We start from the raw sequence: 1,044,936 nt of genomic DNA on the forward strand, positions 1-1,044,936 counted from the left end.
GCCAACGTTTCTTTTGAATGAGGCGATATTTTATCGTGAATTGAAAACATGATATCATCCATCTTGAAAAAAAAACTCTAAATACATATAAATAATAATAATAAAATCGATCGCGCGGACGCGATCTCTCGTCACGATGATAGCCGTATATAACCTCAACAAGCCACGAGTTTCTATCAAATAGCGAATGCAAATAGACTATTTACCAAGGCCATGAAAACAAACGTCCAACTCGTGATCGATCTCTCTCCTTTCACACACGTGCACACAACAGATTCCCAATATTCATTTGTGGTAGAAATTAACCGTATATACGAATCTATCGCACGCATACATAACGGAGCACAACGGACGGCCGAGTGGTGAAAAGAACGAGTCAAACGCAAGTTAGATAGCAATTCTGTTTGCTCAATTCACAGGTCAAAGTTCACCGATTCATGCTGCCAATGCTACTGCCATTGTTGTATATTACGTGTTACGCGATTTCTTTATATATCTCTTGAAGAACACACAAAGAAATTGGATTCTGCGTGGCGTCATGCACGAGGTTTTGGCAAATCGCGTTTGAAATTGTCACGATTTCCGGGGAAGGAAGCATCTCCTCCCACTTTACGCTCGAGTCACATTTTTGTGTGAGGATAGGCCTCTTAATCTTCGCTCTCGTGATAACGTCGACATCGTTTTCTGCCGCGATTTCGACTAGCAGCGAGTAGTAGTGCGTCGTTGACCATCGTGGCGACCGCTCCACCTCGCTACCGAGGTCTATGCTCGAATCCAATCCTCTTCTCCACTTCCTTCTCCAGCCTTCTTTCTTCTTCTCTCATCATCATCATCTCGAGATCCCTCCATAGCGAGAGGAGGTTAAAAGAATTTCATCCAGGATCTTCTCGCTTCGCCTCCTCTCTTGGGATAGAATTTCCATCCCAAGATACCAATCTCTCGATCGATAATTAAATCCACGCTTCTCCTTCATTCTTCCCTATCTCGCTCCCTTCCCGTCCCTCTCCCCAACTTTCTCCCCCTTCGTCGAGAAAAGGACGCACGAGTAGTGATCGCGTGACGTTCGTTCGATTAGGAAATCGTAATAGTGTCGTACTTGTGCAAAACGTAAGCAAGGAGGAAGGAAGTTCAAGAGGCAGCCATGTACGCGAGGTTGTTACTATTGAGATCCAGTAAACTTGGATGTTTTCCAAGGAGATTGGCTTCGTCCTCCTCGGGGCCGAGGGTGCCCGAACAAGCAGTACGTGCAATTTTTCTTATTTTTCGCCTTTCATTTCTTCCCAGAGCCGATCGATCGATTTGACCTGGACCAGACGATCCAGACGATTGGTTAACGGACTTCTGCATCGCCGATTCAATTTTTAACACCCTCGGCCGTGCGTGTTTTTCAATCGAACATCGTTCATCCTCGATTTTTCTAACGTCGAATGGTTTAATTATAACGAAACGATCAAATCTCGAAGAAGTTGTTTGACGTGAATGAAACTTAGACAGGAGATGTTTCTTGAAATTTTTTGTTTTTCCTCCTCTTGAAACTCTTGAGAGGAAAAAATATATAACAATGTTTGTGCAATTAAAACGATATGAAACAGACCTTGGACGAAATTTTAAAGAATAATTTAAAAACAATTTTTTCGAAGAACTTATTTATAGATACAGTTAATCATTATTTGATAAGTATTTCAATTGATGTTGACTTTATTTATTTGATCAAACAAAGAGAGAGAAAGAGAAAGAGAGAGAGAAAAAGATAATATTTGGGAAAATAATAAATTGAAGACTTTATTATTTGAGAAAATAACGTTTATTTCTTAAACGAAAATTTGTTGTTGAAATAAATATTAAACAATATTGTAATAACAATCGTATTAAAATATGTAACAAACAAATTATTTTTATCAAAATCAAATAAGAAATAAGACCGAATGACAAATCATTTAACTATTAATTCATCAATGCTAATGCTTCTCGTGCGCGTGTATAATAAATTTCATAAGATATTTTAGAAATAGATCACTTCTCGATTAAAAACTTTAAAATAATATGATTTTAAAATAATACGACTCGAAACGTTTAAGTGTGATATAAATATAATAAGCAGTTTTCTAAACTGCTTCGTTATTTATATAATTTTCTCGTTAAATAACGTCAAGTAACAAAACTTTCCACTGCGTTATGTCACTCGACAATGATTTTCAGAACGAGATAATAACGAAAATTATTTATCGCATATAGATTTGAAACATGAACATAAATAATGCCGCGTAGACGTCGCGTAACATGCATATATGTTGCTTCCGGCCGCATTTCGATAATTTTCTAACAACAAACAGCAACGAACGCGTTAAACGGGCTTTTAAATGCAAAATGCATCGTTCGATTTCAAAGATCGCCAGTTTAATTGGCTGTACCGTCATAAATGTAACAACAGCGTTATCACGAATACATAATACAAGTGATATCTCGCTTATACACATGCACAACACGCAATCACCGAATTATAAATATCGTTCATATTTGCACTCGTTGTATACGTTCGATCATCCCGTTCTTCCGTGCAACGTTTAGTCATGGCTGAAGAAAATAGATTTTTTTTATTATTCATTCAAATAGAAAATAGATATTTCAATTTTTTTTTCTTCGAACAATTTTGCTAATAAATTTTTCTTTGAAGTAGATATTATGTATTAAAGAAATAAATTTCAAATATACGTATTTTCAATTATAGAAATATCATTTCGAACTTTGATATTGTTACAATAAATTGAAAATTAGTATTAGTGCATATAAAATACTGAACTGAACTCTTGGATACAAGTAGTATTTGCTCATGATTTAAACATCAAGACGTCACAAGAATAATATCTTCAAATAATATCTATTTATGATATTATGAAAATATTTTGATTTTCTACATTTTAATATTTGTTTCAAAATTTGCTCATTATCTGTTTATACAGTGGTATAATTACACAAATCGACCATAGAATAAATATTTTCTTGTCTCCGTGTTAAAATTTCTATTGATCGATTTATCGAAAAAAATATTAAGCAATTAAACAATTATCTCATATCTCGAGAATTGAAACAAAGAAAAGATAAAGAAGAAACAATGCCAAGATCGGTTTATAATAATATGATATATTAAAACATTGTTTTGAATTCTGTAAAAAATCATGCCACTTCGTTCTCTCACGACGAGCATTCAACAGACGACGATAAGAATCAGTTTTATCAATCGTCATTTAATCACGATCCAGTCACGATACGAGCACCACGGTGAAGAGAAATGATCGTCGGCAATTCGCGTGATGTACGAATATTTCTGCATTATGGATAATATCGATTCTCGTGCCACATCGCTCTACGAGAATCGATATATTTCTAAGTAGGTTCTAAGGTAGATCAACAGGTCAGATTACAAAATGATTCAAGAAAATTCGTTGTTATGTAGTTCAATATCGAGAGAAAAAAAAAAAAGAAAAGAAAAGCAATAATTTCATTAGATCATCAAGACATCGTAAAATCCAATTTTTAATCCATTCTATTCAACGATAGAATTAAAAATTGATTGTAGCTGCGAAACTTGGAAAGTAAAGATAAGAGAGACGGTACGGTATGATTTATAATACTTAATCAGCGATCCACAGCTTACGAAACTTACGATGGAATCTACGACGGAACGAAATCGATAATGTGTCATTGAAAAATGATTCCCCGCAAGATCTTAAAGGGAGAGGAATTGCATAGCCTTAGGAGACGAGCGGAAATTGGGTCTAGGAACGAGGAAGACAGGAGAATGCACAGAGGACTAAAAATATAATGAAACGTGGCAAATTGCTGTCGCTGACAGATCAATTGTTTTTTCGGATGAATAATTCATTCGTTGCAATTCCGTCAACGGAGATTAATGAAAAACAGGCGTTAAACAGGAAAATTACACGCTCGTCTAAAATCGATTTTAATTTTTCTTTTTTATTTTTTTCCCCTCTCTCCTCTCTTTCTTTTCGTTTCTTTCGTGTGCCATTGTGCTTCCAATAATTTTTTTGAATTTTTACAAAAATTTCCTTAACATTGAACTCGTAATAAACACTCGTAAACATATGTTTTCTTTTTTTCTTTTTTTTTTTTTTCTATAATTGATAGATCTGGAAGTGGAAGTGGTTACACGTGTACGCATAAAAGTATGTCGAGTGGCAATCGAATAGAAATTGGCGGCCGGGAATTTTTCGATTCTCGATTAAAGTGTTATACATAAAGATAACATTCGAGAATTCGAACGATCGTAAAACACACACGATCATAGATATTACACTGATAATTCAATAAAAGAGATCAAAGGATCATCGAATGATCTTTATGAGTTTCGTTCGATTGCATGTGGTGAAAAGCTAAGAATAAAATTCGTTTGACGCAACGATGAATTACATAAAGTGCAGGCAAATTAACTCACCTTGAAAGTCTTAAAAGCGAAACATTCCGACCGGTCGTCGCCACGAATGTGGGAAAAAGTATAGAAATCGTTTCGAGACTTTTCATTTGCAAATGGAAAGATCCCTGCTTTACATTTTAATGACTGTCTTTGATGAATAACGTGTCTTGCGATACATAAATATAATCCACGTATGTTTCAAAAACGATACCCTTAAACAATTAATCCTTTCAAATTTTTCAGAAGCTGTGGAAAAAATTCTTTTTTATCAATTATTAACAATGAAGAAGTATTTTTTTGTTTTCGAAAAGAGGATATATTTATATTGAAATTTAATAATCTATTTTATTGAAAAAATATATTTATTTAACTTATAAAAGATCGTGAAATCTATTATAATGATTCTTGGCAAGAGACTTAAGAATTATTATATACAAGTATATATATATTTATTATATAATATATGTACAAAGTTCCATTTAAATCAATCTATCTAAGTATCTTGAATTGACTATATCGAAAATTAATCTCCATATCACTTAGAAAAAGTCTCTTACATCAAATTTCCCTATTATTGTTTATTTCTTATGTAAAATATTTTTCAATATTTAGATAAATCGATTTAAATGGAATATTTAACATGCATGTACGTAAGTATCAATTTTTCGAACGAATGATTATGATTTACTCATTATCTCAATTACCTCTAAAGATTAATTAAGTAATTACATCGTATACGCAATATGATGAAAAGCTAAATTTTAAAACCTCGCACCTGTTACGATACACAGAAAACAAGTAAAAAATATAACACCAAACGTTATTAATTTAGAAAGTCGAAGAAATCCTTTCAAAAATTTCCCTGCTCGCGCCTATCCCGTTTCGATCGAAACGATTTAATCGGTTAATTTTTAAAGAGTAGAGTGGACTCACGTAGAGAATTGCAGACGACAGAAGGGCCTCGAAAAGCAACGATGTTCAACGACCGCAGCCAGTTGAATTACACCAGACGTTTGGTGGTGAAATTGGGCAGCGCCGTTATCACGAGGGAGGACGAACACGGACTGGCACTGGGTCGGTTGGCGTCCATAGTCGAACAGGTAGCCGAGTGCCAAAACGGAGGTCGTGAATGTATTATGGTAACTAGCGGAGCGGTCGCATTCGGCAAACAGAAACTCGCCCAGGAACTGTTGATGTCCTTATCAATGAGGGAAACGCTGAGTCCTGGCGGCCACATGAGAAAACGCTCGGGTATAATTCCAAATATACACGTTAATTGTTTTTCCTTAGAGACGAACCACTCGAAACCTTTGAAACCAAAAATTTTCGGAAAATGCTCCATACTTTTTTATTTTCAAAACTTTTGAAATCTAAGCAAGTAGTAATTTAGAAGAACGTTGTAATATAGATTTACTTTTATTTAATATTAATAATAATCCTATTGGATTTGTTTTTATATTTTAAATTGATTTTAATTAATATAAATTTATTATAATAGTTAATATATGAAAAAGAAATTATTTATTATTGTTTAATTATTATGACTATAAACTTTTGAATTTCTTTTGAATTTTCGAAATGAAAATTTGTTAAGATTTTTTTTATTGACAAAATCTTTAGATATGTATCTATCAATGTTTATTATATACAGCTAAAAAGAAATAAATATTCTAAACGTTTCGAATTTCAAGAATTTCAAAAATTTCGAAATATCACAAAAATTCAGATTCAATTCTCGCGAATCATATCTAATTTCGATCTATCTTTATTTTTTCTCGTTCATATACATGTATACACCTATATTATGAATTAATTATTATTTTCCATTTCAAAAATAATAAATTTGATATGAATTTCACGCAAAATCAACTCGTTCGCAAAGTTTTCTCCAAATTTAATTAAAATAAATCTAGAAATTAATATAAATACATATAATAAAATAAGTCTGGAAATTGTTGAATTATAGAAAGAACCAAAGAACTTTACACATAATTCTCATTACAATAGCGAATAACAAATATTACGACGACAATGTTATCTACACTATGACCCGGATATCCGGCAGTAATTCGACCCAAGACTCAATCTACCGCGAATTTCATTGTTATCAGTGAAATATAAATTAGAATACACGATCCCCTCCGGTTATACTTTTTTTCACTCGTAATCCCGGTTCCTTTATACTTGGCGCACTAATGAGTCTCGAGTAGGTACATATAACGAAAACGTATTCGAATTTATACGAACTTCGGAAGTCGTTCCCTTTGTATTTACATTTCTATATAATATTCTTCCCCCCATTAATTAATTATAATTACTGGAGCCACCTGTAATGGTGATACGAAGCGGTGAGAAAAATAATATCTCATTTTTGTTTTAATAATTGACTGCGGTGAATCGATCGACTGAATAATGCCAGCAAGTTATGACGAATAAATTGCCCGAATATAAATCCTTTCCTCCGATGGAAAACGTACAATTTGCTTGATTGGTGAGAATCGCGATTTTTACGGATGAATACGATTGAATCATTTAATAAAGAAAAGAATCGTATAGTGAAATGAGTGAAATATCCTTACGCTATCATTCAAAAATATTTGGATATTTATCTTGGTGTATTTTAATTTTAATACGTAATATGTAATAGAATGATTTACGGTAATTTTTATCTTTCATGATTGAAAAATATATCATGTTTCTTCTTGGAATTGTAATTTTTTCCAAATTGTTTAATTTAGGTATTAAGGTATAAATTTATATAATAAATATTATTTATAATATTTACAATATCTAATTAATAAATAAAAGACGCTTTCTTAAAATTGCATTCAGTGATACAAATTTTTCGCTATTATTATATTATATTATTATGGTAATTGTTTACAAAAGATTGTTTACACTTCATCAATGACCTTGAAATGTATTGTTAACATAAATATGTTGTCAACATTCTAAATAACTTTTTTTTATTAAGTATGTACATATAATCGACGCTCGGATTTAGATATTTGGAAAAATATATTCGATATTGTATCTCTAATATTTAGAATGTTAATTGGATGGATTCTTTCGAATCGAAACATAGATCTAAGAAACTAAAAAAAAAAAAAAAACTAAGAAAAATTTTAAAAACCAATTAAACCGTACCACGCCAATTATTGTATGATAGAACTTTGCGAATAAAAGGATGGTAAATAATCTACATTAGCCTGGAGCAATCTTATTTTCTTTGTAGAGAACAAACGACTTGCAATATCTACGATAAGCAAGAAAATTCCTGTTACGTTAACCACATATTAGAGGTATTTCCTTTTTCACGGGCATTCATATAGCATCGTTTGAAAGAGAAATCGATACAGAGACTCGTAAATTTCGTAGTACGTACGAAATGTTAGACCTTCACGATAGAGGACGCGTCATAACGTTCCAGAAGTACTTCCGGTTATCCGGGGACTGCTCGGCAAGTTGACAATGTCCGGTTCTTCTATGTAGGTTAAACTAACAACCGCAACCAGCCCAATTCTTTTACTGGCAATTCCTTCGAGATTCTATTTGCTCAGGAAAACATTCGTGGTAATTCCTGCTTTCGAGGAAAGCAACAATCAAACGCGATAGACAGAAATTGCTGGGAAAATACAACCGATCTTATTTTTTATGATTCCTTCATGAATTTGAACATTTGCGTCGATGTTTTTCTAGCATTTTTTTTTCTAGCACTGTTGTCTAATACATGAAGAACATATATAGATTTTTGATAAAGAAAACACATTATGAAATCGCAAAAATATAATAAATAAATACTTGAATTGGTGTGATCAAATTACATTTTGTTTTAATCATCTAATTATTTTAATGATTTGATTTTAATCGTTTTAATTATTCACTTCGTTTTGATGATTTAATTATTCTAATAATTTAATTTTAATTATTTTAACTATTGTAAATTGTAATTTTATAATAATAGAGGATTGGAAAACGTTTATTTTTTGATGTAGAAATATTTATAATAATAAATAAAAGAATCAAACGAATGACTTTAGAAAATTTTCTATGAAATGAGCTGTTTAAATATAAATATTAATGAATCTTATGAAACCTGTGTTTTTCACTTTTTCTAAATTAGAAAATTAAATTGGTAAAAATTTGAAAAATAATATAAGAATTTTACATAGAATAGAATAAGTAGAACAATTAAAAATATTTTGTAAATCTTATAAATATCTAAAAAATAAATATTATAAACGTTAAATATAATACAATCATAATTTATTTTATATATGTATAAATATGATTATTATAAGTAAATAGTATTAAATTTTAATATTTTAATATTTTTTCCTTTTCTTTTTTTTCTTTTTTTTTTTATTCTTGCCAACAATTGATTGAAATCTATTTTATTATTTATTAATAAAATTCATGTCCTAATACTAGTATATATTACTATCAACTAGCCTTTTTATTTTTTATTTTTAAATTATAATAAAAAAGACAATATACTTTTATTATATAATTATCCACTAACATTTTAAAATTACAATTATGATAATAACTTACCTCCTTTGAAAATTACAAAATAAAGCAGAATAAATTTCATTTAAATATGCACGTGCAAAAATTCTCTCATAATTATAAAAAACACAAAATGATTGTTCAAATTAACAAAAAGACATTTAATTATCGACAATGATAATTAAAAACTCATTATAATCTCTGTTTTAGTCATTGAATGTCATTATTGTATAAATCATTATTTTCTCTATCTCATATTTCATAATATACTTTTCTATTATTCATAGTTGGCTCAAAATCAACTAACCGTTCTATCATAAAAAATTACTAAAAACTTTTATCACTCATCTTCTTCCTTTATATACATCAGTCCTTCAAAGAGAAAAATTGCTACTAACTTGAAACACGTTATCGATGAGCGCAGTCAATTGAGTTTGGACGAGCTCCAAAAGGCCATAAGCAAAAACCATTCACTTAAAAATGCTGTTTGTTGTACACGATTAACAATAATTTCAATCTAATGTTCACACAGGCACCCCTTTGGAACCTAGAGCTGCAGCCGCGGTGGGTCAATCGGGTCTGATGTCGCTATACGACGCTATGTTCGCCCAATATGGTGTGAAACTGGCCCAAGTGTTGGTCACCAAACCGGATTTCTACAATGAGGAGACCCGTAACAATTTGTTCAGCACTCTGAGCGAGTTGCTCAGCTTGAACATAGTCCCCATAATCAATACCAACGACGCGGTATCACCTCCGCCACACGTTGACGAGGAAGTCGCTGGAAGCGGCGGAAGAAGAGGAATTTCCATCAAAGACAACGATTCCTTGGCCGCCATGTTGGCCGCCGAGATTCAAGCGGACTTGTTAATCTTGATGAGCGATGTAGATGGCATTTACAATCTGCCTCCTTGGCAAGATGGCGCCAAAATGCTGCATACGTTTAGCATGGATCTTAGAGACACGATTAAATTTGGGCAAAAATCGAAGGTCGGTACCGGTGGCATGGATGCGAAAGTTAATGCTGCGCTTTGGGCCCTTGATCGAGGTGTCTCCGTTGTAATTTGCAATGGAACTCAAGAAAAGGCTATAAAGAATATTTTATCTGGGAGAAAGATAGGTACTTTCTTCACACAGACGACCGAAATTTCCACGCCTGTAGAGGTTGTCGCCGAAGAAGGTAAGAAGGATTTTTATATTATAGCAAAACTTTCTTAAGTGTCTTAAATGTTTTAAGTGGATGGGTCTTTTAAATAGTGGGTTTCGACTTGTACATTGCAAATTCACAAGAGGATTACGAACTTTTTCAGAGAATCGCTATTGTCATTTTTAATAAGTTTTGACACTCGTTTACTTTAATATTATTGCATTGCTGCATATTTTAAAGCGTTGAATTAATATATTGCTATTCCGCATTTTCTTTACCTTATATCGGTAAAGGAGGGAAATCGACTGACTCAAATTATTTGAATTAAAAAAGATTAAAAAAAATATCTATTTATGGAGTAAAAATAATAAGAAGTTATTTGAAAATATTCTATAACATCGAACATAAAATTGCTTAAATAGTTTTATTTTCAATCCATGAGGCAATCTATGAGATCGATCTTTTTTTGTTTTTATTTAAAAAAGAAAAGTCGATCGAGATTATTGCGTTTGCACGCGGTAGTTTTTTTCGTAAAGGGATCGGTCAGTAGCGTCATTTTGTTCTACCGACCATAGCAATATAGGTCATCGATTATCGAAGGCAGAAATGAAACGGCTTACCGGCTGCTGTATCGTGGCCATTGTACAATTATCCGCGACACATACCGCGCTCTTCTAAGATATAGAAAAATGTCACGTTATTCGTGTAAAGTATATATTCAGTTAGAACAACTTTTGGTCAACATGGTTGGCCATTAAAAAAGTAAGTGAAAAGAAAAGTAGTTAAATATTCTTTTAGGAATTCTTCTTTGAATGAAAATATATTTCCATTCTAGTTACTAGTTCGAGTAATTTTTATCAGAATCAGATTCCATTAAAACTTATTTGATATGTCCTTTACAGTTCGATTGAATAGCCGATGCCTTGTATTTCTTTCAAAAATAATTATATATATCCAATAATTGTAATTTTTATTGCTTTATTGCATTACATATTGCATTACAATAAAATGTATTTAAAAATAAATGTCAGAAGTAGCATACATGATTTATTTATTACTCATTTACGACTTATGATTTTAAATTCAAGTGTTCAGAATATAATGGTGTTTAAAATATATAAAATAATTAATATCCTAATAAATGACATCGTTTCCAGGTCGAAATCTTTTAAGTTACTTTTAAATAATAGATATGGTTATAATGGTATCCTTTTTATTACCCTTCTACCTCTTCTACAATGATTCTTTGCTCGGTTGAACATTGTTACAATATATATACCTATTTTATGAATATTTATACCTCTATTTACACAGTAACAGTATTTACTGTATCTAACGGTATTTAGTTTTTTTAGTAATATTACTTATTACTCAGCGAAAAATGTTTGAATAAGGGTACATATATCAAGAGATATATATATATTTATATTATTAATTCTTTCAAATCTCTTTACGAAAGAATAATACTTCTTTCGATACTTATTTAATGAAAATTTTTTATAAAACATTTTTCATTTTGCGAGCAATATTCAAAATCAAAAGACATCTAATTTGTAGTAATTTGTAAAAATGTCTGACCTTTTACAATTATCTATCAATGATATCATTGATATTTTTCACTGATTAATTATTATATGAGAAATGTATTGTAATGTTTAGAGAATCATTCTTTATAAAACACAAACTTAAATACATACATATTATATATTTCCAGCTCGAACTGGAAGCCGAGCACTGCAAGCTCTTCGACCAGAGGAACGAGCGAGCTGTATCAACGCGTTAGCTGATCTTCTCGAATCACGGCAAAAGGAAATATTGGAAGCTAACAGAAAAGATCTCGAGGCTGCGGAGAAAACTGGTCTGGCGAAAGCTTTACTTTCTCGTCTCTCGTTAACACCCGCCAAACTGAAATCTTTGAGTTCTGGTTTGCGACAAATTGCCAATGATTCCTTAACCAATGTGGGTCGTGTGCTCAGAAGGACAAAACTGGCGGAGGGTCTGGAATTGAGACAAATAACTGTCCCCATCGGTGTATTGTTGGTGATTTTTGAATCACGGCCCGACAGTTTACCTCAGGTAGCCGCATTAGCGATATCCAGTGCCAATGGCCTTCTTCTGAAAGGAGGCAAAGAAGCGACAAACAGCAATAAATATTTAATGGAGTTGGTGAAGGAAGCGTTGAGCCCGGTTGGTGCTGCCAACGCGATATCTTTAATTTCGACCAGGGAGGACGTCGGTGATTTATTGTCGATGGGAAAACACATAGATCTCGTAATTCCTCGAGGTAGCTCAGATCTTGTTCGAAGCATTCAGGAACAATCGAAACACATTCCCGTATTGGGACACGCGGAAGGTATTTGTCACGTGTTTGTAGATAGAGATGCGGATCTTGTTAAAGCTCTAAAGATCATCAGAGATTCGAAATGCGATTACCCTGCTGCTTGCAACGCTATGGAGACATTGCTTATTCACGAAAGTCATATGAAGAGTAACTTTTTCAACGATGTGTGCAGTATGCTGCAAAATGAAGGAGTGAGAAAATTAATAATGAGATATCGTTCCAGAGGCACGAATGTATAAATTCGATAATTAATATAGAAATGATCAAAGATCAAGATCAAGAGTTAATATTTAATATTCATTTTATCATTGCAGTCTTAAAAATAAAAAAATAATATTTATTTCGTTATTCGATGAGATAATTTGATATTCGTGTTTTTGGTATAAAGGAAATAATGATTGGTACGAATGAATTGTTATTATTTAATCGTGTAATCATATTTTAGGTGAAAGTTAATTCCGGACCGAAATTGAGAAAACAATTAACATTCGGACCACCACCTGCGAAAAGTATGAAGACCGAGTACGGCTCTCTTGAATGTGCAATCGAGGTCGTATCAGACATCGAGGATGCAATAAATCATATTCACAAATATGGCAGTGGACATACGGATTGCATTGTTACCGAGAATAAAGAAAGAGCCACCTATTTCCAGAGAGAAGTGGACAGTGCGTGCGTTTTTCACAATGCCAGTACTCGATTCTCCGATGGTTATAGATTCGGTCTTGGTGCCGAGGTGAGTCGATAAAATTAGAAATGAACTGAGCCACAAATTTTTCATTTCAGAAAACTCAAATACATAATTGTCGAAACTCGAAATTCTTGAAACGTTTACTCTTTTTTTAAGAAATATATATTTTGTCAAGAATTAAAATGCTAATAAATTTCTCGAATTTTTTTAAAAGATTTAGATTCGTACATAGCCAATAATAATAATAATTTTTTTGGCTTGCAAAAAATTAAATATTTATTTTTTAAATAAATTATAATATGAATAAATGCACTTAGGAATCTAAAATCTAAATATAAACTTAATTATATAAAATATATAAAATATTCTTTATTTGAATTTTAAAAATTTCAAATCATAAAAATAATAAGTTTCAAGATTTGAGAAATCGAAATCTTTTGAATTTTAAAAAGTTTTAATTTTACAAATTTTTTTGCTCACAAAGAAAGAAATCGAAGAAGAGAGTGAAATATTGCATACAAGATGGTTGACGCATTGATATAATTAAACCATAATAAAAGTAGATTGTATTTATAAACTAGAGCATCTCATTATTGGAAGAACAAGGTTTTTTTATTTGAAAACAATTTTTACTTTAACATTTCTTGATAAGCAAGATAAGAATATTATTCCCGATAAATTCAAGAAATGATAAATTATATTATAAAATGAAATGACTCTAAATGCACAATAAAAACATTTTTTCATTATGACAAAAAAATTTCCATGATCATTTTACGATATTTTTTGTGATTTTAATTGATCTATTGCATTTATACTCTTCTTGATATCTTATTAAATAAAAAAGAGCATAAATTATCGAACGAAAAATAAATTCAAAGATCAATCAAAATATTCTCGAATACACTTTTTCAATAAAAAAAATATAAATTTTTATATTATAATTTTTAATTATTATAACAGGTTGGAATTTCCACCGCACGAATTCATGCACGCGGTCCAGTGGGAGTAGATGGATTGTTGACTACAAAATGGGTATTGCAAGGTAATGGTCATGCAGCTGCAGATTTTGGAGAAGGTGGTGAAGTTTGGCTTCATCAATCTTTACCGCTCAATGAAATCTAAATAATCCATAGATATTGAAATCTTCGCTTTCAGAAGATTTTACATTGAGAAGAATCATAAAAAAAAAATCGTTCTATTTTCAATTGGAGCAAAAAGATTGAGATTATCATAAATATCTTTTTCTTAACTTTTAATCACTCATCGTTCAAATATTTAAAAATAATTAGAAATTTAACTAAATAGAAATGCAAATACGTAAGATTCCACAAAAAATAATGACATTTTTCGCGAAGATCCTTTAGTTCGATAAAAGAATCACACACGCGCACACAAATCATTATTAGTTTAATAATGTTGTTAAATTAATTGAAATGAATAAAAATACATCAATTATTTGTAGGATATAAATATTACATTTATTATGTGATTCTAGTTTTGTTTATAGAGTATTACTTAAAAAAGTACTGCCAGAAATGAAATTTTAGAAAAATATGTTCTACTATTCGTCAAAATATAATTCTTTCCTATTTTTTAATAAACCAAAGAATGTTAAAACTTCAAGATAAATAAAATAAAAACAAAGTAATATGTATGATTAATTTAAAATTATACAAATATATCATCAATAAATTTGTATTTGTATCCTAAATTTTATTATATTGTAGTTTTTCTTTTCGATTATAAAAATATGAATAAACTCGTTCTTAAAGATTTATTATAAATACAAGATGAGGTCTTATTGAAAGAAGAAATATTTAAATACTTGATTATTATGGAAATTTATCATCAAGTTTGTTAATAAAATAAAAGCGTAATTATGTTTATCAGCAATGACGCAAAACTGCAATCGGACAGCAAACCTCTGAGTACAGAGTCCGATCACAATATTTACAAGAATAATTTCATGAATAGTTAAAGAATTCTCTTTCTTTGTCATTGTAGTAAATATTTCTTATCGGAAACGATTAAATATATTATGGTAAAGCAATGTACAGTTTAAAAAGAAAGAAAGTGAAAAGAATAAAATGAGTCACCTAATTAAAAGGAATATATGTTTATTACTTATATGTTTACTTTTTCTATAGTAAAAAAATGTCTTCTTGAAATATTTCTTTAATTAAAAAAATTTTTCTTTAATTAAAATTATATTTTTTATTCAATGAAGTGTCTTTTTACATGTTTTCGGGTGCCCATAATTTAAATGTTCGATCATATGAACTGGTCCCGATGAATCTATGATCGGGAGAAATATCGACAGACATAACTTTACCATCGTGACCTGGTAATGTTTTAAGTGGTTGCCAAGTCTTATTCGACCATATTTTAGCAGTATTGTCATATGATGCTGTAACTAGATATTGTCCTTCTATCCTTTGATATTTTACATCTGATAAGAGATTTGTATGTGCCGGTATTGTGTACACACAAGATCTTTTTCGTAAATCCCATATTTTACAAGTATTGTCTTCACTTGCTGTTGCTATATGAAATCCGTTTGGAGAAAAATCAATGCCAAAAATAGATTTTAAATGGCCTTCCATAAACATAATACACCGTCCTGTACGAAGATCCCATACTCGACCAAAAGAATCATGACCACCTGTGGCACTTACACTGCCATCACCTTGAAAACTAGAAATTAACAAAGAATTGAACAATTGTCCTTCATAAATATTAAATATCATGATATATTATGATTTTAAATATTTTACCTAATACAATGTACAGCTCTAGCATGACCTTCCTGATGTAAGACTTCTGCTTGCTGTTCCAAATCCCAAAGTCTCCAAGATGCATCATAACAACATGTTCCAAGAAATCTACCAGATGGATGAAATGCTAATCTTGAAACTCTGTGTGGTTCATGTCCTTCAACTTCAGCTAGAGGTTCTTCTCCAAATCCACCACTCCATAATTTTACAGTTCCTATATATTAAAAAAGTATTCTATTTTATTTCTTATCATAATTTTTTATATAATAAGAAAATCTACATACCATCTGAAGCACAGGATGCCAATACGCAAGTCTGTCCAGCTCTTTCTCCTACCACTTCTTCAGTAATAGTAGCTTTTGGATGAAAAACAATGCAGCCAACATTACAAGTATGTCCTTTAAGAGTTCTTAACAAAGTACAGTCAGGTACAGACCATAGTTTACATAAGCCTGACCATGAAGCTGTAGCAAGCACTTTGGAATTTGGACTGAATTGACAAAAAGAAATTGGCCTAGTATCTCCAATTTGAGAACAATAAATTGTTAATGCTTGTAATTTTTTCAAAAGTTCTTGACGACGTGCTGTACGTGTGGCTGTTGGCAATTCCAAATCCTGCCTTGCTTTGTCCAATCTAGCTTTTGCTCTAGGCAATGAATATGCTATCAAATAAATAAAAATATTACACATACATAAAATAAGATACGAAAAAAAAATTTTAATATATTATAACAATATTTACTAGCTATCCAAGAACGTGCTATTTGAAGAGATTCTGGTCCTTCATGATACCATGTTGTTTCTGTATCCCTTTCAATTGGATGAGAAGGTTTTTCCTCTTCTTCATGTTTTTTCTTAATTGCATCTTCACCTAAATTAGCTAATAATTCTCTTAATCTTGTCCTCCTATCTGCAGGACCTTCACCAAATAAACAAATAGGCTCTCCTAATTGTCTTAAATTTCTTTTTACTTCTGAATCATCAGTAGATACATTAATTTGACGAGCTTTCTTTCTACGTTCAAATTCTTCTAAGAGAGCTTGTCTATCTTTGGACATTTCATCTTCCAATTCCATATATTCATTTGATATATGAATATTTGCCAATGTAGCAACAGTGTTGACATTGTCTCCCAATGTCGTGGTATCTTTTTCTTCTTCAGAGGATTCCGCCACAGCGGCCAATCTAGCACGCTCTGCTTCTTCAAGCGACCCATAATGAACAGTTTTTTGTTTCTTAACATAAACCAAATCTTCATCATCTGACATTGTTAGCAATTATTTATTGTAACGATATGCTATAAAAAAGAATATATATATTAAAATATAATTTTTTAATCTTTTTGAATCAATTTTGAACATAACCTACATCATAAAGAAAATATGTATAACTCTGATAGTACAGAATGATTTTATACAATATAAGTCAAAAAAAAATTATACATAACAATAAATGCAAGAATTGTTGGAACTTATTAAATTAATTTCATTCATAAAAACTAATTTCATTTATTCATTATAATAAAACTATCTAACGTTACTGCAAGTATTAGCTGTCAAATAAAGAACACTACTATTCAAATATTCAATAATCGATAATATTTTTCTTAATTTAAATCGATTTTTCTCCAGATATCGTTTAAATTATTAAAATTTTTTTGTTCCATATTTTCAAATAAAAATATAAAAAATGATACATAAAATTATACAAATTTATATAAAATTCTAATGAATAAATTTATATATATTTAAAAATGTTCAACCTAACCTAAAATTTAGTTATATATGTTCTGATTGGTTAAAATTACAATCTATGAAAATTTTAGAAATAGTTATTTTAGGATAGTTATTTTATTAATCTTCAGCTTTTAATACATCTACATCAATTCTAACTAATGTCTAATATGTAATAATAATATAAATTAATATATGTAATAAATAATGATTACTATAGCCACACCCAATACTACATAATAGAGATAAAAATATAACAAGATTGTATATCATAAAAAAATCATATATCATTGGTAATATTCTTAGAAAACAAGATTCAGTTATATTATTTATGTATATTAATTTTATATAATAAATAAAAATATTAATCGTAAGTAACAATAATTCATTCATAAATAAAAACTGGCTAAATTGTAAGGGTTTTTACAATAAATTAAAAAAATAAAATAAAATAAAATTAATTGATTATTAAAATTAAAAATTATTTCAAAAATATAAAAAATATTTTAAGATACGTATATTATACAAAATAAAGATAATTTCATAAAAATACTTTCATATAGTCTTGATCAATGTTTTAAATTCTCTTGTCTATTCATTTTTTATCATTTTATAAATCGTAATTCATACGATATCTTATATTTGGAATGCATTATGCGTCGTTATTCTAAGAAAAGTTTATAAATCGAGATAATGTTATTTAATATATATTATTCATTACTTATTGATGTTTAAAAAAAATATATAAAAAATATATAAAAAAAATATTTATTGGTATCTTTGAATATAAGAAGTAATATGAACATTGAAGATAGTAAAATAATAAAATTTATTCATCAAATAAATCGATTTCATCGATTATAATAAAAATATAATAAACAATTTGAAAGAGAGAATTCCATACATTTGAGAGATTTGATGGCCCTGAAAAGGGCCGTTTGTTTTGTAAATGCAGCGATAGAGCACCAATTAACCACCAAAACCGTAAAGGGTTCTTCCTTGACGCTTCAAAGCGTAAACTACATCCATGGCAGTTACAGTCTTCCTCTTGGCATGCTCAGTGTAAGTGACAGCATCTCGGATAACATTTTCCAAGAATACCTTCAATACACCTCGTGTTTCTTCGTAGATCAATCCAGAAATACGCTTCACACCACCACGACGAGCAAGACGACGAATGGCTGGTTTGGTAATACCTTGGATGTTATCACGCAAAACCTTTCTATGACGCTTTGCTCCTCCCTTTCCCAAACCCTTTCCACCCTTTCCACGGCCAGTCATAGTGAAACTTGATCAGTATAACTCGATGAACAACAACTCAATGTTTGTCGGATGCTTGCTTGCACCCGCTTTTATGCCGACAGCAGACCAGTTTCCCCACCACTCGACGTTCGACCAATCAGAAAGCACGAACTGAGAATCATATTCAATAAAAGGGGAAGCGTTCTCTTACTCGAGCGCATTTTGTGTTTTACCTTTGTATTGAACGTATCTATGCAAGTTTTTAATTTCGCTTAAAGAAAAATGGCTCGTACCAAACAAACTGCTCGTAAATCAACTGGTGGAAAGGCGCCACGTAAACAATTGGCCACTAAAGCTGCTCGTAAGAGTGCTCCTGCTACCGGTGGAGTGAAGAAACCTCATCGTTACAGGCCTGGAACTGTAGCGCTCCGTGAAATTCGACGATATCAAAAAAGCACCGAACTTCTAATTCGAAAATTACCATTCCAACGTTTGGTTCGTGAAATTGCTCAAGATTTCAAGACAGATTTAAGATTCCAAAGCTCTGCTGTCATGGCTCTTCAAGAAGCCAGCGAAGCTTATCTCGTTGGTTTATTTGAAGATACTAACCTGTGTGCAATTCACGCTAAACGTGTTACGATCATGCCAAAGGACATTCAGTTGGCTCGTCGTATTCGTGGAGAAAGAGCCTAATTGTAGCTTTTTAAAAACAACAAATCGGCCCTTTTTAGGGCCAAAATTTTGTCTAATGTGGCAACTCAATGTTCATTTTTTTATAGAAATGTATATATTTTATTTATTAAAAAATAATTTTCTATATTATATAATATATAGTATATTATATTATATTATATATAGTATATTATATAATATATATAATATAGTATATTAATTAATAATATATAAGCTTCAAATATACAGAAATCGACTTTAATCGAGAATTCATATAATCTTCGATTTTTATTTTTCATTGCAACAATGATATAGGAAAATTTAGAATTTATGATTGGAGTTATGTATTATTCAAATACTTAGTTGTAACTATAGACCTTCGTTCCTGACAGAGAATATTTACGTGAGTTTTTTTTAGATACGATATTCAAGTCTTTGTTCTTACTCAATGTTTAATGTTTATTTTCTTAAATTCTTATTTTTTTATTTTATTAAATTATAATTTAAATTTTTTTTATATTACAGTTTTGTTATCGTTATTCGCGATAGTTTTTTATAGTATTGAAAATTCGCAACTTTATTATTTATAATGAATTAGTATATTACTCGAATATTTTGCTCGAAAATTTTAGATACATAACGTTCCCCCTACAGAGAAAAGAACATCTGTGTCGAACATCTGCTCTATGTTCTTTTATGTACGAAACCAGACCTTCCATTGAATATTATACCTATCCCTTCTTTTATTTTTATTCCTAGTTATAAAGAATTAAAATTAAATTGAACACAATTTTTAAAGAATAATTGTTATAAATCTTTAATAATATTCATTAACACAATAAAAGATTTTCAAAAATAAAAAATAAAATTAGATTTTAGAAAATATTTTATTCAATTTTTCTATTTTTTATAATCATCTATATTATCACGTTTAATATATCTATACTATATATAATTGATTAATTTTATAAATTATAATACATATTTTTTATAATCTTAAATTCTTTTATTAAAATATTAATGGATCATAAATTAAAATTCTGCGAAATAACAAAATAAAAATTTATAATTCATTTGTATTTCATTAAAAGTAAAAAGAACATCAAATACATATAGAAAAAATAGAATAAAATGTAATTTTATACTGAAACAAAATAAATGAATTTATTTTTAAAAAAATAAACGAAATAAATTTTAAAAGCATATGGAACAATTAAATTTAATGAAAATTTATTTTTATTATTTTATATTGCAATTTATGAATAATTTATGAATAAGTCTTATTAAATATAAAAAAAATTACAAATATTATTTAATAAATTAGACAAAAAAGAAAGATAATATATTATATACATATATATTATAATTATAATGTAAATATATATATATTTAATATTAATATTACATTATTATATAACATATATTATATAATATAATTATACATTGTAATACTTCTATATAAATAATTATGGTATTTGGATTTTATTTTGATAATTTACGATTGTTATTATGATTCTTATTAACTCTTATATAATTTATAAAATAAATTATAATATAAAACATTATCAACTATATTTAATTTGATAATTTGTTTAACTAAACATATAAATCAAATCAACGTTTTATATTAGAAACTATTATATTTACAAAAAAATTTAATTTTTGAAAATCTATATATATGATTTAAATTGTAGTCAATAATATAAAAATATATTGCTTTTATTATATTAAAAATGATTTCATGAAACTTTCTGTCATATCCTCTTTATTTTCAATAAATGTTTAATTCTATCTTTGAATTGAACACATGTTTAAATTATTTATGCTTTTGTATAAAATGTATAAAAATATATTCTATTTAATTATGAATCAGATGAAAAATTCCTTCGTTTTAAAAAATTGTGGCCCTAAAAAGGACCATTTATATCGATGTTTATATGGTTAAGCTTTTTTTTCAGTTTTCTTTGGCAATAAAACTGCTTGAATATTTGGTAAAACACCACCCTGAGCAATAGTTACACCAGAAAGTAATTTATTTAATTCTTCATCATTACGGATAGCAAGTTGAAGATGACGAGGTATAATTCTGGTTTTTTTATTATCACGAGCAGCATTTCCCGCCAATTCCAACACTTCAGCAGCCAAATATTCCATAACGGCTGCTAAATACACTGGTGCTCCTGCACCGACACGTTCTGCGTAATTTCCTTTGCGAAGAAGTCTATGAATACGACCAACAGGGAATTGCAAACCAGCTCTGTTGGAACGAGACTTCGCCTTTCCCTTAGCTTTACCACCTTTACCTCGGCCAGACATGTTTTGCGTGAACTTAGAGTAAGAAGTACCACAAATGCACTCGAACAGACGTGAGAGAAATATGCCGCTTACAGGAAAAACGTATTCTTTATAAGCCAGCCGTTACGAACTCAAACCAACCAATGGCGCGCCAGCTCGCACGTGATTGGTGCGCTGCTGCTGCCACGTTTCAAGCTAAATAGCGCGCCTCCACTGCGTTCCGACATTCAGTCTTGAATTCTCACAACAGTCGAGTGCATTTCAAGTCTACGATCAAGTTGCGAAGATGCCACCTAAAGCAAGCGGAAAAGCTGTGAAGAAAGCTGGTAAAGCTCAGAAGAATATTAGCAAGTCTGATAAGAAAAAGAAGAGGAGGAGGAAGGAAAGTTATGCTATCTACATCTACAAGGTGTTGAAGCAAGTTCATCCTGATACTGGAATTTCCAGTAAAGCCATGAGCATCATGAACAGCTTTGTAAATGATGTTTTTGAGCGTATTGCGGCTGAAGCTTCACGTTTAGCACATTACAACAAGAGATCTACCATCACTTCTCGGGAAATCCAAACTGCTGTCAGGCTTCTGTTGCCTGGTGAATTGGCTAAACACGCTGTTTCTGAGGGTACTAAAGCCGTCACCAAGTACACCAGTTCAAAATAAACGCTGCAGCGTCTTATAAATCATCGGCCCTTCTCAGGGCCAACAATATTCTCATAACGTTAAACAACTTGGTTATAACTCATTGAATATTTTATAACCTGAATATTTTCCATTGAATCCTAAATAATAATGATAAGAACACGATGTGTTGAATAATAGAAAAATAAATACTCTTATACATTATTGAAAATATATTTGTAGAATATTTCAAAATTTAAATAGAATTATTCATTCTAAAGAAGTAGAATACTTTATTAGTCATAACGAATTTTGTAAATATAATAAAAATTAATAGAAAATATCTAAATCATTTTTCTAATTGTTTTCCGCGGTGTTTTGCAGTGCTTTGACTTGCGCAGTTCATATGAGGAACATTCGATGTCACGATCAATGATGTAAATTCGCTAAATACTTTAATTTCTAATATTTTATATATTTCTTATACAGAATTCATAGAAATTACAAAAATAGATAAATATCATCATTGAAGGACTTATAGAATAGTTGCCAAGGACATAAAAGCATTATATTTATTGCAATTAATATAAATTTGATAATAATTCTTAGTATAACCTCATTTCATCAAGTAGAATTTCAGGTTAGAATGCTAGATTTCGATTTAGAATTAAAAAAAGAAAATTAAAAATTACTAGAAATATTAACTTTCTGTAAGTAGAATTTTATTTACTTACGAAAAGAAAAGATTAGAATTGATTCTAAATTAATTGATTTAATTTAAAATCTATGAACTAATAACTATTATCTATAATATTACTCATAAGTCATTTAATTATCTTTATATTAGTAATTGATGAAATACATAACCCAATGATAAGTAGATAAAATAAAATTTTTTAAAATATATGTTACTTTTAAATTATACAATACTATCTAGAATTAATTTCACTATGGTTTTGTATAAAAAAATTGTGATACAATTTTAGTTCATAAAAAATATTGTTTATTAAAAAAATATATGTAATATAAATTTGTTAATCAATGTATGAAGTTTATTTAATATTGATATTTATTTTGAAATCCTATCATTGATGAACCATTATAATAATGGCTTCTGTATAGATGGTTCCACTATCGCTTCTCAACATGAAATTTGATTGGTAGACAAGATTAAAGTTTATTCGTACACAATAAATATAACAATAAAAAATTATTAAATGATACAAGTTGTCTAAAAAATTATAAAATAAATTTATAATAGCTTTTTAGTTATATATTATTTATATTTTAAATTTTTAGCATTAAAAGTAGAAATTTCTTACGCCAGATGTCAGAACCTACGACTTTAACGTGCCCTCCATGCTTAAATTTTTTGATAAACTAACAAATTGATATACAAAGAAAATTGTGTAGAAAAATAATTCATAAATAAAAAAAAATAGTAAAAATATAAATATTTACTCATTATACACGCTATTTAATGCTTAAATGAAATACTCAATTTAGAAACTGCATTATCTTTTTCTGAAGCACAGAATATAGAAGATTCTCTTCCTAACTCAACAAGCGAATCAATGATGACGTGTCCTGTAGTTTATACAACTCCCTCAAGTTCGGACTCTGATCGCAAACTTTTTTATCATGTTTTATAAATTGAATATTTATGAAAATCTGTCATTGTCTGAATTATTTATTATAATATAATATTATTTTTTTAATTATACATGTATATATTATCAAAATGCATTAATATTTTTAAAAATTTTATATATATTATAATATAAATAAATTTAAAACAAAGATCATTACATTTCAATATAAAATAATTACATGAAAGAAATTATTATACTTTTTTATCTAAATTATTAACAATAAAAAATTATGTAGCTTCTTTATAGTTTTAAGACTTTTATATTCTATGTTATTAAATATAATATCTTATGATAGAAAGATGGAATTAAATGAAAGATATGCTTTAATATAATATTAATTATTATTATTAATTGTATAAGAATGAATATTTTTATAATAAAAGGGTTATAAAACATATACATATGATATAAAATTACCTACAAGTACTATTCTGAAAGAAAATAATATTATTTCCTATTTATATAAAACTGTTATATTTTTATATAAAATTAGGATTAAATTTTTCAATTCAAATTTAAATTATCATAAAACGAATTAAAGCATAAAATAAGCAATTTTATAAGAATATTTTTAAATTAGTACTTATAAGTGATATTCTGAATCAGATTCCTTGTACATACTATCACGATCTCCATCAGAAAAAGAATAGTAAATAAAAACAATTAAATAAAAGTAAATGTCATCAAATCTCATTTGAGAATACTAAAAATATGAAAGATATAATAAAAATTAATTCTAGATACATAAATGGAATATTTCACACATCCATGGGAATTGATATTAATCCAACGATAGAACATTCGTGGTTCATGTTATACATCACTAAGCGATCGAATATCAAGTAAGTTTTTTAAGTATCCGTTGTAAGTTGGATACAAATGATTGAATATAAATTAGCAGCAGTCCTTTTTTTACAATTTTCTATATAAGTATCATGTCAATTTTCGCGTAAATGTTTAGATTTTTAACTTTTTCTACACGATGTTCTATCGCTTCGAAAAGACGGACTTCGTTGAACGGCGCAATATTTTGCTTTAACGGGTGAATATACAAAAAAATCAATAAGTATATAAAAGTGCACACACGCAGCTATATTTTTGCATAACGATTACTTATTAACACGTATGTAATTTAGAAAAACAAAGCACAAAAGTAAAGGTATATTTACCGCTTCTTCGCTGTCATGGAATCGCGGCATCCGACATATTGGGTAGGACTCTCTCCATGGTCCGCGCTTAAGAAAGAACACCGCTCACAGCCAAAGCTAACTACCATTAAAGCAAGAGCATCATTGTTGGTCTAGCTACCTCCAGGCACTTTGTATAAACTTTTTATCCGTTATTGTTGAAGTAATTCCACAAAAATGGAAGACAAAGCAAATTCTGGCAGTACTGCAGTCGAAGCTGCTGAAAATCCAACGGCTCCGGCGAAGAAACCATCAAAGAGCAAATCGAAGGCACAACGTGAGAAGGCATCTCATCCTCCAACCTCCGAGATGGTTAACGCTGCTATCAAGGAATTAAAGGATCGCAAAGGATCGTCTTTGCAGGCGATAAAAAAATATATCGCCTCCACTTATAAAGTCGATGGGGAAAAATTTGCCCCGTTCATCAAAAGATATTTGAAATCCGCCGTGACATCTGGCACTGTGGTTCAAACAAAAGGCAAAGGAGCATCTGGATCTTTTAAGCTTTCTACTGGAAAGAATTCTGAGAGTTCGAAGACCAAGAAAGTTCCGCATCCAACAAAGAAATCTGTACCGAAAAAGACACAGTGGGTCGAAAAAAAGACTGTTTCTAAGAAAACTGCTCCCGCTAAGAAGCCAGCAACACCAAAGAAAGCTGCTGTCGAAAAGAAACCAGCACCAGCAAAAAAGAGCGCATCGAAGGTAGCTGCAGCGAAACCTAAAGCTGCTTCTGAAGCCAAAAGCATGTCGAAAGCTAAAAAGACTGCTAAGGCACCAGCAGCTAAAACCAGGACTCCTAAACCGAAGAAAGCTGCGGCACCAAAAACAGTCAAGTCACCAGCAAAAAAATAATTATTTTTAAATACTATCCACTACATCCAAATGGCCCTTTTCAGGGCCACTAAATCTTTCATACGAGGAACAATATCTCTATTTTTTATTTATTACGAACAAATTAATTATCACGAACTATTTTATACGAGAGTAACTTCAGTTGGATTTTTAATTCGATTGACTTATTTATTTGAATATGATAAAGACACATCTAATTGAATGTGTTGATTATGTAGTTTTGAAAAAATACATTGTGTATATACATAAGTTTTATTTTGCATTGCACATTTATAAGATATATTTCAAGTTACATTTAGAGTTTTATATAGAACTAGAAAAAAGATAGTGAATTTTAAACTATAATGTTTCTAGCCGTGCTGTATGTTGGAGATAGTGCTAGGGAATCTAACGGAGGTGTGCTGCACAACTGCTCCCCTACCTTAGCTATCGACCGATTCCCGCCAAAATAGCAGACATTGCATGGTTCACAGTGCACATATGAAAAAAGAATATAAAGATAATTATTTTTTATATTAAAAATATTTCAATATTAATGTTATTTTCAAAATTTAATTAAAATTAAATATATAATTATATTAAAAATATGTTAAATTTTATTATGTTAAAAAATATTAAATTTTTTGTATATAAATGAAAAATTAAATTTTTAATAATTAATAATTGAATATTCTTAGAATTTTAATAATGATTAAATTTTATTGAATAATTTTTTTAAATAATTCTCACATTTAATAGATAATGATTATTTTTATAAAATATAAAAAGGCTTTTACATTTTATTACATTTGTCAAATTATACGATGGATGAAAAAATCAAAACGAAAGAAATCTAATACATTCTTTGAAATGTATTGTCTTTTCTAGTGCATATCATATCTAGGATTAAAAAGATTTATTACAGATACATATTTGAATTTATCTATTATGATATATCATTTAAAAAAATACATACATGTATATATTATTGATAGAATATATTTTCCATATTTATATAAACTTCTTGTTTAAATAATTTTATTCTTCGCTATATTTTAATGAAGTATAAAAATTCCATAAATTTCTTACGTTTTAGATAGGTAAATATTAAAAATATAAATTTTTAAATAGTTGATGTTTATATACAAAATAATAGACAATTTTATTATTTTCATATTTTTGATAAAAATGCAATATATTATATAAATTTAATAAAAATATATAATAAAAAATCAAACAATAATTATGTATATAACATTATCAATATATTTATTCTTTTTCATTTTCAGTGGTTGGTTGTTATAATACAAGTAAAAAACACCACAAAATGGATCGAGAACTTTTAAACAATTAACGGTAAGCGAAGGAAAATCTTTCCTTCTATTATAGATATAATGATATTATCTATATATTACAAAACATTTATTGCACTTATTATTCAATAATTTATATCATTCAGAACTGTATTATGTTATATATGAAATTATTTAGTTCGATTTTTCGTTAATTATTATAAATTTCTTTTGGTAATGAAATAAGAATCATAATTTTAAATCATTTACGTCCTCTAATATAGAATTGACTTTGAATGGAATGTGTATTGCTTTTATTACTATTACTAGCATGTATGTGTAGATTGATTCAATAAGGCCAGTATTAGGTTATAGTATGTTTTGAAGTTTGTAGTTTTGATGTACCAAGAATACTATTTCTCTTTATACTTTGTCTTATTTTGTTTGTTTAGGTTAATTCAGTGGTTTCCTTTTAATGTTTCCAAATATGAAACCTTGTTGTGAATGATTTTTTTTTTCTTATTTTACATTACAATGCTTGAAAATTCTGAATGACTTAAAATAAAACTTAAAATAAAATATATACTATATGATTAATATTATTAATTAATAATTGAATGTTTTATCGAATGTTGAATATTAAATGTGTAATCAAATTTTTTTCTTTGCTCTCTTTTTTTTTAATATTTTTATATAATATATTAAGAAATTTTTTTTTAATATGAATTAAATGTTACATAATATTTTAGAAATTAAATGTTAATAAGGCTTCATGAATTTTAAATTTAATGAATTCTTTGAGATTAGAAGAAAAAATTCTCATAAATCTATGAAAATTATTAAATACTATAGAAATTATGTATATGAGTTTTATATATTATATTTATTATTATATTTATAGATCGTTTTTATTTTTTTATTATAATATATATAATATATATAATTTAATATATATACTAGATATTATATAATTTAAAATATATATTAAGTTTATAATTTATTTTGAACGTATCATTATGAATTTTTATGAATTTTTCTTTTCCAATTCTTTGAATATAAAATTTTTTTGTACGGCTGAAATTTTCAAATATCCTAAATTGTTTAACATCGGTTATATTATGGTTGTAATTATCTATCATATAAATGAAGATTGTTTTATTTTCTTATATATTCAAACTTCTCTCTTAATATTATATTGTTTAGTAAATTGAAATGTAGTGATTCATTTAACCTCAAATTGTATAAAGAAAATATGTGACTATCCTTACTTCAAATATTTAATAACTTTGTAATTTAATATGATTATTCAAAATAATTTTAATATTGAACCAAGAAAGATCAACAAAATATTTATATCATACAACATTAATAAAGTTTTAAAATTTTTCAAAACGAAGAAATGTTCATAATTCAGTAACTACAATAAACAAAATATCCTAAATTTTAAAATATAATTTATAAAATAATATTTTATAATATTAGGAAGAAAAATTAGCTTCTTTTTTGTATTATCTTTTCTTAAGAAAACTCGATTCTTAAAAATTTTAATATATCAATAATATAGAAATGCTTAGGACATAGCAATAGGAAAAGATTTCGTACCTAAAAATATACACGAATATATTCTCTATCAAAAACCTATAAATATTATTATATATAGAACGTTTAAGTATATAATTTTAATCATGAATTCTAAATCTTTCAATATTTTAAAGCAGAAAAGTAGAAAATTGCTGCTATGAACAAGAATTGAAAATCGAATCGTAAAGATCGAATTATTCAAGTTGATCGTCTAATATTTAAAAAATATATTTGTTCCTATTATTTCTATTTTATATATATTATATATTTTGTTACATTATTTAAAATAAACTTTAGATGGATTATAAAAATAGAAAAATTTTAATACATTACAATTTTTAAGCATAAATAAGAACATAGAGTTGTCACATTAAACAAAATTTTGGCCCTAAAAAGGGCCGATTGTTTATTTGCAAAAAGTTGCAATTTAAGCTCTTTCTCCACGAATACGGCGAGCCAACTGAATGTCTTTTGGCATGATCGTAACACGTTTAGCATGAATTGCACACAGGTTGGTATCTTCAAATAAACCAACGAGATAAGCTTCGCTGGCTTCTTGAAGAGCCATGACAGCAGAGCTTTGGAATCTTAAATCTGTCTTGAAATCTTGAGCAATTTCACGAACCAAACGTTGGAATGGTAATTTTCGAATTAGAAGTTCGGTGCTTTTTTGATATCGTCGAATTTCACGGAGCGCTACAGTTCCAGGTCTGTAACGATGAGGTTTCTTCACTCCACCGGTAGCAGGAGCACTCTTACGAGCAGCTTTAGTGGCCAATTGTTTACGTGGCGCCTTTCCACCAGTTGATTTACGAGCAGTTTGTTTGGTACGAGCCATTGTTTCTAATCGAAACTAAGAACTTCCAACGACGCGTTCAACGTAATTGTAAAACGTAAAATGCGCTCCAGCGCTCCTGTCTTCCACTTTTTATGCTATGCGATTCTCGGTTGGAAACTCCTGATTGGTTGAGTATATACTGGAGGGGGAAGAGTATTACTGTTGATATGTAGAAACATAATATTGAAATCATGGCTTTTTCATACAATTCAATGAATATTATTAGATAAATTTTACAATATACAAATTATAATTGATCAATTAAAATTATTATTTATATTTAGTTTGCATTAACAATAATTTTATTACCAAGAGATATTTTATAATTAATTTTCAGAAGTTTTAAATTATTCGATTATTTTTTTTAATATAAAATTATAATTATCTAATATTATTAATTATTGTATATAATATTATATAAGAGAATTCTGAAAAAATATTTAGTTGTTGCCAACAGAGGGGGAAGGGTATATATCCGACTTGAATGTTTTGTGTCGTACTTTGCGACATCTACCGAGGAATCTTAGAAAGTTTCAAGTACGTTAAATTTATTGGATTGAAAAATTAAAATTTGATTTTCATATATATATAAAGAAGAACTTTAATACCAAAAGAATTGTTTGAATTTTTTGAAAAGAGATGAAGATTTTGTGTAAGTTTTGTGGTCAATAATACTACAATGACTCAAAATTTTTAAATTAAAATTTTTTTTTTATTTTTCTTATTAAATATATTAATTAAAATTAAATAAAGTTAAATATTTCATTTATTTAAAATTAATTTTTTTTATCTTGAATACAAATTGGATTAATCTAAAAAAACTTGTTTTTTAAAATAAAAAAAAAATTTTGAACTTTGATCAGAAACGGTTATAGTGCCGAATCTTATTTAGTTTCAAAATCTAGAATGCCATTATTTATTATATGATATTTAGTTTTCATTAAAATTTGAATTGTTATTGTGATTAATAAAGTTAAATTTGTAATTCAATGAAAAAAACAGTGAACTGAAGTAATCTTAATATTCAAATTTTTTTATTTGACATTTCGGTTTTGTTATTTGATATTTAAAATAGCGAATATTGCAAAAAAAATTTTAGAAATGATAATTATGAGATTTATTTTAAAAATAGATTTCTGTAAAAAAGCATATACATAAAAAAATTGTACATGTGACCAAAAAGATAGTCGAAAAGATTGAACATAATTTTTTGTATCATGTTCATTTTTAATATAATTATATTCACATTTTCAACATCATTTTTTTATATTATTTTTTTATATTTTATTTATTTTCAATATAATTTAAATAATTTAAATAATATATAATTTAATGATTTTTATTTATATTAAATAATGTGGATAATGTGGATAATTTGAATCAATTATTATGAATTTCAATTATTCAAATTATTGATTACTACTTTTATTCATGTTTAGAAATTGTTTATATTTCTAATTATTGTAATATTTATTTGATTCTTTCAGCTCAATTATCGAAAAAAACACTTATTTCAATATTTTTTTTCTTTTTTTAATTTCACATTAAGTTTCTTTATTTTTATGTCTATTCTAAGTTTGTTTTTTGATAATAGGAATAAATATAAGAGCGAATAATTTTCGTAAGAAGAGATATTTTATATATGTGTGTATGCGTGTGTGTGTGTGTGTGTGTGTCATATATTATGTTTTTGATTCTAAAGGCGAAGATGAATTTTATATCCAAAATATTTAATTTTTTTTTTTTCATGATAAAAATTATTGTTTTCATTTCGTAGATTGATTCAAATTTTCCAGAAAGAAATTTAAATAAATTTTATAGACAGATAGAAAGCTTACTGATGTTTCCAAGACATGTTATTATTAACTACCGAAATACGATTTATGTCGTGTCACAGCAGCAACAGTGAATGTGTAGCAGCAGTGCACCAATCAGAAGCTGCTAACTGCAATGCGGCTCGTGATAGGTCGAGCGCTGCCCGCGTATAATACGTAAAAGGGAACGCATTGTGGCCTCTGCCATCACTTTTGGTTTGCAATTGAAAGGAGTATTTTCGTTGATTTTATAATATCGTTCAAATAATTTTGAAAAGCAAATATGTCTGGACGTGGAAAAGGTGGAAAAATTAAAGGAAAAGCAAAATCTCGATCAAATAGAGCGGGCTTGCAATTTCCTGTTGGCCGAATACATAGATTACTTCGTAAAGGCAACTACGCAGAACGTGTTGGTGCTGGTGCACCTGTTTATTTGGCAGCTGTTATGGAATATTTGGCTGCTGAAGTTTTAGAATTGGCTGGAAATGCAGCCAGAGATAATAAAAAGACTAGGATTATTCCACGGCATTTACAACTTGCTATCAGGAATGACGAGGAGCTGAACAAACTTTTATCTGGAGTTACAATTGCACAAGGTGGTGTTTTGCCTAATATTCAAGCAGTTTTATTGCCCAAAAAAACTGAGAAGAAAGCATAATTTTGCTTTTCATTTAAAAATAACAATCGGTCCTTCTCAGGACCATCAATTTTTATAACAAAGAACAATCTCGATAAAAATTATTATATGCTGTATTTAAAAAATTGGTTAACTTAGATAACATAATCAGAACATCAGAAAGGTTAGGTATAAGGTAAGTATAAGGTTAAGTGTATACATCCATGGCAATAATTGCAGATCAATTTCAAATTGAGAAATAATTTTTATGATATATAAATATTAATATGTCTTATTTTATTTATTCTATTTTTTTATAAGAAGTAAAATAATTAAAAAAAATTCCATATCATAAATAATATGACAAATTAATATTTTGATGCGATAATAGTATAAACCAGAATATATTACGTTTTGTGTAATTATTATAAAGACAAAAATATAATTTTTTACATTTTGTTATATTAAAATTTAAGATATGTTGTAATTTCGGAGTACAAATCAAATATCATTGATATCTTATATGATCATATATCAAGAACAAGAATAGATAAGAAGAGTCAATAGCATGATAGAGATAGAATAATTGACTGTCAACACCATCTCTTGAATATTAAAAATATTTCTTTAAAGAAGTAGATTCAATATTTGCGTAATTTTGCGTAAAATAAAATTATCAACAAAATAAAAAGAAAATAAAGATTTTCGAAAATACAATTGGAATATATATAAGTTAAGACATTATTGTGAAAATTATTATTCAGATAAAATCGGTATAGCAAATTCACTACTAGATATATAGATAAGATAAGAATAGACCAATTAGATTTTATATTTAATAATGACATACAAAACAGATTTTTCATTGCATGGAATATATTCATATTGTGAAGTACTATTCGTATAAAAAAATCAGACGTTTTTATATATCCTCTAAGATTTAAAGTGATGAATTCGAGAATTTATCGGTAGAATCAGCTATATTTTAGAAAATCTAAAATTTTGTGAAAACTTCATTTTATATAAAAAAATTATTTAAAGCGATTTGAAAATTAAGATCAAAATTTTGCGAAAAACGTTTTATTGATAAAGTACAGAATTTATTATCTAATACATTTTTGTGCTTCATAGTTTAGAATTATAAAGAGCCTCATTATAAATTATACATTTATTTTTAACATTTTAAAGAATAAATTCGAGGAGAATAAATTCAACTTATAAATATATATATTTGATATTTATCATTATCAATGATTATTATTACGATTGTCTATAAATAATATACTAATATATTATCAGAATTTCGTTGGATAAAGCAAAATAAATTAAAAATTGATAATTAACGCCATCTCTTGAATTTCAAAAGTAAGACAAGTTAAGAATTTATAACCAGCGCCATCTCTCGAGTTTTAGAAACAAGATAAATCAGGAATTTATAATTAGCGCCATCTCTCGAGTTTTAAAAAATATGATAAATTAAGAATATATAACTAGCGCCATCTCTTGAGTTTCAGAAATATTATAGATTAAGAATATATAACTAGCGCCATCTCTTGAGTTTTAGAAAAAAGATAAATTAAGAATCGATAATCAGCGCTATCTCTCGACTGCTTTAGTTTATTTTTAAAAAAACTTTAAAAAGATGTTATTGGCACTCACAAGATGTCATTGAAAATCAATTCTTATTATCTCTATCTTTTTCAATCATTTATTATCTTTGTTTACTGTGATTTATTTGCGGCATTCTGAAGATGATGCTAATTTCAATATTTTTATCATATATTTCCTTCTCCCATTCTTTGCTTTCTCTATACTTTACAATTTATGCTCAAGAGATTTGATTAACTGTATAAATTTATAATTAATCAACACATTATACTAGCAATTATATCGATAATATAAATATTCGCGGATAGACAGATTACAACTAAAATACACTATATTCAATGAAGATTTTTAAAAAATATATAATCTTTTCAGCTTCAATTAAAAATTAAAATGTATATTTAAAAGGAAAATACAAAGCTATAAAAACATATAAGATTCTATCTTCTCTCATTCGTATTTAATTTCAATATTTCGTGCACGCGCATGTTTGTTTAATGAAAATGAAAAACACTCGATGCTATTTTCCACAGCGCAAACGTGAAATTTCTCCTCCCCCCTTCCTCACCCTTTCTCCCTGTTTTCCACCGTCTCTGTGTATTTCTCATAGTCCGTCCAACATACTCTTGCCGCAATGTAAGCACGAGGCAACGACTGCTGACCCGTCATATTGATCGACCTGGATCCGCACTTCGCCTCTATCCGATTGCGCGATTCGGGTGGCGCTTCACAGACTGCGCCGCGACGCCTCGCGACGCTTAAACACGCTAGCGTAGTCGTAACCACTGCACTTGTTTTTACACCGCATCGTCCTTCTTTACATGGAATCGTCCTCCGCCATGCTGGTGTTGCAGTGATCACATAAATCAACAAGAGTACGCATATTTATCGACGACAGTGACGGGTGGATCTGCTCGAAGGGAACCAGACCTTGGAAATTAGTGTTCCTCTAATCTTCGCCGAGTTTCCGGTTTCATTGAACGATTGTATATTCCAGATCTTCTTCCCACGAATTGTGTACGTATCGATGAAAATATAAAAACGAATGATTTTATTGTTTATTCCATATATTTCATCAATGAATCGTTTCTCGATTCGTTTTATCCGTGATTGTTCATTAAAGGTTCATTGATTCTGCTGTGTGGATATGTTTCAAGGGTAGCTAATAATTTTAATGTGCCTATTGGAATTTTTATAATATCTGGAAAATTTGTGTAAGAATCTGTAATATTAGAATCGTGAGCATGCTAATTTATTGATTATTTCTAATTTTTATCTGATCTTAAATTAATACACTTTTTTTTAAATAGTATTTCTGTTCTTTGTCGTTCGTTAATTGGTTCGTTACTTTGTGCTCTGGCTTTTACCTTTTTTTTTTTCGTTGCTCGAGAAGGGCTGTAGAACTAATTGTTGCATCTCGAAATGATATATTACAATCTTGCTTTATCATTCAAATTTTGTTAATTTTTATTCAAGAATAACATTGTTGAGGAAATCATTCATGTAATATTTCGATATAATCAGAAATATCATTTGATCATTAAAGCCTATTGAAATAAATAATAATTCGTTACTTTTACATTGCATAAACGTAATAATGAATAAAATTGCTCGTGAAATAGGAAAATTTTATGTTATATGTTTATGTTATGTTATGATTTGTCTTGTCTATCTTATCTCTCTTACCAAGAACTTTAAGTTAGATTTGTGAACTAAGATAATTGATATCACGAGTTTCATTTATCACTGTGCAGCAAATAATTTAATTAGTTGATTAATTGGATTAGCCTAGGAAAATATTTATGTAGAAAAAATGTTTATTTTATTATAAATAATAATTTTACTTTACTTTACAGTGATATTTTCACTATATTGTAGACATTCAAAGAGAATAAAAACCTATAAAAATACAAGTTAAAGTCAGATTCAATATTGTAGTATTAAAATTTATCAGGAAACATTATCATGATCTTTTTACCGCCAATATAAACATCTTTCTGAATTATTATCTCAATCAAAATTAATTTTTGTTACAAAATTTTTTGTTACAAAAATTCTAAATTTTTTTTAATCGATTAAAAAGTAAATTTCAAATAAATTTACATTTATTAAAAAAAAAAATACTTAACTTTTTACTTGAATGCAACATTTCTTTTATAAAATATCAATGTCAAAAATTAATAGGATTCGCACGTTATCTTGAGCAACAGGTGTCTAAATCTTGATCATTATTAATATCTTAACTCTTGTAAAACTAAAGTAATATTTATTCACATATAAAGTTATTTGATTTTTAAAAACTAATACAATTTCGTAAAATTGAATTTAACGTATATAAAACACGTTTAATTCGTTTCATCTTTTTATGAAATATTTATTGCGCGGTATGACGTATGTATGTATTTATTTCTCACGAGAATTTTCCATTATGCATCTCGTATATCAAGTAGCTATTTCATCTGTTATTACGCAAACATTTGTATTGCTTGATAGCAAAACAACGTTTAACCAATCGTTATACATATATTTGTATTGCCTTCTGATTAATTGTTTTGTCACATATTCTCAGATTCGAAGTTTTATATAAAATTATGTGTCATCGAATGAAGTGTAAATTTATTTAGATTTATTGATCACACGTTTACAGGTATGAATCATTTGTCCTATTTTGCGATTGAAATCAAATGAATTTTTTTTCGAAACGAAATAAGAAGATATCAAGAAGAAACAAAACTATGATATGATATTTTTTTTTTTCAAAAAATTTTTTTAATAGAATATTAAGATAATATAAGATTTTTTTATTAGAATATTATATAAATATATTATTAATATAATATTATAATTATTATATGTTATATTTATATATTTTTATACTTTTCGTTCAATTGAAAAAAGAATTAGAATTATTTTTCGATATTCTCCGAGAAATAATATTTTATATATTTGATCGTTAAATTTTTTTATAACAAAATTTCATGTCAAAATTCATTTCAGGAACGAATAAGAAAAAAATATTAAATTTTTAAAATTTAAACTTCATCGAGGTAAATTAATTATTTAAAAATATTGAAACAATTCTTGAAAAAAAGATCTATCAAACATAAATCAAAAAAGATCTATCCAACAAACGCGTATTTTAAACGTTTCATTAAATTCGACGTTTACATTACGTTTTATTCATATCGTGTTCAATTAAAACAAATTGAATACTTCCGACTTGCAAAGTCGTTTTCCTCCATGTTAAATAATTACTATGTTTCCTGAAAACGAAAAACGTAGTCAGTTACGCGGCAAGACGCATGCCTCAATTTTCATTCATGTCGAATCTTTTCGTTTCAAATTATTTCAGAATTTTTGCCCTCCTCGGATTCATCGCGGTGACATAAAGCGTTGCTCGAATGTGGCTGACAGGAAGATGAAACCGCGACATTGTGACGGAAGACACGATCCAAGCTGGGACGATCGTCCGTGCTCATAGCAGTCCGTCAATTCCACAAATTCGAAATTCATATAATTCAGAATTTCTGAGAATTCCTCTTAACCCCTTCGAAAACTTATCTTTTACACGGTTACAAAGGACCAAAAAAATCTTCGATCGACGTATTATAACGAAGGTAAATCATCTTGCTCTCATCTTTAATGAAAAAACCTTTCGTAGATTGCACACGAATTATTCGCATTTTACTTTTTATTGGAAAGATTTAACAAATTGTTATAATTGAAGAATTTCTTGAGATTGTATGGTAGAATATTTCTAATTGTTGAACAGCATGCATGATAAATTAGAGGATGAGAATTTTTGACAGTAGCTTTTATCTTTTATCCTGAAGAATTTTTCACATTTTTTTTTTCCTTTTTTATAGAAAGATTATTGTGAACTTTTATGCATTGAGAATTGAAAGAGTTAATAAATGACGGAACACGTTAAATTTACTGTACAATGATCTTTGCAAGTTTAGAATAAACGATTCTCGAAATAAATAAGGCGAGAAACCCTAACGTAGGATGAAAATAATTTTTTAATAGATTAGTCGCTTAATATAGCTTTTATCGCATGATCAAATAACGTAGTTGGCTTGCCAAATCGATATTAAAGAAAAGATGATGCACAAAGTATTTATTTTTGTTTTGGAGCTGTTGACATTTAATAGATTTAATAGAAAATTATATTATTATCTAGTTATTTCGAGATGTTAATGAAAAATCTATTTTTCAACAAACCATGTATATATTACAATCGGATACTTTAGATCATTTAAATTTGATAATGAAATTCAAATTATAATTCAAGGATATTACTCATCTCGTAGAGAAATTAGTAATTAGAGTTAATTATTTCATTAAGCTAAATGCTTATGTATTACGTATGCTATTCTCTTATTAATTTTTAAATTTGACAGATTTTAAATAATATCAAAAATAGGTAAAAAAATAGGTAAGTTTATACATTCGTAAAAGAATATGTGATATTTTGTTGGCTCGACTATGTACTGCAGTGTTATTTGCCGCAAGATTGCATGAAAGCCAGAATGTATTGACCTGAATACTACTTGTAATTAACAGTATGTGCCAAAAAATATTTACATCCCCAATTTTTTGAACCGTTTGTTAAATTTGTTAAAATAATACAATTTTGATAAATTGATATCATATTAAATCTAAACTTATCAAAAATTATTTCTTCCTTACAAAAAAAAACAGTATAAATAATAAATAATTACCATAATATTACTATTCCATAGCGTGTATAATCTTTTTTAGAAAATTTGATTCAATTTCTCATGCTTTTCCCTATCTAGTCATTATTTATTTCTTCCTAATATTCAAAAATTGTAGAGAAAATTCATCATCATAAGTTTTTTGGCGTCGTTGCAACGACATTTATCAATAAAAGATGATTATTAAATTTATATCGTCTTGGTTTGAAGCTTAATTTTTGATAAACTTCAATATTTTTGATATCGTTCGATATAAATTTTTTGTAAATATATAATTTCAATCTAAATATATAATTTGCTATATTATTATCGATAATTCACGATATTTACAAAATTGTATCCTCAGCTAAAACCAGCTGTTAAAATAAAATTATTTTAACTTCACTTTTTGTAACCAATAAACGTCAAATTGATGAAATATTACCCTTAACTTAATTCGTTTCCTCATCCAGTTCTCGTTATAAATTCAAATCACTTAAATCGTTCATAATTTTACAGGGAAAATCTTAAACACATATCGATTTTCTAAAATTGGCGATTCTATTTTCAGTTCTATTACGCTTTCTCCCTTCTAATTCCGCCACGTAATTACAAGCAGTCAATCGATGCCGACGATGAATAAAATGACGCCAATAAAAACTTTTTTGACTATTTTATCCTTTTTTTTTTCATTTTCAGTCGATCGCCTGACAGGCGAATGCAACTCCTTGAATTGTATCGAAAACGAATTCTATCGTGGGGGTAAGATCGTGACACGGCATGAAGTTGTACAGGAAATAAGTGGGAAACTGTCGTACTGGAAACATGTTGCCGAATTACTTGATAGGGGGTGAGTTTTCCTCAGGATTTTTTTTTTCTTCTCTATTTCTATACCGATATTTGTTTATCAATTGAAAAGAAACATCTTTTTTTTTTTTTGAATCGTATTCATTATTTATTGTTTCGCCGTGAAAAGAATCTCTCAGGCACATGTAATGGATATACATAAGCACGAATACAGAAAACACACGCACGGATTTAAGTGAAGATTTTGCATTACACAAGTTTTTCACACTGTTTTTGTAATTAATGATTGTTAAATGTGTTTTTTGAAAATTTATACATTTATTGTGATAGATTAATACTTTGTTGTAGTTCATTGATCTCGTAAAAAGAAATCTTTTTTTCTCCCGTTGAATACACACATATTTTTGATCGATATTCGAAACTATGGAAAATATTAAATAGTGTATAATCTTATAATTGTATATCTATTAAATTGTAATAGAGCTATGTATATTTATTGTATTTATTATATTTATGCTAGTAAATTTATCTTCGTTTAATTCATTAACGCAGCATTTAATCGTAATCGCTTACTCCATTGATATATTTCTTTTATCGAATATTTCGAATACCTGGTAATTAATGTATATATGCGAAATATTTTTATCTCTTTATCAGCTTACGGTTCAACTTAGAAATCTTTCCAATTTTCTTTTTATTCATAATTTTCCAACATAAGTAAATTAATAAAAAAAATATTTTAATAATATTTTGATGAGTTGGAATGAAATAAAAAAAAAAAAGAAAGAGAAAGAAAAGAGGAAACGAAAAACGAAAGAAAGGAGAGTTATACGAAAATTATTCGTCGCTTTATCCGGGAAATTTTGATCTGCTAGAATTTTCTTCCGAAAAAAATAACAATGCCTGAATAGTTAGATACGAATGGAACGTGCTTTATCGATTGTTTTGGAGGCGATCAAGCGCACTGCTCGGGGTGAGTGTGCAAACGATGAAAACAGAAGGAAACGTAGCGACGAAAAATGAAGCATAAATAAGGATGAACAGATACATTGTTGCGTATAAAAGTTTTAATTTATCCTCAAATTAAATTAAATTAAAATGTTACGAAATGCTTGAAAAACCTTAAAGTCGAAATGCAAATTAGAATTAGAAATAAATTAATTGAAATGAGATTTAATATAAAATGTTGAATTTAAAATTATTTTCTTTAAAGAGATTACGAAGATTACTTTTATCCCCAACAATGTTAAAATAACTTCATGTTGTTCTAATAGATTATGTATATATATATATATTATATTATATTATATTATATATATATATATATATATACAGATTTATTTTTTTCTTTTTTCTTTAAAAAAACGATATTTTAGAATTAATTATATTAGTATTCACGCGTACAATCGCTGCCCCTGTGCACGAGGTACGTACCAGTTAGTTTCTAAAATTGATAAAAAAAATGGTATAAGTTTCGATGAATGGTCATAGTTATTAATTACGAATGCAATTTGATTAAACAAATTCTTACTAATAATTAAAATCAGAATACTGTTAATAACAGTTTCTGTTAATAACAAAATGTGCATAAGAAAAACATTGTTCATTAATAATTTATAATATAGAGAATACCGAGGAAATACGACACGTAAGTCGTAAGTTATTGACTTATTCCACTTTCACAAGCGCCGGTCGAATGTATTATATGTTTTAAAATTAATGACCATTCTTTCGACATCGAAGCCTATCTTATAGTCCTTATATTTGACAGAAAATCGGATTTACTCGAAGAGCAGCATCGACTGATAATATGTACTACGTATTATAATACTAGTCAACTATTAGTATTCTTATTACTATTTCAATTAAATTTCAAGTATCGAGATATCTAGATATTTTAGCCAGATATATTTAAAATATCACACGATTAAAATCGATCAAAACTTGAAAAGTGACTTTATAATTTCGAATAGAAATTTTTTTTTTGTCATTTTCACATCAAATGATTAATTAATTGTGAATATCAATAGAGATTCAACTATTTCAATTATCGCATCGATGAATAAAATATTTAGATATCAAGATATTTAAATGTCTGTAGTTATTACATAAAATTTTTTTTTAGATGCAACCATAACGATGAATAGTCGTTGCAAATAGCGAAGATAGTAGCAACAATAGGAAAAATAGCGGGTAGTTCTAGCAGTGTGCACTCTTCTTTTTTTTCTTGTTCATGATTATCATTTCGTAGACATTTGCAGCCAAATACCATCGTTGTCATCGTCTAAAGCAGTGGCCAATGTTTCGTTTCAGCGGCAATTGTACTTGCGGTTGCCACCGTCTGTCGCGCGGAGTGCCAGAGTGAGTGATCAAACTCAATCAACTTCACTTCAGTGTTCTCGTTATTTGTCAATGTTGTTTCACCCAAGCTTGTTGTTGCTCTCGTTCACGTCATTAATTTTTTCTTCTTTATTTTTATCCATTTTTTTTAACAATTTAATTACGTATAAATTAATTTTCTGCTAATATTCGTCATACGTAAATATATAATTTCTAGACAATTTTTTTCTGTCCTCTTTTTCTACGATTAAGAGAACGTAGTATTTTGAGAAAATTAATTTTATCGGATAATTAATCGATGCTCGAATTATTTTTCTATCTTTATCCACATTCATAAATTTAAAAACTCGGAAGATGAACATAGTGTTTCATTGTGATTCTGTTTTACAGCTCGTTCTATTTATTGCTACGAATGCGACTCGTGGACGGATCTGAGATGCAAGGATCCCTTCAATTACACCGCACTTCCGAGGGATCAACCGCCTCTTATGACTTGCAATGGATGTTGCGTGAAAATGGTTCGCAACGCAAAGTCACGTAAGTTTTTCTCATTTTTCATATCATTATTTCTTGTAAGAAATAATTATTTTTCCACTTGAACAAACACTACTAATATCAACTACTAATATAATTATACCCACGAGCTGACATCTCGAATTAAACGCATAGGTATAGAGGGAATGCAAAAATTAAAAAAAAAGTTGATTTACTTTTCGCATAGTATTCTCTTCATTATTTTTTTTTAATTTCTAATACATCCCATTGTTATTATTTAATCGCTTAACAAATTTAGAAACTTAGTTTAAAATTTAATCATTACTTTATTAATTCTCTCACCACCGCTTTTCTTAACTTTCAATTTCATTATTCATGTACATATCGCAGTTGTTAAATTTGCGTTTTAAAAATTTTTAACTAGAATAATTACTGACAATGCCTCGTCTCTGTTCGCAGCGTATGAGAGCGTGAGGCGGACCTGCACTTCGCAGCTACAGATAAACTTATTCATGGTGGATCACGTGTGCATGATGGAAAGTACCGGCACTGGTCACATGTGCTTCTGTGAGGAGGATATGTGCAATCGTGTCTCCTCGACCTCGTGTTCGAATCCCGCACTCCTGCTGATCCTGTCGACCATCCTTGTACTACGCTCGGTCATCTTAGGGGCCCCAGCTTGCTTTGTAGAACGTTGCAATGGTCACGTCGTATAACACCAATTTAACTCGATTCACCCGCCAGTGATTCCGATCATATCCTCCGTAGAATTTTAGTTTTAGCCGGCGACTAAAAATTCTGCTCGGGACGAGCGATAGATGTCCCTTTTCACATTCCTCGTCGTACAAACGAACGTTCGTCTACACGTGTTTCTTTTTTTTTGTAGAAAGGAAGAAGATCCTGTCGATTCGTGCAATTTGATTGAACAATGATTCGTTGACTTCGTTGATTTAAGGATTCTCTTCTTTTTTTTCTTCTTTTTCCTTTTCTCTTCGAAGATTATTCGCATCGCTCGCCCCGAACTTCGATGTAAACAGTAGCGAAAAATCTTGACCGTGTTTTTGTATAGATCAATCATTCGTCGTTGTTCTCTCTGTCATTGTCACGATTTTACGCCTCCACTCTTTTTTTTTTTCCATTCACTTGCCTCCTTCCAATTTTTAACGAGTAGAGAAAAAGTATTCGGTGAACGAGTATACGAAATTATAGTGTTTTTTAGTATCGTCGAAAGATTGAAATTATCGAGATAACGATATATAAATTATCACGAATGATTTTTTTAAATTCATTCACGGTAGAATGAAACAAAGATAGAGTGAAATTCTAACTGCCAAGAAGAAAATCGTGCATTATAGAGCCGCGTAAAAAAAGAAAAAAAAGAAAAAAATTCTCACGCGTTCTTTAAATCGTGATGCATTTTCCCCGCGATGATTTATTGATTATGAATTATTTCTCGACGAAGGTTTGCTGCATGCCCATTTAAGTATAATTATTTACCTTCTACTATTCGTTGATTGTTCTTATCCCTCAAGCGAATCTATGCATCTTAGATTAGAATTAAAAACTTTTCCCCCCTTTCTTCACTCCCTCAATTCATTTGTTCTTAAAAGTTTCGAACATCTCGTTTCCTATGTTAGATCACAACAAACATCTTGACGATCGAATCGAGCTGCTCCTGATATGCGATAAAAATAGTTATAGTTCGTCGTAATGTCGTGATATTTTTGGAATGTTTTTCATTTCAAAGTTCTCACTGGCTTGCCGCTCAATGTATCTGTTTCCATGTATCGTCACTTTCGACCGAGAGAATGTGAAGAAAAAAAAAAAGAGAAAGAAAAGATACAGTAGGTACAGTGTTTGCAGCGTTGTTCGATCATTGCAAGATCATAGGATTTTAATGTGTATATCAAATAGCTATATTTATCTCACACGTTTTACCGCTTCCCCATTGTGCGCACACCTTGCACTGGGAATGATGGACTTTCTCCAGGCAGAGTTGTTCAAGTGGCGAAGAATGAAACGAATTGTGACGCGGAGGAAAAGAAACAGATGAACGTCCGTATTTGCGAATAGATGTCGACGATGTTGGAGAATATTAACTTACTTAATCGAGTCGATATTGTCTCGAGAATATTAATAGCTCTGGAAGAGAGGATTTCACATCGCGTTTGATATCGAAGGGATAGCGTTATTGTCTGTTTCAAAAATTTAAAAGGAAGAAAAGAAATGTTTATTCAAATTTTGATAAGAGGACGAACAGAAAAATTGGAAATTCTTTTTATACAAGATTTCAATTCTAGATGATGCTAGTTTCTCTTTTAAACAGCTTCAATCATTCATTCAAAATTTCTGTCACGATAGTACAATTACGATCAACATTTTCGACGACTCTCTGTTTCTTATCGTCACGTGTCATAATAATTCTTGCATTAAGGTTCTTCGTCGCTGATTGCCCCCTTTATATGTTTATCCATTTGCCATTTTTTTTACGAGACATTGATGTTTTGAGCGCCGTGCATAAAAAATTAGCGAAACCGGAATGGAGCTTATAAGTAGATCACCACGACCTGGCCGCATGCCCATCTGAGAACAACATCGTGTGAAAAACAACGATTGGAGCAGGCGAGGATCGACACCAGCAGATTTTGTTCTACGTTTTCCCAGTTGTTGGAATCGAGCGCGTGCACCTTTCTCGATCAATATCATATTATTATTTGTTACGTTATCAAGTTTCGATTCTGTTATTGCAAACTGTTTCAACTATTCGAATATTTTTCATCTTCAATAAGTATTGCAATCGTTACATTTAATTCTTATTTCGATATCTTAAAATTTCAACAAAGGATCGATATATTTTAATTTCATAAAGAGATCGAGATTGATTAATAATTGACTCCAGATCAAGTGTTTTAATTCAGTACCAAAGAATCGATCGTGGAAGGGTTCAAGCGCACGGTTCGACACGGTAGTATTAGTGAGTTGTTCAACTACATATCTAACAGAAGCGTGTATCCAACACACGTGGAAGGAAGAGAAGTTCGAGCATGGAACTGTAGCACTTTTCAGTAACAGTGTGGTTTGAAAGTCACGGCAGAGGAAACGTAAACGACAACCCCTCTCCCCATGGACGGGAAACCTTTGCTCAATTGAAATTGCCCAGACCTATATCGTCACGCCCCTTATTTTCCTCTGTCCCGCGACTTTCGCGTCGCAACGCAGTAAACACCTTGCATGACACTTGCATGAATCTGTTATTAGTGATTCTGCGAAAAATCTGGGTATCCCGTAGTCGTTGCTTCCAAACAGGAAACAGACATTTCCAAATTCTCTTCGAGCTCTCTTTCATTTTCGAGAAAACGATCTTCGTTGGAAAATTAACGAACCGATATATATATTATATATATATGTCGAACATCAGATATATCAAATTTCTGTCAGATTTGATTTGTCTGTATCCCCGACGAGGCCCGGCTCCGAAACAGAACAACCCTCTGTAACACAAAAACCTTCCACCCCGACGAATGCAACGCGAGGCAGATCGAACCAACAGAAAAAAGCACAACGTGGGCCTTCAGCTTCGATCGTGCCACGCCATCATTTTAATAAATAAGCGGAAATCAGGGGCGGTGCGCTTTCAAGGCTTTCCGGAAGTCGGGTTGTAGCGGGACTCGTGTCGCGCGATTCCATTATTACGCATCACACGCAGCGAAGAGCTCGATGGGCGAAAAGAAAGGCGACCAAGGACTCGTTCGATATTTTCGAATCGAGATCACGCTTCAAGGCCACGCTAATTGCCCGAGTAGACGATTACGATTACATATCTTGTTCCAGGATATGGCTGGCACGGCCAAGTTGAACGCGCATGTCCTCACAGAGAGGCTTCCCGTGTGCGAAGCCTCTTGCCAAACAAGCTTCGGTGCTTGCTTGAGTTAAAAGCGAGCTAACCGGTGTTTCTCTGGCAAGCCATGCGGCTCGTGTCGCGTCATTTGTTCATTGTCGCACGCGCGGCTGCGAGGCTATCTTCTCTATTCTCTACAATTTTTTAATTTCACTTATGCGTTTCTCTTCTATCTGTCTGCCCCTTTTTATTTCCAGTTTGTCATTGCGCGACCGATCCACTAGCATCTTCTATGGATTGGAGCGAATGTGGAAGATCGAAGATGATTGAATTGAGAATGTGTAAGAATCTGGTAAGGGAGGTATTGGTCGTAGAGAACCGTATATTTTTTTCTTTCCTTTCTTCCCCTTCCTTTTCCCAATCCGATTTCTTAATTTGATTTTCGTCGTTCGATAATCATCAAGATTAAAAAAAAAAGAAATGCGAAAGCATGATGGGTGGAAAAGAACACGCGACAGGCAGGAGAGGGGAGCAGCAATGACAACACTGACGTCAGCATGTAACACGAGTGAATCTCCATTTTTAAGTTTGGCCTCGCAGCTGGAAAGTATCCACGTAACGCTACCGATACAACTATATACTACCATGCGAAGTAATGGCGGATGCGCTGAGCCGAATCTTAAACAGCTCGATCGAACTTGAACTGGATTCTAACTAACCAGAATTCTATTTAGACGAATGAGAAACGTAAATTTCTCTTCTTTTTTTTTTCGTACAGTTGTTTGTACTTCTAACAATGAAAATTTTTTAACAATGTTTCAGAACGTCAGGCAACAGAGTTCCGTTCACCTCGATCGAGACTGTTTCAGTTTCAGCAATGAGAACAAAAATGACACAATGGGATCGATACATTTTTTTTACCCGCCTGTTTACACGAAAAGCTAATAATCCAAGTGCTTGCATAAGAATCGAGGTGATATCATTTTATTCGGTGTACACACACAAAATTTGTCTCTGTTCAAAGATCGATGTGTTACGATTGCGCCAGGATAAGATGCCAATCTTATGTATCACATACGCTCTGAAACACTTTTTATCTCGATGTTTTTGATGATGAACATTGGCCATAAATTGAATGACGTATGATCAATATATATATATTTTACGATGCAAGTGTCAACAATCCTCCCTTATGTCTCCACGTGTATCGATGTGTATCGATTTTGTGTGATCGTTGCCCCGAAATGTTTATTTTTTTCAATCACTTGTTGGCTCTTCGTTCATGTGTCAGTTCAGTTGATTTTATTAAAAAAGATTTGATATTATCTATTATTATTATTACTAATATTATTATTATTATTATTATTATTATTATTATACGATGGCATGAAATGATGTTTCGATGGTAAAGTAGCGTTTTTCGATTGTACTTTTTGGCACGTGATTTCGTTGTTCCCTAGTTAGCTCTATACGGACACGATTTTGTTTCAAGCTCGTCGATTGTTGCCTTAACGCATATGAGTTTTGTTATATTATTGTTGTTTCGAATGATAATAATAATGTTTATAAAGAGTGAAGAGATGAATATCTAGTTCATAAGTGAAATGGAATATTTTATCGATTATTTTTGTTGCTTGTATAGCCTTTATATATATATATATATATTTTAATCGTGACGAGGATTGATTAATTAAATTAGACATTAATATTGTTTTCAAACAAGCGTAGATAATTAAGCGGATGATAAGCTAAGTTTCGTTACATTTTTAACAATGTGACAAAAGATTAACATTCTTCTTTCTTTTTACAGAATAAAATGTACGTTTAGAATTATTGTGTTATAATCGCGGCATCTTTCTTAACGGGAAGATAGGAATCAGAAATCGCAGGTGATAGGGTGATACAATAAATTTTCTCGATGCACATATCGTTGCCTCTCACGGAATAATAATAATAATATAATTTCTCGATGAACGAATATAATTAAGAGAATTTAATCGAGAGTTGATTTTGATATAGCGAAATAAAATTTTAAACAATATCAGTATTAGTAAAAAATTTTAACGATACGAAATATATCGAGCTTAGAAAAGAAGCTCATCATCTCATTTTCTCTCATTTTAAACGAGTTTAAGCGAGAGCGAACAAATTACTTGCCCTAAAGCGTTTGTTAATTTTTTTATCAAATTTAACCGATAGCGGTTATCATGGGATAGCGTTAACCAGCGCTTAGTTATAAAACATGTGAACCGTCTCGAGTCATATTTTCGAGCACCTAGTATTAAGAGATTCGTGTAATGAAAAGAAATGATTCTCGTAAAATTAAGAGGGAAATTGAAAATTGGAAAAAAAAAGAAAAAAAAATTGGACTCATCATCATCGATCCTTTTTTAAACAAATATATATATATATATATTCCAATACGGGATATATTATAAATTTTCGCATGATTCAAAATGTGAAAAAAATTATATAGAGACGCGACTAATAACATAGATATTTTTTTGAATATTTTAGAACAAAATGTTATTTATCCATGCGAGCTTTTGAAACGCTGAACGAGTTAATCGAGGTATGGTGCGATATAGTAGATTGTTCCAGTTGTAGTTAAAGATTAATGGACAGTATATGGATCGTTACAAACGCCATAGAAGAAACGTGTTCAGAAATTAGAGGTGATAGAAAGTTGTAAGGGCATATTGTAATTTAACGATTGTTGATACGATTAAAAAATGATATATATGTATATATACCATTATGTATATAATGGTATATATATAGATATATATATATATATATGAGTCGCAATTTAATTGTTAAATGCGAGATATAATGCGAATATCAGATATCAAAACAAGCGATACTTTGTTGACGTATCTCAATGAAGGAAAATATATATCTATGTGTATATATAAGCTTTCCTTTTCTCTTTATATTGTTTTATAGATAAGAAGAAAATTATTGATGTATTATATCAAAGTGATATATTTTCCTCACGCGAATTAATTATTAAACGAAAGAATTTTTGCGAAGGGAAGGAATTGTTAAAAAAAAAAAAAAAAAAAAAGAAAGAAAAGAATTAGACCGAGTTGCGCTCATGATACGTTTTTCCAAAGATTGGAAATGAAAGTAACCTATGTGGCCTACTATTGGTCAGATTTGTTGTCATATCGTATCAGATTCGCAATAAAATTTATATATATATCACTGAATTTGTTCTTCCTGCATTTTTGTCCCTTTCGATTATAAAATCTCTATCAAATTTTTCCTTTTATATATATACACCTCGATATGTCCTCCAATATCCTTGAACTTGATTTATTTGAAAACGAAATTTTAAAGAAACAAAAAAAAAATATAATTCCTTTCTTCGATTTAATTTTATGTATAAAATCTTGCGAATAATTATTCACATTGATGAAAGAGTAAAAGGATAGAAGAGAGAAATGAAAGGAAGATAGAAAAACAGGATTCAGACGGTAAATTCAGATTTATTATCGCGGTTGATTACTTTCTCTCCAACAATTGGTAGTGTTTAAATCTGAAGAACATAGAATTCCATCGAATGAAGGAATGTACACACAGTCGCGATAACAGTTACGTTTTATTCGGCTAATTTCTTTATTCTTTATTTTTCATACAATGGCCGCATTTCCTGCAGACAGTCACGTCCTCTACGTTATCCCCTTTACAAAGATTCTCGCCTTGCATGATCGATAAATCGTCGGTGTACGAACGATGACCGATCGCGGCTATCGTTTCGCTCCTTGGCAGATTACCTTCAGTCGACAACATGGACGTAAGAGTATTCGAGCAGTCTTGAGAACCGATTTTCACGGAACCATTTACGGCGTAGTTCGAGCGAGACTTGGATGTTTGCCTTTTTAACGTTTTCTCGGTAATATCCTCCGACTCTTGTTGGCCGGTTGAACGTTCATCGAGATCATCTGGAGCAATGGAAGAGAGATTGTTAGAGACAACTGTTTTCTTTTTATACATTTTAATTAATTTTTATACATTATAATTAATAATATTAATTATTATGTATTAATAATTAATACATTTTAATTAATATTGTACTTGCCATTGCTAGATTGATTAGCATCGGAGCTTGTTTCGGCGATTCCAACATCTTCGTCCTCTTGTAGTGGCAATTCAGTGGCCATTTCTATAGCTGGACGGCAACAAGCGTAGCCCTAAAGCAATTGAATCGATAATTTGATATAATTGTAAAAAAAAATTTTTTTCTTTTAAAAGTATACTAATTTTTATTAGCGTAAGGTGTTAAAGAAAAAAATATTTTATCTTATTTTATCACCTGCACGAGATCCATACGGGAATCCAGGGAGAATTGTTTTCCTGACATGAGTATTCCTCGAATTCGACGACGCATGGCTTCAGATCAGAATTAGAAGTTATTATTTGAATTAGGAAGACAGATTGGATTTTATTTATACCTGGACTGTCTCTAGCTTCGAGTCGTAATTGGCCAAAAGCCTTCGTGCATTCCTCGAATACGTCCGCAGTATCGTATATTGCAGCAAAGCTACCATTTACGATTTTCGGTGACATTGGGGAATTAGCCAATAACAAACTTGTACCAAAATTTTCATTCTTTTCTCGTGTGTCTGAAAATTAAAACTTTTAACTCAATAACATCGTATCGCAAATTTAACATTTGTACTCCTTTGTACTGCAATGCAATAATTGGAAAAAGAAAGAAACTTAAGGTATAAAATTAAAAACATGAAAATCAAATATAAATAAGTATCTGGAAACTCGTCTTACCTGAGCTTTCTGCGTTCCAAAATTCATAGACATGCATTTTTATGAAAAAAGGAAGAGAGAGAGAGAGAAAGAGAGAAAAAAACAAAACAAAGTGATTAGAAATAAAATTGCTTATTATTATTATTCTTATCAATTATTCAGCGTTTTGAATAAAATGATATAAATACAAAAAAATAAATTTGTTTATACGCTTCAAAATCTAAAACACTAGTTTCAATTCTAGAACAACATTGTATCTTTAATAAAAAAAAAAATTTCTACTTTATACAATATATTAGAATGGCGTACAATATGCATGCACAATATTTACCTCTACATTTTAAAAATCGAAGAAATTAATAAATCAATCTATTTGTTTCTCTGTTACCTGCGAGTGGAACTTTTGCCCGTACAGGTGAAATTGTGTCGTCATCCAAAATTTCATTCGCTGTATTTCGTATCTCGGCCCAGTCTCTTAAGATATCCTCATTGGTCGTGCTAGGATCGAAGTTCAAGAATAAAGGAAAATTTTTCCTTCATCATTCGATTTTCTATTAAAATCGTAGATACTCACTTAGTCGAAGTGACGGTGAAACGAATTACATATTTTCCATGCAAAGCAGCTGGAACACAGTGCACTCGACCCCTTGAATTCATCTTCTTTAACAAACGTTCCGTCAAACTGTTCTCTCCTCGAAGGCGAAACACAACCAGCCCCAAATGCCTTGTTGCTGGAATCTCGAAGCGTGCGTCTGCCAAAACTAGCGCCTCGAATTTTTGTGCCAATCTTACCCCCTGAAATTTATTATTGAATATTTGAAATTATAGAAAAACGAATTTAAAATATTGAAAATATTAGTTATGCGACACGGTGTACTTTTAAAAATGGGATTAAAACGAACGAAAATCGAAGCAAGGGGCAATAGCAAAATATAATCACAATTTTTTTTAAAACGCAGAAAGTTATGATGTAATAGAAACCTCACGAATATGCTTCTGAAGGCCAGTGATTCCGTAATTTCTAATGACGAACCACAATTTCAATGCTCTGAATCTCTTTGACAATGGGATTTGCCAGTGCTAAAATTATAAATAAAAAATAATTTACATGTACATCGTATACATAATAAAATGATTTTAATAGTAAGGCTGATAATATCTATCGAATTTATATGATTGTATACCATGTAATCAATAGCAAGACCTGTAAGTAGATAAAATATGTCTTATTTAATAGAATATCCCATTTGATTTAATACGTAATATCAAATGCGATTCTATTACCTGAGTTTTCATGCTTCAAATACAATGGATCCACGTTAAACGTTCTGTGCAATGCTTGACTACTTTTCACCCTGTAAGGTTTGTTAGAAATTATATTTTATATTTTATTTCGTTTATAAAAATTATAAAGATATTTTATTTCTTGGAATCTCATTATTTCAATCGAAAAATTTATTATTTTATTATAATGCATATTTTATGATTTTTGATAAAGAATTAGAATCATTTATGATTTTCAATATTTTTCGTTTTTAATTTAATAATCATTTTCATTAATTATTATTTTTATTAATTAAATAAAAAAAATATATATACGTAAATATTAATAACTTATAATTTCTCTCATTGTTTTAATGATTTGTTTTATCATATTCCTCATTTTTTAAATAATTTTTTCAAGATATCTAGAATTTTTTTTCTTTAAATCAGTTAATGTGGTGATTAATGATGCGTGTTTAATTTACTTATAAATTATTAATATATGTGAAATACATAAATAATTGCAATTAAATTTCGTTCAAGTATTTAAATTTTATTAAAAAATATTGAAAATTATGACTGGTTTTACTTTTTGGTCAAGGATTATATTATAATTATTTAGTATTTTATATTATATAACAATTTATTTGAATGCTTTTTGCACCGTTAAGCAATTATTTAGATATTAATTAGATTACAAAAATTTTTCAAAAAAATATTTATTATAAAACGATAAATTTTTTTCATTAATTGACCTTTGCACTATCAACTCAAACATCAATTCTAAAGATTATAAATTATGGTAGGTCAGCCGAACGAATCGACGGAAATTGCAGGAAGAATGAAAAAACCCATTCTGCATCCGCAGTTCAATCTATAAAACGTGCTAACGACGACGAAAAACGATAATCTTTCGTGCTTATGAATTTATCTTTTAATCTATAATCATTTACGAATTCATCAATTTCCACTCTTTTATCTTCTTTTTAATAATTCTTCTTCTTTTTTTTTAATAACAAATCGTCATAAGTTAAAAATTTTCGACTCACCACATAGCGGTGCAGTCGAAATGCACCATCAGCCATTTGCTAGGATTGAACGCAATTGAATCGGCGTATTCTATTCCTTTAAGCCAACCACGGAATTCAGGGCACACGAATGCACTGCCTGCGTAAGCCGCATCCACGTGTAACCAGAGTCCGTTTTGTTCACCTGTTTTCAATTAAGCGAAACTAATATATCTATATCTCAAGAAAATTTCATTGATTCATTTTTTAAAGATTTTAAAATATCCGAGCCAACTTGTACAATTTTTCATTTTACTTACACACTTGACCGACTTCTTTTAGATTATCGAAAGCGCACGCACCAGTTGTACCCAAAGTAGCGCAAACCTTGGTAAACGAACGAAAGGGGGATTAAAATTCAATAATAAAGTTTTTCTAATTTTTAGCACAAATTTCGAATTTCCAATTTGTCCATCGAGTTTATCACAACTTTCGTCGATATCTAAAAATATTGCGGATTGATCTTTGGCATCGTAATAAAATCTACTTTTCTTTGTATATTGGATTTATTGTCCATTGAAAAATAAAGGATTGGTCGTCGACGTCCTTAGGGGCCAACTAGGAAGAATACAATCCGCCTTGCTACGTCATGTCTACTTTATTTTTTACTGTAACTACTGTAGCCATTCAACCAAGGTTAATTGACAGGCTGATTATTTTGTATTGCAATATCACTCTAATGATGTTAATTCGTACGTAAAAGAAAGGTATAAGTATTTCTCCATGAATTATTTTATACGATGTCGTATGTATGTATTTAGTATTGATATGATAAATTTTCAAATATATGTACATGCTATTAATACCAATTAATAATAGATAGATTCTGTTTAAAAAATAAAGTATTAAATTTGCACGATATTTATAATAAAATTTCTAAGATACTCACAAAAAAGGGAAGTAAACCATCAGCTCTGTCTTGAGTTATTGCTTCCAGTAATGTTTCCCCTCTCATACTTAGCTCGTCATCAGATTCGATGTATTTCATTCGAACCAGACCTATTAATCCAGCTTTCTCCACGCTGGAATGAGCCTATAAAATTCAAATCAATTATCATATAATATTCGTTGAATCGTGGAATAAGAAAATTTCAATCCTTTTAATTAAAAAAAAAAAAGAAAGAGAAAAAGAATAATACAATCATAAATCTGTTCCAGAAATTAAAACGATGCTTAAATAACGAAAGAGACAAATAACGATCATGAGATGGAAGGATGAGTTACTTTGATATCTCAGAAATGTATTCTTGGAATACTCTTAGGGAAATAAGTTCGTTCCATTTAAGAGAAAACATGTACCTGGTCAGAGCAATACGCGACAAGACGCGAATTAATCTCAGCTGGTAAACGATCTGGCTCGTTTTGTTGCACGTCTCTAATGGCTCGAGTCCTTGCTGCCAGTAAGCAAACGAGAGTGGCTTCTGATGCGGTTGTTTGTATCACGCCACCGCCTCCCGATCCTCCTGGACGATGCAAGAATTCTTCTGGCAGCCCAATCATTTTACCGAGCCAGTTCATTACGATTGTCTCTAGCTCCGTGCACGCAGGGCTCGAAGCCTTTTAAAATACACGAATGCGAAAGATTCATGATTTCATGAAATGGAAAATTCATAGAATGTGAAGCGTAGGTTTAAATCCCACGTTATTAAAAAAAAAATACGAAAAAATTGTTTAATTTCCCTTAAATTGATTGAAAAATTATAATCAGCATTTTTATTGTGGTTGCTTTTTCTTTTTTAAACGAAATTAATAATAATATTCATAATAATATCATCCAAATTTAGAGACATGTAATTAAAACTTCCTTCATCAAAACAACAATGGAATAGCTCGTATTAACGATACTAGACAAAATTTGAATAGCACGAACTTACGTAGAGTAAGGAAGTTTCTACACCTTAAAACGGTAGATCTATTATTTTCATCTGTCGTGAGAAGATCGTGACAATCCATTTTAACTTTCATCTTTCGCAACTACATTAGTTATTTAATCCACCCTCATTGAAAAGTATATTTCTAATTTAATGCCAATCAAGATAGATATAACATATACGACACAATTTAAAATCGACAGGAGAGAAAGCGCGACAAAACTGAACCATTTCCCTCCACGTGTGCGTGATATTTGCATTGTTGTTCTTACCCAAGTAAATCCAAGACAATTGATCGCGTCGGCCAGCATGTCGGCCAGCAGGCTTGCAGGTGAATTCAGGGCCGGGAAATAGGCGTGCATGTGTGGGCTCTGCCAATGCGTCACCCCTGGCATGATGCACCTTTCGATGTCCGCGAATATGTCCTCCCAGGACTCGCCGTTCACAGGTGCCGAAGATGGCAGAATGTTTCTCAGATAACCCGGCGAAACCGCCGGATAAACGCGGCGAGATCGAATGTTCTCTAGATAATCGGCGATGTAGTCCACCATTTCTTTTCCTGACGATTCGAAATCGCAGGAGAAAATTACGGATTTCTTAATTTTATATTTTACTTCAAGTAAAATGATCATTTCACATTCATTTCATGAATATAATGCACGAGAAATAATTTTATTTCGTTTATATTACTTCATCATTTAAATGAATTATTTTGAAATAATCTTTTATAATTGTAATTAGAAATTTGTATGAATAAAAAATATTATTTCAAATAAATTTTAAAATAATAAAAAAAGAATAATCTGAATTATTTTTTAAATAATTTATTTTAATAAATAAAATAAATAAATAAAATTGTTTTAATATTGGAATCGATTGGGATTAATTTTTAGATTTAATAAAGTTTCTTTCGTGTATGGCTTCTATCATTTTTGCCTCCTCTTATTGAATGTTAAGGTAATATTTTTATAATTTATGTTTCTTTATTATCAAACGTTAAGATAATGTTTCTACGGAGATGCGTAATATTTGATGAGATAAATATTTGAATTATTATACATTATCTTAGATTTTATTTAGTTTAAATAAAATAATATTTTAAATATGGATGAAGAATTTTAAAAATAATATATTTTCATTTTAATAATTCGAATCACAAAATAAAATATTTTATTTTAAATATTTAATATAAAAGACATGACTGCTTTAATTTTATTTAAAGTTTTAAATCATCTTATACGTAATATACATTTTTCGATTTTTGAAAATTTAAAAGTTTTTATCGTTGAGATGTTGAAAAAAAATTAAGAAATAAATTTTTAATGATTTTGAAAGATATTTATGATTCATGATTAAATTGAATGTGTGTCTTTTGCATCGTTTTAATATTTTGTGAAATCGCATTATATAATGTAATTGAATGATGTAATTTTTTATCTTAGCAATAATTCAAAAAAGTACTTAAAATTATATATATAAATATATAATTCTATTTTATTTAATAAAACTATGTCATTTGACACATTTTCGTTTTATTTTCTCTTTATCTGCGGTTATTCATATATAAAAAATTATATAAAAAAAATATAAAAAAACTATAAAATTTTGACGACATAAAATAAGACTATTAAAGATAAAGAATCTCTAAACTGAGATAATTAAATAAAAAGTCAATAATAATAAGAACATTTAAAATAAGGAAAATAAATTATAATAAATAAAATACTTTAAGACAAAATTCAAATATTTTTAATATTCTTCAAATAAAATATTTCATTTTCAAAATTATATTTTTTTATTATATTTTAAAATATTATGTTTTGTTAATGATTTTCTATTAATTGTATGTTTATCATGAAAAACTGAAAAACAGCATTTTAGCAAAATTAAAGAAACTATTTTTAAAAATTATTTTTAAAATCATTAAGTGTTTTTTCCCTTTCAAAGTATGCCAAATTTTTTATAAACTCAAAGTTTTATTACATTTCAAAGCGATTAAAGAGATTGAAGACTATCTTCAAGAAAAATCAATTATTAAACCCGATGGAAAAACCGATTATCTTTGGTTTTCTCTATTTAGAGGAGTCTATCTTAAGTATATTGGGGAAAATATTTGTGCAGACGAATTCTTTCTCCTGAATAACATCTTTGTTTCGTTCCAAATTGACGTACCCATCACAATAAGATTCGATTCGTGTTATTTAACAATTTCTAAATCACATTTCAGTATACAACAAATTCGTAACATTTATTTAATCTTAAACGTGCAACCATTCGTCCAAAAAAAATCCACTTGTTACCTTGTTTTAAATTAAATTTCCTTTCAAATTTAAAATCGAATTGCAATAAAGATTCCCGTAAGCGTCAATTTTATTGACCTTTGAAAGACGAAATAAACGAACATAGAGATCGATTTTTCTCACGAAATTGGATTTAAGAAAAAAAAGATGCCTTTGCCTAGGATTCAGAGATTTAGATTGTGAAGACTGGCCCGTATTGGAAACAGTATCGTATCCATAAACTTCCCATAGATTCACTCTCCCTTATGGTGATCCCTTTTTATTGGTATCGTTTTAATGCTTAGGAATCTATTCCATAGCTTTGTAAGTCGTTTCACGCACGTGTATTTACATACATGATGAGATTACAAAATGTACAAATGTTTCTAAGAATCGAAAAATAGTTACACGCAAAGATGCACAGCAATATGCAATAAGCAAGAATTCATCAATGAATTCTTTGATGAGTGTAATTCGATAAATCTATAAATTTACGTGCTATTTGGCATGCGTTATAATGAAAATAAAGTTTATTACTTACCATGTTTGCGATATTCTTCTAGATTCATATTATCTGCAACGAAATCGAATTGCAACAATTGTAATATACGTTTTCGTGAAATTAACACATTTTTGACTGGATCAATCGAGATCCGAGCATTTTTAACGTTTTATTCTCAAAATTTGTGCTTAAACCATAAAATTATAATTATAAATTTGAACAAAAAAGAACAATTTATTTTTCATGATTAAAAAGACTTCATACTTTTTATTGCAAGATTTTTTTATCTTTTATATTAAACCAATAATCCAATCGCGATCATTCATTTGAGTTAAAAACATTAATTTAAAAACAAACCAACAATGAACGAGATGAAAGGGAAGATTATTAAAAATCCTTCTTCCCTTTCCAAATAAAATCAACACGAGAAATTCGCACACACGAATTTGGACGATTGATTCTCGCTCACCAGTTGATTTTCACAGAAGCCAAATTTCAAAATTTCGATGGCACCGTATCAGGCGCATGTGTCGATGTGTTTAATTAATTAATGATCGTGTCGAATGTCGGAAACGGGTAACTCGCGACTTGTTTCGCGGAAGCTTAGCCGTAACGATGCAGCGGATTTGAGTTGGGGTGCCGAGCAGATACGCTTATGCGTGTTGACCTAGCGTCGAACTTTAACGCTACGACAGGTACTTGGAGATAATTTGTACGGATTCATCATCGATCGCTTGTCACATGGGCCCAGAGCTTATTAGGCTAGTGTCACAAGGCTCCACGCGGCCTAGAACTACATAGATCGTACGTTTTCCTGGATTCGATCATCCCACAAAAAAAACTGAGAAATAGTGGCTAAAAGTCAAAATTTGCGAGGCAATTTTATGAGAATTTACGAGGTTTTTGAGATCGCTGATAATACAATCGAATTTGATACTTTGAGATAAGGGTAAATTCAATAGTGGAGAATTTATTGTGATCTGGAAATGGCACTTGTATTTCTTTTTTCTTTAAAAAATTTTCTTCACAATTTTTATGATAGAGTTAGTATTATTATTTATAAGAGTAAATAATAATAATAATAAATAAGGTTCGTAAAATGAAAATAAATAAATAAATAAAAGTCAAATTTGATAAAAATTTTTTTAGAAATTGGAAAGCGTAGGTTTTTGAGGGTATTTGATTATAAATTTGAACACGATAGATTCAATATTGAACACAGTATCGTGAAAAAATGACTCTTGTATTTTTTTTTAATTATAATAAAATTCACAAGCAATAAAAATATATGATTTTACATCTTTAAAATTCCTCGTAACTTATTAAAATCGGAACAGGAAACTATTTGAAACTTATACGATTTTTTTAGCAACAGTATAAATTTTCATATGGAACAAATCTAATATCTACCTTTAATTATTTTTTTTTTAAACCATAATAAATTTTTCGTTAATTGCTGTACAAATCTTGCATTATTTGTATATTAACAAATATATATTTAAAAATATAAAAAAAATACAAAATATATCTAATATAATGTAAAACTATAATTCAAATCTATATTTTAATAATTTATGAATATTTACAATAATTGAATTTCTAAATTTTATTTATATTTGATCATGCAATTATTGATGTAAATATTTTGGATTTTGAAATTTTGAAATATTGTTATCTAGTAAAATGAATTTTTAAAAAAAAAAAATATGAAATACTAAATTTAATATATAATAATGGTATAATTTTAAAATATTAAATTTTTTTAAAAAATTGACTTTTGACAATTTTGACAACAACTTTTTAACTCATTACTAATTTTATGCATTACATATAATATTCTTCTATTACCTTTCTTACTATTCTCGGAAATTTTTATTATTTTTTTTTTTTCAATCCTATTGCGTGAGATGACTTATTAGTGCTTAGTGTTGGATATTAAATTGAATAAATTTAATATTTCTCAGAATCGTAAATGCTGGAATTACCTGTAGTATTTGAAAAATATAGAAATTCATTTTCTTTCTGTCATGGATATTTTGATAATTAATTAATCATTATCGTTATCATTATAATTCTCCTGTATCGCAAAATATTATACATTATAATATGTTTGTTTTTTTTTTCCTCTCTCATTTTTATAATCCATAAAGAATCAATTACGAATTATTCTATTGAATTCTATTGAATCAAAAGAAATAACAAAAATGAAAAAAAAAAAAAAAAAAAAGAATCATATGCACGACAAATCTATAACAACACGTGTATTCTAAGTCAGTGTTCTAGTATTAAGTCAAATGGACAGTCACTACTTAATCTTGTTTCGAGAAACAGAAGATCTCGCTCACGAGGAAATCCACTATTATTTCTATCTTCCAAGAAGTAGACCGAAAATTTAAGATGGCTGACTTGGTCGACTGATTTAACTTCAAATTACTATTTATCAACTAAATAATACATGAATTAAATAGTACTTTTTGAAAAATATTATTTTCATCTTTCTCATACGGCATATATATCTATGGGACATGTTACTCATTCAAATATCGTCGACAATAGATTCTTTCGAAAGAGAGATGATGACTAAAAAGTGGTAAGATCACGTTATCGCTCGGTGATTACACAGACGATGAAAATAAAAGATCGGCGAGTCCGGTAAAGGTGTAAAATGGAAAATCGAACATCGACATCGTCGCGAGGATCTCGAGCTTAAGCCAGAATGACGCTCGACGATATTAAAAGCTCGTCCTTCCACCGTTTCCGTTTCCGACTTTTGTAATTTCCCGTAGCTTTCAGTATTCGTGCGCGATTCCGAAGGATTTATCAGCGATGCGGACTGCTTATGCACGAAACGAGCCATCACCGTTTGATGCCGATTCGCGATAATAGGCAGATAAAAATCGTACCATGATTATCTCGTCCTAGCGAAAATCATTGGCGATAAATACACGGTAAACCGATGTATCCTTCGAACGGTTTTTTTATGATTTTTAGAGAAATTTTATTTGATCCATCAAATTTTTAATCGATGAGATTAGTACGACACGAATAATAAAGGATAAAGAAAAAAGATTTTTGAATCATTGTTCATTCTTTCGAACTATCTTTTACTGTTTCTGTAAGTAATATGCAATTAATTTTATATAATTATTATACTTATTATATACAACTTGTGTGTAATTATTTGCAAAATTTCCTTTTAAAATTTTAAAGAAAAGAAAATTAACCTTTACTTGGAAGATACTTTTATAATCTTTGATTAATTATTTTTAAAAATTATTCTTAAATTGAAAAAGAGAAATTGCCAAATAGAATTTTATCGTTGTAATTTGCACGAGATTTCTTACCTGTTGGGAAATTTCAGAGTCGCACAGGATGAACAGAAGCAAGAATCGGCGTGATCGAAAGAGGGTCGAAAAGACGAATTTTCCAGATAAATGTCTTCGAGAACAGTTTTTAAACGACACGAAAGAGGGTATATAGGGTCCCGAAAAATAGATATACCCACGGTTGAGGAGAATCGGTGGAATGCAAGTCGTTCAACAAGTGGCCGCTTTTATATAGAGACGCGCTAAGTAACTAGCTGCTTTAGCGCAAGCGTAGCCGAAGACAAGGAACAATTTTGATGACTGCGATTTCTTAAAATCACAATTTTCTCGAGTTTTCTTGTTTTTTTCTTCCATGTTTATTTTTCGAGAAACGCATTACTTCTAGAAGATAATTATCTGGTTATAATGTAAAATTTTAATATACATATAAATAGACATGTATATTGATATGAAGTCTTATCTAAAAATAAGATTATATATACAGAATCATGTATCAATTTTCGAAAGTGTATATAAAAATATTAAATATAATACTTAATTTTTTAATAAGCACCTTTTTTTTCTTTTTTTACTCTTGTTCTAATTTTCAGAGATTCTTATTTCTTTCTTATTTATTTCTTTTAATTATTTTAGTTCGTAATGCGATGATTAAAATCATGGATCTATCGTTCTTTTTGATTCCATAAATTCAATAGAAAAATTGTTATTTTAATTAATTGGCAGAGTTGAGCGATTTCTTTCAAATTTTCATAAATGGTACATAAAAATTAATGAATATGGAATCAGAAGTAAAATTTTCATTCCTAAATAATATTTGTTTCTTTTAATTTAATTTAAAAAAAAAAAATGAAAAATTATTTAAAAATCACTGTTGAATGTATGCAACATTGGTTCTTCGAACAAGATTTTACCTATCGTGTTTTATTTTATTTATTTTATATATTTTATATTTTTGTAACAGATATTTGTTTAAAATTTATATTCAGTTTTTAATACAGTTCAATTGGTAAGGAATATAATTTTAATTTCAAACGCTGCACCGCTCGCATTTCTGCGTTATCAGCGGCTGATCAAGTAGATCCTACATCTACTTAAAAAACTTTCCTCGCACTGCATTACCGCTCTTTCCTTACTCGTGTTTAAATTCCATTCACCGCCCACTGACGGCACCAAGCTCTTCAAAATCTTTCAAATATTTACAACATATCTTTCTAATTATAAAAATTTAATTGTCAATAAACTTTTCCCATTTAAATATTTCAAACGAACGAAATAAAAATTTTTTGTTTGTTCACACAATGAGTATGAGTAACAAAAAAATTGTTTGCTAATTATCTAAAAATATTCTTTCAAATAAATAAATGCAAATATTTGTATCAAACAATATTCCGCGTTACTTAATATTTAACTATTTATTTACTCGATATAAATATCAATATTTTACATATCAATATTTTTATCCTAATTTTACTCGATTCTTGGAATAGATGTTCAAAACGTTATAACTCTAATATCTCAGCAATTTTCCATAACCACGGATAATAATCGTGTACACGCAACCAGCAGAGCATCGAAACTCACGATAATTACAAGGCTGAAAACACCAATTAATTGTACATAGGATCACGATGTTATACATCTTGGTTACACTAATTTGCACCGATTCATTGAAACGTTCGTTAAAAATTTCCCGTAATCATTTATTTGCGCATAGGACCTCTAATTAATCCGAGTCTTAAAAAAAAAAAAACAGCTGAATCCGACCGCGATATTTGTTTAATGATTATTTATTTATTTGATTAAATCGTCAATCGAAATGCAGGTAATTTTTCCTTTATTATTATACATCGGTATTTTAATATATCGAGTATTAAAAAAGTTAAAAGTATATTCATATATTACAATTCATTTCGATAAATTATATAATTTTAAACGTCAATCAAGATTCATGTATATATTTTAAATATCGTATCTTTAATGTATTTACTGAACATTTAAAATTTCAAAAGTATGAATCGATTCGAAATGCATTTAGTTTATTTAATTATATTTATTTAATAAATCGTTTTAATTGAACGTCAATCACTATTTACTCAGACAGGTATTAAACGATCATAATTTTTTTTTTTTATATTGACTTTGACTTATTGAAAAATAAAATAAATTAATAATAATAAAATTCAAACGTACGAATTAATCTCGAAAATTAATATCGATATCTGTGATTTATTATTTTTACAGTCGACTTTAATAAATTTCATTTCAACAAGATGTACATAAATATATATATATATATATATATATCTCGATGCATTTATTTTTTATCACCAACACGATTTAATCATGTTTCATTCAACGTTTACGTAAAATGTAAATTTGCTAACGTGTTCAACGAGTTCGCGGCATGAAAATAACGCGAATAACTGGACAGGCAATCAAATATTTCTTAGGCCGTTCGATCGGTTACACGAGTGAATTTTCGACGCGCTGCCGCGTACACGCTTTGATTGCCGAACTCTGCTTGTTTATACGTAAACCTGTTATTTAACGTATATTGTTATACGTACTTACGCAGCGGAGGGCATTACCAGCGGAGTGCAATGTACCGTTGATTGCCGTGGGCGTCGTAATTTCCCTCTCACCCCTCTCGTATCCCGCACCGTTCGGATATTATTCCTGATCGATTCGAAGAATCGAACTCATCAATAATATCGGCCCATGCCCGAAATTACACGTTGCAACATCACCCAGACGCGATTTCTCCTCTATCGTTGCAAATAGTTCGCTTTATATCCGATATATCCATCCCATTTCGATCGTTCGAAACTTCTCCCACCAATTTCTCCAATTTTCATTCACCTTTGACACGAAAACGATACCTCTACCGTGTGTCTACATATTATTTCAAATCATTTTTCCCAGCAATTTTTATCTACTATTTTTGGGAGAAAAATCGGGAAGAAAAAAAAGCAAAGAAAAAGAAAAATTCTTCGATCCGCGAATTTGAATGTCTTCAACGTACGTTAAAAGGGAAATCCATAACCTACATTTCGCCAATATATAAGTTATCCGGATTATCGCGTAGCCAAAGTTTCTCGAACAGGGAAGCGGAACCGATCCATCCATACGAAGCAGACAATCGTTCCACAGGACAGGATCTTCCTACGCTGGAGTCCGAGTGTCTCCAGGGAAAAATGCGTGATTCATCGCGATCAAAGAGCAGGACGACGACGACGACGACGACGGCTACGTCCCTCGCTAATAGAACAAAACGATCCCTCCACGTATTGACTGCTTTAATAGATAAGATTACCGGCACCGAGTACCGGTTCTAGGGGCTATTGCTCGATAATACCGGTCCCCGGTGTTTCATAGAAATTCAAAAGGAACGAGACGAGACGCGAAAGAAGAGGTGGAAAGAAAGGAAAAGAAAACGATCGGCCGGGTACCAACCTCGATGGGGATAGCCATCGAATTACGAGTGTCCGTGAACCTCGGAGAAGGATGATTTTACGGGACGGTGGGGATGCTGTACCGCTATGTGGCAGTGTTACATCGTCGATTTCCCCTCCACCATGGCCACACACCATCATCCACGCTCTCCTCCCTCCCTCTCTTACATCATCGAGATCCCTCCCCAACCCGCTCTCTCACGACGACACGGCCTCTCTCGCAGTCGGGGGCACAACGGTTACGTTTTACCGTTGCAAGCCGTTCGTTTGCTCGCTCGCGCGGTATTCGTATAACCCGCGTCCGCTACCTCTATCCTATCGTACGCCCACATGCGTGATCGACCGCGCGCACACACTCACGCGCGCACACGCGCGGCTAGAAAATGGAAAACATCGATGCACGAGGATGGGGTGGACGCACGAGTCCGTGGAATAAGCAACCCCTTAGCAAGCCGTGTTTCTTTTTTTTTTTTTGTTCTCCTCGAGTTTATTTTGATCGTTCGATTTTGGGGAGGCTTATCGAGCTATTTTTCTTTTTTTGAAGATGTTGGTTGGTTAATTGGTAGCTAATTGGAATTGAGACTTTTAAGAAATGTTATATCTTTTCGATACGTTTATACGTTTATATTATATTTGATGGAATATCTTGATAGAGTGAAATTGTCAATGATTCATAATTGAATAACAGTTTGTATAACTTGGGATTCTTTTTACTTTAAAAATTTGTATCGCAGAGTTAATAAGCTGATTATTATATTGTATTGTATATTTTGGCTTTCTTATTTCAATTTAATTCTTCTGATTTGTTGTTCCCATTGAATAATTTATAAAGCCTCGTTCTATGTACGTTCATCATATTTCAGTCTGATATTAAAACAATTAGTTACGAAATTCTTTACACGTTATCTCACGAGGAAATTCATTTATTTTGAGTCTGATTTTAATGAAAATTTGTGAATACAGCAATTTATTTATTTTTCGATAGAAAATCTCCTCGAATACAATTGAAGTCAAATTTTTATGTATCTTAAATCAATTCTTGAATTTTCTTCTCCTCGCTCGCAATAAATAATTTCCATACATTCGAGATATTTTTCGTTCTCAACTCCATGGAAATTTTGGATAATTTCCATCCCCTATCTATTGAATTTCCAAAGTTTTCGCTTAATTGAAATTTCGAATTTCGCGTGCGAGAGACCGTTCGTTTCAATGCCATTGGCTTTCACAACTTCGTTCGAAGTTCGGTTTATCGAATCGCATCACGGCTTGCAAACTGCAACCGGTACTTTCATTCTGTTGCACGCCCACGTGCGCCATGCAGTTCGTAAACATGCAGCCGGATTTTATGGAGAGGATTCAAAGCGTGGTAGGTAAGCCTTGCAACGTATTAAAATCGGATTATAAACAATCGCAAAAATAGGCGACCACCAGATCCGGAAATTTCTCCGGTTGTTTTGATCTATCTGACGGATTTACGGTAAAATCCATCCTAATTCCTGACGATACTTCCTCAACCGGTATCATAAGCAACCGGCCGATAAGCCGCCATTTCATTAACTTTTTCCCTGGTTTATTTATCGACTCGCGCGGATGAAGCGAAGCACGAACAGATACGATCTCGATTATTCAAACGAGACAACTAATTGGAATAACGGGCGAGAGCCGCGAGAGTTATCATAACAAATAATACAATCGATCCTCGGGAATTGGTAATTAAGTGGCATCCTCGATCCAACGAATTCACCCTAATGAATTCAATTATCACGCACTTATCGCGTCACCCGATTTCTATTCGCGACTTTGACGTCCCCCGAGATGTCATTGAGATACTCCCGATCGATTAATTTATTAATGAACGTGTAATAAATATGATATAACCGGCCGTTTCGCGGTGACAACTGATAGGAGCGGAGTAAACAGCCAGGATTGGCGTTTAAATCGGAGGAATGGAGGTCAAGTTTAAGTTAATGGAGGTCCCTTACGATTTAAGATACGAGAGATACCGAACGAATATTTAATCTCGATGCGATAAATTTTCGTCAAAAATAATATTCCTTTCAGAATTGCAGGATCTCTCCCGATTTTATACATTAGAAATCGATGGAGATCGTAGTGAGGTATTACCGAGAAGAGGTTGAGCAGAGAGAGAAAGATTAATCTCGAGTGTCGGTGAAATAGAAAAAGAAAGGAGGATATTTCATATTTCCACGCAAGGATCTAAGTTATTGATCATCGATCAGCGAAATCAAGCATTGTGAGAAATATAAAAGAGATAATGGATAATAATACAACAATCGTGTAAGAAACTCGAGATCGGTGTTCCGATATCAAAAATGTTATACGCGTACGAGGTTGGCAAACAATAGGGCTTCTATTTGAGCTACTCCTACGCCTATGTACGACGACGTGTATACACGAACGTTGACGCACCTGGACGCCATGGAGGTTAGCTCCCATTCGAAGAAAGATGAAGTGGCAATGGATGTGGACCCACTTGTTGAAGTCCTAGCCTCAGGGTTCTTGACTCTGGACCTGAAACTTCGAGGACGCGGAGGCAATTACGAATGCATACATAATGGCACTTACAGAGTTGGTGACGCAACCGTTAAGCCATCAGTGTCGGGGCATTTTTTTCAACGTGATGGATACTTAATGTAATTTTTGTGAAGTGCTTGTGGCCGTGTAACACGTATGCTCATACGTGTTAAGGTGTTTTGAGAAAAATGTAAATTGGAGAAAATATAGACAGGTTAATTACTATTTTCCTGATAGCTGGTAATTGGAAAAAATGATCAAACATTGATTTTGAACTTTTTATTCAGGGACAACAACAACAACCGTTTCAATATTCATAAATTAGTGTGTATATAAATTAGTGTATGTATTACTTGGTGTCGACATACAATTTAATGGAACGGTTACAATATCTTTGTATATGAAACTTTGATCGTGTTATATTTACAACGAAATTGCTAAATAAATAGTAAACGTCTCGAATAATAAGAGTAGGATAAACGCGACAAACTATCATTTATCTCGTTTCCATCGCCTCACGCGTTAAATCGCTTTTATTCCCGTCCTACAATGGAACAATTACACTGCATCTAAAACACTACGAGTCACTTTTTTTTGGTCACGCTTGACTTGGGCCGACACGCTTCAACGATTGAAGAACGTTTCGACTAGTACGGTATTCCGATGTTTGGAATGTAGTATCATACGTTGTATTTCATCCTTTGCTCGACTAATAAGATCGACTAATTTCACGAAAAAAAGATATTACGACGCACAATTTTTACGTGAAAAAAATATTAGAAAAATACAAAGAGGAAGAAATGTTAAGTTTATAATAAATCTTATGAAACGAATAAAAAAATAAACGATATATTTAAAACGTGATCGAGGAAGCGAAGAAGAAAAGGAAAAAAAAGTTGTCGTTATTCTTAGCGATTCATGAGCAAGAAAAGTAGTCAAGAAGGTTAATTCGAAATCGCGCCTTTCGAATTGCAACGATGAATAATTCTTCTTCGTTTAAGTAGGCGAGCAAGGGAATCAGAGGCGACGAGAAGTCGGGCTGGAACCGGAAGGATGGACGCAGGAAGGAGCCACGTTTTCTCGCGGTGACCAAAATTCCATTTTCCAAGAAAATGATTCAATGGAAAGTTTCTTCCTTTATCTTTTCCGTGACAAATGGTAAAAACTGAGAAAATTGGAAAATCGACGTTACCACGGGCGAGACAATGGATTTCGAGGGATCCCATCGGTATTTACGCAATTCTTTAAACCCAGGAACGCGCCGAGAATAGGAAAGTACCAATTATGGTGTGCTAGAACTTGGCTGGAACGTCTTTAACCGACAGGAAGTGAAACACGTCCCGCAACGTCGTTGAATAGAACTAAAATTTTACTCGCTTACGTTAACGAGAAGAAAAAGACGCTGTATAGGATGTTCCGCGAACGATTTCGAATTGAAAGAAATTTCAAAAGAAGAATTATGCAAAAAGAGAACGGCGATCCGACGATTCGGTTTAACACCGATATTTCGAAGGAGGGAAAGAAGCGCTCGAGAAAAGATAGATCGTGCGATCGAAATTATTTTTTGGACTGGAGGAATGGGACAGTAGCGTGTCGCCAGGCCGTTCTAACGAGGTTGCGCAGAGTTACGATCGATCGTAGCTTCCGGCTTGTTTCCTGTAATATCGTCGATGGTAGCGAGTTTATCGTAACCAAGATCGAAGATCGTCGATGCATGTGTATATATGTGTGCATCTTGCGAGGTGACAAACGGCGACAACTATTGGAGCAAAAAGTTTGCAGCCTCGATAAATAAATTCTATGAGAATCTTTATAGCCTAACCTTTATCCAGATATCGAAATCGAGGTGTCATCACGATATTCGATCATAATATGAATTTTTACAAATTTACACGCACGAATGAGAAAGATATTTCAGAGACGAGATTTCACGTTTCGCGTGTTAAAATCCATAAAGCCAGAGAGACGATGATGACTGGTCGATACGTTCGGTTTCTAATTATACGTTTCCGTCGCGAGCGATAAATTTCCAAAAGAAAGAAAAACGACTTTCAACGAATACCTAACGGTCACCGCCGTTATAGAATCGTATCTCCAATGGAACCAGGGTATGTCGTGCAACGTGATCAATCGTGTCCAATTGATTTTCTGACGCCTCACATCTTTTTTCATTTCCCGCGAGGAGAGGGCGCGAGAATCGGCCGCAGCAAGCCTCCCCCTTCCCCTGGTAATCGGTCGCGATTCCGTTCGAGTCTATCCGGTCGCGATTTTGCCGAAAATTGCTGAGCACCACGCTTCTATAACTAAATACCTGTAGCTCTCCCACTTTACGAGAGCCAGGCTAGCCTTGGGTTCGGCGCCAAAGACCGGCCCGAGGTCAATGACCATTGGAATATTCACGTTCGGCCGGCAGGCAGTCAGGCTTGGCCTCAGCGATTCCTCGACTCTTTGGATTATTGCAAATCTGCGGATTTGTTAAATATCTTTCCACATGGTTGTCGATTCGATCGAATTCGAAGTTTTAACAATGCGGTGAACCTTCGATTCGCCTTCGATGTGTGTGTGTGTGTGTGTATCGTATATATTGCACCGATATTAATGCTAACTTCCGGGATATAGTGACTCGCTTCCGGGATATCGGGATATATCCCTTTCAACGATTGAGAGATGTCTTGATAACTTGATTGGTGATCGAATCGATAATGGGTTAGAGGGATATTATCTCGAATGAAGTCTGCGTGGAATGCAATTTTTATCTCTTATTTATTCTTGCTGATTTTATTTGTAAAAAAAAATAAAAACTTGGATTTAAATATTCGTTTATTGGTGAATTATTATTATTAAAAAACATATCTACACGATTGAAATATTTATCCAATCGAATTAAGATCTTAATGAATCGATAAGTGGATTAAAAGAAATTTGAATGAACTTTTGATAATTTTGATAAATTTCTTGGCATATCGTGATACTATTGATAATTCGATAGAATAAAAGTCATTTTAAATTGACAGATAGAAGGAAAGACATTATTTGAAACACAGCTTACGTGGAATCAATACATATTATTTCTTTTATTTTCATTTGATATCTCATAACAAAATATTTTATTAACAAAATGGATGCGAATAACGTTGAAAAGAAAAAGAAGCGTGGAGCACGCACGAGGCGAGGAAAGAAGAAAAAACCGACGAGTGTACTTACGTTCTATAATACGACGTGCACGGTAGCAAGCAGCCGAGTCTTATTTAGATTAAAATCTGCGTGTCTCGTTCCATCTTTTTCGCAGTGCATGATTTTGATACCGCTAAGATTCCTCACGCGGCTAATTGGCATTACGCGAACAATTCATTAGAGGGGGCGATGTACGCTAGGAATTGGTGGATTAATCAACTTGTGGCCTTCTTTAAGAATCGTATATATATATATATATATATATATATATATATATATATATATATACTCGTTTTGCAATAACTGTACCAACGAGGCGTTCACTCGAAAAATCCATCGTGGCTAGGTCTTTGAATTTTAATTCACCCGCGGAATCATTAAACTTCGCTCGACGCTTAATTAACCGGGCAACGGAGTTAACAGTCCACCGGTGCGACTATACGGCCACCTCTGAACTGAAAACGGACTAGCAGTGAAACGAGCGGCACCTGCATCATAAATTAATAATAATTGTGGAATCGAATATTCGATCAACCGGTGCGAAACCTTGCATCTTGATACCGACGGGGAGAGCAATATTCCCTAAAATGACCAAGAAAGAAAGAAAGAAGGAAAGAGCGCGGTATCTGAACCGCGAATCGCGAAGACGCGTTTCCTTTTCATTCTGCGCGGCCGGGGACGAGGGATTGGCGTGCAGGGATAACGCGAGGAAACGAAACAAGGAGAAGAAGGGGAGGAATGCGAAGAGGGTGCCGTACGAATAACGGTGAACGGTGCAGCCGAGTGACGAGGCCGTCTCGCGGAAGAAGAAAGCTGTGCTCACAGCGAAGAAACAGAGACGAGTGATCGGTGCTCTCGGGGATAAGTAAAAACCGGACGAAAGAGGCGAGAAGGAAGGCGAGCGTTGGTTGTCGGGCAGAGGAAGAAGAGGAGAAGGAAGAAAAAGTGATGGCCGAAGAAAAGGAAGAAGAACACACGTACACACACTCTCCTCCCGTGGCGAGGGGGGGATGAAGAGAGACGACGATACCACTACGCGAAGAAGAGGTTCCGTCGCGGTGAAGTACAGGCACTTGGTAGGGGTACGAGAGAGAAGGTGGTGGAGGCGGAAGAGTCGCCACGATAGAGGGGAGGGGGTTGGTGGTAGTGGTAAGGGTACGAGGCACCGTGCGAGCACCTGTGGATCTCCGCGCCACGGTAGAGTCACTCACCGGCTACCACCACCGGACCACCGCCGAACCTTGGTTCACAGGTAGAGGACAAAGCGGGACACGGCCATTCGCGAGCTCGAAGGAACCAAAAATTTTCGTAACCGTAATTCCGTTTCTCATCTTGGATTAATAAGTATCATCCGCTTGTCAACTTGAAGAGAAGGAGCCATCAAGGAAGAATATTAGAGGAAGTTACGTTCGATGATCTCGAGGAAGAAGATTTGAGGGAAACTATTATTGTATCTTCAAGTGGTACCTGGTTTATTGATTAATTAGAATAGGATCTGATGAGAGAATTTCTGCTTCGTTTCTGCGTGATCCTGTCTGGGTAAACGTGATTCGACACGCGTCGTTGACAGGCACCGTTCGTTCGTGATACTGTGATCAACACGTAACAGCAAGTTTTTGGTACCATTGTCGAAGCCGCCGCCGCCGCCATTGTTGTGGATGATCAGCTTGGTGACCGGTCCAACATCTGCTAGGGGCGACGACGACCGCGACAACGGATCGTGATACCATTTTGATCGATAACAAAAGGTGATTCATTTCTTTTGGAAAATACGGTCAGTGCAAGGATATCGAAACAAAGTGCTCGACAGGTAGGATTAATATCGATCTCTGTCAGACTTTTGGCTTTTTTTTCTCCCGAGTGAACGCATTTCTCGCGAGTCGGGATTGGGAGAGATCTCGTTCAAAATATCGTTGTCAAAAAAGAAGAAAAAAAGGAAGAAAAGAGAAAAGGGAAAATTGTACGCATGAATATAAGAGGAAACGTTGAGATCGGTGATCGATGGACAGGGATTTATAGTGAACGTGCTTGACACTTGCGATTATCGCGGATGTGCGAAAACGACGACGCCTGGCGTCGTGATGCGTTGGAAGCGCGTCGTTTGACAGTAGCCGACTACCGTGGACGACGTGTCGCGGTAAAAAAGGTGTAGGGGTGCGATTCAGTGTCGAAAACAGAGAAACACGAGGTCTCGTTGATCGAGATTGTGATTGATCGGATCAGTGCAAAATAGTGGGAGAGAAACGAAACGAAACGTGTGAAATCAGAGGTATATCGTTTTGGATATCAGGATATGTGATCTCGGACCAAGATGCCTAGCACCATAAGAGGTGAGTCGTACGAGCTTCGCATTTTGACGCATCGCAAATGCCAATTTTATTTTCCCTTCGAATCGATTCTCTATCTCGACGAAACTCCATTTATCCGAAATTTTATCAGGTTCGTTCATCTTTGCTTATATGAAGTTTCATCGGAGAAATTACATTTGAATCTTTGTTACATAAATTGTTCGGATAAATGGAGTTTTGTTGCATCCTGTGTTTCTTCTCTTCGATTTCTTACCGCATCATATCGAAATGGAATGTGATATATCGCGATACCTTGGACGGAATTTTGATCTTTCGAATTCGGCGAATGATACGTCTAAAAAAAGAACGATCGATCTTTATTCCGCACAGTTTAGATCGAAATGTTCGTCACGCGGCTCGAGTAGCAAATACATTTGCACGGGGTAACAGTACGCGGTGTTGTGGCCACGATGGCAGGGTCACTCGAGGTCAGTAACACACTGACGATTAAACGGGAATTCAATTCTCTTACCTGTTTTTTAAACGGATCTGCATACTTATAATCAATTATACGCGCAATTAAATCACAATTCGGTTAATTGTCGAATATTTTTAAATAAATTACAGTCTGTCAAAGAAGAAAAAAAATTAGAAGAAAAAGAAAAAGAAAGAGAAACGTTTAATCTTTTTATCAAAACATTCGACACTCTGACATTACAACGAGACGGAATAAAATAAGTAATTAATATTCGTAACGTTTGAATAATTTCTCGAAAAATATGGTTCGACCCGTTCGATTAAAATTGTAAATAAAAATGGCATTTTTAAGCGGACAAAGTTAAAAAACCTGCGCCAAGTATTGACCTACCAGAGAAATAAATAAATATATTTGTGGAAGCTAACAGTACGCGGAGTTACGGTCGCGATAGCAGGGTCACTCGAGGTCAGTAACACACTGACAAGGAACGCGAGTCAGTCAGCGAGGCACGCTTCTGGTTCCTAGACTCGAGACCAGATCCTTTTCTGGATCTTCTTTTCCAATTCGCTCGTGTAATTCTAATTTAAAAATCCGATCGATCATTTTATCGTTTGTCGATTTCCCTCGCGTCAATTTCGTTCTCCTCGCTCTTTAATAAAGTTTTTAATCACGGATTAAACGGTTTCCAAGATCACACGACGGAACTCTCTCGCCTCAGAATCGCGAAAAAGGAAGAAGGAAGAAAGGAAGGAGCCAAGGGAAATCGAAAGTTGCAATTTTCCAGAGATCACGCGTCTCACCTCGGGACTTTGCATCCCGCTTTTAATCTTTTTCCCGCGAAGGATAAGGAAGAATAACTGGGAAGTCGAAGTCGAGTTCGTTCGAAAAATTAAATCGATCTCCGTTCGACGAATTATTCAACGACCTTCGTGAACGCGTAACCGCGAGATCATCGACCCTACCGATCGATCCTACGCTCGAAGGAAGTGCACGAGGAAGCAAGTATGACCGAGGACTTTTTAAAATCCTTCCTCTCCTTTCGTCGTTCGAGATTCTGCCTTTCGATCCAAACGAGGGAGAGAGAAAAAGTTGCCGTCTCTCCCGGGAAATGGAGGAAAAGAGACGACGTGGGTGTAATGGTAGGGGATTAAGAGCGAGAAGGAAAGAGGCGAGGGAGAAAGGGGAAAGAGAAAGAGGAACGAGGGAAGGGAGGAAAGCAGGTAAGAAAGCGAGATACTCTTCCTGTGACAGGTGGCAAAGACCTTGGTAAACGTAAGGGCGTTGCGATCGATTACCTAACCGGGCACGGCCGGGAGTGGATTTTAGTTTGTGACGAGGGCCGGCGCCCACTGTCGTTTTTTCGAGCTAAGCGTCGACGAGGCTCGCCACTTGGGACACGAACAAAAGCTAAGGTCGTCGAACCCACGGCGGTGTACACGTACGGGGGCTTAACACGCGAGCCCGGTTCACGCACACCGGCCACCACGGTGTATATGCCTCCTCTACGTGTGTACGCGCTCTCTCTCACGGGCCACCAGGTACTCTTTTCGTGGTACCCGCGATGCCACGACCGGCCAAGTCCGGATTCCGATGACTAAAGCGCCTCCTCGCCCGCCCGCCCCGTCATTTACATAAACGCGGACCTGACGAACTGCTGGTACCTCGATGATATTGCTCGTCTTACCGCCGATTCCCGCGTTCACGTATATCTCAGATAAGGAGGATAAATTGAGCTGCGCTTCGGCTCGGCTGATCGGAACGAAATTGATGATATCGACGAAGTGGAAAAAATTTCCTTGCGTTAGAAAATTAAATTACAATATTTCTTGAACGCTTCCCCAGAATTTAATCGTAAAGACAACGTGCAAGAGGCATAGGAAATCATTCATTTCGCTTATATAAGATATCCTCGTGGTCAATGTATTCAACGGTACGGTTAACGATAGAAATTTTCCTCGAGATACGAAGGTATGCTTGCACGTGATGGGTCTATACATCACGTGGAAGCTCTGTTACGTGGAATACGGGTTTATGAATTCTCGTAAGATATTACGCAAGATACGTGAGCGAGCCTCCCGTGGCTCTTGACTTTGGGACCATCAATGGTATTCACGTACGCTGGATACACACGTCGATGGCTAGGCGGTTCGCCTCGAACGTGAACGAACTCATTTACGTAGACGTGAGTTACATCGTCGTGCAGGTAGGTCGGCTGGAATTCCGTAATCTGAGTTCTGAATCCCAGAAGAAGAGAGAAGAATTCTGTCGTTACGTCGTTCGTCCTTTTCCCCCTCGCAATTCCAATCGTTATTAACTTACTTTCCCCTCTCTTCACGATCACATATCTTACAACGTATCGGTTATATTTATCGAATCTTCAACAATTTCTCGTGTTAACAGCTTAGAAACAGTTACAGGAATTTAGGTAGATGTTGTTCTTATGCAAATAAGTTTGGCGAGTTGGCCATGGACAAAAAGAAGGAAAAAAAAAGAAATCGATTGTGAAGAAACAGGAAGGCAGATAGGCAATGAACCGAAGTTGTATAAGTCGTTGGGTGACTCTGTCCAAAATTACGTTCCAAGGTACCGTTATGGAAGGCCTCATGCGCGATCGTTCGTAAATGTCTCACATCGAATTTTAACTGTCCCCACCCTCCTCTGCGTAATCACGCATACAATAGTGTCATCGACGTGGGTGACGAAATTGTCACGGTACTTCGACTCAGCATTTTTTCCTCAACTCCCACTCGAGCAAGAGTCTCTTCTTCGATCCCTCGCGTTAATAACTATATACTTTTCGTGAACGATTTTAAAATTCATCCGAAACGTTCGATACGTTCACTTATTTATATTCAATTTCCAAATTTTATTTTAACCGATAACAAGGAAATGATATTCTTTAATCGTTCGAATCCATCTCTCTAATGCTAATTCTTTCTCCCAATTTTCATCTCAGAGATATCATGTTCGAATGTTAGAACATTCGTGCCCGAGAGAAGTTTAATATCTCGTAATCTCGTGTATCTGTAAAATCTCGCCGTGAAAACAAAGACGTCTCAAAGAGTTCTCGCGAGGGGACATTCCACGGCGAGGAGACAAAGATCTGAGGGTTGCTGACGCGAGCTCGTTCCACGGCTCGATGCAAAACGCGAACTCAACGGTAATTTCGGTTTCGTGTCAGCGTAAAACGATCCACGCGATGAGCCCAATCATGGAAATCATGAGTCACAGCGGATTCCGTTGTTCCGAAAGAATCAATGCTTGGACGTGACTTTGATCTATGTGTTGTACAAAGATATACATACACACGCGTTATATGTGTGAATTTGATAATTAATTAGTAATGCAATTATTACAGCGACAACAAAGTTGCTAATATTAATAAAAATATCGTTGAGAATCGCGATAAGCATAAATTTCTAGAAAATTGATTTTAATTTAAAAATTGAATATTCGAGAGAAATTAATAACAATTTCCAGAAGAATCTTCCAAAGAGATCTTCCTTACTCAAAAAAATCGCTCGATTCTAGCGAAAAATTGATACCTATGCACATATATGTATAACAACACACGTGACTCATGGGAACGATCATTTTTTTTAACACGCATACCCCCGCATCCGCGGCGAACGTGTGCGTCTACGCAGGTAAACGTGTCTCTCCGCTTGCCTACCTATCTACCTACCTACCTACCTACCTACCTAACTCGAAACCCGGCTTGCTCCTTCGTTCTCCAGTCATTGAACTCGAGGCTCGTTCAACCCACCAGCTGTTTCTTACTACTCCCCCTCTGTTCTCTTCCTACTCCCCCTACAATCTACTCCCCACTGTTCTTCCTGGCCGTGGACCATGCCTCTTCCGACACTTCTAGGTCTTAGGAGTCTCTCTCTCGATGCAGAGCCGACCGAGTGAAGGTAGTGGTAGGGTCTTTTCAAGGTTCTCTCTTGAATATCGATTCGGTTAGGCAAGAGAAGGAGGAGGGGAGGGGAGGGGGGAGGAAGGTCGGGTTTTAGGTTCAACGATCTAACCTAGCTCGATCGATGCTAAACGTTCGTTTTCTCGATCCTTTTTTTTTTCAGGTCGATTTCAGATCGTTTAATCCGTTTGGAAAATATTTAGATGATTGTTGGATGAAATTATTCTTTCGTTGGGGAAAAGTGATCAGTGAGGCTGCTTAATTCAAGCATGATTTGGAAAGACACAAACATATTTGTAGATTGTAGTAAGACTGAAGTATACTGGAAAACAACGATTACGCACATTTAAGGTTTTTATGAATTTCGATGGCAAAATTATTTAAATTTTTGTCCTCCATAAGCAGGAGAATTAGATACATTCGAAGTTATAAACAATGGGAAAGAATGGGAGCGAATATTACGCGTTCCATCTTTCTCTCTTTTTCTTCTTTTTCCCCCAAGTATTGCGTTTTGTCGTGCAATCGTCGTGATTCACCTGACAAAAATAATCCGCTTACTCCGAGATTAAAACGCGGGTTTTTGAACCTGAGCAAGGGAAAGGTCTAACGCACAAGTTCAACGATCTAAACATGCGACGGTCGTTGAGTGGTTGAAGTTGAGATCGCTACACGTAGATCGCTACACAGAATGTTAAAAGATTATTCTTTCCAATTCCACGACGTATCCACGCTTGGATTCGATTATTGTCTCGACAATTATCCGCGGCTTATTCACCTCTTTCCACCGTCGAAATAATTCATCTCTTTCTCTCTCTCTCTCTCTCTCTCGTAGTTCGAACAACTCGAACGCCTATTCAATGGTCTTAAATCATCTCCGTTTTAACTATGCGGGAGGCTCTGTTACGTGTGTGCAATTTAATCTTGATAATCGTGGCTCACTTACGAAGGGTAGAAACCGCGTTTTCAAGGTTTTCGCTCGGTATTAATTCAACTTCTCGAATCTCTTGGGGAGAAGATCGAGTGGGAGTTCATTGAACCGGGTCGTGTGTATGTATGCGCGTATGTACGCGTTTGTGTTGGCAACACACGTACGTTCGATGTTCTCCAGGATTTATTTGCCGTTCCTAGAGTAAACACCTCGCTTAATAAAATTATTGGCGAAGCGGCGAGGCAAATTTTCCTTCGATGCAAATATGATTCGCAATCACAGGGACGGATGGATATAAGCAAATTCCCTGGACGGCGCGAAAATCTTGGCTCGTGGCTTGCTCGTAAATTTGAATCCAGTCGTGTCAGCTTGCCAAACGCGCAGAACTTGTACCACCGCCTCGAGAAGTTTTTACCAGGTGCATTCTTAAATCTCTCGGTCTGTAATGACATTTCGGGTTATTGAATTTCACACCTCGTCGATCGTGAGCGTGCGAAAAGAAAAATTTGTGGAGGTGTTTTTCTTTTTCTTTTTCTTCTTCTTCTCCCTTTTTTCCCCGTATGCGCTTTGGAAACGATCGAGCCCGTGAATAGGAATTGCCGGATGCTGCAACGTTTTCTAATTCAAAATTGATGCAACTTAATTGCGCATCAACGAGGTAACGCGCGTAATCGAGAACAAATCCGATTTCACCGGATCTGCTTACGCGTTTACGCATGAGATTTCGAAGAATATTCCAAACTGTAAATCTTTATCTTTAATCTCGTCTTAGAGATCGCGGTGATCGAGCTGGATCGAAATGTATTATTTGAAAAATAATTATATTGAATTGGTAATAATCTAATCTAAAAAAAACTTGATTAGTAACAAGAGAATTTTTATCAATTTTATTAATTTACAATGAATCGTTTTATGAAAGAATATACTTATGAAAGGACAGGTTTTGTTTATCTTTTTTAAAAAAATCTTTATACAGATATCCATTGAATCTCACTATAACATGGTTTGGTTAAATGAAATATATATATATTGTCTTATTATTCGTTATAATTCGAAGACATAGTGAGATTAAGAATCTTCGAATTCAATAGATTGTCTGAAAACTATTTTTTAAACTATTTCTATTCAATCTCTATATATAGACAGATTATTTAAATTTACATAAAAGAATATACTTCGCAAAAATACCGATTATCATTCCCCCTCTCCCTTCCCAATTATTCCCCAATTATTTTCTTCTTCCACCTTTACCTTCATTATTCATCCATTACCTACTTCGAGAAACTGAACATGTTCGAATCCACAGATCGGTTCTCCCCCTCCTCGACACTTGCACGGATGCGATGGACCAGGAACCCGACAAAAATCGTCCTTATCGGACACTTCTCGCCCGTTCTTCAATCCATCTTCACGATTTACTCGCGGTCCTCTTATTTCTTTCTCCTTTGCTCTCCCCTCCCCTCCCCCGGTTTAATCAACTTCACGAAGCGAAGTATCGGACGGGCCACCAAAAGAGCGAGGCGATCGCGAGCGAGCAAACGAGCGGATCGTCGTGTCGGCAGGTATTCGATAGCACCGCAAGGGTCGTCGACCGCAGGTGCTACACGCTCGTTCGCTCGGCTTCGGCTTCGGCTTCGGCTTGTCCGTCCTCGCCACGGCCGAAACTCCAACGGCCCTCTCTATCTCTCGTGGAGCTCGTAAAAAAATTTACAGTCACGTCGGCTTTTTTCTACGCCCGTTGTTCCACTATCCGCACGGACAACGCCCCCCCTAATTGGCTAGGAATTCGCTGGCCAACCCTTGGGATTCTCTCTACGAAAGCAAGAGTAGAGAGAGCTTAGAGACGCTTCTTTTTAATTCTAGGGGCATGTTTTGAAGTTATTTGATAATTTCTAATTTTCCTGAGGTAGTTGCGAACGATAACAATTTATATAAGAAGAAATTTTTCTAGCAGCTGTTCTTTAACGTTGCAAGGTGTTCGAAACGAAGGAAGGATTTTTAAGGATTGTAATTTGAATTTTCTTTACAAAAATTATCAAAGTACAGGAATATTTTATAATTAAGATGAAACTAAATCTCTTATTGAGCGATCTCAAATAAATTTTTTAAAAAAAGAATCAACTTACATGATAAAATTTATAATAATTAAATTATGTCACGTTCAAGAAAAAGTGATCATAACGTCATTATATAAATTATATTGAATATTATATTCAAAAAAAAAGTGACTTACTTTCAACATACAACCAACGCTTGCACAACGAGATTCAGCGAAATATAACGGAATTTCTCCGTTTAATTTGCCCGCAAATTGTCAAAACTTGTCACGTTCCCGGGAACAAAATCTGGGGCCCGTTCCACGAAGTCGGAAATCAAATGTTAGCCAATGACAAATCGACACGTTAGACACACGGCATACGGATATCATTAAGCCAACATCCTCCTCGAAGCGAGGGACAGGAAGGCCGGGTGAGATCCGTAATCCGCTGTGCGCCGGCCACGAAATTCACGAAATACATTGGTTTATAAAAGCCAATGCGAGCGAACAAAGGCGAATGTCCACGGGCAACGTCTAGCTATTGAAAGAGAGGCGAAAGCAGCGGGAACTTTTTCGAACAAGCACCTTGGTCCCCTTGGCTCGATTCACCTCGACAAAGCTCGACCGCAGGACAATGACCCTCGGAGCCACCACGTGGCGAGTGATGTCTCTTCCCCGTCAAACCACCTTACCTGCCTGATTTAAACCAACCACCCGGCCGTGAACCTTTGAGTCTTCCTAGGGCCTCCACGCCTTTTTACCTCCCCACGTCTTATTCCTCGTTCCTTATGCTAGCCCTCTGGTATTCTGTGTGAGGGGAAGGGTGATCGACACGCTCGACCGGTAGTCAACACGCGAGAATGGAATTGTTGCATTTGAGGCAGGTGGGGGTAGGTGTGAAGAGAAGTGATTGGGTTAAGAGAGCTATCGAGTGTCGCCTGGATTTTAAATAGGATAATAGTTAAATGATAACGAGAATAGAATTAGGATACGAATAAGTGGTTACTTTCCTTTTATTTAATTTTACTCAATAATTAATGTTTGTTGTTCGTTGTACAATTTAGGAGTATTTTTTTAAAAGGGATATTTTATTTTTACATTTAATTTTTATTCAAGTTAGGAAGGATGGATGGAGGAAAGGTCACGTCAAAATCGATACGAGAAATGTTTGTTTCCTTTTATCCAATTTTTATTCCATTTGCATTCAGATTGAGAATCAGGAATCACCGTGTGTATCGTTTGGGATTTTGGAAGAGTGTCACGTCGATGTAATATGGATATTTTCTTTTTGTTTAATTTTTTATTCAATTTGCATTCAGATTGAATGTATCGTTGTTTTACGAAATAAAAACTGCTGGAATTCGAAACGATTTTTTTTTTCTAACGGGGCAATATAAACACGATACGTAGAATATGAGGTAATATGTCTAAAGAGAAAGGTCAGCGTTTTTTTTTAAAGAAAAGGCTATGAGAAGGAGGTGCAAATTAAGCTTTTTCATCCGCACATTGCACTTCCGTATCATGAATCAACAATAAGCTAAACGTTCCATTAACACGTGTCATCGACACGAAGCTCCGACTGTGTATTTGCATCGGCATGGTATTTAATTAGAGGATGAATGATCTATGAACGCTCACGTGCATCTTTTTGTCTCCAATTTCATTCTTATTGACGTTCATTATTCGTATTGCTTGTTTCATGTATAAGCGTTTTCAATCTTGACACTTATTATCTTTATACTTTTATCTTTTATCATATGATGAGCATGGGATAAAATTATTCGATTATTCAATATATCAACGATTAAATTACAAAATAAAAATGTGTAATCTATATTTATAAGATTGATTAATAAAAAAATACTCAAATCTTTTCCACAACGAGTAATAAATTATTATGAAATTATATCATTCATTATATTTGTTTTATCGAGAATGGAAATTGTACGTATAATAAACAGATTCCAAAGAAAAGTGCACGTATACGATTAAAGCAGAATACATTTTTACAGTCGCCATTATTGTAGCTGTATAATTTTTAAAATTAAAAAAATATATCGTCATCTTGAATTATATCATTGCAATTCAACAATTTATTTCAGAAAATATTACTAATATTACTTTTCCATTCCATTCTTCCAAGCATTCATAATTACAATTTGATCATCCATTATAATTATACCGAACTCCATCAACTAATTGATAACATCCTTACTTATCCCCTCCAAGGTGATCCAACGCTCCATTTTCTAAACAAGATAGAATATAATTATCGAATAAATGAGAAACCACGTTGTGACGTGACATAACCCGAGCTTAAACCCCGTTTCGAGAACGCTTATTTTGATTAATCACCCTGTCAGAAGCTTAGACACCCCAGAGGAAGGAATCCACCGATCTCTGACCACCTATCTCCCGGGTTGCCGCCTGTTCCCTATCGTTTTCTCCATCTACGTCAACAAGGTTGACGATCCTTGAGAGAAAAGATTATTAAGCGTGGCCGTGTTACGTGGACCTTCGGTAAATGGCCGCGGTACGTGCAGCAAGGTGCAGTGACCGCAGATAGAAACACACGTGTGGCGAGGAAGGAAAAAAGGGGTAGGGAGAGGAGTTTGGAAGGGCTGATGATTTCACGTGAACGCAGTCATCGTATACGTGATGAAATAAACGTTGCCACTTATGAAATTATGCGCGTGTGACGCATTTCGTTTGATAGTTTCGTCGAAAGGAACGGTATTCCGTTTCGGGGGAAGTTTCGCTGGCTGGTCGTTTTTGCCGCGAGGAAGAGATACGTTGTAGAAATTGTACGTTCGTTTGCGTCACGTTTGTGTACGAGAATGATATATAATAAAATTTTTCGAAGTTGGCACCATAGGGACCAGACACCTTATCGATAACACCTTGGTTTTGATAATAAACCGATGTCTTATCTCTAATATATAATTTGATTGAAATGCTTATTTTTTGACGTGTAGTCGATTCTAATCTGGAGAAAGGAAGAGTATATGTTTATGTAATCTAATGAACTTTTTTTAATTCTAATTCAAAATAATTAACGTTTTCATAATGAATAAAATGAAAATAAACAAAGGATTTACTGTATTTGGAAAAAGTATATGGAATGTATCAAGAAGACAGTAACAGAATACTTTATTCAAATGAAATGTCTAAAATTGATATATGAATATTGTTATAATTTATACAGATAGATTTATTTAAACGTAGAGCTCAACTTGAGATCGTTTAGCCCACTTTGCACATCTAAATTTACTGGTAACCTCTACAGATACGTAATTATAACTTCACACATGCGTCTCTTATTTTAGAAACGTTTCAGCATGGAACAGCTGGATAATCATTTTCGATCCTTGTGTTCTGATTCTGAAAATGGCTGGAACCACTGTTTCGTTAATTGCAATTATTTTATAGCTTTATATTAAAAAAGCTCCGACTCCACTTAAATTGGCGCTAAAGAAATTTTCAGCTAAAAGAGAATTTTAAAATTATAATTTTCGAAACTGTTTCAACTGTTTTGAAATTTAGAAAAAGGGAGGATTAATCGAACTTAAAAGAGAAAAAAAATTAATGAAAGGGATGAAGAGATTAAAGGAGCATTGCATTTATAAATTTTTGGAATTCAATCAAATTTCGAAAACACAATAGTATTCAAAAATAAAAAGAGAAAAAGAAGCTAAAGAAACATCGCAACTTCAAATATTGTATCTTTCAATTTGAAAAACATAAAGACAATTCAACAATGCGAAAAGAGGAAAAATCTAACATTTCATTTTCGAATTTTTAAACTCCAATTAAACCTCAAAAATTAAAATTCGTTCGAAAATAAAGGGAAAAAGAAAAGAGAATATCAAGATGCATCTTTGAATTTCCAAACTTAGAAAAAGGAATCTCCAGGAAATTTCAAATTTCGAATACGTAACAAACGCAAGAAAAATAAAACTGGAGAAAAGAAAAAAGCTTAATCAAAGGATTAAGAGAAAAATTATACATTTACGAATTTCGAAGAACGAAGCGTGTTCAGCCCGAGGGCAGAGTTTCCGTTTTCTCGTCTCCCTTCTCGCCGGTATCCTTTTTCTCCTAATCACGTGGCTTCTAGTGACGTAACAGCAAGGTCTTACGGTATCTCCTGGAACGGGCCTACATTACGTGAGTATCCCTACACGCGACCCGCACGTACGTACTTACTTGTATACCTGCGTAGAAGATCCGCTACACGTTGTTCGACTCGAACCAGCCAAGAATTCCTCTTCCCCCTCCCTTCTCTCTCTTTCTTTCTCCCGCCTTGTTCCGCTCCTTCCCTCCCCCTCGATCCGTGTTTCGCTTCGTGCGGCTCATTGAAGCGGTATACTAAAAACGATTAACGGTTCAAATCCCGATTCTCTCCCTCAATCTTCGATCGTTATTTCAATGCATGCCTGTGATTGTTCTTTAATTGTATGCAACGTTCGATGCTCTTGCCTCGATGCTGACTCGTCGCGTCTCATTCAACCCAAAGGAAGGGGGGGAGGAGGATCGTTGAACGATGACTAACCGTTTCCTCCCGTGATTGCTCCTCGTGTACGAATAAATTAGTAGCCGGGCTCGGCGTAATGAGAAAATCTTGGGCGAACAAAGGATTCGCAAAAGGATGCCTCGAACCGCACCTCGCACGTACGGTGTGTATTTATCGGCTGGATACAGTTTAAATTCCTTCCTTGGAACCAGGCGTTGGAAAATTCAATTCGCTTTAACTGGAACGTATAACGTAGCTTGTAACGTAACGTGGAAAAGTTTGCTTTCGATTCGAGATCGATACCTCTCTCTCTTTGACAAATTCTACAAATTTCCCAAATTTTTGTTCACCCGAAAGATACCAAAACGTTATTTTCACTCAAGAGGGTGTAAAGCATCGATTCACGTATCCTACTTTCCAAAAATAATATCTATTCGAGCACGAAAAATTTTCGAAGGAAAACATGAGATGAAAATTTTCTCATTGCTCGATTGATAATTAAATCGCGACCAATATCGACACGCTCACGACACGGGATACCCGATTCGATCGTCTCATCCGACCAACGGTTTCACGTTTCGATGCTACACAATCCAACGATTGTGTGTGAATTAAAGTTTCCCTCGGTTCCCTCGACCTCGAGTGGAGCACACCTCCACCTCCTTACGACTCGTCATAGCTCGATCATCGACGGGGTCAACGAGGCGGTCGTTTTCCCTTGTTTCCCCGATCGGTATGCGCGGGTGCCCGATACCGACAGGTGAGCATCAACAGACGTACACACGTATATACGTTGTATACGTATGTAAGATACAGTTAGGAGTACCGTTCTGAAAATGCAGCGGCTCGTGTCGGGCCCCGAGGAGAGCGAGGAGAGTGTTCGGGGACGGTTAGGGCCCCTCGCCTGCCTTGTGTATTGCCGAGCGGCGCTTTAACTCAAACGGACACGGGCGGCGAGAGGCGGGGATCCAGTCGAAAGGTGTATAACGGTAGCGATAAATTCAATGGCACGGAGAGACGATGAAACACGGAACACGAGTGTCGTTGCACGCGCGTTTACGTGCAAATAATTATATATATAACCGGTGATGTATAAAGATACCTTGGCTTGTTTCGAAAGGAGGGGAGGGGGAGGGGAAGAGAGGAGGGGAGGCCCGTTCGATTCGAGATTGTTTCGGTTGAATTTCATCGAGAATGAAGATACTATTTGGGAATGAAATGACATAAACAGAATTATTTTGTCTCGTCGCGTAATACAACGAGCTGTTTACGCTATGTAAATTCAGCCAACCACGTCCGGAACGTTAACACGTTAAAATATAACTAAGCAATCTATATGCTAATTAATCTTTCATTTTTAAATTATTAATTGAGTTCCCTTTAAATCAATAACATTTTGTGAAAATATTAAATTGAATGCATCGCAACGATACTTATATGTTATAGTTTGACGAAGAAAGATAAGAAAGATGCACGGTTTATTTTATTTTCCTTAATTTTTTAATAGTGTAACTTCAGTTTCTACGAAAACTGCGAAATAAATTAAGTTAACCTGTTATTCCTTGATAATTATTAATGCTTGATAATTTCATTGGAAGCTGAATTGTTTATGCACGAATTCTCACCCTCACATTCGTTAAAAATTTTCGTCTAGGATTCGAGAATAGGATTTCTGTCAAAAGTATCGAGCTGAGTCCAAATCGAACGAAAAAGAGAGAGAGAGGAAAAAATCACCGAGCCAGAACAAATATATATTATCGTATAATCAGCCTCACCTTAAAGGGACACGATTCTTCGTCTATCCTTTCCTTCTCATCTTTTCCTCTCGATCTTCGTCTCATCCCCATACAATTACGAGAATATTATTTTCCCACTCAAAAAACATAGAAGATCCGGCGAATTAGCATGAATGATTAAAAATCAAGTATATAAGATTAAGAATATAACCCTATCCGTTCGTTGGAACGGTCTATCCGACCGAGGAGGAATACAGGCTGGTAACGGATCGAACGAATATACTAGCCAGAGCGCGCAGTAGTGGCGCGTGCGCGTATCATCCCTGAATCGCGTTGAACCAATGAAACTCAACCTCTTCCACTGGCCTCGGGGGATAGAACATTTGGATATATATTTCGGGTAATTTCCATCCACGATGTGATCCCATAAAATCGATGCTCGGAGCACGGGTGAAAAAACGAGAGGGAATGGTGTCCAGCCAGTGACCGATTGTCTCCGTTGTCCAGGGTATGTTGACAAGAGGGCACGATCATCAGCTACGAGGGAAAACTGTGGATCAGTGTTACCCGGGCGGGGTGGTGGTAGTAGTAAACGGTGGCTCAACACTGGCTGCCATCTGCTGACGGTCGCTTTAAGCTCGAGCCACTGGTTCCCCGTGAAGTGCATAGCCGAAACGAGACGTTCGGCTCCGAAACGGCACAAGCACGAGCTTATTTCCGAGGGAATCGAGGGTGATTCCGTCCGTGACACTATCGACGCGCGAACTGGCCGCGACGCGGGTTCTCGTACGTGTGTTGTTTCCGTGGTATCGTGGTGTGTTTCTGCCAGAATCGAAGGGGCGAACGATCAACGTATCAACGAGCGTTTCAGGATGACGGAGACGACAATGACGTAAAGCCCACGAGGCCAAGTTGAGTGGAGAGATCCTGGTGGCGGCTCGTTTCCTCGTTCCAAGATCATCGTCGCGATCCCCGGCCAAAATCTGCGAGATCTTTCGACTCTCGTGTCTTGAAGATCATGGGAATCGGACTTGATCGCCAATCTTGATACTTGGATCCGGACGAGGAATGATTGGACGACGATGGATCGAGGGAATATTATTCGAACGTGCGATTGTGATTTTAATCAGTGATTCAAGGGGAAAGCTAAGCTTGCTCGACGATTGAACTCTCATTTGACAACGGAGATCTTATTTCGTTTCTTCTTTCTTTCTCTTTCTCTTCCCTAAAGACACCGTCGAAACTGAAAACGTGATATCGTGGAGACGCGATTCAAAGCGTTTGGACGTGACGATAATTCGTTTCGTGGGGCGCGAGTGTGTCCGATGAGGGAAACCGATAGAAGGGTGGACAATCGGGACGAGGCGAAATGTGAAGGAACGGGAAACGCGGGTATCGAATTGTTTCGCTGCGTTGCACGACGTCGTGTTGAACGACGAGGCTGGTTGTTAACGGAATATCGACCGAAGACCGTAGCTACCGAATTAGTCGTGGCGAAGGTCGCGCATAAACGCGTGCAACCTCGTTCCTTGAGATTTGGATCACCCACCTCAAACAGTTCGATCTGTCTCTCCAATCTGTCCAACGATCTGTCATCAAATGTTGTATACATACAAACAATTACCAACAAGCGGAACTCTCGCCAAATCGATCGACCAGCTATCGATAACACGGAATAACCAGCTCTGATCAGTCGTTCGTGCAAAGTGTTCTCTTCCTCTGTTTTTGTTTTTTTTATTTCTAAAAACTTGTGATTCGATTGTGTCTTATATATACATGTATATATACATGTATATATAAATATATATATATATATCCCTTTCTCCAGTGACGCATATAATACGTTTTAAACGAGACTAAAAAAGGAAAGAAAGAAACTGACCTACAGACTCGTTCGTATGGGTCGATAATTAGTGTATCCAGATTAACGGGGCAGAGACATTGAAACTGAAAGTGCGAACTGGATGAAACTCCCTCGAAGAACAGTTCTCTGAACGAGACCTACTGACCTATCGACTGAGTGCCCCACCTCTCCCACCACCTCGCCGCGCATTTTTCTTTTCCATTTTCCTCTTCTGTTTCCTTTTTTTCCCTTTTAATTTCTTTCGTCCCTTTCTCCTGCTCTTTTACTTCCTCCAACCATTTTTACCAATTTCGAATCGAAACCGTCGTTGATCGGAGGACACCGACCGAGGTAGAGGAAGTGGTATTAGAAGGCAGGAGGGCGACGTGGCTGCGCGTACGAACGAGCGCGGGTGAATCGAAGAGAGTCGTTCTTTGAACGAGACCCACTGACCTATCGACTCGTCGCTCCACTCCTACCCCACCCTCCTCCCTGTCCGTTTTTCTTTCCACGCCACCCTTGCTTCAGCTTTTCTACCGCCCTGCGTTTGTTGGCGTGCCGCGTCGGCCAATTCGTAATTCCATTTCGTGTCTTACTCCTGACAAGGGTAACGTTCGAGAGGGTCGATATTATATATACGTAAATACATATATAATATAAACACGCGCGTATATAAAGCGACAAACGAGTGCCTAAAAATATAATATTTTCAATTCGGTTCACTTCTGACTGATCGTTCTAATCGTAACTATTTAATCGAGAGACTCTCCACACCCTTTTCGTCATATTCTGTTTCCCTCCGTTTCGAAATTTTTTTACTTTCATTCGTTTTCCTTGTTATATAATAATAGCAAGTGTTTTATATATATATATATTAATCGTCGATCTTTTTTCTTATTTTCTTCTAGTTTCGATTAAGCAAAATCGATCGAGGGTATCGATGATGATACAAGGTGAAGAGTGCCTAAAAATTTTATGCCTTTCTCGACTGATTATCTAATTGATTATATCGACACGCGATTATTTCGTACGTGAAATCGTTACTGCAATCCCGTTCTTCGCAAATTTTTATCTCATAACCCAATTATTTCCACTTTCTTTCCCCTCCCCTCTTATCGCGAAAGAGATCGTGAAACGGTCGAACTCTTCCTCATCGGAAAGTAACGAAGGTCGACAACGCTACCGCGATCGATACGATAAACAGTGCCTCGAGATTATTTCTCCACTCTCGACTGATCGACGAAGAAACATATACATCGTTACCTCGTAAGCTTCCCTGATTTTTCGCGGTTTTTCGCTTGGGCGTGTCCTATATTTTCATCCCGTTCCCTTTCGTTTTCAAAAGGGGACAAAACAAGACTCGAAAAAAGTGATCGAAAATATATATATATATACATATATACATTCGACGATATTTGGAAGAAGAAGAAGAAGAAGAAAGGAACTCTTCATCGTATTTGTTCCGTTCGAAATTTTATTAACGGTCGAAATTTTTATCCAAAGATCGTATCTCGACGTATGACTCGAAGAGATACTGAAAATCGATCGACGATGGCTTCTCCACGCCTTGCATCCTCGATGCATAGGCAACGGTCTCGCCACTGATTCGATCTCACGAGTCAACCGTTCACCAGGTTGCCAACCTGATCGTCGAACTTTTACCGGGTCGACATCACGATCGATCGGATCACATCGGTGCACACACGGAGCTGGCGGCCCTTGACAGTGCATCTTTAATCTCGTTCGCGGAAGAGATGGCATCCGGATCGCGATTCGAAGCCGTGCCAACGTCCACCGACGTGAAACGGAATTACGTGGCAAGCTTCGGGGAATTTTCTCTTTGTAAGAGCGCGACGTGCTGGTTCAGGCCGTTGACAATAGCCTGATCGTAAAACGCGTGGGGGTGGCGCGATAAGAGGGAGAGGAGAAAAGTGATCGGCAATAAAGAATCGTAGGAAGGAATCAGAAAAGCGCAGGAATAAGATTGCCAACCAGGGCCGAGGATAAACACGAAAATAACAATAACGAAAGACATTTCGCGTGTGAAACGAGAAATATTACATCTCGAGATATATGAGAAATAGGAGAAAAAGAAAGAAGAAGAAGAAGAAGAAAAAAAAGAAAGAAGAGAGAAGCGAGAGCATTCTGTGATCGAACGGTGTGAAAAAATTCGTTAATCGAGCAGAAAGAGGCGGTGTGCGCAGGGACAACAAATTTTTCTACCTGCGGCCCGATATCGAAAACGCGTCTGATCCGATTCGTCCGACATCTACTCGCCTCGTCGCGTCGAATCGTCGAGCCTCGGAGCGGAAACGGGGCAAAGTGTGACGACCGATCGCGTTCGAATCGCGTTTTTCATTTCCCCGAGCGGTGGAAAAAATGTCGCGGTTGTCGTTCATGCAGATTTGAAAAAAGGAAAAGAAAAAAAAAAGGAAGAAAAGAGACACGGTGCCGTGAAATTGAAAAGGGAGAGAAAGAGATAGAGAGAGAAAAAATGGCGGAAAGCGCGGCGAGCCCGGGTACCGTGCAGGTGGCCGCGAATAGCCCGCAGCAACAGCAGCAACAGTCGCAACAACAGCAACAAACGCAACAGAATCAACAACCGCCGGATATAAGCAGCTCGCAGCTGGCGTCTCCACCGATCACGGGCACAGGTACGAATAGGAAACGATCGAGATCATCCGGTAGGGATTATATTTAAGATATATGGGCATCTCTAATTAGATTCGCTTTTCTTCGATTGAAACTTTTACTAAAGCTTTTGTTGAAGCTTTTACCGTTCAGTTTTTTCGATTATCGATCGGTATAATCCTCGTTTTTCGCATCCTTCTTTTATTATTCTCTCTCTCTTTTGTTTTACTATGCATTTTTCAATTGCGTCGTGCAATCGGAGTATCATACCGATCGACGTTCATTTTTTTAATCGGATAAATAATGCGAAAAATCTCTAGTGTAATATGCCGATTTAAATGCTTATTCTTGTCGTATGGAAATATGATCGAGAAAGAAGGAGAGGCGATTTTTGGCAAATTTAACGAACGCAGCGAGTCAAAGATTGTAACCTCATCTCAACTTGACCTTGGTCGATTTTTTTTTTCATATAGATGCAAACTTTATTGCTCGTTGAATTCGTCCTGATATGTGCGCGATAAAAATGGATCGATAAAAAAAAAATCTATATACTCTCTCTGTGAAACTACTTTGATATGGAAAAAACTGTTTATCATCTCGATGGTTGTTGGATCGTAAAAAAAGAAATGGAAAGAAAAAGAAGTTCAAAAGAAGTTTCTCTTCCTCGCTATCGCAAGTGTCAAGATCGTATTTTAATGGTATTAAACACTTATTATGATGTATAAGCGAAAGTTTGGGATACTCTCGACATAACGATATCTGTATCGAGGGACCATTACGTGGCGCATAGCCAGCTGAAACGGATCAATGTCGGATGCGTAATGTTTCCCAGGGAATTCCTGCGATATCGCGTCACGTTTTAATTAACGAAATTAATTCCGATCTGGTCGAATGATCGCGGAGTAATTGATTCCACTGGAGTGGGGGTGGGCAGGGGAGGGTTGAGGCAGTTTCTCGATTCGGTTACATAAAATTTCAAATGGAAGAAATTCAATTTCGCAAATTCGCAATTAATTATGCTCGGAAATTGCACGATCATAAGGTGTTGTTTAACCGACGGATATATAGATTTTTGTTGCCATCATTTGTCGCAATCATTTTTGAAAAATTGAAAAAATGATACAAATGTTGCTCAAATGTGCTGCGCGGAATTCTCATTGTTAAACAAATAAGAAGAAAAGGAAAAGATACTTTGGAAAGATATATGAGAGATATATACTCTTAACTGGTAGCGTAGTAAGTAATCAAATTTAAATTAATTGGGTAAAAATACATTAAATTATATAAATTAAAATAATATTCATTATCATATACATATGTATATGTTCATAAATATTAATTATTAATTTAGAAGATAATTATGTATATTAAACGATTAACTTATTATATTTTTATATTTCTTATTTTTATATCGTGTAAAATTAACATAATCAAAATGTTTCTCTTTAAACGATAGCGAATCCATTAATTAAATAAATAATATAACTTACTCAATTCTTTATATTTTAATGCAAATCACGAGTAGAGCAGTTTTCGCAGAATCCACTACAGCAACTACTTATCACAAATCAAAGCTTCAAATTTCGAAAACGAAAAAAAATTTCTCTCTAATTAGTCAGCCTCTAATTCTTCCTAACAATTTCACGACAGAGACCTCTCATTCGACGAATAAGAAAAAAAAGGAAAAAACGGCACGAATCTGCTCTTATTCTCAATTCCTGTCCGAAATCGACCACAAGGGTCCATGTGTAAATACTTACGTATAAATCAAAGCGACGAGAAGGGTGGAAACGGTTGTTCGCGTCGTTCGCGTAATGAAGGGCCATTACTCGTCGCGAGTTTGTACACACGAGAGGGCCGATATGCCGCCGCTTTTCGTGCACGCTTCTCATCCCACGGCGGGTATACAGAGAAAGGGGAAGAAGGAGCGGTGCACGGAGGAGGGAAGGAGAGAGCGCGAGAGTCGCGTTAGCGGATCTGTCGGTCGAGTAACGGAACGCTTTCGAGTACCGCTAGCACCGGCTCTGACGCGGTTACCGGACACCGTTACCTCGGTTGATCCGCGAGTATACCCACCACGTGCTGTCTCACCGTTCTCTTTGAAGCACGCGGCGCGCTCGACTGGAAGGGAAACGGTTTGCGCCGCGAATTCGTCGAACCGTGGAAAAATTGCGATCCCCAAGGCGCGTACACCGAGGAGGATGCGAGATGGATTTATGCGAGGGTTACCGTGTTGACTGTTTCTTCTTGCAATACGTGTATACGTGCACGCGTAGCGACTTCTTATCCCGCGAACCGGCCAGTTCCGTTTACATTAGCGCTTGATTCATTGTTACGGGTTGTGGGTAACCGTCGTTGTATCGCGTAGTATCGCGGCCGATGCGTGGCTCGGTTTTTACGCTTTGCGTTTACATCGGGCAACGGTGAATCGAGGAAGAATTATGGGGAGAATATTCAGGGGAAATTTCCGTTTTCGGAAATTTAAATTCGAATTTATATCGTTGCTTTTTTCTTTTTTTAATCCAAATCAGAATTACGAATTTCATCTTCGAAGAAGGATGCACTGTTATTTATTTCATAGAAAAGGATAAGTTAGGAAGTAGTGTACCAGATTAGAATTCGAGATTAATATCTTATTCTATCGACAGAGGCCAAGAATATAATTCTATTTCGTAAAACGAAATATATGATTAAAGAAAATATTATTTTTCGAAAAAGTGTGCTACTAAAAGTGGACGAATGTTGCACATATTGTCAATTTAATTTTTTGTTTAACCTGGCAGCATTCATCAGCATAGAAAAGCGTCGTATTAATTCTCTCTAACCAATCTTAAATCCACGGGATTATAAATAATCAAGCATTGTTTATCCGCCAGTCGACCCAATCGCTGACACGAAATATTACTTAACAGTACTCTCTGGTAGCGCTTTGACGGTCCTATGTTATCGTAATACACCGCTCTTTCCACGGCTCACACATCGAAACCCGGGTTTGGGAAGATAATGGAACCGGTTGGGTGCTAGAACCACAGTTAACCGATTCTTCAGCCGCTTGTTATTACGATATTATCCGAGCCGTGCATTCAAGCTTTCGCGCGTTAAAAGCGCCGTTTTAATCGCCTTCCACCGACTAACAGCTTGTCGTCATGCACGCGTATTACGCGTAACGGAAAAAAGGAAGCCTTGGAGTGCGCAGTTGTTGGCGCGAGGGCGCTCATCTCTCGGCTACTTGCACGTTTCTCGCGTCGGGTCTAGAGGTTAGGAGGCCAGACGGTTCGCGGACTCCATGTCCGGTATCATGAGAAACTTTACGAGCCAATATTTGTCGTAATATTCGCCGTTCGTTAACCATTCATGGGCGTACAGGGGCGTATCGCTCGTAATATTTGCTCAACGCCGAATCCACGCGAGCAAGCCTTGTTAGTGGTTTGTACCGTTGTATTAACGACCTACCGCTCGTTGATTTTTACAAGCGCGCATTCCATCCTTGTGCGCCATTCGTTACGGCTTTCGAGGATTCGAGTCATACACGTAATATCAATTTTTTTGTAGTTTTAATTATTTTCCTTTTATCATTCCTCGTGATATATGTATTATTTTTTTATTCGTTTCTGAAGGAAAACAACGAGGAGGGAAAAATTTTTCCGGAGGCGTTTCCCTGAAAAATATTATTTTTTTCTTTCTTTTCAAATTCGAACGCGGAATTATTTTCATCCGTTGTTTCGCAAGTTGGATATTTACTATTTCTTTCTTTCTTTCTTTCTGGGATCGGGAATGTTTTATTTTTCGTTGCCGGTCATCGAGTCACGGGATCAGCGATTTCGTTGCTTGTTGGTCAATGCTCGAATATCGGAATAATAATCAATTCTCGTGAAATTAATCCGAAATGTCTCGCGTTTAATTATCACAGATTGGTTGTCGGTTATGTAAGAAAGGCGATTTCGTTTCAGGTAATGAATCATTTCACCTGGATTGACGTAGGTTAAGGTTTCTCCTGTGTTTTCCACAGCTTTATCTTTATTATGCGCTGCTTTCTACATCGCTGGCCTACCTGTAAATGCATCAAATCGCCAAACACATCTCTCTGATCTACGGGTTACGAGGTCAGGCATTTTGCTATTTATCGCATGTGTTCCGTATATACTATTGATATACGATAATCGGGCAGTTGGCGTTTGTACGTTTCTTTTTTTGTAAGGGATTCTGTTTTTAGGAATCGTGTCTAGGGAGAAAGATATTTTAAATAATTTATATCAATTCGACGTTTAATTATAAAGCTATATTAATGGCCCATTGCATGTGAAATGATTGATTGTATAATCGTTTGAATTTATTTGGAGTAAGTGGAAAGAAAATAACGTAGTAATAAATATTATTAACTCTGAAATGATGCTTAGGAAACTCGATTTTTAATTTGAATGTTTTTCGATAAAACTATAAGTTAGTACTGAAAAATGAATCATATTGTCTGCGATAAATTGGTGAATAAATTTCACATTAACATAATTATTTATACATTTCACACTATGTTTTAAATATTCCCGATGCCAAAAGAAAGGGAAATATTTGATTCTGTTGTTTTCAAGCATTAAAATCCCTGCGGTTCCAAAGGTCGAATTAACATCAATTTGTATAATTTAGCGCGATTAACGCTCAGTCGATAAATAGTCCCGAGGATTGTTTCAAAATGCAGAGACGAAGATGGATTTTACAAAGATTCACTTATTTTTATCATGCAAAAAAGAATTTTTTGCGGGATGAAGATACTGTGTAAATAAAATACCAAAGGGAAAGAATTTCTTTTGAACAGAATGCGCAAAAATAATATAAATAATAGAAATAAATTTATATCATCAATTTATTCAATTTTACAATGATTAATTCTTTTTTATACACATAGTGTTTATATATATAATCAGTTTTCAAAAGGAAATTACACGTATTTTGAAAGATCTGATTTTAATGAAAATTTTCGTATATTCAGAATATAATGGATCATATTATTTTTTGTTCTTCAAATTTTTATCATTTTACACGTTTTGCACTACTTCAATTGGATTATAATGGATTAATAGAATGTTAAATTTTAATATTTTGCTTTATCTTGCATTATATTTAAAAAACAAATATGATACCAAAACTTTAGATTTTGCCTGGAAATGATTAATAAAATTGGTTTATATATAACCAATATATTATGATTTACATATTCAATGTTTCGTATAAAATATTTATTAATTATCGTCCATTTTAATAACACAATTTATTAGTTAAATTCGCTTATGGTGCACGAATTTTTGCGACTCGGTGTTAAAATTAAAATCAGAATCTAGATTAAATTTTTTCATTCAAGAATATTTACTTTATTGAATTTTATTGAATCGCGTCACGAGTTGTGATTCAACGTCACGAGGCGAGGAATTAAATATTCATGGAACAGAGTTTTATATTTTTAAAATAGAAAAAACCGAATTGCCATACTGATTGATGTCGTCGATTCGAGATTACATTACGATTACATCACGCACTCATTATTTCTGGTGCACATTCCCGGCTTAAGGAAGACTGGAAAACAACGTATCCATCGTATTAATCACACAAGTACATCTGCCGAGGGTCTGAGGGTTACGAGGTCAGGCACTTTGCCATTAACTGCTTGTATCCGCACACGTAACGAACGTACGTTATCCACACGTGTGAATGTGCATTCTTCATCGATGTTTCGTTTATCGTTTCCTGACATCTCTTATACACGGCGTTACAATATCACATGATAAAAGTTAATAACACCGCGCACATCCGACCGTGTGAATTTTTGTAGGAAGCCCCCCTCCCCGATCGAATCCCCTTTCTTTCGTCGATTCAATTAATTTCAGACAGATCCACCACAGATCCATCAACTACACTCGCTTCACGAAGGATAAATTATCTTTGTTGAAACGATGCAATTAGTATCTTCCAAGATATACTCCCTCCACGGAAATAAGTTGGGGGATAATCGATTAAAAAGTCCGGTGGATGATGAAACGGTATGCATTTTAATTTGTGGTGATATTATTCATAATCCCTGAAATTTCTCGTCGATCAATCAAAGAGTTTAAGTTACATTTTCGTAGTATATTCGTTTTTATTTATTCTTTTTAACCGATCGAAATTTAAGCTTCGATTCGTGTTGGACGAAAAGTAATAAAGCTTGAAACTTGGACGACGAGGAAACATTTATGCCACCACTTTATTTCAAGGGTTGCTGCGCATTTCCTTCGGGACACATCAAACGAGCTAGCAAGTAGCGCACGTCAAGCGATTCGAGCCTAGTTTGGTAAATAGACGTAAACGGATGGGAAGATACCGAGGGGGGGAGAGGAAATTCTGACGAGAGTGCACTTTCGTGTATCGTGTGTCTGTTTACAATTCGGTTTACAATTCAATCGAGATATGCATTCCCTTTTCTTCCTAACGCGTATCTCTCCCAAGAGCGGTTTAATCGCGTTTAATGCGAATTTTTTCGACATTCCCTGAGAATTTTTCTCCGCTTCAAAGAAAAATATGACTCATCACATTCCCCTTTTACGTATTAACAAATGTTTCCCGCGCGTTATTGACGTTATTGAAAAAGGATGCTTAAAAAAAATAATAATCGTCGAATTTTGCCGCGACACTTTCGCGTAAGAAATAACGCGTTCGAAATAACAACGATGGAACAAGAGTTTCTTCCGATGCGTGTGCAATTCACACTGCCGCCAATTTAACTCCCTGCTACTACGAGCGTCGGGCTTTGCGCACGAGATTCGTCTCGTTAACGAGCTTACACAGTGCTATGTAGGGTAAAAGTGCGTCCGACAGGGAAGCCCCGCTTCGAAGTACGACCGTGGCACGGTTTGGCCTCCCGTAGCGCGCTTAAAACCGACTGATACCTTGCATTCTAGCTATATGATGAAATTCCTCGTGACGACGTCACTACTTCCTTCCCTTTTTCCATCGAGCATTCTTATTCCCTTCCCCCCTCGTTTATAGAACGGCTGAAAGCTTTTTTATACATATATATATATGCGCCATACACAGAAATGCCGTGCCTCCTCCGTTGAATGACGGAGGAATATTGAGAATAAACGTACCGAATAACCGAGCAAAGGGCACTCGAGCGCCGCCATTATGGTACCGATATCCACTCGGTTTATACGGTTATCGATGCTTGCCGATTAATCGTTTCATTTGCTCTGATGTAATTTGGCAGTTCGTGTTCGCTTAATACAGAGATATAAAGCAGGAGGAGGTAAGATTTAGGATGAAGGATGCTGTAATTCGAAGCTATCTTCCTTGAAGGATTGATGGAGTAGATATTACTCGTTCGATTATTTCGAGCAAAAAATAATCGTGGTGCGTCTTTCTTCGAACGGGAGACTAATTTTATTTGAAATTTCTATATATATATTTATTTAAATGATATCGAATCGTTCACGTAATTTTGGAATTTTTCAATTCCGCTCGAAGCGTTATTCGTGCAGTTACTCGATTGAGGAAATCTCCATTGGAATATCTGCGATATATAGCTGTCGAGTGTGCGGTGTCTCGAGTGGTCGGACACCTCGATCGTACGGCACTGGCCTCGCTCACCCCTCTCCCCCAGGTTTTCAGAGTTGGAAGACCGCTCCCACCGGATCGTTCGTCCTTTTTCCCTCTCGCATGCCGGTTATCCTCGTTCTCGCGCATCGTATACACGTATTACGTGGCGCGGCAGTAGGCCAAGAGTTCGATGGCCTGCAGCCTTGCAAGGCCGGCCGCGCGCCATGCTACCGAATACCACGTCAGATGACGCTGCCAACGCTGCCATCATCGTGGGGCCAATCTTATGACGCCGACCGGCGTGCGGAGAGAACGGCACGTTGTATCGACCGGGCGCGTTGATAACTCGCGTGAAGTTATCGTCGATGCTCAACTTTACCGACTAAGCCGCGTCTCGTCGGAGTGGCGCCATAGTCAACAGCCCTGTTTCGACGTTCTATTGGTGGATACGGGAATTCCCGTAATTCGAATATGATTTTTGAATTTCGCGGGCCCACGTTTTACGAGATTCACGTATTATAATCTTTTCTCGATTCTTCTTTGCATTTCTTTGGTAAATTGGAGTAAGATAGAGAGTTTGAAAACGGAGTTTGCGGAAACGTTTTTAATTTGTAGGTATGAGTTTTCTTCGGATTGAGATACGATAATAAATAATTAATTTAAAATAATTAATGTTAGGTGAGGGATGTATCATGGAATGTAAATTTAAGAGAGGTTGAAAAAAGTGGTGACAATGTTCCATTGGAACAAGCGTAATGTGTACGGTTACGCGGTTAGAAGATAGTTACGCCTTTGGTATATCGTAAACTAACTATTGTGACTTTCCCTCGATCGTTTACTCGGAGTATAAAACGCCTTATACGCTCAAGGACTCCCGAGTGGTTAACGATCCGAGACCTATTTTCCATTGGCTTATAAATCAGGGCAAAGTCCGATTAAACTCGTATCGAGCACGCCTATTTTGAGTTTAACGATTTTTATTAGAAGCGTAACGGATTGTCCGCATTTAGCTTCTTTTCAATTCCATTTTCCTGAATGATAAATTTTTCCGGCTCAAAGCTGACGCAGGTTACCGTGCATTCAATCGATTAGATAGATGATTATTCAATAAAGCAAAGAACTCTGGGAGAACTCCGAGTCAAAAAAGTTCGTTTACTCGATATTCTCTTCCTTTATATCGTTAATACGAACGAAACTCATCTCCCTATCTCCATTCATGCAAATTTTCGAATTTTGAAATTTCATACGCGATGAAGTATAAACGATACACCACTTTTCTCATCCTAATCGCTCATCTCAAAATATTTCATTCCTTCTCAAAAACTTCGCAAAAATTAAACTAACGTTGAAACTTTGATTAAATTTAAAATTTCGGCCGCAAATTCTAAAATAAAAATAAAATATCTCTAAAATTAAATTACTATGATTCAAATCGTCATGGATCACTTAAAAGATATCCAACAAAAAAGAAGATAAAATTAGATGGAACTTACGCGATACACGATAATAGAACCGAAAAACTTTTTAAAAAAAGTAAAATATTTCGAGATCCGCTCTTAAAAATCGATCCGTTATTAAAAAAAAAGGAAGAAAAAAAACGTAAAATTCTCGGTGCTCCAGTTATCCCGACAAACCTTGCTCAAACAATCGACCTGCTACCATCCCACTCGGTAAAAAAAAAAAAAAGGAAGAAACGGTAGGAAATCCTGTACAACGGATCTCGAGAGAGAAAGAGATGTTCATCGAGAGATGGTCTCTCCGTGGCCGATTCCGGTGAATCGTTGGAGCGGGATTGTTGGCTCTCGCGGCGTACCGAAGCGAAACGGGCGAGCGACGGTTGCAAGACGAAACTTCCGATTGCGACAGCCTATTGCCGACAACAATCGCTCCTTACGTTAGGAGCCGTGCACGGCCTCTCGGCCAGAGGCGAACAAACGGCAAAGAAACGAGAAGGCCTCGGCGATGCACGTTGATAGTTGCATGACGGTGCCTTTTAAAAAACTTCGTTTCACATCAACCGAGACGGGAACGCCGGCTCCACGGCACCGTGGAGGCACTCTCGGAGGCCTCCACCACGAGTACCGCGCTGCCTCTTTCTTGTAAAAGACCGAGCTTCCGTTTTGTTCTTTGCCCGCGGTAACAAGGGGGCTGGGAGGGGGAAGGGTTGTAAATGAGCGCGTAATAATAGCTCGAAGCTGTGTTTGCGACGTGCGACCAAGTCTTTTCTTCGCACGAACGGGAACGGCAATGAAAGGAACATTTCGACGGGAAAACGTACGCGTTCGATGGGAACGATCGGTGCGGTATGCAAATAATATCTGTGGCGATTAGGCGTTTTTCTTTTTTCTTTTCTTCCCTCCCAGATTCGGGTTAACCCGGTTACCCCGAGACGATTTCTTTCTTCCTCTCTCCCTCCCAGGATCGGACGATTTTGAATCTGTTTTCTGTGGGATTTACGAAGCGCGTTTAAGAATTGTCGTGAATGAAAAGAAGAGTCAAGTATCCATTTCCTCGTTACAGAATTGTTTTTTTAATGATTAGAAATTGTGTCTGTCTGACGATTTTATTTTTCACTTGATGATCACCGCTTTCAAAGAATTGTAATCTTTGTATCTTTCGATGTCTTACGAGTTACATTTACGAAATTTTTTAAAACGTTTTAACTTTTTTAAAATCTTTTTGAGAAGTTAGAAAGTTTACTGCGTCTACAAAAGATTTTGAAGAACTTGTAGCCGGAATCGTGAAGATAATAAAGTTTGCTTTTTATTACTTTTTCGCTTGAATTTGTAATTAAGAAAATTAAAAAAATACATTTTGTAGATTTATATCGTAGATTATATACATGTTGAAAATTTCGTCGAAATCGAAAACATAGCTACGAGCTATAATTAATTAAAATCAGCAGTTTTTCTGAACTTTCGTAATAAATTTTCACATTTTTAATTTGGTATACGAACCGATTTGAAAACTGACATAAACTTATAAAATCTTATATATTTTTCGAATATAGACTCAAATAAAAAACTTATAAAAAATAATCTTCGCTATTTTTTGTTCGTGACTTTAATCAGTTGCAATTTTTTCGAAAATTTTTCAAACTAATCCTTCTAACTTCTCAAAAAAATTCAAATTGTTTGGTCCAATTTTTAAAGTTATTCCATTTTAATTGATAAACTTATATTTTTGTCTTTGCTTGATATGATATATATTCAAAAGTTAATTGTTTTTGGCTACGTTATAAAGCTCTATTATAAACTGTTATTATTTAAATAATAAAAATCACAACCTGCTTTTTTTTGATTTGATTTATAAATATAAATTAAATATCGATATAATATACAGAACATTTTCATCTTGACGATCTTTTGTATAAAATTGAAAATCGAATTGGAAGATGTAGCAGGATCAAAAACATGCCTGATGAATTCGCTCGATGGAATTTCTAAGCAGATGATGATAAAGAAAGTAAAAGATATTTTGAATTTGTAAATTTAAAAAATTTATTTTCTTGATCACGTCTCGTTGATATTCATTTTCCCCATTAGGTTCAAAAGTTGGAATTTTTCTTAGCGTCGAATAACAAGAAGCTGATAATCATAATAAACGACTGGGAAAGGTGCAATTGTCGGAATAAAAAATTACTGTTTACCATAATGTGTTAAATAAATCATAATAAGATTCGCTGGCTCGTTAACTTGCAAGCCCGAATAAACTCCTGAACGTATTTCTGAACGAAAATTAAAAACGCAAAAATTGCGATTAAGCTAATCAAAATTAAATTTTTGCCGCTGCTCAAAAGCTTGTATTCAATCTTTCTTTTTAATGTCATATACACTAATAATCTAATCTTTATCTTTCCTCTTTTCTTATTTTTCAGGTAAGTTTTCTTGCCCTCCCCTCGCCCCGATTTCCAAGAAGGTGTTCACACAACAACACTTTTCTCCGGTGAGTACTTTCACGGAATCAACGAAAATAACACCGATACATCTCGTTAAAGTTTCCCTCCCCTTGGCGGAGTCGTCGACGCTTTGCATCCTATCCGCACGGATAAAAATGTATAATTCAGGGGAGCGGATAAACAGCGGTGTTACAAGTGATCGAAGTCACCTGGCAGTCCGGTCACGAATTTATTTCACAACTATGTAACTTTCCTAACGCTTGGAACAGAGTAGCAAAACGCGAAGGATTGCGATCCCGGGATTTATTTGGAATCCAAACATGCGTACAATGATGGCTGTCGTCGCGTTGTTGTAACAATGTCTTCGTTAAGTTGGAACGGAGCACGGTGTGCATTTTCTTTCACTCCTAGGAGGCCTAGGAGAAATTTAACCCGAGGTTTATTTGGAATTTCCATTTTTCCATTTCGAAAATATAAACATAGCGAAATAAAAGGGAAACTTTGGATCGAATTTATGTAAGATAGAAAATAAATAATAAATTCACGTCCACGCATTATATATATCTATATATATATGTGTATATATATATATAATGATACAACATCGTAAAAAGCTTGAAAAGAAGTGTCGATTACCTGTAAAACGGCTTCGATAAAAGGAAAAAAAGAAAAAAAGAAAAAGAAATAAATAAAAAGATACGTGATGCAAACGTGTGTGCCGCGGGTTACGAAATCCGAGTGTAAAGTCCAGCTTTACACATGGCGAGAAAGGAAGAGGAAAATGGCCAGATAACAAGAAAACACATAATGACAAAATCTTTCTTGAAACGTGACTGAAAAGCCATTTTCATCATGGGAACGAGAAAGAGAGAGAGAGGGAAGGGAAAAAAATCAAAAATAGAAAGAACAATAATGGAGTCGAAGAAGGAGGAAAACTTGAAATTTCGCATCGAGTCGCGTTCGACGACGCGTATTGCATGCGAGCGCACGCACGGCGTGCAACCAATGCGAGCTATACTCTCACTGTCCTCGGGGACGTTGCTCGAGGACGAGGATAAATTTTCCTCTTCGCGCCGGTATCAATGATTTCCCTTCCACGGCTCGAGAAGCCGGTGGTCTTTGCGCTCGCGAGCGTTCACAGGTCCGTGTTCGCGAATCATTAAACCATTACATAATACATCTCTCGAATTATTATCCCGCTTATTTTCTGCGGGCACCGTTTAAGCCGCGGCCGGTCTGCGGTGGCCGATTCAAACGATCCAGTTGGGCAAATTCATTAAGGGATTAATTCAGAGACTTTTTTGCTACGCTTGGCTTCCTTTTTTCCCCCTCTCAAACGAAATATTTCATCGCGGTTTTTAAGCACGAAGTTGTTTCGTTAGTGCGACTTCTTCGAAGGGAAATTTTGAATTATGTTAAATTCATCAAGCGATTCGATGAAAGGAAAAATGTTCGATCGAGTTTAATTAATTTTTCTTGGATCAACCAATGGAACGTCGCGTGTAACGCGTTCGTGCCATTCTACCAGAGTAATTCCCTCTTGGATCTCTCTCTCTCTATATTCGAAGAGGTTGTTTGTATTCGGAAATTGGAACCGGGGAATGAAAAAGATTCCCCTGTTTCAATTACTTATTTGTTTATTCAGTTTTTTTCTATTCCTCTTCATTCGCGTCTTGCGAAAAGAAGAATTAAAAAAATCGAGAAATTAAAATTCAAAAATTATCACCACTTCTTCACTTCATCCTATCATCTTTTCAAACGATTTCCAAATTTTATAAACCGTACTTGAATACGTGTATAATATATACTCGAAATTAGGACGCGCTATTTAGATTAACGTCCAATTACTTGGAATAATAGAATATTAACGAGGTGTAAAATATCGAGATATCGGAACGAAATTAATCTGAGACGCGTATTGTCGAGCGTCTTGCGAAAATACACGTGTATCGTCCGCGTATATACATAAATAATCATAATTTCGATTTTATGGCGGGTAGTTGCGCGCAGCCGCGCTACGAAGCGAATGGAGCGCGCGCAAATCAAAAGGCATTACGTCGTCAATTGTAACTTATGCTAAATTGGCAGCATCGGTTTGATGGTTTACACGCTCGAGGCGCCGCCCGCGGGCATAAAAGCAACGCGCGGAGAAAGATCGGGGAACGATAAAATGCAAGCACGCCGTATTAAAAGGTTTGCGCAACGCAATCGGTGATCGTGCCATATAAGGCTTGCAAAAAAAAATCTCGTCTCTGTGTTAGATCGTGAAAAAAAAAAAACAAAAAAAGAAAAAAGAAGGAACGAGTGTTCACGAATCGAAGAGATGTACCGGTTTGTTTGCATCTATTTTTTCCTTCTTCTTCTTATTCGTCTCATAATCGCTTCGAGTGAAAACGAATTAAATAACACGGAATATTGAAAATAGATTTCTTTTTGTCGCCTTTGTTCGAAGAATGAGAATCACTCGTGAACCCGGGATCAACATTTCTCAAAAATTGGATTGGAGTAGTATTCATATACAAATTTTTTCTTTTTAAATGCACTTGTCTCGGCGCAAGTTTCTTTCAATACACATTTTTTTTTAATTCTTGTAAAATATCACGAAGAATGGATAATACGCTACAATGTTGCGTATTATGAATATGTATATTGATAGAAATAAATATTCCACTGATGAAACAGGAATATATTAAAGTGCAGAAAAATCCATCCGCCATTCAAATCTCGTAATAAAAAATTCTCACAATAATTCAAATCTATTCAACTTCAATTCCCACGATATTTTCCAAACGGCGAAACTAAGAGACAGCTGAATAATGTATCAGCTGATATAACGGAACTGGCGAAAAAAAAAAACACTTCATATCTATTTATGGAACAACACAGCTCTCCGGCGGTGACTAATACGTGGACGAGTTGCAAGTTTGCGAATAGCTCAATTAGATCGTTCTACATTGTGCGGCCGGTTGTCTATACGCATCGCGAACATTACACTTCGGTTGACGCGAACTCTTGATGCATAGCAGAGACCTCGCCGTTTGCAACAGGTTCTTTTCTTCGGCAAAAAATCGACGGAAAAAAAATATATATATATATATATATACACAAGATGCAATCGCGCATTATAAGCTAAATTTTACGCAACGAGGACAACTGTGATGTGATGTGATGTGTGATCCGCATAATTAGGTTTCACGTGTTGCACCGTTGCAACGTTGTAAAAAAAAAAAAAGAAAAAAGTTAATTCGAGAAAGGTGGCGTATTATCATAAATCGTTATCATTGCGAAATGTGCGCAGATAGGGGCAAGTTCGCGATGTCGTAAAAATCACGTAAAAAAAAAAAAAAAAAAAAGGAACGATTCCAAATTAATCGAGAAGATTGATTTCAACCGAAATCACGATGATGCGTATTTATATTTTATAAATTTGTACGCGTCCAAGCGAAGCTGCTATTAATAAGTTTATGAATAAATATCTAAAAGGCGAGCAAATATTACATCTAACTTGGAAAGTTAGCATACGTTACATAATCAGATGTACATATTCTGAAACAAAGGATGGAACAACAAGTTTGTCGATCGAAGTTCACCTGAACGCTTAAAATTTTTATTGCAAATAAGTCCCATATACATATATTTGAAAGATCTCTCCTATTTATGTATTGATACGTTATCGATTATTATCGATATCTTATCGACAAGTTGTATCGATAATCGTTAGTACCGCCTCTCGAGGACTCGAGCGGGGATGGGAGATGAAGGAAAAGGACTTCGTGTAAAATCGCGTATTCCATTCTCATTCCGCCCATCGGTGGACTTGGCCCGTCAAAAGAATATCGATTCGCTCGAGTTTAACGGCAAACAGAGTTCTAATGCTCGTATTCGGTGTATCAAGGAACGGCTGAGAGTTTCCAGCCCCCGGAATGTCGGCCGGGACAATCGATACACTCGAATTCGGTAACAAACCCGGTATGTTTGAATTCGATATCGAGCAGAATCGATTCATTCAAATTCAAAGTAAACAAATTCGTTCGCAGAGCTGATGCACTTAAAGCTTGACGAGTGAAGATCGATGAACGGATCGAGGAACAAACCGGACAATTGTTCGCTCGATTTGTTTCGAAAATCGGATCAAACTATATATATATGTATATGTATATATCCATTTTCAAATTTCTCGAAAAATATTTTTATTAATGATTATCGAGCTAATTATTAATTTGTTTTATTCTTCCTTATTCTTTAAATAGATATGACATGATCAGATGTTCGCGGAATATGATATAGAAAATGTAATTACTATTCGAAGGATAATCTAATCAAGATCTATCTGATAATATAATATAATGAAATTTGGAATCTTAAATTTGGAATAATAAATGAAACGATAATGAGATTTATCTGCATGTCATGTTATTCTAGATAAAAGTTGCAAACTGAAATAGACTTTATCTATACTTTACAATTACCACGTCAAATCGATAATATAAAAAGTTGTTTATGTCCAAAAATTTGTATATATTGTCACAAAAATCTCAATAATTTTTTTTTCAATATATATATAAAATCCTGTTGGATTATACGAAAATTTTTCTCAATTCTATTCTTCTCACCTCGAATACGAGTATGTAATAAACACGGATTACAAATCCGAAATCGACATTTCAAAAGCCTTGCTTCGAGAACATCAGCCGTCGAGAAGAAAAATTACAACGTTCGAAATAAGAATGGAGTAATCGATTCGCATAGTATATATTCACCCGCGGGTCCGCCAATGGCGGTCTTAACGCCGGTGAAGGTGCGAAGGGAGAAAACCATCTGTCAAGTTAGTCGTCGCTTTCCCCGCCTGCGGCACCCGAATCGTTTCCGGGCCCGGGCCCACAACCTCGTCGCCCCCTTTTCTTCTTCTTCTTCTTCTTTTTCTTTTTCTTCGTTTTCCCCCCTCCCTCCTTCTCCTTCGCTTTTTTTCGCTCCATGCTGCTCGCTTTGGCCGGTTGCCGAACAAGAGCCGATACGAGTCCACGTCGGTCGTTGCGCAACTCGCAAAAACTCGCAGCATCTTACCCTCGCGCGTTCGTGAGGGCAAGTTTATGGAAGAGCAAAGTTGATTCTTATTGAGAATCTGTTGAACTAATTTTATGAGAATGATTTAATGAGAAATTAATTTTTGTAAATGAAGTTGAAGAAGAATATTTAGGTAAATATGTTATACCTGCTCTTCTTTTTTTAAAGAATTGATATTGGATGGAAATTTATTAAGTTTATTGTCTTTATTGGATATTGTATCGAAGATTGTACTCTACTACTATTGATATTATAGTAAGATTTTTATCTACGATTAAGTACTCTCTGTAATGTATTTTCACCAAGTTTGCCTTTCTCGAAACGAACTGGTGAACCACGAAAAAGAGCCACGTTACGTGAGGATAGTTACGTAATAGTTAATACGTTTTATTCGGCAATACGAGCGCGTAACCGACCCGATTATATGATAATTGCACGTTGCCCGATTGCCCTTCGATAGATAGCCGAATTGCAATTACGCGAAAATAATGTCTTGACGAATTGCACGAATTATGCCACGATGTTTTGATCTCGTCTCTATCATCGACCGAACGAAATCGACCGTGTATTCGATTGATGAACGACAATTTTTTTGCTCATCTGGTCCATAAAAAAAAAAAGGAAAAAGAAACTCCGAAAAAACCAGCGAAAGAATCACGATTCAACGGCGGAGAGGAAATTCGAGAAAACCTTTCTAGCTCTAGATATCTTCAACCCCAGTCCATCCTCGTGTCCCGAAACCACCCTTAAATGGAACGAGCCGCGCGCTTTTCGCTTTATAAACCGCCTTCATCGCGGCGGAAATTTGCGTTTCAGCGGGGCTTGAAAGCGTATAAAACAGAGGAACGTGGACGAGGGAAGGGCAACAGTCGAATTCTCTGACTCTGGTGCAGGTCGCGTGCATATATCGAGTGGGCGACGTTTTAGAATCGGCGACGATCCTCCCCGGCGAGGAGACCAGAAGCGGCGACAGAGCAAGATAGGAACGGGTGAAAGAGGAGTGGACGAGAGAGGGATGGGCAGAGGGTGGGAGGAAAAGGGAGAGAAAGAGAGAGACCCAGATTTCATTTTCGTTGATGAGCTTGGCACCGGTCCAACTCGGACTAAATATATACTCCCTTTCTCTTCCTCTCTTTCCATCTCTTGCTTCACTCCTCCCCGTCCCGCCCCTGCTGTACTGCACCTTTTCTTTCTCATTTTTACCGGGCTATCGCCTATATGCAACCAGGAAACTGTGCATCCAAACGAATCGCGTGCTAAATTGTAATTTAATATTAATTTCACGTCAAATTTACGAGATTATTGTTATTATTCGTTCGGTGGCGCGTGCAGACAAATTCTGCCGAATCTCGGATTCATAAAAGGCCAGAAATCGTCGAAATTCTCTAGAAAGGAAGGAGGGTAAAGAGATGATACTGAGACGGAAGATCGGGGATACCATAAATCGAACGAGAAAGACGGAAAAGAAGGATAAGGTAAGCAGGAAAACTTTGCAAAAAACAAAGAAAGAAAAAGAAAAGAAAGAAATATGACAAGGGAAAGTCGAAAGATCGGAGGCTGGTGAGAAGCAAGAATTGACCAGGCCTCGAAGAGAGCGAGGAGCCAAGGCCTGGGATCGAACCCGCGTTCGTCGCAACTTAATTTACGACCGTGGTTACTGTAAATTTCACCTCGCGCCTCGTAACAGTGCCGAAACGGCGCAATGAACCCGCTTGTTCACGAGAAAGCTGCCTACGACAATGTCTCGATTCATTTCGCAGGAACAGGTACCGAAGCTTACGAATGGCAATGAATTTCAGAGCGATGAGAAGACTTTATGATTCCTTGTGAACAGATGAAAAATCTCGTGAATTTAATTAAACGAACGGACAAATCGAATTTCGATAAACAATAATTAATAATAATTGATGAATGAAAAAATGATAATAAAATTTTGCCTGATTATTATTTCAGTTTGAAATATTTCGTGAAATCACAAAACATATATATATATATATATACATTATGATAATAAGCGAAAAGTAATAATGCGTTGTCAAAAACTTTTGGTTCCAAAAAACTCGCGATGAAGTCACCGGATTAATACATAATACTTTCACGAGTAAGCCGATCACGAGATCCTGTTTCTACCCTGCAAACAATCCGAATCTCTTCGAGCGTACGTATCGATTATTGGTTCGTACGAAATACATTTTTATCTATCTCCTCTTCTCGTGCGTCTCTTCTCTTTAAAGAGAGCCAAGTAAAAATTTCTCTCAAAATCGATACGCGAAACCATTCCACGAACCACGTTATTCAAAGTTATTCGAATTCTTCTTCATTCGAGAAAATAGTTCGAAGACGCAGCTGTTTCAAAAAAATTGGATTTGTCGCGTACGCGTATCGATTGTCATCCTTCGAAGCTTCCTTCGTAATAAAATTTTCGACGAGAGGACGTCCTCGTCCCTCGCTACAAGAATCGTGGAACGACAGCGACCGATTGCACGATCTTTCGCCGAGCAATTCCAACGAGGAGAGCTGCTCGTTTTCGGGTGACGACAGGAATTTCAATGGGCATAGTCATATATCGGCGGGTGACGCGGCTAACGGTACATCCCTGCACGCTTTCAATGGTCTACCAACCTACCTACCTACCTACCTACGTACCTATATATCGCTCATTCTCATAGCGCCTAGGCCCGCATCGATCGCGTCCATATGCATAACGCGTACATACATATATACGCGTATATATACCTATCGATCGCTTCGTTTCGTTGCTCTGTCTCGCTCCGACACGTGTCCCTTCGCGTCTATCCGTCCTTTTCCGCGCTCCGCCGGTTGCACATCGCCAGGCATGCTCTCTCTCACGAACACGAGAAAAGACGGAAAGTGCACTCTCCTCTTCTCTCCTCCCCCAACGGTCCAAGCCTTTGGCAACGTGAGACTTCTTCGCTCCTCTCGATCATACTTTCGCCTCTCCTCTCTTTCCCTTTCTATTAATTTTTCGTCATTTTTTCCTTACCTATTCTCCTTCTCAAAAGTTTTCTTTTCCTTTCTTCCCTCCCAAAGCGATTCTGCTTTGACTACACTCTTGGCTGATTAACTTGTAACGAGCGAGGAATTACGAGACGTGAAACGAAGAGAGGAGAAAGAGAGAGAAAGAGCCTGTTCCGTCTTTGTCGAAGTTGGGAGATCCAACGTCGAAAAGCTTCGGAAGCTACTATAATTGTTCTCAGGGATTTTTCTTTCCTTTCTTCTTTTTTTTTTTTTTTCTTTCGAGTCGATCGTGTCGCGGCTTCGGCTATGTTTTAGTTGATTGAAAGGGGGGCGTTGCTCTTTGTGCGACCGAGCCGTTTCCTTCCAGCCATTTTTCGATGACAGTTTGCTGCTCCTTTTCGCCTATGCTCTTTTACATTCGGATCCATCATCTGTAAGTCTGTTGTACACAGATCGTGGGACCTATAAAGATTCAAAGCTATCTTCTCGAATAAATAATTTATTACGAAATTTCTCAAATCTTTCTGGTCTTTAATCATTTCTTTTTTTTTATTTTTTTCCGTAATTCTCATCTCCTCTCTTCTTTCCAGAGAGTGAAACGGACCTCCTCGAAGTGATAATTTCTGATCTTCCATTTGCTTAATTGATCCTACGACGGGTGCACGTATCCATTAGTCGACTGATTGGTTTTCTGTGGACAGTGAGGAACGTTGGAGCCGCGGGTCATTGACAGTGACCGCGTGTGAATAACTGTAATCCGTCGTTTCACCGCGCACCGGGTAGAACCGGTAAACAGGCACACGCGTCAGGGTCTCCGACCAAATTCGTTCGTTTCCACGATAGCTCTAGGCCGGCTATCTCTACATAGGAGCGATAGAGAGAAAGAATTAAGCAATCTCTTCACGCAAACACACACACAAACGCGCGCACGCGCATACACAGCCGGAAGTGTGGAACTTTCTAACCGATTTATATAAGTCGAATCAGACGTTATCATTACTGATAATCGGCACTTCACGACACAACCGATCAACCGTGGATTTTTTAGTTATTCAATCTATCTATTAGATAGCGCCCTGCTACGATTCTCTCTCGCGTATCGCCCTCATATCATCTCATAAATTTCGGATTATCTGCCGATGAATCGATAATAAACCGCTTCAATGAACCGCTTTCAATTTTTCTCGCAAGGGAATAACCTTTGCATTTCGATATCCGATAATTCGAACGGCGAATAATTATCCTGCTCGCGTAGTTTCTTAAGTATTTTTATATACAAAGTGAAAACGATTAAATTATCCACCGTTGAAAGAATATTATCGAAATATTAGCGAAATTTTACAAGTAATCGGTAAACCTGTAAGTAGGTTAAAGAAAATATTCCAACTTTCGGGAAACGTAAATTCGCGTTCTCGAAAAAAAACAATATCGGGGGAAAAGAACGAAATCCTGCTATTCCATTACATACACACGTGTTGCAGACACGTTTCCTCCTTTCGAACGATACACACATCAGAATAGTATGCGCGCAATAGATCGTGGAGAGGAGAGGTTCGAGGGCACAATAAACGCATCCCCTCCTCCGTTTTCCGCGTGGCGGAAAACCTTTCGTTGTTATTGAAAAAAATCATACGTCGAAAAACGATACGTCGTTTCCAGAGGCGCGATGACTCGATGATTCGAGGATATCTTCTTTTTTTTCTCCCCCTCCCCGCCCTCACTTCCTCGAATTTTTTTCTCACTCATTCATCTCGATCGTAACCTTACTCGGTAGTCTCTTTTGCCTTCGCAATAATAGGAATCCTCTTCACGATCCAGAATCGGATCGAGTCGTCTTCCCACGTACCTGTACCACCCGAAATTTTAGTATAATGCGCTAAACGACAATGAGATCGACAGAAGGATGGGAGAGGATCTAACGGTACGATATCGAGTGTCGATCCTGTTCAAGGTGATCGAACAAACTGTTATTCGATTCTAATTTTCATAGCACGGGATTGTACGTATAGAATTGGTAGAAAGGTAGCGGTATATTTGGAATATTGCATTTTAGATTAGGATGAATAAAAAAATTAGTGTACAGATTTGAGAACAAATGGAACGACGTGGAAGGGAAACTAATATTTTGATTATTATTATTAAAAAATATGAATAGTTGGAGAAAAATGACTGGAAGCAAAGAATTTTATCGGGATATTGATAATTTAATTTGTTAATTTGGATAATACTGTATTTTAAAGTTGAAATCTTCTTTCAAAAAATTGTAAAACTAAAAGGTAAATATTTATTAAAACTAGTTATTCCTTGAAATACGATGTAATGAAATACGAAAACACAATGAAATAAGAAATTATAATATTAGATAAATATTGTTTTTCACTTCTCGGTCAAAATTTATTCTCCATTACGACATAATCAACTAGTTCGTCAAAATCTTCATTAAATACAGCTTACAGTTAATTATTTTGTTTGTAAGTTGGTTAATCGATATCTCCTTATCATTTACTAATCTGAATAACATAAGTTTAGAAATGTTCTATATTCAAATTATTTTGAATTATCGTCATTTTCAGTGTTCTAAATTAGCATTGAAACAAAAAATTTCGTGTTACATTTATTCTCGGAATAATTTTGTAAAATTCATACGATACCGTGAAAATTAAGATGCAAATGAGTAGATTAAATGATTTACTTTAACGTTTGAACTACATATTTACTATGATTTTAACTGGTTGAATATTTGCTGAAAAATTTTTGACATTTCCTCTACAAATTAAAATATTAAAGTTTCAATTTTTACACAAATCCCATTAATTAAAAGGTCATTCACTCTTGCTCTTTACGATATTATAAATTAGATAACGTTAGTAGGTTTTTAGATATTCTAAATGTGCCTTGTTTTAATTCTCTCGATAGAGAATTATAAATCTACTCTAAAGTATTAACAATAATTAACAATAAAAGAATTTACAGTTATTTATCTGTTTATCGTCTATTGTCTATCATTTACAATTATAGTGCATTAACAGATACTCGTAAGAGAATAATTGTGAAATAATTGTAGAAAATTAACACTAAAGATATAACTCTACATATTTTAAATATATACATAGAACAAAACACATTTAAACGTTCGGCTCGAATAGATTTGAATGAAAGATTTTTATGAAACAAAAATCCATAATTTTTTTCAATCCTTTTATCAAATCTACACTCTGTAAATTGAATTGTTGCCAGAGATATTGTTAGTATTTTTTTCGTCGTTATCATTTCTTTTTTTTATTTTTTGATTTATCTATAATGTTTTATTCTTGCATACTTTTTATCTTAATTATTTTCAGTAATTATTTTTACACAACTTTTAACTTTTACATGTTATTTCACTATTTCACTATTTCTATAATTTACTTACATTTAAGAGTATTACAACGTAACACGATACCAAGTATTTATAGTTAAATATACCTCCCTTCCTTTATTTTCTTTAAGAAACTTTATTCAAAAAAAAAAATCACATTTACTTCCTAGTGTCACTCAATAAAATTATCACATGCAGGAAAACAGACGAACGTCAAACCGGGAATAAAGAAAATCAGAATATACGTAAATAAATTAATGGAAGCGCGTTTCTTAACCACGATAAGAAATAAAGAAGTAAAATATGCTTTTAAAACGTCGAGTCTAGGTGGGACAGAGAGTGCAGGGTCAAAGGAAGAGAGTCAAGGAGTAAAACGTAAAACGCGAAGTATAAGAGGCAGGGGTAAAAGAGACTTAAAAGAACTAAAAAAAGTTCGTAAGAAATAAAGTGCAAGTGGAGAATATATAGACATCAGAGTTTCGTTCGATGTTACGATTCATATATATATATATATATTTATATATATATATATAATTTATATATAATTTATATATTTATATATTTATATATATATATATATATATATATATATATATATATATATAAAAACTTACTTTTAAATTGGACGCTCTTTTACAAAATTTCATACATATAAAATACATGTTACAATTTTACAAGACATCCCAGATCCAATATTTATCTCTTATACTCTACGATTCTTTTAATTTACACAACTTAATCGACTGGAATAACTTTGGTTTCTCTTGAATCTTCCGGTATGATTCACAGCGTTTAAGCAACAGTCATTTTATCGCTTATGAAGTTACGGCGCTAGCGCGCACGCACCAGAAACGGGAAACGTAACGTACGAGCAATAGAATTTCGTCGCCATCTTCGAGGAAAAGTTAAAGTCGTTCGTTTTAAGTCGTTCGAGCGATCCATCGAGGCGATAATGACCGTGAAGGACAATGAAGAAACGTAATATCTATGAAACTGAACGTTGTCACGGCTACTTTCTATTATTGCAAACTTCCACGACGCGATCGTGCAACATCTCTACGCCTTTGCTTCTCTGCTACAGATGTCACATGATATGCCTCGGAACTCCTCCTCCCTCCCCCTCCCCCCTGGTCCGAAATAACGTTGAATTTATAGCGGTACTGTCCATCACGTGTACAGTGTGTTCGGAGAGATACAGTGTTGTTTATTGCAACTGGGTGTATTTATATTTTTGGATAAAAACATTTTTATAGGGATGAGGCTGCGGCCGGAAATTCGAGAACGGTTACGTTTATACGTTATATTGTTATCGATTTTGCTCTTTTTCGAACTGTGTTCGTTTCAAAAAACTCACGGTGAGTGGGATGAGTAGGGGTGAGTAGGGAGGGGGGATAAATAATTGATGATTCCCTTTGGGAAATTCGATGGAATATTTTTAAAATAAAATAAAATAAAACAAAAAAAAAATAAATAAAATAAAACGCAACAGTCTAGATTGGATTTTGTTTTTCAAAAAAGATGAAATATGAAATGGAATTTTATCGTATTTTATCCGTATAATTGTTACTGTTTAAAAAAAAAAACAGGTTTTATCGTTTAAATTAACACAAAATAGAACCACTTCCGATTATCTGTAAAGATACTAATTTATTCCGAGCAAATGAACGACTCTACGTGTCCATTGCGCAGTAAAATCGACGGAAAAGCTGAGGAAACCCGCAACTAACTCTTACACACAGTCCTTTCCCTACTCTGCTTCGCCCTTATCGATATTTAACGCACACCCCATTTATCAATACTCGACACGCGACAACAACGGAGAGGCGCAACAAATCCATCGAATCCATCGAAAAGAGCCTTCGAGAAGATTCGAGAAAAAAGGAGAGAAGGGGGAAGAAAGAAAAACCGCTAGAAAAAAAGAAAAAGGAAACGCACACATAGAATGAACCAACCAAGATCCTGTTTTTCCCCGCTTCCTTTTATCTCGCCCGTTTCAGTATTCACGAAGGCACCTTGCGAATCTTTCATCGCCTGAACGAGCTGCACGAAGGAACAGGTACCGTTCCGCGTTATGTTCGACGGGCGTAAAAGAAACGGCCGGTTCGCCACTTCTTTGCATTCTCGTCGGCCCGGTTCCGCGTTCGCGAGTTAATTCAGATCGTGGGGCCGAACAACGGCCGGCCCTCTTTGTATTCGACGCAGCCTCTGCACTCCTGATTAGCGTTAACGGTGCTGGCCACACGGGATGGGTATATACACCTTACCTCGCGTACGATTGCGAGGTACGCAACGCCTATCTCAGGCGTCATCCCTTGCCGATCGATCCTTGGCCGAAGATCGATCGACGGAGTGCGTGCGCCGCCCTCCGAGGAAAACAACGATTCGCCAAATTCCTGGAGAATTTAAATTGGAACAGTCTACTGGGTCGAGGGACGAAGGGAAGGGAAGGGAGGGAAGTTGTCGCTTGCTTCGTCGTACTTGGGATTCGCCTAGGGTGCTAAGTAAATGTCGATGGGATGAAAAGTGGAGTTCGAAGCCGTGTGGAAAAATTTAATTTTGCTAGGTTTGGTATCTTAGACGGACAATTTAAATTAGAATCGTTTGTAGTTGCTTGAAAGTTGTTGCTTTACGATCAGCTTGTTTTACCAGGGTAATAGGACGTGATGGGAGAAACAATGCTTTCGCATGGATGTGGATCATTTTTCCTTCGATTAAACTTGTTCGTACGATGGAATGGCATTAGAGGGACTTTGGTCGAGGAGTGTGAATGCATGGGCTTAGGCTAACGTGGGAGGAAACGTTATAATTGCGTCGGTGATGATGTAGAGAGGGAGAAAGAGAGAGAGAGAGAGAAAAGGGTGAAACGCTGTCTACCATTCTATGATTGCATTTACAGCGGGCCGTAGGACATTTGCATTTGCGGCTAGAAGCCTTGGGCTCTTCTACTTTCTACCGTCATTTTTCAGCTCTTTTTCTTCCGTATTAAAGAGTCAATGTCTTGACAAAAAAAGGAGAGAGAGAAGAAGAGAGGCGAGAGGGAGAGAGGAAGAAGAAAGAAAGAGAGAAGGAAAGAAAGAAGCGTTTATATCTCGTCCGAAGTTAACTTCGTGGTAAATTATAATTCTGGAAAAGTATGACCGAGGTATGTCCTCGTTGCACGCTACGCCAAGCAATTTTATTCGTTCCCTCTTTTTTCCCCGCACCTCCCTTCCCCCGTCCTCCTGTCTGCCATTTTCTAGAGGGGCGAACTTGTATAATATTCAAGCTGGAACTTTTCTATTTATCGTACATTCGTCCATCGTAATTGAGGCTGCCTTTTCGTCCCGATCGAACTTCTGAAGAGGAACTTCTTGCATCGTAGCCGAGTAATTTGCGAATCGAGAAGAAATTTCATTCTCTCATCGGCCCTCGATACCAATGGAAACTTTGTGAAAATTCAATTTTCCCGCGAAGATCGCGCGGAATTCTTATTTAAGGAAACACGATAAAGATCCCTTTAAATCTTTTTTATTGGACGAGAGTTTAACGCGTCCCCGCCCCCTTGGAGGAAAAGCGTGATACCAATCGATCTTATTTAAGTCTGAAAGTTTTATCGGTTTCAATGCGAAACAAATAATGGTAACGAAGAAGTGAGGGTGAGTGACCTATCCTAACGTGACCCTGTTTCGCTTTCCTTTTCTCTCAATGCATCGATCTCTGGCCGAGCCTCTTCATGGTTTCCTGTTTCTTTCCACCCTTTTTCAACGAGTTTCTCCTTTCACGCGCGAGCTTCCCTTCCTTTAACTTCGTTCGTTTCCCGCGAATGGGCGAATTTTGTTTCGTTTTCTTTCTTTCCTTTTTTCTTTTTTTGTTTTCCCTTTCCTTTCGTTTCGCTCGAAATTTCCCCAGTCCTCCACTCCACATTGAAAAATCCAGTCTTCCTCTTCTTTTATTAATATCAATGTTTCACCGGGTCTGCTACCATTTCGGGGGATGAGGGGATCCTTCCCCCCGTGATGGAAAATGGCGCGCTCCTTTGCGATGAATCGTTGATTTCGTCCGACGAGTTTAAGTTTAAGCGAATGAATTTTAATGTAAACCGGAGGGAAAGTTTTTATTTTGACGGATGACGGTGACGCTTTTAGGTGAGATTTAACGACATCGTGGTAAATCGAGGATACTTTTCAACCGCAAAAAAATCGAAAATCCCGTTAAATGGAAGATAGGATATTACGCGTAATAATAAAATTCGTTGTTAAATTTAAAAAGGATTTAAAAAAGAAATTTTAATCGTTGCCGCTCGTTTCCAATTTTTCATTGATAATGTAAAATATAAAATATCTCGTCATTCGTGAATAACGTCCCACGTTAAACTACTTACACGTCTCAGTTTCCTTTTTTTTTATTTTTCCGTTCTTCGACACGCGCATCCCCCTGTACAAGTTTCCATACTCGTATATTTCTTTTCGATTTGATCTGATATCGCTTCACTTGTTTCCCTTTAAACATGCATCCTATCTCTAAAGCTTTTTCCGTGCTCGAGGATATACATACATATATATAAGAAGAATTTTTTACAGGATAAGCTGCAAAATTCCTTAACCGATAATCCTTCCCTTTTCCTTTTATTAACGACAGTGAAGAAGATAAAAAAGTTGTTTTTATCTCTTCCTGGTGTCCTCGTACTTCTCCCGCTACATTCCTCGCACACAAGACTTCGCGATGTTCAAGGGTTATAAATTAAACGCTCGTCGCGAGAGCAAATTAATTTCCCTTCCGGAAATCCTCAGGAGCGAGACAAGTTCCGGATCTCGAGCGTCGACAGCTTCTTACCTCGTGTCATCATCGTGATGACGAAAACGTAATGAGAGGCAAACGTTGAAGAGAAGGGAAAAGAAAAAAGAAAGAGGAAAGGAGAAGGAGGAGGAGGAGAAGAAGAAGGAGAAGGAAAAAAAGAAAATAAGAGAAGAAGACCAACCAACCTCAACCTGCTTCTCTTCCCCCTTTGAGAATCCTCCCTTTCTTTTGTGACCGCACAGTACTTTATATTTACGGGCACAGCGAAAAGCATCTCGTTTCTTCGTACACTTTGTCGATGCTTCCCTCGTTCACCCCCTCCTTTTTTTTTTTTTAAGCTCTTTTGAACTCCTAAGTATCCACACTTCCATTGTACCTCCATCCCTCTTCCACTTCCTCCGTTTTCACTTTCTCTTCTTCCTTCCGTCGCCGAAAAAACAAAGAAAAAAAAAAAGAGGAAAAAAGAAGAGGAATTCTTAAAACCTCTCGCATTTGACGAAAATCCATTCGAAACGCGCAAACCTCATCTTCAACTCCTCCCCCACCCGAATTTTCACAGACGAATTTTCACAAAGAACGTCCACCGCACACCTCTCTCTCTCTCTCTCTCCTTTTCTCTCTCACTAGCGACTCGAAAACTCGAGCGATCACATGGAGGAAAAAGGAGGCCAGGGGGACGACCTACGCCAACCCTTTCCTGTTTACAACAATCACTCGCGTCGCGGGGTGCTGTGTTCGCGACCGGTCGAAAACCATCCCGCGCCTTCTCACTGTACATAATATATATATATATATATTTTTTTTTCCATCGTTTCGTTCATCCCTCTCGGCCTTTTCTTTAAGGACAGATAGACACACACACACACAGTGTGCTCCTCGTCCATTTGTCCCTCCGGCACTCTGCTTGATCTTTTCTCTCTCTCTCTCTTTCTCTCCTCCTCTTTCTCTTCTCTCTCACCCTCCCCGTCCCTTTCGATTCTCCCTCCTCCCTCCGCGGAGAGTCTCCCTATCACGTCCCATCACCCCACTCCGTACCCCTTCCCTCGCTCCATCTCTCTCTCTCTTTCTCTCGAGCCCTCCTCGCTGCTCTGCGCTCCACACGCTTTCCCTCTTTTTCTCTCTCGCTCCCTTCGGCCGTACGGAGGGAGAGACACGGTAGGACCGAGCGAGAGGGCGATAGCGACACGGTGGGGCTGGCTCTCTCCGGTCTTGCGCGGCGCGCACCAGTCAACCCGGAGCCACGGTAGCGCAAGTACTGTGTTCGTCACGTTCAAGGGACAGTTACATCAGAAACGGCACGGCTCTCTTTTTACCGGTCTTTAAATAACGTTCGTGTGCAAAGTGTGAGGTTTCCTCTCTCGCGACCGATGTAACGACACGCGGCCAGATCGTATCCAACGTTTGGAGAACGTGTTACGGAGGCTTATATATATACATATATATATATATACATACATAGATACATATATACATATATATATATATATATACGTATACGCGATCGAATCGAGTGCTTTAAATTATCGTGCCTATACGCGTGTATAATTATATATTAGAGTTATCTAAGGAAGGAAAGAAGGTTTTACGTACACACGAATGTATATGTATATATATATGTATATATATACATATATATATATGTATCTATGTACGTATAAGATATAATTAAAGGAGGTAAGGGGGAAGGAAAAAGTAAATCGCGAGTGGTGAGTGAGACACGTTGGACGAGACAGGGGAGTTGAAATCGGCCGTGGATCGTGGAGAACCGATGGCACGCGAGACAACGGAGTCATCCCCTTTGTCGGCTCGGCTCGATCGCGGACTCAGGGATCCTCGTGCGTGGAAAGTCGGAGGGATGGGGTCGTGACTGTCCCCGAGTGTCAGTCGACGCCCCGACACGACCGTCGACGCTCGGTCGCGGAAGAAGAAGGAAGGGATCCTATTTGGAGTCTGTAGGGAACGGTTTTAGCCGATAGTGCGGATCGGACAGACCGTGTGGATCTCGAGTCGTAGAGAGAGTCGCGCAAGAGGAGGAGGGGAAGGAGGAGAAGGAGAAAGAAAAAAAGAAGTATCGACGTTTCCACGGCGCTGGAGAGAGTGTTGTCTCACCCCCTCGCGTGGCGGATCCCCCGTGCTTTGGAAGCGTGCAACGGGCGAACGAGCGGTATCCCCGTGGCCCGGTCTCCACCAGTGAAAGTGAACGATGCGTCGACACACACGCCGCTATTGTGACAGGGTTGAATTTCTGTGATAAGGGAGAGAGGAAAAAAAGGATCGATTTCCTCAGGTGGTGGTGAATTTGGAGTCAAAGGGGATATATGTATATATGTATGTGTGTATATATATATATATCCGTGCACCGGTTGGCATCTCTGGAAGGAGGCTTGTGTGGAGTGGTGGGTTTTCGCCGTGTTACTTCTTCTTATTATTCTTCGTTCTCCCTCGCTCGTCGTTTCGCTCGATTCCGATAATAATTAAATCCACGCTAGCATCGCCTACGATTCTCCCAACCCAGTATATATAGGGTAAGAATATAGGAGGAGGTTCGCGTTTCGTTTGGAAATTTTTCGTGGTATGTGGGACACGACGATCGAGATGCAAGTGACGTTTTCGATCGATATTTTTAGCATCGATTACATTCAACGATGGGAGAGAGGGTCTCGATAGTCGTGATCTCGACCATCACATATACTTGCCACTTTGTTTACCGTGCCATTTGTCACTTTACTGGCAAGATTCTTGGTCCGGGAGGAGGCCTCTCCGATCGAAATTCGAAACCCTTCCCTTTCCAACTTCCATTTCCCCTCTCTCTCATTTTATCCCTCTATCCTCATCGTTCCTCCCTCTTTCAGCGCCTCTTTCAACGTTTATTTATTTCCTTTCCCCCGTTTCACGCGGTCGTGAATGTTCCCCCGTTTCTCTCGATCGCGATTCCAGTGTTTCGCTCTTTCTCGCGCCCAGTCGCTGTCTTTCCCTACCCCCGTCCCGCCCACACTCCCATTTACCTCCCAGTTATGGATATTATTAAGTAATACCTACGTTGCGCGCGCGGCGACACGCTTGGACGTGTGCGTGCGTGGCTGCGTGCGTGCAGTGTGCTCGCACGCGCGCGTGCGCTCGACGTGTGCATGCGCGTTGGCAACGCACGCAGGCGAACGGGAAAGCGCGGGTTCTCATCTCGATTTTTGACGCCTCGAGACAGGCAACGATACGACGACGCGGCCTTTCCTTTCCGCGGCCGCTCTCCGAGAAAGGGAACGCGGTCTCCGGAAGACGAGACAAGAAGTTTGAGAGGGTTTTCAAGGAGACAGTTGGATCGATCGATTTTTTTCAGAGATTGATTCGTGGCAATGTGAATTTGATACGGCAGAACGAAGTTGAAGATCAACGAGAGTTGGATCGTTGGTCGATGGACTCGTTCTTTGGATTATTTCTTGTATTTGGCGTTCGTATCGTATGGTAGGCTTTAAAGGATTTTGCAATATGAGAGGTTAGTGTGCAAGAAGTTATATTCATCGAGAGGAGATCGGAACCTTGTGATCCAAATTTAGGAGAATGTCGGGTAAATGTTTAAAGACGGGTAATTGGGTTCAGACGTAGTTTCCTTTTTCAAGTCGCTTCTTATACCGATGCTTTCTATAAAACTTTTTAACGCGAGATTCATTCATATATAAAAATGAATTCTATGATTTTCGTATGAAAAATGGAGCGCGGATTAAAGACGACTCTAACTTTTTGCTTTTCTTATTCATGATACGTTTGAAAATTGAAAATCAACCGAGAATCGTGTAAATAGCCCAATTTTGAAGAATTTATTTTCAGAGATACATAATTAAAATCAACTTCTTTCTAAAACGTTTTTTAATTATATTATTGGCCGGATCGATCGTTTTCTCATTTTCGATAAATATTTTTGCCCCACTTTTGTTGCGCAGGGCCGTCGTGTCGTTGACTTTTCAACGAAAGTCCTCGAATGGAACCGTCACGTGGATCGCAATTAAAAAGGCATAATTCTCATTAAAGCACATTAGGTCCATAGGAATAGACTCGTAATTTCTTATCTCGTAACGATGGACTCGTGATGCAAGCGGAAATACCCACGTGCCGCGATGTGAAACGGGAAAAAATTTATCTGCAAAGGTAGTACAATCGAAACTGTTGTTAACGTATTCCTTTCGCGATTGTCGACTAGAAATAGCTTTATGGCCGGGACGTTACTTCCGATCGAAACGATACATATATATCTGTCATTACTTTCTGTATATGAAATGCAATATATATACGTATGTGATTATATTATAAAAAAAAGGGAATTCGTCGTTGCAAAGTGTTGTTTGCGCGCAAAATAAGTTTTTAACAATATCTTTCCATGATCCTCTTGCGCCAATAATTTATAATACGGTAGACACCTCTTTCAAGATTTTTCTCGAAGCTTGTGATTTCTTTTTGTTTAAAAGTTTATTATAACAAACAAGAAGAATAGTTTATTCGAGATTCTTTCTACTCTTTGCAACAAAGTTAACGAAAACATTTCTAATCTTGTTCTACGATCTGCATTATTGAGGTCTGAAGGGAGTTAACGTGTTTACTATGGGATAAGGTACGTTTAGGCGCATTAAAATTCTACGACTGGAACGTGTAATCGAAATGTTTTAACCGTACAGAGGTAAAAGAAAGAATTTTAAAGAGATTGGAGGTACACGCCTATTTTCTGCCACTTCTTTTTTAAATTACCTTTCATAATTATCTTTCAATAAGACCGATTAAACTACTAAACTTTTACACGTGGCTACCCCTTCGTAAACAAACGTTTTGTTCCGCTTCTTGATTTACGATCTACGCAGATCTTCGTAAAACATTTCCTTCGATATTCAATCTCGACGAACTATCTCACTTTTCTTCTTGCGCGAAGAACGCGATATAACGCGTAATAAATCACGGAACGCAACGTTTCCATAGATATAGGATAGCAGAGCAAAATTCGAAACAAAATATTTCACACATACATTCACCATTCATTCATACGTTTCCTGCATCCACCCCGACGAAACGTCTACCCCTAACAATTTATAATACTCCCACTCCCCGCCCCATTAATCTCGTCACCTGTCCGCGATACCGATCGACGTGTCGCCTTGAAAAGTCGTCATCCATCTTGCCATCATCGTCGATCAAACGGGACGACGAAACTCGCGCGTTCGAGCTCGATGCGCGAGGGCATCACCTGCGTGTTCCTCTATGCAGCAGAACAACAGCAGAAGCAGCAGCGGCGATGCCGTAATAACGCCGTCACGCTCGTGCCAGAACCAAAGTATACGCTCGGTGTACACGACCTAAATAAGATGCGATGCCCCCCGGGGCGAAAGTAATTCACAGACACACACGCGTGCATCGGGGATACACACACACACACACACACACACACGTACGTGGTTACACCGGCTATAGTTTACGAACTGCCGCAGGAACGCTTTAGCGTAGATTCGACCCGCGTTCCTCGCTTTCGATCATCGAGAAATAGAATACGAAATAGAATCAATGGATAAATCGATTCATAGACGAACGATACAATTGGACGAGTCTTGATCTCGAGATCGAACATCCTTTTTTTCGCTTAACTTGAGTGAGAAAATAATTTCGATGATTACGTTTACGCGTTTGTACTTTCTGATTTGGACAGATCTATCGAGTCGCATGGCAATTAGTGGATTAGAAATGATTACATTGATTAGGTATCCTAATCGTTGATTTATCTTATCGGTGTAATTTTTTTTGAAAATGCGGATTGGAAATGGTTCGATAATAAGATCAGATAATAATGGGTGCATTGGATCACGTCGGAGATACGAAGTTGCAGATTCGTACAAAGTCGGGTACTGCGAAATTACAGGCCTAACGAAGAGACGGGCGTGCTAACCGCGCGGTAATGGAAGCGTAGAAATCGGAGGATCGTTGGAACTGAGGGTGTAGAGACTGCGTTATCGTTGATTGGCCTCGAGGATCGATGTTTCGATGCGGAAAATTTTCGCTCGAAGGTGGATAATTAGAGAGAATAAATTTTATTTCAGAGCGGTGAATCGTTGCTCCGCCACGGTGAAAAGAAACCGTAGAAAATATTCAAGAGGCGAAGCTGCAAAAAGAAAGTGAAAGCGTCGTATCGGCCGATATAAACCGATCGATATTTCGCGAAAAGGAATAAGCCACGAGGGCTCGACTAAAAAACATCTCGAAAGAATTGCACGCTGGACAATCAGGCGGATGAAAACTACGTATAGTACGTATCTATATCGGATCGTAGCACGGAGAGTTATTCGTAAAAACTCGCGCGCATTGAGTCGCGAAAGGGGTTAACGGTTCATTATCACCCCATTTCATCGATAGAGGCGTTGCACACCGTCACGGAACTCGAGCAACAACACTCGGCCGAGGGAACGTATAGCGGAGGGATAGAGCGGTGTACAAGATGTGTATCACCGTGTGCACACGCTATATAGATATATACGTATACACGCGATACAAACGCGCATGTGGACGGGACGCGTGGCGAACGAGGAGACCCGCTAGCCGCGTAGAATAGAGCGAGAAAAGGGGGAAGAAGAGCGTGTGCGGAGGAGAGGGAAAGAAGGAACGAGGAGTGCATCGAGTCAGTGGGCTAGTGGGGCCGGCAGAATGTAGCCCGTACTACGGTACACTGTCTCCCTCTTTATCTCTCCCTCATTCCTTCCGTTCTTCCTTCCTTCCTTCTTTCCCACCGTGCCCACTCTCTTTCTCTACCTATCCCCCTTTGTCCGACATACCGTGCCTATGCCTCGTCTTTCTCTCCTCTCTGCCCGTGCAAATCGTATATAATAGCGGGTTCGCTATTCGCTTATTGTGTAGGTCGCGTGCAACGGGCTTCTCTTTATTTCGAACACTATGTATAAACGTGTGTACGTCCAAAATCGTACGTGTCGAACTATATATATATATATACACGCGATCGTGCACAAGAATGTATATATGGTGTTTTTCCTTTTTTGCCCGATTATACAATGATACGACTGCGTGCCAGTGTCCACGGGATTAGCGTGTCGGCGTGTTTACCCGTGCACTAAATATAGTAGCGATACGGTTCATTAGTGAACTCCGGTGTGCACCGGTCGTCGTCGTATTTACGTACATACGCGGTACGCACATAAGGGAGTCGCGATTTTTTTTTTTGCGCGCGCTTTCGTCGCAGTTATTGCGTAACGTACGTGGCTGTATACGCCGAGTCACACACGTGCACATCCCTGTTCGCGCACGAATCACGGTGACACAGTTCATTACACGGGCTCACTGTGTCGCCTATGTACATGTATAGGTATATATACTCGGCTCCACCGTACCAGCACGACGTAAATGACGAACACCTTGCATGTACACAGGCCTCTCTTCTCTCTCTCTCTTTTTCTCTTTCTGACGTATATACACAGGTGCGCATAAAAAATCATAGGAAACTTCGTTTTATGATATAATTGTAGGAAAGAGAATAGGAAAAAATTTTATCCTGGATTATTAGTGTATGAATCTCGCCTGATCTATCTTCTAACGCAGCGATAATAGTGAAGGAGTTCGTTTATAGAAAAGTGGGTAGTTAAATACTTGTTTAGAATCGTAATTTCGCGTTCCTTTGATGACGAGTCCACCTTGTATATCGGATGGCACGACTCGTATACACCCTGGTGCACATTTATTCTCGTTACATGCACAGAGGTGTGTGCATAGCGAGTGGAATCGCGAGTGTGGGCACATCACCGCGACGCTTCCTTCCACGGTGGATCCCACCCTGCCCTAGAGAGGCAATGTAAAGCGGCATGAAAGCACGGAATAGGCTTTATGTCGGTGGATGTGCTCTCCCAACCTGCCTCTGTGTACGTATATATGTACATATGTATACATGTGTTCATATACACGTCTCTGTGTGCGTGAATGTGTGGACGAGTATATAGGTGGGTGGGTGGATAGGCAAGGCAAGGCAGGCTCGGCTGGTGGTCGCTCGGTTGCGAGGTTCGCTCGATAGCAAAGTGCGGTTCCCCTCGACACGAGCTCCTCTCGTACTTGCAACGCGGCAGGATTAAAGGGGAACAGCCCGTGTACGGAAATGCAACGATCGATGCGCACATGTCTGAATTTTCGTGTCAAATCGTGACCGATCGACCACGTTCTGCGGTTATGCGACTTGGGGCCGTTTCGTTCCCAGCAATTCCATTCTTTACTTTTCGCCATTTCTAGGAAAGTTTTTCTCATTCTTCTTCTTTTTTTTTCATCGACGGCAAACGATTCGAATTCTATTCACCTTGCTTCGAAATTTTCATGGCAGCTCTCTTCTTTCACGTTCTGATCCGTTTCTGAATTTTCTACTTTTTCTTCTCGAAATTCTCGCTGGGTCAGAGTGAAATTTTAAAGCGATTTCAAAAACATTTCTCTGTAATTGTGAATCGTCGGTGTTGACAGATCGTAATGTCGGTGTTGATTTATGTAATAGGAGGACAAGTGTAGTAGCTTTCCTTTTCTATTTCGTGGCCTGCTCTTAATGGGATGCAACGTGTTAATTAAATTCGCGATTTAACGGGTGTCGGGCGTTGGTGCACGACACAAGTGCACACAAGAAGCATATGCGAATAGACGAACACGTCAACGTGTCGAACACGATACCCTCGCCTCGAAACACGTGCGTGTCGCCTCTGGTTTATCCTATCCTCTTACACCTCTCACTTCTCTTCTCGCGTGACTCTCTTTTTACATCTTACGTACTACACGTGGCTCCAGTAATTGTTATCTCTCCCTGTAATCCCGCGATTACAATCCCTCTTCTTCCTCCTTCGTGCTTTCCTCCCGTATATTTCGAAACTGGGGAAAAGCGATCGAGAGAAATCGAAGAAAGTGTATAGTGCGTTATAAGATGGCCACGAATCTTGGTTATAACACGAGAAAAATTTAAATTCAACCTGAAATTTAAATTAGATTTCATAGAAAATTCTTTCATAATAAAACTTTCTCTCTCTCTCGCTTCGTAAAAAAAAATTTTACTCAAAATTCACGTTTACTTTACTTACATCCTCTCGACTCGCGATCCCCTTACATAAATCTAAGTCTTCTCTGCCGAAATCGAGCGCGAAATCCTGGCCCGATTGGACGGGAAGCAGTGTCGGGGGCGAAACGACGACGAAACGAGGGGTCGATTTGGCAAGATGCTGACGAGACTGTTTCCAGATCTTCGAACGCGAGACGCCTGTGGCGCCATGTCACGCGAGGTGCCGGCAACGAAAGCGACAAAGAAAGCAAGGGACACGAGCGTAACGTGGACGGCCACGAGTCGGCACGGTGTTCTTCGGCTTCGCGGCGATTAAGGCCTGGGCCGGCCTGTCGGTAGGACGTTCATTGGCCAAGGTGCTGACTATAACTCTAATAACAGTAGAGAGGTGATACGCGGTAAACCGTGTCACGCAGTGGCGTAGGTCGAGTCGGGGTGGCGTGGAGGAGGCGGAAGAGGAGGTGGAGACGGAAGTGGACGATGACGATGGACACGGTGTTAACGTAATACCGGTGAAAAGGGAGGAGAGAGGACGCGTTTTGTTGTTGCTGTTGTTGTTGCTCGTACGCTTGATGATCGGTTCGCGTTACCGAAAGTGATACATCTCGATATATTTATCTATAATAATAATAATAAAAATAATAATAATAATAATAGTAACAGTGTATATTAAAAAAGAAGAAGAAGAAGAAGAAGAAGAAGAAGGTAGAAACGGGGGTTTCAACAGTCAGTGCCGTTTGTAAAGTGCGTATAAAGAAATATCGAGCTTAGTAATTAAATCGGTAGGGAAGTAGCGAAAGAGTGTAATTAGGGGGAGAAAGAGAGAGAGAGTTAATTTTCTTAACGATCATTCGACATCGATTCGACAATATAATATTTAACGACGAAGCAACTTATTAGCTCGGCACCGGTCGACGAGAGTTGAAGAAAAGAAGAGAAATAACAGAAAATAATCGATATTAATCGATATTAAACGCGTCAAAACGTGTTCTGGGTATCCAAAAAGAGGAAAATATATCCTAGCCTAGTAATTATTAATGATAACAGTGGTGGTGTGTCACAGTACAACCCGCGCGATATAAAGTAATAATAAATCAAGATCGAGAATCGACGATCGACACGATTTCGAGTGATGCATGGACCGAGATAATATTCCGTGCGAACACGTGGAAACACCGGTCGAAACATCCGTGGAAATACCCGTCGAGCTCGACGAAGGCGTCCTCCGTTCGAGTGGCGTCGCGGAGCGCCGCAGCGGATGTTACGCCGAGCTTGCAAAGGGCGCCGGGTGATCTACGGTAGTAGCAGCCTGGAAGTGACTAAAGGCCATCACCACGGCGTTCAACATGTTCGAGATGTGGAGCGCGGTGAGTTCCAAGTTGGAACACTCCGCGACCTCCTCGGGCTCGCCGTTACCTTTGACCTCGCACGCACCGCAGACGCCCCATACCTCGTCCGGGAGCATAAAAGGTAACGAAAAAGCTCCGTTATGCTTTCTATCTGTGTGTCTATACATATATATATATATATATAATTCGTATGTGTTGCGTGTGTGAATGCGCGTAAGTATGTCGTGCGTAGAAACGTTACGTTCCCACGACGACGATTGTATACGCGATCTTCGAAGGAAAAAGAATCACGCGTGTACGGCTCGTGATGGCCTAACGTGAATTTTCTAATTCCGTTCGTGTCGGAGAACCGTTGCACGGGGCCGAACGGAATTGCCGTGAACCGAGTTTACATAACGTCCTTTTGAAGAATAATACGCTCCGTGCTCCTGCTTGTAGTACCTCAGCTTGTTCCCCGGCTACTGTGTGTACAGAAGAAGCGTGTACGTGGTTTCTTTTCCTCCTTTTCCCCTCCCCCTTCTTCTCGTTTCTAAATAGAGAGAATTCTAAATAGAGATTAACTCGCGGAATCGACGAAGTGAGGTTTATTGGCTCGTGGTTACTGTGCGGTTTTGTCTCGAGATAAGGGGATTGTGTTTTCTTTATCTCACTCCTTTTCCTTTTTGCGAAATTTTTAGAGAAATTTTGGACGAATTTTGCAACAATTTTTTAATCTTATAAATTCAATTGGTTGCTCGCCTCCTTCGGTTCCGTCGTCGTTCCACCTCGTAACGCACTTACGTAACGCACTTTTCGCGCGTTCAAAGTTCGCGAACCTGCAGAATTTGCAGCGAGCCGAGTGGAGGAGGGAATCGTTGATTCCGCGCGCGTCCGACCGTTCACTTTACACGTGGGTTTTACTGGCAGTAGATTAGACGATTCGTCGCCAGACACCGAAAATCCACGCTTAACTTTAACGACGCTCCTTAACGATCGCTAACTCGAAAGGTAAATTTTAGCTTGGATGACGTTCAAAGAAAAAGAAAAAAGAAGAAGAAGAAGAAAAAAAGAGAGAATCGTGGAAAGGAGAAGAGGTGAAATATCCTTATTAATTCGTATTCGCGCGAATCCCATTCGCCGCCGCTTTCATAATTTCAATACGAATCCAGCGCGAAAGTTTCGCGGTGAAATTTCGCAGAGCTGCTCTCCAACGGTGAAACATTGAAACGTCGTTTTACATTATTTACACGGTGCTTTCGTCCCGAGTTAATTTCATTACGCGGCTCGCGTCCGCCCGGCCAGGTTACGTCATCGGGCAATCGTTCGTTCGTAAAAACTGCCCATTTGAATTTCCCGCCTTTTTTCGAAACTTGACCGCGACTTTAATAATGGCCGATAAACGGGGCCGAATTGGCCCGTAAACAACGGAACAACGTTCGCCAATGATTATTCGATCCTGTTATCGCGCAAGATTGGCGGGATTGATCTCAAACATCGGCCCTGCGATTGATGCAGCACCAGCTCCCGGAATGATCGGGCAATCAGATAACGCCGATATACGTGCGCGCGTTAAATATGTATCGCAATTCACGCAAGCACGGCGAACGATCGTTAACCAAAGATTTGCGGCGAATTACGATTTCGGTGAATAACGATGGGTATCGTGAAACTTATCGTATCGTATCGAATGATCTTATAGAGTATTCCTAATATTTGGCTTCCCCGTTATTTTCTTATTATTATACTTTTTATATTTAATTGAGAGAAACAATTTGTGATAAACGAAGTGAGCAACGAAGAAGGGAAAGAAGAATCTAGTTTCGTTCGATGGAGATTGATAAGGTTTATTTAAAAAAAGAAAAGAAAAAATTGCGAGGATTAAAGATTCTAGATTAGATCATGGATCGTGGAACAAATAAAAGATTATATTGTCGAGGAATGCGTTTGTTGTATACTCTTCGATAGTTTCTATGGGAGGATCGTCGAAAAATGTTTGTATTAAAGTTCGTTGGTGAAAATATTCCGGACAAAGAGAGAGAGAGAAAGAGAGAGATACAGAAAAGGAAATCGTTTAGAAACCGGCAGCAAGGATACGCTGAAACGTTTCAAAATTGCTTTTACGACGTCGCGAATCGCGCACCGTGCCGAATACAAATACACACTGGAAAGCACAGATTCGTCAAGCGTGTCACACGAGTTTCTTTTTAAAAAATCGTCTCTGAACATCGAATCATCCTCTTCTTTTTTTTCCTTCTTTTTTTTTTTTCCACTTCCATAATGTTCTTGTAAACAAAAATCGAGCAAAAATCCTTCGGAAATAATTCAAAATAATCTGGATAATTTTTGTTTAAAAAAAAAGAAAGATGCAAAAATTCTTAATTTCAATTTTAAATTCAAATTTAAAATAAACGCATAAAAAATACGACGAAATTTCACTTCATTTGCAAACAATACTCGCACATTTCTAAATATAAAAATGTTTATAAGACTCGCTTCCTTGTCCCCATAATGAGGCAGAAAAATCGCGCACACTTCAGCCTGTTAATTAATTTGAAAGGTTATTAACCTTTTAATCGAACAACCCCAAACAATCCAGCACTCGAAAGTTGATCGTTGATCAAACTTCGGCTGGCAACGAAGCGATCGAAGCTCTCGCGCTTTTTGTCCTATTTAGCCAACTTGATCCAATTACTCTTACCAGCTGCACACTGGAGAGAAATACGAAAAGAAATACGCGCGAAGAAAGAGATTATTATCTTGAGGCTACGCAGAAATCGCGTCGCAGGAGGCTGACGTCGCGAATTTCCACGAATCCGGGGAGGGGGAGGGGAAACGGCCGGTTCGAAATAGCCAAAGGACGGTTTCAAAAGCAAGTGAACGAGTGTCGCGGAGAGTCATAGCCGTCCCGAATACGAATACACGGCGATCGAAACGCGGCGAGTAAATTATGCAAAGCGAAAGTACCCACGTAAGAGCGGGTTGCGCAAAAGGCCTCGTAAGAAGAACGCCCGTAACGTCGGCTGGTAATGTCGTCGGATTCGCGATGACGAGAAAACAAATTTCGCGCCGCTTCCAAATCGACCAAGATTCGGATTTCTCCGTCCATCTTGTACCGTTTCGTCTCCTCGAGCTGTTTCCTGTGTAATATGAAAAAAGACTGTCTGTCTAAAAAGTGTTCAACGGAAGAGAATTCTTAATTTTCCATTGGTGTTTTATTCCTCGTATTTTGATTATAAATTGGACTCGAAACTGATTAATCTGACGCAGTAGAGGTGCTATTATTTTTGTTATATATAATAGAGGAGAACTTTTGTTAATGGAATCAGAGATATAAGGAGAAAACCGATAACTTGTATTATTAGTTTGAAGTTCATGCTTTCCTTCTTGAATAGGTCAGTTTTGTTGTTATAATAATTTTTCTTATAGGTCGGAGGAAATGTATACGGATAATGAAAATGGAAGATAGAAAAATTATCGGGAAATATTTACTAAACCGCGAAAATTAACATTTAACGAGCTTGGGGTCAAAGTATTTGCGGATATTTAAAAATGAACTAAGTTAACTCAATAAATTTCACGATAACCAGAGCATAATAATAGCATATCAAAAATTACGTGTTTACGAAACAACGTGCTTAATTGTTTAAAATATAACGTTATAAATAATTGTTTATACTATATAAATATATAATTCTTGGGAAAATAACATAAGTTCTTGCGATAAGTGTAAAAAACTTAGAGAAGAAGTGTAAAACCTAATTAATATGATTACAATTTATTTATTAATTGTAACTAATGTCATTTGAGAAAATTAATTCCTTTTTTTTCTACTTTTTTCCAGAGACATAAATTGTTTTTACCACCATAATTATGATTATAACATTAGATAAAACGCTATAGCAATTACTACGAGTACAAACTTATATATATACACATTAATTACATCGTTACAAATTATTCTCAGGTGGCAATTATCGATGACACTTTGCACGAACCCTTTAATTTTCGAAATTTATGAGGATTGAACGCACACGCTAGAGACGCATTACATTAATATCGTCGATTCGATTTTCATATTTTTGGCACGCCACCACCTTAACTGTAATGGTTGATCGATTTCTTCGAATTTTTTACAAACAACATTTAAAGCGTTCAACAATGGTTAACAATTTATAGAGGAAGGGAACCACACGATTTGCGCAGAAAGGAAATTAGATAAAAGTATCAGATTCGTTGAAAACTATTCGATCGAACATTGTTGCATGGAAGATCGACAAACGCACAATTGTGCATCGATTTCGCAACTCTTGGCAACCTTTGAACCGAGTCAATAATTTTATGGCATTAGTCAGATGGTTGATGGTTAATAAAATCAAATAATCGCGCACTTTCTGCGTGTCGTTCGATTCGAGAGCTACAACCGATAACGCCGCACGATGACTTCACAGTCTCATCCGCGGAGAAGAAGATATCTAATAACGATGGCTTATTAACGAAACGTAGTGAACGTTTTGGGAACGATGGTTCAGGAAATTAAGTAATTTCGTTCGTCGAAGGAATAAATTGCGTTGTTTCGCAACCAGCTCTTCAAAGAGGTTCCATTATATCGTCGCTATTACTTGTCACAGTAATTGTCGATCTCGCATCGCGTATCGATTGTGCTCGTAGAACAAAGAAGCATGAAAATTCAAAATAATTCTTTTTTTCTTTCTTCCTTTCTTTAAAAAAGAAAGATAATTCGAAAAAAAAAATATCCTCAACTTTCTCAAGAATCTTGCATTAATAATTCCAGGATTGATGATTTAATTGCGACATATTTACAAGATACATGGAAAATATTATCGATAGAGGAAATGTTTGTAACATCGACAACAAAGCAGCGATAAAACTGGGAAAATCATCGATGCTCTCGATTCTCAATTCGCAATCCCACGAGTGAAAATAAATGGACGATTAAATCGGATTTAATTGGAGGCAGGATTATTTCCTTCGCGGCAAAAATATTTCGTCGACTTTGTCGTCGGCGGGGTATTTTTTTTCTTTTCTTTTTTTCACGAGTGAAAGCCAAAGCATTCTGCCGGTGAACGGTGTAGAATCAGGGCAATCCTTCGCCCTCTCCTGGCCTCCGTGTTTTCAGAGTCGTCGAACGGGTTCGAAGGTTGTCGTTACGAAATCGATCCACGTCCGTCGTTTTGTCGTGATCACTCCCCGATTCATACTTATCGTGCTATTATGATCGCGTGGTTACCGCCCGGCTGCTGTCCAACTTTCTACCAAACTAGTCGACCCAAGTCTTAAACGACGATGATTAAACGGATCCTCGATCACTGTACCGTGCTCACGACAAGAATGGCTCTGCTCTTTTCATGCCTACCATGTTTGCAATTTATTAAACTTGACGTATTAACATAAAATTGTCGAACAAACACATATATTTATATTGTAATTTATACAACAATGTATCCACGTAGCCGATACAACATCGATTTAAATTTAATTCTAATTTTCAAATGGATATGTAATTTCATTTTTAATTTAATAATTTAATAATCTGGTTTCGCACAGGGAAAAAGATCAAATCGTATTTACGATGTGTACAAGTATTTACAAGATATTTTATTTGTTCGATAATTTTCACGTGGGAATTTATAAAATTTATTAAAGCGATAACAATAATAGTTATGTAAGGATACGACTATTCCATTTTCGTTAAAAGATAAGTCAAATATGCGCCGGTTTTGCTTTGCCCATTGGTAGAAAACGTTGGAAAAACGTAAACCGTTTGTAAACCCCTCGAAGCTTTCGTAACGTTTAATATATTTTCCTGAAAGCAGCCGAGCGATAGTGGCTCTATGCCTCACGGCTCTGTATAGAGTCAAACGTTTACCTACTTACAGTAGTCGTACCTATTACTATAATCTTATCGTATCGCGACGTCTATAAGGTCGATGATCTTTGAATGACGGGTGGCTTACGTGCACCGCTAAGGGGACAGCATATCGTATTTCTTCGACTGCGTGAATAATTATTCGGGAATTGGTCGACAAATATGTGCTCGATTCGAAACGTGCTTTCTGTTGGAGAGACCGTCTTCGACTGATCTATAATAATATTCGTACATAAATCATATTTCGATCAAGGTGAAATATATTTGTATAGAAATCAAACGTACACTCGACTCGAAATAAGATTGACTTTCAGAAAGGAAAATATTATACTCGCGAATTTATACACGAGAACTTATATCTCCACGTTTTAAACAATGTAACAAAGTTGCAAGAGATTGGAATAATAAACTTGCAGTTGTTAATTTCGAAAATAATAGTCACGTTTAACGTTAAAATGGGGTGTATTGTTTGTAATAGGTGAAATTAAATTACAAAACCGAGCCGGAATTATTATATCGTTGTTACTTGTACACACGAAACACGTTTCATGCCCGATAATATACGTTTTGCGATAAAATTTTCGAAACAATTCCGCTTTTTCGATATTGCAATTAAAGCGGGAAACGGATAACGGATGCTGTATATCTTATAAACGATATAACATCACAAAACGAGAAAGAAGAATAATTCGAGGCGCGATTCTCTAAATTTCTGGCGACTTGTAAGAAATCGTGAGCAGGAAAAGGAAAGAAAAGAAAAGAAAAGAAAAAGAAATACACGCGAAACACGGTGAATTTCGTGGAGAACGTAGTCTGCCACGGTTAATCATCTCTTAATCATTTATAAGGGAGGACTGTCGTCGTCCGTGAAGACGGTCCATTAAAACAAACGCTCCACGGGCCGGAGATCCGTTCAACGACGCCGCTTAAAAAGATATTAATTATTCGACTTCTAAGCCCTTCATTATTCACATAACTGGAACTCGGGAAGGAAGAGGAGGAGGAGGAATACGGAAGCCTCGAAGGTGGAAAGGGAGCGAACGAAAGAATCGTTGGGGTAGCGATATAGTAGCGGGCGGAAGAAAAAGAGGGTGGCAGGGAGGAGATGGTGGAGGAAAGGAAAGAGGAACATCTACCCTTTAAAATCGTGGGCGCGGGGAACGGAGAGAAGAAGAAAGAAAGAACGGAGAAAAAGAGGAGAGAGGGGGAGAAAAGAAGAGGAGCGCGAAAGGAAAGGCTCGAAATCGGAGAACGGTGAACGAGGAGAGGAAGGGAGAGAGAAGGAAGGACGGATAAATGGAAGGAGGGAGCGAAAGAGGCGAGAAGAAGAGTAGTCGGAGTAGGAAGATACAGAGGGTAGGGGGTTGAAGTATCAGCGCTGCGAGGGTTGGGTCGCAGCGAAGCTGCTGGTGCTGCAGCTGCAGCTGCAGTTGCAGAAGGGTGAGGCGCGGTAGAGGACAGGAGGAGAAACGGAAGCGTGGGTTCCCAAATCGATAGCCGCGCGCCCGTGCAGCCGAAGCTCAACCTCGCGTCGCCAACCACGACGAAGTTGTCGTCGTCGTCGTCATCATCGTCGTCGTCGTCGTCGTGTCGTGGTCGTATTCGGCGTGGTCGTGGTCTCGGTCGGCATCGTTGACGTATGCTACGCCGTTCCGCGGCGCAGACGTCGATACGAGCCGCTGCTCGCACGTGCAACGTTTTCTCATCGTTCGAGAGCACGAGAGCTTTGTCGTGGAAACGGCGGACAATGGTCGAGCTCCTTTCTTCTCATCGTTTCTTCTCCTCCTTTCTTTTCTTCCTTTTTTTTCTTCCCTCCCCACCTCTCCTCTTCCTCCGTCTCCAGTTTTTTCCTCCTATTTTTGTTCTCTTTTCTCCTTTTTCCCCCCTCCCTCTCCCCGGTTCCTCTTGTTCTTGTTGCCTTTTAATGGACGCGCGTTGTTCGCCCGATGCGACTTTAACGACTCGGAGGATCTCATCGGAGTGGACGTTTCACGGAGAGGATGAGAAGAGAGGCAGATTGACGCGCAGACGGGTCGATACCTAGCTTTTTTCTTCTTCTTTTTTTTTTTTTTTTGATATGACGATGAATTTTTTTGTTTTTGTTTCTTTCGGATTTTTCTTTATCACGAAACCTCGACGAAAGTGAAATTATCGAACCGTATGGAATATTTTGGTTGGTAGAATTTTTCACAAATCGGATTATTCTATTCGGCCGCGATTCTCGAATTGGAATCGATTCATCGCGGATTTATTGTTCCTCGGGTGTAATGCAGCGACTTACATGCGCCGCGGACGTTGTTTGTTTCGTAACAGATAAAAACCGATTGAGCGACGAGGCGTGCATAAACGACGGAGATAATTGAACGATGAAACGAATGGGAATAGATGATTCGACAAATCGAGACACGAAGATGTAATAGGACGTTGATATCGTATTTATAAATATCCACGGGACGGATATCGAATATTTACCACTTTGTTGCTACTTGTGGGAAAAAAAAAAGTGTTAACACACTGTTGCGGCTATATATTATATCACGTTTAATGTATCGTAACGAATTATGCAATTCAATAATACAATTGGATCGAAATATTGTGATATCATAGTCCGAAATGTTTGGGGTAACCGATGCATATTATAATTTTATTCAAATAAGATAGGATATCGGCCGTCCAAACGATTTTCAAATTTCTGCATAATGCTTACTTTGATGACGTGTAATAATTAATTTTGTATTGTAGAAATGTTACGATATCGAGTAAAATGATGATAACCGAATAAATTACGTTATACGATATACCATCTTTTATTTAAATATTTTAAAATTTTTTTTCCACGATGTCATTATCTATGGTTATCTATCACTCGAAATTATAATCACGAATTTACGAATTATATTTAATCGCGTTTTAAACTTTTCAATCTCTCATCTTTTACATACATACATTCATTATTCTAACGAATTATGTATAACCGTATTATCTCGATTAATTTATTCGCAGTATAAATTCGTTAAATGTGTCTCTACTCGAGCTATCTAAAATGCACAGACATTAACGAACGTTCTATCCGTATTCACAAATGCACAAACACGATAATTCTATCTTCAACGTTTTAACATCGGTTTCTGAATCATTTTCCAGCTAAACGTATTTCTTTCTTCTCCCAAGTTAACGAGAGAAAAATATCTCAACTTTGAAAAATTCGAATGATAACCTAATATCTATCAATCAACAACTTTGCCACAATATTACTTGTACACAATACTTTCTATTCTCAAAAAAAAGAAAAAACGAATCCTCGCTCTTTCATCTTTTATCACCGTCGTTATTATAGAAATTTCCAGCAAAGCTGAAACGTCCACGAATACCATGTCGATGCATCGAAGGAACGAATTCCTCGTTGAATACCGAACGGAACCCACCAACGTACGCTCGATACGCCATTAGCCATAGGTCAAGCCGATATTGGATATGCGAATAGGTGAGAAACAAACGGCGTTCCTTTTCGTCGAACGAGGAAATCGCAAAGGATACGGTATACGCGGTTGTCCGACTGGAGGGGGGCTGAATCTCCTTAAAGCAGGATATCTCGATATCGCGGAACCCATTGTCGGGCCGGCACGGTGTGCCTCCACTCGCGATCACGTTTCTAACCTTTGCACCCTCAGAGATCGTCTTCGACCGTGAACGATATCGATATCTGCGCACCACGTGCATCTCGAGAGTATTTTTTGCTATAATCCAGGAGGGGAAAGGAGCGAAAGGAAGTTGAATTTCCGAGGTTTTTTTTTTAAATATATCGTTTAATTATCGATCGATGATCCGATTAATGGTTCGACGATGCGAAATCGTAGAATTAGAAATCAAAAAAAGTACTGTTTCTTGTTCGAAGATGGAATATGTTGGAAAAATTATGGGGATGGTTCTATGGGAGAAAAATAAGTTGAAAGCGCGGAATAAAATTTTTTCGAGGAATAAAAGAGGAAACATTTTCAGAATTAGAATTTATTAATTGTACGTATTCAAAATCGATTTTCTTTGGAAAAAACAAAGATTTTTTTCAAGAAAGCGGTAAAATTTTATATATATTTTTATTTATTTTCACGTGTAGTGTATAATAGAATATATAGAGAATATATACCTATCGTTTAGTGGTATCTAATCAATAAATAGTCAATTTTAGTTGTACTTGAAAATGTTTCAAACCTGTTTTACCGGAAAATAAAGCCTCGAAGTGAAAAATTTTATTTTCGAGAATTAGAATTTTTTCACATGGAATCATTCCCTTTTGCATCACCAATCGTTAAACAGGACATTTTTAATTGAATATATTTGAACAGATATCCGATCTTCTATGCTCGTAAAAAGATTACCAGTTAAACTTCACTTCTTTCGATTACCAAACTCCCAAAACTAACCTACAAATAGTAAAATATTCAAATCGAGATGATAGTAAAGCGAAATGAAAATAATATATAAAACTTTCCAACCAACTTTCCAAAAGAAAACCCCCCAAGAACCCGATCGACGATATAAAACGCGACTATCTCTCGTCATCATTATCTTATACCTTAAAAAGTACAACTAAAAAAAAAGAAAAAGAGAAAGAAAAACACTATCACCACCCAATACATACGCCAATATCCCTCCGCAATAGAGCCACTCGTCGTCACTCGTTTGAATTTTAACATCGCACTACATCATTTCTATCTTTACCCATAACCCGTACGCGGCTTAACAGGTGAGTCGCAAAAAAGTGGGATAGCACGTGGCCCGTGGCGAAACGGATTGAAATAACAGGCGAGGCGCGTTATCACGAGGTGGGGAAAGCTCGATATTTAAACGCGGTGGGAAGGCGGTGATAGGAAGAAAGATTATCGACCGGCGATTCCCGAGTCGGCCCATTGCCACGCCGCGATTCGATGTAGGGCACCATCGCAAAAACGGCACTCTTGGCTCGTCACCACCCGTTACCAATTTAGATGTGTCCATTCGAATGCGTCTCCGCACGGATGGCGAGACTCGTTAGACTCATTAGCGGGGCAACGTGTATCGTGCTTAACGTGTTTCCAATTCGATCCGCTAATCAGAAATTATTTTTTCAAATGGCCTATCCACTATAGGATATATATATATATATATATATATGTGTGTGTGTGTATATATCGGAAACGAGTTTTGTATTCGATCGTTTCGGAATAATATTCGTTCCCGGGATTGTTTGCTTCGAGATTGTGAATCGATCGTTTTTTTTTTAAACGGCTTAGATTCCCTTACACGATTCCAGATCGTATCGTATCCAGAAGAGTTTTATATAACCGCTACGCCTTTTAATTGGCCGAGAAATCTCTCATTCTCCGGAATATTTTTACGACGATTTCAATCCTCGCGTTTATCTTTAGTCCGCTCATAATTAGTAATTTGGAATCGTGGGATGGGACGAAATTTTTGATATTTTTTTCTTTTTTCCTTTTCTTCTTTTTTCCCACGCGACGACGATTCTCGCGAGGAAATGGCGCCGCCGTTCGAAAATTAAATGTATCGTCGTCGTTAATTGGAAGTTTCGCGGGAAACTTCGAAGCCGGCACGATTCTCATACTACGATACGCGAAAAACTCGGTTAACAGCGATCTCCGTATCACCTGCGAATCACGAATTCGCACTTGTTTCCACCAATTAATCGCGCTTTGTGAATCCTCGTACGCTCGGCTCTTCTGCCTCGTCTTCGTTTCCTTTGAAACATCATGTTTCACGAAAAGCTCTTCGGAGGGGAGAAAAAAAAAAGAGAGAATAATAAAAGACAGACGTATCTCGTCTAAACTGGAAAAATGGGTTGGTGGACCGCGCCAGTGGTGATGGGACGTAAATGTGAACCAGAAACGCGAATATAGAATCCTCGAAAAAAAAGTCGCATTGTGCCGATTTGCGGAAGGGAGAGAGAGAGAGAGAAGGAGGAAGAGAGGAAGGAATATACGAAGAGCAGGTGTCACGTCATGAGGTAAAACACAGGAATGGGACAAAGAAAGAGAATTGGGTGCAGTGTGTTATGCAACGTGCACGTTACACACGTGCACGACGATTTCGACTGTTTCGTTCCTCCCTTTTATTCGTTCCTTATTTTCTTCTGATCGTTTAAAAGGTAACAATGTCGGCCGCAAAAAACACGCGTAGCAGTTTTTGTCACTAAATATTTCGCAACTCGCCGAGACCGACTATGATTTGTTGGCTCGTTCATCGAGTTTGAACCACGGCTGTCGGTGAACGGTTTAACGGGCGGGGTGCGATTTTTTCAACGAGGGAAGGAAGCCTTTTCGAAAACAGACGATTAATTTTATAATTTTGTTGAAACGATTCTTTTACGATCTCGATCATAATGTGTAAGAAGAATCGTAGGATCGCTCAACACACCGAGATTAACCTCGTTGATCTACGATTAATAAGAATTCTTTCAATAATTTATTATTTAGAAACATGAATTTCTTTTTTTACAATTTATTACATTCGCATAATATTTTACAATTCGAACAAATCTTTAAATAAAGTCGTAAATCTAGCAGCAAAAATTTAATAACAGGATATATCTATGTAATATTTCATAAAGTTGTATAAATATCGTGAAAAATGGCCGAATGTGGAAAAAGACAAAGGAGTGAAGGCATCATGGTGAGCTCGAGACGGACGATAAGATTGCGTAAGGCGAGTCCGACGGGTATGACTACGACTTGACTCTTTGCTATGACGTGATCACCATACAACCGTGATCATTAAAGTTTGCGGCGTTCCGACACGAATTGTAAAGTTAGAATAATGCCTCGTGGCGTTGATCTAACGGTTTCCCGGTATTTTTAGAGTATTCGTCCTAAAAAGTGTGGGAAAAAAATGTTCAATGGCGGATGAAATTTCAAAAGAGGCACAGACACACGTCTATTTCGAGGAATATAATTTTATAAATACAAAAATCGGACGAATATATATAGTCGATATATCGAGACGGTAAAATATTTCCTTTTTTTTTTTTTACTTTTAATAAATATTGCGGAAATCCTCTTTATGGTATCTATGTTTGTTTATCGATGTTTAAAGAGTAAAATCGTGATAGCAGTGTCGCTTTCGATCGAATTACCTCCGCTTGCATCGAAAAATTCTCATCGAAGAATATAAGAAAAGTTCTATAAAATATCTGTCATCAAAAAGTTGTTGAAGATTACGTTTAAGATTAAATATACGGAAAATATTTAAACTTCTGAAACCGGTATTAATACTAGCTTGAAATTAAATGTTTGTATAATTGAAATAATAACGTGAAAAATGTAGCACATTGAATATTTAATTTAGAACGATTGTGAATAAAATTACAAATTCGATAAAATAATTACCACGTGGAAAAAGGTTAAAAAAAAAAATCCTCCGCATTTTCAAAACTTTGCTCGACTTATTTTCATAATTTCCTCGTATATTTCGACTCCTTATAACGCCGATAAAAAAGACATTCTTAGAAAATCCTCTTTAAACTCATACCGCAATATCTTCCCCAAACGTCGTCCCATCGAGCCCCGACCACTCATCCAACGTTACGTAACGAAACAATTATATCGCGCGTACGTCATCGTTGCGTATAATTAAAGTTCGATCAAGTTCTCGTTACCCTTTCCCACGAAATCTTCTCTCGAACAAACTCGGGAGAGGAGAAAAAAAGGAAAAAAAATGAAAGAACGAAAGGAGAAAGAGGAAGAGGGAGAAGAGAGGGGGTGGAAATAAGAAGAAAAGCGCGGCACTGAAAACTTTCTGCAACTCCTTGTAGAGGGTAGCGTGGTGAGAAGTTGGGCTGGGCAGAGCAGGGCAGGGCAGGGCAGGGTGGAGAGAAATCGATCGTCGTGTTTACCCGGAGGCCGCGTCGCGACGCTGCGGGTTTCGTCGCGGCGCGCGATTTCGCGCTCGAGTACGCGGACATCGCGCTTTCCTGGATCGTTTCATCGATTTTAAGAAAAAAAATAAAAAGCAGACGTCGAATGAGATTTCTTCAAATTTTCGTTAACGACGAATTAAGCGACGTTTTCGATTACGAAATAATTTCCCACCCTCGGAGAAGGATGTTGTGGCCCTTTAAAATATTTAAATATTAAATATGAACAATGACGAAGTTACAACATCAACGAATTCGTATTTTTTTTTTTATAATTAGAATATGCAAAATTATCATCCAGAATTCTCGTGCATCTAACAATTATTGCATAAAGGGCCATTTTATTTTTTTTTAGAAATAGAACCAACCAGATCAACGAGATATTTCCAGTTTGTATATAATATTACGAACGAGAATTTTAATGTCGTTCGATTTAGAAATAAAAGCGGTTCTCGCCGATAGTAAACAAACTCGCGCCATTCCCGTATCGTCGCTCGAGCGATATAGCGGCGCGGAACACTTCGTCCGCGATTAAAGATTCAGAATTCATTAGATTCAACCGTTTTGTAATTAACAGATAAAAACAATCGAATCTTTTAATAAAAAAAAAAATTATGGATTTCATATTTTTTGTTTTACGATTATTGAAAACGTTTTTGACAAAATTACTTATCGTTAATTTATCGAGATAGAAATATATGCAATTACATATCTATTTATTTTCATGACATCACCTTAATTACAATCGTTTATGCGCGATATATGTAAAACAGATACTTAGATGTTAATCTATCTTTCTTAATTTCTACCGTAACTGAAAATAAAATTGTCGAAACGGGGGAGGCTAAGCTCCCCCTCCCCCCGTTACGATTAAATCAATCGTATTTTAATTACACGAGATGAATCGCAGGAACAGGAAAAAGAAATTGATTTAAATGTTAGAAGTTCAGCGGGTATCTTTTCATTTATAAAAGTTAACAGTTTCCATTCGATCCCCGGTAGAAAAGAGAGAGGGTCTCGATGCGATGCTTTACGTAATCGCATCCTGCGTGTACGACGGCCGGATCCGACGCGTAAACAACGAGCGTTTGGTACGCGATCCGCGCGCGGACGAGGAGGAAAACTCGCGGCGAAAACGTTTGCGTAGCGAACGCAAAAACGCGGGATGACGCAATCGCGCCATGCAGATTTCGCCTCGCGCAACGCGAGTCGCGAGTAGGCTCGCGACGAACTATGAACCGTTATAAATCTTCTTGTAACCCATTGAGGGCCAAATGGTGAAATAACGCTTTGGAGTTACGTAAGTGAAAGATTATCGAGAGGGAAGGGGATAGATGTAGCTTGGATGTCGGGCTTTTTCCTCGAAGGTACAACGGATGCGTAGAGATAGAAAAATTGTTTGTTTGAAAACGCATACAAGAAAAGGGATAATATATAATTGGAAATGTAGAAGATATCATGGAGCGATTGGTTGAATTGAAGTTTGTTGATTGTACGAGTCGAGGAACAGAATTTTTTACACGAGGATGTATTTTAATTTATTCACGCGAATGTGTTTCGTGCAAAAACTAACAAAGCATTAAGCTCATTAGATGTGAACAATTACGGTGCATTATTACAGAACGTTCTTGAAGAATTAATTAATTACCACGCGTATCGACGATAATAAAACACCGTGATGATTATTATTACGCGTAATTAGTAGGTCGAAGTTGGGAAATCTTTGTCAATAATAATTTTCTTTTTTTTTTTTAATAACGTACGATAATATCGATGGAAGGTTTGTTGTAAATTTTATCGAGTTGTACAAGTATATTCAAGTGATACGAAAAATATGGTAAATTCTTTTTCTTTTCCACGTCATATCCGGATATTCCGCATATTTTAATTTCAATTCATATTGCGTTTATCGCGCAAACTTTATATCAAACGGATATATTGTATGTAGAATAGAATAGAATAAAAAACTTATTCCTCGAATATTTCACATTTAAAGCATGAAAGGTTGCTTAATATTAATATTCCCCCACCCCAAGGAAATTCCTTCTTCGATTCTTCGATTATGCGCGATATTCCAGTTACGCGATATAATAAAAAAAAAAAAAAAAAAGAAAATACGCGAGTCGTAGTTTTCGTAGGGACGTAGATGTTTCCTTCGTTCCTTTTACTTTCGCCTCTCTTTTCACTTTTCGTGCACAATCATCTCTACGTTAATTTCATTATTTGTCGAGCGGTGATCAACCGGCTTCCTTCTCTGTCCAAATATTTTAGTCTAAACGGGAGATTGAATATTTAGCAAAATTAAAAGACGTGAAAGGTTCGGATTGCAACGAGAACCTTCTTTGATCGTTCGAAGGTGGAAAAACGCGAAGGTCGGAACGCAATCTGTGATTTATCGGGAATTACACGTTCAAGGAAGGAGGCGTTGCATTCGCTCAATTTCAGCAATACTTTTTAACGTGGCAATAAAGTCGAGGAAACGATCAACTAACTACTATAGAAGCGTATATTCGGATTATTTTAGATAACATCTAAGATTCAACGAATTACGCCTGCGCTAATCAGACTTGCGCGATGAGCATAGTTTTTAATCGTTAATAAAAAGAGATAAAAAAAATTGTACGTTCTGCAAGATGTTTAATTATAAATATCTCGCATAGTAAAGTTTCATAATTCTACAAGTGAATCTACGATTTTAAAATCGGCTCGTATCATCATCTACTTGATGTCAAGTTGTAAAATTATCACAGAATGTGTATTTATAGATTAAAAATAGTATCAAAATTACGAGAAACGTCTCAAATATTTCGCAAATAATTCATTAGATCAATTATCAACAATAGCCAATCGCACGGAAAGAACTAGATTTACTTTTAACCTTCTTTTATGTTATTATTTTAATCCAGCCAATTGATTTAAAAATAATTTAAATTTATGCTTATGAATTTTACAATTTTCGCGTAATTTCTGATAATGAAATAATTTGCATACATGTGACTATTTACCATCGTGCCAATCCAACCTGAGCAAACTAAGAAAACGATGGACTCCGTTGAAACAATAACGAGTTAAATTTACGAGTCCGAGTACGATAAAATCATTTCGTATCGAGGGACAGGAACTTATTGCACGACCATACACGTACATAACATTTATTTCCATTGGTTTGCCGGTTAGATGAGCGACTACGCTTAACGTCGTTGAACAATACCGACAACCGTGTCGTCGATCTCCAATAGCGCGGCGGCGGCGGCGGACCAATAAAAAGAGCGTGCTTTCATGATAATGCGCGGCGTGACGCAAAGTTTCCCGCTGCATTCACGGTGTTCCGTCTCCTTAAAGCGGCTCTCGTTGTTTTGCGCCAAGCCTCGTTAAATCACGCTGCCAAGGTAACCCTAGACGTGGAAACTCACGGCTACTGACGTGCCTCATGCCTCGTCGAACCGCCACTTTCGATCTTCTCCATCCTCGCTTAAAATCGTTCCTCGCTAAATCTATCCACCGAAAAATTACCACCCTCTCACTCTCTTCCATCGCTGATATCCGATCCTGGGATATTCTACTTTTCCCGTCATTCATAATGCAATGATAATAACGAATGATAATAACGTTATGCGGTTTTAGAAGAGTCTCCAAGAGAAGTTGAGTCCAGTATTTTCATCGAGATATTCGAATGGTTTAGCTTTTCGAGTGTGTCGATCGTTGTAAAAAAAGAAAAAAGAAAAAAGAAAAAACGTAGCAGCGGAATCGCATCGAGAGAAGTAAACAATGTTAGGGCGCTTTTTGCTCGGTCGGTCGAGTTGCCTAGGATAGGACGAATGGAAGAACAGAACGTAAGGGGGGAGAGGAAAAAAAAAGAGAAAGAAAAAAGTGTAGGAGAACGTTCAGGCAGCAACGTTCGCGGCATCGTGTTTCCTCAATTAAGTCTGGGCAAGGGAAAAGGGAAGCTCGCGGTGGATCGTATCGATCGACGTATCCTCCGCGAAACGCGTGCTCGCGACCGGTTATTTTTACCGTAATTCGCGGCGGATGTGAAATATAAAACGCAGTTGGACGTCTCGGGCTTGGGTATCTCGGATCTCGCCACGCGTCTTTCGCGATTTCGGGGGGGCGGAGGAGAAGGGGGGAACTTCGAACTTCATTCCCATCCCGTGATTTTCAAATAAACAAAAATTAAAAATTACGCAAAAACTGAAATTACGCGCAATTGGACGAGATACATGAGCACCAAGGGTGTGCAAAAATTTTGTCGTAGGTCCGGAAAGAAGGAAAAAGAGGAAGGAAAAGAAAGAGAGAAGGGAAGAACGAAGAGATTCGAGAATCGGCGGCGAAATCGCTGGATATACAAACCGCCGGACTGAGAACCGCTGCTCGAGCAGCCTTGGCTGAAGTTGTCGAACCCGCGACCCAGTTACACGCTCGTGCCAACACAAGCGCGTATCTCACCCACACCTCTCGGAGGTGCATGCACTGTGCAGTGCACGCCGATGCGCGCACAACTCCCCTTCCCCTCCATCCTTCGTCCACCACCCGTTCCCCCTCTTCCTTCCCCCCTCTCTCTCGCGCCCTGGTCACCCATCTTTTTCTCGACCCTCTTTTTTCCTCCATCCCGCGCGTCTGCCTCCCCAACTCCCTCTTTCACCACGTTTTCCCCGCGTCTTCCTCCCTCTGTACTTTTCTCCCCGCAGCCGTTTTTCCTCCTCCTTCTGCTCCTCTCTCTCTCTCTCTCTCGGTCTGTCTATTCGTGTGTATGCACTCTTCACTCGCCGTTTTCTATCACGTTCCTTCCTCGACCGACGACAGCTTTTATCTCTTTCTCCGAGTCGATCGATCTCTGTCGTAACGCCAGACCTCTCTCTCTTTCTGTCTCTCTTTCTCTCTGTGTGTCACTCACGCTGTATTTCCACTCTCCCACCAATGCGAATTGGAAGCCCCTTCTTCGAGTTTCGCGGCACAACACACGCGTGGTATCGTCATCGTCGCGGCACTTTCCTCGACTTTCGTCTTCGCCTTCGATGGACGGGCAGGGAGCGCGGGATTAACGCGCGCCCCCGCTCGATTTTTCGACACCCTTCTCCCGGCCGCCCGAGGCGGTGCGTTGAATGATTCGTTTCGAGTGGATAATCGTTCTTTCCTCCCTCTTTTCTTCTCTCTCTCTCTCTCTTTTTTCTTTTTTATTTGGATAGGATGGTCGTGGATTCGAGATGCGGATCCATAAAACGTTTGAGGAGGTTGTAAAAGAGTTTATTTTAAAATGGAGGACTATTAAGAGAGAGAGAGAGTTTCGAGTATGGATAAACTGATAGTTCATGTATCGTATATACGATGATTTTTGGAAATTTATCGTAACTCGTCGATTATATTTAATCATTTATCGTTGGCCAGAGCCTCTGTAACAATATAACAATCTTCACGAGCCAAGCTCCATGAACAATAAACTACACACCGTCTCTGAACTAAAATAAGTACTGCAATCAGCTACAAAGCGATCCTGCCACCATTCAAATAATTACCTGCAGTAGAAAGTAAAGCAAACTTCTCTTACTCGTATTCAACGGTATTACAAAACTGCGCGTCTCTGTGCATGCAAACGAAGCATCCGGGAGATTCGCGGATGAAAGCGGCCGGCCAAGAAAGAAGGAAGGCTTTTTTTAACTCGCAGCCACCCTGTTCCGCGATTCTTCGACCAACACGCGTGTACACACACAAAACTTGGTCACCGGAGACCAGGCAAAAAGCTCTCCTCTCGTTATCCCGCAACGTTATCGCGCTACCTTTTACGTAACACGATCGCGTCAGGATCATCCACATTGTCATCCCCCGTTCCGATTCCATTGCAGACCGTCACCTCGCTCGATCCTCGCCAGAGATGCAAATTACACGCACGTATACGCGACCAGATAGCGTTACATATATGTATATATTCCTCTTGGAGGAGTGTATTCATCGATTTGTTGCATTGTCCAACTAACCTATCATGCGATCGGCGCGTGCACGTCTCGTCATTGTCCGCTTTCCACTCGACTTTCCTCGATGTCTTCGTCGTCGTCGTCGCCGTCAAACGGGTTAGATACGCTCGACAATGCACTCGCGACAACAAGCGTTGTTAAAACTGCGAACAATACGCTTCGACTTCCACTTCCGTGAAAATCGAAAATTTTCTTTGCACGCGATCCTTCCTGTGAAACGAGATTTCGAAATTTCGAGAAATTTGTGAGATACGCATCTTCGAATATACAAGCTGCTCTATCTGATAGCTTGATTTGAATTTCAAAGATATCGAAAGGTCTGCGGGTATCGAGTGGGGACGCGCACATGTCCGATGCAGGTCAGTCGGTCAGAGGTAAAATTTTCAAGGTAAACACTGGCCGTGATTGCGTTTTTCAAAATTCATATCTCAATCCATTTTCCGCCGAGGAAATGTTAAACATTCCAGCGCACTCTTTTAAAGCGCCGACTTTTATCCTTACCACCTTCGTTTCTCTGAAAAATCTCCATACGAACATAGTTCTGCCACGCGCTATATATTTTCAATTTTTCTCTTGAACTCTCTTCCACTCTCGCCCTTCCGTTTCTTCATTTCTATAGTCTTGTCGTTCGACTCGCCTGATCTATCACTCTAAATATTTCTGAGTCCACGAAACGGGAAATCTAGCCGGGGAATACACGTTGAAAACACGGGGTAAACATGCGAGAAGCGCGCTCATCCAGTGATCCTTTCATCAAATGTTCACAAGTAACGGCAGCTGGAATCAAGCTTTTTTACGATGCTACTCTCCGAATCCGGTGTTTCGTATCTTTTAATGAGTCTTAGAATTTCGCCTTCCCCTCCAACTTCGAAAAAGAATATGAAATTTAACACGTGGGGGTTATAATAAATTTATAGGGGGGAGGAAATTCAAATTCAATATTTTAATTTTGCGTTCAATCTCGAGGAAATTTTGGGGAGTTCGATCGATCGATTGGAAGTAAATTTGAGATTATTTTTGGAGGGGATGAAAATTAAGTATGCGAAAATACTAAGGATAAGAAGAGAATGTAAATTGGTAAATTGATAAAAATTAATAATCTATATACGATAGCGTAGCGAATACAATGGCAGATTGGCATATGGCTGACACGATTTTCCGTCGTTGGACAACGTCGCGAGACTTCCGGATATGAAAGCTATATAGCTGCTACAAGATTGACCCGTTGTCGTTCCTCCGGCGTGATTACTAAGTCCGTGCGAGTTATTTTGAGATAATCAATAGAAGCACCTTTGTTCTCACCCCGTACAAGTCGGACATTTACCCGACTCATTCGAGTTATTTCTCGTTTGTGAAATAACTCCGCGTACAACCCTCGCCTCCTGGCGAAATGAAAAATTGCGGATTCTTTTTTTTTTCCAACCGACGACCGTTATAATAATATGGAAATAATAATGGAATAGTTTATAAATATTCGGTATTTCAGCAGGGCGAAATATCAGTTTTCGCGCGAGAATCGAGAAATCTTTGTTCAATGATAATCTTTTACCGCGATTTAATTAATTATTACGATGATTAAATGATATTTCCATCCTCGATAAATTTAATTATCGAAGACGTTCCCGTGTCGTACAAGATACAACCGAGATACACCGAGGCGGATTAATTTTCGTCCATGTAATCGTATTAATGGACCCGTTACACATTACCAATGAAATATTAGATTTTTCCAGTGGATACAGACCTACGTGAACAGACACGCGTGGATCAATATCTAATATTAGACTGATAACTTTATGCTCGCCGACGTACGATACTTTTCTCGTCTCGGTTATATACATTTTCAGTCGAGATATTTATTTTAATAGTCTTTTTTTTCTTTTCTTTTTTTCCTTTTTTTTTTTTTTAATATTTTAATCACGCATAGAAGATATTACGGGACGAGAGATGTGGAGAACGTAAGGCAGTGATGTAACTAAGCTTTGAGCAGACCAATAAAATAATTGTTTAGTTTCTACTTTTATTATCGCATTCCGCGCTTAAAATATTATACGTGGTAGTTGGACGATCGCTAGGCGATATAATAAAACGGACAAAAGCAAACATCGCTTTATATATACCGTTTTCCTTTTTTCCCTTTCTTCCTTTCTTTCTTTTTTTTATCGTTGAAACATTATAATATAATTCCTTTACACAAATAAACTGAGGAGTTTTTTTCTTTTTTTTTTTTTTTTCTTTCCAATCCTCCTCATCGTATTTAAATCTATTTTTAGAAAGCATAATTTCGAGATAAAAATATCGCGAACAGAACTTCCTCGCCGTACTACACGGCGATAATTTTATAAATTCTCCAAGGTTCCGACGCAAACTCTTTCGCGAACTTCGAATTGATAATGAAAATTAATTATGCCTCCTCCCTCGAAACGAAATCGATCCGTCCACACGCGGATTAAATTCGAATCGAAAACGAGGAGAAAATAGCCGCATTATTATCGTAACGTGTATAATGAAAAAAAAAAAAGAAAAAGAAATTTCCGCGCGAAAAACGATAAACATGCGCGATACACCTTGCGAAAGTTCACAAGCGCGCCATTACGCAATTCAATATCGATACCAATTGCAAATATCGGTATTGGCGCGTTCGAAGCACGTTCCATGATTCCCAAGGAAAAGGAACGTGCAACGTTCGACGATAAAATCGAGGGAAATGTTGATACTCCTTTCTTTTTTTTTTTTCCTCTCTCGTCACTTTTCTCTCCCCTTTTTTCTTCCTTTTTTTTTTCTTCTTTTCGTTCTCGGCCTGCACAATGACTCGCATGAAATAAAGCGTGAGAGCACGGGGGGAGCAAAACTAGTAGGCGGATTAGGTATGTAGATATGTGAGAATCGACTAGTCGTAGGCGAACGATCGGCGCAACGTTGATTGCAATTTTACATAGGAGCTTCGTAATGCTCCTCCCTGCGTGCGCTCGCATCCAGATAATCTGGCAACTTTATGATATATGAATGACGTTGTCGTATTTCACGGGCACAACGCGACGCTTTGTATCGTGTTTTGTGAATGCTTTGCTACCGACAACCGAAATATTCGAAATGGTTTTACTTAGTGAATTTTCAATTCTGTTTCTTTTTATCTTAGAACGAGTGGGGTAATTTGGTTTAAAAAAATTAAAACGTTGGAGTCGAGGGGATCAAAAATGTCAAAAATGTTTGGATCGCGTTGTAAAAATTGAAATGAGTAAGCTCTTTAGAGAAGAAATTTAATGTAAGACGTTCACTTGGAAAGTTATTTGCGTTAAGGATTAAATCGTGGTGTTTGAAAAAGTGGCGAAGCTCGGAGATTGTAAATGTCGTTGTTGTTAGAATTGTAAATGGACGGACGAACGTTTTTAACTCGATTTGACGAATTAGGTGGAAGGCGCGTTAATAGTTGTTGCGATTAATTGGGACCAACTTGTATTTTCTTTTTTATCCGAATACGAACGAAACGTGTGATTTCTTAATCTGGTCGTTAAGAACGTTAGATAAGGGCATCTTAATTATTCTGCACGCTTTTTCAGCTTTATTCACGCGGGTAATATGTTGCATAATACGAAGCACGGTGATTCGTTTTCTTACGTTTAAATAATAGTTTACTGGATAAGTACTAATAAAGCGGTGCGTTTTAATAGACGCATTGCGTGTACTGGCTTTTCTCTCGGTAGCTATTGCACGAAACACTGAGTTAATGTTATGGTTATGAGATGTGATATTCGCAGCCCAATTTCGATGAACGACTTCAAGTTTTACTCATAATACGCTTGCTAACTCATTTTATGAATGCACCGGCTTATCTTCGGGTTTAAGTGGTATTTAAATTGTTAAAACGAACATCCATTTATTTCTTTCCCGTTTAATTTTGCTCGAAAAATAATTCACAAGTTTCACAAATGATAATTAAAAATTGATTAAAATAATAATTATCGTGAAATCGAAGTCTCTTTGCTAGGAATAAAGATTGAAAAATTCTATTATATAGAGACGTATCCGCAACGAAGAATGATTTACCATTCGCTTTATTATTTAAATAAAAATTATCGACGAGTAATTTAGCTTTCTTTTCACTTATAATTAATTAGCATTTAGAAGTATTGAGATTTCATTTGAATACGTTTGAGTTAAAATTCAAAACTTCACCCTTTGCCGTTGAATTTTATTCATCCGGTTACAAAACTGGAACTTTGATCGATGATATCGATCACGACCATTGGCTAATTTGTTTTACAAAGTTAATAAATATATATAATATGCAATTATAATTGATTACATTGATTCATCGAATTTATTTATTCTCTTATAACTCTGTTCCGCTTGTCGAAACTTTCTTCCGTTAAAAATACCGTGCATTTTCAAACGAAATAATACATTAATTTAAAATTCATTCCATCAATTACGATCATTTTAATCCTTAACGCCGATCAACAATCCATATAATCACATATATATTCATACACCAACACATTCACTCACTGCTATCACCTTTAACTCTTGCTCCATCCTTTCCACAAAGATGTCTAAAAATACTCCACCTTTTCCAACAATATCCACGCACAACATCCACAAATCTATTCTCGAGCATCCCCCGAGCAAAGAGATCAATCATCCCGATCAAGCATCCAAATGAATCACCACCCTACCATCCTCGTCATCGTCCTTATCATCGCCGTCGTCACGATAAAAAAAAAAAAGAACAACAATAATAATAACATCGTCTTCTCGACGACACGGTTCGCCGCTAAGAATCCCAAACAGCCGAGTAATTCGCTCGAGTTGGCTGGCTTTCGCTGTTAGGATCCATCGCCAGGAAAAGTCTTCGTGGAAACTCGGCCCGCTATAAATACATATGCGCGTTCGATGAATCGGCCGCGTGTGCCATACTGTTCCAAACAGTTTGCGCGCGGTTATTGCGCGCGCCAGGTCGCGCGACGAATGCGAAATCGCGAGGAGAAGGCGCGTCCACGCACGCCCGAGCAGCGTATATCTCGCGATTAACGAGAGCGAGCGCGATGAAAATGGACTCGCGCTCTCGTAGATGAGCCCTGGCGATGAGGAGAGAGAGGAGAGAGACGAGAGGGTTCTCTGTGCGGCGCATGACGAGGTTGCAGATGAGAATTTGGTTGGATTAGGTGGAAGGTGGTTGGTGACAACACGTGACGTGCAACTTCGAAATAGTTCGAGGGAAATTTGTATCGATCTTTGAATCAAGTTATTTGGTTTCTCGTTTTTTTTTTTAAGGAGAAACGGAATTCCGATCGAAAATAGAATTAAAGGGAAATTAAAATGGTTTTTTGGATGGATAAAATTGTTGTGCGCGTGTCTGGGATTTGCATCGCGAGTACATTTGTCGTCTCGTGTTATTTAGTAGGGGGGAAATCATTTCCAAAAATTCTTAAAGGAGGTATAAAGATAAGAGAAGTTTGAGGGAGTTTCCTCCAAAGTTTTGATATCTCTCTGAAAGAACGTTCGGCGTGGTAAAGTTTAAGCGGAGATTTAGAAAAATTTATAGTCGTAGTTTCGAATACTGACTCCCGCGATACATTTCGGGAACAAGAAAGTTATTTCTAAGACTACGAAGTGAAGTGAATTTCGCGAGGCGATCTTATACGAGTCATATTTCGTTGGAGTTTGCTGATGTATGCATGTCGAATCTATTACTTTTCTTAATACTTTTCCAGAATAAATTAGAGACCAAGAAATCATTTACATTTAGATACGAGTATATACAAAATTTGCAACGAAATGCAAATTCTACGATAGCTTTCATTCAAAGTCGCGCTATAAATCGCGTTTAATTATGTCGTTAATTATCCAAAATACCCGTTTCGCGTTATTCGCGTTGATTTAGCGCTAATAATATGTATCTTAATACCGCGTATAAACGATTGTAATTAATGCGATATAGCGATAATTAAACAATATCAGAACTAGTGACATTTGTTCTCGCGACCAGTATGTTTCACGATTTGACTTGTTTACCATTTAAATGAAAATCCTGGCTTGCAAATATGCAAGTTCATCGCGTGACACGTGTCAGGAACGGCGTCGAGCATCATCCGGAATCGCAGTGATCGAATCGTTGTGAAGAAAACGAGCGAACAGAGGTTCGTGTAAATGCAAAACGGAAATTGATTCCTCCTTCGTTGACTTGCATTTCGAATCGTGACATTTCGATGCACTAGCGTTCGAGGAACAGCGGCGCACGCGAATGCCTTCGTATGCGTCCTACACGAGGATCGTGTGCACCAATATTCGCACAGTTCCGAGCTTAACGATCAAGGGAGCAATTAAACGACCGGCGAAGACACGTGGTAGTATAATTCTCGAATCAGTTCCGCTGATCGAGAACCGTTTTAGCTTAACGGAGGCGCACCGTTCGACGGTTAATCGATTAATCGACCGATTCGTCCGGCCAATTAACCGTTTCGATCGCGTAGAACCGTGCAGAAGGGGGTATCGGTTAGCCGATTGATCAACTTTTCTTTTTTCTATTTTGCCCGATTATCACTGCCAGTCCTGTTTTCCGGTAATTAAACCGAGCAAGTAAGATTGGATATAGGAGGGAGTGATTTTTGATTTTTGCCGATTTGTCTATTCAATGGTGGAATTGCCGTTAAAACCGTCGATGAAAGTCAATAGGTGGTAAGTGGATTAACGCAAAAGTGTCGATTAACGCGTTAAATAATTTTTATGATCGGCCGATTGGATCGATCAGAGGTGTTAATGGATTGGCTCTGATCAATTTAAAACGTGCCAGACTCTCGTCTCGTCGGCATGGGACGTTGCTAGAACATCGCAAATTGAAAACGTGGAAAAGTTTGAAATAAATTTTCTATCTATAGATTTTCTCTTCTCTCTTTTGCCAATTTTCTTTACGAATTAGGAATAACGATCGTATAATTTGGGATCGTCGTTTACGAGACTCCTCGAAAAAAATACGACGATGTTTAAAAATTTATCGTAAATTTAGAGTGAAATCGTCGTTCGCAACAATCGAACGATATAAACTTCGTATCGGTGAGAACGTGATTCACGGCGAAAAAAAAAAAGAGGAGGCGCGATTAAAAACGAGGAGAATCCTCGAAGCATCCCTCATTGTTACGAGCGTATGCGGCCACGTATCGACTGTTGTACGATGCATATTCAGCGTGTGACAGCGATCATGCAGATGCGGGCGTGCTTTCTAAATTTCACTGGAAGCATTCCGGAAAACGTGTGACGCGTGCCGGTCTTTCGTCAAATCGAATAAAGGCTATTGTACGCGTCGCAGCCGCGTGCGGACTAAAAATAAACGGAACTAAATGACGAGCATGTTTCACTGGTTGGATGTAAATCGTCGCCGTTGCGCCACTTCGCGACAAAGACGTTTCAATTGCGCGACAAGTTTCCACGCAACTTCCTGCCGAACTATAACCGACTTTTATAAGGTTTCATCGTTACAAAAACTGTGAAAAAGAAAGAAAGAAAGAAAGAAAAAAAAGAGGAAAGAGCCATCAATTGCTCTCTGTTCGCATCGAATGCTTTTATTACGTTTGGCTCGTTAGTTTACCGCTGAACGGAGGGAGGGGAAAAAAAAAAAAAGGAAGAAAGAAAAATAAAGAGAGAAGGACCGAGTGAGGAAAGAAGGTTGAAGGATGGTCGGCTCTTCAGAGCCACTCGAAAGCTAAAGTCCCCTCCGTGCCGTTTCCTTGGGGACGAAATGAACTTCATTACGGATATTCTTCAAACGGGATCCCCGGAAAAAGGGACGACAAAGCTGAAAGGAATTAATTTCTTCGGTTGCAACTGACTACCTTTCTCTCTCTCTCTCTCTCTCACGAACATATTCTCTCTCTTTTCCTCGTTACGAACGGGATTCGTGTTTGGTGAACGCGAGAGAGTGCCGCATTAAAATCAATATGCCGTAACTTTAAATGACGGGCATCGACTGCGAGGTGAAAAGCGACCATACGCCGGACATCAAAAAAAAAAAAAAAAAAATAAAGAAAGAAAAAAAGAGAAGGGAAGCGAGAGATAATGTCGACAGATAAAGGTGTTGTTAGACGTGAAACGTAATCGAGAACTGGCGATTAATAACTGAACTCGCCGGTTTCTAACAATTATCGGACGCGGTCATTAATATTGTTAACCATATGCGATACCGCGATGGTGTTCAAGGTGTTACGACTCCTTTCGACATTCTTTCGTACGTAGGTGCGAATATTGTGCAAATTATGCTATTGGAAGAAATATCTCGCATGTGGGAGTTTTTTCTCATGTGCGATCGTTCAAATCAGATATAATAAAATAGATAAATGTCAGGCGATGAAATGTAAGGTTATATGAAACTTATTTTTCTTAAGATGGTGATCAATGATTACACAAATAATAATTTTTGTGATTTTATAAGTATAAAGTCGTTGTTGGTTCAATGGTAAGGTTAACGAATTGAAAGATAAGATTGAGAGAACTTGTAAAAATATCGTGCCTAAATCTTGATGGTAAAACAACATTGACACCCGACAGGAGCAAAAAGATAGTGGAATTCAGACGAGTGGTAGTCACGAGTGAGCAACGCTTCAGTGAGTCAGTTTCAAGTACAGACACACCGTACGTGCCTTTTCATATTTCAGAGATTCTCTCGGACCCTCCAATTTTCCTCGAATCACGAGTAGTACCGGCTTCCGAATTTTTTAAATTATCGTTGCACACGTCCTTCTAGTATTCTTTTTTCCAACGGGTATCTTCTAATTACGAAATTCATAACTCTTTTTTCTCCTTAACGAATTTTGCGTTGAATAATCCTGACATTTTTCCAACTTTTTTTTACACAGCGTGAAACTAAAGAATATTTGATGCTATTCCAAGTTTTAACGTATATATTTTCTACTTAACAGTACTTTTTTCCTTAACCGGTTACTAGAACCGATATCGGACGACCCTCGTTTTATTAGTATAACTTCTATTTCTTTAAATCCTCGGTTACTTTTCTCAAACTTTAAAGAACGTATATTCCAATTAACAATCGACATATCATTCAAATTAACACCTATCATTTATCGTTACCGTTGTTATCATCGAAAACTATCCAATTGTCGCGGGATATTCAAAAGGGAGTCGGTGCAAAGGAGAAGCGCATCGATAAATCCCAGACAGAAAGAAAGAAGGAGCGAGTAAGTCGAAAAGAGGGGAAAAAGGAAGAAAAAGAGAGAGAGGGAATGGCGCGAACAGCGCGCGAGTGGTGGCGAGTGCCGCGAGTAGCAGCGATGTGGGTCAACCGCGAGGCGACCGCGAGAGGCCCCGAGGGTCGCCGAGAATCGGCGAGAATGGCCGAGCGGCAATCACGTTGCGCGCATCTGGGTCACCGGCGTACTGGCGCATGCGCAGTTCCCTCCCTCGGTCGTTCACCGTTGACCAAGTTACTAACCTTCCGACACCCGGTCGCCAGTTAGCTTCTCGTATTGACCGCTGGAAAAACGTTGACTTTTCTCGCATGAGAAACCCGTCGGAGCTTTTCGTTGGCTCTCCAGAAGCACAAGGGAAGCCGCGAAACACGGTGAGCGTAGTCAGTAGGCTGCGAAATGTCCTTTTCGAAAAGGTGCTTACACATTTAACTGCGGCGGCACAGGCAACGCGGTAATAGACGTTAACTCGCGATCGAATCGACGCCGAGAGATATAGCGTGGCTATTAGTTGCCGTTTATAGGATAAACGCGCTCTCGATAGAATCACGCGCGTCCACGTTTGTAAAATCGAGACGCTAACACAAGTAGATAACACCGTCTATAACGAAATAAATGGCAACGGGAAGAGCACAATACGCTTCGTTTATACGAACTGAAGGCGACTTTTTCGAGATTCGAGAGATCGAAGAAGCTTTCGGATTTCGATTAGTAGATGTCGTTGGAAGATATACTGTCGCTAGGCATGCGTGACGTAGCACGAAATACACGTAACATTAGCGATCGATTCTCACGACCAAAACTAGAAACTGCGGGATTCTATTCAAATTTCGACGAGTATTGACAAAGAGTCGTTGGCCTCGACGTGCGGCACGAAGTTTGCTGACGAATGAAAAAATATCGAACGATTCACAAAGTGACATAGAGATGCGAATCGCGCCGTTGTTAGAATCGTACGACGAACAGATGCAAATCAGTACCGTATCCACGACCGATGCATTGACGCATAGGTGATGCGATAAATCCGTGTGCGTAACGGGCCACAATTTATCCGCGATGTACGTGTCCGCAGCAGACTGCGTGCGACGAAAATACATAATGAATGGTCGGGAGAAACGGAAGACAATGTTTAACCGATTGAATCGGTCGATGTATTTCCGAGCTATTCGCGTCCGGCCCGGCCCAAATTCAAAAATCTTTTCGAGCGATTTTGGCACCGGTCGGCAACGTCGATCGACCGCCGCGCTATACCGTGCCATGTCCATGCCGGCATCAAAGTGTCGCAAGCATTGCCACATCTGAATTCGCTTAAGGAAACTGTAACGGTCATTCTTGTTTGTGCGACCGTGCGAGACTCCTTCGCAGTTGCGCATTGCGTGGCCCCAAGGGCCGTTTGCATCTCGTATACTCGCGTCAAAGCATTACGTAATCCACGAGATCGGTCATTCTCGCAGATCGCACCGGTTGCCTTTTATCGCGTTACATTTTATCCTGTGCTAATCACGGAGACTGCATAGGCGTAGTAAACGAAACGGTAAGTCAAATATATTACATGTGTTGCTTTGATAAAATTCGTGGGATATTGCGTGGGATATTCCCGGCCGTGTAGTCAGTTCCTTATTTCCGAAAATCATCTTGCTATATTTTGTCTCGCGTATATTTAGGCGGCAATGCATGGGCGTGAGCGATGAAAACAGATCTTTGTGACTCTAGCACGCGTTCGATTATCTTACCAGTGGATGTCCGTACTACGACGTTCGATTCGAATTCCACGAAATTGCAAACTGTATGGGTTAAATTGGTAGCTGCAGTTAGTTTATTATCTTATCGGTTCCAAACTTTTCTCGCCTCGACTTAAACATATTGGATATCTTCCTCGTCCGATGGTAAACCTTTCTGCTATTCTATCAAAAGCATATTTCTCTCGGATATTTTTTTCTTTTTTCTTTTTTCTCTCTCTTTACTAATATTGCAGTAATGTACACATCAAACAACATGTTGTCTCCGCGCGAGATAACAAATAGATAGGAAACATTTTATCGATAACCTCGATAGAATCTGGACGATACAGCCGAACGGGACGCGATCGTTTGTCAATCCTAATCGCGACTCCCTGCCACGCGTTGCAGAATACTTTCGGTCTATTCGCGGCCGTTTCCGCGAATGTGTGGCGTGTCGACGACGCCGCCAGGCCGTAGAAAAAAGGGAAATATTAAAAGCGTGCGGAACGCTTGCACTCGTTCATAAGAACCTACCTCCATACTGATTATTCTATAGTCTGACCTACATTCATTCTGAGATTCACGCCACTCGCACAACTCCCGACGACAAGCGCGCGCGCGCTCGCTTCAGCGGCTGCACGCAACGACTGATGTCTGCTGCTCGGGATGAGAAGCGAGGAGAAAGCAATAAAAAGAAGAGAATATTTGGATAAACGGAGTGCAATCAAGCTGTCGTTTTTCGAATGAGCGCAGATATACGATAAGCGGCGATGAGTCGACGTGGTTCAAAAGGCCGCACGAAATTTTAACTCTTCCCAATGGCGCAGGTGCATCACGGTACCGGTAGATCTGCCAGATGAAACGTTCTAATTGTAGTGACGAAAGTTTACCACGACACTCTTTGAACAGTATTGTATTCAGTTACGTAACGTTGATGTCGTTTGGAACGGTTTATAGGAAATATATTCGTTTCGAGTAAATCTAATGAAGCGCCAATTTTTATTTTTTTTTTATTTTTAACGGAAAAAGATTTACGATATGACTTTTATGATGAGCGCGTACATTAAGATTAGGAATAGATTAGAAGAAAAAATATAAGATAAAAAGGTATAAATTGTGCAATTCTTACAAAACTTTCTACTTGTCCGAAACAAGCATCTGCATCTTGTTACTGAAGACGATTGGTCTTCCAACAGAGAGTATCGCGTAAGACAACGCAAATTAACGCTGTCACCCGGCCATTTCCTTGTTGTACGATGTCTGACATCATTTAGCAGGGCCGCGAGAGGACAACAAACTTCGCAGCGAGTTCCTAAGTGTCATGGAAATAAACATCAACTTCGGCCGAGTAATTTGCGCCAAGTCTCCGGGCTTAACGGAGTTACGGCCGATCAAAGCTGTTTCGACATCCCCCGTTGTGTACCTCTCGTCTCTCGTGGAAACACGCCTTGCGATGCACGTTCCTACGCCACGAACAGTTCTGATTCACCTGGTGTAAATTTACCCGACAGCTGATCGCCGGCGTGCCCGCGATTGGCTCTCGGCGTCTCATCGTTCGCAATTCTCGAGTTCATCCGTGGCAGGGCTGGATCAGGCCGATTTTTCGCCATTTACGGCTCAGCCTTTCGACCTCGAGATATACATAAACGGGCATTCGAGCGAAAACGTACGATCTTCTTCTTCTTCTGTTGCCGAGTGTAACGCCGAATTGGCGAATAGTGGCGCGAACGTGAAGGCAAAGGGAACGAAACTGAAACAGGTTTGCATTGTAAAGTGGCTTTGGAGGTTCTCGTTACGTAACTTAGCGTCTCTCAACCGGAACCTTTCAAAGTTTTTCAGAGATTTCCAATCTTATTCCGTGAACAACCGAATATTGGATAGTTACACCAATACTACATGTTTACATTGCATCATCCGGTTTATCAATCAAAGATAGTACGATTTTATTTCACCAATAAAAGAACCCAAGCCCTCGATGAAAAAGGGTATACTGGGAGTATCGATCAGTAGGTGTCAAGAGAGGCAAACAACGGACCAAATTCCCGAATTACATAACACGAGGAACGAGAATCGATTAGCATCGCCATCGTTCGTCACGGGATAGCCCGAAGGCAGAAAGGTCTCTGATATCGAGTGCGAATTGGTAACACATCGTCTCGTTCTCGTACATTCGTGCATACAGTTTGCTCAAGAAAGAGAAACGTTTGGGCGTCGCTTCGTGTATTACGCCGGATGCGTGCACGCATCTCGCCTTCTCTCGCGTGCAGTACATCGTATACGTGTATTCCGAGGCATGCATGGCATCGTTATCGGCGAGGGTACGCTTATCGGGTTCAGCTATCGGGCCATTTCATCGTGTAAATTCCAAGCGTGGCAATGGCGACGTCGCCGGTGTCCGATCGAACCGCTGGAACGGCGCAAAGAGACATATCGCCGGCGCGATTATTTATTTGCGAAACGTATTTATAGAGTATTACGCGGCGCAGGTTGGCAACCTCGTGCACGGTTATGCAATAAATGAGAGAAGGAGCGAAAGGGACACGGGTAGAGGGGGAGGACGACCGAGGGAACGGCTTGAAGTGAGAGGAGGTGATGCTCGGGGGAGGGGAGGGATCGCGGGGGCAGAGACAATAATACGTGGTGGAGTAAGAGGGGGTGGAACCAGGGGGAAAGAGCGAGAGACGCTCGATGAAGAAGAAGGACGGGAAACGAAGTGGCGGAGGGTGGGGAGGAGTTGGTCGGCGGTGGGGAGAGCCGTGCGCGTGTCCAAGAGAAAGAACGAACCGCTGAAGGAGTTATTCGGCGATAGGGGCCAGGGAGGGGAAGTTAGGGGTGAGAAAGAAACATACAAGGGTGGAAAAGGATGATGTATGGGTGCGGGAAAGATTTAGGTGGAGATGGTGCACAAGGAAAGAGGCAATAACTTGAAAATTCATGTTGGGACGGAGGGCCAAATGGAGTAGCGTAGTAGGGAAAAGAGGGGTGAGAGGTTTCTCTGGAAAGGGTATAGATGTATGGTTAGGTTAAGGCTTAGGAGAGGAGAGAGGACGTGGAAGGACGAAGACGGTTCGTGATGATAATTTCAATGCGGGAATCAAAGATGGATAAAGAAATTGCGTTTTTCTTTTTATTTGTGCATCGTTGTGAGCTATTGTTGTTGTTTGACACAAGTGATAGGTTGTAAGTAATACAGAATACATTGTGTCGATCGTGGACAATTGTTTATGCTTGAACTTCGAAATACCGATTGCATTGCAACTGACAGGATCGGGAATGGAAAATGCAATAGCGCGTGAAAAAGGACCGAGCGTTGAATCAAAATGCTTTCAATGGGCAGGCGGTGTACGTTGCATTAAGTGCATTATACTCGGCACAAAAATGAAAGTGACCTTGGCACAAATGCCTAAAGCGTACGTCGATCGTGGAATCGCATTAACACTGAATATAAATTAAAACCGATTGTTACGCACCGTGTAGCAATCCCGCGGTGGTCGGAGATGCAATAGTTCGATTGAAAAAGAAATTGTGAAATATGAGAACTTAGAGTCGAGTAAGTCTTGCATTCCGCCCATGCAAGCGTAGAAAAGTTGCTCGTGTGAATATCGAATCAAGGTTATGTAAAACTTATCGTAAAATTTATTATCTTTAATGAAAAATATCCCTGTAATGAACGAAGCAGGCAATTTCCAAATGCTTTCAACGGATACGATATTTCGTGATCACATCCATCAATTCAAGAGACCTAAAATTATACCCATAAAAATGACTATATATCCATAAAAATATCTATATTTTTATCGAATCTTAATGCCGATAAAATGCCGTTTCATTCTCGTTATTTTAAAAACTGCTCGTAAAACGCGGCCCGTATCAAAAGGAATCTCTAAATCCATTATCCCCGTTTCCAAATTCAACCATTCGCTCGCGGACGTGGCTGCGTCGCGCCACAACTACTCAATCAAAGTTAAAATCGTAAACGGCGGGAGCAAACGGAAAACCATCGTGGTTCTTTAATTAGTCGCGGCGGTTGTAGAAACGACGACGTCTCTCCTTCCCCAAGACAAACTTTCCGAGGCGGCGGTTTCCGAGCATCGTCGAGGGAAACACGATACGCACGTGTATTTAGGAGCCGGTGTGCCCTTAACAAGCCGCGCTAATAAAGTTAACGTGCCGCGCCACACGGGACGGAGATCGGAAAGCCCGCCTTACGCGCTCGTGATCTGCATCGTGCGTTTCCGTGACCGTTCGCAGTTGCGCAGTCGGCGATCGTAGCGTAGATTCGTTAGTCGGTACAGCTCGGTTGTTTTCGGCAATGATCGTGTTGCGCGGGTGGTGGGGGCGAAACAGTAAGGTGGGGAGAGCGAAGGGTGAGGCACTCGGCCATCATCGGCGGAGGCGCGCACAGTTCAGTGACCCGACGCAGCGTCATTCGTTGGTGGGGGAGCGCGGGGAGTTCTGACATATTGTGAGATGCCAACTCGCTAACGCCGGTCCCCGAAAAACACCTCTCTCTCTCCTCCTCTCTCTTGCTCGCTTCTAATGCTCCTTCTTTTTCTTCCTCCCGCATATATCCCCCCCTTTTTTCTGTTTCCGTCTTTTTTTATCACCATCTCCCTCTCTATCTATCTGCCTTTACTTCTTCGGTGCCTTTTTTTCCCCCGGTTATTCCCGCTCTTCTCCCTCTTTCTCATACTCTTTTTTTCTATCTTTGTCGTTATATCTCCTTCCCCTACTTTTCTTTGTTTCTTTCCCCTCCGCCCCAACGGCTCGCTCGTTTTTCCGTCTTTGTCCGTTCCATTATCTCCGTCCTTTGTTCGCCTCCTTTCTTCACCAGTGACTCGGGTTCTTCATACAGCCGCGAGGTTCATCAAACCCCCGAAATATTCTAATGCGCCAGTCGCACGGTGTTTCCGCGAGTTTTCCCCGCCGGGCCCGTAGCAGGAAGCGTGGCCGCGTGACATCGGATAACGAACGCGTACCGCGTGTCGCTTTTGCCGCTCGATTCGGACGGCCGATTGGATCGTGGCGGTGTACGCGTTGGTGCGCGAGACTCCCGAAATTACCGCGGAGGAAGGAAACGTGGAGGCATCGTGACTACGTGTGCGCTCTCGTACATGAGTACACGTGTGCGTGCGTGCTTGCGTGCGGGCGCGTGCATGCGTGCGTGCCAGTGGTCCCGCTTGGCCGAGGAGTACGTTCGCCTCCGTCGTTTCTCCGCTCGCGTTACACCAGCATTTTCCTCGTTCGGCTCTCTTCCTTTCTTTCTTCGCACTCTCCATTCTCCTTTCTCCCCTTTCTCTGTCTCCCGTGACCGTTGCTCCAGCACTCTACTCGTCACCTCTTCTCGGGTGCACCGTACACGCTTCGAGACGCTGTGCTTGCTCGCGTCTCGAAATTTCACCAGGCCAAAGAAACTCGGTGTGTTTTCGTGTACGGTTGTCGGTCGAACGTCACAACGGAACAAGGAAGAGGAGAACGATGATCGTGTCGAGGATGTGTTACCGGGACAACCTTGTCCCGCCGTTCAACGTCGCATTTCGTGCGTGTTAAGTGCAGCCAACAAAGTGATCATCATCGCGGCTGGAAAGGCTCCAGGTGGAAAACGCGCGACCTCCTCCTCGTCTGTGTATACGTTTCCCGGTGTGTCCAAGTGCGTATGCGAGTGTGTTGGTTGTGCGCGTTCAATCGTGTATACACACGCGTCTCTGTACGTGTACACATTACGTTTTACATGCGGCGCTTGCGCGGCTCCTAGCGACGATTCGCGCGCGCCTACCTCGTGCGGTGTGGGAGTTTCTGTCGCGATGAAAACGATCGGCTATTTGTGAACGGTTCATGCCAAGCTTCTTTGGAACACGATGCAATTCGAAAATGATCGCGAAACGTGATGCTTTTCTTGATTGTACGGTGGACGTTCGTCTCGCTATACGTCCATATCCGTAAATGGTAAATCGAATTGAAAGATTGACAGAATTGTGGTGGATTAGGTAGACGTACTTGGGATATTTTATCGCTGGTATTTATCGTTTGAACGATAGATGTCAGTGAGATAGCGGTCCTCTACGCGCTCCGTGACAATTGGATATTACAAGTCGGTTAGAGTTTGGCCCATCGGTGTCGGTACGTTGTTCAGTTGCGTGACCACGAATCTCGTTCCTTGTTTTTCACTTTGTCAACACAGCAAGTAAGTTTCTCTCGATTGGTATTCCATGCCGTGCCATCGATACCCAAAGCCACTTGCGTTCCCAATTTTCACGCTGTCGAGATGCGAGTTCACGTCTGATGGTAATAGTCGCTATCTTTGACCACTTTCTACCGTATTCTGTGCAAAGTAGAGAATTTCATTCGTCGGATGATCCGGACGGGGATAGCGTACGGGCAACAAAGTGAAATATAGGCTTCACGTCGTTGAATATTCTCCGTCGAATTTCTCTTCTCGTCCATTCGATTCACACTCTAAAGAAAGCACGCCTTACGTAAGGACAAAGAGATATACGACGTTCTTTCGTGTGTCGTCAGGAACAACTAATTGCTTCGAGCAATCGTAAATAAGAGATCGTTAACGTAGGTGAATGACGTGTTACGATATAACCGGGAAACGTGCTCGTGCTTCGTGTCGTTAATTTCGATCGATTCATCGAAACCATCCTCTGACGCCATTTCGATGCCCAATCGATATCTATTTTGTGTTGTACACAAAATTACGCAAAAGGATTTATTTAAGATTAATTCGGTATTCCGGTCCGCTCGACGGTGAATTAATATTCGTTGTTTCGAAACAACGAATATTAAATTGTTATCGATTTAATTTGGTTTGATGTCATCTTGTCTCAGATTTCACCGGAAGTTGTAACGGTAGTTTCGAACTACTACATGTCCTAAGTTAGTGACTTTTAATGTTTCTGCCGATGATAGACGTTCGTAATAGCCTCTTCAAACGAAAGACATTTTATTTATTTTGATCATTCCCTTTCTACTTCGTGTCGTAAAGCTCTGATGACTTGCCGGTTCATCCGTCCGGCACTTAAACTCTCCGTGCAATGCCATGTGACTTGCAAGTTGTATATACACGTGTCTTTTAATTCTTATTTTCTTTATTCATCACTAATGACAAATCGTAATTCATATTTCTGAATAAAATTCCCCCCTCTTTTTTTTTTACACTCATAATGTCTATTTTAAGAGGGTTAAGGTCATTCTCCCTCGCTCTGAATTATCTCGAAGACGACCAGTCCAAAACAGAACTAGGAATTGATTCAAATTTCGGTATACATTAACCATGCAATATTAAAATTTCGTTTTTAAAATCTTTAACTAAAACCGTTTAAGAACATATACGCGACGATTAAGCTTTCGAGCTTTCCGGGTGCAGCTTGCTCCTTCCGCTATTTGCCTCTTTCTATTTACTCTGCTTCTGCCAATCTATCGTTCTCGCGTTCATCTCTATCTCTGTCTGTGGAAATCTTAATATATCCTCTCAAAGGAGTCACAAAGTTACGTGATTTAATTTCGACTTTAGCCTCAAGTTCGATTCATTTATCCCGATGCGCAGTATCGATAGGGAGATTACTAGTTACTACTGGATTGATTTTGATTTCGACAACGAAGAAACCTTAACAGAAATTCCCTTTCGATTCGAGCCCTCGTTCCTACGTATTCCCCTCCCCTCCACATATTTTCCGTCCCTCTTTCGTAATTGGAATTTCATCGGAATTCATAGATATACAACCAGTTATATACCAGTTTCTTCCCAGTTACAGCTGCATGACGTTCGTAAAATAATTCTAAAGCTCACCCCAGCTCAGCAATTTCGATGACTCCATTAATAACACAGTTCGTAGATCGGACGATATCGATTCCGTAATTTTCGATACGAGCGTGGTGGTGAAAAGTCTCGAAGATATCGATCCCGTGTACACGTGCGATCGTTTCGCGAGAGGAAAAAAGGTTTGGATAAGTTCCAGCCGGCCTCGCGAAATCGAACGTCAATCGTGCGATCCCTGTTTCCGCGGTCTGGCAGAAATACAGAATCTCTCGTTTTCCTCCATTCCGCGAATATTTACCACGATTCGCGTACGCACACGCACGAATGCGATCGGTCTAACGAGGGAAAAGGAGGGGAGAGGCGAGCGCGCACGGATGGACAAAGGTACAACAAAGTGGCTTCGATTTCGGGAGTTCCGGGGTATGTATATAGTAGCCGGCGCTGTGCACTCTCCTCGAGGCAACGGCATGACGCACATCAAAGATGCGAGCGTGCCGGGTGACTGTACTCTGGGTTCATCGTTCTCGGTTATGTAATGTTCGACCGTATGGTGCAAGCGCCTCGACGCTACTCGTGGCGCTAGAGTTGTCGGACGAGAGAACCACGATATACAGACACGGCCAGCACCGAATCCTCCTCGCTCCAATACGGTAGTCGCCTCTACCAACACGTGCGCGCGAATATGCATATATATGTGTACGTATACGTGTCTACTACGTAACTACATATATACGTATATACATATATATATATATATATATATATATATATATATATATACGTATATACATATATATATATATATATACAGAACACAAAAGTTATTCGAGTATCTTTTATACATTTTGTTTAATTCCCAGATTATAAGTCTATCATTCTAGAATAGAGCACAGTTGGACGTTTAAAAATTAATTTCTAATTGTTTCGGTTTACAATTTTTCCTAGAATATATACGTAATGCAACCGACTATATTTGTGTGACCAACTGTAGGTACGCGAATGTATCAGATGTACAAATTCATACAGAGATACATTTATGCATAGTGTATATATATATACGTGTATCTACGTCATATGCATATACGTACACACGAGAACGTCGTACCTCTCCCTCCTCTCTCGCTTCGCCTTCCATGCCGGTTCTCTTCTTCGTGCACCAGCACACCCTCTTTCTTCTGTCTTGCTTTAGCGCCCTCGCGATATAGTCGCCGCATTACCGAGCTGAGAACGAAAATAGAGGGCAACGGAGCCACTGCAGCAGCCGCATTTCTACTCTTTTCCTCCGTTCCATCGCGCTCGTTCTACCGTGTTTCCAACGCGTTTCTCGATCTTTCTCAAAAATTTCGGCCTCACCTCAGACCTATAATAGGATGGATTATTTCGATTTGATATATATATATAACAAGCGTTAAGTTGAGCATTCGTGGACCAAGGAGAAGACGAGCGGTGAGGTGATCGATGCGGTCGAGACAGGAATTTGTCGCGCGCATTCCGTGTCTGATGGCGCGTTCTACGAGGCCTGTAAGCCGCGATTGATTTAAGGGTTGGGGTTCACGGTGTAGGGATCAGGGTGTATTCTTGGTCGAAATCCAGGTTAGAAGGCGTATAAATAGGATCCGGCTGGAAATCGTTGGAACGAAGATTTGCCCCTCTCTTCGCGATCGTAAGACAGCCGATCCACGTTACGAACGTTAATAATACGGTAATTTCAGCGGAGAAGAGTGTTGTAAAAGGAGCGTTCGAAGAATATCTTCGTTTTGCAACATTTCGAGGGAACCGTTAATAGCACGAATTATATATACTCGAGGAGGTGCGCTCTCTCGGCGATTATGCTCTCATGCAGCTCGATCGAGCGAGAGATCGATTACCGATGTCAGCCACTGATTCTCCTCGTCGAAACGATCCTCTTTAGAATCCGCCTGTGGAAAATTCTCTCTCCGGGACATCCTAAAACCCCCCCTCCTCTTCGCGGGATACGCGAACGTGCAACGTGTCCAGAATAGGAGGGTGCATTCATTTCGTTATACGATCTCACGATCGATGGAACGCTCTCTCGTCTATCGACCGAGTTGTGGAAACTGTTCACGATTGTTTTCGACGAAACACTGTGAAAAAGTTGAACCGCTACGCTGGTGGGACTGTAACGGCAGTGTGATGTGAACTGTTACGCGTGAACGATGAATGATCGTTGGAAGAAATAGGTGCCGATCGTGAAAATTCCGTGGAAAAGGGAGAGAAACCACTCCGATGATATTATGCGCGAGGAACGTTGGTGGGCAGATTTTTAAATGAAACACCACATAGCGTGGAACGTAAATGGAGGGAAGTCTCTCTACGTTCGGTGGGCCGAGTTGGGGGGCGGACAGTACGAGCCCTCAGCCACCGGAAGCGAGAAACAGGGTACCAGTGCAAACCCCCGCAAGTCCGGAAAATACACTCTTGGACGATCGTAGGCTACAAGTCAATTCTATACGAGGTACTCGTTGGCTGTGGCTAAACAATTTTTTTTCTCGTACAATCGATATTCCTAACAATAATATTCGACTTTATTTGTAATATCGGTGGAAGAACAAGAATAAAGAACAAGATATTAAATCAAGTTTGTTATACCAAATAATTTTATCTGAACCTGATATTATTTATAATATTCGGAATTGAATCTTAGTCCCGAAATAGAAAGAAATAAGGCAAATCGAAGTTAATATTGGAATCTGGATATAGCTTTTTATAATTCCTTCTTTTTTTTTTTCTTTAAATAGATATGAATACGATTATATCCGAGAAAAATTATCATACGTACGTATTATCCTCCTCTTATTTGCCTGTTATTGCTCGTACGATGGAGGAAATAGAATTTTAACGCGAATCTTCGGTCACGTTTTTCCCCATCGAGACAAGGATACCTTTTTAGAGAGACGATTTCTGAGATTCGATGGGAGAGAACATCCGGGATAAGCAATTGCAATTTACAGAAACACTTGTGGATGAATGGTGTCTTTCTGCCTGCTCATGTTTCGCGGCGCGAAGTGGCTACGTATTTCTTTCGAGTTTTCTTTCTGATTTTCCACGAGTGAAAAACTCCGGTCACGGTTTTATCGCTCGTGTTATCGTTGTCATATTATAAGCCGATACGAAATCTCCTCGGTCACAAGACACATACAACTTATTGGATGCGTTTGGACACGGTTTGCCCCGCGATGGAATCCGTCGTCTAGTATTGTCTCCCAATCGCAAAGGTTATCCATAAATATACTAGAGAACGACCGATGGTGTGATGAACTTCGACGAGCCAGGAATAAAGTGGCAGCATATAAAACAGAAGAGAATGGATTCGGTCTTCCTCTTTGATTACACGCTATCGAGAAACGAACGACGAAAGAGAAAATAAACGTCTCTGAAACTAGATAGAACTGTATTTTGGATTTTCGAACCAAGTCGAGGATGAATTGGACACGGAAATAGCAATCACGAGTCTGGAATGAAACTACGTAAATTGCAACGTTCGAAACAACAACCGACGACGCTTATATTCTAATAATTTCTTAAGAATTGCAATTTTATATTTTTAACGTTAACTCTTTGTCTTATAATAGACATCTTCGGAACGTCATTCTTAATATACAATTCATCTATTTTTCTTCTTAGAAAATATCGATGATTCTCAATATTTTCTTCTCTTCGTTCAATTTTACCTTTAACTGATTTGTATATATGAACTCTTGACATCAATATCTTTCGGTTGAATTGTAAGACAAGAGAATCAACTAGAAGAAGAAATTGAAATATCAAGAATCTTTTAATCTAAATAAAAAGAAACCCATATCTTAGAAAATTTAGAATCGATTCGTCAAGTAAGAGAAACGAAAGTGAACAAGCCACGTTCGTGCGCAAGATTCTCAATTACCAGAGTGATCACGAACTTAACGATTTTTTCCCTGTTTGCTTTCAGCCCAGATCGAAATAATCCCGTGCAAGGTGTGTGGCGACAAGAGCAGCGGTGTTCATTATGGCGTGATCACCTGCGAGGGCTGCAAAGGCTTCTTCAGGCGGTCCCAGTCGTCGGTCGTCAACTATCAATGTCCGCGGAACAAGAATTGCGTGGTCGACCGTGTAAACAGAAACCGGTGCCAGTACTGTCGGTTGCAAAAGTGCCTACGCCTCGGCATGTCTAGAGATGGTGAGTGCTGCATATCGTTGATCCGAGCCTCCGTTTTCTCGAAGAACTTCAAGGTTGTCAGAGAGAACTTGCAATGATCCTTTAACGAGAAAAACGTAACGATCGTCGCTCAGGAAACGATGACGAGCGATTTATATGGGTGGATATCGGTCGATTCACGCGAATGTTTACTCTGAAACGTGGAAATTGAGCATTGGCGAGCATTAGCGATTAAATACGATATTCTTTGCTATCAGAAAAATAATTGAAATTTTCTTTTCTTGTTTTCTCTAATATCACTGAATATATATATTGATTTTTATAATTCGAAACGCGAATATTTACAAACATATAGAAAGCAAAATAGATAGCGAAATAAATTTCTCTTTATTTTTCATTTTCTTTCAATTGATCGTAAAAATATGGACGATTCGCACGAATATATCACGGTCAATCAATCTTTATTGTTTCTTTGTTAAAAATTTATCGAAAATCGTGGACGCTCGATCATTCCTTTGTTGATTCAGAATTTTCGCGTTCTAATGCAATTTTAGATAGCCAGGAGGGATCGTTCGATTTTTATTATCTACAGTTTAAGGGGAGTGGGAGGGGAAGAAATTGACAAACAAAAGTGAGCTGTACACGATAATGCTTATGCACGAGTGTCGCGTTAGGAGAAACGATGCAACAAATCATCAGAAGCGTCGATATGAAAAAGAAATTTCTTTGTTTCAACCATTATCGCTCAGTTTAAATTACACGACAAACGTGAAACGTACAGCGTACCACACCGTACGTACATACATACGTATTACGAGCTTTCTGTTCCACCGAATGCGACAAGATTGATGAATTACGAAATAGAATTTATATCACGACTCGATTCGTATTCCTATACACCATTTTTCGTATCTATATCTCATTCGGTGTCACGATTCATATTCATGAAATATACAGTTAACGTGTGCTGCTTGTTTGCACAGCTTATATACCGTAATACATCGATTTATACTTTCAACACAGGCGCAAACGTTCCATAAAAATTATCAATGTTTGCGTACGAACTCGTATGCCAACATGTACAGGGTGTCTAAAATAAAAAAAAAAGATATTTCATCGAGGGGGAGGGAGGGGGAGAGCGAGTGAACGAAAAAACAACTTCAACGTTTCGATAACGCAAATTGGCCATGCATTGTATTATTCCCGAATCCATTGTTCCCTATGAAACGACGTTAAAGTGAAATTTCAACAAAAGCCAATTCACGTGAAACACAAGTGTCACAATGGCCGCATCGGATATATATATATACTATATTTTGGGAAACGTTTTCAGAGATGGAACGTTTTTCCAATTTCACTCGTTCCGATCGATACGAAATTTCGCAAATTTACGCGTTCCACGCATTACCATGACGACACCACTCGTAAACATTCAATTCGTCGCGTTGAAAGAGAAGGAGAGGGGAAAGGAGGGAGAAAGAGACTCGTCAAATCAGATACACAGGGATAGCAGCGGCCACGCGTGCCGCTCGGGGTGTACGACCCTTTATCGGAGGCTGTCCAGCCCTCCTCTCGACCCCCCTCCCCCTCTCTACGTCTCAACACCCCCGCACGCCTTCCTCTTTCTCGCTCTTTCGCTCTCCTCTCGATGCAGCTAGGCCTCTTGCCGAGTTGCTTGCACCTTATCGGACCTAGAGTGTACACGAGATGTCTTGGACACGTTTAACGACGACATTCATGGGGTTTAACGTTTGTACTTCGATAATGTGGGAGCAGGTTGCTTGTAAATCCGAAATCTCGTCTCGAAGATTTTATATCGATGACGATTTCAAGAATGAAAATAGGGAATGTCTCTTGGAGGAGGACGTATTATTTCCTTTTCCTTCGATATCGAATTATGAAAATTAATTAGATACGTGATTATCGTTTTAAAGAGAAATTTTCGAAAAAGGATTCGAATTTGTTAAAGTACGATTCTACGAGTATTGAAGTGTTCCATAGAGGTTGTTTCGACAGTTTCGTTTTTTGCGAGTGCTCGTAAAGTTTTTTAATGAACACTCGCTGAATTTTCAGGTTTCTGCCTGTCAGATAAAAAGCCACGTTCGATAAGTAGCAGCCGAAAAGCAGGACATTGCGGTTGTGTCTGAATGAAATCGCGCCAGTTGCTTTTGATACGAAAGAATGAACTTTGCCTTTCATTTTGTATTTTTTTTTTTTTTATTTAGTTTTCTACACATCATTTGCCATTTCTTAGAACAAAATTATAAAGATTCTTCACAGTTCGAAAAGTAGTTCGAAATTTTAGACAAGTGTATTTTTTTTTTTTCGACAGAAAATTAGATTAACCTCATCGACGGAAGGATGGAAAATATCCTACCTCGTACAGGTTGGTTTTTCGATTCCCCGCGAAGCTTGTTTGCAAATGCTCGATAAGGATTCAATCCGTCTTCCTCTCGTTTATGCCGCTTATCGGATAACATCCTTCTCTAATCGACAGATTAAAATAACATTTATCGATCGATCGATCTGAAATCTGCGCTTTGACCGTTAATCAGCCGTTCACCTTCGTCGAGTTGAATTCACGAGTTCATTTCCTCGAATATTCCCCCGTTTTTAAAAGAAACGAAATTCTAATAAATCATGTTTCGCAGCACGATCACTCTTCGGTTTCGAAGATATCTCAGAATTTCTTATTATATCTCTCCTTTTCTCGGAAGCATCATTTGCCTCGTAATAAGGAAATAAAGAAGGAAAGGCGAGAAAGAAAAAGTAATGGGAAAGAAGGATGCATTTATACGTAGATTCTTCCTAGATTCATCCCAACAGGCCCTCGCTTTACGCACTGGATCAAACGGAGGTCGGGTCACGAGTAATATTTCCTACCAGAACTGGACAAAACAACTTCCAAGAAATCCTCTTCCACGGAATTCTCCCGATACCAAATACGTAAGGACAGTCATCTATCCAACTCATTCGATCGGCTATAAATTAATTACGCATTACTCCTTCTCCTTCCAACATCACTCTCTCGCTTCCCCAAACCTCTCTCCACCCTCCTCCCCGCTCCTCGCTGTCAAAACCGAAACGTCGAACACCTCGCCAGCCGGAACGCTCCGCGGCGAGGTCATTGACGTCCCCATTCGTCGAATCTCCCAACACAGAGGTGTGCCGGTCGCGCACCTCGTGGCCCACGACCACTCTTCCACTCGTCTGAAAACGCGGCGTCGATGCGCGCCGGTCGAAAACTCGCCGGTACACGAGATCCACCCTGGCTTGGATTTGCGAACGAGAGCAAAATCCCCGCCTCGATAATCGCGTCGCTTCTCTTCTATACGAGAGAGTATTTTGCGCCGGTTGATAAGGAGCCGCCAGTCCTCTCTCCACACTCGCCTCGTACACACGCTCGTGTGCATCGTGTGCTACCGGTAGCGCGCGCGCATACTCTTCCTGTTGTCATCTCTCTCTCCCTCCCTCCATACCTCTCTCTCGAGCGCGCAGCCACGCTCTTTCGCCTGCCTCGTTTCGTCCTCGTCTCGTCGCCACGAGCCCCTGTCCGCCCTCTCTGTCCCTCCTTCGCCACGTTCGGTCGATCACCCTCCGCTTCTACCTCTTCGTCGTCCGGCCGGCCGCTTCTCTCTCTCTCTCTCTCCCTTTCTCGTTCGCGCGCGATCCCGATAGCGGTTTCAGCTGGCAGCTGACGGTCGCGAGAGACGCTCGCCTGTCTCTCTCTCTCTCTCTCTCTCCCCCTTTTCACCAGTTTCTCGTTCACAAACCGTTGTCGGATCTCTTCCTCGCGCTTGCTAACCCTCCTCTCTCCTCTCTTATACATCACGCTGGCACGAAGTCGTGTGCGTGAAGTCACGCGTGTGTCGCCGAGCAAACGGACCGAGATTCGTTGCGTTGAGAGACGCGAGTTTCAAGGAAGGGCGGAAACTGAGCTGCCCTCTGTGGCGCCAGGATTCGGTTTTTGGAGCGTGAATGCGGGAGAGCGAGGGGGAGGGATGTTGAGTTGGGATTTGATTAATTGCGATGCGGATTTTAGGGGGATTGGAGGAGGGGAGTTTGTTTGGATCCAGTCATATCGATGGCTTTCTTTTTTTTTTTTTTAATTCGTCGAGAGGCAACTGGCGGATAAACTGAAGTAGAAGATCATTTTAGAAATTCTTTTTTTTGATTTTGAAATAATGGTTGTCCATTGATTCGTTTCGACGATGAAGAGTTTAAAGAAAGTTTAAATTATATCGTGTTGATATGTTTTAAAAATGAAAATGTTATTTGTAAAAGATCGTTCATTCGTAGAAGTGTATCTGAATCGCTCATAGGGCTCTTTGGATCTATTTTTAACACTTTGAAATCCTGCACTAAAGGGCAACTCAAGGCACTCAACCGAGTAAATGAAGATCGTTAAAACGAATCACACTGTTCTTTTAATACGTGTCGTATCTCGTCGATTGCAGTCTTCTTAAACTTCTTAAACCTTATCCCCCAATCTCCAAGATCCGATCAAAATGAATCCAAAAGGAATCCAAAGAGAAACTCTCACGATTGATTAAACGAATAAGAATGAAAAAAAAAAAATAAAAATCAATTCTAATTCCTTTCGATTAATCAAATCAAATTTGATCCCAGAGAGCACAAACTGCAAACGTTCCCACTTTCATCGAGCTCGTCGTTTCGCGCGGATTCGAATTTCCCCCGGAAGCGGGGGATCGATTTTCGAATCGGCAATCGGAAGCCGCGGCAACAATGGCTCGTTTGAAAATAGGCGCGTCTCGTCTCGTCTGAACTCGCGAATGAACTTGAGAAACTGGAGAACACGGAAGAAAAAGGAATACGAAGACGATTCAGGTTCTAGCGGTTGTTGAACGCTTCGCGTGACGTAGTCGTATCGCGCGCGCGCGCGCTCACGACTGTTGGCCAGTGTTGGTGCCGCGCGGTGACGTCACTGGGATGGGTGGGTGCATCCGAGCCGGGCGATAACGACGAAGAAGTAACGACGACGAGATGCAAAGAACTTCCGCGTTCCACGAATCAGAAACGTTTCTTTGGCGCAGTTCGCTTTATAAAAGGGAGCATGCACGGCCACGATCGATCCTCGATCTTCATTAAAGTTACACTCTTCCGAAGTTTGATCGGATCGATCGCCATCCAATTAACCCGTACACAACGATCAATTCAACCCGTACGATGCTTGTATGTAAAATGATCCAAGTGGAATGGGTGGGAGAAAATCGTTCAAAATCGACGATCCCAGTTGATTTAGTGCGTGCTCAGCTTTTGTATGGCGTTGCTATGGAGAGAGATCGTTGATAATGAGATAAATTAATAATCGTGGAATCGCTGTTAAGTAGTGTCGGGGGAAAAAGAAATTCAGATCTTTGTTTCATCTCTCTTGAATTTTCCTTTTTTCCAGTATCGTTAAAGAGATGTATAGTGATCTTTTGCGAGTAATATGGACTCGAAATAAAGATTTTCTTCTCGCATTCAATTTCAATCAAGTTATTATCTGTAATATGTTATAAAAAGTAGATCCGACTAGACATTTTGGAGCGAAAGTCAAATTACACTGTGTATCATCCGATTCTTCTTTCCAGCCGTTAAATTCGGGCGCATGTCGAAGAAGCAGCGGGAGAAGGTCGAGGACGAAGTGAGGTTCCACAAGGCACAAATGAGAGCGGCCTCCGAGACTGCGCCCGACAGCAGTGTGTTTGAACATCAGACCCCAAGCAGTTCGGATCAGCATCATCCTTTCAATGGCGGGTGAGTGAGACTCTGAAGAGCATCATCGACAAAGGAAACAAATATAAATTTATCTTAATCAAATAGTCACTTTTTGCTTCAACATTTATTCCTTGCATATTATAATATATATACTTTAAATACTTTGTACCCTTTTTTTTTCATAAATATCCGCGTATTAATAATAAGATATTCCGAACGAGTCGTCCAAGTAAAATGTTATTCCATGGATAATTACCAATTAAACTCGGTAAATTGGACAGGAAGTTTTTATCCTCATCTCGATTTGTGGGCGCAGGTATACGTATGGCGGTAGTGAATACGCTTCCCCTGGCCCCGGCACGGGGGGGTCGGGTTATTACAATCATCAAGCGATGACGAACTACGAGCTTAGCGCCGACTACGTCGACAGCACGACGACCTACGATCCACGACCGACGCAGACGCAGGTCGCGGACACTGTCGCCCCTGATACGCCCTCCGCTGTCACAGCGGCTGGGGTACTTCCCAGCGTGGTCACCACCGGTGAGTATTTTAATTTACCTTCCCTCCCTCTCTCTCTCTCTCTCTCTCTTTTTCCGAGAAGAACGAGAAAGAAATATTTGGATCGGTTTAAAACTTTTTTCGAAAAAGTTATAGAGTGAAATTCTTGATTTCGTTTATATGCGAAAATATAAATAATCAATCGTGGGTTAAACGATAATTTGAAAACTGAAGAATGTAATGTTTTTTGAATTTCTGCTTACTTTCAATCTATCCGTTTTCCTTCCGCTTGAATCTTCCGATGAAAACAGATCTAACGTAATTTTATATTTTATTTTAACAACGCCTTTTTAGAAGATCGATTAATAATTTGTCGAATATGAGAAATTCGAGGCTCGATCTTTAAAATTCTCCAATCTTACTGATGAAATTCTTCTCGATATATCGAAAACGATTTCTATGTTCTTATATATAAAAGATAAGAGATCCATAATAGATTCAACGGTTTAATACGGTCTACAAAATTTCACGCGATGCACATTTTCAATTTTGATCGAACGTGAATCTGGCCGACTGGCAGACGTAGCTGAAGCCGAGCCAACCCGTTAGTTTATAGTTCCATTGAAGTTTATTGTTAACGAAAGAGTGGTAACAAGATGTCAATCGATGAACAAGCAGCGCCAAGTAGTACTGGTCCCTTTTAGTAGCACGCGGCTGATGCAATTACTGTGTTTATCACTACTGCCAGTTGACTGAACGAGACGCATTCGGTGAATAATATTGATATCGTGTCTTCAAGTAACGATCATAAAGATAGAACCGAGTTTGAAAAGCGCGATCACGAAAGAGAACTGGTACTTTAAAAAACATTTTAAAATGCCGCGACTCTCATAAATGCACGCGATCCTGATCATTCTGTTAATTAATTCATTTCCATGTAACAAGAGTCTCTTTAACAAACTCGTACATATATTCTATGCTATATATATTCAGAGCTGAGAAGAAGATTAGAAAATCGACGACATACGAGGAAGAGCGTATTCGCTCGTTTCGTCTTAAATAGTTAAACATATTCAAAATTTTCGATTCGACATTATAATATTAAAATATATATTTAATTCCTTAGACTCTTCTTTTTAGCCTCGAATAATACTTTCGCCTCTACACTGTTCTAATTATAATAATTGCCGTATTTAATTTATTAACGCGTAAAAAAAAAGAATTCTTAAATTCTAAATTTACCCGTGTTAAAAAAAACGGGATCGATCGATGTGCAACCACATTTCATTCTCGAGAAAAGGCCTTCCCGATCCATTACCCGTAAATATCCTGCAGCAAATCCCTACGTATCATCCTCTGCGAGCCGGTTCCATTCCACCAAAAAAATTCGAGGATCTCGCGGCGTGATTTGTCGCTTAAGGGGGGGAGGAAAAAACGGAAGATAACGAAAAGAAAAGAAAAGAAAAAATAGAAAGAAAGAAAGATGAAAAATAACACGTAGAGACGAAAAGAGAGAGAAAAGAAAAAAAGAAGGAACAAAAGAAAAGTGCGCGTATAGCAGGCAACGTGGGAAAGGGGGTACATAGACCGAGGTGAACCTTTGACTTTTCGCGTACCAGGGAAGTCGCTGTCTGCCTCGACGACCGGAAGCAGCACGGGGGGTGGTGGTGGAGGTGGTGGTGGTGGAGGCGGTGGTGGTGGTAGTAGCGGCGGCGGAGGCGGTGGTGGCGGTGGTGGCGGTGGTAATGGTGGTGGATCCGGTGGTGGTGGCTCGGGTGGTGGAGGGAGCGGTTCTGGCACCGGGGGCGGTGCGGCCGCCGGTGGCGGTGGCGGTGCCGGTTCCCTGAGCGGGGGTGGAATCGTTGCTGTTAAGCAAGAGACCACCGTCGAACTGGCCAGCTTGGGCCACGGCTCGTACACGATGGTCGACTCGACGACCTTTCTGAGCGGTCAGCAACAGAGGGTCAGCAATCCATCCGAGGACGACGAAGTGCCGAGTCTGCCCAGTATGTCCCATGCGAGATGTGAGGTTACGTTTGTGTCCCTTTGCATGGGCATGTGTCGTGCTTTTTTTCTTTCGTTTCTCTTTTCTTTTCCTTTTTTTTTCTTTTCTTTCTTTTTTGTTTTTTTTTTTCTCTTTTTGTTACGGTTTGAGATATTCTGATTTTTTTTCTCGGCTCGTGAATCGATCGGTGTTTTTATTTTGTATATTGTATTTTTTTCTTTTTCTTCTTCTTCTTCTTCTTCTTCTTTTTTTCGTCGTCGATGGGAGAGTACGTTTTTTCTGTGTTTCTGAACGGAAGAGAGGTGAATTTGAGAGAAATTTGTTGTCGAGATAAAGTTATCTGTGCTCCATACTCGTGAAGAAGTTTTCTGCATCGTTTTATTGGAAGTTTAAACATCCTATAATTAAACCTATAAATTATAACGAAACTCTGTCGAGGATAAATAGCAGGATGCATTTGATCGGTGTTTCCATAATTATGGACAAGGAAACGAGGATAAAGGGTGGCCGGTTGATTCGAGAGGAGATTGGATGAAAGGGTTTGAATTTCTCGGTGGCGATTCGCGTCAAAGCGCTGGAATTGTTTAAAGTTCTCGCTCTTGAGAGCCAAAGTGAAATGGGTCTGGTAAACTGTGGCGATAATGCAGTTTGAAAGTGCGGTAATTATAGAGATCTACAACCAGACCAGATCCTAAGTTTCGACCGCCCCTATTGGTTCTCGTGATCTTAACCTGGAAAACGTGCTCTCTCATTTCGAATCATTGCATTCTAACTTAAGTAAGAGTATAGTATACAATTGCATAAATCGCGTCATTAAAAAAAAAAATCGACTAATCAAAGTAGAATTTTTTTCTTCTTTTAATCGACTGTCGCTTAATATATTATAATATATTACATATGTATATTCGATTACTCATGTTATACGTGTTCACAAAAATTGATCAATTTTTCTATGTGTTTTATATATATATATAATATCTTGTTTAACGTAATAGTCGTTTTGATACGTAGAATATGATTGTTGGATATTCATTTCGATTATTGCTCGATGAAAACGTGAACTCTTTGAAGAGCGAGATTTCAACCTATCTCTCCGATGAATTTTCGTAGATCCGGCACAGATCAGCGAGCTGCTCTCAAAAACGATAGCGGATGCACACGCAAGAACGTGTCTGCTGTCGACGGAACAGATTCAGGAATCTTTCCGGAAGCCGCATGATCTCTCCAGATTGATCTACTACAAGAACATGGCGCACGAACAACTCTGGCTCGAGTGTGCCCAAAAACTAACCACCGTTATCCAGCAGATCATCGAGTTTGCCAAGATGGTTCCTGGATTCATGAAGCTCTCGCAGGACGACCAGATTGTTCTATTAAAGGCTGGTAAGTGTGATCTGAATTTAGTTATTATTCTTTGGAAGATTGAGATGTCTGATTCCAGTTTAAAATTATCTAGTTTTATAAATCAAATTATTAACAATCAGATTTTATGATATTAATTTAAGAAAAATCATTCTCAACAGAGAATAGGGAAATCGTTTTATATACAGGGAAAGGAAGAGAAATTTGGTAAATGGAAATTGTATAAATCGCCTGTGTGTTATTAAAAAATATTGTTAAAGCAAAATATTATTATTCGAGCTAAATAAATATTCGCGTAGTCGTGTGTCTTATCTTGGGAGGAAGAAAAATTGTAACAAGCGGGCAGATAAAAGTCTAATTCCACGCGCGTAATCATTGAGCACTGTTAACAAGAATTTCAATTTTTTTTACGACCATTTTTAGATTGCCATATAAATTTAATACGTACGATCTTTCGTTGCTTTGTCGAGGAAATTTTAGCAAATGATTTGCTAAACTATTATTTTATTTATTACAATAAAATACGGATCACTGTACGCTAATACGATATTTTCAGGTTCCTTCGAGTTGGCTGTGCTACGTATGAGCAGGTACCTCGATCTCCAGCAAAACTGTGTCCTCTATGGTGACACTATGTTGCCTCAGGACGCGTTTTACACGACAGATACAGCGGAAATGAAGCTTGTCTCTTGCGTGTTTGAGTTGGCCAGGAGTATTGCCGAATTGAAGCTTACGGAAACAGAGCTGGCTCTTTATAGTGCAGCGGTTCTCCTTAGTCCCGGTTAGTTAAGCTTTCAAAAGTCTCTTAATTATCTCTTAAAAAAGAAAAAACTGTTTTCTTTTCAATCGTACAACACTTTGAAAATATCACCACTCGTCGTTAATCAAAAGGTACCATGGTAGTATCTTTTTTTTTACAGTGATCGATCGGAATATATCACGGATTCTTTTCATAAAAAAAAAAAAAAATGGAGAACAAATAGTCAGCGTCTCGTTAAGCTGAATAAATGCAATTACGATCTTTGATGCTTTCGTGCTCTTTAAAGTCAAAAGAATTTATTCATTTCAAAGTCGAGTATCTTCAACGATAATCGATTCGATAACTGGAAAGAGGATGATATTAAAATCATTGCGATTAATTAATCTCGGTGTTCAACCAAAGAAAACTTAAAATTCAGTTAAAATAATCATCGAGCAAAGGAAATAAAAAAATAACGCTATTAATCGATTAAGAAAATGATTATTCCTTTATTTAAATTACTCGACTATATATATAAATATCACGATATCAAGTTCCCGGCATTCTTCTCTTTGTCCCTGATTCACTCTCTAAAATTATCCAGGAACACGGTCCCCTAATTATCCCCAGTCTGCTTAATTCGTCCCATTTCGTCACAACTCTCCTCCACAAAATTAATCGTCGCTTATAAATACTCGTTCGACGGAAGCATCTCGTTTCCCCCTTCTATCCCTCCTCTTCACGACCAACAACAACTCGGCAAAAGAAACGAAGACGAAATATAAGACGGAGACGAAGTAAACAATTTCTGTGATTTTAAGCTTTGCATAGCTCGAGAAACAATCATTCTAGATCACTGACGATCAAACATGGAATAGAGGATAAACTTATTTTAAATTTTAGAAAATCAAATTAATAAATTGTATTTAAAATTAATCAACATATTGTCAGCTGGTTAAGATTAATAAAATCATTGAGACTTTTTTTAAACGAGCTCGATTTCGATTCGACTAAATTTAAGATGATTAATTAATTTTATTATATTTATTTATTCAATTTCATTCATCTTCTTGGAAAAATGTTGACGAATTACTTTTAAATATTCGAATTTCTTCGCTTAAACTTCTATAATTACCGTGTTATCAATCGTATTCGATTCCTGACAAATTTTACAAAAATCGCTTAATAAAAGTACGCTCGTTCAAAAACGAAATTCACCTAATGATATTTTTCTTACAGTACAAAATTAGATTTGATCAGGATACACTGTTTTCTAATCCGTTAATCCGTATTATCCGGTAGAAGGAATAAACAGAATTTCCAAAAATAACGTTTCAGATCGGCCGGGGCTGAAAGGGCTTGCGGAAATCACGAGACTGTCCCAGGCGGTGATCAGGGCGCTCAGGTCGGAGCTGGATCGTAACCACGTGTCGCCCATAAAGGGCGATGTGACGGTGTGCGACGCGATCCTCGCAAAGATACCACAGCTCCGCGAGATCTCCCTGTTGCACATGGACGCCCTGGCCAAGTTCAAACGGTCCCAGCCGCACCTCGAGTTCCCGGCCCTTCACAAAGAGCTTTTCAGCGTCGATAGCTGAACGATCGACGCGGCGCAGGGCGTCCCGACGCTGACGAACAAAGCGGTACGCGAGTAGCGCCGGGCCTTGCTCTGTCAAGGTGAGTTCCACCGTCCGGAAAATAAGGAAAAACGAAAAATGAAAGAACGGGAGAGAGAGAGAGAGAGAGAGAGAGAGAGGGACAGAGAGAGAGAGAGAGAGAGAGAGAGAGAGAGAGAGAGAGGAAGAGAGAGAAATTAAAATTTGGAGGGAAGGAGATGGCGATGCGTTATTCGACGAACGATGGTCGCGCTACCTAGGAAGTCGCTACGATTAGTCGCTGGAAAACACGAGATTTTGGGGCCGAGATTGATGAGCGAGAGGCGTCGAAGGGTTCGGAGAACGTGGTGCGAGTAGTGAGAGGCTATTTTTTCTTTCACGTTTCGTGTCTCTCGAAGAGATCGTTGAGGGAACGACTTTTATTTTATTATTCTTGTTTCTTTTCTCTTTTCTCGTTTCTTCTTCCCTTCTTCCTTTCTGAGTTTAGTTTTATAGAAAAAAGTCGCACTGTTGAAAATTCACGTCCGCTTTCCGCAATTGTAATCCTTGTCATCTATCCGAAATTATATAATCCCTTCGAGGATCGAAGAAGATTATCCGAGAAAAGAAGGAACTAAATGAAAGCTTTCGTTACGAAGATAACGTTTAATTTATGAAATTCTTTTTTTTTTTTTAATCGAGACATTGTCGAGAAATCTATGCTGAAAGAATGCAAAGAGAATTATTCTTCTTCTAAAAGAAGTAAAGAGAAGTATTCGTTTCACTTGCACGCTCTTCCTTCAAACCCTTCGATTCCAGCCCATAATTAAGATCCTCGAATCGAGTCTTACGAACAACAAATCGATCGAATCGAAGACGAAGGTATGGTTGTTGTGGTTACTCTCACGCAGTTTATTGTATATAAATTCTCCTTTCGGTCTCGTCCGATTCGGCATCGACGAAAATTGTACATGAACGATAGAGCAGGGCCATTTCATAACCGAGATAGTATAATATCTTTAATCTTATCTGTAAAGAGACCTGCGCAACCCGATTTCACGATTGCCCAAACAACCGACTTCGTTTGGAGCTCGTTATGCTTCGGATCTTGAATTATACATACACGCAAGCGAACCGGCTTTGAAAAATCGATATTTCGAGCGGGGAAACAAGTAACTGATATTGTTGTTAACTTGCGATATTGTTGTAAATTTCTTCGTTTTGTTTTCTCCCCCCCCCCCTCCCTCCCTTTGATTCTTTGTTATATATATATATATAACAAAGAGAGAAGAAAAAGAAAGAACCCGTAACTTGTATTCCTTTTTTTCGGTCAGAAACTATTACTGCGTCCTAATGTCGTTACTATTACTATTATATAATAATTACAATTATTATTATTATTATTATTATCGTTACTGTTATTATTATTATTATTATTATTACTATTTTTATTGCGATTATTAATATCTTTTTTATTTTATTATTTTTCTCTCCTCCTCCCCTGTTTCTCTTTTTAAAAATCTTCGCTTTCTTTTCTTTCTTTCTTTCTCATAAATCGTGCACAAACCGTGGTAGGATAATTCATAATTAAGATTTTCTTTCTTTCGTTCTTTTTTTCACCTCATTTTCTTTGTTTCTTTTTTTTTATTTCTCCCGCAAAGATCTTGGGGTTTCTGAAAGAAAACTAGAAAGTTCACGAAAGGGAATGACGAATAGAAAGTACGAATAAAATAGAGTCTACTGGGTTTTTCTATTTTCAATCACGTGTTATGGGTTCTTCTCGAAATAACAACATCGATGCTATCTAACTTATTTTCAAAAATGTACGGAACGATACTTTTTTTCCTTTTTATGTTTTTCTTTTTTTTTTTTCCTCCCCTTAATTGTTATTATATGAATCGATATTATACATATTATTGTATAAAAAGAAAAAGAAATTTTGAATTATACACACGTTTAAACGTCCCAACGAAGGACAGAACTTTTGTAAGAAATAATAAAGTATTATAAGCGATTTATTCGTTACATGATGTGGTTTTTCTAACCTGTGAAAGTCTGTAATTAATAAATGTAAGGATGTTCTTGTTATTCGCTATTCGAGGATAATTTAATTATCCTTCATTTCACGAGAAAAGTTACCTGAGATGTTGAATTAAATTTTTAAGATAAAATAATAATTGAAAGTTACATCACTTTTTAAGGTATCACTTTTTAAAGTAGTTAAATTACATTTAAAAAGAAATCGAAAACTTATTGTTTCAATTATCGCGAGACAAAATGTGATAACTTCCAATTTACTCAAAAATTAATTCAACATTTTAATAACTTTTCTTGCCAGGCTCATTCCAAAATTAATCTTGAATTCTGATGCATGTATACGATTGTAAACCTAAATCTTTGCGCTTGTATATATTGTATAAATTAATTCGAAATGATCTATCGTGTGTTTAATTTGTTTTATCAAAATGTTATGAAAAGGGTTTCTGAAAACCTGGTAGGCTTTATCACTATTGATATGATACGCGTTAAGTAGATCACAAGAAGTTTCAGATATTTTTTTTTTTTTTAACATTTGTGCGAAAGTTACTTGTTTCTTCTGATCTACAGCGACCCTTCCTAGGGAGCGTTGAGACACTATGGCGTGCAAAAAACGAACTTAGGATCGTAGGAGGAACAGCGCGAAAGAAAAGCGTGGGACGCGTCGAGGCAATCAGAACGGTGATAGATGATAGGCAGACACGAATTTTGGCAATAATTTTTACAGATAAAAATAAATTATTCACCGAGAAAAATCGATTTTATATGTTTGATAGTTTTATGTTACAGTTCTAAATTTAATCGGTTATGTAAGCCTTGCGAATTTTGCAATGATTTAAAAAATTTAAAGAGAGAATTAAAACGCATCGATGATATCCTCGAGGAAAAAATTCGATTGTTAAACTATACCTTTGTCCAAAAGAACTATTTTTTTTTCTCAAATATATCTATTGTTAAAATAATTAGAATGAACAATGAAACGATATTCCATAGTTTTATTACAATTGATTCGATTTGGACGAAGACTATTAACCATTTAAAGTATTAAGAAAAGGTTCGTTTCGCTCGGTCTGATCATATCGGGACACATCTACTTGCGTTCTTTTAGCCTCGATTACGAATCGTCGCGTCTGGGACGACATCGAGAGAGAGAGAGGGAGAAAGAAAGAGAGAGAGAGAAAGAGGGGATGGGAAAAGAATAAACTCTGAATGACAAAATACGCAGAAAAAGAGAAAGAGAAAGAGAGTGAGAGAGAGAGAGAGAGAGAGAGAAAAGAAACACTCATGAAATAAAAAGAAAAGAAAAAGAAAAAAAACACTCGGACTCATCTCTATCGACTGAATAGTTCTATACTCGCGGTGCTTACGACAGGGAGCAAAAGAGGTACAAGCGTTTAACCGTATATTCGTCTCCTTTCTGTTGCAGATTATTTCCTTCGTAAAGAACGTATTGGGCCTTAAATAAACATAACATTGTTATATATAAAGTATACATAAAAAAGCAACATAAAGTATATATATGAAAGATATATAGAAGTATATATATATGTTTATATATATATATAAATATACATACAATATATATATATATATACATATATACATATATATATACAGATATAAAATATATTATATATATATATATATATAGAGAGAGAGAGAGAGCGAGAACATGTGAAGCTTGAGAGAGAAAACGCGTGATACGATTGCGTGCGTGTGAGAGAGACGAGAAGCGCGAATGGGAGTGAGAAAGAGAGTGATAAAACGGTATGACAGGGAAAAAAATGGAGAAATGCGAATAGAGGAGAAGAGAGGATCGAATGAGAGAGAGAGAGAGAGTTAGATAGCTGCGTGATAATAAAATTAACGAGAGAGAGAACTGAGAAATATCGGTTGTTATGATGATATACATATAAAGAAGTATATATATTGTATTAATTAAAATAAAGCAAAAAAAAAAGTGGTTAATTAAGGGCCCTGCCAGTACGGTCCACGGACGATCTACGATATATACATATATCTATATTACGGGGGGACTGGCGATGTACGGGGGAATGTTGGTCGGGCCGTCGCTCGCGTCATAGCAAACCGATTATACATTTAAATAAACGCAAATGGTGCAAAAAAAAAAGTGAAGAATTACCCGAACGAAATAGCGTCGTGTCGACGAAGTCGTGTCACGGTATCGAGCATGGCTGGGAATCGCATCGACGTCAAATCGAGTCAAGCCAATTCAGTTTTTGTTACAGACATCGAGAAAAATAAAAAAAATAAAAAATAACGAATCAGAAGATAGAACAAAGTGAACAATACAATTGGAATCGAAAAGAAAAAAAGAAGGAAACGAAATAAAAAGAAGAATAGGCATCGATGCGATGATCAGCCGGCCACGCTGTGCGCAACTTCGCGTTAGTGGTTCGCATAGTTCCCTCTCTGAGCTACTTTAGACTCTATAATATGTATAAACATACACGCATATATATAAATATCATAAATATATATACATATTAAAGAAAAAAATAATAATAATTAAAAGGGTGAAAAAAAAACGATCACAATTCCGACGGCGCGGCCAAGATTCAACGGTCCCTTGTGCTTAAAGAGAAGATTTAAGAAATAACAAAAAATGGTAAAAAAAGAGATGGAACAGAAATGGAAAGATATATAAGAAAAAAAGGAAGTGTTAGAGAGACATATTATATATATATATATATATAAAAATAAAGATAAAATAAATAAAAAAAAAAAAAGGAACTTTTGTCCCTGGATCGGCCTGGCCGGCTCACGGACGCAACACGTGGAAATATAATGAAAGGAAAAAAGAAAAAAAAAACAGAAAAAGAAAAAAAAAGTATGAGGAACACAGGCACACGGATACATACACACGATATACACACACCTGCAGCGAGACTAAAAAAAGAAATACGACTAAAAATGGAAACACTTTTACATACACGATGTCTGCGCGAGCGCGTAGATAGAGATTAAATCGAGGTAACATTATGTGCGCATTATAAACGTTTTGGTACTGTACGGCACTGTATGACGCGTCTCTTTATACGTAAAACACGTACTTCTTAACTAAATAATAATATCCATCGCCGCGGTGAAGCCTCTCGAAGCGTTTTTTACGCACCGTTACCGGCTTTCCTCGCTTTCGTCGGCCGGGCGAAATACATACCACTGGCTGATAAATCATCCATCGTGCCACGACGCCCGAGCGTACATATGCCAATCCGATTTCCGTGAGATTCCGGACGATCGTGTGCTTTCCTCATTCTTATATATAATAACAATATGCTACTTGTCGATATTTTTTTTTTTTAATTTTCCAACATTTTAAGAGTTGAAAGAAATATATAGATTTTTTTTTTTTTATCAAAATTGAAACCTCGCTATAAATTCGGCTATTATATAGTATTTTATAAACTTTGGAACGAGAGATGTGGTTTCGTGGATTGGAAATAATATCGAAAACGTATATGTGATAAAATTAGCGAATTTAGTGTAATTATATAATATATATTTGTACTCGTATATTAGAACTCGTACGTTCGTAATTTCATTCGATATGTTGATTCTTTGCGCTTTTATGTGTTCCTCATTTTCTTCTCCGTAAGAATAGTTTCTAGTTCTAGTAACGAAGACTATCTTAGATATCCAGATTGTCGATAACTTTAAGCTTCTTGTCTTTTGTACAAAATAATCTTGTAAGCTTGATATATATAACATATATTTCAGAAACGAAAACTGTATGAAACTGTATGAATTTTATGAACAACACGGAACAAAAGTGCAAAGAATTGAATTTCTGTCGTTTAATTTATCATGAAAATCACTTGTCTTCGACATTTCAAACGTACAAATACCCCCCAAATTTTTATATTAAATAAAAAGCAAGTTTTGAAAGCAAGAAACAAAATAACAAAAAAGCAAAATATTAATTAATAATCGACAAAAGGATCGTACATGAATGTCCATCCCTTTCATCGCTACGATCAAAAAAGGAAAAAGAAAAAAAAAAAAGAAAAAGAAAAAAACTAAAAAATAAAATACAAATTTAATCTCGATACAATGAACGAACGCAAATTCTCGACAACGAAAGGGATTATTACGGAAATCGTTTTTGGCCCTATGCTCGATGCACGGACTGTATAAATGATCGTGAAGAGACACTTCGTGGATTCAATATATATCAATGTGATGACGATCAACGACCAATAGGTTTTTCCTTTTTCGAGAGACGTCGTTTGTTGCGGCCGCACGTTTCACTTCGCTGTTAAGTCCGTTTTTTGTACGCGATCAACGATTCCGGTTGAGGACACACACGTTAACTCGTTAGTTAGGTATTATTAAACATAAGGCCGACCGTTTTTTAAATCGCAGAGGAGACGGTTTGGTCGTCAAAAACACGATATCGTTGGCGAATTATCGTTATAGACGCTTTAAGAGGAACGCGAGTAACGATCGGGTAACGCGTTCACGATCTTTCTCGAATAATTTCTCGGTCTCGCGTTTACAATTTTTCATTACACAGAGAAAAGTTCTAATTTCGATAAATTCTAAGAAGAAGAAAAAGATCGATCGATCATCGAGGAACCATACTCGAGAACCTCGTGTTCCCCGTGAGTTAATTGCGTTTGCGACGTTCTTTGCGACTCGATCGATCTGCGATCTCTCAGATTGTGACCGTGTCGTCGATTAGGCAGAGGATGTTGTATAGTTGAATAAATAGTGTTTTATACGTATATTCTCCTCTCGTGAAAACAAAAAAAGCGACACGAATTTTGATTATAAACTTGTTATTAAAATAAATTCGAGTCTAGCGAATAATAGGAAAATTTTGTTAGTTGAAAATTAATTCCATGAAATGGTTAATATTAATATAATAAATTCTACGTGATCCTGGCGCCCTTAAATATCTGACTGTTTTTTCAATCTTGATATAAACGAAAACAATTTTAAATCTCGTGTTCATTGTGGCGCCAGTTAAAAAGACAAAAATGGCGGCGAACAAGCGCCGATTATTCAACTATAGCGTTCTTTCTGCTTGTAATAACGAACGCCAATTATCGAGAACGTCGGGTTAGCCGAGTTTTTAAGCCGCTAAGTTTTCGAGTTTCGTAGCGTACCGGGAGCGTCGCCGATACTTTACAGTTATAAAAGTGTCCCACATTTTTAGCGCAGCTTAGCAGACCGCGTAGCGTGACTGTAGTTTAGACTTTTAACAAACTTTATAAGATAAGTTTTTTCTTCACGGTAAAGTATCGTCCTCGCCTCGTAACAAAAATCCTCTTCTCTTTATTGTAATTTAGCGTGACGTTTAATCCCTCAAGCGGCGGCCCAAACACTGTACGAATTCATCGTTCATCGAACGAGATAATCGAGCGCATTTTTTGTATTCGCGATGCTAAGAATTAAAGAAAAAGAAAAAAGAAAAAGAAAAAAAAAGAGACAAAAAGCGATTCACATCATGTTACATCAACGTTTATAATATCGTTCACCGCGTTCATTTAATTGTATTGCCCAAGGACACGCTGCTTAAGGGATTATTCGGATTTTAATCATCACTTCGAATCCTTCGAATGAGTCGAGCGACGTGTCGAGTGGAAATAAAAGAATATAAAGGAAAAGTAACGGAGAATAACAAATAAAGAGAAACGTGGCGATGATTGTTCGAAAGTGGAAGAGGGAAACGTGTTTTCTCATACAAGGTGTTGTTTATTGAAACGTCATAGATGCGAGAAATGAAATATAATCGAGTCGTAAAACGAAAAAGAGAAGGAAAGAAGGGGAAAAAATGAAAAAGGATGAAAAGAAGAGAGAGAGAGAGAGAGAGAGAGAGAGAGGATTGAATGTTGAATTATATTATAACGTTGAGGAGATAAAAGGGGCAAGTATGAGAGTATAAAAGAAATAGGAACAAATTGGAATGGAAGAAGGCTCGACGAGAGCGATGGTGAATCTGTCACGGTGCGCCGACTGACACGTTTTCGGACGGTTTAAATATACTTATAGCGAAATTAAGAAATGCATATTATTCTGCCGATTAACGAGTAAGTGCGTAGAATTCGTTTAACTGTAGATAAAGAAAAAAAAAACACGTACACAGTCACGTACGCGCGAGTGCAAGATACATTACCACCTGTAATCGTTCACCCACAACCACCGACCCACCCATATGTACACAGCGTACAAAACACAGGTACAACATATACATAAGTACATATATACATACATACATACATACATACATACAGTCGAATACATTGACACTGATACAGGAAACAATTACATTACTTAGACGTCGGAGATAACCCGATGTACGGTTTAAGAGAGAAAATAATATTAAAAAAAAAAAAAAAAAGAATAATAATAATCACAAAAACGAAACGAATGGAAGAGAGAAAGTGAGGAAGTGAGAGAGCGAGAGAAAGGGAGAATTAAAGAAAAAAATTAATGCAAAACACACACACACAAAGGCGCAACACGTACACGCGCACGCACGTTGCAATTAGACGTTATTATCGCAATTTGGAGTTAAATTTTATAATATATAATATATAAAAATATATATATAATAAATAAAAGTTGACGGATAATATAGAGTTATATTAAATATCGATTAAAAAAAAAAAAAAAGAAAAAACGAGTGAAAGAGTTATGTTCTTTAGGATGGCGCGATTCACGTGCTATCGACTTACCTTGTTCATATTAATCCCCTCTCTCAATTTTCTTAATCCTTTTCAGCATTTCCTCTTAAGATTCCTTTCAAGGCAGACTTGTCATTATAAGTTACGCTATCTTCCTACAAATTTTGTTTTCTCTTTCATTATTTTGTTACGTTGTTCATTATTTTTTCTTATATTGTTTCTTTTGTTTTTCAGCAAAAATAATAATGAATTAAATAAATGACAGGAAAAGAATCTAAAAATATGAACATTATTTGATAATAATTTTTTATACTTTATTATTTCTTTTTGTATTTATAATTTTATTATTTATTTATCAATTTTAATTGATGAATTTTTAATGCTATTCCTAATAGTTTTCAAATAGAAATTTTATTTAGAATATTTTATAGATTTAAACTACAATTTAATATAGTGAAAAAATTTAATGAAATGATATTGTTTATAAATTTTACAATAGATTTTATGATCTATATTATATGTTTTATGTTAATTATTATATATTTATACATTTAATATTAATACAAATTTGTGAGTTTAAGTTTCAAAAAATCCGCGCCAAGTAGTACATGAAAATCATCAAGGATGGCGCTACAAGTACATAGTGTTAACCGCTACAATGAGTTCATTTGTCAGTCGTCGTACAAAGTGAGAAAATTTATATAATTTATAATTATTTTATTTATATATTTATACTTTAGTAACATTTCTTTCTTTAGTTAATAAAAAGAATTTATAATATATCGTAATATATTTATTAAAATCAAAATATTCTTTACTTATTTAATATCCCCACCTTATTAGAGGTTAAGTCCGTTACTGTATTATAAAATAGAGATATATGAATCTTTCTGCAGTGTAAAAATAGCAGTAGGAGCTTTAGTATGCGAGGAAAGTATATTAAAAGGGGATATCACTATTGGACCAAAAACTATAATTCATCCAAGAGCAAGTATCATTGCAGAAGCTGGACCGATCATAATAGGTGAAGGAAACATTATAGAAGAAATGGCAACTATAGCAAACAGGTATTTCAGATATACTTATCAATTATATCTTTTTATTTTTTTTTCATATTAAAATAAACTATTTGATCATTTTGTTGCAGGTTACCACCAGATACTCCAGAACCAGCAACAATTCCCGTACAAATAATAGGCAGTTATAATGTATTCGAGACTGATTGTACTTGTGAAGCATTTAAAGTTGGAGATAATAATATTTTAGAAAGCAAAGGTTAATATACACTAATAAAAAATTATTTATTTATATATATGTGTTTTAAGTACAATTGTACTTTTATTTATAGCACATGTGAGTCGAGAAATTGAACTCACCAATGGTTGTATTATTGGAGCATCGTGTTCATTGACAGAACCAGATATAATACCTGAAAATACTATAATTTATGGTAATGATTGTCAACGTAGAGAAATGCACGATAAACCATATGTAAGTTTCTATTGAATTTCAGATTATACCATAAATGACATTTGAAGTATATATAACTTCATATTTTATTACAGCCTCCAATAAGTCAAATAGAATTTTTATTAAAAATCTTACCAAGTTATCATCATATTCGTAAAGCTAATGTAAAGGCAAATAAAAACGAAGGAGGAATATAATTTACTGCATTACTAGGTAAATTATTTATATATATATGATTTAACAATGCAAAAAATATTTATATTCAGTTTTAAACTTATTTTGCTAAACGTTTATTACATTAAAATTCGTAGATAAAATCTAATTTTTTTTATTTTATTTATATATTATGTTTATTATAGAAATATTATTATTATATAATAAATTATTAATATTTTGATATCGTATATATAATATATTATTAAATAACCCTCGTAATTTATTCAAAGTATTTGTAAATTACTTAAAGTAACAAAGAGAGAATATTTATAATTATCATTATTAGTAAATAATTTTTTATTAATATATTTTTATTTATGGTTACTTACAAATACATTTTTTATATGAAATTTTATGATTGAGATGTTATTATATAATAATATTCCAAGAAAAATTTATATTTATCTAATATATAACAAAGAAGAATTAAAATATAAGAATAATAATAAATGATTTGTGATATTGTATTATATTCACACATATCCTTCAATCTATATTAGTGATAGATATATGAGATACTTTAATTCCCTGCCCTGTTAACAGATGGCAGAACGATTACCTATTTTGAAATAAATTTTCGATTTTTGTTAGAAACGTTCAAATTATCGTTAAAAATTTACCAATTTTAGATTAAACATCGATTTACGTCAATTATATTTACTTATTCTATGAAATATATCTCGCATGCAAAACTACATCGGAATTCTTATAAATATTCAATGAGATTTTTAAAAACAATTCATATCGTTTTTACACAATTAATTAATTTCATAACATTCGCAAATAAAAAGTATATTTTTTTTTTTATAAGAAACAGAATTGAAAATAAGAAAAACGTACGAAATATCTTAATATCAGTGAATTTATGCGCAATGACAACGCGACAAGTTAATGTAACTTGATGTTTCTCCTTCCCGACGTTCTTCTTCGGGCAAACTCTCCGGAGAATCACAGCGGCATAATACTAAACGCTACACCTATGAATATGAATTAGCGTCTCGTTGAGGGGGTTGGATGCGAACCATTTACCGTTTCCGTCAGCTTAACCGCGTACCACACAGTGGTTTTCATTGCAACGCTCATTTAAGCCGTAAATATGCGAATCGAGTTACTATATTATTTATCCAAATTGACTTCATAATCATATCGTGGTGACGACTTTATTGGCACTTTATCGAACAGATTAAACAATTCAATTATTTTACCAAATAAACTCATTTTATTTATTCAACATATTCAAAATAAAAAAAATGTTATACATTTAGTTAATTAGATTTTACAACTTTTGTGATTTACATCTCGTGTCGACAAAGAAGTTTAATATTTTACGTGAAGTGGAAAAAGAAATAAAAATGAAGGTTTGATTTTGTGGAAAAAAATAATATTTAAACGGTTTTGATTTTCATGGAAGAATGTATGAACAGAAAACGCAGTTAAGAGCACGGTGGTTGCGAGCGCCACTTTATTTTAATGATCGCTCGTCGCAACCCCCTTGAACGCAACTCTTGTCGCGGAAAGTGGTGACCCGAGAGAGCTGTCATATTTTGACGTCCGCAGCGGGCGTTCTAGCCTAGAAGGGAGAGACGAGAAGAAAAGAGATTATTTTTCGTCGCACTGGGAGAAGCCAGAAATCAGTACGACGACGGGCGACCGGAGGGGGAAAGTCCCTAATGGAGCAACAACCACGAATTTGTGTGGGTTTCCTTCATCCCCGCTGGAATGAATTCGTCATTGATGACTTTTTTTTAGCAACGAATTTAAATCAAGAAAACAATAATAACAAAGAAAAATTTATAATTAAATAAAATTTTAATTATGCGATCCGATCCTTTCCAATTTATGAAAATAATCCTGCCCAAGAGAATTCTTCATATAACAATTTATAAAAATCATACTTCCCTTCTTAATAATTGATATACCATAAAGAAGTTTAGTTACTTTATGCAATTAAAATTGCACTATCCGGTATGAAAAAGTTTTATCACCGAAGAAACGAGAATCAGGAAAAGCGAAAAACGAAATCAAATAAAACGGAATTAAAACGATCCCCCAATAATCCATGGAATAGTTATCGTATAACGATTTGCGCCACCGATAGACAGTCCCTCGAGGACGCTTCTCGATCATCTTTCCATCAACGATGGCGGCGGTCGTCAACGTGTCAAGCAGCTCACGGCGCCCTTGCGCTTAAATTGACGTCCGCGGACACGGGAGAACCGCTTTGTCGAGAGACGAACAAGAGTGACGAGCGTTGCGAATCCACGATTCGCTTAACATTTCCATTGTGAACGCGAACGAAGACTGGAGGGCGAAAAATGTCATGTACGCCGGCGGGATCGCGCGTAGAATTAATTCGATTTCGCCTGGCGGGGATTTCACGTAATTACTGGGAGAAACGTTGATTCGTTTCGTATTATCTTCAGTTTATAGCGATTAACCTCGTTTAGTCGAAATTAAAATTTCATTGCCTATCGATTTATAACTGTTAACCCCATGATAATCGCCGTGTCACGTGAAAGATATAAATCATCTTGGAATTATACTTGGACAATTTTTCTAAAAATTCTATTTTGTGAATACGACTTATAATTTATTGCTCCGCACATTTCAAATCAAAAATCGTAACAAATCACCTTCTTTTACTTCAAAATACTACCTAGAAAGTTAAAATTCGAATTATCTATTACAAAATTAATCGACCACTTTCACAGGAGGAATCCAAAGACAGATGACTCGACATCGAAAGTAACACGATCGAAATCTTCGCGAGTCATCCGGGATGTTCGGTATTCATAACGTGGACGAGTCGTTTAACCCCATTTAGCGATCAAATCGTCGCCCATCGAGAGATCCGTGTCGATGCCGTGTATGCGATCAGTGTCGTGTCGTCGGGATCCCGTCGCGCGCGGCCATCCCGAGCGCCGACGAGATAAACGATTCAATCGCGACAATGAATAATACTCGAGCGACGGTTAAACGCGGCAGCGGATCGGATCGGGTCCGCCCACGAGGCCGTCCGGGGGGAAACCACCCGTAAAATCCAAAAGGGGTGCAGTGGAGCGGGAGAGGCAGGGGGCGCCAGGCGACTCTGTGACGCGATTATGCTAACGAAGTTATTCCATTGTAACGCTGTTTACAACGGCGCGCATTAAGGCTACACCGGAACAATAGAGGCCCCCTGCCCCTCTAACCCTCTCCTCCTTGTACACGAGTCAGGGAATCCTCGGGAATCGCGCGGCCATTGTACGCCCTGTTCGAGAAGGAAAGCATCGCCGATCCTCGATGGATGATGGAGCGGTGAAAAAGTTTGGAGAGCTCGAGTTTCGATAGTGGGTAGGTGGTTGAGGGTGAAAAATAGATTTTTCACCAGTCCCCTTTCTTTTTTCTTTCTCTTCTTTTGGGAAGGAAGGAAGGAAGTTCAGGTCTGAATTGAATATTTTCGGTGTTTCGAGCGTAGAAGATGTGTATGGACGGTTTAGGATGTTGTGGTTTGGAAAAATATTCTTGTACGCAAAGAGAAGTTGGCAAAAGCATCGGAACACGACGAATACAAGAGGAATGGAAGGGGCCCTGACTACGTCAGAGTTTGGTTACACCCTATCGGGGACGCCACTTGACTCGTATTTAACTTTCAAATATATTTTATGCCCTTTGCATTTTAATACTTTCATGAATTCGCTATTCCTACTCCCTTCTCCCTGCGTATACATTTTCGATAAAACGCGCGCGATCTCGTGTTACAAACCGCCCTTATACGCGCCAACACTCACGTATTCGATTCAAAATTACACAATCATTTTTAATCTTATATCATTTGAAATGTTGTGTATGCTTTCTTCACACGCTGCTCTTACTTATCTTACTTTTTCTTCTTCTATTTGTCGTGAAAAAATGTACGAATGAAATCGCGTTAACCTCACACAGACACTTCACCCACCGCGAAAATATCGTTAAAATTCGATTTCTACCCGTTAGCAGAGAGAGACAAAGAGATCAGCGTGGGCGATTCTCGAGAGAAGGAAGAAACTCATGCCCGAACGAGCCCGGCATTTATGTGTCCATCGAAGCGTGGCGACACTTCGACGGGATTATTTGTAGGATTCAGTCGTATACCCGACATTTCCGCCGAATCCTTTGTACCATTCGCCCGTTACGCCATAGAATATTTTCGAGACGTATTTAGGCTTGTTTCGGGCAGCCGGATATTCATCCCACTATTTTTACTCGATTCCATTACTCCCTCCCAGTCACTTTCACTTTTTTTCTTTCTTTACATCGCGTTTAATATTCTCATTTTGTTGTACTACTCGATTTTATAAATGAAAATGGAGACTCGAAGGCAATCGGATTTAAATTTATCTCTCGAAAATAAAGTGTAATGTTAACGATTATCGTTCATATTGGAAACAACTCATAAGTTGGAAAGATTAACAGGGAGTTGAATTTATCTAGGGATATTTAATAGCGTAGTAAGGACAAGTATAATTAACGTACAGAGCCATGTATCTTTACATCACAAATATCCATTCATACTCATACTGGTTGTTAGGTAAAACGAAAAAAAAGAGCAGCAAGAGGTAGAAGATTATCCCATAAAAAGTCCGTCTCTTTGAACGTCGAGCTGTTTGACTTGTCCCCTTCCATCCGAATGCGACTGCCGATCGCTTTGAAGTACACCGACGACATCATGTACATATTCTTCCCTGCCGGCCCGATAGCCTCCGATGAGAAAAAATTAATTAGTCGGCCAGCTGTGCTCCGTTTAAGCAAACGCGGAGATTAACAGCGAGAGTTTTGCTCCTCGCGCTTCCGTTTCTTCCGATCGATTTATCAAAGATCAACGCAACAGATTTTTAATCGTTTCGTCTTCTACTTGCTACAAGTACCTCCTCCATCTTTATATTTATATTCACATTCCGTTCGAGCATCCATCATTGTATGTGTAAAATGACAAATATCTACGTACTTGATAGACAACATCTTACGATAATCAATATTCATAAATCAAATTGATAATCGACTCTCTCGCTGTTTCAAATCGGTCGTCCTCTCCTTCGTATAGATGGGCGCGCATTCACGCTTTCCAACTATGATTACGCGTAGATAGAGACGGCACGAAAAAGCGAGAAGGAACCTCATCGCGGCGCATGGTAATCACGAACTCGATTGATTAGCCGACAAAGTCGTGCCGACAAATTAGAGGAATGCCATCTACGTTCCTGCTCGGCTCCCCCTCCGTCAAACCACATATGCATACACGCTTCTGTTCCACGGACGAAGCGGAAAGATTATCTGATTTGACGTGTGTGTACCGTGACGTCTTCGTTGCGTAGTAGTTGTTTTTATGTCCATCACGTGAAACGTGACACACGTTCTGCAATCGTTATTTAGCGAACAATTTTTCCCAATCCGTTTCTGTTGAACAATTTTTTTCAATTTTATATTATATAATAATAACAATTTAAATATCGACAAATCTTTAAGAAAGTAAAAAAATTTTTCAAAAATATTAGATTCCTCGATCGAGAAAAGAAAATAATGGAACCGATATAAAATATATCAGAGAAGATTGGAAAATTATACGTGTTAATAATTACGTGCAAAATTTTGTCAAAATTTCCCCTTATACCTGGAAATCTTGATTACACGCGATAAATCCCGGTTTACAAATGAGCGTAGTTTCCACGCGCAATTAGAAGCCGATTACATACATTTCGGCGATTATTCAGAACCGCGTGGACGTTTTAAGCTCTTTCTACGAGCGCATCTACATCCGCGACGTGGCATACGCGCGTCCGTGCCGCCTGTCGACGGCAAGCGTACGCACGCATCGCCGCCTTCATTTCACGCATAATTGAAACCACGTCCCATTTAGTGCCGAGGACGTTCGCCACTTCTCCGCGGTCTTCCTCTCAAGATAGCACCCGTTTAGTCATGTCCCGTACGGTTAACGTGATTTAGGCATCGGGCCCCGTTTAACGTCTCAACGAAAATGCTCGCTATTAATTTAAGCGGGAATCGTCTTTTTTTCACCGCATTCTCGCCTCGCGCTTCGTAAACGCGTGAATCAGAGAAATCTTTTGTTGTATTCCCGCGATTCGTGCGCGAATATTAATACGAATTTTTAACGATTAAGTGGCGCAACTTATATATATAGAATTTCAAATTTGCTTTTATTGAATAAATAAAGGGATTCTCTGAAAATTATTTGTACGGTTAAACAAAGACTTTATTGTTTATATTTTCAGTTGACGAATCAATTAGGTAATTACTTTAATAATTTAACAATTGATTTCGTTCATTTTGAAAATTTAAAATTTAAACAACGGAGAGATTTTTGAATCTTACAAATCATTTTCAAACAATATGAATTTATAATATGATTGATTTCTAAATATATATCTTCAAAAATTTTAATAAGCCCTATCAGTGATATATCATCAATATCCATGTAGTACTACTATACAGTACATCCATATTTACTCGTTCCATGTTTCGTAAAAGAAGCTTCCCTCTCTTTGTATTGATTATTTAAACTATCTGTCTAAATTTGTTACAAACACAAACCGCACCCATCTCCTTCTTCTCTTTCTGTATATTATACATTTTTTCATCTTTATCTTCTTTTCTTTACATACTATTCCTACATATATTCCTTTATCGTTAGAAATTATTAGAAAATTTATCTTTCAGAAATTACAATCATTTTCAAACGATGCACCTCCATCACTGAAATGCATCATTCGAGTGCTATAAACCGTCCAACGTCCCCGGTAATGTAGCATGTCCCTGATGCATGCCACGGAAACCCCAACGATTACGAGACCACCAACGATTTCGGCTCCATAATGGTTCCCTAACTCATCGGATAGCCAACGTTCTCGTTACGACACGAGGTTGGATTAGATTTCGCGATAGGTATCCCCCCATCGCGCACAATTTGTCGCCTCTACCATCGAGAAACTCTGGTCGATCCATTACCATGGCACACGCGGTTCCTCGACGCCCACCAATTTTCTAACCATCGATTTCTCAGGGTGCACCCTCTGTGTTTTGCAGCTTGTTTTCCTCGCGGCGGACGCGGATTTAGCGTCGAGCCGCCAATCGCGGATTCTAGACCCTTTCCATCCGCGTTTTTCCCCTCTTTGGTGGCTGCTATCTTTGGAAACGCAGACGCGCCATTCTCCCTTTTGACGAAAATCTTTCTCTTACGTCCCTTTTTTCCCCCGTTTGACGGATTCGCATGGCTCGCGGTTGTCGGAGACCAGTTGTGAGAGCAACTTCCTTCGTGGAATAGGAATTATGGATGTAAGAAATAGCGGGTTCCGTGTTTTTGATAGTAATTTGACAGTAGGTTTTAACAGTAGAGGGATGATTAATTAAGAATTATGTATTTTTCGGGATTTTTGGGGAGAAAGGAGAGTCGAGGATTCGTTTTGATTAAGGTTTGGTACAATGTTACTCTCGTTATAAGTCGTGGTGAACTATAAACGAGTCATTAAGTTGGAAATTAAAAGAAGAAACTGGAGAGTGATACCTCGTAAATAGGGGAAAATGGAGAAACGGAATGGGAGCGAGAAAGAAGGGGAATGGGGAAAGGAGAAATTGTGCGAGAAAGATAAAAAGAAGAAAGTAGTGGAAAGAAAATGAACCGTCAAATGTATATCTATTCGTGTAAGATTTGAATTCTTCTACCTAATTTATTCTCGAGAATCTATTCCAATCTTATTAAAATATATTAAAATATATTATTTCTTTTTATTATTTATTTTTAAAGATGAAAAAGGATTTGATAAAATTTTTATAAAAATCTTAATCATAATCTCTTTATATAATAATAATCCATCATTATCTTTCATCGTTACATATATTTAAATCTCTTTATTGTTCAAATTTTGACAAATCAAGAAACTAAAAATTTAAACAGATTTTTCAATCGCATAAACCATTTTTAGAAAATGCGATTCTCAATTTTCCATCATCTCTTTTCCAATTAAATCATTCTTATATCCGATTCCCAACAATATTGTACATTGTGTCCTTCCATATGGTCGGATACGAAACATCAGGCAATTAAAAGCCATACTTTTACCGCAGCGTGCTTAAGAACCGAGGCGTTTAAGAGTCGACGCTTCCGTTCACACGTGCGTAACGAAAGATCTGCAAGAACGACGCCTCCGCGAAGTAAAATAAAGAGGAGACCACCGAGACAAGATTTAGGACCGTCTGAGTATTCGTGTCTGAATCTCCTTGCGCGCGTCTTGCGCTAGCTCTGGGGAAAATCCGTGCCTCGTGATGTGAACACGCGTGAAATGGCGAGAAACGTTGACAGAAATGAATGTTGTGTAAATTTCAACCGAGAATTCTGGTTTAACAATTTTTTCGAGGGTGGATGTCTCTATGGGGATATTGCATTTATACGTTAGTAGATAATTTTAACGCGTTGGCAACAAATATCTCTGCTTGTTGATTTGATCGAAGTAACTTGCCCAATATTTTGTCTATCATTTTCTAAATAGAAACGCGAATGGAAATTATTATTGGTTGGATTTTTTTTGACTGATAAACATGGATAATTAATATTGAAATATATGTAGATAATAGTTTGAAATAGTTTATATAAAATAGAATAGAAATTTTCGACGCTCAAATTTCACGAGAAATCCGTCTTAATTACGTTTCGACAGTTTCTTGGATTTTATTTACAACACTTTCATCTTGTTTTACAACCCGTTAAGTGCTATTTTGTCAGCCCCATATTCTTCTGTAGATCCGGTCGATACTCACTTCCGCTTCGTTGTCACACGACAACTTTCGTCAAAATGGTTTTCCTCGCACGATAAACTTCTTCTGACAGCATCTCGTAGACCAACATATTCACCGTATTTAAAGACCATTGAAAACCTCTAAGAATAAAGAACCGTAATATTCACTTTGCTTAATTCAAATTTCATCGAATGAAACTATTTCCGTGCAAAATGAAGGAATGAAAATTCCAGAAATATTATATTATATCTCTATCTCTTAAACGTTAATAGACGAATTAAAGATATAAATGAGAAAATAATTTTTAAACTCTTTAAAAGGTCGTTGTCGCAACAAGCTCGAAGATACATGGGCCTCGTATAACGACCAGCCGTTTAACTTTAGATTCTGTTAGAAGCTCAATTAGACTGGTGTCGTGTTAACGAGTGCCAAAATAGCGTCACTATTAGCGTGAGATACCGATTAGCCAGCTTGGAAACGCCTACAAACAGAAGAAACGATGAATGGGTGTAACCTGCCACGACGTTCTTCTATGATGAACGAGAAATTATGGGTGAGTAATTGCATCCTTTGTTCATCATTTTTTTTTCTTAACCTGATCTTAATCCTTGGAAAATAATACGTTATGATTTTTTTTTAAAGTACAATATATCGCAGCAATAATTTAAAAACATGCTCTAGCATGTTCTAACTACATATTAGAACAAATAATTGTCGAATCTCAGAAATTTCTAGTGACAAGAAAAATTTTGTCACATTTAAAAAAAAAGAAGTAAGAAATTTGACCATTTTTCAAGTCAAATTTATCAATACATTCAATAATACGATTCCTTAACGATACTCTTATCACCAAAATTATTGGCCATTGTTCTTACTCATTAAATTAACATTCATCAAAACCCGTTGCAATAGGTCCGAGCTATTTCGGGTGGGCCGACTCGCGTGCATAATCGTCGCGTTATTAGACCGGTCACGTGGGTGTATTTACGTCATAACGAGTATGCATAGTGATCAGCGTTAACGAGCCAGCTCAGCTTTCAGCGCGGTGCACGTTTACCATAAGCCCACCAACCGCGTCCCTCTCGTATTTTTATCGTTCGACCGCGAAAGCCGCCGATGAACGTGTCTTCCATTAGGTTGCTCACCACGCCACCCCCGCACTACGTTTCCTTAACGAGCACGGCTATCCGTGCCGATCTTGACGCGAGCCAATCCACTAGCAGGATAATGATGTACCCTTCTCGATGTCAATCCTCTCGGCGTCATCGGGATCGTGTTTGCTCAACACAAGAATCAATCTTGTCTTGTAGAAGACTCTGTAGAACTTTCCTCGACTTCGAGCTTCATCCTTGAGAATTCTATCTAATAAGATCCGAGACGAAGAGGATTTAGAAACGACAATTGAAGAGAAAAGGCTTTGAAAGTTGTTCAAAGCTTCGTATTCGTTCGTCGATATCCAATAGTTATATTTTTTTCGAAAGAAAATACTTCAATACTTATCAAATAATACAATCTCGCCATCAAAAATTTCTTAGTGCATGATTATGATATGCGTTTCTCTGGAACATGATAGATGCCGACTTTCTTTTCGAATATCCTTCATTTTATGATTTTCCTAACATTACGGAATAGATAATAAAATGAGCAACGTTAGAAGGAAGAAATATCGGAAGAGAAGGAAAACCAAGCCATCCCTATATAACTCTAACACAGGAACGATTTTGTCCGTCACAGGCGGCAATTAACGTTGAATCGATGCCAGACTATCCAGGGCCACGGGTGAAATTCATCCTTGGTCCAAGCTCGATCACGCCGGCGGATCGCGAGCGCGTAAGGACAAAAGCGGCTACGGCAGCAAGATGGCGGCCCACGGATCGGTAGGCGCGTCCGCGAACGTAGTTGGCTCGTTCAGCGACCAATCAGGGACGCGGCTAAACCGCGTCCGTGCGGTTACGCGGCCACGCCAGCTGCCACGCCGCCGCGAGTCGGCGCGTCACGGACGTGGCCCAGCAATTGAAATGCGGCTCGCCGCCGGCCGCCAGTTGCCCGTCGACTTGTGCCCCGTGCGGTCTTCTCCACGTGCTTTTTTTTTTCTCTCTCTCTACCTCTTCTCACCCCCTCTGATTCCTTTTGGCTCGTGTTTGGAAACGCGTACACACGCGTTTCTTCGGCAGGGCAACGAAAAGGTGAACGGGGGAAGGGGTCGAAAACGGATCCGCGTTTTAAATAAATAAATTGTGGTTCTGAGTGCCGTTTCTGTTCTTTTGGTGATTCTGGAAACTTTTGGATACTGGGTATTATTGGAGAATTGGGCTCCAGGACGAATGGAAGGTCTTGGTTGGAACGGAACTGTGATTCGGAGTGAGGAAGTGGAGGTTTTTCGAGCGGAAGATCCAATCGGAAGATCTGGAGGGAAGGTGAACTTTTTTTGTGAAGGAAAGAAGTAAGATTGGAGAACTTGGATTTTGTGACTTAATGGAAAGCTTTCTTCGGGAATGATACTACAAGGTGATTGAAATTCTACAAGGTGATACTTGGAATCTCGCATATGAGGAACTGGAATTAATTATAGTGAGTTAAACTGCTGCCTTTGAAAGGAAGAATATGAGAATTTGGTCTATTGATATAGAACTGTTCAATTTCTATGTTATTTAAAGACTTTTGAACTAAGTAATCAAGAAAATTATATAAAAATTAAATGTATGAAGATCAATTTGAAATATTCTATGAATTTGAATGTCATGGTATTAAACCACACTAAATAAAAAGAATATTCGTAATCAGTATCAAAAAATATGCATTTACATGAATTTTAAAATCAGTATCTAGTAACGAAATTAAGATATACATATATTATAGTGCAAACGAGAAGATATATTTGTTAGGAATACGTAATTTCACAGTAATGAAAATATTTTAATGATGGACTTATTGATGCACGCATAAAGCTTTTAATGTACGCATGATTATAAAACTGGCTGTTAAATAACGGTATTATTTAAATAATTCAATTTTAATGAAACTTTTGCACCAAGAAGCCTCGTTAGAATTCATTAATTCACTTTTAATGGAGCAATAAATATTCATATCGAATTTTATAATCATAAAACCACTTCAAAGCGATTCGATATTACTATTAAAATATAATTGGATAATAACTATTAAGAAACAATTATATATCGAACAAATCCGAGAAAAAATATCACTTGTTATCATCGCGCATCTCATATTATGTAATTCAGAAGATTCAGAACATATCGGGGGAAGGAATCGTAGCAATCGTCGAATCATGAGACGATAGATCGTTTATTGCCACGAAATTTCGAGAGAGAGAGAGAGAGAGAGAAAGATGGATTCCAACGTAGAGGAAACGGAATTGGACGTCGGATCAGCGACCGACGAGCTCGAATCTTCGATCGGAGAATCGAAATTGCAACGGCGACCAACACCGAAACCGTTCACGATCGAGAGTTTGATCGGTAATTGCGGCACACAGAAGGGAAGTTGCGATTCAGGAAGTCAAGGAGAGAGAGTGAACGAAAACGAAGAGGATTCTGATCGAGATAGGGAATATCTTTATCAGAGACATTACTTGGCGACCGCGGCTGCCAGTGCACTTCCTCCTGGTTGGTTTGTGTTTCAAACTCGCATGCAAATTATTCCTTCTTCTTCTTCTTTTTGCAGAATTCGTGTAAAATTTATAGAATATGAAAAATATTGGAAAAATGTTAACATGTATTAACATGATGTTCGTAAAATTGTTAGAATTTTTTTAGATAGTGTTACGTTGCCTTAGTCATGGTAGCTATTATAATATAATATAGCTGTGCAAATTAAATTATGAATGCACAATCAACTATTGGGACATATCGTGATATAGCAGCGTGTATAATCGAGTATCGTAATGTATAATAGATTACTTCCTTATCTTGCATAATTATATCGCGTGGTAGAATCAATTATTCTGATTTTTCTATTCATTTATTTTTCTGTTAAACATTTAAATATATTAATTATATTATATTTCTTAATTATTCTGATTATATATAATGGAAAATTTATAAAATTTTATTCATTTTCGTATTTACACACGAGATGTATATTTTATTCAAAATAGATGCATTTTAAAATAAAATTATTAGAATAAAATTACTTATTTGATGTTATATTATTGTATTTGTATTGATTATTTAATTCCTTAAGAGAAATTATCGAGAAATGGAGAGAATATATTATTTGAAATGTACTTATATATAAATTTATAGAATATGAAATAAAATACAAATTTCATCAATTAATTATCCGTTACATATATTCTATATTCAACCTCGTTTTCATTCTGAATCTTGTAATTACCGGATGTAGCATGCATAATTTAATCCGTGAACGCCCTACTTTTTCCGGGGAATGAAGTTTACTTAAAATAAATTCCTCTGAACGTCATCTTAAGAATGTAATAAGCTGCAGATTTATACGACATTGCAATTTTCGTAGATCAGTTTTTTAAAAATAAATCGTCGCGGATAAAAATCAAAATAATGTTTCATCCTGACATTTGATTTCGATATTCATAGAAACTATTATCTATGCGTATCAAAATATCGATGCTCTAAATTATACGATAAATCATGTACGTTATTTATTTAAAAGCAGTTATGAAAAAATAACGAAATAAAATTAATATTAAGCTCTATTTACAAATCGTTACGATTTCGATTATTCGAGTATATAAATTTCTTTAGCGCAAATATTAATTGATTAATTTTTCGTGGTTCCAGGTTTCGGAGTGCCGCTCGGTTTGTACGGTGCATGGCTACCGATGCGGATGTACGGTAGCGGTGGGACTTCCGGTGTCCCAATGTTACCAGCGCACACCTCCGCCAGTTATCCGTCTCATCAGGATCTTTATCAGAATCGGTTGTCGCAACATCTCGGCCCAGGAACGAATCACCTTCAAGGCGCGGCTTATCCGACCCCTTGTCACCGTGCTTCAAATAATCGTGGCTCGACCAGTTTCACGGATAGCGAGGACGATGGAAGTATCGATTCACCGGCATCACCTGCTCACGATCTTTCTAAATCGAGACACGGTAAGTCGAGATTGTATAGGTAAATAAAGTAGAATTAGCATAAAATGAATTTTTTTTCAGAATAAGCAATTTTTACTTTCGAACGATTTTTAATAAGAAGACATTGGATTTAGATTGCAAATTTAATTTTATCAATTTTCACGCGTTACCCATTGTTTATGATTTTTGAATTAGATAAATATTGTGTGATGATGACGCAATGTCACGTTACACGAAGCATGCACAACGATAGATACTCAAGAGTGAACATCTTCGATTCTTCGATGGTTTATTAACCACTGCACCGGGACGTGCAAACGGGATCGTGAAATACCTATTTATTTATATTCTGCTATTAACTTACAGCCATCGGTAATTCTATATTCGAGGCACGGGCGAGCTCTATACCATAGCTCGATGTCTGACGGTTGTTAGTGTTAACAGGATGCGGGAGTGATCGTTTCAATTATTTCTAGGACTGACGAAACACGATAGCAATTAGCAATTGAACGATCGATGAGAATCTTATTAGAACGATGGTGAATCCGGTTTACAAGAATGTGTCTCCGACGTTTCCTTCAATGTATTCGATAACTTTGGTTTCTTGACGCTTCAGAAAATCATTAGATATTCTTTAGCACATTCAATGTATCTCTTCACTCACACTTTATAAAACTGTAAAAGATCAATCATCCTGGAACAGCTTTATTAGCTTAAAAAAATTCCTACGAATTTTTCTCGCACGCAGATTTTTCATCGAGCGTTGATTTCACGGAAAAATACATACGACAAATTATCGATCGGATCGAAGAAATTTCCGAACGTCGCCCTTCTGTTCGGGGAACAGGGGTTCTTCGTCGAATGTTCGCCCGCCGTTTGAAATTCGGCCAGGATTCACCGAGTACCGTATCACGTACTTAAGCGCGTGTGCGTACGGAATTTTACAGATGTGTGCGAGCTGTATGAGATTTGACTTTGGGACGCTATAATTTATGCACGCTTCTGTGGATCTCGGGCCCTTTGCCGGCTTCGATCGTGGCGACTGCGATCGTAGTCGAGGATACGCTCCTGGAATCCTTAAACGATTCATCGCGATTTTTTTCGATTCGCGTTTCTCGCTGTGACACAGATGGCGTTTTCCTTTTCGCTTGCCCTCCGTCGAGGGAAGGAAAGGACGATGGAAATTTTTCAATTTCATTCGTCACTTGTCATTTTTGTATTTCCTTCTTTTCCTTTTTTTTCTAGTTTGAGAAAGATTATTATTTAAAATTGTAAAAATAATTTATGAAAAGACATGTACCTTTTTCAGATATCTGTTGACTAAATTGAGGATTATAATTGCTCCAAAGAGCATTATTCGAGTTAATGAACTCTGATCACGAATCAACGAAGTCACGTAATACGTTGCTTGCTTACTAATCACTTTTCGTTCCCATTTCGTCCAATTTATTATCCCTTTCCTTCTCTGAAATACACTGTATGGAATGATCGAAGAACCACCGACGCAAATTAATTTAACCCTCGGTTAACTTGTTAATTAGAATAACCTCCATGATATGATATCACAATTATAATTATGCAAATTTTGCATCTATACAAATATCTTCCCTCTTCCCTGAACAATTTTCCATAACAACTAGAGTTCCTCTACATTCGAATTAAATTTGGGAAATCGATATATTCCTGATCTCTTACATTCTGCAAATTAAAACAATACTATTAATTTAGAACAAGTTTTACCACCATACAAGTTCTACCGTATCCAAATTAAAACTATAGCTTGAAGCAATAATATCCGAAGCAAATTGGAAATTTCTTACGTTCCTCTCCAAGGATCGAGAAACGCAAAGCGCCTAATTGTTTCGAACAGGTCCGTAATGGGTCGCGACGGTTGTTCGGCCGATGGAGGGGAGGCCGATGTGTTCGATGGAAAGTCGAAACTCGCCGATCACGTATTTCCGAAGGCGGCGCGGGGGCGAACGGACGATCGACGAAGTCGCGCGCATTTATTCGTGGCCGATCACTTTTTATTGATGTACCGCCGACCGAGGCGATTTCGTATGCGCAACGAAATGGCTTCGAGGAATCTGTCATCGGTCATTTATGACGCACCGTGCCGAACCGGTGTGCCGATCGTTACGACGAACACGCCGATCGAGAGACGTATCGCCCTCTCTATTCTTAGCCCCCCGTACATCGGAAACGATCCACCTGAATCGTTTTCTCCTGGTTCTGTGCTCCCGTCGGTTTTATCGTTTTATGCCTTTTTTTTTCTTTTTTCTTCTCTCTCGTCGTCATGTACCATTGTATATAAAGAGGTTTCAATGGAGGAAGTTCTTACTGTGATCGAACCGCCTCGAATGTATTACGTTCTTGACATATGTATGAGTCTCTCTCTGAGGTTAAACTGGTTATAATTCCTCTCCCTCTCTCTTTCTCTCTCTCGTAATTTTTTTGTTTATCATTTGGCTTGATTTAATATCGTTGGAGAAAATTTTGTAAGTTGATTAATAAATTGAGTAATAAATAACAGAGGAGTTTTTGTAAGTAAGTAAAAAAGATTTTTGCGAATACATGATTATTGTTTTTCTTAGAAGCGAATTTCTTTTTTTTTTTTTTTCCTTTTAGTGAATGAATTTTATTCAACATTTGTTTTAGATTTTTTAACACATTTTCTAACCGATATTTCCAGTTTCATTCAGCGAATTGTCACGTACATTTTATGTGGATTTCATTTAAGAGACGATCGATCATGTAATTCTATTTGCGTGGTGTCTGGAACGCTTTAAACGAACCGCGAGTCTTAAAACGGTTTCAATCTCGCTAATGAAATTTTTATCTAATTGTGTCATTTAGCTCGCAATAGATCGAATATATGAATGAATCCTGTTTCCGTTTGGGATTTTCCGAAGCAAAATTTTTATTTTTATTTTTATTTATCTGGGATTTTGTCAAATATATACCTAGATATATATTTTTTGAAATTAAAATAAATATCAGTAAATAAAGAAATATCCATTTATTAACATTTGCTTCTATTTTAATATTTTTAAATTTTTACAAAGAATTTTATCAAATCACAGGATACCAAATGATTAAATAACAGAAGAATTTGTAAATTTTAATAAATCTATTTTTAATTATTTATATATGAATGGTATATAGTTATTCGCGAAGATTAAATGATAACAATTTTCAAGAATCGTATATATCTGAAAATTCTTTATTAATTTCACTACTTTTTAATGGAATTTCCTTTCATTAAGGAAAATGACAGACATTGCATTGAAAAGTGACGCGGAAAATTAATTGTATTAAAGAAACGTTATGGATGAATAAAGTTATGAATATAAATAAAATAGCAAAATATATCGATCGTGAATTAAATGAAATTATCCAATGAATGACTATTTGATGGTAGTATGAATGAGATCTTCTAAATCATAGAGAATTTATAGAATCTTAAAGAATTCGTTTCATCTGATAAATGTTCGAAATGGATCGAAATGACGTGCATAATAATTTTTCAGAGATTGATATATGAATTAATTCTCATTCTAAATGGAAAAGTCGAGCAAAGATTTGACAAGTTTATTTTCTAATTTGGTTCACACTTTTCTCAATATTTTCTCATTTGCATTTCCCTTTAAATATTTATTTTGCTCTCGAGAAATAACATGCACTTATTGTATATGTGATAAGAATCGATTAAAAAGAAATTTATTCTTCTTTTTAAAACGTTAAAAATATTGATATTAAAAGTAAAAATCTTTTTTCCTCTTTTTATATTGAACAATTTAAATTTCTAAAATTTCTCGTATTATATCTAAATTTATTAATTGAGAAATTTTGAAAGAAATTTTCATTTTTTATCTTATTAGAAAAGGTTTCTCTTCAGATTAAAGATTAAAATGAAAATAAACCCGGTTTCTGTGTCACTTCAGTCACTTTTCGTTTCCATTAAGAATTTCTTACATTAACTTCATTGAATTTCAGCAATCAGCTTCACGACTTCACTAAACGATTTCGTCTGCTCGTTAAATAGCATGATTTATTTAATAGCTAAATAATATTTAGTCGCATCGATCGGAAATTTAATTGACTCTTCTTTAGTCAAGATATCGATTAGGAAGCAAGAATTATGATGTCTATAAAGAGTGAAATTTAATATAATCATCTCGACTCGTTAAATTATATTAAGATATTAATTGTAAAGAATCTTTCACAAACTTTTCGTGATCAATATTTTTTTATTGTAGAGCAAAGCGAAAACAGATTTTTTTTCTGCTTTTCCAGCAGAATCTCGATTTTTTTTTTTTCTTATTCATTACCCATCGTGATCCCTATGGCGAGCAACACGGCAAAGGAGGGGTCGTCTTGCATTGCTTCATTCCCAAGAAGAAATCAAATTCTGAGGAAAAAAAACTTGTCCAAGGGGAGCAGCACGATCTGAATTGAACCCTTCGATTGTCACATCAGTTAATGGTTTCGCAAAATAAAGAATTGGTTAAATACAGATCGTCCACATCGATTTATCGATAATTATTCTTGATTAAATTAAAATCCAATCGTCTAAGAATTTTTACAAATATAAAATTTATCGAAATATTAAAAAATACATGTAACTTCTGTTCTGTTTTGTCGATTTAATATTTATGTCGAGAACCAATTCACAGTAAAATTATCTTGTTAATAGGAAATCTAATGAATAATCCATATCAAATGCATGGATATAACCTAGATATGTCCTTGTGTGTGTGAATATTTAAAAGATTTATAGCTTGATGATATCGTAATATCGACAGTATGAAATTTCTTTTCGAGATATCGATTAAATGATATTGTTTCCAATTCTTATATCATCGATGCAATTTATTTACTTTCGGAAATGACAGAAATATTTCACATATAAAGAAAATATATATATATATATATAATGAAAATGACATCCAATACATTTTAGAAATTCAATGATTAAGAGAAAGAAAGAGAAAAAAAAGAAGAATAGTAAAATAGAAAAAATAGGATAATGAGTTAAAGGGAAATTTCCAAGTTTTAAAACGATAAAGCAATCGGTGGAACTGAATAAAAAGGCATCTTATTACATAACTAATTCTATTTCAAACCGTAAATACCGTGAACGTAGCATAAGATAATAGCTCGATGTCTTCTCTGTCATAAAACTCTCGAAATGATTACTTTACAATCGCAGAAGGGATATTACAGTTTATCGAACTACGTTATAGCATGAGTTTCACTCGCTTTTAGGAGTAAAAAAAAAAAAGAAGAATAAAAAATTTTTTATCTATTATGGGCAAAATATGACAATTTTCATGTGATGATAGTGAAAAAAAGAAACTTAGGGAGATACATCTGTTTCCTTTTTTCAAAACGTTCGCTCGACGAGAATATATCATAAAGATATAGTATAATTCCGTGAGTACAACGCCATTCCGACGGGTGCAGGAACCGGATCGAACCTCGAATTGGCGAATCGCCAATATCTTGGTGCACTCCAGCTAGTATAGACAACTGTACTTACCGTGTTCCACTGCATATCATAGTGATAATCGCAGGCAATGAATTCTATAATTTTCAAATTGAAACAGAATATAATTGTTAACAATTTTAACACATTAAATTTAAAATTGTTGCAATTGTTGCTTATCTTAAATGTAATTACTCAATTTCAATTCACTTTGAAAAAAAACAAACACATTTCAAATAAAAATTTCTAAATTTCTTCATTTACTTCATCTTCTACACTATTCGTACATATAATTTATAAAAGAGTTATAAAAGAGTTTTCTTTGCGACAATTTGAACAGTTAAATTTAATAATGCGTGTTTAAATATCACCATCCCGCGTCAATTGATGCGCCAGATCCGATAGGTTAAATGTCGATAATTCCCAATTTCCTAAACATAGAACACGAGAGACGTCTTCGACGGCATCGAGCAATTGCTCTATACAAAGTTAATGGCGCGGAATAGAGATGTAACGGTATCGTTTCAACGATCGATCAGGTCTTCACGTATCGTATAAAATGTAAAGACCAAGACTAGGGGACAACGCCCGAACGTTTGTCCACAGTGTGCATCGCGGTCTCGTCTCTCTCTCGTATACGCGGAAGCGTATGGCCCATTCAATCGAAGCTCTTTGAATTAATAAACGTACGGGTGCATCAAACTTACCCCCCTCCCCTCGGGTGAGGTAACTTCGTCGCAGAAACTTGATGTTGCACGTTGCATCGTATGCGCGGAACGGTCGTAAACAACGAAAATAAAAGAATAAAAGAAGGCGGAAGCTATAATCTCGACAACTTGTAAATGATTGTTGTAGGAATTGCGAGTTTTCCACGATGGTTATTCATTTCTGCTCGTGATATCGGAGTACATCGATAATGGTCGATGATGGTCTCTTTGATTCGATATTGCTTGAGCCATGATAATATAATAATTTTTGGCAGAAAATATTCGATCATGTTTCAAAATAGAATAATGTAAATTTATATAAATTATATACAGGCTGAAAATTTTACATATATTGAAATTGTTAAATGTACAGAAGAAGATAATGACAGATGTATTATGATTATAGGAATTGCTTATGGTGGATTTGGAATCATAATGAATGAAAATTTTCAAGTATTCAATGTTTAATTGAGCTTTTAAAAAAGAATTGATGATAACTTTAAACATAAAACTTTGATATATCTGTATTTTGGTTTATATTTCTCAAGTTTCGCGTTTTGTGGTATTATGAACCAGTGTGGTAAATAAGTTTTGTAAAGAGCTTTGATACCTAAATGACGATTCCGAATAACCTATAGTCATCGACTAAAAGTTTTATCAAGACTTAAACGCATTTCTTCCTAGAATTTCTCACTTCACCATTACCATTACGAAAGGAAACTTTTTCATTCGAGGCTCATTAATATTTTATTTGTACATCAACTAAAGTACATAAAACGCGGTGAAATAATAAAACAATACTTTGTTCGTCGCCGTTTACTATAAGTGGAGTGTTCAGCTGGCTCGTAAGAGACCGAGGGAAAAGAGAATAGAACACGTGGAAAATAACAAAGTCAGGAAGCGAAACTTCGATCGAGAGACATACGCTTTATGGTCGAAGCAGTTGCATGTCCCGCATATTAAATCTTTTTCTTCTTCTCAAACTGTATTGCTGTTAATTCCAATTAATTCCATACTGATACAATTGTTCACGAATAATGAATCGCTTTTTCAAGATTCTAATTACTACAACATTAAACAAGATTATACTTTCCATCAGCAACAAAGAAGAAAAAAATTTCAAAACTTCCTGACAGCCAAAAACCTTCGCATAAATTCGCATAATTTCTTCATCGTGCATTCGTTGATTCCAGGTTCAGAAAATGGTCGCGCCTCGGCGGACAGCGAGGACGAAGGCGGAGGACTAAGCGCGACCGGGGAGGGTCACGACGCGACCGACACGATGTCCAGCAACGCGTCCAGCAACGTGAGCCCCGGAGGATCCCTAGAGAACGGCCAAGGCACGTCGACAAGCGGCTCAAGCAACAACAACAACAACAAGGCAAGACGAAGGCGAACAGCGTTCACCTCTGAACAATTATTGGAACTGGAACGGGAGTTCCACGCGAAGAAGTACCTAAGCCTCACCGAGAGATCTCACATCGCCCACGCGTTGAAATTGTCGGAGGTCCAGGTGAAAATCTGGTTCCAGAATCGGAGAGCCAAGTGGAAAAGGGTGAAGGCGGGGTTGAGCGGCGGTGGTGTCGGATCCGGGGCGAACAGCTTGGCGACGCCTGGTGCCTCGAACAGGCATAACGGCGCTGCTGGACAACATTCTGGAAACGGTACCAGGATCGTCGTTCCGATTCCTGTTCACGTTAGCAGACTAGCGGTCAGATCTCACCACCATCACTTGGAGAAGTGTGCCAGGCCGCCGAGAGTCAGGCCAACCGTCGAGAATCCTACTTCCAGCGCCTCCTCGTCCGTTCTAGGAGATGCTCTTGGCTTGGTTAATTCATCCATTAATCTGGGCAGCCAGGTACAGAGTCCTCTGAGCAGCGGAGTCGGGATCGGAGTAGGTGTTGGACTGAGAGCCTTCACGGTTCCCTCTCATCGCGGTGGACTTAGTTCTTCCGGCAGGTAGTGAAAGCTAAGAAGTGAATTGTGTTGATATTAATTGGAGATACGCGATGAGAATCGCGTAGGATTTTTTGGTTATTTTTGAGGAGGGATGTTGGAAAGGAATTAACAGGAACGTTGATTTGAAACGAATGGGCGAAGATTATCGCTGCGTGTCCGGTTTGTGGAGTTGTATAGTGATCTGGATATTATTATGAGAGGATGAATTACGAGGAAGAATATCTTCGAACGATGGAAAAGTAAAAAGAAAGAATATATAAGTGATTTATTATGTTAATTTGAATAACGAAGTTCTTGGAAAGCTGTGATGCCTTCGATTTCAACGAAGTACTATCTCTTCCATCGTTCAATTCTATCTCGTGGTCCATCGAAATTATTCCAAAATCGTCCAATATTTTCTATCATGATCGAGATCAACTTGTAAATAAGTGTACCCACCCTTGATGATTCGAAAATGACTAATGTGTAAATAGCTTTCGCACAACGTACTGCCTGGACTGTATTCTCCCGAACAGGGGTCGTAAGTCGTACTTGTAGATAATTTCCTTACGTTTAAGCGAGTTCTGCTCCAGAACTAGTGGTGGCACGATGATATCGAATCGATCGAGCGTGCGATCATCGCAGTTGTGGAGCGAAAGAAAGTGTATATCGAGAAGGCAATAAAACGTGCGAGTATCATGTGAAATATCGTGTTCCTGTGAATATCATGCCACTGATTCCCAGCTTTACACGGCGTCAACGATATTATAAAGTGTCTTCAAAGACGCTTGTAATACGTGATGACTTTTCGAAATTTATACATTCAATTTATAAGTCACACGAATCTCAACATTTCCTTCTCTAAATTCCTTCTTAAAATTCCTTTAAAAAAATTATTAACGTTCTAGTAATAAAATAATATCTCATATTTCAATTAAAATGATGATTCAACAAAAAAAACTTAAGAACTTTTTTCATCCAATTCTTCTGATAGGATACGAAACTTCATTCACACGTTCTCCTCAAACATATTTGACGAATACCTTTTCTCGAAGAAGAAAGAAGAAAGAAAATCACTTTTATTCGCACGAGAATCGACGAAAAGAAGCTACATCTGCCAAACTCTTCAAGAAATTCTTTTCAAGAATCCGACCTTTCAAGATTCTCGTGCCCACGTCGAGTTCAACCTCGAGACAAATTAGCTGGCTGCACAATGCGCCAATGCATATCGACGAGCGGTTAGGTTGCACGGCTGAAAGTGGCATATGGGGTCACGCCTACGAGGCGTTCAAGGGAGGTGTGCATGGGGCCAGATTTTTTCCATGCTCTCTCTCTAGCGAAGCACGCGCCGTAGTCTGCGAAAATACCCCGCCTGTGGTGTGCAGCCTGCAATTTTCTACGTCAAGGTGATCCCATGGGAGACACCGATCTCGTTTGGGAGCCGACAAAAGCGAACCCTTCGAGAAATCTGACTCGACGTAATTGTCAAAACAACTCGAAAATCGATTACGGGAGCGATTGGGGTAAGAAAAAAAAAAAAAAGAAACGATGACCTGATTTGTAGATGATGAAGTGCTAAAAGGGGTAAGATGTGGATTAATTTTTATTGATATAGATTAATATTTATCAATATTAAGAGACATTCGATTAGTAATTAATTGTTACGATTTTTATCTCTTCTTTTCATCGTAGCAATTTTTTTATATTGTTAATTATCGAGTCCTCTGTCAAAATTCTGACACGTTCCTTTTCGTAGAAATATATAAATTGTACGTAACTCACGCGACGCCTAATCGATCAACATTTGCGACTACACGAATATCAATACGCTCGATGCATCTCACGCGCATTAACGTAGAAAGGATCGGGCGAAATCATGCAGTGACTTCAGCTTGGGGCGTTACGTCGGGGGAAAGAAATTATGGGACACAATGGGGTAGGGTTCAAAGTGCGTGGAGTATCGGTTTAATGTACGGAAGGTATCAATTATATTATAAATGTACGGTTCTAATTTTCTTCTCCGTACCTTGTTATTTGCACTGTGACAATTCCAATTCTATTATACGAATTTGTGCAGCACAAACTATTAAGCATCGACGAATCAACCACCATTCGAGAAGAAAATTAATAATAACAAGAAATTTTAAATATATCGTATTTTTCGAGAGATTTTTTTTAATTCAATTTTCGTAAAAAAAGAAAAGAAATCTTTAATATTAAATACGGGGACAAGCGCATTAAAAGGAGGAGTAAACGCGGTCTAGAAGGCAAAGGAGAATGATCCATGTAGCTAAATGAGAAAGAGCCTTGGACGAGGGGTTGTGCAAGATCCTGGCCAAGGGTAGGTATAGTTATATACAGTGCGCACAATGGCAACGGCAGAGTGCATTACGGTTAATACACGAAGGACCGTGGTCGTTTAGCCGAGGATCTCGGCAGTTACCGCTTCGCAAAGGATAAATCATCTCGTGATTTCAACCACGCCTACCGTAGGACAGAGAAGCGGCTCCCCCAGACCGTAACGTACGGCCTAGACGTTCTCTGTGCCATCCTCTCTCTTTCCCTCTCTTTCTCCCTCTTTCTGCGCTACACGTCCGCTCGATGAAAACACCGCTTCCAAGAGCGGAAAACTAATAATCCCTCGCCGCGGATATCCGTTCTGGAACAGTCACTGGCACGGAACCGAATATATTGATAGCACGAATATATTGATTGCGGATGTTTTCGACTATCCGGTGGAATGAGCATCGATTATCGAACGAATTTTATCTAGGATTGTGACATCATTTTCAAAATCTCAAAGGGATAGATACATGAAAATGGATGGAAAAGGTATTAAATGTTCGAGGAACATTTTCTTCTTTTATATTTTCCGAATAATATAAAGCGGATGAACATTTTTCTTCAATGGAAAAGTTAGAATGAATTAATCTGTTCCACTAATAACAGTTGGAAACAAGGGGCAAATAGAAGGTGACAGACGTTTGATACAGAGGGCAGAGACCGGTGAAATTCGTCGCGCTCTCTCGAGCTGCGATTTGTCTGCTCAATTTCACGGCCCTATTGGGGAAAATGGGAAAAATCTCCCGGCGCTCGAGTAGCAGTGCCGAGTGTGGGAAATAGACCGCGTTAGTTTCACCGTTTATTATTTGCCACTCTCGTTCCGTGTGGGTGTGAGAACTCAGTTTCACCCTTACACTTCTTTTAATCCTGAAGAAGAAATCTAATCTCATACGGTGTATTTTATTTTATCTACAATACTTTTAAATTATCTTTTAAATCTATGAAAAAAAATTCTTTAAAAATTCAATTCTCCCTTTCCCAAACTCGATTAACGCGTTAAATTTACACATCGATATTATTGACACCGGATAGAGCAATTTATCCTCAATTACCACTGTGTTATTTAAAATTCGAATCAATAATTCTAAATTTGATTCACTTTTCCTTAAATTTTCAATCTGTTCGTGGAGAAATATTTTTCCCTATTTTTAATAATCACGCAATATCGGTGAAACTTTCGATCAAAAATCTCAATTCTCCAAAATCTTTCATTCAAATCCTATAGAAGCATCCAAATGATTTCTTTCCAAATCATATAATCAATAGAAGATCAAATCCTAATTACAGAAACTAAATTTTCTACTAAATTATCTCTTCTTTTTTTTTAGAACTTACACTAAATATATACGCAATCAACAAAAATCTCAAACCAAAAATCTTCTACTCCATAAAATCCAATATCAACCATTACGGAAACATTCCCTACCAAATTATCCTCTTTCTTTTCAAACTCGCATCAATCATAGAAAAGAAAAAAGATCTTTCGTTCTCATTCGATCAACCCCTAACCACTCGATCCGATCATCCCACCCGTTCCCCCTTTTCAAAAACCGCGGCAATCAAGTCACGTCCGCGTACGCAACAAACAACGAACGTGAAATCACGCGAGAGAAGACACGCAAGAGTTCCTTTCCCGTTAATCGATCTCATTACCGCGCCTACTCGTAAACTCGTCCAAGCCACCTTGGTCGAATCCGCCGGTGGCAGCCGTTCGAGTTCGAGGTGCAAAAAAGAAAGAAAAAGAAAGAAAAGAGAAGGGAAGAAAAAGAGGGTGAAAAAGGCGAGCATCGTTTCGCGTCCGGATCGGTGTGCACGCCGCTCGTGCAGCCTGTCTGCCTCCAGGGGGCGAGAGGAGGAGTACGGTGGCCGTGGAGCGAGCGAATGAGACCCGAAGAGGCGAGGAGGTGGGTGAGGGAGGGCCGGGGCATGGAAACGGAGTTTAATGTTCCCCTCCAGTGGGTGACTCGAGGGTGTAATTGCCGTAGTGGGCGGAACGGAGCGGGTATAGCGGCTGATGGGCGTGGTTCGCTGATTACACCGCGTTGATACTGATATCTCGGCTACCGGCGACGAGGCCGCACCCCTCCACGACCCCCTGCTTTTCCGATCCACGCCGATATCCGACCCCCTCGTGCCGCCGCCAAAAGTGGGCATCCATCGACACGGGATCTCGCTCGATTCGAGTCGCCTCTCGATTCGATCGAGGCTCTCCTTCTCGATCGCTGTTACTCTGCGCCCGTGTTCTCGATTGGTCCGGTAACCTATCTCTATCTCCACCCGATTAGGTGGTGGTAATTCTCTTACGAGGGAGTCGCAAGTCGCCCGCTTATTTTCGGGCCGCTGCGAGCCTCGATCGAGTTTGACGGGGTTGATTAACTCGGGGGTGGAGAGGTTCGAGTGGAAGGAAGTCGCTTTTGAAGGTGATTGGAAGGGGTTGGTGGTCGGTTGGAAGGGCCACTCGAGAATGGAACGAATTTTGTGAATCGGGGTTGAGGGAGATTGGGGTGGAGAGGGTCGAAGAATGATTTTGGCAAGTGGAATGCATGGTTTTTTAAAATAAAAAAAAATTGTTTGAAGATTTATAAAAGTTTAGTGAGGGTAGTTTCGTTTATTGGAAATTATTGGAAGTGTGCGAAGAAGAAGAAATAGAAGAAGAAGAAGAAAAAGAGGATCGAGATTGGATAGAATATATTTGGAAATAGGTGTGTTATTTTGAATTATCACTGGAAGAGATTGATTTATTATTATAAGAAGAATTTTGAATGGGTATTCATCGTTAATGGATGGCGTTATAATATTAACTATGTTGTTCGCGACTAAAACGGCGTATCGTAATTGAAACAGAGTTTGATTTTTCAATTTCGTTGATGAATAAAATCAAATTAATTTTTCACGAATAGTTCAATTGATTAAATGGAACATTTTATTTTATTAAGCGATGTTTTAATTATTTTAAGCATTTCCGCTCTTAAATCGAGTCTAATCTCGCACGATTTTCAATATTTTTCGTTTCTTTTTCTTCGAACTTTTAACCCATATAGCCCCTCGTTGCTTCTTCGAGGTTTCGATACGAATTTACGATATCGAGAAAGTCGAAGAATCGAATCAAAGCTCGCAAAGGAACCTCCTCTTTCTGATATCGCGTGGACAATTGCCAGGAGTGCAGAAATTTAAAATTCATTGTCTTCCTTTCTTCCTCAATGCATTCTTATTAAAAATATATGTATTATGTATATCTTTTCGTGAATATTTTTGCAAACTTAATAAGCTTTGAAAATATTCGTTCCTAATTAATCTCGAATTAATGTCAGAATTATAATCATAAGTGAACAATAATATAATTCATAAGAATTGCAATTAATAACATCGTCTCAAAAATTCCAATTTATAATTAAATAATTAAAATTAAGATCGAATAAAATAATTCAAACCAATTTTAATTGCAAAGACCGATATATTATAATCTTCTAAAACAAAAATAAACCATTTAGTGAAAAATTAGCGAATAATTGTCAAAAGAGAATTAAACAATCGCTCCAATCATGAGAAATAACTCTCTCACAAATTAACCTATTAAAATATACAATATATACATTCCCACATTGAATTTTCAAACTTCTCATAGGACAATCTAATGATACTTTCCTTTAAAATTTCTCTTATATCCAAACTTCTCCAATTCCCACTGAATAACCCGAATGCAAATTCGTCCCTTTCGCGGATTTCTCGAAGAAGAAACGCAACAGCGTCCCGGATTGCATTTCTCGCCCTCGTCCCCTTTCGCGGGGGTCAAGCTGATTGCCCGCGAGCTGAACGAAATCTGTGCGGGGTGGCGGCGGCGGCGGTGGTGCCATCGGCGATCCACGCCCCGCTGACTGGACTGTTTTTTATTGCCACCGCGCCCGAAAGATCGACCCAGGCCGCAGAACGATTCTCTCCTCCGGGGAACGGGGACACGCGGAAGCAGGGGAGGAAAGGAAGCGTGCTGGGAAAAAGCGTGCGGGCAGCAGGGGGGTTCGCTGTGGAAAACCAGAGTCCGGTCCGCAGCTGTAAGCAGGGATAAAGTGGGTGGAGACACCGGCGGCGAGTAAACGCTCGAGTCAGCGCACCGCGTTTGTAAACGTATCCTTCGTGTTGTGTGCGAACGGGCCACCACGATTTTGTATTATTTTCTTTTTTTGGAAGGATTGAGAGGAGAATCGTTGGAGAAAATCGATTCGATTCGGGATGTTGGTGACAAGTGGAATTGGAAGCGTGAGATTTTAATCGGAATTGAGATGTCGAATCGTCTCAAGGGAGGAATTTGTTCTTTGCTTCCTTGATCGTGTATTCAAGTTTTATTTTGCATAAACACGTGGAATTATTGGGGGATCATGGCGAAAGAATGAAAAATAATTTTTCAGAGTAGATTTCTTAAGCACGTAGATTTTTATGATATCTTTCTTTGAGTGGTTAATAATGAATATACTCGATGACACAGATTACAGAAAACGTAAGATCTCCTATCAGAATCGTAATTAAATTTTATATGCTCTATTTCCTCTTATTAATTTTCATTCTTTATGAGATGGAACTTCAGTCCCTATTCCCATTTCTTCGATTTCTCGGTTCAATTCACTTCGACCGCGATATTCTTTATCACATTTTTCTTCTGAATCAATATTTCGCGGTATATTTAGCGATCATTTTTATAATTCCAGATGTAAAGAACGTTACCTATCGGTTATAACGCTATAAACCATATATTTTATTACGCTGCTTTGGCCACAATCTCAAATTACATCAAATAAAAATTCATATCGTTGTATCGTTAAAAATAATACGAACAAAAGATTTAGCTTTAGTGTTACACTTTCATAAGAATAAAATCCTTATCTTATCACGAGATCCATTTAAAACTCCCAGTATTCTAATTTCATATCTAATAAACTAATTTTATCACCAGATCCATTTAACGCTCATGGTGTTTTCTTTTTAAATTTTCTCATATCTCCTGAATAAAATAAAATCCAACATCTTTTGACAGCCAAATTTTCCCAATTTCTTATTATACATCTATTCTTCTCCTTGAAACAAATCTCTCGAAAAATCGAGTTAATTCTATCCCGATATTCGATACCACGAACGATAAAAAAGAGAGAGAGAGAGACAAGGAGAAAGAAAGAGAAGAGAATAGAAAACAACGAAGAAAAGCAAACTTTCCAAAAACTGTCGAACGTGCCGGAACTTTGGAGATCGTTCAAGGGGGGACGCGATAAAGTATTCAGGAATGGGAACAGGCGAGAAATCGCGTATTCATTTCACACGCGTACCGCTAGCAAGAAAACAGCGAATCAGATCGATTCGTCGTCGGGGATTTGTTCGTGGATCAGATCGCGGTATCGAGTGGGCGTATCGTTCGTGGGTCAGCCACTCGAGATCTCCTTGCTTCTTGCCGTTTAACGATGAACGGTCCTTTCTGTAAATGAGACTCGATGACCTGGCAGAAATCGGGCGACTCTTCTTGCGTGGAGAAATACGGATAGGATGGGAACGAGGAGTGCAGTTCGTGGCACTCCTCGATCAACTTCGATATCGTTCCCTCATCGGTGACTTTCTTTCTGCATAGGCGACACGCGTGACATGATTTCTACGTGGGTGGGAACTGGTGAAAATAAAATTAGGGAAAGGAGAGGTTCGTTGCTCAAGAATCAAAGTACAGTTTTTACGAAAGTTTGGTATAAATTAACTCAATTTCGCATCAGAAGCATTTAAATTTGAGTCTCTCAATTCTTCTTGTTCGATTTCTTTCTTGTTCAACAGTTTGCCTACCTGCTTTCACACGACAGTTACATTTAAGAGCAATTCAGATAATTTCATCCTGAAAAAGACACGTGCCTTTCCTCTCTATAAATATAATTCTTAAAAGTTGATTTTGACTTCTTAACACTTACAATTTACTTATTAATTTTAATCGCGCTTTGACTCAACGTTCCTCGTTCAAAAATTCTATTTTCCGATTACCGAAAATATCACGAAATCGCATTTCGTTACGAATCGTTGATTGTTGGAAACGAAACTCCTCTTTGTAAGAATACGTATTCGTATTCCCCCGTGGAAAGGGCACCGCTTCCTCTTCGACGACCTATCGTATGGCCAGTTGAAAATTTATCGAAGACAGTGGCTACTGGTATTCCGCTATCCGATCCCGTATTTCGAGAATCGTTTCGTAACCGAAGCCCGATGCTCTTTGCTCGGCAATGCCGCCGCAACGCACGCCGTCTGCATATCAACACGCCCCCGTAGCGCCGTGCCTTCTCTCCTCTCCTCTCGCGGGCACGTACGTCGCTCATTGTCAGTCTGTTACCTTTTTGTACTTATTTAATACCGTCCTCTGGCATTTTCCACGTAGGGTGAATGCGTGAAAGGGGGGAGGGGAAGGAGGGGAGTATCGGACGTGGATCGCGCGAGATCCAACGCGGAGAAATCCGCGTCGATTTTAATTGCGTTTCGCGTAGAAATCGTTTGCTTCCAGGAAACTCGTCTAATCTGATCCTCGATGATGGATCGTTCGAATCGCGGGCGATTATATACACAAACAAGGATTTTTATTCGATCAATACGTTAAGATAGATATTTGAAAGTGTATGTCCAATTTTTCTAAATTATTATCGTTATCGTTGCACAAATTCGTGATTAGATAGCGGATGAATTAAATTCGGTTAAAGAGAGAAACCCGTGAGAATCGACACGCAGCCGTAAATTCGTTAATATCTCCATTCGTGGATTATAAAGCTCGTCGTAGATGCTTAACGATGAATTGGCGCGCGAAATTTATGCATAAATTATCAGGCTGCGCGAAGATTTCGATTACACAGCTGCGGTCGTCAGGCACGCCGACTCGGTTAAGAGCCAAATAAGGGTGTCGAGCTCACGCATTACCGTCTCCTTTATTATTCATATGCGAAAGTGAGGAGCGTGTAATGCTCGCCGATATCCACGCACGAGACGTTTAATTTCGCCGCGTGCACGAAGGGAAATGGACGATCACTGCTGCTACCCTATTGTCAAACGGGTGAGCCGTGACCACGCGTGCGTCATTTCACGTGCAATTGTGCAGCGAGCCACTCATACGCCCGTGCGACTTGCCAAATGCGAAATTTTACTTTTTAAAGTTTTAAATTTATCCTTAAATTGTGTTATTTTTTATTATTTTGCGCGCAAATGTATGTATAATCTTAAGTTCAATGACAGAGGATATCTTGATCGCAGTTGATAAAATTACGCCACTTTAGATATTTATCCTCGTCGACAATGTTTAACCGAGTTATTGGTGAATTTCTCGTGTGGAAGAATTCCGTGGTCCCCGCCACGCTAAGATGGGTGTGACCGCAGACCTCGATCGTATCGCGCGGGTTTGTTTAAATAATCGGACGTTTCAACCTGTGGCAGGTATCTCCGAGTCGGCATCTGACCAACCAATATGTATGATAATTTCGACATGCCTACAGCTCATAATGGATCTTGAATATGTGCGAGTTGAGGGGTACGAATGTAAAAGAATCCAAGGGCATTTATATTGAGGTTCAAAAGTGAAAATTGGAGAGCGGGTTTTGTGTTCATTTACCTTCTTGGAAGATGTACCGTGTGTCAATAATATTGTAATTAAAACGTAAATTGTTTGTAATTGTCATCGTAAGTGTATAATAATTCATTATCTATTGTTTGAAATATGATTTATTTTTTGAACAAATTTTAATAATACTTCCTAGGGAAAATTTCGTAGGAAATTGTCACGTTTCGAAAAGTTAGTTGAACGAAAAATTTATCATTCGCCATTCATTGAATGATCAATAATGATTAAAAATAGTAAATTATTTTTAAATTGATTATTAATAGTAAGGGATTTCTTGCAATAAAATAAATTTAACGAATCGTTATATCAAATCAATAATTGAGAAAATTAATAAATTAAGGTATAATTGAGAATTATAACATTTAAATATTTTATATTAAAAAATATTAGAAACTGCAGGCAACTTTTTAAGCAATTATCGATATAATATAGTGGGAGGAAATGATTTTGTCTGTTGAGTTACGGTTATCGGATGAGTAAGAGTTAAAATTACGATTTATTTTATAGCAAAAATATAAATAAGTAAATATAATAATAATTGCACGTAAAATCTTTTTAAAATTTTCAAAATGTTGAATTTTTTTAAAATGGTAATTTTTGATTGAATTTAATGATTTTGTATTAGAAGAATATATTTTGAGAAGATTAAAATATATTAGTATTTCTTATATTTATCTATTTGGATTATATATTTTCATTAATAAAATATTCATTTTATTCAATTCTAATGGAATTTAACATACTTATCAATATTTTATTTATTATTTAAATATTCATTTTTTTAAGATATATTAACACATATTATACTTTTGAAAAAAATACGATGTTTAATTTTTTCGTATTCTTCCATGCGAGTATGATAGACAAGGAAAGCACGAATGAGTAAAGGATAGAGATAGGATAAAAATTTTGAAATCAGCGCCATCTTCAGAGTGCCGCAAATGAAACTAAAAAAATAAGGAGAGAAGATAGAAGGAAAAAGATAGAGATAGGTAAGAATTGACTTTTAGCGCCATCTCTTAGCTGAATTTAAAAGTTAAATTATTATTTTTATTAAATTAGTTATCTTAGCACTCGAGAGATGGCGCTGACACTTAATTCTTACTCTACTTTATCCTACTATGAGAATAATTTTTAAAGATACTTTTTCCAAGGATAAAGTAGTGAGAATTAATAACTGGCGCCATCTCTTAAGCGGATTTAAAACTAAATTATAATTAAATATTTTAATACTCAAGAGATGGCACTAGTAGTAAATTCTTAATTTACCTTATCCTTTAAGGAGATCCTTTAAAAAGTATCGTTGTTATCCGAGAGATGGCGCTAGAAGTTAATTCTTACCATATCTCTATCCTTTTCTTTGTATCTTCTCTCCTTATTTTCTTAGTTTCATTTGCGGCACTCTGAAGATGGCGCTGATTTCCGAATTTTTATCCTATCTCTGTCCTTCTCCCACTAATTGCTCTTGTCTATATTCTTTTCAATCCATTAATTAAATGCTAAAATAAACATAATTTATATTTTTATTTGTTTTTTAGTGAAAAATTGCAATTCTTTTTGATATTATTAATAATCTAGATAACTGACGCAACAAATAAAATATTTTTTTTTTTCAAATTATATTTTCGAATAAGGGAAGGATATATCAATCAACAGATAAATATCAAATGTTTGAGTGAAATATGTATGTATATATATCTCGTGAAAAAAGCTTTGACAACATTTTATTGTTAACCGCAGAAAAAGCCATATACACTTTCACACGAAATCGATCATAGTTTTTGTAATAATATCGAAAATTTATAATAATTGAATGTTGTACATAAATATAAAGACGACGATGTTGCACGTTCTCATGTGTGCCAAAACTGTACAAAAATTATCTCGAACATCTTTCGCAACGCTCGTTGAACAACTTATTACTCGGTGATTGTGGCATTTTTATATATCAATCTTTTTTATTCATTCTTTTAAATCTCCTATATCCCCTTTCTTCTTTTCTCCCTTCAACTTGCTTCCGTTCAATTGTACATCTCTCCGTATCTCTTCTCTCTCTCTCTCTCTCTTTCTTTTTTTTGTTAGTTAAAACGGCATACTAATTGCATTCTGAGGTGCGCTTACAAGTTCGCAGAGCTTTTCTTTGACTTTTTTTTATATGAGATGCGATATATTTTAAAATCGATAATCAAATACACGGCCGGAGCGGGTGGAAGGAACGATTTTTGGTGTTTTTTTTTCTTTTTGCGCTTCTATAAATCTATCTATCCTATGTACTTTTTTTTTCTTTTTTAGCCGCGACGGTCAAGTGCCATATATATATTTATTTATTTATTTTTTTTTTTTTATTATATTTATTTATATAATTTTTTGTGTTAGTATTTTTTAATCGGTACTTCGAACGCAGCACGCACAAATTGGTTTTCCCCTCCTCTTCTCTTTATATATCGCGAATTATTACTGATTAACAGCAGCGATTACATATTATTTAGACATGGCGTGCTCCATTTTTTTTTTAAATCTCTATTTTTCTTTCTTTATTTATTTAATGTTTATATATATATATATGTATTTATATAATATACCTCTTCTCTAGAATTTCTTTGTGATGACGTCGTTAATGCGATAATCGTTTTTCGTTATCGATTTCTCTCCCCATCCTCTTCCATTCGTATATTGCTCTATCCATTAACGCGAGAGATCAACCCCCAATATTATCCGATTTATTTCTTTTCTTTTCTTTTTTTTTTTTTTCCACTCTTTCTCTCCATCATCTCAATTTGTTTCTCTAATATTTATTTATTAATTCCCTAAAACCGATTCGTTCGACATTATCGACATGTCAATTATGCATTTACCATGTTAATACTTATTAAATATTCTTTTAATTATTGTAGATCACAGACAACTTGTTCTTAATCCATAAAAACAATTCAATTATTATTTCTTTCCATAGATTATTAATGTATATATTCGTGTCTATTCTGTGGGTATGTATGTATATATGTATGTGTATGTGTGCGTGTGTGTGTTTGTGTACACGTGTGTATAGATGTTAGTTGGGCGTGATAGGGTGTAACAAATTTTCGTACATATGTGTACACATGTGTATGTTCACGTGTTAAACAAATTTTGCAAAAATGACGTCGCGTCGAATGAGAATCACACGTGAGATCATCATCTCATTAGGTATTTCGATGGTTATGCGGAACACGTTGAAAATTATTTATTCCTAATTACAGATATTTTAAATATTTTTCGGATCAAGCACCATTAATAATCGTCTCTCGTCCTCCTTGGCGAGAAAGAATGTTCTTATATATATATTTTTCACTATGCTTCGCTATTTCTTTCTTCCTTTCTTTTTTCTTCTTCTTTTTTTCTTTTTTTTTCGTCCAATTATAAATCGATCGAAATCATCCGAATCAGCGATTGTATTTCGAGTTTTCAAGGCGTGGAAAATCAATTTCAATGTAGGGGAATACGATTGTTTGTTTCGATATTCTGCTTAACAATAATGCGACACGATTAAGACAATAAGTTGAAAATAACACGGAATCCAATAAGTTACATTTTCTCGTAAGAAAATTAATTTAACCGGATAAACAATTGAAACACTTTCAACGGGGGTATATTCTTACTTATAAGTCTAAGAAATATTCTAGCTACGTATAGACTAACAATAAAATAAATGTTACGATTACAAAATGATACTTGATACTTATTAACCCTCTAAATATTGAAAAATCCTTTAAAAAAATTATTCCACAATATCGTTACATTAAGAAATTCACGACGATTCACAAAGGAACGAATAGAACTAATCGAAAAACTTACTACAACAATTACTACTTCAAGATGCCGAGATTCAAGGGGCGTGTGAAAATATTATTTTAGCATCAATTTTTGCCATCGATTTCAGGGGTGAAGGTTCGCCTGTCCTGCGCCACTCGTATCGATTCACGCGCAGCAACGAGGCCGCGAAAAAACTACTGTTACTTGTTTCACCATCTGCGCAAGTAACACCCTGTGTTCCTTTGCGTAATCACAGGGATGAATTTCCGTTTGAGCTCGCCGCGAGCTAGCCAGCAAAATCTATATTTTAAAAAATGTTGCGTGCAGCGTCTGCCTGTGCTATTTGTTGCCGTTTTCATTTTAACAGAGGGTAATAACCAGCGGGAACAAAATCTCTTTTCGTTCCTTCCTATCGACAAACGTGACCCGATCCACCCCTAAAAAAAAAAAAAAAAGAATTGCATCTTTTTTTCATGACACAAAGATGTATTCGTGATAATACGCAATATCTCGGATAGGAGTGTTTCGTGTTCTGTGTCGAACAACTATTGATACCGGGTTTGATATTATTTCCTTACTGCGATTGTGCTATTCAATCGATCTGAACATCGATTTGGTTCATTGTGGTGGGAATTTATAAAGGAAAATATTTTGATTCAATCGCATACAGTTTTCTTAAGCGATTTTTTCGAGAAGTTAACAACAATCCCGTTGTAAAATTTCCAATCCAGATATAGACAAGAATCGTAAATTGTAGAAATAATCAAAGAATTTTTATACAGATTATTAATCGATAGAATTCTCATCCTTTCTTTAAATTTCTTCCTTTTAAATATACATTCAACATTTTATAATGTAAAAAATATATATGTATATATCCACGTTGTACAATCATCCAATCATCGATCAAAAAATCCGATCGCTCTAAGAAACAAGAGTAAAGTTCAGTAGTACAAACTGATAATAGTCCGACAAATCAATCGACACGAATCGACATGTTCAGCTCCTATCGGTCACTCAAATTTTTCTCTCTTTTCGCCATTAATCGTAATGCTTCTCAAAAGAAACGCAGATTATCTACTGATTATCGACGTAAGAAAAGTGGGGTGGCAACACACTTTCCCTCGAAGCAGATAATTTCGGATTCACGTCGGATATTCTCGAAAAAGAAGCGAAGTGTATTCCCACAGTGAGACGGACGTGTACACGTAACCTGTGTATGTATGTATTTAATAATGTCTGTGTGTACGTGACAGAGAGAGACAGGTGTGTATCGATAGAGTGTGTGTGGTTCTCGATTCGTCTACGATGCACGTGGAGTGGCGTATCTCGGATGCGCGTCATGATCACACACAGCAAGCAGATTAACTTAGTAATACTTGTTAACTTGATAACGGGTACTCTTTAATTTTCATTAATTTACTCGTTTTAAGCTTTAGTCCACTTGGGTTTAGTCCACCAATTTCTCGCGCAATTTCGGTTTCTCTCCTCTTCAGCGTCCTCGCCCTCCCCCATATCTTCTATCTTCACCCCCGTCAAATCTTGAGATATATATATATATTTTTTTATTTTTATTCTCTATAATAACCGAACCAGCCAACCAGAATTGTGCAAAAAGGATCGAGTGTGTTTGATTCCGGGCACGTGCTATCGGAAAAAATGGGCAGGAATTGCTTTCGCTCGATTTCTATCACGGGAGGAGCGGATCGCGTGTGTATGGCCATTACATACATATCGCTTCTCTTGGCGATCGAATCGACCGGGTTCAACGTTCAACCCTTGGGAAACGACTCTCGTTCCATCTTGTATTCCACTTCAGGCTTCTTCAACGAGGATAATTATACAAACCGCACGGAAGGAAAATTCGCCTGTTGTCGTGGGCATCGAGACACCGTAGAGGGTGCTTCCAAAAGGATCAAACATACTTCAAGATTAATAAGACAAAACTTAACTCGACGCAAAATCAAACACCTTTCGTTTCCTTCCTTCGTAGAGGGTTATCTTTCGAATGCACGATTTTACAACGTTTCTACAATTCAATCGGAGGGAGAGGAGGATATTGATGTTTCGAAAACGGTGGCTCTTCGGTCGCGGTTCAAGGAATTCATCTTTTTCTCTCTGATGGTTGCAGGAAGTGCCCTTTACGATACGACGAGACCCAAGAGAGTATCGGCAACGAATCCAAATGTAATGTTTCCTCGCTGGATCCTCGCCAAGCGGCCGATCGTTCGGCCTCGGTTTCCGGCCACGATCGGGAACCGTACTAAAAACACGAGCCACTGACGGATTAATCGATCAGCGGGGCCCGGGGTGGTTGCCGTTTCTTGCGACCACGGGCGGTTGTCGAGTAGAAAAAAGTCTGTCACAAAATATCGTTATATATCTCTATTGGATAATAATTAGCGCGTACACGGTGTGGGACAGTATTATGCGATAGCGTTGTGGCATATATTATAATATTAAAACATTCTTTCTCTCTCTCTCTCTCTCTCTTTCTCTCTCTCTCTCTCTCGCTCGTTCGCTCGCTCGCTCTCTCTTTATTATTTCGTGAACGAATCGTCCTGAATCATCTGAATCAAAATGGGTTAAATCCGTAAATTTTAACGCTTTTGAGGAGAGAACGCCGATGAATTTTTTTTATTCCTATTTTTCTTTCTTTTTTAAAATTCTTTTTTTATAATATATATATATATTTTTTTTGTTTTATTTGGACGCAAATCGACGCCCGTTCCTTTCGAAACTCTTACGTTTGAGCATCGTGCACCACTGGTTCACTCCGTGGTATCCGTGGAAATATCTGAAGCTACGTTTGCGATTTCTTCTTCTTCTTCTTTTTCTTCTTTTCTTTTTTTTTTTTTCCTATTATTCTTTTAATTCTCGTTCTCCATTTTTGGTGAGAGAATATTGGCTCTATTCGCGGTCGATGACTTGAATAAGCTATGTTAAAGAAAAATTATTTTTCTTTTCGTCTCTCTCTCTCTCTTTCTCTCTTCTTTTCTAGATCCCGTTCTTGGGGCACCGCTTAATGCGGTTTCCAGGAGATGTTGTTCAGACCTTGAAAGTGACGCTTCAGACTGCCGCCGTCGGCCCAGGGGGAGTCGAGATACTGGTCGTCATCGTCTTGCTCAAGTTTCTGAAACAGGTATATATTTGTATTGGTCAAACGTGTCGTCGATGATTTTATGTACGTGAATGTGTATGTGTGCAAGTTTATTGAGATTATTATTGAAAAAAAGCGAGACTATTTGAAGCGTTCGACTAAGTATTTCTTTGCGGATAGCAAATTATGATAATAAATAATAATAATTAATTACCTTTAGAAGAATAGAGAGCTATAACATGTAGAAGGTATAAATTTAAAGATTAATTTCCTCTAGTATTTACAAATTTTGTTTCATTTCTACTTTTCCATGAGCATGTATTTATCGTTTTTTCCAAATGGATAGAAAAAAAAATTTTCTTAAATCTTTTCGAAACGAACGTTTTATCATGTCCCTATAGTTTTATTATCTCGTTTGCATGAGAATAATTTCATCATCGATTTGAATAACGTGTCTCTCAGAAACTCTTGGAGATCTTTAATGCCCTAAAGAAGCTCATCGACGATGAGGATCGAGATATAATCCAAGTTTGCCGATGGTCTTAAACAGTTATGCAGCAAATGAATGCTCCTCTAATAATCTCATCTCGAATACCAGGGAAAAGGACCAAGGAAACTCCATATGATCCATAAAAAAAAATTCATTTTCCAAGTAATATCGTTACTCTCCCTATTTTACTCGTCCCATGTTGTTCCAAATTTAATATTTCTGTGTCCTAGTTTTTTTTTTTTAAATTAAGCAAGGAAACAAAATTCACTGGAAAGCGATTCATGAATATTAGAAGAGTAATTGTTCCGGGACAATAAGCCACGTTCACACAATGGAACATCTAATCTATTTTTTAACATGTAACATTTAAAAACACGATGTAACTTTGTTCATTTCACGTAAAATACCTGTACCACGATAAATTTCCATTTTGAATAACTATAGAAATAGATTGAAATAAAAATTCCATTAGAACTTACGCTTTTCTAAAATACTCTTTTCTCAAAATACGTAATATTCACATTTGCATATCACTAATCGAATCCTCAATTTACCGCTCCCTTCAAAATTTCACCACGACGAAATTCCATCGCTCATCTATGTGAAATAAAACGGATGTATCGAAAAAGAGAGAGAGAGAGAGAGAAAGGATAGAAAATAAAAAAAAAAGGGAAGAAAAACGGCGCGAAGTTAAAACGATTAACCGTTTCGAAAAGGTGACACACCAGATCCTTTATAATGTTTATCGGGCGCATGCTCTACTTGCTGTTCGCATCGAAACCAGACCAACGCAAAGTGATGCCGTATTATTGATCAAAATGTGTACACGGCGTTCGACGTTGAAAATCTTCAAAATTGTACGCGGTTATCGATTATCAATTCGTTCGACAACACGTTATTTCCTCTGGTAATGTTACACCCGTGCTCGATGCGATGCGATACGTCGATCGGACGGAAATTAGAAGGTAGTGGCGGAATCGTCGAATTGGAAGATAACGAGAGAGAGAGAGAGAGAAAAGAGAGAGAAAGGGAGGAAGGGGGAAAGAAGAAAATGTTTAAAATAAATGTTTGAAATGGGATAGAGGGTGTAAATGTAAGGAGGTGGTGTACAGGCAAGATGCCAGAGCCGAGGCCACTTTAACGTTCAACGAGGACAACGCTATCGATCGTGTTACGCTAACGAGCAATTTCATATATTAAAACACGTATTTTATTATATCATAAATATTGAAAATGTTCAGATGTTGGACCAGACAATGATTGGACGATTTTTTTTTATTATTCGACGAATTTTTACATGTCAGAGAAATCGTTTTTAGAAAGGATGATCGGTAAATCAATCGATGATTATGATTCGTTTTTGAAATTATTAAGGAATAATGATATATTCACTGTTTTGTAGAGGTTGATTAGAGAGATCTCATATACATTCTGTTCATGATTGCTCGATTCTTATTTTTAATATCAGATTGCTTTTATTCGATAAATATTTATAAATATATAAGCGAGATATAAAATATATTACACAGAATTTGACTTTATCTAATCTTTAAAATTTATATAAATGGATATAAATTTATTTTAATTAGAGAAAAATTATAAATGGCAATTTGAGAAATCTGAGAATTCTTCTGATTGAATATTAATTTATTGTAATTTTCAATTACAATATTAATGTAAGGATATTAATGATGCAATTTATCCTTTGATACCCAGTAGTCGATGACCTGTGATACGAGGAATATTTAGTAAGCCGAAGAAAGTAGCAGAGTTTGCAATCGGGTGGACAGAAAAGGGATAAGAGCAGAAAGAAGAGGAAATAGGGTGAGTTGTTGGAATTATAAGCTGGAGGGTAGAGGTGGTTAGGTCAGAATCGATGCCTGCGTCCTTGCTTAGCCTCACAAGTGACCTCACTCACGCATCTCATGTAGAGGTAGATTCATAGCTAATGATGGTACGTGTTGATTTCATCACGTAGATTAATTATTCTTGGTCAGTAGAGAATTTTTTATATGTAAAAATTATTCTTCTTAATCTTCTAAGACTGATATTGAGAAATTTAGAATTTCAATTAAATAACTTTTTAAACTGTGTTAATCACTGTTCTCTGTTTACACACATATAAATAGAATGACACGTTTATATTAGTGCATCATGCGATAATTGAATTTGATGGATAATCTTAAACAAACATATGAATGTATATCCAGAAACAGGAGAGAACCTGGTATTGTTGTTTATGCATCGTGTTTCTGGTTGTCACAAATAAACTGATGTATGGTTTCGTATAATTTCTGATAATATACTACCAAGTTTGATTTAGATTAGTTACTTTGACGAATTGTAAATAGAGTTGAAGATTAACTTAATGGAAAAATATAAATTACTATGAAAATTGATGATAACAATAAAAATTAAATTTAAACTTTATTTATAAGGGAATATTTCAATAATCGATCGATCTTAAACTTTGCGTCGTGATACATGCAAAGACGCAACAATTTTCGATATTAAATAAACGAAACTTGCAACTTTTCTTCTTCAAACTTTTGAATGATAAATATCTCAAAATTGGATATAAACTATAATATTTTCATTAAACTTTCACGCAATTAATTATTTGTAACAAATATGCCTCGATCTTCGAAAAAAATAATTCAATTGGGAATTAATTAATGATATCGTGGTCAAAATTAATTATGCGCTGCGCTTCGAATTCTGATACGTAGAGAAGAGAAATTGATTACATCGTGGTAGGTAAATTGATCGTCGTGGGACACCGAAAAGCCGATGGGAATTTCCAATTAGCAGCAATTCCAAAAAGCATTCGAATCTTTGATGAACAGATCCAAATCGAGCGTTGCCTCTTTAAGGATTTAAGCAAATTATTTAAGCAAAATTCAGACTTCGCATGATCGTCATATTGTTTTTGGTTTCGATTCGTGATTGGTTTTATTGGTATTGGTTCATTAATATCAATAAAAATATTGTCGAAATTCTAGCATGAATTTAAAGGATCGATTCAATTTAGAAATGAAACTTCAAAGGGCGATGAAAGTATCAATTTCACGAAATTTCTTCCTGTTTTAATTCATTTTGAAACTTTTGGGTCACTTTGATATCGTAGATTATCTTGAAATTTCTAATACTGACGATCTCCGATAAAAATAAAATTACTCAAATTATTCTTCAAATTAATTTGAGCGAAGCGAAAATTTTTAATAATATGTTCATTAAAATTTTGAATATTCTATTTGTATTAAAAGAGAGTTAATTTAACCCTTTATCGATTGATACGAAATTGTATAATTACGATCAGAGAATAATAATAAAAAATTGTTTAAATTTTTTACTTTGAAGTTCAACTACTTTTGAATTCGATTGTTCGCGTAGTTTGCACGACAAGTAACCGTGAGATATCCTTAAGGAAAAAAAACTCTTTGAAAGCTTCAGTAGCAGTTTTTGGCAAGCCGACAACGCTATTATCTTTCCCCGCTTTGTTCGATCATCTCCTTTCTGCACGATACCTTTTCTTTTCTTTTTTTTTTTCTCAATAAAACTGAAGAGGTAACAATGAACTTGAAAGAAAAGATTCTCTTCCCTCTGTTTTATCTCTAAAGGCGCAATGACGACTAAAAATTCGACGAAACATAATTTTCTTATATTTGTAAAATTTAATTTTTTAAAAATTTAATTTGTATGGATATTAAATTGGATATCAAATCTATTGGAAAAGAGAGACATCAATAACTAATTTAATTCTTTTTCTTCTATAATTTATCGGCCATTATTAATGATTACAATATTTAATGAAATATTCTTTTTGTAATAAATTATCGAATTTCTATACCTTGATTTCCCACGAAATCTCTGGTTTAATATCAGAAGACAAATATTCACGTTCATTCATACATTGTGCGCGCGTACGATACGACGAAGATGCATGGAAGGGAATTTCTAGATATGGCTTGGAAAATACAGGATCTCTCAAAAGGAAAGTTCGATTCGATCCATAATGCACGAGAATAAATGAAAACAGATAAAATACGAAAAATTTTATATGAAAAATAAAATTAATTCACGTGAAATGTATGATATTCTTTTCTCACTAGAGAGATATTGCGAACTGTATAAAATAACACAAGTTTTGAATAATTCTATAGTAATTCATCGATTTCACAGACTGCAAGACGCCACTTTGTTCGTTTCCCATTTAAACACACCCTCTATGGAAACATGAAACTCAGAGTGATGTTGAGACTTCATTCCATTAATATCTAGCATTGCAGTTACCAAGTTTTTGAGTATTTCATCAGCATGATGTTCCATTTTGTATCATTTCATCGTTATATTTTTCGAAAACAATTTCTATATTATTGAATTCTTTTTTTAAAAAATGATATATGAATTTGATTGAAGTGTGTAAATTGAACTATTAAAGAAAAATATTTAATATCTGTAAAAAGGATTTAATGACTAGAATTATATTATATTTATAGATAAAATGACAAATTTATTCTATTTATTTAATTTATTCTATTTATAATAAAATATAAAATATTCTAAAATATAAAATATTTTTTAGATACTCTAAATATTAAATAGATGCATATTATGTGATATTTTGTAGGATTTTTCTCAAGTAAATTATATTATGATAATTATATGACAAATTTATGTAATAAAATTACTGATGTTTTACATGATGTTTGATATATATCTGGAATTTTGAAAATTTTTCTTATTTTTCTTGTTCTGCATAAAAATCTATAGTCTAATAATGACAAAACAAGTATGAAACAATCATAATCCGATTAATATATTAATTGAAAGATTATAATTTATTAATTTTTAAAATAATTCATTTAATCCAAGCCTAGAAATTAAAATTCTCATTTAATTGAGAAAATTTCGTGATATATTTTACTATATATATTCCTTACAATTTCTCCCCGATAATTCTCCCCGAACAGTGAAAAATAAATCATAATTTCCGTTCATGTCGGTGCTCTCGTATAATTCTTTCGAGTCAAAGCACCCTTCCATTTATAGCTCAGCTCGGGAAAAACTCAGGCGACTCATAGTCTGGCAAATAAAGTTTCCTATTACTACGTCAACTGGAACTTCCACTATTTACGCGAACTGCGTAATTTTATACTCTCGTAATTTCACCACGAAGATCGAGCAAAGAATCGTCCAGTTTTCTCATCTCAGTTAGTGAGTTATAATCGACGAGGAAGAAAATCGATGAACATTAACGTTTTTTAAGAGGAAATTATCATGACCATCTATTATACAGAAGACTTTGCAAATTTATGGAGTGTATGTTTTTGAGATTTAAAAAATCAAAGAAAGAACAATTCAAGATCGTTGAAAGTAATCTTTTCGATTCTTTTTGAATGCAAAGTAAGTATTGAATTCATAAATAAGTATTTTATTATTTTAATGGAATAAATTTTTCTGTAATTAATTTTGTTTAAATTAAATATAATGGAAAGTAAATAAAAATTATTTAAATTTTTTTTTTACATCGAATTAATAAATAAAATTCAATACATTTATAACATCAAAAATACTTAGAAGAAATATTCATAAGAGAATGAATTAATTGGGATAAACATCCAAAAAGAAAAATAATTATTTAACTGCGTTTTCGCACGATCTTATTGCACAAAATTCTGTTTCAATTCGTTATAAACATTATACATAGAAAAAAATTCATATATCATTCGATTATCGAAGCTATAACAATCCATTGTTCACATACGATAATAACTACTGTCTCTCGATGATAACTACGTCTACGAATAAATTATAGAAACAAAATATTTATTTTATGCTGATTATAAAAGAGCAGAATTACCTTTTGCAAACGTTCAATGAAATTTTAGAAATGTACTTATAAAGTGTACGATTTGTACGTAACTTTTAATTAGCATCATTTGTGATAGAAATTAAAATGTGTATCAATATTTATTTTGTATAAAATAATATTCTTTTGTAAAGGCGACAAAAAAGTTATATATAGATAAAAAATAATTAATTTATTTTCTATATATTAAATTATGAATTTTAGTTTACTGGAGATATTAGTATTGCAATCGCTCGTTAAGTTTTCCAATTAACTTTACAGATTAATTTTGCAGGGACACGGTAAATAATAAGCGAGTTCAAACATTTAGGTTGAAACGTTGCAAATTTTCTGGTTAACATCGTTAACCATATTTTCGTATTTCAAAAGCATTTGAATACTCGTTTCACATAACAAAATTGGATCAAATTCTCATTGTCTGCATTTCATCGTCTTTTCCCTTAACAAAGATAATCGTATTCGTATTTCTTTTGTTTTATTATAACTATTTAGCTTTTATTTAATAAATTATTGCAATTATCTTAAATTGTTTATTTAACATAATACACTTTATCAATGATAATTTTATTCCTGATATAGTATTTTGCAAATAGAAGGAACAATACAGCGTAATTTACTAACAAAATGAAGCTAGAAGTTTATGCAAAAAAATTTTGACATTTTTTTCAGAAAAGATATAAAAATTATAGAGAATAACTATTTTATAAATAATACTATAAAACTTACGTATAATTTTTCAGAAATAAAACTCTCAATTTACGTTAAATCTAAAAACTTTCCAATATATAATTTTACTATAATTTCATTCTATCAATCTATCATTCTATCAATATATTCTTACATCTTTCTTTAAGTTTTTCTAAAATTAAAAATAAAAGGAAATAAAATTTCTTCAGAAACGGAATTCTTCCAATTTATACCAAGTCTTTCCAACATTGTTACTCTATTGCAATTTCTCTATTACTCCATCAATCTATCAAAAATTATCTCCATTCAAAATATCCCCTCAATATTTCTCTCGTTACAAATCACGATGATCAAACGTGCAACTATCTTAAATGTAAACCGTCAGACGTCAAATCAAACTCGAACCGTATGAAACTCGAGAGACATATTCGCGATAGAATTTACAGACTGGAGTAAAGAGAAAGAATTAAATCGTGTACAGGAAATAAGGATCGGTCGTGAAATTTCGAAGCTATATAGATCCGATTCGGTAGAAGGCTAATCGAATTCGATGCTGCAGCGTTCACGTTATCCTGGTGATAGGATATCTTCGGTTTGTCGCGGTCCAACGGTGAAATTGACCGCGTAATCATCCGATATCGACGCTTTATCGAGCTCGGTGACCGTGCACTGTGATATTTATACACGATACCGTGTTTTATGCCTGTTCTCGGGCACAAAGGCCGCTCGATAGCTGTTTTCCACCACGAGGATTCCTTCCCATTCGACGCTCTCCGCATCCGGTTTTTTGATCACCAGCCGAGGAATCTCGGATGATGGTTTCACGGTGATCGAATCGGAAAGCGTGCGAGTTAAATGCGAGGAACGTGAAGTTTCGAGGAGGGGAGGATAAAAAACGAGGATAACGTTTTTGCAGATTTCTTGATTGATGGTGGAAACGTGTTGGATGGATTTTGCTGGCGGTGTAATTTTTTTAAAGGTTACATCGGAAGGGTTGTATCGGAATTCGATAAAGAAATTTTCTTTATAGATGATGCGGATACAATGATGATGAATATTTTGTTCCTTTTGTAAAGGAAGGAGTATTTTCTTGTATCGCATATCGATATATGTAACGGTTGCAAGAATTTTTTTTCTAAATAAAAAGATATACAATTTTTCGTGACACGCGTCAATAAAAATAATATTGTCATACTTATTTCATCGATGCGGCAAAACGATAATATAAAATTCATCAAGGAATTCAATCTTTATAAAGCATCTAATCCACTTTAAAGTCCTCGTATAGAAGGTTGTTGCAAGCAACAATGGGCGTAATTGCGAACATTCTGCAGGATTATAATTTTCCAGGTTTCCTATTTTCGTTCGGTGAATAGAGAGAATTATATAGTTGGCGTCAGTGGTTCGAAGTTTCCGTCAAATGGAACGGCGAAAACTTCTAAAGAACATCAGCTTATGAATTTCTTCAAACCTTACGCGAAAAGGCAATTAACTATTGCATAATCATAATTTGAATAATTCTATTCTGAGTGTGGCACGTAAGTAGCAGGTTTTATTCGATTATAACGTGTACAAACCTTGGTGTTGACACATTTCTTTCTTTTTTTTTTTTTTACAGAGGAGGAGTAAATTGCCAGGAAAATTGCTCATGCATGATCTCGAAATCTCGTTGTTAAAACGATTATCTGCTTAGAATTAACGATTCTTTTAAAGCACCTATTTTCTGCTGCTAGATTGACCAGAAGCCCCGGCGATTCCAAATAACGCGATATTCAGAATACCAAGGTGAATCGCCTAAAGCCATCCAAGTGTTCCGTTAACAACGTTTATTTTCATTTGACTGAACCCTGATCATTAGCTGTGGCTAGTAACATTATTACTCGTAACGGCGGGAACAATGATATTCAATGTGAAACGCGCCTTTTCGATAAATTACAATTTCGATTATAAAATATTCTATCTGTATAAGAAATAGAGAAAAAGATATGGAATATCTATTTTTCACAAATATATCATTATTACTCTCTTCGTGGGAACTATACATATAATTTCTAATCAACGCTTAATGAAGTTAATTCGAATATCAAACTTCCAAACATTTCCTTCGAACAATTCTTATACTCTTCGAAACATACGCTTTTTTCTCCATGGAAAAAGAAAAGTTTTGCAAGTAGAACGAGGCTAAGAAAAGAGAGAGAAACACAACTAAAATAATTAGAACACATAGGAAAGGAAGAAGAAAGAAAGAAAGAAAGAAAAGAAAAAGTTTGAGATCTGTCGGGTTAAGGCTTACCCCTGAATGGAGTACGAGTTTGGTATCCCATCCAGGCTTTCCCTGCTGATGTCATCGGCCATGGCGACCTTCAGCTGATGCCCAAAGCTCGCTAGGTCTTCCCTGAAAGCCTCGCTGCCGGGCGTAAGGGCGCCGCTCGTCAGTGGCAGGGGTGTCGCGTTACTCCCTTCGCCCTCCCCGCCCTCCTCGCCCTCCTCCCCGCCCACGAGGACCACCTCGTCTTCGTTGTAGATCTTGAAGTAGGCGATGGTGAGATATATCACCGAGATTATGAAAGACGGTATCGGAATCGCCATCGCGTACACCAGATTCATGTACACCTGCGGGTAGACGTATCACGTCACGAATGGAACCACGTTGCCTGAACGAATATTTTTGCTCTTACTTTTTTGAGGAGAATTATTGCGCGTGGACAAGATTTTATGGAGGAGAGGATCGCGAAAAATTTATCGCAATGTTTTAAATCGTGGCAGGAAATTTTCCCCTCCCGTTTTACTAGATTTTTGCCGATTTTTCGATTGGAAAGTATCAATGTAGAGTAAGGAAATTAATAGTTGGAAGGATTATTGAGATATTTCGTAAAAATTAGTAGCATGCTGTATCACGTTAACTCGTTAATTTTATTTTATTTAAGCGACATTCGTTCACAAAGTAATCTAAAATTATTAAACAATTACTAATAGCGAATAAAAGGGATAACAAAGATAACAATTCTTCCAGAATCTCGATCTTGTCTCCACTAGAAGTATAATTAAAAAGGAGGAGAAAAATAAAAATCTATTCCATCGATGTATATATCTCATTTCTCTCTCGAGCCATGTTTTCACCTCAACTTTACAATTTGATGGAATCAAATATCGTATCTCGAGGGTCATTAATTTACGAATAATTGAAGCATGTAGCCGCGCGAAAAATGGCAAGCAAACAGGATCGACGATGTTATCGTCGCTTTATAAGAATCTTCCATTCTTTTTCCTCTTTCAACCCTTCTATGGATTCAATTGGAACCGCGGCTGAAGAGCTGGCGAGTGAGAAATTTTCTTTTCTTGCTGGCCATGCGGCACGAGTTTCATCGGTTCCCGTCTTTGTCGTCGAATAGGGCATTCAGCCTACTTGAAATGCATTGTTGCTCGCTGTGCAGGCGGCTATGTTTCCGTAAACGTAACGGAATTGCAGTGCCGGCGGAAAATCGTTTTCCACACCGAGATACCGATGGATCCAACGCCTGTTTCTTCTTTAAAAATCGCTTCAGGATTATTCGTCGAACCGCGAATGATTAATTTTTTTAAAAATTCTTTCATTGCCCTTTATTTTGATTTCTCTCTCTTTTTTTTTTCTTATTCGATGTCCAGTTCACGAACCGAAAAATTCGCTTCGTCACGCGAAATGTTGAGAGCAGCTCCCCCGATTTCAGCTTCAAAAAGAATTAAATTGCCGATTCCATTATTATGCAATTACATTCTCCGCGCTGCCTCTTTTCCGATTTTGCTTTTCAATTTCGTCTTTCCCGATAACAACAGTCGCGGCTCTTTCTTCTTTCTTCGTTCTTTCTCCCTATTGTAACGCGCTCCCTGATGCAATCAATTACACCGACTTTGAGGATCTTTGTGTCCCAATTAAAACAGATACCGATCTCGGTTAATAATGAGCACTGTTACGTACTTTATACCCATTTACAGAGGGGGGAGGGGGGGAGAGAACGTTGTTGTTCCCCTGCATAATGTGCTATGTCCTCAATAGGCACCTGCAGTATCGATTCACAAAGACGGTAAACTTGTACGAAAGTCACACAACACGTATAAAGACCACTTTCGCGTGACTTGTACGTGCAAGTACCGGCGTTTGAAATTCAGTAACCTGGTTACACTTCGAACCGAAAGACACGTCACCGCAACCCAAGATTCGATCCCCTCTCGATTTCCATAACGGCAATTGGATGGAATTATCTTCTTCTACTGTGCATAGATCAGAGATCAATATGATAAAAACGAAACTTTGGCGAAACCGAGGATTTATCGGGCAAAATTTATTCGCTTCAACTTCTGGCAATGCCGCTTCCAAATGCTTTCGTATCTGAGAAATGCATCCAATTTGATCGAGTAGTTGGCGTTTTTTTGACCGTGAAGGTAGAAAGATATTTGCGAAGATTCTTGTGCCAGGTTTTTGCATTCCGTAAGTGATGGTACGACAAAAAGTTGACAATTTATTGATTTTAATTTGCGTAGATGGAAAACTTGATTTCTATTTGCTTCAGCATTATGCCTTTGATTTTGTTCTATAATAAGATTTAATAAGTTCAATTTTTTAAAAGAGGTTCAAGGGAAGAAGTTGAGTTAGAATTAGATAAACTTTTTGTTAGTATCAGAGTGATTGTAGATAATTTTTATGGAAACAAAGAGGAAAAAAAGAGAATATACTGGGATTTGCGACTCTCAAATCCGAAAAGAGCTTGGAACTTTAACTTGCTTTTTCGTTATTTGTTCCTATTTGCATTTTGGGTATACAGATCCCGATACTGTATCTTACTTTTCAATTGTATTTCCACATAAGATCAAGATTCAGGAAAAATTGTTATCATCTACATTTTTCATATAGAATATAATACCATGAATAGAAATCTACTTTCAACTTTTTTCATCCCATTCCATTAAACTTTCAAAAACAGCAAAGAACTTAGGATGAAAACAAGAAAGAATTATTTTTTATGCAAACGTGAAACAAAAATTGAATCATATATGAAATTATTACAAAGTGTACGTATAAAATAGGATAATTGTTTAGAAAAAGATATCACTCTCTGATCATGATGATTTTTTAATAGATTGTCAAAAGCTTTTCTTCGAAACAATTAGATTAATTTTATCAGTCTTATTGTTTCAGACAATTAAAAAGACTAGCCCAAACTTAATCCAAAGTATTAAATCGAGTTTTTATTTATTTTTGATTGGAATTAATCGATGCCAGACAAAAATTTATTCAACTTTCTTATATTTTAATTTTAAACAACGAAATCTTCACAAAAAAAAAAGAAAATGAAAATCAAGAGTGGTATCTTTTCAAAAATATTTACTTTTAAAAGTAAGAAAGAAAAGATAGAAAATTGTAGAGAGACCTGCCACATGTCGAGGTCGCTGATGACTATCCCGGGGTCCACTTTCGAGTAGTAACAGCTAAAGTTCTGCCCTATGATGGCGTACTGCCGGTAGAAAATACTGCAATTCAGCATTGGAGGGTATCCACAGCCTTTTACGTTGGGGAACAGCTTGGCCCCGATGAAGTACCACTCGGAGTCGTTGCCCATGAGCCCTGCGAACTTCGCCTCGTTATCATCCAGTCCTCACCGTCTCGTCGACAAACATTTCCATCGAGGAGAGGGAATGAAAATGGTGGGCATTGTTAGTGTTGCTTCATCGAGCGACAATGTTCGATTAATTCGAGTGTTCGATTAATTCGAGTGTTCGATTAATTCGAGTGTTCGAACGACAACGAATTTTGCTGTTTCGTTAGTGGAACGCTTTCGGTTTCGAGATCTACGCTCTTTGGCATTTAGAAATTGAAATTTTAACTGTCGTGCGGGGTTGTCGATGGTTTATTGCCATCGTTCCGAATGCATTTGTCATCATTTTTGGAGCACGAGTATTTGGCTAGAATGGAATAATTAAACTATGTCGAAGTGAAACTCTCGTTAATCTCTTGGAGACGTGTCTATATTTTATTTCTTTGATTCGTTATGCAATAAATTCGTTTGCATTTATGTTTCTTTACGTTATATAATATTTTATAATTTTTTTACCATTTTTTGAATAAATGAAATGTATGTCCAATTTAAAAATGAAAATAGGATTAAAAATGTGTGATGATTATGATGTAAGGCTGAATTAATATTTTAAATAAAATTGTTTCTTTTCAAGATACATGTGTATGGCCATTTCTCTTGCAAAGTTACTTTCAATTAATTCACTTGAGTACAATAATATTTTTTCGAAATGAATTACATATAACCCCGCATGACTTATTCAACAGAATATTGTATCGAGTCATGGACATAAAAATTTTCTCAATCAACAGCAAAAGATTATCTATAAGAAAAAAAATAATAATAACAAAAAAGAAACTTCCCTTCATATTTATCCAATTAAAAAGAGAAAGAGAGAGAGAGAGAGAGAGGGATAGAGACAATAGAAACTTAAGAAACCTTCTTGTCATTCTTGTCTTAAACATTCAGCGCAGCCTCACGTTTCCACCAAACGACACATCGCCCTATTATCTTCGAAAAACAATGAAATTCAACCTAGATACTGAACTAATAGTCTCACAAATACTTCTACAATAATTAATTACATTGACAATGATCAAATAAGACTCGAGCAAATTTTATAAGATAATCTGGCTCGTATAATTGAAAACGTAACACCCGAGCACGTTGTTCTATACCTGTAGGAAAGGGTTTCGGCAGTCCTGCTTCGTCGTCCTCGGCGAAATCCTCGTCAAGGTCCTCGACGTAATCGTACTCCCTTAGGGAGCGGTCATAACGCGGTTTTCCCATCGTCGTGCTGTCTTCGTCATCCTCGACACCTCCTACCGCTCCGCCTCCCTCACCCTGTCCATCGCTATCCTCGGACGTATTAGTCGGTAGCTTGTAGTTGACGCGTATTTGCGTGCAATCGTACAGCTCCTTGGTGCAACCCTCTCTACAGGACGTCCATGAGCAGTTGCTCGTACCTGGACTCAACGGATCGTTCATGGGCTTTACGTTGATGAGGGATCACTCGTCAATGACGAGGATTTGACGGGGAGCAGACAACGAAGAGAGACTACATCACGACAGAGATCGGTGCACGCCGAAAAAAATGATGATTATGCATCCGTAAGGGGGTAAGGGGGTAAATAGAAGAGTTTAAACTCGAAATTTGCGAAGAAAGTGATTTCCTTTTGAGGTGAGAGAGATTGAAAAATGGATATTTGCTGAATTTTTTTCTAGTTTGCTGTTGTTTCTTGCCACGCAATGATATTTATAACGGGGATATAAAAAGTATTTGCATTACATCTTTTAAAACGGAATTTAATAATTTTTTTAATGTCGGACCAAATCGAATTTTTTTTTTTAGATGTTAGAATTAATTTACTAGACAACAAGAAAAACTCTTTTATCTGAGCTTATAATAAAAATTTAGAACACGTTTAGATCTAAGCTAAAAATCTTAATATATAATATAATATAAAACTTATTACACGATTTGAATTTCTAAGATAAAAAAGTACTATTAATTATTTCAAATTGTAAATTTATTAAATAAATTGAAACGACAGCAAACTTAAATTAAATTGAAGTACGTTTACAAACTACATATAAATGTGATAAAAGATACAATTTTTCGACGTGCATCGTGTTACACGAGACAATCAGAGACAAACGAAGATAGGGGAAGTTGAGAGACACATATGGGGTAAGTGTCACGACCTAAAAGAATCGAAGCGCATAAATCGTTGGAAAAAACAGGATCAGAAGACGAGAAGGTGAAGTTGACCAGGGAAGAGAAAAATGCACGGTGACTTTTTCGAGAATCTTGAAAATAAGAAAACTATAGCAAAAAGTTTTTAACACGGTCCCTGAAGCAAGTTACGAAATCCTTGCCCTGACCTCCTCTTCCTCCTCGAAACTTTCATGGAGGAAAACTCTAGCAATGATGTAGTCGTCACACCTTTTGGATAATGTCCAATTTCCGAAGTTTCATACGACTTTTTAAAATGCACGTTGGTTACTGATGGTTTATATGGGCAGTCACGGTTCGAGTCACGTGCGTGGAACAGTGTGAAAATTTTTAAATTAAATTAATAAATTTAGCGAGATTTGTTCAATGAAAAAATTTTTACCGAACGATGAATGGTAGTTGAGATTTCGAGTGAATTTTTAAATTGGGAAAAATTGAACGATCGACTTGTTTCTGAATATTGTGCGTTGTAATATTGCGAGTCTATTTTCGTAGAAATCTTAATTATTACTATACTCATGTTGATGTTGATGGTTAATCCGAATGGTTAACTAACCATGATTGCAAGGCTGCTCTCGTGTTGGGGGATGAATGTAATCTAACTTCGTGCATTTTCTTCCTTGAGCAAATTTGCCCTCGTGTTCTCGGTAAAATCCTATTACGAGATATCTAAGTGTAATAATCTTGGCTGGTAATTATCGTTATCACTTGTCCAATTGCAGTTGAGGTGCCGAACAACATTATCATCATGAATGACAAACGTTTTGAATCTTCAATTAACGAGATAGTGAAATAACGAAAACTGTGGAATATATTACGAAAATGTTATAAGACGTTACACAATGTTTCAATAACTTAAATTTTTAATCATCTTTCGTACAATTGTTAAATTTTTTATGGAACTCGTTTCAATAATTTTTTTATTATGCATTAACGAACGAAATAAATACGCATTCGAGGACTCGAATGTATATGCACAGACACGTTTAAAGATACGAAAAATTTATATCAGATTTAACGAAAAAAAGTTGCAATTTAATCATTTGAACGAGCATGAATAATAGAGAAGATCAAAAGTGCAGTATAGAGTGAGAGAATAGGAAACCATAACAGTTAATAGAATATGAAATACTAACGGAGATCAATATGATGATATATATAGTGTTCAGAGAAACGAAACTCATTCATACACATATATACATATATGTAACAATGTTGGGAGAGTTGGGAATTGCAATTTAATGTACGTGTACTCATTGCGAAATCATTTCATTATATATTTTAAAAAATGGGACGATATATTTTAAATAATTTAATTTTGTAAATTTTTATGAATTCAAAAGTATTAAGAAAATTTTAAAAATATTTGTTAAAATAGTTATTAATACAAATTTGTGATTTCAATTTTTTAATTCATATTTCACATTTCGCAATTATATTAAATTAACTAATTAATTCAGAATGAATTAACATTTTTTAATAATTAAGAGAATTGTTATTTCATTATTAGTAAAACCTCTTAATAACATAGAGCAATTTTTTTAGCGAAATATTACTCTGAAGGATTGAAATCAACCTTAAAAAGTTTCAGTATTTTTAAATACAACTTTGTAACGACGCATGATAGAGGAAAAATTTTAAAACGATCAGGTTTTAAAGTATTAAATCTATCTTTATTGTAAAGAAAGTAGAGCAAAATTGTATTTGAAGGATAAAAAAACAGTATAAAAACTTTAGGACTTGATTTTGGCCGATCTTTTATGAGATTTTCTGTCAAAAAATGAATACATCATACAATATAATTCATTATACTTTATACATACATAAATTTTCACCAATGAATTTTTTCTTAAAACTATGCATATGAAAAATTGTCTGATTGACTGTGTATATTCATATATATGACAAAGTTGTAAAGGAAAAACAACCTTCGCCTATTTTCTTCGATTATTCCAATCAATTCCAACTTTTTCCAAAATTTTTTTCATACGTCTAATAAAACTAATCCTCCCAACTTCTGAAACAATTCGAGTTGTTACATTCAATAAAAAAAGAAAAGAAAAAAAAGAAAAAAAAAAAAAATTTTAAAAGACGTGTCAATACTTTTGAGAGCCACTGTACATAACCCCGCACTGCATGTGCATCTCGAAGCAGACGTCGGAACACTCGATCGTAAGAGAATACCTGCAGCGTATACGGCCGCTGGCATTCGACAGAGGACCTGAAGTGTAAGCACGAGGGTGACGAAAGAGGGAACACAGAGAGTGTAGGCACAGGGGTGGCACACGTTCAGATTGCTCGAGACCGGCTCGAATACCGACTGTGAATACAAAGACACCAGTTGCGTCGATCTTAGCCCTCAGTCTCCGTCTAGTGCCTCTTTAACGGAGCTATTACGTCGATATATCGATAACGTCGTCGTTTACCGAAGTTTCCGGGGGACGAGCACAATTTGCAGACCCGTTTCTTGTCGCGATCGTTCGCATCGATACGTGTACGGATTCGAGACACGCATAATTTTCCGCCGACGTGTCTAGACATTAATTAGAGGGTTACCGGAACGGCCTCTGTTTGGTCGAGACGAAGGAACGATATATCAACCCTTAACGATCGTTTCCAATGCAATGCGGGTGATGATTCGAAGGTTTAATATGGAATAATTGAAAGACTGTAGAATTGGAATTTTGTTTTTTTTTTCTTATGGCAAAGAACGATGTTTGATGAAAGAAAGATGGAATATCAATTTCTAAGTTATTAATGAGATTGAGAATAACTTGAAGAATTATTGTAGTCTGTACAATTGGAATTTTCGTGTTTGGTCAAGAATATTAATCTTTAATATTCGTTTTCAATGCAGTTAAGGATTTCGAAGGTTTGGAGAATTGTTGTATTGGAATTTTGTTTTCTTAAGAATGATGTTTGGTCAAGAGGGAAGAATGGAATAATCCTAACAATTTTTATTTCAACATCTTCAATATCTATCATATTTGTAGCTCATAGTAACCAAATTTCAATGAAATTTTTAGTACAATGACACAATTGTACATAAAATGATGTACATAAAAATGTACATATAAATTTATAAAATATATTTTTTAAGTTTTCAATGATATCAAAATTTTGGAGGTTTGGGGAATTATTGAGATTATAATTGGAATTTTGTATTTTATATAGAAGAAAGATGGTTTGTTGAACTTTATTTAACTTTGATAAAATTTAATCCTCTATTCATTAGACTTTTAATGCGCAATTTATTCTCTGTATAACTTATATTAATATGCTATTATGAATATTTTTAGAAATTTGGTTGAAGTTTATAAATATTACCACCGATAATAAAACAGTATTTATAAAGGTATTTTAATTATAATAATTTTAATTTATGTACAATAATTTTAATTATTGTTATTATTGGTTACGATTCTTCTTTATTAAAATTTATAAATAACCTTGTATTTATAATTTAGCAAAGATTGATCGAATGTTTTATAACCATTAAATATTCAAAGAGGTCAGCAAAATGATGCGTTTTCAATGGCAATCGATATCGTCATCCGTAAATATCCAAACGAATTATTTACACAAACGTCAAAATAATTTTCATATCATTCAAGCATTGAATTATTTATAAAAAAAAAAAAAAAAAAAGAAAGATCAACGATGATTCGCTTATCACGACTCGAAAACAAGATTTTCTGGATAAAAGAGGCAAAAAAAGGATTCGTACGGTTATCGAAACATTGTTAGAGAGAATTATGACTGTCGCGTGGTTTTTCAACGTACTCGAAAAATTTGATTGACGGCATTGAACGTTGGCTGCTCCGTCACACGAAGTTTCAACGTTTCAACAACCCAGAAAGCTCTCCCGACCTATCGACCACTTTTCCCTCTCGTTTTAACCCTTCTATTTAAATCTTGTTTCCATGAAAATCAACACCGGTGTATCTGTTGAAAATACAGACGGAAATCCCGAAGTGGTCGAATTTAAATGGGGACATCGATATCTTGTTCTTCTTATCTCGATTAAAATATTTTTGTACATTTCATGCGAGAACAATTTGAAAAAAATTAAGATTAATTAAGATAATTAAAGAACCGTTCAGTTAAAAAGTTTCGTTTTGATTTGAATTTATTTGTTTATAATATTTTAATGTTATTTTTAGTTAATTTTTATTTGTTTCATGTTCCGTGTTAAATTTGGTCTTTCTTGGCCGATTATTTGCTTATTTTTCCCTTAATTAATTCGATATGATCGATGTTCTATATTATTTCTATTTTTAGAAATTTATTTCTATTTTAGAAATAAAGAGATATACAGAGTGGATAAAGTAACTTTATTTTTTCTTATTTTAAAATGAAAAAGGATCGTTTACTTTTTTTTTGCCATACTATTTGTTCTTCCTCGCTCTTTTTTTAAAATCAAGTGGGCGTTGTAACGATGTAAATCAATAAGGCAACACGGCAACAGTTATAAAAGCGTATAAAAATGACACGCCGTCGTTAACGGTTATGGGGAATAATATTTGCCTATTCGAGATATCAAACGCTTGTTGAAATGAATAATCATCGGTGGGAACACCCACAGACCGATTTGCATAAACAGCGTTACGATAACCATTTGTCTTGAAGAGATATAATATTTCTGCTTTCGATTTCTTCCATTCTCGTTGAACGAATCAAAGTATTAATTTTGTTCGTAAATATCGATAATTATTTTTTCAACGAATATGAGATCTATCGTTCCGAAATGAGACAAAAATAACTTCAACGCCGCCTTTTCATAAAACGTCACGTCCCCTTCGTGGATACATTTCTATCTCTTTCTTTGAATAATCAAGGAATAAAAAAAAAATCTCTCTCCACTGTGAATCCGGAATCGTACAATTTGAATATTAAATTAAATGTCATTGCCTTCGACACGGGATATTAAATTCGTCGTGCGAGGACCGTCTGTCTATCAAAACAGCCCTCGTTATACGACTCCGCTCGAAATAGTTTTCTCAATCATTCATGCAAATCGTATATTCCGAGGGTGACCCTATTTCGTGAATTGGAACGAATCGATTTATACACTCCTTCTACGCATATCCCGCCTTTACTGGGATTAAAACGAAACACATATTTTCAATTCTATCTCACAATTCTGTCGTGTTTCTGGCTTCTGGATAAATAAAAAAAAAAAAATGTAAATTCGATAGATTTTTTGAACTTTTGAGAAGATGAAGAAAAATTCGTATATTATTTTCCTGATTTTCTTAACGAGTTAAAAGATGTATACATATGTATATGTATAAAGGGATATTCAATTTCTTTCTATTTATGACATTCCATGTTGGATGGAAATGGAAATTAATTGCGAATTTTGCAGTCTTGTAAAACTGTGGTAGAAAGCTTTAATTGGAGACAATTTCATCGAAAGCTTTCTATCGTGTTCACTTAATTAATTCATAGATCGATTTTACTTCTAATTGGTCAGATTAGTTATCATTCATTGATTGATCGTTTCATAAAGGATAAACGAAATTATGGTTTGACATTAAGAAATAGAAATATTTCCTTCGAATATATCATTGAATAATATATAAAGAGTAAATAATTAATTATCTTTTAAATAAATTGTTTTATATAAAGCATTTTAACCATTATTATAATATTTATTTTGCGAATTATAAATATTTTGATATGCGAAATGTGAAATATAATAAAATTGCATAAAAGAGAAATATTTCTGATGTTTGATATCAAATAATATCGTGCATATTTGTTAAAGCAAGTACAGTATTATTCCTAATACTCTTTTACATTGCTTAATGCACATGAAACATACAATCAGTACACATACAGCTACATGATACTTAATCTCACACCATCGAACACATATAATATAAGGAATTATCGAGAAAGTACGAGAGAGTAGAAAAATAACGAGTATAAGAGAAAAATGTATTCAGTCATCAGAGCATGGCTTTGAAAGAATCTACAATTAATGTAACGAAATGTGTTGAAATGGGAAAAATTATATGTTATTAAAAGAAATTCCAGAAAATATATGAAATTAAATAATACATATCCATTATAATAACTGATACGAAATAAAGAAATTCATAAAAGAATTAACAGGACAACAAAAGCCTGAAATAATCTCTTAAAATCTATCATATCCAAACTATTCTCAACAAAACTAACAAGACAATAAACTTCCATCTTCGTTTCATCTCAACTACATCCAAAAGGAACAAAACATATTAAATCCAACCACATCATTATATTTAAATATATATCGAATAATTCACGTATAGAATCCAAACAAAACGAAACAACTTTCAAAGACTCGCACCTTTCCAAGACTCGATCGATTCAAACTTCGTAATCACGAAAGGTGGGAGGGAGAAAGAGTCTGGCCTCTAAGATAAGTAAAAAGTAGTCCTCTAACCGAGAAAGAAAAAATAGGGATGAGGGGAGAAGATTGGGTTCTCATGCAGCGACACAACGAAAGCAAAACACCGATCGGACGAAAGAGGTTTGACGATGTTTGAGATGCGACGATTGTTCACCTCTCCTTGACTCAACGTAGGTAGTGATACACTCGGCTGGCCGAGTGTCGAACTGCATGAAGATGGTGGTGAAGGCGGGGTCGATGACGAAGGGGACCAAGAAGAGGAAGGCAAAGAGGCTGAAGGTGCTGAGGAGGATGAAGAACGCGGTCGTGTAGAACAGCAGCTTCTGCAGGAACGTCTGCTTCTCCTTTTCCTCCGCCATCTCGGAGAACAAACGGCAGTGCTCGTTTCAGGGATGCACCTAGTTGACGTCGTCGTCTTCGTCGTCGTCGTCGTCCTCGGCGTGCTCGCTGACCGTCGTCACGTTGGACGTCGATGAGGCGAAACGATCTGCGAATTCGTCTCGTGTTTCACACACCCCCACCACCCCTTTCTACCACTTTGTATCGCGTTTCAAGTGATCGAGCTTTCTCTGTCCGCCACCGCTTGGATTTCGACCGGTTTCCAATAGATTTAGTTTCGATCGATTGAATATTTGATCACACCTCGAGTGCTTTTATCTTCTAGGGCAGAGTTTTGAAGAAAGTTTTGAAACAAAGGGAGTGGATAGAAAGATTATCCTTGAGATAATACCGTCACTTTGTTGTTAGACGTTAATTGATCGAAGTCAAGATGGTCCTTGAACTTTTTGTCAAGATAAATTCTTGACTGATTTCGTAAAATCTTAGAAAAAAGAATGTATAGCGAACCGAATTCTTTCTTTCTTGTTTCCAAGCAAGATTTATCGAGGCACAATAAAAATCCGAAAGTAATTCCTACCGTGACTTTTCACTTTGTACAAGTGATTCCTATATTTCGATCCCGGTACAGTTTGAAACGGAGCTTTCTATACTGGGATTCAATAAATAAATCTTCCCGGAAGCTATGCGATATCGATTACGTTTTCAAGATCTACTCTGCTCGAATATTTCTATAAGCAAAATATTATTGTTTCGATAAATGTCAAAGAAAACAAGAAAAGAATATAAGAATATAAGATAATGAATAAACAAATCTGTTGCAATGTTCTTAAATTTTAATCAAATAAATTTAGAAAGAAATTTGGAATAGCTCGGTAATCTTATTATCTTGCAAATGATGGGAAGCCTCCGTTATTCTCGAATTATCATTCGCGACTCCAATCCTCCATTTATCCAAAAGGCACGTGCCAATTTCATAGTATTAGCCGTAAGAAATTACCATAACAATGAACCAACGACGCGATACGCGAGCTTTCCATTCACGTCCTCCATAATAGAGTCCGTGGATTAATTCTATTTGGATCTCGTTGTGCTGGAAACTTTTACTGGTGTTCCATCTATCGAGACGTTGCTTTTTCGGGGAAGTTTGATTCGGCCCGACAAAGTTCAAACGAGTTCCAAGAGAACTCTTTCAACGGAATGGATTTCAACTCGGCCAAGCTATATGACAAGATAAAAAAATTTTCTCTGTAATCGAACGTTCTATGAACTCTTTTTAGTTTTCTGCAACGCGTTAAAGCATACGGATTGCTGTGTGATAAATAAAAAAATTCAATCGAGGAAAAGAGATTTATTAAAGTATTATTGTCACAAACGAGATTTTGATCCTACAAACGAATAGAAATCCAATTAAAATTTTATAAAAAGACGATCAACGCTTCGAAACATACAAAAATTATTTCAAATTATTTCATCCTGCAAAATAAATAGCAAAATTCTATAAAAATAGAGATAGTTCGTAATTTATGGTTATAAATGAGATCAGGAAGATTCTATGGTTCGAAATAAGACGAAAGACAAAAATAATTGTTTAAAGAATTTTCAAATACAAGTGAAATTAATATAACGTATGAAATTATAAACTACTTGAAGAAGGTTATTCTAATAAAATTTAAGCAAATTATTCTTGACTTTATATGTTTAATTTATATTTTTCGAAAGCAAGGATTTAACATGATACAATTTTATTCTACATTCTTTACTTTATTTTCACGTAGATAGAGTAATCAGTTATTGATTCATTCGTATAAAAAATTAGCTATTTATTCAAAACAATTTTTCCTCATACGAAAAAATTATATATCCTATATTCATTTTATTTCGAGTCATAATATCTTCCTGACATCATTTGTACCACAATCGCAAACCACTCTATTAAAGTTACTTCTTTAAATTTTCCAAACAGCTCAATAAAAAAAGAAAAGAACTCGATATACTCGACGGAAATCGAATCAATCGACAGAAATCGAGTCAAGAGGAAGAAAGAAAATGTCACGATTTACACTTTTATAAGTTTCCACTGGTGAATCCAATAAACTTTCCTCGATGATTTTTCCACATAGAAGAGGCGAGCGTTCCGTGAATGACAAAACGTGGACAGTGTTTCTCAAAATGACAAAACACTTATCGAAACGACTCGGGAATCTCCACGGGCGTAGCCTGTCCTTAAAATCCTTCGATAAACGCCCTGCGTCGCGCAAACTCCTTTTAACAAATCTCTCGAGAGAATCTACCAAACACGTCGTTCCATCCCCTCCCTCTCTTCCTCTCTTTCTCCCTCCCTCCTTCCCTCTTTCTCTATCTTATTTCCTCATCCTCCGCCCGTTCACTCTCGCTCACAGGCGAGTGTAACGGAAGTTTAACTACACTCGACGGTTCCGCGCACTTTGGGCCGCAAACTACGGATTTGTTTTATTGGATTGCCCTGATTTACGGAGCGCTAGCTTTATGGAGATAAAACTTAGAAGCTTTCGCGTGCCTCGGTCTCTTCCACCCGCGAGTTTCTGCTTCCATCTGCTTCTGCTCGCGCTTAAATGGGGTAAGCATTATCTGGACATTTATGATGATCGCTATTTATAAACTTGTGGGAAGAGCGATGATCGGCGGGCTTCGAAGGGATCATGGTATAGCAAGGGGATGTTGGAGGTGGTTTCCCTGCTCGTAATTGTGAGATAGTGGTGAAATTAATAGCGAAGATGATTAATAGGTTAATTAGGAGAGAATGGAAAGTCGGTTCATTTACTTCCTTTCTGAGGATTGTGCAATTTTTTTTTCTTTTTTCGTTCGTCCGGTTAATTAAGCGTTTGAAGAATGTACACGTTGGATTTGTTAAAATGTTCCAACTTTTCAATTTCAATATTTTTCTATCGATAAAACTTCAAATATGGACAAATATCAAATAGGATAAACAGATATTCATCTACTTATGTAACTTTTCTGGAGAAAAAGAAGGATACTTGACGAAAAGAAAGGGAGGAACGAAATTATTTACGAGATATCTTAATAAAGGTAACGAGAAAAGTTTTAAACTGTTCTTTTGTCACGTTCAAAAGAAAAGAAATGTACAGGATACGTTATAGAAAATATAGATATATTCGTATTATCGAAAACAACATTTTTCCTCGTGGATTTTCGGTTTGCAGTGCAAAGAAACTAGATTTCACGGCCACAAAGTGCTCTGTGTTCCTTTATTGACTCGACGTGCCTCGTACCGGCAAGTTACGTCAGAAAAAACTCAAGCTAGACGCAGAGAGAGGGAGAGGAGGGAGAGGGGGAGATAGAGAGAAAGAGAGAGATAGCTCAAAGGAGCGTTTTGTGTGAAATCATCCTCATCGGTATCCTTTGTCATTTTACATTTTTGCCCACTTTCATACGGCGACTGCCTCGCAGTGGAAAAAGAGAATTCCAAGTTTATATTTAGATCTTCTACAACTTTTTACCTTTTACCGCAACACTTATTACACGGACGAGTCATTATTTTAACGTTCCCTTGACACTGAAACTACCAAGTACCACAAATTTAGAAATCCCTTTTACGAACGATAAAGAAAGTTTTTCACGATGGAAAAATTCATCGAATTACGTTAACCCTCTTCTTTTTAATTTTAATTTTTTCGATCATAAAATTCGAAGTAACTCGAGACGAAACACTCTCGAAAAATCTGTTTAACGAGAAACCATATCAAACTCGATATTTTTCCTTTCGTAGTGAAACTCGCACTACTCGATTCAGAGATTTGGATTACGACAAGCCCATTCTCAGTCCGGAATGATCAAATTGTTCCGCGCCAACCCTTTCACGACAAAGGGGCGAGAGGTGGGAGGAGGACGGTTTGCATTTACAGAGGCACTTGACGTAAATCAACATGCCCCGCATTAACTGTCCACGTTGATTACGAAAGGATCCAATCTGCGAGGGGATGCGTCACCGTTCGCAAATGGAAGCAGTCAGGCCTGCCTCGTTAACCAGCAATTAGTACATGCACGGATGTTCTTTTTTAATTCGCGAGTTCGCGCATCGGTTTCCCCCTCTCCCGCCCCTCTCCCCTTCAGTTGGCCTTTCTCAATGGAGGAGGATCTCGAGTATCCTTTTCAACGACGGAAATTTAATTGAAGATTTTCGACTCTGTCTCTTGCTGGATTTCCGAGTATTATCGGTATTATATTTATATTTCCAGGGGACGAACCCACGTTTCTTCGACCAAAAGAGTCAAAAAAGTTTCACGAGAAGTTTTTAGTCAAGGTTTTTCGCACCCCCTTTTTTCACGTGCTATCGAAAAATTCGTCCCTCTTTGGAAATACGAGGGGCATTTAATAGAGACCACCTGGTTCGAAACTGGGCCAATGATTCTTAAATATCTCTTCGTTTCTACTCGTTCCACTCGTGCTCGACTATTATTTATCTATTATTAGATGGAAACATACATCGCGGGATTATAGATAGCGGCGGGGTGTACGCGACACGCTTTGAATCGCGAACCACCACCACCACCACCATCACCACCCCCTGACCCGTCCACTCTCTACGAAGAAGCTCCACAAGGCCTCGATACCGTGCCACGATATCTCCATCAGGAAGGAGATTTCAGAAGAGAAAGCTCGATTGCTTCCGCGAATAGAAAAGAAAAGAAAAGAAAAGAAAAGAAAAGAAAGGAAAGGAAAGGAACTGTACCCCCTATGAAGAAGAAGAAAAGTCGGGGCTCTGCGCCCTCTTCCTGTGCCCCCGCATCCTGTCCCACCTCCTCCTCTTCCCGCGTTCCTCGCTCACACAGGGCCTTTTCCTCCCTCCCCGTCGCTCTTCGTCTTCGCCTACTTCGCCGCACTATGTCACACTGTCCACCCCCGTGCACATTTGTCGCGCGATCTCGCGAACCACCGCGCCTCGATCGAACCCGCTCTTTCCCTGAACCACACAGCTCTGGCCTTGTGAGATAATCGGAGAGAAGAATAGGCGGGTTCGGCTTCTAACTTTCTCAGTCCACTGATCGTGGCTGCCGCCTCATGGTCGTCGTTCCTTTTTCCCCCTATTTTCCTCTCCACTCCCTCCTCCTGATTCTTCTCCCCGTTACGGGACGATCCCGGACGACGATGATCGATTGTCAAGTCTGGCTCCTCGATCAGACTCGAGCTGCCATTCGAGCTTCCATCGGCGAGGTTCACACGGCACGGTGACACGGAATACACGGTTGTACCGCGGGAAATTTTCGTCCTGGCCGCGGCGCCGACGGATGCCGGGCTACTGCAGTCGGTCGAGCTTTTGGGCGAGCTTATTTTCGAGCGACGACAGCGCCACAGTGGCATCTGGTGGCATCGACCGCCGCCGCCGCCGCCGCCGACGCCGCCAACCGACGCTCAAAGCCGACACCAGGCAGGGCGTCCCCTGCCTATGTGCCTCGTCTCACATCCTCTACGCCTTCCTGCTTCTTGTTTTCACGACCTTGCGCTTCCATTGTCATCCGCCGCTCTTTTCTTTTTTTCTTTCCCCGTTTTGTTTTCTTCCACTCCCTCGTATTCTCTCCCTTCATCTCTATCGCCTGTTACTGGTGTCAACGCGTAGTATCTTGGGATGAAATATCGTTTCGATAATGTCAGAGATATCTCGCGTTTTTTTACTTGCTTTTTATTTTTTTTATTTTGGCCGCGAGATTTTATTTCTTCCTTGGTAGAAATCAGTATGCAAGGAAATTAGAAATAAATTTTTCTTATTTGCCCGTTATCAGATTTATCTCTTTAATCTGTTTTTCCATTGTTTTCGGAAATGAATATTACTAATCATAGTGAAAATTCCATTGACACTTTTTTCTTTAATTTATTTTACGCATTTTAGAGTTTAAGAATTTAAGGATGCAAAAAATCATTTGTGAATTTGTTTATACTCCTTCTGGGATGACTTGTTTTTAAATCTTTGATTTGTAAAATTCAAACAGAACGATAAGAATTATAAATAGATCCAATCATCGAAATTTTAATTCGTTAAGCAAAATTTTCCATATGTAAAAATCGTTGAAGGATCGATCGAAAGACAACTTATTCGACGAGAGAGAGCTATAATAATATCGTGATTGAAATTAAAGAGACGTTATTTCTCGTAACTCACCGGAAATATACTTGGTAGAACTGGTTTACCAAGTTTCGTGAAAACATCCAGCATGATTTAACGTCAACCCATCGCGGTTTTGCTCGTGACCATTCCAAATGATTCATTCCTCAGACATTGCTATCTATCCTATTTAACAAACGCCCACGTTTTTTGTCTTTGAAAGGTCGACAAAATTTGTGGAATTTCGGTTGTTTTTTTTTTATCATCGGTTTGGTAAAATACCAGGTTAATTTGCATATAGACGATCAAGTTCATTGGAAATTAGCCAAGATATTTTAATAGATGTCGGATGTTTAAGGTCGTATTACAACGTGCTTATCGATAGCCGGCCATTGATGCTTGCTAATTTACATAACACCACTGCAGGGATTAGATTGAACCGTGGATAGGAAATTATGCGATTGGACAGAGTCGAGAATATGTTCTGGATTAAATTCGGGATAAAATTATAAAAAGGTAGATGTAAGTGAAAAATTCTTGAGAAGAATTTATTACTAAAAGAATCTCTTAAATGCGGGAAGAAAAATCCATTAGATTAAGCATGCATCTCATGCAGACATCACATTTCACGAGATCACTACACGATGAAATCTGCAATGAATATTTCACAATCATTTTTGAATGAATTGGAAATATTTTTGGATCTTCGTGATATATAACGATATAAGATTAATATCTAATATTAGAATTAAAAATAATAGGATTGAAAAATTTAATGAATGAAAAATGTAACCAAAGATGCTCCGTGAAAATCTGCAAGAGGCATAAGATCTCTTGAAAATATGATCCGATAATGAGACAAGTTTTGGATTAAAATGAGTTGGAAGAAATTGGAAGAAGGAAAATTGTCCAAGATCGCACATGCAACTCTCCAGGGTTTCCCTAATGACCTAATGCTGATGCAGCCCTGGAGCCGCGGGCAGAAACCAATAAAAAAGAAACCGGTCTAGAAGGAGTTTGGAACAGTTGTAAATCGTATAACGAGGTTAGCCTGTGCACCGATGTTCCAGACGAGCCTGAGAAATTAGTTTGTCCGGCACTGTAAATCGATCTTTCCTCCCAGGAATAGCGTTTCTCTTATGGACCATCTATATAGGAATCTTCATATTAATTCGATTGCCCGTCGATGAAACTACTGAAAACACAAATTGAAAAGTGAATCGAAATTAAATGTTAAATTATGGGAAAAAATATTCTTCGTTTATTCGCTATCGCTCGGCCAGTTCATTCTTCATTTCTTTTAACATCGTGTGAAATGTATTTATCAGTAACCAAATTTCATGTGGAATGTTTCGCATAAAAATAAATATTACAGGATTTTTTATTGAAATCACTTTCGAGAGAAATAAATTATAAAGATAGTGTTAAATATAATAAAACAATCACAACAATTGGACAAACAATTTATTGTTATTGTTTTATTTTGACTTTAGTAAACTGATTAAGGGCGGTAAATGATACCAGTAATATTTTGTTTCTCCTGAGAATTAATTGCGAACTCTCGGTTTTGGAATCAGTGAAATGTGTGGAGATTTATAATAACCGTTTTATAATTCTATAATTATTATATAATATAATAAATTATACATTTCGCGTCCGTACAATAATAACGGATATAATTAGCATGGTAGACAACAATATTCGTTATAATTTGTCTTTAAAATCTTCAGGAAATAAATTAATTATACAATTATCAATCAAATATATTTCTATCAATTCGTCATTTCAATTTCTTTTTATCATATCGTAAAAACGAATACTTGAAATCTTCATCAATATACTGAAACTATGATAATATAACTTATCTTTTCCGTTCCTTTAAAAATACCAATATTTAAAATCATTAAAATTATCGATATTGCACATAGATCAAAATCACTAATTGTTTTATAAATCAACTACTTTCGCATCGCGATATATAAGTAATATTTATTCTCAATCTAAAAATAACCACGATAAATCTCCAAACATTTCCCCGAACCTGGCAACGAGAAACAAAATGTTACTCGTATCATATCATTCACCGCTCTTAATCACTTTACAAAAGCCAAAGTAAACTTATCCTGAGCACCGAAACGCGGTTGTATCACGATATCACAAATTTCTGAGAAATTACCGATTTTCCCCTCCTTGTTTCAAACTCGAGAATTATTCCATGCGGTTAAAACGTGGCCTGATCACCGTAACACGCGAATCGTATCGAACCAGTTTGAATGTGACGATGAAACAATTCAGTTGATTATCCAGTTCTAGTCACTGTCATTCATCCTTGATTAAATAATGCCATGGATGACGTTATCTTAAAGTTCTTACCACAGATTTCGTAAAACTTTTGACTAATTATAATTTCATCCTCCCTCGTAATTATTGTCCCCTTTCTGTCAATCATCAATCTCATTTTCAGTATCTTGTTATTGCGGAACAGTTAAAAAATACATTTATATTATTGAAATCGATAATTTTCCAGATAATATCAGGATCATCATAATAAATCATAGAGTTAATCTCAATTATTGTTACGAATTCAATTTCATTATCAAGCTTGGAAAGGATCCTTGGATTAGAACACAAGTCTCTTTCTCGTGTTCTCGATAATTTTTCGTTCGAAGAGGAAGCTTTCTACTCGTCGTTCGTTAGCACTCGAATATCAAGTGACTAAGTGTTTAGCCTCTAACAACAGGTCGGCTAGATCGATGAAAACAAGCGGACAGGACGTTGCACTTTGGGAACAATGTCGTAACGAACCTTCTCCCGATGATCCGCCTCACCTCTTCGTATTGAAAGTGTAGTACATCCTCGAACTGCACTCGAACTAGTTACGTTTGTTTCTTTATTGATGCAGACCGCATGGATAGAATACTCTTAACCTCTTGATCATTCCGTTATATTCGTTTCCTCTTTTTCCTTCTTCTTCTTCTTCTTTTTCGCGACTTACGAAACCGCGAATCAATTTTTCTATATTACAGAAAGTGGGATGCAGATCGTGAACTGACATTAAAGATGATTGTAAATGTATATTGTAAAAAACGAAAATTTAAAACGACGATAAAACTTCATTTCAGTCGAATCACTTAATCAAATCTATCGATGTTTGTTCGTATCTCCGAATCAGTTAATTCAAACTTGATTTATTCGATGACGAAATCTCAAATGAAAATATCTTATTCTATATTTTTCGATCCATATAAAATCTCTTTATCGTTATATCACCGATATATGCTCGAAATAAATAAATTTTCCAATTATTGCTATAAGAAAATATATACGTACACTTTTTTCTTACTTTACCTTATTCATTTTCTCTTCAAAGAAAGAGGAAAAAATCCATTAAATCGATTAACAACGAAACAAAAAAAAAAAAAAACAAAATAAAAAGGAAACACAAAGATCTTACCATTTTATTCCTACCATCGAAATAAATAACTCCTTAGCGTTTCGAATAAACTGTACTAATGAGACGTGCTTTCGCTGTTTATCCTTCCTTTCAATATAATATTTAGAGGGAGAATGCACGATCGTCGTGTTCTCTTTTGCTCGTTAAAATGTCATCAAGTTTCGTTCACGTTATATATATTCGTTTATATCTGTTTACGTTAGATTGTTTTCAAAGAATCTAATGGATTAACTGTAGCGAGGAAATAAGTCATTCCCCATCTCTCCTATGACAATTATTTCGAGGGATCCACGTATAAAGAGAACATGTGCTCGTTCGATCGTTCCGCCAACTGCATAGAATATGTAAACAACGTGTTTGTTGCCCGTTAGTGTCAACTCCTTCGCTCGTTTCTCGCTCGAAATGTTTGCAAGTGGAAGAAATTGGAATCGTGAACCTTCCAATTCTGAATGTATATGCGTAGTTTTACAACCCACCCTGTTTTATCGTGCGTATTTCAAGAAAGTAATTGTTTGGTGTTTCGTGCTACGGCTGATCAATGTGACACTTGGACTACTGGAATTCCTTCTTACATATATATATATACACATAATAGTTAATTTTGTGATATAACGACGATCGTAAAATTGAACGAGAAGCTAGATTTGAAAAAAGAAATTTAACGTATTTTTACCATTTTCTATAAATTTTCTTATATGGCAAAAGGATATATACGAGTATATACTTGTATAAAATTGTATTACGTATAAATGAAATTGATTAAATTTACTTTTGCATTAGTCGGTGTTTAATAGTTTAGTAGGCAATGTGCTAGTTTTCGAATAAAACAGCCAGTCAACAATGCACATTAAGGGCACGAAATTTCATATCATTGTAGATATGTGTTACCGTCAATGTTATAACATTTGGTGTTTTATCGTAGAAAGTCGTCACGCTATGGCGAAAGCTGTACAAACTCTGACTTCAGTAGTACAAGAAAGATACGGTCAGCCAAGAGTTTCCATAAGTAGAACGTGTTTACGTAGGAAAGAACAGACAGACACAGAAGTTTCCTGATTCACTTATATCGAATAACATTTGTAAAATGGAATTTCAAGCAGATAATTTTATGATTAATTTATAAAATTAACATTTAAGTTTTTATTTACAACTATTTTCCAGCTTGAATTAAAAAGAACGAATCGTTTTTATTGGAAGTTAAAATCTTCGTTCCGTTATCACGAATCAGAGTATCTTTCACTTGCTCTTTTCATTCGTTTTATATCTCTTCTTTTACTCGGCAGAGGGAATATCTTTTACGGTGTTTGATACTTCGAATCGATGCAGTGAGAGAATTCATTAAAGAATAATTACACAAAGAGTCATCTCTTCCTCGTCGATTTTAGCCAAGGAAACTTGAACGGACGAGCTCCCCTTTAATTATTTCACGGTGTACGAAAAAGAAGATTGGTTTCGGTCTAGAGAAACCAACAACTTTTAACTAGCTTTTAAACTCTTTTGTTGGCTAATGAAATCTTGTAATTTGTACGTGTAATTTCCACTTCTTTCAAAGGAATATTCGATACAAATGAAAAGAAGATGCGCTATTATTCTTATATTAGGTAAAAATTATTCTACAAATCAAATTCTTCTTAAAACATTTATTGTTAATCGCAAATCGAGCATCATTCTTTTATTTAGGTAGATACTCGTTTCTTTTACAATAAAGATTCACGAAAGACCTTACAAAATCAATCCCGCCGATAAAATTTCGACGACACGGAAGTGGCAGACGACTGTTCAGAACGCAATAATATAATACTGGCCGAAATTCCGTGCGCGACTCGCGACGAATCACGTACGTGGAAGTCAACAAGGCTTGTAAGCAAGAATGTCAGGAATTTTGGTAATAATCCACAATGAATTTCGAGTATTCGCCCCGTAGCTGTTCGCCGGATGTGACGAATGGCTGCCAAACTGTCTGATCTCGGATCGATGTCGTTGGAACCGACGTGACTCGACTTCGTTCTCCACTCTCTCTCTCTCTCTCTCACCTTCCGTGAATTCGCGATTCTTCCTCGCGAATAAACGCCTCTTTGACCCGAGAAATGATTCCACGTTTCGAAGCCTGCGGCGGACGGCGAGCGCTAGGCGGATTCCACAAAGGGGATGAATCGCCATTGTGAAACGTACTTTGAGAGAAACGCGGCTCGGAAGTCGCGGTGACAGAGAAAAGATTGGCCTTAGCAATTTAACCTGGTGTCGTTCCAGAGAGGCTTGATTTGTTCTTAGGGTGATGAGCTCCTAGAGAAAATTGGCCGGGAGCCAATGAGCCGACGAAATGTGGGCCAAACCGTTTCGTCTTTCTCTTCGCATCCGTGCACGTTGTTGTCCACGGATTTGTCGATAATCCTTCAGGAATATCCGATGCAAACGACGCCTGTACACATCCTCCATGTTGTTAATTGTGACGCTACTTTCCCTGTCCACCGATGGTCTTTTTTCCCTCCTTTGCTCGGTGGAACAGAGCCTCTGTCGATGAATTTTCGATCGAGTTTGACGAGATTTCGTAAACGTGTGCGTGGAAGGAGGTATTCTCGAATTTCGTTGCGTTACGTGAAATTTAACAGGCAACAGCGAATATCACGATTAAATTCTGACGGAATGTTGAAATGTTGGATTGAGGGGGTGCTCTTTTTAATATTCCTTCATTAATATAAATATATTTGTAAAAAGTGAATAATGTAGAATACTGTAGCTATTATCGTTTTAAGTCACTGGCCTGTACCCTATACAAATACCCTATACAAATTCTCCATAATACCTGCAACGTCCATTGAATTTATTGATAATTCAAACAGTTAACTGACAGTGTGTCAGATGCAAATGACATTACCAGGTCTTCGACAGCAGCAAATGGTCTTCCCATTTGCTCGATAACTTTTCGCTGTCGACTCATCTAGCTTTCCGACATCTCGAAACTTTACGAACTCGACGTTTTCTCTTTACGTATCTTTTACGCTTTCTCCTCCCCTCCCCTTTCTCCTGATTAGATACAATTCGAAATGCGCACGAGATAAATCTATCGTTTGCATAGAGCGAAACTCGTTTATCATTCGGAGAGCAAGATGAATTTCCATCGCGAATTTCCATCCGGCGTGCGAGAGTTCCGTGTAACTGATTTCACGGAAAATCTGCATACATTACGCGATGCGTCAAATGCAAATGACGCCGATAAATCTACGACTGAGCTAAGCGCGGTTCAACTGCAATTAGAAGAGCGCGAGGTGGACGTGGAACTGACAAGAGCAACGATTAAAAAGGATACACGGTGGATCCTTTTAATAATAATACAACTCCTTTCAAATTTCTCTAAAGATTTCGAAATCGTCGAAGAGAATAATTCTAACAAGACGAGGCGACGTGTTTGAATTAATCTTTCGTTAAATTAATCTCTGCGTTATTTTATATAAAATAGAAGAGTAATGAAATAAAAATCTTTGGTCATAGATTTAAGAATGTAAAATATAAATATTTGATAATTTTGATTACATGTGTTTTTTTTCGACCCATTCTCTTTTATTCCATCCCTTTACTTCTAAATATATTCTTTCATCATTCAAAAATCCTTTGGGTGTGGCCACGTATTCTTATTCTATCCCAAAGCTCTTCTTTTTCTTCATCTCATAAACATTTCGTTTCTCGCTATTTTATTTTCAAAAAAAAATCGTCTCCATCCCAGCGAGCGAAATTCTACGGACAGTTTTCGCCAATCACTATCACAATAAATTCGGAATAAACGCGATTTTCCATAAGAACGCGATTGAGAATAGTTAACTGATTCGGCGCTCGACGATGCTCGAGGAGTTTTTGTTTCGCTATCGATTCACATTCACGAACCATTGGCAAAGAAATGGTTTGGATACGGTGTAATTCACGATGCGAAAACACAATTCTTGCGTCCCGGCGACGATGAATAGTTTCATTAAATCATAAATGAAAACGCGGCCGATATACCTCCGATCGTGTAATTCAACGATGATAATAATTGGATTCTCGTGAGCCGAGAGCAACAACACAGTTTTATATTCCTGCGAGTTTCAAAAACGGGCGATTACAGCCGGATCGGGAAGCGAACGTTTCATTGTGACAAATCACCGTGTTCTTGTGAAATCGTCCTCGCTGATTTTATTATCGCGCGATAGAAATGTGTATTCGTGGGATACAACATATGATATATTGCAGTTGAAATTTATCGCGCCATTAAACGCCGGTATATATTATTTCGTCCTGCAATCATTACGATTACAAATGTGGCGTAACGTGTGTACGTTTAAAATTTACAAGAAATTATGATTATGGGATGAAATAAGTATATTTTGATAAGTTGTAAAAAATTAAATATTTTCTTTGAAAAAGAAAAAGATAAAATAAAATTTTCTAACTAATTGCGAGTGTAATATCGATTAAAAGTACCGAAATTGATTATATAATGAATGCCGTGGATGTATTTTTAATAAATTCTTTGATGCTATTTTTAAAAGAATAATACTATGCTTATGATGGGAAATAAATTGATTATCATAGAGTGAAAAGTAAAATCTCGTTTAGCTATGAATTAGAAAACTTAGAAATGAAACTTAAATATGAAAAAAATAGACATTATTAATATCAAATATTAATATGTATGTATAAAAATACAGTATTAATTAATAAAATTTGCTATTTACGATCATTCATTCAGATTTTATTAAAAATGCTTGGAAAAAACTTGGAAGTCTCGAATGATTCTAATTTTTCGACCAAAAATTCTATTTAACAATAAAATTCGAAATAAAACAAATAAGAATACTTAAAAATTTTAATCGTTTTCTAATTTATCGAGTTTATCTTATTGTTTTCGCAACTGTTTTAATTACTTACGAACAAAATTACATATACATGTATATTCAAATATACATATTGAAATCCTTCTCTTTCTTTTCGTTCTTTTTCCGTTACATGTCAACTTGAAAAGGAAATACGGAAAATCGATGGAAAAACGAGGAGACAGGTGCTTATTTTCGTACTGATGTACAGCTTCCCTGAATTTTCTCAACACTGAGAAGTATTACCTCTCCTATACACGTATATCGTTTACCATATCGATTGTGTGTTGTGAGAACCTCCACGGAAATACCAATTCTCAGGAGGTTTCAACGCCAATTTCTTTGGCACGTGAACCAACTGTTCTAATTTATTTTCTTACTGCAGAAGCAACCGCCGGCCTTGCCAATTGGTTATTATTCACCGTGCAAAGAAACGAAACAGAGAAGGAAGAAATTAAATCATCAATATACTCTCGTTATAATTTCATCGTGATGACTGTCATCATGATTCTGCCCTTTTTCGAGTCCTATTATTTTTTCCAACTCCGCGTTTACTTGTAAAAATTTTTATTGGAATACATTGGAGTGGAGTGGAAAGTATGTAGACGGAATGGAGGTAAATAAATTTAAAAAGAATTTCCTGTCCGGCGGAGAAAAATGTCGAGAATCTTTCGAGAGATCGAAAGATTGAAATTATTGATTTATAACAAATATAATCTTTCCCGATGTTGTTCTTTTTTTTTATCTTTTGATCGATCTTTCTATATATTTTTATACAATTTCTCAATGATTATATATCATTTATATATATTTGAATAAAGAAAAGGATTGGAAAAGGATTATATATATATTTGGATAAAGATAAAGATTATTTCTTTTTCTAGATAAAATAAATCAAAAAAAAAAAAAAAAAAAGAATAAAAAATAGAGATATTACGGGATAATTAATTTTACATTTTTCTTGGATGAAATAGAAAAAAAAAACATTTCAATTTCAACGTGGCTAAAAAACACTGATCATCCCTTTGTTGATAGATCAAAATTGGGACGTAAAAATTGGAAAGTCGTAGGTAGGGTTAAAAAATAATCATTGCAACCACTCTGTCACCAATAATAAGAACTTCGAGAATATTTCCAACGACGAAAAAACCGTAGACAAAGTCGGTGTTGATTAATCGCCGGCGGCATCATCGTTTTTCGCCTCTTTTATTCGTCTGTTTTCCGCTCGAAAGAAAAAAAAAAATCTAGGTACATGAGGCAATCATAATAAAGCTTCTCTCGATACTTTTATTCATAAATAGTACTCCGAAAAGGAAAGAAAACTGTAGAAAATTATAAAACCAATTCTCTTTATTACATTTCACACAGAAGAATATTTTTCTAGATGGATCTTTGATGGATCTATTCCATTGCAATTACGATCGTTTGATCGATCGATACTTTTCAATCATTGTGTTTTGCATATTTCTCTCCAAATAAGTTTTGATCAAATATTTGCATCAGTTTCAGAATTAACGAAGTTATGATTAAGTTAAGCGAACATAATCTCAGCCCGGTACGCATTTAATCTTGGAATATTCCTTCCATTCATTATCTAACCTAACTTAACTTCTAATCCAACCTAAACTCAAACTTTACATAACAAAAACATACGTATAAATTGGATTCCCATTTTCATACGTAAAGACACACACTTTATTACGAGATTTATTACCTTGCACAAAATGAAACGAAGTCATGATAGTTTGTTTGGGCTTGGACGCAAACAAATTATTGGAAATAAATTATTTTCCTTCTTCGCAGAAAGAAACGAATGAAATGAGATATTGAAAATGTCTACAAAACAGTGTAAAAATTGAAAGGCGAATGTTCCACTCGCGGAAACAATTTTCTGAGAATATTGCTGTCTGGTTTCTTCCACTTCCATCGGTGGAATGGTAATGAAAGCACGAGGCGAACTCTCTCGATTGGCAAGTATATACATAAATATTTTGTATAATCCGATGGTTGAATACTACGAATATTGATTACACTATTGGATATATATTTCCACGAGGTTTCCAATTTATATTTTGTTTATATTTTAAATTTCTCGATACGAAGGAAAGTAAAATTTATGGAAGGAACATAATTGTTTCTTATTTATATTCTCTTGTCGTCAATTTATGAATGAATGAATGAAAAGGCGCGTGTCTTATTCACGCGAGAATGGACGAACACTAGTTTTTATTCGTAATATTATTTATAATTATTTCCAACCCGGGAAGCAGGATTTCAACTGCGATGAAACTTCATAAAATTACTTTTAAGGGGAAATAAACGAGTACTTACCAAAGTAAAATTGAATCGCATCTCATCATTCTCACCGTGATCTTTATAATAAAGGATTATTAGAGAATTTTTTAAAAATTAAAGGGAAAAAAGCAATTCTCTGTAGAACATGGACATTTAAACATTTCCATGTGAATTTCGATCACGACGAAACAGTCCTGTAATTAATTTTACCAAACAGGTTAATAAAAAAGAGCCGACTGCTTAAAAAAAATTCGAAACTCGCGACTAATTAAACCTACCTCGAAGATTAATTAATTAAAAGAAAAAGAAAAAAAACTGTACTCCAAGTAATTTTCATTATTCTCCGTCTGATTATCTCCACTCCCGGCCGCGCGAATTAAAAATGAGGGAGAAAAAAAAATGCCGCAAAATCGAATTCCGACATCGACTGTCGGATCGATATCACCCTCTCCCTCCCCTCTCCCCCTCAGACCGTTAAAACTATCCTGACAAGAGGAGAATGCAGGCTAACTTCCACCATTGTTGCAGAAACTTTAATCAGCCCTCTCGATTCCACGTTTCGTTTCGTCCATTCGAAATCAAAGGGAGCGAAAAACGAGAAGGATCGATCGATCGATCATCGCGCCCTCCGTCACTTCGATCCTTCGAAGTGCTGCCTCTCCCGACAGAAACATGAATCCAATGAAAGAAAAGCATTTTGCCCCTGGCTATCGATCACAAACAACGAGAGGTTGAAAACGGAGAAAGAGAGAAAAAGAAAAAGAAGCAAAAGGAGAAACAGTGGTAAACCGAGGCGACAATAGGAACGATAGCACTCGTCGAGCCCGGTTAACGGGATCAGGAAATCTGATTTTCCGATTCCCATTCAGGCCACTTTTTCCCACCGTTGAATGAAGGAATAGAGGCAACGACAGAGACGGAACAGTATAAACCCATCGAGTGTTACGAGGATGGGCGAACGATCGAGATAGAGAGGGAGGGAAACGATGGAGATAAAGCGAGAAAGAGAATTCCTCTATCCACTGTATTCCCTGTATAGTCCTATAGTTCCTCGGAAGATATCGTTGCGGAGTGGATGTGAGCGAGTTTCGAGGAAAAAGCCTCGGTATTGGTGGGCAACAGGAGTATTGATTTTCTGGTACGATACGGCAACAACGAGGTGGAGCCATCGCAGCTCCAGTGGTAGCGCACCGCCATATTTGTTTCCCTCAGGAAGACCAGGGAGAGACTGCGGAAAGCGGATTTTCCAGGGGCTTCTTCCACTTGCTGATTCATCGCCGTTTCACGTAAGTAACCGATCAGTTGACCAGTGCACGCCCGTGGAAACGCTTTTCATCCCGGTTTCCCGCGTCGAGGGTGTTCCGTGCGGCACTGCGGCGAGAATCGTGCGTGCTCGGCCGATCGTGGCTGCGACTCTTCGAAACAGGCTGTAAACAACGCGGAGAGCTGTTTGACAGGTGGTTGTCGATAACAGCCTGAGTGATATTATGCATCATCATGATTGGTCGGTGATTCGAGCTCGACTCGAGTTCGATTGAGATCTGAGGAAAGGAAAAGCGCGCGGTTCGTGTTTGATTGTTGCGAAGGATTGTTACGATATCTCTTTCGCGTTGATATTTCGATTCATTCCGGCCGGAGATCTAAGACGTTGTTTCGGTGGATTTAACGATTTGTTTAACATGGTGTACGTATGTAGTATTAAAGGTGTAATTTCGGTGTAACGACGTGCAGCTGATTTAGTGCAAAACTAGAGTAGATGATCGTTAACCGATCGATCGGCACGGGTTATTCTTGGACGCAGCACGTGGTGATAAACTGCCGTGCATTCACGTTTATAAAACTCGTTTCTAATTTCGGTGTATTACATCAGGCGTATTTTATGGGTTTTGAATGGTAGGTAAAATAAGGAGTGGATTTCAATAGCGGATAAAAATAATATTGAAATTGATAGAGAATAGTTCGTGATTGAAATTGCAATTTCTCGTTTTCGAGCTTGTGGTTCATGTTGTGTAACGTGTAGAAGACAGAAATTGATTGGATTAGATCGATGAGAATCACATGTGATTGAAGTAGTACAAGTGCTCTTCGTGTTCTTGATTATCTATTTTTTTTTCGTTTTGCTATAAAATGGTATTTAACCTTTTATTTTAATTCTTTTATAATTAAAATTTTATTTTAAAATCGTCCGAATGAAATACCTTCTCACTTTTATTTTCATTCGAGTCGCGTGAAAAGGATGTGGGAAAATAATGAATTCTAATTCTTTTAATAAATACGATAAATTAACTTTCGAACATAATTAAACCTTTTAAAAAAAAAAAGAAAAGTCGAGACAATATTTTAGTTTCAATTTTAAACACGCATTAAAATTTTTCCTAGTTTATTACCTCTATCGTACTAATCGAAAGAACTGTACTGTTATTATACTTTCATTCCACTTTCTCGTCCCACTTCCATACGCTTAAAACTCATTCAATCACCCCTTCTATTCCTCCCCCTTCCACGCGTTCCACAATCATAAAAATTACACACGCTCGTTCCCAACAAAAGTTCCTACTACCGCGACTACGTATCGATTCGTGATAATCGATACATGATCCCCCACGCAAGGGGGATCCTCTTAAGTCGTCAGCTGTTCAATAAATAACAATAATAACATCGAGGACTTTGGACGAGGAGCGATAATAATTTTCCCTTGGCAGGGAAAAGGCGGCGATAGAAATTTCTCGCCGGTTCTCCCCGAAGCGTTCCACGATTTCAAACGAAACCTCGCCGCCAAGTAAACGTGCTCGCCTTGCCCGAAGAAAATTGCCGCGCGGCAGAGGAGAGAAAAAAAGAAAAGAAAAAAGGAGAGAGGAAGAGAGAGAGGAGAGAAAAAAAGAAAAGCCGAGCAGCCGAGTGTACGTGCTTCTCGAGTCTGGGAAATCGGAGGGAACGGCGTAGAATTGGCCCGAAATATTTATGCCACGAGCGGCGGAGAGGGTACGAAAGTGTCGTGTTTCGTTTAACGAGCGCCGCGACGCGACAAAAAGGATGCAGGGAACGGAGAAAAGTAAAAGGGGGGAGAAGTGGCCTTCTCGTTTAACTGGAAACACGATTGGGAGGAAACAAAGGAAGTTTGGAATAATAAATTTAATGTTTCGAAGCGGGAGTTTTCGAACATTTGCACGCGACAAGGGATGATAGAGGACTTTGAAATATACGGGAATTATATATATGTATTATAGTGAATTGGTCAGTCAAAATTAGAATCGCTAGCGATTTTTAATATTTTTCGTGCTTTTGGTGAAATTTCAAAGGCTAAAATTTAATCACGAATTTTATTAATTGTTCATATATCTCACATATACACATTCATCGATTATCGATTAATATTTGGCAAAATCAATTGGAAATAAAAAGTATGATAATAAACAATGTACAAGTTAATAAAAATTATTACCAAATATTGAAAATCATGAGCGATTCTAATTTTTTGGCCAAGAATTGCCTGCAACGATCTGCAACGACATTATAAAATATTCCAACTCGACAAATTCAATGAAATGAATATAAATTACCACGAAGCGTTCAAAGAAATTTTAACGAGAATTTTAGAAATTCTTTGATAAGGGATCCAGAAAGAAATAGAGAGAGAAAATATTTCTTAAGTACTCCCCGATAATGGAATTGCAGGTAATAGAGGCGTGTGACTAAAATCTCGAGGAAGAAGGCGCAAAATAGCAGGTGCCACACCGTCTGCGGGTAACGCTCGATAAACTACATTACGTGCTAACGCGTCGTGCCTTCTACTTCATCCTCCCTCTTCCTTCTTCTTTTTTTTTCACCCCTTCCAAGCTCCTTTCTCTCTCTCTCTCTCCTTCTCTCCGTTACCTTCGCCCGGAACTGTGTCAGCCCGCCAACGAAGGTCCTAGCCACGGTGAGGAAACTGTGTCACAACCTCATCGGCGGCATCGACGACTTGGCGGGAATTAAAAAACTGGAGCGTACATGTTATGGAAAAACGTGGGCTGATAATTAAGCAGTTTCGCGGGAACGAATGTGTTATCGCGATCTCTGGCTGGCAATTTCCGCGTTGGAAGGAAAAAAAAAAAAAGAGAAGGGCCGCGTTTCAACTCCTCGCCCCTTTTCCTCTCGTTCCCATTATAGGGCCACGAAATAGGGTTTCTGAAAATTCTTTTTTTCGAGTCGAAGAGAGTGGAGCAATTGTCGAGTTTTTGCAACGGCTGATATGTCAAGCGAAAATTAAGCGAAGAAAAATTTATCGTGATAACAAGTCGGGTCTATGAACGAATAATAGAAGTGGTTTCTTGAATTTTTTCGAATCGAAAGTGGTCGGATTGGAAAATATTGTAAGAAGAATTGTAAAAGAGGATATAAAAAATTAAAGGGGCAAAAGGTTTCTATATTTAATTATATTCAAAGCGATTAATTATGCTTTGAACTTCGTGCTTTTTGTCTTCTATACTTCTGTTTCCCGCTCTTCAAACTGTGTCACCTGCCTTGAAAGCCCCTATGGCGAGGAAAAGTGTGTCACAGTTGCGGTGGTTAGTATCGCGCACCACCGATAATCTCGAAGGAAAAACTGACCTGATTGCGCGTCGTGAAGGGAAAAATTATTTTCCTTAATTAATTGCGCTTCACTCTCGTGATTCATATTTATTAATTATTTTTTTTTTTTAATTTAAAAGCGTAAAATAAAAATTCCGAATTCTTGTTCTTTCGCGTTAACGTTTTGTCGCATCGATATCACGAAAGATAGATTATTAAAATGAGTACGTTGCATGACAATTTTCATTCTAAGAAATGAAATACACGATAACAATATGATTTTTTCCATAAAACTAGATAGTGCAATAGACGCTTGATATAAAATTTTATGGCACAGAAATAATACGAGGGATCGAAGTTCTTTCTTGATTTCAATCTTCACGATGGAAACTTTGTTTCCTCAAAACCATAAAATTTAAAATGAATATTCAACAGATTGAAATTTCTGATTTGAAGAATAATTGTAATCAATAATGCGTCTATTCTCAACGAATCTTCGACCCAGTTTCATCAAATATATGTATAATATTCGAATAAAGTTTGAACGACAAGTTGTATTTGCGTGCACAACGTTTTTACATTGAAACGTGTCATACTTTGTTGCACGATTAAAATAATATTTGACTTAATGACGATAACTTACGAGTCACGAATTATCAGTAGAAAAAAAAACTTGCAAATTGACCGATTATTTTAATCCTCGAAGAAAAATCGAATGAAAGAGAAATCTATAATACGAATCTACAACGATCGTCTATAACCTATTATTACAAAAACATCGAGAGACGTCTAAAATTCAATTGCCTCGATTATTAAATGATTCTTCGTAAACGAGAGAAACGCTTCGACGCGAATAACGAGAAGATAAGAAAACTCGTCCATCAAAATTTTGCATCAATCGGAAGAAACGATTCAATTACGACGGCAGATCCACCGGATCCCGCCATCTCTGGACGATTATCCTTTACCAGAGATTCCCCCCTGATGGCACGAGGGTACATCGATGACGTCAAATGCGGCAGTACACGGCGTCGTTGCAGTTCGAGGTGGAGCATGCGCGAGGCATCGATCGATGCGCGTTGCTTCGAGCTTTCGAGCCGCGCACCTTACACGAGGCGCAAAGCGAACACGAAAGCAGAACACGCGCGCGGCCAGCCTCGTCTCCTGCCGAGCAAAAAAGAGCATCGTGCCACGGATTCGCGAGAAACATCTGACGCGAATATCCTCGAGATGCGGAGGTTAGCCTGACCTTAAGCCCCTTCTCAACATCCTTCTTGAGATCGGTGGAAGCTCGAAAAGTGATCCATCCGTTCTTTCGCCAAGCCAGGGACCACAAGCCAGTGTTGTAACGATAAAACAAACAAGGGAGTAGGCAGAGATCGATCGGCCGACAGCTGGAGCTGGGACAAACAAACGTATACAATGGAGGACTGTTGATTAACCGTTCGCTTGTTTCCATGGAAGGGATCGTCGGTGGTACGTACGATCGTCTACGAAAGCTATAAAAATCCCTTCTATGTATCGATAGAACCGTCGATGCACACCTCTTAGCTTCGATCTCTTGCAAGTCTAAGAGAGAAAGAAAGAGGGAGAAACGAAGCTTGGGAAGCGTACGAACGAACGAGTAACGATGTAAACCTTAACCAGGATACTACAAATCGATCGTTCCCTCGGGACAGAGCGTTGGTGATCGAATCGAAGCGAGAGAGAGATGCCTAAGCAAGTGCCAGTGGAGAACTTGGTGATCCCGCCGCAGGACGGCCGGATATGCGGGACGATTTGCATCTGCCAGATGACGGCGGTCCTCTCCTCCGTCGCCCTGGTCTACCTAACCGTGGCCATCTACATGCCGAGCACCAGGGCGTTCCAATCGGGTATAAGCGAGGTGCCAGTGATGTGCACGACCATACGCGCCGTGAACGCGGACAACTGTGAATGGGGCAGCTGCGGGGAGTGGTGCCTGTCGAAAACGTCCGGCCCGTGCGTCCAGATCCACGTGAACCTTCGTAGAAATGGCTCCACGATATTGTTGGCCAACTGCACCAACACAACAAACAAGACCTGTTACGGGATCGATCAGGAGAACGCGAAGAAATCGAAATGCATAGCGGACGAGTGTCGCAATCTGACAGGCACGTTCAACTGCTCCTCGGGGGTGTGCATCAACATAACGGACGCGTTCGAGTGCATATTCCACGACACCGACCCACCGATGAAGTGCTCGGGCAGACGCGGCAAGATAACCTGCATAGACATAGACGGCCTGTTCAATTGCAATCGTGGTACGTGCGAGCGTATCAGGACACCGTACAACTGCGATCGTAGATGCGTCGACATACCGACAAGGAACAAGAACATGATCCTGTTGACGGGTGACAAGGTTTATCTCAGCCAATGCGAGAGAGCTATAGACGTGCAGACGAATCGGGAAATATGGCACGAGGATCGTGGGGACGTGATGATGGCCTCGTGCTACGGGATATTCAACTCGACCCTCGGTGTCGAGGCTGTCGATTGCATCAACGGCTCCGTGTTGGAGAAGGACCTGCTCACCGATCTCACCAACTTCACCTATCTCTCCTATCTCAACATATTCGCCACGAAGCCGCTGGACGAGACAAGGATGGTCGCGCCGCCCGAGCAGGACCTCATCATCGCGAACGAGAGCCGTCTGTTGATCAATCTCGAGGGTTGCGTGAACACTTTGAGGGAGGAGTGCAAGGAGTTTCTTCACGAGTATGGGAAAGACGGGTCGGATCATAACGCGCGAGCTAGATTCCCTTGCTACTACGCCGAGAGTAACACGGGGATCGTTGTTTCCCGTTTCAATCTGGAGAACACGTACAAGGAGTTCCTGATCGCGTTGCTGTTGCCCAGCATCTTGTTCGTGGTCAGTTGCCTGACGTTGATCTTTTGCCAGAAGACGGTGGTCGTTGGGGACGACGCCAAGATGAGATTCAAGGGCACCGTTGGCGCGCTCTCGTCCATGGAGAAGAGCGCTTCGGGTAACCTGGGGGATGCTGGCGGAGGAAACTCCGCTATGGCGCTCTGAGATCCGTCACGTAAGAATACGTAACGAGTTAAACGGGGGAAATAGGGTTGATAGGGTATCCTCGTATATGCACACGTGCATAAGACCGCTTGTATTTGTATTGTGTCGTTTGAATAGACACATTGAAACTTTTTAAAACATCCTTTGGATGGAAAGAGAATAGACGAGGATCGATTATATACGGATGCACAAAATTCGCTGCACTATCGTTACACGATTATTAAAGTAGAGTTATCGTGATAAAAAAAAAATGTTGCAAAGGCTCGTGCATAAAAATGAACGTAGTCTTATTCGAAATCAATTCGAATTCTACGGAATTTTTGTTCACAATTTTTCTTGAAATTTTTCTCTCTGTTCACAGGCATTCCCCTCCTGGAGGAGAGTCCGGCTCGTCAGTCGATATTCTCCCTGCGCGGGCATTATTAAGGTGTGGGGAGGGGGGGAACGCGTGGTTAAAATTCTCATCTTGCAAAAAAATACAAAAACTACAAAACTACATTCCAATACTTCTGCAAAAAGCGCGAAACTATCTTTGAACAAAAAAATCAAGTAAAAAAGAAAAAAAAAAAGAAAGAAAAGGAGAAGAAGAAAGAGAGAGAGCAAGCGGTCAAGAACAAGTACTAGAAAAAAAAAGGAAAAAAAAAGAAAAAAAGAAAGCAACAAGATTTTTTCTACTCGCACTGCCTGCACAGAAAAAAAAAAGAAGAAGGTAAAAAACAAACTTTCGAGAGCGCACGTGCTTTTTTCTCAAAATATCCGCGTCGCCTGGACAACAAACAGAGCGTGCGCGGATGAATCGCTTCGAAAAGTTCGTACGACGCAGCTCTCGCCTGTCTCTCTTCTGCTGACAAGAAGGAAAAGGATCCTGAATTTGGACGATCGACCAATCATTTTTCGGAATAACGGGCGTAAAACGTAACTAGGAAAAAAGGAATTAAAAAAGAAGAAAAAAAACAAAACAAAAAAAAAGAAAAAGAAAAGAACAAGAGAAACAATTCGGCGTCTTTTACACGTGACACAACATTCGTCGGTAGCTTTTAAGTGTCCCCCTTCTGATTGATTCGCCGTGACAGTAGATAAGAACCACTTATTACATATAGCTCTTTGTATCGAGGCTAAGCAACTCTTATTGTAATCACACTACAAACACTACAAAAAGAAAAAAAACCACTTTGCGAATCGAAGGACGTGCCTTGCTGGTAAATGATCGATCCCAACCACCACCACCACCACCACTGCACCATTGGCATACTAGCCTAGACAGAATCTTTCATATATACTCGTCGCTTGAGAGTGCATGTTTTGAAAGTATTCGAGCCGCACACGCTTGCCGTATAATTAATTAAACAAATCAAACAATCGAATCTTATCGTCGACCACCTATTTACTTACAGCGGAGGGAAAAAGAAAGAAAGAAAGAAAGAAAGAAAAAAGAGCCTGATGATTCGTTGAATTCGAATTCCAAGCTACCAAACAAAAAAAAAGAGAGAAGCGATCCGTGGAAAAGACAAAATTTCCGCGGAAGCAACGATCGATTAACGATCCATAATAATCATCGTCTCCAGAGGCGAAAGGAGGAGAAAGTTTTCACAAGTTTGAAGGGAAAGGGGTCCAAGCGGCCCCGCACAATAGAGCAATCATTGATTCCGACGAGTCGACGGTGATCATGGGCGCCCAGGAAGAGGACACCAAGTCAAGCACCATAGGCGGGATGCTGCCTGTGGTGGAGGTGGTGACTTTGGTGGAGAAAGCTAAATTCTACACCTCCCTCTGCCTGGGTACCACGGCCATACTCGCCGTCTTCGCCTTCCTTTTTCTGATCCCGTTCGTCGTGGAACCGGCAGTGACCACGATCCTGGCCGACTTTTCTCCACACGCTGTTGCCTGCGTCGTCACCGACCACGTTTACGCCGAGGGATTGAAGAATTGCTCCTGGGCAAGCTGCAGAGAAGGTACTGGTTAAGCCATGTACACGTGGTTTGAACCTGGACGAGCGGGATGAGATCGTTTTGTAATAATTACAGGTTGCACGAGCGCCGCGCTTCGTTGCCATCAGATCAGGGTGAACTACACGAGGCTGTCGTTCGAGGAATTCATAGCGAAACCGTTGGGCTCCGTACAGTGGGACGTTTCAGACACGAAATTTTTCGTGAACACGGAGGGCTGCGGTTACCCGCCCAGGGTGAACTGTTCCGACTTCGCCAAGAAGTATGGATACTCGAATATGGGGAAAATATTCCCTTGTTATTACAGCAGAACGCATCCGGAGACTGTCGTTGCAAGGTATAGTTATTAAGGCTGTTCCATTCGTGACCAACTTAGCAAGCGGAAACACGAACGCGTGCCATTTCCGCGATTAGATCGAGGTTAATGCAGTATAGTAATTTTTCAATAGATTCGTATCTTCTCGTGTAGGAAAGTACACGTATTTTAATCGTCAATAACGATTCTGTTTGCTGGAAATTTTTTTATCTGTTCGACTATATAAAATTATAACTTGTACTACGGTTGAAAAATGTCGCTCAGAATTTGCTTTGTGTATATATATTTTTATTGATCCGTTTCTTTTTTTAATTCTTAGATACTCTTGGGATGAAAATCTGAGGCATCTAGTGCTAGCCTTGGTGGTGCCTACAGTTCTTTTCGGAGTGTCTCTCGGTGTATTATGCTACTGGTATTGTCCACCGATGGGCAAGACTTGCGGAGGACCAGGTCGCAACTTGATTGACAAGTACGCAAGGAAGGAAGAGTAAGTAACGTGTATGTATGCAGTGCCCAGTGTGGCTAGAAGAACCTATACCTCATCTACGTTTTAGAATTGCTTCGAGGAATTTGTTCAAAATTCGTCGAATTTAAAATGTCTCTGACTTCCATTGTTGCCAAGCAACTGAATCACAACGTTTGTAACATCCAATGTAAATATAAAACGTGCAATATTATTTTGTGAAAATAAAAATATCATTCAAATATGATTCAAATTAAAATTCCAGAAAAGATTAAGAATAATATCGTGAAAAAATTTGTTAATAACGAAAGATTTTAATTCCCCTCGAAGCAATGTTCCAGCAACCACAATTCGACAAAGAGACCCTGCTGTATTTTCTATTACAAGTTTTCTGTTACACTCGTACAGTATTCTGGGAGAGGACGAGTTCGAGGAGGATGAGGAGGAATACTGACTGCTGCCAAGGGCTCACCCCCCAGCGAGGGAGTGACGCCGAAGGAATTACTGAAAGATAATCCCCGTTATTTACGTTCTAATCGTTCAAAAGCAATAGCAGCGTTAGGGAAACTTCCAGCAACGAAGATAAATGCATTTACGTTTCCGATTTCTACTATTTATTGATTGATCTTAATCCACTGCGATACACTGCACTTTGAGCTTAATTGCATTCGTTAAAGGAGAATTGGTAAATAATTTTGCTCCTTTGGATATCGCCCATTTGGATATGGACCATTTTTTGACTATTATACTGGTCCGTATTAATAAATGAATTATTAAGTTGCTGCATATGATATGGCCGATTTAAAAAAGAGGAAGAAAAAGATCGTTTAAAAATTCCAACTAAATATTTTTAACGAATTATACATATTTACGCGAGATTTAATGCTAATGCAGAATACGATATGAATTATTAAAGAAACAAGTGTAAATCAATATTGAGTTCAATTTAAATTTTGATAAGCATCTAAAGAAACTTGATCTTTCACCAAGCAAAGAATTGAATTTTAATTGATATTAATATCGTTAAAAATTTTTTTCTTCGGCTATTTCATCTGTAACGATATCCCTATCACAATTTTGCAATAAATCAAAATTAATATTATACATAATATTATACGTTTATTACGAGATATTATATAAAAAAAATTCCTTTTTCTAAAGACTTGTCCCGCGATAAATCGCAATACGAATTTTCAAATTTCAATCGCGGGATCGTACATCGAAAATATTTTCCAAAGCGATCGAATTAAACCGAGAATGTCTGCGATATTTTTACACCGAGTTATTCCAAGAAAAAAAATGATTAATCACTACAATTGTATAGAAAAATGTGATGTTCTTTTTTTTTCGATGTCGAGACGCGTAATTATCGCTTTACGAAATTTTTATACCGCGAAACGCAATAATAAACGGGCTCTCGTGAATTTACAAGGCAAGGTAGGTTTGTTCGACATCGACACGGTGAGAACAAAGCTCAGTCTCGATCATCTACCAGTATTCCGAACGAGAAATTGTAACAAGGTGCGCCTTCCTACAACGTGATAACTTTAAACGTAAGGAACAAATATCCACGTGGCACGTTTGAGAAAAAGAAAAAAAGCAGCATTCGTTCGTAATAGGATAAATGATGTATTTTTAAGTCATGTTTATCCAGACTCGGGTAAGATGACGTTTGAAACTATGCAAAAAGAAAAAAAAAAAAGAAAAAAAAAAAAGAAAAATAGAATAAAATAAAACGAAAAAAGCGAAAAATGAAGAAGAACATTGGAAACGAAATGTCTTTAAAAAGCAGCACGTTGTCCGGATTAATTTGTATCCCGCGATACAATGTTGCTTTACGATAATTCGATGAAATTGCATCGTTTGAAAGTGTTAATTAAATTACATAAAATATCATTTTACCCAGATCTGCGCGTATCCGATGAAGTGATCGAGAAACGTTCCGTTTTGTTAACGTTTGTTGGAGAAGAACAATCGATTCGTCGAGCGTTTCGAACGAAAGTAAGAAAAGAAATCAAAATCCTGTGCAGGCTCGTGTCACGCGAATGTACGTGCCGGTACATACCATTTCAGCGTTTCTATTTCTACTTCGAATGTTCGGAAATCGATGATGTAACATTCGTGTCAGAGATTGAAGATAAGGAGAAGGAGAGAGGATATTTTTTCGACGGTGAAAATATATCGAAATAAAAAAAAAAAAATAAATAAAAGATAAAAAAATAAAATAAAAAAAATCGTGGATCATAGTGCTTTCACATGTTGCAAAATTATTTAAGGTTAAGAGGAGAATATACTGCTATTTTTCGCGATAAAGGCGAAGATTATTGTTTAGATCATTGCTATTTTTGCAACAGGAGGGGAGGGGAATCGTAGTTAAATTAATAATTTCGAAGTGATTGGTAACGAAACGCAAGGAATGATGAAGGCGATGACGCGATGGCCTCCAGGATATGTCTTCGCACCAAAGAAATAAAAAAATGAAATAAAACTCGTAGATTTAAGTTTAGCCCGTAAGGTGTTAAGTCTGTGAATATTAATGATCGATACGATTACGATTGTTACAAATTTTTTACGCGGACGTCGCAAGTCGCGTCGTGGTTCTAGTTAGGAACGAACGAAGGATATTTGCATAATAAATGCACGCATGCACATGCGTATACGTAGTTTATAGCTGTAGATATCGGTTTTTTCAGTTTCGGTTTTTCGAAAGGGACGAGCGATCTGCGTTTCCACAAGCTGCGAAACAACGTGTGACAAATTAGCGTTCGTGTCAAATTATCAGAGAATTGATTTAGCAATAATTCCTCCCATTTCGATTCGTAGAAATCCTTAAATTAATCGTTTCGTTTCGAAACATGAACGTAACCTTAGAAATCGAATATCTCTAACGCACATCGTTAATTTTAATAAGAAATAAAAAAGATAAACGCAATAATTTCACGATATCTATACCATAATTTTATAATTTTCAATATTTCTAAGGTAATGTCCATATTCTGTGCGAGCGAATGATTCATCGAAATTTGGTATTATTAGATTTAAAGATCAACAATTGATGTATTTAGAATTATTGATATTACAGTAGATCCTCGAATCCACACGTTCAAAATAAATAAAAAAAAAATCAATTAATAATTTTCTTGCAACATGATAGTCGAGAGTTATCATTCATTATCATTCATATCATCCTTTGTTTCTTTGAAGAAATTATTTATCTATTATTATTACACAATTACATTATTACAAATTTAACGTAAATTCGAAGTTTGATATTCTTGTTCGAATTCCGAGGATCCACTGTGTCAGATTTACTTATTAACGATGTATATAAATATTATGAATAGAATTTATAACAATAACTTACGAATAATTAAATTGCGAGGTCTCGAATCGAGTACTCGAATCGAAATTGGAATGGCGGCAGGAGAAACGTTGTTTCGAAGCGTATGGAATCTAAATCGCGAGCCTGTACATCTAGAATGGTTGTGAATCCTTTACTCGGCCTTACTCTAGGCAACGTGTTGGAGCGATTCGTCTCGAAGAGGCGAATCCCAACGGGAGCCTGCGTTTCGGCACTCATTCCCCACTCGAAGCTTGCTAATCGATTTCCGTTTTGCGCGTGGCCGGCGATCGATCGGCGGATCGTTGGCGCGCTTTTCAAATTTCAACGTCGTTCCACCGTTCTATATTTATGAGATCTTCTCTCTTGCGTCCTTTATCCGCGTCGCGTGAAATTTTTGCTCAAAGGCGCTCGATTTACGAAATGATGATAAAAAAGATTGACAAAAGGCGAAGCGAAGAGAAAGAAATTGGAAAAAAAGAAGTCTTTTCGAACGAGATTAGAAACAATGATATTAATCGAGCTGCTCAATGGAAAAATGATTCGAGCGTATTTTTTCCAATGTCAGGGTAAAAGTTTGAATAAAAATTTAAACATTTCCTGGTAAAATTATAAAATTTTTAAAGAGAATTTTATCAGGATTGAAATTAGTTTCAATGGAAATTGAATACACCGATTCTGATATATATATATATATATATATATATATATATATATATATATATATATATATATCTTTCTTTAGAACATGGTTCACGCTTAGAATCCCTTGATTTATATAATTCTACAATAATGTAAAAGCTTCAAGTCGCGAAAAACAATAATCCAATAATTCATCTCAATATACAAATTTTGTCACTCGTGCCAATTTTCCTTTGAGCCCTTCGATTTTCAATGTGATTCATGTTTATCAACGATCGATAATTTCGAAAAATTTTAAGTGGCATCATCTTCTATATTTATCATCTTCTCTTCAATCGATAAAATCGTCGAAGCTCGATCGTTCATTAACTATTTCGATTATATACGATTAAACAGTTCATCGTGCTTCGATCAATCGTTTCGGAAATTCAAGCACAAATTCGTAGAGCTGTTTCGATTGGAAAGTCCATCCAAGTAAGAAGAGCTTGTTCAAATTTCAAGCGTTTCCATATCTTTCATATCAAATCGGTTTAGTGCCAATTAGTCGATTAGAGGAACCTCGCGAATGATCATCGAGTTGAAAAGGAAATCGTAATTAGAAATCATCGGTCGCGGGAGAAGACGTCGATAAAATTAGATAGATTAAATACGAAATTCTAGGAAAAATGAGAAATATATTGCATTAAAAGTGATATAAAATTGAGAGAACGAGTTGATTCGTGGTTAAAAGTTATATACATATATAATAAAAAAGTAAAATAATAATATCGACCACTCGTAATTTAAATTAATAATCAAGAATAATCTGCGAGCAATAGCGAAACCATGTGGAAGATAAAAGGAAATTGCATAGACGGTTACAGATTAGAAAGCGGCGATTAATTGTAAAATCTCTATTTCTATCGATCTACTTATGTACGATATGCTCTATCGCATGTTATTTAATTAATTCTAATGTACCTGCACACACATTATAGTTAAGCCATTTTCCCTTTCTATTTTTCAACAACTGTTTTCCTTTCCTCCTCCTTTCACTTTAAACTTTAAACTTCGACATTTTAGGTGATAGCGATTCCTCCATCATTTTCTACTTCTCCTCTCTTTCCTCTCTCTTTCTATCTTACCTATCCTTAATATCTTTCTCAATTGACGATCTATACGGTACGAAAAATAAAAAATAAATAAATAAAAAAAATAAAAAATGAAGAACGCTCTTCGAGAAAAGCTTCCCGGTTCTTTACTCGAGAATATTAGATCTCATCTAAAAAAAGGAAAAAATTGTTCACAGCTTCGTGCGTACCATTGTAAGTCTTGAGTATGTATATATATATATATTTATATATATACACATTGTATATAATATATTATATAAAACGTACTCGTTCTGCGATACTAACGGACTATTGTAAATAAAAGATTGTACGATATTTCGTTTGAAATATACAGAAACATTGTTTTCTGTTAAATACAATCGATTTTTCTCTTTGGAACATTAAGTCACTTTTCTCTTTTTACTACCCTTTTTTTTTCTTCGTTTCCTCTTCTTTTCAGAATTGCATCGATCGGTTATAACAAATTTCCATCATCGATCGCGTTATTCGAGCGAAGCGAATCATGGAATTGCTAAAAATTTTTTACTTCGCGAAGTAATTCGATGAATTTTTGTATGTATCTATATGAAACAGTGCATTTTATATTCGAGCGTCGTGTATTTATTTCGCGAATGTACATAGGCCATGTAACGGTGGCAATCACTTTGAAAAAGCTTTTAAGCTTTAATATACATACATACGTGCTCAATCCTTCCTAGGCCTTCGAAAATATTGTGTCGAGAACGACGAAATGTCCAATAAACGAAGAGTTCATCTTTCGTGGGTGAATCATTAAATAGAAAATGCGTTATTGAAAGAAAAATTTATAATATAAATATATGTTTTCTATGTGATTCGCCAGGCGAATATTTGATTCGATAATTTAACGTTACCGATATAATCAAGCTTTACACGAGTAAAGTTTGCAAATCTGTTAAGACAACGATTGCTTGGAAAATTTACATTAATACGATGCCTCTTGCAACTCCTCGAAACTTCGACAAACTTTATTGCTGTATTAAACTATTCAAACTGTGGTGAAATTATAACTCTCGCTGATTACCGAATTTTCGAATTGTTTAGTGCATTATGCAATTACACCAGAGACCGAGAAACTTGCTAACTAGATGGAAATTACTGTACAAGTTACGTGCAATAATTAAATTACAATTACAATTGCGAGACGCAATGTGTAAATATTCAAATTGTTACGTTTTGTTATGAATACTGCGAAATTGTTATGAATAATGAGAATGTAATACAATTGGACGTAAAATAATAAAATTATAATTTGCATAATTTTTTTTATTATTAAAATTTATCGATAAGATATATCAGAATTTATTTTAACTGGAATTAAAATGATAATATATATATATATATATGTTTATATAAATAATTATTTATAGGTATAATTATATAATTGGTTATTAAGTTATATATAACTTTACAAGATTTACTTCTCACCTTCGTAAATTGATTCCTATACTTAAAGAAACACTAGAAAATATTCATTTGCGTAACATTTCTAAATATATATCGGTAATATTCAGTAATAAATCTTGTAATATGATTCATTAATTTCTAGTTAATTAAACAACAATTTACAACAACAGGTTAATACACAAAAGATTATAAAGTACAAAAAGATTAAGTTTACAAATATCATGTTTAGTTTATCGAACAAAGTAATATATAAATAAACAAAAAATTCAATTTATTATTATCTATGCTCGATCTAAGAAATTTACTAAAATTGCTTAACAATTATCTCCCTTAAAACATTCGAAATTTACCTAATTATCTCCAATACAATTTTTAAACACAAAGCATCAATATAATCTCTAATTAATTTACTTATCTAAATAATATTATTTGAAAAGGGAAAAACAGTTATAGATAATTTAATAAATAAAGTATCATTAAAGCTATTATCTCTCAGCATAGAAACTTTATTACTGTTATCTACTGTTATCTAACAAATTATTTAACAAACGTCACTGAACAAAATTACCTTAGAAAAATATCTCAAATATACTCAAAAGAGGTCAGCATCGATCTGATCCATTCCTAATTAAGTTTATCCACACGGTTTATTAACATCGTATATTCAATCGTATATTCAAAGAGGAGAAATAATTCAAAATAAAAAAATTCGCCTTCCCTCCTACAAAAACAGAATAATATCAAACAAACAGAACAAAACTTTTACTATTAAACGCCATCATCAAAATTAATTAACATTGAAAATTAACTTCCTGCCTACAAAGAGATTCGAAAATCATCCTCAACATTCTCAAATACTTAAAAACTCAGAATATGTCAGCGTCGACATATATATAATCCACTTTTAATTAATCAGCTTATCCACACACACGAAGTCTTACTTTTAGAAGGAGAAACAGTCGTGAGCGAGGGTGGCTCTTCTGCGTATCGTTCCTCCACATCTGAGAGCCACCATAAACGCGATGAGGTGCGCAAACTCGGTATGGGATAGCTCGCCAGCCATACACTCGACGGACAGACTTGTTTTCAAACAGTCATCCGGATTGCGTGGGTGCCTCGTGGTCGTTCGACGACTGCACGGAACCGCAGGAGAACCGTTTTGTGTCAACGGACCACGGGGAAGCAATGACATCGAGGAAGATGGATGGAAATGAGAATTCGGACGGTTCATATCGTTATTGACCGATATCTCGCCGGATCTGGTGCATTCGAAAGTGAGCAAAGAGTTAGATTTTTGCCCGCGGCTATCGTATCGATAGATAGACAGATAGATAGATATCGAGGGATCGCGCGATATTGCCGTGCGAGGGAACAATAGAGTGAATTTCGATGGATTTCAGTGTATCAGGAAAGGTTGGAAAGCTGATTGAAAATTTCTATCGGTGATTCGCTGCTACTTGCCAAGGTAAAGTATATGTACGCATTTATGCCGATTTTATTTTATTTTATTTTTTAATATGGATATAATAAGTGAAAATTGGAATTATTCGTTACTTAATTTTATCGCTATGTTTGACCGTGCTCGAAGGAAATTATAATTGGAACTGTCGTTGACTTTTCGTTTAATGTTATTATTATTATGTAGTTTGGATCTATATAGAGGAGAAGTCGATTTCTAAAAATAAAAAAAAGAAGTGATGTTCACTAGAACGTCCTCGACTGGATATGTGTACGTGACATTTAAGTCTCAAAAGTCTCGACTTAAAGATAAATGAAACATATATATATATATATATCGTGGATACGTTTTGATAGTAAATGTTGTTATAACACTGTTTAGAGAACGTGCTATTGTGCATAATAGTTTGTAGGATTCAAAGTTTACATTATCTTGAAATTTCATGTATCTCATATCAATATAATAGACAAAGTATAAAATACAATAAGATATGTAAAATAATTTAGTTGCTAAATTAACTTAATTTCATTTGTAAATGTTTTCTCCCGGATCGACGCGCGATGATATTTATTTTTTTTCTTATCTGTATTGGATTAAAATTTTATTGCTAATTATAATCAAAGTTCATACCGATAATTCTCACCCGAGCGAATGCCTTCGATAAAAAAAAGAAAAGTTCAACTTTCAAACGCGTAAGAATAGATTATTAGCTATTACAACCTTACATCGATCTTTTTTTATACTTATCTATTTTAGAAAATATACCGCAAAATTAGCTCTGTCGTGCTATCATTAGATTTTTGCGTCTATATCGCTTATAAAATGAAAATCTCAAAGATCAAACTATTATACTCTGGCCAAAGAATATTTAAAAAAATATTACCATCGAGACAGATCACCGATATACTCGTCGCAGCAGATGAATCGTAATATTCACGTACACTGACAACGATTGGCCTTTTCGAATTCCCTTTGAAATCAACCTTAAGCATCGCCAGAAACCTTAGGTAATTTATCAGAGTTTGAAAGTTTCCACGAATCGATATGTATTATTTTCGAATGGCCGTTAAGCGATCGTCCCTTACGCTGTAATAGGATTACGAGTATCTAATTGCGCGTCATCCGATGGAGTGCATCTGTTTACACTAACGCTGCACCTTAATGAAGTTAAAATCCGGTAATTGTCTTAACAGCGTTAAATTTGATACGCCAGTAGAAAAAAAAAGATCTCGATATATTTAAAAAATTCTCTAATTCGTGCGTCTATGGAAAAATTTTTGTAATTTTGAAATCACGAAATAGAATATCTTTTTTCGAAAAAGTAAAACTTCCTATCTTTTTCTTCTATTCGCAAAGAAGGAAAATTTCTGCAACTTCCCTCCAAGATCCATTTCTTTTTATCAACACAATATTTCCCTCCCTCCTCTCATTCCACGAAAAAATACGAGTATCTGTGTAAAAAACGAGGGTATCCCTCGTTGTATTCACAGAGTCGTTATTTCGAATCGAAAATTTCCGAGATATTCTTTAATATCACGAGGATTCGTAGGAACGATGAGTCGAAAATCGATTCCCGGCGAAAGGCTAACGAGACCATCGCGATACGATTCCTTAACGAGGGGATCACCGCGTGTAAAACGAGAGCCAAACCGAATCGATAGATAATTTCGCTCGTGCGTTGTTCCACTCCTCGAAACTTTTCCTTTCGGGATTATTCGGGAGAGCACAACTGGTCGAAAAAAGAATTTTCGAATACGAGTTCGGTTGTTCGATCGCATGCCGGACTTTATGTAAAATCAACCACCTTACATAACCGGAAAATCAATGTTCCACGCGACCTTTCATACTTGGAGTGATATCACTTAAATCGAGGACGAACTTCTTTTTTTATTTTATAGGAGCGCGCTTCGATCGGTTTATTCAAGGGGGATACGTGAAGAAGAGAGAAGGATTCGAGTCGGGTGGATTATAGTTAGAATTTTTGTACGAATCGATGAAACGTGTTTCCGAGAAGAATATTCCCGCTCGAGCGTCGAGACACCTGTTGTGGGAACGGAATCGAAAGCTTGGAAAATTCAAGAACCGAGGAAAACTTTAGCTCGAGAATAATTCATGGAATATCCGGAATCGTAAATTAAATTACGCTCTTAAAGGGATCTCCATGGCTTGTTTCTCCATCCTTTCACGCGAAAGTAATTAACCGATAGATGGAAATAATCACCACCCGCCCTTTTGCGATTTAAAACGAGAAAACTGGGGATAATAGGTCAATTTTCAATGGTTTAATTATAATAAATCTCTCCTCAATGTCGTAATTGATGGATTAAGTGAATTTGCGAATATTTGTTTTAGAAGATGAGATGATTAAATTTGGGGAGTAAGATCCGTGCGTTTTAATATCTGTGAAAATATATGTAGATTTGTTTCGTTATAATTAAATGTATAACGTGTACGTTGTTAAAAGCGAAATATTATATTTCTTAAAAAAATATAATGTAAAATAAAGCTTTAGAATTTTAATAAATTGCTTTCTTCAAATTCGAAAAAAAAAATATTGATCAAAAAGAGAACTGGTACAACTTCATTAGGAAATGTGCTCAAAAGTCGTCAAGCGTTTATATTTCAGAGAGGAATAAAAGAAATAAAAATTGAAACGAAACGTTATATTATTATTTATCATATTAAGCTCTTCATTACACTTGTACAAGAAACGTTCATCCAAATATTTTCAATTAACGCTAGAATAACCTAATGTAAATATCTATTTTATTAATATAAATAATTGCAACTAAATCGCAATATTAATAATTCATATTCTCGAGGGAAAAAATATTCTCGTTAAAGTATAAAATAGAAGAATTCCTATTTTTCAATTATTCCCTTAAACGATTTACTCTTCACCCAACAATCCGTATCGATCGACGTCACGGCTAATATAGATTGCGTTTTCTTTCCAGAAAGCGAATATAAACAACCATCGTCGCTTCCTCAAAGTTCCACGAACGAATCTGTATGAACTGTGGACGGGTCGATGACAAACAAAGAGTGCCCCTCTGTCGGGAGAACGATTCGTGACGAGCGAGCCGAGAAATCGTCGTGCTTGGAAGCGGATCCAAACTTGATGAGAAAGGAGACTTAGGTTAATCCGTTTCAGAAATTATCCGTTGGAAAGAGGGTGGTTGGCTCGCGATGGGTCGAAAGCATAAACGCCGCCTGATACCGGAACAGGATCGCAGGATATGCGGGAGTATCTGCTTCTGTCAGTTCACTATTGTGATCAGTTGTGTCGCGTTGGTTTATCTAAGCGTGGCGATCTATATGCCGTCCCACAGGTAAACGACAAGGCTTTGCATCGATTAATTGGCCAAGGCCGATAGTAATTAAGTTACGACTTGTCCGGCCTCAATTTCCACGGGAAATCTATATCTCGCGCTGTGATCTCGAGCTTTAACCCTTTAAGATTTCGATTTGAACTGTGAAGATTCTTGTATCGAAATTATTATGATTTTAGAAAATGTTGAATTTCGAATTTATTCGTGTTGCTCGCGCGAATGAAAAAAAATTCGATTCTTTGATTTTTCCTTTTTTTTTTTTATTTCCGTTTTTCAGTGACATAATCTGTATCCATTGTCGCGCAATATCTATCCAATTTAACCACGGTGTTGCGTCACGGGTTTGCAATCCTTATTCTAATTGTTCAATTACGACACCATTTATACTATTTAATTGATAATTTGAGTTTATTATTTTTCTGTTATTGCTTGATCAATGAGAATCGTTGAAATAAAAACGAAGATAAAAGTGATACGAATTATAGATATCCCAATGACAAAAGAAATATTCACACGTATTTATAATTGAACAAATCCATACCGTGTTGCAATTCTTCTTTTTTCCATTATTTTCCTCGAAATCCATCAAAGGATAATGTTAATAATTTAAAAGTAATCATGATAATTTGCTTATTCTATACCGGTGATGGACACACCATGGTCGATGTAATTTATCAGAGCGATTCGTTACAACTGATAACGCGATAATCTAACGATAGATCTAATTCGAGGAACGCTCGATCATTCGTATAACATCCTCGAGATTTCAAACGCATAGGTCAAAGTTGAGGTTTTACATTGCAAAATGCCTTCTCTTAATCCTCTCCACCTCTGTTATGAATCATAAATTACGTGATCGATCCACTATTTCCCTATATCTATTTTCGATGTTCGATCGCAAAAAGAAAAAAAAAAAAGAAAAAGAAAGAAAATATACATCCTTCGAAACTGTACGCCCGATATTAACGCGATATCAACAAATTCATCGGCGTTTATACGGGGGAGTATCGCGCCCCGTCATGCAAAATTCAAAACCACTCCCAGGCGAAATATTAACGACGGCGGCGCAATTAATTTCCAGAGCTTTTCACGCGGGGATCGATCCCGATCCAGTCATGTGCCAAACCGTTAACACCACCTTAACTAATAATTGCGGTTGGGCGAGTTGCGGGGAGTGGTGCTTGACAAGAACCACAGGATTCTGCCCTCAGATTCACGCGACCGTAAGAAGGAATGGAACGGACATCGTTTTCGAAAATTGCACGAAATTCAGCAGCATATCTTGCCCGCAGGTCAGTTTATCAGATTTTCGATTTTTCATTCCATTGATAATTTTAAATTTTTAAATGTTTTCATTGATGAATTATTTTATATATATATGTATAAAATTTTAATATACAATTTTATCGGAATATTTTTTTATATTAGCCGGAAAAAGGGAAAATTTATGATCGATTTCAACGAGAAACCGATGATAGATTTAAACTAATAGGATGGAGTAGCATGTAAGGGGAATAAGAGCGTATATGGTCAGACACGTTTTACGACCAGTTCACATGCTCCTTTAATTCACATGCGCTCCACGTTATAAACTGCTTCGATAAAAATGTTATTCAGATAAAACGCATATCAAACTTTACATTTATGCTATTAAATAGAGGTACAAATGGCCAATATCTTGCTACATCCACGATAATCTTATATTAATGTAATTTAATTACATAATGTAGAAAAGGTTCTCTGTATAAAAATGTTATACATATTTATAAGTTTAATTTTCTTATTATAATGGAATAGGACGAGCCAAAGAGTAAGAAACTCTTGTAAGGAATCGTAAGAAACTGGTTTTAACATTTATTATACAAAGTATAAATTTTTAATACTTTAATGATAGAAATTACTTCATCCTTTCTATACTATATTAATAATTACATCTGTATTCGTAAATTACTACAAATTTTTGATAAATGATTTTTAATTATTCCAACATTTTTTTGTAATTAAAATTGAAACAAAACAATTGAATTGCTTGTACACGTTTCTGTATTCTTCGAGACGCGGATAACGTGAATATTTTCGCGCAAATATCGTTAAACGTTCTCTGAATTTTTCAACATTCGATATCGATCTTCCCGTTTCGTCCGAGCATCTCTTCGCATAATAATTTTCCGAATTCCTCTCACTACGAGTGCAACACCTCGAACAAATAGTTTCCATCCTCTGAAAAGACGCGGCGCGGAATAAATCGATCTGAATTAACTTCCTAGAACTGTGCTTCCCGCAGCATCATGCGGGAGATAAATTTTATCGGCAGAAAATTGTTAAGCGATAAGATCTCAACAATGATTCGCGAACCAACAACTTTCCATTATTCCTGTCAGCTGGAATCTATGTGTCTGGACGTCTTTTTTTTTTTTTTTTTTTTCGTTCTAAAAATATTATTCCCCGAACAAATAAGGCCGCGAGACTTTACTCTCAACGCGCTCTTTCCCCTCTTTCAGTATTAGCTCTGCTCGCGAAGTAATTAGAGAAATTGCAATCTCGTTATTTCCCGCGTCGAACGCGTTGATTTAAACCTCCATTTTCTCCGTTTGTTCCGCGGCCAACAATACACCGGAAGTGATCAAATTGCACGCGACAAAAGAGCTTTGAACGAACTCCATTCGCGATAACCAAGATCATTATTATCGACTCGATTTTTTCAGAATTTTATTCCCATCGTTGTCAACTTCAAAAAGTCGATTTCTCTCGCCCACTTGTCTTTTTTTTTTTTTCTTTTTTTTTATCGTTCGAATCGGTGTATAGGCGTTTCGACGATCGTTGATCACCGTGAAAATTTCTCGGATCTTTCGCGCGTTTCTCTCATCGAGAAAATCGATGGAACAGCTCGCACAAAGGGCAGCCACGTCTTTAATTAATCCGAGTACAAGTAGTTCGATGAACGTTGCTCTAATGGAATTAACGGGGGGAAAAAATCTGATTACACCAGCGAGAGGATGAGAACGGAGATGGGGGACGTTTTAACGCAACTCTCGTGCCATTTTACGGTCGGAATTTCCGTTAACGCACGGTGGATGGTATCAAAGAGTGATTTTGTATGCAAAAGTGAATCGAAATAAGAGATTAATTCCATTGATTCGTTTAAAAAATAAAAATTTCGAGAAAATTGAATTTTAATATTCACAAAGTAATTCAATATTTTTAACACTGTTTTTTGATATTGCTTTTTTTTTTTGAATCTTGATCTTCTCAAGAAAGAAAGATTTTTACCGAAATTTTGTTCTTCTTTTTCCGATTGCACGTAATATAATTCTCTTCTGAAATATTTTGTATAGTTAAAAAAAAAATAGGTAAAAAGAGTATCAAGCGCGGATAGAGGCGCGTTCTAAAAAGATTATTCGCAGTGTAAAAAAAAGTGCAAAAAAGAGAGAATGGTATCGAGTGGTACAGATGACTGATTGTACTTGATCAAAATGTTCATTGTTTGGAATTTTTTGACGAAACTAAACACAAATACAACAAACGCGAACAATATATTTCCAAAAATTAAAATCATTGCCCATTAAATAGCTGGGCATCAACAGACAAAAGTATCGATTTATTCATATTATCAAAACTATATTTTGCGAATTCCAGAATTATTACAAATCGGAGAAACATCTATAACAACAGTGCATCTCATTATCATCTCTGATAATAATCTGAATGTTTTGCATTAATTATGCAACGCTTGCATGCTGTTTACATATTGCTTGATAATTAGAAATTGACGAAGGATCATTGAAAAATTAATAGAATTCAGGAATATCCACTTTTGCATTGTGTATGAATCTATACAGCGATGAGAAAATGGAAGAAAGAATTTCGATTGAAATTTTAAAATTTCGTTTGTAAAATGGTTTAGAAATATGATCTCGTTTGTTGCAAACGTGTTGTTATGCTGTTAAACGGATGATAAAGCTGTAAATATATCGACGCTGATCCAACGTGATAAATTAATATAATGAAATACTAATTTAATGAACCAATTGCTTCGATGCGCTAACTTCGTTATCCAATACGTAACGCTTTCACGATCGGGTTCATCTTGAATTACTTTCTAATGGCGTATCCTACTCGCCTGCCACACCTTTTATCGATCATCTCTCACGCATCATGATTCAAAATAAAACTTTTTTTCGCGGATTTGTTTGAATTCTTTTTTCTTTTTCATCGTGATCCGAAGATCGAGCATTTTTTCATGAATTTCTATGAATTTTTGTAAAATAAGTACGAACAAAAGAGGAAAAAAAAAAGAAATTGAATTTTTTATCATACTAATCAATGAAAAATAAGAATTAAGAATTATGAAGTTAAAAGAGAGCAGAAATTTGACTTGTACGTGTTACAAGCTTCGTCTTTTTTTTTTTTCTTCCATTTATCCAACAGCTTATATAAAACGTGACAATGACGATGAAGCTAGTATAAAATTATATATATACATCAATCATAAAATTTCTATCCAGGAGAAACACGCGTCAAAATGGAGGAATATAAATGATTCCCAAATGAGTTTCTGCGTGAGAATGAAGAGAAATGGACTTTTTTAAACTGAAAAGAAATTTTTAATACAATTCGAATCGAATTAAAAGCGGGGAACCTCTTTCTTTTTTTCATCTCGTCCAGGTGAACTTGGATTCTCTTAAAAAATACAATTGCAACAACGGCAGCGAGTGCAGTGTGCTTTCCGGCGTATTTAACTGCAGCCTTGGCCACTGCGTGAATATAAGCGAGCTGATGTTGTGCCATTATAAGGCAGATGGCATTGTCGTGGACAGCGAGAAGGACAACATGAAACTGAACGGCTTCTTCAGCTGTCACAACTCGAGATGCACGAAAATCAAGAGTCCGTTCAGCTGCGATCGTTATTGTCCTGATATCGTCACGTCGGACGTGAACGTGTTCCTTATGCAAGATGACAACATCGTCACAGCGAAATGCGAACGTGGCCTGGCATTGAACAAAGCGAATGGAAATCTGCCTGGCGTCAGGCTAACCACGCCTGACCAATTTTGGGAGGATCGAAACGGGAGCATTATTGTTAGCTGTTTGGCGGTGGACATAAAGATGAACGACGTAAGGTGAGTGTCAGATTATTAATAATTATGCGGATATAGTTTTAAAATTTTATTCGATATAAAATTGAATTTGATAAAATATTAAACTTGCGATGACTATTGATTCTTGTTAATAATCAAAGTTTTATTTAAATTCCGGTTTCGATAATTTTTTGATAATAAAATACTCACACTCTTGCAATGTAAATCAAATTTGAACATGTGTTTTAAAAAAACAAATTTGGAATTTTAATAATAATAATAATAAGTGAAAAGGATTAATATTCTTTAAATTAAATTATTCGAGAAATTGAAGTGTAATTATTATAAAAATAACAGTAAACTAAATTGTTATTGCAAAATAAATTTTAATTGATCTTCGATGTAATCTTATTACATCTGATGTAGAAAGTAAATATAAATAGATAGTTGTTCGTGAATAAAATTTAAAATATGATAAAGTTAATTCTGGGAAGCATCTCTTGTTGAATATTAATATTTTATGAATCTCTCCTTTCATTTACATGTTTTCATTTTCTCTCTCTTTCTCTCTTTTTCTTTGCATTTCCTTCGGTATATCTTACGAAAAAACGTTTTAATTTAATTAAATCCCAACCTATTAAAATTCATAATTAAAAATTTAACTCTTAACTAATTCTTATTTTATATAAAAGCAAATAGCAAATAGTCAAAATGAGCACGATGATATAACTTCGAATTCTAATAACAAGGAATTAAACTGTTGCATGCTGTCGTTGAGTCGATACTACTTAATGACTTCATTTTATCGCGACAATCGAGATTTCGAATGCAAATCCGGCAAAAGGATTGTATATAGCGCTTTCAAGCAAGCTTGAGAGCTGTCTGGCGACGTAATTAAGACGTGAGACTGCAAATAGTCGCGTGTATTAAATGTAATAGATTTAATTCAATATCCGTCCATTTAAAATATTTTAAATCCAAGTGTTAAAATGATATACTTTTGGAAAAAGTTGTACAACTCACAAAATATAATGAGAAATGACGTCAGCTTTCAAATTAAAAACGTTTAAGTAAATATCGAATGGCGATCATTATCGAGCAAAAATCAAATATAAACCTGATATTTTTAGTCAGAAAAAGAAAGAATTAGAGTAAAAAATTAAAAGTATAAGAAGAAAAAAAATAATGAAGATAATTTTAAATAAACTTTTCTGTTTAAAAAAACATCGAATTAATGTCTATTTCTAATATTTCATCCATCTGAATGAATCTGATAACGACTTAAAATTCTTCTCGTGTATTTTGCACATTCCTTTCATTTTTTTTTTTTTTTTCATATGATTTCCAAGTTTAAAAAAAAAATGAACGACGAGATAAAAGAAGAAACTTTACAATGGATAAATGAGAGGCTGGATATCACAAAATTCCACGTTTAATCGTATAAACCTGTACGATAATGCTCCAATGAATACCTGCTACCCTTTACGAAACCAATATTGGATTTCAACATTCTTAGAACGATCTCCAGTTGAAAATTATTTGAGCGTGAAATAACGCATGTGCAAAAAAAAAAAAAGAGAATTATTCTACAATTCATATTCCTTCGAGTTTGAATCGGTTCGCATTCACTTTCATACGCGATTCTATGCAAATTAATAAATCGAAATTCAACTTCATGTTTAATTTATGCCAATATCCGATTTCTTTTTACTTAACATAAAATTAGAGATTTTTTAAAAAATGTCCAAATCCGATTACATCATTCGATCTTGAATAGAATTTAATCGAAATGGAAAATTAAGATAAAAAATTTTGATTGGTAGAATACTATTTTTTCTCGAGCTTTGTCCTTCAACGTTATCGAACTTTATGAACTGTAAGATTAAAGGTTAATTTATTCGAACAGAAACGCCTATGCAATTCTTCTTTAATTGTACTGTACAATTGTATTCCTACATTTTATTTTACTTCTCACGGACACGTGGACATGCATTTTCCTTCATAGGGTTTAGAAAGACGCCAACGAGGGTATTTCCATGGCAACCATTGATCCTGCGGCTCTATACCCTGATTCACTTCTATCTTCACGTTTTCCTTCGCGTTTCTTTTATTTCGATATTTCCTCTCTTTTTTACACCGATGAACGCCCACGCGGGAGGACGAAACGATCGACAAGCAGGGAAAAATTTTACAAACATCCTATAAAAAATGGTGAAATGTGTGCTCGCGATCGCAGAAACGCGACACTTTTATCGAAACGTATTCACGAAAGTAATGTTTTATCGAAAAAGATAGGGAGAGACTTCTCTTTGTCAACAACTTGTTTTTAAAACGAAATGCGGCACGAGGGGAAAAATTCAAAAAATTGAAAAATATAAGATGTTTCTTTTCTCTCAGATTAAATAAAATAACGTTTTTAAATCGAAAACATAGGTAACATTGTTTTCTGATACGAAGAATGTATTATATTCTATGTTACAAGCATTTATATCCACGTTTACGATGTATCAATCGAGCTTACGTATCTAATATATAAATATCTAATATAATAAAAATATGCTATTTGGATTCGTCCTTTGTTACATAAACGATAAAAAAAAATAATAAAATCCTTCAAGAAATAAGTATTCAAAGATAATAACGTTTTTTTATATTCTTATTTACATTCTAATTTTCAAAAAATTCTCTCTATCGAAAAAACTAAAAAGCTTCTTATATAAAATATATGTAAAGCAAGTTTACGAGAACTTTTTTATTTCTATACAAAACATTACACTACAATGTTATTTCTCGCGTATACTCGCGTTGCTTTTAAGATCGGATCTTTCGTTTCGAAAGTATTCAAAAATTTATCACAAGAAACATTCTCGAAAGAATATGTATCCCGTTCTCGATATGCTCTTAAATCTCGTTTCGCAAATCGTATTTTTCTCTCTCTCTGTCTCTCTCTTTCGCAGGACACAGGACTGCGTGAACGGCACCTTGTTAAAGGAGATCCCATTACCTCAACCAACCATCAACTTCACGAGTTTTCTGAACATATACGAGAAGAGCTTGCAATATCCAGTGGATCCTACGAATATCTATGTACCTGCGCAACGATCCCTCACGATCTACAACAGTTCTCGCCTCTACATCAATTTCGAGGGTTGCGTCAATACCCTAAAAGGGGAATGTAAAGATTTCCTCGTCACTCACGGCCGAGATGGCGACAATCAGACGGCGCAGAGTAGATATCCCTGTTACTACAACAAGGTATCCCAATTTTTGTTTGAATTTCACGTTTTTCTTCTTCTAAGAGTTAAAAAATATTATTTAAATATATTCACTTACAAAAGTTATGAAACAAATGGTGATGGCTCGCAAATTTCTTTTTATCTTTCATCAGTTTTCAATTATTATTAATACAAATATATTTCAAAATAATCATGTTGTTTATCGATATATATGGGCTATTATTTTAATCTATTCGTATCAGGAGATAAATAAAGAAATTCGCAAAAGTTTCGATAAGTTTCTCGTTTAATTTTTATCAGTAACTTAATTATTCCATGAATAATTCTGCAATGTTAAATTAAGAACCTGTTGCTTCGACCTACTATTTTTGCACGAGTTTCAATTTAAAGAGCGTGTTTCATAATAATTTATGCACGTTCTGATTTATGAGAAAACTACTAAAGGAACAATTTCACAAAGAGATTTTTTATAATATTTTTGATATCTGTTTATTAAAACAAAAAAAGGCAAGAAAATTATTATTTCTTGCCATTACTTTAATTCCAAAAGTAAATATTATTCGGCTTTTAAGAAGCTTTAAAGCTCGAAACAAAATGTATCCAGGCTCGTGGCGTTACAATAGATTAATCCCATTAGAAAAACAACTCGATGCTTTCATTTCAGTCTAATCAAATTTCGAACTTGATAATACCATTCGCTGTTTCAAGTCGTTATATAACTTTCTTAGGATGGGCATAGAACGAAATGAAACTTTTAGCCGAGGGAAAAATTATGCAACTAGAATTGCAATAAATTTTCTCGTAATTAAATTACCACTTTAGCATGCAACAAAACTAAAATTATCACAATGAAAACGTCTTCTAATTTTTCTACGAATATATATATAGATACATATATATAAAAATGGTTATGCAATGATTATATTATTCGAAGCAAAGCAGCAGGAGATTTAATGAGCGATTCGAGTGGAATTCTGTCTTGCCCATCACTTTTGTATCTTTCATTTTTATTTTTTTCAATGAAAAATACATTCGTTTGCCGTATTCCTCGTTCAATTTTTCCTTAATTGAATCTTGAAATTATTCTCTAAAATGTCACGGCAACTCTTAACGATCGTCTCTTTTGTTTTTTTTTCGCGAATTAAATTATAGAATCTAACGAACTGCATTTAATTATTATTATTATTATTTTTGCACTAAATTTTCCCGTGATTCGTGGTTCAGAAAGCCTCGAATATTAATGAAGATTCGTGAATATCGGACCTACCAGTATATATATTTTCGTATCGTCTCGTGTGCGATTGCATCATTGAAAATGTTTCAAGTGAAATATTTCAAACGTGATCGTTGCTGTTAAACTATTCCTCGATATATTTCGGTGAATATATAACGTGCAATGAGTTATAGAAGATAATATTTGAAATATTTATACGCGAATATTGCATGTAACATATATAATAATTAATTAGCAATCGAAGATTGATGTATGAAATATAAATTCGAAGTTCATATTAATTATTATATTTCAAAAAATAATATTTCTTTCTTCAGATTTTTCAATCCTTTCTTTCTACGAAACTAATGGAATGAAAAAAAAATTGGATCAATTTTTATTATTTATTCAAACATCTTAAAAATTCCACAAATCTAATGAAAAAGATTGTCCGTTGAAATTAAACTATATTTCACATTTGGAATTCCTTTGAAAAAAGATAGGGCGAATATAAAGAAACCAAAGTGACTGACAGAGAAAAAATTCTATGAGGAAGCTATTTCATTTTTCATTAAGTATTCGTTCCATTACTAACCTAGATCTTGAATTTCTTAAGAAGCTTTTCTCTCGGTATCTATGCCTTCCCATTCTTAAAACGTCATTGCAATGTTTTTGATATTCTTTCCAATAAAGAGAAAATGCATAAGAAATCATAAATTATTATATCATTATATACTATTATACATATATATATATATATAACCAATAAGTGTAATTACAGAGGAAATATCATTTGAATCTAATTTACCATTGATACTATTATCAGATACAGTTTATTTATCATTATATATAATTGACAAGAATGATAAAAAAAAATAGCATATGATAAAAAGAATAGAAATTATAAAATCAATAGTATAATTACGACATTTCATAGAAAATGCAATTTAATGTATATTTCTGTCCAATGAAAGTTTATAAGTTATGAACAAAATAAGAATTTTCGACTGAAATTATCCATAATTCCAATTTTCACCCTCCACCTTTTCAAAAATTTGAAGTAAAATCGTAATAGATCCCATGTTTTCTATTTATTTATAATCATTGAAGAAATTGCAATTATACAACTTCCACGTTAACTCATATTATCTTAAATCATATATATTATGTATCATTACCTTCCATAATTCCAAAAGTTCCAAAATAATTAAACAAATATAAAAGATTTTTCTTACTTTGTCGTGTACTCATTTTCAAAAAATTCAAAAAAGAAAAGCATCATCAAGACTTTTCATCACACGTACAGATTATTAATAACTCGAAAAAAAAAATTCATAATCAAACAAAACCCGAGTCATTCCGAGATAATTCCTCCTCAAAGTATTTCCGACAAACGAATAAATACAATTAAAAAAATTTCCAATTTTCCCACAACGCGTTATCCTTCCGCATCTTCGAAAAGAAAATCATAATTGAGATCAGATGCGCGTCGTTTCAGACAATTCCTCGGGGTATTTCCGATATTTCCCGCGCGATATCTCTTGATGCCATTTGTTCCAGAACAACTCGCTGTTAGTCGTCGCACGTTTCGACCTGAACAAAACGCGGACGGAATTGCTGATCGCCATCATCGTGCCGTCCGGCCTGTTCGTCATCAGTCTTACCACCCTGGTCGTGATAACGCGATCGGTACAGGTGGGAGACGACGCGAAGATGCGTTGCCGCTACTGCGTCGACAAGCAAGAAGTCGAGGGCGAGGACGAAGGGCTCGTCGAGGCTACACCCTCCTCGTCTCAAGGCCAGATGAACGAGAACGAGATCAAAAGCATGGCGCTTTAGCAGTTTAAGGCGTCTGGGGCGAGCACCGTGCTCCGTTACGAGAGGGTGCCATTGATAGACACGGACGAAGCCGAGGATTCCTTTTGAGCGCCCTTTGATCAGGATGATGATTACAGTGCCGATGATCGACGAAAACGAACGATGAATGACGAATTGAGCTCCCTTCGTGGAGATAAGATTTTGAATTTGATGGAACTGTGGCAATTGTTGAATTCATTTTGTTGAATTGATCAAGATGGACATCGTTTACAGATCAAGATGGAGATTGATGGAAAGTGAGTAATAAAAATATGCGGGCATTAAGATACGGTTAACTATGGTAAAACGTGGAAAAATAATATGAAAAAGAAGTAGAATAATTTTTTTTTTTTTTTTTTGGTTGAAATCTATTTGTCGGGACAATTCTTGAAAATATAATATACAAAGAGAATAAATTTGATTCTACATTTTTTACTTATTTTTATACGTAGAATAAATTTGAAACTCATTGACAAAATGTACACGAGTTAATCTTACGATTCGAAATTTTTCCCTGATGTTCAATGTATATTGTTAAAAACTGATTATTCTTTGTTGTTGTTGTTTGTGGAACAATAAAAAGTGTATTCTTCTATGTGAAATTGACTGACATACGTGTATTTCTTTGTGTGAAATCGACTGATATTAAGGAAGATTAACGAACTAAAATCGTGCACTTCGATTGTGCAAACGCTTCAGCTGTATCGCACTACGTTTACGAAACCGGTTGAACGCTTTTCGCAAACGAACATCGACTCGATTAATCGCAATACTTTTATAAAAATGTAAAATGGTACAGTAGACGATCAAAGATATGGTGTTTTAAATGAAACGTGGCTATATAAGAACAAAGGCGTGCAACAAGTGATTTAATTGTAATTGATGAAATTTTTTTAAAAAGAAAAAAAGAAAGACTGATCTTCATTTATTTATTCATTTTTTTTTCTTTGCTGAGCATAATCGTTTTTAATCCATCTGATTTTATCACGTGTCGAGACAAATCGAGCAAATCGGTCGAGTTGTTGAGTTCGATTGGAATATTATCGATCAATTGGCGAATACGATTGCAATTTGTAACATGTGTTTCTCTTCGTGCAGTTTCCATACGAGCGCACAATATATATGTGTTCGAAGTGAATATTTTATTGTTTTCGATATTATTCGATTCCTGTATAGGAATTTTGTCATTCGTTCAAAGAAGAGAGGAAAATTAAAATCCTTGGTACAGCACAAATATTTTCGATGAGAAATAAATTTTTCTGTTGAGCGTATATCGAAAACAAAATTTCAGAATGAATTAAAAGGATTTTAGATCGTCTTCCCGATGAAAAGAAAAAAAAAAAAGAAATTGAGGTGCGAGAAAAAGGTTTCAGAAATCACCCATATTAGGGGCCAAAGTAATCGAACACTTTCACTGCGGATATGTTTTAATTTTTCATATTTTTTAAAAGAATAAAAAATATTTTAACTATAATATTCGAATTTCTCAATTTTATTCGATGAACAAATAAAATATCATTCTGATTAATTAAAATTATTATTGAAAATTATGTTTTTACAGAAAATTGATTTTCACGCAGTGAAAAAAAATAATAATTAAATAATTATTTAATCGAACATTTGTATACATCTTATGAATATTTATATCATCACCGATGTCTTGAATAATTCGCGAACTACTTTAAATATTTGAGCTACCGCGATATTCAATTCGCATAATTCTTAAAAAGCCAACTTTCTTAAATATCTTAAATTAAAGAAAGTACCTCCTTTTACTTCGCCTTCGATGAAGAAAGTTTTTTTTTAAAAAATTAACGATAAGACTTACTTCTAAGATAATTACCCAATTGAAAATTCAATATCACGATCAAAGAAAGAAGCTTCGCATTAAATTTCGTAAATTTGGTAAATAATTAAAGAATACACGCGATAAGTATTTTCTTGATGTACAAAATAAATCTCGTAGAAGTGGGAAGGGTGGTGGGAAAAAAGAGGAGACATTTACAAATGAAAATGAGACACGCAACTCGCGCAACAATAGTATTATTAATCTGTTAATTGTAAAAATAAAAAAAAAAAATTCGTGTTTCTGCGTGATTGTTGATAATTTAAGACACGATGAAAATATGCCACGATGATGCTTTCGGTGTGTAAGGTAGATTAGAATTTATTCTGTAGAAGTTATTCGTTAGGTTTCCAGTTTTCGAGCGTACACTGAAACCGATTTAACCTCGGTTGATCTCGAGTTTCGACTGTCAACGAACGTACACATTATATTTCACACTTTGATAGTGTTGTAAAACAAAATATAGAATATAAACGAATAGGGATTAAATAATTATTACCATTGTTTTAGCAATATTTCGAACGTTACGATTTTCTATAGGAAAATCAATGGTGTCCTTCATTTCAGATGATTGAAATTGAATATTTTTATTTAGCCCTTGAAATTGATATGGTATCGGTAATATTATGATAAATTTTATATAGAAATTATTCGTGATAAATTTTGCTTTATTCACAATTTAATAATAGCAGTATTATTTGAATGAACGACACCATATCTCTAGCATAAAAATTTCTATTTACGAAACAAATGTAAATATAACGTATATATTAATCAGGAACAAGTATGATAGCTGTTACGCGAATAAATGTGTCATTCAGCAGTTGTTGCTTCAAGCTGTTCATTGTTAATCACGTTATGTAATACAATTTGAAATATCTAGTACTTGTAATATGTCAATATTGATTTAAACGAATTTAGATCATTAAATTTACTTTGATATAAAATTATCGTATCATCGTTAGTAGTATCAAAATTTTAAACAAATTTGTTTGAAACACGATCTCTTTCTTTCTCGAATCAAAATCTTTATTTGAAGTGTAATTTATTTACTTTTTCTTGTGTTTACGAAATACTGTAGATCATAAGCTATGAAAGTTAAATGTAAAAAAGAAAAAAAAAGAAGAATATTGTATTCTCAACAAATGTAATATACGGACAAACAATAGAGTGACAAATTTTCAGATTCATAATAAATTTCTACGTGCCTTCTTCCGTTTATGCTAAAATCGATAAACTATAATCACTCGTGTCTTCGAATATAGCGTAACTCTTTCGTTATAAATTACCACGAATCAAAACTATTCTTATGGGAAGAATCTCTGTACAAAAGTATCAAAAAATATCAAATGGGAACAATAAAATAGAAGCTCGAATCAACTATAAATTTATACAATTGTTATATAAATTAAACTTGAAGAAAAGACGAGCCAAACGAATTTCTTGAATTGAACAGCGAAAGGGTTAAGTGAATTGCGTTTAAAATAATAATAATAATAATAATAAACAACAACAATTTGAATAAATCTGTACTTATACAAATAAATAATATATATATATATATATATTTATGTTATTCGTTTATCGTCTGAATATATTTGTAATGGTATATATGTATGAGATAATGACAACTTGTATGTGTCGTTTATAATAAAATAATTGTTTACTAAAAATTTCCTTCTTATTTCATCTTCTATTTCATACTTAATTTTTTTTAACCTCGAATAAAGAAGGAATCGAATGTATAAAAATACCGCAACACATTTAATAAGGAAAGAACGTATGAAAAGGTAAATAGCAGTTTCATTATATTACGCGCGAGAAATGGTTATTAAAGAAATGATTTGTTATTGCATTGCATTGAGGGTGCGCCGTGAATATGCACGCGATCGAAGATTAAAAAATACGATAATTAATTTGCACGTTGATCTAAAAAATAATTTTATGAAGATGAAATTGAAAAATGATACAGAATTGTGAAAAAGGAATAAACATGTATATACTACAAGTTGAATTGCAATTTTATAGACGTCTAAAAATAGAAATAAAAATATTGAGATGAAGAGTACTTCTTGAATAAATTCGAATACATAAATACGTTTAATGAAATCCATACGATAAAAATCGTAGCATGCATGGAAATAAATAATATATCTTTATTCGTATATTCATATCGCGTGTACGTTCTCCTATTGTTCGATTCTAGATAAAATTCTTTCTCTCTACATTATAAATAGCCTTTTCAATTACAATTCGAAAGTTCACCCAAATATTCATAGGGTTCAAGTATCAGGGATAAGTCGGTTTAATAAAATTCTTTAAAAGACTTTCTTCTTTGAAACAAATACGAGCATTAAATAAAAGCGCAATAACATTGCAACTGTTTGCGTGTTTAAATGTAATTCTTGTTGAAGACATGTTTCAAAGAATAGAGTGATTATATTTACGTGATATGTAATAATCAATTATACGGTAAATAAATTACTTTTTAACAATTACGATATATTTATAAATTTCTTTTAATAAATTTTAATAATATTCAAGGAAAAAATAATATTATATCTATGTTTATCTATATGTTTATTAATTATTTTGATAATATAGACGATTGCTCTACTTTTTCTATTTATAAAATTCACTGGGCAAATCTAATCTTAATTACTTTAATCAAAACAGAAACAAAATCAAGTCTCATTGACAATCATCAAGCTTGAAATTAGGTCGAGATCGAGTACGTTCAGATCGTGTCAGATCAACGTGTCAATCAATCGAATGATATTTATTCATTTTTCCTATCCTTTCATCTTTTTTAATCCTTTAATATAATAGTAATTTGAATGACCTCGAAAAAAAAAGCATCTTTACACCAGATAAAGTTCAGACTTTACGCGAAAGCACCAGATCGATACACTAATGTAATCAAAGACCTTGACGAAATCTACACATACGTAGATAACATAGTAACAAGTGCTTAAAAAAGAAATTATTTCTTTTTCTATCGATTGAAGAATTTTTAATTTTGTTTACAATTGCAAATTACATGAATGTTACGTGAAATTTTAAACGAACAAAATAATTCAAATAGGATTAATGACAATTATTACTTTGTGAAAAATAACAATGAAACATGAAAATGATGAGACAGAATTAATTATAGTTCCAGATAATTATCTGGTAATTAACAATACCATTGGCTTAAATGTTTTAAAAATAATAAAAAAAATTATTTTGTTAAGATATAAGAAAGTTATATCCCGAGGATATTTTTGATATCTTTCATTATATAGACCGTTTCTTGTAGTTATTGTATTCGTGAATTTATTAAAGGATCTCTCGTAATTTAATGAATATAATATGAATTTGTATTCATTAAAAGTTATTGTTTTAAATATAAAGCTTATTGTTTTAAATATTCAACTTTGAATTCGAAGCAATATTAAAAAGTTGCATTTTATTTTAACTAGCTATGCTACAATAAAGAAGAATAAAAAATTTATTTTAAAAAAATTATGAACACGAAAAATGTGAAATATCAAATAAGAATAATTTATTAAATGGAAATTATGATATGATAATGAAATGTATAAAGAAATAGTTACTACTATTGAATATTACGTAAAAATTATTTATAAGCTGAATTAGAATGAACTTGAAGTGAAATATATGTCATGATAAAAGAGGGTTACCGAAGACAAATTCTATTATTGATAGGTCATGGTTGAATGTACCTGGTAACATAAATGGAAATCACGCAATTATAGCTATTGATCGATAACAGAAATAGAAGAATCGTTTGACGAGTTCGTTCAACTAGCACGAATATTCTTTAAACATGGAACTCTTATATTTCTGATGAAATTTTCCTATTTATTGTATATGTTAAATTCAATGGTATATTGATTTATCTCATGCAATAAAACTTTTACGTTATTCGAATGAAATGTACATAATATAAAATTATAATTCTATGAATGCAATAAGATAAATTTTGAAAGAATTTTTAAATTATTTATTTTGGAATTAGTTTCACGTGAAATCCAATTAATCGAATGGTTTCTAATAGAATATAATTTATAATTGTTTTTATAAAAATATAGATAAAAATGTTCATGGTATGTTAAAATTATATAGTCTATAAATATATGATATAAAATAAAGACGATTAGATATTTAACAGCGCATATTTTATATTCATTATTTCATGAGGTGTATCTGAAATGAATTAACCTACTTTAAAAAGGACATTGATGATCGATAATAAAATACATCTATGCGCGTAAATCAATAATGATGATATATCGTTAAAATATAGGCAAAATAAATAAGAATAATGAATAAAATGTTCAATTATAAATTACTGAACATTTAAATTTTTTGATAAATTAATGTAATTCGTTGTAAGAAATGTATTTAGTACTTGTATTAAAATATATATTCCATGTAATAATTATTTATAATAAATCATTTGCTATGTGGCATATTGTATATCAATATAAAATAATATGCAATAATTATATTATATGATAGAAAAAAATATTTAAAAACTTACCTGCAAAATGAAAAGATATCTCATATTTACCATCAGTAAATATCTTAATTAACATGCAAAATATAATTACAAAGTAGTTTCCTTCTTTTATGTATAAATATTTTAATAATTATTCAATATGTATTTACTATGATTACAATATAAAATTAATTAATTAATGATTATTCAATAATTATTATCATCTGCTAATACATTAAAATGATAGATAAAATATAATTACAAATAAAATTTTATATATACATTGTCTATGATCTATGTTAAGTTTTTTCTTTTATTTTACATGTCTCATTAAAGTTCTCTTATATTATTAAAATTCTAAGATTTTAAAATGTCTATAAATTATCGATTCAAAAAAAATTAAAAAATTATTAAAATTTGAAATTAAAATTATAGATATAATTATAAAATTATAAGCAAGAAATATAGATTTAAAATTCGAAAGTTATCTCTCAATATATGTATATATAAAAAAAAAATATACAAAGAAGAAAACTACTTTATCAACAAAATGAAAGATTCACTTACCTTAAGCTGTTCTTGACGTCTGTAAGCATGCAGCATTAGTTGTTTTCGTTCTTCTTCTGACATCAATGGTTCACGAGCAGGTTTTCCAGCTCCCCTTTTCTGCAGTTTTACAATGATTTTTGTCTTTTCATTCATCCCCAAATAATCCTTTAATTTCTTTCCTATTATCATTTCTTTTCCTGAGAACCAAAGTTGTGCCAGTTGCACGTCGATAACCTATAATAATAAATCATCAACTGTGAGCATTAAAAAATATAGAAAACAATGATTTCCCAAATTTTTTTTAAAAATTATTTTACAAAATTTCAACTCAAAAATTATCAGTAATTATTACCTCAAGTGATGCTTGAGTTCCGCTCAAATCTTCCGTATTCTCGAATTCTTGTTGAATGACATCATGAGGCGGAAGTCCCATCGGATAAACGATCATCACAGCACCTCTGAGAATGTCCAATGCTTCTTGAACTGTTTTCTGCGTCACCAATTTCTCTTGCTGTATCAATTTCTATAAAAAACAAAATGGCAAAAAATGTACATTATAGAAACACATTAGTATAATGTATAAAACGAAAATAGGAAATCTGTTCTCGAGTATAAAAACGAGAAACAAAGAACACACACAGACACAAAGTGATTACCTTCGAAACCATAGCTCGTGCCTCCTCGATCGTTTTCTTTAAGACCTCCTGCATTTTCGTGTTAGGTTGTTTGCCATTTCTACGGCCTGAAACATGGAAATCGCTTGTGGTTACATTCCGTCCGAGACTGGCGAGCAATTAATGCTACCATTACAAGTCCATTCGAGACAACAAAAATTCTGGTTAAGCCAATTTCTCGTCTACAACGCATATAGCATTTCCGATAACCATACATTTGCATGAGCCTTAAGCACAGTTGTTTAGATCAACATAAAATAAACTGCATCGTTAACCCTTCTTACATACATTGAAAATACATGCTATATATTTCTTATGTATATATGAGATTAATCCTTTGGTTACTTACAAAAATAACTACATAATCTAAAAAATGATTATCTTTTTTATGATTTGAATTATCTACTTAGTAAATACCATAAAAATAAAACATATAGTATAAAAATATTCTTGCTTTACTTCAAATAGATACAAATATGTAACAATGAACTATTAAGGTTAAGTGTTCGTAAAAATTGTCACATACTTAAGAATATTATTTACAATATCATTCAGTGTATCGTTTCAATCAAGAAAAAACTAAATATATATACATAATTAAAATATATATCATAATATATGATATAATAAGCCTATCAAAACTGTATTTTATACGATTAATAGAAAATCATGAGTCAAACATTCAATTACTTTAGATTAATTATGAGAAATCAAAGTATTAAATAATTTATATGATTTTATACTTACATTTCAGAAATAGATGAACAAAAGGTAGATGAATTATATATTATTATATATCAAAACGAGCACAAATTAAAAATTAATCACGTACAAATAACGACAAATTCTTCCTTTTCACTTTGTTCGCAATACTGTCTTCCGCTTTTTCAAACCTATAACTTCCGATTTTTGCCGAGCCAAACCGAAGTTAGACGAACTTTTGGCGACGCGCGCAGCCCGATCCTACCCGAATCTTGCCGAATTTTTCGCGCTCGTTCCGACATTCCGAATTTTGATCAGTCGTTCGTTCGAGTGTCTTAGACAATAGTGATTTGTTTTTACGTACCAATAACATCCTTGTTGAAAGTCCAACCACCCATCGGCACACATTTTTCACCCCATTCATCCTTGAGCTTCAATTCTTCAACCTGCTCGTCGGTAAGTCCCATCATATTATGAGGCAGCATGGTGCCGTGCTTGATCAATTCCTCGATTTCTATTTTTCGAAAGAATACGTACAAGTACACGGTTAAGCGTAATTCTGCGTAATTACTATCCCGCCGCGACGTGTGACTAATATCACACTGTGGTCAGGATGGATGGATTCATAAACTCGATCTTCTTATTATACGGCATTATTACGAGCCGCAGGTGAGGTTTTCTCCGAGAGATAATTATTAATGGATTTCATGCGTTCCAATTGCATAGGAACCAAGGTCGACTTTAAGAACGCGAGAAATAGAAGAAAAATCTATAAGAATTTGTGCTAGTGTACACATGCGACCACATATATATTAATTTATGACGTAGATAAGAAACGTTGTATGTAAAGTTATATGATAGTTATATGATAAATTTTCGTAAATTTATCATAATCTTTAGTTGAGAGATTAATTAATCGTAATTTTTTTTTTCTTTTGAATCTCTTCATGATTTCATGGAAGAGCGATCGATTGTTCGATGAAAACTATTATTAAACTATTATTTTTTGTTACATCTATTTCTCTTCATGAAATCAAAACTTAATAATCACGTTTTAGAAAAATTAAACTATCAGTAATAGTTCTTATACTATAATCAAACAACATATATAAAAACAAATAAAGTAGAAATAACAAACAAGGTAGAAAATGAAGCTATTTCATATTATGCAGCAATTTTCTGTAGTAAACCCTCTTCATATTATTCAGTAGAATATTTATAAAATATAATTCTATATAAATAAAATCTCTTGAGTGTTTATCAAAATAAGAAACGTTTCCTTCGTATCCAATTCTCCTCAAAGATAGGAAAGATGAAGGATCAAAGCAGGATCAAGAAGGTAAATTCTTTTTACTTTAAAGAAAGTGAATAAACAAGCGGCGATATACAGGTAAGGTTAAAACGCATCATTGGATTAATGGCATAATCAAAGAATAAATGAAGGGATACGTAAACTCGTTATCGTTAATGAAATCATTGGCATTGAATGGGTCCGCGGTAATTCTCGATAAAATTGTTCGTTTCGCGAATGACCCTATTACACAGACGTGAAAATAAAAAACGGCCACGAAAACGATAATAATGCGTTGCACGCTGTTACCTCGAGACAGTTTATACCACTTAACTCGCCAGCCCGTGGCCGTCTGTGCCTAAATAAAGTGCAACTTTCACGGATAAGCGGACAGGTTTTCTTTTGCCACGTTATTAGATATGTCATCTTTCTCGATCTGATTCACTCCCGTTCGAGATATAAACGATCATTACCGTAACATATTCTTGAAACCTTCAGCCGGCCGTTGTAAATGATGGTAATATCGTATATAATGTCTTCAACCCGAGCCTCCACGTGAGTATCGTACAGAAAATGGCTCTCCTCGCCTTTTTTCACGTGCAATCGAACCATTTTCTCGGAAAGCTTGTGAACAAAGTATAGATTTACAAGTGAGATTGGCTTTGACTCCCTTTACCGACATATATTACCTTATTTTAGAGAAATAAAATTAACGTGAGACGAACTTCACTGTGTTCTTTGATGATAGTTCGAATAATTCGAATTGATATTGTCGTTACGATTATCAAATTCAGATTTAGTTATAGAATAGAATGAATGAAAAGATCCTATTTTAATCGTTAACTATTAAAATTGAATATTTTGGAGTCTAATAAATTAATGACAAGTAAACTTGTGATATGATTACGTAAAAAGGTTACCTTTTGATAAACTAATCCAATGATTATTGTTTTACGTCAATCAAACGATGATATTTAAAAAAACACCAAAATGGATTATTCAACTTGCAATTGAAAAGTTTATCTATGTGATATTATAAAAAGCGCGTGTTGTACAACGGTAGTAAGCGAAAATAACGGCTTATATCCGGCGAGGTGATCGAGAAACGGCAGGATCGTAGCACGAATGTGAACAGAAACACTGACGTATTGTTCTTGGTAACACGAAGTATCGATTAAACAGCTCGAAACGCGATAAACCGCTTTTAACTGCATCTGTTGTCTGTTGTACAACTAGAAACTAATAACTTACGTATCTGGCCATTTCTTGTTTTCGAAGAATACACTTTAGAGGTATAATTAAATGGCACGAGCAGAGGTATACAAAATAAAACGATCTTGTTTAATGAGTATATAATCGTGTTTCATTATTGTATAATATACATATTTACATTCTAGTGAAACACGGATTACAAGAATAAAGACGGTCATATATCGTTACAAATAACGGAGAAACATGCAGACGTGTGTTCTCTCTCTCTTCATTTTTCTCTTTTCCTCTCTTTCTCTCTCTCACACACACAACATACACTTTCATTCATTCGTGCTCCCTACTGGCGTTTTTTGGACACAAAAATATCATCGATATATTTCTTTCTTCTCCATATATAATTATTTTATATCAATAATATAATAATAATAATATTAATATAATAATAATAATAATAATAATAATAATTAAATATTCTCGACGTAACGTTCGTAGAATAAAAATCTATACACTTATATCCGTATTCGTAACTTCATCTAAATTGTAAGTTGACTAGTATTATGTTAAAATACACTTATAATTCGATGAGGTGTATCTTTTTCTCCAGGTCGTTTCTCTTCTCGATCCGGTATATCATATTTCCTTCCTTTTTATTAGTGTTTTATTCTACGGTGTTTAACGGGGGAGGATGAAGGGGGGGTCCGAACGAAGGTGGTCCCTATATATGCGTTAATCATGGTGCATGCACGAACATTACTTCGAACAACGACGATTCGTCTTAAATGATCGAGTGGCCGAGAAAACAATTCCCTGAAACCGCCGGGTCGCGATTCACATTTACAATTTCAAAGAGACAATTAACAATAGACTCTGTGACAAATTTTTTTTCAACGCTTCAACATCGATATAAGAATGTGACAATGACGATTGCTTAATTAACACGAGTTTAAATTGTACGCCCTTACGCGAAGGGTCCGAGAACTTACACGTTTACTCAAAATCCTTTCGCATTGCTCGATTAAATCGGATTAATCGTGAATAATAGGGTACATGTGGGGGAAGGACGTAATTTACGACCATCTGATAAAAAAACGCAATTTGGAAACATTTGGAACGCACAAGCAGAACGCATTGGACGACGTTGTTTCGCGTTTTGTCGATCTTTCTTTTTTTTTTTTTTTTCTTTTTTTTCTTTTTTCTTTGTTGTATATAAATATAGAATACACACGCATACGTTGTATAATGCGTATCCATATGATAACGTACGAATAATTTACACACGGTTTCTCCTGGTCGTCTAAATCGTCGTTACATTTACAAAAAGAATCGTTCTAAAAGAACCACGTTCTCGAGATACTCGATACAACAGCGTGATATGATACAATAGAAAAATTGGCATTTGGTCCGAAAGAAACATACAAAATAGGGATTTCTTATACGCTATAACGGTGAAATATAATATTGTGCGCGACTTCTTTCTCCTATCTAATATTCGCTTATATATCATTTGGTGAGATTAAAACATCGTGCGACGCGGAAAATACACAGACTGCATTTTTGTAGCATAACTACGATCGAAAAATATTTTTAACGTCCTTTTTTCTTTTTTCTTTTTTCTCCTTTTTTTTCTTTTTTTTTCTTTGTTTCTTTTTTTTTTTTTTTTTACATGCTTCGCGTATATATTTCAATCGATACGATTATTAAAATCATTTAGTTAAATCATCGAGAAGGCATCGGTTTACTCGTTAGGGTAGCAGCATTCTTGTTCTTACTTCGATGAAACATCGCGAATATTCTATTATATCTGTTATCGCCGAGGATAAAAGCTTCGTTCGCGGAACTTCGATTAGCGATATAACATCGGATTATGGATACTTGTAAAAATAATATATTATATCCTACATACACGGGGGAAAACACGTACTAGCCCATTTCAATTCGGTCTCCTGCCATTTCTTTTTTTTTTTTTTTTTTTTTATATCATTATTTTTCATTAACGATTTTCACGATCACTGGACGGCAAGATCCTTGGACAATAAAACGTCAAACAGAGAGAATTTTATAATTACGATAACAATAAATTCTTTTCTTTTTCATCCTCTAACAACATGGTTAATAATAATAATAATAATAATAATTCGACGTCTAACGCTATACATCTCAGGCTTCAACAAAAATTGCTTCACATCGATTAAAGCTTGTGCATGGTATCGTTAACGTTTCTTGTTTCTTCTTCTTTTTTTTTTTCGCTTCCTCTATTTTCTTTTATAAGTATTGTTTTAATCAACTCGAGAAACGCGCGATGGGGTTCATCTTCGATAACGAGTTGAATTTTTCTCGTAGATTCATTATTTTCTTCGATATCTTCTAAATTCTTGGTCATGTTATCGATGAAGTTACGACCATCGATGTTACTTTTACTCCTCGTCAATGGTAGGTTGAACCTGTCGCACATCCTTTAGGATCCTGTGTTCCTGATTTTGATCATCCTGTTCCTCTAGAGTCGTGTGAGGACCGTGCAACGGTGATCGTTGCACGGTTGCTTCCTCTCAGACTTTACTCTCGGGACCATCTGTCGTGTGCTTGAAAGAATTGCGAATTTTACTGAGGTGAAGGGCAGCAAGGTGACCGTAGCTTTTGTTATACCATTCTGGAGTGCGTCCTCTGCAAAAAGAAACGAAGATAAACGTCAGTAAGAAGAAATTAAGTAAAATTCTCAATACGGTTGAATGAAAGTGAAACAAAAATCACTACTATTACGTACTTTGTATCCACTCTGGAAAGGTGCATGATCCGTGATTTACCACTACCGCAAGGTTCGATGAGATAGCGAGATGCTAAAACAATACCACGTGTTCCACCAAGCATAACAGGAGCATCCGGATGTTCCACGGACGTTTCTACGATAACGCAGGCCCCTTTGGGGAGATCGTTACGCCAGGATCTACACGCAATGCAACGTTACATAATTTATAACAATCCATCATCCTCCCCCTCCTTCACAACAACTCTTTACAAATAAATTTCGCTATTCGTCACGTTCGCCTATTCGATTCCTACCGGTGTTGAGAATAAATTCAAAACACACCTTAGCACACAATAATCCCTGGCAGGAAGAGGACTCATGTTCCCGGTGGCGTATTGAAAGACCTCCACGTTGGTGTCCAGCTTGGCGACCAATCTATACTTCAAAAGCTGAGGATCCCAGATATGCCTCTCCCTCAGTACACGATGAAGAAGCTCGTTCGGTGGAGCTTCAACCTCGGTCGACACTCGCCACAGTCGAAGTGGATGTCCGTCACCTACCTTCTTGTACGCCATCTCTACCGTACTGTCGGCTGGATTGTTCACGGTGACCCATCCCCGACTTCTGCGAAAGGAAAAGAAAAAAATTAATATCTTTTTGCAGAAAATTCAGAGCCAAGATGTATTCGAGTATAATGCATACTTTTCGCGCGCTTCTTTCAACAAAGCGGTGGTACACGCGTAAAGGTATCCTCTCCAGTCTTGCTTCAATTCGGATCCCAATTCCTCCAAGGCGACCGGCACGCTTTCTTCCATATAATTAAAATGACACTGCATCAACATATCCGAAGAAACCTGGCGCAGCCAAGGGAAGAAAAAATTAACTCGTTTCCTTTTCGATTCGCGAGGATGTGTATACATATGTGTACAATAAATATATATCTCGAATTCGAATTTGATCGCAATCGCCGTTTCGAGACGGCGACGGATGAACGACTCCTCTCGAACGACCTGGACGTTCGGCATCGAGCCACTCACCATGAATAATTCACGATGCATCTTGACCAGATACAGAAGACAGTCGTGAGCGGCTTTGTTTTCCGACAGTTCCCTCTGATCGGGAATGCCCACGGTCTTTCTCCTACGTGGCGATACGCTGCTCGACCTGTTGGTCACGTTCGTGTTACTGTGGTTGAAGTGGAACAGGCTCGGTGCCAGGCACACGGCCAGGTTCGAGGCTGTCATTTGGTTGTAGGGAGCGTTGCTCGCTACGTGGTTCAAGAAATCGAGCAGAGTCTCCAACGCCTCCCGATGCTCGTCTGGCAGAAGAAGGAGCACGCATTGAACCGCGTCCGGTCGCAGCTTAACAGGTACGTCTGCAACAATTATCGACACCTGTAATTATCCCGTCCACTCGTTGATCGCCGATAAATCATCGATCGATGTATTCCAAGATGATAGCAAAATGAACACGAGGAATATTCTAACTCGCTCTACTCACGTTGGAAGATAGCGATGAAGGTCTCGGACAACTTGTTCGTTAACAGAGCTTCCGGTAATTCCCTGAAGTACTGTTTCACGAGATCGGCCACGTCGAACGCCTGCTGGCCATCGAAATTGATGTTATCCCCCAAAGTCTCGGTCATCATTTTCAATTTCTGTATCCTCGACTTGACCCCGCTCTTCCTGAAGATCCCAACCTGGTCGAGGGCGTTCGCTCTCAGCCATCTGAGCGCTATTTGAATACACTTTGGCAAGGCCTGGCCGGTCCTCTGCAGGGACAGCAGCAGCGGCACCCCGAACACCGTCTTGTCCTTGTAATCGGGGGTCTTTATCTTCCTGATGAACTTCGGCAGCTCCCAGTTCCAGCCAGTACGATGGGTCGGGCAATATCGTTCCATGCAAGCGGTCAGCTTCAACAGTGCCAACTTCCTCAGCACCAACAGTTGGCCGCACGACATCGAGGCCATGGCTCGCGGGCACAGGGGATCGAGCGGCTCGGGGTACAGGGATCCCCTCTGGAAACTGTGCCACCTGACAACGGTACCCTTGTGCCTCGGCGAATCCTCCTCCTGATCCGAATCACGACTGGCAACCGTCGAACTGCTCTCTTGACTTCCGGCCAGCTCCGAACTCCTCGATCTCGATTTCTCTCTGTAGACCGTCACCTCTTTGGACAAAGGTTTCCCCTCCCTGTAAGAGTCGTCACGATGCCTGAAACTCTTGTGCATCTTATCCTCCCTCTTCAAAGCGGCCACCTTGTCCTCCTTGTACCTCTCCTGGTTCTGGCCCTGGGACAACTTGTCCCTGTACCTCTGCGACTCCTTCCCAAGATTCAGGCTCCCTCCGCGGCTGTTTATGGGAGTTTTGGTCGGCGAATCCTTGGGGCTTTGGGGATGGGCGGCCACGTACTCCAACACTTTAGCGTGATTACTGTTCGCGTCTCTGAAATACCTGTGCCGCCAATTGGTAGGCTGACACTCGGAGTCGCTGAGCGCCCCTTGATCCTCTCGGCCCCGATGCAAGAACCTTCTAGCCCGGTTCATCTTCGTCCGCGTCGGCGTGGGTGTGGGGCCTCCTCCTTGCGACCCGTCCGAGCAATAACTCGACGAATCGTCGCCGAACGGGCTGGGCGCGTTGGCCAGGGGCGAAGGCGGGAGGTGATAGGGGGACGCGGGCAGCGTGACGGGCGATCCAGGCACGTGAAGAGGCGAGCCCGGCAGAAGATCGTTGAACGAGACAGGCGAGGGACCCGTCGGCGACACGTCCACGCAGTTGAGCTCCTTCATCTTCTGCTGCATCGATATCACGTCCAGTATTTGGGGGCCGCTGATCACGATCCCATCCCGATTTTGGTGCTTTCGTCGCCGGGACTTCAACGACTCGACCCGCCTCAGGAAAGCTTTCGCCCCGTCCCTCAGCCTCTCGGACCCGGTTCTGCGAAATCTCGGCCCGATCTCGTCGGGGAGCGTGCCAGGTGGCAGGCTGCTGTATCTGAGCGTGTCCAGCATCGTGTCCTCGGCCTCCTCTGCCTCCAACCGATCCTCCAGAGAATCCTCCTCGGATTGCACCGTCTGCCCGCTGCTGATCGCCTGCAACCTCTCCACGTTCGCTTGCGTCATGTCGCACACGCGGGACCAGCGCCTCGTTTTCTTCTCGAACGTCCAATTCTCGCTGAGGGCGCACTGTGTATCCTCGTCCGAATCATCGCCGCCACCCTGCGAGGAATCAACGCGAGGTGAGCGAGAATTACAAACTTGTGCCCTTAATTAAAGGGAAAGCTACGAAGCGCGACCTTAATCGCGCATCCCATTTGCATAAGTAACAACCGTGCAGGTCATAAGCAAGAAAAGGAATTCTCTCCTTCCCTTCTTTCTTTCGCCCGCAGCTGATGTTCGTTCTGGGGATGGATTCTGGATCGAGGAATCGAGTCTATATCTCGATAAATTTTCAATTAATAATTAATTCAAAATGGTTATTTTCTTTTTTCTCTTATTCTTATTTCATTTACGAGGGCAAGAGAGAGAGAGAGAGAGAGAGAGACTGGTGGAAGATTACAACGAACTAATGATTCAGAAGATTCAGAAGAGACGTGACTCATGATACGTACGGTGGTCGGACTCGGTTCGAGAATGAGGAGAAACGTTTCGTGCGAGATTAACGACTCGTGGCGAATGTTTAGCGGCCACCAGTGGCACCAGTTGATAATCAATTTGCGTTTGATGTAGCGACAAATTAAGGACCACCGTAGAGGACGCTATCGTGCGTTGTAATTAATTGTAGAAAGCGTTCCGAGCTCGGCTGCTTTTACCTACGATCTCTCGCAATCGACTGTGACACTGTACGTAAGCTGTGGAAGATGAATGATTCTTCCGGCATGCGTAAGAGGAAAAACTATAGGCTCGAGGTTGCATGAATTTCTTTGCATAAAAATTCATATTCTTTCTTCTTTTTCTTTTTCAAGCACGCGTTTTAATCAGATTTAAATTTTAATTCTCTCTAATTAATGTAAACCGATCCGATTTATATAATCGTTCAATAGAAATGTCGATCCCGTCGTTTTCCGTGTTTTTTTCTTTTTTTGTGCAAAGCTAATTCCGAGTGATTGTACTCGGTAAATTGTACGCAACAGATACGAAGAAGAAGAAAAGAGAAAGGAGAGTTGCGTAAACGTGCGTGTTTACAAATTTAGCAGAACTCTCTTTTGTAAATAAATAAATTAAAAGTGACTTCCGGTTATACAAATAGGAAAAGGTTGCTCAAAATCTTATAACATATTATTTATAACATATACAAAATTCTAACAAACGTTTCTACAATCTTTGTCTCCAAGATATAACCTCATACATCTTCGCAAATTTTATATACATTTACATTTCTAATCAAGACTAATAACGTGTCGATCGTATTCAATTCAATTGATAGTGAAAACTAAGGACTACTCGGAAAGATTGATATTTCAGGAAATCAGAAAATAATAGATAGAAATGCATATTAATGAGCCAATGCCTAAAACACATTCCTCAAGATTCTCACCCAAATTACGTTTCCTTATCAGCGTGGCAACGTGATCGTGGGATACGAAACGGAACGTCTTCGGATCGAGGCCACGGATGACTAAACCGAAACGGTGTGTTCCTCCGGACGAAGAGCCAGTCCGTTTTCTAACAATAAAACCGACTGTCGCTCGTTACGAAACTTGACGCCTTTGTTGTTTCCACGTAGGGCTCGGAGAGTGTGTGACCTTACGTGATCCTCGACCACATGACAATGGACCGGATTTCACCTCGCGCCTCTTCGCACGGTTTCCATCGGCGGTGGCATCGTGGCTCAACAGCCTCCTCCTCGCCTTCGTCCAGGAAGAGGAGTCGAGCATCACGACCCGACCACTCTCGCGCACACCGCCATTTTTCCATTCCATTTCGCGGCATTCGATTCATGAAGACATAATGGAAGCTGTCCCGCTACGCCACCGCACGCCGACGAATTCGATAGCGTGTCTAATCGCGTATGTACCGTTCTCTCTGCTTTCGAGGAATTCTGAGGACGAATCTCATCTGCTGAGAAGAGGAGAGAATTTTGTGGCCGATTCTTGTGGCTATTTTCCTTTTTCTTTTTTCGAGAAAAATCTCTAAAAAGGATTTTAGACAAAAGATTTTATAGAAAATCTTTGTTGCAAGTGATTGCTATTACCTTCTATTTTATTTCGAGAGATGTAAAATCGATTTTTAAGCAACGATCAAAGTAGCCTCGTCAATTTTGGATCGTCGAGGATTTATTTTGAGCATGAAGAGGATAGAATTTTGATAGAATTTCTGATCTACTGGTCCATAAAATTACACTTTTCCTTTCGTTTGACGTAACGTAGAAATTTACGTTGAATGGAGCGGTGCACTAATAGAAATATAAATAACAGATTCATTTACGGCCAACCAATCATTCCTCGCTAAGCTTATCACGTCTTAAAAGGCTGGGACCTTAATGCGCTGTGGTACTAGCAAATAGAGCGAGGGTATTTATGAATATTTACGCTAGCAACGTGCCTCTGTATTTTTTTCCCCTCTCACGGCGTAACGTTATTACGGTGATAAATTTTAATCGCGGCGTCGGTCAGTGAGATCGTTAAAAAGAATTACCGGGGCATTCGAGGGAGAGGGAAACGCGACGAAATGACATGCAAAGTGGCCGCATAGCTTTCGTGAACGAAGAGAAATGCCAGAGCCTCTGTTTCTTCTCTTCTCTCTTTTCTCCCTTTCTTTCCTTTCTTTCTTTTTTTTTCTTTCTCTTTCGTCCTCCTCTTTTTTTTATTTCTCGTCGATGAACGTCACGAAACGAGAAGAAGACGAGGTTATTCGATTACGCGAGGAAATAATCAACGAGGCTCGGATATGGGCCACGGTTAAAAATACGCGGCAATGCAGAAATGGGATATCTGTTAAGAATAAACCGACCGGAATAGACTTTTCGAATCGTCGATGCGTTTCCAGACGATCTAGTTGCTAGTAGTCGATCATCCAATTGTAATAATTTCGCTGTTATTGTGCTAGATGAAAAACTCGAATGATTACTCTTCGTTAAATCTTCGTTGCAAACGACGACATTGATGCTTACAAGTCCTCGAATTAATTTAAAGAAGAAATATATATATATATATATATATATATATATATATATATATATATATAGGTCGAAGTTGGGAGAAGAAAAATTTCTTCCTCGTACCAGTTTCTATTCCAATCGAGTCATCGAGTTATCTTTCAAACCGATTGACTCAATTTCATCGTAAAAATGTGACGCAAATACAGGTGAAAGCTTTACATTCTACTGTATTCATGCCTCTCTATTCATCGTCAAAAATTTTGATTTCTCAATATCAATTCTGCTTAAATTTATTTATTCGATCCGATTCGACGTTGAGAACAATTATTATTATTATTATTATTATTCTCTTTTTCGTTAATTTTTTATAGAAAAAGGTTTTTATGATACATCTCTTTTAGTATTTTACATTGGTATAAGTACGCTATATATAGAAGAGAAAAAGAGCAATTATAACAAAATACCGTATCTATTACTGGATTATTAATCATCTATTAAGTAAAATAATCTAACAGCGTTGACCTCGTATTACGATCTTTTCTTTCTTTTTCTTCTTCTTTACATAAGCGCAACAGATTTAAAAAAAGGGAGGGGGGAAAGGAGGGGGGAGAAAACAAAAAACAAAGCTTAAATTCCAACCAATTACAATAAATACCGCGTGAAAGGAATTCTCGGCTGAGAAAAATTTAAGACTCGCCATCTCAAAGACTACAATAAGCCCTTAAAATTTTAAACCCTCGCTCTTCAATGCCCCCTATATATTCCTCGAACGAAATTATCGAGAGGCACGTTGACGAGCAGTAATTCTCCCGGTACGGTGAGGAAACGTGTCTCGCGTACACCCTTGTTGTCCCATGACTGGTCTTCTCACTGAACCCAAGGCGGGAACCTTATATCCCCAAGGACAAACCGGAGGAGGCGGATCCTCCTTGTTTCGCGTACGATTATCGGCGATCCGCCACTTACAACCTTCCCGTATCTGCATTTCTGTGTTCCATCGTGTTACCACGCGACGTGACGATTCCCGTACGTGAGTTATTTCCGCGCGCGGGGTCCAACGAGCCGTGTCGCCCCACGTTGCCGCGACGTCACTTCCGTCTAGGCAGGTTGAACAAACCCTGGCTTGTTTTACGCGTGACAATGGTCTCGGGAATGGACTCGTAAAACGTACAGTGTTTCGTGCGAGTTTTATGGCCTTCTACTATTTATTCTGCGCGAATGTTAGTTTATCCTTCTTTTTTAACTGCCTGCTTACGTGCGTCTAGCATCCAGCGTGGATAAAATCCACCCCCTCGCCTCACGTTCCCAATTATATATTTAGACCCGACGATCGATGTTTCCGGAATCGATTCGCATTATCGGCCGCGCCCGTTGAATGGGAATTATTTTGCTTTCAGAGTACGGACGTGCGCCCGAGGATTAAGCTCGCGCGAAACGAATTGTCGCGATACCGCGAAATATTGACGCGGGGAAACGTGAATGAACGGTGATAAAAAGATGATTGTTGCGAGAGCTTGTGAATTTTAATTTTTCCTTTCTTTTCTTTTTCTTCGTATCGAGAATAGAGCATGCAGAGACTCTTCGTCTCTGTATTGTAAACAGAAATCGATCGAATTTTTAGTTTAACCTTGCAGTCCAAACAAGTATCAAGATCAACTTCCACTACCCAAACTGAACTCTCGAAACGTCAAAATTTCTAAGACAAACTCGCGATCCGACATCCTATTTCAAACTCGGTCTCTCGGTTTCTCACTTTCGGCAACCAGCGATCCCTTTTTGTTGAACAAAAGTCGCGCGCACGTTCGTTGCACTCCGAATTTAGAATGCGATGACGGTACAATGACCCAGATAATCGTTCAGGCTCGTTAAAAGGGAACCCTTGGCCCTCCCGCGCGTCAAGTATCAATTAAACGTTGCCTTCGTTCCCGATCTCCCTTGTAATTGGTCCATCGGACCAACGGATCGCTCCCTTTGAACTGGTAATATATTTCTGGCCGAAAGAAACGCGCGAAAGGCCCACTCCATTCGTCCTCTTCTCTCTCTCTCTTTTGTCTTCGTTTCTAGCTCGGGTATACTACGTCACTTTCTTTAGCGTCCTCGTTGTGGAAGAGGAGGAAAGAGGTATACGAGAGAGAGAGAGAAACGAGATGGAAAAGTCGAGTGGCGAGAAAGAAGAAAAAATACGATACGTTGGCTCATTAAAAATCCTTTTATCTGGCGTTTTTTTTTTGATACACCGCCTCTGTAAAAGGACACGCGCGGTCAAAGGAGATTTTTTGACGGGTGGAACGAGATAATGTGGGATATCTGATGTGGGGATAAATGATTCGAGAGGTGAATAAGTTAGTTTACGAAGAGGAAGTTGGATGGAAAGTTGGAAAGTATTTTTGAACGTGCCCTCGAATGGAGAATATTCCGCGTGGGAAGAAGGAATTGTGGAGAGGAGAGGAGAGAGGAGGAGGAGGATCTTTGACGAGATGTCGCGAAAATCTTCATCGCTTTTGTATAATTTGATAAAAAAAAAAATATGTTTATAATAAAAAAGAAAGGGGATAATATAATTCGAGCGATTTTCGATACACAAGAAAGCCGCCGCGATTCGGATCTACAAAGATCACTGGTATAAAGCAAGCTGCCAAATGAGGATTCGCATCGATCCTGCCCGTATATGTCACAGTCATGACATTAAGTGGTTCACGCGCTCGCTACCATGGGTCTTATATGGTCCAGCGTTGAACTTTCCATTCGAGCACCGCCCTAACAACTTCACGAAAATATCTCAGCCGTCAAACACATCGATCTATTTATATTCCATACACGAATGTATCCATTTACTTCCAAGATCCAACTTCAAATTCTTATCTACCATTTATTCGAAAATTCAAAAAATCACTCACACACGAGAGTTAACCGCTCCTAATAATATTATCATTCGATCTCGCATCAGAAACGTTCCCCTCTCTCTTCCTCTTTTTCCATGCACGCTGCCGCAAATCGATATCTTTTTCGAAATCGATCCAATCGAAGAAGAACGTCGAAGAAGGGTCGAACGCGATTGGTATTAGCATTTTAAATCACAACGACGACGACGACGATGACATCCAAGGCGGTGTATTATCCGGTAGCCGGGGAGGGGAGGGGAGTCGCAACCAGCTCCGAGGCCTGGTGAATTCGCGCAGTGTCTCGTCTCGTTGGAAACAAGAGCGAGCCGAACGAATTGTGAGAACAAAAACGGCGTACGCTTCTCACGAGAGCCTCATCGATTCTGCCCCCTGGTTGAAATTCCCCCTTGTTCGAAAGTATGGTATCGAAGGAGGAGAGGGAGAGACACTCGAGCAAAGAAATAGAGGAGAACGACATTCCATGAATTTCCATCGCGGTTTGCTCTCCCCCTCCCCTCCTCCCCTGGCTGGCTTGGCCGCGGATTTCTTCATTGACAATCGTGATTCAGTAACGAGCCTCCGGGAATCGTACGGTTCGAGGAGCTCTCCCTCCCCTTTTTCACCGCCTCCTCGATTCACGTTGGGGACGTCGAGGAGGACAAAGACGATCGTGGATCACGGTCCAGCCTCGTGAGTGGCAATTAACCGCGGACCAGATCTGGATTTCCAAGCTGGACGACGACCTGTTTTTGCGGCCTTCGATTCGTCTCTCGGCCGGGAGCATTTTCATTATTTCAGATCCGGCGGCAATTGTAACGATAAAACACTGTTTCCGCTCCATTTTCCAACAGGAATGGATGGATGGATAGATCTGTTCGCGAGATGACACGCGCTATTACATTACAATTTCGAATTGTCGAATTGAGCTCGAGTATATCATCGTTCTGATTTCAGGCGGTGACAACTTTTAGAATTCGTGGTTCACGTGTCTCGTGGCAGATTCCTGATTTTTGGATAGTTTCTAGAAGATGTTCGTGTTGAGCCTTGTAAACACCGTGCTGTTTCACACTGTTCGAGTGTAGAACACTGTTGGCCGATGAAATTTTGGAGATAAGCCAACGAGCGTTTATTAAATGAAGGACAATTTAAATGAAATATCGGTGGAGATAGGTGTTCTGAAGCTGGATGAGTTGAGGCACATGGAAACGTGGAAAATAAATTTCAATTAAATGCGGTAGAAAGAACGAAGAGAATACAAGCCTTCTCTACTCGTGTTAATTGTTGCCACGGAATAGTTGTCCTTGCCTACTTCTCGCACATCCGGTATTATTCTCGAACAACAAGCGATTGCGCCAAGAATACGAGACGTGAATTCCATTCTAACCGAAGGATATCCTTCGTTATACAAACTGTTTGAGCTGTTTCCAATGAAACAACTTGACAAATTAAAAGAGGAAATCAAAATGCAAATTTTCTTAGATTCGAATATACGAAACAATATTTTAAGAAAGGAATTAAGTATAGTTATTAATAATGCAATTGTAAAAATTGTAGTTGTAAAATATAGTCATTATATTTAATTAATCTCCTCAATTTAAGATGAGTTGAGTTTAATTAGAATTTTCTATATAATTTTAAAATCGTTGTGGATCTAAAATCTCGAAACGTTTTCTTCGATTATTTTCGTCGGATATGAAAATATATTCTCAAAAAGAAAAAAACATTAAAGATGCAAATAATAAGTGACACAATTTCTGTTTCTAACAGAGAACTTGTTAAATGTTAATCATAAAATTTTTATGAGAGTTAAATCCTGATAGAACCACGATTGGTCGATTAACGGCACGTAATCGAGGCATTTAACCAGTTATTAAGGATCTTCTTTGATCAGCCCTCGTTTTCATGATCGAATATTCAAATTCTCGAAGAATTATGGTAATCCATCGAAGATACAAATCGATCGTCGAATTATCACGTGATTCTCTGTAATAAATTCTCCGTAATAACTTGTTCAATTTTCGACTCTTCGGAATGAAATTATATCCTATAATACAAAATTATTATATTAAAGAGAATTAATATTATGGAAAATATTTTACAATTTAAAAGAGAACATTCTTTTACGTCTAAATTCATCTCAAAGTCAATATCCAAAAAATAAATAAATGAATAAATAAACATTCTTTACCAAAAACAAAAGATCAATTTAAGAGAATATTCCTTCGTATCCAGATTCATCGCAAGACCAATATTTCACAAATTTCATCACAAAAGATCGACGAAATAAACAAGAACAAATAAATAATCTAATCCACTAAAAAAAAAAAAGAAAAAGAACGAGGGAGAAATTCAACAAAGAGCTTGAAAGGGTTCAATCAATCCGAGAGGAGAAGAAACCAGCATCTCTGCTCTCCCGTTAATGAACTTACATACGTACGATCCGAGGCCACCTTCGCAAGAACTAAATCCTCATTTAACCAGATCTAGATCTCGAGACGTTGATCGACGGATCTCGGCTCGATCTCGTCCATCCTCTCGCTCCTCCGTTCGCTCCCCGAGCCCGTTTCACGATCCAATTTCCATCTGTTCCCGCGGCGGCTGGTTCGCTCCTCGTAAATAGAGGAGACGCTTTTATGTTAATATCGTCCCCGCTCGACCATAAGGAGCAACTTAGAGGCCTGCCTCTAACACGGCCCCGTGTTACGGTATCACGGGGATGCAAATTTCCCGATATCGGCGAATGAGCTTGCTAATTTCGACGGTTATCCGCTAATGCAAAATTCCATCCCGGTACGTGGCCCTGTTTCGAAAATAGAAACTGGGAACCTCTCTCTTTGGTATCGTCGACATGCAAACTGTGCTTCTTCGTGTCCGATTAGACCACGGATTAAGTTTACCCGCCTCCTACTCCTTTAAGACTTGAGATTAGAAGCGATGGGGCGGGTAATTTTCTAATTTGAATATCATCGGTGAATTGATAAAGGGTGTGGTGGAAGGAATATTTAATTTGTTCGCCGCGGGAATCGAACACAATTTATTCTCTTCGATCGGTTGTGGGAGATACATCGTAACGTGGGATAAAGTGTAATAGGTAGAAATAAATGTAACGATTTTTCTTCAATGCCGAGAAGATTTTAGCGCGATCGAGAATTTAAGAAGTCAAGAAATTCCGTAGACCTTCGTGCCAGAGAGCGGTTTCAGAAAAAAAAGAAAAACTCGTGCTTTAATGCGGCAGAATTAGTTACGAGTAAATCGTTGATTTCATTACTTCGCTCCTTTATTACTCTCGCTATCGCGTGTTTTATCGTACCCCCCGTATCCGCGTGGCTGCGAGTTTAACGAGAGAACTTGTTTGATTTGCTCTAGTTAAGATTCAGTTTAGATCAATGCAGGATTAATTACGCCGCGTATAACAGACGGATTTCCGGTCTGCACTTATCGAAATGACTGGGTAAAAAGAGAAAATGTTCGAGGTAAGTACTACGAAACGTTGACACGCGTTGAAGAAAACTGGATAAATTATAAAACGTTTCAAAATTTATGCAACGAGTATAGATATTCATATTTGACCGATGCATTTTTTACTCGTCTATTTTATTGGTTTTTCGTTAAGCATTCCATTAGCGACGAGCATGAAATAAACGACTAAATAAATAAATCTTTGTCTGCTTTCGATCGAATGGACATTTCGAATATTTACCGATGCGTAAATTTTCGAAAAAAAGTTTGTTTTTCAATGAACATGTGAATAATTCAAATATCCATCCTACGTGTTTATTTCTGACCGAAATTATTTCTTCTTGTTTACGAGCAAACAAAAAAAACACGATATTTCATCTCTTTTTAATTATTCTAAATTGAAATTCTGTAATAGAAAATAAAACGAGAACAAAATTAATTTGCTACGCGAATAAGTAGGATACAAAAAATGAAAATTTAATCTTTAACGCTAACAATAGAATAGAAATCATCCGAGTATTATATCAATATTCGCGCCAGCACTTTGATCATCCAAAGAATTCGAAAGAATTATCGGGAAAAATTAAACATTAATAATAATGATAATTAATAATCACCCAAATCAAATATCAAATTCTATCTCCTTTCAATTTCCTTGAACCAACAAACTCTGTTATCCTCTGTTATACCAGGAATTAAGAATACAAAAATTTTAACCGCCGGCTTCAATTCAATTCCGCTTGAAAACGCCAATCTCGAGCTTGACTCATTACAAAACTCAATATCGCGATCCCATCATCATTCAAACCACTTCGTCTCCTTGATTTCAATTTCAACTTCTTCTTCTTCTTCTTCTTCTTCTTCTGAGATCCCTCGAGCGTGCCGTGTCTTCATCCCCGAGTTCCGGTTCCACGGTTCTGCTTACGGCCGTGGGCGCGCGGCGTTACAGTGTTATACACACGAACGAGAAAACGTCTTTGCCGCGCCACGACAGGCGACGCCACGCTGTCTGCCGGCCACATTTCTCGAGAGCTCTCTCGCAACTCTCTCACGGTGAAATCATTTCGCGGTGCTCGTGCCGCCCGAGGCCGTGCGTGACACTTGTTCGTACCACGCAGCCAACCACGGAGCGGCTTGGGGAGGAGGGGGCCAGCCAAAACGGAAGAGAGACTGTTCGAATCCTCGCGCGAGGGAAAGCTGAATCGCGCCTTCTTTTCCCCGCGTTTTCACGATCCAACCCGGTTGAATGAACGAACAGGCCGTTGTTCAATTTTCGCTCCGTTTTGGAGAGAAATTGCCGACCACCTTGTTCCGATTGAAATTGATCGCCTCGTCGATCGATGGAACGGTTGAATGGAAAGGCTCTCGGAGATTTCTCAGAGATGGATATATTTTAGTGCGATGCCTTCTTCCCTCGGCGAGATTTCAGGGATGGATGAGTTATTCTTGACGGACGTTGGCGGGTTGTTATCGATCGATTATGGGACGACGGATGAAAAATCGAAGGATAACGTGTTTCTCTTTATCGAGCAATTATCGATTTCGATCGAGACGTAGATCTTGGACGTTCACTTTCGAGTGCAGCCATCCTTGTTCCCGAAGTACCGCTCGCGCGTACACGGCCTCTCTGAACATCTCACGTTGCGCAACGTACGGACAAACAGACTCGAGGCAAACTTTGGAATTTTTCTCATCGCGCAGAATGCAATCAACACCGGGTGTTTTCCCATTCTAACGAGCGCGGACCACCTCGTCGAGGTATGGCTACCGCAACACGCCATTAAAATAACACGAAAAATTCCTACCGTGAAATTTCTCAATCCTCCAGACGCGGAATTCCACCGAAATATTCCATCGAGATCGTTATCGAGCCGTGAAATCGTACCGAGTTCGTATTCGCGCTCTCGAATAATACCCCCATCCCTGCCTGCGTTGTGCAAATATCGATCGAAAAGAATCTCGATTGAAAAATCGTCGAAAACGTTCCAGAAAGATCGTTGGCAGTAAGAGGCGCAGAATCTTGAGAGAGTTTTCGCGGCCAATTACCACCGACGGCCGTCATATCTCGCTGCTTTATTTAACCACGATGCGATTATCACAAGCTCTCCCTGCACGCATCCTAGACACCCGGTCGATCCGAGGACGAAGCTTTAACGTTGCCAGAGTGCACGGAGACCGGTGGTGGGTATCGTTAGCGTGCTCGCGGGCGAGCCGGCGTATTACCATAAATTTCCATCGGACCGTTCAGAAGCCAATTAGCGTAAGTCACACCGAGATGAAGACCGCGATACGTGGTTTTACTTAAATCAACCGGGCCGCGCGCGGAAAGAGAGAGAGAGAGAAGGAAGGAGAGAACCGTTTTAATACCGTGCAATCGGCGCGGCGAGCGCCAACGTATCTGGAATGGCACACTCAGATAAGCCGACGCGATATTTTCACGAAATTAAGTTAAACCTGTTATATCGTCGTCGGCCGTTTGACACGTACACGCAACCGGTCACGGAATATTTCTCCATATTTCTGATCCCTGAGCAAAGCATCAGGCGACGTATTCTATGCGGTTCCTCTCTCTCTCTTTCACCACCCTCTTCTCGAAACTGGTTGGAAATGGAGGTTAAAACCTCTTGTGAGAGTTGGGTGTCGGTCGGCCGCGATAAACGACGTCGAATAAAGTTGTCAGATGTTTATTGCCGGTTGACCAGGACGCGATCGATCGGATCGCTTTATCGAGCGCAGGCGGTTAAGACCTGACCTCTAACTCTACGCTTCTCTATCGGTCCGCCGCGATTTCACGCAGGTGCTACCTCGATGTGCGCATATCGGGACTCACTATCGCGATCCCCGTGTTCCGCGCTGTGTCGCGATAAGAGGAGGGGCTCGTCTCGAGCGTGAGTTAAGCTAAGTAAGCACCCGCGGAATTTTCGTGGGCTGTCCAGGCTGGAACGTCAAGTATGCACGTTACGCCCTTCGTCTATTGGAACGCGATAAACGATCCTACGGATTATTACTTCGTACCTGTTGTCGAGAGGAATGTTTTTCGTAAACTTGGAGCGTTCTAAAAAGTAGAGGATCATCCTTGAAGACCTTTGACGGCCGATCAAACGAAACTTTCTCCAAAGAAAGAAGTCAAACAAACGTCCCTCCCAACGTGGCGTGCATGGCACGATATCGAAAACGATGATTGTCAGCAAGAAACAGCGACAAGGAGAAAACGATCCTTTCTTCTTGACACGAAAACATCGATCAACCAATTCCCGGTTACGACGCGGGTCGTAACAGGTCTAAGAAGAATTAAAAAAAGGGGAAACACGTCCCAATAATGAAATTCTCATCGCGAGGAGGAACGGGAGAAGAGGCCTGTGGAGTGGAAAATAGAAAAGTAGCGTTTCTCTAAGGTCAGCCGGGGGAAAATCATTAAGAGGGGAATTGGTATGAGCGAACACGATCCAATTATGCAGGCCACGAGATGCGCATCTCGAGTTTAAGTTTCCTCGAGCGTCCGACTGCTAGTCGTGGAGTCTACTAGCGTGATCGCGATACGTACAGGTGCGAAACTCGTGCAACGCACTACTAAAAACTAGATCCAACGGCCTACTATGTTTCTGCGGATCATTATAACGGTCTGGCATAGAAATAGTATGCACGCGTGGCCACGCGATCGAGGAACATTTATGAGAGAACGAGACAATGTAATGATACGTTTCGGCCTGAATCGAGAGAGATTGGAAATGGTGTGTGGGTAGAAGTGGCGAAATAAACGAAAATAAGACGCGTGGCAATGAGCGGTTAATCTATGTGGATCGCGAGTTAATCAGAATCAGAAGGGGACCGTTAACAGATTAGAATGCTGTGGGCGGACTGTATTCGTGAAAATCATTGCTGCGACCTGTGGAAAGGCGGATACATAATGATACGTTTCGCTTAATGGCGAATAGCCTCGATGTGTAATTATGCGATTTTATTAGTTGCCTCTTAAATTATATAACCGGTCACCGATTAAAGTGGCAGGGCTTTTAACCTTGGTACTGATAAAACTGGTAACAGTTTTATACGAGTTCGATGAAGAATAAAATCATTGGAGCGAGTCTGGGGTGAGGAAGGATTCGATCGACAGCGCCACCTGCGACCTACTGTTCGATTATACACATCTGCCATATAGCATCCAACGACACGTTCAATTTCGTACATCAAGGATTAAGACACGAAATTTTTATTCCTTCTTTTTTTCCATCCTACTTTATTATTATTAAATATTACTCTCTTCCATTCGGAATCGACCCACACTGTATATTTATATTTACGACCATTAATAACCGCTTCCAGTTAAATGATACATTACACACCGTGTGGCAAAAATGTGCCATAGCTCGAGAGTCCAGTCGAGCCTCGTTGCCTTTGCCGAAGTTCAGTTCGAAAAAAAATTTTTTCTTTTTTCGACCGAGAAGAGGAGCTTCGATCGAACACTTTCCAAGGGAGAAACGATCGAACAACGAAAAATGGCACGCTTTCGACGATTTCCGTCGAATTTAAGCCAATGTCCAATGATATAATCGAGCATAAAGAAAGTTTCGAGCGGGATAAATACGAGCCTCGTTCTTAATACGATCGCAATTAAAGGAAGAACGTGTAATTATTAGGAAAGCTATACGATCTGGGAAATCGAAAATTATTTCCTGCTACTTCTTTTTTTTCCTTTCGTTTCTTGCAAACGTGATGAGAGCGTGTTCCAAGAACGGAAGCGTATCCTGTGATCATGCGCCAAGATCGTTTTATTGGATACCTGTGGTGGCGTTAATTTTATAATCAACCGATCTGTCGATAATTTACACGATGAACTGTGCCACGAAACTTCCTTTGGAATACATCAAATGCTCGATTATTAAAATACTTTAATTATAGAAAATTACTCTGTCGTTTTCTTTCCCTTATCAATATTTCTATTCGTATTTATACTCGTAGACTTTGGATGCTCCATTTTTGTCTTGGAAAAATTCCACAAAAATTCGTGAATCACGAAATCTTCTTTGTTCTACGTTCGATATTTAACTAGTGGTCTAAAAGAATATATCGAAAAATCTATTTTAACACGCTCGCTATCGAATATCACAGACCATATTTCTACCATACGTATCCGTTTCGAATAATTTTATTTGACTCGCAAAATCTGGCCATGACGAAACAAAATTTTTACAAAACTCGCGCGTTATTAAACTTCAAGATTTCTCAAATTTCCAACAATTTGTTCTATTCTAATCTCCATAAATAATTTTAAATATATTACTCTCCTCAAATTCTACGATTACCATCGATAACCGCAGCGACTATATTCCGTAACGACTACATAACTGTCGCTATCAGGCTATCCTGCTATCGAGGATTAATCCGAAATACCGAGGGATCCGCGGCGAGGACGAAAAAAGAGGCGGAGAGAGGGCTCTCTCCGTGCCGTGGTCGGTCCTCGGGCAGGTTGACAGGCGCAACGGCAGCCGACATTCCTTCGTCAATCGGGTAAACCGGTTGCCATAAATTCGCGCGAACGAACGCGACTGTCCCGTGGCCCGTTTCAGCCCGTTTCTGCCGGCGATACCAGTATCCGCTTGCCGGAGTACTTTTTCTCCTAGTACGGCCACTCTGGTTCTCGATCCGCGCGACGCGACGCGACGCGTGAACGCGCCGATCGCCGGTATAAATCGCGCGACAACCGCAAAAACCGTATTATATTTTCCAACGAGTTGGAGCTCTCTCGTTGATTGCGCATTGAAGTAATTTTCCTTTTTTCTTTTCCTTTTTATTCTCTTTTTTTTATCTTCGTCCGGAATATTCACCCGAAAGATTTTTTTTTGGAGATTTATCGATCGCCACGGCGAAATATTGGGGAGATATTGCGTCAGGTGGATTTGAAGGATTTATCATCCGAGGAAGAAACTTTGTAAATTTTGTTCTTTTTTTTTTAATCGCGATTTAAAAGAATTTTTGAAGGAAAGAGTATAAGATGAAAAAGAAGTGAATCGAGTAAGAATGGAAGGTTTCAGTGGAATAAAAATAGAATAAAAAGAAAGGGAAAAAAATAGAATTGGACGAGGTCGATTTTGTTACAAAAAAGCTTTCAATTTCTTTTTTTTTGTTTTCTCCACGAAAAATAGGATTTTGGGACTACACGATTTAGAATATATATGTATATTTATTACGCGTAACAGCTTTGTTTTCGAGGGATCGTTCAGTTTTTCGATTCCAGCATACGAGAGGTTTACGAGTTTCCATTAATCCACGTCGCCTCGCTAAAGCGGCGAGACACTCGATCTTCGTGTTACTTCGCCACTGCTAACTGGATACCTTTTTCCCCGAACTGATGAATATTCATCGGCAATTTATCACGATGCAAAAATCGAGCCGTTTTCGATTAAAATCGGTTTCAAACTCGCGCATGACTATTTGTTCCTACGCTCGATACGCGTTTCATATTCCTTCCCATCCTTCACCGTTCCGACCGGAACGGAACTCGGTCGCCCATCTGTTGCCGTTTCCTTTCCGTTGGAAACGGAAATTTCGTTAAATTTCGTTAAATTTCGTTTCGATCGTTGTTTAAAAAAAAAAACTGCGAAATAATAATTTACGACCAACCTCGTTCGATTCTCTTTTCTCTGGGAATATTCACGCCAATTATTTGCCAATAAATTTGCAATATTCGATCGAAAAGAACAATGACACGCGAATATAAAAATTGCTCCAATGATAAAATAATTTAAAATCTCGTATTCCCTTGTTCATTTATCGATTCGTTTGTAAATTATATCTGGAAAATGTATAATTTAACATTACAGTTTAAACAGAATTATAAGATTAATCGAATTCATTATTCTACATGTTCTACAACAATAATATATCTAACCATATTCGTTCATTGCTGTAGAAATTTTTATATTCAGAGGCTAACAGGAAACGGGTGTCGCAAACGACAACCTTGAACAGAAAATAAAAATTCTTCGCGCTCCAATTCCCCTGTTCCGAAAACTAAAAAAAAAAAAAAGAAAAACGAATTACTTCGAAATTCATATTACCATTCCTTCCACCAACCTTCTCCCTCTCCACCTCGATTCCAATTCCTCCTTCACCACCACCTATTGCAAAACTCTGCGCCGTCCCCCTCCTCGCGCGATTCTATTTTCACGGCCGATTATTACACTTTCCCTCGGCTCGAGCCGAGTGTAAACATTCGAAAGAAGGGAAGAATGTGAAAAGAAAGGAAGAAAAAAAAAGGTTAGAAAACTTCGAAACCCGCGCTTCTCGAAACGTCACGGAGCGGATTTCATCACGCTCTAGTATGCAGCAGGCGTGCATTTGCGCAATCGAACGATGCAGGTGCAACTGGCAGCCGTGCCGCGCAGTCTGCCAGGCCTCGACTTTCAGCAGGGTCTCGCGTGTACCGAACCAGTTTCCAGCTTTTACGCGGCGACGAGCGACTGTCATCGTGCGCACACACTGCTCGTCATCCACGTACACCTCGAAACGTGCAATTCCGCGTCTGCAATTACTACCTCTCCCCTCTCTCTCTCTCTGTACAAAACCTTAGAGACGTGTTTCTCGAAAACACGAGATGGTAGGAAAAGGAGAGAGACAGAGAGAGAGGGAGAGTGTGGAACTCGCCTTGCAACGAGACTAATTAAGAACGTTTCCATGATTTTGTTTCGAAGGGAGAATGATGATCGAGGAACGATTATTGCTATTATTTTTTTCTAGAATATTTTAAATATTAATCTAAAGAAAACTTGGTACAGTTAGGTATTATAAATTGAGGAGAAAGGTCGATTGTAAAAGAATTCGTGATCGTTCTGGTTCTATACGATTGACTGGGTTGATTTAGAAAAAAAAGATACGTAATCAGGATTAGAACTGGTTCTGTTAATTGATTAACGGGAGGCCAACAGTCGTTTCATACTTAGATATGACGTCGAAAAGTGAAATTGAGCTTTCTTAGATTCGAACAGTTGAATTATTGTATTATTATCGTCTTGCATACGGTAGCTTGAAGAATACGGTAACGGTAGCTTTGTTACTTTTACGATTTAATTGTGCGAATCCCCGTACATCTCCGTATATATCCTGATCCACAAACACCTTCTGCACAATATATCTAAATATCGGTGGTCGAGCGTACTTTCACTTTCGGCTCATCTCATGGCCAAACGATCTTAATTAACTTTCCCATCTACGAATCTTCGATTCATCCGTCTGTGAACGCGTACAGGTGGTTACAAAAGTTCATTCGAGTTATAATCCAGATCACTAGATTCTATATATAATTTAATTTTCGAACACCTCGAATATTAGAATGTTTTTGAACACTAACAATAATATATCAGAATAATACTGAAATTAAAATAATGAAACGTTTGGACAGAAAGTATGATACAAAAAAAGTATTAGAATGTTCGAATATTTAATTATACGAATATTTGGTATAATCGAATGAAGGGACAACTAGAAAATCCGAATTCCACTGCTACTCGAATACCCCGATAAACATTTGAATATTAATTAGCGAGTACTCTGTATACTGTTAATCATGAGAACGATTCGAACTATTTAACGATTTAGAAAATTAAAATCCTTGGATACGTATAATTAACACGGTAACGGAGTTTCCATACGTACAAAGAAGCACACACACACATAACGTGGCAATAACAAGGCGACGTCATACACAGAGCCTCTCGCTATCTCGCACCTGACGCGCGTGAAAAGGTCAACGACGCGGTGTATTCAGAAACGAGCGAATACCCGGCATTGCCGGCTGAAATTCATCGAATTCCGTCTGGCTGTGAAACGAGGTGAAGGAAAGCGCGGGTTCAAAGGTTGCCGCAACACGTCTCCCCAGCCACTGATCCACTTCTCGCGTTTCCAGGAATCGGGCCGGGCTAACCGTCAAATTACTTTCGAACCCGCTCGAAGTGGGACGACGGTGGAATCGGCCGAATAAATCGAACCGTTTCCTGTCCGTTCCCATCGTTTCGATCCGTTCATTCGATTCGACGTCGGAATTTGCTCGAAGGTGTTGTTCTCATCAGGGATGAAGATCGTTGGAAGAACAGGCGAAAGGTGCACGTTCTGACAGCGAAAGTCCATCCCTCCCCCTGATCCCGACTTTTATCTACGAGTGTACGGACGAATGGGTCGGAAAGTAGACGATTGTCTGATAAAATTTGAAAGGAAGTTTCTTTTCCTGGTTTCAGCCAGCGAAGCTGGTTTCGCGGTGGAGAGATGAGTCGAGGAGATATCGTGGTTTTGGTATATATCGAATGATTCCTCGAGGGATAATGTAAAAATGAAGTGGAAAGTAATTACTTTGGAGAAAAATTTAGCAATAACCCCGAGAAGTAATGAAATAAGTTGAAATATTTTTCAATAATCGTTGTCACGATCATCAGGTTGAATAGCGTCTTGGAGATTTTCTTTTTATTAAAAAAGTTATTATTAATTTTTGCTTCAATGATTCTAATTCCTCCCGGACACTACTCGGAATAATAACTTTGACGATGTATTAAAAAATCGTCGAGACGAGGAGGAAGAATTACGATACACCGAAAAAAGAAATATCGCAATCATTGCTACTTAGAAAAATAAAATTCACCTGAATTCTTGATCGACAAATATTCCCAACACTACGGATATCCCGGATCCTTTCTCTTTTTTTCGCTGATGATCCAACAGATTCCGAGAAGGGTCTCGACGCGAAATACTCTTCTAACTTTCTCCCCGATTCGAATCTCTATTAATTTCGACAATCGAAAAACGGAGCCACGACCTTGCACCCGTGACCGAGGCAAAGCTCTATTATAGGTGAAAGCAGCGCGAACGAACACGTGGAAACGATCATCCACCGGAACGGTGTACGCCTTGCGAAAGCAAAAGTCGAAGCCCCTGGCGTTGACGTGTTTTCTCGTGAAACGTTCCGCGAAACGAGCATTCCTTACGAAATGGCTGATTAGTCGATACAGTGCCACGAGCGGCACGTGAGCTTGTGCGTTTCAATGGAACAGCGCATAAGCTGTGAACCAAGAAGCCTTCCGCGATGCCGTGCTCGAAAGTAAAACGTACCTTTTTAGCACGTGTCTTTTGTGAAGATTGCTACGGTCGCGTTACGAGAGATTTTGTGGATGGCTTTGATAAGATGAAATTTTAATTGTTTCACCTGTTTGAGCGATTTATATATTTATTTCAATGCGATCTGCATTTGTATCACCGATTCATAGAAATGAATTAACGATAGAGATTACTTTATAAAGCGTTAAATCTATTAATTATTCGAATTAATATACATCAAGTATTTATTTAATACTCGACATAAAATCAATTCGTCAATTCAATCGAAGCAAGTGAAATGAATTTGTTAATGAAATGAAATTCCATTAAGGACCATCAATATATATATATATAATTTATCGCGAGTAAATTTTGCTCTCGAGTAGTTTTCGATGTCACGCTCAATTAATTTTCGCGATTAATTCGAACCCATCTAAATATAAAGTCAAGGACTATTTTTATCCACGCTCAATAGCCGACGATTGTTTGCGGATACCTTGAACGCGGGCCCGTTCGGCCGTGAAAAATTTGCTTTCGAATGAGAATTACGATCGACGAATTTGCAGAGTCAGTAATCACAACGAATGATAATAGTGAATTCTCAAGGTCACGTCGTGGATCGATAGGCCGCGTTTGAGAATCGGGTCAATGCGACGATAAAACGGGAATAAAAAAAAAATATATATTCTCTGTTTAAAAAGAAACATCTCGTGAAACAATATTGATCCAATACACTAAAGAGTTAAATCTAAAAGTCATAAATATCGCGGACGATGCAGCTATTTTCTCGAGAAGTACAGATAATAATTTACCTACTTCATAAAATTTAATAGTTTTGTACATTATTTATGATTTAGGTCACTAGTTTGTCCACAAGAAAATTTCTAAGAATTTTACGTATACATATCCAACTTCACAATTAACACTTACTTCGTTATATCTCTTCCATAAATTATCTTCCACTTGTCCTCAAATTCCAATAATGCCAGAACTCGTAACAATTACGAACGTACATAAATTTAATAGTTAAGCAATTTTATCACCATATATCTCTTCCACCAACCAGTACCACCCGTACTCTCTCGTACACGTATTGCTACTCTCTCGCACACTCTTTCCCCGCTCAAAAATCACGTCAATTATGATCGATTCTCCCGTCCCGTGTTGCAATTGTACGCAAAAAAAAAAAAAAAAAAAACGATACATCGAATGATTTCGTATGCCACGCGTTTAATACCATAAACGCGCTCAACGTGCTTTCTCTCCATCTAGGGAGACCCCGCTCGAAAAATATTCCCGCGTGTACAAGCGCTTTTTTCTCTCTCTCTCTCTCTCTCTCCCTCTGCTTATTCTCTGCGAACCACAGAGAAGCCCGTACACACTTGTCGAGCATTTCACGCGAGAAAGAGAGAGGCTCCGCGACATTTTCTATTTATTAAATACACGAGCACGCATAAACGCGCGCGGTGTCCACTCGCTTCCGGTGAGAGCACCGACACTTGTTTGCAGCTGCGCGCGTGTCTACGCACGTGTGAGCGACTCGCTAATAGCGAGTAGAACGCGGGCCCGGTTGGACCGTTTATGGGCATGAAAGTCCCCGATCTCCGCGACGATCTATCGATCGTTGGACCCGCGTAACGCGCCGACAACCGGCGAAGAAAGCTTTATTACCGGTTCCGCCGATTTTTCGTCAATAACGGTGGAGAGTTTTTCTTTTTCCTTTCTTTCCTTACTTCAATGTTCTCGAGTTTGAAATTATTTATTATTTATTTTTTTTTATTATTATTATTGTTGTTGTTTTAGTTAGATGTTGAATCACATTCGCATGTGATATTCGGGATTGTTCTCTGAAATGAATACATCCACGTAGAGGAAAACGGAAATAAAGTAAGGGGAGTTAAAAGGAAGAGGAAGAAAGGGGGGAAAAGGAGAAAAAACTAGCGGCAATCGCGGATCGGTCGCAATGAATTCAATCGTTACTCTCCTTTGTGCGATTGTTACGAGAGGCGCGTGAATGGATCCGAGTAATTTTCTCTCTTGAGATAGCACGAATTGATCCTCGTGATCTTAATCGGATGGGCCCACGAGCAAAAGGAGGGAGTTGCGTATAATTGATTTAAGCTTGCAACAAAACGCTTTTAACTCTGATTTGCGAGGCGAATGAGCGTAGCGCATGTTCTCTCATTGTGTAATTTTGGAACACTTCCTGCTTGAGAAGGCTGAACAATAATCAACGGAGGACATTTCTTTCGGTTTGATCTTTACGAGTTCCATGACACCAATCGTATATTCACCACGTACAATTCTCGCTTTCACATAAATTTTCTTTAAATTTTTTTCCCCCGTGTGCCAAATAAGAAAAACTCGTCAACAATATGTAGTAATGGGATTTCGAATATAATTGGAAATGTTTGAGAGCCTTGATAGATTTTGTATATTATCGATTCGTCAGCGTATATAATTAAATTATTTTAGGCCAGAAAAAGTGAAAGTGGCAAATGAAATACATATATCGTTCCAATCTAGAATTCTTGAAACTATTGATCGCTTCGGCCATTATAGTTCGAGATATATTATCGATTAAATTATTTAAATTAACTTGGGCATTAGGGGAAAGCGAAATCCACACATTCTTTATCTTTTTTTTTCTCTCGTGTCCAGTATAACGGAATTTCAAGATATCTCAAATCTTGATAAAATTGCACGACTCGAAAGTCTTTTGATGATCCATCATCGTTGAAATTATTCAGATAATAACACGGACGATAAGGATCGAACGATCTCTGAAAAAAAAAATTCATCATCGAATCAATAAAAATCAATCGACTCCAGGATGAATTCAATTATTCAATCTCGAAGATGGGCTCGAGAGTTATTTTCCAACGGTCATCGTCGTTCCATCATGGCTGGCAACACTTTCCACGATAATTAACTCGAGTCTTATCCTGGTCACGTGACATTCGTTAGTTGTTATTCCATCCGTACGTACGTCCTCAAACAAATCGTAAGAATAGCGCAAGACGGCCGAGGGCCCCGCATAACAATGACCATACGCGTTGGAAACGTGTCATAACTCGTCGAATCCCGATAGCTATGGGTCTGCAATTAGTCGATGGTGAAAGAGATTCGAGATAACGAGGCGTGCTTCGCCGATCCCATCGCTGTTTGGCGGAACACGGACGACGGGATGACGAAACTATGGATCGTTGGAATTTCAGCCGCGGTGGGAAATATTGAGGATGGAATCGGTATCGACGCCATTATTGTTGCGCGACGACGGAAATTCGTGAAAAGCTATTTTTAACATTTTTTTAACCCGATGTATCGTTATTTTCGACGCGCAGCTATCAGTAATTTCTTATTATTGAAAAGTAAAATTTTGCCAACGTTGTTAAATATAACAGCTCATTCAATTTTACAAGTTTTAAAATAATTTCGATATTGATCTTACGCTGTTATTCTCGATGGCCATCGTAAAAGTCACGCGTTGTAAAATATCCGTAGCCAATGGTGATTATTATAGGCTGGTACGGAATTTTTAATCGTTAATTTAAACTAATGTATTAATTGTACAATAATGAAATTAACAAGGGATCACGCGATATCCATCGCGGCTCATTCTTAAATTCAACATTTTTAGTGTAGAATCTAATTGACGTAAATGGAAAGTTGGTTGAAATACGACCGACGGTGAATGTGTTAATTAACGCCCAGGCGATATTCGTATAAGCGATACCGCTAGGAAATTTAATTTTTTTTCCTCTTAATGATTTTTAAGAAAGAGCGGATTTTTAATTTTATTCGGATGTATATACCTGCTTTCTACTTTCGAATAAAGGAACGTACTTTAAATTCTCTTTCTTCTCGAGTAACGTTTAAAACAATAATGTTTAATCCCGTGATACCTTTCCATTATATTTCGCTATATTCGAAACGCCGTGTATAATATCAATTTTACGTACTGTCCTCGTCCTCCTCAGACTCGACGATACACGGAGGCCTTCGTGCATACTCGAGCATATATCACAAGATTCGTGCAATCAACAGAGCGATAAACTTTTCCCCAACAAGAAACGGATAATGAAATGTGAAATTATTTTTCGAAAACTTCACCGATCTGTTACAACAGCGCAGGAACAGCTATTCGAGGGGAATATAACACTTTGCGATACGAATTTACGCTCTACAAGATCCGAGATAAACGTCAAATATTTGACATTCCCGCGGCTCTTGAGGAATCATGAGATTGCTCAGGTGACGCGTAAGGAACGCCTCGGATGACGAATCCTTTCGGAAGCCGGAGCGACAAAGCGACTTTCCCAAAATTTCGAGACGACCTCGTTCAAACACATAATCCGCTCGCATCACGGAAGTTCAGAAGAAGGGACGTGGATCCTTGAAAGGATCCACCCCCTGGCCCCCTAAACCGTTAGGATTCTTGGAAGCGTTTTAGGTAGAGGAACCCTCGTGACGGCAAGACTTATCGTAATTTTCCTGATCTCGAGTAGTATTTCCGCTTTTCGAGATCCCTCTCTCTCTCTCTCTCTTCTTTGAAAAGTTTCTAACCGATAAAGGATCTCGAAAAGGATCTACTCGAGCAACGATAATCAAAAAATATTCTGGAAGGAAGATAACCAGTGATATTTCATAATATTCGTCGTAGAATATTTCCTTCTAATTTATTTTCAAGTTTGGAAAATTACTTGTTTCGATATATCCCTTTTTCCTCTCCTTTTTTTTAAATCGTTTTTAAATCGATTTCTTGTACAAGTTTATTTATTTATAAGTTTGTTTACTTATCCAGTGTATAAAAAGAAATATGGAGGAATAATTACTTACGCTTTTGCTGTGACTAGTACTGTGCGTATGGTGAGTGTCGATCTTCATATTGGCGCATCGGTTAAGAGCGTGCAATCGTCGAAATAGGCTCTGCAGGGAATCAGTCTCGAGGAAGGGGTGGTCCTTGGCTACGCCGGATACGTCAATCGGGAATTGGTAATCTGGAAGATCAGCAGAAAAGAAACATTAACCATTTTTCCAAAAATTCAAGCGACTCGAGTGAGATAATTTGCAAATTGGAAAAAGGAAAGCTCGTAAGAAACACGAATTAGAGAACATATTCTCAACGTGCTTCGATCTCATACTCTCGTATCGAGAGACCTGTTATTTATCGTTCTACGTGTGCCCCGATCCAATCGAAATAATGGCCAGTAGAATCAATTAAAAACCACGCGTACCCCCCCAGCCCCCTTCCTCGTTTCTAATTGAATTTAAACGAGTCGCCCCCTCGGAAAAATAGAAGAGCATCCACGGCCGGGACAATGGCTGGTGCGGCCAGCATTTTATGGGCCCATCGAGTTTACGAGGAGATTAATGCCCGCAAGCTAAGTGGACACTGACCAGGCCCATTCAAGATTCTTCTTCGTTGTGCTGTGTCGAATACACACAATCGTGCGTTTGAAAGTCGATCGGTTTTTTTTTCGCGTCGTGATTCGCGAGTTCCAATCGATTTGATTAATGATCCACGTGTAAATTACACCCCAGGGAGCTGGCTTCGTCGAAACTTTCCACACGCTGTTTGAAACCTAATTTGCCGTCTAATTACGTTACATCGATCGATAATCTCTCGAAAATGGATGAACAGGTGTATAGCTTCTTTCTTCTCTCGTTTAAAAAGAAAGAAACTTCGACTCGCAAAATGATGAAAATTCTGTCTTTTTAATGAGATAACTACGTTGATGCAATTATTGATTACGAATAATTGGATATCGATCTCTATTCTTCACTTTTATTCACAAAAATTAGAATATTCGATTCTATCAACAAATAGAAATAAAATTTCGAATTTCCCAATTAGAAAAGATCCAACAAACTTTCAACAAACAAACGAAACTTTTTCTCTAAAAATAGAAAAGTAACTCTCTAATGAAAAGGATTCTGTGCGAACAATATCCCAAACCTTCCACGAGTCGTCTCTCGAGACAATCGTGTCTCTCCACGATTGCAGGTAAATTCGAGGAAAGGCACGGATGCATGGATAAGTATCGCCGAAAACCGTAAAGAATCGTGAGAGGAGAGAAAGAGAAACAGGGAGAAAGAGGGGAAAAAGGAGGCTTTTGTGCGACTCCTTTTTTTTTTTTTGAGATCCAACTCGCGAAGCGTCGATACGTTTCGCCGTACCGTTATTTTATCCCTTATCGGCTTTCACCCGAAATTTCGTGCAGTCTCAAGGCGCAGGTGACATTATTCTTTCGTTCTCACGGCGGCCATCCGTCTCTGTCCCCTTTTGTCTCGAGAACACAGTCGCGGATGCCGTTGAAACTTCGGATGGCCTCCATAGTGGCTTGCGCAACGACGACCCAGATCTTTTGAACCAGATCTCGGATCTATGATCTCAACTACTCAGGGATCGATCGAGACGATTCATTAACCGGAACAGTACAGTTTCTTTCGATCGATAAAACGATTTTTCTCGTTTCTTTCTTTCTTTCTCTCTCCTGCAAATCGAGAAGAACAAGAAATCTCTAGCACTAAATTCTATTAATCGAGCAAGGATGTATAATATAAATGTTTCGAATATATTCGAGGCCTGGTCACGTCATCGGTAAAAAATAGTAGGATTTCTGTTTACAAAGGATTGTAATATCGTATAATTCGAGACGTAAAATATTACGAAAATTTTGAGTGGATTTAATTCGATGATCAAAGGGATTACAATTTGACGAAGGTGAAATCTTTTTCAAGAACGTATACGTAATTACGAAATCGAAATATCCATATCGAAAATATTTATCGCACAATCACCGAGAGACTTGGGATGAAGGATAGCTATCCCCAGGTGGAGAGGCTCGAATAAATTTGTTTCTTTCGATTGGTTACACAGTTCGAAAGATTCTAAGAAGCACGAAGAATGAAATCTTCCTTGTTAAAACCAGAGAAATTTCGAGAAATTAACCAGGAGAAATCTGAAAGAGACTTTTTCCATCGTTTATCACATTAGAGAGTATTTCGTACTTCCGCGTTTTAAACCTTGTGATTTCTCGGAAGTTAATTATCTGGTAACATCCATGGTAACATTTGTACACAATAAGAGAACGTTTGAAAGAATTACCGCAGAATTATACGTCGTTAATTTTAAACGATTGCCGTGTAAAGCGAGGATAAGTTGTTATTATATTAGACGAGCATCTGGATCCGAGGCGATCAAGTTAGAGAGATGGTGGCGATCAAAACATTAAACTTCATTATTCGAAAATTTAATAGAGTCCACTCTATCTCGTTTCACCGCTACTCATCCGTCCACCTTGATTTTATTACAATTATGACGTCGGCTGTAACGGTACTTTCTCCACAAAAGTCTCGCCGCCCAACTTTGCTGCTGGGTTTAATAGTAACGGCCCCCGCTCCTATTTCGTGTATATAACGAATCCCCTTTTCGTGATCCCTGTTCCCTGCGATAATCAGGAAATTTAAACCACGTGAACGTGACGTAAACGAATTTACATACGCCCTGAAACCACTTTCGATGAACTCATTAATATGAAAAACCCTTCCCCCGAGATCGGTATCCACTTTCTCTGTGATAAATGATTCAACAGTTGGGGATCACCCTCCCGAACGAGGCGAGCATGAAAGCGTTTTAATAAAGGAACGTGTCGTGCCCCTCGCTCCAACGAATTCTCTCTCTTTCTCTTCCTCTTGAGAACCATCGAAAAATATCTAGCAAATCTCTTGAGATAAAAGAGATAACCATTCCTCGAATCTTCTCAATTCTAAAAATTTCTAAAAGGTGCTACTACGTTCGAGAAGAAGAAACGAGGGAAAGAGAGAGGGAACACTTTTAACGTCCACTTTCTAACTGAATAAATCAATCGGTTAGATCGGTTAACGATTAACCGGTATCGACTTGTTAACCGGTAATCCGCTTTTTCAACTCTCTACGTGATCGTGGTGGTGTCGTGGTGGCCCACGATTAAAGTAAGGATAAACGAGGCGCATCGTGATCATAACGAAATCGTTGCCCGATAACTCTTGCTGCACGATCGATAGATTAACGTTAACGATTGCTCGATTACGCTCCCGCTTCCTGGATGTACTAATTGCCAGCCATTCCGCAAAGGAAACCTCTCGTTCACCCGTTCACCGCTTCGCCTGACGTATCAATTAGCATCCACCACGGCCCCTCGGTTTCACTCAACCGCGGCTCTTATTAGCGCAATCGATAAATATTAAAGCGATCGATTTCGACGATGAAAATCACGGCTTCTTTTCCATCTTCTATTCGCGAAAATACTTTTTCTCGAGGGGAGAGTGGAAAGGGATCTATCTTGCGATAAATCCACGATATCATTTGCGTATGTGTGAGTAATTTTGAGGCGCGACCATCGAAAATTTTTAATCAAATACAGAACCTTGGAGTAAGAGAGGAAGAGTTTTTCCTCGTAATTATTTTTTCGAAATTTATACACATTTTTACACATTCGATATACCGACAATTCCAATCCTTTATCACAATCCGTGCGAATCTCGTATTAAACGAGCAACCTTTTGTTAACACAGATTATTAAGAATGGAACAAGCATCCCGTTGGCCGTGAGTTTGAGATACCAGTGTGAGAGGAACGTAAGTGAACGTAACACTTACATCAACATCACGAGCATCATCGTAAAATATTCTTTTTCCTTTCGCGCGTAAAACACTCCTCGAATTAAAGATGTCTAGACGTAAAACACCGATTCGCCAGGTGTGACACCGGCCAACGTATCGCGTGTCTCGAAAACAGATACCAGAAGAGTGAACGAATCATCGATTCGTCCATGATTCCCTGTTACTTTGCGCAACGGCAAATATTCCTTCCCCAATAATGCTTATCTCATTTATTCATTTATTTTTTTCATCGAATATATTCACTATACTCCTCAACTACGAGAAAAAACTCTCCTCCCCAAAAGGCAAAGAAATATCGACTAAGCGATTGCGTAGATTCTTCTCTTTTTTTTTCTTTTCTTGTCGCGTGATCCGATCGAGTGAGATTCGAATGAGCACGATACACGAGCCATAAACGCGTATATGACGTCAATCCTGTCCGCGAGAATTTTTCTCATCGATCGTGAATCATCGGTAAATCGACACACGCTATTGAAATATCGTTAAGATGGTAACTTAATTAACTTCTGTAGATCCTCCTCGCGCGATCGAGAGAAGTGGGTCATCGCACAGCGGGGATGATCGATATATAAATCTTCGGTAACCCGAGTTGGGAGAACCCTGTTCAGCTTCTACAAGGTCTGCGCGTGCGTGTCCCTCGACCTCTTAGATCCCTCGATCTTTCTTAACAACCGTTTATCGAATTGGAAAATTTCCTCCTTTCTCAAATTTGTTCGCATATAAATGTTGAATTGTTTTTCTTTAAAATCTAGGCGAGTTTGATCGTTGATTTGATTACGTTGAAACGTTTTTTGTTATACCAAATCGATTAATTTTTTTTCTCAAAAGCACACAGGTTTTGGAACAGGTTTCCAAGGAATTCGAGATAACTTGGAAGGGGGGAGGATAAGAAATTCAATGTTTGCGCACGCGTTTCATAGTTTTTCGAATATATATTCGAGAGCACGCGCGATTATGCTAAATATAATGGTATGATAGTTTTATTTCAGATTCTGGGAAGGTTAAAAAGTGGTACGGCTAAAGATAGATATGTGGCCGATAAAAATTGTACACTCGCGATTCCCTATGCAAAGAGTTTTAAACGTGGAGAAAGAAATTCTGTTATGCTCGATTAGAGCAGAGACGAGAGCAAAATCTCTCGTTGGGGAAATAACATTTGGGGGGAAAAAGATACAAATGTAAACGTCGTGTGGAACATGTGATCAAACAAAAAAACCATCGAAATCGAAACACGTTTCTAAATAAGATCAAATGCATGCCCCCGTCTCCCCGAATCTTGTAACTCGATTCTTCGACAAACCATCGTTTGATGGTATCGTTTTGCTCGTCTGGCTTTTTTAAATTGAAACTAAAACATACGAAACAGATTGTAGCGAGTACGGTATATCTATATTATAAATTTCAGTGAAACCGAAACTGGTTTAAATGTGATCTCGTTCATCTATCCTTTCGTAACTCGATTCTCACTCAGAGGATACTGTCCATTCATGGATATCGTTCCTGACTTAATCAATGAAGATTTAAATAAAAGATTTAAATGACGGTGAGAAAATTCAAATGGAATTTATGTCATATCGCGTATTAAAATATATAATATTTTTTTTTAATATGTTAGAAAAATTTAAAAAAAAAAAGAGTGCAGTACAATAATATAATTTTCGAATAGAACCGATATCAATGTTTTAAACGATAATAATATCTTTCAAATCGTCTATGTTCTCACTATGTTCTTGTAAACATCTCGAATGAAATGATTGTGCTGTTCCAAGATAGAAGATCTTCTTACGCGTTCTGATCTCACTGCATCGCACACAACATCGAATTACACGAAAAAGAAACTTCAAAAAGAAATCAAGAAGGTCTTCCGATACGACTCTCTTGCTTTCATCTTCTTGATGTACAACCTTTTCTTACTCGTGCAGAAAATGATTGAATTTTTCCTTCGCAGAAGCTTAACGATATTGCACATTTTTCCTCGACAATCTATCTACGTATATACTTTTATTTAACTGTGAAGAATTCAAATAAGCCTTGCAATAATAACAACAACGATAACGAAAGAAACGTTCTCTCTTTAAAAGAATTCTCGATTCGAAAAACTCGAGATTCACGATTTCTATTTACGCGAAAAAATTCCATTTCGCCTGCGCGCGGCCAACCAAGCATCGACTCGATCGACAAGCGTCCTTTTCGAACGATATTCAATATTTCCACTGACGAAACAAAAATCCTAACATCTCGACCAATCGAATCGAATCTCCCTCGATATCGGTCCCCTTTGTATCGGTATTTATATCGCGGTTTTGCGCCGGCCGAGCGGAGTTCAACTGGGTCAATTAGTTACTATTCATAGTGCGCTCCGATCGTGAGAGGCCGTCTGAGAGGTTGTACGATCGGCAGACACAGCGTTAAATACGAAGGAACTGGCTCTTCTTCTCCTCCCCTCGGAGGAAACCGCGTTTGTTTTGCCAGCGTGGCTGGAACCGGTGCAACGAGGACGAGGAGAGGGCCGCGCGAAGAGGAGCGTGGATTTTCTCACGCGATCTCCGAACCGATCCACGAACGAGAGAGCGCGCGCGTCGATCGGTTTCGATTCCGCAACGTTCTCTCCTCGGTCGAATTATCACGTTTCGAGCGGGTATCGCGATGCCGTGGCCGCGGTTGCATCGAGCGAAACGGTTGCTCGGCTCGTTTCGACGCCTCCGGTTTGATGTTTTCAGCCGAACGCCGGTAGCTGCACGCTCTCTGTCGTTAACCTTAGAACCGTACGCCGGTTGAACCGTAACGCGAACTTGTACACCGCGGCTGATTTACGAGCGGCTCGCTCCGTTTTAGCGTGGGGGGTGGGTGGTCGAGCTTTGGATGCTTTTGTTTCCGTTTACGCTGTTGGAATTCCAGGATTATTTAGAACAAGTTGGAATTGGAATGGCGCGTGGTGGATAAATTTTGTTTCAATGTGTGTTGCTGGAATCGCAGTACGATTTGGTGAAGGTACTATTGAAATCGTTAATGGTGTTTCTGTGGCAATTTTTTTTTGGAAATGAAACAGTTGGAATTAGAAGTGTGTGATTATAAAAATTTGTTGAGTATTATTGGAACTGTGTGTGTTTGTAATGTGTGTGTGTGTTATGCATTGCTGGAATTGCAGTACGATTTGGTGAAGGTTGAAATAATGTACTTTATGGCAATTTTTTTTGGAAATGAAACGCTGAATCTCAATATAATTTGATGGAGTTGGAAGTGTGTTTATTATATGCGTTGCTAGAATCGTGGAATTATTGGAATTGTGTTATAATAATTTATGCATTGCTGGAATTGTAATCAGAAATGTTTATTATATGCGTTGTTAGAATCGTGGAATTATTGGAATTGTGTGTGATTATAAAAATTTGTTGAATATTTGGAATTGTTTATTGGAATTAGAATTCTATGTGTATTGCTGGAATTGTAATCAGAAGTGTTTATTATATGCGTTGCTAGAATCGTGGAATTATTGGAATTGTATGTGATTATAAAAATTTGTTGAATATTTGGAATTGTTTATTGGAATTAGAATTCTATGTGTATTGCTGGAATTGTAATCAGAAGTGTTTATTATATGCGTTGCTAGAATCGTGGAATTATTGGAATTGTGTGTGATTATAAAAATTTGTTGAATATTGGAACTGTATGTGTTTATAATAATTTATGCATTGTTGGAATTGTTTATTGAAATTCTACGTGTCAACGTATATTGCTGGAATAAATTAAATTTTTTTTGAAAATGAAGCGCTCGAATCGCGGTATAATTGGGATGGTGTACGACCATAAAAATTTGTTTGAATTAAAAAAATTACTATGGAAAAAAATCGCGGTATAATTGGGATGGTGTACGACCATAAAAATTTGTTTGAGTTAAAAAAATTACTATGGAAAAAATATTTTACCCAACGAATAATCTCGCGCAGCTACCAGCAAAGCGTCCTACTAGCTCGATTTTCGATAATAGAATGACATTTCGCCTCACGACTTTGTTTACGAAATTATAAACTTGGAGTGGGGATTTATTCGACGGAAAGTCGTGCGACGTATCGAATACGAATGTAAACTAAGAATTTCCTCGGAAACGGATTATAGGATTATAGGATTATTATCTATGCTTGAGCGTGAAATCAAAATAAAGAAATAATACACGAGTCGAATACACGGAATATATACACGAAAATAATAGAAAAAAAAATGTAAAATTCGTATAAAATTGATATAATAATCCAACTATAACAATAATTTTTATTTTCGAATTAACAAACGCGTTATTAGAACGTGTATAATATATAATGACGTGTATTTATGATAATTAATACGTTTTCTTCTTCTCTAAATTTTACGTTTCTCTAAATTTCAATTCCAAAGTTAATCTCGTTACACAATACGCTGTGTCACCAGGCTTTGATCTTTTTCTCGATGATCCTTCTGTTTTTTTTGCTACCTCGAAAAATATATTTTATTGCTCATATACACATAACAAACAAGAATCAAGTTACATCGCTATGATTCCCAGAAATCCCAGATGTATCATGGAAGAAAATTATAAAACAGAAATATAATTTTTCCCTGTAATAACAAGCTACGCTTGTACATAATTCACAGAACGACACGTTGATAAACGATAAAACTATTAAATGTCAGATCGACTCGTTCTCGAATGCAAATCGACCGCTACCTGTACCCCTCCCTATCATCCACAATATATTTGCACGAGGGAAATTTTTACACATTTTCTAATTGGCGGTTTCGTTTAATTCGTGTACAGCATAAATTCATCCCGGGAACATTTATCAAATGGGGAGCGAACGTAAGATATTCCAACAATGAATATTTCAAAAGAGTTGGGAGAAACCAAGAGTTGATAAGAGCCGGCGATAAGCGATCACGACGAAGGCGGACACGACCCGAGCATTGCTACAGGAAATCGTAACGTTGCAGAAATCGCCATCGCTATTCCACGCTTCTCTTGCTACTCTCTTATGCTCTCTGCCCTCGTCTGTCGATCGTCGCCTCTAAAAATAGTCACCGGTAGTTTCGTAACTACTTTTTACCACGGGATCTCGCCGTGCAAAACATTCCTGCGGTTGAGGGTACCGGCCTTTTATTTAGAAACTTGCACCATTCTTTCCTCTGCATTTGGCATCTGGGTTGTTGCAACAACCGACCTCGCCGCGTGTGTCTTTTGTCCAGCTGTGCTACACGACGGACGTGTTCCTCGGTAGCATCATTTATTTACATACTGATTGCTCTTGAAAATCGAACGCCTGGAGAATCTCGAATCACCGTGGAGAAGGAAGAGGAGGAAGAAAAAGAGGGAAACTTTCTTACGAGGTAGATGTTTCAAATAACACCTGTGCGAAATTTCGAGGGAACTACAATTTGCCAATTTGTTACTCGTTTGAAAAACTTGCATGCACGCACGTTCTCGAAAAGAAAAAACTCCCCAAAGAGAATATTTCCCGCGAACGAACGTTTGACGTACCAACTTTCACTATTTAAACAGTAACAGTTTACCGTTCGTTATTTAATATCCACTTGCCTCGAGAATTTTACTCACCGGAGTGTGTAAAATCGGTGTTCGAACACATGCGCGCACGCCTTTCAATCGAGGAAGAAGAAGAAGAAGAAGGAGAAGAAAAAAAGGAAGGGGCAATCCTCGCCAATCAGAAATACCACGGAAACGATTACGAACGTCCGCAGTGGCATTTATAAATATTAATACCGGTCGCGGTATCCCGCGTCAAGGGATAGGAGGGAACGACGGTCTGCGGTTAGGGTAGAACCTGTTATTTAGCAAGTTGCGCCATACCTTCTCTCCCGCTTTTGGCATCTGGGTCGCTGCAACGCACCGCGGTGTCGCCTGTCCGGCTGCATTGCACAGGACATGTTTATGGGTGCCTCGACCCGAGCAACGGTCAGCTCTACTGACTCACCGTGCGAAGCTAATGTCGTAAGGGCGTGTTTCTAACGACCCGAGCCACAGTCAAACGTCCTCCCGTGAGGATCGAGCATAATCGAGCGGCAGCTTATATCCGCTGCTGCTCTCACAGTGCGAAATGTAACGAAACTTGGTGGAATCGAGGAGTGGGAAGGGTTGATTTCACCCCCCACATTATTACCACAAAGGATATTAAGAATTCAAATTAACTACTCGCGAATGTATTATTGGGATAAATAAAGAAGATGAGCGGACGATTCTGAAGAGACACTCGGTATATTCTAGTGCATAGCGACGTACGAAACGAGGGGAATTTTTTCAGAGTTTAACCTTGGAAGATTGCATCACGCCGCGAGGACGTTTGTTACCTGCCGCGTGGAATGAATGGGCGGTGAGAGCAGGGGAGAGAGTTTAATGGGGCGTGAAACAGTTGAGAAAATTTAACTCCGCGAATTGGCCGAGGATTTCGACCGAGATCGAGGGCCCTCTCGCCTTTGTAAAAACGGGGAGAATCTCGTTACGATGCTATTTATAAATAGTAATTCGGCGACGGATACTGGAACTAATTCCGAATGACAGACGTCGAGTCAGGGCACGCGCACGATTTTCGACGGTTGTCGGTTTCACTGGGAAACTTCGTTACACCGTGACCTCTCTATTTTTCCCGCCTTAAATTGCTCAACGCGCGCCATTACACAGCGAGTGACTTCCTGTGCCTGTTAAAAAATGTTAAACGACTCTTACCAATAAAATATTTCAAATCTTCATCCTGTAATAATTAAAGGATAAGCGGCTCTAAGAGAAGAAAAGAGGGTTTTGATTTGGAAATCAAAACAGAACAGAGTGGAGATTTTTATTAAGATCGTAGCTCGAACGTAAGTGCAGAATCGATCGCGACAAATTACCCGTAAACGATGTCATCCGTGAGGATCGACCCCTGGCATTGGGCTCGACCTTTAAACCCACGCAGAGCGAACGAATACGGTGAAATTATCGGATAATTCTTGATCGTTACGAGGCGGATGATAAACACGAGCAGTCGCGCGTTTACCCCGCGGAGGAGACACGCTCGTAAAACGAGCGAGCCGATAAAGATTACGTCACGCTCGAGACGAGATTGGGATTCGTTCCTTTCATTACGCGAATTTTCGAACGAATGACTCAGATCAGAATTTTGCGGCCTTGCTCCACTGAATTTCCAGGTCACGCTCAGTGATTATACGACGTTGTTAAAATTCCTCCAGTTATATATTTTTTCATCTAGCACGCGAGTTTCGACGAAATATATAATATACATACTTTGGGCGGAAAAGGAACGATGTCGATTCAATTTCACGTCTATTACATCGGCGACACCGTCTCATTCACGCCAACATTTGAGAAGAGTAATTACATCAGCCACTGTCGTAATGTTTCCCAACGTCGTTTCACGCGCATCATCCGCGCTACCGTCCAAAGAGCTACCGCGTGTCGGGACAATTCATCCACCGTGCGATTCATTCTCGAAAAGCCGGCTTCAAATGGCCGACGTTTCCGAGCGTATCGCCGGCAAAGAGTTCGCTCGTTCCGTGGTGACAGCGTTCAAATTAACCGCGTTAATTCACGGACGAGTGTGCAACGGAAGGGTATAATAAGCAAACGAAGTCGTGTATTCTAGAGGAATTAAAATTTCTCGAATTTCATATCCTTAATTATTTGAAGCGTAAATTAAAAAAATATCTTTATGCGCACGAAATTTTAATCTAAAGTTAAGAATAAAGATAAGTTGTTCGAGTAATTTATTATTCGAAGCATCGAATAATCAAGTTCACTGATCAACGAAAAGTTAAAAGATAAAAGAAATTGGAAATAAAATTTCATTTTATTTCTTTCCTATTTTTAACGATTAATATCATCTTTATCACAACCTAGATCATCCAATGGTACTCATTTGAAACACCAGAAACACGGTGCAATTAATGCTAAAAACCATTCAACAAGGATATCAAAGCAAATTTCACGGAATTATCTTTAAGCATCAATGTACCAATTTTGCCAAACCTACATCAACGACAGATAACTTCATCTAAAAACCACATCCAATCGATTTTAATAATCCAATCTTGCCGATTCCAAGGATTCCCACTTTCGTGCAACTCTGTTTCTTTCCTTTACGTAATCGAATTACGAAATCGATCGTCATCTACATCCGACACCTGTGCACGTCCTAATACGCGGAAGACGCTCGAAAGATCGTAGGATGGCGAGAAACCGCGAGATCACCGCGACGAAGGCCGATCTTTTTATTATTTTTTTTCTCAAGCCTTCGATTCGCGCTAAGGTTACACCCACACACGCACACGCAAAGCGAGAGATCGTTCACGAGAGATCCGTGCCCCCCTCTCCCCGCCATGATTTCATTCGTTACACGGGCAATCTAATTAAACGGCGACTTCTCGACGAACCACGTCGATTGCGGCACTGGACAGTTTCACGCCCACATCTCTCCAACTGTCCGTTTAAGTCACTGGAACGTTTAGCGGATTTAGGGTAAGATGGAATTTGCGTCGCGAGATTTAACATTTCGTACGTGGAAGACGAGATATGTAAATCTTCGCGAGGGTGGCAAAAAGCGTGATTGGCGATGCGAAGAAGAAATGGCGGAATATTTTCTTTTTTTGGATAGGATGAGTTTACTTCGCTCGCCGTTGCAAGTTACTCATCTGAAATTTTATTTTCCAAAAATGTATCCATCAGAGATTGATCTACTTATAACGAAACAGTGGAACGAAATTCTGTATCGTTTCCACAGTGTTCCATTGAAATTCCTCTCGTTCGTCGAACGTAATGCTCGAAACGAAGAAATATCCGTTGACTTATGGCCTGACAGCACACATCTGCAGCCTGCGGAATCCCTGTGGAACGTGTAACACCCATACGCGCTGTCTGCGCGGCTTATCTCGCAAAAATTCCGATAACAAACGGAAGATAACGCACGCTTTGGAACGTCTTCTGCACCGTGGTCCATGTCACGTGTTCGTGCAACGTCGACCGTTATATTTCTGAGACGACTTTTATATCGGGCCACGGTATCGGGGCCTTTTCGGTGTCGTTCATCTCGCCGCGATAAAAATGCGAGACGCGGGGCGGAACGGTATCGATATAAATCGATTTGCATGTGGAACGACACGTGTACGGCCGAGGTGTCGAGTGTGAATTACAACAAGTAAACGGACACGAAATTGTGCGTGCGAAAACCGAATCGAGACGTCGATGAAAAGGGGCGACGAATTCTGGGGAATGGATATCTTTCGATTCGTTCCAACGGAAGAAATTTGTGTAAAAATGTTATTTTATAATTTCTAATGTATTGGAACATTTTCAAGAAAATGGAAGAATTATCTACCGATCTTTTTCCGTTTTCTTTTGTTATTTATAATTATTCGCGAAAGTCGAAACACTTTTAATTAACTGTTGCATTACGTGACTGTTTCGCATAAAGATAGCAATTAGCTTACGTAGATTACGTAGCTACTTCGCATAAAGATACCAGTATTGTGCATAGATAACGTGTATTTTAATTATCCCATTATCAATTAATTTTCGTTCTTTTATTTTTAATCACTATGATGGCCGTTTCAACGAGTAATTCCGTTTCATGGATAATATTTCCCATTACATTATCAAAATTGCAAGAATTTAAAAATACACACGGTTGGAACTATAATCGTAGAGAAATATCAAATCGCAAAAAGAAAAAAATAGAAAAAAATACCAGACAAATTACACGAGCAGATAATCATTCGTTCGTAAATAAATCGACAAAACCAATCGTCTACGATCGACACGGATGTTATAAAATTCCTACTCCAATTTTTCGCGTTGCAATGTAAACAAGTATATATATATACACGTATATACGCACACTTGGGCGACCGTTGTAAAATTAGTTTGAAACATATCGGCGACACCGGGCCCGGATATACTCGGCCAGCTTTCTCGCTGTGTTTGCGATGCAAATACAGACTTCAATTACGAAAAAAACGGGCGAAGATAAGGCCACGGTTCGAGCCACCGAACGAGCATCGAAACCGAACCGCCTGCCAACTTTATCAGGCCTGCCAAGCGCGCATCGTGTGTCGGCCAATCTTCTGATCCCGATTCACACTCCGGATCTAACCGATTCGACCAAGCTTCGACCAAGTTTATATCACCAGGAAAACATTATTCGGGAGTGGGGAAAAAAAACAGATAGTCGATTTCGTATGCAAATACGAAGCGTGGAAAATAACTTGATTATCGAGAAGTTTAGAAGTTTTAAACAGGACAATATGATTTTTTTCTCCCAAATATTCTTACGCTCTATTTTTAAATTTTTACTGAAATTTAACGAGAATTTTATGATAATATTTATAATTTCACCGTTTCAGACTAAGATTCCGTATATCTGTTAGATGAAATATGGATAGATTTATTGTAGAACGATATTAAAAACTCGAAGTCACATCGTACAATCGAAACAAAATTTTTAGATCCACAATATTTAATTTTCAAAGATTCAAAGAAATGTTGCAAAACTGTTACGAATGACGTTAAATAGATGTTTCATACGAAATGCATTACTATCAGCGCAGCAATCATGATTCACTATTCGTAGGAATCATTCATACGCGCGAATATTGAATGGTTAGACAAAATTTCCAATTGCAAGCCATTAGAAAATCGTTGTGTTTACCTTTCATGTTTCCTGAGTGACAGTGTCGACACATTCGTGGCTCGCTCCTCCCCCTCCTTCTCCTCGGCAAACAGCCTATTCTTCAGTCGAGCAGCACGAACGTGAAAAATTCCACTCTACTCATGGCTACCATTATCCTCCATTCATCGAGCGTCCAATCTATCGTGTCGCTTTTATCGATCACCCGACGAAACCTTGTTCAAACTTGCCGCGATTCGATCGCATTTCGCCTTCGAAAACTCGCACCATCAACCTGCGCCAACGATCGATCGCGCTCGACGCGATCGCGGGCAGATTCTGCAATAACCCACGATCATTCGTCGAAGCGAAAAAAGAAGGAAAAACTTTGTTACTCAAAAAATCTTCTCTCGATCGCACTTCGGATTTATCCAATTTGTCCCTTAAGCCTCACTCCATTTACTTCCACCTGTTTTTTGCTGACTAAACTAACTCGAACTACTTTCATTCAAGCGTGGGACAGATCGGGAAGAAACGAGCGACGATGTTTCGTTCGCGAAAGTTCCACCCTTGGACTACAAAACAACGAGTTTTCACTTATCAGGAAAGAACAGCTGAAGGAATAACGCGATAAGTATATTATACGAGAGCAGACTCTTCACGTGACGGGTCTCGAATAACACGTTCGTTCGAATAACAGCATTTCTGCTCCCTATTTTTCCTCGAGATAACGCGATACCGAACACTTAGAGGCGGTGAGAGGGAGAGCGAGGGAAAGAGAGAAACACCCGGGTACAGAGACCCGGGAGGAATTACTGTCAGACAAACTGGCGGCCGTGGTAATTGACGCGGCTCCTCTTCCGGTTGTCGGTCGGCCAGTCGACTGGTGTACGTGATCTAAAACCAACACGACCGGCGGGGCAACGTTTGCGGCATAGTTTTTCCCGCACTTCGGATCGATATACCCCGTTTTAACGCTGCTGTCACTCCAAACCGTATTACCCGTTCATCGTTCACCAAAATGTGGCACAATATCACGTGCTCTCGATCCTAGATCGGCGCGATACAGTTCACTGATCCAAACTTGCTGTTGTCGATAGCGTTATCGTTGTCAAAATGTGGATATTCCACGTGGAACACGGCTCTTTTCGAAATAACTCGGGATCAACAACAAGCCACTCCAATATATCCGAGCAACACTCGGATATAATCGTGTTGTATTGCGTTCAAGCGTTCATTCCTCGATCGATCCAAGGAAATATGTCACTGTTCCTCGTTCGAATCGCGCCGAATGTTATTTTGATCGGTAAGAAATGAGGAAATCGATCATCAGGAGCAACTGAACCGAGTACGAAGTATCGGAAGCAGCTCCTCCACCGGTTGCCTTTCGACTAGCGGTCGTCGGCGCGTAGCACTGGTATAGAAGAGAAGCTCGAAGCACGAAGAAACTCCACAGGCACGAAACGTAGCGTGAGGATGGAGGCCTGGTGGGGAGGACCCGTACCCGTGGGGCAGCTGTCTCGAAAGAGGGACGAGGCGGAGGACGGCTGACTGCCTATAAATGTGTACGAATGTGTGTTTGTCAAGTTGCCCGTTGTGGTGGGGCACCCTGTGTGTACCCTGCGGAGGGCACGGCAGTCGTGGTGGGGAGATGCAACCGAAGCATTTCACGGGTGCATGCCCTGTGCTCGAGTTCTGTGTTGCGGTTCCGCGCCGAGAATTTTCGCGCCAACTGGCTTTCCACGATTTTCTGGTGGGAAACGTTGCATGGAAGAGGATATGTAGGCTTGAGAACGCCTAAGAACGAATTTATTTTAACGTTTTAGGGATATTTTAGGCAGGTTGTGCTTTAGAATTGATTTCTTTTTTTGTGACTGTTGAAGTGCTTTGAAGAGGTGGGTGGGGTTAGGGTGGAGAAGAGAGAATATCTTCGATGACAGAGATTCGTAATGATCAATTTCACTTTTGTTTAATTTCTTTACTTAGAAAAAGAAAAGTCTTTTGAGCGAGTGGATTTCTTTCCTTGGTGGGATCGAATAGAAAGAGAACGTAAACATTTTTAATCGTCAATTTCACTTTTTTAAAATTTTTCTTTTCTTCGAAAGATTTCTTAATCTAATTTCTTTTTTATGGAATTGTGAACTTTTCTCTCTTTTACGCGAAACAGAATAGTATTTCGATAGGAAAGTAAGTTCATACCACACTTGTTAACAATATTATTTTAACATAATTTTGATATATATTTAATTTTGGTATCAATCTTTTAATTTTGATTATACTTTCAAGTGATTATTTATAATCTTTCATAAAATATTAATATATAATGTATCGATATATTTGTGACAATATATCTTTGAAGATTTTAGAGATTTAAAATTTAAAATAAAAGTCGTTATACAAAACTTTCTCTGTGACTTATTAATTAAGTTATAATAGTTTAAATTGATGTTAATTGAAGCGAGATGAAAACTCAAATTGCTTATAATTTAAACATTATTAAAATAAATATCAATCGACATTTTATACTAATCTTTGCATTTATTTTAAAATCCAAAATAAATATATTTATTTATTTTATTCTATATTGAACTGTGTATAGGTATTATATAAATTACAATTAACACACACACACAGATATATAAAACTATTCATACACTTTTGAAAATGTATCATTTTCGACTCGGGGAAAAGAGTGGAACAATTTCGTGTTTAGATTTAAAAGTAAATAAACGGATGTTCGATAAAAATATAGTATGAAGAAATACGGAGAGAAAACGAATGAAGATGGAACCCAGTATTTCTCGAAATCATGATGCAACGTCAGGTTCCCGTGATGCGTTTCAGGGTAAACGAACCAATTTTTGCGCTCAACGTTTCCTTAATTATAGCTACTGCCGTACTCCAAGGCTACTCCTAAAATAAACTTGATCTAACTTTAACACTCGAGTTTATTATTAAACACGCTAATATTACAACAATCTTTTAACCGGTAAAAATTTCGACACCGAGCATCCTCGTCCTCAAAAATTCCCAACACATCTGTTATACACACACACCATTCTACTCCCAGTAGAGAGCAAACTCTTTATCAACGGATTGATAATAAAAAAAAAATTAACAAGTGATATTTAAATAGCTATACCTTGTTGCTAATCTCTAATTTAACAATTTCTCTAATAATTAATAAAACTCCATCATCGATCATGTCGGGAACGAAACCGAGGAAACGCATTAATCGGCGAGTCGTCCGAGTTGGGTGCAGCTGCAGTTTCGAAGAAAATCGGCATTAGCATTCAAGGGAGGACGGCGTGGTTCGATTCGGAAGCAAATTTCACGTGTATACATATATATATATGTATATACGTGAGATGAGAGATCTGCGGTTATATGCATGCCACCGGTGTGCATGGTCGCGAGGAGAGTATATCCATCAGGTCATCCTCGGAAGATCGAACGATAGCGGGATCCATTGTTAGTCCTCGCAACGAGCCAGTGATCGATGGCCCTTAAAGATCCACCTTGTGTTCGTCCCGGGACACGCGAGGTGTCGATTAAACGATTTACAGCAAACGATCCGGGATTTCGCGGTAAATACAACACACGAGGAGGCAGGCCCCTTCTCGCCGATCGATACGATCGATAAGTGATCGACTCGCGACTCGTGCCTTGCAATTCCAACTACACGGTGAACGATGAGCCCTTCGAGGAATTCGACGGGACATTCTGATTCTCAGACGCGTCTTATATACTTGGAGTTTGTCGCGAAGAAGAGTGGAGAGGATATTTGAACGGGCTGCTTTTTCTTCAGTTGAGGATAATTATTTTTTTAATTTCAAGTTGAAAAATTATTAATTTTGTTGAAAATGAGGAAAAGGAAACGAAAAGGAAGATTTGTTATATCGTTGAAGAATATTTATTGCTATCGGATCGTGCTGGATAAGGTTTATTCCAACGATCAAATTAAAATTATCATTTCTCGTAAAATGACTCTGACAAAAAAGACTAGGAAATATTACAGAAAGATCAGCAATATACGATGAAGTTTGCCAAAGATTTAATACACACCCACCAACTCTGAGAGACTGATACCAAATCTTCTTGGCTGCTGATATACGTTTGACAGTTTGACAAACGCAACCTCTTTTCCACCGAATCCTATTACTCATCCCCCGCTATAGCCAATGAACGAAAATAACTAATTATCGGCCGAGTTAAAAGCGTCCATTTCACGAAAAAGAGAAAAAGAAAAGGAAGAACAAATCTTCCGAGAAATCTCTCAAATTCGCGGAGATAAGATAATCCAGAACTTGCTTACCTTTCCATCGACCGTTCGATCGATTATATACCACAAATCCAAATAACATTTCAATCATTTCAACGTGATGCAAATGAACCAAGGCCCGCTACTTTTAACCAAATATTGAATCCTCCTCGTAGAATCCTCCAGTAAAAATAGCGGTACCCAAACAGTAGCAAGACGCGAAAAGTAAACGGAAGCTGTTTCACGCGAAGATGGATATCCACTTTATTTCTATTCAAGATTATATCCCCCATTTTGATATATATATATATACATACACGCGTTATATAGATATAGGGATAAAATCATACACACGAGGAGGAAAGTATATATGAATATGAAATGAGGTAGAAATATGAGACACAAAGATTTTGATCTATGCGCGGTATTGATACTTGTGACGATGATTGTACCTCGTATTACGATAACTATGAAGCCTCGAACGTTAATAATTACCTTTCTTTTGTTCAATGGACGTTTCATATATCGTTTCGATCGTAATAGAAAGTTTCTATTACGGTTTACCAATTTATTTTAATTTGTTTCACGATCTTTAAAGAAAGAAAACCAGTCGCATTACGTATATAACCGTAACAATCTCGATGTATTAAGCTTTAAAATATTCTTTTATACGATAAGAGATAATGAAACGGCAACAAAATTTTTCCACGAGTAAAAATTCCTCAAATTTGTTTCCACTTATTACTAAAGCTTCCCAAAAAAAGAATAAAATATACGCGTTCTTCCCTTCACGCGGTTTAATCGTATCGATAAACGATATTGAACAACAAGGCATTAGCAACAAGTGGAGACGCGCCTTTAGACACGACTGAGAAAACACACATAGCACAAATCGAGTAACACGCGATGCATCAGGTCCACAACGATGATCGCGATATCGGGGCCGGTTCGAGTGGCGTTCGAGGGAGAATCGGGACAGATCTGATCGACCTCCAAGGAAGCGGTCGCCTCCTCGGCCGGGGGATAGACGCGGCAGCTGGTGAACACGTCCGCGCGAATTTCTCGCTCCATCGGCGAGCAGGGTACGAGAAGAGTCAGAAGCGACCGACGTGGCAGCGATGATATTCCGTGGCGGAAAGCGCGATATCCGTGCATCCGTTCTCATCTCGATGGAGAGACGCGACGCTGGCCCACCTACCACGAGCCAAAGGACACCGGCGTTCGTGGAATCGGGCCTTTGAGAAACTGTGTGTGTGTGTGTCCCGCCCCTCTCGGCTCCCCTCTTGGAAATTAATTGCGTCCCGCGGTACGAGGAATCGTATTTTCGAAATGTTGATTTTCCTTGTCGAGTTATCGATGGATAGATTATTATTATTTCTCGAAGCGAGAGGAAAGGAGGTTTTTCTCTCTTTTTTTTAGAATTGAAAAACTTGATCTTCGAGAGATTAAGCAATTCTGCTGCAACATTTTCTTTGGAATCTGTCTTCGCCCTAATTTTTTGAATACTTGAAAGATCGCTATTTGAGTGGTACGCGAAGGAAAGTTTGGATGGCATAGGTAAAATTGTGGAAAATATTATCCTGAAAAATAATACATTGTGATTTTTTAATTACACCTCTCAAACGTGTACACCTTTTCCCGTTGGTACGCAGTACTTTTGGGGTCTATCGAGATCGGTTCAACGACCCACGGCTCTTTCAACGTACCTCAAGGTCGGCAAAGGTCAAAATTTAAGGCTCGACTAATTGTACGAGGTAATAGGGAGAAAGAAGGATTTGTGTGAGGTCTCACGTTCCTCATCGCGTCTCTCACGTTCAATGGCCGGTTCTCTCGTTGTGGGGAATCTTCACAAAAGGTACGGATGGAAACTTCGAAGCACCTTTGGGTCACACGGGTCGTTGAACCGTCGTGTTGAGGCCGTCATTATCAGATGTCGATAAAAGATCGACCGTTTCATTCAGAGAGAAAAAAACAGATGCCCTTTTTTTACATAATAACAAGTATCTTAGATAAGGAGTTAACTATATCTTGATACACGAGCAATTGGACTTCTTCCACGCAAGATAACACGTTTATTTTTATTCTCCAAGATTATTTCATTCTATTATAACCTAAAACGAACGTTATTTTAGAATAACTACGCAATTAGAAGTCGATATCTCACCAGGTAATCGCAAACTTCTTTTCCTAACGCGCGGTGCAACGTTATCAATGTTGAAATAAACCTTGCGTTAATTTTAAGGGGAAGAGAGAATTCGAGGGCCACCGATGCGATGATTTCCGCGTTTCTGGCGAATTCTGCTCGCCCAGAATTTATGGCCGCGTTGGGCCGCGAGCCATCGATTACGAGCCGCGACACGCGGCTTTTCATCGCCGAGCCACAAGCCTCAAAGAAGGGGGGGGCGACTATTTTCGTAGACGGTCCCTTTTCGGTCGCCCAGACGTGATTAAGACCGCCTGTCCGTCGCTGTCGCTCGCTCCGCCTCGTTCGCGGATTTCATTCAAAGGCCAGTTTCCCAGACGGCCGCGTAATAATATCTTTTCCCCAACAATAATAATTTCCTGTCGCCTGACGATGGTTTCGACGAACTTTCGAAATTCGGGCGAATTTTCGCGCCGAGGGAAAACGTCGTTTCTCGTTGCAGCGAGTGTATACATCCCCGCGCCTATCGCCGCCGTTCATCGACATCGTCGCGCGATTGCCATTCCGATCCTATGCCAGACTCCCTTCTTCTTGATTTGATATTCCAGACAATGCCACGTGAATCCATAATGGTTAGATCGGCTCGAGAAGGTTTGTTGACTTCTCGGATACGTTTCGCCTTGATAATTGATTTCCTCTCTCCGCCGTCCTGATCGAACCTCCTACATCGATAATTAATCATACATCGAGTATATTTAAAAGTCCAATCAAGAGAATCCCGTAGAATCCCGCTCTCTAAATCTGAATGGGAATTGAACGTGAATTAACGCGGAGGAAATCGGCCACCTACGACGAGGAACACGACAAAAGCGCGTCGTTTCACGGAAACGGGAACCGTTTACCGTCGAAACGCATTAAGGAACGTCGACCACCGTTCATTCCATTTGGCAACGGTAATTTTCCAAAGCCACTCACGGGCGTGCTTTGTGCGCGTTGGCAACGGGACGGCAAGCGAGCGAGTTTATCCAGGTGCGGCCGCGGTACAACAGGCCACGTTTTCGTACTTGGCTCACCCCCAACAGATGTGTCAAAGCCACGTCGACAAAGACGCGCCCTTTCGCGAACGCGCGGAGGATCTTTTAAACGATCGTTTTCGTTCCGAAATCGATGCAATTTCACGCGCTCGTTGCTCGAGTTTTGCGGGAATTTTAATCTCGTCGGTTTGTAGGATCGAGAAAAGAAGAAAATGGAAAGGAAATTGCAATAGCAACCTGTTGAATGATGCTTTAACGACAATATTAAGATACGTTTAATCTAAAAACTTAATCTTCTTTCTAAAAAACGACACGATTTGGAAAAAAGAGAAATGGTTGGTGGACAATGGCACGGAAAACGTCCGTCTTGGGCCGTCAAAACAGTATTGCCTATAAAGTCTCAACAAACCGTCCATCAAGAAGACGACGAATCACTATGAAAATATTCCCTTAATATTCTTCCCACCCCGGCGAGTGCATGCGCGTCGGTGAAGCGTATTTCTCGGTAAGAACCTTGTCGAGGACCTTTTCGACGTTGGCAAAGCAGAGACCACGGGCCTCTCTTGGCAGCGGTCCAACCCCTTCTGCATCTAGGAAATCGCGACGATCCGGAATTCCGAAGGCGTGTCCAGTTTGCCTCGTCTAATCCGGCCTGGATCACGATTGCGCCGAAGAAACGCGCGAACAGACACCTGGATCGCGACGATCGCATCAGTCGAACCGAGCACGAGCCCCGCGCGTAACACGCGCGGCTTCCCTTCTCCCTCGATTCGGATCCATCCCACGTTCGATCCCTGATTTTTAACAGGGATAAAGATATAATTTACAGGGAGTATTATTTCGTGGCGTGCCGTTCGATCGCTATCTGAAGCCAGACGCAGGCGGAAACCTCTCCGCTTTTTGGACACTGGATACTTTTGGAAAAGGGATGGGAACGTTGCGCAAACAACTGTCTTATTTTTGGCGTAAGGTGGTGTTATTCTTCTTTCGAGGATGGAGAAATCTTTTTTCAAGAAGACAAGAATCAAGAGCGAAGTTTGCAATTTCAATTTTATTCGATTCCATTTCGATCCAAGATCCCATCTCGTCCATAGGACATCTTCCTTTTTAAAGCATGACAGGGAGGCATCATGATCATTTCTTTACGTTAATTTTACGCCTCGATATTATTTTTTAATTCTAAGGAGTAAAATATTATCATGACTCGATTATCACTTATTTACGATCATTTTTTTCGTCACGCCAAAGGGAAAGAAGTAATCAGCAGCTAATTTCCGGAGCCGACCAAATCCCACCTCTTTGTCCTTTCAACGTAGCCATCAGCTCGCGCGAGCGGGACGGTTTGCATTAATCCGGCGCGTAAAGTAATTCGTTACGACGAATATAGAAGTAGGGCTTCTCGTTGCGACGCAGTTCGGGTGTCGTAGAACCGTGTGCCGTAGCCTTTCGCTTTTTCATTTTTTCGCCAGGGCTCAATGTCACCGCCCGAAATAACCCCCTGTTGTTTCTAACGCGGAGGAAGAGACGAAAGTCGACGTTGCAGAAGAGACGTCCCCTCTCCCGGGTGACAATTCGTTAATTAATAATCCGTGAAACTGGGTTGCGATCCCAGGGGATCTTCTATTTTATTCTATCATCTTTTTAGTCGGAATGTAATTCTTTTCAAAGCATTCGTTTTTACCCAACAAATTTGAAGATAGGGGAATAACAAAGTTTTATCGAAAATAATTCTATATCGATGTTTTTCTCCACTTTTTTCAATTAAACTGGATGCTCCCAATGTGCAATAATATATTCAAAATGCATTGTTTTCAAAAAGCGAGCTGCGCCTACGCGGATACTCCCACACGCGTCCATACCTGTTCGATTTTTATGTCACTTGACAGAGCGAAAGATAACATTGCTATACCATCGTGTTAAAGAATCTTCAACTTTTAAAATAGAAATCTTTGTAATAATACCAATATCATAATTTTCTGCCAATCGAGAAAACGAAAAATTATCCAAACCCACGTTCAAATAGTACTTTAACAATGGACACCGATCTTCTGAAAATTTCATTTCTAAAACGAAAAAACGCAAAGGAATAAATATCCACGTTATTAAACTATTAAAATAATCTAAAAAGGGGAAGAAGGAAAACATGGATAATCCGAACACGTCGAACTGGAATTTTTCACCATTTTCAGATCGAAATTTTAAACGTAGAAATATCCACATACCAAAGTGGAATTCTCTCTCAAGGGGAGAAAAAAGGCGCGTATCTTATCCAAGCCGGATAAGGACAGGTCCGTCCACTCGAAGCTGAAGAGCATCATAGGTGGATTCTGGCGAGTCTCGTGTTCTATCGCGAGCCCTCGTGACGTCAGTGGCAAAAGCAGCGCGGCCGATTATATTTTCAAGACTCCGTTTCACCAAGCAACCAACTTTTCAAACGCGGCCACGGTGTGTCTACGGTGTCACGTGATTTTCCAGACTTTCAAGGGTGCGTTACTCACGCGTTTCCTCGCCGAGAAAAGAGAAGCGGCGACCACCTCGACAAAAGGCGGGGAGATTGTCACCGTAAGGTGATCGAGTCATCGAGCTTGCGTTCGACGTCATTTTGATCGAACGAGGCGAGGTGACGGGCCACTTTGTCCTTTTCGGCCTCAAAAATCATCGTATCACGGCCGAGCCACGTTTTTGCTCGCAGAAATTCCGGTAACTAATAAGGAAACGTGACATTTCATCGCTCTGATCCTCTCAAATATCACCAATTACATGAAATTTAAATATTTCTATTGTTTGTGATCTTTATTAGATTGTCATCTAACATCAATACCTTTTAATTTCATTTTATATCAGAATAATCATGAAGAAGTAAAGTATAAGAAACAATATCATCGATTGATACACATAACAATCGTAGTTTCAGTTTTTAAAGAAACTTTCTTAATAGTATAAACTATAATATCGATCTTGAAGATTCTGGGAATTACAAATGTCTGTCTCAATGGACACGAGTGCATATCTCGTGTTTCCACTTGAAACGATCTCTTGTTATAGGCTTCTCATTATAGGCAATATACGTTGTGAATTATTATTTCTAAATTCCCAGAGGTAGTTTGTATTTCGTAGTATTTAAAAGAATAATATTTTTAAGGTTGGATTAAGATTTAGGGCTCTAGAGAAAACGAAGTATGACACATTATAAAGTATCTTCGAATGAAAATGACCTTCACATTCCTAGGATATCGTAATACGTTCCTAGATTTTTATTGGAGAAATAAAGTAAGAAATCCGAGAACGAGAGCTTCAAATGAAACTACGTTGTACTATAAAGTTACCAATGCGAAAATAAATAATACACATGACTAATAACAAGAATTGAATTAATAAATCATTTATTAATTACATTTCTCATCTACAATTATTAATTCAATTATTCGAACATGTTAATATCAAAACTGTACATTATCTTTCAACAATATAATAAATAGATATCTTTTTTTACCAATAAATAAACATAAAACACAAATATGTATTGAGTTAATTATTAAAACAAAGGAAACAGTTAAGAAATTAGAAAGCAGAGAGGCTATAAAATTAGCAAAAATATACAATAATGAGAAATTTCTACAGTCTTGAAAAAAAAATATAAAGTCCTTAATTTTGTAATAAAAATCGTGTTATACGTCTCTTTGTTATTTTTCTCAAAGTATATAGTAATTCATCTAAGAAAAGTATATATTTTATTACATTATAAAAATTCTCTATTACAGTTTCGATAATGAAAGTTCTACTTCAATAGAAATATTTAGAAAAGCCAAATATATCAATGTCCGTGCATCTTAGCTTGTGAACCCCGGATCCCAACGAATAAACGGGGTGTTCACGGTTATTTCCATGGAAAGTTCATTAGATTTTCAACGTTATTTCGATATTCCTGTAATATCAACCTCGAAAATTAAAAATTAATTTGTTCCTACTGCTCGAACAAATTGCAAAGATATCGAGAAACACAAAAGAAACATCAATCGAAGAAAATCAGCGTCCAAGATTTTCCAAGATTGCGTTATATACGCAACGTCTCGGTGAGCGTCGGTGGCGCGAAACGCAGTCGTATAAATTAGCTAGAACGGTGATTCGCGCGTGTACGTGAAGGAGATTGGCCACTTAAGTGCCAGTGCAAAGTATCCGCGCGGCAGGCCGCGTATAAATTGCCTCCCTCGCCCACCGGCGAATTTGCATTTTCGCCGCGCGACGAATAATTTATCTCGGTCGAGATTACTTTGTCGCGATGCGAGAACCACGCGTGGGATCCGAAAAGAAAAGGAATTGGGTTGGAGGGCGATGGAAAATTATTCGCACGACAAGGGGATGCAAGTCCCCTCGAGGACGACTTAATCAGCTTAGGATAGGCCGGTTTAGAACAGGAACGATCGAGGATTTTTCCTCGTCTCTTTGTCGGATAATTTTGAAGAGTAACAACAGTGGTAAAATAGAGGCCAAGTGTCGCAATTTTTATTTCCAATTATCCAATCGAACGATCGTCAGATTCTGTTCTCTCGTATCTTGTAAAGTTGTAATACTAATAAACGAATATAATGTGGACAAAAGTAGGACATGTAGACGATAATGGATTGTAAACGAATACTCGAGTATAAAAATTCCAATACAGGAAGCAAACTTAATCCAATTCGTTTGATCTTCAACTTCTGTTTCAAATGAAAAAACAAAATCTTCCCGTCACATTCTGCGACATTCTATCCTATTATTTCGTGAAAAATCATCGCTTTTCGTTAAGAAACGAAATATGACAACAGCAAAAAAAAATAAATAAATAAAAAAGAAATCCTTTTCTCTTTCATCCACAATGTTTGTAGCCACTAAATTTCTCTGGAAAAAAGAAAATATTGCCGCGTAATCCCGAGACGCGAGCGGTCTAAATTAACAAAGATCAAAGTATCCGGTGAAAAAGAACAGTGTACGTCCCTCCTTCGTTGCGGAGAAGAAACAGGAACGTATACCTGTCTCGCGTTAAGCTTTTCGCAGAAACGATCCGCTTTCCCCGATGAAAGTGACTATTCGCTCCCATGAATCATTTGAGATTCGGTTTACCGATTCTACCATCACGCTTTATAACCTGTAATGCGCATTTTAACGTACAAATCATAGAAATGAATCTAAAATATGAAGAAAATGGGTGAATATAATTCCTTTCCAAGGAATGTCATGGATGTATGAAAGAAATAAATTAAACTTCTCATCCATATTTTTCAACAAAGTTCAAATTTTTCTATCTTTTTCCTTATATATATTCTCTGACGTATCGTACATTAAATAACGCTTAAAAAAATATAATATAATTATCTGCTCTTCGACGAGTCTCTTCTCTGCATTTTCAGATCCATAACTCGGTTGCAGGTCGTTTCATTTCTTAGGACCCGCGCGAAATCGAACAAAAATATATTGCACGCCTGTGGAGGCGTCTATTTCGGTGCTCGCGCGAGCATCTGTTCCTCGTTTCATAGATTTCGTCGCCGAGTGTATACATATATATTTCTTTTCTTGCGACCCGGAAGAAGAAGGCGAGGAGGGAAAGAGAATACGTGTCCACGAACGATGATTCGTGAATTTGATCCGGAGAACCGGGTTACATTGCTCGTTTCTCCGCTTCCACGAACCGTTGTTATTTAACGACCGCCACCAGCAGCAGTTTTTCTTCCGATCCTTCGTGAACGTAACGACTCGAATTTATGCCGCGCCCGCCATTACGCTAACTACTACTACTCGATCGATTGATCCAGAGTACGTTTTAATATTGGGTCGCAGGGCTCGAGTTGTTGGTTGGCGAATATGAAAGATTAGATAAGTGATATTGATAATATTAATATTAATTGTTGTCTTTGAAATCGTGATATGAAAAGAAAGAATGATATGTAAAGGACGAAGGGAAAGAATAATTTTTTAAAGCTTCGTTTTAAAAAAAAGTAAATCACGTATTATATATCGAAATTGAACATTGATGATCGAGAATATAATTTTCAAATTCAATTTTCTCGAGAATTATTAATTTTTTAGGATCAGGAAAAATTTTTGTTCTATATCTTTATACGAAATTTTTGCAAAACTTGATTTGCTTGAAAACAAAGTTTTGAAGGAAAGAATTGTTATTTGTTTCGAGGACACCCTGTATATTATTATAATATTCGCCGTTTGTATTATATACGGAATGTGAGACCCATTTCTGAAATGAATGTCAGATGGCGAAAGTAATGAAGAAAATTAGTGCAAGCGTGCATTTTACATTTACTGTTCTCACTTTTTAGACGTAACTTCGTCATAGTGCGTTTTAAAAATTTTAATAAGTGATTTTGTATTTTCGCTGAATAGAATATCTGGAAATTTTGAAAAATTGAGAAATGTTCCATAACTGCTTCGCAGAGATTTATTTCTGATCAAAGATGGCCGTTTTCTCGTACAAGGCGGCAGCTGCGTATTATTGCAGTACAAAAATGGCCACAACTCGAAAAGAAGGTCAAATACGACATGTACGATCTTTTTTCATCGCTTCTCTGTCCTCCGCCTCATCATTGAAACGAATTTACGTATTATAAAACACCCTATGTGTATTTACTTATTCCCCGGTTCGAGCATCAAAGAATTTATTTTCGTTCGAAAAGAAATATAAATAAATATAATCGCACTTACTTTTCTTTTCTTCACGATTTATCATATATCCATTAAAATCTTGACAAACATTACTTTTACGACGAGCATTAAAAAACTCTACGAATCATCATCGATTTTCGCCATTTATAAAACGCCATTACACAACGAATAGACGGAAATTCTTCAGATAAGATCACAATGATTTTTTTCAGAAACAGGTTTTGCAACTTTGCAAATGTAAAAAAAAACAACAACAAAAAGAAAAAAAGAAACGAAAGTTGTTGCGAACGCTTCTCTCCGATATCTTCGATCTGAAGCCCGATCGGAAAGGAACCGAAAAATTGTTCGTAATGTTCCCCTGGACATTGACAGGAACATCGAGAAGGAGAGGTTACAAGCGTTGAGAAATATCGCGCAGTCTTACAATGGTACTTGAGAACTCTACGCGTGTAATCACGATTGGTGTAACGGGAAAATTCGCAATTACGAGCGGAGTTGTAGCTCGAAATTGATCATATCCACGATGTACGAGACCGTATCGCCTTTTTGTTTATCCGACACGGACGCACAATCGTCGATGACGAGGCCATCTTTCTATCGCGCGACTTTTATCGCTTTACGATTTTCAAATATTTACGTCTGAAATCCTTGCTGCAAAACACATCGTTCCTCCTCCACGCTTTTTACAGACGGCAAAACCTGGCAAACAATCTCGCATAAATCGCATTTCAGTTACATTGCTTTTTTCCATTTCTTGATTGATCGGGTCGGCGTAAAAATAATCAATTCGCGGTTTAATATCGTTCTTTTATTTTTTTTCTCATCACCGTCTCATCCCTTAGGGAATTGGCTCATCCTCGAGTCTATTTCTCTTCTCCATTTCGTATTTTCAAAGTTTGAAAGTTTTACCGTCTTTATTTTTTCTTTAACGAATGTGGATCTTTTCATGTAAAGAAAAAAATGTGGAAAAGAAGATCGATGTATGATTGATCCAAAGCGAATAAATTTAAACAGTTCAAAGACTATTTAATAAACAAAGTTAATGAAATTATTCGAAATTATTTCTAAACTTGCAATTTCTTCTATTTTGATAACAGTATTCTATTCCAATTCTAAATATATTTGGAACAAATTCAAAAAAATCTTAACTCAAATAAATTTAATCGTATCAGAGATCTTTCGATGGATGTGTGCGTCTATGAGACGTGTAAGTAGAAGTGTAAGGCGAAATGACATGTTGAACAAATATTATAAAAGTACAATTAGCGACAAAAACGTCACAAACGTACACTATCGTTCAAGCAAAATATTTAATTTTCAAATTTGTCATTTCGGGAATTTTCTCGAGGCCGAAGGAAAAAATCTTAATAATTTTTCACGGAAATGAATAATTCTTAAAATAAAATAGAATAAATAATTCAACTCTCGATATCGATCGATAAATTAATCTTTCTTTCGAATCGTCGATACTTATCTAGACACTAATTTACGATATTGTTCACTAATTTAATTTGTCAATTGCTGTGTTTTTGCTGTATCGTCTTCGAAATTAATAATTTTAATCCCACGTTTTACAACAACTTTCTTTCCACTGTTTCAAACAGATCTCTTGACGATTGTATACAATAACGCTTACTAATAATGCTTACACGTCCTTACACGATAGAGCTCGAATTTATCAGTCACGAAAAACAAAACAGTGACGACAATTTGCATCGTTAAGAAGAAACGAAATACGTCAGAACAAGAATCAACATCGTACTGACTAATCGTGTACACATAGAACATTGTACGTGCAAGCAATGGTTGGTTGAGCATCGATCCTATCACTCATTATCATCCGTTCTGATGATGGAGGGTAACAAAAGGCCAGTGGCCCAATGATAAAACGTCTTCAACCGAAGATCAGTGATCGGTCACGTAGACGCCATTTATACATTATTCCCTCTCTAAACTTACTAAACTTGTAAATATTCACAATGAGATATATTTAATTCTACTTGATCGATTTTTCAGATTTATTACCGCACTGCTTTGTGCTCTTTCCTTAATTTATATTTTCGATTTAACTTATTTGATCGTTCAATTCAATTTGCTCGATTAATTCATATTGTTAAATTTTACCGTTTATGAATTATTATAATTAATAATGCGCATTATGCCCGTTCGAAATTTCCTCGTTCCAATATTATTCCAATAATATACCCGCCACAATTGTCCTACACCAATAATAATAATTACGACTCATTATACAGCGAACTTACGTACAGTTAAATCCAATTTCCAAATCCCAAGTAAATTTCCAAGTAGCTCTCTTCCAACCCTTAAATCCCATTCGCGATCGCAAACGATCTACGATCAACGTACGCGGTTTGAAAGGAAAAAAGGGAGAAAAATATTAAGTAACGATGCCGAAGTAACTCGAAGCGATTGGACACGCTTCTTCCCGCGCGAGGGTTCGCCTTCAAAATCTAAATTTAATGACGTCCTCCGTGCAGGGTCGGCTATTTGTAAAGGCGGACGTAACAATCCGGTGCGGTAACAAAAAAGTCATCAAGTTCAACGTAATTTATCAGTGTCAATATTGGAATGAATCGCGCATGCCAAACGCGAATTTTGAAACGCGGGGGAATCGCGCTCTCTGCGTTCCACTTTATGCGAAACCTTGGACGATTTGACACGGCCGACCCAATTGGAAATAGTGGAGAACGAATGGCTGTTGAATTATCGGGATCGAAAACTGGGGCGGAATTGTTATTGTTGCTTAGATTCGCAATTGGCGAAGGGGGCCGAAGGACGCGGGGCTTTGTCGGAAATAAAGCGGGTGGTAAACATCCCCGGTTGCAATAATAATCTCGTGCGAAATGTTCGAAAAGAATTTTCGCCCCGTGGGGAAACCTTCACCCACTTTCCTCCCTCCCACTCTACCCGATGTATTATTCGATGGAAAACCGCGGGAGGATCTCGTCTCGTAGGCCTCCTCTCTTTGCGAATGATTGACGAAGGACGTTCGTGAAATGGCAATTGTGAAAATGGTGAAGGATAATTACGTACAAGTGTGTACATTGATATTGGACGGATGAATATTGATAAAATGAACGGAGGATTTTGCAATACGCGTGAAATGACTCGACGAGAATTTGGAATTTTTGCTTGTTAAGGCGCAAAGGTTTAATAGAAATCTAAATGTCGAGGAATGGGTTGAACGAGGATGCGTTCGATTATCCGACGATCGTTTGTGAATTGTGATAAATGATAAATGGGACGTCGGAGGTTTGGTGGAAAATAAAAAAGGGGAAGTGTTTTACGCGCGATTGAATTAATTTTATTAAAATACATTTATTAACGTGTTGATAAATTTACCGGGAATAATAAATATTTTAATATAAACGATCAACGAGCGCTAAATGCGTTAATGCATTTTCGAAATTTTACGCTTTCACTTCAATTTATATTTATATTTATACAAAGGATACAAATTGGAAATATATTTAAGGGGATTCGAATTATTATTTTAATTAATCCTCGAGATACCGCTTAATTACTTAATTTCACCTTGAAAATGCTTTTCATTCCCTAATCGTTTCGATCAACAGAATTTTCACTCGAGAAAGTATGAAACGTACCGTTGATCTAATCAATTTTGCATTAACCGTGAATTTTGTCTCTACTATCTCTCCTGTTAATCGCTTACGCGGGACAATTTACATGAAATTTCACGAATAATTCTTCTTTTCTTTTTTTTCTTCTGTTAAAAATTCTAGGAAAAAATCCTGCTGATACAAAACGAACATGGGCTAGCTCTCCTCTGTGAACACGAGAGTATGCACTCCACTTTTCGCTCTGACGAATCTTGTAAGTCATAACCATGTATATATATGTGCGTATGTGTTTCATGAGGTCGTGGTTAACTAGAACGTCCTGTTTCGGCCAGCTAGAACGTAACAACTGGTTAGTTTAAATAATCATCGCCGTTCCGAATTTCCCTTTCATCCGTCCCTCTTTCAAATATCCTACGGTTATACGTATTTCTGTAAAAGTTTGTGGAATCAAGCTGAAATTTCGGGGAACGAGCCTTCTCTAGGAAACTTAGAATCTATTAAAATCTATTAGAACGAACCAAAATAAAGCGAAGTAATGGATTTGAAGAACTTGAAACTTGACTTAATATTTCTCTCCTACTTTTAACGAATATTTACAAGAGGATACCACATTTCAAACTCGAATTTTTAATATATCGTCAACAATTATATGGAGTAGTAATTTTAATTCGTAAGTTTAATTTCATCTCGAATCAAAATTAAATAAACATCCATTTAATTTTGCATCAGGTTTAAGCTAGTTTTCTGCAACAAATCTGAAAATTCGAAGGTTTCGTTAACAAGTTTTTATTAAATGGTGATTTCTTTTTCAAATAAAATAACTTTAAAATAATCTTCGCAATATTATTGACATATTATTTAAAATAGGAAATGATATCCTTTTGCAATTTAATCGGAATAATACGATATAACGTTCACAATTTCTGGATAGGTATTCACCTCGTTTATCACTTAATCACAAAATTCGCAATTCCAACGCGGAAACGACTAATCCGAGGGATTATTACGCGAGTTTGTTCGCCTATTCCACGAGCCCACAAATTTCCACGAGGTGTCCCAATTAACGGGGAAGATGGAGTTGAATTAAACGGTTCCAAAGACCCGGTTAATGGCGTTCCAGCCAGGGTAAACGCAAAGGCCACCGATCCATGTGCTAATTTGTATTTGCCATCGCGGTGGAAAGGCCCGCCTCTGTAACGAGCCGCGCAAGTCGCAGAATAATAATCGTCGAGCTCGCTCTTAATCATATTCTCCACGCGCAAATACCCCAGAAACACGGCGACGAACCACGGGAATACGATCCGCTTCCTTTAACATCCGTTTCCATGAACGCCTCTATTCACAATTCTTCGAAAACACAACTAATCTAATTAACCATTCGTCCCCGGAAATCGTCCTACCGACAGCTGTTTTGCGTGCCATCCGCGCGATTCCTGGTAACAGACCGGGTGTCTGCGCGCCAGAGACGATCATCCGCCGCCGATTTTCGTACGGCGACGAGAGGGACAAAGAGGTTGGGGGGAGCACGAAATGGAATAAAATAAAAGAAGTTCTGGCTGGCAGCGTTCCAACTCGCTCGAAACGAGCGAGAAAGGAGAAGCACGTGCTTCCGACATCGCTCTTGTTTCGTGAATCGTGACTACAACTACAACGCGCGTAATTTTAGACCGACCGAATCGGAATTATATTTGCACGGGTTGTAAAGGGTTGCCTTTTGGCAACGAATTCGATTTCGGGTGTCGAATCGTGAATTCGAGTGGAAAACGAAACTACACCGACCACCTGTCACGGGAGCACAGTCGTAAGTATTATTCTCGCCACGAAACACGGTGGTCTCCGAAAAGATGCAGCTCACGTGACGCGGGGCGAGCTTTGGATGGCGGCCGCCGAGAAAAACTGGGCCATCGGCGCCACGGTCGCTCGTACAGGTTATGGTGCACCGTGGAGAGCTACGTTGGAATATCGTGATTGATCGTTTTATTACGAGTATTTTATATATATATATATATATATATATATGTATTTTTTACGGGTGAGATTGATCGTTGTAATTTTGTTATATATACATTTTCTTTTTAACTCTACGGTGGTCCCGGGAAACGTTACGCTGGGCATGGGCGAGTCGCAGGCGAGCTCTGAGATTCATATATCAATTATCTTTGAGAGGAGGAATGAAGATTATTGGCGGAACCGGATCATTTATTATTGATGTGACTTCTAGATGCATTTTTCATGTCAATTTTTCGAGGCGCTGAAACGGCTGTCGGGTCGCAAGAGATGCTTGGTGACGATTACGTGGTGGGGAAGAGATATGTTGCGCTGTAGCGAATAATTGGATTTATAAATGGAATGTTTATGCGCTTATTACGATGTGTTTATTATGTAAACTGTGATTAATTATATAATAATATTTCCAATTGGGATAAAAACCATTAATTAAATTAATTTCGCTAAGAGTGTCTGCACATATTTTTCGCAATTACAAGATTCAAGAATCTGGAACTAATTGACTTCACTAGTTTTAAGATTTTATCGTTAAGGAACGTGATATTCTAAACGATAATGGATTCGAATCGAAGGATATATTGGAAATATTGTTCGCAGTAAAAAAAAAGATCTAAATGGACAATTCCACGTCGCGATGATTTTTATTTACCACCGCGCAACCAGATATACTTTCCACGAGTTTATGGATTTCATTCTCTCAGCGGGCCATTCAGGTGTCCGTGCAAATCAGCTAAGGAAGTGGTGTTCTCGGAATCGTGTCTCGTTCCAAGAAAATACGTAAACGCGTGAAAGTAAGGAAAATTATCATGGTGTGATTTGGATCTCGTGGGAGCCCGTGATTTGATAAATTTAGGATGCTCGTGTCTTTTTCTGAACCGTCTCTACACGTCACCGCCAATAAACTAGGGCATCATTTTTTTTTTTAATGCTAGATTTTAAATAGCCGAGACACCGAGCAACGAGATGTACCGTTTCCGTTTCTTGCGTTTATTTTTATCAAGTGGCTACGAACTAGCCCCGTAGACATTTTATCCGTGCCGTAATAATGATTTTCAGAATCGTAAACCTGTCCAATGATTTTTCAATTAATGTTCCATTCGAACTGATCGGGAGTGCGGACTCGAGGAAACGATTTTTCTTATTTTAATGCTGGCTACGTGACGTCCGTTGATAATATCACTCCACTGTAAAATGGACTCGTTTGAACGCGTGCCAACGAGAACGACATTATTAGGTTATTCATTAATCCAGGACAAAACCTCCGGATTCGAACTGTGGAACGATACGACAATTAATCAAAATTTCTTCCTACTTCCAATTAGAAAATTACCCTTATTATTCTTTTCTACTCTTCACCCGAATTCAGCCCGAGAATTCTTAACCTCGATCTTTCTTTAGCCTTAACTTTTTTCGAAAAGCGCACGTATTCGTCATTCGTGACAAAAGGGCCGAAGGAACCGGATTTACCTACGACCTCTCCTCCCGCGATTCACGAGCCTCCTCACGAGCCCTGCGTACAACATACATGAAGAGAGAAAAGGAGGGGTCAGAAATCGAGGCTTCCACCGATCGCAATCGCACTCACCTCATTAGCCCAATTCCAACGGCCGAGAAATCGGCGCCCTCCCCGCCGTCCTGTTGTCGGCCACGAATACGAAAAATCTAGGCGGCGCTATCCGCGATTTCTTCTCAGCCGAATTTCACGGGACGTCGGGCACACGACTTGTGGCGTCGGCGAGATACGTCACGTTCAGTCACCGTGTTGTTGTCAAACAACAACGGCGAGGCGCGTTGTAACCGTTGCACGGAGGAGAAGGGAAAAGGACTCTTTTTTTCCCCACCGCATCGGCTCGTTTGATTAATATAATGGAAACGAAGAAGGAGAGGCGTGACTCGATACTTTCCGCGGCCCGCAACACGCTGCAGTTACACGCGATCCACGGTTAATCCACGTGTGCATTAATTAGCGACGGATGGATACCGTCCGACAGACGGCTTTTCATCGCACGGATGAACGCTCGGCCGCGCCTTCGCTCGAACACGCGCTATTTCGAGGGAATGGAACAGTGTCGTCGGTTGTTCGCCAACCTTCTTAACGAGCTTCTTGCGCATTTTCTTTCTTTAAAGGGGATACGTGTATACGTGTATAGGGGACCCTCAAGGATGCCTCATTTAATTTAATTCGAGGGATAGAGAGACGTGGTGGATGAATTTTAGGGGTTGAGTTCCGTAGGAAGGCCGAGGTGAGATATATTATCGGGGTTCTTTTAGGTTTAAATTGATCTCTTAAAATAGATTTCTATGACGTACGGTTTAAATTTTTTTTTTTTTTTTTTTTACTTAAGCTAAATAAAGCTCTTTTGATAGAGAGTTATAAAGCTACGCATGAGAATCTATTTACATCTATTTATTATGCGGTTATGGAGCAGAAGTACAAATAATTGTGGAAAGGTAACTTTAAAGATGTAAAAAATCTGGGTAGAGAAAATACGATCGTAAGGTTCGAATAACAAAGATCTTATCGTGCACGTTGTCGAACTATGTAATTTTGATTTTCACAATTATATTTTAAATTAACTTTGGCTAAATTTTAGATTTTCAAGTATCTGATATATATATATATGAGACTAATCTTATCATGAATTTTTATACGATATTCGTAGATATCTCGATGAATTTTTTAAATCTAAAAATTTTAAAACATCTCTCGTCTTCGAGTTTAAAAGGAAAATGTAGAGAATTAAGTTTTTTCACATAAATGTTCGTTTTATAATGGAATTGCAAAGTGCTTTCCGATGTGATTCCATTATCTCTTAATAGTTCGTCTATTATGTGGTAAACATTGTAATAACACGTCAATGTAAAACAATTTTTAAAGTTTAAAATAATTACAAATTTATTCGATGTAATTGTTTCCAAAGAAATCAAAGAAAAATAATATATTTAATTTGAATTTTAAATATCGTGAAGAAGAATTTTAAAATAAAATTCGAAAAAAATTTACAATGATCAGGATTTAAAACACTAACACTATGGACTTTCTTATCTACCTATTATTCACTCACTATATTTATCATAAGAGGATCACACAATGGAATACTAGACGAATTCGAGGAAGGAGCTTGAACTTTTGCCAACTTGTCGAGCTTTTCGATAAATATTCCTCGTTTGCCAATACGAGACTTGTCTATTTCGAAGTTCGAGTAAATTAATAACATCGGAGAAGATTACATGTGATGACAACTTTTGATTTGTAATTTCGTTGCTTTATTATAACATAATTTAAACACGAATAGACGTGTAAATTGATTCATTGTGACACAATTTTGGCACAAGTAGTTTAACGGAAGTACTAAAATTCTGACATTTATAGCATTTTCGTGACACTTTATGCCAAACAATTAGATGGAACAAAATTCGAATATTCAAAGTTATTTAACATTTACTATATAATACGATCTTATTTCACGATACATTTACATTACTTGTAAATAAATAAAACTTCAATTTCCCTTAAAATATCACCAATTTTTGTTTATCAGATATCTGACATACTACTCAAAATCTTATTAACTCGTGACTATCTATCATCACTTACAATAATTAACCTTACCTTTTAACCTTCCATGGTTCATGGATACGTTTAAAAAAAATCAAAAATAAATAACGAAAATTTCTCAGACCTCCGCCTACACACACACGCTTTATAAATCCACGAGGCTTCAAAATACACAAATACGTTAGAACAATCTTTCGTATTTCACACTGATTTTAACCCAAACAGAACCTTATATTCCCACTACTGCAACGATAACTAAATAATACCCGAACCCTTGCAACGCAGGATCGATCGAAATTGAATTTAAATAAACTCGACAACGGGAAATTTATCGCGGCCCTACCAATTCGCGCTCGAGATCTTTCGTCACCGCATAAATCTCGCGGTGGGTGTATGGACGGTCGCGTTATTTAGCCAGAAGTCGTTCGACGGCCGAGAAACTCGAGACCGGATAAATTGGTTGAAAAATAACGGCGCGGCTCGTCGTTAATCATCCCTCGTGGCGGGCGGGCGGGTTTATCGTGGCCGATTGTTACTCGCGCATTAAGACTCTCGAAGATCGAAGAAAGAAGGAAGAAATTACCGGGACCAAGGACGTTAACACGAGTTATTAGTCCTCCTCTCGATTCTCGTCTCGTTACACCTGGCTCAATGTTGCTAAAACCATCGAGACACGCAGACTTTAGTTTTTTTCAACGACACCGTGTTGATGCGTACATAATAATGTGTCCTGATGGAGAAGGTGGGAGATGGATAGATATATATTTACGTATCTCGCTTGCTCCACTTTTAGGATGTTCGTATTTACGAGTTTCGGGGAATTTTCGGGGAAAGGAGGGCCTCGAGAGCTAGAAAGTGCGATGAGATTGGCGGTGAAGTGGTTTGACTTTGGACGCGTGTGTGGGTTCGTCGAGGATAGAAAGGTTGATAATTGGTCGAGGAGGAAAGTTAAACGGGAAGTTTGGTAAGATTCTTTATTTTTTTTTTTTTTTCTCTCCTTGTAGGTTATTTGGTCCGTCTGAAGATCCTTATCGAAGATGTGAAAAGTTGCTCCTTTCGTAAAGTTGTTTCGTGAATTTATGGTCTGCATCTCGTGATGTACTACTTATTTATAAGGTTTGCTTAAAAAAATTATCGGATTATTTATTTTCCTCTCTTTTTTTTCTTTTTTAATCGTCGAAGAACGAATACTTCGTTGAAAAGTCTCGTCAAATTATCGTAATTGCAAAATATTTAAATTCGAAATAAATAACTTCGGATTCTTCCACCTGGCCAAACGTACATTTCACTTCTTCGCAATCTTCAATATTTAATTATAATTTATAATTACTTCTAATTTACGCGTATGTGATAAGCAACACCTTATTATAAATTGTTTATTTAATTACATTTTCATAAAGGGAATAAAATAAAATAAAGAAGATACATAAACAAAATAAGCTCCAGTAAACTTAGAAAGAATAGCAGAGTTGCAAATACTTATAAAAAGTGGATGAATTGCGAAAATTTTTAATTCGCGGAAGAACAATAAGAAATATTCAAGGGATCTCATCCGGTGGCGAATCGCGGTAGCAGTGATGAGAGCGACACGTGGGCAGAGCGAGTCGAATCGCGACACGAGTAACTTATTAAGGGACAGCCCGATGCGTCCGGGACGTGTTAATACTTATCATAATGACCCCTTTGTCGCGGCGCCTGCCAACAATGCGTTCGTTATTGCACTCTCGCGCAATTCTTCCAGTCGCGTGCACCAGCAGTGTAGCCGGCGTTGTTCTTAACCGCGTCATTAGCGAGTCATTGTTTCATCCCCGTGTTTATTTGCCCGCCGAGCCGTGTCTATTTCCGACCGATCTATGCCGATTCGCGACCGGCTCTCGATCGTAAACGAAGTAACCCGTCTCGAATTAGGAGAATGAAGAATCACTCGTCGATTTCAGAAATTTAAAAAATTTAATGCATCGTGCGAGTAAAAAGTATGGTATATTGGAATCTAGCGCGATATTAGAAAAATTATTCCTCGTTGGAAAGTAATCGAAAGCGTGGAAAGGGGACTACGTGGGAATTTTACGCGTTACACTTCTTTTCATTTCAATCGAGCGATCTCGATGAATTGCAAATGGAACGGGTGGTTCATCCAAGGCCGTGGAACAACGAGATCTTGAAATTTATACTCTAATATTATTATGGAGGTACGTACGCCGGGGGGGAAAAAAAACAAAATCGAAACAGGGAGACCTTTGTTTCCGAGGCCGCGGATATTAGTAAAAATCTCACGTACACTCGGGGGGACCGGCATCGAAAACATTCACATACGACCGCTTTGGTGGTCCCTTGGACCACCCTCTCGCTCCAAACTCGACGATTCCTCGGGTTTAAAAGGATATTGTAAGACTACACACTCCCGCCCGATTCCCTTATTTTTCCAAACGTTTTTTTTCCTTCCCTCCCTCCCTTCGTGAGATCCACGTGATGCCGTCACCACACGGTGATTTTTCTTCGAAAACAAATTTGTCTACGTGATCGATTGGACAGGCGACGACAATCCGTTGTATAATTCAGCAATATTTCATTAGCGACCCGAGGTATTCATTTCTGTCCGTCCACGGTGATCCAGTTTTTGTATCCGTATGTAATAAATATTTTAATCGAGGCTTGGGAAAATATCGAAGTTAAATGTCGAGTTCACTTATGAATTATGAAATTTTTAAATTTACCCGCTTGTTATAGCTCTCTTCAATATTCTAGATTTTTTAAAAATTCCCCTCTCTCCCTCGAGAAAATCGATTTACTAATATCCTTACCTCGCATATCCGTTAAATATTTCAACAAAATTATAAAAGTGGAACAAGAATCGTAATAAGAGTGATGAAAAAAAGTGTCCAAATGACTCGAAGATTTCGAAGAGGATTAAGTTAACAAAAAAAAAAAAAAAACACTGATCCCTAATGAGACAGTTTACCTCGAATCTCAAAAGTCGACGATACCTCTTTGAAACAGCTTTCGAGTGGACAAACGTGGCGCATTTTTCGCTATACGTGACCCTCAGTAGACGAAAAATGGCGGCCTCCCTCCCCCGTTGAAAAGAACCACATGGCCGTGGCGCACGAGAGCAAGCGAGACGAGGGCGCTCGAATTTCGTGAAACATCTTTAAACGATAATCTGATCTGGAGAACGGTTGACAGCTCTCTATGCGTCGTTCCTCGAGGAGATCACCGAGAGCAAAGAGGATTTTCTAAAGGATCGTATTGATCATCGTCATAGTGAATTGAATGTAAATTGGAATCGTCGGAAATAACGAGCGTTCACCCTTGCGCGGGTCGTCTTTCATTTTAATTACACGGTTTCGATTCGAGAGGATCGGTTTAAACGTCGAAGATTTAGATTTTATCGGCATGACGGGTTTCTATTCTGTAGTTCCGAACAGTTTGTCATTATTCGAGTCAATATGCGCTTGTAAATTTTTCTATTTGTACAACGATGATCGAAGATCGAGATCGTTGTTCTATTTCCTTCGAATTATTTTTCGGTACTGTTTAAAGGGAAGCGAAGTAGCTCTACTTATACATTCCTTTTGTTCAGAATATAATACGAAAGCGACGTTACACGAGGGAAAATAGATGACAATATTCAGTTCGACTTACCCTCATACATCTGCGCATATTGTGGAAAACCAGCCGCCCTCAACCATTTGCAAGCCTCTTGCGCTTCGATTTCTGCAACGGAAAAAAATTCTCCATTAGCTAAAAGAAACTTCTAACAAAAATATTAAATCCCTCTTAAAATCATTCCGTGAATTTTTGAAACAAAGAAGAAAAAAAATAATAATCCAAAGTAGGATAATAATAACGCTACAGTTATCAGATACATCTAATCTCTTTATAATCATATCCTACAAAAAACGAACAAGCATCCTAGAAAATCATTAATTGCGTGAAACACGCAAACACCAATTTTTCTTCTTTCTTTTTTTCCACCCAATTCATGAATTGAAAGGGGCCACTGGAGTCATTATCCAGGCGGCGGTATCCAGAGCCCCCCAGGTGCGATAAACTCGTTTCGAGCGAAGCGTGCGAAAGAAAAAGGGGATCCTTATTTACATGAACAAACATTCTGATCATTAACGGCTTGGGATTCCACACTCGGTTTGGTGCGCGCGACTCTGCCCGTTTGGTGAATGAAGGCCTCGTCAGAAAAAGCGTCGACCACGACGAAAACGGGTGCTCCCTTCATTAATGCGAGACGAGATACCTTGGCTGACAAGGAGATGCGAAAAACTCGCGCTTAAAGGAATGCAGCGCTTAGCTGCAACGCTGGAAGACAAGGGAAGGGAGGGAGGGGGGAGAATGGACGTGGTTTTCCTTTACAGAGGGATGGAGAGTCGCTAAAAGGAGGCAGGAATTTATTTGCGACTAGGTCGAATGATCGATCGGCGTGCTGGAACTCTGAGTATTTGTGTCGTTTGTTCTTTTTTTTTTTTCTTGGCAGCAGAGAATTCGTATGGATCTACCTTTTTCGTTGCGAAGTATTGTATAAAGATTCAATATTTTGGAATCGATTCGATGATTTTTATCGAAGAGAAGATTAATTCTTTTATTGTTAAAGTTTGTAGGGAATTATAAATATATTAAGAAGATTTGTATTAATTGTGAGATGGATATATAGTTCATTCGGAAGGGAAATTGATTTTTTTGGCTGTAAAGTTTATGAAAGATTATGATATGATTGTTGAAATATTTATTACACGTGAAAGAGATCGATTGTTCTTTTATGAGGTGGATGAAGAATGAATGAAAAAGGATGAATTGAATTAATTATTTGTTATAAAGGTGCAGCTCGTCGAGAAGGAGATCAATCTTTTTGATGCGAAGTCTTGAATGCGATGTTTGTTAAAATATTTATCAAACATTTATTAAAAAGATTAATCTTTTTAGTGTGAAGTGGGTTAATTTAGAGACAAATAAAATAAGATACGATTTATAGATTAATTATAAATCTCTATGCATCGATTTTTAAAAGCAAATTTAAAAAAAAAAGAGAAAGAAAGGAAAGGAAAAAAGAAGAAGAGAATCAAACTCAAAAGTTTTCGAGATCTTTCTTGCATCGACTAAAAAACTCGAGGAACAATTTTTCCCGCGAATTTTATCGAAGAATGAAAATATGCCGCGTTTATCTCGTGTAAACAGTAACTCGTGAATGAAAAGAATGAATGATGAAAGAACAAGAGATGTTGACAATGGAATGTTTTTACGATAAGAAATAAAGTGCTACTGAACTATGCTCATTCATAACCTATTTGGCATCTCGTCGTTTAAACGTCGAAGATTAGATACGCGGCTCGTTTCAGATAACTTTTCCGATTGAAAGAATCGAAAGAGTGAAACATTGTTGTTTCTTATCGTTTTCCAAGATCGAGCGAGAAAAATAAATCAATGCTTTTTGCGATTCGTTCGTTCCACGATTCAAAAATTTTCCCTAAAATTTTATCCTTCAATTACAATTCCAGATGTAATCGTTTCTCCTCGTTCTTTCTCCTCAAATATTTCAAAATTTCTTTTAAAAATTCTTTTAGATTGATACTTTTCCATTTATTAAGAATATTTTCTTAATTTATTTGTAAAAAATCAAAAAAATTCCCAACAAAATTTTAGACATAATCAAATAAAGATTCCAAGCTTTCAATAATGTTTCTTGACTCGGTAAAATTGCGTCAAATTAAATATATCAAGATGAAAAATATCGTACGACATAAAAGAATGGAATAAGAATGTTTACAGCAGTTTCTACACAAATCAGATATCGCTTTCCAAGATAGATTCACTTCCTGGTATGATTAATTGGCCGGACGTGGCAATCGCGAAATTCCCACGAAACATTGATGAATTGAAAACGAGAACGGATTTGTTGCAATGATATATAACTATAAGATATAATGAAAAAAAAGTATGATAATACTTTTTTTTAATATTTTATTTTATTTCAGAATTTGAATTTATTCTTTTGCACATCAAATTATTCTTAAATTGTAAAAATTTCAGATAAGTAAATATCTTTTATAGTAAAAACTCGAATTGTTCCAATTTTTCTTTACATATTCCACAAAAAGAAGGATATACTGTTCCTCTCTTTGTATGTCGACATAACCGAGACCAATTCTAGAGATTGTCCATTTAATAAAAAATAGAATTGCTCCAATTTTATTTCTACTGGAGAAAGAAACTTGCATCTTTCTCTTTGAGCATACGGATTAAAATTGGAGAAATTCTATTTTTTACTTAAATGGGTTTGAATCTGATTCGACGAAAGAGTGAATTTGTTTCGCAAAAAGATTTCGAATTCGAATCGAACAGCAACACAATGTCTATTTGTGAGAAATATTATTGAAAACAATTCTCGAGAATTTTACTCTTACAAATGTATTCATTACCTGTCGGTTTATAATCACAGCATCAAAGGAATGACACAATATCCAATTATAAGCAACCTTGCACGTAGGAAGTGTGGCATTGCTTTACCGTTCGCTTATTTCCGTCACAAAAGAAACAAAATGTCTCTTTCATATATCACCACGATATATTCGGACACGCATGACGTACGATATATAATTATAAATCATTTCGCCCTAATATCGCCCAGTTAGTTAATAACATCCTTCCACTTTTTAAGATTCGTTACAAAAAAAAAAATATTAAAAATTCCAAAACTTCAATCCAAATTTATTAAACTCTAGATTCCATCATTTCGAAACGCCAAATATAATATTTTAATTACCTATATTAGCAACAGTGAATGCCACTCAACATACGACAGACCTATATATATATACAAGTATACGCAACAAGTGCAAACGTGCCTCTCAAGAATAAGAAACTCAAGAATAAGAAAAACCGCAGAGACAGAGAAATGGAAAATAAGGAGGAATTGGCACGGCGGTGTCGAGCCCTCGGCCACCCGCCGCGGCGAAAAAGAGGATTCATAGTGGCGGTATCGATCGTGATCGCGCATCGTCGCGCGATAAAACGTAGGTAGCTATCACTATCGATATCGCCTCGGTGAATTTATCGATTTCCCGAACAGCGGGAAGCCTGTGCCCGCGGCTTTTACACACGGCCGATGCACGGAGCGAGAGGCAAGGGGAGAGGAGAGCGAGCGAGAGAGGTTAACGTCTTTATTTCCCCCCTCGATCGTCGTCGAGATTCTTCGAACGTGGCGCACGACACCGCCACTGCTCTACGTGGATCGTGGATCGCGATCCCTTCTCCTCGCCTCGCGGATTAATTATCTCATTTTATCGTTTTCACCGTTTACGATATTGAAAGAATTTGAATTTGGCGCGCTTAGGCAATCGAGCTGTGCGATTCAGGGATCACAAATCTAAGCGTATGCAGCTTAAGGATTTCATATTTATTATAGTTATTATCATCGAAAATATTCAATATTCGTCACTACGAAGATTTGCTTCTTGATATTCTTGATATTCAATGTGTTGAATCGGATAGCGAGGGGGATTTGAATTTGAATTTGGCGGGCAATGAAACGAGCTATGTCAATTTTTGACGTTTCGAATGTAGCTTGAGAGAAGAATTTGAATTTGATTTGTCGTTTTTTGAAATTCGATGGATGAGGATGAAACTTTCATTATCTATTGATGAAGTGTCGATAGAAATTTATTAATTGGTGGAATTGAGCGTTCGTGTCGTTTTTCGTTAAAACGATCCGTGAAAGAGGAGAGAAATGTGTTGTTGTGCGAATAGGCTTAAATAAATATAGTTCTAAAGGTTTCGTTGGGCTTCTTCGAGAATGGTGCAAAAGGTGAGTGAGAGGTTAAGAGCCTTTTCTTGGCCTTTGGCCTGCGTTATGCGAGACTGTAAGAGTGAATGATAAATGTTTTTCTTTAGAGTAAAACTATCAAACAAATCAAATTAATTAATTCCAAATTTATCGTTTTTACATATTTTTGTCCATTGATCTCAATCCACGAATTTCTACAAATTCATGATATTTAATTAATTATATAACAGAATCATTGCAGATATTATTGAATTTTCAATGAATATTTAATTGATTGTAAATTCTATCTAAAAATTGCATAGATATATTCTTAATAAATTCACATACATGATTTTAAACAATGAACTTTGTTATGTTTTAACCAATGTATTAAATCACGAATTTTAACTAAAATAGAACGTCAATGTACGATTTATTATATTTCTATATCAAATTTATTATTCCTTTGAGGAAATATTTAATCTTAAGATAACAATTTAGTTTTTCTTTTCATTTAGTTTATTTTGTTAATTAATGGACGAGGAAGTTTGTAATGACATAGTTATCAGTAAGTGTAATATATACATATATATATTAAATAAAGGTTATGATAAAAGCTCTAGAAAATTTATTGCAAAGAAAGTAAAATTTTATCAAGAGTAATATATCATTTAACATATGTTTCAATAGAATTTTTTCAAAAATAAATACTAAAGAACATTCTATAACAAACTATAAACTATCTCTTACATAACAATCTCTCAATTGTCACACCAAAGTTCAATTTTAAATTTTAAACCGAACTTCTGAAATGTCGAAAAAGATATTCGAAAAAAATTTCAAAAGTTCACGATATTCAAACGTTTTTCGTGATTTTTAAAAACTTTTAAAAAATATCTCTCTTACACTCGTCGAAATATAAACCATTTTCGCGTCTCTTCAGCTATAAAAAAATAGTCGAAAAAATATTTCGATCCGACTCGGTCCAGTTCGCAAAGGGGATCGGTTCGGAAGGCAGAGGCTGGCTGGCTTCGCGCCGGTTTCTGGATTGTCGCGTCTGTCGCCGTTGTCGCCTGAATTGCGTAAAAAGCAAATCTCCTTACGAAAGGGCCGTATACACGGCCGCGGTGTACCGTACACTCCGCACGAGTCTTTTATTCCGCACGAAGTGACACACCTACGTGCCGCTTTATTCAGAACATAGCTGGAAGTCTCAGACGGCGACCTACCGCAAAGCCGTATTATTTTGACGTGTTGGATTTCCGTACCATCCGTCTCCCCGAGACGAGCCACGGCACGAGGATGAATCATTGAATTAAACCCTCGAAATGCCGAGAAATTTCAATTCATTTCTATTTCGTCTATCTTTCTTACGTTAGATTTATATACACTCGATCTTTGGACGATGAGAACAATTTAAGCAAGATGAAAAAAGAATTTATGATTTTATGGAATTCGATAAATTAAGGAGAAGAAAATTGCTCGGTTAAAAAAAGAGGAAAAAAATGTTCGTGGAAATAGGTAGGGAGATAGAAAAGTTTTTATTCCATATGAAACAATTTTTTTCACCAAAAATCGTTTCACCAAGTATATAATGCGTGTCATCATTCAAATTTCCCTTGATATCCTCTATATCATAAAATGAAAGGAAATTCGGGTCAGTCAGAAACGAAATTTCTGGCCACGTGACAAAAGTCCATGAACAATCGCGAATAGTAGGACACAGATACGAGAGAGAAAAAGTTCTTTTCGCCCTTCGATTCTCGATCTGTCGCATAAAACGCCGCGATATTCCCGCCCGTGACTTTTCCATCGAACGTGCATCAGCTTTTAATGCCGACCTACTTCGATCCTGACGTCAAAAGTCGCCCGTAAACACCATTGCTTAACCCCTGCACGTTGCATCAAGCGTGGACAGAAAGCTCGTTCCAAATGTTTCTTTACGCGTTCGCCGATATCCTCATTCACCACGGACCCTGTTTTCCGACCCTTTCAACGATCCTTCGATCTCACGCTGTTTTTCCACACAGATGTTCCCTGCATCGCAATTTTCAAACCGCCATTTGTGTTCAAATGTAACGGAATAGTTTGGGCTATTGGGAGAAATATATCGATGAAATGAAAATTTTAACTTTATAATTTGAAAATAATTTGAATGATTAAAAAGTTTATTTATTATTTTCTAGAAAGAACAATAGTTTTCAATCGTACAGATTCTCTAACGATATTGAAGTCATGGAAAATGATTCTTATCGAAATAATTGTTCGTGATTTCAAGTGTTATTTTTTTATTTATCATGCTTAAAATAACTTTTTAAAGAAGTTCGTGAAACTCGAAGTTCAAAAGTTCTGATAGATCAAAGTTTACAGGTTCGATAAGTATAAAAGTTTGATTAATTCCGCTAAAAGGATTCGAATAGTTTTAAAAGATAAAAGTTTAAAAGTTTTCTAAAAATTTTAGAATGCGAAAAAATACAAACAGAATATTTTCATGTTTGTATTTCTCGATTCTCTGTTATAACAAAATCCGATGGAAGCGTGTTTTTTTTTGTTTTCAATCTTCAGCTTTTAAAAAAAGCAAATATTTTTTATTATTTTATGGATCAATCAATATGAACACGAAACTCATAGGAATATAAATCGTACGAAACTGATCCTGTTCTTTAACCAATTATTATATCTGAAATTAAATTAAAATATTCTAGTTACAATAAAATATATAATACAAATCACTGTTTTAAATTTAATCGCGCTTTAAATAGCAAGAAAGAAAAAAGAAATCACATCTCTACACCTAAAAACTTAAAAAATGAAATATTCTACTTAAATAAATAAATTCTTCAAATATATTCACAAATCGATGCTTCTACCACAAATGTTTTTACACATCTTAATTAAATCTCTACCAAAACACGATAACCTTCAAACCTTGTGTTCCAAATACATCAAATTCGTATCCCTCTCAACTTGTCCACGCCATTCCAAAATCTCGCAAAAATCACAAACTCATCCTCGCAGAGTAATCCGCACGTGTCTCGCGTAGGAGGCGACACGAATTCTTCCGCATTTCGTTAACAAAGTAGACAGAGGAAACGAGTGTGGAATCAATGAACGATAATATCCCTCCCCCCGGAATCGAGCAACCGTCCAACACTTCCGCATTAATCAACGATACGACGTGGCAAGTGTCGCTTGCACAATGCAAAAAGCCCTTGGAAAGCGGCGTTCAATAACGAGGGACCGCTGTCGATCGAGTTTTGCCGGCGTCGTACCCGTCATTTAATTAACGTCTGCTCGCCGGGAAAAGGTGTGCGCTCGTACGATGGCTGGCTTACTGAAAAAAACGAGATCAATGTCGATTCCTCTCCTCCCGGTCAGGTATTTGCATACGGGACATTGGAATGGCCGCGCTCTCTTGTTACCACGGAAAACACGGGGAGCGGGGTGGGGTGCAACTGCAAAAGAGGCGATGTATTGTTGATGCGGCGCCAAGTGTCACACAAGTGTCCTCTCAACAACGATTTTAATAGCTCCAAGCTTGTCCCGTTGACACGGACACTTGTTTTTTCGTTAATTTAGACTCGTGCCGGGAAGAAATTTCATCGCGGAGAAACAGATTTTGGATTTTGGTGGGTCTCCAGCTCTTGGTTTCTTTGCCGACAAATTTGTCTCGTTTCATCGATTTTTATTCCATTTTGAAATTATCCGAATTTTTTTTTCTAAATAAAATTCAATTGAATTAAAATATTTTCAAATTATATTAATAATTGTATAATTCATTAATACTGATAAGTAATTGAATAGTGTTGACGATAGAAATTGCTCGAATAGTCGCAAATCACACGAATCGCAATTGGACTCTGAAACACGCGGATCAATAGTTACAATCTGCAAATTATTCGAGACAATGTCGATGGAAATTCGTGTAATTCGTGTCGTGGTTATCGATTCTCACGAGTTTGAGATTGTTCGAATGAAACCAACCAACGTGACTCTTCGCTGCCTCTATTTTCCACATTGTTTTCCTCGCTGAAGATATCTTCTTGAACGTGACATTAATAATAGAAACACTAAAATTAATAGTAAAATTTAATAGTAGAACAGATCCAACCAAAAAAACCACGTGGGTTCAATGTCTCTCGGACTCACGTGTGCATAGATGCATAGTGTCTGCGACTTATAGAGATGTAAATGGAGTGTCACGGTTCTAAGTACTCTCCAATTGCCTTCAAATCCTCGAGTAGCACAAAGAGGAACATACGTACCATCTTCTCTTCTCTTTCTTCCTCTCAAAGGATGAGAATGCGACACTTTCAATTGCAAATTGTAAATGGTCGTGAAAATGATCAATTTCAAACACGTATGTAAAACGATCTTGTGTGCTTCACACCCTTCAACAAATAAATCGTATTGTACAGATTTAATAGATATTTACTTTTTCAGAGTAATATTAATTTTCGAGGGAACCTTTTCGAAACCTTTTCTCTTATTTAATTTGATTTCAATTTAACGTTGGGATTATCGTAATTACGGAAAAGAGAGGAGGACCAGGAACCGACGAGTGAACTTTGCTCCGGTACAAATCTCTATGGCGATTAATATCGTCGTGGCGTGGGTGAATTACTATTGAGATTAAATAACCGTGCAAATGTTAAAAATCTTCTACGGCAATTTTCTTAATAATACACGGAATTAATGTGAAGCGGGTTGAAAAAGAGTGAGAGAGAGAGAGAGAGAGAGAAAAAAATCACTTTGCAGAAAATTACACTTAAGTATTCCACGGTGCCCTGTCATTTAGAAAGAACCCTAAATCCGAACGACCGATTATTTGCTTAAAATTTCGATCACGCTTCATTTCCATAATCGAGTCATTTCTCGTTCAAATATTTATATATATAAAAAAAGAAATTATAATTTCCATTCCTCTTTTTTCAATATTTCACAGAACGATTCGATCGGAGACTCGATCCATTTAAGACTTTCACAAATTTTTCACGTTCCACAAATTTTATATCGCGAAAAAAAAATTATAATTCAAGTTTTTGTGAATGGTTCATTTAATCCTTTCGAAAATTTTTCACATTCTAGAAATTTTGTATCTCAAACTTTATCACGCGCAAAAAACATATTATTAAAATTCATCGACCGTGAAAGATTGAACGTAAACCTAATACATTTTATCTGTATCCAAAATCGAGGAAATTCTAAAAAAATCTCCGATAATTATCCTGTTTATTTCTAGTTACTATTTAAAGTTAAATCCACTGTCGAAGGGTTAAATTTTATAGATACAAAGCGATATGCGAGCGTGAAAGATGTGAAAGAGGGTATATATCGGGAAAAGAGACGAAGAAAAATTGGTCTCGATCTCGGTCTGCGTATTTAGTTATCATTTTCATTGGTTTATTACCGCTTCTAGAATGCGAGATTATCTACCCGCGCCCATTACTGAATGTTCTTTTGCAATTCGTCCCCGTTCCTCGACAACTCAACCTTTGTTCAGTGATATATGGCAACGTTGTACGCTGTTTATGACCTTCCATTGCATAAACGTTACTCTAATGAGTTCCTTTAACCGCTAACATGATCGCACTGTGTTCTGGAAGTGATTCGCGTTTTCGTAACTATATATTCGTGGCGCCTCGTCGTTTCTATATATAATGCAACTTCAAACGCGTTGCTCTCCGATCCTTCTGTCGAAATAATTGTCCCCGTTTGATACACGTAATTACATTTAATCCTCTATACAGGATAGGTGTACGACGAAGGCAAAGGATTAATCAAGCGGCAAAAAAGATTTAATTACTTTGAAGAAGCGTCTTCTGAATCGCAAGGAGGATAGAAGTAAATATATTTTTCGATCCTAGGGATATAAAATGTTTTGAGATATTAAAGAGAGAGAAAAAAGAAAGATTATTATTCTTTTTTTTGCAAGTTATATATTCAATGAAAAGATATGGAATAAATTTGATATGCAAATCAAGAAAGAAAGGAAAAATTATGAATAATATATTCTTTGAATAAAATTACACTAACATTATTCGTTTCATTAAAATTCCTGGATTTTTAACTGTGTGATTTTTTTTTTTTTTATTTTTATTTTTCTTCGGGATAACGTGTTTTATATCAAGTTTTATGTAAAGTATCGTATATTAAACGCGAAGGAAAACCGGAGCCGGGTTCGACAGCGTGCAAATTTTTAAAGCGGCATAAAATGCGACGTGAAACAATACGGTTCCAAAGCAATTCAGAGACTTAAATGGACCGGAAATTCATGGGCTGTCGGTGAACGCGCGTTTCCTCTTCGCTCGTGGTTGCCACACCCTCTCGCGTGCGCCAAGGTTCTGACGTGCCCTCGATCCCGAGGAACGCTTCGTTTATTTTCAACTTCCAAGAATTATCCTAAAACGATCCTTTGCTCATCTTTTTTCTACTTCTGTTATCTTCCTCTTTCGGTCGAATTTTTAAAAAAAACATTGTAGAAATAATTTACAACTTGTAGTAATTTATATTTAATCTGTAATGTTAAATACAAAAAATTGTTAAAATATTGAATTTGTAGAATTCTTCTTCTTGGCACGTATAATCTTATTTCTTTCTCGTTATATTGCAATGCGTATTATAAATATATAAGTGTGCTCGAAAGAATATTATTAATTTATTTAACGAAATATCTCAAAAGTTTAAAAATATATTTAAGTATAGCAATATTGTTAATATTGTTTTGAAAATATCAAAATGTATAAATATATCAAAAATATCAATATATATAAATCGTATTTTTTCAAATTAATTTATATAGTATGAAAAATTGAAACATTCTTTTTTTTATCGACTCTTGAAAATTAAAAATATCGATTCGCATCTCACATCTCAAAAATAAAAAATAAAAAAGTTTTATATCCGCTGTCAGCAATATTCGAAAGATAAAAAATGTCAATTCACATCCCCTGACATTAAAAAAATATTTTAATTAAGAAAATAATATTTATAACTTACATCAAACATTTAAAATATAAGAATACTAAAACATCTAAAATTCTCAGAATAATTCTCAGAATTAAAGTTTTAACTCTTTTTTATATCGGATATGTAAAATTTCGAAAATTCTCAGATTTCAGAAAAACCAATCGAAAAAAAAAAGTATTCTTGATAGCAATTATAATTACATCCTTGTACTATTCTATTCTTACTAACTACTTGGCATGAGAATTGTCATTTGTGAAACCGGAATTATGCATTCGAGGCCGATGAAATCCATTACAAGCGTAGGTGTGCTTAGCAAATGATTTACGTCTTCTTAGAGATGAGTTAATACGCTTGTAAACTTTCATTCCAAGATTCTGAAAACTCATGGACTTGATTCCGATTTTTAACTGTGTTTAAATAATGGGGAAAAATCAGACGAACAATACCTTTTCCTCTTTTCTAAATAAAAAAATATACAATTCCAGATAAAGCGTTTATAATCTGTATTTATAAACTCATTTCATTATCAATCGATCATTCTGCAATACGATAAATGTTGAGTAAAATGATAATAAGAGAAAATACTCGATACGGAATATAATTAAAATTTGTTTTCAACGAGAACGTCAATCTTTGATGCAACGTTGAAAATTAATTACTCTTGTAACGCTTGAAAGAAGAAATAAATTTATTCAGAGGAACGATCGAAATCTCGATTAAATTATTAATTATGAAAATGTCGGTAAGGGCGGTTGGAGTATTATAAGGAGAAACTCGATTCGAACCATGATTTACAAATATTGGATGACTCGAAAGTGCACGTTACCGGCGATGGTTGTTGCGAAATATGAAAGGGAACAGGCGGTCCCGCACTTTTATAAGGCGATTATAAGGTTGAAAGAACTCGCGAAGCCAAGTTAGAACGTTGCACGTGGAAAGAAACTTCGCCTCCAGCTTCCGGGAAAATGAAGAAACTTGGAAGCAACTGATACTTGCTGAATGAAAAAAAAAATCAATCGTTACTTTCAATTCGTTCGAGTAATTAACTCTTTCTCTTAATTCGTCTATAGTTTCGTTCGACGAGGGAAGCATTTGTAAAAAAAAAAAAAAAATACCGATAGCTTGGATTTTACGCTAAGATATACGTTTAATTATATCGTTTCATAAGAAAATATTGAAAATTAAATTTCATAAGTTTGAATTGATTAATTTAATTTAATTTAATTATAGAGATATGTTAATATACTTTCTTCTTGTATTATGACATACATATGAGTTTTTTTTAAATCATTCAAGCACTTTTCTTACTTCACATTTCGTTTAATGATCTTTTCAAGTACTCTTGTTTTATTCATACCTACAAATCATCATAGAAGAACAAGACTCATATTAATTCTTTTCTTTCTTTCTTTCGTATATTCTTTTATGAATCATCAATGAACATGGATCTCTTGGAAGAATTTTTCTAAACTATTACAAAATTCCTTTCAACTAACATAATTCCAAACAAATATTGTGAAATTATCTTCATTCATAATTTATCACTTTATTTCAATACTTTCTCAAAAATCCCAAGTTATTTCCATCCTACTTAATTCAAATTAATAACTTTCAAAAAACAGAATTGAAAAACAAATTTCCCTTAACTCGAACTTAAAAACAATTACACAGCATAAACTTCTCTACAGTCATTCTTCAATCAACTCGAATTTAATCTCAAAAATTCCATAACAAGTAAAATTCAAACTCAAACCCGAATTCACATTTCTATATCACCTGTATCGTCTCAAACAGCACAAACTTCTCCAACTCAAGCTCAAACTTTCACATCAACTTAAACTCTTGAAACTTACAATAAAGAAGAAGAACAGAGAGCGTTTCTTATTCAACAAGAAGAGGCATATCGATGAAGTTGGCCCGTTTGTCCAAGCTTCAAAAACTAGGGGAGGCCTCAATCTTCTTTTTCTTACATCTTCTTGAAAGATCGGGACAAAGGCGTGGCCCTTCCTCTTGGCGTGCTCCTCTTCTTATTCCTTTTTCCGGCTCATCTTTGCTGCCAGCGCAGATTTATCTCCTCGGAATACGAATTCTCTTGGTATTTTACCAGGAGGCTAGCCCGATGAATCGACTTGACCACTCAAAACTGATCAGCGGGGCGCATGAGACGTTATGATGGCACATCTCGATGATGGACGCTCGAGGACACGATAAACGCTCGTTTTTTAAAAAAAAAGAGGCGTGTTCACCCCTTGAAAAGTGGCCAGCGTAATTTTCGACTCGAGAACACCCTTCGATAAGTTTCAAAAACTCGTTTGGAAATTTCGATGCGGAAGATGCGACCAGATATTGTATTCCAACTACAGCGTGTGTTGCATAATGCGTGTGTTGCGTAATCAGTTATGACGAGGAGAAGAGGTGGAAGAGCACATCGTAGGATGTTGAATCGATCAATGTGGAAGTGTAAACGATAATTTGAAAATATTGTTAAGTTTAATTTGAGGAAAAGAAGAAAATAATGCCGTTAAAATGTAAATCGAAAATGTTAATAAAAATCGAAATGCAAAAGAATTGTTATAAAACTATAATGTATTCTTTGATTATCGAGGTAAACGAAGGAAAATAAGAAACAATCCTGGACGTGAAACGAAGTAATGTACGTATAAGGATTGAAGACGCTCTAAGAGACGATCTTTTATTTTTTTCTTTTTTTTAACTTTACGATTCTTTCGAGAGATAATCTCGCATTATGCTTAGTTAAGCAAAAGATTGCCGACGGAGCCGAAATATGCTGATCAGCAGGGTGTAAAAGACACTACCACTCGTTGGAACTAGTATAAGGTGAAACGTAGCGTAGGATGTGTCGTCACGGTGATAAAGATGAGAGAAAGGAGGGGAAAAAAGAAGGGGAATGGCGAAAAAAAGGAAAATAAAGAGGAGAAACTCGGTCCTGCCCTATGGAGATTTGGAACCCACAGAACCGGTTTGCTTCTTTGCATAGTTCACCGGACTTTTTTTCTTTTTTTCTTTTTTTTTTATGATTTGCACTGCACTTCTACGCTGAACGCGTTCCGAGAAGATGAATATATTTAGTACTTCATTAGTTTAATGGGGCGGTACTTACTAAATTAGAGGACTTTCAAAGAAGCTATATTTCGACATCGAAATATTATACCTATATATTATACCTATATATATATGAAATTATCGAAGGGGATGAAAACTTTTTGAGAATATTTTTTTTAAAATTCCTCGAACCAGAGAAAATATTACTCTCTCATTAATAATAGTTACGATACAATTATTGTTTCTTTCCATTAAACTTTATGGAGAACCGTAATACTTATTTTCCATCTCTTTATATCTCAGAAATAAGAAAATATTTCAAAGAAACTTCGCTAAACAAAGAATAGATTGCGAAATAACCAAAACACGTTATTACATATTCATTCAGGGAAATATAACGAACATATAACAAGATGGAAAAAAAATAATTAATTACACGATATCATAATCATAACAATAATAATTAACATAATAAGAAAAGAAGATAAAAAAAGGAGAAATGCTCGAAACAAAAAAAAGGCCGAAGAATTTCTTTTTCCTTCCTTCCTTTTTTTTCCCTATATATATATATATATGCATATGCTACTATACGTGCGCATTCCGAAGGGCGAGCGTACACGTAACCGTCCCTGGAGTAAAGGCCGTTTCGCATTGGCGACTCGTATCGAGTGTACCGGCTTGCCTTCCTTTTCTTCCCGGACAACAATGAGACACAAAGGGGGACGCACACGGTAGCCCCACAATGCCCGCGCAAGTGTCCCCTTTTCACGGCGAGTCTTCGTCGTGCCCAGTGTCCCCCTTGGTCTATTCACCATCTTCTTCTCCCTCCGTCATCAGAGGCCAGCCGACACCCATTTTGCTGGACGTGAGGTAAAATTAGCACCCCTTCCAGGGTGCCGCGAGGGTTTCTTCTGCGTTCAACCCCTCCCCTCCCCTCCCCTCGTCGGTTTCACAGGCTAATGGAGCGGGAATCGGGCGAGAATTTTCACGAGTTGCTGGCCGATTTTTTTCTTTTTATTATTATCGTTATTATCGCTGCCAAATTCCGAGCTTCTGTGGGGTTTTAAACTTGATTCGGAGGTGGTAACTCGACTTTGGCGCGAAGTTGAGATAGTAGGGATATATATGTATGACGTGGAGAGGAGAATTTAATGGAAACGCGGCCTTTTTTTTGGAATTTTTATTAGGTACGAAGTTATTGAACAATTTTTATTACTGTTGGCAAAGCTGCACGCTTTTCAGGTTTCAAGTTTCAAGGGCTTTTTTGTGGACTTTTAACTTTTAGTTTGAAGCTCCGAGGATGCAACGACGAAATATAGAAAATATGGCACACGGTTTGAGAATTATAATGGAATCGAGAAGGGAAGAAATTAAACGTTGATATTAATTTTTTGTAACTTTATTTCACGGGATAATTTATAAAATTGAATTCAATCGAATCGAACAGAGGTCTGACAACTTTCCGAGTAATTTATTAAAGATCTCTAAAATATAAGGCTCTCGCTCGTTTCGACAGAGAAACTCTATAATTCTCGAAACGCCAACCATGAATCACACGAACCTCATCTCCAACCCCTGAAGCAACTTCATATACTTCGTGTACGAATACCACGTACTTCTCTTTCTCTTTCTGCCACGGATAATAGAACGAGATAACACACCTCGATTTTAAACACGAGGCAATCCTTTCGCGTACAACAGACGATCTCTTTTCTCTTCAAAATTTCGGACGATCAATTATCAATTCGTCGAGGTGTTTATCGGCCAATCAGTCTTGAAGAAAAAGTGAGCTGCAAAAAAAAACTTTCCAACAAAAACTCTCGTTCGAGCTTCTTTCGCGCTTTCTACTCGAGGATTCTTCAAAGGATACGAGAGTCGAAATTCGATTCGACAAAGTCCTGTTAACGAGTCGATGACGTATCAAGAAAGGTACAAGTAAGGAGAACGGGAATGAAGAGATACGATCGATTGCAGCAGAAGTCCGTTGGAATGAAATTTTAGTTAGGGCCTGATTAACCCTTTCATTGCGGCCCACTCGTTAATAAAGAATGTATACGGTTCAATTACTTTTCTTTCTTCTTTTTAAGGATACTTTGCGCTCGTAAAACGAATAATAATACAAGAGAAAAAAAGAACGTTAACCTTCGCGTTCAATAAAATCGGGCCACTTTTGATCCATATCTCTGACATAAATAACATTTACGTATCCATAATTCAGACATAGATTAAAAAAGTGGCTCACGCCGAAGTGATTCAAGAATTAAAAATATCTATTCGTAATTATTTTCACTTATGATGATGATACTTTGGAATAAATTACAATTATTTTTTAACGATGTCCAGATCAAATGGTTTTTATCACGTATTATTGAACGAAAAGAATAACCCATATTTTGATCGAATTTAGGTCATTTGAACGATTCGTATGTTGTCGTTGATATTATTTAATGAGGAAAAAAATTATCATTCCATTAAAATGCACCGATTACGACAGAATTATTTTTTATCAATGCTTATTTCCGTTAATTGGAAGTCACTTATGCAAGTTCAAGTTCATTAAGATATTCGCGTTTGAAAATATATATATATTTTTTATTTAATATTAAGAAAAAGACGGGGAGATATTTTGTAATCTATTTTTTAATCCTAGTATTTAGTATTTTTCTATATAATTCTTACATATTTTTAAGCGTCTTACGTCGTTCATATTTGACGTCCAATAAATTTATTTTTATATTTGTATTCTTATCTTATTTTTACGAGAGAATAATACCGTAAACAACTAAGTAAATAAATTATTTATAATCAGTGTACCTTGATAAACCTTGCAAAAAATTCAATCTATTTTAACGAGAGTTTATAAATAAAAAATACGGAACAAGTTTCTGACTATTTTAAGATTCTTGAAGATTCGCTTAAAAGGCAAATAACTCTGTCCATCGTTTTTATAAAAAAAAAATATATTATAACGTCGTAAAGAATTTAATTTTATTATACAGAAATATGGAATAAATTTAATAATAATATTTAATCCTAAATTCTTACCAGGTGTATATTAATAGTCTTATCAATTAATCTAATGTTTTAATAATGCTATTAATATTATACTATAAAAAAAAAAAGGGGGAAATGAAGGAGAGAAAAAAAAAATCAATATCTCGAATTAAAGGTTAAATGTGAAGCTTATGGAGAGATATCGGGTAAAAAAAGAAGAGGAACGGGTGGTGTACAAGTGTTTCCTTACTGCTAACCGAGAAATGATATGCTACCTGAGCAACCTTTGCGTAAACAATACCGTATCAGATACGTGACTCTGTCTTCTAAATTTCAACTACATTTACGAATATATTTTACTCATCAATCAGAAAAGAAATTTTGCCTTTTTAAACGAATTTTTGTTAATTGATTAAAGCTTTATACCTTGATAATTTAGAGAATTTTTTTTTTAACAATTAACATTTTTATTATTACTATCATTTCTTGAAATTTTAAAATTTCACACATTTGCATAAGTACAATGCTATTTTGCTTCGATATCGAATCGAAATAATTTCGTCCTGGCTAATCGACCTAAATTTCCCTTTGCCAATTGATATTTGCCACCTCCCCTCCCACTACAATTTCCTGAAAATCGTCTCACGATCCATTCAAGAGAAAATCGAGAACAATCGAACCACGACTGCTTTGAAAACGTTTTTTTTGTAATCGCCAATTTTTCGCGATCGGCATTCATACATGCATTCGAATAAGGCATTCGGCCGGCTTTCCAACGATGGAAAATTACACGACGACAAGGCTTTTCGACGAAGCGCAGCACGGCCGATTACGACGCCCACAACTACAATTTTCTCCAGAGCGCGATGAACTTTGAACGATCGAATTTGGACAATACCGGGGTTTTCAATCTGCGGCCGACAAGTGTGCACAAACGGGTTTTTGCCCGGTGGTAATTCGTTCGAATCAAAGAGCAACCGTTGATTGTTTCGCTTTTCGTATCGTATTGTTTTCACTTTTTTCAATAGATGTTATTATTTTGCACACGATTCGCTTCACACGCCATTTCATTTTTTTTTTTTTAGAATGAAAGAGGATACGATATATTTTTTAAATAGGTTATTTCGACACATTTATCATAGATTACGAGGAAAATTGGAAGAAAATTATGCGTTCTTTTCAATTAAAATTAAAACTCGACTTTTTTTCCAAATATATCAAGCGTTTCGGAAAAAGAATGAAGGGGGATATTTGATTTTTGATAAGTACAGGAAGAAAAAAAAGAAAATTGTAAAAAGGAAAAATCGGATAAGTGGAAATTTAAATTGAAATTTTCCTAAAATCTATTTCAAAATATTCCAAGTTATTTACTAAAAAATTCAGAGAAATGTTTTATTTCTCGGTATTCTTATCTGAATGATTTCATTTTGTAAAATTGCGAATATTATCGTATAGCAAATAATCATTAGTAATATATTGGCTCGCTAATCGAAGAAATTAATGGGCAACACGGGAAGCTACTTAATACCAACGATTAGAAGATACGTTGTGCTACCTATTACTCTCAGGCGATGTTTTAAGGTGAGAGGATATAATTAAGAAGGTATGCCACGAATATCCCCCCTCCTATCCACCAGAGATTAATAAATTACGTAATAATTATAACAGCAACGAAAGAAGTTAGTCACGACGCGAGAACCGAGGTAACAAGTTATTAACGGTAACTCATAGATATAAACGTACTAATTGGATTCAAGATAAATCATTCTGTTCTTACGACGTTGAAAAATTGCCTTCAACTTTCGTTTGGATGTGGTTTATCCGTGATTGATGATAATTAAGATCGGTCGATCAGGATCATTCTAATAATAAACAACTAATTAGTCATATCGCTTCAAACTATCATCTCTTTTCTCCATTTCTCCCCTCTGATATAACAGATCGTTCCATAAAATCACCCGGATCATTTTAACGATCGTTTAACGCCAATAATTGTCCAAATGTATCTGCAACAAGTCATGTACAAAGTCATAAACAACACTTCTATTAACTTCACAGCTTTACAAAGGTTAAAACAACAATGATTGATAATTTAAATCAAATTACGCTTCATTCTACGCGATATTTATATCAGCAGGATAATTGCGAATTTTCAAATTCGCCGTCAAATTCATCAGGTTCGTTCACGTGTTTCGATGATAAAGTGTCGAGCCTTTTACGGCACGCTACCACCTGCCATAAGCATGCGCAAAAATTCGCGTCGTGGTTCTAACAATAAGCGGGCAAAGTCTCTTAAAGCAGGCGTGGGTGGTGCTTGGTATTTCCACGCTTGAATTATCGGAATATCGTGTTCGATGAGACGTACGAGAATTTTTATCGCACTGTTCCCGATACTCTTGACAGCCAGCACGTCACGTGGCCGATAAACGAGCGGCTTGAAGAGCGTGGTTTCCGGGCCATCGGGCGGAACTTATGCAACTAAAAGATATTCGACGTTAATGATCCCTCCAATCCGACTCTTTGTTCCAATCCTTTCCCGCGATAATGCCCGTGATATTGTTCTATAATTAATGAATTTTTATTCGAAGAGCTTCGATACTTGATTGGAAGGAGAAATTTAAAATTGTTAAACGCGATACGAAAGATGGCAGCCTATCTCCTATCCTCCATAGTTCATGGAGGATTACTCGTTTCTACTACTCTATATTCTATTCAAATTAATTTTACCCTTCTTTACTTCAAATTACACATAAATTTACAATTAATCAAATTCATTAATAATTCAATTACGAGATATCACTGATGAATTTCTTCGACGCTTAGAAAGATTAGAAATATAATATATCTATCTGAAGATGTATTTAAGCTAAAATTATAGAAAAATTTTCCGGAATTCCTGCGAGGAGGAATAATTACCGCGAAAGTAACAACACGCATTTCCGCGTCGTCATAGATCGTTCGACGACAATATGTGGGTGTTTGTCACGGAGATATTGCGATTATAGGCAGCTGCCAAGGCTTTCTCCATTGTCCTGAATAATTATTCACGGTGACAGTCGCGCTACGTTCCGCTAACCGTATACAGTCTCATTTACTTAAAGCTATCGACGAACCCGATACCGAGCGCCTACTTGGAAAAAGGGAGGGGAAGGAGAGAGAGAAAGAGAGAGAGAGAAAAAATAGTTGATTCGAATGGAGGAGAGACTCGCGACAGAGGTCTAAAAATTCTATTCAAGCTTCAAGCTTAATGGATACCTCCATTCAGCGCCACGATCCAATCCGTCGAATTCACCCTTTTGAAACATCGAGATCAACTATCTATTCGACGTTTTGAAACGTGTCTGATATCTATTTTCTTTTAGTCAAAATCGAAAATATTTTCCTCTTATTCCCTTTTTAGGTATATACGAATCAAAATTCTTAAAATCTTTCTCACGATCATTTGTAATTAAATCTTTTACCATTTTTAGTCTTATAAAAAAAATCTTTTAAAATAATTCTTCAAGAAGAAATTTTTCTTCGTGATTTTTCGTTCCGATTCATAAATAAAATGATGAAAGTTACGGTTGGAACACAGTATGGAACAGTATCGATTAAACAATATTACATTGATTTCACTTAAAAAGATAAAATCTTAACGGGTTCGCATACATTCTTTCGCAGTTACCATTGTACGCTAAGTAGTTACGGTTTCTGGGTAAGTCATTGTAGCGGTCCATCGAGAGTCACGGCATTCCCACGTTGGCACATTGAAGTTAATAGTTTTGACAGGCACGGTTGCGGGCTCAAACTCTCGTGGCATATTTCTTTGACCTTTGTAGAAATATATCGTATGTATGTATCGTTACTTTGAAGGGGAAAAAAAAGAAAAAAAAAAAAAGAAGGAAAGAAAGAACGAAAGAAAAAACATTCTCGTGATGTGATTGACTAGATTGCTCGAGGGACCATCCACACTCGAGACATCCTGTTTTACAACGTATAAAAAGATGTACAAAGTCTGACTGTTTTATCAGGTTAATAAGATGATTGTAGCCTTTTCTGCGTCTGCAGACAATATGATACTTGCTTTTATTGTTATATTTTTGGCTGAATTGTCATTGGCGCCAGTATTATTTGCCATTTTTCTTTATTTTCTTTTTATTTTTCTACCAGTCACTCGATTGGAAGATATATTTTATCCATTTTATTACAAATTGAAAAATATAAATATGTCAATAATTATAAGATGTCAATCTTATAATATGTATTTAATTTTCTATGAAAAGAAAAATACCTTGGTTTTTCTCTTTCTAGTTAAGATAAGATTAAATTTAATGCCAAGTATTTATTTTTAATTATTCCTTCCCAAAAATCTAGATTAAAGTTCCAGGCAATCGTAGTATAAAACATAGTTTAATTACATCCTAAAATATACCATATATGAAATACGAAGCTCAAGTTTTTCAATTAAAGGGGAGTAAAAATGAGAAATATTTTTCATATAATACTAAACGTCAATAATAAATTTCCAATACAACTCCAGTTATTGGATTAAAATGAATAATAATTCCATCGTTGTGATTCTAAAAGATATCTCGAATATTCATCCAACGATTCTCTTTAAAATGGCAAAGAGTTCGCGGTATTACGGCCCTATAATATCGGAATCCATTCTTCGAGGAACGAAAGAAATGAGTGGTATTTCTCTCGTGTTCTAGTTCCAGAGTTCAAGAAAGACTTTCTGGCGGAAGCATAAGACGAAACGTTGAGGTTCGCTGGAACGACGAGCTCTGAATCGTAACTAACGATTCCGGGAATTACTTTCCCAACCGTATTTACCGATACGGGGATTTAGACTGTAAAATGCATCGAACGTTTCCACGACGGTTGCAATTTATCAAAAAGACGTCTTATCGTGTATTTCTGAAATTATCTGAAATTTTCATTGCAATGGAGATTCATTAGTTATTTATTGAACCTTGAGTATTCCATTTTATGCATATGGAACATTTAAATTAATAAACGACATCGTTTATTAAGAAAGATTGATACGGTGCTGCCATCTAATGTATACGAAATTTCTTTCTTGTTATACACGAGAATTAATGATAAATATACGTATATATTATATAATATAAATAATCCACATTTTTAAATCTTTACATGTACTGTATGGAAAATTCAGTGTAAACTACATTATCTGAAAACAAAAAATTTTTTTATCGTTTAAACTTTCAATTGATAAATCAATCAATATTAAGCTAATTATTTAATTGATTTGTTGATTGGAAATTTGAACAATAAAAAGTTGTTTTAATTATATGAATCATTTTCATTCAGAATATTAATCAACTTCTAGATATATCACACGTTATCTAAACAAATTTCCTTAATTTTATCCATAACGATATTTGCACAGAGGAACACCTGCAAAGAAATTCGTAAGAAACGACGAATCGAAAACTAACATTACGATTTTAATAAAAAAAAATATAAAATCCATAACCACAGGTTTAATCGCTCCTGTCATCTTGAATCTTCCCGAAACTCAGCTTCGATCGGTTTCTTTCGCCGTTTTTTCCCGGATTATTTTCGATCCGAGTCACGAACCAGCTCTCGAAAGGTGCGCAAACCCATCTGGCTCAACCTCGGAGAAAAAGAGAAAGGGAGGGAATAAAAAAGAGAATTCGAACGGTCGAAAAGGAAGGATCGAAAAAATGACGAATAAAAGAAACGCAACCCCGGCTTTTCGACTTATTACGCCTCCTCTTCCCACGATGGAACATCCCACGGTGGACCTGCACGCGCACGAGCCAACATTGACAATAAAGCGCGATAATGCCGCCTCTGGAGCCCGTTCACTCGATTCCAATGATCACACCGCTGGACGACCCCCTTGGTAACACCGTGGTCATTTTTCATCGGTGGATTCAATCGGGCAAGATAAACACGTAGCCGTTGTAGCTGTATCATTATTGCAACACCAGGATACACTCCATTATTCCGCTGAAATTCTGCCGATTCGTTGCTCGCTACCCTCTCGGATGTATCGTCCATCTTTCGCAGAGTGAGTCGCGAGAAGCTGATACGAGTGGGTGGCGATGTGTCGGTTCTCAGTTTGAGAGGGATCGTAGGGAAGAAAGAGAGAGAGAATAACGAGCGAATTTCCATGTTCGTTCGTTGGTGCGCGTTTCTTTGGTTCCGCGAATATTGCGCAGTTGGCTCCATTCAAGGTGCGTATTTTTTGGTGAAACGCGTCGTGACGACGGTTATGACTTTGTTTTCAACTTGCTGGAAATTGGGTAATTCAGGAGGAGAACGATCGCGAGTTATTTGCGAATCGTTTCTTCTTTTTTTTGGAAAAAGTGTTTTATTCCATAATCTTGGAGAAAAATTTTTAAAGAAAAATTCATCGTTCTCGAAGTTCACCGTTCAATGAAATGCGAAATAAATGCATTGTATACGTAACACACGTATATATTTCTATTTTCATTAAATTCATAATTATGTATTCTAAAGTGGTAAATTACCACTTTGTTATCGTCGAGTGAGAGGAAATAAAAAATTGCAGAGGGCCAACTATGATCATTTTCGTGATATAAATCACAAAGTCCTCCCCTCCCTGTCCCTCTAAGTTAGTCCGATTGTCGTTTCCTCCGCACCGTTTCCCGACAAAATGGGACTCGGCAATTTAGTGCGTGCCAGCATGATTTACGGCGGCGCTCAATGATATTTCGACTTGCGTTAACTTGGGGTTTAAAGCCGCGTTTAGACGACGCGGATCTAATGAGTAATGCCCGCGATTCGAGCCCGGGGAAATTTTAAAAGGACACTAAGTGGCCCGAGATTTATGCCTTTTGATGGCCGCCCCCTTTGAAAAGTTCAAAGATTGGAGAATTCATACGGTTTAATTGAATGCAAACGTCCACGGGCAACTCGATAAATCAGGACCCAACAACACGCGTAGGAAAGTTGAACTAGTCCCAGAGAACCCGTGGGGGACCCGTCGATTTTGAAGTTGTGTGTCGCTTGTCTTTCGAGTAGCAACATTTTACTGTTGTTTTATGCGTATCTGTTAATTCTCTTTCTTTTGGCTTATAATAGAATGGCTATTAAGAAATTTATCTCACTTTCTCTTCCCGTATGATGCGAGTTGAAATCTGAATCGTAGGACTAAGTTAGATCAAGTTTGAGGTAGGTGTGTTAATTGTTCTTTATATATTTTCCATTCGATCTTGAACGAAGTATTGTTATTGTTCATCGTGATAACATTTTTTAATAAACGAGATCCACGAAATTAACGAATTCTTGTATCTTTTTTAAAAGAAAAGAGAGAGAACTTTTTTCAATGCTGTGTAATAAGAATTGCTGTTTGTTCTACGTTTTTTAAATCATTTAAATTATTCAATTGAAATATAGTTTGACGCGATTAAAACATAATTACGATGAAATTATTTACTTCACTTATTTACTTCAGAGGGGAGAAAGTGAAAATTCGTTTCTTGCCCGGCAAGGCCCGAAATATTCACAATGTTGCGGTGGTGGGCCGGTCTAAACGCGCCTTAAGCCGCAAGACTTTCGTCCGAAATACGCGGCAATCGTATTTCATCGTCGAAACAGACAGGCTAAAATTACAAGGAGGACGGTGCGCGTCGATTCTACGCTATTTTTTTATATTCCTTCTCGTTGTGCGTTAAAAAATATTACGGCAATCGTAACGAGGCAACGACAAGACGATGATTTATGCGTCGATTAATGCGCGGTTACCGTGACAGCGGGAAAATAAAAATCTTGATAAATATCTTTAAAAGCACAAAACTTGAATTTACGTCCGCTTAAGGGAAGGGAAGGGTAGAGAAGAATCCCTATTACGACCAATTGCCGAGAGGAATGACGTTTTCATTTCGAGTAAAAAAAAATAAAAAAACACCATTTCTTGCCAATTCGTTATATACAATTTTTCAAAATCGTAAGTAGCGCGTAAAAAATTAAATCTCATATCGATAATAAAGTTTTACTCGAACATCCCAGTGATCATCTTAGATCTTTGATGACATCAAAATCCAAAAATCTTACATCTTTTTAATGCTAGTTAATCTTTTCGGAGATACTAAACTCACAGAGAAGAAGAGAAATGAAAATGCGAATCGAATCCATCCTCGCAAATATCCCCAATTCGATCGTCGCAACAAGCCAACAACTCGGCCAATGGAGGAGGAACAATGGAGGAACCAGGAGGCGAAATAAATAAATAAAACGACCTCCGGCCACGTCGTAGTCTGCGAAGCAAGCGAGGGCCATTATCGGCCGTTTCCAGCCGATCCTTGTGAAAAGGCGGCGCTAATGAGTCACAGTTACGACTTGTAAAGAAATTTTCTGCCGCTGTGGTACACGGGAACGGCGCTACGTTACGTGACAGCGGCGCGGTCAGTTGATTTATGAGAAACTAGACTGATAATTAGAGGCTTAACGGTACTTGTCGCCGTCCATTTTTTTTTCTTTTTTTTTTCGCTCCAGCGGCGAGTTCTATTCCGTGGCGACCGATTTCGAGTGCAACAGGATTCGTTTCACGATCGAAACCGAGTGTTCCTTGCGACGTTGATACCTTGTTTCGTACTTCCGGCAAACGACGCATGAAACCTCGCTACGAATTTGTCCGAACAATTCGACAAGCCAACGTCGCACCGTTGACAATGATTAATTTCCACGTAGATTAGACAGCCGATTACCCCACCGCGGTTGATCCAGAGAGATCACGGCTCGAATGATCACGGAACCGTGAAATCGAGCGTGGCTCCTTGCCTCCCTTGTCAAAATTAATCCATCAGAGAATCGTTTTATTATCACAACCTTCTCATCAGAGTGCCAACTTCAATTGCGCTTAAAATCGTTTAAATCCTAAAAAATTCTATTTTATATATTTTCACGTATAATCACTCCCTATGATTGGTTGTTATAGGACACCCTATGTACATACGCCCGCGAAGAGAAAGTTCCAAGGCGGGAAGAATTTTGACAATGTGGAGATCTGGAAGTGATAGGATGCTTAATGAAAAATCGTGTAATATCCGATTAGACGAAATTGGTCAATTGGATAATATTTTAACAAATAATTATATTATCCATTATATTCGCGAAATTTTGTCACTTTCCTCGAACCAAAAGAAAAAGAGAAAGAAAGAAATGCTCAAATAAATAATAAGTCAGGTAAAAATTGACGCTCGATCATTTTTCTCGGCGATAATTCGAGGAGGCGACGAATGGCGGGGCAAAGCCGAGCGGTGGTTGGTTATCGGGCCCGGGCAATTAGTCAGGATTAAAGGGAACTTGGTACTTGGGCGATCGACGAACCCGTGGCTCGTCGTCGGTGCCCGTGGCACCTCTAAGAGGCGATTTAATGAAATGCAATAAAAGCCGTGTTAATGTAAATCCGGCCGAGTGTATATCGCGAATAATACAGTTCATTAGTAAACGGAGCCCGGGCCGTCTCGCCGCGTACGGCCACTTGCGTGTACGCATATTCAAATGAGATGTACACGTGCATATGTATATATACGCGCGAGCGGCGTGTCTCGTACCGTTTAAAATAGCACACGAGCCAGCGGACGAAGGGGATCCCGATTTTTTCCCTCGATTCGAGTTATCTGGGATCAAGGGGGAGGGGAGGGAGAGTACGTGTATCGAGTATTGTCCCTCGTGGCAACTTTCGTGGAATCGAACGCGACGTTTGTAGAGATTCCTCTTTCCCTTTTTATTATTCCGTTTATTTATAAATTGGAGAATTTGAAGAAGTTTGGATAAGTTTGCTCAAGACTCGATTGGATCGAATAATCGTAATGAGAATTGGTGTGTTTTACAAGTGGAAAGTTTGAGGAAACTTGGAAAAGGATACACAACGTTGAAAAGATGTTTCTGAATAAGAGGATTAAGAACGGGATTAAAACTTGAATTGCTTTGGTATTATTGAAATAAAGTTTGTCTTTCTTATCGGAAACACGTTGAAACGATATTTAGCTATTAAACTTGTTTGAGAATTTATCGGCCATCTCGTCCAGTGAATGCGGTAATTTGCTAGATTCAGATAAGTCGATTTAAACGCCATTGATTGGGGAAAAAATTGTCCCAATTGAAAGTGAAGTTTCAGTCTCTCAATATTCTGAAAATCTATCATGAAACACAACCTATCGCTACATCTATAAACAGGATATTTAATTATAATACATTAGAATCACTACATCATTTTGTATCTAACACCTTACCATTGAAGCTCACTTTATTCTCTATCAGGATCAAACAATTTCAACAACATTCAAAACTTCATTTTATTCAGGATCGAACAAAACTCCCTATAACAATCATCCAGCAAATCGTCAAAAATTCCAACTATGCAAAGCGTTGAATAACTATCGACGAGCTCAAAGACGAACCGTGTTACTGCCACGCACGATCCAAGTCTTGGAGGGATTCGTTACCAGCGCGCTACTACGCTCCTGCACCGTTTCGCGCTAGATTAATGGCACGCTTTCGATTTAAATAAATCAAGGGGGTTGCAGGCCGTGCTGCTATCGTGTACCCGCGCGAATATACGCGCTGCGAGGAGCCCTATCCGGGGCCTTCGTCGAACTCGAGCGAGGCGCACGCAACCGTCGGCGTGTTGGTTCCGCCGCCGTTTTAAAAGAAGCTGCTGATCGCATAGCCGCACTACGGAGCGGAATTAGAGACAGTGCTATTACGGGGCATAAATTAAGCCCGATATTTTCGACGGGGAGGGGAGGGGGAGGGAGAACGAGTCCTGGAAGCGGTATCGAGCCTGCCATCTACCTCGATTTCTTTCTTTCTTTCTTCTATTTTTCTTCCTTTCTTTTCTCCTCTCGCCGTTTCTTTCTCAATTTCCAATGTAAACCGGATTTTCTCGCAGCTCATAATTATTCAACGTAATGAAGTTCCGTAGCGAGAGTACTGGTTTCCGTGCGAAAACTCGTGAAATTAATTCCGTGATCGAACTCGTTGCAAATTTTATCGGGGGAGGATATCGCGAAGTTACGAGCAATTTTAAGAATTTGCACTTTATCGATGACGATAAGACAGGATGATTTCCCTTCACGCGAATAAAATTTACAGGCAATTACAATTCTTGTTCACGTGTGAAATCTATATGGAAAAAAACTTCGTCTAAACAAAATTAATTCAATCTCCAACACCCAATCCTCCCATCTACCTCTTAATCACACACTTTCCGGCCTCGAGACACCAGCCAACCCAGTTCCCCAAACCCGAGGAGGAGTTCCCGTTGCCGAGTTCCGAAAAGCAACAAGACATGAAATCCAGCTCACGCTACCGCACGAGACAAGAAGCGAAACAACGGTCGAGCAACGGTAAAACGTCACTCGTGGATTCTTAATTACCGCTAAGAGGAGAGAGAAAGGGAAAGAGAGATAGCACGCGTGGCGCGCAACCTTCTCGCGAAAGGGTTGTATATATCATATCCGGACCCATTTTTCCGGCTTTCTTCGACCGGTCGAAAACGAGGGAAAACTCGCTCGTTAACTAATTGAGGATCAACGGTAAAGCGCCACCGCATTCGACGTATGCGCCCGTAATTGGCGGCCAATAAAGAGCCCCCGCTTATCTGATCCCTCACTCCACGGTATCTAATTCGAACGGTATCAGCGGTTTCGTGGCTCTCCTCGCCTCGTTAAGGCCTCGCAGCTTCGATAAAGAGGCGAAAGAACGTTCTTTAATCGGGACGCCGGCAAATTAAGCGCGACAAATGTTACGTTTCCGCGTACGGGCACGATTGTGCGACACGGCGCTTAATTTAGATACAAGAGCGCGCTACAATGAAATCGGCGGGTATGTTGGCTCGCTCGTAAGATGCAACGATACATGGGAAGAATACGTGGAGGATGCGAAACGGGGATTAGATTTTTCTGCTTCTTCTTTTCGTTGTTGTTATCGTCTTCTTTCTTTTTTCGCAGCGTTTGAAAGAGATTAAGATAGTGGAATGAATGTCTCGTTTTCTAGTTTGTACCTTTTTTGGTGAAAGAGTTTCATCCCTCCTTTATAATATTACGTATAAAGAAACAGATTTACAAAAAGATTAAAAATGTACGAGAAAATTCAATCGCGGACGAACAATGTGACACAATGATTCAAAACGGCAGCTGTAAATGGTAACTTCTTCTCGTCTCGTCGTGTACCCTCTCGCGATACCTCTTTGTCCGCGGTGGAACGTAATAAAAAATATTTATGGCGGCGTATTCGGAACAATTAGCATAACACGTATATCGGCCTGAGGCGAACGTTGCAGATGGCTCGACACGTAACGTGGCGCCGGTAAAATTCGGGACCACCCGGCCACACTTGAGGTCTCGAGCTCATAAAGACCAGATTCATGCGTGTACGCGGGTTTCGCAATGTATTAATCCTTTAAGGATCGGACGTGGGTGTAACTAAGTAACTCGGCGGAAGCGCCGCAGCTTTCGTCCTGTTTCCCTTCACGGATCGAAGATTTATGCAGGTGAGAATAATAAAAATGTTCCACGCCTATTTTTCAAAAACTCCTTCCTGGTTGCTTCTCGTGGATAGAGGATTGTATAAATAATGAAAACGTCCCGCGTTTGTTTTTTCTGATTCTTATGATTCTTGTACAAATAGATCATTTCATACAAATGAGTTTGAATTTGTAACAATTCACTAATTTTTTTCAATTAGCAAAATATATATCTTTCGTATATTCCTTTAAAAGTTAAAATCATTGTTCCTTCGATGTCGTCAAGGTTTTTACATTGAATAAAAGTTGTTTATTAACAGTTTAGGTTAGGTTGTTGTATATTAATCGTCGAAAGAGTTGCATCATCTTTTCGTGAATAACCATTTTCTCGAGGGTTAAATAAGTATCACCCTTTATTAATTGAATTCTGCACATTTTTTTAAATCGAATTTGCCGAAAGAAGCATGTTGTAGAAAAAACGAGGGAACCCAAGTGTCGACTCCGAAATGAAATTTCCTTTTCTTTTTCGTTTCCATTTTCCCCATTATAACGTTCGTTATGATAAAACTTCGAAAGAATATTAAACCGACGATCTCATTCGCCTGGACGACCTGAAACGTTGCAAGTGTCAAAGTTCAAGGGTTACCGGGGAAATATGTGGGGTATTTTTCATCTCCGTATTTACGCCGCATCCCTTTTGTCTCTGAATAGTGTATCTCGAGGGAGAAATGCGTGCAGAATTATAATAAAACGTACAAGTTGGAAATAAAGAGAAAATATATATATACTGATTGGAGACAACAATATAATAAAAAGTGTCAAAATATAGAACGAAAATTTACGAGAATATTAAATAGTAAATAATTATTTTCAACCACTTACGAAAATATTTCTCTCGAAGATAAAAAAATACCTATGCCACGCAGAGTGCTAGCCCATTTTCTATCAAACACGCGATTTCTACGTTGCACAATCCCTCTACTGGCGCCATTTTCTCCGTGTTTCCGCGTAACAAACCTCATCCCATCCATATCCGGTCGGTCGACCACCCCGTCGCTGCTCTCCGAGGAACACAATGCTCTCGTTTTCACTGGCGTCGAAGTGGGACGGCCGATGTATCGGCTTTCCCTAGAAATTCGTAGGTGGCGAATGACGGATGCGATCGCGCATAAATTTCGAAACGAGGGCCTCTTAAGCCTGTGGTATCGATTTCCACGTGGGCATTAATTCCGCGGCTTGCGCCAGGAACAAGGCCTAGTAACACAACTCCGTTTTGTCTCCCCGTCTTCGACGTCTTCCTCCCCCTTTTTCGACCCGGCCCCCTCCCTCCCCTCTCGCGTGATCGTAAATAGACGTGGAAGAGTTGAGGTTGCACGATGATTACAGGAGGAGGATGGATTTATGCACGCGAGAATCGATCTTTCCCGATGGTTTTTCCTCCGAGATTCAGAGAGAGGTCGGTCGATGGGAATTAGACGTTTCGCTTGGAGCGGCGGTGTATTATTTTGCAAGGTTTTGAGCGAGGTTTTGACAAGTCTCGAATACGTAAATGTGGATTTCTAAATAGAATTTATCGTGTAAATTGCTACGTTCTACGAGGCTGTATTTGGAATATCAATTTGTTCTAGTCGAGTATAATAATTATTGGAGGGTATAATAAGAAGTTGGCGAAATTGCAGGGAAATTAAGAAATTATTGATAATATTGAAGAACTTGAATAATATTTGATTATTAAAAAATGAGGCGAGTAAGGTGATCTTAATTTTATACTCTGATACTTTCAAAATTATATTTCGATTAACAAATCATCCATTAAATTAGATAACGTTGATAATTTTTTAGATATCCCAAATCTATCAGTTTCCTCTGATTCTTGATTAATCATTATTCAAGGAATTGCCACGTAAATGGAATTAATGACCTCACTAATAATTATCATAACGACGTTACTTTATAATTATTTTTGCAAGTAAATTGAATTGGCAATATGAGCAATCAGAGTGTGATTATTAGCTATTTTTTTTACCACTTCTTTTTTTTTTAAATGCTTCAGAAACAATTATCTTTCGGTACTCACGCGTATCGTCGTTTCGCAGCTACAAAAGTTGCGCATCATTCGGCATCATTACATACCTGGAACAGAGAGAAGGAAGGCCGGGTGTTAACAATGTTATAATTGTCGGCCGGTATATTCGGTAAATTCGCGATATTATGATCGTCCAACAGCCTAATTGGCCATCGGTCGGCTGTCAGTGTCTAATTAACCGACCTGCCGCTTCGTTATCGCGATCGTCGACTCGTGCATCGTGTAATTCACTCTGGAAATACAGATGCGATGCACAAAAGCGTTGATGCAACCGTTGAGCGCGTGTTCCAACATCGGGTAATTGCTCTAATATAATCGCCCCTCCACCCGTTTCGTTCGCTTTATTCCCTTTCGAAATGGGGGCTTTCGTATTGCGTGCACGATGATCAGTGTGCTTTGATGCTTTTTCGGGAAACGGGTGAACGGGTAAATTAAAACTGTAAATGAACAAAGATCGTGGATTTGAAAATGTATGTTATATCTCGATAGAATTCGATTTCTGCGTACCAAGCTTTTAACATCTAGCTTTGTTGCACGATTAGAAGTAAAATTTTATATTTTCTTCAGAATAGTTGGCACAAATAAGGTTCGAGTTCACGTGTCGATGAATTTTGAATTGAATTTTGTTAATTGGATCATTCTGGATTATTGTGAAAATTATCCAGAGAAATAAAAATTGCTTCAGAATATTCTTCCAGTCAGTTCCGAGGATTACGATTTTCGTTTACGTCCCATTTCAAAAATCAAAACACGTAAAAATGTATAATTTCCTTTCTTCCGTGCAGATTTATACGATTATTCGTCGTATCATAATAATTTTTCTTATTTGTAATCTTCTACGAGAAGCTGTATTTTGCACGCCGACGATAATCGGGATAGGATAGCCATTCTGTGTTCAAGATCATCGAGAGTCCCGTGATTCTTAGCCCACTTCGATGATTGCTGCCCGTCCGGATTGAAATAAAACACGAGAGTTATTGGCTACGTTTGAATTGCACCATTCAACCTCAACAGGAAGTACTCTTGCGCATCCGCAATACTAGCCTTCCTGTACCATTGTTTCGAACGATTTCGTTGTTAACGCCGATTGCTTTCGACAGCTTAGAATACCGATATACCTTAACACATTGAAAAAATAAAAATAAAATATTTATACATACGTATATATGTAATTTTCATGATACATTTTTCAGTTTCTAAAAATAAACATAACAATACAATCTTTCGATATTTCTTCAATATCTCTTTTCCGCACAAAAAAATGAGGAAAAGAAATTTTAAATACACATCAAGATTCATAAATTCTTTGAATTATACCGACAGTTTAAAGAAAAGTGACAAAGAGGAGTAGTTTCAGAGAAACTTTCTAGTGTGTCTAGGATCGAAACTGGTAACATGCAAGACGAGCTACAATCAAGTCATTGAAAACCGAGGCTAAGAGTCATGGCCCAATTGAAAGAACCCATACGGACTTATTACCCGTTTTCAACGGTACGCATGCATACAACGACTTTCCTACTTTTCGCGGTTTCTCGTGAAAGGAACGCGACTATCATTATCGTCACGTGTGGGCCGCACCCTTTGGGGTAGTGCAACACCATTAAAATATATTCCACAGCGTATATAAGAATTTTAACGGTTTCAAAACGCATGATTTTATCTTGGATCGAAAGTTGATTATTGGAAAAAATTTTTAAGTCACTAAAGGAATGAATAAAAAATCTATTATATTTCGAGTACGAATTAGAGTACGTAAATTCGTAAGCATCGTTATTGTTCAACGTGAAAACTGACTATATTTGTTAATAATCGTATTGTACACAACTCGATTGTACAAATATTGATCTCGACGTTAATTATTCCATTTGTGTTATTCGATATTATCTTATTTGCATTAAGCATCGATTATTCTTTCGTCTATAATTTCAAATCTAATTTCTTTTTCTATAAATATCCACAATCTCGAAATACTTTCTTAAGATACGGACGAGATTTCTGCATCATCTTATCAGAAATATCAAATACACTTGAAGAAGTAAAAATAATACAAAATTTAAGCTTCCTCCTTGAATTTCTAGAAAAGTCATCTTGCATCTCTCTAGAAGTACCTATTTCAACAATTCAAGGTGAATGTAAGAAAAGAGTTTCTCGTGATCTAACTTAGAGTAGAACACGATCCTTCAAATGTCACGACTTTCCAATTCCACAACCAAACAATCAATGTCTTCCCTGCTTACACCACTTCAAAAATAACGATGTTCTTCACATTTTTCACATTCGTTCTACAAAACTTTCACGTTCGATATTCCCGTCAACAATGCTAATATACCACTAACAGAATTTTCTCTTCCACGTTCACCCATACTTCTTCTTACTTCTCCGATCCAAGGCAATTACAAATCACAAATGATGATACGCCGCGACACATTGTTACACTCCGATACACGAAACCAAAATAAACCAGCGAACACGATTCCAATCCAAATTCAAAATAGTTCTCTTCCATTTACTTTTATACACTGTTTATGACAACAATACACAAACCAATGACACAAACCAAATTACGCGAGAAACGAAAACAAAATAATCGACACTTCCGACACGGATTCGAATAATATTATTTCTGCAAAGCTTGTAATCGTGCCACGATGAAAATTAATGTGATGACATTGGGTTCGATGGTGTACGTGGGTGGTGAGCGAACGTGCAATAGTTCCACGCCAATGAATGAATGTTAGAGCTGAGATACTGATCGATTCCCTCGAATGAGAGCCTCTCCACGGATCGAAAGATTCGAATTCTGATTGATCGTCGCTATTTGATATGATTGTTTGAAATCAAAAGGAATGATTTAGGTAATTATTAGATTATTATTATTATTCAAAAGTTGAATGACTTCAGGTTTTTGATACATAGAGTATTCAACAGAACTATTTCAAGGAGAAAAATTGAAGAAAATATGAAAATAAATTTGACGATATCGATTGCATAATTTTATCCATTCGTTCTCGAAGCAAAATACTTTTTTTATACGTTTTTTCGAGCATCGAATTGTGGGATTTGATGTTTGACCTCGATGTCCAATACGTGGCGACGACTTGTCTGTCGAAGAAGAAACCGTTCACTGATCGAATGAAAGACACCCGTTGATGGGAAGGCGGAAGTTGAAAGAGATGGTGGTGGTTCGATTTTAAAACGAAAACAGGATCGAGTGTATATATTGTTAACACAGTCTTCGAATTCTTTGATAAATAAATTACAGAAAGAGAATTTTGAAAAATTATTTGATCCCTTAAAATTATCTTAAAATTCGAGAGAAAATACAATCCTCTTCTCTTTTATTTCGATATCTAGAAATAAATATAATAGAAATATATCGAACTAACCTTTTCTTTTCTAAATATTTATCACGAAAGAAGAATTATATATTACATATAAAATCGATTTAATAGAAACAATATTAAAAAATATACAAACAATATATAAGAACAAAGAAGAAGAAGAATAACATTTCTAATTCACCATATTTCGTTCAAATTGCTTCTGCTCATAAAAATATTCGTCCCTCGAAATCCCTTCATACGTCGAATTAACAGTGAACGCGAGTCAACAGTTGTGATACAGCTGTTGAACGTATATTACGCGGTTGTATCACGGCCCTGAAGGTCGTTTCACTAGTTCTCGTTTTCATTAAAACCGACGCACGAACGAATTCCATCGAGACGACGCTCGATGCAGCGATGAATCGTTTGTCAGCGTTTGCTACAAGCTTGCGGTATCGCGCGCTTGTCAACCCATTTGCTCGTCCATAAGCTAAGCCTAACCGAGAAACGTCAAATCCCAGTACGAACACACATCGTGGCTGTCAACGTTCGCAACAAGGTTGCCAACGAGCTGTAAACCGGCTGTGGTTGGTTGCATTTAAACTCTTCCTTTTTAATCCTTTGAAAATGGAATCGCGCTGCGTAAATGCTTACACCTCTACGCGGTGATTTCAATCTCTTTTTTGTAATTTGGATTCATTCTGTAAATATTTGCTTATAAACGAGACCTGCTTATCTCGAAACTTGAAAACGAGATCGTATAATCTTCGTTGAAAGTTACAGTGACTTTTCACGAGATGGAAATTTTATATTTACCCTCGGTTTTAACGAGTACAAAGTAGATGCTGTTTTAATAACAGGGGCGATTAAAACAGGTTCTCCTTTCAGAAATTCATTTGAGAATATTTAAAAAGGAGAAAATATATATATATAAGATTTAAAAATTAATTGATACGCGCCCAAGTTCTTATTAGAAAATTCAATGATCCCCGCAAAGGACTTTGCCAAAGGTCAAGTAAATGTCGAGTACGTGATCCATCAACCCTGAAATCCCACAATTTACCGCGAAACATTTTTCCATTTATCCTATACATTAAGATATTTCTCCATAAAGTGAAATGAAAAGCAAAAAATGAAGCATCATCGACTGCGAATTAATTAAAGTTCTCTAGAAAATATCTATTTCCTTGTTATACTAGCACGATATAAACTATATTTTAAGAGGAACATAAAGCGTATAACGTATGGGACGACAGATACGAGCTTCGTTCAATCGAGGGAATAATTAATCGTTTCGAAGGGAGGTTAAGCTCGCAACTTTGGGGCGATTTCGGGTGGAACGTTGGCGTTTTTTTACACTGCGTTCGAAGGCAGCCCCCCTCCGGTCTAAATAAAGGGATAGGATCGAAACCGAATTAAAATAGAAGCCTCGCCCGGTGGTGGCGAGAGGTGTATTTGTAAAGCTTCGAGTACCTCTTCCCCGGCGCGCACTTGGCACAAAGAGACTGAACGACGCCTGAATCATTGATCAGCCGCTTGTTTATACGCGGCTAATTTTAGAAAAAGAACGGAAAAGGGTTGTTCGGCTTTCGATGTACGCTCACGATGACATTATATACCGTTCTACCAGAGCAACGTTTCCAGCATTCGTGCGCTGTTTCATCCCGCCTCTGGAATACCGATAAAAATGGACCGTTCGATGGACTCGTTCGCCTTTATCATTCGCCGTTAGACCAGTCGTTTCGTGAATTATCCTTGTCTCGATGAACTTTTTGAATCGGTTGACAATTCGAAATTTCATCCTTGTTTCTTCATTGTATCCGAATAATTTTTTTTTTAAATAAATGGTTGAATAATTTAGTAGATATCTATAATCTGTTTCGATTGATTCTTTAGTTAACAGAGATTTAATTATTAATCAGACGTACGCTGTCCAGATTAATTATATATCATTTGATCGAATGGAAATTTAATTATTAATCTATGCCTCTTCTTTTAACGTCACGCGCGATGTTCCACGATATTTTTCGTAACATTGTTCGTCTCATTTGTGTATATATTTCCAGCAGAGAGAATTGTAAACGAGTAAAAATAGCCGGCTGTTCGTTACGGATGCGCGTGACGAGAAATAACATGGTGGACGAGGTGTTTCACGGTGCAAATCCTTTAATTAGCGGAGGAAAAATTCATTGGCTCGTTTTAACAGACGTCGTCGGATCTTCGATCACCATTCTTCCCGCGAGCGCCTCGTGGATTGACGCAAGAATAATCTGCTTGCAATTTATTCGCATTTTATTCGCACTCGAGAATTTTGTATTCAAGGACGAAACCTTCGGGACGCGTGTCAAAAAATGTGGCGAATAAAATTATTAAGAATCGAAAATTTTCGATACTCGCAAAGGGATGGAATTAAGAAATTCTATTTTTCTTTTATTTATCATCAGATGTGCGAAGAAAATTTAAAAATTAAAATGATTTTTTATTAATTTTTATTAAGCATTTTTAAGCAAATGTTAAAAGTTTGAAATTATACTCTTTTGCAAGTAAATGATAATGAAAATCGAAAGTTTCGATACTCAAAATCACATGGAATATATTTACAAGATAGTATATGGAGATTGAATCTTATATTAAGAGAAGAGTAACATAAATCTAGTCTAATTTTGATCTAAAGTACTTATTAGAAAGTTTATTTCTAACATAAGATAACGAAGAAGAAATGTTTGAATTACCCTTAATAACTTAGAAAAAAAATTATTTTAGTGGAAATAAATAAATAAATAAATAAATGAATTCTTAAATAATTTTTAAAATCGACGAATTATTTTTCCAATGCGTTATTTACGCGAAAGAATAATTAGAATATCTTAAATATACTTCTCAAATATGAATTTTTCCAACGCATTGCTTCCACAAGAGAATCGTCGAAAATCTCCTCTTTTTTCGACAAAATTCCAATACCTTGAATAATTTTCAAAATTCATTTTACGAGGGGTGTTTTCAACACAAAGGGATTTCAGCGCCCATTCAAGGGAAGTTTGACACCCGTTTTGACCCGTGAAAATGCTCGAAAACATTTTCGCCCAATTATCAAGAAAGTTTATGAAATTTCGCGTTCACCAGCATTTTGATTTACACGGCACGTGTTAACCTTTCGTTCTCGCGCACACGAGCTCCGTTCACGCGACGAGTTTGCGTGGAATTATCGATACAAGTGACGAGGTTAACCAAAACTCCGTCGACAAAAGCACGTGTGGGCTGATCCAACGAGTACCTATCCCTGTATACGTTGTCAGCTGGTTCCACGATTGACCTATTGAAAATCAATGCCCCGGACCTTCGACAAAGCCCTCCCTCTCCCCTCTCTCTCTCTCTCTTTCTGTTTGTCTCTCTCTCGCTCTGCCTTTTCCTATCGTCACACGGATGATCGCACTTCATTCTGGTGTAAACATCCCTCTCGAGGATACGAGGACGGCAGGAACAGTTCCATCGATTTACATGTGTCACGAACGTTCGATACAATAAGGAAAGTGATGCCAATCTTTCCGATACGATTGAACTACTCGGTTATTCCGAGTTACATTACAGTTTTATTTTATATATATATGTATTTTCAAGATATTTTGCGAAAATTTTTCTCATCGTCTCGACATTTGTCATTTATTCATATATATATTGTACTGTTATTTATATTAATTTTTATTTAAACTTATGTTTCTTCTTCTTCTTCATTTCGTACTTTTCATTCAAACAAATTCGTAACAAAGATTACGCAATAACATTTCACGCTCTCTAAATGTCAAAGGCCTTGTTCAATCATCCGACAAACTGTCACGATTACATTACGTGCTAGGAATGCAGAAGGAAAAACGCGTGGCTGTGAGGTAATCCTTTCAGGAATTGGCAAGAAGAGGGAGAGAAAGGGGGAAAAATGATCGAATGCGGCACAAAAGAGACGTGGCACACTCCATTTGCCACGATCCGTCCCCCTAAAATATCGGGCTAATCGATTCACCGGAGCAACTTCATAAATTATCGTGCTCGTCGAGTCTGAAGGAACCTTGACCCAAATGCCTAAAAAACGATCGTTCAGGAAAGTTCCCGACAAAAGGCTCTGAGAAGCCATCGATGCGCTCACGCACGTGCGCGCAGAAAGCGTGCACAACAACCTTCGAAATCGCGTCCTCGATCTCGAACTTGAAGGGAAAAATTTCTCGCTTCTGCTGGAGAATATTTCTTTTTTTATTTTGTTAAATTAAAATTAATTTTATACGTAACGGACAATTCTTTTTCAGGGGATCACGAAAGGGCACTAAAACGAGAAAAATAAAAATCCTGCACGTGCGCACGGTGAGCCCAATTTATGTTTTAATACCGTGATCATTAGCGGTCCATGGTAATCGTTCAAAGACTACACGTGGGACCATCGTTCAATGGCGAACTTCTCTCGTTATAGATGCGTTATAGCCGCGTGGCTGTGAGGGTAATTCACAATTTTAAGGGAACACGTGTATATTTTTTGTTGATTGTTCTATTAAATCTATCAAAAATATACATATATTAATTTTACATTAATACGATCAAGAAGAATCTTTTCAGAGAAGAATTTTTTGAAAAGTTAAAACTCGTTCATTTAATTACAAATATAATAATTTGAATTAACAATTATCAAATCTTTAATTTACGAACGTTTGTTTATAAAAGTGAAATGTCAATTGTGCTTAGATCTTTGTCAAAAGCGTCATGAAAGCAGTCGAAGAGCAAAGAGATCTATGACACGATTCGCAAATATAGATCCCGTGCAAACAGCTCAATCGTCCGCTTTCCCCTCTTAAATAAATATAGGGAACACAGGAGGGAAAGATCCGAGGAAAAGGTCTCTGATCAAACGGAACGCAAGATTTTCTTCTCCCTTGCGAATTCTAAGAGATCGTTCGACAGTCTACGAGGGAAGCAAAACAACCTAAACAAACAGAGTCTAAGTGACTCCATTAACGGATATCTTTTGGCAAAATCGTGGAACCCTGAGATTCTTTAAAATTTGTGCCTCAAATTATTATCCTACAATTATTTGTAATATAACTCACATCGCATAAAAAAATACCATCAAACTTAAAATTTGTTTCTAATAATAAATTAGCATTAAAAATGTCTTTGTTAAAATCAACTTAAATCCCTATTAAACGTTCTCACCTCATCGCAGAAACACCGATAAAATCCGCAGCACGCGTACAAATCTCTAAACGCGCGAGGAAACATCACTTCACCCCCTAACCCTCCCCTCACTTTCGCCCCAAGCTTCCCCTTATTTTATGTACTAACAACGCTTCGAAATATTCTCTACTCGCCTGTTCTAATAATAGAGAGGCGAGCACAAAGGGGTATCTGTTGCCTTTCACGAAGCCGTTGACCACCAGTTCGAGCCACGGTCGGGTGTTTCTCGCGCCTGTCGGCCCTGGAGGATCGGGCAATAAAATAATCAAGGGGCTTAAGGGATGACGCCCTGCGAATGGACGCAGGATCCAAAGCTAAACAAATAAGAAGACGCCTCTGGCGTGACGATGATGGTGGTGGCGGTGGTGGTGGTGGCGGCGTGAGCCAGTGACGTCACCTCGCCTTCCTCGGCCTGTATTTTCTCAACAATGCATCAAGAGGAGGAGGCATTTATAAACGGCGTTTGTTTCTGTTAAACGGTCCGACGGTCCGGGCTATTTCGGGAACGCCGAAAGCTCTCCGACGTGTCGTAAATCAGTCCGGTCGGGATGATGATTCGCGCGCATCAGGAAGTTAGAGAGAGTTAGCGGGGAAGCACAGTGGCGCCAGATCCTCGATCGACCAACGAACACCGAAAGATCCTGAGGGATCATCGCGTGCACGTGGCCGCGTTTACATTGGACCGTGTCTCGATTGGCCAATTTTGCAGGAGGAGATCTCGAACGTCTGCTTTCTTTTTCTTCGATCCGCCGATCGAGTTCGACAGTTCAAAGAAGGGATCGAAAATAGTGATTCCGTTTTGAAAGTTGGTGGGATTATTTTGAGGTTAATGGTCGATTGGTTTGGCTCGATGAACTGAAGATAGATCAAACTTATTTCATTCGATCGTTCTTTTATGTGATAAAATTCGAAAATTCTGGACGAAAATTTTTGAAGAGGGGAACTGGAAGTGTACAATCGTACGCGATGAACGATTCCGACGAGGAAGAGGACACGGTCCAAGTATGACGATTACAGGGATTCCCCAGCCGTGAAACGAGAGCCGGTATTTCGCGTCGCTGAACTTCGGTACGATCTTTCACAATGCTCGCGAAAGAATACATCCTAGGTGTTTGACACGCTTTCCCGAATCTTGCCGAAGATTTTTCGCAAAGCTTATATTATTATTTCGACGATAAATAGTTATCGATAAATATAAATGTGTAGAAATTTCAAAACTTGTTGAGAATTAATAAGATTCGCTAGATGGGCTGTAATATGTTGAGATGAGAATAATTAATCGCTAAAAAGTGAGAATTTCTAATTAATAGATAATTTTTAATATTTTCAAATTACATCTCCTCTGCAAATCAACTTTCTAGACAGATTAAATTTTAAATATAAGAAAAGGAAAGTTATCGAATCGATACTGTGTGACGAATTCTTCAATTTATCACCAATTTTATATAAATATTCCTTTCCACAAGAAGCAATTTCGAAAGGAACGAATAAACATCTTTCCTTTATTTCTTTCATCCGGCAATAATTCAGAGATAAGATTTTTACGTTAAGCCGTGACTCACTTCTCAAATACATTACAAAATTTTAAAAACTGAACAAATCTCAATTGCTTGAGCGTAGAGAAACTTGTTCAATCATCCTCCAATCTCTGGACGAGATAACTTTTCAATAAAGAAAAAGAAAGAAAAAAAAAAGAATATCACTTAGAAAACTTTCTTGAAAACTTTCTGTCGCATATTCGACAAAAGTAAAAATCTTTTCGACCTTAGAAACGCCTCGAGCAAATATTGACTTTGCGGCTGCAAGAGGATTAGCACCGTTTACGCGTTTCTACGCGCAATAAATCATCGTCACGCGGACAAGCTGTACGCACGTAGCCAACAACTGATAGAAATTATCTGAATCTGCGTCACACACGTTGTACGTATTGCTATGTCATCGTGTGCCGGTGAAATGACGCGTGCGTCTCGTCGAGAGATATCCAAAAACGAGTCCAATCACGATCGATTTCCTTTTGCAGCTTGTCATGCGCCATAAAAGAAGCTGCCTCGTACTCAGGCTGTTCTCGTAACGTCGAAGGATAATGCGCTCGTGCAAAGGTTTCTCGTGGGGAAACCTTTTTCCAAGCTTCGTTGATACGTTCAATTTTACCTTCCCTCCTGGTAGAATTTATCGGAAAGGGGGAACGATAGAACGAAACGTGAAAAGCGATAAATAAAATCAAAAGCGTGAAATGGAATTATCGATGGAAATAAGAAAAATTGTTTTACGACGAGGATTTATATTTTAGAATAATCGTTTTATTGAATTTCCTTTGTTTCCTGAAATTATTTCCAACATTGGATTTTTTTTTCCAAGGCAAGAGATAACCAATTTCAAGGAAAGCAGAAATATTGTTTTTTTTTTTTTTTTTTTACGTGGAAAATTAAATTGGCCCCGTTCTAAAAGAGTGAAATTTTATGCAGGAACATCTTGGAAAATGTTTCAGAAATAATTATTTCAAAAATCGGGGAAAAATAAACGAGCGTCAAGAGTCTATATAAAACGGCTGATAAATCATGCTTTTAAAATAAATCCTTCATCCTCTCTAAATAAAGAACGATCCGTTAATTTGGACGGAACATTCGCAAGATATTCGATATTCGCGTTTCGTGAACGCACAACTGGCGGCCACCACTTGTTAACGCCAAACGGACCGTTTCAAGCGCGAAATATTTGTTTTTCGCGCCTTAACGCCGCCATTATTGGCCGGCACAAAGACCATTTTATCCACCGAGTTTCTTTTAGGATGCGCGCGCAACGCTCGTGTTTAATCCATGGTCTACTAGGACCCTAGACTCCTAGGGGAATTTGCGATTCTTTCGAGTGGCTAAGCTATAAATCGCAAGCGGCAAGCTAACAAGTGTACCGTTACATTCGTAAATTCTCGCTTAAATGTTTCTTCTTGCGGTACCGCTCGTTTACATGCATTTAGCAATCGGTTGGATGACTATATTCCAACGATAAACATCGGTGATTTCGATGGGAAACCACGATGACGCGATCAAGTTCCTTTTACAGCACGTATCTCGCGACAGGTTTCTATTATTCGATTGTATGGAGATGTTTAAGTGAACGTTTTAGTAGTGTTACGCTGATTAAGTGTGAAATAGTAACCAATGTTTGTTTCCTTTACACAAGGTGTTATTTTATGTAATTTTAACACTTTATAGTCGTATCCCAGGCTCTGTTTAGACATTGATATTTCAATTGTTATCGAAGAAATTGTTTTACAATTATTTTAGAAATTTGCCGGACGATAAAATAGAGATGTTATTAAGATGTCCCAACTTTATTTTTCCCCAAAATTCATTCGAACAAATTTGACAATATGGACTCGAGTTAATTTATTCCATCGATAAAGTTTATTCTTAACACTTCAAGATCAAAATTATTACATCGAATGAATCCACGTCTGTTCGAGATTATCGATGGCTGAAAAAAAAAATAATAAAAAAAAGGAAACAAAAATGAGAGGAGGGAAAAGAACACGAAATAATATATATTTACAAGAGCGTTCACTTTGACGGAAATACACGTGTGCGTACAGGCGACGACACGCTGTCGCGGTCGCTGAAACGAATCGGCGAGACCCAATTGCGTCATCGAATTATTATTGTTTCCACGCGGAGCATTCTATATAAGTTTCCGCTGTCGCATAAAAAGACGTTTCGCGCTCGAAACGTTTCCCGACGAAACTTTTATTTCAGCACTTTGGCCGCGCGCACGCACACGCCTCCGCGTTTCCACGAATCGAATTTGGCCCGGGCTAAATTTGAATCCTCGTCAATCGACACGCTATACTTTATCGCGAGGCAAGTGTACAATGGCATTTTATCCTCTCGTGCGGTGTCATAATTAACTTGATCGATTTGCTTAAAATAAGTGTTAATTATAAGAAACGTGTGATACAATAAATCTCTAAGACAAATACCTAAAGCTACGTCATCTTCTCTATCGAATCGCATCACGCAACCAAGAGGAGAAAGTTTAAAAAAAGTCTCCGTTGCGAGGCTTCATCGATTATTCTACAACGATTTCCACCGTGAAAAATCAATATTCCTCGCGACACGTTTAACAGGAAAATCCCGAGACTAGAAAGGAAAAAACATCAGCAATTCTCATCTCGATCGGAAGGTCTCGTTTCGCAGGAACCATTCTCGAGGATTCGAGTTAACAATCCCGCTTAATCCTGCGAAATTTGGCTTCCAGTCTAAACAATTTTCGCGCAGTTCCACGCGCATCGTCTCCATCGTCCAATTTCTAAATCCGTAAGGAACGCGAATCGATTTTTTTCCCTCCAATTCTCTCCGTCCTTTTCTTTTTTCTCTCTCTTTTCTTCTCAGATTCTTCTCGAGAGGAGGACCAACCGAGAGAGGGTTTTTCGCCGGTCGAGATTCCGCGTGAGAGCGAGATTCGCGTGTAAGCAGCGAGCTTTATAGTCGGCCGTTGAAAATAACGCCGTTGGATGCGCCTCTCCTCCTGGGTTCGTCGACCCAGGCTGAGAAGCATTGACGTCGCTCTGACGCAGGATGCGCCCCAGCTTCCATCCAATGGTCGCTCGGACCGATGATGGCCCGATTGACGGGCCTATTTTCGTGCTTTTTATGTAATCCATTATGGCCAGTGGCGGCTACCGAGTCGGTCGGCCACCGGTCGAAATGGATTCACGGTTTGATCAAAGGAGGCCCCCCTTCCTCTTCGGGGGGAGAAGTGGCTCTCGAGATTCTTCGAGCAGTTTTTGACGGTGCAGTTAGGTGAGACCAGACGAGAAAACGATCAACCGTTTTAATTCGTCGAATGGCCGCTGATAGATGCTCTGAATCTGATGATGATGATAATGAGGGGCCATAGGTGAAGGTCGAGTGGATAATAATCGGATAAATTGTTATTTGTGAGGCAAGATCGTTTCGATGGTGTGTTTAAAGAAAAATGCAATTGAATTATATTCCATATAATTTTATAATTATGTATTTATTCCAGAGTTTTTCTTTTTCTTTTTTTTTTTTTTTTGTTAATTCTTAATTCGAAAATCTTTAACTGTTTATCTAATATTTAATATTTATTCTTCAGGAGATTCCACCGTATTAATTTTCGATATCTTTTGTAATATTATTCTCCTCGTAATAAGCATTAATTTTTATTTAATATATTCGCCCAAGAAGAATACACGTTTCCTTAATCTTCAACTTTTTTCACGAAGTGAAAGAGGATAAATTTGCATGAAGCGAAGGCTAAAGTTGGATAAGCGGTAGCATTCCGCTAATTATCATAATATAATATATTCAGCAAAAATTTCGTAACAAATAATTTCAATAATTTATCGAAAAATTTCTACATTTCAATCAAAATAAATTTTCCCATCCGAACAAACGATAAAATATCTCCGTCACAATTGAAATCAACTACTTCGGTTTTCCCTCTCTGTTTTTGAAAAAAAAACGACGCCTCTAGCTACAAGCTTTCTCGAATAACTTGTCCGATGAAAATAATAATCCTCGTCCTCGGATTTTATTTTATTTTGAAACGTTTCTAAAACATACATCGTGCAAACATACGTATCAATGTTACCCGCGGACGAAAGAGCCGTAAAATTATCATTCCACGCAAACGACCAGGACTCGAAAGGTACAGCAAATTGCCAGTCAGTGAAAGTACACACCGGTGAGTTTTAAACGATCGGTTAAACTTGTTAATTACCGAAAGCGTGTAATTTGCCACGTGGGCGTGAAATCACGAACGAAATCTGCCAATCCAATTATCTCGTTGCGAATTTTTTTTTTTTTTTTCCTCTCCTCATATTCTTTTCACCGATTTCAATTTTGTCTCGCCAGCAGACGGGGAGAAAAAAAATATTAGTTATGAGACGGGATGACATTACACGCTTCTGATGCGCTCTGATTGACAACGATTATCATGTTCGTGAATCGAATATTAACAAAGAATTTAATTTAAGCTCGTTGCGCAACCTTTTATCGATTTTTAAATGATCAATTTTTGTACAACTTTAGGTTGGCTGTTGAAATAAGGGTGTTGAATAAATTCGATTGAATCTTGCGTAATGGATGAAACAAATTTTATATTCATATACCTGAGAGAAAGATTTATTCGTTGTAGAGATATGAAATCAATAAAAAGTATATAAAATTGAAACTAAAATTAAAGTCATTTGTATTTTTCTTGTTCCGTCTTTTGAGATAATATATATTCGTGAATCCACTTGTAATTCAACAGAAAATTACTCAATGCTCTAACAGTATACGAAGAACAGTTCAATATTATAATTATAAATATCTTTATTTAAACGATAATAGAATTAATTCATGATACAAAGACTCGAAGTTAACAAAGGAAAGAGTGTTACATAAACTCTTCTTCGTAAATGAATATAAAAATTCAACGAGAAAAAAAAATATTAAACGACGTATCGATAAAGCAATTTACGTAAACAATTTTTATATAAACATATCTCACTTCGATTCATTGAACTTTAAATTTTTCGTACGTTCAAAATAAAAATTTACACCGAATAAAATCCATTATTCGCATTTGCAACAGTGCAGTTATTCGCAACAATACTCGATTCTTTCCCTATCGACAGCTTCCACGAGTGGACGAAGACAAAAGTGCATCTCCATTCGAATACGGTCGTGCAATCGACTCGAACAAACGGCCCCATCCGGTGCAACGGTCCTCCATCCAAGAAATTCTTCTTCTTTCTTTCTCAAAGTACCGGAAGAAGGAAAATCCTTATCTACCTCGAAGATATCGGCGAGATATCCACGACGAAATATCGAGAAACCTGCTCGTAAGATAAAACCACGCATTATCTGTCAAGACCTTTCGGGGCGAACGAAGAAGATCCACGAAGCGAGCCGCGTTTCAGAGGAGGCCCACGCGATCATAGGGATCCCCGACCATCAATTCTTCCACCGTTCTTCTGCTCGAAAACTGTTTTCCCGGCATCGATAGGATATTTCGCGCTAATACGATAATGATTGGGCCAGTTAACACCAATTGACTCTATCTAGGTGCAAAGAATCCTAAACTAAACACGATCGATGCAGAAAAATACGAAATCCAAGGATCCTTCCAAAGTTCATAATCATCTTAAGTAAAGGTAAAGGATTTGATCGAATCGGGTAGACAGTTTCGTGTATACATTTTGTAGCGCGTGGGTGCTTTCAGTGTCAGTGACTATCATCTTCCGTGATTTCAATTATGAAGAAAACCTTCCTCCTTGGGATATAATTAAATCGAAATCACGATATTATAATTTATCTCTCTCGGTTCGTCCCGCATACTCGATGAGAAAATATTGCCCTGCAACGAGAAAACAAGTTGTTCACGGTGAAAGATTAAAAATAATGGCACGATCGTGTTCGAATTACCTTTCGCCAAATATCAGGAATATAATTTTCGATCGTTGGATACACTCGAGACTGTGCTCCATTGTGTCGTCCTTCGATTTCTCGAAGACCGAAAGAACGCATCGATATCTACCAATTAATTAATTTCACAATTAAGCGTGGATCTTTCGTTCGACTTTCCTCTCCGCTCGCAATTAGCGATAATGAATTAGAAAATGGGCCTGAGACAGCTGAGAAACCCGCGTCTCAAAGCTTCACTTTCGCCGTGCCTCCTCGATATCACCTCGATTCAATTAATTTTCCCTCAACCCTACTAATTATCGTCTCGCGTGTAAAATTATCGTTCCTGATTCTTTTCCCTCTTTTTTCCCTTTCTTTCCACCAGACGTTATTATTCCACTATAATTAATGCGGCTTGCTTAGTTCTTGTCCAATGGTAATGATACCATTATGACGCATATATGGTTGCGTTTCTCGTTCACGGCAAAAGCGCTCGCGAGAATTATTTTTCCCTCCTGAATTCCTTAATGCGTCGGGATATGATGGATCGAATTCTTTTTATAGATTCCGGCCAACGCGTTGCGACAACATATCGCAATTTTCGTCGTGCGACACAATGATACAAGTCGTTGTTTCGTAACGTTCTTCAATTGCAGAGAGATTGAACACGTAATCTGGCCGGAGATCCCATAATTATTCTTTACAATGTCTCTGCAATCGAGAAAAATAAATTTCCACGCATGTTGAAATAATTATATAAAATTCGTGGAGTAAGAGTATTGTATTCGGAGATATATTTAGAATCGGAATGGAAGAAGAAGAAAATTTCAAGCAGAGAAAATGTATAATTCTTCTGATAAAATTTCACTTACGTACAATAAACGTATCTATTTATTAAGATGAATTTTCTTAAATTCCAGAATCTTGAAAACGTTATTTTCCTCCACCGAGTTTTAACTTGCAATTTGGATCGTATTCGAATAAATCCGCCACATCGTTTCTCTTTGTTAAATCATTGGATATCCAGACGATACTTATGATATTTCCAAATCCAAATTAGTCATCGGGTAATTAATTTGAACTCTCTATAAAATATCCGTCATGGATTTTCGTCAGTGACAAATTTCTTTCTGTCCACGATCAATTGTATCAAAGACACACGATACTCGAGTGCATCTATTCGCCGAGGGATGATAAACGGCACGATCAACCACGTTGCAAAATGATGCATCTCGTCACGAAGCGAGCGAGTAAAGCATAATAACGTCAAGCAAATTGCTTCGAAAGAAGAAGGAAGATTCCGTTATAATTTATTGCATTTTAACAATGTTGTAACAATATTTCCCTTATCCGCTATAATAACAAATTTATAAATTAATAAATTAGAGTAGATATTTTTCTAACAAAGGGGAATAAATATTAACTATTTCAATTATATTAACGTGTATGAAAAATTGTTTTTAGCAGAACGAGATAACCGAGATTTAAATGATTCGACTTGTATTTATATTTTGATTGCTTGAACAAGAGGGGACGAGAAATGTAAATAAGACGTAACAAAATGTAAATAAGAAGATATTCGAGCGGGAGAAACTAAGCGGAGGATACGTTTCGTTTTAATTTGAAAAATTTGCAAATGTAAAAGTTTCGATAATTGTTTAAACGATTAAATTATTCGATATTTCGTTTACAAAGAGGATGGAGCTTTTTTCTCACTTTATACAAAATATGTTTTTAAATTTTACAATCTACGAAACTGAATAGTAATAGCAATAACTTACTTAAAAGGATGAATATAAAATCTATTAATTAATTTTTATAAATTAAAATTTTTAATAGATATAAGTAGGTGTTCATTTAATTTCTCTTCATAAATTTCCACGTGTAAAATTATTCTTCGATTCCAAAAAGTTCCAAATTCTCAAATCCTTTTATATTCGTATTAACTACGTGTATCTAGATCAAAGTCGACAAAAGCATCGTCAAAGAACTCTAACATTATCTCACATTAGGCAAATTGCAAGGCACTGGGGCGTGCATTTATAACCGGTTCACGAGATAAATCCGTCCTTAAACATTCTCCTCTCCTTTTTTTTTTTCTTCCTTCTATTCCGAAGGGACGAGGACCTCCCTCGACTATGATACCCAAACAGAATTTAGAAAGGGCATCGCGCATAAAATTCAATAGTATACGCGTGGTTCCATCTGGAGGGCTCTCGAGAGACTCTAAGAGTAGAAGATTTTAAGGCCAGTTTACACTGACAGCCATCGTCTTACAAACAATCACACAGACTACACGAATCACTTATTATCAAAGATCAAACTTCTTGAAATAAATAATCATTAATTTTCACGCTTAATATCAATATTGTAACATTCTTGAATGTTAAATAATTTATCTTAATCTGATAATTTGTCTAGCTCATTCAATTAGTTTTATTAGAAACTGAAATATAGAACAGTATTTAAATTTTATCAATAATTATTCATCTCGAACAAACTTTATAAAATATAAAATATACAATTATCTATATTTCAAAACTTTTGATAAATCAATCAACCTATAATACTTTAACAACGTAATAATTTATCCACGATCTCAAAAAGTTTGGCTCATGCATCCATCTTATTATAGATTAAAATATAGGGCAATAATTATTACTTCTTTTGATAAATAAATAAATAAATAAATAATTAACCATCTGAAAACTTTTGATAGATCAACATCTAATCGCAACATCTCAAAACTTTCGACCGTTACATCGGCTCATATTATTTTCATACCATTTTCAAAACTTGCATTTCATCCGCTATCTGCAAATTCCGTCGATAATCGTAAATCCGTCGTTGTGAACCGAGCTTTAGCCGAATCGTCGAATCGAAAGGCGGCCAGATAAAGGATCCTCCGGAATTCGGATGTTCGAAGGAGGTAAAGGGACTGTTATTCTACCTGCGTGCCGTGCAAGGTCGTTCAACAGGGACGAATAAGAATCCGGGGAGGAGTCTAGGTGCCTACGTGCCACGAGGAACGGACGACAAAGGATCTCTGAACCACCGTTTTCGGGCACGATTTGATAATCGACTCGGCTCCGACCGGTTACGACGCGTGCATCTTGATGCACTCACGTATACTTCATGCAAATGTGAGGATGGTTTCGGTCAAGGGGCGAGGGTGGAGCTGTTTTTAATATTCTAACGCGTCGGTATTTTCGGATGTCTAACTCCTTGTGATGTGATATCTTAAGTTTTTTCGATTCCGAATACTTGTATTTAACTCGGTTTATGTTTATCTGTAGGGAAATTAGAAGAAGATTTATTCTTGTGTATTTTCAAATATCGTTTTCTTTCGATCCAAAGAATGATTATATATTTTCTTTTGTTCAACGAAAAACAGGTATCGTTGAATATGAGCGTATCTTTCGCATAATATATATTTTAATACAAGATATCGCGGCTCGAAATCATAAAGATCGATGGTTAAGATAAGCAGACTGCCAAGGGACAGGTTATGCACGTATAATTGAGCATTCCAGACGCTAAATCGATCAATTTTACTTTTTATCAATTTCTCAATATTCATTACCCCGATAAAAAAAGAAAAAAAAAAGTTACAAATGATTTATATCCAAGGTTATTTATTATAACGATGAAATAAATAATCGAAACTTGTGAACGTGAATTTATGATTATAATATTTACAACATCATCGTTATTTCCCGTTTTCCTTTTTATTTATGATAATAAAGAACATGACGTCGTTTGAGTGACTCATATATGTCGCATAAACCAGTCAAAACAACTTGACTATTGAGCGATACTTTCATACTTTATTACCTAAATACTTTTACTCATTATACAAATATAATTTAATATCATGATTCCAAAATAAGACGCACAAAGTATTTTATTTCACCATTCGTATCATACTTCTCCACGAGAAGTGAAATGATAAGTAAAAATCCAACCAGAAAACTACTTCGTCCACGCAACAAATGAATTTTTCCAACTGTAAACAAGCATCCATCCACCGAACACCTGAAATCCACGGTTAAAATTCCAACGGTTGGCAAAGGATCCTCATTAAGATCTACGCCTCTTCGTTTAAAATAACTCGGCGTTATAATTAGCCGGGCGTTAAACACTAATTACAGCACATCGACTTTCAAAAGGCGGACACGCGCGAGAAAAAAGGAGGATAACGAGCGGGCATACATAGTGGGAACGCTTCCCATATTCTTCCTTCTTTCGCGCGAAGATGAAAGCCGCACAACACACGAGGAGGATCACGAAGGGGCACAACAATGCTTGACGAAACGATCTTCGAATGTAGGGCAGAAGGCGCGTGCTTCGCTGATGGATGTAACCTTAATCGATCGAAAGTCAGCAGTGTAAGGCTGTCCGCTCGGTAAACTAATATCCGAACCCAGGACGTGCACCTTCGGCTTTGTTACCGTGCCACCCGTATATAGGTCACGTTCTCATCGCCTCTAACCGCTGGGCCGAGAATCTAGATGCAAACTCGTCCTGATATCTCCCCTCCCCCTCTGTCTGTAACGCGATCCCGATTTCTAAATCGTACGCATGCTCACCACCCTTTCCTCGATCCCTTCCTTTCTTTTTATCTGTTATCCGTTTCCAGTTTATTTTTTCTTGGAGACAAAGCATTGTGTCTAAGCATTAATCCTATTAATGCTGTGCGATAAAATTCGAGATTTGTTTCGCCAGAGAAGAATTAAAAGTATATAGGGTATACATTTGGAGAATGGAGACAAAGGTAAACGAGGTTATTCGTCGTTAAAAACGAAACTGTGGGGATAGGTGACGAAGGGTGGGAAATAATTAATGGGACAAAGAGGGGACAAGCGGACGACACGAAGATACTCTTATCCTAAACAACGTTTTGATTAATGCGTCCACTCTTTTATAATTCAAAATTCGTGTCACAAAGTTGACCAGCACTCTCTCTTAAATCAAACGCGTGTTAGAACACGACAACGTTTCTTCTTATTTCGCCCCTTTTGTTTCATTCATCATCGATATACGACAAAGCGCAAGCAACAACGAATACACGCTTAAGCAGGCGAAGAAGAAGAAGAAGAAAACGAAGGAGAACCGCGTCTCGACTATGATTTCCGAGAATTCAGGTGATGTTAATGCCCGACGACGGGGACGCGCCGATGCGTGTCGCACGAAATTATTCACCAGCCACCTCTCATGTGCGATCCCCGTGAATAACGATTCGTGTCTCCCTGTTTATCGCTTAATGTTCCGTCATTTCGAGGGCGGCTCCTCTGGAACACGATTTTAGACCGTGGATAATTCACTCTCTCTCTCTCTGTTTCTTATTTTCGCGCAACATAGAGAGCTCACGGATGTTTAGGCTCCGCTCTAAATAGACGAGAATTTACGCGTTGGGAAGGGCCGGCCTAATGCGCGATAGGATTATGCGAACGGTTTCTACAATTTCTGGAGAATTTGGCGCGTGTAAGGATTCGTTTCTCGATGGGATGGCGTGGATCAGTTGTTCTTCGTCCACGTTTCGTTTCTCGTATTTGATTTCAATTTTGTATTTAAATATCGTCGAACGAGCCACAAGATAATCGATGCTTCTCTTGCAGAATTTCTAATTTCGCCCAATCTCGAAATCTTCCACGGGGATTAACAAGGCTCGTCTAGGTTTTTGCAAGGGAGGCGAGCGTACATAATCCCTCCCTGGGGCTGCCGTCCCATCAACTTTCTATATTATGTGATTTTTCTGAAATATTCGTGTAACTGTACACTTCCTTTTACATTTTGTACGTGCATAAGGTCCCGTTACGGCGAGGTGCAAGTATAGCGAATAGCGAGGCCGCGGCTCGTAAGTAACCCCGTGAGCCAAAAGAGACCAAAGAGAGGCCCGACTACTTGAGTTTCCGCTGAAAATCCATCAGCTGATAACGGCCATTTATCCTGGCGAGAAACAACCGCCGCCGCCGCCATCGCACTTCCAGAAGACATTAGATACCCTCGACGCCAACGAATCGCCTGTTCGAGGGATTTCCTCCAGGAAGTGCGTTCCTCCACAGCGCGCAACAAGCGGGCTGTTTTTCGCGAAAAGGCGACAGCGGCGTAAGTTTATGAGAACCGGTTGGCAAATAAATGTGACTGCAATTCCTTTTGGAAATGGGATCTTTATCTGCTGCGCGTTTGGATTCGTAAATTTTTATAGCGGTCACGAGTCTTTTGTATAAATATATATAAAAAGAATTATTCAAGATTTACCTAATTACAGTAAACATCAATCGAAGATTCGACCTTTTTCTTATTAAATTATCAAATTATTTCTGTCTTGTTTTTTATATTCTAAGATATATTTATTACTTTCTATATTTTATTTTCTTCACAAACGTTCTTTTCCGATATTCTTTTTCTTTTAAAAGGAAACCACTTGATGCAAAATTTATATCACACCACTAGGATTTTACTCGAGCTGCACCTAAAGAATATACGTTTCGATAAAAATATCTGTGTATTCTCAAACTGGTTGAAAGCAATAATTATATGCATATCGCGTCTGTTTTCCTCGGCACAGGTGTGACGTATTTTATGTCACCTTTAGATACGCAAATTATCGAGAAGAATATAAAGAGATGGTTCGAGCATCTACCGTCCAACTTCTGTTAGAGATCGAGAAGCGAGGAAATCGATGGACGGATCTCGAACGCTCGCCATTTCCTGTGAAAAACGTCGAGAAACGGCGAGTGGCCACGCTGGCTACCCCGTTAAGTCTTCCGTGTCTTCGAGTAAATATGCATAAACGTACGTGGCGAAAATACTTCTCGCGTAACAAGCGTCTTTTGCATTCCCCTGCGCTCGGGTTGCAACCGTTTCGACATTGTCTTTGGCCGTATTTATGAACGGTTCGTCATAAATATTCGGGCGCGTTTCTTTTCCTCCCCTTTTCATTCCTCGAACGAGAGTTTTGAATATTTATAATAAAAGTTCAACGAATTTTCTTCTCAACCCGGCATATTTTTCGCCATTTCAAGTATTCGAATCTATATTCATAGTTGCACACGATGCTTAAAAGTTCGAACGATTCCATGAATTTTTATCCCTCATCGATCCCCGTGCGATGAATTTTGATATTTCAGGTGCATAATAGTTCAACCTGTCGATAATAAAATTCTGTATGCGGAGAATAAATCTGTCCAGTTGGGTGTGCAGCGAGGTAACGATAATTCTCACTCATCATGATCACAAAATCAATCATTTCGATCATTTTTCGGAACGCAAATTCACCACGGCTTGTTAAAAAATAATCTTCACAAAAGAATAACACATTCCAGAAGTTAGATCGACATGCACACACAAACTAACGATTCTTCTCAACACCAAATTCGCAATCTCGTCCAAAAGTAATTTTTAAAAGAAAAGCGACACGCTCCAGAAATTTACACTCTTTCATCCCTATCGAAAGCACGAGATATGCCACAAACTATTTCTTCCGTTCCAGGGCACAAAAGATAATTTAATATTCGAGACATTCGCCGCAAAAAAGAAATTTTCGAAGCCGAGGGTTGCACGCTTCTGGCAAAAAAAAAAAAAAAAAAGAACATTTTACTACCGTGGCTCATCGTCCAAAACGTCTCTCCCATCGCGATCGTAAAAGCAGGCGCGACCCTGCAACAACTGTGGATGGAATCGGATGGCTATTAATTTCCACGGCCAACAGGAGGAGTCAACAACGCTTAAACCGTGTCGACTTCGCTTCGACGACGATAATTTCGCATTGGTGGAAGATACATCGCGATTAACGCGACTAGAGGAAGAATGAAATCATCGATCTTTAGACGATTAAGAGCGAGAAAAGAAATACGGGGAAATATATCAATTTGGAAATCGATTCAGACAGGCGGAAAACGACTCGTTCCAGTTTCACGGGATATATTATAAGATCATCGTTGAAGGGGATCTTTCGTGAAGGAAATTACGAGATGCTCTGTAAATTTTAATCGAACCGATTTGTTGTAATTGTGCCGCGAATTGCCGCAAGATGTAAAAGGGATTCAGCAGAGAAGTGAAAATGGAAGAAAAGGTGAATTAGATTTTCCGTTTCTGATTTGATTTGTTTTGGAGAGCTCGTTTCGATGGAGGAGAGCTTCGTATTCAAGTACGAGGAAAATGTGAAATTTTGTGTAAATTTAAATTAGACGTGTTTTTCTTTCATTGGTATATTATTATATGAGAAGGCTTCTTTTTATATAATTATCATATTATGCTGGATCATTATATTTGTATCAGAGTGTCACTTGATACGATGAGGAAACTGCAACGGTGACAAAATTTCGATATACATATACTTGATGCCCGTCAGATATTACAGATATTGTACCAATTATACGGTATAATATTATTTTAAAAATTTGTTGACGAATTGCACAGAAACGTTCAAAAAGTTCAAGAGAAAAAATTCTATATCTTCGTTTTCGAGAAATAAGTTCGATGATCGAAATAAATATTCTAATAAATTGGAAACGGAAGACAAATGATGAAATATCGAATCACAAGCAAGCATTACAACTTCTCAATTTCAATCATCGATACTCGAAGGAATGACGATAATTCAAAGTTTATTTGCCGATGTCGTTTCACAAGAAGTGCATTCAGAGCGGGACGATTGAAGTTCCCGCATTCCGCGCAAGTTTCTGCTCGCAGACTAATCCGGGCTTAACGAGTGCACCGAGGCTTCCTAATGCTGGTACACGAATCGGCTAACCAATGTGCATTTCTACGCTCGAGATAAAGAATGATTCACGAAAATATTCAACGGTGAGCGAGAACGTCGAATTGCGGGAATTCTATCGATTTAAAAGCAAACTTGTGTTGCCTTTTAGCGGGAAAATACTTTGTTCTCGTTGGATAAAATCGTCGAGTATTTCACGAATTTTTATTTTATGTTCAACGTTTATTTTATATAAACGAACGAGCACGATTGAACGAGAATTCTCTCGTTATTATATACGGGATACATAAATTCGATTATCGAAGAGTTTTGAGAATTTTTATAATCGAGAAAGATTTAGATTTGATGGAAATGATGGAAGAACGGTGGATGTATCTTTCTTTTTTTATTCCTTTCGTTGAAAATTTTTTAAGCAACGTAGTAGTAACAGAGAGAATTTCTAATTTGAAATGGAGAACTTTGTCATATGATACGGAATACGGAACGAAAAGTAAGATAATCGTGTCTAGTCAGCGGAGCGAATTAGACTTTGAAGCCTCGAATTGCAAGGTCGTACGAAAAACGTACAAAATTCGTGAACCAAATTTTTATCAAATAACTATTATAAATTATGATTTCATTTATTATCATTTCTTAATTTCATTCTAATTTTTCCCTAATTATTACATTAATTTATTATCATTCGTTCGTTCCAATTAATTTTTATTCCTTTATTTAATATCTATATACACTATATCTGATACACCTGTATAATAAAAAAAACCTGTGCAATTCCACGTCAGTATGATACTTCTAAAAACAAACATACTCAAAAATACTTATCTTGAAATCTCTCTATAAAGAATACTACGCTTTATGGACTATGACCAGAAATTAATCTCATGAAATCGCAGCAAAAAAGAAAGAAAAAAAAGGAAAAATTCTTTTCCAGATTCGAAACAATAGAATTACCGACGACACGACCTTTAAATTAATGTCTCGCCGCAATCTTATAAGATAGAGGAGGCCCAGAAATAGAGGAAATTCAATTATCCTCTGGTGTGTATCGTTGGCCGAGGATCGCGTTCCTCTAACGACCATCACGCGGTGTTCCTGATTCCCCATTGATTGGCCTGTGTATACGCGCCAATACCTGGAACAGACTCTCGACCAGTGTGTACACTCCGGCGTAAGCTCTTAAGGTTCACCCCGACGCGTGGAAGAAGCGAAACACGTGGCCGAAGCCACGTCGTTTCTGGTTTGGCCGCGTCCACCTTGGACGTACGGGTTGATATTTATGCATGAGAACGCATATGCGCCACGCGATGCATCGAGGTGCATAGAATATTACTATTTATTATAGTAGCCTGGGGACGAAATGCCGTTAACCGGCATGGACACCAGTGACACACATTTACCATTCGCCTCTCGTCCTATTAAGAGTCGCAGATCTGGTCGAGTGGATGACGAATATGGATGATGCGGCGAGGATGATTGCGCTAGAACGCGTAGTCTTTGGTTGTTAGGGGAATACGAGATAAATTATTGGAGGAATTATCGAATTTTGAGTTTTTCAGATAATTTGTGTTGTTTAAAATAAATTCACGAATATAAATATATTCCGCTTTGGTTATTAGATACGATAATATTGGAGAAATTATTTATTTTATCTGACTTTAGAGGAATGATGAAACTTGTCTGAATCCTTTTTTGTTCCACATTGAAGGTAACACGGCGAATCGAAACTTTCGTTTCATGCGAATGAAAATAATTTCTTTTTTTTTTCCCCAAGAGATTTTACGATATGAACATAAAGATTAATAAAAGAGCGGATAATTTTAATCAATTGTGCAAACAAATTTCGCCTCCGTTTAACATTTCCATCGAGCACTTACCACCTTGCGGGTATCAAACTTTCTACTTTTCCCAATAACGTCGAAACTCAACGCCATAAGTGAAAAAAAAAAATCCTTTTTACAACATCGGGAATTTACGTATACGAAAAAACTACTCTTTCCACGGGTTTGTCAGAACACTTTCCATAGAAGCATATCGGGAATACTGGCGCGTTTTCTACGAGACGACTTTCGAACTGGTTCGCGGACCAAATGATATACGATTTCCTTTGATTTATCGTTTCGAAAGGGTGTGCGTACGTGTGTAGGTATGTACACATATATATCGTACCCACGCACGATCGTCGGACAATTTTATCCTTGAGATCTCTCTCCTTCCACGGGTAGGCTAGGCCCCCAAGGACTCGCCGCTGGAAGCCGGCCAGAGGGAGGCAATAAGTAGAAATCAAGTATCACTTAGCGTTGTAAGAAGCCACGCCACCGTAGGAATTTGCGTTCGCATTCGAAACAGTATACCCATAATTACACGCGGTCGATGGACGAAAAACCGTGTAATTGGAATATTTGCAAAAAACCAGGGGGCAGGCTTAATTGGACGAACCGGATCGCTCCAAGAGATCTGTTGTTGGGACGGGTATTAAAGGAAGCGCGAATATTTTATTACCGCTGAGATTTCGTTACCCTCTTTCAGAAAATTTTCCTTCTTCGTTGTTGTAGAATTTGTTCCACATGTATCTCTATAAGTGGAGATATTTCGTTCGAATTCGAACTATGGTATTCCAACTATTCGAATCGATTTCACTTGATTATGATTTATAAGCGTATGTGATGAAGATATACGGGTGGTGCGAGACGTTACGTTAAAGGGGAGGATCTAATTATCGATATATATATATCGTGCATTGCTTGTGAAATGAAAGCAAAAATGGTGATTATTAATCTTTTTTGGGCGGAAAAGTTGTAGGTTTACGAGGTTGGTCTAAGTTTAGACCCGAATGCACGTAAGTGGCTGAATAATAAAGTGAAATATTTCACCGGAGTTAATTTTATCACGGCACGGCCTTTTTATTACTCCGTTCCAATTATTTCACAGCTATAAAGTAACCTATAGCGCGTAAGTTATAATAACACAACGATTAATTTTAGACCCGTGTAAATCTTTTTATTTATCACTAAACACAAGATAATAAATCAGAGGAAAAATTCACGAGTTTACGAGTTACTCGTTACGCATCTAATGTTCCAAATACCAGAAATAAATTTAAAACGAAACGCTCCAAAGTAAAAAAAAAAAAAAAAAGGAAAACTTTCCAAAAATAAACCCTCCGCTCTAAACGCATCTTCATCCACCATTCATCCCTCTCCCTCCCCTAAGATTTCTTCCCTCTCTCGTCGCGAATATAAATTCCTTCCCTGGCACACGGTACACGATGGTACGAGAACGAGAATCGGGCAATTTAATCAACGCGCAACACGATTTTCCCGAATTTATGCGAGCGCATTCGCTTATCAGCCGAGGCAACTCGGCAACACGCGATGCATAACCGCGGCCTGTTACGTCCCAGTTGCACGCGCACCGGTAATTGCACAATTTTATTTGAATAATTTCCACGAGTCAATGGCACATTGCCGGGGCTGGAATGCAGCCGGCCGATTGCGGCAACGTAATCCCGTGCCGTCTATCAGTCTACTCATCAAAGACACGTCTGTGCAACCGCGTACACGCGCGTTTATAAGCCCCGAGTGTTACACGGCCTCGGTACGAGGAACGATCGTGCACGCCACTTGCATCACTTCCTCTCTCGCACAACCTTCACATTGTTGGTGCTGGTTATTCACGTGGGTTAGAAGCTAACGCATTATCGCGACTTATTTGCACTTGGAGCGGAGAATTTGCAATTTCTACGTAGGGAGGGATCTCTCTTTTCGAGGTTGAGAAATCTTTGGGTCGTTTCGATGCCGCCACGGCTGGCGAATAATAAGGAAAAATCCGTAATTTTTGATAAAATTTAATTGAAAATGTAATGGGAGAATGGTTCGATTTGAAAAAAGGAATTGGAATATTTGGTAATAATCGATAAAAATTATTGTTAAATACTTAGTTTGGATCATTTTATTAAAAATTAATCGATTTTTTGTAATAAAATTAACAATACAGTTCTAAATCAAAAGACTTGAATAAGAATAAGGAAAAATATATATTGTTTTGTAAAAAATATCCATCTTATAATTTTTATCAATTCCTTATTGTACAAGACGTTAGATAAAGAAATATTGTTTAATTCTATCAAAATTCCACATACGAAAAATAAAATAAAATTGTAAAGAGATGGAAAATACCTTACAAAATATTTCAACTATGCACAAGAAATTTATAGTCAATTGTCTGTAATCTACATCCTCGAGGGTTAATATGCAAGAAATGATTTTATAAAGTTAGAAAAAAATTGATAAGATTATTATGAAATATTGTAAAGTTATAATTTTGCCCAGCATATAATCTAGTAATTAAAGAAGTAATTTCTACTTATATTCATGTTAATCTTAACAAGAATTCTTCTGTATCTCGTTATATTTGATATACATATAATGGAGAAAAAGTTGCAATATATGAACTTGTCCTGCGTCTACTCTGAATTCTCAATTTCCATTTTGTTGTATAATTGTACAAGGTTCTACCTTGTAGGTTCCACAAATAACCTATTAAAACTCGTGTGTGAAACCAACCATTAACGCTTGATTTACAATCTAATAAAAGATTATCTTCTCGATCACGAGTCTCTCTGTTTGCACAAGATATAAACGAACAAGAAGTTCAACCCTCTTCTGAATATTTCACTTCATGCTCCATAATTAGAATTTATTTCCAAATTTTCGTAACAAATAAATGGCATGTTTCTGTTCAATTAAGTGTTAGCAATTTAAAATATATATTATTGAAATATTATTGCTGTTATCAGTGCATTCTTATCTACATTAAATTCCATTTATGTGAATTTATCGGACAGACAAGCACGCATAACCAGTTTCTTACCATACATATTTCTATATGTAGAAATCTACCTAATTCCTGCAACTTTCAATTTTGCGAGTTCAATTAAAAACATTCCTTCTAAAACGCACAACAATATAAATAAAATTGCAAACACGATAATTGTTTAATACTTAATCAATTGATTTCTAAAAATTTCTATTCTTAGTGATGATTCACATAATAGGAGCTCACCTGAAATTCATACCTTCTTATACAGAATCGATAGAGTTACATCTCAACGCATATTCGACGAATTTCCAATTTCCATTAACAACACACCGAGCCACCCTCCACCCCCTAAATCCACAATCATCCATCCGCTCAGAAGAATGGAAATTCCCGAAACCTCGACCAACCCCTCGACTCAACACCCCGTAAAACACTCAAAATCATCGTTCCATTCGTCGATCCATCTCAGAATCTCCATAAACCGTAGATTCTTGGAATCTGGTGTACACTCTACCTGTCCAAGACAGCTTTATTTAATTATGCCATAAAGGCCTTATGCCACCCCTCCGGCTTGGCTCTGTATCGGCGGCATTCCGCCCGGTCGATGACTTTTTCCATCCGAGCGGCGTCGAATTAATGCGGGGAGGAGAGGGGAGAGCACAGGGGCGATCGAGCGTGCAATTAGCTTAAATATATAATCCGCGTGATTATGGTAATCGTGGAAGGGAAGGAGGAAGGTGAGATCGGTGGAGATTTCGCGGTCGATGTTCGGGCGCGAGCTAATGGGCGCCCACCTGTCGGCCACGGGATGCTTCGAAGAGGCTTCTGGACCGCTTGGTCCCATTTAACGACGAGCCACGAGCGGAGATGATCGGCCGGCGACCCAATTACGAAATTACATCGTCGTGCATCAAGAGCTGCGAGGGATGGATGGATCTCTGTGTGGATCTTTTAATTTGGATCGATGAGATGGAAGGTAAAACGTACGATTAGAGAAACTTAAGAATTTGTTTCGTCCCTCGAATCGTGTAATCGTGTTTATTTAGATTTTCTCTTATTATTTTCTATTATGTAACAACAACTATTACAACAACCTATAAAAGAAGAAGAATTAAAATAAAATCATCACTGAATGCAATAATTAACAAATCTGTTAATCCAATATCTGTCTATATATTTGAAATAATTAATTATATAGAGAAGATACTGGAAGATGGCGGAATATTGTAAAAAAAGTCGACGCGTGTAAACGTTTCTCGGGTCGGAAGGGAAGAAACCGAGACACGGAGAGATCAATCTGAGTCACTGACTTGCGCGCCACGGAGGGGTGAGAGAAAGGGAGCACCGGCGGGGAACGAGATTTAACGGACCCTTCCGTTCTATCGCGGTAATTGGACTTTGATGGAAAAGAAGCGGATCCGCCTTTTGTTCGCGACTACTCTTGGACCCTCTCGGCTGCTCTCTCGACTCGGAGTCACAAGAGCTTTTCGCTCCCTTTCGAGACTGTGCGCTGCCTGAAGGGTGCGCCACGTTTCTTCCCTACGCGAGTTTAATTGTCTCGATACCATATATCGAGATTAACGGTGCTCCTCGAGATATCGACGACGAGGGCTTCGAGGTTTGGAGGATGTCGAATGCGAAGAGTATCTGTTCTTTTTTTTCGTTTTTTTTTTATTTGTATTATAATTGTGATACGTTACAACGATATTATAGTATGTTTGATATTTTTTGATAGTTTTTATTTTTAATTTGTCGATTGAATATCGAAGAAGTTTAATTTATTCTTCTCCACTAAGGAAAGTTTTCAGTGAAGTAAAAAGAATTTTAAAATTTGTTATCGGATATGCTTCGTGTATATACAATTTTATTTCCACGAATAAAATTGCGAAATATAATTCTTCTCTTGTTACCGATTCTTTTGAACAATTTATCTTGCTCACTGACACAATGTAATATCTTATTATATTGGATTTGCAATGTTCTTCATCCCATTAATTCCGCTCATTTTCGGTTCTAAAAAAGCCAAGTACGATATTATTCCATAAATCTCATTTAAAAGCTTACCTGAATACCGTATCATCTTCAATCGTGACAATAGGATTTTTTTTAAAGGAATAATGTCAAGGAAACATGTAATATAAATCCTTCCTGTGATTCGTAAAGATTTCAAACATATTATGAGACGAATCTTTTTTCTGATGCATTCACCATTTTTTCTAAGTTAAAAATATTTTATTATCATTCACTCAGGTATTCAGAATTTTCTTGCCGAAAATATTACCGATTTATTATATACGTTATAATATGCTATTCTTTACTGATCATATAAATTATGAAAATTAACGATTAAAAAAGCTTTTCCATGAGATACAAAATCCATCAGAGGCAATCAATTAACGTTTATAATGTTTCTTTGTCACTTGTACACGCGATGTGAACGACCCCTGCGTTTCTATAACGGAAATATTATCTAATTTACGACTCTGAATTATTGCATCGTTCGCGTTCCGTTCTAATGAATCGGCTTGTTCGGTAACGCTTGTCAGCATTTTTGGCCCACCGCGGATAAAAACAAAAGCATCTTAATCAGCCATTATCGCATGCACCGCGTCTCGGTATTTTAACGATCGACCCATACCATATTTCCATTATGGACTCGATAATATACAGCAGTCGCAAAAGTATTCATACGGTAGCTTGCAAGAAAATTTCTGGAAAAAAATCAAATTTCAATGAAAATTCTTGCGTATGCAGAATACAATGAATTACGCACAATTTATCATTCGACAAAAAAATATCATTAAATCAGTGAGAAATCAAATTTTTACCATTTTTTTTTCATGCTTTATATACAATTTCAATTGGAAATATTTGTTATAACAGGAAGAAGGATAATACTGGAACTTTAAGAATTAATCTCGTCAAAATAATATTTTGATTAATATATCTGTATATATATGAGCAGATATCGATTAATATCGTTACGATACATCGATTTTTTAGCTCACACTCTTTGGGTCGAAAGGTGATCTAGAATCGGTAAATCAGAAACACTTGTAAATAACAGATTCCATAGATCCAGCGATAAATGCATAATTTATGAAGTGACAGGTTAATAAGAATCAGCAACATTAAGTCACGACACAAACGTTGGTCTCGAAGAACCAGTTCACTATATTTAGAATCGTTAACAATCACCGCGTTAAATGGAAATATTTGAAGAACGAATGGCCGGGTCTGCATGTTGAATGGCAATTTATATAATCTGCCTATATTTTCTAAACAATTTCTCCCAGATGTAAAAATGTAATTATCGTAAATAAGAAGAGAAAAGCTAAGGAATTACCGATATTATTTTCCTTTAATATTTCACAATTACCGAATATCAATCAATTCGAGGATATTCAAACATTTAATATAGAATTATCCCTTTTAACGGAGCAGTAGAATCGCTTTATCTCCATTGTATCCGAATCTGTACGTGTATGTACGTTATATATATCCACTTGCGAGAATGTAAATAGGCGTCTTTGCTTAATCCACGGCAATGGAAATCAAATTTAATTTGAAATTGACATTCACATTACTTACGTACAATGTGTTAACTGCTGAAACGAAATTTGAAATATGTACTTAAGAAATTAGAAAGCGGCGAGAGTGGTATAAGATTAGCAAAAGTATGTAATATCGAGAAATTCACTATCATTGGCATGAAAAAATAGAAATGGAAAATTATTTGTATATTTCTTTATGCGTTAAAAAAATATTTGTACAGATCCGTAAAAAAAGATGCTCACGTTTATGATAAAAATTCTTAATTTTGTTGTAAATAATTATTTCCCTCGAGATGTAAAGTAATTTATCTAAGAAAATTCTATATTTCGTTCTATTAATTTCTATTGTGCTACATTTATCTTCACATTCATAATTATTTGAATTATAAGATACTCTCTTTTATCACTCTAAAAAAAAAAGAAGAATAAAATTACTACAATTAATTCCAATGGAATAAATCCGTTCAATCTGTTCAATTATTCAATTTAACATCAAATCAGATAAATAAATCTTGCTCGGAAATTTCAACTAATTCCACTACTAATGTTTTTCTTCTACTTCACGCAACGAAGATGATATTTACGTTTCTCTGCAATTCAGAGCGGTGTTACAAAGTTCTGGAAAATATCGTAGGTTCACCACGTTCGCTCTGTGAAATCGGGTTTACGCACGAGAGGGTAATTGCATAAATAACTTTGCAGTATCGACCGCTACGCTACGAAATTTCCATTGAAATCTGCGGGGTTGTAAATGCATTTTAACGAACCACAATTTTATTTTTATTCGTCGTTTTGCATGATTGATTTATGCCCGGTATTCCTATTGATTTATATCCGAATTCTTCTCGAGTTTATCGGTGTTTCATACGAATCATGGGATTTCTATTACGCTGTTCGAATCTCTCGTCGAGACATCCAACCTATAAAAATCCAATATTCCAATGGTCGTCGACATTGATGGTTCTTCCTTCTCCGTTTTATTTTTTTTTTTTTAACCATTTCTCGAATGATAAATCATTTATGAAATACGATATTAATGGATTGTTTCTCGATTTTTAATCCATAAATTAAATTTCGTAATGAATTTTATGGAAAAGTAGATTGAGATAAAACGAGAAATTATATTTAATGGGAGAATTTGTGAAATGTGATATTTCAGGTAACGAATTGTTTCTTGATTTACAAGCAAATGTGAATATTTTTTTTTTTTTGTAATAAAATTTTATCGAATAAAACGAAAAATTCTGTTTAAAATTGAAAATTTTATTTTCACACATGAAACGAATATTAGATTGCAGAAAGAAAAATTATAGTATAAAAGTTGTTAATTTGTGCGAATAATAAGTAATAAGGAGATATTAGAGAAGATCTGCGTAAAACTTTCTATGTAAAAACTTGTTAATTCAAGCAATTAAAAAGAAAGAATTCAAGTAATTAAGAACTTTCCCTTAAGTATGATATAAAATATTCTTAACGACTAATTAAAAAAAATATACACACATACATATATATATCATCTCTTCTTCAAATTTCTACAATTTAAACAAAAAAGTTCAGAATATTTTCAAAAGAAGAAAAATTCAAAGAAAGCTAAATCGATCGTCAAGAAGCCGAAAAAAAGCATCCTCCCCCCCAAAGAAAAATATCTACCTACACATGGAAGATTTCTTTGGAGAGGAAAAGATATATATACACGTATCTATAAATCGGTTAACAAGGAGCCTGGAAGCGTGACAGCGCGAGCACGCGTTCGACTTATTCGCCGGCTCGTTTCGATTTAGCTTTATTACAGGCTATCCAGGCCCCATTTATTACACGTCGAAGGTTTTCAGAGGCCGTCTGGAAGGACGGCTGGTATTCGGCCGCGTAACAACACCGGAGGGGACCGCTAAAAATCGGCATTCCGAATCGCCACCCTTTTATTCGCTCGCCTTCAATCTCGCCGGAGTGGGCGCAAAGAAGTTCTCGAGACCAAGGGAACGGACAATGAACGCCGTTGTCCCGTCCACACGCACGACTAGGGATCGAGCGGCTAGAAGTGGTGCGTGTGAACGAACCGAGTACTGGTATCATGCGCGAAGAATTTGCCACCGTGGCTGCCTCTCCTCGAGTTATGTAAGTGGAAGGGCGTATACAAGGAGGGATCTTGACTGTAAAAATGCTCGTTAATTAAATGGAGGCCTCGATACGAGCGCCATTCCATGGGAATTTCCGCCGTATCTCCACGTGCCTTGCGGATCTTTCTGCATTTCTTTTCTTAAAATTCTACCACTCGTAGAATTCAGAATAATACGAATAATAATACTAGTTGTACAACAGAGATTTATACACTTTCTCTCCTGTCGCGTTTCCCGTAATTTTCGCCTCGACTCACCATTACCCATAATGATATCTAGCATCACTCAGAATCGGCTTAGATTCACTTTAATACAGCTCACTGTAAAGAAAAATTGCAAATCTACGGGTAAATCTAAATAAAACGATCGAATGATTTTCAATCCGATATCCGATACATACGTACACAGTTCTCTGGAGGAGAGGATATCGTGCAGGTCCGATATAATCACCGTTATTTCGAACCAGATCATCGACGCTCGAACACGCACCGTCGACGCGTGAACATCGAGAGAAAGGGGGAGGGGGGGAAAAAAGCTGGAGATAGACTTTATCCCGGGACACGGCTCGTCGACGATCGATATATAACGTGTCACCGTACGATAATCGGTTCCTGGCACGCCCCGTCCGTCAAACTCGATTAAGCCCGGCGATTCGCTATACACCACCAGTCGCGGGCGCAATCACGTATGAAATGTACGGAGGAATTATTCGCGCACACGCATGTCTCTAATTCACCGGCGAAATATTAACATACGGAACCCGCAAACGCGCGCGAACCGTGCCGCGAAGCCGAGTGAACCGCAATTCACGCAACGAATGCCAGGGATACGCACAAGCGCGTCACGCGATACCGAGGAGCGATCCTTGCTCCACGTGCACCTAGGCGCTTGTATCGTTTGGATCGACGAGTGGCCCATAGATCTTCTTTCTTTGTCAGTCTTGCTTAGTCTAGATTTCTTGGAATTATTTCCAGCACGAATTAAAAATTTCTAGGATTATCTTCAAAATCGATGTATCTAATAAATTCTTCTTTAAGAAAGATGAAAAGAAGAGAGGTATTCGTCAAGTAGCAAAAAAGAAAGGCGACTATCCTAATAACCGTTAATTAATTCTCTCCGCGATTCTAAAACCTTGTGTAGAAACGCGGGAATTCCAAACGACTCTTTAAATACGATCATTAAGATAATCCACGGCGGGAATTATAGAGGGAATTAACCGAACGCGATACACCGGTCGAAACACGAATACCTGGGTATACACGTGTCAAAATTACACGCCTAATAAATATCCGGGCAAAAGATTACAATAAGTAAGGCCGTGGCGTATACACGCGGCGGATCGTTTAAAGTAAATTCGAACGGGAATTATCATTGCCGCGATATTAATAAACGTAAGAGGATTATTTATAGATAACCGTGTGCGCGTGCACACGAGAGAGAGAAAGAGTGAAAAAAAAGGAAAGAAAAAGAAAAAGAAAAAAATCTCGGGGAACCTCGTAAATTATTGCGATTCGAACCGCTATCGAGCCTGATCACCCGTTCCACATTGCTTAACCCGTGCATTAATTAATGAACGTGCACGTGATACTAAACACGGGCGATAACTTTAACAACTTCTATATCGTTTATGACTTTGTAGAATCGCGCGCATAGGAACAGATCTCGATCGGCGAAACGGTACACAGCTGTTCCACGCTCCGTTTCTTCGATTTATCCGTATCCCCATACGCGTACATACGTTCGTAATTATGCCCGTTCCGCGACGAGTTTATTTCACGGATGTGCAATATAAATAACGTTATCGACGAGGCGTTATTTCGATCGGGATCACCAATCCACGCGTGTTGGTAAATGAATATATTACGATACTTTCGACGGTAAAATTAGGATCAATTATAAGTTTGATTGTTTAATTGGAGTTTAAAATTAGTTATACAATAATACGAGTTGTTGCTCGATTCGAAGAAAATCGTTCGAGAGGGGAAAAAAAAAAGGATATGATAAACACGTTGACATCGAAGCAAAGGAAGAAAACATGAATTATTAATGCGTATACATATACGTATATGACTTATTTATGTAAGTAGCAGAAACACGAAAAAATATTCAGATGAAAGTTGTACGATATCACGGGGAACATATAAAGATATAGAATAAAAATATAAAATTCTACTTAAAAATTTGAATGCGATCCTAACAGGATTGTTATCTCGAAGTCAAATAATTATCATCATGGTATGTATCCCATGATATCGTACAACTTTCATCTGTAGTAATCACACGAATACATACTTACATATATATGTGCATAAATAACTTATACATATATGAACAATAAAAATAATAGTTGATAGAATTCACTATCCAATAAAAATTATCATCTTGAATTTATTTATTTTTTTTAATTTACTCCAATAATATCGATCACTTATCTTCTCGTCAATTATTAATTTTCTACTATTTTAATGAATTGCACAATCGCGAAAGTAAAGAGAGAATTAAACGTGAGTTAATAAGATTGTTATGCCCGCCAGTTAGCAGTCGAAACTTGCGAATCCTTTCAATTTGCAAAGATCGTATCACGACGGGCATTAAATATACCCTCGTGTTAATTAGTACTTCGCTCTTGCATCGTAAAAAAAAAAAAAAATAAAAAAAGTAAAAGTAACACGATCTCGAGCGATCTATCTCGAACCAACGATGATATCTTATCGTGGATCTAAAAGAAAAGACGCGCGAGTAAAAACCTGTAAACGAGATGTTTCTCATCTCGCATGCGACTACTGAATTTGTGCAAACACGAATAGGATACCTGATAATTCCATCTATATTTTCAATCCATTGGATTTGTCATCTAATTCAACATATTTGAAGATAATTAAATTCTATTCCCTGCGTTAATTCCTCTGTTGGCAAATATTTATATCCAAATTTATATCTCTCCGCATTGAATATTCCCGACACTCTACTAGAGACCTTCAATTCTATTTTCTCGAATAAATTACAATCTCACCTCCTCGCTAGATTACTCTTTTCGATATAAAATTCTCTCGGATCCACGGGGCGAACAGCTGAAATTCCTGTCGTCGAAAAGCGAAAGCATTCTCTTCGTGACTGGCGAACGGTGAAGTGTAAAGCGTCGTTCCAGCCGGTTCGTTTATTTACGTTCGGTAATATACGATCGTCCATTATCCGTGCAACCGTCGGCCGCATCCGGAGATACCGTAATCCCATTTACACACGGCCTTTGCCAATCTATACCGACCACGATAATGGCGCGTTTAAACAGTGCAGTACGTCTTGTTCCGGCCTGTTATTTCGACCTTATTCGTACGAATTCTTCCAGGAACGTTTCAATCGGGAGATTCCGATTCCGGGAAGGGGGGATGATTCCCTCGTCTGAGGGGGAGGAGGAGATGGCGCACACGATTCTCTGATTTATAATTGGGTCCGAAAAATTGGCACACACTTTCGAAACCCGATCCCTACGAACAAGGGATGTTACTCAGAAGTGGGGATAAATTTATTTCTATTTAGCATTTCTCCAAATCTCGATCGTTCGACTTTTTATTTGTAATAGTTTTGGAATTAACAAAGTTTGTTTTTAAGATTCTTTAAAATAATAATTACTTATTATTTTAATGAAAATGTACATCAGGCATCTGTTTGATCTTTTTTTTTCCGTCTTTCTCGTTTTATAAATACGTATTTATACCGAATCAATCACAAATGCATCGTGTCCTCCTATAGAAAATTGCGAGAAACATCTGACATCGTAAAGCATTTTGATTGCTTAATCCTTAATTGGGAAGGAATTGCATCGCGACAATGTTCCTCCAGCTGCTTGAAAAATCTCCATCTGTCCAGGTGCATTTTGAATCGACTGCTGAGTCAACACATGTGCGTAACTAAAATTTTATTTTTTCCAATAATCTCTCCTTCAATTAGAAACTCGATCGTAATGGAATACATTATAAATAAGAATTATCGACGATCTCGAGTGACCAAGAATTCCAGATTATCATTTTTCTTACTTTCTCGTTATGTACGAAGAGATACAAGATTATTTAATTAATTGACGAATAATTGGAAATAAAAGTGTATGAATTTTTTTATTCCTTCAATTGATATTTACTTCGTAAAGAGGATAAATATTTTCCCATACAAATTTATCCGAGAGAGAAATAATTTCTAGAAATAAAGAAAAGAACGTTTTAAACTTTCTGTTTAAAATGAGTTTAGAAATTAAATGTTGACATTGGTTATAAAACGCTATTGCGGAAAGTAAGGAAGATTTTTTATTAAACTTGCTTGGAAGCTGAATCATCAATGTTATTTCCTACAATACCTGAAACGAAGGTGTGAAGTTTTAACGTTTACCGCCTCGCGAATGAAACTTTCAATTTTATGACTTTCCTCTTCCCTTTTAAGCAATAGTGTATTTCATTTTTACGGTAGAACCGAGTAAAACTTCATTATCAGTATTCAATTACTTGCACATGTTTCTAAATGCAATTAGCACTACGGGATTTTCTTCGTAGGAATATTCACGCAGAAAAATCTTAAGAAAATATATATACATATACATATATAAATATAAAATACAAAGTGAAAGATGTGAAAGAAAATCTATAATTTAGCCAATGGAAAAAAAAAATGAAATAAAAGAAAGACAGAAACAAGAAATTTAATATCGAATTAGGCCGAAGCAAAAGTTTTCCCTTTTTCAAAATTTATATATCTTCGATAAAAAAATTACTTTATCAATTACTTACATTAGAAACAATACTATTCCATAAATTATAATACTTCGATAATTAAGAAATTCTCTCGTCACAGTGTCCTTATTTATAAATTTCCACACAGTTGGTTAGGAAAAATTCGTTTTACCCATAAAAAGGTCTCGCCAATTCCTTCATTACTCCCGTCTCGAAATTGAAATATCGGAACAATTTCGATTCCCGCCATCTTCCCTCCATATTCCACATTCGCCTCCGACCTTTTCCAAAGACCGCGCCTCGATGATCCAGTAATCACGATAATAATTACCATTGAATCGAGATTTAATAGGATTCGTAGGAAGGTTAGAGATTTCTCCCGTTCCCGGTCATAAAAGAATGACATTTCCGCTCTCCCGGCTCGCACGAACAGCTCGCATTTACAATTCGCGGCGGCAAATCACGTACCGTGGATTCGCATAATATATCTCGATCGTAAAATAGGCACGCTAGTTCTGTTTAAACGCAAAGCAACCACGCTCCTCTCTAACGAAGCTTGGAAATTATGGGCCTATAATAATCCCATGGTGGCCGCGGGCTGTCGTGCGCGCATGCGTGCGCGCCATCTGTGTCATTGTTCAGGCCTTCAATTTGTCCGCTTCCGGATCGGTGGGCTCGCGGAAGAAATCCAGAATGGATTACGATCGTGTTCGAAAATGAATTGTTTCTATATTTCGCCTAGCTTTTACGATCCGAACACGCTGTCCCGTTACACAGTTTATTATCAGACCAGGAGGATAAGTTTATTATTCGGATCGTGAATTCGTGTCGTGAGTAAACAACGAATCTTCCTAGGAAGAAACGTTTCAATCTGTGGGGTCGATCACCTTTCGAAATGTTTCCCGTTACGATGCCCGCCCGTTACGATCGTTTGCTACTGTTTAGGGGTGCAAGAATCGATCTGGTGTATGGATATTGCGTTATTGAACATGATTTGTATATTCGAAGCTCGCGCGGCGATCGTTATTTTCTTTGCCAGAAATGTTTTGCAATTCTTTCGCGTATAACGATAATTATTCACAACCGGCTCTTTTTCTCATTTTCAATTATAATTAATCGTATCCTAGAAAGAGATATTTGAGATATAATACCATCGATGGTGTGTATATACGATTGTTACGTTATAAATATTGATTTACTCGCGGAGATCACAATTGTTATTCTTCTTGCGAATAAAGAAATAAATCATAAAGTTAATTATATTTTTCAAAAAAAGAAAAAGGAGAGAGAGAATAAATTCCCTCGTCTATATTAATCTCGATTCTATCCACGATTCAAATTAGGACTTACTTACGAGGGGGGAGGAGGGAAAAAAATATCGAAACGTTCTCTCCAAGCATTATACGCACGTACGCGAGAACACACACCAAGCTCATCGTTATAGCGGCAATAAACCGTAAAGGCGCAATATCTCGTGGCCCATTCACCTTCTAAACAGAGAGATTGCACCTTTTATTTCTTCCCGAGGCACTGTCGAAATGACGAAGTGTACCAGCAACGATCTTACCGCGAAGCTAAGAAGGCAAAGCACGAGGATCAGTCGCACGCGCGATCAGTCCTCCTCAGCCGGTTGATTGCGCCATTAGTGTCCGTCCACGGGGTTTATGGGGTTGCCTCGTGTGTCTTTGCACGAGGAGAAGCATGTGCAAGCAGCCTAGCCCCGAGTAATCTTGTTCATTACGCATATAGGTGTACCGTGTTATCCTTAATTTCTAAACCCGCCTCGTCCTCACTTTTATCATCCCCTTCGGCCCATTCCAAGATCCGCGCCCCTTAATTTTCAACCCTTCCTTTTGTTCCCCCTTTGCAAGACGCGCAAAAGTCGAAGAAAGATTTCAACATCGAGTCTTTGTCCAAAGGATTAACTCATTCAATTTGAAATGAGGATCCCTGAAAAATCGTAACAATAAATGTTAGATTTAATTAATTTAAAAAGAAAATCTCTAGTTATTCACAAACAATTTCCCTCCAAGCTGGGATTTCCATCCTACTCGCAAATCCTTCCACATTCCGCAACGATTCCACATTATTCCATTCCTAACAACGTTCCATCAGCGTGCTCTCTCTCCCATCCATTCAGCTCCCAACAAAATCCTCCGTCCGTCCATTAATTCCCCCGGTAATCCCGCAATATCGAGGCTCGTCGTCTTTCAATCTCCGAACGCTTTCGAATTTTTCTCTCTTAGCTATCTCCAGAAAGTTCTGGTATACATCCAGCGGTAGCCAGGTCGAGCAATTATCCTTTGCCAGGTAACCAACCCTCTACCAAGTAGAGAGCAGGTAAAACGAGTCGCTAATAACGTCGCTAATTATGATTACACAGCCTCTATATACTGTCTGTTAGTTCATCTTTCTTGTGTCACAAGGGAAAAAATGAAACGGAAAAAAAGAATTGGAGAGAGAGAGAGAGAGAGAGAGGGAGAAAGAATTGCAAATGGAAAAAGATCGAAAGGATGAATAATTTTCGAAGGTAATCGTGATCAATGGAGAAAGATATTCGAGTTTGGTTTGGAGGTAGGATCATCCTGCGAAATTGATGCACGGCTATCAACGACTTTATGCCTCGCAACGAGTAATGCCGTTTAATGTGCTCGCTTGGGTATTAGCATGTGCGAATGAAGGGGGACGAGTAGATTGGGATGTTTGCTTTTTCTCTGCCAGAGATGGATTCGTTCGTTTTTGTTCGTTGTTCGACGTGCTCGTTGATGGGTTATAGCTATCGATTGGCGCGAGTATGGTCGAGGGATATATATCGAGATGAGAACGTTGAGGAATGTTTGTACGATGATTATGGAATTTAAATCGTTTTGAAAATTAGCGTATAGTTGGGTAGGATTAATTATTCTTTTATGTAAATATGTTAAAATAAATTAAATTAGAGTTTCGTATTTTCATATCCTGGATACATTCGATATGATAAAAGTTTAAAGCGTATCCTTTCGTCAGTCCACGTGTAAAATTTGTTTAAATCTTCTACTGCGAGGATTTAAAGCGATACAGATACTAGAATAATGTAAGAAAATGCAAGAGAAGGAAATTTAAAGTTGAAAGTATTTAATTAAAATCTTCTCTCTTTGAAAACTTTTCAAAAGTAGAAAATTTTCTTGATGAAATTAATTTTTCCATAGCGTAAAGTTTCGAATATAAATATTTACAAAGTTCTATCTAGTGATTAAATTTTTAACAAGAGAAAAACTAATAAGAAGATTTTCACAAAAGCCATACATCTTACATGTAAAATAATAAACTTCGTTTCTACTAAACTCAATCTCAAAATATTCACTCAAAATATCAGAATTTTGACGCTTTGCGAATAATCTAAATTAAATTAATTGTTAAATTTTAATTGGAACAAATTTTCAAAAGTTTTTAAAGCTAAGATATATTTCATAAGTATGTTCATTTCATAGTAGTTCAAATATAATTCACTTACTATTATTAGTAAAATAAATATCTATTAATAATAACATTTTCAGATTCGCAAGGAACGTGAAGCTTTACGAGCGGTTAACGAGCGACTGCCAACTTCGCGGTTACGAAAACCGCGTTTAACTCGAACGACGTGCCCCTTCTTCGGTTTCTTCCAGTATTTCGTTTATTTCCCGCTTTACGACGTGTCGTTCCTCTTCCACGAGTAAACCCGCCTCGGTAGTCGTGGATCTCAATGATCCTTAATAGAATGAATAATTCCTCCCTTGTGTGTAAGATTATACTCGAAGATGAATATCAGTTTTCTCAGCATCGAATCGTGGGAGTCGTGGCATCATCGTAAAATGAATGAGCCGCTATCGTCGCGATTCCAAATCGAACGTGTGTGCGTTAAAATACACCGATACCTTCCAGCCAGCGTGCAAAATTTTGCTATAAATTCCTTTTGCTTTCTTCGAGGATTGTTCTCTTGTTGGCAAAAAACGATTACTTTTCCGTTTGATCAAGTGGATAGTTATTTTATACGAGAAGAGATAATGCGAAACAAAATCGTTGGAAATTGCAATGAAATTAATTAAATAGATCAGTTATGGAAATATTATTTTGAGAATTGATTATTTAAGAATAGAATAGATTTCTTCCTATATTTTTATATTCCACGTTTTCAGTTATTGGATTGGCTTTAAATCTGTAAGTAAGTATCACGTTCCTTCAATTACACCATCATTCTCAGCCTCCTTCAATTGTAGATGATAAAAATTTCCTTTTGTAGAAAAGACGTATCAGGGATGTGAAATGATTTGCAAATTACATTAGAATTTTATATAATTGCAATTTGTCATTAATTCGATCAAATTATGTGCCAATTATGCGAAAAGTGTGGTCATCAATCATCAGGAAGAAATTAATGTACAATCAAGGGGTATACGATCGAAAAGAAGCTATTAAAAGCTGCCTCATTATTCTCTTCATTTTAATCGATCAATCATCAACTTGATTCTTCAATTTCCTACACATAATTTATTATATAATAACTGTACATCAATGAAAATACTGTTATTATACAGTGGAAAAAAATTATTCTTCGTGTACGTAGACGTGTGTGACTCTATCAAGACTAATTATTTGATTCGTGAAAATTTAAAGATTAATTGTTAATTTTATTGCTTCCTCGTTCCCAGACAGATAACGAAAGAATATACTTTATATTACTTCTTTATTGCAAACTCGTTCGAAGGAGAGAAATCGAAATGGCTGTAAAACGTATCTGTTGTACCTTTAATCTCCTGTACAACTGTAGATTTTAACGAGTGCTTGAATTACGACATGCGTGGGAACGATAACGCAGGAAATGTTAAAAGATACGCTAAATTTAGTCTAAATAAATCTTATAGAATTTTTTTTATCAATGTTTGCAAAGTACTGTGCACTCTTAATTGTCAAGTTAAATTATTCAAAATTATGAGAAAAAAGATTCTATATATCTAGTTCTCTTTTGTACATTTTATATTAATAATATAAATATATATATACTTTAAATACTTTAAATATCAAACAAATAGATAAGTTTTTCTGAAAAGAAGAGATTACAGTTCAATGCAATTCAATATAAAATAATAATTCAGGAAATACATCATACAAACATAAATAATAATCTATAAATTAATTATTTCAAATGAACGAAATCAGGAAAAAATTATTGCAACGTTGATTGCAATATTTTACAAATATAATCTTACGTAAATTTTGCTCAGATGACAACATATTTTCCACATTATTATTATGAATACCTGTTTCAATTGCATAAAAATCCAAAATCTATTTTGCACTTCGTTGCATTTTTATTTCTCACAAAAAAAAAGTCAACCATCTCCTTGAACCACGGAAAATCAAGGAAGAATATTATCAAGGAGATTCGAATCCACGTATATTTGCACAGATTTCAACTTTGAGACGCGCTGTAAATCACGCGCGCACCATGAAGGTGGACACTCGGGAGCCCGCGGAAGCTGTAATACGACATTAATCACGCGGGATTAACTGAAATTATTAATTTCTTCCTCGTAACGGCGCGAGCGAGCAGCTTGGATCGTTGCACCGCAATCATCGCGTCTCGAAAATTGGCCATCTAATTCTGACACGGCCGCGAGATGGGGTGTACGTGATCATCGAACGTGACGCCATCAAACGATTTCTCCCCGATGATGCGGCCAACGTGGATAAAAAGTCGCGTTGAAAATGGAGACCTTCGACTAGCTTCGATAAAAAGCATTCGTTCTTCTTTTAAACTTCACAGATTACAGTTATCGCAATGTACGTTCGATAATTACAACAATTGGAGTGAAATAGATGATCGAAGAATAAGAAGGAGAAAGAAATTATGGAAGATGCGCGAGATTTTCGAATGTATTCGAATTATTGTTGCGTTCCAGGTGAAAGTAATTTTATGATCTATTTTAATGAGATATGTATATATATAGATAGATAACACCTACTCGTCGAGTTCTTGGATAAAAGTAATCGCAACAATGGGACATAAAGCCGCGATTCTTGAAACAGCTATGCAAATCCTTCGCCCATTCTATCTTCTTAACGTCAACCCTAATACGCGCCCGTCTTTCGTGCACTGATTCAATTATATTCTATATGGAAGCGTATTTCAGGATTGGCTGAATATATTTTATTTGGTTTTACTCGAGCAATTGTTTAATAATTTAAATTCTTGATAATATCGTTAAATTTTAATATCTCCCTAATATCGAAAGATCATTCTTTTCATACGAATTACATTAAACGATATAATCAAGCGATCAAAAATTTCATTCGAGTGAAAATATTGCTAGAAGAAGTCGTTTTCTCATCAGCAACAACGAGATCTCTTCGATATCATGGAAAAAAAATACGATACAAAAATATCGAATTGCAAAATTCATCCTAATTCAACGAATCATTTTCACGCGTTTTCAATTTCGTTTCTCATTGGAACGATTTTACGAATCGTAATAAAAACGGACACGTGTTAAAAATGTAGTTTCAAATATAGTATCCGAACGATGTATGTACGAATTTCTGATATTTCGTGCGAGGCACAAGATAAAAGCGCACCTGAGCTCGTTTGAGATCGCATTTTTCACGATCCCGATCGCCGAGTCGAAATGCAGTCCACCTTGAAGGTGGATAACCCGCGCGTACGTAGACCCATGAAAATGCAAATTGTACATCCCCTCCCTCCCCCGCCTGCAACGACGCGCCCTTGGATACTATTTTATGGTGATTGGATGAGTCTTAAAACGTAGAACGTACTTACGTACGGGATTTAGTGTTTCACTTGCTACCACGATACCATGTGCTTCGTGCTATGCTTACCTGGAACAAGAAAGAAAGAGAAACGAAGGATTTTAGTGACGTCGAACCTGATGGAGGCAAACGATCGATCGAATAAACGAACGATGGCAAAGTGCAAAATCTTATGCACGTGGAAGATTGAAAATGTAGACGTTCAGTTATTCAAACGTCATACGCACTCTATCTTGGATTCTTGGATTATACATTTTTCTTGTATCGCAATTTTTCAATTCTTTTCAATAACAGTTGAAAAGTCCGAGGGGAGATTTATCGAGATCACTTATACTTTTTTCTATTTATTAATTTAAAGAAACAAAATTCTGGATAAAAATCGTCCAAGAATAAAGGATAACGACACTGCACTCTGAAAAGAGTCATATATTAGAAAATTAATCTTACTTTAAAATTCTATTTTTTAAAAATTTTTTAAAAAATTTTTTAAAAAAACCTCCAATTATCGAGCAAACTTTCCTTCTTCCGCAACTTCTTCTAACTTTCCATTCTGACGCGTTTTTCTCCATTAAACCGGGATAAATAACCAACGAATTCCGATGGATCCACAGAAGAAGGCGAAAGAACGATGTTTGCACGTTAAAGAGGACAAACGTTTTTTATGAGACCCATAAATGCATCCATTTCTACACGTGACAATTCGATCGCATCCCCCTCTTCCCTCTCTCGAGTCGAGCTTGCCAGAACGGCGGAAGTAAGGAGGATCGGGAAAACGCGGAAACCGGCGGTATCCAGGAAACGAGAGTTCCCCTCCTTCCATCGCGATTCCTTCGCGCTTCCGTGAACGAGTTATGAATGAAAGTTGATCTGTAACGGCGGATTAAAAAGTAGAGGAAGAAAGAGAGGGGGAGAGGGAGAGAAAAATCGATAATATACGCGAGCAGGGCGTGTATAAATCGATCGGGGAAGCGATTAGGCGATCTGGTTCGGGTCTAATGATAGGATGGAGGAACGTTGCGTTTGCGAAAGCGGTGGAAAGTAACGCTTCATTGAATGGCTGGTTGTTGCTAAGTGAATGCCGTAAGAGGTTCGAACGTTTTAACGAGGCCTCGATTGATTACGTGATCGTTCAAGATATCGGGATGATATTTAGTCGGCGTATAATGTATATGATTCTGGAAGAGACATGCAACGGTGTTTCACGCTTCTAATGATTTCTAACGTGTTTCCAAATTGCTCGTTATAAACAGAGACGAGTAATTATTATGTAAAATTGTGTATTAATATTATAAAAATGATAGTTAAGATGATGTGACGAAAGGAAGTTATTTATTAATTAATATTGAAAATGTATGAAAATGTCTAACAACTACATCCATGGTATATCTATAATAAACTATATAACTGAGAAATAAATATTTAAAAAATTCATATTATTCCTGCGTTTTTAACTGTACAATAGTAATATTCTATTTTAAAAAACGAAAGGAAACTCTTTTGAAAACGATCGAATTTTAGTTTATATCGAATGCTTCGATCGAGGAAAATAATTTTTATCGTTCAGTGAAGCGAGCACGTATGTCGAGCATTAACTGAATCATGAATAATGCAAAGAAATTTTATTGCCTGTTACTTATTCTTGACCGAAGTTAGGTAACGATGGTGGTCTATTTAGATATGTCGCTTTTTTTCTGATAAATATAGGACGCGTGTAGCTATGTGGCAGAGGGAAAAACATGCGTGCTTGAATAACGTCGAAGAAAGTGATTATTCAATATAGTCAACAACGTGGAATGATTGAAGAAGGGAACGAAACAGAACGAGTTATAAAGGCGTTATTATTTTTTTTACACCTGTTGTGTCTCGTTGCAATCAAGAAACGTTTAAATAAATTCTGTAAATTCAATATCGATGTTTACGGTGAGATCTTATCAGGGAGATTTATTAATTGGACATTGAGAAATAGTACGGTCGTCGGCTCATAATTCCTTTTAGAGGAATAGAAAAGGATAAACTCTGCCAACTATTCTTTTTTTTTACTTTATTGATCGAGGAATTGAATAATGAGGCAATGAGAAAGAAGTGAAACGAGATAGCAAGAAAAATGTAAAGTAAATGTAAAAATAAAGCGAATTATCATACATAAATTAATTTACATTACTACTGGTAACAGACGAGATATTAATAAGATATCAAATTTTCCCTCAAGAACAAATCGAGGCGTACTTGTGCCAAGGAAGCGGTAATTCCTCGTCTGATTTCACTAGTGCACTCTTTACGCTCGCGTCGAAGCTTCGAGCAATAAGCTTCACCAAGTGATTTTACGTACGTACCGGCAGCGATAGGATTTGAGTGCAATTTGCTTCAGAACGAACGACCGATTCCTAGCAGAGGGACTCGATAAATTCGAATTCCGTGACGGGGAATCACGAGGCGTATTGTTCGATTTGATGTAAGTGGAGAGTATTTTCCTCGATTACTTGCATAAATGGAAAATTGAAATTGAATTGCGAGCATATTCTTATTGAATCTTCGAAGCAATCAGACTTTATAAATTAACTTGTTAATTTTATATTTAATTAGTCGGAAAAATATATAAAAATGTAAAAGGAAAATGATTAAGATATATAAATATACGTTGTAGGTAACGTTGGATTTATCTTTCTTTATCTTTTCTTTGCGCCAATGCAAGAGAAGCGTTTACTTAACGTCGAACCAAGTGCGCTAGAGAGAAAGGCGTGTTGCCTCCATCTAGGGATAAACGTTCTGAAATATATTACGAGTATTCGTAATATTTATTTAAAAATTAATATTTTCTTACCCAATGCGATGTAATTTTAAATTTACAATTGCAACAATCTTGCATAATTAAATATTTTTTTATTTATTTAATTGTTAATGTGATTTAAATATCGTTGTTTGAAACTTTTATTTTTTATTAAAAATACACATAGCCTACAAAGGAAATAACGGACGTTGTACAATAAACATCCATCTCTTTGTATATAATACTTCTAATTTCCGGTACGTTCTTTACTCGGATACTTATCTGAAGGACGCATCTTACTCTTATCTGAAATCACCATTAATCGGCCTCGATGTGCTTCCAGAGAAAAAATGCTTTTCTAGGCTGAACTTCGTCCTTCCTCCCACATTTTCGCAGAAAATGATAGTTCTTGGAAAGATAATGATAAAGCGCGTAGAAGGAAAATGACCGAGATAACATCACGTTGGTGAGGCGGGACGCGCGTAAATATAATAATAAATTCCACGATTCCATAGTTGTAATCGCCGATCATTTAACAAATTTCTTTATCTCTACATATATATATGAAATTCATTGTAAAAAAGAAAAGAAAAAAAGAAAAAAAAATGATTAAAAATATTATAAAATACTCACAAACGAAACTTGGATTTTTTACGCAAAAAAATGTGAGAAAAAAATTAAAAATCTTGTCATCAAAATCCATTTAGAATATAGAGAAAACAATGCCATTGAAATCATTTTTTAGTTCATCCCGATATCTCAATCGATTATCGAGATATAACGTTCAAAGTTTACGTTTGCGCTTAACACGAGTTATGAATGGCGATCACGTGACTTAAATTTCTTCTCGAGTACTACCATTTTTCCAGGAATCGCGTACTACGTTTTTCCAAGAATCGCATCTGACTCTGGAATTTGAGATAGGTCAATAACACGAAGTGCGAGCGAGAGATCCGAGTAAACAAGAATAAAGATAGTAATAATAAAAAAATTACTCTTTTCTTTACACGACGATATCACGGGAACCGGAAGTCGTATCGAGATAAACAAAAAATCATTTTAAAGGGGAAGATTCAGTGCTTCTAATGATCGTTCACTCGTTGACCGGAAGTCAGTATGTTCGGAGTTATAGCAGTTCAAAGTTTTTCTAGTTTTAATACGTTTGACAGGATTCAAATGAAATTATTAAAAATTACTTTTTCTTTGAACGATGATATCTCGAGAACCGGAAATCGTATCGAAATAAATAAAAAAGCACTTTAAAGAGGAAGTTCTAATTATCGTTCACTCGTTGACCGGAAGTTATTATCTTCGGAGTTACAACGATTCAAAGTTTCCTGATTTCAATATTAATCGAGTTTTAAGCGATAAATATATTTGTCTCTGGAAGATGATCTGCAAAATTATATACATTTACATATTATGATCTATCGATTGATAAATTTTATACTAATTAAATAAAAATAAGTTAATTATTCCGAACTTTAACGATTCTATAAAATAGTTAATAATCGAGAAATCAGTTATACATTTACATTTCAAAAAAGGTTCGAATAAATGTCTAATCTTCAGTCAACGATAAGAAAAGTTACAAATACGCTCGGTGAAAAATCGATTTCATAATCGTGGCCAACATTTTATGTTTTAACAAATCGACAGTATCGTATTTCCTTTGGATCGCGACACGGAACGGAGCCGGAGGCGGCATCCTTCCAGGACAACAATGGCGTGAAATTCAAAAGTCGAAGGAGAAAGGGCAGCCGGAGACGGAAGAAGCGTAATCAACGGGGTGTATCCGCCCGCGAAACGCGAGGTCCTCTCATATGCATACCCGTCCCGTCCCGTAATAAATGCGACAATTTGCATCCAGAGCCCGTATAATAGTCGCTCACCGACGTAGAAAGCGAACGTTATGATTTTCAAGATAATTACAACTTTTCCCCGAATAATTTATTCGCGGAGAAGAAGCTATCCTTTCCTTTTTATAAATAGAACCTCCTATTTAATAACGAAACAATCGAACCAATTTCCAAACAAATACATTTTATTACTTAAATAAATAACTATCACACCTTATCTCTTGCAACGAATTGCATAACTCCAGGGAGCAGATAAAGAAAATGGAGCAACTGGAATTATTAGCAAAAGGATAACAGCACGTTCATCGTATTTCGAGTTTCACGAAATAGCAAGATTAATTTTCCTATGTGCGAATATTACGCTTCGAGCGTGTCGATTTGATTGATCAATTTTTCCATTGGATTGATGATCCATCCAATCTCACATTCCCACGAGAGGTATGCCGGAGAAAAATTCACGCCTGCTTCTCCATTGTCGTTGGAAGGCCAGGGCATTCCCAGGTGTGAAACAAGGCTCGCTTCCAACACGCTCCAGTCGAATGTTGCGCGCTTTCTAAACCACGATTAGCCGTGGTAGCGTTGTCCTCGTTTATCGGGGGCGTGTTTCACCTCTGTGTCATCCCTGTCTAATTAACCGTCTCTCATTGTTTTCAATCTCGATGCGGATATTTAATTTCTCGCGATTTACGATTGTCTCCGAGTTACGCTTTGACTCGTTCGATGTCTTTTTATATTATTGAATTGCTCGAAAGATGTTTGCAATCGAGATTAGAACGAAAGAAGGATCGAATAGTGATGCATTGCTATTTGTTATTACACGCGTGAAATAACAATTGAGCAAATTCTCGTCATGACTATTTGAACTTAAAAGAGGTTAATCGATTTTAAACTCGGGGAAAGAGATTTGTGGCATGCAGTTGGCAAGTATAGATTTCTACAAATAAACACAGAATATGATATTCGTGGGCTTCGAGAAGATTACGCGGTTATTCTCGTTTCGTATCTATTTTATACTTCTAATTTTGTCGGATTCGATCTATATCATCACTCGCGATGATAAATTGGTAAAATAATTTTTTTTTTCCTTTCAAAAAATTTCCTCAATTAGAAACACAATGATACAAAAATTCCGAAACATTAAATCTCAATGACGATAAATAAATAAGTGAACAATAGTGAAAAAAAAATGGAGAAAAATTGTCGATATTTTTAAAGAATCACGCAACAATCAACCTCGTTTTAAATAATAGAAACTCCATTCGTGCATTCCTGAATTTTTTATTTTTCTATTTTGCCACATATGATATTAAAACATCTCCGAAGAAAATAAATCCAAAATCACGAAAATAGAAATATAGAATCCAGATTGTTCACAGTGACAAACAAACAGATCTGATTTAATCAAAATATTTTCTTGCCCGATCTCTCTCTCTCTCTCTATAAACTCAAAGCAATTAAAACAAGCCAGAATACTCAGAAAATACCCGCAGAAGAACGAGAGAAATATTCGTTTATGCAATCGAACAATAGCTTAGGATTGTGATTCGACTTTTGGAACGGAATCCACGTTCCTGGCATTGTTTGAATTATTGAACGAAACGGAGGCGCGTGGAAAGCGTTAACGATTTTCCAATAGAAAGTAAATCGGCTCTAACAGTTTTAATCCTCGACGAGGATCGATAGGTGAGCGCTGGTTGAGCCCGACAGGTGCAATTTCCGCGAGCGACTTGGCATGATAACGTAAGAGGCTAACATCGTGACTTAATCGCGACGCTGAATCTGCTAAACGCTTGCCAAGGTTTTTGATGGAGATATACAAGGGGGCCATTGTTTCGTAACGATTTGCCTCCGTTCGTCAACCTCCGTTTCCCCGTTTTTCTCGCCGTTCAATCCGCCTGGAGATATTTTATAATCACCTTGCATCTATCACGAGTTTCATTTTCCACGTTAACGATTTGTAAGACGATCAGCGACGATCAATCGATGCATGCGCTAATACGATTAATCTACGAACGTGATTTTTAAGATTCTTTCTTTTATGTTTTTCTAAACTTTCAAATCCACTTATGTTTCACAAATTTTTAAACTCAATTTCTTCGATCTTGTTCCTCTTTTTATGCTGCTCTTCTTAAATTATATAAAAAAATTTCCAAACGTTCACAATAAGTGTATTCATCGTTATATTTAAAGAACGATAATAATAAATCTCAATTCTTTTTATCGACTTTCTATTCGAAAAAAATTAATATTGAACGAATACCTTCACGTGCAAACACAAAAAATATATTATTAGGGGAACGTTTATCCGAGATTTTTATCATCGAAAATCGAGAAAAGGCCACGCTCTCGATATTATTGTTGCGAAATATTTGTGAAACAAGGGGAAACAATAATTGCAGAACGTTTACTATCGGCAAAAAGTTCGTAAACACGGATCGAATGACGATTATCCCGCGGTTGTAGAAAACCGCCGATGGAAATTACGTCGTGCACAGTGATTACGGGTACGATCTCGCGAATAGCCTTCGGCACGTGCTGGTTGCCAACAGTCTTAGCTAAATCAACGAATTCTTTCCTCTCGGCACTCTATTAAAGTATCGGTTTCGTGATTAATCATTTCCCCCATTTAGGCTTTATCGCCCATTTAATCCGGCTTACGCAATTTCTACTCGACGCCCGCCTGCTTCATTTTGATCGCGTTTCGCTATCGATAAAAGCTTGGAGAGGAAGTATTTAGAAGTGGATAATAACAAGGTTTTGTTCCCAGCTCGTGGTATAATATAAACAAGCTTATGGGTCGTGGAAAGATTATTTTGTCGCGTGTGTTGAAATAATCGAGTTAGGGCTATGGAAAAAGATTGTTCCGTCGTTTGAATCATTTGATGTTTTCATTTGATCCTTTCCTTGTTGTTGGATATCGGATTTTAGTTAGTTGCTCTCTTGGGACGGCTTAAGACATTGAATTATAGAAAAATTGGATCAAAAGTTTAGATTATTGATAAGACTAACTGATAGAAAAAAAGAAATATATTTTTGTAATTAAAAGAATTTCTCCTTGAATTTAAACGAAAATGTGAGATCATAGAAAAGATTAAAGAATGAGGTAATGAAATATCAGCAGTTTTCTCCTAATACAAAGGACAAAGTTATTGACGATGATACGTTAACAAGTTAGTATAAAGTAGGAAGGCTATCTAATTATGCTTGAAACAAAAGAATCATTCTCTTAAAGGAAACCTTTTATTTTCTATTACAAAATATATTCAGCGTTTAATATTATTCATATAATAATAGAATTTCTTACTTTCTTAAATCACAATATCTTGCTGACATTTCAAATTTAACAAACGAAACATTCAAACATCGAACGAACTTCGAGAATTTCGAAACGATTTCGAAAAAATTCCGACCGATATCCGACACCGTTTAAATAGATCTTCCCTTAAATCATTATACCCATTTCCCCTGAAATCCTCCTTTCGAAAGAGATCTCCTCTGCCGAAAGCGAGGATAAGCCAAGAATTAAAGAAGCACGAAAATAAACAATAAAATAAAAAACAAACGAAAAGAAAGAGTGGTTAACGACACGGTGCCCACGTGGAAAGCGATAAAAGGCTATCGAGATTCATCGAAGTAATTGTGCTGCGGTTTGTCTATCATTAGACCGTGTTATTATACGTTAGACCGCTTCCATAAAGGGCCAGCCATGGTAATTGCATATCCTTAATTGTTCCCTTGCATTTATCGAGGGGACGAATCGATGCGATGCATCGAAAAACGAAGCGTGGTTGCTACGAATTTTCCATTATTAGACGCAAGGCTGCTTTCGTTGGCGGTGAAAGGCCCCCGAGCGGGCCGATTATCGGGCCCCTCTCGACGACCGTAGGTAGGTAGGTAGGTAGATAGGCAGGCACCGCGGTGAAATCGAAACCGCGGATTTAAATCCGGGGGGCAATAATTGCGGGTTGTCGCGATGAAAAGTATTATAAAGCGGGTTGTGGTATATGCGCGCGGCAGGGACAATGGAACGACTGGTTTCGTAATGTGTGCGACCGACGGGGGGTCTCTGTGGTCGAAACACCGTGAAGGCCATCGCCGAATGCCACAGTCCAACGATTCTCGCCCCCTCGATTCATGCGAGCAGGGTATCGAATGGAGGCAGGCTCGCCGAGGCGATCAAAGTTCCTTCGAATTTTTTGATGGAAAGTTTCTGACCCAAGTTCGAGTCGAGGGCAAATTGAGCGATAAATAATTGGGAGGTGAGGGAGAGGACTGTCGATATAAGTATTGATGTGATAATGACACGTTGTGGGGGATCGATGGGGAAGAAGAAGTTTGCTCGAGCTCTTTTTGGAAGATATGGGGGAGAACCAAGTGTGGAGAGAGCTTTTTGGGATAAGCTGTGAAGTTGATTTGAATAAGTACGAGAAGTACGAGGAAAGAAAATAAGTTTCTTCGAGCTTTTTCAAGAGAGTATGGAGAGTATTCGGGCAAGTTCGAGTCCCAAGTTGGTTGATAACCAAGTGATTTGAATAAATATAAGCAAAATAGAGTGACTCAGTGATAGTATTGATATATCGATAACAGATAACGGAATTATAAATTTTTCTTTTGAAATTATTACATAAAGTGTTGGATTTATTTTACAAAACTTTATGATAAAAATTAATATAAATCCTTCAAATTTTTTATTCATTTCGATATATAAAATAAATAAAATCGCGTTAAAAAAGAGTAAGTAACAAGAGGTGTTCTTTTCCAACCGTCTAATTTGCTGGCAAAAAGCGACCAGATATGACGTCGATCGATAATTAAGAGTGGTTTCGAGTATATCTGTCTCGCACGCCTGCCTTTCCCCTCCTCCCTCTTCTGTTCCATTAAATCCGAACAGAAGATTCCGAGTCGTGCTCGATACTTTCCAATTAAATGAGTCAGATAAAGGATTTCTCGTCGGAGTACCATTCGAATGGGCAGCGAGGCGTCGAATATTGTCAAACAATAATTAAATCCAGCGTTGCGCGAGATGAGAGCGAACATTGGCAGAAACGGGGCTGACCCACATATAATACTGTACATGTATCGAATGGAAAGTGCAATTATCAGCGTTTTTGTGAGATTTTAGCTTTATGGAATTTCCACAAGCCGATTCTACAATTTAAATGAATTCGACGCAGAACTCGCTCGATATTGTCACAAACTCGATCGGTTTGTGAACGTGATTGTCTCCGATTTCTCTCATTGCTGAGAGAAGAAATAATTACGACAAAGAAAAATTGATTAGATACAGTTGTTTGTTATTTTTTTTTTGAAGGATAAATAAATAATCAACATTGTATGTAATTTGTTCAAAGGAAAGTATTCTTATTTATTTTATCATAAGTAGAAAGAAAGAAAACGAATTCTCAATTAGGATGAACTCGGACAGAACGAGTAATAAAACAAAGAAGAGAAATCAATGAAAATTCAATCAAAATCAGTGTGAAAAATGAAAAAAAAAAGATATTTCTCTTAAATCATTGTCGTAACAATCTTAGAAAGAAATTTAAAATATTCCATTAATTTTAATCGAACAAACAAAAATTTAGTCTCAAAGAAGAGTACGGTATATACAGATGCAAATGCAATCGCATCAAAATATTTTACAAAGTTCCCTCTTTTCCTGAGATAAATCATCTGGTAAATCGCGTTCGTGTTTACACCAGGATGCGCTCGCTCGAAAGTATTTTCACACATGGCGAGTGTCAAGATTCTACATGGCGGTCGTAAAAGAAACGCGTGTTTTTCTCGGACAGCTCGAGCGAGCAGACAGCCGGGAAACACGATTTCTCTGAAAATTCCATAGGCGATCGAAGGCGCAACAATATCCTCCGGATGGAATAACTGTCATTGGAAAAGCAAGAATCCTGCGAATATCGTTGGAAAGGAAATGTTTTTCACAATGTTTTTCTCTCTTCTCCCGAGATAAATCATCTGGTGTTATTCGGAAACAAACAATTTTCGTATCCGTAATCCATTTACGATGATAAAAACATTTTGCGATCCAAAAGATTCTACTTTTGAATAGAGGAAAACTTTAAAGACACGTTTCTCTCTCTATTGTATTATTTTTCTAATTCTTGTATTTTTTGAGGAGCATTCTGTGAGCAAAGAAATAGTGCACATTAAATAATTATTCTCAGACTCGAATAATTGGCGCGTCAAATAATAAAATAATTCCATCGTTCAACGAGAGAAAAGAAAATAAAATTAACAAAGTCACGTTGTCGTCTGAAGGCACAGTGGAAATTACGCTCTACAAAATCCTCAATGCCTTTCCTTTCCAGGGACTTCATTTTAATCCATATTCTTCTTTTCGTTTGTCCTACTCTCATCCAGTTCATTCTCAAAGCCTCATAGACGACATTTCATCTTTCTGCCGAGAGGCACATCGCAATTCCCCTTTGCTTTGCCACGCATTTCGACTTTTTCCTATTCTATAATTCAGTATAAAGCCCTCTTCTGGAATCAACTTGAAATTTTCTTTTCTTTTTCTTTTCTTTTGAAGTTCACACAGATATTCCATTAACAAGAGAAATTTTTATCCGAACGACTTATCATTTTATTTATTATTTTTAATTTATCGTTTCCAGCAAAAATTGCTCAAGCCTGGATTTATATCAATATGATCTCCAATGATTCGTGGGAAACAGAACCAAATGGCGCCCAAAACTCCGAGTTTATCGGCTAAAAATATCAGACAAATGGCATAAAAAATGGAAAAAAATATTCTAAAAGTCGTATGATTCTACCTCGATACAATCCTCGATAACATCCTCGTAATTGCTGTTATTTCGTTCCAACAATGGCGGAAGCTTGCGAGATGGGATCTTATCGGTGTCATCGGTGTCACAAAGAGTATCGTCTTTATCCCGATATGATGTAATCGTGAGAGTTTAAACCGAGATCTGTGATTTGATCGTTGAAAACCTGTTGATTTTAAACGATTCTCGAAATCGATTTGGACTCGAAGAAAAATCTGATCGTACTGTGTGATCTTTGAACATGTAAATTTACATAACATTTTATAACATTTTATAACATTACTCCTTCGCACCATAAGAAAGGACTGTACTTATTATAGTATCGTATTTTATGATTGCGATTGTTGCGAAAGGCGAATATTGTTCCTTTATTTCTAGGAATTTTTTCCTCTCTTCTTCTCGCGAAAAATGAAAGCGAAATAATTTAAAAATATTAAATTAAGAAATGAATAATTTAAGAATATTTTTAACACTCTGTTTACATCATCGTGAGAATTGACGTATCGATTGTTATAGATTATTGAATTTATTTTGCGATTCGAGAGAAAATTAATCGACTAAGGAATCGAATTCGAACTAGGACAGATACGTTGGCCTCGTAGCCTATAATGTTACCTACTATTAAGCCAAACTAATTTCGAACTAGGACAATCGCATTTGTCTCGGCAACAGACAAGCTTCATCCTGTATAATGGTAACACGATGCATATGTTTGAGCGATACACCCTTACGATCATTTCCTCATTTGATGAAAATTAATTTACGTATTGTTGCATTGTAATCGTACAAACCTTTTCGACAGGCAAATTTAGAATGAATCACTATTCAAATCTTTCCTTTCGAACACGTTCTAAAAATTAATTTGAATCAATTTTCCAAGAAAGTAATTGGCCACAAAGAAGAACACGTAATAATAATAAAGCATGAATAAAGTGATCTAATTTTGAAATTACAGTACAGGAAAAATTAATTCTCACAGTGAATCAACAATTTTCCAAGGAACCAACTGATCACAAAGAAAACATAACAACGAATTTCAAACGCAGCTTAGAAATTAATCTTCGCTTTGAATCAACAATTTCAAAGGAATCGATCCTTTATTTGTTACAAAAAGCGAAAACCAAATAAAAAAGAAAGCAAAGATTTATTCACGAAGGGGAAAAACGAAGCATCGCTATCGTAAAACTTCTAAAAAAAGATTTCCAAGAATCTTAGACCATCGTCATCGCATACGATGACCCCTTCTCGAGTAACGTCTCATTTCCCTTGATGGCTTTGAAAAATGGGTCATTCGGAAGCTAAATTTCGCCTTATAACAATTTTTTTAAGCCTCATTTAATTTTAAAATTGGTAATTAAATCGAATCAATATTTTTTATATCTAAATAAGGAAATTTCGTTTTTCAATCATTGATAAAAGAAATTGTTGCTTATAGCATAGCGTGTGTTACAGTAATTTGAATCATTCAAAGTTAATCATCATTAAGTTGTAAGAATAAAATTATAATGTAAATTTTATCATTTTTCGTTTACAACTTTATTCTGTTATTTTTGTAACATCCTATTATGATATTAAACGATAAATTATCATAAAACAATCTTGAGATACGATATTTCAAGAATGAAATTAATCAAATTAATGGAGATTTATATAAATTACCTAGCAAATAATTTTTCAAATTAATCACAGGACATTTAATTGAAAAGGAAGAAGTTTGTAATATTTTTCCCCCAAACTTATCCATTAACTTAACACCATTTGGAATTTCGTTTAATTTAATGTATGCAAGTGACATAAATTGACGTTGTCATTTATTTCACGTTTCATCCGTTAATATTTGTCCTACACGCTAATGGAAAGATATAATAAACGAAGATGAAGTTATTACAGTCATAATCTCTGTACAATAAATTGAATGTTAAATTAATTTGAAAAAAGTACGATATATTGCCTCTATAGAATACATATTCAACAATATACTATAATATATACTATAATAATTTCATTATCAAAATAAATTCGTAATTTTCATACACACAGGGACACGAAAATATATTCGAATATTAATATATTGGAAATTAACGCTTAATCCAAAAATCCTTATTGAAAAGATTGATTGAAATTCTACGATCCATTTTTAAATGAAAATATACAAAGTTTCAATATTTATTTCCTTCTCTTCAATACATATAACTCAAATAATGATCGAAACTGTATAAAAAATATTTCTAATATTTGATGCTCCATCCACTGTGAAAAAAAATTCCCATATAAAATTATATTTTCGAAACAAGAAAAATTTCTCTCTTTCCGATAAAAAGATTGCTTCACGTGCTAACCCATTTATACACAAACTTTGATTAAAAAAAATCAAGATTTTTAAATTATTATTATACACTGTATAAATAACAGGAATCAAGATAAATTTTCCTTTAATCAAATAATTCGAATAACAGTACTTTACACCACACGAACAATTTCCATCCAAGCATCCATATATCCATTCGCACAAATCTCGTTAAACCACCGATCGCATCGCATAATCCAATATCTACGTACGATAACACTTGACAACTTCATCAGTTTCCAAAGGTATCGCATTAATCAGAAGCCAGCTGAGCGCCTCCTCGAACCCCCTAATTGCTTCGCGCGATCCGCGTAATTCGAATTTCTAATCGTCTCAAAAGCAAGGAGACGGTGGGGTCTCGTCGAATTTGCATTCTATTGAAACTGTACACAGTTCTCGTGACGTTTCACGTTCGTGCATGATGATCGTGCACGGAATATCATCGACACTTCGCTCGATAGAACGAGATAATTAACTCGAACAATTATTCGGAATGGCAATTACGCGTGGCATGGAAGCGATGTGTCGTGAGAATTCGCTATTTCTCGCGACGCCGATCGCGGAGAATGGCCGACTTCCGCGATCGATTCGCACGTGCGTGTCCGACCAATTACCTGGCTCGACCACCAAGCCGATTAAAAAGTGATTAAGCGAGAAGAGGGGGAAGAAAAGTGGTGTTCAAAAAGTGTTCAATCGAAAGACGAGCGGATTTTGCTGTACAGAACGACTCGATAATTTTAATCAATGTGTACATATATTTTTGGAAATATTTTATTTGGATGGAATCGTGGCTATTTAATTTTTCTCATCATCGTGAAAGATTTTTTGAAGATATCATTTCACATTTTTTGGGGGGATAAAAGAAAGAGATCTGTTTGAGACGTGTCTAAAATTATTGGATCACTCTATATATATATAACTTTCGTTCGTTTGACGATATATAGAAGCGTACGATGATAAATGAATGTCTAATTTGTCGGGTAAACAGTTATTCGATGTTGTTGTAAGACTGCTGTTTTTAGAGATCGAAGTTTAAGTAGGTTGCAATACGATGATGATTAGTCTTGTATCGAGTTATTTGGATAATTTGATATGGCTGATATATTATTATACTCTATTAGTAATTTCGTAATAATAAAGGAAATATTCTCATTACCGACAAAATGAAAAAATTAATCCATTTCCTGCAACGAAACTCGACACCCATTATTACAATATTCTATCGAAACACTTTACTATTTTTTTGCTTCCCGTTTTAATTCGTAAATTATAATCTTGTTCGTTTGTTGCCAGAAAAAAATGGGGGGGAAATCTTGCTCGTAATTAATAAAAATAACGTATAAAAAGTCGAGTTTAAGAAGAGAAATTTGCTCAAGATAATCGAATATATCGCTCGAATCTCACCTGCGATTTTTCGTTCTCGCATCCGTCGCCACAGGGCTTCCGCTTTGCGCATCGGCCAATTCTCCACCTTGGCGCTGAAGCTCCGGAAGAACTTGTACTCCTTGAAATGAGACATTCTTCTGCTACCTCCGTGACCTGTTTCGTCGATGACACCGGAACTAGCGGGAGTGGAAGATCGACCTTCCTCGGTCGACATCTTCCGGTAAATCTTTCGGTGTAATTTCTCCGCCGCCCGCCTTCTCGCCTCCAGTTTTGCCGATTATTATTCTCAATCAATTTCGCTCAACAAGAAACAACAGTTGTAATCCAACCAACTTTTTATTCGAAGAAATTCAAATTCTTCTATTTTGATTGTGAATCACGTTAACGACATCATGCTTTCTTGGATCCTCGAAGAAAATAATCATCTTTTTTCTTCTTGAAGTAGATTTATTGGAAAAAGGATAGATTAAATTTTTAGTTCTTTAAAATCTCTCTGCATGACTAGATGAGAGTAACGAATGCGAGGGGAAATGTATTATCTTTCGAGGAGTGTTTGCCCCATTTTTCATCCCGTAAGAATCGCGTTCGAAAAACTTGCCATGAGGTTCGCGAAGAATGAACCACTTGTTGCAGTTTTCCATGTAATCCTACATCGTTTCCTCTCAGATCTCCGAAGATATCGATTCTCTCAAGCTGTCTTAAATAAAGATAACCGTTTTTCTTTCTTGCTTTTAGTTACTTTCGACGGCGAGATCAACGAGATATATTGAATCAAAAATCGAAATAAAGATTATTGTTAGATAAAATTAAGAAGTTGATCCTCTCTTGTTCCAATTAAAAATCTCGTATCTCTCTTAACGATTCTTCCTACTACTTCACAGCACTGCACGACGAAAAAACTTTCACTTTCTTTATCCAACACATGTGTTTCCGCAATTTCTCATTTCTCTCGTCTCGATCCGAAGGATATCGGTATCGATATGATTTCACTTTCGTGATTTTTAAACTTTCGATTTTGTTTTCGAATTTCGAAAGACTTTCGAACTTCGTCCATCAGTCCCTCGATAAATTTCTTTTTTCTGGAGAGCGCATGGATCATTCGTTTCAACTTTTACCGGTGTCACGCGATTGCAACAATTTCACGCGATCCTCGGCATTCGGTCGAAGAGAGGTTCGAAAGAATTCTCGAAGATGGGCCAGACTCTTTGGCCGAGAAAAATTGTCTGTGAACGGGATGAAAAATTGCGTATCACCTCGCATTGTTTTCATCGAAGATTTATACGAGTCGAATTAAACATTATTTTGCACTTTATTTCGTTTATTTCTTGAATCCCATTAAGTTATATTTTCGTTTGAATCGAATGTTGATGAAGTTTGCGAGTTATTTCGAAGCGCTGAAGTAAATGGCAAGCTGAACTGAAGTCAAAATTCATGAAAAAGTTTTCAACACAGGTATTTTGAAATATTTTTTCTTTTAGTTGATCGATCGTAGAGTACGGAAGAGTATGCAACGAGTATGTAACTTTTACAAAAATCTAATTTTAATAAAAATTCCTGTACACTTTATTTTTTTGGAAAATCTTTCAGTCCGTGAAATTAACTCTCAAACTTTTACCGTACAATTTCAATTTCAATTGGAAATATTTCTTATAATATTCAAAATATGAAAATGATATTAAAATTTTAACATATATACATATATTCTCTAACAAAAATGTTACTCCATTATGATATTCGCAATCTTTCTATTTGTAACGTGTTTTTAATTTCTTCGTTTTTCACAACAAATACGAGAAAAAAATCTAATTCTTTCTTTATGTTGATCGAATACATAGCTTCTGACTGTCGAGCAAATTTATCGAGTGGTCGACTAGACGTTTATTTGCGAACATAGGAATATGATGTCGAAGAGCAGTGGAATACCGAAAAACGGGCCAGCCACGAAATACGCTTTTCCAACTTTCGAGGATTTGAGGTTCGAGGAGACGAATATCACCCTGTATTGCTTGCCATCAAATATTGACTCGGTGCAAAGATTCGAGACGATGATTCGCGACAGACACTTTCCACCTTTCTACTAGTAATTCCAACTTTGACTACAAAAATTGCATAATAATTGTGTACCTGGTAAAATCTGTATAAATTTACCCGAAGTAAGAAAAATAATTTGATAATTTGATAAAATTCGAAAAAAAAATCATCTTCCTTTGATATGAAGCTAGATGTTTGTTAATCAAAATAAACTCCTCTTGCATCTTTTTATCATAATTATTAAGACAATACAAAAAATAATTTCTCCATCGATGCAATATTAAATTTAATATTGCCGTTTAATATTGTTGGCACAATTCAACAAAATTTCAATTTTGCCTTTATCGAATGCAAGATCTATATATTTCTATACCTTTACATAAAAATTGATCGATTGATTTAAATTACGAAACAATTGATTAATAAAATAGAGAAATCAAACATCATCCTTTCCAAAAATAAATTCTATCGGAGAACAGAATAACGAGAAGAGAAATCAGTTTGCGAACGATATAAGAGCAAGGAGATCGAGCGAATTCGACCGGATATAAGCGGACAAAGCGTACGCGACCTGTGCTCGACAATACTCGAGGCGAGGACAAACGCGAGGAAAGATTTATCGGCAAAGACGCGGTGTGTATATATTGTCGAAGGAAAGCGGTAATCACGGTGACTAACGAGCGATTTGTAGCACTTGGATCACCGACCCTTGACTTCAACAGGTCCTGTCGCCATATCTCTCGAGGACATTGGTTAATCATGCCATCGAACTTTCGACTCGACCACCAAGCCGCGACACGTTCGAGTTTTCGAATGGTATACACACACAATTGCATGCACAACCTTCGAGAGAAGGAGTCCTTTTTCCTTTCGATTTATTCGGTTAATACGGTATACTGAGATTTCTTGGATTAGTCACATATATTGAGATTTTCTTTAGAAGAGATCAGCGTTCAGTTTTGAGATTGAGATAGGCAATGTATCGAGAGTTGGAAAAATTATAAAATTTAAGACTGATGAACACGTGTGATCGATACGTGAAAATGTAATTAATTAATGAAAATAGAATGTGGTTAATGCGAGTTCTATTAAATGTTATTTATCATATAGGTTAATTTAAACATTTCGTGTTCTCGTTTAAAGTTCTCCACATTTTGCGTTTTTAATAAAACTTTAAGACCTGAATGAAATTTATTTGCAACCTATTTTATATATTTTATATATTTCATGTGTACTATGTATTAATTTATATGTAGTACTTTATTTCGTATAGACTTTCTCCATATGAACCTAATTGAGAAATTTACTTAAAACAGATCATCAATCGTTTCTTGAATTTAAAGTTCTGGATATTTGGCAAAATAAAAGCAAAAATACACAAAAATCATCCTAATTTTTTCATCACACTAATATTACTTTCAATAAAATTGCAATTTTATCATTCCATCTGCAACAACTTAATATTATATATTCTTTTTTAATCCTTACAATATTTTAAATCTTGAGATACTTTTTCCATAATTTTTTTTTGCTAGCAAAAAATGAGGAAATTTTAATATATTTCCCATATTAAGAATTTTTAAACGATCTTTACGAGGATCAATTATACCAATGCTCTCACATTACACGAGTTATTACCATCTTTGAACTTATTTCCGCCTCTCTACGAGTTTTTCTTATTAATCTAATTTTTCATCGTGAGTTGTAATTACGTAAACGGATCTGTTTATCTGGAAAATAAAAAATAAAAATAAAAATAAAAAAAAGAAACCGCGCCCTTTCGACGTTTCCTCGTTTTCAACTTTAATACCACTTTTAGTCGATTACCAGAGACGGCTTAATATGTAGAGTTAAACCTTCGTAGCCCGGAAATTGAGACGATACGCCTCGTGAATAATTAACTTTGCTGATAAACTTTCGTTCCATTCATAATTTGGATAATGAGTTTTATATATTGTTCGATTTATTATCCCTGTTAATTAAATATTAAGTAATTTTATTAATCGTCAACGGTTAAATTATAGAATAAAATGTGGAAATCTGCCTGTAAAATAGAGGGATAAGATATTTAAAACGCTACTCGAATATCTCGATTGTTAAAAGAAAAAAATATATTTACCTCAAAGTTGCATCAGTTCTTTTAGGTAATAGATAATAGAAGTTACACGAGAGTTAACCTTATTTCTTTTTCTAAATGGCATGATATTTCCTTTTTGCAATATTATATAGTAGAGTGTTTTAAGACACGCGTTTTAATAACCTACAGTTTAAAAGGTCTTGAATTCAAGGTCACTGAAAGTCAACTGCAAAGGAAAATAATTTATTTTATGTGAGCAATAAACACTCTTTCATAATTTCTCTGCTTATCAATTACGTTACACGCTTTATTATTTATCCTGCGCTCATGAATATTTATTGTTAACTTAAACGCGATACTTGATCGATCTATGCGGCGGTTGATCGCCAAAATGTGTTGCATTCAAAAAGATGGAAAGAGTTAAATACGATCGATGGAATTTTCACATATTGATCATACACGTAACGTAAATTCTCGGTACAAAATAAATTATTTTTTCCCTCGCACAGTTGACCTTCTCACTTTAACCATCTCGAACATCATCAAAGCTCTTCACGCTCGAAACAATCTTTAAAAAAAAAAAAATATCAAACAAGGATCAAGATTAAACGAAGATAAACGATTATCCATCGGAAGAAATCATCGAAATCATCGATAATTACGCTCGAAAGACGACGATTAAAAACCCGACGGTGAATACAATTCATGAGAGGAGCGAGGATTCGTGTTTTCGAATTTTCATCGCGCGATTGTGGCAACGATCATTGGCAACGAGATTAAAACGACCGGTTCAGTTTATGCAAATTACCGTCACTTTCTCGCGCGGCTTAGCTACCGGTGAGGCGAGTCTTTGTCGCATTATCACACCGTGCGCGCGACACAGCCACAGAGGAAGCTATTAGCGCTTGTTCACCGTCGTCTGACACTTCCGGGGATATTCCACTAGGCCGAAAAATCTGCCAAGCTTTAATTGCTTACGCTTGTCGTATCAGCGCCCGCTAATTGTCACCTTGCCAGCGAATTAGGGTGACATGGGTGCCGTGTTCGCTGCTCGTCGTCGTCGTCGATCTCGGGACGTGAAATTTTCTCCGCGCGTGAAACGGAAAAGAAGAATGAATTTTTCGCTGGATCGTCGAAGAAAAGGAAAAGAGGACACGTGTTTACACGGTTCGAGAGCGACTTATTCCCCGCGATGATTAAATGCTACTTGACAGGCGACAAGATTGTAGACTGGAAATTCTTGTCGCGTGGATGATTTTTTTATTGGAATCTCGAGTGAAATACGAGTTTATTGAGCTTGGATACGTAAAATTCACATGCAGAAACTTGGCGTTTCATCAATTTCGTTTCTCAAATCTAATCGCGGTAGAGTAGTGAAAATAAGCGACGATGAGTTTATCTATTCTCCGTTCCCGAATACTCCCCGATTTCTCCCAGGAAGTGGCGTGTGTATGCGTTCGATACACGCGAAAAATTCGTCACACGATACGGAAAGATTACAAGCTACACACTTGGAGATTAGCTTATCCAACCTCCCCTTCGTTCTCTTTTATCCAATATCCTAGAACTACGACACGATATGAACACGAGAAGAACATGTAAAACCGTATCGTGTTTTCCGATAACAAACCTCGCAAGGATAAAAATCGTTGCAGAAAGATCTCGTTCTATAGAGACTCGAAGAGTTAACAATCACACTCTCCAAACACTTTTCTTAAAATTAAACTTTCTTCCTTACCCCCCACCCTCCCCACGTTTAATACAAATTTTAAAAATACATTTTATGGACTTTTATGGAACGCCACATACACGAAAATCGCAATTTTATCTTTTATCTACTCATCGACTGCTCTCAATGAATCAACGCAAATTTTTTCCAAACGTTTAATCTTTCGAATTTTCAAAGATACGGACGATAAAATTATATACGCGTATCGGAAAGAAGATCATAATCCGGAAAGATGTGTACACATACGCGTATAATACGTATACGTACACATATAACATACTCTGTTTGAGAAAGGAGAGTTGGTAATCAGCGGAAAACAGTTAAGTTCTAACTCGATGACGAATGGTCATTAGCCAAAGCAGTAAACTTCTAAAATCCAATTTCCAGTGAAACTAATTGCAACGGGGTCTTATTAATATTCATGGTGTCGTCGTTGCATCGAGAGATACAGGTCGCGCGGACGGTGTGCCAAATAACTTTCTTTTCGTCGTTATTTACTGGCCGATCGAAACAGGTGTCACCGTACGCTCGATTAGCGCTATCGTTCGTTGCGGATTGTTTATAAGCCGGTAAAACTGGTTGTCTAATCGGTCACGCTTGTGAAATCGTCAGTCGGGCAGGAGGTTCAAGCGCGTTCGACCAGAACTCGGTGACAAATCGTGGCTCGATTGTCCCGCTGTAACGATCCGAGTTTTTATTTAGAAAAAAATCTGAGGGATAAAAATCATTGTTAGATCTCGACTAGAGATAGGGACGAGAGAGATGTTTCTTCTTAACCTAATAATTTTAATCTTGATGAGATTATTTTTGAAAGGGAGGAGGAACAATGCTGTAAATTAAAGCATGATATATCTAACAAATAATTATTAAAAGAATATCTATCATAGATAATTAATATATCGAATCCATTGCAGGAATTATTGGTTTTGAATCAACGTAAAATATAAAAAAAGTCCATGTATAAATTAATAAATTCTTGCAAGAAGAGGATGAGACGAGTAAATTTAACGAAGTTGGAATTTCATCGTTTGAATGAAATAATAGAAATTTCATTCTTATCGATAATTTATTATCGAGGCGAAGAAAATATTCAGAGAAGAAAGCATACTTGAGGTTTTGAAATGAGTAACCCTTTCGAGATTCTAACGAGTACGGAATGAAGAGCGTCGAAATGTCAGGAATGAAGTTTAAACTGGTGGAACGATCAAACGCGGGTAAAAATAACCCTCCATCGTGCCGAAAATATAAATTTCTCGAAAGTGTAATCGTTTCGAAGGGACTGTGCCCCTTCGACGTTGGCAGATGCTGATTCATACGTATTTAGAGGGGCATTCGAAACGTTAACCAGCTCGTTTTGTAAATCTAGGACGATATAAAACGCGTTAATAAATCTTGTTATAAATAAAAGCCGATCTCTGAACAAATAAATCGATTTATTCCAAACCATTTGGATATTTGCATAAAACTTGCAAAATCGAATAATCTTTCGCGTTGTTGATCTTTAAATTAAAATCCAAGGATCATTTATTAAAATTATGCAAAAAAAAAAAAAAAAAGAAGAAAGAACGTATTCGTTCGAAACAGATATATAAAATATTTTAAGGAAAAAAAAAGAGAGAGAATTTATCGAAAGCCTCTCCATCTAACCTCCATTTCACTTGAGCACATTTCCATGTTTGCGAAAGGAAACGTGTCATCTACGAAACAAACTGGAAACCCATTTCCACTCTCACAAAGAGTATCGGTGCGCACGATTACTAAATCATTCTCCCATGACAGTTCCTAAAAATCTCTAACTGAAAATAACGACTTCCCCCGGCAATTGGTTGTCGTAAAACATCATCATTCTCATCACGAGAACAACCGGCAACTGTATCCAACTTCCGATTAGCCTACTTTCGAGACGTCGGCAGTTACGTTTTCTCACCGAGGAATTTCCTTTTCAACAGAATCTATGGAGATCGAGGCGAAGACAATGCCGCGGAACACGACTTGAATACGACTCCTCGTACCTTTCTCCGCGATTGGTCGAGGCCAAGGTGGTCAAAAGCGTTAATGGCAAAGATTAAATACTCGCCAAGCCGAACAATAACGCCTTTATCTCCCGTTACGATCGAGAGAGATCGATCTTAATTCGGCATTGTCGCGAAATGTCATTTGATAATTGACACGGAACAGATTCGAGAGAGCTCGATCGACTTCGCTAATTAATGACAGATCGCTTCCTGTACGGTCTCGGTGACTAGTTACTGAAATTTAATCGACCGTGCTCCGCTCGATAATTAATCGATGATGGGAGGAAGAAAGAAGGGAAAGATCGTGGATAAATAGAGCGAAATGGAGAAATTTAAGTATTGGATCGTATCAATTGGATTTGATTCTGAAGTCTGATGAATGCATTGTGTCGAATATTTATGTGCAGCGAATTTTGATGGTAGAAGGAAATTAAGATTTGGAGAGAAGAGGATATTTCTCTGCAGTTTTTGTATCAAGAATTTAGAGACAGAAATAAAATAGTATTAAATGTACATCTAACTTGAAGAGAGTGTTTCGTTTTAAATCAATCTGAATATATTTTAATAATAGGATCGATAGTGTGCGATTCATTCTTTATATGTTAAACCGATCACTTGGAATGGGATACGAGAATCTAATTTGTATCTACAGATCGTTTACAAGTCGAGGAAGAAAATAGAACGCTTCTGATTTACCAAAGTCACGTATATAAGGATGCACTATCGGATTCGTAATTCGAATTGAAAATGCATCCCTCGTTCGAAATATCAAGCGCAGCCTGATGTCAAAGCATATAAGATCCAAACACATTCGTGTTCGATATTTATTCAAGTGTGTTCGACGAGGTTGAGCGTCTATAGGTGATCACTGTCACCGATGCATCTCGTGGAAAACCTTTGAACTTTACCAAAGACGTTTGTTCGAAGCGCATCTCTATCGCATGAAGTAACAAAATTGAATTTCCCGCCTACATGCAGCCTAACCAAATGCGGTTGGCCTATGCGGAGAAATTAGATTAGCAAGAATGAAATTTTCTGACTGAAACCCAGAATTCTAATCCCTCGAATCTGATATTCTCGCGTCTAATACTAAATGTCAGCTCTCAGTACTTTTTCCAAACTTGGGTAAAATTTATTTTAAACGATCATTTAAATATAATATTAAAATAAGGTTGATAAATGATGCTTTTCGATTGATCTTCTTGAACTTCGATTACTTGAAATAAATAATGGAAATTGAAGAACCGATTATTTGAAAAATGACACTCGTTTCTTAATCTTTTAAATAGCTACTATTAATAATATAATGAAAATCGTAATAATCATACTGATAATAAATCATGTAATAACAAATAATAAATAATTTATTGATCATAAAAAATAAATTATTTAATTGCAAATATATTGATTCATATTTACAGATTCTTTAAAATGCTTAGATCTGATCTTCCCAAAGGCAGATACAGAAAAAATGGAAATATTAAATAGTCGTACAGTTTTGCTGCGTTTCCTCCGAATGAAATGAGTCAAATTAAGATTAAGAAGTTATTAGAAACGACGTAAACTCGAAACTCCTAATTCCCTCGAAAAAATATTTCTCAAACTATCTTTTTAACAAGATTCGAAGCTCAAGACTAATAGAATATTCATAGATATTCCATTAGATGACAATCGAATTTCTAGAAAGCATTTAAATTTGTGAAACATGCGCATGAAACTCGATGGTGCATCAAGCCGAGAGAGCGACTTAATAAAAGTCGCGACCGGTTAACAGGAAGAGAGACGGTCGATGAATAATTGGGATGAAACGCAAATGGATGGAGAATTAATGGAGGATAAATTTTGTAAGCTTCGTCGTTTCGTCTGTCAATAAAGTCTGCCTCTTTGACTTCGTGTCACGCCACAGTAAATATTTTATGGTCCTGCGAGTAGACCTCATCGCGGATATATATTTAACTTCGTCCATTCCAATGGTCCCCTTTCGAACGACGTGAAAGTTGCATATGAGTTTTATCGAAAAATCGTGCAATTGTTTCCTATCTAAACGCAATTTCTTTTTTTCTTTCATTTTTTATGAACTTTTGTACATATTACATGATCTTTTCTTCCATTTCCAAGAATATTTTTATTCTTTCATGGTGACTCGAGATTCGATCTTTTATTATTGAAAAATATTTTTTTATTTTATACTTTTAAGATCTTTTCTTTCATTCAAAATTTCTTCCTCAAAAAGTTCTCGAGCACTTGTGAATTTATTATAACCTGTGCTTCTTATATATGTATTTGCCAACATCTTTCGAATTACTCCTTTTATATATATTTAATAGCCAAAAAAATCCGCAAGCTTTTCCTTTATATTTCAAAAAAAAGCGTTGCCAATAATGTAAAATATTGGGATGCAATCGGAATTTAAATTCTTCATTAAATAATCCCGTTCTTCATTAAAAATTTTTAAACACGATAACGATCTCATTATAACCAAGATTAACAATAAAATTGATTTTCATAGAATTTTGCTCAGATATTTACCGAGATTGATTGACTTGAAATTTAATTAAAATACAAATTTCACAGAATTTCATATTAGTTATTTTCCAATGAATTTTCCAATACTCGATAAAATTAATAATAAAATCAATATGCATGAAAAATATCGATGTAAAATTGTGTTTCCATGTACAATCGATCAACGAGCAAACGATTAATCATTTTCATCAATTAATATCAAGTATTTATATTTTTAATTCGACATCAATTTGTCATATTTATCAATATGCTTATGCTAGAATGAGTTTTGAATAATTTTTTGATAAAAACAAATATTTATTACCTATCATTATTATCTCTTATCGATCGATTTCTATGATTAATAGATATATTTATCCCGAACGATTCGAGTCGAATTTCGAAAATTTACACGTTTAACGCGTCTCGAAAGGAAAATTCCCTCAGGACTCGTTTCTCGCGAAAGCACTCTGCGCTGTAATTGTGAATTTCATGAATGCTTGAAGATAAAAGAAAAGCTTTCGTAAAAGTCCTTAGTCACGAAGGCTAGACATTTTTATTTGCACACACGAATGCCGGTAACACGAACACGCAAGGGAAAAACTGTGTTTTCCTTAATTATGATACCCTCTTAGACTAACGTGCACCCTTAACTTTGCATAATTAATGCTCACTTTGTTGAAAATTTTTTAACTCGTTGAAACGTGTCAAGGAGAGAAGAATGTAAAATTTGCATTCTTATTAATTTAAATACCAGGTGGAATAAATTTTCCTTCTTCCAAACGTTTCGTTTTAAAAATTTCGTTGAAATAAAAATAATTTGGAAAAAAGATTCCAAGAGAAACGATTGTAAGCATGTTACGAGTTATACCAGGAATAAAATTAGAAAAGGTTTCTTAATTAATAAATCGATTAATCGGCTTGTTACGTAATCTGTGCGACTATAGTGTATAGTTTGATCAATGAATAGAAATGCGTGTTAGGCTAATTTAATTAGCAATTTTCTTAACAATGCGAAAAGATAAAATTTATTCGTGAAAATATTATATAATTTTTCCAATAGAAACAAAGTTTCCCCCTTGAAAATAATTGAGTTTTATCTATTTTTGAAATCGAAATCCGAACAAATGAAAGTGATTCGAGATGTCTAGAAAAGAAAACAAAGGTGATATTATTAAGAGAGGAAATTATTTCCTTTTGCATAGGAACATAATTCAATGTTTCACATTCGTGTTTACATTTAAAATAAAATTTGCACGTTATTATCAACATTTTATAATAAGGTTTGACAAATGATTACAAAGATACGACAAACTTACAAGTTTCGCTAGAAAAAAATTTTTCTATCGAAAAATAAAGAATATCCCTTTTAAATTAAATCACTATTAAATCAACATCTAATAAATAAATTCAAATTTTATTATCAAAGAATAAGAAGATCACTTTAAAACCATCTAAATCGCAAAGAAATATCAGCCTAAATACCCCACCTATGAGAATCTTATAGTTCCCAAGAAATTGGCGCGCAAAAAATACAATTCACGAAACAATCCGTCGCAGAATCTGCCTGAAAGAAATTTTAAATTCCAACAAATCTACTGGTATCTACATCACATACAAAAAATAAATAAATAAATAAAGAAAAATAAAAAAACCAACACAAAGTATTACATACAACCTGAACGAAAGAATTGGCGCGCGAAATTTCCATTTCCACTAAAAATTCATCAGAATTTAAAAACCACCATACATATACCATTTATACATAAATAAACAAGGGATAAAAATCTGCAGATAAAATGCAGAGAAAATTCTATGGATAAATCCAGTTCGATGCATACTCTCCCAAGATCGATCACGGTCGTTTCACATGGGGCCGAAGCACTGATCGATACAAGATACAATACCTAAAATGAGTGCGAGACGACAATTGGACGACGAGCGTTGAGTAACGGGGAGAAACGCGCACAGAGTTTCGAGAACGACTCGATCGTTCGCCTCGAGGGAGCGTCGAAAAGCCCTCTCGAAAGCCGCATAACCAGCTCGAGGAGCGAGACGCGCGCGTCGCGAGTCGCGTGGACGCCGCTTGGTGAACTGCGGCCAGCGCCGCGGTGCTCGTGATAGCGACGACTGGCACCGTGTTCCATTGGCCGACGAAAGCCACCGTCGCCGCCGCCGTCACCGCCGCAGCGCAAGCGTCTCTTCCACTTTTTTTTTCCCCCCTTTTTTCTTTTTCCTTTTTTTTCTTCTTTTTCCTTTTCTTCTCCCCCTCCTCTCCCTCGATCAAATCACCTGCTCGATACACGTTACGGAGACGTGGGTTACGCGCCAACCACTCTGCGTGAGTGGGACGAGCTGCTTCCATGTCGATACGCTCGCTTTTTCGAAGGATCGATTCTCTCCGGTGTTCGAGAAAATTTCTTCGGGTAAAATTTTAGACCGAGCTTCGTTTATGTGTAATACCTTCGCTGTTTACTGTACGGGGAGAGGAGGGGGATATTGATTATTAATTACATTAATTCTCGCGAAATTTTGTTGTATTATCTTGACGAAGATGCTTGTATATGTTGTTATTAAAAAGAATGATTAATTATATTTGTACGTTATACTTGTAATAATATTATCTTCGTAATATGATAAAATTTCACAAAAATTAATATTTGTTATAAACGAATGTCGAGTTGGTTAATCTGGATAGAGATAAATAAATCACGTCTCTTGAAAGTTTTAGTTTTAAATGAATATTTCAACCTTTTGGATGTTTAAAGGATCGAATAATTCTTTTTAGAATAGGATATTTTTTTTGTAATTGATTATACATTATTCACATGTTATATATGGGAGGAAGCTTGAGATCGTATTAAAATTATTATATAATTTTGTTTAATAAAGAAAATGATTACGTCAGTGAATGAATTAATAATTATAAGAGAGGATAATTAATTGATAAAGTTTCTTTTGAACATGACGATAGATGTTAAAAGTAGATTCAAGTTGGGAAGAAATTTGAATTTTATTGATGATATTGAGAAAATTAGATCCTTGAAGGGAGGGCAAAGATCGAACGAAATTTCGAAGGGGAATTGAAAAGAGATCCGATTATGCAGAAATTTGTATGATCCGAAATATAAATGAAGGAAACTGAAAATAAATTTTGATTCGTATGCTAATAAAGAATGAATTTGCTTTAAATAAAAAGAAAATATTCATGGAAAAATGGATATCTATAAGATTAAAACTTTCCATTATAAATCAATCCATATCCAAATATAATGAGACGAAAAACTAAGAGAATTATTTTTATTTTCAAGATAATGTAAAATTACGTATTTTTTAATAGTAATGATCGAAAAGGATACAAAAGAATGTATCGAAAATTAAAAATCGATAAGATATATATTAAATCTTCCGTCATAAACCTGTTGAAACTCTCAAAGAACAATAAAGAGGGAAACGTATCGAGATGAAATAAGTTTACATTTTAAAAAATAATCAATCGTGATTCGAAGCATCTTCTAAAACCTTCTACAACTCGAACGTTCAATGAAAATAATATAACTCAGTGAAAAACTCGAACATTTCACCGACACGATTAAAACTTTCTTTAAAACCCATTGAAATTTTTCGACAACGAAAAAAGAAAAACCGAACAAAGAGGTTTTTTAAACCAATTTTTCAAACGTCGAAACAATATTGCCTTTTTTTCGTTAACCCTGATAAATGATTAAAAATAAATTGAACAAGTTTTCGCATTTTCGAACGGAAAAAAAACGATAAGAAAAATAAAAATATTTTGTTGATACTCAAGATAATTAATATATGCGTGATAAATGTATAAATCGCTAATTGATTAATAATCGCACAGCAATTGAATTCATCAGTGTACGAACGAGCTGGTCGCACGAGGATTTGAGATCGCACTAACAGAGGTTTATTGAAGTAGACTTGACCCACTTTTCGTTTAAACCTATGTATATACAATAATCCTTGAGGCTTATAAACGTATTCGTATAATTAATTTCAGGTAAAACGAGTATAAAATTTACCGACGACCGCTTTTTACACAGGATAAACGTGATTAATACATTTATCGGCTCTATGATTATGGTAATTCGTTTCAGAGAGTGCTTCAGAGAAAGATGTATCCTGTTTCTTACAGCGTCCTTTCCTCGGGATAGAAGGAAAAATAACGCGTATCTAGATTGGGATGCCTCGAAACAAGGAAACGTTCGTGTGAAATATTGCAGGGAAAGGGCACGGCGTTACACGTTGTGCAATCTAGAAAAATGACAAATGCGTCAAATTGGTGTAATTTCGCCATCATTGATCTTACTCTTCTTGAAGTCCTACGGAATTAAATGCAAATACTCGTGAAGGGCTTTTAACGATGACACTAATGATAACAAATTTTTCTTTTAAATAAAAATGTTTCTCGTAGAAGCAAATGGAATAATCGATTCAAATATTTTATTATTTCGAATATTATACCTTGCTATTTTAATATCATCCTATATTAATAATAATTTGAATTATCAAAACACTGCGAAATAATCTTCACGCTCTAAAATATTCATGGGATTAGAACGGGAGATAATTTGAGAAGCAAATAGAATATGACCAATTTATTTATATTTAATTTTACTTTTCTTGATTATTATTCCATTAATCCTCTCAGAAAAAGCGAACATATCTCTCTATTATTCCGAATAAAAATTTCACTGTAATGAGTTTGAACTCGTTAGAGGAAAAATTTTATCTCTTTTAATTAACTTGGAATAATTCCTCTATATCAAAAGGGAAATATCTTCAAGGGAAATGATCTAAAGATCAAAAATATGTTAAAAAAAAAAAAAATGTTCCATGCGACACTTGTCTCCAGTATTCGATTATCGATAGGCTATTGGTTGCACTTGATGCTCCATTTTTCCTAAGGGCTTCGTTTAAGATATGCTGAAAGAACATTTTCTTTTTTTCTCTTTTTATGGATGAAAAATTATTTGAAATACAAGGAAATGAAGTATCATTTGATTACGATTGTCTGAAAAATATATTCCATAGAATTCTCCAAGCATGAATTTCGCTTGTATTTACTCTATGCTTCGTCGTATCGATTTTTAATTATTGTGTTGAAGAGCAATGAGTGTCTTCGATAATTTGGTTTAAAACACGAACGATATACGTTTCACGATAAATTATACTGGCTGTTCAAAGTTTATATACGTACACAAAACCTAAAAATAGATGGACGAAACGGAAATCTGTATCGCGTATATTCAAATTATCCAATTCCTGCAACAAAATACTTAGATTTGTAATTTCATTTCAAACAGTTTTAAATTTATCATAGTTCCCGAGTATAATTAAGTCATAATTTTACATTTAGTTACAACAGTGAACTTTCGTGCAATAATACGTTAAATATTCGCTGGTTTTCACAATTTTCTTGAAATAGCAACTCCAGAGGAAATAAAAATCTAATGATATAGTGGGTAATCAAATTATTACAAATACTTGAAGATATTTGTCTTTTTAAAAATACATGCACTAATATTCGCCCAAAATCGAATATTAAATAAAAGTAATATCTTCCAATTTAAAGAAAGACAGATTGTAATTTTAATATTGATTTTATAATTCTAACTGCAATTATAATATAAAATATATTTACTTTATATTGATCGTTTTTTATACTATTATATATATTTTTTATCAAATTAGATTCGCATAATTAGATTCGATTCCATTCTCAACGAGATTCCGAACAAACGATAATTTCCAAGTAATAATTCCGTCATCCATCATTGTAAAACGGTCGATGAGGGTCAAATGAGGAAAATCAAGATTCGTAAACGCGCGTGTAAAACTGAAAATAAAAATCAAATGAAAAAAAAAGCACGATATACATCCATCATTTAACAGCAGGTAATAAAGGAAAAGATGGTAATAAAATTCCCATTAATGTGTAATCCAAACCATGATATACGCCTTCTCCGTGTTTTCTTCCTTCCCCCGTAAGAATCCCAATAAATCACGGGCAAAGTGAAATTTGCATAATTGTAGGCCCGATATTCAAATTCGAGCGCGACGTCCGCGTTTTCTAACACGTGCGCCTGAATCGATAATATCCGGTGACACACATTCTTGGCGCGGAAATGCGTGATATATATCATCTTTATGCTCCGTGGATGGAAACGAATAATCTTACAACGTTAATTCGCATCGGCACACCCCCTTTTGAATCGTATCGATAGGAAGATAGTTTCTCTCGTCGGTGGAAGATCGATACCGTGTGTTATGAAATAATGTTTTCGATAATGACATCGACGTGGACGTCAATTTCTCTAATATATCAGTACGAATGTATGTCAATATTTGCTCCGTAAGAATATGTTCTCGAAGATGTGATTTATGAGCGTTTTGGCAATCGAATATTTTGCGATACGAACATTTTGTTGTTGGAAAAAAAAAAGGATAATGGATAAAACACGTATTGACACTGTCGTCCTTTTTACACTGCACTCTCTGTATTATCTTTACGGAATTTTATGAGGGACAAGAGTGAGGAAAAAATGATTTTATGAATATTATATATATATGGTATTGATGTACGATTGAAATTATATATGCGTTAGATTTTTGAAAACGTATGCCTCCTGATTCCATTCAATTTTTATTTTCAACAAGTACTTTTGATAGAAATAATATACATTTAAAACAGATATATTATATGCATTTATGTAAATGTATAACTTCATTTCAACTCGTACAGACTCGAGAAAGATAACAGGATTAAACTCTTTTCTCTGTGTAAATTATCAATTTAAAATAAAATATAGGATTTGAATCTGATTTTTATTCAAATAATAACACCTAAATCGATATTTCAATTCGACATTCGTTTCTTTTATTATTAACTGTGAATTTCGATAGGAATTATATCTACATCGGTTTATTTTAGGGGCAAAATGACGAACGAGACATATTGTTGGATCGAAGATTAAAGTAGAACGAGTTTACAGGTGGCATGTATCTTTGATTCTTCTACTTTCCGCCCTTTCATCGATCTCTTTGTACCAAATTTCCACATCAGCTTGCCACGTTACTGATTCTCTCGTCAAAGAATCTACGCTTCGAAATATGTCAGAGAATATTTCAAAATATTTAAAAATACTGTATTGAAAGAGATTCTTTCACGAAAAGTTTTTGTCAAAATTATCACAAAGTGTTGAATTTATGGAACATGGACCTACAACATGGGATCCTATTATAATAAATGGGATAATATTTTAATAACTCAGCATCGACGTGGAAAAATTCTCTTTAATGAGAAATTCGTGGATTATGATTCACGTATGATAAACAGAACTGACTAATTGTTAATAACAGAAAGATAATTAATAATTAATAACTTTCGAGCTATTAAAAAAAACAGATCAACGCACAAAGGTTGCTTAAATCTACCTACCATCATAACTAAAATTAGTCTTCGTTACTTCCACTATTATTTACACAAAAAATAATTTTGTATAATAATTAACAATTACAAAAAAAACAAATCCTTTTTACAAAACTATCATTCAGAATAAGAAAATATCCCACTTTCGAGCGATAGTACATTGCCTTCCCCAATCCTTTTAATAATATTTCATTAAAAATCAAAAACTGAAAAATTAATCCACCAATCTTCTCTACCTGAAAATCACACACGCGTGAAAGATGGGTAAACAGAAGCCGAACGACTCGCGTGCAATCCGCGTATCGGACAGAGTCGGTCGTAGAAACATCGGGTGGATCGATCGCGAAAGTTTAATTAATTATCGACGAGCTCGCGGGACAGCGCTAATTGCTTTCTCGAGCAACGCGACTCCGAGCGTTGGTCGTGATTAAGGCTTCCGGTGGGAGGTGGTGTGCTGACCCCAAGGTTGAAATTAAGAATTAACCTGCGGGTCTCGCGGGACGTGTAGCACCGGCTACTTTCATTCCCGCGCCGGAGGCGACAAATTGGCCGGGCTTCGATCGAATAAATCACCGGCCGAGAAGAATGAAATAGCGTTCGACGGAAATAGAATCCAAAGGGAAAAGGGAAAAAGGAGAGAAAAGAGGGTTGCGACGAGTTTCTAGACGTCGAAGACGTTGATATTACAGTGATTATACTGTTGCACCTTGGCGAGAAATTATTTATACGGGTATATTTGTCTGTGCATACTTGAATTTGGAAGTTTATAACTTCGTTTTTTATTTGTTAGTATTTAAAGCGACAAGGAAATCTTTACTTTTTTTCGATTTTCACGCGAGTACATATGATATTGTTGTTCCTAATTGGTAGTAATAATATGGGAAATGATTAAGATATTTTGTTTCGATTCATATTCTTCCTTGACGATACTATATTATCAGTTCCAAATTCAAATATTACTACTAACCTCAATAGATATCCAAGAAATATTCCCTATAATTTTTCCTATTTTAACTTTTTATTTATGGCTAAATATGAAGATGAAAGTGATCGAAAAACTAATGGAATATCGAAACTATTCAAAACTAATGGAATATCAGATCTGAATACTTGAAAATACAATAAATTCGATGATTCTTTACAACGTACGTCATCTATAATAAAACATTACTGATAAACAATGTTTAATATGACGAAGAATAATTGTAAAATGCAATTGTTCGTGGGATTTTTTGAATTGGCTACGAAAATAAATATGGTGTATGGTTTTGTACAGGTTTTCTCTGTATATATGAAAAATTCGATATAACATGCTGCGTTATTTCATCTTTCGTTATTGGATTCATAATAATGATTCAGCGACAGAGAATATAAAATAGAATTCTAATTTCCTGAACGATGAATTTATGAGGATACATGTTGGAACATCATTGATTATTATTTTTCAACCGAATTTGTTTGAAACATAATATTGAAAATTTAACGGAAATAATATCGGAAATAATATCTTCGAATTCGTTCTTTTTCTCCGTGTGCTTCGAAATTATTCTTTAAAATATATTTGCAATTACGACACGCGAGCAAATAATTGAAAATATTTTGAAATATTAAAATTAAAACAGAATCGTATGCGAGATTAATTTAAAAAAAAAATGAACGATGAATATTAATAATATCGAATTACCATTAAAATTTCAACTCGGAGATATTATGAAATAATAATTCGAATTCTTCACTGCAAAAAATTATATGCTTACATATAAAACTCACCTGATAGCTGGCGTTCCGACTGCGAGCGTGGTTGCTGCAAACTCTGCAATCAAACGAAAGAATTCGATCAATTTGAAAGTAGATCATTATAGAATAACATCAAGTTTCTAAACTATGCTTCGAAAAATATATCGTAACTCGAATTTGATCTCCTTTTATTCCTCTATTTCGTAGTACTTACGTATCAAGATTGAATTTTTCGCGAACTGAAAAACAAACAACCCTAATTGTATATCAAGCTTGTACTTCTTTTCGAATAAAACCGTAGAAACGTAGAATTCTTTGTGCGACGATTCTCATTTCGCAGTTATCCTCTATTCTTTTCTCTCGTCCCGAGAAGGAAAATGCATAGTAAAGCAGGTTGAACGTGTAAATTTCCTCCTATTTGCATAACAATTTCCTGTTGCTTTACGCTGGCATTTCAGTCGAAGTTCCATTTCTACATCTCAGGCAAGTTTCAAATCTAGCTCAATAACTCCTTCAAAGGCTCGTTGATTGTTATTTTAATAATGCGTTTGTTGTCGTTGAATATCCTGTATCTTGTTCTCAATAACAATAAAAAAAAAAAAAAGCAAAGAAAATTCTATCCTCGTATTAAAATTAAAACGTTCGCGAACGTTTAACCAAGAATTCCGTCAACAAAACGTGCACAACCTCGACCGAGTTATTAATTAAATCAGGGGTAACGAGCAAATTTATATAAAATTAGCATCGGTTGATGGCCAACGTTTTGCGCATTTTCTCAAATCGTGTTGACGCTTAATTGGCTACGTCGAAATTTACGTGGGCGCGTATCATCATCATCATATTTTGCAACTAAAGCTCCGTGGTGCGTGGGGAGAGAGACGTGCTTCGTAGGGGAGAGGAAAAAATAAAGGGAGAGAAAATGGCCACGGGGTTGGCAATGGGGAACCGGGAGAGCGGAAGAGGTCGAACCATGACCTACATACGTCGAGATATCGAACACAGCGTCGAAACAAACGTACGACCGTGACCTTATCGTGGCGAAAAGCGATTCATCGATTAGTATTGTGTGTTATAATTTAATTGTGCGTGATTCATTAAAAAAAAAAAGGGCAACGCGTGGGTTGGCGATGATCTAACGCCCTCCCTCTCTTCCATGGAAAATAGACGGGGGACATATGATGCGTTGTTATTAAATTCGCGCTCTCTACGCTTTAATAAACTCGTTCTTTGCACGAAACGATATAATTTTCGATTATATATTCGTGTCGATTAATGGAAGACAGATAATAACTGGATAATATTTGGGGAAATAAATAATAATAATATTGGATCGTACGATATTTAAATAAAATGGTGTTTTAAGCAAGATTAAGTAAAATTTCAACGAATAAAATGTTTTCGTTTTAACGATACGAACCACAAAGTTGAATATTTTATTTTAATAATCTGGCATAAAGTAAAATTATTATATTGTAATGACGCAATTCTTTGATTTAAAATCTAAGAGTTTTTATCGTTGAGATATTGCAAGAAGTTAAGGCGAGGACAAGTTGTAAATAATGGTATAAATAACAGTTGTATTACCATTTTTAGTACACGATATATAAAGAGAGATTAGAAAATCAATATATACTCATAAATGTATTGAATGGGAATCATTACTTTTAGCAATAATATTTAAAATAAAGGAAACAAATTAAGATAAATTAAATATTTCGAGATAAAATCCGAATAAAATGGTATTTTCAATTACTATTTAAAAATTTTTCCGTATCAAATAAAATATCTCATTTTCAAAGAATTACAGAATAGAATTACTCGGTATTTATTATATTGAAATGATATTTTATTCAGCTGTGGTGCAGAATTAATTTTAAAAATAATAATGAATTTTCTTTCGATATTTTTTTTAGCGCTGAAAGATATTTTCTTGTTTAATTGAATAATAAGCTTTGAAATGTCAACGCCTTGGAATATTAAAATAATTCATATTTATAAAATAAACTTTTTATAACATATTCTCCATTTCCATATTCTCCATTATTTGTAGATCTCACGAATTCAATTTTATCCAAATTTGTGGGCGAATATATCTCTATTTTTTATTATTCATGTTTTTCAATCCATTCACAATTATTTCTTTCGATATTTAAATGGCTTATACAACTCGATATTATCCTCTGTAATTTTATATTTCTGGACACGAAAAATATAAAATATCGTGCCAGTATGTGAATTTCCAATCTATAGATTAACGATTGTTTCGTTTAAAATTATTTTTTACGTAGAATTTTATTGATTTCATTTAATGTCGCACGTATTCTATTATTATTTTTCGTACTTTCAAATCTTTATTGAAATGTTTAGAGAGCAGGAATTTCGTAAGAGATTATGTATTATGCATATCTGGAAAAGGTTAAAATGTTATTAAGGATAATTAGTTATTAAGGATAATTAGTTTTGATGTTGACAAAGAGATTTTGAAAAAATATCGATAACGATGTAATAAAAATTGATTAGATTGTAAATAGAAAATAAAATCATAAGTGTTAATATATCTTACTTCATTGATATTGATTTTGAAAATTTTTTCCATAATGAAAAAGAAAAGAATCTAATTTTGAATTTTAAAAATTTAATTTAAGCATTGTAAATTGTTATATTAATAAATATAATTTCAGACTTCTAGATTAATTTGGATTTCACTTTACAGAGATATTTCGTTCATCAAAATAACGTCATATAATTTAATTGCGCCAAATAGAATCAAGTTAGAAAGCAAATTCGAATTCACCTCGATATAATCGCATTGCATTTAATACATACATCCTATTAAATGGAACCGCATTTTATCAAAATCATCGATGTGAATGTAATATTATTAATCTCCAGTAGAAACAGTTGTTACACACATGCAGCATCAATTTAACATTTCATTTGCATTTCGGAGAAACGAAATTTAAGGCGAGTGCACGAGAATATTCGAAATTAATTGTCCTTCGCCGCAAAATACGAAACGATAAACTGTTTAATTACGTTTAAATTGTAAATTTTCAAAAAGAAAAACTGAAATATAATTGCAAATATTTCTCGAACAAATAACCAACAGCTAATATGATTCTTCTTTTTTTTATAAGCTGCATAACTTCAAAAAAGAATTTCGATAAAATTCCATGAATTTATTTTCTGTTTTTATCAACACAATTTCTTTTCTTTTCTTTTCTTTTCTTTTTTTTTTTAATGTATTGTAAATAATACGATTCAAGAAAAATTATCTGTAAAAGTTTGTCTTTGTTTCCCGATTTCAATTTTCAATTGAATCGTAAAATCCGTATCGACTTTTTTCCCCAATATTTCTCTCTGTGTTCCATCCCAACTGATGATGCGAAACTAAATTAAATTATTCATTCTTGCTTTTCATCGTATTGATATATGATCTTGAACAATCATTTCATTTAAAATATTCTCATCGACACCGTTTGATCGACGTTAATTCCAACATTTTTATTCATTTACGTATCACATTTACGAGTATGCCATTATGAAGAATAATTTTTCATCGATACATTAATTTCTTTGCGCAAGGAATAATAAGAATAACAATAAAATATAAATGGAAAGTCAACATCGATGACATGAGTATCAACAAAATAAATATCGGTAAATTCAATGTGTCAATAAACGATATTGTCACGATATTGTCATAATATCAATCGAATAAAAATATCATCGGTGAATCTGAAATGGGGACACGTCTATAATATTCACGTTATCGTATTACTTTTATAATTATTTACTATTAAATGATAAGAAAACAAACAAATTAATTTTCAATTAAAATCGTCAGGCAAATAATAGAATTCACTATACGTCGAATCTCTCTTTTCAAAACATTTCTTTGAAGGTTTGTCGGCCTTCATCACAGATGCAATGATTTTTTCTCTGTTCTCTAGAAATTCTCTTCTGTCCTTTCTTGCATACAACCCACACACGATAGTTATTAAAGCCACGAGAGACACCGACCGATTAATATGTCAACATGGCTCACTGCTCCATTAGCTTTGATCACTTATTATCATCGAGATGCCGATCCTTCGCGAAAATGTGTGTTTACCAAGGTGATGCTCACTCGTGTGCAAATTCTCGTGTATCGACATTTCATTGATAACACGGATTCAACAATGGAACTGTAACCGAAAACCAATTGATAAATCTATCCTCTGCTATCTCTTTATGGTATTTCTTTCCGCTCTACTTTCTTTTTCCTTTTTTCTTTGATGGAAACTTTAAAGATGAATTCAATTGACGGAAAGAATGTATATTTCATTTTTTGATTCTTATTAACTTGTTGTAATAACATAATTTCTATGTTAATATAAGGATGTTTGTTATCTCCTCCTTTTTTTTTCAAAAAAATTTCCTTCGATTTTTATTTTAGCCATAGAAAATTTGGAAATTGAATATTTATTGACGCGTCTGTTTCTTATTTTACAATGACTTCGAATTCTGTAATTTTTAATGTTTTATTAACTGAATTCGTTTATAGAACAAATTTACGAATTTCAATGTAGAGATTTACGACGTATTTCACCGTCGTATGTAACTAAAAATTTATTAAAAGCCATGACACGAACTAGAACTATAAATAACGTTGCTCTTCGAAAGAAATAAAAAATAGTACTTCAACTAAAATATCATTTTTAAGCCAATCCATACCGATTAACAGTTGGTATTCCATAACGTAACAATGGGACGCTCGTGATTTATGGACACTGAATATGGTGAGCCGCAAGCAGATCAATAAATTGCGAGTAAATAACACTCAGTTGGTTACACACTTTGTATCCAATTTTTTATCGTTTCATTCAAGGATAAAAAAAAAGTATGGACGAATAAATGGAATATTACAAGTTCGTGTAAAACTGTGTTCGCTATGAATTATTGCTATTATTTCAAGCAACCATTTGTCTTTTTTTATTTTTATTTCAGTAGCATTGTAGTCTGTAAAAAATTGAATAGAATTTTACAAAATTGATAGCAAAATTAGATCGCTTACTTTTTCAAATATATTCTATCATTCTATAACTACAAGAATTATAAACGACATTTGACTCGAATATTTAGTTTGCTTTTTAGTGAAAAAATTATTTTTCAAGTGTGCCGACTGAGATTATATTTATCTTTCACTGAAAATAATTAAATAATTAATCGTTTTATATTCTTTTTTCAAATTCAAATCTATACAAATGAATATACAAGAATAGTACAATAACGATAATATTGATAATAACATTTACTAATCAAACTAAAATACTCGATAATGGAATAATCGTATCGCCTAATTGTAGAAACCATCGAAATTCAACTCGATGCTGGAAAAATTCGAATATTATTTTCGCGTAATCGGCGGCAAAAATGGCCGAAGTAAGTAGAGAATATCGGCTCGTGCACGAGCGCGAAGGGTCGTTTTTAGCATCAAAGAACCGCTGCTGACCTTGAACAATTTACGTATACCGGGCATCCACCGACGACGAGGTTAAAATCGTTATCGAGTCGCTTTGAAATTGTCCTATAAATTGCGACTATTACTCAATACTTGGCGTGAAAATATTCAAAGAAGTTGGAGGTAAAGAAGTTTGTGACTCGTGTCAATGCGAGGCGATCGTCACGATATCAAAGAGAGTCCTTCTCCGGATAAATATAGAGCTGGCTCACGCTATTTGCCCATACAACGTCAACGAATGAGAATTTATGGCATCCCTCAGGACACAGAGAATCGTTCGCCTTCCGTTTTCTTTCGTGTGATGGAGAATACATAGTTCATAGGTGCGGGAATGATGAACTATTGTTGTTGCTCCATGAGATGGATTTTAAGTGTTTCCTAGCGTGAGATAATATTGTGACATTATGAAATATCTAGGTAGAGCAGTAGTTTCAGATATGATAAACATGGAACAGATTTAAAGACCTGGTGTAAATATAACGCTATAAAGTATCTGTGGAATTAAATTCTAAAAATGGAAAATGTATTTGTTAACTTGATTTTTTTTTATTTTAGAAATCGTTAGAATCCTTTTGAAATCGTTTTGTTTTCGAAGAATCAATAGCATTTAAAATCAATATATTTGAATATAATTGCGTAAATATGCAAATTCATATATCTATTCGTAATATTGATAATGATGGTATTCGAAGAATTTTGAAAATTAACCACGCGAGGTGAGATAGGAGAAGGTTATTTTTTTTCAGATAGGGGAAATAAAAAACGATCAATGAGGAACAAAGTACTAATCCCAGGTGTAAAAAGAGACTATAGAAACTGCAACCGACTAATTAACTGTGAAAATGGTCGACGAAGAGTCTAAAATTAGCGATCAGTTCCAACAACTATCGATCCTCCATTCGTTTTACGTTCTTCCTTTCATTTTCAAACGGAAATTGTATTCTCTTGTTTAAAGAGATACGTATTTTACAACACCTATTTTAAAATTTCTCGCATTTTAATCATTTCATTTGAAATCAAATGATAGATTAAGAATAAAAAATAAAACTAAATTCCAACTAAAAATTTTGATATGAATTTTAAAGATTTCAAGAATCAAAATAAAATAAAAATTTTCACAAATTGATGACAAGTAATAAAAGAAAGAAGAAGAATAAAAATTTTACGGATAAAAATTGATAAAACATACGTCGATAAAAAGCGAATTAAAAAAGAAAAGAAAGGCAAACTATCGTCGACTTATCTGTAATCATCGACTCATCCGCAAAATACATCGACGATCCGTAAAGTAAATGGAGATACCCGTCGTGAGGAGAATTAAGCTCATCATCCCCTCAAAGTATCCGCGGTTCGATCATTGTACGAAGCGCGCATGCACGTTACAATATTAAAGAAAATCCGATTGACTATCGAGATATCGAATACAAGGGGACCTGCTGCGAAAGGAAATTTAAAACCTCCTGGTTAACAAAGTTTCAATTTTACGACAAGAGTGGATAACATCGATCGTCCTCGATAAGCATCCGATCGCAAACACCAATCTTGTTCGATGCTTGTTCCAATGGCCGCGAGGAACTTCCAGTTCCGAACTTGTAATTGTAATTTCCCCAACTTCCGGCTCAACAACCATTTCCTCGAACCAGGTTTCTCGTCGATAGCCATCTTTCGTTGATTTTTTGAAATACATCCGTTTCCCATCATCTATACGATGATTTTGACGTTCTTCTTGAACTTATATCTCGTACAAAATTAAAGAAAATCGATATTTTATGTAACAGTCAAGTATCGTTAATCATTTTGCGTTAATAAAACTGAAGACACACGAATAGCAGTGAAAAATTTCTTACAAATACAAGTGAAGACGTATTTGTAAGAAGGAAAAATAGAAACAAATGTAAAACAAGTGTAATACACTCCAATTTCCATGGAAATTGTCGAGCAAGCAACGAAATCCCGTATTTCGCGTGTCGAAATTGGCCATAACGACATAAAACGACTGGGCGCGTGCATACCAAAACGAGCCATCAACGAGCTCGAACAAGAGTGCAAGGCTCGCTCAACCGATTGAATTCAACTGGGATCGGTTAATTTGCAAGATATGCGACTCGGCGTTGCCCCGTAGCAGGTGTAGATACCTGTCATGAAAGGGAAATTAAGGTTCATCGTGCCAACAAAGTGTCAATCTTACGATGGCCTGAGCCGGCCCACACACGCACGCGGTGTTACAAGCAGCGGTGAAATACAAATACCGTGTACGCCGATGGTCAATGCCACGCAACAACGTATATACACGGTTCACGTGGGCAGAGACTAATGGTGGCCCATAAGCGGGGATCACCGAACGGAGCAACAGCCCGAGTCAACGTATCTCGGCTCGGTAATCTCGATGCCAAATGCCGTACACGCTTCGCTGCCACGTGATTAATGCCCTCTATTGAAGCTAGGACGATGCTCTGCCTTTGAATCCCGAACTTGGATACCCACTTTTCCTCGTAGACTCGTCGCTTGTTATCGATATTTAAAGAAATATCTCGGCCGTACCTGATCTATCTACCACGAATTATGAATGATTGTCAATCGAGTACGAGGAGTATGTTGCGTACGTTGGTTATTTATGATCGATCGTGTTGATTGAATTGAAGAGAGATTTTGGAGGAAGGTTTTGGGATTTGTGTTACGGTTGGAAGATGAACAAGATTAGAGGGGACAAGATTTTTCATTCTTCAACACGAGCATGATTTATCCTCGGTGAAAAGTGTAAAAAATTATTCAAAGTGAACAAAATAATATCGATTTCTACTTTTGATTAATAGGATTCAGATGATTCGATCATGATAGAGCAAGATTTATGCTTGTTCGATAATAAATGAACAACAGGATGGAAATATTTCTGAAAATTATCATAAAACAATATCCATAAAAATGTTTATAAATAATCTATGCATAAAGAGTCGAAATGAAAAATAATATAAATTCATCTCCAAGTTTGTTTTTCGATGATCAACCAGGTAGAACCGAGATATTTTGATTTTTACAACTAAGAGACGAATGTTTACGGAGATATAAGCACTTACCGGCATTTTCCCATTCGTTTTCTCCGTGTCGTTGTTCTCCAGCAAGGGTGCACTGCTGCTCTTTCCACCCATTTCCACGCTTAGCGGCTCCGGTTTCAATTGGAGGCTGGCGGCCGATGGGGATGACGGCGCTCGTGGCGGTGTCTCCAATAATTCTCCAGAACTTAGGGAGCTACTCGCGGTGGTGGACAGACCTACGACAGAGGTGCATTAAACAAATTGTAATCGAATCGAATATTAACATTCCTCCCCGAGATAAATCCTCACGATTTAAGATCTAAGATCAAAAGATACAATATTTTCACAAACTTATTGAAGAACCTTCTCCCCCATCTCTCCTCCGTTTACACATTCCTACGTATCTCCATTTGCATCCGCTCGAGAGTGACGCCAATTATCATCTGGAAACCCTTCTCGAAATATTTTCCCACTTTCTCTTCTCTCCGTGGCTCATTTAATTGCTTCGCAAATGTGAGCAAGACAAAAGTGGTTGTTTGAATATTGTATCCCTCGAGAGAGAAAAAGGAAAAGGAAAGAACGAGCGGCATTTCGAGCCGTGCAATTTGCATGTCTCCCTCGCAACACGCACGACTGACCGTTGTCCACGCGTCCACGTTAATGAAACTCACACAGAGGCAGATTGGTCGGTCGAGGCGGCTTGATCCTCGGCAGGGTGTCGTCGAGGCCGCTGCTGCTGTCCACCGCGTCCTGGGAATATTGGTCCTCGTTCTCCTTCGTCTGAGTGTGCACGCTCTCGCGTTTGATCCACACGTCCTGCGAGTGTTTGTCGTTCCGCGAGTTCAACTTGGAAGGACGTCGCCGGATCCTCTCCCAGGTCTCTTTCCGGTGACACTTGGCTGAGGACGGGGCTGCGAGGAGAATACGTCTCTTTGATGATGGCAATGATGATGGCTCGAGTGGTGAGTGGAAGGATGTGACGAGTATTGGATTATTTTTTTTGTGTGTGCACGATTAAATAATTATCGGGAAATTGATTATTAAATTGTATTATTTTTTAACAAAGTCTGTTCCTTTGTTTTTCTTGTTTGATTGTTCGTTATGTAAATTTGTTCGTGCAATTGAATATAAAGGATTATTTGCGACAATATAAACTGATACTTTCTCGTTTTTCGATTGTTTATTGATTTAAGCGTTGTCGATCGAATTGCATTCTGTCATAAACGAAGAACAATTCGCATTGAGCATCCGATCTAAAGTTATGAAGCCAAACAGGTTCGAGTGCACAAGTATTTGAATATTAAAATTAATTTTGGTTAAGCCAAGTGATAGAGGTAAACGAAAAGTGGTCCGAAATACCTTAAAAACATAGGAAAAAGTCTATTGTTAATTTAATTATATTAAAAGATTTATAAATAGATAGGATTACTTTGGCGAATGTGAAATGAGAACGAAATTCGAATGATTTCGGACAATGAACGAACACACTGCTTACAAATTAATTAACTATTCATGCATCGTTTCCTGGAATTCACCTCCCCACCGCGAGAACATATCAAATTGCACGGTTATACGAGTTAATAAAAATATCTTCTGAGTGAGACTCAGGGCTCTAGGTAATTCGAGGAATGATAATCGACTTACGCTTAACTATCCGTCGATCGGTGCTTCTTGGAGGGCTGGCAGTGCCGATACCGCTCTCCAGAGGAGATGCTCTGTCGGTCGTATCCGGCGACATACTTCCGGAGGAAATCTCGTCCATGCTTTGAAGAAGATCTTGAGACGACGAGGACGACCTATTGTCATCGTCCACGGTGTCTTGCGGCGAGGCAGGATCCAACGTGCTCTCGTCCTGCAGCGACTGCGAATCCATCTGCGACTCCGCTGTGAACATTTATATTAAACGTTTGCAGACGAGAATAATATACTCAATCTCGCCTTGAAAATTCTTCGTAGATTTGTTTTTTTGGAATATGAATAGTGTTTTCTTATCACACCGATGAAAGCAAAACTTTATTAACGAAACATAAATATGTATTTAACTATTGAAATATAAAATTGGATATATAATATGCAATATTATAAAATTTGATAATTAAAAAAGAATATAGAATGCTTAATTATTTTCCTCAAAATACAAAATAGTTTATCTAAGAAAAGTTCTTCTCTCCACTCTCCCCGTTACTTTAAATAACGAAGCCTCTGCTATATTAAAAAACTTTAGTTCTTACCAATTAAATGAACTTTCATAAATTCCCCCATTAACTCTTATTTCATAAAATATAAATCATAACGAATGGGATGATTTAATTTTCGAAAAATTTTCCCCGTAATAACAGAGATAAAACTTACGATCATTGAGTTTCATTAAATTGACAATTAGTCGATATGAAGGCAGAGTTGGCTTCGAGTTCAAATAACGATAGGAGAAGAGGAAGAACGCTTGAACAGGCGTGAGAGTTACCTCGCGGGGAGTCGCAATCACTGACCCACGTGAAGCTGAAACTTCTGGAAATAGCTGGGGAAGTTTGCGTCGCTATGTCGGAACAAGTGAGCGAATCCATCGGCGGGCTGTTCGGGCAGCACGAGCCGGACCCGTTTCGGATCTTCGATAACAGGGATTGAAGAGAAATCGGTAGCTGAAAGTATATTTCACCTCGTTATTATCGTGGATTCGATCTTGTTGCCTGTAACGCACTACTAGTCCACTTTTTGTGATCGAATGTGCTCGTTCCAGAAATAAATCTAACTCGCGACCCCTTTGAAATGCAATATTTCTCTCATAATTTTCCTTTATCGTGAAATCTGTTTATTCGATTAAAATTACTGAAAACAAATTATGTTTAAATTAATGATGTGGAATTCTATTTTCGTGCATGCGAATTAACCTTTTGACAACGATTCGCGTAGAAATTTCGTTCCGTTTATTCTGTAAAGCTAGTAAAGGGAAGATGGTTATTATTTGAATAATCCTTGAATTTTCTTTTTCGTTTTACAATTTCATATTTTATCTTATTGCACGTATCATTTATCGACGCGTGTAATCGATAATACCCCAATATAAATATTTGCCTTGTTGAAATTAATCTTAATTTATCGATCATTATCGTCTTGATGGAATAAAATTTAAGAATATTTTACACGGAAAAATGAAAGAAATTAAGAGAGAAAAAAAAAGGGCTAAATACTCACCGAACCGGATCTGGAATTCTGCTCGTCCAATATCTTCTTCACGTCCACGTTCTCCACCCGTTCGAACTTGCCGCTGTCCACGCTCCCGATGGATCCAACGTTGTCGTCTTCCGGAAGATCGCAGCTCACTCCAACGTCGTTACCCCTCGATCTCGAGAGCGAGAACTTCTTCAAATCCACGGGACTCACCTGTCGCACGTCCTTGTCGGACTCGGACAACCGTTTCGCGGATATATCGGAGCGCAGGGTGAGAGGCGACACGGCCCTCTTCTTCGACAGACCCTCCTTCGCGCAACCGTTCTTCGCCCGCAACGCTTCGTTGTCGAGATGAAGGAAATCCTGATCCGGCAAAGAGGACACCCTTACGAGGACAACGTCGTCCGTGCTCTCGTGAAACACGGGCGCGTGCTTCTTCCAGAGGATCTTCGAAAACGGAGACTTCTTCTCCTCCGTTGGCGTGACAGGGGCCGATTTAGGCCCGTTCCCGTCCAACGACCTTCCGCCAACCACTTGCGCCACCTTCTCCTCCTCCACCTCGTATCCATCCGGATCCATCGCGCTCTGCTCCTCGTTCCGTCGAATTCTCGCCAACCTCGGCGTCCTTCTCCTCTTCTGACCCGTCAAATTCACAGGCAGGCTAGTCTTCCTGTGGGCATCGCGTTGCCTCGGCGGTAATTTCGCGCACGACTCGTCCGTCTCGATGCACGGCCGAACCGGGCCGATGGACCCGACCCGAGAACAGGTGGATCCATTCTTCTTCTCGTCCTCGTCGCCCCTCGAACTTATCCCTATTACATCGTGTTTCTTTGGTTGATCGTTTCCAAGGTACTTGGCGCGCGGACCGAGTTCCTCCGTTTCCCCGCCGCTCGCGTGTCCACGGTCCAGTTTCGAAGGTAGACTAGAGGTATTCAGATCGACCCCGCCGCGACGATGCTCCTCCACGAACGCCGTCCCCGAGAGATCGCGAGTGTCGTCGTCGAGATTCGAGTCAGGCGAGGGGTAATACCTCGCGCGCTCCCCTATCAAGCGTTGCAGGTCCTCGGGCAGGCTCCCGCTCTTCCTCCGGTCGTTTCTCGCGGAGATCAGGCGATCGCGCGGCGGCTCGTCGTAGCCCAGGCCCAACAGGAAGCCCGTCGTCGCCTCGTCGTTGAACAACTTGCCGTTTCGTCGATCGCGGATGTCGTCGTTGCCCGGCCGGGGCGACGATCGATAGAAATGGCCGGCCGCCTCGCACGAGCTCCCGATCGAGCTCTCGCTGTCCGATATCCCGAACTCGTTCAACAGCTCCTTGTAACGCACGATCCTCGCCTCCTCCTTGCTCCTCTTCCGCTCGAGCTCCCTGGTCAGCTCGTCGATCTCGTTCGCGATTATCGTGTTGAACTCGGCGAGGATGCTGTTCGACCAATCGCCAATGTCCTCGACGGCGTTGCAGCCCCTCGATCCGGAGGAGTTGTGGCGTCTCGAGCTTCTCGCGGCCGGTGATTTGACGGGGCAGGGCTCGAGCGCGTATCGAGCCGGCTGCACCGGCGGGGCCGGCTGCGCGGGATGATACTTTGGCTCGTCTGTAATGATCAGGGGAGTGGAGGGCGCCGACTCGATGATCTCGCCGATCTCTTCCTGTTGGAAGAAAAAGAGCGGATCGGTTAATGATAACCAGAGATTTAGAGAGATTTTATATTTCAATTAGTTTAAAAAGAAACATTTTCGTTATTAAATTTTACAATAATTATTTATTAAATTTATTACATAATAAGATAGAATATTGTAATTTTATAAATTATATCTTAATGAACAATATTAGAACAAAGAAAATATGAGAGGTGCTAGAAGAATAATAATTATTGCAATTATTTCCGATGTTTCTTTTTAAACTTTCTATCGCGGAGAGAAAATTAAATCGCGGGATCAATTGCGGGACAAGGATATTTAAACGAAAGGGAAACGTGTAATATTACGGAGCAAGAGTCGATGGGATCGACATTGGCATTACGATTCATTCTCAAAGCTCATCTCGCGCGAGTTATATTACCATCCCATCTGACGAATCGACGCGTCTCCCGAGTTAATAACAACCGCCTCGTAAACGATACCACCGCGTTAAAACTGAAATATCAGCTCGGAAATCACAATGGAATGCCAGATGCAAGCGAGCAAACATCGAGGAAATATTTATAATACGCATAATGTTCGTGGACAAGAATCTTACTTTTCACTGGCGATCGATCTTGACGCTTCGAGAAATGGAACTCGAGTGGATGGCACGTCGAAATCGTATAAAATGGTCCATAACGAACACTGGTTACGACTCTGACTGAGACACGTTGGTCGTTGTTTCCTAACACTCCATCTCGAAACGAAAAATCAAACACAGTCCCGACACGACTGGCTTACGACTGGCCGTGAAGAAAAAGTGATGCCTCTAATTTATGGGCCGATCTTCACCCGGTGGACAAGGGTCAATTAACCTCGATCACCTACAGGTTTAGAAACCTGTTCGCTTCGGTACGACACTTGTTCGAGTTTTCTACTGTTCCAGTTGGTCCGCTCCCCCCAAGTATTTGACTCTCGGCATAATAGAAGCGTATTGGAATCGTTAAAAGGTTGTATGAGAGATAATAAAGCGCCGCTCGGTGGAGAACTTGTCCGATCGATGATGATTTAGTGTCTGGGTAACGTTGTAAACGAGATCTTTACGTGTCGCGCCTCCAACGTGGAAACATGAAGTTCAACGTGAAATTGGTGTTATCGTGATTTTAATACCACCCCCTCCTGTAAAGGACATTTATCGCGGTGAAAAAGTTTCCATGTTCGAAATAATATTGCATCAAGAGTCGCGTCGTCGACAATTGCTTAAAATTCTGGCGCGAAAGTTATATCCTCCTAATAATTGAACATTTTAATAGAACTTTCTCCGCTGTTCTCCACACTTTGTCAAAACTCTTTAATTTTCTCCCAATGGGAATGAGGCTAAACTTCCATCCATCAAAAAAACTTTCGAACCGTTAAAGAGCAACGTTACGAGTATATCCGAACGAAGCGAGAGATAAAAATGAGGAGGAAGGGGAAAAAAAAAATAAATCTTCCTTTGTCTTTAAATTCATCAATCATTAAACGCAATCAATTTTATTCCTCATAACTTTTCTTTCCATCGCGTAAAATTTTTCCTCCCGATTATTCCATCCAATTCGAATTCGCATTTAATACGGATAACGCGATTCGACCGTATCGATTCATGGATCGCATCACCTTCGATGTGTTCGGACGCCATCTATCAAACGGACGCTCGCTATGGCGCGCGTAATGAAAAGCTTGATTAAACTTAGTCGCGGCTAGGTGATCTCGTTGATACGCGCGTCTATCATTAATCAAACGGGCGAATATAATATTCGCGCGCGCGTTCCTTTTAAAGAGAGATCCTTTTTTAACGCGCCGAGGATCTATCAAACCCCGGGATGAAACTGAAAAATTGCCCCGCGCGAGTTCTTTTTCCATCCGCACAAAGGATGCCCAACCATCCGTATTTATTTCGTTCGGAACACGCTTCTTTTTAATTCCATTTCCTCCCGCGGGACGAAATTGGTCTTCTTATCCTTAACCAGCTCGCGAATTCAATTTATACGAGATTACGATCGATACGCTATCGCGGGGACGATATCGATTGCGATTCGCGCCGAGGTGGGGATCGATCGATCTCGAGGAATGATATAGTAAATTTCGTTCGTTTGATGTTCAAATTGAGATCCATTCGATCGACGGAATTTAATTAACATCCTGAGCTAATTAAATTTACACTTTCTATTATCTTCAAATATCTTGTTCTATAGGAAAAGATATACGTTATAATTGCAAATAATGTTCGATCGAGCAAATAATTTTAAAATACTCGACAAAATTGATTCATCTCCATACTTCAATAGGTTATCGAGATATAACGATTCAAAGTTTCCAAAGGAAATTACTAATGGAATCTATATTTTTCCTGGAAATGTACTATGTACTAGATTTGAAATGCAGGCGAGAGCGAAGAAGGAGAATAGTATTGATAAATTAAATATTAGAGATAAACAAAAAATTCCTTTAAAGAGGAATGTTCAACGCTCCTAATGATCGTTCATTCGTTGAGCGAAAGTCATTATCCTCGAAGTTATGTTTCTCTAATATTAATATACTTTTCGACAATTTCTCCTGTTCAAAGATATTTTTAATCGCGAGCAATCGTAAAACACCGTCTTATTTCGATTTTTTGCAATAAAGTTCCGAATTTCAACCGTGTCCTCCTGCAATCTCGGAGGTTTGATCGCGGTGTCGCACACCGGGAATTAAACGGTTGCAGTTGCGTCAGCGATGCATCGAGGGTAGAATTAGCGCGCGATCGTTTAAACGGTAGAAAGATAGATACATTGGATACGTACAGATTAGTCACCGATAAGAATCCGATGGACAACGCCGTGATAGTTATATTCTCCGTTATATCCCACGTTAAGTCATTGGCTGGCTTCAGGCGCACAATGCAACACCCGTGTCAGGACAATGGGAAGCTCGTGCCCGATGATTAATCGCCAGGCTGGTTATAATAACGCGAAACCGCAGCCAGACAAGTAACTAGGGTTTTATTGCGATGGGATCGAATACCGAGACTTCATCGCGATGGAACGAGAGATGTTCATTGGCCGATGGTTAATTAAAATGCATTGTTAAATTTGATAGACCTTTTTAGAAACTTTTATCACATTTACCAATAATTCATAGGACATTAGTTAATAAATCAAATTGAGTTATGTTCCTGATTGACTCGCAAAACGCTATTTTGAAGCTTCAATATCCCGTCGCAATTATTTTTTGATCGCTGTACACGCGATTCGTAAATTCTCTTATTATGCATAAATTCCTCTTCGTATGTTATTCGTTGATTCTACGTGTTTTTCAAAAGAATCGACGAGGGGCGCCGTGTTAAAAAAAGAATTTCTATTTTCGATTTGATAATTTGATCGAACAAATTATTTCTTCGAACCCTGTTATCATAATATTGCACCACGTCGAGAAAGCAATCACGTTGCGCAAGAAAATTCCACGGATGTTTCTTTAAATCGGTTCGTTATCCGCCCAATCTCGGGCGCGGAAGAAAACAGTCGCTTTGAAGCACGCGAGTCGAGCTTTCATATAAATATCAGTTTGATAAATGCACCGGGCGGCGCGTTATGGATGGAGAATATTGGAACGGAATCGCGATGCCGATTGTAGGCGTTGCGCCTTGGTTGAGATTAAACGCAATCCCAATCAGGACGATTCACAAACACTTCCGTGTCAGCGGAATGGATTCATTTAAACGACCGACTTTCCTTCGATCGTTTCCTCTCTCTCTCTCTCCCGATCGAATTGGGTTGGGCGAAACTTTTATCTATCCCGATGTTTCAAATATTTATTTTGACTTAACTCGCGTAAAAATTCTATTCCATCGAACGTTTCTTCGCAACACATTACTCAATCCTCTGAGAGATAATTTTCCCTCGCATTTTCGATATTCCTTTTTAGATACATAATAATGGAAATCCGGTTACAAATTACGAGGATTAACTTTTTTCCCCCTCCCCCTCTAATAAATATCACTACGTTTTACGATTATGCAAGATATCAGGATTATACCTTGCTCGAATAACCAATAATTTTCAACTTGGAATGAAGCGAAGCCTATCCGAATGATTGAAAACGTTTTCGTTCGAAGGCTCAGCATTAAAGCGCATAAATTTTAGACGAAATGCCATAGAGCCCCCTTTCCATCCGTTCGAACAATGGAAAATAAATTCAACCCGTTCCCCGTTAACGACAAATGTGAGAAGCGAAAAGGAAAGTCTCTTCTCTATCAAGGGAGGGAAAGTGGTAACCGAGAGGCAATATACAAACGAAATTAAAACCAATTATACGTAAAGGCAACATTGTAAAACCGTTCCAACCGTTCGAAAGTGTTAAACCTTTCCTCTCTGTGAACGCGATTCTTCTATCTCATGCTTTCGATCATCAATCGAACGAAATCTTGTGTTCCCTCTTCATTCATTCTTTCACGAAGAAACTCGCGAATGATGGATACGCCTCTCGACTTTTGCCAGTACATATATATAAAAATTCACACGAGAAAGTCTATGAAAAAGATTTGCGTTAAGAAGGAATGAAATAATTGGCGAGTCTTATCCAGTTATTAAATCACGATTGCACGTGATTCATAACGGTGCACGTTGGTCGAACGATAAAATTTTAAACACCCCATTGTCCTGATCGCTATTCCCGACCTCGTAGATTCCGCTCGTACATCACCGCATGCAGTATTGACCTCTCCTCGAGATTTTTTCTCGTGTATTTCCGCGTTTAACAGGGCGCAAATAGAGATATCCACGGTGTCATTATAGGAGATACGCCTACAAAGTCGACCACGGCGATTACGAAACGACAATAACTTAACCTCTCTCGAAGGATATTGGCTCACCTATGCCCATTAACATAAATGTTATTTAACACGCTCGAGCTGGGAATGCGTGTCGGCCAATGATTCGACTCGTTGTGAACTACGATTGTGGATACCTGTGCGATTAAAAATACGCTGATCGTTCGCAATATTTCCTTCGCTTAGTTGAGGATAGATCAACGATTGAAAGAACGGTAGAACACGTTTATGGATTGAAGTTGAAACGTAGAGAGAGAGAGACGAATAACATACCAAGGGGAGAAAATGATCGATCCAAGTTCCATCTCGAGAAAGTGGAACTATTGAGTTGAAAAATTATTTAGTACATTATTTAGTAAAAATAATATTCCTTATATCAGAGATTACTTATTTTACCTAGAGAGAGATTCTCGAACCTCCCCAATTGTATATATTAAAGCACCGAGAGACACGGACAACGGACGTTACAAGAATTCCTGATCACCGTTTACAAGAAGCAAACAAGACGGAATTCGATGAAACTTCCCGCTGCAGAATGTAACGCATCAGTCAGCCGTTTCGAGCCGGGTAACAAACATAAACGAATTAATTAGAGATCCGACGACGAGAAGACAAGATCGAGGAGCGACCTTTCGATATATAGAGAGGGATTTCACCGTGTGTGTCGTGCCGAATCGGCCTCCTTTAACCGGCGACGGTCGTGGCATGCGGCGAAGAAAAATTAATAAAGAAATATCCGGGGACGCGCTCGTTAGAAGAAGAGGAATCCGGTCGTGAGGAGTCGTCCGTGCACGAGAGGCGCATCAAAGTCACCAATATACAACATCGACCAGTCCATTAGAGTTTTTATTAATGTCCACGAAGAGACAGCGTGGCCGCTAATGACACCGATCGTCCCCCCAGTCATTAGTTTTCCTTTACCGCGAAATTTTCCCAGGGGCCGTGTCATCGTACCCGAACCATGCCAGAAGGAGGAAAGGAAGAAAGGAAGAAAAAAAGAAAAAGGAAAGAACAAGAACATCGTTTCCAGATAGGAGAAAATAGGATTTTTAGGAACAGCGCGATTTATTTATTTTCGCGATTAATTTAGCGCCTTCATCGAGGTATTTATCGAATCGAGGAGGAAATCGTTTGTATTATGATTAATACAAAGCTGCGATTAGATGGTAGTCGATTAATCTTGCTCGAAAGCACACAGCAAAGAATTCGATAAACATGATTAAAACACGATAACTTGTTTAAAATTGGACTTAATTATATTGGTTTAAGAATCGCGGGAAGAATGATAAAGAGAATAATTTTTTTCAATTTAAAAAATTAAAAAAGTCCTTTAAAAGATAATCTCGATATATTTCCGAGTCATGGTAGTTTAAAAAAGGACGAGTCAACGTAACAATGTAAAGATAAAACTAACAAGATATAATCATCGATTTAGTGTAAGATTAATCCTCGGTAATAAAACGAATATTGGAGGATTCATAGCGGCGCATAAATTATCGATCAACTCCGCTTGTCCCGGTAACAGAATCATTGGACAACTCAATCTCGATCGCGCATTAGAAGAAAACGTCCATTAAATTTCCATCAGCTTCCAGAAAGGATTTGATTTGATTGATTTCATCGAGTTAAACATTTCCAACGAGGGGGAGGGCTTTGAATCGAGTTTTTCTCTCTTTCATTCTTTTCTTCTCTTTTTTTCTTCTGCTCGAGAAAATGATATTTTCATTACACTTTCCCCACTTTACGAATGACGACTGATCCTCGTCGATCGAAACGAGCCATACGTTTCAATCAAGAGGATCGTTTCCCCTTCGCATGGGCATACAGAACGAGACACGGCCGAGCGTTCGTTTCTGGAAAACTGGGACGTCATTCGGTCTCTAGGGATACAACAATCATCGTCGAGACTCGTCCTACCAGCCCGTGACCCGCAACGTTTTCAATTTTTTCTCTCTTTCTCCCACTCTCTGTCTCTCTCCCTTTCTCTCTTTCTCTTTTTTCCACGATGAAAGCCGCCTGCCTCGTACGCGGCAATGTTGTACAAGCCTTTGAATTTTGATGATCAATTCCATTTCGACGCTTGCCTTCGACGTGATCTGAATCATCGCGCGTCGCTTTGATAGATGGACGAATTAGGATTAGGAATATGTTATTGGATAAAAGTCTCGTTCGTAAAATTTTATTTTTAAATAAATTTAAAACTTCAGTAGATATAAAAAGAAGAATTACATAATATAATGTAATTAATATTAAGGAACATCACTAATCCTGACCAATAATCAAAAACCTGAAAATTATTTTAACTACCATTCACTCCATTAATTTATAAGATCAATGCATATACAATATCTCTTTGGAACCACCTTTTACCATTTTTTTCATTTATTCTTTTATACAATTTCAACTGAAAGTATATTTTTTATAGGAATACTTTTAGCATACTTGAAATACAGCAAAACAGAATTATTATTATTATTATTATCGATTTTACTTTTCGCTCATTCACGATAATAATAATCTCGGAGGAGACAGAACTTAACCAATATCGGATTAGCTCCAATAAAAGAGTCAATTATCTCCAAAGAAGATGTTAAACGACGTGGATGAGAATTAGTGAAAGATTTCCCAACGCGAAGGGTCGGCTGAAATTTGTCAAAACCGAGAGGCAGAAACTCTCGTTGAAGTTGCGACATTCCACGTTGGTACACGCGTGTTCGATGAGTCGGCCGCGTGGAAACATTAATCTTCCATGTTGGGCGAAACGATCACGGCGTCCAGTACAAGCGGATTATATCGTTAAATGCGGGGCGCCACGCAACAAGATCAAACGTGACGTAGACGTTCGCTGCACTTGTTCTAAATCTCGAAAACTGGAACGCGATTCACTCCGGGGACACGAGTCATCGAGTCCTCGAGTTCGACTTCGCGGCAACAGCCAGTTCGTCTCTGAGATGGGTTATGCAAAAGAATGATATAGATCGAGAGTAACCGGGAGGAATAATGATGATATGCATTGTTGTGTATTTTATTTTAAGAAAGTATATATAAATATAGAACGTTATATCGATATAAAGATGATATCCTCTGTATCGTTTCGATTTTGGTATGTATTGGTAGTAAGTATTTCCTCGTGTTATATGTTACGTATTGATGATATATTGATTGTAGATGCTGAATGAATAAATTGAAGATTTAAAATTTTAAATATACGATGAAAGATGACATTTAAAATTCATCCATATGAAACGATATATTGTACAAGGAATAAATATGTATATAATAAATTCTTTTTTTTACTGATTCAAAATTGTAACATGGAAACTTTTAGTTTTTAATCTGGAATTTTTAAATTAATTCCCGAATAAGACTAGTATTAATCAGATAACATTTTCGTATAAAAAGATTTATTGTTATTATTCCCGGGTAATCATATTCCAAAGTAGAAGTATTCTATCCTAAATCTCTGACCTTGATAAGAAGTTTTTTAACGATATAATAAAATTACAACGAAGGCAATTAAAAATTAATTATTTTTTGATTACAAAAATTCTTTAAATTTCAAATATCGAGAATGGATAATATATAATAGTTTAAATTTTTAATAGGCAATAAATTTTAACGTTTGAACGTAAAATCGTATAAAATTTATATAAATATCTTTTTATTATTCGAAAATGATAAATTGATTTTTTAATTTGTAGAGGAAAAATAAATCCTGGTTTCACGGTTGAAGAGATTGAAGTGTCAAAATATGGAAACGAAGATTCAAATGAACGTTCGATCATATTTTCAATATTTGACTTCTACAATCCTCTTTGTATCTTTACGCCCACGCATTTTGATACAATTCCACGAAATTCCAATAAGAGGTTGAAAAAGGGGACAAAAATCCAATACTATTATTGCATTCCGTATCGTTCTCGTTATCGAATCCGAAACAATGGACCATGGACTGTAAAACGAAAAACAGACAACATTCGTTCGACAATAGGAGGATACAGAAGCCAGATATCCGTCGAAATCCTCTGGAATCGTGTAATTCTCGTTAAAATCGATCGGATTTCGTTTTACTTTTTCGTTACTTGTCGTTTCGTTGTAAAACAGGACTGCTAACACGAGATAAAAAGATCAATAAAACTTTCTCCAATTTGAAAAAAAACGAGAAAATTAAAAATTTATAGTGTGAAAAAAAGAATGAATATTATATAATAATATAAATTGTGTATTATAGTATATATAAAAATTATTTATATAAATGTATATATATATATATATATATATATATATATATATATATATATATATCAATGATAAATTCTATATGATATAATAGTTTAATCCTTGTATTTTTATACCAAGAAGATTAAAGAAATTCAAGAGTAAGGGACAATATCTTCGTTATATATTCGCTCTATAATTTAGAAGAATAGTATTCTAAAAATCGAAAATATCTACAGATCCTAAAAAGAAAAGATTTTCGTAAAAGTTAACCAGGAGTAAAATTAATCCGATCGAGTGAAGAGAATACACGATTATCGCTATTTATAAGAGGAAACAATCTTATTTCCGCGCAATTCGAAGCAAATATCGAAGCAATTTCTCGAGTAACCTCTTTGAATGAACCGTGTTACCTTCCGACAATGATGCATGGAACCGCTTATTTCCCTTTCTTTCGATATTTTTCGCCCCGGGACCGAGTTCATACCCGCGATAAGGGAAAAAATTTTGCCGATAAATTTTCACCAGTTGTCATATCGCGATATTTTACTGCCATTCCGACCGTAAAACGGCCGACTGTTCGTGCCTATATCCAAACCGGATGCGATGAAAGTGCACAGACAGATTCACCAAGCCACCTTTGACCGATTTTATTGCAACGCCTCTCTTGATGATTTTTCTTTTTTATTGAAAATAGATACGATATTTGTTATTTATATAATAGATACGATATTTGTTCCGTGGATTACTTTATCAGATAATAAAGCAACGAGCAATTCGATTTTATCGACGTTAGCAAGTTGATATTGATTTAAGATATTGCGAGAGAAGTCTTGAAGTTTTCACATCGTGTTCATAGTTATTATTATTAATAGCAATATCAAATAATAATATTAAAAATTAATTGTTAATTTTTGCTAGAAAGTTATTTTATTTCTGTTCACACGTCACCTTAACGATATTAATTAATCGGATTGAAGAATTTTCAACTGAAAATTCGATAAAGTTATTGTTGAAATTGCAGGGAGATTAAGAATCGTGTTTTCTGCGTTGTTCCTAGATTTAAGAAATAATTGAATTTCTTCTTAAATCAAAGAAATAAATTGTTCAATTTTCGGTTCAAAATAGTACCTTATAATTGAAAATTTGATTGTTTCGCGATGATTTATAACAAAACTGATCTATGAATTCAAGATAACGGTAATATAACGATTATTCTTAATTAAACGCAAGTATATTGAAGAAATTGTGCGGTTAACGGATGGTTCGTGAATTTTATAATATCTGCATCACATCGTAAAACGTCATTGAACGCTTCTCGAATGGTACAAAAATCATCGTAATCAATCGTTTGATGCATCTTGATTCTACGTGGCGATAAAACAGGTTAAGCAAGTAGACGGAATAAGATAAAACGTAGAATTCGATGGTATCGTTACTATTTATTTTAACAGATTGACAGAAGTCTTTTCTTTTGAAGGAAGAAGATTTATCGATACGAAGAATCTGTGATTCGCGAAAAGATAGCTAATTGACAATGATTTTCATAATTTTTCCTATTTCTTTGATTCACGGAGGAAAAAAAACGAAAAATAACAAAAATTCTTATTACCTCTTATCAATGGCACTAAAATTTTGTCATTTCTTTTAATTATTTAAAAAATTTTGCAACATTAATTATTCATCTTAATTTACTATTGAAGATATTTCTTTTCATTTTGAAAAACTCGAACTGGAAGAAGAACTTGGATTACTCAGCTTCGTATTTTTAAAAAACTTGTGCCATTTGCCTACTGAAAATCACTTCAATTTATATCAATATTTTAATAAATTCATCAATTCATTTACAAAAACCTGCATCCCATTAAAAATTCATGTAAACTATCTCGTCTTCTTATTCTCATCTATATCTTTTAAAAGAACACTAATTACCAAAAGATTAAGCTTAAAACCTTCTTTTTCTTCATTTAACGATACCACTTATCATCATATCGAAACATATATATTCCATCTATTTATAAAATTATCAGAAAAATCAAGAAACGTCTATGAAAGTACATCAACTACATTCTTCCCGTCCATGGAAAACCAACTGGAATTCCTTGCACATACTTTCAATACCGATCCACTTGGAGCAACAACTGTAAAAATGCGGGATACGCTTTCTGCCCGATGAAGAGAATTACGTAAAAGCTTTTCGACGATCGAACCTTAAATCGTGTCCCGGCGTGTATCGGTTTCAGAAATGTGTTACAAACTCTGCAATCGAGTGCATTTGTTTGATTATACTATACAGTTCCTTTCCGATCTCCTTCGCGCACCCGGTTGCGCGTAATGGTCTTCCTGATGGCAGAGCAGAAGCGTAATGCGATTATAGCCGGCGTGCATCGTAACACAAGGGAATGCAACGTGTAATTTACGTCGATGGCCGATAGAAAGCTGAAAGAGTTGGAGAGGAGCACGGTCGACCCTTCGCCGCTCGTGTAATCACCATCCCGGCGTCGATCATCCTTCTTCTTCGTTCTTAGCCACGAGAAAGTGTTTCGGGCGTCCGCTCCTTTTCCTCCTTTTTTTTTTTATTATTTCTTTATTTCGTCAGATTTCTGTCACGTGGAAATTTATCCCATGGATGCGACGATATTCTCGTCAATTTGTGACGATTCGACAGTGCAGAAAATTGAAGAAGACTCCTTGAGATTGATTTTCGATAAGTGTGATACAAGAGGATCTTTTTTTTTATTTTTCCAATCGACGCGTCATCTGTAATATCGAACACGTGTAAAATGCGGAAAACTTTTCTTTTTTCTTTTACCTTTCACATTTTTTAGAAAATTTCACACACAATACACGTCAATCGCCATAGGACAGAAAATCTTTATGACGCGTAGCATCGCCCAAACGTTAGGTAATCGAAGAATAAATTCGTGAATAAATCACAATAACCATTTTCGAATAGAAACAAATACGTATAATCCTGAACATTTGTAATTTTATGATAGAGCGAGCGAATCAAACTTCATCATCATCATCATTATTATTATTATTCCTGATCACGTGCAAATAAAATTTCAGAAATTGTTAATCCTTTCCAACCGCCCTACGATAATCTACTTTCGACTCCACCGACTGCTACGCTTCGCCTCGCAACCATCATTTTCCCCTGCATTCCACATTACGTATGCATCATGCAAATCGTCAAGGTGCTCGACAAAGTCAAAGCCATCGATCGTAAACCGATCGCGATCGCCGGCTAATCCAACCAGGGCACGCCGAGCGATATATTCCACGAACGTACCGCGGAAAGGAATGATTTATTCGTGTCCAGGCCCCGTTCCATACGTGACATAAGGTTCCGTGTGAAAGTCATTTAACGAGGGGGAGGGAGACACATTGTTCCAAGAGAAGCGTCGGCGGGTAAAATGGCCGGAGCATGCAGCGGCCGGTGGCTTCGAAACGATAAGATATCGTTTACCATACGCGTACATACACGGTGGGCCTCATGCGCGGTGCAGTGACCCCCATTAACGAGCACCTAAAGTATCCGATGCTTGGTTAACCTTCGTAATACCGTAAGTACAACTATATCGATTGTATCGATTCTTTTCTTTTTATCAATTGTTTTTTATGTGGAGTAAATATATTGCTTATACAATGGAATCTTTTATGCTCGAATCTATTTTCATTCCCAAATTTAGATTTGTTAATATCAAGAATATGTAATAACAGATAATAAAGCGAGAATACTATGAAGGTTGAAGTAAGCGCAAAGCCGATCGATAAATGAAAAGGATTCGAGAAAGAATAAATATTTTTCTTGTAGAAAAATATCTAGTATAATCCATTTTGTAAATGAATTCTGTTGGAGGAAATTAATATTGCATCGGTGAAGAGATTCAGAGAGAAAAATAGAGAGATTATTGATTCGTCTGTTTGAACGTGTGATAACTGTTAATTAATATATATGACCGGGTAAATCAACAAAATATATCTCCATCGTGTTTATAGAAAAATATAATAACTCGAGTGTTTGAAAAAAGTATGGAAATAATAAATAACTAATAAAATGGAAATACATAAATATATTGAATATTAATGGTAAATAGTCGCGTGACGCTAATATCGCATAATCAATCGCCATAATGTTAAAGTAATAAGATTCGAAAATAATTAGTGCCGATAATCGGAGGAAATGATACATTGTATTTTGTATATATTTCATTAAATATATAATATAAACTAGTAAATTTTTTTCAATTTCAACCGCTCGATTATATATGCTTCTTAAATTATCAATAAATTTCAAATTGTTTTCATATATATTAAAACGAATTAATACGCTATTACTTTTTACTACGTAATTATATATTACCCTTGAATTATCCTTTCAAATTTAATATTTTATGAGCGCACGGTAATTAATTCATCATCATTACTCGCATGAAAAGATTTACGTAATAGCTCCTGGAAGGATTGCGCACCTTCCTTCACCTATTTCTCTTCGATTCCATTCGAAGTCGTTCTTTCCTTGAATTAAAGAGATAATTCGTCGGAATCTGAACTCTCCTCGTCAACTTTCCAATCTTTTTACGGACAAACCAAGGATCACGGCTCATCCTAAGATTTGGCTATCGGTGAATCAAGGCCGGCCATTTCATAGCCGGGTTGTAAAACCTCTTAAGGAATATTAAGCTGCTTCCGATGTCGAAGATAAAACGATCCACGCTTTGGCCCGAAACCAGTAATCGATTTTCGAAATCTTTCGTATTACGGAATAAAAAGAATGTTGCCTATAGCGATGCAAATATTCATTTTTACCAACGAGACTTGAAGAAGAAATAATTTAATTTGGATATGTTTATATACTTTTCGCATCTATCTCAAATAAACATCGCCATTGATCAACTTTTAATTGTGAGAAAATAATATTTGAAACTTTTCGCTCTATTTTTTTCACGTGGACAAATTTCATATCGCTCTTCTCAATATTCTAGCGATCGTTCGAAAAACAAAATCAAGAAAAAAAACGTTATTTCAACCCAATTCTTTTTCAACCTTCACCCATATCCCAATTTCATAATGATATAAACGAGAATATTTCTTTAACGGGACACCTCTAACTTCTCCCTCCTCCCCTTCCTCTTTTGCAAACTTATATATCACTGTCGTTTAATTCACGGTAATTCGCAACGCGCAAAAATTACTGGAAAATTCATCACGGGTGGAAATAATACCGTTCGATCCTCAAAGATTTATCACGGCGCAGATTTCAAGGAGAGTATACAGCGTCGAATATTCGGCGTGAAAAAAAAAAGAAAGAATAAATTGGTTCACGATTAAACTCGATTTTGAAATATGAAAGGAGGTTGAAAAGCGGCCGAAATCGTTTAAATAAAGCTGCTCTTTGTGAACGACCGCGGCCCCGACGTATCGAGGATCCTTTCGGATCGCTTAATTTTGATTTATCGCCCTTCGTTTAAAATTGTTGCCCGGCCCAACAGGGAAAAAACTGTTGGAGACGCGATTGAACGCCACGTTGATGACGTCAACCGCATAGAATTTAGTCCTTTTAATTGGTTCAACGAGTCGTCTCCGCGACTGATCTTGAACAATTCTAAATTATTTTAAAACGTGGATTATTTCGAAGGCTTTTGCCATTCGCGTCCAACTTCAAAGGCAAATTTCATTCTTGAACGAAATCTGCAGGTATTGAGTTAAATGGAATTTAAGGGCGAGTTTTGGTTAAAAGAAAATCTTATAAAATTTACAAATAATGTAATAATACAGGATAATTCGTAATTCGTGATAGAAATGAGGTCAGAGAGACTCTATGGGTCAAAATAAAACGAAAATATAAAACTTCTTTCAGACGAGATTTCGTTTTCGAAAATTAATTAATCCTTGATTGAATAAGAATGAATAGATAATTACTTTACGTATGAGAATGAGGAAAAAAATATAGTTTTTGAAAAAAACCAATATTAAGTTTCCTTATTTTCATATTTAAAATAATCGTTCTGAAAGAAAAATAACAGATTTGACGTAACAAAGCAAACTTTTATCTGCAAAATTTCTATCTTTATTCATCCTTGATATCTTTTCGAAATTAGATTTACAAAAAAAAAATAAATAAATAAATAAAAGAAGATTAAAATATGAACAAATTCTGAATAGAAATTTTGAATGGGAAGCCCTAATGAAATTCGATCTCACGTTTGTTTAATGTTAAAATGTTAATGAATACGATCGAACGACTCGAACAGTGGTTCGCCAAAAACCCACGCAAACTTCAAATGTCATGGCGGCACACGTGAGCCTTGCAATTTTTTCCAAGTGACCGTATACACGCAAGAAACGGAGTTTTCAAACGGGACTCGTTGTCAATTTCGTTGTTATTTCGCTCGACAACGAACCTCAACCCTTTTACGCTCCCACCACACGTCGACGACTGGACTCTCACATTATATTTAGGCTATCCCATAAATTAATCCCGTGACGCGTTTACATACCTCGTGTGCTTTTATATTTGCTTACACGCGATGCAACAGACCCCCCACCATTGAATTAATGAATCGTGACAATGATAACGAGTTATGAAAATTAAAGGAAGATTTTTCTTAACCCTTTAACTATAGTTAAACTCGCTTATTACCGATCATTATCATGGATTTTATTTACGTTACTTCTTTTTTTTTTTTTTTGTTTTGAATTATGAATATACTATATACTTAGTTGAGAGAATTCTCGAAGAGAATGATTTGAATTTATAATTTATAAGACGATATATGAAAGAAACGAAGAAAAATTTACCGGGCTAGAAAAATATAAAATAATTCGAATCTCGAGCAATTTATAAAAGTGTTTGAATTGCGAAAAGTGAAATATCAAATCCTGGTCGCGAGCAGCAATGCCTATTCTCGGCGATGATAAAATCGTAATTCGTTCGCGCGAATATCGAAACGTTTTACAAGATCTCGTAATAATGTTTACAACCATTTTCCGCGTTTTACAACAACGTTCCCCTGTAATTACAGTTCACGATCGGTTTTAAATCGTCAATAGGTGTACACGCGTACGGTTTTGAACGATTGCTAAACACCGGCTACGTTTCAATGAATTTTCACCTACTCACCGTGCACGAACAGACTGATGTAATTCTTATTCCCTTTAACTTTCTTACGGCCGGTTAATTGCAGGTTGCGAAGCTCCGTGAGGAAATAAAATCGCTCGTAATTTCGTCGCGGATAAACGAAATCACTGTTTAGACTCGAAGTTTGCCGCGACAGTCGAGGACAAATGAAGGATGGAGCCGCGACAATCGATTAATCGAATTAATTAAAATATGCAAGATCTCTCGTTAATGATACAAAAGTAACAACATTATATCAATTTTGAATCAGAATGTGAAACAGTTGTGCAACTTCATCATTAATGATAACTTATTTTATAAACTTTTGTAGACGAAAGGCAATTTTGAAGAATATTAATTAACAACAATCTCACAGACATGAAGATACTATCAGATAATAAACAACATAAAACACATCGTCCATGAACAATAATTTACTACACGTTTATTTCCAAAGCGAATTTAAAGAATTCGAAAAATCGGGAATCAACATTTTAATTCTCTAAATATGTATAAAAGATCGATCGATTGGCAAAAACCGATGGAAAAGCGTGCGTGTACAAGTGTACATACATCTCGGAAACGCGTAAAAGCGAGCGAAACGAGCGAATAGGTAAATCGGCCATCGGGGATGGCAGGCGAACGAGAGTAGAGAATCTCGATCCAGCCTCTCACTCCTTTCGAGAAACTGGAACCACGAAGGACGAGATTTATGTCGCTCGCCTCCGCGACAACCGCGGCTCGATCCTCAACCTGAACCGCGGTTAAACCGATGCTCACCTTTAATTGGCCGTGAAACCTTCCCCGCCGCGTTACCTACGATTAACGACGCATCTAGAATCCAGAGCGAAGGTGTCGTGCTTGAGGAATTGCCGATCGCCTCTAACCGAGGGAAAGAGATATTCTTGACGCGTCCAGGTTGACGCGGGGCATCCATCATCGACGCCGAATCACGATGCACTCCGGTATGGTATCCGGTATGGTGATTTACCCGAGATCGTAATGTGCACACTCGATTTCGGTTTCGAGGTCGAACGAGAGTAGGTATTGGAGAAACGGATTTTAACGTTGGATTGGTATATACGTATACGCGAGTATATATGTGTGTGTATGTGTATACTTTTGGAATACTCTTGTGTGGTTGGATTTTGATATTAATTGTGCAGGTGCACGAGGTACGTGTCAGCGGGAATTTGGGTCAAGTTTAATTAACCTTTTGACATTGTGGATCTGGTAATTCGATCGAACGTGTTCTTTTTTTATTGTAAATTGTAAGGCGGGTCGATATATGGAACGGTGAGTTAAAAGGATTTTGAGAAATTTTTGATACGTTTTTAATGTGTATTAGGAAATTGGAGATAGATCTTTGGGGAGAATATTAAGAATTGAGGCGAATTGAGGAGGAAGATCGAAGTGTTAATTTCCAAAAATTAGAAATTGTTTTTGCAGATGGAAAATAATAATTGCTATGCTTTGTTCGACTCTTTCTCTGGCTACGTGCATTCGCATACACGTAGTCGCTATTGTAATTGCCAGTTTTTTCCGCGTGTACTGGCGCGTCATTTTAATTATCACGGGTAACATCTGCAACGCCATTAGTCGGTTGGTTTTCTCCAATGAATTATTCCTGCTCGTTACGGGTATAATTCTTCGACTCGTATCGAATAATATCTTCATACATAGCCAATAGCATTTAAGTGGACGTAAATGCATATTGTGTCTCGATATTGTCAAATTGCATCGGTAAAAATTAGAGAAAATATCGTCTATTTTGTAAAAATTATGAGATCATAAAAATTTCCAAGCATCGTCTCGAAAGGAAATTTATCTCGAGAAATCTGATTTTCAATAAGAAATTTGTGCACGTACATCTCTTTCAGTATATCGAATCAACCCCTAAATTTTTTTTTAAATCATTTCCTCATATTTTATATACAATTTCGACAATTGTTTAACAGTTGAAACTTTAAGGATTAATTTCATCCATAAAAAAATGCCACATTACCTAATATCCACACGCTTACAACATTTCGCATAAAACGAAATAATTATTGCTCTCGATAAACGCGACAAGAAAATATTTCAATTTTCCACTCGACTTTATCCTTAACAATATTACTTCGCTCGTTTCCAAAACCAACGAATACATAATTTCGTATCGGTCCACCTACTCGAAATACCATCCCATTAAGAAAAAAATTCTCTCCTCTCTTTCGTAATAAACGGTATTACGCAACGTTTTCCACGGAAAATAGAAATTCTATCCGAGGGGAGCGATTCATCAACCGGTCGATTAAAGTAATTCGCGTTTCAGGAATTCCAATCGCGCGTGGCTGTGTATGTGCACACCGTGAATCGGCGATAAAACGGCGTGTCGAGTGCACGATTCTCACGATGGATCTCTTCGTTCGAGCGTTTTTCGAGGCCCCGGTGTTCGCGCAATTACGGAATCGATTATCCCATCGGGCCGGGGCCGAACCGATAGATTCATTAATAATAAATTCCCCGAGCGGGTCGATCGAGAAGTAGGCTCTTCTCGAGTGAGATTCTGCGATAATACGAGCCTTTGAACCCTCGACGGAAAAGGCAAGCGGAACTCGGTCGCGCGTGGAACGTTTCAAACGTTTCGGTTTCGAGCCGTGTGTTCCCGTTAAGCCGAGTTTGCATTGCAAGAATTTTTGATCGAATTGACGGAGCTGAGGCTTCCAAATTAACGATCAGAGATTCTCGTCGTATATGATTGTTAATACAGCGAAGGGTATGTTTAATTTTTGTTTGACCATCAATTGGAGATAAAATGATACGATTTTCGTTTGGTGGAAGATCTTATTTCCTTCGAGTAGGAAATAATTTTCAACGAGCTTTTATTCATAAAAAGAAAATCTTACATTGACAAATTAAATTTGATTTTATAGAAGAAGAATTAATACAGCGGAGAAATTGTGGCAATATTTATATATTCATTTATATTCGCCCACTATTCATATTTTTTCGATAAGAAAATGCTTCCATATTCGTCCAGAAATTCAATAAAATCATTGTCAAAATTTCGTTATCCCGTGATTCATTTTCTGCCGTCACAATTTTTCAAGAAACTTCCGTTTAAAATTTTAAATCTTGCTGTTTAAGCTTTGATTTAAGATTGAAGACCAATTTCCTTGATTCTTCATTAATTTAAAATATTTTTAAAAAAATTGATTCTACATTCGTAAATACTTCTTCCGTATAATCTTTCGTATTATCTATATTGTTCAAACATACGTATCGCTATATTTTTACTATTATCTATCTCTACTCTGAAAGATAATCAACATTTCATAATTTCAACGAATTAAAAAAAGAAAAAACTCTAAAAGACTAGTGGAATAATTCACGACACGTTTTCAATGAACATAACGAAACCTCGAAAAAAAGAGGACAGCAATATGATTCGATTGCTTCACTTCGAATGAATTAATTATCGCAAATTAGCATAGACACCAGCGACGATATTTCTCGAAACAAAAAAACAACATAAAAAACGTCAAATTACAAGGCCGATGATCCTGGCTAAATGTCAAGCCGATTAACACGTATTTATATAAACACGTAATTTCTCATATCCCAAATTCCCAAACACATCGATATAAACGAACAACGTTGATTAAACAATCAAAAGTTTCGATCACGAGAAATGAATCTCCACGAAAATATTTAATCGATCGTGAAAACGAGCGATAATTTCAATAATAATAATAATAATATTAAATCATTATCACCCCTTTCTTTTTTTAGAAGCTATGATAAACTCACCCTAATGTCTCACGACGGGCCAACACTGGAAAGTTTCCACTTCTCGCGAGCAACGACTCGTCCCATTGTTTCCCAGATGGGATTTTATAGCTCAATCATAATCGAGTAACACTTGGGAACCACGATTCGAACGGCGCAGGTAAACATACAGAGGTACACACCGAAGGAAGCGTGATCTTCGACGATCGAGACGCGAGTGCGTGCGACCCACGATCGAGCGTGCACGCACGATCACTGCTCAAGGATCACTGGGTGACACCGATCGAGCAGCGCGGGTTTCCATTGGCGATTCGAATTATTTCGATTCCGATCAAAGCGAAATTTATTTCAAATAAATTTCTTACGTATTCGAACGACGTTCTTAATTCGATCGAAACGATAAACTGATTGAGAATCGATTGTTTGAGAAATAAGGATAATTTGTTAATTGTAAATTTTTTCAAATAATAATTTATGAATGAATGATTATGTTTAATAGTAATGTGTGATCGTAATATAAATATAATAAGCGTTAATAACAAATAATATAAATATTAACAATTTTTTAACGAAATATTTTTATCATATCTCAAAAATATTATATTTTTCGAATTATAAAAAGTAATTTCAAAATAATTGTGATTCATTTTGTTTGACTAATTTGTGTTTGAAAAATATTTTTTACCAAAGTAAATTTTATTTTATGATGTAATTATTTTAATTGTTGGTTTTATAGATTTCCATAAAGATTATGTCTATAATAAAATATATTTTTAAACTTAATAATAATCATTCGTTTAACTTTATTTTATATAATACAGGTAATGTGTAATAAGAAATATATTATATGTTATATAACTTTATTATAATTTTATACAATTTTACGAAGAAAAGAGAATCTCTTTATCTCTTTTCACCATTTTAATCATCACTTATGTCAGAAAAACACAAGTTTTTAATTCAGTAATCCTGGGAATATAAGTAACCAACACTTTCACCAGAGGAAATCACGAATTGGTCACGCAATAGAAATACACCTACATCGATGAAGCTCTCACGAAGGGCTACGTAACCTTAACAAACAATCTCCTCCATTCACTGATAATAATAAAAATCAGTTATCGAGTCTGATCCTTAATGTCTCTATCGAAACAAATTTGATAGAATACCAGTATATTTACGATAAATATAATGAAGGAATAACATTTTCAAGATATTAAAATAAAAAATCAAAGAGAAATCTCCAGAAATATTTAAAATTTAAATGAATATTTCGATATTTGAGGAATATTGTAATAAATTTTTTAATCTTAAATAAGTATCAATGTGCGAATCGAATTTTCCCAGAACAAGAGGAGAAATCCGCAAACTGGATAGAATTGAAACCACGTAAGCAAGATTGAAACCAGTGCACCGATTACCGGAACACGCACAGAGCCACACTGTCTCGTATAGTTGCTGACAGTTTGCCTAGACAGCTGGTAGCCTTCCAAGGGAAGAGAAAATCGTTCGAGTCGTATACACCGTGATGCAGAACCATCATCACCCCGTAAATTCAACGCATAACTTGTCGTATATGGCATTAAAACGTCACGATAATACGCGCGAAGGTTAAAAAGTTACCTTTTAACCGACATCACTTGCTCTGTAAAAGTTGGACAAATGATAAAATTGTAAGAGAATCTCACAAAACGTTTATACGTTTATACGCCATGGAAAAGAATACAAATCGTCCGTGCATTAGTTTTTTGCTGGCAAATTTTTATTTTTTGTAAAAACAAGAAATCATATAAGGAAATAGAATTATTCGAACATAAACTTTATTTTAAACAGATGGATATAAGAAATCTAAATAAAATTTCTCGCAGCTCTATTAATTATAGTAGAAAATTAGATACAAGACTTGTTTTAGAATGATGGGATAGTAAATTCAGACCGACAAAAAACAGAAAAGACATCGTATAAAAAAATTTTATGTTAAAAGGAATAGATTTAAATTTAAAATTTCTAGTTCCAGTCGTTAAGTAGCTAGATACGAAATGCAACGAGTGAATCGCATGCATATCACCGAATCAATATGTCGGGTAAACGAGGAGAAGGGTAATTTGCGCCTGGATTACCGCTTCCAGTCTTGAATCGATCTACGCGCCTATGCCACGGCTACTCGGCTTACACGCGACCACATCGAGTGATTAACCAAGCCGTATTAAGGTAAGGCTAGATTGAAAGATTACACGTAAACGTACTTATGGTGGATCGTTGCAGAAGTTTAACCGTACGAAATGGCGAGTCAATTAGAGGCGAGACGAGTGACTCGACGCACACGGTCTTTTATTACTTATCGTCTTAGTGCCAATTGCAACTATCATACGGTTTTTATAAGATTTCGAGAAAATTTAATGATATAACTTTCCTATTAATTATATCTTTGATTAGATAGTCGCTATAAAATATAATATTTAATTTGAAGCTTGAAAGATTGAAAAATTTTATTGAGAAATTTCGCAGTTTCTAATAAATAATTTTCCTATTTTATTATTCCGTTTCAATTTTGTTGAAAATTCATGATATTTCAGTCATCTGATTATTTAGCCTCGCTACGGATAAATATTTCTAATTCAGAAGCTTGATAAAAATTTCACGAGTTATTGATTTCCAGTGATAATATAATTCTATAACTTTAGCAATTAAACAAAGTTAAATTCTAAAGTGAATTTTGCAATTTAAATCGTAATTTTACAGCTAAAAACTTTGACGATTAAACGAGTTACAATGTTCTCTGCAATATAAATTTTACAAATCACGCTCAACAACAATCGCTTCTATTGAGAAAAAGCACGATCCAGCAATTCCGTTCAATTTGACGAAACATTTATTCAACATTCGGCAACGATTCAACGATATTATAAAAATTATATATTTACTCGATTTAATCGAATCTATCAATCCGCCAATATTTACTAATCGCTAAAATCGTTACATAAGCAACATCCGCGAGCCCAACTCGAAAACATCCAAACAAGCAAGATCTCCATTCACTCCATACTTCTTTCTCCCTACCTCGATCTTGTCACCTGTCTCGAACTCGAGCTTCGCGCGCCACTTCGATCTTTATTTCTCGAGCGACACGTCCAAGAGGGAAGGGAGGGGAGGGGAGAGAAAAAACTCACTTTCTATTCCGTCCAGAGGTAGAAAGTTCGCGATACCATTTCCCCGTTTCAATCGTTTCGAGGGATGTCTCTCCGAGGGGGCGGTCGAGACCAGGTCCGGAACTGGTATCCATCCAGGCGACAAGGCTTCGTACTCGCGATTAGAACGGCCGGAAACGATCGAAAGCGGTGACCCAGAAGCAGAATGGTAAATTGATTCCGAGAAGAATGCACCGTAAAATAATCGGCCGATTAGCGGAGAGCACCGTCACGAATCCAATTATATCAGCCTCTGAAAATTCCCTCGAAGGGAGTGAAAGTGAGAGGAACGGACGCTCGAGGAGGAACGATCGACTGACTCGATGTCGCTCTCGGAAATGTTCACCTCTGTGAATCTGTCGACAGTTGTAATAATTAAGCCTCTCGATTAATTCCTTTCGCCCGATTTCCTCAGTTTCTATTCGATTATTGTTGTTGTGGAAATAAAGGAAAAGATGGTTAATTCGATTTGAAAGTTTCGAAAATCGTGCTCGCGGAGAGACGTATTCGTACATTCATAAATTGATAATTATGAAGAGGTTTACTTTTATATCTTTTAGTCTCAATGAGTTATAGCATAATTTAATTTTCCATCTTTTGGTTTTACGCCGTGATAGTGAGACTCTAAATCCTCCATATCGGTTAATAATCTTACTTGTTTTTAACAAATTTTATATGAAATGATTTTCTCCGCTGATAATTTTCAAATCTAACATCCTTCTTTAAGAATTCTTTCTTTATATTTTAAAGAATATATAAAACAATTGCAACTTCTGATTCCATGTCGAAGGAAAATGACCGAAATTGGAGGAAACTTTGAGACAAATATTTCACTTTCGTTCCTTGCGGTTTCGCTTCTTTGTTGTTTGCGAGATTCTGTATATCAAATATTTGGATTCTTACGTAATGCGTAAGGTTTCATTCGTTTTGAACGGGAGGCTAATCGTTTTATTCGAATAAGAAGAATTTCGAGATAAATAAGACACGTGGGCTGGATTTTCTTCGTGTATTTATAAGGGCATTCGATATGTCTGTAGAAAGAGCAGAAATATCATTAGAATATTAACTTTTTGTTAAAAAATTAATCGATCTTCGTAAATATAATAAGATCGACAATTTAAAGAGAATTCGAATTTCTTGGAATCTCGTTGTTTCTCAAACATTTCAAAGAATGTTTCCAAAATGGATCGTGACTTCATTCGATCACGTTCTCTCTTTTCTCTTTCCCTTATTCGCGAAAATGAATTTAGAAGAGCCACACACGTGGATCGTCCTGAACACGAGCAGATCGATCTCAATAATTTCCTTTCGCAACGCGAAATAGCCTGGTGTGGGCGCGGAAATATGGAACTGGTCCGCCCACTGGGTTTGAAAAGAAAAAAAAAAATAGAAAAATAAGAGAAGAACAGAGAAAACAACGGTATAAATTGTGTGAGAATTATTATATAAAGTGACTCGATACCCGATTTCATTCAGTTCAAAACGGTATACTGATCAGAGTTTCTGTCTATTCCTAACCTCGACTCCACTTTATAAACCATTCTAAGCGTAAGATATTCCAGCATCGCCTTTGATAGATAAATCGTTCAATGAATCTTGAATTATTAAATTCTTCTGATCGTCGATCAAATTTCCAATTTGATTTCAAATTTCAAATACCATCGGAAACTTATCTCGACACCTACGTACATATAGTTACGAGAATAAATATGTAACATTCAACTTTTCCGAAGAAGTATTACGTATAAGAAATTCTTGTAATACTTTCTATCTATACGATGATTCCTTTTTTCCGACTTTCATAACCAATCATTTAAAAAATCCAATATTTCCGTGAACACGATCGTTCGATAAATATTTTTTATTATCTCCTCTTTCATATTTACTATCTAAAAAAAAAAAAAAAATACAAGACAATAAATAAATATCATGTAACCATCGTGGAATCAATACTTATTTACTTTGTTTCGTTTTCTGCCAACATACACCACAACCATCCCACACAGATCAATAATCCAAATTTATCAAAAATACGATCGCAAGTTGAATCTATCTCGAAATTTCGACGGATATTTTTTTGCTCGACATCTTTCAACCGTCGAACTTTCTCAATAATCCGAGATGGAACTCGTTCGAAGTTCAACTCGAAACGTAACAAGGGTGATGCAACCGGTGCAAGCAGAAGTGTGACGCAACGAGGGGATTAAAATGCACAATATAAAAATCGACGAGGAATTACGTAAAAACGAGTCGAGGAGAAAAGTATAAGAATAAATATAAGGAAGAGAGAGAAAGAGAGAGAGGGGGTCCAACCCGATTGGCCCATCCGCAAACGAAAGTGGGATTCCAAAAGGCTGGCCAATCTGGAGCACGTTTATCATTCGCATAACCGTGAAGTTAAACTGGTTCCAACGTGTTCATCGTAAATAATGGGACGATTATTCTTGGTCGGCGATCTTACACGTGATTAATACTTTCGTGCAAACGCGATCCAACGTCCGGCAATGGTTCGTTAATCGTTCTAACGGTGCTCCAGAGCTGCGATAACGCGGCTGATCGTGGTAAAAATCGATATACGGGATCCGTGTGTTGTTGTTCGATCGGTTGCGTTAAATAGTTTCGTCGGGGACTTGATTCGATTCAAGATGCAAGAGAATGGAAGATGCGTGTAGCCATGCGTCGACGAGGACAGAGCTGACAGGTGATCGAATTTATTATTCACACGTGGAATACGCGGTGGATCGATCGTTCGTTTGTGCACACATGGAATCGAGGATGAATCGTGTTATTACGCGTGGATATATATATATATATATTATTTATATGCATGATCTCGTTTGTAATTTGTTATTGTTTGATAAACATCGACTCGAAGTTTGAATACATTGAGATACGAAGATTTTTGACATTTTGGGAAACGTATGACTCTTGAACTTTGGAATTCGAAAAAGTCAAAGGTGTTGCATCGGAATTATAGTGCATTATAAATTGTTCGGAGGTATTTCATGTATACACGAGCGATTCTATAAATAATGAAAACACGCGCCGATCGTCAACTTTTATTCAATTCTTCGTTTACGTTTCAATAGATGTCATCATCAATCGACTTGAAAAAAAAAAGTGGGACCAAAGCATTCGACACACTTATCCGACCATTGGGAATAAGTCACAATAAAAGTCACTTAAGAAATCGAAGAAAAAGGCGCAATCGATGGCCGATCGATCGATCATCAATGGATCTAAGCACGCGCGGCCTCGAGGTTCCCACCAACGTGGTGAAAGTACCGGTTTAAACATTGTAATTAACTCGTCGTCTGTAATAATAATCATGAAAGACGACGAATCGAGGCGATCTCCTCGAAATCCTCGAGCGTTTAGATAAACGATCCCTCTCCTTATCGGTCTTCGCTTTGTAAAATTTATGTTCCGACGAGGCCGAACTCTTACCGTTTGATAACTACGGTTGATGAAATGGAAGAAAACTAGATCATATATGGATTTTTTCGATCCTTACTTTTCGATTCGCATCATTTATTCCGTCCCAGTTTATGACCATCGACATTTATTGCCGGATAATTTAATTGAATCTCTTTGGATTATTAATACAATTTGTTTCGTGGATTGTTTTTTCTTCATAATCCGTTTCAGATTTATTAGATGAAAAATGAATAAAGAAATGAACGTTTTAAGATCTTGTCGGTGGAAAATTCTGGATTGACGCATTCAACGTTGGTGATCGCAAAAATTTCATGTTTAAAGATATTAAAGTACAGAAATAGAAAAGCTACAATGGATGCTGTAATATCCTCGTTGAATATAAACTTCAAAATTTTTGTATCAAATTTTTATTCATTTTCTTCCAAATAATACCAAAAGATCCTCTAACTAGAGATCGAATCAGAGATTCCTCTGTTCATTTTCTTCAGATACTAAGGGAATCCATCCAAGTATCTAAGGAAAAAGAAAAATCTAAGTAAATACCCTTGTATCGTTAATAGTGGCAAACTACCTCTACACGACAATTTGTTCCGCCTTTTAAATCCGCGAATACAAACGAGATTTCGCCCCGATACGATAAGTTCTGCCAACAATACCGAAAAAGGACACGGTACCCGCGTTGTTGGAACTTTTGATAGCTGAATTTCCTTATTAGAGCGCTCGTTTAACTGCCGACTCAGAATTCAAGCAACGAACGAGCCTCTAATTCAGCGGAAAGTAAATTTTCTTGTTTTGCAATTCCACTGGAACACCATCCACGCGTTTTCATCCCGATTCCAGTCGATAACGACCTAATGGCCTTCCACGAGAGTGTATTCGATCGATTCCTCTGGATATCCGAATAATTTTACAGAATAATTCAAAGTAAAATCGACAGCGTACGATACCTTTCGTGATATAGATTCGATTAAGAAGATTTGATATTTAAACGAAAAGACAGATCTCATTGATCTCGATCGTTTTTCGATATATCATCGTCGCAGCGGTGTAAAGATCGTAGCGGCAGTTGTTCTTTATTAAATTATTAATCTAACTTAATCCGATTCAAATTTAATACAAGCCACGAAGTCAGGAATCAATTGATAATAATTCTAATCAAAATTAAATAAAAATTCATTCAATCATTAGTCAATTCAAGGATCGAGCAATAGATTTGAATGAAATTAGGATCTGATTTAATTCAACTTGATTATCTCTCTCTCGATAAATAATTATTGAAAAGATTTTTGTAAAGAATTTTGTTTTGCGGATGATTTTAATAAGAAAGTCAGCAGATGGCCGTGTTTTTGGAAGAGCATAAATTTTAACCATGAATCGGAGAAGTATATTTTGATTCGTGGCACTGGTACCCAGTTGAAACATTGTAAGGATAACGATGTCGCGATATTTTGAGCCACTTCTGACTATGTTTCGTAAATATGAACATCTGTTCGGACCGTCTCAAGTTCATAAATATAACCGGTAAAGGAGTGAACGAAAATACACGGAGTTTTTTAATCTATCCGTTTTATCCCTCCGTGTTTTGATAGATTCATTTGATAGTTTCGCGAAGGCCTTATTGCCATAATATGTCAACTGGAAAATATATTCTTGCTAAACCTCTCTTTTCGATCGTTTTTAACTTCAATCGTGTCTTTACGAATTTTAATATACGAATGTTTATTTTTTTTATTAGAAATTAAAAAATATTTTGTTGCAATTTTAATAATCGTTGTATCTTTATAATTAAAAATAATTAAATTGTTAAATAATTATTCGGACAGATAAATAACAACAAGAAGGAAATTTTGTTAAATAGACAGCGATACGAGAAAAGATTTGTCCGCGACTCGTATTTCTAGCCACGATGCAATTCTTCAACTGGCAAGTGAATTTTCATCTGTTCACTAAATCTTAGCTCAACTCTCACGCTTCCCTGGCAATTTCGAAATCTAAAAATAAAGGATAACGCGTTAACCTCTGAGAGATCTATGCCCGTGGCGCGAGACAAATTTTCAATTAACTTTCCCTCGTAAATCCAGATGTTTTAGTGTTTGGACGCCTTGTCTGCGCGAAAATTTAAAAGGAAAAAAAAAGAAAGAAAGAAAAAACGAGCAAAGAAATCTGTCTATATTTCCTACTCTTTTATAAGATTAATAATTCAAAAATACAAGTGTTCGACAATCTCTTAATTCATAATTAAAATGAAAAGAAAAAGAAATATAGGAAAAATTCAAAAAAAGATGTTGAATTTAATTGTTTAAATCTATTGGATTAAAATTATAAAAATATATTATCTCACAAATTATTCAAAAAAAAAAAAAAAGAATTCGTATCTCATTAGAATCTATCTATTTACTTACAATCGCTATCTTCCAATCCCTTCACGATCCCATTCCACACCAACAAACGAGCAAACGAATGAAAACGTCAAGCAAGATATCGAGGCAGACAAAAGAGACGAACCAAAGGAAGGTTGATAATAATAGGATCCCGAAGGCGATCGATTCTGCGCCAGCCAATAAAACGGCGAAACGAAAACCGTTCGAGAGGAGGGGGGAGAAGAAAGAGGAGGAGGAGGAGGAGGAGGCGAAGTTCGGCGTTCGTTTGACAACGGTCATAAATCCGTCGATCGTTTCCTTCTTTTATTTCCTTCCACGCTGGCCAACTCTGGGCTGCTGCCGATAATGAGTTCCACGCGCGCACGCAACACGTTTCAAAGCGGAATGCTCTTGGAAATCTTACCCCCGGGGGCGAACGGGGCGAAGATTAAACCGCGGCAATAATTTTCCACCGAGTGTGCCTTTCGCGATTCGAGCATTCGTGAACATTCGTCTATTTCGTTTCGTGGACGGAGGGAAAGTTGTGTCGGGGGAAACGGGGAGAGAAGTTCGTTGCATTCGGTTATTAGTTTTCTTGCAACGATGGAACATGCTGTCGTAGCAGGTGGATGGATCTTATTTGGAAATAGACTTCTCGTTTCGTAATTAAGTGCCTTATACGATGTTGGAATTTGGGGTATTCAAGAAATCGAATAATGTAAAACGTGTAAGTGTGATAATCTTCTTTTCCACAATTACGATAATATTTATTATTTTCGTTAGAACGATATAACTAACATTTATGATCAACTCGAGCTTATTGCGAGAAGAATCCCTCGTCGTGATTCGAGCAAACACTTCTTTGAAAAATAAGGACGCGTGAAAATGAAACGAACGATTCCCAGCGACGATAGAATACCGATCTAATATTAGCAACATCGATATAAATAACTCGAACGGTAGTTCACAGTGAAAATTACCTTGGCGAGTTAAAACAACAATATCGTTATGAATGGCGGCGAAAAGCGTGGGAAAGATAGAAAGTGGTACGTTGGAAACGCGATTGAGAAATAGTATAGGATACTTTAACCCTCGTACGCTATTGTGATTCGCTCGTTACGTCATCACGGACTTGTCTCCTCCGTTTCTGTCCTGTTTCGATGTCGTTGTTGTTCTCGCTTTGAATTTTCATGTAGTTTCCTTGTATAGCTCGGCTCGGTTGGCGCCTTTCCTCCGCAGTGAGATCGGTATTAGAAATCACTGAGGTACACGTGATTCTACGACGAGCGATTTCTTTCGTCGCTAATGGTCGGACGGTTAACCGTGTCGTCGAGAAACATTAGAGCACCAAGTGTAATATTAACGAATTTGCGGCAAAATCTCCTTTTACTCGACCATTATTCAATTCTTTGACAGTTATAAATGTTGCACCAAATTGCGCAATTTTATTTTCTATTCTGTCTTAATAACAGTCCAGGATGATCGATGTCCTTTTTTATGCAAAATTTAACGTTCGAACTTTCCAAGCTATTCGAAATGAATAGAGAATAGGGTAGAAATTTGTGTCGTCTTATATAGAAATTTGACCACTCTTTCATTTCGAGTAATATTATTATTTTTGAAGGAGTTATTGTGATATAAGTTGCACGTGAAAATAGTATAAAATCGCGATCATTATAACTTTTTTCGAGAAATAATCGACAATTGTTACGTATAAAAATACAGAACCTCGGTGTCTCGTATTCAAAATCCTTTCCCCTGTTCGACTAAAAATCAAAAACAACACGTCAAGGGAAAATCTAAATTGCATTTATCAACGACCCCCTTAAAAATCAGACACTCTAAATTCCTGGCCGTTAATCAAACTTTCCCCGCTCGCCAACAGTCCCCAAAACTATCCCCTACTAAGCCAACGACAGAAAACAAGCACGAGCCACGTTAGACCTTAGTGCCTCCTTCTATGAAAGACGACGTTGTCGCGAGGTTTCCGGTCGAGCGGGCCGAAAAAGGGGACCACGAGGAGAGGAGGGCCCTCGTAAGGATCCCATGGAGGGCATAAAAATGGCAATAAAAACCGTGCATTCTCGGCCCGTCTCTCGATGCTATCTCTAGCCGGAGACCTCGAAATTTACCACCGGCGAGAGTTACACTGTAAAAATCGGCGGCCGAGAAGGAAAGCGGGATGAGGGCGAGGCGTGCGAGAGGAAGAGGCTGCATGGGGGGTATCGCCATTATTCGCCTTTCCTCTCGTTGTTCCAGCCATTGCCACGCATTATTTATCGCCCCTCCGCGCATTGTCTCGTCCTCTGTGTACATGCGCGTGCGCGTGTGTTTGTACGCGTGCATCTCGTTGCTCTCGAGACCGTTGATTCAACCGCGATAATTGCCCTGTTTCGATCGAGTTGGAGATCGTAATCGGTGAGAAAACACGAGATTTTCGTATCATTATCACCAGCCTCGAGTATACCATTGTTCGTTGGGTTTGATGCAATATTTGCCGCAACTAGGACGAAAGTTGTTGGATACGTGGGCGGAAGCATCGTGCCTTGGTTCCAGGATCGTCGAGTGGCGTGTGCACGGCTCGAGTATTTCTTTCGCATGGCGAGGATTCTTTGGTATGTGCACAAGCGTTTAACCGTTGCGTCGTTGGATTTATGGAGTGTTTAATAGTAGAAACATGGATGGATTCTTGGTCAATATTGTGATATCCGTTTAATTCAAGAGCGAATCCTACGTGTACATCGTATAATTTAAATTATTCAATAAACGCATGTTCTGATCTCACCTCTTAAGCGAATTTTTTTCCTATTTACAAGTCGAAATATTTGCAACGGGTCAATTGTGTATCCAATATTTTATTCATCTTCATCTTTCAGTAGGTTATGCTTTAAAATTCCCATGGCGAATTATACGTACGTGTATCACAGTTTTATTTACACGAGAAAATAGATCTTCAAAATTCCGTTTACTTCGGAATTTTGTTCCAACGAGTCGCGAAGTAGCGCCATTCAATTCGCCGGCTGGTTTAATTAAAACCGAACAGCTGAATTATACCACGATTATGGTAATCGTCGTCCTCCCTGGTTAATATCTAGGCAATTTGCGCCGGCTCTCCCCGTGCACGATATCGTTCAGACCGTGATTAAACGCAACATTGTCGTCGAGCATCCTCGAAAACGAGCGCGGTTCCATTCGGCCAAAATGGGGATACGCTCTTTTTCAATTTGCCATATTCTCGTTAACTCGATGAATATACGCGTCACGGTCCGGGCTTAACTCGGGGCCAGCGCGATTAATCTAAAAACATCCCGTGATTATACTCGCGACACGCTGTGCATCGAGGCAGGTGCGGACGAAACTTTGCTCACGGCTTTGTTGCAATTTCAGCTTTCGCCGAGCGTCTAGACGCGATTTTGCACACCCTCGGCCCCCGTGAAAGGCCGTCGTTGAGATTTCGTTGGCTTTGAACGCGTTATATCGCGGCACGACGACTTTGTAGGGGATTTCCAGCTGCATCTGCGTCACCTGACTATTGAAAATCTAAGCGAAAAAATATAAAAACGGTGAAGCGATCGTGCGTGGAATATATCTCTCTTTCGTGTACGGAATTATTCGTGTACAGTGGATGCCTCGGGAAACGAAATTCAATGGGAAGCAGATTTCTATGACGTATACACATCACTCGTTCACTGTTCAAAGAAGAGGAAGAAGGTGAACGGAAGAACCAAAGAGATTTTCGAAGCATAAACTACTGAATCTAGCGAAAATTGACACGTTAAAGAACGGTGACTAAGAATATCTCGCTTGCTGGCGCGTAACCGAAGAATTAACCGCGAAACAGAAGAATCGTAAGTCCGAAAATATATACGTTCGAGAGTATATCCTTGTATCAATCGAATGGCACGTGAAACCGCAACACGAGCAGATGTGAATCATCGTGCGATCACGCAAGTACGATTATGCAAGGATTTCGTAAGGACCTTCGATAATTATTTGACGAAAAAGGGGCCCATATCGTGAATCCGTGTCCCCGGCGTTGCATTCACGGGAAATGACGTAACGAGTCGGTCACGATTCCGACTCGAACGCCCCTGTAGGCCGCCTCATAAATAAACATTACTGGCCGAGGCACCCGCTGAAAACTGAATTTACGAGCCGGCGAATGCATCGCGATAAAGCACCGATATTTCGCGCTACGCGGCTGCTTATCGCGGCTGCTCGCCTCTGCTTTCGCTGCCGCGAAGAGGTCTTGACGATCGTTTGATCGAATGCGCGCTAAAGTGGAGTGGTTAAGTCACTTGTGAGCACGTGTTGTGTAAATTTTAAAAGCTTTTCAATGGGTTTACGATCCGTGTTCGGGCGAGATTTATGGCGCCTCAATGGCGGATTTTTAATTGATATTTCGAGGGAAGATTAATTTTTCGAATGGTAATTGATCAATCCAAATGTTTAGATGCGTAAATATCGCGATATTCATCGTTTGAAAAATTAGAAAATTGGAAAGGAATCGGAAGCTTCGATGGGACGATAATTTAAATCACTTGCGAGCGCGTAGAGAGCAATGATGGATTACCATTTTTAAAATCGACGATCAATTATTGAAACAATCATTTAATTGATTTGTTGATTAAATAAGTTTTGATTTAGCGATTGGCTTTTGGACTATTGTTAGACTTAATAATAATAATATAAATATTGGTTTATTGTGATACTTTTATCTGGATTCTTTGAGAAGATGGAATTAATCAGAAAATATAACAATTCGCTCGATTTAGATATCTAAACTTCATTCGATGGAACGATAATTTATCCCTCGAAGATATTGATAAAGCGCTCGAATTTAATCATTGACGATAGGCGCGATATAGTGAATTGAAAGCGTAGTTAAGCTATTGCTTTCAGCTGAGGCAGAAGCGCTTTAAATAACCGGAGCATTAATATTCCAGGAGGCCCGCTTCTTCGTTTGCGAAGGAATCCTCGATAAATTCGCTGAAGGAAGTAAGAAAGACGCCTGGACATCGGAAGCAGCTGCAGAAAAATACAGTCGAATTACGTGGATTGCATCATCAAGGCACCGTCATCTTTGTAATTTCGAATCCTTGTATCACGTATGCGGATGTACGTGACCGGTGGAACCCTTTCCTCCTTTCTTCTAGGACGATCCACGACAACGTGCTTGACTTCTAATATCCTCCACGGTTCCACGTCAAAGGGTGTGGTTTATTGAAAATGATTCCCTCCTCTTCCTCGTCTTCCATTTCTTCTTCTTCTTCTTCTTGTTCTAAGATGGAATTCTTATTCGTTTCGTTTGGTATAATCGAATCGATTCGTCATCCACTTAAAGGAATTTTATTTAATCCATTATTTGTAATATTATTTTTTTAATAATCCGTATTTTCTTTAAAAAATTTTCTTTCCCTTCTTCGCGAATAAAGATCAAAAAATTTCCAGCATCCGCATCGCGCATTTATTATTATTCGAAAGGAATAACCTCCTTCTAAAAATCTCCATATCGCTTTAAAGCTGAGTTCGCATGAAAGTATCAAACATATAACCGGTACGATATTATATCTAGACTACTGAGACTTTACCTTGCTTCGTTCACCGGGGCATCAAGAATTTAGGTCGCGATTCCAATTTATTGCGCATTGAAATAGAAGCTCTCGGATAACAAAATATTTCCCTCGTACGAGGAGCAGTATAGAAACAATACTTCGATCCAACCAGATCTCCGATAAAGCCAGATAAAATAAGATAACCATCTTAAATCAAATCCAGTTCAATAATCGAAAATCCTATCTAAAAATAATCAAGCATATATATCAGTATATAGAACTTTACATGAATGAAAAACGATTGAAACGATATGAAAATTAATCGATTAAACGCATCACGTACAATTCACTATCCACCTATATCACAATCACGACTCGTTTGCCAACCGTTTGCCCCAAGATTGGTGGATTCATCGAGCTTCGATGTCGTCCATTTTCCCTGTCGAACGATTCCAGACCGATGTTCCTCGATGAGCACCGCCATTCATCGAGTGAAACTCCCCACGGAGCTTCTCTCTCTCTCCCTCCTTCTTTCTCTCTTTTTTTGCAGATTGGAATTCATCGATCTCGACGCGTGCAAGTATAGGAACAGAAGCAGCAACAGCAAGACAGAACTCGACGGTTTCATAACCGAGCGATCGCAAAGAGAACTCTCGATAAACTCATTGGGAATTCTATCGACGACGGTAGCGCCGCTGCCTGTCCTAATACGGCAACTTGTCGTTTCTTGGCTCCTGGCAAGAGGGTCTGCGCTACCACGTACCAGAGAGATCATACGGTCTCCTGTTCGCAAACGGAGAAGCTTGTCCTCTCCCGCCAAGACGGGGGGAACCTTGGATTCGCGTGCCGATTTCAAACGAATTCGATGACTTACTTAACTATTTCGATGCCCTCGATACTGCTCCTCACTTGCCTCGTAGAATGCCTCCTAACGAATGGATTCGTGCAACCGAGTTTGCATCTGATAATTCGTCCAAGCAAGGACGAAGCTATGTGGATCGAAAATTGACAGCGAAGAATTACGATCATTCATCGAGGATCACTCAAATGCAATGTTAATAAATCGTGTCACGATAAAAAAAAGAAAGGAGAGCCAATGTCTAATTCAAAAAATTCAGAAAAGAAGTTGATGCAATCGACGTTTAAAATCTCGCTTCGTATTTTTTCCATCTATCCATAACATCTCGACGATACGTCGAGTTGTAAAAATCCAGTTGGAACAACGTGGAAATCACGAGGAGAGGAGCGCGGAGAGGAGAGATTATTACACGAAGATAGCTATATTCGATGGTTGTTGTTGAAACAGAACGACCCATAATACTTTCCACGAGTGGCAAAGTACAGTTAAACCCGTTTAACTCCGCCGGATTTCGGCCAATTTTCCAACGTCTTTCGTTAAGAATAAAAAGCGAAACGAGACGCAGATGTCTGGAATTTCGCGAAAGGATAGGAATAGAAAGAGGGGGGCAGTCGGCGAATCGTGATAAATCGGGATTAATGAGGGTTGCGAGGAGTCTTGACGATGATGTTCGGACAAAAAGCGATGCGTTTCGAGATCGTTACGCAGGGTTAGGAATGATAAACAGAGAGGATAAAAGGAACGAATCGAAGCAACTCTAAAAGCAACGATTTATCAGAGCTGTTTGTTTCGATGGGTCATTGGCGATACTATTAATCGAGAGTCGATTTTGTATCACGATTTAAGGTTGAATTATGAATATTATTGATGGAACTTCTCTCTATCAAGATTATTTGAAAACTATTTATATGTCTATTTGTATTTTCTTAAAGATTCTGAAGATACAAACCAGCGAATTGTTAGTATGGAATTACAACAATATTTTTATTACTTTTGGTGTATTGATGTGATGAAATATCGATGTAATTTAAAAGCATAAAAAAAGTTAAATTAATTAGAATAATCCAAGTACTCTCTTCTTGCATTAAAAAATAAATGCAAATTTTAACGTTGTGGGAAGAAAAACTATAACCGGAGATACGTCGTATAAAAATTTGAGATCGATTCGTAGATTCCAACCTGACCGACTGAAACTCGCACCATCATGATCATCCCGCCATCTGCTAACAAAATCATATACCTATTGGCTTTATTCTTTCGTTTGCTCGCTCGACAAGAAAAATTTCTGCAAAAATCGATACCGAGATACTCGGAATACCATTGAAAAAATAAAAAATAAAAAAAAATTCAACGTAGAAAAGAACATAGATTGATAAATTAACAAGCAACAAATAATTCCTAACTAATACTTTACACTCGGTAGGATATGCAAAACGTGATCCTCCGAAAGAGATACAAATGAACGTTTTAATAAAACTTGATCTTTCGCAAGTTCGTGGCGCCGCTGCGCGATGATGATCAATAATTATCAGCCTAGTAGAGTGATACACGGAACGAACACATGCTGATCGAAATTCGGCGAGAAATTATCTTATCACCACGGGGGGCGAGGACACTCGTGTATGTACGTGTACACTCGAAAAGAGGCACTTCTCCACGGCTTGTCAAGTCGTCTTAATGACGTCGAAAAACGCGTCGAACGAGCAAAAGGAAGCGGCGAAACGCGTCACGAGCATAGGTGCACCGTGGTCGAGGAGCAGAGGACGCGGAAAGATCGGTTAAGCCGTTGGAGAAAGAGAGGGGGAGAAAAAGAAAAAAGAGAAAAGGGGGAAAAAAAAACAAAGGAAAGAAGAAGGCGGTCTTAAGATCGCCGCACGAGGATCTTCCCACACAGGATCACGACAAGATTACATTGCAGAATCCTCCTTGCGAAAGGATCATATTGCCTTTGTGCACAGCACCCGTGCCATTTGACCCTCCACGCGTTCTCGGTTTCCTTTTCTATATAAAACGTGGCCCGCGTTTAAGTGGAACGAGATCACAGGCGGTCGCTACCTACGCCTTTCGGCCAGATTTCTGATCTAATTGGCGTGGTTGATCGTGTAGAAAACGACGTCGAGAATTTGGAGCACGCTTTGGAGAGAGCTTTAATCTTTTTTGCAACTGGCGTGTCATTTTGGATCAAACGCGGGTTTGAATTTGAGTTGATCATTTTTTTCTGCTGGATTATGGACGGATATAGTAATTATTTTCGTTTCGTTGAATCAAGGATATAACTTGTGACGATAACTCGTTGTGTAGATCCAATTTTTATATGACCTTAAAAGATAACATCTGCATTCGGTGCAGGTGTTTAGATATATATATATATATATACACGCACTGTATATAAAGTATTGTAAAGCGAGATTGCATCGAAATTAAAGTAGAATAGCACGTTAGAAACGTGCTCTTTGGATTGAATATTCAATGACACCGCTACTATATCAATCATACGATACTCTTTCAATTCTTCTTTATAACTATTCCTTTGTTACCGACCAATAAATAATACTTCTTCGAAAAAATTAATCAGCTTCATCAATTTCACAATCGTCCATACTTTTATTTTAACAAATACAAATCACCTCTCCTGCAACGGTATAAAAATAACACCGATATTTCTTCGATTCTCCATTATATATCCACCTATATATATATATCATAATCATTGCTCGAAAACTAAGATATCTTTCCAAAAAAATATCTCTTCCTCGATATCTCTTGATCCAAACGACACAGAGACATAAAGTGTCCCAACTTTCATTTCGTATAAGCATAAAATTCTCCAACGCCTCTTTCCAAGACGATTCCACAACTCTGCCCGTCGAATCCGAAAAATCAAACGTCAAGGTGAATACCTCGATTAAAAAAGCCGATCGCCTAAATAATGGATAAAGGATGATTCGTAAGCCGGCCGTGATTTAAATAAGAAATCGCCGGCTGTCCGCTCTGTTCTATACGCGTGACACGCTCGGTTAAGTCGGTCGATGACCCCTTCCAGCTGATTGCGAGGAATCGTCGTCGTCTTCGTCGTCGAGGAGGCATACGTAACGTATACGACTCGTAAGAGTGGCAATCGTATCGGGAGATTACCGCTTAACGTCCACCGACTCCGATATTCGTTGCTAGACTTTACGAGTGAAACCCGGCGGGTACGTGGAATCGAACGTCGATGAATTATGACGAATTGCCGTGAAAAGAAACAAAAAGAGAGAGAGAGAGAGAGAGAGAAGTATACACTCGACAAGCGGCGGTAATTAATGAGACAACCTGCCGCCGAGTAAACAACCGCACGCTCATCGAGTGTACCATACCTCGTTAAGGCTATTTGGAGCAACGTTTACTCGCTTGGAAACAATTAGGTTTGATAGTCGTACGTGTGACCGATGGCTAATGAGCCCGTTGCGAGTAATTGGTGCTTGGCTCGAGAGAGGCATTGAAGATGAATGCATGAAATGTGCGTACAAATGATACTTGAATGGAATTGTAAATACGTTTTGTGCGAGTTTGTTGTAATTGATTTTGGTTCGGCTTTGAATAGAGCAGGGATGCGTACGTGTAAATGCGCCATTCTGTAAATAGAATATAATAGAATATAAATAGAGAATAACTCTTCGCAATTGTTCACAATTGCGCGCAATTAGAATATTGAAAATGTATGTAAGGATCGAAAGTGGCGATCCGTGTTGATCCGTATTATTTTATTTCGAAGCAATGTGAATCGATGGAGATGTAAGAAAAAAAAAAATATCGTTTGCATCTGGAAAAGGACGTAGTTTTACTTTGGACGCGTCGCCAAATACTATTCAAATCTGTCACACTTAAAATACGCTTCCTCAAACAGACGTCCATACATTCCACATATTGTAAGGACCAACTGCCATAAATGTACCGGTACGTTTGTTAATCCACTCATGAGACAGCTTATGAACGCACTACCACATTCGTTAGACCACTCGTGACCTACCCACATGTTGGTAAAACGTTTCTAAATTCTTTTTTGCATCAAAGTAGTCACTCGACCGGCCGGCCATATCTACCTATTCAGTTTTATACTCTTGAAATGAGCTGTACATCGGTCTTGGGGCTTGATGTGCACAGAATAAACAGTATGCATGTTTGTGACAACGTCTAAGGTTTCTTTAACCGGATCCGGAGTCAATATTACCCGGTGTACTAAACTGAGAATCGTCGAATCGAGTGTTGGAACAGGTAAAAGTTAAAAATGTGAGAATTTTCGTTTCATAATTCAGTATATCTGTTCGTCGAGGGATATATTCGATGTAACGTCTCGAGATGGAATGACGCAGAGGAGGAAAAAATTTGTCGAAGAAGAAGTGTAAATTTAAATCGCATTAATAAGGGAGGGGGGAAAAAAAGCATCTATAATTACGCGAGTATATATCCGTTTATAAGTGATTGCTGCTTAATCTGCATATAAAACGAGAATTTAATGATCTTTTTACAACATCATTCGATTTCTTTGACACGTTTTACTCAATCAAAACGACGAAGTTAGGAAATCAGAAGAAGAAACGACGAGGCTTTATGCACGTATCCATTAAACGGAAGGTTAAACAACGAAAATATAATGATAAACACAATAAGAAAAGAATAACGTAAGCTAATTGCAAATTCTTACAAATTATCGACGATAATTCTCGGCGATATTTAATCCATTGTTGTGCAACGAATTGTTGAGTATGTCCAAGTAAGTCTTTGAAATTTCTCCGCGACACTGAGGGGAGGAGAGGGGAGGGGAAGTATTATCGATAAAATTTCAACTTCCTGCACAAATTCATTTCCACTATCTTAATACACCTATCATATTCAATTACACCTGTCAGGCTTCCCACCTGGACCAAGCACAAACTCTCGGTTCCCTTTCCCTTTTACTTCTCGTCACAAGAGAGCACGATAAATCATCCACGCTTAATAAACGCCGCCTTTGCACCAATTACATTCTTGCACAACGATTGTGAAACGGTCCAGCGAACACCGTGAGAGAAGAAAAACCTCCCCGGAGGAGAAAATAACTACATTATATCCCGCAAACCTCTCATAAACATTCCTTATACAATTTATACTTTATTGATTCCTAAAATACTCGTGAATTTACAATAGATAGGTGATCTATCTGCAATTTGTTTGACGATGTACAAATACGAAAATTCTATTTTTCTTCTTTCGACTATTTTCTTATTTTTCCGTCGTTGGCCAATCGCAAATTAGTTAAGCGTTGGCTGGATACAAAGAAGAAGAATCGTCGAGACGAGAAGGGAAGTAAGAAAAATTCTCGAAATTGCGAAACAATTTTCCGTGAAATTTACAACAACGTTATTAACCGATTGCCATCAACGTATGAGATTTGATATCTGTGTATACGATATTAAGACGCGTTATAATACAACAGTGGCAGTTTTTCTTAAACGTATTCACATAAACGGATGTGTTATAGGGTTACACGTGTGATCACCGGTTAATAAGTGTCGCGTTTATAATAATTAGTCACGGTCTCGCGCCTATTGGGCAACCGTGCGGTTAATCACGGTAATTGAGGAAATCTCGGTTGATCGGTTGCTGTTCCATTAACAACGCGAATCTTCCAAAGGCTTGAAAGAAAATGTGTATCGTGCTGGAGTGTATGTTCGTGGAGAACGCGGGGGGTCGGAAGGGATAGAACTTGAAGTAGGAATGAAAGGTCGTTAAGAAGTTCGTCATTTTGTAGAAATAATTTTTTTTGTTTAATCCTTTCGTAAGAACAAAATTGTGAAGAATTTAAAACGATAGACAGGTCGAAGATCTAAGTAGAATTGATTAATAATTGCGAAGAAAAGAATTTCTGCTTGAAGCAATAATTTAATTGGTAAATTGTTTCTTGATTTGAAATTTCAAAAAAATCCGATATGCATATAATTTTCAAACGCGTGTCGAAATTAAAAAATAATAATCCAAAAAAATTTAAATATTTTCTTCTCACTAAATTAAAATCGATACGGCTGTACAAATATTTAATTCTACGCAGAAATTGTAAATAACCAAATATCCAGTACATAAATTTTTCGAAAGCGAATGCCGAAAGTGTCAAAAATAAAAGAAGAAGGAAAGATTTTTAAATACATTTTCAATAATGAAATCAACATCAACCTTAATCTTTCTCCTCTCAAAGTTGCTCAGTTGTTCGACTTTAATAACTTCCCATTTGTCATCATTTACACCGGTCGGTCTCTCGTATTTTGGCAGTGTTTTCACGCTTACGAAACGATCCCGGCAACGCCCCGCGGCGCTGTTATAAATTACCAAAGAGTTGACCGATCGGCCGGATCGAATGGACGATCAATGAAAGCGCGAAATTAAACAAGCTGTCAACCGGTGTTGATCGAGCATCGACATCGTTTCAATCGCGCCACGGTTTTGGATTAGTCGTTCGTGAAACGAAGTGACAAGCGGATAAGCGAAATCAAGTTCCTCCTCCTCCTCCTCCTCTCTCTTCCATCCATTTTTCTACCGATTTTCTCATCGCGATGCATGATTTATTCCCCGTTGCCTCTCGTCCGTCATAATTAGTCATGGTTTTGCAACTCACGCAACGATATTTGGCAACCCGAGGGGTAATTCCTTCGATCGAGGAAACGTGCCAACTTTCGTTAATCTCCCGTTTGAACTCTGGGTGTCGTTGACTCCTGGGTGAGTGGTGATACGGTGAGGTGTTTATTTTCGTATTTACGCGGTGATTGTATACCTCTATTTTTATCCTTTTGTCATCTCTGCTCGTGGTATACCGTGCATATCGTAGTACTCGATCGAGCAATTTAATCTTGATTAAATTTTTATATCGAAATTGATGGATTAGAGAAATTCGAATGTTAATTATTATTATTATTCCATTTTATAATCCCAGAATCCCAATTACAGTTGGCGAATTCTAATTAAGCGAATAAGAATTGCGTACAAATGAATTTGGCACATCACTTTCTACTATAAGATATATCTCATCGAAATATCTTTCATTCGACCGTTGTATCCCAATTGTGTTTAAAAAAAAACACACAAGCACCGCAATTCTTCAATTAATCCACACACTTAGTCCGTTTCTCGACCTATTAGTACACCTTTTTACGCAAGCAACAAGTGTCCAATTATTCCTACACTCGTGTAAGCTTGCTTACGTAACTTTTATCCGCCTTTTCATCCGCGATTTTACACTCTTAATTATCTTCTCTCGGAGGAGAGCGTTATTCGAACGGGTCTGGGCTGGAGAATAATAATAATCGCGTTCGAAAATTGCGCAACAGACCTTTCCACCCGCTTCCCCAACGATTTTTCACGGCTCTTATTAACCGGGATGCGGATCGAAAACGGAATAGGGAACGCTTTATAATAACAGAACACGGGCTGCGGTTGAGCAATCGTTCGATCGTGTCGCGGAAGAAAACAAAGGAGTCGCGATCGTACGCTCGATGGATTAACGAGCAACGCCTTCGTAATAATAATTAGAGGGTATGCCCGCGATCTAGAATCGATTGAGCAATATCGTCATCGTTAACCTCGATAATTAAGAAAACGATGGATAATGCATTGACGCATTTAGCGGAAGAATCTTCCCCTGCTTCCCTTCCGTTTAAAAGACATTTAAAATTCGTGGAAAGTTGAGTTACAAAATTCTGATTTTAAGATGACAATTGAAATTCCGCGACACCGTGATAGTTATCGGCTGCTAATTCAAAGAAACTATGAATTATAAAATGATACGTTTCGTGAGACGCGTGTACGTGGCCATTATATTTCCTCGTACAATTCTATTGTAACAGAGAGCGGTGCATTAAAATATTCGATTATAGTGATAAACGATCACGGTACACTTTCCACTTGACACCGTCCATTACGCGTATATCGATATCCCCCCGTTTTCTTTCTTATTATTATTATTCGATGGATTGTTCCTCGCCGCGTCGCATTCCACGACAATTATCATCGAAACTCTTTATCATCAATAGTTAACGACCGGATAGGAAATGTCACTTCTCTATCTCGAGATTAATTTTATCGTTTTTACTCGCCACGATATTTCCCTCCTTCCCCTTCCTGTCTAAGAAAAGTTGTAAAATCTTCTTCTCTCGGGTATACTCGCTTCGATACGATAAAGTTATTTTTTCCAACGACTACGGTCATTTTTAAGATCGTCCATCTTTATCGTAGAAATACTTTAGATAATCCGTAATTAAATCCTTGTACATATGCGGAAGATTATCTGCTTCTACACCGTCGGAAGATTTCTTTTTCTCTTAAAAAATAATTCTCCAACGACATTTTTATAGGAACTCCAAGATACGTGGATATCTCGAGATAATTCCTAATTGATTTTCCTTCTATTTCTTGAAACGATTCTCCATCAATCTAAAAATGTTTTTTTAAAAATTGAAAAACTATCTCGAATACTTCTTTACTCTTGCTAAGTAAAATGTAGAAATTTTCTCAATCTTTTGTTCAATTTACTTGAATAAAAGACCGACCAATGTGCGTAAAAATATTTCAATATTCAAATTCCATCGATCCAAGTTCCATCATTCGTTCCTCATCGATCATTCCGTCCTAACTAGTTTCCTTCGTCTACATAATATCTCTATCCAAAATATCTCGCTTAATTACCTCTTATCACCGTTTCTCGTTAAATCAAACCAGCTCTCAAACCCCTTTTATCTGACCAAACAACCATTCCTTATTTCCAGACTCACACATCTTTCTCGTCGCCAGAAGGACGACGATTTTGCCCCAATTTCAACCCGATCGGAACTCCTTCTCTGCTCGAAGGACTGCTCGAAAACAGCCCCCATAAATCTCGAGCTATCTGCATCGGCTGCCTCTCCGCCCGCCACGAATCTCTTCTTCTTTTTCCACGATCTCGTTACTTCCCGGTCGAAACTCGTCGTGTTTCTCTCGTCTCTCGCCCAACCAACGACCCAATTTCGTATCGAAGCCTGGCCAACGTACACGCGAACATGTCGCTAAACGCGTGTATCGCGTATGTTAATCGGATGGATGGTCGAGCGTGTGGCAACGAGAATATATAGAATAATGGAGAAACAGGAGCACGGATCTCCCAGGATGAAACGTGTCCCGTTCGACTGTTTCGCGGATACGGATAACCGGGACGAGGCTGCCTGCAGGGCATGTCCATGGTCGGAATTGCAGACACCTTTATGAGCGGCTCGTTTGTTATGGGTCCTTCTTTTATGAGCCCAATCTACAGGGTGTTAATAATATATTCGTGGGATATCTTTGCAAGGTTTAATATTGTAGAAGCCAAAAAAGGCGATATACGAAAATGCAGAGCAAATAATTACCGATGTAATTACCGTTTCAATTGATATTTTTGTATATCAATTTTTGATCTCCAGAATCGACTCTACGAAGATGTTTTACGAATATATTAATAAAGTTGTAGAGTTTCAGAGACGAAAGATATTATCAAACTTAAATCGAGAATGCTTTTGTTACATATTTGATATTTTTGAATATTTTTATTACATTGATGAATTTGTCGCTTTTTGAAATGCAAATTAATTTTTATTAATTTTCAGAAAGACACGCGAGACTCTCATCCTATTACATTTAATGGTTTCCTCTTTAAAATAAATCTCTTTGACAATGCTAAAATAAATCCTATTTAGAAATATCCGATAATTTAGAATTTTATAACAGTCTATACGTGTACCAAGATATTTATATTAGGGTATAAGTATTTATCTCACCAAGTCCATAGAATTTTATCTTCTAAAAAGTCGTTTAACTTGTCCGTCCTTCTAATTAGAACTTTATTATTTTACACGTGGATAGTATTCGTTCGACTAATATACCGATTTAATCGCTTTCGTCGACTAGAAAGCATACACCTTTCCATCGAAAGAGTCATCGAAAGACCACCAGCCTGGAGAGATTCGATCGATACTTCGACGAATTCTACGCAACCGTTATTTACCTTTCACTGAAAATTCGCAATCGGGATAGACTTCTATCCGGCTCACAATGCACGGACGTCGTTAACCATTAACTAGTGTTCGACCTAGTAGAATCGAAAGGATACACGGAGAATGGTTACAAGGTCTGCCAAGAATCAATAGCTCATTCATGAAATTTAAAAATTCAGGTCACTGCTGGATGACTGATTGCAAATCTGCAAGGAAAATACTCGGGACAAAAGCAAAAAGGAGAACAATCTAATTTACTCGTCTATCTGTAAATGAGACTCATTTTAATTATTACACATGTTACAAGATCTATTGAGACGTAAACTGAATTCCTTCAAAATATATAATCTTTTCTGCATTACTTCATATAACAACGAATACAAAGACCTATCGACAATACTGTCGTATCAACAATATAAAAAAGAAAAATTACAGCCACCCGTCAACAGCCCTCTCCACCGTCATAGCACATAAGAAGATTCTATCCGTTCGATTATTACCACGATCTCTCGAATCATCCACAGAATTTAGACAACGTGATCACGAATACGCGACTAATTACCAACCAAGTATTACCGGTACAACAATGACGAGTCTGAGCCGTTACGCTCGGCCACGACGCCCGGTATAAATGAGTCCTGACAACGTATAAATTCAGGCTTAAATACTGCACGCAAAACGTAATAAAGTGCCGGTTTACGAGCATCCGACAACGTCTCTTGCATACGTGTATCACGCGTGCGTACACGCGCCCCGATATGTCCCGAGCTTTGCGCGTGTCTCTCTATGAACACGTTTACACGATCTAGCGGATGTTGGAGAAGGACACGACTGTGCCGCGCGCTTATGACACCGTCGTCCCTCGTACGTACGAGCCGAACGATTATTCCATGCGCGGCGAACACACGGAATAATCATTTCGAGATGCAAGCTGATTTATGCGAGTGATACCGTGTGGTGTAGTTTTGATAACGTTTGGATTAATTGTGCATCGTGTGACGCGCGGGAAGAAACGTGATGAATTATTTGCGCTCGCTCTAAATGGAACGGTCGAGGAAGTCGTTTCGAAATGAAATGAAAAGGGAGTAAACAAGTGATATAAACCCGGCCTAATGTTTATGACAGTATATACTCGGGGAATAATTCTTGTTTACGAGCCCTGAATGAGTTATTATCTGGATAGATGGTGATCTTTATTACGAACTAGATGAACGAGATGATTTATACACGCCTGGCGCGTATCCAAGCTTATGTAACTGCAAGAAGTTCGACTTGATAGATTGACAGGATCGCTCGATATTTGTCGATGCGTGGTTTAAGTAGACACGAACGATCGATCCTAAAAATATCCTTCGAGTGTACAAGGTGTATAAAATATTTTGCTGAAACAACTACTGTTAGTCACGTGTATTATTTAAAAAAAAACGTTCTATTTTGAATATTCTTACTTTAATAAAAATTCGTATGTATAGATCGTAATAGATCATGTATAATTTTTTTGAAAATTTCATGTATTATATATAATTTCCTTTGGAAAAATTTTCTGATAATAGACACTTCGATATTTTATAATTTAAAATCTCATCTTTACCTCATATCGTCGCAAAGTTATATTAAAAAATTGCTTCGTACATATTATCCATCATGGTCTCGGATAAATTCTTCCGCCTAAAGTATAAGTTCTCGTAACAAATCCAACAACGAAATCGTTCCCAGGAGAGCCAACAAGGGGCAATCACCAGAGCGTTAAACTCCACGGTTAACTGTGAACTTTCCACTCCTTCCGATTCGCGGCTCGCGTGAAAATTCGTACGAAACTCGCGTGCAACGATCTCGCCACCGCGCACACCGAATCGCACGCCGTGGGAAAAACGGTGGTGAGATCATCGAGGGTGTCGATCCTGTTTTAAATTCTCCTTCTCGTTCACGCCTCGAGGCAGAAAAACGGATCGACGTTTCAATGACGAAAGTTCTTATCGGGGCAGATTTATAGAGAAGGCTCGTTCGAGAGCGTTCTATTTAAAGGAGCGGGCGCTGGGTACACGATGCAAATGTATCGAGCCAGCTCTCTCGACGTTCCATAAAAATTCTAGCGTGCGAATTCGGGATCTGACTGCTCGATCGCTCGTACCGAGCTCCGCTCTTGCGATATATCCGCGCCTCGTAAAACTCGCGCCAAGGATTCCTAAGACGATAAATGCGCGGTTTCACTCTGGACAATGAGGCGAACGACACGCCGGTGGAATAAGGAACGGACGGTCGATAATAAACTGGACGGGTTTATTAGGGTTATTTGGCGATTTATTCGCGTCGACAGAAAAGAAATGGCGATCCTTCCGGTCATTGTCTGTCGAGGATATTTACAAGCTTGATAATAATGCTTTGTGTATTGATAATTGCGCGCTGATATCGCGAGGAGGGGTTTGAGAAAAATTTTAAACAAGTTAAGAAAATTTTACGCGATTTAAATAAGGAAATTTTATGGTATTGCTCGTGGACGAGTTGAATGAATGAATGTAAAGAATCAATTCAAGGAATTCATTGCAGAATTTCGTAAATTGCATTCGTAAAATGCAGGATGAGAGTAATTGCACTGAGAAAGATATTGAAGGAGGCCCCTATCGATTTGGAGGATCTGTTTCTTTTCACACTGGGGTGTCAAGAACCGTCGAATGGTACCGTAGCTTGCAAGTAACGCGATGATAAGAAAAAAGAAGTTGACGAGGTACAGATATCTTCCCGAAAGAATTATCGACAAACTTTTTTCTCGAAGTTAACTGTCTTCGTTTTATTGTACGATGGCCGAATATATTCCGTCCGTAATTATTAAACGATAATTAATTTTTTTCGTAGAAAGTAGTAAAGAAAATCGGTGGACGAGGAACAAAGTATAAAACGTGGATCGTGTCGCGTCGTGCGCTATCGATTACCAGCTACGTGTAATTACATTTCATGGCCATGGACTCATTATGCAGAAACTCATTTGTTTTAGTGCTGACCAATTATGCAATTATCTTCTCGTCCCCTTGTTAGAAATAGTTTTTGCTTCGTTGTAAACAGGTTCATGATAATGCTCTTAACGTAAACTTATCGATCGTTTTAAACGTTCGGGCTTTCCTATTTTTTTTCTTGGCCAAAAGTTCCCAGTAACTGTTTAGCACAGAGTGAACGAATACCGTATTTAATTTGATATTTACGATCTTTCCGTTGAAAGCATTCCATCTTTTCCATGAAATAAACGCAAGGTTTCGAAAAACGAATCTTCTCGCGAACGTTTCATCGTCTGCAACGAAAAAACATCGACACGATTGAAAATTTTAACAATTATCAACCTCGTACCTCTTATCGTAATTTTTCGCGAAAAGAAATCTTCTCCAGACAAAACCCAGCCTCGACACTCTTTTAAGAAACCATTCTACTGGCATTGGATCGCGGGTAGGATCCGCAAAAGGCATTCGTGCGGACCAAGCCACGAATAGATGGATAGTCGTTGGCAGGCTCGATCTGTACACCCAGGTAATTACGCCTATTAGCGCCGTGCTGATTGTTTTGGTCGTGCTCCCCCTTTTTTCCTCCCCGTTCCCTCCCCAATCCTTCTCCAATACGTCTTCAATAGCCGAGCGCCGAGCTCGAGCCCAAGGCGGCCTTCTTTCCTTCAGGGCGGCGCACAAGGAAGATAGGGACCGATTAGTGCCCACTTTGACCGGCAATTAAAGGATTTTAATGAGAGGGAAATTTACTCGTACAACCTCTCTCTCTCGCTCACTCTTGCTTCTTTCTCCCCGGCCGCCGAGGATCCCTCGATGGACGCGGACCGATAGCGAGCACGATGATCGAAGACCACGATATCTGATTCGGCTTCTAATGAGAACGATTTATGTACAATGTCCCTGCTTAATGATCCAGGAATTATTGTGGCCGCCAGTTTGATCGGAGATACTCGATCTGGATTATCTTGGACGGGGGTGGATTTGTTTTCGAGTTATGGATTATGATTCGGCCGATCACTTCGATTTGTCCGTTTATATCATCTGACACTCATCTCGAAGAGGATTGGAGAGATCGTCGAATTTGTTGTTACGATTGGTTGTGAATTATTTGTATTTGGGGTGTGAGATGATAATTCGAACGAGTTTTTATGCTTCTATTCATCGAGTTAATTTGTTCTTCTTGCTGACACTTTTGTAGATTCTTTATAGATAAATGATTGATTTCACAGCTGGCAGGAAAAGTGATTAATTGAGCCAGGAAAAATGTGGCGATAAATAGATCATTCGATAAATAAATTGATCGACAGTTATCTTGATATTTATTTGATCGATTAATGGATGTAATAGCAAAGAGGATCATGTAGGTTTAATTTCTAAACAACTTATCTTAAATATATAAATTCAATTTCATATCATCAACATTAGAACTGTCTAACGATAACGATACGATTTCAAATTTTTTCAACTTGGCGATTGTTAAAATTATATTGTTATTTTATCTTTACTCCAATCATCGTTCTAATTAAATAACGATTCCGCCCACAAAAGCCATCATAACCGTGAACAGAAGGGTCTGGACGAGCGGATTTGGTGATACCGCGATCGTGACCAATTATTTATAGCATAACGGTGCAGCGTTACCGTGCCAATCGAGATTGTCGATCGTTCTAGTTCGTCGCCAAGAGCGCCTCTATTTCCAATATATATATATCCCAACCATTTTCATCTTATATCCTTCGATAAACGCATTACGGTTAATCCAATCCGTGAAAATCCAATGTCCATGATCCACTTTTGCCTCTAATAAAATTGTTTTTATTCTTCTTCGATTTCACTTTTATTTAATTTTTGTCACGCTTAATTAGAATAACCATCCACCATAAAACTTATCTTCTATATTTGAAAAATCTGGTTTTAATGAAAATTGTTGTATGTGATCTCCTTGAAACCTTCAACCCTTAAATTTCTACTTTTTTCATATAAAGGGAGAGAGTTGTAAAGATTGATTTTGTCCTCCGAAAAACTAAAAAAAATAATCTATTATTCTTAAGTTTGATAACACATTAAAAGAAATTCGTGTAAAGTGAATATTTTTTTGACTTCACGAATAATTAATACAAATAAATTGGAGGATTCAAAAGCTAATACAATTCTCTCAAAACGATAATTTAAAAATCTCTTGTTTAAGAATTGAAACTTTGGTTGATTTTTATGAACAATCATGGACGATCACACTCGTTTATATCCCGAAAATTTAATTTTCAAATCCCAGTTAAAGAATTTTTATATTTTCCTCCATACAATTCTTCCCAAATATAATTTTTCCTCAAAACTTAAAACTCCTAAAAGAAAAAAAAAGAATCATAAATACGGATTCAAGTCGGATCACGAAAGGTGTGAAAAATAATGCTTACCCAAGATTTAAGCGTGCATTGCCCCGCTTCTATTCACTTTCCCGATCGAAACCGATCGTTAGGCTCGTTCGAGACTTACTCTTCGAAATTTCGAGTCGCCGATTCCCCATAAACACGGCGAGTACACGCGATAAGCCGAGCGTACATCGCTCCTAATCCCCAGGAACACGGAACGAGTTCCCGTTGTCGGATATTCCATGCATCCCCGTGGTTTGATCCGATTATAGGGTCCCAGAGAGAGAGAAAGAGAGAGAGAAAGAGAGAGCGATCTTTTACCACGAAACTCTAAACTGGCCACAGTCGTTCGAACGGTTCTAACGCGGCCTGTTACAAGGCAACACGTAGTAAATCGTGATGAAATTATGTCGTTGAGAAGCAAGGTGTTCTTGCGCAATGGCCCCTTACATGCTGATTTACTGCCCGGTCCTTTCGGCCTTCCAACTGTCGGGATTTTCTGCATGTTACGTGTAAGAAGCCGGGGATTATTATAGTTTGACGCGTTCGTGAACGTATTTGATAAAAGAAACTGAATAATTCAGTGAAAATTGAACGCGCCTATTCGATTATCTTACTTCGTAAATTCACGAAAGACTATGAAACGTGTATATACTTCAACGGAGAGAATTCATTTTTCCATTTCGATTCGAATAATAATTTAAATTTAAAATTTAATCTTTATTCGTCGTCAATCTCTACATCTTCGTTCATCGAAACGAAAATTTCGCCAATTAAACGAACTACTCTTGTTATCCGAGTTAAAGATACTAGGCCAACGAACTATATATTGGGTTTATATAAATGAAATTAATTTTTACGAATATAAATGAATAGTATAATTACCAAACTTGATTAAATCTGAAGAATATTATACAGCATTGTCCGAGCATTTTAATAACGACTGACATCACATACAACTCGCGAGGAATTCATAAATTTGAAAATTTCTTTTATTTGCGCAACAGGGGGACCAACCATCTTTTTTCCCATGGACAAGAAATCTTCAAAGGCGACTCGAATATCCGAGAGACGCGGAAACGTCACGGTCGCGTACGCAAAACGGGCCCTTATCCTCGCTCACGGGGCAGGTAATTCAGTTCTCGGGTGGAACACTCGTTCACGGACCATGTACGTAGCACGTGCAGAAAACGATTTCAGGCTCGATCGCACAACTCTGGTATGCGCCCCTGGTGTGTGCATACGTGTAGGAGGAGGACGCGATCCCGATCGATCGATCCACGCCGAGTAGCCGTTATACCTGCTAGCCGAGTTCCAATCGGTCAATTTGCGGCACGATTCGCGCGTTACCGTGTTACGAAAGACGTGGTGGAAGAAGTGTGCTGCTTGGACGATGCACGGCCCCCGGCCATAACTCATCGTCGACCCCCTCCGCGTAATCACGGGGTGGGCAGGCCCATTAGAATTATCGATAAGTATCGGTACTTCTCACTGCACGCCGCCCCCGGTCCCACGACGGATGGAAAAATCACTTATGAATAGAAAGCCGCAACGGTGGTTAAGGATTATCCCCTTATGTATTATCTTGCACTGGTTCGGTGAGTATACTGTCGGTTGAATGTATAGGATGTATAGGAAGAAGTTGGGAGGGGATGAAGTATTGCGAGCAGGAAGTTTCTCTCGGTATTGGATTGGGAATTTTTCTTCTCTCTCTTTCTCCTTCTTGCTCGATTAATGATTATCGACTTAGAAATAGGAAGTGTTGGGTATCGTACTCTCCCGTTTTGCAACTTTGTTTACGAAGTTAATTCATTGCGGTTGTTTAGAATATCACGATGATGGGTGTTTCTCCCGTCATTTTGATATCTTGATTTCAAAGTCTTGTTGCTCGAAGTCGAAACGAGTATTAAATCATACGCGTTGAATATAACTTGTAGCAAGAACAGACGAATTTTTGAGAATGATACGTAGGCAAAAATTAAAATTTTCTAAATTCCATCATTATTCGATAACATCAGTGACGCAACGTATGCGTCACGCTGACTTCTTGTTCTATGACGCTTACGTCATAAACTTTTCCAAGAAATAGAGGATAAAGAAGAATTCTTCCAATGTTTTCTTTTCCGTACTTATATTCGATGCAAGTATCAAAGTCATCGCTATGCACTTCTCCAATAATTTCCAACGCCTCTTCGATCAAATTTTATTAAATTTTCTAGAAACGCAAACCGTGTAATCGCCAACGATACTTCTCCATCAACGGCCCCAAAACACGCCCCATTTCAAACGCAAAAACACTATCATCCATTCTTCTAACGGGCGGCTGTCTCATCGGTGGACAGGTTTTAAAGGTAACAAAATATGATAGCTGGACGTGAGTCAAAGCGGATCCTAGAAAGCGGCTTAGGATGGCATTAAAACTGTCCATCCACGTTAAATATTGGTGCAATTAAGAGAGCTCGTAAACAAGATAAGCTCACGCGCGCGCGCACGAGGCGGCGTCTGCATTATTTATAAATATCCCTAGAATTTGTAATCGACGTTTCATTTTTTCTCTCTCTCTCTCTCTCCATCTCCAGCGAGATAAATATATATCCATTAGAGCAGTCGATAAATATCGTGGACAGAGTGGAGTGGGCAGCGTCTCGCACCTTGCTCGAGCGAGCGAGTAAGAAGAGAGCGGTGGTCTCCCGTGAAAAATCTTTTTCGATACAGATGGAAAACGCGAAGGCTCGCCGGATCGGGTTCTAGGAAGCGGCGCTAGGACGGAATCGAGTGATTTATAAGCGCGATAACGCGGAATCTGCAGGCATGTTCGCGATTGGGTAAAAAATCTCTGCGCTGAGCGCGCGAGCGCACTCGTAAACGGCATAAATCAATCGGTTGATATTATAATCAAGATTCCCCGGTGTTGTACATACGTGTACGATATTTGTCTCTCGGTAACCGGCTGTCAACCTTGATAATTGTTTTAAGCTCGTTTCGCGATTGAACAACTCGAGGATATATCGTACAGTTTCTGAGAAATTTGAACGGTTTTTCTTCAACTGAACTTCGTTCAATTTACATTGCCAAATTTGATTTCTGAATCGATTCTGATCGAAATCGTAGCTAGCTTGTTATTAATTTTATTGTTAATTTTGTATTTCCGGAGTTTTATAATTTAAACAAAGGCGTATTTGCAAAGATCGAAATGAGAACACGCGATATCCAAAAATGTATCGGAGCTTATCATAGGAATTATGTCGACGATGATCAGCGACAGATTCATAATTAACGATTACCGTTAACTCTATATCCCGATAAACTGGAGATTGGATCGAACACGGCCGATTCTTGATCGGTCGCGACATGGTAGATAGAGGAGGAAACAAGAACATAGTTAATCGAGCTGGTGGAAAGCTCTTTAGCCTATTGACAAGCGGTGTTCTATTTATGGAATGGGCTCTAAAGCTTCCTCGTAATCAGAGTGATCGCATGAATGGGATTCGTTGTTTCAAAAATAGGTTAGTGTCTCGAGAAGTGGAATAACGTACACATGGATGAAACAAATTGTGATAAATCTCTCTCTCTCTCTTTTTTTTTTACAGAGTATTGAATTTCATGAATGACTATCTTTTTTCAAAAGACGAGTACTTGTAACATTAATAACATCGGCGAACAATCATCTCGAGATTAGATTTAAACGCGAAAAGAATCGAGAATATTTTTTTTCATATATTTTTTACGTTTAATTAAAGGGGATTAAAGAAGAAAAGAAGGACAACAAGTTTGAAACAAAGTTTACGATGCGTCAGTGAAACATATAGATTATTCTATCCGTCATATTTCCTTGAGACGTCAAAATCCACTTGCGAACAAATTAACTTTCAATCTTTCCTCTAAAAAAAAGACGCTGAAAACACAACGATTAATTCTCGCATCTTGGAAATTCTCGAGGCGCAGTTATCCCCCGGTTGTCGCGGTTTTGATTAAACGAGAACGACAACAAACAAGATCGGTTAAGAGAGGAGACGAGGAAGAAAAAAAGAAAGGAAAAAATTAATAATAATCAAGCATCGTGTTTAATGGACTCCCAATTAGAAATCGCTCATGTATGTGGAACTAATTGCTATCCCAGCAATAACGATGCCCGGTTCAGGAGTAATTATCGTCGGCAGAAATACTGCCTGTTCGGCGATAACTTGTTGCAGGTTGATGTATTGCGACACTTTATCGCCGCATAACGTACTAGTGACTCAACAAACGTTGCCTCAAAACAAAACGAGCCGGAGGAGAGAGAGAGGTCCGTGAGTCCAGGGCTTATTTTCAAGATTTCTCCCCGCGAAAGTGTCAAAGATTTATAGGCGTATCCTTCGAACTATCCTTTTGACAACCGAGGAATTCGAAATACCCGCGTTCTTCTCGCCTCTTCGTCGCCGCGAGTAAAGATATCGAAAACGAGGCTCGTTTATCGGAAAAACCGTATCCAAGAACTTTCTAACGAGCATGGTGAAGGTAAGGGAAAAATTGTACGCCGATTTTTATTATGTTGATTTAACGAAAATAAATTTTTATGCTTTATCGTTTATCGTGTTCCTTCTTGATTCAGAAATGAAATAGAACTTAATCGTTTTTCGAATTTTTTTGACAAAGATGGTGTTTCCTTTTTGTAAAAAGAAATAAAGATAGAAAGTCACGAAACTTGCAGAGATGTTTTAAAAGTATTTTAAGTTTATGATTGTAATATGATGTGATATATTTATTCTTTCCATAAAATGTGTGTTAATTATAACACTATTCCACTCGATATTTAATAGATTTCCGGCATTATTAAGACGAAATAATAATTAAAATTCTCCTACAAATTAGTTTATAACTATCTAAGTAACTGATCTATATATCCTTGTTATAAATTTTCACCTATCCTTCCTCTTATTCATCCAAAACAATATCATTTTATATACTATATTTTTATATATTCCAACTATAATTAATCCTAATTTCAACTTCGTATCAATTTACATAAATTCAATTTTAAGCATACCTTCATTTACCTTCGATACATCAATATGATCAAATAAATATCGAAGAAACCAACAAATATGTACACTCCAACTACTCCTAACCGATCCTAATTCATCCAATCGAATCGATGAGAAAGAAATTCGCTTGTGAGATGAAATTTCGCTAGTTCGCCAAATTCGAAGATCGAAGAAAATATCTCGCGCCATTCGTATAATTGGAAATCTTGCGTTCTCGAGCAAAAGATTTTCTGCGGCGGGAGCAAAAAGGAAGCGGGCGATTCGTTGCACAGATCAGCGGAGCATGAACTCCTACGCGAAAAACCCAAATGGGTAGCCCAGCCTCGTTCATTGATATCCCTCCCTCTTGGAATCCGCCAAGCGCGACCACCAGACGTGCCTCGAAACGATAAACAATGCGATTAGAAAGATGGAGGAAGTGGTGGTGGCTACGCAGGGAGGAAACTCGAGGGTAGGAGAAAGAGAGAGCAGCCCTGGATATAAAACGAAACGAACGCCTCTCGACTTACATAATCCCCTCGAGAGTGACCCGCATAATTATTCGCGAGTGGAGCGCGCCGCATAAATTCTCGCCGGGCGTAAAGCGTGTCCGCGAGCCATAATCCGATCACATCGCCTTTACCCTGAAGAGGGAACGTTGATAGAGCGATACCACATTCTTACTACCCTTCCTCGATGGCTTTCTCCTCCTTTCGTCGCTTGGTAAAAACTATCTTTATCGCGTGGAGAAAATTCATCAAATTTGATTCTCTCGCTTCTTTCTCTTTAATTCCCTCTCTTTTCTTGTCCCACAGAAAGTTCATCTGATTTTAGAGCTTCTTTTTCGATCGAGAAAATGAAATCCATCCAAGATTTGGCGCAAGGTTTCCCTCTTTTCCGTTTTCCCTCCCTTTTCTATCGTTGATTCTGATGCACTCAAGATTTCATCCGATTCGACACAGGTTTTCCTCTCGTTTTATCGTTTTATAGTTAAAAGAATTCATTTAATTCGGCATGGATTTTCTTCTTCTTTTATTATCGTGAGACTTCGCCCGATTCGTCATGCATTTCTCTCTCTTTTTTTGTCGTTACTTCGTTGGTTCGGCATGGGCCGGCACACGGCGGAGGCGCGAGCTGTTATTTATCGCGGAACAAGGAAGGAAAGTTAGGAACGAGAAGTTACGAGGATGCCCGGAGACATTCCCCGCTCGAGCACAGTTGCTTTTAATGAGAAATGCCAGCCTGTAACCCTTCAACCAAGGTCTCCGCGCGTCTGGCCACGTGCCTTCCACACAGGACTTTGCTGTGCAGAACGAGGCGCTGTTTGTGCGCGCTGCCGAGTTCGAGACGTGTACGCGCGGAGGCTCATATTTTGCTCGGTCGTCGGATAAGTGGGTGGATTTATTTCGATGATGTAGCGCTTACTATGCGGAGAAGAAGTTCCATGAAACTTCGCTCGACCGGGAAAACTGGTCGTGAAAGCTCCAAGGATTCTAAATTGAGAAGAATAAAATTAAAAGGACTGATTCGCTCGTTTCGTGTTTCTTCGATTTTCACGATTAATCAATCGAACGTTTCTTCCATCGATACTTTTTTCACCCAATTGGAAGAATGCCTAGGTGAAAACGTACGGGATTGGATAGCGTACAATTATTTGAGATTCTTGCCTTCTTCGGCCAATTCTTCTATTTGCCAGACGAATCGATAAAATTTCGATAGGGCACACTTCTATGGATATTCTCAACATACAGCTTTCTAATTCCAGAACGAATTTATAGCGCGACGAGGTAAAGGCGAATATATCTGTGGCACAAGTGCGTAAAAGTGGATAAATATATAGGGAACACAATGCAAACATTATCGTTCTTCCATGCTTTTCGCATCTTTTAATCCCACTTGCAGCGTAGAAACTACATTATTTATTATTACAGCGAAGCAATAAAGTAACAAGAATGTGCAGAATTTAAATAGATGGACAAATATTGAAATAATAAAAATAAATTACAGGAAGAAATGGTTAATGTTTAGTTTTCAGCAATTCCAATTTGATGGTTCTCTCTCCCTATCTTCACTTCCTATCTTATACTTAATAATCCTTCACGAATGAATATTTCCTGTCTATCATTACCAACAGAAAGGCGCATAATCTTCGAGCCGAAACCGCCACTCGTCACGGGAATCGACCCAAGGATTTCTCTTATTAGGGTATGTTCGCGTGATTTCTTAACTTTCTAATCGTAAGTCTAATTTATGGCATTACAAAATTAAAAAAAGACGTATCGATGATACATTTACAATATACGTTTGTCGCGTGATCGAAATTTCGAAAGGAGTGAACGCGAGGTTAACAACGCTGCGCCATCTAGGATATCAGTACCTTTGAGAAAAGGCACGAGGCAAACGATAAACTTTCTTCGATCCTTGTGTCCTGATCACGAGAAGATTCGATAATTACCATTACCTCTATCTCAACGCGATTAAATTCAACTCGAGAACGAAGAAAGAAACTCCTTCTTTCACCTTATCTCCATTCGCAACTCGTTCAAACGATTAATATATCTTCGATTAAGCGAGCAAACGAACCATGCCAACAACCAGAAGCATCTTATATACCACTTTCTCCTTAAGTGTCCACCTGGTTGAGCATCTTCATTTCCAGTTTCGCGTGTTTACAACGCGATGACATTTCGAGTCGGAAAACGTTTGCAACTCGATGCTTTGCGAACAGGAAAAATTTTTCTTTCGTCTAAATGTTACGCGAAATTGAATGACAAAGGGAGAGGGTAATAAATTAATCTTGTAACACTTTGTTCCCCTCTAAACCGCCACGACCCAGATACCAGTTTACGTCAATTTATTAGTTAAATTACCACTGTCCACTAGATGATAATCAAGTATTGCTCGAGTTGCTATCAACGACAAAACGAATAAATCTCGTCGTATTTCAATCAATATTTTGACACGCTTGATTCGAAAAACACAGCTATATACTTTTTAACCGTAATTAAACGTTAAACGGTGAGAAAATTTTATCGAAGCCAATTATCTGAACGAAGAACGAAGCTCAATGTGTCATTCCGTTTCCATTTCAGTCACGTCTATTAACGATTATAATCGTGTATAATCGTTTATAATCGTTTATAATCGATTATAATCGGTGTTGAGAAAAAAGAAAGAAGAAACTTTTATTCCGGATCCGATCTTCCGATTAATTCTAAACGCGCTTCGTCACCGATTAAAATCACATCGCATTAAATGAACGTCGATCGATCGAGCTTCACAACGTTCCCGAGAATAAACGAAAACGATCAAACCGATCATTATCGAAGCCGAGATATGAAAACAGCTTTTAATTCCCCTCTTCAACCAGGAGATAGATACTTTCTTTCGTCCCAGGCGAAAAATCCGTCGCGCCGTTCGTCGCGTGCCTCGAATAATTTGTAGTTTCGAATCGTCGCTATCCAAGCCGCGATCGTTACATTAAAGTTTTCGAGAAACTCGTCGCTCGTCGACAAAGAGACTCGCCATACACTTTACAACAGGCAGGCTTCGATAAGGCGACGTCTCGCGCTCATGTTCGACACGTTTCTCTCTCGGCGTCACGGTAGATAGAGCACACGAGTCGGCCCCGCTCGCACGAAGTGGAAAATAATTAGATGGGAGGCACGATAAACGGTGGAAAGGTAGTGAATGCATCGAAAAATCGTCCGAGCCGAGAAATCCAGGCGGATCCAACTTCGCCGTACCCCTGTGTCCGCGATTATTTCGTGTCTGATCCTTGAACCGACCGACATTATCTGGGAGGAAAATCTATGCGTCGGCCAATAAATCTTCGGCCCCGATTAGAAAAAATAAAACGAATCGTGTGTAGACTCCGCTCCGTTCTTCGTAATCGCTAATTCTATGGACGTGTAAAACGAATTTTTGTGAACAGTCTTCCTCTCTTTCGATATAATATCGCTCTCGATTTTCTAAACTATTTCGCTACATGATTATGATTAAAAAGATCGATTTTAAATAAGTGAAGAATATGTGCGCATATTTTTTTTTAATCGGTTTAACTTTCGAGCAATTTCGAAGAATTTAGAGAAAAAGATTAAAAGTACCAGTAAAATGTTCCATTTCCAACCGAAATTATTGACAATCGTTTCTTATCGCGCGGGTGGAAATAAATTTTGCAGGCTTATCAGCGATTCGTAAAGCAGGAAATGCAAATAAACCGTTTCGTTATTTATTTTATTATCTGTAGCCTCGAAGGGAGTGAACAATAGAATCGAAGTTTGAATTGAAATCTGACAATCGATGCTTGGAAGATTTCTATCAAACAAACGCGAATTGTACCCGTGATACAGAGTTTACCTTGATCTGTCACGCTTTTATAATTCCTATTATTTCGCAACTAATCCAATTATCGTGAAAGCGAAACGGGCATTTTCTCCTCTCCGTGGTGATAGTTCCTTTGACGAGAATTAACGGACGCCAATGATGTATGTAATGCAACTTTGAAAGCGATATAATTTATCAGAAAAACAAATTTCATACTTCTCTCTCCTTGCAATTAATCATAATAGTCTTGGCACACTTCGTTTCTTAAATTAAAATAAATGATGTATAATTTGATAGAAAAGTATCAAGTTTTTCAAGAGATTAATAAAAATTGTTGAGAAATATCGAAGGATTTTCTTCATTGAAATAGATGAACGTGGAGATTCCATTGTACAAATATTGCAATGAAATTTTATTTTAAATACAAACATATAAAAAGATTCTCATAATTGACCGTAAACCGAATTTCACCTTCGATTCATAAAATCGGAACGAGATGTTATCGCGTTGAATAAAGACTCTATAAAATTTTTCCACCAACATTCAAGCTCATCGACAAATGGTATAAATTATCGTGCCGTGCGTATAAATTATATTTCCCCTCCAACGGGATTAAATATAATAATTATATTCTTCCAGCCGTAATAAATTTATCATTCGAGAAATTAAATTCTTTCCAAGTTTATCGATAACGGTTATAGTAATTGGATCGAAAATTATTCGGGCGATTATTCACCAGCGATGGAATAAACCGGTGCAACCTTGGCATTCGATATCACTCGCGGATAATCGTAATTTTCGAGATTCTTGTTCGAGCCGCTGATTTTCCCGCGCAACCCGGGAAGAACGCGTTGAATAACTCGCGTATAATATCGTTTCCGAGAATGTAATTCTCTCAGTGATAAGAGAGCAAGAAAAGTAATGGCGAGCGTATGCATAACTTTCTAATGCCGTAATAAAGGTTGGCACGCAGCTGAGTATGAAAAACGTGCGGTAAGGATTAGTGCACGCTATCTAATAGGCATTTCTTGGCGTATCTGAGAAACGAGGTGTTCATGTGAAACCGCCAATTGCTATTAAATAATCCTAACGAGGGAAATACGTAACGAACGTGGCGAAAAGTAGATTTGTAATTGCGTCCACAACTTCTTCCAATTATATATAACAGTGTCTGTAATTTTGACGAATATTCGGGAAAAATTATTGTCTAACGTTTCAAAAAGTAATTCATCTACTAATTTTCGATTCCTTTCTTGGGCAAAGATGATTCGTTCGAACGGGGAAAACTTTCCCTCAAAAGATATTTAACGATTCAACTTTTACAATTATTGATAAAATTGTAAATTCTTTTACACACGCGTCACGATTTTTCAAAAATCTTTAAATTGAAATCCAATTTCATCGTCTTAATTATTATTCTCATTCCTCCCGAAAAATAACCTCGAAACGCAGGAACGAACATTTCCCTCTCCAAGTGACGAAAATAAATGGAATTTTCTAACGCCAGTTCTCCAAACAACACGGTACACGACATTATCGTTCCCAGCATGACAAATCCACCGATAAAGCGTTCCACGTCGATAGATATTTCAACAGACACGGTTTCGCCGAACGTGGGGTGTATCTCGTTGCTAGTGCGTACATTGCACGGTTGAAATGGTTGAAATACGCGCTCGTGCCAGCCTGGTGGAGGACCGGTGGGCTCGCGATAGGAAACAGGTGGGCAGAGGAGGACCGTTATCGAGGAAAAATTGAAAAGGAGAGAAAAAAAAAGGGGGGAATCGATAACGTCAACCGTGTGTGACAACGAATAACGAGGACAACCATGGCGATAGCTATAAGTCGAGATTAGCTCGTTGCGGGGAAACTGTTTGGTTTCTTTCGTAGATGCTGCGGTAATTCACTGTTTCCAAGGTCGACATCGAGCGCATCGAAGTTTCTCGTGTAATTGCGCGCTTGCGATAAGGGTCGTATGCAATTGCACTTGAGCCAACTGATAAGCGAGTATTTCAAAGAGATAGACTAGATATATGGTAAGGTAGAGGAGATAAGTGAAAATATTTTTTAAGATTCCTCTAAGATCGAGGATTTTTATCCTTTCGAGAGGACGGACTCCCAGAGAGGTTTTATTCTACCCTTCGTAGTAGATGAGCAGCGATTATACGTCTTTTGTGTTGATTAATTTTACGAGTTAAGAGATCGAAATGATCGAAAAATAATCGACGTGGTTAAGTGGCTCTGTACAAGAATAAAGTACGAGAAATTCGATGAACGATCGGAACCAAAATAATCGTCGAAAACACTTGGACGAGCAGTTGGCAAGATTTGCAACACCGATAGTTGACAGAATCTTGGCAACTGGCGCCACTTAAGAGAGCGGCGATGTGTGCGCACACAGATCTAGCGCGATTATTATCAAGTTTATTAGAGTCAGCACGAAACAGTGAAAGCCGAGATAACGCATCTCTTCTTCCACATTTTCCACAAGTGTCATCTTCCACGTAATTATAAACGTAATCGGTTGCTTCGTCAACAAGCAATGCACTCACCGGCCTTTGAAAAATGCGCGTACATTAATTTCGCCGTAGAACGTGCTATGAGTATAAGATTTACGGCCGCCATTTGGCACAGAATGCGAAAAATGTCGGGGAACATCTGTTATTTCTTCGTACATAATATTATCCTATTTATAAAACCAACGAAAATAGATAGAAAAAAATATCGTCAAATTGATAATACGACGGTGGCCAATGAAAGTGATAAATTTTTTTCCTTTCCAAACTTGATAAAGACGATTCATTCTATCTTTCGTTAAATGTAACTCTTAAAGAGTTATTTACTGTTAAAATCGATCAAAAATTATACATTTCATAACTTCTTTAAACAATACTTGTGTTTTCTCGATCAGGATCGAACTCCATAGAGAAGAAAACGCGTTTCGACAAACGCAGTGGATCGATCGAGAGGCGAATTTGCATGCAGCCGCCCACTCGGAAAATGCGCTTGAAAAAATCGAGCCACGCATCTCTACAGATTTAAAACGATTTTCGTTCGACCGTGATGCGGAACACAGCATTTGGCACGCGACAAAGAGCGTGCTCGCAGGAAACAGGGTGGCTCGCTCGGTAGCACGGATTAGCTTCGTGCCGAGGAACGTAACGGTATAGAAATAACGAGGGACTGGCGTGTCTCTAGCTATGACATAACGCCATCATTGGCTCGTGATCGCCTACGACGTGCTTGCTCTACCTTCTCATACATTTGCAATGATCGAAACTTTGGCAATTGTTGCAAAATCGCTTCGCTTTGTGCATCGTTTCACGAGCAAACTTGTTAACAAACAAGTAGTTTCGAGATAGGATTTCTCTTTTCGATATGTCGTGGGTGTCGTCGCTTTTGACTCGTGAAAAATACTTCCCCTTTTTTCTCGAACGAGAATCACGCGATATGCATCATCGCCGATCCCTTTCGTGACGTACGACGATATTTTTCTTCGCGGAGATCGTCGCGTAAGAAGCTCGGGAGAAATTTATCGCGCTGGCCGGTCATTGACGTAATTTTTATCCTCGACGAAAACAGTGTTTACATTGCTCCTTTTGCGTCATAACCGCAGGGGATCGTCGCTCACGCTCTCGCGTGGCGCAAAACGATTCCGTGATAATTGACTGGACCGCATTAAAACGAATCGGCTTGTTAAACAAGTAAATTGCATTACCCTTTTTTGCATGAATTTCGTCCATTTTAGATATCTATCCAACACGTCGAGTTAATTAGAAATTCGTGTCTAAATATGGAGGGTTGAGAATCGAATTATTTCAATGCACAGTTGCACGCGATTGAATGTTGAAAGGATAATATAAAAACGACAACTTCGAAAAGATATCTCCGATCTTGATGATTTTCCTGCGATTAAATCGGTTAATCAGTTAAACAAATTTTTCATTAAACTTTTTAATAAACAAATAGTAAATAGCAAACAAAAATCATCGACTGTCTCTTGTTACATTTGTCCCACCATTCCGATTCTCAACCCTCTCCCTGCAATCGCGCGAAACGAATGCAAAAAGAAAGAAAAGAATGATGGAGAAAAGACAGGAGAGGCGGGGAAAGTGGAGCTGGATCGGTTCTCCACGTGCAGAGGCGCTCATGGAACGCGTAACAAGCGCTTATCAGTTGCCACCCACGTACCATAAACTTCTTCTTTATAGTTAGTTGACCCGTGCAAGATATACATCGGTCGCACACGAATTAACACCGGAACCGGCGTATTGGCGACGCGGTCTCGTTTCGAGGCACAAATTGCCGAGGCACAAAGCCGGCCACGAAACGCCGCTAAATGGATGTAATTCCGAGTTAACCACACGTCCGCGAGCATCTGCTCCGGGCCAGTTACATCCGCGTTGCAGCTGGTTAGGAAAAAGAGAATACTAAAGTAAAGAGCAGAGGGGGGATGGGGGACGAATTAATTTCGACGACGATCGTACACGAGGTCGTTCACATCGGGGAGGGGAAAACGGTGGGCCGTGTTCCAAACTCGTGAATGACTGGTCTTTAACCGTGAGTGGCGACGATACGTCCTTTTTTTTTTTTTTTTTCATTACGTGGATACCTTTGGAGGCGATTTAACGAGAATCGACAGATTCCTCGGATACAACAGGGGTAATCGAGCGTTCGTGGCGAGGTTTTTTCTTTTTTTTTTTGCAGGAGGAGGAAAGTTTTTGATGGGATTCGGTGAACATCAAAAGATGGTTCGTTCGATGATGATTCTTGGATCGTTTCGCTACTAGGGAAAGTGAATTGTGTTTTTTTCTGATTTTTGCAAGGCTGTACGTAATAAAGGGATAATAAGGTGTGGAATTTACGAGGGGTTGACGTGAAAAATATGTGATTATCGATAAGATAGACGGTGCTTGGATTTATTTGTTTAAAGAAAAAATCATGGTTCGTAATCGAAATTCATCCTGAATAAATATGCTGAATATTTTTGCAATGCTGATAATTTATCGTTTATAATACGTAAAATTATTTTTAATGGAAATAAGTAAGAAAGAAAAATTGAAACACAATGTGCGTCGTATATATACGTGTGTGCGTGTTTGATAACGAAGCGTTTAATGAAAAGTATTCTTTGAAGAAATGGAATAGAAGAATCGAAAGAACGAGTAATTTGATTTTCGAACAACTCGACGTCCGTTTATTATCCATGGTAGAATTTAACAAGAATCGAAAGAGGATGAAAGATTGTTCTTTGAAAAGTGACTCTTGCTAAATTGTGCCGATGAAAACAGGTTTTTTAAGAATGAAATTACAACTTTCCAAAGATTCCTCGGCCACATTTTATAACGTAAATATTCGTACACCGTGATACTTTTCGACGCAACTGAAATCCCACTATCTCGCGATTCACAGAACAACGAATCGAGAAACTTGTAATCCAAAGAGGCCAAAGCTCGTCAAACTTCTTCCCCTGTGGTCTTATTACGTTGCCAATAACATTTCAAATGGACCTTCAAGTTCGAACCGTTACGACAATAAACTATTTCTAGAACAACACAAAAGCTTTTTCGAGAACTAACCCTTACCTTCGAGGCTCCCTTTCCTTGATGCTTTATTAATGTAACGCCTCGGAACGACTTCCCGTAAAGGAACAATGGTCGATTATAAAAAGTCAACCCACGAAACGAAGCCTGGCTCTGTTGTATTAATCTCGACGCGGGGCCGAATAAACTTTCTTTCCTTTTTTTCTCCCTCCCCCCTTTTTCTTTCTTTTTCTTTCTTTCTTTCTTTCTCTTTTTTTTTTATTTCTTTCTTTTCCTCCAGTGGTCAGACTGGCCCGTCTCTCCTCACCGCATTTTCAATTTGCAATGCTGATAAGATGGAAATACCCGAGCGGATTTGTAAGTCGAGCGCCGACGTAATCGGCTTCGTCGCGGCCAACGATGAAAGCGATCCGTTCCCCTCTGACGACCGTGTAATTTTTCGCGTTTTTGTTTTCCACGTGTCGACATTTTTTTTCTGTCTTTCTTTCTCTCTTCCTCTCTCTCTTCGTTTCGCGAGCACAGAGAATGAGAGGATTCTTCTATTCTTTAAAAGGCGAAATATCGATCAGATTTTTACACGTTTTAATATGATTTATCAATGATACGAAAATTTACTTCGTCTTCTTTTCCACGTGTCGTATATCTTTTCATCGTCTTTGCTTCTTCTTCCCGTTCTCTCCCTTCATTCGAATACCGAGAATTCCGTGTGGATACGAATGATTGACGTCGATTACATTTTATACGTGATTTTACAAAAATATTTGTTTGCAAAAACTTTGTAAATATACGAAGATCGGCTGAAAAGTAATGCACATTTACAGATAAGTTTGAGATAGAAGAGGAGAATTTATATATATTCTTCCTCTATAAATATGCAAAACATCGTTTCGTTTAGTTTCATTTCGTTTATGAATAGTAATTATATTTTGTAATAAAATATTGGGAAACACAACGTGTTATTGATTCTCTCGATGCTATAAAGAAATTGAAGTTGGACATATTCCATTAAAAATTTTAAAGAATTGTGAATACTTCAATGACGAAACATCGAAGAAACTCGTTGGAGAAAATTTATATCTAAATAGAAAACTACGAAAGCACACACGAAATTAATTACCAACATTACAATTTCAATTTTGATTTTCTCAAATACCTCTTTTCGAGACGTGCGCAAATGTGCTTTTACTTTCCAATCGTAACCTTCGTAAATGCTATTAATTAAATCCGAAAACCAAAAAAAGAAATATAAAATTACATTCATATATATATATATATATTTACACGAATTTATCCGAATAAAACCTTCCTTCAAACGAAAACAACATGTCGAAAATCATAATAACGTTACGACACGAAACGAATCGGATATCCAAATTACGTTACGTAAGAAACGTCGAAAGTGAACGTCCACGCGCGCCTCTATCCTCCCCGACCTTCTTTCCACGCAGTCGAGTGCGTTTTTCGGTAACACGTGATAGCGGCAGAACTTGCGTGATCCGAATTCTCGGCCGTGTGTACACACGGGGACGTGGCGCGTTCCGGGAAACGAGTTGAATTCGAGTCAGGAGTTCATGACGCATCGGATTCCTCCATTCATAAAGAGCATCGAGATGTGTTCACGCACACGCGTGAACAACCGTGAGTCCTTATACTGTAACGTAACACGAGCGTCGTTGAGGAAACGCGTTATACTCCAGTAAGTTTGCACTTGAATTGAATCGGGTCGAGTGGTCGGTGCTCGTTCATCAATGAAACGTAGCCGCGGAACAATTTACAAGAATGGATTCTTGGCCTTCGTCGACGGCGAATCGGTGTCAATTGCTTGTTTTAATAACAATCGGTGGCTGCGACAGTTCGAAGTGGACTGTCGTTCGTGTTCGTGTTCGTCAACATGTGGAACGGCAATTAAGGGGACGATGGATACTTGCAGGTAGAAATACCGATACCGAATGTTTCTAGTTAATTGGATTGATGTTTAGTTGAAATAGTTGCGAGATGAGTACTTTCTGTTGTTGAGAATCATTGAAAAACTTGTGAGTCAAGGATGATTGGTAAGTAGAATATTATTCACAGAGACTATTGATATATATTAGTTGTTTGATTACGTTGGCTGCTGCCATGTTTAATTTAACATGCCTCGATACATCATGCTATTGTTTCAATATTATTATTGGATTGAATTTTTGCTTTCAACTTTTCTGATATTATTATCGTTTAATTGAATCGATATCAAAAAAAATTGTGCACCAGTTATTTAAACAACGTGCAAAGAATCATTGAAAAATTTTTTAAACGAATGTTACTCACAGAGATTAGAGAATCGGCGTTATTCTTTAAATGATGTATAGTAAGTATTCTTCGAAATACTTGTAAGATTTTTTCCTACATTGGAATTGCGCGAGCGAAGTGAATATTCGACGCATTAAGAATAATTAATAAATGAAACACTGTTAACTTAACAAATATTGGAACCACCGCCTGTATTCTTAATTAATCAATGAGATTTTTCTAATATTAAGAATCATCGAAACGCTTGAAATTGCTTTGCAAAGTATCCAACATATTTAACCGGTGATTTTAATCAATTAAACTCCTGTATTAAGAATCGTTGGAAAACTTGAAAACGTTAAATTAAACCGCAGGATGTTAAAAGGAAGATTGATAAACAGGAATAAAATTAACCGTTCACGATGTAATATTTTACGGTTGGGTAAAAACATCCAGCCAGCGCGCAGTGATTTTCCGCCAGCATAATCTGTCCCATTTCGAATCAAGATTAGATCCCGCGTCCGTTGTATTCAAATCGAGATATATCGAGGGAACCGAGCCGAGTTATCTCTAGCCGTCGTAAATCTCTAAATGTATCTGAGTAAGTAAAGACCATAATGAATATATAATAAACAATTTTATGCGTGCAAAGTGTCCAACAACTTTATCAAGTAACCGCTTTTTTCCATCTGAATTGTGTCGACTCGCGATCATCGGGATTCAACGGTACTCGTGTTTATAACCTACGCATAAAATAATGCGCTGGCGAACGGAATATCGACGTTTGCATTCCTGAAGAACCACACAATTTCAAGAAGCAACGAAAACACCCGTACCGAAATTTATTAAGCCTGTTTCTTACTACGTTTCAAGTTTATACAATTATTGCCAGAGTTCCTTCCCCTTAAGACCCGTCTTTAAATACAGAGTTTCGTTTTAAGACACCTTTAAATGGCGGCACGAAACACCTTTGCATTCCTTTCGCATTCTTCGAAAACAAGCTCCCCGACACGTTCCTCTCGGAAGAATCTTCTACCCGTGTGTTAGACAGCAAAATTGTACAAGTTTCTTTCGACGTAACATTTAAACGACAGCCGAGCTACCTACGACATTCAATGATTTCCCAATAAGAAACGTTCCAACTTGGCAGTCGCTTTATTTCACAAAATTATTTCACCCACGATTACAATCATAACATCGAGCATGAAAATTCCTTTAAAATATATCGTAAATTCCCTGCAAAAATTAATCGCGTCGAACGATTCACAAGTACCCAATACTCCTATCGCGAACATAACCTAAAAAAAAAAAATCAAACGCTTCTTTCCATCTTCAGACACGTTTCTAATCGTGTTTGGGGTTGAAAATTAACGAGGTACGAACGTAATCTCGAACGCATCCGACACACCCAACCGGATGTGCGGCAGTCCCACAGTTCCTCCCACACGTTCGAATGCTTGGCTTCCACGTGTGGACAGTCGGGTGCACACGAGGGAGAGACGTCGCTGTACACGCAGCTGCGTGCATACGCAGCGTGCGCGATTCGCGGTGAACCGACACGAAGAGACATAGTATGAGTATATATATGTGTGCGTGCATGTACGTACGTATAAATATATATATATATATTATACACATGTATACCTGGGTCCGGTCGAGCTTCGAGATGAAGAGTGAAAGTACCGAGAGGAGAGGCTGGGTACAAAGAAGTCATTGAGGAATTCGAAGGAACGACATTGCCGGTCATTGGCCGGAGAAGGATTCTGCATTTCTGGCAAGGTTGCGGTACTCGAGGCGCAGTCGTTGAAGTGCAAGGTTAATTGCGGCTCTCGTGTTAATCAACCTATCGAGCAAGCAAGGCTAACTGGCATTCGAAACGTTGTGTCGATACCCGATATATGGTTTAATATTAATTTTCGTTCGCGACTCCCCCCAGGTGGTCTTGTTATTAAATCATTATTAACCCTCGTGCACGCCGCTGATATGTAGATCACGCGTAATATAGATTGTACTTTTCATTCGTTTATTTATTTTTATCTTTGCTTCGTTTCTATTTTCTGATATCGATATCAATGGAACGGAGTTGCAGATCGGTGAAACTATACCCTCGCTTCCCCTATCTATCTATATGCTCGAGTTTGATTAACGATTGAACTGTTTAGACGTGCATTTAATAGCCGCGTATCTTTCCATCGAACGAATGTCGCGCTCGCATCGCGCGGCTTATTAATGTTCCTTTTTGTTATTGTATATACCGGTAATAGATGTATTATTATATCACTCGAGTATCTTCACGAGATAAAATCTCGTTTATTTTTCGATACTAATACTTTTAGAATATATATATATATCACAGGCGATATTTAAAATCGGCTAGATTTGAATTACGTTCGATTTAAATTTCTATCTGTCGTCGTGAATTCATCGTTATCGTAGGATTAAACGTTCGAGAGAGCGTAACGAACGAGACCCAAAACTCATCGAAGCTGGCCTCGAAATTCCTAATCCTTCTTTTCTGCTTCATTCCATCGTAAAAGGAGTCTAAAGTTAGTCGCTGTGTAATCCTATTCTCGATAATCTTAATTTTAACCGAAATCTCCAAGGGGGGAAAAAAGAAAAGTAAGCGGAGACACTTGACCTTCGGCCAATGGAAACGAATTTGGAAGGCTCGAACGGCATCGTCGGATAAATTAACAATCACGCATGTTAGGCTGTGATGTTAGCGTGTTTGTGGTCGCCTACGAGTAGCTAATTCTCGGTCACGGGGTCCGCTAAGTCGACCGGATTCGCTGGCCATTCGTTATCCTAATTGGAAGATTCTTTCTAAGGATAAAACCCTCTTTATATTCTTCGCCAATTTAACCGAGCATCATGCCGCGTATTAATGTGTATTATCCGGTTAGGCATTCTTCGGGCTGTTCGCTTCTATCGAACGGCAACCATCGTCGAATTAAGGACGATCCTCCGGGACACGGAGAGGAGAAGAATCGTCCTCGATGCGGATGGTCCCTTAACTTGCGTCGAGTGAACTTTGATCCTCCGATCGCTAGGATGAACGCCATGTGTTTCTCTGTATTTCTTAACGGTAACCAGTTTCTTCCCATTCGAGTTTCTCGTCATTTTTGCAACTCTCGGATTTATGGAAGCTGATAAATTCTTTTCCTTTTTTTCCATCAAACCGAACTTTATCGTAATCGCGTTAATTACGTTTCCCTTCGTAGAAATCGATCGAAATTTCAAGTTTGGAATCGTGGGGGGAAATCATGTTCAAATTCCGAGATATACGGATATTTCCTTTTAAGAAATAACATGGGAGTCTACAACGTTACAAGAAGTATACGCAATTTTTGAACACGCGAATTGAACCTCGTTCAAGTCGAGGCAAGTGGAACCACTTCGAGCGGGATTTTCAGTGGACGGGCAACAACGAGTCCCTGAGAAATTCACTTGGAAGCATCGTAATACCTCGTATATTTTACCTGCTCCATTTCGGCCCGCTCTATTTACCCATATACCGCGTTATTCGCGCGTTACAATTTTATTTACGTCCCTCCGTCGAGCGTGCACAAACCTCTCGCCACAGATTTGCATGCGAACTTGAACGTTACGTTAGGAATTCCAAGGCCGTACGCGTCCTTTCCCTCCAATACATCCGCGAACGTGATTTCTGCGCGGACGTTTAAACAAAGTCGGATCATCCATGAATAATTACGAAAAAGAAGAAACGACGGCAATTAACCGAGGAAGAAGAAGAGGTTATATAAATTCTCTATCATTAATGTTTGTATACTTAACGTTAGAAAGATCAAAGTTCAAGCCGGATGAAATAGACTCGTATCCAGTAGATAGAAAAATAAAGGAAAACAAAATAGAGAGAAATATATTTTAAGTGTCAATTTTTTCACGCGAATTAAAAGTGACGATAAATAATTTTTTTTTGAAAATAACATTTCTCTCTCTCTCTCTCTCTCTCTCTCTCTTTAATTTTCTGAAAAAGGAAAAATGTACTCGAAGAGTGCGCAATTAAACGTGAATGTAAATCGTTGTCTGGTACAGTAAGGAAGCAATTTCAAGACGCAACGTTTAATATAGCAAACCGACGGATCGCAGCAATTACTTACGCCGCAAAAACGTGTACGTCTGCCGCGTATTTACGTCGCGTTTCGTGATAACGTTTAAGCTGATTTCAGCTATTCAATGCAGATCGAGCGCCTCTTGCCTTTGTCAACCTTTCATTATTATGCATTGAAAATCGTAAAACGATCGAAGAATCGACAACCTGCACGCGTATCTCCTCGTCCTGTATTAATTAACCACCTCGCTATTTATCCTCCCAGCATTAACGAGGAGTGTCAACAGGAATATTCGCGATTGGCCAGATTACAACACGCATACGTTTATAACGCGTTCCATTACGCACAAAGTTGCAGAGCGGAAACATTTCGAGTTTTTACGAATCCAACTCTCGCGATGAACGTGTCAATTCCAACTGACGCGAAAGATAAAGAGGAACCAAGAGCGAACCAATTAACGCTCGGCCAATGAAACTTCTCTCTTATATACGTACTTTCTTCTTATTCTCTTTCGTTTACCTTTTTTTTTTTTCTTTTTCCATTTCTTTTTATTCCATCCCGCGATAATTGTAACGAATACAATTAGCGACACGTCGACAAGTGAAGGACCGCCAGTTATTAAAAACGATAAAGGGAAAGGCTCATTAGGATGCTGTAATTTCAAGTGGCCTAATAAATGCGTGACTCAGCGAGCGGCGACTGTCCTCGCCTCGTGTAAATTACATCTGGACATTAGATCGTGTTCAAGCAGCGGTGGAAATGATACCGGTCATGGAACGAGATGCAACTTTGTACGAAGTGCTCTTTTATTGCCTTCTCTTCCATTATCGCGGCTCGTATACGCATGAGCGTGTATGTGTACGTAGCATGAATCAAAAGTCTGGTATAATTGCTTCCAGCGAAACGGGAAAATTTATCGATCGATTACGTAAAATTTACCGTAACTGCTCTTTTTATAATTTAGAAAGAGAAAATGTGGAAAGGAAAAAGAATTTTCTCGATATCGGTCCAATTATGAATTAAATGTAATTAAGATAACGAGAATTATTGCTGGATGATAGTTTGCATTTTTCTTTTTCTTCTTTTTTTTTTATCTCTTTGAAAAATAAAATATCTAAATATTTGATCAAAAGAGTATGAAAAAACTATCATTATATTTTATAATTGCACGTTCTTCGGTGAATGTTGAATACATTATAAAAAAGAATCATCTGTGTATGCTGGTATTTTCGTAAGTGTTGAACATTTTTATCTAATATTAATTCCTATTTTTCTCGCATTTTAAATATGTTTACCTATAATTATCATATAAAAACAGCTTCTTTATAACCGTAGTAAGAGGAACGAGGAACGTGACAAACTAAATTATTATAATTACCTTATAATGTATATTTTAAACGTAGCACGTAAGTTGTTCTTTAATTCGCAACTAATACTCCATTCCCGTTTATCATGATGATCGTAAGGGAGGATATCAATGAAATTAACGTTAATTATTAGTTTAGTATTAATAATTTCGTTAGACATTAATCCAGCCAATAATCACAATTCGTCGCTCTATCGCTATAATTTCACCATTTTATTTCCAAATAAATATATATATAAATATATGTATCTCTTTGCATTTTTACGAGAGGCAAACTAGTTGTCGATTCTGAACGAGAGAAATCTTATGTTAATCGTTGCGAAGTCGACACGTGAATAACGTTCGGACGAAAATACAGCTTCATGGAAATCGACGAAACCATCTTTTTTTCTGAAAGATTGATGAACAGACATGTGTTCGGACGAAACGTGGATCGTTAAAAATCGACGATCGAGGAAAGATCTACCGGTAGCGATCTTCGAGGACCAATCCCTCGTGAAATTATTTGCATAATATTTTCTACTACGCTTATTCAGCCGTGAATAAAATACCATCTTTTCCCCTAATATAGTATTACATATACGTTCTCTCGAAATGTTCGCATGAAATCGCGATTTGTTAATTCATTTCGCCATTGACGTAAGCATTATTATTTCGTTCTTGCTAATTCAATACTTGCTAAAAGTTATTAAAATCTCATAATTAAAAAAAAAAGAAGAAGAAGAATATAGAATATTTTTATCTCCAAAGATATTTGGATTCGATTCGAGACTGTACACACCCATTGAATCGATTGACATTCGCGTTGAACTTGATCTCACGGCTACCAATGTATCGTGGTACGTATATAAATCGTCTTCTGGAGTGACGCGTGACGCCACGAGATAAAATCTTCGGATGCAATATGAGCAAACTAAGACTTAGAATGCGGCGTCCGAGCGCGACAACAGAGGGGAATGTTGGAATACGGAATGACATCCGGCTGGATGACATTAGAGGGTTCCTGGTATCTCGAAACTCTTTGGAATTCTCTTCGATAGTCTTTTCGCCCCCCAACAGTGATTTTTTCGGCGTGATCTATGCCATCTTATCGGGAATAAAAATGTAAATATCGATCCAATATAAACTATAAACTAAACTTCAAGCCAACGGATATATATCTATAATTAATCGTCGAAACGCAAAATATAATTTTTAATTCTTTTCATATCGAATATCACTTACTCTTAGAAAGGTATTGGACTATTCTCATAACGATATTTATATATAATATTTAATCGGTAAAATTAATTGTACTTGTCAATAAATTCTTTGTCCAATTGAGAAACTTGTTAACTGTTTAATGTTAATTTCTTGATCTGAGATAAAAAAAACTTGGAAAAGTAATGATCGAATTATTTAATTCTGTTTCAAAAAGCTAAAATAAGTGATTTCTTTACAATTTCAAAACTATATTACTTGTGGAATGATACGAGAAATAAAATTACTTACATAAATTACAATTCACCGAGTCATTACGATTTCTATTATTCTGAATTCAACTTTCGAGGAACGCAACTATTTACGAGATGACTTGTAATAAAAAATGAAATTATGAAACGGAATATAATAACTTGAAGGAACAACGAGTCTGTTTCAACCTCTACCACTGGCCCACAACAATTTAATATCGAACTGGGAAAAAGTAATCGTCACACGCCTACCCAAACGCAATCCACGACTTCATTCCGACTGGTTGGAGTCAATTTCCAAACCAATCGGTGGAAATATTCCCGAGTCAAATTTCTACATTAAACCAGAAACGAAAGCATTCAGATTTCCGGTGTTCGTATTTCGGATACCTGCTGATTTCAGCAACCTTACAATAGCCGATATTTCGATATCGTCGGAGTATACACCAATGTGCATGCTAATCTTTTTGCTATATATCCCGTATTCCGTTCGTTCCATGCAAAGTACAAATATTCTCTATGCAAATTGCAACCTGTCCCCAATTTTGTCTACATGTTGCGTACGCATTCGTGTATACCGTTCCTTTATTCCTTTATTCCAATAACCTCGAAAATCATTCGAAAATATATTTCTCTGTTCGATCAAGCGACAGAAATAATTTTTTATTCTTTTCTTTCAATCGAAGTTAACATACAATCGCCATTCTTCCACCCAATCTCAAAAATTGTTCTCAGGTTGCAACGAGTTTCTCCAAGTCAAAACCGATTTTCTGTTTAGAGATTTTCTACGTACAGGGTGATCTAAAAACATGTATCAATGCTTTAACACGGGCCGAACATGTAATTAACGTGAACTGATTAAAGTTTCGAACTCCTGTTCCGTTAATTTAGATTCCCATAAGCTTTTCTTCAACATTACTCACAAACAGTTGGTTAGTCTTCAATTCCAGTAAACAGCAATGGTCCAAAGTCTCAACTTTCTACTCTATTAGTTTTAGTACCCATTACTTTATCTTGAAACATTATCCACGAGCAACTGCTAAATATCATTAGACTCGGGTCCCAATTTTATTACACACCAATAATCTAAAGTCTCAAATTTCCCATCCCATTAGTTTCAACGCCTCTAATTTTCCTGCCTTCAACATTGTTGGTCTCGTTTAAAATTTCAAGTTCTCCTACTAATTTCATTGCCCATATATATATATATTGCTTGGTTTCTGAACAGCTAAAGTGTCATTCCAGTAATTTCAAGCATTCCTATTGCACAAATAGCGCTGCTCTCAACTATATTCGTTCCCCTGAACACCATTGATCCGAAGCCCATTCCGCTAATTTCGCAGCCCAAGCTTCCATAACATCCATTTCCGAACCACCCTGTACAACTCGTCTCGTTGATTCGAAGTCTTGGCGGGCGTTGGGAACGATCCCTTAATGCAAATACGTTTCGCGCGGTTCAGGGATGCGATAGCACGCGTGTCGCGGCCCAAGTTGGCGGATAATAATCAGAACGGAACGCGGCGACCTGAAGCGTAAACGCTCTTCTGCGCGGTTTCTATCTGCATACCTATCTTCCGATCTCGATAATACACGTACCATCGCGCGGGACGAGCGGAATAAATTCGTGTCTCCTGACGCGTCTCGAGCTGATTGAAATTTTAAGCCGTCGAACGAGATTACGGGAGGCCGAGAAGAATCTACGCGCGGCCAGGTTCGATTCTACGTTGCAGCGACTCGTATTCCATTTCATCTGCTCGATGGAACAAATAATCGTACGAAGAGAGATAACTGGGATTTATTGTTAATATAGATTTAATTTTAAAAGAGACATTTAACGATTGGTGAACACAATAACATTCGATAGAAATATATTTTTACACGAATCGATGGACGAAATATCTCCTTTTTAAAGGAAGATAATTTCTTTAGATAGAAACGATTGGATAAAAAGAAACGCGACAAAATTCCTTTGGAATTTTATTTACCGATCTTCAACTTCGATCATCGTATCGATTAAAAATAAACATTCGTTGGTGAACGCCGTCGATTCGATCGAGCAAGACGCGCGCGCGCATCGTTTAACGACTTAGTTAATTACACCGATCAAAAGAAGCTTGGATTAATCCTCAAGCTGCATCTTCGCCAAGCAGATGCCACAATTCGCAGCTGCGTCTATGACGTGTCTCTGAGAAACTGTTCGCGTTTAATAAAACGAATCTTAAACGGAACACGATTGTATCATTTGTAAGCCGAGAACTGTTATCTCGCGCGATAACAGCACAGTGGGATCGGAACTAATTTAAAAATCGATTCGATTATAATTCGAATCCAAGACTGTAATCCCATTTACTGCCATTACCGTTCGAATCGCCTTCTTATATAGACGTCCATTAGAAAACGTTGCACAGGGTTAAAGCAGACATCATTTTGTAATTTAGTCGCCGAGGGTCAAACGATTTACAACAACTATCGCGGATACGCGCATCACGGGCCGAGAGAGTTGTACCGCTCGTGTGTAACTAAATTATGCGGCGGGCATCGTGCCCGATGTAACAACCTTTCGTTCCGACTACTACCAATCGATTTCTACATCGGGCCACGTGCTTGCCAGGATTTATACACGAGTCGGGTTAAAACGATCGGTCGTCATAAATTCCACGAAAGGCACGCTGCAAAGGGGGAATTGCCTAAAACACCCATTCGATCCTTCCTTCCCTTGTCTCCTCCCCGTTTTAGAAATCGCGATTTCAAAAAATGAAGGTCCGACGATTTCTCTAAACTCACAAGTATCAAAAAGGAACCACTCGTTTTTTTTTGATAACTGTCGAGATTATCGTTCCGACAGTTTTCAAGATTTTTATTCGTCGTTTGTTCAAAGTTATTGGCGAAATTAAAAGAACGAAACATCAAATCGATTGATGCGATTTTTATAATTTTTAATCGAGACGAAATTAAATCTGATTAATTTTTGGAAATTAATTTTCACCTAATATATTTATATCATAATGCGGAGGGATATTTATAAAATTAAAGAAAGATAATACGTTAAATTATCGTATTATCAAAAAGCGAAAATAGGATACAACTTTTTTGCAAGCGAAAAGAACAAAACGATCGAATCTTGGTTCCTTCGCCTTCGTTGATTAAAGCATTAAACCTTCGTTTCCTCAATAAATCTGTCCCGGTGACATTCCTTGTTTTTCCTCTCGCCGTTCAAATGAACTTTCACTCGCAACATCCCAGAGAAATTCGACGAAATTCCCCGGAAGATAGCAATTCGATGTACGACATGGTTTAACACCGACCTCTTCCGACCAGGGAGGGGGAGGAGGGGGGGAAGGAAGAAAGAAAGAAATTTCAAGGGGGAGAAGAAATTTCAACGTGAAGGATTCGATAAAAAACGAGCTCACTTTCGACAGGCGACCTACTGACTCACCTGTGCCGGGTGAACGTCTCAGAGTCTCTGAACGATCAAGAGGTGGCGATCGTTCGACCGCCAACATTTCTCTACGACACACGATCATTAAGCAATAATTCCAACCTGGTGATCGGCCAATCTGTTACACGGTTTGTCCCTCCCACGCGGATCCCAAGTAACTCGGTTGCGTTCACGGAGGCGTAAATTGCGTAGGAATAATAGAAGCTGATCGCTGACACAATGAACGACATTCTCGAGAGCCAGACAATCCACACTCGACGGTAATAATCGGCCTGAACAACCTTTCCGCCACTTAATTAATTTACCCTGGACAACGTTTTAACTAATAACCATCGTTCTTGGATGGAGAAGTTTTACAATTTCATCGAAAGAAGATCATTTCTGGATATTTTTGGAAGCAGAAATAAACGAGAGAAATTGTAAGCACTACTGCGATCGTATATGGGGAAGAAATGAGAAAGAGCCTAATGAATCGATTCGATTTTTATTTTCGTGCGAGATATACGAACGAGATTAATATATATATATTTTAAATATCCAGTTGGTATGCAGTTTCTTGCTTTTCAAAGCTCGGCCAACTGCAAGATTCGATTTACTATTAAAGATACCCGTTTTAGAAAGTAGTTTGTACTATATAAAGACAGAAAAATGAAAGATCACCTTATAAGACCAACGACCAGAGACCAACAACAGCGAGGAGAAATTTTTAACACGAGCCGCGAAAGATTTGTAGATTTTCCACTACTCCAAGCGAAACGTGGAATTCTTGTAACTTCGCGTGATAAAAAGAAATACAACTTGCGAGGAATTAACGAGCGTGTGTATATATTTCCCAGAAAGGGATCTTCGCAATCTCCGTTACACTTTTCACTTGCAAAAACCGACAAAGATTCCCGCGATATTCATCCTTAAGATACGAGAAACATGATCCATAAAAATTATATTCCATTTCTGCAAAGATGTTAAAAATATCTATCAACACTCGAAAATTGATTTGGCAGAGACTTCTGTTTCCCAATTTTGTTGCACAGCTTTTTCGCAAGTAACAGTTTCAGGAAATGTAAATCATCGTTCGCGCGAATTACACATGCATCCTCTCGCAAATATTTTCGTCGAGAGCCACTCAAAAGCATCGAGAACCGCATCGAGTGTTCGAAACATCGATATACCCGAAGATCGTCTCTAAATTTGGCGCGAAACGAGAATCTCCTTGATCTTCTCCTTCCAAAGATTGCGCGATAACCAGATTTCATCGAAACGGATACGTTAATTTATTATTTCTCTCATGGATAAAGAAAAAGAAGAAACGTAAAAGATCTTGAGAGTTAATTTTGAGAATTCATCGGCCAAGTTTTCGAAATGACCAACAGTCGCCGACCAATTAATTTAACCGATTAATCTAACCGACTTGTTGAATTACTTTCATTAATTAATCGTCCTCCAAGTTCGAGCGAATTACGCATTATCCGGAATAACGTTTGAATCCCCAAAAGCTAAGTAAAATGTTTGTTTAATTGGTTCGTTGAAGATACGATTAATTATGAGCCGGATATTTTTTATTACGCAAGAGCTTTTTTGTATTCCTTGATGGTAATTTTGCGAAAGACAATTAAATACTTTTTAATGGAAGAATTTATACATATTTAAAATATTTTATTATCCTTTAAAATCTATAGATTTTCTTTTTCCTTATTTGTTCCTGCATTAAATTTTCAATAAATCAATCCTTTCGACTTTTCAAGAAATTCGATTTCTTTTCTCAATTTTACAAAATTTTACTCTATTTATAAACGATAATGGAATACTTTTTTTACCAGAAATAATACGTAACTTTGAAATCTATTTTTACAATTTCCATATATCGTGTCATCAAATTTTTAACTATTAAAAATAATCGACGAGAATAGACTCGCGATAAATCTATCTACTAACGTCCGTCCAAACAATATTTAAACATTAAACATCTAATAATCTTCATTCACGATACAGTTAATACACGAACGAGTATTGTCAAGATACGCACTCGAGTAACATCTGTCCAATTAATTCCGGCCGTTCGACATAACCGCTTAATTAATTACCCACGAACCAATTAATCCTTCGCGTCAGTTAACACGGTTGCAAAACGTCCTCGGCCATCTTAGGCCATCTTAGGCCATCAAAAAAAAAAAGCTGCGCAGTTTCGCGTCATTCGGCAAGAGAAAGAAGAGGCGTTCGAGCGATCAACTAACGACAAGCTGAGCAACAGATGACTTAAACGGATCTCCCGCGGTTTTTGCCGCACAAGGGTGACACACGAGGAGTTTTTGCTTTTTCTCGCGATCGTGCGAACGAGGAGGGTTCAACGAGCCCGTCCAGTGTTTCCACGGGTCGAAACACGAGTCATTTTTGTTTCGAGCCGGCTCTGCCCTTCGACCCTTTCGAGCCGACGAATATTCAAAAGGGAAGTCTGTCGTTTCCGGGCAATCGAAAAAACGGAGGAGGAAGATAGAAGATTGCTCAAGACTTCGGGAAAGTGACCTTTGAATTTACTTAACCTCGATGAAATATCTGGATCCGTAGGGAGTTGTGCGATACATTTGGAAATTGTGCGGTCGTAAGGTCAATTGGAATGGAAGTTGGATCGCGTTTTTATTCCGATATAATGGATTTTTAAAATATGGATCGTTAAAGAAATAAGGATCGAGAGTATTATTTAATGGTAGAATATTTAAGTACGAGGCATGTTCTTAAAATAAGATTCATTTGCAAATAAACGGATAAGATGTAAGATGTGAATGATTTTTCAATTAAAAAAATATTTATATTACTTTTTCACGTAGCCCAATGGTAAAGAAATCTGCCATTAAAGCCTTACCACTATGCGTTGATGTATATTGTTCTTTGGCTTCTTCGATTACCGAACGTGAGAAACATTGGAAAATTAAACAGATAATTCTGATATTGTGAGTCGATGATTTTTTTTTCGAATTTTCGCATTAAATCCTTTTGTTAAATCAATTGTCATTTTTAAATTGATTAGTCGTTATGAATATTTTTGCTTTTGTCGAAACAAACGACGCCGTTTCCTTACTTTTACTATCACTGATTGCCCATAAACCTCGCAAAACTGTCTATTGTTTTTTGCTAAAAATAGATATAACTGAGACGAACATCACAGTTGGCGTGATTATTTATTCTACCACTTGTTGTAAATTATTGGCATACGATAATAAATGCCACATTACGAAACAAACTTTGCTTAAGAAACATGCCTAACATATCGCGTTAAATCTCCTAATAATATAATATCTCCTATGTAATATAACGTATCCAACAACCCTTCGCCATTCCAAGAAAAAAAAAACTTCATCCTTTCAACCGATCAGAATCCAAACTTATCTCGCCCTCGTCGATCCCCTTTTCTCCTTCTTCTTATCGTTTCCTTTCGCGGAAACAAAAAAAAGAAAGAAAAGAGAAGAAAGAAAAAAAACGAAAAGAATAAAATCCCAAGAAGAAGGCCTCGAAGACTTGGCAGAAAATTCCGAGTCACGTAACACCGGCGAATAGAAATGGTGGGAGGATGACGGATCGCTTCCGCGTCGACTTTTAGAAGCGGCGTGTGCAGCGACGTGTGTCGGCCTGTGATCGGAATCCTCTTGTTTGCGCCGCGCAAATATCGCCCTGCGCCGACATGCATCGGTGCATCACCGGCCACCGCACCGCTTGGACGCCGCGGCCTACAAGGACGACGCATCGACATGCCCCGCCAACAAATAATTGCATGGATCCGTGGATTTACAAGCGTTTGACTCTGTTGACTCGCGAATGCGGAGGAACCGGTCGCTTTTCCCGCCGCCCGGCTTAAGAGGGGGCCGTCGGTTCTGGAACAGGTGTACCAATTTGGCCAGATCGAGAGAGGGATCCCGGGATAATAAGCAAATCGTTTGATCCTGATACGATCTGAACGGCGAGATGTTGAGCGTTTCGAGAAGTGTGAATGTTTAGGTGTTGGGGCGGATTATTTATACGATAAGATAAGAATTGATGCACGAAGAATTTTTCGGGGAGGAGAAAAGAGAAGAATACGATAAGTGTGGAATAATTTTTTTCTTTTGGGGGATTGTAGATTATTTGAAGAATATAAAAAGAAAGGGAAAAGTAGAAGAGAATAATACGAGGACGATTTATGGAATTGTTTCGTATTATTCGGATGATTCGAGCGATAATCAATAAATTTATTTATCCCTGAACATGGAGGATTGGAGATTATTTACGTATCGTGCTGGATAACCGAATACACGCCGCGGGTATCAAAATTCCTCGTCTGCTCAAGTGGACGAGAACGAATTTCGAAGAGACGAGAATTTAATACGACTTTGCGTCAGTCACCGAAACCGATAGGACGTTGAAAGACAAACCTCGAAGGCGAAAACTGGCTTACGCTTTCGGGTGTCATTCAAGGCATTTAACATTGTAGAGGCTTCTAAAAACAAGCATAACCGAAGTAAGCAGAGCAAGAATAAAACGAGAGAGGATGTAGAAACAAGAATGCGACGAGTTGGGTCCAGCCGGTCATTGGGCGAAAACGTGTTTTGGAATCTCGCGCGCCGATCATGGCGTCACGTTCAATTTGTTGTGCACGCGGCCTCGGCGAGAACATTGATAAAGTAGATGATCGATTCCTAACCGAGCCGTGTTGTGTCGTGTTCAAGAAGAGTTTCGTCCTTGGAGAATGTGATCGTATTAACGCTTCATTAAAAATGTCGCTCATACTCGATAATGATTGAAACTTATCAACGCGAAATCCAAGATTCTTTGTCCTAACGAACATTTTTTCGTGAAATTCGAAAAAGCGAATTCTTCCAAGATCTTGCAACGTCTTGGTGCATTCGTGGTACGAAAAGGGAGATGGATACTGTATGATTGGATCGAGAAAAGAATGGAAGAGAATTATTCGTTTAATTAACGATATTCGTCAATCGACGAGCGATGATAAACTCGTTAATTGGAAATTGATGCAAATATACTCGGGACAATTGAAACTTGCTAGAGAGTTGGCGAACAAAAATTTAGAAATGCAAACACGAGGATAGATTTTCTCGGTGATTGAGAAAGTATCAATAGGTCAAACGAGACAATTGCGATGGAATGGATCCATTTGAACTACTATTAAAGACTATCGATATCGTCCTAGATAAAGCTAAATAATAATAAAGAATCTGTTACTTTCGCGTAAAATTAGCTAGCTCGTTTCATATTTCTCTATTAATACTGTAACGAACGACGTCTCGTTCACGAGAACCGTTACCTCTATCTCGAGACGAGACGAGATAAAAATCGTATCGTAGAAATTTTTTCGTGAAAAGACTCACGTTCACTTTGGCGAGATACAACTCCAACTCCTTGTAAGGATCCATCTCCGATTTAGTTGGGATCACCATCTTCCCACTTTCATCACCACTTTCCACTATTCTCAACTGATTCACTGTTTTCGAGCTGGGTAAACCCGAAGCGACACCTCCCTTCGAGCCATCGACACGCAACCCGCCGCTGTCCTGTATGGTCTCCATGCTCTACCGTCACCTCGATCTCACGCGCATTTTCTTCTGCACCTGCAACAGAGATTAACTCATTGCGTTATTCAAACGAGTCGTAACGTATAAGAGAAGTTCGCGACACATCGGTACGACCTTCAATTTGCGGGTCACCGTGGGTTATTTGGGAAACTGGATATCGTGGCGCCAACAACAATGTAATAACGTTGTTATCATAATTACGTCGATGTCTGTCCTATATCTTCGCCACAGGCGACTTATTCTCTACTAACTTTTGCGACGAATGTTATCGAGTATCCATAACGTCGAGGTGTGAATCTTCGCGAAACAAAATCGTCGAGTGATTTATAAGCCTTTCTTCGATAGATACCCTCCCCCCTCCCTTTTGATTCGTATTTGCTCTTCGAAATGGGCCGTGATTAATATCACAATATCGCCGAGGGTACGAATCAACGCTCGAAACGATGAGAGAGGAGAAGAAAAGGGGAGAAAGCCGGTGGTGGTGGTTACCTAGAGGCAAAAGGATTATAATTAGCCCTAGTAGTGTGACTCACGGACTAGCCACGGGGCTCGTGTAGCGGCTCGTATAATCCCGGCTTGTCAAACACTTGAAAAGGGTAAAATGGCCACCTGCGCTGTTATGATTGCATTTGGATAAATTTAGCAGAACCGTTCGCCGTTAGTCACCGGGGCTAATTATATTTTCGCAGATTAGCCTGCCCGCCGAAACGCGAGAAGGCTAATCTGAAATTACCTCCGCGGTTTCCACCCCTTTACACTCTCCCCCTTCTCGTTCCACTCCGCTTTACTATTTAGACTGACCATTAACGCAACCATTTCACCGCTCCTCCGCTTGCTCGACAATCGAGTTTCGTAACACGAGTTTCGATCCACGAAGAAACTACGGTACAGCGTTGTTGTTGGTACACGCGTGGATTTCATAATTATTTTGAAACCGTTTCACTCGTGTCAAGTCACGTTGGTTCTTTTCTTTCTTTTTTTTGGTTGGTTCTCCTCGTGTTCACATAAATGGTTCGGAACAGTTGTTACTTTGTCGATCGTCGATGAATACGTATTATCAGAATTTATATATTTTATGTTTACAAGAAACTCGACTCTCAACGAACGAACTTAGAAATAGGTAGGCAGATACGCGGCACGCACATCGAGAATTTGTTAGCGGATAGACACAACAATGTCCGATTTCATTCGATCGTGTTACGAATTTAATGCATAAGCGGATCGCTTTTGATATTCCATATCCATATCCATATCGAATCGAAGATAGTAAAATGTCGTATTTTTATGCGTAAAAAACGATCCAGATTGCTGGAAAAGAGGTTAAAATTTAATTATAAATCGTGACGGATAAAGTAGAAAATGCAACCGCGGTCGCGGCAACTATCGTCTCAAACTGGACAATTTGGAATATTAGGCAGATGGATCGACGGATAATTATCAGGGTTGAGCGTTCGTTTTGCAAAGTTCAACGGATCTCTATCATTCGATGGCCTGAATCACGATCGAATCACGATCTATCGGTGAGATCGTGTGTGTCGATTGTGCCGAGTCAAATGGGATATACTTATAGGACATGATATGACTGCCGTTTCATTGAGCGAGGCCAGTCCAACAATAAAGTCATGCATGAGAACACGAGTCGGTCCGCGAGGCGCAGACGTAATATTAGAAAATCGCCGGATGTCTGGATCGCAACAACCTGTCGGCACCCAATATGTCAGGTGATTTCACAGGTGAATGATGATGCTCGCGCAACGTCACACCGATTTCACGAGAAACTCGGCGGTAATCTGGTCCAACGCGTAACAAAATCTGCTTTCAACCGAGATGAAAAGAAATAATATGAATAAATATGAAAGTTACGATACGTTTATATACGTATTAGGTAATTCGAGATTTATAAGTAAGCGTGTTATTGACACGAGGCGGGTAATTTTATGTATGCGCTTTGAATTTTTCACCGAGATGAAATTAATTAGTTTGATTTCTAAACTAGTTGATTTTGTATATATAAAAGAAGAAACAGGAGGTCGCTTAGTTCGAACAGTAAATTGCGAAATCAATTATTAATGATTTATTAATAATTATCAGTTATTAATAATTTTGTTTTACGTAATGTATTACACAAGTATGTAGATTATAACGGATTGTATATACATATATGGATCATCGTTTTGAGGGGGAAAAATGGTACTAAAATAATAATATGATTCATACGCTCTATTTTCACGCAATTTTTCAAAGTAGATGAACTTTTTTCTAAGAAAGCGAGATACAAAGATTTTTGCGATCGACTGTACACTCCGTGTGCGCGAAGATTAATCGATTAAAATCGTTTCGTTTATTCAGAGAATTTTCTTCCCCTTCTAATACAATATTCGCGATAATTATCGAGCATGACTTGGCGAAAATCTTTAGCAACGATAAAGATGTTAACAACACCTATAAAAACATCTATTTACCTTTGCCAATGAATGTGAATGGCACGAAATCGATTTATTATTATAAAAATCCGCGTAAAATTGAGACGCGCGGATAAAGAATCGAATTACATACACAAATTACATTTTCCACCAGATAATTCGCACTGCTGTGACAAAAAAAAAGTAGCATCTCGTTTACTCTACTCCGTAGTAAAATTTAATCGATTCAACGTTTGATCAAGGATCGCTCGGCAGCGATCAAAGATAGCGGTAATAATATATCCTAGAAAGTGGTGGTAAGTGAAACAGAGAGAAAATAATTCTGCGATGCCGCGTACATTATAAACGTGAAAACTTCGTCGTATCGTCATTCCATCCGCGTAAAATTGAGACATTGAATCATGGCTAATTAAAAATACGTGTAGATAATTAAACGAGCCGACACAACGTGACTGCGTACACGTTTCTAGTAGTATCTACGCATCGTTGAGAGGCAGACCACGTTCGAGTCGATTCCGCAAAACAGCGATTAGCCATGCATTCGCCTTTGTATATGTGTCTGTCGGGTCCTGTGACGCCCTGTTAACTACATGTGACGCCGGTAACACAACATATTTAATTAATTTTTATGCAACGATCTAAACACACGTTGAAATGCCAAGTCCGCCTGCTTTCTTAGATCTTGTTTCTCGATCGACGTTGATTTATTAGGGGGAATACGATTAGTGTCGCTCCTAATATATATATATACACACATTCGTATTTTTCTCCTTCAGGGAAGATAAAAAGAGGAACAGAGAAGGGGATATAAAAATAAGATAAATAAATAAATAAATAAAAAGAATTGAAAGCTTGAAATCTTTGTCTCTCCCCCGGTTTCGGGCGCCACTTTAGCGCTGTTTCTCCCAGACATTTGCCACTAACCAACACAAGCGTTCCTTGTGACGATGTTGGCCATCCAGGTGTGAAGTCTCGCGGGATCCATGCAAATTATCCAGCAGTAATTTCTAACCGACACGGGGGACACGCGTCTCGAGGCCGTTTTAATCGAGTCTGATCAACCGGCCGTGGTCGAGAATGGCATTCGATCGGGGTGAGGTATCGATGCATCGGTATCGAAACTATTTGCCAAGCATTCGGACGCCCCTCGCCTCTCTGTCGCGAGCCACGAATTCCCACGTCCCACGCCGTCTCGGTGACAGGCGGTTTGTCGAATGGAATTTCACTTGTCGACCGCGTTCTCTCGCGGGACGAGAGAAGGAGAGAGAGAGAAAGAGAGTTGATTGGAAGGAATTAAGAGGAATCGTTGGATAACGATTAAGATGATTAATGATCTTCGTTCCGATCTAATTTTCTTGTACAGTTTTGATCATTTTCAACATTTTTCCATGTTTTTCCAATCGAATTTAAAGAACGGAATTCAATTGCAAATTTTATCAATTTTATACAATGCGATATAAGTAACGGTTTATTATTTTTTATTATGCTTCCGTGGCCAGCCAATTCTCTCGATATGAATATCTAATTGAGAACGTTTGAAGTTGGTACAAATCATCAATACATTGACATACATCGACGCAGTACATTGTCCCAATAACCATTTGATCCAATTTCCTTTTGGTTAAACTACTTCGAAAGAAGTTGTATGAATTTCATGCATCGTACGTTCCTCTTTGACGACGAAATTTTCTAAAATTGAGTGTACTCTTTAAGTAAGACGAGAAAAAGTCCAAATTTTAAGTAAGAATTATTTTTCAATGATTGATGACTACTACGAAGTTTCATTTTTCTTTTATTAATACAATAATTGACTCCTAATCTTGACGCGACAAATTGAAGTAATCGATAAGAAATATTATTCCATTTTTATTCGTTCTTAATTATCGCGAAATACACTAATTACCGGAATGGAAACACGTCTGATCGCAGATGTTGTCACATTTTGAACAGAATGAACGAGTTTGTGGTCACCTGGGTTTGCACACCTGTACACAAGCTTACATTCCTAACGAAGGAGTACCGCGAAAGATCGAGTGCAGATCACTCGATCGATTTTATTTCTAGACGCAGAAAAAAATTCGCGAAGAGGAGAAAAGAGTGTCACATTTGAAGAATAAAGATACGATTCATTATGGTAATTGCCATAAAACTTGCTAAGCGCTCTTTTAACGACACCATTCGAAATTTTCCCGCTGTAAATTTTAATTATACTTTCGTTTCACTTTACGATCACCTGTTACCACGAAGAAATTCTCTCAACTTATCATCTACAATTTTTTCCCCCCGTTCCTCGAACGTACAATGTACAAATTTATATATTTAAATAAACGAGAAGGAAGAGAAAGGAGAAATTGTTGCGATTTATTTATCCGCACAATTTCCACAACGTAGAACGCGAATTCAGAATTAGAATTCCATTCCAAGAAGAATACTTGTATAAAGAGTTATACAAAAGCGTACCCAATAAACGGGAAAATTTTTTCTACATCGGTTAGCAGAAAAATCCACGACAAAATACTTCCTCCCCGAGTTTGAATGCGAAATATTACTTGCTCGCCGTAATTCCATTCGCGATACCTCTATCAAAGCTATTTAAATAGGCGTTCATTGCTGACCTATCGCCGGCCACAAATTCCCACGTCCTACGCCGACATTGTCAAGCGGACACCGGCGGTAATTTCGCCGGCAATTCCTCCGGACCGTGCAGGTAATGCGGAACAACGATCTCTCTCTCTTTGCCTCGACAAAGGATCTCGCGGATCGCGGTTCGTTAACGGCCGACAGACACGGATCGTTTGTGTCGCCAGGCAAGAATCTTTGTAAACGGGTTTAAAAACTCGAGCATTCCAAGCGCATTAATAAACGGTTTACACGTGTCTCTGCCGAATAAACTTTAAATATCGCTCATTTTACCGAAGTGCTCGAATATTTATCTCGTTTCCTCGATTTTCTGATACAAAAATTTTTCCACCTATATAACTAAAATTGAATTCATTCGTGTAGATGCATTTGGAGCATCCACTTTGCTCCATCTAATTCTTTACTTATTCGTTTCCGTTCATTATTCAACGCGTGAATCAATCATCTGGAAAATCAATTGTACGGGACGCGCTCCGTTATTTATTCAAAATCCTCCTCGACGATGCCTCGTTTACGACACATCGAAGTATATTAACCGTCGAACTTTAAGAGTCGGATAAACACGATCGCGTACCACGGTGTATATCCTTTTTCCTTCTCGGCAAAGCTCGACGCGCGGCTCGTAACGCTTTGGAAACGTGCCATTACATTAAGGACAGTTCCCTCTGTAACGGAATCGATAATAATATCCGTACAGGACAGACGCGTGGATACGTGCTCTCTATTATTAGCAACGCGACACCGCATATTATCCAGCGTTCTTTCGGTCCAAAGATACCATGGGCGCCGTGAGCTTTTTTTCGTTTGTGCAAATAGTTTCGGCGCGGCGCATAAATCGGCCAAAACGCATTCCTCTTCTTTTTTTCTCCCGTCAATTACTTTAGTTGCAAGAGTTTTTCCGACATCTGCCCCGCGTTTGATCTCAACGCCCGAAATAGTTTGCTTCCTCTTCGGGATCGACGAGCACACGTTCGGCCTCTCGAGTTTCGTTACTGATCGACAACGATGGAATTTCGAGAAGAATGATCGAAATGAGATATATTATAAACGAGACGTTTCGTCTTATCGATAAAGAGAGACAATGAAGAGATCTTGAGAGACGTCTCGAAATATCAAATTTATATGTCAATAAGTTTCATTTTTTCATTGGATTTATGGTCAGATAAAATTCCAAGCACTGAACGATCTCGATAAATAAATATTAACATTCGATTCCAACTAACATCAACTCGAGCGCAAAAATCAATGTCACGAGCTGGAAAAATTACATTTCTAATCAAGACAAATTCCAACAACTACTTAATTGATAAATAAAATTCCACTTTTATCTAATTTCCATTAGCACTCGACTCAAATCTTACCCAACCAGCGCCAATTTTTAATCACCTTTGCAATCAACTAATAAATAACATTCCATCGCGTTTAATCCCCATTAGCATGGTCCAATTTCAAATCTGAAACCAAACCAATATAGAAGTTTAAAAAATCAATGTCACGAAAAATCGGGAAAAACTTTCGCGTTCCATCCGAGATCGAATCATGGACACGATCCGTAAACATTAAGGAAAATATCGAAACGACGAGGCAAGAGGCGCGCTAATGACAGCGCAAGGGGGAAAAATGTAGGGCCACCGCGTGGAAACCGGATCATAATAATGGAGCGCCGTAGACCAGGCATAGAGAAGAATAACTCTCTCCCTCCTCGAGGGGAGCTTCGTTCCACGCGACGAAATACGTGGAGCTTGTAAGCCGCGGAACCGCCGAAGCTGCTCTTATCGGTCGGATTTACGATTTCGATTAGCATGTGGCCAGCGTGGCCGCCTTCCTGGTGGCGTGGAGGCACTAAAAACAATTATCGCCCGATATATTCGCCGGCGAGGAAGACTTGGCGAGTAACGTCTCGTTTCAGTCCGGTTTCGAGAGAGGCGTTCCAAGCTCCCAAGGGACCCAGCCTTCCGTGCCACGCATTGTGTGCAGTTTATCTTTGCGGCCGGTGAGGCCACCAGGAAAGCCTCGACAAGTTACGTAAGGTTAATTGCGGTCGTTCGGCTCCACCATCCTGCTCCGCGCCTCTCGCCAACCTGCGCGCGATGCGTGTCTCGCGTGCGTGCATCGATGCCGATCGTTATCACCAGGGACCTTGCTCGCGAGGACATTGATATTTTACGCAATCGAATCGCGTGAAAATACGGGATTGTTCTTTCTTTTTTTTTCTCTCGAATTTTTTTGCGATTACTTTTAACATCTCTCCATTTTTTGAAGCTTGATTAGGAATGTGAACGTTTAATCTAGCGATTGGTTCGATATAATTTTATAATAAGAATTGGTTGTTCTTTATTTTTATGCTTATTTGTAAATTGATCGCGATTCTAAATTGACAATGTCGTTTGGAAGGATTGCGTGTTTCATGGATAGTAATATTGATCCAAGTATTTTAGTAATTCGTTTGATATTTGATATTTGGAGGAATTATTTCGTAAAATGGGAATGTTTCGCAGGCGATGATTCGGATATCGATCGTTTTCTAATTTACGGTTCCTCGATTTTTCCCGAGTATTTATAATTGGTCGATCCAATCGCTCTTAAGATTTCTCGAAGTTATTTCATCGAATAGCGAATGTTCAAAGCAAATAGGATACTGTAAAACTAACAGTCAATTGTAATCTTTCTTTCACGAGCAAAGAAATCCTTCGTTACACGGGGTTAAAAGAACAATATCGTGTTATTTTTCCCTCTGCGTGGCACGATTGTATCTCTTGTATGCGTATATAAATATGGAAAAGACGTTTTGTACACTCCTTCAGCCTCGCCAGACTATCCTTCCAATAATTTGTTTTGCAAACGAGCCTTAAGGTGTGCGATAAGCATGACTGGTCGATGAAGCTTGTCACGCGGATTCTCGTCCCCTGTGTATCTCGCTTTCCTTGCTCCCTCCTGCGTCTCTCTCTCTCTCTCTCACTTCCGTTTTCTGGCACGCCTTATGTGTACCAACCTGTCGAATCGGTTGCAACTCGACTTGTCCCTTCAGACGGAAGAAACGACCAGGACGGTCACCTCCCTCCCTGGCCGCAACAGATACCCATCCAACTTTTTTCTCTTTTTTTCTCTTTTCTTTCGCGTGGGTGATTGATCGAGGACCCATACCCGCGCTTTTGCTTGCTTCTTTCCGTGGCTTATTGTTCGATCGCTTTCGTGTAGACAGACTCGCGTAAAAGACGCACGAGTTTGACGATAAGGTTATGCTTGCACTTCTTGTTCGACATCATTGTTCACGATAATTTAAAGCCTGTTCTCTGAGAGAGAGAGAGAGAGAGAGAGAGAGAGAGAGAGAGAGAGAGAGAGAGAGAGAGAGAGAGAGAGAGAGAGAGAGAGAATCGCATACACGGTGAAGATTAAGAGATATGCTCTCATCGTGTGCCTTACGATACAATAGCTCTCTAATTCTCGAAAGATCGAGTCTGATAGAAATAGAAGGAGGTATATAAAAAAGTGGTATAAAAAAAAGTAAATTCATTCCTCGAATTCATCGACTCTAAATAGAATGGAGTCATCATCATGATCTACGTACTAGCGTATCGTCGCGTTTTATCGTTTCCTTTTTTTTCCTGTCACGCTTCCTGGATGTGGGGAGTTCGAATGAATTTCCAGATCACACCACTGATATTACGCGTAAAAGTCAACACGGTCGGTTCACATTCTAATCGTGGAAAAGGGTGGGGGTATCTGTATCAAAGGACACGTCGTTCCAAGCGTGTTGCGTAACGCATTCGTCTCCGAGCAGCGAGAGGGTTAAATAACAACGTCGTGGAATGTCAAAGTCATTTTCGACCGTTTCCATGCGTATTATTGTCACGAATAGCCATTTGCCAGCCAGTGAAACTATCATCATGCAAAGCGTGACACGGCAACGGAGTATGACATGCGAGTCATCCTGCGGATGATAAAATTCGATTGCGCGTCAGGTCTGCATGGTTTTTTTCATTCGAAAGATTAAAAAATTCCACGCGTCGTATCGTTCATCCTGTTTGCTTCGAATCTCAAAACGTACGAGGAAACCCTTCCTCGAACGAGTGTGATTTTTCTCGAATGAAAAGAAACGAAATCGATCTCGTTTCGCGACTGGACGCCCGCCAAGGTACCCCACTTTGAGAGAATAACGGAATATCTCGGCTCGAAGAAGCGGAGGCGTCGAGCTCATAATGTCAGCAACACCTTTATGAGTTTAACACTCGTTAAACGTTTGTGTACATTTAGTTGAGTAATGAAAGGTACAACGAGACAGGTAGACAGGCTGCTTCCATCGGGACGGCCGAGCGTTTGTGTGTCTCCTGCTTCGTGTAGACGATCACGCGAATCACTTTAAACCTCAAACAAAAGTATAATGCCGTGGCTCGAAACAGACATCGACTCGAGCCACAAGTTCACAATATTACTAAATAATAATTACACGACCTGTTCTAAACGGTTCTCGTATCAAAGCACCGGCAACGATGTAATTGATGAAGAGCGCGGAAGCGGTTGATCATACACCCAGCTGGATTCTTTTCTATTCGGATCGCTTCTATCTCCATCTCGGCCATAAATTATTCAAATTACGAAACAACCGATAACCGCGACAGCGCAACCGCGTGGTGGGAAAAGATAGGTGGCGGCGAAGGATCGAAAAAGGAAAATTGGAGGGAGAGGAGGGAATTGGAAATAGAGAGGGAAGAGGAATAATCGCTGTATCTCTCACGTGCGAAGGATAATCTCGAGGAGAGAATAAGAGGCAATAGTTTCCTCTCCTCATCGAGCGGATCCTCGATGGCGGGGCCTCGAAACTGGTTTCGGATCGCGGCGACTAATTGGAATTAAATGCACTGCTTCCCTCTAGCCGCCCTTGCTGACGCTCGAATGATAAATGCCGTGATAGCGACAATAATTAGAGGTACACGATATATCCATTCCTAAGCGAAGCTGCGCGTTCAGAGACATCTCGCCGTCACAATCGTACTTCCCAATGCCTAGTTAATCATGCGGTTTCTACGATTCCGACCGGTGTACCTTCCTCGGCTCGCGTTAAGATAAACTTCGTTATTACATATGCCGCTTATGCGCGAGTATTGGGCATTCTTCGATGCCGTTACGCCGTCCTCCAACAAGGGAGATCTTTCATCTGACCGTGATCACGCGATGGGGGACGAACTCTGAATCGGAGAGAAGTTTTTCGAGTCGATTCTTTCGAGTTTCCATTTCTTCGCCGGGATGTCGTTTCGGAAGAGTCGTGTGGACGATATGGACGAAAAAAGAGATTTGAATCGAGAGATTCCTTATCGTTTTGATGGGTATATATGAGGACGTGGATGAGGAAATATCGAGGCACGTCATCTCATTTTGTGGGATCAGAATCCGATATAAGAATGGTTACGACACGAGATGTCAAACGATTTACAAAGATCTTCCTCCCTCAACCGTGGCGAAAGTTTTTAAACGAATTTAATAGATATCAGTGACTTTTCACGTAAAAAGTTGAAGAAGTTACCAACAAATTTTTAATCTGGAATAACCTACGAAGAGAGGAATACTCTCTTGAACTTCAATCCTATTAATCCCCATATAATATCAATGAGTTGGAATCTAAACGTGTCTGTAAACGGAATCAACCTGTCCAAATTTACCTTGTTAATAAATTAGAAACAGTGGCAGATTAGAGGGGAACCACTCAACCGAACCAGACAGAACAAAAACACAGGGATCGTGCGAGAAAAAGAACTCGAGAGTTGGACAGTTGCCAGATAAAATTCAATCTCGGCCGTGATAACTTTGCACAGAGGACAGAGAGGGGCGTTAATCGGTGCACTACCTGATCGCAGCTCCCTCGCTGCGGGCTGTTCACGGACCGTGGCCAAGCATACGCGATTTATTTCCGCCGGTGCACCGTAATCATCGCGTCAACTCGAGTAGCACGATCCATAATGCCCACCGGTAATTACCAAGTGTGTTACGAATTGCGACACAACCGTTCCCTCCTCGCGCATTAAAGTGTCGAGGAGTAGCCGACCTGACCGCGCTTCCACCGACTGAGTCCTTGCGGCGCGTCTAAAGTAGAAGGTGTAGATTAAGAAAGGTCAAGATCAACTTACACGTTACGCGTAATTCTTCCCATGGATGGCTGGTTTTCAGAAGCGATTCTTTTCGCGAATATTCCTGGGGAGAAGGGTTAAACGAGTTGGCCAAGAGTAGTAGCCTGGTCGAAGCATATACGATTCTTAACGTCGAGTGATTGCCTAGCATCACCGACCTCTCAATAGTCGGACAACTCTTTTCCCAGTTTTCTCATTTTGGTAGATATTCTTGGCACCGAAGAGCTACTCGACGACGATAACTGGTTTCCTGATTTCCTCGACATCGACAGCCGGACGAATTGTTTTCCTCCTCGTATTTCTCCTTTTGGCACGCGCTCTTGGCAAAATATCGAAGGACAACGGAGAGGGATCGAGAATAACCCGGACGAGTTTATAAGTTTTCTCGGTGTTTGAGAACGGCCCGTTTCCTAGCTTTTCAACATTGTAAGCTTCCTTTTTCTTCTTCTTTTTTCCACTTTGCCGGGAACAGGATGTAAAAACGGGGAACGCAGCTCGGTGCTACCTTTTTGCCGCGCGTTCAACGGAATCTCTAATAAAGTCTGAGTCACGTTTGTTGGCTACCGCAACAAGAACTTGGTAAAGCACAAAGAGACTATATACACCGGCGGATGGAACATCTGATCGATCGGTAAAGCGTGACGAGGAATGCTTGAAGGAGAGGATTGTTAATGATCCTGACTCCCCGCTCTTACCTACCCTCCCCTCCCGTATTCACCGACTGAGCAATGTCTCGAAGTCATCCGTCTCGGTTCGTAAATATGAGTCAGCCGCTGCCAAGTGGAAAACGGAAATTCGTAACGTGTTGGCCGAGATCGCGATTATAGAAGCGAGAATAAACATACGAGTGGTAACGACGATGACGTCTCGCCTTGATTGTCGACCGACCAATCGTCGGAATCGTGATCGGTGAATTCGGTGAAACTCGTGGGATTGGCAAAGGTCGAAACGAGCGGAACGGCCGTATCCAAGTAGGTACTTCTCGGATCCACGCCTCGCCAATGCGGCGAGAAAGAGAAAGGAGAGAAGAAGAAGAAGAAGAAGAAGACTGGAACTGCCCATTTCATGAGAGCTGTTTAGAGCCATTTAACGGCCGCTAAATACCGCGAGCATCCATACGTCCTGGGCAGCCAGGCTCTTTCCAGTTCTCGTCTCCTTCCATTGAATGTCTCGTAGCGGGTTCCTTGCTGGGAGAGAGAGGTTGCGAGGAGGCCTTGCAAGGTTACCTATCTCTTAGCGAGGTCTATGAACCGCCTTCGAGTAGACGGGCCCAACTATTACAGCTATTTCTATTATCCGATGGCGGCAATTTTTTTCCACGTTTTGGAAAATATTTCCTATCGATGATATATTTGGACATTGGTTGTTTTCGTAATTATAGCTTCTACACAGTGCATACGACGAAAATTATAATAATTACGGATTGAAAGATAGTAGATATTTGATCGTGTTTAAAATTAATGATAGCTAATATTATGATAAAAGACGCGAGCTACTTAGGGCATCGTTAAGTTAACTCCCTTAGTTGCAATGTTGACACGTTGTGTTACTTATTACATCTTCATCGTTAATTGAATGTTATTACGGTGTACAACGTGTAATTATCCCGACGCGCAATTTAGAGGAATTCAGAGTATATTGAAAATACGACGTGATCGAGATGATTACATGACGAAGGTTATTACGGAGGCATGACTTACAGTTTAACTTCGTCTAAATTTACCCTTTCGAGAAGTTAATGAGAGATTTTAGGGAAGATGCGACTAGAAAACAGCATTTTCACGAATGATGAATACGTTATCGATGTCGATTAATTTTTTAAACGTTTCGAATCACGTTTCTGGTAATTTAAAAATTTAGATTTCTTGTCGAACAATTTTGAATCGTTGAATCGAATTGCAATCCGACTTTGACGAAAGATAAAATTTAAAAAACTAAAAAAAAAAGTTTATAAGTTTAATAATATCGATAAAAATGATTGTCTATTTAAAATAAATATTTACGAAAAGATATCAACTTTCGATTTCGATGAATTTTTAATATGTTGTCAAGATCGAATAGTATCATTATGTTAACTTGTTCTTTAAAAAGTTATTAATTATTAATTTAACCTAACATAAAGCCAATATAAAATTCGTCAAATCGGAAATGAAAATAAATTTTTGTTCGACATCCAACAACTTATTTTTCTGTCGATTGATCCGATATTAAAATTAAATAAAAATACAATTAGCTATTGGTATAGCTTACTCGTAACAACAAACGTGATTAAAACTAAAACTTAATCTAATCTAATCTAACTGAACTTAACGACGTTACTTAAGATGATAACAACATATTAAAAAATTACTAATACCGATAAGATTTCTTTAACTAATTACCAATTATCTTTACAATTATTTGCCCAAACCTCGCATTAAATCGAATAATTTCCCAAATTTCCTAAAATAAACGATAAATATTTTTTATCTCTCGGCAAAAATAAATTCGAATAAGAGCGCTTTCAAATTCTCTCAAAACTTTCACATCTTCAACAACATCTTCCGCTTCCTTTCCGCCTTTCCAAGATGCAGAAGGGAAGGGAAGTTCACGGAAGAGAGGCTTTTCGCGTAATCCCATAACAAACGATTATCTCCGTAGTAATCCGTCTGGAAAAATAAACGCAGGTTTCTCCCATAATGCGAAATTAAAATGTTTCAACCGTAGAGCGGAGCCATTGCAGTAATTTAAATAAACGGCACGTCGCCCCGGCCGCAGGAGAATAAGGAAACGGTGGCGTGTCTCGAATCGGTTCAGACAGCGGTGTTTGTTTAAGCTTTAAGCGAGGCAAAGAGCGGGGAGAGCATCCACGCGATGCGCCAAGGATTTCGTATCGTATCTTTGTTCTCCGCGCGATTAGATTCCAGCTCGCGTCCTCCCTCTCTGTTCCACCCTTTAATTACCAAGTATCGCGTGGCGCCTCGACCGGCCAATGTTCCTTTCGATATTCTCATAACGTCGATTGACGGTCCAAGTGATAGAATTGCGTGCCCCGGATGTGGAATATGCTCGAATATGCCCCCGTTTCGAAATGTCACACGGGAGAAAAGATCGTGCTCGCTGTATCGAGAAGTTTCATGCCTCGGGAACAAGACAGATATTTTGATATTTCGAACTGGCGAAAAACGTAATATATTCATTCCGTATCCCGAACAAGCTTCGCCATGTCTCTCGCGAACTTGGAAGGACCGTACAAGATCGACAAGAATAAATAACCTAATGTTTGCATTCCTCTTTTCATTCGTTAACAGGGTGGATATTAAAGTACATTTTTCTCTCCGAAGGAAAAATAAAGATAGGTCGAGATCACCAGCGAAATATATCATCGTCAACTGTCAACGACGATTACAATTTGTCAAAATATTTTTCTCCCTCCCGCCCCGAATATCCGAGATATCTTCTCGAAGACGTCATCGCCGCGAGGTGGGCGAAATCAACATCCCCCCTCGAGTGGCAGTCATCGACTGACGTCGTCGTCACGTCCACGCTCGGATCTTCTTCGATGTAAAACAGAGTGTGACGCGAGAAAACACTTGGCAGCGACAAAGCGACGAGGCATCGTTGCAGAACTTCTTCCAAGCACTTTGGAACGCGGGGAACACGACGCTGAGGTGCCCTCCTCGCCTCGACCGTTAAGTAAAAGCGACACACGATACGCGGCTAAACGAGGAGATACCCCTGAATGGGTCGAGCTATCCGCGGCCGGCCGAGGAGTGGAGGAGAGCACGATGGATCGTGGAGGAAGGTGAGGCCGGGAAAAATACAATGAAGCGTGATCAGTGTGAACCATTTTGCTCGAGAAGCCGCGTGCATGCGAGGTATAAGGTGCTCTATCCTCTCGCGATCCACCAGAGTCGCAGAACTGGTTTTACACGCGGTCGATTTCGATGTATATAAGGACGTGAGATACGGGAAGAGGGACGGAGAGAGAGAAATATATCGAGGATCTTTACATGAACGTACGACGCTCGCGATCCTCGCGATCCATCGATCCTCTATTTGTCTAATTAGAAGCACGAGCATTTTCTCGAGACTACACGATTCGTGCTAACTTTTCTTTTATTTATCCTCCATTACTTTTTTTCTAGATAGATCCTTTCACGAGCACAAATTAATTTGATCCTTGCTCGATGGGAGTTCCGAGAGTGTTCTTTATTTGCTTTATTTTTAACAATGACAGAAACGACGATAATGCCAATTTTTAAGAAATTTCAATGGAAAGCTGATCCAGTTGATCCGTTTTCCCGTATAAAATTGTTCGAAACGATTGTTAATTAAATCATTGAACTTTATTTTTAACTTTTATCGTTAAAACCTTGTACCCAAATCCCTGGTTAGAAAACTAATAACATCGAATGATGGATTAACGGTGGGTTATTTATATTTCTCGAAGAATTCGCTCGAAGAGAAACTCTTCGACCTTTCCTACGATGGTAATTAATTTCGCTTTATCAGGTTGATTGTTGGCTTACTTTCGAGGTCAAACAATTACGGGGAAATCGAAGTTTCGTAATTACGATTGGAAAAGCGAGATGATATCACAAAATGTCAAACATCGATGGTTTATCTTGATTTCGATAAATGCATGAGTCAACATGTTTCATTGCTATTACTTGCAAGTTAGACGTTTTCTTTACGAACCCGATGCGATATGAATGTTAAATTAGATACGAGTATGCCTTCCGAGAAATCTAATTTTGCTGACGATTCTAGAAATGCAGGAAGGTCTATATCATAGTCCAAAGATTCATTTCCTATTTCACGAGAAAGATTCGAAAGACCTAAATATTACGATATCATTATTCGCTTTTTATCAAAGGAAAGGCTGCCCACACTTTCCACACTTCCTGTGCTCTGAAAATCACCAAGACAACGTTTTCGCGATTATCTATACCACGTTCCAACTGCATTCGTTTTATGTCTTCCTCTTTTGTTTAATTTCATGCACGACTGCCGACAGAAAGCTTTCATTCAGACACAACGACAATGGACCCTCGCTCTTTAATTGCCCATAATTGCTTTCAATTTCCTATACTACTTCTGTGGCGAATTGCGCACAAAGATATTCGACCAACAATTGTACCATGCTTCTTCAGAGCAGTGTCTTTCAATGTGGGGCGTAATATTTGGGGAGCAATTAAAATGAGAAAACTGAAAATATTACGATTTCTTTTGGGAAAGACTGTCTGATTTTATTTCTAAGTAAAGAAGATAAAGTTTCGAATATTTTGAATCATAAGAAAAATGCTAAATAAAAGATCGCTCGACAATCGATTTTATAAAATTAGAACAAAGATTCGATGGTAAAATTAATAAATAACAAATACATTTCTTGGCCACAAAAATTTGGCAAATACTTACAAACGAATTTATTCCTTATTAAAAATTACAACTTGCTCCCAATCCTTATGAAAAAGATTTATAATAGATACATTGAGATTTTTATCAAATAAAATAGTAATGTTTTCATTTCTATTTTCATACTTTCAATTTCAAAAAGTTCCCTCCGCTATTTTTCTAACAAAAAATGCCAAGAAAAATATTTGAAACTCAGAAATAGAAATACTTGTTCAGAAGGCAAGTCGAAGTTCGTCCACCTTCCCCTTCCGGACCGATTTAAGATTTTCGCCGCTCGTGGCGAAAGCGAGATCTCGAATCCTTAACTGCCCTAAAGGGAGCGACATTTACGTATCCCGCGAATCGTTGTTTCGATTTTGCAAGAGCCACATACGCGAACGCTCCTTCGAACGGAACTCGTTCGGCTATGTAATTCCACGTGAAAGTACATAGTAGACACGTCAGGCATAATTTTAAAGCGCGTGTTAACCGCTCTCGCGCACGCGTTCCGCGAACGATGATGAAGTATCCTTCCTAAAGTCGAACGTTTCGCCATGTCGAAATCGGCGTGCGAATAAAAATCGTGGCGGGCCCGACCCGGCCTGGAAAACAAATATGATTCACGAGAAAGTACGTATCACATCGCTCGATGAAGAAAAGGTAAAAATCGGTTTCACAGTTTTACACGGTTATAATTCATCAAGCTTACATACGGGCTTAGGTTATATATATATATATTCGTTCGAAACCGTGGCGAGTGTATCGAGGCGCGCTTCTTTCCTTGAAAAAGATAAATGAGATTAATTAATAATCGTCAGGAGTAACTTTTACTTTTGTTGCAAAATTAACTCGTTTGAAACGTACGAATTTGTCGTAAATTTGTATAAAAGTATTATTCAAATTCTCAACCTTTTAAGATTACGTTCGAAATTGTAATTAGAATCTTTGAGTACAAATTTAATCCTCGAATATTCCATCGCGAGATTTTTGACATTCCTCTGATTTGTATCAATCCTCCAGATTTCCTATCGTGGGAGGAAAAAATTAAGTTTCATCTCTCGTCTCTTCTTCGAATCGAGACGATCGAAAAATTCCATGAACCCGAGTTATTATTAATTGTTAATACGAGGTACAGTATCGGTTCGACTATCGATATCCATCATCCTGTTGAAAAAAAATAAACGGAACGAGCGACAACGACAAGTCGGTTCCAAACTCTTGTTGCTCGAGCACGCTCGTTAATTTTGCATCGTTTTAGTCATTGTTTCTTGCGAGGTCCGCGAACAGCCTAGCTTCCTACATAGTACCAGACTTTATTAACAGCGAATACTTCTCAAATAATAAATTACTTGGTCGAACTGACGTGTATGTACATTCAGATGCACCGCGCGCCTTCTTCTTTGTCGATAAACCTATCAGTTGAGCGTAGAATTTACAACATATTTAAACCTCATACCGCAAGCCGCTTGTTACCAGAAAGGGAAAAAGTAAAAAGTAATGAAACTAAACGGTGCGTTGCGGAGCGTTGAGTTAACGCCTTGTGAATATATACATTAAAATATTGAAATATAAACGCGACGAAACGATAGACGAATGTTATACATATATTATACATTCAATCGATTCGAAATCATTTAAGTGCTAATTACACGTTATCCATATTTCATAAGATTGCTTGATTTATCACTCCCTCCTCCTCCTTATTTTGATGTATTTTAATACACGTCGATTTCCTCGCAGATTCCGCGCCGGATTTAAAATAAAATTTCTTTCTTAAAAATTTGTGTACAACGTCGGTTTACACTTTATTTAAAGATTCGACGTTCACAATTTTCTATACACCCTTCCTGTCTCGCGTACGTGAAATTAAATCAACTTATACAGCTCCTCCAAGAAATATTTATCCACCGAATTTCCTTCGCGTTATGAACGTTTCGTGGAATAAAAATTTCATCGCCTCGTAACCGTATCTTTCCTCTCCACCTAAATCAAGGCCCCAACGCGACCGACCTCGTATATTTTTTTATTTTTTCCTTTTCTCCCATGCTCGGCGATTAAACGCATCTGAGCCGAACGTTTAGATTTTTATCGACGGGAGAAAAAATGTTGAGCAAGCATTATTGGGCTTGTATACGAAACGTTCGATCGGATAATGTGGACGCATCGCTACCAACGGATCGCGAAAGGGGGAAGCGCATTGATGTCAAGTGAATAAAGGCCGGGTTGCGCATAAATATTTCATACATCGTACTGCTAGATATACAGATGTCTGCGGCCGTACGATAAACCATTGAAAGATAGACGGAGGAGAATGCGCTTTAACCGTTCCTCAGCGTCAGTCATCGTCAGTGTTGTTCCATAAAAATTAACGGACGTCTCATTTTTGTGAGCGCAAGGAACGCGGCACTGAATATGAAATGTCGATGCGTGATATCTCCTTTTCAGCCACAGTCGCCGCTGTAATAAATCATTTTTATGCAAAACTGAACGATAGGCGAGCCGTTGACCCCAATTTCCACTGAAATCACCGATCGCTTTCCAATGAATTTTGAAACCTTTTTATCGAACATGTATCTCTATTCCTACGTTAAAAAGTTATTTTCAACTGGTGGTGTATCGGAAACTCTGATAAAAACAACTGCACGTTCGTAGACAAAAAAAAGATCCTGGAATGATAAATCAAAATTGATAACTTAACAGGCAAAGAATGGCGTTGTAGTTGGGAAAAACATTGGAAAAAATTATTTTCCGTGGAATAATCTGCGTGAATCTATCGTGCTATCTATTCTGTCCACATCTATTTTTCACACAAACGAATAGAATATTACAGAAAAATATACCAACTGCGATTGACTTTCCTTATATCTTATTAAACAAGAAATATTTTATAGGCATGTATATAAATTTGGATTAATCTCGAAAGACACTGAAAATCAAATTCTCAAAAAGAGCAATTATACCAAAAGAGCAAATCGTGCAATTAATCTTCCTTGGCCAATCAGAACAATTTTACATACGAGATATTTCCAAAGTAAAGCAGTTTGCGAAAAAAAAAGCAATATTTTAATCGCAAGTGCCAATGTAATTTCCAGAAAAAAGAAAGAAAAACAAACTCAAACAGTAGCCGCATCCGAGTTATCCAAACAACCGAAAACCCATTCCAGAGATTACGACACAGGAAAGTTTAACCGCTATCTTTCAAAGAGATCGCTTGAAAAAAAAGGAAAAGAAATAAAATAAAATCCGGATCGCACGTAAACATTTCATATATCACTCCGGTATATAACAAAGGCAAGAGAGTGTGTGAAAGAGAAACGCGAGGGAGGAGGAGCAAACACCGGAAAGAGCGAGGAACGATCACGGAAGGAGAAGGTGCGCGCTCCTGGGACGGGGAAAACTTGCGCGAGATTTTACGTTGCCTCATAAACACGGGATGTAAATCACGAGCCGGTGATGCGGTCGATTCTGCGAGAGGCGCGTAAAGGTCCGTATAAATGACAGATAGGAGGAAGGCAAGCCTGGCTTAAGGGAGAGTAGACGACTCGTAATCGACTTTGAAAGAGCTTCCTTCGCGAGATATCGATGCTTCTGAACGGATTGACGCGCATAATTCAGGGATCGTTGGACGGCTACCGTTTCGTAAATTCTTCTTCTTCTTCTTCTTCTTCTTCTTCTTTCTCGAAAAGAGGCTTAGGGGTTTGTCAATGATTGCTCGTCAATGGAAGAAAATTGCCTTATCGCGTCTCTAGTTTATCGAAAACCCTTCATTTCCATGTTCGTTCTTCGGGGTATCGGTAAGGTATACCGAGATGTGAAAGGTTGTATAATTGAAAAGGGAGATTCCAGATTGGTAATCGGGGAGGATCGTGCTGATAATTAATACTCGCGATTGTAAATACGATACTATATAGCTTCTGTTTCTTTGCACGTTTATTTGCTTGAACAGGTTTCGTGCCTTTTTTTTTTTCCTTTTTTCAACGCGATGCATCAACCTTGCTGAAAGCGTTGAAGTTCTACGAACGTATTCAGCGTTTCCATTTAAATCGAAGAAAGTTCCATTGAAGCCGCGAACATAAATCAGCGGATAGCAAATAGCTTCTCCTCTACAATAATGCCTATTTGTGAATAGCATCGCTTGGGCTTATTCAAGAAAATGGCACCGCTGTTCTCGAGCCATTTCGAAAAAGTAATTATCGGCCGATAAACGTTTTTCCATCGAAGGGAAGCCTATTATACGCGGTGATCGCCTGACAGATATCCAACTGTTGTTTCAAACAATGTCTATCCGTAAAAGGTTTCGACATTACCAATCTGTACCACACATCACTTCCGGCGATCAGGAATAAATACTCGATTGCCATCGACACACAGAGCATACGTAATTGGTTAGGTTCGAATCGAATTTAAAGTAACTTAACGCAACACGTGGTGGTAGGCCAGCAAGCGTTGTCACGGTTATCTGGCAAATAGGCCACGTCAGAGAAATGAGCAACACCTACCATCAGATATACCTTAGGATGAAATACAAAATTTGTTACCTTTCCGTCGATTTATAGATTTTCAAGTCGAGCTCTATTATCGTTATCCCTTATTAACTTCGAATTTAGAATTTCATCATTGCAGAAAATGATCAGAAATAAACAGAGGAATAAATTGAGTTATAATTATAGGGGATGGAAAACGGAAACAGCTGATCCGAAAACGAATTCATCGGTATTCTACGATGAGGAAAAAGAAACATTTAGTGTCGTCGGACGTTAGAAGTTCTTTTCGATTATGGCCGGCGACATGAGGCTCGTATCGTGAATCACGATGTAGTTTTTCGCGGAGAGGAAGACCGCGAATGCCAACCACGTATTTCCACGGAACTATGACAAAAACGAATCTCATCATTAAAAGAGCGATCCGATCGCGAATACCGGCATACTACGGGATAGTACGAGCATTGCCTGTTATTTTCACCACTGTCACATCGGATTATTTTATACGAATTCCTAAAGAGAATGTGATTATACGTACAAGTGTTTTTGTACAGTCATAGTAGTAGATTATCTAGTAGATTATCTTTATTTTCGATGAATTATCGGTGGATGGATTCGATTCTATCAGATTTTATGAATGAAATTGTAGAGGAAAATATAGTAAGTAAGTGCATACGTGCTGTTATAATGTAACTCTGTGATATTCTTTCTCGAACCATTCGAGTTTTGTTGGTTCGAGAACTAGGTCAGCTGTGAGTTGTAAAATACGCGTATACGAAGTAGAGAAAACCAAAGGTGGGAATATGTTAAACAGCTGTGCACGAGTGTGAATAGGAAAAAAGAATGGAAAACAAAGAATCATGAAATCTTAATATTAGAATATTACACGGAGATTTTAAATCAATTCTTTCTTTACGATTATCATTATATTTTATTTTTATTAAGATGCCGCATCAAAATTAACTGAAAGCAGTTTCTTCGTTTAGAATTCGAGGTAAAATTCGAGGATTACACGACAGTGATGTAAAACGGGAATGAAACGAATGATTTTGTAAACAAAAGATGGTTGCTTCCGGTAGAATCTACAAAGACTGCAACGCGAAACCAGAACATCGAAGAGGCGTAATCTACTCCAGGAATGAACACAACACGTGTTGACCACGTGGTCTTTTGTATGCGTTTGAAAGTGCATTGCGTTCAAGCTTTATTTAACCATGAACTATTACAAAAGCGAAATAAAAGAGTAAAAATTCTCACATCTTCTATCCATCCTCTTAACTTTTCGAAATATTGTGAAACTATTGATCGTCTAATAATAACCATAAATATTTGAAAACCCTGATACGAGACACGCTAAAATATTGTGTAAACCGGAGAAAATTGAAATAATACTTTATAAAGACAAACGATACTCGAACTCGTTTGCTTTCCAATTATTTCAAATCGTCCATCGATCGATCGATGACCGTTGACACGTTTCCAAAAAGGGGAAAGAACATAGAAAAATCGAAATCACTCTCTTATCACACTCTTCAATACGACGAATATCTGTATAGACACAATGGAGTGAAAATACACGCGCATTATGTTTATTCGGAGGTGATAAACGTTCGACCGCCATTCACAACTCGGTAAGACTGTCGATCGCGCCGGAAACATCACGTAAGAGCGATTTATGGCCGGAGAAATACTTTCGTGATCCCATCCGCGGTAGCTCGCACGTGTTTCCCATAAGAATTCGATCGGTCAGGGAAACCGCTATACGAGAAAAAAAAAAAAAAAAAGAAAAAAAATCGGGATCTAAAATTTGCTTTTCGTGTAAACTTTGATGAAACGTACAAGAATAGATACCTGGTAATACTTTTCATGAATATATAGAATGCGTAGAATGTGGATATAGCGCGTCTCTGTAATTAAAAAAGAAAAAAGAATGAATTAAAATTGTTAGAAATACAAATATTATTTATTCGTTCTTCACCTCCACATACCTCACACTATTTATATTATTTTATCAGTTTGGTCGTATCTATTTTACTGCCTCGCATGACTGCCTATACAATAAAGATAAATCCTTCATCTTTGATCTTTTATTTACCGTGACTTGGCGCTAGTCTTTCGAAAGGCAGCGAGAAAATTCTTGTTAATTAAAATTTGCCTAACTTTATCAGCATTCTTTTTATCGTCACTTATAATACAGTAGCTTCCTCTAATTCTTCGTCATTCGAAAGTACAATGAAGAGCTTCTTGCTGAATGGAAATTTGCCTAAACTTATCGTCATTATCCTGCATAATTTTAATCCGAATTTAAATTTCCGAAACGAATTCTTTGCAAAGAAGCTTTCTGAAATTTGTCCAACTCGTCATTCAACTAAACCTTCCAAACCTATGCACGTACCTTCCTCTAATTTCAATTTCGGAGTCGGCCTCTTTGCATCACCATAACGGGGAACAACAATAGATCCCCCGACGAATGACGAAACACGGTCTATCGTTGATTAAAAGCAAGGCACGTTCGGAGAATTTGCGCATCGCCGCCGCGTGTGTTTCGACCCGCAGAAAATAGCTCGGTCCCCCGGATGGAATCTACAACCCATTGTCATGCCGGTGAATTTTTGTTTCGCAATCATTCGCGGTTAACATGACGGCAATTCGCTCTTAGCCACTCTTATGAGGCTACCTCCGTAGCGATAATGCGAGGAATACTATGACCGTATGTTACAATGATACCGGAACTCTTGTCGACATCGAGACCCTTTTTGTCGACCGCGTATCTGGCTCGTTCAAATGTTTGATAGATCGCGATAAATGGCGATAAATGGTGGAAAGAGAGGTCAACGGGAGCACTTCGATTTCACTCGGCGAGCTTCTATTTGACAATTGGAAACGAAGTCGAAAAACTCGGTTATTAATCATTCCCTTGGCATTGATGGACAGTTATTAAAAAAAAAAACAATCTTATCTCTGCGCTTTTTTACGTAACGATGTATTAATCCTCTCCGCCTGTATTAATTTCACAACAGAAGGTTCGTAAAAGATGAATGAAAATTTATATCGGCAAATTATGTAAGGATTGAGAAGAAAATTCAAATTCGTGATAAAAATGCCTGTTATAAAATCAATCGAACGAGTCAAACGGAGGATTTTGAAGATGATGTTCGAATGTAAATTTCCTAGGGTACAAGAAAAAAAATCTGAAGGGTGAATATCGTGCAACACGAGGAGGAATCACGGTTAACTCGTGCAGATTTAATCGACAGGGGGAATTCCAAGAGGATGATGATCCTCGATGATGTCACTGCGACATTGAACGGAATCGTAATCAGGATTTCGCCTTCGAGAATCGCGCATACTCGCCGAACGAGTCGTCGGCAGATACCGATCGGCAGTTCGATAAATCGACCGATTACCAACCACTACTACCGTTTGTCGTTGCTGCGCGCTATGCAACGACTAGCCAGCAACTCTCTTCGACTCGTTTAGAACCAACTCGCGGCTGACTGCGTTGCAAACAACGCGATTCTTTTTATTCCGTCGACAGAAGCGGTTATTTTGTAATATTTTTCAGGTTAATCCTCGATCGAGCGAAGTATCGATTGTTTTTTTTTTTTTCCTAAAAATATTGAAATATAGCATCTGCATAAACTTCCGCGAATAATTATGATTTATCGACTTATCGAAGGTAAATTGATCGACTCCTTGAAGAAGAATTATTAGCTTTTGAAAAAATAAACCGGATTAATTTTTTTTTTCACTTCAGATGAATATCACTTCAAAGCTATAAAAAATCGTGATCATAATTGTTAATCGTGAATCTAATGACCTGATTGAGAAGCTTTGTACGAATGGAAATATTTAATAAAATGAAATATACTTCGTCGAATTTTTCGTAATACGATAATACCAACGGCAAAATCATGTTGTGACAATGAAGGTTAATTATATGACTGCAGAATTAGAATTCGCTATTGTTCGAATAATAATGAGCGGTGTTACATAATCAACCTGACTCTTCTTAATGCAACGACAATAGTCCAAAGGTTTTCTACTGTATTTTTACATTTCAATGTTTACTTGTTTTGAAATTACTCATTTCAAGAGCCGATAATACATACGATATTTTAAATAAAATGTTTTTAATAAAATTTTATAAAATATATTTTTTAATATAAATTTATTTTACAAAATATTAAAAAATATTTAAATAAAATGAATGTTAAATGATTTTTAGAAAAGAAAAAAATTTACTTATATATCTATTTCTATATAAATATCATTTCTGAATGATTCACGAATGAATTGAAGGGAATTCCAATTACTGAATATCTATTCAAAGTGTCACGATAGTAAATTTTAATTTGATTTTTAAAGATTTTCATTGACAATTTTAGATAGATATCGAAAGAGTAGCTCTTAACGTTTAATCAATATCGTTTGTTTTAGTTAATAAATAGTTGTGTCATACTCACAATTTATTACATCGATATCTTTTTTTTCTGTCGCGGTAGTAATATTCACGTAACGTCAATGTCAAATGATAACGGAGCCAATGATAAGAATGATAAAAAGGAAAAATATACAAAATATCCTAATAAAATGATTTTATAATCTAGATTAGAATATGGAATAAATCAATACAATTATTATTTTCCACATTCGACAGAATGTTCACGTTTGACGACTCGATATACGAAACGTATATGTGTCTTTTCCGAAACGTTTGATAAAATCTCAGTAAATAAATATTATTCTCGTTTAAAATTTCTCCGAAAACCGTCAAAACAAATGACACCTATTGTTCGCGTAAATTTTGAACCGTGTCAACTATTCATAATTCCACAAACAATTTGGAGCATCGAAAAAAAAATGTGGATAAAATATATTGTTTCTTATATCATTCTACGTTTTACTTTATATTTAACGTTTAACTAAAGAATGCATCTCATATTCTTGTACTTCTTAATATAATTGGTCCAATAATTATGAATAGTTGAAAATTACGAAAGTTATTTATACGTAATAAATAACTTTTGGATTAACGCACTAATCAAAGTAAGAGATAATAAAATAATGAAAATAATAAAAAATATAATAAATATTTCTAACCTGGAATTTTCGTGCAGACAGCTTGGCCGTTCAAAAGCACAGCATCGTCGACAGGGCAGCATGCATCCACGTGTTCGATCACAAGGTTAAATCCACTTGTACAAACGCGGCACAAGACACGCTACAATGTGCCACCCGCCGTGTGTTCCACGACCACGAGGGAGAATCACGATTTTTCACTTTTCAAACGTGTCAAACTTGTTCACGGTAACGAATCTTGAGCATAGAACATCGCGCGAAATTCGAAGTTTAACTCGCGATGGCGCCGGTAGTAGCGTAGCACGTGGCGTTCGGCGTCGTTACACTTTTCAAACTCGCGTTCTGTGATTCGTTTCGACGTTTTCTTGTTCACACTATGCTCCAATCAGGATCCCTTTTATATTAGACATGCCGAAACGTGGAACGAAGAACGCCGATAAAGTTGTAATCGTTGTCACATCACTGAACGTCGATATCCTTGAACGAACTGTTCGAAAATATATTCGCTCCGCGGGATTTTTTGGATGATTCCGTAGCCCGGCAACGACACGAGATCGTCACAAGTCAATAATCCTCTGGACACGTCCGCAAGTAAGTGTATTTAATCCAATTTAATCCAGCACGTCGCACGTTGCACCGAATTGACGTTGTACCGAAACAAAACGAAACGGAACGGAACGCTACGCGCGCACTACGAAAAACTTGTATAAGAGAACCGTCTGGCACGACCGCCGCGGCGACACTGAGAAACGACGACGACGTTCGGCACTGCTTGCTGCTCGCTCGGCACGCTACTACTACGCGGCAGGCGGCAAACCGACCATACGAGCGCTCTACCCCTCTTTCTCTCTCTCTCGCGCCTTCTTTCACTCCCTTATACCGTTCCTCTTCTACGCGGTTTCTCTGTCCCTTTTCCACCGTTCCTCTTCTTTCTCGACTCTCTACTCTTTTTCCGTTCGTTCCTCTTTTTTCCTGCTGCTTTTCTTAGTCCCCTACCAACCTTTCCCGCCAAGGTATTTGTTACTTTCCTCCGTTTTTACCGTCCCCTCTCCTCCTCTTTCTCTAATCTCTCTTTGTAGCAACGGTTCTCGCTCATTTCCTTCCGCCACTTCTCTTCTTCTCATACCATCCATGTTTTCCATGCATCTTCCTCTCCCCTTCTGTACCGTTGCTTCCTTCTGTCTCTCTCCTCGTTCTCTTCCTGTTTTTTCCCCTTTGCATTTTTTCTCTCGCTCACGCGACCTATCTCTCTCCCACGCTCCCTTATCTCCATCCTTATCCGCTTGTCCCTCGTCCCGTTCTGTCCTGATCGCCGCGACTCCATCTCGTTCTCTCTCTCTCTCTCTCTCATTTCTCCGTGCTCGCACGCTACCTGAGAGAGACGAGAAGCTGCCAAAGCAGCGACCAACCGCCGACTCGGGCGGGAACTCGTCAATGTGATACGTATATGCGTTCCTTGCTTGCAACTCTCGCACGGTTGTTTCGGCGTGCACGCATAAGCACGCGTGTGAGCGCGTACGCTACCGACGTATTAGTGCATGTTACACTCAGGCGTGGGTGTTTGCCGACGAAGGAGGCGCCGCGGCTTTTCAACATGCGCCGAAACATTTCGCAGGACACTAGTTTCGTTTGTTTGCTGCTTCGGTTCGGTATATATTAGATATATATTTATCCTATCCTATCAAATACTTGTCTCTCTCCAAGAACGGAATACACGGAGGATGACAGATCTCTAATTACACGCTATATTGACATTTTTTCGTCGCATCTGGAAGTAAACAGGATTACTTCGGTCCCGGAAATCAATATATCACGTGGGGTAAGCTTTAGAGGGCTTTATTGATACTAGATGTCCAGAACGTTATTTATTTAAAGTCGTTCACCGATTCTGCTCCTTACACATAATCGTAATCATCCAACAATGGAAATTCACGCGTCGTGAAATAAATGAATTCAATCGATCTCGGATTTAAAATCCCCAATCCATCTCGTTGGATCGTAGACGAAACATTCCTTATCCCATTTTATTTAATTTCCCAAGTTCCAGGCTTTTGATATTTTTAGCAACCGAGTAGCAATTAAAATAGTATCGAAACCTTCGCGTTTCCAAGATAAAGCGAAATACCTTAAAAGCGACCACTATTTCCCGACTAACCACGCATCGTACAGCCTCGGAAAATTTATCGTATCGCATTCGATCGGCGGAATGCACGGACGTCGGTGGCACCGTATGCCATAGAATGTTTCGTCCTCGAAACGTACAAGCCCCTGTCCTTGGAACCGAGAATCCTGGGACATTAATTTCGTCGTGGATGTATCATACCAGGGAACACTCGTCTCTCCCGGTCTCAGCTGTTTCCTATGGACGTACCGTGTATAGTATGCGACGTACATATATCCTCCTCGCGCGTGTATGTATATGCAACGTCTTTTCCCTATCTCGAGTGAATAGAGCACAGCAACGATGTGTCGCCTCACGGTCTACCACTCGAACGGGTTCCCGCCTTGCACTGCACAATGTTTCGTAGGCGAAACATGGGGTCACGGGACTCGAGTAACTTTGCTTTTAAACCTGTGTTGGTGCTAATAGCCTGTATTCGCGTTAACTCGACCGATTTCGACTTAACCGGCCAATGAACCGATGTTGGAGTATCCTAAATTAGTGTAGTTATTGTTTCGCCGGGCGTCGATCGGGCTTTGTCTTCCGTTTCACGCGTTGGACGGATCTTTGTGTGCAAAATTTGATTGTTACGTTTCGAAGAGCTGCTATTTTTCTCGGTTATTCGAGCAAGTTTTGAGAACGTAGCAATCGGTGTGACGTATCGTTCATTGACATTCAACGCGGTGTCGGATGTATGTAGGTAGAGAAGTACCTACATGATTTCTATTCTGATTATATTTACATGTCCTTTAATTTATTCATATCCGCTATGTTATTAAATTGAAATTAGTACACGCTGCGCCGCTCTGCTCGTCGAAACCGTTTTGAAATCTTACGCCCGAGGAACGCCCAACCAACGAACGAAGATGGAATTGGTGGAAGTAATCGGCTTCATCGTTTTTAGAAATTAATGGCACGTGTTATTTGCGGGTGGTCCTAGCGCCACTTGACGCTCATGAAAAGCCACGTGAGATTTCGGTCCATTTCAAGGACCCCTCGAGGAGGCCGGCGCGTTAAGAGGAACACGAAGAAAGAGGAAATAAGCGACACCCGAACTCTACGAACCGCACGGTGTGGTTGGTCCGAGTCAAAGGAGTGATGGGCACTCCCACGCAACGTACGTGTTAGTAGACAGATATGGATATAATAAAAAGATAGGCCGTTTGTAGTGCTCATGGGAAAGTTGAGATGCGTAATATTCGCGAGACGATTCCGACGATGTGAATCTCTTTGTGGAATTTATGTAAGACCTCGTCTAAAACGTTTCTCGCATGAAACGTTTCTTGTTTTCACTTTTCTTCCACACATTTTTTTAATAACGCTCGTCGTATTGTTATACCCGTATTCGGTATTTAACCATTCTGCAAGAAATGCTTATTCGAATCGTGATAATAATCGTGGGCAACAATATTTTTCCCGTCAAATTCTTCGATGCAAGAGAAACCACGATTAAATCCGCCGCGTAAAAAAAATACTGTGAAAGATGTTTAAAATCTTGGATGGATACTTTAATTGAACCGAATCAAGACCATCGGATATTTAAAATTACTCTCGTCGTTTGTGATCGAGGTTATAAAAGGAGCAACGTTCGAATTTATTACGCAGCGCATCACGCGAAAAGCCGTCGATTGGCACCATTCTGCGCTAGATGAAATAATAACAGGGGCAATTTGCGCGGCATGGTCGCGAAAAGGCGGCGTCGCTCAATACAAAACGAGGGGGTCTTGGAAAAGCAAAAAAAAGGAGGATCTCGAGAGAAGATATCGAATGACCATCTCCCAAGCACGTGAATCTTTTCAGCTTACGTACGCCATGAAATTGCGAAACGAACGACAAAACGATCGAGCTTTATTGCGCGATGTTTTATAGGGATTTCTTTGGTCCGCGTGAACCGCGGAGGATCGCGTGACGAACTCAAAGCAAACGAGCGCGGCGGTTTCTTTTATGGGACAAAGTCGTGTACGGTTTAATTTTAATTCGCCGAGGGTGATATCATGGGCACCCGCATGCCTTTCCATTAATCTCAATTATGGGGCAATTAAAAGCAGTTAACGAAAGTGGGGTCGTGAACCGGTGGATGCGCGCCCACCTTTGCTAACCGGTCCCTTCTCTCCCTCCTTTATCTTCCTCGCAATGCGACCGATTGATGACACACTGGTGGCCATGTCACCGACACGATTTATCGGATATTAACTGTTTTATTACTGTTTACACACAAACACGAATTGTTGTAAATTGTCGGATTGAATTTTTCAAAGAGAAATTCGCGCGTTCAAATTATTTCGCATCGTTTTGGATGAAAAAATAATGACATTATTTTGGAATTCTAGAAGATTTATCGTCTCTAATGTCGATTGTAAGCACGAACAAGAGTTTCTTTAATTGTTCAAAGTCCTTTAGATTACGTGACTTCATTGAGACTTCGAGGTTAAAGTCTTTCACGGAGCAATAAATAATCCAATTTTTCAATTGCGCGAAAAGACAATAATCGTATCCGACCGTAACGTTAATGACAAGTATCGCGGGTAAACAGAGAGAAGTATTTCTAGTTTCGCGATCGTGGAAAGTGTCGAATGGAAATGCGGGTGTTAAATCACGCATAAACATAACTCCTTCCTCCCTATCTCCTTACCATTCTTTCCGCGGATTCGAGATGTAGCAAACAATGGAAACCAGCCGGAGAAGCCAAGTGTGAAGATAATACGATTGTATTGTCGATTGCTGGAGGGGACCGCATATTTACTATCAATTCTCCTTCCTAAGAGTAGTTAATTATCGTTTATCGCTGTTTCTTAATGCCCCCTACTTTGATGAAACGATCTTATTCAAACAGGATTTAATTAATGTCATTATACTACATTATATGCAAACATAGATCATGATTGTGTAATCTTGGCGAATTCGTTATTAGATGAAATTAAAGAACCTTGGAATTATATTTTATATGAACTCTTATTATTATTCCTCATTATTATATAAATAATAATATCTTTGTGACAAAAATTAAATTGTAATACACTTATCAAAGAAACACGTATTAAAAATACTTGTAATTTCCTTTATAAATATTTGAAGCATGCGTGAATTCAATGTAATATAGATGTATAAACACGCGATACAATGAATAATATTCTGACAAATAGAAATAGATACGTATATTGAAATTATACGATAAAAAGAATTTCTGAATCGTGCTTCAACAAGAGTTCGCAAATTACCGTGAACTCGTGAATTAAATAGAAAAATATCAATAAAATTATTTATCAAGACTGGTCCAGATCCTTATCAAGCCACGAGTGGATTCTAATAGGGTGAGAGAAGGAAGAACGGTTTGTTGGGCGGTTGTGAGGATCGTTTGTTGCGTTTCCGACGCTAAGCCAAACTGAACAAGCCACGCAAAGGGACACCTTAAAAGGGTCCATAGATTCAAAGTCACTACGGGGGGTTCTTTCTCCTTTTACCGGAAGATCGTATCTTCGTGGCTCCTTCTGCCTACTATCTGGTTTGCACCATCACCACGAAAACGAATCATTGCCGAACGAGACCGTAGTACCAACCTGACACGTAGTCTCGCTTTTGTGAATCGGTGCCCATTAAATTTTGCCGTTCACAACATACCGATGTTCTGTAAAATAGAAGGATTCCCTCTTTTTCCCTGCCATTGAATTCCGAATTGCGATTATTTTCTTTGACTGATTCTACTTCTTTCTGTTTCTTTTGCATTGATCTCCATTTTCATATTCTTATTTAAAGATCGAAAAATTTCGAGAAAGATCGTAATATCAAAAGAATAGTAGAGTAAAGGCAAGTAAAGATTTCCAAATGAAGAAAGAGAAATTTAAATAAAATTATTCGTCATCGATTATCAAAGAAAATTATCTTGAATTTTGCAATGTGAAAAATAATTTTCTCGCGGATGACGTACCAATCTTCTTTGTCTCGTAAGAATCATCTTGCGAGAAGTACAAAGTGTGATGATTCTTTGTTTATATTTCACGTCAATCTATCGAATAGACCAGTCGATGAACCAATTACGAACTCGGATTTCTCTAGAAAAGCTTGTACGATAATTTCACATCTGGAGGTTGCACGATTATTTTACACTTGCGTCTAACAACGGTCTCATTGTTGCCAACATTTCAATTTATTTGAACGTTTCCCTCGGCGCTCGTAATCGATATAATATATTTGAAGCGTACAAATAAGGAAAGTTTAATAGGGTCCTCGTTACCGTGCGTAAGCCACAACGTAAATCAGGTTCAAGTAAACGCATTTATTTAAAGGGACACGGGAGAAATTCATCATTTGCATAGCGCTACGAATCGTTGCTTTCTCGATTGCTGGCGACTCGTGAGCTCCCGCACACTGGTACGTGTGATCCTGATAAAGATCGAATTATTATTCACATGGGATCAACGTGCCTAAGTTCCACGTGACCGTGATCCCTTTTCCAATCGATTTACGACGATTTACGACTTGATACAGAAATTAAAATCTTCAACAATAATTCTGAATCTTTTTCTCTGCTTCGATCGGAAATTCTAAAAGGAAAATTTTATATCGGAGAGAATAATTCAAGGTTCGTATTACCGAATTCTGAAATCTGAATCAGAAATATTCGATTTCGTTCAATAGAAATATTTTTCAACCCTTCTGGTGTTCTTTCAACCCTTTTGTGGACGCAGCATCAAGTTTCCACGACACGAATAGAAATGGTGGGTGGTTTCAGGTAAGAATTCGTTCTCTATCAAAAATTCGTCGTTGTTACTATAATACGCGAGCTTCGATGCTCTCGTTTCGCCCTTTCGAACCGGAGGATCGGATGTCCAACCGGTTCGTTCATAAAACGATTCCCTTTTTTATCAATACCCGTTCACGCCAGTGTGAGTTGGGCCGAGGCAATTTAAAATACAATGAAATTTATTATAATAAATTAGCAAGTGAATAGATAAATAGACAGGAAGTGGAAACAGTTGCAAGGGAGGGAAGCAACGTCGTTCAGATAATTGGTATCTAATCGTAGATGTTTGGACGTTGAATTACACGATGTGTATTTATATACTTAACAAACGCATCGACCGTTGAACAATAATTAATCTAAGTAATAAAATAATACGAAAATAAGAATAAAGAAAAAAAATTCTGCGTATTCGATTTCAATTCGAAACGATGTTTTATATTTTTCGATGTAAAAAGCTAAAAATTAATTCGAAACACGAGATGCCGTTTCGCTATTTTCCGAAAAAGGAACGAGAGTTTATTTTTCGAAAATTAATTTTTAATTTATAAATAAATTAATTGCTCGGCTGTGAGCAACGTATTACAAAGTATTATGCAGACTGCGAACGTCGCAACACATTACGGTTATCACTGGCATTTTATCAGCATAAACAAAAGATGTATGTATTACAATACCAGCGTACAGCGGTTCAGCTTATTTTGAGACGATAATTGATAATAACGTTAGGCCGACGTCGTCAGCGGAACAGTCGACGACCGAGTGAACCTTGAAACCTTGAAAATCGATGGAATTATGTAATTCGCGAAAAAAAAAAATATTTTCGCTTTCGTGTGTTGGCTTTGCCGTAATCGAGAAACAATTAAAAGAAATTCATGCCCGACTCTTTGTAGATCGAAGTCGCATAACTGTACAATTACGAACTCGTTAGTCCTCCTCGAAAAGATACAAATGCAATAAAAGTTCGTAGATAGCATAGGCATGAGATTTATTTGCTCGTAAAATATCGAAAGTATGTTGCTTTACAAACACGTTTTATAGGTATGTTAATTAAAATCCATCATTCGTGTAAAATACACGTAGATATATAAGTCAATTAAGTTTGTTTTAGAACATTTTATCACTTCAATAATACAGCAAATATTGTAAAGATTTTGTAAATATGCATTACTTCGCATTATTATTCCCCCCTCCCTCCCATCCAAAGAAAGTATCATTTTTACTTAATATCTTGAAACAACTTGCCACGCGCATAAACAAACAAAATTCTTTGCTTCGTTAGAAAAAAATTCTTTTCGATATTGACGCGCAGTTCGTTACACGTACTCTCATACCTCAAGAAAATCGTCATCGTATCATAGAAAAGAACGATTTGAAATGCTAATCAAACGTATCAATGCTAAAAAGTCACTAGAGTGTCCACGCGTCCTCCCCGAAAAAGTCACTAGCTGGTCACAACCACTCTCATACATGGTTACACCTGATCGTGTCCGAGGTGGCGCGTCGAGGCGCGCGCTGCGATGCCTGCCACGGGACTGGAAACAAGGTTATACACGGACAGAAACCCGACCTGTGTATCGCTGCGGTGACTATGCAAATCGATGACACACGTCGGTGGTTCTCCTGTTAAATAAAAGCGGCGGGGGGCAGGGGCGTGGTGAACGTATCTGGCATGCAGATGCCCGGATAAAATTCGCTGGCAGAAAACGGAGAGAGCCTCAAGGCTACCTAGTTTTGCCCGCCGCGCTTCCACCGTGGACGTGTTCACGCGTCCGTGTGTGCGCCACGCGTTCGTGTGCGCTCCAAGCCGCGCGCGGATGTTGCACAGGTATGCGGACGTGTGCATAAGCAAAGCGTGGCTGTCTCTACGCGGAGGAGAGACGTTAACTACCGCATGGAAAACATCGTTAAACCGGTTCGATGGCATCGAGGGGAACATTTTCTCGGATGGAAATCACCGTTCGTTCCGCTGCCGGCGCGCGTTATGAGGAAAACGGCGACGATGCGAGAGAATCGCGGATGCAAAAAGCTGGCGCGAACAGCTGGTAACACGGGGACACGCGGAAGAGGAGGCCTCGGCGATGGGAGAAAACGGTTGAAGGGATTCCGCGACTCGTCGCTATGAGACGGTGTGAATAATAGTCGTAGGTTTCTCGAGGTGGTTGATGAGGTACTTGATGAAAGGTGGACGTGAAAGGGAGTTTTGGTGATGAATGGTTAGGTATTAGATGTTTGTCCTCCCATTGTTGGCAGCTGAGAGGATGATAGGCGGAATGACACCAGGTACAATGGCGGATATAAGCGCGTTAAATAGAGAATACTCTGGAAAATAGAAGACGGATCCGTATATGTGGGAAATAGAAATTTACCTTCGAAAATAAGGCAACGTAAAAAAAAAGAAAAAGAAAGAGCGTATACATGTATGTATATATGTTTCTTCTACACGAAACCACGTTTAAATCTTTGAAACGCTTTCGCCTATAAAAGAATTCGTTTGATCCGTCTTAAAGCCTTAATAAAATCGCGCGGATTGGATCCATTTATTACACGTAATATCGGCGTAAATCACTCGTGGACGACTCATTCCGCATATAACTCTTATGAAAGATGGACGCAAATAGAAGGAACGAGTCCTTAGCTCGAAAGAACCGTCGAAACGGTGCAGCCGCGCGATCGTGCTGAAATCGTACGAAACGTACACGTCCAACCGGGCAAAAGGGGGATTTACAGAACTACCAGAAATAGAAGTGGCACGGTATCCGAGAGCGAGAAAGAACGAAGGGATGCAGGAAGGCCGGGGCGCATTTTCCTTCTCTCCGCGTTGACGAGAGCGGAGCAAAGGGTTCCACGAAACGAGGCGATAAAGCATTTACGCCTCTCTCCCCGGGGATCGTCGTCCACCCAGACTTTTCTCCACTCACTTCGAAATAGGTTAACGAGTCGCCGCGACTACCTTCGTCCCCATAAGCACTCCATAAAGAGGTCCCTTTTTTTACGCTCACCTCGCTCGAAATATTTCGTATGGCTCGACACGATAAAACCGCGAATAACAAAATCACGCGTCCCTTCTCCGGAGAGGAACCATCGTTTACGATGATGCATCTTCATCCCTGTTTCCTTGGCGCGTGAAACGGCGGTGTCACGTTAGTCGGCGAGCAACGCACGAAAAATAAACCGGGGTATAAGAGCCCCGGCCGGCTCTTTTTCTTCATTAAAGAGACGCGCCCGGTGGATCGAGAATGAAATACGACGTATTTAATCCGTGTGATTAGTTTTCGGGAGATTCTTTTTCTTTCTCGGCTGTTGACAGGACTGGAATTTACTCGGTGGTAAAAAGCAAGGTTACGCCAGAGGTATTTCTGTAACGTCCCCGTGGGAAATAAAAATTTTAATGTGTAATTCGCTCTGCAAGTTATTCGGTTGATTGTAAATAATTTACTATCCAATCAAGGTAGGTAAAAATGCGCGGACAAATTTTGTTTCGGAGTGCGTTAATCGCGCGCGAGAAACAACAGTGTAAAATCCCGCCGTTTATTTATTGTTGTTTCGCGTATTATTATTATATCGTGTTACGAAAAACGTAAGAAATTAAAAATATGATTTATTCACATATGATTGATTCAAAGAATAGGCAGGCGAAGAGAAGTATCTCGTGTAGATTTATGCGGATTGTAAAACAGATGCAGAAGGTTTTCAGCAACGGATACAAAGGTATTGTATAGTACAAGTCACTCGTCTGCCACCCACATGTGAATCTAGTTGCGACGACGCGTAGTAGACGCCCATTTCGTTCCCTCTCCGCGGGACAAGGGATACTAACCTTTGTGTTTTTTCTCCTTTCTTTATCTTTTGGCCCGTGTTTAGAGGTGCGCCGTTGTCTGGCCGCTGCATGTCACAGTTTTTCATGCGACCGCCTTTCAGGGCTGTCTTCACCGAGTCTGAGAAGATAGCGATCACCGACGAGTGGCCCGACTTTGTCAGGAATCCGCCGTTAGGAATTCGTAGTTTAGATAGCGTGAAACGAGACGGTGGTGAGGGCAAAAATTCTTATCCTTCTCACCAAACGAATAATCGTTAAAAAAAATAGAATTATTTTTCTAAAAGGAAAATATACTTCCGAACTTTCGCGAACGATAATCGATCAATCGTTTTTAATCGCAACACGGGCGATAATAAGAAAATCTATTTTCCACCGATCCATCGTGATAAAATATCGCCCATCCAACCGTTTCTCTCACGCGTTTGTTCACCCATGCGACAAAAGCAACCCCCTCTTGCCTCTTTCCCAGGGACGTAAACGGGCGGGAAAAACACGGAGCGCGAAAGGGCACGTCCCTGGGTCGGGGAATGGCGCATCGGCGTGCATTTTAATGTCGTTTTGTTGCACGCTGCGTCACACACGCGGAGTCACACCCTGGCGCTCTCGGTTTAGCGCTTCTTAAAGAAGCGACCGTACCGGCGTACGAATTATTTATTGACGCGGCGGCCGATAAATTATTTCCGGCACGACGCGCATCGAGAAACAGGCGGCGGGCATCCCTCTTCCAGTACGGCGCCATCGTGTACCGCGGCGCGGACAATTTCTGCGTGACAAAGTGTCCGTGGCTGCCAACGTTCACCGCGTCGCCGTTCCTGGCATTGTTCGCGGACCGCGAGCCGTCACCCTGTCCACGGGATTTCGCCCTATTGTCTCGTGGCCTGGAATTAATAAACCTTGGCTGAAAAACGGACTGGCGATCGCGATAAATCGAGTTGCCCGGTTCGGCTTGGAACGCGCGCGTTTTCCATTCCTCGAGCAATAACCTTCACTGACTGTTCCCTTCGGCAATTCACGATGGAGGAATTGCGGTGGAATTGTTGTGAAATCGATGATTGTCTATTCAACATTCGACCACGAATTTTATTAGCGTTCCAGACTTTACGTATGATTTTACACGTTCAATTTATTGGGAAACACGTATTTCGAGAGAATTTGGAGGAAATCCGTTAGTTTTACATCGGTGAACGTGTTATTTTGTAATGGCGGTCTTTGTTATATTGTCGAGATTGAAGTTGTGAACATGTTGAATTTATCACGAAAATTCACTTTTCTATGATAGCTTCATCACGAATCTTCGTTTTAGATAATCTATCCTTGAGCCTTTTATCTTTCAGCCTTGTCAAGCAGCTGGTATAATATTTAACGAGACCTATTTCAAAGAACACGGGGATGAAATACGAGGCAAGGATCCTGTTTCATGTATATATATATATATATATGTATATTATCACGAATATGTATATTATTTGAAAAAGTGGATATAATCTGGTTACTCTCTAAAACTATATATATATATATATATATATATATATATATATATATATATATATATATAAAAGAAAATTAATAAAAACTTTCAAAGCAAAAAGTGTTCCATCTGTCACCGACCGGACAAAGAATTAACAAAAGCATTTCCATTTTCTTCATTGAAATAATACCACATAATTAATGTTTCAACACTTATCAACAAACAATTTTAACGAGCCGGTTCCTTCAATGAAATTTCTATGAATGAATAAATCACGGCTTTCAAATACCGAGGACGATTGTTTGGAAAAGCTGAATAGTCCTCTTGGTCAGGAAGTCGACTCGTATGAGGGTCCTCACAAAGAGGCCATTGTACACCGCGCACGTGGGGTTGGTCAGAGAGGTCAGTTTTCAAGGGTTGGTCCTCGAGATCGATGGAGAAGAGGGGTTGACTGGTAAACGGATCCTTCCATGGCAAAGGGATCATTATAATATGATAAAACGGCTTAGGTATTACTGGCTCGTAAACACTGCGGCTCGAAGTTGTAAAACGTCCAATGGATTAAATATATAGAGTCCTTTTCCTCGCGCGAAGAGTTCAAGCCTTGTTCCATACATTGTACATATGCTGCCGAATGCATAAAACAACATTTGTCTCGGATATGACATCGTCGTCGAGAGATTTTCCTTCTTCTGGGGATGAGGGGTATCGAATGTCTTTTACGTTTCCTTCCTTTCGTGTCGGTTGTAAATTTGGATTATAATTTATCAACAAGTAGAGAAAATGATTTATCACAACTGAAATCTATCCTTTCAATTATTCACGTGTATTGTAATAACATGGATGGAAAATTATATAAATAAATGGCAATATTTTCTGTAACAAATGCAGGATGTAATAAGGGGCGCTGAAAAAGAAAAGAATCTAATAGCCAGAATGGCTATTCAAATAAAAATATCTTCCACTCGATACGAACCCGAGCAAAAAACCGCGAGTGGAATGTTCATTTTGTATCGCAACACTAATAAACTAATATTTTTTTTAAAAAATCAAACGCGATGAGTGCTTTAATATACTTGCAATATTTAATTTACGAAAAAAAAAAAAAAAAAAGGATGAAATATTCGCGAAAATCAATTATTCACGCAACATTACTCTATGCACTCGAAATTAAATAACGCAACACTAATGGCGAAAAATCCAGCGCAGTCTCCTTAACGACTGCCGTCGTACAATCACCCTTGTAGCTTTTTTAGCCACTTAAGGTGATTCAGGAACAGGAACAGAAGCACTTCCACAATCTTAGTGGAAATTTGGGCATTTAATATTCGCAACACTACTTGAAAAAACGCGATTATTTATGGACGCTACGCTACTTTTTAAAACAAATTCAATAAAAATCATTACTTCTGTACAATTAGAAAGCTACTAATAATTAAAAATGGAAAAATTAATAACAAGTGATAATATAAACTATAATATTATTTTGTAAGAAACAAACAAAATCGCGATATATCATAACTCGCAACACTAATGCAAACGCGATTTTCTCATTTAACGCAACACTAATGCAAACGCGATTTTCTCATTTGACGCAACACTAATGCAAACGCGATTTTCTCATTTAACGCAACACTAATGCAAACGCGATTTTCTCATTTGACGCAACACTAATGCAAACGCGATTTTCTCATTTAACGCAACACTAATGCAAACGCGATTTTCTCATTTGACGCAACACTAATGCAAACGCGAAATTTAAAACGCAACACTAATAAAAAATCGCGATGCCCATGATGACTGGATCTGGATGATGGGCCTGCATGCAATCGGCCAGACAACACAACACAATTACTACATATACTAAAACGAGCACAATGACGAAATAGTAACAATGACTTCCCATTCTTTGGACCCAAAAAACAGATCCAAAAAATGAGAACCCATTCGTTGCAGCCCCTCTTCGCGACAATTTGTCGAGGCCTCTTCGGTCTTCCTCCTTCGGGCGCAATGCCCGCTGAAACTTAAATCTAGGCTCGAGACTCACTAATCGCAAATCAAAGAAAAAAAGAAAAAAAAAAGACTAAACCGCGAAAGCTAAGTGCGCGTAGACGACCAACTATCGATTACGATCGTCGATCGTACACGTGCAGAATCTCGAGCGCAACGTTCGTTTCGAATTTATCTCGCGACCGCGACCGCGGAAATTCGAAAAATCGATGAATAAAGCCAAATACGAATGGCATGCTCCATTCGCATATTCCAGCTTCATCCTCCATTTTTCAAATTATATTTCCTGAAACAAGTTGTCACGCGAAAACGCGCCTACCCGATCAGAGACTGTGACAACCTGCCCGGCCCTACCTACTTATAATTAACAGACACACCAGAAATATACTACCTATCCTACCTAACCCTATATTTAAAAAATGGCAAAACAGGCATACCAACACATTCATTCTACGATTCTCACGCATAATACTCGGGCGCAAAAGCCTACACTAGGGAAAGCGTCCCGGGACGCCTCCGACACCCGAGCTTGGCATACAACTTGCACACTCTAACTTTACGTACCATTTTCCTGAAATCAACTGACGATGGCTAATGACCATTGCGTGAAATGCGATAAACACACGTATATATATCTTAATTTTAATTATGAATATTTATTGATAAATCTGGATATATCTTTTAAGGCAATTAAGTTACTAAAATAGCATGAAAAATGGATCACTATTGACCATTATCATTTTGAAAGTCAATTTAAAAATAAGAATTATAATATTGCGTAAAAATATTGTTGTTGAAAATGTTATCATGATATTAATCTTTAATATTTTAAATATTTCAAGTTATATTGTGTTATGGAATGATAAATGAAACGACGCAATTCCACAGCCTAACCACACACACATAATGCGGAAAATACGTCGTGCACGATACACTAACGCATCGTCAGTCGCTAAAAAATGTTTATTAGCTTATAAACTAAGATCATCATGCCCATCGCCTCTCTCTCACCCAAGTAGCACTTGGGCACGTGAGTGAGATCCTGGCAATAGACATGGAAGGGGTTAAACCTGAAAATCCTGAGCTAAAAAAAAAGTGTTAGTGCGAATTTAACGGGCTAAAATTATATTATTTTATTTCATTCTTTAATAAATATTTTAGTTAATAAATTTAATGAATTATTGAATCATTAATTTTAATAAAAATACAATAAAAAGATATTTATTTGTAATAATTAATAATAAAAATGATTGACTCTAAATGAAATATTAATAAAAATAACCTCAGGCGATCTCTTCATCAAAGCATTTGTTCGAAAATGAAAAATCAATGTGCAAAACTTATTGCTCTGATTCAGAAATCTACCTGTCGCGAAATATCTTCTTGCACATAATATTTCATACATTTCTTTTTACGGAGGAAATTAAATATTTTTATTTAATTTAATTCAAATCATATTTATTATAAATTTAAAATATATCAAATAATTACATATTATGATTAAAAGTAAAACTGAAAATTGTTTATTATGTCAGTAATAATAATATGCATTTTATTGTATAATCGACTACTATATACTATTTTTATCCATTATATAACAAAGTCACATTCTTCTTCACTACGGGAGATTTAATTAAAATCAATTCAATATTTCTCATTTATTCGAATATTCCTTTTTATTTACTACTAAATTCATATAGTTCGATTCATATAGTTGCTTAATCTTTATTTTACAAATGATTAAAACATTTTCAACTATAAATAATCAAACTAATCATTTATACTGATCATATTAAAATATTATCTTAAAAACGCGACGTGCAAGAAGATCTATCCTGATCTAATAAATAAAATACAATGAAAGAAATGTTACTATTCACGGATATGATAAATACCCGCGGTCACTGTGCTCGTACAAAAATCTACGTATACAACCAATCATTCGTGTCGATTCGGATCTTTCATCCTACGACATGATTGAATGATCGGAGGAACATAAATGCATGCGACTCACCAATAGATGCGAAGAATCTGCATTGTCGTGGCCCAAGATGTCATCGTCAAAGTGGTCATCATCAGGAAGTAGAAACTATAACAAAACATGAAACATTATAATTAAAACATAATACGTAATTATTTAAAAAGATAAAACAAAGTATATATAAATAATTACCTCTTCGCGTGGTGGATGATTACCCTATTCCTTCGAGAAACACTGACTCTATCCTGTACCGAAAACGAATATTTAAAAAAAAAAAAAAAAGTAGAAAACTACCGTCGATTTAAAACATAGGCGACGAACAAACACTGACTCTAATTTCGCGAATAATTATGACAATTTAATTAAAGTTATTGTGCACTAAAATATTTGAAAAAAACTGTTACGAAGCAAACACTGATTCTACAGACCGCATTGCACGCGGTCACAAATATTTTTTAAAATTGAAGTCCAGTAGAAATGTTCATAAACGTCAGGCATCTTTAACAAAATGTAAAGTATTATGTGTAATTATTTTAACAATACAATATTGATAATATATAAATATCGAAATAATAAAAAAAAAAGTCTATTAAACAAATTTTAATATGAATAAAGATTGAATATCTAATAAATTGTAATAACGATAACAATGTATAATAGAAAAAACTGAGAATTTACTGATTTTATTTCAACGAAAGAATTTAAATTTCTTTAAACTAAAGATTGCTTATATTTTTTAATAAATAATTAAAGCAAAATACGAAAAATAAACAATATTTATAAAAATAGTTACCTCTTGGCGTGATGGATGACTGCCTTATTCCTTCGAGAAGCACTGACTCTACTCTGTTCCGCAAACGAATATTAAAAATAAAAAAAAATAAAAATAAAAAACTATTAACGCGTCCGTTTAATTTAATCGACGAGCAAACACTGACTCTAATTTCCCGATTTTGATAAATAAATTTAATTAGAGCTATTGTGCTCTAAAATATTAAAAAACTTACGAAGCAAACACTGAATCTACCGATCGCATTGCACGCGATCACAATAATTATCTGAAAATAAAGATGTATTAGCTGTAGGGGGATATATATATATATATAAATATATATATATTTTTTTCTATCAAGCATTTGTTTCAGAAAAAAATTGCCATTTCCATCGAAACTATGGATTGATTATTATCAATTTTTTATGAATAAAAAAATGAGAAAGTTTGAAATGAGAAATTATATCATAAAAACGATCGAATAAAAATAGAATAAATACATACAATACGCAAATGAAACATCAAATTTCTTGAAAAAGTATGATGGCGTCCATATTGAAATTTTTCCCGCCTTTCAAATTATACCGGCAATCGGGTAATAATCTGTACGAAAGAAAATAAGAATTTTCAAATATATATATATATATGAAATAAAATAAAATTAATCATACATTAAAATAAAACAAAAATTAAGCACAAATTCCATCTTAAAAGGTATACGAATCAATTAAAATCTTAACTGAAATTCTAACCGTTGAATATTACGATTAACGAATTAGAGGGGGTGGGGGTAGGGGGTGTATGCGCGCGCCGCAAGTCTAAACCTGTCGAAACCTGTCGAAGCATGTCGAAATATGTCGAGCGTAATAAAAAACGCGAACTCTCAAATCCTTGGAAAAGCGATATTATGAAAACAAATAATGAACCTCGAAGCATTGAACAAAAAAGAAAAAAATATATAAACATTACGGAGTGATGCAGAACGTATTCAAGAACAAAATACGTTTATAATATGTACATATATTAACTACGCATATATCGATATATTTCGAATATGATAAAATAAAATTGATTTTATGCACGTTTGTTTCAATATGAGTAAAAAAATTACAAAATCCTATTCTAAATAAATTTATTCTAATAAATTTATTCGTTAAAACATATATTAACGTGAAAATCATTAGTCATAAATCGTTGTAATGTGTCCATATCATCAAGCTATTTTTCCTTTTTTTCCAATCCCGACAATCACGCGAATGAATTCTTTCAAATAAAAATTAAAATCGTAAAACAAATGTATAAAAACTATACTAAAATGAAGCAACAAGTGAATTCGAATCCCGATTCAACGAAGCACGAAATACCGGTAATCTCGACGGAAACGATCGATGGAAAAACACAAAAAAATCCCAAATACTAATAAATTTCTACACTACAATAATAAATAAATTATTAAATAAACGAAAATGATAATAATTTATAAATTTAATGATAGAATATGATCAAAATTACTTACTGCGCAGTAGAATTTTCGAAGCCGGCAGCGACGACACGTCCACTCACTATCACTTTCCACAGAAAACTGACCCCCGCCCGCCAAAATTTTCTTAGGAGCCTTCTGATTGGCTGACATCGTATGATTCGATAATCGAAATCGCATGAAAAATAATAAAATATTATATAATATATTTTATTTATTTTAATTAATAATATTAATTAAAAAATTAATTTACTTAAATATTATTAAATTTTAATCTATTATTTATTTTTTAATTCTGATATATATATATATTTTTATTAATTTTTTATTTATTAATTTATTATCGATTTATCGATTATCGATTTATCGATTTATTTATTAAATTATTCATTTTTCTAATGATTTATTTTTAAATATTTTTATAAATTTTTATAAATTGCTTATTTATATACACATAAAATTAATTATTTTTTATTTTATCATTTTTTGTACAATTATTTATAAATTTATTTACATAATATAATTGTTTATATATTTATTCATCCATTTGTCTAATAATTTATTCTTAGACATTTTTATAGATATTTTTAGACCTGTTCACTCAAATATGCATCTATTTATTTATCTATTTGCTCATTTATTTGGTTATTTATACATTTATTTATTCATTTATGCAATGACTTATTTCTATAATTATGTCTTCATTAATTATGTCCATTTATGTATGCATCAAATTCATTATATTATATTTATTTATTTATTCCTTCATTTATTTATATTTATTAATTCTTTTATTAATTCATTTGTACAATGACTTATTTATTTTATTCATTTATGTATACATCAATATATTTATTTTCTCCTTTACTCCTTTATTTATTTAGTTATTTTATTATTATTATTTAGTTAGTTTATTTTATTTATAAATTTGGTCACATACTTGTCTAATTAAACTTATTTGTGTAAATTTTTTTATTAAATTTATTTATATATGCATCAAAAAAATGTTTATTCATTTATTCCTTTTTTTAATTATATTTAATTATTTATATATTTAATAATTCATTTGTTCATTGATTTATTTGTCAAATATATATATGAAGATCATCTCATTTTGATCATTTATGTACGTATCAAATTTATTTATTCATTTAATTATTTATATTGTAATTCACTAATTTATATAATGATTTATTTGTAGATTTCTATATTTTGTTCATTTATATATTCATAAATTTATTTAACTATTGTTTGTTTAATTATTTATATATTTAATCAATTATTTGTTTAATGACTTATTTGCAGACTTTTATATTTTATTTATTTATATATGCATCAAATTATTTATTTCTTTATTTTCTTATTTATTTAAATATATATATATATATGTATATATTTATTCATTCATTTGTTTTATTAATGATTTATTTATAGACTTTTTAGTTTTGATCATTTATATAATGCATTAAATTATTAATTGATTCATTTACTTATTTATATATATATATTCACTTTTATTATTTAATTACTAGACTTTTTTTTATTTGTTTACTTATGTCTGTATCAAATTATTTCTATAAATTTATATCTCTATTTTTATGTAAACTTATGTAAATATATATATATATACTGTAATAATATTTTTTAATAATTTAAGTTATTATATTGTAAAACATATATATAAGTTTACATAAAAATTTAGATATAAATTTATACAAATAATTTAATACAGACATATGTAAACAAATAAAAAAAAAGTCTAATAATTAAATAAAGTAAATGAATAAATAAATAATTTGATACGTAAATGATCAAAACAAAAAGTCTATAAATAAATCAATAGACAAATGAATATATGGAGAAATGAATAAATAATTAAATAACTAAAATTGTAAATGTAAAAAAGTATAAATAATTTGATACATATGAATAAACAAAATGATATGAATAAACAAAATAAAAAAGTCTAGAATTAAGTCATTTATTAATATATAAAATGACTAAATATAAAAATTATTAAACTAAAGTAATAAATATTTTTTTATACATATTTTGATACATAAATAAACAAAACAAATCTATAAATAAATCTACAGAAAAATGAATGTTTAAAAGAATAAATATATAAATAATTAAATAAAGAAATAAATAAATAATTTAATGCATGTATAAATGTCAAAAATAAGTAGATAAGTGAATAAATAAGTCACTAAACAAATGAATAAATGAACAAGTAATTAAATAAAGAAAAGAATGAATAAATAAATAATTTGATACATAAATGAGCAAAACAAAAAATATAAATAAATCAGTAGACAAATGAATGAACAAAAAAATAAAATAGATATATAAATAAATAAATAATTAAAGGGAAAATTATATAAGTAATTTGATATATACATAAGCAAACAAAATGAAAATGTAATAGAAATGAATCATTAATCAAATGAATAAATAAATATATGAATAACTAAATAATCAAAGTAGTTATATATATAAATGATTTGATACATATAATGAACAAAATTAAGGATTTATTAATTAATTATATATATAATGTTTGTTACTTCATTTGTATAATGATTTTTTTCTAGATCTTTTTGTTTTAAAACAGATTTTACTGTTTTACTCATTTACATTATCTAGATCAATTTATTAATTTATTTATTTACTAGTTTCTTCATATACTAAAAATTAAAATTTTATCATAAAAAAATGAATATATAGTTTTAAAATTAGTTACAAATACAAATAAAAAAATACAAAATAAATAAATGTATAAATAATTGAAGAAATAAAATAATCAAATGAATATATATATATATATATACATTTATATAAATAAAATTATAATAATATAAATATATATATATATATAAATATATAAATATATATATATATAAATATATATATTATATATTTTATATATTATATATAAATATATATATTATATATTTTATATATTATATATAAATATATAAAATAAGTGTAACAATAGATAAATATATAAAGTGAATAATGAAAGTGAATAAATAAATAAGTAAAAATATAAATTAAAAAATAAATCAAAAAATAAATATGGAAATAAAAAAAAATATAAATTAAAAAATAAATGTTTAAATAAAAAAAATATATAAATGATTAAGAAATTAAAGGAAACAATTAATAAAAATTTATTAAAAAATAAAAACAAAATAATATATAATATATGACAATATATAATAAATATATTAAAAATATTAATTTAAAATAAGGTTCAAAATTATTTATTATTTTAAATAATTTAATTAAATTATTATAGAATCGATCCACTCGTCGACAAAGTTCGATAAGAAATGATTATTCCGTCCCGACTTGTTTTGTATATATAGGACGCGAAGATATACGGAAACATACGTACTTTTCCGATTGCTTTAAAATCGACTTTTCGAATATAATAATTAATAATTTTTCAAATTTTAGATTTTTATTGTTAATTTATGCATCTAATAATTCATTACAATATTAAACATAATAATTAATATATATTTTTACAAATCAAAGTTGCTGTTTTATGATTTTTATTTTCGATTAATTACTGTATTAAAATATTATAAACATTTTATATAAATAATAAATATAGAGCAACTATAAACGATTTTATGATTAATAATTTAGAAATTATTTTTATTAACTTATAAATGTAACGATTTTTATAACAAATATAATAATTATGTTTTTGGAAATTAAGGTTATATATATATATATATATTTATTATCTTAATTATTTAATTATTTATATATTCATTTATACGTCTGTACACTCACTTAATTTTAGTTTTTTTATTTTGTTCATTTGTGTATAAATTAATTAATTTATATATTGTTTTACTTTTTTTTTTATTTAATTATTTATACATTTATTCTTACATTTGTATAGTCACTTATTTTTAGATTTTTGTTTTGTTCATTTGTGTATAAATTAATTAATTTATTTATTGTTTTGCTTTTTCTTTTATTTAATTATTTATACATTTATTCTTACATTTGTACAATCACTTATTTTTAGATTTTTTTTTTTCATTTTTGTATAAATTAATAAATTTATTTATTGTTTTGTTTTTTCTTTTATTATTATTTAATTATTTATACATTTATTCTTACATTTGTACAATCATTTATTTTTAGATTTTTTTTTTGTTCATTTTTGTATAAATTAATTAATTTATTTATTGTTTTGTTTTTATTTTATTATTATTTAATTATTTATACATTTATTCTTACATTTGTACAATCATTTATTTTTAGATTTTTTTTTTGTTCATTTTTGTATAAATATTATTTATTTATTTATTTGCTCGTGCTTTTATTTAATTATAAGTAAATATATTAATTTATATTTATACATTTATATATTATAATATAATGTTTTATAATTATTATAAGTATACTATAAGTGTACATAAATATTTAGATGTAAATTATGAATGAATAAAGAAATGATTAAATAATTAAGTAACTAAAGATATAAATAGAAATAATTTGATACCTGTATTTGTAAACAATATAAAAAATCTAGAATTAAGTCATTTGTTAAATAAAAAGCTAAATATATAAATTAAGGTAATATCTATAAACAAAATTTGATTTATAATGAAACATAAATGAACAAAATATAAAATTTTAAAAAAGGAATGAATAAATAAATAATTTGATACATAAATGAGCAAAACAAAAAATATAAATAAATCAGTAGACAAATGAATGAATAAAAAAATAAAATAGATTTAAAATAGATATAAAATATATATAAATAAATAAATAATTAAAGGGAAAATTATATAAGTAATTTGATATATACATGAGCAAACAAAATGAAAATGTCTAGAAATGAATCATTAATCAAATGAATAAATAAATATATGAATAACTAAATAATCAAAGTAGTTATATATATAAATGATTTGATATATATAATGAACAAAATTAAGGATTTATTAATTATTTATATATATAATGTTTATTACTTCATTTGTATAATGATTTTTTTCTAGATCTTTTTGTTTTAAAACACATTTTACTTTTTTACTCATTTACATCATCTAGATCAATTTATTAATTTATTTATTTACATTACATTTACATTTACATTTAGTTTTTTCATATACTAAAAATTAAAATTTTATCATAAAAAAATGAATATATAGTTTTAAAAATAGTTTTACAAATACAAATAAAAAAATACAAAATAAATAAATGTATAAATAATTGAAGAAATAAAATAATCAAATGAATATATATATATATATTTATATAAATAAAATTATAATGATATAAATATATATATATATATATATATATATATATAAATATATAAATATATATTATAAATATATATATATATAAAAAAGTATATCAATAGATAAGTATATAAAGTAAATAATAAAAGTGAATAAATAAATAAATAAATATTAAAAAATTAATTAAAAAATAAATTATGAAGTAAAAGTAAGCAAATAAATAAATAAAAGAATTCAATAAGATGTGAATAAATAAATAAGTAAAAATATAAATTAAAAAATAAATCAAAAAATAAATATGGAAATAAAAAAAAATATAAATTAAAAAATAAATGTTTAAATAAAAAAAATATATAAATGATTAAGAAATTAAAGGAAACAATTAATAAAAATTTATTAAAAAATAAAAACAAAATAATATATAATATAGGACAATATATAATAAATATATTAAAAATATTAATCTAAAATAAAGTTCAAAATTATTTATTATTTTAAATAATTTAATTAAATTATTATAGAATCGAACCACTCGTCGACAAAGTCCGATAACAAATGATTATTCCGTCCCGACTTGCTTTGTATATATAGGACGCGAAGATATACGGAAACATACGTACTTTTCCGATTGCTTTAAAATCGACTTTTCGAATATAATAATTAATAATTTTTTAAATTTTAGATTTTTATTGTTAATTTATGCATCTAATAATTCATTACAATATTAAACATAATAATTAATATATATTTTTACAAATCAAAATTGCTGTTTTATGATTTTTATTTTCGATTAATTATTGTATTAAAATATTATAAATATTTTATATAAATAATAAATATAGAGTAGCTATAAACGATTTTATGATTAATAATTGAGAAATTATTTTTATTAATTTGTAAATGTAACAATTTTTATAACAAATATAATAATTATGTTTTTGGAAATTAAAGTTATATATATATATATACTTACTACTTTAATTATTTAATTATTTATATATTCATTCATACATTTGTACAGTCACTTATTTTTAGTTTTTTTGTTTTGTTCATTTGTGTATAAATTAATTAATTTATATATTGTTTTACTTTTTTTTTTATTTAATTATTTATACATTTATTCTTACATTTGTATGGTCACTTATTTTTAGATTTTTGTTTTGTTCATTTGTGTATAAATTAATTAATTTATTTATTGTTTTACTTTTTTTTTATTTAATTATTTATACATTTATTCTTACATTTGTATAGTCACTTATTTTTAGATTTTTTTTGTTCATTTTTGTATAAATTAATAAATTTATTTATTGTTTTGTTTTTTCTTTTATTATTATTTAATTATTTATACATTTATTCTTACATTTGTACAATCATTTATTTTTAGATTTTTGTTTTGTTCATTTGTGTATAAATTAATTAATTTATTTATTGTTTTGCTTTTTCTTTTATTTAATTATTTATACATTTATTCTTACATTTGTACAATCACTTATTTTTAGATTTTTTTTTGTTCATTTTTGTATAAATTAATAAATTTATTTATTGTTTTGTTTTTTCTTTTATTATTATTTAATTATTTATACATTTATTCTTACATTTGCACAATCATTTATTTTTAGATTTTTTTTTGTTCATTTTTGTAAAATTAATTAATTTATTTATTGTTTTGTTTTTTCTTTTATTTATATATTCATTCACATATTTATTTATATATTTATTTTTTGACACAATGCAAAAAATTATTGATTTATTTATCTCTTCATTAATTTAATTATTTATATATACATTCATTTATCTTCTTAATCTATAGATTTGATTATAGATTTTTTATTTTTTTTACTTATGTATACATGAAATTATTTATGTATTAATTATTTTGATTGTTTTGTAATTCATTTATTTATTTAATCATTTGACTAATTTAATTTAATTTAATGATTTGATTCATTTCTAAATATTTTTTATTTATTTACTTATATATGTGTCAATTATTTGTGTAAGTATATTTTCAATTATTTATTTATTTACATATTTATGCATTTTTTTATATATTTATGTTTTCATTGATTTTATTTGTAGATATTTGTTCATTTTTTAAATATAAATTAATATATTTATTTATATGTGCACTTACTTAATTATTTATACACTTATTTATACATTTATACACATATTTAGCAGAATTTTTTTCATTTATTCATTTATATAATTATTTTTGCCATTTATGTATTCAATTATTTATTATTCCATTTATCTATTTAATTATATATATATACATATTAATAATACAATTCATATTATATATATATATACATATATATTATATATTATAATACATATATATAATGATAAATTCATATACATTCTTTCATATATAATTCAATTAATATATAGTAAATTGTCTGTAGATTTATTTATTATTTTTATATTTTATATTTTAAAATTTTATATTTTGTTCATTTATGTTTCATTATAAATCAAATTTTGTTTATAGATATTACCTTAATTTATATATTTAGCTTTTTATTCAACAAATGACTTAATTCTAGATTTTTTATATTGTTTACAAATACAGGTATCAAATTATTTCTATTTATATCTTTAGTTACTTAATTATTTAATCATTTCTTTATTCATTCATAATTTACATCTAAATATTTATGTACACTTATAGTATACTTATAATAATTATAAAACATTATATTATAATATATAAATGTATAAATATAAATTAATATATTTACTTATAATTAAATAAAAGCACGAGCAAATAAATAAATAAATAATATTTATACAAAAATGAACAAAAAAAAAATCTAAAAATAAATGATTGTACAAATGTAAGAATAAATGTATAAATAATTAAATAATAATAAAATAAAAAACAAAACAATAAATAAATTAATTAATTTATACAAAAATGAACAAAAAAAAAATCTAAAAATAAATGATTGTACAAATGTAAGAATAAATGTATAAATAATTAAATAATAATAAAAGAAAAAACAAAACAATAAATAAATTTATTAATTTATACAAAAATGAAAAAAAAAAATCTAAAAATAAGTGATTGTACAAATGTAAGAATAAATGTATAAATAATTAAATAAAAGAAAAAGCAAAACAATAAATAAATTAATTAATTTATACACAAATGAACAAAACAAAAATCTAAAAATAAGTGACTATACAAATGTAAGAATAAATGTATAAATAATTAAATAAAAAAAAAAGTAAAACAATATATAAATTAATTAATTTATACACAAATGAACAAAATAAAAAAACTAAAATTAAGTGAGTGTACAGACGTATGAATGAATATATAAATAATTAAATAATTAAGATAATAAATATATATATATATATATAACTTTAATTTCCAAAAACATAATTATTATATTTGTTATAAAAATCGTTACATTTATAAGTTAATAAAAATAATTTCTAAATTATTAATCATAAAATCGTTTATAGTTGCTCTATATTTATTATTTATATAAAATGTTTATAATATTTTAATACAGTAATTAATCGAAAATAAAAATCATAAAACAGCAACTTTGATTTGTAAAAATATATATTAATTATTATGTTTAATATTGTAATGAATTATTAGATGCATAAATTAACAATAAAAATTTAAAATTTGAAAAATTATTAATTATTATATTCGAAAAGTCGATTTTAAAGCAATCGGAAAAGTACGTATGTTTCCGTATATCTTCGCGTCCTATATATACAAAACAAGTCGGGACGGAATAATCATTTCTTATCGAACTTTGTCGACGAGTGGATCGATTCTATAATAATTTAATTAAATTATTTAAAATAATAAATAATTTTGAACCTTATTTTAAATTAATATTTTTAATATATTTATTATATATTGTCATATATTATATATTATTTTGTTTTTATTTTTTAATAAATTTTTATTAATTGTTTCCTTTAATTTCTTAATCATTTATATATTTTTTTTATTTAAACATTTATTTTTTAATTTATATTTTTTTATTTCCATATTTATTTTTTGATTTATTTTTTAATTTATATTTTTACTTATTTATTTATTCACTTTCATTATTCACTTTATATATTTATCTATTGTTACACTTATTTTATATATTTATATATAATATATAAAATATATAATATATATATTTATATATAATATATAAAATATATAATATATATATTTATATATATATATATTTATATATTTATATATATATATATATTTATATTATTATAATTTTATTTATATAAATGTATATATATATATATATATTCATTTGATTATTTTATTTCTTCAATTATTTATACATTTATTTATTTTGTATTTTTTTATTTGTATTTGTAACTAATTTTAAAACTATATATTCATTTTTTTATGATAAAATTTTAATTTTTAGTATATGAAGAAACTAGTAAATAAATAAATTAATAAATTGATCTAGATAATGTAAATGAGTAAAACAGTAAAATCTGTTTTAAAACAAAAAGATCTAGAAAAAAATCATTATACAAATGAAGTAACAAACATTATATATATAATTAATTAATAAATCCTTAATTTTGTTCATTATATGTATCAAATCATTTATATATATAACTACTTTGATTATTTAGTTATTCATATATTTATTTATTCATTTGATTAATGATTCATTTCTATTACATTTTCATTTTGTTTGCTTATGTATATATCAAATTACTTATATAATTTTCCCTTTAATTATTTATTTATTTATATATCTATTTTATTTTTTTGTTCATTCATTTGTCTACTGATTTATTTATATTTTTTGTTTTGCTCATTTATGTATCAAATTATTTATTTATTCATTCTTTTCTTTATTTAATTACTTGTTCATTTATTCATTTGTTTAGTGACTTATTTATTCACTTATCTACTTATTTTTGACATTTATACATGCATTAAATTATTTATTTATTTCTTTATTTAATTATTTATATATTTATTCTTTTAAACATTCATTTTTCTGTAGATTTATTTATAGATTTGTTTTGTTTATTTATGTATCAAAATATGTATAAAAAAATATTTATTACTTTAGTTTAATAATTTTTATATTTAGTCATTTTATATATTAATAAATGACTTAATTCTAGACTTTTTTATTTTGTTTATTCATATCATTTTGTTTATTCATATGTATCAAATTATTTATACTTTTTTACATTTACAATTTTAGTTATTTAATTATTTATTCATTTCTCCATATATTCATTTGTCTATTGATTTATTTATAGACTTTTTGTTTTGATCATTTACGTATCAAATTATTTATTTATTCATTTACTTTATTTAATTATTAGATTTTTTTATTTGTTTACATATGTCTGTATTAAATTATTTGTATAAATTTATATCTAAATTTTTATGTAAACTTATATATATGTTTTACAATATAATAACTTAAATTATTAAAAAATATTATTACAGTATATATATATATATTTACATAAGTTTACATAAAAATAGAGATATAAATTTATAGAAATAATTTGATACAGACATAAGTAAACAAATAAAAAAAAGTCTAGTAATTAAATAATGAAAGTGAATATATATATATAAATAAGTAAATGAATCAATTAATAATTTAATGCATTATATAAATGATCAAAACTAAAAAGTCTATAAATAAATCATTAATAAAACAAATGAATGAATAAATATATACATATATATATATATATACATATATATATATATATTTAAATAAATAAGAAAATAAAGAAATAAATAATTTGATGCATATATAAATAAATAAAATATAAAAGTCTGCAAATAAGTCATTAAACAAATAATTGATTAAATATATAAATAATTAAACAAACAATAGTTAAATAAATTTATGAATATATAAATGAACAAAATATAGAAATCTACAAATAAATCATTATATAAATTAGTGAATTACAATATAAATAATTAAATGAATAAATAAATTTGATACGTACATAAATGATCAAAATGAGATGATCTTCATATATATATTTGACAAATAAATCAATGAACAAATGAATTATTAAATATATAAATAATTAAATATAATTAAAAAAAGGAATAAATGAATAAACATTTTTTTGATGCATATATAAATAAATTTAATAAAAAAATTTACACAAATAAGTTTAATTAGACAAGTATGTGACCAAATTTATAAATAAAATAAACTAACTAAATAATAATAATAAAATAACTAAATAAATAAAGGAGTAAAGGAGAAAATAAATATATTGATGTATACATAAATGAATAAAATAAATAAGTCATTGTACAAATGAATTAATAAAAGAATTAATAAATATAAATAAATGAAGGAATAAATAAATAAATATAATATAATGAATTTGATGCATACATAAATGGACATAATTAATGAAGACATAATTATAGAAATAAGTCATTGCATAAATGAATAAATAAATGTATAAATAACCAAATAAATGAGCAAATAGATAAATAAATAGATGCATATTTGAGTGAACAGGTCTAAAAATATCTATAAAAATGTCTAAGAATAAATTATTAGACAAATGGATGAATAAATATATAAACAATTATATTATGTAAATAAATTTATAAATAATTGTACAAAAAATGATAAAATAAAAAATAATTAATTTTATGTGTATATAAATAAGCAATTTATAAAAATTTATAAAAATATTTAAAAATAAATCATTAGAAAAATGAATAATTTAATAAATAAATCGATAAATCGATAATCGATAAATCGATAATAAATTAATAAATAAAAAAATTAATAAAAATATATATATATATCAGAATTAAAAAAATAAATAATAGATTAAAATTTAATAATATTTAAGTAAATTAATTTTTTAATTAATATTATTAATTAAAATAAATAAAATATATTATATAATATTTTATTATTTTTCATGCGATTTCGATTATCGAATCATACGATGTCAGCCAATCAGAAGGCTCCTAAGAAAATTTTGGCGGGCGGGGGTCAGTTTTCTGTGGAAAGTGATAGTGAGTGGACGTGTCGTCGCTGCCGGCTTCGAAAATTCTACTGCGCAGTAAGTAATTTTGATCATATTCTATCATTAAATTTATAAATTATTATCATTTTCGTTTATTTAATAATTTATTTATTATTGTAGTGTAGAAATTTATTAGTATTTGGGATTTTTTTGTGTTTTTTCCATCGATCGTTTCCGTCGAGATTACCGGTATTTCGTGCTTCGTTGAATCGGGATTCGAATTCACTTGTTGCTTCATTTTAGTATAGTTTTTATACATTTGTTTTACGATTTTAATTTTTATTTGAAAGAATTCATTCGCGTGATTGTCGGGATTGGAAAAAAAGGAAAAATAGCTTGATGATATGGACACATTACAACGATTTATGACTAATGATTTTCACGTTAATATATGTTTTAACGAATAAATTTATTAGAATAAATTTATTTAGAATAGGATTTTGTAATTTTTTTACTCATATTGAAACAAACGTGCATAAAATCAATTTTATTTTATCATATTCGAAATATATCGATATATGCGTAGTTAATATATGTACATATTATAAACGTATTTTGTTCTTGAATACGTTCTGCATCACTCCGTAATGTTTATATATTTTTTTCTTTTTTGTTCAATGCTTCGAGGTTCATTATTTGTTTTCATAATATCGCTTTTCCAAGGATTTGAGAGTTCGCGTTTTTTATTACGCTCGACATATTTCGACATGCTTCGACAGGTTTCGACAGGTTTAGACTTGCGGCGCGCGCATACACCCCCTACCCCCACCCCCTCTAATTCGTTAATCGTAATATTCAACGGTTAGAATTTCAGTTAAGATTTTAATTGATTCGTATACCTTTTTAAGATGGAATTTGTGCTTAATTTTTGTTTTATTTTAATGTATGATTAATTTTATTTTATTTCATATATATATATATATTTGAAAATTCTTATTTTCTTTCGTACAGATTATTACCCGATTGCCGGTATAATTTGAAAGGCGGGAAAAATTTCAATATGGACGCCATCATACTTTTTCAAGAAATTTGATGTTTCATTTGCGTATTGTATGTATTTATTCTATTTTTATTCGATCGTTTTTATGATATAATTTCTCATTTCAAACTTTCTCATTTTTTTATTCATAAAAAATTGATAATAATCAATCCATAGTTTCGATGGAAATGGCAATTTTTTTCTGAAACAAATGCTTGATAGAAAGAAATATATATATATTTATATATATATATATATATCCCCCCCCCCCTACTGCTAATACATCTTTATTTTCAGATAATTATTGTGATCGCGTGCAATGCGATCGGTAGATTCAGTGTTTGCTTCGTAAGTTTTTTAATATTTTAGAGCACAATAGCTCTAATTAAATTTATTTATCAAAATCGGGAAATTAGAGTCAGTGTTTGCTCGTCGATTAAATTAAACGGACGCGTTAATAGTTTTTTATTTTTATTTTTTTTTATTTTTAATATTCGTTTGCGGAACAGAGTAGAGTCAGTGCTTCTCGAAGGAATAAGGCAGTCATCCATCACGCCAAGAGGTAACTATTTTTATAAATATTGTTTATTTTTCGTATTTTGCTTTAATTATTTATTAAAAAATATAAGCAATCTTTAGTTTAAAGAAATTTAAATTCTTTCGTTGAAATAAAATCAGTAAATTCTCAGTTTTTTCTATTATACATTGTTATCGTTATTACAATTTATTAGATATTCAATCTTTATTCATATTAAAATTTGTTTAATAGACTTTTTTTTTTATTATTTCGATATTTATATATTATCAATATTGTATTGTTAAAATAATTACACATAATACTTTACATTTTGTTAAAGATGCCTGACGTTTATGAACATTTCTACTGGACTTCAATTTTAAAAAATATTTGTGACCGCGTGCAATGCGGTCTGTAGAATCAGTGTTTGCTTCGTAACAGTTTTTTTCAAATATTTTAGTGCACAATAACTTTAATTAAATTGTCATAATTATTCGCGAAATTAGAGTCAGTGTTTGTTCGTCGCCTATGTTTTAAATCGACGGTAGTTTTCTACTTTTTTTTTTTTTTTTTTTAAATATTCGTTTTCGGTACAGGATAGAGTCAGTGTTTCTCGAAGGAATAGGGTAATCATCCACCACGCGAAGAGGTAATTATTTATATATACTTTGTTTTATCTTTTTTAAATAATTACGTATTATGTTTTAATTATAATGTTTCATGTTTTGTTATAGTTTCTACTTCCTGATGATGACCACTTTGACGATGACATCTTGGGCCACGACAATGCAGATTCTTCGCATCTATTGGTGAGTCGCATGCATTTATGTTCCTCCGATCATTCAATCATGTCGTAGGATGAAAGATCCGAATCGACACGAATGATTGGTTGTATACGTAGATTTTTGTACGAGCACAGTGACCGCGGGTATTTATCATATCCGTGAATAGTAACATTTCTTTCATTGTATTTTATTTATTAGATCAGGATAGATCTTCTTGCACGTCGCGTTTTTAAGATAATATTTTAATATGATCAGTATAAATGATTAGTTTGATTATTTATAGTTGAAAATGTTTTAATCATTTGTAAAATAAAGATTAAGCAACTATATGAATCGAACTATATGAATTTAGTAGTAAATAAAAAGGAATATTCGAATAAATGAGAAATATTGAATTGATTTTAATTAAATCTCCCGTAGTGAAGAAGAATGTGACTTTGTTATATAATGGATAAAAATAGTATATAGTAGTCGATTATACAATAAAATGCATATTATTATTACTGACATAATAAACAATTTTCAGTTTTACTTTTAATCATAATATGTAATTATTTGATATATTTTAAATTTATAATAAATATGATTTGAATTAAATTAAATAAAAAAATATTTAATTTCCTCCGTAAAAAGAAATGTATGAAATATTATGTGCAAGAAGATATTTCGCGACAGGTAGATTTCTGAATCAGAGCAATAAGTTTTGCACATTGATTTTTCATTTTCGAACAAATGCTTTGATGAAGAGATCGCCTGAGGTTATTTTTATTAATATTTCATTTAGAGTCAATCATTTTTTATTATTAATTATTACAAATAAATATCTTTTTTATTGTATTTTTATTAAAATTAATGATTCAATAATTCATTAAATTTATTAACTAAAATATTTATTAAAGAATGAAATAAAATAATATAATTTTAGCCCGTTAAATTCGCACTAACACTTTTTTTTTAGCTCAGGATTTTCAGGTTTAACCCCTTCCATGTCTATTGCCAGGATCTCACTCACGTGCCCAAGTGCTACTTGGGTGAGAGAGAGGCGATGGGCATGATGATCTTAGTTTATAAGCTAATAAACATTTTTTAGCGACTGACGATGCGTTAGTGTATCGTGCACGACGTATTTTCCGCATTATGTGTGTGTGGTTAGGCTGTGGAATTGCGTCGTTTCATTTATCATTCCATAACACAATATAACTTGAAATATTTAAAATATTAAAGATTAATATCATGATAACATTTTCAACAACAATATTTTTACGCAATATTATAATTCTTATTTTTAAATTGACTTTCAAAAATGATAATGGTCAATAGTGATCCATTTTTCATGCTATTTTAGTAACTTAATTGCCTTAAAAGATATATCCAGATTTATCAATAAATATTCATAATTAAAATTAAGATATATATACGTGTGTTTATCGCATTTCACGCAATGGTCATTAGCCATCGTCAGTTGATTTCAGGAAAATGGTACGTAAAGTTAGAGTGTGCAAGTTGTATGCCAAGCTCGGGTGTCGGAGGCGTCCCGGGACGCTTTCCCTAGTGTAGGCTTTTGCGCCCGAGTATTATGCGTGAGAATCGTAGAATGAATGTGTTGGTATGCCTGTTTTGCCATTTTTTAAATATAGGGTTAGGTAGGATAGGTAGTATATTTCTGGTGTGTCTGTTAATTATAAGTAGGTAGGGCCGGGCAGGTTGTCACAGTCTCTGATCGGGTAGGCGCGTTTTCGCGTGACAACTTGTTTCAGGAAATATAATTTGAAAAATGGAGGATGAAGCTGGAATATGCGAATGGAGCATGCCATTCGTATTTGGCTTTATTCATCGATTTTTCGAATTTCCGCGGTCGCGGTCGCGAGATAAATTCGAAACGAACGTTGCGCTCGAGATTCTGCACGTGTACGATCGACGATCGTAATCGATAGTTGGTCGTCTACGCGCACTTAGCTTTCGCGGTTTAGTCTTTTTTTTTTCTTTTTTTCTTTGATTTGCGATTAGTGAGTCTCGAGCCTAGATTTAAGTTTCAGCGGGCATTGCGCCCGAAGGAGGAAGACCGAAGAGGCCTCGACAAATTGTCGCGAAGAGGGGCTGCAACGAATGGGTTCTCATTTTTTGGATCTGTTTTTTGGGTCCAAAGAATGGGAAGTCATTGTTACTATTTCGTCATTGTGCTCGTTTTAGTATATGTAGTAATTGTGTTGTGTTGTCTGGCCGATTGCATGCAGGCCCATCATCCAGATCCAGTCATCATGGGCATCGCGATTTTTTATTAGTGTTGCGTTTTAAATTTCGCGTTTGCATTAGTGTTGCGTCAAATGAGAAAATCGCGTTTGCATTAGTGTTGCGTCAAATGAGAAAATCGCGTTTGCATTAGTGTTGCGTCAAATGAGAAAATCGCGTTTGCATTAGTGTTGCGAGTTATGATATATCGCGATTTTGTTTGTTTCTTACAAAATAATATTATAATTTATATTATCACTTGTTATTAATTTTTCCATTTTTAATTATTAGTAGCTTTCTAATTGTAACAGAAGTAATGATTTTTATTGAATTTGTTTTAAAAAGTAGCGTAGCGTCCATAAATAATCGCGTTTTTTCAAGTAGTGTTGCGAATATTAAATGCCCAAATTTCCACTAAGATTGTGGAAGTGCTTCTGTTCCTGTTCCTGAATCACCTTAAGTGGCTAAAAAAGCTACAAGGGTGATTGTACGACGGCAGTCGTTAAGGAGACTGCGCTGGATTTTTCGCCATTAGTGTTGCGTTATTTAATTTCGAGTGCATAGAGTAGTGTTGCGTGAATAATTGATTTTCGCGAATATTTCATCTTTTTTTTTTTTTTTTTCGTAAATTAAATATTGCAAATATATTAAAGCACTCATCGCGTTTGATTTTTTAAAAAAAATATTAGTTTATTAGTGTTGCGATACAAAATGAACATTCCACTTGCGGTTTTTTGCTCGGGTTCGTATCGAGTGGAAGATTTCTTTTTTCAGCCTTATTACTTTGTTACAGGAAATATTATCATAGTATATTGTATTTATTTGAAACGAAGGAGGCAATGACTCGAGATTTGCAGATTTGCAGCCGATATTCTCTTCAATGAAGATTCTTAAAATAGTAGTAGCAGTTTCGAAATCGAAAGGAACTTTCACACATCTGTTAAGGAGCAGGCAACGTGCGGTTCCTTGGATTATACGTGTGGAAATAGATGCCTCCCCCTTGGAACGTGCCTCTTCAAATATTTAGTTCCAGCTGGAATTCATGTAAGTAGACATTGGTTATCTAAATAAGAGAAAGTAAACTCTCGTTGATTTTGAGTACTTTGAAATACCGTACGATTATACATTCTCAATCGATTCAATTGCAAAATTTATTTTCCATTCAATTTAATTATTTTCTTAGAGCAAAATTTGATTGAAAATAAATTCTCCGTTCTTTCTCCGTCTATGCGTATGGACATATACATTATTATTCGAAAAATATTCGAGTTTTTAAGACAACTTTGCGCGAACGAACGAGGAAATAACGATATTTCGGCAATGTGAAACACGCGCTTCAGAGAAGATCTAAATGGAGACCATAGGATGGAGCGTGATAAACATTAATCTAATAATAATCCAGATAAATCTGGATGGTTGCTACTTCCATTCCCTTCGTTTACCGATGTTCCGCTTGCATAGCATCAGCTACGTAAATCATCGATGCTTCCCGAGTGCAGTGAATGCATCGTAACCGAGGAGGATCGTGGGTTGCACAAGAAATTCGATTGTTATGCCTTTTATCTGTGATGTAAGAGATACTGCTCGAGATAAGAACAAGATAAGAACAAGATTTCAATCTTTTGTTTACCGATTAGATTCGTTAAAGCCTACGTGCATTCTTTCGGATAACTCGATTTATTCCAATTCAAATAAAAAATTTAAATCGTTTTCAAATTCTTTCTGTATCTTCTATGGAATTTTATACGATTGATGTACTTATATTTCTGTGTTTTAGTATTCGATACGAATTACTGACAAAATTATTGAGAAACTAATCAAATTTATGAACGATTAATTAGTTTTTGTTAATATTTGTATCTTAAAAGCTTTTTGAAGATACATTTTATTCGAATTGGATAGTAACGAAAATATCTGAACTTCTATATTTCCTTTTTATATTACACTTCAGGATCATTTTCTTGGAACGAGATAACAAAGAATAGAATGAATTTATCTGTTGATTTTTCTTTTTAAAAAAATATATAATTTCTTAGAAGTGCAGAAAGAAAAAGAATCAGGTAGTTTTATACGTATCCGTTCCTTGGAACTCGTGTTTTTTGCAAACCTGACTCTAGGATCTTCGAATCTAAATGGAATGTGTCGGGCACAAGGTCGCAAAGATTAAAAAAGAGAGGAACGAGAGTGTTCTTTGCCAGGCGTGGTTGTAATACGAACGGACCGAGTTTCACCGATTCTTCAAAGGAGATCGAAGAATAAAAGGGTTCTGCACCAGAGCGGAATTCATAATTCAACCTGCGAAGAAACTCGCGCCTGTTCCCCGTCCAAGAATTTATGTTCGGACAAGTCAGAAATTCAGACGGGCACCGTTTAAGAATACAAGAAGCCGACGTGCCACGGTTCTTTAAATCAGTATCGAACGACTGGCCCTCAGAAAGATGATAATAAAGAACAAAAAGAAAGGGTGAATCGTATGTGGAAGTGGAATAAAATTTTATAGCAATCTGGATATCCATCCAGATTGAAAATATTCGAATTTTATTGTAACATATTTGCTCCATCGATCGAAATATTAAGAATGAAGTTTTGCTCAAGCGTAATACTCTTACTTTTATTTTTATTCAAAAGTTATTCGTATGCAAATTCATAATCAAGAACTTAAAATTAAGCATTTTTAATATTTGCAGATTCGTGATCCTTCATACGTGTCTATAATAGCTCATCGAAATTCAAAGAGAAAATTTAATTATTTATTTTATTCAACTCATTTTTAAAATCTTGTTCCTATCTCGAGCACAATGTTCAAGAAGTAATTTTTTATTCGAAATATTGTTCGAATACCGTTATGCAACAACCTTCAATTTATTCTAAGATTAATAATCAAGAACTTAAAATTAAGCATTCTCATTACACTTGCAACTATTTCGTGATCACAACATCCCTCGTACGATTTACCCGCCGCGCAGCTCAAATCGAAGACATTAAGGGACACCGCGGACAGGATTAACAGCAACGCGATAAATTACTATAGCCGCACTTGACAATGCTCTACGGCCAGCGTGTGATTCATCGCCGGTTCGTGACAATGGTGGATACTTTAACGATGCAACAAATTCTCGGCCGCAATTAATGCCTTCCTCTTGTTTCTTCCATCCCACCCCCATCTTACCTTCTCTTCCTCCCTTTTCGATTCGAAGAATTTCATCGCGAATTTTGGCATTCGATGTAATTTCTCTTGGACAAGTTCAAGAAGGAGATTAGACGATAGCGTTTTCTTCGTGAAAGCCGTTTTCCACGCCGCGGTTAGCTCCAATTCACGGAGATTAGAAACTCCTTGGCGGTATAACGCTAATAGAAAACGAGAGCCATCCATCTGCCTTTTTCTCTTACGCGGGAAGGTTACGCGGAAAACCGTGGTTTGCGCTGAACATTTTCATACACACGTTGTGCAAATTATGCTCGACACCGAAGTTAACCTGGAATTTCGCCGGGATTCGCTGTTTCTCAGCCACGGAATGGAGAATGTAATTTGTTCGAATCAACCGGAATTGTAATTAAGCCGAGTGCAAGCTTTCATTTGCCTCAAGTTGTTTTTTGAAGGAGTAATAAGAATACAGTTGCAAATTTTATTTATTATGATCAATCTGTCCCTTGAAAAACCACCAGGATGGCGGAAAGCGAATTTTTTGAACGGTAAGAACATTTTTTCCACGAATATTTTCCACGAGTTTCAATTTATAATTAAAATAGAAATAATAGTATTATTCAATTACAAGCTAAATTTTTACTTAAAATTCGTTCGAGAAAAATTAATCAAAGATTTTTTGAGCTTGAAACGTATCATTTCCAAAGGGAAATCAAAAGTTCTTGTGATGAATACGAGAATAAGTTACAATTCTCAAACATTTCCACGATCCTTTTTGTCATCTCGTTAAGGCGTCGTCGGTGAAGATGAGAGGTGATTATTCGGCGCCCCGAGATCTCGAGTGCGTGTCAAATCGATTGGCACGCTCGACCCATGATCCAGGTACCTCGTTAACCACGAACACCTATCGATATATTATCACGCGACGGGGATCTTCGTATCGTTATATAGCTGCTCAGCTATCCGCCTTTTTCCCTCACGAAGCTTGTTCAAGCTTGGAAAGAAATGTCAGACTATTGTTTCGTCACGATGCAAACACGATGCACTTCCCTTTAACGAGGCGAGTCTCACGATTCGACAAATATTTCCAATTTTTGATTCCAATATTCTGCTTTTCTTTTAACAATCTTCCAACAATTCTAAAAAAAAGAAAGATTAACTGCATCGATTCTTCTCCAATTTCGAGTCATCGAGTTTCCTTCGTGCAAGAATCTTGCAATTAATCTTTTTAAATGGTCGCAATCGGGCTTGAAGAGTAGATAGAGGTTTGCACGAGGTTTGTTCGAGCGAGGAAAGGAAGGAGAAAGGCCGCGATTCGTGCAAAGGGATTTCTTCAGCTCGTTGGAGCAAACATCCTGATGCATTTCGCGGGGAACAGACAAGCGGCATTGTCTTTCTCGACGTGACAGGGGTCACTTAGCATAAAACAACGTTGTTTGATCGTATTTAGCATATCCCGCGCGGTAGCCTGTCTAGTCCCCAGTATATACAACTCGTGTAACACACGCTCGACGTGCTCGTACCGTTTTCCTCCCGTTGACATCACAATAATGATATTAATTATGCCCGCGAGAGCGAATAAATAGCTGAAACAGCGTACGACCAGCTTATTTTATCGTTTCGATCGTCTTCGAGTGTCGTTCGATGCTTTTCCTCTTTCCCCTCTCCGTTGTTACAATTCGATTTATAGTGCAATCATCGTACATACGGTTATTAAAGAAACGCAATTGTAAATTTTTCAAGGAATTTGTTCACGCTCGATTTGGCATGACGGGATTTTGTATACAAGGAAAAGACGCGTCGCGTTTTCTACCTTCGTCGACAGATTAGATTACAATTTTACTGCTACAAATAAGAATTTCCATATAATGTGCACTCAAGCATACCTCTTTTTCTTTTTTCTCTTTTTCCTCTCTATCCAAAGGTTAGCTTCGCAAACCTTCACAAAGAGCCAAACAAGACAATAGCACCATACGTACAAAGGTAGTATACAATAAAACACTTTATCCCGATCTTTCCATTCTTCCTTCCTACTATCCGCACTTCTGTTTCCCTCCCCATTCTCATATAAATTTTCACGCAGTTAACTCTTCCAAAGGACGCGGCACAATGGTTTTCTCTAATTAAAGTGCCCCTACTACCGCCAGCCTTGCACGGATGTTTCGTCACGGGATAAATCAATGAAAAAAGAAGAAAGAAAAAAAGGAAAATAAAAGAGGAAAAAAAATTCCACCGTTTCCGGCATTCGAGCCCCGTTCCCCCATTCTTCCCCTCGAAAACCGTGAAAACCGCGACACGTCGGGAAACCGTCGTTCCTTCAATTAGATGGCGGCCATTCACATTTGTCCCGCCACCGATAGGCGGCAGAATGCACGGCTAACGAACGCACAATGTCGGCCAATTATGTCCCGCGGTAGTGCAAATTTGCATCGCTAATCCCACGCGTAAAGAGTGATGAACTTCTTGTCACGCACGGCCTCGAGACTTCTGACTGCAATTTTAATCAACATTGTGCTCGGGTGTAGGTTCAAGGTGTAGGGACGGAAGGATGTTCGCGCGTTGTGGCGATCACGGGTATTATTACATACGTTCTCTCCCACTCGGGTGAAATGTCCAGATGTATCGGTGGAAGGCGCTTGCTTGAGGTTATGGAGAAGTTGAAGGTTTATGGGGATGAGAAACTTCCGAGTGGAAGTTTATTAACCATTTAACCGGTGTCGTTGAGTCTTTTAGTAACCGCGAGAGATTGCGTCGGAACGGTGTACGGGTATACCGTGCACTTTTACAAATAAAAATAAAGGAATTTTTTGTGTAAGTACGCTCTTGAAGTACGAGGTATAGAGATAGCTTTATGGAATTGAAAATCATTTCCGAATGGAAATTTATTCACTGCAAGAATTTGATTTACGTTAGGATTTATTTTCTCAGTTTTTACATTGCGAGCGTATTTGTACTTGGTATTGCTTCTCTATACGTATCACAAATTAATTGATTAAATGATAAACTCTAAATAACTCGGAATTTTTTCTAGTGTCACATGAGCTAAGAGTTTTTGGAAACGTGTTCGAAACATTGTTTCGTATGGAATAGGCCGGTCACACGTGGCGTGTATTACACGTGATATCCCCAACCGCATTGCCAGAACACGTGTATATACTATGCACCACCGTTAACATACTTGCTCGCGTGCAGCTACACGACACCCGATATGTCTCGCTTAATTGTGCAAAAGATCGCTGCATAAACGTGTTATCTCGCCGCGTGGGCGAATGTATCGCGATCGAAAAACTCCTCAGTTTGTCAGCTGATAATTAGTAGCCGAGCGGAAGGTTAATTAATCGACAGATTGTCGATGCATAATTGAGAAGGCTGGCAACTAACTGTGTATTAGATAACCGTCGCGCCGATAATTTCACAAAGGATGAATCATGCTCTTGTTACATCTTAAAAATAGACGTTTCAAAATGGACTGATAAACTCGTACTAGAAAGTTAGACGATACTTTTTCTCGTGCCTGTGCTATTTTTTGGATTATTTATTCGGAAAGGTAAAATGATTTATCGAGCAACATCTCGTTATATAATTTTTGCTTGTAGTATTGCATCCTTTTATCTTTGTCAATCGGATAATAATATCGATAACAATTTTTCGATCTTTAAAACGGTTATTTATTTGCAAAATATATAATGCACAAAGTTGAAACGAGGAACGAGAGAATAAAAGGATGTCGCGACATAGAGTGCACGTACACATTGATACATCGATGATAACACGGTTTACCCAGATGTGGTTGCAGCGATATCGCGATTTTTGTGCTATTCGAGTTGGATGCATTGCAACCGGAACACCACCTGTAAAAATAAATATCAACTTGATAAATGGATTATCAAACGACTTCCTGAACGTACGGGCGAAATTGTCTTCGGTGAAAGCGCGATGATAATGGTATCTTTTATCTCGTTGGAAATGGCGAAGGAATTTTCGCGAATAAAGAGAAAGAATTGTATGTATTCATTCTGTAAATACAAACGAAATTTCTCCGTTAATCAGCGCAATATTTCAGAACATGTTACACAAACTTCTTACAAGATGTCACGTCTATTATCCAGTTTGTGGTTAGAACACAAGATTTTTCTTGCATTTTCTTGGTTAATCGAGAAAGTGATTGATGCCTCGTTTCAGTCAAGCTGTATGGCTTGTGATTAAATATAGACCGCGGTATTACGGTCTAATCGATCGGAAAAGCAGTCGATCGAACGCTCGACGAACCAGGAAGAATGTGTCGATGGAAATTGCATTATTAATTAAATCCTCGTTCCCTTCCAATAATTTCTTTCTTTTTTTATTTTTTGATTTTTTTATTTTTGATTTTTTTATTTTTTATGTATCGGGACTCGATTAAACACGTTACATTAGAAAAAAAAGGATTAGATCACGCGATGAATTTACAGATTTTAATTTTTTACATTTTTTATTACATTTTAATTGATTAAGAATAAAAAATAAGAAATTAATCATAACTCGTCTTAATTTAAACTCTTAGGTTGGAGATTTTCCCTGTTTATTCTGAAGCAGTTTATAGCTTTGAAATAGGTATTATTAAATTGTTTTTATACGATGACGGAATATGTCGTAATGTGCGTCTGTAATTTTGTGCCATTACTTACTTTTTACATTATTTTCCACGTTTATCTAACATGTAACATTCGTTCGTGTATTTATTTATAAACAGGATAAAAATAAAACGAATTCGCGCAATGGAAAAATAGAAAAGGAAAAGAAAAGGAAAGTATTTCTTGTATCTTTCAACAATGGATACGTTTTAAAAGTGACTGGCAAAAAAAAAAAAAAAGAAGTAGTCGAAATAAATCAAAACCGTATAGCACAATGATCATTAAACTCGATCTTAACTCTCCTCCACCGACTGAAACGCTTCTTAGAAAGCGAGATTACCGCTTTTCCGTTAGAAATATCGTCATTCTCAATTCCCGCAAGTAGCGTGTACACGCCAAACCGCGGCGTGGAATCTGTAAATTGCAATAAAAGCAGGAAGCGATAAAAGCGAACGATCGCGTTACGAACCGTTTAGACACTTGAGGATGAATTCAACCTGGTCGTCGAGTGACGGAACGAGAAAATTCTCGCCGCTTCCTCGCATTTGCACCCGTGAAATTTATGAAGAAATCGACCTAATCCAGCCGATCACATCGTACTCGTCCAGTAATAACGCGGCCAGGAAATCAACCGTGTACGCATAAACGTCGACGTTTTGCACGGCGGACGTAACCAAATAATTATCGCGGTAAAATAATTCTCCGGGTAGGAAGCAATAAAGGTAACCTTAACGGTGGCTGGGATACGAATATATCGGCGATGTAACCGATGCAACCGGTGTCGCGGATAGAAATATGGCACGAACTATAAACTATCGATCGACTGTGGCTGTTCCTGCTTCGAGCGGATCACTTTTTTATTGACGTTACTACTGGGAAGTGGAAAGTCGAGAAAGTGGTTGAGAGAGGCGAGGAAGGAAGGATGGTTTATGGATTTCGTAGAAAGTTTGAACGTTGTGACAATTGATCCCGTGATATGTAAATATGACGGGAAGAAGTATAAACATAAATTTTTGACGTAAATTGCCCACAAAATTGATTTAATACCGAATCGTTTCGATCGTTAAATATCGTTTGAATTAAACTCGTATCTTTCGGATCTTTTCTTGGCTTCCTTCCACACTTTCCTTCCAATCTCGGAGAAAGTGATAAAAAGATTCGAGATGTTTCGATTCGAAGATAGCGATAGTTTATCGATATTTCGGGTATTTGAATCGAAAGGAAAAGACGCGTTAATCGGCCATACGATGTATCATCTCCCCACGATCTCCCCCATTCTCTAGAAAATATTATAATTTATCACAAACACTGGCATTACATTGAACATTCCGTTGTCCGCGTTATTCTTTCGCGTATCTCGCTATCTATGTTCCAATGCAAACTCGAAGCTATCCCCGTATGGGCAAACCAGCCATTAAATTTCCATCACCATAATCAAATCGTCATAAATTCGAAGAACAATGTTTCGAAACACTTTATACATCTTCTCTCGACAAGCATTCTGTGAACATTCCTCTCCTCTTTCCCTGTTCCATTGTATGGTTACACTATCTACGCTCATTATCACTACGTTCGAGTTAAAACGATTTGCTAATCAGTTATTAGGATACAAGATAATCGTTCGTATATATATATCGAGAAGATGGAAACAATGTGTTTCGCGGTCTCTATCTTAATCACCGTATTTACAGCACGGTTTAGATCACGCTGCACGAGTGAAATTTTGTAAAAAGAAGAAAAAAAGTATGTAAAATTGTTGCAAAATCGTCCACGATATCTGGTCGTATTATTCGGTCGGTCTAACGTTTTATTTCCTTGGATTTATTACGTTTCTGTTACGTTTCGAGTGGACGTTGTAATCCGGACGATAAGCTTTGTAATTATGGGAGACGATTGGCGCTCTAATTAATTGGGATATAAAGTAGAGGTTTAACGGAATCAGCAGTAGAGATAATGTAAGTGGAGATAATAAACATGGGTGGTTTGAATGGTAACTAGATAAACGCGATTGTATTAATTGCATCGTGATACCGTTTAATAGGTATAACTAGCGATGCGTTTTAATACTCGAATTGATTTGTATATCGTGCTTATTTATTAATCATGTAAAATTCCAATTAAAATTAGAAAAATTAGTAATTCCATTGGAAAATTTAAAAAATGTAAATGAGTGAAGTCGAATTTTAAATATCGACGAGTCTTCGAAGATTTTTTTTTTATCGTTTTGAAAATTTTAAAAACTAGAAATTTAAAAGCTCGTAAAGTTACTCCGTCTTCAACATCAAGAAACGTCTTTCACCCATTAACTTTAATCGATATCATTTTATTTACGCGAAACTTGCCTCGAGGTAATAACAACCAGAGTATTTTATCAGTATTCTATGAACTTGGTATTACTTTTTCGATCCTTTGCATTTGCATTCATGCGGTTTTCCAAGTTGTCCACGATGTTTACTCGAGCGTGCTCCAATTAATTAAAGGATAAAATAATCATCGAGTCGATGGAAAGGTAATAAAAACTGGTAGTTTTAACGAGTATATCGTTTCTCGGATTTCTCAACACTCGAGTTAACTCGAGTGAATCGATTGCAACGGGGTGATGTAATTGATAATGATCGTCATTACGATTCCGATCGGCAGATGTAGTCGAAACAGTCATCGATTTCAAATCCGTTGAAAACCAAAAGAAACTTACTGAATTCCAATCGGTTAATTGAAGCATCGAGGCGATGAATTTATAAATATTCACGAATAAGAAAAATTAATTCCGATTGCTCGAGATTCAACCATTTAATTGAGTTTTAATTTTTTTTTGTTTCTCGTAAAGTATCTGTTATTTTAATCTTTTCGTTAATTCGAATACCGATTAAAATTAACGATAGTTTTTATTAAACACAGTGGCTACGACGAGTAACGAGAATCCAACCGAAAAACAAGAAAATCGGCGATTGAAATCAATTAAGCTTCCCATGCACAAAGTTGTTTCTAAGTCGAATCGATCGCTCGGCCATTTATCAATTCTCTCCAAGCATTTCTACAGCCCGCAAAACGAAAAAAAAAGAAAGAAAAAAATCGCAAACTTGCAACGTTATTCGATTTCAACCGGCCGATCAATTATCCACGATTCCCCCACGTTAATGGACTTCTCAACCCGTTCGCCGATCGTTTCCCTACCTCGTTTCCCACTTCCTTGCATCGTTAATTAAAGGATGATTAACTGTCCACGGCCACGATATCAGATTCTCTGTTGTTCGCCCACGTATCCGAATCCCACTGATTTGTAGGTTAAACAAAGTCCATCTGGCCGATGCGCAGAAACACGCGGCCACGTATTATCCGCGGCCTACGTGCACTTTGCAGTTGGCTCACGCGTGGGCGTTAAATTGCGGTAAATTGCCACGAAAATCAGGAAATCGTACGTTGAACAGTCGGCCAACGTTCATCCTCATTCGTTCCGTGCCCACCACCACCACCATCACGCGCCTTCCATCCGATTGACAACCGTGGATCCGCGAGAATTGGGTCGTTCGTGGCTGCGTATCCTGATCTTCGTGAGGAGGAAAGGCGAGCGTGATTTTCTCAGATTTGAGCTTGAAACGCGCGCGCGAGATTGAACGCGATTCAAAGCGAATTATGAAAACGAGTCGAGGGACGAAATTGGATACCCGCGGTGTCTTGAGTTTCCGTTTCGTGGAACTTTTTATCACTCGGAGTTGGGAGATCTTTTTTCGACGCGTGTGTGCGATCGTTGGTCGGGAGAAGGAGCAAAGGATCCACAAGAAGTGAAACTCGTGAGAAAATTATTCCTTATTATCGTAAATAGAAAGCTACTTGTTTGGATTCCTACGTTTTCTAATGCTACCTTAGGATCCGTTTCGGGATTAAAACGGCAATTGATGGCTGGATAATTGCGAATGACCGACAATGTTCGATTTGCATTTACCGCGTGGTACTTGATGGGCCGGCTGTTGCACAGAGTTCGGCTCTTTATCAGTAACTTAACACCGCCGTGATACTATCGCCGATATAAATTACGAATCATCCACGCGCGAAACCCGTGTAAAGGAACGTTTGGTGGCAGCTTTTTCCATTCCACCGGAATGGAATTTTAATTGGAAAATTAAATCGGGAAATCGTCCCTCGTGCTTCCTTATTTTCTGGGACATCGTTAGAAACAACGAAAGAATAATCGAGGGTTATTGAATCACAGATAAATTCGCCGATATGCTCGGACTATTCGCGAATCAATGCTCCACTAATGATTCGTGCAGGAATGTACCGCGATTCTTTGGTATCCGCCGAGGCACGAGCGAAACCACTTTCGACATTCACCGTATCTTTGTTCTCTTTTGCCGATCATCGACTCGCTATTCGCTTATCGAATTATCACACGGATTATTATTTAATCGTACGTAACAATTGTAGAACAATCGTATCAAAACATCGAGGAAAGCGAAACTTATTAATTTCCCACGATTTCTCCGCAATTTCCAGACCAAACTTCTCACGTACCAATTAGCCAAACAATAAACTCTTTCCGACATCTCAAATTTCCGTAGTAATAATAACTTCACCTACATTCCTTCTCAACCGAGCCTTTCATCCGACACCGTTAGACCACCACGATGACGTTATGTCACAGCTACGATTACGATGTCATCATTGTCGCGAGAAACGTTCCCAGAAGCGTCACAGCCCGATCTTCCAACCGAAACCGAACCCTTCGACCCGTTCTTAATCTCGATTCCCATTTAAGAATCGCGACTCGGCTCGAAAACCTCGTCAAACGTTTTCCAAACTCTGGCAAACGACCAACCCAGATGGTCCCCAATGCGCGGTGAAAGTGCGTGCGTGCATTCTTTTAGCCCGGCGATGAAATTACGATCGAAGTGTAGTACAATGCGCTCTCGAGAAACACGGGGACACAACACCGCGTGTGTGAAATTTACGCTCGCAATTTTATCGGCTTCGTCGAGCTGTTAAGAAAGTTTCGAGTGCTATGCTAGTGCACATGTTGTAATGCCGCGATACATTTCGATAGATCGAGTTTCACGTTTTCTTCGTGAAAAAAGGAGAAAAACGTTTCGCTTCGAAGCGTATTAAAACGTTCGAATTAAACGTGTATCACCTGGCAGCAGAATAAAGATCTCTCCGCCTGGATTGCGAAATTCGAGTTGTACAGGGTGTTTCCTATATTTATTTTTCGTATATATCTTTCTCTTTAATCCAGAGTTTGTTGTCACGCGTGTATATATTATTAAATTGTCAAAAAAAGAACGATCGATTTCGTTACGTTGTTCGGGTTTCAAGATCATCTGATCAAGATTTTCTTTTTCACGGTTCCATTTTTATTCGAACCGTCTCCAGCTCGAAGATCGATCTCCTCCTGTTCCTTCGGCTCGAAAACTAGGAAACACCCTGTATGTGCGCGAGTCGGTTGTTCGAAGGCGTTGTTTCGTTCAACGACGACGAGAGAATATGGGACACGAGTATCTGTCGGGTTGGTTACTTGTCGCCATTAGTTCGGCCGCATTCCGATCGAATTTCATCGGACGCGCGTAAGAATTGCGGGGACGAGCGATTTCAATGAGCGTCGTCAACAACCGGCTCCCTCATCGACCCTGCCTTACGCGATTCTAACTATAATAATTCACTGTCACCGATAGTTATCGTCCCGCCCGATTAAACGGCCTCTCGATTCCTGGCGAATATTTTTCATAGATCTGTGTCGTTACGATAGATACAGGGAGGAGAACCGTATGGAGATCAGGGTTTATAGGGAGAGTTTTAACGGAATAGCGGAGAAATGGTGGAATTTATGGGAATGAAACGTTTCATTGCTTTGGAAAGTCGTTGGAGAGAGTAGTGGCGCGTGTTAGAAGTATTGTGGTATACGTAATTTTTAACAGAAACTCCTGCATTCCTTCGATAATGGTATTATTGAAGCGATTAATATTCGAAATTCATTAAGTCGTGCGAGAATATAAACGTAATTATCGATTCTCTCTTTTCGAAATTCTTCGAAATCCTCTTCCAGAGGATTTTCTAACGAGCAAAATTTAATCGATATTCGTATCCAAAGAAAAGAAAAAAAGAAAAAAGAATATCTGGCACATAGTTACGTTACCTATCGTGCATTAATCACTCGAACGATTCTGTGTCCACCGGTAATTACCGATAACTTCTCTACTTCCGTACTGCGTGATCGAGAATTAATGAGGTATACGGGGACCGAAAGCCACTCGTTAATCATTATTACAACGTAATTATCGAGAAATCGTTAAGGAGAAGTCGAAGGAATTAGGTGGCGCGCTTTATTATTAAACCGACCACTACCTATAGATTTAATAAAACCTCGTTCGAGATCATTCCACGCATATTCTCCCGCTCGCAAATCCATCAAGCTCTCATTTTTTCGCGAATCGACACCGTTATCGTCGTGCAACGTCTACTTATTAAAACATCCTTCCTCGACGGAAAATAAATAAGCGCAAGAGAAAGAGAGAGAGAGAGAGAAGAGAGAAAGACACGCAGGATTTTCGCTTTTCAATTATACGCCACTAATGATCCTGTCGTTCCAAAGCTCGATCGATCCATCGTGTATCGAGTATCGAAAGATCAAACGGGCGCAGCCATTTAACCCGCTACGGTTTCCTCCATAGATAACAATACGATTCCTGGCTTGTCAGGTACACCCACGATCCTCGTTCGTTTAAACAAAGATCTTTATAGTAATCCCCCCCGATCTGACAGATAAAATCACCGGTGAGATATTCGAGGCCGCGAAACTACAAATAACTTTAAACGAACGTAAACATTGTACGTACACAATGAGAGAGACAGATCGATGAAGAAAATGAGGCGGTTCGAGATGATGGTGGTGGTGGTGGTTCGTGATTGGGATAGAATAGAAATCGGAGATAATGTCGGGGAGGGTGTCGCAATCGTGGCCGAGATCGATCGGTTAGATCGGTATCTGGAAACGTGTAACGACATAATCGGGCGAACGATTCGCGGCCAATAAAATCGGCCGAGGTGTTAATAACCGATTCCGTGTTTCGTCCCGTGGCACGGTTTCGCGAATAATCGGATGTCAATTGGCCGTCGCCACGCCAACGTTGAACGACAATTATTGCCAGTAAAGGGAGTTTACGAGCGGCTGCGATAAGAAATTTTTATTGCGCGAGTTGAAATGATTTTATGCTGCAATCTTGTCGATTTGTTGCACGTGTATGTGTGGGCTTTAAATGAAATTGTGTGGTCGGGAACGGTAGCTGATATTACGAATGACGTGGAGAAAGATTTTTACTTGTGAACGTCGAACGTGGGAATTTTTACGCTTGGAATTTTTAGCCGATGGATGGAAATCGCTTTATCGATAATAAAAATGTAATAAAGATGGGAGTCGTTCACAATGGATTGATAATAAGCGAGTTTATTTGCCAACCATAAAAATAAAAATGTGGGTAAATGCGCATAAGTTTAATGGATTTTGTAAATTTAGAAAAAGAGTTAAAAAAATCTTTAAAAGTAGGAATCATATTATTAAAAAAAAAAAAAAAAAGAAGTTATACACGTGCAATATGTATTTCTATTGTATTATTCGCTGTATTATATTTTCACAGAAATTTTGTTTGGAGATTATAATGCATTTTAAGTTACAATTTAATTTATAATAGAATGCAGATTCTTATGCAGTTAAAACAAATAGTTCAAATATTTAACTAATGTAAAAAATATAACAAATATTCGGAATTTTTCCATTTTTATACATCATTATCGGATAACCAGAAATTTTATTTAAAATACGAATACTAAATTTATTCATAATATTCAATTATCGTAAAAATAAAATTCAAGATCGAAATAAAAAGATACGTAATATATTCATTTATATCCTTGAATTAACGAGAAACGTATATTTGCATAAAAATCCATAATCATCTATTCTTGGATTCCTGTAAGCCAGCAAAGTTAAAAATTAACAATTTTAATAGCCGTATCATTCCCTGTATTTCCAAATCAACTTACACTTTATGCTCCCCTAATTTTTTATTTGCCAAGAAGAGAATACACAAAACGATCCTCCAAAATATATTCGAATATATTCTGGTCCATTAGCCTCGAGAAACTCGACATCCACGATTGTCCCTCGATCGTCGACCGACGACCCACTACGTCCGCGAGGCGTGTGCCGGATGGAAAGCTCGTTCAGCATGCTGTGTTCGATACAATTTCGCGCCGCTTTAACAAACGTACTACGTACACGTGGGAGCTCACGATTGCGGCGTGACTGTGCAGTCGGCTATCGATTACCAGCGATTTTATCGATTAGATTAATGGGCGAGAGCGTGAGCCGGTTACTCGGACGCGAAATCATTTTCAAAGACTCGAGGGATCGTCTCGCGTCGACGACGATCGCGAAATCGTTCGAAAATGGAGTTTACACGGGATAAATAAGGAACCGCCGTTTACAAACGTTTCACTTTATTTGCGTCCACGATTTGAAATCGATTTTCCCCTCGACGAGGGCGTGAATTATGATGCCATCTCTATCCTCGATGCGGAGGATACGTAGATAAAGCGAGTCGAGCGTTAAAAATGGATTTTTAGGAAATAATTGAAAGATTATTGGGATCATTTGTAACTTTCGAATTAACTAATCTTATCGTGTAATTTTCAGATTCATTTTCGTACGTACCGATTTTTGGAAATTTACGTATCAATTTAATAATTCAAGCCTTTATTTTTTATCTCGATGAAATGAGTTTTGAACAAAAAAAAATTAACTCGATGCATGTTAATAAAATGGCCATAAATTAAAAGAGAGAATATCGAAATTACCGATGATTCGAAAGAAATGTGAAAGTAACCTTGATAGAACAAAAAAAAAAAAAGAAAAAGAAAAAGAAAAAATACGGCAATAGGAATTCTCTGTGGTCAGTGAAATTAAAAATAACACACGAGAAGCGTACACACAAGTGTGTCCCGTGTAATTTAACTTTCTCAATTTCGTGTTATATCCCAGCTGCCAATTACAAGAACAATTCTTCTAGATTAAACGTAATGATACTCTGGAAACCATTTTTTTAAGTGGAAAGAACACGATTTCTCATTTCACAAGTGTACAATAATTTCTCATATGAAACAGCTGTACGTCATCCAATCTTGTGTCCACTTTTCAATTAAATATCGTATATAAAACGTGTCGTCCGATGTGTTAACTCTCATTAGATATTTAGGTTGCGTCATTTAACGGGCAATCGAGGGGGTGAGGATAATCAAAAGTGTTGGTCGAAATCGACGACACAAGTGGAGGGCAACCGTCGTACGTACGAAACAACTAAATTGGTCGGCTACTGTTTCGAGATTTCCTCAATCATTTCATCAACCATCATTATCAACCTCGACCGTTAACGGTTCGTGGGGCAGATCAATCCCACGCGATCCTATCGAATGGACCGTCGAGGAGAGTCGGGGGCAGAATTACCTTCAATGTGATGCAATTCTCGATATGCTTCGCCCACTTGCAATTCTCTTTCTCTCTTTTTTTTATTCTTTTTTCGAGAAGATAAAGGAATTAATTACCTTGTATAATAGAAATAGAACTTCCTTTCGGGAAAGTATCAATTTCCTTTCTACGAAACGTGAATCTTACGAAACGATTGGCCATCGTTAGTAATTTTTTCGAAAGTTATTACGAATATATGAAATACAAGTAAACGAATAAAATCACTCCGTGGAAAGGATAATTGAAACATCCAGAGAACAATTTCGTTCACCGGATAGATTCTCAAAGTCCTCGATCTATCTCCATCCAATAAATTTTCGCAATATCTTTCCTTTCGCTCGATCGTGTTACTTTTTCACCCGAGTGATCATCGTTTCTCGCCGATTGTTCGAGCCACATTTCACGCTCGACTTGATCGATTCGTCTCTATTACGCGGGGATCGACTTCTCCCATCGACGATTGCTTAGCTAATTTCGTCGAGCGTTTCGCGGAAATTGATCCGCAACAGTGGTTGAATAACGGACACTTTACGGTAAACGCTTTTCGTGATAGCGAAGCGGTAAGAAAAATCGTTGCTCAGCCGCAGGCATCCTTTCAACTAAATTGAGACGTTCACTTTGTAACGTTTACTTCTCACATTTACGGTATACCGACAATTTTCACGCGTATCACGAAGACTTTTTTTATTCCCCCTGGTAATTGCGATACGGGTTACACGCGAAAACCATCTTGATACACCAATTATCAGACGAATTAAACGGATTCGTTTGGTAACGTAACACCGTGATTATCGTAACAGCAAGAGTTCCACGCCATTTAGATACCTAACTTGTTAAATCTTTCCCATTGAACCGTGTATATTCATACGGAAAATAATATCTCGCCGAGGAATGGAACCGAGTGTTGTACCAATGGAAATTTAAAGATACGCTATATCGATCTTGGTAAACGTTGTTCGTGATGTAAATTCAGCACTCTTGAAAGGAGTCGATAGCTGATCTCGTATCAAAATTGAGACATTCGTGCTTCAACGTTTAACTCGAAAATATTTGCAAATTGGATGGATTCTAGGATAGGAAGAATTTTTTTTTTGTGTCACGTGAGAACCGACACTAGAGGACGCGTTAAATATCTTTCTTGGTCTAAGGTAGATATGGAATTTTCAAATTTTTCCAAGAAAATGATCATCGAAATCGTAATAGGATGGTTGACCGGTGTACGAATCGACAGATGAAAGGATTTTTCGCGTCACAACGAAAGAACGATCGAATCAAGTTCAAGGCAACTCGGCTAATGGGAATGCGACTCGTGTCCCATTCGGTGGATACTTGAAATGCCATAGCCGAGCGCAAGCTTCCATAAAAGGTCACCGATCCTTGTGCGGGGAAACGACGGTACTGTTCGTCGGATTAGTCGTTAGAAAGATCAATTTACCAAAGATCCGTACGCCCCCGCGTTCGTCTCGTTCCTGTATATCATTAAAACGTTTCAAACTCTTGAAGCCTTGAAACCATGTTTCTCCATTGTCCGGAGAAGCGAGACTGACGTTTCACGTAACCGAGACAGGAAACTTCCATCGTGCCTCTATAATTTCTGAACTTAACTCGAAGCTCCTATACACGTTGATGCCATTTCCGTTTCGAGAGAGTTTCTAACTTGATTTTTCTCAGCCATATATATATTTCTATGGTGATTCCCGCGTAGGTGTGAATAAGTTTATATTGTGTAGCGGGATTGTGTTGTACGAGTTTTCTTAAAAATACTTTGATACTTTGTTTCATCTTTCACGTATGGAAGGATGTTCCTGTGATTAAATTAATAAACTCACAATGTATAGGATCAATCTCCGAGATCCTATCTCAGTACCGATCAAATATTTTTTATTCTTTTTCATCGAGCCAGTATTTGTTCAAATAAATTACTATATAAGCATTAAGCTAGTCACAAGTACAAGATTCTGAATATCAGCAGCAAATATCTACAAATAGCCAACAGATTTCCATAAGATATGAGAATGTAACATTACAGCATGCAACACGCGACATAACAATCCTTATAGACCTATCAGCACACAATATCTATAATTCTTGCGCACGCCTTCGAACTGTATATTCTTTAAAACTCGCCACTACCAACAACAAACAACAGGAATAACGAAAGGAAAACTGTGAATAATTTTCAAATGGAAATATCCTTTATACGCCTCTCGAACCACTCTCGATAATAAATTTAAACGATAATCAACATAGACATAGAGAAATCAAATTTTTCGCGAGCGATACGAAACGACGCGTGTCTTTCGCTACCTGTTCTCGACGAAATCCCGTATTACGTTTGATGTGGGTCGTCGACGACGTTTGGTACACTTGGCGCTCTCGTATTTCTCTCTGCCGCATAATATCGATACGCGCCACGGCCGATATCTCGGCCCCGATAGTCGCGAACGTAATACCGGAAGCTGCGCTACGATCACGTCGCCTCTGTCGATCGTCAATAGCTTCCTCGTTGCACCGCGACCGTGTGCGTGTCCATGCCGCTTTTGCATGATACGATCGTCGGACTCGGCGGCGTGCAGCAAATTTCTCGATCGCGCGCACCACCTACGCGAGATTAAGTCGATTGGAAAGTAGTATCGATCCTAGGTCGAACCATCGAGGGATGAAATACCACGGTGATCACGGCGTGATGGATTCTTATAATTTCTTACCGGAACAGAGGAAAATTCGAAACCTTTTTTTCGATCGGAATTAATATTAATTGAGATGCGATGGCCCGGAAACGCAGATACCATACATATTATAAATACGATCCTCGAAAATCGATATCTCGCCTCTCCTACAACGACAAATTCGCGATAAATCCAAGATTCCTTTCCAAAGTATATACGTTACACACAATCTTTACTTTACGCACAATGACAAGAAACTACGTTTTAATAAAAAAATCGCTTTAAGAATGCAGAAGCGACGATAATTTGTCAACGGTCAAAAAAAAAAAATGAAAACTCAGAGACACGAGAGCAGAGACGGCTCGCGAACCGTTGAAAGATCGTCCCATGGACTGGCTTACTACGGTATAGACGCGTTTCGATTGGAGAATCCGCGAAACGCGGACGCGTGGGTGCCCTCGCGTGTTCGCGTGTCCCACGTGCGTGTGCCCACATAGCGAAAGGACTTAATGGACTTCTGATAGAGAACGTTTCGTGTACGTTTCACCGGGGGGAAAGAGAGGATACGTTTATACGAGCGCTTCGCGTTGCCCACGTGAATCTTTCTCGAGTTTCTGCACGTCCCGTGGAATCTATTCGACGGGATGGAAAATTGATCGCCGCGTCGAACAAAAGGGAATAATAATTCCGTGCCCCTGCCTGTTTTTTCGGTCGGCTCGCGACCAGAATGTTACCCGCGCCGCCGTCGCCGCCGCCGCCGCTCTCTTCGAGGAACACTTTGCACTCGTTATGCACTACGTCCAATTCGACAAAAACTTGCCGGCTCGTTCTTCGACTTCCGTCGCCAGGGACGTCGGGTCGGGCATAAAAGTGGCTTTGTTCGTTCGTCAAACCATTGATCCATTCCACGCTCGAGGTGGAATTCTATGTACACCGATATCCGCTGTAAAACCCGTTGTATAAAATATCTGAATTATGCGGGGCCCTGCTGCGTGCCGGGGGTGGTCGTTAGTCTTTCCGCCGGCGCTGCCCCTGGGGAGTTGAACGTCGGAGGGAACCTCGTGAGATTTAACTGTTACGCTATTCGTTTGATTATCGCGTCCCTTGGATTTTTTTTTTCGGCCAACGTGTTGGATATTGGAAAAGTTTGATTGGAAAATACTGCAACGTTTAAATTCATAATTTGATTAATTATGGGGCTGTTTGATTATTCGAATCAATTATTTGATGGGAGATTCGTTGAGGAGGATGTTTTAAAAGTTCTTAAAAAATTTCTCTCTCCGTTTTTCCACGTACTGCGGCGACGGGCTCGAGTTTAAAAAGAGGATGACATTTATACACGAGGGCGTTGTAAAGTAACGAAGTGTAAAATTAAAAAGATAAATAACGCGGGGAAATATATTGGAGAAATGTGTGGTTAGTGTGAAAAATTATCGAATACGGTGATTTGTTACGCATCGTACTTTCACGTTACATTATAGTAATTTTTGTTCATCGTTCATAACAAAAATATCGTTTCATCGTAATGAATATGATCGACCGTAATAAATACGATAACCTTTCACTTCGAATCACGCTCGAAAGTCATAATTTAGTGCGTTTCAGAGGTGTGAAATTTAATGTGGAAGCGATAAAGGCGCGAACACCAGATGGTGTTATCTAAGATTATTATATCGGATCATAAAGCTCGTTGATAATGCGGTTTGTTTATTTTGCGTGTTGTTATTTTGTTTTAGCAAATGAGTAGTATGAGTTATCGAAGGAAACACGGAGACATTCATATCTTATTATATAGATTTTCGTTCAATCGAATTAAGATTCTTATTTTTGTTTAAAGAATATTAGCAGAGTGGAAGGATAGTGGAGTAGAAGAGGCTCGTTTAAGATAGATTCAAAATATGAGTTTACCATTGCTCGTAAACTGGTTCGAATTTATTCCTTTTACACTGATTTACGTTTTTACGCAATCGGATCCAGTTAATCCGCTATCGCGATCCATCTACTTATGTATGTGAGCGAGCTTTTTTCTTCGCACGTGGCCATCCATCTGATAACGCCGATTCGTTTTTCTCTCTAGATTATTTAATTTATCGCGACGAGTGGATAAAATTCGATACGATGGAACGTTTGTTAATCAAATTCTTTTTACTCTCTGTCGAAATAGTCCAAATCGATTGCGCGGTTAATTAATGAAACGTTCCAGTCAATTTACAATTTTTTTTTCAAAAACTTTTTGCTTCAACTTCCTTTTGGATAAGAGTTTTCCAATATTCGATGCACAAAATTTTTTGTAATTAAGAAACGGTCAAAATTAGTTGCTATATGTTAATAACATTGATTTATAATCTATTTCACTCTGATTTTCTAAACGAAAAATCAATATAATCATAATTTGATCGCTCAAATTATAAAATAAATCTAAATTAACACTTTGTAGAGACATTTTCACTGGTTTTATATTTAACAAATCCAGCCATTATATTTAATATTAATTTGCGATTAACAAAGTTAATTTTAATTAAATAAAAGATTTATTAATCACATTTATTAGATTTATTTCTCGTTTTTAAAATGATCGCAGTCTATCGCTTCTAAGTATCGACGCATTAAGCGGCGAACAATTTTGTTCGCGCCAATCGTCGGTGATCGACATGGCCACTTAACACGTTAAAAATTAAAAAGTAAAACCTCCATTCTGTTCGCAACGAAACGACCCTTCACAAACCCTTCCATCAATATCTTCCATCGTGCATATATCCTCTTCTTCTCATCATCGTTTCACTCGAACACCTTCGCTATCGATAACCACAAACACGTCTCTCCGAACATCGTTCACCGCTCACGGTGTCACGTGGTTGTCGAGCGAGATCGATTCATCTCGAAGAGATCGAACTTTCGCCCAATCAGGCGGAGGCCTCACGCATGCGCCCTCGTCTTAGCGGGACAGGTTCCGCTACGAGTCGTAAAGAGTTCGCTGGCCCCTGTATCCCGAGTGTCGTCCAGGCAGTGCATCAGGATGAATCACCTGGCCGAAGGTTGTTTTATTATGCAAATACGCGCAGTTTCGCGCGAGCCACGCTAAACACGGCCGATCGTCTCCCTTCGACTTGTCGGACCTCGATATCACGGATCGGACAACTGGTATGCTCGAATATGCAACGCATCTTTAGCCAGATCGAATTGGCTTTTACAGTTTAGGACCGTGCTACGCGATTCGTAACCGCGATTAAAAGTGATTTGACTGGAAATTACGAGAATGATCATAAAGCAATCGTCAATCATAGTGAATCGTCGTAGCCTCGAGTCACGTGGATCTAAATTTCACAATAGGATTTCCAAATACGATTGTTCGGTTTTGTTTGTGCGACGAGGAAATCGTAGTAATTAAAGTCGAGGAACACATACAGATTATTAATATATTCGTAAGACGCATTTCGGAGAATCGAGCCTGGAATTCAAAACAAACATAAGATTAACACTTGAATTTATATTAGATGAAAGAAGGCGAAGATAGAGACGACAATGTGAAAGAGATAAATTTCCGTCTCGCATTTAACACAAACTTCAATTTTATTTGATAAATAAATCTCGATAGATATTTTTATATGTATTAAGTTTTATTGAATTTTAAAATTTACGCTTTCAAAAAGTATCTTTAAATAAAGAATTTTTGAAATGATGAAAGTAGATTTCCGATACATAGTGTAGATATGTTAGAAATATTGTTGGAATAGGTTTATTGGTAATTTTCGCATGTAATATACGGAGAGGGAGAAAAACGATTCGCCGCGGAAGAAAGTAATGGAGTTTTCGGTCTCGTCGTAGATAAATTATGGTAATTGGCGAGAATATCCTTTCCAATTTTTGAGATTGTACGATAACGTATTGCGAATGTGATGGCGTGAGGCGAAAATTTTCTTCGAATCTATTAGCGGGAATTTTAGACAAATCTATGAGATAGGGAACGGAAATGGTTTTCCTACGTAATGTTGGAAAGTTTTAGAAGATTCTGAAAAGTTTCAAATGAGATTTCTCCTTCTCACCAAGATGATATACGCAATGATATAATAAAAAAAAAATCCGCTAACTAACTATCGGTGGAATATGTGTATTCGTCAGCGTAAATTTCAATTTCATTTGATGATTTTCTTCGATTATTATTATTATTATTATTAAAATGTTTCGAATTTTTTTACAATATTTAATTTGTATTATGCAAATGAAATGCAGGTTTATTTGGAAATTACTGTACGAAAAAGGAGTTATAGAGGCGTTCAGATAAACGATTCTCGTGAGATTTTTAATTTTTAATTTCCATCCAATAATCGTGAATTTGAAAAAACAAAAACCGATTTAAGCAGATATTCGTGGAGACATACTGTATAACTGTAACTAGGAAACTCGTTTAATTTCAACCACGAATACCTCAACTCAAAGGAAGTGATCGAATCCCAAGTAACGAGTAATAAAATCATTGTTCAGAAAGTTGTAAAATCTTGCCTCCAAAGCTCGAACGATTTCACACAGAGTACGGGAACCACCCACAGCGATCCACAACCGTTGTCTTATATTGAATCATACGATCGGTGGTTCCCGTGTATCGCGATATTCCGCGTATCGAACGACATCGGTTAGTTCCGAGGGAAGTATTGACACATCGTGGATGAGTAGCGGGTCTCGATCGAGAGAGGCAGTTTCCGCGGCATACGAGTCATCATCGAGGGGCCCCTGTACGACAATGGCGCGTGTAGGCGTGAACGACGGTGCCGTTGTTCTCCGAAGGTGTTTAGAAATCGAAGGGAGGCGAGCATCAGAGACGTTCCATTGTCTCTCACTGGTAACCGCTGACGAGGTATCGTCAATCTCATCCGACCTGGTTGCACAATGCTCGAATGCCGAAAAAAATCATCAAGCCGTCTCTAATGAATGGCTTGACGTGACCGCCATTATCGTCCATTTCCCGCCCTTTCTGTCGGACGACGCGACGATATCACTTTCGCGTTATATCGGCGCAGGATATTTTTAGTGCTACGCGGTGACATGTATTTTACACGCCGATGTACTCTCCGAACGTTTTATTTCACGCGTTTCGATAAAACTTTATAACGGTAAAATTGCAGTTTCTTTATGGTTTTGCGCGAAAAGCGGCGCGGAAGATTATTTTTTAAAGAAGAGATTTAAAAACTTAAAAATTTTAAAACTGGAGTAAATAATCGATTGTTAATTAATTGAGAAATTTAATAGTAAATCAGAGAAGGATACTCTATAGTCTTTTTCCTTGAAATTAATTTTCGTATTTGTAACGCTTGGGAGCGTTGCTGAACGCATAATCGAAATATAACGAAAACTGCAAAATATATCACACAGACGATATCATATCATGGTAACAAGATATACCGTTCGTAGTATCGTATCTACGATATCATGGTGAGATATTTCCAGATATATCGTATTTATAATATCGTGGAATCGAGATATCTCATCTTTATTAGCGGAAGGATTAAATAATGCATTGAACGATTGTTCGATGTAACGAATATAATGAAAATATAATGAAATATTGATAAGTATTCTAGTTTTTTTTTTTTTTCAAATTTTTCGAAAGTCTAGAGGATTAACAAAATTAAGCTCGGATATATTATCAGATCGGTACTTCTACTATTAAATTCTTCTATTATTAAATAAAGTTATTTTCTTAAGATGCGAATAAAATTAAAAACAAACGTTATATGGTTCGAATATCTACAAAAATCTAAATTACTCTAAAGCAATTCCACTTTGCTCTTTCCGAAGGGTGGAGTTAACGAAGAAAGGATTATTTCAAAAGATCATCCGCGACGTTTTCTGCGTTTTGTTACATTTTCAATGTGAAGATACGCGAGTTAAGAATACTGTTTCGTGTTCTTCTACAACGTGTATAAACGTTGGAAAATGCATCGTTTGGAATGATCGGTGGTAGGAAGGCTGTTTATTACCTGCTAACGGGTGGCACTTCTTCATTCTTTCGATCATTCATGAGCCCATTCAACAGCGCCATTGTCGTGCCTTCTACATCATTCAGCTCTCGTTTCACCAGGTTTTCCACCGCCAGGTCGAGATCGCTGACTGGTTTTTGTCACGCGCGGATCTCGTTAAATTCCATCGTCAGTCCCCCTTTATCGATATACCCTGAGACGAGATCTGCAAACTTGATCTTGCTTTACATGTATATTATATAATCCCGCTTTCGTGATTCTGCCTTTCTTACGATGTTTGTCGTGCTTTATTTAATGGCGCGCTATATTGTTGACGATATGCACGCGAGGAACATGCTGTAAGATCTCGAGATTCTATAAATATTGAAATATTTGCACAGAAATAATGATGGTCAACAATTTGTACAATTTTTTTTCATGCCTCTCTATTTTCCACTTCGAAGAAAACAAACTCCATGTTTGATTATTCGAGCACAGATTTATCTGTGGAAGGAAATCACTCTTCCAAAATAAAAAATTAATATATATATAATATAAAAATGCAAATTTTCAGATTTCCAATTTAAATTCGATTTTTGTTATATAAATAATGAATTTACAATATGGAAAAATATATGATTATTCTTTACTATTTCACGTGACAAATTAAATAAGAATCCTTGCTACGATATATTCCTCCGAAAAAAAAATATGCAGAACGGCACGAGGCAAATATTTTCTTCCTGCCTCCGATCGTTTCCTGCAATTTTATCGTAACCAGCACAAGCGTATCGTATCCATCGTATCGCAGGTGTGGCTCGCGACAGGATGTGTCAACGCTTGTGGAAGCCGGTCACGTAGGTGCGTACATCTCGTGATTGTGGACGGTGCATTAACCCCGGTGAAGATATAATGAACGAGCCGGCTTGTCGACACCTTTCTCGTTTCTGAAAATTCCCTCCGTCCACGTTAAACAGCATCTCGAAGATTGTTTTTTCGTAAACGGGAGGGCCATTCGGTAATCGATCCTTCGAAAGTAGAAATTTAGAGGGAGAGACTTTTCTTTTCGAAAATCGACTTAACGTTCGAATTGAATACATTTCGGATGGAAGAGTCTTTACGCATTCTTTCGATTTATGGTTCGGTTGGCTCGGGTTTACGAGTAAGGATGAAGGATTTGAGTATGGAAAATTGGATTGGTGGAAGTTAAAAGAAGAAGAGATTTTAGTTTCTTTTTCTTTGTGAGGCTCTCTACGTGATTTGATTATTCGATTATTTCGATTGTAATGTGTCAAATGAAATTTCATGCCCGTCTGTGAATAGTAAATTTAATAAATATTTTATATGCCGTTTTACTTCTTTCTTTTTCTATTTTAAATTTGATAAAAAAAGAAAGATAAACATTTTTTTGAGAATAGAATAGAATAGAATAGAATATTCTCCTCAGATTTTTGGAAATTCAATTTGGATATAAACGATCCAGTTTATCCACATTAAATAACAAAGTTTCCTTAGTCTCCAAAGCCTCGAGTCGAGATTTCCCGCAGCACATTGCGCGTGAATTACAATTTATGCGTCTGTAAATTCCTCGCCTCGTCCTTCAACCCTCCATAACTTCCAAAACGAGAGAAAAACGAAACGAGACTCGTATATATTCGGCTAGAAAAACGCATAGCACTTTGATGACGATACGTCGCGACGTCAGAGGCCGAGCTCAAAGATAGAAGCGAAACAAGGTCGAGGGACACGCGTGACGGAAGGAGGGCAAAGAAACGAGAAGAAATGGGGAGAGCGAGGAAACAGAAGGACAACGAGAGCGAGAGACCAAAGGGGTCGAGTTTTAAAAGAAGAGCAAGGAAGAAGAGGTGAGCGAGCGAGCCCTGAAACCAATTTCACCGCGAACATTTTGTGCGATTCGTCACGGTACTACAACTGCGGAACGTTAAACCTTCCCACGACTTTCCTTGATGGCTGTCTTTTCTAGGAAGCGATTCTAATTCGGTCCACCAACGCGATAATGCGATACGGGAACCGTCATGGATAGGTACGTAATGGAAATCGTGTGTATATTTCTGACAATTTTGGAAAGGACAAAGTCAACTGTTGAAATGTTAATTAATTTGAGAAATGATTTTAATTTTATGTATATTTTTTTTAACACACTATTTTCGAAATTCCACAAGGGATGTTTCAAACGAACAAGTTTCAGAGTTTGATTGTTTTAGTCCATTTTTGTATAATTTTTAGATAATTATTTTTTTAAAAATTGAGAAATTTTTTCCACTTATACATCTATTGAAAAATTTCTCATCTTTATGGTGAGAGGTTGGCAACCTCGATAAATTTAATTTCGAAGTGAGTCAAAAGTGTTTACTTAAATCGAATTAGCCATTGAATCACGTTTAGCGAATACACGTATGATTTACGCGAGTTATAAAGTATAGGTTGTTGCCCTGGACATAAATTATACTTGCGAGTTACTCGAACGTTTCTTAAATTCAAAGTTCAGTATGACAGATCGACACGGTTTCTCGACAAAGAGTATTGTTTATTCAGTCTTTCATATCGTGGATTCATTGCAAATATATATTAGTTTTCATAAGTACGACACCATGACTCATCCCATGAAATAATGACTAAGATGTTAATATTATTAATTCTATGTATGCGTCATGTTTTTTAATCATAGTTAAGCGTTACATTTTTTTCTTTCAACTAGTTTCAAACATGTTGTCAAGTATAAATTCTTAAACCTTTTAATTTTTCTACGGTAATTGTATTGTATTTATGCATTTTGTTCGTTTAATTTCAAATAAGCTTAAATTCAATTAATTACAAAGAAGGGAAACTTTCTTAAAGTTAAAATTAAAATTATAGAAATGAAATCTTATACACTCGCCATTTTATGTAAAATTTTTTAGAAAGCTTAGAAAAAAAAATAAGATTTGAATTCTATGTTCTTTTGTGTAAGTATTTTATTTTATTTTGAAAATATAATTAATTTTGAATGATGATGAGTATACTCGACGACAACAAAGTTTCTAATTGTTTTTCATAAAATTATTTTTATTGGTGAAAAATTCTATTATTTTATAAAATTTACTATTATATTATTTTATAAAAAAAAAAACATTAAAAATTCAAGTAACGTGAAAAAGAAAACTTCAAATTTAATAGCATCTTGGCTATTTTGTGTTATTCCAAATATAAATTATTCCAAATATTCGTATTAAAATTACGAATATATATGTATTTTTCCTCATTTAAATTTTATTTTATATAACAAAAACATATTTATAATTATATAGACAACATCCACGCAAATATCCAAAGGTCAAGCTTTCACTGCTCTTTTCAATAATCACTTCGAATAATTTAATTTCTTAAACTCCCATGAACGAATAAACAAAACGTGGAAAGAGGAAGCGTATCGAAGAAGCGAGTTTCGTAAAATATACGCGCAATCGAGCATCGAATAAACTGAATTTCGTATTTGCCACACAAAGAGCGTTAAATAATTGCTTTTGGATCGTGGAATGCAACGCTGTCTGGTTCGAAGGTGGAAGCGGTGATCGGTGTCCGCTCGACAGCCACCGTGATCGGGAACGCCCAACGCCTCCTTCGGCAGTATTGCAAGGAAATGATCACTGATGCAAAGCGTGTCGTTGCATTAATGCGTCATTGCATCTTCATGAAGCAGCGGCGATAAGCGGGCCGCCTACGACTCCGCGAGATACTCATCTATCTTTTCCGGAAAATTTATGGTCTCTCTGCTTTTGGAGAATCTTATTAAGATTAACTACCATCGCCGAACCAAACGTTTCTTGTTCTCTGTTATACGCTCTCCTATTCTATACTGGGAATCACAGAGGCTAATTCCGATCCATTCCATCAACCCATTTTCAATTGTTCGTGATTCTTAAAAAAAAATAAAAGTAATAATCGCTGCGAACGTTGCTTAAACGAAAACGCCTCATAAATTACTTGTTTAGGAAAACAGAGAAATTACTCGCAAGAAATTATCGTACGTTCGACAAATTGCAAATCTATGCGGATGAATATAAATCGGTCCAAATTATAATGTTAATCGTCCAGTACGTCGCCTGTACGTGGAACGAAACCCGCGCATTGTCTCCTCGGTTATCTCGATGCAATGAACTTTCGATTCCCGTTACAAACAATGAGTAAGACCTTATGAAATTTATGCACCGCGTTAGAAAGTCAAATAAGCTCGTTTTCTAATATGACTGTCAACGAGATGGTGTGTTCATTGACTCTGCCCATTACTATGCAATCGACTTTCCTTTTCCGTTTCCTTAGCCTTATTTTGAGCCGCATTCATGCAAATGCGATAAAATTATCCCCCCCACAAGTGCGACCGTGACGCGCGCGGAGCCCCATCTTTAATACACCGTTGATCACCTGTCCACTGGGAAAAAAAGAAAAATTATCCACGAAGGAAGTACAATGATCGTAAACTTGGTTGGGAAGAGGTGGAACCCTCGTTCGAGAACCGAGGATCTTCCGTGAAATCGTAAAATAGTGGAGGGACGTCCGATTTCATAACGCAAGAACGACACCGCGCGATCGTGAAGCTTTTGTGGCGTGTGTTCGACTCGGCTTAGGGATCGAAGAGACACAGAGACCACCTAGTCGCGGGGATACGCTTTAACGCGGACGTATGTTGCACGTAAAGAGCCTTAAAGATCGTGATTTCTATGGTTCGTGTATGAAACGTTAAACTCCGCCACTGGGGCAGGCCTGTCTTCCCTCCTGGCAACGATACACTTTCGTGGTCTGCCACGACGAGGTGGTCCAACGGTACAGTGTCTTGACCTGTGCACTCTCGTGTAGACATTGTTGTTAGAAGTAACTGGAACCAGTGCTTTCCGAATGTCACTCGACGAACGGTGCCTTTGAGATCATAATTGGTCGCTGCTTTTCTCTGTAACATCAACGTTCGAACGTGATATCTTTGGTGAATTTTATTGAATATGAAGGAAATCAAACCGTTGGATGTTTAAGAAAGGGTGCCTTAGGATAAAGAAAGATCTTCGAAATTGATTTCGTATTTTGTAAATTTAATGTTAGTCAAATTCCAACGAATTCCTCTCCTTTTAAAGATGTAGACACTGACGATTCACCCGAGATTCTTCTTTAATTCAATAGTACAATTTTTACAAGTAAGTTTCTTTGATGTAAAATTAACTTTCATTGCTTGGGAAGGTGAAGATGTAATAAGAATGCAACGATCGAATGTTAATCGTGTCTCGTTATTGAACAGCATAATTGAAGATGTACGATGAAAATTGAAAACGACCGAATTGTGAACAACTATAGACTATATGTAATAGAGACCACCGCGAATATGAATGTTAACTTTTACTGTTAGCCATTTCTCGCAAACCATAAAACGTCATAAAGACAACGACTTCAACAGCATCAAAGTTGTAAAGTATATTATGCTTAAAACATATTGTTTCTCGTAAAAATGACGAATTCTTTCTTGTTTAACAGTGTTGTGTTATTCTTCATTCTTCGAAAACGCACACACACACACGCACACAAAAATTCATAATTTATCCGAGTGTAAATTAATCTGTGTAAATATTCAATATATATTAAGATAGAATTAAATTACTTCCAATTTTTTTACGTGACAATCGAGCATCGACTTTTCCAATGTCTTAGTCGAAGTATCGATTACCAGACGTTTAAATAGTGAAGATGAAGCACCGATCATCGTACGAGGCATTTTCTCAGGTGTCTTTCATTCATGCCACCAAGAGATGCGGCAGCCACCTTCGATTCTTCGTCGACATCGCATCGATCAAGTCGAACCACCAGCCATAAAACAAGCAACGAAGTCTACGCAATTATGCGGTTAATCTTATTTCATTTGTTTTATATAATCATTCCTTATTTTATCCCTCAAATATCAACGAGAACCCACGAACCTCCATCCACGACGAGCTCCTTTCTCTTCCATCATTTTCTCGGTCATTCGCGAATAATCAAATCACATCCACGTAAAATCACATCCGCTTACCCAAAAAGGACCAAAATGTCCTCCTCAATCTTTCCTCGCTCAGAAAAATCGCCACACACGAGGCAGAACGAGCTCGAGCATCATCGAGGAATAAAAGGGGGCCAATGACAGGGTGGTTGTCGCGGCCAGGACGAAGAAGAAGAAGAAGAAGCGCGGCTACATTAACAAACAAAGGGTCTACAGATTCGTGCACACAAGGGGGGAAGGAATGACACTGAAGAGGATCGGTGAAAGCGAGACGGACGGTAGGAGGATAGTGGCCAACGGTTTGGTCAGAGAGGAGAGGGCGAACAAAACGGAAGCAACAAACAACGACGCAACGAGTGGTCGGTTTTAACGAGGACGAGAGTAACTTTTCTGGATTTCTTGCGCGCGCGGGCCGATGCACATGCAGCTGCGCGGCGATCGGGTGGAATTCAGTCGGGAAGGTGCGTGGACGTGTCACGGCGGACAGGATAATAAGTATTTGTTGGAATTTATGACACGGTGTACCGAGTGAGCTCTGACTTATCTTTATGGTTTCACATTGTATCGCGGCTGAAGCGTCGTTGCCACGATTTAAGGGAAGAATTAATGGGGACGTGTTCTTTTTTATCCTCGCAAGATGACGAGCGGGTGAAACCTCGCCCTGGATAGGGTTGAATAGGGAATTAGAGTCCATGTTTTGTAGAAGTATGTTTTCTAAGTGTTGTGATATTGATAGGGAAAAGTGAAAGTTGATTTTCTGATGGAAATAAGTTTCTGTTTTCTAAGTAAGATTGACTTTATGCGAATCGTTCGGCATTTTATTTATTATTATTGATATTTCGTTTATGTAGTAATAAGACGAGATTACCGTTTTACGAGTATTCTCGGTATTGGATTGGTTTTCTACGATGTGGATCATTCGGTATTTTATTTTTATGCAGTAATAAGGAAAGATTTAATTATGCCTGGTATGCCGAACCCATACACGGGAAAATGTGATTTGTTCGATATTACAAAATTTGATTTATATGTCATTGTCTACGTCAAAGATCAATTTTTATATAGTTTTATTGCACGAGAATGAAAGTCATTCGAGTCAACTTTCGTGGGAAAGTATATTTCATTTATCCATTTGTTCATTGAACGTGATACCAAAGAAACGTTTACATGCGGGTTGAAGAAGGGACACATCGCTTTTATGTCCCGAGATACATATTTCATTGCTTTACTTTTCCTTCGTATTTGCTCTCCTAGACAACCTCGCTTCCTGGTTTAGTTTAAAGTCGGGCCTTACTGATGGTCATCATAGTTGCAATAACTGGTGAATGAGCTGATGTCATCACTAGACAATGGTAATAATAGAAATGATATCAGTAATTCGGTTAAACTGTTACATGGAAATGAGTATATTGTATCCATTGCAAACTTTGATTTCACATTTGAATCGAAGAATCCTTTTATTTTTATTCAAATTTTATCGAATATTAGCAACTATATTATAATATCATTTCAACTTTCAATTAGATTAATTCGCAATGGATTCGTAACAAATTTTTCTCTTATCGCCAAAATGTCGTACGTAAATAATTGTTTCAAATTTTACTTTCGAATTCGACAAGAAACAATTTGATCTTATTCCACCAAGGGTTGACATCGATATAAAGAAAGCAACACGGCCTACTCCCGTACGCTGTACTTTGTAACAAAAAGACGTCGATGCTCACTCGAAGAAAAGACGATGTACACGCATCGTCTAAGCATGCGCAGGGAGCACTTAATCATTCTGCGGTACGCAATTATTCTAATGAAGGGACCAGACGCGACTCACATACGAAGAATAATCTTCGGTCACAGCGAACCCAGGGGTGGCTACAGACCCCCTGTGTTTTTTAGTGCGGCATCCTCTGTGAGATCTAGACTTTGTTATAAAGTGTTCCGCTGATTGAAATATGGATAGATTCATTGTTTCGAGAGGAAAATATATGTAACAAATAAATTTTTATAATATAAAAAAAATTCAGAAAAAGAAACATTTTTCATCAATCACTTTTTCTTCAAGATTATCGATGTTTTTTTAACTGAAAAATATATATACATTTTTTTCTATCTATGTTTAAAAGCAAGAACAATGCGTTGAAATTATTAGGATATTTAAAGAGATATCTTGCTGCATAAGGAATGTGAAGTGCCGATCCATATTCTTGATGTAACAGTTAAGAATATCGATTATTCAAAACTTCCAAGAAATTAATACCAGATCGATATGAAATATTCGAGATCAATGATGAAACGAAAACGAATTTCTGAGAACGCAGCATACCAGAATTAAATATGCGTTACACAGATCAAAAGGGAGGGGAAAGAAATGAATGGAACGTTGAACAGAGGCCTTTGAAAACGTCTATAAAGTGACCTCATCGTTGACAGACATCAGATTTCGGCCCATCAGTTACCTCATCTCCGCTCTTTTTTTTAACAAACTTTCTATACAACGTCTTTCTTCGCAAGACGTGGGACAATATTGCTAGGGCTGAAGAGAAGCTCGAGGCTGTTTTCTTCTTCTTCATCTCGTGTGTGTGGAACTCTCGCACCATGTCGTAAACTCTTTTTAATTGCCGGCCTTTTGCAGCATGATGCGTTTTAAACTCGAAGTTAATTGGCGCTGTCCTCTTTTTTCGTAATCAATTAGCTCAAGTATGTCCCCGCCTTTCGTCATTCTAAATCTTTTCCATAAGACTTGCTCTGTAATTAATATTCATTAGCCTCTTCCTATTCCTTCAAAAATTAGTTAAGATCATAACGTTTTAAATTGCTCTGAAAGGATTTTGAAATCTTAATGAAATTTCACATGCATGAGTTGGAAGTATATTATTTTTAAAGATTTAGAAAACAGAGAAAAAGGCGATACGATAAGACAATGTTTGAGAGAAATAACAAAGAATGGTCAGTTTGGTATATCAAAGTGAGACAAGAATTACTAATTACGTTTAGCAATTAGTACGCAATTGGATAGAATTTCACAATTTTACTATTTAATGCAAAAGCTTTGTTGTATGCTGCAAGAATGACACAAGAAAATTACGACTCTGAAACGAATTAATTAGAATTATAAGAATACGTGGATTACAAATTTCGATTGTTGATGTACAATTTTAAAGTTCGACGCAGGAAGCGAGCGGGATTCAATCGAGTTTCATGGAAGTGGCGAGTTCCCGTGAATTTGCAATTTTCTTGAAGCGTGGCGCATTCCTTCCTCTAATTTCCATAAAACAAAGACGCATTCCTCTCCTTCTCGGCCATCGTTCCGACGTCCCCTCTTTCTGCTCGTTTACGTGGCGCGCGTCGTATTGTTTCTCGGAGTCGTTTCGTTTCCGCGATAATTGCGGCAACGAGCTTCCACTTGACTCGTGCCATCAGGCCCTTAAACCGACCCCGCATAGTCTTTCGTCCTCTTTCGATTCCGATTGCCCGTCCTTGTTCCGTGGACGCGGCTACTGTGGGAATTTTAAGAACGACTCGAAAAAGAGGATGAGAAAACTACGGTGCTCGAGCTGTTTACACGCGAACTGGATTTATGGCAATATTGAAGCAATTATCGTACATAGAGTGTTGAAAGAGATAGATTTCAAAAGTGTTTGAGCGATAAATGAATCTTTCAATGTTTTGTTTATAGTTTAATTACTAGTGCTTATTATCGATATTAAATATTTACAGATGGCAGATATTCACACGCAGTATTTCATATCAAGAAAGATAAATTTGTTTAACAGTGAAATTTCTAGTATCTCTCCATTTAATATGATGTATGTGTTACAACTGATTGAAAGGAGAAAATAAAAGTACAAATGAGATAAATCTTTTTCTATAAAGATTTTTATAGATTAACTGATTAATTGTCTTGCAAGAAATTGGCAAAATATTGATATAAAAATAAGTATCCTTACGATTCATTATAAACTATTACTCGCATTAATATGCAAAATTAGAGTACAGATAGAAGCAGAATGAAATTTGAATTTTATATTTAATCATCACGTTCATATCCGACAAAAATTCGAGGGACTTAATTTACAGAACTTCTTTTACGCCCACCGATATTAATCTTCTTCTTTCGTCTGCCACGCCATCGGTTAACTTATGCTATACCGAATTATCATATTTATAACGAATATGATAATTAGTACATCTCAACACAGTTCCATGTTGGATGGTTTAACTTTTTAGACCAAGGGACAAGGAATTTGAATCGTTTCTTGTGCAACTCGGTTCAATCGTCCACGACAGCGGAAGGAAACGCGATTACGTCTTGGATAAAACGAAAACTTGTTCCCTCTTCGCATTACCATTCATGTCCGAAATGCGTTTCCTACCGTGCAGCGGTGCGTTTGATGCGTCCAACATTCCCCCTACCAATGCGTTTCTCTTTTGCATTTCTCTTTTCAGCTGTTTGCCATTTTTTTTCCTTTTTTTTTTTATTCTTCGCTGCAGTGCCATTTTTTTCCTTGCGCTGTTTTCGGTCCATCCATTTGTTTATCTTTAAGGTCAATCCTTTTGAAACATTTCTTTTAACTTTTACATTACATTAAGATTCTTTAATCGAGATATTTTAATTTTTTTTTTTAAACATTACATTCTTTATCAGCCATTCATCTTTCTGGTTATAGTCTGACAAAAGAAAAATTAAATTAGAAAATAAATATAGAGATCATCGATCTGTCTATCACACAATCTTCAAATAAAGATCTACATGTAGAAAAAATAATACTCTATGATGAAAATGTAGTTTCATCGTATCATTCTTCCCACTCGAAACAAGCTTCAACATCATGTTGTCGAACGTGTAACTGCATTCAAACGTGCTTTCCTAAACGGGTGAAACGATTCTAGCAAATGGCTCAATAAAAAAAAGAAAGGAGGCGAACCAAGGCGTGAGAAGCGTTGAACAAGAAAATACGTCAGTTTTGAATTCTGTTCCCTTCTGATCCAATGATCAGGTGAGGTCCGCGGCGCCAGTTCGACAGACTATGCTGTCGGATCGTTTAATTCCGGTTGTCGCGAGAAATAGCCCATAATTAACTAGCTGCAACAAGGTGTGAGTCAGAAATAACGGTAGGGGAGAGGGGAGGGGGAAATCGGCCTGAATGTGTTCCCCTTTGTGAGTTTATGTAACTTCAAAGCCTTTATCCAGCGATGGGATCAAATATATATCGCAAATATGTTCTCGTAACGATTGATCCAACTGTTCCATTTCCAAATCTAACCATTTCGTCCTTCTTCGATTCAATTAATGCTGAAAGATCCAAAGCATCAGTTAAGTATCTTTGTTCAGAAATCGGAATAAATAAAATTCGTTATTATCACTAGCTTGTGAAACTTTGGAAGAATTCTTTTTCAATTTTTATCGTAAATGTTAATCCTCTCCACCATCTCTTGTACATCGAAACATTTTGCAATCATACAAATCATACATACTATAAATAATCGAATTACAATAATCCAATACTCTTTGCACGGGGCAATAACTCGGATTCGCGAGTAAATATTGAACTTGATCCCATCGCTAGCTTTTATGTCGACCGGCCAAGCCTTTCGAGCAGCCTTTAAACGAACGAACCGTGAAACTTTTTAACCGTGGTATCGTCTGAAAAAAAAAAAGGATCGCAACACGCTCTCGTGGCTCGCTCCCTCGGCATCATACCGAGTCATTTAATTACACTGGCCCCGCCGCGTGCTCGATCTTACGCTGGGGTGCATTAAGCCACGCCAATGATAAGATATAAATGTTACGATTAACTCGACGTAGGTAGCGATATTTGTTATTTGCTTTACGCTGCCATTCAGCCAACCGTTCTCCTATGTTGCGACAGCTCGCGGTAGGGATGAGCTTGGAACGCGTCTCGTTATGAAATATGTATTATCCGGATGGTTCGATGACAATGAATCTTTGGGGTTTCATAATGAAACTTTCATTGGAATTGCGTCGCGATGGACTGGTGGAACGTTTATTCCGATCGAACGTCGAACAAATAGAAATTTGATATTGCAAGGGATCGTGTTAACCGTTTGATTGAAGGATAGTACGCGAAATATCAATGAGTCAATGAGTCGATCGATCTGCAAATAATGATACAAGTTTCTCATTTATTTGTAGATAATTATAAAGAAAGGAAACAAAAGAACGCGAATCATCGTAACTGAAATTGCTGCACAAAAGAATCATATTTAAATTTTATCATGTATATCTGTGGGAATCGATAGGATTCAGATAGAGAAGGTTAATAGATTAATTCTTTTGCCCAGAAGAAAGACACGTAATAATTGTAAAATGAAATTTATTTTAATAGACATTCGAACTGAAGAAGGAAGAGCATATTTTACTGCGAACGTCAGTCCACGTACAATTTCAATTCATTGTGATGCAGACGAGTCCTACAAGCGCTTTCGAGCTACCTTCCAATAGTTGGCACTGTTCCGTTCCGTTCCGGAACCATACAATCTCGTGCTGGTACGTAGACGACAAGGAAGCCTGGATCTCATTGTAATGCCTTTTAACGTAGCGCGTCACAGTGACAGGTCATGTAGACATGATTACAAAGGGGTATGTTTCAAAATGGTCTTCACTCCCTTAACCAGACTGCCTTTTTTTTTCTTGCATCGGATGTCTGTGGTTATTCGGCTTTAATACGCTTCAAATACTATCTTACCTTGTTCTTATTATAATGTAAGAAGTTCGAGCAAAGATAAAATTGCAAAGAAATGTATTTCGGATAGGAAAATTTAATTTTCTTGCAATTTATATAATTTTATTGTTGTAATTGAGAAATTGAGAAATAACGATAGAGATAAAATTTCGCATTCTAATGCATCTTAATATATTTCTTTGAAATAAGAAAGTGGCTGTCTCTATTTGTCTTCTCTTTTGCAAGTTTAATTCATACGGTTCATCATTTATCTATTTTCTTCTATTTTTCCCAATGAAGCCCAGCTGACGAATAATTGTAGAATAGCTTACTTTCATTTGAAATATTATCTTCCCTCTTGTCATGGATTATTTTCAATGATCTCTCTTAAAACATTATTGTCGATGGTATTTCCTAGCCTTTCCCTCGTCTTATTCACCAATGAAAGATCATCCGTCTTCGATTCTATAAATCAACGTTGAACTCTCCTAACATTTACATAAACTTCCTTGAATACTAAATTTATACTGTCACCAGCTTTTACGATGCATTTATCGAGTTAAAAAATTGCAAAAGATGTTACACAAACATACTGATAATTTATAGCTTTTCCTATAATAAATTTCTCCTTCTTCTAACTTAGTTTCTAATAATAATAATATGCCAATCTTCTAGATGTGCTAATTTCCAGCACGCCTACTAGAAGAAATTCTTTATTTATTTATTTAAATTTAATTTCCTTGCCAATCTTCGAATACGTTCAATGGAACGTAAAAGTGAAAATAAAATAACAGGAATTTATTATAAAAATAATGATATTTGTCAACTATCAACTATCTCACATTAACACGTTATTGATAATGTCGACAATGAATAATATAACTATCGACAAGATATCGATACTCAAATTCCATAAAATCAATTTTTCGCGTTGGATTTAACTTATATTTATTCATTGCACGTTTAAAAAATTTACTTATTACACATTGAATTTGATCTCATCACCATACTTTGAGGGTACAAAATGGGACTAGAGCGACGATAGTGAAATTCCTCCGAGCCAAGAACGCGTTCACCCATTAGTCTTAACAGCGGGGAAGACAAGGCCTGCGATTTCGATCCCGTAGCGACAAAACTCGTTTCCCTTTCGAGGCTCCAGCAGCTTATCAGTTTTCCGTAGGCAGCGCCGCTCGTCCGCTTTGTGTGGCTCTTTACGCCGCAGAGGAGACCACAAACAGGGTGTCAGTGTCCCATTGCGTGAGATAATGCATCGGGTTGCGTGAGTACGCCTATACGCACAATGGCCTCGAAAGCTTTGCTGCCTTTGTACAGTGTGTCCCCTCCTACCACCTCCACCACCACCATCACCACCATCTCGGCCTCTTTCGACCGATACAAACGGTGCATAATAATGTCATTCAGCGTGACCGGTGAATCACGGTGGGTTCAACAACGACAAACCGAATGTATTCGGAATTGAGTCATTAGCTGCCTTATCCGGTGAGTACACCCTCTCTAACTCGTCGGTGTTTATGCGTGACGGACACTTTTGTATCGTGTAAAAGTATTTTATTCTTGTTCGAGAGAGAGAGTCATGTTTGACGACTCGATGATTCATTGTTTCTTTTTCGTATAAGAATAAATATTCGTTGAATATTGATTAAATATTTAATGATTGTAAATTCGATTCATTATTTTCATTAATGTCTATATTGTTAATATGTCATGGTAATATTGTTATTGTCTTGAGATAGATCTTTGAAACCGATGATTCAAACCTAAAAGGATATTCCATTGCTCGGACAACTCTTTTAAGATAAAAAATGACGAGACTGACGCCACGATTACCACAGACAAGCTCACAATCGATAATAAAACAAAAGTTTATTCACACGGTAGTTTGATTTATTATTATTCGAATACGATTTAGTTATTTTCGTAATCGAAGGGAGTGGAATGGAAGCAAACTAATTTTATTTAATCTCGAATAACATATTATTATCGAGTGATGGTTCATTGTTAACAAACGATGATGGACGAATTCCATAGCCGATTCATAGATCGTTTGAAATCTTTATTGATCTTGTACGATTCGTTTCGATATACGCTTCGTATAATATTATTACTTTATACTATAATACGATTGGTCACTGGAATATTCCGAAAGTTCGCGTGGCAATAGTAGTACGCTGTTTTAAGTGGCTGGGGTCAAGTGTTGGAAGTTCAACGATGGCAAACGCGAACGGCATACCTTTGTAATTAAACAAATTGATTGTCTAGTGGTCGTCTGGTAAAGATAAAAATTGATTGTCGAATTTTTAACGAGTAAATTATTGGTCGTATTAAAATACGTACTTACCCTTGTACGCTGCACTGTGCATTTATTATATAGCTAACAGTATTATTAACGATGTTATACTATTATTAGAATGCGTAGACTAAAATATGAAATCAATCACAAATTGATTATATAATAAAAATTGAATCCCTCATTTATATCATCGCTTATAAAACGTTAAGTTTGTTTCTACGACTATTTGGATATTGTCTCAATTTTCACATTATTTTACTCACATTTCAAAATTTCAAATCTGAAATCTCGAACAATGTTTGCAATTCTGTTCGCGTTTCTATACAAGACGGATTATTCACGGAAGAGTTCTCGTTGCCGTGTTGAATTTGTCAATGAACGAAAACTTGTACGTTGATCACCACATCCAAGATATTTCACCGGATTAACACACGAGTCTCTTTCGGGCCACAGGAGTCCCACGATGGGACACCGTTTTAAACCCATAGAATCGAATTATGGCATTCCAACCTGTTTAATTCGGCTCTCGAAACGGCCGGAGTGATTTATAATCCGCCGGTGTCAGACGATCTGACGATCGTTCGTGGTATCTGGGGAATGCAGATCCCCGAAATCGAGCCGTGAAACTCAGTTGATATTTACAAGCGTTGTAATTAAAGATCTCGCGTGGCGAACTTTTTGCTCGAAGAGTGAAGAGCGGTAATCACTTTGACAGTTTGAACTTCGTTCGATCCCGTGTAATCGGCGAAACAGGATGATCGAGATTTTTCGAATGCCATCGATTGTCGAGGATCGTTACCGAATGAAATTTTATCGACATTCTTCGAATATCGAAATGATATTAATCCTTGATCCCTTCCTTCTTGCGGATATAATATTTTAATCTGTTTCGATATTCTATATGTCATATACAGTATAAACACAGCATAAATATTTCTAATTCAATTAATTCTATTAATCGATACATCTACGGAATTAAAATACAATCTAGTAAAAATCTGTATTCTAAAAACAGATATAAAAATCCATACACGAAATATACAATTTTTGTCTTTGTTTCGATCCTTGAAGTAAGTTAAAAACTATTTATATTTCTCATCATCGTACGCTCAAAGTGTAAAGTACGTTAAAAAAATCTACAACTTCAAATCGGACTTTCACGAGCAAAGAAAACATTCGAACAAATTTCCAATGGCGAAAAATATACCATCCATCACCGATGCGCAATAATAACAACGACAAAATCGTAATTAATTTTGCGAAATCATTGCCACTTTCGCCCTTCCAATCGTGCTCATTAAGCACGGCAGCCGGCTTTCATTTATGCGTTGACAATCGAGCCGGCGCGTAATGCGGCTCGCTGTTTTCGAAAGTGGATCGCGTGAGCGCAGGTGGTGTGCCCACCGGGACTCCTCTTCTACCTGTCGTACGTGCTCATCCCGAAAGCAATTACGGCCGGATGAGTAAATTTCGGCCGCGATCGTATCTCACTCCCCGCTTAGTATTCGCTTCTTTCACCATCTTCCTCTTATTCTCCCTCGAGGCAGCGCCACCGACGTTTTCGTTTCCTCTTTCCTCGCCGCGGAGTCCCTGTTTTGCGCCGCGATTCCCATCTCTCCGTCTCCTTTCTTCCTCCCTATCGGCCCCTCCCTCTGTCCTCGTCCTCCCTTTGCATCGTCTTTTTCTTGGCAATTCTGGTTTGGGCGGTCGTAGGAAGTATCGCGACTGGGTGGTCCACCCGGTGGCTGCATTGAGACGTCAGCAACGAAGTAGCCGTGGCCCGTATGCCTCCCTACCCCTCGTCCTCGTGTGCGTGATCCTCGAAACCGTGCCGGCCTCCTAGCCTGCGCTCAAACGAGCATTCAAGGTTTCGTGCATAAACGTTGCTAAAAGGAAGGATCGTGGAAGAAACATCGCTACCTTCGTGGCTTCGATCGCCAAGAGAACGATGTTCTCAGATTTTTCAATATGAAAATAAATATAACAACATCTCAAAAATTATCCGATCTCCTTGAGCAAATTATAAATCCACGTTTCATAGATGTATATAAGTATATTTAAGATTTGTATGAACGCTTTCACGAGTGTGAAAAAAAGGGTATGTAGCAGGTTTAATATTTTATTAGAATTTATGTGATATGATATTATCAAATTTTTTATACGCAGTATACATGTTGGTAGTACAATAAGCTGATAATCCATGCCCTATATGTTAAAGTATATTCAAAGATATCGTCATCATTTAGAAAAATGTCACTGTATTTGTGAGAATTCGTGATTCGATCGATGAATTTATATTCATGTTAAATTTATGAATAATAACGAATAAAAATTATTCTGTGATCTCCTCCTTGAAGGTTGCGATCGCGAATTTATGTCATTATTGAATGGATGATAAAGAGAAGGAACTCATATACCACAGATTCTTTGACATCTCATTAAACCGATCGACCGATTCATCGCGATCAGGCTGCGTAATTATAAGTCACGCTATCAATCGGAAACGTGTTACAGCGCGAGTTAAGTAACGTGGACGTCGTGTCAATAAAGCTGTCGTTGCTCATCGCGAAAGAAAATATCGCGACTGGATTAATCCGATTGGAAATTAGAATCTATCCGGCCGTTCGAGATCACGATCGATCGAAACGCATTGATAAATGTGACTTGATCACTGATAATTGCGACACGCGTAAAGCAGTCTGTTTATCGATTACGTTTCCGCACAGCTTCAGCTTCACGCGAGCTGAATTATATTTTCCTCGTGAGAAAAATAGAATTGGAGAACTCGTTTCGTGTGTACCGCATCGTTCTTTTTTTATTTTTATACGGAATAAATTTAGAAATTATCGATGAACTGACAATTTTAATAATGAACCACATATTTTCACGATATATAGAGACATCTCGAATCAAGCCAGTCTTTCCATCTCGCCTATTATTGACGATAGAAAAAAAAAAAAGAAAATATCAGATTAAATTAAGTGATACGTAATTTTTCGGATGCTTAGAGATTATATTTAAAGAATATTAAAAATTCTATCGCTTTTTTCGTAAATGACTTGGAATCATTACATCATTAACTATATCAAATTATGTATGATAACTCTGCAAGTTTGATCCGACAGATATTTCTCCATCATTAATAATAGTGAAGATATCCTGATATTTGGATAGTTCATACTATATTTAATATTTTACTCGAATTATTAAATCGATTGGTATTCGCATTCTCTTTCGAAAATTTTAATCCTCGAAAGGAAAACATTCGTATATCCTTCGTGTCCCACTTTCCAGATCGTTACAATTACCAGTTCATTTGCATAAAAAAAATCTCTGAAACAGTACTCTTATACTCTTCCTCCACTCACCGACTTCCCGATCTTCGTTCAAGATTAAACATTTTCCTGAGAATTTCCGATCTTCCGACTCGTTGAACGTACGGGCTCTTTGTTCACGTTACTCGTTCTCACTTGCAAATAAATTCACGGGGGGTTCATTACATCGGTGAGGATCGGTCCGTGAAAGAGAGAAAAGATGGATCCTGTGTTTCGTCGTTGCACGCCTTAGCCAACCGAGGCGAATGAGCAAGATCAAGATGCCTTGGCAATCGTTCGCCTCTGCATACATTTCGCTCAGCATGCATGTAGATCACCCCTAGTTAACATACTCGATTCTATTCGCCGCGTATCGATCTGTTTGATATCTCGCGTGAGAATTTGAAATTCGATGCATTTCAAATACGTGAGATTGGAGGCGATAGAATGGTCGATATTGATTGCTGATATATTGAGTTCAACGTGGAAACGTGTTTATTCGGTAAAATGCTTTTTTTTTTCGAATCTTAATGTTTAGGATTTTATTGTAGTAATGGTATGGTAGGAGGAGCGAATTTCTCTGGAGAATCATTGAATAAGAATTCGATTTCGCTTCCCGAGTTTAAAAAAAAAAATTCCGAGATTAGAAGAGATATATTTCTCGAGACAGAGGATTTCCTAGAAATTGATGCAAGATTATAGGACAGGAAGAAATTTCCTGTGCTTTTATACTGTTATCAATTTTTATTCCTACAATTTCCTTCTCTCTGAATCGAGTCAGAAACAACTTTTTCATCTAGCATCGTGGGAAAAACGAGAATAGGAAATGTTCCAGTTCAGGTGAATACTGGATCGAAACTGCTTAATATAACTCGATCCAGGGGGGCATTCGATTTGCTCGATGCATGGCCGCCATTGCGAGATTTAAATTCTCACAGGAAAACGACTTTCTCCCCTTCGTTATATTTCCATACAAGCGACGTGATTCCAATTTATACTTTTACTTTCGCCAAGGCCAATTGTAACGATTCTCTTTCGCACTCTTTTCATATAAATACCCATATACATATATAGTTCGAAAGTTTATGCGCGTTACAATGCATGAAGAGCACCAGATGTGTTTGGAATATAAGAAATTGCGTAAGGTGTTTGTCAAATACTTTCACTATAAACGTTTTAATTGCAATTGCAACACCTTTTGTTCCCTTGAACCTGTTTAAAGCTGTCAATTCGCTTGATAAATATTGAAGATTGTTAATCATCTATTAATCATCTGTAATTACGTGTAATTTTAAATTTACATATCCATCATTTTTTTATTCTTTTAATTGTATTTTCTTTCATAAAATATATATTATCATATAAATAATTCTTTTCATAAAATTACAAGATTCCTTACAAGATCCTTCGAGATTCTATGTTTCCGATAATTAATATCCAGAAAAATTCTTGCCTACGTTCTTTTACTTCTTTAATTATAATTTAAACGATAAAAAGCAAAACTTTTCTGGATAATATAAAAAACATTGGAATTCCTACACAATTTACGCTGTAACTTTCTAGTATCTAAAAGTATCCCCTCCCCCCAAAATAAGTAGAAACAAGAGAAAAATTCGATTGTTTCATATTTCCTCGCAATCCAAACACCTCGAAGATCTTATTGAAAATTAAAATGCATCAGATTCACGATTTCATAATCGAACAATGCTCTAACAATAAGAGAAATGGCCGCCTAAATTTCTTGAGAAAACGACCCTAATGAACATCGCCAAGAATTTCGCCAAACCAAGGGAAAGATAGTCGATTGTTGTTCCCGGTGAAAGACAAAACAAGGATGGCGGAAGTAACGCGAGTATCACGTGCAACATGCTCGTTGCTTCTGATCCTACTTGCAAACCCGCCTCGAGCGTTCTCGAGCGTAGCAACACACGAACAACGAGTTACCACTCGTGGGAAGATGGTGGAATTGGGTTAATCTTACGGGTTCGATATGTTTCGGTGGATAAGGGAGCTATCACAAAGGAACGCTTGACATTTGTCAAAGTCCAGCCAGTGTTTCCAGCGAGTGTGCTTTGAAAAATGAGTGGAGGACATTGTTCGCCGTTGGACATCGCGAAAAGCGACACAGCAATGAATGTTAAAATGTCCCGTAGAATAGGATTGCGCGAGTGACAAAAGAGTGGATTGTGGGTTGAATCGCGTGAATTATTTTCGAGAGAATCCCGAGATGTTTTGTCCGTACGGTGCAGGGAGAATCTACTTGTCGAGCATGCAAGTAGCACGGTGGATTATTTATGAAACGTAGCTTATACGATTTATATTCTTTTTTTTTTTTTTTTTGAAACTGGAAATAGATGCAATATTTCATGAACACTAATTGGTTGCCATAAAAAGAATATACAATATATACGATTGTTGTATAAATTCAACTATAAATTCAAATTAAGTTTTAATATATATATATACAATTCCTAGATAATCAGATTCGAAAGGATCAAGATATTTATATAATTTTCATTTCTCGGCTTCATTCACCATTATACAGAAAATATTACTTAAGATAAAGACGATAACAAATTTTAAATTTCAACCAAAGTGTCAAAATCTTACTTGCAAATTACGATAAAATCATTAATTAACTTCTCATGGTTCGTTCGAAACGAAAATAAAAAGTGGAAACTTTCAACTTGAAGTAAAATGTCAAAACACTAAACGCATAAATTACGATAAATCACATCTTTTATCGTTCACTATTATTACCCAATACCTTATTCAACCTCTGCTAAGCGACAAATCTCGCATGGGAGTAACGGAAAGCTGCGTTTAATGGTTACGGTTGAAACCGGATTATTAGGGACGGGGAGGATCAATGGGGATCTGAGGTGCACGATCGGGATTAGCAGCGGCCACGGACGTTCATGCTCTTGCATCCAGGTTTCGTTTGCTCGACGTGCACGAGGGATATACGCGCGGCGACCGAGGTGCTCGCCGATATATGGATCACCGTAATATAGCAAGCCGTTACAGCCGCCTTTAACGTGCAAACACGAGACGAGGAGCTCGTGACATTGCACTGTCTATGATAATACGACACGTGAACTCCATAATCTGGTATACGAATGCGGCCTATCCGCGTGCATACGTGCAGGCCAGGCTTGGCCCGACAGATCTAACCGTGTCATGGATCCACGAGTTTTACGAGATCGTTGTTGCGCCGCACTTGATACTCGAGATGCTCGGATTGAATTGTTCGAACGAGTGTAATAGCCTGGAGGAAGTATTCGAACAAACTGGAATATCGCTCCCCTTGAAATATAGAATTGCTTTACGCTTCGAAGCAGAATTTTCTTCGCGATTCTTCTGTTTTTACTTATTATTAAATCACTTGTTATTCTTGTGTATTTGCCTCGAGCAAAGGTTTTTTTAATTCGATAATTTTAAAATTACAAATGATTTTTTACGATTAAAAGTATAAAAATTGGAAGAAAAATTGTTCTAGTTAATTGACATTGGATTGATTAATCTTTCTTTGTTTAAATGTTCTTTTCTGAAAAGTAGCCATTCGTTCCGTGGAACAAGTATTATTTTCATGAGAATCGAAAAATTTACCTTCAATCGTATGAATATCAAGTGTAATCTTTTACCTTCGACTCGAGACTTGATGAAATGAATGCAACCAAGTAGACAAGAAAACATCTACCTGAACCAAGTGGGAATCGTTTCAAAGAAACACATACGTTTCAAACAGACGTGATATTAATGTCCATGTGATGCACGGACCACACACGAAACAATTCTCGACGCTTGTGCACCCTTCGTATAATGACACGCTATCCGCAAACAGTAGTAGCCCTAATGCAGCGTGGCAACCTCCGGAGCGGTATAATTTTAATAATAATAGAGATTTTCGGCTAAGGAGATTAATAGCGAGCAATGATCACCCGCTCTTTCGAATCTTTGAGCATTCCCCAGACATCTAATTCATTCATATCGACGCGAAGAACATCTGGCTCTAGTTTATTTATAATATTTTTTACGCAATGTTGAAGAAAATTCGATCTTTCCTTCGCGCGGAATAAATTTTGAAAAAGGATCGAGAAAGAAAATGATCGTTTCTTCGATATGTTAAGAGAGTAAATTAGGAGGAGAAATAGCCTCGAATTTTTCGCTTTGAAACCAATCGAATCAAATCAATTCCAATCATCAACAAGAACCAAGGAATCGAACCATCGGATTAATACAAATTAGAGGCGATAAAAGGCGTTTCGACGCGAGTTTTATCTCGGTGAGTCGGCAAACGAGCGTGAAAATTCGCATCGCCGTAATTCCTCGACTTTCTTTCTCGCCCGATCGCAAGTAATCGTCCATTTTCACGCCGTGCCTCGAATCTTGCAAGCGGAGCAGTCTGGCGATAGGAGACACACCTTCAAATTAATTTCCATGGATTTCCATGGGCACGAGGCGGTGCGTACCAGAGAGAGGAAACACGATCGTTCCTCCGACGAGTGGTGGCTGGACCCACGACTGGGGAATTAATTGGACGCGGTTTTAACTTTACGACTGTCACTATTATCCGACCTTTACCGCGAGCCTGCAACCTCCTCTCACGAGTACAAGATAGTTAACGATTAATACGATCGCCCATGTTTACCGGCCCGTGTTTCACACGCCAAGCCAACTAGACGACGCTAATTACGCTATCAAGTAACGCGAGGGAGTCGCGATAATTGCGTCCAACTCGTCGCTTCAATTGTCATCAATTGTTCCCTCGCCGTTCTATCCTCGTTCCCTTTCTTGTTTTTCGCTGGCCGCCATCTTTTTCCCATTGCTTTGCCTTTTTTTTTCGTTTCCTGTCAAAGAATTTTCATGCTACATATGCGGTTTATATAAATGGCATAAATACTGGATGTATTAATCGATATATCCAATTCAAATAAATAAAAATACAAAAGTGGAAATGTATAATTTGTTTTCATCAAAATGAAAGATGTTTTAATCAAATTAGAGTCGATATATCATTAGGGAAACTCGATTATAATGTTATTAAAATTAGGAAAAATTTAAATCGATATGATTCTGAAGATAATAATCCTTGATGAACGGATGAAAGACAGTTAGAAACGCGGAATCTTGCTCTTTGAAACGCTTTTCCGTTTATCTCGATACGACTTTCGATTTCCGAAATATCATCGTGTAAAGAAAAGATAATTTTTTAACGGGATATCCTGTTAAACGTATTAAAATTAGAAAAATTTTGAATTGTTATAACTTCGAAGATAATAACTTTCTACCAACGAATGAGCGATCATCAGAAGCGCGAAACCTTGCCCTTTGAAACATTTTTTGATTCATCCTGATACGATTTCTCGTTCCCAACATATCGTCGTACAAAGGAAAGAGCAATTTTTATTTATTTACTATTACTATTCTTGTCTTTTACTAGGATCTTTCGTTCGCACCTCGTCTCACTGACCTATCCAAACCTCAGACAAGCAACAGACACGATTCCTGAAAAAACGTAGTACGCATTTCCAAGAAAAAATGTAGGTCACTGGGTTGCGAGTCTATTCATAATCTCTGTATTGTTCTTATGGAAACTTTGAGTCTTTATATCTCGGCAACCGATTGAGATATCGAGATGAATCAAAAAGTGTTTTCAATGGCATGATTTTCTCTATGTTTCGAATGGATTTTAATGACAATATTTTTAGCACGAAAAATCGAAATTTGTGATTTTGTGCGAATATAATAATCTGTTATTATAATATAACTACATACAGATATAGGTTACAATTTAGATTGGTTTACACAATTCACTGATTTGATCGGCTGATTGATTAATTCTCGAGTAATTAAGATTGTCAAATTCGGACGAACATTGCGTGTACGTGAGAATCGTGACGCAAAGACAATGTCATAAATTAGAATTCTGGGACAAACGTGCGCCACGTTTGTTCTCAAATCAGTCACTGATGCCTTTGACCGTTAACTAGCGCTCGAGATACTAATTTCTGAGAATTCTGGGACAATTTAGCAAGATCAAACGAAAGGTTATCTCGTGAATGATGTAACGCGTGTGATATAACATAAATAAAATTGGCGTTGATATTAAGAATATTTTTAGCTCTCGTTAGTTTCTAGAAAAACGTAATCCATCGATCCATTACGTTTTGTAGCCATAAATTACGCGTACAAATCGTTGGCAATTAGTCAATTTCAATATTAATTTGTCATAAAGCGAACGGTATACTTCGAGATCAGGCCAATGAGAGTCCCATTCGTGACTTTGTTCCGCGCTATTGAATACATACGGTACTTTTAATTCAAGATTGCTCCGCATGTAATTTTCTTTAGTTGGCGAATAATTCAGTACACGTATCATGTACATAACTTTCTCGTCACTGTGTAAAACCTCCGTTTCTTGACAACTGCACTTTATTTATTTGCACGCATACATCAAAGTTTGCACTTGAAATTCCCGCTTCTTTCCCACTATATCCTATTTAATAGCGAGCACGAAAACATGTTGTTGTCCTCCAATTTACGCGAATCAAATTTTTCAGTTTTAATCCAATTCCGCGAGCATCCTGTTGTTTTCACGAAATAATTTCCAGGGACAAAAAGCGAGTAACTGTAACCACGTTTCACGGTCGTATTATCATTTGTAACAATATTACGACTAAGCTTTTAATAATTGCGAACTTTAAAGGAAACCGTTGTACGTTTATAATATATCATTATGCCAAAAACTTAAAATTATGAAATCTGTGTTATTGTCCAAAATTGCACAGAATTTTCAAGTCAGTCTTATTTTACGAAAGGATTACTTTTTGTAATCGAGAATGGCACAAGTACGAAAGATGGATAATAATAACTGTGCAACCTTACGTTTTCACAAAAGAAAAATTTCAAATCCCCCTCCCCCTGTAGAGCATATTACGACGGATGTTTTGCTATAATAATAATAATAATAATAGAATATTACGCAGGAAACGTTCCAATTAATGAGTAGACGCGTAAATACAACGCACGAGCTAATATGGAGCCGGATTGCAGTCGGCCGCTGCAGTTTGCGCAACACAGGATGCACTAATATGGTTCCAGGGGCTCCGATAGAAAGCGAGATACATACGTTATGAGGCCGTCTCGGCCTCTCTTTGCATACGCGCCTCGTGTGCGGCTCACCGAGGCAAAAATCTCCGCCGATTCCTCCGAAGAAACCTCTTTTCCGTGTTCAGTTTCATCTCGAGACCGCCTCGCGCCAGGCCTCGTTTCTCGTTCTTCTTTCTCTCCCGATTTTACTGTAACTTTCTCGCGAAGCGTGCGCCAAATAAAAATTTGCATAATCGACCGCCGTTTAATCGACCACCATTTTGGCCCCGGAGAAACATTAATCAACGAAATTCATTTGGCGCACCGATGAAAAGGCTTGCCTACCTGTTCTCCGTCGAAACAAAATTGTTTTCCATTTACTGCTCGTTCTTTTTTCTCCCATTTCCTGAACGAGTTTTTTTGAATGACGGCCGATTATAAATGACACGTGGGCAAATTTGACGAAAAGGAAAGGAAAGGTACACTTTCTTCTCGTTTTTTACTTTTTCTTTTTGAAGAGTAAATCTCATTTTTTCGAGCGTCGTAAATCGAATTCGTTTATTATGTAACGAGCATATCGTGGCTTCACAATATTACCACGTTATCAGCGATAAAGCTGAAAATAATAATGATAAAATGATGGAAATTACAAGGATTATTTTTTTCTGTTATTATGCAAAACTTGAAAATCACTGTGATCTCGAAAGTGTGATAAATAATATAAATACTGTTTATTTTAAAAGAAATACAAAATTCAAGAGAAAAGATTTTGTACCGATTGTTACATCGATAATGTGCATTTTAGTAAAACGAAAGGGTCGTGAAACGCGCCTCATCTCGTCTCGTCTCGTCTCGTCTCGTCAAAAGACTTGTCTTCGAGGCGTATTTACTTAACGTTACCCTTTCGAGCGGGCATTGTCGATCCGCTTGATGGATGGAAAAATGGATGCGCGGTGCATTACGGTGCTCGAGTGCTTTCTTTAAAAAAAAAAAGAAAAAAAAAAAGAAAGAAACTACCTGACCTTTTCCCGAAGCTATTGCCCGTTGTAAAGATGAAATCGGCCCGACATTTCGTGAAGTGTTATTTTTTTCCAAAGGAGATCGAAGGAGATAAATATTGAACTTCAAGCGTGGACTTCGGCCACGAGGCGAGTCACGATTTAAAATTCAATCTACAAAAAATATCTGAAACGCCGCGCTCGCGCCAACATTCGCGAGATCGAGTAGATAAACGGCGATAGCTTTCATTGTTTCGTCGATTCCTCCCATTCGTGCTAAAAGATATGCTAAAATGTATACCATGTATATTTTTATTTCGTATACATATTTTTACCTTTCAAGAGCAAGTAGAATTAACAGACTTTGGTTAAATCGTTAGATCGCTTTGTTGAGATATTGTTTATCGTTGTGTATCTTTGCATTATTGTGCTCGTATATCACTTCGATTATAAACGATCTTACTGCATTAAGAGGAGATAATTAAATACACAGGTATCGCGCAACAAGTGATTTATTATATCTGCTTTGCACGTTTGAAACGGTTATATAAGATGTTCCAAAAACGTTTTATCATTAATTAACAAACAAGAAATCTTTGCAAAAGAAAGATACTTATATTTATTGCTCGAAATTACTTCAAGAATCTTCAATCGAGCTAAATATTTTTCACACATCCTCCATGCCACGAGATTATGTTATAAAATTATATAAAAACTAGCGTACAACATTAACACTCGTTCCGAGGATCCAGATCACTATAAAAAGCCAACTCGTGCCCCACTTTTCTCTAATTCGCGTGAAGGAGCCGACGCATTACGCCTCCCCCGGAACTTGTCACATCAAAGCTGTCCGTACTCTGAGCCATCTTTTCGCTCCCCTTTTGAAACTTACACTTTAAAGCACACGGTCGCTTTAAGAAATATCATCATTGTCCACGAGGGCAAAAAGAAAAGAAAAAAAGAAAAAAAAATCGGGAAGGCAAATTTAACCGAGTGTCGCTCGGCTCGACGGAGGGAAAATCCAGTGGTTCTCCAGGCCAGGTTGAAAGAGACGTGGGTCCTAAAAATAGGCGAAGCGCATAAAACTCGCGCGTATGGAAATCGCCACGTCTCTCGAAAAGAGGAAGAGGCGAGCAGAAGGAGGCTGACAATGGCCGGGAGATGGGGCCGACGACAGAAGTGTCGTGCGAGGTCCAAGTGAACCGAGTCAACGGCCAGAGCGCGAAGCGGAAGGGGCGGAAACGGCCGGGCCGCGCATAAATAAGCGCGCTGGAAACCATAATGCTTTTGCGGGGACGTCGCGTGTGGGCAGAGACGCGGCCACGGTACGAGCCTCTTGACCTCAAAATCAATGTGAAACAATTTGACTGACGACCTCTTCTGTGACACGTCGTAAATCATAGCCGTGTCGAAGGAGACGCCGCATCGAGCGGGGATGTTGTGCTACATTGAAAGTAGAGAATAGCAGAAACGTTCCCCGCCACGTTGTGTTTCTTTTTTAATTATTTTTCTTATTTTCTTTTTTTTTTATTTTCTTTTCTACGCAATTGTTCGCGAAACGACGCGCTTCGACGATCATCGACGACGACAGTTTCTATGTACGAGAACGCGATACACATATCGGCGTGGATTTATTTTATTCCAGGTGAGGACTTGTACGAGTGTGTTTTGGGGAGAGGAGAGGATAAGTTGGATATTGAGATGATATTTTCGAGAAAATATTCGTCGAGCAATCAACAGTATTTGTTTTGAAAATTTCTGCTTAAACGAGTAAAAATTTCTTCGTTGATACTTATTGAAAATATTCGTTCTATGAAATAGAAATAGTTTTTTATTTAGAGAAAATGATACGAATATAGAATGCCTATTTCATTTTTCGATGTAGGATGCTTCGGAATTGTAATAAATAAAAAGAAACGGTGAAGATTGATTTTGAGGAATTTCATATGAAATATGATGTATAATAGGATCTTACTTTTAATTTTTTTTTATCTTCTTTTGAACACAAGTAATTGCTTTTTGGAACTGTACAATCATGGCCCGATAATTAATCTTTTATCAAGTAAATTTCACTATTACGAAACATAAAACGTCCATTGAACAAAATTCCCAACAATTACCATTCAAGGATATTTATTTCTGATCATTGTCAAATCCCTTTGATATTCCGTGCCCTTTATTCGAAGAGTATTACGGACAATTACAATTAAATTCACCGCATCAAGAGAATCAAAAAAAAATAAATAAATAAATAAAAATCAAGCTTCGTTCGCCTGTCATAAAATCGTCCGTTCTTTCTCGCTTCTTCCAATCTTCTTCTTCTGTCGAGCATAAATGGAGGATTTCACCCTCGTCTCAGGCCGATTATAATCGGCGCGACCGATCGGTGATCGCCACGTTTCACCACAGAGTCGATCGTTTCAACATTCGTTGTCCACCGCTCGTTAGACTGGTCTCACGATTTACGATTCCGCGCGAATAATCGAGAGAAAAAGGGTGGTAGGCAGCACGGTAAGATTTCACGATGAGACACGAATGATAAAAGGAGGGGGATCGGCTGTAACGAAGCGTCTCCGCGAGATCTGTCGTAAACGACGATCCTCCAACCGGCGCGTGTGTCAATTCGCGTCGCGCAATCAGCGCGGAATTTGACCTTGTCGCGCGCAGAATGGTAATCATTTTTTCACGGATACCATTCCATACGTTAATCGAGTTCTCCTTTAACCACCTGCGATTCACTTTATATTATATATATATGTATAGAAGCTTTCAAAACAGTTTGATTGATTGAAAATTTTTCAAGCAACATTAGGCTGTTGATTAAATGTTTCATCGTGGATTTATTGTGGTACGAGCGATTTGCATTACATCAACGCCGCGGTAAAATTATAATATAGCAGCAGGCTGAGAAATGTGAGCAACACTTGTGCGCGAATCCTATGCAATCCTATGCAAATTGATATACGACAGCCGTTTCTACCGATTGCCCTTGTTTCGTTCAACACAAGAGAATAATCGTACGAATTTTTCCCATTTCGCGAGATCTTAATATTACGGCACATTCTCTTCGTCCTTGCGTCTCATCGAGAGAATGCGTTTACGTATGCACTTTATTCCATAAGCGCTCCCCTCCCCTTTTTAGAGCCGTTTCTCTCAGCAATAGCTCGAAACAATAATTAACTCCGTCTTTTCGTGCCTCGAAACTTTATCTGACACCTTGAATCTGCGGACAGCGAGTGGACTTGCGAAACGAGCGAGTGTCATCGTTAGAATTCGTGTCGAATTCCCTTTACCGCACGGATTTAAGAGTTTCTAGCGCTCGAATAATCTGGTAACCACTTTTAAAACGATCCAATTGTCTTCAATCCGCGATGATTCTCCGTTTCACATCGATCATATAATCGGTATGTGTAATTGTTTCCTGTCCCTACGTCTTTATTCACACGAGCAAAATTAATTAAATCGATGGAGTCTATTATTCCTATTTTATTACATCGATATTTCGATATAAAGAACTACTTCTTTGGTAGATCGGATCAGGAGAATTGTGACTCACGATATCGATATTCCTTCGTTTTTATTTTTCAATCTTGTTTTACAAATGATTAATTATTCATTGTGCATACATTTCATAAATATGAAAATAAACGTTGTATATTGATCATTTTATTAAATCATTATAGAAAAAAAGGTGTATTATTAAAAAATAGATCAAGGTGAAAGAATGCGTTTTTATCGAAAAGTACAGTAAATTTAAATTTTCTCAAGGTGTTCCCATGTAATTCATACGAGCGCAAAGATAATGTTCAATTGTTTCTCAATACCGTAAATAGCGGAACTGTCGCGTAATAAAAGAAAAAGAAAAAAGAATAAGAAAAGGGGGAAAAAATTAGAACGATATTCGAAGCCAGGATTGGCATTGAATACTCCTCGACAAGGAGATTTCGCGATTGTTTGCCGTGCAGGTAGCATTTCTTGCAACGCTGTCTCTCCTTTCCAGATAGCTCTACATGCGCATACAACCGCATTAAATTGTAGGCGGCGTAGAAGTGCTGATAAGACTGATATCGCGCATGAGGCGTCCATAAATGGCGTGTAAAAGTATGAATGGAACATTCTTCTTCCGATAAAAGCGTCGAGAAAATACCCAGCGTTTCTTTATACCTTCCTTCGAAATCAAGTTGAACGTTGTAAACGGGCACTGTGCATCGACGAGTGTAATAAATAAAACAATCGTCGTTGAATAATTTACCATATTTTATAATAATATCGAAAATTTCACTTGGAAGAATGCTTGCTTTGAACTTTCATCGATCGAATGATCAATCGGTATTACAGCCACGTGGAGGGTTAAATTGGAGGATTAAGTTAGTTCTAGGTTTGCCATTGCAAATTCAATGTTTTAATCGTTTTGTAAAACGATTATTAAAATAATGGGGTTGATACGTTTATGAAGATAAATTACAGTGGAAAATAATTTAATAAACTTGAAATTAAAATAAATTCCCACGTATAGATTCTTGAACCCAGCCAACTTACTTTCTCTCCACAATAATGGATAAGGTTACAGGTATTGCGAAACGATCAACCTCGCAATTAATTTCATTATTACAGGCCCAAACCGGTGTGAATATATAGGTAAATGTTGTTCGAATAGCGCTTATGATCATCGCGATCGATTACCTCGGGTGTGGTCGGTTCAGAAGTGAAAGTGGCGTCGTGACAATAAAGATTGTACATTATTATGCCTACCATCTTTCGCGAAACCATTGTCGACAGTCGAAAGTCGCGTCTGAAAAAAATATCCCCGGCTGTAAATTTCGTTCGATATTTCTCCTGCCATTCTCCGTTCCGCGCCGAAATGTGTATATAAATAATCCTCCTTAATCGATCGACGTTCAAAAGCGAAGATGAAATTCCGATCAATGATATTATTGGCGAATTTGATGAAATGCAACACCGTGAAATTTCGTTACTTGGGATTGTGACACGAGTCACGTGTTATAATGGAAGTATATTGCTTCTATCGTACGGGAAACGTATACGAATTAAGAATGATAAACTCGACGAGTAATGAGTTTAATTTAATTTCCCTCCGAGATTATTCGGTCTCTCTGTAACGATATTAATGACCGATAATAAATAAAACTTTCTCGAAACGTTTTACGTCATCGTGGTCGATCTTTATCTTCGTTTCTATGGCCGCTGTGTTTCGTGAAAATTTGTCAAAAGCGCGCTCTCTCCTTCGAAAATCGCTTCGTATCGCTAATTGAATCCCTAATTGAATCCCTAATTGAAACATGTAAGATAGAAGGATCTCGAATCGTTATTAAAAATGAAACAAGTTAAAAAAGATTTGGAAAGTATTTGGTTTCCTTTGGTAATGCCGCTTAAACAATCGGTGAATTGTTGCAATTCCATGAAGGTTCATTTATGTGATCTTATTGCATATACATGTGATCATAATTTCAATATTTAAAGAAATAAATTTGTATATGAATGTATATACTACTAGTAATAAAGAAAAAAATTATATATGTTTATATTAATTACATTGATACATTCAACAATATAAATGTATATATAAAACATATATATTATATATGAAAATATTAAAATAAACAATAAATATATATTTTATATTTGTTTATTTTTGTATTTTATAAATATATATATTCACGATATATAAAAATTTATTCACATTTTTAATCGGTAAGATAAGCGAACAAAATAATAAAATTAATTAGATATTGAAATTGATTCGTGAACGCTTAATTGTAGAACTAGTATAGAGAAAGAGAGGAAATAATGAGAAAAGGATAGAGCTAGAATAAAAATATTGAAGTCAGCGCCATCTGTAGAGTGCCGCAAATGAAACTAAATAAATAAGGATAGCGAATAGTAGGAAAAGGATAGATATAGGGATAAGAACTGATTCCTGGCGCCATCTCTTGAGCGCTAAAGGTATCTTTTTACAGCTTTCTACAAATATCTAAAAGATGGTGCTGCGAGTTCTGTTTGTAGTTCTGTTTTTAACTTTATTTGGTACCAAAAGTACTCAAGAGATGGCGCTGGCTGTCCGTTTTCCTCTATCTCTATCTCTTTTTTATTATTTTCTATCCTTTCTTTTTGTTTCATTTGCAGCACTCTAGAGATGGCGCTGATTTCAATATTTTTACTCTAGCTCTATCCTTCTCTTACTATTTGCTCTTCTTGTTTAGTAATTCTTAGTCCGCCATTACGAATACGATACGAAATGTCAATATACAATATTCTTTTGTGATTTTTTTTTAAATAAAATATATATTGAAATTAAAACATATATTAGTCTTTAATGTAAAAAATACAGGTATTCTATTTTTTTTTATTCATATCAAAATATTACAATTTTTTATAAATGTATAATATATAAAAATTTATAATAATGTTTCTATTCGTTACAAATATATTTTTGTTGGTCGTGTAAAGCAACCAATAAAATTTTATTATATATTTCTATCAATAAATTTCAAAATTATTTTTTGAAATCTGAATGGATTCCTTAGACCATTATCAGTCTTTTGTTAAAATGTGAAAGTTATAAACTTTCAAGGCATCGAACTAATTGTACATTACTGACACTAAGTATGGTACTTATGTGTTCACAATATTTATAATACTAGATGTATCAAAATAAATAATCAAAATGAACACATAGTATGGTTTTAGTTTGATTTAAATTATTTTAAATATTTCTTTGAATAAACACTTTCTATGAAAAATAATATACAAAGTAGAAAATTATAGATGTATCTTACTTTGGTGTCAATCAATGTATCCTACATCTTATAATTAGTATTATGTAGCTATTTAAGGCCATAGAAGTTCTATGTTTGGAGATTGCAATTCCTCAAAAATTTTGTACATCGATAGTACTACTAACCAACAGTATATCTAAAAACATATTCAATTTTATGATATTATTATTAATGTAATTACATACAATGTAAATGTAAATACATTAATAGATAAAAGAATGTAAGAAATAAATTGTATTATACATACATTATACGACATCCACAACCAAATGCACATTGCTGCAAACGTTGCATCAAGCTGCAAACATAATATTAAAATATGAATTATAAAATAACAATACAAAATACTTATAAGTATTTATAAAATATGAGAAACTTACATAAATATAATATCCTCCTATAAGCCAAAGTCCAAAAACTAATTGAAATAAACATACAATAAACCATAATATAAGCCAAGGAAGTAACCATCCTCTTATTCCTTCTTTTATTCCATGTATCATCAAACCACCTGATATAATCAGAAGACTAAAATAAAAGATGAAAAATCCTCCCACAACTTGCATTGCTAAAAAAAAAAAAAAATAGAGAATATATGGATATATATGAATATATATTATTAATAATGAATATATATAATTATCAATTATACAATCTTGTATTACTTACATCCTCTAACATCAGCCTCAAAAAGAGGATTATATAATTGAGTTGAATCACCTCCATTTAATTGATAGGAAATTAATGTAATAGATATTATACTAATAGCCTGAAACAAAATACATATAAATTAAATTATAAATAAACTGGAAAAATATAAGTTATATTTAATTAAAAAATACTTACAATTGTATAAAAGGCAATAGCTTTACATCCTGTCTTGATATTATTGGTCCAAACAAATGGTGACCAACAGGTTTCCAAAATTGTCATGGTTTTATTAAAATAAAAATTCACATACAATAACTATTCGTCACGTTCATTAGCTATTAGAAAATGTGGATGATCTAACTCGTAAATACACCTACTTGTTGTTATTAGTGTAACGCTTGGGCGTCGACACGCAAAAGGTGTACCAACATATAAATCCTATAAAACTAGAAAAAATGCTAGGGAATAAATTTAAGAAAATATAATTTTTTTAAATTCATTTCAAAATTCAAGTTTCATTTTAAGTATATATAATACGTACATTTTAAATTATACAACAAAAAAAAACATTATTCAATATTAAAATATTAAAAACAATTGAAGAAAACTTGTCCAGAACAAGTTCAAACATACATCTTAAATTAATGTATTGTCAATAAATTGATGCAAATTATATTAAAATTTGTATTTTGATTGTTATTTTTGTAATTATATATTGTTCATAATAATAATTAATGATTCATTTAGTTTAGTTTATTCGATTTCTTTTATTATATGTGATTGGTTATCAGATATCGCTTGACCTATTTAATTTTACAGATTATTCATATTTATTAAAGAAATTTATTATTTATTATCGAATTGATTCTATTGAAATAATTCAAATATCTTAATTATTTAGCAAATTTTATATTTTTAACAGTGAATATATAGCGACACACAGTATACTATTAATGGTGCCGTTCACATTCCCTCCACTAAGAGGACTATTATGGCGGCTCTTTCAATAAAGTCAAAAATAATCTGACAAAATATATGTATATTTTTTCCTAGTTTTTTATTACAAATAAGTTTAACACAATTAAGAAATAAATAAATTAATTAAAGACTATAGAAATATTTATCTTAACAAAGGAATACAAAGAAAAATGAAAAAAAATGAAGAAAAAAATGTTCTTAACAATAATATTCTAAAATTGAAAAACATTGAATACACTTTTCATTGAATTTCATTCTTAATTTGTTATAAAAAATATATACAATAAAGAGTTTATAATTTTAAGACTAATAATTTTTTTACGATATTGTACGAAACAATTGTTTTTACAACAAACAGCGAATAAAATCTTATGTGTTTCGTAACCGTTGATGGCAGTTAACGATGAAAGAATAGCATCGTTTAACGCGCTGTACCTTGACAATGCAAGGATAAAAGTATCGAAGTTAATATGCATATTACCAAGAATCGAGCATTGTCGGTGATTAACCCGTGGAAAATGTAGTTCAATGGTTTCGAATTACTTGGATGCGGTTTCCGCGGCGAGCAGCCATTTTGGTACCGCAAATGTAAATAAACTGCCTGAAACCAGATAAGATCTGTGACTGATAATACAGTCGTGAAGAAAAAAAGACCGATAGCCTTTGATTACGCCAAATGTTAAGGCTGGTGCAACGACAGGAAGCTTTCACTTAATCGGTTATACACCGAATATTATGAACAACGAAGCCCATGAACCAATGGAGTTATAGGTGCAATAATAATGTCAAGAGACCGTGAAATACTGGAATCTGTTTGCCAATTAATTTTCGTAGCCTATGGCTCAGCATGTATAGGCATGTAAATGCCTATGAAAATATATAACTCGTTCCATTTAAGTGTAAGAGGCATTGCAAACAAGCGCTCGTTTGTTGTTTTAAACGATACGTGTTCGGCAATTTCTTCGATTCGTTCACTAATAACGGAATATCAGGAGGCCCACGATTCAATGGAACGTTGTAGAACTCGCGCGAGCCTTTTAAATTCTTATAGTCATCGAACACAATAGCGTACTGCGTAATGGACGAGGTATTCATCTCGGGGAGAACGAGATGATCATCGTATTTCGATTGCATAACGAAATATCGTAATTCAATTGTGTATCAACATAATTGTATAATTTCAACATAAATTATCGTACTTTATTCGCATTTATATACATATAATTTTGTAAATTGAGACTAACTTAAAATATATGAAATAATCGTACGAAATAATGAAATATACATATATATATCAAAGAATCGTTGAATATATATTACAAGTGGATTAATTTCAAGATAATATAGGAGTAATAGTATCTTCGATCAGAGCTACTGTAACGAGAAGAATTTATACCATAGTTGGCACTCGATCTGCGAGTACGTGCTACGACTCGTTATTGTAGGTGTATCTAATGTCAAGGGGATCGTGAATATTGCTAGTCTCTCGAGGGAAGAGGATCGCTATGTTGACGTATAGAAAGAATAAAAACAGTGGATATATGTAATCCTTTATAGTAATATAATAGTATCCATCTAGTTATAGACGGATGAGTCGAGGAGTTTAGTCTAGACCAAAAGCTATAAATATAAGCAAGTATGAATATATAAGAGGTTACTCAGTTGGATCATCAGAATTCTCTGTTCTACTTCCTTCAACTGTCCGTCTTAATCATTTTCTGAGATTAACTCGCCATCGTGTTGGTTTCTTGACAATTTAGAAGAAAACGATCGTACAACAACACGAGTGATCTTTATTCTTTAATTAAATTGTACGTTGTAAGAAGCTTTTTTAGTTAAAGATTGATACGATCTGTGAAAGAATATTAGATTAAAAATTTCTGAAATTCCTTCGCTTCTTGGTTTCGCGCGAATATTTGGTAATATAAAGAGAAGACCTTGAAGACATTTACAGATTCCTCGTACGTTCTTGTGATGTTTGCGAGACACCAAAAAGAAGATTAATGTTTGTCTCGAAAATTATAATGTGACAGTTCATCTTAACCTTAGCGTAAGTATAAATTAGCTTTAAACTGGCTCTCAATTCAGATGCCTGTTCGAAAGCATCGCGCACAACGTTGCCGCCGTTTTCATTCTTGAAGCCATATCCCAACCTCGTGAATGGTAAGTCTCGTGGCATCGTCTTTACGCAGTTAGTGAACGCAACACCAACAGATTTTAAATGAGCAACCAGCACGTGACTTTATCCATGCTTACAGAAAATCGAGGAATAATAAATCGATGCATCGTCTAGATATTGTAATTGTAAGGAAGAGACTTAAGATTTTGCGTTCAATTTGAATATTCATCATCATTTTCACTTACAACGAACGCATTTAATTTGTAGAAAAAAAGAAAATTAACTTCGAGCAAGAGAAATAGGGGCGTGAGTTTTCCGTGGAAAAATATATTAAGAAATACAAAACGAAAGAAGTAAAACAAATTTTATCGTTATTCTTAATTATTCAATCGTGATTTATCTTTGGTTCGGGACCAAAGTTTTGCGCACGTAACGTGTGTAATATTACTTACGGAACAAGAAGGAAAATTTTATGGAAAATATCGAGAAAAGAAATAAAGCGACGAGTAAAATTAGAAATTTATTTTAAATGGAATTTTTTATATATCAAGAGTAAAATGTTACGCGTGTGCAAAATGAATTACCATACTGCAATTAAATTTCGTGTATTTCGCTTTTGAAGGCTCGTTTAACGCGGCACGGATTGCAGGAAAGGAATTGGCCGAACAAAAAGTTGCTGGAACAAGTTTGCGTTTGAAGAAAAGCTATAACATCATTCAACCGATTTAAAATTAACCGCGTGCAATCCCAACAATTTGGGGATCGAAAATTTATTCCCAAAGAAGATGATGAATAAAAGAAGAAGGTGGATGCAATTTCTTTATTTAAAGTTGCTCCGGATCGATTCTCGACTCGCTTTGTAATGGAAATAGAGATGATTGTTCGAATCACTGTTCTTGAAACGATAGAATGTTTATACCGCCCGGCGAACTAATTCATGTACGAAGCTATCAGAGTTATCGGAAACGCGATATAGTCGACTCCTTTTGTGTCGACGAATTCGCGTTACTTTGCTCTGCTATTTCATCCTCTGTTATTCTGGACACCGTGCAAGCTCGCCTCGTCGATCAGTTAACATCGCCACAACCGAGAATTATAATAAACACACCGTGAAAAAACACCGTGTAACACATCGATCCATATATCGCGTCGATAACACGCTTGAATTTTAAATTCATTCCCGCCAAAAGACGGAGCTCGTATCTTACAATACGCAATATAGCAAACAATTCTCCAGAGGCAAGAGCACGTATCGAACACGCGTAATCCGTTGAAAAATTATCGAAAAATGATCATTGGAGCAATATTTCTACTCCATAAATCAAAATCAAACGATACACGAATTCTTCGCCCTCGTTTCAAGTCATCGAATCGAAGCCTCGACATCGAATCGATCGCTTCGAGGATGACAAAGAGATATTTTCAAAGAAGCGAGGCTCGGACAGGAAGGTGATTAAAAAAGGCGGAGGAGAACGCGAACAAGAAGAAAATTCCAACATGGTGTGCGCACACGGTCGGAGTTAGGGGAAAGGCGCTATAGAGGTCCCCTCTAGTGAGATTGGGCCCCGTTCGGGTCTCTCGCATACTCTCTCGCGACGACTCGAAGGTTTCCTTCGCACCGGTTCGTGCCGTGGCTCGGCTCGTGCACATACGCCATGGTCTCTCGTGTCGAATCGGGCCAGCTTCGTGGTGCCCAGCTGGATCCGTGCACCGATTTGTCGGCCTCCAACTCGTCGTCGAGGTGCTCTGCCGGCCCACCGGAGATACGTTCTCGATCGGTCTGTCGTCTCGGCTGTAAAACGTGCAGCGTGTCTCGGCTGATCTGATGTAAACCGTCTCTCTCTCTCTCTCTCTTTTCCTCTCTTTCTCTCTCCTTCTCTCTCCTTCTCTCTCTCTTTCTCCTTATTTCTCTCTCTCTCTTTCTTTCGCTCTCTGTCTCGCCCAGTCACTCCTTCTCTTTCCCTGCCGTGAAACCGCATCGGCCGTGTGTATATCGCCTCGATTACACCAGAACGGTTGAGCGTCGCCGAGCGGTCCCAACGTCTGGATCCGTGGAGCGCACTTGGCCGTCGTCGCCGTTGGTATTCCGTTCCATTCCTCCAACGATCGTTAATTAAACCTGGTGTGGACACGGTGGACACTCGTGGAACTCGATTCGCTCGTGGTGGAACACGATAGATCAAGATCTTTGGTGTGCGTGTGTGTGTGTGCGTGCGTGCGTGCGGCGTGCGTGTGTGCGCGCATGTGTGCGTGTGGGTTTTCCTGGATTCGTGCACACCGGGTCGAGAAATGTGTACGCGATACTGGTGATGATTTCTACGATCAGTGTTGTAAGATTTACATACATTTCCTCTGGATGGATCGGTTTGAAGATTTTGGATAAAAAAAAAAAGCCACGATTGTTGTGCGATTCGTTTCGTTTGCGTTTCGAAGGATCCTGCGAGTTTTTCTCTTTTTTTCTCCGCCGGTGTCGCGCTTCTTTTTCTTTTTTTCGCGAATCGAATCCTTCTACGCGTTGGATGCGTTCGGGGAGGGGAGGGATTCGTAAGTAAGTACATGTGCACTCGAGGAATTTAAGGAGCTGCTGGAAGGAGCGAGAGGTTAAGCGGTTTAGAGGACGATGATCGACCGATGATGCACGTTAGAAATTGAAAGCTTCGAAGGGGAAGGAAAGCTGGAACGTTTGGGAAACAGGGGAAAGCAGACATTTCGTTCTCCGCCGAGAGATTCCGTTCGCCGCTCTCGTGCTCGGCCAATTAATCGATTAATCGGTACGAAAGAGACGGTCGGTTTTCTCGGCGAAACTGGTTTAAGTGGTTCGCATTAGCATCTTTTAATATGCTACTGTTACGGAATACAATTCCTCTCGTCCGGTAAGTGGACGAGATTAATGTTCCCATTGCGGCGAGGGGGCGAGCCGAGCTCTCTTCCACAGGCAAATCAAAACGTTCACGGTGTCGTTTCTCTGTCGTGAGCTGATAAAAGCGATACGCGTGCACCTACGTATATACGATTAAGATAAAGGTGGCGGAGCCAAGTGGAAGGGAAAAGGAGAAAGAAATTATTTATAATCGGTGGTGTGCGCGTCGACGACGTTCTCCACGACGTTCTTGATTCTCGGATTCGGTCGATTAACGAGCCGCCGAAAATCCATCTTGTGGGAAAAGAAAAAAGAAAAAATAAGTCGAGCTCGAGTGAAAGTGGATGGTAGCCGTCGCGCATTCCGTGCGCTTAATCCCCGAGTGCATTCGTGATTAATTAAGAGCGGAGTGAAAAGCGATCTCGCGCGCGCTCCAAGAATCGTGAAGAATGCCTTCGAGTTGATACCTGTTGTACGTGTTGTGTGAACACATATACGCGCGTGCATATATATATATATAATATATATATCCTCCGTGAGTATATCCGTGTGTGTGTGTGTGTGTCGATCGGTGCAAAAAACCGATTCGTGATCTGCTAATCTAGTCATATTGACTTTAAGATTACCTCTATGAAACTAGCGGCCCGAGGAAACGAGGACGGAGAGACGTTTCGTGCGTACGAAAATTTGTTTATCGTTCGCGATCTAAGAAATAAAAAACACGATATTACGATAATATTATCTCGCCAACGATAAGGTTAGCGTGCGTAGAGAAATCTGGAATCTGGGCTCTAAAGATTTTCGATGTATACGTTTCGATGGACGGTCGTCTGATCGGAGCCAGTCCAATGTCTCTTTTCGATCGATTCGAAACGGAAATCGGTTTAGAAGGAGATTAAAAAGAAAAGAAAAACGAACAGAGTGAAGGCAGAAGTGGAACATCTAGATTTTGTGTGGAACGTTTATTATTGCTCGTCGATCCCGAGTAATGTGCAGGATCGAACGACGTCGATTTAACGATCGTTCGAAAGCGAGAAGCGCCACGACGAGGACGGGTTTATCGGCGAGGAAAATTTCTGTTTCGAAGTGCGAGTTGTGATTTCTTGTGTGTTATCACACGGTGGAAAGGTGTCGATAATAATTCCGCGTGAACGAAAATATCATCCGGCCGAGGAAGTGCTTGTTATGGATATCTGCACGGCGATCGAACGGGAATACTTTCTCGAGCGGAATTACGTGGATGGCATCCAGGAAAGAGTTTTCGAACCCTTGCAGGAGTAAGTATAAATATATAAACATACACGATTGTTCTAATTTTAATCGGAAGATTTATTAAATATACAAATATTTTCTTTTCATATCTCGATATTTGTCGTATATTAATCGTATATGTATTTAACAAATTGTGTTTTACGAGTTGATATCTTTTTGATATCTTGGAAACTGAGAATAAAATTGAAAATCGAGTCAAGTTCACGAACTTGCGAGTCGTGCATCGAGAATTCGAGAAACTATTTCACTATTTGACTATTTGATTTATATTAATTATTCAATATTTAAGGAGAATCGAAACATACGTCTTGAAAACAAAGAATATTTAATTAAAATACTTTCGATTAAAATAGATCATTCGCTGGAATTATCCCTGTAGATAATTCTCTCCGAAAAGGGAAGAAGCAAAAGAGGAAACGTTAATCAATCCTCTATCGATCGATAACGAAAGTTGATCGAACATCGATTCCAACCAACGACTCGTTCGATGCATAATTCAACAACGCTCGATTCGCCAAATAAAATCTCCAATCTCGTTGAACAATCGTTCCTAAGCTAAATACCTCCACCTGTTAAAATCTCGTATCCTCCTTCTGTACGTAGCGGAATCACGAAGCGTATCCTTTCGTGGAACGAGCCTCGGCCACACGATAATCACGCGAGAAAGTACAATGGAAGCACGTTGGTCCGCTATTTATGAATATAATGTTCGATCGTCCCGCGCCGTTGTTCGAGCGGAAAAGATGGAGATTTTTTATCGATCGGTGAAAGTCGAAGTTTGCCGGTAATCTCGCCGATGCCGGAAGCCCTGAACCGTTCCTTGTCTCCTCCTATGGGGGAGGAAAGAAGTCGATTGTGCATCGAGAGGATGCGTGTGCGGCCTTCTCCTCGTGTCCCTCTAACATCGTGGCCCATTAAGACGAACCGTAACGGGGCACTGCCACGTTTTTTTCTCCTCGTTTCATAGGAGGATCACTATGCCCACGATAAATCACCAAAGTGTTTAATAGTTGAAAGTTGGGATTGGTTTTGATTTACGTGCCCTTTTCTCACTCTGAATTATTTTTAATTTCAGAGACAATCGATTCTTTCGCTACCACGTGACCTTATTTTTTATTTTTATTACAGATATTATCGTTTCATTAGACGATGTATTTCGAATTTGAATTGCGAACAGCGAACATTTTCTTTAAGTATTATGGATTTGATTTGGATGGAATGAATACAGTGATCTAAGCTTTTGATTCTTGTATTTATTTGATAATTTTTCTTCTCTTTAGAAGAAAAAACGAATTAGAAATAATAATTTGTATAGAGAACATATCTCTCGTAATTTGTTGCCTTCTAGGATTTAATTCTTCGAAACTCACATGTAACACTTGCTTCGACTTCCGTGCACGACAAGCGTAAATAAGATCAAATTCCTTCGTTCTTATATGTACATTATATCCCGCTGTTGTCTCAACAAATGCCACAAGTCGTGTTTTTTCGATGATTGTGTTCACTGTTGCGTCATCGAGCGAGAAATTCAGACCGAGCGATCGGTTTTGGCAGCTGTATCAAGACAGGTGTGGAAATGTTCGTTCAAGATTTTTCACCTCGAATTACCGAGTACTAAATTTCTTTCTCTACACGGAAAGTCGTATGGAAATAATAATACAAACGATGCACCCTCTACGAATTTCGAACACCTACGAATATCGGTAATTTCATTAGAGCAATGAAAATCGTAATAGGATTCCAGATACTGTATATAGAATTATTTCACGATGATCGTTAGCACGGTATCCTGTTCAATGGTGCGTGAAGAATCAATTTACCTAAGTCCAGTATCGTTTATGCGATCGTCCTTTCTTTCTTTTTTCTCTCTCTCCTCTGTTTTTTCCAAGAGAATCAACGTTCGATAATCTATCAATTACGAATATTTAATCAGTTTCCCGCTAACAAATTTACTTACCCGACGATAATTCCAATTTTTTTTAGCTACTGGTTCAGCTCTCTTACAGGTTATAACCTGTATGATAATTATTAGGAGGATAAATATTAGAGAAATATGTTGTTTTTAACTACTCAAAAATGCTTATAAAAGTATATACGACGATAATTTATAAATTTTTAGAAAATCCTAGATAAATAATAATTTAAAGAAAATACTAAAATAATTATAGAGGCCAAATTGTCGCTTAACCGCGGGAGGTCATTGGCTGTCTATGCTTTGCTTCCATTTTCGTACACTCCGTGTGTGGTATCTCCTCCGTTTACCCCTACCAATCCACGTTATCACGTTCCTCCGCGCAAAATCTCCCTTATCGCTGAAACTTTTGCGTATTTTCGTTCGAATTTTCATTCTTCGCTCTCTTCAAGCGAATCAACAAAACCTGTGAAAACGTCTCGAAGCTGTTCGACAAAAAAACACGAAATGACGAGCGAATATTGTCCCCTTCCCTCGCTCTTAGGGATGTCCCTCGTCGCGGATTCACCGGCTCTCCAAAAGACACGACGTATAAATACCACCTCGTTTCGGCTTCCTCTCTCTCCCCGGCCACCGTTCTCCCTCTCTCTTCTGCCTGGTAGCACGGAGTCTATTTAGATAATCTTCCGCTTAGCGGGAGCGGCACTCGGTGCGGCAAGGGAGCCTCTTCTTCGCGGAGGCTTTCACCAAGGTGGCATCATATTCCTGATCCGCGAACCGGCCGCGTTTCTTCGATCCTCTCCACTCGTTCCTCTCGGTCCCTTGTCGCCTCTGTTTCCTCGGTCGCCAGTGTACAATAGAGGTTTTCGGCGTACGCCACGCCTGTCCATCCTCTCTCTCTCTTTCTTTCTCTCTTAACGCGCGACCTTGAGCCCTTGTCGTCGCTGCGACATCAAGATCCAAGAAGAAGCTCGAAAGGTCCAGTGTTGGCCGGTTGGATCGCCGTGAGATGAGGCCGTTTCGATTAACCGGTAAGCGAATCCAATCCTCTCTCGACTACTCGATGGCGTTTCGTCGATGCGTGGGTGATCGACCCGATTGCTCGACGATAGAGCCCGTGATCTCTGATTCAGATTCCTCGTTCGCATTGTGAACCGAAAGATTTTTCCGCTCCGGGATCCAGGTAGGCCTTATTCGCTATTCGCGGCGTGCGCCTTTTTAACCCTTTGGCGCATCTGGCGAATGATTATGTGGACATGGGCCCGCGAGTGTTTATTCTGGGGTATAGAGGACGTAGAATGTTCGTCGAAGTGTGAAACTATATATCAGCGATTCCTCGTAATACGAAAGAATATAGGTGCGTATTTTCGTTAGCGTATTAATTTGGCAGTTTTTAGGACGGTGAGTGTTTCGTGGAAAGTGAAAATAATTTGGCATAATAGTAAATGGTAAAAAAAAAGAGAGGAAGGTAATAAATAATCTGCGGATTTTTATGCAAAATTCAATCTTTCTGATTAAGAAACTGGAGTTTAAATAGGAACTATCTAGTAATAACTAAATGAGAAAAAATATAACGAGTCGAATGGTAATATTAAATATTAAATGCATGAGCTAGATAATTTAAAAATATATTGCGTTTAATATCTCCATTCAAAATCAGTAAATTAATCAGGAAACTTTAAAGCATAAAGATTTCGATTATTCGAAGTGTTACACTTACTCGTTCAAACAAACGATAACGATCTGTGGCGATAATTTACAAAGGGAAAACGCGGAATAGAAAGAATTTTAATGGAACGGGGGGATTACTTTAGTTTGTCATCGATAAGCGACATTGAACGAGTTTCTCAGAGGAGCCGAAGCGATAACGATCGATCGAATGAGGGAAAGGCACGCGAGACTCTTTATCTCGCGTGTATTTCATTGTTTATCATTGGATACAATTGGCTACGTGTGCAGTCGCGCAGATGTTCGGCCACAATTAAACGTGATTGACGCGAATCTGCCCGATTCTCGAATCGTCGCGACAAATTAGTTCTGTATAGAGGCAAGCTTTAGGAACGATCCGTGCTTGGACGTGTTCGTGTTAAGAGCAAGATTCGAACGTGTCTCTCTATCTTTAGAAACGTTTCCCCGAAAAGAGATGCCTCGACACGAAACAGAGTACAAAAGGGGTTTCGCGAACAGAAGTTTCACCGTTTGATCATTTCCTTCGAAACACGTCTTGGCAATTGGCGGACGGATTATTAGCAACGAAATTTTTGTTTAATCGAGTGAAGGTATTTGCCAGGAATTCTAAATTGAAATTCTGCTTTCCGTAAATCGTGTTTTCCTTTTTTTCAATAATTATTCAATTATAATTATGCAATTCTATTTTTATGACTATATTTTTATTTTATAATTAATAATAATTAATAGTAATATTATTAGAAGCAGTAGTTTGATTCCATTATGATTTACGATAACTATGTACACACAGAATTAGATAAAAATTCTATATAGTTAAAAATTGTATATGAACAAGCGAAGAATTGTAAATTAAAATTCTACTTTTTTTTCAATAATTATTCGTATCTTTATGGCTATCGTTTTATATAATTATTATTGATACAATTTTATCATTTCGACAAAAACGAGTAAAAATAATCTACATGTATACAATTACAAAATTACATTTACGCAAAATTACTTTTATCGAAATCTGAATAAAAAGACGTCTGCAAAAATTCAGACGCGAGATAATCCAAAAGAGTTCGCAAAATCATAGATGTTTCAAGATTTCTGCCTCATTTATTGCTCAACGGTTGCTCAAAAGATTCTTCGCGGTGTCAAACGCTTCTCCCCGAAGAGGCCGAAGATGAAAAAGAAAATTTGGCGAAAGAGTGGCGGGATGGATCGCAGCAACGGCGCGGCGGCTTATCGTTTCGCAAATAAACCGAACGAGACGGTTTCTGCCACATTGCGATGACAAAGCACCGTGCATGTTTATCGGTTGTTTGCACCACCGAGACGCGCGTTGCGCCTCTCGTGCAAATAACGTCGCCTGAACGGAATGCAGTTGCCTCTTTTTCTTCGCCGCTTTCCTTATTCGTACCGTGGCTTCATGTGCCAAGAGAAAATGAGAGAGAGAAAAAAAGGAACTTTTGGTCTTCTCCAAAAGATCGTCGGATTAAAATTAGCCGTCTCTTCGACGAGACGGTTGACACATCTCTATCTCTCTCTCTCTCTCTCTCTTCTTTTTTTTATTTCTTCTTCTTATGAAATCTGACGAATGAAAATAGAAGCTTATACTCGAAGAGGGCTCGATTGACGATAATGTTCGTAGAAAAGCTCAATCAACGATATCATTTTTCACGATATGTTTTGTCGCTTGTGGATTTTTGCTTGTTATACCGGGAATTCTGACGTCGGTGCATCTTTCGTGGATACCCTTTGTGAGAAGGATATATATATATATATATATACACAAGTATTTCGCATCCCTCGTCGAATATTTACGTCATATATCATTGCCTCTTGGAATCTTCGTATATTTTCCGCGTGCCAGGCCGCTTTGTCGCGCGCGAAAACCACTCTTCGATCGTTGAATCATCCAAATCCGGCGTTTGGATCCCCGCATGAAGATCACGGCAGGGCAAAGTGCCAATAAACGAGTGTGCCACCTGCGCTCGACATGCTTCACTCTGTGTGCAGCGTCTATTTCGCGAATTTTTTCGCTAGCTAGTCCAACGGATTTTATGAGATCTATTTTACGAAGGAAGAACGATCTCTCTGTTTATTTTTCGTTTTGAAATACTCTCGCGGAAGTATGCTTTTGAAGATCGAATGCAATTGAAATATGCGAAAATCGGTTCATCGATTTAGTCTTTGTAGTTTAGAACTAGTAGATATAATTTTTAAAAATAATAGACAAGAATTGACAAGGTACTCGAGATATTATAGTGTGGGAAACGAATGGTGATTGTGTAGCGTGTAAAAATAAATTGCAAAAAGAATAATAACATTTTTACATACTTATAATAATTGGCTGATTAGATAAAATTCTACGTGTAAAAATTTCATTTTTTCATCTAAAAATTAGTTTTCGAGAAAATTGAATTTTATTTTCTATATTTTTTGTTTACTTTCACATGTATAATAACCATTTATCAATATTTTATATTTTATATTTTCATATAATCACTTGAAAACGAAAAAATATTATTCTTTTTCCTTTGTACATCATCGTTTTAATCGTACAAAGAATCTGAAATCATTTCATAAATAACACGCTATTCAAATTTATTCAATCAAACATACTTCACAGAAGTTTTTCCATAGACAGACACGTGTAAATCTATTCCCCCTAAAGATTTCGATACACTATCGCCTTTTGAATTGATTTAAATTCGCGATATCGAAAGCCACGTGCCGACTTGAAGCGAGATAAAAATTTCTTGGAATAAGGTGGGAGAATGGTGGTGAGCGGTCGCGGAATTCGAAAATATCGCGGGTGCTTGGTTCGAGGAACGAAAAGAAAGCGAAAGAAAATGCCCTCGGCTATCCTGCCGCGCACCAGGCATCTTTGGCTTCCTCGCCTTCTTTTTATTTACCTCAGCGCGACCCTGGCACAAGTTCAATTCGTTCCGGCCAATTGGACTCGGGGCTGTGTGAAAGAGACGCCGCTTTCCGTGGACCAATCGACTATTTTCTCGAGAGGAATGCATCGGCTCGCTCGCGGCAGAAGTTCATAAAGAAATTTGCATTTCCAACGGTAGGATTCTTACTTGCGAGAACTTTGCATTCGGTTGATATTATTGGTTCTTTCTCTTTGTTTAATGTATTTTCTCGGCTCGTTTTATCAGTGAGACTTTTAATTTAAGTTTCTCGTTGAGTGATGTGGAAAAGTTTTTTAATATTTCCCGGTAATTGTGAGTAGTATTTAATGGAAAAATTTATCGACATAATAATTGGAATAATTAATCTGTAATATTCTCCTAGATACATTAAATGTTGAGATAAGTATTAATTAATTAAGTATTAATTATACTTATTTTGATTATACTTCGTATTCTAATCCTACAATATTTTTTATTGTGTAATTTTAATTTGCCTGAGTATTATTGATTGCGAGTTAGAATGAGGTTTGAACAATCGCATCCAGATATTTGGGATAATTAATAAGAGGCAATAATAAATCATATTCCTGAAAATGCATAAACTACGACTATATCTATAATTTAAGCAGTTAAGCAAGAATAATTCATCACTTATCACTTAATATTAGAATGAATAGAATGTGAAATTTCGATTATAATTATCTATTTTAATTATGAGCCATTATTAACATATTGTAAATTCTACTAATAGAACAATAATTTCTCGAAAAAAATAAATTCAAGTTAGTTTCTTCACAAAGAATAAAAATATAATTTCTTCACATTACCTTTCTATACATATTATACATATCGAGAATATACCCAATATTCCTCATAATATTCATCAGAAAATTGACTTATTTTGAAAGATAATTGACTTTTGCAAATCGAAATTCGCATTATCGATCGTGAACTTTATCAGATTCGTTCGAATCGAACTCAGCATCCGTCGGGAGCACAAGCATGAAATAATTCATTTCTGGAATTGAGTGTCACTCTATCACCGCTATCTGACAGAAAACACATTAGACGAGGATCGAATAGGCTCTAGAATTTGTGATGCGTCGAAATATTTCTCGTTAATTCCTCAATCTATTCCACTGTGCCGTGCATAAATTCTTGTCTAACCCCGAGGGTAATTTGCATACATTTTGATTTGAAATAAAAATCAATCCCATTTTTATATCACGAATAATGCACAACGGAAATGATTTTTATCGTCGTATAAATCTAACCGTCTCGTTCATCGTAACACACCAAATAGGTACAGTAACTCGCAAAAGTATTCGAAGAATATTTTACATCTAAATTCATTTAATTAAAAATTCTAGTTTTAATTGTATAATTAGAATACAATCGGTTATAAAAAGAGATAATAAAATATGTTTGATGAAATAAAATCTTGGAACTTTTAGAATTTTTTCACTTTAAGTAGTTATATTTTTTTTTAATGAAAATATTTTTACAATTTTTTATTTTTAAAGTTTTGCTTTATATCATGTCCTTGCAAAGTTATATTGGAAAAATAAAAAAAGAATCCATTTCATCTTTTCAACAAAATTTCCATCGTATCTATTTCCATCGTTAATATTTTTATTTACAGTACACAATACTTTCGTAAATCACTGTACCTATAATATATTCGCGATAGAATAAAGCAAGCGAAACGATGCGATCATCGCTTTTCGCGATAATAAAACGTCGTAATTCAACGTTCGAAAAACAATGTGTCTCGTTTCTTTGTACGTGAACGATGTTTTCAATGGAGAAGAGTCTATTGGATGGAGAGAATTTATTATCCCTATTATTATTTGGCAATTGATGATGGATTCTTAATGCCCCTTTACCGAGAAGATGCGCGAACCATTTCGATATAGTTAGCCTTCAGTATTCGGAAATAGAAAAGACATACACAGGTATTTATAAACGTCCAATATTTGCAACCATAAAGTTTCCATCGTGATACTGTTTAGATGAAAGCCAGCTTTTCGATGATTGTGCAGCACTGAAATTCTTTTATACGTATATCTCTGTTCGAAAGACTCGGCTCGTTTATCATATTTGCTCGAAAATTAGAATTTGCTAATTTGTTTTAATAATAACTTTTAACGTTGCATCTATTGAACAAATGTAAAACATAAAAATTTACGATTTATATAAAATATTAAAGTCGTTATTAGAAATAAAATATTTATTGCATATCAATGGCACGCATATTAAAAATCACAATGATAAAAATAAATTGTTTTCAATTATTATATCCTTACGTGTTTCATGAATAAATATAAATTGAAATTACATCAAAGTAAATACTACAAAATTAGAACCGTTGGACATCTGGAATTTCCAATTTATTCATACGTTCATTGATGTATTAACTACTACCAATTTTCAATCTCCCGTGATTAATTTATTCGTTCAAATTATAATACTCGTTTTAACGAATATTATCATAATAAATTCATAGTTGGATAATTTATGCGAGGCCACATGTATTATTACCATTACGAAAAATGCCATCCGCTTTTAGGATAAATATTTAAAATTTAAAATAATCATTTCCTATTATAAAGTTATAGAATGATAAAGAGTATACATATATATCTTCCATGTGTCTTTACAGTTATAAATATTGCTTCCATTTCTGGTAAAGTTAAATGCTTCCCTTTTTCGTACAGAAATCGTCGGTGTCGCCTAAATCGGATGTAACGGTATAATGACGTCAGTTTCCGATTGACGTTAATCATGTATAAGGCTAAACATAGATTAACTTTATAATTATATTGTTAACTTTATAAACAAAATGGAAATCATTATTATGCAAATTATACGTGGAATATAATTAAAATTTAGAAAATTCCCTCTTCTTCGTGCGATTAAATACTATTAATACAACAGAATAAAACATAATATTAATTTAATATCATTTTATTTAAGTTCTGAGTTCTGAAATATTGATGCGATCGAATTATTTCATTTAATCGGCATATATTCCTTAAATTTTCCTTAAATCAGAAAACGGAAAACAAATCTGATTAAATAGCATACGCTAGTGAGAATTCATGCACCCGCGTACGCACTCACGCATGCACGCACGACCACCGCTTCTTGAATTCTTGCGAACGTTTGCGCATTCCCTGATAACTGTGAAGAACGATTTTATTTATTTACGCCGCGTCGCCGTTGACTGAATGAAATTCCCGTGGATTCGCGAGAAAGTTCCATTAAAGTTGCTGGAAGTCGTATGCACACACTGATGAAATCTTCGGAATAATTCTGTAAATCAACTGCAATCTGCGTGAGAAGAAAAGTTTACGAGTTGATTATCTTTGATTTGTGAATAAAATGAACATTAAGTCGCGATATTATCGAAATTGCTCGTGTCTCGTTCTATGGTGGTTAATTTATAATGGTGAAGCTTGAAGAGAGCGATAAGGAGTTGAAATACTTATTTGATACATTTAATGAAATCGTGTTCTGCTTAATCGTTTCTCCGCCAATTAAAAGAGGTGAAAATGAATGATTTACGAGATTTTTAGTGAAATTTGTTATTATCAAACATATAATTATTTAAAATTTATGTATGCGCGTGTATCTTGCTAAACATAAAAAAGTAATTTAATTTAAATTTTTGTAATATAGAATACGTATTTCTGTAGTCGACGTATATTCAAAAAGAAAAAAAAGGAAAGAAGAAAGAAAAATACATGTCAAACGTCAAGCGTTGCCGCGAAATTTATGCTCGTTTCCTCTGTCGAATCAAACGTTAAAGCCGTGGCCCGTGTATTTACTCAAAACACAATTTAGGTTTACCTTACGTCATTATGTGGTCCGTGAGTTCATAAAGCACGATGGAAAAGCACCATAATAAGATCATTGCCAGCGTAAACTCTTTATTAAAATAATGAAGACTTCGATTGTTAATCTAACGAAAAAAAAAAAAAGAAAGAATAAAATTACTACGTTAAATGGAATTCTTTGTAAAGGATGAAATGTAATTTGTCTGGCGTCTTTGTACAGGGTGAAGGGAGGATGAAGAATGCCCCGCGTCGGTGGAGACGGGGGTGGCGGGGCGGAGAAGGCAGGAGGAAGTGGATTCGGAGGATGGCTTGGGGGTGCAGCAAGAGCCATGACAGGAGGAAGTGTCGGAGGTGGATATGTGGTTCTAGGTGGTACCAGATACGGTCTCAGACTTTCTCAGGTAAAAAACTTTTCATTTTTCTAATAGTTTATCTATTTCTTTTAAATTTTCTTCAATATTCACACACGTTTCATAACTTTTTCTTTCAAATCGTAATCTTTTTTCGTGATAAAGAAAATATAGATTAGAAAATTGCTGAAAATTCTTCGATTTAAGATCTTTTGGAGTTAAAATACATATGAGAATTTGGATTTTAATTCTTTTACGTTCTTCAATGAATTCTATATTAATGGATAAAATATTTTGTCTAATATGTGGTAAAGTTAAACGATTGCTATGAACGAAAATTGATTTTCGTAATATATAGATTATCCGCGAAATTTTAAGGCTAATTAATCATTAACTTGAGGAGCAGGAAGTTTAGAACTATCATATTTATTTCGTGATGAAAAGATTAACTTAGCTATTTTGTTTGAAATACGCTGTGAAAAAAATTTGCGAGCTCGTAAATTGTTATTATTAGCATCACGGATGTTTATTCATTTATAAATATACAAAAATTTACAGAATATTTTAACATTTTTACAAAATATCCAAATATCCGTATATTTTCAAAATTTTTACGCAATTTTTCCTGACAAATTTAGGAAATTACAAATACACTCAAAGATACATCGAACAATATTCGACGACAAAATAAACGAGGGCCGTTATAATTATAATAGAACGACTTGTGCAATTATTTTTCATTATCTAAGAGTTACATTATCTAAGACTTATAATACTGGCGTTATTACGAATTTTCATTCCTCGCGTCGTTCAAACACGGTCGAAAATGCGTGTTTTTCGATCTGCGTCATCGAGGGGCACGAAGAGAAGGATATGTAAAGTTTTTGAAATTTCACGGTGCCGCTGCCAGCGTGATTTTATATTGGTTAACGCGGAACCCGCGAGGAGACCGACGCAGCGTCCAGCCAAATAAGAATCCAAATTCCGTTGGCCGTCGGTGACGACCTTCGACGGATTCGCGACAGAGAAGAGACGTTGTTCGCGCGAGCAAAATGAAGACGTAGGAAATCCTAAATATAGAGACGATCGCGCAAATAGAATGCCGCCAGTCAGTGACTCGGGTCCGAGCCATCCCCCTTTTTTCTTATTCCTTCTTTCTTCCTCTTCCTATTTCTTCGCGCTGACCGTCCTCGTCAGAACAATATTCCACGTTGACATCATACGAGCACACGTAGCGACGTGAAAATCTCGACACGAGTCCGCCAATCCACTGCCAAGTCCTTCGATCATCGATAGATCATCGCGAGTACGATTGAGAACCGATCTTTTAACTTTTTGTGATGTAAAATTTTTACGTTTCTTTGCAGCGAGTTCCGAGAATTCTTTTTTAATTCTTCTTCTTCTTCTTCTTCTTCTTTTTTTAGTAATTAGTATAGTTATATAGCGAAAAGTAGCGGAGGATACTTTTTGAGGTATTAACTTTTAAGTTCCTCGTTCGTCTGATTTATAAGCTTCGATGACTTCTCTTTTTAATTAGTTAAATAATTAGTTTTTGAATTTCGAAGAATGAGAATATGTGTATTTTTTTTTCTTTTTTAATAATTTCAAATATAGTAATATAGCTCGAAATCATAAATAATATTCTCGGATTTAAAGTATATTGAAAACAGAAATTCTGATTAATAAAAGTGTTAGATATATTCTTTATGAATTTTTTAAATATTTTTATACTTTAAATAAAAAATATTTACAAATTGTGATTCATCTTTTCAATATCTCGAAAGAAAGAACAAAACAAACAAGAACAAACAAGATGAAATCAGAGAATTTACAATCCAAAATTCCTTAAGTATTGCATACAATTAAATTCATTCTCTTTCGAAATGAAAATACCGAATTCAATATTCGAATTTTTCCTATCGTATATGTATATTTTTGTATAAATATCGGTATTATTGTATATAATAAATTTCTATTACGGAATTATTGCTTAACATGGATCCTCCGGTATGTAGTTCGTTATCTTTCTCTTTGTAACATCTCTACAATGGTATCGTGTTCTCAGTCGTGCAGCGTAAAATGTCAAAATAAAGATCGAAGCAGACATTTCGGAACGTATCTCGGTATCTCGGGAGGATTTCCAGAAAGGAGATTAGATGGATTCTACTTTCCAGCATATAGCCCGTACATCGTGTTGCATACACAAGAGTCAGAGATCTATTTCAGAGGAGTTTATCTCCGGGCTCGTTCGTGGGAAGAAACAACGCGCGTCACCTTGCCTCGACGCCATTGTCTACCTCCCTTATCCTCTTTACTGCAACCGTTCTTGCACGTGTATCAGTTGAACCGCGTGAAATGACGCGAATAATCATCACGAAGTGACTGTGACATTTCAGAGAGACTTTGAAATATCTCGATGCAAGAAGTCTATTCTTCGAAATCTCGTTCAATAGTTGAATGTCAATTTTGTTGGAGAATGATAATTTAACCACGGAAAATAAACGAAGTTAAGTTTGAAGGAAAATTAGGATAATTAAAATATAAATTTCGTATGTTGTTTTTCACTTTAATCGTGGTATGGTTTAACGTAGCGTTTCCAATTAGGTTAAAATGTGATCTGTAGGGGAAAAAATTATTTAAATTAGGCGTTCCCTGGTACGTATGGGCAAAGTGAAATTACCTTGTACAAGCAGGTTCTACTTCCTACGTTTCGTTTTACAGGGTATCACAAGAAGCAGTCTTTGAGTCTCTTTATATATACGAAGCCACTTCATAGGCTTTACGGTCCCATTTGTTCCACTGCTTTCGTGCTGCATTAAACAAAGGAGTATAAGGAGTGCTCTAGTCTATATGCGCAAGAAGCCGCATTTTTCATAGTGCGTTACAAATTAAGGATAAGACTTTCCTAAAGTCTTCTTTCGAATACCATCATAGATTATTTCTTTCCACTTATATATTGAAACATAAGGTTCGAAATAAAATGTTTCGAAGTTTAAACGTTATAATTACTACCATCATTAATTTTATTTATTGTTTTTAATATTTTTAAAAATATTTAAACAATAAAATTTTGAATTATTCAATTGTAAAGAAAATTTCATATACACTAATGGAACATATGCGTAGCTGCTTTCTTGCTGATTATAAAATACACGTAATGCAATGTAAAGATTCAACAGTTTTATGGAATCTACTTTCGAAGTTTACATATATTTGTTATAAAACTAACTTATGAATTGTCTTTTCATCTTGAAACTTAATCAGTGAATTCTTTTAGTTAAATTTGTTTCAGTCAAACGTGAAATGTAATTCTTTTAAGAAGGTGACAAAACTTAAAAGATCTAAGAATAATTTAATCACTTCTAAAAAAAGTAGTGACAAAAGAAATTTTTCAGCGAAAGAAATCGAAACGTTAATAATCGTTCCCTTCCAAGAAAGTCTGTCGTCATTAAACTCTTAGAGACACGATTGCAGTACCTATACGTTTTATATTCGTTGGTACTTAAATTTCTACAAATTCCTTTCAGTAGAATCTGAAAAACCATATTCAAATCATTCGGAACAAAAATTCAAATTCACAAAACAAAAAACGCAAAAAAATATCCATGATCGTGTTCTGTTTCAGAAAAATTTACCATTAATTTTCAAAGATTCTAAGAAGATTTTTCACAGTGTCTAATTTAATTTTACATTTGCAATATTCAACAAATACTAAAATAGCTACAAACTCCAATACGATTCCACGCACTCCAAATCACTCGTTTAGAATAAAATCCAGAAAAAGGAAAAAGGAAAAAAAAAAAGAAACGATCGATCTCGATTTCTGAATTCCAGGAAAGTCTGCCGCCATTGAACTCGCGGGAAGAATCGCAGGAGAGGCGTCGAAAGAGGAGTTCCAGGGAGAGCGACTCTCGCGAGAGACTGACCGATCGGTGTCCAGAGAATTCAGCGGGTCTCGAGCTGAGCACGAGCATCGCGGATTGCTGTTGCATCGGTCCACGTTCGCGTCTACCGTTGCCGAGGGTCCCGCCGTCGACGACGATCGCCGTTTCGTCCTCGCCGTGCGTAACAGGCGGAGGTGGTGTAGGTGGAGTTGGAGGTGGCGGTGGAGGAGTTAGCTGTGGACAGTCTCCTTTTCCTGGGCCTCCCACGTCTTCGAACAGCCGTGTTGCCGGCGTGGAACAGCCGGCGACGCTGACGACGCCAACGACGACGTCGGCGCAACCGACGTTGGTGAACTCTAATAATAACCGAGGGATGCTGCAAATGTCGGTGGGGAACAGCACTGGCCAACAGCACCATCAGGCACAATCGTCTGCGGCTCTAACGGCGGCGGTACCGTCGGTATCCACCTCCACGTCGTTCAACACGTCCACCGCCGTCCCGACGCTGCAGTCCGTCTCGGTACCGCGACAGCTAGCACAGTGGACCAAGCATCAGACGCTGAAGCTGCAGGTATTTAGCGGAATTTTTTTTCTACATCTTGTTAGATCATACGATCGAAGATTAATCATCGGTTTTGATCTCGGTTGGATTTCCTTCGCTCGTTTTTGATTCTTTTTTATTCGTGTTTTCATTGTATATATGGGTAGGGTGAAGGGAGGAATTGTTGATTAGATTGGTTAGATCTATCTGGTGGATAGGATGAGTGTGTTAAACGTGTGATGGAAGATTTCATGATTGGTTTTTGGAAGATATTTTTGGAGGATCCAAGGAACGCGGTTCGGAGGCTGTAGAAAAACTGTTGTGATTTCGTAAGAGTGAGCTGGTTCGTAGGAATTTGGGACGAAGTGTCTTCGACCTGGGAGGACGCTTTGTGTCAAAGCTCGAGAGGTGGGTTACAAGTGGTAGAGGTGTAGTATTTTTAATGGCTGGAGATGGGGAGAGGAAGATTTTTCTCTCTCTCTTTCTCTCTCTTTCGCGAGGATTGATTATTATTTATTTCCTTCCATTTTTCTTTTATCTATATCCGTTCAACGTGTATCTCCTTCTTCTGTCGGCCTGTAACTGTCACGGAGTGAGAACGATATATGGGATCGAGGGAAATTAATTCGACGATTCTCGGATACCACGGATAATCTTGGCTTAAGCCAGATTAATTTTCGAATGACAAGAACTTGGTCTTTGTTGAATCTGGTTCACCTGTTAACTCGGTTCAACCTGTTAATTTGTCTCGACCGAATTCCAACGAGGATAAAGAGGGAAAATTAGGATCGATCGTTGGAAAGTGACGGGCCTAGAGAATCGGAAACTCGTATATGCGATACGTAGGTGTCTAGTCGAAGAACGATATTCTATTTTGGTCGTCATCTGTCTTTTCCCTCGCGGCAGGCACGAGGCAACGCACGCTGCGCAGCACGGTCGATCCAAAAATTGGATCGTCGCAAGTGCACGATCTTTAAAAACCTCGTGAGAAAGATCAGATTCTGAACATTCGAAAAAATCATATTCGAAAAGTTCAAATTAATTATAAAAGTAATTTTGGATACGATCTTTTGAATATTGAGAGGAAGTAAGTTTTGTAAATTTGATATTGTAATTATGATTGTTTATCTATGCAGGAACCAGCAGTGATAGCAGTGGACCGATTGCACAGGTTCCGATGGAGCGGGGGCGGAGGAGGAAGTAGCAAAAAGTCCTCTTCCGGCCCCCGGAGCGAAAAGGCCGAGCGCCTTCGAGAGCTCACCGAGAAACTCAAAGGACCAGCTCCTGTACCACCACCTAGAAGGCCTTCGCGGACTCAAGCATCCTCTCCACCCCCGAGTGGATACCAATCACCCTCTCAAAATTGTCCTCAGGTAAAGACTTTCCTTTTGTTCTTCTTTTTATTTATTTATTTATATAGCGAGCATATACAAAAATTCGTTTTCCAATTGCAAAGATTTGTATAGATTGTCAACGGATTTTTAAGAATCGCGAAGAAGTGAAATCCTCGATTTGATATTTCTAATTTTACTCCGGAAACATGATAATTGAAGAAAAACTTTGCTAGCTGATATGTGCCAAATGGCAGTCGTAAACTCGTGCGCACAAACTTTGCAGATATAAATCGCATTTTTCCCCTGAGATATTACATTAATCTCGTGTTTCTTCTTTCATGGAAAATGAGCAAAAACTTTATCGCGAGATTTACAAGTATAGATAATTTTAAGATTATTAAATACTATATTTCCTGCCTTCGTTTACTTCTTATAAAACTTGATACTCTAAAAGATCGATATCGGAATATCAACTACAAAAGGAGCTGTAGAAAAACGATATTAATTCGCAGAGAAACTCAAAGAGAATATTTAATGTATAATTTGAAAATAAATATATTGAAAATATCAATATAATTTTTCAACTAGACAACGAATCAAGGATGCGGTCGCTGCGACGGTCGACCTTCCTGTCGAAGTTACACGTACAGCGAGGGAACCGGGCATGGTTCGGGCAACCAGCAACACTCTCAGCAATATCCACTGCAACACAACCAGCCGAAGACGTTCAACCGGAGTGACAGTGTCGGTGACGAGTGTTACAGTGAGTCGAGTAACGATGCATACAGGAAGACGTGCACCGACTCGAGGAGATCGCGGTCGCTCAGGCAATATGATAGGAACAGTGGTGACGTAAGTGACATAAAAAACGAGCTGAACGCCAGTGCAGACACGGCGAAACACCTGAGACAGTACAGTGATTCGGTGGTAGATAGTGGTACGTGTGTGGACGATTTGTGTGATAATCTGAACACCGCCTCCGGCCAAGGCAACGAGGGTGAAGCCAGGGATGCGATCACCAGATTGGAGCCCAGAGGACCTCTGCTTACGTTTCACAGAGCCGGTGCACCGTTCAGGAGTGCTTCCTTCGGCCAGGTGGACTTCAATCAAGGTAGTTGCTTTTGAATAATAATTTTTTCTTTTGTTTTTTTTTTTAATAAATTTTTTATTATCAAGAAGATTGAAACAATGAAAATAAATCCATTGGGGGATAAACAGTTCCTGTAATGGAAAATTATACAGTTACTACGATTTTACGTCGAGATAAGTGAATTCTATTGAACGGTTAATAGGATGCTAATTAAAATTTTCGATGAATGGAGCTTTGCTGTATTTCTGATATCTGATATTGATAATAATTCACAATTTTGGATAATATGAATGAATTTTATCAAGGATTTATATCAAGATAGAAATATTGAATATAAAAATAGACAAGAGATCAATTAATGAATTTGAACGATCAATTAAATATCTCTGATCCTTGCAGATTATCATTAATATCTTTTGATATACAAAAATACTTTCAATATTGTCGTTAAATATTATTATTAGTTTTATTTTATTTCGTAACTTATTTTAATCTAAATTATTTACTAAAAAGATTTCCTATGGTTTATTCGAAATATATATGTAAGTTTAAGAAAAATTCATAAACTCATTCAATTTCTCATTTATTATTTTTCAAATTTATCAAAAAAATCCCGATAAAAAAATTGATAATGTAAGTAAAGTATGAAACGTTAGCTTCTTCTAATTATGATAGGTTCGTAGATTTTGTTCGCAGTTATCACACAATCGCAGCTATAAATGAGCGTAAACGAAACGGTAGAATTTATGCATTTACGAGAGGCATTTGAATGGGCGTAGCAGTGGGAGAGCAGAAGCGACCGTAAGAACAGTTACTCCAAAGCATTCATTGTACTTTGTTTCCGTGTTTATCTTTTCGGGTCTTCACCTGCTCGGAACTGGTTCTACTAGTCACTCCCCATAAAAGGTTCTGCTTTACTTCTTTGCCGAAGCGTTATTGCTTCGTAGATTCGAAGAAATTTTCTTCGATTCAATGAATATTGGAACTTTTGTAAAAGCTTTGCAAGCATTCATTTTCTATCTTCACGATGAAGTATATATAAAGTTTTTAAAATCTTAGATAGGAATTTTTAAAGATTGGCAAATATTTTGTCTTAAATTTTTCTATTAATCCTTTATCTTATAATTAAATATATTATATAAATTTTGAAAGCTATTTATTATTTAAATTTTCTTGTATTTCGTGAAAATATCGACGATTCCGAATAATTTCAATAATTTTATTTCTCATTGTAAAGCAAGAGTTCGATTTTTATAATTCAAATTATAAATTGTAATTTTCCCGATTAATTTCTGGTTAATTTAATGTTGGTGCAAAGAAAAACAAAATAATAAGAATAGCAAGAATATAATAATAAAATTTTCAACATCATCATTATTCATCATTCTTCATAAGTAATACGTATTTTCTTCAAGAAAATATTAAACGTATCGATCTTCAAACTTCAACTTCTACCAACGAGATGAGTGTAAAATTGAAAAAAGAGGAAAATAAAAGGAAAAAGAAAAGGCAAAGTAAGAGACGTAGAAGACTCGAGCATCGAGTTACATAACGGGACACGATAATGTTGCTTTTGATATCGTTTCGTTTTCGTTTCGAGACGCGATAAATAATCGCTCGAGTGTCGAGCGAACGCGGAAATTTGGAAGAGAAAACATTGTCAATTAATTATATGATTTGTATACGGCCAGTTGTGTACTTGTAAATATTGGCCAGCCCAGTCGGGGTGGCGAGAATGCAAATTCCGGCTGTATGGCGTTTCGCCAAATAAACACTACTCATTATGTCTATTATTACATGTAGATGTCGGTACAACTGTGGATAGGAACAATCTAAATCCGTAAAAAGCAGCGAGAATTCCTCGAAACTCTTCTGCTTCACAACAGATCTACGAAAGAAATTTTTTGAAGAACCGAATTTTATCTTACTTACTATTGTTTATGTTTTTAATGAACTTCAGTTAACAAATTATTATATTTTTATTATAAAATATAAGGATCATTTCATTAATCCTTTGGACAAATATTGCTATTACAGTATAATAAAGTTTTCATAATACTGTAATATTTTTCTTTATTCTTAATATTTAGCTAATCTTTAATTTAAAATTTCGTTTCATGTAGAAAATATTCTCTGCTTGCCAAGAATCGGAGAATATACTCGTTTGCAAACTGTTAATTTTTATATATCTATACTCTGCGTAACAATCAAATTAGTTAATAACTTGGAATAAATATTTGAAACTATATTTTGATCAATATCGCAACAGTATTTATTAAATACTAGCTTTTCTCAACTTTTCACGAACAAACTACTATAACATTGGACAACATCCACAGATTTCCTTTTCTTGAACATCGTATTTCCTGCATCTTGCTTTCTAAGTTTCACATGTGTTAAAGAGACGCCCTAAATTCGCTCTTCTTTTGACCACATTTTATCTTTACACGAATTCCAGTCCAATAATTTTCGAGGGTACCGAACGCTTTTCCTCACTGGTGAAACTTCCTCACTGGGTCGATCGAGGTCCGTCTACTTCTTCGCGGATCTCTCCTCGTTTGGCAAAGTATGAAGCTTGTTTACGCTTGCAACGATATGTTGGTTTTACCTTCTCGTCTCGAGAAAAAAGAAGAAAAAAAAAAGAAATGAGAGAAGAAAGGAACATCTATACAATACACAGTTTACACTCCATACCGAAAATAGCGAACGGTTCTCTATAGATATGGATTTTTCTCTCTGGACACGCGTAACATTAACTTTCATCTACGAAGATATAATAATTACCTGAATATATCAGCAGGCAGATTCGGTTTCACGATAACTAGAAATAAGAGAGATATTAGAGATCGTGAACGGCCTTTAAAGATAATGCTTTTTGTATCCCTGGCCTGAATAAACGCATTGTTTGTTCGGCTAATTATTTAAATTCTGTCGCGAGTCTTTTATCGAGAAGTATCGATAGCAAAGGTCCTTTCTTCTTTTGTGCTCATGTTAATTCTGGTAGAAATGTTTGTATTCGATGCGTTGTTTGGAATCGTTGATTGTGGAAGAATTGTTTTTATATTAAATAGAAGTTTAAGCGAATGTTAGCATAATGGAAATTTTTGTGGGATTTAATCTCTCTCTAAGAGTTCCTCTTCGAATTAATAACAGATAGACTCAGGATATTTAAATTATTATTATATACGAATCGAATATATGCTTTGAAAGAATTCAGAAGTTTCTTGTTTGAAGAAAAATATTTATGCATTGCGGAAAGCAGTCGCTAAATCTTGTTTGAGTTTGAAAAATACTCTTAAGATACACTCAGAAAATGAATCTGTTAATAATTCACGAATGCCATTATAATGGTTAGAGACTTTTTTCTCTCTTCCTGAAACAATAAAAATATGATTAGCAATTTCGAGATAATTTTTCTCTTTTTTTTTCACTTCACTTGAAACCAAAAATCGTGTGCACGAAAAGCAAAAAAGAGAGGGAGAGAAAAATTAAAATGAGGAAAAGTGCAGCCGATTTCTTAATGTATAATAAGGGCAAAAGCGTGAATCACGTGCGTGGCGTAAGCCGGAAATCTCTTCGCCAACAAATCTTTCACGAGACACCTTTTACGTTCGAAAGACGGTTTACGAGGACGTGTAACTTGGTATCTTCTGAAATACAGCTCCAATCGACGGGTCCACGAGGCCATTAAACGTTGGAAAAACGCTTGATCACCGGAGATGAGAGGGAAAAGGAGCTCGAGAGAAAGCAAAGTGGGTAGATAATAGATTTTCTACTCGAGTATCGATGGAAAAAAAATCCAGAGATAATAATAATTACGACCACAAAGTTGGCGATCGCATTGTTCGCGGCTGATGATTGAAAACGAAACATAAGTACGATTGGGGAGAGATTGGAAGTGAACAATTAATCGCGGAGAAAAGTAGTTTTTATCTTAATTGGAAATTGTGAATTGAGAAGGGAGAGAGAATATCCCGCGTTAAGGAATAATTGTGGAAATTTTTTGTTTGAAAAAATGGGAGAAAAGAGATAATAAAGAAATGGGGTGGAAAATACGAGAAAGAGGTGAATATGATGATAAAATAATAAAAATATTTTAAATGTTTCTATTGTAAGAATGAATAATTAAATTGTATAATATTCTTCTCTTTTCACGATATTAATTAAAGTGAAAATAGCATGAATGGATTATATTCTTTAGCGTATAATATTATCGTGTGCCCGTAATTGCGTGCTTATGCATTCACGAGTTCCATTATTTTTCTTGTCCCCGTATTTATGCTCGTGAGAAGTATTCCCATCAGGAAGATAGCGAAAATTAACGGATGTGTGTTTTACAGTAAACGAAGGATTTACATAGTAGTCAATTTGACGTTTAATTATTGCGACGATAATTACGAGACGGTCCAGGTAACATGGAATTCATTATTATCATATACTCGATGATTTACAACATCTGTTGTAATTATCGATAGGTTATACATTCGATCAACGAGTTCCTTATTGCCTTTAAATTGAAGAAAGATTATTTTCAGATAAAAATGTTATTTTATGTCTATAGGAGTACTAAATTTTGTTCTCAAAGCTATTAAAATTTACATGGAAGAATAGTTTCTTGTTAAGCAAATTAAACTTTGTATACAAAATCTAGGAAATTGTGATTATTTAAAAAATTTTCTACACCATGTACTGTACATTTATTACACTTATAAGATATAGATTGCGATACGTGGAAAATTTGTGCCAAATTAGAAAAATCGTAACAAAGTACGTAATCGTAAAAATACGAATTTGTTACGATTCCTTGGACGATGAATTTGCGGCATCTATTATGATTTTTCACGAATTTACACTACAAGTTTTCCAAATAAAGTTAACGAAGCTATTAAATTAACAGCATTATAAAAAAAAGAATTTGACGTACCAATCAAATAATAATTAAATTTTAATATAAATTCATTTTAAATTTAATTAAATGAATCGCAATACCGAAAATTATTATTAACTTAACGCAGTTCACGATTTCTTTAATTAAAATAATTGAAACAAATATCTGATTCTCGGATATCACTACCGATAATATACACTCAAGAATAATTGAAAGAAAGGAATAATAAAAGTTTCGAAAACGACAGAATTCGCCTCTTAATCGCTATCTTTTCATGGGAATTCGGCCAAGACGACGTGCTGTCGTTTCAAAGCGTCACCGAGATCTTCGTTCTCGTTCTCACTCTGTTTGTTATTATTGGAATGGTCCACCTTCTCGCGTTGAGAGGTCTGCCAAAATTACCTGACACACGAGCAGGTAATTAAAACTCGCTCATTCTTTCTCTCGTGCTCTTGTTCACTTCTCAACCAGTCGTTGGTTTTTCAGTAAAATTCGTTTCGAAAAAAATTATGAATCCGCAATTTCTCATTTTCTTTTCACGCGATGACAGTTCGATTAAAGACCAATGATTCATAGTTAGGAGAAATGTTCGGGATTGATTCGGACGGATGTTTACTTTCGATTTTCTGCTCCTCTCTTTGCTTTTTTTTTTTAAATCTACGCACAATTTCGATGTTGGAGAACAGTAATTGATAAGTTGGAGGGATTGAAACGAAAGATAAGAAAGATATCTTCGCGTGTTAGGACTTGGGAAATCGTTAAGACTTATAATTATATTTTTGATAAGATTTTAAGATGTAAGGTAGTTGTGTTACGAGCAAGATATAGTAACTTGATTTCCTTTAGTACGTTTTATTATGCTATACGATTAAAAGGATATTAGATACAGTTAGAACCGAGTAGTATCTCTTAAAGGAATTAGCAACGGTTATTTTTCCCTGCTAATGCATCGCGAATCCGTGTACAACTTAATTACTCTGGTGTATGATAGGTGGCTAGTCATCTCTTCTTCCACGATGAATCACCAAGTTTTCTCAACCGTTCACTTCGCTAGTGGTAGTAATTTCAAAGATACTATCGCTACGCGAGATTCGTCGAATTAGTTTAAACTACCGGTTCAATTAATTATGAACCGTAGCTCGTCAAAATTATTCGCAAAAGGGAACAAGTAGCATCATTCTCGTTCGATAACGTTCAATAACGGATAATAATGAATCGAATCTTGTGTTCCAGTTAGTCGACAGAAGGCACAGCCGATAGCCACGTCGAATCGGGCCGACAGCAAGGATGTTCGTGCGAGCACGTTGCCACGAAGACGAGGAGACGTCAGCCCGGTGGTCTCGACACCGCAGAACAGCCCCAATCGTCAAAGCCCAAGGACCTCGACGCCTAGCGTGGACAGTGCTGTCGGCTCGGCGGAAGGGTTGGGCGTACCTCAGACCGGAAACGTCGAGGAGATCCGGCCGAGGAGCGATGGTTCCGACAGCCTGGCCACTTCCAGCGCTCTCACCAGCCCGGAACCGCCGGTTCCCGAGATCAACGAGCCGAGAGTCGATCTGGTACAGGCTGACGTACCTCCTATCGAGATCGTCACGTCTGAACCCGTTTTTCCGCTCGTTGAAAACGCGCCTATCGAGGAAACCGCGCAGAAAGGTAGGTTGATCGATAGAAGAAATTAAACAGTAGTTCCTTTCTTATTTTTCGTTCGCTTCAGGGATGTATACGAGAGAGGATACGAATAGAAATACGAGATATCGAGGTTTTGATTTGATTGCGCAGTATTGTACTTGAAATATCGTGAAAACACTTTTCCATAGCAATTGTTAGTGACAGTTATCTTTCCTTTGTTTAATGGACGTTTTATGTTTCGATCGTAATAGAAAGTTTCTACGCGCGCTTATTAAAGTGAAATTTACTTTGGTTTATTTCGTGATTTTTGAAAGGAAGAGAAAAGATAAGATATATAATCCAGAAAATATAATTTAGATATATGCGCTTATTGCAAAACAATTATAATAAATTATGATTGTTTTTTATTATATTTATTTATGTTTGCATAATTAATAAAATCTTTCTATTAATACTTTAACACAGTTCCACTAACGTATTTCTCTCAAAAAGTAACAATATTCAACTCATATTACAATCTTGTAAAGATATTTATCTTTACAAAACGTATTTCACGTATAAAATTCCTCCAAATTTTATTTTTAATTTAATTTCTCTATTCGTTATTTCATTCGTACGATATCTTCTTCTATTCTCACGATGTATCTATTCAGAATCGAGCCACGAGCAGAGATTCTCTTAATGCCGAAGCGATTCTCTTCCTCTAATATAACAACAATTTGTTATTCGATTTCGTCATTGGAAATTGGCAACATAATATTACTAAAGTTGACATCCCCGCTGCTTGTAATTTTAATTTAATGACTTCATCCCGTGCCAGAATCGCGCCTTCATCCTCGAACTCTCATCACTCTCTTTCTTTCGTTGCTCATTTCGCGTTGCTTATCAACCTCGCGTATCTTAATAGAGGACGTTTCGTCACGCGAAAGATTCAACGACCCGCGGCCACACTCTTAATTATCGGATATCCGTTGACACGTTTATCGAGGCATCGAGTGGCAAGAATTAGGAATCGGTCGTTGAAAGTCGGCCCGATGCTCCGTTGATGTATTGGAGCATCGAATCGAACCGGATGAGCCGGGCCAAATATTTTCGCTTGTCCCACAGTGGTGGCAGAGAAGAGTAGGGAAAGAAGGACTATTTTTGGTTGCATCGACAGGAGTACGGGTACAAAGGTGCACCCAAGTTTCCACTTTATTTCGCGTGGCCTCTATTTTCGGAACGGTGGGTGCCAGGGTCGAAATAGAAATTTCAACGTCATCGGGCTCCAACCCATCTTCATTGATGACTTCACACGCCCGTTCACTGGTGTCTCGACTTCTCTAATTGTGGTGAATACCACGGTTGATGATGATTGACCCAGGTTACGATTCAACCGTTTTATTATTTAATTGTTTTTTGATTTCTTCTTTAAAGAGGAAAGGAAAAGAAAAATGAAGATTGGAAGCGAGCGAGGGGAAGCGAGACGTTACTTTTGTTTTACCCGCGATATTTCTTTCTGTTTGTTGGATAAGTAGGCTTCTGTTAGCTCTGAGTCATTAAAACAGCCGGCTAATGGTTATTTTCCTACCTCCGGCTAGCGGTTGTTTCCTAACTACGTTATTTATCAGCTTGCCCACTTTATGCACCGATGCTTAAATTCGTGTAAAACTCCGCTTCTTTTTCGATTAATATTTCTTCGAAGTAGCATAGCTATATTATAAAGAAATCTTTTTCTGAAAAACTAATATTTCTTCACAATTTTTTGAAAAAGTGGATCAAAATTCCGAAAAATTTATTATATTCACAAAGAACGAATTACAAATTACTTATAAAAAAAAAGGAAAAATTCTAAATATTATTCAAATTATTTAAATTAACAAATTATTAAAAACTGAAAAAATTATTCCATTCATTCAAATCGAACTCTCTTCTATAATAATTTCATCACAAGTTTGAAAATTGAAACAGAAATGATTTTTTGACCCGTAGAAAACAGGCTGGAGCCTCACGAGGTGATAATAACACCCCCACCCGAGGAGCCACGGCTGAGTCAAGCAAGCGAGGGTAGCGAAGCGGCGAGTGAGGCACCCTCCGAGACGTCGTCGCCGTCGGGCAAAACGAGAAGGTATCGAGGGGACACCAGCAAAAGGAGAAAGGGCGTGTACATAACCCAATGGCCGGAGTCCTTGGACACCGACAGGAACAAGCTGTCAGCTCAGAGCAGCGAGGAAAGAGACGAGCCACCTGCGACGCCCAGCGACCTCTCTGATTGCGAGGGCCACACACCTAGAAGGTAACACGAGAACGAGCGCTGATATATTGGAATAGAATGCAAATAGACCTGAAGCGATGACTTACGGAACGCGATTCAAACGAAGAAAACCGCGAAAAACTTTGCTTAAAACTATTCTCTCTTTCGCCTGATATCCTGTTCGTGTTTTCGATTAGAATGGATCAATTTTATCCAGAGAATAAAGAGGAATTTTTGATAATTTAACGAGGATAATTATGAGAATGAACTCTTACAAAATTGAATCTCCTCTTTAGATCTTTCGAAAAAATAATTTTGAGAATATACCACATACAGACTACTGCACACTATATTCTTTAATCATTCTAGTCTTTCAAAAATTCAGAATTACAAGTTCTTAAAGATCTATCAAATATGTGTAAAACCTATCTTATTTATTATTTCTCAATTCAACTTCGAAGAACGAGTTCCTCGGCAATACAATCGTTGAAATCGAGATGAAACACTCGACGAGATGAAAACTTTAAAGTGATTTTCATCCGTGCAGGTACAGCAAGAGGCCTCTCCGCGGCCCTTACGGGCAAATGCTGGAGGCAGAAATGGCGAAGCCGCGAACCGCCGACATCTCTCTCGAGGAAGGTCTTCGTCCACGAAGAAAAGTATCCGCGAATCTCTCGTACAACACGAACTCGACTAACAGCGGTTCAGAGCCGCCCACGCCCTGCCATCACAGAACCACTTCCAGCCCGAGCAAACTGGAAGGTCTTCCGGGACCAAGTCCCGAACTCCTCGCGGAATTGCTTCGAGGATCCTCCGAGAGGGTGGCTCGTGCACCCGCGCATCGAAACGTGAGTACTTCTAAATTTAATATTCATTGCTTCGAGGCACGAGATTTATTATGATAGAAGGAGAGATATCGACGGAACAGGAAACAATGTGATAAAGTAAACGAAGATGAGAATGATTTAAGTCAAGCTGATGCGAATTCCGAACAACCATTAATCGAAATGAAGATAAATAAGCATTTCTTGCGATTCGAATAATCGTGGAATCTTTATTATCTGAGGCTTTCCTTGTTTGAATATTATTATTATTTCGAACGAGATATTTTCTGAACGTCCCTATTTTATTAATGGTTTTCCTTATGTTCAATTGCATCCTATCTTCATTCTTCATCTTGGAAAGTTGAAACGATGAATAATCGTGGATGGATGGTATTAGTTGAAAGATCATGTATGTGTGTAAAATTGTTGCGTGGAATAGTGAGGTACATTAGATACAATACATTTAAGAATTGATAATTGATCTTTGATAATCGGATCTTATGTTTTAAGAAACGAGATAATAGTATCTAAAAGGATACATTTTCTTTTTTCTCTCTACTCCCTACAAATACTTGAAATCTTTCACAGAAATACATTCTTAACGAATTAACAAGCTCGAAAAGAGAGACTCGCTAATTTGCTCCGTTTCATCTTTCCTTTTGCTCGGCTTTTGAAAAATACCTAAGTTACACGAATGATAATTACGCTTCGTGTAAAAGCGTATTCGCGTACGATACGGCGATGTAATGAAGAGCTAATCGGCGGATCGATTAACGAGCGGACACCAGTAAAAACAAAAGGGGCAGAGAGGGAAGCCAATGCTCTCTCGAGAGAGTCAAGAGCACCGCGATTGATCTTATCGCGGCGTCGTATCTCTGCCAGCCTCTTCGCCGATCTTCCTCGCCGCACTTAAACATCTGGCGACCAATTTTCAACCGAGGGATGTCTCTTCAATCCATTTCCATTTGATTCACGCGACGAATCGTGCAACAGAAATACCGATCACTGTTCAATTCTCGATCTTTGGAAAATGACGGGCGATCGTTCAAAGTATTATTCAACGTCGAACTAAGTCGCAATAATAAGAAAATTCGTTATGCACACAGTTGCCTTTCATTTCTTAATTTTGGAAACATCATTATTCCATGAACGAAAAGAGAAAACTTTTCAGAAAACAAAACTATTATAAACTAAACCATTATTCAATATCAAAGTATCTACATGTCAAGCTTCTTATTCTTCACAATTGTCTTTCATCCTCTAAATTCTCTAGAAAGAGTGCGGCACACTATTTCACAAGCGAAAAGGCAAACTTTCCAGAGAACAAAGCTAACATAAACATTAAACAATTATTATTCAACATCGAGCTAAATCTGCAAAGACCATTATCCAAGAAGCAAAAAGGCGAGCTTTAAAAACCGAGTAATTCGAAACAGATTTTCCAGTCGTGGTACGTCGAAACGTGTAATCTAATAATAATGTTCGGTCATATTTCTGGGATGAGTTGTTGGTGGTGTTTGGCCAGTGCACTCGAGGTTAGCGTAGTGTCCCCTTGATTCTGGCAGGGTGGGGGCGCGCACGAGAGGATATTCCTGGCCTTAGGTGTACCTGGGCCTCTGAACGCGTGCACACTGTGGACAGAATCCGTCTCATTTTTACGCAACTCGACCTTGTTCGATACACATCGACACGTTCGACAATGTGCGTGCCGTGCGACCGGGCGAATTCGCCCCCGCTTCTGTGAAACTGTCGCTTTTAGGGTCTCACGAGGCGATGGGGATGCTAGATCGATGCTCTTTCGTTAATTAAACTTCGTTACACGCAAGTGTTTCCTTTCGAACGATTTTTGACGGTGGTAATTTTGTGGATGAATATATATATATATATTATTGTGTATCGTTAACATAATTTTGATATGGTAGATTGAATTCAAATTCGATGGGTGGTTGGAGAGTGGAGGTGGATCTTCGAAATGAATTCTGTAATTTGCACACATGGAATTTTATTAATTTCTTGTAATAGTAATAAATCTCTGGTTGTAATTTATCGATGAAACGTTATTTCATGCCTGTACGAGTTTAATAGTTGGGTCGTTGGAATATAATAAGTATGCGAAATTGATTATTTACGTGGAATTTTAATTTTGCTCAAATAATTTTCTCCGTTTTAAAAGTAGAAGGGTGTTCCGTATTCAATAAGAGAAAATCACCTCAAAAGCGTCACCCTTTCAACCGCGGCATCTTTTTTTAAACTATCCAAGTTTATTGTGTCTAGCGTTGAATACACAATTGAATCGAATCCAATAGTATCTAACTTCGTATCGCAATCACGACTATCTTTAGCTGAAATATATTTCGTTTTGAACCTTTGCCGTGAAAGTCCACCGGATTACTTTTTCTAAGGTTTCCATAATTTTCCTCGTAATCGAGGACTAACTTTTAACGAACAGACTTTCACGTATGTACGATGAAAGGGGAAATGAATTGATTCGCGGCTACGCGCCGTTTAATAGCAATGTCTAATCTCCTTTGTACCGATCATTTCGCCACGTGAATTCGTTGTTTCGTTACCACGATCATAAGGAAGGTTATCCAACAACGAGTCCAACTTGGAGAATTAGAGCGCAGATACTCGTTCGAAATACGGATAAAAATAAATTACCTTTGGAAGAACCGTCACGCATTTTTACCTTGGCTAGCTCGACGATCATGTACGCGCGAAACGGAAATTAGTCATGCTTGCAGAAAACGGCGGTTTTCCTGTTTTCTGAAAAAAGAAAAAAGAAAAAGAAAACAGGACCGTTCGTGATGCGTAACAGAGAACGTTTCGTCATGGTATCGATCCGCGCGAAAATTTCGAGAAATCGAAAGAAATTGTAAGGGGAAATCTAAAGATTTCTTCGGGATATTATGTTCAATAAGTTACGACTCTGAATATTATTTGCATTTATTATTACGAGCGTTATATGTGTATCACAATTGTGTCAAAACGTAATATATATTTTATCGTTCGAGGCGAGTGAAGATTTTTTTAAATCAGAGGGAAAGAAAAAAGATGGAATTGGTTGACATTCGTGTGGAAATAAAGCTCGTTATTTTATGCGCGAAAGCATAGAATTTCTAGCGGAAAGGATCGCTAAGAAAACATATAAAGCAAAACCTCGGTTGAAAATAGCGGGGCCACGGGGATAAACAGGGATATTTTCAGACTGGATTCTTTGTCTATCTTCTGATGTCATCGATTTTAGGTAGGATATTGCGTAGATTTCTAGGATTTCATGAATGAATCCCGAAACTTACAATGCCAGATCGTTTGTGACGTCCGAGTGACGTCGGTGCTCACGTAGCTCCTTGAATAATTTATAGCGATCGTCGGTCTTTATCACCTCACGAACTTGTTGAAAATCTATTTTTCTCTTTCTTTCGTCTTTTAGTATTTCGCGTGTTGAAATATGTTTAACATGTGTCATAGTATTAAAATTAGTTATATCCCTAAGATATATCTAAAGGTAACGTGACAAGATTCTTCTACTTTTTCTAAGAATAATTTAAATCGTAGTATTTTAATTCGTAATGAAGTTCAATTGTTATCAAATTTGTATTATACTTTACAAATTTCATTAAAAAAGATGTAGCGTATTGTTAATCGTGATATCTTCTTTCCATAAAAAATAAAAAATGCAATTGTCGATGGATATTAATAAAACTAGATCTGTATTACGATAAATCTTTACATCAATCTCATTGACGGAAAGTTTAAATAATCGTTATAGAGAAAAAGTTTTCAATGAGTTCTGTAATGGTCATCGCTTTCGACGCGTAATCGATTTTCATGGACGAAAGTTTTAACGCGCGAAAGTTCACATTATTCAAAAACAATACGTGAGCAAAGTGAATGAAAAGCAGAACTGCATCGAAGGCGATCGACAAACTCGAATAAAATGCCCGAAAATCTCGAGGCTGAGACGCTGCAGACTAAACAAGCGTCCTCGAAATAAATATAGGGCATGAGGCGATAAAAAACAAAATATAAAATAATTTCTTATACTGTCTCGCAATAACCGAGCACTGGCCAATCGATATTTTTGTATATTTTCTTCAACGAGCTTAATTCCTCGTTTATATTGTCTTCGAACACGAATACGTAAGAATTACGTTACGTGGTGGAGATGTTCCTTCTTCGAATTACATCACAATGAAATATTCGAAATATTCAGTTAATAATTTAGTAAAGGAAAATATTTGAGATATTCACTTCGATACACAATATTTATTACTACAGCAAAGTAAATCATTGTGTTGAGTGATTTATTTTTTGACGAAAGTGTTATTTTATCCCGTGGAAATATTGTTACTCTAATATTAGCTTACGACGTTTCAAGTTCTACTTTCAGTTTGATTAATTCACTGGAAGGAAGGTTTTGAAAATTATCAATTTATATAAAGTATGTACAATTTTAAATTCGCATAATAATTTTATTATTCTTGTTCAAGTTTTTGAAATTTAAAGTTTACTATGGATTCGCATTTTTACGGTCAAAGCTTCAACTCTTGTATGAATACAAATATATGATTATTAAAATAAGATGTTAATTAAAATTCGTTCTCTTTAATATAATATATTCAAATTTATTTCAATAGATAAAAATTATTTTAAAAAATGCGTAATTCTCTTCTGTTAACTGAACGTAATATCAATTTAATTTCAATTTTTATTTATTTTCGTTAATATACGTGAGTTTTATACAAAATTATTCAATCTATTATTTTAAATCTTGTTAAAGGTATCAAGGAGATGCATAAGTATCTTTGTCGAGAGAAATAAATTATTACTAGATATCCTGCAGGGATAAGTAACCACGTGTTAATTCAGTTTGGCGCAGATGCGAACTTCCGGAGTCACTAAATAGACTTCGACGTGAACTCACGTGCAAATAAATTTCCGCATAATGGTAAATAACATCAAATCGAGCATTCTACCATGATGAATGTCTATTTATTTTTCATGAAAATAACGTAGATTTATAATTAAAGGTGGTCGTTATATTTTTCGACAATTATTTATTGCAAATTTGATTCGTTTTCACAACACTTTTTTCTTTAAATAATATATATAATCGATTACACAATCTTCCCCTGTGTGGACATCTCGAAAAGCGTCCATATAAACCACGACAAAGTTAAGAATTAATCCTATCTGCACAGAGTTAAGGATAATTCAATTAAAAGTCGCGTAAGCCAATATCGATATAAAAATACACCAAACGGTTATTCTTTGTCATCCTTCACAGTAATTAAAATATACTTAGGAAAAATATTTCACAAATCAACCATGCCATATGAATCGTGCGATCTTCGCGGATTAATAATAATTAATAGAGATAGAATTAATCCAATGACACCTACATGCAAAATACATCGAGTATTATTTATCGTTACCCTTTGCAATCATTCAAAGATAATTAGAAGAAATATTCTAAAACAAATCAACCATATAAACCGTGCAATCTGCACAAAATTAACTTTACTTCCACAGAATTAAGAACAATTCAACTAAAACCCTTCTAAGCCAACGTATTAAAATAACTTCTCTTTATCACCATCTTTAATCAATAACTCAAAAAGTGTACGAAAAGGAAAAATTATTTGAAAAACCAACCTCGTGTCGCCTCGCCAAAGATTAATCCAACTGTAACCTCGCCTAATCCTAGCGAGAGTTTTTTCGACGATCAGTTTAGCGATGTCGCAAGGTCGCTGCAGCGAGCTTGCCATCCGGGAGCAAGGTCGAGCGCGGCAAAGCTGATTCGAACAGGATGGACAGGATACGCGGGCGCGCGCCGTGCAATCCACGTGAGAGCGTGCGCCGGCGTTCTGGAAGCGTAACCATCTCTGCCTCTCTTGCTCCGTATTCTCTTGGGCATCGATCAGCCTGGCCGTGGTTGTGCGACGGGTCGCCAGTTTCAGGCGTAACGTCGTCTCTCGCTGCCGCATCGCGAGAAAGCTCCTCGTTGAACCTCGTGAAGAGGAGCGATCCGTGGAGGAGCTTGCACTTTCAGCTTCGTCCGGCTCCGCGTCTCTCTCGTTGTCACGTGTGTGACCTTTCGATCGAGATCGGCCGGTGTAAAAATGCGGCTTGATAACGTGTCACGTCTTACCTACGTTGCGAGAGTAGAATCATCTCGAGAACGAGAGGAATAGAGTCAAACGATTGTTGACGTGACGCGGACCGTGTTTTTACCCCAACGGAGGTTTTTTTAACGGTGGGCACAGAGGCTGGTCCAAGGCTTTTATTAGACGTGTCACGTGTGAGTTTCTTGAGAATCGTGTCGTTGGGAATGGTAATCGAAGAAGAACTGCTTGGTAGACACTTAGTGCGGCCGTGATGATTAGAGTTAGGAATGACGATTGATTGATTGGCTTTGGTTTGGATGGAATAGACTTGACCGAGCTTTTCTCTCTCTCTCTCTCTCTCATTTTTTCTTTTAATTCTTTTTTTTTGTTCTTTGTTTTTTTTCCTTTTTTCTATTTTTTCCTTCGTTCGTTTCAGTATGGCTATTATATATAGTATATAGTTGAGAGAGGAGATAGAATAATGGCATGTCGAATAGAGTTAACCTGGGATTATAGATGATTAATTGGTAATTGGTGGTGATTAAAGGATTCTACGGGCTTAATAATGTTGCCGGTAGCAACTAGAACTAATATTAGGAGAGTAGCTGCATATTTGCATCACGTAAGCTCGGCGGCCACCTTCTATTTATTCTCGATTCTATTCGCAACGTCGTGTACCATTTACGTCTCATAATCTATGGAAGGGGGGAGGGAGGGGAGGGGTAATCGTATCGATGTTTTGACGTTTCGAGAATGCGAGATGTGTTTCAAGGTGTCAGACACGATTGACACTGTTTAACTCGGTACAAAGTATATCGAACAACATTGAGCTGAAAAATTAAATCTCAATTCGCCGTGGTGGAATGTTAATTGAAATCTGCCGAATGTTTTTTAAATAAAGTGGTTGTTATTGTGAGACCTCGGCTATCGAAGAAAATCGTATGTAATTGGAAGAGAAGTCGGTAGAAATAATATAAGTACGGATGTTTGTCAAAGGTCAGAGGTTAACCTTCCGTTCAGTTATGTTATTCCTGTTTCCTGGATAGGATTAGCTGCCTTTGAAATATTAAAATTCATATTAACGTAACTTCGTACTTCTTGGAAGCGATAATGTTGAATTTCATGCATACGAAGCTCTTCTAAAAAGTATAATTAGTGGATTGATAACGGAGCGACAATCTTTTCTTTTCTTTTTTTTTTTTTTTTAAATAAAAATTACTTACATCGCATTTTTCTTTTAATCCTTTCTAATTATATTTTCTTCTATAATGTATGCATTCGATTTTTAAAAATTCTTCTATGTTATATAGAATGTTATTGCTTTTTTTATAATTACCATAAAAATGCGTATAGTTTTTACAATGTTGTTGAACAAATAGCGGAATGATAAACGCAAACGATGTCATGCAAGCCAATAAAAAGGTCAAAGAGTGCGCTTCAGCTTCCCTGCCTCTTAGAAAAGCTCCTTAGTTCTCTAAGCTATTCCCTCCCGTCGAGCTGTCATTATTTAATGTCACAATGAGTGAACAAAGATTCACGGGATAAAGTCGTAAATCTGAAATGATTCTATACATACATTTCTCTTATAAGATTTAAATCATCTATCCAATTTTAAATTTTTCTAAATATTTTTCATCACGATAGAATTTCGTCCCTCGCACTTACTTATTTTTATTTAAAAAAATTCTTTTCTTTTCTTTTCTAAGTTAATTAATAGTATATGCGAGGTTTCTATTAATTCAATCAATAAAATAGATTGGAAATTGAGTTCTGTCGTTCGAGAGTGACAAGAATGACAAGACATATCGACAGGAGCATACGGTATTCCACCCCTCGAATTCCATCGAGGAGGAAACGCGCGTTATATTCGAGGGGAATGAATGTAGCCTTGCATCGACATTGGCCAATCTGCTTTCAGAACATTTCCCTATTAGGATCTAATTTCACGTGAAAACGCATTCCAGTTCTAAGATTTCCAAGGATCTCTTATCAACCGGCTAATATAATCGATGTTCTATTTTTCCTTCTCTTTCCCCCGTCTTCCTTCCTTTCTTAGAAATTTTATTGAATTATTGATCAGGGGGGGAGGGAGTATCTATGGAATTGTACTTTTTACTCGTTATACGGAACGATAATGAAGTTTGCAGTGGTTTCAGAACGGTTCGAAGAGTAATTAAAATTAACCAGGAGTTCGTTATCGGGAGAAGTAACTTTTCGATTGAATTATTCGCTATGTAACGTTTTAACGTCAATTGCAAGTTTAATAATCAAACATTGTTAAAAAAAAATTTAACATAGTAATAACAATAATAACATTCTGATTAAAAATTAAGAATACCTAAAAAAAGTACCTATTGAATTTCATAATTCAATGTATTAATTTTATCACACAATCTATCTTGATCAACTTCTTTCGATATCTTCCCGATATCTTATTCCGCTTGCATTCATCTTTGGATTAATTTTCATATATTGTTCTTTTATCTTTGATATTTCCACGAATCGAAGCGAAGAAGCGAAAATCAGATCCTTTCGAATGTAATCGGTTCGGTAATCGGTACGGAATGGCGTGTTTCTCGGAAAGAAGGACAAGCGTGAAAGAGCGAAAAAGACAGAAAGGGGAGCTTGCAAGCTCACGAGGGGGGCCCTGAGTCAGCTTGCTAAATATAACGTGGAAGAACGGTGTGGTACATGCACGACGTGTTCGACGTATGATCATCCTAGCTCGAAGTGTGAAAGCTCTACGTGGAAACGCCAAAACTTGTCGGACCGAGCTTTTAAAGTGGCACTGCTCGATCGCTCCGAAGCGAAATGCTCTCGAGAAAACTCGAAACAATATTTTGTTCGCGATTTAATCGAGTAATTGAAATTATACAGATACTCAACAATGAAATATTATTCAAATTATATCGATACTTTCGTTCTAATAGTACGTATCAAAATTTTAAATTTGGAATTTTGAGCGTTTTTCTATCTATCCTCGATTGAATGAAAAATTGTTTTCAGGCTTAATTTCATGATTAATAACTCAAAATCAGACATAGATGTTTAGTACGTGATAATATATATTTATTGAATTAGAACGAGAAAGATGAATTTATCTAGTTAACATTGGAATAAAGATGAATAAATATTATAATTAAACTGAAATAATCAATTCTATTTTTTAAAAGTTTTATAGATATCGAAGTGCGATAGTATTGAAAATAATGATATCAGCATATTGTTATTTTAGAACGTAACTGTTTACAGATATTTCTTTCTCTTGTTTATCACTCGTATTACGAAATATTGGAAATATTTTTGTTTGATTTTAAAATGAGATTTGTTCGAAAATATCATATCGAAGATAACTTTTGTTCTTTCAATTTCTGCATCGAGCTAGCGATATTATAATTTTCCAATAAATTAATTATTTTTATTAATATTTCTTGATAGCGTGTTATGAAAAAATGTTAATAAGGATGAAAGCTATGGGATAAAACGAACGATACCCGCGGCTGATAAGGAATCGAAGAAAATCTTCTTTTCTCGTCAATTTCTTACAATATTGTAAAACTCTTTCACGTTTGTAACCAGATATAATTTTTACACAATTCGCTTCATTTTCAATAGAACGGATAATAATGAGAATAAGCGAGATTACGAATCTAAGCAGATAATTGAAAATTTATCTAATAAATATTAATTTCATTTTTATAATATTGCTTACTTCAGAAATAAAAAAGACAGGGATCATATGTTGAATATTTTGTATCTAATAATCGAACAATTTTGATTGTCCAAAGATTATAAATCATGAATCACATAGTTATAAAATCATCATTTGAAATTGTCTTCTGAATATTCTTTGTAGAACGAAATTATCTTCTCAATAAAACATTCCAATTACTATTGATCTAATAAATGAAATATAGTTATAAGCCTCTTCTTCTTTTTACTTCGAAAATAATCAACAAACTATCTCACTCTAATTTAAAATAATCCAATCGAAATTGTTCAAGTGTTGTGCCTGCAATTCGCATCGAAATTATTTTCCCAATTACGAATCTATTCTTCCAATATAATATTGCCCTCCATTTAACATTTAATCTAGAAAGGAAAAGGCTACATACAGAACGATCTTCTTCCTTATAGATAACCAACAATTCATCCATCTCTATCTCAACCGTGTCAAACATTTAACAGAATCTAATGAATCGTTCTTCGAAAAATAATGAATAAAATCACTTCTCTGATCGATCCATCGAATCATTAGAATCCCGTTGACAAAGAGGATTCCTTCCAATTAGACCAGCAAAACTTGTTGTTCGCGATTCGAAAAGTGTCGTAAACAATTCGTGAAACAATCGACATGGGACACGAATGCGGGGAGCCTGATTGATACGCGATTAGAGAGTTTAAAACTATATCGAGGAAGCAACAAAGGCGTTAGAGAAGAGGATGACGATGAACGCTGATCGCAAGCTCATCAGCCAGCCGTCGGTGGACAGCGAAAATAACGAGCGTGTCAGCACAGACCGCGTGGGTAGCTTTCCTTTTCATGCTTACAACCAATATCCCACAATATACGTGTGTACACACAACGGACCTACATTGCACGCGCATTGTGTGACCATCGTGCTCATTCCTTCTTTACATCGATATCTTTTTTTCCACTCTTATTTATTTATTTCATTTTTCATATCGATCACTTTTCTATTTTTATTTATTCCTTTATTTATTTTTTTTAATTTTTGACATCGATTATTCCAGGCAAACATGGAATCGTCGGTTTTTCCTGTACGCGCTTTGTATCGGCTGTTCCGTGAAAGATGCGAACACCGCGAGAATGGAACGGAATTTTTTTTATTTCTATTCTTTCTGATGAAAAATAATTCTGCGTTGCGAAGTGCAGTTTTAGAAAAATTGATTTTAAGGGATTAGTTTGTGAAAGAATACATTTTTATTATCTGTCTACCTTTCATCGGCAAATAGATACATCAGATAGATTTTATTCTTGCTTGCACAAAATTTTGTAAAATATATATATATATGTATAATAGACAGTTTATTAATATTCATAATTTGTTAGTTTATATGCAAAAGGATATATTTAGTAAATATATACGTTGTTTATACGAAAATATTTATTACAGTTCGTAAAAATTTTTTTATTTCGTAATCTCTTCACGAGATTACAAAATAATAAAAATAATATTGAAGATAAATATAGAAGGTGAAAAATGTTGAATATAACGGGAAACACTTTAACGACGATTATGTCATAACGATCGATGACAATCGTCCAGGTTCAAGACATAAGATTATGTTATGTCTTACGCTTTACGTAATCGAGAATAGTTTTTCTCGTAATCAGTGGCATGACGTTGTTGAACACGTGAATGTGCGCACGTGCTCGCACGATACGTGGGCATGTGCGATCTGTATCACAACATGGGATCAACGTGAAAACTTTATCGTTTCCTAGACCAATTGATTGTTCAGGATTTCATCGAACAATGGGATAATTGAAAAGAATTTAAATAGCGTGAATATCAAAATAATTGAAAGGATTTTTGTAAGATTTTTTTTTTTGGAATATTTGAATCGTTTTCTTCTTTCTTTTTTACAATTGGTAATTTTCAATTAATCATTTTGAATATTGAAAGTCAGATAATTAACGATATTACGTAAATATTTTATAAATTAATAGAGATGTTGGGTGATACAAACTTGCGCTGTTTTATTTGGAATATTCTTTCGAGCATTTTTAATAATTCGTTTCCTAGTTGATGAAATATTAATTTCAACCCCTTAGTTCTAAAGAAACTAAGTAGGTACTACAGGCATTATATTTTAAATATTGTTATAATGCACGTTATTAAAATTAATTAAATTAAATTAATTGAAAGGATTTTTTATGGTTTATTTTTTTCATTATAATTTAACTTTTTGCCTATATTCCACTTACAATTGAGAGAAGTTAAATGGAAGCCATCGTCTCGAATAATGAAATTCAATGTACAAGCAAAATAATATTTCGATTAAATTCAATATACTTAAATACAAAAAACTATATTATTTCAGAATAGATTTTTATCACATATCACATAAGTGGCTTACGAAATATTTATATAGAATTATTTTCAAATAATTCTTTTATTCTCTCTATATAAATATTCACCGAATTTTTGCATGTCCATTAGTATTCGTTTTTTCTTTCTTTCACAAAGATTAATATTTTACGATTATTTTTTCAATGTTTCGTTATATTTATATGTAACAGAATTACTTTTAATTAATTGTTTATAAATCTTTAGAGAATGACTCAATATTCCATATCACTTTAAATCGTTAATTTTGTTTTTCAGGATACGAGAACTCACGTGGTCGTGGAACTATACGATACAGAGCGTTCGTACGTGGAAGCACTGCAAATACTAGTCAATGTAAGTATATCATTTTAATAAACTACATAATATCGATAAAATTTCCCCATGAAATATAATCAAAAACGATTCTTGTCGAACGAATCATTTGTCGAGGATTGACTATATTCCATGTTTTATCAATTTAACAGAAATGAAATACTAGGAAGATAAGCGTAATTCGGGTGTTCTCTGAATACGATTGAAAGCATAATTCTCAAAAAAAAAAAAAAAAAGAAAAAATTGGCGAAAATAAATCGTGAGCTTGCTTTGATTTAAATTATAATGAAAATATTATGCTAATATCAAATTATATATAATTTTTATTATTATTCAAGATTAATTTTCTTTTAATTGTTCAAACAAACGGGACAGGAAGAATATATCTCAAATTTGAAGATTTTTTTCCTTCATTTTGCTCATTCTCTTCCAATGGAGAATATTGTAAACTGAAATGTGCTTTTCGAAAGTTCTTTGAGCATCGAAGCCGCGACCTTGTTTCTTGTAAACAAGCTCGTTGTCCGTTTATTTGCTTCGTACAAGGATTCCACTCTAGTGATCTACTTCATGAAAATTTTCTCGTTAACTTATTCAGCTTCGCATCTCCGGCTTGTTGTTTCCATTAAATGCCACCCGAATTACATATTAACGTTTTCTGATAAATATTACCGACTCAAAGTGATTGTCGAAGAAATTTCTATTATATTATTTTTCTTTTTTAATTATCTACTAATATATAATATTAAAGAGAAGAAATTTTTCGAAATAAAATTTTGTGAGGATCGTAAAAAAGTCGTAGAATAAGTTCAAAAGTGACGAAGCAGGAAAATTCTTTTTATTATTTTTAATAAGCAATATAACTTTTGTTGAAATGGTTCAAGATATTTTTAAGACGTCCATTTTAAGTTTACACGCTTTACGATTTAATTTGAGCGTTTTAACAAAAACGTCTGATACAAAATGTTCGTATAACTTTATAAATTTTTCCTTGAAGAAGTATTAGAAATAATTATTTTTTTAATATAATTATTAATGTAAAACAAACATTAGAAATCTACAGGAATAATATTCAATGCCATATATAATACAATAATTAATTATATATCATTTTCGAAACAATTTCGTTCTATCATAAGAAATATAAATAAATAATTTTCTGTGACAATTTATCAGATACTTTAACGATTTCCGACAAAGCCCCAATTAATCTCCCCTACACAAAAAGTGGCAATTCTTTACATACATTTTTATCGAAGAAAGCGTCATTTCTCCCCTAAAAGGTTAAAGGTGAAGGTGGCTGAAAAAAAAAAAAAGAAAAAAGAAAAATGGAAACAACGTTTCGTCTTATTAAATTAAAAAAAAATGATATTTCTGCTCATTACCTAATTTTACACAAAAAGAAATAATTCTCGTTACAGCTTCAACCCCTGTCCATCTCTCTCCTTCTTCCTCCCTCTCGAATTTTTCCATTTCAACACTCCAATCGAGAAACTTCGCACCATTCCCATTATTTCTTACGAAACTCGTGAAATCGTCATAGAAAATCGGCCGTTTCTCTCGTCGTTTGACATTTAAAGAAAGTCGGGGGTGTTCTATCCTTGTTGTTCGTTATTCGAAGGCTGTTCGGTCGATAAATAATGGGTGCAATTAGTCGGTAATTATTGCGACCCGACACAATCATGGAAGGACGATTTCTCACAAACAATGCAACGAATCGTGGTGCAAATGGGCCACAACCTTCGACCCATGCGATACAGGCACGTGGTATGAATTTAATATCCTCGATGGCGGCCAGACATGATTTCCAGATTTATTTGCGCGTATCGATATGTCAGTCGCGGCAATCTTTTACGATGCAACTGGAACTGGATTCTGAGAAGTTGCTTTTTCAGATGAATATAGGCGATGGAAAATAGAAAATCGCTGAGATATCCAATCTGTTCCTCGTCTGATTCCTCATTGGTTCTACGCAGGTAATTCTACATTGGTTGAATAAATAAGGATGGATCGAAATGGAGGAACGAAAAACGCAGTTGAGGATAACGAGAAAATTTTCCTGTGTTTTAAATGTTATAAAAAGTTATTACTGTGACCTGGATACAATTTTTTTTTAAATATTATATTATAATTTTTCGAGATGGATTCTTCCGTATTGCTATTTTTTAAATTCTTCGTTCTCTTTTTTATATTTTTATATTAAATCGTAACTTAAAACCTTACGTAAATTTATGAATGAAATTGTTAACGACACAATTGACTCGTATTTCAATATAACGTTGTTAAGTGCAGAAATGTTTAATTTATTCGATTCATATATGTACTGTTCATTACATTCAGATACATTACATTCCATTAATATATTAATTCAATTTGCAATCGTACGATTCTTTCGCTTATTCAGTCTGCATTAACGTTCGTCTATTTTTAAATCGAATACGAGTATCTGTAACATTTTACAGATATTTCCTCGTAAAAAATATTTATTACGGAATTCCATGGACCAACTCGGTCAAGTATCATTATCAATATGTTTGAAAATACAGGAGGAATAATCGTTTCGATGCCATTATTGAAACAATTGAGAATATTGAGGAAATAAAAGTTGATTTCGTTCTAGAATCCAGACACAGCTATTGATTCTAATGTGGCGAGTAATGGAAATAACTGGTTGGTTTCTGATGGTTTATTTATTTTCTGCGACAGACATATCTAGTTTATCTGACAGGTTCGTGAGAATTATTAAATTCTTTCATTTATACCACACACACATATGGAAAACACATATTGCTACACCATTACTCGTATGTTGATGAACTTTGATAATTGTACGATCATATAGAATATATTTTTAGTGATCGAAAAATAGATAAGTAATTTGTTAAATAAATTTTTATCAAATTTTTAATTGTTGTATATTTGAAAAAAAATGAATAATTATCTTCTGCGTGTAATAAATTCATTCCTGAAAAGTTTAATAAAAAAGTAGAAATTTTCTTTTAAATATTATGCTACATTTTTTTCGCGCGTAATTTTCACGGAGAATAAATTTTGCTGGCTGCAAATTTTTCACAAATATATTAGAATGATTCAGAGTATGTTTCAATGCTATTCTGGAAATGCAGATTTGTAAAGTAGAGAATAGTGTAAATCTAAATTCGATTTAAATCATCTAATTTATTACGAGGAAATAATAAATTGAATTCTCACACACACGTACTATATTTCACTGCACTTTCATTGCAAAATAATCCCAGCTATTTTATACATATGGAAGATTTCTGGACATCTAAAATAATTCTGTAGTGTTCCGCGAAACACGTACACCAGATAGATTAACAATATTGTTCAGCAAACATCTTCCAATTTTCCTTAATGTCTATAATGTGTCACGAGACGAGAATATCGTCTTGAAAGTCTTCTACGTCTCCACGGAATTAAATTCAAAGCGTCATCTCTTCTACGAGATATTAAAAGCAACGATATCTACGCAATTTCTATCTCTAAGATTTTTTTCGATTCACAAAAAAACAAAAAAAAAAAAAAAGAAAAAGAAGAAGAATTCGAATTCCGCAACATAGTATACGTCGGTAATCTTAAAACTGTTTGATTGTCATATTTTATAAACATCACGGTCCACGATGATTGTTGTTCGAGCCGAACGATTATTTAACAGCGTAGCCTTGGGGTTTGGATATCAACGATTTTTCATGTCGTCGCTCCAAGTTAGAAAAATAATAGAAAGTTATCCATCAGGAAATACAAATAAACAGGTATCAATTGTGTATAATAATTGTGATTCCAGATCGATAATTCATCCCTTTGGATGAAGTAAACGGAAATGAAAATGTTCTCAATGAGGGAATTTCTCGATTTCTTGATTTTAACCGATTCTCTTAACGTGAAATTTTATACAAATTTTAATATCAGCATCTCAACATTTAAAAATATCAGAACAGACAAACTTCTTCGAACAATGAAAAATTCACTCATCACAGTTATTATATACTTATCACAGTTTTATTTCAATTTACAATTCGCAATTTACTATTCACTATAATCTTAAGTTTAACACTTTTCCTCGAAACAATTTCAATTTATACTTTTGCGTTGCGTGTTACATTAAAATCCATTTAACTTTTCATCCGGTCTAATCCAAAGAGCCATTAGCATAGAGAAGTCGCTAAAAATATACCCAACACAACTATCCACTCTTTGAAAGTTAAACATCCGCGGAATACCTTAGATCCAATTCATCACGTCCTTCGTGAGTTTCCTCGATCGATTCTCTTGTTTCTTTTTATTCCCGAGGTTGTTCTGCGATTCTGCGTCTTCATGTAACCCGATGAACGGTTATTTATCCGCGTTGAAAATAAAGGTTTCCATCTCTGACTCACGTTGCGTAAGTCGACGAAATCCCGTTCCTCTCTCTCTCTCTCTCTCTCTCTCTGTCTCTGTGCATTACTGTATTCCAGTTGAATAAAAATCGATCGAACGCCGAGTTTCCAATATAAAGTAATACGAGACATTTGTTTTTCCAATTGGATATTTTATTTACAAAAGTGTCAAACTTTAGGATACGGAATATAGGATTCTGGTTGTGAACGTGAAAACTGACTGAAATTTGATTTGTTTTAGAAATACCTTCAACCGTTGAAAAGCTCTGAAAATGCAGGCTTGGTGGACTCGGCGACGGTGGACGAGATATTTTATCAGGTAAAATAATCTTTCGATAAAAGAATTTTTCTTTTCGATAAAAGAGAATCATAAATTTGTTATAATTTACACATTGAATATCAAATTTGTACGTATAATGAATAAATATGAAATTAACGATATATTATAGATTATAATTTTGGTATTTAAAAATGTTTAATTAGTTATTCAAGTCGTGCAAGAAAATTTATAAGCGACATTATCAAATTACCGATATGTGATATTCGGCTGACTATACACGCATCGTTTCACTTGCCATAAATATACAAGCGTAAGAGAAATTCGCGAAAGAACACCAGACGAGATAAAAAAGGTGATAATGAAACGGAAATTCATCCATGTTAATTCGTTGTATGTTCGATCGATGTTTGAATATCACGAGTTCCCAATTAATTCATTGCACCTTCTTTCATTTTTGATTCTCGTGATGGAAGGAACAATTGTTAATTATTTCTTAATCATTGAAACGTGAACGAGTTTAATACGATGCCACGGTATCACGAAACAGGCTGTGGATATTTTGTTATTAAATATTATGCGGAGAGAGCAATTATTACCAGCCTCGCAGACACAATTCGTATTCCCTAATTACAAGATAATAAACGTTTGTTATAGTTCTATTAAGAGGAATGGGATTATTCGTGTTTGAGGTTTTGTTTAATCAACAGTCACGTTTTACAGTAGGAGTTGTAGATTTTGTCGAAATTGAATATGAGTACAACAAGTCGTCGTATATTATGATAATTATCAAAATTAACGATAATTCTGTTTTAATATTGCGAGTATTTAGATTATGATTTTTGTGATACTTTGGCATTTTGTACATCTAAGCCTCGAAGAGACCATTGGCAACAGTAAAACGAATTCCGTTATTTCTCTAGCGATTTATATTTAACATTCTTTGAAGCTTTGAATAGAGTTTAGAATTTAGAAAGAATTAAGTCATCAAAAGAGAATTCGAATATACGTGTTTCAGATTCCCGCTATTCTCAATCATCATGAAGTGTTCCTGGAGGAATTACGTAAAAGACTGGATACTTGGGAGCTTAAACAGACGATTGGCGATGTTTTCCTCGATGTGGTACGATTTTCTTATCGAATACTCGCTTCCTAAATAAATTTTAAATCATTGTAACTCAATTATTTTATTTTAGTACACGTCAAATTGATAATTTGAAAAGTTCATATATATATATATACTTCTCTTCTTTCTGTACAAAACAATCCAAAGATAAATTTCAATTTGACATTAATATTATTCTTCATTCTTTTGTAGTTCACTAAGCCAGTCGTCCTGGAGACATATACTCTTTTCCTTGATAATTGGAAGTCCGCGAGGAAGGCGATAAAAACAACTTGCCAAGCGAAACCGGCTTTCGCGCGATTCCTCGAGGTATATACACGCCATGCATTCTTTTTTTCTTTTCCCCAATTAGCATTTTTATCTTCTGCATTGTTAAACAGTAGCTTGGATTTAATTTCATTAGAATTCGCTCCATTTCGCATAAATTTCTTAACGCTCGAAATAACTAAGTTATAAGAAAAATGGAAGAATTTATAATCACGACGTTTCGTTTAAAAATATTCCAATTTTTGTTTTTTTAATATCCATAGCATCAATATTAAAGATTCCTTTATTGTGATGAAGCATTAAGTTGATGCAAACTAAAGATGGATTTATCATAAAAATTAATCCAATAAATATAAAAGCCCATTTGGCTACCATTTTTTTCTAATATGAAACAAATTTTGTTTATTTAATTAAATGTTTAAAAAAGTATAAGATAATCTGTTCGAAGAATAAGATTCGTTTAATATTTTTAAATTTCCTTACATTGTTCCAGAATTTAAACAGATATAATAAATTTTCCAAATTTTAATAAAAAGGAAACCATTCTCGACTTGCTCTATTCTTCTTTCCTCCAAAGAGATTTAACATTCTTCCTTTCGATCGTGGCAGACAATGGAACGAGAGCACAAAGGGAAACTTGGATTGGATCAGTTATTGATCAAACCGGTGCAGAAGATACCCCGTTACGAGTTGCTGATCCAGAGGCTGTTGAAGCACACCGACACCACGCATCCTGATTTCGAGTTGCTACAAGCTGCCCAAAAAGAGGTGCACGAGTTGGTCGTAAAGATCAATTGCACGGAAAGGGAGTCTCTCGAGTGGGAGCAACAGCAAACTACGTTGAGGGAGGTTCAGGCGCTCGTCGAAGGACTGGCTGGTATCGTGACGAATGACAGGTGAACTTTTTCATTGATGTAATTAAGGGAAAAGTTTGGAAAGCGAACAAATTTTGTACACGCTAAATAATTAAACAAATAAGAATTTATATTTTTCTTCTTGGATAAAATTATATCCATTGAGATGAAATTTATTTTATATGATACAGAATATTGTTCGACGAAAAGTACTCAGAATTTTTAAAAAACGAGGAAAATAAAAATCGTACGTAATTACATTTTTTAAAAATCTTCTCTGAATATAAAATTTCAATTTTCCCGTAAAGATCGTTAAATATCAATTTTTATTTTAAACAATTTCTCGATTGAACGTTGCTATGAAAGTTTAATATTTCTCGTTAATATACCGTGTAAATATAGTACGAGAGAAAAAATAAACGAGGAAGAAATTGGAACGTATTAAAAAATATTTTTAAAATACATATCGTGTACGAATTCGTGTCTTTTTTTTGTTTTGCACGATTCACGGGAGGAATAAAGGGGAACGAGATTAAAATGACATTAACCGCACAATAGAGCCCTCGATCGAGTAGCTGCGCGTAAAACGTTGCACTCGGCTCTTCGTTTCATCGTCAAGTGTTCAACCTCTAAGCGTGCACGCCGTATCGATTCCCAATACCGATGCGTGTCACGCGATGGAAATTGCTGTGAAAACAAAAAAGATTCATCTGAAAATGACACGAGTCCGTTCTATGCCGCAGAGCATTCATTCGTCAAGATCTGGTCACCATCGCATCGAACCAAGGAACCAGAAAGGAACGGGCGCTATTTTTATTTTCCGATTTACTCGTTATCACCAGCATCAAGAGGAGGAGCGGAACTATCAGAAAACCGTCGACGTGAGTATATCCTTTTCGAATATTTAAAATAAAGATTCATATTATTTCGAACTTGATATTATTCCTAAAGAATTTTCAACGAGAACGATTCTTGTACAATTTCAATTGGTGAAACTTTATTCACATTTAATTATTATAGTTATATAATTTAATATGTTATAGTTTTCATCTATACTTATGCTTTCGTTTTCTGTCGAATAGCTCCTGCCCGAATAGTCTGGTTGGCCTACTCGAAGCGAACAAGTACAAAATGTTAATGAGAATACCGTTGGACGACTTAGAAGTTATGAAAGGTAAAGGGAATTCTTCATCTTCCGTTTGGATTAATAAAATAAAGGAAACTGTTGCTCTCGACAGCCAAAGATGAAAATTTGAGGCGAATGGCCCGCGAAGTAGATCATCTGCGCGAAGACTGCGCAACGTTGACCCAACTTCAGGAGCTGGCATCCACGTTGCACAGTGCGAAGCAACAATTGGAGGATCTGATCAAGGATATGCTGGGCCAGGCGCAGCGTCAATTAGCCGAGAGGAACGCGGCGCATTCACAGCTGGCTTGTCTGGAATTAACGCTTAATACTCAGTAAGTAACACGTCGACTTTATTCATCGATCGATTCAAAAATATCCGGCATTGGAAAGTCAATCAAAATTGAACGGGCGTAATCGCATCTTGCCATCGATATTTAAATCTTCATTTATTAATAAACGCTTCAATCGCCACAGATGTTACTCGTGCAACGTTAAAAGCTTTTAAAATCGCTCGTGAAAATTCTTTTCATAATTTACAACAGTTCCCATTAAACGAGTCCCGCTTTCCATTGTGTCCAATTCCTTTATGCGCAAAGTTCGCACGCATATCTTCTCTCGAACGTCATTCGCGGTATGCAGCAAACCATAATGTCCGAGATGACAACGTAAGAATCCTCGGTTCGATGTTACACACAGTGACAGTTTATTGAACGCCAACATTTCATCCCATTAGCCGCTCATAAAGCGGTCCAACCTTACAATAAACGTATTTTTGCGCTTTGTTCACCTCACGTTCCAGGTACACGTGCATCGAACCGTATACAATATGCAACGTGACTTAAAAACGACTCGTGTGACACCTGTTTCGTGTATTTTCAGAGCTGGAATCGAGAACATTTCCGTGATGTTCACGAAGCCGGACAAAAGAGCCAGCTGGGAGGAGAGTTTCAACGAAGCTAAACAGAAGTTAGGTGAGTATATGTAATTCGTGAAGTTTAATTTGAAAGATAAATAATATAATTTTGCTCAAATGAAATGTAATTTTTCTTTAGTTTTCTCTAGTTTTCTTTATGAAGAATGATATTCCTTTTAGCTCATTCTTTTCGGAGGATTGCGTATATATATACGAATGGTGGTTACGTGTCTATTGATCGCTTATAGACTATTTGCAAACGTTTCGTCAGCGTTTGAAGATGCTAGCAAGTATTGTTCTGAAAGCATTAATTCTTGACAAATGTTGACAAGTGTTTGTATTCGTATCCAAGAGATGTCTTCATCAATTTATCCAGAGACTCGTAAATGTTAATGAAACAATCGAAGATAATGTCGATTTTCACTTGATTACCAGTTGTTACCATGTTTGTTTTTTAATATACCTTCACTTTCTCATGGCAATAATTTTTCAAGACTATTACACGACGTTTCTTCGAGGAAACTAGATTCCACACATGAGTTTACACTCATGTTCTTAGAAACGTAACCACGTTCCTATTCTCCTTTTGCTTTCATAGTTCGATTGTTTAGATTCTCTTCTCTACGTTTCACACTTGTGCTTCCTTCTTCAACACATTTGGAAGTAGACTCGACTAGAAATACACGTTCACGATTTGTATTCTCATGAATCTTTCTTATCATACGGCTCTTCTACGTTTACCAAACGTTAAAATCTTCCCTTTTTCCTTCATTAATTCATTCAAATGTACCAAATATTAAAATCGACGATAGATTTCAAACCTATGATCCAGTAATCTTCATTCTTCGTTTTTATTATCCCTTCTAAAATAAATAGTTAAATAAATTAAATGAGAAACAAACACTTGCAAATATTTTCTTATTCAAATAAAAAATTCTTTTACATAAATATTCTTTCTTTCTGCTCTGACCTGTGTCGATGTGTCTCGACTTACAGCATTGTCCGCTGATAGGAGGCCCTGTCCAGAATTCGTGGGACCTCTGCCGATTCGAAAGACTCGGGCTGGCCTGCAGTTCACCTGTGCTGCGCCCACCTTAGCCAATGGACAGGGCTCGAGAGACGTTTGGGTGTGCAACAGCGACGGCTACGTGGGCCAAGTGTGCGTGTTGAGTCTGACACCGGAACCGCCGCAGGTGACATCTTGCAATGGCGTTTGCAACGCGAGGATCCTGTGCGTCGCTGGAATTCCAGCGTGCACTCAAAGGTGAGATTCCGAATACCAAACTCGGGCTATGATTCTTTAAGCGATTCATTAAAAAAGTTGCTCGAAAATTTTCCAGTGTGAGTCGAAGTATTGATGTGACGAATAATTTTATCTAAAATTCTTTGAAATATAAGCAATTTTCAATGAAAGAAAGATAAAGGGACATCCTGTGTATTTTCACAATTAAATTATTCTTCCAATGATACATGATAATTGAAAGTTTCGAGCAATTATGTGAGAACTATTTAATTTTGCGAGATCCTCGAGGAGAGATAATGAATTTTTTTTTGTAATACTTCGTAGAAGCTAATAGAAGGGGGTTTTACTTTATTTGTGTTATATTTTAGATCGAATTCATGCGTGACTAACAACATTTCGTTCGCGAACAGTAAGAGCGGCATAAGCATCTCGGTCCAGGATGTCGATGCCAGTGGCGGGAACATACAGTTAGATAGGTAATACTCTTGACTGAAAATTTGAATCAGGAAATAGTATTGTATAACGAGGAGTCAACTGCAGTTTATTATCCCAAATTCATTTATTTTAACCAGAATAATTCCGTCATTTTTATTTATAATTTTGAAATTATTGGTTGATTTCTTGTTATAAAATATCTTATGAAGGAAAAAAATATGTTGTGTCAGAAATATATCCATTATAAAGTACAATGTGTTTACTTAATACATCATTTTTCTTCGTCGATTTAATGAAAAGATACGTTAAGAGCTTTTTTTTTTTAGAGGAAATTCTTGCAATTATTTTAATACATAATTATTTGGTAAATTTCACGGTTGATCTAAGAAAGCTGTTTTGCAGTAGCTCGAGCTCCGACGACTCGGACTCGGACGACATTCCATGTGCAGATACGGGTAGCCTGAGTTTGAGTGGCGACGTTCCAAGTATCGATAATGTTACAACAGAGGAGGACGTCAATCAACCAACAATGTGGCTAGGTACCGAAGATGGATGCATACACGTTTACAATTGCAACGACAACATCAGGATAAAAAAGAACAAAGTGAAAATACAGCACAACAGCAGCGTACATTGCATCATGTAAGGGTTTTCTATCGAATCAACACATATCAAAACAATCGACACATTTCGTCTAAATTCTATTAATAACTAATCGATTATAGTGACAGCTTTGTATGAAACTTGAGTTTGATTTCTTTCTTTTTTTTTTTTTTTTCTTGTTTATTCTCATTTATTACAGATATTTGGACAATAAAGTGTTCGTGTCACTCGCCAATGGAGACATCACCGTCTATTCTCGAGATCATAGTAAGTCATATAATAAATTTTATACGAAAAGAAAAGAATAAAAACATTGTAAAATATAAACAACAAGTTAAAATAAATCTCGAGTATAAAATTCGAAATAAAATATTCTTTGGCATGATTTACAATAAATGGAACAATCTTAATTTACATAAAATTGTTGTATAATTGTAGTGGGTGGTTGGAACACACCCGATCCAACGTCGGTATCGGTGGGTACCGTCGCTTCTCCAGTGACTAAAATGCTTCCTGTATCCGGTAAACTTTGGTGCGGATGCCACAATTCAGTGAAGATTCTCAACACCCACACGTTGGATATAGAACATACGTTCGCCGTTAGCAACGATACATCTTTGTCCGTTTCCTGCATGGCGAGTTCCGGTGGATTAGGAGTGTGGATCTCTTTGCACAATAGCGCCGTGCTGCGATTATTCCATTCTGGTAGCTACGAATGCTTGACAGATATCAATATAGCACCAGCTGTCACCAAAATGCTTACCAGTAAGTTTCTACGTGTCTTTGATACCTGTGATACTTTATTCTTCGCGTATTTAATCATATCTTTTATCTTCTTTGGTTTTGGAGAATTCGAGATGGAATAAAGAAAATTAAAAATGGGATCAAATATATCGTAAATATCGATTCCTTTCTTTGACTCGATAATTTCATTTTGACAAATATTGTGAGTTATACAATTGATTAGTGAATTCTTTGTATTGGAATTGCAATTGGATTGGATAATTTTTTTTCTTTAACGAAGATTTTTCGTAGTGTGTAAATATAAGTGTAAGTATGTGATACATGTTTTTTTTTCTAGAAATATTTATAAAATAATTCGTACAATAATTCGTATAATATGTTATGTTTTTCTTTGTTGTCTTTAAAAAAAAAACATCTAAAGATTTCGTTAGATTCGAAAATCGATGATAAAATATTAAGAATCTTACCTGACATAACAGCCCATTAAATGTAGGAACAAGAAATTCCCCTTAGTGGTCCCGTTTTCCAAATTCGTTTCACTAGTAGACTAACGGTTGTCGTTCATGAATTGGACCGAAGGACACCGGTCCTGGCCTATTTCTGGCTCTGTTTGAGTATACACAAAGTTGATCGAGTCAATTTAAAATATAGCAAAAATTTTATAATCGTTTTATAGATATTTTTAAACAGACATTATCGCTAAAGAAGAAAAATAAAAAAAAGTTATTACCTTTACCATAAAATTCTCTATATAGTTCATATTAACATTTTATTTTTCAGATATAATGATTATTCGATATAAGAAAATTTCTTTCTCTCGTACTACATGGTATTTATTTTAACGGAAGCTTTAAACTTGCTGCAGGTTGCGATGACATAATACGACAGCACAAGGCCGCCTGTCTCAGGGTCACCGCACTTTTGGCTTGCAACGAGTTGCTTTGGATCGGCACGAGCGCCGGCGTACTATTGACCGTGCCAATTCCCCATATAAAGCCATCCACTCAGAGGATGTCCCAACCACCGATCGTGACTGGTACGTATTGACGTCACGTTCAATCGTTTATAATCGCCGCTCATTGCTTCCGATATAATTAGAATCTGGCCACTGTGCGAATTGCTTCGTGGCTTCATCGCGAGTGTCCGCGACGGCTCGATCAATCATTTGCAAAATTCATCCCTCCTCGTGCATCTGCGTAAACCAGTGTAATAAATTTCCGGAAACGGAGCCTTTGACGTCGTTACCAGGCTTTCAATCTTTGTTACAATTTAATTTCGATATTTGTGATACTCTGTTGCAAGCAAATCAGAGCTTCTGAACAGAGGGATAGATGTATTTCGGTCGTTTTTGAATTATTCGCACGAATTGTGCCACGTGTACGAGCTTAAAATTCATTTAAAGGGAATCGAAGGAGATGATAAATTTGGAATATTTTGTCGATTGGCAACAGATGTTTCTTGGATTCTGATATTAAGACTTATTTTGTTTTTCAGGTATTCCTCATGGACATACCGGACACGTGCGTTTCCTCACTTGCGTGGAAACGATAACCCCGCCAAAACCAGACCCGCGTCCAAAGGTGAACAGATACTCTCTGAAATCTAACAAAGCACAACAGAACAATATCAATCGTGGAAAACTGTTGGTAATATCCGGTGGAGATGGTTACGAGGATTTCAGAGGTCCACAGGCATCCGCCGAGCTGCAGGCTGGTCGTGAGGATTCGACCAATCATCTGCTGCTTTGGAAAGTGTGATCTGATCTGGCACGGCCCTCGGTAAGATCGATTGAAAACAATTGTTACCGTCAAATTGTTGTGCTCGATTTATGCTTTCAACGTTGAGATTATATGTACGTACAGATTTCATCATTAGAAATGTAAAACTCGAAAGAAACGAGAAAAATTTTATAGGATTCCGTGGACGATGATCCCGGGGTCTTCATACCTTCCGCCACGGCGCTCTCTTTTGTTATCCTCGATGATATCCCTATTTCTTCTCTAATGAATACGTTTTTATCGTAGAAATATGATCATTGCAAAAGGCGAAAATTTACATTTTTCCACATTAACGGGAACAAATTCCATTTCGTTGATTTCTAAAATTCTGATTTTACAGGTAAGGGCCGCATTTTATTCGCATCGGCACGACATGCCGTGGGATTCATTGTTGCGTGTGCAATTCACACGTAGTCGGGTCCGTCATTGTCCGATCGTGACTGTTCAGGACGTGTTCGCCCGACGATTTTTCAGGGAACGCGGGAAGGTTCTCTGGTTGATTTTGGCCGAATGGATTAAAACCAGGATAAGGGAGGTCCGTTATTATTAAGGTGTCAAGAAGCAAACGGTCGTGGAACCAATCTAGATATGTTTCTCTCTGATCTTTACGTCAATACCGACAAGTGATCAGATCTTTGCCATATAATTTATTCGACTCTGGATCGTTCTGCGACAGAACTTGAAAATCGGTTCGCTGAAATCGAACTCAAAACCAGACGAATATCTCAAGCCCTCGCTTGCTTAGACTATCGTCAAAACCCGTGAAAGTCTGATATGTATATCGCTTGAACGTGATCTGATCGTTTTGAATTTCGTATTTGATTTCAGAAAATCGATTCCACGCAAATTTGTACTTTTGCACCGGTTTGAAATAGAAAAAGTTGGCTTCCTCTCGATGACACCGGCAATTAATTCGTCGGCTGATGATTCAGTGTGTCGATACACTTCGATATTTTCAATAAAGAAGAAGAGTATACGGATGAATCGTATGTGATCGTATATACGCGTATTGATTCGCTCGCGTATCCCTGTTGCGTCAAATGTATAATATTACACGTTGGAATTAAACATTGAAACGAAATGAATTATTACGATACCTGGAAGAGCGTTGAATCGAGCTTATACTACGTGACTATTGGCCTAAAAATATCATAAAACGTTAGAAGGGAGCTAATCGAGTTAAAAGTGCCAAAACGAATTTATCATTGTCCATCGATCGACGTCTCGCGCTCGACAAGTAGTAGACGCGCAATAACATAACACGTTTTATTAATTATTCACCGATCGTAAGAAAATGTGTTCCATGTTTAATCGCTAATGGAATTCCAGTGAAAATTCTTTTTTTCCTCGCAGCTCAGACTGGACAAATATTTAACCTCTGCCGCGAATCAATTTATTTCGGATTGGAACGTGATAATATTGTTGTTATTGTTAGTCGAGGAAATTAGAATCTATATGACCGGATAAAGGAGATTAGGAACGATCGAATGAATGTTCAATTGTTAAAAGGGAGGCGAAATTGAAATTTGTATTCGATAAAATTTGTCGTCCTTCCATATTTTTTTATTTGGGCGAAGAACGTTGTTGAAAGTAGAAGAAAAAAAAGAAAAAAAAAGAAAAGAATTATTAAAAGCATAAGAGAGATTGTACAAATCGCAATTCGAATAAAGAAGAATTTCTTCAAAGATAATCAATTACTCGAGGAAAAATTATTTCGTTCGTTTATATATGTATTAAATGGTACAAAATTCGAGAGGCCAATTCGCATAGTTTCCCCTGCAGTACCTTCACGGTACTTCTCCATACTTTTTGATAGTTATTAAGCTATTTATACACCTCCCGCGTGTTTTATTCGCTTCAATTTACAATTAGAGTAATGATCTGACTTTTTTACGAGTTTGAGCGGTTCGAGGATGTATCAATCATGCGTAATTAAACATACAGCGTATTTGACAATAATTAATTGATATCGAAATACTTGACATAGTCTTACGCAAGACCAAGTGTTGCGTTCCACGATAGAGATCTTGATTTTTATGATGTTTAATCGTATCTTCGATTTGCGCACTTTCGCCCTTATTGATTTTTCGAAATTGATTATTTCCACACGAGAATTATTCGCATGTCGATCGGTTCCTTGATAAACTAAGAAAGAATCGCAAATTTTTCAAATTTTGCACTTTTAATACGATGATTCGTTTGAAAAACCGAGGACATTTTACAACTTCGGATGTTACTTTTTGAATGTCGATTCACGAATCTTCTTCCATTCATTTTACCAACTTTAGATCTCTCACGGAGCCAAGGTTAGGTGTTTTAGGGTACGTATACTTTGGGGGATTATTACGAAGCTGTTTGTTGATTGTAAGAGATATTGTAATAAATTACGAATTTGTCATCCTTCGATCATGAAAATTGAAAGAGAATCGTATGGATGTGTTGTTTAAATATATATGCAAAAAGAAAAAAAAGCATGAAAAAAAAACATAAAAAAAAAGTTTGTTGAAATGTCTCCAAGGTCTGTTGTCGTTTTTTAATGGAAGAGCCGAGCGAACGATTCAAATGCTTCAAGACTGATTCGAATTACTTTAATGAATTCGAGGCTTGAAGATTGGAAATGAAAAAGGCTTTAAACACCATGATAAAATTCCTTTCTCCATTAATTAACAATACTTACACTTAAGACAAAAATTTTGAAATCTTTTCGATAAATAAGATTTTTAATTTCCATATAGCCTTTTTTATATCCACTCTTCAATTCTAATCGTACAAACATTCATCACATCCTCAAACATCGATATTCCGCCGAAAAAGATTCAATCAAGAATTCGACTTCTCTCTCGACGGCTCGAAAAAAAAAAAAGAAACAAAAACGATCACAAGATTTGCTCTACGATCATCACAGAGAGACAGAGACATCTTTTCGATGTGTACATAATTAATGTCGACATACCTGTACGTGTGATAAATCATTGTTCGCAAGCCTATTCGAAACAAGGTAAAATCTGTTGCAAGTGGAAAATCGTTGACCGCGTACGGGGGCTTATATTTTGTTTATCAGTGTGATTTCTATTATCGTAGAGAGGCGTATATACAGTGTTTTCGCGCGTTTGAACTCGTGAATGAACGGGAATAAAATTGAGAAAAGAGAGATATATTTGCCTTCGACCTTGCGTTCGCCTCGCGAGAATCAGTTTTCTCGTGAGACAATGTTTGGTGTCATATCGTTTCTTAAGTATCAGTGACACGTGTGCTTGGATGGGATGATGAATCGTATGAAATGAGAATGGTGGTCGTTTCATTAGAAGAAAAGAGTGCATCGAAGGAATGGACGATTTTTTGGTGATATTATGCCTGTATTGAGAGGAAAGGACAATTGTTTCGTCGTTAACATAGTCGAGGAATGATATAAATGATGAAATTTCGTTACGATTTGTGTATTTTGTGAGTGTGGAATTGAACAAAGATATTATAGATCATTGAGTAAAATGGGATACGAGTGAAATGGAAAAAAAAAAAGAAGTCGAATTATTATTTATTGTATAGATACTTAAGGTATACGTGAAAGTACGTCAGACGTATCACCGATTGATACTTGTGTACGAATGAATCTGTGGTATATTTCTAGTGTGCAATACAACTAAACATAAAAGGTGTCATGTATTCAGCAACGATCGCGTCCCGTAAGTTATTGATTAATTGTTGTTAAGTGTCTAGAAGCAAGAGAATACGTAATTACGTATGAAATATATTTGTATTATATGTACTCCTTCCTTTCCATTCTTATTTCGTTCTCTTCCGTGCATCCTTCTTCACGTTTTTCACGTTTGAACACACTCACTTTCATTTACGAACAGTAGAATCGAATAAAATCGTGTTTCTTGCTAATGTACAATACTTTAGAGATCATTTTAGATCGATTATTTATAAGAATTGAATATTGACAGAAAAATAAAAGCAGAATCCGTTACGTTATTTAAATGAAAAATTTGAATTTGAGTATTAGAATATGTATTTAAAAAAAATGATTAAAATTTATTAATAATATTACATCGATACAATAGAAGATGATAAGATATTTATGAGTTACACTGGCTACAGTGATAAAGTCAGTAACAATTCATGGTAACATCATGTTAATCACAAGATTATTGATTAATCTATTTGTATACATAAGTACTTTTATCAGTGTATATCTTTATAGAAAAGAAAAAGATATATATAATGCTCTTCTTTCTTAAATTCTATTTACGGAATTACATTGTACGGTAAAAATGTGCCTTTAATATTTAATACTTTGGTAAATATCCATTCTTTGCTCTTTTATCGTAAATTACTGCACGCTTGCATTATTTTATTGACTAGACATTATTTATTCAATTGTGATAGAAATGTGTGTCGATATCATTGGTGGTTTTTCGTTGATTTAGGTTTACTTAAAATATACTTCTTAATAAACTTAAATGGTATTATTTTTAATTATGAGTATACTCTTATATAAGAAGAACATTTTAAGTCAATTTTTACAATTTCTTTTTTCAAAATACCCGGTTGAAAAAAAAACGACACTCACTCTCACTTGCAAACTGCAAACGAGTAGAGTCTTCTGTATTTTACTAGAATCGGATATTTTGTATAGAATCTTGATGAATTTCTACAAAATTTATAAATGGTAAATACGACACACGCATCATTGCGACGATAATTTTTTGGAATGCTGTTTGCTCTTACTTTTTTAATACAATTCAGTAATAAAAAACAAAATAAGAATCTCAATTTCGATACATCTGATATACATCTTTTACAAATTTTGTGCAATTTTGTGCAATCTATTTTCAATATAAAGTATGATACGTGATATATTTTTCTTTTTCTTTTTTTTAAGAGTCAATTAATAAGAAGAATATTAAGATATATGAAATTACAACGAATAAAATGATCTGTACAATGGATCATATACAGTGACATGGAAATTGAAGAAAAGAAACAAGAACATTCGAACACGTGAATTGTACACGAAAAATCAGCGAGGTATCAATCTCAACGCACCTGATTTGTTCCTCAAGGACTCACTGTACAATCTTGAAAATTCCTCGGAGGAAACCATTCCACTGAGATACTTGAACAATAATTGAATAAAGTATCCTTGGATTCATTCGAGGGAAAAAATTTCAAATTTGAATGTATCTTGTCCCGTTAAAAAAAAAAAGAATTCTAAATCTTGTCAGATGAATAAAATGGATCCAAGGATACGAAAGAGTATTAATAATAACAATAATAATAATAACAATAAAAAGAAGAATAAAGTGAAGGATCAAATACTCTTCTGATCATTAGCCAAAACAAGAATTCTTAAAATTTCGCGATAATTTCGATAACATTTTGCTGTGCCTTGAGTACATAATTTTCGTCTCGATCGAATTTCGTTTAATCGTATGCGTACACCGAGCGAAGATCTTCCAACGTTCTCGAAGAGTGTGCAGCTCAAACCTGGCTACCATCGTGACTCTTGAGCCGTTTCAGGAAGATCATTCGCTGAAGCTTGTCTCAGACCGACACCGCCACTAAAGGAGGATCGTGTTCCTCGCTGACGGGTGTTGAGGGTGCCTCGGTGATCGGGGTCGACGGATCACCACTGCTGCCCTGGTGGTCTGTGGTAGTACCTGTCAGGTGTTAGAGAGTCTATTTCAATCGGTGATGGAATCATGAACATCGAATCTAAGATCTGATAAGAGGAATAATACCACTCCACGCCAAAAGTTGTTAATCTATGAGGAGAAACTGATCGGTATGATAATTGCATTACAAATAATTGGATTTCAGTTCACTCGTTAGATGAGAATTTTAAAAGATTAAAATTATTCTTTCGATTTCTTTTGGCAAAGGAGAGATGAATTATAACGAATCAAGGATGAATAAGATTAGAAAATAGATTATAATAGATCACATTGTTTAGAAGATGAAGGAATGGATATCGAGTGCAATATTGATTACGATAGCGAGGATATTATAAGTCACGATAGAATAAAAAATGATTAAGGAACGAGGATGACGTGTTACTTGAAGATTTAACGAATGATGAATTGTTTAAGGATCGATTCAATTATCAAAGTCTCGTGTAAAAGTCCCCTAATTGTAGCTAGACAACGAAGGAATCATCGAGAGATGAAATAATCCTTCCCTTTATGCATCTTTACCGTATAGACCTTTTCATTTCCTCGTTGCACGTGCCATTAGATAATCGTATAATACGTGATTTCTCGGATGAATACACTTAGAAGTTATGTTACACCTTGGAAACCAGAAATAAATGGAGCAACTATCCTTCACTTTTTTTTTTTTTTTTAGTTGTTCGATCTTTCAAAATTAAGACAATGGTTAATTGGAAAGGTTCGATTGTAGAATGCAGAATAAGTCACGCAATTGCGACGAGTGGTATCTTCTGTTTATTTCAATATGAAAATAATGTTAAGACAATAATTAGCTAATTAACATATTAACAAAATTAATGTATATTATTATTAACACAGTATTAAATATTATATATAGCTAATATATTGTTAATTAACACCGTATAATATTGAAAGGAAATAAATATTGCGCACGATTAATCTCATATCTCTACGCGATTGGTCCCACTTGCGTGACTAATTGTTCCCATCTCCTCTAAATACGAAAGTTGGGTTTCGGATTGACCAGACTCACCATTGAACGAGCTCGACCGGCTTCTTGCTGGCCAACAGATCTTGCACAGGGGTTTCAGAAGGCGGAATCTCGGCCGTGGCATCCTTAGCAACACGTAAATGTATGGATCCAGGGTGAAGTGAATGCAAAGGAGCACGTCGGCGGCCAGGTGAAATATACGAATCAATTTTCGCGCGAGTATCGCCTTCTCTGGCAACTGCATCGCGAATTGTGCCAATGGAATGGAAATCTGTCGAAACAAAGAGGCGATAATTTTTGTTAACCAATGCCTTTCTATTGTTGTCATTTGATTCTAATAGATTTGCAATTCTATTGAGTTTTTGCGGGGAATATAAATGCGCCATTACTGATTTTATTTCAAGTGATAGTCAATTATCGATGCAACACCATTACAAAATATAATAGATCTGGTTAACAATTGCTGTCACAAGTTATAATTGTATAATTGAGATAATTTTATTAGCATTTGTTTGAAACTACACTTCATTTACAACAACAACAATAATAATAATAATAAAATTGTCAATTAATGATACAATTGCTTGGTAAGGAAACATCTTTTAAAATATATAGATTTTTTCCAAAAGAATTCAAGTTATTTCAATCTTAAAAAAATTATTCTACTTTAAATAATGGAATACCAAGAGTCGTGCTATTAAATCGACAAATTAGAACAATTATCTTATAACTTGTGATTCATTTTAATTAATAAAATTAAAAATTCCATTGATCATCGTTCGTGGAAATTCGGTTCGTCTAATCGAATTACGAATTACGAAACAATCCCCCGGAATCAAGCCTTACAATTAAGTAACATCGCTAAAAACGAAGAATGAAAAGTGTCACGGTCACGGATAGTATCAACATCACACCCACGCGATAAAGGTCAACGACAGAAATACACTGTCGCCGATGAAAGAACGCGATGGAAAATTTTCGTTCGACATTTCTCGAAATCTTTCCACATCCTGTTCTGTTCTGCAAAACCATTATCGATCGTACGTGACGATATTCCAAACTAAATCAATCGCGTTTAACCTTCGTCCTGGGCGCCGGAAGTGCGTCACGTTCGCAATTTTGCGCGAGCTAATCGTTACATTATTTTCCGTCGTTCGTACGCTTTCAAGGCGCTCGCTCGAGGAACGGGAACTCGAATAACCCGAGTTGCAAAAGTTCAGAGGAGGAACGCGAACGTGAACCGCGCGACTCGAATTGTATGGAACGTAGGAATCGGGGGAAATTTACACGTCGCGCGAGGAAAACGCTTTGGAATAAGATGCTGAGCGGATAAGGAGATGGAAATGGGGGAATGCTCGTGAGTATGCAACCGCCGTACCACCGAGTGCATTGTTCGAGGCGATTGTATTCTTGCCGGCAGGATACATACATCGTGATTACATCGAATTAAAAATTCAGGAATGCGGGAGCTTGAAGCAATGATAATGATCCCTTCGGAATTACACGAAATTATCCTCGATTTGCGAATCTTATGCCTTCTTCGATGCTTTATTAAATACTATTCGAATACTGTAATTCAATTTTTATTCAATTTTCTTGTACAATTATCCAGAATTTGAACTTGGGAAGAACTCAGTTGAAGAAAAGTTAAAATTCTTTCATTCTTTTTACGAATTTTCTATTGAGAAACTTTGAATTGATTATTATTTTATAAAAAAATATATATATAATATTTCTGGAGAATTTTGAAAAGAGAAGAGTACATAAAAATATTTCTGTAAATATCCTGAAGATTACTTTCGTTTTTTAAAATGATCTTAATATTATAGAATAAGGTACGTTCTAACGGTGTTTTATACATCTCTTCACTATTAAAATATTTAAATATGTGTTTTCTTTAATCAAAGCTAAATAAAGATTCTATTCTGATCCATCGATATATTTAGCATGACGATTACCACATTAGCATGACGGTTCCTTTTATTTCTCTCATCCAAGGAAGTAATTAACATCAATTAACGTTATACATATTAATTGCACTAGAAGGGAATGAAATTGAATTAAATATCGTTTGATCACGAATTATTAAATGGGCATCTAAGGACGATACATGGTGTGGAATAAAAAATATGGATTCACTTTTAAAATCTCGTCACGACGGATGGCAAATTTTATTGATGTTTCGACGACGTAGGAGCAAATACTATCATCAAATAAATCTCTAGCAACCTCGTCACGTAAACGCTATTGCTTCCATAAAAGAACCGGAAACTCCTCTCTCATAGACACTTCCTTCTCGAAATGTCATTAATATGTCGTTAATTATGAAAATATAAAATCACTGCTTTTATTTCGATAATTAAACAATCGTATTGAAAGAATTTGCCAATCGTAATGATTGACAAATTGAGATATAGAATTATAAAATACCAATCTTTCTTGATCTTTCTTTCAAGCAAATTTTTAATTTAGCCAAACGTTTAAATTTTAACTTTTTCTACCGAAAGAATATAATAAATAATAAGATTTTTTTAACGAACGTATTTATCCAAACTATTCGAAAGCGGATGGATTGAAAGTGGCGCATTTCACGAATTTTAATTAGCTTGCCAAAAAGTCTCGAGCGTCGTTTAATTGGCGAAGGTGTTCCGGCTGGGAGGAATTAATTCAATCAATTACTTCCATCGATCGATCGCTTACCATTTGCGGCATCCAGCATACGACGAACGATATCGATAGCACGGCCATCAATCTTGCGAATGCCCTTTCCTCGGCGGTGGTGACGATTTCCGGCGCTGGCCCCGTCACTGTCAAAAGTGGTTTCGCCCTCGAAGAGGATCTCGTTACTCGCCTGAGGACGCCAGCCTTGCGACTTAGCCTGCTAAGCGCCCTGGAAACGGCCAGATTGCACCAAACTATCGACAGGCAGAGACCCGTACCTAAGAACCATTAATATTTACAAGATAAATCAATCAATTTTCACGTTTCGTCGAATTGAATATAATTTAAAAATTTTGAAAGGAAACAAAGGAAAATCAATTAGATAACTAAATAAAATAAAGTTTCGAAACTAATTTTTGTACACAAGTTGTACGCAAAATTATCATTACAAGATATAAATCTTTTTTTAATTTCCTTTTTTTGTTCGAAACGGATGTGGTTAATGATTGACGGTTCAAGGGAAAAAGGTTCCAATAATCAAGGTTTGGCCGCGTTTAAATTGCCATACGGTAGTCGAGACACGTTCAAGGATTTATCGATCCCAATAATGTTCTATACTCACCGAAAACGAACCAAACATACGCGTAGGCGATATCAGCTGGCTCGGTGGCTTCCCTGTACCGTACGCATCGTTCACCTTTGTAGTACACGCCAAAACCCATCATTGGCATACTTGTCAATGCCAGGGCGACCAACCAGAGCACCAGCATGCAACGTACAATCATTGGGTACGTCACCTGCTGGAGAACACATGGGTGTCACAGATTGAGTAGCACAATAATCGGGGAATAATATTTTGTGAGAAATAAATTAGTCTTCAGTGAGTAGTAGTTAAATTACTCTATTCGTGTCAATTTGATACATTGAAATAAAAGGCAATCTGTTTTTTAGATTAATGTTTTATTTAGGAATAACATAATTTCTATTTTATTCCTAAATTTAAGAAAGAAATTTAATATTTTTATTAATTAATTATGTATATTTTCGTTCTATTGATTTTTTTTTTATTATTGCGTCAATTTGACGTCGAGGAACAAATTAAATTGGACTAAATGAGGGATGGAAGACGGCTAAGCTGATACATTTTCTCTGCCATTTGCTATTGATTGTATCCTTTCAAGGGATAGGTGTTTCACAATCTAATTATATTTTATTATATTAATTTGCAAGTGAAAGAATAGGAAACAAGATAAAAAAACGTAACAAAGTTAATCATAAAATTAATAAATACACAATTACTAATTAAAAGAACAAACGTATAAATTTATCTACACACGATATACCTTTTAATCGGCGCACCAATTTTTTGATTGAAAGAAACAGCTGCATATTACACAAATAGAGCTAAATAATACTTTTGATTAGACATCAAGCCACGTGTTTATTTTGGACACGAAATTCCATCGATCATTGCTCAACGCAAAGTCAATGAACTTCGATGACGCGTGGCGAAAAACAGACGAAGAATATCGATTCGATTCTAATGGACCGCCAACGATTGTTATAATGAGCAATTGAATACAAAGAGTGATCCGGTTGGATCGAAAATCAGATAGAAACTTATGAATGGCGATCAAACTTTGTACATATTTTTGTTTTTATCCCAGACTCGTGCATCTTAAAATAGATGAACTTCTAATTTGCGTCACTTTCAGGATCGTTGATCTGAAACGTTGTTGACTATCTTAAATTTTATTTTAGATAGTTTGAATATAGGAAAAATGCGGCAAAAGAAATCACTATGATATCATTGTTTTCATCATCGGATGATCTTCGAAAACCAAACAAAGCAGAATTCGCTATTTGCAGAACGAAATTCTATATCGTTAAGTCGAATTAGTGCAAATTATCACGTCATTTGTTATTTGATGAATATACTTTTGAGATTATGTTCTGACAAAGAACATCTTTTGAAGAAGCTTGTTTTGATATAATTATAGATTGATATAACTATTTGGTCTGTAATAATAGAGTAGAACAAATAGAGAAAATCTCAAAGAAGTATAAAGATAATCTTCCGTTATTTTCTTTAAATTTTAAACCATAAAATTCATTTATGATTTCTAGAATTTTTTTAATCCTCTAATTTTTTTATTAATACAAAGAATATATGAAATATTCGATTTTTTTTTGGTATTAATGAATTGATCTTCTCTGCTTCTTTGTAATTGCAAAACAATGTGATGTATAGTTACTTGAAAATTTTAGATATATTATATATTACTATATATATATATTATATATATAAATATATTACTAAGGAATTTTTGGAATTGATTCCAAAAATCTTTCATCGAATAGGATCATTTTTGTATATCCAATTTTATTTGATTGATTTGGGATAGTGTAAATTCTCTTTAGTGCTTGACGCTTATTTATGCTGTGATATAATTCTTCTCACTCATCTCAAACACGCGAAATAGCAAAATCCAATTAAAAAAGAAGAAGAAGAAGAAGAAATAAATAAATAAGCTACTATAAATAAGACTACAGTATATTCAAATATATTCGTATTCGAAATGATACATTTTTTTTATACTCTTCGTTATTTTTCATACGAAAGATTATTAACAGGCTGATTTATTTATCGTATAATATCATATACCTTCATATTTACGCATGAAGCAAAGGTAAGAATATCATCCCTCACAAACTTGATAAATGTGTTTCTCGAAAAATGAAGGGATGAAACCTTCCACTCAGGATTTTTCGTTATTCTTTTGCGGAGGTGGTTAAGTGCTTTCAAGGGAGAAAAAGGTCTATTCACAGGAGAAACTGGACATGTTTGACACATAGACAAAGCAAAGAAGAAAAGAAACACTGTAATTGTACAAGTCTCGTATCCTCTTTATTATACTCTTATTTCTGTCACTTTTATCTTTCGAGAAAAAATTTTCAATTTCAAGACCCTACGATAAATTGTTTGTTTAGCTAATATTGTTTCAATATTTGCAGAATAACTGAATTTCGATAGAAACATCTTGGATATTAATAACATGAGGTTTTTAACACGAAGAAATTTAAAAATTTTGAATTGGATAGATGGATCAACAAGTTCCTATTAAAAGTTCCTAAGATTCCTATCAAAGAAAACATTGTTAAAATCGAGAAATTGGATTGGAAATATTACAAATATTGAAATATATGAAAGTGGGGATTGAATAATTTTTTTCTTCGATGATGCAACTTCGATGATAATGAAATGTTTGGAGATTTTTTTTCTCTTTATACACAAGATATGAATATTTATCAATGTTTTTTAAAAATAATATATATTTAATAAGAAATGAAGATTATAATTTAATATCTGTGAATAACTGTGAACTTAATGACTAAATAAATAATATAAAAGAACCAAATTGAAAAGTTAAGTAATTCTTCATATTCTTTCTTTTTCTTAATTAAAATCAAAGAATATAAAATAATTTCTTTTTTTTTTGAAGCTAACGGAGAGAAGACGAGCAAAAACATCGTCTATTTATCTAGTTAACAACAGGAAACGAATTTTCACAGCTGTGTTTCCATTTTATACGAGAATGTCGACACTTGATACATATATACCTACATATATACCTCATTTCAATACAAGCGAAAATCTCACGAACCATAATTATAAATTTCCTTCAGAAAGAAAAGATGTTATGCTAGATAAAGATAACCAGGATAAGCATGTTCAACGATAAATAATCAAACGCGATGCGTAATATTTTATCGCTCGAACATTGCTATTCTATCACAAAATTAAAAAAAAATTATGATTGAATTTTTTTTTAATTGATAACATATGATATATAAAAATATATAAATTTTTCTATAAAAGATATAAAAGATATTAATATCAAGCAATATCTATATATTACTAATAATTAATTAATTATGATTATCGAAAGTAATGCAAGATAAGTTTGTGACGTTATTGTATCAACTATTAATATGATTAACTTTTAATTACTATGATATATATAGTATTGTTCACAAAATCATTCTAAAAATCATTCAGGCATATAACTTTCTATAAGATTACATTAACCTCACAATTTTCTCCTCTCCCACGCTTAAAGTATCAAGGACACGTCTTCTCATGTTAATTGGCTGCTAAAAATAACTGTAAACTAGTCCAAAAAAAATCTTATGATGTCATAATTCAGAATTATTTTAAATCTCATACATTTCATTGTAAGGAAGTTTGTAAGGAACGAAAAAATTTATAAGGAATTTTAAATCTTGTGTCTTATGTAATATATTTTATGGATTTTCGTTCAAAATTAGAAATTGGGACAAAGAAACGAAATATTAATTCCTCGCGAAAATGCACACTGTAAATTACTCGTCGATTCTGTACATTCTGTATCCGTCTCGAACATAATTCAACGAGCTCGTTAACACTCTAATTTTCGAAGACAGAGGTTCGCGTAAAATCATCGAAAGATAATTTTACGCATTGCCCAATCGTCGATCCAGTTTACTTTGGCTGGATGGTCTCGCCATTTTCACTCTTCTACATTTTTATCAAACTTAAAGTGAAGCCCAAGTGTCGTTAAAATGTCGTCGAGATTTCCAAGCTATATTTGGTATAGAGAGCCGATCCAGGCGCATTCGAACGTTACTAATCCTCGGTTCGTCGACTTTATAATCATCGTTTCGTATCTCTGTATCCTTGAAGTCGCTCTATCAGGTTTCGAAAGGTAAAATCTATCGTGTTACAAATTTTAGGGCGCTCAGGGTATTAGAAGTGTTCCCTTGGAGTGGATGCTAACAAGAAGAGTGAATTTCCTAGTTCTCCTTTCAATCTGCTTTGAATCGAAAGACTGATTGTGGTTTATTTTTACGATTGGAACGGAAGTAATGGTGACGAAGTGAATGAAATTTATGAACATGTCCTCATGCTTCTTCTTCTTTTTTTTTTTTATAAATAAAAACGAGGAGTCACGAGTACGTATATAACGTGGAAAAATATTGATTGGATGAAGGAAATCTGTATTCATATTTATTTAGTTAAGTAAGTTAATTGTGAGTTATAAGCGTGGAACTTTTATACACAAGTATGAATAAGTGGTTGTAACTTATGAAAATTATTTCAATTGATAGTTACAATGTGACTGTACATCTATATGGATCATTTAATAAGGATAAAGCTACTTTCAGTTCTATTTATTTATTTATTTATTTATTTATTATTATTATTATTATTATTATTATTATTATTAAAGATGTTCTTTCAAATTTCGCTATGATTTTACAAGATACTACGTGTGTGGATACACGTATTCGTAAGAAAAAGGCTCAGAATGAATGACCATTCAGTGCAGAAATACGGTTTATATTAATTTCACTGACCCCGAATCTTCTCCATCTGCCAAGAATTAAGATACGTGTTGAGTAATTCCAAAAACTTGATAAATCTAACTAAATACACGATCTTTTCTCTTGTATTATTTTCTGCAAGAAATGCATAAATGTATCATCGCGTTATTTTCAAATTTTTAAGAAAATATATCGAAATAAAAATTGAACGCAATATATCATTTAAATAATCTAATGAAATATTGAATGAACAAAGTGTCGATGATTGATCGATGTAAACGGTATAGGAACGACGCGTGTCCATATTTGGGTCACAATATGGGTCAATTTTTCATCGCGACGCAACCAGTACAATTGTATTCAAAGACGATAAAAACACACGTGTCTTATTCCCAAGAGAAGCTACAGTATCAACATGGAAATCAATTTTTTCCTAATCAACCGCGAAATAATTAGTTGCTCGTGATCACGCGTTCTCTTCTTCTCGGAAATAATTTAAGGACTTTCGAAAGCTGTCAAGTTGATATATCATTATATGTGGGAAATTTAATATTCGTATCGCCTCTTATTATGACCTATGATCCCATTTAATCAAACTTCTTCTCCGCAATATTTAAATTCTCGAATTTAACGGGAAAAAATTGCAAAATTTAAAATAATCGTACTAAGAATAATTTAAATATTTTGAAACAAAAGATTCAAAGATCGTTATGTTACAAGTATATTAAATTTGCTCGAATTGTAAATAGACAGATGGAACATCGATTAAAAGAACAAACAGGATATACATTTTGGTAATCCAACTGCATTAGAAGCACTTGCCTCGCAGTCGGTTTAAATAATTGTTTCCGCTGCGTTTTAAATGGCGGTAGATTGACTCAAACGGATCATTGGCTACATCGAAGTGACAGAGTTAATATTCGTATTGTCTATACCAATACCGTAGATACATCTCCGGATTCTCAAGAATTTTAATACGGAAGATTATGATTCCGTTAACCGAGCACTGTTTGCTGTTTTTGAGATAAAAAAAGATTAATTCGTTTAATTTATTGGTTCCAAATAAAAAGATACTCTGTATTATTTTTTTAAATTATTTTCTAATAATATGCATGATTGCTTATATTCTATGAAAGAAACGCGCTCAAGTGTTTCGTGATTCATATCCTCAATGAAGGATCTTTCAGTGTTAATGTTCGGAACCTTATGAATGAATTTTTTAATCATAATGTGGCGTATTAAATATACAAAGAGGTAATTGTAAAAGCAGTTAAATAATTGGAAATTTATTTATAATTTATGATGCAAGATTTATAAATTCTTCTTCTGGAATATTGTTGCAATGAAGATAGGTTTAAAAAGTTTGATATCATGATTCTTCTAACTGTGCGTATAATATGAATAAAGAATTATCCAATTCGTACTAATTCCAAATAATATCGTTTATTGAAAAAATGGGTCAAGTCCATACCAACTAGATGTATACGTCCAAGTAACGTGACTCTTATCACGCATAGATAAAAAACTGTGATGCTAGTTTCGGCTATGTTTCCATGACGTTTTTCTCCTGTTTATCTCTGACATGACGCGTAAAATTTCTTATTTAAATAAAATCTAATATGTATCATGAATATCGAAATATTTAATATCAAATTTGTATGATATTTCAATCATCAAATTGTGCAAAGAATTCGCGAAAGTATGAAATTTAAATGTTATTAATTTTCGAGTTAAATTTTCACAACATATTCGTCAATTTTTAACAATTAAATTAGTGATTGTTTAAAAAAAACTTTAATTTACATCTCTATTTATTTGTCTCTCGCTTATAAAAAATATTTACCGCCACATTCCCATTCAGACTCGATGCGAGAATAAGCTATCATGAATATCAATGGCCAGTTGAGAAAAACAAAACCTTTTTCGGCATAAAAATTTAATTCAACGCTTTCTGGTATGCATATATTATTATTCTCAAATAATATTTTAACTACTCATTTAAAACTTTACTGGAATTTAGTTCGAAATAATATGAAAACGTTAGATGAGATACGAGGACGGGGAGGAAAAAAAAAAAAAAAAGAAACATAAAATGAAGGGAAAAATCTGGTGATAAATCATTGTAAATACCGAAACTAATGTTGGTCCTTCGTTCATAAAGGTTTATCGAAGATCTTGACTTACCTTCTGATAAACGAAGGGCCTAGTCAAGGCTAGCCACCTTTCAGCTGCCATTACGATGGCGACACAACCACTGAATAAACCGAAAAGCCTCCACACCACGCGAAGAGAGCAGAATCCTCGAGTAGATATCACGCTGCCCACATAGATCGTGATGTACATTTGCACCAGCATCCCTAACAATGCGACGAGATCGTTGATCGCCAGGCAACGTAACATCAACAAGTGTTTTCGATTTCTTCTCTGAAACAATTTATTTCAATTACATAATAACTATTTACTCGGATCAGTTACTCTTCGTTTCCAAGAATTGTTTTTATCTTTTCATTACTTTGGCATATTGGACTTATTTTCTCTAAATTTATAATAAAGAAATTTATCACGCATGTGTTAAATTTCTTTATTATCCGACTGATATATATCTATTAGTCACCGACAAAATCTCAGTTTAATCTGTTTTTACAGAAAACAAATATTCATCTGAGTATACAGATAAGTAGTATTCATTATGATTACTATCGATTATCAATTAAATTTCACGGAATCACTTTATATACATTTCGATAATAGTACAACGTAAATAACTTTTCTCTTTTCATACTACCAATACATGGAATGAATCATTAACGATATATAAATATGGTTAATCGATCATTATTTCCATTCATTTTTTAAATAAGTAGGTAACACCGTGTAATATATATTTCTTTTTTAATTACCTTATCACGATGAAAAAGAATGACTAGAGCAGATATGTTGCCAATCACACCGGTTATGTACACAAGTGTAAGCACCACCTGAGCGGCGAAAGTCACGTGTCTCTTTGACATCAGTACAGGGTGAGATATTAAAAGGGGAGCGATCCGCGTCGAATTAATCATCGGCAAGGTTTCGTTCCAAATCTCCGTCGAAGTGAGCGACATTTTCTGACGACTCTCGTTTCTCCTTTACGCAATAATCGTCGATCGATATTTCACGCGTGTGTATCTTATCCAATCTATGAATCTCCAAACAATGTCCAATATTCTCAAATTGTTTCGTTCTCAAGCGGAAATCTCTAAAGCACGATGACGGACGATGCAACGATTCTTCAGAGACTTCATTGTTTATTATGAATCACTCTGGCCCACGGTTATTAATTTCGAGCACTCGTCGAATTTCTCCCCGTTCCCCTATCCTTTTCGTTTCCTCTCTGCAAAAGTAGGAGTTCGAATAGAGGAAACTCGACAGCTCGAAACTCTTCCCTGTTAAAACATCATTTCGCGGCGACAATTTTTTTCAGAATGATTCGTCGTTGATCTTCGGCTCGTGTATCGATACACGTTATCATGTATATTTGGTACACTATTATCGCCCTCTTGCTCTTCAACAGGCGCTGTTGCTGTTATTCAGGCCACTGCTTCGAGTTTCTCGAGAAACGTGACAACGTTGTACTTGGACCCTTTTGTAAGACTACCTGCACTTGTGGAGCCCTTATTCAAGCCAGACTGCATGTGCACCGGGCCACAACCAGCGCAACGGTCGTATTCATCGAACTAGCGTACCACGATCGAAATAAATCTCAGTGAAACTTGTTGCTACGCGTTGATCAGTTATTGCTTGGTTGAGCCCTTCAGGCCCTGAATTACATCAGAGGTCTTTTTCAGTGAAGAAAGCGAAAGAACGGAATGAAACCTCGAAGCTGGTTTCCTCAAACCGCCTGTTGAACACTCCTTCTCACTCGTTTGGATGGTAAGAAAACAATCTTTGCGCATTCAATTTATTTTCTGTTTAATTGAATATTGTAAGCAAACTAATTTGATCGACTGTCGATGAAATTGTGCTTTTCAATTCCTTTTCAAAACTTCGATCATCTAATCCCGTGAGTGAATCTCGTCGACTTTGTTTCAGCAGCTCTGCACGTTCTTCTCGTTCTTCTCTTCTCTTTTCAGGAGAAGATATCGATGGAGAATTAACAATGCGAACTTGCGATTTTCTCCAATTGAATATATGGAAAAAATGAAGAAAAAAAACAACTCCTCCACTTCCGTCGATCGCGAGAGTCGTCGCCACACTGATCGAAACCACGCGGTCGCCTCCGGTTTTGTTTACAATCGATGTACCCTTGCCAGTACGCATGCGCCGTATTTTGAAGTTGGCGTCTGTTTGGCGCCATACCTTCGAGACACTGTTAATGACGATGAACTTCCTCCAATTGCAAGACATTCAACTTCGTTTGGAATATCTTTGGAATAAATGATTGCAAACTTCGAATTAAGGTAAGAAAGGTAAGACAAGAAAGATAAAAGCATGCATAGAAATAACAATAATAGAGAGTATATGATTTAAACTATGAAATAAAATTCTTGAAAAATGAATATTATTGTACGAAAAAACATAAATTGAAATTTCGCCTGAATACTTATGAAATATTATATAACAGTGAAGAAATTTTTAAATATAGAATCGAACATTTAAGAATAATAAGAGGATTAAAGAGGATGATTTACTATCGATGATAATTTAATCTATTACATTAAGATAAAATTATAATTAAGTCTAGATCGTATTAAATATATAAAATCTTTTATTCTAGAGATAATTCTCGTGCGATGCAGAAATAGTTACAGAATCTGGAACAATCCTCTATGATTTGATATCAGAATTTCATCGGTATGTAGGTATTCGATAAATAATGCATCGTACATATATTTTTCGTATACAACACGGCACATTCACGTTGATAAATAATTTCAAGCACGACAACGATAAACGTTCGATGCGTGTGCTAAGCGTGTACACTTCTCTCAAGGATGCAGGACACAAAGGATATGGATTCAATAAGAGAATGACAATGTATTTATTAGGATTATCAGGACTTGCAATGCATATTCGATAGAAACGATAATACAATGAGCAAATTATTTTATTTTAAATTGTCCTGATTTTTTGATGGCCCGGTTTTCAGGTAGTAATTAATAATTTCAATTAACAATTTAAATGATTCGTGATATTATTCTCTCTTTGTATAAGTATTTATTCTTTGATATTGTGATATATTTACAGGTATATCAAATTTTACAGAAATGATTTTTTTTATTATTAGAAAAATGCAAGAGAAAAAGAAAATATCAATAGAAAACAGGTCGTTGCATAGAGGTCGCTACAAGTTCATCGAATTATCTCGAGGTGAATGAACTATTACGTTCCCCGAGATGGACCAATAATTGATGTCTTTTTTATCCAATTAACTAGAGACTTAACTGGACACAAACATTATACTAGGTTAAATATTATGGTACGTATTTTTATACACAATTTTTAAATTTTGTTAATAATTAACGCTTTAAAATACTTTATAAATTTATTTTTTTAAGTTGCTTAATAGTTTTACTTAACTTTTACTTAAGTATCATTAATATGGTTTTTGTCTCTACTTTATTAAATCTTTAATAAGGTTTCATTCATTTCCGAGAAAAGCAGATATTCTTTAAAGAATTTTTTAATACTAAATATAATATAGATGGTCTACAGTTTCGTTTCTGAGTACGGCAAAACGGAGTTAATTAAATGTCGGACAGAGGAGTTAGTGTTATGATCATTCGCAAGAAGGTTTTTCTTTCTTGCGCTATCAACGAAGACCGTCAACGAATTGCGGCCGTGTGCTCTAAGAAATCAGCTTGAATGTTGAACAGAGCAATTACACTGATTAAATTGTGCATATAAAAATCATTAAGCCATCGAGAGTACTATGAACCTTTCTGATCGACTTTGATTCAGATTAAAAAATTGTAATTATTCATCTTATTGATCGAATTGAAATTTCAATTATATACCATCTGTAAGATATTTCAAAACAATGATACTTAATATATATCATTCATAAGGAATGGAAATTATTATTTGATGAAAATCCATAATATTAATACATAAGACAAATTACATTTGTAATTCATTTGTGTGAACTACAATTTAATATTCAAGACATGAATTGACACAGATGATTAATTAACTGTTCAGAGAACCAGATATTTTCTAAAGAAGAGACGAAAATGAACTTTCTATGTATTAAATCAAAATTATATATACATTTCAAACGATATTACTTATTATTATACAGGATGTGTATCAAAGAACACGAAATCGAACAATTGGAGTAACTATAATTTACCACCGACTTTTGCTTCTCTTTTTCTGTTCACAACCGGATCATAAAATCAATAGATAGAATAATTGCGGGGGTATGGAACCCCTCTGTGACACGATCACAATTCGTCCATCCACGATTCTCTGAAAGACGATTATAATTATCGATGAAAAGACCAAATTGAAATGTTTCGAATCGTCACAGGCTATTTTTAATGCCCGTCGATAACGTGAGAGATCATCTTTGCGAATGCAAAGCGTACATCATCCGTATTCGTACGATGATAAGAGAATGCGACGTTTATAACGAAGGTTTATCTTTAGATGGCGAAAGGCATAAACATACAATGGGTAATACCGAAACAAACGAGGAAATTAATTTAAATAAAGAGAGTCAAATCGGCGCCATTCTTGCATAACGATCGATGCTGCTTCTCTGATACATACGTGCCGCGAATGCATTGCATCCACCTCAAAAATTCTTGTTAGATGCATGCTCAATTTTAAAATAGCCCTCTGAAGCATTTATAGGAAACATTGTAAGACGCAAATATATATGTAAAATAGAAAACACAGCTAGTGATTACAATTTAAACTGCTTTGTGAATGAAATCATTATTTTAGATTCGATATTTTTAATCACATTTATAAAAAATATAAACTTTCTTTTTGTGCATTCTTTTTATTAATAATGTTAAAAAATTGTAGTAAAGTTTTGATAAATGTATAAAAATTGTATTATTTTAATACTTTGAAATTTAAAAAAAAAGAAATAATTGTGAAAATGATGTTTATCAAAAGTTAGAAATGAATCGAAGTCTAACAGTTATGTTTTAATTTTCGGCTATAGATGGCAGATACTGTACTTCTCTGAACAAAAATAAAATTCTAACGATTATGAGACAAGCGAAGATAAATATAGTTTATGATTTCACATTGCGATAATTATTATTATTATTAAAAAAAAGTGATCAATCTAAATATTGCCAAATAAACTATTATATTTAGTATTAATAAAAATTGTTCTTTAAAATGAAAATTAATATGAAAAAGAAATTACTATTTGAGAAAAATAATAATTAGTAGAACAAATGTTTATCTCCATCTTAATTTTAAATAGAGACTTTAGAAGTATGAATATTAAATTAATTATTTCCCCAGAATGAAATAAAATACTTTTATACGCAAGATCTCTTGTAGTTATCTGATATAATTAATTCGAATTATTAATTTTTAGATGAAGCAGTTAGATGCTTGCTATTTTTATCAGAGAAGTATTCATATCACGACGTCACGATATTTTCACGAATCTGATTAGAATGATTGATGAGATACTAACAATAAGAGCTCTTAACATTGGAAAAGGGTCAGCAGATATATAATTAGATCATTTTGTTTGATAAACGTTAAAACTATAATTAACTCTTTTTTTAAGATAAGTTTTTATCATTTTCTTTCGTATTTTACTTTTTGTCCCTTTTTATTTTCTAGAAATCACTATTATAAAAAATTTTAATTTTTAAAAGAATTATATAAAGATATAATTAAATCGAAATTAAAATTGTTTTATGTTAAAAGTAATAAAATTGTTTTATGTTAAAAGTAATAAAATTAATTGATTTTATTTATTATTACGATTTTTAATAATGAATGATCAATGGACAAAGATTACAGAAAATATTAAATATTAAATGAACAAGGATTAATCTTTGATGAATTACTTGTTTGAGTTTTAATAATTCTAAACTATTTTTAGAAAAAACTAATTAATTTTTCGAACAATATCTTTACTTCTTTGATATTATTTAAAAATAATTAAGATAATTATTATATATATTGATTTTTAATTTAATTATTAATCAATTCTATGTTTTCTGTTTATTCAAGATTAAAGTAAATAATGATAATAAAAGAAGAGAAAGATATAAACATTATTTACGGTGGAAGAGAAAGAAATGCGGAAGATTGCATATTAAAATAATACATGATATTGAAGAAATGTAATGAAAGAAAGTGCATTTCATTATGCTTAACAAAGCATTAAAGATAAACATAATAAAATTTCACTTGCTGAAAGAAAATTGCGTTTATATCTAAAACTATATTATTAATTTTCAAGTAAAAATATCAATGAGAGTTGATCATAGAAATAGCGATATAAAAATAATCATACAATTTTAAGAGAAGAAATAATGAAGTATATTTTATTGCAAAATTTCAAAAGATTAATCATATATGATTACATGAGTTTCTTGAATGAAACTTTCAACTTTTTCCTTTCGTATTTTACTTATTTATATTTTGTAATTTTTTTTAATACTAACAAAAATTTATATCTAAAATATATCTATGATATATTTATCTATAAACAAAATATTTCAATCGAATGTACATAATTGTACATAACTGTACATGTATAAATTAACAAAACTGAACAAAATTGAAGGAAAACATTTCGCACGCTTTTTTAATTTATTATCATTATATTCCAATTGAATAATTCTATTGAAAGAAGTATAAATCAATATTATTGTGAATATAAAAATTATTTAAATTAATTAATTATCAATATTTTATTAGATAAAGAGAAATTAAGAATAAGAGACAAAAGCAGGCATTAAACCTTGATCTACACTTGACATTCATACGGCCGAGTGCATAATAATATCTCTGGCATTAAACTCTAAATATCAAATAAACATGTTTGGATTTAACTATATGGTTTTCCTGCATAGCATTGATGAATTTCTATTAATTTATAAATAATGTCGAAACAACAATCTGTAATTTAAAAATGATCAAGAACTTCACGACCATATTTCTTAACATACGAAGTAAGTCTACGAAGTAAGAGGCACGATTTCACTGTAAAATTGTTGTAACGGAATGCATTATTACATCACTTGTATTTAAAACTTGACCCATAGCAAACTTGATCCAATTATAGATACCTGAAAACAGTTAATAGAATCTTACTACGATTAATAAAATAAATATAATCAAATTGGAAAATTATTATTAATATTCAATTTCATAAATTCTAGAATATCTAAAAATATTTCTAACTTCAATTATCAATTATCAATTATCATTTAAAGATCAAATAAAATCATCGAAATAAAATTTTTTAATTAATACATCAACAGCTATACAAGTTTCTTGACTGAAACTTTTAATTCTTCTATTTTATTCTTTAATTTTTTTAAAACTACATTTAAAAAAATGTTTATTTATACATACGTAAAGACAATATTTCAAACATACACACAACTAGAATCGAATCAAACATTACGTTAACTTTTTCGTTATATTAGTACGTATTAAAATTATTTGATGGAATAACGTAAAACGAGGATACAATCAATTTCGAAGAAACCAAAGAGAGGAGATAAAAATCTGTAGACAGAGTTGTTTTGTCGAATCTTTGAAAGACCTAAAAACCAGCGACGATCCTCCCAACCTGTCGATCAATTCGCTCGTGAATGAATGCATGACGATCCCGTTATCGTTTCATCCGAGTGGGTCACCGACACTTCGACAGGATTTTACTCACAGCCGCTTCGAACGTGCGCGTATCGAACCTATGCCGTGTACAAACCGTTCCCGTTCAAGCTTGGTGGGGACTTCGACAGGACCGTCTCTTCTCAGGAAACAAGGCACCTGTGAAATTTCTAATATTCTTAAACAATTTCTACAAATAGAAATGTCACCACGTTTGATCTTGCAAAGTTAAACCTCAATTGCAAGTTTCAATTCCGACTTGGAAATTGGAATCAAAATATTTCAGACACCGATATTTCTTCGAGAGAGAAAAAAAAAGATAATTCCCAAAAATGTAAAAGATATTAAGAGATCAAGAAATATGATCGAATATATAATAATAACGAGAATAACAAGATATAATTAACGATAGTAACGATCTCTTTTTCAAAAAAATAAAAAATAGTTTCTTTCCAATTTTAAAAAAATATTTGGGATCAAAGATATCATCGAAAAAATTCAATAATTCGACTAACTGAATTTTTTTAATAAAATCACGAACTTGAGCGAATATATTTTAATGATAAAAATCTTACATGAAATATTCCTCAAACTTTTTCATGCACGTTTAACATGCATATATTTTAACTGAATATAATCACTAACTATCAAACGTTTTCCACGATGACGTGAAAAGAATCTGGAGGGGGATCTGGAAAGTGGAGCCAAGTTTCAGCCGTCCCTGGAAACCAGATGGGGTCTGAAAGCGTGCTCGCCTTCGAGGAACATATCCATACAGTATTAGTGTCCGCGGGAACGAGTAACCTGTCGTATCTTTTTATCTTTCTATCGTGGAATATCACCAAAGGCTCGTAATTTTGCGGATTTTTCCATCATCGCGAGTACGAGAGTAGTTATCCAACGGTGGACGTTGAAGAATCCTCGAAAAGGAGACGTCTCGAGGGAAACGAGACAAATATCGAGTATTTTGCAAAACTAAACGATAACTAAAACTGGATAGACAAGTATGAAGATCGCCACGACCTTGTTCCTCTTCGTAGTTGTCGGTACGTAGAACAGTTATTTGTCATATTCGTTTCAAATTTTAAGATGCAGCTTCTGAATTTGACATGTGTATTTTCTCATAATTTTACATCGTGTGTTCGCGTTTTTAATTTGTATGTAATTATTGTAGGAGGTATAGTTGATTGAATTGAATGTTAAAATAAGATTAATCGAGAATTAGAATTTAGTAAATGATTCTTCTAGAATCATGTTTGATATCGTTCATTGATAGTTTTCATTGATAATGATACATGATTTCGTTTTATGTGGAACTTGGAATTATAGTTTATAAAAGAAAGGTGAAAGTGTGGACGTAACATTAATCATATAATTATCGTTAAAAAATCGTGAACCTGGAGAGTATAAGTTTCTATATTGATTATTTAGTATAAATTATCGAGGAATTAATATGAAGAAGATCGTGTTGAAAATACATATTTACATAAACTAGAAGCTGCGTTTTCGACTGTATAATTAAAATATTTGGATATTCATGTACAAATATTTAAATATTCGTTTGTCACATGAATATTTAAGCGTTCAATACAAATCTCGATATAAAAGTTTCTGATTAAAATATATTATACTTTACACGAGTTTTTTACAGAATTTTTTTATGATATGAGACTTATATATCAAAATTATATCTAAATATTCAATAACTAATTTCCAATGTATTTCATTTTATATTTCTTTTCTCTCTTTGATCTAATAAATGATGGTACATATAAGCATTGGAAACTAGTATCTTACAATATTCTTTCTGGGTTTTTGGGCTTTTTTTTCCACCATTCACGCTTTGTAACAAAGCATTTTATATTCTGTGCTATTCGAATCCAGATCTATCTTGACTGACACCATTGTATACTCGATCTTACTACTTTTTCCTTATCACTCGATCTTACTATTACTGGATTTCACTATTGGATCTTCAAATAATCGGATCTTTCATTGATAATAGCTTAGTACTTCTCTATATAAGTATAAAGTATATTCCTCTCATTTTAATACAGGCATCTTTGTAAATATGATTCTTCGTATCAAAAAGTGTGGAAAGTATTGCGTTCTTAACCGCACTACATATCCTGCTACTATGGCTTTTCGTGGGTTAGCAGAAGTAATTTTCTTTAATTTCACGGTCCTCTTCTCCACAACTTAAGCATGACCGATGTGTGGTTTTGCATCATGCGTCGCGATGTTACATTATTACGAATGTAGCTTATGCAGCTAATGCAGTAATAAAAATTTACTGAAAAAAATATTAGAAATAAATCTTTATTTTATTTAGATAGTTGTTATATTTCTAGTAGAAGTGAAAAAATGTTGAAATATTCAAAATTCTTCCAGCTGAAACTTCTTTCACTAATTATAATAAAAATTGGATAAAGAACTATAAGAGATTTTAGAAATGTATATATAAAAATGTAAATAAGTTGTAAAGTACCAAATATTAATTAATATTCAATTTCTCAACGATAATTATAAAAATATCAAATCTAGGAAGAAATCAAAATTGATTTCCTTATTTATTTATTTATTTATTCACAATTATCAATACATTAATCATGTATATTCAGTTTTATATATATAATATTTTCTTTTCTACATCATGTTCATTATAATGTTTTATTCAAAGAGAAGAATAGAATATGAAATAAATATAAAAAAATATAAGACACCAAATTTCTATGTACAATATTGATAATTTTAACAATAATTGCACTTCAAGCATAATATCCAAAAAAATCTTCTTTGCTTTAATTTATTTTGTCATTTTTAAAGAAATTAAAAAAATAAATTATACTGTAATTATAGTTTTATCATATTAACGAAGAAATTTAAGTATTCGTGCTTTGATTATGATATAATAGGAGAAAGTTAAATAGCAAATTAGTAGAAATACTTGATTGATAGAGAATATAATTAAAGTTTCTCAAAAAAGTTTTTTAAATACGAAATAAGTATACCACATATATAATATACTTATATATTTATATATCATAATATATTTACATATCATTATATATGATATTTACATATTATATATCATATACTTTATGTATTTATATTATGCAATGTGATATGAAACATTATGTAACATGGACGATCTTCAAATCTTTTTCACTTGATTTTTCTATTTATCATCATTTTTTGACTTTCTCTGTATCGAATAAATAAATAAATAAATGAATAAAATAAAATCTCAGCAATTACATCCTCTTCTTCGTCAAGGAAATTATTCGTAGTGTTTATGTTCGCGCGTAAACAAGCGAAACGCAGAATTGGAACGATGCATTAAATGATATGCATAAACGCAATTGAACGGCCGCGACGCGACGAGGACAGAATCATTGAAGAGGAAAAGTAACAGTAAAGTCGATCGTACTAGGCGCGAACTAGAAAGTGTAAAAAACATCGATTCAACATTGATAAAAATATCGATGCGAGAGAAATAGAACGAAAGCAAGCGACGAAAGTAAGCAATTACTTTGTCGACAATTGTGTCGACGATTATAACACGAATCGAGAAAGGGGATCGAAAATCGAGTCAATCGCGCGTGTCATAGATGAAATTGTATATATTTTCGAACAATCCACCAATGTGTAGTGATACTCGAAGATAATAAGAGACGTATATATGTATATATATGGGTCATGGAAACTCTTACTACTGTTACGATTATATTTTTCGTTGACAGCGTATAATACACTCGTCATTCCAACTTTCTCTGTATATTTATGAAAAAAATGACTTTCACGTTGGAAATCGAATGATAATTAGTTGGATTCTGATGAGATAATGAGTTTTATATAAATACGTCGAGAAAATTTGTGGAGAAAAAAAAATGCAATGAAAGAGATATAATGATCTTGTAATTCGCTCGAAAATTTACTCGATGAAAATACGATTTTTGAGAAAGATTCAAGTTCATTAGTTTTCTTTTAGAAAGGAAAAGTTGTAATAAAGATTCAGTTTTTCTATAATTAATGTTCATTGGATCAAATGGGATATCACTTGACGAAGATAGATTGTTGGATTTCGTGTAAGAAAAGAAGAAAACTGTAACAAATTGTGTTTTGTGTATCAACTGTGGTTTCCGTTCACTGGATCCATTTATTCGACGAGGAAGCAGCTTTTAAAACGGATTCTTCTCAAAGGCACAGATTCTTGTAGGATGATATTCTTCTGGTTCCAATAATGTTTCCATTAAATTTTCGACAGTTAGATGTTATTTGGGGAATCAGGTCAGCAACGGGCCTATGTTTTGTATCCAACTGGTCACTTTCTACATGTAGTTATCTTTCTATTACTTCTTCGGTGACGATCTTCAGATTTTTTTCATCTTCTCTTCTTTTCGTATAAAAATATTTGACGTCAATAACGAAGAGAAACGAAGACGATTTCTCTACGCAAGTAATAAATTATTTATATTCAAAAAAATGAGGAAATATCGTTTTATATTTTCAATATCTTCAACGATTTATTCTTTCCTTAATGATTCTAATTGTCACAGTAAAAAAAAAAAATATTTGGTATATATAAATAAAAAAGATTAAATTTCAATTATAAGATTTCACGATTCATTTTATATAGTCGTTGATTATTTATAAATCCTGTCAAATTTTTTAAATCAGAAAAAAGATTTGATGACAAATGAGCTGCGATTGTGAGAGAGATGATTGTGGGAGAGGCGATTGTGAAAAAGTACCGTTCTCAAGGTAAAGGTAAAGGCCGCGTTCGTGGGAAAGTATTGCGAAAGATTTATTCCATTAAGAACGAATCGTTGTGTCATTTCATATAAAATCAAGTAACGATGACAGATAAAGAAAAGTGAATTTAATTCTTCATTCATACGATTTTAATCGTAATTAAACTGCGTGACTGAGATTACTCTTGAAAAGAAACAGTGAAAGTATCCTTGAAATTTTTATCACCAAAATCATCGTCCTCGATCTTACCAGTGAATAGAATCTTTAAAGAGATTAGAATCTGACCCAGCTTTTGGAACAGGATTGGAATTCCTTAAAATGAAAAAATAAAAAAACAAGTAAATAAATTTTATGCAAAATTTATCTCAAAAAAATCAGAAAGAATTATTATGAAAAGTTACGTAATTTAAAATCATTTAGTAGCTTAAGTATATTTTATTTGAAATAAAAGATAGTTTGAATTGAAATAATGAATTATATTTTATTATTTTTATTTTAGAAATAAGACATTTTGTTATAAAAAGAAATTATATTTTTGATAATTAATAAAGATCTTATGAGAACATTTTTCAAGAAACATTTTTCCAAATGCAAAATATCATTCAGCTATTCAAATAAATTATATTTAATAATATTGAAATAATTTTTAAATGTTTCAAAGCTTATTGGAACTTTCATATTTTTTGCTACAATCGTTCGTTAAATAACGTTCTTCTTAAGGATAATCTGTGACTTTATTCTTCAGTAATTCGGTCAACATGTAGGCTTAAGCTTTCTCGTTTGAAAATTTCACTATATTCATGCACGCAACGTAAGCTGAACCTTCGAACTGAAACGTCTATAAAATTTTTATTATGTAGATTTTAAATCATTTTCAGATAATACAAAATGTATTTATAAAATTTCATCATTTTCAATCTTTTCGTTTGTTGCGAAACGTATATGAAATGTTGTACGAAACGTGGAATATTAAATATAACAACTTTCTTCTCCATTTGTAAAATGTTACATAGAATTATATAGAATTATGGCACAAGAAATATAGGCTAAGGACATAAAAGAAATAGAAAATGTATTCAACGATCACAAAAATATTAAGAAAGTGAATTTGCATCCAAAGTTACAATTTCATAATTGAGATGTTAATACAGTGATGTAAATATATCACTGACGTGCATTAAAAATCATCGTGCATCTATCAATTAATTTAAATAGTTATAAATTATAATTAACAAATCAAATCAAATCATTAATATTTATATAACATTTATATTAACATTTATTGGTGTTTTTATAAGAAGAAATTTATTTTTTCTTGCAATTTACAAATTATAATTTACCATTTCATTTCTATAATTAATTCAATCTATTAATGCAATGACGAGATGAAAAAAAATTCCATTTAGAATATAAAGTAAAAAAAAAACATATAAACAAGGAACGAAAGAAGCGAAATGCTATATTAACTATTAATTATACAGATCGTAAAATTAATTTTACAAAACTGTTACAATGTCGCAATCTTTACTCGTTTTAATTTCGAAAGAGCAAGATTACCAAGAATTTTGAGACACGGAACTGATTTTGAAGTATGGAACGTGGCCAGTCTTTGTGGTCGAAAGGTTGATTGGACTTTTCAAGTGGGTCAGTAGGCTGTGGCCCAATGGCACGTTGGCAAATCTTCTCCGTACTCGAGTTCCGGAAGTATATATTCCTTTCACAAACTTTGGAACATTTCTTTCAATATCTTTCTTCCTCTTTATCAATCACGATGATTGAAAGGAATTTAATTCCAAAAAAATAAAACCTTTGACCCATCTTTCACAATTAATAATAATGTTACGAATAACAAAAAATTCTAATACATTATCTGTGATATTTTATTTAAATCAATACGTGTTAAATGATAGTGTGAATTTTTGACTAAGCATAGGACCATAATTTGCATACTCTTACATGATCCCGTCTGTTTGAACTTTCTTCAAAATCTGTGTGTGATTTCATTTTTTTTGTTCATTGCGAGAGATCACCAATATCAACGAAGATTTTGTTTCTTCTTTGAGCGAATATCATTATCTTAAACGATTGAGTCATCTCGATGGAGAAAATTATGTAGTCGATGACGACTTGGTGCAGATGTAATGGAAAAAGATCCGGAATTTGTAACACTTAAACACTGATTTCACTAAAATTGGCATCACGAGAGGAAAACGAAAGTTATTTACTACAGTAAAACGTCAATTATTTAAATTTCACTTATCCAATAACTGATTATCCGAAATATATATATATATATTTAACTATAAAAATGTTTAAATTCTGTACAATATATTTTAGAAAATATTTAAAAATAATTAATTTATTTTTTTATTTCCCTTATAATATATATATATATATGAGTATTTTATGAAAAAATCCATATTTCAAAATTGTTTGATTTCTATTTGTTTCGTGACGTATTTACAGATTTGATTTTTAATTATTTAAAATTATCTTAAAAGAATCTTTTAATTAATTATTCGAATAATCGATATTTTACTTGTTACACAATAAAATACGTATTGATTATGAATGAATCTTTCAATTATTTTAAAAATAATAGAATCTTTATTCCATCTTTAATTATCTTGATCTAAAAAAAAAAAAGAAAAAGAAAAACTTCGTTAATATGTTATTTATATGAAAATTAACTATGATATTACGTTGACGTCATGAAAAACTGAAACATAAGATTGAATTAAAACGATCGTATCAATGTCGTTCATGAAAAAAATCACTAATTACAATCAAGGTTGTCATGCTTGATGAGATCGTCGTTTACGATAACAAGACTATTCACGGACAGGGGTCAATAGCACAGATTAGGAATGGTGGATTAAATCTGCCCCCGAATCGATATTTATGGAGATTCTTATGCTCGCAATTTTAATCGAAATCGAGTCGATTAAATCCCTCGTTAACTGATTCAAATAGTTTACAATAATAAGAAGAACGCAAGTTTTCTTCGTAGTGTCGCATCAACATCATATTTTTACGTCGAAAAATCCGGTTTAGAATGTTGAACTTTCTCTGAGAAAGTTCTCCTATTGTTTCTGAAAACTTATTGCCGATTTCTTAAAATAACGACGAACCGTTAATTTTTCAAGAAAATAAAAAGAAGTAAGTAGAAGAGAAGAATACATTTCATTCTTAATTAACAGAAGTAATTGAACGTTTAATAATTTTTCATCGTATAAAGTTGTTTCAATGTTTTCATTGTTCGATAAGTATTTAGTAATTTCTCGTCGAATATTAATAATATTGATCTCGAAATTAATTTGCACATCATTGAGTTTACAATACAGATAAACGAGTCGCTGAGAGAAATTAATTACAATGAAATCAAAAGCTGGATCGGGGCAGGGATCCATAGTTGTTCTTCTCTTCCGGTTTGGTTGCAGGATGCACGTGGCGGGAGACACTAGGGACGTGCGTGTTTCAGTCGGACTTTGGTTTCGTGCTTAACTGCGCCTTCAAAAAATCCGGCCTATTTCGAGTACGAAATCTTGGAGGTGTCAAAGGCTACGTCGGCCTGGGTGAGTCGAAACAAACGGGTCGAAACACTTTTCGCGAAAGAGAATTGCTATGAATGCCGTCGACATTGTAAATTCTTCGATGAAAATTTAATCATTCTTTCATCGTGTGTTAATCGATTACAAGTGTTCTGTAAATATATTGTACATTGATCATTAACAATATTTTTTTCCAATTCTATCACTTGATATATTAACATATGTGCATATATTTATATATATAAAATGGATATCGGATAAAATGGAATAATGTGATGTGTATAAAACAGAGAAAGTGCTTATTTTTTCTATTGTTTATAAAAAAAAATATTTCAAACAATGTAAAATATGTGTGTAACGATTTTCTTTTTAAAAATCGAGAATGTTTCTTATGACTGTTCCGCTGTCACTTGAATTAGTTAACTTTCCTCTATATTGAGTAATAATCATTGTATTTTCAGGATTTGTAAATAACATACTTTCCACTGTCTGTATCTATTATTTGGTGGCCTGATTTTTCAATATATGTTGTTGAAAAAAAAGAAAAAAAATCGGATGTTTTGCGCGCTATCTCATGCAACTAATTGCGCATTATGCAAGAACTGAATAGTTGAATACTCGATTTTTGAGATAAAAGAAATGATATATATCAAATCTGTGATATTATGACATTTCAAATTTAAAATTCCACATTCAAAATCATATAAAATTATCCTCTATATTTCTTTATTCATCAAATATTCACAAAAATAAAAATAGAATCGAATAATATTTATTTATTCATAACTTTGAATCGATAATTATGTACATTGTCTTATTAAAAGAAATTCATGTTATGAAACCAAGTACAAAAACTGAATTACCATAAGATTCTAATCAATAATATAAAACATGCATGAAATGAAACATTATCTTTTTTCATTTTGAAAAAAAATTTCTCTTTTCAATTTATGTCGCTGTTACTTTGACAAGTATGAATAGAATAAATAAGTAGAAAAAAAAAAGAATATTATACACATTACATTATTCATTTAAACCAGGAAGATGGCATGTAATAAAAACTTAATTTACATTAAAATTGGTCAAAGATCAAAAGAATCGTTTTAAAAAGTTTGCAGATTTATAGAACATTAAGGAAAGCAACATAGTTTCTTGCGTAATATGTGATTGCTTAACTCTTTTTAATTCTCTCTTCTAAAAGATCTGGTTTCTCGCATTCTTTTGGAGTAATGGTATTTGTCACTTACATAATGTGCATAATTTAATATAAAATTGATATAAAAAATTAATGCATGTCTGCAAGATTTATTTAAATGATATCATTTCTATTATGCTTTCCAGCTAGATAGATATTAAAACAAATATTAAATTGATATATATTTTAATCGAAATATATCATCAGAGCATTCAAATGTATAGAATTTATTTCATTATATAAGTTTTTATCTCGGAACAAAAATCTTTGAAATGTTTAGGTTTATAGATTTATTTAAATTTAGATTTAGAAATTTTATGGTATAACTTATGATACAACTGGTAATAACTAATATCATTATTAACTTCAGGATTTTCGGTGGGTGACGAGCTGGGCTTTGGTCAATCCCTGTCCAATGTAGAGGCTTTGAAAAGAAGAAGTGTACAGACCAGTAGAATTGGTTCATCGTCCTATACTAATTTGGTAAGCCTATTTTTATTTCTTTTAAATAAAAGAGATGAAAAGAAACGAATTCTTAATTATTAAATTTTGTAAATTTGATGATAGTAATGCTATTGACAATATTTTATAATTCAATTTTTATTCTATATCATTACACAGATATGTATCTTCTTGTTAAATAGTTCAAGGAAAATCTAAGATAAATAAGAATGTAAAAAGTAATTCCATTATGATTCCTATAATGGCAAGATTTTTTTTTTTCTTCTTTTTTCACTGTATTCCGATTGAATCCACATATAATATGATGCTCAACACTGTTTCCTTTGTGCAATTGTGATCCAAGTCTGCATTTTCATTAAATTTATTATAATGAGAAAAGAGGAAACAAATAGCTTCTTTGACATTTAATAGTTTTTTCTTAAATAACATAAAAAATGAGATAAAAAAATGTTAATATCTTTAACGATAATCTTTAAACAATATTTCTAATTTTTGTAAAAGATAGCTAATCTAAAGATTACTTTTCTTTTTGAAAACTTCTTTTAAATTTTGTAATCGCTTTTCGAATCTATTTTAATCGATTGATATTGAAATTATATTAACAATTCATTAGATTGTAGTCACATTTTCAAATTTTAGATAGGTTTATTTCTAATTAAAATATTGATTAAGCTTGAAAGTATGCGACCAACTTTATCGTAATTAGTGCATGAATTCTTCGCATAAAACTTTCCACAACAATAACACGTTAGGCCTAGTTAAATTTTCATTCTCATACTAATGCATGTATATTTAATTTTTATAGATATACGAAAAAAAAAAGATGAATGAAATAGGACAAGATCATTAAGATCAAAACGTATGAATCATTAACATATGATTCCTAGTAATTTACATAAAATTAATGAGACATATATTTCAATTAATTTTTAAACATGTCTCAATTTTCTTCGTTATTCTAAAATAAATATATATTTTCTTTAGTTCTTAAAAGCTTAAAAAAGGATAATAGAAATGTTAAAAAGTTTCATCTTATAAATTTTATGTAAATTGTATTATTCTATTTGCTATTTACCCTTCAATCCTAAAAAAAAAAACATTCAAAAAAAAATTTTCAATGATAAATACTAATGCATAACTAAAGTTTTTATATCTCTATTTAAATATATATTGGTATTAAGCGCAATGGTGTATTTACAATTAAATTTTCATGGTTATTTGAATACATGCAAATAAGAGGTCGTTGATTATATTAGATAAGAAAATTTTGCAATGCAATCATCTGTATATTCACATTTAAATCACTATCCATAATACATATTTAAATATATTATGTATATGTAAATAATGAAATTGAAGTAGTGCTATGAAAATAAATACATACATGTATAATTTTATTTCTAACTCGGTTAAAAGTCAATATTAATTTTATCAAAAATTATTCACGTGCTTTTAATCAAATTCTTTTTAAAAAAATATAACATAATTCTAATGCAATATAATAATGATTCGTTTAAGGCGAACAATCGAGATGATCAGAGACAGCACACTCAAAACACTCGACAAGTGGTGCCTCCTTTCAAACCTTTGCCACCTGGAGCAGCAAGGCCGATAGCTCAGCAACCAGAACGGCAAAAGTTGGTGGTACAACAAAATTCCACAGTTCTTAGAACCATACCAGCACCTTCCTTATCAGCAACGCAGCAAGATTTGTTGAGGCAACAGCAATTGATGCAAGAAGCCAAACAGAAGCAGCAATTGAAACTACAACAAGAAGCTTTCGCGTTACAAGTGTTGAAGCAACAGAGGTTACAACAACAGGAAGCCATGAGACAGCAGCAATTGCAGAAACTTCAACAACAAAAACAAATGGTGGCTCAACAACACAAAAGGCATCAACAAGTCGTTCCAATGCAAGTGATAAGGGATCAGGTAATTTTCATTCAATTCGGATCCACACCGATTTTTTATTCTTAAAATTATTAAAACAATCTTTTAACGAAAATTGATGTCTATTCCATAGGCATCACCACAGATGCTCGCGGTTGCAGCTGCAGTTCCAGGAAAATTGCCAAACATCGTTGCTGCCATACCACCAGCTGGAAGCATCGTAGAGCCAGAAACTTCTAAATCAACGAATGATGGCTTACCACCCTTTATCTCGATGCCACAATCGTCTGCGCAATTGACTGATCGAATAAGCAACAACCCAGCTATTTTAGAAGATTCTGATAATGAAGTATCGAAAGACGACTTCAGTCAGGTAGTTATTTCCTTATAATATTTAAAAATTTTTTCTATAATGCCAATTTCTTTCTAAATTTTTTTTTATAGTATTGATATAATTTTTAACATAATCCTTATATGTTTCTCTAATTAGCTTCCTCTGCCCGGAGATGAAGTCGCCTCCTCGGTCAACGAGATGACTTTACTTTCTCTTCACCCAATGCCGCTCCAATCAGCTGAATTCAATAAATCGCAACAGCAAACCGACAAACGACAAACGATGCCATCCTCATCATCGTTGCCATCGTCACTTCCGTCTTTAGCGCCTATTCAGGGAATGGAGACGTCGTTGAAAGCTCTCGCGGAAGCTAGTAACATCACCTTGGAAGCTCTGGAAGCAGCTATTCTCCTCAGACAGCAACAACTTATGCGAAAACAGCAAGGACCAACCAGCACTACGACTACAACTACAACCATGTCTCCACACAAAAAGTGAAATATATATACATATATATTTCGTTCAACTTTCTGCAATACTTTTTTCTTTTCCCAATAAATTGTTAACATTGTTTTTATTAATATTTTTTAGTAAATATAATTCTGGAGCCACTAAAGTAATGAATGCACCACGTGAGTATTATCCAATGGGATACGATAAGAACTTCGACGATAATTTCGCAAGTCGAGTGGATCTTCCAGACACGAGCTTTTATTGCGGTGATCAAAAACATTTTCCAGGACTTTATGCGGATGAGGATCTTGGGTGCATGGTAAATTTGTTCTTATAAAATTAAATAATATAAACGAAGATTTATTTATTTTTTATTAATTGTTTTATGTCTTCGTAGGTGTTTCATGTCTGTGCACTGACAGACGATGGTCTGATTATGAAGAGTTTTCTCTGTCCTGAATCTACCCTATTCGATCAAACGATTCTAAAGTGTAACTGGTGGTTCTATGTAGATTGCAAAGCCTCGAGAAGCTTGTACGACAGTAATATTCCAATTAGCAAAAGTTATCAACTTATGAAAGCCTTAGCATTCTTTTCAGCGTACAAAAATCACGATAATAGTACAATTTCTGCTCAAGAAAATTTAGAAAACTCAGAATAGTTCCTGGACTTGTTAAAGGAACTAAATCCTTGTATTTAGTTTATTATTGTAGTTCTCGTATAATTTTTTAATCGGTTCTACGATTGCCAATTCATTTTCTTTTGATCCATTAAGCTTTGGAATTTGTTAAAATCAGCTTCTCTATTTATTTTAATATAGAGTTTATAAGTTTTTTTGCTCAATTTCTGTCATTTTTATAAAAATTTTAAATTAGTAAATAATTTTCAGATTAATGTTTGATTTATCTCAATGGTTTATCTTAATGGATTAAAAGGAATTTTCCTGTTGATGCGTAAAATAAAGAATGTACAGTATTGCCTTGCTAATTAACTGGAATTTTGCTTTGCTGAGAAATTGAATAGTTAATGATCTTATATTATTATATTCATATTTGTGCATATTTCACACAGAGAAAGCAAAATAAACCATTTCCTATGAATTATTCAAATGATATCCTAATCATTTGTCACTTAGCTGCCACTGAGCAAGGCATTTCTGTACTTTAAAATTATTACTTTTAAATTATTCGTTTTGATATGACAATTTTTTTCTACGATCACTGCCGTCATAATTCGAAACGATAAATGTGTACATATAATTTATTATATTATAATATGTGATAGGCATAGTGAATAATTTTTAATTAGTAGTGTTATTAGCGTTGTAAATAGTATCGTGTTGATACTTTCGTTGATATGGCTTGTTTAATGATGATTCCATTTTGTTGATATGGCTGTTTTCTATATAGTTGAAATAAAAAAAGAAAGAAAGAAAGAAAGAAGAAAGGAACATAGAAAGCATAAACTTTATTATAGCGAATAATAACTATGGAAAATAATACAAATTAAATGCCAATGTTACGTTAATTTATGCGATCAGTCTATAATTTCTCGTCGACGATCTCGTGAATTTTTTTTTTAGTATTAAAATTTACATTTTCCTTTCATTTTAATTTAACCTAATACTTACTTTTTCCGTAATATTAAATAAAAAGCTCGAACGATTTTCACAGATAGATTAATCATAAATAATTATACATTCATTAATACCATCGTTTCTATAAAATTACAATTAAAGCTACGTATATAATTCGATAAATAACCTATTTTTCAAAACATTATAAATTGTTGACAATTGTTATTAATTTATTAACCTTTATAAAAGTTTATCCAAGCTCATAAACCTATGGATTATCTATAATAACAATTATTTCATTATTATTTTCGTTTAGAGATCTAATATCATTTCTATACATAAAACTTGGCGTTAAAAATGTTTCATCAGGCAGTGCAGGGGTAAGTAATTCTACGACACGTATAATATCATAAGGTTACGTTCAGATGATTCGATCAATCATCGATACTTTAAATTTCCATTTACGATACATTTGGTTGATCGACAGAATTTCAGATCATCATTCGAGATCTTGCTTAGCTCTGGAACACGATTGGCAGCACAACTGATGGTAAAACTGGTAACTGCAGAGCCGAGCTTGTGCCACTAAATTGCAGTTAGATGTACTGTCCTTGCAAAGTGGATTTTCCTCGAGAACTGAAAGTAAAAAATTATCAAAAATCTTTAATATAATTTACAAAGATTGAAGAATTCGTAACGAAAAAAGAAAAGAAAATAACTCTTGTCCAATTGAATCCATAAGGATCAGTTTAATTTAAAAATCTATTAAATAGATAAGGTAGTTTTCTTGCAATGCAACGTAACGAATGTCTCGTTAATGAAAATTAAAATTTTTTTGAAAAAGATACTTTTTGTCAGGAAATGCCACGTGAAATACCATTTGAGATTTCCGGATCGTCTTGAACTTGCAGGACAGTGTGATGATTCTCAGATCTGTGCATGTCCTCCTTGCAAGGATAATCATTGCACGTTCGTCGAGATATAGGTCGATCCTTCTCTTTGCAATGAAGCTCGTGGTGTTCCGGTATCTGGCCCTCTCTGTTCAGACACTTTACTTCTCTCTTCTGAACGCCTTTTCCACACGATCGGGAACACTAAAACGCGTGAAAAATAATTTATAATAACAATTATGAATTTTTTTCTTCGTGGTTACACGTTTTTCAAAGTTGTCAACTGTACAGAAGATTAATTTAATCTTAAAATACGCAAGCGAAGAATTTAAATTACTTCTGTCCAGTCTGATATAAACCACGAGGATGTGCATGGTGGAGCGGTGCATGATCTTCGACTTTCCGGTTTGTTCGCAGGGCAATTCATATCGAGAACAACACGAAGAGACCCACGAAGCGTAGTTATGCAGGCTACTTCTCTGACTTGTTCTCCTTGGTCACATTCCGTGGAACACTAGAGGAAAAGGTATTATTTATTTGAAATTTAAAATTTAAACGTTAAATCTTAAAGTTTGAACGGATCTTTCCCATTTAGAGATAAAAATCGTGTATAGTTTTTAAGATTTTCACGTAAGTAAAACGTTAAACTAACATATCTAATTCGCTATTAACTTTATTATTTTCTTTATTTATGTTATTTGAACCTACCGCGGTCCATGGTCCCGTAAACCATTGTCCACTACAGGTTCTGTTGCTGGAACAGGTTCTTGAAGTTTCAGGTCTTGTCGATTGGTCGCAAAATTCTCCCTCCGGATCTTTTTCGCAGAACACCTTTCTCGTTTGCATACCGACTCCACATTCGGCGGAACACTATAGAAATTAATAAAAAAATACTACACTTTTCTTAAAACACGTTCTGTATAGAACGACAGAAAAAAAATAATAATTAATTTTAAGTGTCAAGTCGATCATTGAATATTTTTTATTTCTTCATAAAGCTTTTAAATTTCCTACTTATAAATTTTAAGAAAATGTTAAGGAAGTTTCATAAAATAATCATAAAATTATAATAATATTTCTTACCTCTTCGGACCATTCAGTGTACAACCACTGTGAACTTTCGATTCTCGTGGAAATAGCATTCGTTTGTGGCGATTTAGTAGTACAGGGTCCTAAATCGCAAGCATCTTGAGTAATAGGTTTTTCTGCAAGATTACACGCAGGACCTTGTGTCACGCACGTTGCACTCCTTGTTCTTGTACCTGGACCGCAAGTTGTGGAACACTTAAAAGGAAAAAAAAAAAGAGAAAAAAACGAAATAATTACGCACAATATATCTCAACAAACGTGTATTATTCGTGATTTTTATCAGGAATTTTTATCTTTTCTTTCTTCACTCGATTGTTCATTATATATATAATATATATAGGTTTCGTTTTGAATTTTATTGAATAAAGGAGAAACATACCGTGGACCATGTGCCCACGCTCCATTGCGGAGGCGGTAATGTTGTTGGCGCTACCTTCGATTCGAGTTCACAGCGTGGCATTTCGCAAACCTCGGAAGTAGGAAGGATATTAGGCTCCACGCAGGCGCCATCGGCTATTCTCATTATCAACGATGCTGTTATTTCTTGTACGCATTCTATGCTCCTGGAACGCGTACCGCTACCGCAGGTAACCGAACAAAGGCTCCACGGGCCTGCTCTCCATCTTTATAACGTTATGAAATTTATTCAAACAATTGAAATTCACGATTAAAATTTGTATCTCAAATAATATTATCTCTAAAATTAAATAGTATATACACGTTAAATGTTATAAAATATTGAAACGATAAATGCGTAAAATTATTAAATTAAGGAATAGAAGAGTGAAAGATATGTGAAAGAATATATTTTTTCAATTGAACGCGTGGAATTCTATTCACCTGGGTAGGCAAGGTGTAGTATTGCATCGTACTTGAGTTTCTCGCGGTTTTTCTAACGCGTGGCATCTCTTTTCAGGCACAGGTGTCTGTGTGTGTTCCCTCGTGCATATATACTTCAATATCTGAGTACCTTTTTTTTGTTTTTTTTTTTTTGTAACAGATAAAAAAGAAAAATGTTTGTTTCATATTCGTTTAACTTAAAAATATAATATCTAAAAATATCTCTTTACCTCCACCACAAGTTTTACTACACTCGGTATAACCGCTTGGTTTCCAAAAGAATTTTCTTTTCTTGTACCGTCTTGGAAGATATGTTTGCGTTCCATCATTGATATTAGAACCGCCTTCTATTCTATAGAACAATGAATATTTGTTAAATATAGATAACGAAGATAAAAAAATGTTCGAATATTGAAGAATTCTTACTTCCTGTGAGGAATAGCTTCACCAATCTTGTTAGAAGCTGAAATAGAACTTTCTGTACATTAATTATTATTTTATTCTCGTCTATTTAAAGAAATAATTGTATACTCGTCTTATGTCCAATATGAGAACTCGGAGATACTCCACTTCCGGGGATGACGTATCGATATACAATCCCAGGATTCGGTTCTTGATATAAAACCTGAATCGAAAATGTTTGAATATATCTTCTTGTTGGTTTATTTATTTCCATTCTCTATAATTTATTTACCATAACATCAATGGGCTCTTCCAACGGGCCAATGGCAGAGAAACTTTCCAAATTTTGAGGACTTTGACGAACGTAGACGAAACTAGTCCCAGCTGCTTGATACTTACCAGGCAGACTTATACTGTAATTTCCATTGAATACGTAGCTACCATCTTGCAACTTGACCGCTAGAAATAATAAAATCATATCAATATTAAAATCAAAAGCAGGATTATTAAAAATCAATCCTTAGAATTTATTTATTAATTTATATTACTATTTCATTTTATCAATTTATCAAAAATTCCATTCCATCCTACGTATAATTTTCAACAAAGAAAATTAGATATCTCGTCAATGTATTGTTCATATTTTTTTTTCCTACAAGAATCGAAATGCATAAATAAAACATAAAAAGATTGTTAGTGTTACATTAAGATTCAGATCATTCTGTCGATAATGATTTCGCGTAATTATCGCGCGTTTAGCTCGGATAATGATTCGGATAATGAAACGGAAACGGAGAGTCATTCACGGGTTTGCATGCGAGAAATGTTGGGCGCAATGCAATTGCGCGATACGATACATTGAAGGCATAGACGAGTCATTTAGCGGATGACGTGCACATTGGATAGCCGCTATGTGTCTTTCAACTGCTTTCAAGTCTGGTTAAACGAAATACTATCTTGATATTAGCCGTGAATGCAAATTGTTTCATTTTACAAACGAGAGTGATACAATCTATCAACTTTGTTTAATTATCATACAATTAAATAAAAATTTATTTAAAAAAAATAGAAATATGTGGAATAATTTTGTTAGATTGCTTTCCCATGTAAAAATTATTCCCATTTTAATAATTTAATAATGATAATTTGTTTTAATGATATAGTTTTTTTCTTTTTTTTTGTGTGTAATTGATTATGTAAATTTAAAACTTGTACAATGATCCCTTTCATCATCGAGGCAATTTAAATTTCTAAGTATAAAAGATAGATTATTTTTCAGAAATTTATTTGATTGAAATAAAATTTAATCATAAATTTTATTCTAATTTAAATTTATAAATTTTTTACGCTTTTATATTTTTTCCAATCTGGAAATTATTTAAATACTTTATTATATTTCTATTTTATGCATTTTTAAATGCATTCTAAATATTCTCGCACGTTTAAGTTCTCCACAAATAGTTCGCAAAATGGAAATTATTTAAAAATTTACCACGAAATGACCAGCCATGTAACGACTTTTACGACTAATAAAATTTTCGAAAAATTGTCGTAAATTGCATGTATACAATTGCGAAATCAACTTCGAGGATTCGTGTTACATACATATAATTAATCATATCGTTATGAATACCTTCGATTCGTTTCGCATTACTTCACACCTACCTGGTTGTTTCACCAAGCGCTAAAGAATGGGTAATCGAATAAAAATAATATCCGCTATGTAATCTTCTTTAAAGATCTATGACACATCGACCCATTCGATCCATTGTGAAAATCTTGGCTGCGATCGTTTAGGCAAGAATTACAGCTCGCAAAGGTTCATATGATCGGTTTTACGACCGTATCGATTTATATTATTCATGTTGGATGTGGTTCAACAAAAGTGGACGTATGAAAACTAAGAATAGAGAGTGAGAACTTTCAAAATAAAGAATGAAAAATCTCATTAATTTTGGAAAATAAGGATTCTATTCTCGTTTTTAAATAAAATAATAAGATGGTGCAAACAGAGAAAACTAATCACAAAATTCATTTTCAGTTCAATTCTATTAACAAATATATAATTTCAAATCAAGTATATTGCTCAATGGATCTTAAAAAATATAATATAAAATTATTAAATATATATATATATATATATATATAATGGATTTATATAATTCTCCTGATTATAATAATATAAATAAAAAACAAGATATTTCATGACTATTACATAAAAGCAATTGATTAGTCATTATGACGATACGTGTATATCTTTAAACAATCCTTTATGATTACAATAAAATTGTATTCAACAATCTCAACAAGAATAAATGAGAAATATTATAAAAGAAATTTCAATAAAATCCATATAATATCGAACAGGTTATATCGTTAAATATATTTTAATACCATCACAGAGTCAGAACGAATCAAAGGACAAAGTTGTGATCACGTATTGTGTGTCACGTGAATGGCTACCGCATTTAATTTATGTTCACTTAATGCGTGTACAGACATTAGAGATTATGCAAGGGTTGATGCCAAGAACACGCCTCGAATAGGATGAATTCTTCGCATTGATAATAAAGAGGCATCATGGACAAGTACAACTGATTGTTTGTGATCGTGAATAATATCTTCGCGACAATGATTTGCTTACTAATACATTAGAATCATTTTGTTACACTCGAGCGAAATTCTATAAGTTCTGATCCAATGTTATTTGTAACTTTATTTCATTCGTTTTTTACTATTTCTTTAATATCCTTTTTTCTTCATTAAATATTTTTATTAAAATTAATTATTGTATTCTATTATTATTATTATTATTATCATCATCATTATTATTATTATTATTATTATTATTATTATTTTGTTATATCAACAAGAAACGAAGGAAAGTCAAATTCATTATCTTGCAAGAATCTTATAAAAAAAAAAAAAAAAAGAAAGACAAAAAAAATTTGTGGAACCGTTTTCGAATTTGCATACTATGCAATACATTTTATAAATCAAGATTTATCTCATTGTTCATTTAAGTTGAGAAGATTTTCTCTTGTGTACGAGTATTTTTGTCTGATGATGCAGTGCGATAAATATATGCCTTCTTACCCAAATAATTCTCCGTGTGACGTAATTGTGTCACGTTCAAAACCACAGCACCACGAGGAACCGTGGCAACCAAATTGTAACCCCGTTCCAAGGTCGGTTCCGTGAAAATCCCATCGATTAAATGTCCATCGCAGGAATTTAGAAAACACTGAGAACATATTAAGTTTGAAATTATTATTTTGAAATTGAAATCAATTTAAAACATTAAGAGTATTGTTTTATTTTATTTTGTATTATTTTCAATAGCTAGTGCAATGATTGAGATAATAAAAGTAAAAAAGGATGATCGAAAGATGACAAAACGCATTGTTAAAGAAAATAGAAATGACACGGAAGTAATAACACATTTGCACACTCTCGATGAGGAAGCAATCAAAATCACTGACAAAAATAATGGAAAGCGTTACGCTCGTTTTGTCAAGCACATTGCTTGCATTGCAGCACATTGGTACATGTGATCAATATCTTCGATTTTTGTTATCGGGTTGGGTTGATTGTACGCAGCACTTTTATTTAAATTCCACAAATCCTATTCAACGCAATGAATAAATATTCAAACATAAGGATAAAAAGTTAACAAGAAAATAACAACAAATCAATATATTAATATATCATTAATAAGATAAATAATATTCTTTCAAAAATAAATATAATTATCGCGTAATTATTTCAAAATTCAAGTAAATCTTATTAAAACTAGGAAAACCGATATAATTCTGAAGATAATAATCAACGGGTAAAAGAGTATTAGAAACACGAAACGTTGTTCTTCAAAACGTCTTTTCGTTTATCCCAATACGATTTTTGGTTCCCGAGATATCAAATAAAGAAAAAGTAATTTTTAATCATTTAAATCCTGTTAAACGTATTAAAATTAGAAAAACTTTGAATTGCTGTAACTCCGAAGATAGTAACTTCCGGTCAACGAATAAAGGATCATTAGAAGCGCTGAACCTTGCCCTTTAAAACGCTTCTTGATTTATCTTGATACGACTTTCGGTTCCCAAGATATCGTCGTGTAAAGAAAACTGTAATTTTTAATCATTTACCATTGCTATCCTTGTTTTTTATTCGGATCTTTTGCTCGTGCCTCGTCTCACTGACCTATCCTAAACTACAGACAAGCGACAGACGCGATTCCTGGAAAAACGTAGTATGCAATTCTTGGAAGGACGTAGTATACATTTCCAGGAAAAAAATATAGGTCAGTGGATCGCGGTCCATTCATAACTTCTGCGCTAATGAAACTTTGAATCGTTATATCTCGGCAATCGATTGAGATATCGAGATGAACGAAAAAATAATTTTAATGGCATGATTTCCCCTATAACCTGATTGAGTTTTGATGACAAAATTTTTAATTTTTTTTCACGTTTTTTTATGTTATATGAAAAATCGAAATTTCGTTTGTAACTTTGTATCGATATAATAATTTTGTAATATAGAGCATATAGGGACATTTAAAATATTTCGTGAGATATTTTTTTATATCAGTCAAATATTTGAATATGTTTTAAATACATAAATCTAATAATAAGATGTTATTAAAAACTTTATCACATTCAACTATTTTAATAAAATTAGACGATGATTTTATTGATTTTTGCTTTTTATTTTTTAATTAATTTGATATTCGTGACGATTAATCATGGCATCAAAATAATATGTAATACAATTTCAAATAAAATTTCGAGATTCTAATATTACCGAAGAGAAGTCTACCAAAATATTTCCATCCATATATTTATTTACTCGTGGAAGTGGATACGTCCTTATACCACAAATTCGTTGAACCCAATCACTCGAAGAATTCTAGGAAACAGAAACAATATTTACACACGTGGTTACTTAGCATGAAATTTGTGTAAACAGAGCTCGTTATCGGATCGAAGTAAATTTCGAATCTGCGACGCGAATTAGTAAGTCATAACATGTCGAGGCATATGGTTGTGTGTAGAACCGTGGTGAAATTATGGCTGTCAAGAAATAAATTTAGCCACGTCGCGTTCCTTCGTGAGTGTCCAAAAGCCAGCTGCACTTTGTCGTTCAGTCTGTGAATCGCGACAAGTCGAGTGCACCGGAATCATGGATCTCTTCATGGGTGATCCAGACAATCAAAGAACCACCTAACGGCCATTGAAAGCTTATTTAAGTTATGTTATGTTACTTCCATTAATCATTATGTCAACATCCAAGTACCTATATACTCTTTTTCTCAAGATAAAATTTAAAATCATGTTAACATATATAAAAGATTTTCAAATCTAGAGAAACTATTCTTGATTACTAGAATCTCCTTTATAGGTTATTTAAAAAAATATATTCTATTAAACTTTATACTGACACTTTAAAATTTAGAAATTCAATTTTTTTCTCTGAGTTTTCAATTTTATCATTAAAAAATTTCATTATCAATTGAAATTTATGAATATTTGAAAAGATATGGTAATTGGATGTTGTTTCTTGATTAGGAAAATATTGTTTAATGTAGAGTATATTAATAGAAGTGGTAATAGAGATTGTTACACATCAGTTAACGTGTGATGTTAATTGCTTAATGTTGTGTGATCGACGATCAGAGTTTTTATAGAATAAATAATAACGAACTACGATTATTGTAATTTAACATGTTAATATATATGTATACATACGCGTACGATGTCGATTGGAATATAAGTCATAAATTATTTATGTTTAATCAAATTTTCGTATCCATCAACCTAATTAACAAATTCAACATTTCATTAATCCTCGCAATTATTCGTTCGTCGTTATTATTATTACAAATTTATAAAAAATTCATCATTTGTCAACGTGAACAAACGTTACTTGATCAACATGGCACAAAGGAATAAATCAAGATAAATATTTTCCAACATCGGCGATTAATTATTTCTATCAAAGAAAATTGAAAAAATTTCATGGCAGAAGAATTGTTTAAAGATTTATAACACGAGTTACAGCGTGACGGATACGATTAATATTCGTGTCTCGTAAACGTCACTGTTATTCGCAACTTCGATCAAGCATGGTTAAGAAAAATCGCGACGATTTCTCGGAAATAATCTCTCTGCTTCTGTACATATTGTATATACGTTGTATATGCAATAACAAAGACATATATATATATATATATATATATATATATATATATATATATATATATAATAATTCCTATTAGTCAGTAGGCTGGAAATTGATAAGTTGAAAATATACGTTGCGAAAGGAAATTCGAAATGTATTGTGGTGGTGTATAGAGCCCGACGTATATCCTATTCTCGCGGTTGATGAAGCTGAAGAAGATTAAGATGATAAGGGATTGTATGTTAAATTGCTTATACAGTATCCGTACGTGGGTTAGTGTTACATGGGCGTAGAATCGGTATATGGGACGCGAAAGACGAGTATAAATTACAGAGAAGACCACATGGCCACGTACGAGGAGAGCAAGTGCTTCGATAGTGATTCAGGTCGGATCTGGAACTATTCGTATCTATTACTACCGTTTGATTGGACGATTAATAGTGCCGTGATAGCTTTCTTGAAAATTCGATTCTATTTCGGTACGCAGTTTCGCAATTTGGAAATGCGTCCGGCTCGGCTAATGCGTCAAGAATGTTACTCGATATCGCTCGTAGAGAGGCCTTTTAGAGAATTTTACGAATTTGGTTGCGAATTGAATTGTAATACTTGTCTTCTTCTTTTTCTTTTTTACCATCGATCTCTATCCATTATTATTCGTTAAATTTTTTTTTTCGTTCGTCATTTAATCGATCGGTTAATTAACTCTCCGATTAATTTTCCGACGATGTCCATAGTCTGATGTCCTTGATATCCGCCAGAGCTGAACACTTCTTTTTTTCAGTAAAAAAGCTAATCAGTAACGTGCATATAAAGCCGCGCCCAAACTGACACTCCTCGGCTCTTTGATTGGATTAACCGGGGATGAATGTCAAGTTACTCTGCCTTTTATACGGCGAACCGTGGCCAATATTAATTGTATGAATATCGCATGAGCGAATTTATAAATCGGCCCTGTATAAGGGAACAATGCGAGCCGCGAGAACGGGGTCTCGATTACAACTCGATAATGTCAAACCGCGTGAAGCAGGTCTCCTCTCCTCCTCGATATCAACGATATATCGAGTCGCCATCTCCGAATAATCGGACGTTATCTCGCTTCGATTGTTATCTAGGATTTCTATTTATGACGAAGCCCTTGATTTACGATCGAATCCGTGGGATTATGATCGCGAAGAAATTTATGGAATCCCTTAATTACGTGAACGTAATAATTCACTTTCCAAAGACTCGATGTGGTGTATCGAACAGATTCTTTTGGCAGAGATTGCTCCGATCCGAATTAACTTATTACCGAGATGGAAATTATTTTGTCGCACGCGTAGTGATTCCCTTCATCCTTCTTTCAATTTCCATCCTCGCGATATAATCGATGAATCCATAGATTAAAGATAGGATTGTTTTGCGAAAAGAATATAAGGTTAAACTCCCTTTATCGCAAATTGCATCCTCGGTCTCACACCCTCACCATTCATTAACGACAGAGTTTATGGAACAGCCGTTCATCACACGACCAAAAATGTAACAGTGAAATTTATAGCGTCGCGATGGTGACTTGAAATAAACGTCGGGTGCCACAATGACCCGTATGCTCGACACCCGTGCACGTACGTGGTACGCACACGCGTCGCGGTTTCCGCCGGTACTTTTTACAAAAATACACACGTGTGTTGTATGCATTCGTACCTTGCACGCAATGGGTAGCATAAATCCGTGGAGGTGTTAAAGCACATTAAATTACGTCGTGCGTGTTAACTCGTTATAAGCGAGCTGTAATTCTTTCCAACAACATTTACGAGGCCACACCAGGTGTTTACACTGCGATAAAGCAGTTTGCATTTCGCGTATACCTTGTGTCCGTTCAGAAACCACGCGCGATATTAGATTCGATTCGAACGACGATCGGCCCTTTTCGTATCAGCGTGACGAATATTTTTATTATCCAAGTTTTCTTATGTTCTACGCGTTTTCGACTGTTGTTGCTTGTTTTTCGAGGGTAGAGAGTAAAACGGGGGAAATTAAATTTAACTTGATATTCATTATCACGTTTTTCGTGTTGTCCTCGTAGTGGTGTATAATCCGATAAAGACATTAAAACGATCGATATTTTCAGTTACTTAATGAGAATATAAGTGATATATTTAGGTTGATGCGATGTATTAAATCCGTATTAGAAAGTAAACGAAGCATTAACACACTAACCATGTAATCAAACAGTGTCATACAGGTTAATGTCTTACACAATTACGAGTTAATTGAAGGCAGGTTATGCTGGTCACGTAAGATTCTTTAGATCCAGCAGGGTTATTCGTGGCCAATAGACTGGTCACGTAAAAATAGAACGTATCTCATCATCATCATAGGAAGAGAAATATTATCTGTCTATTTTTTTCTTTTTTTTAAATCTATCTATGAAGTGTTTAAACGGAACGGAATGATATGTTTGAATATAAAATTAAATTCATGGATGTCGCGATTCGAATATCGTTTAAACACCGTAAATCTTCGTCTTTTGTAGCACAACCTGATTTGTTTTAAAATTCTAGTTTCGCCGCTCGAATATTGTTTAAACAGCATGGATCTAGTACTGCTAACCTACTTTAAATATTATTTTATTATGGTACTGTAACCGATGATGTACAATCTTATTTTTACGCAGATTATAATTAAAGCCTGATCAATGCCAATTACTTTAAATCGAATCAATTCAATCGGTGGCAAAATTTTTCAAGAAAGAATATTTCTCGCGTAATTTCGCACGGAAATGTTACGATCGAAGCTTATATCGTATCTCAACAAAGAAGAAAAAAGAGGGAGGAGGGGAGGAGCGAAAGTGATGTAAAGTCATTAAGATAAGCGGCTAATTAATAATCGGCTTCAAGAGGACCGAATGAATCATCGTGGTTCCACGAGGAACGTTGCAGGTTCGACATTATGTTCCAGATTCACGACGGGGATTAAACAGCTCTAGTGTCCACGAAAATAACGTAACAAGAATAAACGTCCAACTCGATTCTGATGCCACGGTGTTATCGGCACCGATCATCGTCGAGTGTCGTATCCACAATGAAATATGAAAATCTGACCTCCTCGTTCACGTTCCATCGTCTATTTCCGACAGATAAATAATTATACAAACGCTGTTCTAATGCATCTTTCGAAATTTATTTAAATTTGAACCAAATATCACGCTTTGCGTATCAAAGATACAATTTCGAGTTGAGAAAAAATTGAGCGAAAGAAATTCGATAGAAAAGTAAAGTTGCGAAACGTGGATTATTGCGGATAAGATATCTAATTTAATATTTAATTTTAAGAGAAAGGTAAGATTTTAAGAGAAAGGTAAAAAAAATAGGAATATTGCATAGAAGTATGAATGGGTATCTGGATTTAATCATATTATGTAGATTATTATTTCAATAAACGAGAGTTGTTCCAGACACCACGAACTGGTATTAGCTACACATTATCATAATGAAGACCTTGTTATCGTGTAACGTATTACGTAATAAATTATTATATCCACAAAGATTTCTAGTTAACGTCACGATAAATTATGATATTATATTCTCAACAATATCTCGTAAGCAATTTTTCATTCTATTTTATAAATTCATTGTACAGGATATAAATTTAACTCAAAGAAGTTCAATAGAAACCGGTTACAAAGGTGGTCCAGTAATACACCTTAGAAGTTTAAAGTTTTCTTATTTAACTTAATATTTTTCTTATCAAGGATGGATCAATTATCACACGATTAAAGCGCTAATTATACAATCAGATATATTATATCCTTCTTCTTTTTCTTTTTATTTCATATCTATCTAGTTCTAAACCTATCTTTATCTCTAAGAAATTAAAAAAGTTCTAATTTATCTGTTACATTTACGCGTACTAGATTTTTCAAGATCTTCGTACGTGTTTTCATTCTTCTCTACGACGATTGAAACAAATCTTTTCATATTTATCTTTCTCGATATACTTTATATTTTCTAATTTATTTATTTTCGAATTTATTTTCTCCTTTATTTCATATTCCCAAAAGGACAATGTACGTTTAAATTGTGACACAATTTTATCGCCTTTTAATATCTTTCAACGCTCTCTAAACCAGTTCCAATATAAAATATTATTATTGGAAAGAAACTACGCTACACTCTGTTTCTCCCAACAATCGAATAAATACAAAGATCAGAACGATCATAAATCGAAGGGAGAGGAGGAGGAAGAGGAGAAAAAATTTAATTTCAAAGCCACGTCTCCAAAAAAAAAAGAGAGAAAGAAAAAAAAACATACACTCGAAAATATATCTAAATTCCTAGTGTTTCGCAAGTCGTTTCACGGAATGTTTCGCAGAAACGATTCACGGTTTCAAGGAATTCCTTCCATTTTTTTCCCCACCCGCCAACTCCTCAACCAGTTCTCCGCGCCGGATATAATTGACTTTTCTCGATAAGACCGGATTCCGAGGCGAATTCGAAATGCTTTTTCACGGTGGTCCGACAAGGCGAAGCGCGTCTAAACGTCTCGCTCTTCCCGCCCGTTTCGAGACGATCCGCTTGGCGCGAGCAATGAAACTCGAGGCGTTTGCAACCTGCTCCCTGGCGCCGGTTACGCGTGCACGCTTCGTAATGCGCCGGATGAGAAAGGGATGAGACGCGAAAGCAGAACCGATAGCCAGCGAATAAGCGCGGTCACGTGCATCGTCATCCTTCGAGAAGTCGAATGTCGTCGTGGATGCCATTTCGTCGAAGATAGTTGGATTGTTGGAAAAAGGTGAAAAGGAACGTTGCTCGTGAATATATATATATATATGTATCTCTGAGTGGAACCGTTCGATTTTTCGATATAACGGCGTGAAGGAAATATTGTGTATACATTTAAAAATTGTTAACAATTGTTGTCCTTTCGTGGAATAATATATATTTGATATTGTATAAAGATTAAAATTATCGAAAGATTCATCTCAAGTATTGTTTTAAATGTGTAAATGCAAGTGGGATTTTGTCTTTGCCGAATATCGAAGAAATGGATAAGGTATTTAATCGACCTTAAGGAAGATAATTCGTTTATTTAGAAGACGTTTTGATTGAAATTTGTGTTTTAAAATTGCGAAAGAAACGAAAGACAGAGGCGAGATGAGCGTATCGAATCGTGGATTAGCGTCGATTAAGGTTGGTTTTTGCTTAATTAGAATCTCTTGTGCAATCTTGAAATGCATACTCGACTAATCGAGAAGGATCTTGTACGTGCAACCGGACACCATTTGAAAGATATGCGGCTATATAATCCATGGAAATCAGTACTCTGACGTTAATCGAATCTGCTTGAATTTTAATATCGCCATTATGATAATAATAGTAGATAATAATTTGTTAATATTTAAAAAATTTTAAACTTCCAAAAGAAAGTTTAATAATCATTTTCTTCGTTCCATATACGGGAATAAAATAAAAGTGAGAGTGTTGAAAGAGAGCGTGAAATTTTTTTCCAATATCGAAGTAGAAGAAATGAGATAAAGAAATAAGATGGATAATAACAAGAAACTTGAGTGAGACAAAATCGACGTAGTTAGATAAAAAATAATAAAGAAGAAAACCGAAGAGAACGAGATCTGTCAATGGAGTGCACCAATAGAAAGATGGAATGATTGTAATCATGACCCTGCACTAAACGCGTGTCAACGTTGAGACGGAGACGAGACACGAAACTGATGGCCCATGAATAAATATCTTCCTACTGTCAGTCGACTAAACGTGCGCGTAAAAGCGAAGCGATCGAGGAGAGCCGAGGAGAGGAAAATTTAATTTAGAAATTAGGTACACCGCGAGCGAAGTTGAACATTTTACATTTTTCAACCAAGGTCAAGGTATAAATTTATTCAACTGAATTATCATGCAATTACGCCACGCCACGCAATGCAAATTATTGTACTTTTCGCCTAGTTTTATTAGAGAAAAGATTTACAATCCAGCGTGAATTTATGATCAACAATGTTTAACAACGTTTAAACAAGTTAATTATTCTGAAATATACTTGAACGGTTAAAAATTCATATTCTTCTTTAGCGTAAAAATGCTTCTATTATTGCAACCTTTTGTATCCGACGACGAGAAATAAATATCATCGTAAGTAAAATGCGAGACATTTACAGGAAGCTGAGAAACATTTGTAATTTATTACAATACCTGCCTTGAATACCTGCCTGTCTCGTCTACATAAAAACAGGAAAATGTTGAAATACTAGAAACTTCTTGGATTATTTAACGGTGATAAAAGATTTTTCATGGTTTTAATTCGATCCACCTATCGCTTCACGCATCTATGATCTATGTTGAATATAATTATTTTTGAACGATCATTGTCGATTAATTCTATATTCAATCTCAAACACATACGAGAATCTAAATTTCATCTATCCAAGGAGAACTAATATACTTTGTCCGAAGCATGAAGAAATTTCCCTCGAATTAATCCTCTAATTGTCACATTTCTCAAAAGATCACTTTCCATTACTTCCACAAAGGGATTCCTACTCACAAAGGAAGGTAATATCCTCGAACATCCAAAAAAAAGAAAAAAAAAATCAACTCCAACGCATTCTACCAAAAGCCATTACACGGCAAAGTTATTTCACACTATACCAAGAAGAAGATGTTCCCTCTAAGTGGCATAGACAATCTCAAGCAGCGACGTGGGCGATAAGTGATGGATCTCGATCCTCGTGATTAATGAAGGATCCTCGACTTTGTGAAACGTGACAAAAAAACGAAATTTGGATCGAAGATACTTCACGCACGCTTCCTGAACCGGTCAAACACGGTTCAAATCCGCTTCAAATCTGCTTGGCCGATCTAAGTATACGCGCTACTCGCAGCATTTAACGGGTGGAATGCGTTTCGTGCGCAATAGTGGCACTTCCTAGACAGGCCTTGGGGATCGCATAGGAGTCTCGGCTCATCGGGAAAGAAGGGAAAAATCAGCCACAATTAAACCGCGTTATTTACGACAGACACGCGTTGTAAAATGAAAGAACGTCTTGCTTGTTTTCTTTATGATCGATCGTTAGTCAAACGACGCCTTCCTGAAAAAGTTCCCTCTTTCCGATCATTGTGATCCGTTATGTAACAATTCGTACACGCGGGATGTTTCTTAAGAAATGTTGATGAATCCCTAGAAAAAGAAGTTGGAGAATTGCTCGTGATTTATTACATGTTGATGAAGTTAATGGTCACGCTACGGCTGGCAATTCTCCTCGAAGGCTTAGAACAATGGAGAATAGCTAGCAAATTGACGATAAAACAAACTAATAATAGGATGTGAAGAAAAGTAGCTTGTACGTACAATTCGTACATTCGCATTTCGATCGTTTATTATACGACTCATTATGAAATTTTAATCTTTTCTTTTTTCTTTTTTCTCTAAATCTTATTAGGATTCGATGTGCGATTTATTAGGGGGAGTCTAATAAAATTTACTTGGCCGTAATAGATCGTAAATTACAAACGTTAGAGAAACGGTACAAACCCAATAATTATTATCGATGGTTTGACAAATGTTACGGCAACGCGTCGAAACGTATTCGAAGCGGAAAACGGATACACTTCTTTCCAACCCTTCATTCTCTATCTCTCTTTTAACCCGTTTCCATACACATTAAAAACGGCGGTTAAAGCGGTAGCTTAAAGTTTGATTGACACGTTACAAGGCTTACGTATCTCTTATGATAATTAACGAGGGAGTGGTTAGATTCGTCGGCAATAAATAACTTCGTTAATCGGATACCATTTTTCCCTCGCAACGTGGCGCCTTTTGCTGTTGTAGATCGTAAGGCTTGTACCTCTTTATCAAGCGGGAAACGTCATGAAAAATATATTCCTTTACTTTTATACCAACAGTAAAGAGAATTCCTTTTACGAACGACCACAATGTCGGACCATTTCTGACTCATACTACTTTGTTATTTAGGATTTATCTTCGTTTTACGCGAAACCACATCTGACCCGAGCCAATGTACGATCGTCATTTTATCCGTCATAGTTCCTAATGGACACGAGGAAAAAACCGGTTTCGTCGATGAAATATTCGTCGTAATTTTGAAATATTGCCGATCATTAAAGGTATACGCGTGGACTATTTAACTTCTCGACGACAACAAGGTCTCGTTAGTCCGTGTAAATGATAATAATAACGCTGATTAAACTAACGACAAGCGCCACCGGGATTCATTAGCTACCCAACGTGAAAAAAAACATTGCTGAATTTACAAAATACACGGCTGGCCGATCTGGGCGTTGAACGCGTCCCGTGCCGTTTGCAGCTGTTTCAGACCGCGTGAAATTTGTCTCGTATATATTCAGACTTCTCGTGTTCAAGATTATTCATTATTTGTCGCAAAGTGTACGTTTTGAGAAAGGAATTGCCGTGTTGTCGTATTTTACTTTGAGCTACGTTTATGAATTATTTCATACGGCACGGTACGGAATAAACGTGATAAAATGGACGTTTAAAGGTATTATCATTTTCAAATCATCTCATTATTTCACGTTTCAAGAGTTTCGATATCAGATTATTCTTACAGAGAAGATACAGTGTATCGTTGCGATGATGAAATCTTCTAGAATATCTGGATAATGGCTTCTTGAATACTAGAAATCCTACTCCTATCTCCTCTTACAAGTCTATAAATCTCCAGGGGATCCATCTTTTTTTAACACTCTATAACTAACATAAGAAGAGAAGGCGTTGGAGCTTCTACCGCCTCTTTCCCCCCACCTTTTTCCTAACGACACTGCACTAACTCTTGACCAAACAAATGGATGGAGAAAAAAAAATAAAAAAAGAGCGGATGAAACCAAATCGTTCTCCACGAGAAATTAATTTACGAGGCGGCCAGTTCTGTTTTAAGCATAGAAGCTCGAAAGAAAGTCGGCGGAGAAACTCCTACTCGAGGTTGGCGGTTCTCTTTCTCTCTCTGACTGTTGGTGTCGAGAAGAAATACACCGACACGCTTTCGACGAATTTCAGTGACACGCACGGATAAAGAGATGCTCCCAAAAAGAGTCACTCTTATCATCGTGACACGGATGAGACACGTTCGCGTGATACTTTTTATTGGCCCGTGGTGGTAAGCCCTCGTCGACTCTCTCGGTTTTCTCGAGAGCGGCTCGAGCGGGCTCCAAGAGGAGAAACGAAAATAAAAGAAGGAAGGAAAAAAAAGACATAGAGGAGAGGAGGATGGAGGAAAGGATGGAAGAAAGAGAGGAGAGGAGAAAAAGGGGAAAAAAGGAGGGGGGCCGTGCTTTTCAGCATGTGCCGAGAACGCGGACGAGTTTAAAGCACGAGGCGCCAGATATCCTCTAATTTGTCTTTCAACGGATCACCTCCGATGGCCGACCGGTATGACGATTTTCGTGCAGAGTATAAATTATAATATCCTTGCACGAGTTGGAGGTTATCAACTGGGCGGCCTTCGTTGTGTCGAGGAATCGAGAAATTAATTTTCATCGATGCCGATTGAAAGTATGAAATGTTAAATGTTACGGATATGCCATGGTAACTGTACTGAAGTAACTATTTTTATTTTCAGGTGATAACTCGCCTATAAGAGAGAAGAGAAATATATATCTATCAATTAAGATACATCTTAGAAAGATGAGTTAAAAGTGATGGTTAAACGCGACGTCTCTTGCATAGCGTAATATTATAATAATCTAATCTTTGAAATTTTGTGAATAAAATTAACTCGTCGAGAGGAAGCGTCTAAGGAAGGCTAAGAATATAATTTTTACCATCAACCAAGTCCATATTCAGTCGGAATTAAAACACTCGACTGAATAATTTATTCCTTAATTTCAAAACCAAGCCAAGCTTACAAAAGTACCATAAAAATCGATGACGTATCTAGCGTTTCAAAGAAGAGAGTCCTTTGAATCAGCATCAAAGACACCGCCTCCGCACTTACTCTCCCTTCCCTTCCTTTTTTTTTTCCTCTCCATACACGAACAGCCGGTCCAAACGATTGCACATTAATTTAATCTACGAGTTTGGCATTGAAGTTCGAGTCAAATTGGACCCAGCCCAGAAATTATACCATGTAACACGCGTTAAATCACGTTTCGACGTTCCTTGGTTGTTAACATTCGAAATCTTACCGTCAATGATATCAGCAGAGAGAGCAGAACAGCTTGATCCATCTTGGAGAGCATTCTTCTTCCGGTTCACGCTCCACGTATCATCTTCCACAAGCTTCTTCCCATTAATATTCTTCCAGATGAGATTCGAAGCGATTTCGAGAATAATTATTCGTCATCATTTTTCGAGCACGACAGTCGTTTTGCATCACACGATTCAGTTTTAATTCCCTCGACTGTCATTGAAATCACGATGCCATGTTTCACTCGTACACACTCTTCTTCTTTTCTACTCGCACCATCGAATCACACCATTACAATAATTTAATAAAACTTACGTTTCCTTTCTTGATCCTCCTTTTGAATGAAATTAAATAAACGAAAAATGAAATTAAATAAGGAAGATTCCAGTTTAAAAAAGGTTCAAATGCTTTTTTTTTCCTTTTCTTTTGTCTCAAAGTTTAGTTTCGTCTTTAAAATTAAGCAATAAATACTCTTCATTCGTAGAAATTTCGATTTATCCCTTATCTCTAAGATTTATCTCTATTCAATTTCTCAATAAAATACCTACTCTATCTAACATTACAAATCTGACATTAATCAATTTAACCAAGAATCTCTATTCTTCCTTTCACACCTCAAGCTTCTATATTAGCTTCTCACGATATTCAGTTTCCCTGGCAATTTTCCACGCCAACTTTTCCACCGATTCACCGATACGCGGATATTATTTATTGTTTCTCGGGTTACCTCTTATCCAACGTAGGAATTTCCACGCAGATATCTAAATTGTGATCGCGTTAGTGTACACCGGGATAGAAGAATAACGGAGATAAGGAAATTATTTACAGTGTTACACCAGGATCCAGGATAGAAGGAGGTATGGGACGCTATATATATTTGAAGTATAATTACAAGAGACTGATAAATCGGTGACCTTTTCTGATTTTTCGTAGCTCCTGTTTCCATTCTCGAAACGCACCTTCCTCGAGCTTAGGACGTGGTTATTCCTTCCAGAAAGAAACTGGTTAATGAAACTTGGTGCTGACAAGAATGATCGATAGTTTCAAGTGAAATTACACAGTAGTATTATTATATCGAGCACGATTGGATTACACGATCGATTCGTTTCGATTTCGTAAGAGAATCGATTGAATTCCTTTATAACGAAACGAATAGAAGAAGAAGAAGAAGTTGTTACGTGTTGTCGTATTAATAAAAATAATTGGACGTGTGACATGAACGTGCTGGTTTGATGATAATTAAGTTGACACGTGCTAATGACGAATACGTGTAACACACAGACGCAAGGCAATGTTTGGAGCGGTTTCATCGAGAAAGCGGAACGACAAAGTCTTGGAAATCGCCGACTATTTTTAGGATTGTTTTAAGAAAGGCGCCGTTTTCTGTACGGTTGTAGAATGGAGCACACCTCGACGGAAAAAAATATATTCAACGTTTGAACAATATTTTAATGCCGGTTGAAGGTAGGTGGAGAATCGGCTGCTATTTTTAAGCCGCGTCCTCGATTTCCGGATGACGCGGTGCAGCTCACATTATCGGCAAATTGATGTTTCTCGTTTTGTTTCGAGACGATCGAAGACATTTTTCTTCTCTTTTTTTATGATATTAAGCAAGAAAATCTGAAATGAAGAACACAAGTAATAATCCCAACAAATAATCGACTAATGCTTCTAATCTTCCAACCAAATCATCAAATCGATCATACGATACAGAAAAAAGCTCAAGTAGAAAAAAAAGTGCGCCATAAAATTTCAAGCATTCCATCCCCTCCAAAAAAGAAACGATCAAACCGATTTCCCAAACACGCTTCTCTATCCCCTCTTAAAAAAAAAAAAAGAAAAAAGAAAGAAAGAAATTCAACGACACCGATTTTCGAGTGGCTCCGAAACCTCCTATTCACTTACTATACCTCAATATCTTAAGTACACCATCCGCTACTCGAAAACTCGATTCCGTCCAATAAAACTTTTTATCGAGACCGACTCACGAGCACCGCCATCGACGCACACGCGTATCCTACAACACGCACGCAACACTTGTACCGATAGGCAACAACACAGGCCCGTTTCGACGCGCGATCAAGATATTTTGCATCGTGAGAAACGAGTTATGATGCGACACGAAGGAAATTGGATATTAGAGGTGCCGTCGTTCACGTGTGTACGTATAAAGGCGCACATAATGCCTTCATGCTCCAGTTGTTAGTGAGCGTTAGACGGGAATCGATATTAGTCGTGCGTCGACCTGTCGAACGTAATCGTTTCTCCTACGTAGAATTATCTCTGCTGAAAGCGCGCCGGCGCTAGCCGGAAAAAAATATTTTTATCCCCCCTCCTCCTTCTCCCGATCCCTTGCATTCCATCCTTCCTTTCGTTCTCAATTATACGCGTATATAACGTAAGCGCGATATGAAAAGTTTCGATCCGCGACAAGCCGCCATTTTTATCGGCTGGCGCCAACCTCGATGGTTCCAGTAGATCGATCTCAATTACGTGTGCCCCCCCGGTTTACATTATCGCCATTTTTTGATCTATTGTTTATGGAGCCTTGTTTTTCGAGCTCGTGCCGCTGTTAGGGGTCGAGGGGATTAATTTATGGGCCCGGTATTCGGGGCCAAAGGGGATTAGTTTGTGTTTATTTTGCGGAATTGGAATGGCGCTGTGTGGCTGCAACACGTGGAATTTATGAAGCAAGAGGGAAATAAGAAGACGGAATTATTGGAGCTGTAATTACGTACATTGGATTATATATATATACGTTGGATTGCTTATTTTTCTTTTTTTCTTTCTTTCTATCGCGGCGATTCAATGAGAGAAAAATTGAATTCATTGAGTGAGAGATTGCGTGAATTACAATCTTAGGTATTTGTAGATCGTAAATACACCGTTTTAAAATCGGTTTGATAGAGAAGTTATGAGCTACTTGGTCTATAAATATGAGATTCTTTTTCGTAGAAGATAGAATATATTATTACGTTAGCTACTTATGTTACAAGTGGTTACATTTGTGTGTTGCTCTATCTTTTTTCTTTTCTTTTTTTTTTTTTTCGTTGGCGAAATTAATTTATGTTCGCGTGCATGTGTTGGATTCACTTGGCATCGTGGATAGAAACACGTGATGCAATAAAGTAAAAGAAAAATCCGGAGAAAAATTGTACAAATTTATATAAATGGTAACATATTCTCTAGTCGATTACATATTTTATCCGATCTTTACGAGGAACATTAGCCAATTAAATTTTAAAATGTTAATCGCGAATGCAATATTCACGAGGAATGTTCATCGAGTTGGAAAATACGATTTGTTGAATTTGTTATTCAACAAATTATTTAGAGGTAATTAAATTATTAGCCGATTATTTATTAGTTTTAGGTGGCAACACGCGTGCATATTAATTGGAAGTTATTGCCGGTTGAATGTTGCACGTTTTAAGTAGTTGTAAGTGCGCGATAAGTAATCGAGTTGCGGGTGAATATGAATTTATGGGTTATGTATATTCGGTAGTTGTCTGTATATGTCATTCAAACGAAATGGCGCCACAGAATACGTTCATGGCGCAATATTTCAGAAAACGAACCGTCTATCGGTCAACGATGTCGTAACGCGGAAACAAAATATTAAACTGGGCAAGAAATTTTTGTATTTTCCGCTAATAATAAATTATTCGTCAATAATTATTTCCTTTTTGATCGTTTTAATCTTCTTTGGTTCGATGATGCTAGTATTAAGTTTAAAAATATCAAGAAAGAAATCTTTTTCTATCGAAACGATAGTTTAACGAATGCTAAATTTTACGACACATTTACAGAAAAAATAAAAAAAAATCAAAGTTAGAGATTGAACAGTATCTTTTATCGTGAATTTAAATGCTTCGTCTCGTTTCGAATTAATTTTTATTGGGATTCTGTCAAGAAAGAATTAAAATTTCTATTCAACCATTCGAATATTAATTTTCTAAATTTATAACTCAAATTTCATCGTTATAATTTCTTCAACAATTTTTCTAATACTTTATTTTTCAATAACTTAATAATATGTATTTTATAAGAAAGTTTATATAATCATCGAATCTCAATCTACGTGTTAATTACATTGAAAAATGGCCTCGTCAAACGGCTTCACTATTCATTGCTATGTTTATTTTTTTTTTCACAACCGATATTTACGGGACCACGTTATTTTATTACAGTAAGGAAACACGGCTGTATGAGAATGCCACCATTCCGATGGATCTAAGTAAGTACTTGCGCAAGTGTCGATATAACGCGAGCCATCGTTTATTTTTACGATTATCGATCCATCGGGATCGTGAACTATTAATAATACGCGTTTGTGAAATGACCGATCGGCAGAAACGATTTTTCAACAAACAGAACCGATGAGATAATCGTGTGTAACAGAAATTAGGTCTTCTTCGTGATATTTGATAGTTGAAGTTTTTACGTTTTCAAGATGATGAATGAATCGAGGATTTTGCAACAAACTATAGATTCGATTTAAGGGCACGTTGAAATATTTCTGTTTTGACCTATTTCTTATAAAAGTGGAAAACGATTTATTATTATTTTTTTTTTTTGTATTTTTAACTTCGAATTGAATTCTTGAAAGTTGTAATAATTAATAGATTATATAATAATAGATACTGATATTTGAACAGAATGATTTTGATAGAAAATACACGCAATTAAAATTCATGGTTTGCATCATATATGGAAGTTTTGGATATCAAGTATGATATTTTTGATCGAGGTGGAAATGTTAGAAAGTTAAACAATATTAGTGATTACGTTTCCACGGGTTCTTCCGGTACGTGAGAACGAGATTCACGTGCGAAGAAGGGGCACAAAGTCAAGGCCGCTTGCATTCGTCCACGAAAATAGCTTTGGAAGCTGTTAAAGGGATCGTAAATTTAGATTTGTGTGCAGACAAAGTGCTTTAAACTTGTGTTCCGCGTACGTTGTGATAGAAAAATAGTCTCGTGGTGTCGCGGCAGTGTGATGAGAGAAAAGGAGGAAAAAAAAGAGGGAGATTATAACTGTCTGGGACGAGGTTCACGTCATAGCTCGATTCGCAGAATTTTGCCACGATTTTCAGAAATATTCGAATCTTTAATGGGCCATCGTCGACACGTTCTTTACGTATCTTAATCTTGCTCTTTCAATTTGTCAACGTGTTTCAACAAGATAAAATATCATCCTTGGGGCGAGGGAATACGTGTTAAATCCATGCTCGTCACGGGAATTCGATCACCTTTGAACTTTAAACAGTTGGAATTCGAACGACAAGTTGGCCGGTCGATGAGAAAAATCGTGTCGAGCGTGTACCAACATTAGTATCTGGTACGATCCCGATATAAAAAAGGATTCGAGACACGAGATCAATTTGTTATGGTGATAGTAAAATTCCAATTGAACAAGAACGAGAGGAGGAAAAATTAAATAAGGTAAACTTTATCTTTCTCCGAAATGTCGAAGTCTTTGTGTATACCCTAAATATTAATATATTATTTGTCGTGTTTTATTTTCGAGAAAAAAGTTAAATTGCTATATATAACAAATATTGCTATATAATCATTTGTTTCTCTATGTATATATGTATGTATATATACTTAAATAGGAACATGACATTCACGTTCGAAAAAAAAAAAAAAGAAAAGAAAAAAAAGAACGCACTTCTACTACATTTCATAGCAAACCTTTCTTACAACCTAATCAAGATCAAGATCACCTTTAGAACAATTTTATTAAATATATATAATTCTCCATGGAACAACTAAATCAATAAACTATATTCAAGAAATTATTCACTCAATTAACACAAATAAGTATCACCTACGAAGAGATTAGAACGAAATTACTTCTCGTCACAACGTTTACGTGCGACGTAAAGATCGAGCATATTTTTATTTCTGACTCGGTGGTGTTTACGTTTCCGTACCAAAACTCTTTCGAATCTCGTCTCCGCCGATCGATTCACGATTAATCCGAGTCCACGATATTTCCAATCGATAGATTCACGATGCGATTCACTTGTCGGCCGTTAGATCTTTGAGACCAAATGAGAAGCCGCAGCGACGGTAGCGTGATGCATGTTACAGAATACCGAGAAGCGAGTTCCTCTGTCGTGCTTTACAGAGGTGTCGTGCCGAACTGACGGCTCCCGTCGGTGGAGGATCGACTTTATACAGCGGTGTGTCTCGCGCTGCTCTATGAACGCAGCTTTAGGGGACTCCACCTTTGTCTGTCACCTGACCACGCCACGCTTCCGATCTCATCTCTTTCCCATCCCTTCCTTCCGTTTCACCTCTGTTTCCACTTTTTTCCCCCCATCATCCTCCTTCTCCATTTTTCTTTTTTTTTTCTTCTTTTCTTTTTTCACTCGATCGAGAGTCGAAATCGCCGCGGATCGAGGAAGAATCGGTGAATTATTAAGCGGAATGGAATTTTCAGAGCTTGACTCATGGAAGTTTTTAAAAGCGTATAACAGCAATTGAGAACGGATGCTTTTAGCCTCGACTATTTCCTAGTGTTTTTTTTTTATTTCGGTGACTACGTATTATTTTCTTTTTTTAGATTCTTTTTTTTTTTTAGAATTAATGATTAGCTCGGTTAGCATGTAATAAGAAAAGTGAGGAAGATTCAAGAGATCTATAATTTTTTTAACACCGATCAAAAGTATTATATCTGTAATAATATTCGGAAAATATTTAAAAATGCAAAGAAGAGGTTCGATTTTTCTTTATAATTTGTCAATGTATATATATATTCCAGGATAACAACAGTGAAGAAATTCACGAGACATAAGTTTTTTAGTAAGAAGAGTTTAAAAAAAGCTTAAGTGGAGGATTCAAAGATTAACCCTAAAATAACTCGTTCTTCTGACAAAATGCAAGAAAGGAACAAAAAGGTTGTCTCTTTCACGTGTACTTCTTCTCGATAATGGATTTTTAACACTGGCGACGAACTCGATGCATCTGGTCCGGAGTAAAAGTAGCAAAGAATTAAGTGGTTCTTATAATGGTTGTTTATCGCGAAAGGAGCTTACATGAACGTATAGTCGGTTTAACAGGCTTGTTTGTACCGTTGTGTCGTGATCGGTTTTTTTTTGTAAACTCTTTTGACTAGGTAACAAGAGATTTAACTAATTTTAGTCCCATAATTCACACGAAACGTGCGTGCATCGTTCGAAACGAAATACCAAGAGATCCTCCCACATTATCGGCATTTCTCTCACCCTTGAACTTTTGCTTTATATTTCGCCAAATATGTTTTATTAAATCAGTTATTTTACGTATTAATGATCATCGAAACATCGAAAGTGAATTAATTATAATTTTATGAAGAAAAAAACTTTGTTTAAATTATAACGTATTTTAAGTGAGAAAACGCAAAATAAACTTATCTATTCTCTAAAAGGTATTCACAAAGCAAATTTCTCTTTTGTCGAGGCGAAATAAACTTTTCCAATTTTTAAATAAACTAAAAGTTTGAGTAAACTTCGTAAAAATATTATTTCTTGAATATTTCTTTTTTTTTTTTAATTAAAATAACAAACCTTCAGTTCGAAAACCAAAAGTTACAGATGATAATTTACATTCAAAGTTCTACATTAATTTCCACGATTCCCTTTTCATTCACCGCTTACAATCACTGTCTCATTCCCCATTTACATTTCTAAAAATATTCAAAAAAAATATAATAAAATCTTTATCCACCGTAAATTTATCCCATCTCGGAACACAGCAGATATTATCTCGAGTTTAATACACTGTTATATACGTTTCTTTTCCTGCATCATCCGTTCCGAAGCGGCGTTGAAAATCGATCCTATAAATATCGTTGAATAATATCGAAAACCGATGTCACCGCTTCTACCAGAGTTCTAATACCGACGAGGTATCGAGCGAAAACGGAGAAGCGAGGAGATTCGACGAACGTGGTTTAGTCTTTCCCTCGTCTCTCGGGAAGGAAAAAGGGAGCAGAGCGAGCAACCGGTCGTAAGAAAAGATCGCTGATGATACGAAACGTGGATATAACGCGTAATCGTAGTTATGGACGCATCCTGAATAACGTTAAATATTTATACATTATCAACTGCATCGATATCAATACTGGAACCGGTGTTTCTCGCAATCTCGCCTATGGCGTATCGATCGATTCGATGATTTTCCTCTCTTGCTCGCTCGAGATATTCTCTTCTCCGACTATAAATGATTTGTCGACGTTTTTAAAAGGGATCTTGCAATCATTTTGATTCTATTAATTTCAGTTTTTTTTCTCCTCTATTTTTCTTTTCATTGTAAATTTACTTTTCTTTTTCCCCCTCCTCCTCCCTTTTTAATTAAAAGCTTCAGATTACTTTGACCACTCGACGATTCAAATTTATTTTATTCCAGTTTTATTGAACGAAATTTGAATTGTTTTTCTTTTATAAAAAGTATTTTTTCCCTTGATTTTTTTTTATCAACGAATATCCAGATCAAAGACAATATTCGCCACGCGAACGATACTTTTCACGGACACGTCGTGCACGTAACACGATATTAATCTCTTTCAGAAATACGATACTAATATTTCACACTACTTAAACTCACATATTCATATTAGAATCCCATCTTCCCACATTGTAATACTTTCCATCTAATATATTTAATAACGTTATATTATAGTAATAATCTTTCCAAATCGTTTATTACATAATCTGTAAGTAAAATTTATACTTTACGTCAATACAAATGTATTTTTCAGATTAACGCAACAATATCTGCTGTTCGTGATATCCAGACCTCAAATGTTCCGCTTCTTTTCGATTATTTATCGCCTAATCGAGCACACTATACTGAAATATATCACCACGAGTGTTTGTACCGTTTGTATTTCGAGTGGAGGCCATCGATTTATTATCCTCATACAATGTTTCCGTTGAGCGTTTTATATCAGCTTTACCAAGATGTGCCATATCGATCGACCACTACCAGAACAACTATCTATAAGGAGATCACCAACAAAGTCAAACACCCCATAAAATTCATAAACACCCCCTTTCTCCAATCGAATTAATCAAGCCAATTTAAATTCATTAGCCTATGAACCACCTATAAAATCAAACGATCCCCATAATAAAATCCCTTTCTCCCCGCGAATTAATCAACTTCACTTTTCGATTTCGGTTTAAAAATCGCTCAACTTCAAATTCACTCCACATATCGTTATATATTGCGGGTGAAACTAGCATAATAATCAAAGATCGATATCGTTGCCCCAATTACTCTCTAATCTCCAATAAAATTACAATCCATGGATCAATAGTACTCTTTATTACATACCTGTTCCAGTTCCTCGGGTGGATAGTCGGTAATCAGTATAGCTCAATCGATCCAACTTCGATGCTCCAATTTCGAGGAAATTCGAAATCCACGCGACCGGATCCCCCCCAGTGTTTCTGCACTGGATGGAATCGGTTCGACGCGTGATCGAGGGAGAAGGAGAACGAGGGATCGGTAATTAGCGATTTCTCAGCGGTGCCGATCTAATTTTCCACCGAGCAAATTATCGAGTGGCGCGTAGATAGAATTAGCCGCGTCGGTCTGGCTGATATCGCTAAATTGCTGCATTCCTACGAGACGTCCGGAGTGCATCTCCCTCGTTATATCATCATCGTTCATCAGCCTCTGGTCTACGCGTCGTATATAAATATATCGCGTTTGGATCATCCTCTTGATCGCCCCGATCCACACCGGGGATAGATGTATTTCCGATCGAGTTGCTTGCGGATTTTCCTCGATCAACAATGGCGTCGATCTTCTGAGTTTATTGTCTTTATTAAGAAAGAATAGGGAGAGAGAGAGAGAAGGAGAATGTTGAAGACGAAGGAGGAAAATGTACGAAGAGCGAAAGGGAAGCAAGAAGAAGCAAGAAGAAAAAAGAGTACTGAAGGATAGCAACAACATTAGAGCAACGAGGCAAAAAGAGATATAGATGTATATATAGGTGTTGTGAATGATGATCAGAAACAAATTTAACTGGCTGAAAGCCAACAGGAATGAAAGGTTGGCAAGAAACGAATCTAAGAAAATTAAACGAATACCTGTTGCAATAAGGGAATCAAGATGAGGTGAAAATCAGATTCGCGTTGATGACATTCGCGATTAACTCGCGCAAATCATATATCAAAATGAAATATTTATCATTGTTAAAATATCTTATAATAAAGCTTGTTCCCTTATCGATAAAATCTTGGTCGGGTATTAAGTGCATAAATCAATAACGATCGTTAATGAAGATAAGCGAAATGGATGTAGAGAGGTGTTATTTATGAAAATCACGGACATTTTCTTTGGACCGATTCCACACTTTGACGAAACAAGATGCGGTATTACTTGCAATATTACGTCAAATGTTACAATCGTATCAAATATTCATTCGAATTGATGGCACTTAAGAAATCGAGTTTTTGATACTTGCATGTTTCATGCTTTCTATGAATATTCATAAAAAATTGTAAACCGTTTATTTGTTTTCTCTGTTTAGAATCGAATATGTACATTTATATTAATATGTACTTTGTTTAATTAACCTTTGCTTCTCGTTTGCTTATTGAGATATTTTAATGGATTGTTAAAAGAATCTGTTTTTGAGTAAGCAATGAAATTTTATATTCAAATATAAAAATAATATAAAACTGCGTTTTATAATCACGAACATTCGCGAAATATTTTTTCTTCGCATACAACGAAAATAGAAAATTATTTATATATATATATATATATTTATATATATATATATATATAAATTAAAAATTTCATTCGATAAATTTGCGATAAAATTGATGAAAATATCTGTATGAAAATTCTAATTAATAACGAATTTTATTATTTATTTATTCTTTTAGATCGAACCTTTTCCTTTTTCCGAAATAATCTTCCAAGACTTATTAAACCAATTGGATACAATTATGGCATGGTGAACCAACAGCTACCTGCTTTTTTATCATCTCTACTGGCAGTGTCGTTGACTCGATGACACGACCCATTGGTATCATTAACGTTGCATCATAATTGTTCCACTGAAGCGAGAACGATCGATTGATTTACACGTTGAATAACGAGCGAAACAAGAGCAAGCAGTGCTCCGTGTCGAGATCGCGTCCATTTTACCGTGTCTAAAATGTCGAATAGTCATTTCGAATACGTGTGTAATAATTTAAAACACGTCAATATTACATTAACCAATACTCGGAGGGATCTGCGATTCGAAGCCATTCCTCGAAAGCGAAATTTTAAATTACACGATGTTAAATACGTAAATATTAAATATTAATACAATTATGTTCCTTTCGCTAATAAATTTTTAATCAATAAACATCTCGATTCCCATAGCAATGATAATTACCCGCCAATATTTATAGCTAATAAGTCATAAATTGAATAATTAACTTTCAACTGTTTGTTTCTTATAGAAATTCTTCCCTTCTACTTAGTATATCACGTAGTAGTATAACTGTTCAATCACTCGTTACCTTATTTTCCGTAATTTATTAAATTGTAAATTATAATGCCTGGACTTTTATTAATAGGATAAACTTGTTCCGTTTAATTCTTATTTAAACAAGACATTTCTCGAAATGAAAGAAAGTCTTTTTCATTGTGCAATCGATTTTCGTTTCTTATCCTTCACCGTCGCGTTACAATGATTATATATTTGTTCCTCCATCACGAAAGAACAACCGATCACTAGCGCCGCACTACCTCGAGGAATCTTGAATCCTCGCGTTTTAATCGCGGCTACCGTTTACCAGGTGTATCTCGAAGCCAAGGAAAGTCATTTTCTACCTTGCTATTACTGATTCAAGCTTCTTCGGATGAACCCCGGTGCATCGACGTTCACTCATATCGAGCGTATCATTCAGAAGCCAAGATTGCAGTAATTGCTCGCAATTTACCTTGCAAATCGCAATAAATAGTTTCTTTGTACGCGAGCCCGTGCAACTTTTATCTGCGTAACGCGTTTAGAAATATCTTGACGCGATGCAGCATCTCGGTTGCTCCAATTTTTCCAAGATTCGCTGACCGTTATTTATTAAGGCATGGAAATAAACGGGCAATTCATAACGCGTTAATAACATCCCGGGCATAATTCATCGCTAAAATCCGCTCTACGAACAGCTCAATCGCAGCTAGCGAGGTTTAATATTAGGCGATGACCTAAACATCTAAGGTATTCTCAATGCGACACGGTCCGGCTACGAGGAACGAGCTTTATGCAATACAATTTTTGAGCTTAGACGTTAGGATGGAATGAAGATTCTGCCACAGTTTTAACGAAGAGAAATCTCTACTTTAAATCTTCCAAGATTTAGTATTGCAAAAATGTTTCTTATCTTCCAGATTAAAAAATATGCAGAAGTTAGATTTTCTGTCTAACTTTTTTCTTCTTTTATTAACTAAATGTAGATATTCAAGATAATGAAAATAATAATATTAATTTTAAAAGTATTTGCTTGCAGTATTTCGAAGAATTTGTTAGTCAAATTTCACTATAATAAAACGCAATATTTATTTAGTATAATACATTATTATTAAATATATCGCGATATAAAATAACAATCATTATAAAAATTGAAAAATTTGATGAATGTAGAATGATAAATTATAATGCACTTATGTAAATATGTTTAGCATACTTTAAGAAAATTTTAAAAATATTTAAATGCTACCTTGGAACATCTTGGTAATATAGTGATATCAGTAAGGTTATGGTTTGAGATAAATATTATCATTAAATCATTTTCAGTGTTCTATTTTCGTTGTTGTTTGAAATAAAATAGAATAACTATCTATTTTAAGTAACTAAACCGTTCACTATCTTGTAAGTTGAATTTTTAATGGATAATTACAGTTTAACTCTTCTTTTTCACGTTTGAAACATTGTATTCAAAATATTCTCTAAATTCATAATATTAGAAATTCAATTACAAACATTTTACTAGATGATTATCTGTAATGTGAGAACGATTTAACTACGCAAACAAAATATTTGGATAATTAATCATCCAATTATTAATCCTTTGTTATTTCACGATATTTTAGATACATAAACTTTACTTTTAAATATATATCTTTCACAACGCAAAGCGATCTTTGGAAATATAAGAAATCTCCATTAAGGAATCCATCAAAATTCATTCTCATTTATTTCCCGGAAATTTAATAATTATTATACACGTATTATAGATTTTATTACAAAATTCTCTTCACTCTCTTCACAGTTTCAATACATTCCCATCATATTTTAAAAATTTTTGAATCAATTAAAAGAATTAAACGTTGAAAAGTCTCGAATAAAATTCTAAAGATAAATATAAATTAATTATTAATATCACGAGAATTAAAGGATTCTGAGAATACCTTTTACGTTTTCAATTTTTCTATCGAAAGATCGTTCAACCGGAAAATCAAGACACGTTGTTCGTTTCTCTGAAGTGAAGAAAAAATCGACCCAGACTGATAGGATTGCATCACATCGTCGATCGATCGATCGTATGAAAATTCCTGGAGGCGTTTTCACGTCGAAAACCGCATTTTAGCGAATACACGAATACCCTGCTCGAACGCCGGGCGTGTGCCACTTTTGTGACGTCGAGAGCGCCATTTAGCGTCATTAATAGAGTTGCATCAGCGTCGAGTGCACGTCGTGATACATCGATAGGAGTGGTTCGGCAAATAGATCGGGGCTGAAGATACGTATATGTACGGAAGGGAGAGAGAAAGGAGCACACCCATCTAAGCTTCGACATTTCTGAACACACTATATTTCTGAACCGTCACTATAGAGTGATCCATGCTGTGATGATTTTTGTTTTCTAATTTTTCGATATTTATGATATACTTTTCATAATAGAATATTTGGGTATTCGTTAATTTTGTTAATTTATTAATAATTATTTATTTTTATTTATCATTAGTATAATTTCAATACTTGCTGTGAATTAATCGTGGTTTATTGTTTCCAGTTTTTAATATTTTGTGTCACATAGAGATTTTTGTTCATGCAAGAAATATATAAAGAGATTTAGTTTTTAATTTTAAATAAAATTTAATTTTTATTGTTCTTCAAAATATTCAAGTTGTCTTTTTATAGGCCTGCATCCATATTGGGAAAAAACTAGCTTAGGGAATGGTTTTTATAAATATTTTTTATAATAAAATAAAATAAATTAGTAATAAAATAAATATTATCGCATCTATTACGCACAATTTTAATTATTAAAATCAAAATTTATATATTTTATATTGCTAAGGCATTTATTATAATATTACTTCTCGATCATATATCTCATTAATTGATACTTGCTGTTTAATATATTGTAATATATTGTAATAGATTTTCGTACTAAAATTTGTCACACGCGTAATGCAATTACGAATAAAATTTCGCAAGTCTAAATTTTATATCGAATGGACTATGAAAAAAATATAACATATATTGCTGTTTAAATTGTACATAAATTATACGCTTGATAAATTATATCGTTGCCCATGCACTAAGAATTTCAAATGGACCAAAGTAGAATCGAATATTTTAAAAACTACGTCAAAACATTTCCAAGAATTCTAAATCAATCGTACTTGACACTAATCCAGATTATTCCAGATTAATAAATCGATCGATAATATTACTTTATTCCAGTTTCTTGCTTTCAAGAGTATTAAAATATATCAAGTTTTTCTGAAATTGAAAAAAAAAAAAGAATAAAATTTCTTTAAATATCTTTAAATATAATATATTAAAAATATATTATATTAAATATTAGAAATATTTAAAAAAAAACAAATAAAATCATCTCTATGTTCCAAAAACAAAATCATTCATCTTCCATATTCCTTCAATTCCAAGACAATTTCAATTTCATCCGAAATATCTTTCCTTCCTAAATAAATTTTCTAATCGAATGATTATTCCAGGAATCGTGGCGCCCAAAAATCGTTTGTCAATCTACCAATTACCATCACACGAATCTATCTCCAAGAAGGGAAAACGATAGAGTAAGAAAATGAAGGAATGATTGGCGTATAAATCGTTCTTTCAGTTACGACAGCGAAAAAAGAGAGAGAGAGAGAGGAGAAAAAAAAGAAAAAGGAACGGAACGTTAAGTAAAAACGAAAGTGCGCGGTGAAAGCAAACTCGTAGGATCATGTAAAGTACTTACAAGACCGATAATTACCGCGTCGAGTTTTAAAACGTTGATAGAGGAAAAAATTAAATATCAGAATATGGTAAAAATTAAAGGTCGTGCAGTAATATTCCCGTGTAATTTAGACTAGTACGCGATTCTTTGTTTATTAACAGCTCGTGTACGTGCCTTATTGTATTATTACGGCTTATTGTATAATACGCCTAGACACTTAAGAAACAATTGTCTCTAAAGCAACTGAATGGTCGGTCGATCGTGTTTGTTGTAGCTGTTATTATCGCAATATAATTAATTTTGATGTATAATGAACAAATGATGGAAAATAAGTGTAAATGATAGAAAATATGATAATTGTTTAAGTAGGAAGTTTTTAAAAAATGAAAGATCTTCTTTGATGAGAAAATTGAGAGAATAAAATTCCGTTTCAGCAATTCGGCAAAAGAAATGTTATTAATGTATAATACCATGTATAATATTCGAATGAAAAAAATAATAGAGGAATATTTGTAATTTAAATTATATACGAATACGTTATATACGAAACGTACTTCATAATAAGTATATCGATATAAAAGGTAAGCTTGAACGCGTAATGTTTATTTTAAAATTAAGAGACATAATAAAGTTACAAACGGTTGCTTGTTTTTCTTTCAGTTGATCGATGGGAAACGTCGAAATATTTCTATTTCGCAGTTATTCATTCCAAAACATTGAAATTTAAATACGTGACCGATAAAGGATCGATCCTTGAATTTCGATCAGCAACGCCAATTTCTACATAAAGTTTTCTACTTTCAACTTCATTCAGTGACAACTATTTGTCTTCATTTATATTGTGCTGCTCATTGATCTTGGCAGAATAAGGTCTCCTTAGTATAAATTCCACCAACTCGATGGTACAAAAGGCGCTTTAAATGGAACATTGATTAATCTTATTAGGCAAGTATAAGCAGATCTGAGGAAATCTATGTGAAGTAAACCTGTGTGAAAGGAGAAAGAGGTTTAATTGTAAACAAAAAAAATATCTCAACATTCTTGGTATTAATTTATATTAAATACCTATGTCGAGCCATAATTTCTTTATCATCGGCGTGCACAATTAAGGAAAGTATTTCAATCACAATGAATCTATCGAAGGATCATTGAAGCTCGTTTCGAGAAATTACTGCCCACGATTATTTCAGGTGGAACAACCGATAAAATTTAATGCGACGCCGGGTCTCTTCCACGATCCTTTGAACACGGCTGCGTAACCTGTTCTGAAATCATTAGATTCAATCTAGACACATGGTGATTCCACCGGTAAAACGGAAGATATCGATTCTCGGTGGAAGCTTAAGCATCCTGCTTACCATAGTTTCAACGCATTCCTCCATATCATTCCATAATTATAAGGTAAAATCAATTAACGATAAAATTGTTCATCGTTTATGATTAATCGTTATCTATTCCCTATGTGCATAATCCGGATAAATTTCGAAAAAAGAATCGTAAAAATTTCGTGTTTCTTATCGAAAATCATATCTACAGAATTTAGAGAAACGAGGGCATAAAATATTATATCCGTAATTACAACGTGTTTCAATTTTAATCTCCAATATCCAATATCCACCTTCTAATCTCTCTATTACTAATTTTTGTATCTGGTTCAGCTTTTCACCGTGAATTCGTATTCTAATGACAGATATACTTTTTTCACTGCACAGACATCATCGATCGACCGTGTCCGTTTTCCATAATTGTTCTAATTTATCGCCCCATTCGATGTTATCCAAGCGTGGCTTATGGAACGAGTCACAGAGGGCTTTAATGATCTTAATCCTTGTTCGAGGGAAAATCAATTCACCGTACGCTTGATCTGGCCCTGGTTAGAGTTTGTTTCAAACGAATATACGACTTCCTCTTCGAGAAAAGTCGCCTCAAACTCAGCCTCCACGCGTATTTAGAAGAACACAAGTATCTGTATCTGTTTCGTAGACTGACTATTCCCCTACGGCATCAAGTTTTGCAAGAATTTGTAATCTCGTACATTGTATCTCGAGAAGCGATATATAGTTCGGGGTTTATTGCATTCGGTAAACAGACGGAATATGAATGTATCTTGATCTGTTCCACTCTCTCTCTCTCTCTCTGTCTCTCTTTTTACCGGACGTCGAATTTGCAAATTATAAAGGTCGATAAGGCACCGCGGGGAAATGCAACGTGCTCTGATTGTATTCAAAATCGCATTGTGCTTCGCGAAGATTAATGTTATCGATATAGTTTATGGATATCTGTTATATACATGGTTATGTACGTGTATAGATAGGAATTTCTTACGTTGGCTCCGGAAAGGTAGAGCAGATACATCTTCTTACTGAGAGGGAGATGTATGTTTGTGTGCTAAATAGGGGTATGTTTATCTGTTAAAGCACGGAGTGGAATGGAATTTGCTTCGACGTTTCTAACCCCTTGAGTATTAAAATACGAGCCATTGTGGAAAATGTATATATTATTATTCTTTTGTGGATGGATTAAATATATCATTCATCTAATCTATCTTTCTTCAATTGAAACGGTCATAAATACGATAATAGCTTTCATTGGGCATAAAATTTTTGGAGATTGGATATGTTTATTCAAAAATCGTGATATCTCAAATGGATATATGAGTGTATTATACAAATTATTGTATAACCACTTGGCTATTTATCATCGAATACTACAGAAGTCTTATATAATCCAAGACTTTGTAGCTTTTTGTTTTATGAAGGAAGAATGGTTAATTGCACGACGATAATTTCGATCATTATAAATATATTTACGCATTGTCATCGATGCGTGTAACTTTTATGTAATAATAACTTTGCGGTACACCAATATGGCAATACGTTGAATAACAGCCTTGAACATTTGATCATTTTACTTTGAACGAACCGCGTGTTTATTCGCTTGCCTGTACTACTTGATATTTCCATAGTTGCATTAGTCATCGAACCGTAGATAATTTGAATTTATAAGATCACGAGAAATTCTATTCTGAACCTCGAATAGATTTCTATCAGGCACTGCGGGAAATCAGGATTAATACAATGTTCCCTTACGTCCTTTTTTACTATTCGATCTTACGTACTGTTTAGAATGATTGTATTATGGAGGAATAATAAATGGCATGACTTTCGAGATTATATTTTTCTATTTCTCTGAGATGTCACGTAAATATTTTATTTCCTTTCGTAGAATATTAATTTATTTGCTTTATCGTGAGTACAATTCATAAAATTGTAATTTATTATGATATATCGAGCAATGGTCCTTTAGGAATACATTGTGTGTCAATCAAAAATTTTCAATATTCGAATCCGAATCACAGCATTCCTTTACTATCGATCGTCGATTAGAAATTTATTTCCAGTGTGTCAAAATGAATTAAGTAATGTCGAAAGAGATATGTCGCGCCAATGAAACTTTCATTGGTGTAATTTATTCTCTAGCTCCACGACACCGAATATGAAAGTACAGTAATGTTTTTTCGAATGACCACCCACGGTGTGAACGTTAAATATTCTCACTGATTAAAAAACAGCTTAGAAACAGTGATTTAATCGAGTTAACATATGTCAGAGATAATTCGAAACTATGAATCATGTTCTTTTTCGTTTAAAATTTTTCTCATGAATGGTAACTGTACCATAGATGTTCGTGCAATTTTAAAAATGAAAAGTAAATTAAACAAATCTTTATTTAGATACGTTTTTTCTGTCTTTCATTAAAATTTATTTACAGTTCGTGATTATTATGAACTTCTTATCAACAAATAGTCAAATTTTATCTACTGTCAGAAAAATAGAAATTTCTATATGAGAAAAGAATCGATTGATTGAAAAATTTGAAGATTGAATTTAGTATAATCCATATAACATATACATATATTAATACATATAATGAATTTTAATTGACATACTTGAGAATTATGATAATCAGTTTTTTTATAGATAAATATTGAAAGCAAGTATCGATAATCGGTGAAGAAGGAATCTTGCTACAGTAACGATTAAACTGAACTTCAGAACATATCTTGCTTTCATTTTATTCCATATTTTGCTTGAAAGTATTCACATTTTATATTAATAAAGATTAAAAACAAACTTCAAATTAACAAAAACGTAATTTCAAAAACCGAATATTTGAACAGAAATTTTTACGTTAAATAACATAAATAGGGAGAATATTTAAATATTCTATCTCGTTAATGGTCATAAAAAGAAAGCATAGCTTTAAAATTATAAAAAAATTTCAAACGATTGATTCGATGGGCAATTATATGAGGCCTACCGATCCTTTAAGTCTTTCTCTTCCCAAAGGTATCAATGTTGACACGACCCCCATCAAACGATCAAAATTACCCATCATTTTCATCATTGGAGGACCGGGATCTGGAAAAAGTTATTATATTTATTTCATTATCACATAACCTTAGAACTTCGGTTAAATTTTAATAACCATTTAACTTTTTTTTTTTCATATTTTACGTTCAATTTTTTGAAGATAAGTAATAGGATAATGAATAAAGTTAACGCAAAAGGAATATACTTGAGAGATATTCTAAAGAAATATACTTAATGAAAATAATAAAAATGTGAAATATGAAAATCACGTTATTTTATTATCATCTATTGTCATTATCGTGTTAATATTATATTATTTTATTTTTTTACTCTCAATTCTAATCATCATTTTTTATTCGTTTTAAAATTTTACAATCTCACTTACGATCTATTCTCATTTCATTAAATTCTAGATAGATTTTTTAAAAATTCTGATACGAAAAAAAGAAAATAAAAGCCTTCTTTCATTCTGTAATTAATAATCGATCATTTCAGGGACAGTAACCACACATGTGGCGGAGAAGTACGGTTTCGAACGCATAGTATCCACGGATATTATTCGAAACGAAGTGTCCAAACGATCGGATAAGGCCTACGCCCTGGCACGTTATTTGTCAAGGGGTCAACTGGTGCCAGAGGATGTATTAGTGGAATTGATCGCGATAAGGATGCTGGAGAACATTCACAAGAAGAAAGGATTCTTTATAAGCGGATTTCCCCGGGATAAGAAACAAGGTAAAGTTTTTGATAAAGAAATACGAACACCTGATCTCGTCATACTTCTGCATGTTCGAAATTCCGTAATGACCGACCGAGAAATGGCAAAAAGCGTGAAAGCTACAGAGAGAGTATCCGTCACTTTCGATTATATCAAAAATCGGATCAAGGATTTCCATAGGCGGAACAAATCTATACTTAGACATTACCGTAAAGTCTTGGTGATAATCGATGCTGAGCCTGAAATAATGGTCGTGGTCGAAAATGCGTGTGCAGTTATAGATAATTTTTTAAAAAAGAATTTTGGAGAAAGTTACGCAGTCTCAATGCCATCCACTTCCAAATAAATTTCGAAATGATAGATTTTATGTCAAAAGTGTTTAATGTTTGTATGAAAGATCTTTTACATAAATAAGACATAATATGTTATTTAAGAGAGACTTTACTCAGAGTGCATTAGATTGTAAATTTTTAATTTGATTAGATGTAATTTAAATGTTAATTGATAATAGTGGACGTACTGTAAATAGAAGAAGCATTGTTAATTAAACAAGAAGAATATTTTTGCAAGGAAATATAATTTTTTCCTTCACATCGTTAATATTCATCTTTAAATATATGCAGCCGTTCAAAAGTCTTAGAATTTTTCAATAGTTTTTTTATCATATTTGTTTGAAAGTTGAAAGAAATTAAATACTTTATACGATAATATTGTTCTAAGACTTTTATGTTAAAAATATACATCTGATATTGTATGAAATAATCTTTGATTAAGTGCAATCTGAATAATTAAGGTCAATTTAATTCTGTTTAAATAAATAATTAAATAATTAAATAATGGATATACATATATACATATATTAAAAAAAGAAATCAAACGACGTTACTCAATTTTAATTATTATCTTCGATAAACAACAATTTTCAAAAAAAATTTTCGTATTAATTTTCTTTTATTTAAATAAATATTACATGATAAATATAATTAATATTAAAAGACATTATTCGATAAAATAAATATTAGATACGAATTAAATCTTTTTGCATTTCACTTTTTCAGCCAAGAAATATAGAATAAAAAAGCCTCGTTCAAATTGATCTCTCCATAAACCAGAATATTTTTCATTTTTAAATTAATAAATGTATTTCACGCGATTGTAACTTCTATTTCCTCGCAATTTCACAGATAAACGGATATAATTGGCAAACTAACTGTTCGAAATAATTGGCAAACTAACCGTCGACCGCATATTTTTTCCATTGTAGATACGAAAAATGTTTTTGATGGCCACGCATGCCCACCTACCATACGTCTGTATTTATTCATCCCCTGTACGCGTTTTCCGCTCATTTTAATCAGTAGATGGATGGTTGCTTCTATTTATGAGCATACGTATACACGCGGAACGTCTCTTTCCCTGTACGAAAACCCGACTCACCCTCGTATCAATCGCTCGTGTGTAAGTGCACATGATTCGCTTGCCGGATATATTCATAAACACGCATGCACTTTACGCGGCATCTATCTGCACATGAATGGTCCATCGTATCTCGGCGGATGACTGATAAAACAGTGTTAGCTTGTGCTTGTGCCACGGATGGACGAAGAATTTTCGAAACCCAGGAAATTGAATTTTCTAAACAGTAAGATACACAAACATATATGCAAAACAAAATTGTAGGAAATAATAATAATGGGAACAGGGACGAAATAATATTTTCCTAAAAAGAAAAAAGAAAAAAAAATAAACTTCATTCCGATATGTACAATCTTTCTTGTGTTCTCGACTTGGTTAAAGATTTAGCGCAATTAAATTTCCAGAAGAAAATATAAGACCTGGAAGCCAAGGATATACCGTACTCCATCAATTTTTCCATTTAAATCCCCCAAATCCTTAATCATCAATTCCAATTACCGGAAGCACCCTTCACCCCGACAACAATTTCCCTCAGTGTTTCTCACCTTCGATTCACGATACTCCTCACCGCGACTCGTCCTTCCTGGGCATCTTTTTTAATCATCCCCTTTGTATCCGCCCCTGGAAACTCGACAAAGCGTCCCCTCGCACACTCGCTCACCGTTTCCACACGGTGTACACGGTGTGCCGGCTATCGAAGCGTTGCCGTGTGTTGGGGTGGGTGGATGGGGGCGGTTGGCTGCGTTTATGAGGATACGGGCTCCGAAATTGAAAAGCACCCCAGCGAGAGGTAGGCGAGGGTGTTCGTGCAGCAGTCATTGACAAGCGAAAGACCGTATCAGAGGGTAATCCTATTGGTGGACGGCCGCGTCGCGACGTCCAGGCGTCATTGGTCCGCCTTCGAGCTATGGGGCGTGGCCTCGAGTTCCTCGAGGGTTCCTGTGGAGGGGTGAGAATGCCTGGCTGCATCCCTGGCAACGATTACGGGAAAACCACAGGGTCGTTCGACGGTAGGAATCCAGCATGGCGGACCTGGCAACCCCTCCGAGTGAATTCACTACCACCACAACCACCACCACCACCACCACTACTACCACTACTAGCATTACCACCAGAATACCGACTTCGCCGCTATTATCGAGGCCACTGCGATGCTATTCACCACTAAACCGGCCGGGTAGTGGATTTCGCTCGATTTGTCCGGGGGAACACTTCAGGAATCGGAAGTTCGATCGGACGATTAATTGCTCCGTTAACTAGTCTTTTCAGAGCACGACTCTTTGACGACGTCGCGGGAATACAAGATGCCTGCTATTCGAGCCGTTCCACGTTGGGGGAATTCGATTTGACATTTATCGATGGAATTTCTATCCCTTACTTTTTATCATTTGTCTATTGCAAGCATTAGGAATATTGAAAAATAGAATCGTATATTATGTCATACATTGACGTCCCATTGTTCAGAAATCGATCGATCCATCTAAAAATTAACAATATTCGATTAAGATAACGTTGCATCGATACATTCCACGACGAAATTTCTCATCCACTATATCCAATTATCCGCTTCCCCGCATCGATCAATCCCCGAAAGAAGATCTGCTGCGACCTAACTCAAAAAGCATTTTTTCGTCGTGTCGCTCCGCTCCATCGTGTCTCTTCTCGCTCAGCAACGCCGGGTATCGTTCAACTCCGCTCCGATAAAGGGGATGCTCGCGGGTCGAAGCAGGTCGGGAGAAAGAAGGGTGGAAATTGAGAAAGAGACGGGTTTCACTACCACGTAGCCAACGATCAACAATTGCACGACGTTCAGTTGGAGAAGGTAGGCGTCGTCTCGTGGCGACGTAACACGGGGTGGGGGGTTGGAGCTTTGGCCAGGCGTCAACCGACGCGAAGGGGCGCGCGCAGGCGCCGCGACGAGCGTCGTCGGCGAAGCGCCGCGTCAAACGTGCCGGCTATAGGTTAAATCCTCCCGCTCCTCGTTTTTGTTGTTTTTCCGCCGTTGCCTCCTGATCCCGCCTTCAAAAGTGCCAACGGACCAATCGGTGGCCCGTGCTCGCGGGTCGAGGCACCACTTCCAGCCACCAACGACGTCGACCTCCCGTGATACGGGACGATCGAGCCGAGCTAACCGTCGATCTCTCGCCGGGAGACGCCAACCTCGAGACGTCATCCGTCGTCGTTTCTCTGACGCGGTTCCATCAGTTTCCAAGAACCGATCCAAGGACCCCGAAATCGGTTGTCGGTGGAGCTCGGGGGTTCGTCGTGTTCTCGTCACTTTCGTCGTTTTCGTGCATTGGTGAAGTTGAAGGGACGGAGATGATGGGTGACTTATTTAATATCAGTGCGAGAAGTTCGTAATACTTTTGAGCGAGTTCTTTTTTTTTTTTGTTTTGAATGAAAGAAGTTGGAACAGTTAAAATTGTTGGTGTGCACGAGTGCGAAGAAGGGTGAAGAAGAAGAAGAAGAATTAATTAGGTGAGGAGGATTTGATGTTTTTTTTTTATGTAATTGGATATCGAAGAGTGAGTTTGATGACGTATCGGCAAGTTTTGTGTTGGAATGGCGATTATTTTATTTTGATAATTGCGGTATAATAACATCTGCGTGCTGTATAATATGTTCCAGTATATTGTCTTTTGTTTAACGAGGAATGTTGGTCGATACATCATGAACGGAGCAACGTCGGTCACGACTTCGGAGGAACATCAGCATCAACATCAGCAACCGCAAAACGATCCATCTCAGGAACATCCGAGAAGTCCTGCCAGTCCTTTGAGTATTCGACACGGTGAGTTAATATCGATTTATCCATGGAAACGTGTTTGAATTGAATTCAGAATGAATATATTAAATTCGTCAGGAACTGTACCGGTAAGAGAAACATAACTGAGCAAACATTCCTCCTGCTGTTTAGCAATCGAGATAAAAATAGATTGGTTTTCAAATATTTTGATAATTTTTAATCTTTCTTGTTTTCTTTCGTTTTTGAAATCATCCTAATGATAGTTTCATCAATTTCATCGAACAATCTATTATATTAAAATCGATTTCACACAAGGTGTCATGTCTTCTTTAATCTTTCAATGTAACGATAAAATGCAAAACTGTTATTTCAGATGTCGGACATGAATTCACTTCCGCGAATGAAATAAAACAATGGTAACATTCGTTTCAGGAGGAGCAAATATTGTTTCTCAAAATTATTTGACATTACAACAATTGTCGATACTTGTTGCCTTTAAATCATCGTTCAACGTGCACTGGATTTCTCGTGCATTTTTTTTTTATAAATGAACAACTACATTAATAGCAAGGTACACGTATAAATCAACTCTCGACGTATTTTTATGCGAATCGTAGTTCTAGGGTGGCAAGTGGAAAAAGAGGGGTGCTACGTGGCCAACGAAATTATGCCATTAGTGTAATCAGATTTTGAGTGACCCGAAGAATTTAATACCGCATGATTTTTCTACGCGTTAAACGACAAAAGAAGAATCATAGTTTATTATTATTTTTTGAATGTTAAAAATATTTCTTTACACCAACAGCAGGATTTTTTAATTAATTTAATGGATTTAAAAATTATTTATTATAATGGAAATCTTTCTTGCTTTGGTCAGTTTCAGTCAGTTTCCACGAATGTACAAGTGGTTACGTGATGTATGTTGAATATAAATATAAAAACGCATTGAGAACAGAAGAAACTGAACAAATATATTTTCAGTTATACAATATAATGAAGAAGTTTTAATCTCTTAAGTTAACTAGTCACTTAGCTATTCACTTCTCTTAAAAATCTTCTCTTAATTAACACATTTTGCGCGATATGTCTGATCTATGATATTTACTTAAAATTCTGTTAAAATTCTCATAACCATCTTATCGATTTAAATTATGCTTCAGAAAATTTACTCATTATTACAAGAATTAATAATTTCATTTTTATTTAATTTCAAATAAAACATTAACTTTATATTATAAACATTTCTCTATAAGTATTAATAGATTAATATATCTATCATGGATTTAGTAATGTTCATTATAAATTTTCCTTGCAATTTTCCTTAAAAAAAAACATTTTCTATATAAATTCCTTTCAAATTCGGTTCACAACGCGATACTTACTTTTATTATACCTAATATTACATTTACATCATCGATGTAATAATAAAATATCTAAAATACTATGCCACGATCAAAATTACTAAAAAAAGAAAAGAAATTTTCATAATTTTCACTCGCCACCAATACATCGAAATCAACTCGAACAGATGTTCAAAATCGCGAATCGTTTCCATGCGAGACACCAACTCAGACAATTCCGGTGTCCTCCCTAATGCGGTAACAATTAGTCGAGATTGGAGCCGAGGGTGCGAAGGTGGAGGGTGACCAAAGTGGTCGCCGATAGTTACGAAACCCCTTTTTTTTCCCCCTCCCCCCTGAGCTTCTCTCGGCCAACGTCCCCTTGGCTGGTCGTCATTCCACGCGTACCCCACCCCTGCACCTCGATGATCCCATAATACGGGGGCGCAGGTGGCGCCTTGCCATCCGCCAACATTGATATGCTAATGAAATTTGACGCCCCTGCTTTCGTTGCACACACGCGCACTCTCTGCGATTCGCACGGCCACCATACGGGCGCATATAATAATTTTTCTTCTCTCCTTTAACCCCTGGCGGCCGCGTTCTCGCGTGCCTCCGCCGAGATTCGATTACTTTAATGGCGTAACCTTGTCGCGTATCGAGAAAGATCTCTGGGAAAATTTGGCGACCGGATGCGTTGGGCGAAGAGGAAGAAATGTTTCGTTTTGCGGAGGATTATAGTGAGCCTTAGAAGTTGTTTGGGGAAGAGTGAAATCAGTCTTTGGGGAAGAGGCGGAGGATGGTATTGTGACGGAGGATTTATTGGGGAAAATTAGATTGATAAAGTGGGAGAGCAGCGGGTCTTTGGTTATTCTTGAGAGCGGTGGATGACAAATTCTAGGAAGGTTTAATCAACCCTTTTGATGTCGATACGTGAGCAAAATTTTAAATATGTAACAATGTAATTTTAACGAATTTTGTAATTAAATTACGCGCGTATATACGTAATTAATTTAAAAATGGACGAATCGTGTCGATCGTCTTTCGAGGACAGATTTCATACATCGTAATTCGCGTCTCTCTGTACGGGCACGTTGGGATTAGAGTGTTAACGAGATCGAAAAGCCGACACGCTTAGGAAGTTACGTGAGTCGCATTAATAAGATCGTTTCGAGTTCATCCCCCGTAACGACGAAACGATACGATTGAATTCTTGCCGGTGAAGCCGGATCACGCGTGCCAGCCAACGATTCAAACGTGCTCCACGGCTTTGATCGTTGATTACGATTACAGATAGATAAGTATCTCTTGAATTTAATGTTATAATTCCATCGTGGGACGGCCAATTCGCTCTTTGGATTCATGTAGCCATAAATATCGAATCTTTTCTTTCCGTTGATAATCCTTCCTTTAAATAGCACTTTTTTAACTTTGTCAAAAAATAATTTTTCCACAAATTTATATACGATTCATTCCCTAATACTTATTGTTGTATATGTTATTAAAAAATAAAGACAAGATATATATAAATAATCTCACTACGATAAGTTAAAAAATATTATACCAAAAATCGATCTCAAATATATACTCAACTATTTTTTCCCCTCCATCCAAGACAAAAAGCAATCGTAGAAACTTAATTCTATTCATCAAACGAATAAGTGTAAGCACCAATTACAATCTATCATCGGGGTAGTTCGAGCCGAAAACGATTTCAAGTAATACTCGGCGGACTTAGGGCACGATTAAATTATTTTAAAACGGGGTTAGATACGGGGACCCTAACCTGATATCGACTTGTTGTCGATTCGCATGGTAATTCGAACGGATCCTATTTGACCCCGCGGCATTAACGAGACCGGAACGAGTTTTCGATCGGTGCATCCGACAAATACGATTCCGGGGAGATCTCGCGCCTCGTCGAGGGCGGTGGCGTGACTAATAAACTCGAGTGGAGAGGCGAAATCACATTTCGTTGATCACGCAGATGTTCTACGATCTCTTTGCATTTCCATCTTCCAATTAATATCGTTAACGCGACACCGAGGTGACGGTGAAATTTCCTATCTATAGGAAACACGTTTGGATCTTTGTTTCATTGCGATCGTGCCCGTGGATTGGAAATCTTCTTTATTCGTTCAGACAAATAAAGGGATAAACATGGATTAAATGAAAGAGAATGAGAGATGAATAATTATTGAATATTTATTTGACACGATTCGATGTCTCGTTTACATTGATTTGATAAACATTAAGCGATTTTCTCCACGACAGAATCGTCCCATCTTTCTTCCGAGCGTATAAATATTTATATCGTGGTTTTTAAGAACTCGTTTCTCCATGTAAATACTGTTTGCCTTTGCGATCCATTCGGTAAGCCTTAAGGGATGCAGGAGAAAGGAACTATAAGTCTCGTGGGGACGGAAAGCACAGTCGATCGGAGCGGAGATTCTTACCGAAAAAGATTGCCGTTCAAAAATATAAAATTAGAGGAAAAATATGGTAAAAAGAATAAAGTGAACAAGATGAATCGATTTCGAAAAATTACTTACGCATCACTAAAAGGGTTAATCTTGTGAAGTATTGACAACAGCTTTATCATCGTCTATTTAATCGGCCACAAATCTTCGTGATCCTTTCTGAAGAACCGTAAAGTTTGCGCATAACTTACGAGCATGTACTCATTTTATGTAAGTACACATTTGCGGATCCATTCTTATCGATCAAGGGTGGACGGTGGAGTTGGTGACATGAACGCACGAAAGAGATTTTCGGGATTAGGCGAACTTCTATCTGCCATCTGATCGAATCGAGCCAAATTTGATCGTGGAAAAATTATCTCGTAAAAACGATCAACAAACAAAAAAGGAAAGGAAATCGACACGATGATCCATGCAATGATTCTCCGTACAATTTTGCAAATGGGATTTTCTCACAGAAAGAAACCTAACCGTGGAACCATTTGTTTCCAGATTCGGGCGAGAGCAGCGTAATCTCCCCAGGATTACCAGAACGATACAGTCCTCTTGGGGCGACAGGATCGACCTCGAGTCACGATCCTTACGCCTCGAGGTCTGTCCAAGAATGTCCTGTTCCTCTTTGCAGAGGAATACCGACTGATTTCCCCCTCGCAAGGTCGCCCTATTTAACCGCCCTTGGTAACGGCCATCCTCATCTGTTGGGCCAAGTTCAGCAACAACAGCAGCAGCAGCAACAACAACAGCAACAACAACAGCAATTGCAACCGCAACATGGCAGTAAACCACCGCGAAGTCTCGGTTTGATATGCGTGGTCTGCGGCGATACCAGCTCCGGCAAACATTACGGAATTCTCGCTTGCAACGGATGTAGTGGATTCTTCAAACGAAGCGTCAGGCGGAAGTTGATATACAGGTAAGTTATACGAAAGATTTATTTATGTTTCGCGTTTCTTAATTTTTTTATGCATTTTCGTTGAATGAAATTAAGAATGAAATCGAAAGACACTTTTTTCTTGTCCATTATCCGAAATGATAATTATTAATTACGAGAGTAGATATACGCAGTATTGCATTGTTATACATAGGATTATAATTGTTATTTGTTATTTAGATTTTGGTATTTTAATTTATGAATATTTTAACGATAGCTTTTTTATTCTGAATCATTGTATTGAAATTCTATTAAATTCTATACCAACTACTAATATTAAATTTTATATCAAAATAACCTTAATCTTATATTTATTTTTATACATATTTTCAATATTTTACAATACAAATCAATTCTCTACTGCGTAAAATCACAACATTGACAAATTACGTATCTCGTTTATGTCAGAATAGAAAAACGACACATCTTAGAAATCTAATCCAACCAAGCCATAATCATTTCTTCGCGAAATAGCCTTACGAGGGAGGGAAATCTCGGATCTTCAATCAGATAGAAATTAGCGAGCGGATCTTCTTACGGCGTTTAATGTCAAACTGGGCAGCCAGTGGCGCCATGTGGTCCAAGTCGAGTGGGCTCATCGTAATACCGGGCAACAATGCGGAACGGCATAATGTTGAACCCTGGAGGACCTATCCACCTAACCCTATGTATACGGCATACTATTACCATCCCCTGGGAACGGCCATCCATCTCCATCGGATCCCTCTCAGCCCGGAATCGCTGTCTGATACGCTCGATCCGTTTTACACGGGGCCACGTACTCTCGAGCCAACGGGCTGTCGGACCCCTGTGCGTGCATCCCTTTGACTACGTATACGTGACTATCGATAACAGGCGGCCATAGGTGTGCACGTTAAGCCTGTCGAAGAGATACACGATCCCCGGGATGCTCGATATACAAACTATTAACCCCGTCGATGCTCGAAAAATAAATGCTACGTCCGCTTTGAGCGCGTGATCGGATTGCAAATTGTCTCGAGTGACGAATATGAAGTCTTGTTGGGGAATACGCTGAGATTTTTTAGTTTCTTTTGAGTCGAAGAGTTTGAAGAGGAACTTTGACTTTTTTTCATTTAAATATGTGTGTAATTTTTGAATGATTTTTGTTTCATAAATAATTCGTTCGTTGTTAAAAGTATCGTAAGGATTATCTTTGTGTTACATGGTCACAGTGTGAAAATGGATCGAAGATCGACACCATTCGAGGCACGTGTCTTCCCGGTTGAACGTCTCGTGTCCCGTTACACCGGCTTTTTATTCTTCACTATCAATTCCTATCGAATGGCCGTAACGTGGTAAAGAGTGAAGAGGCTTCGCACAGATAACCAATTATTCGTAGAGGGGGGCGCAGACCGCGACAGATGCGTCTCGACGTGATGCACCGCGCAACGACCATAATCGTCAGATTAAAATCCAACTTCACGGATCGGTTAAATGCAATTAAGAAGATCGAGCATGATCCAGATTGCATGGAAAATTCGCGCCAACTCCCATTGGGCCACACTTGAATTTTGCGTGCAATGGGTCAATTGTTCCTCTCCTCTGCTCGATAAATAAATGTGTTTTTTTAATCGAAGGATTTAGTAGCGGACTTCCATTCACAGCAGAGCGTCGTTCAATATAAAACTTGCAGTGTTGAGCGACAAAACGAGAATAAATAAAAGATTGACAATCTCAGTAAAATTCAATTTTTAAGAGATTGATCATTTTAAATTATCAGTCACTATCAATCTATAAAATCTCTCTCTTTCTTTCGATCTTCAAAACAAACCACACTATCCATTCTTGATCCAATTTCCTTCATCTTCCAACTACTCATTGGTCCCAATCTCACCAGTCTCCATCCTTCCACCTCTCGCAGAGAGTTAATTCATCGAATCATCCGTAGCCGCGATCTTCGTATGCGATAACAGGCAGCACATGTTTCCGGTAACTCGATGAGCCAAACAATGCCGGCCAGCGAAAGAATAGAGAGATGCGTAAATAAATGTATGATGTGGTTCTGAAGGGTGAATGCCGTGGAGGGTGATGTATCCCCCCGTGTTGCTTGGGCGGTGCGGAGGCTCGGTAGGGTGTGAACGCAAATCAATTTGCGAGAGGAACCCCGCTGGCAGGGCAGCACGCAGCCACCCTTCGTGCCCTTCGTGTACCACCGCCTCGGGACAAGATAGTTCCAGGACTGTGGCGTCCTTTCGTCGCACCGTTGGGATCGAGCCGCCTCCTTGTGAGTGACGTTAGTTAAAATCGCGCTAACAGACCGGCAATCGATCGAGAGATGATTATCGAGCCATTACACTAACGTGTGTCTTTTTCTAATCTGATGACAGTCCACATGGTGGGAACTTCTGTAGGAAGATTTGACTCTCGTTTGTTCCTTTGAAATTAATAAAAAGAGTTTCTTTTTCTTTTGATTCAAAAGGAATGGTAGTAAAAATGTTAAAGATAAGTGTACGATTAAACTATAAATTCAGAAGGAAATATAGATTTTTCGATGTATCATATATATGTGGAATCGTTATAGCATTATTCTTCCAGAAATTAAACAAATTTTGAACCATTGTAACTTCAAAGATAATGATTTTCAAGCAATGAGCGAAAGATCATTGGAAGAACTGAATCTTTTTTATTTATACGATACGATTTATTTATTTATTTATATCTCGACAATCGATTGAGATATCGAAGTGAATCGAAAAATGATTTCAATAGTATAGTGTCTTCTCTCTGTTCTGAATGAGTTTTGATGGATTTCGCATGAAAATTTCAAGTTTCACTTTACAATGATCTATCTATCCTAATGTAAATTTATTTTGTAAATATCCGCGTTAAATTCACGTTATGTAAAAAAGCAAAGAAAAAGAAAACAGAAAGTAGTTGAGTGAGGAAGCAAGCTTTAAAAAAAAAAAAAATACTATGGGATTGGATAAAATTAAGAGGGATAAGAAGAAGGTTACGTGACTCCGAGCGAGGTCTTTACGTTAGTCAGCTCGAAAGAATAACAGGGTTAGCCGAACAATGAAAGTAATCGAATTTAACGCCATCTCCTGAGTGCGCAGCCAGGATTTCCGGCAAGTGCGCTCGAAATTTGTCCTCTTTTCGGAAGGGACATCAAGTTACGGTCGTCGATGAAACATCGTCGTCAAGGATCGATCGATTTCGACAACTGAAAGACATTTCTCTATGATGATGAATTTTTCCATATTATTGAATCTAATAATTAAAGGTGTTTCAAAAATAAATAATTTATGAAATAAAACATTGTATTTATTTAGAATTTTTTAAAATAAAATATTTGGAAAAATTTTATTTTCAGATGTCAAGCCGGTACTGGAAGATGTGTCGTGGACAAAGCTCATCGAAACCAGTGTCAAGCGTGCCGTTTGAAGAAATGTATGCAGATGGGGATGAATAAAGACGGTGAGTAATTGAATTACAAATTTTTAACGAATACATGTTTTTTTTATCGTAAAAATTACCGTATGTCTTTTATTTTCTTTATTTTAATTTTTATTCGTCATTGTGTATTAATTTAGAAACGGCAAAACTTCAGAATTGATTTTTAGATTAAAAAAAAAAAAAGGAAAAATTCTGCAAACAACAATTAAGCTTTTTAACTTAAATCCCGCTTGAAAGAAATTCGTTCTAAATGCAAAAAATCTTTTCTTTTTCTTCTTTTTTGTTACGTTTTAAAGAACATATCTCTTCCACTCTATGGATGCCGTATGGTGAGAATAAAACAACTACTTTCCTCTTAATCGATCTTCACAAATTAATTAAATTATACAATTTCAGAATTTTGCAAAACAATTTACCATGATCGATCGCATCGAATTTTTCTCGACTCAAATACAATTCTCGAAGAGAAGAAAGAATATCGTTCTTTAAAAATCGTAAAACAGAGAATGACTTTCCCGAACCGCCAGTTATCGATACATTAGATTACCCGTTTCCACAGGTAAACCGGTATTGTGGGAATCAATCAACCCCCGCGTTTCCCCTTCGAAACGCGGAATTCGAACGAATTCCTTTATGCTCGCGACATAAATAACTGGATAAGGAAGAAGCGATTGACGAGGGGTTGGTCTGGTTTGGCGGCACCGTTCGATTCAACTCTTAATGCCTTTCACCCAACGAACAGACGCACCTGCCACGGCAAAAGAGCATTTCTCCCCCTTTTTCCATCGTTCTTCCCGTTGTCTTCTTCTTTCTTTTCCTTTTTTTTTTCTTCTCCCTTTTTCTTCTCCCCGCGGAAACACGTCCCGGGGCACGCCAACCAACTTTCTTATTGCCGAACTTGAACGTCGTAAGAAGAAATACTTCCAATTGGATCCCGGTTCCCTTGGCGACCGGAACGGCGACGTTTCTATGGAACGTCGATCGTTTCCACGGGAAATTAGATTGGCCAGCGTCGAGAGTTACGCGACGGAGACAAAGATATTGCTGAAACTTTGGCGATTACGATCGTGCGCTGATATTTTTCCCGAGGTAGTTGATTCGTAGGTTTGATTAATATCGAGGATATTTTCAAAGTGCTTGCTTCCTCGTTGTTAAGCGATGTTTCTGTTCGAGTGTAACTGAGAGTAGATGGATTTTACTCTGGAAATCATTGTGAATAAGATTAATTTTAAACTTTGGTGATGATTATATTAATCGTTCGATTTAATACTGAAAGGAATCAATAAGGTATCCTTATTTTCTTTCCCTTCTCTAAAAGTGTAAATAATTTAAACTTTTACTTGAACTCTTCATTCCTTTCAAAAACAGTATACAATACGAAGATATCTCATCAAAATTCCCAAAATTCTTACGATCACGAATTACTGTTAATAGTCCAACGAGTCTTATAGCCACAGAATCTATCCTGAAATCATTAGAATTTCTACAGTGCAATCGTTGGATGAAATTCGCGTATGCAAAACGATCTTCCAGAAAACAAGCTCAGGATCCTCGTTACGCACGATAATCGTCCGATGAAAATCGCGTGTGCAGAGCGGTCAAACACGCCGCACGCGCGTGCAGAGCGGTGCGGTTCGCCACGAAAGGCGTCGTAAACACCGCGGTCGTTAGCGACGGTCGCGTGGCCGTCGCCTAGCCCCGAAGGGTTAATTGGGAGAAATAAACGTATGCAACGTGCAGGCGGATCAGCGTGCTCAAAAATCCGCGCCCTTTCTCGCTCCCGTGAATATACACGCGTGTTATCCCGGCGAGGAATCCCGGGCGGAGGTTAAAAGAAGAGGCGAGGCGCAAATTGTGTCATAACGGCGGCCGAGAAAGAAAGGGAGAGAGGATATGCGGAAGAAGCAAAGTGAAAAAGGGAGGCAGACCTCCCACGGTGAGCTTCACGCAAATGAGAGTGAAACGATCTGTAAAAGGGCGTTTATCTCTCCTCGTGTGAAACGATTGCACGTCGGAGACGTCGATGCGATGGAAAGGGTTCGGTCTTTATTTATCGAACGAGAAGAATTAACGATTATAATTTAAGGAGAATTACGGTCGATTAATGGAATGAATGGAATGATCGTTTGATTTTTGATTATTCGAACGAGATAGATGATTGGTGACGTTATCGAGCGGATCGATGAAGATATTTAATTATTCTTTAAGCTTTAAGCGAGAGAAGATTCGTACATTCGCAAGTTGAGAATTATAAGTTCGGAGAATGTAAACTTGAAAACGTTTGATTAAACTTTTCCAATTTCGATTTGGATCACTGTATCGTTATTTAATCGTGCAAATAATATTTTCGCTTCCTTCCCCCAAGTTGAAGCTCACGCTCCCCTTAAACGTTCGTCGCGCCAAGATCCCTGGTTGTGCATCGAAAAAAGAAAATCAAGGCAACTTTACGTAAAAAAAGGAAGACGATGAGAAGGAAAAAGAGGCGCAAAAGGGAGTAGTGGGGTGTGTGAAAATAAGCGGACTGAAGAGTTAAAAAGACAAAAGGGAAAGCGCGGCGTGTTACACGCGCGGACAAGAAAAATTTCCCGGGGATGCGACCGGCGGAAGGGCGTTTATCTTTTCCGCCGGCAGGGTAAACGGGAGAAAAAGTGAGAGAGCGAGAGGGCAGTAGCAAGGGAAGAAAGCTTGGAAAAAAAAAGGGAAGAGAGACAGAGAGGCGGATGCAAAAAGGCTTGACGAAGTAGGAGGATCCTATTAAGCCGCTCAGCAGGCAGCACGACGCGTAGGTAAAACGAGCCGCGGCACGCTTTTTATCATTACGAAATTACTGTGCACCCGTGCCACGTTAAAAGGGGAAGGGTTGAAGAAAAAAAAGAAAGATATTCAGCTCGCTGTTATACGCCACTAAGGGTCCTAATCGCTATTAACATGTGCTCGGTGTCACAAATCTTCTCTCTGGAGAGCGGAAGTAAATGAAACTGCATTGTCTTTGCAAGAATCGAAGATAACTACTATATTTTGCGCTTTTAAGAAAGATTTATATATTGTGTGGAGAAAGTCACGAGTTTTTTTCTTTTAAGAAGCGAAGATAATGAAAATATTTTTGTAAAATCTTTTAATTAAATATACATTGCGTTAGAAAGTCATGAGACTTTTTTCTTGAGAAAATGAATGAAATAGCAATGTATTTATACAAAATTTTGAGATGGTGATGATTATATTTTTTGCTGTTAAGAAAGATTTTTAGAAATGAAAGAGATAAAGTATGTATAAGCATGTAATTTTTTAAATCAAAAGATACCGTTATAAATAAGCGAAAGACGTTTCTCGTTTAATGTTATCTATATTAAAAATATAATATCGGTATTACCTTGTTGATTTGTCGTCTGACAAATTTCAAAAAGACGAATTTTTTATTTTTCACAACTGTATAAATATTTTATGATTCTTATCAGACAATATTAACAAAAGGAGGAAAGAAAATTTAAGATAGAATTATTTATACGTCAGAATTTCAAGATTAAATTTTTGAATTTAATAATTTTTACATTTTTATTCATCTTCTAGTATTTTCTAGCCTAAAAAAGAATTAAAATTCATCTCTACACCGAAACGCCCTAAAAATTCCAAGCAACCTCATCTTCATTTCGTTCCCCCAATATAATCATCTCCAAAGCTCAGAACGCCAACATTAAACAAAGTCTCTCTCTTCTTTCCTTTATAATTCCTCCTATTAATTCGATCCCCAAAGAAAATTCACGTCAGCGAAAAGACGAAAAGGGAATGTTATATTCCATTTTCTCCATGGTGCATGAAATTATTCCAAAGATGGATGCCAGCCAAAAAGTTATCGAACGACAATATATATATATATACTTATATAGGAACAATAAACGTAGCTGATTTCTACACGTCTGTTAAATTCACGCTTGTCAGTCGCAGGCCGCTGTCGTGATATAACGCGTTACGTGAATTTGACGAGAGGGTGGTGGCCAATCGTTTGTTCCCCGATTAATCTCAACAAGACTCTACAGCTCCACTAATATTTCAATAACTAAGAAGATCCAAAGGAAGGAGGATATTCCGTGTAACGAAATACATGGTCAATTATATATCGTTTGGTTGCTCCTCCTATTTTTCCATTATGAAATTCTATAAATTGTCTCATTTTTAGATCCAGTTAAATATACTTCGTCGATTCTATCACTAATACATTGTTATATTGAGGATTTGAGTTACATAAAATGCTGGAAATAGAATGAAAGAATGTTTGAATTTGCGTGATAATGAATAACGAAGATGATGTATCAAGTTTCGAAAGAATGTTGGAACAATAATTTTATAATTGCTATTCTATTGTTTTTTTAATGCGAAACGAGAGACAAAGAATCCCCCTCTTAGAAATAAAAAGAAAAATAATATCGATTCCTTGTCAATTTGCAAGATTAATAATCTCGAACGATCGTTTTCTTCCAGGTTGATCGAAACAATTAATCGGCGTGTAGTTTATCGCGCTGTTGTGCGCAAATTCCAAAAGACATTACATTCGATAGCACTGACTAAAGCGCGCACGAGGCAATACACGGGGGCGTGTAATTAATTCGTAGCTGCAATTAACGCCTGCTATCGACGTTACATCGAAGGTGTGCGCTTCTGTTTCAGCGGTACAGAATGAACGGCAACCCAGAAACACTGCCACCATTAGACCAGAGGCTCTCGTCGAGATGGATCAGGAACGAGCGCTTCGAGAAGCAGCGGTCGCCGTTGGTGTCTTTGGGTGAGTCATTTTACTTTTATTTCTCATCTTTGAAATTGTTAATGACAGCTTTATTTGTCAAAATGTTTCAAAACAATTTCTGAATCGTTATCTCGATTATTATTATTCGAAGAGATATATTAAAAATCCATCTAAAAATAAGACAAAGATTAGTAAATAATTATTAATTTTTAAAAACATTTTTAAAACTATAGATATATAGATGAACGATCAAAAATAAGTAGTTACGCTCAATGATCAATTCTCCAACAGCCTGTAATTCATAAAAAAAATTGAAAATTCTTCTTGCAAAAACACAAAAAATAATCGTGTTTATTAAGAAGATCCTTGCTCCACTTCTTCGAACAACGCTCAAGATTCATTTCACGCGTTGGATCCCACTTAAGCGCGTATTTAGGTGACGCAAAGACGCGATGAATCGTCGAGCGGATCCAGGTGGTCAGTTGAGGGGAGGATTAAAGGTAACGTTGAGAGGGTTTTCGCGATCGATAATCGTCGATTCATCGGGAGCAACAACGATAAGAGCAAGAGAGTGGACGACGTTGTTGGCACGTTTGATCTTCTGCTGGAGAGCAGCATACTTTTCGCCGTCGTGAGCAAGCGCGCTCGCAACACGCCACGCCGAGCGTGATCTATCATGAAAAATTACCTTTGACTAGTAGCCCGTGGCTGACCGTTTTTCAGGTAACCGAGTACTCAGGTTGGAACTAATGGAAAATCCATAGAGTGCCAAGGGGTGAACGTTAAAAGCGACAGCGAGCGTGCTCGGCGTCGATACCCGGAGCTTTCTGGAAATTACGCCTTCTTTTCTCCGCGTGCAGGCTTTCACACGAATGCCCGAGTTTACCGTTATCGCTTTTTATCCTTGATTTAATCTTTGTTTTTTTTTTATCAATGATTCCATTTCTTTCGTGTGTATTTAATCCTTTATTTTTTGATGGTTACTTTGTGATTACATTAAATCGTTGACAAATTAAATATGCTTGAGACGAAATTTATAATTTATAATTATCAGGCCGTTCGAATCTTTTGAGATATATATAAAATAATAATCGACTCGACTACATTTAGCTGAACGAATGAAAAGTTTTATCATGTGTACAATTTAAAAAAAGAAAAAGAAAGAAAAAGGATATTTCTATCACTGTCCTGAGAGAATTTGGATTAAATTATCTCGATAAATTATATTAGCTACGTATTTGTAATAAATACGTAAAGTACCAGTGGCAACGTACAATAGTTTCTAACAAAATGTCTCGTGCAATTTAACGAGACGTTTCATCCTTTCTTATCCATGATTATTTCCGGATCGATTATTGAAATTGCATAAGCCCGATCGGGCTTTATTCGTATATTAACCTTCTATCATTGTGTTGGAAGCCTGGCTCACGTATCGGAGAAAATTTCATGGAAAGGAGAACGAGAACAAGAGGAATAACATCGATGCTATAGCTACTCGGACGAAATAAACTTCCATACAAACTAATTATACTACACACGTGTTTCACGAACGAAGTGATGCTCATTGAGAAGGATGAAAGCTGTTTATTCCATTTACAATTACGAAGCTAAGAAAAACCGTGGCGATTACAAAACGATCCCAACGCGACTTCTCGCGTTATATATTAACGATATATTTTCAATTGCATAGAAACCATCGTCGAACTTGCTTCAATTCGACGCTTATTAATCCATGCAATTCGAAGAGCGAACCACGACGCTTCAATTTTCTCGAAATTTTCTTCTTCCAAAACGTTTCTTTCGATATTTTCTCTTTTTTTTTTATTTATCTACTGTATTTCTTAATTTCGTTTCCCAGCAATCAATCGCAGCTTCAGCTTATAAGATATTTCAATGAATCAGGGTCAACGTACGACGCACTGAATACTTGTTCCTTTTCTTCGTTCCGTGTATTTATCTACCTATATTATTTCTATAAAAAGCTACGCGCTTGTACACCTTACAAACCTCGTCCCTGAATCTTCAGCTACTCCCAATTTACTAATCGATATGAGTGCAAAAGTCAAGCACAGCGTTCCCTTGAATTATCTGAGCGAACAGCGCCCTGGCCCTAGCTCTGGGAGACAACGAGTCCTTCTCGTGAAGCAAGACCCTTTGCAAAGTGGGCGAACCGATATCCGGACTGTCCCCTATATTTCTCTCCAGATGCAACGTGGAAATCGGTGGCAAAGCGGATCTCATGTCGCTCTCCGACTTGGCAAACTTCTTGATAGGCTCCGTGTACCGGATCGAATCGTCGTCGTCGATGATGAATCCTCGCCTCAGATTCTCCGATTTCGTCTCCCTGATCACAGAGGCGACCCGTCTCTTTATGTCCGCCCTCACAATGGCAGCCTCGGTACTCTCCCTTCTATTAGTATTCGGATTTTTCGTCATGTTGTCCAACATGTTCAGCAATCTATCAAAGGAACTGCAAATCTCCTCCAAAGACTGCTGACTGAGCAATAGATATCCGCTCGTTTCCCGCTCCTTCTCTTCCAGAGCGTTCTCCAGCTCTGTCAGATTGCCTTTCATCGCGTTCAACTGCTCCTCGGCGGCTTCGCGTCTTCCTCGCTCGTCCGCTAGCATTATACCGCTACGTCTAGCCTCTTCGATCAGCCGATCGTGTTCAGCCTTCGCTTCGCTCAATTGGAACTGGATCTTCTGAATCTTAGTGGAATTCTCCATTTCTTCGTCTTCCACTTGCACGCCAACGTCGATTTTTATGACTTCCAGATTCTTCGACGAAGACCTGTCGGTGTCAGCCTGAATACTGTCCACGTAGGATGGAACGTTATTCTGGCCCTCCCCCATCACAGGCTGTATGTGAGACTGTAGATCCAGATGAAGCGAGATTTTCGACTTGGGCTGACCGTTTTGGACGATGTGCTGTTGCTCCTGTTGCTGAAGTTGTCTAGTAGTCTTGTACGGTGGAACGTGAGGTCTCATCTTCGTTTTCCTCGCGTTACTTTGATTAATCATTCTCCTAGCTGCATACGGCCCTTTGTTGTACTCGGTGCTGCGCGGCCTGATCGGAGGTTTCCTGTGATCCTCGTTCTCGTTCCTGTTTCCACTCCCTGCCGACACCACTCTTCGATCGTGCTGCGGCAAACCCAACCACCTATACTCGGTCTTCGAGTCACCGTTGTTCTCCTCCAGCCTCTTGATCACCTCGTTCACCAACGCCTCGTTCAGGTTCACGTTCTGCCTCACGTCCAGGATGCTCAGAGTAGTGTTGTGGTCCAGCAGTTCGAGAAGATCCTTACCGATCTTGTCGGTCAATCCGCACCGTTGCAGATCCAACGCCTTCAACCAAAGACTATCCCTCACCGCCTCGATCAGCTCCATTATGGCCGCGTCGCCGAGTTGAGGATTATCGTTCAACGTCAAACGACGTAATCCGGGCATAGCCTCGAGATTCGGTTCCTGATATCTGAGCGACTGTTTCCAAGTGTCGTGATAAAGTAACAGCTTCTGTCTGCACAAGGCGGCCGCTAGAGCCGGGCCGCATTTGCACGTCAAGTCGCAGTAACTGAGGTTCAACGATCTGACACTCGGAACATCCGCCACCGTACGACACAACACCTCGCAAGAACTATCACCGATGTAACAACGCTGCAGAGACAAATAATGAAGGGTGTGCGTGTGGGACAAACCCACGCACAGAACGGCCAAACAATCTGGCGGAAATGGAATTCCTTCCAGCTCCAAATTGGTGAGAACCGGGGAATTTCTGACGCATTGAGCTACGCTATGGGACAGCCATTCCAGAAGATATCGAGACAAGACGACAGGTGCTTTGCCCATCGTTCTGGCCTTGTCTTCCGAATTGATCTCCTCCAAAGGTTTGCGACATTGATACCTGCTGCGAACGCTGATCGATCGTAGGCTACGATCGAGAGACAGAGAATTTAATATGGGACCCCAATCGTCCATTTTTACACGGTCGGTGGTGAAGTCTAGACTATGGGGAAGTGTCACGCAGATGACCGGCAGAGGTCGCAGACGTTGCTGTTTGCACAGTTCCATGTAACAATTGGCGAAATTTCTGCTGTTCGGAATCGCCATCTTGGATGATGACACGGAAGTCGATGCATTGATCTTGCCCTCAGGGGCGGTCTTCGTGGTAGGTGACAGGATGGCGGCGGTCTTTTCGTTCAGAGATTTTGTTTTCTGCGTGAAAAATTAAGATTTGCGAAGATCAGATTTCGATCTTTGGAAAGATAAAAATAAGAATTAAAAAATTATTTGCAATTGAATTTCTTCCATTCGATGATTTCTTTTTCATATGAGATAATGCAAAGTTGGATAATGTATAGTGACATTTTTCATTTTATTGACAATGGAATTGATGAAATTATTTTTTTTTTAATCAATTATTGAAATATTCTCGTATAGGAAGAGAAATTATTATAATTCTTTCGTTGTTTCTAATTAAAAAGATACGGTATCGAGATTAAATCGATTTAAACGATTAATTTGATGAAATATTAGGAACGTTTGAATGAATTCGCGTGAAGAACACCTTTTACGATAATATTTATAGAAAGAAAAGGATGGATATAAATGCACCTTTGTTCTTGCTGCTTTGTTGATACATTAACCGCAATTTTATCACACACCGTCATCTGCAATCTCTCAATTTTTCCGACCGTCTGGACGTGAAATCGGTTCCGAATTTTTCAACAACGAATTCGTTCGCACAAGATGCAAATCGCGTTCGCTTTTCTCGTACAGGGCGACCTATATTCGCCCACCTACCTACCCGAATTCGGCGAAACGAAATTTCTTCGCGGCATACGCTGAAAGTATGCAAACAAAACTCGCGAGCGAACAAATTAAAGTTGCTGCGAATCGTTCGTATAATCAATTTTGCTTTACATATCGACTTTAATATCGCTTTATACGAATTCGAGATTAACGATGAGTTTTCATTACGCGTTATAAAATTGATTAAAATTCAAAATATACAAAATATATAAAATATATATATAAATTCGTGAAAGATAAATCTGGAGGAAAGAATGAAAATTATTTTGATAGAAAATATTTATTGAATATTATTATTATTTTATAGAGAAGATAATTCGATGAAAATTATAATTATAATTATAATTATAATTCTCTGAAATATAATGTTTCAGACCACCTGTGTCTTTGGCCATGGCGAGATACACGACACCACTGCCTTTACCCACCGTTGCCCCGACGACAAATTCGACGAACCCTCCGACACCACCTCGACAGGATAACGAAGATGGTATTCATTTATTTCATCAATAATCTTTATTAATTTCTATGAAACGAGTTTTTCAACATTTATATAGAATCCTATTTAGAATTGTTCACCAGTGTCTTCTTTTCTTTAACAATTCCTTTTTTCTTATTTCGCGTGTATGAAATTATATTCTTTTCGATAACGATTTTGAATATTTTCGCAACAGGAAATGCATCCGAGGATAGTATAGACGTAACGAACGAGGAACCATTGACACCCCAAAGGAGCGGTTGCACGCAAATTCCGCCTGTGATCCCCTCGTTGTACTCGCCTGCAAGTGCTGAAACGGTCTACGAAACCAGTGCTAGATTACTCTTCATGGCTGTAAAGTGGGCCAAGAATCTTCCGTCTTTCGCGAGTTTGCCTTTCAGGGATCAGGTATAGATAGAGCAAACTCTTTTTCTCCTGTTTCAAATATTGTTTCTCAGAAAATGATAGATCGTGAAATCTACGAGAAAAGATTATTCTATCTTTTTTCCATTCCTCAATGAAATTATTCATTTCTAGAAAGTAAAAATCTAAGAAATTTATTGATTCATCTTGTCCGTTATAGGTGATACTACTAGAAGAGGCCTGGTCAGAGCTTTTCCTTCTGAACGCAGTGCAGTGGTGCCTTCCACTTGAATCATCGCCCCTATTCAACTCCGCAGAATTGACTGCCTTGACATTATCGCCGCATCCTCATCCCCATTCCGGAATCCATATGCAAACCACGACGGGTAAACCGAGTCAGGTGGCAGCGGATGTGAGGCATTTGCACGATACCTTGCAGAGATATAAGGCTGTCATGGTTGATCCTGCTGAATTCGCCTGTATGAAAGCTATAGTACTATTTCGACCAGGTTCGTGCTCTGATTAATTGTAATAATATCGCTATTTTTTCTTAATATTATCAGAAAGTTTTATCAATGTTATGTCATTAAAATAAACGTATATTTTATGAAATTGTAAATAAGTCTGTATCTTCGAAAATGCAATTGCAGAGACCCGTGGTTTAAAGGATTCGAGTCAGATAGAAAATCTGCAGGATCAAGCCCAAGTGATGTTGGGCCAACACGCCAGAGCGCAGCAACCAGGTAGTCCGGCAAGATTCGGCAGGTTATTGCTGTTGCTTCCATTGCTGAGGACAGTGCCTGCCTCCAGGGTGGAATTGATATATTTTCACAGAACAATCGGCAACACTCCAATGGAGAAAGTCTTGTGCGACATGTATAAAAATTAAAAAAAAAAAGGAGATTCTCATCAAAGATAAGTGGAATTCTAACGACTTATAACATAAGATCGATCCTGTAACATATTTCACATTTTTCGCATTCGAACGAATGCCTTTGAATATAAAAATTCGATAATCTAGTCATCTGCAAAGTGAATCTACCGCAGATGCCTGATCGAAATTCCTTTGTAATATCGTCTCTTTAAGTGTGATATAAAAAAAAAAAAAGCACGAAAGACTTTTCCTCGCGAAAGTATATATACTGACGTATTTAGGTGCAGCGTAGGCGTTGGAAGTACAGTTTTAACGGCAGATTATTAAAAAAAAAAAAAAAAAGACTAGAAAGTATAAATAAAAGCAATCGAGCAACCGACCAAATAGTCGAGAATGATCGATCGAAGGTGATAGTTTACACGAAAGCCTTGGCCTAAGGATGAAGCCCCAAATATGAATTGAATTTGCGACCTAGTGATTTTTTTTTATTAGATCCCCAAGGTCGAGTAACGATAGATCCTTCGAGAAAGGTGAACGAATCGACGAATAACAGTATTTAATTTAATGATTCAACGGTATCTAAGTGAAACGAAGGATACTCTGTTCCGACGTGAAGATATAAATATATATATAAATATATATATATATACATATTTATTTATCATAGAGATGTTTATCGAACATTAGGTTCGACGTGTTGACCAAATCATTTTTTAATTCTTCGATTTTAAGTAATCAATTTTATACGAATCATCGGGTTAAAAAAGAAACACTGAAATAAAAAATTTTCGTTTAATTTATTCGTTTAATTTTTATATGTATATATATCGGTTTCTTTTCTTCTCTTTTTATTTATACTTTCTGAGAAATATGTAAGATAAGAATTTTGAATATACGAGTAAACTGATACGAACTTTCGGACAGTTGTAAAAAGATACACTTGTCTGTGCTTTTCTTGTATATTTCGTGTTGTGATACTATTTGTTGTAAAAATCTAGATACTGAGTCACGTGACATATATTGTAACGATTACGTAATCACTTGTAATAAAAGTACACATGCGTAAGAATCATCGAAACGTCGAATTAATGACCCTCCTTGATAAAATATTTAGAAAATAAATTTCTTTAACGAAATAAAAAAAAAATATTGCTACTCTACGACATCTCGTATTTTCAATAAATCTATAAAAAAATTTCAACACTTCGATACTGTGTTCTATCAAGATAGAATGAAAAATCTTTGTAATTTTCCTTTATAAAATAAATCAAAAACATTATCGTTACAATAATATTTATTTAATTTGTCTACTTCAAAAAAATATTCGATACTCCACGAAGCTTGACACTGCCAACAAAATACCCTTAATTCCACTAATCTCAACAGACACGCGGTCTCGGCCCCACGACGAAAATCAAAGATCCCACCATCCCGAACTACTTTAATTTCTGTTTATTTAACAGAGGGTCGAATCGAAATTTGACGCTAACCCCCGAGTTACGGTGGTTGTTGCATAAACGTACATATTTATTTATCACCGTATAATCCCTGACTTTCCCTCGAGGGTTTTGCCACATGGCAGTTTGACGGTCCCCAACGGAATTACCCCCACAGCCGCTTATAAATTACATCGTGGCTCGAGCAAGGTTTAAGGGCCTGCTTAAGTTGTCAAAGCAATCGGAGAGTTAAACGCCCCGGCACGGAGGGAGAAGGAGGGGTGAGACTTACCCTTAATACTTTTTCGATCGTTTCCTCGAATCGTTTCCTCATCTGGGGAATCACTACCCGATATTTATTCGATTATAGCCGCCTTTGTACGATTCTCAAATATGCGTGAATATACGCGTTTTTCTAATTACATGGGGCGCGTATGGAATTATTGGTAAGAAGATTAATTAATCGAATGATTAAAGTAAGTCCTTGATTCTTTCAGGAGTGAATTTTTTCCCCCAATTACGAAAATTAAATAATCATAATTTCACGTCACATCTTAAATTTGATAAGCCAAGCGGAAAAAATCGCTGTTCAATTTGGAATAAAAATATACGATGTTGCGAAGTGAAATTTTTATCGTGAGAACGAGTGGAGAAAGAACGATGCTAAATGGTACTCACAGATACTCTGAAATTGTTTCAGAATTCAATTCCGTCCGGTCCATATCCGGGGATCGATTCCTAAAACACGCGTTTGCTTCGTGACGCCGCCAACTTTCAAGTCGAGCGTCCTCACGCTACGGCACGTAACGAATTTCGATATCTCGGTTCGAGAGCGCAGAGAGAAAGGGGTTGAAAAACCGGCAGGGTTATGCCTGTGAGAGCATTCGGAGGAGAAATGGCTGGTCATGGTATTGACTCGCTTTTGCGGATGCAGGGGCGGAGTTTTCGACCTCTCTCCCTTCCTTCTTCCACCTTCACCCTTTATATATATATATTTATACGTGTATCACTCTTCATCCCGCTTTCTTTTTCCTTCTTCGACTCGCTTCCCTCCCTATAAATATACTCTCCGCCTCATACCCTCAATCTCTTTTCTCCTTTCCTCCACGATATCCTCTCTTCGACGAACCAACCTTCCTCTTTTCCTTTTCCATCTATTCCCAAGCTACTCCCCCTCACCTCTTTTTATCCCCCTTCTTCTTTATCTACGTATAATATATCCGTCTCATTCTCAATTTCTCTTATGAAACAGAGAGAGTGTATGAAACAGAGGCTCCTTCTCCGTCTCTCTCTCTCTCTTTCTCCCTCTCTCATCCCCACCGAGCGGAACGTTGGGGTCGAAAGGGGATGACTCGTCGCACAGGGCTGTCAAACTCCCTCCCACGCAACGACAAAACTCCCGTTGAAGGGTGACCCAGCAATGGCGGCGGGACTTGTTGTATTTCGCTTTCGAGGTGAGCTCCATTCCCTTCTACCTTCTCGATTCCCCGTGCCAACCCCTCCAGGGTCCAGGAGACGAGGAGGAGGGAGGAAATGAAACTGAGCGAGCCGAAGTGAGGCGGAGAGCGAGTGACTCGAGTCGACGGGAACGAGATGGAGGAGTCGAAAGTGGCGGTGTGCGACGAGGAAAGGCGGAGGAGGGTGGTGTGGAGTAGAGGAAGAAAGAGATTTGCGGCGGAAACGGGATAAAGCGAGAGTCCATATCGCTCGGAAACAGCAACCTCCATTTATTTTATTACATTATCATACCAACTAGGCGCTCGATAAGTGGGGCTTTAAAGCGACGGTTCTCAAATCGTTCCTCGTTTCCTGAACTTTGGAATTTCGCCGCACTCCTAAGTCGGATGGATCCTCCGTCGAAAAAAGATGGATCGAAAGTTAATGGAACTTTTTCTCGGGGAAAACTTTTGAAAACAATGAATGGAAGTTATATATTTTTTAATTAATTTGTATATCTACGGTATATTATAATGTATTGTATTATAAATAAATGTATGTATATAAATATAAATAAATGTAAATATATAATATAAATATATTTATTGGTGAATTTATTTTTCATCCTTTCCTTCCTTATTTCTTCCTTATTTATATATCATTGATTTTCTCTTCGAAATATTGTTTAGATATCTGAGTATGATATATTTATTTATTAAGTTTAATATTGGCAACTTTTTTACTATAGTGAATTATACAATATTTTGTTAATATTATTTGTTTAAATTTCTTTCAGAAATTAGAAAATTGAAATCTAGTGACAAATTTTAAAAAACAAAATTTAAATAGAACATAAGATAACGGATATAGTTGATTTTCAGCAAATTCGAAAGGTGCGCTTCAATTGACAGAAAAAAAAAAGAAACAAAAAACAAAAAGAATTGGATGCGCGTTGGATGGACGAGTAAAGCAGAACGAATTGTTCAGCCGTTAAGTTGGATTAAAAGCAAAGTCAGCGACGTGTTCCTCTTCGGTCCGTCGTCATTTAATGACCATCGATTATCGTGGCGAAATTTAAACGAAGCACGGGCATAATTACGCCATCGTGTTTCGCAGCTTTGTCATTGGCCGATATGGGCACGATTTAATTGAAAATAAACACTCGACCAACGAATATTTACCATTATCCCACGCTTTTGTTTGACAAATGCCAAACAAATAATTGTAATTCCACGTATAATGAAAAGTAGTATATCCGCAGATCGTGATTACAATTCATTAGTTTACATTATGCTGAAATTTTGTTTGATTGGCGCTATTGTCGCATAATTCAACCACAGACCTGTAGTCTTCATATTTTAATTTTGTAGATACAAACCTTTATAACTTCGTTGCGGATAATCTAGATTATTTGTGTTTGTTAAAATTTTCATTCTTTGATCTACGATTGAAATAAAGAATTTATCATTGTTGAAATGAGATATAATAACAATATAGAAACTCGCACATCTATCACAATAATTGTAATGTTTCACAATTATGTAATGGAGACTTCGTTATATTAGATATAACAAAATGAATTCGATAAATACTTTATGAATTTGTTAAAAATATAAATTTATTATCGTCGAGAAAGTGATATTACTGCTTCATGTTTCATGATGGAGGGATTTGCAGAGGAGTGTGGATAAAAAATTCCTGTGAATTTTTCACCCTGGCCAGCTTGAACTTCAGAATTCGCTGGGCTGGCTGACGTTTAAGAAATCTGATTTTCTTCTCACGTATATCGAAGGATTACCCAAGTATTCGGGACGACCACTTCATTCGAGATATCCACAAACAACGGACGTTTCATCCCTTCGATCTTCTTGTTTCTCTCTTTCTTAACCAAACTTATCTCAAAAACGAAATGTTCGAAGTTAATACTTTACTGCATTTCACGATATCATCAAAAAGAAATTCGATTGAACCATTTGAATATTTGAGATTAAATGTTACGTCATTTTTATAATTTGATTGAATTTTCTTCAAATATTTTTCGTAATCATTCTGTTTAATCAGTCATTTTACGCTATAAATATTAATATTTTCATTCTTCTAATGTAAATTCTCAGAATCATTCATATATATTTTCTATTTTATCGTAATTATAAATTAATTAGATTTCTTTCTTGCAAATTATTAAACTTCAAGTACTATTTATTGAAATTTTTATGAACAGATAAATGGACTTTCATTCTTTAAATACCATAATATAATTTATTTCGAATATTTTCTATTCTTTCATCTATATATTTTTCTATATTTAAATTTTCCATAAACGCAAACATAATAAATCCACAGTCTCATCTTGTGTCATCTATATATTAATCAATGAATTCTAATAATAGCAAATAAAATCGAAAAAAAAAATGTGTCTTAAATAATTCGAAGTTGTATAATTGTCGTTTATTTGATAATTGTTCGAAGTAAAACGCAAAAAAGATGTTTTTAAGTGAAAGCTTCGGGGAAATGAAGCTGCATCGGTCAGAGGAGACTGTCGGACCACCTTCAACCCCCTTGTCCTCTCTTATTCCTCACCCTCGTCTTCCCTCTCCCGTAAAATCAATAGGTGCGTCGGCGTCCAGCATGCTAGGAATTCTGCTATATAACCCCGAGCGATTAACTAAAATCGATCAAACGCGACGCGTATCGAATATAATAAAATAAATTGCATGATTCTGGTGAATCAAAAGAAACTATGATCTTTGAACAAATCGATGAATCTAATCGGTTAATCATTAAAAGTGGATTAATTATTTTTATAATGTACAATTTTTGTAATTAATTTTATAGATATTGTAATTAATAATTAACTTTATCTTCATGATGTAAAAATTTATAATATATTGAAATTTTATAATATTGGCATATTATCATTTTCGAAAAAATTAAATTCATTCAAGGAATAATTCATTATACGTATATTCGAAGAATTTTTAGGATTAAATTCTTTTAGAATTCAATTTTTTCGAAAATAAAACATTCAGACATTTTCTATAACATATAAAATATAAATATAAATACTTAATTTTCATCAACGATCAAAGATTGATTTTATTCGTATGTCATTTGCAAGAAATTTATTTTAGAGGGTGGAAGATACGGATTCTGACAACTATTTATCCAATTACTGCCACTTCCAGTCGACTAATATTTGCCTGGCGCGTGTCGACAGTTCGTCAACCGTGAAGCTTGAACGGCGCTCCACGATCATCGAATAAGTCCTTTGTCTCTTTTGCGAATTAATTTCAAGGACGAGGATCTTTGTAGCCCGCGAGGGTTCTTACTTCGCGTCGGGCAAACCCAATTTGCGCTTAAACAAGGAGCATCTTCGCATAACTTAGCCTTGCGTGAAATCCAACGTCAAAGGGAGGAAACTTGTCTTTTTAAGGCAGCTCGACCTCATAGGATTTAGACAGTGAACTTCAAAGACATGCCGGATTGAAGGAAAAAGTACGAAGACTTCTCAGTTACATTAGAAAAAATATATCTTAAACGAGAATATAAAAAAAAATGAAATTTTTTACAAATTAAAATACATCATAATGATTCATGGTCAGAGAAAAAAAAGATATAAGTTTAAACACGTAATAAAAAATAAAATTTGACAACATTCATTCTTCACGCTTCAATGTATAAAAAAATACCAGAGAGATATGTCTCCCACGAAATGCTTCAACTTTTATTTGAAACATTTTTCAATATTACAAAAAACAAGCGAGATATACCAGACAATATTAACCGGACACCGGGTGCATTATATTATGCAATTGGTCATTAAAAACAATTGATTCATACCCACTAATATGAGTACAGTGCTCAAAGTATTTTCAAATTTTTAAAAAATTTAAAAAAATGATAAAAAACGCACCAAAAATAGGAGAAGATATGCGTACAAGCAGTAGAAATCTAAATATATATATATATAAATTGAGAAAAACAATACTTTAAAGCCCTAAAAAAGTAGCTACGATAAGAGGAATGGTAAAAAAGAACGTAGGAGAACGGCAGATATATGATAAATGTGAAAAAATTCCTTTTATGTCATGTTCTCCTAGTAGAAAATCGAATTTTTGGCCGAAAGTATCGATGTATTGTGCGAGCACTCGGAAATTTCCAAGAATTTGACATCATTTCCAAGAAATTTAGAAATTCTAGGAATTTGACCTCATTTCCAAGAATTTTAAAGATTCCGAGAATTTGACGTCATTTCTTGGAAAAACTTTTCGATCGACTTCCTATCGTATCATGTTCTCCTAATACAAAGTGGAATTTTTCGACAAAAATTTTTCTATCGCTCAGGGAATTTCGCTCTTAACCTTTTTTCTTGAATATCTCGCTTATTCTTCAGAATATTAAAAAATGCTTGGAATAAAAGTTGAATGGCTTCGAATGCGCTACATTCTGGTAACCTCAGTTTTTACGTAGGTGGACCCATAAAAAAGTTATTAATGTCAATTGTATTTGGTTAAATGTAATGGTATATTTTTTAATGCATCAATCGATGCATCTCTGTATTCTCTATAAAAAAGTATTAGGCCATATATAGCGAAAAACGAATAGTTTAAGAGATATTTAATAAAATTTAAACTAAAAGACCTCCTATCGTATCATGTTCTCCTAATACAAAGTGGAATTTTTCGACAAAAATTTTTCTATCGCTCAGGGAATTTCGCTCTTAACTTTTTTCTTGAATATCTCGCTTATTCTTCAGAATATTAAAAAATGCTTGGAATAAAAGTTGAATGGTTTCGAATGCGCTACATTCTGGTAACCTCAGTTTTTTCGTAGGTGGACCCATGAAAAAGTTATTAATGTCAATTGTGCTTGGTTAAATGTAATGGTATATTTTTAATGCATCAATCGATGCATCTCTGTATTCTCTATAAAAAAGTATTAGGCCATATATAGCGAAAAACGAATAGTTTAAGAGATATTTAATAAAATTTAAACTAAAAGACCTCCTATCGTATCATGTTCTCCTAATACAAAGTGGAATTTTTCGACAAAAATTTTTCTATCGCTCAGGGAATTTCGCTCTTAACCTTATTTCTTGAATATCTCGCTTATTCTTCAGAATATTAAAGAATGCTTGGAATAAAAGTTGAATGGCTTCGAATGCGCTACATTCTGGTAACCTCAGTTTTTCGTACGTGGACCCATAAAAAGTTATTAATGTCAATTGTACTTGGTTAAATGTAATGGTATATTTTTTAATGCATCAATCGATGCATCTCTGTATTCTCTATAAAAAGTATTAGGCCATATATAGCGAAAAACGAATAGTTTAAGAGATATTTAATAAAATTTAAACTAAAAGACCTCCTATCGTATCATGTTCTCCTAATACAAAGTGGAATTTTTCGACAAAAATTTTCTATCGCTCAGGGAATTTCGCTCTTAACTTTTTTCTTGAATATCTCGCTTATTCTTCAGAATATTAAAAAATGCTTGGAATAAAAGTTGAATGGCTTCGAATGCGCTACATTCTGGTAACCTCAGTTTTTTCGTAGGTGGACCCATAAAAAAGTTATTAATGTCAATTGTATTTGGTTAAATGTAATGGTATATTTTTTAATGCATCAATCGATGCATCTCTGTATTCTCTATAAAAAAGTATTAGGCCATATATAGCGAAAAACGAATAGTTTAAGAGATATTTAATAAAATTTAAACTAAAAGACCTCCTATCGTATCATGTTCTCCTAATACAAAGTGGAATTTTTCGACAAAAATTTTTCTATCGCTCAGGAATTTCGCTCTTAACCTTTTTTCTTGAATATCTCGCTTATTCTTCAGAATATTAAAAAATGCTTGGAATAAAAGTTGAATGGCTTCGAATGCGCTACATTCTGGTAACCTCAGTTTTTTCGTAGGTGGACCCATGAAAAAGTTATTAATGTCAATTGTGCTTGGTTAAATGTAATGGTATATTTTAATGCATCAATCGATGCATCTCTGTATTCTCTATAAAAAAGTATTAGGCCATATATAGCGAAAAACGAATAGTTTAAGAGATATTTAATAAAATTTAAACTAAAAGACCTCCTATCGTATCATGTTCTCCTAATACAAAGTGGAATTTTTCGACAAAAATTTTTCTATCCCTCAGGAATTTCGGTCTTAACCTTTTTTCTTGAATATCTCGCTTATTCTTCAGAATATTAAAGAATGCTTGGAATAAAAGTTGAATGGTTTCGAATGCGCTACATTCTGGTAACCTCAGTTTTTCGTAGGTGGACCCATAACAAGTTATTAATGTCAATTGTATTTGGTTAAATGTAATGGTATATTTTTTAATGCATCAATCGATGCATCTCTGTATTCTCTATAAAAAAGTATTAGGCCATATATAGCGAAAAACGAATAGTTTAAGAGATATTTAATAAAATTTAAACTAAAAGACCTCCTATCGTATCATGTTCTCCTAATACAAAGTGGAATTTTTCGACAAAAATTTTTCTATCGCTCAGGGAATTTCGCTCTTAACCTTTTTTCTTGAATATCTCGCTTATTCTTCAGAATATTAAAAAATGCTTGGAATAAAAGTTGAATGGCTTCGAATGCGCTACATTCTGGTAACCTCAGTTTTTTCGTAGGTGGACCCATAAAAAAGTTATTAATGTCAATTGTATTTGGTTAAATGTAATGGTATATTTTTTAATGCATCAATCGATGCATCTCTGTATTCTCTATAAAAAAGTATTAGGCCATATATAGCGAAAAACGAATAGTTTAAGAGATATTTAATAAAATTTAAACTAAAAGACCTCCTATCGTATCATGTTCTCCTAATACAAAGTGGAATTTTTCGACAAAAATTTTTCTATCGCTCAGGGAATTTCGCTCTTAACCTTTTTTCTTGAATATCTCGCTTATTCTTCAGAATATTAAAAAATGCTTGGAATAAAAGTTGAATGGCTTCGAATGCGCTACATTCTGGTAACCTCAGTTTTTTCGTAGGTGGACCCATAAAAAAGTTATTAATGTCAATTGTATTTGGTTAAATGTAATGGTATATTTTTTAATGCATCAATCGATGCATCTCTGTATTCTCTATAAAAAAGTATTAGGCCATATATAGCGAAAAACGAATAGTTTAAGAGATATTTAATAAAATTTAAACTAAAAGACCTCCTATCGTATCATGTTCTCCTAATACAAAGTGGAATTTTTCGACAAAAATTTTTCTATCGCTCAGGGAATTTCGCTCTTAACCTTTTTTCTTGAATATCTCGCTTATTCTTCAGAATATTAAAAAATGCTTGGAATAAAAGTTGAATGGCTTCGAATGCGCTACATTCTGGTAACCTCAGTTTTTTCGTAGGTGGACCCATAAAAAAGTTATTAATGTCAATTGTATTTGGTTAAATGTAATGGTATATTTTTTAATGCATCAATCGATGCATCTCTGTATTCTCTATAAAAAAGTATTAGGCCATATATAGCGAAAAACGAATAGTTTAAGAGATATTTAATAAAATTTAAACTAAAAGACCTCCTATCGTATCATGTTCTCCTAATACAAAGTGGAATTTTTCGACAAAAATTTTTCTATCACTCAGGGAATTTCGCTCTTAACCTTTTTCTTGAATATCTCGCTTATTCTTCAGAATATTAAAAAATGCTTGGAATAAAAGTTGAATGGTTTCGAATGCGCTACATTCTGGTAACCTCAGTTTTTTCGTAGGTGGACCCATAAAAAAGTTATTAATGTCAATTGTATTTGGTTAAATGTAATGGTATATTTTTTAATGCATCAATCGATGCATCTCTGTATTCTCTATAAAAAAGTATTAGGCCATATATAGCGAAAAACGAATAGTTTAAGAGATATTTAATAAAATTTAAACTAAAAGACCTCCTATCGTATCATGTTCTCCTAATACAAAGTGGAATTTTTCGACAAAATTTTTCTATCGCTCAGGGAATTTCGCTCTTAACCTTTTTTCTTGAATATCTCGCTTATTCTTCAGAATATTAAAGAATGCTTGGAATAAAAGTTGAATGGCTTCGAATGCGCTACATTCTGGTAACCTCAGTTTTTTCGTAGGTGGACCCATAAAAAAGTTATTAATGTCAATTGTATTTGGTTAAATGTAATGGTATATTTTTTAATGCATCAATCGATGCATCTCTGTATTCTCTATAAAAAAGTATTAGGCCATATATAGCGAAAAACGAATAGTTTAAGAGATATTTAATAAAATTTAAACTAAAAGACCTCCTATCGTATCATGTTCTCCTAATACAAAGTGGAATTTTTCGACAAAAATTTTTCTATCGCTCAGGGAATTTCGCTCTTAACCTTTTTTCTTGAATATCTCGCTTATTCTTCAGAATATTAAAAAATGCTTGGAATAAAAGTTGAATGGCTTCGAATGCGCTACATTCTGGTAACCTCAGTTTTTTCGTAGGTGGACCCATAAAAAGTTATTAATGTCAATTGTACTTGGTTAAATGTAATGGTATATTTTTAATGCATCAATCGATGCATCTCTGTATTCTCTATAAAAAGTATTAGGCCATATATAGCGAAAAACGAATAGTTTAAGAGATATTTAATAAAATTTAAACTAAAAGACCTCCTATCGTATCATGTTCTCCTAATACAAAGTGGAATTTTTCGACAAAAATTTTTCTATCGCTCAGGGAATTTCGCTCTTAACCTTTTTTCTTGAATATCTCGCTTATTCTTCAGAATATTAAAAAATGCTTGGAATAAAAGTTGAATGGTTTCGAATGCGCTACATTCTGGTAACCTCAGTTTTACGTAGGTGGACCCATAAAAAAGTTATTAATGTCAATTGTATTTGGTTAAATGTAATGGTATATTTTTTAATGCATCAATCGATGCATCTCTGTATTCTCTATAAAAAAGTATTAGGCCATATATAGCGAAAAACGAATAGTTTAAGAGATATTTAATAAAATTTAAACTAAAAGACCTCCTATCGTATCATGTTCTCCTAATACAAAGTGGAATTTTTCGACAAAATTTTTCTATCGCTCAGGAATTTCGCTCTTAACCTTTTTCTTGAATATCTCGCTTATTCTTCAGAATATTAAAAAATGCTTGGAATAAAAGTTGAATGGTTTCGAATGCGCTACATTCTGGTAACCTCAGTTTTTCGTAGGTGGACCCATAAAAAAGTTATTAATGTCAATTGTATTTGGTTAAATGTAATGGTATATTTTTTAATGCATCAATCGATGCATCTCTGTATTCTCTATAAAAAGTATTAGGCCATATATAGCGAAAAACGAATAGTTTAAGAGATATTTAATAAAATTTAAACTAAAAGACCTCCTATCGTATCATGTTCTCCTAATACAAAGTGGAATTTTTCGACAAAAATTTTTCTATCGCTCAGGGAATTTCGCTCTTAACCTTTTTCTTGAATATCTCGCTTATTCTTCAGAATATTAAAAATGCTTGGAATAAAAGTTGAATGGCTTCGAATGCGCTACATTCTGGTAACCTCAGCTTTTTCGTAGGTGGACCCATGAAAAGTTATTAATGTCAATTGTATTTGGTTAAATGTAATGGTATATTTTTTAATGCATCAATCGATGCATCTCTGTATTCTCTATAAAAAAGTATTAGGCCATATATAGCGAAAAACGAATAGTTTAAGAGATATTTAATAAAATTTAAACTAAAAGACCTCCTATCGTATCATGTTCTCCTAATACAAAGTGGAATTTTTCGACAAAAATTTTTCTATCGCTCAGGGAATTTCGCTCTTAACCTTTTTCTTGAATATCTCGCTTATTCTTCAGAATATTAAAAATGCTTGGAATAAAAGTTGAATGGCTTCGAATGCGCTACATTCTGGTAACCTCAGTTTTTCGTAGGTGGACCCATAAAAAAGTTATTAATGTCAATTTTATTTGGTTAAATGTAATGGTATATTTTTAATGCATCAATCGATGCATCTCTGTATTCTCTATAAAAAAGTATTAGGCCATATATAGCGAAAAACGAATAGTTTAAGAGATATTTAATAAAATTTAAACTAAAAGACCTCCTATCGTATCATGTTCTCCTAATACAAAGTGGAATTTTTCGACAAAAATTTTTCTATCGCTCAGGAATTTCGCTCTTAACCTTTTTCTTGAATATCTCGCTTATTCTTCAGAATATTAAAAATGCTTGGAATAAAAGTTGAATGGCTTCGAATGCGCTACATTCTGGTAACCTCAGTTTTTTCGTAGGTGGACCCATAAAAAAGTTATTAATGTCAATTGTATTTGGTTAAATGTAATGGTATATTTTTTAATGCATCAATCGATGCATCTCTGTATTCTCTATAAAAAGTATTAGGCCATATATAGCGAAAAACGAATAGTTTAAGAGATATTTAATAAAATTTAAACTAAAAGACCTCCTATCGTATCATGTTCTCCTAATACAAAGTGGAATTTTTCGACAAAAATTTTTCTATCGCTCAGGGAATTTCGCTCTTAACTTTTTTCTTGAATATCTCGCTTATTCTTCAGAATATTAAAAATGCTTGGAATAAAAGTTGAATGGCTTCGAATGCGCTACATTCTGGTAACCTCAGTTTTTCGTAGGTGGACCCATAAAAAGTTATTAATGTCAATTGTATTTGGTTAAATGTAATGGTATATTTTTAATGCATCAATCGATGCATCTCTGTATTATCTATAAAAAAGTATTAGGCCATATATAGCGAAAAACGAATAGTTTAAGAGATATTTAATAAAATTTAAACTAAAAGACCTCCTATCGTATCATGTTCTCCTAATACAAAGTGGAATTTTTCGACAAAATTTTTCTATCGCTCAGGGAATTTCGCTCTTAACCTTTTTTCTTGAATATCTCGCTTATTCTTCAGAATATTAAAAAATGCTTGGAATAAAAGTTGAATGGCTTCGAATGCGCTACATTCTGGTAACCTCAGTTTTTCGTAGGTGGACCCATAAAAAGTTATTAATGTCAATTGTATTTGGTTAAATGTAATGGTATATTTTTAATGCATCAATCGATGCATCTCTGTATTCTCTATAAAAAGTATTAGGCCATATATAGCGAAAAACGAATAGTTTAAGAGATATTTAATAAAATTTAAACTAAAAGACCTCCTATCGTATCATGTTCTCCTAATACAAAGTGGAATTTTTCGACAAAAATTTTTCTATCGCTCAGGGAATTTCGCTCTTAACCTTTTTCTTGAATATCTCGCTTATTCTTCAGAATATTAAAAATGCTTGGAATAAAAGTTGAATGGCTTCGAATGCGCTACATTCTGGTAACCTCAGTTTTTCGTAGGTGGACCCATAAAAAAGTTATTAATGTCAATTGTATTTGGTTAAATGTAATGGTATATTTTTAATGCATCAATCGATGCATCTCTGTATTATCTATAAAAAGTATTAGGCCATATATAGCGAAAAACGAATAGTTTAAGAGATATTTAATAAAATTTAAACTAAAAGACCTCCTATCGTATCATGTTCTCCTAATACAAAGTGGAATTTTTCGACAAAAATTTTTCTATCGCTCAGGGAATTTCGCTCTTAACCTTTTTTCTTGAATATCTCGCTTATTCTTCAGAATATTAAAAAATGCTTGGAATAAAAGTTGAATGGCTTCGAATGCGCTACATTCTGGTAACCTCAGTTTTTTCGTAGGTGGACCCATAAAAAAGTTATTAATGTCAATTGTATTTGGTTAAATGTAATGGTATATTTTTTAATGCATCAATCGATGCATCTCTGTATTCTCTATAAAAAAGTATTAGGCCATATATAGCGAAAAACGAATAGTTTAAGAGATATTTAATAAAATTTAAACTAAAAGACCTCCTATCGTATCATGTTCTCCTAATACAAAGTGGAATTTTTCGACAAAAATTTTTCTATCGCTCAGGGAATTTCGCTCTTAACCTTTTTTCTTGAATATCTCGCTTATTCTTCAGAATATTAAAAAATGCTTGGAATAAAAGTTGAATGGCTTCGAATGCGCTACATTCTGGTAACCTCAGTTTTTTCGTAGGTGGACCCATAAAAGTTATTAATGTCAATTGTATTTGGTTAAATGTAATGGTATATTTTTAATGCATCAGTCGATGCATCTCTGTATTCTCTATAAAAAGTATTAGGCCATATATAGCGAAAAACGAATAGTTTAAGAGATATTTAATAAAATTTAAACTAAAAGACCTCCTATCGTATCATGTTCTCCTAATACAAAGTGGAATTTTTCGACAAAAATTTTTCTATCGCTCAGGGAATTTCGCTCTTAACCTTTTTCTTGAATATCTCGCTTATTCTTCAGAATATTAAAAAATGCTTGGAATAAAAGTTGAATGGCTTCGAATGCGCTACATTCTGGTAACCTCAGTTTTTTCGTAGGTGGACCCATAAAAAAGTTATTAATGTCAATTGTATTTGGTTAAATGTAATGGTATATTTTTTAATGCATCAATCGATGCATCTCTGTATTCTCTATAAAAAAGTATTAGGCCATATATAGCGAAAAACGAATAGTTTAAGAGATATTTAATAAAATTTAAACTAAAAGACCTCCTATCGTATCATGTTCTCCTAATACAAAGTGGAATTTTTCGACAAAAATTTTTCTATCGCTCAGGAATTTCGCTCTTAACCTTTTTTCTTGAATATCTCGCTTATTCTTCAGAATATTAAAAAATGCTTGGAATAAAAGTTGAATGGCTTCGAATGCGCTACATTCTGGTAACCTCAGTTTTTCGTAGGTGGACCCATAAAAAGTTATTAATGTCAATTGTATTTGGTTAAATGTAATGGTATATTTTTTAATGCATCAATCGATGCATCTCTGTATTCTCTATAAAAGTATTAGGCCATATATAGCGAAAAACGAATAGTTTAAGAGATATTTAATAAAATTTAAACTAAAAGACCTCCTATCGTATCATGTTCTCCTAATACAAAGTGGAATTTTTCGACAAAAATTTTTCTATCGCTCAGGGAATTTCGCTCTTAACCTTTTTCTTGAATATCTCGCTTATTCTTCAGAATATTAAAAATGCTTGGAATAAAAGTTGAATGGCTTCGAATGCGCTACATTCTGGTAACCTCATTTTTTTCGTAGGTGGACCCATAAAAAAGTTATTAATGTCAATTGTACTTGGTTAAATGTAATGGTATATTTTTTAATGCATCAGTCGATGCATCTCTGTATTCTCTATAAAAAAGTATTAGGCCATATATAGCGAAAAACGAATAGTTTAAGAGATATTTAATAAAATTTAAACTAAAAGACCTCCTATCGTATCATGTTCTCCTAATACAAAGTGGAATTTTTCGACAAAAATTTTTCTATCGCTCAGGGAATTTCGCTCTTAACCTTTTTCTTGAATATCTCGCTTATTCTTCAGAATATTAAAAAATGCTTGGAATAAAAGTTGAATGGCTTCGAATGCGCTACATTCTGGTAACCTCAGTTTTTTCGTAGGTGGACCCATAAAAAAGTTATTAATGTCAATTGTATTTGGTTAAATGTAATGGTATATTTTTTAATGCATCAATCGATGCATCTCTGTATTCTCTATAAAAAAGTATTAGGCCATATATAGCGAAAAACGAATAGTTTAAGAGATATTTAATAAAATTTAAACTAAAAGACCTCCTATCGTATCATGTTCTCCTAATACAAAGTGGAATTTTTCGACAAAAATTTTTCTATCGCTCAGGAATTTCGCTCTTAACCTTTTTTCTTGAATATCTCGCTTATTCTTCAGAATATTAAAAAATGCTTGGAATAAAAGTTGAATGGCTTCGAATGCGCTACATTCTGGTAACCTCAGTTTTTTCGTAGGTGGACCCATAAAAAGTTATTAATGTCAATTGTATTTGGTTAAATGTAATGGTATATTTTTTAATGCATCAATCGATGCATCTCTGTATTCTCTATAAAAAAGTATTAGGCCATATATAGCGAAAAACGAATAGTTTAAGAGATATTTAATAAAATTTAAACTAAAAGACCTCCTATCGTATCATGTTCTCCTAATACAAAGTGGAATTTTTCGACAAAAATTTTTCTATCGCTCAGGGAATTTCGCTCTTAACCTTTTTTCTTGAATATCTCGCTTATTCTTCAGAATATTAAAAATGCTTGGAATAAAAGTTGAATGGCTTCGAATGCGCTACATTCTGGTAACCTCAGTTTTTTCGTAGGTGGACCCATAAAAAAGTTATTAATGTCAATTGTATTTGGTTAAATGTAATGGTATATTTTTTAATGCATCAATCGATGCATCTCTGTATTCTCTATAAAAAAGTATTAGGCCATATATAGCGAAAAACGAATAGTTTAAGAGATATTTAATAAAATTTAAACTAAAAGACCTCCTATCGTATCATGTTCTCCTAATACAAAGTGGAATTTTTCGACAAAAATTTTTCTATCGCTCAGGGAATTTCGCTCTTAACCTTTTTTCTTGAATATCTCGCTTATTCTTCAGAATATTAAAAAATGCTTGGAATAAAAGTTGAATGGCTTCGAATGCGCTACATTCTGGTAACCTCAGTTTTTTCGTAGGTGGACCCATAAAAAGTTATTAATGTCAATTGTATTTGGTTAAATGTAATGGTATATTTTTAATGCATCAATCGATGCATCTCTGTATTCTCTATAAAAAGTATTAGGCCATATATAGCGAAAAACGAATAGTTTAAGAGATATTTAATAAAATTTAAACTAAAAGACCTCCTATCGTATCATGTTCTCCTAATACAAAGTGGAATTTTTCGACAAAAATTTTTCTATCGCTCAGGGAATTTCGCTCTTAACCTTTTTCTTGAATATCTCGCTTATTCTTCAGAATATTAAAAATGCTTGGAATAAAAGTTGAATGGCTTCGAATGCGCTACATTCTGGTAACCTCAGTTTTTTCGTAGGTGGACCCATAAAAAAGTTATTAATGTCAATTGTATTTGGTTAAATGTAATGGTATATTTTTAATGCATCAATCGATGCATCTCTGTATTCTCTATAAAAAGTATTAGGCCATATATAGCGAAAAACGAATAGTTTAAGAGATATTTAATAAAATTTAAACTAAAAGACCTCCTATCGTATCATGTTCTCCTAATACAAAGTGGAATTTTTCGACAAAAATTTTTCTATCGCTCAGGGAATTTCGCTCTTAACCTTTTTCTTGAATATCTCGCTTATTCTTCAGAATATTAAAAAATGCTTGGAATAAAAGTTGAATGGCTTCGAATGCGCTACATTCTGGTAACCTCAGTTTTTTCGTAGGTGGACCCATGAAAAAGTTATTAATGTCAATTGTGCTTGGTTAAATGTAATGGTATATTTTTTAATGCATCAATCGATGCATCTCTGTATTCTCTATAAAAAGTATTAGGCCATATATAGCGAAAAACGAATAGTTTAAGAGATATTTAATAAAATTTAAACTAAAAGACCTCCTATCGTATCATGTTCTCCTAATACAAAGTGGAATTTTTCGACAAAAATTTTTCTATCGCTCAGGGAATTTCGCTCTTAACTTTTTTCTTGAATATCTCGCTTATTCTTCAGAATATTAAAAATGCTTGGAATAAAAGTTGAATGGCTTCGAATGCGCTACATTCTGGTAACCTCAGTTTTTTCGTAGGTGGACCCATAAAAAGTTATTAATGTCAATTGTATTTGGTTAAATGTAATGGTATATTTTTTAATGCATCAATCGATGCATCTCTGTATTCTCTATAAAAAAGTATTAGGCCATATATAGCGAAAAACGAATAGTTTAAGAGATATTTAATAAAATTTAAACTAAAAGACCTCCTATCGTATCATGTTCTCCTAATACAAAGTGGAATTTTTCGACAAAAATTTTTCTATCGCTCAGGGAATTTCGCTCTTAACCTTTTTTCTTGAATATCTCGCTTATTCTTCAGAATATTAAAAAATGCTTGGAATAAAAGTTGAATGGCTTCGAATGCGCTACATTCTGGTAACCTCAGTTTTTTCGTAGGTGGACCCATAAAAGTTATTAATGTCAATTGTATTTGGTTAAATGTAATGGTATATTTTTAATGCATCAATCGATGCATCTCTGTATTCTCTATAAAAGTATTAGGCCATATATAGCGAAAAACGAATAGTTTAAGAGATATTTAATAAAATTTAAACTAAAAGACCTCCTATCGTATCATGTTCTCCTAATACAAAGTGGAATTTTTCGACAAAAATTTTTCTATCGCTCAGGGAATTTCGCTCTTAACCTTTTTTCTTGAATATCTCGCTTATTCTTCAGAATATTAAAAAATGCTTGGAATAAAAGTTGAATGGCTTCGAATGCGCTACATTCTGGTAACCTCAGTTTTTTCGTAGGTGGACCCATAAAAAGTTATTAATGTCAATTGTATTTGGTTAAATGTAATGGTATATTTTTTAATGCATCAATCGATGCATCTCTGTATTCTCTATAAAAAGTATTAGGCCATATATAGCGAAAAACGAATAGTTTAAGAGATATTTAATAAAATTTAAACTAAAAGACCTCCTATCGTATCATGTTCTCCTAATACAAAGTGGAATTTTTCGACAAAAATTTTTCTATCGCTCAGGGAATTTCGCTCTTAACTTTTTTCTTGAATATCTCGCTTATTCTTCAGAATATTAAAAATGCTTGGAATAAAAGTTGAATGGCTTCGAATGCGCTACATTCTGGTAACCTCAGTTTTTTCGTAGGTGGACCCATGAAAAAGTTATTAATGTCAATTGTGCTTGGTTAAATGTAATGGTATATTTTTTAATGCATCAATCGATGCATCTCTGTATTCTCTATAAAAAAGTATTAGGCCATATATAGCGAAAAACGAATAGTTTAAGAGATATTTAATAAAATTTAAACTAAAAGACCTCCTATCGTATCATGTTCTCCTAATACAAAGTGGAATTTTTCGACAAAAATTTTTCTATCGCTCAGGGAATTTCGCTCTTAACTTTTTTCTTGAATATCTCGCTTATTCTTCAGAATATTAAAAAATGCTTGGAATAAAAGTTGAATGGCTTCGAATGCGCTACATTCTGGTAACCTCAGTTTTTTCGTAGGTGGACCCATAAAAAAGTTATTAATGTCAATTGTATTTGGTTAAATGTAATGGTATATTTTTTAATGCATCAATCGATGCATCTCTGTATTCTCTATAAAAAAGTATTAGGCCATATATAGCGAAAAACGAATAGTTTAAGAGATATTTAATAAAATTTAAACTAAAAGACCTCCTATCGTATCATGTTCTCCTAATACAAAGTGGAATTTTTCGACAAAATTTTTCTATCGCTCAGGGAATTTCGCTCTTAACCTTTTTTCTTGAATATCTCGCTTATTCTTCAGAATATTAAAAAATGCTTGGAATAAAAGTTGAATGGCTTCGAATGCGCTACATTCTGGTAACCTCAGTTTTTTCGTAGGTGGACCCATAAAAAAGTTATTAATGTCAATTGTATTTGGTTAAATGTAATGGTATATTTTTTAATGCATCAATCGATGCATCTCTGTATTCTCTATAAAAAAGTATTAGGCCATATATAGCGAAAAACGAATAGTTTAAGAGATATTTAATAAAATTTAAACTAAAAGACCTCCTATCGTATCATGTTCTCCTAATACAAAGTGGAATTTTTCGACAAAAATTTTTCTATCGCTCAGGGAATTTCGCTCTTAACTTTTTTCTTGAATATCTCGCTTATTCTTCAGAATATTAAAAATGCTTGGAATAAAAGTTGAATGGCTTCGAATGCGCTACATTCTGGTAACCTCAGTTTTTCGTAGGTGGACCCATAAAAAGTTATTAATGTCAATTGTATTTGGTTAAATGTAATGGTATATTTTTTAATGCATCAATCGATGCATCTCTGTATTCTCTATAAAAAAGTATTAGGCCATATATAGCGAAAAACGAATAGTTTAAGAGATATTTAATAAAATTTAAACTAAAAGACCTCCTATCGTATCATGTTCTCCTAATACAAAGTGGAATTTTTCGACAAAAATTTTTCTATCGCTCAGGGAATTTCGCTCTTAACCTTTTTCTTGAATATCTCGCTTATTCTTCAGAATATTAAAAAATGCTTGGAATAAAAGTTGAATGGCTTCGAATGCGCTACATTCTGGTAACCTCAGTTTTTTCGTAGGTGGACCCATAAAAAAGTTATTAATGTCAATTGTATTTGGTTAAATGTAATGGTATATTTTTTAATGCGTCAATCGATGCATCTCTGTATTCTCTATAAAAAGTATTAGGCCATATATAGCGAAAAACGAATAGTTTAAGAGATATTTAATAAAATTTAAACTAAAAGACCTCCTATCGTATCATGTTCTCCTAATACAAAGTGGAATTTTTCGACAAAAATTTTTCTATCGCTCAGGAATTTCGCTCTTAACCTTTTTTCTTGAATATCTCGCTTATTCTTCAGAATATTAAAAAATGCTTGGAATAAAAGTTGAATGGCTTCGAATGCGCTACATTCTGGTAACCTCAGTTTTTTCGTAGGTGGACCCATAAAAAAGTTATTAATGTCAATTGTATTTGGTTAAATGTAATGGTATATTTTTTAATGCATCAATCGATGCATCTCTGTATTCTCTATAAAAAAGTATTAGGCCATATATAGCGAAAAACGAATAGTTTAAGAGATATTTAATAAAATTTAAACTAAAAGACCTCCTATCGTATCATGTTCTCCTAATACAAAGTGGAATTTTTCGACAAAATTTTTCTATCGCTCAGGAATTTCGCTCTTAACCTTTTTCTTGAATATCTCGCTTATTCTTCAGAATATTAAAGAATGCTTGGAATAAAAGTTGAATGGCTTCGAATGCGCTACATTCTGGTAACCTCAGTTTTTTCGTAGGTGGACCCATAAAAAAGTTATTAATGTCAATTGTATTTGGTTAAATGTAATGGTATAATTTTTAATGCATCAATCGATGCATCTCTGTATTCTCTATAAAAAAGTATTAGGCCATATATAGCGAAAAACGAATAGTTTAAGAGATATTTAATAAAATTTAAACTAAAAGACCTCCTATCGTATCATGTTCTCCTAATACAAAGTGGAATTTTTCGACAAAAATTTTTCTATCGCTCAGGGAATTTCGCTCTTAACCTTTTTCTTGAATATCTCGCTTATTCTTCAGAATATTAAAGAATGCTTGGAATAAAAGTTGAATGGTTTCGAATGCGCTACATTCTGGTAACCTCAGTTTTCTCGTAGGTGGACCCATGAAAAAGTTATTAATGTCAATTGTGCTTGGTTAAATGTAATGGTATATTTTTTAATGCATCAATCGATGCATCTCTGTATTCTCTATAAAAAGTATTAGGCCATATATAGCGAAAAACGAATAGTTTAAGAGATATTTAATAAAATTTAAACTAAAAGACCTCCTATCGTATCATGTTCTCCTAATACAAAGTGGAATTTTTCGACAAAAATTTTTCTATCGCTCAGGGAATTTCGCTCTTAACTTTTTTCTTGAATATCTCGCTTATTCTTCAGAATATTAAAAAATGCTTGGAATAAAAGTTGAATGGCTTCGAATGCGCTACATTCTGGTAACCTCAGTTTTTTCGTAGGTGGACCCATAAAAAAGTTATTAATGTCAATTGTATTTGGTTAAATGTAATGGTATATTTTTTAATGCATCAATCGATGCATCTCTGTATTCTCTATAAAAAGTATTAGGCCATATATAGCGAAAAACGAATAGTTTAAGAGATATTTAATAAAATTTAAACTAAAAGACCTCCTATCGTATCATGTTCTCCTAATACAAAGTGGAATTTTTCGACAAAAATTTTTCTATCTCTCAGGGAATTTCGCTCTTAACCTTTTTCTTGAATATCTCGCTTATTCTTCAGAATATTAAAAAATGCTTGGAATAAAAGTTGAATGGCTTCGAATGCGCTACATTCTGGTAACCTCAGTTTTTTCGTAGGTGGACCCATAAAAAAGTTATTAATGTCAATTGTATTTGGTTAAATGTAATGGTATATTTTTTAATGCATCAATCGATGCATCTCTGTATTCTCTATAAAAAAGTATTAGGCCATATATAGCGAAAAACGAATAGTTTAAGAGATATTTAATAAAATTTAAACTAAAAGACCTCCTATCGTATCATGTTCTCCTAATACAAAGTGGAATTTTTCGACAAAAATTTTTCTATCGCTCAGGGAATTTCGCTCTTAACCTTTTTTCTTGAATATCTCGCTTATTCTTCAGAATATTAAAAAATGCTTGGAATAAAAGTTGAATGGCTTCGAATGCGCTACATTCTGGTAACCTCAGTTTTTTCGTAGGTGGACCCATGAAAAAGTTACTAATGTCAATTGTGCTTGGTTAAATGTAATGGTATATTTTTTAATGCGTCAATCGATGCATCTCTGTATTCTCTATAAAAAAGTATTAGGCCATATATAGCGAAAAACGAATAGTTTAAGAGATATTTAATAAAATTTAAACTAAAAGACCTCCTATCGTATCATGTTCTCCTAATACAAAGTGGAATTTTTCGACAAAAATTTTTCTATCGCTCAGGGAATTTCGCTCTTAACCTTTTTTCTTGAATATCTCGCTTATTCTTCAGAATATTAAAAAATGCTTGGAATAAAAGTTGAATGGCTTCGAATGCGCTACATTCTGGTAACCTCAGTTTTTTCGTAGGTGGACCCATGAAAAAGTTATTAATGTCAATTGTGCTTGGTTAAATGTAATGGTATATTTTTTAATGCATCAATCGATGCATCTCTGTATTCTCTATAAAAAAGTATTAGGCCATATATAGCGAAAAACGAATAGTTTAAGAGATATTTAATAAAATTTAAACTAAAAGACCTCCTATCGTATCATGTTCTCCTAATACAAAGTGGAATTTTTCGACAAAAATTTTTCTATCGCTCAGGGAATTTCGCTCTTAACCTTTTTTCTTGAATATCTCGCTTATTCTTCAGAATATTAAAAAATGCTTGGAATAAAAGTTGAATGGCTTCGAATGCGCTACATTCTGGTAACCTCAGTTTTTTCGTAGGTGGACCCATAAAAAAGTTATTAATGTCAATTGTACTTGGTTAAATGTAATGGTATATTTTTTAATGCATCAGTCGATGCATCTCTGTATTCTCTATAAAAAAGTATTAGGCCATATATAGCGAAAAACGAATAGTTTAAGAGATATTTAATAAAATTTAAACTAAAAGACCTCCTATCGTATCATGTTCTCCTAATACAAAGTGGAATTTTTCGACAAAAATTTTTCTATCGCTCAGGGAATTTCGCTCTTAACCTTTTTTCTTGAATATCTCGCTTATTCTTCAGAATATTAAAAAATGCTTGGAATAAAAGTTGAATGGTTTCTAATGCGCTACATTCTGGTAACCTCAGTTTTTTCGTAGGTGGACCCATAAAAAAGGAGTGATTATGTTCGTTAATTTTTCAACTTTTTGTTAGAGTAACAAAATTATAGAATGAGCAATTTAGGATTTATACTTATCGTTTTTTATAGTTATCTTTTTTACTTACCTTTTTGTACTTACCTTTTGCATCAGTCATATTCTCAAGAATTAGTCATTTTTTGACAGTTTACTTAATTCTAAGGGATTAAGGAATATATAGGATGGGTTATCATTTTAATATCTTATTAATGTTTCTTAATGAGATATTAAAGAATATTATAAAAGTTATATGGTTGATCTTTTAGGAATGATCTTTTTCTTAATTGTTTCTCAAATAGACGCATTGAAGCCTTATGAAAATTAATGATGTTTCTTTAAATAGAATTATATATCTTTCAATGATTTAATCACACGGTATTCTCTATAAAAAATAATACTAAAGCATTCATAGCATGAGACCATTAAAAGTTTAAAAAATATTTAATTAAATTAAATTATTTTTTAAACTACGTGTCATTTGCTATATGGGATTTAATACCTTTTTTTTATAGAGAATGATAAGGTGCATTTATTAAAGCATTTATAAATATAAAATTCTATTTAAGAAATTATTAATTTTTATAAATCTTCTATGGATCAACATATGGAAAAATTAAGAACATAAGAATGTTTCCTTTTCGAAGCCATTTAACTTTTATCTAAAAATTTTTTAATATTAAAAAAAACGAACGAAACATTCTAAATAATGAATATAAATTATGTCAGTATATCATTATATTTTTTTAATTCTATTAGAATTAAAAAAAAATGTTCTTGCGGTTTTAGTATTATAAAACATAACGTTTCATTATGAAAGATAAGTATAAAAAAAGAAATATCTACATTTCAATATACTGTCAAAATATTATTTTAAAGCTCTGGAAAAAAGGTTCACTGATAGAAAATAAGCATGTAAGTGATAAAAAATAGTATTGAAAAGTATAGTAAAAGTATAATATTTAAAATCTCCTATTAAATTATATTTATTTGTTACAGATGAACGTATCAAGGGCATATGGAAATTAACTTTGTGTTTCTAAATAGATGTGTTGTTCAGTATACTGACAGACGCAACTCGGTATTCTCCATGAAAAGGTATTTATTTGAATTCCTATACTTCTATCCTATTCTATTATCCATATTCCTTAATCCTGAATATTCCTGTCTTCCTATATTCTTATATTATCAATATTCCTTAATTCTGAATATTCCTGTTTTCCTATATTTTTATATTATCCATATTCCTTATTCTTGAATATTCCTATGTTCCTATACTCCTATTATTCATGTTCCTTCTTTTTGTTCCTGTGTTCCTATATTCTGATTATCTATGTTTCTTAATAATGTATATTCCTATGTTCCTATCCTTTTATTATCCATATTTCTTAATCTTTAATATATTCCTATGTTCCTATATCCATGTTCTTTCCTGAATATTCCTGTGTTCCTAAATTCCTATTATCCATATTCCTTAACCCTTTAGAATTAAGAAAACTGTTGAAAAACACAAAAAAATAAAAAATAGCAGAAAGACAGGTAAGTAATAAAGGTAAGTAGAGGTAAGTATTTTACAAGTAATTTTTGAAAATTTTCGAAAATGTAAATAAACAAACCGAAAATATAAATAAACATTGAAAATGTAAATAAACAGATCAATTTTAAAGCTAGATTTTTAAAATTTCGAAAATTTCGAAATTTTTGTAAATAAACATTTAAATATAAACAAACAAACCAAAATGTAAATAAACAAACCGAGAATGTAAATAAACATTGAAAATGTAAATAAACACGCCAATATTTGTAAACAAACCGAAATTTTGACGCTAGGGCTTTAAAATTTCGAAAATTTTTGTAAATAAACATTGAAAATGTAAATAAACAAACCGAGAATGTAAATAAACATTGAAAATGTAAATAAACACGCCAATGTTTGTAAACAAACCGAAATTTTAACGCTGGGGCTTGAAAATTTCGAAAATTTTTGTAAATAAACATTGAAAATGTAAATAAACAAACCGAGAATGTAAATAAACATTGAAAATGTAAATAAACACGCCAATGTTTGTAAACAAACCGAAATTTTGATGCTAGGGCTTGAAAATTTCGAAAATTTTTGTAAATAAACATTGAAAATGTAAATAAACAAACCGAGAATGTAAATAAACATTGAAAATGTAAATAAACATGCCAATGTTTGTAAACAAACCGAAATTTTGACGCTAGGGCTTTAAAATTTCGAAAATTTTTGTAAATAAACATTGAGAATGTAAATAAACAAACCGAGAATGTAAATAAACATTGAAAATGTAAATAAACACGCCAATGTTTGTAAACAAACCGAAATTTTGATACTGGGGCTTTAAAATTTCGAAAATTTTTGTAAATAAACATTGAGAATGTAAATAAACAAATCGAGAATGTAAATAAACATTGAAAATGTAAATAAACACGCCAATGTTTGTAAACAAACCGAAATTTTGACGCTAGGGCTTTAAAATTTCGAAAATTTCGTTTGAATTTTAAGTTTCTTTATTAGAGAAATATATTTTTTAAAAAAGTGGCAGAAAAACATTTCAAAATGTAATTTACTTACCTTATACTTACCTTTACTTACCTTTTTAATTTGCCATATTTTTTGAAGTAAATCTTTTCTTCAACAGTTTTCTTATATCTAATTATAAAATTTGAAATACTTACCTTGTACTTACCTAATACTTACCTTTTTAATCGGCCATATTTTGTGAAATAAATCTTTTTTAATAGTTTATTTATATCTAATTATAAAATTTTATGTATTTACCCGTTTTCTGTACTTACCTTTTCCATATTTGTTTTTAATAATATTAGAAAATGCTTTGAATAAAAATTGAATAGTTTCAGAAGAGTTTTTTTATAGGTGAACTTATAAAAAAGTTATTGACGTTGAATAATTTCCCGAACAATCTCCTATCATATTATGTTCTCCTAATACAAAATCTAATTTTCGATCAAAAGTTTTATTTATTCACGAATTTTCCGTATTAATTTTTTCTGTTAAATATGTCGTTTTTCTTAATATTAAAAAATGCAATAAAAATTGAACAAAAGTTGAGTGCTTTTGAAAGAGCAATTCAAATGCCCTCAACTTTTTATAGATGAATTTTATAGATGAATATCTTATTTTTTAAAATAAGATTTTGTATCTTTAATGCATTTTTTTTTTTTTTTTTTTTTTACGTGGGGGAAATCCTCATAGGACATCCCGGCCTCCCTGGGGGGGAAGGCCGGGATAGTGCCGGACTCTTACCGGCTAAAACCCCCACGGTGGCCTATTTTGGCAGCTCTAGGAAGCACCAGGAATTTTTATCGAATATTTCCGGTGCTTCCTGTGTGTGATACGAATTAAAATGCACCTCAAATTATACTACTAGCGACGCCGGGGCCACACCGGCATCGCCTCCTCGGACTGCTATTGCTTCGACACGGGCCCCCACCCCTGTCGATAGCGGTCCCACGACCTTTTTTGATAAAACTGAGGAGCACTATGAAACTTCCAGCCATTAAAGTTGTTACAATGATTCCAGCTTACATACTGGAGAATCCCGGACTTCATAAATGGACTTCCGTACCGTCCACTCTACGGACACTGGATAAATTTTTTTATGTATCAAGCGATATAATATCTTTAATAAAAAAAAAATATATAATCATATATCTCGAAGAAATTATTATAGATAATTAAATATAATTGATTATTTCTTAAATAATAAATTTTGGCTATACATAGTTTATTAGTTTTTTTATATAAGATAGCATGCTGTTTTTACTTATACATTAAAAAATAGATAATTCTATTTAAATAAAATAAATCAACTTTCATACTGTTTTTGTTTCTTATTTGGAGAGAAAAATAATTATATAATATTCTTTTTGAAACTATTTAACTTTTATTTGAAACATTTTTTAATATTTTCAAAAATAAATCTGAATATGTCTGAAAATTGAAATACCCATAATATATTATATTATGCAATCGATTATATCCCCATATTTAAAACAAATGAGATATTTCAAATAATAAAAATATAGTACTCAATTTATTTATAAATTATTTAAAAAGTTTAAAAATTATACAGTAAGAATGACTGTTTTTATGATAAAAGTGTACAAAAATAAATATCCAAATATTATAATTTATATTATTGTGATTAAATTATTAAAAGAAATGTTACAAATCTCTAAAAGAATAACAACGTTAAAATAAAAATATGTTTAATTATCATTATCAGAATATCTCTTTATTTTTGATTAAGTATCAAATTTTGAATAGGCAAGGAGATGAAATAGTATGGGAAGAATAGAAACAGAGTAGAAATTGTGATTTAATGTCATCTTCAGAGTCAAATGAAACACAGTTGCAAAGACAGAAAATAAAAGAAAAAAGATAGACATATAGTAAGAATTAACTTTCATTGCCATCTCTTTAATATTAAAGAAAACTAGTTGTTCAATGATAAAAAAGAACGACAACCGACTATTGTCGCCATCTCTTAATTTTTGAAAACATTTCTTCATTAACAAACTTCCAGAAGTTTGAAGAGATGACGCTGATAGTCAATTTTTATTCTTTTTTACCATAGAACTACTAGTTTCCTTTAATAGTTGAGAGATGACATTGATAGTTAATTCTTATTCTATATCTATCTCTTTTCTTTTATTTTTTGTCCTTATATACCGTGTTTCATTTGCGGCACTCTGAAGATGGCGCTGATTTCACAATTTTTACTCTATCTCTGTCCTTATCTTATTATTTCTTTTCCTTGTCTATCTATAATGGCGTTTGATTACAGATAAAGTATAGAAACATCGATATAGTTTAATAATTTTTTTTTAAATTATAACGTTCTAATTCCATATACATAAGTATATTTGGAATATTTGACTTATATATTTGACTTATATAATTTAATAATTTTTTAAATTTATTAACTTCATATTCAAATTTTATTTCATATGAAAGAAACATCATATAAAATATTTATTGAATATTTTGATTTTATTAATATTTATAAAAATATTATATAAATTTAATTCTATAAAAGAAAAATCTAAGAAAATTTTTAATTAATGTTTAATCGATTTAATTCTGCATATAATTAGGAACTTAAAAATTATATTTTTTTATTATTTTCATAACTTCTATTATTCAAATCATATTAAATCAAAATAATTAAAATTTCCACAATATCACAGACGATAGTAAATTTGTATATCTTTAGGTGTCAGCAACAAAGCAAATGGCGAATACTATCAAAGAAACGTTGAATTATCAAATAAACGAAATCTAATTTTAAGAATTTTCCTTATTAATTTTTCATTATGCTGATATTTATTGTATAACAATCATATTTCGTATTTTTCTTATATACGTAGCAATAGTTTCGTGTGAATTTCTCGTAAAAATCGATAAATTTCAAGGGTCAAACGTCGTACTTGCGCGCAGGTTTCTCTTGAAGTGTTATTTCTCTCGTAAAGGATCTACGCGTCAAAATGTCCACGTCGGTGACAGACAAGCTTCTAGATGATATGAACAGCATACCATTGGCAGACGATGATCCACAAGGTAGGAAAGCTTGTGTACCACGTCTCTGACCTACTTTTCATAATTTCAGTATCGCATATTTCGTTATAACCTATTCTTAGATATTTCTTACTTTTCTGAGAAATATTTAATACTTGCTTTAGATAGAATTTCTTCTGTATTAATTAAATCATAATTTTAGTGAAAAACTGATTTTAGTAAAAAAAAATGAATGTATTTGTGATATATTACATGTTTTGTTTATGTTTTTTATTACATTAATATATTTGAGATTAATGTAATTAACTCTATCAATAAATCGTAATGAATATTTTTTTAATGTTTTTTTAATTTTTGGATATAGAAAATAAAGAATTATTTGAAAAATATTTAAGAATTTTTATTTCTTATAAATAATTTCATATATTATAAATGATTTCTTGAAGATTTTTGTTTGGAATTTTGTTTAAAATATATGACTCTTATGAATATTAATAAATTATTATATATATAGTGATAATACCTGAGGAAGAAGTTCTGGATAATAGTTGTCACATATCAGATGCACTTGGTAGTGGACATAGCATGGATTCTATACCATCTACATTCACAAATGGAAGTTGTAGTCCTAATAGTAAGTTGAAAGTTTTAATTTTATAATTTCACAAAAGAATTAAAGTATTTTATATCTTTAATATTCTATAATCATAGGTTTAGATCCTGATATCAGCCCAGATGAACAAGAAGAGAAAGCAAGATTAATTGCTCAAGTGCTTGAACTTCAAAATACATTAGATGGTGAATATATTTCTAAATTATATTAATACAATTATTATATTTTATTTATAAAATATTTTATTTAAAATACTTTTTTATTTCTTAGATTTATCTCAAAGAGTAGACAGCGTAAAGGAAGAAAACTTGAAGTTGAGAAGCGAAAATCAAGTACTAAGCCAATACATTGAAAATTTAATGTCTGCATCAAGTGTTTTTCAATCTACAAGTCCCAATACTAAAAAAAAGTGAATTCACGTTGTTATATTAGATGATAGATATTGATGAAATAGAAATCTTAAAATAATGTGATCTTTAATCCTTGAATGAATAGTACGTACATATTTTCGATTTTAATTACTTTATTTAACGAGAAAAGAATAAAATTATTATAGATATAAAAAATCTCAAAATCTCGTTTAATATATCGTGCTTATTTTGTATTTATATATTTCATTAATCTGTGTACGTACTTTTCATGTTTATTTAAAAAAAAGATTTGCACATATTTCTTTTGAAACACATATTCGAATTCATTCAACTTTACGATTCAAATATGTGTGAAAAAATCATTGTTTAATTTTTATTTCTTAGTCACTGCAAATGCTTTTTACTTATAAAACGCTTATGATTGTTATTTATTTGCCAAAGAATTCCATTTTGTATTTATGCAATTAATGTCGCGTATAAAGAATTTCAGTTATAATTTAATATAAAGTTCTATAAAGAATAAAATATACGACTTACATGATATTAAAATATAAAATAATACTTGTTAAGATTCATAATTATCGTTTTCTTGATATTTACGGATGTATGATTTGTTTCCAATTTCCAAATTAAATCATATTTGTTGTTAATTATCGTTTTTTGACGTATTTATAAATAAGAAACAAGGGTAATAAATGTTTGTAATTACGATATTTAATCAAACATCAACATTTTTTGATTGAAGCTTTCGCTTAAGAGTTTCGATATACGTGTATGCAATGTATGTAGATGTACAAAAGAGATAAGAAATAATTATATATATATATATACAATTACATATAAATATATTACATATAATTATATAATATATTACGACGTATATTACCGTTCTATATAAATTACGATATAAATGCTGCAAGCATAGTGTAAACTTTCAATTAATTATTTCAATTAATTCGTTTAACTGACTAATTAAAAACTCTATTGACACTTTGCCTGCAGCATGATCGATCAACGATTATAATTGATAAAAAAAAAAAAGAAGAAATGTATTGCAATTTTAAAACTGCAACTTGAAGTTTCAGTTGAAGGGCACAAGCAGAATGCACAATCCATTGTTGAGTAACACAGTGTTATAATAAACATTATATTCTATTGGAAAACAATTATTTATTTCTCATAGAATGTAACGAATTTGTATATTTTTCCTATCGAGAATATTTGATTTTCGTTGTTAGTAAAAAATTACATTTATTACAAAGTTTTATATTAATTCGTATTATACGTTTGATTTGTCGTTTGACTATAATTTATTTTATTTAAATTTTTATTTTTTTTATTTTCTTTCGTCAAGAATTCAAATAATCATCTCTATATAATTTATTGTAAATATATATAAAATATTCATAGAAATTATTCTTGTCGTATAGCTAAAAATTGTATCGACTTTTGGCCCCAACTAGTTCTTGGTCCTGGTTTCGCACGACCATTCTTCTTTATTCCTATCCACCATCCGTAATTCGCATACTTTCGCGATCGAAAAGCATCGTAAGAACCAACGTTCCATTGTTCCCATTCAGTATTATCTTTATTTCCATTTAACTAGAAAAAAAAAGAAAAAATTAACATATATGAATATTCATTGTTAAACGACACGAAAGAAAATTTTTTTATTCACATTTTATTCAAATACAAATGATTATTAGAAATCAAAGGATAATGAACGTATAAATTTCATTATTAAAATACATATTTATATAGAAATTTTACATTATTTGCCTTACCTCTCCATACAAACGACCTTTCTTGTTGAAAGCCAGATAAAGACTAGTCTCGATATTTTGTATTCGTACCACTCCAAACGTCACTGGTATAATATGAAGCAAAGCTGCAAATTAAATACGATTCTTTTTAAAAAAATTTAAATTTAAATACTTCAATATATTCAATATTTCCCGTTAATATTACCATGTGGTTCATTCGTAGCACTCAAGCCTCGAACACGACCGGACTCCGACACACCGAGATGATATCCGGTTCGACAGAACAATTTGATTACCAAACAATTGTACACAGGATTTTGTGCCGGTTTCCTAGGATCCCATATTACGCAAGGCGAGCGTTTAACCGATTCCGACGTGATGTAATGCGAAGTTCTGTAAGAGAGAATTCAATATTTAGAGTCTTCAAACACGCACCTGGCGTCTATAAACGTCTAAATACCAAGTCCATAAATATAAACTTAATTTTAACAATTCTCTTAAAGAGAGAAACTTTTTAAACTATTACATGACAATTCAAACATTACATGACATTTAAATTTCTCTCTCTTTCTCTCTTTAAAAAAAAATGATGTATATTATTTTAAAAAGAACGAAGAACTCGATTTGTTTATTCGTACTTTTAATTTTTTCGATAAAAGAATTTTAAAAAATTTTCATTTTCACAATGATGAATTTATATTTAAACGAATAGAATATTGTTGTTGACCAAACAATGGTGGCGAAGACAGGGTACGGTGTAGTAGAACATGAATCTGATACGAAGTGACAGGAGGCGTGCTATTTATAACATATCATTACGTTTGGAAAAATGGGCCGATCGACTTTTCAGGTCAGCAAGCTTCGTGAATGAAGCGTGCTTCGTTACACCGTTTTCCAACCCTGTTAATTTTAAACAGATGCTCGAGGGGAAGAAACGCAATGCCAACAGACTTTATTCGACAAGCGGTGCGCATCAACCAACGATAATCAGCTTAATGATATCAATCAATCGGGATGTAAAAAGTACATTAATAATTAATAATTTTCTTGAATTCAAGGGAGAGCACTTTATGTGGACTGGAAGGTTGATATAATTTTTAAAATTGGAAAATATCGAATTATATTGTATTATATCCTTTCTTGATCCAAATATCTTTCATATCTTCAACACCTTTTAATCTGAAACATGAAATTTGATTATTTTTACGTTCTACCACTATTCAAAATAATTGAAAATTTATCAAAACAAATTATAAGCAAGTAACAATATTTCTCTAAGATTTTAACCGATCTCTATGGATGTTTAAAAAGAAATATTTTGATTATATTGCTGCCTGTATAACATGAAAAAAATATAATGAATAATGTGATCATCCTCGTTAGATACAACAAAATTTCACGAAAATTAAGTAATATTCATCGTAAAGGACATGCTGTGTCGTGAATACTGATTTTATTAATATTTATTCGCAAAAATTTCCATTTTTAAATGAGTATATTAATTATTTTATTTGCAGTAATTAATCCCTTTCGAATAAAAAGTTTCAAAATCCTGCATATATTTTGACATCGAACTGCGATCAAGACCAAACACAAGGCAAAGATTTTTCTCTATAAAACAGTATATTCCCGTTTGAAATTCACCGACCTTAAAAATGATTACGTCTTGACATTGCGCAAATACGCCCCCGTTAATTACACGTTGAACGTGCTACGATCTATTTGTTGAAACTCGAGCATACACGGTCATAAACGTCGATCCTAATTTTGTGTTACACGTCGTGCGTGCGTACTTTAATGCAATTCGCGCGGAATTGCAGCCTCGTCGGTTGCCACGGTGCTCGAATGCCGGTAATAATATAACGCGAACCGTACCTACTCCTAGTGACCCTGCAACAATATAGAGCAGAAAGTTAATCGAATCAAGTGATCAATGAATGCATATCCCATATCGTTGCGTGGGGTAGCTGATGGAGCTCTTCGTTAATTTTCTAATTTCAAGGTGTCGTTTTGCGTCTTTTTTTCAAACAAAACATCACGTAAAAATCACGTGGAATATTATATATTATTATTGTATTATTATCGTTGGATTATTTTGGAAAATAAAATTGATTTACTTTACTTTTGAACTTAGTGAATTTTACAAGGAAAACATCTTGACATCTTGAAATATTTGTCTGTGAAAGAAGTACGATTCTTTTCTATATTACTTTTGTCTTTCCATGCTGCAAAGAGAATTGAATGAAATATGACAGCACGTCGAGGGAAATAATACGCTATCATATTTTATCGTTCACTTACAAGTTCTGTCCGAGAATTTTGAGAAAAACATTTAGTGAAACTTCATGTTTATCGAAAAACATCATGTTTTATCGAAAACGAAAACACAAAGATAAAAACATTTTTTGAACAAATGCACTTTCAAATACGTTTACTTGAGATTCTTTCTTAGTGAAACTATCAAAACTGATTGAATCGCGATCAAACGCGATTCTGATCCGCTTGATTATCCACATTGACACGAAGATCTGAGAAACGCCATACGAATTTTAGATATTGGCAGAAGAATAGAATACTGTGAGTCTCTACGTGAGCGAACCGAACAATAACTTCGCAGACGTAATTTCCCTCTAACGTGCTCCTGCAATAAACGTTCATTAATCACTTGAATTAATTCTCTATCTAGCGTACCGCAAGAACAGTTTTAAATTTTCTATTATTCATACAGTCCCCTACGCTCCTATCGAATCTCGAAGGTGAAATTAATCAATGTATGTCATATGAGTAAAAGGGTCAATGGACAAAGCTTTCAAGTTTTTTAAAAGAGAAACGAATGGTTAAAGGATAATTATTATATGATAAACAAAAGCACGGAGACGTTGGACGGAGGTGTTGCACAAGGAACCGTAACGAGTTCATCGATCATCTAACTAGATTTATTTTCTGCCTCGTACACCGTCGTAAAGTCGCTTTAAATTTATCAATCTTCGTGACGTTTTAATTTATAGATCGTTAACCGGGGATTAATCGAACGGATAATTAAACAACTTTTTTATCTTATGAGCAGAATATTGTTTAAAATATTCATTTTAACATACGTTGAATTAATAGATTTTATCTTTACCTCCTTTTCCAATCAGATCATTATAACCTTGATAATAGGTTTTTTCTCTCAAAGATCACATAAGATTCAAAAATTGTTTCAAATACATTGGATATGTCTAATTCTTAAACTAATCAAATATACACAAAATAAAAAAAAACAATTTTGTTAAACAATGGATTCGCTTTGTTCTTGCGTCAATTTCTTAAACCAGAAATACTTTATGATATTATTCTTAAGAATATGAAAATTTGAGAATAAGGCTTTCACAGTGAGTTATTCGTGAAAGTAATAATATCCAATAATTAAAATGATTCTCGAGAGCAACTCGTAAAAAGTTTTACTCTCAAATGTATTCGCACTCTCAAAGGCGAATAATTCAATTATCTGACATTGTAATATAAGATATTCAAAAATGAAAATATTCATTAATTTAAAAAATTCTTTAAATACAATACATACGCGATTGAATTGAAAATAAACAACGAAGCAAAATTGAATCTTATTCACAAATGAAAATGGTTTAAACTCACAGAGAATACGGACGGAGAATAGCTAAATCTCAATACGTTCTATCCTTGGCGTAATTAATTATTAGATGCCACCAGATTTCCCGTGGAGCAACAAGTTAATTTCCAGCAATTTAAATATCAGATAGAATTTTAATTAGAAAATTCTTTCTTTTTTTTTAAATGCCAACTTATCAATTAAACTTTACCATCGAATCGTAACTCGATTAATGCCCGAACAACGTAACGAAGATTCGATCTTATTCTCGGCTATCGACAGCTCGTAATTATCGGCAAAATACCCGTTCTCATCGAACTTCACTGTAGTGGTCGGATGCCTCCTGGTCTCCCTTTTCCTCCTACGATCCCCATTGATCTCCTTTTCGCTACCCGGCCCTTTCTCCTCGCCGATCGATAGATCGGAATCGTAGCTATCGTCGCTACAACTGTCATCGATGTCGCTGCATTCTTCGTCGCATGTCGGTGCCTCCAAGTTCTCGTGAATCCAACGAAGACTCATTCTTTTATGATAATTCTTCCACCAAGTTGATACCTTGATTTAAAATAAATATTAATCAGTAGTGAATAGTTTCTCGCTGAATTTTCTCCAATTTGAATTTGAAATTCAAATCAGAAAATTTGATATTGTATCCTATATCGATATAAAAGTTACAAAATCTATAATAGAAGTGCATGATTCTAAATTATTTTTGAAAGATTATAGAATATTTAATTTATCTAGATTTTAAATTTTAAATTTGAAATCAAATTTTATAAATTTTGTGTAGAAAAAGAGCGAAAAAATAAAATCAGAACTTATACGGAATTAAATGTATGATTCAGAAATAAGCGGTCTATAAAAACAATTCGATATAAAAAACAAACGTGGATAATAAAAAAGTAATCGAGATTTTACGTAATGCATACCTACTAACAGCAAGATATAATTGTATTGTTGGAATCGAATAAATGAAGCAATGCAAATACAGTTTTCAATTTATTTAATACTTTGTTGAAATCAATATTACATAATATCAATAAATAAAAATAAAACTATAAAAAGTTTATTTGTATTATATTGAATTTTTTATGTTTGCTATATTGTAAAAAACTATTTCTCGTGTAATAAATAGAAAACTAACGGTGGTTCCGGTCTGTTAATGTTTAATTATAGTGATAAAGAAATAATACTACGTCTTGTGCACTGATCGATATAATATCATGAATTTTAAAATTTTTTTCCATGCAATATAAACTATTACATGGAAATAAATTTAAAAATAGAAATCTATTTAATATTGATATCTATTCACTTTGTGTTCTTGAAAAAAGAAAATATAATCTAATTTATCAAATTTGTGAAATCGATGATTGTAAAATATTTTTCGAATCGAAAAATATTAATAATATATTTTTCGCTCATTATCTGGAATCTTGAAATCACGCGCCTTTCTCTAAATAAAAAATTCACTTTCCAACTTTGCAACACTTACATAAAATAATTCAAAAAAGTTTCACATTTTTTAAAAAACATCTTGATATTACTCAAAGAAGTTTAAAAACAAATTCTATTTCAGGAATATACAATAACATTGGAACATGGGAAAAATCATTGAAGATAAGATAAAAATTTCAAATTCTTATTTTTTTTTTTTTAACACAAAGCATTATTTTAACGATAATTAATCAAAACAAATATATCAAGTAAATTCTATTTCTTGGAAAAATTACTGAACTACTGAACACTACTGAAAAACGCAGAGATTCTTCTAAGCGATTCTTATTCTTACTCACAAAAAACCCTCGCAATTACGCAAGGAATTCAAATTACCTAACTCATCCTAGGTCATAAAATCACTTAAAATAAAAATTACTCGAAAAAAATCTAAAAAATAATAATATTCCCTATCTCAAATTTCACAATTACACAATCGTTTCAAACGAAGATCTAAAAAAAAAATCCTACTTCCCAAACACTCTTCAAACTCACTCCAACGATTCAGACAAAAAAACAACGAGTGTGCTCACCTTTCTCAACTTCCTGGATGGTACCAAATATCCGATATTCCAATTTCCACTGGATCTCACGGTGATCAGGAAACACTATTCTAAGGAAATAAAAACAGGACGATCGATCGACACAATAGTTTTCGAAACACTATGGTTAAACAACAACACGGTCAATTGATCAGCTGTCCGCGGTTCCGTTTCACGGGGTACACGGATCCATTGTTCGAGGACGATTCACCGGCGGTCGACGGATGTGCAGACGCGCCAGAGCCTACCCAGGTGCCTCCGCGTTTATCACACGACTGAGCCGGCTCCGGCTACACGTCGTGGCTACACGTTGGATAATACTGGATATGACGCCGGCCTATTGGTTAGACGGCGTAGTCAGCGGTGGTCAGCAATTCGAGGTAGACTAAATTAAAAACGGGTACACGGGAGGCGAAACGCGAGAACTCGACGAAACGAAAGATCTTTTGTCAGCGCGCGCGCGGACTCGCGGAATTCTGTAAACGAGACGGCGACGCCACTCGTCCGGGTAATGATGCCAGTCGAGTAGAGACGTTTCGAGATTTCATATGTGGAACGTCAAGGTGGTCTTTCAACCCTTTCACGCTCGATGTTGCGTATATGTGATACGGCACTTTAGTTAATTACTGAGTAACCGAATATAACATTTTTTAAGTGAAACAGGTTTTAAATTTTCTAGCCGTTACTATTGGACTGTTGATTTAATGCGGAAGATCGGATATCTTCGAGGGAAAGTATTATTGTTACTGGAAATATATGTTAAACTATAACAGTGGATAGATTTTCTTGCGATTTTGAGCTGAAAAAGAAATCAGAAGTTTTATTTGAGATATAGTTTAAATCTGTTTAAATATTTTTATATTATTATTGCATATCTTGATACTTTCATGAAGATTTTTTTACAATTTTTTTCTAATCGTATATTCTACTATATACAAATGAATTTATAACAATTGTGATAATGATGCAATGAATGAGGAGGTAATTTACATTGGTAATTAATATATGCGAACGTACTAACTATCGAACAATGAGAGAATGATAAGGGGAAAAAGTAATTTGTTGGATATTGTCCATGAATACATGGAATGCAAAATTAATGTTTGCTCCATCTCGTGTGCATCTTATAGCTAGATAACGTTACCTTTATAATGTGACCAAGTCTGGTCTCCATCGTCAACCACTATGGGACATGTCCGTGGTTCTTTGATATGTAACAACGGTTGTGGTTAATGTAATATATATAGACGACCGCCATTACTCTTCCTTAAAAAGTTCAAACTGGATTATCGATGACCAAAGTTCAAGAGTGGTGCGTAGACTCGATGAAAGTATCGTTATTCTGTGTGCTCGATACTTTCGCATTGTTCGTTTCCGGTCGATCCTGAATTACCAGTCGTGATGCACGAAGTTTCACGCTTTTTCCTCTGGAAATTGAATATAATTATGGAGAAACATTAGTTGCTAATCATTCAAATCTGATTGAATCGCTATGCTTTTTAAAAAAATCTTAATGCAAATTTTTCTTTCTGAAGGAAAGAATTTGCAGGAATGTTTATTCAACAATTCTAATTCTTGCAACTCTTGCTCTTTCTAATAGTTACGTCCTCTTGATTAATGCGTCACGTGGAACCATGAATCTGCATGTGCATTCTTAGAATCGTTTCTCATCTGTAACTGATATTTTAGAATCTAATGTATACATATCTGAAATATATATATATGATTTCTATAATGATATATGTATGATATATGTATATATATATATGTAAAAATGATACGTTATTAAGATTTTGCAATTCTATATTTGTCTCTCTTCTTCAATTTTCATTACACTAAAAAAATAGAGAACAACAAACAATTAATAATAATTCATATTTTACAAAAATAAAAAAATTTAGGAAAAGCAAGAAATAGATTTAAAAACTCATTAGTTAAATTAACACAATAATGTATCGAGCAATTAATAATTCTATCGATTACAACCCAATTCACGAAATGTTATCCAAAAGTTCAAAAAAGTTTCGATATTTTAGTAATTTTGTTCCTGATCATTCAATCACTGTTTGACGTAATGGTACATACACAGGTGCGCGTCTATTAATAGAGAGTACTTAAATTTAACTTACCGATTAAATGATTGGACAGGTTGATTAATCTCGTGCCAAACAGAATCATTCTAGTAACAGAGTATTGTTGGAGAAACAGATGGTCGTTTGGAATTTCTCTGACAAAGTCGAAAATTACATAGGAAATTTCATGGTATTTCTCCTATTCCCTAATCGAAACTTCGCGTGCTGTTGTTCGTTTATTTTGTTCGGAGAAGAAAGAAAGAAACGGCGCAAATCATAATTTTGCGAAAATTAAGGACAATCCTCGTATTGTCGAGGGTCGAAAGATGGTTTGTGGGTTACTGGAAAGAAATTGACTGATTTATGGTCGCGTGCGAATATCATATCGAATCGATTATCTATTCAAAGAGTTTATAATTTTATGCTCGATATAGGTGGTTTGAGATGCTACGCTCCAATTCGAAATTCGTATTGTTCGTGTGTAACGAAGTGAAGATGAACATGTGTATTTTATAACGGCATTGGAAGAATACGGGAAGAAATCAATTTATTCGTTTATCTATGAAAAGTACACAGGAATACAAATTTATTGTTACAAACGATATGTATTTAAATTAATTATTTGCATTTTAATTCCAATATTTACTTAGGAAAATTAACTTTCTAATTTGCATATGTATTCCAATGCATAGATTATAAATATAAATTACCTATTTATGCAAACAAATTTTCCCATTCATAAAGTAAATAATATTTGTTTAAATTAATCCTCTTATTAGCCTAGATCTTAGATATTTCTTTTTCTTAATAAGATGAATTTATAAATCATCGTAATAATTCAAATTTCATTTCATTATATTCAATTTCTAGAATCATCTCACTTCTATTCTTGTATTCTAATATTCTCAAATCCCATAAAATCAAATCGGTTGATCAAATATTGAAAACGACAAACCTTCAATCCGAATTGTCCAGTAACACGACTCGAAACATGACGTATGATTTATTAAAGTCGTGAAAACGCGATTCATCCCCCATGACGCGCACACGCCCGTCTATTAATAGAGGGAACGTTGCTCGAATTACTGAAACTGATAAAGCTTGTCGAGAGGTAACTGAGTAATTCAATTCTCCGTGACGAGTTGCAACGCAGTTCCACGGATTCGTCTCCCTTCAACGCCGGTTTTTCACCTTGATACGCAACGCGACCTAGAATTAATTGCTTCCATTGAAGTGGGATGCATTATGCTCTATTTGTTTGCGGTTTACTAATCTACGTCCCGATCGTCTAATTCTCACGGATTCCGATGCTATCGATGAAGTTTGGCGTGTTTTCTAATGTGAAAGTTCTGTGAAAGTTTGTGAAAAGTATGCTGGTCCTTGAGGCTGTTTTTGTAGAATTTATATTTTTAGACGCCAATACTTATGAATCGAGATTTTTACTGAAATAATTCTTAAATGTTTATGTAATATTTAATTTATAAATGAATTTTTGTTATAAATAAAAGGAACTTACTGATATATGAATGAATTCTTTGATATTTATTATAATTTTTGTTTATCTTCATTATAGTACTTGCGATAAAAATAACTAAAGAAAATCGTTGATAAAATTCTTCGAACGTATCGCTTTAAGCTTAGACTTCACGATCTTTGGCTTCTCAACAACCTTCGACGTCATCAAACTCTTTTTATCTGCTTAGTAAGATTCTCTCTCTCTGCTCACATTTACGCACATCAAAGCTGCTAAATATAGCTATCATCGAGTTTTTACCACGAAAAAAGATCCCCTTCGTTCCTCACAATCAGACAGATTAAATAACCATATAATTAATTTATGGATTTTTCAACATTATAACATCATAGTAATAGGAAATTGAGGCAAAATATAAACATCACAATCACTATAATAAACATTTATTCTTGATAATATAAAATTACATGTTTGCAGTTAACATGAGACACATATCATACAATATTTCACAATAACAAATATGCGTATTCGATGCGATACGACGGTTGCGCAAAGACGACTATTATCATTAATCCGTGGGGGCAATGAAAGTCGTCGTCATCGAATCTTGAACGCATCTAATATTTATTTTTTTCATTAATTCGATAGAAAAAAAAAAGGAAAGAAAAGAACACAAAACTCGAGCTTTGTAATTTGCATCTCGTTATGCAGCTACAGTTAATGATTGTACTACCGTAATAATCAACTAGAATCTAAACGATCGCTCTTGAAATATAGAGATGTTATTTAATTTGATTGAAATCATTTACTGATTTGTAAATATTTAGACGAACAAAGAAATAAAGAGAAAGGAAGAACAAGAAAAAAAATTAAAGAAAAGACACAAATGTAACAAGGGAATTAGAAATGTGAAGAAAAGAAAAAGGATTCGTTATTATAGCCGTCACATCAGAGGAATTTTTCTCATAAATAGCACGGGATAACTATATTACAAAAATATACATGTGAATCGTTCGTCGATATTTCTCAGAGCTTATGGAAATTCGACGTTATTTTTTTATCAATGGTCGATAGAAACAACTGTTTTCTTGCGATTTTTCATTTCATTGAATTTTTCCTATCATTATGCTAATTACATAAATACACGTTTATTTACATATTGCTCTCTGTACGTTCTACGGTTAGTCGATTGAAAATATATCGGCGTTACTTGAGAAAAATATCTTGATTTTTAAATTAAAGCGTACGAAGGAATAATCTTATGCAAAATAAGGACTATTACGTCCATTCTCGGTTGTACCATTTGTCAGTTTTATATACAGAAAAGAGGGGGATTTAGTGTCACGGTCGCGTGTCACCGGTAGCTAATTGGTCAACTATAACTTATAAAATATAGCCGAGAGATGCTATATTCAAGTTAGTCAATGTGGTCCCATTAGCCACTTCCCCATTTTGGTTTCACACGCAACTGAATTTGACACCTGAAACATTAGAATTTTAATTGTTAGATAAGAGATAACAAAATGTAAATAAAATTATTAAGAAAAATTTCATTGAATTTATCTTTTTTTTCTTAATTTTAAAATGTATGATCTGTAAATTTATAAATTTTTTTCTCTTCTTTTACCAATATTGCTCTGAAAACAATTAGACACTTAAAAAAATTTATGAAAGATGGAAAATTGTCGAGAAATTATTGACGTTTACCTAATTATAATCATACGTATAAATAGTGTAAGCTAAATGCGGATACCGTCGTCACTGGAGTAGCAGTTATGGCAGTGTAATTTTTGATTTCTAACGCGTACGTCTGTTCCCATTAATCCATCACCAAGTCGAACGTGACACACACAGCATTTGAAACATTCCATATGATAGAACAATCGTAGACTCTCGATAATCATCGCGGCACCTCGACCTGGCGATTAATAAAATTAATCATTATTTTATTTTTTTGAACAGAAGTAAAAAAATAACGAGAATTTAAATAAACGTGAAATATTCATTTCACAAAATTTCAACATAAATCATTGTTTTATTAAAAGATATTTTACATACCTAATTCATCTCCACAATGGGAGCATTTCTTTTTCCCGCTAACGCTTAACATTTTCTCCTGGTTCTCATTATTCATCGGCGGTGATTGTTGAGGTTTCTGTGGTTGCATAACATGTTGCTGCGATTGATGTTGCAACGCGGACAGATGTTCCTGGCTAGTACTATGCTCCAATCTGTAAAATTAAGTGGGATATTTACTTATTCGTTTTGATGCTTTCATTTCAGATACAAATTTTTTTTTGTATATTAACCTTCTTCTAGGTGGAAGAGGCTTTTCTTGCGCTCTGTTCTGCACTCTCTGTGTAAGAGTCTGTATGATAGAATCAGGTAATGGTTTACTGTCTGTCCTTGTAGGAGCAGTCACATAAGGAACCGACGTTCCTGTTATGTGCATTTGAGGTTTTCGCCCTGGTGATCGCTGATTCTTTTCGTTGATCCTTCTCTGTTCCGCTTCCTGTACATCATAATATCAATAAGACACGAGGCATAATTTTTTAAAGAACACATACGAAGAATGATTTGACACAATTATTGAATTTTAAGATATTTACCTGAATGAGCCAATGATGGTGATAATTCAGATCGTGAGCTCCTCGTGGCACGTCGCTCTTCCTCCGTTGAACCCATTGATCGCTTTGAACGATTCGTGGCCGAGGAACTGCACTGAGCGCCTGCAACGTTTGCTTGCTCATCTGTTGTCCAGCATGGCTCGATAAAGTCGTAACTGATGCACTGTGTCTCAAAGGTGTATCCATTTGCTGAGGAATCGAATCAGCCGAAGGAATCCTGCTGCTCCTGTAAATTTTATAAAATTATTCATTTGTTAAACATTTTCATCGTTGCTTTCCGTTATTTAAAATTTTGCTTAATTGGAAAAATTCTTGCACAATTTTTAACCACACGTTTTCAAAATATTATTGTAATATCGAATTATTACCACTGCAATTATTGCTTATTCATTTAAAAAAGGAAAATCGTGGTGCAATTGTTATATCGAGTGTTCAAAGATTACCAATGACTGTCCCCGTAATCAGAAACTGCAAACAGTATGTCGCCCAGAAGATTACATCAGACGCAACAAAGCGGAAAGTTTTAACAGGAAATTAAGTGACACGATTAGTGGTACCATTCCGTCTCTAATTTACATTTCCTGTTACTCGCGATCTGTTTAAACGCTGACATAACAATGCGCTATTGCAATTTCGTGGGCTGCATAACATTGCATCTGTACTACGTAATTCAATGCCTACCATTGAAATTAACAGAATGCGACATGGTGGATAAATATATATGGCATGATTCTTACCTGATGGTTACATCTCTTTGTCTCTGCTCGATCAAACGCAATGGTTTAGCTGGTGGTATAGGTGGAGGTGGAGGTCTTCTTCTTTGCACGTCTTGAAGCTGAAGATTCGGCATAGATGATCTATAATTTACAGGTGGTTGGTTCTTGAATTGTTGGATATTATTCGCGGAGCTGTGCGCAACATCTTGCAAGGATTTCCATTGCTCTTGCAATTGTTCTGCCAATTTAAGCTGTTCTTGTTCGCGATACGCCAAATTGTTTCGTTGACGTTTCAACTCTTCCTGCTGCAACTGCAGCAGTTCCCTTTTCACTCTGAGTACTTCCTGTTCCAAAGGAAAAAATTGATTATATTTTATTCATTTTAAAAAACGTATACATGTTTTTATTTTTATCTTTATTTTTTTTATTAAAGCTTGGAAAATAAAATGTATAATTTTGCCAGGTTGCCTCGTCTTTGTTAGAAACAAGCATCGAGAGAAAATGGTAAACGTTCCCTTACCCCGTAAGCAAACTCGTCTTCTTCATCGTTCGTACCAGCACCAACGTATGACGTGTTCTGCGAATAATTATCAACGATTCACCCGATTAACAGTGCGATATATTTAATTTACAGCATGCAGTATTAGAAGAATAGTTAGCATTTATTTTTCGACGAGAAGATTTTAAAATGAATTTTTAAAATAAGAAATAGATTGACATATTTTTCGCAATAATAATAAATAATAAAATTCGTTTGCTTGTCTTGAAAATCAAAAAAAAAAAAAAGAAAAAAATTCAAATCTCTTATACCATAAACCAAATTATACATCTCACTCCAAGTGAACAATACTCCAAAGCATCCGCACCCACATAATCCCTCAAAAAAGGGATAATAAACAAAAAAGAAATTGAAAAAAAAAAAAGAATCCATACCTCTTGTTCTCGAATTTGGTTTTCCATGTCCCTAATACGTTTCTCCTCGACACGTCGCGCATCCGCAGCCCTTCTCTCCTCCTCGATTTCATTCTGAATCCTCAGCTTTTCTGCTTGCGCCCTCAGCTCCTCTTCCTGCCTCTTTTCCTCGGCGCGTTTCGCCTCGGCCTCAGCCCGCGCTACCTCCTGTTGTCTCTCCTCCTGTTTTCGTATGTTGTCCTCGTTTTTGCGCAGCGTCTCTTCCTGTCGGCGCAGGGCCGCTTCCTGGGCGCGCTCCCTCTCCAATTGCATCTTCTCCTCTTCGAGCTCGCGCAGCTTGTGCGCCAATTTTTCGCCCAAGTCACTGTTTCGTCATGAATTTCAACTTCGATTAACAACTCGATTGTTGATGGGCTTGCCCATCGCAAATTCTCTACAATGTATACAATGGTTGCAAGGTTTTGAGAAGACATGGGAAGCCAACGACAACGACGATTAGCGATAGCGATAGTCAAGCGATAGTCAGGAAAAGACCAAAATTCATAATAAAAGTGTTTATTTTATTCATCACCGTTTGTACATTATTGATCCCGTGATACAAATTCATTATAGTTTCATTATTTATATACACAATTCATTCTTAGAAGTATCGATATACGTAGTGATCGCCGAAGAGGCCGATTATTATTTTTATAAGATTATTTATTATATAAAAAGTTATAGTTGTAAAAAGAGACTTTTTTTCTTTTCAAAGCAAACACCTGTCTGAGAAATATTATCGGCAACTTCGGTCTCACCGGCATGCTTCCGACTACAACAACAACAACAAAAATTCTCGTGCAAATATCCAAGAGGTATGAAAAAGAGTCCCCACCGTGTCAAGCACCTGTTACTTAATTGAAAAATCAAAAAAAAAAAAAAAAAGAGAGAGAGAGAGAAAAGGAAGAGTAAGAAATCGTCTACCTACGGCAAGAAATTGAGAAATATTACAAAATACCTGAACCGTTCTCAAGGACAGGAAGAAGAGATATATACTATTCGTCTATAGAGAAGCTACGGTCGATCTAATGGATTGTACTCTAACCATCCTCCTTGTTTAAAATTACATCCACAAATTGTTTCGAGGAATTCCTACCTGTTCATCTCACGATTGTTCTCGTACCGCCACTGCTCCTCTTTCTCGAGGACTTCGATGATCTCCTTTTCTTTCTTCGTGATTTCGTCCTCTTCGGAGGAGGTGACACTCGCGCCGAATGGCTCGCTACTTTGGCGACTGTGTTGAGACATATCAGGGCTAACAGGCTGTTTAGTCCAATCTTCGGCGTGGCCCAATTCCACGCCCGAATCTCTCTCGTGGCTGGAGTCTTGCTCGTAATTGCTGTCCGTATCGTAGGAACGACGATGAAGCTGCTCGATACGTCTCTCCTCTGCAAGGATCGCCGCCATGTCTGGCGGTTTTGTCAGGGTCAACTCGCGTTCCAGCTCGTCATCGTTTACCTGCAAATTGAAGACGATGATGCACGAAATCGTGATGGGATATTCGTTGAAAAAACTTTGGAATAAAAAGTAGTATTCTAGATACGTTTCTCTCGATTGTTACTTCCCAATGATTATGAAGCAAAGCTGTAATATTCTTGCAAATGTCATATCATTTTGATAAAATGATGGTCATTTATATAATCTGTAGTTGATATTTCATTTTTCAATCCTTTGCAGGAGGAATATCGTGGCAAAGTTACGATTAAATAAAGTTAAATTTTAATATAAATGAAACGTATTCCTAATATTTTCTATCTGTCAAAGACGTGATAATTGAAACGTTAAAATTGTTATTGTCTCTGCCAATTTCTTGTTTTATATCACGTTTTAATTACGAACTAAGGAAACTTGAAAATCTAAAATTAAACGAAAATTCGAATTATTAAGAGGATTGGTTCGATGGAGAATTCACGCTTATAACATATCGCGGTCGATGAACGAGCATGCGGGATCTCATCAATGCACAATTACGATTGTGAATTACGTAAATCCATTCACGTGCTTCAATTAATATCATTAAACGATGTTACGCCCGCGATATGATCTTTTGAAACGTGGGTGCGCCACGAAACACACCAACTTCCGGAAACAAGTGAAAGCCATCCACAAGAAGGAGGTGGAAACCCGTGAGAAGAAACGAAAGTGTCGACATTTCTACCGTGGAAAAAAATTCTCAAGTCTCGTACGCACTTCTTCGCGCTGAATATTTCAACGCATCGAAATCGAGAATGATTCAACGCGAGATAGATTAAGGACAACTGTCGCGTACCCCTTCGATTCCAAGGAAATCAGAGCGTCTCGTGCGTAGTTCCTTCTTTATTCTGCGGGTGGAGTTCAATCTCTTGAGAGGTTCCACTGGAAGATTCTCTTCGTCGCTGACGTCTACCGGAGGCGGCGGTGGTTTCTCCTTCGGAGGTTCCACGCTGGTCGGTGGCCCCAGAGGAAACGCCAACCCGGTCACTATTTCTTCGTCACTGGATAGATTCAATGGCAAAATCTGTCGAAACAAAAGAAAATCCTTATAGAGACGAAAATTTATCGAAATTATCATCGTTAACATTTCTTCGAAGATCCACATCTTGGTTCTAGAAAGAGGAATTTATTTACGAAATTTTCATGCGAATAATTAAAAATCGAAAATCGAATCGTCAACAGATTCGTGTATACTTTTCCATCATTTCCATTACGAAACAATCTGTTCCTTCATCAGCGATTCACAACGTTTAGAAAGGGAAAAACAGAAACAGGGGAAGAATAAAGAGGCATTGAATGCAAATGGCCAAAATCCTTATCCGATTCGAATTGAGGGTGGCAGAAGCACGGTGCTCCACCTTACCTGTTTCGAGATGGGCGATATGGGGCTGAGTAGGCTGATCGTGTCCACCGTGGCCATTTCCTGTTTGCCAAAGGTCAAGGTCGTCGGTCTTTCAGGCGCAGGGACGGTCTCAGGTGTATCGTGCACGTCGATCGACTCCTCGATCCGTGCCGGTGGCTCGTACGTCTCGATCTTCACGTTCATCGCCGCTTCCTTTTCCTCGTGCTCCTCGTGTTCGACTGGCTGGCTCGGCTGGCAAATCACCGCCTCCTCGTCGTCCGCTTTCTCGATAACGATCGGTTCCTGAAGAGACGCGGCTCCGCGTTATTCGTATTTCTCGTGTATACCGAAACGGGCTCCGCGGCTAGGCCACGAATTTTGCAACGGCACATTCTATGCAAATCGACGCGCTACGCCCGTGGACCAGGGTTTCTCAAACTTTCGCCCAATCTGTGCCCGTCCTTTTTTCTTCCTTTTGTTGGTTACACGATTATTATTATTATAGGAGAATGTGCGCGAAACTATCATTGGAGATGTATCGTGTAAATATTAATTTCGACGATGACGCGAACTTCTTTGTTTTTCTGGGAATTCTCTGTTTTGACTTGAACGATGCTGTTCGTAGAATAATCGTCGAACCAGATTCGATAAGGTTTGTTGACATTTGATAACTATTCTGTTGGTTTTGTGACTTTTGTAACAATTTTCCGGCCGTGAATTTCTGAGTTTTAGTTGATGTTTCGATTACTCGATATTTGTAGTAATATTTTTTAGTAATAATTATAATAGCAAGAAGATTGTAGGAAAGGCTTGGCTTTTGATTTCAATATGAATTGCAATTTCGATTAATGTATTATAATGGAAATGAAAAATTGTTTTGTACGTACGATGTACGAATTTTGTAAATTCATGTTAAGTGTTTCGATTAGTGTTGCGAAGATATTAAGAAAAATAAGTGTAAAACGAAGCTTGAGAAACACTGGATTTCGAGCAATAAGTTGAGAGGCAACTGCAACTGTTTCGGATGGAAGATTATTTTGCATTCTCGTTTGGGCCTCGTTTTGCTTTTTTATATTCTATAAACACAGATGCACTGGTGTTCATGCATGATTATTATGATTTTTTTTTCCATGTGCAAAGATAAACACACGAAACAAATAATTAATCTATGAAGATTAACGATTAACTAATCAATTAAACTTATTCACATCAAATAGATAACCAACTTATAAAATAAAAACAGTTTTAATCTCACTTCAAAATATATAAAAATCCGAAATTAAATTTATTCACACTAAACAACAGATATTAATTTGGATAATTAAATAATTCGAATAAAATTTTTTTTCGAAATGAACGCATAAAAAGAATCAAATGAACAAGAAACTTTCGTGTTACTAGTTAACGGTGTTACTAAGAACTTTCATAATTAATATTAATTGTGCAATTTCGATTAGAAAGACGTTTAGTCACAATAATTACATGCACCAGCCGCAAAAAGCGCTCTTCCATGCACTGAATTTACTATTTCGTAGTTTTCGTGCAAATATCATATATTATCGACCAAAGTGCGAGCAAATAAATGATAAGATCTTTTGGCAATAATGATAACGTTTATCTAAATCTTTATAGAGCTGTGACTCTATAAATTCTCTATATTCTCTATGGATTAAAAAGTTCAATATGAATAAACTTTCCAACGAAGATCTTTTCAACGAAGATTTGTTTAAATATGATTGTTCAAATATGATTTGTCTTTATCCTTTCTAGAATAAACAAAATTAATACACGATGATATATTAATAATTAAGATATATTAATAATAAGAGAAATGCTAATAGAAAAAAAATAATAAAATTATGAGAAAAAAATAAGAAGATCTTTTCTAATAACTTTGTATAATCTTTTATGATTCAATTCGAGATAAATAGATCGGAGATAAAGTTGAAAATAAAAAATAAAAATAATATATCCAGTTTATCTCTTTATCGGGAAAAAAATGTAATTCTCGAAGATCAGTTTAATACAATTATCATAGAATAGAACAAAAATTGAAAATCCCGATGTCGAAAATGAAATATATATATTTTTACAAAGAAACAATGTAAAACTGTTCAAAAATTTGCCATCAATTATATTAATTCCACTTATTTTTTCATTTCGAAATAATTATAAATGAAACAACGAAAAATATAAACTTGTACTATTTGTAAATACTTGCAAAGTTTTCGTAAAATTGATTTTTTAATCCATATTCAAAAAACAATGCAAATGATAAAAAAAAAATCATCTGCTCGGTTTTCTCTGAACCGAATGCTGAGATAAAGATGTTATCACGGGAAACTACCGATTTATGACTATTTGAAACGGTGCTGAGAGAAGATAATTATTTCAAAGTGCAAAGATCGTCGAATTTACGACGAATGGAAGAGTTTAACGCTCAGATCACTGTAAGAAGAACATGTTTGGCAACCTCGAAACACTGATCAACGGTTTAATTATTTTCTGCACGATTTCGCTATGACCCGATGGGTTATCAATTCTTGTCGAAATGGAAATAACTCGAGTTGGAAATAAAATTTTAAATAATTCCATTATTTTTTCGTCAATTTATTATAATTACACGATGCGTCCAAGTGTATATTGCAATGGTTGTGCAAAAATTATTATTAAAAAAAAAAAAAAAAAAGAAGAGGAAGGTTTGTGCGAATTGAAACGAAAACTAGAAGATCGATACAGGGTTGATAAACTGATAAAATTAAGCTAGAGCCATGCATCGGATCGATAGCAAATATAAAACTAGCGATAAGCGGGATAACTAAATATCCGGTTGTAAAGGAGACGCATGACCGTGGACTTTATCGCTAACTTGAACAAAATCGAAAGCACCGTCTTACCTCTTCACGTTAGTAGAGCTTAGATTCATGACAGTTGCTCGAAATTGACGATGATCATTGACGATGCTACAGCAGACAAGTTGATAAAAGATTGGATCAAATTTCTACCATCGGTAGAATAATTACTCTTCTCGATAGCAATAGGAAATGACAACGTCGACGAACGTTTTTTTGAGAAATCAAGCAACCAATAAATCGCGAAGAGGGGAAAAAATTAGAATTAAAGAAAAAAAATAATAATAATAATAAAAATTGCTTTACAAGGTCAATGGAGTCTCGATATTAATGATATTAATAACTGAAAATAATGCAAGGGAGGGGACCAAACCAGAGATAATCGGTCAACAAAAAAAAAAAACAAAAATTTTTTCAAAAAATTAATGAAACCAGATGAAACGTCACACGATTCTCTTACCTCCTTTATATTTGCGTCGAAAAATAAGAAACGCGATACTGGAATGATCAATCGTAACAATTTAGAACAATTTTTATCGGTTATGAAGCGTCTTTCGTAATAATTAAATATCGCTCTGACTTTTGATCCGTGATTCACGGGGACGACACTTTAAATATATTCGTCGATAGATTGCAATTGTGCGTCGAGGCTCGAGTCGTGAGCTTTTGCGATGACGTTGCATCATGAAAATAGATAAAGATAGATATTTACGATTGATATTTAACTTAGCCGATAATCGATACAAAATTAAAAATTTACTTTCAAATGCGAGATTCACGATGGCTCGGGTCGCACAAATCAGTGGAAGACAGTTTGAAAATTTATACTGTTTCCCCTTTATTTGAGATTCAGGCGTTTCTAACATCATACTCCAGCAGAATTTCCATCATTTATTTCGAACAATTCAGGGTGGCGAAGACAATGATGATCGGTGTGTTGAAACTTTAAACTCGATATTTAATTTCTCGGCAGTGTTTTACTCGAAAGGCATTCGATTATTCGTGTATTCGTCGAAGCGAAATCAGGGTTCTTTGAAGCAAAAGTGAACCCTATATATCTAACCCTTCGTATAAAATTCTCATAAAAGAAATTTTACTGTACCGAGATGAAGTGATTTTTGATCTTAGGAAAACTTTGATTCATTCGTGCTTCAAAAAATCCCATTCTCAATGAAATCTCAATTCACGATGAAAATATGACACGAGAAAATTTCTCATCTCAGTGAATTTTATATTTTATCAATTCAAGTCTCTCACACTCTCTCTCTCTCTCTCTCTCTCTCTCCCTCTCTCTCTCTCTCTCTCCCAAACACTAAAATCGATCAATTATTCACTAGATGCGCGCCAAGTGTTGACAGGTTGTGTTAAGATCGGTTACAAGTTAATCTAAAAATGAAATTCAGATTATTTTATATTTTGAGATGATATTTACGATTCTTTATCTTTCATCTAATTGGCCCTTTCTTTGGTTTTCATAATATATATAGATCAGAATATATCGGTTCAATAATATAATCATATTAAGAATATCATTAACGTTGTTCATCAAATGTCACACACGATGTTCATGAATTTTTTTATCACAATATTTTTCGATTTTTTTCCCTTTTTTTTTCTTTTCTTTCTTTTTTCTTTTTTTTTCTCCTTTTTTTCTCCTTTTTATATCAGGCAGCGATCAATCGTATTAAGCATCGGTGTCTTAGGTCCAAAATCGTTATTTCCCTGTTTGATTAGGCCACTACGTTTCCACGATTATCGATGTTCTTACGAACTGGTATTACATTTACCTCCGGTTGATACGTTATTTCCGGTTACCTGATTCTAATTCTACTCGATACTTGGGGTTATTATTATTATGTACGTTTTACTCCTGCGTCGTCTATTTACATCGTTAGCTATGGTCTCACGCCTTCGTTTCCAGCGAGATTTGTGCGTAATGGCGGATAATAAATACGTGTGGAAGCGAAGACGGGTTATATTATCCGGAAATCCTAAGTGGCGAGATTCGTTTTCCTGATCTGGCAGATACGGATATCATTTTCAAGGATTCCTTCGAAAATCCTTCGTTACGAAGCGGTTATTCGATAATTATCGTAGTTATCGCAGAGACGATCGGCGAGGCACGATAATGAGAAATATTCAGATAGATTCGATATAAGCTCGTGAATAGATCGGTAGAGTTTCATTAACTGGCTGAGATTGTCAGCATTTGAATCTAATCCGCGTGTAATCAAAATTTCATATTATTTCAAACAATTGGAAGAAATAAGACAAAGAAAAGATTTATTTTAATGAGCACTCGCTCGAAGAAAGTTAAGGGAAATAGTTCAAAATTATTCTATTACATGGATTACGATATATCATTCTCAATTATACGTACGATTATCGTGGCCAGTTAACGAAATTACCGTAATTCTTGCAATAAATTCTAAAATCTAAATTCTTTCGACTTTTCGATCTTTTCATAAGAAACGACTCGTGATCAGAAGTAACAAATCCCGTCACTTGGACGCTCCGTTTCTAAAGCCCATTCTTATGTACAAGATCTAATGGAAGTTAGACGAAGCTAGGTCTAACGACAGGGGGCGGGGGACAATGTGCTACGAGGGCGAGGATAGCCAAAAGAAAAAGAAAAAAAAAAAAAAAAAAGACGAACGAATTTCTCGCTCCTTCCTCCCTCCCCCCTTAAGACTTTCTCAAAGGGCTGCTAGATTGTTGATCGTTCCTAACCTCGGTCGGTGAGCTCTGCTTCTCATTGACGCGATCCACGGTGATGAATGGCGTCACAGGAGGCGTTGTAGGTATCTTGCCCTGAGGTACCACCACCTTTTCGCAAATTTCCACCACCGTTCGTCGTCTTTCCGCAGGCAGTGCCTCTTCAACCACCGCCACCTGGTGTTTCGTGCTGAACGTGGGGGGCGAGATGTGTTTCAAGGATGTTAGAGGTGATTGTTCCAGGCTCGAAGAAGGCGATACGACAGGGATATTCGTGCTAGACGACACGTTGGAACCGACTGGGATCGGTATCTCTGACGCTTTTGGGAATTGAGGAGAGGATGACGATTGAATCTTCGCGTTTGTCGTTCTCGATTTCAGCGACGGTGTCTTGGGCGAGGATGGAGAGGTGGGTGGGCTAAGAGAGGAGGTGGAACTGGTCGGGGAAGATTTCGTGCCTATCGTTTTACGAGGGAGGGGGGTGGGGATTTTGGATGCCGCTCTTGGAGACGTGACTGGTGTGATCTTCTGAACTTCTTTCGAGGTACAGTTCGAAGTTGAGGTAGTAGACTCTAGTTGAAGGTTCGTTGGGACGGCCGCCACCCTTGCGGGTGGCAGAGAAGAGCTGTCCGCGACAGCAGAGTCTAATGACACCGAAGACGAGCTGGTGATTTTCAGAGCCGAGTCCTCTTTCGAGGCGGTCTGAACATTTTCCTCGCCACCGAGATCGGACCCCTGCTCGTCCGCGAACAGTTTGATATTCGACGATATGGTGGCGGTGTTCGTTTCATTGAAGGACGAAGAATCTACTTTGGCCTCGGTGTGCTCTTTGGGAACAGGCAGCTTTGGTTTGGGAAGCGTTTCGGGAGGTGAACGTCGCGGAGGTACTTTGGGACTTTGATATATGATCGGGCGGCTCGTAGCAGGACAGGAGCGAAGTGTACTAGAGTTAGTAACCTCTATGTGTGCCTGCGATTGTGATTTGTTAGTCGACAGTTCCCCAGAAGTGTCAGCAGTACCCTAGAGAACCAAAGAGTTATTGGATAGATCGTACTACCTGCCATCCCGTTGCCAAACAACAAGAATAGTAGATTATCACTCAAACTCGCGATTGTTAAAATGTTGTTTCAGGCGCAGTCGTAAAGTAATCTTACATATATATATATATATATATATATATATATATACTTTCAAATAATTTCGCATCGGAGAGATAGAGTTGCAAATCATATTTTTTTTATAGAAAATTAATCAACATTACTCGACGACCGTCCTTCACAAAACAAACTCGAATACTTAATCGTAACACGATCGACATAATTATTCCTTACTGTACCGATATAATAGAAAAAAAAATCGTCCGCGAACAACAAAGCAAACAGAACTTGTATATCCCACTCAATGAATTCACTTTTTTACATACGCCAGCCAAATCGATATAACGACAACTAACAGTAGATTTACCCAGTAGAGAAACCGCCATGCAACACCGTCGTTTCGCCTTACCTTCTTTGCCGTTACTGCGTCCGGTTGGCTGGCAGAAGTCGTCGAGATCTCGTTCACGGATACAGCAGTGCTCTGTTGTTGTTGTTCACCGACCTTCTCGTTCGCCGTTTCTTCGCGCGGCTCCTCGGGTTTCTCCTCGATCACCTCCTGCCTCTCTATGATCGTGTTAGAGTGCACGATATCCTCGTCGACCGGCTCGTCGGCTTGGCTGACGGAGCAGCTCACGTCGGCCGTGTGAATGCCCGAATCCTCGCGATCGGTATCGTTCAGCAGTTCGGCGGACGACGAGGATGCCGGATAACGTCTTCCGTAATCCAGTTCCTCCAAGCTTTGCACGCGCTCGAACGTGTCGGGGCCGCTGGAGGCGTCCGCGTCCAGGGAGTCGAGGCTTCTGTGGAAGGCGGCCCTTGGCACGCGATACTCCGAGTCTGGCGACGAGCTCCTCTCGCTAGGAGTCGACGTGTCGATTCTGTTCTCCTGGTCCCGGAAGCAGAGCGAGTGTTTGCCCACGGAGGATCTCTTGTCGGCCGTTTCTTTGTTCCTGGCCGCGTCCAAAGCGCTCAGACGATCCTTTATCGATCTGGCGGACAGCTCGCCGTTGTGCCGTGACTCGTGAGCCGCGCCAGGCGCCGACGACTCGTCGCTGCTGCTGTATTTCTCCAGGGTGGACAATCTGTCTCGCAACGGTCTCACCGTCTCCAACTCTTCGGTGCTCAGTTTACGATGAGCGCAGCAACTCTTCTCCCTCTCCAACGCCTGCTTCTCCAGATGGGACAATCTTTCGCGGATCGAGCTCATGTCGCCCGATAATCTGTTCAACGCCTTGCTCCCCACCTTCTCGCTGTTCTCCGCCTCGTGCTTCTGTTTCTCCAGATTCGAGAGCCGCTCCTTGATAGATTTCGTGCCGGTGAAATCGCCGGAGAGCCTGTTGTTCGTTTTCGTCTCGTTGCTCTTCTGCGATGCTTTCTCGAATATCTCCCGCCTCTTCAGGATATCGACTTTTACCACAGGTATGGTGGATTTGACCTCGTCGGTCAAGCTCAGCTTCGAGCCGTTCGTCGACGATTTCGCGTTATCAAGTTTTGAATCCAGATTGACCAACGATCGCCTCGGTATGTTTTGCGACACTCGCGACACGTAACCTCGAATCGCCCCCTCGTACGTGTATTCCTCCGGCTCCGGGGAGCTGGTCGTCGCCGTGGTCGCCGAATCGTATTCCTGATTGTTGTGACTGTGATTGGTGTGAAACCCGTTGCCGAAAGATTTCTTCGCCGCCGTTGTCGTGGTTGCAGTCGTGGTTGCCGACGATGTCGTGATGTCGCTGTGGATCGCGCTCTCGCTTTGCACGTTGTCCACGTCCGAATGATTTTTCTCTATTTCGCTGTCTCTATCGCTCTGAAAGAAGTTTGTCCAGTTTTTATCCCATTGCAATTATAACGGTAATTAGCACTGCTAATACACGGTAGTTAAGACGAGTGAAATGCGCGATCACTCTTTCTTATCTTGTGGAAAAATGTTACAGAGAGACTCGAAATATATATATATATATATATTTAGGATAAATTAAAGGCTTCGTCACTGGCCAGTTGTTAAAAATTAAATATCATGATAAAATAGTGTAATTATTACCAAAACACTATGTGTGTCGTCATGAGTATCTCCACTAACCGAACTCTTCCCACTGCTGGTGCCTATACCAAGATCGCTCAGATCATTGGCATCCTCTTCGTGGTACATGGCTAAGCTGATGCTCAATTTCCGACCCCTGTTTTCCCTCTCCTCCATCATTTCCGAGAAAGTTTTGCTCCGGCGACGCTGCCGATCGTGTTCCTCCAGCTCGAGTTTCTTCACCTCGACCACTCGCTCGATTATGTGTTCCTGGCGCTTCCTTCGACTGCTCTTCCAGTTGTCTAAATTCTGTACAGGCCGGAAAGGAACAATGACTCGTCATTTTATTAAGAAATAGGCTAATTTAATTCCAATTTATATCCAATTTATATCTTTTTGGAAAATAGCGTTGAACCCTTACCGATTGCCAATCTTCGGGATCATCGCGGACTTCTTGCTTTATTTTCTTCACCTCCTGAACTTTTTGCAATTGTTCCTGAGCTGTGCGATACAAAGAGCACGGTCCGACTTTGACGAATTGAAGAGGATTGGTCGCTTGCTTAGGAGGCGTTTTCAACGTCGTTTTTAATTTTGGCGGCTCGTGTGTGATCTGAAACAATAATGGGAATTATGTTAAGAAGATGTTTAAAAATCTAGAATAAAATCTTCTCTTGTGGAATAATTTAACATTGGTTTCAGAAATTTTAAATTATCCGCGCATACAATTTCATTTTTTTTTCACGGAATATAAATTGAAAATCTCTCGTTAAAAAATATATGAAACAAGAAGCGTAACAAAAACGGGAGTGGAACTAAGCGTACGATGAGAATCGAAATAAGAAGACATAGAATGGAAAGGTGGGGGGGAAAAAAGTAATCAGATTCTAGTTTAACGTCGATAACCGAGTAAAAACTGTTGTGTTACGGCATCGCTGACTAGCCGGAAGCGGAATCACGCTCCTACGGTACTAAGGCTTTTCAAAAGCGAACATCGTTGCGAATCGTTGCGCGGTAGTTAACGACGATTGTCGTCCAGACTCTCTGGAAAATTGTGTTTCTTTGTTCCTTTAACTGTCATACCGAAAGAAAGAAGCATCACTGATGATGGGCGACATTTTAATTAATCCCTTTTAAAAACCGTATACAATCTTTTTTTATTACACGCTCGAGTAAGAACTATTGTTTCTTTTCCCTTTTTTTGTTTTTATAATCGAACTATACTTTACATTCTCTCATAGAAACAACGTAATAATAACTTTAATAAATAACTTTCTCAAAAATATATTATCACTTATCGCGCGAGTAAATTAAATCGCTTGATTCGAAAAAGAAAATCTCTACATTCGTTTATAAATATTTCTCCAACAATCAACGCGTGAATTCATTTTCTAGACGCGAAACGTTAAACAAAGAGCTCTTTTCAATTCCCCTCGACATTCATGAAAACAAGAATACCGGTGAATACGTTGTTCACTCGTCCACTAAATCTACAACTTCCTATCCGACGTCCAAACTCGCGGCAAAAACGGCTCGCCTCTTCCATTCGCGCCTTCCATCGAGAAAATGGGACGCTATTTCCCGAGGCATTCATCTCGCACCCCCTTTAACGTTCCCAACGTCGGCCGACTTCCTGCGGAAACGACAACCGTGGAAAGGATATATACTCACCATCCTCTCGTTTCGCCGCTCCGTGGCGGCGGTCTGCGAGGCGGGCATCCTTCGTTCCTTCCTCCTTCTCTCTCTCTTCTTCGGGGGAGCTCCTCCTCTTCAGTGTAGCACGACAGCTCGCGCGGTCGGGCCCATCCTACGCCTCGTCCCTGGAACAACAGCAAATCTTATTACAAACTTGACGAATCGAATCTCGCGAGGAGACGAGTGCTATCTCGATTTCGTGGAGCTGTTCGATGGGTGGGCACATTGTCGAAGAGTGGAATCGATAATTGAGCTCAGTTTTTCAATGTGATTCCTCTGTGAGAAATGGTTGATGTCGGTTTTGAAGGAGGGTGTCGATATATCGCGCGAAAGGAGTTGTTGTTCGAGAGTTGTAATGCGAGAGTAGTAATCATCGATTGAACTCGGTTTTTTGAACGTCGAGAACTCTGTGAGAAAACGTGATGTTGGTTTTCAAGGGTGTGAGAGTAACGTGAGAGGGAAATAGTTGGTCTTTTTTTTTGTCAATAGTTTTTGTAGTTTGCCAATTATATATTTCTATTATTAAATAGAAAGATATTTCTTTCGATGATCTTTAGAGACTTGGAAATTAGAAAGGAACTAAATGGAAAGGGGGAGGTAAATATCTTGAAAAGGGACACGACAAAGGGAGCAATTAATCTCGAAGAAAAACCGAGCAATCGCGAGCTAGAGAAAACTTGAAAGAGGGAAAATATCGAAACTGTGTGGACAATGGAAATTGAAAGGAGATCCTTTACAATGGAGAAAAGACTTGGCACGAAAAGCAGGCCGGTACAATAAACGTATGAAAATAGATAATGAAAAAGACCGAAAGAAATAAGTCTCGTGGAAATTTAATAACATTTTCCTCTATACTGAAAATCAATATATACATAGAATAAACCAACGTTCCCAATATTATTCTTATGTTATTATAATAATTATCCAATTAATTATCCAAAGATAACAACGACAAGAATGTATTTTGAATTATAAAAATTCAAATATCTTGGGAGCAAATTTTTTTTTTAATTTCTCATCGAGATAAACCAAACGGACATCACCGTGTTGCAGAATTCCTTCTGGTGGAAAAGATAAACCAAGTAGACGAAAGAGAAGAACACGAAAGATGGTATTAAAACTGGTTCGGATCCAGCGGATAAAACGATTCTAAAAATTCGTTCGGGGAAAATGGAGCAACAGAAAGGATTATTTTATCAGAACAGGGGAGAAAATCGACTTTTGCCGGCTACCACTAATGAACTGGCTAATTTACGATTTCTCTACGCGACGAAATATCGAAACGATAATTAAGAAAGGCAATTTTAATGATTGTGCTGCTACACCGGCCTTGTAATAGTTGGTCCAATATTGTTAATAGTGGAAGAAAATGAAGCGAGACTAATACGAGTGATTTATGATACATTTTAATGATTTCTCGCGAAATATCCATATTCCATCACTTACTTTTGCGACTTGTGTAATTAATTATCCACCTCACTTCCCGTTTTCCATCACTCTATCCTCTGCATAAGCTCTAATAATTAATAATCATTTCTAAGTTTTTAAATAATAAGTCAACCAAGATTTCGTAATGTTGTACAATTGAAGGTAACACAAAGTTTCTATAATGGAACAACTTTTCATCGATATATTTCTTCCGGTCTTTATTTCGCTGGACATATATCGCTCGTCGAGTAAATATTATTACAGAACGGCTATGTTTGCACGATGCATCCGTTGCGAATGTTCTATTTCGGACGGTAACCTCAACTTTCAGCTGATCAGCTGAAAACATCTCAAGGCTGTTGATTTTTCCTTTGTTGATTTAATCCTTTGAACAATCGTGCAAAAACCTAGGAAATATCGTATTTATCCTTTTTTTTTCTTTTTTTCTTTTTTTTTTTTTTTTTGAAAATTCGAAGAGATTTTGCGGAATGACAAAAATAAATATCAAGAGAAAATTAATAGTGATATCAATGACGCGAAGGAAAGTGTCTTTCGTTCCACTAATTCGACAAATTGTGTTTGTCGAAAAATTAGAAAAACAGGTGAATATAATAAACAGGAAATTAAGAAAACTTAGGGACAGTATGAATAATTGGTAATATCCTCCGAGCTTGCTAATCGAGAAATATGCAAAATCATGTGTAATCGCATACGAGCTTGTTTATTCATGTAGAGAAGTGGTTATTACGAGAGGCGTGTGTCGTGGGAACGAAAAAAATGACGTTACACCTTTCATAGTTCCATTTCTTTACTAAACTACATTTTCCGCCAATAAAAATCTAATGATTAAACAGATAAATAAATTTACATACATAAATATTTCCTATTATATAATAGCTTAAATAAGTAAAACAAAAAATAACTTGGAAATAATACAACGAAATATTCAATTATTTCATTATTCATTTCCAAATTGGTTTACTTCCCTTGATTTGCTCGATTTCAACGTTTTATTTTCCATTAGAAATTTATGTATCAAAGTATTATCTCCGAGAGAGGCGATCACTCTATCGTTCGACGATTCGCACTTCACGAGCCAATGCATCCAATTCGTTGAATGCATGGATGACTCCGTTGTTCGTAAAAGTTTCAAGGCATCGCGTGGTTACTGTACCATAAAATTCAATGTTAACAGAGAATAAATCCCTTTGTGTTTCACCGATGAAAACCGAAGGTTCTCGCAACGCCGAGACGATAAAGTTCCGGAAATGGAAAACATCGCGCTAATCACTTTCGGGGTAAAGCAAAAGAAAAAAAGGAGTATTAAAAATACGCAAAAACTATGAGAAACAGATTTACCTTTTCACAAGTCGTTAACAAGAATCGTAATCCATGCAGAACTATTTTTAAACAACGCCCCAAGTTTATAGATGTTTATTTTTTAAGCGAGAATTTTACTTTCGGTGGGTTTCCCGTTTCTCGAAAGGTTATGTTCAAAGTATAGGTTAAGTCACGTGTTGCGTTGAATCGGTAAATAACTGTTTTATAACTATCGATAGATGGCAATAATAAACTATAACTAGCGTTTGCCTCGTTTCGAATAATCATACGTCTCAATTTTCCATCCTAATCGTTTATTCGCCTAATTTCGCCCGATATTCCTCCATTTTGAAGGAAATCGCAAAACGATCCGCAAAACGAAATGCACAGGAGCCACGAAAATATTTCAAGCTCGACTCACTTCACGGTTCGAATCGAATATTCCACGTTTCTCGGGTAGAAACTTCTCCCTATCGCCGGTCAGCAGCATTCGAAACTGGCGAGGAATGGTGAAGAACCGGCGACAGCTCTGACCACGATGATGCCGACACGCTCTGTATCCTTCCTCGACCGTGATGGGGCCGAGGGCAGAGTCGAAGAGGAACGATCAAAGGCAGCGGGGACGTCGCCGGAAATCAGGATATATCGATATGGCGGCGCGTATACATTTCGCCGTGGAACGAGTACATGTACACCTTGATATGCTCGTAAATCTTGCCTCTTGGATGCAAAGATATTATCGATCCTGAAACTCTTCTGTGTGATCTTAGTATATCTTCGAGGTCATTTCCTCGCCGTTAATTGGATGCGTTCTCGTTCTCGAAACGGTGCAGCAACTTTCGGAAATTTATATTTCCTGCTTGCTAACCTTGCCGATTTCCGGTGATCATAACAGTCGCTTCGCATTATTTTGAAGGAACAGTTTGAAAAAGATAGATCGTGCATTGTGAAGTTTGCGACTGAATTTATGACTGTTTGACGGCTACGTCTTGTCTTGTAAAAAATTTTTGAAGTATGAGAGGTTAAGAGTTATTAAATTTGTAGAAGATTTGAAAATTTTACGATTAACAGAAATAGAAATTATAATTATGTAATGTATATATATATATATCTACGTAATATAATATTTTAGTGTTACATTACGTATCTTGCATTAAAATATTCGTAAAACTTAATTCCAACACTCTTCTTCATCGTTAAAAAAAAATCTTTGTTATATAATTTATATAATATTTTTCTCAAAGGCAAAAAAAAAGGGAAATTATGTACATTTAAATATAAAAATACAATGTGTGTTAAAAATGGATTGACTTAAGGGATCAATGGTGTTTCGCATTCCCTACGGATCGAAACAGTGGAATAATCAGTAAGCACCGAGACGCCCTGTAAAACGGCTGTACGTATCCCCGCCTCGTGAAAGGCAAGGCACGTTTGTTTCTTCTGGCAGGGCTGATCTGCATGTCAAAGAGGAGGGAGGGCCGGCAGGCGCAGCATATTGACACAAGAGACCTCAAGGAGGTCCAAGGCCGGTTTTACTTGCCTCCAAGGGATTCCTGAGGAGTGACTCGTCCGAGAACACGTTTCTTCCGCGAGCGTACGCCCGGAATGCCAGGTACAATGTGCTCGTAAACGAGTCACGGAAAAGCGTTCGTATCGCGGCGACTCGTATAACTGTGATCGTTCTTGCGATCGTTTTCGCGTAGATCGTATGGACATTGCGGGTCAACGCAACTGTATATCTATCTACGGGCTATAAAAATGACGCGTCCTCATATACACGCGGCGTGCATTCCCTGCATTCGCTTCGGAATATATATCTCTCTCTCGCGTTTGAAAATTCGTTTTCAATTTTTCAATCCTTCTTCCGGGCGAACGGAAACATAACTCGTGGTTTCTACGAATCTCACGACGGGGATTGGATAAATTGCTTATTTTCGTTATCTATCAATTTTTGATAATTGATAATGAATGTATCGTTTTCCGAAAGAAATTTTTCTTTTTAATTTTTGTTAATTAAGTAAGTGCCACTTTAAAAAATGAAAAAAATAAATAAATAAGGATAGAGCGAATAAAATTGAGAATTACCTTGATCCCGATAACAGGAGAGAAACCATATTCGTTTTTAATAATAATAAGTGTAGAGTATTGGAAATTTCCTAACCTGATTATCTTCCCCGTCCCCACGCGATTACCAATCAATTCCATTGGACAATGTTCTCCACGCGCCAACGAGCAAACGAAATCGCTGCTATCAGAGATTGCAGGTTTCTTTTCCGCGTGAAAACGCTCTATCGAACGAAAATTCTCATTCCACCGTTTCATAAAACAAATCGTCCAAATAGCCATTAATCTTTCCCGATCGCTGAAAGCAACCTCGATATTTTAACTAGACCGACGTACACAATGGAGATAACGAAGTCGAGGGAAAATGGAGAACACCTCGTTTCTTGCCGGCTGAACGAGCTTTTATTATTTGACAGTGGACCGTTACGCACGATATATTGGAATATATATTGAAACTTTTAATTCAAAAATGCCCTGCAAAATCGAACTTTTCGAAAATAATGGAAAAACCGGACGGATGGATCCTCGATTGAACGAAAATTAAAATCGCATATCGTTTAAACTGTACACCGTGATCGTGATTCGCTCGTAGAACGGAAAACGAAGAAGGTGAAACGCGATGGAAAACTGGGGATAGATAGGAAAGATGGAATTAAGGGATTCGAGGTTGTGTTCGGGGAATATTCGTTAGACCTCGACGAGGTGTTAATGCCCTGGTGGCGAATAGCGGCTAAGAAGATTACGCAGATTTGCGTTTAACGTTTCGATATTAATGGCGGTGGTGGCGATATCGCGAGGGAGGATAGAAGGAGGAATCGCGCGGCCTTAAGAAGATGAAAGGGTAAGGGGGCAAGGATCTTAACTCATGCCTTAAACATGAAAGCTACCGAGAGTCGACTTAGCGCGAGTTATATCGTTTCGCGCGTACTTTGCACCAGGCTGCTTTAAATCGCAGTTCAATGCACGCGATACCAATGCGCTACGATCTATTCTGGTATTCCGCTTGGGAAAAATCGGCGTTTTTATAGACACCTACTGTGACTGAATACGAGATTTTATGGGACAGTATAAGAATCGTGATATTCGTATTTTATTCTCAATATTTCCTTTCTTTCTTTCTTTTTTCAAATTTATGGCGCTGCGTGAGTTTCGAATTGAACGTGTTTTCGTTATTTCTCGAAAATATTACGATACGAAAGTTTGATCGTACCTCTTTTGCACTCGAGAAACGATTATTTGATTATATAATCCCTAATTTGCATAGTAATTGGAACGAAGATATTGCATGCAATATTAATAAATATATTTCTCGATCACTAGAATAAAATCGTAATTATCGAAATTTTCAGCAATGATATCCACATATTTTTCATATTTCAAAGTATTTTGTTCCTCATTGAATTTGTTCTATAACATTTATCGCGTGTATATCAATATTTTAATCAAATAAAATGATAATATTTGCATAACATGTTGTTTGCATAACAAATTTGTTTCTATTTTATATAATAATATTAAAAGCTTTCATCATCCTCGTAACATATTTTATGAAAACGAAAAAATTAGCGATTTATTCTTTTTTTCTTTGTTACTTTAAATTTTAAACACGACGGATTATTTAAGTATTATGCTAATGCTATTATATAAATGATTACATAATCATACAAATTTTCCTTCCTACGTTTCTTTGCCGATCCATCATCACCTTCAAGAGGAGTCACGAATCGAGATCGGTGCAAAGAAGAAAACAAACGATAATTCGGATCATTTTTATGTATCCTGTACGATCATTAAGGAGCATTATTAATTTCACGAACTGTCACAAGAGTCGACTAAACGATCGTTTCGAGACGAGAAATGCCAACACAATCGAGATCTTCTTTAATTGCCACGTAGCTAATCTTAATTACATCTAAGATCATTTATCTAATCGTGTTTGACCGTATTATGTACTATTGCAAACGCGTCGTTAATTATGTGATAAAACATCGTAGGAATCGATAGTTTTTCACCAATTGTGCTAATCTTTGATTATGGAATTCATCGTTAAAATTTACTGAAATTCCAATTAAAATTAATAATCAATTTTTTATTTCGAAATCAAAATTTCAATACATTTTTAATTTTTTAAATATAATTTTGTAATTATGTATTATTTTAAATTGTTCAGAATTTAGCGGTGAAAAGATATTTCCAGGAAACATTATATTCAAAATGATGATGATGATGATGAAAACATGATGATATTACTCTGAGGATACTCTCAAAGAGATTTCTTGTGTGTAGTTTATTGTGCTCTATATATACACACGAATTTTCATCATTTGAATCATTCAATTTTTAAATCAGTTTTTGAATCTCTTGCAAGGTAAAGATTCACAAATATCTTTCTGAATCGTCGTATATCTATAAGTAACACATCGCTCGCGTCGAAACTTGATTGATCGTTTGATCTTCTTTTTTGATCACGATCCGTTTTATAGTCCTCGATTTCAATAAACATCGATAGCCCTCAGAATTTCTTTGAATTTAACGATCTAACTGTTAATTCACGTGAAATATCTTGTTTCACGCCTGTTGAAGAATAAATGTAATTTCCATTGAGGTAACAAGCAATGCATATGTAGTCACAGTTATTGAACGCGATAAATGAAAGAAATAAAAAAAAATCCGTGTTAGGACTTTTAAACATCAACTTGTAACATTTCAATTCTTTTACATCACTTAAGTAGTACGAGAATTTTATATTTGGTAATTGAATATTCAAGCTTCATAATTGAATAATAATAAATCTTATAACTATTATTAGACATAATAATTAAATCTTGAAACTTATGCTATTGTTAAACTTACGTTTTATTTTTAAATTAATTGTTTGCAATTTTTAAAAAAAGAAAAACAATTATTACCGCTTCTTCTTATAATATATATGTTAATTTTTATTATTTTTTTTTTAATATCTCGCAATGATTACGAATAATTTTGCATTAATTTTTCTTAATTAATCGTTGACAAATATTTGTGTCGATTGAAGAATTAAAAAAAAAAAAAAGAAAAGAAAAGAAGCGATACAGTTTTTCAATTCGAGAAAAATTTTTAAACTTTGTGCAATGTCTTGTAATAAACTCTACCTATACCTAAAATTTCAATTTCCCTCGCAATTTCATTCCGGGAATAACGATTCGAATATTCGATCAACGATGCGCCTCGAATGCGTTTTTTTCTTTTTTTTTAATTCGTCAAACCTTGGCGAAGTAACAGTATTCGTCTTTTCCTATGCCGAGGGTAACGTAAACCGCGTTGTTTTTAACGGTAGTCGAGTTATCGTTCCGCCGTCTTTCAATCTCGGTATCGTTCCGCGTTCCTAATCGCAAGAATCTCGATACTCCGCTCTGGCTCCGTCCATTTAATTCCTGTGGGAACCTTTTTGCATTACGAATTCATCACCCCCACCCCGTAAAGATTAAATGGCTCGATACGCGATTATCGAAAAGGCCCCTCGAGCTCGGAAATCCACTTTCGAGAGTCCGGAATGGAATTCAATCGTGCAAGATTGAAACGTCATTACGATTTCTGACAGGAAATTGAAAATTGAGGAAATCTCGCCACGGGAAGAGAAGATAAAAAAGTTGAACGATAATTGGGGATTATAATTTAATCGAGTCTGAAAATTACAGATAAAGATCGTAGATTTTGATGAATTTCACTCTACTAGTATTACAAGAATATGGATTCAATTATTAATTCGACTATGTAGAAAAAAAATCGTGTTATTTAAAATTATAATAATAAATTGATAAATCAAAAAAAAGAAAAGCATACCTAACATGTAAATAATAAAAATATTTTCATACAAATCTACAATTTAGTTATTAAAAAAAAAAAAAGATAATTAATAATACAAGATTAAATAATCATTTAAATTTACAACGATGTTTTTTCGTAAAAACTATCATAACATTACCAACTTCGACAAAATATTCATCCAGATATCTACCAGGATAATTTTTCCTAGAATCTTAAACCGATTACGAAACATCGCTCATGATCCAACAGGAACGGAAAATAAAGAAGTAGACGAAGCTAATCGAAGCGAGGCCAGAGAGCGTTTCCTTTTGGGAATTCAAATTCTTGGCTGGGTCGCGCGTGTGAAAGGGGTTCGTTTTTCGAAGAGGATTCCCCCCGACGCAACAAAAGACGCTGGCAACTCGCAATTAAGGTTCATCGAACGGACGACGTAGCGAGATGGCGGCGAGGGTGTAATAAAAACGCAGGAATGAAGATAAAGGAATTTCTGGCGATTGGGTCGTGACCCCTTCGGCCCCACGATGAACCCTCGATATACGGGCCGACATTGCCATATTGCACACGTACCGTGCATTAAGATACGCCACGAATCCGAGGGGATACATCGAGCAAAAAGAAGAAGAGTAAAGAGAGGAAAGAGAGGAAGAAATCTACGGGAGATTCGTAGACGATGCGGAGGGACAAGAAAAACGAGCAACGAGCTTCCATCCGATCTTTTTTTTTCCCCCTCCCCCTCGTCGAGGATACTTCACCATCGTAAAATTTTCTTTATCGTGTCGATCGTTGATTTACTATCTTACACGATGCTTTATCGAAACGAAAGGGTAATACTTTTAACCCCTTTTTTTCAAATGAAAGAAGAAGAGGAAGGAGACATTGTATTAAGATATCGCGAGATACTATAAATTTTCACGCACTTCGATTCATTCACGTCGAACGAACAACTGAAAATAATACTTCCTCTTGATTCCTCTGGCATTCTGAAACAGATACGAATCCTCTTGAGAATTGAAATAATTACGCGTGTAACAAAACACGTAAGATACACATATGAAATAGTGATGCGCGGCTATTCGGTGCTCATCTTTAAATAGAAAATGCTCGACAATGTAGGCCAACGCTGCGAGAGAGGTCAAGAAACAACAAGAAATCAAAGTAACGAACATCACCGATCTGGAAACTCTCTCTCTTTGAACTCGTCACGGTCCGGGAAACGTCCAAGCTCTTACGCCCCCTCTAATGAGAATATTTACACGCGTCTCTGCTCAACTCCACAATGAAGCCAACGTGTTCTTCTCGAAGATCGTTAAGTTACTTCGAAACGTAATGATGTTACGTTTAAATCGTTTAAAGAAAATATATCCAAGATATTTTTGCTTGAGAATATCGGGAAAAAATTTCTAAATGCGAGGATAAAGAGGATCTGAGAATTTTTAAAATCTTCCTCAATCCAAATCTTCTTCACCATGTTTTTCACCCTTCTAATTGGCTGGAAATTATGCCAAATTATTGGATAATTTGTGCAAAGTATCTACAAGATACTTACATTCTTCTGTCCACAAATTGAATAAAATCGATCACTTTTTAATATATAGGTATAACATTCTTGGAATTCAAACGTCAAAATTCTGATATTAGAAAAGAGGATGGGATAATTCAATAACAACGATTTAAAAATGTAGTCTGCTTCGTTGCAATTGCCAGCCGTTCTAAGAAAGTTGCTTAAATATACTTCGAGATTCGCGGTAACAATCTACAGATTCCTTTTTATCCAATTTAACGACGAAACGTTACAGAGTAAGTTCGAATCTCGAAGAGATCTGATCTATGCCGCAAGAAAACTAATGTATCCGTGTTCCCATTTTCCTCTTCATTTTTCCTTTTCTTTCTTTCTTCCTTTTTTCTTTTTTTTTCACCAGGCGTGCAAACGTGCCCCTGGAAGAAATGCCGTAACATTTTATGATGCATAAAACGGTGACTTTATGCTAACACAATTCACGGTCTCAAGTGGGTCTTTTATTAATCTACGTCATACCATTTTACGATTATCACACAACTATCTAACTTGCACCGTCGTCGAATTTAAGTAGAGGCTTAGAAACTCGTTAAAATCGTTTGCTATATAAGAAAAATTAATGTTTATTTCGTAATCTGTCCACAACAGTGCGCGGCCTGCACTCGTCTTATCTCTATTTGATTTTTAATCCACCGATTCCGTTTACGCGCTACTCGAATTCGTAATAATTGTCAAGACAATCAAAATTTATAGAAAATTCGTTTAACTCCACCATTATTAGGTTATTTGAGAGTTTATCGAATCATTTTCTGTTGATATTCAGGGAAAAAACGCTGACAATGAGAAAAATCGACGCTATCCACCAGCCTTTCTATCATCTTCGTTTCGTGATAAGTGTGTCTAATAATGAAGCCGCAATTCCTCGTAAAGATCTGTCAAATTAACCGGTTAATTAAATCGAATAATCAAATCGGCCAATATTTTTCGCGAAAATCCATTGGAGGGCGTATTATCTTCTAATTGACATATCAAGTTCCATTAATTGGAGACGGTGGAATTCTACGTTCCAGATTGCAGGAGGCGAAAGTGACTCTCGATATGGCCTCGAGACCTGGTGGGTATATCGTGCAAATATTAATAGTTATGACGTACCGTGTTTACTGGTGGATACTTTTCTACCGCATACCAATCAACTATAACGCGTGGACAGTGCGAATCACATCGTGAGAGAGTGAGCAGTATGTGTAATTTTTCCCATTACCGATAAAATTTACTGGAAATATAATATTTACGAATTATTGACCGCGGCTGGACAGTCGGCGAGAAAATTTTTCCCTGAAAAATGGCGGTTATATATTAAATAAATCGATGGAGAGCTTCTTTACGAACAGAGAATAAACAAGGATTTAATAATCGTTCTCGAACGATGATTATAAAATATAGGGGATGATCGGATGATTTAAACTCTATGGAATAAAGAAGGAGGGGTTTTATTATATTATATTTATTTTATTTTTCTTTCGTTTGAATTTAAGTAACGTGGATGGCCGATAAAAGATTTAGAGAAGGAGAAAAATAAAGAATTACTCGTCGGTTGTTAATTATCGTATCTTCGTGAGTTGTGTTGATCGTAAAAGAATATGTACTACTTTCAAAATGTCATATAAGTATTAAATATTGCAAACACGGTTAATACTTCGAGGAAATATGTATGTTTACGCATGCACAGTCTATAAATCTAGCAAGTTCTTACTGCATAAATAATAACCAAATAGAAATATCAAACCACAGTTATTTATTATGTCGTTCAACGCGCACGTATCGTTGCTACGTACGCAACAGATAATATTTACGACAAAGTTATCGAGAAAGGGAGGGGGGGAAAAAGAAATAAATAAATAAATAAATTTTCAACATTTTGCAAAAGAATTATCGCTCAAAGACTAAGGAATCGTAAATATATCGTATACCATAAAATGTTTGCAACACCGTCCACTACGCGTGTGCAACAAAGTTTATCTCGCGCGAGTTATCGTTGCCTTGGCGTTACGCCCTCGTGTTCGGGTTCATCGAATACCGCCTTAATGAAAAGATATATGTACCATAAATTCTCGCATGCGTTTCAATTCCCTTTCTTTATGCGCTCCGCTATTTCGTTCGTTACAATTTAAGCGTTGCACGCGAAGCAAAGAAAAGCCACGAAATCATGCACCGTTGAACCCTTCGATTCCCTCTCCAAGGGAATGTATATAGGTACATCGGTCGCTGGGTGGATCGTAAAATACGGGTGAAGAATCTCCCCGACGAAGGAAATTCGAAATTCTTGGTTGTTGGTTGGAAGCAGCACGAAATGATACGTTAAATTAATGAAATGGTCCAGAGATTGCAGCATTCCCTCCGCTGAGGGAATGGAGAGAGATCCAGGAGGAATGGATCCAGTTATACCGGACCAGGGAAGATATATCGAATGGATTTAATTGGATCAGTGGATTTACGCTGGTTAATTGACGGTGGAAAAATTTCGTTGCGTTATTAATTATAATAAAATATATGTGTGTATTTTGTACCGTTTCGTATCGTGTAACAACGTTTCGATGAAGATATCCGTGTGAACGTTTCATTTCGACTCGAACTCGACTCTCGAGTTGAGAGATCTATCGATCATCGTTCGTCGCGTTATTGACGATACACAATATAACGGATGTATATCGCTGAAAAGAACAATATTTGCGATTACAGTTGCATCACGGCACGATTATTACCCCCAGCTTATTGTCATAACGCAATAATTACAGCTCGGCATAACAATGCTCGCGTTATCCCCGCTGCCCGACCAATTACGAACGTATTCTACTTTGAATGCATCATCCACCTCGACACACGCTCATTTCCCAGAAACTCTATAATCTCTATAACAACGTCCTCGAATCGTTTGAACGTAAAAATATTCCTTTTTATTTCTTCCCTTCCCCCGAGGGATGTGCAATTCCCAACGCGTGTAATCCACACGTGTCTGACTATATACGGGCACATTCCACTGCTCGAAAGAGAGAGAGAGAGAGAAAGAGAATTCGCGTTCTTTTTTACTACGAACACATTCGTATTATACGGACACTTCCTGAGATTATTATCGAGTATCGTTTAGGAGAAGATACAACGTGGAACACACGTTGTACGGTAACGTCCATCACGAATCATAGATTATTCTCTCTCCCTTCGAAGGGAAAATGACAAAGGTATCGGGATGCTTGATTTCGCTGCCGGCGGAATCACGCTGATGGCCAACACACGCGAACAACAACGTTGCCCCGAGACTCAACGATAGACACGCTCCTCGTCACGATTCGCGTGATCACGTGTGTACGCTATTCTTCGTGCCTCCGCAGAGATGCACTGATGGGCATAAAACGTCTAGAACTATCAGAATTCTCGGGAAAAAATTTTACCTTAACGAGTCGGAGCATTTAGAGGTTGGAGAAATTCCATGTAAAAAAATTTTTGTTTCGTGAATCAAGTTTTTCTTTTTTTTTTTTCCAAACTTTGATATTTTTTAAGATATGTAAAACTCTCTCGATTAAATTGTGAATAAAATTGGACAAACTTCTTAGAGGATCTCTTTTCTTCGTCTAATTACATTTAAATATTCGATCCATTAACGTGGAATATTTCAATTCTGTGGATAAGATGCACGTGGATAATACGTCCATAAATAAAGAAAAAAATAAAAATTTAGAAGATCCTTTGTTATGAAAATAGTATTTAAAAATATCATTACTTTCGATCGTCTGTTAGGTAATCTTTTCTTATTAAGATGCACAAAAGGAATGAATAATTCAACGATTCTTTCTCCTCCTCCTAAACATTTCAAAATTGCAATTGAGAGAATACCATCGGCAATATCCATCAATTTAAATTCTAATTACGTTAGCGAACTTTTAAACTCTAGTATTGCACTAAGAAATATTCATCAACATTAAGGGAAACAGATGCGAAAAATTCTAAAACAACCGGCACAAAATTTCACAACGCGAATCCAGAGGAATCGAAAGGAAAACGTGTTTGTACCCTAGACTCTGCCTACGTAGCCGCCTCTCAACACGTGTGTCGATGCGTTCGTGTGTGCGTTCGCCCGAGGAGCGGTGGCTAGGTCACGGTCAGGGCGATGCCCTCTTCCTTCTGAAGAGAGGAGAGAGAGAGGAGAGACTTTGCGTCGACTCTCCTCCTCCTCCTCCTCCTTCTTTCTTTTCCTCCGTTGGATCATGCTGAAAGTCTCCACTCGGATGATCCACGCATCCGTTCGAGCGTATCTTTCGCCGCGCGGGCTATCCGCTTCGTCGGCCCTTTTTGTGAATCGAGGCGCCGTTTTTAGACGCGTTGCACGACCAAAGCGTGGTGTGCACGCTCTGCGTATACGATCGTGTTATTTACGTGACAACCACCGCGCGTATTTATCCACCTCGTTGGAAATCGATTTTTGACTCTTGGAAAGGGCAGGGGTGGTTTTTACGACTCGTTTCGTATTTTGATTGATTTAACGGTCCAAGTTGCGTAGTCACGGTCGTGATTTAGTTTTAAAATTAATTGATCGCGGTATTTAATCGTATGGTATAATTGAAAACGATTTCCTCTCTCTTTCTCCCAAAATTGTGTTAATGCTGCGAATGATTTTTAAGAAATCGATGCGTGTTTATCGTTACTTACTGGATGGATTGATTTTTGGGACGATGCTTGTTGTTTCGAGTATACGGCGATGTTGGTGACTCACCTAGAACATAAAATAACAAAGAAATATTAGCATCGATGAAGGAACGGAAGAAATAGAAGAAAAATTCCTAAATTCTAAAATATTTATTACCAGAAATTAAATAGAAAATTTACCGTACTACGTACAAAACTCATTATTACGCGTACAGAAATATATCAAAGCGCATTCGATGGTAAACAAATTAACCACGGCTCAAAGTACAGTTTGTTTCCGGCGGCCACGCATAAATCACCTCGTCCATCAATTCCTCTGTGCGTTGAACTATTGCGTTACGCGCCTGGATTCGTCCACGCGCCGCGTTGTCTCGCGTTCGTAATTTATCGGCCAGCCTGGTCCACTCGGGTTTCCTGGCGATCCTTGTCCAGAGCCGCGATGGAAATCGTCGATAACAGAGAGAGAGGCCCGTCACACCCTCGCAGAAAGATCATCGCGGAAGTCCTCGCGGGATGATCGACTTTATTCCAAGCCGCCCACGTGTACTCGTAAATATAATTTCTCGCTAATCATGCACGCCACGGAACGCCGGCTATTAACCACCCAGGGCGAGCCAGAGCGAGTCGAGAGCTTTCTGCGTGGTATCAAAGGGTTCGTTTCATCGAATCCGCATACCGGATCGCGCGGTTGGCCACGATTCGAGTGGAAAGTTGTCCATTTGTCTCGAATCTACGTACGTTAGAGGAAATTGTGCTGAAAAATTTTCTTTCTAATTTGATCCGATGAAAAGAGAACTGCGCGTACAGAAGTTAAGAAACAAACTTTTTCGTCAATCTTTACTTCGTCTCCCATCCATTCAATAATTCTTCCCCTGAAAAGAATATACCCGATAGTCGCTCGAACCCATTCCTCCGACCAGTTCAACTTTTGCAACGATTCCAAGGATCTATCTATCCGTATCGCGCACGGTTGCTCTTATTCACGGGTACATATCGTCCGTGAGACGTCAGCGTATCGGCGTATGCGATCGCGAAACCAGACGGGGGAAGCCCCTGAGCTGCGCTCTCGCGTATAATGCAGTTATCGCAGCGGCGCGGCGGGCCACGTTAATTGCATCGCGAGAAAGTGGGGCATCTCGAATCACCGATCTCTTCCTGCCCTCCCCTCTCTCTCTCTCTCTCTTTGTCTGTGATCCAAGGCGATGCTTCGTATATGCACATACCCTCCACCCTCCTCTCTCACGATTAAAGACGTATATATACGCATAAATATTCTTACATGTGTACTGTTCGCCCAATGAGAGCACAGTAGCAAGATTTTTAAGTAAAGACACCGTTCCTCTTCTTTCGTGATCAGATGTACACGCGTGCAAATATACTTATTATATTCGTGTTAACTGTACACATATATATATTACGTGTTATATATTACGGTTATGTATTCTCGGGCATAAATCGTAGCGACGATTTATTATCGTCATAGCCGTGAGAATCGTTCCGTGCATCGGCTCGATTATCGTCACTTTCTCCGCGACGTAACTCAAATTCTCCATGGGCATAGCTCGCCGTTTCGCTCGAGCCCGTTTATTTTCGCCGCGTGACGAAATTCTTGGACGCTTCCAGCGAAACCTGGCGCGCGAGTTATGGATATCGGGAGCGATTCTTTAAATCGGAGGTGTTAAACGTTGATAAATACGGTGTTCTCGTATACGTGCGTATTATTTTTCTTGTTGACGTATAATAGATATCGCTCGTGCAACGCCGCGGATAATTTAATGGCGGGTAGGAAATAAAAAAATTCTCAAACTTGTTATTTGGCGGCACGCGTTTTAAATTTGTTTACGCGATCTGGAAGATGTGAAATATCGTGACGGGTGGGTGAATATTTCATTTATTATCCGTCCGTAAAACAAGCTGTTAGCTTTCGTTTTCGTTTTATCTTATCGTAGAGCCACCGTGTTACGTATTCCCTTCACTTAGCGATTTCAACTAGCATTTTAAAAAATCAAAGTGGTGAAACCGATACGATAAAAAGATCGGAGAATTTTTAATTCGCGTTTATATACGTTATATAATTAATCTAATCCCCGTTCTTATGAGATTGACCTTTCGAGAAATTTTATAACACCTCCGATGATACAAATTGCAATAAATATTGTGATCTGCGTTTAACTCCGAATATCATTCCGTAATCTTTATACGCAATTACGTTATTCTCCAACGTAACGAGAATAAATTGCCATTCACTGCCACCAACTTCCGTGCATCCGTGAGAAATGTATCGCGTCACCTCAATAAACTTAAAAATCGTCTCGTGATTCGAACCACTTTCTCCACTCGGCGCAACTCGAATTCCATTGTTCAAGATGGAACGCGAGTGTCAATCCGATAATCGATCGTGCCCACTGATTACATAAACACCCCCCTTAAAGCAACCACTTCGAAAATACACCACCTCGCTCGATATTTCCAACTTCCTCCTCGAAACCTCGCTGGATAATTCCGCACGAACGCGTGCATCAGACGAGAACGTTGCGAACGATTGTGAAGATTCGAGCCACTTTCACCGCGACGTAATTTGGATTCCCTGTTCGAATAGCGCGCTATCGGAAATGATTAAAATCCGCGTGAAATCGCGGTGAACGAAAGGGGGAAAAAATGAATTTTACATTAGCCCAGGGTTGTTATATACTCTTGTCGAACGCGGTCAAGATTGTTTAGAAAGCTGGCTTCTAAAGAGGAGAAATGTTAAAAGTTCCCCGTTGCCTTGCTCCTCTAAATAAGAAGGTTAAGGTTAAAGGTTGGTTAACCGAGTGCCCCAGAGGTATATACGTACGTATATATACTTTCTGAGTCTGTTGCTTATCCGTGCCTCGTCGAAACGTAGTTAAGAGATCGTGACACTCGTTAATTAAAATGACTCGAAACGTAATTTTACTTTCTATCCGTTTATCGAGCCTCGCCAATTTACGAGAACAAAAAGATTCGAGATATAATCGCATTCCATCCCATAGAATTATTCGCGAACGAAGGGACGAAATTGCTAGGCTGTTGATGAACATTGAATCGATCGTTACGAATCTGAGAAAAAAGAAGAATGGATTGAATTCACGTTAACACGAGAACACAGTTTAACAAGAAATTATAAATTAGGATAAAACGCGTGTATAATTTACCGCTTATACGTTTCCAGTTCTCCAAATTGATTTTCCTGCTCGATATTAAATTGTTTCTCATTATCCAATCCAATATTTCACGGTGGAAACGCATAGGAAAGAGGCCGGTTTCTGACCGTTTTAACGACTGTGTCCCCAGCTACCGGAAACTCGAACAAATTCGTACATTGGACGCGCGTCTAGGATGAATACTTGTTGGCGCATCGACACGCGGCAACCCGCAGCTTTACGACGAACAATAATCGTAAAAATGCGAGGCTCGTAAAACTTGCTAGATTTACGATCATAATTCGCCTCGCGTTACGATGATTCCTCCGGATTATTGTGCGTGCTCGTTCTTCCGAGTTATTTCGGTTCGCGGCGATGACTCGAACCATCGTCGTGGACCTCTTGTTGCGAGATCGATGGGGACGAAAATACACGTGCATAATAGGGCTCATTTGTCGAAAAATATCGACAGGAGAAAAATAAGCCTCCATTTTATACGTTAAATGTATTAACGTTGAACGTTACTTTTCTTTCATCGTTTCTTCGATAAGTTTCCTTAGAGCAAAACAAAACGTTACCCCGATACGAGAGACGCAAGATGGAAAGAGGAGGTAATTGCTTCAATATTTATATAAAAACAAAAAGTAAAAGAAAATAAATTAGATGCAAATTTGTGCAATTCATATACACATCTCCGATTTCTCGAGATGGGAGGGGAGGAAAGACAAATGGATAATTCGAATGGACGGACGAAAACGTGTCAAAGTAATCGAGTAAATTTCATCGCTCATCAAACACGATCCGTGTTAAAAAAATATGAAAAATAATGTCCTTTGTTAAACACGAGAGAATACATACACCATAGGAGAGGCGATTTAAATAATTAAATTTAATCAAAGAGAAAACGTCCATTCTCCTCGTTCTTTTGTATCACATAATGGGAATCCTATTGAGCTTAATAATTTCATTATCCTCGGCACAATGAATCGGCTTGGAACGATGCATCAAAGATCCTATTAAAATTCCAGTGCACCCGACGACTCGACAACAGTGCAACAGAGTATCGCATAGATTGTCGCGATCCGTTGTTTCTACCTCGTTTTATAACTTATTTGCGACGCCAGGAGGATCTTTACACGACCCACGTTATAAAATAGCCGGCGAGGGAAAGGGAATATAAATCGCGCCGATCCAGTGAAATTCCTCTGGATAAATAAGCGATAAATATCATCGACCAAGTGTTAAACGTTTCTTTCTCTTTTTTTTCCTCTTGCATTCTTCCTTTCGTTCGAGCTGCGCAACGAGAAAATAAATCAAATCGGAAAGAATATCAATGAACGAATGATATAATATCTCGTTGTTTCGCGTGATCAACGAAAGAGTGTCGTCGATCTACCTTTAATGGTTCGTTCTCACGGATGTTGCCAATATTAATGATCCACTTAACCCGACAATAATACGTTTATACCTGATGATTTATAATGGAAAGATTTAGAAGAACTTCTCGGAGTAGCTTCTCTCGTTGAACGGTTGGGTATATAGCTTCCAAACAGATTTACGATTGTCGCATCTTCCTAAATCGCAGACAGGGAAAGTATATCACGGATAGAATCGTACTTCTTGACATTTTTTAAATATTTCGAAGATATATTCCATCTACTCTCTCTACGAGTCGTTCCAAAAATAATTAAATTTCAAAGGATTAAAATCTAGATTAGAAGAAAAGTTCGTATTCGTTGAAAATCTGAATAATCGGCGAATCGGATCTTGGATAAAGGACAACAAATAATTTCGAAAACGCGAATTCTATTCCTTCTCTTTCACTTCCTTTATCGAATCCATATATTTGTTGGTGGAAATAAAAGAAACACTTCTTGGATTCTTGAAACATCAAGGATAGACGTAAATAGCAACGATTAACGGCAATGCGTTAATTGGTCTCCAACGGTTATCCACCATTTGGTTAAGAGAAACCGATCGAAACCGGCCGCCCGGAATCTAATCACCGCCACAGTCTGGCAAACTCGTATTTTCTACGTGTCTGTAAAAAAAAAAAATGAATTAATGGCGATACCCGGCCGATATTTATTGCCACGACTTTAATAGAATGTTACAATCGTCTCGTTGCGCATTAATAATGGCGGGAGCCGCGAAATACGGACCTGTTAATCAGATGGAGGACGGCTGTTAACGATTATGGCGGGGTGAGAAACGGAGACGAACGTTGGATCCCTGATAAATTTAAGAATTTTTGGATTCTATTCCATTCTTGGATTTGCATATATTTCGCGTTGCAAGCGAATTCTTTGTGGTTTAACCAGGTTTTCGGAAGGTGAAAGTCGCGTGACATTTTAAAATGTTTGATACGGCTCGTTACACGTAATCCGGGAATTAATTCGTGGTTAACGATGGCCGATTTCGCTAATTTATTTTTCATTAACTTTCTAGCGATACGAAGAGGCGAGGAGTTTTGTTACTGTTCAAAACTTTCCAACAAATTTCAGCTTTCGATTCTTGATGAATTGTACAATAATCCACCATAAATCATTAAATACACACCTTAAATAACACAACACTCGGTATCTTTATCAATCACGAAAGATTTTATTGTAATAATTCAGATAATTCGGATAGAATAAACGCGAATCGAAAGAAACTCTATCGAAATCTCTATCTATCTATCTATCTATCCATCCGGAAGAATTCCAACAAAACTGCCACTTATAAAGCCCGCAATCGAGACAAGATTTCAACAAGAGTGGAACCGAGCAAACCTCTCCCATCACGTACGGTGGGCTCGAGGAGTTCATCGTGCACGAGGAGAGAGAATGAACGCTTTCAAGGAATTATACTACGTACGAGGAAGGGTTTATGGAGGCGGAGGCGCGGCTTTGATACTCGGCGAGCGAGATCTACGAACGGAACATAACAGCGTGACGATCAGATAGGAGTCGAGCGACTATCTCGCTATTCAATTGGCAAAGGACAGCTTTATGTCCTCCGCTGCACAACTCGGTAGCGAAACTATCGTGACCAATGGCGCGGCAGCGCACAGCCGATTGCGCAACCGCTCGTTAGGGAATTGCCACGTTTCGATAAAGAAAAGAAAAAAAAGGAAAAAATCCTTCCTTCCAACTCATCATCCAACGACCAAGATAACTAGATACCATTCATCAGGAAGACAATTGCTAACTGATCTTGAGAGAGAAAGAGAGAAAGAGGGAGAGAGAGCCTCTTTGTACGAGTGGTAGGGGAGAATTGGTCGGGAATTTATGGAAATCGTAAAACGGAATGGAATCGTGAAGAAGACGTTAATTTTACGAGTTGTCGGGAAGGGGCTATAAAATTTGAATATATATATATATATATATATATATATATATATATATATGTATGTATATATATATTCGGATTAATTGGAAGGGATATAATTAAGCGATGATTCATCTATTTAAACGATGATTAAATTCTTTTTCACAACTGTACAAATATTTTTCCCATCGTCGTCGCGGTATTATAAAGGTATTAAGTAGGAGGGAAAAGGTAACAGCAACTTGTCAAGGCGATTTCCTGATGTTGATTAAAAAAAGAAAGAAAGAAAGAAAGAAAAACTGTCCACGTGCATTAGCAATATTGAAGGTAACGTGATAATCCTACGCGTGCCGTAGGTACAAATCTGGGTTAATCGGCTTAACAGCTCGGCCGAGAAAGAAGAAACCGGCTGACGAAAAAAGAACGGATAAACCAGCCTCCTCCAAGCGTCTTTGCAAGGACGTAATCGAGCTGCACGTCACTCAATTTGTGGCATCCGTATTTTTCCTCCCTTTTTACGTATCGAAGAAACGTAACTGCATTCGTATGAGTCGTAGCTCCGATATAGTAGCCTTGTTACTTTGCATAGCGATCGACTCGACACGCCCCTTTTCCAACTCTTCTTCTCCGCATCAAGTAATTTCACGTGACGCGAGTGTTGTATTAACGCTTGATCAGCTTGATTATAATGAATTTTGCCCATGGTTTTTGCACGTCTGTTGAAAGGAACTGCGTTGAAGAATTTTGAAGAAAGGTGATGATTTTCAATCCATCCGTTAAAACGTCAACGTCTATTCCATTAATTCTGATCTACTTTAGAAGTTGAGGTAGGGGAAAAAATACGAGAGCTACGCAATTTGATGAGTGGAAAGTTTGAAAGAGATGAGGTAAACGATAAATAATCAAAAAGTTATTCGGGTTTTTAGCAATGGAAGAAGGCCAGAATCGGTCGCAAGAAAAAAGAAAAGAAAAGCGATAAAAAAAATGACGTTTTTACGTAGAAATTGTAACGGAAATCTTGGACGTCGATCGAATGTCAAACACGATTATTCCAAAGGGTACCAGAGAAGTAGAAATCGATCAGCGTGATAAAGTTAACCGTTCCAACGATTATTACGTTTAATTACGATTAATCGCAACACTTGCTAACCTAAACTATTCATTTTCTTATTCCATGGAACGTTATCTTACATTTCAATTTGTCAATATTTTAACAAATATCACGTCGATAGAGAGAAATAATCTCGGTAAAATTGCGATGATACAATACAATCCATCGCTGCAAAATTCTTCTTTGATTAAAATCAATTATCGATTATCCCAGCAATCATCGCGTGGTTTCCCGTATACCCGCAATTTCCATTCCACACACACACACACGACCTATATACAAGACGAAAAACACGACCAAAAGACGAAACAAAAAGAGTATCTCTCGGCGTTACCCTCGGCGGAATCGATTAAGAAGCCACGACTCGATGATTTAGAGCCTTGCAAGGACATTCCACGCGGGTAATCCTCATATTCGCTCCTCTCTCCTCGTTCTAAGATCACGATCTATCAACCACTCGTAAATTACGCGGATCGTGAGGATGTCTTCGATTCAATTACGAGGCGAATGCAGCAATTGGATTGTCTCTCGAGAGATGCGTTCGATGGAAACGTCAGCCTTCAAAAAAAAAAAAAAAGAAAAGCGTGTGTAAAAGTAGGGATTAAGAAGAAGAGGATGAAAAGGCAACGAGAGGAAAAAGGAGAGAGAGAGAAAGGAGGGAAGAAGAAGGTGAAAGGAAGCAATGGTGGAGAGAGGCTTTTAGAGAGAGAGAATTACTCGAGCTATTAATTATTCGAGTAGCTTGGAGAGGAGGCGATATATACGCGCGTAAGCGTCCACGTTACATAAGTTCTACGTGACTGGAGGATATTCCACCTTCGAGGGAGAGGGAGTTTCTCGAGGTTTAAGTTCATCCGGGTGAATCTATCTACCTACGAATATGATCTCTCTCACGGAACGAGACGCGGCCTTCCGACGATTCCTGGCCTTGAATTCATGGAAGAAGGTCGAATGTCGGCACAACCGATAGAAGACTGCCGTCAACTTTCCGCGTCATCGATCGTAATTGTTCGCGCTTGGAACAAGTATTAAAAGTTGGATATTTCGCAAACGCGAAAGAATTTAATTTTCTTCGCGTTTTTCCCTCAAAATCTTTCGCAACGCGGCAACTTTCTAATCCAGAGAGATCCTTCTGATCTACAATGATGATCCCAGATCGATTGGAAGGAGAAAAATCATTTCCTTGTACAAAGGCCCCGTCTAATTTGACTCGAGATCGAGTGGCGACGACAGTGAAAGGCATAAAGTAAATCAGCGTGGACACGAGATCGAGGAACGAAGGAATACAAACTTTACAGTCTATTCTTCCCACGAGAGGAACGCGCGCGCCTTGTAATACTTGATAATGATCCGACAAGGATCCAAGTAATAATGGTAATGGCACCGCGGAATGACAGAGATAATGACGATGTAATGCGAATGTTAATGTATTCCGTGGGCGGACGTCGTAAAATTGGACGCAAGGGTAACAAAGGGGAGTCTTTCCGGCGCGAGTCAGCCTCGAATTATAATATCACTTTCGCATAAAACTCGCATCGCGAGATTACTATTTCGCGCTAACAGTCTCTCCTCGAATAACATTATCGCGCGAGAAGAGTTTCGAGAGAGCTCGCGATGGAGATGAACAACGTTTCGAATTGATATTCCTTCAAGTAAAATTATTCGTTAGGATTGGCAAATCGAACGCGATCAATAACTGCTCTACTTTGCAACGATTTGCAATAAAAAATTTAAGATATATATATTGGGGAGAACAAACTTTGAATAGATCAAAATTCATGAAACGTTATTTAGAGAGTAATACGCGATTTTTTAAATAATATTTGATATATCTTGCAAACGTACCTTTGATATGAATAATAATGCCTCACGAAAAATTTGTATCACAATTTTATTGACATCTTGTTGTTGAATTTCTTAATACCATTCAAAGAAAAATTCAAAAACTGAAGATCCACATTTCGCTAGTCTTGGAGAAATTCGTTCCAATTCCTTCCAAACCTTGAATCGTTACGAGAAGCCTAAGTCTCCTCGTTTCTCTCGAGAGAAAAATGGAATTTGAATCCCATGGAGCGGATTAACGGGAACATCGTTAAACCGCGTTGCATCGTATTGCACGCTGCACGTGCGATCGTTAAAATCTTCCAACTTTTTTGCCATTTCGTCACTCGTTCCGCGATCGGGACTTTCTCGCTCGGCGGGGCGCCATCGTTCGCCTCGTTTGCAGCCACACGTGTATCGACGGCCAATAAAGAGACACGAGTAAATCACGTTGAAAGGAGGCTGGATTCCTCGTGGTAAAATTGTGACCAGTTGGAAAACGAATTTGGAAGCAATAATTAATAAGTTTTCGTAACAACCCATGTGCAACGATAAACTGGAATTATAACACGGAATAAGATTGATCCTTGACGAGTGGAGTTGTCTCGTTGCGTTTTTCTTGCTCGATTCTCCTTTGAAACGCGAAAACACGTGGGAGATCGTTCGAAAAATACTGGTGCAAAAGGTTCCCTCTTTTTGTGTGACACGTAATTTCGTGAAAGTAATGGCAGAATTTCCTCGATGCTTTGAGATTTTATATCCTTCTTGATATCCTGGAGATATCTGGATAAATTGTTGCGCGAATATCAGGGTTTTTAAACGTCACTTTTACTAAAAAGAAATACTTTCGTCGGAACGAGTTGTCGAAAAATTAATTTGCTTCGCTGAAATTATAACGCCTCTAGGATATATAGATTAATAGATATACAATCGTGCAATTTGATAAGCTAATGCTCCATTTGCTATGATTTAACATTCCCTCCGGTATCAATAAACTATCAGCGTTCGATAAATCAAAGCGAAATTCGTAGCCGGTATTTTTCTTTTTTTGAATATTCTTGAAAATTTTTGAGCGTATATACCAAGCTTGAAAGTTCTTACTTTTACTTTCAACTCGCGACAAGAATACCATTATAAGCTCTATTATTCATCGTTAAATTTAAAACCTGTGCACACGTGACAAATGGAAGAAAATTCCAATCTAAATTGCTTCCGCTCCCGTCACCGCGCCACAAGATTTGCCAAAGTATTCCGCGTAATCGTACGCATTTCTCGTTACTCCGCTAATACAGAGTATCTGTTATTCAACATGGTGTACAATACGTGGCGTTTATTGTCGCATACGTCACTCGTTCATTTCAATATGAACGCGTTGCAACCTGATAAGAATACTTCTATAAATCAAGCGGCAATAAACTTGAGATTAATATAAATTCCATTTCAAGATCAAAAAAAGAAAAGAGAAAAAAGAAAGAAATTGCAATTCTAGTTTTATTCCAATATACGATCCTTAAGAAATATAAAATCTTAAGTTTCTTGAATTGATCGTCGATAAAAAAAAAATATCCAGTCGATATTTCCTCGCGTAATTTCCTCATTTTTCCTTGTACGTTCGATCGAGGGAAACGGAAGTCGAAATTAGAGGCTCGATATTTCGAGTTTCTCGACTCTTAACGATTTTTCTCGTCATCAATTATCCTATTCGTATCCTTCGCACGCGAGCGACCAACATTTCTTCACGCGCCATTTTGCGCCAACAACAACAAACGAAGAGAAATTGTTACAAAAATCCTCACGTGTCATTCCAATTGGCTTCCAATTGGCTTCGTATTATCCAACTTCGTGGAAACGTCGTGTCTCGCATCTCATTAGGGACTCAGGAGGACAATTTTCTTTCAACAATTTTTACGCGCGATGATCGACCACTGTTAAATTACCCGTAACGATCGATATATTTTAAAATCGTGCGAAAAAGAAAGGAAAATATCGAAGAATACGATCCATACGTGGAAGAAATAAATAAATAAGCAAATAAGTAGACGCTTCTAAGGGAAACAAGCGATATTGGGCCGTATTTGTATATATTTATTATCGTATATTGCTCGTTCGCCGTTGAATTTAATTTCTGTTCCCTGTTATATAGCTGTTGCGTAAAGAATAATAGCGTTATATGTCGGTAAGTACAGGTAGGATATAATAGGAAGGATACGCAGTAAAAAATATTTATGACCGCATCGACTCGCGATGTACCACTCGTGACGATTCGATTTTCCGTCTCGTATATTCAATTCTAAAAATCCTTGCTTTACATGGAACCAATTTCAGTTGCTCCCACCTTATTTCGTTCCATCCATTTCACACATCGTACGCACGTATGTTAATATACTCTCGAATGTGATCCAACTTCGATTCTTTCCTCGTAATTTCCACAATGACTCGCGACAATTCGCCCATTGTTCGACAAAAGATCGAGTATCAATTATTTGAGATAATATACGATATAACTCGAGGCTCCTTCGTGCATTGAACTTCCTCTTCGAGTATTTTTGTTCCCGTTTCTCTCGACGTGATGCGGCAAAGGCGAATTGCCAGTCACTAATGTGCCAAACGAATGACTTTCTTCTGTAAAGTGACGCAACATTTGCATATAACAATGCGGAAAGATTATATACGCCAAAACAAATGCTGTGCATTTGATATTTGCAGGATGTTTATGAAAGCTCGTGAGATGCTTAATCCTGTTTTTAAAATTGGATAGTAGAGTACAATCGATACTGGTCGAAGAATCCACTATCATCGTGTTAGTTCATGAAATCATCTATCTTTTATTCAAAGTAAAAAAAAAAAAAGAAAAGAAAACTTATCCAAAATTCAAAGTTACTCGCAATATACCATTACACGTCACCACGAGAGACGGCAACTAATTGCTCGACGTTGTCGCTACGCGTGTACGTGACGCACGTGCCTAAAGGGTTTCTGGTTACTAAGTGATTTACGGTTCACGATAGCGTCAGAGGCTTTGCACGTCTTTTTTAGCGCATCCCGTACACTCGTAAAAGCATTTCCTACGATCGGCCGATCGTTCGCTCTTCGAGCAAAACAGGGGAAAACGCAACGATTTTTCCCCCGTCGAGGTGAAATGTTAAAGAAGGACAATTTTGTGAATCTCGAAAAGAAATTTCTTCGCGAATGATAATTTATTAAGTAGCGAGAATCGAAACACGCCGTTGATGATAATCCTTTTCGAAGAGAAATATAATTGTATCTTGAAAGAAATTTATAGAGCGGTAAAGGTAAGAGGAAATTGCGTGTGAATCGTTTGAAAATTGAAACAATTGTAATTTTGAATGTCGCGTAGCAACGGTATATACCTTGCATTGGCAATAATAGAAATTAACATTTGAATAGAAACCTTTTGTCTTTGGCATTTATTTATATACGCGGGTCCACCTCTCGTTTGCTCGACACAATTTTTACAATATTTCATTGACTAAAGGGAATAAAAAAAAAAACATCCGCGTTGAGTTATCTTATAATATAAATCGACAAAGCATCGATATTAATCGGGGATAATGGATCGAATTGGTATTACAAATCTTTTTTTTTTAAGATAAGAAATAAGTAAATGAGTACAAGATTTGCATATCGCAAAATGATTCACGACTATTATATACGTGCTATAGTGTTATATAAGATGTATAATAACGATTCGACGTTAACTTTTCTCAGAACGAAAGTATCGTGATAACGTACCAAGAAACGTGGCCAGTTTTACAAACTGTTACAAGTTCAAGTAAATTCTATCGTGTCTTATTCGTTTCTCCTGCCCTCGACGACATCATTATTCATCTCTTTCTCTCTCTCTTTCTCTCTGTCAATGATCAACGACACCAATCATCTTAAATTATCGGTATATTTTAACTTTCTTCGTTAACTTTTCCGCTCGGTGTATCATCGAGCGAAAAACCTTTCCATTCGGTAAAGTTGTGTCTTTTCCCCGGCCGACTATCGAACGAAGTGGAATTCACGGATACTTGTGCGCATTCTTCCAACCTAAACGAATTAATCTACCATATAATTACCAATTTGAAGATCCGCTGTATTATAATTGTATTTCAATTAAACGGGAATTCCTTTATATACAACACGCACACGTTTCCCAGCCAATCACGAGTTTCATCCTTTCTACGAAAAACTTTTACTGTTTCGTTTAACCGACCTCTTTCTCCTCCTAAGAGAAACGCTAAGAACGAACGATTGATTCAATCACTGATTCTAGCGACGAAGAATAATGATATTTTATTAATACGTACGATTATCATATTTTCAAGTTCGAATTGATATTAAAACGTGCAAGAATATTAAAAAGTTTGAAAATTCGTTTATAAAACAACAGTAGTAGTTCGATAAATTTTGAGTTACTCTGTTGGCAATATATCTTTCATATCTTATCCTGTTTATCCTCAAACTCGTGACATCGAATACAATGAATCTCGAAATTCGATCCTCTTCGATTCATTTATCCTATATCCACCAAATGATTCGAACAATTTCGATGCCGTTATCGCGAATATCGGCTCGATATCGGCGTTGTAATAGCCGATATATCGATTCCTATTCCGAATAAGTACTCGAGTAAGTCGAGAAAGCGTTCGCGAGAAAAGCCATCTAAATCGTTGTCATCCAACTGGTTGAATAAAAAGAAAAGAAAAAATGAATAAATCCAAAGAAACGAGCGTCCAAAGATCGAAATACCGTCCGTCCATGGGGATTAAATCGCGATTAATTCGCGGATATTAATTAGCCGGAGGATGGAGTGGCGTCCCTAAACGTTCTCCAAAAGAAGGAGCGGACCACGACTCGTTGAACTAACGCCAGATAAATCTTATGTAATGCCGTGGGCTCGCGCGGCCGCGCGTTTCCGCGTGTTTCGCGTGCCACAGCTCGTGTACATTTCGCGTACAAACGGGCGGGGTTCACGTCGGATCAATGCCAGAGGGTAACGAGAAATCATCGAAATCATCGAGGCCGGCTTTCCCTGTTCCCAACGTGACTCGGTGAGAACCTTCCAATCTTCCCACGATAATCGGCTACCGAAGAAAGTGCAACAGAAGAAGGAAGAAGGACTGGGTAAACGTCGGATCTTTGATCGATCGGCTGGAAAAGCTATCCTTTGAGGGCTACAAGGTTTCTCTTTTATTTCTCTTTGCTTTTCGACAAAGTCCTCCTGACTCGAGAAATCGAACTTGATCTTCGCGCGGTTAAGCGAAAAATTTTGAAATTTCGATTTATTTAGAGATTTCGATCGAGACGAAGGCCATCGATCAAATTCTTTTTCTCTTATTTTTCGGAAGCGTTCGAAAGCGACACGCGGCGAATCGCGATCGAAGTGTGTCACTTGCACTTGCCGCACGGTCCACGGAGAGAAAACCGGCGATCTTTGGCGGTGAAGTGGGTCGTCGGTGAAGAAATAGCGGCGCGATGCGTGCGCGATCGAACGATGCGAACGAAGTAGAAAATTTTCATCGGGCCGTTTGTATCGGTGTCAAGACGTCAACCACCTCCGGATCCCGTTTTCACCGATCATTTTTACCATTATCATCACAATTATCGGGGATATTTCCCCCCTTTTTTTCTCTCGCCTACTAATTGCCCGCTTCGATCGAATGAAACGCGAAAAAGGCCGATGGCCGATAATTGTGGATGCAAGGGGATACAATAATTGCGAGGAAAATCGTTGTAAAATAAGATTTTTATGCGTCGTTTCATTTTTTTTCTTTTTCTTTTTCTTTTTTTTTTTTTTGATATTAAAACGACACGTTTCTTAATAATGGCTCCAAGATGTAAGATGTGAAAAGAAAGAAGAGTAGTGACACGTGTTCAAGATTGAACGGTTGGATAAAAGAGAGCTGCCAGAGTTGTACGAGCGTTTCATGTTTTTCTTAATCTTGATCGTTCGATCGTGCAAGTTTTGTTTCTTTATGGAGCTCATATTTCTACGTACACAAGCTGTTTTAAAAATAATAGATCACAAATGGATCCTGTAAATTTTTCTTTCCGAGAAATGAGAATTCCGATTAATAATATCTATAAAAAGAGATTTACGAACGATATATTTCGCAATGAATATTCGACGATTTTAAAATCATCTATTTTCTATTCGTCGCATAACGTTATTCCGCGTAACGTTATCTAAGCTCGAAAAGTTGCACTTTCGCTTGATCGAATTTCACCGAGGAACGGCAACCGATCCTGAAACTCGTGCTCGTCTTTTTTTTCTTCTTCTTCTTCTTTTTTTTTAAACCCAAGTTCTCAATTAAGAGAAACTTCACCGACAACGGACTTTCGAATTACCTATAGAAAATAGTTTTTTCTTTCCACGGTTGAAAAGATATTTTAAACCGATCCCAAGTTGTTCGCGATTTCATCGCGAACGAGTGAAATTACTATCAATTAAACGCACGCCACATTGTTCCTTATAATTGCACAATTGTCTCGATGGAATACGCGACATTTACGGAATTCTGACTCCTATTCCACGATCTTTATACACGTGTAATTAGGGGAAAAAGAAACACCGACGATCGATTGTTTCGTCCTTGATTCATCCGTTCTTCGCATTGATCGACTTTCAAAAGTGACACGTGAGGATTCAGAGACTTTCCTTCTTTTTTCCATAGATAGATCTTGAAACGATTCGACATCTTCGCTGATTCGTTGATCGAAAGAATCGTAATTAATGTTATTTTGAAGAATCCCTCCTGTACATATTTTTAAAAGATCTCGCTTTTTGAATTGTCTGTCAGATTTAATTTCTCGGAAATAGCTTGTGAAAATCTGACCTATAAAACAACTTGCAAAATTTAAACTTATAACCCAATGGTATCTGTCGTAATACATCGTGCAATCCGTTGGAGGCAAATCCGTGAGTCATTCGTAATATTGCGCATTAATTGACAGATAATATTCGTACAACTACTTATAGCATATCATAAACTTTCCAAAGTTAATCCATTACTCGAATTTATATATATATTCTTCACTTTCTATCGCTCCAATTAAAAAAGAAAAGAAAAGATCAATCGACGGGAAGGGTCTAAAAGTAGGGAAGAAGCGACAGAATAATCCTTCTCGAATTTCGGCCTCGTTTCGTGTCGAAATCCCCCGTAAAAGCCAATGATAATTATAGAAGACAGAGAGATCCATTGGAGCGGCGATCACTGGTGAGCTCGCCGGTGGCCGAAAGGATATTCCAAGAGGGATATCAACGATCTTTACGACCCCCTTCGAGGATTCAGGGTGGAACGCGCTGCCAGAAATACATCGTGTGTACACGGATCCATCCACTCTTGTACTCGTATTTCGGTCTAGGGTAATGCACGGAAACACGTGCTCGCCATATGGCCGCCGCTCTTCGCGTGTCTTCCTCCTCCCGCCATTTTTTCCGCGCGACCCGGACCTTGAGAACGTGTCACCGATCTCCAGAGAGAGGATCGAGAGCCATGCAGAGACGAATCGAGGAGGGGAGGATGTATAGAGAGAATTTTTAAGAGGCCGAAATGATTGTCTGGAGTAAGATTAAAAAAGTGACGGGTTAACGAAGTGTAAAATCTTTCAATTGAGTACATCCCTTTTATTACTGGCCGTTGATAACAATTATCGAAGGGACATTTGATAAATCTCCTTGTTAACGATCGAAATGAACATATCGCCTGCTGCATGCTACGTTGAATACCATTTTCCAACCGTTTTGCAACATCCCCGTGAAATTTAAGGCTGGCCGCGACAGGGCTGGGAAATTTATATTTGAAAAGCCGAAAATGTTACACGCTTCACACGTGACCGATAATTACACGAAAATATGAGGCAAATTAAGACGTTCGTGATAAATTTCAATTAATCGAGCGGAACACGTTGGAAACGGACGTTCCCTGGGCGGGGACTTTCCACGATCGAACCCTTCCAGCTCCACCCCCGTTGCCTATAATTAGCCTCCACTTTGGCAAACTGCCTATCGTTTCATTTCATTCATATTACCGTCGCCGCTGTTGCTAAAGATAAAAGTAAACCTACTCGATCCTTTAAACTTCATCCTATCATTCCGTTGCTCCATTAAGATTATCGATCCAACCATCGATGAGATCATTTTGATGATCTTTTAAAATGAAGATTAAAAAGGAAATTGTATAATTACTGCAAGAGTGTTGAGACAATATATACATTCAACTGTCTTCTTACACATACTTGTCACCAAATTTCCACGACATCATATTCTTCGTTCTTTATATTCGCTATCAACGTTCCAATGTAAATATTTTCGCGATCCTGAAACGTCGATTATAATTCAGGCCAACTCTGTCATCCCCGACGCAATATCAATCAAACAATAAAGTCATCGCGGGAGAAACGTATGAGGTCATTACGTTCTGAACAAGACACTCGATAGGAAAGAGATTCGAGAAAAGGATATTCGAATCGAGTTCAAGTCTCGCACGGGTTTAATGGAATATAATTTCGTATTCAACGCGTGTGGCAGGTATCCGAAGGTGACATATGAAAGCGCTGTATGAAAGGAATGGCCGAGACATACCGATCCGCTTTACAAGCGAATGATCTCAAATTCGATCCTCCACTATTTTATACATTTTGTTGAAAAATTGAAAAATCCTCGCCACACGCGCGACAAGTGCACGTGCCTTCACGTATCGCGTCGCGAAACGACCTTCCAAGAGATTTGCATAGGTACAGATCGATGACATCATTTTTCGTTATTATATTTCTTTCAACGACGGATGAATGGAAACATGATAGGAAATAGAATTAGAATTGTGACAAATTTCCCCAGGAATTTCATCATATGAAATCCTCCTCCTTCGATTATCGCAAATATCGTCTCATTGCTCGTGCAAATTTTATTACGTTTCACTCGTAATCGACGCTTTGGAAATCCATCCAGCAAATCGTTGTTCATCCAAGTTGATATATTCGGGCGTAAATAAAGTATCAAAGACGCGGAGGATGTTAAATCGCACAGGTGCGGGCCGACGTATCTTGGCCTTTCTCCGCGTGACATTTCACAGGCGATGAAAACAGACGTGGGTGGAGCTCTTGCATCTTTCATTCACGAAGCAAGGACGGCCGGATGTGAGGGACCGATTCGAGATCCTGCTATGTCGTCCATCCAATTCGTTTCTTTTCTTTAGACTTCTTTCCATGCGAAATGTCAATTTTATTGAGAGTTTATTGAATATGCAATTCACTTCTGAATCTCTTTTCCCCAAATCTTTTAATAATCTTCCAATTATCGTGGAATCGTTGTATCATGTAAAATGAATATGACTTTTTATAATTTTGAACAAAAATAAAGGTATTGTCGGGGGGTTGAAAAGGACAACGTCACGGGTTTATGTAACTGCAATGATGATTCGTAGATTGCAACGGTACCTATTATTTCACAAGTCGAAAACGACAAATAAGATTATACAACCAAGTTTGGAATCGTGTTTCAAATAAAAAGATATACATTCCGATACTGTCTCTCGCGTTACGTGAATCATCCAACTTGACGACCTCACATTATCGACGTATTCCTTGAAAAATTTGCATTTCTGCAACGTCAAACAACGAATAACACGCGACGAAACAAAGTTCGATTTATCGCGTTCGTGTCGAATAAAATTTTTATCACAGAATTATCCACTCGACTCGAATTTTAACCCAATGAACTCTCAATATTTATGGATTTTTATTCCTTTGTCAAGCAATGAAATGTTGACAAAGCCACCGTTACGACATTTCCCCCGGGATTAGTGACGTCCACGATTCGGTCAGCTGGCTACCCGGAAAAGAAATCGCAACCGGTTGTTACGTAAACACCACGATCGACCAGACGAAAAGACACGTTAACCAGTAGAACGCGTATTTTGCCTACAATACAAGCGGCCTCACCCCTCCCTCCCCGATTTAACTATCTCCACGATTACGATTTCAAAATCCGGCTATGAATCAGTGTTGTGTTCGAAGACAAACAACTGTCTTTTTCAAAAAGAAAAAAGGAAAAAAAAACACTTGTCTCTAACGCATCGAAGAGCGCGCGATTTTTATTTCCGAACCATAATTATTTTCATTCTCTTTTTATACGATATTCAAGGGAAGCAAAAACTTTTACGTGTCGAACGTATACTTTCACGCAAGAGGCGTAAGAATAAATAAGAAATATTTGACGCGAGGACGAGGTGTTCATCTTAATGATCTTGCGTAACCGATAATTATTTCCACCGTGTTTTTTTAATAACACGGTGAAAAAGTATAACAATGAATTTGAAACGTTGGCTGCAATCGTCTCGAAAAGAAACGGAAACGTGTAGACGCATCTACGTGACAGAATCCCTTTATTAGAGTCACGTAACGAGCCGACATCGAACTGTATTCCCGCTCGAAACTAGCTCTGTCAATATTAACACCGTTTCTCCACCGACCGTGTTGTAATTCAAAACGGAGGAATTTTTATTCTCTACGTTATACGGAAAGGAAAATATCGGTTGCGCAATTCGCAAACCAACTTAGCTAGAAACATAACCGTAGTAACTGGACTTTTGCGTATATTGGTCACATTTATCCCACGAAATATCGAATCGAATCATTCTATATAAAGTACATAATACGTTCGTGGAACATATCTTCTTTAGAAGATTCCAAAGATCGAAACGCCAGTTGGTTGGTGCAAAAAGTATCGTTTATTTGTTACGTTACAAGCAATTTAAAAGATGTTGCAAGAGTAATAACAAAGATAATCTCCCTCTTCTTCTTCGATCGCTTATAACACAAACGTTATTATGTATCAACTTTTGTCTGCGATCTTCTAAAGAGCGTTCCACGAATTATTATAACTTTATACTCGTATCTCGCAGGTGGCCGAATTCACGAGGACTTTAATTACTTCGCGAGGTTTAATGGACATGGTCGAAAATTTCGCGGAAAAATAATTTTTCCATGTTGGAGACAACGGTGACGATTTATTCGACGCATGCTTGGACGAAAAGAAAAATTTCAATCGACGATTACCGAATTCGAGTTTCAATTTTTTCGAGTAAATTATTAGACAGCGTTCCGGAGGGAAATAAACCTTAGATACCGTAGTAGACCTTTCGAAACACGGTACGGTTCAACTGCGTCATCGACAAGCGCCAGGCGAAACGGGATCTGAAAGGCAGCCGCTGGACGAATTTTAAACAAGCTGGTATCAATCGCGGCCAATTTCTATCAAGTTTTTCGCCCGTTTCGTCACACTGGAAGCCGCGACTTTGACCGACACGTTTTCTTGCACGTGTACGAGAAACCCGTCGAGGATAACGAAACGAAATTCGCGATTAAATTCGATTCATTTAACATTAAACGTTTCCGGAACGCATTACTCTTGCCACATAAACAGCCATTCTTTAAAAGAAGATTTTTAAAAACTACTTCGAAAATACTGACACTTCATATATATTTCTACAATAATTTCTTCGAAATCGCGATCCCTCGAGTATATTGATAACTACACTTAAATCCATTAATTATTTAAAAGTGAAAGCGTTCTAAAAAAACGATGGAATACGAATATTCAAGGATCTCGGACGGAGGAATAAACGATAAAAGCAAAGGGCCGAGAGAAACGAACGTACGAATTACGAGGCGGGGTCAATTATCCCAACTGCACGACCGTTAATCCAATTTACGAAATAGCCGGTCACGAGCGTACCACACGCGGCGCGTGCGACGAAAAGGAGTGTGTATCGCGGTTAATAGCGGGTGGAAAGGCCGAGCTGGTATGCTCTAACGTGATGCGGAGAAACGAGGATAGCGGTTGATCAAAGTTGCGAGAGACGGTTGTTAAAATCGTTGCGTGAGAATAGATGAATGGCGATTAACGAAAGAAACTCTATATCACGATTTTCGTCGTTCCCTCCAATTTCTCGTGGCACAGGCGTTAATTTTATGCGAATTATAACGCCGGCCAAACGATTAACGATCGAATCCAGACCAGATCCAGCTGCGATTTTAAATATTCCCCGACTGGTTTCTCGCCACTTCGATTCGATTCCTTTATCGTCGGGTATATATTTGAGCAAGTATGGGAGATTAGATAAGAGGCGTAATGATACACGACGGGGAGAAAATTCGCATTGAAATTGGATCGAAATATTTCAGCATATAGGAGAATTCAATATAGGGAGAAAGATTCGTGGAGAGGAGGAATTCGTGAAAGGTAATCGAAGTTAATAAATTTGACATTAATGGAGTTAGGGAAATTAAGATACGTGACAGGAAATGATAACGTATAGTGTTTTGTGGTAAGAAAAGTATGTTGTCATCGAATTTGTAGCACAATGTAAAGTAATAATTTTGTTATTTGTTTCGTATATACTTTGTAATTACGTTTGGCATGTTCGTTTGAAAATATCATTTCAGATAATTGTGCCTGCGGTCGTATTGTAATTGCGCGATATTGTATTTCGAGAGATAAGCACGTAATATGACTTGCATTTGATTATAATAGAAAATAAATTTATTCGTTTCGTTGTAATTAAGATAAATGATAATAATAATTTTCGAGATTGATTAAATTTTGAAACAATTACAAAGTATATCGGCGCGGGATTATTTAATATAAATATTGAAGAGAGATACTCACGTTTCGAACGATGTCCACGATCTCGCGTCGAACTATCGCTCCCAACTAAAAGCAAACACCACTTTCACCAAAATCAAAATTTCCAAAATTTCTATTTTTTTATCACGTTCACGTAAAAATTTAAAATTTTCCACGAGATATAATATGCGTTTTAAACGAAACACTTATCGAATCCATCGAACGAAATTTTTAATCTCGAAATACGGAATCGTATCGACGATCACACTGATATTATTTTTCCTACTGCTCGATATATATATATATATATATATACACACACAATGTTTCAATGCCACGAGAACGCGATCGAAAACAAAAGCACGATAGCGACGATATCTCACCGACAAAGGACGGCCGATGACTGAGGAATTAATTATGTATTTCGTATTTCACGTATCTCCCCTCTCTTCCACGCGCGCGACTGCGCAGTGACGCTTACTATAGCACAAACATTCACTCAACGATTTCATCAATTCTACATGTAAATATTTGCTACGTATCACGCGATTAACATTATCATTTTTATTGACGTCCATTTTTTTTATAATTTTTTTCAAGATCATGTATATTAATATAAAAAATATTACCGGATTTTTGAATAAAAGGATTTGCGAATTATCGAATAATATTTAAGCAAAAATGTTCTCTCTTTTTTTTTTCCTCTCAAACTTTACTTACTCGAACAGTGAAGTCCAAAAGAAAGCGCTCTGAACTTCAGTGCTCGTAAATTTCAACGAAATTTCGCGCGCGAGAACTAACAAATATAAGAAGCTTTGTATCATCAGCTCCCCAATTAATTTCGTGTCAATGTCACTCTTAAAATTTAACGGCAGCCTCGAACTAACTCACAGCTACAAACTACCCGTGAAACATCCGTGCACTTTCTCCAAACGATGCGACGATAAATCTCGACGTGCATAAAATATGCACCTACACCCTCTCCTCCTCCGTTGTTCACGACTATCGAAATACGCTTGCGATTCCGTTCAAGATAATCATCTCCGAAACGATCTTCCAAGATTTACCTCATCTTCCATAATCTCACAAAACTACTTTATACTTATATTCCCGTGAAAACGAGCACGTCTTCAACCGCGTTGAACAACGTTAAGCCGGAGGAAGCAGCCAACCTCCTCCTTCCAACGCGCGATCCCCATGAAACAACGCCCAATAAATCGCGCGATAAATAAACGAGCGCGTGGAATCGTGTCGACGAGTGATGCGAGTGACGGGGAGGCGAGCAAATTGGTGAAAAGAACAGGATAAACGACGATGCCGTGGTGAAACAACAAAGCAACGGTGTGCGCCGCCCCCGTTGAAAAATATTTCGATGCACACACGTGTATTGCTACAGAAACCAGACGCTGTCGGAGAATATATATATAGGGTAAAAGGATCGTGCTTCCCAACCAAAGATCGCGACAATATAATGGGGGACGATGAATAACTCGTGATTAAAAAGTTTCGAAAAATCTTTCGAATGAATTAATTGCGAGATCGCGTTATACCAGAGGATAAAAACCGTGGAATCGTGTTTCAATTTGCGATTTCATTCGGAGATTTTATTTGGAGAAGCGAACGAATCGAATAATTATATTAATTAATTTTTCCACGAATTTGTACGGGATGAATTATAAAATTCGGGAAAGATTGCTCGGAAAGAGCGGTACATCCAACCTATTAAACGCGAAATCCACTAGGAATAGAAAAGTAAGTAACAGTAATTGCGTATCGACACTGTATATCGAGAAATAAGGAAAAAAGGGGAAAAAAATGTAAAACCCGATGATTAGATTTCTCTTTGAACATTAAAATTTCTCTTCAACTTTTACTTGGAACAACATTCAGCAACGTTATCAACCATTTACGAAATAACTCCACGTACATCCACACGCACACACGTACAAATCTCGTCCAACTCGTACAATTTTCTTTCGATTACACCGTTACTCAATAGCCTCGTGGCTTCGTTTTATTATGCGCCACGAAACCGGCGGGCAAACGAGCCGAGTTTCAACGAGTTCAGTTTCATACTGGACTCCTCAAAGTTGATGTCGTTAATCGTGATGAAAATCGTGTGCACGTTCGTTTCATTTTTCGATGAATTAAAAGCAGCGAATCAAGTTCATTGAACGAAGGAAAGGAACGATAGGATTCGATAGACGATCTAAAATTCCTTTTCTGCGGGAATAAAACGCGTATAAGCGTGCACGCGCGCAATACGAAATATATACGCGATGGGGCTATCGTCCATTTTAATTTTGGGAGGAACCGGAAACCGAGAACGACACTGGAATTTTAAATCGGACAAAAATTCTCCGCTATCTCGTTACGAAATCGAACTCGTTTCGTTCCAGACGATTACGATTTCTTTACGATGCATCTGATTATTTCGTAATAAGCTTTTCTCTCTCGGTGGAAAGAGATTTTTCGTGGATCCGGAATTCTAAATTTGAAATATCGATTTTCTTTGTTAAAAACTCACGAAACGAGCATAAATCGTCTCCCACGCAACGGTAAACTCCCTGAAACGATATCTCCTTTGTAATAATTAGAGGCGACAAGCTCGGGAGGAAACGAGATGCATTCCTTTCGAGAGAGAGGGTGAGAGGCTCGTGACACTCGGGACGAGAGTGGGAAAGAGACGGGCAGAGAAGAGAAATTGCGTACAATATGTAACGAAACAAGTGCCGTTAGTTGGCTCGTGTGTCAGAAACGGTTTCACGTTTCCCTCCGATTGTGTACGTCAGCCTAATTTAATAATCCCGATATTAAATTTTAATAATTAGCATCCGTGTAGGACGATCGCGGCATCGATGCAGCAACAACACAACAACAACTGCTCCTCGTCAAAGAGGATATTTTCGCTATTATCGTAGCGAATTCGAGCGATCGGTATGCGGTTGAATCGGATCCGTTCGGTGTTCGTTATACGAAATCCATGTCCGACCGACATTCGTGACAACAATTAACGACGAGGAACAAGGCGAACGACACGAACGTGGAGCAGAGCACGGAGAGGAAAATAGAGAAGCAAGGAGAGAAATGATGTGAAAACGTTACCTGTCGACATCATTGTGCACTTCCACGAGCGAGCATTGTACACGGTTAATGAGTACACGGCTGCGGGAATACCGTTCGATTTTTAAATACTTTAACTATTTCAAGCTGTTTCATGAAACGAAATACATATATATGAGAATTTTAACGGTATACAAAACGCGATATGATTCTCAAAGCGAACGATCGAACGATTCTTTTCATATATATATAACGTTGCGAAATCTTCTACTTTTTGGGCGTGGACGAAATAAATAAATATTGATTCTAAGAATTAGAAATAATCAGCTCGATGATTTATGACTGGTAAATTAGTAACGCGTATTCGTTAAGCTCTTGATAAGCAGTTCAATCAATCAACGAGCCACGAACTCATTATCAATCTCGCCTCGCTCGCTTACTTACTTCCGTGCTAATTTCTAATCCCTAACCCGAATATTTAATCGAGCCCTGAAACAGGCACGCCCGAACAAAAAACGTATCCAAGCACCAGACTTCTTTTCTCCTATGATCCCTCTTCTCCTCTCTCTCTCTCTTTCGAGAGAAAAGAAAAAAGGCAGCACAAACGCGAACAAAACACGGAATCGCATCAATATCCCGTGGCGGTTACACGGTCGAGTTACACGCGGAGTAAACAAACAACGCAACAGCAAGGAACGAAGAAACTAGGCATGCGCACACCGGACAAATGATCCCGCTGCCGGCCAATCTTTCGCGAGTTTAGTTTTCCCAACGCGTGACACTCAGCCGTGACATTAATTACACACGCGTGCACACGGGCGTGGAACGGAATCGAAGAAGCGGGATCGGTGTGGTGAGCACACAATTGAAAATGAGAAACACGTGACACGGGGAGGGGGAGACACGAGCGCGAAATACACAAGGCGGAGTGGAGGAGTGGAAGAGTAACGGGCCGTATGTATATCGCACAAGTATATCGCGGCCTGTTCGCGAGCCCATTGCCGTTGAACACGGGGTTATTAGATGCAGGAACGTCGTGTCGTAATAAATGCACCGCGCATAAATACGCGGCAACGATATGCAACCAAACCGTCGGCTCGTTTTCCGTGTCGTCTAAATTCCTTCGTCCACGGCTGTGGAATGTATATACCCGAGCGTATTCGACAGTTGCACTTGAACCAGGAAATCGTCGTGGCCCGTGGAATTTCGCGTGTACGTGTATATATATATACGTGCGTGGATATATACGCGAGAGACGGCCGTTCCCCTCGTCATCTGGCATACACGCCAAACTATTTGGGGAAATTAACGTTTCCTCTCTTACCGATACATTGCGCGTTTACGCTTCTCCCTTCTAATCTCCCTTCTGGTAAAGAGGACCAAACGACGATGAGGATGTTAAGTGGATATCGTGGAGAGAAGCGATGTCGTTGAAATCGTTAAGGAATACAGTTGTTTATTGTTGCGAGTTTATGGGAGAGAAAAGGTGGATCTGGAGAGGTTGAAGTGGGCAGTGAAGTGCCTGCTTTCATACTGTTATCGCTTTGTTTAGCAAAGCCTCGACGTGAACATTCTCGGTTATATATGTGAATAAATAAAGTTGTCCAATTATTTATTCAACTCCAGATCTAATGATGTATATAGTATTTTACGTCTTACGGTTTCGATGGTAAGCCTCGTAAGATCACTTTCCTTTTGATTCTATTAATTCTATCCATTCCAATAAACGATTTACAAACGATGCCATCCAATTTTTTCCAGAGAGCATTTATGCGGTTATTACTCGTGTCTCGCCGACAAAGCGGGCCGATGACCAGGGTGGCAATCACCGGTGACAATCCTGGCTACAATTAACGCGCAGCTCGCAATTACGTTCTATTTCGAAACTTTGCTCTCCGTTTGCCCTCGAAAGGTGGGCGTGCGACGCGTAGGAGACGAACGTCACGATGATTACTCAATTACGGCCGATCAACGGCGGAGAGTACGATTGGATCCACGTGGAAACCGCTTTTTTCTCCTCCCCCCGCCGCGAGGCGAGCGTGGGACGAAGAGGTTAATTGTGCAATTGCGACTGGAGCGGACTTACGGATTATTATTAACCGACTCTGTTACTGTGTTGACAGGAGAAATTACAGTGTCGTCGTGATTTTTCACTCTTCCTCGGATAATCATGCACAACGAACGAGGAATGAATTGATAGGAGGAAGGAAGGAAGTGATCCGTCATTCCCTCTCTTTTCTTTCTTTTCATCGAGACACAAAAATATCACGTGATATCTCAAATTGAAATTCTTCTTCCGAAAAAGAAATTAACAAATCCCCTCGACAAGGGATCGGAGAACGAATGAACGAGGAAAGTAGTGATCGTGATCGTTCCAAGAAGAAAGAAAAACGCGATTCAAAATTTGCCACGAGTGGAAAGGTGGAACCGTCCGCGAAACCGGGATACTCTCCGCATAGCTTTCGTCGTCCCTCGTGATATTCGATGTGATCATCTCTCTCGTGGGAGATCCGCCAGGTAGCATCCATTTGCTCTTAGTTGAATTCCTCGGCCCGTCATTGTACTGGCTCATGAGACAGGACGTCGTCTGTGACCCGGTGGCAACGTTAACGCTCCATTGTCGCGGAACGGCGAGGAATGCCACGAAATAAACCCGCTTCTCCCCTCCTCCTCCTCCTCCTCGCGCGACACCGCTACGCGCCACCCATTGTTCGCGTGCCTCCACCCGTCCCCGAACACCTTGCACACGTTCCACACAAGTGACAAGAATTTTACACGCCTCGTTGTCCTCGTTGGTGAGGGAAACGGTCGATCGTCAACGAGGCGCATTGTTCCATCGTTTCGCTGCCGAAAATCGCGCCCCATTTCTCGTCATCGGATATCAGATTCGCATTGTTCGTCGTAACAGGCGATCATTGTAGTCGCGAAACAACTCCAACCCGGATTACATATGAATTTCCGTCTCGCTTTCTTTCTCAATGTCCCGTTGTTCCAAACTCGCCCAACCGTGTCATCATCCTCTCGGCCGCGTGATTTACGCGCTTGGCAATTTCGTGGAATTATTTCGAGATTTGGGGGCGAGATTCTTCCCTAGGAGATTATTTTTTCAAGGCTAACCGAGTGATACGAAAAGTCGCGTTTACAGAGAAGTATATAAGATTCCAAGTCGATTCAAGAATTCAAATTAATTTGCTGAGAAAAATCGCGCACACATAATTCGAAATTTTTTACCTATTCGAAGCGTATAATCAGGGAGAGAGGTCGATCGTCCTGGATCGTCCCTGGATCACCCGTGCTCACTCACCTGAAATCAGAAAGCACAACGTGAGTGAGTGCATTCGATCTCGTGCGTGTGCAGCCTGCGTTCTTTCAATAGAAACGGATAGAAGATCGTAAATTTACCTCGTTCACCTTGCTTGCTGGATAAGATATGCGGCAGGCCTCGTGAGAAGACGAAAGAGTCTTTTACTCTCCAGTAAAGTTCGTGCCGCAAATCGTGGAGACGACAGAGAGAGAGAGAGAGAGTCTCTTTCCGAAATTTGCATTACTGAACGCGGATCTTGTCGAAAATTAACGGCGCCAACGGGAAGTTTAATTATTTCCAAGCCAAGTTTCCTTGGGAATCGCGAGTCTCCGAAATGCAAATTCCCTTTAGCTTTGAATCGGCAATCTCTAGACGACGACGTGACGGCTTCTTTATCGCCTGCGATTTCGAATTTTATTCCTCGCTCGATAGGCTGAGGATAGTTATTATTATTATTATCGTTATTATTTTATGTTAATTCGCCAAGGACGAGGATGATGCCTTCGTCCAATTTTATTCTCAATTTCATTTCGATTTATGCGATTTGTAAATAATGGTACGTTTAAAAATGGTGTTGATAAATAAAGTGGATGTTGAAGTAATTGAATAATTATGGAGTTCTTATCCTACGAATTCTTATTTTTTATTTTACTTTCTCCTCTACATCGGATCATGGCGCGAATAATTTTTTATTTTTTTCTTCATTCCCACGTGCGAGTATGTTTTAAGTGAAAATCAAGCGTTGTTTGCGTCAGTGATTGATCACTGCGTCTGTTTTCCCTCATTTTCTACAATTGTTTTCTACAACTTTCTATAACTAAGTTTTCTATTCCCCTCCTCGTAACGTTCCAATCGATATTAAATTAAATTAAACCAAACGGAATGATATAATGTTACGATTCCGTAGTAAATTTATTTAATCGATTATATTCACTTTTCATCCATTTATCCATCATCGATTACACAAATATCGATATAAAGAGAGAATATTACCTCGATTTCGCGTTTATCGCGAAGAAAATATCCGACAAGTTTATCTTGCAAGAGTGCGTTACGTTCAATCTTATCGACTTTGATACGAATTATTACGAATGGATTATCGGGATAAAGTATTAAACTGTTACGTAACCACATTAAGGTGGAGTCTTTGAAAAACACGGGTAATTTATCTGTCCAAATGCTTGTGTGGCTACGATCCGTTTAACGCTCGTGCCATTAAGCTGTAAACCACAAAATCACAGAGGAATGAAAAAGAACAATCTCAACGTGTAAACCGTTGATACGGCCGAATAGTGAATAACGTAAATCCCTGTGAAATATGATGCTGTGATACACTGGTATTTCATTGTGCTTACCTTTAAAGTATACATTCACCATTCGCTAAACGTTCAATTTCTAAACGCACGAGATAAATTTTATCATCCAAAGTATAAACCACGCGCTGTTACGGCTTACACGATACAAATCTAACATCAATCGATCGAAACTCACATTTATCGGCACGTAAAACGTCTCACTTTTCCAATATTCTATATCCCAGGATTTCGATTAAATTTTAAAATCTCTTAATTGAGATATTCGCGTGATAGCGTAATCTAGAAAAGAAAAGAAAAAAATCAAAAAAATCGTATCGAAGTCTGGAATTTGATCAAGAGTATCAAGAGAAACATTCGATACAAATTTGAAGATCCAAGTGTTGAGAAAAATTGTAGAAAAATTTATTACTTAACTTCTTAAAACTTCCTCATACTGCGAATCGTAACGCAATAGTCACGAGGAGGAAACGCAGTGCGAAGACTCGGTATATTCTCCGAATGGGAGAGAAACGGGGAAAGGAAGAGAAAAAATCGTGACGAAACGAGTGTCAAAGGGGCTTCCTAAAAGCCTTGGGGGTATCCACGTTACATCGAGGCTTCGACACCGGCGACATTCGTTCCGGCTCGGAGTCACGGTGCATCCAAGTTGAGAGAGGAGAAGAAGAAGAAGAAGAAGAAGAAGAAGAAGTGCGTTCACCCCGGCCGTTTGCATCGTTTACAGCCGCTGCAACCTTCTCTCTCCCGGTTTTCTAGACTCCTCGGTGGAAGAGGCGGCTCGCTCTATCTCGACCATGCTCCACACTTATGCACTTACGCGTTAATGCCGTAACGACCGCCGTCGGCTGCCGTGGTTGCAGTTGCCTCGGACAGGCCGAGGGCAAGGCAGACTTCTTCGAGGGCTGCTACCGATTTATCCTCCTCGCGCCTTTTGTTTCGCGCCTCCTCTTTTCGATCGTTCTTTTTCTTTCTCAAAAAAATCGAAAGTGAAAATATTTGGAGACTCTTGAAAATATCATTCACGAAAATTGGTAATCGCTCTTCTTATTAATCCACACTTTTAAGTTCAACGAACCCTCAAATTATTCCCAGGGATAATAAATCAAACGTGAGCAAGCTCTCGCTGCTATCGTGCATTCCATTACATTTACGAAAGATACTGTCGAGATCAGTGGCAACCATTTTTTCCAGATATCGTTCCCTATCTGCTCCAGAGCAGAAAGGTTTCGAGCGAGAGGCGTAAGAGATCGGAAGAAGGCCTTCACGGCCGTACGCCCGCTGTAAATTTTACTACGTCATCTCCGGGAACGACCTCGTCCCAGAACCGGCACTAAATCCTTTTACGATCGGAGCGGCACCGCACAACCTCCGTTCCCCGATGTCGTTCACTCGCTTTTTCCATTCCGTTCTTCCAGAGGCCGTGATCTCTCGAGCAAGAGTAAACAAGACATCGAACTGCCCCCAGCCAAAGGGCAGACACGGGAGGAATTTGGTGCTTGCAACAACCTCGGTCGCCTGGTAAATTGGAGGAGATTGAAGTTCTCTGAAGATTTTTGAAGAGATAATTTGTATCGAGATCGATTTTTATTCGATTGAAATGAAGAATATAAATTTTTCGTATCACGTTGTTTTTCGTCGCTTTGATGAATTTTGAGCGGAAGGATTGGTTTATAGGATTCGAAGAGATTTCTGAATAAATACGTTCGAACAATGTTCTTCGAATTCACGTTTTTTTACATTCCGTTCAATAAGGAAACGTTGCTCGATCGTTAAGCGCGGATAATTGCACATAAATGTAATAGTGATTAGCTCACAATGTTCACGAAAGGGCGAAAAACGTGTCACCGATATCTTGAAATCGAATTTTATCTCATGCTGAAAGTTCAACGATATTTCCTCCTAATTACTGGTACAAGCGTTTCTTTAAATTTCACTATTGATGGACATTTCGCGAACAAAATAAAATCATTTGCACAAAAGTAGTCTGAATCGATAAAACTGACCTACAACTTAATTTGTCCGAAATAGATAACTAGATCGAGTTAATGGTCATAGTCAACGAGTATAGTCAACACTTTTATTGGAGAAAGTATGCAGGACGAGTATCTAAAAAAGGAGGCTCTTTAATTACCGCCGTTTTCTGGTGGTTTTAAACAGTTCCTGATTCCAGAAAGGTGCTTTTGACGTGTATAATTAACGTGTATAATCCAAGTATGTCCAGTTTGATCCAAGTTTCGACATAGCGTATCAAGCGTGCAACACGATTATTTCAACGTAACCACGTGTTAAAAATCTGTTTTAATTTTTCTGCAAGAAAGAAAACAAAAATTTCGCCTTTTTTTTAAATCTCTCTCCTGTAAAAAAATATATATCTTATCGCGTTTCGCTCTTATTATGGTGTTATTCCGCAAAATCTGAACGCGAGCAAAAAGCTTTGAAAAGTCGTGCAAGGCTAGAAAGTATTAAATCGAGGGAAACGAGAGAATCCTCGGTCTGAATCTATCTATAATCACGGTTTATGCAGAACAAGCGGCGCCGGAAGGAAATCCAGAGTAGCGTCCCGTGAAAATAAAGCGTGTCATCTTTCGCTTTCTAGGCGAATTTTGTTTTGCGCGACCTATGCCGTTAATTAAGCCGCTTTCACCGTTGTTCGCCGATGTGTACCGATTTCTCCGCCCGTCCACCAGAAGACCAAGTTCGCCAATTCACTCGTATCAAAGCGTGATGACGTGTGCATTTACGTTCAAGGGAACTTACATATCCTGTTAATTAATTCAACTTCGTTGCGCAACATTCGTGCAACCTGCGCGCTCGAATGAGAAATGAATATGGGGCTTGGAAAGTCTATAAAATACCGATCGAAAGTACGCGTTTATTTTTAGCAGAACGTAATCTAATTATAAATAAAAAAGAAAGAAAAAAAAAAAAAGAAACAAGAAAATTGATTTCTTTTTGCTTCGATTCGTTAGTTCCCCTAATCTTGATAATCGCGTTAAAAAATATTGTACGAATGAATTACTTGATTAAAATTTTTAAATCGAATATATATATATATATATTTTTAATCTTAGATCTTCTTGGAAAAACGCGTAGAAAAAAAGCACTCAGTAAAACTCACATTCGAAATAGTATTATATAATTAGCCGCTTCCGTATTGCTATCTAAGTAAGTGCCTAACGCCTCCATCCTGTTAAATCGTATTTTCGCGTGAAAATATTCCCTCTTATACACGCCCACCAATGTTACACCTGTCACGCACTATATCCAGGCCTCATAATGGCTTTATTATTCCTTAAAATTGTGTATAAATATAATCCTTGGTCGTGTCGTTGCATCCAATTACCAACCAACCCTCCAACATACCCCACCACAACCGATCCTCCGTAAAAATAAGATCCAGATTCAGTGGGATCGAAGAAAAATGAAAGGAAAATTCGACTAGAGATATAAATTAGAATAATTTTCCTAAGATGGAAGGAAAATATAAGAATAAATTACGAATTAGAATATCGCATTTACATTTTTCCCCGCAAAGAAAAAATCGAAACGAGCGAATACGATCGAATTATCATATTCGCGTTGCACATACCTGCCGGTAATATACATAGATCTTGGATCGACACGAAGCAACGAATCGCATAAGGCTGGATCGTGTCGATCCACGGAAGCCCCTCGAACACGTCTCAGTCTGCAGCCCACGTCTATTATGCATGTTCTCGATATGTGTAACGTGTACGATACGAAACGAGGTATCCTCCCTTTCGAGCGGTGGCTGCACGCATACACACCGGCCGCGAATTATTCCAACGATCACGAAATTGCAGTTTAGCCGCGTCAGATATTGTGATTGCATCGCGGCAGACCGATGGGAAACACCGGCGAATCCTCGTAAAACGGCAACAACGCGTCGAGCATCGGCGCCTTTATAGAAATTGAAATCGATTTCTGCTCGATCGCCTCGTGGATACTTCGATAAAAATCCGGTGGAAATAATATCGTAAACTCGAAAGCGTGAGCAGAAACGATAAACTCGATTCGAAAATACACGGTTCGAGGTCTTAATCTCTACAAGTCTTGATCTCTCATTTGCTTCTCTAGTAAAATAGATAATACGCGTAAGAAAGTGTTGAAAGAGCAATTCGAAATTTCACTGTTCCTCCACTGCGACCTTCGAATTTTCATTCCTCCCCCGGATATGCTAATTTTCATAAAACTCTTCTACCGTGCCGGATTCGGATAAAATGGGGCAAGATTTATCGATTATTTCATCGATTAACGGCGACAAGTCGACTTTCTAATGACTTGCAAGGAGAGGCCGGCCACGATAATGGCCTTATCCGACGTTACGTGCCGCTATTAACGTGCACAATGCGCCCGTGGATCGATGTAACAACGAGTAATCGGTTTGCACCTTTGGTGCCGATTTCTCGAACAGCGCACCCACCTGGTGGCCGATTTGATCGCATTTCCGCGCCGATAAATCGTTAGACGATTAATTTAATCGATCCAGACGATGATTGAAAGAGAAATTTGGGATAAGTGATTTCTTGGGATAAGTAGTGACGAATATTCGATCGGCTGTGGGTGGAATATGAAAGGTTAAATTAAAGGAAACGATGAAATTTCACTTTCGCGTATGGATCTTGATTTTTCGATTTTAATAAAAAAAGAAAATAAGAATTGTCGAAGCGTAACATCTTCCGCGTGAAATCGAGTCTTAATTGACTGAGATAATTATAATACGCTCGGAATGGGATTAAATGTCGGCATCTAATAATTTTCTTCGATTCAGGCTTGCACACGTCCATCTCCTTTTTAATGAAAGGCTCTTGGAGCACCTTTCAGAATTTTTTTAATAAACACGTAACAAGAATGTTCAAGATAGGTTCTCATGGAACGGATACTCCTCCAAGGGAGTGGCAAATTGATCGAGGCGCGCTGGTGAATTTCCATGAATTAATATAATTTCGAGTCTGAAGGGGCGTGTAAAGCGTAATCGTATGTGCGTGCTAGGTGACGGAAATACCTTCCACTTCCGCAGCTTAAGGCCTCTCTCCCCATGGAATTTCAATTAATTTCGTTACGTAATATTCGTGTCATATTAAATTCATTAAATTCATTAAAAATTAAAACGTAGAAAATGAAAGTATCATTACAGTATCATCTAATTTTACTTTCTATTTATATAAATAGAAAATAATTCACCACAAATACTTGAAGATACATAATTTTCCTCGTACAACATTCGATTCTTCTAATTGGAAATAATTGTAAAGGAAAACGTTCTTTTATCTCTCATCATAGAAATCATCCTGAACAATTTTGCTCATATTGATCATACAGATCAGTGTCGTGTTCTTTCCTCTCCAACAGAGAGCGCAGGCACAAAGCACGCCTCGAGGATGGAAAATAATACAGAAGGATGATCCTTCCAGAACGGTTTGAATCTGTACCAAGAAAATGTACCTGAAAAGACCGTGCGGCTTTTGTACGAGAACACAGAAGAGGCGCTCCTCCTTCTTCTTATTCATCGAACCTGCGTTTCAAAAGCAGATTTCTATGAACCCGAGGAGAGCAAGACGACATAGATTCGAAAATGCTCGAGCACATTTATTGGTGGAACGAACAGAACGAATCTACTGAGAGAATTTTTTTCGAATCTCATATTTCGAAGAGATATATTCACTTCCATCCTTCTTACTCTTCCATTTCTCCATTTTCCAAAAAAACTTATCCCCACGCGGGAAGAAACTACAATATCAAGGTTCAAACAACAACAACGGATGCGCGTATGCGCCTTGATCCGCGACGGGGCTTCGATTAATCGAATAAACAGATACGGTGCGCGGCAAACGAGTCAAGTTTCCGGTCGGTTCTCCATTCCACGGAAAATGGGTCGAGCTTTGAAGAGCCGGAACCCGGGGTGGCGTTTTATAATCGAAGCGGATCGAAGCCTTTCAAAGCGTCCTTTTCCGTGAAAACTCTGACGCGTAGGCGAGAGAAACAACAAATCCTCGTCTAAACCGAAGCTCCCCAGTAACGATCCCGCCCGAGCAACCACGGTAGGAATAAAGGGACCCGAAATAACTATCGCCCGACTATTCTCGTACCGTGACCCATCAGCTGCTCAAGCTGTTGGGCCTTTTGAATATGGTCGAGACCGGCCATGCGGGATTTCCGGGCCGAAATTAAACGCTTCACGCGTGACAATAAGCGAATTGCTTCTCAACCGTCATCGATCCCCTTCGAACGGATCGAGTTTGATATGGAAAAAAAAAAAAGAAAAATCGAGGCGAGACTCTTTTTCATTTTTGAAACCGTTGATATTCGACTGGTTAATTTATCGAAAAATATAATTTGTAGTTGTAATTCGAGTAGAGAGAATTCTCGAGATGGGAGGAGAATGATGAATAGGATGGATAATATTTTCCCTCGCGTTTTAATGGAATATTTGTCCGATGGATTTTCTCGCGTTGGGAAACAAAACAACGTCCCGATTTATTTGAGAACGGATTAATCGAAAGAATAAAATAATGGAGAAAAATTCCTCGAGTCATTTAAAAATGGACGAATAGTATTTTTAAACAACTGACCTACCGCATTGACCGTGACAGCTGCGAGCCCGTTCCCTCTCCGTATCCGGGAACAGGCGAATTCCAAAGTTTTGGAATTCCTCGAAATAGAACCGTTGGGCTACACCAAATAGTCGGCATGGACAGTTACTGCCATCGGCGAGTGCTTTCAAAATAAACCTTAGCCGAATATTTCTCGAGGCAATTGAATCGGTGGTAAACCTGAGGAATTCGGGGAGGGCCGCGTATCCGATCGTTATATTTGGAGGGAAAATAATCCTTCGCGGAATGGATCAAACTATGGAAAAGAACACTTGTTTGGCACTCTCTTTGGAATTTGCGAATTTTCGTATTGCGTTGAACGCGTGTTTATTTCAATTTGCAATTTACACGCGAAATACGATCCTCGAGAAATTGTGTATCATGGAATATTATGCACTGTGCGCACGAAATGATTTCGTCACGTGTCGACAACAGTTAAAATGAAAATGTAATTTTAATCGAATGTTTTACAATTGGTGATTGATTCCACGAATCCAACTGAATAATCATTCTTGTTTTACAGAAAAAGATCATTTTTGTTGAGAATATATATATAATATATTAATACATCTATATATACGAAATTTGATTTACGATTTGAACTTTCTTTCCTGGAACTTTTCCGTTTTCTCAACCGCGGAGAAACCAGATCTTTCCCTCGCTTCTCCCAACCAGCTGTGACTGCGGCCACAACACCGGTGGGAGTTTACGAGACGATACTAAGCGTAGAAATCCGTATTAGGAGAAAATCCAGTAATCGCGTCAGCTGCACGTATAAGGTATCGACTCACAGCCGGTTGAGTTAAGCTAGTTCACTGGTCTATCTGTTAGGGATAAAGTTTTCAACGAAAATGCGCTCGAAACAATTTTTTCGAATCCTTATAAACGACTCCATAATTCCTCTCAAAAATACCTTTTCACCTTCTCGCTTTCCCGTAATATCCGTTATTAATTATTCCTCGCGTGTTCACCACACGAATAAATATTTAAATGAATATAAGAAAAGCTACATCTAAATATATACGTCATCGTACGCATAGATACTTCTGTTTCTTCTCCCTCTTTGCTTCCACCATCACTGTACCGCGCTATCCACCATTTCATGGACGGGTTGGCATATTATCGTCCCGTTAACACGGCCGGGGGATGTCAGTTTGCTTTTGCCGAGATCGTTGCACGTCGATCGGCCGGGTGAAAGTCCTAAAGTCTACGACCGGTTACGCCGAAACCCGTTGCAGGTGCATGTATGCATCACCGCCTCGGTACCGGTGCATCCGAGAAGAAGGTCACGAGCGGATGCATTCCGGGAGTCGTTTCGATCGTCCTTCCACTCCGGCAAGGCCGTTTACAGGAGCGCCCGATAAATTGGCCGAGAGACGATGGGGGGAAAAAAGGATTAACCAAGAGGGAGAAGAGAACGAGTCCCGTTTCGGCTGCGTTTGCATCATTGGCAAACCTTCGTCTGATTTATCTGGATAACATTTCGCCACGGCGGTCAATTGTCTAAAGGATTTTTAATTTTCTCTCCCCTCGAATTTCTTACAAGAAAGATTTATCGTTGGATAAGGAAAATAATTTGCAGTCTCGGGGATTTCGAAGATCTTGAATAGAAAGATATGTTTTCGATGTATTTTAGAATTCATTGGAGAGTTTGAATACATTGTTTGCGATTAATTTCCAATAACGTTCTTCTTTTCGTCATCGCGAATATTTCCCGTTCCTTCCTTCGAAACGAATCGAGTCGGCAAAAACACGAGCGATTCGCGATTAAGCAAAGATGATGGTTAATGGATTCGGCAAAGAGCGTGGCAATTATCGTCTGCCTTCTTCACCTGCACCCTGGAGCGAGCACGTCCTTCTCAAGAGCGTTGTTTACACGCTATACGCCGATTGGAACACCGACTTAATAAATCATTTCTTGCCTCAATCTCGGATCGATCGATCGATCGCTTCTCACGGTGCGGCCGTTTCGTTCTGCACACCCCCTTTCTTTCAAACAGCACAACCGACTTTCCGCTCACGTTTTCCCCCTGGAAACTGGAAAGCATCGTGTCGTTCCTCGCCGAGCCGATTCCAGGCACGCCGCCGTCTGTGAGGTCTTCGACGAGAGGATCGGCAGGGTGAGCGTTTCCCATCACGTGGAAACTCGTTTCGACGCGCGCCAGGGACAGGGACGAGGCACAGTTTTCTTGCCAACTTTTGTTCGTGTCGAGTGTCGACCGAACCTTGTCAGTGAACCAGTTCAGGACACGTTGCTCCGATGTCTTTTTTCCTTTTTCCACTTCTAACGAGTCGATGAAATCGTAACTGTGATGATCTACCGTGGAGGGGAATGTTGATCTTTCTTTGTAATGAAGTGACGGAGGAATTCGAAGGAGGGAAAATATATTGGAAAATATATCGGATTCTTTCTTTGATTTGAGAAATTAAATTTAGTTAGGAACGCGGGAGAGTGATCTGGGATTCTTGACTCAAGTCCTGGGATATATTTACTACCAAACTATTTTCTATAATTACGGCGAATTTCATTTTTTACTTTCATGGATACAAGACGAGTATATTAACCCGTTTTAATACGCGAAAGATACGCGTATATGCGCTTATGGTAAAGATTTAATAGCCTGGCAATTGCGTTCGAGAATTTTGCGATAAATCGTTATGGGAATACTTTCGAGATATACCTTGTTCCTTAAATAAATCCAACACGTTTAGATTTCAGACGGTAATTTTCGTTTCTTCTTGTCGATCTTCTTAACGCAACCCCGATTTATCTATCAAGTGAAATTTTCATTTAACGATTCATTTAACGGGGAGCGAAAAGGAGGAAACGAGTTCATTTCCTTTTTCCTCTCAAAAAAAAAGAAAGAAACAGAACCGATCGAAAGGTGGGGGGAAAAAATGCAGGGCTTATCTAGCCACATCCTCGCTCGTGAAAACCTGTTAATGACCACTTGCCAGCCAGCTCTTCCTTCCACGTTTACCTGCCTGCCTCCAAGTTTCTACCTGTCGATCAGTATATCAAAAGTTCCTTCTTTCGATTTCGATACGGACGATAATCCACGATAATTGCGGGCCAAACCTTGTTCAAACGTTTTCGGAGGAAAGGAATTTATTTTATCGGAGGCATCTCGAATCGATAATTTAAAACAATCCTATATCCATCTTCCGAACGATCCAAATTCCATAATCGCACTATTCCATCGAAACGAGCGAACTCCTCGTCGCTGCACATCCGGTAGCGCCTCACGATCCTCTCCACTTGCTCGCCCCCCACCTCGAGTACACGTGTTCCACGTAATACGTGGTTACGATCGGACATACGACCGCTCGTGTTCCGCTCCTCTCGGTATTATACGAAAGAGCAAAGAGAGAGGCGGACCCCTCTCGCGTCTTACAAGCACCGTTTACAGATATTATATGATTTATCGCCGTCCTTGCCGGCGCAGAAATTCCTCGGCCGTATTTTTTACGCGTAAGGACGACTCGAATCCAGGCGAATTCTTCCCTCCAATTTTCCTTTCTCTCTCTCTCTCCGCCACGATTATATTAAGGGGAGCCGGGTTTGGAACATTGGAAAAATACCATTTCCACGCGGATAAAGGTCTTTTCGCCGTCGTGTCGAGGATAGAAGTGTGCAGCACGCGTGGCATTTAATTGGGTGGCCGCTGAATGTTATTAATTCGTATCTAACCGGCTAATTGATCGTGCGATTGTTTGCACGCATGGTTCGCGGCTATTGTAGGCAAATTCGAATACGAATATATTGGCGATGTAATGAGGAAAATTGAATTATTTTTCTACGTAATGTGTATCAATAGGAGTTATAATTCTCTAAAGTAAAGGACTTGGTGATTTTCTTTTTTCATTTTGCCACAGGAAATAGTGAAAGTTGATGAATCGAGTATAATTTGTCATATAGTCATCAAGTTTATTTATTATTTCATTCAATCGCGTGATATCCGAAGATAGAAATAATCTTAAACCAATTGCAGAATTTATGTACATGAAGTTTCATTTGCGTTTCAACTCCTTTTCTCCGTGTTTATTAAACGATTTCACCGGTTTCACGACTCTTGTAGAGTATTTAACTCGAGCAACGACTTAAATTCTCCCATGTACGCTATAATAATTGGCTTATTCCGGTAGGTCTGGATTTAACGCAGCTGCAACTCGATTAAACGTCTCGAAGGGTCGCAGGAATGTACCGTGATGCACTTTTCTCCCGGCTCCTTGCGTCTGACACAATCATTTAGTTTTTGTCAATCAATTTAAGTCGAAAAGTGAATGATTCTTCCTCGCCGAGATCGTTCTTAAAGAAACATTATACGACGGAATATAAAAAATTGCATAATCGTTACACGATTAATTGTCGACTATTATTCCTCCACATCTTTGAAGAAAACAAAGAAAAGCTAAAAAGAAAAAAAAAAAAAAGAGTAACCATTGTTTCTTCGAAAAGTGACTTGCCATCTCGAAAGGAGCAATTATATAGGTACCCGTTGTTGTTAGACACGAGGGGCGTGCTTATTCGAATGCAAATGAACGAGAAGATAAGATTCGAGAAAGGAAGGCAGACCTTGCTGAGGACGAGTTCAAGGACGAGCCAAGTCACCGAGTATAGATCCTCTGCGGATCCTGCTATTCTGGATCCAGAGAAATCATCGAGATCACCGATAACGCTCGTCCGCCATATGGCATAACTTGAAACGAGCATGCATCTGGGACGCACAAAAGTGCATACACGTGTCTTCGTGCGTAGATAGATAACATCTGCTATTCTTACGCCCGTTTACCCGAATAAACCTTGATCTTGATCCAGGTTTTTTTTTTATCAAGAACTATATACAGAGATGATTATTCGCTGAATTTAATCTTTCTCTAAGAAAACTAAAACTCGAGAATGGTTATTAGAAGGAAACGAGGATGAATTATTATAGAAATATTATCAGAATTTTCAAAATCTTCGGGAAATCATCTATTTGAGAACGAAACGGGGTTAGTTTCAAAGGGGGTTAATAACGTTCGTCGATTGAAAAATAAAAAGAAAAATTCATAGACAATAATAAATCAATCACCGCTCCTCTTCGTTAACATAATTACCTTCCATCCTTGACGCACCGAATCTCGTTGTTTTAATCAATGGCCATCACCCAATAGCGTCACTGCCATCAAATAACGATCAATCATCGAACGAATGCGTCGTTTCTTTCTCGTTTCTTCCTGATCGCAACGTCAATTAACCGCGATGCATAGCGATCACGAATCGATTTCGAAATGTCATTAATAATTCTCTACGGGCGAATCGAGCGATCACGATTGTCTTTCCGGCGTAGCGCAACGAAATTATCGATCCGCGACATTCGAACCATCATTTCTGATCGTAATCATCGATTACGTATTACCTTGCCCCCCCTTTCTCTCTCTCTCTCTGCGTGTCGACACAAAGTAAGTACAAAGTAAGAAAAGGAATTTGTGCTCCCTTGAGGGGGATATACTTTTCTCGATCACACCCAATCCTCGTCACCTCGTCTCTCTCTTTTTCTCGCTCTCTTCGTTTCGCTTAGACACGTCCAGAGACGTTCACTTCCACGTCCTTCTATCGTATTCGCGACGACCTTTCGCCCGTGTGTGTGTGTGCGCGCGCGTGCGTGTGTCTATGCGCGAGCAATTTTTCCTTTCGTCTCCTTCAAAAGTTCACGCGATGTCTTTTGCGAAATAATAGTAGTTGAAAGGAGGAATGTTTTTTCGCGGATTCTACATTTTCACGCACGATCCGTTGCAAAACCGTTGGTTCGCTCGAAGAGAATACGAAGAGTGAATAGTTATCGGCGCAATGATAATTCCCTTGACACATCGCGCGAACGAACGAGCGAGAAGATAATATACGACACGATTGTTTTATTACTTACCGCGCTATTCTTCGTGGAAAATTTTCTTTTCTTCTTTTCTTCTTCTTCTCCTTTTTTACTTTTTTAAAGTTTTTTAGAGTCGATCGTGAATGAACACGTTATCGTGCTACTCACCTGGAACAAAAAAATAAATTAGGAATATTAAGTGCGGTGCTCTTCTCCTTTGTTTCGACAGTTTCCTCTCTCTCTCTAGCAAACGTTAATTTAAAGATCGTAATAATCGCAACATCAATTATACATATGGAAATTCTTGCGCCAATTATAACAATGTATACCGTCAGGCCCTATATTCTTCATTTCTTCAACATGATTTTCATCAAAGTTTAAACGAAAAATTAGTCATCGGGATCCCTTTTATCCCCGAAAATCCAATTATTTCGATCGAGTAAACGAACAGGATTTGTTCCCTTTCGCATTGTTTCCACGAAATGGCGAGTGTCGGCCGCTGAGTGATAAATCGCCGATTGCCTCGGCCAATTTGGTGGAAATGCGTACACTTTGTTACACGCAAGAGTTTCACTGGCGAATTCGGTTGAGCCAATCGCGGATCACGGTGAAACCTTGACATCGATGGATCGACGAAGAGGCTGGTAACACGAGTATCGTGTCCCCTCGCCGGTTAACGGGAACTTGTTTTAATTTTCGAGCTGCTTCGCGCAGCCGTGATTAAAGATGACATTTTAATTATCCCTGGCGGCGATTTGCATATATCGTCGCGAGACATCCGCCGGTTGAAAGGTCGTTCGTTCCGCGTGACCTAGCTCGATTTCCACCTTATTTCCATGTCCCCAAGGGAATCTTTGAGCGACAGTTTCCCGATAATTCGAAAAATCGGTCGAGGGGGAAGATATTTGGTTTCGGAAACGAAGATCCCTCCCCTCTCTGTCGAGTTCTTGATCGATCAGTCCTCGTTTCCTCGTACACTCTTGACACGATTCGGCTCGATCGTTTGCCAAGAAAGTTTGTCGAAAAGAGGCATGAATAATGGGCAGTTAATAGAATTCCTGTACGAGTGTATGAACTCTAACACGAAAAATATCGGGTGACTCGTTCCGCAAGATGAAAGAAATTATTAAAACAGAAATTGAACAACTTATTCATCGATCGTTATAGTTGTATAAATAGTTTGGTAAAATTCATAATACGAAACAACGCCTAATTTCTATTCTCATTCGTATATTACACCGTGAAAAGTAAATTTTCGCAAAGATCGTATCGATAACTCCACTATTTCTCCACATTCGCTGTTTCGTTTCGATTCCATCGTAAATTTCCTGCACGCCTGTTACGCGAGAGATTCTCCTCTCGTCCCTTATTGGGCGCGCTTGCTTGTCTCGTAAACAGCGCGGCGAAAGATGCTTTATAAATCGCGCGAAAACCCATTAAACCCGGGGATTTCGCGATTCTGGAAGCTCTGGATCGCGCCACGATCTTATCAGAATCTCGAGGGTCGCACTTTCTCGGCCGATTCGCCGACTCGATATCGAACACCTGGATCGGGCCGATAAATTTCCACGTTTCCGTGCCAATTACATTGTCTTTCGCTCCATCTTTCCCCCTCCGCGGTTGACACGAGATTTTCGATACTTTTCTGCGTATCATAAATGATTTTCAATCGGACGAACTCGTTCATCATCCGATCGGCCAGAATTAAGAAAGTGAGAAACGTGATGCGACGACGGCAGATCGAGAATGATTAATTGGTGATGCGCCGATTGTTTCTTAATGAACGAGACATGGGAAAAAGTAATGGAGTCGACGCCTCGTATGCGATAACGTTAGATAGACGAGCGTTGCATTAGGTAATTGGAACTGCCTTTGGGATTCGTTGGCTTGCTCTCTCTCTCTCTCGTGAACCCGTTATAATCGAGGGCTGAACCGGCATTCACGATGATGAACAATTCCAATTGTAGTCCAATCTTTTTAAACATAGACAGTTCAAGAGTTCGGAAATATCGAGGTTGCGAAATCTTCTCACCTTTGGAGATAACGGCTCTTGTGAAATGAACGTTCGTAAATTCGTCAAAGCTTTTTTTCGTCGTTGGAAAAATTATTTCAATTCGATAATTTATCTGGATTGATTGAATTGTCTGGATTAATTGCGACGAGACGAGGTTATTGAGCAGTCTAAGGGGAAAAATAGCAGAAGCAAGAATTGGTGGTGAAACGCGCTGATCTTTAAGGGAATGTTCGATCGACGAAAGTGGCGAGAGGAAACGCAAGGCCGCGACTTTTCAACGTTCTATACGTGTCTATAGACTTGCAAATATGCACGTTTCCGGTTTTGTCAGACACGTTGTGAAGAGGATATGTAAAAAGAGGAAAGTTTGAGCGAAAGGTTTTTCAATCGATCTTGAATTTTCTCACAAGGATGAAATATACGGATAGATTGAAATTTGATAGTTTGAAATTGGAAGAATATTTAACGATCCCCTTTAATAATTTACGACAAGTTGTTATATTTTGCAATAACTCGATCTCGAGTATAAAGATCGTGTTTGCAAGAATGGGAGAGGGGAGGGAAAAAAGTGATTTCTCAGCTGCTAACGATCGAGTCGAGCAACTTTCCGCATGGTAATTAAACTGTGGAGCGAGTCGGTTGAAAACTAGTTGACATTTCGTAGGTGTATCTCAAATTTGTTGCGGGGTTCGTGCGCCTGGTTTATATCCCAGAGACAAAGTGTCGAGCTACTGGTTTTCCTCCGCGAGTAAAATACATTCCCTATCGGAGAACACCAAAGGATTAATCCACTGGAAATTAACAAATTGGATAATCTCAAAAAGAATTTTAAGAAGGCCAATACGATCGTTGAATTTTTGAATCGATATCAGAAGAATTCGATATGTAAAAATTCTCTGTTTGAAGAGAAATCGCGTACGGGGAAAAACTCAAGGATACGCGGTAAAAATGCGATCGAGATTTGCATTAAATGCGGTTGGTTTCTCGAACGAAAGAATCGGAAAAATGGTCGACACGTCCATGGAGGAACGTTTCCCGCGGAACTCGCGCATAATGCGGCAATTACGCGAGTCCAGGCTGGCGCCAAGCGGCGCTCGAAGGACGTGCACGTGCACCAGCCACGCGTTTTAAACCCGTGTGTGCATACCGGGGCAAGAAATCGAAGACAATCCAACGAACCGATCACTGTCGTTCGCGTTTGCACGTTCAAGGATCCGTGGAGACAGGTGTTCCAAGGAATATAATCGTGGAAAAGGGACCCGCAATCTTCGATTTCACGCTTGCCAACTGATACTAATGCGAGAAAATTAAGTCCCCGTCCGTTGATTGGAAAATTATACATCTAATGGAAATAGAGTATTGTACGGATTATTGTAAAATTGCGTTATCGTGAAATAAAATTATCCTCGATATTACGTAATATATTAATAAGTTAGGAAAGTTTGAATACGATGATCGGTAATTGTTTCGTCTCTTTCTATAAATAAATCGATAAGATCGAAAGTCGCGCGGCTGGTGATCGAGCCACGGCACGATCTGGAATTATTGCGCGAACCTTCGCAACTTGCAAGTGCTTCCTCACGAAAGGAACGTTGTCACCGACGCATTTCCACACAACCGTGGGAAAACGACACTTGCAGTCGCCCTTACAGTCGCCGATAATCGAACGAAACTGCGAGGAATACCGATTCGATGGTAAAAATATCGCTATCGATCGTCAATCTCCAAGAAGGAGAGCCTGTTCCCTACGATTACGTAAATTTCTGGAATATCGAAGCCAGGAAAGAACGAGTTGTGCAAAGAAAACGAACTGTTACACTTGAATCTTGGAGGAATCGTGAAATATGGAGAAGATTAAAGAAAAAGTTATAAGTCTTGATATCAGATACTATAACTTTCGAGTATTTTTATAACACTAACTTTTCTCATTGGTGTTAAAATATACTTAAAAAAAAGGCGAACATAAGAAAGTGCGAGAAATAAAACGCGAATGACCTGTCGATCTTTGTATTATTTAAGCAACACCTGGTGACAACACGATTCCTAGAAAGACACACATTGTTTTTCTATATTCCTCCATTAACGGAAGCTCAAAAAACGTACACGTTCCGCCAAGGCGGTACGCCAGGCCTAGGAAAGCTGGTGCAAGTAAGTACGCGTGACATGGGAAGTAGCCTGGGGGCAATCACGTATCTCCGGGAACGAGCGGTTGCACTGGTACCCCCTTGTCGTTGCAAACAACGTGTTGCATAATTCTGTGCACGATGGAAGAACATAAATTGTTGTTCCAACGAAACCGAAGGGGAAACTCTTTCTCTCCTTTACCATCCCCTTCTTCCCCTTTTCTTCAAGAAACCTCGATCGTTTTCGCGATTCTCCAAATTCAAAACAAAGAAATCACATTCATTTCACAATTTGCAGACAAATATACATACACGATCCAACAGGGATGAAGTTATTTCATTTAAATCTTAAACGATATCTCCTCTCATTCTTCGAATAAAAATAGATGAAAAGCGGAGGAGGAGGAAGAAGAAGAAACAAAAACGAAAGGATACAAAAATAGCGGGGAAAAAAGAACTGCCGCTGGTCCCCTCGTTAGAAATGCATCAAGGGACACGTAAAATAAACTATTTGCTCCCAACGGGATTATCCCTAGATTCTCCAGGAAGATTCTCAAGTACGAGGGATAAGTTCGAGATTCGAGGGAGAGGTTCGTTTGGAGAGAATAGCGGGAAAGGTAAGCGGAGTTATTGCTCGCCAATAACTCAACAAAGTCCACGTTCCACGCGAGTAATTAGCATTCCGATCGTTGACCATTTACGCTAATTAAATTCAATTGTTCGGCCGCATTGTGCCCGACAAGGTTGTTACACGGACGCAACACGCGCCTATATACGAGTCGCGAGTAATTGGCCAAGGGAAAAATAATTAGTTGGCAACCACGGTTTCGCAACGTGGAATCGATCACGATCGGATTGCGTCCTCCTCGCGGATATCGTCCAGCCTTTAATAGCTCCAACAGTTCAATGAATCGTGTATTTTTTGGACAGATATCGAAAACTCTCCATAATCGAACTGCGATTAACTAAGAGGATCTCTCTAATACTTTTCCCTTTTGGAAAATTGAAATGAGACGAAACGATCGTCTAGAATCGGTAACGAATTTCGAAACTGGGTCCGTAATCGGCTTCAGAATTCACGCTTCTCATCTGATCTCCATTGCGCGTATCTCGACAATTTTGTCGGGATAGCTCTCCTGAGCCAGATATCCAGACTCTTGGCTGAGTACACGATCGAACGCCACCGTTATATCTCATCCCGGCGACGAATCCACGAGTAATCCGCGAGATGCTTCTCTCTGGCCACCGCGGTTCTTTCTCACGGCGTCCACCGAGATCAATTAACCGAGGGATTTTTATCGACGGGACGAGAACGAGAATCTCTGGCCTCCGCGCGTTTCGAGGAAACGGGCGAAGAGAAACCCGTCCCCGCGGAGTTGCACAGGAGTAGCGCGTGTAACCTGCATTTCGCGGCCTATTCTGGAATGTCACTCTGCCCGACGGACGCGCCGTCCAAGGTCCAGTTCTTCCTCGTCCACCGGCCTTTCCTTTAAACCAATCTTCTCGGAAAATCCGGGGAGACCGTTACGATAATACGGCCACCGACGCCGTGTCCTGTCCAGAGAAGAGTCCTTCTAACCTTTCGAAAATCCAGAGGATTCTCGTCTCTCGAGTATATAGTATCGATATCGGTTTGTAAAAGGAAGGAGGAATTACGTCAAATGCTTGCCATCTTCTGAACAATCTCGTTTTCGAAATCTCTTTTTAAATCTAATCCTTCTTCGAGGATATACGCAATTCGTTCGAAGCATTGTCCTTTCTGAAAACGTACAAAAGATGAGTTATGAAAGCGATAAACGAAATATTTCCTTCTTTCGAATTGACGAGGGAAATGAATGAATATACGCTTTTATAACGAAAGTAATTGAGTTTACAATGGTATGCGGCAAATTATATAACACGGTGGTAATTAAAAATTCTTATTTCGCGATTAACGCAGCAGTTATTTCCACCAACTTTCTCGAACGGTCCTCGCCACGACAAATAGCGGTGGAAACAACGCTATTCCGGCCGATTTCACTGCCTGCGTCGATCACACAATTTCTTCTTAGATTATATTTCTTCGCGAGGCATCGATACACAACCGCCTCGATATCGATCACGAGAAACGTTAGTCCACGTCTTGGCAACATCCGAGAGGTTTATTGAATATTAAGTTCTGACACGAAACAAGTATCGTGTTCGCTTAGAAGGGATTTAAGGCTGCTCCGAAAAACATATCGTTTTACGAATCGATGCTTGTGAAAATACGTCTCTGCGATGTGTGGAGGAGTATGAAAATCTTTGAAAAAAAGTCACTTTTTTCAAAAAGATCTACAGGTATTCAAAGCATGCTAGTTACCAATCGCGTCCAATGGTTATTTAAATGCTTTTAATGGCTTAATGGCACGAGATTTGCACGATCCTTTTTCTATATCAAACAAATAAACCGCGTCTCGCTACGACTTCAACGTTCCATCAACGTTTTATTACCCGATGGTCCGCCGGCTATTAAAAGATCTCCGTATAAATCATCCAATTCGAGCAGCATAAAAGATCCCCCCCAACAGGAAGCAATTTTTGCGATGGTCAAGTCCGGATCATCGTCCGGCCAATTTATTCGGCTTGCGTTTCGATCGAGCGGGATCGCCGACTTCGCTTCCCGAATATATTCTTTGGTCATTGTCCTCCCTACCTGCCCACTCTGCTCGAATATCTTCTCCTCCTCGTACACTTTCGCAAGATCCGTTTTTGTCCTTCCTCTCGAAAATACCGAGACTGTATAAATCACTTGCGAACCCTATTATTTGTATCGCGAATCCTCGACACAGCATTTCGTGAGGCGGAGCAATGATATTCCGGAATTTTGCTTCGATTTCCGTTGAAAGAGAAATCAAGGAAGAAAAGTTTTGGTTCGAAGGAAAGAAAGAACTCGAAAGCGTTTTCAATTCGAGATGGATCGTGATAAAAATTCTCGAGAAGGACAGGAATAGCGGATATTCTATTCGTGACTGGAAGAGATAGAGTTTAAGTAGTCTCGTAACTCGAAGTGACTGCAAAACGGTGCAATGGGATACAATAACGACTGTTTCGCTCATCGTTCAGAACGATTATAGCTTGTAGCGGCCGTTTCGTCTATTAGCCCAGAACGCTGGTTTCAAAGGAGACTGGTTTAGAGGAGGAAATTCCACCGGATTTATCGCCTCGTTTCCACGGGATCTTCTTACTTAACGCGACGATGATCCTCCCCCGCGTGAATTAAGCGTTTCACAATTCACGGCGAGAGGAAAAACAATGTTTTCGCGACTGACGAGGGATCGAGGCCGTTTCCAAATGCTGTGCACTTCTGGCGACAACAACGCAACGACCCTAATTTCGAGCAGACTAGTAACTTTGCGTATCTTCGCGGGGACCGAAACTGGTTCGAAGGGGGTCTTAACTTCTCGCTGCCAGAGAGCCCAAAATCCTTTCCTCCCCTACACACCCGCTTCTATTTTCGCCTCGGCCACTTATTAGTTTCGTGCCACCGAAATATCGTTCGGATGAGCCAAGGTAGGCGACTATTAGTCCGAGGAAAAGTGAGGCGGAGGCCAGAAAGGCCGGCCGCTGGTCGTTGTATAGCGTGTGTGGTAGGTATTCGCGGAGGCACGTGGGAACGTAGAAATGCAAAGAGAGCACGCAGCACGAAAGGCGTTTTCAGCCTGGTCTGAACCGGTGGCCCGGGTACCATAATAGAAAACCGCGATAATTGTAGGCACACAGCCACAGAATCGGCGGAATGCCGCCTCCTTGCCTAGCCTTTATTAACCGCCTAAACGAGAGAACGCTTTCCACTCTAACGGAGCACGATCAATTTTTCTTCGTCATCCTCGCATCATCCTCCTCTTCCCGGCTCGATGGAATGAATTCTATTTTTTTTTTGGTTCCCCGGAGAAAATGATGTGCGAGGTACAATTAAAGGATCCCGTAATTGGAATGCGATAATCTCGATAATCGAGGAGAATGAATATCATTCTTGTAATGATAAATCAGGCCTAGTTTATTGTTCAACACCGATTTGATTATGAATTCGAGGAGGTTTGTACAGTCGTTTCTTTTTTCGCGTATATTAAATTTAACGTTTCGACAGACGCGACAAGTTTATTCCGCGTCGTATTTTAGATTTGGGTTCGGAGGAAGTGGATCGCGTTTCAGCGGAACAAGAATGTCTCGAGTGCGTTCCACGAGGCGTTTCCTCGTAACAAAGTGCTCCTTTCTTTCTGTCGTCGACGTCTCACGGTTGCTGACTTCTCACAAGGGACGTCGGCGACAAAGGAGAGAGGCTCGAAGCGCGGAACCACGGAAATTGAAGAGTCCAGAGACAATAACGGTGAACGGTCTTTTCGGTAAGAATTATCTTTGGCTTAATTACGTGTCTGGTTCCGGCGATCGAATTTACCATCCATTGTTTCCACTCCTCGAGAGTGAATTTTTAGAAGATTGTTCCAATGTGATCGAACGTGACTTTACTTCGTCAAAATTAACTCTATTTGCATGATCGCGAAGACGACGAACAAACCTGAGAGAAATTGTTGAGGATTTAATTATCTTCGATTTATACAAATGCGATAGATTATATGTTATTACGTTATATTTATACATTTATCACGAATTTTTGCATACTCGTGAGATTAAAGTAACGGATGATTACGATGATGCAGATTGTTTCACGATCATTAGACACGTATGGTTACGTAGCAACTATTTAATCGTAAGTGTGTCATCCATATACGTGAATACGAAAATAACAATTCTATAAATATTTGTATACCGGGTGGCAATAAAATCTAACCCTTGTCTAAATTATAATTTATATACACAATCATCAAGCTACTTATAATATTACCATATTCTTTCACGTACATTTCTTCTTTTTCTCTTAATTATTTGAAATAATAGGAATATTTTGTTCCACTGTTAAACTGGGTCAAATTTAACGATACGACGCGAGGACGGTCGTGAAAGTGACGATTATTTTGGGGGAGCATGTGCTCCGTTCTAAACTATTTTTAAATGCAAGAAGAAAACGCAGTGCATAGTTGAAATGTCATTATGCATTCCTGTACTAATAAGGCTGCATATCATTTATAATTCTTCGCAGTTCATTAATCACCTAACTCTGACGTAACTCGTATTAACGAAAAATTCGTTTCGAAAATTCTTTTCTCTTTATTTACGTACACTACACTTCGTAATATTATATATTCTAAAATATTACGTATATTATAATCAAATATAAACTTGTCCTTAATTGCCTCGCAATTCCAACTTGGACATTGAATTATAATAAGCAACAAAATGATGCCGTTTTATCAAGCTTTTCTCTTTCTCGCGACATCTTCAACGAAGAAACTACATTCAAATCGCGGACTCTCTCAAAACATCATCCCATTTCTTTAATCGTTACATTACTTTAAACCCCCAAATTTTACGCCAATTTCGATTCAACAAAATCTCGTATATACAAAGAAAATTATTACAAGAGATACCCGATCAACGCAGTAACAAGTGGACGAGAAACACCGTGAGAATTCCAATGTGAATTCCCCGTCAAATTTCACGGCCACCGTTTCCCCGTAACTGTTTCCACGAGGAGGAGGAAATCCAGAGAATGGAGAAGAGGAGAAGAAACTGCGGAGAGGTTCCGTTTCACGTACAGATCCTCACGTAGAGAGTTCTCGAAAAGAAAATAGAGAAGCTCGAGTAGGTAACATCATACGCACCCTGGGATATCCGTGTACGGGAAACACTATACCCGAGGTCGAGTGTGCACGTCGTGCACCTGCACGGATCTCGTACGCGTGTGTCCCAACGAGGAGGAGGAGGAGGAGGAGGAAACAAACCGGCCGGATTTAAGGGTTTAAATCTGGTGAAAGCTCGTCCGCCACGGAACCAAGCTTGCTTGCTCTCAATGGAAATCGTGGAACCGTATCCGTTCGGAGTCGGATTCGGTATAATTGTTCCAACTCTCTTCCGGTTATCGATGCCTCTGCGAAAGAGAGACGAGAAGGAGTCGAAGAACGGAGGTGGAAAAAGTTGGAGAGCGTTTCAAAATGCGGGATAACGATAAAATTTATTCGTATTATCGTACCCCGACGGGGCGATACCGGAAGGAAAAGCATTGCGGGTAATTGGATAATTTCGATGCTGCGAGGAATTGCAAGGTTTCCGGCAAAGTTGTTATCTCGAAGCCGACGTGGGAAGAAGGATATGCCTGAAAGCTCGACGCCGCGGGATGGAGCAGGAATTTGCGGTATATTGCAGAACGGTTCGGGAGAATTTGTCGATTCTCGGATTCGCGATACGTACCGGGTGATCGATAAAAATGTATTTTTCAGAGAAAGAAGTGGTAAAACAGCGTTCGACAAATGCATAAATTGCTTGCTTCTGAAGCGTGTTTCTCCTTGAAAATTAATTTAAACCCCAGAAGAAATATGAAAGTAATTAATCACTCGCTTAGCCACGGATCATTCGGTGCCTTTAACCTCCAAGAGTGGCGCACCTCCCACGGGTGAAGCGTATTCGCGTGTATTCGAGCCACTCTTCGACCCAATTTTCGCGTGAACGAGGACTCGGCTTAATTAATGAGGAGTTACACGAGCTAACTCCGCGCGGCCTCACTCCGATTTCCATTCGTTAGGACAATTAGCTGGCTGGGAGTTGGTATGATAATACGTCCGCGCCACTCTTTTATTGTCTTCCTCGTGAACAATTAAGACTTTAAGAGGCTTTCTCACCAATCGTTCCCCAGGATGGCAGTTTGTCGATCAAATTTTACGACACGCAACTATTTATCATCACGTGATGATCCACCGTGTATGTAGTGCAGTGTGTCGTAACTATTGTACCTCGGAATCTTTTCCATCTTGGATTAAATAATCCGATTAAGGAGGGAAGGAGGGGAAAAAGGGACTTCTTCGTATCCCTGTTTAATTTAATTCTGTTCCGTGTATATCGTTCATCCTGTACATGGTATTTTTTTCAATTATTCTTTAAAGTGTATCAATGTCGATTGAATTTCATCTCGAGAACTAAATAATCGAATTATTTGAAAATAATCGAAACCGAGGACTAATTAAAAAGGATTCTCGCCTCGAAACTTGATAAGCTGGATGAGAAGCAATTTTTAAATATTCAAACGAGAACATAGATATTTCCACTATATTTGCACGAATCCGTAAAAAAAACTAGACCGCTCAAAATCTCGAATCTCGCGTTTCAAGCGTTGATTAAATATTTAATTTAATTTCGCGCATTATCTATCGATTTGGGTTGGGAGGAGGGGTGAAATTCGGGTCAAAGCGAAGTTTCTCCGGCGCGGAATGCCACGGATCCGAGCCGATCAAACGCGTATCTAAGGCTATTACTCTTCTCAGAGACTTACCAGCGAGCAATTAAAGCGGCCACTCTATCGGTCGAGTGATCTGACGTTAAACGTTGCTCACGCGGATGTGGAAACTTAAATGGAGTTTAAACTCAAAGTTTTACGGTATCAGCGAAATCCGTGACATCCCCTCGCTAATTACTTGCCCGATTATACATTCGGTTGTTGAACGCTTACCTGAAACATAAAGATAAGTCGAGCGGTTAGCAATGATTGCTCTTCTCGCGCGCGCACAGGGATTTCACAAAGGTGTTTCCAAGAAATAACAATAAAAACTCATTCTCTTTCCACCATCTCTTGGCAAAGTTTAACGATGAATTCGGTCAAAGTAAATTTAAGACCTTAGAAAGATTAGATCGAATCCTCGACAGAACGGTTTACTTGATATATAATAAATACCTGCAAATCTTCTAATCCCGTTTTATCATTCGAGCATACTCGTTCGTCCATAAAATAAAGCGATTACGGATTTATCGCGTAAATTTTCTAATCTTCCTGATCGAGATACGATTTTTGCCCGGTTTCGTGGAAGAGAAACCTTTTGATCTGTCGGCTCGATCTCTCTCGACGCCTCCTTGCCGCGTAATATCCTCCGTGGAACGAGGAAAAGCACGCGTTAGCGTTTCGAGGCGTGGCACGAACGCGCAACAACGTAACCACTTTGGCAACGAGCGCGCACACACGATTCGTTATACAACTGGAATCCCGAGTTGCGTCAGTTTTATCCATCGTCACGTTGCATTTGCGTATCCCCTCGATAATGATCGCCTGTTACAGGTGTCGATTGCGAAAATTTCGCCCGGTTTCATTAGCGTAACCAGTCGTCGATGTCTCGAATGGGTTATTTTCGACGTCGTAGATTTATCATGAAATTATCGTGGAAATTTCGCGTGAATCGATGACGGATTTCTAGTGGAACGCTGCTGGAGATGATCGTGGAATAGTTACTCGAACAATACTCCTTCGTTAATAATCGAGGTGAAAAGAGAAAGAAAGATTCGTAATTCGAATATATGAATTATTTATCGTGGATGTTAATGGAGATGTAAGTTTTATTCGAGAATTTAAAACTAAGTTAGTAGAAGTCGATAAGATATCGAGGAGCTAGGCGAGGTATTCTCAGAAGTCTATCTGAGATAAATTGGCGTAGTTTTTAAAAAAAAATCGGAGAAAACAAATATAGATAGCCGCGACTAAGTGATTAATTAGGTAATTACTTTAAGAACGAGAAAAATCTTGTTTGTTCACACTTTGATCTTCTACTTTGAATCTTCCACTTATCTGAAGTAATGATTGAACAGCGGTTATATAAATATTGAGTCTATTCTTGTGTATATAAAGAACGTAAGATGAAACGAGATAGAGAAGATATTTCATTTTTTCGAGTAAGGATAGTAATAGAATGGTAATAAATAAAAGGAAATCAAACGAGGACAGTTTGAGGAATTTCACGCGATATCGAAGAAATCGATTTCTTTTCCAAATAAAATCGCACAATTGGTACAATTTCGAGTAGTAGTAACAAAATTTTCGAGTGAAACGAGTTATAAAACCGTGTTAAAGATTATTAATAGAAACAAGATAGTGTCGATGAAAATCAAACGCTCGACAAACAATTTATTTCTGCTAAAACATCGTTTACTCTACGATGACAGAATATAATTAGCACGATCGACACTTCATTATATCCCTATCAATCAAATCCCCCGTTCCTACCAATTTATAATTTCATTTTCTCCTCTCATAAAACGATCCTCAAAAAACACGAAAATACTTTCACCTCGCACTAAACGCCTAGAAATTTCCCGTTACAATCGAAATCTTGAGAGAAAAACGAGATAATCATACGGCAACAAATAAAACGAAACATTGTTTTAATTACCGTAAATATAAATCCATACCTTTATTATACACGGGTTTCAAAACCTTGGAATTTCTCGCGCTCCTTTCCTTTCCAAAAATAAGAAAAAGAAAAGAAAAACCTTAAAAGGGTCATAACATATTTCGCCTTCGAGTCGGCTCGCGTCCTTCGAAAGGTCGGCCATATTTGGGACCGGTCCGGTCCCGGCCGAAAAAAATCCCATGACGCGTCCCATTCCTTTTTTTCCTTCTTCCTCTTCTTCCTCCCCCGGCTCTAGGTGAAACGGCGTTCGCGTGAATCAGCTCGAGAGGAGAGGAGGGACGAAAACGAAGCGGAATTTGCATAACGTCGTTATTTGTCGCGCGGCGTCTGCCCACCTCGTCCCGAGAAAATTCCAACGACAAGTGGACGCACGATCGTCCTTGCCCGCGCCCCACGCAATCAAACCGTAATGCGCACGTTGGTGGCGCATTCCAGACCGTGTGCATCTATGCAGATCAGAAACGAACCGCATTCCCCGCGGCGGAGGGATGGAGTCGAGCGAGCGAACCATTTGCTGCCCCCCGTATAAGTTGCGAGTCGACTCATCGCGCGAATCACTCAATCTCGACTCGTTTCACGGATATTTAGAAGAGAGGTCATCGAAGGGAGTATTATCTACGATAAGTTTTCTGGTTGTATATAATTAGAAATTAATATGATGTGGTGGAAGAGGCGATGGAAGAACAAAAAAGGAATTGTCTGTTTTAATGAAAAGTAGTTCGTTCGAAACTGACAAAATTCGTTCGAATATACAAGGAATATGTGGATATCTCGAAATGCTCGGACGATCGAAGTCAATTCTCGCGATGAACGAAAAGGCAAGGCCGTGCACGCCCAATCGTATCCCATGGCAAATGGAAACACGAGGAAATACAACGTTCCATTATCTTTCCTCTCCCCTTCCATTATATTTATAACGCCCACAATACACGAGATTACAAGCTTCTCTTAATCCTCTTACTCTCGATTGCACTTTTATTCCGTTCTGAAAAAGGAGAGAAAGGAATCCGCCGCTCGTTTTTCTATCCAGACGACGACGAAAACCAGAAGAGAATTACTACTCTGTCCAACTCGTGCGATTTACGCGAATACAAGGCGCGCCACTTGTAACGCTTTATCATAGACAAATGTCCGCCGTAAGATGAATGAAAAGCCGGCATTGATTGGTCCTTGGCCGGGGAAAGGGAGGCTCGGCGTTGGTTTTCTTTGGAAAAAAACAGAGTCGAGGTTTCACGCGATCGGGCAGCAACACGATTAATTGGAATAATTTCTTGAAACGGTGGCCGGGCACGGGAAAGGCGCGAGCGAACAGGTGGGCGGTGTGGATAAGGCTGCAACCGCGATCGAAAGGGACGATTTTTAATCGATACCCGTTTCGAAGAAGAGAGGATTCGATTGAGCAAGATTTACAATTCCGGATGGACGCTAAAAGAAAATCTATTTTCTCTTGGATTAAACTCGTTTTTCAGAGAAATATACGGAAGAGGTTACTGGCACGAATAGCACGGAAAACGGCACGCTGACAAAGCTCGTCTGTCGAACGGCAATTACCGAGGAATTGGCACCTCGCTCGGTCTATTTTAAAGATTTCTACGAAACGTCGTTTCGATCGAATTGTGTCAACAGCTGTTTCCCTCCCCGCGTGGAGGAGGTCGAACACCTGTCGTCCCTTTATCGTGTAATTTCTTAATTTCCCCGATTGGGGATGATCCGAGCTTCCTCCTCGTTGGAAACTGAGTTTCTCGATCTCTAAGTCTGATCTACGAGGACGATACGAAGATGAGAGGGAAGATAATCCGTCTGTCGGGAAGAAAGTAGTCGGTCGGGCTGGCACAAACTTTTGTCGGGTTACTTTAAGGAGATGTTAAGAGAGAGGAAAAGGTATTTGGCAGCGGGCACAATCGATCGCATATTCTATCGGTCGTTCTCCCTGTAAATATAGATCAGAGATGCCAGGTACATCGCGTCAGAGCCCTCTCTTTGGCGATACTCCATACGATCGTGCTCATCGTGACGACGACCTTTACGATTCGGCCACAGGGAAGATAATTATATTGTGCTTCGTTTCGGGAAGTCGAACTCTTGCGAAACCGAAGACTCTTTTAAAACGAGCCGCACACGGAAAACCTCGAGTTAATCTCGATAGATTCGGCAAGAGAGAATGGGTTTGTGAATGGCCATTTCGTGTTACAAAGGATCAATTTCATTCGACGTTGTGAATCTCGAAGGAAAATTCTAAATTTCAACCGGTTCTCGTTCGATTATTACGAATTCGACATTAATTAGCTCCAAATTCTATTTCTTCTAATTAATTCTCGCCATGTATAAATTCATTCGAAAATTGTTTCTTTTAATGAGGATAATAAATCGTTGGCAATTACTTGGTTCGGTCGAGTAATTGATAGAATTTATATATATATATGTGCACGCACACACTTGCTGCAATTCCCGTTAGAACGTTAAAATTCGCTTTTGGAGTTACGAGGGAACGTTTTGTAGGGAATTAGTCTCGATAGCGGGTCCCCTGTAATCCCGTGTCTCTTTAATTACTACGCCACGTATTATTTTCCAAGTTGAGTAATACCGAAATAATCGTGAATCAGGGTGGCAGTTTGTTATGTTTGCGGAGACACGGCGCCAAATTGTAGTACCGGTTAGAAATCTTGAAGACGTTCCAATTCGGTGGGTAGAACTCGCTCGTTGCTTCATTTGGTATCCTAAATGCTTATTAATTATATCGTCCGCGAAGCGACCATTTCGTTTACAACTCGTGCACGATAAATTTTATCGGGCGATCCTCCACCACGAATCTTTTCAGGAGAGATCTCTTGTTTAGAGCAAAGACTTTCTTCGTGATTCAAATGATAGAGGTTGCACGATTACGTCAAATGTGAAATCGAAAGATTTTCAATAACCCGGTTAACGAACAGTAAAATCTTATGCAGATTTCTAAATATTATTTGCATATGTATATATATAGATTATAGAAACGCAAATAAAATCAATAATGAATGAGGTAACGATAATTATCGGGGGGATATTTAGGTTGGAATGATGTTAATCTTCGATCAATTCAGGTATTGAACTGGGAAGTGAATAATATTGCGGAAGATAATTGGTGAAGGGAAATTATCGGCTCACCGGCTCGTGACTAATAGGAAACTATAGTAATCACGCGATATTATGGTATCGTAAATATTAAAGTTGAAATAAAGCCTCTTAATCGAGTGGACGAGTTATCTTAATATATTATCTTTCTTTTCGAAAAATCAACGATACGGGAATTCTGGTATCTTTATAACGATGATAAATGTAATAATTGAAAAAAAGAAATTTCAACAACAACCATTAGATTAATAACGATTTTTAAAAAGCTCGAGCGAGTATTTCGAGTATTTTCGAGTCTGAGGTTAAAGAAAAAAAAAAGGAAAAATGAACGAGCAAGAGGCGCATTCCGTGAAAGCATCCGTATCGCACAGATGCGTTATGTAAATTCAGAAGAAACCGGCGCCACGGTGCGCTCTCTTTTTTTCAACGGCTACCGTGGGACGAAGAAAAATGGCCGCATTAACTCTTCCAGGATTTATCGTCCGGACCAAATTACCGTTTCGTTACTAAGATCTCGGAGGAATCTCTCGACCGAGACAGCTCTATTTACTTATACGTCCGAGGACCTGGCCTATGTACTTATAAGTCATTAGAAAGAGGCGAGCCATAAAGACCCCACTAAACCTTACGAGGAATAAATATATACTTTTACATCTAATCGATGCAAAAACTCGTCTAACAACGATCGATGAACTTTGCCTTGCTTATTCGTTACAAGGAATACGCTCGTGAAGAAATTCCTGTTGCGATTCGATTACAAAAAGATGGGTATTTTTTTTGACTCGTCTCTTCCGATGAGACATAATTAATATCTTTCTTTTTCTTTCTTCTTCATGAGGGACGCAAACGTGAAAATTTTCTGTCGATCGTTATTGAATTTACGGCGCTCTTTCTTTTAAGAGAGTCATATTTCTTACCGCTCGAACGGTGCATTGTACGCAGGAAGCGCATACGAAGCGAATACGTGGCCTGAAACAAGCCGTGGGAAGTGGGTTCGCAGGAAAGTTTTTCCTCGCGTATTATATCGTTCAAGATGATATTTTGGAAGAAAATAAATTGACACCGACAACACTTTTTCACAAAACGATTTGGATCTCTCGTGACTTGATTTCGCTTGTCGTGGCACCGATCAACATTCTCTATTACCCATATACTCGCTGCTGCTCGTACCGTTCATAATCACACGATTTATAAAAAGAATCATTGGCGAAAAAGTTCACTCATTGCCAAGGATGTCTCTCCAAGACGGATAATCTAGATTCGAGTCGAGCATGTTGGACGAACGTCCTTGAAGAACGTCGTGGCTACCTTTCATGCCTGCATCGCCACCACGTCCGCGACACAATACCGTAAGGCAGCGTTGTAAAGGCGTGCACCAGCATTACAAGGCGCAGCGTGTTTCGTCACGGTGTCTGGAAAACGGTGTCTGCAGCAGGAGAGAGAAAGGAAGAGTATCGAATATCTGGAACAAGGTGGGTCGTGTGGGTAACACGGGAGAATGGAATACTCCAGCGTCGATTCCAGGCAATAAAAGACAGGTGCCACGCAGCTTCCTCTCCTATCCTCTGTTTCCACGTAGTTTTCTGCCCTGGTCGTAAAACGTTGAAAAATTAACCCGTTATTGCCTCGATGGCCTCCTCCTGAAAGGAAACGAACTGAAGGGGGAGGAGGAGAGAGGAAACGTTCCGCGCACAACGTTTTCGCGTGAAACAATATTAACGACCACGATGATTTCCGCGCGAGACGATTACACGCTCGATCGTTTCATCGCCGTGAAAGTATTTCATTGACGCGAACCAAGGAGTCTTTAATCCGTCTACAGAGAAATGAAAAATATTTGAATAAGGAGCTCGATCGATTTTCCAATCGTCCAAGGCCGATACAATAACCGATGTTTTACCGATATTTACTTGAGCCAAGAATCGCGCCACATTGTGTACGCATATACAACTTTCGTGGAATTAACGAAAATATCGTCGCGGGAGGGAAATATTTTCCGGCATTAATAACGGTATTCGGCCGTAGTACGACTTCTCCGCGGAATTGAGAGTACATAAAGGTCGTCCCGTGTAAGTCAACCTCTTACACAAGGTGGTGCACGATGTAATAAAGAAACACACACGCGTACACAAGGACGCATACACTCGGACGGGCGAGCAATCGTTAGACGGCTTCCACGCCTCTAAATGTCATTAATAACACGTTGCACAGCCGTTGCGTCATTCCCCCTCCCCCTCATACACACCATTTCAGCTAAACCCAAACGATTCCATTATTTTCCATTCTTCTTCCCCCGACCGTGCGCCAATCATTCTTTCTTTGTTTCCCAAAACACGTCCCAATTAAAGATCGCGATAAAGAAATTATTATGGCTGATTCACGATAAATCCTACGCCGATCCTCCTTCTGCCTGCTTCGATGGATTAAAAAAGGATACAAAAACGCAGAGGTAACGTTACACACGTGGAAAACAGCGCGATGCCCGCGTTCCAGATTCTTTCCAGAGGGTCCCTGGCCGCTGCAAGAAGTGTCGCGGCAATTCTCGCGCGTCCTTCACCTCGAGATAGATAGAGGGGAGTAAAGCCCCCGACGGTCGGCCGGGTTTTATTTTCATGCTTTCGGTCGGCGGCTCTCTCGCGCAATTGCATAACGGTCACGCGCACGCACGGGAACGTGCACCACGCGAACCGAGGCCTGACTTTTCGCTCGCGCCTTCCTTTCCCAACGCTGCACATAAGAATGCACTTGTTGTTGTTGCACAGCAATACGAACGGAATATTAATTCTTATGTTCGATATTCGTACAACATTATTTCGCGATTAAGGGAGGCTGAGTCGAGGGAATGAGTTTGTACTTGGGAAAGGAGGATTGTGGATATTAAATTTGATTGGTTATTTCTCATTAGTCGGATAGACGGTAAAAATATACAGTATCGGCTGAAAACAAGGAGTAACGGTGAGCTAGCGGGCTTCGTAATACGCCGCCGTACCGTATCTTATTTTTTTGCTAGAACTGACAATGTGATTAAAAATAATTGCGGGAAATAATACGTGTAACGTGTAATTTATCCAGGAATTTTTGTTTTAACTCATCTTCGAGCGGCTCGCCGTCGGCTGTCGCGTAATTTTTGAAAAAAGAGAAACACGTAAACACGTGGAAAAGATCGCCACCGTTCCCTTCATAATTGATTCGAATCAGCCAAACATTCTATTTTCACCGTCATCGATCTTGGACAGATACGCCAAGCGATTTGCCAACACGAATCTGCCATCCTCCTTCCACTGTTTCAAAGTGGAATGAACACGTTCGAAGATCCTTCCACTATCGGAAACTAATAAACTAATAAAGACAATTTGTAAAACCACGGCTCGGCGCTCTGTAAACATCGTCAACAGACGAATTCATTGGGTGGACGAACGATTTCGGAAGCGTTCAATGTTCGATCCTCGCGCAACGCTCCTTGGATAGAGTTTTTCGGTTGAAACGAACGCGAAGTAAGAGTCGTCCAGTCGCTGGAGGTCAGGCATTCCTCGCGTTACGCAAGCGACATCCACGCTTGCTTCGGTTTTATCGCGAGCAGGCATCTGCCGCGTCCTGACGCCCTCCCTTTCTGTCGCTTTCTCCGTTTTCGTTTGGTGATACGTCGAATAAGCGGATCTAAAAAAGCGGTTTTTAATATAGTTGGATTTTTAGCTGGGTAGAGACACGGCTCACGGTTCAAAGGTGAATTTGTTTTGCGGAAAAAGCGGAAAAATGTAATTTTAATTACGATCGATTTTTATTATTGGACGGTGATTAGGAGAGAATATTGTTACGGTGATTCTCGAGGCGAGTGTCGAGTAATGTTTCTGTTTTCTTGAAACTCGAGGTTAATAAGATATAGGCAGGTGTGGTTGTAAACGGCACGTGATGAGTAATGTACATTTCTTGTTGGTAAATAAAAACCGTGTTAGAAAACAGGGTCTTTAATTTCTTGGTTTGAAAGGTGGGATAAGAAATTCTATTCTCCTTGTTTGTGTCCCGTCTTTCAAGTTGACAACAAAAGCGTGATATCGTACCTCTCAATTTCACTTTTATATCCTTTTCTCGCTTATCCCATTCTCCTCGCTTTTAAAAATGGCCAAAGTGTCTTGTAATGTTTATTAACCGTCCACTCGTTTGTCATCAAAAATGTGTAAGTAGGTAAATACACCGAATGAAAAACGATTATACACTTATAAAATATAATGACAACAGGCAGTAAAATATCTGCACTCTGATCCTTGGATTCAAGCTTGTACTTCGAATCTTATTAAACGTGCACTTTGTCCTCCGCTTAAACTCATAATTTAAACCATTACCTTTTATTCTCCCATATTAGGATTTACACCTTGCTTCCAGAAAATGAAGGAAAAGTATCGAATTAACCGTCCTGAACGATGTCTCGGGATCGTAAATATCTCGAATTGCTTATTATTTTCGGGCCCCACAAAATCCCATTTTACGACTATCCTATTTTCTCTGAGGGCACGATACAATTTTCTGGAAAATTCTCGGCAAATTCTCTTTTCTGACCTGGCTCCCGTCTACCTGCTCTGTCCCGAGATACAAGAATCTTCCAAATACGAATCTTAAATTTTAAATCATGGCAAGTCTTGGAAATATCCATCGACTTCTATCCTCCTCCAACCGTCCCATTAACATGATTACGTGAAAATTTATGCAATCATCACGGCAAATCTTCTTGAAACGTTTATAAATACAAATTAATCCCATTGTGGCAAAATTAAAATTTCTGCTGTTAGCTCTCCCGAGAAGGGGTTAAATCGTGTTTCTCGCCGCTGAGAAGCCGCTTATTCGCGGTCGTTTCACGGCAGTGGAAATGGCGCGAAGTTGCATAATCATCGGCATAGCGGTACATCGGCGCGAAGAGCTACCCATCCGGCATGTAATGGCTTAACTATCCTTCAAAAGTAATAGCGGTGAGATCCAAGATGCGGCTCAATGGACGCCTAAAACGCGGATGGAGATCGGGCACGATCTGTCATCGAGGCTGCCACGACTTATACGCCGCCCCTAGGCTTTTATTATCTTACACGCGGATAAAGAGGGATAATCGCGTTTAGGCGTAAAACGATTCGTATTGTGCACCTTGCCGATTGTGATATATATATCGAGGCAACGCGATACCGTTATCGCATAGTTATTTCAACGAGTGGTTTTCTCTAAAACTGGCCATGAAAATTCTAAATTGGAAAATGCAAATACAAATGGTATTATCGCGGAATGCGAAAAGAAGTGAAAGGAATGGAATATGGAGAATATGGCCGAGTATCTCGAACGTGATCCAGGGATAAAAGTTTACGATGCATTTTATATTCGACACTTACGTAAACTAAGTTGTTTTTCATACGCGGTTCATAGAGAGATGCAAATGTTCAAGGATTCTGCCTCGATCGATTGGAATTCCTTCCATCCGACAACCTGTTACATAAAGATATACAGGAATTCCTTATACGCGGCTCGGCGTCCGCTCGAATCTCTCGATTCCGTTTACGGAAAATTCTTTATCAACAGTTTCTCGAGAAATCCTTTTCCAAATCTTCGACACGAATCATCTCCATTTCTTCGTCCCAGATTCGTCAATGCCGCGAAAGCCGACGTCGTCATCGAAAGGTCTCTCCGTCCATCCCTAACCCGGATCAAAAGAAACCCGCCGTGAAAAGCGTTAACCATGGTCGCGGCAGTTACTCTAACTGTGCCTCGTACTTACGTAGAAATCAACTGTTCCCCGGCATTGTCATTTTTCTCGGTTGCCCGCCGCGTAATTTACGTCGAGGACAAAGGAGGAGGAGGAAGATTCCTCTCTCGCGCATACCGACCTCCACGATTTCTCGACGACGAACACGAGAGGAGAGGAGAGGAGAAGGAAATACGCGCGCACGCTTCCATACGGGGTGCCCGTGACTGCAGGGGCCCTGGCAAAGCAGGTGCCCATGCATCGTCGTGGTCTCGTGCCAACGGTATCGCGCGTGTGCGTTTTTGCACCTTAAGAACCTCAAGGATGGGGTCAACGACACCTTTGCGGATGATGACGACACGTATCGACAGCTGGACCGATTATTCCATCCGATCGAGCGCCCCTCTCGGCTTTCGTACTTTCTGGGCCACCGGATCCCACTGTTTCTCTTCGCCATCGTGCGTTCGTGCTGCGAATTTTATTTTTATTTTTTTTTTCTTCTTTAAGAGTCTGATAGAATTTCGTCGAAATTTGAGTAGAATTTACTATATTAACTGATTTGCACCGATCACGATCGAATTTAATTAATTTTAAGCTTTCTGTATTCCATATATATATATATATTTTCCTCGTTCATAAAATAACGTAATAATTCTATATTGTTTATTTATCGAAACGTTAATCCAGATTATATTATCTTGGTATCACATAGATAAATGTTATTTGTTGGTTTTAACGCCCATCGATTTCTCTTTTAATCAACGGCGATCGGTGTCGATCACGTGACACCTAGGCCGATATTATTAGGCACTTGACTTTGATAAACGTGCAAACGTCGCGAAAAAATCCATACCGATATCCCATCAGCGACGATATTCGAGAATAAGGATCGATGATAATTGGTCGCGCACGCAAGGAGCGCATTTACGCGGCGAGTACATCATGTTCCACATCGGTTATTCCACCTGTCCTCATTTGCCACTGGCTCATTTTCAACGTTTTCCTCTGCGCTTCCGCGAGAGGCATCAAGACGATTTATTAGCCCACTAACAACATTAATTGCGAACGGTGTTACGTTTTTGTCAACTCCTCCGACATTGAACGATGAATAGCGATCGCAACTCCCACGTGAATCCTCCCCTCCTTTTTTTTCCTCGATGGATCGATGGTAATCGATAGTAATTCGTTGAGTATATCGACTATATCTCCGTTCATTGCTGCAATCCCGTTTGTTGTCTGATTTAGCAACCGAGATGCGAACCGTTCATCAACGTCCTCCTCCTCCACTTTGCCCCTTCGGCAAATTGAATTTATATTTATTACCTCAGCTTTGTCAAACTTGAGTCGCAAGATTATTTGAACATCCTTATCTTGGATATCTGGACAATTCGTTTCTCTTCAGACGAAATATTATTAAATATCAAAGTCCGACAAAGGAATATGTGTTTAATAGGCTCCTGGTATATCATACGTTCCTCGTGTACGTGGACGGATCGATAAAAATGCGGGATGCGTGGCGTGGCAACGGCAGGAAGTATTTTGAATGAGCAGGAAGACGAAAGGTAGGTGAAAACCTTGCCAGCTGAAATGGATGAAAACAAGATTCGAGAAGCTACCTAGGGAGCCCAGGCTACGTGCTCCAACAGCTAAGCAGGTCAGTTGGAAATAGATGGAAACCTAGGTAATCTGTCGAATCCAAAATCCAACGTTGATCATCTCTGTTGCTTCGAGTATTTATAAGATCTTCTCGGTGATGAGGAATCTTTCGTTGGCTAATAATTTTAGAGATTACGGGCTTATCTCATGTTTTTAAAAAGGAGCGAAAAGCGAGAAAAATATCAACAGTGAAAGTAGTTCAGTTGGTTATGTTGCAACGTTGGCTCGGTTCAGTTATGATGTCAAAGAACTGGCAAAAGATTCGAGAGAGTGGTAAAATTATACGGTGATACCGATCGAATTAATCGCCGATGTAACGAGATTTTGAATAAAAATAATTTCAATATACGAAAATTTGCTTATTCCGCGATTACTTTCGATGACACGTATTACCAGCTTCCTCTCGAGTTTAATATAAAAATTTCTACGCGAACCGTTCGCACGTTCCACAAATCGGGTCCACGCTTTTCCAACCGACCGATTTTTTTTTAATTTAAGTGTCGACAAGAAAATATCGAGAAATCATTCTCGTTCCAGCATCCTGGAATCCCAATAAGCATATTCAAAGTTATATCGGAATGGTATACCATATTATGCACCATACCGCCTTTCTAAAATGTCGGAATGCCGCGAGGAAGTTGTATATGCTTATAAGTTAAATATCCGTGTTGCACGTTTTAAGTCGTACGATTTAGCAATTATTCCCGTTTGTCCCATTATCTAATGAGTTTTTAATCGACTGCGACGAATGAATCGAAATTATGATTAAACGTATGATTTCCTTTCAACGAATTATACGTGCATTTTAACGGAAAAGAAGAGGGAAAAATGCACATTTTATTGAAAAATTTATTCGAATAATTAATTTTACTTTTTATTTCACGCTTCGCAATCGTAATTCGATTCTCTTTCGAGTCGAGAAATAAACGTTTTTTCTAACCTTTTGAATCGAGCGTGTTTCAAAATGCAGACGAGAACCGAGTAGCTAAGCTCGTTGAAATCCAATTCATTCGAGCTCCATTACGTGACAGAGCAGCCTATTGTGATCTATTGTCACCGGATATCCGACATTTCATGCAGAATCCCATACAATTCATTGTCCTAGTATCCTAGTGCGCATGCTCGCTCGAAATTAACGAAAACCAAATATTTTCTACATCGCGTAAATTTCGAGAAATAATTTCCACCTTTTGCAAAAATATGTTTTAAAAAAAGCATTTACAATTTAAATATCGCTCGACGAAAAGAATTAAACTTGTTGTGACGACATTAAACTCGCAATTAACAAATAACTCGACAATGATAATTTTCATCGAGCTCGTGGAAACTCAAGTGACATTTTCTTTCCCGTACCGCAATTTCCTTGATTCCAATCAGGTAGGCCCGCCGTTCACGTCGTTCACCACGTAGCCGAATGCATTAACACTAATATGCACGGAGTATTGCTCAAGTGTTAAACTAAATTTACACCAACGCGACGAAGGCGCACGCGCTGTTGCACCAATTTACCATTTACCCGCGTTCGCACACGCAACCACGTATCGTGATAAAGTCAAGGCGAGCACCTGTTACTTTGATAAATTATTCGTAATCCCTACTCCTCGGCTCGACAGGATTACGCGCCACGGAATTTCCAGACTCGAAGAATGCGTCGGGAAGCACCCCAACGACCGTCTCCCTGCTATCGATTGAAACTACCCCCGCCACTGGTTCGACGCCCCTGCAGGGGATTCACCCTATGCGACAGTTAATCCGCGCAAAATTCCATATTCGCAAATTGTATACACCGGTATAATCTAATATTTTTGCGTAATGTTCACATTCTCGTATCGAAAATATCGAATTGAATAAATAAAACGATAATAATAAACTTAATATCGCGATAAAGGAGGAAAAGAATAACATATTTTTACCGCAAAGCAAAGTGAGAAAAATAATACAGTAATTTCGCGCTTAATAATTTCAGGTGTAGCCCCGGTATTGATCGCGTTGCCGTTTCGTATCTGACATCGGTGAAGGGAATTTTCCACCCTTCACTTTTGCCAACCTAAGCGATATGCAGAGCCACGGAGGGAGGGTGGTATTATGTAACGAGGAAGTAATGTCCCACAATTTTTTGCAACCGCGCATTATCATATTTAATATCATTCAACATCATTGAAACGCATTTGCTATTTCGTAAATGGTGAATATAAACAAAACGCATCGATCTTTTTCCTTTGTCCCCCTGCAATTGCATCGTATAAACGTACGAATAATATTTCAGCAAAGTTTTCTAAAATTGTTGCGACGATTCCGTATAATTTCTCTCATTAGCATTTTTCCACGGCGTAAGGAGATCTAAGATTTTGTTAGCGTTTTTTTTCATTATGTTCGAGCCTTACTTCTCACGCTCCAACACTTACGAAAAGGAAATTCTTCGAGTGTGGTGGTACACGCGAGGCGTGAGAAGTTCTTTTTTCTCTTTTTTTCTTTACGTCACATCGAGTTTCCACCGCATAAAAAATAAGGTGAACCGGTGTGAAACGTGTCTCCGCAAAATTGCCACGTACGAGAAGGATTTTTAAAAAAATCATCCTCCTCCCCCCGAAGAATCTTCGATGGTATTTGAATTATTTCCGCAAACGCGATGAAACAGGAAGAACTAGGAAAATTTTCACGATAACACATATAAATATTCGAGAAAATTTCCGAAGAATTTCAGTCGAATTCCTCGAGCAGTATTTGCAATATTTATCTAATGTTTTCTTTGAAATTGTTACAACATCGATAATTTCTCTTGTTTTTTTTTTTTTTTTATTTAGCAAAATGTTATTAAAGAGAATAGAGTTTTCGAGTTGAGTAGATTTCTAAAGATCTCGAGTAGTTAATTCGACACCTTAAAGTCGCTTTCAAAGAAAACGGCTTCACTGAATAAAAGCCTTTGAAAACGGGATGAATGAAAGGAAATACGAAGGAAAAGTGGCTGCTGCTTGCAGGTGTGAAACGAGATGAGAAGACTGTTTGCACAAAACGAGAAAAGAGAGTCGAATAGAGAGATATGATAATCGTTGCAACCGTTTAACACCTCTTTCAGGTAATAATTTTCTGGATAAAATTAGATATCCATGACAATCCGAAACATCACATTCGCGAAAATTTAACGCTTTAAATAATTAAAACAACGACGATCGAACTCGTAAACATAAATTCTCGTTTAAATTGTCGAACACTATTGCTCAACTATTTCTTTTTCTTTTTTTTCATAACACGAATATTAATCGATTACGTGTAGGCTCGTGATCGAGAAGTAGGTTAATTAAAGCTGTCGAAAAGTCCGATATCCGAGCGGCTGTACGACAGAAAACGGCTGTTGTGCGCAAAAATCATTGAAACTTTATTAATATCGCGATAGAATATTCTACCAACTTTGTTTTCTCTTATTTAAGAAAAAAAATACCGAAAACTCGATGTTACTTCAATTATCACAATTCACTCTTTTCATTGGTTTCGCCAGACCCAGAGAATATTCGACTGGGGGGGAATATCGAAACGCGAATTTCAGAGAATGGCTCTCGGCCGTCTCGATGCCATTCGTTCCGGAAGATACAGCAAAAGAATGCAATAAGAAACCTCGAGCGCAAAAGAAACGCGAGAGGAGACTATTCGCGCGAGAAATGCCAGAAAGAAAAAAAAAAAGAATACTCGCGTTGCAATAATACAGCAACGAGGACATCGTACGAGACGCCTCCTTTATCCAAGGTTTCCCTGTTAATTTTCTACGTGTGTGCGTGTGTATGTGTTTTCTATGCGCGTGCGTGAAAACCGTGTCTCTTTTCTTTTTCGTCACGCCCATGGAAATTACCGTCTCGAGACAAGATGATCCGTGTTGAGTTTAATTATCATTACAGCTTTTTCATCCGAGAAAAGAAACTCTCCGATTCGAACTGAACAACGAATTGAACATTTTTACACAGAAACAGTTTAAATCTAACACGAAGGAATGGAATGGAATAAAAAACGTAGGAGATTCGGCGAAACAAGAAGAATTTTTCTTTTTTACGTAACGAAAGGAAGAGATTAGGTTTGGAAAGTTGGATACATCGACGATCAAACTTCCACCAACTTCGTTTCCCGAAGTTACGGATGCAGTCAGGTGCATCCATCGAATTCGCGGTTCATTTGAAATGCTCAGAGAGAAAGTCACGGTAGATCGAGCAACCACTACTGGCAAGATTTAATAGACCGTAGGAAAATTTCAACGTTTCCGCGGTTTATTATCCCCTGCTCTGCCCCTTTACCGTATTACGATCAGATTTGATCTTTAATTTCATTATTCTCGATTATCAGGGAGGGGGAAAAACTATTCACCGCGGTTTGTTCCACAATTTTTTCACCTCCTCTTTCTCTTTTTTCCTAAAGAAAGGGATCTGAAATCGCGCAAGCAAGAAATCAATTCGCCACCCCTATTCGTTACATACACCATTATCAGTTGTCGAGTTGGGAAGCATTGTCGTTAGAGGGATAATAAATCGCGAGACAGGATACAGGCGCGTTACATCATCCGAGGCAAGATAGCAAAAGAGACTTTCACGTTCCACGATTTCATTACCGTTCAATTTGTAAGCCGAGACAAAAAGAGACGAGATACTCCGAGCAGCGAATATTGGACTCGTAATAGATGTTCCAGACAAGGCTTTCCGCCTCGCGCGTAGGCTTCCAGACCCGCGAACGTGACTTCGGTGTAAATCTACGGTGGCGCCTAAGGCGAAAACAATGGACATCTTTCTGTCACATCGATCTATGGCCCTCGTGACAAATCTGCCACGCTTACGTACGCGAACCTCCTTGCTCGTGAGATTCTTTGTCTGCAAAATAACGCAACGATCGGCTTACATCCAACTTTCGCAAAGGGTGAATGAATTCTCGATAATTCGTTCCCATCGTTACGAAAGAAAATTCTTCGTAAATTTATCTTTATCCCTTTATAAATACAAGGAATATTTCTTCGCGTTAAAATTTGACGCGGAAATTATAAATGAAGCATTTTCGAGAAATGATCTGAACCGACGATGGAAGGATTACTTTTATCAAATCAACTCGTCAACGGGATAAATCTTTCGGGAATTCGATCAGGAAGAATGGAGGAGGAAGATAAGAAGATTCACGGTGGATGAGTAGCGAGGAAATTCTGCACTATCATTTCGAATAGAAGGATATCGCGATTGATTCCTCGTTCCATTGAATTAGTTATATATAAGAACCGTGGTGACCGTTCGCCATTGTTGTCCCTGATTAATTATCCGATTTTTTTTACGAATACATTATAGAAAAGAAGCAACGTGCATTCTTCCAGCGTTACGGTCATCGTCGTGCGTCGACCTCTTCTGGTCTACTTAGAAGAGGTTAAGTAAATTTATTAAGCCGATAGGACTCGCGTCGAAGAAAGTGTAATGACCATAAAAGCATTGGAACCGCCTGACCTCTTAGTCACTCTTAATGACTAGTTGCAAAAGGCAATCGATTTCTCTGTTCGTTTGTTCACCTCGAGGAAACCGGAGTAGTTGGCATGGCAGTGTCTATTATTGTAAAATGAATATTTTCAGCGAGGAGGACGAGTTAAGACCGGACTCGAGTGAAAGCATGAAAGTTTTCGCGTGGAAGATTCGGAAGATTTAGACGTTACCCTCGATTCCCCGTGGCGTCTATTCGAAGAATTTTAATAAAGGAAAATATTCCCGAGATCCGCACAATTTAGGTTCAATTAGAAAGTGACACGAGTCGATAAGATTCGATTTAATTAAGTATCGCCGTGCATTTTTCTGTCTAAGTCGCACACCATCAAAAAATACGTACAAGCAGAGCAAAGCATAGGAACGACACGACCGGCTTTCTAAATTTGTATCAAACGGCGTCACTTTCACCACGATGATCGATAAATCGCGGGATGCAACCTATCGGTATTAGGAGAAAACACAGAATGATCGATGATTTTTCGCAATAGCCTCCGAGCGTTTGCGCGATGGATCGATAACGTGCACCGGTAGTTTGATCCGTGTGATCTATCAACATTGGCAAGGATTCGCGTGTACGGGCGTCCCCTTAACAACGAAGATTAAAACCAATCCGATTTCTGATATCAGGGTGTTTCGTAATCACCGCATACCAGGACAACTCAACGTTATACAACGCGATTGTAAGAGTTATGAGATAAGATCTTTGGAAAAATTATGTAAAGATATAACAATAATGTCGAGTATAAGGATCGGGGTTAACGCTATGAATGAATGAATAATGATGAGTTTCGTGGAATATGCGTGAATTCGATTCATCTGAATTATTGTAAATTATTAGTAACGACAAATATTCTATTCATACGAGAATTCTTTTCATGTTCGAAACGAGTGGTCATTCCAAGCATCTATAAATACGCGAAATTATGCTTGTTCTTTGTTGTTTTTACATCAAGATCGTTCCCTCGCAGTTTTGAAACTTCCGAGGCAATATTTAACAATCTCTACATCCAACCATCCATGTTCCGTTATTTAAATATTATTATTAAATCGGATGAATTATATTTTTACAAAGGAAAATTAAAGAAGAAAAAGAAAAATTAAACAATACGTATAATTACGTATAAAAGTCGAGATATCGAACGTTTTTGATTCACGTTTGACTTTTTTTATACTTGCTCTTATGATCCTAAACATTCTCCTGAAGAAACTATAAACAATCATGCTTTCTACGCAAAGTCACGTCTCTTAAACTAACGATATTTAATCGTTCGTGACCAAAGGAACAAACATATTCAACTCAGCAACAATGCACTTCTCGTACTGCAAGACGCATCATCCACGACGAAGGACCACCATTACGCTAAATTCCTCGAATTAAAAGCACATTAAAGATCGGGCCGAGATAATCTCAACGAAGCGGGCCTTCGGGAAGACCTCTCACGAGTCTTCGAAACCCTAGACCATCCATAGAAAATTCCACTCGACACTTTACCAGGAAACACAAGCATGTTTACCCTCCAACTTTCACAATACCGTACACACTCGCTAATCAACTCGCATTAGAGTCCCCTCACGCGAGTCCACCCGAAGTGGTTGCATTCCAACCATCCCGCGCGTCCCCGAACCGAAAACCCCTTGAAACGCGACGTGGAAAGCGTGGAAACGCCGTGGATGGCAATTAATCACGCGAAGCTTGAAGCTTCGAATCTCGCGTTCGTCCAACAAGCAGGAGAGGAGAGGAGGGGGCCAGTGCTCTTGGAAGAGAGCGGCCCCTTACTCTCCTCGCGTCACGAGGAATCCTGTTTTCCATCCATCCATCCATCCATCCACGGGGGCTTCACCCTAATGCGCGATGGAGATGCAGCGTGGCGGTTCAGGTTTATCGAGAGTTCTCTCGGACGCTGTAACGGCACTCGAAACGCGTCGTTGTTGCGCGTCTCCCCCGTTTCATCTCCTCCGGCAAGGCTCTTCGGCCTCCTCCTCTCGCGTACGCGCGCACATCTCCCCCACGCGCCTCACCTACACACACACGCACGGACGAACGCGCCACGCCGACCGACCGGTTTCCATCGGGCTCCAAACAAACACGCGTCGACCGACGACGACGACGACGACGACAACGGTACACGGATCGTCGCGTTTCGTGAACCCCCGTGTTTTTTCTCCTGCCCTTCGATTCCGCCTCCACTTTTCGCCTTTTCGAACCGTCGATCGAACCAACTCCCCTCCCGCGTGCAATTTACGAGGCGGGCCACGCCGAGTTTTTAAATTATTCGCAAGTCCCGGTGAAATTCGTCGGGGGAACCCGTCCGTTTGTTCGGCCAACCCGGGGAGAACCGTTCTTTATTATCCTGCGCCGGGTGCACCGGAACGGTCCACGGTTTGCAACCGTGGAAGAATAGTGGAGGAGGTTCCTTTCTCGGGGAAAATAAACGCGAATTTTAATAGTAGGAAAAATTTCTTTTCTTTTTTTTTTGTTCTAAAGGGAGAGGGTTGGTTAATCGAGAAGGATGCTCTGCAACATTCTTGCGTGTATTCCTGTGTATTTGCAAAAGGTCGAACGGTTTATCGATACCCGTAAATTAAGTTTCTTGCTAAACGATGCCAAATAGGATTATTTTTGTAATATTCCTTGTTTTCGAATGTTATACGAAGGAATGTATGTGTGTCAGGTAACGAAACGATAATTATCTAACGTAAATTAACCATAACAGAACGAAAGATTTAATTATAAGACTCGGATCAATGAAACGTGCGTGGCAGGATGTGCGGAAGAAAGTTAATTTCGTTCGACAAGTTTGAGAAAGAAACAAGCAAACGCGGATTTTACATAACACTTGCATCGAATCTATCGCTCGCGACCGATAAACGGTATTATTCCGATGGAGGAATATTCACGACCCAGGCCAGCAGATTACAAAAGCGTTTCGTTGGATTAAAGTTTAATGAGAGACAACGCCCCCCTCTTCCCTGAAAACCGCAATCTGATTGCAAGATTGCCAATGAATCGTACGGAATGACGATTAAAAAATGCCGGTACCCCGGTTAAAATTAGTCGATCTCGAACGGTATCTCGACCGAGTCTCTCGGTTAAATAATTATTTCCACAGGCTAGTCACGATCCATTTTTAAACTAGAAAATTTCAAACCGGTCGCAACGTCCGCAGAAAATATATTGGCAAAAACATTATTCGCCTGCATCGAGCGGATAGCATATACGGATCTTCATCGTAAATCTTGCTGCAGTCGAACGATCAGATAATTTCGAAATATATTAAAAATGTGCATCCGACCGAGTTGAATTTATAGTTCGCAAGGAACGTTCGAACGCATTATGATTTACGAATGATCCGACAAACTGGCAAGGCTTTTAATTGGTGGTGGCTGCAGGGATGTTTCTCGCGTTTTATTTGCGGATTAGTCAGAGGGTGACTACGTGGGGTGCCCTACGAAACATCTTCTGAATCATTCGCCGAGAGTTTTCACAAAGTTTCATTTTACTAGTTTTAGACGCTTGCCTCCCATGGGACGGTTCCGAATCGTGTTTACTACGCGACACTCGTGTCTAACAAGTGGATATGCAAGACTCGGTCAAATAAGTAACTGTTGTGCTGTTTTGTTTATACCGATAAACGGATGAATTTAAATATACGCCATAAGGACATTGCACCGAGGTTCGAGAACACGTTTCGATAACTTATCGATGAACGTCTGCTACTGTATCAATTTGTACGCGATAAAAATAACGCGAGGAATTTATACTCGGTGACTAAATCAATAACAGGATTGATCTTTGGCTCGTAACATTTCTGGCTCAACGAGGAATTTAAAACGGATCAAATATTTTTTTCAATTCGTGTCCTATGGAAATTTAAATAGAAAATTTGATTCTAATTCTATCTGGACGCGAGGTAAAATTTAAACTATTGTTTTTCGAGCAAATTATCCTGTTATATTTTATACCGGCTGCGTATAAAATTAGAATACAACTATCTCTATAAACATAGAATTTCATCACCGCTTATAAATGACTCATAGCCACAAATTACGGTTGCTATTTTCAATAGACGCTGTCTCTCGAAAATTTTTTGTTTCCCGGGAGACAGGTCAGAATCGTAAACAAGAATTTTCAACGTAAATTTGTCCAGATGGTAATAAATCGAAGTAAACATCGAAACAATGTTGTGAGACTCACTTCCGCGTGTCGATTCGAACAGCTGCAGAGGAAAATAATCGGAGGGACAATTTATCGCGGATGAAATAGAAGGTGACACGAGTTGAAACGAACGCCAATAAACCACTGTCCGTATACCGAAAACATTTTCCTCATTTTCCTTCTCGAAATAACGGAATAAATACTATCGACCGCCGAAGTGCAAAACAGTACGCATATCTGTCCGTCTAAATTACACGGATAACCGTAGGAAAATATAAACAATACTTCGTTGAAAAGTTTCCAAGAACTAAATGTAATGTGAACGCGATTTGGCTGGGTCTAACGTTTCGCATAATTTCGAATCTGAAGGAAGTCGTCGTTTATGTGTCAACACGTACTTTCGGCAGAAAATTTCGTATGATTCGAACCGACCCGACAAAGGACGACAAAGCTTAGAGAAGACGAGTATTTACGCGTTTTAACCAGGCCCAAAACGTCTTGCATTGCGATTTAAACGATCATCAATTATAGATCACAGACCGTAATCGGCCATCACATGCGTAGCTGTACGAAATACCTAGTACACGACTGATCGATAAATATAACTTCTATTTCCGGCATCGCACAAAAGCGTTAACCTTCTCTGCGCCTCTAAATCACTAATCCATTAGCAACGCATCGAGTCGTTTTATTTTACGCCAAGAAAATCTAATTCGTTCCTACGTAAATGACGATGCCTCGAACAAGAATTTGTGTATATACATATATTTGAAAAACATACGTGGGAATCTATCGGTTTAAATCAGGTTTAAACTGGTTTCGGAATGCTCGAGCAATGATTTCAAGATGTAAGTCGAATTATACGAGGGGAACTAGCACGCAATTTTAACTCTAACGTAACGTACGATCAATTACTGCATCGAGAAGTTTCATTTCTATGATTCGCCGAGAACTGACTCGACCGGTCGCATTGAAGATCGTTCGTGTCGTAATTATGCTGTTTTAGAAACGATCTTAGTAACCTCGATTACGTGCGCACGTATCGAAGCGACGCGATGGTTAGATGAGAAACGAAACACGTTTAATTCAAGGTCTTCGCCGGCCTACTGTATTCTCGGACACGACGTTTCATCAACACTCGTTGATCAATCTCACGTAACGATTTTACTTGCGACATTTTACTTACGGTTTCAACAGCGAAACCGTCCAGAGAAAACGACAAACGATTCTCGTATCGTTATTTAGAATACACAGAATTGAAACGATTCTCGACGAAGCACGTTTCGACTATCAATCGTATGAAAATAGTCTTACCTTTGAGAGAAGTTCCCGTTGCGGGATGTTGAGTAATCCACAGGGAGGCAGAGGGTAGAAATCCACAAACAGAACAGCCCCGAGCTCGAGGAGAAGCTTGTCCACCAACAAAATCGTACGCACTAATTGTTCGTCAGCGAGTACGCGTGGGTAAGGTTATGCACGCGCGGGCTTTTCAAACCGTATATGTAACACTATCGTGATAGTTTTGTTAGACACGATCGAACGAAAGAAACAAAGGCAGAAAAGAGAGAGAAAGAGAAGAATTTGAATACGCAGCCACTTACGAGGACGATTGTTGCAAACAACGGAGACGAACGAAGAAGACCGACTATACCGGCTCACCGTGAAGGACTGACGATGCTCTTCGATTGCTGGCTGCTCGTTGCGCAGGCTCTGCGCTCGGCTCTCGACGCTAGTGTTCGACACCAATCGACTACCTCCGGCTAGTTTCGACCTTTCTCGACTCCTGAGTCGAACTTCAATGGAGGAAGGAGAGGGAGAAGAAAGAGAGCGAAAGAGAAAGAAATAATGATAGGAGGCTGGCCTCAGGCTTGGCAACCTCGACGAACTTTTGCTTGGGTCGAGGCCGTATGAGCGTTTCTGTTTTCGTGTTGGAATTAAAGAGCCTCTCTCGGGATCGGTCTCGATGATAACGCAGAATGCATCTGACTAGTATTACGCAAGCAATCGAATTCTCTGGTAGCTTTGAAAACCCGCTATTCCAAACGAGTGTGACCGAGATCGCTCGACTCGATATAGGCTCGTGTAAATATTTGTACATATAACAGAAATTTAATATTGGAACCGGTAGTAGAAGTGCATTCATAATATGTACTTTATAATTTGATAAATTGATTAGGAAATGATTTTATCAAGAAAGGGCATCGACTTGAAATTTTATTTTTTTAACTTACTTCAATTCGATTCTATAATTGATGCAATTGACGTTGATTGTTCTTTTTTTATTTCTTATTTTCATTCAATTTCTGATTCTTGCGTAAATTACGCAAGTGTCAAACGTTTATTGCATTTCTTAATTTATAAGAATACATTATTTAAATAAATATATCTTAATAATATTTTTTGATTAAAAAAAAAGAAAAAAAATATCAAAGAAAGTTAACGTTTTCACAAAATTAGCGAGACTTCCTACCAAAGACGCTTTGTATCCGCGTCACGAACTTGCGTCGGTTCGAAGGCTGCGAAATTACATCGGAAGAAACCGGTAGCAAAATAAAGCTATATACTTCTCCGTTTCTCTAATAATAGAGTAGACGGTGCGTTGCTTCCAGATTAAATGCCGTCTAGGACCTGAGGAACAGGCAAGGTCAAGACGTTCTCGGGATTGAACGATCGACGTTCGATTTATTACCGATTCCGCGCACCGATTTAGGGCGTTCCTTGTACGGGAAAGGGAAATGAGGAACGAGCGCACATCCTGACAAGGTATAGACGTTCGAACTGGTGGACAAGTTGTCCATCGAAAGTCGATGGGAAATAGAAAGTACGTAATGCCATCGTTGTCCTCCTGGTTTATCGGTGAAACGTCGACGAAGACACGAGGTATTGCACGTGCATTCGAGTCATGAACCGTAAAGATTCCGGCGAAAATGTTGAAATTGTGTACGATTAGAACGGAATGATATATGATTGATGGATTTTTAACTTTTAATGTCAATGTTATCGAGTTCTGCGTTAATTTTCCTCAATCGTGGAGTGCAAGTGGTTTTTAACGAATATATTATAGTCAATGGTTTCATGGTGTTGCTTCAGTTTTCTAAATTGAACATTGTTTAGTAAATTTTCCAAGACACTATTGGCCGAGAAAAATGAAAGATAGATCTATGAGATGAAAGAAGATACCGTTTAAAACCGTCTGGATAAATCAACCGAACAGAGGGATAGGAACGAAATAAAAGCTAAATATTTTTACTGGTGTGAATCTCAGCCTGTCTTGTATCATCGTTGGCTTTAATGACTACGCGTTTGGTCGGTGCCACATTTAGACAAGAAAGGGTAAACCAGTATGTATCTCCCAAATCACCGAAGTTAAAATAACTTTTTATGAACTTCATTATCATGTTTCTTCGTCATTTTGTTTCTCTTCTCCGCGAATCTGCAAAAAGATAAATACAAAAATTCGTTAGCAATTACCAATTGCAAAAACTATAATTTACAATTTTATTAAAATTGTCTTCTTTCGTGTTCATTTTCCTAATTAGTAGTCAAACTAAATGTTCTAACGAATATTATTTCCCAGAAATAATTGTGCCACAAATACCAAAAGGCAAATTGGCCATAATGCGTAACCAACTACGGACCGTGCAGTTAATATAATTGCATTGAAATTTGATTTTACCAAAGGCAAATTTGCATCGACTACGATTACTTGCAGTCGTAATAACGTTTCTTCGGGATCCTATAGTCAACTATACGATCTTATATACGGTTACTGAAAATTTATCGCAAAACAAAAGGGATACGCAAGGGGAATATGCAACGAAATGGTCAATAACCATCTGCTTATAGATAATACTATCCTTTACAACATGTTATACGCGAGAACCGGTGATAGATGGCTCAAAGACATTATGCATCGGTCAGGAATCTCTTTGACGATCCATTACGAGGACCGTGGCAATTAAACGGCTTCTGGAAAACTCATTGCAGCGTATAGCATTCATCCCGACAACGTCTCTACATCTTTGTCGAGCCGCGTTATTACCCTATTAAAAGCCTTAACGTCTCTTATTTGTCACGGAACGGAAGCGCGGTCTGTTTATGACAAACATTTAAACGTTGGCGAGAAAGGCATTGAAACGAAGACGTGGCGTTAATCTCTTAACATTAAGTACGTGTTTATTGCCTCTTCTGATAATGAAAAGAGATTCCATCTCCTTCGATGCAACATTGATCGCCCTTTTCAAATTTGCGCGTACGTATTTTCATTATTCCCGTTTTCTCGCCATTACAACGTTACATAACCATTATCGTTATTCCACCATTCTCGTCTCCATCCAACAATCCGTCAATTTCTCGTCGACTGAAAAACGAACGGCGTTGAAAAGAATATTACGCCGCGCGGCAATTCCAGCGTGGCCCAACTTCGAATGCCCGACGTCTCGAGCGAAATTACGAAAAGAGATTTTAATGCGGCTCCAGTGTACTCTGTATCTCTGTATATCGTCACGGGATCTACGCGCCAATGTAAACGAGACGAGGAGGCTGCACGAGGGAATGCGTGGAATCAGGTTATCTGGTCGTTTGCTTAACAGGTGGATATTTTGTGGCCTGGTAAACACACAGGCCGATAAAGGTGGTCCTCCTCCTAGACATCGACGGTATTCGAGATAAGAGCCGAAAGGGGATCCCTGTTGCACCCGTCGGCCTCACCGCCTGTAATTTCTCTCGCCACGAGGCAATTAAAAATTTTTTCCGTGCCCATCGCCGAGGCCAACCGTTTAGCCCGACAGAGCTCCCGTGTTCCCAACGATCCAACTTTTGTTTTTCCGCCTCGTTCCTCTTTCCCCCGCCTGCGTGCCCTCGCCCTCCCCAAGTAAATCCCGAGACCCAGCTATTATCTACACGAAGGGGGAGGGGGAGAGAGAAAAAGGACGAGCATTAATATATATTCAGCCAGGATTCCACCAGGCCGCTACAGATCATTATCCCCAGGAAGGAGAGGGACGCGATAATCCAGCGCGAATCCTCTTCTTCCTTCCGACCCCTCTTTTGCCCGCAAAATATAATTCGACGCTACTTTATATTCGACCGTCGTTTTTCGCGAGTCACGAAATCGATACGATCGGCATCATTAAATTTCCCCGTTATTCCGATTCCGTGTAAAATTTCGATAGTATACAGTCGAGTCTGGCCATAAAGGATTTAACGCCATTTTCAAAAAGATTACAGTTTCGTTCTGCATGAATTTACATACTCTCCCTCGGCCGATCCGTAGTGGATGCACACGATGGATCGACGTGAAACTTTTATCGTGCCAATTTACAATCCAACCTCTCTCATCAACCGGAGAGATTCACGACCGGCACTTTCATTCCCGCGCATTGTATTACCATTATGATATACCTCGTTTCGTTCCCCCCTTTTGCACAAAGAGCGAGCCGATTTTAATTCTCGTTCTAAAAATGAAACGAACGAGATAACGTTTACGCGATCGAAACGAAAGGAAAAAAGGGAGAAAGATTGACATCAAAGAGTTTCTTCACCTTCGTTTCCCAACCTTTCATCGATACACAAGCATCCCTTTTTCCAGGAATATCCGTTAAAGGTGAAATAACTCGTAACTTCTTTCCAGCCTTCTGGGATGCGAATGAAAATATACCAGCTAGTTTTATCCATCGTTTAGCCTCGTCTCTGCAAACAGTCAGGAAACAGTCGAAAATATCGAAAGTCACGTGTATACAAACCGTGCATATATATATATATGCGTAAAATGCGTGGAAGAGACGTTTCGAGAAAGGAAGGGAAGCGTGAAAAAAGGCGAGGCAGATATATATATATATACGCGCGCGGTATAGCGAAGCAGGGTCGAAATTATCCCCGAGGAAAGACTACGGTCGGTGCCTGGGCTCTCGCTTTAAATTACAACCAGGAAGATGGTGCCTCCCTCCCCTGCCCCCCGACCATCTGGACCCTTTGTTTCACTCCAAGCTTCGTCCTTCCCCAAGGCACGCGATACGTACGCCTTCAGAATCTCCTCCTCGCCTGAACTGAAAATAAAGGACAGAGGCGCGTATTCCACTCTTTGCCTTGGGCCGGGGAAGAAGATTCTTGGAGCATATAGCGGACCTGGAACGACAGGAAGAAACGAGAATGTTGAGCGTCGTGTACCTACTAGGATTTTTCAACCCTTTCTTGCGTACGGCCACGCTAATTGCTTTAATTGCAAGGGGAATGTAACCACGCCACGTAGAATGGGGGCCTTTCTGACCTGGCAAAAAGATCTTGGCCATCTTGCGCTCTCTGGATCGTGTTGTTCGTGTTGTACCTGCGAAACCTTCGGGTTTCCCAAATATTAGTTTTGAATCGAAAGATATTACCACGATGCCACGGGATTGGCGGTGATACGACTTTCGACGAATCTCAACGGCGATCCTGTTTCAGATCCGTGTCTAACGGTTTTTACAGTCTCCTACAGAAGGGGATATGCAAGGTAAGTACGAAGCGTTGGAACGAAAAGAGGAAAAAAGAATAAAAGTCACCACGGAACACGATCAAGCACGTGTTTAAATCGTTCCTTTCCTCTCGTTAATATACTCGTATTTTATTACACCTTTCCCCGTTGGATTCCTGGCGAGGTGAAATTTTAAACGCTGCTATCCTCGGGCTGAATTCGTTCACTCTCTACCTCTACTTTTCTTATCCAACGAATCTAATTCGTATACTTCAACACGTACACGTATCGTGTCGTTTCCAGAAACACAGCCACCACCTTCGTCAATTGGATTCCTGTTATTAAGAACGCAAACCGCGTTAGTGTATTGAGTCCCTGTTTACAGCTAGATGCTCATTAAGCTTAATGGAAGCAACGTACGTACGTGGCACGGGCCCCCGGTCGCGGGTCCCGTTATCCCGAAAGAATGGTGTAATCTCGCGATCTCTCTTGCGAAAAAAAAAGAAAGAAGAAGAAGCCGCCGCGACAGAGAGGAGGACGCGTAATCTCTGCAATCCTCCGAGGCGTGATTTAATTTCCCCGTTTCCCAATCTGTCAAAAGTGGTAGCAAGAAAACGGCGGCGCGTCCGTTTAAAATCACGTCCCTCGAAAGCCGTGCTACGCATTCGCTCGATACCGAATGTCATTTGTCATTCTAAACGGATCGCGCGCCTCGCCTCGCGCATTCTGATCCCGGGGAAAAAAAAAGGACTAACGAACCGGCAGCTCGATAAATGGCAATCGTCCCTCTCGATCCTCGACGACCAGCTTCACGCATGCGGCATCGTAATTCACCGCATGATTTTGGATTCAGACTTTCTACCGTAGAAGGAATATATAGTTGCCGCGTATATAGCTGTTTGTAATAACGGGCGGGAAAAATTGTCTCGAAGCGAAGCGAAGAAAGTCCAACGAAAGTGATCCCACGTAACACGTGGACGTGGACAGACGCTTTATTCTCGATTCCCGTCGCATTGTCGATGAAAGCGATCCGGCGAGGCACATTCCTGCATCTCGTTAAGTGTCACGAAATTTGCATATTCGCGGTTTCTTGCTGGAAACTCCCTCCCCCTTCCTCGACAGTCACCCCTTCCGCCGAGAATTGATGCGACAGAAGAATCAACCGTTGGAAGAGTAATAGCGCGTGATCGATCCTAATCTCTTGGATGATATGGAGAGATGATCAGTGGAGAAATACTTTCCCGAATTTTTATGAGATTTTGTACGTATGGTTACTTATTTTGGTTGAACAAGTGGTGTAATTTGTAAGGGGAACAAACTTTTAACGCTTTGTATTTGTTAATTTGTTAACCGAAGCGCGAATTCCGCGCCACGGAAACAGTTTTTACGCCAAGAAGTTTCTACGTAAAGCGTGGAAAAACGTACACGCTTGACAGGTTGACCGTTCCACCTACCGTTTTAATCGGGCCGCTACTTTTTCCCACTTTTCGAAGTAATTCGATCGAAAAAAGCGAATGCGCCAGGATCGTTAACGCGTTATTTGAGAAATATTATAAAAATTGTACGAATTAAACAAATTCGGTCAAATACGAGTTTTTCGAGCAGCTTAACCGAAATCGATTTAATCCGTAAATGCTCAGATTGCAAATAAGTTTCTTACCTCACACGTGAGTATATGCGCGCGTGTAACACGCGAAATGTAAGATGTAATATCGTAATACGTTTGTGCAATCACGATGCACGTAATGACGTGTATCTACGATTATTACCTGAATTGCACACGTACAAAATTGTACGACGATTAATAATCCGATTGAAAATGGTAATCGTAATTATATCTCTATCCGTATGAATTCCAATCAACGATGGAATCCCGCTTTTCCGCGAGAGAAACGGAACCATTTTTCCCCTCCATCCTGTATAAACGTCGAGGAAAAAAAAAGGAAACGGAATTTATATAATTTCGTCTCGAGGAACTTTCTCCAGGTCGCGCAACGAGAATCTCTTTGTTGCTTGTTGTTGCGCATATCGTTCTCGACGAGCAGCGCGTTTTCAGAATTTTCCACGGCGACCATCCATCGACGCTCCACGTTTGGATTCGTTTTTCCGTCACGGCTCGAATTTGCATTGTTGAAGGAGCGACGCGAGCTGCGCGCGTGCACTCCGCCCTTCTAACGCACTCCGTTTCGCGTGGCCACGCGCTCGCACACGAGGACAACGGGTGCACACGTACGCAAAGAGTGGCCAGGATCGATGCGAGCCAGCCACGTGGGCGACTTGTTAAGTGCGCCGTGGAATCACACCCGACTGCCACGAGCCACGTATTCCGCATCACGTTGCATCCATACAAGAGTGCGCACTTTGATTTAATGCTCCGAGGAGCGAGATAAGAGGGAGGGGCCGACTTTTTTCGGGATAATACGAATGTTCGTAAGCGCGTAATGGCGAGCAAGGTCGCGACTATTGTGCGCTTGCATTACGAAGATGGACTGGAATGGAAGTGGAACTGGGATAGATATGCTTGTTTGGACGAGAGATCTTGATTAAACGTTGCCAGCCGCCAGATCATGGATATGGATTATTAAGAGATGTTTATTTAAACTTCAGAGGCAAAGTTGCGGGATTATTGGCAGTAATGATGTTGCAGGGAGTAAGAAGGTTTTTGATTGGTAATTTATTTCTTGAATGAAAAGATATTATTTCGCGATTCTCTTTTCACCTCGATGATAATTAATTGGTCCGATTTTATGTCACGAGAAGCGAAAGGAGAACGGTTCGACGATCTCTTGTGCGAGGTTGTAGCAAAATAGAAATTATGTTAGAGGCGAATTCGATGTAGAAAAAAATGATGAACGTTAATATCTTACCATTTGTTCCGTGGCAAGGAAAATGACTTTATTAACGTTTTCCTCTGTTCCAGTTGGAAACTGGACTTTAGTTCCGGTGCAAATACCCGCTGTCTCCGGTCGTAACACTTGGCGAATAATGTTAACGATGTGCCACGAAAAATCACCGCCCACATGATTTACGAAATGATAAATTAATTGCGCGAAATCTGAAAGCACACGTGAATCATGTTAGATCTTGTTGTACAAATCACTTGTTCTACGGGATGATTAATGATTAAAGATTGAGACCCTTAGTCGGGAAGATATTTCAAAACCTCGATGAATAATGGTCGTATAATCGCTGCAGTTATCGAAACAAATATATAAAAAGTCTTAATCCAATTCCGTTGCTCCTACAATCAAGAAAATAACGTCAATGAGATTAATCAGATAATGAAAAATTCAATCGAATAATCGATAAATAATTCTACTTACGTTTCATCGGATTTGCATCGAGTAATTAATCGAAATATCCAACGCAGACGATTAACGATTTATTGCCAATAAATGATATATCCTCGCAGGCCAAGTGATAATCCCTGACACGAATATTTCCCCCAATTCCCCAATTCCGTTTAATGTACCAGTTAGAAACGTGGTAACGCCAAAATAGGAACGGCAATAGGTGGTTAATAATAAAACGGGGCGATAATTATAGGGTGGGCCACGCATGAACATGAGTTTTCGGCCATCTATCCAAAACTCGCAGAATCCTCGAACGAGTTCCATCTGCGCGGATATATGCGGTCCGGGGATTACTCACGCGGCCTCCGAGGGTGCGTCGAAATAGAACGCTTAGTCAGACGTCACCAGGAACTGCAACTCGGGGGAGTCACCGTGCTCGCCATGCACGCGCGTCTTAGTTTGTTACGCTTTATGTACTTGTCCAACGATCTATAGAGGCTTAAAACGATCGAAAACGTGTCTGTGCGAGATGCAGCCGTGCACCGGAGACGCGGTTATAACAGGCTTTGCCCGGACAGGGTTACATTAAATTAAAACGTGATCCTATCGCGGCCGATAGAATGCCTGCCATTGCTCGCGAGAACCTACAGTTATCTTAACGCGTAAGCTTCTAGCGAGACTCATGCAAAGTAAGAGAAATTGGATAGCGTTTTTCTTTTCTTTCTCTTTTTCTCTCTTTATGTGCCGGTATCCAGAGCACCGCACTCGTACTGCTCCAAAGAATGGAACGAGAAGTGAATACTTTGTCATTCTGGATCTTTGTTTGTTGAAAGTTAATAAAAGATTCTACGATAGTTAAATTTCATTTCGTTCTATATGCTCTTGTAAATTTTATGTATGTTCGGTAACTGGTTATTACGATTCTCATTCTGTCGAAATTTTATTGGTTAAATATGTATATTTGAAATTAACGATACGTAGAATTTCTTCGATCTTAATCTTCTTTTTAATTAGAAAAATTAAACAGGGATCGTGTGTAATTATATTAATCGTGTAAGTATATTAAGTGGAAAAGAATTCTCGAGTATTGGTGTTAGTAATAGTGGTTGACTTAGGTGGATACACGAATTGAGTCGAAGCACGTGGTTCGATAGCTACGTGTTATATAGACGAGGGCTAGTTTAAGATTGCTGATGTTAAAAGGGGAGCGCACCTGGATCGACCAAGATACTTATTTGCATCCACTATATCTCTCTACTTCGACCCAGGTGGTTGATCTACGTTGTACCATCTAGATTACTTGCCTCGGGGTATATACAGGTAGCATCTTAACAAAATTGTTTCCAATCACGCCAAAATTCCTTTCTAAATTTGTCTTAATTGTTTTTTTACAATTCGAGCAGATAATAATATTACGTAGCAATCTCAGAGATATAGAAATTGTAAAGAATAATTTACCGTAATGAGTAATTTGAATATTTTATTTAAAATAAATATATTGTTAATGATAATTATTATTTTATTAAATATTTTTTTGATTCAAAAGAAATATTCCATTGTCGAATGTTTTGAATAGTAAGTGTTTAATAATATAATTATATAGTTAATATTCAATATTTTTCATTATTTTACTTATATTACGAGTTTATTTATAATATATTTTTTATATTTAGTATTTTTTTGATTCTTCAAGTTTTTTAAAGAAAGCTTTACACAACAGCAGAGTGGCGCAGTGGAAGCGTGCTGGGCCCATAACCCAGAGGTCCGTGGATCGAAACCACGCTCTGCTAAGTGGTGTGAATTTCTTTTTTTTTCTTTATTACAAATATATCTATTACAAAAATACTTTTAATAAGAATGAAACAGATATTTAAAATTATGCAATGATAATAATATTCTATAAAATTCATTTATTTCACAAAGTAAACGAAATTCAATTTATTATAATGGAAACAGCATCTCGCTACTTTTTACCTGAATTTTAATTCAATTGCGAAGGCGTTTAAATTGCGAATTGAGTAATTTGCAATGCAAAAAAAAAAACAGGAGTGCGTCCTAAAGTCCCGTAAACTCAAGATACAACTGGTGAGCAATGACACGCACAACGATGGATGCCATGCCTCAGTCATTGTCCGTAAAGAAAAGATGAGACAACGAGTTCAGGAGTTCACCAGAGTTCACGGACGTAAATTTGGTGGGTGTCATATTCGCTTCGCGGAGTATGTCTTCAGGAAGTTTTAAAAGGAACTCGCTTTGACCGAGATATCTTCAAGAAGAAAAACACTCAAACTACCGAGTAGTATTCACGACGTTACATTTATAAAAGAATATTTATTGATCGTAATTTTCAATTTTAAATATCATATCGTTTAATATATTTCTTACTTTCTCTAAAAAAAAAAAATATATATATATTTGTCCGAATAACAGGATATGTTATATAAGCGTAATACTATCGTATTATTTTAGAATATAGGCGGTGATAGTTTCGTAAAATTTTAATGATAGAAAATAACATTGAATTTACGAAATTGCGTGTAAACTTGGAAACATCTGCGTCACACAGAACAAGTATAACCGTCTAATTGCAGAATTAGAAAAAAAGATTCCCGTTTTGCAATTATCTTTCAGTTATTTCACGACCTATTATTACGTAACTGTTCCGTGTTGATGCTTTATTCAAAGCATCATCTATTTTCTGAACTGAAATTCTTTGATACTTTACGAATTTCCTTTGATGTTTACTGATTTATTCTTAACTTATGGTATTGCGTACTATATACGAATATGTTTGTAATAGAAACAATTGATCCCGTATCGTTGTAAAAATACATGAAAATAGATTATAATAAAGTTATAGATTGAATTTAAAAAAAAGGAATAGAAAGTACATAATGACCATTGTCTGCTCGGCGCCTACTCGCAAGTATTGATGGTATTTACTCGCGCTCCTTATAAATGGAATATCAATGAGATCGGGCGCGTAACCCCGGGTCGGCATTATTTAACGTGAGCACGTCGTACACGTGACAAAGTGGCTTGACCGCTTGTCAAACAGGCACAAACATGAGCTTTCATGGCTCCAAAAGACCGGATCGGTACGGGTCGCGTCGCGTGGCGTGTCGTTACCGTTAAGCACAGCATCGAATTTGCACGTGCTCGTTCCTTTGCACACACCCACGTACATCATAAATCACGAACGGAGCATTAAGAGCTTTGTAATTTGGTAGAACTTCGATTATTCTATTATATTCTAGATGAAACTTCTATTTATAGAATTTGCATTTATGCGATCGTCTATTAAAACTTTATAACTCACTATAAATTAAGGTAAAGTAAAAAAAAAATTTAATCGTAATAATATAATTTGTAACATTATAATAATAAAATAAAAAATAAAAAATAAATAAAATTTATATTAGATTTTTGTACATTATTATTTCAATATTTCAATATTTACGTTACCGTTCTATGTAATAGAATAAATAATAACAGATAATAATATAAATATAAAAATTATGATGTAATAATATCTTTCTTAAGTAACTTTATTCGTAGTTAAAAATTTAAATTTTAAGGAATACGCGCTTTTTTTTAGTGTTCGAAAAGTTCCCTATGATATATTTCGATATATATCGATAAAGTAAGTAACAAAAAATATAATATCATTATATGTTAAAAATTTAACATATTTTCATTTCTTAATTGTATATATGAATATTTATTATTAATTCAAATAATTGAAAGTATTAAAAAAAATTATAACTATTTATTTTTATACTAGTAAATTTACCTTCTTACCTTTATGATATAAAATTATTATATAAAATAAATATTACGTAGATATTTAATTTTCAATTATTTATACAAATATAATACATAATAAATTATTAAAATAACAATTTATTATGTTATAAATAAAAATACCATAAATAGTTACATAACTAGTTACATAATACATCGTTTTGATTAGTCATTTTGAGTAGCCAATCAGCATACAGTATTTCGATAGAAGGTTCTTTAGTATGTACTTCAGTTACAAGTGGCGTGTATCGATTGTTTTATTGGATTCACGAAAATAATATCGTAATAAAAATATACAATTAACATTGTTTATTCTAATAATATAATAGCAAAAATTATAGTGTGTAAATTCCATATGAATATGTTTAATATTTATAATATTATAAATTAACCTATTAAAAAGGCTATAAGCTGTATTAACTATTCTTCTGTTTAAGAAAATATTTGAAATAATGCAATATTGTAATAATTTGGCTATTGAAAATAAAGTAAACGTAAATTAGTTAGTTATTTTTATTTGAAAAAATATATTTATAGCTTCCAATCGCTAAAATATTATTCGATCTATTGATATATATTTTCATCTATATTTTAATAATACAGACGCTTGACAGGTAGCCATATTGAGTAAAATTTTACGTGATCAGTATGCGATCACTATCATAATTTCAAATTTTAAGTACTCTTTTAATATAATTTAATATATAATTTAATAAGTGAAAATAAATATAAATTATAAATGCATATAAGATTATGCTTTGTGCTATTTTTAAAAACTTAATATGTATAAATATCAAATTCATTTTAATATATCATAAAATATTCTACTGAAAGACAACAGTAAATGATTTGTTATTTTAATAAAAATACAAATTTCAGAATAATAAAATATATAATAATAAGTTTAATAGATTTCAATGTTTCGTGTATTTGATAGTTCAAAAAATTTCAAAATTATAAATTTTAATAAAAATTAGTGATATTTTACGAAATTTAAATGTTATTTGTTAGCTATTGGTCACCATGATGCTTCCATCTAAATATTCAGTTTGAAGTCAAATGGTGACAAGTGGTGAAAAGATTCCAGTGTTCTGTGTTCGAAAAGCATCAATCGGCAAAATAATAAAATATATAATAATAAATTTATTAGATTTCAACGTTTCGTGTATTTGATACTTCAAAAAATTTCAAAATTATAAATTTAAATAAAAGTATTTTGCGAAATTTAGATCGTTATTGCTCGCCATGATGCTTTTGTCTGTTCAGTTTGAAGTCAAACGGTGACAAGTGGTGAAAAGATTTCAGTGCTCCGACTTGGAAATCAATTGGCAGATAAAGGTGAATAAAATAATAAAGGTTGATATCAAACGATTCCAAATTATGTTTGGTTTTAAAGATTTAATAAGATTAAAACTAATTTCAT

The 1,044,936-nt window shown here is 36.7% G+C and overlaps 31 protein-coding genes, 5 long non-coding RNA genes and 1 other non-coding gene across 143 annotated transcripts; 19 read left to right on the top strand and 18 right to left on the bottom strand.

Moving 5' to 3' along the window:
- The first annotated feature begins 362 nt into the window (after positions 1 to 362).
- Positions 363 to 15,229, top strand: LOC108003566 (delta-1-pyrroline-5-carboxylate synthase). 3 transcript variants are annotated; one of them, XM_017065900.3, is made up of 6 exons: positions 363 to 1,240; positions 5,350 to 5,683; positions 9,474 to 10,121; positions 11,803 to 12,620; positions 12,875 to 13,165; positions 14,084 to 15,229. In XM_017065900.3, the coding sequence occupies exons 1-6, from the start codon at positions 1,142 to 1,144 to the stop codon at positions 14,243 to 14,245; spliced, it is 2,352 nt and encodes a 783-aa protein (XP_016921389.2). In that variant the 5' UTR covers positions 363 to 1,141; the 3' UTR covers positions 14,246 to 15,229. The 3 variants fall into 3 exon arrangements, with proteins under 3 accessions (XP_016921389.2, XP_016921390.2, XP_028525430.2); XM_017065901.3 differs by having other exon boundaries at positions 478 to 1,240; positions 5,380 to 5,683; XM_028669629.2 differs by lacking the exon at positions 5,350 to 5,683 and having other exon boundaries at positions 665 to 1,240.
- Positions 15,230 to 15,311: 82 nt separating this feature from the next.
- LOC108003565 (U4/U6 small nuclear ribonucleoprotein Prp4) lies at positions 15,312 to 17,805 on the bottom strand. Of its 2 annotated transcripts, none has more exons than XM_062076783.1 (5): positions 17,665 to 17,805; positions 16,640 to 17,194; positions 16,182 to 16,559; positions 15,898 to 16,111; positions 15,312 to 15,817 (listed from the first exon to the last, which is right to left on the bottom strand). In XM_062076783.1, exons 2-5 carry the CDS (start codon positions 17,163 to 17,165, stop codon positions 15,358 to 15,360), a joined length of 1,578 nt encoding a protein of 525 aa, XP_061932767.1. In that variant the 5' UTR covers positions 17,166 to 17,194; positions 17,665 to 17,805; the 3' UTR covers positions 15,312 to 15,357. The 2 variants fall into 2 exon arrangements, with proteins under 2 accessions (XP_061932767.1, XP_016921388.1); XM_017065899.3 differs by having other exon boundaries at positions 17,266 to 17,666.
- Positions 17,806 to 18,435: 630 nt separating this feature from the next.
- On the bottom strand, positions 18,436 to 18,911 carry LOC108003624 (histone H4). Its single transcript, XM_017066020.3, has one exon. It carries the CDS (start codon positions 18,909 to 18,911, stop codon positions 18,600 to 18,602), a length of 312 nt encoding a protein of 103 aa, XP_016921509.1. The 3' UTR covers positions 18,436 to 18,599.
- Positions 18,912 to 19,054: 143 nt separating this feature from the next.
- Positions 19,055 to 19,703, top strand: LOC108003623 (histone H3). Its single transcript, XM_017066018.3, has one exon. The coding sequence runs from the start codon at positions 19,155 to 19,157 to the stop codon at positions 19,563 to 19,565; it is 411 nt and encodes a 136-aa protein (XP_016921507.1). The 5' UTR covers positions 19,055 to 19,154; the 3' UTR covers positions 19,566 to 19,703.
- A 1,589-nt stretch (positions 19,704 to 21,292) lies between these two features.
- LOC108003508 (histone H2A-like) lies at positions 21,293 to 21,942 on the bottom strand. Its single transcript, XM_017065782.3, has one exon. The coding sequence runs from the start codon at positions 21,858 to 21,860 to the stop codon at positions 21,486 to 21,488; it is 375 nt and encodes a 124-aa protein (XP_016921271.1). The 5' UTR covers positions 21,861 to 21,942; the 3' UTR covers positions 21,293 to 21,485.
- A 111-nt stretch (positions 21,943 to 22,053) lies between these two features.
- On the top strand, positions 22,054 to 22,804 carry LOC108003504 (histone H2B). Its single transcript, XM_017065776.3, has one exon. It carries the CDS (start codon positions 22,126 to 22,128, stop codon positions 22,495 to 22,497), a length of 372 nt encoding a protein of 123 aa, XP_016921265.1. The 5' UTR covers positions 22,054 to 22,125; the 3' UTR covers positions 22,498 to 22,804.
- Positions 22,805 to 25,364: 2,560 nt separating this feature from the next.
- On the top strand, positions 25,365 to 26,814 carry LOC108003495 (histone H1). Its single transcript, XM_017065763.3, has one exon. It carries the CDS (start codon positions 25,472 to 25,474, stop codon positions 26,144 to 26,146), a length of 675 nt encoding a protein of 224 aa, XP_016921252.1. The 5' UTR covers positions 25,365 to 25,471; the 3' UTR covers positions 26,147 to 26,814.
- A 2,486-nt stretch (positions 26,815 to 29,300) lies between these two features.
- LOC114578220 (histone H3) lies at positions 29,301 to 29,952 on the bottom strand. The gene has a single exon (XM_062076810.1). The coding sequence runs from the start codon at positions 29,834 to 29,836 to the stop codon at positions 29,426 to 29,428; it is 411 nt and encodes a 136-aa protein (XP_061932794.1). The 5' UTR covers positions 29,837 to 29,952; the 3' UTR covers positions 29,301 to 29,425.
- Positions 29,953 to 31,840: 1,888 nt separating this feature from the next.
- LOC108003513 (histone H2A) lies at positions 31,841 to 39,921 on the top strand. The gene is made up of 3 exons (XM_062076817.1): positions 31,841 to 34,888; positions 37,224 to 37,488; positions 39,271 to 39,921. Exon 1 carries the CDS (start codon positions 31,934 to 31,936, stop codon positions 32,306 to 32,308), a length of 375 nt encoding a protein of 124 aa, XP_061932801.1. The 5' UTR covers positions 31,841 to 31,933; the 3' UTR covers positions 32,309 to 34,888; positions 37,224 to 37,488; positions 39,271 to 39,921.
- Positions 33,331 to 35,694, bottom strand: LOC133666346 (uncharacterized). The gene is made up of 2 exons (XR_009830408.1): positions 35,558 to 35,694; positions 33,331 to 35,418 (listed from the first exon to the last, which is right to left on the bottom strand). It is a non-coding gene; the product is annotated as an uncharacterized LOC133666346 (long non-coding RNA).
- On the top strand, positions 34,469 to 47,376 carry LOC108003561 (protein quiver). Of its 3 annotated transcripts, XR_001767072.3 has the most exons (7): positions 34,469 to 34,888; positions 37,224 to 37,488; positions 39,271 to 39,421; positions 41,692 to 41,739; positions 42,109 to 42,255; positions 42,673 to 46,798; positions 46,874 to 47,376. XR_001767072.3 is itself a non-coding variant. In XM_017065882.3 (6 exons), the coding sequence occupies exons 3-6, from the start codon at positions 39,397 to 39,399 to the stop codon at positions 42,927 to 42,929; spliced, it is 477 nt and encodes a 158-aa protein (XP_016921371.1). In that variant the 5' UTR covers positions 34,469 to 34,888; positions 37,224 to 37,488; positions 39,271 to 39,396; the 3' UTR covers positions 42,930 to 47,376. The 3 variants fall into 3 exon arrangements, 2 of the variants coding, with proteins under 2 accessions (XP_016921371.1, XP_016921372.1); XM_017065882.3 differs by having other exon boundaries at positions 42,673 to 47,376; XM_017065883.3 differs by lacking the exon at positions 41,692 to 41,739 and having other exon boundaries at positions 34,478 to 34,888; positions 42,673 to 47,376.
- A 2,146-nt stretch (positions 47,377 to 49,522) lies between these two features.
- LOC108003560 (histidine decarboxylase) lies at positions 49,523 to 61,327 on the bottom strand. 3 transcript variants are annotated; one of them, XM_017065880.3, is made up of 17 exons: positions 61,145 to 61,327; positions 57,840 to 57,872; positions 55,292 to 55,578; positions 54,448 to 54,705; positions 54,038 to 54,181; positions 53,409 to 53,475; positions 53,131 to 53,293; positions 52,103 to 52,173; positions 52,003 to 52,022; positions 51,800 to 51,898; positions 51,393 to 51,613; positions 51,207 to 51,316; positions 50,840 to 50,848; positions 50,509 to 50,679; positions 50,370 to 50,446; positions 50,136 to 50,247; positions 49,523 to 49,998 (listed from the first exon to the last, which is right to left on the bottom strand). In XM_017065880.3, exons 2-17 carry the CDS (start codon positions 57,865 to 57,867, stop codon positions 49,673 to 49,675), a joined length of 2,163 nt encoding a protein of 720 aa, XP_016921369.1. In that variant the 5' UTR covers positions 57,868 to 57,872; positions 61,145 to 61,327; the 3' UTR covers positions 49,523 to 49,672. The 3 variants fall into 3 exon arrangements, with proteins under 3 accessions (XP_016921369.1, XP_016921368.1, XP_061932756.1); XM_017065879.3 differs by lacking the exon at positions 61,145 to 61,327 and adding an exon at positions 58,270 to 58,482; XM_062076772.1 differs by lacking the exons at positions 50,840 to 50,848; positions 61,145 to 61,327 and adding an exon at positions 58,270 to 58,481.
- Positions 61,328 to 71,472: 10,145 nt separating this feature from the next.
- Positions 71,473 to 191,839, top strand: LOC108003569 (probable nuclear hormone receptor HR3). 11 transcript variants are annotated; one of them, XM_062076884.1, is made up of 10 exons: positions 119,502 to 119,872; positions 119,953 to 120,689; positions 127,528 to 128,818; positions 171,071 to 171,298; positions 176,872 to 177,037; positions 177,315 to 177,541; positions 179,119 to 179,523; positions 180,615 to 180,887; positions 181,423 to 181,647; positions 182,944 to 191,839. In XM_062076884.1, the coding sequence occupies exons 3-10, from the start codon at positions 128,695 to 128,697 to the stop codon at positions 183,201 to 183,203; spliced, it is 1,908 nt and encodes a 635-aa protein (XP_061932868.1). In that variant the 5' UTR covers positions 119,502 to 119,872; positions 119,953 to 120,689; positions 127,528 to 128,694; the 3' UTR covers positions 183,204 to 191,839. The 11 variants fall into 11 exon arrangements, 10 of the variants coding, with proteins under 10 accessions (XP_061932870.1, XP_061932844.1, XP_061932849.1 ...); XR_009830413.1 differs by lacking the exons at positions 119,502 to 119,872; positions 119,953 to 120,689; positions 127,528 to 128,818 and adding an exon at positions 90,449 to 90,708 and having other exon boundaries at positions 182,944 to 183,282; positions 186,664 to 191,839; XM_062076880.1 differs by having other exon boundaries at positions 119,502 to 120,689.
- LOC133666378 (uncharacterized) lies at positions 83,069 to 86,361 on the bottom strand. 2 transcript variants are annotated; one of them, XR_009830474.1, is made up of 4 exons: positions 86,221 to 86,361; positions 84,485 to 84,683; positions 84,139 to 84,300; positions 83,069 to 84,079 (listed from the first exon to the last, which is right to left on the bottom strand). It is a non-coding gene; the product is annotated as an uncharacterized LOC133666378 (long non-coding RNA). The 2 variants fall into 2 exon arrangements; XR_009830472.1 differs by having other exon boundaries at positions 83,069 to 84,090.
- Positions 162,132 to 169,271, top strand: LOC133666362 (uncharacterized). The gene is given in 4 exon segments (XM_062076907.1): positions 162,132 to 164,488; positions 164,491 to 164,801; positions 164,804 to 165,006; positions 169,034 to 169,271. Coding segments are annotated over 4 exon segments (849 nt in total). The 5' UTR covers positions 162,132 to 164,244; the 3' UTR covers positions 169,125 to 169,271.
- Positions 191,840 to 192,420: 581 nt separating the features above from the next.
- On the top strand, positions 192,421 to 202,787 carry LOC108003520 (dynactin subunit 6). 4 transcript variants are annotated; one of them, XM_062076920.1, is made up of 6 exons: positions 192,421 to 192,577; positions 192,787 to 192,957; positions 193,038 to 193,165; positions 193,239 to 193,381; positions 193,456 to 193,573; positions 202,663 to 202,787. In XM_062076920.1, the coding sequence occupies exons 1-5, from the start codon at positions 192,549 to 192,551 to the stop codon at positions 193,555 to 193,557; spliced, it is 573 nt and encodes a 190-aa protein (XP_061932904.1). In that variant the 5' UTR covers positions 192,421 to 192,548; the 3' UTR covers positions 193,558 to 193,573; positions 202,663 to 202,787. The 4 variants fall into 4 exon arrangements, with proteins under 4 accessions (XP_061932904.1, XP_061932898.1, XP_061932896.1 ...); XM_062076914.1 differs by lacking the exon at positions 202,663 to 202,787 and adding an exon at positions 194,988 to 195,397; XM_062076912.1 differs by lacking the exon at positions 202,663 to 202,787 and adding an exon at positions 195,134 to 195,397.
- Positions 202,770 to 216,250, top strand: LOC108003678 (homeobox protein unplugged-like). 2 transcript variants are annotated; one of them, XM_017066107.3, is made up of 3 exons: positions 202,770 to 202,895; positions 207,121 to 207,432; positions 214,800 to 216,250. In XM_017066107.3, exons 1-3 carry the CDS (start codon positions 202,892 to 202,894, stop codon positions 215,567 to 215,569), a joined length of 1,086 nt encoding a protein of 361 aa, XP_016921596.2. In that variant the 5' UTR covers positions 202,770 to 202,891; the 3' UTR covers positions 215,570 to 216,250. The 2 variants fall into 2 exon arrangements, with proteins under 2 accessions (XP_016921596.2, XP_016921595.2); XM_017066106.2 differs by lacking the exon at positions 202,770 to 202,895 and adding an exon at positions 204,090 to 205,968.
- Positions 216,251 to 227,172: 10,922 nt separating this feature from the next.
- On the bottom strand, positions 227,173 to 314,603 carry LOC108003540 (cilia- and flagella-associated protein 298). 3 transcript variants are annotated; one of them, XM_017065833.3, is made up of 7 exons: positions 314,172 to 314,603; positions 313,725 to 313,875; positions 312,325 to 312,474; positions 311,241 to 311,326; positions 310,937 to 311,107; positions 310,603 to 310,818; positions 227,173 to 232,427 (listed from the first exon to the last, which is right to left on the bottom strand). In XM_017065833.3, exons 2-7 carry the CDS (start codon positions 313,861 to 313,863, stop codon positions 232,317 to 232,319), a joined length of 873 nt encoding a protein of 290 aa, XP_016921322.2. In that variant the 5' UTR covers positions 313,864 to 313,875; positions 314,172 to 314,603; the 3' UTR covers positions 227,173 to 232,316. The 3 variants fall into 3 exon arrangements, with proteins under 3 accessions (XP_016921322.2, XP_061932941.1, XP_016921321.1); XM_062076957.1 differs by having other exon boundaries at positions 313,725 to 314,603; XM_017065832.3 differs by lacking the exons at positions 310,603 to 310,818; positions 310,937 to 311,107; positions 311,241 to 311,326; ... (1 more) ...; positions 313,725 to 313,875; positions 314,172 to 314,603 and adding exons at positions 241,737 to 242,056; positions 244,849 to 245,042; positions 246,171 to 246,458; positions 253,783 to 254,115; positions 258,697 to 259,286.
- On the top strand, positions 272,987 to 278,841 carry LOC108003539 (uncharacterized). Of its 2 annotated transcripts, XM_062073690.1 has the most exons (3): positions 272,987 to 276,687; positions 276,859 to 278,273; positions 278,625 to 278,841. In XM_062073690.1, the coding sequence occupies exon 2, from the start codon at positions 276,923 to 276,925 to the stop codon at positions 278,261 to 278,263; it is 1,341 nt and encodes a 446-aa protein (XP_061929674.1). In that variant the 5' UTR covers positions 272,987 to 276,687; positions 276,859 to 276,922; the 3' UTR covers positions 278,264 to 278,273; positions 278,625 to 278,841. The 2 variants fall into 2 exon arrangements, with proteins under 2 accessions (XP_061929674.1, XP_016921318.1); XM_017065829.3 differs by having other exon boundaries at positions 272,988 to 278,273.
- LOC108003541 (protein tipE) lies at positions 279,834 to 286,466 on the top strand. 2 transcript variants are annotated; one of them, XM_017065834.3, is made up of 4 exons: positions 279,834 to 280,215; positions 280,288 to 280,546; positions 280,845 to 281,012; positions 281,397 to 286,466. In XM_017065834.3, exons 1-4 carry the CDS (start codon positions 279,930 to 279,932, stop codon positions 281,440 to 281,442), a joined length of 759 nt encoding a protein of 252 aa, XP_016921323.1. In that variant the 5' UTR covers positions 279,834 to 279,929; the 3' UTR covers positions 281,443 to 286,466. The 2 variants fall into 2 exon arrangements, with proteins under 2 accessions (XP_016921323.1, XP_016921324.1); XM_017065835.3 differs by having other exon boundaries at positions 280,845 to 281,023; positions 281,397 to 281,538.
- LOC108003538 (uncharacterized) lies at positions 288,458 to 307,201 on the top strand. Of its 4 annotated transcripts, XM_062079256.1 has the most exons (8): positions 288,458 to 288,781; positions 288,908 to 288,972; positions 290,865 to 291,158; positions 291,924 to 292,298; positions 293,380 to 293,590; positions 296,964 to 297,418; positions 300,334 to 300,631; positions 303,386 to 307,201. In XM_062079256.1, the coding sequence occupies exons 4-8, from the start codon at positions 292,156 to 292,158 to the stop codon at positions 303,662 to 303,664; spliced, it is 1,386 nt and encodes a 461-aa protein (XP_061935240.1). In that variant the 5' UTR covers positions 288,458 to 288,781; positions 288,908 to 288,972; positions 290,865 to 291,158; positions 291,924 to 292,155; the 3' UTR covers positions 303,665 to 307,201. The 4 variants fall into 4 exon arrangements, with proteins under 4 accessions (XP_061935240.1, XP_061935202.1, XP_061935143.1 ...); XM_062079218.1 differs by having other exon boundaries at positions 288,458 to 288,972; XM_062079159.1 differs by lacking the exon at positions 290,865 to 291,158.
- Positions 314,604 to 316,825: 2,222 nt separating the features above from the next.
- LOC108003471 (stAR-related lipid transfer protein 13-like) lies at positions 316,826 to 627,267 on the bottom strand. Of its 3 annotated transcripts, XM_062076940.1 has the most exons (17): positions 622,231 to 627,267; positions 602,535 to 602,602; positions 595,882 to 596,121; positions 510,742 to 512,358; positions 510,014 to 510,188; positions 509,194 to 509,433; positions 508,221 to 508,460; positions 507,592 to 507,785; positions 499,048 to 499,090; positions 385,932 to 386,003; positions 344,565 to 344,725; positions 318,707 to 320,423; positions 318,244 to 318,581; positions 317,909 to 318,060; positions 317,549 to 317,830; positions 317,225 to 317,404; positions 316,826 to 317,124 (listed from the first exon to the last, which is right to left on the bottom strand). In XM_062076940.1, the coding sequence occupies exons 3-17, from the start codon at positions 596,077 to 596,079 to the stop codon at positions 317,010 to 317,012; spliced, it is 5,724 nt and encodes a 1,907-aa protein (XP_061932924.1). In that variant the 5' UTR covers positions 596,080 to 596,121; positions 602,535 to 602,602; positions 622,231 to 627,267; the 3' UTR covers positions 316,826 to 317,009. The 3 variants fall into 3 exon arrangements, with proteins under 3 accessions (XP_061932924.1, XP_061932918.1, XP_061932928.1); XM_062076934.1 differs by lacking the exon at positions 602,535 to 602,602 and having other exon boundaries at positions 622,231 to 627,264; XM_062076944.1 differs by lacking the exons at positions 508,221 to 508,460; positions 602,535 to 602,602 and having other exon boundaries at positions 622,231 to 627,258.
- Positions 408,418 to 421,007, bottom strand: LOC108003602 (uncharacterized). The gene is made up of 3 exons (XR_009830496.1): positions 419,978 to 421,007; positions 417,633 to 417,688; positions 408,418 to 416,683 (listed from the first exon to the last, which is right to left on the bottom strand). It is a non-coding gene; the product is annotated as an uncharacterized LOC108003602 (long non-coding RNA).
- Positions 627,268 to 637,923: 10,656 nt separating the features above from the next.
- On the bottom strand, positions 637,924 to 640,788 carry LOC133666400 (uncharacterized). The gene is made up of 5 exons (XR_009830493.1): positions 640,676 to 640,788; positions 639,664 to 639,762; positions 639,181 to 639,445; positions 638,580 to 638,885; positions 637,924 to 638,495 (listed from the first exon to the last, which is right to left on the bottom strand). It is a non-coding gene; the product is annotated as an uncharacterized LOC133666400 (long non-coding RNA).
- A 14,226-nt stretch (positions 640,789 to 655,014) lies between these two features.
- Positions 655,015 to 781,626, top strand: LOC107994259 (rho guanine nucleotide exchange factor 17). Of its 8 annotated transcripts, none has more exons than XM_062076981.1 (26): positions 655,015 to 655,110; positions 655,196 to 658,519; positions 735,025 to 735,205; positions 738,989 to 739,609; positions 740,716 to 740,952; positions 741,502 to 742,024; positions 748,125 to 748,544; positions 750,492 to 750,795; positions 751,301 to 751,601; positions 764,041 to 764,118; positions 768,733 to 768,810; positions 769,787 to 769,891; positions 770,087 to 770,203; positions 770,771 to 771,057; positions 771,759 to 771,896; positions 772,098 to 772,189; positions 772,254 to 772,476; positions 773,024 to 773,115; positions 774,054 to 774,321; positions 774,669 to 774,776; positions 775,138 to 775,377; positions 775,538 to 775,605; positions 775,777 to 776,103; positions 776,948 to 777,118; positions 777,577 to 777,860; positions 778,201 to 781,626. In XM_062076981.1, the coding sequence occupies exons 3-25, from the start codon at positions 735,044 to 735,046 to the stop codon at positions 777,837 to 777,839; spliced, it is 5,223 nt and encodes a 1,740-aa protein (XP_061932965.1). In that variant the 5' UTR covers positions 655,015 to 655,110; positions 655,196 to 658,519; positions 735,025 to 735,043; the 3' UTR covers positions 777,840 to 777,860; positions 778,201 to 781,626. The 8 variants fall into 8 exon arrangements, with proteins under 8 accessions (XP_061932965.1, XP_061932993.1, XP_016906552.2 ...); XM_062077009.1 differs by lacking the exon at positions 774,669 to 774,776 and having other exon boundaries at positions 655,023 to 655,110; positions 655,196 to 655,270; positions 658,269 to 658,519; positions 775,141 to 775,377; XM_017051063.3 differs by lacking the exons at positions 655,015 to 655,110; positions 655,196 to 658,519 and adding an exon at positions 723,030 to 724,460.
- On the bottom strand, positions 716,337 to 718,706 carry LOC107994266 (uncharacterized). Of its 2 annotated transcripts, XM_017051086.3 has the most exons (5): positions 717,422 to 718,706; positions 717,245 to 717,344; positions 716,956 to 717,143; positions 716,823 to 716,873; positions 716,337 to 716,711 (listed from the first exon to the last, which is right to left on the bottom strand). In XM_017051086.3, the coding sequence occupies exons 1-5, from the start codon at positions 717,506 to 717,508 to the stop codon at positions 716,628 to 716,630; spliced, it is 510 nt and encodes a 169-aa protein (XP_016906575.1). In that variant the 5' UTR covers positions 717,509 to 718,706; the 3' UTR covers positions 716,337 to 716,627. The 2 variants fall into 2 exon arrangements, with proteins under 2 accessions (XP_016906575.1, XP_061936294.1); XM_062080310.1 differs by having other exon boundaries at positions 716,337 to 716,873; positions 717,422 to 717,655.
- LOC114577031 (uncharacterized) lies at positions 735,654 to 738,990 on the bottom strand. Its single transcript, XR_003696745.2, has 2 exons — positions 737,835 to 738,990; positions 735,654 to 737,771 (listed from the first exon to the last, which is right to left on the bottom strand). It is a non-coding gene; the product is annotated as an uncharacterized LOC114577031 (long non-coding RNA).
- On the bottom strand, positions 776,232 to 795,652 carry LOC107994263 (prostaglandin E2 receptor EP3 subtype). Of its 7 annotated transcripts, none has more exons than XR_009830572.1 (7): positions 795,449 to 795,652; positions 794,733 to 794,972; positions 787,807 to 787,981; positions 787,224 to 787,462; positions 784,566 to 784,794; positions 776,550 to 776,688; positions 776,232 to 776,415 (listed from the first exon to the last, which is right to left on the bottom strand). XR_009830572.1 is itself a non-coding variant. In XM_062077189.1 (6 exons), exons 1-6 carry the CDS (start codon positions 795,650 to 795,652, stop codon positions 776,630 to 776,632), a joined length of 1,146 nt encoding a protein of 381 aa, XP_061933173.1. In that variant the 3' UTR covers positions 776,232 to 776,629. The 7 variants fall into 7 exon arrangements, 5 of the variants coding, with proteins under 5 accessions (XP_061933173.1, XP_061933166.1, XP_016906572.1 ...); XR_009830571.1 differs by having other exon boundaries at positions 787,807 to 787,984; XM_062077189.1 differs by having other exon boundaries at positions 776,232 to 776,688.
- A 1,198-nt stretch (positions 795,653 to 796,850) lies between these two features.
- Positions 796,851 to 816,526, top strand: LOC107994262 (uncharacterized). Of its 3 annotated transcripts, none has more exons than XM_028664997.2 (12): positions 796,851 to 796,987; positions 797,305 to 797,385; positions 797,467 to 797,676; positions 797,775 to 798,006; positions 803,032 to 803,401; positions 810,551 to 810,685; positions 812,227 to 812,339; positions 813,837 to 814,250; positions 814,342 to 814,581; positions 814,699 to 815,036; positions 815,134 to 815,314; positions 815,393 to 816,526. In XM_028664997.2, exons 5-12 carry the CDS (start codon positions 803,362 to 803,364, stop codon positions 815,654 to 815,656), a joined length of 1,725 nt encoding a protein of 574 aa, XP_028520798.1. In that variant the 5' UTR covers positions 796,851 to 796,987; positions 797,305 to 797,385; positions 797,467 to 797,676; positions 797,775 to 798,006; positions 803,032 to 803,361; the 3' UTR covers positions 815,657 to 816,526. The 3 variants fall into 3 exon arrangements, with proteins under 3 accessions (XP_028520798.1, XP_061933147.1, XP_028520799.1); XM_062077163.1 differs by having other exon boundaries at positions 797,305 to 797,381; XM_028664998.2 differs by lacking the exon at positions 810,551 to 810,685 and having other exon boundaries at positions 797,305 to 797,381.
- Positions 816,448 to 842,448, bottom strand: LOC107994260 (thrombospondin type-1 domain-containing protein 4). 28 transcript variants are annotated; one of them, XM_062077147.1, is made up of 14 exons: positions 841,854 to 842,448; positions 836,124 to 836,391; positions 822,889 to 823,036; positions 820,085 to 820,251; positions 819,922 to 820,015; positions 819,817 to 819,853; positions 819,621 to 819,742; positions 819,391 to 819,520; positions 818,930 to 819,173; positions 818,545 to 818,745; positions 818,170 to 818,331; positions 817,799 to 817,975; positions 817,420 to 817,665; positions 816,448 to 817,333 (listed from the first exon to the last, which is right to left on the bottom strand). In XM_062077147.1, the coding sequence occupies exons 2-13, from the start codon at positions 836,175 to 836,177 to the stop codon at positions 817,426 to 817,428; spliced, it is 1,776 nt and encodes a 591-aa protein (XP_061933131.1). In that variant the 5' UTR covers positions 836,178 to 836,391; positions 841,854 to 842,448; the 3' UTR covers positions 816,448 to 817,333; positions 817,420 to 817,425. The 28 variants fall into 28 exon arrangements, with proteins under 28 accessions (XP_061933131.1, XP_016906561.1, XP_061933019.1 ...); XM_017051072.3 differs by having other exon boundaries at positions 816,448 to 817,207; positions 817,449 to 817,665; positions 836,124 to 836,459; XM_062077035.1 differs by having other exon boundaries at positions 816,448 to 817,207; positions 817,449 to 817,665; positions 819,817 to 819,868; positions 836,124 to 836,459.
- Positions 842,449 to 849,981: 7,533 nt separating this feature from the next.
- Positions 849,982 to 856,994, top strand: LOC107994264 (adenylate kinase isoenzyme 1-like). Of its 4 annotated transcripts, none has more exons than XR_009830577.1 (4): positions 849,982 to 851,400; positions 851,747 to 851,893; positions 851,973 to 852,713; positions 856,181 to 856,994. XR_009830577.1 is itself a non-coding variant. In XM_017051085.3 (2 exons), the coding sequence occupies exons 1-2, from the start codon at positions 855,550 to 855,552 to the stop codon at positions 856,747 to 856,749; spliced, it is 762 nt and encodes a 253-aa protein (XP_016906574.1). In that variant the 5' UTR covers positions 855,176 to 855,549; the 3' UTR covers positions 856,750 to 856,994. The 4 variants fall into 4 exon arrangements, 1 of the variants encoding a protein (XP_016906574.1); XR_009830576.1 differs by having other exon boundaries at positions 849,983 to 851,169; XR_009830575.1 differs by having other exon boundaries at positions 849,995 to 851,893; positions 851,973 to 852,182; positions 852,258 to 852,713.
- A 2,271-nt stretch (positions 856,995 to 859,265) lies between these two features.
- On the top strand, positions 859,266 to 881,288 carry LOC107994258 (photoreceptor-specific nuclear receptor-like). 2 transcript variants are annotated; one of them, XM_062077172.1, is made up of 9 exons: positions 859,266 to 860,297; positions 860,471 to 860,610; positions 864,878 to 865,298; positions 868,651 to 868,754; positions 873,396 to 873,510; positions 878,655 to 878,770; positions 878,955 to 879,166; positions 879,342 to 879,630; positions 879,772 to 881,288. In XM_062077172.1, exons 2-9 carry the CDS (start codon positions 860,490 to 860,492, stop codon positions 880,008 to 880,010), a joined length of 1,617 nt encoding a protein of 538 aa, XP_061933156.1. In that variant the 5' UTR covers positions 859,266 to 860,297; positions 860,471 to 860,489; the 3' UTR covers positions 880,011 to 881,288. The 2 variants fall into 2 exon arrangements, with proteins under 2 accessions (XP_061933156.1, XP_016906549.1); XM_017051060.3 differs by having other exon boundaries at positions 859,268 to 860,297; positions 860,448 to 860,610.
- Positions 873,729 to 883,463, bottom strand: LOC107994257 (centrosomal protein of 78 kDa-like). Its single transcript, XM_062077017.1, has 2 exons — positions 882,110 to 883,463; positions 873,729 to 877,683 (listed from the first exon to the last, which is right to left on the bottom strand). The coding sequence occupies exon 2, from the start codon at positions 877,576 to 877,578 to the stop codon at positions 875,512 to 875,514; it is 2,067 nt and encodes a 688-aa protein (XP_061933001.1). The 5' UTR covers positions 877,579 to 877,683; positions 882,110 to 883,463; the 3' UTR covers positions 873,729 to 875,511.
- A 25,739-nt stretch (positions 883,464 to 909,202) lies between these two features.
- Positions 909,203 to 912,091, top strand: LOC108001579 (short coiled-coil protein B). Its single transcript, XM_017062636.2, has 4 exons — positions 909,203 to 909,983; positions 910,456 to 910,575; positions 910,653 to 910,739; positions 910,825 to 912,091. The coding sequence occupies exons 1-4, from the start codon at positions 909,911 to 909,913 to the stop codon at positions 910,965 to 910,967; spliced, it is 423 nt and encodes a 140-aa protein (XP_016918125.1). The 5' UTR covers positions 909,203 to 909,910; the 3' UTR covers positions 910,968 to 912,091.
- Positions 912,076 to 922,086, bottom strand: LOC108001578 (fibroblast growth factor 1). 3 transcript variants are annotated; one of them, XM_062087238.1, is made up of 9 exons: positions 921,926 to 922,086; positions 921,365 to 921,851; positions 920,467 to 920,750; positions 919,482 to 920,172; positions 918,329 to 919,136; positions 916,603 to 916,853; positions 912,894 to 913,081; positions 912,710 to 912,813; positions 912,076 to 912,527 (listed from the first exon to the last, which is right to left on the bottom strand). In XM_062087238.1, the coding sequence occupies exons 6-9, from the start codon at positions 916,818 to 916,820 to the stop codon at positions 912,339 to 912,341; spliced, it is 699 nt and encodes a 232-aa protein (XP_061943222.1). In that variant the 5' UTR covers positions 916,821 to 916,853; positions 918,329 to 919,136; positions 919,482 to 920,172; positions 920,467 to 920,750; positions 921,365 to 921,851; positions 921,926 to 922,086; the 3' UTR covers positions 912,076 to 912,338. The 3 variants fall into 3 exon arrangements, with proteins under 3 accessions (XP_061943222.1, XP_061943223.1, XP_016918124.1); XM_062087239.1 differs by having other exon boundaries at positions 919,482 to 920,014; positions 921,365 to 922,079; XM_017062635.3 differs by having other exon boundaries at positions 919,482 to 920,014; positions 920,467 to 922,079.
- Positions 922,087 to 922,310: 224 nt separating this feature from the next.
- On the bottom strand, positions 922,311 to 1,031,674 carry LOC108001569 (trichohyalin). Of its 27 annotated transcripts, XM_062087217.1 has the most exons (20): positions 1,031,280 to 1,031,674; positions 1,007,929 to 1,008,105; positions 996,444 to 996,557; positions 954,202 to 954,265; positions 939,342 to 939,490; positions 938,095 to 938,283; positions 937,695 to 937,982; positions 936,066 to 937,460; positions 934,575 to 935,579; positions 929,014 to 929,295; positions 928,447 to 928,674; positions 927,274 to 927,635; positions 926,160 to 926,502; positions 925,747 to 925,803; positions 925,248 to 925,570; positions 924,493 to 924,736; positions 924,193 to 924,395; positions 923,942 to 924,114; positions 923,637 to 923,801; positions 922,311 to 923,364 (listed from the first exon to the last, which is right to left on the bottom strand). In XM_062087217.1, the coding sequence occupies exons 5-20, from the start codon at positions 939,387 to 939,389 to the stop codon at positions 923,342 to 923,344; spliced, it is 5,328 nt and encodes a 1,775-aa protein (XP_061943201.1). In that variant the 5' UTR covers positions 939,390 to 939,490; positions 954,202 to 954,265; positions 996,444 to 996,557; positions 1,007,929 to 1,008,105; positions 1,031,280 to 1,031,674; the 3' UTR covers positions 922,311 to 923,341. The 27 variants fall into 27 exon arrangements, with proteins under 27 accessions (XP_061943201.1, XP_016918102.2, XP_061943203.1 ...); XM_017062613.2 differs by lacking the exons at positions 996,444 to 996,557; positions 1,007,929 to 1,008,105 and adding an exon at positions 976,283 to 976,327; XM_062087219.1 differs by lacking the exon at positions 1,007,929 to 1,008,105.
- A 9,753-nt stretch (positions 1,031,675 to 1,041,427) lies between these two features.
- Trnam-cau (transfer RNA methionine (anticodon CAU)) lies at positions 1,041,428 to 1,041,499 on the top strand. The gene has a single exon. It is a non-coding gene; the product is annotated as a tRNA-Met (tRNA).
- The last annotated feature ends 3,437 nt before the right edge of the window (positions 1,041,500 to 1,044,936 follow it).

The sequence above is a fragment of the Apis cerana genome, linkage group LG1 (genome assembly GCF_029169275.1).
Source record: "Apis cerana isolate GH-2021 linkage group LG1, AcerK_1.0, whole genome shotgun sequence".
Lineage (NCBI taxonomy): Eukaryota > Metazoa > Arthropoda > Insecta > Hymenoptera > Apidae > Apis > Apis cerana.

Excerpts from the sequence above, each read along its gene's own strand:
- LOC108003566 (XM_017065900.3), top strand. The coding sequence starts at position 1,142 with ATGTACGCGAGGTTGTTACTATTGAGATCCAGTAAACTTGGATGTTTT. Across the intron at positions 1,241-5,349 it reads CGAGGGTGCCCGAACAAGCA|AGTAGAGTGGACTCACGTAG; the intron begins GTACGTGCAATT and ends TAATTTTTAAAG. Across the intron at positions 13,166-14,083 it reads GATTCGGTCTTGGTGCCGAG|GTTGGAATTTCCACCGCACG; the intron begins GTGAGTCGATAA and ends TTATTATAACAG.
- LOC108003565 (XM_062076783.1), bottom strand. The coding sequence starts at position 17,165 with ATGTCAGATGATGAAGATTTGGTTTATGTTAAGAAACAAAAAACTGTT. Across the intron at positions 16,112-16,181 it reads GGCATCCTGTGCTTCAGATG|GAACTGTAAAATTATGGAGT; the intron begins GTATGTAGATTT and ends TTTAATATATAG. Across the intron at positions 15,818-15,897 it reads AGAGCTGTACATTGTATTAG|TTTTCAAGGTGATGGCAGTG; the intron begins GTAAAATATTTA and ends GTTAATTTCTAG.
- LOC108003624 (XM_017066020.3), bottom strand. The coding sequence starts at position 18,911 with ATGACTGGCCGTGGAAAGGGTGGAAAGGGTTTGGGAAAGGGAGGAGCA.
- LOC108003623 (XM_017066018.3), top strand. The coding sequence starts at position 19,155 with ATGGCTCGTACCAAACAAACTGCTCGTAAATCAACTGGTGGAAAGGCG.
- LOC108003508 (XM_017065782.3), bottom strand. The coding sequence starts at position 21,860 with ATGTCTGGCCGAGGTAAAGGTGGTAAAGCTAAGGGAAAGGCGAAGTCT.
- LOC108003504 (XM_017065776.3), top strand. The coding sequence starts at position 22,126 with ATGCCACCTAAAGCAAGCGGAAAAGCTGTGAAGAAAGCTGGTAAAGCT.
- LOC108003495 (XM_017065763.3), top strand. The coding sequence starts at position 25,472 with ATGGAAGACAAAGCAAATTCTGGCAGTACTGCAGTCGAAGCTGCTGAA.
- LOC114578220 (XM_062076810.1), bottom strand. The coding sequence starts at position 29,836 with ATGGCTCGTACCAAACAAACTGCTCGTAAATCAACTGGTGGAAAGGCG.
- LOC108003513 (XM_062076817.1), top strand. The coding sequence starts at position 31,934 with ATGTCTGGACGTGGAAAAGGTGGAAAAATTAAAGGAAAAGCAAAATCT.
- LOC108003561 (XM_017065882.3), top strand. The coding sequence starts at position 39,397 with ATGTTGCCGAATTACTTGATAGGGG. Across the intron at positions 41,740-42,108 it reads CTGTCGCGCGGAGTGCCAGA|CTCGTTCTATTTATTGCTAC; the intron begins GTGAGTGATCAA and ends TCTGTTTTACAG. Across the intron at positions 42,256-42,672 it reads GGTTCGCAACGCAAAGTCAC|CGTATGAGAGCGTGAGGCGG; the intron begins GTAAGTTTTTCT and ends CTCTGTTCGCAG.
- LOC108003560 (XM_017065880.3), bottom strand. The coding sequence starts at position 57,867 with ATGAATCTAGAAGAATATCGCAAACATG. Across the intron at positions 54,182-54,447 it reads TCGCGTATTGCTCTGACCAG|GCTCATTCCAGCGTGGAGAA; the intron begins GTACATGTTTTC and ends TGAATTTTATAG. Across the intron at positions 53,294-53,408 it reads AAAAGAAGTCGGTCAAGTGT|GTGAACAAAACGGACTCTGG; the intron begins GTAAGTAAAATG and ends AATTGAAAACAG.
- LOC108003569 (XM_062076860.1), top strand. The coding sequence starts at position 90,519 with ATGGCGGAAAGCGCGGCGAGCCCGGGTACCGTGCAGGTGGCCGCGAAT. Across the intron at positions 90,709-171,070 it reads GAAACGATCGAGATCATCCG|CCCAGATCGAAATAATCCCG; the intron begins GTAGGGATTATA and ends GTTTGCTTTCAG. Across the intron at positions 179,524-180,614 it reads CAGTATGTCCCATGCGAGAT|ATCCGGCACAGATCAGCGAG; the intron begins GTGAGGTTACGT and ends GAATTTTCGTAG.
- LOC108003520 (XM_062076920.1), top strand. The coding sequence starts at position 192,549 with ATGAGTTCATTTGTCAGTCGTCGTACAAA. Across the intron at positions 193,166-193,238 it reads TAATATTTTAGAAAGCAAAG|CACATGTGAGTCGAGAAATT; the intron begins GTTAATATACAC and ends TTTTATTTATAG. Across the intron at positions 193,382-193,455 it reads AAATGCACGATAAACCATAT|CCTCCAATAAGTCAAATAGA; the intron begins GTAAGTTTCTAT and ends ATTTTATTACAG.
- LOC108003678 (XM_017066106.2), top strand. The coding sequence starts at position 205,692 with ATGGATTCCAACGTAGAGGAAACGGAATTGGACGTCGGATCAGCGACC. Across the intron at positions 205,969-207,120 it reads TGCCAGTGCACTTCCTCCTG|GTTTCGGAGTGCCGCTCGGT; the intron begins GTTGGTTTGTGT and ends TCGTGGTTCCAG. Across the intron at positions 207,433-214,799 it reads TCTTTCTAAATCGAGACACG|GTTCAGAAAATGGTCGCGCC; the intron begins GTAAGTCGAGAT and ends CGTTGATTCCAG.
- LOC108003540 (XM_017065832.3), bottom strand. The coding sequence starts at position 253,987 with ATGGCGGAGGAAAAGGAGAAGCAGACGTTCCTGCAGAAGCTGCTGTTC. Across the intron at positions 246,459-253,782 it reads CTACGTTGAGTCAAGGAGAG|GTACGAGCAACTGCTCATGG; the intron begins GTGAACAATCGT and ends CGTTGAGTCCAG. Across the intron at positions 245,043-246,170 it reads GCCGAAACCCTTTCCTACAG|GGCTCATGGGCAACGACTCC; the intron begins GTATAGAACAAC and ends CGAAGTTCGCAG.
- LOC108003539 (XM_062073690.1), top strand. The coding sequence starts at position 276,923 with ATGCCTAAGCAAGTGCCAGTGGAGAACTTGGTGATCCCGCCGCAGGAC.
- LOC108003541 (XM_017065834.3), top strand. The coding sequence starts at position 279,930 with ATGGGCGCCCAGGAAGAGGACACCAAGTCAAGCACCATAGGCGGGATG. Across the intron at positions 280,216-280,287 it reads CTGGGCAAGCTGCAGAGAAG|GTTGCACGAGCGCCGCGCTT; the intron begins GTACTGGTTAAG and ends TAATAATTACAG. Across the intron at positions 280,547-280,844 it reads CCGGAGACTGTCGTTGCAAG|ATACTCTTGGGATGAAAATC; the intron begins GTATAGTTATTA and ends TTTAATTCTTAG.
- LOC108003538 (XM_062079218.1), top strand. The coding sequence starts at position 292,156 with ATGGGTCGAAAGCATAAACGCCGCCTGATACCGGAACAGGATCGCAGG. Across the intron at positions 293,591-296,963 it reads GCAGCATATCTTGCCCGCAG|GTGAACTTGGATTCTCTTAA; the intron begins GTCAGTTTATCA and ends CATCTCGTCCAG. Across the intron at positions 297,419-300,333 it reads ATAAAGATGAACGACGTAAG|GACACAGGACTGCGTGAACG; the intron begins GTGAGTGTCAGA and ends TCTCTTTCGCAG.
- LOC108003471 (XM_062076940.1), bottom strand. The coding sequence starts at position 596,079 with ATGGAGACCATACAGGACAGCGGCGGGTTGCGTGTCGATGGCTCGAAG. Across the intron at positions 508,461-509,193 it reads CGATCGACGGATAGTTAAGC|CCCCGTCCTCAGCCAAGTGT; the intron begins GTAAGTCGATTA and ends TTCTCCTCGCAG. Across the intron at positions 318,061-318,243 it reads TGCATCGTGAATTATTCATG|GTTTCTTCGGATATGTTGAT; the intron begins GTGAGTGGCTCG and ends TGGCTGCGCCAG.
- LOC107994266 (XM_062080310.1), bottom strand. The coding sequence starts at position 717,508 with ATGACAATTTTGGAAACCTGTTGGTCACCATTTGTTTGGACCAATAAT. Across the intron at positions 717,345-717,421 it reads CTATTGCCTTTTATACAATT|GCTATTAGTATAATATCTAT; the intron begins GTAAGTATTTTT and ends ATTTTGTTTCAG. Across the intron at positions 716,874-716,955 it reads TAGGAGGATATTATATTTAT|CTTGATGCAACGTTTGCAGC; the intron begins GTAAGTTTCTCA and ends TTATGTTTGCAG.
- LOC107994259 (XM_062076981.1), top strand. The coding sequence starts at position 735,044 with ATGCCCCGCGTCGGTGGAGACGGGGGTGGCGGGGCGGAGAAGGCAGGA. Across the intron at positions 772,190-772,253 it reads CGACTTAGAAGTTATGAAAG|CCAAAGATGAAAATTTGAGG; the intron begins GTAAAGGGAATT and ends TGCTCTCGACAG. Across the intron at positions 776,104-776,947 it reads TGTCACCAAAATGCTTACCA|GTTGCGATGACATAATACGA; the intron begins GTAAGTTTCTAC and ends AACTTGCTGCAG.
- LOC107994263 (XM_017051082.3), bottom strand. The coding sequence starts at position 795,652 with ATGTCGCTCACTTCGACGGAGATTTGGAACGAAACCTTGCCGATGATT. Across the intron at positions 787,985-794,732 it reads GGCCCTTCGTTTATCAGAAG|CAGGTGACGTACCCAATGAT; the intron begins GTAAGTCAAGAT and ends TGTGTTCTCCAG. Across the intron at positions 784,795-787,223 it reads TATGCTGGATGCCGCAAATG|ATTTCCATTCCATTGGCACA; the intron begins GTAAGCGATCGA and ends TTGTTTCGACAG.
- LOC107994262 (XM_028664997.2), top strand. The coding sequence starts at position 803,362 with ATGAAGATCGCCACGACCTTGTTCCTCTTCGTAGTTGTCG. Across the intron at positions 812,340-813,836 it reads CATCGTCCTATACTAATTTG|GCGAACAATCGAGATGATCA; the intron begins GTAAGCCTATTT and ends GATTCGTTTAAG. Across the intron at positions 814,251-814,341 it reads TGCAAGTGATAAGGGATCAG|GCATCACCACAGATGCTCGC; the intron begins GTAATTTTCATT and ends TCTATTCCATAG.
- LOC107994260 (XM_062077035.1), bottom strand. The coding sequence starts at position 836,177 with ATGCTCTCCAAGATGGATCAAGCTGTTCTGCTCTCTCTGCTGATATCA. Across the intron at positions 819,174-819,390 it reads ACTACACCTTGCCTACCCAG|ATGGAGAGCAGGCCCGTGGA; the intron begins GTGAATAGAATT and ends AACGTTATAAAG. Across the intron at positions 817,666-817,798 it reads TTATATCAGACTGGACAGAA|TGTTCCCGATCGTGTGGAAA; the intron begins GTAATTTAAATT and ends CACGCGTTTTAG.
- LOC107994264 (XM_017051085.3), top strand. The coding sequence starts at position 855,550 with ATGGTCATAAAAAGAAAGCATAGCTTTAAAATTATAAAAAAATTTCAA. Across the intron at positions 855,743-856,180 it reads AGGACCGGGATCTGGAAAAA|GGACAGTAACCACACATGTG; the intron begins GTTATTATATTT and ends CGATCATTTCAG.
- LOC107994258 (XM_062077172.1), top strand. The coding sequence starts at position 860,490 with ATGAACGGAGCAACGTCGGTCACGACTTCGGAGGAACATCAGCATCAA. Across the intron at positions 879,167-879,341 it reads GTTTGCCTTTCAGGGATCAG|GTGATACTACTAGAAGAGGC; the intron begins GTATAGATAGAG and ends TGTCCGTTATAG. Across the intron at positions 879,631-879,771 it reads TATAGTACTATTTCGACCAG|AGACCCGTGGTTTAAAGGAT; the intron begins GTTCGTGCTCTG and ends ATGCAATTGCAG.
- LOC107994257 (XM_062077017.1), bottom strand. The coding sequence starts at position 877,578 with ATGGCGATTCCGAACAGCAGAAATTTCGCCAATTGTTACATGGAACTG.
- LOC108001579 (XM_017062636.2), top strand. The coding sequence starts at position 909,911 with ATGTCCACGTCGGTGACAGACAAGCTTCTAGATGATATGAACAGCATA. Across the intron at positions 909,984-910,455 it reads GGCAGACGATGATCCACAAG|TGATAATACCTGAGGAAGAA; the intron begins GTAGGAAAGCTT and ends TTATATATATAG. Across the intron at positions 910,740-910,824 it reads ACTTCAAAATACATTAGATG|ATTTATCTCAAAGAGTAGAC; the intron begins GTGAATATATTT and ends TTTATTTCTTAG.
- LOC108001578 (XM_062087238.1), bottom strand. The coding sequence starts at position 916,820 with ATGAGTCTTCGTTGGATTCACGAGAACTTGGAGGCACCGACATGCGAC. Across the intron at positions 912,814-912,893 it reads TGCTACGAATGAACCACATG|CTTTGCTTCATATTATACCA; the intron begins GTAATATTAACG and ends TTTAATTTGCAG. Across the intron at positions 912,528-912,709 it reads AAGGTCGTTTGTATGGAGAG|TTAAATGGAAATAAAGATAA; the intron begins GTAAGGCAAATA and ends TTTTTTTTCTAG.
- LOC108001569 (XM_017062616.2), bottom strand. The coding sequence starts at position 939,389 with ATGCCCGCCTCGCAGACCGCCGCCACGGAGCGGCGAAACGAGAGGATG. Across the intron at positions 937,461-937,694 it reads ACGACACACATAGTGTTTTG|AGCGATAGAGACAGCGAAAT; the intron begins GTAATAATTACA and ends AACTTCTTTCAG. Across the intron at positions 924,396-924,492 it reads ACCATCATTGGCTCATTCAG|GAAGCGGAACAGAGAAGGAT; the intron begins GTAAATATCTTA and ends TATGATGTACAG.